Raw genomic sequence first — 949,227 nt, 5'->3', positions numbered from 1 at the left:
AGTGCAGGTGAGCCACCTGGCTGGCACGGCAAAGTTGCTCTATGCCTTCCCTTTGGGGGATGCAGCAGTATGGCTTGAGCCTGCTGGGTCCAGTTCCTTCCTACAGCACACAGCTCAGGCGGAGAGAGGGAGCAAGCAAGCAAAGGTGCTGGCAGTTGCCTTGGTCACTTGCTGCATTGCTTAGCACAGCACAGAGCAGAACATCCCGTAGTAAGCGATGGCACCCACTCAACAGGACTCAAGCCTTCCAGGAACCGCTACAGCTTAGTAGCAGCTGTTATACACACAGCCTTCCTGGGAAATTGAGGCCTTGGCAGCTGCCTAGCTATGCAAGCTCTTCATGCAAGCCTTGAATATTTTTTTCCAGGCATTACCTGGACACCACAAAGGACAGAAGGAAGGTACACAGATAGGGTGACATTCCCTTTATTTGTTCAGCCCGTTATCCATCATGAACCAACAAGTTAATAATGCATGTGAGTTTTAAAACCACTTGACCTGCATGTTCATGCTACTTCAGAAGTGGGAGATGTATTTATTTATTGCCTGAGGACTATTTTGCTAATTTATTGCCATGTGTGTGCCAAAAATGCACCTGTGCACACACTCTTGAGCACACAAATGCACATTTGCAACAGCTAAAGTAGGATTTTGATTCTCTTGGCCTCTGACCTGGCATGCCATGGAAATCCTACTCTATGAATGTGTGCATTCATTCAGGTAAAAAGTGTTTCTAAAGCATTCAAAACCAGGAAATTTTTCTGTCCTGGAAGAGGTGTTTCCTCAGGACATAATGGTGATTCTGAGAACTGCCCTGCCAAATAGAACACTTTGTAATCCTTTGGTGTGGCCAACCTAGATTCCACCCAGGGAACGGATCTAGATGCTGCATCTAGTATCATCCCCTGTTTCTGCTTCTTATGTTACTTAGACAGTTAAGGATTTGGTAGGTTTTGCAACAAAAAATGATGCAAGTCCATTATTTTAATGGAAAAAGACATATAGCCTTCCCCATTTCCTGCCTTTGCTCCTGTGATGTTCACTTCCTAATAAAGTCCTCACAATTTCTCTGGTAGTGAATGTGGCTTCTTTACCTTCCTTAATTCTAATGCTGGCATCTTAGTTTCCTGTTCTGCACCCACTTGGTATCCCCCAATATGTGCGAAGCATGGATTTTTATTTCCGTCAGGAAAATGGATAAGTTGATATATCACCTTGGAAACATTAAAAGTAAGAGTCAACACTGTGGAATGGATGAAGTAAGAGCTGGAAGGCATTAAAAGGCAGAAGCAATAAGTCTTGTGTTTCATTTGTAGATGTCATGGCTTTCCGGAACATGAACAGAAAGAGGCATATTGGACTGCAGCAACTTTCAGCTTTGGCATCCACCGGAAGGACATTTTTAGGACCAGTGAAATCACTCAAATTTATTGTTGATGAATGTACTCCTGGTGGTGTGTTGGCTTGTTCTGCAGTAAGACTTCTTGAAAGCTTGGATTTAACTAGTGCAGTGGGACAACTTCTTAATGAAGCCATCCAGGCACAGAACAAAGAATATAGAACTGGGACAACTACCCTGTTGTTTCTTGTCAGCATTTGGAGCAAGGCTGTACTTGAATGCCTTCAGCAGGGTGTTCCCCTTTCCATAGTGGTAGCTGAGATGTTTGAAGGCCTGAACTCTTGCATTGAACATCTGCAGTGCCTTACATTATCACTACACAACATGCAGCAAAGTCTATATGATATTCCTATTAAATATGATGACACAGCCTCCAATGACATCTGTTCTGGCATTGCTGGAAAACAGGTAATTGAAATGAAAACTCCAGATACCAAATCCTACAATAGTTATTTGCTTGAACATCCTTATGATTATGCACAAGTATCAGAAGAAGAATCAGAAATTGCTACAATCCCGGAAGCAAATGCATGCTATTGTCAGGGAAAGTGTGCATGTCCAGGAGTATTGACTGCAGGCAGCAGAGTTAGTTCACTAGGTAAATCAGTCGAAACCAGTTGTGGTTTTACAGTTTGCAAAACTGTGAGTCAGAAAAGCTGCAGCTTTCAAAGCTGTCCTTTGGGTGCCTCAGGCCGTAAGAAAATATCAAAAGTAACCCACTTCAGTAGGCACTTAAGCAGTATAAAGGAAAGTCCTTCACTGCAGCAAATCAATCAGCTGGCCAGTGAGTTCAGTGATTTGGGACAACTGGCAATGTCTTTGAGCCATGGAAATTGGCACGCAATGAAACTGGTACAGGATATTCTCAGGTGCCAGTTGCAGACTGTCAACAGAATGGCTGGTGTTCATCCATTCCAATTTAATATTTCAGAAGTTGTGACATGTTGTTTACCAGGCATGTCTGAAAGTCATTCTTGTGTCTGTCCTGGGTACATCACTTTATTACACCCAGAGAAAGTTGCTGTTGCTAAGCAGCTCCAGGATAGGCCTCTTCGTATTATTCTTGCCGATGGTGACCTGAGCGAAACATACCACCATCTGGGGTTTAACAGGTCACAGAATGTAAGGATGTTCTTAGAAAGTCCAGTTGCTGAAGACAACAGCTCAAGATTGTGGGTCAACTCAATGTTGGATATTCTGATTCAGTCCAGGGTAAATCTAATTTTGGTACGAGGCAACACATCAGCAAGTTTAGAAGAAAGATGCCTGCTAAATAATATAGTGATAGTTAATGGGGTAGCTGACAATGTATTGAAGGCTTTTAGTGATGTTACAAGAGCAGACAGAGTGACTTACCTCACCCAAGTGAATGAGCATTGCATAGGTGAAGGTGTCTGCCTGAACCTCTGTGGAGCATTAAAGTTAAGTTGGGTTGGATTGGGTGGCCAAATGCCAGTTGCTTTAACAGCGAAAGGAATTCGCCTGATAACAGCTGTTCTTAGTTGCCCGGTTATATCCAAGATGCAAGCCGTCGAAGATCAGTTTTGGACCTGCGCTCACCGTGTGCATCATGCCCTTCTCGATCAAGCAGTCTTTCCAGGAGGTGGCACCATGGAGCTCCTGTGTCTTGCTTATCTTGAGAATCTGAAGAAAGCAGCCAAGAATTCCAGGGAAGAAGGGTTTCATGATGGCTACTCTTGGCTTGCAAAAACTTCAGAGCAATATAAAGCTCTGGTGCTTAATGCTTTGTCACGTGGTTGGCACCAGTACATTTGTACCGTTATGTGTAACAGTGCAGACTCTGCATCAGAGCTTGAAGCCAGCACCTTTATACAACAGCATCTCAGGAAAGCAGCCTTGAGTGGTTTGTCGCCCACCTACCTGCTGGATGAGTTTAAAAAGGGCAAGATGGGAACAGCAAGCCCTGAAGATGGTGGGACATTTGAAAAGCCTCTGAAAGTATATGACAATGTTACTGCTAAGGTGGAAGCGTGGCGTAGAGCTCTAGATTTGGTGCTGTTAGTGCTTCAAACAGATGCTGAAATTATCACAGGGCCTAAGAGGGATCAGTTGCTAAAGTCGCAGGCCTCAAGTGAGTTCATGTTTTTGTAAGTAATGTGCAGGCCTGCATATGGTTATGTTAACAAGTATTCCTGGCCAAGTTCAGAAGCAAAAAATATATGACGATAATAAAATTCAGAATGATTGCCTTCTTCATTTTAGAAATCAAAATCCGTTCCCAAGAAAGGACTCAAGTCATGGAAGGGCACGTTCCTCATAATCTCCATTTAATCATAATTTCTTTTATTTTTTCCTAGATATTGCCATTGACCATAAATGTGTTAACAGTAAGTTCCATTCATTTCAGCAGGACGTAAAATTGTGTGATAATCTTGGCTCCCTTCAAGCTGAACTATTTAAGGGCTCCATTCCACAGTACAACTAGTTTGTTTCTTTTTAAACTGATATAATTCTTCTTTATAAATTTAGATGGTGCCTTTTAACTTTGTTTTAAGGCATGCAAATAAATTTAAGGTTATAATTTTTTTTGGGGGGGGGACACCAGTAAGTCATTAGGTTACATGGGTGGAAGCAATAAAGTGCCATTGAGATTTCTTTTTGGATGTTCCAGTGGCTGTCCTTGAGGGGGAAATCTGTTATTGCCTCTCCTGGGGACAGGGATTACTGGTAATTGCTAAGCCACGCTGGGTATTGTAGTCTTGTGAGAGGAATGGTGATCTCCTAGCAACTCTAAGCATCCTTAACAAACTACAGTTCCCAGGTGTCTTTGGAGGAAGCCCATGACTTTCAAGCAGTATAGTACTGCTTTAAATGTATAGTACATATGAGGCCTTATCTCAGTTGTTGATGTTACCCACATTTGCAGTTCCTCAAAGGACCCATAAGATACTTCAAGGCGAGTTCAAATAAAGCCTCTCTGCAGCTTAACTCTGCCACAACAACTCTTGTGCATCACATCTGTTGGAAGGAGTTGCTGACACAGGAACACCAATGTATTACTCTAGCCTTGGATCCCAGCAGTAGTGTTGCTGTTGTTGGCATCTGTCTATCTTGAGAGGCGATGGAGTCAAACAAATGCATTAGTAGCCCTGAAGTGATATATCAGGGGCGCAAGCCTGGGCAGTATGTATGCAGGTCCTGGGCTGCCTAGAAGACAAGACCCCACTCTTGGCTTCGCTAAGAGTTGGACTTGATGGCCCTTGTGGTCTCTTCCAACTCTATGATTCTATGATTAATATGCATAAATTCAGAACTGTAGCATGTTCTATATGCACTATATTATAAAGTAGTGTTTGTTTCTGTTATTTTATTTATTTATTACATTTGTATCCTACCTCTCCTCCAATGAGCTCATGGTAACGTATATAGTATCTGTCGCATTTCATCTTCACAAGAATCCTGTGTGGTTGGTTAGGCTGAGAGAGAACAACTGGTCCAAGGTTACTCACTGAATCTCATGGCATGGATTTGAACCCAGATTATAGCTAATTGCATCTGATAGAGTAATAACAACTTGCCTCTAATAATTATTAGCTACCTGGTATCAAGTAGATTTCTTCTAAAGGCATGTTGACAAATAGGCATGTAAGTTTTTTCATGCTGTGACAAATAGCAGTTGTGGGGGATTTTCATGAGGAAAATTGTGCAAGGGGAAAGGGTTAACCCTCCCCCTCGAACAATGTTTGCAGTACAGATCCCTCTTCCTCCTTGCAACAGCTGTCTGTAAAAAGTTTCTAGTGAGTGGAGATGCATTTCATTCATCTCCTCCATAACATTGCAGCCAACAAACCCTTTAAAACAACTTACCTTTAAAATGACTAGTTCACACATCGTAGGAAGCTCTTGTGGAAAATGAACGTAAATGGTGGTAGTTGCATGATTTCCTGAGGCTGAAACCTTTCCGGCATGACACCAATGCCTGGCACCAGTTGTGTTAAGATCAGATTTATACGTGGCATAAACTGTGGTTCCTGTCTTGTACTCAGATGCATACATTTTTAAAGCATGACATTGGTAGCTCACAGTTTTCAAGTGTGGTTGGGAATTGGAAGCTACTTCAGACCCTGGAAAGTATGAAAAGCCTTCTATACTTAAAACAAACTATTTTGTGAGCCATCAACACCATAACTAATTCCACTAACATTCATTTCAGGAACAAGCAAATCCCAATGAAACTGAGGACTGGGGCTGATACTTTTAAAAAGATCAGAGATGAGTGCAGCATTTCTTCGCTTGCATTTGTTATAAAGTTTGCTCTCTGATTGGACCTGGACTTGGGACCCCAGCAACACCCATGACTGAAGATTAGGTGATCTAGAGCTTGAAATAGGATATTGAAATGAGAGCTGTCTTCTTTTTATCATCATCATCATCATCATCATCATCATCATCACTATTCCTTTTAGCCAGCAGATGGCAATCTACAGTTCTGTTTTATACCTGAAATCTAAACAAGTTGCAAAGAAGTCAGTTTAATTAAATCCGGTGAAGATATGCTCTATAACACGGGTGTCCAAACTTTTTTCAGAGAGGGCCAGATTTGATGAAGGGAACATGCATGAGGGCCGACTAAAGTTGTTGACCTCTTTTTAGGATTTTACCCCAAAGTTGTTGTTGAGTTTTGTTAGAACCCCCTGAGTTCTGGAGCTTTTTAAAGAATTAGTCACCAAATACTATTCATATACCTTTTGGCTTGGATCACAGGCAGCACAGAGGGAACGGTGGGTGGGAGTGAGGGATGACAGGAGCGAGGCAGCGAGAGTCAAATGACGGACGGAAGAGAAGGCCGGACGGTCGCTGCCGCAAGCCAGCAAACAGCCAGGATACACAGGTGGGCACATGCGAGAGCTGACGGGAGGACGGTACCTAGAGCCGAACACAGGGCACCAGTGCAAACAGGCAACCAGCAGTATTGGAGCAAAACAAGTAGAGAGGAGGGCATATGCGTGAGACGACAGCAAGCCACAGTGAATACCCACTGGTGGGGCCAGATTAAACTGACTGGAGGGCGGGATTTGGCCCCCGGGCCAGACTTTGGACATGCCTGCTCTATGGGGAGGCTGCATGATTTGACAGCTGATCTGCTTTGACAGATAATCATTTTTTAAAATGTATATTATTTTTAGTAACCCCAAATAATCAGACTAGAAAGAGCAGCATTAGATCACTGAGCAAAGAAGCTTTGTAATTGCTGGGTTCATGCTTCATGTTTTCTTGATATTCATTTTGGACAGTTGTCAAAGTCAAGAAATTCATTGCTGAGAATACAAAAGGAAAGGCTTTGACCATCATACGGTAAGAATAGGTGGGAAATAATTTCATGGGCAATTCCAATTTAGAACAACTTGGTTTTCCATGAGGCTAAACACAGTTGGCAAAGGTTAGTTGTATCTGTCTGGTTATCACATAGAAGATAGTGATACCTGACAAGCAACTGGTGGATTAAAAATTCAGCGCAGAGCAAACGTAGAGATATTACCCCAGTTCTTTGATTAGCACCTTCAAAAATCTATGTTATCTCATGAGCATTGGAAATATTATTTCTTCCCAGAACTATACCATATACAGTACTGCCAGGTTTTTTTCTGCAGCTGAAAACTTTCATTAGTCCTTCTGATTTTTGTCCTTTACTTGAAGATATTTAGAAAAGTACTTTCCTACCCATGCCAACTTCATTTTGGTTTTTGTGTTTCCATTGGTCACTATTTATGAGTATGTTTGAACATGTGACGTAAAAAAGATTCTTCACTGAATGTTTTTGCAGTGGATAAAAGGTAAACAGACAGTTCTGTAGCCTTCTGAAACCTTGTTTTTTTCTCATTAAAAGGAAGCCAGTTTTCCTGTGCTAACCTCAGAAAAGGAGCTACACGGGGCTTCTGTGTGGCACGCTGTCTGAGGTAAACAACAAAAAAGTCCAACCATACCATTAAATGGTACTTCAGCGGAGTTTCTAATGCATATATTAACTGGCTAATGCAGAGCATTGATTTTATTTCACACTATTTCTGAAGCACAGTGCATCACTCTTAACTGTGCAAACACGGCAACACACAACCATGGTCCCCAAGGTGTTATTTTTGGAAGTCACATTTTGAGCAACACTCAGAAACCTCAGTGCGTTAGGTACACTGGGGCTTGATGGGCAGTGTAGTGCATCTTGAACCCGTTCACCATGAGGATGTCAAAGAAAGGTCACTTCAAGGCAAAAAGATAAATCCAAGTTGTGGGATAAATCAGCCCTCAATAAAACTGCACATTAGACATAATAAACAGTATCATTACTCACTGGAAAATGCTTAATGCTTTTTGTTATGTGTAAAACAGCAGCAGGAAATCCCCTATTTTGGGGAGGGACACATGAAGATGATGTCAGATGAGTCTCATTGCTGAGCCAAATTACAGCTCATTAGTCTGATGTGCATTCCAGGTTGGTCATATTGTTTCCCCTCCTCCCGCCGGCTCTTCCCCCATCATCCAGAGAGCGTAGAAATGTATTTGCTATGGAGGACAAAGTACTGGAGGTGTGTGGTGTTGCCTTTGCAGAAATGTGTTTTATTTATGAATGTGTAGTTCATTATGGGCATGAAGCATCAATCCTGAAAAAGCAAAAAAACCCACCTACTACAGAAAACTTCCCCTACCTGGGGTGGGCAACACACTTATTTTAAATTATTCCCTGTTGATCATGCTGCTTCTGGTTGGGTGGCTCCTAGTGTTACAACTCCTCTGTTGTAAGCTATAAGCAGAATTGCTCTATACTTTCAGCATTGTTAAGGGTATTCTGCTTTTTGTGTGTGTACACCTTGTTATATTCCATCCTCACCAGTGGGTGTGATGTAGCTGCTGTGGGACCATTTGAAACTCAATGCACATTTACTGTAGTTTGTGTGTTGGGTGCCATTTTATGACTCTGTGGCACTTCATAGTGGAGTGATCTCCCCTCTTACCTTGAGGTTCCACAGAATGCCAGGCTACTTCAGAGTAGACCTGTTGAGTCCTGTGTTTTCAGAGGTCAGGAACCCAGTTCATCACAGGACCTGCCAATGGGCTTCTCCTAAGCTCTTTTCCTTCTAGGTTGGCCTAGGTACTTAATTAACACAGGCCATGTTATTGCTTCATTCCTCACCCAAGTTACCTTCCCTTTGGCTCCCTGGTTTTTAAATTTGTCATCTGCCTACTTAGCCTGTCAGCCTTGAGTCATCTGCAGTGTTGAGGCAGAGGGAGCCACCCTCCTCCTTGTCTGTCAGTGCCTGACTGTGTTGCTGTTGGAAGTGCTAAACACTGTGGCATTTCCCCCCAGTTGTATTTTCAGTGGTTTGTTTGTTTGTTTGTTCGTCCATTCATTCATTCATTTTCTGTCTTCCTCCCTTTCCTGCATGTGAGTGTGTGCACGCACACACACAGTACTTCATTAAGAGAAGTATAATTCAATTACCATGTAACAGTACTATTACACTTGACTAAGTTGTGTACCAAATAACCCATAAGTCATCTAACTCAATATATGTTGAGTCATTGATTGTTTGAAAGATTACCTTGCATAGCTGGTAGTCAAAACTGTTCACAACTGCAAATTCCACTGTTTCTTTACCTGTTGGGCAGTGGTGCACATACCTGTTTCTATATAGATATACCCTATATAGAATATACCCATCCTGTATATTTTGTAGTGCTTTAAAGTGCCATTAAGAATGTAAGAAGAGTCCTGCTCCTTTATCACACACACAGCCCAACAAGACAATGACAAAAACCCACCAACAGCATACAAATCAATATCGCTAACCTGATCCGAAACACCCACCCACCCCACTCACACATGAAAACAAAGACCACCACAGCCAACCACAAATGAACAATCACACCCTAGGCCAACCCCAACCTCTCTCACCACCAAAGGAACACAAGCGAACGGCAAAGAACCTGCACAAGCAACGCTGACACCAAACCCTACATATATTAAGTAGAATAGAAACATTGTCACCTGCCCCCACCCCATCCCCCCCTCTTTCCCCCTTTTCTTCCTAATATCTCAACAAATGAAACTGATTTGTAAAAATGTTACATGGAAGGAAAAAAAATAGAGAGAGAGACATTGCACATACTTTTGTAAATCAAGAAAATCTTTAATAAAAATACATTTTAAAAAAGAGCCCTGCTGGATCAAAGCAAAGACCTATGAGCTCCAGCACCTTTTATCCACACTGACCAACCAGGTACCCAGGAGAAGGCCCCCAGTGGGGCATAAGGACAATAACCCTCTTAGACTTGTTCCCCTACAACTGGTAATTCACAGGCATGCCACTTTGGATCTTGTGTATAGTATATAGGCACTGTCAGCCATTGATAGCCTTAACCTCCATGAATTTGTCTAAACCCCTAAGCCTTATTTGGGTGAACAGCTCACACTATTATTAACAATTGTGTGGAATGAAGGGAGGCTGCAGTTGTCATTGGTATCCTTCTGAACTGCCAGAGAGAGGGATACTATTTTTAATGGTTCCACTCTTACTGTGCAGACAGGTGCTTGGTGATGATGCTACACTCTTATGGGAAGCCTGTGAACTGCCATAGAGAGCTGATCTTGATCTTGCTGTTTAACATTTAAATGAAACCAAGGGACTACAAGTTTGGTGCTGCCAGTCTGCTGGCAGCCATCTTTGTTTAGAGAAGAGGCTTCCCATGGGAGATGTAACAGAAGCACTGAATGACTGTTGCACTAGGTGGCAGTACTGGAAAATGCACTGAGGTGCTCTGTTTGAAAATGAAAATGTTATAACTTGATGATAAATGCACAATGTATTTTTAATCAAAACAGGAAGCACTAAAGTTTGGCTATTCCCTCAGATTGTTTTACAAAGCCAAAGGGGAGAAGGGGGGAAAGTTTGGCATGTTATGCCTTGGGAAAAAATAGACATATAAAGGGGAAGAATTAATTTGTGCAAGAAGAGAAAATGTTGAAATTGCTATATCTCAGCCATTTCTCAAAATATCTGTTTTAAATTTGGTCAACAATTGCACTAAATACATAGGTCCTACATGCTTAAGTTCAAACAGTTTAGACGACCTTTGTTTTATTAACATGTAGAACATTCAGGCTTCATAACGGTGGGACGCAGTTTGACCTCTCTAACTTAACGGTATTGGCACTCTTGTGCCTGTATAATATAAAGATGTTTACATTAGAGGCTGTTTGTTTGCTTCATTATATTTCATCGTATATGTACCACTTTATGCTGATCATGTGGGGATTGTGTTTTGTATTGTTAGAAACTTTTTATTCACTGTGGAATTTCCTTAGGGGAGCCTACTAGATGCAATTCAGACTTTTAATAGAATCCATTTTTGGTGGGTTTTTAAAGCTTTTTTTTGTATTGGAATACTTTTGAAGCTGTAGGTTGATTTTAATTTGCAGCTGCTGTTTAGCTCTTCGTAATTCACTTGATGTCTAAACGTGGTTTTATTGATGCTTGTAATTTTTCTTTTGCTGTTTTATTGTGGTTCTATGCAGTTATATTTAATATTCTTGGGTATTTACTGCAAGCTGCTTTGGGAAGCCTACCAAAAGTCCAAGTGGTGAGATAAAAATACAAAATGAATAAAAAAATATAAAGTGAATATCAGATACAAACTTTACTATAATGCTCTTTCTGGTAGTTTGGATGTTTCATAGTACCTTTCATTTCAGTTTTTGTTTTGTTTATCTTCCACGGACATTATCAGGGTGTGGGTGTGTTTTTAAGAAAAGCTTTAGGAATTAATGTTTGGCATAATGTCTCCACTGTAGTGCCTGCCAATAAACACTTCATTAGCATCTCAGTTTTTGTTGGCATTTCAGTTTTGTTTCCCTTATCTTCCATCATAATTATCAGAGTGTTCTTCCTTGGTTAGAAAAGCTTTAGAAGTTTATTTTTGGGCATATCTACATAGTCTCCATTTCCATCCAATAAACACTTTCTTTCTTTCTTTCTTTCTTTCTTTCTTTCTTTCTTTCTTTCTTTCTTTCTTTCTTTCTCTCTCTCATACCTTGCAAAACTCCATCTACTGCAAACATCAAGTGTGCCCCCAATCTGGTCCCCCCTCTGATGTTTCTGGACTCTCTCCAGCTCCAGCTCCAACTCAGGATGATGAGAGTCCAGTAACTTCTACAGGGCACCATATTAGCTGACATGCATAATGGATTGAATTCCAGAATTGTGCCAACTGTAGCTTAAGCTTCCAAACATAAAACCAAATCCTGGTTTAGAACTCTTTGTGTTTCATTCTTTGTCTGCTCACTGATCCAGCGGCTTCCGTAGGGCAACAACTATCATATCAATGGTTTACCATGCCAAACAACAGTAGCAACAACAAAACAACACTTAAATGCAAAATCCACTTCAATCCATGATTTCTGACTTTGCCAATCCAGACTGATTGAAGTGAAGCTTTCTTGGCCATGGTTTGTTGTGGTGCCAGAGCTGAGCCACACTCACACATCTATCTCAAAATTATCTTCCCCCATCCTTTCCCCCCTTATGTCTGACCAATATCTGAACGGGCACACAAGTCTTTGTTCACATTTTTTTTTTAACCCAAATGTCAGCCTAACCCATTAAATAGGGACATTACAGGACAAGTGGGTGTCTAGAGACAATAATCTAGATTGCTGTAATGGAGACTTGCTTGGACAGACAGACTATAAGAAGACAGGGGAGGATTTTTTTGTGCCTGAAATCTACAAAGACTGGCAGAGGGGTGTTTCCATTTCTGTACTTGGGAAAGAATATTAAATATTTTCTACATATGGTGCTGTCAAATTGACCTCAAATATTTCTCTGCAAGGTGGAAGTGGGAAACCTCCCCATTGTCTCTTTCCTCACAAATCCTGTCTTAAGGGCACATTCAAGATATGAACAGGGTGTGAGCCTGTGACCTAGATTCAGGAGTTAATTAGTTACAATATCAAAAGAGTAGCCGAAACCCAGATAATGCAATCAGGTAACTTGCCAGACGGGAGATAAACAACGCACTCAGATTTCTGTTGTAGACCGCCTTTTCTGTGATGTAGGTATGATGTATCTGGGGGGTGGTCTTGGGCTACACTCCTTCTGTAATGTATGTTTGATCATTCTGGGGGTGGTCTTGGACTCCAGGGTGGGCAATTTAAAATGTCTATATACAGGCTTGCACGCATGGCTCTGGGTCCTCCTCTCTCCTGCGTGTGGGGGAGCACCCTGTTACAACAGCTTTAATAAAGATCAGGCTTACTAGCTGCCTTGCTTCTCAATATTCTTTGGTTGGCCGCTGTTATTTTCTTCTACAGATAGAAAACCTAAAAAGAAGACTATACGGGCTCTTGGGTACCCCATAAGGGAAAAAGAGCAGGTTTTTTTTTTCTTATATCAATAACGTACCACAAGAAAAACAGCATACAAATAAGGATGTCCTCTCTAAACATTCTGACTAGCTGATTAAAATTGGTCCATGCAGATTAATCAGTTAATTCTTCAGCTGTTTAAGCTAACAATTAAACCCTAAAGGCTTACTAAAAATGCAGCTGTCTTTAAATAGTTCCTAGGATACAATTACAATTGAGTGTAAAGTTCTCACTTCACATCTACTTTTTATGCTCTATTAGTAAAAAAACACACACACACACAAAACAAAAAACTCCAGCTCTATAAATATGCATTGATTAATGATTCTTTATATTAGTTATCTAGTTCAGGAAAAAAATATACAGTGTGCATGGTTTTTAATAAATCTTCACTAGGGAAAAAGTTAGGTCTTGTTCCTCTCACACACAGGGAGCATAATTTAGCAGATGATCACAACTGAATTTCTTGTGTTTCCATTTTCCAGAGGATTTTGTGTGTGTGTCTCCAGTTTGAAGCAAACAACTGGGCAAGCTTTCAAAGGCTGAAAGGTCAGCCAGAGTACAACAGTTAATTTGAAATAAGTACTTTGATTTTTCCAAGAGCAGTTATTTTAATTAACTGAAATGAACATTTATCTGAAATCCTTTAGTGTACTCCAAAGAGGGCACATCCTTCATCTTCTGGAGAGAATGGTCTTTCTAAAGAAGCTTCGATTAGGAGAAGAATTAAAAATATAATTTCAGTGTAGGAAGTTTTATTCTTGAAGCAGAGAAAGAAAATTCTTCAGTTCTTCTTTAGTGTTCTTAATCAAAAGGTTTCCTTTATGTATTACATAGCTTGTTTTGCCCATGGTTGAATTAATGCCTTAGCATTGGTCAATGCCTTAGCAGGAGTGGGGAACCTTCTTCAAACTGAGGATGACATTCTTTCTTGGCCACTTTTCAGTGGTAGCTAAGCCAGAGGTAGAAGTGGGCAGAACAACACATGCAATTTTTACCTTCCTACAGTGGGCTAGTTTTATACACACTCACATACCCCTATCTGCTGTCCATCCAGACAAGCAAGAGCCATTACTAGAGTTCAAGGAAACTTCCCACCCAGGCAATAAAATTCTAGAAGGACTGGTAAGTAGTATTGTCTTGGAGAGAGAGTCTGTGACTGAGAAGAAATTATAGCTCGGCAAGAATCCTGAGAGCCACACAGTATGGGATGGGTTTTAATGAGTAGGAGAAGATATATTTGTTGCAATTTACCCCTCCAGGCTTCCACATGTGTAGGTTGAACAGTTTCAAAATCTTATCCTTGGCAGCAAAATGAAAAGCATAGGAATCAGGCTGTAAAGTCTTGTTTTGAGCATGTCGACCTATGAAGTAAGCTGGCTCCCTTTTCTTACTCTGCTTTTAAAGAATCAGGCGACAACTTGTAAAGTAAGTTTTAAAAAATAAAGTTTACTTACTTTATAATCATGCATTGGTTTGCAGCAACAGTAGCAGTAAAAACTATGCAGTATATGTGCAGTATAAAAGGACCATGGGTGGCGCTGTGGTCTAAACCACTGAGCCTCTTGGGCTTGCTGATCGTAAGGTCAGCAATTTGAATCCGTGCGACAGGGTGAGCTCCCATTGCTCTGTCCCAGCTTCTGCCAACCTAGCAGTTCGAAAGCACACCAGTGCAAGTAGATAAATAGGTACTGCTGCGGCAGGAAGGTAAACGGTGTTTCCGTGCACTCTGGCTTCAGTCACAGTGTTCTGTTGTGCCAGAAGTGGTTTAGTCATGCTGGCAACATGGCTGGTCACAGGAGGAAAGAGAGAAACAAACAAACAAACAAACAAACAAACAAACAAAAAGTACCATATGCTATTTCATCTGTAGGAGAGGAGTTGAAATGTCATCACATAAAGCCCGCTCTACCAATTCTATTTCTATGATCTGAGGAGTTATATATCAGCAATACAGCTCTATGGTGTTAGCCTGTTCTCATGCTAACTAGGAAGAATATGCATTTGTAGAGTTTGGTTGCTAACTTCCCACACATGGAGAGGCTAGGAAGGCCACATTTGACTTCTTGGTCCGAAGTTCCCTTTGTCTTAAAGATAAACCAACACTCAATGTGCAGTGCCACAGTTTATAGATTTGTCTTGGCTATAGTAGTATCAGGCCCAATTGTTGACTTCGCCCCCAGAGCAGTCTCCTGTTTCTTCCTTCCTCCTATGCTTCTGAACTGCAACAGCTGCAATGGGTGATATAGCACTGGATCCGTCAGGATCCCTTCATCCCTTGATGTAGAGAAACCTTGGCTAGAGCCTCTGTGAGGCCTCCTTCTGCCATCTCTGCCACCTGGTTTGCTTGTAGTTCTCAGTGGCCTCTGTTCCTCTTCAAAAGCCCCATGCTTAATCCATAGCCGGTCCTCCTCTTTTCAAATATGCCCCTCTTATTCCTGTGCCTCACCTGTCTTTTCCCATCCCAATTTCTGGTCAACTCCTGAGGAGTCAACCCCCAGTCACCCACATCTACAGAATGCCACTGTTTATGCAGAGACATACATTGCTGGGGATGGTTGGATCCAGACAGCGAGATCCTCAGAAACTCTCCACTCCTGTTTTGTTGGGTCAGGTCTATCGTGCTTGTACATCAGATCACCAAAATAATTTATCTTAAAAAGTCAGATAATTTGGATGCATTTAATCTAATGGCAGACAACTCCTGTCAAATTTGTTCATATAAGTGTGCTCTTATAAGCAAATGCAGGGCTTGTTGTGACTTATGTGGTGCTGGGTGACACATTATAGCAAATTCTTTCACGCACACAAATATTTTTGCTGTGAAATTACTATCTAAAAGGAAATTTTGATAGGGTAAGTTCTATTGGAAAAGCAAGAAAAATTTTGATAGGGTAAGTTCTATTGGAAAAGCAAGAAGGCTTTGCTGACCACAGGGAAATAAAATAAAAGAAGCTGCTTTGTACCAAGTCAAATAATTGGTATATCTAGTTTAGAACTGTCTATGCTGACTGGAAGCAGCTCTAGCAGTTCAAAATGGAGTCTCTCCCAGCACAACTTTGAGATGCCCAGGACTGAACTTGGGACCATCTGCTTAAATTATTTTTGGGAGAGGGTGGGTGAAGTATATTAATGTTGGCTAAACTCTCTTCTGTTCCCCTCAGAATGTTTTTTCCAAGCCTACCAATATATATTGGGCAAACATCTTGTACATCTTAATAAATAGCTCACTTCCTGTACAGAACAGCATAAATAACTCAGTTGATTCCTAGTATGTTTACTAATAAGAAACGCAGCCCAGGATGTATTACATTTGTTCATTGAGAAGGATAACGTCTCCGCATACAGATAGTGTTACTAGACTCTCAGCTGGCTTAACTAACACTAGAACAAAGCCTAAAATTGCATGAAAAAAATGTTTCGTATCCGTGTTCCTCCTAGTGTTTATTATCAGTTATCAGAGCAGTCACAATTCAGATAGTTTGAACTGCGAGTGAAATCCCATACAGAAAATGCACCAGTGGAAGGGATATGAGATATTAAGAGATGAGAAATATTGAGGTATATACTATCAGTGGGAGCTGAAGGAACAAATGGAATTTAGAAACACGCCTCAGAAACTCAGCTCAGGGCTGTGCGTCTTACACCTTACAGAGTAAAAAGGTGGTACAGGGAAGTTGAGGGGAGTCTGGGTGGTGCCAGAAACCACACACCGTATTTTTCGCTCCAAAGGACACACTTTTTTCCTCCTCAAAAGTAAGGGGAAATGTCTGTGCGTCTTATGGAGTGAATGTGTGGTCGATTGCTGGCTCCCTTTCTGGTCCCACCCTCTTGCCCAGGCCTCCATTGTTGAATGTTCTGCAGATGGAGGCTGTTTGTTTCCCCAGTGACATGTGATTGGCTGATTAGATGATCTGTCTGGAAACTGTAGAAACGGTTCCCTTTCCTAAAGAAGCTGCGGAACTCTGAGTTGAACCCTATAAAAACAGGATTTTTTCCCTTTGCAAAGTAAGCTCAACAACTTGAGCTGATCTTCAAAAGAGGGGCTTTCCCCCTATGCAAAAGAAGCTGCACAACTGTGAGCTGATCCCCCCAAAAAATGGGGCTTTCCCCCTTTCTTCCTCTAAAAACTAGGTGTGTCTTATGGTCAGGTGTGTCTTATGGAGCAAAACATACTAGTTTGGGCAACAGGTGAGGGTAAAGCAGATGGCTCCTGTCTCACCAGACCATGGTTTAGTGTTCTGAAAGAAATAGCTCACAGAGCACAGAGAGTTTTCATTTTAATGTTATATTACTATCTGGACTTTTGCTTTTCTTGTTTTAAATGCAAAATGCTACCAACTGGAGGATTACATCATAATTTGCTCTGCGATATTTCACCATGTCATTGAGGTTGGAAAAAAAATATTTCAAAATTCTAAAGATGGTGAAAACATCCTCTTCACTGGATGACATTCAAAACTTTTAGAAAGGTGAGAGCCCCAAAATAATACCGCTATTCAAACTGTAATGTGGGCATCTGCAATTAGTGCCAAATACCTAGGTCCTGTTATTTTCCTCTCTCAAGCTATGTTCCTTCTAGAAGATTTGAATATATCTCTGGCTATATCACTACCTCCTAAAACTATTTTATGTTATGGTTGACAATGCAGAAAATGCTTTGTTTTTATATGATGGTGCAAAAAAAACCAAGCCACAAATCTAACTTTTGCTACATTTTTATACTGAACAGTTTGTCTGTCAGACAACCAGTCTGCTAAGACTATACAGAAGTTTTGTCTTTTATATCTAAAGAAGGCCCATTATAAATATGCCGGCCCATTTTTAGTGAGTGGAAATTTTCATGTTTTGATACATGATTTAGTATAAATATTAGAGTTTTTCCATTTTCTGATTTTACAATTGTGCTAGTATAACCAAAGACATGTCAACAGGGCTGTGTTTTTGTGTGTGTGCTGAGCAAATTCAACAACCACATGACTATCATCTTTCAGTTTGCTTGCCACTCAATTATTTATCACATTGGACAGGAAAATGTATCTGGAGTGATGTTGTGTTGAGCCAATTCTTGCTTTAAATTTGGATCAGATGGATGTGACTTTTATAAAACTTCTATCTGTGCAGTTTCTTGCTCTAAAAGAGCTTTCCAAGTCACCTCAGCAATGCCAAGTATCCAAAGTAATGTAGACACATATCTTCTTTTTCCCTTGAAGTGAATTGAATAGGTAACTGGGCAGAATATATATTTGCATGAGTTAGAGAATATTGGAGTCAATCACTCTAGTGGAGCATCTAGCTAGTGGAAAAGAAGATAAAAGGATTAGTCTGCATTATTATGTCATATATATTACTTCCCTCCTTGCTCATGCTATTTTGTATCAGAGGCCCTTAAAAATTACTTTATAGTCAAATCCTACCTAAATATGGCTGCTCAGAAATCCCACTGAATTTAATGGAACTCACCCCTAGGTGAGTACAGACTTGCAGCCTAAGACTGTTAAAAGTTCTGAGCAATGTAGTTGCTCAGAACAAACTTCAGAGGGTGGTTGTGGATAAAGCATCTTGGTAGAAATTTGAGCAAGACTGAATGAGTGATGAAACAAGAAAAAGGGCCCCGAAAGTGAGGTATGGAGTCCTGCAGCTCAGGAGTTCTGGCACTTAGTGATAGTAGTAAGTCTACATAGATGGCGAGTTCCTATGAGATCAGGTGGGGGCTGCTCCATAACACAAAGTATGTGTTCTTTGTTGTTTAGTCATGTCTGACTCTTCGTGACCCCATGGACCAGAGCACGCCAGGCACTCCTGTCTTCCACTGCCTCCCACAGTTTGGTCAAACTCATGCTGGTAGCTTCGAGAACACTGTCCAACCATCTTGTCCTATGTCGTCTGCTTCTCCTTGTGTCCTCCATCTTTCCCAACATCAGGGTCTTCTCCAGGGAGTCTTCTCTTCTCATGAGGTGGCCAAATATTGGAGCCTCAGCTTCAGGATCTGTCCTTCCAGTGAGCACTCAGGGCTGATTTCCTTAAGAATGGATAGGTTTGATCTTCTTGCAGTCCATGGGACTCTCAAGAGTCTCCTCCAGCACCATAATTCAAAAACATCAATCCTTTGGCGATCAGCCTTCTTGATGGTCCAGCTCTCACTTCCATACATCACTACTGGGAACGCCATAGCTTTAACTATACGGACCTTTGTCAGCAGTATGTGTTCTAGGAGCACTAAAGATGCACCATGGAGCAAATGAAACTATAATGCACAAATGTGCCTAGTTTATGGAACACTGCTGGTAGGCAAGCAACAGACAAGGCATCTTCTCAACCCCTTTTCTCGTATGGATGATGTTTTAAGCAGCCCAGAATTGGAGCTAGGCCTCCGCACAGCATTGCCCAGGAACCTGTTTTCTATGCCAAGGCTCATTGGTGCATGTGGCCTAATGACAAACCATAGAATTCTTTAGATTTATTTTTTTTTTACATTGTCTGCACCTTTCCTTTGCTGTTTTGAAATCATAGCCAACCCCCTGCCCCCACATACACAGACAAATATGGGGTTGGCGGAAAAATTCCATGTTATAGAGCAGGAGCCAGCTTGGTACCCTCCAGATGTTGTTGAACCACAGTTCCCATCATCCTTGACGACTGGCTACGCTGGCTGGGGTTGATTTTGGAGGCCAGCAGCATCTGGAGAAAATTGTGTTGGCTACCCCTACCTTAAGGAATGACTTCCAATGGGGCTTGAGTCTCAAAACCTCTAGGTGCAAGATTCCTTAGTTAGATTCCCATAGCTCACAGGACAGATCTCTGTTTCTTGTTCTGAACAAAATAGCTGGAAAATATCATTCTGGACACTGTTTTCCCTCCCAGTATTTATGGGATTAGAAGACAAAATATTCAGGCATTGGATAAAGATTTCTAAAGAAAAAATGACAAGATAGGCATTTCTTGGAGGTGCTGGTAATGATGATGATGGGAAATCCAGCCTCTTGGAGACTTTGGGGGGGGGGGGGAAGGAAAATTCCAGGTTAAAAATGACTAAAATATTCTTGATCTTGGAACGAAAACCAAGTCTAAATTAAGAAGTGAGGGTAGCAAAGGCTAATCCAGGAAATGGACGTATTTTTAACAAAAATTATTTCTCTGGGATTTGTTTTTTTTAATGAAAAGTATTAAAGAGAGTTTAACCGTGCAGAGTTAATGGTCTAACATACATTAAAATAGATGAACAGGCTAGGCCCAGGATCCCCAACTTCCTGCCCTGAACTCTCTCAAGTTTTGACAGTAACTGAACTGTGCAACTCTCCCACTAAAAGGACCTGCCAGAACTTAAATTTTGGAAGGTAGATGGAAACATTCCTGCCAATGCATGCCTTTGCTTAGTGTTATATATTCTTGAATGACTGCTCCACTGGTTTCTAATTAAATGCAGTTATAATAATTTATATCCTGCTTTTCAGTATACAAGTCTTTCCATGGTGGCTTACAAGTAACATCAAAATGCATTCACTGAATCATAATAAACAACATAAAAACGTAACAAGTTCATTCTTCCAAGTCATATTTCTGTGCAGGGGGATTTCCTATCTTACATGTTTCTATCAAAATGACTTCATCTTTCTATAAAAAGAAAACATTCCAAGGAAAGGGGGAATGTTGTGAGCCCAGATTGTCTCTCTGGTGCAAATGGGACAAATGCCTAATGGTAACTTGATATGCATCTACATTTCTTGTTTTCCCAAAAATAATTCTTACTGGGGAGACAGAGCATGGGGAGGGGAGAGTTATCCTTTCACTCCCCCAGCAGTGGCAGACCTTGGTGTCTCAAATTCCAGCGGTGCCCTGTGCACACCCCAAATTGCCCTCCTCCCTCACCTCTTGCACTCCACACTAAATCACAGTTGTGGTGTCCCCTGCAGTGCACACAAGGCTCTGCGCCCAGTGCACCCAAACCGTAGTCCTAAATCCACCTCTGCCCGCACTGTGATCAGAGTGGAGATTTCTCCACCCACAACACGCGTTGGCATCAATAGGGATATTTACATTCCCAAAGCTACGGAAGTAAAAAGTAAACAAAACAGCAGCTTAACCAAAGAAAGCACTTATATGAGAATCTGTTCAAACCTGTGGGTTTTCAAAGTCTGGGACAGCTTATGTACATCCCTTGGGATGGGGTTCCATAGCATACACGGGTTGAGAAAGCCCTGTCCCCAGTGCTTGTCAGGGCTTCCTTGCTCACTTTGATGAAGGAGGCAGCTTTGTCCTTCGGATTTACATGCATGGGTTTACCCTTTCCATCGCAGTACAGTGGTACCTCGGGTTTCATACACTTTAGGTTACATATGCTTCAGGTTACAGACTCCACTAACCCAGAAATAGTACCTCGGGTTAAGAACTTTGCTTCAGGATGAGAACAGAAATCGTGCTCTGGCGGCGCGGCAGCAGCAGGAGGCCCCATTAGCTAAAGTGGTGCTTCAGGTTAAGAACAGTTTCAGGTTAAGAACGGACCTCCGGAACAAATTAAGTACTTAACCCGAGGTACCACTGTATTCCTTGTACCCATCAGAGCTTCCACTCTCACAGGGAACCAGTAGGTGAGGGCTTTCTATAGCTTGTTCCTTAGGATGCATGAGCATGAGTTCTCTTGTCTGCAGTCTCCAAAATGGACTTTGATCATAATGCTGTTATATCTGCAAAATCGATAATACAGGAAACAGACAAGTGGGTTTTTGTTTTTTTAAGGCATGCAGTTACCAAACATCTCAAGCCCAAAGATGCTAAAAGGAAAATAAATACTAGCACTGGATGTGCCAACAAAGAAGCAAGTGAAAAAACCAATGGTGGACCAATTGAATAAGTAAATAAGAGCATGAGTAAAGAGAAATAAACTGTTTTCTTGCTTTTGCTTAGTCTGCTACAGCTCAGTGACTGTACCATCATCTCTCTCTCTCTCTCTTTTCCTGCCCATGGCATCCAGTTTGTGCTGGCACCCACAGGACTTTTATTAAGATATACCGTATGTACTGGCACCTCGTTTTTTACGAAAAAACAGTGTCGGAAGTAATACATGCAACATTTAACGGGTCAGTTACAGAGATTTCCAAGATGAAAAAACAATCTCATATTAAATTCCATAAATTGGTGGTCAGTTCTGCCTTGATACTGACACTATAGTAGTGATGTGTGCATTTGATATGCATTAGTTTTAATGCTTTTATTATGTATTGTTGCATTTTATTGGACAACACCCTGTAGCTACTATGGTGATGGGCAGTAAATTAAGGCCTAAATATATTATTATTATTATTATTATTATTATTATTATTATTAATAATAATATTATTAATAAATGTCCTTCATACTCCTCTGCTGACCAGTAAAAGAACAGTAAATTCCATGCTTGGTTGTCTCTACACGACTGTATAATATTCATTAATATTTTCTTTACATCTTTCCCTGAACAGCACCACTAACACGTTTTTGGGACAGTCTTTTCTGGTAATTCTCTCCAACATCTTCTCACTGAATTCCAATGACTTGTAACTATTTTTAAGCACATACCAACTCTGGCAGTTTCTAGTGTCGTGTGTGATTTCTCTCTCTCTCTCTCTCTCTCTCTCTCTCTCTCTCTCTCTCTCTCTCAGGACATCAAACTTTTAATCCCACTGAAGTCATCTAAATGTCAGTGAACTTGGAAGATTTCAAATCCTGCCCCACAAATAAATGTCCTTCGTGTTCTCCAGAAAATAATGCCCAAAATATTTCTGCTTCCAGTTATTCGTTACTAAATCCTCTGAGTATTGGCCTTGGTATGATGCAAAAACCTGCTAGCTTTTCAACTAAATTGGCCAGGAAAATGTGCTGTGGCTAGGGAAGCATTAACTTTCTTCACACGGAGCAAGGTTAGATGACACTATGTCCTCCATAAGTTGTTGGACTAAAATTCCCATCATCCCTGAGCATTGGCACTGATGGATGGTAGGAAATTGTCCAACAACGTTTAGAGGGTACCATGCTGGCTCCAGGGTATGACTTATCCAGTTGGCACAATGAATGTGTGGCTTGAGTGGATCTGGGCCGAGTTCAGTATGTGGGAAAGAAGCCCTCTGAATCTTCTCATGCATAGCCAGCTTGCTTTCATGTGGGTTGTGTGGGATAGTGTGTGGATGGAGATTTCATATCACTGTGCAGTTGACAAGAGGACCACAGAACACTATAGTTCCTGGACTAACATAACACAAATTCTGTTTCACTGCTATCCTGAAGCTTGTGGGCTTTCCATAGGCGTCTGGCCACTATGAGAACAGATTGTTGAACTGGATGGGCCTTTGGCGCAATCCAGCAGGCCTCATCTGATATAAATGGGAATAGAATAAAAATAATTTGGGTTGGGTCCATGTGATCAAAAGAGATGGCTGTACTTCTTGATGCAGTAGAGCCGAAAAGTACAGCTGATATGCTCAAGGGCTCAGAGAAGAATTCTGACTGCGTGTCCCATCTTCTGCCAAAAAATTTGTGCTTTCAAATCTCATCTCTTTTCACCTGACCGCATCTGTTTTAAAAATGTTTGTGCTTTGGTTATATGATGAACAGAGTCACTTCCACTCCAGGGAAATGGGGTCTGAAAGATTGTGAAAACATATGTTCAGGAAAAGTGTGTTCCGTTCACAATTTCCATGAGTGTCATCTGTTCATGGTATATAACTTGTCCCTGGTTGAGTCATAATTATTAGCACGTGTTACAGTGACTTTTTGAAATTTGGTGAATGCCAACATTTCACATGTGAATGCTGACAACCCAAAACAAAATTTGAGAGTGCCTAAAATTTCAGAGAAAACCTGATGAATGCTTACAGTTCCATAAGCAAAATTGTCAAAACCCACTGGTGAATGTAATGGAATAGGTATTTGGTTTGGGCCATTTTTTCTATTTTTTTAATCTGTCAGCATTCACATAGGGAGAGCACCAAAATGCTATTGGGTCGTTCACCCATATGGCTAAGTTCCACATGTTTGGGATGAGTGGGGCTGCACAGTCGAGATTCCACCTCCCAGGGTAGACTCTTAGTATACAGCAAGTTGCTTTCTAATATGGGGATGAGGTTCAGGGCCCAACATGGGTGGTGGTGGCCTGCAGGCATAGTCTCCCCTCCACATAATTTCCTCCCCCAAAATATATTTTTATTAATTTTTCCTACTGTTATCAAAACAGTAGGGAAAGAGGAAGTAGACTACAGTGGTACCTCAGGTTAAGTACTTAATTCGTTCCGGAGGTCCGTTCTTAACCTGAAACTGTTCTTAACCTGAAGCACCACTTTAGCTAATGGGGCTTCCTGCTGCTGCCATACCACCGGAGCAAGATTTCTGTTCTCATCCTGAAGCAAAGTTCTTAACCTGAAACACTATTTCTGGGTTAGTGGAGTGTGTAACCTGAAGCATATGTAACCTGAGGTACCACTGTATCCCTGAGCAGGGATGAGGGTCTGACCGTCTCTCCTACATCTAAGCCCACATTGCAGAGCTTTTCTAATTGGATTTCACACACAGGAAAAGAAGCAAAACAGATAGCCTGAGGTTTAACCTTTGACATAGCACAGCAAAATTTCCTTCTTGTTTAGTTGGCTAAGCTGACAATGATTGCTAAGATAAAATAATGGTCAGTGTGTTCAAATGGCACTTAAAGGATGTGGGAGAAAAAGTATCTTCCTCCTTGGTAACTAGTTTTGCCCTCACAATAGAGAGTACATAAGTGAAAACGTCACAACATTCCAGTTTGTTTTCACTTTATTTCAGAATTGTTTCCATGAATCCACACAATCTGGGGCCCAATAAAGGCATCCCCAGCACACAGTGTTAGGCCATGTTCCAAGATGTTTCAAAGCAAGTGCCACTGGTACAGAGAGACCTCAAGAAACCTGGACAAAATTACAGTCTGGTGTGTAATTAATTATCTGCCTAAAATCTTTCCAGTGGCACCAGACATACAGTTGTGTTTTTGTTTTTGTTTCATTTTTAAAGACCATCCTCTTTCAAGAAAGAAACGGCTAAAACTTCGTAGGACAAGATGTCTTATCTTCTGTTTCCTGAACTTTTAGAGACACTTTGATTTTCAAATTGTAACAAGCCTTTGGTGTGGTGTGGTAACCAATCTAATTAAATAAGGAGATTATCAATTTCCTGCTGAGAGGATAGCATACCAGAATATTTATCAACACTTCCCAGCGCTTTAAGTATTTCAGTTTTTAATGTTATCTTGTTTTGAACCAAACTGCAAAGATAGTTGCCTGTTACAAGACCTTTGATTACCAGAAATTAGAAGTGATACAATAATTAAACAGAGAGCAAAGTAAAATGAATAGTTTATTTCATAAAATACTATTACAAGCTATTGTATTATAGCCTTAAAGCCACCTTTCCCAATCTGGTTCTGTCTAGATGTCTTGGACTACAACGCCCAACAACCCTGGCTGAAACCGATGGAAGTTGTAGTCCTAAACATTTATAGGGAACCAGGTCGAGAGGTCTGTATGTTGGTTAGATCTCTGTGTTGCCATAGCTCCTCCAGACTCATCTTCATCGAACCTTTAAAATTAACACAAAGTGATCATGCCAGGTTTCTCAGACAGTCCCTCAGTTTTAACTTTTGGTCTGTTAAATGGGGATAATTATATTGATCTACTTCACAGTTTGTGGGGAGGTTTAGTTTTTGCTCCCTCAGATATGCATTGTGCCGTTCAAGACACTTGGCTGTGGACAAAGCTTGTTTATTTCTTGGAGGGGAATGTTGCATCAGTTTTCGTATGTCATCGGCGGCCCATGGGCCAAGTATAGTGTGCACCCTGCCAAATATTACTTATCTGAACTGTCCAGCCAAGCCTCAACACAAAACTGACCTGAAATAATAATAATAATGGTGGTGTTGCAAGGGTGTAAGAAATACTGTATTTTTCCATGTATAAGATGACCGCTGCTTTTTAAAACCCAAAATTAAGAAATCACATATCACATGGGGGGATGACGACCTTGAAGTTGTTGAGCTTTCGTTGGGAAGACGACCTCCAAGGTAGAGCAATTGGGGGGGGGGGTGACCAAACCGCAACCCTCCATCGCAACCAAACCGCAACCCCCAATTACCCTGCCGAACACGCACTCAAGCTTAAAGAAATAAAAATTAACCTTGTTCCTTGTATGAGATAGATATGGACTGTGGTTAACACCGTGTGAATACTGCTTCCCAAACTAGTAGTGGGAGTGCAATGGATGTAGTGTAAATGGGACAGCAGTGTGGTGTAGTGGTTAGAGCATTGGCCTAGGACCTGGGAGGCCAGGATTCAAACCTCTGCTCAACCATGAAACTTACTGGGTGGCCTTGGGCCAGTCACAGTCTCCCAACCTAACCTACCTCACAGGGTTCTTTTGAGGATAAAATGGGGAGGAAGAGAATCCTGTATGCCACCTTGAGTTCTTTAGAGAAAAGGTGGGATAGAAATGCAATAAATAAATAAAAGCAAAACAAATACAGAGCCTATATTGATACATTTATTGTCTCAGCACCAAGATCTCTCCCCCAAAGCACTGCCCGCTAGAGCAGTGTTTCCCAACCTTTGGTCTCCAGCTGTTTTTGGACTACAACTCCCATCATCCCTAGCTAGCAAGACCAAAGGTCAGGGATGATGGGAATTGTAGTCCAAAAAGAGCTGGAGACCAAAGGTTGGGAAACACTGCGCTAGAGATCAATATTATTCCCATTTAATAGAGTCAGTAATTTGCACATAAACAGAGACCAGAGCCTTGTTTACCTGGCCTTGGTTTGATACCTTACCATGCTGGTTCTCAAACTAATAAATATTTTATTGCCTCATGTCCCCCCCCCATTATTTTGTTCTATGCAGTGAAAAGATTCCATAGCCCTGTTAGCTTCTTATCTACATGTGGGTTGTGCAAGAACCCAGGGAGCAGAGTTAAGTCATTCACACCACTTGGGTGGGCCCATCCACTCTGAACAGTCACCACTCAACACTAATCTGTGTTTCCTAGTTCTATTTCCATTACAAGAGATGAACCCAATCCCTTGATTATTAATCCATCAGTGTGACTCTATGTATGACCTTATGTCTTGCTGTGGTCAGGTCTTACTGAAGCAACAGAAGAATAGTTTTTTTCTGTCCCAGATAAGACATTAATGGGTGGTGTTGCTGGAACTTCCTCAAATTATTGTCCATTGGATCCACTACCTCAGCATTTGCAATTGTTGAAATTTGGAGCCAACTTCCACACCCACATGCTAAGAAGTAGTTAATGGCTAATGAGTTGATTTTGAGAAAAAGAAGAGGGAAACTGTGCACATTCTTAAATGTGCATGTAGTTAGGGATAAATCCACCCTCTTCCCCTTCTATCTTCAGGTGGAAAGAACCCCAATGACTGTGGTTTTCAACCAGTGTGCTGTGGGCACCCTGGGGTGCCTTGAATGGTGATCAGGGGTGCTGTGGGCAACACTGGCCTCTGTCTCTCTTTCTTTCCCTCACTCCTATGCTGCCCTCTCATGTATCTGCCTCCCAAAGACTTGCACAGCTATTTGTTGCAGCAGGCCTTGCTATAAGCTCTACAGCAGTGGTGTCCCAACTTTTTTCAAAGAGGGCCAGATTTGGCTGTGAACTGGGGCCCTCCAAAAAAAAAAAAAAACCAAGTTGCGCCCCGCTGCTTCAAATCGGGCCCCACTGGCTAGGCCTCATAGTTGCTGGGCCTGAGTTGCCCTGCCTTTGCATGAAGTCTTGGGTTTGCAATTTTCGGAGAGGGGAGACTGCGGCACTGGGGAGTGGGCAGGCTGACAAGGCCCGCTAGATTTAGAGGCCTTAGGCTTTAGCCTACTTAGCCTATACATAAATCTGGCACTGGGTCAAGGCGGCGGCCGCCCCTCTGCCACCCCCGTCGCTGCAGCATCAACATCCCAAACATGTACTACAGTATTTGCAAAAAGGAAATGGCTTTGGTGGGCAGGTGCTTGGGGCCACAAGAGATTGCTTTTTCAAAATTGCCTGGGGGGCTGTTTGAAACCACAAGTGGCCCCTGGGCTGGACTTTGGACATGCCTGGTTTAGACAATACAGAGCTAGATGGACCAGTGATTCGTTATGAGGCAGATTCCTATATTATCTTGGCCAATGTCTGAGGCCAGGATATGTTGGCCTTCAGCTCTGCTGTCTGCAAAACCGACAGCTCGAGGTGAGTGTTGTTTCCTGCAAGGGGAGCTAATTAATTAGTACTGAGGGTTAATTAATTAATATTGAGCCTTAATTAAGATTGAGGGTTCCGCCATACTTCCACTTGCCCCGTGCCTAGAAATCATGGGTTCAAGTGGTTTTCTGTTTGTCTCGTGCTTTTTAGGCAAGGGTCTGAGTGGTTTTTCACTTGTCCCACAGCTTTCCCCTGGAAAACATGCTCTTTACTGCTGAATCAGAACAAACTGCAATCCATGGAAAACCCAATTGCCATTTGGTTTGATTCAGTGGTAAAGTGCTGGTTTCCCTGGGGGACAGCAGTCGGGCAAACAGAGGTATTGATGATGCCAATATTGCAAAATCACAAACAATTAGCTTTGGGACTGAATTAAACAGCTGCGACCCTTTTGTTGTACCCCCTTACACAAGGACTGAACTGTAGCCAGCATGTGCAGTCAATGATGCTAATTGCAAACATTTTGGTTCCAGGCTTTTCCTTTCCTTGGGCTTTCTACATTATTATTTGCCTTCTCTGTGTTAACCCTGCTGCAAAGAGACATATGTTCATGAGGCCATGGAAGTGTGCTTTCAATTATTCTGTATGTCCGTAATCCAAGCATAATACTAGAGTATATAATAAAAAAGGAGTACTCATGCAGCCCCAGTAGAAAAAACCCAAAACATATACACACTCAAAGAGCAGTTTAAGAACTGAGCTGTTTGCATGAGCGTTGGTTAAGAAAAGAAGCAAATCAGCTAGCTTTAAGCAGCAAAACATGTCCAGCCTTATACACCATTCTATAGCAAAATATACTATAAACCTAATATTTAACTGGGGGCTTTCTCTCCTCACCAGCCCAATTTCTTTTAGAGTAAAGTTTTAAACTTAACACATTTGGCAACCACACAAAAGAGTCATTCAGTTTTCTATAAAAATTTCAGGGCTGTCCTGACTGCTTTTAGAGAAAGAGTACTTCGTTTGCTCAGATAGTTCTTATTTTTAAAGAGTCCAGCAGGATACAGCGCCTGAAGGGTGTGTCAACCAGGACTCTTGTCAAATCTCATTTAATTTCAGTTTGTTCTTTGCTGCCTTGATCTTCATGCATTTCCCACCCAAACGTTCATTATCCACAATTTCTGATTTAGCTTTGTATTTCCCCTTGGAATATAGGGTCTCCATTGAGAATGTTGTTGAGAAATGTAAAGGTAAAGGGATCCCTGACCATTAGGTTCAGTCGTGGCTGACTCTGGGGTTGTGGCGCTCATCTCGCTTTATTGGCCGAGGGAGCCGGTGTACAGCTTCCGGGTCATGTCACCAGCATAACCAAGCCACTTCTGGCAAACCAGAGCAGCGCACGGAAACGCCGTTTACCTTCCCGCCAGAGTGGTACCTTTTTTTCTATTTGCACTTTGATGTGCTTTTGAACTGCTAGGTTGGCAGGAGCAGGGACCAAGCAATGGGAGCTCACCCCGCCACGGGGATTCGAACCGCCGACCTTCTGATCAGCAAGTCCTAGGCTCTGTGGTTTAACCCACAGAGCCACTTGCGTCCCTGTTGAGAAATGTAGTTAGTCCCTAAATGCTTTATTGAAGTCCCACCAAAACCAGAGCCTTTCCCTTATTTAGTCTTTTACCTCCTCCTCTGTCACCAGGCAATTTAAAAGATTCCTGTGTTTGTCTGACAATTTGTCGAGATGTACTTTAGATGGAAAATCATCAATAGATGACTCCGGTAATTTATCAAATGAATACAAAGATGAGCAGAAATGAGCAAATGCCCTCCTAATGGCCTTAGCTCTTGACACAAAGCACTTTTATCATTGTGAACACATTTAATAAGACTTTTTGGTTGCCCTTTTAAAAAGAGCAGGGGCAAGCAATCGAGAAGCCTTATTCCCAAATTCATAACCATATTCCCAAATTTAATTTCCCAGGTATTTGGTCACCTTTATGAGACATAATAGCTGGATTCAGACATGATTTGTTTTCATATTTGAATTCTAAATGGTGCCAACAAACACTGGTTTGTTTTGAGCTAACAAACCAGGACTGGAAACCACAGCTTGAAGCTGATTTGCAAACCACAGTTTATGCTAACTGTGGTTTGTTGTTATGTCTGAGTTCACAGATCATTGACAAACCACAGCTAGGGACAGTGCTCCACCTCAAAAGGTTGCTGCACTATGGAGATGTGGGTCAGTTTATGAAGCTGATTGATCAGCAGACAAGCCACTCTAACCAATTCCTGATAGGCTGGCAATTGGCCAGCTATATCTCTGCATATTTGTTTTGTAAGTATAGGCCAGTAAAAAGCTGAACCTCCTTTGCTGCATAGTGCTTTATATGCATATCATTAAACTTTTGAGCTTGCATTTCTTTTCAGTTTAGGTTTATGCATACAGTATTCTTTTCCTTATGCAAACCAAAGGCAATAATGTAGCTCCAAAGGGAAACCTTCATTGCCTGGTTTCAGACTTAATACACAAAAACATAGTTTGTGCTACCCGTAGTTAATAACTCCACAGCATAGTTTGTGCTTCTAGATGTAAAAAGGTCAAGGGACCGCTGACCATTAGGTCCAGTCGTGACCGACTCTGGGGTTGCGGCGCTCATCTCGCTTTATTGGCCGAGGGAGAGGGAGCCGGCGTACAGCTTCTGGGTCATGTGGCCAGCATGACTAAGCTGCTTCTGGCGAACCAGAGCAGCGCACGGAAACGCCGTTTACCTTCCCGCCGGAGTGGTACCTATTTATCTACTTGCACTTTGCCATGCTTTTGAACTGCTAGGTGGGCATGAGCAGGGACCGAGCAACGGGAGCTCATCCTGTCGCGGGGATTTGAACTGCCGACCTTCCGATCGGCAAGCCCTAGGCTATGTGGTTTAGACCACAGCACCACCCGCATCCCTCTTCTATATGTACAGCAGTCAAATTATGCAGTGTTACAGCTTCCAGCAACCCCTCTCCACTGCATAGGCTTCTCCAGTGACAGCAACACTGAACCGAGCAGCTGCTCTCAGCATCAGGCAGCTGCCATTTCTCTCTCCCTCAGCGCAATACCTAGCATTGAATATTAAAAAGCTGGTTCAAAGCAACCAACCACCTCCTTATATATGTCGCAATTAATTTCCTTTATTAGTTGTGCCAAATAGCAGAACACACATAACGGCCTGGGTTTGCTCATGCTCCCCCACCATGATAAAAAGCTCTCACAATGTAAAACAAGTATACGTATGTTAATACCGCAAACGTCACCAAATACAACCACAGACTCTGATGTGCTCAGCCATCATTATAAGTTTGAGTCCCGTTGTGCAACTTGCGCCAAGGGTTAGTCTAAGCCTAGCTATCACAATAATTTGAGTGGAGGGGGATCCTCTCTTTGTAGAATACATTTAATTCTGCTTCATAGGGCAGAGGTTTTCAACATTTTTGAGTCCATGGCTCCCTTTTTGAGTCCATGGGGGATGAAGGGAATAGAGAATGTTAGCTGCTTTGAGACTCCTTCGGGTAGTGATAAAGCGGGATATCAAATCCAAACTCTTATTCTGCTTCTTCACCAACTAGTGGTACCTCGGGTTACATACGCTTCAGGTTACATACGCTTCAGGTTACAGACTCCGCTAACCCAGAAATAGTACCTCGGGTTAAGAACTTTGCTTCAGGATGAGAACAGAAATCGTGCTCCAGTGGCGCGGCAGCAGCAGGAGGCCCCATTAGCTAAAGTGGTACCTCAGGTTAAGAACAGTTTCAGGTTAAGAACGGACCTCCAGAACGAATTAAGTTCTTAACCCGAGGTACCACTGTACATTCTTTCTGCTGCACCCCTGTGGGGCTCAGGAGCCCAGTTATGTCTCTCCTTGCCCGCAGCCTCTCACCCTTTTTCGAACACCTTCCCTTGTGGTGTGTTCCTTCAGCCGCCTCCTCTCTTGTCCCCTCTCCTTGGGAGTCCTCAGGGCAGCTGCTGCTGCTGTCCCTGATCTCAGAGCTGCCTCCCCCGCCCCCGTCCCAGAGATGTGCCTTCCAGAGGCACCATTTGCTTGTAGACCAACTGGCAACAGCTTTCCAGGTTGCAATGCTGTTCTGGCTTCTACTTTTTAACCATGACAACATCTTATTTTCCGCTTATTTTTTCAGTGCTGAAGAAAGAAAGAAAAAAGGCACATCATCAGAATACCATGTGTCATGCCAGGATAGAGATGTCTTTTCCCAAGTGTTGATGAAAACTTGTACCATCCTTGTTTCCCTTGGAAAGCCCAAGTGTCTAAGGTTCTTCTGCTTTTTTAAAAAAGGACTTGAAGTTGGGTTTTCCGCCTGAAACATAATATATTCCTTCTATGTATCTCCTGTCTTATTTCTCCTTTTTCTCTACATAAAAAGCAGTTTGCCTCTCTGTTTTGTTTCTTTCAGGTGCCAACCACAACAGCGATTGGGTGTGTTCCAATTTGACTTGGGTTACATGGGCTTCTACAATACTTTGTTGTTGTTTAGTCGTTCAGTCATGTCCGACTCTTTGTGACCCCATGGACCACTTTACTATAAACTAGGCAGATGAGAAAGAAACCTCCAAATTTGCAAGGTTTGTTGTTTTGTCGTTTAGTCGTGTCTGACTCTTCATGACCCCATGGACCGGAGCACGCCAGGCACCTCTGTCTTCCATTGCCTCCCGCAGTTTGGTCAAACTCATGGTGGTAGCTTCCAGAACACTGTCCAACCATCTTGTCCTCTGTCATCCCCTTCTCCTTGTGCCCTCAATCTTTCCCAATATCAGCGTCTTTCCCAGGGAGTCTTCTCTTCTCATGAGGTGGCCAAAGTATTGGAGCCTCAGCTTCAGGATCTGTCCTTCCAGTGAGCACTCAGGGCTGATTTCCTTCAGAATGAATAGGTTTGATCTTCTTACAGTCCATGGGGCTCTCAACAGTCTCCTCCAGCACCATAATTCAAAAGCATCAATTCTTTGGCCATCAGCCTTCTTTATGGTCCAGCTCTCATGCTAACAAATTACATTATCAATTTATGAATCTTAGTATATTTTGGTTTCTTAGAATTCCCAAGCAACACTGGGTACTTTCTGCCAGTAAATAAATAAATAAAAAGATATGAATATTATCTCATGGATACTTAGGCTACAGTATATCTCCATATATCATAGCATATGCATGATATGAAATAATGGAACCACTTTTCTATACTATATAAAGCATTACACATTGGTCTGAACATTGCACAACAAGATGCCACTTCCAGGAAGAAAACATTGTCTTGTCTTTAATGGATACCAGGCCAGGGCAAGAAATATGTCCTTTCATGTCCAACTTAAGCACTAGGCACTCTAATGAAATTCACAACACTGATGGTTAATAAGAGGTCTTTAAAACAAGAGAATACTGTGGCTTCCATGTATACTGTTGCTGTTTGGCAATATATTTTATTATTAGGATGTTCAAATTCAAGCCAGGTTACATTTCTGTACGAACCTCTGTTGCTGGTTTTAGAAACATGCAGTTTTAATATAGTCTTGGGTTTGAACCAATCTACAGGAGAATCCATTGTTTCTGGATCATAACATTCTCTGGTGATACAAGCTCTTCCCATGTTCCAGAAGAGCCTTAATTTCTTGCAAGCAACTATGACTGCATATTTGGCCTTTGTCCATTTCATAGGAATACACGCCAAATTCTCAACTGGCACAGCATTTTGGAAGTCAATTGGACATTTTCTGTCCAGTACAAAACCTGGCCTTGTAATTGCCCAGCAAGCTCACCGTCTTTGAGAGGTGAGCTTTGAGAATTATGAGTGAGAAATGGTATGTATTTTAATGTACTATATAAAACTGGTTACAGGAGGGTGAAGGATAACTAGCATACCAGCATACCATGAATTGAAAAGGAGCCATGCCCTACTGCTACCAGTGTTTCTTTTTGTGACTGAGCATTTATTTATTTGGTACATTTACACCCCATATTTCTTGCCAGGCTCTCAGGCAGTGTGCACGTTCCTCCCTTCCCCTTTTCATCATAACAAATATATAAAGCTGAGAATAGTTTGTGACTGGCCCAAGGTCACCCAATGAGCTTCATGGATGAGTGGAAATTTGAACCTGGGAGTAGCTAGTCCTAGTCCAACACTCTAACCCCTGCACAATGCTGGTTCAAAGCTACAGAGAGCTGGTGGGGTTCAGAGGTGACACCCTCGGATATTTATGAATGAGCATTCATCCTTAAAGATTAGTTAGTGATCTATAAAGTAATTAATCAGTACTGTCTGTTTACATATCAGGAAATTCATATTGATACATTCATTCATTCATTCATTCATTCATTCATTTTCACTGCCTAAATTCTGAAATGCTAAGCCACATTCTAAGCAAGACATTAACATTCCCATAATGAACTTTTTAGTAATAAAAGGTAAGAAAAAATAGAAATTAAAAACAGTCCATCATGAAAACATTTCAGCAATAGTAACACTATTTTAGTGTTTAGTAAACAGGGAAACTGGGATGCGGGTGGCGCTGTGGGTTAAACCACAGAGCCTAGGACTTGCCGTTCAGAAGGTCGGTGGTTTGAATCCCCATGATGGGGAGAGCTCCCATTGCTTGGTCCCAGCTCCTGCCAACCTAGCACTTCGAAAGCACGTTAAAGTGCAAGTAGATAAATAGGTACCGCTCCAGCGGGAAGGTAAACAGTGTTTCCGTGCGCTGCTCTGGTTCGCCAGAAGCAGCTTAGTCATGCTGGCCACATGACCCGGAAGCTGTACGCCGGCTCCCTCAGCCAATAAAGCGAAATGAGCGCCGCAACCCCAGAGTCGACCATGACTGGAATTATGGTCAGGGGTCCCTTTACCTTTTTAAACAGGATAACTAACCAAGAAAAATCAGATCAAATGCTGCCAGGTAAAAATTCTACAGAGACTGAAAAGTGGGGATGAGGAACTTGTGGCCACCCAACATCCCTAACCATTTCTGTTCTTTAGCTTTCCCCCCACCCCGTTCAATTCTGCCCCGGAGGGTAGGACCTGAACCAATGCATTCAAATTACAAGAAAGGAGATTCTGACTAAACATCAGGAAGAACGTTCTGATGGTAAGAGCTGTTAGACAGTGGAACAGACTCCCTCAAGAGGTGGTGGACTCTCCTTCATTGGAGGCTTTTAAGCAAAGGTTGGATGGCATTGCAGGAGGTTGAACTAGATTCCTGTACTGCAGGGGGTTGGCTTACATGACCCTCAGGGTTCCTTCCAAATTTCCAATTCTGTGATTCCATGATTCTATGAATTAAAGGAGAAACATATTTCCCTGCAGATCTGGAGTGGCCTGCAGATGAACAAAGATGGTCTCCTTTCCCACCATTTTGTTGGCGTCGATCAGCATCAGGAATGATGAGCAGGCTTTACTCTCACTGCAACATTCTCTGACAAGGTAATATTTTGCTTTTCCATATAGGAATGCATGATACAGTGGTACCTCTGGTTAAGTACTTAATTCGTTCCGGAGGTCCGTTCTTAACCTGAAACTGTTCTTAACCTGAAGCACCACTTTAGCTAATGGGGCCTCCCGCTGCTGCCACGGCACGATTTCTGTTCTCATCCTGAAGCAAAGTTCTTAACCTGAAGCATTATTTCTGGGTTAGCGGAGTCTGTAACCTGAAGCGTATGTAACATGAGGTACCACTGTAATGACTCTCCAAAGTAGGGTAAAATAAAGGAGTAAACTTCGATATATTCTTGGGGTGGCATTAGACCTGTTCAATGCCTTTGGGGTGGTTTGTTTTTTTTTGGAGGGGCGGAAGTGGATTTTGGAAACATTGGCTAGAATGTTGGAAGTGTGTGTTAGAATGTAAGGAAAGTAAAAGAGAATGTTGGGAACTGGCTTTCGTATATAAACTAGACAAGAATGAAATATTGTTGGGAGGTGGTTTGATGGAATTAGAGAGGTGGTATGTTCAACCTGATCTAGATGGGTTCTATTGCCTCTGAAGTGTGAGGTTCACATCTTGGGGCTGTTTTGGCTGAACCCATACCTTTGAGTGCCCATGTGGCATGAATCACTGGTCACTAATTCTGGCTGGTATACTACCTGATGCCTTGGGGGAAAACAGACAGTTGGTCCACTTTTCTGTGGTCTTGCAATATTCAAATTAGACCATTGCAGCATATTGCATATGAGGCTACCTCTCAAAAATGTCATTTTGTCCAAAATCCTGCTGCTAGGTTGTTAGCTGTAGGTTAGGGTGAGGCCAACTAAATGACCACCAAGGAATAAATAGCTACATTATATGCTGGTTCATTTCCAAAGAGAATTTGAAGTTCTGGTATGCACTCCCTTGTCACGGTTGGACCATTATCTGGTGAAATTTGGATAGGTAGTGTAAAGGTAGTGGATCCTTTCTAACCCAATGATTCCAACTATCTGAGTGAGATTCCTTTCCCCACTAAGGGAATGTGGGATAGCTAGATCTTGCCTGGGCATGTTTCAGTGTTACTTGAATGTTTATCAACTTGGAATAGACAAAGAATGACTCGGCTGGATCCCCTTTATGGATTTCCCCACTTCCTCATCTCAGGAATTGAAGCAAGGAAGGAAGGGAGGAGGGAAGGAAGGAGCCAGGACATCTATCTAACCATCTGCCACGTTTATAAATTGCTTTACAATCCACTGCACTCCAGGCAGTGAGCAATAAAGTTAACAGGCACAATAAAAAACAACAACAATTGACTATAAATACACAGTGATCAAAATAAGAAAATTCAAGCGTAAGCAATGCCAGTCCAGTCCTCAGTTCTCCAGCTAGGGAGATAGTCACCAGCTCTCCAATCTATTTAAACAATGCATGGCAAATACTATTTGAAGTATTACAGTGGGAGTCGGAAAGATGAACTTCCTTGGTAAGGGAATTCCATGCTCATGCAAGAGTTAAAAAGAACTTCTGAACTTGAATTCTGACTCCTTTATGATGCTGTAAACATGACATTCAGACTGTACAAATATGGGCTTTTCGCAGAGCCATAGCTACGGGGGTGCTAGCCAGCCTTTCGCCATATCCAACACACGCCCACCCTTTTCCCTTTCTTGAATTATCCGCAGGCCTCATTCACTTCGGGCTGTATCACTTGGGGGATTCAGAAAGACTCTTCTTCCCATGCGCTACCATCTTGAGACCTGTGGTTCATACTCCGCTCAGAGCACAAAATGAGCTAGCAATTTATGTTAACAGATGTCCCCGTTCCCCGGTGACAGTCCCCGGATTTATTAATCAGTCCCCATACAAAATACATTGAAGTTGAAAAGTGTCCCCAGATTCATTGAAAAAAATCTGGTACCCTTAAGCTATGTGCGTTGCCTTTAGCGCGGAGAGTGCGATGAGCTCACTTGTTTGAGTCCACTGAGCGATTTGCGCTTTTTTTTGCACGCACCTGCTTCCTGCTGGTACGGTGGATCCAGGGAACTGCTGCTGCTGCTGCGCTTTTCGTGTGTGGACAGGATGGGTGGGAGATTGCTAGCTTTCCAGGGCAGGAGGGCTTTTTTTTTTTGGGTGGTGGTGGGGCGCCTGAGTGTCCCTTCGGTGCATTCACCTCTACAACGGCCCCGCCGCCTTGCTGCGCGCCTTTTTGGAGCAGCGGTTGCAAAGCTTGGAAGTGCGCAGCGACTTGTGCCGCTTTGCAACTACGCAGGCCGGCGCGGCGGGAAAAGGAGAGCGCTGTTGTGTGGGAGCCGAGCAGCGCTTGGCCCGGGGTGAAGCAGCGGCTGCTGCATTGTGCAAGCGCTCTTTGGGCAGGCTAGAGTTACACGGAGGGATGCGGAGGAGGGAAGGAGCTCCCCCCTTCCCCATCCCGGCCAGTTTCCAACAGCAGCAGAATCGACCACCTCCTTTCCCCTTCGCACCGGACGGCAGGCAGAGAACCGGCCCAGCAAAGAGACACGGAGGGGTGGGAGGGCGGAGGAGGGGCGGAGGGGCAGAGGGGAGGGAACAAACAAGTAAATAATAAGTCCTGGTCGAGGGGCCGCACATTGGCGAGCCCAGAAGCTGCAACAGCGCCTCGCCTGTCTCCTCGCGTCCCTCTCTCTCTCTCCGCGCACTGGGCGGCAGCAGCAAGTTTTCAGCCAGAGGACTCCCCGGCGTGCTGGGCCGGAGAGGCTTGGCTGGCTCCGGTGAAAGGTCTCTCGGAGGCGCCAGGCTCGGCGTTGCGCAGCTCCGGCGGCGAACTTGCGAGAACTTGGGCAGGGAGCCCCGAGGGAAGGCGGGCGAGCGGGCGCCTTCGCCTCTCCGTCAGCCCCGGCCCTCCCCGCGGAGGTGGCCGTCGGGCGGCCAGGCTGAGCGGGCGAGGGAGAAGCGGCTGCCGGGGCGCGAGGCTGGGGGGACGCGGCCGAGGCGGCCGTCGGCGAGGCGCTCGCGGGAGGGCACCCCGGGGGGAGCCGTCTTCGGCAGCGGCGGGCCCGGCGGGGATGGCTGCGGCGGGCATCACCACCCTCCCCGCGATGCCCGACGACGGCGGCGGAGGCAGTGGCGGCACCTTCGCGCCCGGACACTTTAAGGATCCCAAGCGGCTCTACTGCAAAAACGGCGGCTTCTTCCTGAGGATCAACCCCGACGGCAGAGTGGATGGAGTCCGGGAGAAGAGCGACCCGTACAGTAAGTACCGACCGGCCCGCCGTCTCTCCCTCAAACCGACGGGACGGGGCCCCGCTGGCCTCATCCTCAGACCCAAACCAGAGTGAGGCGCCTCCATGTTTTAAAACTCCCCGAGGGTCAGAACACTGGCTGTGGTTTCACGCAGGTGATATCTCCTAAGGTTATCTTTGGGTTTTATGAAGTTTCGAAAAACAAACAAAAACACCACAATAACTGTGACAAATATTTTTAAAATGTAGTAAAGCAGGGATGGGGGACCTGTGGCAGGCTAGATTTTGGACTCCCAGCTTCCCCCACCCCAGCCAGCATGGCCAGTGGTCAGTGGTGTTGGAAGTCAAGTCTCAACAACACCTGGAGGGTCACAGGTTCCTCACCTCTGAAGGACATCTCTGGGCAAAAGGCAGATGAGCAGATATAACAAATCTCTAGGTGAAGTCCCATTAAATTTAATGCATCTGGCTCCCAGCTGTGTTTAGGAATGCAGGGAGAAGGGCTGTGGGAACTGTAGCTGGTGGGTAGTGTTTTTTCTTCTTCAAAAATGTAAGCCAGTTGTCAGAATAAGATCTATCACTGCTTGCAGCTTTCTACACACACACACAACCAACATGCTATGGTTCCCACAGCCAAATACATGATCCCCATCCATAGGAGCTTCCCTGCTCTTACCTAGCACTAACATTGCTTAACATCATCCATCGCCCACTTTCCCCTGGTTTCCCTCTAATTGCTGGAAATAATTGCTATGTCCACTGCTTTCAGAAACTTACGTCCCGCAGAGATGGACTTCCCTGTTGTCTTCACCTTCAGCTGTCGACACCACCTGAGATCCTTCCTACATAACCAGTCCTAGTTTTGAACCAATTTTGTTCTCCATGTTGTGTCATTTCACCTCATCTTTTCACTTGCCCCTGCTTCTATATTTTTATTTTGGCATTGTGTTATGCACACTCCTGTAGCATCTGTGTATCTTTTCCCTTTGCCTTTCCTGCCATGCACAAAGTCACACTGACTGCAGCTCGGCCCCTTACCTGTCTTCTGAGTGTCTGCAACCCATAATGGGCACCAGTCCTAGGATTCCCAACAATCCCAGACATGCTCCTCAAAGCACAGAATCTCTTTCATCCCAAGGCTTGTATAACTTGCCGCTCCCGCCCTGGCTCCTGATACTTTATTCCATTCCATAAGCATTATTGCAAAGAGACTTGTTGGTCATGGGCACAATTGTTGCTTTGAGAATGAGAGGGTTTCGTGTTAAGCTTATTCAGAAATAAAGGAAACTGGTAAAAAGAGGTGACAAACTTATGAAACTGGGGGAAAGAAGGTTGTACCTAAAAAGAACAGAAAAGAAGAAAGCTAGTTTTTGGATTCTAATGTTTTTGGAATATTAAAATGCTTCCTCCTTTGATTCGTTGGGTGAATTGTAAAATATTTTTTGTTATAACATTGTTCCATGCAGATATAATGTTTTATTTATTAGGTGCACTTGAATTTCAGGGTTATGAATGCCAATTATGAATTGGCATTCATAGTGACAATAAGATGAGTTGAGCAACATCATATGTCCTGTAATGCACTGACAGCAAAATCTGCTTTTAACACAGAATCCTGTAATTTTAGAACTCCCAGTTGTATTGGAATACAGTGATTTTTAATGTTATGGGGATTCCGTCTGCCTCAGTGTTCTCATATTTGCAAATGACTTAATGGTACATTTAACACAGAGTTATTTTGGGATCAATCTAGGTAACACAAGAAGACTTGTGGCATGTAAAATGCGGCATCAATTCTCTTGCTAGTCTGCTTACATTTTATTAGGAATTAGTGTAACTCCTTTTAATGGATTCTTTAGACTTTCTGAATGTGTCAGGTAATGTTGGTAAACTTGCTCCTGTGTTCTTTGCATCCATCTGCCTCAAAAGACAATGGCATGCACCTTTGGGGGTGACAAGCCCCCCCCCCCCATGTTGGTCTCACTGATGTGGTCCAAAAGAAAGCAGAGCAATACGTTTGGCACCAGCTTGGCTGCAGGAGCTGCCAGAAGGAGGCGTACAGGGCGCCATCCAACCATCTTAGGGACTCCACTCCTGATTTGTGTAGGGTTTACTCCATAGCCTCTCCTTCTCCCAAAGACATCCCGCAAGGCAGTGGAGGTTTAGATCAGAATCACTTCTCTCTACAGCTTGTGCAGAAGCCACCTTCTTGACCACTGGACCTGCTGTTGGGCTTGTCTGCTTGTTCCACCGGAGCCTGTCTTTGTATGTAGGGGAAGTCCCTAACTCAGCAAGGGTTTGAGTCCCACTGGCTCCCCTCATCTAGTTTAGCCAGCTAGTCAAAGCCGTTTCCCAGAGTGTGGCTGCCATTGCATGTTGACAGCTTCTAGGAGCCACAGATGATCTGAGTAGAGTGTGGGGACCAGAGGTGGACAAACAATTACAGAAGGAGCATGACGTGTCCCCCACTAGAGATACTGCTCCTTTCCTAACACCGCATACACTCTGGTGCAGCTCACAAACAATGGCTGTCCCACCCTGCACCTCTCCCTTCTCGCTGCCACCTGATTATTTGTCATCTTGAATAATGGGTTCAGGATTCTTAGTTGTCTTAAGGGGGTCTATTTGAGTGTAGGGAGATAGTCAGCTGTATTCCAAGTCTCTCAGTCGGTAGAGCATGAGGCAATTATTCTCAGGGTTGTGAGTTCAAGCTCTTTTTGCTGTTGTGCAAATAAGATTCCTACACTGCACAGAGTTAGACTAGATGACCCTCATGGTCCCTTCCACCTTTTTGATTCTATTCTAACTTCAGCCTGTCACCTGTCCTGACCTCCCAAGCACTTTAAATCAGAAGCAGAGTAATGTTGGTGGTGGGGGAAATAAACAGCCTTTGAGTGCGTCCAGAAACCAGTACAGCCCAGAAATTTGATTGAAGTTTATTTAGGACCATGGAAGAAACACAATCATAAGGAAAGTCTAAATCTAAGGCAGAGTATTGATCTATTTAATTTTATATTAAGTAGATTAGTACAGCACCGTGCACTCTAAAATTTATAGCCTCTGGAGGTGGTTCCAGGATTAGGAACAAAGGAATGTTGGCAAGGGCTCTTGACTCAGCTAGGCTCTGATTGACAGGGGCCTCTGAGCAGCCAGTCACAGGAGTTGCTTGTGGCCAGGACTGGGGGCATAACTCCTGGGGGTGGGGCCTAGAGGAGGAAGCGATCAGAGGGTTAATGGGGAAGAGATGGGGATACTGTCAGAATATTAGGCAGCCGTCTTTCCTTAGCTTGTGCATTGATACTTGGTGATAAGTACTTGGTGTCGTCAGCTCCTAGGGAATGGAAGGTGGGTGAACAGTTATTACCATCACTGTGGCCACAAACGGCTAATGTGGATTTGGAGGTGTTGGTAGTCAGGTGGGTGAATACTGTATTTCTTGTATTGCATGTGCAAATACTCCTGGGTGTTGCTGTTCTACTACCAATATCAGTTTTGTTCATATAAGTATAGTTGTAGGCTGCTTCTGTGACAAAAGGTTACGGTTGGAAAGATCTGTGTATCTTTGTGAGTCATATATGACTCACCCAAGGAGATCTGGGTGTTAAGTCCTTCAGACATTACACTTGCTGCAGTTTAATTCCCATGAACAGAAAATGTGGTTCTGGAAAGTTCTGTTTCTGCTATCAGAAACAAGTCTGGGCAAAGATTCAGCTGATTTAAGCTGAATCTATATTCAGCCATACAAAGAAACATTAAAAGTATTAAAATACAGAGCAGTGCTAAAACATTCATGCTGATTAAATGCCCTCATATGTCTTAACTTCATTTCCTCACTACATTTCCCCCTACACTGGTTACATAAAATGGATTACAGAACAAAGCATAATACTCTACTTACACTGCTCATGTTTATGATAAAGGATAATATTTGTATCTATGAGCGTGTGGAATATATCATTTATTCATAATCTTTTCACCCCGTTGCAAGGCCTGTAAATATTTATTTGTAATCTTAGATGCATTTAAGCTGTATATCGGAAACAAGTGATCTCTGGGAGATAAGTACTCATTAGTGGATTAGTTCTTAGAAGAGATGTGCTTACAGTAACTTGCATCACTCCAAGTTAGTATGTGCTGAAGGTTAAAAGCACAGATTGACCTAAGCATTCATTCCTTTGTGAGCAAGAGTTTTTCTCAGCATGTTGATATATTACTTTGTCCTCAAAGCTGTTCTTTTTGACCAAAAATTGGAAGCACAGGGTTCTGTGGTACTTGCACATACGATACAAGAAACAAACACAAAAATATTCTAGCCCATTTCCATCTCCTGCCCGCCCTTCCACAGTTACCCCTTTCAAGTTTTTTTCTGCTTTGTATGTGGCCATCATCTAACATGTTCTGAAAGATTGAGGGATCTCTTGTAAGGAGCATCACTGAAACTTGGTAAAATGTATGCAGAGTGGCATGAGGCTTAATAATATATTTTTCCATCGCAAGTCTGCTTGAGTTATCTACACTAAAGTAACAGTATTCTGTGTTAAATATATTTTTATCTGTTTCCTATCTGATTCCTGTGTGCTGGGCTATCAGTATAGGTTGCCCTGAGGCAATACTTGCATTGGACAAAGTTTATATCTTTTGTGTATACTAAAGAACTGAGAATTATCAGAAAATTCTCTGGGTGGTTATCAGAAAATATGACTCAGCTAGATTTCACCCCCAGCAAGGAGTAGAAGGAAAGGTGTCCATGTCTGAAAAGAACAATAAAGTACAGCCTGAGGGAAACTAGTGTTCATTTCCAGTGACCAGTTTATTGAGCATTCATTTTGATTTGCTTGCACAAAATTTATAGGGAGGTTAGACGCCAATGGCTATTTGTCAGGCATTCATTCTGATTTGTTTGCAGGAAGGTTAAACAATGTTGCATGTCAAACAAATGTTACCCCCCCCCCCCATGCTTTCCAGTCGTTTCACCTTTACTTCATTTTTTTGGGTGCAAAAAATCCAATTTTGTGAGGACGCATGTTTATTGCTTAAGAACTCAAAATCAGTTTTAATTGCACAACCTGACTTTGCTGGTAGGTGACTGCATCCCCCGTAAAAATAATGACAACTTAGAAGTGTTCTAAAGCAGGTGAGGGCAGTTGATGGGTCTCAAACCCTTAGTGAGCTCGGGACTTCCCCTGCATGTGAAGACAGCCGATTGAGTGGATGAGACCAATAGTGGGTCCAGCGGTCAAGAAGGCTGTCTCAAGACGGACAGATACCAACAGCTTGTATGTCACTTAAATGAAATGGTTTGTATTAATATCAAATTAAAATGTATTTGAGAGTGCTTTTAAAAAACCCCAAACAAAACTAATAATGCGGAACGGTCAATGAACCTTGATTTGAGGCTGACAGCAAACATTGTGGTTTTTCATATATGACAGATTACTTGCACTCAGCAACAATAGTTCATATTTGAAATTCTGCTGTCCTGCATGGGCCTTTTTTCTGGACTTGGACTTGTGTGCCCCATTTATTTATTTATTTATGCCATTTACGGTATTTACCACTTTTCATTTAAAATTGAAACATAGTTCAGAAATGAAAATTTACAATGCAAAAAAATTAATAGAAGGTAATACATTAACATCATAGATGCTTCACGTGCACAAACATGGCTTGATTCCTGTGCTCAGCAACTGGAAACATTTACATGATGCTTGTTTATGGATTAGGGTCCTATGCAGTGTTGAACATATGGTTGGTGCTGTCCGGTTTGACAGTGCTGATTACCTGCTCAGGAAAGGATGTCTTTTTTCTTAAGGAAAAGTCAGGTAACCAAAAGTTAGGTAATTCTGCTTCATACTCACATTTCTCTCAGAGGCCTTTTTTCTGGCAAAAAGCCTGCTACTCTAACCAGGTTGGTTCGTTGACTTCATTATCAAGCTATTTGGTTGCACGTAAACTGGGGTCATGATTTCTTTCGGTTCCACTTCCTTCTGATTTTATCCCTTCCTTACAGTCCTTTTTTTTTCTGCTGAGGGCCCATGGCTAAAGGTTAACGATCACTCACATTTTCTACGCTGTTATAGTACTCTTCCTCAGTATTCTGTACTCTGCTTTCTCAAGTTAATGTTGTATGGTTATCTAGGTCAGGGCTAGCCAATGTGCTGCCCTCCCGATGTTGTTGGACTACAGCTCCCATCATCCCTAGCTGCTGCCTGTGTCATCTGGGGATGATGGGAACTGTAGTCTAACAATATCTCAAGGGAACCACGCTGGCCACTTTTAGGCTTCCATAATGTCTCTTCCACCTTTGGCTTTCTAATGCTTAACATTTGCAGCCAGAACCTTACCGGTTGATGAATTAAAAAAAACCCTCCTTTTCTCTCTCACCCTGCACCCTCAACTTCCTATTCTTTCTCTCTCTAAAAACCGTCCTGCTTTCTCACCATTTTTAGTGCTGAAGCATGTTCTGTTGGAATAATTTCCTTTCCTTTTGCTAATTTTCGCTCCGTCTTCTGTCCTCTCTCATTTTAAATTGACTTTTTCATGGTCCACCTTGCCTTCCTTCATTTATTCCCACCCCGTTTTTGTAAAAAGAAGCAGCAGCTAGAAGTTACTCTTTTTCTCCAGCTACCTCAATTTTTTTCTCCAGTTCTTATATTAACCCTTTTTACAATTCTTGTCATTTTTTCCCTAGGCTTGTAAGATTCCCAGGAAAATGTCATCCTTAGTTGCTTGCTTGATGTTACACAGCAGATGCCTCTTTCTCTCTCTTTTTAAAGGAAAGCAATTGTGGGAGGCTGCCAGTTTGACTGGAAGAATGAATAGTCTTTCTGCTTAACCTGTTCTCCTCTGATCATTTTTTCCACTAAGGCTCGCTGCTCTCCTGCTGTCCCTTGGGAGCAAAAAGGTGATTGTGTACCAAACAAAAGTGCAGTTATTCATGGGATCCTAGATTTGGTTCCTGGTTGAAGTTTAGTGCTGCTGCTGCTGCTGCTGCTGCTGCTACAGCAAGAACAAACAAACAAAAAAATGGAGAAATCAAGGCATCCTTCTCTTCATCCGCTAAGGGAATCTTAAGCATTGTTATGCCTTCTATAAAGCCTACCTGGTTTTAGTGGACTTTGATCTGAATAACCAAACGAAATCAGAACTCACTTTTGGTTAGTAAGCATGCAATCACAGAATGAAGAACAACAACACTTTTTTAAAGGAATAACAGTTCTGTTTGGCTCAATGCAATCTCATGACTGCTTGATGACAAAAATAATAGATCATCTTGTTTATCTCACTCATGGATTTGTGGGTGTCATCTTCAGCTGTGTTTTCATTAAGGTGCTGCACTGTGTTCATTAATAATGTAAAGTATGGCATCAGTTCTGAGTTTCTCAACTTGCTATTTATTACATATATATTTAGATAATGTATGCCCCACATTTCTTGCTTCGAAAAGAGAAAGTGGCTTCATCCTTACAATGAAGTGCAGTGGTCAAGTCATCTCTGTCTCTGATCGTAGAGAAGGATAACCTTCAAATTCTGTGGCTTCTGGGACATCCTCCTAGAGACCATTGAATCACTTCCTAAGTTCTTTTACACCAGATTCAGTGTCTTAGTACAGTGGTACCTCTGGTTGCGAACGGGATCCGTTCTGGAGGCCCGTTTGCAACATGAAAAGCTCACAACCTGAAGTGCCATATCTGTGCAGGTGCGAAGTGCGATTTGGCGCTTGTGTGCATGCATTAGCGGAGAAACCTGGAAGTAACCCTTTCAGGTACTTCCGGGTCACCGCGGGACACAACCTGAAAAAACGTAACATAAAGCAAACATAACATGATGTATGACTGTAAATCATTTTAAAAGCGTCCTCCTTTTTTGCTTTTAGGCAACCTAAGCTTTCGTCAGTCAAAGATACCTACATCAGCTTTATTTAACCTGCATTCTATTTTCTGTATCAGTTTTGTGTAAATGTTCTAGTCACATCTGACTTGCTTTACTGTTTTTCCAGAGCCTTAGGCCTAACTAAACAATATTGGGCTGTATCCAGCGTTTGCTGTCTGCTAATGCAAGGTCTCTTCTGCTAGCAGATGAATGAGTTTTAGTGTAGTACAACAGGGGAATCTAACACAGTAGTTGCATTAGCAGAAACTCGTGCAACACCTTGCACAGTCTATTGCACAACAAAGTTAGCAGTAACGTGCTTCTGCGCTCTCTTTTGCAATAACATTCCACTGGTTCAAAGCTAGTGGAGCAAGTATGCCGCTGAGTGACTTTAATTTAACAGTATGCTGGATACAACCTGATGTAAGCAAAGCCCACAAATTAGAATTGGGGCACTACTGAATCCTTATGAAGATGAGTGGGGCAGTGGGAGTGATTTAGAGCACATTAGGCGTCTGGGGGAAAGGGGTACTAAGTCTTCCCCCTGCCCCCACCCACAAATCTCCCCTCTCTGTTTTCTCTCATTGGACTGCTGGGGTTATCTGTGTCCCTCCTTCATTGGAAATTAAGCAGCCTGGTGAGGGTGTGAGAGTTTGATCCTTGATCATAAAAATTGTGCAGTGAGAAAGGGTTATAAGCCCCTCTCCATTGCTTCTATGAGCAAATTTGCAGTCTCTTGCATCTGCAGTACAGGGGTTTTCTTTTTAAGAACGTTAAGAGATTTGTAACACGGGTAACACGTAGATTGGCTTTTTATTTTTATTTTTTTAATAATAATATTTATTAGGTTTTCTCAAGAAAAAAAGACCACAAAGATAACAAAAAGTAAACATCAAAGACAAAAAAAGAGAAATTACAACAATCAAAAATCAAAAATTCCACACAAAAAACAAAAGAATAAGAAAAATAAATAAATAAAACTATCTCCTTTCAAATTCTCAGCATTCTTTTACTTATTTTCCTGACTTCCTCTCACCTCCCTCCTTGTATTCCATTTTAAAATTAATTCAGCAAATTCATACCACTTGTCTTACCCTTATTTATCTTATCCTCAAATCTTTAAAGTTCTTAGATTTAAACCATTACTAAAGCCAATTACTTCCTTTCCAGCATCTCTTAATATTTCATTAGAATTACACTAATTCCATAAATAAAAAATTATTACAAAAATATTTCTCATTTTAAGTTTCTCCAGCGTCCCTTTTCCTGGTTCCGGATAATATCAGTCCTTAAGTCTTTAACCCTTGTCAATCCGGTGTTCTAATATCTGAGGCCATCAAGTCACTTCCAAGCCCCTCTGCGAGTTTTCTTGTTTCTGTTTGTAGTTACATAAATCCTTGTTCCCTGTTGTATTCTTTCGCATTTTCTTCTCTTTCTCTTTGGGGAGCCAGTCTCTGGAGGACTCTATGTAGTAAAATTCTTCATCTCCTTTTATCCAATTGTCCCATTCCCCAGTGTTGCACTCCCCAATGTTTAGTTTGTAATCCAAAGGGTAGTCATTCCAAAGATAATCTTCCACTTGTTTCACACCCAAGGTAATAACTCTCTTAGGTCCACAATTTAACCAGTGTCCTACGAATTCCATCTCCCAATGTTGCAGCTTCTGATCCTGTAAAACTTGGAGACTCTGTGTCTTATGAGATACATTCATAACCTCATGCACTTGCCCTAAGTCAATATCCTGGGTAGATTGTTGTGCAGTTTCTGTAACTGTACATTCCATTGGCACCTCCTTGTTAACTGCAACTAAAATGTATGCCGTCTCTTGATACGGTGTATCCAGCAAGGGAAAATAAAAGTTACTTTCGATTTTCAGATATTTTGTTTCCTTTCAATCTAAAGCAAACAGGCAGAAGGCAGCATAGGACTTATTTTCCTTCCAACTCTATCTGTCAGTTTTCTTATATTCCTGTTATGGGCACCACCGACAATTTCTTTCCTTTCATTCCGTCCCCAGGTTAGGAACAGTGAAGACTTATTTTCTTAAATTACTCTCTGCAGGATTTGCAAAGTCACGATTTGTTTTCCCCCTATCCTCCTGCTGTCTAGGGGGGGATTTGGTAGTTAGAACAGGAAATTCCAGGCTGTCAATTTACGGCTTTTAGCTTATAAAGTCTTTGCTTTGATCTTTCTACAAAGAACAGAAGGCGGACTTCCTATTTTTACACCTTCCCGTCTCAGCTCTAATTCAAAGGTATAATTTTGATCTACAAGTTTCAATTGTCCTACTCACGGGTTGTTGTTTGAAATCTGAATTAGCATAGGAAAAAGGACAGCGCTCTCCGACTTTGGCTGTGCAGCTTCACACCACAGAAGTAGCGATTGACTCTCAGCACCACGCCAACCCCCGTCTCACTCCGGAGCCCTTTGTAAAGCTCCTTTGCCAAACAGAGGGGCGCAAACGGTGCCCGCCGAGTCCCACGGTCGCAGGCTTCTTCCGCCTGCGATTTTTGAAAGGGTCCCCGCTTCGCTGCAGCGGTAAGACCCGGTTTCTGTGGAGCTGTCTCCCCCTGAATCAGGGAGAATCTGCCATTGTCGGAGACGCCGCCTCCGGAAGTCCGTAGATTGGCTTTTTAGTCTCTCAGATTATATAACAGAATCATAGTCTTATCCTTTCCCTTGAAACATGTTAGGAGGCTGTGGCTGGTTGAGAATGTGATAGCTGGTTGCTGGAGTTGGTTGCTGGAAGCATGCTGATGCTCCCAACTTTTCTGGTGACTTCTTGCTGCTTTGTTGTATTTATTTTTTTAAAAGGTAAAGGACCCCTGACTGTTAAGTCCGGTCATGAATGACTCTGGGGTTGTGGCACTCATCCCAATTTACTGGTTGAGGGAACCGACGTTTGTCCGCAGACAGATTTTCCGGGTCATGTGGTCAGCATGACTAAGCCGCTTCTGGCGAAACCAGAGCAGCGCACGGAAATGCCATTTACCTTCCTGCTGGAGTGGTACCTATTTATCTACTTGCACTTTGACGTGCTTTCGAACTGCTAGGTTGGCAGGAGCTGGGACCGAGCAACAGGAACTCACCCTGTTGTGGGGATTCGAACCGCCGACCTTCCGATCAGCAAGCCCAAACGGGTCAGTGGTTTAGACCACAGCACCACTCGCATCCCTGTATTGATTTAGGAACCTGTAAATGGCTTTGGAGACTCTTCCTGCCCCTCTCACTGCAGTCTCTTAACTTTAAGCCAATGGCTTAAACTGTTGATAGTGCCCTATTTGTGTTACGTTTGAACAGGGAAATAGATGCTGACAGGCTAAACGACTTATGCTGCTTATAAGTTAGGGTTCTTCCTAAGTTTTCTGAGATCAGAAAGTTATATTCTGTTCGTCCGAAATCTATATCACTTACTTATTTCTGGTTCCTGTGTGTCCATTTTTTAGGCCTCGTGACAGGTTACAACTTTGCAACTGTAAATTTGTAAACTATATTTTTAAGAATATAAGAGGAGCCTGCTGGAGGCCAGTGGCACATCTAGTAAAGCATTCTCTTCTCATGGGACCATCTTTTTTTTTGCGTGTGTGCCTAACATGTAAGGCTGAATCGCATAACTATATGTCATCATTAAATCTTCTCCTAGAATTTCCCTGTTCTTCTGATTGTTCCGAGAGCTTGTAAAATTCTCTATCGAAGGAATGGAACAGCAAAGCAACTTCTGCAGGTATAGATGGCCTTTGTGCTATTTTTCCCCATCATTTTTAAGGGTCTGATTTTGACTTGTTCTAGGAACATTTCAAGTAGTGAACCCAATTGCCACACCTTAGATTCACCATTACCCTTCTGGTAAGCATCATGTTAGCAGGATGTTTATATTTTAAATATATATATATATTAATTTTGCTTTTTTCTCTTTAAACATGATTAAAGTAGTCATACAGTGGTAGTTCTTAAACAAACAACCAAAAAAGCATTAGCACAAATGAAGCAATTGATATTTTTTTTAAAACCCAACATGTTGAAATGATGTGATTTGACTCCTAGTCTCTTACTTATCCACAGGACCGTCTTTACCTGGGGGTGCAAGGAGTGTGGGGCACCTGGGCGCTAAATTCTGGGGGGGGGGGCGCCAGGTCCCCCCGCTGAAGCTGCATAAGCTCTTAACTATCTACCAGTTATGAAATAATAAATAATTTTGATCAAGCTGACATTCAAAGCCGGCCGCTGCTGCCACCTCCACCCTGGCCGCTTTCTCCTCCCCAGAGTCCCGCCCTGCATGGAGAGGTGTTACTCTCTTGCCCCCTGTCAGTGTGGCTGCTGTGTCCTTCCTCCTCCTGGGGAGCTTTTAAAAGCACCTGGATGTGAAGCTGTGCCCCTTTGCGGAGCTCAGATCCCTGGTTCTTGAGGGGCGACAGCAGCAAGACTCAGAAGAGCAGGACGCCACTGCCATGGCCTCGCCTGCAACGGCGGAGAAGTATATCTTGGGTGTAGACGTGGGCAGCACTAAATTTGGGAGCGCTGGGCGGATCTTTGCACCCTGGCGGGGCATATGCTAAAGACGGACCTGCTTATCAATGTGGCTGTATTACAGCCACCAGTATGAACAGAACATAAAAGGTAAAGGGACCCCTGACCATTAGGTCCAGTCGTGGCTGACTCTGGGGTTGCGACGCTCATCTCGCTTTATTGGCCGAGGGAGCCGGCGTACAGCTTCCGGGTCATGTGGCCAGCATGACTAAGTCGCTTCTGGCAAACCAGAACAGCGCACGGAAATGCCGTTTACCTTCCCGCTGGAGTGGTGCCTATTTATCTTCTTGCACTTTGACATGCTTTCGAACTGCTAGATTGGCAGGAGCAGGGACTGAGGAATGGGAGCTCACCCCGTCGCGGGGATTCGAACTGCCGACCTTCTGATTGGCAAGTCCTAGGCTCTGTGGTTTAACCCACAGCGCCACCCGTGTCCCTTATTAACAGAACATAGCAGGATGCATATGTAAAAAAATGCTGTCGCTGTTGAAATGTAGAAAGTCATCTGCTGTCACTTATAGCGGGAGAGCAATGACTGGGTTGCGTTAAAAGCTCCATCTGGAAGCACTACATAGACTATGGTTGGCAAGCACTTTTGTCTATTTGTGTATGTTTATATTGTGTGAAGTGTCTTTTCCAGTATAATCCTATGCATGTCTATTTGGAGGTGAGTCCCATTGAGTTCGGTTCCAACTTTCACGTCTTTTAGCATCCTTCCCTGAGTATAATAGTTCTTGGAGGTACGTTTAGCTGCTTTCTAGTACCAGGCAAAGAAGACTCCCAATTAATTGTTCCTGGGCTCTTTAGTTGAATGTGCAGGAGCAAGATTTAACTTATATGCATTTGGCCCAGTTACTTAACCGCAGTGTATGTCACGCAGGGGCCTCATGAAAGGATTTTCCTTAGAGGGCCTCTGCAAATATGTTGGAGATGGGCCTCGAACTCTTGGCTTGGAACTGCCTTTTCCGTAGCAGAGATGGTAGTAATGGTAGTCATTGATCCAGGGACGTGCAGCCTGGGTTTTTTCAGTGAGTACACAAACTCCCTTCTTGTAAACTGAAGTGTTTTGCTGATTATTTTGTCAGTTGATGTAAATTAGTTGCACGCTAGAGAGATGGTAAAAGTTCAGATGGTGTGTATGATTTTTCTTCACCTTCTTTGCTCTCCTTGTAAGATTCAAACGCTTTTTATTTGCTTTCTCCCATTATCTGGATTTTGATTTGTTGTGTATAATAATCTCTTATTTGATAATCAAATATTTGGGAGGCAAGATTATCACAGAAGTTACTAAAAAAAAAGACGAGGGATGGGGAAGCAGGGAGACAGCTAGGCTCGACAATATTAAGTGCTGATCATGGGATTAAAACTGGCTTAAAAAGGACTAAGCTTTTGTAACGGCTTATATAAAAATATTTTAACTGTGTGGGGTTTGGGTGGGAGAATGAACAACTAGCTGTACAGGGATTGTGTTTATATTGGACTCCAGTTTATATTGCTGTGATTCTGATGTTCTGATACGGCCTCGGGGGCAGTTTCCCATTTGTGAGGTGCAGCTGTATCCCTTACTATATTAGCATTCAGAAAGAATCTAAAAACATTCCTGTTTACCATTTGGTGGCTGAAAGGTATGGTTATTGGCAACCAAGAAATTATTTTATAGAAGTTTAAAATATCCTTTTTTATTTTTAATTATATTTTTGAAACTATTTTGTATGCCTTCTTTGGCGGGAAGGGCAGGATATACATTGGAATAAATAAATAACTGTGCTTATCAAAACGAGAAATCCATCACAGAGACATAGCTGTGGCTTAGGATGCTGGTAGTGGTGTGAATCTTGCTGTGTAATCTTATGCGTGTCTACTCAGATGTAAGTCTCATTGAATTCATGTGCCACAATATGCATTGGGTTTTGAAGCACAGAGCTAGCAAAACTGAATGAAAAGGGAAGGATTGCTAGGTAGGCATATATGAGTGCCATTAAAAACAATGTATAAGTTGTTCGTGTTTTTGACAATTCATTAATTCCTCGCCTCTGGACGTAGGAGTTGTATGGAAACTCATTCTCAGTATAAATGTCACAGGCATTTTGGTTCTCAGCCCAGAGACAGTGTTTTCAGTGCCACCACCTTAAACATTATTCATAAACCAGGTGCTTTGGAAACAAAATATGTACTGATTGCTTTTACCAGATTTACAAAGCAATCCTATGCATGTTTGTTTTCATGTGCCATTGTATTTGATAAGGCTTACTTCCAGGAAAAAGTATGCATCCAATCCCATATGTTATACCCATTTACCTGGGAGTAAGCTCCATTAAACTCAGTGAGACTTACTTCTGAGTAGATAGGTGTAGAATTGTGCTATAAGGCCAAAGTCCTCCACACACTTACTGAAGAGTAAGCCTCTTTCTATAAAATTGAATTCATTTATAACTGAACATTCATTGGATTGTGCTGTTAGAACCATTACAGAAATAACCAGTATACAATTCAGAGTGTGTTTTTATACATAGAAAGGTTATTAAAAGCACTACAAAACCACCATTAAAATGACTAGCTTCTCCACAAAATTTCTTAACAACTACATAGGCCTGTTGGCAAAATATATATACAGTATCTATATCTTTGAATGTGATATAAAATGTGAAAAGCAAAGACCACATATGAAAATATGTTCCACAGCATGAAATGAAGCAGCCGACTTGTGGTTGAGGCCGGTCAGCCCTCTGAAACACGGGGGACAACTTGTTGCAGCTAAGTTGTAAATACTTTTAGAAGAAATAGCTACACTAAAGCATAAATGCATTTGTTACATGCATTATGTCATTTGTACTAGCCAGAAGAAGTGTTTCCCACTATTATGTAATGCATAAAAATTAAAGCTGGCATTGAGCAGAAAATAACCACAACTGAACAGCTCCCATTCTTCATTCAGAAACTTGTTCTATATTAAGCAGCACTGGTCCTTTGCAGGATATGCCAGCTAATCCCAAATTATCTGTTAGCATTCCCCTGAAATGAGGCCTTTCACAGAAATTCTGTTGTATAATGCAAGTACAAAGTCTGTTGCACCTGTATCCTTGTACATCTTTTTTGTATATAGAAAAACATGGGCAATAGAAGGGTTTTATAACTTGGAAAGCTGATGCAAAATCAAGTAACTTCGGGTTTCCTTTAATTTAAGAGAGATAGCATTCATCTTTCAAGTAAAGACGTACTGAAGTAAATACAGTACATAATATAGTCACACTCCTTCTGAGTGATCCTTTCATAGTTTGAATGTAAAACATGCATCCAAGCACCTATTGCTGTTCAGTCACCAGGTGACCAGTAGCCTAGTATGCCCATCTTTAAGGGCATTGGGGCACCTACTGTGGGAGGCCTTTTCTGCAATTCACCCAGAAGAAGCTGCTGATTTGGACATTGGTCCATCTAGTCTTGTCTACACCAACTGGGATTGAACCTGGGACCGTCTGCTTGCAAAGCAAGTGCTCTATCACTACAGCCCATCCATCTCAACCATGCAATTTTCTGTTTCCACAGAATATTTATGATGTCCCTCTTTCTCCCCTTCCACTTCTTATGTCCCTGCCACATCTGCTTCAAAGTTGTTCTAATCTTTGGTTCATTAATATAACATGTTTTCTTTGTTCTAATACAGGCTTCCTCAACCTCGGCCCTCCAGATGTTTTGAGACTACAATTCCCATCAACCCTGACCACTGGTCCTGCTAGCTAGGGATCATGGGAGTTGTAGGCCAAAAACAGCTGGAGGGCCGAGGTTGAGGAAGCCTGGTCTAATATATGCTAGAGCCCTAGCTCAACAAAACACTTAGCTCAAATGGTGACTTAGTTTAACCTTCATTAGTTAGACAAACCATGTGCCATCTTACAGACTAGTAAGCAAGCTGTGGCTTGTTTCTCCAAAGGTTGGCTTGTTTTTCAGTGGCTTTTGCCTTGTGCTCTTGTCCCAAGGAATGGGGTGGTCAAACAAAGAATGATTAAGCAAGGTTGTTGGGTTCAAACAGAACACCAAGTTCTAGTTACACTTAGTATCGGCCATGGTTTGTAAACCAACAAGAAATTCATGGCTTCATTGTTTGGTGGGAGGAAACCAACTATGGTTAGTAAGCTAGGCTGGGTTTGCACATTCAAACTAATAATCGTTTGTGATCTTTGCATAAAGGGTGGTATATAAATTTAATAAATATTAATAAGTTAAGTTGAACAAAGCATGGCTTAGTTTTGTGTGTGAACAGTCCTCTTGTTATACTCTCACCTAATAATTAGTAGCTTTCGTTGACAGTCAATTTATTCTCATTATAATACATTATAATGCTGGCCTATACTTCCATTTGGCATTCAGACTGTATGTTAAAAATACTATTTTTTTGAATACAGAATGAAATAACATCTTGCTCTACAAAAGTGAGACTCTGGGAAGTGGGTATGAAAGTATGGTTTTATTCTCCAATGGACATTTTTAGATTGGCCAGAACAAACTTAAAAGCACTCCACTTTAAACCATGTTGAAAGCTATCTCATACTTTTGGGCATTCAATATATCCATTTGGATAATACATCTAGTCAGTATATGAGAAGGGATTTGTGCCATAAGACTCTGAGAATTTTAAAGAAGGCAGAAAGGAAGAAAATATAGGCCAAATATAATATTTCCCCCAGTTAAGTGTAAAAATATTGCTTCTGACTCTTCGGAATAAAGTTGGTCATCACACTTCTGTAGAATGTTGTTTGCAGAATACAGGGCATCGTTTTAACTTCTTAGCAAAGGTAGAGGTTAGAGTTTCACCTTTTTCTCTCCACTGTTTAAATAGCTTGCTTTTTCAATTGGTCATGTATTTGTTTTTCCTCTGAAAAATTTGGCAACTACATGGTACTGTTTATGCTGGCAGTAAACAAATAGCTATAATTCTTTCACATTGTCAAAAGTAATGGTTTTTTGAGTTAAACAGTTAATACAAACTTGAGTTTCAAAATATTATATTATGTATTGAATAGGTTTCGGTTTCCAAACTCAAGACCTGCTTTTCGGTTTTATGTCTTAATATCATCTCTGCAAGTAACTTCATCTGAGGATGCAGTGGAATTTTAATTTGCAAGTCTTATGTTTCTTAATATTGAGGTTCGGTTGTCTCTCAATAGTGCTGTTGTTTAGCTGAAGAGGATGCAACACACCTTACCAAAGTCATCTCCCATTAGCCAAGTTACAGTGTTATTTAATACACACAAAGTTTATCATATATGATTAGCCCATTTAAGTTAGTATCATCTTAATTGTCCATGAAGGTACTGATATTGTCTCTTCACATCTTTGCTGGCAAGTTGTTTTTTAAGAGCATTACGAATCTCTTGAGGGGTAGATGAGCACCATTTCCTCCCTACCCTCACAGCCAAAGGATGTACAGCAGCAGAATATTTTGGGGTAAGATCAGGGGAGGCCAATATGTTCTGCTTCCTCCTGAAACCCCCCTAGGTCCAGGCAGATGCTAGGACTGATACACGTACACTCCTCCCCTTTAAATAGATATAAGGCAGTGTCAGGACTTATCCAGAAGAAAATTTTCCCATTCCCTCCTCCATCACAATTTTATTGATTGGGCACAGGTTTTCAGATTGGTATTAAAGATGCACCTATGCCTTCATTACATCCTTACTTTATATAAGGTATAAAGTGCAATTAATTCCCAAACCAGTATCCATGGGGCAAACAATATGGGTATAACAAAAAACAGATGGTTTTGTTGGCTAAGTAGGGGAAAAACAGCCTGGGGAGGCCGCAGTGCTGAACAGAAAATGGTGCTTGTCCATTGACTATTGCCCAAATCAAAATTCCCACTGCAGTGGGAAAAGTTGCAGGTACACTTACCTAACTATAGTTTACTCCTTGGTAAAGTGCACTGCATCTTCGGTTTTGTCAGTAGCAAAGATTGCATTTCAAATTTCTGGAGTGCATTCAGTTTAAGAAGCATCAAGAAATATTTCATGTCCAGTAAATTTTGGTAGAGTTCTTAAGATCAAATCCTTTATAATGGTTTGGAAGCAGTTTATATGAATCACTTTTAAGAGCCTGTTTATGACTAAACAAGCTTTGGTAGTACATGGAAAAAATTGGAAAATGGGCTATAAAGATATTTCAGAGTAGTGTTTCTGTTTTATTTTAAGTGATATACAATCGTAAGATGGTTTCTTTCCTTGCTTCTGTTAAGTGTCCTTAGCAATTTAAACATTGGTGCAATGAAGTAGATTAGTTCTGAGTTTTCTTTTCCTGGATAAATGATTAGGATCTTCTCCATCAAGTATTGGCTGGTTTTGAAAAGCATACAGGAAAAAAATACATTAAACTAATTTCAGAGGAAAATGCAGAGAGACAGGAATCATTTATCTAATGCTTTTTGTTTGCTTTATGATATATTTATTTCATAAAATTCTCAAACAGCTTGACTGCAGAAAACAAAAAGATAAAGCAATAAAATTATCACTTACAAGGATTAACAATAAGAATTTAAGACATTTGAAAAGTTGAAATAACAGCAGTAGACTGAAAACAGAACAGAACTGACATCAACTTTCTTAAACATTTGAATAGGCTTGTCTAAACAAAAATGTTTTTAGCAGGCATTGAAAAATGTACAGTGAAAGCTGCTGGTCTAGTATCAATAGGCAAGGAGTGTAGGTGACGCCACACTAAAATATCAAACTCTGACTGAAATCACCTACAGGCAATTCCCCACTCCTGCGCGTTTGAGGTTCACATGGCCGCGCACAAGCATGCCGTTTTTGGCGCCGAAAGGCGATGGAGCGGGGGCAGGGCAAGAATGGGGTGGGGCAGAACAGGGGGGTGCCCATTTGCGTGCAACCTGGTGCAGCAGCCGGGAACAGAACCCCCACATAAGTAGTGATCCTCCTTTACGTATTGTAGACAGATTGCATCCTAGTGCCATTTTGAACCGTTTTGGAGGTAAAATGTAAATGCCCTGCATATTTGTGTTAAGTCAAAACTTGGTACAAATTAGTATGAATTGTGTTACAGTTACTAAGTTTGCAGTTTTGAAGTTCCAAATGTGGAGGAATCTTTTAATGTTTGATGCATTACGGTATTTTAATATTGTGTTGGAAGCCGCCCAGAGTGGCTAGGGAAGCCCAGCCAGATGGACGGGGTATAAATAAATTATTGTTGTTGTTGTTGTTGTTGTTGTTGTTGTTGTTATTTATTATTATTATTTCTGAATTCTATAGTGCAATAGGTTGGGTCACATGGCTGGGGTTATTCAAAGCCATTGCAGCTGCCCTTCAGAGTGACCCATGGATGACAGCTCACACTTTGTGGGAATTATTTGAACATTGACATTGTCTTTCTTCCTATCCAGTCAAATTGCTGCTTCAGGCAGAAGAGAGAGGAGTCGTGTCAATCAAAGGTGTGTGTGCAAACCGTTTCCTTTCTATGAATGAAGATGGCCGGTTGTTAGCACTGGTAAGCAAATGCTATCGTTTCTTTCTCCCTCTCGTATTAGGGTGGAGCTAGAGGACATGGAATGCCTTTAATGCTTTTTAAAGGTTCTCAGAATTTGGTGCAGTTACAGGAGAACACAGCTCTACCTGTAGGCATTAATTAATACCTTTCTTGGACTTCCACTGTGGTACAGTGGAACCTTGACTTCCAAACGTAATCTGTTCCGGAAGACCATTCGGCTTCTGAAACGTTTGAAAACTGAGGATCAATGGGCTGCAAAGTAAATGGGGGGGAAAATGAAAAACATGCCTCGGAAGCCATTCGACTTTTGAGGAATGTTCAGAAACCGGAGCACTTACTTCTGGGTTTTCAGCGTTCTGGAGCCGAAACGTTTGAGAACGGAGGCATTTGAGTTCCAAAGTTTGACTGTACTTCCATTTTTGGGTTTTCTTTGATGGCCGGGGTAAAGTAATATTTTCTTTAAGTATATTTTAGCATTTACATCACCATTAGTGTGGGTTAGTAATGGAAGTCAGTAAATAAAAATATGGTAGTAAATACACTGGCGGAATCCAGAGATAATTGTGCTTAAGTCTAATCAAAATCAGTAATGTGCATTTTCCAGGATCTTTTGTATTAGAAATTTTTCAGTTTGCAACAAAAAAATTCTGGTGCCCTTGAGGATAATCTGATTTAGCATGCTTATTTTCCTTGAGTAAACAAAGTTAAAAACTTTGAAACTGCAAAGCTTGCCTAATAATGTATTTGCATCCCTTCATTATTATTAATTAATTTATTGACACTTTCTGTGGAAAAAATAAAGCCCTGGAAAAATTTTCCACCCCACATCCCTGATTGAAATGGGCAAATTGTAGTTTGTGCCCAATTAATTTCAATGGGACTGACAGCACAACAGTATACATGTCCACTCAGAAGTATTTTCCATTACCTTTGCATGTAATACTAATCCAAGATATGCACAAGGGGTGTGCATTTGCAGACAGCCCTATTCATAAAACAAACCAGGATTCAATGCTTACCATAGTTTCCTGTTACATGCAAACCAGAAAGTACTGTTAAAGGCTTCAAAACAAGCCAGGATATTAAGCCAGTTTAAACCATGGCTTCGTATCCTGGTCTGTTTTGAAGCTTCAGGTTTCCATATTATGGAGTGCTGAATCCTGACTTGTTTAGTTGCTTGTGTGAGGAGACTAGAGGAGGCTTCCTATAGGAGCACACAGTGCGTATCTGTGAACCATCCTAAGATTTACGGATGAAGGGCAGTAAACAAAATTTAATTAATTAAATAAATAACCTGTCTTACTGAACTAGGATTTTTGGTTTAGCATTCCATGTAAATGCAGCCACTGATTTCAGTGGAATTTACACTTAAGGAAGTGTGTTTAAGTCTGCAGACTCACTTACCTTATTAAGGGTGGACAGTTAATGTGTATAAAAAATAAATATTTTCTATTCCTATTACATAAGGCAGTGTTGACCTTTGATCAGGAAATTAGACATCTAGTTTACAAAAAGCTGTTTGGTTAAATCTTTTTGTAAACTTGTTCTCTAATTTGGAAGTAATATTTGGAAGTTGTCATTTATGTGGTTGTGGAAGCGTGTTATCTATGGGAGCTTCAAAAATAAAATAAAATAGTGTTCTGATTGTATATGTGTATTATCCTTTTGCTAAATGGGTGTGAACGCTGATCAAGTCTTAAATACTTCTGATTAGACTATTTCGTGACAGTAGCAAACTATGAATAATGTTTTCTTCCTTCATTTTCAGAAATACATAACAGATGAATGCTTCTTTTTTGAACGCTTGGAATCTAATAACTACAATACATATCGATCTCGTAAACATAGTGATTGGTATGTTGCACTGAAACGAACTGGGCAGTACAAACTCGGACCAAAAACTGGACGAGGACAGAAAGCTATCCTTTTCCTTCCGATGTCTGCCAAGAGTTGATTTTAGTGGCAGAGTCTATAAAATATACTACAGCAGTGGTAAACTTCCGCTTTGCCACAAGACAGAAAAATGTGACCAAATATTTGCCAGGATCAGCTGCACTAGCAGATTGATTGTAGAACTGTGTATGTTTTAAGCCTTCTAACTGTTTTAATTCCTGGAACCGTATATGTGTGTATGTGAATGTGTCAGGCTGGAACACCAATGCACCTGTTTCCAACTTGATGGTTTGGGGGTAGAGTTAAAAATATATATTATTTGGGCCATTCAAGATGAAAGGGGATTAAACATGTGCATAGCTAGAGAAACATTAGCATTTCAAATGAAATAACATATATTATCCCGTTATAGGTAGAAAACGGAATTTAATTTGGAACAGAATATACGTATATTTTAGTACAAGGGATTTTTTTTCTAAGCCAAAAAACAACAACACTAAATGTATTGCTAACCTGTCATGTTTCTATAATTCTCTGGCAGCTCTCTGTGGTACAGCTTATAGAAAAGGCCTGTGTACACAGATGGAAATTCTCTCATGGTTAAATCAATTTTATCAAACCCTTCCCTATACCCATAAAGAAGCAATCTAGCAATACTGCTGGTGATTGGAGTAGTGTCTGATGTCTTGGCAAGCTCAGCTAGGTCCATCCACTCACACCTCAGGCACTCCTGTTGGCATAAACTGATTTTGAAAGAGGAAGGCTCCATTCGGCAGATGATGTACATATCCGACTTGCCAAAGGCTCCCGGGTGTCTGTGTTGCTGCCGTATGCTTAGGAGGGACTTGAATTCTGACTTAATGCCAGTCTCCTCGAAGACTTCTCGAACTGCTGTGCTCCCTAAGGAGGAGGAAAAGAAAGAGTTCCTTTTTTAAAAGCATTAACTGTAATTCTCTCCTCCATCTTCTCTCTCGCTTTGCCATTAGATTTTCAGTTGTGGTAAACATGCCTTCAACAGCACCATCCCTCCCTCTCTTAGACTGAGTGAAAAATATATCCCCCCCCCCAAAAAAAATAAAACCCTCTCCACAAAATACTTTGGTTGTAGATATTATAAAAGCACTATTGCAGGTGTTTCAATTTGAAATGCAATGTATATGAAACCACCTTATACCAAACAAAGCAATTACTGTCAAAAGTTTTCTGTGCTGTTAAAAAACAGAGCTACTGCATTTATGATTAATCCTAGGTACGACCTGAATCATAAAACTGTAGAGTTGGAAGGGACCACTAGGAACATCCTAGTCCAGCCCCCCAAAATGCAGGAATAGTTTGCCCAACGTGAGGCTCAAACCCACAGCCCTGAGATTTAAGAGTCCCATGCTCTACCGACTGAGCTATCTCAGAGCTTCAAAACACAACCTTGGCCTTGAATACAGGCAACATTAATAAATTTCTTAATTTCTGCTATGTAGAACTTACATTTTGGAAATGTGTTTGTGGCTCTAAAAATAATTTTAAAAAGCCCAGTCCAGCAAATGCATAATTAGGAATTATGAAATTAGGTATGTGTCTTATGTGTAATTATTAATCACTCTGTGATTTTAATCATGGGTGGTATACAGTATCAATGTCCATAAGTAAACTAAAATAAATGGGTTATAAAGTGGCACTTACAATTATAAGCACATGTGGAAGACACAGCCACTCCTTCCAAGTAGTAAGTAGCCTCTTATTGCAAGAGTTCATTGTGGATTTAAGAGTGATCTATCAATGGCATTACTGACCTTACAATCGTACCTTGGGGCCCAGACACCTTGTGACTCAAACATTTTGGCTCCCGAATGCTGCAAACCTGGGAGTGAGTGTTCTGGTTTGCGAATGTTCTTTGGAACCTGAATGTCTGACGCGACTTCAGCAGCTTCCGATTGAGTGCAGACAGCTCCTGCAGCCAATCGGAAGCTGCGCCTTGGTTTTCTAACATTTTCAGAAGTCAAAAGGACTTCCTGAACGGATTCCATTTGACAACCAAGGTACGACTGTGTAAGATAATTTATGGCCCTAGAGTTATGTCACCCATTCAAATGTTCAAGTGGGCTCCTCATTTGTTCTGAGTTTCTTTCATTTGAGGCCATGGAAGTCGGCAGATATTAAAATGTAAGATTCTAAATTAATTCCCCTAGCCTGCCTTACAGGGGCTGCTTAATTCCCTCTAAAAGATTGGTGATCATGACACTCTTCCCTTCCTACGTATGCTGTTTCCCCTCTCTTTCAAATCTGGAGATATCTAAGGTTAGCATTAATTCTGCACAAACGTTTTTCCTAGCTGTATTTAGCATGAAACCATTTTAGAAGCTTGGTTTTGCTGGGTTTGCAAACCATGGTTTGGCCTACAGGTTTAGAAGCAGGTTTGCAAACCATGGTTTGGCTTACAAAAATATCAGGGCAGCCACATTTATTTTAAAATAATGACATTATAACGTTCACATCATTGTAACAAAATTTGCAACAGTCTGCCTTGAACATCATCCGATACAAAGGCACCACAAACCTTGAGAAACAACATAGTAAATTTTAAATAGGAGTTGCTCCTGCGCACAATCCATGCCATATAGCAAAATGTGAGTTGCACAGTACATGCTGATTGTTGATGCGTTAGCAAAATGTTGGCTGACTGCTTTGCTGTGCTACCAAATTGCTATTCTGTCTTTAGTATGTTGATTCATACCATTGTTTTCCACCTTGCAGACAAAGTATATTTTGTGAGATTAACATATCTATTCAGAAATAGGTCCTGTTGAGTTAAGTGGGACTTATTCCCAGGTAAGGGTGTAGCCTAGGTTGGCAGGCTACAAAGTATGCTCACTTAACCAAAAACCAGTTTCACTGAAATCAAGATATGCTTCCAGTGTAACTAAATACTAAGTTAAGTATGTCATGAGTAGATTAGTAAATTAAGACAGTTTTCACTGAGTTATTCTTTTAGATATAAAATCATGCCATGCCTTGTGTATATAAATTAAGAAAAATTACTTACTAGGAATAAGGATGCAAACAATTTTGATGTGCTATAGGATTCGTCATTTTACCTACTTACAGCCAGAAGTTCCCATTTGCCATCAACAGGTTTCAAAGAAATTGCAGGCATGACGACTTGGGAGGTGAGGAAGGACCAACCTTATGTAATTAACCGAAATAGCCAAGTACTTACCAATATCTTCGCCGGGTTCAGACAATCCTCCTGGAAATTTCCATGCATTTCTTGTCTTAACAGGGGAATAAAAACAACCATATGGTTAATTTGTTTTCTTTGACAAGACACCAGAAATAAATTGCTGCCTCTCTTGACTGGTCCTTTCTTTTGTTTTTGCAAATGTGATCACCAAAATACAATTAGGTGTCTACGTGTTTTGCAATATAATAGACATATAGTAGATGTCTATTATATTGCAAGAAAACATACACTGATTTGTCTGGTGACTGTTAGATGGTTTATACTTGCAACATTGCTGCTCATTAACAGTTTTTAAAAGCTGCTATAGGTAATTATATTCTATAGCCACAATCCAATGCCGAGTTAGGCAAGTTTAAGCCTATGGCCTTAAGTGTACCTAACTCTCTGTTGGACTGGAGCCTATGCAATCTAATATTTAATCATGTATACTCTACTTCAATGTTTGCAAACACCAGTACATTTTCTAAACAGTGATTGATTGTAGTACTGTTCTATACTGCACTGGCTATGAATTTTACTTTTGTGTCTGTAATAACCAATGTGTATCACATCATTTTTGGTTATGAAGCTGAAAAATAAAGCTGAAGTTCTTGTGTGCCAGCTGATGAATCATGTGCTTGCGTAATTTTTAAAGACCAAAATGGATAAAGGTTTTTTACCAGCATGGTGTGATACCTACTGCTAATGACATTCGTTTCAAAGAAGGGCAGGTATGTTGAATGCATTGTTTTGATTTGCACCCCAGGAGTAAAGCATTACATATTTCTGATTATCTTTCTCATTTTTGTTAGACCAGCTTCAGATTAATGTGTGGTAATGGGGAGGGGGGTGGGGACTGAGTGTTTTCTAAAGCAGTAGTATCCTTCTAACTCACTTGGTCAGTGCACAGTAAGAGAAGGAAAACTTTCTGTGGTCAAAAAAATAAAAATAAAAATTTGTCCACTAGCACCTTATAGACCAACTAAGTTTGTTCTGGTATGTACATTTTAATTTTTGCATCCAAGGTCGAAACACCTTTTAGGTATTATACAAAAATGAACAAAAATGAAAATGTACATACCAGAACAAACTTAGCTGGTCTATAACAGTGATGGCCAAACTTGGCCCTCCAGCTGTTTCTGGACTACAACTCCCATCACCCCTAGCTAACGGGATGATGGGAATTGTAGTCCCCAAAACAGCTGGAGGGCCAAGTTTGGCCATCACTGGTCTGTAAGGTGCTACTGGACAATTTTTATTATTATTTTTATTTCGACTGCGTCAGACCAACACGGCTACCTACCTGAATCTAGAACTTCTGTAGTCAATTAGTTGGATCCAGTTTGTTGCACACAGCCCACACTGAAACCAACCACTGTTTAGTTGTGAAGGACATGTCCAATTGATTTCAATGGGATCTAAGTGCAGCTAATTTCCAGTGTTTTGCATGCTCTCTCCCTGTCATGGTGAAGGCTCCTGCCACGAAGTATGAGCAAGGGTTGTGGGGAGAGGAGCATGCTTAGTTATTTCACGGACACTGTGCATGGGGAGAGGTTTCTGCACCACCCTGCCCCTGCTCATTTTGCTCTATTGCAGCAGTACCGCGACTGACGGGGATTCTCTAGGCAAGCAGTGGGAACCTCCAGTTTGCAGGCCAAGCACAGGCTTTCAGACCTCTATCTGGCTCTCAGGACTCTCTCTAGACCATGAAGACCCCATCAGATCTGCTGTGCATTCACTTGACTGGATGTATCCTTGAACCATCATCATGCCTCTTGCCCAGATAAGAGACAGGAGTCTGGCTTTTGCATGGGTAGAATGTAGCCTATTGCATACAAATAGGAGTTGCATCCCTTTCTTTTGCCTCTGCCCCCAACTACATGTGACCCCTGGAAGGTCCTGAAGGACACCGGTCCTGAAAGACCTACATTGGCTCCCAATACATTTCCGAGCACAATTCAAAGTGTTCGTGCTGAGCTTTAAAGCCCTAAACGGCCTCGGCCCAGTATACTTGAAGGAGCGTCTCTACCCCCATCGTTCAACTGAGGTCCAGCTCCGAGGGCCTTCTGGTGGTTCCCTCACTGCGGGAAGTAAGGTTACAGGGAACGACGCAGAGGGCCTTCTCGGTAGTGGCGCCAGCCCTGTGGAACGCCCTCCCAGCAGATGTCGAAGAAATGAACAACTATCTGACATTTAGAAGACATCTGAAGGCAGCTCTGTGTAGGGAAGTTTTTAATGTTTGATCCTTTATCATGTTTTTAATATTCTGTTGGGAGCCGCCTAGAGTGGCTGGGGAAACCCAGCCAGATGGGTAGGGTAATAATAATAATGATGATGTTGCCCAAGGGGGGGATTAACCCTGGCGTTCAAAAGGGGTCCCCACATCAGCTCTAGGCAATGCATCTTGGTCACTTTTGCTGCTACTTCCCTGCCCCCATGGGATAAGCAAGTGTGTGTGAGAGAGAGTGACCTTCTGGTTTCCATAATGCAACAGGGGCCATACTACAGAAAATTGCCTGTCCCATCAGAAGAAAAAAAGGAGAAGAGTTTGGATTTGATATCCTGCTTTATCACTACCCGCAGGAGTCTCAAAGCGGCTAACATTCTCCTTTCCCTTCCTCCCCCACGTCAAACACTCTGTGAGGTGAGTGGGGCTGAGAGACTTCAGAGAAGTGTGACTAGCCCAAGGTCACCCAGCAGCTGCATGTGGAGGAGCGGGGAAGCGAACCCGGTTCACCAGATTACGAGTCTATCGCTCTTAACCACTACACCACACTGGCTGAGATGAGGGTATGAAAGCAGAGTGCAGAGACACTCCCACCCCTGCTTCACAGCATATTAATGGGTTCTTCACTAATTTACATACAAAACCAATTGGTGGGTAACCTATTTTGTTTCATGGGCCTTTAGACTTTGCTTTTCATGGCTGGAAACTGTTTTGCATTTTAATGCTCTTCAGCCCTGACGTCACATATGCAGCTCTTAACACAGTGCAGGTCACCGTTACACAAATACATAAGACTTTGAACTTTCAATACATTTGGCCACACCACTGGAATCTAAAGTGCTGTGAAGTTTCTAAGCACACTGTTTCTGAATCTAAAAGTAGCTGCTGGCAAATTTCAAGCAATTTTTTTTTTAAAGGCAGAAAGCCAAATCCTTAACAAGTACAATATGGTTCTTCATAAACTTGCTCTCCCTTGCTTAAAAGTGTGTTTTAAAATGTATTTTTGGAGGAATTGTTATATTCTCCATCACCCATCAGATATCCAGAAAAGAGTGTTATTTTTTCCAAATTGGGATGTGTGAATTTTCCTGTGCTGCAAACTGTATAACTGTAGCCAGTTAACATCTTACAATTTTTGTGCCAAACATAAGCATTAATCTGGCAATTTGTCAAAACGCAGGCAGTTTTACATTACTTGCTACATAGGAGGATTTGTCCTTGAACTTTTGAATTACAAATGAAACATATAATGCCTGTCTTTCCATTAATTAAATGTGCTGTATAGCTAGCGTGAGTTGAAAACTAATCGTACAGCTAAGACGAAGAAAAAGCAATTATTCAACCAGAATATCAGGAGGTAACTGAAAATAAGCAAGACCTTATAGAAAACAATAGAAATAAAGGCTTCCTGGTATATATAATTTGGTTGCTGACTGAGAATTTTTAACTATCCCAGCATTTTTTTAGTATAGGTAATAAATAGTTTTAAGATACGGTATAAAGTTCTTAAGAGTTTTATATTTCAATTTATTATTTCTATGCCATTCTTAACGTATCTTTCATCAGTTATACTTTCCACTGAATTTAAGATACATAGCTGGATCCTCAAACTGTTAAGGTTTAATTCACCAAGTTATTGATTCTTATCTACCTTAGATTTGTAGTGAGTGGAAGCAATTATCGTGTGATGGATATTCAGTGGCTGCCTTCCAGTTCCACATTACAGAAACCACCACGACCACAAGTAACACTTGTGCTTTGGCAGGTTCAGCTATGAGGCCAAGCAGCAAAGTGTATATTTGCAGTTTAAATAATCTGGCAAGCCCTATGAATAGTGGTCTATTCTTGTTATCAGCTCAGATGTGTAATTTATTGCTGTGCTGGGGCTATAAATGCATCATGATGTCGCAGACAAAACACGTCTCTGTTTGGAAAAGAACCCACAGTGGTCACAGTATTAACATGGGGATAAGTGGGTTTAAACCCCATGATTGACAATCCCAAAGGGCCAGGGTGCCTAATACTGCTGAATCATGGCTGGTGCTGATACCGGGTTTGATGAAGCCTTAGACAAGACACCCTCACTTGGGTAGGGCCCCCTCAAGGCTTACTGGGAAGTGGGAATGGGTGGCAGCGCTGAAAGCATCATGCTCTTGCACTTCCTTGGTCCTGCGCTATAAAGAGAAGTAATGGGGTGAGGCATCCACAGCCACTATTATCTACCCAATGCCCAACACTCCTTTGCTCCACCTCCGATGTGTGTGTTGGGGGCGACAATCAGAAACTTTTGGGGAAAGAGAAGCAGTGGTAAATGTAGCTGTCTGGCCCATAACCTTTATAGTGCCAGGCTATACAAGCATGTGATGGGCCCTTCTGGGGCCCTAAGTATTTGCCCCACCTGATCATGGCTATTGGATTTACCTGGTTTCAACTACAACTATCCCGGTTGAATAGCAGAAAATCCTCTTGGCTATGGTGCTGGCAGTTGTGATTGCAATGTTAGTCCAATCCTTTTCCTCTCAGGCCCCATTTTCCTAGCAAAGGGGTGGTTCAGCAACTGCTATCCACCGTCTGGTGCCTTCTCTGCATGACTAATGTGAGTACGTCATCAAACGACCTCATGATGGGTGGGTATCTCTTGATGCTTGAGAGTGGGTTACAATGACTACGTTACATTGGCTTCAGCCCCAGGATAACCCAACACAGTAATATTGTAGGGGCCATAAGACTGATAAGACGTCAGTATACCTGAAGGAGTGTCTCCACCTCCATCGTTCAGTCCGGACACTGAGGTCCAGCACTGAGGGCCTTCTGGCGGTTCCCTCACTGCAAGAAGTGAGGTTACAGGGAACCAGGCAGAGGGCCTTCTTGGTCATGGTGGCCGACTTGTGGAACGCCCTCCCATCAGATGTTAAAGAAATAAACAACTATTTTATGTTTAGAAGACATCTGAAGGTAGCCCTGTGTAGGAAAGTTTTTAACGACTGATGTTTTATAATTTTTTTACGTGTTGTAAGCTGCCCAGAGTGACTGGGAAAACCCAGCCAGATGGGTGCGGTATAAATAATAGAATATTATTATTATTATTATTATTATTATTAGTTAAATCTCATTCAAGTCCATAGGTCTAAATTAGATTCAACACATGTATGCCAATGCAATTGACTCATGCATTGTAGCTTTAAGTCATGTACAATTCAACACGGGTTACTGCTTACGGAGTGAATTGTACAGACTAGAGTTACTCTGCCAGTTTTGGCTGCCTTGCTGTCTCTGCTAAAACTTTTAATAAATTCTCTTCAAACAAATTACAGCAGACGCCCAGTAGCTTATTTTTAAAACCTCAAATGTAGCTTGCTTTTTTCTCCAAAATACCAAGAGAAATTAGGCTGCTCCTCGCAGCTTAATGGTTTGAATTTTTCTTCAGTTTCCATCCTAGATTCTACCAAACCCATCTACTCCCTGTAATTCTGTCTGTAACATCCCGTAATGGCTATGAAACATTTAAAGGCACAAACAAGATATGTTCAACTTGATCCAATGCATTATTACTCAGAAGTGTTCCACTGTGGTGGTCAATGGGACACTGGGGAGTGAGAATGCATAACACTTCACTTTTAATGTACACTTGCTGATTATCTGTTAATTTAACAAATGGCTGAATTTCAACCCACCAAATAAAGAGTGTGTGAAGGCTCCACAAACTGAAAAAACAAAACCCACTCAAGCCTTAAGTTTAAACAAAAGATTATGAATATAACATCAATGACTTAAAAGCAAAAGCAAAAGCAAAATGCCAGCATCAAAATCCAGTAAAAATCACAGTGAGCTTTTGTACAGATTGTTTAGGAACTTCCAGAACTGAATTACCCTTTCTAAATATAAGTTAGCTGAAGAAAAAGTATTACTTCAGACCATTGCTATCCCAACTAATCATTGACAAAAACAATGATCACAGAGATGATCTACACTCCAAAGTATTGGCCTTTGTCATTTTGTCACTACAGATGGAAGCGAATAAAATTAACTTTTAACCATTACATGATATAAAAGACAAACAGGCTTGTTAATACAATTCACTACATTCAAGTCAAAGGGCTGGATCTTGATAAAGGCCAGAGGAAGAAATTCTGGTGGTGGCGCTGTTCTACAAAATGCTGTGCAAGAGCAAGTGGAAGACTTAGCGCAGACATTGAGCAAGGACGCATCTTGAGATGGTGTGCAAGGTCTTATGCACAAGACTTGTGCCAAAACCTCCCAGCAAGCGGAAGTATGTCTCCAGCACCAAATTATTTCTTCTAGATAATGTGAAAGACTTACTTTATTCCTGTCCTGTACGACCAATACTTTCCCAGTGTGGACATCTAATACAGCACCTGTTGGAGAAAGAATATTTTCTGTATCCTCGGATTTTTAATGAAGAACCAATGATCAAATGTTATATTCAAAGCAATGGGTGTTCTTTAAGGGGAGAGGGGGAAATTAAGGGTGATTCTTTAGAGAAAAGATACCACTGGAAATGCCATCTCTCATGACGAGACCAATATAGCGATCACTTCCCCAAATCTGAAACAAGTGGCTCAGATGTTTATTAGTTATGAGGCTGATGATCCACAACCCTGTCAAAATGTGCCTGCGTGTGCCTGATCTTTCCACTCTGCATCAGTTTTGCCCTCTGTCTCTCTGCCCACCTTACCCAAAATTTAAAGCCTCTTAATGGACAGACAGTGGCTTCTGAATGCATGTTTAGCCACTGACTTCTGTGGGCTGCCTGCATGTTACGTTTTAATCCTGCATTTTTGAAGGACAATGAGATTACATTTATGAAGGCATATAGACTCCAAAGCAAAAGTATTTCCATATGCATGCTTAATAAACTAATCACACTTTTATGTGTGGGAGGAATGGTTTATAAATGAAACAGCAACCCTGATGTAACATTCTGAAAGGACATTCCTTAGGAAATTAGTCATAAGCCTCCCAGCCTATGCCATACAATGATATGACTTTGTCCTTCTGGTACATGGTTGGCAGTGTTCTGGTTGGTGTGAAATCTTATTTAGGATGCAAAGCAAAAGCTCAGATTAATTTGGAAGTTACCTGCTAAGAATGTGCTTGGCTTTTGTGTTACAAAAGGAGTCTCAGATTTCTATGACACTTAAGTGTGAATGAGCAATCTGGCCAGCGAATTCTGTACTGGCGGAAATTTCTGAGCTGTCTTCAGAGGCAGCCCTACATATAACACGTTGCAGTAATTTAACCTAGAGGTTACCAGAGCATATTGAAAGCATACTACTATTTTAAACAACATAGTGAAGTGTATGACTCAGCGGACATTTTACTTTTGTTTCAATCATAATGCCCTTTTTACTTTTGTGTTGTAAAAAAGTTTGTGTGAAAAATAATAACCATACAGTATGTTGTTATTAAAACCTTCCTGTGCATTGAGTTACTGCAGAAATAGGCAGGAAGTAGCATTTGTTTGAAATGTAAGTGCTTTAGGGCAAATCTAACTACCATTATATTTCAAAAATTGTTGAAGACAACAGGGTTTCTTTAAGAAACTGAAATTGGCATGCATACCCTGACAGTGCTTTCAGCATTATATTTTCACATGACAGAGGCAGGCTCTTACAGTTGTCTGGAGATGGAAATAGCCTACAGGAGTGAGGTACAGATACAAAAAATGTTCATTTGTGGTGGTTCTAGATAAGGAGAGGTAGGGTGAGGGGAGGCCAGATAACAGGCACACAGCACAGGCAGGCAGTGACTATGCCATGTGCCAGCCCCTTGTCCAAACTGGGAAATTGTGTTTGTCCTTTCAGCTACCTCTCAGGTTTGTGGCGGCTGTTGCTGTTGAATGCCAGGTTGGCTTTGAATAAGACCTCCCTCATCATGATCTGATTGTGGATGAGGAGGCTGATCTGGTCTGTACCACTGAGACCTGGCTGGGTGAGTCATGTTTTAATTACTGTACAGTCGTACCTTGGTTTTTCAAACAGCTTAGTTCTTGAACGTTTTGGCTCCCAAATGTCGATGGGCTTCTGCAGCCAATCAGAATCCGCAATTTGGTTTTTGAACGTGCCTTCCGGAACGGACTTCCGGAATGGATTCTGTTCAATTTCCAAGGTACGACTGTATTGTTTTCCCCATAAGCTCAAAAACATGCTCAAACATGCCCTTAAAAACAAATCGAAAAGTATTTTTTGCCTTTGCTGCCCTCTACCGATTTAGCTATGCTACAATCCTAAACCAACTTTTTGTGGTCTGGAAAATTTTGTGAATTGAGGCAGGATCCACAACTCTGGTTATTATTAGCCACTGTTGGCACCAACACAGACAACAATACACAATGTTTCTCTCTCTCTTTCTCTGAAGCTCACCTGCAACTCCTACTTGATGAGTAGCATAATGGGGTAACCTGCTGTGTCCTTCTGCTAGCCAAAGGGTGAGTGTGGCAGAGTCCGATTCTGCATGGTGGAAGGCAAAGCCTTGCTCTGCAGCCACAGCTATAAATCTGCTTTGTAGAATAGGAACATGCAGCCAGACTGCTACGTAGCCTTCTGTTCTCCATTGCCTGATAGAATCTGGGAGGAGAGAAGCACAGCAGAATATACTGATGTCTATGCTGGCCAAGTGGGGCTGCTAGCTCTTGGAGGCTTGGAACAAGTGATGGTCACATGCCTCATCAAGCCCTCTATACCAGGGTTTCCCAAACTTGGCTGTCCAGCTGTTGTTGGACTACAGCTCCCATCATCTCTAGCTAGCAGGACCAGTTGTTAGGTATGATGAGAATTGTAGTCCAAAAACAGAAGGCCAGCAAAGTTTGGAAAGCTCTGCTCTATACCATGTCCATATATAAGGGGTAGCTATGGTTGCGTCAGTGATAAATATGTGCACAAGCTAAGATGAATTATCCTTTTGAATGATCCCCTGTATCTGAAAGCTAAAGACTGGCATTAATCACACTAGCTGTATTTGTACAGAGATACAAAAAAACAGGCAATTTGGCTGCAAAGATACAGTTGCTTTTCTCCTTCCTTTGTTGTGCAAGAAAACTAAATATGGAGTCAATTAATTCCATTCGAACTGGGCAAGAAGCCAGGATATGAAGCTATAATTCGGATGAAACAAGGCATGGGGGGATTCTAAATCCTATATCGGCAAATCCAGGTTGCATAATCGTTATATTTGACTGGACAGTGTTGCGCAACCAACAATCTGATCGCCCACCAGGAGAAAAGCAGAATAAATGAGCGAGCTTTGGTCTGTCAGGCAGTCGCTCGAGCGCCGACCCTGCAAAGACGCGCCAGTCTCCCCAGAGGCTCAGCAAAAAGCACTTGCCCTGCAGGCACCTCCGAAAGGTTTCTGGCTCCAGGCTCTCCGGGGAGCGCAGCTGGGACAGGCACAAGCTCAGCCCGCCAAACTTATCCTGCAGCGGCTGCAGCCCGGCCTCGGACAGGCCAGAGGCGGCGGCGGCGGCGTCACCTCGAAGGCGGCCACTCGAGCAAACGCGGCGCGGAGGACGAGGCTGCAAGAGCCGGCAAGCCAAGGGAAAGAGCCGCCGGCCCCGCGCCGTCCACCCGGCCCCTAACATGGCGGCAGCTCAGGCGACAGCAACAAGCCTCAGAGATAGGAAACGGGGGGGGGGGAGGCTAATGGCGCAGACTTCCGGTAGTCATGGGTAAAGCTTTGCTCGCGTCCTCCTGGAAAGCGAAATAGGGGCGGTTCGCGTTGCCTCGCGGCATCTCTGCAATTAAAAAGAGAAATAGCGAGAGAGAAAAGCGTGGATGATGTTAAACTTTATTTAGTTAGTTATTTAATTGATTGCATCTGTTGTTACAAGAGAGAGAGATGGATGATGTTAACTGCGGTTAGGCGTGTCCCAGTCGCAGTGGCGAAGTAAGGTGAGAATAGCAGTGAAGCGATGAAGGTGGAGATGAAACCACTCTAAAGCGGCAATCCTGCACCCTCTTACCTTGAAACCGATGGGACTTATTTTAAGCGGACACATTAAAAGAGTGCAATTATATGCATACCTAACTGGCAATAAGCCCTATTGAACTTCCGAGTTAGACACAGAATTGCGCTTCACGACAGCTATCAGTTTAACGCTACGCGTGTTTGACTTAAAAGTGAAGTTTAACGGGACTTGCTTTCTAGTTCGTTGATCGCTGGCTAAAAACAGCAGCGCCGCTTTAAATCAAAGTGAAAATCCAAATTCAGTTGGAGGCCGCAAGTGTTGGTTGCAGCTGCGGCGTGGGAGCCTTACCTTCCTCTTAGGGGACGTGGCTCAAGAGCCAGGTCTCTTTAGTCCCAAAGCAGTTCCGAATGGCAATTCCGGCATGGCATCGAACTCGATTGACAAAGCGGTCAGAGTTGCAGCGATAGAGGGACAATCTCTTCGCTCGTAGAAAAAAGCTCAAAGCACTTTGGGCGCCCCAGGCGTCAGCGAGGGTTGCTACGCCGGTGGCAATGACATTTGTTTGCGTCGGATGGGGGGGGGGTATTGTTGGGTCAGGTTAGCCATATTGAGTCCTATGCTGTGGGTGGGTTCTTGTTGTAGTTGGGCTGTGTAGGATTTCTGTAACTATGAGATGCAAGGTAGCTTTCCTCTGAGGCGGAGTCGAGGGGCGGCGCTGAGAGGATTCAACTCAATAGTTCCCTAAAAGATTCCCATTTTAAAAGATGTGCTGATCCCTGGCACTAACTTCTTTTTAAAAAAAAACAACAGCCACACTTTTTTATATATAAAAAATGTTGCTGTTTCAAAGCGTCTCAGGGAAAGGGACCCTTATGGTATCACTTTTACCATTGGCGCCTATGTGCTTCCACCATTCCTGCCCCGCATATGGAGGAGACCAAGGCTCCGAATCGGGTCCGGAAGTGGGAGGTTGCGCGGGCTCCGCTCGGCCGCCTTGCAAGCACAGCTCCTCTTTGGGCGGCGCCGGCCTTCCTCGGGAGAGAAGCATCTCCGGCTCCGTTGCGCCGCCTCCCGCGTGCTCCCCTCCTGCCCGGTGCCATGTCCTCCTCCTCCAGGAGGAAAAGCAAGGGGCGGCCTCCCCACCCGGACGCCGCTTCCCCGCTTGCCCTGCGGCAGGCGGCTCACGAGGCTCCCGGCAGGCTGAGCCTGGCTGCTGCAGAGTTCCTGAGCAAAGGTAAGACTGGCAGCCCCGAGCTAAGCGACTCAGCTGGAACCGGAGTCCCGCATGTGGAGCTTGTTTAAAACAACTACGATTAGCCAAGCGAGCATGGTTTGCTTGCATCCTCGATGCCCGTCCCTGCTCCTGCTCACAGCCACCCTGGGAAAGTGGGACTGGCCCATGATCACTCGCTGAGCTCCATGCAAATGTATCCTGGGCGCCCACCCACCCCGTCTAAGTTCAGCGCTTTCTCAGCTATACCACACTTTCCCTCCCGAACTCTTCGGTCTTGCAGTTTTGTCCTCGATCCTCCTTTTCATTAATGGGGAAGCAGAACTTCCATCATTTAAGTTGAGTGAGTTGTAAATTCCTATGCCGCTCTATAGTTCCCAAAGAACAACTCCAAAGAGCAACTCGAGTTTTGTGTTGCCTCCGACACGAGTTTCTAGGGTGATTGCAAATGTATCGGTTTAACACACAGGCACCTTTCTTCAGTGGTATCTTGAAAACACTCCCCCCCCCTTTGGTTTGTGTCAGATGTGTGTGCAGGAAAAACCCACATTCCTACTCGTTATGACCTGTAAAGTCTCAATTCTGTCAAGTGGTTCAGAGGAGAAAAGTGAGGGAGAGGCAGGTTGCTTATTTATTTTCCTAGATTGATTTCCTTTCCTCTAAGAATCTCAAGGCTATACTGCATGTGGTCATACAAACACAGCCAAGGTCTATTTAAAACAAGCATCTGTAGCAAAATCTTACCATGTATCCAGCACAGAAATATTTAGGATGTTGTCCTAGAGTTTTTCTGGTTGCTTGCTTTAGACATTGATTCTTTGCATAAATAAACATTTTTGCACTTTCATATTCTGTTATGGGTGATTGTGAAGTCCAATAGTGTAAACAACTTTTGATACAAAATTAGACACAATGATTTCTGTGACAACTCAGTCTGTTACTCATAGTAATGTTTTTCTTGGGGGGGGGGGTAGATTTTACATGGCTAGAAATCGTTGCTTGAGCAAATGATAAATCACAGCACACGTCGTTTCTTCTTTAATTTTAGCAGATGACAAAGTCCCCAAAAGTTACAGAAGATCTCTTGTGCAGCTGGCCCTCAACAACATGAAACTGGCAAATATATGCATAGGCCGACCAGTGTTGCTCACCAGTAAAAATGGAAAACAAGAGGTGATGATTCTTTTCATGTTGAATTGTTGGGGTGTGGCGGTGATGTTGGAAGAATGATTATGCTAAATCGGTGGGAAGCAATTAAAACATGTGTTGAGCCCTTCCATGGGATTTCCTGGGAGAAGGCTTGGCTGATTTCAAAGCTTTATGTTGAGAAAAAAAAATTCTGATATTGGGATGTGATGCTTTTAAGCAAGTGATCAGTCCCTCAGAATTTATGAAGTTCTTTAGGTGTGGGCAACTTTTGGCCCTCCAGATGTTGTTGAACTTCATTTCCATGGGCTGAGCTAAGTGAGCTTCGAAATCAGCTTGATTTTACTGTTTTAACTTTCGTAAAACACTTTGAGGGTTCTTGTTGTTTATAATCAGTGTATAAATTTAAACAAACAAACAAACCTCGCTGCAGCATTCTGCACCACTGCAGCTTCCAGAACAATCCCAAGGGAAACCCCACAAAGAGCAGATTACAGTAGTCCTGTCACTGTTGTTATTCATTTATTTCATATAATCTATACATTGCTAGATTATTTTAAAAAACCCTCAAAGCAGTTTACAAAAAGATAAAGCAATACAATAAAAAAAATGTTTGCAGCCCTACTTTCAAACCTACAGAAGCTAAAATACTAAAACAGATTAAAATGACCTTAACTTTCTGGGTAGGCTAGTCTAAAGAAGAATGTTTTTAGAAGGCACTGAAAAGGGTAAATTGAAGGCACCTGCTTGATCTCAATAGGCAGGGAGCTCCAAAGTTGAGGTACTGCCACCCTAAACGACCGAATTCTCACAGACATGGATCAGGCATTATGTGGCACGTGTAGTAGTGCCAGTTCTACCAATTGACATGGAATTTGTTGTTAAACAAATAGGAGCCTATTGCAAATTGCCAGAGATTTGTCAATAGATCCTGCTCTCTCCTTTACTAGAGGCAGTAAAGGCTATGCTATTATCTCCAGGACTATGATTTCCTGGAGCTTGTGGAAAGTGATGGTACAGGGAGGAGAAGGAAGGAAGGAATGAAGGGAAGAGATGATAGAACTCAAGTCTCTGAAGCAATTTCTTGGAAGTGTTGTGGTCTTTCTGGCGAACTGCAATTTCACATTTCAAGTAAGGGTAGCAGCGCGGTGCTGTTTTTGCATCTTCACAGCTTCTGGTCCAAGAGAGCCCAAATGAAACCAAAGAGAGAGAGAGAGAGCTGGAACATATACCAAATGCTTCTCGTCTTTTCCCATGTTGCCTTTTAATGGGTGAGACCACTGGTCCATGTAGCTAAGGATGGTCTACTTCGATTAGCAGCTGCTCTCCAGGGTTTCAGATGGGACATTCCCAGTCTTATCTGGAGATGCTGGGGATTGAACCTGGTACATTTTGTGAGCTATGTTCCTTGCCCCTGTTTGTCCCTCCCCTGTGCTCACTGCCCCCCCTGCCCCCGCCCAAACCTGGATTGAGAGGAGCAGTTTAAGATTTGTTAATTGCTGGTTCTCTGTGTTATATTTTGGATAGGTTTGCACTGCATGGCCTGTTGCCGGTTTTCCTGGTGGAAAAATTGGCTTAAGTGGAATTACACAAAAAAATCTGAAAGTGGGACTTGGCGAAACAGTCATCGTCGAGCCGGTGACTGGTGCTGTTATGCAGGCAGAGGACGTACATTTGAAGCTGAGGTATGTTGAAAATATCTGCATTTTCTCCAGTCTTCCAATGGCCAAGACAGAACACACCCACCCCACCCCTCCCTATGGTTTCTCTGGCTTTTGAGAGCCGCCTGGGGGGCACATGCAGGGGGAAGGAGTGGGGGAACCCCATTACACTAGTGGAAGTCCTCTTATGAGTGTCTGCTAGTAGGACATGTGAGTTGGATCCAGCCCATTGTCTATTTTAAACTATGATTGAATGTAGGGTTGTGAACTGGTCCAAGAGGTATTTCCTGAAGGTAGATTTGTAGAGTTGGGCATATTGATTTAATATACCTGACATGCATAGGGTGCAAGCTGACTTTGTTAATAGGCGACACAAGGGAGTTACTGGAGTTGGATTGCAGTATATTGGTGTCACCACTGCAACCTTTTATCTCTCTCATGGTGGTACTGCATTTCTGACAGCACCAAATCCTATCTCACAGTCAGAATGCAGGAAGTTGAACCCATCCTATATTCTATGTTTGGAACCAGCATTTCCCATGTTCTGCAAAAGAGAGATCAACATAACTACCTTTTTTTAATATAACGGAAACAGAAAATTTACTTAGGCTGCAGTCCTCTGCTCACTGACCTGGGAGCAAGTCACAGTAAAGTCTGTGAGACTTTCTTTTGAGCAGACATGTGTATGATTGTGCTGTTAGTTCTTTATGCTAGGCTACACATGGTTGTTCTTGAATTACGCTTGCTTTAGCAATAACTTTCTATTCATTGGTTATTATTGATGTGGGTAATATAGTGCCATGTTGTAATTTTCCCACACATTTCCAGGAGCGAAGATGCTTGCCTTAATGTGGACGAGTTGACTGCCAGTCTCCTAAGAAATCTAGGTATGGGTTTTAATCTATTTGTTCTTGGTGTATTTTGGAATGCTAAATAATACATTCTGTGCTAATGTGTGGGGCGACTCAGCCAGATGGGCGGGGTATGAATTATTATTATTATTATTATTATTATTATTATTATTATTATTAAAACTGACAGAAAATACTGCATATCCTTTCTTCTCCCATATTGTCACCCAGCATGTGAAAAGTTCTGTAGGTAAGGATTGAGTCTTCAAATAGTCAATACATGACTCTTGTTTAATGGTAATAGAAAGAATGGGAGAATTCAGAGGATTTGAATCTTCACACTTCAGCCACACCATTGCTTATATTTCAGATCTCTTTATTTTATATAAAAATAGAACCTTATAGAACAGAGTGGAAGGCAGTGCCTGGTGGGAAGGTGGAATTAGGGAAAATAATGTTTTCCTCCAGCGGGTGTCTCTCCTGAATTTCTGTCGCACAGCTGGAATGAAGCATTTATTTACACTGTATCTTTTAAACACGAACTGCTGGGGGGGGGGGGGAATGATGATGTTTTTAAGATCTCCTGTTTTGTTTCTTATAGATGGAAAGGTGGTTTTACCAGGAAACCTCCTGCAAATCACTTTCTATGGCCGATCTTGCAACCTGATGGTTACAAAGGTGAAAGGAACAGACGGGGTTCTGCAGGAAATGGAGGACAGTCCCGTTTCGAAGCTAGAACAGAAATTGTCACTTGATACCAGTGATTTTGACTTATCTGTGCAACTTGACAAACTGCTCATTGAAGACAGTCAAGAAGGAACATCTACCAGCACTCCATGCAAGCAGGTGGATCACAGTTTATCAGTTAATGCCTCCATAGATACCATGATGTGTGAGGAAGAGATTTCTGGTTCAACACAGTTATTTGGTGACCATGTTGCAGCCTCCCCTCCTGTACCTGAAACTACCAAGTTAAAAGGTGGCGAGGCCTGCATTCCTGCGGAAGGGTTACTGCAGACTAATCAGACAGGAGCATCATTGAGCTCTGAGCCATTTTACTTCATATCTTCAAGGACTAGGATAGATTTCGTTGAATCTCGAACTAAAGAAAGAGAAGAATGTAATCTGGAACCGAAGGTTACTTACAGTTCTATAGGTGGACTCGATAACCAGCTAAAAACCATAAGAGAAATGATTGAACTTCCCCTGAAGCAGCCTGGCCTGTTTAGAAGTTATGGTAGGATAGATGTGAATTAGATGTCTTGTTAACAACTTGCTATTAAATATTTGCATATCTTTCCCCTGCGAAGAGCAGCATTCTTTCTGCTCTGATGATAGATCTTTAGCTGCTGCCTATAACTGATTTTACTCGCTGTTCTGTTATACCTTTTCAGGCACGTAAGGTAATGGAATCATCTGTTCACGGTTTTGCAGAGTGTTTGTTCTCTGGCTTAAAAGAATGTGGTGTGGGGGGGATAGCAATGCATTTTGTTGTAATAATTAATGTGTTTTAGCATCTTTATTATTTTGTAAGATCAGGATTGCAGTTCATTTTCTACTACGTTTTTATTGTGTTTCAGTGGGCTTCAGTAATTAACACTATCTTTAAACTATACTTAGTAACTTAAAAAACTAATCTGTATTGTACAGCATTGTAAGCTAACATTGATATGTAGGCTGTAAGTACTACAGTTGTGCCCAGCACCGGAAGTAAATAAAGCTTACTTCTGAGTAGGCAGAGTTAGGACCGCACTGTCAATATCAGTGGAAGAATTAAATATGTGCCTGGCCCATTGAAAATCCATGGGACTCCAGTATGAACTTTGGCTGGATTCCGTTGGAAGCTTGTGTGGCTTCAAAACATTTGCAATGCAATCCTGTGTCCCTGTTCTCTTAGAAGCCTGTCTCATTGAGTTCAACGGGTATCACTGTCAAGTAAGTGTGCATAGGATTGTAGCTGTGTTGTAGCAATTTTATTCCTGTTTAAGTCTCACTGTTTGCCATAGCTCTTACTCCCTAGCAGCTGGGATAGCTCAGTTGGTAGAGCAGGAGACTCTTAGTCTTAGGGTTATGGGTTCAAGCCCCACATTGGGCAAAATATTCCTGTCTTGCAGGGGGTTGGACTAGATGACCCTCATGGTCCCTTCCAACTCTACAAATTCTATGATTCTATGAACTGTCTTTTCGACTTCAGCCCTAGCACCCTAATTTTGCTTTTAGAAGTACTGTGTTGCCAATACAGTGGACCTTCCGGATACAAATTAAATTCATTCCGGGTGTCCGTTTGCAACCTGAAAAGTGTGTAGGCAGAGGCACCGCTCCTGCGCATGCGCACGGTGCAATTGAGTGCTTCTGTGCATGTGCGCATGGCGAAACCCAGAAGCATACACTTTCAGGTTTGCTGCTTTCGTAACCTGAAAGTTATGTATCCAGAGCGGTACGTAACTACAGGGTCCACTGTACCAGAAAGAGTGAGATAGCAGATTTGATATCTTTAAAAGGTTTTTAAAAGTTGAGGCAGACCTGCTTTTCAATGACATAGTTTTCTAAAGGCACAAATGTACAGCTGTTGTTTAAAATTGTTCATAGAAATGTGCAGTTGATATATGTACCGTATTTTTCGCTCTATAGGAGCACTTTTCCCCCTCCAAAAATTAAGGGGAAATGTGTGTGCGTCCTATGGAGCGAATGCAGGCTCCTTGGCTTCAGCGATAGCAACCTGAAGCCTCCAAAGCGCAAAGGGAGTGCTCCCTCCGCACTCCAGAGGCTACGCGTTGCTTTCGCTGAAGCCTGGAGAACGAGAGGGGTCGTTGCGCACCCACCCCTCTCGCTCTCCAGGCTTCAGGGATAGCCGCCTGAAGCCTTTGGAGCGCAGCGTGAGTTCCCGCTGAGCTCCGAAGGCTTCGGGTTCCTTTTGCTGAAGCTGGGAGAGCAAGACTCTCCCGGCTTCAGCAGAGAGGGAGAGCTGCGTGGTGCCCCTTCAGTGAAGCGGGAGGAGAAATGGAAGGGGCTCTGTTTCTCCTGCCGCTTTGCTGAAAGGGCGCTGAGCAGAGAGGGGGAGATTTTTTTTTCTTGTTCTCCCCCTCTAAAACAAGGTGCGTCCTATGGTCGGGTGCGTCCTATAGAGCGAAAAATATGGTAGTTGGAAATATTGTAGGTGTGGGAGATCTCGTTGCAAAAGTTGCAAGATGCTAGTGTCTTCATATACAGTTAATGGTATTTTTCAGAATCATTTGTATTTGTCACTAGAGGAGTAGTTGCATCATTATCATTATTAATTTTAAAATCTCTGCCAGTCCATGAAATGTGAGCTCTTCCTCTTCTATCTGACTCGTTAAAGGAATCCCACCTCCACGAGGGGTGCTTCTCTATGGTCCTCCAGGAACAGGGAAAACCCTGATAGCCAGAGCAATTGCAAATGAGGTTGGGGCTCACGTCTCCACCATTAACGGCCCAGAAATAATAAGCAAGTAAGTCTTCCTAATTTATTTATCCTTGCTTTGCTTTTTCCTGCCCTCCAGCTACAGTTGCTATTTTGTACCTGCTTAAAACAAAACAAAGACCCACTTTAGAGTGGCAGTATTTTTTTGGGAAAATAGGTCACTTCTACATTCGTCAAGAGAAGTGAAGGAATGATTGATGATCTGTTTATATGAAACCGTTTATACAGCGTTTAAGTATATGTGCCCATGGGGAGAACTGCGTGAATAAAATGCCCAAGTTTTTGTAAACAGACCAAAATAAGCTGCTAAATGGTTTTTGATTTTGTTGCAGGTTTTACGGTGAAAGTGAAGCCAAGTTGCGACAGATATTTGCCGAAGCCTCCTCACGGTATGCTTGTGCTCTTTTGGGGAATTTTTTAATTCTAAATGGTTCAGTTTGTTAGCTTCCAAGCGCAGGACATGAGATTCCTGGTTCGAGCCCCAAAGTCTCTGTTACAGCCTGTGAATTCTTAGAGGCTTGTGAAATTTTGTCTGGTGACCAGGGCCAGAGGTGAAAGCAGAACAAAGCAGGTGGATGTTACCTTTGTGCGCTAGGCGAATTTCTACAGTGTGGTGTAGTGGTTAGGAGCGGTAGTCTCGTAATCTGGGGAACCGGGTTCGCGTCTCCGCTCCTCCACATGCAGATGCTGGGTGACCTTGGGCTAGTCACACTTCTCTGAAGTCTCTCAGCCCCACTCACCTCACAGAGTGTTTGTTGTGGGGGAGGAAGGGAAAGGAGATTGTGAGCCGCTTTGAGACTCCTGAAAGGGAGTGAAAGGTGGGATATCAAATCCAAACTCTCCTCCTCCTCCTCCTCCTCCTCCTCCTCTCCTCCTCCTCCTCCTCTTCTTCTTCTTCTTCTTCTTCTTCTTCTTCTTCTTCTTCTTCTTCTTCTTCTACAACACACTCACACACCCCAGTCCCCAGGCAATGAAGAGGCATTATCAGAGTTCAAGAACACATTCCAGCCAGGCAGAAACACTCAAGGAGGGTTCAAAGTAAGGCTGATTAGGGGCATGGTCTAAGGAGAGAGGAAGTGTGGCCAGAAGAAGGACCATATCCCAGGGGCCAGATAGAGTGTCACAGAGGGCCACATTTGCCACACACCCTGGGCCTGACGTTCCACACTATTGTTGCATAAGCCTGTGTACTAGATGAGTTAAAAATACCTGAAGCCACTGTTTTTATTGGAAAATAAATAAAAATAATTTAAAAATAAAGAAATACCGGAAGCTTCTTTGTTCAGGTGTTAAGCAATGCCTCAGACTATTTTTAGACCAGAATTGAATTTGCAGGTATCTCTGTATTTATGAAGTTTACACAACGATCCTGTACGTGTCTATTTGGAAGTCATCCCATGGAAAAAAACGGGCATTGTATCTGCATAACTGTGTTTAATATTGTGGGTTATGAGAGCTGGTGTACCATAGTGGCTAGGAGACTGAGCTACAGTCCAAGAAGTCACCCGTTTGAATTTTGCTAGGAACTTAATTGGTAGCTTTAGTCAAGCCACTATTTCTTGGCTTCAGTCCTACCACCTGCAGTCTAAGGATGCTAATACTCACCTTCCAGGGCTGTTATAAGAATACATGCTTTGAACACTCAAATGTACTATAAAAATAGAATTTAGAGGTATACTGCCTCTGTATTAATAGATGTTGATAGATCCTTCTGATAAAAAGGCCAAGAATTTCAAAGCTGAACAAAAGACTTTTCATCCAATTCATTTGGAACTTATTGGCTTGTTTTTATTACACATAGGCTGATAAATAAAACTTGGCATTTTACAAGCATTTATTAGTTTGGAAAATATTATAGACTGTTTAATCAAAAGTGTCAAAAATACTTTAATTTAATTAATATAATTAACTAAATTAAATTCTATTAGCTGTTAGTTTCGTTTGCTTCAAATCATTTTGTCCCATGTGTGGTTTGACTCTATGCTACAATTCTGGCCTATTATCAGGTAAGATTTCTGCCCTGTATTTTGATTATTTGGTCTTATCATTAGCTTATAAGAAAAGTCTGAACCTTTGACATTTGAATAATCTTGTCTCAAATTATTTACCTGTTGCATTTTAGCTTGGATTGTTTGGAGGTGAGAGCTGAGAGTTGGTGGTTAAGAGTGCTGAGAGTTCTCAAAGAGCTACAATTCTCAGAATTCCCTGGGAAGAGGGACTGATGGTTAAACCACTCTGTCAGTTGTGGCTCTGGGAAGCAAATTGGGGTTCTCCTAACAACACTCAGGACTCAAAATGGACTGCAGTTCCCATATTTCTTTTGGGAGAAGCCACCTTTTGGGGGAAATGGTATACATGTTTTCTCTTCATACTTCAGGATATTTTGGGCTGTGCCATGAGATAAACCGCTTCAGTTCTTTGTCCCGTTTGTGGGGGGTTATAAAATGTTACGAAACATTTCATATGGCTAGAGGTGTGCCATGATTTGGTTTCTAACTAGCCGATGCAGAATTTCAATACCCATTTCAGTGCTTTAATGGGAGAGAGTGGATGAGATCTATCTGGCTGTGTCTTCCTAATGTGCCTGTTTCAAGAGACGTGTTGCTTTCCATTATTTCCTTTTCAGCCGCCCATCCATTATATTTATTGATGAAATCGATGCACTCTGCCCAAAGAGAGAAGGGGCACAGAATGAAGTTGAGAAAAGAATTGTAGCCTCCTTATTGACACTGATGGATGGCATTGGATCAGTAAGTAAACTACGATGGAGTTACTGGCTCTGGGGTGGGCATGAAAAAATGATTGTGTTCATACAGCTCACCTTCCTGTGGAATTCTTTGGCGATGCGTTGGTAAATTTACATATTACAAAAATAAAGCCTCTTTTCACTGGGACTGGGCTCATAAATCTTATGTGTCCTCATCTGTAATTATTATAAGGTCATGGTATTCTGTAAATAGTGTGAAAAGCACTGCATAGTTCCAGGATAGCATGCATAGAATTTCGCCTTAGCCTGAAAGCTAAGTCTCATGGTTGAGTGGAGATATAAACCTCAATCTCCTATCCCAAAGCACAGTGCTTTTGATGATACCACATTGTTCCTGAATTACAGTGAACCTGTTTTGTGTTGGTCATTCAGGAAGGCAATGAAGGGCAACTCTTAGTACTTGGGGCCACTAATCGCCCCCATGCTCTGGATTCAGCCCTGCGCAGACCTGGCCGCTTTGATAAGGAGATAGAAATTGGGGTTCCCAACGCTCAGGACCGACTGGACATTTTCAATAAGCTTCTGAACAAGGTTCCTCATTCACTGACGGCAACAGAGCTGCTTCAGTTGGCTGACAGCACCCATGGATATGTAGGAGCAGACCTGGCTGCCGTGTGCAAAGAAGCAGGTGAGCTATAAACACTTTTGTATCAAATAATTAGCTGAATGAGTGTGTAGTTCTTGTCAGTGAAGACAAATTTTAATAAGCAAGGCTGAAAAGAAGGAACAGTTGTTCATTATCCAGTTTGTGGAGGTCATTTTGATTGTGTTTACTGTACTGTAATAGTCAGTGAGAAATAATAGGTAAAGGTAAAGGGACCCCTGACCATTAGGTCCAGTCGTGACCGACTCTGGGGTTGCGGCGCTCATCTCGCTTTATTGGCCGAAGGAGCTGGCGTACAGCTTCCGGGTCATGTGGCCAGCATGACTAAGCCGCTTCTGGTGAACCAGAGCAGCGCACGGAAATGCCGTTTACCTTCCCGCCAGAGCGGTACCTATTTATCTACTTGCACTTTGACGTGCTTTCGAACTGCTAGGTTGGCAGGAGCAGGGACCGAGCAACAGGAGCTCACCCCGTCGTGGGGATTCAAACCGCCGACCTTCTGATTGGCAAGTCCTAGGCTCTGGTTTAACTCACAGAAAGAATACAATACATTAAATGGGACTTTTCCTTTTAAGGAATGTAAACTTTGTTCAATTGTGCGTTTGCTCATACTTCCTTAATATTGCAAAAAAGACATTTGTTGTCTGGTTTTTGTGACATGCAAATGTATTTAAATTTAACTGATTGTTTAAACAGCAATTCATCTATCAAAAAAACAGCCACAATTGACAACCTTCTTAACATTTGAATTATGTTTAGGGGACATTTAACTCACATGACTTTTCTGAACATAGGCGTTTTGTGTCGAACAGACTGCTAGGGTAAACCCTCTAATTAAGCAGACTGTGGTACAAATTAAAAAATAGGTGTGGCTATATTTATTTTGGACAATGCAGTACTATGCTGATTTGAAGAGTATGTAAGCTTATAGATTACTGAATCAGAAAATTAGGAGTAAGTCGCATTGAGCTCAGTGGAACTGACTTCAGATTGAATGCGCATAAGATTCCACTGCTTATTTTGTGTAAAGTGAACAGTATTTTATTACAAATGGCAATAACTTCAATAATTTCAGTGGCATATTTGCAAAGCTTTGGTATTAAAAAGTGAGCCCTTCTGTTGTGCACTTTCTTCATCAATTCTTATACTAGGGTGACATCTAGTGGTGGAATAATGGTTTCAACCAATCTAAACACATCCACTAGCTGAAAGAAATTGCTTACAACTCTATGAACAAAATATTTAGATTTAAGAGTCTAAAATAATAAAGAACCTGAAATAATTGTATGTATAGCTTGCTTCACTGTTTTGTAAACCTAGGCTATTAGTGTATTCTGTTATAAAATACGAAGTCTCCTGCCATTTTTTAAAAAAATACAGATGGTAAAGTTTCTTAATAGAGCTTGTTGTAGAATGTTTTTTTCAAGAAGGTGTTCTTCCTTCAAAAAACAGTTTAGTCATTGGATAGATTTGTCCAGATTTGCTTTATAAAATATAATTTATGGAGCAAAGCATCATTGTCTGCATAACTAGGCGATGATATATCTCACTATAATGTTTAAAAACAAACAAACTTTTTCCCTTTTAAATAAAATGAGCTTCCCTCTTTACAGAATCCTTCTCACCATTTGTATCCATAAGATTGATAAGAGCTGTTATATATACCACTGCAGTGGTTTTGTATCCAGGTATAATTTTTGTTGATGCTCCCTTACTTGGCCTTTCGAGAGAGGAATAGCTCACTTTCACTTAATTGCATTTTTTCTGATTTCATGCAGATTTTTTTTTCTTGAATTCCCGTAAAAGGCAAGACTACAGTAAACCATACCCAAATAAAATCTTTTACTGAATGATAACTTGTGCATTGCAAGGAAACATACTGTCAAAGAAGACATTTCACTTTCCTCTACCTCTTCTACCTTATGCCATTGCCCTCTGGGAAACTCAATTTTCTGGGTCCTTTATGGGAAGCATGTCTCACCATAAATAGAGTATTGTGTTCTCCAAAGCATTTCCCTGAGCTCTGAACGCCTCGAGTACAATCTTTTGTTGAAAGGCAAGTATTCCAAAAGATTGAGATGATACCCTTACCTAAAAAGAATGCTGCTTCCTTTCTTAAGCTTGGGTCTTCTTCTTCTTTTTAAATGATGTGTATTCCACAACACTTTTTAATTGGGGGGGGGGGAGACAGTATTAACTTACAGTACTATGCATTGTGGGAAAATATTCTTGGAATTAATTGTTTCCTAGCTTTTCCACTGTTTCCTGTTTTGACTTGTTCTGAAAAGTTACTGGGTTGGAATATTTTCAGAATGCTCTGATTTCTCCTGTCTAAACAGTTGCTACCACTATGTGGTAATATGTCTCTGCTCTTCTTAGGGAGCGGTACCCAACACGGTGCCCTCTAGATGTTCTTGGGCTACAGCTCCCTTCATCCCTGACCACTGGCCATTCTGGTAGAAGCTGATGATAGTTTTATTTCTCTGAATGTTTATAATGCTACAAAGGGAGACCTCTGCTGTATTTCAAAAACAGCATAACAAATGGCATGTTAGCTGGGCAATGAGGATGTAAGTGGAATAAACAATGTTGAATGTTATAAAGTGCCTAGCAACACAGGCTTCCAAATATAGCAATTCCTTAAAAATTTGTCCTTCTAAGGCTGCCTGTAAGTTTTAGGCAGGATTGATTATGAATGTAAATTTATTTTTCAGGAACTGAGAAGGGTCATCTTGTTTACAGTGAATGGAAATGCTGGCTTGAGAAATGCTAGCACTTATCTTAAAAGATATTGTTGGCTACACTGTGCAGACTTCTTAAAAAGTTACAGACTCAAATACTGAAAGGAATTGCACATGATTTAAACTCTGAGGTTGCAGCTGGGTATGGGAGATGCTCCATCACAATGACATGCTGGTACATCTGCAAAGTTCGGGTTGGTTTTTCCCTCTCCAGGGACCTCCCTTTGTATGCTAGTCCGTGTCTCCACATGTTCCATGTGTGCACATTTGTGGATGTTTGTTCCCCGCACAGAACTGCTGAAGTGTCCTTTAACCTCCCCAGAGTTCAAAAATCAGTTTGGGCTGGAGAGCGGGACAAAATCAGTGGCAGTGGGACTGCTGCTAAACAATATATGTTACCTTAATAACAGCAACAACTACCATATTTTTTGCTCTATAGGATGCACTTTTCCCCCTCCAAAAATTAAGGCGAAATGTGTGTGCGTCCTATGGAGCAAATGCAGGCTCCTTGGCTTCAGCGATAGCAACGCGAAGCCTCCAAAGTGCAGAGGGAGCGCTCCCTCTGCGCTCCGGAGGCTTCACGTTGCTTTCGCTGAAGCTTTTGGAGTGAGGCGGGACCTTGTGCTGTGCTCCAAAGGATTCGGGTTCCTTTCGCTGAAGTCGGGAGAGCAAGACTCTCCTGGCTTCAGCAGAGAGAGAGAGCGCTCCATAGCGCCCCTTCAGTGAAGCGGGAGGAGAAATGGAGGGGGCTCCGTTTCTCCTGCTGCTTCACTGAAGGGGCGCTGAGCAGAGAGGGGGAGAAATTTTCCCCCTGTTCTCCCCCTCCTATGTTGCATCCTATAGAGCGAAAAATACGGTACTACTATTACTAACTAAAGAAAACGGAAATCAAGGGCTGGATCTACACTGACCTGTTTAGCATTAATTGAACGATAGTAGATATGTCGTTCTGAAACACCACAGGGCATGCTTGTAAATTAAAGCGTTTTTTATCCTGTTTTATCTACGTCAAAATGCTGTCTCCCTGCTGCTGGTTGCTCTGCAGCGCCCTCTGGTGTCACATTTTAATGATGTATCATGAACGTTAAAACTAGGGTGTCATGTGTCCATCTACGTTATCAAAACCATTCTTTGACCCTCCCTTAATGTTTAAAACCATGAGTGTAGATCCACCCAAGTTTAAAATCCTAGGCAGCCTCACTGGGTAGCCGGTCCCATTGAGCTTTGTAGGTCTTAACGTCTAAGTAAACAAGCACAAAACAAGTTTTAGACCCCTGAAAGTAAGTATTACTGGAAGCTGCCAAGTTGTTTCTAGGCAATTACTTGGGATGGGCTTAAAAGATGATTTTTTTTTGTCCTTCATGATGTTTTATAAATCTTCATCCTGGCTGCAAGGAACATGAGTGCTTGCATAACTTGCAAATAAAACCACAAGCATAGAAATGACTTCTACAAATTATTGGTAGCCTGTTCACAATCTGGACCTGTTAAATCTTGAAAATGAAGTGAACAATCGACTTTTCTGTCTCTCCTAGGAGGTAACATCCTGATACAGCACTGCCTGTGTGTCCACATGCAAGGCATAATGGCTTTTGTTGACCAAAGCTGTAACATATGCTTGTGGGTTATTTTTAAGAACATCGGTTTGGAGTAATTGCTTTTATGTAGAAGTAGTTACATCTGGATGTTGATGCTTGAGGGAACATGTGTAAAACAAGATGGAACATGCTGATCTTCTACTTGCATCCAGAAACAATCCCCCCAGCCCTTTCTTAAATGGACACTGTGATGGAACTAAGAGAAGTCAAACTTGGGCTGCGATGCTAAATATACTTGCTCGTCAATATAAGCTCCACAGTGGAACTCTCGTCTTTCCTTTTCATTCATTTGTTCCACATATGTTTTCGAATGTTGTATTTAATTAGACTCACACACATCTAATTATATATTTTGAGTCATGTTTGCTTGAATCTTGGCTGATAACTTCTTTTTCCTCTTCATATCTGCCCCTGTCAGTTAGCTTTCTGCGAGAAGCGCTTTGTACAGCTCTTCTGAAATTCTTGATGGCCAGCTGCTTGTCTGGCATTTCAGAAGTGCTGCAGAAGGGGACTTTTGACAGTTATCAGTCACCTGATGTTGTTATGATGTCAGGTGATTGACAGGTTTGTCAAAATCGGCCCGTGGGGAAAAGTTGAGTGGCTGGCCTTTTATAAGGATACTTTCCATAATAATTACAAACCCACTGAATGAGAAAATTGCACTTTTATATATTCTCTAAGTCTAAATCTATTTTTTATTTAGGTTAACTTTTAGAACTAGTGTTCTGTTAATGAATTGGTTCTTCTCAGTGCAATTATTTCCAGCTGTGAATAGTTTTAGACTTGAGAATAATAATTCTCCTGACACTCTGCCTTGGCAAATAAAGCAAGTGTGTACAGTCATCGTTGTGGAAAAGAATTCCTGTGTAATAAAACTCTTGGAATTGAAATCAATCTGCTTTCCCCTTCTATGCCTTGCCATAACATCTGTTTAGGCCAACAGGCATGTTTCAGCAAATTCTAGGTTGTTCATGAAGGACTGTAAATTACATGTGCCTCCATGTAGCAGTTTAGCCAAGTGAACTTGCAGTGTATAGGTTGCAAAGGACCTGAGGGTTATACTTGTATGAACAGGATAAATCTTGCATTGCTTTCACAGCTAATTCGTAACATTACACACATCCCTTCCCCGTGTTTAAAATGTCTGAGTAATGCGCACATTCTCAACAGGCTTTTACTTAATAAACTTGGCATATAGACAAGGAATACTTAGGTTTCATGTCTTTAAAGAGATCATACATAAAATGAACCACGCTGCCTAACATTCATCTTCCTATGTCTGCCCCGCTATAGGGTAGTATTTGCTTATAGCTCTAATCCCCGTTACCTGAAGTGCCTTCATTGAGAAAGTAGGAAATGAACCTGGAACCCAGGGGGTGGCGCATGGCATTTTCTCATCCAGTGGGTTTGTAATTCTGACATTCCTAGAAGAAGTCAATATAGCCAACATTTCCAAATTCATTTTTATATACACAGTTCTCTAGGAACAACTCTAATTTTGTGTGCCGCCACCACGAGAGGTCTGGAGGATGGCACCATGGCCTTTTCTGCAGTGGCTCCCCATTTGTGGAATGCACTCCCCAGGGATCCTTGCCTGGCTGCTTTGATACATATCTTTAGGTGCCAGGTGAAAATGTTTCTCTTCAACCAGGTGTTGGGCTGATTGACATTCTAAATGTGTTTTTGGAAGGGGGGTTATTGTTTTGCTTTTGTTTTACGTATCATGCATTTTGCATTCTCTCTCTTTTGCTGTGAACTGCCCTGAGATCTTCAGATATGCAAATTTAATTTCTTTGTAATAATAATAATAATAATTTCATATTGTTTAGGGAAAAGAAATTTGACAACCCTTCCCTTGTTTGTGTGGTTTAAAATGCTGTTGTTGCGTCAGGGAACTGCCATTGGCTCGGAAATGAGGAATAGAATGGGAGTTGTGTTACAGGGAGCCTCTGAAAATCTTGCGAAGCAGTTCCTCTTACAGGGAGGAGGAAACCCCCACCTCTGGTGGGGAAGAGGTGCAAGGACCAGATAATGCTTGTGAGAGCCTTAACACCGCTCCTGGGCAAGGTGGACAGGAGGGAAACACACCCTTCCCATTGCCCATCCTGCATGTAGCCTAAGGAACAAAGAGGGAAGGAGAAGGTTGGGGGTAACGAAACTCTTATGTTGGGGGAGGTCCAAAAAAAGACCACTCCCGATTGAGCCAGACATGAGCTTTGGGGCTCCTCACTGTAAATATTTTGCACCAAAATAAAAACCTGTAAAACACAGGTTTGGAGTCCTGCCTGGTTACCCTCGAGCAACCGCAACAGCCATCTGACATGTTGCATGCCATTTTGAATCCAGATATTTGAATTAATAGAATGTTAGAGCAGACTATATGGCCAGGCTAGAAAATCCTGTAAAGTTTTCTGTCTTCTGTTAAATCCGAATTACAGATTTGTAATTTCGAAGGTTCATCTGATGTTGATAAAAGGTTAGGTGCCTGAAAATTGTTTTATTTATGTTAATATGCAGGAGACATTCCTCATTTCCAAATTCCCGAATCTTGTGCTTCTTACTCTGTGGCCCATGCTTGTTCCAGTCCAGGAAGGAATATCTGTCTGACAAAGTAGACTTTCCTTTTTCTTGTTCTGTAGGTGGTGAATGCCGTGATGTGGTTCTTGCTGTGTGTTTAGGTGTTGGTTGTGGGCTTCCTATAGTTCCTAGTCAGCCGCCATAAGAATAGGATGCTGGACTAGATGGGCCTTTGATCTGATCCAGCAAGATTCTTCATGAGTTTAGAATGTATAACTTATAAGGGATTCTGATATGAAAGTCTGAAGCATCACATTTTATTCCACCACAATTTTAGTCAAATTGTGGGATCATTCTTTAAAAAGGGGGGATGGTTAGAAAAGATGGTTGTTGTTGATTACCATATCACTCCACCCCCCCCCCCCAAAGGCCAACCGTAGAAAGTTAAAGTGCGGCTTAAACTTGCGACCTTACAAAAATCAGCTTTTACGATCTCGCTGCTGAAACAGACATACGGTAAAACGGAACGGGTGTGAGTGCCTGTGGAATTTTAAGGGAGTGACTTATATTCAGGTGCGGCTAAATTTGGGGCAATACGGTAATTAATTAATAGGCTCCTTACTTGTTGAAGTGTCCTGTGAGTAGTTTATAAGTAAAAAAAACCCCAGGTGATAAAGAATATAGCCGCACATAATTAAAATACACAATAAGCAATTTCATCGAAACGTAAAAAATAAGCATCTACCCACAACTAAATAATCTACAATAAACAATCTCATCAAAACAACATAACGGTTAATTAAAACAAGAGATCAGGGGAATGTTTGCCCAGATAAGTGTATTCACAAGAGCTAGTTGGGGTGCCAATACTGACGGGGGTCTCATATTTTAGCAGGCAGAACATTTCCAACATGGGGTGCCTCTGGCCCTGTTGTAATTTGGGCGCTGTCTTAGGAGCAGTGATGGCACAAGGTTCGCTTATGCTACATCCTTAAAGCCTTCCACTGTTGCTAGGTGGAAATAATTTTAGGTCATTTGTCTATTTCTGATATTTAGGCTGGGAGTGTTTCTTATGTATGCAAAATGGCTCCACCCATGCACAAGAAGGAAGTATCAATCACTTGTTAGTTTGCAGAAATAGGAGATATATATATATATATGTATGAAAGGGGGCAGAGAAACCCCCAAACAGCTAGTGAGAGCTGAGAGTGTTTGGTAGCTATGGAATGTTGACTGTGGAATGGAGTGTCATGGAGGACAAGAAGAATATTTCATACTGCAACATTTTGTTGCAGGTCACACAAGTAGAAGAATAGGATGTGGGTAAATGCAGCAACTGGCAGTGATTTGCTTTTACAAAGGTTACATGAACCACATAAAAAACCTTAAAGCAAATACTGTAGATTTTTGTTTTGCTTTGTTTAGGTAGTCTCTTGTTTCAGAATGATTACTTGTTTTGAATAAGAGTTGCAAGGGAGGTCAAATAATTAGTTGGTAGTAAGAGAACATGATTGTTCACTAAGCCACTGGAAATAGGTGCCATCTGATACATAAGCATGTGCTCAAATCCAACTTACAATAGAAGGTAAAGGATTCATCTGATCCAAAACGTGCTTCAACAAACCCTATCTGAAAAACCTCGTTTGGGTTGGCCAGATGTTCACTATTTTCTGGGCTGCAGTTTAAACAAAATGTGCGTTTTGAGTTCATTACTCAGGGCTTGTGCAATCTTACAAATTAGAAGCCTAATCTGGATGTCTTTTTTCTTTTTTAACGTGCCTTTAAAGAAAGGGTTATATATTTATCTTCCTGGCAAGGTACTGACTTTATCCTTTCCTGGCCATAATGCAACCAATTTTTAAGGTCAAGGATCAGTGGGGAGGGCAGGAACAAATGATGCTAACAAGAGGAAACAGGAAGAACTGAGGTCTTGCTTTCAATCTGTCTTTCATTATTCCTTTATTGTAAAATATTCTTTCAATTAAAGGCTGACCTGTAGCATGGCGTGCACACACCCATATCTTAATCATTAGAAGGCTTAATGGATTCAAGCTTTATTTTGGACAGTTCTGACGTTGCTTATCTTTCTTTCTGTTTTAAGATTGCAATTCTTTATTGCTGATTTGTAGGCAGTGTTCTTGCTTGACCCTTGCAGTGACGGTGCTTAATAGGAACTGTGTTTTTCCTGGATATTTTTAATGGAGTAGCTACAGATAAAAAACAAGAACTCCTTTTTAAAGATACGTCATGTAATGGGAAATGGGACAAGTTGTCAAATGCTGCTTTTCTGCATACGATATTTTATTGAAAGGTTTTGGGTTGGAAGTAAGGAGGGTATACTTGATGAAGATCGAAAGAGGTCATTATTTTTGATCAGTGAATCAAACCACAAGTAAATATTTTGCTGCTTTAAACAAACGGATTAACTTTTGAATTCTCTTACAATGTGGGACATTGTCTCTAGCAAAAATCTTGGATATGCACGGGCTAACTTTCTCAGTGAAATAACTGGTTTATTCTTTTAATTGGAGGTGTTGGTGTGCTTGAACCTAGGAACAGCAATCATTCTTTCTATACCACATTACAGTATACTTAATTTGAAGATACCGTAATATATTGCTTTATATGAAGAAAATGCATGACAACACTAGATGCTAAAGGGCATTGGTGTATTTTGCCTTTAGCAATTCATATGGCATATTGTTGAACGTTCCATATTGAAAGCAAGATTTAATGATGTCTGTTTGGCTTCTATTCTTCCCTCCAGCCCCTTCCAGACATAAGAGACTTGATTACGATTACTTGCTAGTTTGATAGACTCTGCATGTGAACAGAGATTATTATTTCACATTTTCAGGACCAAAGCATGCATTGCAAATATGTTCTGATATGCCCTACTTCAAACGAAGCAATCATTTTTTTGTCTGTTGCTTGGTGAGCTTTGTTCTTTTAATTTAGAGCAGTAAATGTTTTGGATAATAAAAAAGTTCTATTGATTTTCGAGGGCAGGAAAATCACATTCAACTTGAAGCAAGTGTTCCCCACATTTTATAGGTTTGTGTTTGTTTAGCTTTTTTTTGCAATGCCTGTGTAGGTGTAATCAACACATGAATTCAAACCCTTAACGTTATGTGGTGTGGCTCTATAAGAGGTATGGAGCTAATCTTTTCTGAGAATCATACTTGGTCCATCTTACATGAAAATTCTTCCGTTGCCCATAGATGTGCAATGAATAATTGAAGTTTGTGTTGTTGTTTTTTAAAAAGAGGTGACAGTGGCATTATGCAGCTAGGTAAAGGCACAATTTTCTAAATAAATGCCATGCAAATCCTATTACAATGAAAACAGCAGGGTTTAAATTTGCCGCCCTACCAAGTCAAAATATTACCAGCTGCCACTGAGGAAAAGCAAATGAGTTTGATCTTTTTTTCATATGGGACAGACAACATTATATTAGAGCTCAGGTTGGCCCTCATATATTCTCGCTCTCCCTTTACTATGTAAGCTTGTGAGCAAAGGCTGATGTGAGGCTGTGTGCATGTGTTACAGGGCCTAGCTTACATGATATTTAAGAAATTCTGCCATTATTCATCTGTTCCCTCCTTAATATTTTCGTCCCACAGAGGAACAATTATTTTATATGAATGCAATCTTACATTATTGAGATATAGTAAACTTGTCATATTCTTTCCCTGCTTGATTACTTCAAATGAGGATTCAAATGAATTCTCCTTATCCCTGGGTGTATCTATTTTATGTCATACGTGGCACGCCATATATTTGTGGGGAGCGATAATCTGATGCCGTGTTTTCGTATTCTGTGCCTTGTGCAGGCTTGTATGCTTTACGGAGAGTACTTGGGGAGAAAGCAAACCTCTTAGATGAGGATGTGTCTGGATCAGTGATAATTACTCGCAGCGACTTCCTGCAGGCAATGAACGACGTCAGGCCCAGTGCCATGAGGGAAGTGGCAGTTGATGTGCCAAAAGTAAGTTTTGCCTAGTACAATATTCTGAAATAATTATTCAAACATAGGAAAGCCACATACTTGATAGCAGTCACCGCCTGATGACAATTGTAGCTCAAGGGAGACATCCAATGCCCTTTAGATGTGTTGTGGGAGGGGGGTGTTATTGTTCTTGAGTTTATTATGTGTTTTGTGGTTTTTAATATTGCAATTTTGCATTGTGAACCACCCTGATCTACTGACGAAGGACAGAGATTTATTGCTGCTGCTGCTGCAAAGCCATTTTAACTCAGGAATCTTCTGCCCTGGGTAGTTGTTAATTTTGGGGTTGGCTCCAGGTTCGATGGGGCTTCTCACAGATGCTGGTATTCGTTTTCCATGACAGGCTGACATAGTGATGGCAGCAGTGCTCTGGTAAGTGGAATATTGTGGGAAACTAAAAATGGCAGTGACTCCCAGATTCACATTTCTGGTGCTGATTGGAACTGTCGGGACATTTGTTTGTTTGTTTTGTTTCTAAAGGCAGGCACTAGCGGTAGACCCTACTGGGCCTGCAGCAGCTGCCTGAGTGTGCTGACACTAAAGGTAAAGGGACCCCTGACCATTAGGTCCAGTCGTGACTGACTCTGGGATTGCGACGCTCATCTCGCTTTATTGGCCGAGGGAGCCGGCGTACAGCTTAAGCCGCTTCTGGCAAACGAGAGGAGCGCTCGAAAACGCCGTTTATCTTCCTGCCGGAGTGGTACCTATTTATCTACTTGCACTTTGACGTGCTTTCAAACTAGACCTTGCTAATTCATGAGCCTCAGTACTGTACATTCATACCTTGGGTTACAGATGCTTCAGGTTGCATTTTTTGGGGTTTGGGTACTGGGACGGGTTACTTCCGGGTTTCAGCGGTCACACATGCACAGAAGCTCCAAATCGCAACCCATGCGTGCGCATGCGCGGCGCTGCAGGTTACAAACGCTGCGGGTTGCAAACATGCCTCCCACACGGTTCACATTCGCCACCCGAGCGTCCACTGTATAGTAAACACCTGATTCTTTTGCTTTCCTCTTCTGGTTTGACTTAGAAGAAGGTATGGAGGAGAGGGTGGGGAAGGCCAAGGGGTGGGCTGTTAGTTACTGAGATGACTAATGAGTACAGTTATTTTAAAATAAATTAAAAAATTGTCCAGTAGCACCTTAGAGACCAACTAAGTTTGTTCAGGGTATAAGCTTTCGTGTGCATGCACACTTCTGAAGAATTGTGCATGCACACAAAAGCTTATACCCAGAACAAACTTAGTTGGTCTCTAAGGTGCTACTGCACAACTTTTTAATTTATTTTGACTGCATCAGACCAACACGGCTACCTACCTGAATCTAGTTATTTTGAAAGTTCACCTCATGTTATTCAGATCAACCATGTCCATCCTGAACTCTGTTAATAACCAGTTACCACCTCCCTTCTTTCTCTCAGTTATGTCTGCTTTCCACTCAGTGCAAAAATAGTTTTGAGTTTTGAGCAGCTTTAAGGCATCAAACCCTATTTCCCCATCATTTCTGTAAATGCAGTGGAAGCCTTTTAGTGCGGCACTGGTAGAATGTGATTTTAAATCATGTGTGTATTTGTAACAGCTACAATTTTTTTGTGTGTGAGTGGAATACTTCTATTCTTCTACTCTACAAAAAAATCTCCTGGTGATTCATGACGGGGTTGTTTGTTTTACAGGTATCCTGGTCAGACATTGGAGGACTAGAAGATGTCAAACTGAAACTGAAACAAGCAGTGGAATGGCCACTGAAGCATCCTGAGTCTTTCATTCGAATGGGGATTCAGCCACCAAAGGGAGTACTACTCTATGGACCTCCAGGATGCTCAAAAACCATGATTGCAAAGGCATTGGCCCATGAAAGTGGGCTGAATTTCTTGGCAGTGAAGGTAAATGGCATTTCTAGTTTTAAGGCAGGACATTATAGGATATGTGTGGAACAAGAAATGCTGATACACCTGCACTTCTTGGTAACTTTGTGTTGGCCTGTGTCTGAAGTGAAATGGGAGAGCTGTTTCTGCATTGGAAGCACATGACATCCCTCCTTTCTCCTACTTTGGACAAAAAAAAAAGCAAGTCGCTTGAACCTTCCTGTTTAACTGATGCACTTTGAAGCAATACTTGTATCCAGTGTTCCTTCTATTCAGAGTAGAGCCATTGAAATGAATGGGCATGACTAATTTAGGTCCGTTAATTTTCGTGGGTCTACTCTGATGAGAACATAGTTGTATACAACAACTCAGTGTGTGAACAGTCTTCGATTGTTTATTAATTTATTTCACAAAATTTATATACCATTTGATTGTGAAGGAAAAAACCTCGAGGCACCTCACAGAAGCAGTGAAGCTATCAGTAAAAGCTGTTTAAAACAGCTATTTAAAACATTCAACTAATAATTAAAATTAGCAGTAAGCTAAAATGTTACCTCTAATTGCAGAAACTTGACTTTGTCCCTCTTTAACTATTTTACACAAAAGGGACGCGGGTGGCGCTGTGGGTTAAACGTCATAGCCTAGGATTTGCCAGTCAGAAGGTCAGCGGTTCAAATCCCTGTGACGGGGTGAGCTCCTGTTGCTCGGTCCCTGCTCCTGCCAACCTAGCAGTTCAAAAGCACGTCAAAGTGCAAGTAGAGAAATAGGTACCGCTCCGGTGGGAAGGTAAACGGCGTTTCCGTGCGCTGCTCTGGTTGGCCAGAAGCGGCTTAGTCATGCTGGCCACATGACCCGGAAGCTGTACACCGGCTCCCTCGGCCAATAAAGTGAGATGAGCGCCACAACCCCAGAGTCGGCCACGACTGGACCTAACGGTCAGGGGTCCCTTTGCCTTTAACTATTTTACACAGTACATAGTTAGACTGTAGAATTCGCTACAAACAAGATGTAGGGATGGCAGCCCACATGGGTGGGTGGCTTTAAAGGGGGGTTATACAGATTCATGGAGGTTGAGGCTATCAATGGCTGCCCTCCAGTTGCTGGGGAACAGGAGTGGTTCAGAGTTCTGTTGTGCTCATGACTTCATGTAGACTTCTGGCTGTCCACTATGAGGACAAGATGCTTGACTAGATATGGCTTCTGTCTGAACCAGCAGAGCTCTTGTGTTCTTAGATGGGATTAATAATTTCCACTCATAGGTTATACTAGGCTACATGCAAATCTGAGTAACAACCCCTTAACTGCCAGTTTTTATAAACAGAAGCAAGTGTTTTTGTGCAGAGAAGTGGGGAGGACCCTTAACCCTTTCCTGTCTCTACTATTTTCCTGCTGGAATTCCCCCTGTTTTTCCTCCTGTGATAGGATTCCAGGTGCATATGGGGTGTAAACATAATTGGAAACCTTGGCAGTTGGTTGGGAGGCAGGGAGTTGGAGTGGAAAAACAGTACACAGGAAGAAGGTTAAAACACTCCTTTGCTGTTTCTCCATACAAGAACACCCACTGCCAAACTACTTTTGTTTAAAAACAAGTTACAAGATATGAAAACTGTGTGTAATGTGTTGCTTGACCTCGGGCTATCAATCCATAAAAGAGAAGTGTTAAATAATTAGGCCTTTCTGATGTTCTAAACGTACAGGAGTGCCAAATGATCTAGCACTCTCTGGATTTTAAGAATACTTTAGAAACTAGCTGGCAAAACTTGTAGTGCCTCAAAAGAGCAAGAACAATATTTATGCAGGCAGGAGAGAGTCAGCGACTCCAACGTATTATTTGTATTTAGTAAATGTGTCCAATTGCGGTGGAAGATTTTTTGGTAGAAAATGTTCTTGGTGCCTTATTTTCTGTTTTAAATAAGATCCTTTCAGTGTTAGCTTCTCCTTTTTTCCTGATTAGCAATGATTACAAAAATATACAATGTTGTCAGAGTTCTGACTTCATCTTGGCATTTTCTAATGTCCTGTATCCCTCTTTGGATTCCGTTCCGTGGCTCTCTGCCCTTGACATGTGCTTAAGTTTGGTTTGTCATCTGGGTCAAGTACGTCAAAATATTTTCCAGTTAAAATTTCCTCCGCCGCTTTTCTCCTTCCTCCTGGCCGCAGCAGTTAAAATAGATTAATGAGGCTTGGAAATCTTGCTGCTCTGCTTCATGAGCAACCATCACTGAATCCCCAGAAGAACACTGGTTAATGTTCCAATGAGGTTTTTTGGCAGATCCTCCTTTACCTATTGTTTAGTAAGCAGAAGTATGAAATGTCACTCTGTGATCTGTGCTGATTGAGTAATAGACTTAAAAATTTAGCACATATTGAGCTCCATGCTGCCAACTCATTTATTAAGCAGAGTGCAAGAGGACAGGAACAGGGCATGTAGCTTTAGCTATCCAGTGAGCTGCACCAAAAATGCAGACCTGGGTTGGTGTTTCATTCTTTACTTCCACAATCACAAGGATCTGTTCCAAATGTTGCACTACTTAATACAATCTCTTAGTGGTTTACATAAAAATACAACAACATTTTAATAAAGTCTCCTGATAACTTGATAAAAACAAAACGCAACTGCATTTCACAATAAAGCAGCCATGCACAAAACAGGAAAATTAAAAATTAAGAGTCAGAGTCCAGGAAAGCTTGGGTAAACACGTATATTTTTCAGAGGCATTGGAAGGTCATTACTGTGTGAATCTCAGAGTCTTGAGATTCAGAGTAATCTCTTTATATGGCTGTGTATTTGGTATGCTTATAAATTTATATTTGTAAAATCAAATAAAAATGATTTTTTTTAAAAAAGGAAGGTCATTACTGTCTCTGCCTCATTAATTTACTGAAGGTAGAGGCATTCCAGGTGGTAGGTGCTATCACTGAGATTGCAAGTGACAATCACTAGTCATCAGGATTGAGGGGGCTTGTGTGTGGCGCCACACAACCCAGAAGTTAGCGCCCTTGCTAATCATGGAACATCTAGCAGGGTATCCTTGGAAGATCCTGTATTATAGGGTTTATCTCTGATTAAGTATTCAAAAGTTCTTCAAGGTAGAATTCTATGTGATATGACAGATTTCTTTAAAGCTGTGTATGGCATAAGGTAAGTGTATGTGACTCTTTTCATGCAGGGCCCTGAACTGATGAACAAATATGTTGGAGAATCTGAACGTGCAGTCAGAGAGGTAAGGTGTTATTAATTTAACTGGAATATTAAGTGCACATGTACAGGGATTTATAATACAATTTATTGTCTGTTTTCCTGCATTATAGTCAGTTTTTTTGTTGCATCATGCAGTCATTGCTTTGCAGTAACTAGTTTTCACGGGTTCTGAATTATAGCAGTCTTCACTGCTTACTGCCATATGTTGATACGATGAAGTCAGCTTGTGTATGTATTTGCTAAGAGTGGAGGGTGTTCTTGGAAGCTCAATCTGATATCTCTGGCCCTTCCGGCCCCCCCATCCAAACTTACTAGGGGCCTGCAGCAGGATGGTTTTGCTGTGGGTTCACTGGAGACCTTTGGCACTTTCATAGCACTATCCTTGGCACAATGATCTATGTGCCAAGATAGATCTTGGCACATAGATCTATGTGATCTATGTGATCACAATAGATCTTGGCACAATAGATCTATGTGATCTATTCGCTTCTAGATTAATTTACTAGGATATTGCCTCCAATGGAGTATTGTGCCCAGGATGCTACTAAAGCGCTGAAGGGTCTATTGGAGACTCCAGAGTGAGACCTGGCTGCCGCCAGGTAAGTTTGAGGAAGTGATGTGAGGCAACATGGTGTCTTACACAATGGGAATAGGGAAACACTGGTTCCGGTTAAATTAACTCGTGTGTTTACTGTGACCAGGACTTGTAATTTGAAAGGTGTTTTTACAGTCTTCTTTTTCTTAACAGCAACAATGTCATTTCACAGGAGGGTATTGTAGAGTTGAAAGATGTAATTCGCAGAATGGCCTCCATCAGTCAGGGCTTTCCCCTCTATATATGAGAGGCCAAGCTACCACTGTGACCACAGTGATTCTTCAAGCTGGAAGGGGGGGGGGGAATGCTGTTGTAATCATTGCCCTGATTATGCTGCTCCCATTAAATATTTTTAGTACATTATATATCATATCTACAATATATTACTTAGAGTGTACATACATATTGTTTGTATACTCTCCTTGTTTAATTAAAGCTGGTATCTGCAGACTGTATAGTCAAAATTATTATTTGGCAACAAAAGGATTTTGTAAGCAATAATCAATACTAAGGGTAGAATTCAACATTGCACTTTTACGAATGTTATGTCTGCACAAGCAGATCAGCTTGCCAGATGGAAAAATCCTCATGCCCCCCTCATGTGCTATCTTGAGGGTCCTCATTACTTTCCTGAGCCAATACGGAGGTGAGGAAAGGGGGAAAAGCTCCATTGCACAAGTGGAACGGCTTCCGCTGATGGGGATCATAAGGTGAATCCTGCCCTAATAATTCATTTATTCTAATGCTGCTGATGTGCTGTTTTGGTAGAATGGAATTCAATATTTTGTGTTCAACGAGTTGCATTCATGGAATGAAGAAATATTTCAATAGCTAAGCTTTTGTTTGACAATTTTAAAATGATAGGAATTACCCTGTTAATGCTGTAGCAGCTGGTAACTATTTTGTTTTTACCAGGTGAGCCTGGAATATCCTTTGGCTAATTCTTAACAGGTTTTGCCAACTGATAGTATTAAAAAGTTAAAAGACATTTAAAATAGTAATCCCCAGATATATTTAGTATATGTTCAGTTAAAGTATATTTGCACAATTTGTTTTGCTGCTGTTTAGAGAAAAATTGGAGGGATGCAAACAATACTATTTGAAATGGTTAACTCCACAGTCTACAAAAGCGCAGTCCATGGGTTGGACGTTCTAGATGATGCAAAGTTGTGTCATTATGGTTTTATCTTGATATTGCAACCTATCCTGGATATTGGAGGCAAACCAAGGGTAACAACTTTATTTGTGATTATGCAACTTCTTTGGACAATCTGGCAATTATTTTGTTTTTGTTTTGTCAGATCTTTAGGAAAGCCAGAGCTGTTTCACCCTCAATATTGTTCTTCGATGAAATAGATGCCCTGGCAGTAGAAAGGGGGAGGTAAGAAAAATTATCTACAAGGTTCTGGATCTGTTACTGCTTTGTACTTTCACATGAACAAGAAGTTGACTTTTGTATCTCTTTCCCTTGCATATTTAGATGGAAATTGGTTGGTTCATTTTATTAGGGATATAAGTGTTCTGCAAGACCTAGCAGTAATTCAAATAAGTGACTTTTTTTCTTTTCAGTAAACATTTTAAAACTCCCCTGCTTTTAAAGACCACCAAGAGAAGGATCCTAATTTTATTGATTTTTATTGTAACAGTGGTGCTGGGGGAGACCACCCCCACCCCTGCCTCCCTACCACCCTGGTGTTCTTTTCCTGATTGAAATTCCCCCATGAAATGACTGTTAACTCCACAGGGGAAGACTGTTTCCCTGACTGCCTTCCATTGGGGTAATAGCACCTGTGGGGGAAATTGGATTAGGCAAATGTTCACAGGTGAAGGCTACCCATACTTTTGCTCCATTGTAACCAAGCATATATCCTTGATCATGCATTACATGCAGGCATGCAAGTGTGCATGTGCATGTGCTGGGGATGGAAATGTGATTTTCAAGATCTTTGGCTTGGAGTCAGAGCACGTCATGAGGATCATAGAATCATAGAGTTGGAAGAGACCACAAGGGCCATCGAGTCCAACCCCCTGCCAAGCAGGAAACACCATCAGAGCACTCCTGACATACGGTTGTCAAGCCTCTGCTTAAAGACCTCCAAAGAAGGAGACTCCACCACACTCCTTGGCAGCAAATTCCACTGTCTTACTGCTCTTACAGCTCTTACTGTCAGGAAGTTCTTCCTAATGTTTAGGTGGAATCTTCTTTCTTGTAGTTTGGAACCATTGCTCCGTGTCCGCTTCTCTGGAGCAGCAGAAAACAACCTTTCTCCCTCCTCTATGTGGCATCCTTTTATATATTTGAACATGGCTATCATATCACCCCTTAACCTCCTCTTCTCCAGGCTAAACATGCCCAGCTCCCTTAGCCGTTCCTCATTAGGCATCGTTTCCAGGCCTTTGACCATTTTGGTTGCCCTCCTCTGGACACGTTCCAGTTTTTCAGTGTCCTTCTTGAACTGTGGTCCCCAGAACTGGACACAGTACTCCAGGTGAGGTCTGACCAGAACAGAATACAGTGGCACTATTACTTCCCTTGATCTAGATGCTATACTCCTATTGATGCAGCCCAGAATTGCATTGGCTTTTTTAGCTGCCGCGTCACACTGTTGGCTCATGTCAAGTTTGTGGTCAACCAAGACTCCTAGATCCTTTTCACATGTACTGCTTTCAAGCCAGGTGTCACGCATCTTGTATTTGTGCCTCTCATTTTTTTTGCCCAAGTGCAATACTTTACATGTTAAAATTCATCTTGTTTGTTTTGGCCCAGTTCTCTAATCTGTCAAGGTCGTTTTGAAGTGTGATCCTGTCCTCTGGGGTGTTAGCCACCCCTCCCAGTTTGGTGTCATCTGCAAATTTGATCAGGATGCCCTTGAGTCCATCATCCAAGTCGTTGATAAAGATGTTGAATAAGACCAGGCCCAAGACAGAACCCTTTGGCACCCCACTAGTCACTCTTCTCCAGGATGAAGTGGAACCATTGATGAGCACCCTTTGGGTTTGGTCAGTCAGCCAGTTACAAATCCACTGAGTGGTAGCATAGTCAAGACCGCATTTTACCAGCTTCTTTACAAGAATATCATGGGGCACCTTGTCAAATGCCTTGCTGAAATCAAGGTAGGCTACATCCACTGCGTTCCCTTCATCTACCAGGGTTGTAATTCTGTCAAAAAACGAGATCAGGTTAGTCTGACATGACTTATTTTTCAGAAATCCATGCTGACTATTGGTGATCACAGCATTCCGTTCTAGGTGCTCACAGACTGTTTGCTTAATGATCTGCTCCAGAATCTTCCCTGGTATTGATGTCAGACTGACTGGGCGGTAATTATTTGGGTCCTCTCTTTTACCCTTTTTGAAAATAGGGACAACATTTGCCCTCCTCCAGTCTGCCGGGACTTCGCCTGTTCTCCGGGAGTTCTCAAAGATGACTGCCAGTGGTTCTGAGATCACATCTGCCAGTTCTTTTAATACTCTTGGATGCAGTTCATCTGGCCCTGGAGACTTGAATACATCTAAACTAGCCAAGTATTCTTCTACTATCTCCTTAGTTATTCTGGGCTGTGTTTCCTCTGCTGAATCATTTGCTCCAAATTCTTCAGGTTGGGCATTGTTTTCTTTATCGGAGAAGACTGACGCAAAGAAGGCATTGAGGAGTTCAGCCCTTTCTGTGTCCCCTGTTTGCATTTCACCATCTTCTCCTCTGAGTGACCCCACTGTTTCTTTGTTCTTCGTTTTGCTACGAACATACCCATAAAAGCCTTTTTTGTTGCTTTTAACCTCTCTAGCAAGCCTGAGTTCATTCTGTGCTTTAGCTTTTCTGATTTTGTGTCTACACGTGCTGGCTATTTGTTTGAATTCCTCTTTGGTGGTTTCCCCCCTTTTCCATTTTCTGTACACATCCTTTTTTAATCTTAACTCAGTTAAAAGTTCTTTAGATAGCCACCCTGGCTTCTTTAGGCACCTTCCATGTTTCCGTCTCATTGGTATTGCCTGAAGTTGTGCTTTTACTATCTCCCTCTTAACAAACTCCCAGCCATCATGAACTCCCTTTCCTTTTAGTATTACTGTCCATGGGATCTCACCCAGCATTTCCCTAAGTTTTATGAAGTCGGCTTTCTTAAAGTCAAGAAATTGAGTCCTAGTATGCTTGGCTGCTCCTTTCCGCTGTATAGTAAACTTCAGAAGAGCATGATCACTCGCGCCTAATGATTCTTCCACTTCTACCCCACTAACCAGGTCATCAACATTGGTTAGGACCAGATCTAAAATGGCTGTTCCTCTTGTTGCTTCTCCCACTTTCTGGACAATGAAGTTGTCTGCAAGGCCAGTGAGGAATCTGACCTTATGCTCTTGGCTGAGTTTGACATCCAACAAATATCCGGGTAATTGAAGTCCCCCATTACTACTATCTCTCTTCCTTTTGCATGCTTGGCCATCTGTTCCAGGAAAGCATCATCTATGTCCTCCATTTGGCTTGGGGATCTATAGTAAACTCCCACAATGAGGTCACTGTTATTCTTCTCTCCCTTAATTTTGACCCAAATGCTCTCACTTTGGCTTTGAGGTTCTAAATCGTGGATCTCTTCACAGGTATACACATCCCTGACATATAACGCCACTCCTCCTCCTTTCTTGTCTGGTCTGTTTCTCTGAAATAGATTGTATCCCTCCATTATTACATTCCAATCGTGGGACTTATCCCACCAGGTTTCAGTGATGCCTATTATGTCATATTTAGTTTGCTGTACCAAGAGCTCAAGCTCATCTTGTTTATTTCCCATGCTTTGCTCATTAGTGTACAGACATTGAAGTCCATTAATCATTCCCCCATGTCTCTTATTTAAGGATTTTTTCCTCCCACCACTAGGTCTGTGTGCTGTTTGCTCCATTTGGTCTATGACATTTGGATGATCATCTTCATCAATTGATAGACTCCTACCTTCAGGAGCACTGTCTCGCTCCCCCACATTAGTCAGTTTAAAGCCCTCCTGATGAGGTTTCTGAGATTTTTGGCAAAAACATTCCTCCCAACCGTTGTGAGGTGCAACCCATCACTTGCCAGAAGTCCATCTTCAAGAAAATGCAGTCCGTGATCTAAGAATCCAAACCGTTCCTGTTTACACCATTTGCGAAGCCAGCTGTTCACTTCCACTATTTTTCCCTCTCTCCCTGGGCCACGTCGTTCAACTGGGACAGATGAGATGACAATTTGTGCATTTAATTGCTTCAATTTCCTGCCCAGAGCCTCGTAGTCTCTTTTGATCTTCTGGAGGCTATTGCTTGCAGCGTCATTGGTTCCCACATGAACCAAGAGGAAGGGGTATTTGTCAGTGGGTTTTATGATTCCTTGCAGTCGTTCAGTTACATCTTGGATCTTAGCCCCGGGGAGACAGCACACTTCCCAAGACATCTTGTCAGGCCCACAGATCACTGCTTCTGTTCCCCTCAGTAGGGATTCCCCTATCATCACTACACACCTCCTCTTAGGTTTGGTCGGGGGTCTTCCGTGAGCTGTCCGTTCCAAGGTCGCCTGCACATTCCCTGAGGACTGACTTTGCTGCTCGTCTTCATATACCTGAACGACTGTAATGAGGGAGAGATCCTCAAATGGAGTCTGCTCTTCGTCTTCCATGCTAGGGGAGAGGACCTCAAAGCGATTGTGTATTTCTAAACAATCAGAACGAACCCTAGGCCTCCTACGTTTTTGAGTCACGTTTCTCCATATATCTGGCTCCTGTGTTGGTGAACTAGCCTCCTTCTCAGGGGAGTCCCCTGTGCCCTGTCTCCTCCTTGGTGGAGACGGTGTGCTCTGTTGCTTTCAAGAAGAGCTCCAGCTCTCTAATTCTTTGGAGCGTAGCTACACGTTCCTCCAGTTGCTGGACTTTGTCTTCTAAGAGGGCAATCAACATGCAATTGCTGCAGGTAAAGCTGCCTGCAACCTTTGGCAAGATGGCAAACATTGCGCAGGAACTGCAGGCGACTGCAGCTGTTCCCTCACCCTCCATTTTGAGAACATGTCGTTGGGGGTGGCTACAGCGGTCCTCCATCATAAAAAGCGTGAAGACAGGACAAATAACTCCCCCCCAAAAAAAACCTAGGTCTCCCCCAACAAACGTTTGAGACTAGCTCCCCTAAATCCAAAAGATGGATCAAACTGCGTGCGCCGCTCCTCCCACAGCTAATCACCTGCCTCAACAGAAACCCTGCCCCCTCTGACCTTTGCACAGGGAGAGCAGCTAATCAGCCACAAAGAAACACACACACAAGAAAACCCTTTTTGCTCCTTCTTCAGCTGCTGCCCTGCAAGCTCTGTTTGATGTTGCCTTGCACGTTCAGTAGAATAGGAAATGGCCATAAAACAGAATCCCAAACTGCATGTTTATTTAATTACACTCTACCAGCATTTAACGCTTGATGGTTTCACGCATGAGGCACAAAAGTTTGTTAAAGACACTGTTTACAGAGAAACTTTTAAACAATGCTCTTTGTCAAACCAAGTCTCAGGTAGACGTTTCACACCTAGCAGGGATATCAGTGTCCCAGGCAGCAACACCCACCCAGCCCCTTCTAGGATTTAACTTCCCCATAGGGAATCAAAGCCAAGTTCCCTAGCTAACCCCTCTCAGATAGTCCAGCATAGTCTGCCCATAGAAAATCCTTGTATCTAAGTGAGAGCCTATGGGTAATCTCTATCTGAGCCCACTCAAATAGCAGAGACCCCATTTGCCCACCCAGATCAAAAGTCTGTATCTGACTGTTAAACTGCTAGGGTCTAACTTAAATTCCACACATTCTCTCCTGATTGGTTGTTGGTCTCACCACTTTTCACTGGTTGTTGGGTCACCAGGAGGCAGACCCAGGGCCTGTCTGTCATAGTGCCTCGTGATGTAGTGATGTAATGTTTTAACATGCCAGTCACTTCCATCCATTGGACATGCTGGCTTGGTGTGGCTAATGGAAGTAGGAGTCCACAGCATCTGAAGAATACTATGCTCAATACCCCTGTTTAAAGTAAAGGAATGGCATTTCCAGAACCATTTGATAATGATGATGATGGTGACGATAATGTGATATCCAACTAGGTCACACAAAGTATACCCAATGAAATCAATGGACTTAAGTTACTAAGTCAATGTGCTCTGAATATGACTAATGTTGGATTTCACCCAACAATAATAAGAGCTTCTGTTTTGTACATCTCCAGCTGTAATTTGCTTGTGTGACAGGGATGTAGAGTTACCAGAACAGTAGTCTCTTGCGTTAGCAGTAGCAAAATTTTAGAGCTAAATTGTCAGATCTGACGTGAACATAGAACTGAAACAGAACACTAGCCAGTTGCTGTAATTTCTGCCCTTTGATGCAATCTGACTGTGGTGTCTCGTTATATGTTGCTATATTCGTTTCCTGCCCTTTTTTATTATGATACTTATATAAACTTTTAGCCATTCTCCAGGGCACTATTAAACATGTCTCAACTAATTATTAAAGAAATTACAAACAGGAATAAACATGCCAAATACATATTTCTAATAAAGATTTTGAAGCTGTGCAATGTGATGAAAAGGCTGTTATAAGAAAAAAAATGAAAATGGCCAGTTTTGCCCAGTATGTTCACTGGAGCCTTAATTTAGAATGTTCCCATTCTAGCTAGGTGCACTTCCCAAACCATCATCTTATCTGGAGATAGATGGAGAAGGAGAAAACACAGCTTTGGCCTGTCCATTGGAGATAGGAGATGTGACCTTCAGCGTTCCATTGAAGACATCTGCTTTTTGGAGCATAGAAAAGAGCAGAGCAGGACACAAATATTTTATTGTCAAATGTGAACCATATGGGAGGTAAAATATGTAACATAGTTCTCATAAAATTCATCTGGAATTAAATGGTGTAGGAAACCAGACAAGGCACTTATTGGAAATGACCTGTTTTTACAGGCTGATTTTCCACAGTAGGAATTTGCAAATGCATTAGAGATGCTAACGATTTGCAGGCTCCAGAGATCCATTTCCTCTTCTATAACCAGACTGAGGTTTTCAAGGAAACACCTGTTGATATTGTCTCCCTAGTCCCCCTGTGCTTTTTCTACAGAACATATTGCTGTCGTTAAACGCCCTGTGCCCTTTCCCTACAGATAACTACTTCTGGTTATAATTTACCCTATTAATTGGCAGTGTTTGTGTAAAAATATTGGAATGAAAGATACTGCAGGTGGCTTTTGTGTGCAGAATAGCATTTGTAAATCAGCTGCCTTTGCAGATATACAGGGCAGAAAAATGTAAATCAAGAAACAGCTACATACACTTCATGTATAATTGAAACAGAATAAAAAGATAGGCATACAGCATAATGCTGCTACTGGCTTGGCCCTTATTTGCACTTCTGTAGAAGATTGTTACCTGACCCTAAAGTAACCCCATGCACCCCTGAAGTGCTCATTTTGTTTGTTAATTTAATGTATGCCACCCTTTGTCCTAAGGCCATGGGATGGTTTCAGTATACTAACATAAACAACATAGTGTATAACATAGTGCATAACAGAGCAGTATCCTGCTAAACATTTCAATAATAATAATAATAATAATAATAATAATAATAATAATAAAATATTTGTATCCCGCCCATCTGGCTGGGTTTCCCCAGCCACTCTGGGCGGCTTCCACAAAGACCAAAAATACACTAATATGTCATACATAAAAAACTTCCTTGAACAGGGCTGCCTTAAGATGTCTTCTGAATATCAGGTAGTTGTTTATCTCTTTGACATCTGATGGGAGGGCGTTCCACAGGGTGGGCGCCACTACCGAGAAGGCCCTCTGCCTGGTTCCCTGTAGCTTTGCTTCTCGCAATGAGGGAACCGCCATAAGGCCCTCGGCTCTGGACCTCAGTGTCCGGGCAGAATGATTTCTACTAGCACAAACACCTTTGATTGCACAACAGCACTTCCTCTCATCTGCATGCCCCCCAAATATATTCTGGGAGATATCCCAAGCACCTGGAGCAGATTTAGGGTGGTGGGGCCACATAGGGAGAGATCAGGAAGGGGAATTTCCACTGTACAGCCAAAAGTGCTTGCGGTAGTGGAACTGTTTAGTTGGATAGTGCCATGAATATCCACAAAATACAAAACGTTAAAACAGTTGTTGGAGGCTGTGGGTAGTGGTAGGACTAAGTTGCGATTTCTGTAAGAATTGATTGAATCTTCATCATAGTAGCTACCTCTTATTTGGTGAAACCACAGCTAAGGGGGGTGGGGGTGGAAAGTGAAGGAAATTGCTAAGGTGGTGGGAGGACTAAAGAATGTATGAGAAGATTTGTATGTTATTTGCCAAGTTTAATAATAAAGAATGGCGAAGGCTGTGTCACTGATTTCCGAAGTGGAATTGAGCAAATAAAATGAGAGGTTTTGTTTTGAGACATTGTGGTTGTTCCTGCTGACTATCGTAGAACCACTTTGGCAGTCTTTGTTACAGTATTTAATAAATCTTCTGAAAGTAGTGGTGAATTTGGCATATATTAAATGAAACTGGCCAATTCACAGTCCAAATATACAATAAGGAACAATCTGTACTACTGAAGAAATGGATGCCTTTCCTATTTCTCTGTGGTTCTGACTAATATTGGGTTTCTTTTAGTTAGCTGCCTTTTCTTGGCATTATTTCATAAAAGACGTCTGCATTGAGGTCATGTCCACATGAATGTTCCAGATACAACTGTATGTGAGAAGGAATGTTTGTTCCTAAATAATCCTTTCCTTTTCAAAGCTTCAGATTCTTAACAAATTGTGCAGCTGCAGAGAATTATGGGTAATTCCTTGGTATCCTGACCATGTAAAACCTAATTCCACTGACCGGTAAACTTTGCCAAGAGGAAATGGCTTGGTAATTAAACTTGAAGGTGATGAATGAACATGGTTCTGTGTAAATGCAGTCCAGACAGTCTGTTTGCTGAACTTGGGATATCTACGTGCTTTGGAAATAGGATGCTGTTTATACATGTAGGATTGTGGGGAGTTTTAGGCAATAGACATGTTTGTTCCTTTTTGTTTTTTTTATAAGCAGTTTCAGGCATGAAAAATTGTGGGTTGGAGAGAACACTACTGTTAAATTCCTTTTTTAAAAGTCAGTGCTTTGCTGTACATTATTGAAGGAAGAGAACTATATAAGGCACCAGTTTGCTTTTTGAGGCCAAGAAGGGGATGCGTGTGAACAGAAGGTAACCACTGTGCTCTCAAAAATGTAGCCATTTCGGGAACAACTTTTGATTATACTTTAAATGCACATGGACAGTTATCTGGTCATGCAAAATGAAGTGACTGAATGGTGAAAGAAAAATCAAAGGCCAAAATCTATAGTAAAATCTACAGGTTTGGCTGTAAGTAATCGGCACCAGAAAACAATACAGTATGTAGTAAGTGTCAATTTTGTGACTTAAATTCAAACGTTACAGCTACAGTGAAACACTTACTCTATATCCAGTAAGGTAATTATATATTTTTCTTCACTTGAAGCACTTTTAAGTGGAAAGGACTAATTAAAAAGTAGCTTCTACTTCAGTTTAGATGCACATCCTTGCATGACAACAAAAAACTAAGCCCTGACTCAGTAATGTGGAATGCATAAACACCTGACTTTTCAGAATTCAGCTTGCTTCTTGGCCCACATCCAGCCCATCACTGCCTCCAAACAGTCTAGCACCTTAGCCAACTCTCCTGATGGAGATGTAAATAAGAGATGGCTGTCATCTGCGTATTGGTGGCACTTTGCTCCAATATCTTGGGTTCCAGTGTCTTCATAGAGGTGTTAAATAGCATGGGTGACAAGACAGAACTCTCTGGGACATCACAGGAAAATGCTTGTGGTGTCCAACAGTGGCCTCCCTTAACTACTTTCTGGAAGTTTGAGCAGAACCACTGCAATATAGCACTCCCAGCCCCCACCACCGTGAGCCACTCCAAAAGGATACCACAGTCAAGAAAGCTGCTGAAAGGTCAAGAAGAATGACCAGGGTTGCACACTCTCCATCTCTGTCTCCTGACAAATGTCATATCCAGGGTGGCCAATTTAGTTTCAGTGCCATCACTACAATAGATCCAGATTCTCAGTTTCCTCCAACCGTGAATGAAGCTTGCCTCCAAAGCGGATATTAGCCACTGGGCGATAGTTATTTAACATTTCTGGGTCCATGGAGGCCTTCTTAAGAAGGGGCACTCCACAGCCTCCTCAAGACAGGTGGTATTTCCCCTCTTCCAGTGAAGCATTGATGACTCCCTAGACCCAGAGAGAGAGAGAAAAAAACCAGTTCTTGCTGGGTATAGCACTGGATAAATATTTTAGATTTTGTTTAAAATTCCAACCAGCAATCCCTGGTATTGTATTTAAATATTGATATAATATTCTGCTGTAAGAGGAATCCAGCTTGTGTCCACATTGTAGTCTGTAGTACGTCCAGATTAAACTTCAGTTGATTCTACAGTCGGCATGATTGATTACAGTTTTCAGCTTGATTAACTTCCAGGAATGCACAGAAGGAGAACTGCTGAAGGGGGGAAATAAAGAAAGGAAATGGAAAAGTGCTGTCAAGTTTCTTTCTAAAAGACAGCTGCTGCAAGCTGAATATAATATTGGAATATTAAAACTGGTTATCTTTTTCACTGTGCATAAGCACTGCACTATAAATACAAAGCTTATATCCCTTTGCAGAATCATGCTATAAGGCTTGTTTACATGTTACACTGAACACAGGTGCAAACTGCCTATGCATGTACAATTATTTTTTGTGAAACAGTAAATATTTTATTATTTGTACAGCTCAGTTACTGTAACCACTGGTACACAGACTACATTCTTTTGAATGTCACATATGAATAACTGTACAACTCAACTGTAACGTAGACAGGTTGTACTTTCATTGGATATAACATGTCAACACCCCTAATGAAGCTACTGTTTAAGCAACCTCACATTTTACCATTAATGCACTTGATTCGTTAATGCATTTGTTTTGTTTATTGATACTTAGAGTGAATGAAGTTAAATGCATGTTACTTACATGTACACAGGATGTAGGTTTTAGGAGTATGTAAATCTTACAGTAAAAAAAAAAATACTGCTGAAATACATAACTAACAGCATATAAAACCACAATTAAAACAGTAAAAAAAATCCCCATGCCCCCAAATCAGTAATGACACCAACATATAATTTGTGTGTGAAAACATTTTGTCCAAGTTTCTGGAGCAATTTACTGTATAGGTATGTCTTACCTAGCTGTATGGAATATTACTCATATGTACCGTGTGGTACATATGTGGAACAAAACATGTATACTATGACTTGTAAAGTGTGAGTTGTTATATCTTTAAACACAGATCAGGAATTTATTGTTGAGTAGAGTTGATTAGTCTTGTGGTCTTTACCTGAGGAAATAGTCATTCATAAAAGTGTGAGTTTATGTTACAATAAAGGCCAAAATAGGTTTTTAGAAACTGCCTTGGCAGATGCCCATAATAGCAATTGGTAATCTTGATTGTTGCTTTTATTGAAAATAAGCACTCTGGAAAGCCTTGTCCTGCCAAAAACATATTTCACCAGAACTTGTGAGAGGAAGGAAATAAAACAGTGTGACAGTTAATTACAACCATGGTAGCTGGACTGAAAAGTCTGACCTGGCAGGTGTGCTTTGCTGACAGCTTTCCTCCTGTGAAAGCCTGACAGAAATGTCAGACTCAATACATTCTTCATACTGTGTGATTGTGGTGATTTTAGTGTGGGAGTGTGTTGGCAGGCAGGGGGTTTGGTATTTTAGGAATGTTTTACCTCAGAAACTTCTAGAGAAGTTAGGAATACTAGTCAAAAGATGTGTGCTGGAGTTATAATTTTTTTGGAAGTAAGTTGCTTGAGGTTTTTAAAAATCATTTTCAGGTAACCATAAAATACACATGATTTTCATGGACAATGTACAATGTGTATAAGAAGTGGAGCAAACCAAAGTTCTCTCTACTGTTCTTATTTCTCTAGATTTTTGAAGGTATAAACTGTAAAGGATAAGCTTCTTTTAAAAGGGTAACTGTAGTTTAAAAAAAATTAAAAAATACTCTGGAAAGCTGTTTTTTCCAAGATCCATTTTCATTAGGATTTGTAAAATGAAGGAAATAAAACAGTGTTGCAGTCATTTTTTACTTGTGTGTGGCCCCTTCCACACAATACATTTAAAGCAGTATCATACTACTTCAAACAGTTGTGGCTTCCCGAGAGAGCCATGGGAACTGTAGTTTTTGTTGTTTTCTAAAGGGAGCTGAGAGTGATTAGGAGACTCTTATTTCCCCATACAGAACTACAATTTCCAGAGCTACACTTTACCACTCTGAAAACTGTAGCTAGAGGTCTTTCCTGACAACTTTCAGGATTCTTTGTGAGAAGCCATGGCGGTATAAAGTGGAATGATACTGCTTTAAATGTATATTGCAGGTGTGACCTGTGCGTGTGTGTAATAAAATTAGCGTGTGCTTTATTTTTTCTGCACATAACCCGCACAGCTTCCCACATGGTTGTATTTGTGCTGCTAGGATGTCATATATTATCAGTATTTTGTTATTACATTTTCTCAGCATTTACCCCAGATAGCATCTTCTTTGCAACTGTGACACTGTTTATTGTGGGCACCTGTGGGGTATTTTGTGAAGCATGTTTGATGATGGTAACATAATGGGTGGCATTAACTAATGTGCCCCGATAAGCGCAAGGATTTCTGCTTGTGCTGTGGGACTTCCCTCTCACCCTGCACATGCCCTGTGCCATCTCCAAATCTGCCCCAGAGGGAACCCAAAAACAGATCTAGGAGTACCACAGAAGGATGGAAAAGTACACTGCACAAGCAGATATCCTTGGTCTTAGGGAACATTCACACAGTGCAAATTGGGTACAGTGGTACCCAGAAATAGTACCTCAGGTTAAGAACTTTGCTTCAGGATGAGAACAGAAATCGCGTGGTGGTGGCGGGAGGCCCCATTAGCTAAAGTGGTACCTCAGGTTAAGAACAGTTTCAGGTTAAGAACGGACCTCCGGAACGAATTAAGTTCTTAACCCGAGGTACCGCTGTACTCCTCTTCTGCCTGTGTTTCAGAAACTTGCTTGGGTGTAGCTTAGGGAGCAATTAGAAATAGAGTGGAAGATGTTCAGATTCAGTTTAATCTATTAAACTTCCAGAGATTAAAGTAGCCCCCATGGTATTACAAGAATTCAGTTTAATCAGAACTATATAAACTCCCTTAGTAGGCCTTGCTAAGTACTCTGTTTGAAGGGCCTTGACTCTACTAAGGTTTCAGTTTATGCTCTCAGCTGTTGTGGATGATCTTCAAAGAAATTCTACATATAACTTGAGAAACAGATTCTGTGGGGATGGGTAGTTAAAAATTTATCTTCTGAGTAGTTGAGACGTTAACATTTTGTGTCTAATATTGCTTTAGCAGCCATAAAATTGATAACCTTCACGTAGTCATACCTTGGGTTAAATGTGCTTCAGGTTGAGCGTTTTCAAGTTACACTCCGCAGCAACCCGGAAGTAATGGAGCGCGTTACTTCCGGGTTTTGCCGCTCGTGCATGCGCAGACGCTCAAAATGACGTCACATGCATGCACGGAAGTGTCAAAACGTGTCCCGCGCACGAGCTGTCGCGTCTTACGTTTTACTCAGGATGCGAACAGGGCTTCAGAACAGATCCCGTTCACATCCAGAGGTAGCACTGTATGTCTGACTTCTGGTTCCTTAGGTTAGTCCTTCCCTTCTCTTGCTAGGCTCAACTACTGTGTAGGTTCTGTAAGCATGGAAGGTCACAGGTCCTTGTTAGGCCACCTTGGGGTTCTTTGTGTCTTTCTTTTAATGCATGAATTGTGTAAACGTCACTCTTATTTTTTTGTTGGCCCTGTTTCACTTCTAAATTACTCCCTCCTTAAATCCAACCTTCAGTCTCCCAGGGGTAACAACCCACCTGTTAAGTATAACTTGTTAAGTTGGCATACCTGACAACTCCGTTTTGCTCACAGTAATAACTGTTGGAGAGCTTTTAAATCAGGGGCAGGGAACCTTTTCAAGCCACATTGCCCTTTGAGAAACCTTCCAAAGGCCACTTGCCAGTGGTGGATGAGGACAGTGGCAAAAGTGGGTGGAGCAGTGGACATAAATGTTACCTCTGTACAGTAGGTTAGTTTCCACATTCCAACAGCATTGTTCTCCTTCATCTAGACAAATGAAGCATTATCAACATTCAGTGGTACATTCCACCCAAGCAAAAATATTCAAGGTGCAAAGCAGAACTAGTGGGTGGATGTGTTTTAGGGAGAATTATGAGGGCCAGACATAGAGACCAGGAGTGCCACATTGGCCCAGTCTTGCAGTGCACTCTTATGGATTGTTTGAATTTTCTTAGTGACTGGTGACAGAAGCAGGTTAATCTAGAATTCCAGGTTAATCTAGAATGCAAGAGCATGCTGTTGCAGAAATGTTGCTGTTTGTAAACAATTCCAAGAGGTGTTCAGCTTGTTGCATTTTCCAGATAGCAACCACTGATTTCATTAAGTATGGGTGTCAGTGTAATTATCTAATGATTTTGGCTCAGTTTATTACACCTGCTTTTATTGTGAATTCTATAGAAAGTGGGAGTATGGAAAATCACTCTATTCAAAACTGTGGGTGGAAATAGGTACCATGAAAGTTTTACAACTTTGCCTTTTTAAACACTGTGAAATCACAAAGTTGAATGTACAGTGGTACCTCGGGTTAAATACACTTCAGGTTACATACGCTTCAGGTTACAGACTCCTCTAACCCAGAAATAGTACCTCAGGTTAAGAACTTTGCTTCAGGATGAGAACAGAAATCGTGCTCTGGCAGTGCGGCAGCAGTAGGAGGCCCCATTAGCTAAAGTGGTGCTTCAGGTGCTTCAAGCACAGTTTCAGGTTAAGTACGGACCTCCTGAACAAATTAAGTACTTAAACAAGGTACCACTGTACAAGATAGACAGCAATTGGAGTTGGTATTTTATCTTAAAGGCGCTGTCGGAAGCTCATCATTTCACTCTTAAGTCTTGCTCTCCTGACCATTCTTCAGTAGTAACCTTTTTAAAAAGCTTGTTTCTGTCATCGCTATTGATTCCCTAAGCTTCAGACAGCTGTCATTGGACAGGTGAACAGGGACACGTGCACACCTCACAAACATTGGCATTCTGTTTGGCATACAGTCGGGTTTGTTGACAGGAAACTGTTTTGCATCAGTTTTTGCCTGATTACTATTTCTGTAGTGCTGGGATGGTGACATCATGGTTCACAGGTCAGCTGGTGGGGAAGAAACGCTTATTGGCTAGATGCTGGTTTTATAAATGGGTCTGAAAGGTTAAACATAATTTGTGTTTCTGAGTTGTGCCTGCGTCAAAAACCGAGACAGCCTTAATGAGCATTGCCTGCTTTAATTTGAAATTCTTGTTGGGAAATCATGGGAAAATGGAAAAAATACATGCTTGTATGTCACCCCTCAGATTAACAGTTTATGCAGAGCTCAAACATCTGAGCACACATGCTGCTGACGCAGTTCTGGAGCAGCTGGTGGAGAAATCTCCTGCTATAAATGTCTGTCTGTCTGCATTTTTATAGGATAGCCTGTTAAGCCAAAAGGGCTTGTTTACTTGTAGGAGTCATGCTAAATATGGTGTGTAATCTGACAGCTGAGTTCCATGCATAAAGGAAAGCACAGCAGCTTTGGGCTACATGGAGGACTTAAATCTATATTAATATCAGTGTGGGCAGGGGTCTTGTACAGCAAAGGCATACACAGGGTAAATGCTTATTTGGAAAACAATCAAAATACACATGAAACATTGCATTTTAGGTTCCGGAAGCATATGCAAAAGGAAAGCAATTCTACTTTTTCTGTTTCCTTTCTTTTCTGGTCCTTAGTTGATTCATTTCCAATTGGGAGTTTTGACATGTGCAAGTATCTGGATACTAAATTCTGTGACTAAGTATTTGTCATCTTTCCTTCATTCCCACTTCCCACCTGTTCCAAATTTTCAGCTCCACTTAGCAGCAGTTGTTCAAGGGAGCTTTTGGAACAAACTGCACTCTTCCAGGGCATTTCTTGGTGTTTCTTATCTGTGTAGACAACACCAACTGAATAAAGTAAGAGAGCAATCCAGCTAAAGTTGATGACTTAATTCTCTGTTCTGTAGGCGAGTAAAACATGTGTCTCCTCTGAAACCAGTGGGAATTAAGACTGCACACACATTAGGGAGCAAGTCCCATTGAACTCAATGAGACTTATTTTTGAGTGAGCATACTTGGGATTATGTTTCAAGAAGGTTTTATTTTGTCAGGTGTCATTGCCTGAGTTTGTACTTGTAGATAAGGGATAGCTAATATGAGAAGACAAGAGTCTATCTTAGCTGCGCTATTCACTTCCCTGGTTTTGCCCCATGTGCACCCCACATTAGCTATGCCATAAATCAAAATTAGGACAATTATTGCACAAGACCCAATTGTAAATGCTACTGAGGGCAGGGCTCATAAAATGGAACAGACTCTTGTGAAAGCAAATATAAAAAGCTCATATGTCAGCAGGATCAATCTTGTAAAACAAGCTTTGCATCTGCCATTTTGTACCTATTACATATTTAAAGTAATAAATGTGGAAGTTATAATTAAATATCCAACTGCATTTTTGAACTCACTTTTTCACATGTAGTTAATAAAAAAAAAACCCACACAAAACACAAACAGGCTAACTTCTGAAATCTCTTCTAGGCGAAAAATGTCTTTTCTTTTTGAGACTTAACCATTTGGTGATTTCAAAACAACATATGTATTTAACATCTGGAGCAACAGCTGTGCAAAATTAATAAGAAGGTGGTTTTATGGGTTAGCTGGCCACTGCTCAGTTTGGTCTTACTTGGGGAAGGTGGAAGAAATGAATCTGTAAAAGGCCTTCGTTTCACTTACTGTGTTTGATAACTTGCATTGGTGGCAGAAACTAAAGCACTGTCTGAGCAGCGTTTTAATGTTGCCAATACATCTTTACGAAATCAACCCGTGCAAATGCCACAATAAATCACTTGCCAAGTTCTGACATACTTTGTTTTGTTGGTGTTTGGTAGCCAAGTTGGCGGGAGTTGCAGGAAAAGGATACTGGTCCCAAAACAATAGCTTCAGTTTTTAAGAAATCGGTTTCATGTTTGTGTTCTTGTTGGTAAGCCCTGTTTAAGTACATCCAAACCATTAGTGATAATGGTCAAGGGGGGGGGGGGGAGAGAGTCAATTACACTGATATTTTGCTGAAAAATGAACCACCAACAAATTCATGACCTGTCAATAACTTCCTCTTTCAGAATGTGGAAAGGAACTAGGCTATCCTTGACTTGATCACATAGCAAATAAGGAAAAGCTGATACCTCAGATTAATGTAGCACAGGGATGGAGAACTTCTAAGCATCTCTATTTGGCCCTTTGGATGCTGTCCAGGCCACTCGCTTGAGTGCTTTTGCCTAGCCAAACATGTCCTTGAACAGTGGCAATGCCTCTTAAGTGTTTGAAAGGAGGATGGATGTGGCATTTGTAGAAATATTTGACTTTTGCATGCCTGGAATTTATTCTCCTGGACAAAGGTTAAGAGCCACACCATTGCTCTGCCCAGTTTTTCCTCTAGTCCCTCTCACCAGTGGCATGCAGCCCCTGGAAAGTTGCCTATGAGGGAACGTGGTCCTCAAGCTGAAGTAGTGTTTAAGAAATGAGCACCCACTACTATGGCTTTCGTTTTGTATTTCCATTAGCTCTTCAAGTTCTGGGAATGTGGCAGACCGCATCTTGGCACAGCTGCTGACAGAAATGGACGGGATTGAACAGCTAAAGGATGTGACTGTTTTGGCTGCGACAAACCGACCAGATATGATAGACAAGGTAAGAGGTTTGGGCACTTGCCCCTACTTTTGTTAAAACTACTTTATTGGAAGTGAAATGTTTTAAGATTGCAGTAAATTGTAGTCAAACGTCTTTGTAAAGTACTGGATTTTTTAAAAAGGGTTTTTGTATAAGGCTCAACAAAACAGTTGTTCTCCTGGTTTTCAGAAGAAACAATAGTTTGCTCCACCAGTGCTGCTTCTTTAGCATTTTTTGAAAGCAATATGCAAACTGACCACTAAGACCCCTATGCATTTACAAGGCAGTAGGATAGAGATGTTTGCTGCAGCCGGACCAGCTTTGAGCGATTTGGTCTGCTTGGGATCTTGGGGTCCTTTGTTTCAGGATTAATGGACCATTTTGTAGAGTTGGCCAGCCTTGGAAGTACTGTACCTTGAAACCTCAGGACTAAATACATATCTCCAGTCCATGTGGGGTGAAAGGAAAATTTTCTTTCCATAGGCAAGAGGGAATTTCCCCCACACCCGTCAGTTACCTAGCCTGTGATATACTGTTGCTTTCCTACGATAGATAAAATTGTAGGTAGTCATTCAGAGAATGTTTAAGCAAATTGTGCAATGTGTCTTTGTTCTCTCAAATGTGTTTTTGTTTAGAATTGCATCCGATCTCCTAACTTTGAACCATCATAGACATTGAGGATGATAGCTTGTTAGCCCTCCCTGAATTGAGTGCCCTTCTTCGTAAGACAAAAACAGAAATTTACCAGCAAGAATGTCCTTTTCTTGGCTTCCATCATCCATAATACCTCTGGCATCTATTTGTAATGGCAGGCTAGAACAGAAGAAGCTGTTACAACCCCAGGGAACTCTGTGATTGTTTCACAACAGGAAGTAATGTGTGTGTAGCTGAAGAATTGGATTGCTTTAGCTCCTGCTGGGTGAGATCTGAGTGTCAAACACATTAGCTGGGATGCCTAGAGCATAAGGGCTGAGAATGAAGTGATAGTTTGTGGTTTGTGATGGCACCCTGGTGTTTCTGACAGCTCATCCCAGCAGTGTGCAGCAGTTGCATCCTCAAGTGCCCTATTTGCATGAGAATGACAGGATGTGATTGGACAAATGAAGATTAATGAGAGAGTGTAGTGTCAGTGTGCTATATTGTCTTTAGATTCATGGTGTTCTTTGTTTCATTACCAGTGAGAAACTTCAGTGTAGCATGGAACAGAAACTGGGGGAAATATAGTGAATGAAAAATATGACCAGAGTTTAGATCTGGTTTCATTTAAAACCAAACCATGTTCATCCTGAAATAAAATGCAAAATATATGTGCTTGCATGTAAAACTGGATATCCACATCGGACTGTGTTCATGCATCCAAGCTTCATAGATTAGGGGCATCATGTTGGTTTTTCTGTCATTTGCATAGCAGAATAGGCTCCTTTAGAATCAGGGTGATGCTGTGCACATGCTAGTAGCATTATCAAAAAATTCTCTCAGAGTGTACTGTACCTACATTTTGGAGAAATTCTTCCTTAGTGTCTGCTTTGGTATTAATTTGTTGAACCAGGAGTTGAAAATTCTCATTCTGCTGCCCTGTCAATTGGATCAAATATAGAAAGGTTGCTTCTTCTCGTTGGTTCAAAGGAAAGTTGTTTCCTCTTATTATGTTATGAAATTTAATATTCCAGTAAAGGCAAAGGGACCCCTGAACATTAGGTCCAGTTGTGGACGACTCTGGGGTTGCAGCGCTCATCTCGCTTTATTGGCCGAGGGAGCCGGCGTACAGTTTCCAGGTCATGTGGCCAGCATGACTAAGCCGCTTCTGGCAAACCAGAGCAACACACGGAAACGCCGATTACCTTCCCGCCGGAGCAGTACCTGTTTATCTACTTGCACTTTGACGTGTTTTCGAACTGCTAGGTTGGCAGGAGCAGGGACCGAGCAACAGGAGCTCATCCCGTCGCGGGGATTTGAACTGCTGACCTTCCGATCGGCAAGCCCTAGGCTCTGTGGTTTAGACCACAGCACCACCCTCATACATATTCCAGTATGTGTTGTATTTGGCTTGCTTTTAAATCCTAAGAGATATTCTGTGAAAAGATAAATGAATATTTATCATTAATATTTGAGTTACTAATTTTTTTGCAGTAAATGGATTGAGACAGGCTAAAAATATTGGTGTTTGTAACACTTCTGAATGATGGAGTGGTCTGAGTTATTGAAGTCACAAACTTGGACCATTATGTTTTCATGTCTATTTATTCCTCTTTCTCTTGGAACCAGTATAGCAACAACAATCTTCATTATTGGAATGTTTAAAAATATTGGGTATTAAAGGTGTGCATACAATACAAACTTTACCACTAGATGGAAGCAAGAGAAGCAACTTCCAATATCACATAAGTGAATGGTTCTTGCCTTGGAGTGTATTTTAAATTTCTTTATACTCTGTACCCATAACAAATGTTTCTAAATCATTTTTTTTTACCAACACAATTTTTTTGAAAAAGTTATTGTAAATTCTCTTACTACTTCTGCTATAAGATCAAAGCTACAGTACCTCACACTCTCTCTGCAGAGGCCATTCACAGGTGGGAAGTGAAATTAAAAACCTCTCTCTGAAAAAGACGTGTTAGATTTTACTTGGAAGACTCTTATCTGGTGCTGATCCAATGTCCAAAAGACAGTGGAGCTGTGTTAGTGGAGTTTAGTGTTAATTAAAAGTAGTTTAGTTTTGATGAAAAATAAAAAAGTGAGTGATTTGGCAGAATCAGTAACAAGTTTTTAAGCTTTTGCCTCTAGCGAAAAAGCAGTCTTTCCTTTTGAGAAACATCAAAGTTCTGCCCGTCTGGAGGCTTATGAAAGAAATTCAAATATTCAAGTTTTATGGGTGAACTAGTAAAGGGAAAGGGAAAGAATTTCAATACATAAGTTATCTGGCAACATGTTGAAGTTGTCATAAATCAGGTAATCTGAAGCTGTAAACATGTTCAGCATTTGTTTCGTCTGGAACAAATTGTGGTTATTGTATGATGCTCATTTATGTATTTCTATTGGGTTTTTCAGTCTTGCATCTGATTGGTAAATGCAGTGTTAAGTGCTGTTGGTTTCAGGAAAATTTTATCATCAGATTTAAATAAGATGTGAGGAATAATTTATTTCTTATAATTTTCTGTCATGGTAGTGGTCCTGTAAGTTGAATATAGCAATGAAATTAGCTTCACAGCAGAGATATAGACTGAATATGCCCATGCCACTCCTGAATCAAAAACATATTAATATGAACCTCCCAGGCAGACTGTCAGGGAACTGCCATCGGAGAGTCAGGTGGTGGAAGGGCTCAAGGAGGTTAGGAGACCCTCGGATGCTGAGGAAGGAACCAGCAGGGGGAGAGAGAGAGTTCCCGCAGAAACTCAGTCGGAGGGATGGCTCCAAGATACTTCCAGTGAGAACAGCGGAGAGGTTTCTGGACCTCCGCTGGGGACGCCCACTCCGCGCAGGAAACCGTCACACAGAGATTCCAAAAGGAGGGTTTCCGTTAAGGAACTCCTATGTTGGTGTAAATTCCGGAAGCGCCCACTGACGGATTCTGCCAGCGATTGAGGCAGCCATGCACCCATGGCTCCGCGGACGGGGAGAGTTTAGAAACTGATTGCAGGAGTTAAGAACTCAGCCATTTACGCACAAGCAGCCCCTTAACCCATCACACAGACCCATGAAGAAATTGTTTCACTCCCTTTTCACTCCTTTAGTCATGAGAGTGACTTTTAGAAGGTATCCTTGTGACAGCAAAGCAATGTTGGGAGAATTTGAAGTAACATGTGTAACGCTTAAACTAAGTGTTTGACAGAGAATAGGAGTGACACACTACTGTTCTAAGAGTGTGCAATTTGGATTACCATTATGATTGGTAATTCATTATGATACCCATCTGTGTGAGTTGTCTGTTGGCTGCCACCTGCTTTCTGCCTTCAAACTTCTGTGCCGTGCAACAGCGTTGTAAAATGGCGCCACTAACTGCATGTGACAGTGGTGATTGTTTCTGCCACAGTATCTTCACCTCATTGTTGCAGTGCTGCACTGTACCTGGCTCATGATGTTAGTGTGATGCCACAGGCTTGTGAAGTTAGGGCCTGAGGACCTTTGTCTTTTCCCTGAAGTGATGGCTTCCTTTTTTTTGGTAATACTTGAATACAGCGCACCCTTTTGAGTATTTGGGAATACTGATCTAAGGACTTTAGAGCTGGGAGTTTGTTATAATGTGTCTGTGTGCATCACAATTTTCAGCACAAAGAGCAGTACATCATTATTTCTGATTGCAGTGTTGTTTCTGAAGAATCAAAGGTCATTGTTGTGTTTAAAAGTACAGTGGTACTTCAGGTTACATACGCTTCAGGTTACAGACTCCGCTAACCCAGAAATAGTGCTTCAGGTTAAGAACTTTGTTTCAGGATAAGAACAGAAATCGTGCTCTGGCGGCGCGGCGGCAGCAGGAGGCCCCATTAGCTAAAGTGGTGCTTCAGGTTAAGAACAGTTTCAGGTTAAGAACGGACCTCCGGAATGAATTAAGTACTTAACCCGAGGTACCACTGTAATAGGAAAAAAACGTGAACACACCAAATCCTACACTTCACAAAGTCTAAGAATCTTGCCTATCAAGGTTCTTACTGGGCTGTTGTTATTTTTAAGCACTAAATATTTCTCTTATATTTTTCTTATTTAGTATTAGTTTCCTTTATGTTTATGGGCTTGCTTTTTAAATAAAATCAGCCTGGCTTTATTTGAACGTCAGAAAACTAGTTTATAATGTTTTAGAAACCCTGTTAAACTTAGACTCGATGTGTGTGTGTGTGTGTGTGTGTGTGTGTGTGTGTAAACAACAGAAATTCATTGATTCTGACATGACCTCTGAATTAAAATATTTTCACATGGCACTAAAAACTGAGCAAATATCACAACCTTGATGCTACCACTGTGGGGGACGTGTCTCATGCCACCACCCATCAGTAGGGCTGACGGAGGGGGGAACGTTGAACAGGGCCTTTGTAAATTACCTCTGTGAGGAGTCAGGTTCATACTAGAAACTGGTGTGTGAGGTAATCAGGTCTTTGACAGTTAAGGTCTTAAATAGCAAAATCAGCACCTGTTTTTGAACTGGGATTGGAAGCTTTCCAGGAACAATGAGGTCCAGCATCTTCATAGACTAAGAATAGTCTAATTAAATAATAGGGCAGAGTTAAGGCAGGTTTTAGACAATTCCTTAATTTAAATGAGGAGTGTGCTAGGAGACAAGAAATATTATTGGTTGTGATATGGTCCCACTGAACTCTGTCAGCACTGTGTTATTGACATCAGCAACAATTTTGCCTGTAGGGTGTTCCTTATTTATTGATTGTATGCTGACATTCATAAAGGTGTCTGAATTGTTTCCAGTGGAATTTTCAGGGTGCTTTCTTTAAGCATAGTAAATAAATATTTCCAGGTGTGCAGAAGTAATCCCCCCCCCCTTCCAACCCTTCAATTGCGAAGGTACAGAGAGTGTGGTAAATCAGCCTTGAGGCTGCTGAGTTGTTGTCTCCCCCCCCCCCTTTGTGGTGACAGTTGAAGAGCACAGTAACTTTTTCACTTGAGATTTATTATCTGCCAGACAAAACAAGGTGGTAGAAGAACTTGTTGGGCTGCATTTGTAAGCTTTCACAGCCATACCATAAAGACTTGGATAAATGTGGCTGCTTTTCTCCATAAAAGCATATACAGATAAATTAATTTATTTGTGAGAGAGATTATATGAAATTAAATTCAAGTATAGTAAAACATAGCAGAAAGCACCTCTCACAGCAACACATTAATGTGCTTTTCAGATAAATGCTTACTTATGAAATATTTTGTTTCAGCCCACATAAAGCTTTCTGAAAACGCCTATTGATTTATGTTGTTTCTAAGCCGTCTAAGGTGACTGGATGCAAAGTGTCGCGAGACATTTACACTATTAATAGTTGTACAAAAGAATGAATTTTATTAGGTGTAGCTTGTTATGTGGGAGATGAAATCTGCCTCTTTTAGTCCTACTCTTCTCTGATTCTGGTGACTTTGCTAAAAGGGTGGGCAACCCACAAGACTCCAGATGACAGACAACAACTCCCATCAGCCCCAGCCAGCATAGGATGATGGGAGTTAGATGATGGGAATTGTAGTCCCCCAACATCTGTGGGCTACAGCATTCCAATCTCTGCTCCACTATGAATTTCTGTTTGAGATACCAGGCTGCTCCTAGGAGAACAAGTTCTTCCATCTGGAGCAGTGCAAAGGCAAAATAGTGATGTCAGAATGTACTTGTATGGATTTTGCTTTATCTCCTGCTGCTCACTAGTCAGCAGTGAAATTGTGCATAGGAATTCAAGTCTCAATGAGGGTGTGGGTACGTACAGGGAATTCTATGACAAAGAAAGGTTGCCTTTGCTAACAGGTGAATTTCACTTTTATATTTGCCAGCATTTTAAAAAACCGTTTGAGCCTTTAAATAGTTGTAACGGAGGTAGGGAGCTATTATTCCAGTATAGTTCCAGCAGCAACATAAATTCTCCCATTCCTATCCATCTGCTGAGTCAATGCTCATGGCTGAATTGGCTCTGTCTTTTTTCCTCCTCCTGAGAGACTCTTCCTTTTGAGGAGACTAGCAACCAAATGAGTGCTTCTGTGTAGACTCTGGGTTCTCCACCCGGTCTTCTACCACCCTTGCTAATTAGCTTGCATCATCATCAGTTAGTTATATGCCACCTTTCTTACTGTAAACCATGCTCAAGGCGGCTCACAACTTCAAAAGTTTATGTTCGTGTTTCAAGTTTATGTTCACTAGCATAATAAAATATGCCCAGGAATAAACAGTAGTGTAATGGAAACATCTCATATTGATAAATATACAATAAATTAAACAATTCAGTAATAATTCGTAAGAAGGACTGAAAATAAAAATAATAGAACATAATGCAGATAAGCAGCATGTTATGATATGCTGCAAGAAGAATAAAGCAGAGGAGGAAATATGTCAGAAGTGTTGCGTTCCTTGCAAATATGCGAGAAATACCGTAATTAATGAAATTTGCAGTTGCACGTACTGTATGAAGTTTTTTCACTATTGCACTTTGGATGCTTTAAACAGCTGCAAGACAAAACTTGCAGTTTAGCTGTGCATTGACCTTCTTTGCATACTTTTGCTTAAGGGGAGAAAATGAAGAACATGCATTTATCAAGGTCTCAGGCTGCCTTAGGACTGCTGTGGGTTCTTCCATGTCCTCAGCTGGACTGGAGGTCTGTACAAGGTCTCACACCTTTTCCTCAGAGGAGGTCTCCCTGAGACACTAGCTGGGCAAATCCTGAAACAGATTCAGTTTTTCAGTGCAAACTTTCTTTAATCAATCTTTATCTTGAATGGCGTGCTCTGGTCCATGGGGTCACGAAGAGTCGGACACGACTAAACGACTAAACAACAACAACAACCTTGAATTAAGAGGGATCTTAAATGCCTGTTGTTGCCATCTAAGCCTATACCATAACCACTGGATAGACTACCACTACCACTGGAGAGACTATAGAAATTGTCACCAGGAACCCCTCTAACATGGTTAGAATACTTGTGAAAACAAAGTGTTATGAAGAAAAATGATATATTAAAATTGTAAGTTACTTGGACACATAACCTTTGAATGCTTGTTTCAAGAGGCTGACTTAGTGAATACAGGACTGTTTTTACAGATATAGCAGGTGTTGGAATAATAAAATCATCTCATGTGATCAAATGGGGGAAATGCTAGGAATAGATATTGCAGAAGAGGGTTGGAAGATAATATGGTCTGGCACCCAAAACAGAGCTCTCTGTATAAATGTAAATTAATCTGTAATCTGTAGCTCACATGAGAACAGTTAAGTACGGTAGTTCAGCAGTTGAATGGTCTAGGCTGGAGAGCTGATAACCACCTGCTGTCTCCCAAGGTCAACTAAAGCTCCTGAAAAATGTTTACATGGCTGAGGTCAGCTGACATGCCTGTGTGTAGCAGCTAAGGATGGTTCCAAACCAAGGTCCTATGAGTGCTCATGGTAGGCAAGTGTTGCTCTAAGGCAAACCTAGCCAAGATAGGTTGACTCCCCAATCTCAGGTTAGTCCCTCAACCAGCTGTACTTCTGTCTTAAGTGGATTATATTATCTTCCTCTGTACGATAGTGTAGAGATTAATAGTTTGATCTTGCTATAAAACCCTGTTGCCATGTGTGACAAAAAAAGGCATTTTCTTCACATTGCAAAGTAGTAATAGTTTACCATGTTCATCTGATGCTCAAAAACATTAGGAGCTATCAGTGGCTTTTGACGGTTCCTTTGCCAGATGCGGAGCACGCACAGGAAGTTTTAAGGAAGCAATTTGTCCCTTGAGCCTTTTTCAGATGAAGTGCTCAGCAGCACCAGTACATGTTCTGTGGAAGTCTACAGAGTAAGAAGAGGTAGCTTCAGCCAGTTGGTGAGGCAAGCCTTATTCCATTACTTAACAAGCCAGCACGTGGGCTATGTAAGCAAGAACACACGCCAGGGTGTGTGTTCATCAGTCAACACGCGAGGTGTGCGTAATTGGCAAGCACACACCCTGGAACATGTTACTGCACTTATAAAAATGGCCATTTAACTTTTATTAAAAGCGTGTAGATACAAAGTGTGCCTAATTCTCAGAATGCTAACTTCTTCAAACAACGTTATGTAGCTTAGCTGCATTTTATCTCAAAGAATTTTTCTGTTTCACTTATGCAGAAACATTTTGTTGGCAAGCAACTTTTTCGTTTCCGAATGCTTTTCCGTCTCAGATCATACCCTTGGGGTGAAAAAAGGTCTTAGTACCCCAAGTGATCTTGAAGGACAGTTGTAACACCATGAAAAGCAAACATTGATGCTGTAGCACATGTTTCTAAGTGAGAGGGCCCCATAACTGCAGCGAAGGAGGTAAGCCGCAGGCTTTCATTTATTTGTACAGTAGTCTTTTGCCAGTATCTGTGGGCCTATATAGCTTAAACCAGTTTATTTTTAACAGAAAATATCTACAAAGAAATACTAGTTAAGATATGTTTGTGCTAATGGCTGAAACTGGAATTTAGGCAGACTGTGATGTTTGGCCTGCCCCCCCACGCCACCCCCTTTCCTCTTTTTTTAAAAAAAGAGTCTGGGAAAGACATGAAACAGAAATTATTATTGTTAATATTTACAAAATGTTTCATTGAGGGGAAAGCAAGTAGCAGAATACAATTATGTGGCACTTAAACATGGTCTTCCCTATTCAACAGCTTTGTTCTACTCTATGTGAAATGTTAAGTGATAAAATGTGGGCTTTTTTGCTTCAGTTACCATTGATGGTAATTACAGAAAGGACATACCATTCTGGTGTTTGGGGCATCGAAGCAGTTCTCAAAGTATCAGCAGGTGGCAGTCAAGCCAAGCTTCAGTTTAAGCAGCTAGAGTTTAGAAGTTTAGGAGATACAGTGCATATAGAAATTCTGAGAGATACTATGTCAGGTAAGGCAGATGGGGATCTTGGTTGGGTCGAAACACATTGGGCTTTGTAAGCTGATACATGCATATACTTTTACATTGGAGGAGAGGAAATTTGGCTCCTATCTAGCTACGAATACAGAATGCTTTGCTCTTTAGAGTAATGCAATTTTAAGGCAGTTCTTGGTTGAGCTGTAGAAGTATGGAGCTCCATTGCCAATTCTTTCTGCTTGAGAATAAAATGGCCTTAGGTATGTTTGTGGGAGACATGCAGCTTTAAAAGCTGTACATGGGGTCAGAGGTAGACATTTCCTGGTAGACATTTCTGTTTGGGGATCATCCTGATCCAGTAAACAAAGGATATAAACAATATGGTGCCCTCCAGATGGGGAAGGGCCACAGCTCAGTGGTAGAGCATCTGCTTTGCATGCAGAAGGTCCCAGGTTCAATCCCTGGCATGTCTAGAAAGGGCAAGGAGATATTCTTGCCTGGTACCATGGACACTCACTGCAAGTCAGTGCAAACAGTATTGAGCCAGATGGACCAGTGGTCTGACTTAGAACAAGGCAGCTTTCTACATTCCTATGTTCAGATGTTTTAGATTCCAACTCCCATCGGCCTTGACTTGTATGATTTGTGTGCTTGCAAGACATAAACTCAGCACTGACAGCAGCTTATGGTTTATGTAAGCATTCTCCCCAGGAATATGCTTGAAAAAAGTGGGAAACCTACATAATATTTCTGAAGAGTTGAAGTACCACAAAAATTCATAGATGCAAATTCACCTTGTCATATTTATTTTGCTCTTCTGTAAAATGCAACACGAATAGTGGTATAGTCCACTGGGGTCCTGATATTGTGGTTTTCTGTCTGAGGTCTTGATATCAAATGCTGCTTTCTAAGTTACCACAGTAGTCAAAGAAGCTTATTGTTGTTTTTTTCTCTTCTGGAAATTACTCCTGTCAGAAGCAACACCATCTCAAGCTTGCTCAAACTGTTTGCTAGTCCTTATGCTCAGCAGACTTCCATTCTGCTAGCTGGGTCATGTATGCTACTTAAAATGAAAAAACTGTGGGAATTACTGTAGATTTTCCTCATGAGTCAAGGTATTTACTGCGCATGTTTCATCTCATTATACCTTAAGGGGTTAACGTTATGCATATTAAACTAACAGCACAGTTTACACTAAGAGTTATTTAACATCTACTGGCGGTATTACTGTACTTCCTGTTTTGTGTTCACAATAAAAGGTTTCTAAAGAGCTGCCTTTGTGTAAATACTTCACTTACATTCTAGGCAAGTATATTCACGTCTTGAGCTAAACACGAATAGAGTGATGTTTGGAACGCTGCTAAAGAAGGAAATCTTTGTGCTTCATAAATGATACCCTTGAAACTTTATAAGAATATGATTTGGAAATGACATTTGTATATTTGTTTTCTCTTCTTTTATTACGCTGGTTTGAAAGTGGTGGATGGAGTGGGGTGGAGGGAAGAAAATGTTTACTGTTCATCAGTCATTTTTGTCCACATTTTGAAAAGAATTGACTGTATTTTTGTAACATACCTGCGTATTTTAAATTGAATATGTGCATTAAAAATGTAAAAAGTGTTCTAGACGCTTATGAATTGTCTTAAGGCGTTTAAAAAATGTTTGGCATCTATTTTAATGCAGCATTATTATTATCCCCTTCCATTGAAAAAGATGTATCATTTTGGCCACTGTTTCTAAGATTAGAGTGATTAAACAAGCTAGTGAGTCAAGTATGTACAGAGCATCAACAATCTTATTTTTTAGCACAGCACATGCATTCATCAGTCAATTTTATTTCTTCAGTTCTCCACTCTTCAATATGGCACCTCTTGAGGTGACTTATGGTCATTGCTTGACAACAAAGTTAAACAAAACAATAGAAAACAAATAAGAATACTGACCCAGCAAAATATCAGAGCAAATCATTATGGCGTAGCTAAGTATTGGGGATGGACTACAACCTCATCATCCTTGATCCCTGGCTTTGCTGACTGGGGCTGGGAGTTGGGAGTCCAAGTCCAAGTGGAAGGCTACAGGTTTCCACCCCTGGTTTCATCAAGCTAGTGTAGTTCAAAAGCCTGGTGAAATAAAAATGGTATTTTCCTTGAGCTCGAAAGACATGAGATTTAGTGCTAGGGAAGCCTTCCTGGGGAGAGCGTGTTACAAATGGGCCATCATGACTGTGGAGGCACTTTCTCTGGGTGAAGGAACTCAGAGAAGGGCCTTGAAAGACAAGTTTAACATTTAGGCAAGTTCATGTAGCAATTGAAAGTCTTTTCATGCCTATGATGGTACAGTTTGCGCTTTATCAAAAATTGTTCTATTTTCAACAGATTTCCCCCCGCCCCCATATGACAAACATAACTAGTGCTGTGTACTGGCCTAGGCTCATGTACTCAGTATGTTGGTAATGCCAATAATCCAACGTAGAGGCTTTCTGTTAGGCCCCCAGCAGCTACAACACATTGCATTTTTCTCTCCCTTTTAGCTGCCAGCTCTGGCTTTGGCTGTGCCACCGATACATGGCAGGTTATTTCTATTATTCAGTGAAGTTCAACCACAGCACCTAGATGGCCATAGGGAGCTTCTCCCTAAGATAGGGGTGGTGACTGTGGTGCCCTGCAGCTGTGGTTGACTCCAATTCCCATCAACCAGCCAGCAATGGCCCATGGTCAGGAGTGGTGGAAACTGTAGCCCACAACATCTAGCCTGTCCTCAGGTATCCAGCACTGAACAGCCGGTGTTAGTTGAAGGTTAATTTTGTATCCTCTCTGTTTAAAAAGCAAAGAACAAATAAAACCTCAGTGGGGAATCTCAGCTATTCACCAGATACAATCCCCAGCTTGGCATCTTCCTCACTGTGAACTGACATATGTAACCAATATAATATGATCAGACAGAGCCTCTGCATACGTGCAGCCTATAAACCTATTTTTGAGGTCTGTGTTTTAAAAAGTCACGTCTAAATTTTGTTGATAAAACCTTTCAGAATAGCTGTCGGGCATCGGGTGAGTTGAGAATTTTGTTTTGATATAGGTAAGACAAAGAACATTGAATAGTAGAGTTGGAAGGGATCACAAGGGTCATCTAGTCCCACCCTCTGCAATGCAGGAATCTTTTGCCCAACATGGGGCTTGAACTCATGATCTTGAGATGCTCTACTGACTGAGCTATTCCAGCTCATCCAGATGTTAATGCCTTAGTTTTCTTAGTTTTAAAAGAAAATTCTTAGCTTTAGAGACTTACTTGCTTTCGATGGACATTAGTTTTATTGTATTCTGAGGAAAATGTAAATTGAATCATTGAAATTATCCATAGCCTCTTTTGTCATTTGGAAAAAAGTATAAATTATTTCCTCTAAAGATAATAAACATTTCATTAATGGTAGCTGTCTAAACGTAACTGTTTCCTAGAATGAGGTTAGCTGGAGAAGGCTAACGATAAATGGCTGCAAGATGAATGAGGAATGTGCTTGGAATTCATTGACTTAATTAGTTACTTGAATCAATCTTTGTTTTCGTATAAAAGTGGGCCTGCAAGTTTACTTTTATGTGTCTAAAATACCCATGGTATTTTATGGTAAACATATTGTTACGCTCACCCCAATTTTGAAGAAGTGAGAGTTTTCAGGAGCCCTAGCAGATACACTGGAAGTAGCTCTCCAAAGTTTCAGGCAGGTGTTTAAACCTGCGACCCTTTGATTGCAAAACTGGTGAACCAGCCCTGAGCTATAATATAGATTCCTTAACTCACCTGTCACCCAGCTTTGAATTTGGCTTGTCTTTAGACTGTTCCTAGATGTCTTGGTGGGACGCAGGTGGTGCTGTGGTCTAAACCACTGAGCCTTGAGCTTACCAATTGGAAGGTCGGTGGTTCGAATCCCCGCGACGGGATGATCTCCTGTTGCTCGGTCCCTGCTCCTGCCAACTTAGCAGTTCAAAAGCACATCAAAGTGCAAGTAGATAAATAGGTACCACTCTGGTGGGAAGGTAAATGGCATTTCCATGCGCTCCTCTGGTTTCGCCAGAAGCGGCTTGGTCATGCTGGCCACATGACCCAGAAAAACTGTGGACAAACGCCAGCTCCCTTGGCCAGTAAAGCGAGATGAGCGCCACAACCCCAGAGTCATTCGCGACTGGACTTAACTGTCAGGGGTCCTTTACCTTTACCTTTTAGATATCTTGCTAACTTTGGCCTCCAGCTATGAGCCTGTTCATTGGCATCTTCTTCCTCTGAAAATTTTATTGTGATTATTGATGGCATACTGCCCATGGTTAATGGTGGAGATTTGTGCCCCCTCTAAACTTGCCTGATCACCTTTGCTCCAAGGCCTAGAAACTTTGTTGAATATCATTTGGTGCACTATTCCTACTCCCTTGGCTGCAACACACCTACAGCCCCTAGCCCAACTCAGTACCCCCTTTTTCAGTACCTTGCTTAGCTATTTTATTTCCTGCCTTGTATCTGGGATCACAGAAGTCCAGCACTTGCAATTTCTCATGCTATTCTATGCCACTGTGAAAAAGTACTAGCAGAGAGAAATTTGCATCTTAGTAGCAATGTGTAATGAACGATTTATATTATGGAAATATTGAACTTTTATTACAAATATTTTATAGATTTAATTGTTCTATCTCTGTAAAAGCTGATGAAAACTTTTTTCACGTTGGAGATCATCTGCTTCATTTGAGCACAATAGGGCAGCGGATCTGGGGGAGGAGAACAAAATATGGGTTGGACATCTTTCAGCTGGCAGAGCAGATTATCAATGAGCACTACAGCTGCACTATTTGAAATGTCTTTAAATTTGGCATGCTTCCGTTTCCTTATTCATTTTCTTTCTTTCCTGACTGTTCCAATCATAGTTTCTTGTTTCCGTTGAACAAAACTAGCAGTTAGTGGTCAGTTAGATATCAGTTAAGCACCGGAATGTATTCATTATAAACAGGCACTTCCCAATCTAGACCAGGACTCATGTGTCTTAGCCTTTCTTGCTCTAGTCTAGACAAATGTTGAGGTGAAAAGACTTGTTTTACAAGTAAAAGGCAATATGGGAAAATATTTTTATAGGAAATGTGCCTGAAATCTTCAAATCATTCCAGAGTGATATAAAGTTCAAGGTCATTAAATTTAGCATACTAGAGAGGATAAATGAACACATTTAGATTTATACCTGGTTTTAATATGAGATGTGTGTGTTCTTTATTGTATTTTTAATTCTATGTGCCTCTCTCTGATACTACTTTGCAATGGGAAGCTGACAAATACTTTTAATAAAATATTTATTGTGCCTGTAGATTGGGGATGCTTGGGAGACATTAATCCCTTTGTTTTTGAAAGGTTGCTTTTTCCTGCATTGCCAATATTGCTATATCATATGAAGAATGAAACTGATAATTGACAAATGCTTTGCTTTTTCATATTTTAACTGTGTTGTATCCAAAGGTCAGCCTTTGGTCTTTGTTAAATCTTCCATCCATTAATTGTGGGACATATCTTGGGCTTTCTCCCATCTGAAATGATGTCCCTGGTTTATTCTTTGCATTGTAGTCCTACTCGTCCAACACAGACAATGCTTAATTTCAAGAAAAGAGATGCTTGGTCCAGTCATGTCTGGAAACACCCCCTTTATATCTGAAAGTCCTTTGCCATTATCCCTGATGTGTGGAAACTCTCTGGTAGTTGCCCAGTGGTGAGACAGGTGAACTCTACACCTGTGTAGAGGCACTTGTCTGTTTTTACCACACATGTTCCGGGACCGACATTGAAAACAGATGTCTGGGCTGAAGCTTGGCAAAATTAAGTACTGAGCACAGTGATGCATATACAGTTCCCAAGTAATGAATGAGAACAACTTTGCTGCAGGAAGCAGGGACACTGCTGTGGGAAAGCATCTGTTCATTGCTAGAAAGGAAAGATACATCAGGGTAGCTGTCTGCTTCTGTGAGGCAGAGCGCATGCTAAATAAGATACTGTATTTTTTAAATGAGAGTATATTTTTAAAAACGTGTGTTGAATTTTGTATTGATATAATAAAAACACTGCATAAATATATAATATAAAAGGATAAAAGTAGCAGCTCACCAAGCAGTGTTGTGTGGATTATAAACAACAGAAAAGCAAGGCTCCAAGCATCTGACCAAGTAGTGCAAATGGGCTTCACACTTTGAAGCTCACACACCTTAATTGTCTGCCAAGGAGAGCCTTTAAACAACATCAGCCTCAAGTATGTGATGTTTTCAGGACTTAACTCCATTCCTCATAGAAGCATTGCTAATAGTACTGTTTGCTCTCTAAAGGTACTCTTGATATCAGCTAAAAATATAGAGCAGTATATGCTGCTCCTGTTCCACTACATTGAGAGACTTCCGTTTGCAAAATGGAGCTTTCCCCTCCTTTTCCTGGCAGTCGCCATGTGCCCCCAAAATCTGCTCTAGAGATTTCGGAAAACCTCTGGAGCAGAGCTGAGTGGGGGATGGAGAAGAGGAAACCCTAAGCTTTTAGTGTTGTAGCTGCACTTCTCTGGAATCATGTTCCAATAGAAATTAGACAAGTGCATATCCATATTGCTTTTAGGGTGCAATTGAAAACTTACCCTTTTAAGTGGATTTTCCTTGGTGTGTATTATGTTGTAATACATACTGAAATTGTGTAACTTTACATTTGTAGGATTTGGTGTGTTCACATTTTTTTCCTATTATACATATTGCTTTTAGAAACCTGTATTGTGCATGACTTTGGGAACATTTTTGTTTGGAGGCAGTTTATAAATGCTTCAATAAATTTCTGTTGGTGCATAATTCACAGAATCGAAAAAAAATTTTATTGATTGGTTTGGAGCATTATTTATTGCAAATACAATTTGTCAGCTACATATTTGTGAGGCAGTTATCTCTCTTTGGTACCTGCTTTTGTTCTGCGAAAGGCATTTCACTAATCAGTATTTTCATCTCTGATGTCATCTCTGATGTCGGAAATGGATTAAAGGGGGGAACTTGTGGCAGAACAATGTGTGTATGTGTTCTCTTTGCATTAGAGGAACAGAGAGAATATTTGGTGCTAAGCGCTCGATTGATAGAATGTGGCACGGCTCCTTTAACCTCCTGCCAATCTTCATGACAGAAGACAATGTAAACGGTCTTCTCTGTGATGAGCATTTCATGGGAAGTCGTGCGTTTTAATTGAGTCAACGTTTCACATCTGTTCTGTGTCATGACAACTTCCTCACGGAACTCGGCTGAGGGGGAAAGAAAAGGGAGGAGAAATGAACTGCCTTACTTTTTCTGCAAGAGTGCCTAAGGGAATTATGAGCTGCAGTGATTTTAAAACAGATGCTAACGTCATGGCTTGATAACTTACCATAGTACAAAAGTGTTTTTACTTGCTGTTAAGCTTCTCAGTTGTCTTTGTCAAGGTCTGAAACCTGGGGCTAATTTCATGTATAGATTTACCTCAACAGGAGAGCTTGTAAATTATTCTTGTGGAATAAAAACAAAACAAAACAAAAAACCCAATTTTGGTCTGAAATATGCACACACTTAATAATAGTAGTAGTAGTAGTAGTAGTAGTAATAATAATAATAATAATAATAATAATAATAATAATAATAATTTATTATTTGTACCCCGCCCATCTGGCTGGGTTTCCCCAGCCACTCTGGGTGGCTTCCATAGAAACCAAAAAACACTAAAATATCATACATTAAAAACTTCCCTGAACAGGGCTGCCTTAAGATGTCTTCTGAATGTCAGGTAGTTGTTTATCGTTTTGACATCTGATGGGAGGGCGTTCCACAGGGCAGGCGCCACTACCGAGAAGTCCCTCTGCCTGGTTCCCTGTAGCTTTGCTTCTCACAATGAGGGAACCTCCAGAAGGCCCTCGGCGCTGGACCTCAGCGTCCGGGCAGAATGATGGGGGTGGAGACGCTCCTTCAGGTATACTGGGCCTTAAGAAGTTCAGCGAATAGGTTTTCTGACTGTTTTGTTGTTCATGGATCTTTTCTGCAAATTAAAAAATAGATATAATAATAATAATAATAATAATAATAATAATAATAATAATAATAATAAATACGTGTTTTTCATTATCACACAAGATTTCTGTGTGCTTTGGGCCGGACAACTCATTCACATGTATTTTAATAGAGACGGAGGATCAGAAATCGTTGTAGCTTGTTCACATAGACTGGGTTAACTTTAAATACCCTTGAAAAACTAAATTTTAACTTCTTATATTAATAAAGACTCATGTAAAGCAGAAAAATCAAGCCACAATATTTATTATAGCTCTTTAGCTGTAAGCATCCTCCTCTTGGGAATGTATCTTTTCCTAATCCCATGGAAAGTAAATGAACTTGCAGAAGAACAATAAAGTACTTGCATTGTTTTCAGTAGGACTGATGTTTATAGATGTTGGTCATTTACTTGAATGTTGTAGACTTTATATAAAGAATAAAAATAAAACAGCCCCTTCTTACAGATTTACTAACAGACACAGCACAAAAGGAAGAGGGGTGTGCAGGATGAACAAAACAAGCAAACCCAGGCACCAGTATATTACTGTCTCAATAATGAAAAGCTGTAATGGAGAAAGATCAGGTAGGCAAGGAGCAAACCTTCAATTGGAGCCTTAGCTGAGGGCCTTTCTTTCTCACGTTCTCATGCTCCTATCTTATAATATTTAATCAGGCAGTGTGTTATCAAATTAGAAAACACTGTAATGAGTGAAAGTAGCAATGGGATGTGAAGAAATTCAGCCCAAGAGGAATGAAGTAGAAGTTGGGAAGAGTAATAGGAAGAGACTATAAATTAAAGACTATAAATTAAAATCATAGTTTGTACATAATTAATATCTTGGCTTATGTGAATTCTAACCATTAGTTATGCTCCTGCAGCCTTGGAAAGTGAGTAAGTGATATAGAATACGGGTTTTGAAAATTACAGTTGAATACAGTGTTAGACAACTGCTAGCAAACCAACATATTATGTATTTCCTATGTATGCTAGTTTTTTATTTTTCTGAACTTCTTAATTAGCGTAATTAATATCTTGTACCACTATGCTGAAAATGCTGTCCAGCACAGGGCTGACTTTAGAACAGGTCTCCCATTGAGAATAATTGTTTAAAACAAAAAGTGGCGGGGAGGGGAAGGCAACCTAAATTATACCAACTTAGCCACTTTTGAAGTGGTAAGTGCTGCATTATTACAAAAGCTGTTTTTCTTTGCCTTTGTTCTGTCATTACCCAGGATGAGATTGTTGTTTTATAAACAGTGTGCAGTACTGGGTGCCAGATGAAAGCATAGCCAGGAGATTAGATTACATTATAAAGGGAAAGACACAGGAAGATGCATTGAGAATGGATCTGTTGCTAACCACCAGGTAATTATCAAGGTCCATAATTATAAAGGGGTAGCCTTCTTTCTCATGTCTGTTTTTAAATGATAGATGTGATTAAGAGCAGATTGGTTACCCCAACCCCCACCCCTCATATAAACAGTCTGTTCTTTTCTAGGTTTTGTAGCAAAAAGGTAAAGGTATTAAAGGCACTCCAAAATCATGATGTATTCCCAACAGCAAGCTAATTTCTAAGTAAAGTAGCTGTTATATAGGGCTGATGATGCCATTTTGTATTTTTTTGTGAGCTGTTATCTGATACCTACCAATTAGTATTTTTCAGCAATCCTCTTCTTTTAAATTAGAAATGCAGAAGTAGAAGCCCACCAAATCCCAATCCAACTCTTTTGTTCTCAGAAAATAAAAATTCCTTTCAGTGTTGAAGGTTGGTTGAAACTTCCTTTGCTGCCTAAAGGCATCCTGTATCTTGGTGGTTCTAGAACAGACATGGGGAACTTGCAATCCTGCTGATGTTTTTAAACTACATCTCCCATCATCCCTAACCATTGGTTCTGTGGACTGTTGCTGATGGGAGTCTGGCAATATCTGGATTCCCACGGATTCACCATCTCTGCTCCAGGTAATCACTAAGCAAGAGGTGCTTGTGAAGATTTGTGCTGCATCCCAGGAGCTCATTCCAGGTTTCAACTACCGGTACCCAGGGTGACCCAACAACCCCTTGTATTGGCTGAAGGAAAGAAAGCACTGATAGATAGATAGATAGATAGATAGATAAATTTATTGTCATTGTCCGTATATACACAGTATACACAACAACGAAAATCAAACACCCAAGACCGGATTCACATACACACATACATACACATTTGCACGTATCTCCAACACTCTCATCCTCTTCAGACATAATCTATTAAAACATAACATAATCCAGAATATAACATAACCTATTAGAAGCATAGCATAACCTAAAACCTATCTCATTCCTTACTACTCACTGCTTGCTATTTCTTGCAACTGGCCCTGAGATCATTATTTAGTGCAATCAGAGCTCTTGGATAGAAACTATTCAGAAGGCGTGTGGTTCGTGTTTTCATTGTCCTGTATCTTCTGCCCGAAGGCAACAGTTCAAAGAGGTTGTGAGCAGGATGGGTGGGATCTCTCAGGATATTGTGTGACTTCTTCAAGCTGCGAGACGTGAAGATCTCATCCAGGGTTGGTAGTTGGAGCCCAATAACATTCTGGGCAATTTTAATTATTCTCTGTAAAGCTTTTTTATCCATTTCAGAGCTGCTCCCATACCACGATAATATACTATAGGTTAAGACACTCTCAATGGTACTGTGATAATAGGACAGAAGTAGGTGCTGAGATAGATTCAATCCCCTGAGCATTCTCAGGAAATACAACCTCCCCTGCACCTTCCTCACAACCATATTAATATTTGCAGTCCATGAGAGGTCCTCAGAGATGTAAATGCCCAGGTATTTAAAACTACCAACCCTCTCCACCTCCTCACCATTTATGTGCAATGGTAAAAATACACTTTTCTTTCTCCTAAAATCAATTATGAGTTCTTTGGTTTTTTTGGTGTTAAGCATAAGATTATTTTCTTTACACCATTGAATTAACCCCTGTACTTCTTTCCTATAAGCAGCCTCATCATTCTCACTAATGAGCCCCACCACTGTTGTATCATCCGCAAATTTGATGATTGTGTTGGACTTATACAGTGGGGTGCAATCAAATGTGTACAGGGAATAGAGAAAGGGGCTTAACACACACCCCTGAGGGGCTCCTGTGCTTAATACTAGAGTAGAAGAATAGTAAGGTCCCATTCTCACTGTCTGCGGCCTATCGGTCAGGAAATTCCTTACCCACAAACAGATCTTCTGATGTATACCCAAATTGGTCATTTTAAGGAATAACCTGTCTGGTAGAATTGTATTAAAGGCAGAACTGTAGTCCACAAACAACAGCCTTGCGTAGGTTCCCTGTCGTTCTAGATGACTCAGTACAGTATGGACAGCGATGGAAATAGCATCATCAGTAGATCTATTTCTTCTGTATGCAAACTGGAACGGGTCTAGAGTGGATGGAAGACCAGCCTTAATATAATCTAGCACCAATCTCTCAAAGCATTTCATAACGACAGATGTTAGGGCTATTGGTCTGTAGTCATTGAGAGATACCACCACTGACTGTTTAGGGACTGGCACTATAATCGATGTCTTCAGGCAGGTAGGGACAGAACCCTGCAACAGGGATAGATTAAAAATGTCCGTAAATACACCAGCTAATTCTGCAGCACAGTCCCTAACCAACATAATTACATCAATGCACACACACCAGCACATATCCACATCTTTCATGTGCAGGTATAGGGTGGTATACAAATAAAATTAATGAATTGATGTCCAGTGTCTGCAGAAGCCTCATTAGAATTCAGATTTGGGGAAGGAGGTTGTTTTCAGACAGACAGCTTCATGCGTACACATGCGCACAGAGAAATAAGTCCACTTTTTTCAGTAAGGGTCAACATAGTGAAGTGAGTTGAGGGTTGAACTTAGGCTAATGAGACCCGTGTTCATTTCATTTTTTTATTTCACTTTTATTTTGTATACTGCCTTTCTGTATTACTATATGCAAGGCAGTTTACAAGCTGAAGAAACAACAAAGATCACACACTTTATAACAATCTGATCCAAGACAGAAAAAGTCATAATAAAAACATAACTTTAAAATAAACAACACATCAAGTAATAGTCAATAATACAATACAATACAATACAATACAATACAATACAATACAATACAATACAATACAATATCACACAATGAAATTAAATATCAGTGAATAATAATTAAAAAGAAATTCACACTTAACAATTATAATAAATAATTACTAAACTATAATCAATATGTATTGTGACTTGCTATTATTTTTAAAGTACCACTATGCATACTAAACCATGTAAAGGGATCAAATTGATAAAGACCTGCAATTTATGAAATTATTATAAATAATTAAATCTCTGGACTTCTCTTCCCAGCTACATCTAAGAAAGACTCCTAAGGCTGGAGGGTAATAATAATAATAATTTTTATTTATATCCCGCCCTCCCCAGCCGAAGCCGGGCTCAGGGCGGCTAACAACACTAAAATAGTGCAACATTCTAAAAACATTATAAAAATTAATTAAGATCAAAATTGATGGCAACCATAGGGCAAGGCAGGCGGAAAAAGCCGTTGCCTGATGACAGGCACAAATGTTCAAAGTACAGCTGGTCTGTGAAACTCACCAGGTGACTTTGTGTAGTTCCTGCCTCTCAGCCAAATATACGTCACACAGATGAGGCAAGGATACAGTTAGAAGGAGAATTATATATGTTGCCTTGAGCAGTCAGGAAGAAAGGCATAATATAAATTTAATAGAGAAGTTTACTCTCTGGTAAGCGTGCCTCAGATTCATAGCTTTAATGGCAAAGAGGTCATCTGGTTATGCACTTGGTTTTTGCTTTCAAGTTCCCTATTCAGCTTGAATTGTTGAGGAGAAAGTAGGATATGCCATAATGAAATTTCCACACTTCACCAGCTGAATCCTCCTGATCATGGACCTCCTAAAATCTGTTTAAAGATGGCAGCTAATGGGGCCCTCATAAAATCTAGGCACCCTCTGCCCCCCTGTAATTTGAACACCCTCCTTATTAAAATAATTAAAATGTGTTAAATTTCAAATTAGACTTCATCATCCCTTCTAAGATTCCTTTTCTGAGCATCTTTAATACAAACAATTAAAATTGTAAGCTGCTGCTTCCCCTGTGTTGTTCTTTATATTAACTGTTGATTCCCCTCTTTCCGCCAATGTATGTTAGAGCATCTGTTGACAAAACTCGACAAACTTTGCAATTGTGTAAATGGGTAAGGACAAGATGACAAGATAATTTAAGTGCTCAATGAAAATCATGTGTAGAATGTTGTGTATGCAAGTCAGACAATGTACAGTCAGAGCTTCAAAATAGAGAAACAGGCAACTTTAAGTAGATTAAGAAGGTCTTCAGTGGCTTAACATAATGTGCAACAGTAATTTGAAAAGTAAATAAAACCATTAAAAATCATAATGTGTAATAAACTGATCAATTTCTGCTTGTTTTGTATTATCTCCATAATAAGATGTAGTGTATAACCACACAGACATGTTTTGAGCTACATGAGGTCTGAAACTTTGCAGGAAAAAATTCTGAAAAGTTACTGTTTCTGCTGGAATTACCTACATGTGCCAGTCCTGGCACTGCCAGATTTATTTATTTTTGTGAGTGTTTTAGGTTTTGGCACTGTCATATCATTTTATTGCTGCTGGTAGTTATCATTATTGCTTTCTACAATTTATATCATTACTCTTACTTTTTACATTTTCTGCAGGATTTCTAGACTACATTTAAGTGATCAGCAAAATATACTGAGGCCTGATGTCTTAATGCTAGTAACTATGCTCTGAATTTCAGTCTTCAAGGGCTATATAATCTGTTTAATATTAATCCCTAAAACAATATTGAAAAAGTAGGTCACTTTTATTCCTATTTTTACTGGTGTAAAGCTTGCCCAAGGCTGCTAATGATTTTGTGACTGAGCAGAGATTTACACCAAGGTTCCAAGTCTACATTCTCTCTACTGAACCACAAAACTTCACACAATCCAAGTGGTGAAGTTTTATAATACTACTCATAATTTCTCTGTGAAATTTCTATTCAGGGTACACAGTTGGTAGGGGAAAATTTGCATCAGTTACTTCTTCATCTGGCCTCCTTATCTGAAAATGTAATCTTTTAACCACCACACAAGTTCATTGTCATGATACGCATTCATTCATGCTTCATTTCCCCTGAGTGTATTATTATGATTTCACTTGAACCTTTATAAATGCAGCCTCAGCAATATAGCTATGGTATTGCACTAGCCACTGAAAAAAACTAGCTTATGCTTGGGCTCCATATTGCATTAGTAGCCTATGGAGGATCTAGATTACATGATGAGATTCAATTTTTCCAGTCCTGTACATCAGAAGAACTGGTGGAGCTTTTAGTGCACCTGCACAGGAGTGTCGCCGATCATATACTTCTTGTGCCCAATCAATGCATTACAACTGGCAGTGACTCAGTAATCTGAATTACTCTCCTCCAGTGACATGCCAGAATTTTCATGATAACTGATATTTCATTTACACCTGGAAAGACCTATGAAGGCATATTAGAGTTACTGGAAATTAGTTATTATTCATTGAATAGGAAAAACTTTTCCTATTCACAATGTGATGTTTTTTATAAGTAGGACTGAGCCAGTCAGTGTAGCCATGAGTAATGGGAATTATAGTCCAACCAGATTTGGGGGGCTGCAGCTAGCTACCCCTGCTGTAACTACAGTAGAATTGTGTGGAGTTCTGAAACCCTGGAGAGCTTCTGACATTCAGTGTAGACTGTACTGAGACAGTTGGACCAATGATCTGATTATGCATAAAGCAAATTCCTATCTTTCTACTTTTTTGGCTGCTTAACAAAGTTGTGTTTATTGCCATGTGTGTATCCTTCTTCCTTAGAATATAGAAGCCAAGTCACTCTGTATATTCCTTAGTTTATATGTTCACCATATTTAGCACAATCCTGAGTTTAGAAATGTGCCTGAATGCAGCTTTAAAGAAATGTAAAGGAAGCAGCACTCCTTCCTTTAGCTATTACTGTTGCACTGTTTCAGTGTGACTCATTCAGTTCTTTAAAAAGAAATGAGAGATAGTGGCAGGCAAGCAGCCTGTGTGACAGACTATATTGTGTCTGGTAATCAAACATGCCTATAGTATTTTTCCCCCCTGTGAGGAACTACTGAGTTAGTTCTTCCTTGCATCCTGATTAGGGAGGCAGACTGTAAAAGGAAGACGACTTGTGCTTAATAAGCATTTTTCCATCAATAGCTTTGAAAGTGCCTGCCAGCCCTAGCAAGCTTTGTGCTCTGATTTGTTTATCATCACTTCCTTCCTATGAAACAGAATCAAAGCTCTGGTGGGGGAAAAAAACCAAAACAAAGCAAAGGCAAAATACACATTTGGGTGGGATTTAACGGCTTGGAGGCTGAATGGGTTTAGAAAAGAAAATCATTTGATGCTGTAGGTTAGTTTATTTATGCAGTAGAGAAGGCAGGAAAAACCCAGTTGCTAGAGTGCCAACTGCATTCAGTGTGGGTGTTTGTGTGGCTCAGGCAGACTTGCTGCATTATTCCTGTTGCACTATAGGAAAATTCCACTGCTGCTGTGAAAAGGGCATACTGGGTGTTAGCTGAGTCGTTGGTTTGAGGAGCTTAAAGTGCTAAGGCGAACATTTCAGTCATTGCCTACCTGCCCCCTTGCACCAATTTTCTTCACTAGCTGGCTCTATTGCCTGAGTACTTTACTGTTTTCTCTGCCTTGCTGTAATTGGGTCAAGATGCATGGTAAAAAACAAAACAAAACCAGGAATGCTCTGGCAGCTTACTAGAAGGCCTAGAGCAGCTAGTTTTCTCAGTACTGTGTAACTGCATTTTTCTGCTGAGCATCCCTTAAGCTTTTCTTACATATACATTTGATGTCCTTTGTTGTGCTTCCTGCCTCTGCTTGATGTGAAATTGTACCAAGATGCAGTAATCTAAACTGAAGCTTCAAATAACGCTGTGAAACAGCTTCATGGAAACCTTAAACTGGCCAGGGATTTTTGTGGTTGAACTGGTCTCCTAAAAGCACAACGCTGCTTGAAAACTATTGAGCAGGGACCAATTTGCTGGGAGTCTTTCCTGCATGAACTCCATTGGAACTCATGGCAGCTGTGCAAATGAAATTCCCAGTGATGACAGTTCCCACAAGAGGTGGTGGACTTTCCTTCCTTGGAGGTTTTTAAACAGAGTTTGGATGCTTATCTGCCGTCTATGTTCTAGCTGAGATTCCTGCATTGCTGAGGGTTGGACTAGATGATCCTTGGGATCCCTTCCAACTCTACAGTTCTATGACTACCACATTTTTAAAGAGTTGGTAGAAACTAACTGGTTTTCTTAATCTGACTAAATACAGCACTCAAACAAATGTAGTTACTTCCACAGTGTTTTCTTATGTCCTGATGTGCAGTGGGGAATATCTGTGCATTTGCCCTTTCTAGGAGTCAATGGGAAGCCTCTGCTTGCAGTGAGCTTTCAATTATATTAATTGCTTACTATAGGAACTTGACACTGGAGCCGTATTACATTTTTCATTCATTCCATGTTTTGACAGATGATACTGTTGCAGGTTCTTCAGTAGCTTCATGTTGAGTTTGCAGCATCACTTAAGCAGAGATCCTGGAAAGTTTGTAACTTCCATAGCAAGGTTTGGGTGACTAGCAGCTGATGATGAACTGATATGATAAAGGCAAAGGCGAAGTGGCTGTGGTAATTGTTGTGTTGTCTGTGTCTCAGGAAGAGGTGTGTCTGTCTCTTGCCTGCAGTAAAACTGATGACACATCCTGATAGACAAGTGCTACACAAAGACAGAAAGGAATTTATAGGCACCTGAAGGCAATACAAGCCGATGATGAAAGGCGTTCTCAATGTTAGACACTAATTCATAGTGAAATGAAATCCTGCATGGGCTTTGTGTCTGCAATAGAGCTTCCAAGGATGAAAGCCCCCAAAAAACTTTCAGATGGGAGCAAGTTGTAATTCAAGTGTAGTTCTGGTGCCACACTGAAGTTCACAAAAGAAAAAAACAACTATTAATTAGAATTCATCTGAAAAGTTCTTATTATAGCTTCCTTTGTTGCCTGTGGCTCTTTTTATACTATTGCATTCTGCCCTCAAGTATTCTTGGTGACTTGATTTTTTACTTTTTGGCTTCCTCTCTGATAAATCATTTTCATACATTAATAACATCAAAGCATGCACTTGAAGTATCCCCCCCCCCCAATTAGAAGAGAAATTGGTGAGATTATTTTTTTAATACTGGGGTATTATAAACCTTTCTCATCTCCACTTTTTTTTTCTGGAGCTGCATGATACTCAGAAGGAAGGAGATAGCCATTCAGTTCTTCTGTCAAAGGGTGCAACAGTAGCTTTCCCACAAGGGAGCAATAAACCATCCATTATGCCCCTTTGTGGCAGTCTTTGACAAAGTGATTAAAGTGGAATAGGCAACACCGGCTTCAGCAGAGCTTCCTGTATATTTGCCTCAAAATCCTAGCTGAAGTGTCAGGAAGCCATGAATATACTCTGCTGTTCTGCTTACTCATACAGATAGCCTGCTTCTTCAGCTGCTATTTGAGCAGCTACAACCAACATCTTTTTATCTGGAAAAGACATGGCATCTGCTGAAGCTGACGTGTGTATGGTAACCAAGGATCAGTTGTACAAGACCATCATCTCAGCAGCACTCCTAGCAGACTCATCATTGGATGCTGTGCAGTAGTCTGCTAGAATGATGGTGCCTCACACAATAGCATGCAAGAACACCTGGCTGTGCTATTGGAGAAGGGGTTTAAGAGTCTGGTCCACAGGCTCACCTTGCCAGAGTTCCATTAATCAGAACTAAAGTGTTTCTAGAGCTGTGGAAGTCACTTAACAATAGAATTTAAAATGAATATAAGAAATAATATGTGTTTTTATTTTTTTTTATTTTTTAGTATTGTAGTGTGTTTTGTTTTGTGTGTTTTACATGTTATATTTGTTATAAATGTGGAAAACTAATAAAATTTTTGGAAAATAAAATATGTGTTTCTAGAGCCTCTAGAAGCAAACCTAGTGGAGACAAAGGATAACAAGAAAACGTACCTCTTTGCACAAGAAGCGAGAGAAGATGACCGGAACACTATACAGTCATACTTCTTGTTACATTTGCTTTAGGTTAAATCTTTTCAGGTTGCGTCCTGCGGCGACCTGGAAGTAACGGAATGGATTACTTCTGGGTTTCGCCACTCGCGCATGCACAGACGCTCAAAATAACATCATGCACAGAAGCAGCAACCCATGCACACGCAGATGCTCAGGTTGCGAACGGGGCTCTGGAATGGATCCCATTCACAACCAGAGGTACCACTGTATTCCTTTGGTTATTAGAAGCCCTCCAGGGGACAGATCAGAACTATGTAGTAACAGGCCAGGCTGGCTGGCAGAATTTCAACAGTCTCACAATCCGTAACCCTTAACGCTCAACAACTTCCCCAGAGAAGGAAAGAGATCCCAGTGTATGTGATGGCGCATTAGCCTGCCATCCCACCATGACTGAAGGATGCCTTCTCCAGTTCACCACAGGGTGGCAAAGGTCCAGTTCGGATCACTGCTTACTAGAAACAGTATCCGAGGGTTATGTTGTGGAAGACTGTACCAGCTATCAGATTCACTAGCTCGCTTTAGTCAAAGAACTCAGCCAAGCACACTACAATTTGTTAATCAGTCTATCATCTGATCCAAATAGGTTTCATAAAACTCAACCCCAATAAACTGCATCAACCCAAGGTTTACTCAGTATTCTTTTACAGTACCCAAGAAAAACAGGGATGTGTGGGCTCAAATGGCTAACCCAGGGTGTGAAGGAGTGACACTTCTGACTGTAAATTCTAAAGTCAATCCTAGCATCTGTCAGCAAGGATGACATCTTTCTGGCTTCAGTGGACCTGTCAGAAGCCTATCTCTACATCTCCATACATTAGGTGTATACAAATTCGCTTTGCTTAACCTGCATCCGGCAGCATAACCAGTACAGATCCCTACCATTTGGTTTGACACTGCCCCTGCCGCCCAAGTTTTTACCCTGCCACATTAGAGCCTTGGTTAGCACACTTCCACTTACAGGGAAATTCTTTCCATACTCATGTCTACAAACACATGTTTGTGATAAACCCTTCATTTCCCTAAAATAATTCAGCATATGGGGGTATGGATAACATTGCTTCTTCAGTCAATTGTGTCAGGCTATAAATTTTCAGCATTGCTCCTTTTGTTGGGGGCAGGGGTGGGTTGATGCTCTGAAATGGTTTAGAGTCTAATTCCAGGTGATTAGGTTTTCATTTTCTTTTACATATCATTGTTTAAATTCTGCTGCTTTGACACATTGTGTCCTAGAGCACTACCTGTTTACAATTCAGTACTTCCATTAGCTTAAGGCCCAGCTAAGCCGATCCTGTTCAGTGTTAATAAATGCCTTGCTTTTTGACAGATGTTGCAGAAAGACCCTGATGGATGTGACAACTTCAGCCTTAATGTGGTAGTGATGAGAGAGGATACATAACTTGTCAGCTGTTGGGAGAACCAGGGTTCACTTCTCTTTCAGTAGAGCAAGATGTGCATTGCTTTACACTCTATCATGTAGTTTGAAAAGGAGGAAACTAAGGCAAGATGCAATAATCTATAGTCTTCTGGTCTTTCTATTTTAGCTGATTAAATGTGGCCTGAGGGTTTCATGTATAATGACCTTTAAAAACATTGCACATGGTAGAACTGAATGAAATACATTGCTGCATACTGTTGCAGTGGATGTGATTGGCAGAATAACTAAAATGGAGATAATTTCTATTGTATTAAGAAAATCTTTAATAAATACTTATATGCAAAAAAAATAAAATAATAAAATAAAATGGAGATAATTTTATTATTTAGTACACCTGTCCCCCTGGTTGCTTTCAAAGGGCAGCTTTGATGGAATTATTTATTTAGGTTTGTTAGGCTGAGGAATGGTGACTGAGTGGCCCACTGTCAACCCAGAAAGCTTCATAGATGAGCAGTGATTTGAATCTTGGGCTTCCTGAACAAAATCAACATTATTAAAAAGAAGCTAAAAGCAGCCTTTGGGATCAGACTGTATTTAATTTAGCATCTTATTTTTCTGATGCCTATGGGAAGCCCAAAAACTGCAACAGCCCTCCTCCTACTGTTCTTACTCAGCAACTAGTATTCAGAGGCATATTGACTCTGAACCTGTCGGCAATATATAACCATCATTACTAGAAGCAATTGATAGCCTTGTCCTCTGATTTTTTCTAATTTCCTCTTAAAGCTGTCCAAGTTTTTAAAATCATTATATGTAGTGGCAAATTCTATAGTTTAACTTTGTACTGTGTGAATAAGCGCTTTGTTTTGTCTGTCCTGAATCTTCCGCCATTCACCTTCATTGGGTGACCCTTGGTTCTAGAATTCTGACGGAGAGAGTGTTAAGCTTTCTCCGAGAGCCTGTCTAACCCAATAGAAGCCATAGGCGGTGAGCCAGAGGGGGAGGCAAGTGCCCCTGCTCGTTGGAGAACTCCTGTGATTACTTGAATGAAAACCACTTTTCACATACAAATTATGACTAAATTGTAAACTGGAAATTAAAATAAGGCTGCTATCACATGAAAATCAGTTCCAAAAAAATTACAAGGCTTATTTCAAAACAAGTAAGTTTAGGAGCTGCCAAAGAGTGGAGAATATTCTCCAGAGAGAGATGGGCTGCATTCATATTCCCATTTACTGTGCACTCACTTCATTTCCAATGCTGGGTTTTTAATTCACATCAGGTCATCCAAAAAGTATCCTCTACTTTTTCTTTTAGCCTTACTGTTTCATGCATTGTTTCTCAAACCAATTTCACACTGATTGGAGTCCTTAAATTATTCCTAATTTGGTCTCTAATCAAGGTGCGAACACCTTTTTATGTGATGCCTCCATCAGTGTCCCCTAGTATGTACACAAACAAAAGCAAACATAAAAAATTCCTTCCAGTAGCACCTTAAAGACCAACTAAGTCAGTTCTTGGTATGAGCTTTCGTGTGCATGCACACTTCTTCAGATTTCGTGCATGCACACGAAAGCTCATACCAAGAACTGACTTAGTTGGTCTTTAAGGTGCTACTGGAAGGAATTTTTTATGTTTTGACTATGGCAGACCAACATGGCTACCTATCTGTAACTAAAAGCAAACATAACACTGATGAAGCTGTGCTGATGTGATTGGGGAGAAGTGCTGTGAGAAGCAGAAATAAACCAGAAAAAGGATAAAAGAAGGGCAGGGAGGTGGCATCTGGTTTGTAAACCATGGCTTTTGAGTGTGTGTCAGTTGTATCTGCTCTGTGGACTACAGAGCCTGCACTAATCCTGCGCTGGCTGACACTTTGTAGATTCAGTGAGCTGGGACAAACAAGAGTGCACTGTGGAATGTTTTTGGTTTAACTTCATTTCCTAAAGCTCTTGAGGCTAGTGCCATGCGATTGCTTCCGTAAATAATGCTTGTAGCATTTTGTAACTTCTTGGTTGGCAGCACTTTCTGGTGTTTTGTGACATTTTAATTAAGTAATGGAATAATTTTAATGAAGGATTCTAATGTTGAATTATATTTAGATTATTTGTACTGTTTTGCATGTGTTGCTTATATTTCCCAGGAAGTATAACATGTTGTGTTTATCTCCTGACATAAGCAAGACTAAACAAAGCTGTAAACAGTAATGGCTGCAATTATTTCTCTCAACGTTTGATTTTAAAATTAAACACTGGAAATGTATTAAAAGGCCCTTATATAATAGGACTTTATAATACTAAAAAGTATAATGAGCCTAAAAATGTGTAGAGGTTCATCGTAAGTAATGCAGGAGGTAAAGTATGTGCCAAAAATGATATATTATTAGTAAAATAATATGAAAGTGCATGATATCAGGGGAAATTGTATACTAAAGTGTATAATGGGAGAGATGTGAGACTGAAATTAACTAATACTTTTCACTACCTTTATTGAGAACAAACCCATGGTTTCCTGAGCTCAGATGCAATGTGCCAACGGTTTGTTCTTTATCCTTTTTCTCATGAAGGAGGATAAGACGGGAGGGGAAGGAATTGAGTTCTAGGAATGAAATGTTTCCAATAATCTAAACTGGTTTGGATGCTTATCTAAACTGGGCCAATTGGTGCCATGTACTATAGTACTTTGTATGGTGAGAATTTGTGGACTCCCTGTTCTCACCTTTGGAACCAGGTGCTTTGAGAGGGTTCTGATGAAACCACAGCTCCACATCTTTTCATTCAAGCCTTTAATGTAGCTCCAAAGGTATATCCCGGACACACTGACCAGATGTCTGGAAGCTGTGGCTGGATGGCTGTGTGGGAGCCGGTTGAAGTTAAATCCTTCAAAGACAGAGGTCCTCTGGCTAGGTCGGGACGGCATGGGGGCTCAACCTGTGCCAGTGCCTTCTGCCAAGAGTTTGGGTGTAACCTTCGACGCTTCCCTCTATGGAGGCACAGGTCGCAGCTACTGGAAAGGCAGCATTTTTCTATCTCCGCATATTAAACGGTTGGTCCCTTACCTTTCCCACCCTGATCTGGCCACAGTGATCCATGCAATGGTCATCTCCAGGCTTGACTACTGTAACTCACTCTATGCAGGGCTGCCTTTGAAGTTGTCCCAGAAACTCCAGTGGGTGCAAAATGCCGCAGCGAGGCTCCTTACGGGGTCCTCACCGCGGGACTGCATTTACCCAGTTCTTTCCCAACTGCACTGGCTCCCTTTGTGGCCTAGGACTGTCGTACCTACAGGACCGCCTCTCCTGGTATGCCCCGCGGAGCAACACTCTAGAGGTCCCAGGCCCTAAGGAAGTCAGATTAGCCTCAACCAGGGCCAGGGCCTTTTCAACACTGGCTCCAGCCTGGTAGAACACTCTGTCTCATGAGACCAGGGCCCTGCGGGATCCGATTTCTTTCTGCAGGGCCTGTAAGACAGAGTTGCTTCGCCTGGCCTTTGGCTTGGAATCAGCCTGATCCCCTCCCCCTCTTTCCTTTTCCTTCTGTGATGGAACCCCTATTTGGGAACTTCTGGCCCACGTAGGACCAGTCTAGATAGTTGGCCTTGGTGAAGATTTGACGTTTTCTCCCCCCCCCCCCAAACAGTTTTTGATCTGGGCTTCCACTGAAATGAGGCTGCATTTTAAGTTGTACTTTAATCCTGTTTTTAAGTTGTATTTTAATCAATTGTTTTTATACCTGATGTTAGCCGCTTTGAGCCCGGTCTTGGCCGGGGAGGGTAGGGTATAAATAAAAATTATTATTATTATTACTATTACTATTATTATTATTATTATGAAGTTGCATACTTGATGCTGATATGTGCCATTTGCATGCTGTATTGATTGGCAGGTTGTATTGGATTCAAAGCACAAGTTTTCATGACACTTCTGTGCTTGGGCAGCTCCTGGACAGGCTCTGTTCTTTCTGGCTGCAATGCTGGATTTTAGGATTAGCCATTTAATGGCAATTTTCCATGTGTACTTCATGGGACATTTGGTTTAGGCAATAGGCTAATTAGTCCATAAACAGTATATAGCAAAGATCTCAAATTGGAGCCATGAGCAAAAGTATCATGCATATTGGTATCTTGTCTTTGAAGACCAAAAAAGGCATTTGAAAACCTCACATCAGATACCAATAAACAATCAGAGCAGGTGAAACCAACCATATAAAAAGGTACTGTATAATGTCACATGGTGATATTCTACTCCTATGTATGTAGGACTAACTACATTTTAGTTGAGATCATTACCTCTTCAGATTAACAAACTGACACTGGGGCATAAATTACTCTGATCTTGAATTTTAATTCAGAATTATCCTGTTTATCTGGATGTGTTGTACAAAGAAGCCTAGATCTGGGCTGGTGAGCAGGGAGCAGATGAAAATTATTGTGGCCCGTTGGTCCAGAAAGGGACCGCATATTGCATATGTTTTGTATGTCTCAGTAGTATCATTATTTATATATATTTTTATATCCATTCTAAAACTGGTGAATTTCATAGAAAATAATAATAGTAGACTGAATTTTGTTAGTATTCAGCCAATATAGACTCTAATCAGTGAAAGAACCTCTACTTATATATTAGGAACAGAATATAATTATAGTTTAATATAATTCTTAACAAAATATATATTTTATGTTCAATGCGCTCATAATTCTGAATAACTGCTTGTGAACTTGTGCCGTGAACAGAGTACAGTATTTTTTTTAGTACAGTGGTACCTCAGGTTAAGTACTTAATTCGTTCCAGAGGTCTGTTCTTAACCTGAAACTGTTCTTAACCTGAAGCACCACTTCAGCTAATGGGTTCTCCTGCTGCTGCGCCGCCGGAGCACAATTTCTGTTCTTATCCTGAAGCAAAGTTCTTAACCCGAGCTAATATTTCCGGGTTAGCATAGTCTGTAACCTGAAACGTATGTAACCTGAAGCGTATGTAACCAGAGGTACCACTGTATTTCAGTCTCTATATGAACATTCACTTATGCACTTTGACAGTATGACAGCGCAGTCTCATCTTACTATGCACAGTTACATTTGTATGTTCTCATAAGTGAACACTATGGGAATACAACAAAGTTATTGTGTGATACACATTGTGTTGTATTATACTGTATTTTTCGCTCTATAAGATGCACTTTGTCCCTCCTAAAAAGTAAGGGGAAATGTGTGTGCGTCTTATGGAGCAAATGCAGGCTGTGTAGCTATCCCAGAAGCCAGAACAGCAAGAGGGATCGCTGCGCAGTGATCCCTCTCGCTGTTCTGGTTTCTGGCTTAGCCGCACGAAGCCTCTTCAGGGCAGGGGGAGCCTTCCTCCTGCTGCCCTGAAGAAGCTTTGCGCAGCTATCCCAGAAGCCAGAACAGCAAGAGGGATCACTGCGCAGCGATCCCTCTTGCTGTTGTGGCTTCTGGGATTCAGAATATTTTTTTTCTTGTTTTCCTCCTCCAAAATCTAGGTGAATCTTATGGTCTGGTGCGTTTATAGAGCGAACAATACAGTACATACAAGTTTAGCAGCGATCGTGTGGGTGCTTATGGATATTAGTCATTGGGATATTAGGATTCCCACTCCCACCCCAGGACCTGAATCTGCTCTCAGTGGCCCTGGCCCAGGTATGTCTTTCTTGCATAGTCCTATATATTTGGGTTTATTCAGTTAGTTCTGCATTTTCAACAGTTTTCTATATCTTGTGTGTCCGGTGTGTATGACTTGGTGCATCTAAGACTTTCTGCTTTTGCACATTGCAAAGTATTGCAGCAGTCTGTAGATGTTTAGTGTAGTAGTTTTCCAGTTGCCGTTCAATACAAGAGACACTGATGGGTAGGAACTGTGTGGCTTGTATTACTGCAATTTTTTGCTGGTTATAGTTAGCCAGGCAGTTTTTGTATGCTCACTAGCTCATGCATTTTAATATTAGTTTTCTCAGAGTATGTGATTTTGGGGGATAAACAGTCTTACTGTTCTTAAATTGCAACTCCCTCCCTAATCATTTGAGATATTGTTGGATGAAAACTGAAAGAATACTATTTTTTCCTCTCTTGTCCTGCCTTCTGTGTCCAATAAGCAGCTGACAATGCAGCTACTGTGCTATTCCATTTAATAGGTTGTTCCCTAGGACCATGTGTTCTGAATGAAGTTTTCGCAGTGCACTGAACAATGACTCTACCAGATCGTTTAAAATATATCGAGAATCAAGTTCCTACTGTCCAGTAGCCTACACGAGTGAGCATTTTTCTTTTGCTTTCAAATCTTGATCTAAAAAAAATCAAGCATTTCTCCAGCAGAGCAAAGCGCTCTGGGCAGCATGTTGCGGCTTGTTGGAATAAAACTTGCCCACCAATGTAAAATGAGAACATTAATATTTCATGTGAGAACTTGACTCGTCTTTAAACTGACAAGATCTTTGCAATTTAAAAACAACCTAGAACTCCAACAAGCCCCAGCAAAATTCTATTTTAATAAGTTCTGCTAGCTAAAAAAATAATGTTTACTAAAAATGTTCTTTAAAAAAATGGAGTCTATTCCCCCCCCCCTTACTACTTGGATGCTATATCAGAATAGTAAACCAATTAACCATACCTAAGGGGAACAGTATCTTAATTTGCTATTTCCACCTAGAGTACCTTTATTATTATTATTGATTTGTTCAGATTAGAGTCTGTTGAATTTCACTTAGCTCTATAAAATAGTTAAAGCTGTGTGCTTTTATTCATTTTGTCCAGATTTCATGATTTTAATTTTTAAGAGACTTAAACAGGTGCAGGATTGTTTTCTCCCCATCCCCTAGGAGTTGGTTTTGAATTGTCTTGTATTTCTTCCTTCATTACTACCTTGCTCTTTCTTACAGTGGCTTGGATCCGGAGGATTAGAACTATGGGGTAATGGATTTATAGTGGTAACTCTGGTAGACTCATAATCTGGGGAACAGGGTTCGCATCTCCGCTCCTCCACATGCAGCTGCTGGGTGACCTTGGGCTAGTTACACTTCTTTGAAGTCTCTCAACCCCACTCACCTCACAGAGTGTTTGTTGTGAGGAAGGAAGGGAAAGGAGAATGTTAGCCACTTTGAGACTCCTTAGAGTAATGATAAAGCGGGATATCAAATCCAAACTCCTCCTCCTCTCCTCTCCTTCTTCTTCGTCTTCTCCTCCTCCTCCTCCTCCCCCTCCCCATGTCAGTGCTGCAGACCTTTGTGGCTCCCGAAAAGTGAATCTTAAGAATTGGGAAACCCTAGGGTTCTCGTGCGATATGGGGTGGGTGTTTCAGATAGAGGAGGTGGAAATGGTGGGAAGTGCAGATCTTTCGTCTTGTCTGTGCAGAAATGCTTTTTCCATTCATTCCAGTACCACTGGATCAAAGCTAGTTGCAACAGGTTTTCTAACATCTCTCCTTAGAATTTTACATGTTGTGGTACTGGAAACAATTTTTTAAGCAGATCAAATTGTGATCAAATAGATTTAAGGAAGTCAAGGAAGTTTATAACTCACTGCTACACACTAAAAACAGTAGATGTTGGAGGAATACTTGTTTTTAAACAGTCCCCCCCCCCCCACTGGCAGCATGTCAGGTATATTGTCATACAGAGGCAGGAAAGGACACTTTAGAAATAATTGGGGAATTAAAAAAGTAACAAGACTCTAGATCCATATGGCTTTCACCCAAGACTTATAGGAAGTTATTAAATGGCTAAAAATGGAATGCCTGTATTCAGAGGGAATATATTTCTGATTACTACATAATGAGGAGAAACTAGAGAATGGCTACATCACTACGAAAATTGAGGAACAAATGGCTGCAAAGCGTTTTAACACTTGATAAATCTTGGCCTTTCCAGCAATTCAATTTGTGTGTTTTATCATAAATGTAATTATATCAAGATTTTAGATTGGGTGTTATTCTAGAGCTGGAAGTGACTACAAGGATCATCTAGGCCAACCCTCTGCAATGCAGGAATCTTTCACCCAAACTGGGGCTCAAACCTAAAACCCTGAGATTAGGAGTCTCGTGCTCTACCAACTTGGGATCTCCTAAAAGCAATGGAATACTGGAAATTGTATCTTAATTTTGGCTTGTTGACATTTATTAAAATGCAATACAGCATTGTTAAGAACTTTTTGCCAGTGTGCTGTGCCAAATCTCCAGTGGAGTAGTTGGAATACAAACTGAATTCATCGTAATAAATAGTACTTGCTCATAATTTTATACTGGATGTCAGTCATCTAATTCTTCTAGTGGACTTTTGCATAGGATCATCTGAAGTGCCTGTGATTTATGATACAGGCATCTGTTATTATCTCAGACTGCAGTTAAGTCTCTGTGTCCCTAGTGAAAACTTATAAGCTGTATATTTCACCATTTTTCCCTAGCTCAGTCTGGCAGTTAATTATAAGCTTGACACTAACCCATCCCCCTATAACTTTATTTTACAACCTTTTCTAAATGATTTTTTGTCTGAATGGTTTCCTTTGGGCATTGTTTCATTAAATTGAAATGAATCTACTGTGACCCCTCTTTAGAAAGAGGGTTGATCGCATCAGGACATCTCATGACAGTCATGTGTAGTACAGGCACCATTCTAAAGAGCGATCTTGGTAATGCATAGCAAGACAATTCTGCCTGTTTTGGGATTTGGGGCATTTAACTGCTGTGTATATGGACAATTTTGAGATAGTCTTTTCTCTTAAAGGGGATAGAAATACATGCTGTATGTCAAAAAGGTCAACTTGTGTAAGAAACCAAACAAAACTCCAAACCTGAAACCAAAATGTGTTTTGGCATTAGAAATCTTGGGTTGGATGTAGAGGAGCTTTCTGTGCATCCAACCTATTTTTCTTGGTGTGCTAAAGGAGGATGAGATTGCAGAGAAGATGAATGAATTAGTGTAAAAGGGATGGAAGCTGGGGATTGTGATTTGTTTCTCTCCTATGTTAGCAGCAGTGAGGAGTAAGGTGGATTCAGTTGACCCATGCACAGTAAGCCCTTAACTATGGTTTACTGTGACATGCAAATGTTATCAGTGACTCTATGCCAGCCTTCACCAACTGCGTGCCCTCCAGATGTTTTGGACTACCACTTCTGTCAGCCCCAGACATCAGCATAATTTACCGTAGTCAAGTGTGAGTTTTCACTATAAAAGCAAAAGTCTGATGTCTTCCTAACCTTAGGGCACGACTCCTGTGCCTTCAACTACTATTTTTAAACTGCTTTAGAAACATTTGGAAAAAGTATGTGTTTCCTCTATCTTAAAAGAGTTAAATGGTTTAAATTTATGGAAAGTTTCAGGAACAAAGACAGGCAAACAGCTTTTGGCAAAGATCTAAGCACGGGAATCATTTTGCAATAGAAAGCATTATGCCTCAACTATGGATTTTATAAAAATTATAGCAGGTATTTTGAAACAGACTTGGTGTCAAATGCATTTTTGTAAACATTTATCTGAAAAACTAGGCTTGAATGGGATAAGATTTTAGTTTCAGAAGTAATGTGCTCTGCAGTGTGGGGAGCTGTGGTTCAAGAAGCAGAAGCCCAAATTTGCCCTTGGGTATGAAAATAATTGTGTGATCATTTGGATGCTGTCTTAGGATGCCTGCCTCAGCACTGTATCCCTGAATTTAGTGTGTATAAATGGCCAGAAGTCTCTAGCGACAGGCTGTATTGCTTACGGCACTAGATGATGTTTGAGTTTTGGTCCACAAATAGAGATAATGGCAAGCACGAAGGGACAACTGTGGCACTGGCATTAGTTACAACAGCTGCTTCGTTAGTTTGTGTCATTTATAATCTAGGGACAGTTTGAATAAGAAACAAGAATCAGTTAACAAAGCTGACATCTTGCTTTATGGTGGGGGGTCGGGATTTTGTATGGAGTTTCCCCTCAACATAATAATTGTTCCCTATTTGGTGATATAGCTGCTATTCTGTATACACTATTTGATGTGCAGTTTTGAAATGCATTTTCTATTTATATATGCATGTGCTTTCCTTTGATTATGATACTCTAATTGTATATTACACCACAATGTAAGGAGACGAACAATAACAAATCAACTGAGGAGTGTTGCTGAAGAGGACAGCATGTTCTTATACCCCTCTTACTTTTAGCTAGCCAGTGGGAGAGTGATAAGGGCACATAATGAAGCACTGCACATTGAAGGACAGTTCCAGGCATATTGGAAGAGCATCCAAGAACAATATATATAAGCAGGCAGAGTCAACATGTAGACTTCACAAAGCACTAATAAACACACATACATTTGAATGTCAGGCTTGACCTGACATTTTGGTTGCATTTGCCCAAGTTGGGTTAATTGGCCATATGGAAAAATAAATGTTTGAAAATCTTGCCCCAGGTCAAAAATAATAATTTATTGGGTTTTTTAAAAAAAGAAAGAACAAAATAGAAAGAAGGGATTTAGCAACAAGTATAGTAAGAATGTGAGAAAAAGCATATATTCACTTCATCTCATTTCAAATCTGCTTTGTGAACTAGGGGTTGTGTCTAGCTAAATTTCACTTAGAATAATCCCTTCGAGATTAGTCATGTTCATTAATTTCAGTAGGCCTACTCTGAATATAGCTAGCATTGGATACAACTCTAGCTCTTTTCTCTTGTGCATTCTGCTCTAGTTCCCAACATTAATGACAAGACAACCCGGATCCTAGGATTACTGCTTTATGGCCCAGTTCCTTCTGGGTGTACCAGAGCATTCTTTTACTGTCAGTTTGGCACTTGCAGTCTCCCTTTATAGTTCCCAGCAGATGAGACTGTGGCTGCTTGTTTATTTTTAGTTGGAAATTGTGAGCCTTTATCTCAGTGGGAAGCTTCCTGTCTTCATTGTCTTTTACAGAGGGTTGTAAATACAAGTAGCTACTAATGACCTACCCTTGTTTCCTCCCATATGGGTCAAATGACACAAGAATGTCATCCTCAAATGTCCCCAAGTAAATTGGGATGTTAAAAGGAGGACCTCACACATTCCAATACTCAATGAGCCTTAATTTTAGCTAGGAGACTGCTAGTTTGCTTATCACTGATTTGTGCTTATCAGAACTGGAAGTAACAATAGATCCTGTCTGAGGCTGCAATTCTAAATTAAATGCAGTTGACCTGCTCTTAAGCGACTGTAGGGTGAGAACTCCTGTCTTATTTTAAAAATATCTGCTACATTCAGTTGTGGAAAATAATAACATTTGTAGAATGTTATTGTAGAAAATAGTAGAATATTGTAGAATATAGTAACATTTGTAGAATGTTATTGTAGAAAATAGTAGAATGTTGCAGAAAATAGTAACTTTTATTGATTTTATGAGTTAACAATGTAGATACTAGTGTGCATACTGCTACTATTATTTTTATTTATGTCCATTTTTATCTTGATCTTCAGCTAAAGAAGGCTCCCAAAGCATGTTCCTTAGCATGACTGACAAAACAGTCCCTGCCCCCAGGCTTATGATCTATGAAGACATTGGAAAAAAAGAACACAGGTGTGGGATGGTGGCAAGGAAATAAGCAAATTTTAATACAGGTTCTTCTAATGACCAGCCAATGTGGAAAAGTTCAAGAAGAAGAGAAACCCAAAGTTGTTGTTCTCTTACAGTGGCTCTTCATCCCTTCTGTTCTCTTCTCTGTGGCAGTCTAATGGATGTCTGTGTTTTTTGTTGTTATATTGAGGGCTTTCCCATAGAATTGTTTTCTTCTATGGTGGAGGTGATGACTGGGGTCCAAAGGGATACTATGTGAGCACTGGTGCTTTTCTACTTCTCCCTTTTCCAACGGCACTCTTTTGTGCTGCTGAAAAGTAGCTCAGCAAAAAGGCTGGTATAGGTGTGTGTGTGTGTAGTGGGGTTCACTGTGTGCCATGTGGTTGCAGTCAGAGGTGAAAACCACCTACACAGAAGCCCTTTCCACTCATGCATGGTGGAAAGGCCATTGTCTTTAACTCTGAAACTGAGATAAGACTTGTTTCATTTTAAAATAAATTATATTACTTACCTGAGGGCATGAGAGTACTGTTCAGTAAGCCCAGGTTCTGCAGTGTACTGTCTAGAAGTGTACTGAGAGAAGTTTACTCCTCTGAATCTAGGAAGTCACTTCTGGAATAATTTCTAGCTTCATGACACAGAAGCATGCTTCCCAGGAAGATGAAACATTGTGTAAGCTGTGGATTATCTATATTTAACTAAGAAGGAGTAGACTATCTAAAGCAGAAAAGTAAATTCTAATCCTGGGAGGGAGGAGGTTACTTGAAAGAATTTGGGAATGAGAATTTCCTCCATTTCCTTATTTTATATTCATTCTGCATAATTATCACTATAATGCATAGAATTTTATAGGAATTGTGTGAAAAATGGAGACAATCTAGCTGCATAAGGCATGGCACTTGGGTGTGTTTTTACATTTGTAAGGATATCTGAATAATGTCTGCTGTCACAATATCTCTTTTTATCAATGTGAATGAAGGTATTATTAGCCCACCTCTATTAATCAGAGGAAGGAAGTCTGGCCAGTGGGGGAGGAAAGGGAAGACTAGAGGTAGCCTTCAAACCCTTTACTTTGCCTGTTAAACATACGCAGGAAAGATTCAGATCTGGATAGAAAAACGATACAACAAAGTAGTCTATTCACTATAGTGTAATAGAGCCGCTAGTCTGTAACCAAAAGGAGAAATGCAGAAAAATTCTTCAGTGATCACTGAAGAAGGGGTGAGAGAAAGGTGGTGATCCTAAAATAAAATATTAGGAAGGTTACTTCTTGTCTTGATACTTTGCCAGTAGAACTGTTACTGAAAGGTTAAAATACCTGGACTAAATGTTACAGCTGCTATTTTTTAGTTTAAAAGTGGGGATGGGGAGTAAGCTGATATATATGGATAGCAGAAACCTGCCATTTTGCATTAGTTACCATGAACTCAAATGGTAGAATATTGGTTATCTAGGAGCTAAATTCTAGGTGAACAAACAATCAGACAACAACAGGGTGCAGCTATCTCTTTCCTCATTCCTCATTCCCATACTGTATTAAAAATCTACTGAAATGGCTATTTAAATCATATTGAGTGGCATCCAATCATGTTATATTCAGAGTAGACCCATTGATATTAATGAGCATGACTAAGTTAAGTTAATTAACTTAAATGGGTAGATCTAAATTCTACCTTGTATGAATTTACTCAAGCCGAGTGTTTTGTCACCTTCTCCAGGTGCAAAGTTCAAGTACTTTAGTTTTTGTTTCCTTTTGAAACTTTTAGTTTCTTTTGAATGAGGCAGAAATTGAGATTTTAGTAATATCCGTTTCATTCACAAATATATAAGTTGAGCATAACAGTAAGTAGCACAATTGCTGATTACGCATCAAATCACTCATCGCTTTCTGCAGAAATTTAAGGGGCAAAACTGTTTTCTTTCTTAGAGAGAGAGTGCATGCATATGCGTGTGCCCTAGGGTTATAACTTTTTTACAACCTTATGTTCCTGTGATTTCCAAATCTTTTGAAAAAGGTCACCCCAAAATCAATAAATCTATTTTTGTATATGTAGCCGTATAATGTATTATGTAATATGCATAGCATGTAATATGCATACAGGAAAAATACAGCTTGCTAATATTTGCACAATCTTTTGTGCATTGTACATCACTTCTTATGACTTAGAATAAATCGAGGTTGCCGTTTGTCTTTGTTTCTGCTCCAAGCACCATAAATTTCCCACATCACTTTGATTGCGTGTCTTTTCTATATAGACCAATATCGGCATTCTCCTAGAACGTTCTGAAATGTTTTAGGAAGTTTCAGACATTTGTAAAAGTTCTAAACAGTTCTATAAAAATTTTAAAGATGTTAATACTTATGAGTAGTAGAGGAGCATATAGTGATTCCAACTTTTCAATTTAGAGTGACCTTTTTTCACAGCTGAGAAGAATTAATCTCCTTTTCAGTAAGCAAAAGTTCAACCCTTTATGATACAGGAAATCTTTTTTTGTTTTTGAAAAAAAGTCAAAAAGTTATAATCCTTGTGTGCACACACAGTACAATGAGCTTCGGTTAAATTATCTGTTCAGGAAAAAGTATTCAAATTCTTCCTGCAAATGAGTAAGCAAAGCAGGAGGAACAGTATTATGTTTGTGCAGTTGGCACAGTATTTTAAAAATGAATGTAGAAACTTTTGTAGCTACAGGCAGGAAGTTCCTGACTTATCATTGATCCTGATTTCCTATTGGACAATTACTTTTCACATAAGTTTACTTAATTTGGTTCAGAAAGATGTTTCTAAAAGCCATGCAGTATTATTGAGTGGTGTGTTAAGTCTCATTCAAGCAAGAAGCCATTTTCAGCAAAGATACCTTTTGCATGAAGCACCAACATGTTTTTCCATTAAATCACTGTGGTATCTGATTGCCTACAGGAAAGGGATATAATATTTACTTTGCAGCCAATGAATAGATGATTAAAATCTGTAAAGCATTTAATATGACTGAAACACAGAGTGGAGGCATATTCTGGTATAGTGTTACAAGTAGAGGTTCATTGGGTCAGATGGAGAAAAAGCTCGTGTGCACAGCAAAGTTAATATTTAGGGTTTTTAAAAATCTCTACAACTACTTTTGAAATCAATAAATTATAGTGGTAGCTTTTTATGGTAAACCGTCACATTTAATTCATTTTAAAATAAACTAATAAATACAGAATGCTATCACTTGCCATTAAGAGATGTGATGTAAAATGTTTTCCTTAAACTGTTAAAGTAGACTACGCATAGGTTTCACAATTAGCAACTAGGCTTAATAGTGTTACTATTAAGTGTGGGGGTGCCTGTAATTGCAACCAACTGCCTCGCAGGCCTGGTGGGAAAGAGGCCAATCCTTTGAGGTAGGCACAGTAGACAAACATTAGGGGAAGAAAGATCCAGTCATATTAGATTCAGGACACACAACAGTTAAATTATGGCTTTTGGTCTACACATCTTTGCGTTAGTGGGAATCTTTGCCACTCTTCATATTCATGCGCCTTTCAGTGGGCCTACACAGATTTGTGGGTGTGTTCAGTACAGGCACTAACTAGGTGCATCCACTTCAACCCTGCACTTGTCCACAGTAGATGTCATGATCTAAGCTCCAGGGAGCTATGACTTGCTCAGCAAGTAGTCTGAAGAGTAATTTTGAGGAGGAAGAGTATATATGTCCATGAATGCAGGACCACGCTATCTCTTTCCCTTTCTTGCTCTGCCTTCTCCTAGCCTTTGGATCTCCCTTTCTAGAGAGGCTAAACTGGCTCCCTCATTGTCCTTCCACTGGCAGTTGAAGATTGTTTTATCCCAACAGTCTTTTGGGAACTGTTTTTAAGGAAATGGCTTTTAATAGTGTTGTGCTGTTTTTACTATCTGCATTATTAGTTTTTACATTGTTTTAATTCTATTAAAGTTTTGTTACATTTTAACCATTGTCTTTTATATGTTTTTAGCAAAAAATAATCATGTTTTATACATGTTGGTTTTAATTTTGCGAGCCACTCTGATTCTCAGTTCTGGCAAAAAGGTGGGATATAAACAAACAAAGAAATATTATATGGTATGTCAGGTAAGGCACAAACCTTAATTTAGCATTTACATGCTTTTTGAGAACAAGTGAATTTGTTAAAGCTTTAACGCGTCTTAAGCTAACAGCATTTTGATCCTAGGCTATTGAAATATAAGAATGGCAGACTAAAGCCAGTATCAAGTAGTTGTCCGTGTTCTGTATGCTTTGTAAGATTATTTTTAAAGCGTCTATTTCAGAAGCTGGCAAAGGCTCACCATTTTCTTGTGACCCTAATTCTCAAGATGCTAAATAAATACGATTAAGAGCCAGATTCTACACCCCATGAAGTGTAGTTTCCTCTTACACAGTGCAAAATTGTTGTGAACTGGCTTCATATTTGAAAGAACCTGTTGTACTGGAAATTGCACTTATCTGAGGTTGATGAAAGTGGTTTAACCATTTCTCAAATCTCAGCATCAATTTTTTGCTTTAAATATGTGTATTTCTATAGAATTACAAGTGTCCAATGTCATGTGAGATGTGTCACAGTATTCCGTATGCAATTTACAAATCGGATGTTGTCAGTGTGATATAGGAGACCCTCCAAGTATCCCTATTTTCCAGGGACATCCCTGATTTAGAGAAGCCATCCCATTTTCTTATTTGATCCTGGAATGTCCCACTTTTCTTTAGGATGTCCATTTTTTTTCACTGGAGAAATGTTAGAGGTTATGAAGCTATCCAACCCTAGAGCTGTCTGAAGGCAATCCTGTATAGGGAAGTTTTTTAATGTTTAATCTTTTATTATGTTTTTATATATGTTGGAAGCTGCCCAGAGTGGCTGGGGCAACCCAGTAAGATGTGTAGGGTATAAACAGTAAAATTATCATTATGGAATGGGATGTCCCTATTTTCATTGCAGAAATGTTGGAGGGTATGATATAGTGGATAGAAAGGTAGACTGGTAACAAATTATCACTCTGTCATGAAGTTAACTGAATGGCTTTGGACCAGTCACTGTTCTTCATCCTAATTTGCAGAGCTGTTGTGAGAATAAAATGAGGAGGAGGGACAAAATCAATGTCCCTGATCTAATTGGAAGTCAAGGAGAAAATAAATTCATTAAAACTGGTTGCTCAAATTCAGCTAATGAGACCTTAGCGCAAAAGAAAAAAAAAAAGGTTGTAGTCACAGTCTCATACTAGGACCAGGGAGAATCAGGGTTAGATCTCTACTCAGCTATGAAGCTAGCTGGGTGACCTTGGGCCTAGCGCTATCTCTCAGCCTAGATTTCTTCACATGGTTGTTGGAATGATAAAATGGGAGGGGGAGCTCCTTGGAGGAAAGGTAGGATAGGAATGAAATAAGTAAATTGCAAATTTGGATCCATATCTGCAGAGAATGACATATTTACAATAGACTGGTATATCTTTATTATGCATACAGCAAAAGACAATGTGAAGGAACCTCCCTCACAGTGCAAAATTTCTGACTAGTGTAATTTTAAATTATAATTTGCTTATTCATTTGGATAAATGACTGGAATTATGTCATTCTAAGGGTTGCTGGCCTCCTGGTAATCTATAATCTCATTTCCTGCCGAGGGCAGGGAACGGTTTGTTTGTTTTACTGTTCTTTGATTATCTGTAGCATGAGAAAACTATAAAAATATTTTTAAAATCCAGGAAGATACGTAGTAATAACTGACCTGCTTCTGCTGTCTCAAGGTTCTTATGAGAGAGGGTATAAATTGTACAGGCTTCACAATCCATTCTTGATGACAAGTTTATTAACTGCTGTTTCCAATTTACATGTTTGTAGCTATGGACTATTTCAAACTCCTCACAAATTTTAATTTGTTAGTCAATTTTTCTACCAAAACTAACTGCTATGCTTTCTTGTACTATATGACAATTAGTGCTCCTTCCAGAAATTCTCAATAGCCTGCTGCTACTAACTTAGCTGCCATCAATAACTCACCAATAATTTACCCATGTAAAAGTTGAGTATAGGGATTTAACACTGTTTTGTCCTGTTATGGCATGAACTTCCGCAAATCCTAACTCCCGGAACATGGCCACTTTTTTGCAGGTCCACCACATGTGGTGGTGTGATCCTATCCTATCATGTGTAATTGTTTTGATGGGAGTTGTTTTCCAACAACATCTAGAAGGCACCAGTTTGGGTAAATCTGCTCTAGAGCCTTCTGAACCAAATTGCTTTTCTATTGATTGATTCAGGGATCCTATCTCTTTGCAGCCAATCCTCACCACTACCTTGGATGGCATAGATCGGGGGTGTCCAGCTCCCAAGAGACTGTGATCTACTTTCAGAATTAAAATCTGGCAGTGATCTACCCCCATTTTGGGGGGTTCAGCTCAAAGTTGTTGACCTTCTTTTGGGAGGAGGAAAGGTGGGTGACCAGATTTGGTAACCGTTTGGGGGGAGCACTGCCCAAACTTTCTTACAGGGGACAACAGAAACTTTCTTGGGAGAGAGTTGCATAAAAGCACTCACAAAACTGTACGCTGCACAAACTCCTTTACCCACTCCTTTAATCTACCTATCAAGATTGCTTAAAAAAATACATTCCTTCATCCATTGTTAGTATGACACCTGTTTCACCATTTCAGTAACCAAAGCTACACACAAACCACCTCAGAATCAAACCTTGCTGCAAAACAATGCCACCCCCAATGGAGGCTGGGACCTACCCCACTTAAGGAAGCTGACGCACCAATGGCTCAGTTACCCTCTTTGTTAACTTAAAATGCACAATGATTATTTTTTAAAAATTATTTATTTATTCCATTTAATTAATTTTCATTTATTATTTAAAGCAGTGGCACTGGAAACTTTAGCAAGAGCATGCCCACCCAGAAGGCACAGGAAAATAACAACTCAACCAGTGCCCTGCTCGTAGCCCCACGTGGTTTCAGTTTTAAAATGCACCAACAATCAACAAAGGCCCCAATAGTGCTGGTATCCAATTCCTGAATTATTTGATTACTGAAGACCACGTTATGTAAGCAGCAAACAAAACCAGCCTCAAAAAACAGCTTTTTAGCCAACACAAAAACATTTCCCCACACAAAAATAGAAAGTCCCAAATGGCTGAAAAACTCAGTTTCCCAGGATCCTCAGCCCTCGCAAAGCAACTACTCACCATGCAAGGGAACTCAGTTTCCCAAGCTCCCTTGCAATGACGAAGCCTGGCAAATGCAGAAACTGGGACAGATGCCTGTTCCTCTCTTGCCGGCACGATGCAGCGTGGATACAAGAAGCAGGCAGGTGAGGAAGGATGAGATCCCAGGCAAGATCTAAGATCTTCCTAGTTGCAATGCATGAGACCTACAGAGATCCACACTGGAAACCGGCAAGGGAAGGAAGAGGGATTGTCCCAGGTGTGGGCTGCTTAAATAGGCAAGGAGCGGATCCAGGGAAGCCCGTGGTCAGCCCTCAGATACACCCCCTGGCACTGCCCAAGTCTCAGCCTGCATCCCCATTTGACCAAGCAGGGTGCAGGCTAGGATCCAGTCTCTGACAGGCACAGGGCAGCATCCCTGTTATATCCTCGAGGGAAGGGGAGCCATCCCACGCATGCACACAAACTCACACACATACTGGCGAGCTCTCTGTCCGCAAGAAGGAAGGAGCTCTCTGTGCAATTGCCCATGGTTATTGAGCTTTGTTGGACATGCCTGGCATAGATGATCTGACACACATAGCAAATGTTGAAGATAACATAGGAAGCTGTCCATCTAGCTCAGTATTAGCTACAGTGAAAGGCAACAGATCACCAGGGTTTCTGATGGGGGTCATTCTCAATCCTATCAGGAGATGAACTTGGAACCTTCTGTGTGCAAATCATATTCTCTATCACTGGGGTCTGGCCCTCCTACAAGCGGCATATAGAAAAGCTTGATGGCCTCAGCAGATAGGATCTGACTCAGAAGTTGAGGAGTTTAATTCTCAGGATCTCAAGGGGAAAGGTTGAAATGTCAGGGCAGGAAGCCAAATCTCAGGCAAGCTTTCTTTCCCCAGAGAGCCCATCCCCAACCTTCTTTCTCATTCCAAAGTTTAACTTCTTTGTCCAGAATGTTTTTCTGTACTCAGCTGTGTCTCTCTGGGGGGAGAAAATAACCTAGGTATGCACACCAAGAGAAGTGTCATTAATGTATTTTGAAATCCTCAGTTCAGCAATCGAAATGTCACAAACCAGTGGCAGCATTTCTGGTTCTCCAGAACTCTTTATAATGCTAGATGTTATACAAAATAGCATGGGCGGGAATTTTAAAAAGAAAAATTAAAATTATGCTGGATGTTGATTTAATGAAATGTATATACCACTTGATTGCAATAAACCAGCTAAACCATGGGTAGGCAAACTAAGGCCCGGGGGCCGGATACGGCCCAAGCACCTTCTAAATCCAGCCCGTGGACGGTCCAGGAATCAGCATGTTTTTACATGAGTAGAATGTGTTCTTTTATTTAAAATGCATCTCTGGGTTATTTGTGGGGCTTGCCTGGTGTTTTTACATGAGTAGAATGTGTGCTTTTATTTAAAATGCATCTCTGGGTTATTTGTGGGGCATAGGAACTTGTTCATCCCCCCCCCCCCCCCCCGCAAAAAAAAATATAGTCTGGCCCCCCACAAGGTCTGAGGGACAGTGGACTGGCCCCCTGCTGAAAAAGTTTTCTGACCTCTGCGCTAAATGGTTCAGAAGCTATTGTAAGTCATAAGGTATTTTGTAAACATATGTAAAAGAGTAATCGTGCACTGCATATAAAATAGAGGAGACCTCAGAATTCTTAAAAAAAATAAAAAATAGGCACTGTCAGTTTTTACCCCCAGTTCTAAAAAGCACCACCACTAAACACTAAAGCTTTACCTCCTGAGTTACTCCAGAAGACCTGGCAGCCTTATCTGAAACCTATGCTAATGTTGAACTCTAAGTGAATGGTTTTATATAAGAACTTTCGTTTTTCCATCGAAAACAGGAACAAAAAGTGGGTGCTGCAGGTCCAATACATTGGTCTTTCCCCTTTTTTCTGGCCCTATCTCCCTCTGTAAGCATTCCCCAAGTTACATCTTGTTCACTTTTCCTGTCAGTATTAGTGGCGACAGCCAGTCTGACCTGGAAAGGAGCTGAACACAGTGGCTGTCTCCTTTCAAACCCGGAAGTGTCAGCAATTTCACTTCACTCCCTCACTCAGCTCTATTTATCTAGGGGGTGTAGTATCTGTTTCACCTGACTGTATTGCCAGAAGATAGCTTAGGGCTCATGTAAAGTGCCTGCAGCTAATTGGGGTTGAATTTTTATAAACGCCAGATCCCATGTTCATATTTTGTCAGCAGGAAATAATACAGCTGTGCTTTGTAGCATAGCTGTTCCTTTGTTATAAAACTTTGGTTTGCACTTCATAAAACGGACTTGATTGATAGTAAAGTAGAAGGTTCCTACAAGACACTGAGTTAAGTTCCACCACCAGAGCTAGATTTCCATACATCTGAAGCAGCCTTCAGCAACCTGGTGCTTTGATCAACCAACAGGGCCAATGATCAGGTATAATGGGAGTTGCACTAGATTGAAGATGGCTCATCTATAGCTCTTCAGTAAGAATTAGTGGTCCAGTGGCGAGACTGGGCAGGTGCACTCTCAGGGAACAAAAAGAAATACCAGAAAAATAGGTCATCCATAAATAAATTATAGTTAACCTTTGAGTATAGGTACAACATTATGGAAGTTTTTTTGTTTTTTTTTAAGTAATGCATGGTCAGGCTATACAGTACCTTAATGCTGTATTGTTTTTAACACTCGATTGGGAGCTGCCCAGAGTGGCTGGGGAAACTCGGCCAGATGGGCGGGGTATAAATAATAAATTCTTCTTCTTCTTAATTTTTTTTGTTCTTGAGTTCAGGATTTCCGCCATACACACAAATTGCTAGTGTGCTTTCTGGTTTGGATTTGGATCCCAATATGCATGCATGGGGGGCCTCAAACCATTCGCTGTTCTGTGGTCCTCAATGGGGCCTCCATGCAGGTAATTTTTGTTGCAAAAAAGGTTTCATTAAAATGAATGGGACCTCTTTGTAATGCAAATCCCCCACCTCCCTTGATGCAGATTAGGACTATAACAACAAAAGGTTAAAGTATCCTAACACCCCACCCATGCTAAGATACTAGGCCTGATCAGGGGGCTCTCAGTGGCAGTTTTTGTGGGGACCCCCATTTAAGGGCATAACTGTGCTATTAAGGTCACACATTTGAGAATGGTCATTTGGATGTTCATCTAAGCATTCATTTGGAAACAACACTGAAACCAAAATATGACTTTATCCCTTGGCAGCAGGAGCATACTTTTTGGTTAAAGCAGCTATCTTCCACTTGCCAGTAGATAGCCCCATGGAGATGTGATTGCCTCCCATCTTGAATTCTGGTGTGCTGTAGCTTAGCCCTCCACCTTGCTTTCAGAATGAGCCACAAGTGCAATAGACTGCCTACCTAAGGCCTTTTTGGTGCTGTTTTGGATAGGGCAGCAATAAGTACACTCCTTTTTTTTTGTTCCTGACATATGAATGTGATTCTTTCAGTGTAACAGAGTATTGCTATGAGTAGCTGCCTCATATCTTGCCTTGACTTTATCTGTTGACTGCTGATATTATTATTCTCTTTTCTCTGCTACCAGTATCCACCCCTTTTGCTTATTGATAGCAATGTATCATAGCTCTTAGATCTCTCCAAACACATTATCAATCCTCACACCAGCTCCATTTTCATCTTCTTCCTTTGCCTTATGCCCAGCCACTCACAAATTGCATTCCTGGATCTTACCTGTAGCATGAACTTCAGCCTTTAGATTTGCTCTGTCAAAGTCAAAGGAAGACTGCTCTCTATGAACCTGGTTACTATGGAGTACCGTAACTTGGAGCCACAGGAAGGATCATGGTGATGAACTCTTTGACCGAAATATCCACTAAGAAAACCTGACTCTCTCTCTTTTCAGAAAATAGTTACCTGTTCAGATGTTTTAACACATGTTTTGAGCCCATGTGTGAGCTTCCACTTCTCAAAGCCTTGACCTCCTTTTGGGAACTTTGTTATGTGTGTTTTGAGAGCAGGCAGAAGATAAGGCAGCAGATTCATCATTTATTTCCTTATTTGGTTAAAAGAGAGAGAGAGAGAATCCCAAAACAGCTCAGAGATTAAATTGTTAAAATAAGACATTTGAGTGTCAATGGCATGTATTTAACAGTTGTTAATTGTATTTACAAAGTAGAACTTGTTCTCTATGCTTTGTATAATCAGCATAATATTTAAAATGGAGCCAAATAGTTTGCCAAACTTCTGTGGCTTCCAGGCACCTGAGAATTCATGTTCCCTTGTATGCAGAGATGGGAGAGGTTAGTGAGGTTTTCTGCTATGTAAAAAACAAAGGGTGGGGGGACGGAGAGGGAGTTCAGTTCCTGTTGAGGCTTGGAAAACAGAAGCTGTGAACATGTGTCCCTGTATATATGTACACATAAATGTTATAGGTTCACAAAATACATGTTTACCCATTAATAGCAATTTTTAGAAGCCTCTTAATTCATATCTAAAACACGTTCCTAGGCGTAAATGGGAATTGCCACGGTGGGTAATTCCAAAATTGCTGCAGTGCAGCCACAGCAACCAAACAGAGTTCACAGGAAGTTTACATTGTAGCATTTGGTTTTCAGAGTTGCATTTCTTCTAAATCATGGTTGGGGAACCTGTGGCTCCAGATGTTCCCATACTACAACTCCCATCATCCCTGATTATTGACCATACTGGCTGATGGGAATGGGCATCTGTAGGTGATAATAATAATAATAATAATAATAATAATAATAATAATAATAATAATATATTTATACCCCGCCTATCTGGCTGCGTTTCCCCAGCCACTGATCCACAAGTGAGCATAAGAACCCTGCTGGTTCATGCTAAATTGCTCTTACGATACATCCAGAGGTTGTTGGACTCCAGTGTCTTCTGCTCTATGTGTAATAATAGCTAATAGCAATTGTTAGTCCAATAATCCATCAATTTGTCTATGATGCTATGTTTTGAATTAAAATCTAGGTAAGTTCTCCCCCCCCCCCACCTTTGTATGGATTCATGTATGGACCACCTTCACTGGCTAATGTTTTTTAAAATGCAGCAATGAGAGAACTAGAAAATCTATGTAAAGAACCACCCTTCCTCAAATCAGTTCTTTGGATACCTTAAGAAAATTTAGAGCAAATTAAAGAAAGAAATCTACAGAGTTCTGGCTAAGGAGACATAGAGAAATATGCTCACAAGTCCAAGTTACATAATGAAAATGGATTCATAGTAGAGCCTGATGAATGGCTTTCTTCAGTCTCATAATACAGTATTGCCTATAATTTTTTTTAGAAGTGTTACAGTTCTTCATGAATACAGAAATGCACCAGAAGTGCTTTGCATTTCTATTGAGCTGAAGACCAGAAACCCTTTTCACGTGCAAAGCAAAACATCTAGGACAGGGATGGGAAACTTGTGTCCCTTCAGATGATGTTTGAGTACCACTCCCAGCAGATTCCCACTCTTGACCTAGGGTGATATCTGCTGTTAGTCAGACTCAAGATCCTGCCTACTGAAATCAATTGACATAAGTAACTGAAGATTTCAGTGGATTTACTCTTGTGTACGAATTTTCTGTTATGTGGTGTATCTAATTACTCATTACTTGGAAGATGATACATGTAATCTGGCTTCACCTTATGGGTAAATTATCAGAGATAAAAATGTAAATTATTTTGGAAGAAATGTTCAGTGCATAACTTAAGCTTGTTGACATTTATTCATGGAACTGGGTTTGACCTTGCTGAGCCTCAGTGTTTAAATATGCATGTGTAGTTAGAAACATTTGTTTTTCCTCCAAGAAATTGGGGGAGGCACATTGCCAAAAGAGAAGCATCAAACAGTATTGCAATTCCTTTTGATGGCTTTTTTGTGTGTGTTTTAGTCATGCTCTGGTCTTCATTAGTTTGGGGCTTTTTAATCTTGTAATAATTCATGTACATAAAATCAGATATGTTTTGTACACATAATAATGATGGAGATAGCATTGGTGTTAGCCTTGAGCTTTCCCAGCCTCAATTGTAATTCCTTACAAGAGGTCAACTCAGGGGTCGGCAAGGCTTACTGGGCATGGGCCGGATTACTCCCATGGAGATCCTCCGTGGGCCGGATCGGTGCAGTGTGATGCCGGAAATCGCGTCCGTGCATGTCCGCGGCTCCAGAAATCGCTTCTGTGCATGCCCAGAAACCAAAAATCGCTTCTGCGCAGGTGAAATTTTCGGCGCCTGGGCATGCGCAGAAGCAATTTCTGGAGCTGTGGAAGAGAGTCCCTGCGCCGGTTTAGTGCAGCGGGTGGGGACTCACCGAGCGGGCGGCTCAGTTTGGGGGAGGCTCGTGGGCCTTAAGTTGCGGACCCCTGGGTCAACTGGTGCACAAATTTTCACCTAAAACTTTTAGGATCTCTTGCAGTTTGTTCAGTGCTCCAATCATGCATCATTTTGAAAGCTTTAGATGTTTTTGAGCAAGACAAGCATGGTTCCATGTTTGAAATAGTTTTTATTAAAGCAGGGTAGAATATAGTCCTGATCCAGAATCTCTGCTGCATATCCAAAGCTCCATGCAAAGAGGTTTATTCTTTCATTGCTGTCTCTTCCGGTGGCATTAATGGAGCTAAAATGCAGCAGCAATTTCCACTTTAATTCCAACAAATGCTTGCATGTTCAGTAGAATGTGGTTTTGTTCTTTAAAGATTAGACACTATTTTTATTCTGTGCCTTTTTGTCATCGTATGTGATGTTTTTGCCATCACCTTTTAGGCAAATAAGCTTATTCTGAATTTTTATTATGGTAGAAAATCTTTCCATCACATTTTTCCTGGAAGTTTACAGTGTTTGAGGAGGAAACACCAAGGTTGGGTTTAAAGAATATTCTAAATTTTGACAACGTTTGCTCATGGACTTTTTTTTTTAATGCCCAAGCTTTGTCCTGGAAGTTCCTAGAACTTTCTGTCAAGAAAGCATGTAGCTTATAAGGGAACTTTATGTTTAATGCCCAGGCTTATGAGCTTGTAGATCATTTTCAGTACAATGCATGTTTAGTCCTGAAAGTTAGCTAGAACTTTCTGTCAAGAAACCATGCATTGGATTGTAGCTTATAAGGGAACTTGATGTTTACTTTTGCGTGCTATTTTTCATTAGCATAATGCAAAAATGAGTGCATGTCCTTTCCACCTCTTAGGATGCTGGCCACAGATAAATGTTTTACTTTGTGGCTCATTCTTCACATACCTCATCAAAGGCTCAACACTTTTTTGCTTGGGGTGTTCATATGACTCACCAGTGTTAATCCACACCCACTATCTCTTCCCCTCAGCTAACTTTTTTTGGTTTTGATGCTTATGCAAAGGTAGCTGGATGTTGACATTCTTCCAGAGTTACCAGGAAAAGTAATGAACTGTGTTAACCCCTGTACATCACATTAAGAGTTAAATACAAATGATGGTTAAGTTTCCCCCTGGAAATGAATACTAAAGTCTCAAAGTTTTGTGTGTCAAACTGCATGCATTTCATTAGATTAGATTTCTTTATAAACTCTGCTATCGTATAAGTGCCTTAAGGATTTAAGCTATTCAAATTAAAATTATACAGGAATGGGAGCACCTCTATAGTTAAGGTGGAGGGTAAAAGAAGCACCCTACCATTATAAAGCTTGAACATTGTGTCCTTTTAAGAATCAGAATGATTCATCCCAACCGTTCAAAATTTGGCATGGGAAATCTACTCTATTTCTGGGTCCATATATGTCAGGAAAATCTGTTAGAAGAAGAAGACTTTGGATTTGATATCCCACTTTATCACTACCCGAAGGAGTCTCAAAGTGGCTAACATTTTCCTTTCCCTTCCTCCCCCACAACAAACACTCTGTGAGGTGAGTGAGGCTGAGAGACTTCAGAGAAGTGTGACTGGCCCAAGGTCACACAGCAGCTGCAGGTGGAGGAGCGGAAACGCGAACCCGGTTCCCCAGATTACGAGTCCACTGCTCCTAACCACTACACCACACTGGCTCTCCAAAATTTTAAGAAATAGCAGTTTAAATATTTCCTTCCAGAGTGCAATTTTTCCTGCTAATGATCATTTCCTTGTACATCTGTAGTGTATCTCTGTGTTTTCTGTTTGTTTTGTTGGCTTAGATTATATGGAACCCTTCAGTTGCAGAGCTATTGCTTTTCCTCCATATTAGGCAGTGCAGTGAGGCTGCACCACTCACCTGATCTCCTCCTGGCTGAGCCGCTGCTACATAACGCATGGGATGGAGGGGGGCAAATGTGCTGGCAGTGGCAATCCAGTGCTCCTGCTGTCATGGTGAAAATGCCTCATCCCCTCCCCTTCTCTGTCCCAGTATGCAGCTGTGACTCAGTTGGTGGAGTCATGGCTGTGCTTTGCTGATTGCTACTGCTTTTCCTATAATAACACAAGGAGATTGCTCCTGGATCAAGCCAAAGGCCTATCTAGCCCATTGTCTTGTTCTCTCAGTGGCCAGCGATATGCCTCTGGGAAGCTCCTAAGCAGAACCTGAGTGCAGCAGCGCTCTCTGCACTTATGCTCCAGAGCAGGCTTCCTCAACCTCGGCCCTCCAGATGTTTTGAGACTACAGTTCCCATCATCCCTAACCACTGGTCCTGCTAGCTAGGGATCTTGGGAGTTGTAGGCCAAAAACATATGGAGGGCCGAGGTTGAGGAAGCCTGCTCCAGAGCAACTGGTGTTCAGAAGCATACAATATCCAATAGTGGAGGTAGCCTTATTTTCTATGAACTTGTCTAATCCTATTTTAAAGCCACCCAAGGGTTGATTAAAGGTGTCTCTTAAATAGTGTAAATTTTACAGGTTAAATTTCCCTGTACCAAGCATCCACTGTCAGAACTGGAAACATGAAGTTTGTTTTCTCTGGAATGTTAAAATCTGTATCAGAACTCTGGGAGATCAGGGTTCAAATCCCCCCATGAAGCTCGCTGGGTGGCCGGTCACTGCCTCTTCACCTAACCTCACAAGGTGTTAGGACTGAATAGGTAGGTAAAAAAGGTAAAGGGACCCCTGACCATTAGGTCCAGTCGTGACCGACTCTGGGGTTGCGGTGCTCATCTCGCTTTATTGGCCAAGGGAGCCGGCGTACAGCTTCCGGGTCATGTGGCCAGCATGACTAAGCTGCTTCTGGCGAACCAGAGCAGCACACAGAAACGCCGTTTACCTTCCCACCGGAGCGGTACCTATTTTATCTATTTGCACTTTGACGTGCTTTCGAACTACTGGGTTGGCAGGAGCAGGGACCGAACAACGGGAGCTCACCCTGTTGTGGGGATTCAAACCACCGACCTTCTGATCGGCTAGTCCTAGGCTCTGGTTTAACCCATAGTGCCACCTGCGTCCCTTGAATAGGTAGAGGGAGAACCATATATGCCACCTTGAGCTCCTTGAAGATCAAAGTGGGCTATAAATGTAATATAGTGATACCTCGGTTTTCGAACGTAATCCGTTCCGGAAGACCATTCCAAACGTCCAAAAACTCAAAACGGAATCCTCAAAATGGAAATCTCAATATGGAAGCTGTGTTTCATGTTCTATTCCTGAGGCATGTTCGAAAACCAAACCATTTACTTCCAGGTTTGCAGCGTTCGAATTCCGAAATGTTCATCAACGGAGACGTTTGAAAACCGAGGTACCACTGTAATTATTATGAATATTAATAGAAGAATAAATAAAGATATTGCATATTATGCTTATTGAACATGGATATTCTGTATTTCATGACACATTGCACCATGGGATTTGTAGTGTTTATTGTTGTAAAAGTACAAAAAAAAATAACAAATGTTGGTGCAGAAGGCAATGAGATGAATTTGATCAAACATGATGTAGGTAATGTGGAAATGTTCAGAAGCTTAAGTTGACTGGAGTTTTAAGGGGTGTGTATCATTTTTCTGTTATCTTAAGGAACAAATTCTACTAGGGTGACAAAATGAGGGGCCACCCCCCAACTTTCTCGCCAAGGTTTTTGCCTTTAGATCACACCATATCAAACCATACTACTTTTGTTCTTCTGTATTGAGCACTGCTTCCTAAACAGCTTCCCATTTCCATCCTTTGCCAGTGACCCAATAATTTTACACTGACCAAATTAGCCTACTCTCCATCACTGTTCTCCAATAAACTCTAGGGGAGAATGTTTATATCTTCACTTTGGATGCTTGCCATAGAGTTTCCTTTGGAATGGTCTGTGCTACACTTAATTTCCAGCGCAGGAAGGTATTCAGCCTTACTGGTCTGAAGGAGAAACAGTGTGTAGATATTTTTCTGAAAGTTTTTCATATCTAAAACTGCTGTTTTCAAGCAGCAGTGGGAATAGCTTTAATGTGTTCAGGATTCTGCCTTAAGTGTTTGGCTTGTATCCCAGTCTCTGCTTCTAAAATTGTGTTAGACTAGCCAAGGACAACCTCTCATTGTGTTATATATGGAAGATACTGAAGTGTTCACGGTAACATGTTCAGACAATAAGAAAGGCTGGGCAGCTTGCCTTGAGGGACTAAATAAGGTGCTTATAAAAGAAATAGAAAAGGATATGCATTGTTCTGTCAATTCATCTTCCACATGAACTTCCCATTTCTGTTTGTTTAGGATAGGGTTTAACTTTCTGACTGTGAATGCATTTATTAATCACTCTTTAGCTCTAGTTGCAGGAAGGCAGGTTCAACTTTATTTGGAGGATTGTGTAGGCATTAGTTCCACTGCAGAATAAAAGCTCTATTAGCCAAGAATCACATTTAAATGGGAGGAGGGAGGAGGCAATCAGTCCCCCTCAGAAAAGTGTTAGTAGTAGGTCAACATCTGCATCTTTGGGATAGTTGCTTTTGTAGGGTGGGTCTGCTTAGCAGTTTATACAAGACGTGTAGTCAGTTTCAGTTCCTAGTATAGAAATAGGAAATACTCCTTATATGAAGCCCTAGAAAGTTACTTTCAAGCAGTGTAGACTCCTAAACTGGTGCCCTCCTGATGTTTTGGGCTACATCTCTCATAATCCTTGACAGCTCCCACAATCCAGTCATGCAGGCTGCAGTTGGTGGAAGTTGCTCAAAAAATCTGGAGTGCACTAGGTCAGGAGGTTTGGTGTAAAAAATTCTGTGCTAATGGACCAGTGGTCTAACTTCATGTGAGACAACTTCCTATGTACTTGTGTTCTCCCTTTTGACATGATTTTGGCAGTTCTGCTATCACATCTTGTTTGGTCAAAGATTTAAAATTTATTCCTCACCTTTATTTTGAATGTCTGGATATGCTTTTGGAATTGAAATGAAAAGGTATTATTAAAAATAATATTGATTTTAAATTCCATGATTTGTACTCCTAGAGGTTTTTTTGTTTTGTTTTTTAATGCAGCTCCTGGATTCATGTAAAAGATTTTCTTTAGATTAACAGACCAGTTAATTCCTTCAAGACAGGAGCCTTTGGGGATTTCAGTATAGGTGTGATGCAACATACTTGGCACCTATAAAGAGCCTATGTAATTGTATAGTCACGTGCTGTGTTTTAAGTCCATTTATTTGGCATTCCTGAATGAAAACTATTTTGGAAGAGCGGCAGAAGAAATTGCATGTGTTTTGCCTTCTACAACTTGCAATTAATGTAAAATTACTTGCTTTGATAATCATGCCATTGTTTGACAATAATTCCTGTGGATTTGCTTTTAAGTTACTTCACATTAAGAGTATGTGGGGCCACAGGTACTGTTTAAATTTGTGCTTAGAGATTAAATGCTTTTGCTGTATTTATTACCTCTTAAACCTGTTTTATTGAAATTTAATGAAATAAACTATAAATTTGGGAAACAGTTCCAGAAATGAATTATGCTAACTCTTTTTTAAAAAACCAACAACACCTAAATATTGTACTTTTTATTAATTTTAGAAGTTAGGAAGTGGCAGAAAACTAAGTTTTGCATATTTTTATTGCCAGTCAGATTTAGAGCAAAAAACAAAAATGGGACAAATGTTATTAAAATGTTGTTGTTGTTTAGTTGTTTAGTCGTGTCCGACTCTTCATGACCCCATGGACCAGAGCACGCCAGACACTCTTGTCTTCCACTGCCTCCCACAGTTTGGTCAAACTCATGCTGGTAGCTTCGAGAACACTGTCCAACCATCTTGTCCTCTGTCGCCTCCTTCTCCTTGTGCCCTCCATCTTTCCCAACATCAGGGTCTTTTCCAGGGAGTCTTCTCTTCTCCTGAGGTGGCCAAAGTATTGGAGCCTCAGCTTTAGGATCTGTCCTTCCAGTGAGCACTCAGGGCTGATTTCCTTCAGAATGGATAGGTTTGATCTTCTTGCAGTCCATGGGACTCTCAAGAGTCTCCTCCAGCACCATAATTCAAAAGCATCAATTATTCAGCGATCAGCCTTCTTTATGGTCCAGCTCTCAATTCCATACATCACTACTGGGAAAACCATAGCTTTAACTATACGGACCTTTGTCAGGAAGGTGATGTCTCTGCTTTTTAAGATGCTGTCTAGGTTTGTCATTGCTTTTCTCCCAAGAAGCAGACATCTTATAATTTCGTGACTGCTGTCACCATCTGCAGTGATCATGGAGCCCAAGAAAGTAAAATCTCTCACTGCCTCCATTTCTTCCCCTTCTATCTGCCAGGAGGTGATGGGACCAGTGGCCAAGATCTTAGTATTTTTGATGTTGAGCTTCAGACCATATTTTGTGCTCTCCTCTTTCATCCTCATTAAAATGTTCTTTAATTCCGCCTAACATTTTGTTGCCACTTCGTCAGATCAGGTTGTATAACTGAAAGAAATGGAAGTGGATAATTATCTCCTAAGTGCTATAAATGATGGTGTATATTGATTTGAATGTTAATAAGAGACATATTTTTAGACCCTTATAAAAAGTCATTTCTTGTATAAGCTATTGATAATAACAATGATAATGCTATTAACAACAACAACAACAACAAACAACGGGCCACCCTGTATCAAAACAAATTTTCATCTTGAATGTATTCAGCCTGAAGCCATTACACAGTGTAAATTCTCAAGTAAATCATTACTACTGCCCTGATCCTAAAGGCATTGGCTGTGGGCCAGAGAAGCACACAGTAATCTGAAGAAGTGTGCATGCACACGAAAGCTCATACCAAGAACTAACATAGTTGGTCTTTAAGGTGCTACTGGAAGGAAAAAATTTTTTTTGTTCTGGATTACTTTGTCAGCAGTGGCCATTAGCAGAAGCCTTTGTGTAGCATGCAACATGCTTTCTGGATTATAGTCATTATGTCACTGAATGTCCTATTGATTTCAGTCAAACTTCTGTTATATGCTGCTTAGGATCACATTTTAAGCCATTTTACATCTCCGTCTGCATAAAAAAGTGCAGCTATTTAGAGGAGGTTTAATTGATGCTTTTGGAAGTGCTCTGGTCTTTGTGGATGGAAGTTACAAAGTGCCTAGTATCATAACAATGACTTTATTACGATTTGGATGCAAGCCACATCCTGCTTGGAGTCTACTCCAAACACGCATTGATTTTAATGGTTGTAAGTTGCATACTTTATATTTTGTGTAGTGTATGATTTCTCATGCTTCTCTCCTTGTGCAGGTTAAAATATACGGTTGCATAGTAGGTATACACTTGGAATAGTGGTGTTAACTTTGTTTTATAGTATGTTTTGTGATTGCCATTAAAGATTTGGTTAATAGCCCCACAGAGTGAGCTGTAAATACGCTCACCAATCCCTTTTCCAATCATACCTCTTTCCCTTTTGTCTGGAATGCAGATTTTTCCCAAGTGGTCTGTTTCAACAGATTTATGGCTTATGAAGTGGAGGGAAGAGTTCTCTTTAGGCAAAGAGAAAAAGAAAAAGAAAAAAAAATTCCACAGCTGCAGATGAAACAAGGTTGTGGTGTTAGTGAGTGAGTGTGTGTAAGGGGAATGCTGTGAATAATTACCATATGCTAACCAACTCTTTCACATGGAGCAAGTTGTTTTTCTTTTCTTCTGGACCATGCAATTAAAAATTTGTCATCTCTTTTGAAACAGTTCAGATCATTTTGGAAAATAGGGGAACCCTAAAGGTGTAGGCATGCTGGAGAGCGCTATGCATGTTTAGATCTAATTTTTCTCTTTTGCCAAACAGAGTAAGGACAATAAGCAAAGTCCAGATTTATTTGCAAGGCAGAACCCCATAATTATGCACAGCTGTAGTGTCAGCAGTTCCGCTTTGCCTGAGTATATGATTGAATTGATGTCACCAAGACTTCCACCTTTGCAATAAAATATGACGTACTGTGTGGCCAATGACAGGCTGGAATTGTGCACAGGGAGTTGGTATGCGCAGGGAGGAAGGCGAGCAGGACGAAAAGCAGCGTTTGGGTGTTTGTTCCAATGTGTTCGTCTTGGGAATATCTCTACTCGCAGAGAATCCCATGGCTGTCAAGTGGGATAGTAAATCTTGCAAAAATTATGAAACCAGCTGAATTGTGAAATTCTTGAGCTGTTATGCAGAATTGCACACAGCTGTGCCCAGAGCAGATATCAGAATCAGGGGAGGTTTCTGTTCTGCAGATGTATTGCTATTGTGGGAAGAACTTTGGTAGCACTGATCTAGTAGTAATTGTTTCTGTGGGAATTCATGGATTTCCTTCCTCTTCCATTTATTTTAGGTCTTGATGACCTTTGTTATTAATACTTTTAATTTGTAAAACTTATAATGTCAGTGGATTCAATGTATACAAACTACATTTTAAAGTCACATTTTCCCTGAAGTAGGAATATTTCCACACATGTGCAAAATAGCCTTTGAAAATAATTTTGAGACTTGGAAGAAATCTCAGGGCTTTCACAGCTGTTTCCCGTGCAAACAGTTCTCATTGTCCCAAAACACCAACTAATGTAGACAAGCACAGGTATGTGAACAGAGTGATTAGCAGTAACCACTCTGATCCTGGCAACTAGAAAAACTTGCTGACTTTGTCTCCGGTTGTTGTGTCTATTCATCACATTTGTCCATGGGAGTACATACCCAGGGACAGTGAGAATGTTCTCATGAACAAAAAATGTACTGTCTGGATTTGAGTTAAAGGCTTCCATTTGGAAAGTTTTTATCCTTCACAAACAATACTCTGAAAGAGATGAAGTTGCTATTTAAAATCATTTCTATTCTCACCTGTCCAAAAGTATTTCAGGAATTTGGTAACTGTGTCTGTTTTACACACTTGTTAGGACTTCTGTAAGTGTCCAGTTTTGTCAGAGAGCCACTTTTACAAGCAGGTAAAAAGTGGTAGACAAGATTCCACCAAAGTTGCTCTACTTTCACATTCTACTTTCACTTTTGTGCTGAACAACTGTGAGTCCAAGTGACCAACTCCTTTGGAGGACAGCTTTGTCTCAAGGCTGCCAGTTCCCATCCCAATGTTTGGCTTTCCAGTTATAAATGATGTTATCCCTGTGTACCTTATGATCAATTCACAAGGTAGTTTTATTGACAATTCTCATGCAAAGCATTGTTGGAATCATTCAGCGATGAAGGGAACAGTTGACATGCAGCTCCTGTGTTAGTACCATTCCCAGAAGAATTATGTTACAGAATGAAAATGAGTGTTAGAACTGGGTCTTTTTTTAGACTTAGCTACCCCCAAGTAGTGGCCCTGTTGACTTGTAAAAACGTGCCACTTCAAGTCATTTGGAGATGTGACAGGAGTTCCCTGATTACCCTGCCTAGATATAAGCACATTTAATAATAATCCCTGTGGTGTGTTATGTATGTGTTGGATTGCGGAAATTAAGTCTCTCTGGAATTTAGTCTGGGTGCTGAACATAAAAGGAGTTTGATTTAAGAGTGTATGCAGAGATAGGCAACATATGGTTGACTCCAGATGTTTTTGGATTACAATTCCTATCATCGTCAGGTAGCATGATCAAGGATAAAGGTAAAGGTAAAGGTACCCCTGCCCGTACGGGCCAGTCTTGACAGACTCTGGGGTTGTGCGCCCATCTCACTTAAGAGGCCAGGGGCCAGCGCTGTCCGGAGACACTTCCGGGTCACGTGGCCAGCGTGACATCGCTGCTCTGGCGAACCAGAGCCGCACACGGAAACGCCGTTTACCTTCCCGCTGGTAAGCGGTCCCTATTTATCTACTTGCACCCGGAGGTGCTTTCGAACTGCTAGGTTGGCAGGCGCTGGGACCGAGCAGCGGGAGCGCACCCCGCCGCAGGGATTCGAACCGCCGACCTTTCGATTGGCAAGTCCTAGGCGCTGAGGCTTTAACCCACAGCGCCACCTGCGTCCCCTTGATCAAGGATAAGGGAAGCTGTAATCCAACAACACAGCAATGTGTAGTCCAAGTATGCATTGGCTGTGCCTAGTCTATGCCAAATCATTGGGCTTTCTTTCTCCCACAGCCTTTAGGGCCCAAACCCTGAATGTTTACCCTTTTGATGGATGCATCTAGTTAGGACATAACTAAAGTACTGTTTTTGAAGACCAGGAGTATCTAGTTAGGACATAACTAAAGTACTGTTTTTGAAGACCAGGAGTATCTAGTTAGGACATAACTAAAGTACTGTTTTTGAAGACCAGGAGTATCTAGTTAGGACATAACTAAAGTACTGTTTTTGAAGACCAGGAGTAGAGGAACTTGGGGTTGCCCCTTTACCAATCTCTACAAAGAGTAAACAGTAACCAAGTGATGGCTAATTCTCCTGGGCGACACACTGTAGTGAGACTCCAAATGTTTGTCCGCTTCGACAGTTCTCTGCATGGGACACAGGTGGCACTGTGGTGTAAACCACTGAGCCTTGGGCTTGCTGATTGGAAGGTCGGCGGTTCGAATCCCCGCAACGGGGTGAGCTCCCATTGTTCGGTCCCAGCTCCTGCCAACCTAGCAGTTCAAAAGCACACCAAAAAGTGCAAGTAAATAAATAGGTACCGCTCTGGCAGAAGGGTAAATAGTGTTTCCGTGCACTGCTCTGGTTTCACCAGAAGTGGCTTAGTCATGCTGGCCACATGACCTGGAAAAACTCTGCGGACAAATGTCAGCTCCCTTGGCCAGTAAAGCGAGATGAGTGCCACAACCCCAGAGTCATTCACGACTGGACTGAACTGTCAGGGGTCCTTTACCTTTACAGTTCTCTGCATATTTTGGTTCTGTCCTGTAGTGCTATTCCGTCTTGTAAATCACCTGCCTTTCCCTGTAATCTGCTTGGTATTTCCTCCTCTTCCTTGTGTTCGGCAGCTAAGTTTACTCTGTTTTCTTCAGAAAAGCAGGAATCACATATTTTCTCCTTCCTTTGTTGTGGGGAGAGAGAATGAGAACATAGGAAGCCAAACAAAGCAAGTCAAGTGGATTGCCAAGAATGGCTGTTGTCTGTTTTGTTTTTTAAACTTACATGAGTTAGTCATGTGTTTATAGCTGGGATTTTAAAACCACATTTTGATTCTCATCTTCATTTACTGGCACAAACCCATTGATTTCAGATTGGGCAAAACAGAGAGATGCAGATGATCAGTGAAAGAAGGGTTATGGTTTCTGATTGTGTCTGTGTTTATTAGAAAAGGATTTGTGAAAAGAGAAGTGTTAATTAAAGACGTTTTCTGCTTCTGTGAGGAGACAGTCCTGTGTTCTAGCAGTGTTTGAGCAGGAGACTGGTTTGTATGCAGTGAACTCATCTTAATTTACAAGTCTAAAGTCATTGGCCGCGCACAAGTCCTCCTTTGAATACTTGTATTTGCTCTAGGATTTGCTGTTCATTCTTTACCTGCAAATAATTTCATTTTTCTCCTTCAAATATGTCATTTTGTGAAGGTACATGTCCACATATTGCTGGTGTTAAGGTAACCTCTATTATTGCACTGCTGTGATAACATTCCTTCAATTTCCTTCTCCCCCCTTGCCCCACCCTAAGAAGGAGAAAGTGGGTGTGTGGAAGGACTCTGCTTTTGTACTGAAACTTCAGGTGGAATGAAGTGGTTATAAAAGCATCTATCAACACAGTAAGAGCTTGCCAAACTAAGTATTTGGGTTGGAAGTCATGCCTTCCAAACTGCTTGAAAACAGGAAGTATCTTTGTTAAGTGATGGAGAGCTGTATTTTGCTAAGAAAAGATTTCTTTTTAAAAAATTAAATCTTGCCCAATATGAGTTAAACAGTTGTTCTGGAGTTTGGATAACAATTTTAGTGCATGATCATGCACACACACTTATGCATATTGCGTGTCTGTGTATCTTTCCCCCTATTATTAAAATTTGAGCACTTTATATATGAGCAGTCGCTGTCAGAAGCCAGCCCAGGCACATCTTATCCCTGGTGATTCCTGTAAAGAACTCGGAATCTGTCAGAAACAGCCTGCAGGATTGCAACGGCTCCTGGGTGATTAATTGCCAGAAGAGTCTGGTTCCAGGTTTCATTACATATAATTGTTATCTTTTCTTAAAGGGGTTCTTTTAAACCCCCACCTCAAAAGTTGCTTTTTTAAAAAAAGCATTCCTGAGGCTTAGCGGTTCTTTGCTGGGAGACCAGAAGACTCTCATATGTAAATGTACAGCTTTTTTAAGGGTATTACCTGTTAATCGAGTCCTCCCCTGGCCCCCTTTCAGCTAATTTTAACTTTACAGTGGTGCCTCGCAAGACGAAATTAATTCGTTCCGCAAGTCTTTTCGTCTTGCGAGTTTTTCGTCTTGCGAAGCACGGTTTCCCATAGGAATGCATTAAAAATCAATTAATGCGTTCCTATGGAAACCGCCTTCAGACCAGGTCCGGGGACAGTCTGTCCCCCGACCTCTTCTGAAGGCAGGCGCGGGGAGCAAAGACTTTTGCCCCCCGCCAGCCTTCAGAAGAGGTCCAGGACCTCTTCTGAAGGCGGGCGGGGGGCAAAAGTCTTTGCTTCCTCCCGCCTGCCTTCAAAAGCCCTCCGGGACAGCGGAGAAACGCGCTGCGTTTCTCCGCTCTCCCAGGAAGGCAGGCAGGGGGGAGCAAAGACTTTTGCCCCCCGTCGGCCTTCAGAAGAGGTCCTGGACCTCTTCTAAAGGCGGGCAGGGGGCAAAAGTCTTTGCTCCCCCCCCCCGCCTGCCTTCAAAAGCCATCCGGGATAGCGGGAAGTGCTTCCCTGCTATCCCAGACTGCTTTTAAAATGCTGGCGGTGGGGAGCAAAGCCTTTCGGCCCCCGCCGGCCTTCCTGGACCTCTTCTGAAGGCCGGAGGGGGGGGGAAAGGCTTTGCTCCCCACCGCTAGCATTTAAAAGAGGTCCCCGGAGATTTCCCTATGGGCTTTCTTCTTGCGAAGCAAGCCCATAGGGAAATTCGTTTTGCGAAGCGCCTCCAAAACGGAAAACCCTTTCGTCTAGCGGGTTTTTCGTCTTGCGAGGCGTTCGTCTTGTGGGGCACCACTGTACTGAAAATAATTCTACTAGTAGTCAGGGATAGATTCGTTATCTGGCCAACAACTGCAGTCAAGGGCTGGGAAGTGAAATTTACAGTGAAATCCTGTTTAGATGTTCTCAGAAGTAAATCTAATGGAGTTTAATGGAGTTAAAGGTAAAGGGACCCCTGACCATTAGGTCCAGTCATGGCCGACTCTGGGGTTGCGGCGCTCATCTCGCTTTATTGTCCAAGGGAGCCGACATACAGCTTCCGGGTCATGTGGCCAGCATGACTAAGCCGCTTCTGGCAAACCAGAGCAGCACATGGAAACGCCGTTTACCTTCCCACCGTAGCGGTACCTATTTATCTACTTGCACTTTGACGTGCTTTCAAACTGCTAGGTTGGCAGGAGCATGGACCAAGCAATGGGAGCTCACCCCGTCGCGGGGATTCGAACCGCTGACCTTCTAATCGGCAAGTCCTAGGCTCTGTGGTTTAACCCACAGCGCCACCCGCTCACAGATAAATGGGTAAAGGATTGCATCATTACTATACAGGCGACTCTCAGCTTATTCAGGGGTTACATTCTGGGGATTGCGTCTAAAGCCAAAATCACGAATAGTCAAAACACATTGGGTTCAATGGTGGGTGGGTGCCAATGTGGTTTCCCCCCAGATACCCATCCCCTTTCTACACCCATTTATTTAATTATTTATGCCAAGCACATAAAGCTGAACGTGCACAAGTTAAATGCATGTAAGTTGTGGGTTACCTGTACTCAGGGTGAGGTCCAATGTAACTATGTTGATGCAAGAAGGAGAGATTGTTGTGCAGGCTATTGGTGTTGAGCAGGCAACAGCACCCGTGGATACCAGTATACCAGTGCACAACAGTATTTAACACTTCTGCTGATCCAATGTGTCTATTTTATTTTACTGTTGTGCTGTGCTATGAATGGGGCAAAGGATGGGTGTTGCACTAGTGGAATTATTATTACAGTATTATTATTATTATTATTATTATTATTATTATTATTATTATTATTATTATTTTGTTTATACCCCACCCATCTGGCTGGGTTTCTGGGCAGCTTCCAGCAAAATATAAAAAATAATAAAATGTCAGTTCCTGGTTTAAGAAGATATTATGAAGCTGCATGTTGGAGCTGGTTGAAAGAGTGGATGTTACTGAAAAATACGGAGGTTTTGGAACTGGAAGGCTGGGATAAAATTTATGGATGGCATGGCTATTTAATTTATGGGAAAATACAAGTACACAAAAGATTTACGAACCACTTAGTGAGAAAGGCCTTGTTTGAAGTATGGGAGAGAACAAAGGAGAAAATTGTAGAAAAAACTCTGTGGTGGATCTCCCCACTAGAGGCAACCTCCACACTTAAAAACAATGCAAAACATTCACGGCCAACTTATAAAGAGTTGGTGGAAGAAGTGAATGAAAATCCCGGATTAAAAGAATAAGAAGAATTTAAAAAGATGGGAATAAATTGGTTGGGATATTTTCAACTTAAAGCGACTTTTGAGAAAGATATAAAGAAAAGAGGATTTGAAAACAATATCAAAACTAGATAAAGAAGTTCTACAAAATAATTAAAAAATACTCACAGAAATGTATAAATTACTAAATAATACACAAACAGATCAAGAAATTAAAAGAAGGAATATGTGCACTGTTCAGGGGTTTTTTCTGATATATAGTTGTGTTGTTTTTTTATCTTGTTTTTAGTCAGTTTTATTTAATGTTGTTTTCAACATTCAGTTCAAGTTGATTGAATGTTTTTATGTAAACTTGGATTTTGTTGTATAAAGCAGCATATTTTATGAATCAATAATACACATAAAATTCACTATTAAAATATTTTTTTTAATTATTAAAACTGTTCCACACTTGGTATTATCTTAAAATGATTAAAACTGCCCTATTCTAGTTAAATCGACTCCTCAAAGGGTGATTTCAGTTGTAGTCAAACAACATCTGGGGCTTAAGGTTGGGGTGGCTACCCTAAGCTGACTCAAAAAGGAAACATTAGCATGCTGTTTGAATGTTGTTTGTGGTTTTTGCTATCTTTATAATGAAATCCTTCATGCTTTCTACCTTTTCTTTTAATGGATTGAGCGTCAGCAGACATTTCCTTCTTAAATTGTTCAAAAATACATTTGAAAAGCACCAGATCTTCTTTCCACAACCTAGGGAGTTTTTAGTGCCATTATCAGGTTGTTAGAGTCACTTTGGGCTGCCAGGCCTTGTGCACTAAATTAATGATTGAGTAGTTGATAATATCTATTTTCTTTGCACCTTGAGCACTCTGGGTTATAACAAATCAGTATTAAATCTTGTGGCAGGTTTCGTCATCATTTTCAGGCCATTTCAAAAGGTTTTTGCAAGCTGGGAGGAAAGCTCCCAGTTTGCCATGTTGATTCAGTGACATCACCACCACTCCTGTTTGAATGTTATTATTTATTTGATTTATGAATTTCTTCCCATGAGCTGTCCCAAAGCAATTTATAATGCACATTTACAATACATAGAATGATTGCATTTTTTAAAAAATTGTTAAAACATTTGCTTCTGTAAAGACAATTGAAGCAATTACGCACACAAACACACAATTTAAAACAACAACATACACATATATAATCAGTTCAAATCCAGTACAGATACTGAATAGTATTTCAAAAATCTCCACTTAGAATGTCTTCAACAGGCACTGAAAGGGCAAAAGAAGAAGTCATCTGTCTATAAATGTGCCTTGATATTTGTACTAACGCTACAGGAGAGCAGAAGCAGCAGTAGCGCACCATTAACATAACGTCACAATCCTAGACATATCTATAAGTCTTCTGTTTTCAGCGGGGCTTACTCCTAGGTAGCTGTGCATAGGACTGCAGCCAAATTTAATTAGGGTTTTAAGTAGCACTCTTGTCTCTTCCCCAGCTCTGTTTATTTCTTTAAACCCAACTCTTGGAGACCTTTCCTAAGTGCATGATTTGTGACCCTTACTCTTCTGGTCCACTGTGATAACCTGCTTTGCAATAATATTAACAAATCACATTTAACTATTGGATGCACATAAATCCACCATAGTGTTTATTTGTTTACATTGATCTCATCAATCTGCCCTTCCTTGGACTCATTTCAGATAAATATCCACTCCTTCTGAGTTGTCAAATCTTGCTAGGAACATCAAGCCACCTGTTTCTCTCCCCCCCCCCCGGCCAATCTTTTATTAATACTTTTGGGTAATAGCCATGTAAAATGTTTCTGCTTTGTTGACTGTGCCTTACAAAAGCGCTGCCACTTGATACTGCAGATTCTTCCTGAACACCTGCTGTCAAACACATCAAGTCTTTTCTTGTCAGTTTGCACAATGCTTCAGGTCTTGAGCAAGGCTGACATGACAGAAATGTTGTACAGCCTGATTCTTTAAAATAATTCTATTCCTGTCTCTGTCTAAAATAGTCAGTTCCCAACACTCTCTATTGGTCATAATCTCCTAACATTCTCATCATACAAACTACTTGTTTGGGAGTTGCAACGTAAAAGCCACCCCAGGGGTATATGATGAGGAAAGGGCATTTCTTCCCATGCCATAGCCCTGATCTGAATCTCTCTCTCTCTCTCTCTCTCTCTCTCTCTCTCTCTCTCTCCACACACACACACACACACACACACACACAGAGAGAGAGAGAGAGAGAGAGAGAGAGAGAGATTGTGAATCACACACACACATAGACATTATGGAGCTGCCATCAGCTGTGAAGCGAAAGACATACAGTGGTACCTCGGGTTAAGTACTTAATTCGTTCCGGAGGTCTGTACTTAACCTGAAACTGTTCTTAACCTGAAACACCACTTTAGCTAATGGGGCCTCCTGCTGCTGCCGCGCCACCAGAGCACGATTTCTGTTCTCATCCTGAAGCAAAGTTCTTAATCTGAAGCACTTTTTCTGGGTTAGCAGAGTCTGTAACCTGAAGTGTATGTAACCTGAAGCGTATTTCACCCGAGGTACCACTGTACAGTGGTGCCTCGCAAGACAAAATTAATTCGTTCCGCAAGTTTTTTCTTCTTGCGAGTTTTTCGTCTTGCGAAGCACGGTTTCCCATAGGAATGCATTGAAAATCAATCAATGCGTTCCTATGGAAACCACCTTCAGACCAGGTCCGGGGACAGTCTGTCGCCCGCCAGCGTTTTAAAATCGCCCCGGGACAGCGGAGGACTTCTCCGCTGTCCCGGGGTGATTTAAAAGCCCCCGGGAAGGCAGGCTGGGGGGAGCAAAGACTTTTGCCCCCCGGCGGCCTTCAGAAGAGGTCCAGGACCTCTTCTGAAAGCCGGCGGGGGGGGGAAGTCTTTGCTCCCCCCCGCCTGCCTTCAAAAGCCGTCCAGGATAGCGGAGAAACACGCTGCGTTTCTCCGCTCTCCCAGGAAGGCCGGCGGGGGGCAAAAGTCTTTGCTCCCCCCGCCTGTCTTCAAAAGCCGTCCGGGATAGCGGGAAGCGCTTCCCTGCTATCCTGGACTGCTTTTAAAATGCTGGCGGTGGGGAGCAAAGACTTTCGGCCCCCGCCGGCCTTCCTGGACCTCTTCTGAAGGCCGGAGGGGGGGGAAAGGCTTTGCTCCCCACCACCAGCATTTAAAAGAGGTCCCCGGAGATTTCCCTATGGGCTTTCTTCTTGCGAAGCAAGCCCATAGGGAAATTCGTCTTGCGAAGTGCCTCAAAAAACGGAAAACCCTTTCGTCTTGCGGGTTTTCCATCTTGCGAGGCATTTGTCTTGCGCGGCACCACTGTACCTGGGTTAGAAACACAGGAAGCTGCCTTATACAGAGTCCGAGCACTGGTAGATCGAGCTCATACTTATCCACACTGACTGGCAACAACTTCTCCAGAGTCTCAGAAAGAGGATGCTCTCAACTCCACCTAGACATGCTGGGAATTGAACCTGAAACCTTCTGCATGCAGGGCAGACACGCTACAACTGAGCTACAGCTCTTGCATCTTCCCCTCAGTGCCTAATAGCAGCTGAGCGGGGGACTGAAGTAAAGTAATCATGATGGGAGTAAAAAGCTCTCTCTCACACACATACACACACTCACCGCCAATCACGTCATGGCTCTCGTCAAAATTAGCACTTGTTAATTAGCATATCAGAATTGCATTTAATATATTAACTGTGGAACCCCAACATGGTGTGTTGTTTGGCTCTTACTATGCAAGGAGGCAGAGCAATTAAACAGACGAAAAAGTGGGATCAAGAAAATAGGAGCAGACTCAGTTCTCAGCTATTCCCGTTGGGTTCTCTAGAAGAAAATAAACCCGTTTCTAAATCTGGAACATAGTTGGGAGGCCCAAAATATGTTTTCTTATAAATATTTTGTACTGCTCAATATAAAAGATACTTGAAAGATCATCTCATCCCTTATATACCCAATTGATCACTGCCTTCTAAAGGAGAGGGAATCCTGGAGATACCATCATATCAAGAGGTCTGCTCTGCACTATGTCAGCATCAGGGTGTGGCAGTGTCTTTGGAACTCCCTCCCATTAGATTTAAGTCGGGTGCCATTTATCTCTCTTGTCTTTTCAGCACCTATTGACTTTACTCTTTCAACAAGCCTTCAAAGTGGATTTTCTTTTTATTCCAGTTAGTATCTGTACTGTACTGGATTTGGAATTGGAATGCTCCGTCTCTTTCAATAGAGGCTGATCCATTGCGGGGTGCCACTGCCCCACCAACCTCAACAAGTCTTGGGGAGAAGACTAGAATTAGTTGGCTCTGCCTCTCATTAGATCAGGCTCCACCAATAATAATAATAATAATAATAATAATAATAATAATAATAATAATAATAAATACCCCGCCCTCCCCAGCCGAAGCTGGGCTCAGGGCGGCTAACAACAATCAAAATAATCCAACATTCTAAAAACCTTTCATTATAAAAATTAATTAAAATCAAATTGATGGCAACCATTAAGCAAAATTCTGTGCAGATTGCCAGAGGAGGGGGTCAGGCTGCGCCCTGACCAAAGGCCTGGTGGAACAGCTCTGTCTTACAGGCCCTGCGGAAAGATGTCAGGTCCTGCAGGGCCCTAGTCTCTTGTGACAGAGCGTTCCACCAGAGTGGAGCCACGGCCGAGAAAGCCCTGGCTCTAGTTGAGGCCAGCCTAACCTCTCTGTGGCCTGGGATCTTCAGGATGTTTTTATTTGCAGACCGTAAGTTCTTCTGTGGGACATACCAGGAGAGGCGGTCCCGTAGGTACGAGGGTCCTAGGCCGTATAGGGCTTTAAAGGTTAAAACCAGCACCTTAAACCTGATCCTGTACTCCACCGGGAGCCAGTGCAGCTGGTATAGTACCGGATGAATGTGATCTCGTAGCGAAGACCCTATAAGGAGTCTCGCCGCGGCATTCTGCACCCGCTGGAGTTTTTGGGTCAGTCTCAAGGGCAGCCCCACGTAGAGCGAGTTACAATAATCCAGTCTGGAGGTGACCGTCGCGTGGATCACAGTGGCTAGGTTAGGGCGAGAGAGATAAGGAGCCAGCTGCTTAGCTTGGCGGAGATGAAAAAATGCCGCCTTTGTTATAGCTGTAGTCTGCGCCTCCATAGAGAGGGAGGTATCGAAGATTACACCCAAACTCTTAATGGACGATGCTGGCACTAATTGCACCTACTGTGGTTCACCCTGATTTCTACTCAGTGGGCACTGCTGCTTCCGTCCACATCCTTTTATAAGCATCTGGGAAAGGAGGAGGGTGAAAGACAACAATTTCCCCCCTGAAAAGGAAAATAAAAGCTATTCAGTGACCCTCCCTGCAATCCTTCTGTTATGTACTAAAGTTCTCACCCTGGACCAGCAGGGGGATACTGTAGATAGTTTTCACTCAGGTCCACATATGCAAATAAGGGATTGAAAGTGCCGTTCAGTGATTGGATAGTTACAGAAAGTGTTACAGTTGCGTTGTAGTGGAGCTCTATATAAGCAGGCTGGCTGAACCCTTCAGTTCAGTTCAGTTCTGGCCTGTGAATAAACAAGAGCTGTTTGAAGAATTGCTGTGCCATCTGATATGTCCACCCACAACTTAACACCTTCAAGTTTAGATGCTATGCAAAACAAAATGCGTGCACACAAATCTGCCCCCGCCCCACAATTATATTCAGAAATCTTAAGAGAATGAAGCAGGAGAGTGTAATAGCCTTTGCCATAAGCCATGTTGAATTGCTGCTGCTGTTTTTTAAAAAGCATGCCTACTGCGTGCACCTAAAGGGATACTGGATACGTGCCAAAATGTTAAAAATTCCAAAGCAGCATCCTGATATAAATGTGACTTGACTGAACAATGAGCTGGCAGTTATATCTTCTAGCTTGTTGAGACTTTAAGGAAACCTCTGATGATCCTTTGGGCGGCTGCACTGAACTTGCTGTATAGTTTCCTTAGCTGAGAATATGTGCGCTTTTGTTTTAAAAATAACAGGACATCTCTTAGCATGCACAATACATTTTTTCCACCCCAGAGTACTCACAAAAGTCTTTTTAAAGAAACTAGGAAGGGTGTTAACTTGATCAATGCTGTGCAGGAAGGAAAGCTTCTTCCTACTATTTTTCAGCGTGACTTTCACTGACATGATCAGGCTGGGAAAAGTCTTATTGGCTGAGAGCCCAGGACAACCGTGCAATATCTCTAGTCAACTGGAACTCAAACTACACTGCCCAAGGGAAAACTATAACATAAAAAACAACTTGGGTTACGTGCTGTGCCTTAAACACATCCAGCTGAAAATGTGTTTAAAATTCTGAATTTGCATGCAAGCTGTTGTGGATGTGGGGTTGTTTGTTTGTTTTTTAACAAGATGGCAATATTTATCAGCAAATTAAAACGTATTTTTTCAAATTATTTATAAAGTTTAATAAGGAAGAATTCAGACAACTGGAATTCTATCCACCCACAATTGTGTCATCACCATGGGGTCAGTTCTACAAGGTTAGACATAGTTAAAAGGATATCATGTGTATTGTATGTATTGTCAGATGTGCATTGTCCAATACATGATGGTCCATAAGCTGCAATCCTTTTGACAACTAAGGTCGTATTCAAACCATACCTTTAAACCACACTTGTACTACTCTTACAAGAGTCTTGGCTTCACCCCCCAAAAAACCTGGGAGCTGTAGTTGGTTAATGGTGCATGGAATAGTAGTTTTGGGAGGGATCTCCTATCAGCTTTCAGCATGGGAAGCCACGACTGTTTTAAGAGTGGCATAAGAGTACTTTAAATATATGGTGTGTATGTGCCCTAAGGCCCCCTATTCATTTTATTACAGCAACAAGAGAGCTACTGCAACATGGTTGTATCCTGTGAACACAAGCATGCTGGATGTGATGGTGCTGCAATTCCTCCTTGTGTGAGCATCACCTGTCTGGGGTTTCCAAGGAAGGAACCGTGTCGCAGCAACTCTTGTGTCACTGGGAGTTCATTAGTACTGGGCCTTGGTTCAATGAGGATTGGTGTTCATAAGAAGTCATTGCATGGGACTGGGGAGACATCCATCATGCTTTGTGCACTTCCAGCTAGCAGCAGTCAGTAATGTTAAGTAGAGTCGGTGACATGAACCTTGTGGTGACACCATGTCAAAACTCATTTATTTACCAAGGCAAGTTTTAAAGTTGATCAGTAGGTTGAATGAATGAATGAATTTATTACGGTCATAGACCAGAAAAAACAACAACGATAATTTACAAGGGGAGTAATGGTGTCAATTAAAAATTGTAAAATTATACATAAAAGCAATACACATATGCACACACACACACACACATACACGCACACACGCACTACAATGTATGTATAGACTTAAAAAATGAAGGGGCTTGTCCAGGGGTCAAGTCTTTTACTTTTTTACAGCTAATGCCCTCCGCTTGATCGCAGCCGCAGAAAATTTGGCCACTTTCAGTGTTACTTCTGGGTTTTTATCTCCTAGTAGGATTTTCAGCCGCTGAGATTCAGATCGACCTGGAAATTTCTGAACGATAGGGGAAATAAACAGTGACCTGATATCCCCATAGAGGTCGCAGTGTAGCAACACATGTGAAACCGTTTCCACCTCTTTCAGACCACATGGGCAGACTCGTTCAGCATAGGGTTTGCCCACGTATCTGCCCTTTAGTAAGGCAGATGGCAGTACATCAAATCTGGTAAGGGTAAACGCCCGCCTGTATTTTGCGATTTGTAAATCCAGCAAATATGGTGTTAGATTGAACCCTTTTCCATAATCTTGGATGGCTGGATATTTATCTATCTTGCTCATATGGTCCTGGAGCTCTACATCTCCTATTCGCTGGCTCACCATCCTTTTAGCCTTTTCAAAACCTGAGGCTATAAGTTCTTGTGGGGAAAGCCCCAGGCCCTTCAATTTTTCATAGAGCAACAATCTCCATTTAGACTGGAACGGGTCTAATAGAGTCAATGGAGCCACTCCCACTGGGAAAAATATGAGTTTTAGCCAGAAGTGAATCTTCAGGATCCATATCCTGGCATTGATAGGGAGTTGACCTACCTCCAGCCTAATGGCTGTGTTGGAAACACAGGTAGGTAACCCTAGTAGGGAGCGGTAAAATTTAGTTTGTACAGATTCCAGGGACTTGAGTTTTTGACAATTAAATATCTGGGTGCCATACATCAGTTGTGGAAGTATTTTTGCGACAAAGACCTGGGAGGCAGCAGGAACATATTGACCTCCTTTTCTATAGAAGAATCTTATGATAGCTCTGGAGGATCTTTGCGCATTTGCAATGGAATTCTTAATCTGATGGCACCAGGATCCCTTCTCATCAAAGATTATTCCAAGATATCTAAAGGATGTTACTTGCTCAATAGGTTGGTTATTAATTTTCCATTTATGTCGGAGTTTTCTCTTGGAGAACACCATAATTTTTGATTTAGTGTAATTTATTATTAGGTGTTCAGCTTCGCAATACTCTGTAAGAGCTCGTAAAAGTTTTCTTAGACCCACACAAGAGAAGGAAATAAGTGCCGCATCATCTGCGTACAAAAGGACTGGAATTGGTATATTATTTAGGTTTGGGGGATGAGTACTTGCATCCTCCATCTTTCTGACTAAGGAATTTATGTAGAAATTAAATAGAATAGGGGCAAGAACACAGCCTTGCTTGACACCATGGAAACTTTGGATTTCCTTTGATAGGTTCCCATAACGGTCACATCTAACACGGATCCGAGTATTTTCATGTAGTCTACGGATAAGAAGCAAAAGACGTCTGTCGATGTTTGTGGCACTTAATTTTTCCCAAAGTCTGTGCCGGGGTATCAAATCAAAAGCTGATTTGAAATCTATAAAGGCTACATAGAGGGAGCCTCCTTTCTTTGAGGTGTATTTCTCCACTAGATGTTGCAATACCAGTCCTTGGTCTAAAGTTGATCTATGTGCCCTGAAACCAGCCTGGGCTTCCTTAAGGATGTGTTCCCATTCCAGCCAGTCCGCAAACTTTTCACGTAAGTGAGTTGCGTAAAGTTTGCTAATAATGCTTAAGAGACTGATTGGTCTGTAATTGGCTGGATCAAGTTTACAGCCTTTCTTGAATATGGGAACGATGATTGCCAATCCCCAGTCCTCTGGTATTATTGCTGTTTGATCTATGCTGGTGAATAGGGTGGCAAGGACTGGGGCCCACCAGTCAATATTGGCTTTGAGAAGCTCAGGGGAGATATTATCTGCTCCCGGGGCTTTTCTGTATTTGAGTGCCTGAATAAGCCTCCTGACCTCCGCAACCGACACCGGAGGCCACTCATCACCTGCCGCACACTGTGTTAGTGGCTGTGTCAAAGGCAGAGCTGAATATAGTGATTGGAAAAATGCCTCCCAAGTCCCTGCAAGGTATAGTATACTCCACTTCTGAGGAGGTAGATCGCACTCCATTCGCTACCATTCTCCAGAAGGTGGCCGAGTCTCTCTCTCTGGATGCATCTATTAGGCATTTCCATTCTCTTTTCTGTGCCAGGAGTTTTTTGTTTTTAATCAGGATTTTATAATTTCGTTTATCTTCAAACCAGACCGTGGGGAGTTGGGGTAGGTTGTCTCTTTGGCATTTTGGCATCAGTAGGTTGTCTCTTTGGCATTTTGACTGCCTCTTTTGTTTTTACTTATGGTACTATTTTATTCTTTATTGTTTTATACTGTATACTGTGTTTGTTTACATTTTTCTTTACCTCTGAAAACTGGCTCAGATAATTTTTAACAATCAAACAAATAATTGGGCCTATATGTTATGGAGAAAGTGGCATGGGATGCATTTTTTAGCAGGAACCCTGTGGTAGGTGTTACAATTATTACTTCCTCCTGTGATACCTGATGCAAATATTAGAAAAGGCACATAAAGATGAATGCAAATTATAGGTGTCTGTTTTGCTCTCAGTATGTGTACTAGAAAGCCACTGTGCAAATCAGCTTCCTGTTATGCATTTCGGAAACTCAGTGGCCACTTGTGCATTATATCTTATGTCACTTTTGCGATGGATGATGTTAATTCCTATGTCAAAAAGCTGCTGTAACAATTAATCAAAGGAAAATAATTCTGTAAGTGGTTTTCTTTGTCAGCTTCCTTCTGAACCAATAAATTATTATTTTTTTAATCACCTTAGGCTTTGATGCGACCTGGTCGAATTGACAGAATCATATACGTGCCTCTTCCTGATGCAGCTACTCGTAAAGAAATATTTAAAATCCAGTTTTCTGCCATGCCTGTGTCTGAGGAGGTCCACATGGATGAGCTTGTCCACCAAACACAGAAGTATTCAGGAGCAGAGGTAAGAACTCAGTGCCATATGAAAATGTGAAATCCTAATAATTATTACTATATGTTTGATTTCCTGTAATTGTGTTTTGCCATCTTGTTTGTGTTCCTCCTCATAACATCATAAGTGAAATGGCATTTTACATATTGAGGAACAAATTGCTGTCAAGGCTGTGCAGTCAGCTGGTCAGATCCGTCTTTCTAATCCATATCAGAAGCATACCTAGCAGTTGGTGGAACTGGCCGGTGGGGGGATGACATGCAAAAATCACCTATCGGACTATGGCATGTATGATGTATACAGTATGTGTGTGGTATTGTGCCACTGCTGTCAGGGTGAGATCAAATGCGGGAGAAGCTTCCCAACCTCCATACACTATGGCACAAAGACATGCAAATTCTTTTGCCCTTCCTCTTCACCTTGTCTGCACTGCAAACACTTTGAGTAGTTGGGTCACATAAAATAGTAATTCCTAAGGTGGCTATTGCGGTAAAGTGATTTTTTTTTTTGGAGTGACCTACAGCTCCTTGCCAATGGTACAAGGGACCCTAGGTACGCCTGTAGAAATTCTTCACACATTTAAAAAACAAGAACCAAAAACAATAGTGAAAGCATTTCTGTGTAGAGCTTAATGTGAAACCTGTGTGCAGATTACATAAATAATGTGTGCATGTTGTGATTTGCGCTGAAAGATCAAGAACCATAGCAAATGATGATTTCCACATGAGTTTCGTGTTAATTTCTGCCGTGCAAGTGGATAATAATTTTGACCCAATCAAGAAAACACTTAACTACCCCTCCCAGTTTGGTGTCATCTGCAAATTTGATGAGCATCCCCTCAATTTCTTCATCCAAGTCGTTTATAAAGACATTGAACAACAACAGGTCCAGGACAGAACCCTCTGGCACCCTACTTGTGCTATGTGTATTATCAAGAGCTGCTTTGTATATCTCTGAGAACATGAGACAGTCATATGTAGATGTGCTCTGAGAGAACAGCTGTCTGTTGGATTACAGTGATGTACAAAATGAAAAGTTGACCAATGCATCTTTAACAGACGAGTTACCATTATTAAATCCCTACTCATTATAGTTATTTCATATTTCTTTATTTAAATCATGTAAAATCCATCTTTAAACCAGGTGTCACCAAGATAATATAAAAAATAATATAATCCACTAAAACATATTAAACATCATTAGAGTATAAAGATTTACATCTACCTTATCTAAGGAACAATAAAAATGACTATAACATATAAAAGATCCAGGAAGGACAGAGTGAACAGATAAGTTTTTTTACTAGTGAATATAATATCTGTACTATTGGCACCTGCCAGATATCCAGGAGAGACCATTCCATAAGGGGGCCACCACAAAGAAAGTCTGTCATCAGGTGGTCATAATATGAATATTTGCAGGACAAGGAACAACCAAGATTGCTTTATCTGGTGATCACAGTAAGTGGGTAGATCTATATTTAATGTGTGTGCATATGGTATATATGTACTGATTGACCTTACCATTTGTTGTTCAGAGTTGGTGATGGAGGCCAATAGAGCTGCGACTAACACCCAGGAATTGTCTCACTAGATTTATATATAACACAATATTTATATGTGTGTGTATGTTTAAAGTATATGAAAACCACAAAAGCCATTTCTTAGAGCCTTTTAGAGGAGCTTTTCAGACAATTGCCTACTTTCATTAACAAGCTTTATCTCATTATACCTCTAGTTCCCTGCCTTACCATTTTACATTTTACAGCAAAAAGGAATCACTTTAGTTGATAACTTCATGATACTTGATTTATGGCAACCACTTACAGCAAAAAGCAGAATTATTGCAACCCACTGGGGTTCTAAGCAGTGCAAATACTTTACTATTCATGTGGTGCTGAACTATTATTTTTAATGCACCTTACTGTTTTTCATATATGTCATAAACAGCAACCCCTCCCATTCTTCCCTAGATACATCCATGTAAGTAAGAGAGTATACAGTGATAATCAGTCAATATTTATCTCAAATGGTTACCAAAATTTGCTCAGTGAAAGCAGTTTTTCAGAATAATCAAATATTATGGAATTAGTAAAGAGGTGATTGTGGGGTTTTTTTTAAGAATGATTTATTCAAGTAGCATGAACTTGCTGAAAATTCATTTGTTTGCTTAAGTTTTTTTTTTTTAAAATACCAATATAACTGACATCCCAAATAAATAGTCTTCGTCCAATATTGTACTTAGGTTGCTTTCTTCTGAAAAGATTGTGAGGAAACATAGTATCCAAAGAAGACTGCCATCTATCCCAGAAAATCCTAGCTTATGTCTCATGTTTAGATTTCTCGTTGACTAGCTTTGAAAGTAGTTTTTTAAAGTAATAGCTGCATAGCTTAGACAAGAAAGTCTATTTACAAGAAATAACTTGCCATGGAAGTCAGAGGCAGGGAATTCTACCCTCAGTCCTCCGAATAGAGGAGTAGCTGTATCACATAGTGTGTTTGTTATTAGTTTCCTTGCTACCTGTAATCTCTAGTTTCATTTGCGAGAGAAACCTTTTTCTCCTATTCTGATCAACTTTGAGTTGAACATTTGATGTAACAAGTCTGCAGCAGGATATTGAGCACAAATGTTCCCCTTTTCTTTCCACTGAAGGAACAAGCGTTAGAGAAGATGATGAGCTAATGAAAAGGTAGAAAGCATAAATCACCTTACAGTGTTTAATTTTTACATTCCTTGCCCTTTCATCAGTCCACAGAAACAGCAGTTGAAATGAAGTAATAGTTCTTAGGCCAATGAACAGAAGTTTTAAGCTTACTTTCAGCCTTCAGAATTTCTAAAGATTCTTGCAAATGAGGTTAGAAGTAGTGTTAATGATACAGTATTATGTTGGGTAGTTCTTTACTTAATCACAAGGTTCAGGGTCCAGAAGTCAGGAGTAACCAAATATTTTTGTGCATTCTTGGATTTCCTCTTTTTTTATACACAACTGCATCCCATGCCATTCTGAGGGGTTTCGTGATTTTTCAGTGTATTTAAAAAAATGGATATTTTAGGGGAAATGGTGTAAGTTTCTTAGGGATCGCTTCATCTTAGTAATTTCCAGCTTTAAATTGCACAGAATTTGTCTCAATAAAACTGGCGCTGCTTATTCTATAAAGCTCAGCATAGGCTTTCTTAATTTGCTTTCTGGTGTTGTAATTAAAATTGCACACGAAGCCCTAAAGAACTGTTTGTTGCAAGTAAAAATGAAATCATGTGAATCCTGACAGATGTCAGGTTGCTAATTCTGTCATTCGGAAACTCTCTTATCCGGAAAGGATAATATAATTATAATTATCATACATTATCTACAATAAAAGGGTGAGTTTAGATGAAACATGTCTTGGCAGAATAGAGACTTGATTCCTTCTTTTAATAAGCACGTATGCTGATCCTTATTCTAAATCTGACTTTTAAAAGAAGTTTATTGCATCATTTTTCTTTTCAAATTAAAAGGACGACTGATCTGCTTTGTCCTAAAGCTTTTCTCTTCGAACTGTGGAGGAAATATATAGAATAAATTATAAGAGTTCTATGAAAGAAATTAGCATTTAAACATTTCTGGAAACCAGAGCCTAGTTATCATCTCCTCCTTCCAATTCTGAAGCAAATTCCTTTTTAAATTCAGAAGTAGTTATAAAGACAACTCTCATGAGCAGGTCAAGCATGTGTGTGAAACATTCTGCTGAGAACAATAAAAACTGAAAAATCCTGCTTTCTAGTATAGGGCATCTCTTTGAGGTACATACGTTTATGGAAAATTAAGATGTGAGACAGTCTTAGCTTTATGGCAGACAGTTTATAGTGTGAGAGCCAAGGCTGGCATCATGTTATATGGCATATCATATAACCATGCTTACCAAAGAGACATTAAATGTGAGTAGAAACTATAAATCTATCACTTATACCTAGAGGACTTGGTGTAAATTTTATCTTCCTTGCCGAGCAATAACTCACAAGGGTGGCACACAGCATGCACAACAAAATGCTGGTCCACTTTCACTCATGCTGTACCATGTTCTTATTTGATGTCAGGAAAGCATCATTGTGTTGCCATAAAGTCATATTGTACTGTATAGCATAGCCTAACTCTCATCTCAATCTTAAAGCACATCTGATTAAATGTAAGTCACGAGGAAGGACGTTGCAGATTTAAACCCCCTCTTACATTCAGTAAAGAAAATGTAGACAGTTTTATCAATGGAAATGACTCTGCACAGAGTTCTACTACATTTTGTTGTTTGTTTCATAAAAATCAAGGAAAAAAATACAACCTGTTTGCAAAATTCATAGGCAAACATGCCTGTTCCTGAGCACTGGGGATCATTTTATTTTGGGAACCACAACCCCCATCCCCAAACATCCAAAGAAGTATTCCTGTATCATATTTCCATTCTGGTTCAGGAGTAGCTTACAATCTTTTTAGGGAAAAAGCCCCATTGACTTTCTAAGTAAACATACTTGGCCTCAGACTGTCTCACTCTCGGTTACATTGGCAACACAGCCTTGACTGTTCATACACAGTTAGCACGTGAAAAATGTAGTATAACAATACTTATTATAATCCATTATGTCAGCCTCTCTCACACATGAAGCATTAAGAAATTTGTGAGCCTTGTTGCACTTTTGAATGCATCTTTCATTCAATAGCTCAAATTTCTGTCATGTGGCTGTACTATAAAGAAATGGATAGGAAGCTTGATAAACTTGCTTGATGTGTATCTGTGTGTGATGCCAGCAGAGAACTGAGACTGCCTCGCCACTTTTCTTTCCTGCCCCTGGACCGCCTCACCACTAGTGTCAAGTAATAATGGAATTATGTGAGCCTCTTCCAGATATATGCACATTAGTGAAGGAGGCAGCAGTCAGCTATCCAGGAAGGTGGAGAGAGGGGATACACTTGCCCTTTCCCCCCAGTCCTGAAGACAAGAGAAACACTGAATTGAATTCTTTGCCCTGGAGGGGGAATGGCCCAAAACTGGCAAAATGAGACCACATCCTTGTGTCCTGGTCCGGATTCCGAGTTAGCAGAATCAGGCCAGAAGGTGAGGGAATTCCCTATAAGATTGTTTGATTGAACGCCGTACTATTTAAAAAAACTGGACGCCCTACCCCCCTCGTCAAGAAACTTATTGGAGAATATCCTTAGTCACCAGGTGCATATATGCATGTGCACATATTTGCATGTGCTTGAGAATATGGAATTGGTATGAATACTGTACTGCAAAGGAGGAAATACACATTAGTGGATTTTCACAGGTCTTCACTTGCTGTTTACTAATTTTATATCTCCTCCATTTTCCCCACCGTCCTCCATTTGTTCACATAAAGTTGTCAAAAACTCTTCTGTGTAGAATGTAGGAGAAGGAAGTGTGTCGCCAGCACCACGGGGGCTGCTGTCACTTAGTAGAGGCTACAAAAGAAAGTCGGAAAGTAGCAATCTATCATCCAGCTGTGCTTCCCCTTCCCCCTCCCTCCCGTCCCAGTCTTCCCTGGGGCCATGCTTCTTTATTGTCCTCTGACTTAGCAGTGGTTCCCAGTAAAGGAAAAACATGTTGCTGTTTATAAGCAGTTGGGAATTTAATTCTAGAAGGAAATGGTCTCTTTCGGAAGTTGCTATTGTTTGTTTTTTTAGGCTGGTTTTTTAATTGTTTTTAAGTAAGTTGCAGATTTAATATTTATTTTATCAAGTTCATTTTTAAAAAAATACAAATCAAATTACACTGGTCAGCCTTGAGAATTTTGCATGCTCCTTGGGAACAGTTTTACTCTCTTCAAGATATAGTTACTAGCATAATCTTAGTTCTTGTAGCAAATAGTGAAATGCCTGGTGCATTCTGCATGCAGCACTTTTACGTTGTGGGATAGGTGGGGTGCCTAACCTTTTTCATACTGAGAGCCACATTAACCCATGATCAACTCTGCAGGGTCCTCATGTCAAAGGGGGCATGGCCAAGGTGTAAAAATGGGTGTGGTGGGAACCTTAGTTCTTGGGACTTCATTTTGAAAAGTCTTTCCCATCAGTTATTTTACACTATTTTAAATTAAGTTTTTAATCATGCATTATTCATTATTAAATTCAAGGTTTTTAGAAAAAGATCCTCCCCTTTTTTGAAGGAGCAATTTTATGTGGACTCTACCACTTCCTTGATATCCTGTTACTCCTGAGCTTTGCATTCTTACTCTTGTTGGCATTAGGTTATATAACTACCTGAAGGTTATGTAACTATCTGAAGGCTAATTTAGATAGGATGTTTATGCTGAACTAACACCCTAGTCAGCCATCTAGCTGCTTCCATCAAGCCTAGCTTGATAGCACCAGGGGTCTTTCCCACAATCTGTCTTTATAGATTATCATTATAGATACTTGATTTTAAAAGATCTGCTTCGGACTTCGGTGTCAAATCATGCTGTATTTGATGTGTAAAAACAATTCAAATCAGAACACAAACATGATCAATAGAAATCCATTTTTTCTCTCTTGAAGACAGTGTGCTAATTGAGATGGTTTTGCTGTAACCAAATTTATTTTTATGTGGAAGGTAATAGAATATTTAATAGAGAGTTCAGAAAGAGAATGGAAATCCAGCTAGAGAATTCTGTGATCCTATCTGGAGTACTATTTGGTTGTGGGCACCCCAGTTCTGTTAAAAACATGCTCTTAAACTGTAAAGAATTCAGAAGAAAGCTACACGTATGATAAATGATCTAGAAGGAATATCATTGAAAGTAAAGTTAAATTAACTGCCTATGTTTAGTATACAAACATATCTGTACTAAACTTTCAAACTTTAAAAAGACAAAAGCAAAAAGAGAGAAAAGTGTACATTGTACCTACTGAAAAGCAATGAATCTACCTTGCTGAAATTTAATCAGTAGGAAAAACTATAAAGTCATCTTCAGTGGCACAAGCATCATGTAGAGCCTCATTCCTTGAACGTTTTCTAGGATACATATTTGTCGGGAAAACTACAAAGAGCTTTTTGGTAACATTTATTACAACGTAAGTCCAATTTCATCAGATGCATGAAGTATTATCCTGAATTACAGTATCTCAATACCAATATCTATCTATATGGCTTGTGTTTATAAGAGAAAACTGTAAATGGGGAAATAAAATGGAGAAAATTGAGGGAAATAAAATGGAGAAAATTGAGGGAAATAAAATGGAGAAAATTGAGGGAAATAAAATGGAGAAAATTTAGTAATTACTGTATCACTGTCTCTGCTTAACATTTGATAACACAATACATCCTGGTATTGATAATGCAATTAACACACACAATGTGCTAATAATCCTTTGTCTCAGTTGAGTCCACAAATGAGCCCACTGACCCCCTTGATGAATTCAGTTGATTTCACATTGCAGTTGCCCTTTGAAGTTCCTTTGTTCCAGGATTGCCACTCTAAAGCCACTTAACACATTGCCAGAAGAGATTGAAATGTACCCCCCATCAGTTTTAGATTACTGTCATTTCTGGTGTCATATTTGTTTAATTGTTTTTTAATGATTGTTATTTCTATGCTCTTAGCAGTTCTTATTTTTATATGTAAGCCACCTTGAATCCCATATGGAGAAAAGGTTAATAATAATAATATCCATATATTACACTGAAGATGATAGGTGAATGAATGCCTGATGCTGTGGAGCATATAATAAGGTCCTGATTCCAGAGTAGGTAGACAAATATGACATCTCTTTCCTATAGTCCCTGGGTCCATATCTCTGTTATGTGACCTATTTGGTGGTGGTGATGAGCAGCAGTTTTAGATTGAGGGCTGTCAGTAAGCAAGTATGGTGCTACCACTCAAGGCCTGTGAAAGGGAAGTATCATTTTTCAGGATGTGCTATAGATAGATCATTGATGATATGTTTGAGTGGCTTCAGCTAGAAATTGTAAGTAACAACAGTAGTCTATCATTTTGCCTTCTAATTTGGTCCTACAATAGATTGTTCCTAGGTACCAGTTCGGCCTAGTTAAACAGTCTGACCATCCCCTCCCCCAAAGTGCTGGGTGTGTATTGTAGTTTGAAGAGGGTCTGCTATAAATTCTTAAGTAGTTAGTCTCTGTCAGGGATTTTTATAGGTACAAGGACCTGATTATAAATCATGGTTATGCTAGATTAGGTAATTCAAATAATCAGAAAAACTTGCCGCTCTTTATAGTGCTGGAAGTACAAGCTTTGCAGAGTATATGCTTGATAGCAAGCAAGAGCATACATATGTGCTATATTGACTTTAAAGCCAATAACCAAAAGCCCACACAAAAACGAAGACTTAGTATTGTTTCTGGGAAACTGCTTGGTCTTGGACTATTCCATGTTATAGACTACAGGCACCATTATTTGTATGTTATTCACTTGGTCAAGCACTTGCTGTTGGGAGTTGTAAAGAAGGTATCCCAAGCTTTTCAGTGATAGGCTAAAAGACATATTCTTAATTTAAAAAAAAATGCTTATAAGGAAGCTCTAGTAATGTGCTCTAAGCAGTTTACATTACTCTCCCCCCCCCCACACCCTTTATCAGAATTCAGGTTGCTTTGTTCTGCATCCAAATTACCCAACGGTTCTCTTGGGCTTCCTCATTAGAGGTAGTCTAATGTACAAATTGGGACACGGGTGGCGCTGTGGGTAAACCCTCAGTGCCTAGGACTTGCTGATCGTATGGTCGGCGGTTCGAATCCCCGCGGCGGGGTGAGCTCCCGCCGTTCGGTCCCAGCTCCTGCCCACCTAGCAGTTTGAAAGCACCCCTAAGTGCAAGTAGATAAATAGGTACCGCTTTATAGGGGGAAGGTAAACGCTGTTTCCGTGTGCTGCGCTGGTGCTGGCTTGCCAGAGCAGCTTCGTCACGCTGGCCACGTGACCCGGAAGTGTCTTCGGACAGCGCTGGCTCCCGGCCTCTTAAGTGAGATGAGCGCACAACCCTAGAGTCGGACATGACTGGCCCGTACGGGCAGGGGTACTTTTACCTTTACCTTTACTAATGTACAAATAATAAACAAGGATAATAAAATCAGTGGGACTTTGGGGGTCTCAGCTTTATTGTATAGTCAAAGCTAAAAATATGTATTGGCTTGCTTAAAAAAACATGGATTATTAGTTTGAATGAAATTCCCAGTCACAAGGGCCAAGTGCCGCATATAAAGAAACATGTATATTTGTATAAGATAGTAACTTCTACATATTCTGGGCTCTCATACTTCTACCTTTCACAGATGTGTTGACACTGTCAGCTGAAAGCCACATAGGTATTTATTTATGGCTCTTCATTAAAATAAACAGATCATTTCTTGCTATTCAAGCAATAAAGTTCAACAAGATCAAACAATAAACCATGTGATCAAGCCATACAGTTATGGGCTGTTTTGTGGTTTTATTTTATTATTATAATGTTAATTGTACCTGTTTTAATTGTGACGTTTTTTGTAATTTGCTTTGGCACTATTTGTTGACAGGCAAGCTGTAAAGTGCAGTCAAACACACACATTGAATGAGATTATAAGAGCCAGTGCAGTGTAATAGAGTGCTGAACTAGGACTTGAGATCCTCACTTAGCCATTCAGCTCACTGGGTGGCCTTGGGCTAGTCACTGCCTCTCAGCCTAACCTACCTCACAGGGTTGTTGTAGGGATTAAATGAATATGTAGAAAACTACCCTGAGGTCCTCTGATAAACTACGCCAGGTAGTTTAGATGGTTCATTGAGAGAGGTGGGCTTTCATTTTTAATACTGCCTTTTATAATCTGTTCATCCTCTATACCTGCCTTTTAATCAGTCATCTGCCTCATTCAGATAAACTCTTTCTAGAATATAATTATTTTCTGAAAAAAATGAAGATCTGGTTGTCACAAAAGATGTTATGTTTTGAACTCCTTCCCTGATAAGCCATAAATCTCTGCTGTATATATTGCAGTAATTAATTGAGCGTTTCAAGTTAAGAAACTTCCTGACTGGACTTGGCTGTTCCTGCATGTACAGAGGCTGTAGCCAAATGTAACATGTCTGCAGAGCTTTTAAAGTCATGATATGAAGATATTTAGCATTAGGAAATGGTGAAGGTGTGTGGAACCACAGCTTTTATCACTGATTCATCCACTGTGAAGGCATTCTGGTTGTACATATTGCCCACCAAGAGCAGCTCTGCCAGATTTCATTCATTTCAACAGGGCTTCCACACAAGCCTTTCTAGAGCCAGTACTGCTTTCCCTCTTGTCTGAAAGGATATGCTTAATTGTAATGCACTTGAAAAAATTGCCTTAATTTCTTTACTCGTTTTATCCCACAAAATAAATATCAGTAATTAAAAGTAGTATTATGTGGTACAGACAACCGCCATTTTGTACCAGGTTACATTCCTGATCTCCACACGCATCGGCGGAGCATGTATATGCCCGCTCCACCTTTTACAGCCCATTACGCCCTGCCCCCTATTCTTCGTTTCTTTTTTGCCAATTATTTTTATTGATTTCCCAGTTTTAACCCAATTACAGTACTTACGTAGTTTTAGGTATTGGTTTTTTAAAAATCAAGTTCAGACTATTGACTGACAATTCTGAGTTAATTTGAAAGCCATAGATCTTCTCCACTTTGTCTTTTTCAATATTATGCCTGAGCCCTCAGCTCTGAGAGATGTATATACAAAACAGAACAGGTGTGCATGTCTCATACCTCAAATATTTTGATAACCCAAGGCATTTTGAGATCTACCACCACATCCTCCTGCTCATTTCTGATTGAAGATAGGGCTTTAGTTTTGTCAGAAACCCAAGTATCCCAAGTGCTTTCAAATGATCATCATTTACGTTATGATATCCACAGTGGATAAAATTACCTTACGAGTGTCACAAGGATAAACTGGAGCCATTTGCTACCCAGTTATTATCCGTGTAGAACAGGTTGTTCCCTGCATGTCAGGACAACACTGATAACATTTGGCAGCAGAAGCAAATATACACACTAATATTAGAGCTGTGATAACAGACAGGCTTGCATTCTGAGTTTGATGTTTGGTAGCAGTCATTCATCTTTGTTTTGCTGCTGCTGCTCCTCCTGTTCTGCGGTACAGTACAGAATGAGTTCATACATTGGGCTCACAAAGCACACTTCCTAAAGCAGGTGACTGCCCATATAACTTCACAGTTTGTTAAGAAAACAAACCAGAAAAGAATTTAATAACATTGGGCGACATCCAATTGTGACTGCTTGCACAACGGAAATCTGCATGCACAATGAGATTTCCGGTTTCTCTGCTCCTGCTTCCAGCCCCCTGCATGCCCCAAAAAATTGCACAGAAGGGACCCTCAGCTTCCAGGATAGATTTTGGGGGTGCCAGGAGGAAGAGAGAAAAGCTCTGCTGTTGCAAAAGCAGGCAGCTGTTCTCATCATGTTAGATCTTTTCTCACCCATTGTCTGTATGAATAACGACATTAAATGTGAGAGAAAAGTACCCAGGTTCACAATTTGAACCCAAAGGAGTGTGGACACAGAGAAAAACATATGCTTATTATTTATTTAAAATACTTTTATGCAACCTTTTTAAGGAGGGGCTTACACATATATAGTGCAACTACAACAGTAAAATCAATGAAAGTCAGTAAAAATAAACCCCATTTTGGGTATTTAATAAGTGGCTGTTAACTCTTCAGTATTTCATTCAATCTGTTTAACTGCATGGTCATAGCTATAGCCTGGTTAAGGTGCATTAAATTCAATTCTTAATACTTCAGTAGAATGGCTAAAACTGAAGCATTTATATTTATTCTGGCAATGTACACCTTCAGATGTGAGATTGTAGAAGAGCCAGAAATGTATGAATGGCAGCATTATTTTGCCAAGAGTATATATATGGCAGCTTTTTGTGTGCTTACTTGATGATGCGATTCTGAAATGATGAGAAATAATGCTTTAAAATAAACCATACCTATGTAATCAATTATTTAAGGTATAGTGTAAACTGACTCAAACACATCTGAGCAATATTTTTAGTTGCCAGAAGTCTATATAATGTAGACAATTGCTCAAGTTAAATTGTGTGATTTGGCTACATGTTACAAACATCATCATAATAGCCATATGGTTTAAGAAGCATGTTGTTTTCTGACAAGCTAACGTACTGGAACTATTTTGTTTATGTTGCTGCAACAGCATAAGAAAGAATAAGAAACATTTTTGGTTCATGCAACTTATATTTGGTTCTTGCAATTTATATTTCTCCACCCTACTTTTGCTTGGTATAGTGCTTACATGTGCCATTGATTTCAAGAAGGGTCATTCCAAAATAGCAAAGGGAATGTTTTAGAGAAACTAGTTGTATGCTTGATCTGCTGAATTGGCTTGCAAAATTGCAATTGATAGAATCTTTCAAAAATATGCTTTGCACTACTAATGCCATTTAAAAATACATTTATTTCTGAACCAGAATGGCAGGTGTTGATTTGTACTTACTGCAAGCATTCCTAGTATTCACAATGGTATATTTGTTGAATCCTGTTTTGCACTTAGTATTGAATGGGCAAATCAGGGAATGTGCAATACAGACATGGTGGGTCATGTAAATGTATGAGAAGTGAAAATGGAACACACTCCCTGAATACACCAAAGATTCCTGTGCAGATCATCCCAATTTAATCATGGATCATGAAACACCCAGTAACAAGGAACTGCAGGTGGTTATGTTTTGGAACAAAAGTGGTTGGTTGCAAAATGGGCTGCTCCAAACATTATTTCTCTTACGGAAGAAGTAAAGGAGCATACAATCTAGACAGGAAAGTGGAAGGGAGATTCCCATAGATCTCCAAAGAGTTGCATGATGAAATAAAGTGAGTGGAAAGAACATCCTCCCATCCCAAGTGAACCCTCAATACACATCACTGTTAAGTATTAAGATAGTATATCCATCTAAAAGCTTTAACACATCAAAGGGCACCAGTAGCTCTTCAACATAGGCTCACACAATCATATATTTCTTCATTAGTTTGATAAAAATATGAAGGTTATGAAAGATTATTAACCATGTACAATTTTTTAGTGGTCTGTTTTTGGTGGGTTAGAGTGGGCAAAAGGAAATAAACAATGAAGTTCAAACAACTTAAAGTGGAGTTTGCATACACTGTTTGCATAAAGCTATGTTATGGCATATGGCATGACTACCATACACAAAGTAGGTAAATAAAGCAGAGGTAGAACAGCACATTTCAAGACAAGGATTGGGGTTGCTAACTCTGGGTTTGTTTGTCTTGTAATGGGAAAATTGACAGCATGTGTGTGCTCTTAACTCTCCTGTACCCACCAATTTCTCATTCAGCTTCCCACTCCCTCAAAAAAGCCCATTTCCCCAGCTGGTTTTCAAGACCAGAGATAATGGCTTCTGGATGGCATTTGTAGGGGGAAATTGGCGTGTTTGGATAAAGTTAAGCACCCCATCTACCACTTATTCTGTACAAATGTTCCTCCATTTGCATTATCTCAGGAAACAAGTTTGGGAACATAGTTTGTCAAGATATGTAGTTCCTCCCTAGGTGTGGTTGTGGGGAGCTTTTCAACAAAGCTTGCTTTATGTTGCTATTTTCAACTCATGCCTATGCACGGTAGAGACTATGGAGAAGAGGCAAACCAAATTGGGCATACATACCATTGCAGTGGGAGAGATTTATCAACATATTCTAATTTACCCATTGAGTGCTTAGTTCATGTATGTATAATACAAAATTAATGCAAATTTAATACAAAACTAAAGTGTAAAATTTCCAGACACCGAGACCATAAAATGTAGTAATGGCCACTAGCTTAAATGGCTTTAAAACAGGATTAGACAAATTCATGGAAGATAAGCCTATCAGCGACTACAAGTCATGATAGCTATATGCTACCATATATTTTCAGGGCCCATTCTATTACTTCGACTGTATTTGTTTTAAACTGATTTTAATACTGTATTTTAAATTGCTGCAACTCACCCTGTGACCTTGTGGTAAACGGAAGTAAGAAATCAAATAAATAATATTAGTACCTCTAGAATCAAAGGCCTCTCTGAGTACCACTTGCTGTTGTCAACAATGGGAAAGTGAGATTGCCTTCATGTCCCTAGAAGCTTCTGGTGGACCATTGTGGGGAACAGGATGCTAGACTAGATGGATCTTTTGTCTGATCCCAAAGAGCTTTAAAGTAGATGGAAGTTACGTAAGAATTTCATCATGCAGGGAGTGTAGCAAATGAAATGGCATATGAATGTCACCTTTGGTTTGGAAATCTGTACTAATCCCAACTTTACCATGGATTTCAAAAGTGGCACTGCCTGCAGCCCTACCATATCACAATGGTTTGTGATGTTGCACTAGTGTTGCCAACAGATTTACTCATCAAATATTGTGTAGATGTTGTGGAGTAGACAGTGTTTAGATAAGTTTGTAAGAAAGCAATCTGCCTGTAATCCTTTATCTGGAAATGAATCCCACTGTGCCAGTGGACCATACATTCTGTAGTAAAGAAATGGATGGTGATGATGAAGAAGAGTTTGGATTTGATATCCCGCCTTTCACTCCCCTTCAGGAGTCTCAAAGCGGCTAACATTCTCCTTTCCCTTCCTCCCCCACAACAAACACTCTGTGAGGTAAGTGGGGCTGAGAGACTTCAAAGAAGTGTGACTGGCCCAAGGTCACCCAGCAGCTGCATGTGGAGGAGCGGAGACTCGAACCCGGTTCCCCAGATTACAAGACTACCGCTTTTAACCACTACACCACACTGGATGCTGGAATCCTTGTTCTTTTCAATTGCCACGCCAGATGGTTAAACAGAATGTTTAACAGAATGTAATGGAGGGAATGTTACAATGCCCTGATATAAGTCAGTACTCTTTCTACACCTTATAAACAAAGCAACAGCATGTAAACAAAGAATTTCATAATGCCCAGATGCAAAAGCAGTAGTCCTCCAGTACTTTGACTAATGAGTACAAACTTGTCATCCTATGTTTATGAAACCAGAAAAATGATACAGCTTCCAGATGAACCGTGTGTGTGTGTGTACATTATTTTTCTCAGAAAATAAATATTCTGAGAAAATATAACAATGTGTTCAATTTTAATTAAAAGCGTGAACAGCTTGATGTCTCCATTACTACACAGTCTAGGTTCCACATGGGAAGCCTGTTTGGTGGAGCTAAGGTCCCTGGGGTACACATCCAAAGAACTGTGCAAGTTGTTCCATAAACTAGATTATCCTGCCCACTTGGAACAGCAGCAACCCATACCAAATAGAGGGAATTATTAAAAACTAGTTTATGATACATCCTTATGGTTAGATGCTTAAATCAAAAAGTCAAAATCCCCAGCCGGGATGCCCTGGCTGTTGAGAGGATAGGGCCCAACCCAGGCTAGTAGCAATTAGGATCCTGACCCAGGTCTTGAATTGAGGATAGCCTATCCCCTGCTGGTTGCACTGCCTCCTCTTCCTGCTGTTGCTGTTTTGTTTTTAATTATGGAAGCCTTTAATGCAAAAATTAGTATATAGACCAGCCAAAAAACTGAACATTTGGTAAGCATATTTTAACCTCCTTTGTTTACTTGCAATTCACTGTGCTTTTGTTCATCCTCCAGAACGTTTTGCAACAGGAACACTTTAATTAATTTCTTACACAACCACTGCTTAGCACAGTGTGTAGCAGGAGGTACTTAGGAAATAGTTTCCCACAAGCAAAATTGAATTATTTGCTGCTTAACTGAATACTAAAACAACATTGGGCCAGCTTATCTACAGGCATTAGTGTAAATGAATTTATGGCGGAAACATTCGGGGGTGGGGATAGTTTATCACTCCGTAAGACCTGGATGCTTGATACCGTCGTAGACCAAAATACATTAAAATTCAGCTCTGATATCTGCCCAGATGGTTTCTTTCTTGGCTACTATATATGTTTGGTTTTTAAGTTGTCCTCTGTACCATATGGAAAAATGTTGTTGTTGTTGTTTAGTCGTTTAGTCGTGTCCGACTCTTCGTGACCCCATGGACCAGAGAACGCCAGGCACCTCTGTCCTCCACTGCCTCCCGCAGTTTGGTCAAACTCATGCTGGTAACCTCGAAAACACTATCCAACCATCTCGTCCTCTGCCGTCCCCTTCTCCTTGTGCCCTCCATCTTTCCCAACATCAGGGTCTTCTCCAGGGAGTCTTCTCTTCTCATGAGGTGGCCAAAGTACTGGAGGCTCAGCTTCACAATCTGTCCTTCCAGTGAGCACTCAGGGTTGATTTCCTTCAGTATGGAGAGGTTTGATCTTCTTGCAGTCCATGGGACTCTCAAGAGTCTCCTCCAGCACCATAATTCAAAAGCATCAATTCTTCGGCGATCAGCCTTCTTTATGGTCCAGCTCTCACTTCCATACATCACTACTGGGAAAACCATAGCTTTAACTATATGAACCTTTGTTGGCAAGGTGATGTCTCTACTTCTCAAGATGCTGTCTAGGCCTGTCATTGCCCTTCTCCCAAGAAGCAGGCATCTTTTAATTTCGTGGCTGCTGTCACCATCTGCAGTGATCATGGAGCCCAAGAAAGTAAAATCTCTCACTACCTCCATTTCTTCCCCTTCTATTTGCCAGGAGGTGATGGGACCAGTGGCCATGATCTTCGTTTTTTTGATGTTGAGCTTCAGACCATATTTTGCGCTCTCCTCTTTCACCCTCATTAAAAGGTTCTTTAATTCCTCCTCACTTTCTGCCATCAAGGTTGTGTCATCTGCATATCTGAGGTTGTTGATATTTCTTCCGGCAATCTTAATTCCGGCTAGGGATTCATCCAGCCCAGCCTTTCGCATGATGAATTCTGCATATAAGTTAAATAAGCAGGGAGACAAAATACAGCCTTGTTGTACTCTTTTCCCAATTTTGAACCAATCAGTTGTTCCATATCCAGTTCTAACTGTAGCTTCTTGTCCCACATAGAGATTTCTCAGGAGACAGATGAGGTGATCTGGCACTCCCATTTCTTTAAGAACTTGCCATAGTTTGCCGTGGTCGACACAGTCAAAGGCTTTTGCATAGTCAATGAAGCAGAAGTAGATGTCTTTCTGGAACTCTCTAGCTTTCTCCATAATCCAGCGCATGTTTGCAATTTGGTCTCTGGTTCCTCTGCCTCTTCTAAATCCAGCTTGCACTTCTGGGAGTTCTCGGTCCACATACTGCTTGAGCCTTCCTTGTAGAATTTTAAGCATAACCTTGCTAGCGTGTGAAATGAGTGCAATTGTGCGGTAGTTGGAGCATTTATTTTTTTTATGGAAAAATATTAACTGTTAAATTATTCGAATATTAAATTACAAAAGGATAGTCTCTTCCTTTGATGGGAGGTGGCAAAAAAAATAGAGCTAGAATAGGATCCCCAAATCTGTTGTGTTATTTGGCACCTACAAGTTTGGATCCAATGGGCTGCTGCATATCAAGCGCTGAGAGCTAAAGCAAGACAGAAAGCTACTTATGGAGTTCCTAGAACCATCTGTTTGGTCATTGTGGGAAGCCTCTGCCCCACCACTTTGTCCTTTACTACTGGTAGTATATAGATCTCTGGTGGGATAGATCAGCAAGGGAATCTGATTCCCAATTTGGTTACAATAGCAAGTATTTATAAGTGACAATATTACGTTTGTTCTACACTTCCTTCAGTGTGGCAGTACCTACTCTTTGAAACTTTCTGTCCATTGATACTATGCAGCCACCTTTGCTGTACTGCTTTTGGCACCTGCTAAGAACTTTTTTGTTTAAGCAAGTCTTACCTAGTCATGAAAATTTGGCATGTGCTTTATAATTCATATTTTTAAAACTGCTGAATTTATTTACATTAAAAAAATGTAAAGTGGCTACTAGACTAAAAAGTGGCTACTAGACTAACTTGTTTCTAGCATCTGATTTTATCAGTAATTTTAATTTCCAAACTGAGCTTTTGATGACTAAGCGGTGGTGCAGCAATAAAACGGCTAGCACATTTGCAAAGCTAAGCAGGGGCCAGTATGGTTTCAAATTGGACCGCGTGTTGAGTTTCCCTTCCAACTCTGCAGTTCTGTGATTCTATGTTTCTATGTTCAGTCAAATAAATTTTATATATATATATATATATATATATATGGTGACTGAACTTGTGTTATTTGAATATCAGCCTCTGTGGCATTCACCTGCAAAACGTGAGTATTAAAAACATCCTGTGTAACTTGCAAACTTCTTCAACAATGGAAATTAATCTAATGTTTAAAAAAATAAGCTTACAGTGTAACCTTGTGTGTGTTTACTCCTATGGAACTCAATGGGTTGCATTTTAGCTTAGAGAAAAGGTGAGTAAGAGGTGACATGATAGAAGTTTGCAATGGCATGGATAGAATTGATAGAGAGCGGTAGGACTTATGGAAATCCAATGAAGTTGAATGTTGAAAGATACCAGACATAATAGAAAGCACTTCTTCATTCAATGCATAGTTACACTATGGAAGTGACTCTCGCAGGAGGCAGCAATGGCCACCAACTTGGATAGCTTCAAAGAGGATTAGACAGATTCATGCAGGGTAAGGTTCTCAGTGGCTACTAGCCAAATTGGCTGTGCTCTGCCTTCACAGTCAGTCAGATAATGCTTCTGAATACACTCATACCTCAGGTTGCAAACGCTGTGGGTTGTGCGTTTTCGGGTTACAGACTGGGCCAAACCCGGAAGTACCGGAACGGGTTACTTCTGGGTTTTGGTGCTCGCGCATGTTCAGAAGCACAAAATGACGTCATGCGCAGAAGCACCGAATCACATCACACACGTGCACAGACGCGGCACTGTGGGTTGTGAACGTGCCTCCCAGACGGATCACGTTCGCAACCCGAGGTATGACTGTACCGGTTGCTGGAAACCACGGGAGGGGAGAGTACTTTTGTGCTTGGGTCTGTCTTGAGAATGTCTCACAGGCATCTGATTGGCTCCTGTGAGAACAGGATGCTGTACTATTTGGTACACTGGCCTGATACAGCAGGTTCTTCTTATGCTTTTCTGTGTGCTTAGGAATGCAGCCTTCGTTCCTGTAATTGAAATCCATGTTGCTTTGTATACCAAGCCTTGACACAGGAAAAGGACTTGACAGGTCATCACGATCTTGTAGTTTTAAATTAAAAAGAGATTTCTTCACTGCTACTCCTGGCATAGCAGCACTTTCCTCGCATAGCTCTCGTGAAGATAAGGGTCCAGTGCATTTCTCACTTCCTGGTAAAGCTCTTCTGTTAGTATGTGGTCCCATTTTTAGCATATTTGCAGACTCCTTCGATTATCTCAAATCACTTTCACATGGGGCTGAGGTTAAACATTATTTCTCTTGGCTTATCCCTTCTTCAGCAGCCGCTTCCTCCTTGCTCTGAAAAGGACAGGGCAATGTTCAAATGTTTGGTCCTAAGCCCAGTATTTCATTTGTAAGTTATTTAATTTCCTACTCCAAAAATTGGAAGCAGGACTTTTAACAATGGAAGTCAAAGCTCTCATTTGTTTAGGGACTGTTTCAGGACTAATACAATCATCAGCTGAAGATGCTGGCATAATTAGGATGACTTAAAGTAAAGCAAAATAAATTGAATACATGGGGAAAATCTTTTGTAGAAGGGAAGGTGCCAAGTTTTACAGCCTTCTGTCAGTTATGAATTGTGGCTTTTATAAACACGAACAGAAAATCATCAGTTTTGTATGTAAGCTGGCTAAAACACCTGCCTTCTCTTATTGTGGAGCCGATTTTGGGAAGAGTGTGGCAACCATTATACTGCATTTGTAATCCTTTTTGGATTGTAACGTTTTGTCGTTTCCTGAAACTCAGTTTGAAACATTTACAGTCACAGGGATTGTTCAGTTAGTCTGGAGGCTTCCATATTGGGCTGACTTTGCTTTCCTGCAATAAGGTGCACATATGTCATGAAATGAGTGCCAAAAGTATTTGAAAATTTCACATGCGGTATAGTCAGGAAATTAAAAATTAACTGTGGAAAGCACATCACATATATGTTTGGCAATGAAATTTTAATATTGTATATGTTTTGGGGTGAAAGATCCCCCTGCTTTCTTCCTCTATAATGGTCTGAACTGGAAAATGCTAGTTTCAGGAGGTTTTTTTTTGAATAATCCAGAATGTTATAGAGTACATTAAATCTTTGGAGGAAACCAGCAATGGATACCAATGCATCGTGTTTGTTAGCAGAGCATTTTAGCATTTTGAAGTTCTAATTATTCCTGTGTGTGAATTTGGTGACTGCAAATCTGAGTTATCTTTATGTTTACACTTAAAAGCTTCTAAATGCTAATGCTGTTGAACTTCCCTTCAGTTGGTCATGTTCTCTCCCCTATCTGCTCTGCCTTTCTCGGTGTCATTTGCTTATCTTCTTCTATAGTTTCACAAGAGCCCTATACTAGTTTCAAGCCAGACATTTTTAAGTGCATCTTCATGAAACCGGATAGCTGTTGCTGTCACTTCTTCTCTTTATTCTTAAGTTAGTTAACTTACTTAACTGCTTCATATTTCAACAGAAACCTAAGTGGTTTATGAATCACAATAAAAAAAATTGAGTTAAATAAGACAATACAATAAACTCCACATTCATAACCATGCAATAATAGCATTATTATAATCATCGACAACTCCTCTACATTTCTTCCGTGGTAAGTAAAGCTAAGGGGGAAGGAATCCAGTAATTAATCTCCTTACACCTCCAAGGAGTTGCCTCTATGTTACCTTCCTGGGTAGCTGTACACTTCCCTGTATGATTTTAGGTAGGGTTGTGGAAATGCTTGTGGAAAAAAAGCAAACACCCAGAACCCTTCCCTGTTAATCCTACCTAAGCTATTAGGATAGACACAAAGAACTGGAACCCTCACTTTCTCTCCAATCCTCCTATTCTTCCCTTACTTCTTCCAGGTTCTAGCTTGGGAGATGGATGCTGCAAGGCAACCACAGTACAAGAAATGCAGCTGTGCAAAGAATTGTCTGATGACTACACTTTTTCCAAGTACAGAATCTAGTTTAATGAGAAGGATGGAGCTTATGAGACTCATGCTTCATAGGGAAGGCCATGTCAACTCAAAATCATGGAAGTCCTAATGGTCTGGGCTACACTTCATATTTGGAGAATCATAGCACTGCCTTGCTCATAAAATCCACAATACAGATAAGCCATTGGTTTTATGTACCTATCTTTAACATTCCTATCTGAGTAAATATAGAACTGTTGTGTGAAGGAAGCCAACAGAAACTCTGAAGCTTGATCCCCTTGATCCTTTCAAAGATGTTGTCAAATCTCTTTAGCACAAAAATAACACAAACGTCATACAGTCTTGGAAATGTACTGGTATTATGCCTGTCTGACTTGTGTATGTTGGACAAGGTAGGGGACTGAAAAACAAAGATAAACAGAGTTTGTTCTTGACAAAGCCATGCATGGATGCATCAGTTTTTTAGAATCCACATGCCAATCTAGTAGTTCAGCCCCCTCCCTCCATATGTCTTCATTCTTTTAATAGCTATATTATAAGAATTATTTAACTGCTTAGATCTGTGCAAAGAAGACACACACACAATTGTTAAGTCCCATAATAGCAGAAAACATTTATTTCCACTGATTTACACCCTGAAGAAAAACTGAGGTTGCCATCCATCTTTTAGCTATCTCTTTCCTGCCCTTAGAGTGATGGTGTAGGGGGTTGGAGTTAGACTTGTATTTGTTATTCCACTTTTTTTTGGGGGGGGGAGGTGTTGTGCTTCTCATCATGGCATACAAACTTGTGGCCAAAACACATTTTTCTGCTCATAACCCAATGCAGAAAATCAGCCACTTTCATCTCTTAAAGGGAACATTATCTATTCTGGCAGTGATGATTTTAGAGCTTTGCAATCTTCCTGCTCTTCAGCTTTGCAGAAAGTGTTTTGGATGGTTGCCTGCAGCTGGCAACTCTTTTATGAATTCCTTGGAAAAAGACACATGCGCTATAAGCACCCAAAATTTCCAGCAAGTTGGAAATTGGAGACACTTCTCTCTCCCTATTCTGGCCACAAACTTTCACCAAAATCTGAATACCATCAATATAGTATGTGTAAAACCTGGTATTTAGGGAAATGTTATCTTTAAAAATTAGCTCTAATTTCTGACACATTGAATCAATGGAAATAAGAGTTATGGCCAAATTAGAAGATGTGGGAGATCTGTGATAGGACTTCTGAGTTTGGGCTGAGAAAGTGTATAGCTTCCTTAAGCAACTTATTGCATTGATGACCTTATTTTAAGAATAAGAATTTATGAGAACATAAATCTATTTTCCCATTGTCTGGACACTTCGGTTCTTTAACTTTTGCTTTCTTTTTTATTTAAAGTGTCACCACTTAATCTTCTTGACCATAGGCTTAACCATACTTGGTTCCTGCAGTGTTTCAAAATACGGTTCTAGTACGTTCAAAATACGCCTTCTAGTCTGTCATCTTTTCAGCTTGCCTTTGACTCTATCAGTCATCATCTTCTTGAACTGTGCTGACCACAGCTGACAAGTATTTCCCAATGAGGTCCTTTGAGTGCTGAGAAATATGACCCTATGATTTGCCAAGTCTTGAAAGTGATACCCCACTACATACAGTACACACAATAGCTTATATATCCAGGTATATAAATGTGCCTGTACTAGAGATAACACAAGGGTATTAAAGTGAATATGTGGATTAATTTGTAGAGGTAATTATTCCGAAGATAGGTTCCAGAAATGAAACTTAGTTTCATTCTGAAGTGCATGTATGCAGTTATGTTCCACAAATACAGCTGAAACTAGCACTTGGCAGGGCATGTTGTTTAAAAATATTCCATCCCAGCATGTGCAAACTTGTTTTTGTTACAGAATTCTTTTGTTAAAGGTGCAGTCCTGCCATGCCTTTGCCAGAATGATGGGATCTGTATCAAATCAGTATGTTTTGGAAAGCAGCTGCCTTTAGAGCTTGTAGTTACAAATGTTAAATTGGAATTTACATTTAATATATTGCTTGGAAAGGTTTCATGTATAGTTGAAAAATCACAAGCAGAAGAAAAGGAAACTAAGCTTGTAGCTACATTCAGAACATACCCTGTGGGTGTTAATTCTTATCAGAATGGTTGAGAATAAGCATGATGTTTCTAAAAGACCCTTTATGCAGTGTACAAGGATTTGGCATAACCCCATAAAAAAGCCTAATACAAATAATCTCCTCTGTTTATTGCATGGTCCAGGTGTTAATTCTGGGAACATAGTTCATCTGTCTCTCATTTACTGGGTCTGTGCAAACACATGACAACTAGATAAGCATCAGTAGAGATAAACAAGTATCATGTGGATATTTGATAAGCATACATATAGACACAAAACGGATCTTATTTTTATAAAGTACATGTGATATTTGCAAAAGCTGTAAACTTAAGTTCATATGACAATATTCTCCCAGAGTCACTTAGCCTTCAGTTGTGGCTTTAGGGCATAAATTACTACTATTTTGTTGAGAATTTCAGTATTTCTTCAAAGCTGGTATGGAGTTCTGAGATCCTATATGTGTGTTTTCCTCTAGGCTTAATAATTTAATACGTTCAGTAAGATCAAATAGAAGGGCTCAGTTTTGACATACGGCTATTCATTGGCCTCCCCTTTGCTCCTGACCTCTCACGGAGGAGACACATAAAGAAGGGCCCCGGATTATGATTGCAGGGTCTGGATTGGTTCATATGGAGCAAGAAGGTCCTTGGGGTGCTGCTGTGCTCAGCTGTTCAAGACCTTATAGGTCATAACCAGCACTTTGAATTAGGCCTGCAAATTAATTGGCAGCCAGTGTAGTCGAGGAAGAATTGGTGTTACATGCACGAAGCATCTTGCCCAGGTGAGCAACCTAGCCACTGAATTCTGCAGCAGCTGAAATTTCCAAACCATCTTCAGAGACAGCCCCATGTAAAACGTGTTGCAGTAATCTAACCTAGAAATTACCAGAGCACAGACAACAGAAATATTGCTGTCCATATAGGGCCACAGCTGGGCCACCAGCTGAAGTGGATGGAAGGCACTCCGTGCCACTGAGGCCACCTGAGCCTCAAGCAATAGCAATGAATCCAGAAGAATCCCCATGTCTCATACCCGTTCCTTCAGAGGGAGTGTAACCCCATCAAGAGCAGGCCGCCTTATATCCACTCAGTCTAGGGAACCACCGATTAGCAATGCTTCAGTCTTATCTGGCTTGAGTTTCAGTATTATTGAATGAAAGAAGACTGAAGCTAGAGCAGGCTATGGTTATATGGAGTTTCTTAGCTGGATGTAGGAGAGATATCTTAAGTAACAAATTGTGATTTTTGACCTCCTAATTCCTTGTCCAGAGAAACCATGGCAGCCTTAAACTTCCTCTCCTTTATGTTGACTTTTTTTATTCAGGGTCGGATTTGGGGTTTATTTGTGATGAGGGCTTATTTGTGATGTAAGCAGGTGCATACGACTGATTTAGTAAGAGTCAGTCACAGAAAAGACTTGAGTTGGGGGGGTACCTTTTCAGATTGGACCCGTGGGGTTTCATCATTGTTTGAAAGGTCTAATTCTGAAGCCTTTTCACGGTCCTTCATGCTGAGTGGGAAAGCTGATGTTCCCACTCTCTAATCCTACTTTTAGACGTGCTTAGGAGTGTGTGTGCGGCAAGCTGGCCCGCACTCTTGCAGGTAGTCGTCATCCGGGAAAGCTCCACAATTTGCACTATTCACAAACCACCACAGGATGCCAATCTGCTCCAGGTCCCTAATCCCTTTCTCACACGGTCTGTTGTAACCATCTGGGGGGGTGGGGGCTGGGGGGGGGGATGACAAGCTTGAATGAAAGGGAAAGGAAAATGCAACACAATGTAAGAGACGGGCTTATCGGGCTGCCAGTCGCTGCACATACAATCTGCACCAGCTGCAGCCCAATTAAATTCAATAGTTCACAGGTGTTCCCGGCAGAGGATGCATTAACCAAGCCACTCTTAAAAAATACCTAAGACTTTAAACACAGAAGCTCATTTCTCCCCACTACCACCCTGCCCGCCCCGTCTCTCGATATTCTTTAAAGTTTTTTTGGGAGCACTTCAAATACAAAGAAGCTGAAAAGGACTTTCAGCCCTTTGGAAAAAAGTTAGTGCTTAAAACCACAATGGACCTGACTCAAGCAAGCTGAATCAGCTATTCATCTCATCTGATTCATCCTGGCAGATGAATTGTTAGGTTATCAGTCCATGGCTTCAGGAGTATAATAATTGATACCTGAGAGTATTTTTCACCTAGGAAGCTGAAAATGATCGACATAATTAGAACCCCTTCTCTAAATATTACTATTGGTCTCTATTCTGTGTGTTCTTTTTTACTCATTAATAACTTTAGAAAATAATTTGAGATCAAAACATCTCGGGTGTCTTCTAAGCCTCACTAAAATAAATGACAAATTTCCCACTGATAGATATATAAACTAGGGCTATACTACTATTGCATGGATGTGTGATGCACACTGTTCATGTGGCATTTTTGCTGGGACATGTTAGTCCTGTTGAAATGTCAAGTGTCAATTATTCTCCTTCTGTGTGCGCGCGCATGCGCACACAAAGATTGTTATTGCAAAACATGCCCAGGAATAAGATAGGCATTAATAACATATTCTTATTATCAGATCTTGCTATTTAAAGCAAGTATCACCACTGTTGCGTTTTCCCTTCTCCGAAATAGTTGACTGGCTGAATCCTAATAGACAGGATTGCTGATTCTTGAAATAAACCATTCTGGCACCTGAATAGAGCCCAACAGCAGGGCTCAATATGCTGCTTAGGGTTGGCATCCCATTTTTAATGGGCAAAATTCACAGAAGATGCTCATCTAAGAAGCACATTTAATGATTGTGTGTAAAGTTCCTGTCACCAACCATTGTATGCATACACTTAATATTACTGGAGACGTAAGCATTTTGAAGACATTCCAGGAAAAAAATTCCCTTTTTACAGATGAGGCTTAGCTTGTGTCAAAGATAGTCAGGTAATACACAACATCGAGAGCTGAAAATGCATGTTGAGGGATCACTAGTGATCCAAGCTACAGTCTGTAGATGAGCAAATAGTAAGCACTTCAGAAATTGAACATGCAGGAAGCAGCGCCTTTGCTCTCTGCCTGCATGCTGACATGTGGGATGTGACTGTCTTGAGACAGACAGGCAGACATTGCGTCTCACCCACATGTATACACACCACTCACTGCTGACCCTGGCATGGGATGGCTGCTGCTAGCTGGCCGCAACCGCCTCTTTATCAGGGCAACAAGCTGTGGGAAGTAGGCTTGCTGAACTGCATGAATGACCTGGCTGGGAATTTTAGAGGTTAAAAGTCTTGCTTGAGCCTGCATGTTCTGCCTGCATTCTGCAGTGCTGAGCCTCCACCACTCACTGGCAGCTGCATGTGCTAAGCCATGAGCTGCTGCATGTCATCCACAGTACTTTGGGTTAGTGTGCATGATAGAGTGCATAGGAGTACAAATGTCTCCTCTCTTCACTGCTGTCTGCATTTCTATTCTATTCTATTCTATTCTATTCTATTCTATTCTATTCTATTCTATTCTATTCTATTCCAAAGGCATAGTTAGTACCCATTCTATACTTTGAGGCTTCATCCCTCTTGAGCATCTTGCTCTACATGTGAGATTCATCTATTACCTAGCCTCATTTGCATCTTCTCCAGTGAAGGCCACACTGGATCAGTCTCAGAAATAATCCAAATACTTCGATGCTCGATATGTATGTGTCATTGTTACTCAAATGCCCCTGCTTAGATTGCTGGGCAGACCTCCATCACCCCGTTACGGATGCTCTGAGACTGGATGCAGTGTTGCAACACTGTGTACCTCCTGTTCTCAGTTTCTGGGAGTTCCCAAGTTTTGATTATCAGTTTTTCCTTATAACACTGTTTACGTAATCCAGGGATAGTCAACCTTTTTATACCTACCGCCCACTAATGCATCTTTCTTGATGGTAGAATTTCCTTACCGCCCACCAGTGCTCTATGGAAGGAGGATTTCACTTGTGCCATAGAACCCCCTACCTCCCACCTAGAATGCTGAAACGCCCACTAGTGGGCGGTAGGGGCCAGGTTTACAACCCCTGACGTAATCACTGGAAACATGAAGTACGTAGCAGAAAAGCTGGTCGTGAGTGTTCTTCACGTGACCTTTGAGTTCATGTGACCACTGGAAGAATATATTGCTCACACACAATTCTGATTTTTGATGTTCATGTTCATTTTGAGTTGTAAATGCAATGGCATGAATAAGAAAGGTTTGCCTTTTGGTGTCAAAAAAACAAGTGAGCAAACAAGGAAAACATATCAAGGTACTCTATGTGTTACTTGAGAAATTATCAGGCTTTGTGGGGTGTTTTCTGAGTTTAGGAACTAATAAGCATGGGTTCCTGTGGCTGTGCTCCCTCCGTTAACTTGCATACATAGACTTTAACCTGTGAGGTGGCAATGTGTGTGATTCTTTTTTCTTTTTTGCTTTAAGGTCTTCACTGTGCTCTAAAGCATTAAAATGCAGAACAGCAGAGCACTGATCAGAACTAACAGCAATATTGTAGTAACTTGACAAAGATGTCCAAATCCATGCTTTTTCTTCTTCTTCTCTGAAGGCATGCTAAACACATGCTAAATCCCCTAAAAAGCTACTAAAAGACGTTGGCAGCCATTAGTCCTGCATGGGCGGTGGAAGTCTTTTCAGCAAGTGAACAAACAAGGAAAATATACTGAATGGCTGACAAATGCATTTCAGCTGGCTCTTTCATTTAGACACACAAGGGTGCAGTCAATATCAATCACTGTTTTCCCTCTTACACTGAAAATCGTGGTCCCCCTGTTCATTCCTCAAGCGCTTTTCACCACAGTAATGTGTCTTTAGAATGACATTAACATGAGGCTGTTTCCGCTGTCTGAAGTCCAGGGAGCTTAAAAACCCATCTCAGGCTTTAAGATATTAGTAGTCTTCTTTTCCACACTTTTTCTTCCTTCCTGCTTCTCTTTTTGAATTGTATGCTTTTCCTTCCCCCTTCCCTCCACCTTTTTTTAAAAAGTTACAGTATGAGACAAGAAAGCAGTCACAAATGATTTGATAGTCTTTCTCTCGTTTCTGGAATGCTTACTGAATTGTTTGCCATCAGTTGGTGTATTTTTGATTGAGCATCTGCCATATGCATATTTTATTTGTATAAGAGGGCAGTGTATGCTGCAATAACAAACATCAGAACGTAAATGTGTTGGTGGTGGATTTTGCCAGGCTTGGAACAATTTTTTGCAGAGGCTTCCATGGACACTCAAGAAAATTATGAATGTGGCCTTCTGTTTCATTCTGCGTCTGTCCTCTGCCACCAGTCCTCAGCAGATAAAATGTTCCAGCAATAAATCTTGTTATTTAAATACATATATTTCTTTTTCAGATATCTGCGGTTTGTAGGGAAGCTGCGCTTCTTGCCCTTCAGGAAGATATACAAGCAAAATGCATTATGGGACGGCATTTCCAACAAGCCTTAGCTATTGTGACTCCTCGAATTCCAGATTCTCTGCAGAAGTTCTATGACGGCTATCATCAACAGAGTGGGCTACATTCACTTTGAGAAACTGATTTATTTAACAATTGTACATTGTATAATGTGACTCCATGGGCTCTTTTATAAGCTGAATAGCTGTAATCCAATAAGGTATGGAGGCCACAGGTTCCCCTTCTCTGCTTTAGAACTAACACAAATAATTTAAAGCAGAGTTTGGGGGAACTTGAATTCAGGTGCCATATGTGGCACTCTGTGCCTTTCTTCTGTGTCCCAGAAATTTCCCTGTCCGCTCCCCACAGATAGGTAAATGAAGAGACCTACCTGACCTAACCTTGCTCAGGGACGCACAAGTTTGGGCAGGTTATCCAAAAGGATGCTCCATAGCCAGGCTAAGGACCCTAAACTCTTCATAGCTGGCCTCCAAAGACTGATGGGTGCTCATCAGATCTCTTTAAACCCCCTTTAATTCCCACACCTTCCTGCTGCTGCAGAAGCAGCATGAACCTCAGTTTAGTTCCGCTGCAGAGCGGTCTGGTGTTATAATAATAATATTATTATTTATTCCCTCAGCCTCTCTGGGCAGCTCACAGAACATACTAAAACATCAAACATTAAAAACTTCCCAATACAGGGCACACCACACGGACTCCTCGTCTTCTGTCCACGTGGCCCAACCACAACAAGTGTTTTTTGGCAATAGTCCTGCACATGCCAGGGACGTGGAATTATCCTGGTGCTTGATGTGATCTCTGGTCCTGCCTTCTGGTTTAACCATAGAACCTGACTGCCCTTTTCTCCTGGCTCCCAGTTCCTACTCCTTTACTCTCTCAAGACCACTTCCCACAGCCCACCCTTAACAAAAGGGAAGAGGAAGTCAGATTTTTTCCAGGACCCTAGTTCCATGAGAGGTGTTCAAATAAGCCAACACTGTTTCTGGGTGTAACTTGTCACGAAGCCCAATGCGCTTCCTGAACACGAAACTCAGGAAAGATGTTTATGCACTCATACTTGCCAGAGCACGTGCGTGCTTAGAGAGACTTCCTAGTTTGTTGCTGCCACTCCTTAAGATGGCCCAGCAGGCTTTACACGAAGAAGAACTCGCTAATTTGTCAGGTTTGCTGGCACACTTCCCTCCTCTTCTTTTTTCGTTCTCTCCCACATGCTGGTCCTGCTCCGTTGGCTATTTTGGATTTATTACTCATCCTGGGCCTTAAGTATCTACATTCTAATCAGGTCTATTTCAGGTACCAACTGTTGTACCCAAATTAGGAAAAATCTGGGCAACAGAGTGAGTCACTCAATAGAGACATTGCATTTGGCAAAGATTGCTAGGCCTTTTTCTTCCAAATTCCTGTTGTGAAACTTGATAACCTGAAATGTACCTGGCTTGAGTTGGAGCAGTGGTGGAAAGTGCAGGAGGCATCATGCCTGCCCTTAAGTAAAAAAACAATCATACCTGAGTTGCTGCTGCCAAAATTTTAATCATAATTTTATAACATTTCCATCTATGGGAATTCATATCGGAGTTGTGTGTGTGCGCATGCTGTTCTTTACATTTTATCTTGCAGTTTACCTTCATTCATTCCATCTTAAAACTTGTATATCATTTTCCCCCACCAAAGTGCAATAAAAGCAGAGTTCCCTGAAATTCCATTTTCTACAAAACTATTTAAGAGTTATGTGGGCCATATCAGCAACTTCCATCAAAGGAAGACTGAACAGTGCTCTGCACATCCTTAAAACCAGTTCCGGATGGTTGGAGGATTTGGGGTTTATGCAGGGGGAAAGAGAGGAGGGGGCAGTCATCCCATTGCTCCTGCAAAACGCTGCTCATGCAGCACAGGATACAGCCTTTTGTCTCCTTTCCAGCACTTTCACCATATGCTGAGGCTGTAATCTTACCCACAGCCTGGAAGTTAAGCCTGTTGGAAGCAGTGAAATATATTTCCAACTAAACATGCATAGGATTCATAAGGCATTCCCAGGGACATCTCCCCAATGTATATACAACATTTAGTTGCAAAATTGTTCATCTAATTCCACCTCCACCACACAACAGGTAATTTATTCATCTGAAATGTTTCAGCACCACTTCCACCACATACCTTGGAAAGTTCAATATTCTCTCCAAGATTGGAATAGTGGCTACAGGGGGTGGGGATTGCATGGATGCATTTGAACATATAACCTTGGACAGCACTCAAAATACTTCCTTTAAGCAAAACAAAGATGACCCTGTCGGACCAAAGATGACAAACCAGCACTTATGTAAGTGTTCTTAGAAGCTTCGTAAGGGTGAAGACAGAAATGGATGTGGTTTGAATGCCCATTTCACTGCCCTGAAAACAAATGGAGCAATTATGTGTTCAAACCACTTCCACCATGCTGAAAACATTTCATCTGTCTTCACCCTCATCCTAAATTGCATTTCCCCCCATTAAAAGACATTGAGCTACTGTTCCAAATATGACGATGGAGCGTCTAACGCTGGATTTATTTTAAAGAAGTAAAAGGAAAAACCCAAAGGCACTGTTTCAATGTACCCTAATCTTGCTTTTGTGTAATTAATAAATACTAATTTAGAAACTGCTAAACTATTCTCCTTTTCTTTTCTTTTTGATGCCTGGAGGTAGGTTGGATTTTTCAACTTTCTAATTCCAAAGATGAGGGGTGCTAAAATTTTATAACATGACTTGGGAATTCAAAATATATTTTGGTTAAATTAGTATAATTTAGTTTTGCTTCGTAAGAAAAATGTGTGTAAAATGGCATAGAAATAATTAAAAATGATTGCCAAGTACTCACAGTTGTTTGTATGTATGTATGTATGTATGTATGTATGTATGTATGTATGTATGTATTTAGCATTACCTGGCATTTTCAGAAGATAAAATTATTTGGTTTTCTGAAAGCAGCTTATATACTTTATAATCAAAGGTAGATTATCAACCTAAATGTTGTCCAATCACAAAAATAATAGCAGTTTTGAATTCCTCACACATATTTTTAAGATTGCTTGCTGGAGAAATTTGCAAAAATTTAGTTTCACCCCCTAAAAAGACTGAAATAATCTTGATGCATTTGCCCAATTGAATTTGCCAGACTGGTTAATTGTGTTCTTACACTATCTTTCTCTGTGTTCCTTTGGTATAAAAGAACCACAATCCCAAAGTAATATTTCAAAATGTCATTTTGTTTTGATGTTTGCTTATTGTAGTTTTGAAACCACTGTCAAAACAGTGGTGCACTTTTACATATTCTCGGTATTGGAGATACTGTCACAAGCATGTAGCATCTCATTTTTCTGGACTGAGCTTAGAGGCACAAACCTGATAATATGTGTTGCATTTATGTCACTTAGGAGAAATATTACTTAAACTGATTGATTTGCTTTGAGCAACACTCAAACAACTAGTTATCACCGTCTGATTCTATTTTGTGTGAAAGCTGCTGTTACTGAGAGAAAATGCACAGTAGTAACTGGTTAGACTTTTAACTACAAAGGAGTGTTTTATTTTCCTGAGAGATTAATAGTAGGTCAGAATCAGCTGGTAGTGCCAAGTGCCTCGATAACACAATTGACCACAGAAAGCTTTGTTAAGCCCCGCCCTGCCTTCTCCTTTCCCAGAAAGAATTGGAAGACAACACAAGTGCTGGGGTGATTTTTATTTTTGCACCAATTTTGCAAGACATTGATTATGATGAGCATAAATCTCTAAAACAGGAGGATTCCCCCCCCCTTATTATCATGAGTGGAAAGAAATTAGCAAGGAAGAGAGGGATAGATTTAGGAAGGGATGGAGGGTGTTTATGGGTATATTGTCATCAGGAGAAAAATCCTATATAGCCCACCTTCAGCATTCAAATCTACAAAATGCTGTGGGATCTTTTAACTTCTTTGACCACAGTTATTACCATTGTGAGGCTAAATCCTTGTTGCAGTAAATTATTTCCCAACTATTAAAAAAACGAAGTAAGGTTTACCCCTAGGTAGTTACTTTTTTTCAGCAAAAGGGAAGGGGCAGTTTCAGATGTCTGTTTTTCCATGGTGGTCTCACTTGAAGCTTCAGGTTACAGCTGAACGTTTTGTAAATAAATGGCATGAACAGTTAGGTTTTGATGGAAGTTATAGGAATATAAACCGGTGAATGAAGTACATAATCAGAATTCTTCTTTGGTTAGATAAAAGCATACAGACTTCTCTGGCTGGTTTGGGCGCTTTTGCTGTGCGAGGGAGACAAAAGTCAGATTGCTTACACCCACCTAGTTTTCCATTGCTTCCCCTCCGCGTCCATGTGTAATGCAAAATTAGAAGCTCAGCAATATCCCAGCAATATCCATAGCTGTGGCAGCTGCAGCAGAGTCAGATGGAGGGAGAGCTTTCTGTATGAGCGTGAGAGGAACTGTACGTCTCTGCATGTTCCTTGCCTGTGTGTATAAAGAGACTGTGTTTCTTTGTGCGTGCATGCAAATGCATTGTAAACTTTTTCTAGATGCATAACTACGTGATCATATAATGTATTTTTGGGCGAACCTGCTTCTCATATTTATGAGTTCTCCTTTTCATGAGTCAAGATCTGTATATTCATTCTAGGAACTGCTTCAACGAAGGAGTGTTAATAAAGTACTAAAATACTACCAGTGGTAGTTTCCGCCAGATGTGCATGTTCCCACATTGCCCTTGTGTTGATCAACTGACAGATGTGCTTATGGCAATGAATCCCTATTTACAGCAATTAGCAACTCATTTCCGCTGCACATCATGCACATGGAAGGAATGGAAAAAACTAGTCTCTGCCCTCAGCTTGAACGTTCTCCCCTTGCTTCCAAATCCTTGTAAGATTTTCTGCCTTCCAGGAGTCAACTGCAAATTCAAATTTCATTAGTGATAAGAATGCCATTCATAGAACAAGTCAACTGTTCCGGATTCCTGTATGTGCTATTTGTGAATCCCAGTCCATGAATAATATTGGTAACTATTTGCGTTGACTAACATGAATTAGGCAATCCAGTAAAGCTTTCTCCATATATATATATATATATATATATATATATATATATATATATATGTAGCTAGCATTAATGAGCTTTAAACCAATCCTTTGTGACTGCCATATGGTTGAAATGGCCCGTGGCAACTGTCTTTTTCAGATCCCATGAAAAATGCTGAGGCCTTGTTCCCTGAGGGCTATGTCTAAAAGTAAGAAATGCAATTGCCTATTTGGCACTACATTGATTTGGCCACAAGTGTTCAAACAATAAACAACCATCATGTCCCACTTTCTGTGGCATCAAAAGGGCAGAATCTTTAATCTATACTACATGTTCATGCACAATTGAAGCATCATACACATATGCTGAGGCTGAGGGGTTTGTCAGTGCTGCTGTTAGGACAGTTCTGATGTCACTGCTTTGCTGTCAGGAATGGTGAGGGGACAGGAAGTATAAGCATAATTAGTCAGGGCTAGGGACTGTCGTCTGGAAAGCAGGAACTAAGCAGATTGGGACAAGCAGCATAGAAAGGGAAGTAGCATTTGCTCACCCATGGGTACTGTTTTTATTGTATTTGTATGAATCATGGATTATGTTTATCTTACACCATCCTGGAATCCATTGGACAAAGTGCAGTTTAGAAATAATTTAAATAAACAAACCATTCTTCAAGCTTGAAGCTGTGGCAACAGGTGCTTTCAGATGCAGGTTTATTGTGGACTTCATGCGTGCAGGTGTTTTGTACTGTTATAGAATGTTGTCGTCATCAAAATGCTTTTTATTCCAGATTTCCTTTTACTGGGAAAAACCGCTAAGCAAAAATGATCCATTATCTATCCACACATCCACTGCTGTTGTGAAAACTCAATAGCACAATTTTGGGGTTTTGGAGGGGAGGAGGATGTCACATGTGTGGTGGTGTTTCATTGGGTGGTTCCTATTGCTGCACCCCAACTTCCACTTGCTTTTTACCTGAGCATAACCTAGCAGCATGCACATTTACACATGATGCACATTGAGCACATGTTGGGATTTCATCAACGTAGTTCGGCAGTACTGTTCTGTGAAGATTTCAACACATGTGGGGAATTACCTTGGAGCAGGCTTCCTCAAACTTGGCCCTCCAGATGTTTTTTGGCCTACAACTCCCATGATCCCTAGCTATCAGGACCAGTGGTCAGGGATTATGGGAATTGTAGTCTGAAAACATCTGGAGGGCCGCATTTGAGGACGCCTGCCTTGGAGACTAATCACAGGGCATAAATCAGAATGGTGATAATAACTGCCCAAAGATCTCCTTATCAGAACCAACAGCTATCAGAATTGTGGCATAGCAAAATATCAGTCTTGCACAATACCTCTATAGTAATACTTAATTTTTAAAAACTCTAATGGAAATGAAAGTAATGAGGGGCTGTTAATGTGTGCTATAGTGCTCTTCCTGTGGGGGGAAGTTACTTTAAAGGTGTGTGTGTGCACAGGTGCAGAAACACCTGCACACATGCTCCGAATGGTAAAATGTAACAGGGGGTGGAAGAGGAGTAACTGAGGAGAGGGGCTAGAAAAGAGCATGGAAATATTTCATCATGGACCGCCCACTGTTGTGGATGGGAAACAGCAGAATGATAACTATGAAAAAGTGTGTGGAGGGCCGTGTGTCAATCATGCACACAGAAAAATGTGATCTGAGTGACCCAATTTGCAAGAAAAAGCACTTGTCTGGACTTGCCCACAGAAAACAGCCTTGATTTTCTATCCCTGATTAATAAATTTATTATATCACCATCAGACGAGGACTTGTTCCAGGTGCAGAAGCACACGAAGGATAATTATGTGGATTGTGGCACCTACAATGCACGGGCTAACCTTCTGTTGGCTGTTTGGATTAGTAAAGAGTAGCAGAAGGCTTGGCAAATTTGGAGTGTGCCAAAATAGCAAACCTGATTCTCTCTACAGACAGACGCACAGCACTGAGGTACCTTGAGACTTTGCTCAGTTGACAGTGACATATTACACCACCTAAAGGATAATGGACATTCCAGTTCTAAGAGATGCAGGGCATGTTATAAGAGTCCGTAAACTGATTTGTTCCAGACAGCCTCATTAGAAAGATCCCAGGTCTTCACTAGTGAATGGACAATATAAACATACACAAAGCAATCTATTTAAATTAGTGCAAAGCTCTCTCACTTCCTTTGATAATTTACTCCACACCCAGGGAGTGGCTTCTGCTTGAGGAAAAATGGGCAAGATTTCTACCTCGGTTGTTTTTGAAGTGATGTGCTATTTATCAGTCATGATAGATTTCCTCTGGTGCCTTTATCAACTATAATTAGAGCAGCCACCTTTCATCATTCTCCCAGCGAATACAAGTACAGTCAAATCTGTCCTTAAACGTGCCACAAATTTCTATAGCCCTAGAAAGTGTGACCCCTGACTTTAGTAGTAGTAGTAGTAGCAGCAGCACAATTACTGTATTTTGGAAAGTTGCTTGTCCGTCTGTCCTCTTTGCACTCAAAAATCTCTTGTAATATCACCACCAAATTAGGCATGACATTTTCCAAGATGAAGGAGCCAGATGTTGTCTATGTTTGGATACCATTGGACCCCATATTGAATCAAGATAGTGGACCGAAACATTCCAAACTATGCTAATATGGAGGAGCAGATTTTGGTCTATGACTGTATACTGTTGGACACCATTTTGAATCAAGTTGGCAGACTGAACTATTCCAAACTGAACTGATTTGGACACCTTTGAAGATATTGTCACCCAATTTGGCATGTCAGTTCTGAAGATTGAGCAGCAACTTTGGGTCTGTGTTTGGATACCATCAGATGCCATTTTGAATGAAGATGGTTCACTGAACTGTTCCAAACTGCAAGCATTTAGACCCCTCTTAAGACTGAATCCACCATCTTGATTCAAAATTATATCTTTTGAAACTGCGTTGGTATCAATCAAATTTGACAGGAAGCTAATAGGGCTGGGCTTGATTTTTATTGAAATTGGGAGGGATTGCTAGTTGTTTATGACAGGCCCAATACATTTTGCTATCTGGGTAGAAGAGCAAGATGGTGCTTATTCCCATTATATACCTAGAGGCTGGACAGGTAATTTACTTTTACCTCAGCTTTTTTTTTTTTACTGCATTTGTGAGCAGCAAATTTTATTTGACTAAATCTAACTCTATTTTACACAACTGTACAATTCCAGGGGATGAAAAAAAGTTAATAAATAAAACAAGCACTGTCATGCAAAGCATTCGTGAGTCAAAATTATATTCGCATAATTTAATTGGACTTGTATGCACATTTACTAGGGAATATAGTGCAGCTTACTTCTGAGTAAACATGCACATTATTGTTCTATAAGAGCACAATCTCTGTAAACCACTAGGAGACTGTTGTAGTTAAGGAACAGATAAAGTGTTTACATACATAAATAAATAAATAAATAAATAAATAAATAAATAAATAAATAAATAAATAAATAAATAAATAAATAAATAAATAAATAAATTGCCTGCTCTTTCTAGGTAAATTAATTTGAAAGAATGACCAGGTTCTGGTTCTATAATCACAAGAATTAAGGCTGCAATCCTATACCCAGTTACCTGGATTTAAATGTGCCTCAAGTCAATGGGGAACATTTCTGAATATAGGCGTGTATGCTCTGTTGACGGAAAGGGTGAACAGCCCTCCCCCCCTCGTGAGTACACAGAGGTCATTGGAATGAGCAAAAAAGAACTGTTCGGGGTGAAGTCATCTTATTAGGTACTTTAGGACTTGGGTTTGCGTTTTGTACCCATAAACCTTCCACAGTCTGTGAATGACTAACGCCATAGGGGAAGACCGTCTGCGTCGCTTTTTTTCCCGGTATGCAAAAGAAACGCAGAAAGCTGGTAAACAAACACTGGTAAACGCATGAATGAATGGGAAAGAATAAGCAAGACGTATAAACGTGGGGGGGGGGGGGGGGAGAGAGAAATCCAGCCCAGGTTTTCCCGTCCGCTTCCTGAGTGACAGATTGACATCATTGGAGGCGTGACGCGAGGCTGAGGTGGGGGCTCGGCGCTGCAAGGCTGCGGTGCAGTTCGGCTCATTCTGAAACAGCAACGCGAAAGCGCAGAGCAGTTGGCGAAGGGATAGCAGCAGGCGGCGGCAACAACGGCAGGCGTCCTTGGATTTACCTCCAGCTGCCGCGATTGGGCTTTGCAAAAGGACTCTGAACCTGTTCGTTCGGTAAGCGTGATCTGGAGGGCTCCCCCCCTCTTTTTTTTTGCGCGAGGCATTTCGGAAGTAGCTCAGGTGCTGCTGGGTGCCCGTGCATATCGGCTGAGCTTAGGCGGACGACTCGCGCGCAGCCCACCGCTCGCTTAAAAAGCGCTTTCAAAAACACGGCCTCGTATCATTTCACTGCGATCTGGTGTCCGATGTAGCGACTTAAATGCGTTGTGCACTGCAAGCCTTCCGAGTAGCCTCGAGCGAAGAAGACGCGGCAATCCGCAGTCCCCCACCCCGCCCCATGCAAGGGGATCGTTTGCTCCTCGTGCAAAGATCGCGTGCATGCGTGCGTACCCTCGATTTGCATTGTGTCTGCGGGGTCTGTCCCCCGTCCCGCCCCGCCATGCTGGTGGTGTAGCAAGACTGTCAACCAGTCTGTACCAGCAAGCACATGGCAGCTTTTGCAGAATTCATTGCCTCCCTCCCCCTTTCCCTTACATATGGAATTCACTCTTCTCGTGCCTGCAGTGCTTTCTTTTCTTAACTCCTTGCTCAGATCGTGTGTGGTTTTTTTAAAAAAATATATTATTATTATTATTATTATTGTTATTCTCCCAGGCGTTCCCGTTGCACGTTCTCTTCTCTCTCCCTCTCCCCGGCTAGCCTAAGAGGAGAGGGGAGCTGCGGGCGAAGGACCATGTGGTGAAAAAGAGCTCGGAGTCGAGGAAGCAGTTGGACTCGCTCGCCTGCACGCGCGCTTTACTTGGGAGGGGAAATCGTGCGCCTCCAAAGGAGAGAGGGAGGGGGAGAAAGAAAGAGAGAGAGAGAGGAAAAAAAAGGGGGAAGAAAGCTCCAACTTGGAGGAAAGCAGGAGGGAACCGGCGGGGCAGCCGCAGCAGCAGCAGCAAGCTCGCTTTGCAAACACTCTTCGCTCCCACCTCCTCCGCTGCTTCCAGGCGACCCTCTCCAAGCCGCGCGCCTTTGCATTGCTGCAGAGCAGCTCGGTCTCCTTTTTTACCTGGCAGCCGGAGACCCCCTCCAGCCTCCACCCCCCTCCCGCACCGGATCGCCTGTCGCTGCTCCTGGGAGAAAAGCCTGCTCGGCTCATGGACGACCAGCTTGAGGAGGGGCGCGCGTAGGGCACCCCCTTGAATGTGCGTGCTTCGGCTGGAGAGGTGTTTGGCGGGCCGGCGAGGCGGATTTCCTTGCGCGCGAGGGCGTCGCGGCCGCTCCGTAGCCTCGGCAGCAGGAAAGGCGGGCGCCGAAGAAGCGGGTCTCGGGGGCCACCAGCGAGGATTGCGGCGCCTGGGCGCGTGGAGACTTGCCGGAGCCCCGCTGCCCTATGGATCTAACCTAGCAGGGCAGTGTTTTCGCGCGGATCGGCCCTTGGAAGACGTAAGTTTGCGCCCGTCCTCTTATGCCTCCACTTCGCAATATGGATCTTGCCGCCGCCGCCTGGTTTCGCGCCGGGGGAGCCCGAGGGGTTAGCAGGTGCCCTGCTGGCTCCTCTTCCCCTCGCGGTGGGGTGGGGGGGGGCTGGCGGCGGCCAAGGCTGTTTCCCACACGACGCACGTCCTCTTTCTCCAGGCGCTTGGGGGGGGGGGCGCGCTCGGCTGGCTTTCTGCTGAGCGGCGACGCGCGCAGGCGAGATTTCTGAACTTGTTGCTGCGGGCAAGGAATAGACTCGGACTCTGCGGAAAGCCCGGAGGGGACGACGACACGGGTGGATCAAAGCAGGGGAGAGGGGGGGAGGACCGACCTCTGCTGCCAGGTGCTTCTGGCGGGAGAACTAGCTAATGCATTTCCTCAAAACCTCTGGCTTAAGGTGCGAGACCCTGTGGGTGCGCGTTGTTGTTTTTTTACATGCATTCTCCCACTGAGGCAGCTGACACATCCATTGATTTCCATGGGTGTTCGTTGCAATGACATGAAACCCATTTGACATTATCTGCGGGCTTGTTTACACCGAAATAAGTAATCAGTGTGTGGCTTGGGTGATTTGAATTATGGCTGCATTGTCTAACTCGAGTATTGTGTAGGCATGGGTTGGAATTTATGCTTGGTTTTGAATGTGATCAACACGCATTTGCACCTTCTTAGTGCGCAAAGGGCTTAGATTCCACCTGGGGTTGCTTGCCCATTCTCAAGTTGTTTATGTGGATTAGGTGCCTCTTAACATCCTGTATCTGGAGCGAGCTCTGGTGCACCTTTGCCAGTGCAGGTTCATGGGAGTTTTCAGGGATCTGTGTGAAATAGTTATTTTTATTATATATATATATATATAAAAGGTCTGAGGTCTAGCGCACTTGCAAGGCAGAGATGGTCTCTCTTAATGTGCTAGAGGCAGGTGGAAATTCGGGCCATCCTTATTATTTGTAGTTTTTTCAGCAAGCGTTCAAAAATATTGTTTGCCTGTGGTAGCTGCAACTGGTGGTTGGAGCGCAGTGAGATGATTCCTTTCCCTATTGCTCTTGCTTCGTGGTGTGAGTGTGCGCGGTGGTGTGAGTGTGCGCGCTTCATTGAAGGTAGTCGGCAAGGCAGGGATTTCCCCTTTTGAGTCTGAGTGAGATTTTAGCAGGTCAGTAGAAAGGCGTGGAGGCTGCAAGGAGGAAATGGTGGGTAAGACAAAGATAAAAAGGCTTCCCCCGTCCTTCCACTCCGCCTCCTCAGAAAGCACCAGGGGGGAGAGGGGGAAAAATCCCTGCATGCTCAAACTAGCACACACAACTTTCGTCTTGGTCTTGAAAGGTAGAGGAGAAAGGAGTGTGCAGTGCAGCTTTAAGTACTGGAAAGTCCGTCCCCTTGAGGTAATGGTAACCTCAGCCATTTCCCCTCCTCCTGCAAATGGGTGGGTGGGGAGGCTGGGGGGAATAATCCCTTGTTTTCATTCATAACTTTTTCCTCTTCCTCCCTGTCAGCTCTGCATTCATCGCCTCCGCTGAGATCGGGTTGCAGAGTGGGCAGTGCTGCCCTTGGTGCTTTCTCGTTTTCTCTTTCAGAGTCCATTCAGGGCTGAGTTTTTACAGCATTTCTCTCTCCTCCCCGCCCCCTTCAAATGGGAAGTCTGCTGTTAGAAGGCTGCTGATAGAAACGCAGGGCTGATGCCTTACAAGGAAGCCTTTTTTGGGTGGGGAATTAAAAATGATAGATAGATAGCTGTCACAGACTGCAGTCCTGTGTATACTCTACCTGGGTGTAAGCCCTGTGGAGCACAGTAACATTTACTTCTTTGTAGTCATAGGATTGTACTGAACTGCTGCTTGTCTTGTCTGCGTCCTGCCTTTTAGTTTTGTTGGAATAATTAAGGCTGCAATCCTAAACTTGTTCTGGAGTAAGGCTCCATGAACACTTTGGGATTTGCTTAGCAAAAAAATACTGATAGGATACCTGGCTGGTTTTTTGTGCATGACTTTGGCAAACAATTCTATCCCACCCTCCTCCTAAGAAGCTCTGTAGCAGTTCCCACCTTACATTTTAACATCCCAAGAACCCCAGCCTGGTTCAAAGAATGGCTCAAAGCTACTGACTCTTCAAAAAGGACAACAATAGAAAGAATTCTCTTGTGCTCTTTATAAAAGCCTATGAAAAGGAGAACTTGTGTGAGGCAGATAAGGTGTGATTGAGTTGAGCAGAGCTCTTTGTCTTGCACTCTCTACACCTTGAACAGGTGATAGGTGGGGTGGGGTGAACCTGAGCGGTCCATTGCTTCCCCCTCCCCACATGTTCTGATTAAAGAAACTTATTATTCCCTCTTTTAAATTACTGCATGATTTCTTTTAAAATGTCTTAGAAAAGAATACAGGTGGGGAGATGTTGTGGTCCTTCAGCTGTGAGGCAGTACAGTTTTCATGACATTTGCTGTTGGAAACCAAATGTTGGTTGCTTCCTTACTTCCTTTTGTCTAATTACTGAATGACAGATCCACATTTATGTATAAACACCATTATTATTTTGATCAGGGGGTCGGAATAGATGGCATTTAATGTTCTATATTGGAGGCCCACCTTAATCAACCTCCATAAAGGAATGGAAGCAGTATCTTAAAACTAAGGCATCTGGTTGTGCAGCACTTAAGCATGTGAGCTGCTATCTGGCTCAAATTTTCCGCAGTTATGAACTCCTTCAGGAGACTCAGTCTTTGCTGCATTATGCCTAAAATGGACTCGTCCTTCTGACCTTGCTTGCTGGTATGATCTGTGCTGCTAAAATACCCAGTGTGTTACATAGAACTAAATGTAACATTACATTAACCCTTTGTTATGTTCAGGGGAGGAATGTGTGGGAAATTTTTTAAATCAAGTGTTTCACTCTTTTTGAAACAATATTTTGAACAGCAAATTGTCACTTAAAAAAAAAGGCTTCCCCAGAAATTAACAGATGACCACTTCAGTAGCATCTTGCAATAGTGGTCCCAAGAGATCCAAGATGGTTCAAACAAAAAAAAACCACATTTATGTCTTATCTGGTCTGATATACGCCATTTTGAATCCTGTCTAACTATTCCTCCCCTCCCTCTTATTTTGTGCAGCAGATAACATACTTTTCACTTACAAGTGAAGGTGCGCATAATCTTCCCAAACAACTGATTAAATGCCATACTTTATTTGTCTTATCTTTTCTGCTGCAACCCTTTCCTGCCTCCACCGCCTCCTTTCACACCCTGCCTTATGGTCCAAGAATACTTGGAAGCCTATTGTGTAACAGGATGTTTACATCTGGTGTTTTGCTTTAATGAGCGTGCTAGATTGTTTGGATTTTTAAAATTTTTTTTGGAAAGAGATATTTACTCCCAGAAAAGAAAAAAAATTCTTCACATGCTTTCCCCATTGCTAATATGCTTCAGGCGTCATGGAATAGCAGTTAAAAAGGCAGCTATGCTGAATTTGAGTTTAGAATCAGGCTTGGTATTGGAATGTGGCTTTGACAGTGAAAATGGGCAAGAAGTTCTTACAGGTCCTGCAGTTTGGGGGCATGAATGTGATTCTGTAATGTGGCTTTGAAGCACATTTTATGTTGCAGTCAGTGGTTAGACATAAGGGGGAATGTACCTGAAGTAGCTTCAGCAATGTTTGATGTAGCATGAAATAACTATAAGAATAAAATGTGCATGCATAACGCTCATAACTTCACGCTTGGAAAGAAAAGCTATGCAAACATGAAAGATTTTTGTTTCGTTCCTTAAACTGTAAGTTAACACATACGTATTTGTTTTAAACTGCTATGTGCCCTTATACTCGAGGCCAGTGTAATTCCATCCCTGGGATATTGTTAATAGGTAGTTAGGCCAATTTGTGGCTTGCTGTAAAATGTTTTTATTTGTTTGGGTGGCCTATTTTATTTTTTGCTGCTTCTGTGTGTGTGTGTGTGTGTGTGTGTGTTTTCGTTTTAGGAGAAGCAGCTTACTCCTCCCTTTTCAACTCCTGTTTTTCTCTCTGCCTCTCTCTTAGGATTTCCGATGCATGCCAGGTTCCTGGTGAATGCCAGAAGTAGAGATCACGACAGATGGAGTCCCAAGGTCAGCATGGAAGTGACAGTTCATTAGTGGTCCTTCAGCAGCCTTCTTTGGACAGCCGGCAAAGGGTGGACTATGAGAGAGAGCTTCAGCCTCCCACGATCTTGTCTCTAGACCAGATCAAGACTATCAGGGGCAGCAACGAATACACGGAGGGCCCATCTGTGGTGAAGAAGTCTGCCCCACGGACAGCTCCCAGGCAAGAGAAGCCCGAAAGGACTCATGAAAACATACCAATTAATGTGAATAATAATTACGAGCACCGGCCCAGCCACCCGGGGCATGCGCTGCACCAACACAACGCCAGGGCTCCAGTGCTCAGCAGGTCGACCAGCACCGGCAGCGCAGCCAGTTCTGGAAGTAACAGCAGCGCTTCCTCGGAGCAGGGCCTGCTGCTGAGGTCGCCCCCGTGCAGGCCAGGGCCGGGCCACAGATTGGAAAGGCCCATCTGGACGCAGCCCAAGCCATCGTCTCTGGTCGTGGAGGACCTGAAGAGTCCTTTGAAAGAGGACCTGGCCCAGCACAAGTTTATCTGTGAACAGTGCGGGAAGTGCAAGTGTGGGGAGTGCACAGCACCCAGGGCCTTGCCCTCTTGCCTGGCCTGCAACCGGCAGTGCTTGTGCTCTGCGGAGAGCATGGTGGAATACAGCACCTGCATGTGCCTGGTCAAAGGGATCTTCTACCACTGTTCCAACGACGATGAAGGGGACTCCTACGCAGATAATCCTTGCTCTTGTTCCCAGTCACATTGCTGGACTAGGTACTTGTGCATGGGAGCCATGGCCTTGGTTTTGCCTTGCCTGCTCTGCTATCCTCCGGCAAAAGGATGCCTGAAACTGTGCAGAGGGTGTTACGACCGGATCAATCGCCCAGGTTGCAGGTGCAAGAACTCCAACACAGTTTATTGTAAGCTGGAAAGTTGCCCCTCCAGGGGTCAAGGCAAGCCCTCCTGATTTATGGAGGCGTGGGGAAAGGTTGAGTTCCTCAGACTGTCGTTCAGGATGTGGCTGGCTTTTCTGTCTTTGCCCCCCCGCCTTTCCCCTTATCTTTTTTTCCTTACTTACATGCACAAATGATCCTCCTCTCACACCATAGCTTCTCTCAGCAAAAGGCAAATATGGGATGTCCCCCCCCCCCCCGGTCTTTGGGTAAGTGTAGCCCATGTACTTGCATCTAATCTCCCAATATGGCAAGTCGTCTTCAGGTTTGTGAGTAATCCATTCCTGAAAGAAGTAATGAGGGAATTGGGTTTTTCTGAAGCCCCCTGCTCTGCAAGCAACTTTCCAAAGATGCTGTTTTCGTTTGTCCTCTATAACAATTTTAAACAGATTTTTAGTGGCTTCCAAGTGATTATTTCAAAGTATTTGTGTGTGTGTGAAAGAACTGAATTATGAAGCTTTAAAGAAAAGAAAGCATTAAAAAAAAAATAGTTGGGTTAAAATTTAGCAAACCTAGTCCTGCTGTCTGTATGGTTTGCAACCATCCTGGCTTTTGCTCCCATCTCAACAGATCTTTTAGAATTTCATGATCCGTATTGCAAAGCCTTATCTAGCTTGGATTTCCAACACACACAAACACACACACCATCTTCACTAGAAATGCTATGAGAATATTGTGATGCTCTAGCTTAGATTCCTTGAATTGCAGGGGTTGGACTAGATAACCCTTGGGGTCCCTTCCAACTCTACAATTCTATGACTCTTATGACTACAGCTTTCTTCATTGGTTTCTATAGCTTTCAGAATTGTACAAGGTCCTAAGTTTTCACTCCCACCCCCTTTTTTCTTCTCTTTTGAAGCTAAAGTTGTTGATTTCTGCACATCTGAGTAATACTCTTCAGGTATCATACAGTTTTAAGTTGTGTAAACATTCTTGGATCTCTTAACACTTCTATTATTTCTGTGGTTTAATGACATTTAACTCTACTCTGTGCTCGATAACTTTAATCCTCTGTTTTTATTGCCTTAGCCACAAATTGTGGTGCTTTTTGTATATTTTATGTAAAAACACAAAGTTGAATTCTGACTATTTTTAAGACAAAGGTCTGTTAAAACTTTTTTATTGTAAAGAATATTTATTATGTGAATTTCTATTATTTTATGATATTTATTACAAAGGACTGTTCCAAAAATGTACTCCTGTCTGAATATAACAAAATACCAATACTTAACGAAAATAAGGATGACACGAAGAAAGTACATATGTTAAACTATAATGCAGAAAATATAATAATTAATGAAAACGTCTCTTGGGTTCTTTATTTTTTAATATAACAATAAGTTCTTAATAGCAGTATTAGTAAGTAAGAGTACTGCTGCTTTTATTTTCCATTTTTTCCATGACTGTGAAACCACTGCTAGTATTCTAGTTTTATTTAATCACTTAAAAAAAAAATCAGAAAAGTTTTTAACTCTTGAGATATTTCACAGCATTCATATATTTTGTTTGGGGTGGAGAACATGTGGACCCCAAATGATGTTTCTGTGGACTCCTTACAAATTCTTGCATTGTCTTTAAAAGTTTGTAGTCCTCATGGCTCCAAGTGTGAAAATGGGATCGCAAAAATTGCCCTATGTCTGTAAAGGACCATCGTGATTCAGCCCCCCACCCCCCAAAAAAGTTTGACTTAACCTACAGGCCATAAGTGTACTACAAAATAAGAACAGCTTCCGAACCAATCACAATTTGGCATCTGCTAATTTCATGAAATGCGGAAATGACTTGTATCCATCTCACTCACTGGTATATACAAGACAGATGGGCAACCAGTGCCCCCCCCAGATGATGTTGGACTACAACTCCCATCATCCTTGACCATTGGCTGGGACTGATAGGAGGAGGGGAGTCACAGGTTCCCCACCCCTGTTTTCAAAATGACTTACGGTGCTGAATCTTTTCTACTATTTTTGGGTATGGCAACTGGAGTCTTCTGTTTCACTTCCTCAGACGGCATTATGAAAACTTCCATTTACCATCAGCAGTTTAAGTGCTTTCTTTTTCTGAAATGCCAATCATGCCATTTTAGCAGCAACGTGTTAGTTGGTGGAATTGCGTATCAGCTGAAGAAAATGCATCTATTTTCAAGTTTGCAGCTAAATAAAAAATTAAGAATCAGAATAACAAAAGTACTTTGTGTTAATAAAGTCCAGTAGCTGAAGGAGCTGCTGGGCTTCCCTAATTCTTGTGGCCCAATGGGGCCTGTTTGTTCACCGCTATTAGCTGCCACATGGTTTCACAGAAATTTTAATTCAGAATTTGCTCCGTTGGTCTATCTCTTGGCACTGTTCTAATCTGTTGTCCACAGGTGGCATTGGGACGTAGTATTGTACCTTTTGAGGTTTAGTGAGAACTGCAGTGCCCATACAAACAACCTTATTTTAAGTTTCTCAAGAAAGCATATGTTGCTAAGCAGTGGTTTCCAAAATCTTGATCATTGCCATCTTCGGTCTTGTAGAAGATTCAAGTGAGTCCAGATCTTGCGACTGAAGCAACAGTCACACATTCAGTGTATTCTTTCTTTGTTGGTTTATTAAAAATGTTTGTATAAAAAGGCTCACTGTAATGTCAGTACTTGACCTTAAAAGTTGCACCTTTTGCAAGGGAAAAAGAGCGGTTTATCTAGTAAAAGTATGGATATTTTCTTAAAAGTTTTGGGTTGATGTCATCTTGTCATTTTGTACAAGCATCTTAATTTAGCAGGTGTAAGTGCAGATACAGGATTTTGTGTGTGGTTTTCTGTTTCGGAAACAGATATGACCCTGCATGTACAAGAGATTGTGGTGATGAGAAAACCCCCAACATTGAAAACCACATAAGCACAGTCAGCCACCACAGCACATTTGGTTTTTGTATAGGAGACCAAATCTACTCTTCCTTTTAGCACTGATCATCTATTTGGTGGGGATAGAAAGAGGAGATCTCTCTGAAAACAGGAACATAATACAATCTCCATAATGCTCATAATTTATCAAGGTACTTGGCTAATAAACAGGATCTCATTTCCCAATTCTCCAATTGCTTATTGTAAAATCATCTCTCTTTCACAAGGAAAAGAAGGAGGATGTGATATTTTTTCTTATTATATTTTGATAATGATCCATTCTTGGCACATCTATTTTTCACTGTTGCACTCGGTACCCCCTTGTGATTGTGCGTCTCATTTGGGAATATATTTTCACAATACTCACAGTATGTTTTGTCTGTGAAATGGGAGTACGGTATTTCATACAGATTGCTTTTCTGTTGCTATTGCTCCTGTCTTCTGTATCTGTTCAAAATGCACAATATGCCGTACTTTGGGCATATGATGAATATTGTAAAATGCCATTTGAGAGTGCTATGATAGCTGTGAAAAGTTGCATTTAGGATAGTACAGTGGACGCTCGGGTTGTGAACGTGATCCGTGCGGGAGGCACGTTCGCAACCCGCAGCATTTGCAACCCATGCATGGGTCACAATTCGGTGCTTATGCGCAAAGCACGATTTAGCAGTTCTGAGCCTGCACAAGGGCCAAAACCCGGAAGTAACACATTCCGGTACTTCTAGGTTCGGTGCGGTGAGCAAACTGAAGCGTCTGTAACTCGAGGTATGACTGCAGTTGCAAACTGAACTTTGAGCAATGCCAATTATGTGATATACCAGTTTTTAAGAGCACTGCTTTTTTATTCATTTGCTTATAATTTGGATTGGACCTGCTATTTCCAGGCTTTCTTCTTTTTCTTTTGAAGGCACAGGCTAGTCTAAAACAGAACATTCATATGTGAACACTGGAGCCACAATTATTTTCAGATTATGTGACTTGGTCAATGGACTGTTTGCCTTTTATTTCCTGCACGACTAATACTGTAGAGACTATTAAAAACCAGCAAACCACCAACCCAAGAAAAATTGGGTAATTTATTCCTAGCATTCAGTGATCGATGCTGGTTTGGTTTTGTTTTTTTTAAAAAAGTGGCATGTTTGTTTGTAGCTGTTTTACTAGATCTATTCTTGGAGCTATTCACAACAATTGAACGTGGGAAGCAGCAGGAAAAGCAACTAGAGAAGCCTAAGTAGCATGGATCTTTGCCTGCAATCAGGCACCTATTTCAGCCTCTGCTTTTAAGGAGCACCAGAAGCTGGCACATGTTAATGCATGCTGAATGGTGGAATCAGCACATGGCTGAAGTTGCACATGACCGTTTTGTCACAGGCAGGGAACCAGCACTTCTCCCAAACTGGATACTGTTATGTGTCATACATACGTGCAAACACTGTAGTTGCTATATATAATTTTCAACAAGCTCTTCGTATGCACAATATAATACTTGGAACACTGCAGTATGTTTAGTCTAAACCACACTGCTGGGGGGTCAGTGATGCTGCTCTTCTGTCTAATGATGAGTTCTGTATTCGTTTAGATCTTGCATGCTCCCACATATTTTCACGAGGGTAATGAAATACCCTGTTGGTTACTTGGGGAATTTATTGGGGAGTTCTGCAGGTGTCTTAGCTCTGTGTGGTATAGTTAAGGTGTCTACCGAGAATGCTAATGCCTGAGATTAAATGTAGCCAGTGTGTGATTCAACAGCATCTGGCAGTCACCCAGGCTATCCCAGCCTTAGACTCAGTTGGAACCTTTTTCAGTACTTCCCAAGATAATGGTATGAACATTTGAGGAAGGATTTCAAGCTCATTCCTGTGGCCCATTGGGTTTATTTACAGCACTGCTGGTCAATATTAAAATGTCAGGCGTTTGGACTAATCGTATGGCTTCGCCTCAAAGTCTCATTAAGGAAAGAATTCAAAGGATGTTGCCACCAGGTACAAAATTGAGACTGAAGTATTCCGACAGTGTAGGTAATGAGACACCGTGTAACTATGTCTTGGATCGAGTTTTGTTTTTTAATGACAGAGGTTCTGATGCTACAAGAATGGTACTTGTAGTGCAGAAAATACTGAATTGGATGGTCTGATTTTTTATAAGTCAGATTCCTGTGTGTAAATTTAAATTTGAACCAGACTCCATGAGTACATTTTGTGAGAAGAAAGAAGAGTACAAACAAGGTGTTACGTGATTGTGGTATTCAAAGTCCTTTCCTAGTGCCAACAGCACAATATCTGGTTAGATGGTGTAGGTTCCCATGAATGGGAATGTTCTGTATACAGCCTTCTATGCATTTTTCAGCTAAATTAAAAGATGGCTATGAAAGAGGTTCTTCTGTCATGTGAACTGGACTTAAACCTGATTTCTAGCTCTATAACACAGTGGTCAGATTAAATTTTGCACTTGTTTTATGAATGTAATGGTTGATTTATGCCGTTCACTACCACAATATTTTCCCCCTTAGTGTTGGTGGCTACAGACATTCTTTGCAAGTAAAATCAGTATAGATTCAGGTGGGTGAGAGAAGCCAATTTTGAGAGGCTGATGCATGACACCTGTAGGAAAGTGTGTCTGTAGCCTCCAAGCGAGTGATAACAAGGCTAGCATGAGCACCTGCTTCCTTCCTTGGGTTTTCCAGCAACCATACAGAGGTGGTGGGCTGCTGAAACCCACTTTGGCTTGAACACAAGTTAACAGTAAGTATCAAAACTTGGTAACTGTTGATCACTTGCATGTTATTTAGAAAGCCCATGCAAGAGGTATTTTTGCCGAGAAGCTTGTTTCAGTACTTTGCAATGGGTCAAAGCTAAATGAAATGCTGGTAATGTGGATATTAACCAAGCTAGTGAGTTTTCATATTTTGACAATATTGGGAATTCTTTCATCTATGTAAATCAGTGGATTGGATCTTCTTAGTTTGAACCAAAACTGGTATTACTATAATGTTGGTTTTTTTAAAAAGGTGGTTGCAGACTGGTTTTCAGGTCTATCAAAAGGCAAATAATTTAGGATTTTATTTATTTATTGTCAATTTATGGTTTTACTAGCTGTACCTAGTCTTTAAATCAGAGGTTGGTAACTTGAGGCTCTCCAAAAGTTGCTGGACCCATCGTCCCTGACTACAGGTTCTCCACATTGCTGCTTTAAATGCTATCATTTTTGTCTGTCTGAAGAAAAGACAGAGTTGGAAGATGAGCTTGCTAGGACAGGTGCCGGATATGGGAATGAAATCTCTTTATATGGTTGACAGATTAATGTTCTGATTTGCAAAATAGCTCTCCTGAAATGAACAACTGCCCTAGCCAACTTTTTAATTAACTGGCATTTGAAATAGCCACATGGAAGAGATATATTTCCTTTTTACTGTAGGCTTTTTCACACACCCAAGTTAGCATGTTGAGAATGTGGTCTGAGCGTATTAACAGAGTTTGCAACACAGTGGCATAATAGGTTTGAGGTGAGCTGCGCTCTGGGTATCTGGTGAAGCAATAACAAGAAGGCTGCAGGAGGTACTTGACTCTGCATAGATCCATCTAAATCACTTTCTCAGAACTGATGTGTGAATTCATCCTGAGGTTCAGTGAGTGAAGATAATGCGAGGAATCAACTTATTGGCTGTGATTTATAGGTGCTGCCTTCCAGCTGTGGAGATCACTGAATGAAAGGCAACCAAGCTGTTAGGTTCTTTCCTTTTCCTTTTATAAAAAGTATTTTCTTTTGATTTCTTAATATATTTTGTGCAACAATGCATTGGTTTAAATTGTGTGGCTAATTGCTGTGGTGGTTTTGTTTTGTTTTAATAACAATGGTATTAATACGGAATTGAAGAAATGTGTATAGGGGCCTGACAGAAATGGCTTGAAAATCAATTTAAAGATCTCTGACAAGATGTGATGAGTTCTTATTCAAGGTTGCCCAGCTAAAGTATCTGTGGTGAACATTTGAACAATTATTAACGAGCCAAAATGCTACAGTTCGGAAGATGGGAACACCAGTTATCTCCCAAAGAGAAGAGTTGAAGCTTACAGAGGCACTCCCATCAGACACTTCATTTTTGCCAGTTAATTTTCCACATCTTTGTCATAGTGACAGAATGATCCACATTATGTATTTCCACAAATGAATGCTTTTCTCTTATAAATCCGCTCTCTGAGAGGACACATCTTGGGATGAGATGCTGGGTTCTAAGTTAATGATAAAAATGGCTATCCATGAACAGAACATTGCTTGCTCACATGAACTAAAGGATTTATAAAGGCCAGTTCATTTGAATTCCAGAGCCACATTTCTAGAGCTTTATTCACATTAAAATAGTAAAATATATGCATTTTACTTTAACCTTAAGAGTCCGGTAATGAAGTTATGAAGCCACCAAGAAGTATAGTTAGCAAAACACTGAATATATATATATATATATCCAGCCTTCTAAAACAATGACACACTAAATCAGAGGAACATTAAATGGAGACACATGAAGCTTTGCTCATTCACGTGTAGAAGTAGAACCTGATGAAAGTTAAGGTGCTGGAGCGCTGCAGAAAGTAATAAAACATTCTGCATTGATTCAAAGTTACCTGGGCTACATAGTTTAGCCAGCTGCAATTAAGCATTGCTAGAAGGGATAGCAGCCTAACTTAAAAGTTCCATTGCATTCAATGGGAAATGTCCCAAGTAAATGCGCTTATGATTGCAGTCCAAGTTAGATAATTAAGCAATGTACTGGCCCTGCAATTGCAAATACATCTTGTCATTGAAAGTTCTTGAGAGGTAAGTTCCTAATCATCCCCATAGAGCAGAGTGTTTTATGACCAATGTTTCCCTTTGTGCAAATAGAAGACTGGGCTTCACTTTATGTCCTCCACTTGTAGAGAAGAGATGGGGATCCTATGGACCCTTCCTTCAGGTGTTGCTGGAATCCCAGCCCCCATCAGGCTACATGGCCCAGTGGTCAGAGATGATGGGCGTCATAGTTCAACAACATCCAGAGGCCCACAAGCTCCCCATCCCTTTTGTAGGGAGAGAGTAAAAAAAACCAGATCATCATGTGGGAAATGGAGTTGGCCACTGAGAACAGGATGCTAGACTAGGTGAGGCATAAGCCTAATGCGGCAGGCTCCTCTTAGGTGCTTCTGAAAGGAAGTCTCTACCTAGACTGCACCTATATGTTTCATTATTGAATAATTGAACAATATTGTTGTCTGTATTGCTTGTACTTGGCCCTATTAGATGGCTTCCAAAGGTGGAGTTATCAGGGCCACAGCTGGTCTGGCCTTCAGAATCTCCTGCAAGATAACAATGCTCCTGAACATTTGGCTTTTTGGGAGGGGGGGTGTAAGAGGATGAGGCATGCATAATGCATCAAAGCCTTCTGTGGCATCTTAGAAGACTTCAACAATTGTTAACGACCAGTGTCTGACAACCTGGCCTTTAGTCCACAAAAGCTTATGCCATATAAATAAATGTGTTAGTCTTTAAGTTGCCACGGGACTCCTTTGTTGTTTTTGCTGCAACAGACTAGCCCTGCTGGAGGGGGGAAAAATACATAATACATGTTACTTTCATGGTCAGCAACTTATGCCCAGATCCCAGTCTTTTAATTAAAAACCTTTTATTTCCACAAATTTATTCTGCGGTCGTTCTTCCAAGATCTGCCTTGGATTTCTAATGGGGAATGTTTTAGCAGGAATGTAGCCTTTTGTTACTATGAATAGTTCAGGGCAGATTAGCTGTGCGCCAATTTCCTGTTGCTTTTCAGAGCTGCAATCTGAGCCCTATTTGCTTCTGGCGCTTGCACAATAGAAAACAATGGGTGGCTTCTTTCAGGTTTCACTTCAGAGCTCTTAGGAACAGGGGAAGTGGCTAAAGCCCTACTTTACAGGTAATTAACAATAGATAATGTTTGCTTCCCTTCTCCCCCTCCTTTTTTTTTAGAGCTGATAAAAGCTTGAAAGACTCTTCTATATGCCAGTTCAAAAGCTGCAGTAAGTTCCTGCTGTCACTGTCTTTGCATTAGTAAATGTGGCTCTTGGGATCTGGCTGGAGCATAGGTTGGATAGAATTTTACACACCCCAAATGCAAAAGTGAGAGTGAAGCAGTTTGTTGGGAAAACGCAACACAACTGCAAGAGATCGATCAGCCTGTTTTGTTTGCTTTTTAAAAGTTCATCCTCTTGAAACATGCTAATTTATACTTAAACAATTGGGGCCTGCAACAAGGTGTTGCAGTATGTGTTTACTCAACAGAAGTGTTCCTATTCGGAATGTCTGCCAGTCATACACTCCTCCAAAATACTAAATTCTAATTTTCTGTTTCTCAATTGTTATGCTGAATCTCCATTGGAGGAGGGGAGGTTCTCCAAGCATGTGAATACCTGTCTTTTGTTTCTCCTTAGCCCTGTTTGGTCTGCATTTCAGTCAGCTTTCATCACCTGCATTCACTATTAGAGAAAGCTATATGCAGTGCAACTTTGTTCATCAATCTGGTATCTTTTTTGTGGGTGCTCTGCTATTCCACTGCCCATTTTAAATTGTTTGCTGATCAGGTAGGGGAAGAAAGTATTTACTATTATGTATATTCATTAATAGTGGTTTTTGCGTATACTTTATTTATAGTTGCTGGATACTGTTAAGCGTCGCATAGATAACTGGGTATTATACTGAAAACTTAATGAAAAAATGTATTTCTGATCAGTGGTCAAATGGTTAGGGTGGGAGAAGCCTCACACTCTGAAATCCACCAGTTGTGGTCAACTTGTGGTCCTTCATAAACCTCTGAAAAAAAGGAGCAAAGCGGTTGTCAAAAGGTAGGGTGGCCAGAATCCTGCTCCCTCGAGCACTGACCCTGCTTTAAAGAGTTGATAGCAATCTCTAGCCCAGTGTTTCCCAACCTTGGGCCTCCAGCTGGTTTTGGACTACAATTCCCATCATCCCTGGCCACTGGTCTTGCTAGTCAGGGGTGATGGGAGTTGTAGTTCAAAAACAGCTGGAGGCCCAAGGTTGGGAAACACTGCTCTAGCCCTCTGTGGCTCTACAGATTTGCAGCACACCAGGCTTCCATCTATGCTACTGGAGTGTATGAGTTCCTGCACATCTGCCTCTGTTGAAGTTGAACTGAATGGTAAAGCCACTGGTCCTGGGTATTTAAGTGGTTTATTTTCTGCATCCTGTTCTTCTTCCATGGAGCTGAAAGATATAAAATTGCATGGTTCTCCTCTCCCTGTCACAATTCTATCCACACAACTGCCCTGTGAGGTGAGCTAGGCATGGTGGCTGACCCAAGGTTACTCAGTGAGTCTCTTAGATGAATAAAACTCAAAATTTATAGACAAGGGACATGGGTGGCGCTGTGGTCTAAACCACAGAGCCTAGGGCTTGCCGATGAGAAGGTCACGGTTCGAATCCCCGCTACGGTGTGAGTTCCCGTTGCTCAGTCCCAGCTCCTGCCCACCTAGCTGTTCGAAAGCACGCCAAAGTGCAAGTAGATAAATAGGTAACACTCCGCCGGGAAGGTAAACGGCGTTTCCATGCACTGCTCTGGTTCGCCAGAAGCGGCTTAGTCATGCTGGCCACATGACCCGGAAGCTGTCTGCGGACAAATGCCAGCTCCCTCGGCCAATAAAGCGAGATGAGCGCTGCAACCCCAGTGTCGTCTGCGACTGGACCTAATCGTCAGGGGTCCCTTTACCTTTATAGCGTCATAAGAACATGTGAAGAATCTGCTGGAGCAGGCGAATGCCTCATCTAGTCCACCAGCCGGTTCCCACAGTGGCCAAGACAGATGGTGGTGGTAAACCAGGAAGCAGGATTCAAGCACAAGAGCAGCTGTGGAGGCAGAGTATAGCCATCATGGCTAGTATCCCTTGGTAGCCCTGTCCCCCAAGAATTTGTCCAATCCTCTTGGCCATCACTTCCTCCTGTGGGAGCGAGTTTCATGGTTTAACTACGTGCTGTGTGAAGAAGTTTGTCCGTTTGTGACATGTGCAGTACAAACAAAATTTGGCCTGCATTGCAGCGTCAACAACCTCATCAACCTGAAGCTGGACACCTTTTTCCTTTTGCTATGTTTTCTTCACCATCATGTTTTCTTTCAATATCCTCCTGTCTTTTCCGTGCAATTCTATTGCACCTTCACGAGACGAGAGCTGTGGTGTCAGCTTCACAACAAAGGTCGATGTAAATCTTAGTTTTAAACTTGAGCACACTATTCAGTTTAAAGAGGTAGCAAAGAATGAAGTGAACACTCCTAATTGCACAATCCGAACCGCGTCTACTCAAAGTTGAATTCAATAAGAGGCTCACTCCCAGGGTAAGTGGAGTTAGGCTTGCAGCCTTAGTAACTTTTCTCTTAAATTAACTTGAAGGAAGGGAACCCAAATCAAGGCAAAAAGCTCTGGATTATAACACTGGCCCTGGTCTGTAGATTTTGCTGTCCATCTATTCTCTTATCTTTTCCACGCTCACATTACCAGGTTATAAATGCCCTCCTATCATCTGTTAAGTGGAATAACTAACTTCTGTCAGATGTGATTTATTTCTTCTCTTGCTTCACCATCTCTGGGAGAAAATCATGCATGTAAGGGTAGAGTTTTGTTCAATTAGGTTTCTTTAATGAAGTTTTGGTTTGTTGTAAGGGTTGGGAAATGTTTGTTTTCTGAAATGGAGGAAGTTGACTTCTAGACACGATGATGATGTCTAGAATTCGTATTAATGACTGGGATGGAAGAGATGTGGGGTATTGTTTATTTCAAACAAAATGTGGATAGGATTTATGTGTTTTTTTTAGAATCTGTTGACTGATACTGAGCATTATGTTGCTTTGGCTATTGTGTCTACTGAAGACGAACCATGTTACATACTTTACAATCCTATCACTTATGAGAATATTTTTTATGTTAGTAGATGAACTTTTACAGCACTGTGAATTGATGTTGAAATTATGTACTATGGAAATAGTTTTTCACTCATTTCTTGTAGACAGCTATTTAGAAAGTGTTTTCGAATCTTCACTGTGTTCCTCAAAGAAACATCTTAAATTACTATTGGCACCCCATGTCAAAAGGGGTTATAACAACAGGTGGAGTTGTTGAAAGCTACATACTGAGTCCACAGCAAAAGTGGCACCGTGGTCAACCAGATCCAGGTCTTGGGATCCACTAGCATGTATCTTTATCATTGAATGACTGCAGCATCAAGTTCTGACCTGTGTATGGGCCTGCTCAGCACTTGCACATCACCTCAATCATAGTACTTTCTGATTGCATTAGCACGTGCCACCCCCCAGCTGTCATTTCTGCAGGAGTAAAAGTGACCCCCCCCAAAAAAAACCCCAATAATGTACATGCATGTATGAATCAGCCATAACTTTGTGAACTGGACTGCACTGGTTCTTCAAAATCCATCTGCATTTCTTGGAAACAAGAGCTGTTTTCTGGTGTGGGGAAAATGGGACCGGGCTGGTGCCAAATATGCAGCTGTAAATGTCCTTTCACCCAGAAGCCTATTCCTTCTTAGGACACAACTGTGACCTTCTGCACCTGCATAACAGCAATAAATCTCCCAGTTTCAGCAGGGAAAGCAAACTTCTCCCCTGAGCCCTCTATGGGGGGGGGGGGAGAGAGAGAGAGAGAGAGAGAGAGAGTTTCCAGGTGGTGTTGTTTGGCATGTGCACCTGATTTCCCATTAGGCAATCTATGCTGCAGTGCTGGTAAGTGAAAAGCTAGTTGCCTACATTTTATCTGGTCTATGGCGATCTTTTTACTTCATAAAACTTATCAGTAGGCAAGCAACCTAAAGTGATACTATCCAAACAAATCTAAAGAAGTCCTTACTTCTTCTTTTACTTGGGCATCCAAACCAAAGTTCCCAAAATACTCTAACCAATAAAACTTCGAATGTTGCTTTAGAATAAAAGCAGGAGATACTATTTTACAATTTTAAAATGTTACATGAAATCTATTAGAGAAAATAATATTCTCAAATTTGTGAAATAGGTTTCTTCTCCAAATTACCTTAATTATTCTTTAGTAAACAAAGTATTGATGATTATCATAACCTGAGCCTTAGGATAATGGAGAACTGTGTGCTGAATTCAGCCATAGCATTAAAGAGTAAACCAATATTTTAGCAAGTGACGTGCCCACACATAGCTACTTGATTCCAAGATTCAAACTGTGTAGACCAAACTTCCAAAGACTGTTGGTGTTGGAGCTAAACTTCAAGTCTCTTTTTAAAAAGCCTGCCTTGTAATGTTTCCCTTAGACCACTTGACTAGGGAATACATTTTCACTGAGGACTATGTTGGAAGAATTTGCGAAGCAGAGTTGTGGCCCCAATCAGGATAATTTGGGTATCCAGTGCTCTGTTGAGTTCTTCCTGACATCAGTTCATCAACCAGCTGACACAGTTTGTTAGAGTTGGAGAGGGCTTATCACATGACCAATACAGATGGACCATGATTATGATTCACCCCATAGCTTTCCATATTTTATTTATGTATTCAATTTTTAACCTGCACATTCCAAATGCATTTCCAAAGATAACTGGCTAAAGCAACCTTTTAGCAGTTTAAAACTCCTAAAAGCAATAACCTACTTTCAAGCTAACAATTTCAGGGTTGCCAGGGACAGAACTTTCAGTTATCCAATGAATGGTGTAAACCAGAATGTTTTATTTTTCCAATGAAATCAATATTTAAGGTCTGCTGGTTGTGTTGGGAAAGTTAAACACTCGCTAGACTCCTTCCTGTTGAAATCAATGCAGCTTCACTTTGACTAGATCAGAATCATGGCCCATCAGTGTCAAGCCTGCTAGTCTCTCTCCCCACGCCACCCTCAAATATGGCAATGATAAAATTGGCCACATACGAGTTGAATAAAATTCTAAATGTATGGTAGGATTTTCGGTTTCTATCAAATGCCCATCCTAATTCAGACCATTTGTTCTTCCTGAGAGTTGCATATGCTCCTTATACGTAAAACTGATGATCCTTTCATGTTATCCAATGAAACCTCATTTGCCAAAACAAGTGATGCTCATAGGAATATTTGACACCGTGGTTGGATTCTGGGTAGTCTTTACAGTGTTCTTTTTACAATGACTCTCAGATAGGTGGGTGTTATGCCAAAAAATAGAATATGTTAAGAAAAAAAGTAATGATCTCATCTGATATTTCTATTTTAAACAAGGTGCTTTTTGATGCTTTACTAGACATGACATCACAGTTTCCTGTTTCATAACTTAGCTCTGCTGCACTGAGCCAATTGCCTGGGTCCCACAGCTTACAAGGGCTCACATCCCTTTATAAGAAAATAGTTGCCATTTACAAGGACCGAAAGGCGAAAAGAAGTAGCAAATGAGTTAGAAGCTAGGCAATCTATAATTTTTAAACAGCACCCAGTAAAAACCTGGTCAAAAATAAGATGACAACAAAATTGTTTTTGGCTTGACTGGGGGAAAAGAAAATTGGAAAGGATGTTGTCAGAGTTTTAGGCCCCAAAGTTCTTCTTCCATGGAAACTGCGCTCTCAAGAATAAAGATGACGTCTTCTGGTGAGATGAGTCTAGCCTCCTTCATACTTTATTCTGGCAGTATGGTTGTTCACAATTTATGTGGCATTGTGGCACCCTTGTCCATGGCCTGATGACTGCAGCATCAGATGTGTGAATGTGCCATTGCCACAGGCAGAACTTTCATAGGACCTCACAACACCTCAAAAAGAATGATTTTCAGTGGAATCAACAGATAAGTAGCCATGTGTAAGAGGACTTTTTGTGAAGTGTTGCAATACAATTATAGTATACTTGAAGAGAGAATACCTTTTCTGGCATTGTCCGCAGGTACTAACTGAGACCAAAACTCCTTTCTTTGATTCTCCTCTTCCAAAAGTTGGTAGAGATTAAAACATCCCCTTTTCGCATTTGGAAAGTCTTCTATGTCCCTTTGATATCCTGTGACTGGCTTATGTCCTTTGGTGCTTAGGGAACTGGGTTCTATTTTGTTTTTTACTGTAGCTTTTTTGTAAATGTGTTTGCAGAAAAGTAGGACTTGGTCATTATTATTATTATTATTATTACTAAAACTTGTATAGCGCCCTTCATCCATATCTCTTAGAGCAGTTCACAACACAAAATGACAATATAAAAACACAAAGTGCATAATAAAAATAAGAACAAAAGCAACCCTTCCACCACCACACATTTAAAAGGGCATCAGATGTCAATCAGATGAAGAGGACCATTTTGCCTGGCACCCAAAAGTGTATAATGAAGGTGCCAGACGACCCTCCCTGGGGAGAAAATTCCATAAATGTGAAGCCACTGCAAAAAAGGTACATTTGCATCTTGCCACTCTCTGGACATCTTGTGGAGGAGGCACCTGAAGAAGGGCCTCAGAAGATGATGAGAGGTAGGTTCACATGGAGAGAGGCAGCCCTGGTTGGGGAACCTGTGTCCTGCCAGATATTGTTGAATAAATCCACAACCAGCCAGAATGACCAATGGTCTGGGATGATGGTGTCTGGATTCTAACAAATCAGGAGGGTCACCAATTCCCCTCAGGCCTCGTTTAGTTTGTGCTTAAGGTTGGAACCCTCCTATCTTGCCATGTGATGTACCGCTTCACAACAGAAAGATATAGAAATTATCCACCTGCTGACAGCAGGTAACTCTTGTTTAGGCCCCAACCAATCTTCAAGCTTGCCATGACTTGCACTGAAGCTGTTCCTATGTTGAAATGAATGCATATCAAGCTGAGCTTCTGAGTTGAACTTTCCTCTGTTGCTATCCAATGGTGACTGTCAATGTAAAGAATGGTTAAGTGACTTTCCATCTCCTTTCCCAAACTCTGCATGTAGGAGTAGGTAGGGGGAACAGTCATCCATCACGGTGTGAAGGTTTTGACTTTTTGTCTTGTGAATATTTGGGCCCTCAAGAATGAATATTTGTCTGTCTGAACTGATTAGAACTTCCAGACTGTTTAGCAAGGTAAAGTGACTATGTATGTCTCTACTGAACTTTCAGTGCTATTTGTGTGGAAATACTTGCCATTCTGCTGTTTTTTAGGCAACTAGTTAGCTAATCTTTCCTTTTGTTTTCTTGCTTTCATCTGGTGAGGCCACCTAACCAGGAAGGGTATTTTAGCGAGAAAGGCAAAGGGACCATTCCTGAATTTAAAATATAATGTGCATTCATGCTTATCCGATTCTTAACAGTCAGGAATTCCAATTTACTGACTTCTTAGGATCCAACCTTTTTAATAAGAGCTGTATAAAAAATGAGGGATGTGTCTTGCAGTCAGCGTGCGATAAGACGTGTCCCTCAGACCCTGTGTTGGGAAAGTTGTCTTTTTCAATTTCTTGGTGCCTGGGAAAGCAGCTTTTAAATTACAACAAAAGTTTGAATCATTGCATGGAGTCACTGGCCCCTCTGAGGGGGCTTTCTCTGTCTTCTTAAGAACAGACCACGCTCAGAGCCAGATGGTTCCTGTCTGCTGGCTTTATTCAATGCACTTCCTCCCACAGACGGGAGCCCTTTTGCCCTCCTTCCACCCCTCCTCTTTCAAGCATCCACCATGGAGTCTTTCTGTTTTGTGGCTGGAAATAATCTTTTATTGCCCAGTTGTTCGGAAGTGACCTTTTGCCCTTGATTAGATAGCACCAGGCTCTATCACCGGGTTGCTTTTGAGCTGGCAGTTGCTTTTTGTCTTTGCTGATCTGGTGTCAGGAAGAACAATGTAAAGGTTTGCAAAATTTTAGTTCAGCTAAGGCTCCATGTGGGATGGCAAGGGGTGAAGAGAGATGCTGGAATATTGCAGAGCAGCTTTTGTGGGCCACGATAAATCATGCGTGTGAGTTAAAGAATGGTACATCGCAAAGTAAAATCACATGCTTGGAGATATACGACGACCTCCTGGTAGATTGCCTTTTCCACCTCTCTGAAGAGTTAGGAGTTGTGATAAAAAAAAATCTGCAAGGAAAATGAAGAGAACGTACTTAGAATCAGTTTGCATATTTACTCATAAGCAAGTATCATTGATTTCAGGGGATCTAAATTCCAAGTAAGTGTGCTTTGGAAAGATTTGGCTTAGTTGAACCCTTTTTCTCTCCCCCTCTCCCTTTTGGGTTTGCTTGAAAAAGACAAATTTGTAAAGTAAAAAGAGAGTGCAGAGGTGTCTTCATGGACTAATGGTAAAGATGGTGGCTGGTTTGCCATGGAACTGGTAGGGCCAGGCAGAAGGCAGGAACAGGAATACAAGTACTTCAGGCACATAAATACCAATGTGACTATTTCATTCTGAAATCTGCTTCTCTCCTTCTGTTCTTCTATTTCCCCAGTCCTTCCATAACAATTGATTAATTTCTCATCTTCATCCATTTTTGGATTATCTTCCATTAACCCCCTCACCAGTAATACCTGCATCCAGATCAATACAAACTGTGACATCTACAGCATGGATGGAGAATCTGTGTCCCTCCATTGCTGGACTACAAATCCCATCACCTCTAACTACTGGCCATGGTAGCTAGTACTGATGGAAGTTGTAGTCCAACGTTATCTGGAGAGTCACAGGTCTGGCCTACAGGCTTTTTACTGTCCTCTCAAGCCTTAAGTGAGACGTATAGTTCTGCCTTCCCCAACCTAGTGCCCTCTAGATGTTTTGGACTTCAGCTTCCGTCACTGGCCATGCTGGCTAAGATTTATGGGAGTTGTAGTGCAAAACATCTGGAACGGTACTAGGATGAGAAAGGCACATCCTGGTCTATTGCAGTCCCTGTAGCAAAGACTTAATGTTTATAAAGTGAAAGCAGATGCCTCATTATAAAACAGATTTTAAATCAAATGATCGTGTCTAGTTTATGCCAAACAAACAAGCCCCCGAAAGGGGTGCTACTGCCCTTCAATAAATGTTCTACAAACTAGAAGCAGATTACCATCTGCTTAAATAGCATTAGCTAGCTTTAAAGAGGCAATCTGCTTATTTAAATAAAAAAACAATGACTGGTCCAGACTGAACCATTATCCTTGGTAATTTGGTGAACTCGGGAGGTGTCATTAAATAGCACCAAGTTGGGAAATTCAGCTGTCACATAAGACAAAACTCCGTAAACAAATGTATTGTTCCTTGTCAAATTAAGAAAATGAACCCCACTACATTGCCCTGTGGCATATCTTGCCTGATGAAAAATTCTGGAAAACACAAAAGCTTGCCATGATATTGTTGCATTCTGGTTAATCCTAATGCAGTATATGGCCCAACTGTGGATTTTTGAAATCTCTTGCAAGTTTATATTTTGCCCAAAACACCCTTGTATGGAAACAAAGTAAGCAGAGCGGCTGAGATACATAGTACTCTAAGCAGCAAACTTTTCCTGCAATGCTTGCTCTTTTCCTTATTTTGAAATATAGGGAAGGTCCCAGTGAAATTAAGTAAATGTGTACATAAGGGATAAGCTCCCGCCCTTTTGCATCCCTCAGCTCTTTTCACCCTTTCATATTTGTAGGCTTTGTAAAAACTATGTTACATTTCCCCCTTCTGTTTCAGCAATGAGGGCAAATTAAGAGGAAACCGATTTAGCCAGAAGTGCAGTAGCTTAGCAATATGCTGATGGTAGCTATATATTGGTGCAGTTAGACATGGTTTATTGCTCTTGTTAAGACCCATCAGGGTGGAAAAAGCTTTTTGTCCCGGTACATAATTTGCCATTTTAATTTAAGAATCATTACCTTTCAAGTGTTTTGTGAATTCAAATGGTACACATTTCTTTCCAAGGCTGACTTTTCTCAGAGGGAGTTGCCCTGCTAAAATTTTCCTGTGCTAATGTTTTCATTCATGTTGAGAAGGGCCTCCTTCCATCCTAAAAAAATAAAGTCCTCAAATTAACACTGGACAACAGGCGTCTCCCCCCCCATATCTCTTTTGATGTAGCCAGAGCAAAGAAGCCAATGCCGTTTAAGTCAATGCTATTTCATCTTTCCATACCTGAGATCTTCTCCCAACCTATATCATGTGACCTACTTTTAACTGGCATTTGAATTGAAAAACAGTAATCTTCAATGATAGCTTTTAAAATAATTTCTAACATACTCCAAACTGACATAATTTTAACAGTAGTCCTAACTTCTTTTTTTTTAAATTCTTTGTTTAATAGAACACCATCCCTGTCGTGGCTTAATTTGTACCAGGGCAAAGTGGCAAAAAGGCCTTCCTTTCACACTATTACTAATTCATTCAGGCACACATCCATCTGTGATGAGGGAGAGTGAGGCCTTTATCTGAAAGACTGAAACTCATTGGTTCACCCTTCTAAGAATATGGCACTCTCTTCAGGGAGCTTCAGGTTCAGCCATCAACTTTTCTGGGTGGATGAGATTCGGAAACGTAGTTTATCTAAACATGTTCGGTGTATCTACCGTTTTTCTCATGCCCAATTCCATATTTGCTACTGATCTTCTTTGGATAGATAGTGGAAGGAGCTGGGATTCAACCCACAGCATTTCTCAAAGGAAATGCTTCATCTCAATTTGGAGTAGGTGTCCTCTCCTAAACTCAAGAACATGGTAAACCCAATATACTTCATCCCAAGGAGACACAGTTGATATGATGGCAGCATAGCTTGGGTTCTAGACAGCAAATGGGGTATAAAGGTTGAACGTTTATAAAGGATGGATTACTAACAGTTTCACCCCATTCCCCCAAAGAGGAGTTGAGGCCTTTAGTTTACCAAGCCCTCATTCATGTACATGCTATGGCAAGTTACCTCAAACTTACATTAGGTGTCAGTAATTGTGCTCTCGCTCAAACACGACTCCAATACAACCTCATAATTAATCTAAAAGAATAGATTCCAGGGACATTTTGTTGGGAGTGGCCTGCTTCTAGCTTGGTTTGGCACTATCCAGTCACTGGATAGAGAAGAAGCTCAACGGCCTCGCCTTCAGAATGCCACAGTTGCTCTCCTCAGAAACATTGCCCATTAGGAAACAGGGTTGGTAGCCATGCTGGCTCTGCTCTGTCTCCACCTTTAGAAGCCATATGTCTCTGAGTAACAGCCACTGGGAATCACAAGCAGATACTCAGATCCTGCTTGTGGGCTTTCCATGCGCATCTGGCTGGCCACTGTAAGAAGCTGGACTTGATTGGCCTTATCCAATAAGGCTCATGTTCTTATTGGAGATGAAGATAGCAAGAATTGCCTAGAATTTGCCAATCAGAAGGTCTGCGGTTCGAATCCCCACAACAGAGTGAGCTCCTGTTGCTCGGTCCCTGCTCCTGCCAACCTAGCAGTTCGAAAGCACGTCAAAGTGCAAGTAGATAAATAGGTACCGCTCTGGCGGGAAGGTAAACGGCATTTCCGTGCGCTGCTCTGGTTCACCAGAAGCGGCTTAGTCATGCTGGCCACATGACCTGGAAGCTGTATGCCGGCTCCCTCGGACAATAAAGCGAGATGAGCACTGCAACCCCAGAGTCGGCCACGACTGGACCTAACAGTCAGGGGTCCCTTTACCTTTACCTACTTTCAACACAGTAGTAAAGAGCATAGTGCCTCTGAGCATGTTTTGAGTGCTTTCCCTTACCACCGAGTAACTGCTGCAATGTTTGAGATCTTAAAGCAAGTACATGACCTCCAACAGGGCTCAAACTAAGGCAAACGGATTCCCCCTCTCCCCATAATTTAAACCTTAACACAAATCAAAATCAAAATACACAAGCCCTGCTCCTTTGCACAGCTCCACAAGGTCCTAATATTGCTAGGACTCTCTTCTAGGCAGGGTCTGTGATGCCCTTATCCTTTAGCAGCCTGACGTTTTTTTCTGGGAAGTCAACACCTTCACAAGATTAACATACATTAGCCATCACGTTTCAGTATTTCCTTTTTTCTGTATGCATAGCTACTAGATGTGTGTGGAAAAAAAACGTCATGCGTATCAAAAGGCCTATTTGCATGAGAATTTCCAGTGGAAATGTCCTGTGACCTTTTTCTTGTCTGGGGTGGCTAATCCTATTTGAAATTCCTGCCATGCTCCTACAGAAGGTCAGCTCGGTTGTGAATCAAACTGCACCTGCTGCCACTGCCGTGCCTCATCTTCCTCCACAGGAGATTCAAGAAAAACACCAATGTCCGAGTGCCCAAGAATAATAATAATCATTGAGCGCATTTGATTTTTAAAATTTCATTTTATTAAAAAGCCTTTAAGAAACAGTGGTGTGTTTATGAGAAAGCTGAGTTAAAGAGCAGGGCTTCCCTCATCTTGCATGTTTATAATTAACTGCGGGTGCAATCTGACTGGAATGTAATGGGAGCTGCTTGAGAGCAGGGCAGCATGTTTTGTTTTATTGTGGGGATTACGCAGCCTTTAAGAAAACAGCTCCCCCTGCCCTGCTTCCATAGCAGCGTGTCAGCTTGGCCCTGTGGGAAATCCCTCTCTAGGGGATTGCATGTAGCACATTGGCAAAGTGTAGGCATCCTTTCAGTGAAATCTGAGGAGTTACACTAGACAATACTGAGCCAGAACAAATGCTCTCACCTGGGACACAGGCTAAACACTCCTTCCTGCCTCTCACCCAAGAAGGGCACTTTTCCATGGCGGGGTGGACTCTCACTCAAAGCACATGAAACCACTTTTCACTTGGACCACATTCAGTCTCTCACCCTGGAAACGGCCTAAAGGAAAACACAACAGCCCCCCCCCCCCGAAAGGACACCACGCCACACACAAAACCATTTCCAGTAAAAGGCATTTTAATAATCTTAATCCTACCCCTTATACCTCACCCCCACTTTCCCCATCAGGGTGTCCTTATACTCTTCTTTCCTCAGCACCAGTGGAAGGTGCACTGGCTCAGGGAGTGTCCTGAACAGCTGCAGCTACTCAGGTAGATGACCTACAACAGGCATAGGCAAGCTCGGCCCTCCAGATGTTTTGGGACTACAACTCCCATCATCCCTGACCACTGATCCTGTTAGCTAGGGATCTTATCAATGGTGGTGGAATCCATTTGTGGAATGCCCTCCCATCATTCTGCTTCATTCTTAATATTTAGGGAAATTTAAAAAAACTTTCCTGTTTACCCAGGGATTTGATGGCCAAAAGGTCTGTCCTTGGTAACCGTGAAATCTTTAGTTTTGAGAAAGTGTGTTCTCCTTCATGGAGAGCACGTGTTGCGGTGGGGTCTGCTGAGCCACCCCTCTGTTACCAGGCAGGGTCTCTAAAGATGGCCTGGGCAGTGATTGGTTCACTGGGTTGCTGGGGTAAAAGTTATGTTGCTATTTTGGTGGGAGGGGTAAAATGTTTAAATACTCTGCATGCAGCCTGGAGCTTTCTCTTTGCTGTGTGCAACGGATCACCCGCCCTAAAGTAAGAGGTTGTTGCTTTGACCTTGCTATGCCTGTCATGGGGTTGTCCGCCTTGGAGCGGGGGCCTGGTAGGAATTTTGTCCATCTGGCTGATTGGCTGGGCCATTTGGTTTTTGCCTACTGCGTAGCAAATCGTCACAACTTGTAAGGTTGCGGTTAGGCATTGGTTATAAATTGGTGGAGGAGGGGTTAGGATAGGCTGGGCCTGCCCCTCCATGGTTGCTGCGGAAAGGGAATTCTGTTAAAGGAATCATGGGGCTTGCCATCTTTTCGTCCAATCCCTGGAATGGGACTAGGGCCGGCAAGCCTTCAGGGAGCAGGCAGGTGAGAGTTGAGGGTCTGTGTCTCAGCTCCAATTCTTCCCTGACTTGCTTTCCCCCGCACTGTCTTTCGGTGGTGCCCGGAAGTCAGTTCTGTCCCCAGGCGGGGGGACAGATAGTCTTAACCAATGCCTAAACAACCACTCACGGTTTTGTATTTAAATAAAGGTGTGGCCAAAATTATGCCAAAAACCTTAAACAAAAATTAAGTGTGCGTTGTGAGTTATTTGGGGGGTTGTTTGGGGACCTCGACACGCAATAAGTGATTCCTTTTAGGAGGTTGTTTTTAATTGGTTTTAGAAGTTTAAATTACATTGTTTTAGTATTGACATATTTTCCACCATGGGCTCCTTGGGAGGAAATGTGGGCTGCATAATTTCTTTTTAACTACATCTCATCACAGAGGGAAGGTGACCATGGGTACTTTCTCAGCCTGCTGTCCAGTTCCAGGTCTGGGCAACTTCAAGGCCCCCTTCTTTTAAAAAATATTTAAACTGGAGTTATACTAAACCACCCTTCAAATAAAACAGGAACAGGGAAACATTGGCCCCCCAGAAGTTGCTGAACTATAATTCCCATCAGCTACATGGCTAATGGTCAGGGATGATGGGAGTTGTAGTTCAATAACATCTGGAGAAGGTTTCCCACATCTGAAAAAGAGGTTGCCTTCAGAAAGAGGACGGCCCTCTGCCAGCCCTTCAAACAGAGCAGTACCCTTTGTAAAACAGGATGCACATCCCCCCTAAACATGGGGAAGGACTATACCAGTAGCTCTGACCCCCTTCCTCATCTAGCCCAAAGATACACTGAGTTTCAGGTGGCAGTGGTGGGGCCCTTTCCAACACTTCTGCTTGTATATAATTGACAGAAACAAAAGCAAAACACCATGGTGATAGTTGTTAATTATTTCTAGGATGCCTGCATTAACTAGGCCCTTTTCATAAATAAATATAAGATGTCCCTGTAGTCTAAAAGACAAGACACACAAGGCAAGAATATCAGGGAGATCAGTTTCATCATGCCAGAACAAAAGGCACAGTTGCTAATTGGCACATATCTTTATCTATATCATCTATATACAGTGGTACCTCTGGTTACATACACTTCAGGTTACATACGCTTCAGGTTACAGACTCCGCTAACCCAGAAATAGTACCTCGGGTTAAGAACTTTGCTTCAGGATGAGAACAGAAATTGTGCTCTGGTGGCGCAGCGACAGTGGGAGGCCCCGTTAGTTAAAGTGGTGCTTCAGGTTAAGAACAGTTTCAGGTTAAGTACGGACCTCCGGAACGAATTAAGTACTCAACCTGAGGTACCACTGTATATATCTCCAGTTGAAGCATGGCAGATATTCCCATGCTGGGATTCTTGTTACGATGGAGTTGGTAGAATTCCCTTCAGAATTCCCTTATATTTTATATAAGATAAGTTGGTTTGCTTGGCAAATATGATCTTTTCCCCTAATTCCCCCCAACATATTACTGGATTTCATTTCAAACAAATCCCCCAAACAGATAACCTTATTGTATTTCCACCAATAGAGTACACTTTCTATAAAAACCACACTGGGTTCCTCAGCTGACTTTTCTTCCTTTCTTGATAGTGGGGCCAGCAGAGAGAATGTGTCTGAGTCCTAGAATTTATCTGCATTGCCGAGCTGTGTTGTAAAAGCAAAGGCTGCCTTCCTTTTATTGGAAGCATTTGATGAGCTCCGATGGCAATTCAAGGGGAAGTTAAAGGGGAAAGTGCCATTGGTGATTGCAGCAATATGCTAATAGTGGTGTGTTAAGGTATAGGAGGCCACACCATAAAACATCCGGAGGCAGAGCTGTTTTTCCTTCTGCATTTGCTAAAGAGATTTACAGCCTGACCTATCTAAAGGGTTTTGGGTCAGGTAAAAGCTATTGTACAGTAACATTTATGGGTAAATTCCACTTATGGAAGAAGCTTAGGGCCTCTTTGGATGCTCAAACAAAGAGGGAAGAGTTGAAATGCAAGTGACCCTTGCTTCTGGGTTTCACAGGAAGTGAAAGATGGACATCTCCGGGAGATGTGGTTTTATCCCCCTGTGATGAAAGAACACATGTTTCCCCCCACAGGGGACTTGTTGCATCTCCTTCCTTCAAATGAGACCCTGGCATTTCCTTCAAATGCCTGGGGGTTCAGTTTTGGATGTGGGGAGGGCAGTAGTTTCAAAGTGTTGTGAAGTAATTTACATGGGAAAGTGTGATTTCTTTCTTTCTTATCTTCCCTTTGTTTAAAATGTTTCATGAAGCTTCCAGTCTTTATTCTGATACCTGTGATCTGTTCCTTATTGTGAGCACGCTGGAATTTCTCTTTCTCTTTTCGGAAGGGTAACTGTTTTGAGAGGAAGAGTCCTGAGAGTCTCTTAGAAGAAAACGACAACAAAGGGTTGTATCCAACATGTTATACTTACAACTAACTTAGGTCTATTACTTTAAATTGTTCTACTTTGATTAGAATGTATGTTGGCACCTTAAAGACTAACAGATTTATTCTGGATTAGCTTTTGTCCCCCCCCACCCCAGTCATCAAATGCATGATAAGCAAAAGTATACCATTGTGCTGCAAAGTTGTATGATGTCCACCTTAAATAGCTGTGAAACCTCAACAACCTCCAAGTTCAAATTCTAAAGCCATTTGACATCTTCCCTTGAGGAATACAGTTGTACCTTGGATCCCAAACGCCTTGGTACTTGGACATTCTGGCTCCCAAACACCGCAAACCCGGAAACGATTGTTCCTGTTTGCGAACGTTCTTTGGAACCCAAATGTCTGACAGGGCTTCTGTGGTTTCTGATTGGCTGCAGGAACTTCCTGCAGCCAATCAGAAGCCACACTCGCTTTGATTTCCAAATGTTTTGGGAGTCGAACAGACTTCCGGAATGGATTCTGTTCAACTTCCAAGGTACGACTTTACAAAGATTGGTACTCCATGAAGCGTGGGGCTCTTTGAGCATTGAATTGCCACCCAACTGAGCCTGCACTGAAAGTCAGAGCAACAACTCATTACACTCAGACTTTGGGGCAGTGCTGCTGTGTATGACTGCAAACCTTTGGAGAAGATAACAATTATTATATAACATCTATTTATATCACAAGACCAAGCAATTATTCTGGGTTAATGTCCTGTTGGATAGGATCCAGTTTTGTACTTCTTTTTTTACCACCTCTATTCTATGAGCTCCATGCTTTTTACCCAGACAGATAAGAAATCTTTCCCTCCCTCTCTCCCTTTATTAAAAGCACACACATACAAACAATATTTTTAAAAAACCTTTATTTACAATAGCTAAAAACAAACATAGTTGTCCTATAGCAGGAGTGGGGCAAAAATTCTGCTGCCATTTATTGCCAGAAAACAAACCAAGTATTTTGTAGCCTCCCTGAGAGCAGTAGAAAAACCTAAGTATGCAAAAGCTACTAAGATCAAGCTTTAGGAGGGGAAGAGGTAGAAACAGAATGATGTATGAGGTCTTTGATGCTATAGAGTGCAGTCACATGTCTAAGCACAAAGAATAAAACGAACCCATCATGACAGGATGAGACACCAACTTTTGAACACAGTGGTACCTCAGGTTACATATGCTTCAGGTTACATATGCTTCAGGTTTCACACTCCGCTAACCCAGAAATAGTGCTTCAGGTTAAGAAATTTGCTGCAGGATGAGAACAGAAATTGTGCTTTGGTGGCACGGCGGCAGCAAGAGGCCCCATTAGCTAAAGTGGTGCTTCAGGTTAAGAACACATCAGGTTAAGAACGGACCTCCGGATCGAATTAAGTACTTAACCCGAGGTACCACTGTAACTCTTTTAAGTCAAAGTGTGTGCCTTCTGGACTGAATTGTCTTGAATTTAGCACCTTCTTGATTCAAGACTTTCTTAAGATACAATGATTGGGCATCCACAACTGAACCACATCCCACTTCTTCTTTTTTATAATTTTTAATTAAGTTTTTGAAAAGTTTTTATACATATAAAACATAGTGATTTCAAACATTAAAATACAGAGTTCTTTCAAACTCTTAAACCTCCTCCCATCCCTCCATGGGTTCCATCTTTAAGATTAAATTTACTGCATCTTTTACCCTTATCTAGCTATTATATAACCATAATTATGATTAAATCAATTCCACACTACAAGTGTCTTTACATCCCTGCCAAAGATTTTAACTGTTTACAGTAGTCTTTTAAGTAATGTATGTATTACATAATGTATGTATTAAGTAATACGTATGTATTCCAGTCTTTAGAAAATACTTGATCTTCCTGGTTTCAGAATTTCCTTGTCAGTTTTGCCATTTCCGCATATTCCATCAGTTTCATCTGCCATTCTTCTTTTGTTGGTATTTCTCCTTCCTTCCATCTCTGGGCTAGTAGCACTCTTACTGCCATTGTTGCATACATAAAAAGTCTTTGATCTTCACTTGGGAACTGTTCACCTATAATGCCTAGTTAAAAGGCTTCTGATTTTTAAACAAATGTATTCTTAAACATTTTCTTTAACTCATTATATATCATTTCCCAGAAAGCCTTTACCAATTTACATGTCCACCACATATGGTAAAAAGTATCCTCTTTCTCTTTACATTTCCAACACGGTTTAGAACTTGTTTAGTACATTTTTTCAGTTTTACTCGGTGTTAGATACCAGCAATGCATCATTTTCTTATAATTTTCTTTCAACGAACAGCATTCAGTAAATTTTATTTCCTCTTTCCATAACTTTTCCCAGGATGAAAGTTGGATATTATATCCAAAGTCCTTAGCCCAGTGTATCACCACTGCCTTAAAAAAGAAATCAACACATCCGTACTTCTGGGCATTTGGCTGCATGCATATGCTGAATCCCTCTACAATGTCCCTGTGAATGGCAACGGGATTTTTTTACAGTGTCTTTGGGAGGTAGATTTCACCATATTGCAAGAGCCACAGAGAAATTTGATGGTAAATGGAAGGGCATCAGAAACAACTGATTATTTTGTGTGTCTGAATGTCTTCTTTTTCCAATGCACAATTTTAAACAATGTATACACCCCTTGATTGCTTTTTTTAAAAGACCCACCCATGAAGCAGTTTGTAAAAAGATACCTAGCAGTTCAAAAACATGTCAAAGTGCAAGCAGATAAATACCGTAGGTACCACTCTGGCGTTTCCTTGTGCTGCTCTGGTTTCGCCAGAAACGGTTTAGTCATGCTGGCCACATGATCCGGAAAAACTGTCTGCGGACAAACATCGGTTCCCTCGGCCAGTAAAGCAAGGTAAGCACGCAATCCCAGAGTTGTGCGTGACTGGACTTAACTGTCAGGGGTCCTTTATCTTTAACTTTTTTACCCTGTCAGTAAATCTAGGCACTTTGCGAGAACAGTAAGCGATTGCAAATAGAGCCTTCTGTAACCCGCTTTGGTATATTTTTTATTATAAAGCAGTATATCAATAAACAACAACAACAAAATAACGGCAGATGAGGAGGATTTGCGGTGAAATCCCGCTGAATGCGATAACCCTGCAAACCCATTCAGCTGTTGAGTCTAGGCCACTGGGCTTAGCCTAGTGAGTCATTAGAGCAGCTTGTAAATCGCTTGCTGTTGGCTGGGGTGGGGGGTGGGGTTGAAAAGTTAAGGACACTGGAGGTGCTGTGGAGTACATGGCCTCATTAGCATTTCAATGAGACCTGCTTGTTGACTCTGTGCCCAGCGCTTGGGCAGCTCCCATCAGAATCCGTCTTTGTTGGTTTTAGCTCCGGTCAAGTCCACTTGCTGCAAGAGGGGAGTTAGGCACATTTAGTTTGTTTAGTCAGGCAGAACACTCAACAGGAAGGAAGGCAGGGACGAAGGAGGAAGGGGATTCTCGGGCCTTGCCATTGTCTGGGCAACAGGGCTTAAGCAGCCGCCAATGATTTTTTTAGTCTATAAGGTGCACTTCAATCCCTCACAAATCCTCTCAGTGTGGAGCATGAGGGAGCACAGACATGGACAGATGGTGCAAAAAAACCCTTTGTTTTTGTCTTAAATGAGGAAGGGGGGGTATTTTGTCTTCTTTCAACCATTTAAGGTAGCCTTCTCCTTGAATTCTTTCCTTACCCACGTCTTTGTCTGAGAGATGGGAAGACAATTCATTGGCCAACTTGATAAGTGAGAAGTTTTATTTCTGGACTGGACCACATTCTGTCCCCACTCCTCACCCCCTACCCACCGGGCATAAATCTGCAGTGTGCTTTTTAACCTGGGAAACCTACACACACAACAAGTTGGTGGAGCTTTGCCTGGCATTAAGTTGCAGTTTTTAGAATAGTGCTACTTGCTAAATTTCTGCCTGTGACCACAGGAGGCCCTCAGGAAGGAAATGGGCACTTAGACCCCCCCCCCAATTATTGGGCAAAGACTAAGAAGGAAATGGTCCTCTCCACCCACTTTCTATGCGTGTTTTGAGCCTGGGTATGTTTTATTGGTGTGCAATAAAGACTTTTGTTTCTGTCACCAACTAAGGATGTTGCATGCTTGACATAAGGTGGAGGGGAAGGGATATCTTCCCAATGCTTTCTGCTGACTCTTTTTGAGGGCTGATTCAGAAATGGCGTAGATTCAGCTTACAAGGGACTTTTATTCAAGTATACTTTATCAAAGTCATTGTGGGCTCTTTTTTTTAAAAAAAAGAGTATTTGTGCATTTGTATATGTGTGTGTGTGAAAATAGACAGGGTCGCTGGTTCTTGAAGCCTGATGAGGATTTCCTAGAAGTGGCTATTTTGGCTGCTTTAACAAGTCCTGGAAATGAGAAATTTGTCATTCCCTAGAGAAAGCATTGTAAGTTATTTAAGAAAGAAAGGGAAAAAAATCCCTTCGGATGTCGAGCCATTGGGACACATCCTGTGCTTTCTCTCTGAAATGGGGTTAGTCAGCTGTCAACAAATGACCCATTTTCCCAGCTGTTGTTGAATGCATTTAACCATGACTATGCTTAGACTCGATGTCACTCAAAAGAATTGTTAGCAATGCAGAGAGAAAATAGAGCCCAAGCCTAGTCTAGTCAAACATTAACTTTCCACCAATACTCAAAAGAGAGGTGGTGATTAAAAGAGGAATACTATTTAAAAGGCAAAATAATCTGAAGAATAGTGTATTTTTTTTAATAAAAAAGTATTTGAAAACAAATTCCATAAATATTGGACAGTAGCAGAGTGATAAAACTTTGAATAATGAATAAATACAATATATATGTAGTAGACGGAATTTATATATACATAGATACTCATTTTTTATAACAAGGAAACCACTTAAATAAAGTTAACTAAAAAGCCTGCTGTTAGCCTGGTGGTTTTTTTTTTTTTACCACAGAGAAATACCCTATGCATTTATCAGTATCCAGATTGTATCTAGTTTTTATGAATTTAGTAAATGAGAGCCAGTTATTCCTGAAATTCTCCATCCCTTAGCCACACAAATTTCATGAGTTTGGCCATTTCTTTAAAAAATCCAAAACTTTACCAACCACTCTTTCAACGTTGAGGGAGCACAATCCCACCTTTTTGTGCTATCAGCATCCATGTTGCTGTTTACAAGTTCCCCGTTAGCTCTTTGCTATTAGGGTTCATTTGATTCCTAGAAGTATCCTGTGAAGAATGGTCCACTGGGGCAAATGGGGCACTGCCCCACCAAACTCACTCCACCACTGGCCTACCTTCTTACTTTCAGTCCAAGGGAGGGGTGGCATTTCTCACTGCCACTGTGGAACTTGACAGAGATGAGGATGGGGGCAAAAGTAGAATTAGTCAGTTCTGCCTCCTGCGCCACCTACTGTTGGCCTCCATGCCTGCCACTCCACCCCTCCCAATGGGCACCAGCCACCACTGTAAGTATCCCAGTAGAGTTGTCATAGGATCAAATTCTACATTTTGAGATCATTAGAAGTGGTCTGAATATCTGTTTTTATATAAAAGTACTTTATTCTTGGACGGTGCCACCAAGGATGGTCAGTATCTTCTTTCTGCAATCCACATGAAGGCAGGCAACTTCACTGCCCATGGACTGAACCTAAGTGCAGCATCCTTTCCTCACAGTCGCCAACCAGATGCCTATGGCAAGCCCTCTAGTGATTTCCTCACTTGGCAGTTCCCAGCAACTAGTATTCAGAGGCATGTTCCCTCCAAGAGCAAAGCTGTTGTGTCTAGTGGCCATTGACAACCATCTATTTGGATGGCCTTAAAAAAGAATTAGTCAAATTCGTAGAATATAAGGCTTTCACTCCATCTAGTAGGAGTTACTTCCATAACTTGACTATGTGCTGAGTGATAAAAGACTTTCCTTTGTCTGCCCTAAAACTCCCAACATTCAACTTCCCTTGATGGTTCTGGGTTCTGGTATTATGAGAGAGGGACTTTCCTTTACCTTCTTTCTCCACAACATGCATAATTTTACACATCCTCTATCATGTATGTCTCCCCTTTTTCATCTCTCCCCCCATCTGTAAAACCCCAAATATTTGTTGGTTTGTTTATTTACATTACAAAGCTGCATAATATTTTCCAAATCTCCAAGAGTCTAAGTGGTTGTAACCTTTCCTCATAGGGGTGTTGTCTAACCCCTTGATCATTCCGGTTGCCCTTTTCTGAACCTTTTCCAACTCTACAAAATCCTTTCTGAGCTGAGGCACCCAGAACTGTACATAGTCTCTGAAGTGAAGTCGCATAACAGATTTGCATAACAGCATTATGATATTGGGAAGTTTATTTTCAATCCCCTTTCCTAGCGATCCCTCCTATGGCATTTGCCATGTTCATAGCTGCTAGACACTGGGTTGACATCTTCATTGGTCTCTCCACTAGGACCCTGAGGTGTCTGCTTGGTCAGTCACTGTCTGTTCAAATCTCACGAGCGTATATACATTTTTATTTATTCATTTATTTATTTATTGCTACAGTGCACATCACTTTACACTTGCATACTTTGACTTTCAGTTTCCCATTTTATCCCCCATTCACTCAGTTCAGAAAGATCCTTTTGGAGTTCTATTGCAGCTCTTTTTTCTTTTAACCGCATTTGTATCACTCACATATTTGACTTTTTAACATGTTCATGAAACCGCAGGTCCGAACACCCTGGGGGATATCAATTTATACACCTTCCATTGGGAGAACTAACTTCTTGATCCACGCAGTTGTCTGAGAAATAGGAGTGAATGCCACATCTTCCTCTGTTTGCAAAAGCAGACCTGTCATTCATTGTTTGTGGTGCAATGTTAGACATACCTGTTCTAGACAGCACCATATTGTATGCAGCTTATTAACTTGGTTTCCTTCTGGACTCCAAGGATGGTCATGGTTTTTGAACCTGTGCCGACATATGGATTCTTAGAACTACCATGTGTTCCTTTCTCCACCATTGGCTGTGTGCTTCTTCTAATCTAGACTCATGATTCTTGAGTCCCTAACTTTTTCAGAAAATGAATCCTACAGTATGTGCAGTGCAAACCTGTTTAAATCCCCTCAGACGCTTTCCTCCTTCTGTTGGGATGAGATCAGTGCAGATCCTGGATGTCCTAGGACCACCCATACCTTCTCTGACAACAGCTGGCATTGCACACATCCAGACCCTTAACACACCCCAGATATGGAGAAGAATATTCCACCCAGCCAGGAAGATGTCTAGGGGGAGTGTGTTAGTTTGTTTGTAAGCTAACTCAAGTATCACGCAGAGAAAAGCTTGTGACAAACTTTAAAAAAACACAACCCCTCTTGAAATTATACCCTGTAACTGTAAGGAGTATGAAGTCTGTGATTTCCATCAGGAACAGTTAATCAAACTATCAGCTACATATTGTGGCAGCTCAGTTTTTGCACATCTGTTAAGCAGCACGGCTTGGGTAGGTTTCTCTTGCCTCTTGGAAGCTTTGTCAGTTCGCAAGAATGAGTGAAGAGGAGCCAGACAAATATAAAGGCCAGACAATCAAAGCTTTTATCTTTTAGATCTTTGCAGATGGGCCTTCTGATCAAATGACTAACAACTGCTGCCAGATCAGCAAGTAGCAACCACAAAACACCTGTACTTACTTAAGACGTTTAAATTGGAAGTTTTTCATGTAAGCTGTATTTACGTTCATACCTTCTCTAGATTCTGCGGCTCCCAAGTTCTGCAGCTAACATGATGTCACTCACAGGAATGGGAACTGAGGCCCTCAATGAAGCTACCTTTTTGTGCTATTATGACATGATGCGGCCTCTTGCACATCACAGGCTGAGCAGAAAGTTAAGAACACTTTGTTTCATTTATTCCTCAACCACCTCCAGTTACTCAGGGCTGGGTTGGGATTTTTCTCTTCCTACCGCATTATCCTCTCAAGAGCCATATAAGATGGCTTAGGCTGGGAGGGAGTCACTGGTCCATGGTCACCCAATGAGCCTTAATGCTGAGAGTGGATTATCCCAAAACTCTGATTCCCCTGACCAGTTGTTCCCAAACATTCTCCAGAACACAGACCACCTGAAAACTGCTGAGGGTGTTGGCAGACCACTTAATGATTTTTCAGCCCGTCGTAGCAAATGCGCTGTCCTGTGCTACATTGTCTTTTTATTTCTCCTTTTATTTTTTCTTGTATTACAATATACCTTGTATTTTCTTGTATTACAAGATGAATTCCATATTATTTAGACTGTAATACAACATGAGGCAATATAAGAAATAAAAGAAACAATAGCCAGTGTGGTGTAGTGCTTAAGAGCGGTAGTCTCGTAATCTGGGGAACCGGGTTCGCGTCTCCGCTCCTCCACATGCAGCTGCTGGGTGACCTTGGGCCAGTCACACTTCTCTGAAGTCTCTCAGCCCCACTCACCTCACAGAGTGTTTGTTGTGGGGGAGGAAGGGAAAGGAGATTGTGAGCCACTTTGAGACTGCTTAAAGGGAGTGAAAGGCGGGATATCAAATCCAAACTCCTCCTCCTCCTCCTCCTCCTCCTCCTCCTCCTCTTCTTCTTCTTCTTCTTCTTCTTCTTCTTCTTCTTCTTCTTCTTCTTCTTCTTCTAGCAAGACTATTAAATATCAATATGGATACTTAATGCAATGGATGTGACATCTCTTGTCTTCAACCACAAATCCACAGACGCGTTTCTTGGAACACCAGTATGTAGCTTGTGGATTGCTGGTGGTCCATGGACCACATTTTAGGAACCCCTGCCCAAACCATTGGGTTCCCTCAAGGTGGAAAATAATCCCCAAATTAGAAGCTGATTGAGTGAAATCTGCACTGCTTTTCTTGACTCTCATGTACTTTTATCCAGGAAGTTATCTATTGCTTTTCATTCCCGAGCAATGAGAATGTTGTATTCTTGTGATATTTTTAACCCTTATACACTGAACCACTTCCTGTAAACACAGACATGTGAGAACTACACATTCTTCCTGTAGACATAACACTGCACAGCTTATGGCAGTGGCAGCTTACTGAAAATCGCAGCTTGGGGCACTTCAGCAGTTGGGGTGGTGTGGGGGGAAACAAGAATCAAATTCACTGTCAGAAATAATTAGGAAGGGATTGAAGGTTAAAATGGAGGGGGGACAAGTATCATAATGCCATTAGATAAAAAGACACCACCAACTTTTAGAAAATTGCGTTTTGTAGTGCATACTGTACTTGCTTGTTTTCCAGAGATTATCAAAGAGCTGGAAAACTAAAATGATAAAGGGATTTGAACATCTTGTTTTAGTAAGAAGAAAAAGAATGCCGAAGATGTGGAGTCAATGGAATTTAGAAACAGGTTAATTAAAGGGAATGATGTTCGAAAGATATAAACAGACACTTAAAAAAGTAACATCACTCTACATACAATGCCAACCAATCGCTGAGTTCGGCCGGAGCAGGTACCATCCCATCAAGAGGTCCGTTCCACAAGATGTCAGAATTGAGCCTTTAGTGTGACAACCCCTACCTTTGAAACCCTCTGCAGTAATAAATCAGACAGGCACCTTCTCTATTGTTTTTATTTGGGGAGGGGATGCCTGCTAAAGAGGTTCCTCTTTCAAGAAGCCTTCTAATTGGAGATATCTATCTGTACAGTGGTACCTCGGGTTACATACGCTTCAGGTTACAGACTCCGCTAACCCAGAAATAGTACCTCGGGATAAGAACTTTGCTTCAGGATGAGAACAGAAATCGTGCTCTGGCGGCACGGCAGCAGCAGGAGGCCCCATTAGCTAAAGTGGTGCTTCAGGTTAAGAACAGTTTCAGGTTAAGAACAGACCTCCGGAATGAATTAAGTACTTAACCTGAGGTACCACTGTATTGGATTTGAATGTATATGTGCTATTCTTGTTTTAAACTGTGTGTGTATATATATGTTTGTGTGTATATAATTTTTAAAAATGTTTTATATAAGCAGTTATTTTAACTTTTTAAAAACATATCTAGCAGTTTTCTTCTTATTTTGTAAGTCGGAATGCCTCTTGGGAAGCAAATCATAAATAAAACTAAGCAAAACAACAACAGTGTAGAGACAGTGAATGGGAATAATTGCTCACTCTAAGAAATAGAACCCAGGGCCATCCAATTAAATGACTGACAGTAGATTCTGCACAGACTCCACATATGCTAAGACTGCAAACCTATGTACATCTAATCAGAAGTAAGTCCTACCTACTGTCTTCATTGGGCTTACCGCCACCTCTCACTAAGGCTTACTTCACACAGTCCTCTTCCTGGTGTGCTGGTTTTCTACATGCAGGGAATTTTTGTTTTTACAGGGGAGGTGTTAAAAAAATGTTTTCCCTCCCCCATTTTTGGTTTAACTGATACTGCCTAGGAAGGATACCATAATGTGACTTTTCAAAATGTAGCTCAGTGCTTGGCCTATGCTTATGCCGGTTAGGTCAATCAGTAGCCATATGCTCAGCGGCAGTATAGCTCTAAGTAGCAGATGTTTGGTACAGTAGATGGCTATCTGCATTCTGTCTTGCTTGTCCCTTTCTAAGGGTCAGTTGGAGAAAGAGGCATGAATGGACAGTTGCTGTCATATGACACCCTTGTAGCCCTTTCTGCAGTATGAATTGACTGGCTTGTGTCTTTAGGGTATAAACAAGCAATATATGCATTCAAGAAGATCAAACCTATCCATTCTGGAGGAAATCAGCCCAGAGTGCTCACTGGAAGGACAAATCCTGAAGCCGAGACTCTAATACTTTGGCCACATCATGAGAATAGAAGACTCCCTGGAAAAGACCCTGATGTTGGAAAAGATGGAGGGCACAAGGAGAAGGGGACGACAGAGGACGAGATGGTTGGACAGTGTTCTCGAAGCCACAAACATGAGTCTGACCAAACTGCGGGAGGCAGTGGAAGACAGGAGTGCCTGGCATGCTCTGGTCCATGGGGTCACGAAGAGTTGGACATGACTAAACGACTAAACCACAACAACAATTAGTCTCGCCTTTCTCCCATCACCCTGATACCAGGCACTGAAACACATTGTCCCATTTCCCAAGAGCTGGACTTCTGCACAGGCAACCCATTGTCTTTCCATGAATGCCAGATCTTCTAACTTAGGGCAATGTAGAAGGACGTGATAGAAGGAAAAAACAAACCCTAAAATGTGAAGCCTTAGTATGAGGTTTCAGACTAGGTCGCTTCCAGACAGAGCTAAACCTGTGAATTGATTGGTAACATACTGTGAATGGGTTATTGCCAGCAGGTGGTTTTTGTTTTTGATTTTTTATTTCTCAGATTCACCCCCCTACTCCTCCCAGAAATGGGCAGAGGGAAGTGGTGGAATGGGCTGGTGTCCTGATGCCAATGACATCATGGAGACGCTGCAAAATAATGGAATGATTCAGGAGCACAGATCCCATACATCTGGAAGAACCCAGTATCACCTGAAACCCCAAACACTTTGCCACTACTAAGCAGCTGGCACGGTTAAAAAGCACTCAGTTTGGGGAAAGTGTGGCTTCTTGTTTAGCACACGCTTCTCGTGGCTAGAGGGCATTGTTTGTCTGACTCGAGTGAGACAGCCTCCTGAAATTTTACTGATGTGCAGGTGGTTGCACAACCCTTTGGTTGTCTCTCTGAAAAGGGTGTGATCCAGCCCTTTGCATCTTTGCTTGGTTATTTAATGCTTTTAACACAAAAGTGCTGCATGAAGAGTGGCTTCAAATGACTTTTGCGATCCAATTATTATTTTTCTTTGTCTCCTACCATGTCTTTTTAAAACTGATTATCACACGCTGAGGAGGGCCTTTAAACTGTACTGTTGACTAAATTTATTTTTTAGTGTCTGGGGCTGGTTGTTAATAAAACGAAGGCCATTCCTACTGTTTTCCTGCTTAGGAGAACTTTGCCGGAGTTATAAAATGTGTACCTTCCACAATCAGCTCAGGCTGGAAATGTTTTGCTTGCTGCTTTTAAAGAAAGAAAGAGAGAGAGAGAGATAAAGAAAGAAGGGGAAAAGCTCATACCTTAAGGACTTGTTTCTAGGCAACGGGGTTCCATTTACCAGTTGCCACCATTTCCTTCTTACCGTATTACAGGCCTTATTATTAACATTTAGTTCAGAGAAATTGCTGTCATTATGTGAAGTAACTTCCTTTTGAGGTTACTCATTAACCTTAGGTATTTTACTGTGTGATTATAATTGCCAAATGCCATTGGCATGGAAAAACTCAAGGTATTTCGGTATAGGAGAGCAAGAAAATATATACACACTTTTCAAATTCTCCCCCCCCCCCTTTTTGTTCCATCACCATTAAGCAACAATTGATTGCAAATTGCTAGTTGGGAACATTCAATTGCTAACAGTGTGCATAGAAGTGTGCTTTAGAAATAGGTCTCTAACATTTCCATCCTAAAGCCAAAAGACCCTATTTATTAAGTAGCAAGGCTACTCTCCCCCCTCTCCCTCCATCTATGATATTGGTATGGGACTTTTTCATGCTGTATTTGATTTTAAAGCTATACTTACTATTGCTGTCTGCATGGTTTGGCATAGTTGCTAAGAGTGTGTGGTGCAACCTGGCACATTACTAATTCAAATCTCCCTCCAGCCTTCCACTTACTAGGTCATGGATCAGCAGAATATAAAATAGGGGCTTGTTCACACTATGCTTTACTATGAGTTTTCAAGTCAAGAATTTCTGGACATCATTCACATGATGTTTCCCTCAACCAGAATCCACCCCTCCCATTTTTGAGAGTGGCTTCCTGTTTTCCCAGTGCTGGGAAAATCTGAAAAGCAAAGCAAAATCCAAACCCAATCACCTGTTGCCTGGCTGCAGGGTAGATTGCTGCTGTTTGCCTTCTCTTCTGTTAAGATGGCACCAGAAAGACCCGTGCCAGTGTTTCCAAAACTTCCTGCTCCTATAGACCACTTGAAAATGGCTGATTGTCTTGATGGACATTTTTACGATTTTTCAGCTTGTTGCAGCCATTGCAATGCACTGTGGTAGACAGTCTCTGCCACCCCCACCTCCCCCACTAAAGGGTATTAAGGTAAAGGGACCCCTGATCATTAGGTCCAGTCGTGACCGACTCTGGGGTTGCGGCGCTCATCTTGCTTTATTGGCCGAGGGAGCCGGCGTACAGCTTCCGGGTCATGTGGCCAGCATGACGAAGCTGCTTCTGGCGAACCAGAGCAGCGCATGGAAACGCCATTTACCTTCCCGCCGGGGCAGTACCTATTTATCTACTTGCACTTTGATGTGCTTTCGAACTGCTAGGTTGGCAGGAGCAGGGACCGAACAACAGGAGCTCACCCCGTGGCGGGGATTCGAACCTCCGACCTTCTGATTGGCAAGTCCTAGGCTCTGTGGTTTAAACCACAGCGCCACCCGCGTCCCCTAAAATGGGTATTAGTCAGTAGTTAATACACACCATTGTATCCAGGGTGGGCTTTTTAAGGAGCTGATGTACCACTGTTTCTTTATGTGTGGTGGGCACCACGTCATCCAGGACCCACCCAGTCATCCTACTCTGGCTACCTTTAACCAGCCAGCGGGGTATGTGGTTGGACACATTACTGCAAGTATCCTGTCCATGTTAGCAGGCTTCATCAATGGAACTTGATCCCAGAATACCGGACCAGATGTAGTACTGCACAACCTGACTGAATTGGTCACGATAAGTTGCTAGAATGCAGAACAAGTTTGTCTTTGAAGTATCTTGCAAACTACTTGCAGCTTGTCACCCAACTGCAACACATCCAAGGTTTGCCACATGGAGCAGCTGCTGTGACGCTATGTTTTATGCACTTTGCTTGGCCACTGTCTGGGAGGTCTGGATCACACCTTCAAATAGATGCAATGCAATGCAGTTAAATCTTTATTACAGTCACAGACTAGCATAAGTAGGGTGGGGTACAATCATTTAAAATCTGTAAAACATTTTGGAAAGCTAAAATGATTAAAACAGAAGATATATAGAAAAGACTATAAGAATCTAAAAGAAGCTAAAAGAAACTAAAAGAAGGGTTAGGAGCATTAAAAGGATGTGGAAAAGCATAAAAGGTTAGTATATAAAAGGCTATGGATATCAATTTACAAAGCATTCTGATGTGAGTGTTCATTAAATCTATTTTGATGAATTTCTGATGAATTTTGAGCGCTGCTATGCAGAACCTGGCAACATTGTGTTTTGTAGCAGGGTTGGTATCTGAAAGCAGCAGGGAGGTATAGAATTGTCTTGTGTGCCCTGGGTACAGATGGAGTAGTGGGGAGATGAGGCTAATATGAATGCCTCTATAATATAGGCACCGGAGAAGCACATGCTCTATTGTTTCTATTTGTCCAGAATCACAGGGGCATTGTCTTTCCGAGTAAGCAATCTTCCTATATCGACCTTCAATGACAGCCGAGGGGAGGGCGTGACATTGTGCCAGGGTAAAGGCCCTCCGATGCTTCGGGACTTTGAGTTTAGTTAGATATGCCAAGGGGGAGGCAGAGTACCTGATGGATTCATTGACAATAAAAGTTGGGATCCTGGCTAGATCCAATTAGTGCTCTGTGTCTGCTACATGTTGTTTAATGAGTGCTTTGGCCTGAACTCCCATGCTGGGTAGAAGACCTAGAGAGAAGTCCAGGGATGAGATTTTAGTTGCCATGCCTGTTTCCATGTGGATTGAAAATTATCACTCATAATTAGTGGGGCAAGGCCAAGGGGAAATAGAGATAGTCTGAGCCAATAGTTGAGTATGGTCACCCACACTCTAGCCTCCACTTTTGTGAAGCCTGTCTCTAGTCTCAGAGTGGTACTAGGGACACATTTTGGGACTTCAAGGGCTGATCTTAGAAATTTGTATTGTACAAGTTCTAGTGGCGCAAAATTGGAGAAGGGGCCCAGCTGGGCACCATAGACGCAATGCAATGTTGAAAAGGAGAATTCTGATCCTAAATCTCTGCTGCCTTGTGGCTATACTCATCTGTGAGAAAGGCTTCCAGAGTAAGCCATGAGGAGCAATGCCTACTCGCTGCCTTGGGGGACATCTTCAGGAGAAGAAAAGGCTAGGAGGAAACCCTACACAAATTCAGACTGGAGTCCCTAAATTGGTTGGATGGTGTGTTGTATGCCTCCTTCCTAACTACTGCCATGAAGCTGGTGCCAAATGTATTGCTCTGCTTTCCTTTGGACCACAAAAATGAGGCCTAGAGGCAGGTCTTGCTGCCGGGCAGCTCAGGACCTCCATACACACTGCCCAGGCTTGCAGCTCTGAGAGGTCACTTTGGTGTTGCTAACACAGCAAAAACAATGTGGGAGGCAGCAGTTACAAGTTACCAGCCTCTACAGCCACATCTGTGATTCTCCAGTAGTTTGACTTCACCCCTGGAGGCCTACTCCATTGTCTTCAAGACAGACAGAGGCCAACAACAAAAATACCATAGCATAAATCCCTTCTCTATCTATATATTAAGACAGGACACAATAACCTGCGATGGCCTTAGTAGAGATCACTGGTACTCTCTGAAATTGTACTTTCACTAGAGGTAAAGGTAAAGGACTCCTGGACTGTTAAGTGTAGTCAAAGGCGACTGGGGTTGCTGTGCTCATCTTGCTTTCAGGCCGAGGGAGCTGGCGTTCATCCACAGACAGCTTTCCGGGTCATGTGGCCAGCATGAATAAACTGCTTCTGGCACAATGGAACACTCTGACGGAAACCAGAGCACATGGAAATGCCATCTACCTTCCCGCTGCAGTGGTACCTATTTATCTACTTGCGCTGGCATGCTTTCAAACTGCTAGGTTGGCAGGAGCTGGGACAGAGCAACGGGAGCTCACCCTGTTGCGGGGATTCGAACCGCCGACCTTCCGATCAGCAAGCCCAAGAGGCTCAGTGGTTTAGACCACAGCGCTACCCGCATCCCTACTTTCACTAGAACTTACCTATCAACTGTGCCTACTTCATTATAATATTGTTTGACCTATTTGAAAGATTGGTGTTCCATACTTACCAGTATGTATTAAACTGAGATGATAGCAGCTAAATAAATATTATTCTGCATTTGAGGAAAACGTGTATATTGAAGTTGTTACATGTAAGATGGGTTAATGACAGGATGCTCCAACATGCCTCATTTGGCTTGCACCCTTTCATTCCTTGAATTTTTTTGTATTTCCCAGCAAGAGACATTTCTTAACATGTATTATGACTTTATGATTAATTCTTTTTTTTATTTCTACCCTTTCCTGTTCTGACATTGCTTTAAATACTGGATTAGTCTTTCAGGACATCAGCCTGTTAATGCAGAAAATTCGCTACATGTGCTGTCGGTTTTTCAGTCTAAATAAAATATGAGATATGCACTTCCTAAGTAAAATATATTTGCATCCATGCATATAAAATGGATCAAACATTTTAGTTCTGTTTCTGGTGATACAAGAGCCAGCAAGGCTTCTTTTCAACGTTTGGGGCAAGTGCTCTATATGAAAGTCTTACAAAACCTATTCATTCTTCCCTCCACTTCTCCTTAGTGTAGAAGTACATCAACATTCCTTGTAATTTGATTCTTTTGACAGGCTAGAGCAGGCCCCTGAAACTGAGATTCCCTGGTTGCCCAGCCATGTGACTCAATGTGGGGAAATATATATCATACTCAGGAAATTAGGAAGATAAGTGAGACGGATGCTTATATTTTCCATTGCTTTTTGGCAAAAAATAAAAGGTATGCTGACCAAATGCTCATTTTTCATGTGTTTGGGGTCACTTTGATAATTGGGAATGGAAAGTTAAGATGGGCTACAGAATCTCAATCTGCTAAATCTTCTAAATTATATTGGCAGAATAACCAATGCCGTAAAGGGAAAGGTCTTTCAAAGAAATCCCCTTATATGCGCATAATGGAGGAGATAGTATACAGTGGTACCTTGGGTTACATACACTTCAGGTTACATATGCCTTAGATTACAGACTCAACTCCGCTAACCCAGAATTAGTGCCTCGGGTTAAGAACTTTGCTTCAGGATGAGAACAGAAATCATGCTACAGTGGCGTGGCAGCAGCAGGAGGCCCCATTAGCTAGAGTGGTGCTTCAGGTTAAGAACAGTTTCAGGTTAAGTACGGACCTCCGGAACAAATTAAGTACTTAACCCGAGGTACCACTGAATTTCGTTTCAATTTTGCAGTTCTCAATGAATAAATGCATTAGAAGCAATTGCACATAAAATATGGTGGAAGAACAATGAGGATACTGCTTACTGTGACTAGGAGTACAGGAAGCTGCTTTATATAAAGTCAGACCAATGGCTCAACACTGTCTACACTGTCAGGCAGCAGCTGTCCAGGGTTTCAGGAAGGAATCTTTCCCAGTCCTACCTGGAGATTCCGGAGCTTGTACCTGGAAGCTTCTGCATGCAAAGTAAATATTCTACCACTGAGCTATGGCCCTTCTGTAAGGCTGCCTGCTTGAAGGTGAGTTCCTGCCTGTGAAAACTGCTTACCAATGATAGCTGTCTAGTCCAGTCCAGTTTGATTTCTTATGTTTAGCGAACACCCATTACACACATACAAATAATAACAAGAATACCACTACTAATAGTGGTTTGCATTTCTACTCTCCGACCTTTGGAAGCTATATGATTTGCCATTCCCCTTTAAGTTTTACTACATGAATTTCTAAAAGGTGCTAGCCGTAATCCAACTGCCCAGAGAGAGGAACAGCAATCAAGCTTGTGCAAAGCTTGTCTGAGGCCCCGGGCAGAAGTCTTGTTAGAATAAAGGTATGAACCTCATACCAAAAAGCAGCCACTTCCTGCCAAAACCTCCTGGCCAGCTTAGGCCTCTGAGGCCCAGGGTATGTGTACCCAGCTGCCCCCCCTGCATGGGCAATTGTGCCAGGCATCACATTTGAGGTTGTAAAGTGCCATGGGCAACTGTGGCATGCCTTTCACTTCATAGCCATGCATGTTAGGAAGAAGAACTGCAAATACTTCTCCTTTCCTTATGAAGCTAATCTTTTGGCACTTTCATGATCTAATCTTTGGCTTGCCAGTAGCATGCAAAGTGGATAAAAACCAACTCTGAATGTTGTTTCTGTTAGGTCTCAGCTGAATTTCCCCCCATAGGGTAGCAGCACTGATTTCCTGCTATTGGGCTGTGAGGGGGGTGGGAGGGGAGAAAGAGAGTGAATAGCCTGGTGACAGGACTGTCTCAATTTAGAACGGAAGATATTGCTTTAAATCTCACTCGTCATTGGATAAGTGGTCCCCAATACTTCAAAAGCAGAAAGATATTTAAAAAACAGGCACAGGGTCAGGCAGCAAAACTATTGCCTTTGAACGATCTCTCCATCTAACAAACTGAAAATAGTCCATCTCAAATGGAAGGAAGGATAGATCCTCAGAATGCATTTAAAGGCATACTGGCAACCCAAAACTATTCCTGATGTTTGCCAAAATTGTATTTATTGCTTCCCTACAGAAACACAAAGATTGTTCAAGCTCAGTTTTTGTAGAAAAAGCTTTAAAATAATTGCTGTTATTAATTATGTTGCTTTTACCTGCCTCTTGCAATGCTAGTATACTACAAATGTGATCCATCTTTAGAACTTTTGCTGAAACTGTCTTTGAAGCAGTCATAAGCTTGACAAATGATATTGCTTACAAATGTGGAAATTGTGAGTGGGGGAAAAACTTATATTCCAATAAAATGTGGTATTGATCATGGTAGATGCTGGAATGTAGCAGTAGCAAAATGGATAAGGTTACAGCCATGCTTTGAGGGTAGATACATAGTGTGAAAACATTCACACATATAGTCCTATGTTCTTTTAGGTCTTTGTTTTATTTTCTCTCTCCAGGTCCCCCGCTTTCCTACTTGGAAAATTCAACTCTCTCTTAGACTGCAATCCTTTCCACTTTACTGGAAGGAAACCCCACTGAACTCAATGGGATCTGCTTTTAAATAGGCATAGGGTAGCATTGCTGCAGAACTAACGTTGCCAAAATGTATATCGGAAGATTATGCAGTTTATATTTTCCCTGAATTGTTTGCATGTTAAAAGAGTAATAAATACTGGTAGTAGTTTATGGCTTCGCTTGTTTTCAGATGATAGTTTTGAGTACTGTATTTGCCTAATTGTTCTAACAGTGAAAGGTCGCAGACTGTATGACATGAGCTACTTGCCCTTAAAATTGTATCAAGTAAATCTTTCCTCTCCCACTCCCACCACGGAAAATGCGGATCCAGAGTGATTTACTGATTCGGTCTAGGAGGTTAACTTGTGTTGAGACTTAGCTGCAAGTTTGTTTCCTCAGCAGTCTAACTTGGAGTTTATCTGGTTTACATCGATCCTTTAGTTTTATAATGAAACAGTTTACTTGCTTGTGTACAAATTGTGTTCTCTTAGACAGAAACATAACAAGGGGCCAGCCTTTTGATCATGTCTCATCTGGAAGTGCAAAATCTCCACTGCCATTCTGCACTCAGTCATTGAGCACTCTAGAACAGACTAATAACATTATGTTACTTCTCCTGCATGCTTTGTTTCTGATTGCTATTCTTTAAGAAAACACATTTTAAAGTTTGGGTGAGAAACTTTTTCTCTTGTCTATAGTAGAAACAGTGTCAGAATTCACAAGCTATTATTTGAAACCAGACCTTTTGCTTAGCAATGGAGCTAGCCACTTCTAATTCTTGTTTACATGCTTTATGCTGTTCTGCAGATGGAGAGTTAATGTTTATTTATTTATTTATTTAGGCATCTGTATGCCAGGGAGATGTACTCCTCTTTCAAAGTGGTTAAATACTTAACAAAATTCTTGGAAGTAAACAAGGGTAAACGTGGTAATTATGGAGGGTCCCACCCCCACCTTGCATGGGACTTCAGCATATTTCAACAAAGCCAGGCATGCCATGACAAAAAATAAATTAAAATAGGTCTTTAATAAACAAGATAGGCAATAGGAAATAATACTGGTCAGGGCTTGTTTTTCTGGCAAAAGGCCCCTACTCCAACCTGTTGCAACCACCTATAGGTCTGTAGGGACACCCCAATACAGGAGGCCCCATGAGGGAAAAAAAACTTTAACATTTCTGTTTGACTGGGATCCTTGCCAGTGGCAAAGTTCAATGTGCAGTTTCCAGTAATTTTCTGGTATTATTCTGGTTGTTTTTTTTTTTTTTTGTTTTTTTTTTTGATAGACCAGGACAAAAGCATTCGACCCAAAGTCATGTTTCCTGATTTCTGTCATTTCTCAAGATGTGAGTGAAGGCTGCTGAGGGACTTAGTGAGTTGGAAAACTGGTGTTACCTCAGAGCCACTGATGTGTTTTTTTTCCCCCTTTCTGCCCTGCCGCAGGCTCTCCCTTCATATCCTGTCTTGTGCCTTTGTAAGTCTCATACTTGGATGCAATTCATGTTGATTATTTCCCTGTGCAAACAATGTGTGACTGTTCTTATGCAACCAGCAAACAATTTTATTGATTTGCTGGTTGGGACATTAGGTGTATAACATTCTATAGATGCTGCAATACTTCACTAGCAATGCTGCATTTATAATGTTGCATGTTACCCCAATCTACGGGTAGTGAGAGGTTCCAGGGGTTCTAGGCTCTTACTCAGGGTGGTTTCTTTTTGATATATGATTTATTTACACAATATACAACGTGATCCTTAGGTGGAGGTGGCTGCTTTTTGGTATGAGTTTATACTTTTATTCCAACAGGACTTCTGCCCCGGGTCTTATTTCTCCCGTACCTGCAGCCTTGGATTCGAACAGCAATCAAACATTGTTCTCAACTGTTCCTCTGACTCTATCTCCAGCTTCCAGCTTTTCTTCTCACACAGAGCCCGTTACCTTTGTTTCCCGTAATGGCCCACCACCCAGGCCATCACATCTACATAAGAAACTACTCTGGCTTATATTTTAACACTTCCCAGATCCAGGGGCTCACATACAGCCTATGTCCTCCCTGCCACACTCATAACAATAATTTATCCTGAACATGTTTTTTCTTATGGTACTGTTACCTCATTAATGAGGTTTGGGTTCTTTAAGCAAATTATTGTAGGGCTTGGCAGTGATCATGATAGATACTGAAATACAAGTGGGGGATTTTAAGGGGCTGTGTTTGGTTGCGTCTGTTGCTGCATTCAGGTGTGGGGTATTGCATTAGCTTTCCAGATTATAATGCTAGCAGTTCTGTCCCATTTTCTAATGTTCCTTTCACACTGCAGACTTCATTATGTCATGGAACTGTTGCTTTTTGAGCAATATACTGGCATGTCACCCTAAATTTCATTCATACCAGTGAGTGTGGTATGGCCCAACAATGTCATTGGGCAATGTCATTACTCCCTCACCCTTTCTGCGCATGTGTGGTTCTGTTCACCCACCCATGATTCAGCCATAAGAACTGCAGGAAGGAACAGTTTGCTGGTATACTGCCCCGAATTTCGTCATTTTACTCCTGCGATTTCCGGGGTTAATGACACTGCAAACATATTATTTCGGGAACCAATTAGCACACAAATTACTGCTAAACTTCCACTATGTTCTGCTGACTTTCCAGAAGTGATTGTTAAGTTGTCAGAAAGCTCAAATATAATAAAGAAATTAATAGGGAAATATTGGGGAAACAGAATAAACTACCATGTAAATGCACCCTGCATCTCCTGCGCCCCAGTTTCCTCTGGATATCATGCTGGCACTGTCTGCACCCCCCTTTCTTCCTTGTGGTGTTGTCTTCACCTCTCAACTACCCCTACGGCTACCAGCCACCACCATCTGTTTTCCCCACTTTGGCATATTAATAGTTCACTGCGCCATCATTGTTGTGTATGTACCATGCCAATTTCATGTGCACCAAAATCACATTGATGGAAACCAAGTTGGCAACAAAAAGTGTCAAAGACACAGCCATGCTACCTCACATTCAGCTACATAACTTAATCAAGAAGCATCAGACTCTCTTTTCGAAATGCATTTGCCAATATTGTTCATGTGGGTGTTGAAAGAAGAGGTTTATTGCTCAGACTGGACATTAAAACACTGCATCTGTTGTGAGACCACCAATTTAGGAACTGGTCAATAGGGTCTGAAGAATTTGAAAAAGAAGCCCACAACCTGTTGAATATTTCATCTAGTGAGTGAATTATCCTGCAGAGGCTGACTGTACAAGTTGTCTAAACCACAACCTTCTGTGGTATAAAAACTACTATCTGACTTTTAGAAGACATCTGAAGGCAGCCTGTTTAGAGAAGTTTTTAATGTTTGAAGTTTTATTCTGTTTTTAGTCCTCTGCTGGGAGCCGCCCAGAGTGGCTGGGAAAACCCAGCCAGATGGGCGGGGTATTATTATTATTATTATTATTATTATTATTATTATTATTATTATTTTGTTCCATGAGATCTAACAGGACAAACAAAAGGGGAAAAATGGCATAATCTTTTAGTCAAAGGAAATCTGCTGACCTCAGTGTGAGAATTCAGCTTTTAAAACTTAATTGGAGTTTCTTAATTTTGCCTGGATTTTCATGATAATTAAACAGAAATGCTACAGAGTGATGAAAGCATTTGCAATTGTGTAGAGTACTTGTAGGCAGATGTTAGCATTCATTGATAATAAGTTTGTTGATAATAAGTGGCAACAGTAGTAATCATTCCTATAGTGCAGGGATGAGGAACTTTTCAGGCCAAGGGATGCATTACTCAAGTGCAAAAATATTGAGGACACATTCCTGTAGTGGGTGGGATCAGATCCAAAAGTGGGTGGGACACATCAGACACACAAACACAATCACATATACATGCAAAGAAAGCTGTTTCTCATGGAAACAAAGGCACATATTCAATCGTTTGTGACCCCACTCAACTTTAACACATTTTCTTCATAGCCTGTGAAGTCCTGACTGTGCAAAAGAATTTGGTAATCCCTGTAGAAGAACACAAATACCATGAATGCAGAGCTGTGCTCAGACCCCACCTTGCAGTTCTTCAGAGCTTCAAACTTCAAAATGCAATTGCATCGCCAAAGTGCTGCATGCGTGCAATGAAAAAACATCAACACTTTTTGAAGAAATGCAAATCTAATACATCGCTGCTTAAATGTTTTCTCCTCTGCTTTGGTATTCTTGCAGAGAAAGGAGCTACAGCTGCACCCTTTTCACGATATCAAAACCTTTCCCCTTCTTAGCTTCTTGCTGCCAAACAGTTGATGTGTGCTGGTAGCAGGGGAGCAGAAAAATCCAGAGCTAACCATGTCCCATATATAGGGTTACGGGTTCTCCACCTCTCCTAAAGTGCTTTAAAAAGCCCCAAAAACTTTCAAGGGTTTTAGAACCTGTATCTCATTTCCCCTCGCAATGCCACTGTTGTTCCCATTTTGCAGGTGGAACACTGAGGCCAAATCTGTAATGCGTAATGCTCTGCTGTGGATTTATGAGTGGATCATACTGGGACAAAGGAAGTTGTATTTTATCAGGTCAGACACTTTGTTCACTTAACCCAGTGTTGACTCTGAATGGCAGTGGTTTTCCTGTCAGAAATCTTTCACACCGCCTGCAACCAGATCCCTTTAACTGGAGATGTCAGGGAATGAATCGGGGACCTTCTGCACACACAGCATATGCTCAGCCAATAAGATATGGTCCCTCTAGCAAGTAACCAGTCCAATGAGGGAAGCTTGGAGAGGACACGAAGTGTAATTAATAAGAGAAGAAAGCTGTTGTTTGAATTAAGGGGCAGATTGTTAGCACTTATCTCACCTCTCTCATGGTGCCAGTCCAGCCCGAGGACCCACATGACGGAGTCTTTGATGTTTTGCTTCAGAAAAGCCCATAAACATAGGTTGGTAGAACCTGAGCAAGACTGGACTAGTTAGGAAAGGAAAATTACCTCATATGGCTTGAGAGTGCTGCCTCCAGCTTAAATAGGAATTGTCTCGCACAACAAGAAGATTGCTCCTGAATTCCTCCACCTATCCACATAGCAAAGGGAGGCTACTAAAACATTAACAATGGAAATTTATTTACGGTTATTTACAAGGTTTCCCACTGAACCGTTGTTTTGCTGTTGTTGCAACTTCTTGGCCCATCTTGCCAACTGCTTCCTTTTCAGCCAACTGCCACCCAAACATTGATTATGAGATGGGAACTTGGCATTTAAACCTGCCAATAAGGGTCATGTTTCTGTTTTCTGAACTTTGGGAGCCTTCACTGCTCAAGTTTGCCTGTTCAGCATAGTTAGCTCATATGTTTTAAAAATATTATGAAATGCTTATACAGTGGAACCTTGGTTTTCGAACATAATCCATTCCGGAAGCCCGTTCGATTTCTGAAATGTTCAAAAACTGAAAGCGGAAGCCTTAATAGGGAAACTCAAAACGGAAGCCCTGTAGCACGTTCGGTTTCTGAAAATCAAAGTTACTTCCTGTTTTTTTGTGTTCGTAAGCCAAAACATACGACAACAGAGGCGTTTGGGAGCGGAGGTTCCACTGTATTATAAATTGTATGCCCCAACACAGGTGTATTGTATCGCCTCAGTTAGACCTTAGTGACAGCGCCTGATGTGAAACTTTTTGCTACTGAGCAGATAAGCCATCTTGTTCTAAGGTGTGGAAAAAACTTCAAAGTCAATGTTTTTCAAATTCTAATAACTATGCACATTAAAGAAAGGCAGTAGACTGATGACTACCCGCATCACCATTGATGACATGATCTCATTTGCTATTCAAAAACAATTTCCTGTATAATTATATGGACACAGCCCATGTGTTACAAGAATGGGTATCTATGTTCGTCTAGTGTATTATTAAGTGAGCTTAGTTTTGCCTCATGATCTGTGTGAGAGCATAGCCAATGAGAAAGTGTTTCCTGAGAAGTCTTCTCACTTCGTTGCGAAGGGGTAGGGAGCGTCCCTTGCACAAATCCTAGCTTAGGAGACATTCTCTTTGAATTGCGACTTTGGTCAAGAGTCGTATGAAACTTAGAACTGCTGTTGACAACTGAACACTTTATTATAGGGGAAAAGATCCTCTTAGGAATGCAAAGTCAATGATTTCCTCTGTGAAGAATTTCTTATGCACATCAACACACCAGCATTTGATCCTTAATCCTTTAATATGATTTTTCTACACCCATTTCAACGTCTTTAAACTGACATTTTTTAAAGGGATGAAACAGCTTGCTGGTCAAAACATAGGAGGTATGTTTAAAGGTGGAAGGCATCGCTGCAATCTTTTCATATTATAATTACTAAACTCTTTTGTTGGACCTTTTATGTAATTCTTGTTCTTGATGCACTTAAAAACAGATAAAATATTTGGGTTCCTTCCCAAAGCCAATTGAACCTATTTATTGGCTTGTATTATAGCAGCATTGACTTTGCCCTGTTCCACAAGAAAACCTTCCTTTCAGAAACAATTTCAAGTTTTTGCTGTAATATGGATTCATAACACCCATAATCTCTGTGAGATAAAAGGCAGGAGAGGACCTTGGTCTTCCATAGTAGCGTTCTTCAACTTTGAATCCTCTCCATGGTTAGGGGTGATCAGAGTTATAGCCTAACAACCTCTGGGAACCCAAGGTTGAAAAACACTGCTCTGTAGGTTCTTTTGCCAACCTGGTGCCCTTTGGCATGCTGGCTTGAACTGATGAGAATTCAAGTCCAAAAGAAGTTAGTGAAGACTGCTACAGCGTAATGCAAATGCCTTGTGTGGCATGGCTGCTAATGTAAACACTGGGTCAATAGAAGAGGCAAAGAAGCACCAATGGCAATATTAGCACCAGTACTGGAAGGTGGAAATGGTGGTGGTAAGTCTGGCCTCCAGAACGATGCCAAATGTTGCAACAACTTCTTGCAGAAGGACTTAAGTCCAGTCATAAATGGTTCAAAGAGGGAGAACAGAACCACACAACTGAGCTCTTTAGCCACCTGTTTATGTGGGTAATGCTAGCACTGAATCACGTTCATTCTAGGGTATGAGAAATGCACTTCTAATCTTTGCAATTCAGCAGGTTTAGATGCAGCTGCAGTAGGTAGGAAGTAATCCTACAGGCTCGGGGATGTGGGAATGAAAGGGTTATCTTTCATCTAGGTGCGAAAGCACACCCTACATTAGCCGGGAGGCACAAAGATAATAATAGCATGGGAGGATGGCAGCCTGCACTCTGGAACGGTTTATGAGGAGGAAGTCCGCAATTACATATTTCTGGGCAAACATTAACCAAGACTGAAGCAGAGTTTTGTAGGAAAACAACTGACTGGAACGACCAGTAATATAGTTGTTGAGCAGACTGAAAACATTCATGTGGCATGAAAAGCAAAGTTGAGAATGCTTTGAGAGACAAAACAAAAGGCCTGATAACATTTACCAGACTTGTAGATTTTTCTGCTGAAATATACTTCTGTCTCCTGCTCGTAGTTATTGCAGGTAACTCAGGATAATTTAATGAAATGAATGAATCAAACTAAAGCAATACATCAGTTGGTTGCCATGCATGCAGATTTGCCTTGAAGAGCTGCCTTCAAACAATGAGTTCACTTTGTAAAAAAAGAAAATAAAACCACCACAATCATCTCCTACTTGCTGGATTTACCCTAAGATAGTTGGATGGTGCCTTCTATACCTCCTTTTGGCAACTCCTGCAGCCAAGCTGGTGCCAAATGTGTTGCTCTGCTTTCCTTTGGACCACATCAGCAAGGCGCTGAGAGAGATTTGCATACCAGGCATCCCAGGGCCTCCATACACACTGCCCTGGCTTGCACCTTGGGAAGGTCACTTTGGTGCTGCTAACATAGCAGTTTGACTTCAACCCCACAGGTGCACTCCATCATCTGTTGATACATACGGATGCCAACAACAGCTCTAGCAAGCTCTGTGTACCAAACTCTGAATTTTAAGTACAGTGGTACCTCGGGTTAAGTACTTAATTCGTTCCGGAGGTCCGTCCTTAACCTGAAACTGTTCTTAACCTGAAGCACCACTTTAGCTAATGGGGCCTCCTGCTGCTGCCACGTCGCCGGAGCATGATTACTGTTCTCATCCTGAAGCAAAGTTCTTAATCCGAGGTACTATTTCTGGGTAAGCAGAGTCTGTAACCTGAAGCGTATGTAACCTGAAGCATATGTAACCCAAGGTACCACTGTACTTTGCTGGACTAAAATGTTCAAAAAGGCCAATCCACCAGCCATATAATGCACTAGAATTGTGGAGTATCAGTGGTGTGGGAAAGTGAAATGATGTTCAGTTTATTTAGACCTGGCTCTAAATAAACAGACTTGCAGAGCCTCAAGGGTCATCTGCAAGAGACTTTAAATCACATGATATGCATTGCCTTCTATGTCTTCCAATGACAAAGATGCAGGTAATGTCTTCTCAGCAATGAGCTCCTAAATTAGTGCAAAAAGAATGAAATGGTTGGGCAGCTCCTCTACGACAAAAGCCATCAATTTTAACATAAGCCAGTGTCAGCTATAATCTTGCCTTTCCATACTATGTGTGCACATTCAGTGCTGGAAGGAATAATTATTTATGGCCGCTGTGACTAAAGCACCAACAGTCACCTGCCAGATTTAGTAAGGCTCACACAAGGCTATGACATTAGAATGGGCAAAATGGACTGGCCATAGAAACTGAAAAGGTCACCTGTTAAGGAACATGGATCTGGAGCTTATTAAGTTGGGAACAACTCCCATCAGCCTTGACCATTGGCCATGCTGGCTAAGGCTTCAGGGAGCCTTGACAGTTCTGACCACTCATGTAATTCATTTAATCAGGTGGGTCTTTTGAATGGAATTAGTGATTCTCAAGAACGGATATGAAATAAAAGTCCATCAAGTTTGTTACCGCTTGAGTTCCTGAAGCAGAAAACCCAATAAACCTCTCAGTCCTGAAAATAGTCAGGACAAATTCCTGGGTTCAGAAAACTAGTTTTTGGAAAACACAGGATTCTTTTATTTACGTGTATGGCTTTTGTACCTGTTTCCAGTCTGTAAGTCTTGGAGTTGTAGTAAAAAGCAAAAAAGAAAAAGCAGCTTCACCTGTAAGCTTGACGTCTGAGGAATGTAGAAGCAGTTGTAAAACATGGATTGTCAGTGGGGGATGGAGAAGAGAAATGTTGTGGGCTTCGTAACTGAAGCAATACACATGGCTGTCTAAATGGGGGCCCTCCTAGGCCCATTAAGTCTAGGGTCTAAAATTACGCCGCTGCACCACTAAATAGAAAAAAGTCATATTGATGAGTGGTTGTGGTTGTGCCATCTGGTTTCCTCGTCTACAAATTCATCAGCATCTCTACCCAACCATCTTTTGCTCTATCTGAATATGGGGGGGAGGGGGAGATGTGATTGTGTCTAATTGTTAACAAATGTGGACTGTTCCCCGAGTCTTCCATCTGAGTTTAATTCTGACAGAAGGCTACACTGAGGTATAATTATCGGTACCTCAAGACAGATCGACCATTTAAGCACATATGACACAGCATAGCTTTAATTAGAGTAAATTGGCAACGTTTGTATTGCTGGTAGTTTGGAGGGGCTGTCAGATGCATATGCATATTATTTCCTGAGAGACTTACAATTGTGATAAAATCAGATAGACCTCTCATATTTGTATGCAGATAGTGAGGCTGTGATATTTATGAATTTTAGACTGCTTAATATTCTACTTGTTTGAGAGACAGTATGTTGTAGTGTTTAGAGTGCTGGACTAGGACCTAGGGGACCAGGGTACAAATTCCCACTCAGCTATAAAGCTTATTGAGTGACTATGGGCCAGTCACTGTCTCTTTGCCTAATTTACCTCACAGGGTTGCTATGAGGATAAAACAGGGAGGAAATGAGAGGGGAAACCATGTATGCCACCTTAGGTTCCCTGGAGGAAAGGCAGGATATAAAGAAATAAGTTGGTTTGCTATCACTTTATTATATTTTATGTAAGTAACCACTCTTGGATCATTTTTTAGTGATAAAGGTTGGGATACAAATGAAATAAACAAATAGATAAAAATAACTGGGTGCTAGTAAAGAAACGGGATGTGGGTGGCGCTGTGTTCTAAACTGCAGAGCCTAGGGCTTGCCGATCGGAAGGTCAGCGGTTCAAATCCCCGCGACGGGGTGAGCTCCCATTGTTCGGTCCCAGCTCCTGCCTACCTAGCAGTTTGAAAGCACGTCAGAGTGCAAGTAGATAAATAGGTACCGCTCCGGTGGGAAGGTAAGTGGCATTTCCGTGCACTGCTCTGGTTTGCCAGAAGTGGCTTAGTCATGCTGACCACATGAACCGGAAGCTGTACGCCGGCTCCCTCGGCCAATAAAGTGAGATGAGCACTGCAACCCCAGAGTCAGTCACAACTGGACCTAATGGTCAGGGGTCCCTTTACCTTTACCTTTACTAAAGAACCACTGACTGAGGATCTATGGGTTTAGGCTTCCATTTCTTTCTTCCCAGCCCCATGTCCTGTGTCAGGAGTAGGGGAACTTCAGGACTGGGGGCCAAATGAGCATGCCTGTATGGTAGTATACACAGTACCTTGTAACCAAAGTCTGAAAAAAAATACAGTGCAATCTTATACATAACTTCTCTGAAGTAAGGATAAGTGGGTGGGTATAGGATTATAGCTGTAACCATCTGAGCTCAGTGGAATTTATGTCTGGGTAAACTTGCTTAAAATTGCTGTGCTTTATTCTTCTTTTGCACTGATTTTAGTTCCCTTAGTTTTTGCATCTAGAAAATAGAAGTTTGCATGGCAAGTAATGAAGGGAACTAAAAGATTGTACTGTAGGTCTTATGCATTGACTTTTAAATTTATGAAGGCTTATTTTGTACAGTATCTTGACTGTGAATTCTGTGTGTGTGTGTGTGCGCGCACCACATATTCACAAAAGCAACAATTTCCTTTTAGAGGTCAGGGAACAAGGCTGTACTGCATGATTAGCAGAGTACATGTTTCTTATCAAAGGCTTTGCAGTTCAGTTAATGAAGCCTGCAGCGCAGTCAGCAAAACAGTTTGCTGGACTAGCAGTATTTTGTAAAACTCAACTACCCAATGGTATTGAGCTGAGTTATTGCAGTTAGTAGCAGGATCTATTAAGTCCGCCTCAAAATCTCTTAATTATATGGCTGACTCATCAAAATGCAGCTCGTCTCACATCTTTTTATTTTAAAATACTGAATGAGTGGAAGCTGATTTCAATATCAGGTGACTTCTATGCTGGTTTACGTCCATTGATTTCAGTTAAGTATACTCTGGAACAGTATGTTCCCATGGGGCCCTAAGATGTTGTGTGGTTAGCAGAAATTGTGTTCTGTCTATGGGGTTGATTAAAAATACAAAGTGAGACTATGAAGTAGTAGTGGCCAGTTTTTAAAAGGAGAACTACTGGGTCTGACCGTAAGTCATGTTGGATATATGTAGAATATATTGCAGTGGGCTGTGATGGAGGAAGATGTTAGGTCAACCCTGCCCAGCTATCCTTAATAGTGTTATTCTGTTTTTGTATTTTAGCAAGTTGTTAAGTGAGTTTCAATATAGTAATAAATCATAGGCAGCTGGTGTGTTCCAGTGGATTCAAACCAGAAAAATCCCCTCATAACCTACTTTTTCATTCATCCTTTGGCACAAACCCTAGTTCTTGTGCCATACTGTAACTCAGCATATAACAAAGCCTAAGTGTAGACAACTATAACTAATTCAATTCTTATTTAGCCCTGCTTCCCCTCCCTCTGTTGTTTCCACCATGTTTTTTATTGTAAGCTCCTCAGGGCAGGGAACTGTCCTCGTGTATGATGATGGCACCTTCACGTTCCTCATCATATCATTTGGCTTGAACTTCTTTACTCATCCATGAACCAAATGGGTAGCATCTGCCAGTTTTACGGTATTTAATAGCCATTCTAACATTGATACCATGGGCAGCAAAAAGAAAAAAAGAGGTACCAGTACTGTAACAAAAAAAAAAAAAAAAGCCATGTGTTTTAATTTTACTCAGAGAAGCCCCTTTGCGAATCATGATCATAAATAACTTAGGTCCATTTATTTCAATAGTTATACTCTGAGTGAAATTTAGTTGACTACAACCCATTGTATTTTTTTCTCCAAAAAAGAAATAAGACGAACATTAAAATAGCACACGCCACAAAAGTTAATGTTGCCTATTGGGCAAGTTAAAATGAACAGAGATATCTCAGCTGGTACAGCAGGGGACTCAGGGTTGTGCGATTGAGCCCAAGATTGGCAAAAGATTCCTGCGTTGCAGGGGATTGGACTCAATGATCCTCAGGATCCCTTCCACCTGTGCAATTCTACTATTTCAGCAATTGAGTGGATAGTTCAGTACAGAGGTGTCAACCCTGTGTCACTGAACTCCAACTGCCGTCAGCCCTAGCTAGCATGGCCAATGGTCAGGAGTGATGGGAGTTGTTGTCCTACAACATCTGGAGGGCCATAGGTTAGCCACCCCTGATTTAGTACATTGCCTGTGACAGCCGCATCTCAAGCCCAGCCCCAAACCTACCCCTAAATCCAGCCATGTAGGAAGGACAGATCCTGAAGCTGAGGCTCCAATACTTTGGCCACCTCATGAGAAGAGAAGACTCCCTGGAAAAGACCCTGGTGTTGGGAAAGATTGAGGGCACAAGGAGAAGGGACGACAGAGGACAAGATAGTTGGATAGTGTTCTCAAAGCTACCAGCATGAGTTTGACCAAACTGCGGGAGGAAGTGGAAGACAGAAGTGCCTGGCGTGCTCTGGTCCATGGGGTCAGGACTAAACGACTAAACAACAACAAGAGATCAGTTGCATTTGATGCACACAGAATCTATTTCAGCCTTCCTATCAGAGACTTCTGTAGTACTTTGATATGAGTAATGGCTAATTTCATAATGCCACTGTAAGAATGAATGAGAGTGTAATATACTGTACTTGCAAATTGTTTCCCTCATGTGAAATGAGGACCCTAAATTGCAGCAAAAGTAGATGTTACTCAGCCTCACTCACCTCACTGAGTGTTGTGGGGGAGGAAGGGAAAGGAGAATGTTAGCCGCTTTGAGACTCCTTCGGGTAGTGATAAAGCGGGATATCAAATCCAAACTCCTCCTCCTCCTCCTCCTCCTCCTCCTCTTCTCCTTCTTCTTCTTCTTCTTCTTCTTCTTCTTCTTCTTCTTCTTCTTCTTCTTCTTCTTCTTGAGATGTTGGTAAGGCTCTTCTTTGAATGGCCAAAGGATTTCCTCCTCTCAACATAGGAACTCTTGGCTTTCCAAACTGCCCTCACAACAGGTAGACCTTGCACAGGAATGAGTTCATCGCCAACTGAAATGCTGCCACAGCAACTTTTTGCTCTTAACACCTTCAAAGCCCTATACAGCCTAGGACCCTCGTACCTACGGGACCACCTCTCCTGGTATGCCCCACAGAGGAACTTACGGTCTTCAAATAAAAACACCTTGAAGGTCCCAGGCCACAGAGAGATTAGGCTGGCCTCAACTAGAGCCAGGGCTTTTTCGGCTGCGGCTCCAACCTGGTGGAACGCTCTGTCACAAGAGACAAGGGCCCTGCAGGACTTGACATCTTTCCGCAGGGCCTGCAAGACAGAGCTGTTCCACCTGGCCTTTGGTCAGGGCACAGCCTGACTCCCTCCTTTGGCAATCTTTACAAAACTTTAGTTTATGGTTGCCATCAATTTTGATTTTAATTACTTTTTATAATGTTTTTATAATGTTGTACTGTTTTAGTGTTGTTAGCCGCCCTGAGCCCGGCTTCGGCTGGGGAGGGCGGGATATAAATAAAATTTATTATTATTATTTATTATTAATGGACATATAAAGAAAATACTGCATCCACTTCAAGCTGTGCACATGCTGTAAGAAGGCAACGTAATTATTTGTGCTGGAATTGTATCCTAGTTATTTACTTTGCACTGCTAATGTGTTTCCTATCCTTTACAAATTTGTTCTGGGAGTTGAAATGATCAGCAGTTTATGGGCAAGATTGTGCTGCCTCTTAAACCACTGTGAATTGATTAGCTTTCAGTGAACCTATTCTGGATAGATACCAGACAACTGGCTAAAGCATTTGGCCCTGCACCAATGCTGTCCATGAAAAAGCTATGAGCAGGTAAAAGACAAACTGCAGTGTGCTCAGAACCAATGTAATATGCAACAGGCCTGACTTTTTGTTTGAAATGACACTTCTCCTCATATCCCTGTGAAGTCATTTGCAATGGATTAGATTTCATTCTTTCACTTGCAAGGAGGAAGCATATACTGTATTTATGACATTGGCTCAGACATACAGGATTCAGAGCAGCGATCTATTGCTACATGTCAAATGCAGAGGCCTCAGGAAGAGTTTTGAAGCTTGGAAGGTTTTTTCTTTCAAAGGAAGAGAGAGTTCTCAAATCCTTTGTTTTATATACTTTCCCCAACTCTGTGTTAGCAGAGTTTAGTATGTGCCACAACTTGATAGTGAGCATCTAATCCCAAAATAAACTATGAACTTTTAAGAGATTTTACCTTTCCTTTTAATTAAAGTGCAATTTTACAATACTGTTCCAGAGCGGCAGCTCTTTTGATGGTAGGTGAGGGGGAAGGACGCATCAGGAGACATCTTCCAGAATGGAGCGAATGTTTGGTTTTGCAATTTCCTGACTTAGAAAGAGAAATGTTTTAGAAGAATGAAATGAAATTAACAATTCCTTGGAAAATACTATTTCCCCAGCTGAGCAGCTGTGCTCTTAAAATTAAATTTTATTAATGTTTATAACAATGTTTATAAACAACAACAAAACCAACCAACCATGAATTAATTCACTGGTACAGGTAAAAGTTACAACATAAGGCCGTTACAACAGAATAAAGGGTCCCTTAAAGAAAGATTGAAGGGTGGTTCATTATACCAAGACTTTGAAACAGAAAAAAGGGGTTCAGGGTCACAAATATTTCCCCAAAAAATCATACCTAGGAAAGTTAAAGTTCCTTTCAAGCTGTTTATTCAAATAAATGATAAAAGTCCACCAAACAGTGTGAACGTCTTCCAGCTCTGCATCTCCCCAAAGAACTTTGAGATATGGAGTGAGTTTTTCAGAAGGGCTCTGTGAAGAGCTTTCTAAAACCAACCACCAGGGGTGATATTCCTTGATCAGCCACCAATCAGGCAGCAAGAACATTACAAGAGGTTTCAGAAAAATAGATGGATTATTCCCTTTAAACCAGCTAAAAGGCATGGGGCAGAACTGGGTTGAATCACAGCTCTGATGATGGTGCCAATTTCTGATATGTTCAGAAATCTGAATGTTCCTCCAAAAGGACTGGACCACAGGCCATGGCCAGAAGTGACTTTTATGCCCGATAAAAGAGCACATAAAACACAGAAAGCATCAAGTAAGGAAATGTTGGGGAAACAGAATCAAGTGCTATCTGAATGCAGCCAGAGATTCACTCAACATACATCAACAGGGGAAACACATAAAACCATTAAAAGATATCCTTCCAAGAATCCTCTTCATAAAAAAAACTTAAAAATGAGCATGTCAATGGAAAAGAAGCAATGGTGCCAATGGGAGCTTTTCTCAGGATGCAAATAGCAGCTGTGGGGGCCCTTTGATGTGGATTAGGACTGTGGTGGTGGGGAAACATTAAGTTCTTCCTGTCTTGGTCCCAAACCAGCTTTTTTATTTTATTTTTAAAAACCAAACAAACCCAAGCAATTATGAATTGAACATTTGCCATCATGTCTGTTTTGGCCCCTTCATAAAACAGATATGTGGAGGTTCTCTGAATAAAGTTGTCTGTCCTCCCAAATGTTTTGGGGGAGGATGTTGAAGCTGATGACTTCCCTAGTGACTGGACATTTCTTCTTACTAGAATGCTAAGAACATAAGAAGAGCCTGCTGGTTCAGGCGGCAGCGCTTCTATAACCCAGCATCCTGTTCTCACAGTAGCTAAACAGATCCTTGTGGGAAACTTGTGCAGGCAGAGCCTGAGCACAAGACCATTATCTCCTCCTGAAGCTTCTAGGAACTGGTATTCAGAAGCATCATTGCCTCCAACTGTGAAGGCAGGACATAGTCATCATCACCACCACCCATAGTTGCATTAGAGCCATATGCATTGTTCCAATGCAAGAAGAGAACATATGTATCTCAATGGGTAAAATGCACTTTTCCCTAAGATAAAACTGGCTATCTGGGAAGTGGAAGTCACATGTGATTCTCCTCTTGTTCCATCTTTTGAATATCTAAAGTATTCCAGAGACTTCCAGGACTCTTTCTTCTTCTGTGGTTCAGTTGTTGAGCCTTTCCATATCAACAGTTCTCACTGCTGGTTCTTAAATTGACAACAGTACTACATTTCACCCCAGTTCCATTAGTCCATAATGTCATCCCGTTAATGTGTTTAAAACCTCCAGATCTTCGTCTATATTGATGATACAGCATCTTAGCTTTGTATCATCAGCAGATTTCATAAAAACAATATATTTTGTTTGCAAAGGCCATTGATGTAAAGCATGGAGCCATAAGAAATGCCAGTACTTAATTTTCTCCAATATGAAAATTTCCATATCAGCCCTGATAACCTGTAGTAATGCAATGGACATGGTAAAGGAAGCAGATTGTTTTCCAGGTGAAATATTTTGGCACGGAGCCATTCATGACAATGAGAATGTGCCTCTTAATCTCAGGGTTGTTCGAGCCCCACGTTGGGCAAAAGATTCCTTCATTGCAAGGCGTTGGACTAGATGACCCTTGTGGTCCTTTCCAACTCTAATATTCCATGATTCAAAAACATCTTGTCTATTTCTCTTGTGCCCAGAAAAAGAAGAAAATCATCTGGGGAGCTGTCTGATCCTGACAGATTGCAATTTTAGATAGCTAGTTGTTGTTGTTGTTTTGAAAGCTATGTATCTATTTTTGTTATCCTTGATCATAAGAAGCAGCCATTATTGGACAATAATGAGCCAAAGTGTATTAACGACTCTACAAAAAGAGAGAGAGAGAGAATGTCAATATATGGCCAACTCTGCTTCTAAAATCAATGAGAGTTTATTCTGTTGTCCTTTGGCTCTTCCCTGCTTCGAGTTCTGTGATTCTTTTAAATCTTTGGTTTCCCTAAACCGTATTGAGAAGGCTCTGGCTGTTTCCCTCTGTGGCTGATGAGGATGATGAGCCTGGTAATGTTTGTGTGCCCCTGTCTAGGCTTTGGAGTTGTTTACAACCCCCTCCCCCACTTTAGAAAGGCCTTGAAAACAGCTGTCTCCTGGGCAATGAAATGCAGAGCATGACAGACTCAGAAAGACAAAGGAGCCTTTTACAGTTAAATGTGACAAAGGAAGTAAAAATGTTTTGTGGGAAAGCGGGATTGGAAGGAGATTTTGCATGCAGACAGGCACTGAAATTCACATCAATTTCAAAAACACATTTGCTAAATGCCCCCCCCCCCCATCCTCTGCACAAAGCTAAGGAGCAAAACTGCACAGCAAACACTGAAGCTTTGCAATGTCACTGGAACCTGAGTGGAATTGCTAACTGATTTTCTCTCTCTTTCTCTGCATTCACACTGTATCACAAGTCTGAAGCCAGACCTTGTTTTCCTGAGGACAAAAAAGAGATCCTTTTGTTGCTGTTTTCCCCTTGGTGTCATCTCTTGCAGTTGCCATGGTAGCCAGCAAGTATCCTTTCAGCGCAAGTTATTGGGTCTCCGGAAGGAAGTGCTCCAGTGCTGGGCCGGGTCTGCTGTTTTTATAGAACCTGTTACATAATGCATTCTATTAAAGTTTCCTCTTGCTGTTTTATTGTGCGAAGGGGAAATTAAATTTGATGGCTCCTAAAAAGTTTGATAGAGGATGCCAGGTGATTATTATATATTATATACACAGTTCTTTGTGTCAGTTGCACACAGCAACAATATTTCTGTATGGTGTTCAAGATGGACAAATATACATTAGAGTCATTGGCAATATTTACCTGCGTGCCTATCAGAAGAGGAAATTGAATTCTAAGCGGGGCAAGTTCAAACACTGTAAAAATGCACAGTGCTATATCCATCTGGAGAACCAGAGCAGCTTGCAACCTTAGCAATTTCAAAGAGAAGGTACATGTGTTCACAATGGTTTTCTGTTTTCCTGGGTCCAGGGAATTTTCTAACAGCACTCCATGGGAATATAAAGCACTTCTTACAGCCCAAGGACAAAAATAAATAAATGATCCTATAACCATGGTTTTCCTCAGCCCCACTGCAATTTCCATCTCTTTTGGTCTTTTCTAGGCAGTTGTACATCTTCTTGCACAGTGCCAGCCATGCACCAGAGAAAGACAGAAAAAAGGACGGGGAGCTGCTTTCAAGGTATGCTTATTTATTTGATTTATATCCCACCTTCCCTCCCAAGGATCTCAAGATCCCATACATGGCTTTCAAATAAGCATATCAGTCTTTTATCTTCCTGAATTATGGTGAATAAAATGGCATTTGCTTCTGCATAGTCAGGCAAGGAATAATCATCAGCTTGATTGATTAGTGTCATTGCTTATCGTAACACACACACACACGACTGGGAATAATCTAGCTAGTTTATAGAGGAAATGAGACTTTGCAGAAGGCAAGTAAGGGAGCTGGATAGCTCTTTTGCATTGTTTCCACTCAAGCTTCTAAATAAAAAGAATGTAGCTCCATTGCAACTAAGGGCCTGTTCACACAAAGATACGTCTGATAGCATATGGTACAGTGGTTATGTGCCTAAGCATCTAGCCAGGTCACAATTCCTTTCCCATGAGTTCCACATCATCACCAGCTTACACAAAGCGGATTGACTGGGAGTACCACAAATGAGTTGAATACTGCAGTGTGCATGAGACAGTGGTGGTGAATAGGTGGATTTATGAAGGAATAACCTCTTCTGTGTATGTTTAATATAGCCACTCAGTCTCCATTCTCAACATTTGGCAGTGCTGTAGCATGGGAGGGGGCCACAGGGGCGGTTGCCCCGGGCACAAAAATATTAGGGATGCAAAATTTCAGCACCCAGTGCTGCCTCAATACAGCTGTGCATTTCCGTCACTGAGCTCTGGAAGCCACCTCTTCAGACAATGGATCAACTTTTCTTTTCTTATCTCTGCAGCTGTGCTCTCCTAGGTGACATGGGTGCTGTTAGGCATTGAGTACTCATGCATACTCCGTCCATTTTCCTCCCTTTTCCTTTTGCATGGCCCCGGGCACTGGCAACCCACACTATGCCACTGAGCCTCTTGGGCTTGCTGATCAGAAAGTCAGCAATTCAAATCCCCGTGACGGGGTGAGCTCCCGTTGTTCGGTCCCAGCTCCTGCCAACCTAGCAGTTGAAAAGCATGCCAGTGCAAGTAGATAAATAGGTACTGCTGCAACGAGAAGGTAAATGGCATTTCCATGTGCTCTGGTTTCCGTCACGGTGCTCCATTGCACCAGAAGCAGTTTAGTCATGCTGGCCACATGACCCAGAAAGCTGTCTGTGGACAAATGTCGGCTCCATCTGCCTGAAAGCAAGATGTATGCCACAACCCCATAGTTGCCTTTGACTGGACTTAACCATCCAGGGATCCTTTACCTTTGACCTTACCTAAAAGCCTTGCCTTACCTAGAAGCTACCACTAAGTGATAGTGTCAGAATGTAATGTGTCAGGATGCAATCAGAATATGGCTGTTAGTGAGACTACAATCAACCTCATGATAGTGCTTGGTGGTAGTGTTGGGGTTGCCTGATATTTTGTGTGTGCTTTATTTGGTTTTTTTAGTGTCGTTATTCTGCCTGTTGTTTGGTGGGGGCTTGTGAGCATCACCACTTTTTTCTTTTGTGAAATGGGTGTTTTGTGGTGCTCATTACTGTTTCTTAGATTTCCCAATGCGCTTTCAGATTCAAAAAGTTTGGGGACCCCTGCTCTAACTTATCCAGGTCGTGGAACTGCAGAGAGAGGGGATCAATTTGTGTTCATTAAATAGACCTTTTATTGTGGCAGAGATTCCATCCAATTTTGTTGTAGTTGGCCGTCAGCCATGTACAATGAACAGTGCAAGTGGTTTCTTGTAGGAACCTGGGAGAATCTATATAGTCACAGAAGCTGTGCAACTGCATGGAGTTGTATGCAGAAGTAATTGAGATCATATTTAATTGTTAATATTGATGTAGTGCTTTACATATTTTTGGAAGAGAAAGATGTGAGCAAAATACAAAAGGAATGCAAGTAAAATCCAAATACGAACCGATCACCTTCTCATTTGAAAGCACTGATACCCTAAAATCCCATTTGCTTCTAAGGAGGAAAGGAAAGCATGAAACTACCAAACAGAGAGAGCTAGAATTATCCTTGACTTTGTCCTGTCAAATGTTAAGTCAAACAGGAATCAGGGAGGGTTTCTTTTCTTATTTTTGGCAAGCATTTCCCTTGCTTCCTATGGTGTGGAAATGGGCAATAAATAGCAGGGTATCTTATGGCATCATTCCAGGCCTCCCGGCTACCGGTGTTGGCAAGGAAATGGCTCTCCTTTTCTTCCTCCTTGTTTTTAGAGTGTTGCATTTTCCTGAGGTGGAGGGAAGGTCTGTCATTATCAGGGAGAGAGTCAAACCACAGCGGCTGGCTTCTGCTGAACTCCTGTTGCCCTGCCAAACGGGAGGAAGCCATAACCATATTATTCACACCACTCGTGGTTTTTCTCTGAAAGTGAGACTTCCTTTAAATTACAGCACATGCACTCACATGCACACATGTGCACAAAATGCAAAATTGTGGTCTTCCTCATAAAAGCAGTTTTTTTTTAAAAAAAGAGGCCAATGCTTTCAAAACATCTTCAAATCTTCCACAAGACTAGAAATGCTGTCTTGCAATTCAGTTTGGAACAGTAACAGTATTGCTCTTGAAATGCATACTGAAAGCAGAAGTCCCCAAGGACAAGAGGCAAAAAACTTTCCTCTGTTTATCATCCCATAAAAGTGATCCTCCTGCAGCTGTATTCTGGGCTTTGTTCAACAACAGGCTTCCTCTTGCTTCCACAGAGCTGAAAATCTCTGTAAAATTAGCTTGCTTTCCTTCTCAATATTTGGTGCAAACCCTTTGGAGTCGCATCAAACCCACACTTCTTTGGCATAGACTTCTTCCCCTTCCACCCCCCAGTATATCTTGGATCTCAAAAACTAGAATTATGTTCATATGTCAGGTGTGGGTATCTGGTATTTTTGAGGGTGGAACAAAAAGCCATAGATTGTACATGTGGCTGAGGCCTTGATGTGAACATTTAGCAGAAACTGGTATGTGATATGATTTGAGCTCTGTGAAAACTCTACAAGTCTTGTGGTAGTTTTCTGTTTCCCTATGCTTATTTCCTCAGGCAAATGAATGGTCCAGAGCACATTTTTGTATTATGTTAAAATCCTAACGCAATACACCCAGGGATTCTGCCTTCCTCCTCACCAGCAAGCTGCAGGAATATCAAATGCGAGCAGGAGCTGTCTTTGCCATTCATGGTATTGTAGTGGAAGTCTCTGCCATTGTGCACCCTTGTGCAAATTAATTGAAACAAACAATGTAGTTTATTGTACAAAACTCACATATACATGTACAAAACTCACATATACGTACATTAGTAACAGATATGACCTCTGCTATTTTTAAGCAGCATTTGAACACAGTTTGACGTAGAGTCTACTAGTTTCTAACAGTCACTGTTGATTTTGGATCTCTGTACAACACATGAATCAGTGTCTGAATGAGCTTCTCCATAGTCGTACAGTCTATAGCACAGAGGTGACTTTTGCATATACAGTGGTACCTCAGGTTAAGTACTTAATTTGTTCTGGAGGTCCATACTTAACCTGAAACTGTTCTTAACCTGAAGCACCACTTTAGCTAATGGAGCCTCCTGCTGCCGCTGCACGATTTCTGTTCTCATCCTGAAGCAAAGTTCTTAACCTGAAGCACTATTTCTGGGTTAGCAGAGTCTGTAACCTGAAGTGCATGTAACCTGAAGCATATGTAACCTGAGGTACCACTGTAGCCCACAAATTCTCAATGGGATTTACATCCGGGGAATTCCTTGGCCAATCAAGTACCTGTCGTTGCTGCTTTGCCATGAATTTCTTCACCACTTTTGATGTGTGACAGGCAGCTAGGTCCTGCTGCAATATCACGGTACTGTCAGGATACCTCTTTTCCAGCTCTGGAATAATTCTCTTTCATAGAACCTCAATATATTGTGGCGAGCGCATCATTCCTTCTATTGGCTGCAGGCTTCCGACACCATAATGATCAACTGACTTTTTGTGTTTGTTTTGAGTACAGGATTACAAGTAAGATAGAAAACATGCTTTGTTTCAATTAATTTGCACAAGGGTGTACCTCTTGCTTTTCCATCGTCACTAACCACACATCTCCACACACTTGTGATAATCTCACTTCTGTGGACCCACTAGTTAGAAGTGGATTTTCCTAGCTTGGGTGCAAACTCCACCATGTACTTTCTGGCTTATGTTCTGGGTGGAGCTGATAGATTGACACCCTTTCACCCAATCACAGAGTTGGAAGGGAGCCCAAGCCCTGAAAGAGAAATTAGAATCAGCCCTGAAAAAAGGAAGGATTCAAAACAGAAGAAGAAAGCACCAAACCTTACCTTTAAAATGCTTAGTCCATCACGACAGATAGCTCAGTTGGTACAGCATGAGACTCTCAGGGTTGTGAGTTTGAGTCTCACATTGGGCAAAAAGATTCTTGCATTGTGGGGGGTTGGACTAGATAATCCTTGAAGTCCCTTCTGACTCCATGACCATCTGATTCTAAGGCCAAAGCTTACCCAGAAAATTGGGTTTTTATTGATAAAGCAAAAAGAAAAAGGCAAATTGCAGAATGAGTTGCTGAATTTACCTCAGAGGAAAGGGAAGGGAGCTATGATACCACAATCAGCTTCAGTATTTTGGGGAGTAGGATGGGGGAGCATGAGAAGCTGACAAGGGAGAGAATCAGAATGTGTACACACTAACTTGCTTGCAGTGAAAAAAATGCTATTTTCCTCAGTCCAGGGTTCTCTTTTCTCATTCTCCACAAGAGAGGAGGAAGAGAGTATTCTGGGCAGAGCAGAGACCAGCCGGAACCCTCTTAACAATTTGAAGGAAGTGGAATTGCACACCTCTAGAGAGAGAAAAATAAAATCCTGGGTGCTGCTTAAAGGGGGATTTCTAGGTGAACAAAAGGGGAAGGCAATTATTTGTGATTTTATAAATAGAAAGACACCTGACTCTGGATTTTCAGTGTTAATTGGAAGGTCTTGAAAAAACTGCAGGCTGCCACTAAGTGAAAGGGGTTGTCCTGATACACTGGGATACAGTGGCGTAGCGTGGGTTATCAGCACCCGGGGCAAGGCAAGTAATTTGCGCCCCCTAACCCATGGATTTGCGCCCCCTAACCCGTGGATTTCCCTAACCCCCAGATGTTGCGCCCGGTGCGGCCGGCCCCCCCTGCACCCCCCACGCTACGCCACTGCTGGGATACAGAGGACTTAATTCTCCCCCACATCCAACAGCACCTTAGCTGAAGGCCAGGATACTTACCTTTCACTATCAATAGAGGGTGGTGACTGGTCCTGCAAACAGACCTTGTTCTGGCTTGCCAACTCCTGACAGTTAGTTGTTACAGACAAGATGTATACCTGAGAGACAAGTTGAAGGTATGCAAGCGAAACCAAGGGGAACTGGAGCTCTCAGGTGACCCAGGATTGCTTGCTACTTTGTCATTGGACAACTTATGGACAGTCCAGCTGCTCACCATATGAACGGATAAAAACATTGAGGATGCCAAGAGGCTTATTGTGGCCATGATGTCATTATGCATATATAGTATCATTATTTCAATTATTTCAGTTAATTATTGTGGAATTGGAAAACAGATTACGTAGCTGCTCCAGACCCTTACTATCCTAAACCACAATATCTGTTTTCAGTTCAGACATGATAAAGTATCAACACTGCCCATTATATTTGTTCAAAACAATCCACTATTAACGTTCCCATGTTTGAAAACATACTTACTGGGGCTTTATTCTTCCTCTCAAATCCTTCCTCTCCCTTGTTAAGCACATATTTCTAAAACTGAAGGTTGACTGAGGTCTGTTTGTGCAAAATTCTGCCTTAATAAAAAGAATGAAAAACATCATCATAAACTTTTGATGTACTAGCCAAAGACCATCAAAGAACATCAACCTCTACATGAACTACATGTATATCTTGATGGGTTTTAGTATGTTTTACTGTTAATTTTAATTGGTTTTTTTTTAGTTTTAAATTGTTAACTGTTTCTTATTGACAATTTTCATATTTATTGTAAACTGCTTATAAGTTTTACTGCTATCAAATAGTACAAGAATTTTGAATTTTGGTAAATGAAGTAAACAAATATACAAAGCAAGTTTAAAAGGATTTATTCACACAGCTCCTGAAAATGAACAGCCCAGAAGAATGATGACTAAGTGGTGGCAACCCTAATGTCACATGATATTCAGGATAAAAGGGAACAGAGTAGAGACATACACCAGATCATAAAAGAATGCAGTTTTGCTTTGACGTGGTGACAAAGAGAGACATGAAATGCCCCCTATCTTTAAATTTAAATATGGTAAGGAAGTGAACCCTATTAAAAAAGATTAGTCAAACATCAAGGCTTCCTCCCTCCCTCCAACTCTGTTGCCCTGATCCCACAAGAGAGATTGATGAACGAAAGTAGCTTTCTGTGTACTTTGTCTACACAGATGTACAGATCTCTATCTTCATTGCAATACTCATCTACTGAATTGACTGGATGAATATTTGGATGACAATGTTAACCATGTCTAGAATTATCCACATGGCTGATGAGGTTGAAGCTATTTCTCCATTTGACTCCTGCCTGTAGTCTAGACTCTCACTTGAGGTCAGTGGTTGCACTATGTAATTCAAAAACACCCTTTGACTTGGGACTTAATGGTCCTATGGGATACCCCCGTCTTTAGATTGTACCTCGATGTGTTAAGTCTGCTTTGCTGCGTTGGGGGCCTTCCTGCTCATTGTATTGGACATCCTGGCCTGATGGTACCACCATTTGTGACACTAACTTGCAGACTTGCCAGGAGAGCCAGTGTGGTGTAGTGGTTAAGAGTGATAGTCTCGTAATCTGGGGAACCGGGTTCGCGTCTCCTCTCCTCCACATGCAGCTGCTGGGTGACCTTGGGCCAGTCACACTTCTCTGAAGTCTCTCAGCCCCACTCACTTCACAGAGTGTTTGTTGTGGGGGAGGAAGGGAAAGGAGATTGTTAGCCGCTTTGAGACTCCTTAAAGGGAGTGAAAGGCGGGATATCAAATCCAAACTACTCCTTCTTCTTCTTCTTCTTCTTCTTCTTCTTCTTCTTCTTCTTCTTCAGGAGCCATTGCTTCTAGACAGTATATGTCTTTGTTTTTCTGTTAAACCAAATATGTTAAACCTTTGCAATGTTGCCTCTGCTACAATTATCTCTTCACCAACCTGGTGGAAAGCTTCTGTAGCTTTAGTTCTGAATTTAATAGGCCTACAAATTGTTCAGAAAGTCACTAACAGACTCTTCAAGTGTCCCTATTTCCCAGGGATGTCCCTGATTTAGAGAAGCCATCCTGGTTTCTGATTTGATCCCAGAATGTCCCACTTTTCCTTAGGACGTCCCTGTTTTCATTAGAGAAATTTTGGAGGATATGGAGTGATCCGACTTCCAAGCCATCTGAAGGCAATCCTGTATAGGGAAGGTTTTCTTAAATGTTTAATTATGTTTTTATATACAGTGGTACCTCAGATTACATATGCTTCAGGTTACAGACTCCGCTAACTCAGAAATACAGACTCTGCTAACCCAGAAATATTACCTTGGGTTAAGAACTTTGCTTTAGGATGGGAACAGAAATTGCATGGTGGCGGCGCCGCGGCAGCGGGAGGCCCCATTAGCTAAAGTGGTGCTTCAGGTTAAGAACAGTTTCAGGTTAAGAACGGACCTCCGGAATGAATTAAGTTCTTAACACGAGGTACCACTGTATGCTGGAAGATGCCCAGAGTGGCTGGGGCAACCCAGTAAGATGGGTGGGATATTATGTAAAATTATCATTATGGTATGGGACGTCCCTATTTTCATCAGAGAAATGTTGGAAGGTATGCATTAATGAGTGCTGACTTGCACCCTCAGTTCTTTCTACCTAAAGCAAAGTACACTCTCTGCTTTTAAGGCTGAGGGTATAAAAGTGCCTTCAGCTTGCTAGGATGGTTTGTTTTAATTAGTGTCTTTCATTAAACTAATACTTTTTGTTCTTCAAATCCCTCTAATTTCATGTACACATCTTCTCTCATAACAGAGTTTGCTGCTGTAAGATTATATCGGTGAATTAAAACTGCTATCTCTTGGCACTTACCAACAATGAGCCCCATTATATTCTAGGTATACATTTCACATAAAGTGCCCTGCTCTTTAGACTGTGTTAAGGACAAGGTTTAATAGTCTCAGGTACTTAATTATCATCCTAATCCCTTGTATAATAGCCTTTCTGAGTGTGTAAATTGCTTGTTATAACAAAGTATGCACTGTACATACTGAAATATTTCTATCAAAGGCCTATTTATGACAGTAGGTTGCTTGATTTATAATCAGATTGTCTCAAATGCCTTGAAAGGTGGAAAATCCTTATTTAATTTTTGAGAGGCTCATAATGGACTAAGGTATGGCATTTCCTGAGCTGTAAAGCACATTTAATGCAAGTCCACTGGGTGTACATAATCAGTCCTATTATACAAGAGACCTTCGCTGAATGTATGTTATCTAGATCATGGGTGCTGAAGCAGATGCACTCTTGCTAAATCATGTTTCTCAACAGACATGGCTGTGTGTAAATATTAGGTAGCCTTGGATACCATTATATCTGATCTTTCTGAAATCTATGACAACCTGCTGGTAGTAATTACCTGGCCTTTTTCAAGAGGACATAGGGAAGAAAATACAATGGAAGTATGATCACACAGAAATCCAGGGCCATCTTTAAATGCAAATTGTGACCCTCAGTCACCTAGACCTGCTCACTATGTGGTATCTGTGAAATGGTGCAATAGTGCTTGTGAAAATTTATGTCAGCACCCATGAAAAGTTTGCCCTCCTACCAAGTGCTATTTTGCTAGAAAAAGAGGTGCCAGAACTCACCATGAATGACTCCCTTGTTTTCTTAAAATAGAAGTTGTGCACACCTGAGAGGTGTTGGAACTGAGTTCCAATGAGTTCCACTGGGAAAAAAATCCCTGCCTTTGAAAGTAGGAAGGGAATTTCTCCTTCCCATATGTGTAATAATAATAATAATAATAATAATAATAATAATAATAATAAGCAACTTAGGTTCATAATATGCAGCTAATATGATAACACAGCAGTCCCTGCCCGGCCCATTAGGAAGTCTCTTGGGGCCTAATCCTGAATTAAGCCTAAAATGCTTTCAGATTTTAAGTTTATTTAAGCATACTTATGTACAGGTGTTTCTCATGATGGATTGGCTATGGCTTTGGGTTGATCTATTTCTGCTTGAGGCAATACACAAGCTGGTGGAACCAGATGGCAACCAAATGTGATAGCTGGCTGGTGCAATCATATTGTTGCCATCTGTCCGGAAGGACCCAGTTTCAACATACTTTAGCCCCTGTAGCAGGATCACATCAACGGAAAATCTTGAGCTACAGTCAAGAGCTACTTGAACCTCCACCCCCCACAACAAAATTGGCACGGGGTCTTCCTGCTTAATTCCTGTTTTGCAGAATCCCTGTGTTACAAGGCACAAATGACCTCATGTCCCCTCCTCCCACTTCCTGCAATTGAAGTGACAGCAGCGGAAGGTGGAGACATGTCTTATGTATCATGGTACATGGCGAAGGATTTGCACTGTGATTGTTTGAAGTCCTGCCATCTGCCTTTAATTTTGCAAGGCCTGCCAATCTCATTAGATTTCATGCTCTGAATGTTTGCACTTGCACAAAAGCTGTCCAAACAAAGCTAAATCTTTGTCACCAGTATCTGTTCGTGGCATTGACTGAGAACATATGAAACAGATCGGTGCTAGGCTTGAGTGAAGTACAAGAATCAACCACTGCAAAATAATAACAATAACATTTTGGCTAAACTAGGGATAATGATGCATGTTAGGGTGTTAGACAAAAACCAGAGTTTGCATGTATTTGCATGTTAACATGTATTTGTTTGGGTTAGTGCTTAAAAGTATAAGACAAGGACTAGGTTCACAAAACATCAACTTAAGCTATAGAACTTATTGAGTGCCCACAGGCCAGTTACTATTTATTAGGCTAACCTATCTCGCAGTGTTCTTGCAAGGATAAAATGGTGTTTACATGAGAGAGAGAACCATGTACACCACCTTGAATTATTTGGGAAAAGAGAAGAGTGCCACAAATAAATATTTTAATTTTGTGTATGGCTTTCCTCTTAGTAATTTTAGAGGGGCCTAATTCAGGAATTTCATAGGAGTCTTTCAGAAAAGTAGAAGAGTTGTTACAAGGGTGTGAGGATTCTGTGAGGGGAATAAGGGTCTTCGCATGCTTAAGAAACTGCTCCCAGGATTCTTTGGGGGAAGCCATGACTATTTAAAGTGGTATCATAGTGCTTTGAATCTGTCTGGTGTGAAAGTAGTCTATGTTTAGAATGCAAAATACACTGTGAAACCTAATGTGAAACAAAACTTCCAGGATGCACTTGGCTGTTCTGTGCACCCCAATGCTGTTGTTTCCCTACCTGTCCATATATTTTAAACACATTTTTATTTCTGCTTCAGTAATATGGATTCACTCCTAGCTCTTCAGGTTTCTTCACCTTCTCGCCATGCTGTTGTTTGCATTCCCTTCAACTTGCAGTGACTCACTTTGAACCGTCTAGTTCACTCAGAAAGATAATTGCCTATTTCCACTTTAGTGCTCCAGTCCTCCTCCCCCTTTCTCTTGATTTAAAATGACCTGTCAGTTACTGTTTATCTGATGTTCCAAACATCCTGGTCCACTTTCTTTCCTCTGTGCTTCATTCGATTTTCTTTCTGGGTTCTGCAAGATGTTTCAGTTGTCATTCCCCCCCCCCCCCCCGTTTCTCCTGTCATGAGCATTTTGATGTCAGCTCCAGCAAGCTGTCTGCTTGGTTTCGTTTATAGGTGTTTTGGTGCTGAATTAGTACTTTCTAGATAGTCCAGTGTAGTATGCCATCATTAAGTGACAACATATGAGGTGCCAGCCCTTTGGCAGACTGTAAATGACCGGCTGGAAGATTTAGATGAATGAGGTGAAGTCAAGGAAAACTTAACATTTTAGTTACTCATTAAGTGATAGGTGAAGAAATGCAAGTACTATTTTTAAAGCCTGGGTAGCGTAAACCAAAATGCTGGGTCGTTTTCTTTTGTGTGTGCTTCAACTAGTGTTTTAGATATTTGATGCAACATCTAACAAGTAAAACATAAAATGAGAGCCAGTGTTGTGGTGTAATGGTTAGACCAGGACCTGGGAGGTCATCTTTCAGCCATGAAGTTTTCACTTCAGTCAATTGCTATCTCTCAGTATAGCCTACCTTTCATGGTTGTTGTGAGGAAGAAATGGGTAGAAGAAACAAGTTTATGCCACCTTGAGATCCTGTGGCACAAGGGAAATTGGGTATTCTAATTTCCATCTGTACACATATATCTTAAACGGATTTCCATCCATCAAGATATATGTGTAATTTGCTGATACACAGTAAAGTTCTATATACCCATGGACATGAGCATAATAAGGTTGTATCAACTGGGCATTTTGACCCTGTGAGCGAGGGCTGAGACTTGCAGCCAGTAAAAGGTGTGGTGGGATTTCTTGAGCTATTGGTGGTGAAAGACTTGGGAGCATCATCACAATCATAAACCTACAGCACAGTCAAAATTATACACCTTTCAGCAGTCTACATCAGTGTGGTGCCCACCAGAAGTTTTGGAGTACAATTCCCATCAACTTGCATGGAAAGATGCAAGGGAAGACATATGGATATACATGGTAGATCCAAAAATATGTGGAAGGGAATATATAGCACACACCCAGAGGGGTAGCAAAAAAGGTCCCTAAATACCATTTCTGAACCCATTACATTTTACCTGTTGGATGCCATATCAACAGTTTATTTCATGTTTAGTGAAAATTACTCTTTTAAAAAAAACCACATAAACTTTTTATCCCACCCTTCCTCCCATTGAGTTCAGTTTTCCCTACGTTAAAGATAACTAGGTGGACCGAAAGAGACAAAATTAAATAATAACATCTAGATAGAACATAGAAATATATACAGTGGTACCTCGGTGTATGAACAGTCCTGTTTACGAACTATTCGGTTTACGAACTCCACAAAACAGGAAGTAGTGTTCTGGTTTGCGAACTTTACCTCTGTTTATGAATGGAAGCTGAACGGTGGAATGGCACCAGTGGCGGGAGGCCTCATTAGGGAAAGCATGCCTCGGTTTAGGTTTAAAAATGGACTTCTGGAAAGGATTAAGTTAGTAAAACGAGGTACCACTGTATGTATATTTGTGCATGGCCATATATTTGTGTCTCTTTCTTTGTGTCCAGCTATGCTTAAAATAATATGAGGAATGCTGACATATAACTGGGATAAAACCAACTTAGCCTGGAATAAAAGGCAGAGCAACATTCCAAAGTCCAGAGAACAGTGGAAAGCAGCAGAAAATTGTACAAATGTGTTGTGGTTGCCTGCATACCTACATATTGCATACCTGCAATGCACAAGCTTTCAAAGCTACGGCATAAGGATCCATGTCAAGGTTACACAAATGGTTCTACTTACATTCCCCCATTAGGATGTTTGCAATTGTCTTTCATTTGGCAGGCCTGTGTGCACCTGGTTTAATAATAAGACAGTGCTAGGCAAAAGTCTATATAACAGTGTGCACTTAGGGCTGAGATATAGTAAGTGGCTTGCTTCAAAATCAAGCTGTCTTCTGGCAGGAAAAGATTAGGGAGGGTGGAAAGAACAAAAGTTTTAGGGAACACAAGAAAGGCAAGCCTCTGCCTGCTAATTTTCTCCTACAGCATATTTGAAGGTGGTTTAATAGTTTAACCCCCAAATGATAGATGGTCTTTAATGCTGCCCTGAGTTAGTATTTATAGCCTTGTCCTTTCAACAGCACCACCCGGAATTTAATAAATGATTTGCACAGATTTCTCAGGTTTCTTTAGTTTCCCATTGAAACCAAGCCAGGTTGCCCAAGCCACAACATTTAGATATGGATCCAAAGATCCCTATAAGACTATGACTTTATAAAAAAATAAATCTGAGGTTTTGGTCTGAACTTTTTTTTTAACTCTGCACACACAGTTTAGAAGCAGATGTAAATGTCCCCAAGTTCATTTATAATCCTTGTTTTTTAGCTCAACATATTTCTAAACTAAACAGAAGGGGCGGGCGGGAAATGCCCAGGTCATCTGTCAGTTTCCACTAGGCCTTTGCGAGAATCTATCATTCTGTCACTTGGCATTAATATTGTATCATCATGTCTCACCAATAAAATGTAAAGGAATATCAGCTGACAACAAAGCTTAACGAGTAATTAGAAAAGAGGCGAAAATTCATTTCGGCTTGAAAACAAGAACGCAGCAGCAGCTGCATGAATGCCACAGGGTAGGGAGTTTCAACAAGATGGAGCCAAGCGAGGGGACTGGATGGCTTGAGGGGGCTGATAATGTGATACAGATCCCCTTTGCCTGCAGGCCACAGATTGAAATGCATCTCATATTTGTAATGGCTGGAAGCCACGATCATCTGGATTTAACAACCTTTGTGGTCTCAGTCCAATTCTTAGTGTACAAGTCTATACTTCATTTAAAAAAAGCTGTCACAAGCAACTGACAGCAAGATATGGATAGGGAATAAAACCGAGCTTTCGTTTTCAAGCAGGCAAACCAAAGTGTTCGGCCAAACCATGACCCTTGTTCTGATACCAAAGCAGATTGCCATCTCACTTGAAATCCAGGTTTACAGGCTCAGTTTAGAAGTGACGTTCAAAATAGGCAAAACCAGCGCTTTTCTTCTAGAGTATCCCCATGAAAAAAAAAAGCACTGGGCAAAAAGTAAAGACGTGTAAAGCAGTCCATGCAGCCACCATCTCATTTAGATGCAGTATATGCAATGCATTGCTTGGCTAATATACAGTGTTAACCAGGAATGAGAGCACACGGGTGACGGATAGCTCTGCTCGCTAACATTAGCAGTAAGCACACCTTAAGCAAGAGAGTGGTCATGTGAACTTCTCAAAAGAATAGACACTTTGCTGTGACCAGTGTCACATTTAAACCTAGCTTGTCCCACCTTTCCTTTTTCCCTTTCCCCCCTTTTTTAAAAAAAGTCTAGAGGCCAGCTTTTCACCAAGCTTCATCGTGGGTGAATGTATTAAAATCCACTGATTTCTTCAGGCCATGGTAAAACCATATGAGTTTAATATATATAAATGGATTGTTGGCAAAGCTCACAGCCTGTCAGCCATGGTTGCTGAGTGCGTTCTTTTCTTTTTCATGTGGTTCGTGCAAGAGTGTCCGTGGTTCGATGGCAGTGCTTAATGGATGGACCCAAAGTGTGGAAGAGTGGCTAACAATTTCTCTCCAGACAGTTATGTACACTCACAAGTGTACATATTTGGTTGTCTTCTAAACATCTGCTGCAAAATCGACATTTACATCGACAGCCAGATGTTGAGCTTTGTAATCACAAGCAGTAAGATGAGGCTACACGGTCTGTATCCAACGCACTTTGATAATTGAGCATGACTTATATGTTCATCAATTACTCATCTATTCAAGGTCTCCCCCCCTTCTTTATTTTGTTGCTCTGGGCTTGTTTTCCACATTCCTGAGCTCTGTCTCTCTGGGAACCATCATCCCTCCACCTGCTGGAGCTATGCAACTACAGTATATGGTGTAGTACTTAAGATCGGGTTTTAGAAAGAAAGTAATTCCAAAGCTGCTTGACTCCTTACTGCCAATCCCAAATGTTTTTTCCATCCTGAAATATTATTTTTCAGTTTTCACGGCAAGGAAATTGAATATGATTAGCTTTGCAGTACAGATTAGCTGAAAAATTCCAATGTTGCAGTGCGGATGGAATTGGATAGTAGCATTAGGGGGCAACTCATGAAAATAAATTTACTCCTATGTGTTTTTTATATTTTAAGAAAAACCTATGGGAGGTGATCAATGATTGGCTTTTAATTGTAGGTTTAAACTAGAACATGAATTTTTTTTTACCCACTGTATATGATCCTCCTTCAGCTAACACAGAAAATAATTAAAACACCATTATTTCTGTCCAGTGCCTAAAGTCAGAAAGATTTATTCATTTCCCCCTAAATTACATGTCTATTATGTTCTCATTTATTTATTTTAACCTCCACAGAATTTATTTATTTTTGACCTCTACATGCCACCGAATTACAAAAGTTTTCTGAGTGGCCTAACCACTTAGAAAACTAAATAAATCAGTTTAGTTTAGTTCAAAAATTAAAACCATGAAAACAACACAGCATAAAAGCAGTACAGAAGGATAAAAACATCACAAAATACCACAAACAAAAACCTTAAGTCTAAAAACCAAAATATATGGATTGAAAGTTTCTAAGTATAGTTATCTGGAAAAAAGGGAAACTGCAACTTTGAAACTGTTGAGCTTTACTGATATTGTGTTACCACTTACTATTATGAAACTTTCTTTTATTTGAAAATGGAAAGGTTCTGTGGAAAAATATAACAATACAGGTTTTTCTGCTCCACATTGTTCATGATGGAGCCTGCCTGGTACCAGGGATAATAATAATAATACTAATACTACTACTACTAATAATAATTAATTTATTTATATCCCGCCATCTGGCTGGGCCTCCCCAGCCACTCTGGGCGGCTTCCATAAAAACCAAAAATACAGTAAAATATCACACGTTAAAAACTTCCCTGAACAGGGCTGCCTTAAGATGTCTTCTGAATGTCAAGTAGTTGTTTATCGCTTTGACATCTGCTGGAAGGGCGTTCCACAGGGCGGGCGCCACTACCGAGAAGGCCCTCTGCCTGGTTCCCTGTAGCTTTGCTTCTCGCAATGAGGGATCCGCCAGAAGGCCCTCGGCGCTGGACCTCAGCGTCCGGGCAGAATGATGGGGTTGGAGATGCTCCTTCAGGTATACTGGACCGATTAGGGTGCTCGGGTATTTCCTGGGGGCTCTGGGGCTCAGAAGGGCCCATAACTGGGCAGCCTAATTCTGCCAACCCAGACTGCTGCCACCAGTCACTCCCTTCATCTCTATCCCAGACATGATGGGTGATAGAGACTTGGGTTTGGTTTCAAGTGGTTTGAGGTTTGGTTTCAAGTCCTAGAGATGAACCACTGTTTGTAAGCAATTATCTCATCTAATTCACCCTGTTCCAAGTTCATGGCGGTGTTTATCTTGCCAAACGCAAGGTGGTTCTCTTAATGAGATTCAAAAGCAATACAAACACACGTGAGTGAGAAGATTAAAGATTTTATTCTATACGGCAAGCATTATATACATTACCAAGCAAGCACTTCGATCTGTCAGTAGGAAGCCCTCAAGAAGTGGCAAAGTGACTCCTAGGTAGTCTCAGGTTGTATGAGCTTCTGGTCATAAGTTCGTACATGAGCTTCTGAGCTATGCCCCTAAACCACCTGATTTATAGATTATTGATAGCTAGCCTGTATGGCTTGCCCATCTGCCTATGTGCAGGTTCTTCATTAGTCACCCTCTTCCCAATGCTTCTGCATCAAAGAAGGAAGATAGCCAGCACTATTACTTCCTTCCACCATATTATACATTAAAGGCTGCTCTCAGCCATCAAGGAACTTTAACAAGAGATAGAGAAGGGAAGTAAACAGAAGCAGGAAGAGATGACCATGTCAGATCACTTATCTCCTCAAAGTACAAATATCTTCCGGAAATATTGCCCCTACAGTGTTGAAACATTGGCCTGAAATGGGTTCTGATGACCTATGGATCCATTCACACCGGTCATACCTTCATAATGCAGGGCCCACAAAGAGTTACGTGGCACTTTAAAAGCTACCAGATTAATTGTGACACCAGCATTCATAGTCTGAAGCCCTCTTAGCCCTCTTAAAAGCATTTAAAAAAAAAATGTTTTCTCATATCATACAAATAGGGACATCAATGGGCCTAGCGGGATATAGGGCCTCGTTTGCACGAAGAAGGTTCAACTATAACTGCAAGAGAGCAACTGGTCTTTTGCAAAAGCCAGGATGATGCGGAAGTGTTATTATGTTGTGACAGTGGTGGGGAGTGATATGAAGAAATAATTCCTGGCAAAAATGAATTGCATCAATAATCCAGAGCAGTTTGACCTTAAAACTCGCATTTTTTTAAGGAGTGGAGATGGGTGCCTCGTTCCTCACAAGCGGTGCTAAAAGTGTTTTATTTGCTTAGTATTTTCAAGAAGAGTTATGTGTGCTTACAGTTCCCTTGCTAATGGAAGAAGCTTCAGTTCCTGTATGCCGTTTTTACACAGTTGTGCTAGATTTATTGTCGAGTTCAGCTTGCAATTGGCACGCAGAGCATATCTGGTTGTACTCAGATCCAGATGGAAACTTCTTGCCCAGCCTCCAATGGTTTGTTCACCTCTCCCCCTCCCCCCTTGCTTCCTCTCCCTTTATTGTTTTCTAAGACATGAACAATATGTCTGAAAGAGGCTTGAAAACACAGATTCCTTCCACCAGCTGACTTCTGGCTTCAAACTAGGGGAGATTCTTGAGGCTCTGCAAAAACCTACAGCCACTGAACATTTGCACTCTTCTCCCGGAGAAAGAGACAAACCCTTCTAATGGTATAAAGCATCCATCCACACACAATCTAATTTATTGTCTTGTTATGGAATAAATGGTTCCCTCATGGAAAGAAACAGAAAGGCATATATTTGAGCTCCAGGAATGGCCTTCCTTGCAGTTTCTACCTCTGTAGCATAGATCTCCTCATTCCTGCATCAATGACTTACATGGCAAATAACTTTATAGCTAGAACTGCTTTAAATGTGACAAGGGAATTAGAGTTGCTGTGAACATAACATAAGGCCATGGCTGGTTCAGACTGGCAGCCCGTCTAGCCCAGAATCCTGTTTTCATAGTTACCAAACAGAGGATTATGGGAATACTGCATGCAGGTCATGAGTGCAACAGTGTCCTCCCATTAGTGTACCCCATCAACTAGTATTTTTAGAGAGGCATCAATAGCTTTATCTTAGTTTTTAAAAAATAAATAATCTACTTTAAAGCTGGCCATATTGGTGACCATCACTACATCTGGTAGTAGTGGGTTCCATTGTTAATATAATAACATAAGAAGAGCCTGATGGATCAGGCCAAAGACCAAATCTCTTGGCTTTGATGGTACATTTCCTGATCTGTGATATACACTTTAGCCAAGCATCCATAATTGTGGCTTTGAATAATCCCCACTATGTCCCAACATGCAAGAGGGAAGAATAACAGGAATGGGGGGGGGGGGAAGAAATGGATTTCAGTCATATTACTGGTTCTATATTTTTTGTTGGTGCCAGGAGAGGTTATTTCTCTGAGGTCTGTCACCTCGGCACTTCTGATTCTGATTCTGATTCTCACCCTCTTGCAGGGATTTGAACTGCTGACCTTCTGATCGGCAAGCCCAAGAGGCTCTGTGGTTTAGACCACAGCACCAACTGCGTTCTGTGAGGTAGAACCCATTATTGCAGGGTGGTTTCAGGTTCTGCAGAAATGACTTTTTTTGAGGTAAACATAGCACTTGTGTACTTTTTAATGAAAACTGAGTCTTTGTGTATTTTGCGGTTTATATTTTGATTTTATTCTGTGAACCACCCTGAGACTTCTGCGTATAGGGCAGTATATAAATTCTATTATTATTATTATTATTATTATTATTATTATTATTATTATTATTATTATTAATAAATAGAACATGTTTGAATGTTCTGTCTATATCCACCTGCATAAGTAGCTGAGGCTTCAAATGGCCATGATAACATAAGATTGTTTTGATCCCCCTATAGAAATATGGTCCTGTGAATCCACTTGTCCTTGTATGTCTGATGCCATATGCTTGAAACCTGTTTTTGGAGTGTATGTGTGTGTATGTGTGTAGATATATATCAAACACACACACACACACACACACACACAGGCATTGTGCTGCATTTTTATGTGACACGATGATGCAAACTCTACAGTTTGGCTTGTTGGAACATGATATCTGTGTCAACACTGTATTCTTGGTTGCCATAACACCAGGAAAAATAATACGGAATGCCAAATATTAATATAGCTGTAGCTTTGGGGAATGGGAGCCTTTCTAAATGGCTTGAAGCTATGTCACACTATAATCCTTGGAAATAAAATGTGAACATAATTGCTGAATGCCGACTGGATCTGTGCCTGCTCTGGTCTTCAGCCATTCTGTGCTAAAGCATTGTCTCTTAACATTGTGCAGCTACTTTTTGTTTCTTTATCCACCCACCCCCTCAGCATTTTCTTATTCACATAAAATAAGGAAATAAACATGGCTTAAGCTAGTATGAAAGAGTTGAAAGATGGATTAGCTATGGTTCTGCGTGTATAGGACTTTTGCATAACTTACAACCACGAATAGGTTAAAGGTAGAAGGAAGATTGTGAGCTGCCCTGTTAAGAGGTGTCTGCAGCAATGGGAAGGAGGCCTGAGGGTTTCTGACAGGGTCCTTCTCCTTCTCTAAGCCCAGTTTGTGCTTTCCAAGCTTCGGGGAGAAGGTGGGAGGGTTCTAGGACCCTGCCAGAGCCCCTGCCTTCCCAAAGCTCAGTGCCTCACTTACCCAGCTTTGGGAAGGCAGCACAAGGGCTGAGTTTGGGGTCAAATTTTGACCTTGTTCCCCAACCTCCCACATGATAAGGCAGTGTGCGGTCTGCAGGTCCTGCGTCAAAGTACTCTTGCGGCCCACTTGGTATGAAAAGTTGGGTCACCCTGTTCTAAACCACCTTATACAGGTGGAATATATCACAAAGACAGTGGGAGGCATGATGTCGGCGCATGCACACACACCCCAGTGATGGTATGCGGCACCAGGCACCCATGGTTATGGGGGCAAGCCAGCACCGCTGTTAGGAGGAATCCTCCAATGGTTTCTGAAAGCAATCATAACTTCCCATTATGATGGGCTTTATGTCTTTAGAAGAGGTGGTGAAGTTAAAACATTTCCATGGAAATCAATGGACAGCCATTGAGGTCTGCTCCAACTTGTTTGCTTTCTGCCTTCACAGATGCTACAGAGCATAGGATTCTGAGTAACTCTGCAGCCAACCGCAACACCTCCCGCAGTATTGTCATTTCCCCACAAGCAAGCTAGCAGCTCACACTGTTGTCTGCTGTGAGCTTCCTATTACACCTTTTATTTCCCTTTTATTTGCAGTCCAAATACCGTAATTTAGAAGGCAAAGCACTCCATACCTACTCGGAAGATCAGGTCATCTTCAATGGGGTTCTCTTTCCTTTTGCCAGTGCTGTACATACTAGCTGGTCCTTTCACAGCTTTCTGCTTCACGTGGCCACTGCCAGGAGACTTCACACGCCTCTTAACTCCTTTGGTGGTGGGGGACACATTGGCTGACCTGATTACCTTGAGTTTGAATGGGCTGCCCCTGATATGCTGATCATACAGTCTCCAGGAAAGGGTAAAGTCCCCTTCTTTCTGGACAGTAAAATTCATCAGAGCCATTTTTATTGTCAAGTATTTCTCCATCCACCACACTCCCATCAGGAGTGTGGTGTCCATCAGGGAGTGTGGTGTCCACTCTTTCGGCTTGCAAAATGCTGGTTCCCGTCACAGACTGAGCAATGGGTGCAGTGTTGTGGAATTTGTCTGCATGGAGGTGTTATTTCCACAGACAAAGATTTGAACCCTTCTCTTGGCGGACTTTTAGGTTCTCCATGCAAGCCACCTATGCTCAGTACAGTGGCAATAGACCTGGTTCACACCATAGCCACTGAACTTGATAAGATGCACCTGAGGACAGCTCTCAGTCCAGTGTGAGCCTCAGGCACTTCCACACCCATTCCTGTTGATCAGAATCCAGCTAATTCCCACTGAAATTGCTTCCAGAAATATCAGTGTTTTTCTAATGGGCAGCAAGGGAGACACTGAACTCAAATAAATACAGAACCAGCTAGTTCATTTGTGATTAGTTACAAAATGTGCCAAATCATGAACACATGGATCTCACCCACTTGTCTGAGTATCACAACAACTGTCTAAAATATTGGTTCTGAATGATGCCGTTCTGAAATTTGAATGTGTGTGTGCACTGCTTTGTTTCCTATGCACAACAAACAGGTGTCCTTCCCTACATGTGCAGTTCCTCTTGGATCAAAACAGTAGGACCTGTTTATACTTTTATTAGAAAACAGAGATAGGAGGGTGTGGGAAGAGTCAGTTAAAACTGTGATCAATCCCAATGGCAGTGATCATTATAAAAAGCTCAAACTAGTTCAAGAGATCTGAATGCAAGAGAATGCTGGTGAGAAATTGGTGAATATATTCTGTTTGTGAATATATTCTGTTTGTGTTTTCTTCTTCCTTTCACATTAACGAAACAAAATCTGCCTGAAAGAAGGATCTTCACATCTTATCTGCATCTACTAAATCTTTTATTTCACCTGAAGCCATATAATCTTCTGATAGTCCTTTCCTGAGCAATCACTTGTTTGGTTGTAAACAGAGGATTAAGGTGAGGAACAAGGAACAGGAAGAACTCTTAGAAATGGTGCCAGCACTAGACTTTGATGAATCCTCTGCAAAGAAATGTGGAGCCCAAAGAAGCCCAGCTGCCTGGAGAGGAAGGACTTGTCTGCCTAATTACTGATGGAGACTTGTTATTAGGAAAAGGGATGCTCAGGCTTCAGATTGCCCTTCCACTCTACTACACACTTTATATTCACTAGAAGGGATTCTGGGTTTACAGATGCTGGTGAAATGCTTCTGCTCCTTTGGGAGATGCAAACACATGATGACACAGCACTAACATTTTTACATTATAACTGAGTGCTGTTATGAACTCTGGGGAGTTTTTTTGCCACCAGTGGTTAGGCAACATCATCAAATACCCTTGGTGCTATACCACTTTGAGGTGTACGAGCTGTTAGGGGAGGGGCTGTACATCTAATGGGGGACACATCTTGGTTATAGTGAAGATGTGCAGAGTTGTGATAGGTTGAATAATAGAATCAAAGAACTCTTGGAAGGGACCCTGAGGATAAGCTAGTCCAACCTCTGGCAATGCAGGAATCTCAACATGACAGGTGACCATCCAACCTCTGCTTAGAAACCTCCAAGGAAGGAGATCCCACAACCTCCCGAGGGAGACCATTCCACTGTCAAACAGTTCCTACAACCAGAAAGTTCTTCCTGGTATTTAGTTGGAATCTGATTTCTTGTAACTTAAATCCATTGGTTTGGGTCCCACCCTCAGTGGAGGAGCTTCATGTTCTGGCACCGGGGGGCAGAGAGCAGGCGGGGGCGGGGCTGGTGCCTGTCTGCAGGGGCATAGCACGCCAACTGCAGGGGTGTGGTGCTCAGCATAGGTGGGGGGACAGTCGTGATGGCGCCCCACCGGGATCACATTGCTGGGGGCGGTGTGCTCCTCCCACACTCCTCTTCCTCCACCAGTTCCTATCCTCCAGAGTAGGAGAAAGCTAGCTCCATCTTCCATGTGACAGGCCTTTAGATATTTGAAGATGGCTATCACATCTCTCTCAGTCTAATATTTACCAGGTTAAACCTACCCAACTCCTGCAACTGTTCCTCATAAGGCTTGGTTTCCAGACCCTTGAGCATCTTGGTTGCTCTCCTCTGCGCAAGTTCCAGCTTGTCAATATTCTTCTTAAATTGTGGCTCCCAGAACTGGACACAGTACTCCAGGTGTGGTCTGACCACGGTGGAATAGACTATGACTTCCCTTGATCAGGACACTATACTTCTGTTGATGCAGCCTAGTTTTTTTAATCGGAATGAATGCTCGATATGCAGTGGGCATTTTATAGCCTTCCCACAAAATTTGTACAAAGAAATCAGGATGAGCACTCAATAAACAGGTCATCTTGGAAGTGGCCCTAGTCATTTCTAGGCTGCATTCACACAGCAGTTTATTCCATTTCCTTGACTTTTCTCAAACTGTCAATTTCCACATTATATTTCAGTTTCTGCATGATATGCAAGCAGCTTCCAGAAAGCTGGCAGAATATTGTGGAAGGTCAGTGCTCATTTCTGGGTTAATTACTTCCAGAAAAAAATCTGTTTGCAATCAGGAAAATCGAACACAGTATTTCCCATGTCTGAATGCACCCACCCCTAGATAAACATACTTAGGATTGTCATTAATTTTTGTTTTTGTAATTGGTAAAAAACTAAAACAACCTCTTTTCCCCATGTTGTGGTCATAATTTATCATAAATTGCTATTTTTCTATTGAAAAAAAAAGGAAGATCTCTTTATTGGAACTTAATTCTATATAAGTAGACTTCGAAGTTCCTGATACTGGTAGCTCAGAACTTTACCTTCCTCACATTTTCCTGCTGTGGTGATATGACAGCACATTCAGAGCAGTCAGAAATGAAACCTGGCTTTTTGGAAGAAGCACAGAAATCCTCCCCAGCTTCCAAACAGAGCAGCTGCAAAGAATATTAAGCATATCCACTAACTCTGAAAAGCACCCAAATGGTAAAAACAATATGCCTTTATTTTGTTTAGCATCTTCCATCTGAACTATACTTTCAAGGGCTTTGCAAGAGTTAAACAATCTAAAAATCCTGCATGGTATGAATTACAGGGGGAGGGGGGGGGAATGATGACATTTTAAAGAAAAGGATATTGTACAAGTATATATTACGATCTTGTATGGCCAGTAACAGATGGCAGTAGAAATGAGAAGCCTGACAGCAAAGGAAAAATGGTAGAATGGAGATCTGTAAATAAATAGAGAATTAGTGAGATGATAAAGGGGATCATTGTTGGCATGAGCTGTAATGGTGATACTGTAAATTTTGCAACTATGTTGGTTAGTCATAGAGAGCAAGTGGATTCTAAAGGATCAGGGAAATGGAACAGATGAGGTCCATTATTGATATACAGCTCTATAATGAACAAAATAGTAATAATTGCTCTGTGTTGTTGTTGTCTAATCACAGTTAGACATTGCTGCTGTGATTCTCCTAGGATCTTAAACAAACTTAAAGCAAAGAGCTAAAATCTTATAGATCTTAAAGAGCTAAAATCTTATAGATTGCCTAGATTGCCCCTGTTCCGGTCAGTTGGACATGGCATTTACTGCTGGATTGTGTTCTAGTGCACAGTGACCCATCTAAGCTCTTCCTTCCTTTTAAAAGTTATCTCTTTTAAAATCACTCTTATAGAATTTCAGCGGCAATCTGGCTCTTTTCGCTTGGGTTTCTATGCCTGGCTGGCACCCAGTCCCCAAATCTGTACACGATATTGTTTTCCTGAGAGAAGCACAGATAAAGCTGGAATCTTGTTGCAGCAAGCAATTTGCTGTTACCTGTGCACTGCATCACACAGCTGAAATGGTCTGCAGAGCTCCTCTCGAAAAGGAGCTAGCCTTTTCCCTCGATGCAGATGTGCAATAAGAACAAGAACAAGACTTAATCCTGTTACTAACATTCAGAAGAACTCATAATCTTAAGAACGTCAGAAGAGCTCCTGGATCAGAAAATTGCCCCATCTACAGTTCGGCATCCTGTTTTCACAAAGACCAACCAGATGCCTGTGGGAAACCTGTAAGGAGAATTTGAGCACGAGAGCACTCTCTTCTCCTGTGGAACCTTATATCATATGCCCTGCTTCTTCTCTTTTGTTTAATGAGGACCAAAACCTCTTACTGACTCTTCAGTTTTCACTGGCAAGTGGCAAATGTTACCTAAAATAACCAATATAAGGTATGGATCACAGCTATTCTTTTTGACCAGCCTTCACAAAAGGAGCACTTGAGAAAATTATAATTGCCAAAGCAGAAGTTAACTGTTTGAGAAGCAGCATGAACTTTACTCTTAAAGCTGTTTAATATACAAGTTTCTGAGAACCAGTATAAGGCCTGTAATTTAATATGTCATCAATAGTTCATGTATAAACGAGCTGGGGTCTTGGCACTGTACAGACCATGAGTATCATCCAGCCGTCATTGCCTCTCAATTGCTTTCCCTGCCTAGCTTTTTCTTACCCTTGACGAGTCCCTGAAGCCAGTAAAACTTGATCAGCCATTTCAGTTCACTTGAGGCCTCAATGTCACAGTGGATTTTGCATTTTCCCCTTCTTGGCTGTGGTCAGCTCAGCTGTTTGGATGCCACAGCCTGTGATGTCATAGAGAGCTTTGGATCTCCTGGCTAGGCCCTCTCAGGAGTCAAGAGATGCTTGGGCCACTTCCACAATTTGAGCCCCCTTGCCATAATAGATTTTTTTTTAATGACACACTCATAAAAGATATATTGTTATCAACATTTAGGAACATAATTTGTTGTTGTTTAGTTGTTTAGTTGTGTCCGACTCTTTGTGACCCCGTGGACCAGAGCACACCAGGCACTCCTGTCTTCCACTGCCTCCTGCAGTTTGGTCAAACTCATGCTGGTATTTCTATGGGTTGTTGATATTTCTTCTGGCAATCTTAATTCCTGCTTGGGATTCATCCAGCCCAGCCTTTCGCATGATGAATTCTGCATATAAGTTAAATAAGCAGGGAGACAATATACAGCCTTGTCGTACTCCTTTCCCAATTTTGAACCAATCCAGAACATATCCAGGTCTAACTTCTTGTCCCACATAGAGATTTCTCAGGAGACAGATGAGGTGATCAGGCACTCCCATTTCTTTAAGAACTTGCCATAGTTTGCTGTGGTCGACACAGCCAAAGGCTTTTGCATAGTCAATGAAGCATAATACATACTTTAATATGGCAAAATCTGTATCAGATAACAAAAAAGTTATTTCTTTTACCAGATCGCATTTGCTTACATTGGTAGCTCTGAGCTGAGGGTGCGTCACATCTTGGTCTGACAGGCATCCGATCCTGTATTGCATTGTAACATTGTAAGCACAGTATAATAATAATTATTTATAAAATTTGTATATTGGCCTATCCCACAGATGTCAGGGTGGTTCACAACCGTGCCTATGATTCTATCACCTGCACATATGCCAATATGAACTTGTCTGAGGCCCAGGTGGGAGTCTTCTTAGTATAAAGTTATACACTCATACTAAAAGACAGCTAGTCCCTGGTGTGGCTCCCGAACCAGCTTAGCCCTCTGAGGCCTGGGAGAAGGGTACCCGGCTTACCCACACCCTGCATGGGTCTGCCTGCACATATGATACAGAGATAGTTTGGGAAAGGCAAAAAAGTCTGTGCTTCGTTAAAGGTTGTCTCCATTCTACTTGTAGAATTCAAATTCTGGGGTGTAAGTCAGTTGTGTCTATGAATTTCAGTGGAACTATTCTGAGTAGCAAGAACACTGGATGCAAGTATTTTACGGCAAACAGTTGTATGGTCCTGCTCCACTGAAATTCCAGAAAGAATTCCCCCCAAGTTTTTACACCAATATCATATTCTCATGACGACATTGTGGTTGACATACCAGGGCAGCGTGTAAGAAAACACGCTTCGTGCAAATGGGACTATGAGATGGTGGAGAGAGCGGCAGCACACATGAATAGGGAAGCCTCCGCAGCTAAAGCCAAGTCTGTATTGTGCAAGAGCGGTGATGGCTCAAGGAGGTACACTTGAAGTGCTTCGACTGCTGGGTAGCACTCTCTGTTTCATGATTTATGATGCAAATCACAGCCTCTCTGGCTGCTCTTGAAAGCATGCAATTATGTTGGTTTGCTTCCTGTTGTGTTCTGTGGCCTTTGTCATAAGGACGAAGCAATGGAATTTCAGTAGCTAACATGCTCAGTGAATGGCAGCATTGTGCTGTGCAGCTCTGACCTTTTCAATATTCCACCGTTCAAACATGAGTTGTCTCTTTGCAGTCTCGGCAGCCTCCGGGAAGAGCAAGGTTACAGGAAAATGCAGAATACTGAAAAGAGAAATAATAGTATGATTCATTGTCTCAAAGCTGCAAACTGTGCCTGTATTGTCTCGAGTCTTCTTTCAGTGGATGAAGCAAAATTAAACCATGGCCTCTTATGCCAGGGTTAGCCCTAGGCACCCGGGCACCCCAGCTGACCCTTGGCAATCCAAACCCAGCTGTTCGACATGCCATCTCATTTCTCTGTTTCTAGCTGGTCATGCCTGTTTCTTTTCCTGCTTTCGGACACGCTGCTAGCTTCAGACCTGACCTGCCAAATGAGGATCCTGTTTTGCTATTGGCAAGCCATGAGGAATTAATTTAGTCGACTTTTGCATCCGTTTCTGGGCCAGCACTTGGGACACATTCCCTGTTTATCCAGCGAGTGGGTTAATGTTCCTCTGTAGCTAAAGGAATCATTCAGGCAGAAGCAACAGAAGGTCCTGCCTAAAATAGATGTAGGAAAGAATGCTCAAAGACATTTATTTGAATTAAACCGGGGTGGGGTGGGGTGGGGGGTGAAGCAGTTTCTTTTTATGTGTATTAGGAAAGCTGTGGTGGATCCTTCTAATATGACACTGCACCCTACAGAATATCATAGATGGGACCTTTGTACTGTGGAATGCCCTTCCCTCTGCCATATGTGAAACAGCAACTCTCAGTTGCTTCAGAAATGTTACGAAGGCCTATATTTTTGCTCAGCCTTTCCCTATAGGATTCGACCCAATTTAAATGTCCGAAGCTTCTGATTTTCTGTTTTACTTGCTTTCATATGCTGCTATATTGCTTTTTTTTATGGGTTTCAGATAGTGTTCTTGTTTTAGCGATATATTGTTTGTCTTTTAGACAAACGATTTCTGAAGTATTCTGAAGTATTAAGCGGTATATAAACACCTTTAAAAATAAAATGAAATAAACGAATGTTTCAAATAAAATGTCAGGAGAAGCTTTCGGTAGCCATGGAAGTTGGGCTGGAGGACTGAAATGTTTTTTCTTCCTCTGTATGTCTCAGGTTCCAAGGAAGGAGGCAGATGATAGGGAAAGATTATAGACACTGCCAGAGCCCACAAGGGAAGCCTGCTTCCTCTCTGCGTCTCTTTATATTTCCCCAGCTTTCCAGGGAACCAGAGACACTCTGCCTATTAAGCACACCGGCTTCACCTTTTTCCCTCACCCAGCTGGCCAATTAGGCCTCGCTGCCTGATTGCTGGCAGTGACATTATCAAGTAGCTGCTGTTGAGGCCCCCTGCAATGCAGGAAGAGCCTGCAGGAGCAATATGGTCATGGGGGGGGGGGAGAGAAGGGCTTGTTAATTCTTGCTTGCCAGACACACTGTAACAGCTGCCGATCTAAGGCTGGGCAGACGACTTGGGTCTGGTTTGAATGTGACACTTCCCACATTGTTAGACACTGTTGTGGGGCTCAAGGTGTAATGTTGTGCTCCAGGAAGCTGCCTGATATGGAGTCAGTCCAAACAGGTCCATCCAACTCAGTTAGATTGTCTCTGCAAGACTGACCACTCTGGCTGCTCTTCATACCACCCAAGCAACTTCCTCCTGATCTGTGTCCCAAATGAACTTAGTGTGAATGCTGCACATAGCATGTGAGAAGGATGGTGCACCAAACTATCACAGCATTCTTGAGGTGGGTACCCAAGGTAGACAACAGACTCAAGATGCCACCCACTCGTGATATATATTGCAAGTAACCAACAACAGCTCCTCCTCCTCCTCTTATTATGATGATGATTATTTAGTCACTTTTCTCACTGAGTAACCTCATAGAATCATAGAATTGTAGAGTTGGGACCTCAAGAGTCATCTAGTCCAAGCCTTTGCAATGCAGGAATCTCAGCTACAGCATCCATGACAGATGGCCATCCAATGTCTGCTTAAAAACCTCCGAGGAAGGAGAGTCCACAACCTTCCAAGGGAGACTGTTGCACTGTCGAACAGCTCTTATTGTGAGAAAATTCTTTCAGTTGCTTAGTCGGAATCTCCTTTCTCAAGCAACTTATGTTAAAGCCAATCAATAGAAACGTAAAAACACAGCCTTACAGAATCTACCCCACTAAAAGAGACCACAGTGCCACTCCTCAAATTAAGAACCAAAACCCCAGGACAAAAAAGTATTTGCCTGACATCTCAAAATAGATGAAGGTGGTGCCAGGCATGCCTCTCTGAGGAGAACATTCCACAATCGGGGGTCACCACTGAAAAGGCCTCTTCTCAGGTTACCACCCTCCAAAGCTTCCATTGGTGGTGACACACAAAGAAGGCTTTCAGATGATGATCACAGGGTCCAGGTTGGTTCACGTGTGAATAGGCCCTCCTATGTTGTCCTGCAGTCCTGAGCCACATACGGCTTTATAGGCCAAAACCAGCACTTTGCATTGAGCCCAGCAACTAATTGGTGCCATTGCAGTCATGGTGTTCTACATTCTGACTGCCCTGTCCTGGTCAGCAATCTGGCTGCTGATTTTTGCACCAGCAGGAGTTTCTGAATCATCTTCATAGGCAGCCCAACATATAATGCATTGCAGAAGCCCAACCTAGATATTATCAAAGTGTCAGGAACTGAAATTAGGTTATTCTTATCTAGATAGGGGTGCAGCTGGGCCCCCAGGGGAAGGTACTTGGCTCCAAGGCAGAGCCATAGCTATGGGAGGGCTAGCTGGGTTTTTTTTGCCCTGGGTGAATCCTTTTGAGGGGTGCCATTGAGGCTCCCAGTCTATATATGTGTGCAAAACTGGTGGAATGCCAAACTGGGTCTTTGACCCAGGTAAAATAAAGCCTACCTTCGCCCCTGCTCCAAAACGTGGGGCTAAGTGGAAGTTTGATGCTGACAGCAGAGAGTCCACCTGGCTTCCTACTTCCACACCTTGCCCTGACTGGATATTGTGGAACTTAAGCCTGCTTGCTTCACAGATACCTGCCAACCTCCACAGCAAACAGATTTCTCCCTAGTCAGGCTCCTTTCATTGCTGGGTTGCTTTTATATGCAAGAGGTTTTTCCTATTATGAGTGTGGCCTTCATAGATGAATTCTGATTCATTCATGCTTTTGGGCTGCACCACAATTTCAGCCTTCATTAACCTTCACATTTTATTCTGTTGCACTATAAACAGCATCTCTTGCCAAGAAAGAGGCCGTTGCAAGCTGCGTACTTTTTGATCTCACAGGTGACACCTGCTGGCCATCTCTAAATTGCATTAGATCCATGGGAGGGTGAAATCTTGTTGATTCATGGGGATGTGGGAATGGATGAGGAAATTATGAAAGGTGTGGAGACTGATCAGCTCAGTGGTAGAACACATTCATTCCCAGGCATCTCCAGTTAGGAGAAATCCTAGAGTCCTGGTGCCAGACAGTGCCAACAATGTTGAAATAAATGGACCAATGACCTGACTAAGGCAATTTGCTATGTTTCTTTATTTACTTACTGTATTTATTTCTATTCTGCTAATTTGCTTTCCTAATTTGCTTGTCCCCTTTCTTTTTGTTATTCTCTTTCTTCCTTTCCATTTAAAAACTTATTTTAATTTTTGTCTCTTATTTTCTGCTGAGTCTCCACTCCCCTTCCCCCAAGTTTTTAGTGGCTGCATCTAAGTTATGGCAATGGAGAGGCCAGGAAGTGCACCCAAAGCTTGTCAAGACACAAGCTCCTAATGGCTTATAATTGCAGGTCTGGAATAGAAAATAGCAATTTTGCTCTTTGTGATTCCAATCTAAATCTTGAGCAAAGTCCTCGACAGTCAGGTGTGCAAATTTGTACCTGATTATGACTTGTTTCAGAGCCCGTTAAAGACAATATGAGACTGTTAGTGTTTGGATCATTTCACTAACATGTTAGGCAGTTATATATGAATCAGAGCTCTTCCCAACTGAAGTCTTGGAAGTTTTGAAGGAGAAGATTAAAAATGCCCCTTATTTCATATCATAGCTCTCATGCAGACTTTGGTTGTAGTTGAAATTTTGAACTATGGACCATTTAAAAATGATTTGCCAGTTGTTGTTGTTGTTATTGCCACCTGCCGTTCCTATAAGAATCAAGGCAAAGAACATATTTTTCTTTCTCATTTTATCCTCAGTACAACCTAGTTAAGTAGTGAGGCTGAGAGTCTGTGATTGGCCCAAAATTACACAGAAAGCTTTGTGGCTAAGTGGAGATTAGAATCTGGATCTGCTCTAGACCAACATTCTAACCACTATACCACACTGGTTTACATGGACCTTTAGTGGATCTGAAGAACTTTTCAAGGCACCAGTGTATGAGCCACTGCGTAGTTAGTTCCACTTGCCCATGAATATGTATTTCTCAGATTCCATGTTGCATTTTTGAAATTTGTGGGAGTTTCATAATCAGTTTGCTGCATGGCACAAAGTAAAAAGTTTCACTAGTTATATGAAAGAACATGTCTCAAGTAGCTCACTAAACAGAGGCCAGGGGCTGATAGCTTAAATCAGAAGTGGCTAACCTCTGACATGCTCAACATTGTTGGACTACAAATCCTATTATCCCTGACCATTGACCATCCTTGCTGGGACTGATGGGAGTTAGAGGGTCACAGCTTAGCCACCCTTTGTTTAAATACACATATGATGGAGCAGACTACACTTGATCTCAGTTTGTTCCATGCTGGCTCCTGAAACTTTTATCAAAACCAAAATACTCCCAACCATCCAATTATGCCATTGTAAATGCAGTTACATATGGGCATTGTATCTTCTTTCTTAGAAGTGGTATTAGTTTCAGAAAGTTTTACAATCTGTGTGTATTCAGTTTCTTGCCAAATGGCAAACAAGGACAAGACTGCTTTTTGAAAGTCAAATTTACATGGGATTAGCATATTTTTGTGATTTATATTGTATTGCTGAGGTGCAAGGCAAAAATTCAATACTTCTGCAATGTGTTGGTTGCCCAAACTGGAACAGTTAGCTAGAGTGCATATTACCAAACTGTATTTGATCTTGGATGGAGCTGTGTATTTGCTTTACAACTTTAAGGGTGCCAAGAAAATCTTTGAAGGAAAGATGGCAGCTTCTAAGATGGAAAAGAAGCGCTTCCCAAAGTTGCCATTTTATGGATATCTCTTCCACATGCCCGCATGCTTCTGCATTTGTGCACATGCACTCACACATCTTTCCCTCTGTTGGGGTTTTAACTGCATGGTCTGACACTTGATTGGTTATATAAATGCTATTGGTTGGGAAGTGGAATTTGGTTTTTCTGTTGGCAGATTCGTATACATATTACAGTAAGTTGCTGTGGTGCAGTGAGAGACCTGTGTTCAAACCTCGACAAGGCCAAGGCCTCATTGGATCACTTTGGACATATAACTAATGAACCTGCAAAATGGATCTGTAAAGTCTGAATACACTACCTCACCAAAATATATATGTGATATATAATTTTTTTAAATTTGGTTTTACAATTTAACCTTACATTCACATACAACATACGATAATGAATATAGAATTTTTCGACTTCCTTCCTCCCCTCCGTGGAGTCCGCATTCAATCGTTTTTCACTGCATCCTATATTGTCCTCTATATTACTATAAAACTCTATTTTTATCCATAGTACTTTTCGCATTGCAAGTGTTATTGTAACCCTGCTAGTGTTTTTAACTGTTTACAGTGTTCTCTCAGACAAGTTACAAATTTTCCCCAATCCTTGTTGAAGTTTTTATCATTCTGGTTTCTGACTTTTCCAGTCATTTAGCTATCTCAACATAGTCCATCAGCTTTATTATCCATTCTTCTCTTGTAGGGATTTTATCTTCCTTCCAACTTTGGGCTACGACCAAAAGGATCTTTGTGTATGACGTCCTTTTACTTGGGACCAACAGCAAAGAAATCAAGATCCCCTATATTTGCATTGCAAAACTAGGCTACATACTTGAAGTCCCTTGCAGGATAAGCTATTTTGTTATGTATTTTTGTGTGTTTATACTGTAAACCGCCCTGTTATCCTTGGATGAAAAGTGGTAAATATATTTTATTATTATTAATAATAGCTCTCCTTTCCCCCATCACCTTCCATGAGCTCAAGGGAAACTGTCCGAAGCAAATAAGCCTTCTGTATTTGTGTAATCCTCCTCACAATGTAGAATCCTGGAAACCAAGATTCTACATTGTCTGTGGAACTTACATGAGCAGACTCAGGTGACCCACCCCAAACAGTTGCCCGTGAACTCATGGAGAGTGATGGGGATAAAGGGACAGTGGTGGGTGCATGTTCCTGCAGACGCTATACATACAGAATTTCCACTTTACAACAGCACCTGTTAAACTGTTTAGGCGGATGCTGGTTGAGATCTTAGTGGGGCTATACAACCATCCTACCCTCCAAGATCTCAACCAGCATCCTCTTAGACACATTGAACAGGCCGTCTTGAGGCTTCACACAGAAGCAATTGCCCATTCCTGCCCTTCAGGGCCTCCTTCCTAAGAAGGAATAGAGCTTCTCAAAGTTTCATGAATGCCTACCAAGTTCCACAGTTGCATCTTCGGTACAGAGTATAATAACTGGCTGTGCCTGCACACATACAGGTTTGCTTTGTTTTTTGGAGCAGGGAGCAAACATCTGCAAAGTTGATGCCAGCCAGCACCTTCCCCTCCCTGAATGAACTGCTAAGCATGCCAGCCAGCCAGCCAAGGATCTAGACTCTCATCTGGCTTCAACCAGCTAGGATGGGCATGGGTCCAACTCTAAGAGAGTAGCTTGCATAGCAGTGAGCATAGTCTTTTCATTGGCATGCAAGTCTGACAGAAGCCCATCCAATACAGTATCTTGAATTCTGATTCTGTTGTTAAAAATAGGCAGACTTCCATTGCCTTATGCAGAAGGACGTGTTATGACTCCCCCCTCCCCAAACTATGGCCTATTAAGGGCCAGAAATGATTCCCCCCCCTCTCACTAGAAATCTTTCTTCCTTTGCAGTATAAATGATGCCAGGTGTTATGAACCTGTGCCTCAGTAATTCCCCCCCTGGGAAGACATAATGGGTAGGATTTATTCATGCACTGATCATCAGAACTAGCTTGAGGTGTAACATAAATGGGTATAAATGTCAACCACTTAGAGTTTTATTATTATTATTATTGAGCAGTATGGAATTTTTATGTATTTATAAGAATATTTATAAATCCCCAAACATCAAGGTAGTGTACAATAAAATAATTAAAACATCATAAAACTATAGCATCATAAAATGGTAAAATCCTAAAATACATCTTGGTAAAAAACCCCAAAATACAGTGGTACCTTGGTTTAAGAACAGCCCTGTTGACGAACTATTTGGTATATGAACTCCGCAAAACTGGAAGTAGTGTTCCAGTTAGAGAACTTTACCTCAGTCTACAAACGGAAGCCAAACGGTGGAAGGGCACTGGCAGCGGGAGGCCTTATTAGGGAAAGCATGCCTTGGCTTAAGAATGGACTTCCGGAACAGATTAAGTTTGTAAACCAAGGTACCACTATATGTGTAAAGAAATGTGGGGACATTTTTTGGAAATATTTACAATAAGACTAAAATGAGTTAAAACGATAAAATCAGAATTCAATTAAAATGCCTCCTGAAATAAGAAAAAGTCTTCAGTAGATGCTTGCTGTTCAAGAGAGAGGGAGCTGTCTGACCTCAACTGAGAGTTCCACAAAATTGACCCCACAATACTGAACACAGGGATTCTAGTGTCTATTAACTGTGAATCCTTTGCCACGGGTGACCACAAATAGCGACTTCTACAAAGACCTCAGCAATAGAGCAGGGATATATAAGGGATCAGGTGATCCCTGTGGTATCTTGGACCCAAGTTGTTAAGGGCCTTGTAAATTAATACAAAGAACATTGGGCCTAGCTCAGTAGCACATGGGCAGCCCGTAGAAGCTTTTGAACAATTGCATTATGTGCTGGGTCTCCATCAATGGTCTAGTTGCAGCATTTTGAACCAGGCCCAATACACAGAGTGCATTGCAATATATATATATTCTACACATTTTTGCAAGCAATTTAATATATGTGTTTTAATGCACCATTTCGCCTTATACACTCATTTTTTATATTATTATTTGTGGTTTGGAAAATCACAAAATTCAGAGTCATGCAACTTTTGAAGGGTAGCTGGTGGCTTTATCATTTCAGGAAGTTGGAAACCAGATCTATCCCCCATTCCCATTCCAGATGGGGGCTGAATATTGCAACGGCGATATCACCACTTCAGATATCACCACTGGAGAACTGGCCACTTGGTTTTGTTTGCTTATTTTGCTTCTCCGTGGAAAGGATAGATCCAGATTAAACAGGGGAAAATAATAGGCTGGCATTTATGATAATTTGTTAAGCTCTTTAATCACCTTACGCTGATTTTGATGCCGACGACATTGTGTGGACGCATGCATGCACAAGACACACTGATCCCCAAATAAAAGATAGGTAGTGGGTAGATGTGCAAAAGATTTGTAAACAATGAGTGGTGGTTCATATCCCTTCATTCTGTTGTGGAACTCAAGGTGGCATTTAGATGAGTCCTTCAAAAGGGCTGGCCTAAGACATTTTGCTTGTCTGAGGCAGAGCTGGAACCCCCCTCTCCTGTCCTGCCCCAAGTCAAGATGCATCCCATACCCTTCAGCTGCCCCAATTAAATAAGGACATCCCATTTTCGGGCACGCAGTCTTGCATGGGTCATGTGACTTGCTCAGGAGCACGTCCCTGAAGATGCGCACCCTGGTTTTCCATTGTGACATGTTGGAGGGCATGGCATGCTAGTGTTCAAGCCAAGCCACGTTATTTTGGTCTGACCCTGCAGGGTGCTTCTTACATTCTTACAACAGCTGATATCTGCTAAACCAATTTACAATATTAGGTTTCATATTTATTCCCATATCTAGATAATTGCAATAATTCCCTGTGTGGCTGGAGAGGAGAAAGTGGGAAGAATTCACAGTTTGAACACTGAAGACTTTGTGTCTGAGTCGTAGAGACGTTTCCCAGCTCAAATTAAGCCCTGACATTAATTGCTGCTTCTTTGCATCACAAACTGCAATTTGAATGCGGCATTTGTTAAAAGTTTGTTTTGACTTACCATCAAACCCTAAAAGCATTAGTGAATGGTACCTCCACTATTGCATTTTTCAAAAAAAGAAGAAGAAGCAAAACTGTAGATTTGTTTGCCATTTCCTTAATCTGTTGTTAATAAACTTGAAAGAGCACAGGCCTGTCTAATAAACACATCAAACTAATGGGCACCGAAGCCGTTCAGAGGAGCGTTTGTTGTTTGGTGTTTAGATTTCCGTCAAAATTAATCAACAATGGAGGGGGCCAGCTGTATTTATTAGCAACACAAACCCTTGTGATTCAGTGCCAGGACCCTTTGAATCATTTCAGGGCATGCTGGCAGGGATACAGGACTGATAAATACTTACATCCTTGTGCTCAGAAAATGGGGAGGGGGGAGTTAGGTGCAGGGAGGAAGGGTAAGGCAGCCGAGAAAGCAGACTGCACAATTGGCAAAGATTCCCAAAGAGCCATTTTGAATCCTCTCTATACAGCAAGCCTATGAATGGAAAGTAATTGATTCAAGAACAGTGGAAGCGCTCCCATTCCAGCCTCCGTCTCCGCCCGGGCTGCTTTTGTAAACCCTTCAGCCGTGCAGATGGCTGGCCTGCATAATCCAGCTGGGTTTTGTTCTTCCTTCCCCTCAAGGCTACTCCCCTTTTCCTTTAAATGTTCATTTCCCCCTCTTTTCTCGTTTTCTTTCTTCTCTAAACCCCCTCCCCGCTCCCCCCCTGTGTGGGGTTGGCTGCCTGCTGCAGTTGGGAGACTGCTGTGGATTGGGAAGAACCTAGTCGTTTCCATCCTGAGGAGCGCACAGTCTTCTTAACAGCTTGCGATCAAAGGCTGAAACCCAATCCTGGTGTTCTGAAACAAGGAGGTGTGGTTTAAGGCAAATTTCGGCTGCAATCCTAGACCTCGTTACCTGGAAGTAATTCCCACTGAACTCAGAGGGACTGACTTTTCAGTCGACGTGGCTAGGGATGCATTAGTAAGGATCATTCTGGAAGGGGAGCAGGGAAAGAAAAGTGGACTGCTGTGCTTGAAATTGGGGGTGGGGGTGGAATCAGGGGACTTGCTCTTTCAGGGGAAACTTCACACATCCCTCCCCCAAATAGTACCTTCTGCTGAGAAAAATTAACAACCATAGCAAATGCTCTCACAAGCAAATGGGAACTCTTCAGAGGCAGTTTGTCTCTGAAGACCAGTTCCTGGGGGTCCTGAGCTGGCAAGGACTACTGCACACATATTTCACTTTGGGGCTTTCCATAGGCAACTGTGTGGTCACTGGGAGGACAGGATACTAGACTACATGGATCTCCTGATTGGATCCAGCAGGGCTCTGCTTAGTTTCTTATTCGACCATGTGTGCTTTCATTTGTGGCATTCAAAGTCCTGTTTCAGGGAAAGTTATTCAGGCTTAAATCCTCCTGAAAGAAGTCAATGGGCCGGAAGGAGAATAACCACCAGTGCTGTTCTTCAACCCTTCCACAAGAATTGATGCACTGCTATAATAGCTAATATTTTTATGCTAATGGAGGGATAAATTTGGATTCAGTTTTGTATGTATTGGGTTAATAGGTTAAAACACCTACCTGATAAGACTGCATTAACATCTAGTGAAGGGGCAAAAAGCAGAAGCCAGTCAATACCCCAGCCTAACCAGCTTCACTCTAAATCTTAAATGCAGTCTGAATAAAGAGGTTTGGGTTCCTGTTAGGAAAAAGGCAGCATATAAATAAATATGAAGAAGAAGAAGAAGAAGAAGAAGAAGAAGAAGAAGAAGAAGAAGGTGGCTTCTGCAAGGTTCTGGAAAGGTTAAGGAAAATTCTGAAGAGAGCCTCAAATCATTCTCTTCTACCATTGTACCCCCTCCCCAAAAAGTCAAGCAGTCCCGCCTGTCATTAATTAAACTGACTGGCGGGAATGGAAGAGGGCCATGCACATTGCAAAAACCAGCTGTGTGTCATTCTGTTGAATTCAAGATGGCATGACACTTGAAGACTCTGACCTTGTGGGACTCCATTGCACTCAAACAATCTTCCATTCAGTAGGACCTCTGCACATGTCCAGCTCAGATCACTGTGGGACCTGGACATGCTGAGCCAGTCGTTTGTATGCTTTAGACTAGGCTTCCTCAACCTTGGCCCTCCAGATGTTTTTGGCTTACAACTCCCATGATCTCTAGCTAGCAGGACCAGTTGTCAGGGATGATGATGGGAATTGTAGTCTCAAAACATCTGGAGGGCCGAGGTTGAGGAAGCCTGCTTTAGACTGCCCTACCATAGGAATTGACGGTGCTGCCACTTGGCAAACAAAACAGCAATCTATCAGCCAGTTCTATTGTGCTGCCGTTAGGATAACCCATGACACACATCTTTAGTTTTTTTTTAAAGTCCATTTTCAGTCAGTTCTAATTACAAGTAATTCAGACAAGTTGTCTTGCCAAGTCTCTGTCAGATTAATTGGATCCTAAAAATAAACCTGAAGAATTATGAATGTTTTAAATTACTGCATATGACAGCCACTTTCCTGTGCAATTGCCTGTCCTTAAGGTCTATTAACCGGGAATGGCAACAGCATGAAGCATTTCCAGGACACCTGGCCGCTCTCTCTCACTTCACATTGTACTTCATTTTCCTAAGAGGCTTCTTTTACTGACATGTCAGCTGGGGAACTTGGGACCTCCTGTGCAGATGTGCATCTATGGATTTCTCTGCATTTGTCAGCTGTGAGCAATGTTTTTGCTGAGTGCACTAGTGAGGCCAGCCTGAGAATGAGAGGGGACATACATTCCAGGTCCCTTAATTCTTAGTATGTGTAGTAGTGTAGCATGGGAAAAATAGGACAGTCTTAGTTGAATGCAATAGCAGACCCTCCAAGTGTCTCTATCTCCCTGATTTAGAGAAGCTGTCCCGGTTTCTGATTTGAGCCTGGGATGTCCCACTTTTCCTTAGGGTGTCCCTGTTTTCACTGGAAAAATGTTGGAGAGTATGGAGTTATCTGACCCCTGAACTGTCTGAAGGCAATCCTGTTTTATTATGTTTTTTATATATGTTGGAAGCAACCCAGAGTGGCTAGGGCAACCCTGTAAGATGTAAGGGATATAAATAGTAAGATTATCATTATGGAATGGGACGTCCCTATTTTCATTGGAGAAATGTTGGAACGTAATAGTCAGAGATGCATTGAAGAATTCAATTTCTATGATCTGTACCTCTTGGTCTAATGTGTTGATTAGAACACAACTATCCTTCAGATTTTTTGCCTCTCTAAATATAGTTTGCAAGTCAAAACAAACATACCATGAGGCATTAAAATTCACGTTAGGATAAAAGATGTTTGTTAATGTGGATATTACGATTCTATGACTTTGCTTGCTCTAGCAGATGCCATGTTCCGTGGAAGACCTTGTTTATTTATTATATTTCTGCTACTATCACATTTCTGACTTGCATGGCACAGTTAACAATTGCTTAGATTTCTCAGCAGATGAGACTCTTAAAAAAATGGTTTCTCCATGCTGACAGTCCGAATTAGTTATTCTGAATAAAGGAAAAGCCTGGCCCAGATACCCCATATGTGAGTGGAAGCCAGTTCCATTTCTGCAGGAGGGTCTCCAGTTTTTGCGGCAAACAAACACATACACTCACTCACTCACTCACTCACTCACTCTCACGCCCACTCACTGCTTAGGCCTAGGAATATTTGGAAAGGTAAATGCTCTCTTGTCTCCGTAGCCATTTATCTCCTTCTGCTTTGACTTGCTGTGCTCTGCAGACACACAATTACAACTCCAGTGGGCCTGGGGATCAAATGACACGCTGCTAAAGGATTAAGAGCAATTCTATCCTCTTGGCATGGGCTTTGGAATTTTCATTAAAATGACCTTGGGTGTGGTGAGAAAGGAATTCATGCTGCACTGATCAGGAGCTAAATAATATCCTACCTGGGGGGGGGGGCAGCAACCAAAAGGCTCATTCAAAACAATACATAGTTGGGCTTTATTATAACCTTCTGCATTAAGGGTGGGTTTTGATATGTGCAGAAGACTAAAATGTGTGCTGCGGTCGTGGTGGGGGGAAAGGGATACCGCGTGGTCAAATTCAGTACAAAGGAAGTGGCCTGTGCCTTGTGCATGGTACGCACTCGGGAATCTATTGAATTGTAGCAGTAGTCAAGCAGGCCATGTTAAAATCTGACATGGGATGTGAAAAGAGCATTGAGGTCCGTGGTATTCTTTGGAAAAAGCAGCTATAAAAGAACGGGTGCTCTTTTGGGTGAGTTCTCTCTAACTGAGCTGCACCCCCCTCAATTGTGGCCACCTTACAACTGCTAGCTTATATCTGGTCAGAGCTGAGCCATTTGCAGCAGGTGAAGGGGAGCCAGGCATCAGCCACCACGAGCTGTGGCAATGTGAAAGGCCGGAGCCAGAGCTGATGGAGAAAGACAGGGGTGGCCATTTTGCTGCCTGAGGGCAAAGGGTGATGGTGTCTTCTGTTCCATGTGAGAAGTTAACTGACAGTTGTGTTTTAGTTCCACGGTGGAGATGAAACAGTGTGCTCACCTCACCTGAGTGCAGCACATATGCTACAGCCACACAAAACATTTGAAACGCTGTGATGCCACTTTAATAGTCATGGCTTCTCCCAGAGAATCCTGGGAACTGTTGTTTGGACACCCCTATTCCCCTCCCAGAGTTGCAGTTTCCCTAGTTCCCAGGGAAGAGGTACTGATGGTTAAACCACTCTGGGAATCCCCACGACAGGGTGAGCTCCCGTTGCTTGGTCCCTGCCAACCTAGCAGTTTGAAAGCACGTCAAAGTGCAAGTAGATAAATAGGTACCACTCCGGCGGGAAGGTAAATGGCATTTCCGTGCACTGCTCTGGTTCACCAGAAGCAGCTTAGTCATGCTGGCCACATGACCCAGAAGCTGTCTGCAGACAAACGCCAGCTCCCTCGGCCTATAGAGCGAGATAAGCACGTAACCCCAGAGTCGTCCACGACTGGACCTGATGGTCAGGGGTACCTTTAGGGGTACCTTTACCTTTACCATGTGCTAGGATTGCTACAAGCATTTTTCTCTCCCATGATTCCAATGGACATCTGTTTTTGTCTTGAAACTGCAACCTTCTTTCCTTCTTCTTAAAATTGTCTCCCTTGTTGAATTTTCATCTTTAGCACCTCGTGAATGAGACAAATGCTCATTATTGATCAATGCCGCTCCCCCTTGCATTTGGGAACCTGACTCATCCTATTCTAATGCATCTGAAATAACGTCTAGGAAATGACTGCCACAGGGCATTCTAATGAAGAAAACAGATGATTACTCTGAATTGTAGTGGACCAACCTAGCTTGATGGTTGGATAGTGTTTTCGAGGTTACCAGCATGAGTTTGACCAAACTGCGGGAGGCAGTGGAGGACAGAGGTGCCTGGCGTTCTCTGGTCCATGGGGTCACGAAGAGTCGGACACGACTAAACGACTAAACAACAACAACAACCTAGCTTGAGGAGCAGAGAAAATCACTTAACACAGTAGGATCCGAAAATGTATTTGGGGACCCACTTCTTCCTCTTTTAAATCCTTCTCTTTTAAAGTAATAGTGCTGCTCTTGTGGCTTACTCTGGTAAGAAGGTAACCTAGCAGTGTGTAAAAGAACAGTGGACAAATATGGCAATATTGCTAATATTTGTATTCCAATTATTGTAAAGGAGGAAGCTATAATAGCAAGTGCAGTGTGTAACTACATGCTGTAGTATTAGGGTGGGGGGACGACAATATCTGACTCTGCAAGAGTGAATTCTACCTTGAAACAATGGAAGGCAACAAACCATAAAGGAGAAACTGAAATGAAGGACAAGATAACACTATCAGCTTGCGCTCTGAACAACTTGACAGCCCTGAAATGTCATAAATATGTTTTCTCTCTCCCCTGAATGACTAAATAAATGCCAGCTCTCTGCACATGCCACTCATTCTAATCCCTATTAGTCAAGTGATATTTCACAGGTGTCACGGTGGGAGCATGTCTTGAAAAGAAACAGGAAAGAGGAGAATGTGTTAACTTTATGCATTTGTCCAAAGACTGCGTTTGAATGGCATAAACGTGGAGAGATGACTGCAGAAGGAATGCAAAAGTAATTGTGAAGGTCAGCTGTAATTAGAACAACCTTTTATTCTGTCTAATGTCCCTTGCTATGGACCATAAGCTACTTGCACAGCCAAGCTTACAGTAATTTGTGTCATTACTCATCATATCATGGGAAGCATATTTTTGTTCTACCCAAAGCTGCCAGGATTTGTCAGCCAGTGCTTGTGCAGAAATGCAACAACAGAAGAAATGTATGAATTAGCATCGAGCATCAAGCTGCTGTTTTATGGCAGAGCACCTGATTTAGAAATCAGGAAATTGATTGATTGCTTGATCGATTAAATGTTATACTTCTCGCTGAGGGGTGTAGGAGATTTGAAGAATGGAAAGTGAAATCTGGCTTCAATGTCCTCCCCTGCCAAAACATTAATTTAGTTGCTGGCAAGGCTGGTGGGTCCAGATATATTCCTTCCCACCAACGTTGGAAATGCATTCATATCCATTTCCTTAGCATAGAATCATGGAATTATAGAGTTGGAAGAGACCCTGAGGGTCATCTAGTCCAAACCCCTGCAATGCAGGAATCTCAACTAGATCGTACATGACAGATGGCCATCCAACTTCTGTTTAAAAACCTCCAAGGAAGGAGACTTCACCACCTCTCGTGGGAGTCTGTTCCATCGTTGAACAGCTCTTACTGTCAGAAATAATGCTATCTTCTCCGATTACTCAGCAGTGCATAAAGAAGTACTCTGGATTAGTAGTTCTGCATGAAATGCAAGAAATAAAATAACAAGCATGAAGCAAACCAGAAAAACAATATTTACATGCCTAGAGAAAGTCCCATTTAAAAGCACCTTTCAGAACTACAGTGGAATAGAGTGTGTGTTTATCACTTCCATGTTATTTGCAAATGGATGTTTTCTGGAAACAAAGAACACAGAAACAAGCCCTAAACTTGTACTGTATTCCACATGGCTTTTTCTCCATGTGAAAGCTTAAATATAATGCAGATTTTAACAGTTAGAGAAAAATCGTGAAAATGGAATGAACTATAAATAAATTCCATGTATTCAATGGAAAACAGAATAAAGTAAAATAAAAAACAACTGGATTGATTTTATTTTTATTAATATAATTATGATTTCTAATTGTTTCTAATATAAATATTTTGAGTTGTTATACTTAATTGTTCGCTTGATATGTTGTGAGTCACATTGTGGAAAAGTGGCATGCAAATAAGCAGATGATGAAGATGATTTCATCCGCAGTAGGGTCAGTTGTGTTTTTGTGGTTCCTTCTTAGACTGGGTCCGGAAGTGATTTGGAGGTAAGACAGCTCCCATTTCCTGCTTTTATGTTTGCAAATGCTACTCATCCAATTTTGCAGGATTAGGATAACCAGCTGTCATGTACAACCCTATTTGCTTCAGTACCCTTTTATGCATGCCAGTTTGCATAAAATGTGAACCATTGTAGTTAGGGATTGGGGGGTGGGCAGGATATTCTGCAGTTTGCATTTAAATTCAAACTTATCAAATTGTGCTTTCCAAAACAAAGTTAAACTTCAAAAATTCACATTCTCTGAATTTTGCAGTGCTGTTCTCCAGCCGAGTAATGTGTACAGAAATGCATGTATGAATGTAAAGTGTAGACTAAAACGCAAATATTAGTGAAAATAGCACTCAGAAATACACTCTGTTACAGAAAATTGCTGATACAAAAATGAGTGTACTAGGAGAAATTTGCACTAAATTGCTGATGAATTTTTATGAAGCGTTTTCTTTCTTTTCTGTTTTTGAAAATGCAAACTGGTGTGGAAGACTAAACTTAACACTGGGAAAATGTAAAAATAAAAGGAACCAAATTTTACACATTTGCCCACCCCTAGTTGTATGGAAGCATAGAAAACAGCTGTTAAGAGACCCATTTCTTATTCCTAAAAGCTTTCCAGTTGCTTCTGCTGAAACTTTCTACTTCTAAAGCCTAGGAAGAAAAGCTGAGGCCTGGGCAGGAAGCCTGAAATCTGACCTTCTAGGTTCTATGCTTATGAACAATTTCACTTAGGTGAGCTGTCTGCCTACTCCATTTAGTCAAACTCTGCCCCAGATTTCAGCAGTTATTTCAGGACTAACGGCCAAATGTAATTTATATTGAAACAAAAGATTAACTCGCTCAGTGGGAGAGCACTGCTAGATGCATTTCATTAAACATGTGAATTACACCAAACACCGTCCATTAAGTTCATACATTTCTGCTTTTCTGCACGCAGTGTAGTGGGCTGCAAAGTTAAGTTCGAGCTAAACCTTTTATGCCTTTCAGCAGCTGACACAGTAGATTCAGAAGATGCCTCCGGACCTAATGGGGGAAATATACAGCTTACATGGTCTAGAAGGTGCTACAGAAGATGAGCTCTATATTACCACACCAAAACTGGCACTTTCTCATTTTTGTAACAACAAAGCCGCCCTTGTTCTTCCAAGCCTCTCCTTCCTAAGCATTCAGTGACAAAATGAATTACACTTTAGAGAAATAATAAGAGAAGTTATTTCAGCCTGATTATATTTCAAGGAGGCCCTCTTTCCACGACAGGCAGAGTGGCAGAGAGCTGTCATATTAAAAATAGGTTGTCGGTTACAACATGTCCACTCCCTTCAAAACAATGGCTGGAGGCCATTATTATAAAGGGAGAGATATTATCAAGTCACTGAAATACCTGTGATTGTCAAAATGCTTATGGATATCATGTGTATTTGTGTGTAGCAAAGGAGTCTTTGCCCATACAACTTTTTGCATTACAGCGTTCATTTGTCCAATATTTCAAGAGGGCAAATCAGGGCACCATCCCACCTTTCCGCTGCCCCTGACACTCGCCCGCTTGTTCCCTTCCTTGCACACCCCTGCTTGCTCACCCTTCTTTCTCCCCTCGTACCTTCTCCCACTGCCTTCTCTGCCGGTACTGCTATGGAAGGAGGAAGAGCAGTGATGCCTGGGGCCAAGGTAGGAATCATTTTCTTCTTGTCCATGCTCTGGTGTGAAGAAGAAGAGTTTGGATTTGATATCCCTCTTTATCACTACCTGAAGGAGTCTCAAAGCAGCTAACATTCTCCTTTCCTTTCCTCCCCCACAACAAACACTCTGTGAGGTGAGTGGGGCTGAGAGACTTCAAAGAAGTGTGACTAGCCCAAGATCACCCAGCAGCTGCATGTGGAGGAGCGGAGACGCAAACCCGGTTCCCCAGATTATGAGTCTACCGCTCTTAACCACTACACCACACTTACAGCCAACTCACTACTGCCACAGGACGGGACAAAAAAATGCCCATCTTTGCTCTGTCACAACACCCTGCTCTGTTGCCTGTCCTGGGTATCCTAATCTGCCTCAGGTGTGGTGAAGCATCACTGGTGTCTGCTTCTGGATGTAGAACAGGGAGGAGGTGCCATCTTGTCCACCTCAAACAAGAAAATGTTTTGTCTGAATTACCCCTACCCCAATGAAAAAAGCCCACCCCTCAGTCATACACAAAACTATCTTGTCAGAAGGAAAGAATGCTTAACCTAGCCTGCCTTCTTGACATGCTAACTTTCTACTTGCAAGGAGTGTATATTTACACACACACACACACACACACATGCATAAGGGAACAATCATGTGATTATCCTGCCTGGACTCAGAAATGGTGCTGAAGAGAAAGGATTCCACCAAATTAAGATTCTGTGCATTTGATTCAATTCTATACAATGAGATTGGTGAATATATTGAGAAAAAGCAGAGGCCCTGTTTCGCTGCAGCATCATTGTAGACTGTCCATTTTGCACTGATCCCAGGACATTACCTAACCGTCATGTAAACAACAATATGGAAGTGAGCTGAAAACATCTTGCATCTCTGGGGAACAAGAATTCTGAAACAGCCCTCCCCGCCCTCTCAATGACCACCATCTGGACAAGTCATAAGCTCCTACTCCAGCTTAGATACTTTATGGTCTTGCAGCATCTGAACCTCAAGCTAACCTCTTTGAAAACAAAACACATGGTTTAAAGCAGCTTGACAGAGTGCAGTGAAATGACAAGCCAGGATGAGTCAGGCTGTTAAGCTACTGCTCAGCTCTGATGCCTCGTTGAATCCGTATGGTCTCAACAGTTGCTCAAAGTAAGCATGAAAACAACAACATTATTTCTGAATCTGTTGCAGAAATAAGGAGCAATATTCTTCTGAAATCAGGCTGGAGCATATGCTTGGACTCTGTAGCCAAAAATACGTAATCAGGTTTGACAAAACAAAGTTTGACACCAAATGCGCCAGAAAAAAGGGATGTCAGTCCGAGATCGGCTCACTTTAACTCAGCCCTTTCCAGAGCACAATGCCATCTGTACTTAATATACGCCACTTCATTTGCCATCAAATGCATTTTCTATTAGATTTGTAGAAAAATATACTAAGGATTATACAATCTCCCTAACATACACAGCCATAATTGAATATCTTGCATTGGCTGTTTTCAATCAGGATTAAAATTTGTTAGCCACATCCATAGCGTACAATTATGAACCAGGCATCAACAATGACAAGGGCCTGAGAAGGAAAAGAAAAGAAAAGAAAGCATTTGTGACCTTTTCTAATGAATGCATGATGGATAATATCCTGGGCAGATGATTGAAAACCGGCCAAGTAAGTTGATCAATTATATAATGATCAGGTTTGGAAGCCAAGAATAAAGAAAGGGACTCAAGATCAAAACCGTGCTCTGAACTGCTTGTCTCTTTCTCCTCAAATTTCGCCCAATGTATGCAACATCTTTCCAAACCAAACCATATCTGCAAAATACCTAAGCCCTCATCTCCCGCCCACACGAAGTATTCTAACTACCATTGGGAAATCTGCCCCCTCCCTCCAGCTGCCAATCTCCTTAAGCCAATTCCCAGCAGTGTTTTTCCAAGTACCAGTCTGTTGCCCCGAGCAACTTCTGGAGCAGCTGGTGCTTTGGCCGATGGTTTTCTTTAGGCAATATCTGTTAATGCCTCCCTTCCAAAGCAAAGGTCAGTTCCTCATGTCAAGGTCAAACTGTGGACAGTTGCTCGATGTCTGCCCCTGATAATCCAAACCAAACATACCATGTATAAGGAGCTTATCTCTCAAAATAAATGATAATTACCATAAGCCACTACTACCACCCATTCACATGACTTTCCATTTTGGCATATTAATGTTTCACTGTATCACTGGATGCTCAATGTAATGAAGCATTTCTTTTTTTTTTATTCAAAGCGAGCCCTTCTCTGCACCCCTTCCCTATATAATTTTTAACATCTTCCTCTTGATGTTGATAAATGTCTACATTCACGTGCAATTCAAATAACACATTTTATCAGACTATTGCTGACAAAAAAACAAAACAAAACCTTCATAGTGTAGCAGCAAGGATCGTCAGCTGGCCAGCCAATAATTGTGGGTGACTCTTAAACCCCGGTCAGGAATTATCTTCATAGATTAGGCTGAGGGGCAATGATTGGCCCCAGGGCATCCAGTGAGCTTCATGGTTGAGTGGGGATTAGAACCCTGGTTTCCCAGGTCCTAGTCCAACACTGGCTGTTAATTGCCTGGAGCAAGCAGTCAACTGGGCCACTTTTGCCATACTATTTATGTGGACCCCACTCCCTGCTGCCTCTCTGTGTGAAGAGCTGAAGAGGGGAGCTCTCCCGACCTGTGTAGGCTCTTCCTGTGGTTGCAGAGGGTTCTATGTCATGAGAGAAGCCCATGTACTTAAAGAAGGCCATTTCTTTCACCTTCAGCCCTTCTCTGTCCAACGCATGGCCAACATGAAATGGGATCGGAAGATACGGAACTGGGTGTGAGTTACGGGATATATATTAAGCAAATAACTATGGATTATTGTTTTAATATATGACCACACTGTGAACAAAGATGAAAGGATTTATTATTTTCCAACACGGAGGAATGGTTGTTAAAGTTATTGGAGGCAAAGTTGTTATGTTGGACTTGAGGAAGATTATTTTGACATTTATCAATAGTAATTGGAGAACTACTTTTGAATTTTCTGTGTGAAGGGGGGAAATGAATGAATTTGAGATGCTTGGATCTGAAGATTGAGAAAATAGAGCTTAGGCAAAGGAGGAAGAGTTGGATGTCATCCTGGACTTTGAATAATCTTTTTATATGTAACTGACAGACAGAGTATCCATTTTATTTATCTCCCCTTTTCTTTTCTTATTTCATTCTTTTTTTGTTTTTATCTTCTTTCTTTTCTTTCTTTGCTTTTTTTGGTGTCCTCTACTCTGGATCACTATTGGGATTATACACACATGATGGTGATGAATGGTTGCTGAAGGACCTTGTTTGAGAGATGAAGGATTGAGCTCCCAGGCTTGGAGGCTGGGATAAGAAAGGGAAGCTCCCAGGTTAGAGCTGGGAGGGTCCACCCCTTTCTGTGTGGGGTAAGGGCTAACAAATACTTTTGAGAAAAGACTTTTCATTTCATTTTCTGTTTCTCTTGTGGTTTGTTTCTGTTTTCATTTAGATTAGTTTGTTTTTTATCGTTTTGCATTATGAAAAAACTTCAATAATTTATTTAATGGGGGAAAAAGAAAATGGTGCACTCACTCATGAGATTCTTTCTCCCTCTGAGACCAGTCTTGGAGGCCTGCACTTCTCTGAGGGACATGGGTTTGTTGCCAGCGGCGAAGAGATGCCAAGTTCTTAGCACCAGGACAGAGGTCAATCACTCTTACTCCTCTTCTTGCCGCTGTCCAGATTTCCCTCCTGGCTGGTCGATGTCCTCCCCTATATATATTTTTTAAGTTAAATAAAGGTGTTTTTCATGTCCCCTTAAGACTGGATATTTGCTGCTTTTTGCTATTTTATAACTTTTCAAACCTAGGCTTACAGCCTGGAGGACTAGGAATCTACTTCTTCATATTAAATTCTTTGTGTTGTGCACTGAATTATAGGATCCATTTCAGCAAATGATTCAGATGCTGCAACAGCCATGGGAATTGGGTCTGACTTGCGTGCCTCCGCTGTATTTTCAAAATATACACATTGCAGGATAGAAGAATGCTTTTTTATTTTTGCCTTGTGAGCAAACAGTGAGATATTTTAGGATATAATAAAAAAGGAATGCTTTGTTTTTGTTTTTTTTATTAAGGGTCAGTGAAGGTCCAGCTGAAAGATCCTAATTCTACGAACACATTTTGGGATACCTTCTGTCTGTCTCTCAGTGGAAACTTTCCCTCAGCAGGGCTACATGGCAGCTGCTTCTAACCATTTCTGATGGAAAAGGATCATCTGGCTTGTAATTCATAGCCTGCTGCAGACCATGTTTCTCTTCAGTGCAGCTGGCTGCAGCTGTCCTCACAGAACCCAAGGACTGAATGTTCCTTCCTACAAGGTGGTTTAGAAGGCAGTCAGAAATGGTGCAGCTTGTTGGCTTTTTGCCAAGCTCAGCTGGTGGCACAGAGTTAACCTTCTAAAAAAACGATGTTGTTCTCCAGGAGTAGCCTTTTTAAAAAATAAAATAAAATGGTACTTTAATTAAGATGATGACCCTCTTTGTATGTATCCTCAGGGATACATAGGGAACTCTGTATGTAAGGTAATCAAAGGTGCTTACCCTATCTGTGTCCTTCTTTCAAAGCCTTCCCATCACAAATGGTTATGGTAAAATTACTTATCTGCAACGCCACATTTTTCATCCCCCTGGATAACATTTTGAAATGGAAAGACCAGTCCATGACATACTTCTAACCTACAGAAATCCGGTGGATACCTGCAAAGAAGTATTATTGTGTGCTACAACTACAAGCTCCTTTTCTGGCCCTGTTCCTGTTTCCAGGAATGAGACCATGAGCTGGATAGAAAGTGAGCAATCATTTTGAAGGAGGCTGTCATCTGAAATGCACAACACAATTTATTTTCAGGTGTCATTTTCAAATAATGGGTATCAAATATAATTCTTTTGGCTATGTGGATTCCCCCTCCCCTCTGCACAAAAGAGAAACTGTTATCTCTGTGGTCCCAACATATGAAAGAAAATGAGACAATGATGGTGGGTTAAGAAGTGCAGTCACTTGCCATGACTTGTTGGTTGTTTGGAGTAAATTGCCAGGAAACTACAAAAGGCCCAAATCACACATGGAACTGCCCTCAATACATCTGCATGGAAGCTGCTAAACGTCTTAAGGATGAAGTAACTTCATTTGCGGTAGTGGCAATTAAATTTATTTTACAGATTGCACACTGAAGCAGGTACAATTACAAATCTCCAGTTGTTTCTAAACCATCATTCATTTTACAAGGTAAGTCAAATGAGCTTTCAGCCTCTTGGGCTAAGACCAAGCTTAAACATTATATCTGGCCTGCACAACGTAGGACTTTACCAATCTGGAAACAGCCCACCAGCCAATAAATCTCCCTTTGCCTTTTTTTTTTTTTACAGGAAGGCAGCAAAAGCAGGATGATCAAACTCTTGGTGGGTTGCTGTTCATTGTTGGTAACCTGCATTCAAGAACTTTGTGGATTGCAATTTATGGGGCTTGGTTTACAGACTTTATTTATTCATACCTTGGTGGGTCCATCCATCCATCCACCCATTCAATGTTACATCTGCATCGTATCCTTATTCTAAGTAACCTGAAAATATCTTATAGAGAACTACCTAGTTTGCTTTACAGAGGATGGATGATTTGAACTTTGGTTGCAAGGTGGTACTGAAGCCTAACCATTGCTACATCACCACAGGTGTATCTCCCCAATCTGCAGCCACTGCTGACAGCTACAGCAAAGCAAAATGGCAGCTACATTGGGGTATTTTCTATTCTGATATATTCTTGAATTATATTTTAGCTGTCCCTCTTTACTGGGACTACTCTCATGCTCTGGCACCTGCTTCTGATAAATCACTATCTCTTTTTTGTTCCAATGCCTTGTCTGAGTTGCTATTGTCCAGGTTTCAGCTCCCTTTCCATAGCCTCTAGAACGGATTGTACTAGACTACAGATCCCATCATTCCTGGACCCTGGTCATAACTGATGGGAGTTGGAGTCCAACAACATCTGGATGGCCACTAGTTCCCCATCCCTGTACTAGAGCATCCTGCTTGCCATTTCACACCCAGCAGCTTTTGAGCTGTTGTTAATGAACTTTGGGATGGTTACATTTTCCTAGCAGATCTTTAACACAAAGAGCAGACACACTGGCTTCTAAAAGAGGAGATGTTATTGCCCAGTAAGTGGGAAACCCACAGGATTTGAACACAAAACCTGCAGGATTTGAGCACAAAAGTACAGGAAAAGCAGAGCGACACGAGTCCATGAGGCCCTGATGCAACTTGAGGTGTGCGTGTGTTATGGACTGCACTTTCACCTGGTTGGGGGCAGGGTTATTGACATTGTACTTTTATTTGACCCACCCCAATTCATCTTGTTTTTTGGCCTCCCCCCCCCCTGAGTTGAAACACACCCCTAGTTAATTGCCTATAAGAAAGATGTGTTTTTTCTTTATTAGTATACTTTGGAAAAGTTGAATATTTACACAATCAGAGATTTGAAAACCTTTCTATACTTCTGCTTCTGGAACATTTTTTTTTTAAAAAAATTGAACAAAAGATGTTTTCTAAAAACAGATTACACCAGCCATCCTGAATGTGTCTGGGTTAGCAGAAGGCTGCTTTCTGCAGTGAGGCTTGCTGGAGCAAGTACATGGATTGTGAAGGGGAAGATCAATAGTGAGACAGCCTGTGCTGCTGAAGTAATTGCGTTGCGTGACAGTCAGTCATTTGTTCGCTCCCATTTCTACATTACTCATAATCCTTTATAGTTTTTCCTAGCTGAGGAGTGTAAGAATGAACATGCGTGGTGACAGTTTTGTTTGCTTCTATTATTGCATCGTGCAAGAGTGTTCATGGTCATTGCAAAATCTGCCATATATGCTGCATAGGTCCGATTCCACTTGCCCTTCATTCTTGGATGGCAGATCCTACAGTAGCAAGCTTGTACCCAAACCAACTAAATGCCCCTTTGTCAAGTTCCTATTTTATATAAGGCAAGATTATTCACTTTGTAGGCATAGTACAAGGGGCTGATGAAAAGCCTAAAACCCACAACTACATAGGAAAATGATGTAACCATAAGAAGTCTTTGCTCCAACCCTTAATAACAAGAGACAATATTTAACTCTAAAATGGCCACTCCTTATTACATTGAAAATTGTCTGAATATGCAGTAAGCAGGGCATGAGGTAGCAAGGTTGCTAGGAAACACCAGGGTGTTTTTTGTATATGAAAAGAAAAATAATCTGGCTCTGAACATAACATACATTTAAAGCATGTTAAAGAATGCTGGGAAATGTAGTTTGTTAAGGATGTTGAGAACTGTAGCTCTGTGAGGGGTAAAGTACAGTTCCCAAGATTCTCTGGGGGAAGCCATGTGCTGTTAAGTGTACAGTATGAAAGCATCCTCTGTTAAGTCAAAGGGTATTAGAATCAAAATAGTTCCTACATTTTGAATACTGTGGATGGATTTTGGATCTGGGAAAAGAAGGCAGAGCTTGAATGCTTTATGCAGCAGTTTCTGATATCAGGTCAGGAATGTTCCTTATACGTATGGTACATGTCCAATGCTTTAAAAGGATAAACAAACTGTGGCTTCCATCAGATGTTAGGCAGATTAGGAAGCTCCCTTCACCCCTTACTTTCTTACTTTGTTCCATCTGAAAGAACTTTTTCCTACTCCGTAATGCAGACAAATTTTAGTTATGTATAAGCGTGTGTGTGAAATGGCATTGCAGCCCTTTCCCCAGTGTAAGGTCAAGGTAAATGACCCTTCGATGGTTAAGTCCCATCAAAGGCGGCTATGGGGTGTGGCGCTCATCTTGCTTCAGGCCAAGGGAGACGGCACTTGTCCACAGACAGCTTTCTGGATTAGGTGGCCAGCGTGACTAAACCGCTTCAGGTGCAATGGGACACCGTGACAGAAACCAGAGTGCACGGAAATGCCATTTACCTTCCCACCTCAGCAGTACCTATTTATCTACTTGCACTGGTAAGCTTTCAAACTGCTAGGTTGGCAGGAGCTGGGACAGAGCAACGGGAACTCACCCCATCGTGGGGATTTGAACCACCGGCTTTCCAATCAGCAAGCCCAAGAGGCTCAGTGGTTTCGACCATAGTGCCACCCACTCCCCTATTCCCCAGTGCTATGGTATTGCTGTCCAGTCTGGTGTTGACAGTGTACTAGCTGCTGCTTGTACTTCTTTTCACTACCTGGCTGATGCAGAAGGCAGGTGAGCCCTTGCCTTCCTTCCTTCCTTCCTTCCTTCCTGGACGATAATCCATTTGGATTTGTTTGGGTGTAGGATTCTCTGGGCCACATCTCTGCCTGGCTTCCTGTGAGCCCCACTCTGCTTTGGCACACGTGCAGAGCTGGGATAAATGTAGATTTTAGTTGTTGTCTTTGTTTTAGTCCCCTACTGTTTTCTATAAAAATGGCAGAATTACTCAATTTCCTGTTCTCATGCCTTGCTAAAATCATTCTTTCCCCCTACTGCTCTCTCTCACTCTCTCTCTGTTGTGGATTGCACATCTGTATTTTTTCTGTACTGGATGTTACCCGTAATAATCATTTATAAAGAATGCATGTTAGCTATGACAACAGAACTGTGATAAAGCTATGCTGTAAGATGGGGGTGGCGGTGGAGGTAGAGGGAGACCAGTGATATTTATTGAATAAACAGCCATCCCCTCCTTCTCCAGTCACAATAGCTTCCAAATCTCATGCATTCATAAGCTGAAGCCAGCCAAAGCCCACAGCTGTCATGCATTTTCAACAGATTCCGCAGGGCCTAGATGAGGTTTGAAGACATTCCTTTGCTCTTACACATTAGCTAGAAGGAATTACCGTAACATCTGATATTGTGGAAGTGGGAAATTTGCCATTCTGACCTTGCCCAAAGCAATCCGGAACTGGGGGTCCAAGGATTTATTATCTCAGATGGCCTCCAGAGGTCACAGGGGGCCCTTTTAGCAGTGTTCCAGCAGTAACCAATTCATTTGGCGGGACTGTGCGTTTCCCCACCCCCACCCCCGTACGAATAAAATAATGTATGGACAGCCACATGCTCCTGTTGTGCTCTGGATCATTGTCATAGGAAAGGCATGTTCCACTGGAATAATTCCCAGCTGTCAGTAATATGCTGATACACCACAGCCAACGATCGGGGAACAGGCGAAATAAACAGGATGGCCACAATGTGTACAACTGCATGAGCGTCTAACAAATTTTCTGCATATTTCACAGTCTCCTAATGAGATTGACATGCTCTCTTTAATCTGCATCTGTCTGGTGCAGAAATGCCATAGACGCAATGTGTTAGTATGCATTGTTTCTTGCCTGTATGGCTGGTGATAGGGCAAGAGGAAAACTGGTAGGAATACTGTTTTAGAGTTTTTCATTCGTTTTCTGGGAAATGCTGGACAGGCAGCCAAACACAGATTGGAGAGACTGCTCATGTCATCAGAGTAGCTTTTACAGCTGCAAGATGACATAAATGGCCAAGGATATTGCGCAAGTTTTTCTTTCTTTCTGGAAATAGGTTGTTTTCAGTACTGCTATGAGAATTTATTAGGCTTGAATGAACTGAATCATATACATTTATAAAAATAAATATATGGTAAAAACTCTGGGGCATACTCTGATCATCGTTTGGTGTCCAGGCTTGCCCTGAACTGGATCTTTCCAGAAAAGTTTTACAGAGGAGGAGCAGAGGGAGCAGACCTCTACTTCTCCATCAGCCTGCAGGAGCCTATAGATCCAGTCATTCCAGCCACAGAACTGGAGGACAGCTATTGAACACCACCACTGTCTGCCATTCTTTCCTGCTCTGTTTCTCTCTTGCTGACGCATATCATGCCTGGAATGTCTGCTGGGAACACCTACCTGCATAATGCCATTTCTCTTCATTCAAAGCCTTTCTCAAAACCCACCTTTTCCTGAAAGCCTTTGGCTGAGCAACCTAGTTCAGGTGTACAGTGGTACCTCAGGTTAAGAACTTACGGTAATTCGTTCTGTAGGTCCATTCTTAACCTGAAACTGTTCTTAACCTGAGGTACCACTTTAGCTGCGTGATTTCTGTTCTCATCCTGAAGCAAAGTTCTTAACCCGAGGTACTATTTCTGGGTTAGCGGAGTCTAACCTGAAGCATCTGTAACCTGAAGCATCTGTAACCCAAGGTACCACTGTACTTTAACAGCTTGTGGCAAATCTAAGAAAATGGAACTGAAACAACCATATATTACCTTCCCTGTTTACCCCATCTTCCATTTCCCTCCACTTTCTCTGCTGCATCCTCTGCTCTGAATATTAGATTGTAAACCCCCCAGGGCCAACCCCCCAAATAGCAGGGAAATGTTGGGGATCTCATGCACACCTGGCAAGTATTCAAAACAAAAAAGTGACACCAGGGCGTAGTTCTCACTGTGATGGCAAAAGCTGTGTCTTGACTGGACCCCTTCACTCTGAAGATGTGTCTCATATGAGTAATACTAGAAATTATGTACATTTTCTCTGCACAGAAAACTCAGGGTTAGGATCTGACATGTATTGTTTGCTATGTGGATGCAAGACTTTGTATGAAGTCTTCCTATGGAAGACTAATGTGAGCCTCTACTTGCAGTGAGAGGTGGCAGAGCCTAGAAACATGTTTGCCACCTCAGTGAGAATGAGGACAAGTGAATACTGGCAGAGGTCCATCCAGGTGCATGGGTCCAGCTCTACTCTTTGAATGCCATGCCATGAATCCTATCGACACTCCTGAGCTGACACATAAGGGGTCCACCAACATCATCACGTGAAGGCTTCCAAAATGGGGACAGAAACTCTGCTCAGTCAAGGTTCCTGTCCTTGCATTAGAAACCCTTTGTGCAATGAAAGTGACCCACTTCAGGCTCAGCGAATCATACGTTGACTTGGGATGTTGACACATCCTCAAGGGGGAGGAGCTAGAACTGTGCATTCCGACAGGCCCCATTGCATGTTTGGCCACAAATGCCTTAAAGGGCTTAGGTGATTAACAACAACAACAATTTATTACCATCTGGCCGGGCCTCCCCAGCCACTTTGGACAGTCTTCCCCTGTATTTTCAAACTAGATGTATGTGGAATTGTCAACATTCCTTTATAATTCTTGATGACTTTCATATTTTGGACATTCACTGTAACATATATAAATGACTTTAAAGCCCCACAAATTCAAAAATATAGCATGACAATTTACATTTTCCTTCCTCTCTCAGATGTCTAGGTGTGTTTATACAGTATATACGTGTGTGTGTGTACACACACACAGCTCAGCAAAACACTTCCAACAATCAGTTGAAGTGCCACAAGACTCTTTTTGTTGTATTTATAACAGGGAAATTGTCATTCAACTAATTAACAATTGCCGTCTTGCTTAGATGGTGTAACATCTGCACAAAATAATCAGCGTGGGGAGGACAGGACATACACTTCACCCCCTCCCCACTCCCAGCCATTGCCATTTGAATGGGATGCAACACATATCATAAAAGAAATCTGATTCTTCACCTAGTAATGACAACCTGAGTCAGCCCTTCTGGGATTCAAGCGTGTGGTTCCAATAAGTCTAGGTATTTCCAACTTTAAGTCACTTAACGATTTCCTCTGTCTGTGATTAACCCGATAACAAATGGGGCTTGTTTTTAGTTCTCAGAAACGCTAGGCCAAATGCATTATGTTTGAAGGCTGGTGGAGACCCAGAGCCAGTTTGTCTACTCAAGTGACTGTCTCTTAAAATCCAAATTCATTAAGGATGCTCCGAGAACATGTGAAGCAGTGGCCTCTGTGAAACTTTCATTTTTATATATATAATATTTTTTATTGTGAAACTTTCATTTTTACTGTGGTACTAGATAGAAACAAAGGGAGGGCAAATAAATGAGGAAGAGGAAATTTGTGATTAAAATTTGAGGTTTGGTCTGTTGATCATATGTAAAAGACCGAATAGTCATATGGAATAGAGACCTCTGCTTTGTTATGCGAAATGGGCCTCTAATGGGTTGATCCAGCTGATTACGGTTGTATAAGTTACGAATGAAAAGCATGTTGATGCATCGAGGGATTCCAAATCAGTTCAATTTTACCTTGCCTGTGGGGACAATTTTACCTTAATTCCTAAATTACATTTGCCATGTGGAAGTGCTGAAATGTTTCCATGTGCTGGCCATGTGGTGGCCATTTGAGAGCTTCATACCATGTTATGTATTCAGTGGTTTGTGTTTGCCTTGAGTCTGGACTAAGGATACTGATCCCCTGTGTTTGAATACAATACATGATATCCAATCACAGAACATATCAGGATTCAGGCTACTGCCATTGGCCCTTAAACTTTGTGTTATGATTCACAGCTTGTGAGTTTAGACAGCCAATCACATTGAGAGTGGGAGTGGCCCAGGCCTTCAGAAACGTATATAAGCAGTTGCTTTGCCTCTGTTGTTGAGTTCTGTTAGTTCAGTAAGGGTTTTTGCTGTTAATACTGTGTCTTTCTTTGTGGGAACATACATATTCTTCAGTTTGTTCCCATCTTATTGAGGTATTCAGGATCGTCAAAACAAAACACTATGGAATTTGTGGAGATAGCCACCAGCTTAAGTATTTTTGGTTGGTCACTGAGGGAAACAGGATGCAGGACTGGTTAGGTCTTTGATCTGGTTCAGCAGGGCTCTTATGTTCCATTTCTTCATAAATCCTCAACACATTACTTGTTGCAAGTGTCTCTCACAAATTATGTCAATTGTGGGGACCTTCCACCATACAGAAGCAAGTCTGGTGTGTCTTCCACCACCAGCTGAAACTTAAAAAAATATTCCCTTCCTTTTTTCCCCTCTTTGAGACACAACATTTCAAACAAATGTTCCAGCCCAATTTAGCAATGCCCCAACGTTTTCAAACAGTATGGCTGATAATTATCTGTCTTGAAAGAAGTGGTCTCAGAGTGGCTCAGTGCTATTTTTCTAAAAAAAGAGGTGTTGAAACTCACCATGAACACCTCCCTTGTTTTCTTATCATAGCAATGGTGCCCACCTGAGAGGTGCCAAAATTTCTGGTGAGTTCCAGCGAGTTCCGGCTGAAAAAAATCCTTGGCTAAATTGAAAATACTGGGGCACCACACAAGGGTTGGAGAAGGATAATGGTTACGAATTGGGGAGAGAGGTCTTCCACTCAGTTTCATAGAAATAGCAGGAAGCCTATCCAAAATGGGAGATAAATAACAAGAGAAAAGTCTGCATGATTTGTATAAAGTGGGAGACATGCTAATGTTCAGTAAATGAGGGTCTCTGGCATAGAAAAAATATTTATTAAGCAAGGAGTGTACACTGTAAAACAGAGCTGTAGGAGATTTGGTGTTTCTTTTCAGTGACAAAATGCCAGCTCCTGTAACCTTAAAAATATCTTGTATATTTAATCTTACATTTTTGAGGGTGACATTTTCTCAGTTAAAGGCTCAGAAGGCCAAAGTAGTGTTATTTTACAACTTTCAGTGTTTAATATTCCATTGTATTATTAATCTATGTGAAGCAAATGGCCGTAAGCTAGATGTTTATAGAGAATTGTTTGACTTAAAAAAGGTGGAGTTGACAAGGAGGACCAAAACTCCCTTTTTTCCTTGCTACATAAACCTACTGTATATTTTTTTCACATACTTGGAACCACCAAATTAAAGCACAGACTTTGAACCAGTTTATAGGAGTGGAAAGGTCAGTGTCTGAAAACAGTGGAAATTGTATGCAGAAACCTTGTTTATTTTCTGTCTTTTATAAAAGCCATCCAATGTATTATGCAAAAACACTTTTTTATGTGGAGCGGAAGCAGAGACTGTGAATGTTTTGGTCACCCTGGAAACATGCAGGAACAGAAACAGATGTCTAAAACCTCATGACTTTTCTTTATTGCAACCTGCCTCAGCAGAGTTCAGATAAATACAAAACCTACCCCGAAACACCTGTCCATGCAGAACAACCCAGGGCAAATTAGGAAGCTGGAAATGCCAAATTGATTCAATTGTCACAGTACAGTCATTTCCTCTCCCACCCTCTCTGCGATTGTGTGTTAACAATTACTCGATACATTATCTGTGCATTTCCATCTTGCGTGTATAGAAAGAGCAAACATCCTCTACTTTTAATATGGCCGGCAGAGAACCTGACAGTTTACATTTTAATGTCAATTAATGATATATGTGACTCATCACTGTACAAGGTAATGCCTGCCTTTCTTTCACTGAACAATTACGCTTTCAACATGTTAATGCTCTGGCTTATTAGCCTAGATCACTAAGGCATAGCCTAATGCACAGGATTATTTACAAAGTTAAAACATCCATTACATCCATTAACCATGAAGCAAATGGAATCAAGAATCAATGACAGTGTGTCCTGGGTGTTGAAGTCACATGTTTTCTGAAAGCATGCTAGTGTAGCACACTTGGAGATGGAATAATATAAAAATGCTATCATTTTGGAGAGATGTTTCTAGGTGTAAAGTGATTGAAGATACCAGAAGGGATCCAGGTGGATAGGTGAATGGTGGGGGGATATAGAGATATAAGATATAGAGGTACATTGGTCAAAAATCATTAATTACTTGGAAGCTGTTGGCACTTCTAGGCAATTATTTATTAAGGGGATATTGGAAGACACCAAAATGCACCACGTAGCCCAGAAATAGATGATACAGAGGGACAACAAACAAATGGTAATAAGAGACTTCTCTAGTTTTGCACATTCGCTACTATGAATTAAAATTATTTATTTAATTTTAGGGGCAATGGAATTGACAGGTTCATCAAATGTTATTTCAAGCAGCTGAACAAAAGAGCAGCAATGCAATTTTGTACTGAGACATACAAAATAAAATAAATAAAATAAAATAAAATAAATCTCCTCTCTCCCTGTAATATATCTACTACGCTTATCAAGTTCCTTCTGGTCACATTTCAACACCTCTATAGTGCTGGTGTTCAAGGCATTAGATTATTGTTTAGTACCTACTGGGATAACATGTCTTTCTGTGGTTTCTTTTTCTTTCGTCATCATTATGACATGCAAGTATTTCAAATATATTTAGAATAAACAAATTTGGGTACATACAGTGAATGGGGTATAAGTCAGTGATACAATCTCTCTTCAGATGTGTCATCCCACATCTTAGATGTTATTCTGTGATATTTCACCTGTGAGTCGTGCTGTTTGTAGTGCACACAAAAGCTTTTATTGACTCTCAGGTCAACAGTGTATTAACTTGAGAGATGGAGTGCCAGGTTTTGTTCATCTTAAAAGTCCTGTACGCACAGACACAACCAGAGTTAACTTTTCTTATTAAATCAACACTGAGCACATATTTGGATGCAGGGTTGTTTTAATAAGCAAAAGATCAAAAGTCAAAGGCTTCATCTAGACAGAATAGCCAAGAGCTGTTTTTGTAATGCTGTAGTGATTGGACATCTGAATCAAAGTTGTAAAAGGTAAAAAAAGGTAAAGGACCCCTAGACAGTTAAGTCCAGTCAAAGGTGACTATGGGGTGTGGTGCTCATTTTGCTTTTCAGGCTGAGGGAGCTGGTGTTTGTCCACAGACAGCTTTCTGGGTCATGCGGCCAGCATAACTAAACTGCTTCTGGCATAACGGGACACTGTAATGAGTGCCAGAGAGCATGGAAATGCTGGTTACCTTCCTGCCACAGTGGTATGTATCACTGGCAGAGGAATGGGGGTGCAGAGGGAGTGGGCCGCCTCGGCACCACTGTTCTGGTAGGGTGCCATCGCAGCGCCCCCCAGACACGCACCACGCACCCCGCGTGCACCAGATGCCACACCCCCACAGACGGTGCATCACACCCCTGTGGCTTGGGATGTGTGCCTGGGATGTGTGCCATGCCCCTGGAGCACCAGCCACACCCTCTTCTGCTCTTCCCCTGGTAGTGGAGCATGCAGCTTCACCACTGGTATCTATTTATCTACTTGTACTGGTATGTTTTCAAACTGCTAGGTTGGCAGAAGCTGGGACAGAGCAATGGGAGTCTACCCCGTTGCGGGGATTCACACTGCCAACCTTCCAATTGACAAGCCCAAGAGGCTCAGTGGTTTAGACTGCAGCACCACTCGAATCCCCAAATCAAAGTTGTAGACATTAACTAAAGTAGAATATAGTAGGGATGTCATCCTGAGACCTTGCCAGTGTTCTGAATACTAAGAAGAGCGTTAGCTTTGTTACAAATTCTTGTTTGGTTGTCAGAGAGAAATTCTTAACATCTCTCAGATCTTGATTGTAATAGTTTTTCACTAGTAGTGGGAGGATGATACATTCTGGACACTTTTTGAAACATTATTACAAATTCTGTGGCAGAGCCTGGTATTTGCAATAGGTCCTTCAACTTGGGTTGCCATACAGTGGTACCTCGGGTTACAGACGCTTCAGGTTACAGACTCCGCTAACCCAGAAATAGTACCTCGGGTTAAGAACTTTGCTTCAGGATGAGAACAGAAATCGCATGGTGGCAGCGGGAGGCCCCATTAGCTAAAGTGGTACCTCAGGTTAAGAACAGTTTCAGGTTAAGAACGGACCTCCTGAACGAATTAAGTTCTTAACCTGAGGTACCACTGTATTTCAAAAAGGAAAAAACAGGTCGCCCTGTATAGCAGTCCTACTTCAACTGAACTGTGGTCAACTCTTCCTCAGATTTAGCTCTGGTGATACCTGGATGGCTAACATTCACAATCCAATCTTCCCTAGGTTTATGATGGTGAGAACTCCATGGAAACCAGTTCAGGGCTAGTTTTTTAACTAACAATGTCACCTTGTGCATATCCTTAAACATGTGAATGAATGCAGCTGTTTTCCAAATGATTTGTAGGAAGTCCTTTAAAATTACTAGGAATGGAGGGTCGGGTTCAAAAGCAGGCTGTTGACAAAGTACTTATTGCCTTTGCTTTAAAGCAACCATAAATGCCAAAGGAAAATAGTTCTGCTGCCTCTCTCTATTAGCGAAAATGCCACAGCAGATTTATTTTTCTGGGAGGTATCAGGTTGATAGCAGTCTAAATTCATTAAGAAATTCTGGAAATCTTAGTCTGAATAGATGAACTCATGCCTCATGATCATGTGGGGGTGGATTACCTATAAAACCATGCACATTTTTGGGTGTGTTTTAAATCACACAATGGAGTGGAAATAGAATGGGTATATGAATGAACTTCTGGGTTTTCCCTCTTTTCATGCATTTACAGTGCAATCTGAAGAAGGTCGTTCAAAGGCAGTTCTATTAGCTGGGCTTTGAACTGTCTGGGTGGAAGGAAGGGCAGAGGAATGATATTGTGTTCTGCCAATTTTTTTTAAAAAATAGTTTCCCCTCCAACAGGAAACAGAGAGAGAAAGGGCAAGGAGAGATTTAGCTTCACTCAAAAGTACTGTATTTTTCGCTCTATAGGACGCACCAGACCATAGGATGCACTGGACCATAGGAGGGGGAGAACAGGAAATAAAAACCTTCTCTGATCAGCAGCCCTTCAGCGAAATGTTGTGGGACCAGGAAGGCTTTAGATTGGATCTAAGCTGTTGCTCAGAACACCCCTTTTATCCCTCCTGACACCAGAACTCTGACTTCAGCTGACCAAGGCTCCAGAGGAGCTGACATTGTTGAAGAAGGCTGCCACATCAGATCTCTCCCCGCTGCCGTTGGAGCTCTGTAGAGTCAAACTGTACTATAGACAGATCCAATTCTTCCTCTGCCCCCTTGCAAGTCCTTCCAGGGACCATAAGACTGCAGACTTAGTTGTTCTAACCGCAACTATATACAAATACAGTGGTACCTTGAGTTACAAACACCTCAGGTTACAAACTCCGCTAACCTGGAAGAGTTACCTCGAGTTGAGAACTTTGCCCCAGGATGAGAACGGAAATTGTGTGCTGGCGGTGCAGTGGCAGCAAAAGGCCCCATTAGCGAAAGCACGCCTCTAGTTAAGAACAGTTTCAGGTTAAGAACGGACCTCCGTAATGAATTAAGTTCGTAACTAGAGGTACCACTGTATATTTCTGCATATTATACCTGTATATGAGTTAGAGTTGAATTCTCCACTTGCTCTTATTAATTACTTGCTTCTGATAGATCTAAATATACCATATTTTTTGCACCATAACACTCACTTTTTTCCTCCTAGAAAGTAAGGGGAAATGTCTGTGCGTGTTATGGAGCGAATGCCTACGGGTGGCGGGGGGGATCTGCTGCAGTGGTGAGCAGAGGATCAATGGTTCCCCTTCCTTCTCTCCTCCGTGGCTCGCTTTGAAACAGCAAAGCGGGAGAAGAGCCGCTGAGTGGGGAGGAGAGAGGGACAGAGAGCCTGCTTGCTTTAAAGGAGCAAAGCGGGAGAGGAGAGGAGCCGCTTCCACAAGTCCAGAGCTGTTTTGTTCAGCGAGCCGGGGAGGAGGGAGAGAACCGTTCGCTAAATAGCAGCAAAGTTTTTCGCAAGCAGGTTCTCTGTCCCTCTCTCCTCCCCACTCAGCTGGCTTAATAGCAGCAAAGTTTTTCAGCGAGCCGTGGAGGAGGGAGAGAAGCAGAGCCTTTAAAGGAGCAAAGCCGGAGAGGAGAGGAGCCTTCTCCTCTTATACCCCTCTTCTGCATTATTAACAGCATCCTTCTCCACCCACCCCACCTGTGTTCCTTGTCCCTTGAGTGCTTTTCCTTCCCTCCCCACTTAAAACGTGGTTACAAAGAATGGATCCACATGGATCCTCAGGATTTTTGCATTGGGCTACCCCAAACTCACCTTCAGATCACATGTCTGTGGCCACAGCATGAACCACAAAAATCATACATCCACTGTTTCGTTTAGAATATATTTTTTCTTTTTTTCCTCCTCTAAAAACTATGTTTGTGTTATGGTCAGGTGCGTGTTATAGAGTGAAAAATACGGTATATACTTTCCTCTAGGCTGGTACATATTGTTCTTTGGGATATAGACTTGTTATGTATTATATACTGCTCCTTGTATTTTAAAACAATGTACAGTGGTACCTTGGGTTACATATGCTTCAGGTTACATACACTTCAGCTTACAGACTCCGCTAACCCAGAAATAGTACCTCGGGTTAAGAACTTTGCTTCCGGATGAGAACAGAAATTGTGCAGCGGCGACGCAGCGGCAGCAGGAGGCCCCATTAGCTAAAGTGGTGCTTCAGGTTTAAGAACAGTTTCAGGTTAAGAACAGACCTCCAGAACAAATTAAGTTCTTAACCCGAGGTACCACTGTAATTTATCTCCTGGTGGGTTTTTTTATTTTTTAAAAATGGCTTCCACAAAAACAAAATAAAGTGTGGAGTTATACTGATTTAAATAATGAGTTAATATTATCTAGGTCATACAGTATGACATTTAACAGAAGCTATACTCTGGAGGGGAAGTTTGGCTTGGCCTGGAGCTGAGGCAGTGTTTCTGAATAGGAGGAGTTTGTTTTTAAATCCACCTGCCCCCCTTCCATTCCATAGTTTGGTGCCATCCCTAGTACCTTCAATTAAGAGGCTATGAAAAATATGCATTCGATTAATGTTTTATTGCATATTCTATTTTAGTAACCCACTAAAATATGTTCCCTTGCTCTCAAGTTATGTAAAACAATAACATTATTACAATCAGTGTCATCTTGCACTAGCGCCAACTCTTCCTCATTGTAAACATTTCCTGAGGGGTTATCCTCCTCATTGATAACTTACGAATATGAGTCAAATCCCCATGCGTGGTATTAAAATCCAGTACATGTTCCCAATTAAAAATGTCCCACAGCGTTCTTGATCATCTTTAGCAATTAGCATAATGCTGGAGTTCATCCACAGGGTAAATGTTGTAACCTGACTTGAAGCTCTTAGCCATCAGGTGTTTTCAATTTGTAGCTATATCAAGTGTATGTAACTCCAGAAATGTAGAAGAAATCATAGTAAGCGTGGAGCTGGGGCAATTGTCTTGATGGGTTTTGATTTTGATTGCTGGCATGCAGTTGATCCTTCTGATTAAATCATTTCCATTGCGATACAGCCACAGGAATATCATGGAAAGGTTACTGAAATACTAATAAGCTAAGGAACTGAATAATTCCACCCCCCTCATTGGTATTGTTATGAATTTTGGGGGTGGACAGATTCCCTATAATTTCTACATTCAGTGAAGGGTCAGAATTTGAGTAAACTGATAAATTCCAGTATTTAGCAAGGGCTGTGAATAAAGGGCTGGGAAGAACAACCAGCTAACAGCCTCTAGAACCCAGCCAGGAGCTCATGATGGTGGGTTGCTGAACAAACAATGGTGCTGATGGCCAGCCATTGGTTACTCAATGGGATTCATTGACCAGGGAGAAGGCTTTGCCAGGCACAGACCCTGGAGGTTGCCAGGGTAAGGGGGGGTTGTGATGTCACTACAGGAAGAGAGGGTGTTTTTGTACAACAGAGGTTTAGGGAGCAGGGGTTTCTAGGAAGAAGGAGCAGGAAGTGAGCAGAACTCCCTGTGGGGACTGCACTGTTTTTAACCTGCACGTTTCATTTAATTATGTTTTTAACTGAGTTCCTTCATTTTAAAAAATGAATGCTTACCTGATTTTATAAAAACCAATTTATATATTGTGATATTACTTAATTTTTATGTGGACTGGTCTATGAGTGAGAGCCTGTGAGAGTCTATGAGTGACTCAAAGGTACTTGTTTCTTTTGAATTTGAAAATTCTCTCTCTCCCTCTCCACCCCCTTCAGTGGAAACAGAAAGTTGCCTGGAGTCTTATGAGAGACTTTTGCTGGGCCACTTGGGAGATTCTAAAGTCATTAATTTTAGAAGTAGATGGGGATAATTAGTATTTCATTTAAGTTAGAGGTCAACACCAGTGTTCTTTCCTCTACTGCAGACATTTTACAGAATGCTATGCCTCATTGCTTTTATTAGATTCAAGCAATGGATGAAATAACAATGTTATTAACCTCTAACACTGTTGAAAAGTTAGGAAAAACAGGTGGGGTGGTGGTGGTGGAAAGGTCGGCAAGGCAGTTACATTTCCTTTTTAGCTGTGTTTGCGTAGAACATGGCAGGACTTAGTATTAGATTTAACAGTCTCTGGATTAAAAAAAAGTTAGTGCAATTTTTTACTGGCCCTTTTGCAAGGGGTGGATAGCGACACTTAAAAACAAAACAAAACATGCATAATAAAGCAATGCATAATAAAACAATTAAATTAAAATCACACCATGTCTGCTGTAGTCTAGCTATTGGATGCTACTCCAGATAGGATCAAATATTTTACCTTCTCTGCAACAAATGTGATCTGGTATGACTCAGTTTTGTTTTTACAAAACTGGGAATGAAATCTTCAGGAATACTTCCACGTAGTGGAAACCAGTGAAAGTTTTCTTGATACACTTGGCATTCAAAGTTATCTGACTTTGTAGATTCTGATAATTATAAAACTGTTTTGTACAGGGGATGCCATATGCTTTAAATGTATGGTGTGCCCAGTTAGTAAACTTTAAATGTATGGTGCCCAGTTATTAAACTTTAAATGTATGGTAAGCCTAGTTATTAAACTGGATCTAAATCCAAACCCTAACCATTTGCGCCATGCTCAACGCTTGGGCCTTTCCTCTACAATCAGTTCAAAGTAATGTCCTACTGCATTTTATACTACAGAGATATAATTCAGTAGGACATGTCCACCTGCAAATAGCAAGGATTTTGACAATAAAAAATTGATATGAACAGCAATGTCAGACCAGAAAGAATTGCTGGACATGCATCATATGCATCAGTGAGGCAAAGCCTTCCTATACGGGTGTTGTGGAGTCCAGTATACCTGAAACATCAAATTCTGCTGAATCAATTTCAAGTTTAAATCCAACAAATTGTTATGTATAAATTCTAAAGCAAATTTCCATTGTTTAGGTAGTATAGCGCATTCTAATTCCCTATCCCATTGCTCTCCGACCTCCTGAACTTGTACTTTACAAGATTCCAATAAACATTTGTAAAAAATAATTATTTTCTGTGAAGCTTTCTGTGAAGGTGCAAATTATTACTTCCAGAAATTTAAAAGATGCCAAATCACTCAAAATATGGACAGTCCTTTAACAGACATCATCAGATGCCGTAATTGAAGATATTATCTGTCAGGACTGCCGCTAGGTCCCAGCTCACAGAGGACCAACGCCCAGTGGATGTTATATACAAAAGTCTTTATTAAAGTTTAGTTTCCATTTCCAAGCTCTGGGCGCGCAGACCCACGTCTCGACGCTAGACCGGCTAAGTCCCCTCTGACTCACTGCTCCACCCACACCAGTTTAAGATTCTAGCCCGGCTCCACCTCTTACGCTGTTCTTTCCTTCGCTGGGTCCTTCTGCCCTCTGGGGTTCCCTCCTTCCTGGACTCCTCTGACGCTGAGCCTCCTGAGTCTTGCCCCTCCCTCCGGCGGGCTTTAGGACCTGGCTCCCTTCCCGGGCTCCCCGCTGTGCCGCGCTCCTGTACATTTGAACTTGGTGCGCGCGCCCAGCCGGTGACTTTCCTTCTGACCGTTTCCCCGCTTCCTGATGTGGGCGTTGCCAAACCTGACTCCTCTCCTCCCTCTGGTGGTGAGGACACTGGTCCCGACTCCTGGGACTCCCCCTCCCCACTGCGCTCTGGTGGAGACGCTGGTCCTGATCTCCAACTGCTGCTCAGGGACTCCCCGCTGGCCCCTTCCTCCTGGGGCTTCCCCCCTGGAGCCCCCCTCGCTCTGGCCACCTGCGCTCCCTTCTGTGAGTCCTCCGATTCGCTAGAGAGGCTTGTGGAATAACTCTGGCCACTGTCACTGCCTGCGCCCCCCTCGTACTCCTCCTCCTCACTCTCCATTTGCTCCCCCTCCTGTGTCTCTCCTTCTGAACCCCTGACATTGTCATTCAGCACTAATTGATAGATGATATCTAAACTGCAATTTAGGAAAAAGCAAAAATTTCCTATGATTATAATATTTTTAGAAATATAGGATGCTATCCTATAACGAGTCAGTCTATTGGCCCATGTGTGGGTGGCACTGTGGTCTAAACCACTGAGCCTCTTGGGCTTGCCAATCAGAAGCTCAGCGGTTCAAATCCCCCACGATGGGGGTGAGCTCCCTTTGCTCTATCCCAGCTCCTGCCAACCTAGCAGTTTAAAAGCAGGCCAGTGCAAGTAGATTAATAGGTAGATAAATTACCGGGAAGATAAAGAGTGCTTCTGTGCGCTCTGACACTTGTCACAGTGTACCATGTGCCAGAAGTGGTTTAGTCATGCTTGCCACATGACCTGGAAACCTGTCTGCGGACAAACGCCAGCTCGCTTGGCCTGAAAGCAAGATGAGCGCTGCAACCTCAAAGTCACCTTGACTGGACTTAACCGTCCAGAGGTCCTTTACCTTTACCTTACTGACCCATGTAGTTCAGCCTTGTTTACATTGACTGACAGTGGTTCTCTAGGGCTTTAAACAGACATGTCTTTCCTAGGCCTAACTAACCTGGTCTGTTAGCTGAAACAAGCCATAGGAACTCTAGAGCAACAGAGCCTCCCCCAAATCTACTCTGGAAGGTTGGAAGAAACCCCAGAACAGTGCACGGGAGGAGGAGGAGGAGGAGGAGGAGGGGAGAGATTGTTCCATTAGTGCAAGCATTCATGCTTGCCCAACGGAACAATCTCCTTTGAGCAATGTTGAATTCCACAGCACGTAATTTTATGGACTGCAGCTATGTTTATAATGGATTTTGTGTTGCCTTGAGAGGATTAGCCCTGAAAGGCAACGTATAAACTCTGAGGATAAATAAAGTAAAGGGCACTGAATCCATTCTGCCAGTTCTTCTTTGAGCAGCAGATGGGTAGGATTTAGCTTCCTTTGAAACACGCATAAGCGCTGCTGCTGGAGGGACTCACATATGGACATAGCTGGGCTGGGGTGAATGCATGTGGGGTAAAACCCCTGGAGCAGAGCCTTTTAATTCCCAACACCACCTCCAACCTGCTCCCTGAAATTTCATTGAGATCAGAGTCAGGGAGCAGATTGGATGAAAAACACATGAATTAAAAGGCTCTAGTTGCAGTCCAGTGTTACCCCCCCCCCGTAGGACTATAGTTACTTAGTGTAGAGGGAGTGCTGGTTTGCGAGGTGAGCTTTTTGAAGACCCACCTTTTCTTCTCACAGCTATCCACCGACTCTACTGGAGTGGGTGCATGTCTGATGTGTGAGAGCGAATGGGTGTGATGTGGCAATGCCAACTTTTGTTTGGGCCTTGCTCACCAGCAGAGTGGCCTTGGTCCAAGAAAGCTTAGCAACCCCTTTTTAGTGCATTAGACTCCTGTTTGCTACCTGTTTGATAAACCTGCCTTTCCAGACCAAATATTGCCTAAATAGCATTTTGCTTTCAGTAGGCAGTGAGACGTGGACAGCCCTTTACCTCCACATTGATTATCAGCTACAGCTACCTTACTCTCCCAGCAACCAGGAGATGGTAACAAAGAAAGTTCAAAATGTTTTGTGATATTAAAGAAATTGAGATCTCAACAGGTGCTATATAAAGTTCTGTTAAAATACACACATAGACCTAAGTAAATATTAAGTAGATGTCATCTGATAAAGCTGATTTGAAAAGATTAATCTGTATTTCCAAGGGACCGTGAATAATGTGTAAATGGATATTTCCTTTCCACTTACTATGTTTTGGAACATTTTAATATTTATGAATAGCCACAGATAAGAGGACACATCACTAAAATAAATAAATCTATTAACATCATTTAAAACTCTTGCACTATAGTTCTTCTGGATAGCAATTAAGGTATAACCAACTGATCCAAATTTCTTGCATTACCTGTTTTATTCACATATTTTGATAAAGGACATAAAAAGGGAATAAGTATAAGTAGAATCACATTCCTAGTGAGCTGTGCTACTTTAGAAAAATGATTGAATGAATTCTGCTAACTAGTTGGTAGTGTTTTTTCTTCGCAACTCTTTGAAACCAGCAAAATTACCTTTCGTGCTGCTCTCTGGACATTTAGTCAGCATGCCTAACCAGGCTATCATTAATGAAGATTTCTCAAACAAAGAGGAAAAGGAAGGCAGCGGATTTAAATTGTGGAAGTTGCTTGATTCCCTGGTCCTAAACACATTAGTACACTGTATTTCCCTGCTTATACAGGCTTTTGTATAGTGAACATGTGACTGTTCAAATGCCCCAGCAGGGCATCCAGAGTTTGCAAGGAGGAGAAAAAGGGAAAAGGGGGAAAAATTGTTTGGAACAAATTTGCATTAGTTCAAGGGCAACGTTAAGCATTTTACAGATGGTTTATTGCTATTCTTGTGCTGTTTAAGCTGTCTTTCATGTCAAAAGTCCTTTCCTGCTTACAAATCATCAGGAAGAATTCCGGCCACCATGCTGTTTGCATAAGCTCCTTCAGGGGTTCTGGCCCTTTGATCACAGATATCGTTTGCAATCGAGTTAAAAATAGGAGGCTGCTGCGATAAGCCTCGGTTCTGACAGTAGACCAGCTTTCCTTTTTCTTCTCTAACTTTGTTCTCGTGTTTTGTAGTATGGGAACACATAATCTCAACACAGAAGAGGCAGTGTTGAGGGATAAGAGTGGAGTTTAAAGAAACTGGGGAGGTCACTGAATGAGAACCAGCTTCTTACAAAGTGTGGTCCACCTTTCGAAGAATGAAAAGGGGGGAAGTTCAAAAGAATGCAGATGCTTATCTATATATCAGTTTTTCAAGCTGATTAGCAGATTACAGGCAGAGTACAATTTTAACATCTTCAATCCTGCTTAAAACACTCTCCCCCGCCCTTAAACTTTGTGTTTTGCTCTTAATCCACTGAGACTGTTTTAAGGGACAAAGCAAATACTTCTTGAACTCAATTGTGGGACCCCCATTGACTTCTATGGATGTGGTGTCAGTCTCGAAGCACATTGCTGTGTTCAGTGTCATCATAAATGTTCTTAAAATAAACTGCAGCAGAGACAACTTTATTTCATAGTTGCATTGCAGTTTTTATAGAGAGAGAGATTGTTTAAATCATAGATTGTTGGTGAGCCATTGCAACATAAAAACAAGGTAAAAGAAGCATTATGTGTGAAGTGATAAAAAATTCAGTTTCTGGGGCCTGGTATCTGACAGCTCATTCACATATATGAAAGTTACCATTTGGTGCTGCACTCAGTAAGCGATGAACACATATGTGTTCATCAGCCTAGAGCTGAATCCAGACCATTCCAAAAAAGCACATGGAATTTGGGATGGGGTGAAAACTCAGATTGGGGTGTGATGCACTGTTTAAAAATTAAAAATAATTATGCAGTCATTTTGGGACAACCTAGACCTCTGCTGGGTCAATTCTTTAAATGGGCTGCAAATGCTGTCATCTTACTTGCTAGCTTTCCCTTCTGCCTTCATATGCAGCACCTCAAAATACTTTTCAAAAGGCAGCTTCACACACAGCATTCAGCTTGAACATTTGCAAAGTCTCAACTGCTTTTGCGGTGAGCAGTGGAATTCTAGAACATCCCTAGTTTGATGGCTTGAGGGTTCCAGGATTTGCATTCACTCTACCCATATCCCAGGACAGGTCATTCATAATGTTGCCCAAGACAGTTTTGGTCGCAACATTGGATTGTAAGCTAGACTGATAAAGAACCAGATAATCAGTTTTTCTCCATGTGGATTATCAGACCAGATTCCTCCTTTATGTTGTAGTAAAATAAACCTATCACATGAGAGGGGGGAAAGGTGTATGACTATTACAGTTAATATAAAGGATGAATTGTATTATAACACAATAAATTCTAATAAAGTGCAGTCATAAAATTTTATTGTACATGACATCAGATAGCTCATAAAATTTAAACCCATACATAGCAGATAATGGTTGCATTCCTTCTTGTTTAATTTGGCTTGAGTCAGTATGATAATACTTAATTGCTTGACTATTAAATTCTTTGTTAGGAAATGAGACAATTTCTGTCATGGGAAAGTGAAACACCTAGTTGTGAGTGGTGGATATTGCTGAAATCCATTTAGGGGTGCCAGCATTATGATGACACTTCGGTCTAATTTCAGCGTCCTTCATTCCTATGTTGAACAACACAGAAACAAGGAGTGGGGGCCTCACTGGTTGTCCCACACCTGGCATTGCACACACTTCCCTTGACATTTGCAAGTACATCACATGGGAACGTTCTGGCTGACCACACAGTGTTGAAGATTCTGGGGCAATCTTCACATACACAGGTGTGTGCCTTCATATGTGTGAAGGCACATACCTCTCACTCCCCATTACAGACATTAGCAAGTGTGCAACATAAGGGGTTGGGCTGCTTGGTACAGCCCTGCTCATTGCTTAGATGTTACTCAACACAGGAACAAAGAACACCCAGATAGGGTTCCTTTGGTTTGGACCCTCAAGGCCAGACTACTGTAAAGGTCTGCCGTGGAATGCAGTTGCATTGAGGTTTTCAGGGAGGTTAGATGGAGCAGTACTGCCAGTTGCTTTGCTGTGACAGCAAGTAATGTTTGGACAATTTCTTATTATATTCCCTATCAGGCGTTCAGCAATATCTATGGCAATAATGTTTTCTCACATTTCTTTTCATTAAAGGAGCAACTGAGAGAATACTAAGAACTACTCAAGCAGAGAGAAAAAATAGAGGAGATGGAAGAGCAGAGAAATGATGAAGAAAACAGAATTCATAACGGTAAATAAATTTATATTATATTGCCCTTTGAAACTCTCATACCCACTACAACCAGTGTAATCCACCATTGCCAGCCAGAGAGTTTAAGCATTCTCAGTGTCCATGTGAAGAAACACATATATAGTGAATTGCAAGCATACATTAATGTACAGAACAATTTTTTATTCCTTCCAAATACTGATATGTGATTCTATGTGAGATTAGAATCTGTACCAGGACACATTCCTGGCCTACCTGCTCCTGGGATTAAATACATCCTGTTTCTACAGTTAGAAAGCAGCTCTGGAAAAAAACACACTGGCATTCATGACTTCTGAAACACAAAACAGCTCAGACACAGAGGAAATGGGATACTCAGTCTTCCGCTCTTTCAGTGTCAGGGAAAATGTAAGTTAAATATTACAAATCTTTTTTGACAGAATAATCCTTTTAAAAGAACTTTTTTTCTTTCTTTTTTGGGTGAAGTTGTCCGAGTTGCATTATTTTTTAACAGGAGATACTAGTTTTTGGAACATTTCAGATAAACAGATGGATGGAAAACAGTTATTCGTTGTTCTTCACTTGGTAGTCAGCTGTGCTTACCTCTAATAGTTTAATGTAGGATCATTTTCGTGCTGTGCAGAGTGCACTAGAGGATTCCAAAGGAAAGGAAATTCAGCCAGTAAGTTAATAAGGCAACCTGTATTTTAGATCTTTAATGGAGCACCACTAGCAGCAGTGAGAGAAAAAGATATCTTCAAATATTGAAAGGGCTGTCACATGGAAGATGGAGCAAACATGTTTTCTCCTGCTTCAGAGGGTAGGATCTGAACCAGTGGATTCAAGTTACAAGTAAGGAGATTCCAACTCAACATCAAAAAGAACTTCCTGACAGCAAGAGCTGTTTGACAGTGGAATGGAGTCCATCGGAAGGTGGTGGACTCTCCTTCACTGGAGATTTTTAAGCAGAGGTTGGATGGCCATCTGTCATGGATGCTTTAGTTGAGATTCCTGCATTGCAGGGGGTTGGACTAAATGATCCTCAGGGTCCCTTCCACCTCTACAATTCTATGATTCTAAAAGAGCAGGAGACCTTAGTGTATGCGAAATAATCTGCTCTGTTGTTTCTAAAAGACAGCTTCCTTCTCAGACTCTTTGCGTGGCTGTTCCATTGGGCTTCTTGCCTTTTCCAAAGAACACCAATGCTTTGGCTGTGTACACATTACCATATACTTTTGCTCCAGCTCCAGCATGTTTCCGTTACTGCTCTCTGAAGCCGTGTACACGTGACATCAGCTGCAATCCATATCCGCCCTGTAGTTTCTTGAGAAGTACTGGAGTGAGAGACATGAAGTAAGGTTGGCGAGTTTGTGGTTAGAAATACTCCTGTTTGATGCATTTCCCCTCAGACCAATTTCCATCTGATTTGAAAACACAAGTTCAATTTGCAGTTGAGGTGAGGTGTGTACATTTGAGACAGCTGTTGCACACATCCAGATGGCAGCATGTGCACAGATGACAGCTTCATGTATAGGACGGGGGTACGCAGCCATGAGGAAACCGAACATGTTATGCACATCAGGTGATGACATCCACACTCCGTCTCCTTTATGCACCTCAACATGCAAATGCAACTTGAACTTCATTGAGGGAAAGCAACCTCACTGTGTTTTGAAGCTGCTAATGTGTACATAGCTTTAGAAGCCTAATCTTGTATTTGCCGCCTCCTCAGGTTCTTGTACACTTCCTTCCAAAACAAGATTTCACTCCAGAGCATCAAAAAGCTCACCTTATTCTTTGTCCTACAATATCTTGGGTTCCTCTTCATACAAGCTAATGTACTAATACCTTGATTTTTAAAGTACACAGCTTCCAAGTATGTAGAAATGTTGTTGCAGCTAAACCTTCTATATTCTTTAACTTTTTTTTTAATTAAAAAAGCCACATTATGCTTTCCAGGCCCATTTCCCCCACCCCTAGAAGTCCATGCAAGCTTCCTTGAATAAATCATGTCGATGTTTCTTGAACGTAAGGTAGTGCAGCACAGGGCAAAGCAGAGGGTGGGACTGTTGGCTTATGTTTAAGGACATGATTAATTTACTCAACCTTTGCATGCTTGTTAATGCAGAAATTAGTATTTTATGAGGAAAGAGATCTCCCCTTTAAATAATGCAACCTTTATTAACTACATATTTTATACACACACATCTTTCATTGCTGACAGAATCTGGAAAAGTTCTTGCGGAGAATAAATTCTCCTATAAAATCTTTTAGTGGGCCCCTTCGGGTAGGATGTTGTGAGGCAGACTGATTGCTTAAGCCCCAGAAACAGTAGTCATCGTTGTGTAAGTTGGTGACCCTGGGAAAAAGAATAAGGGAGCGGAGGCCATTGGTGTGTTTTTTTTACGTTGGTGTGGCTGCTTGTAGGCTGTTTGATCTGTGCTTAGACGAGACAGTCTTCCAATTTAGGTTCTGTCCTGCAGGGATGACAAAGACACTAGGTCATTATATAACTGACCCAGACATTATCTGAACCTAGCTTGTCCAAAGGTAGACAAAGGTGAGGTGCCCAAAGCCAACTAAATGGCACTGGAAAGCTGCTTAAATGTGCCTTATCTCAGACATGGTAATTGGCTTTCTACTGGTGGCGAGTACAGTTCTGTTAAAGGCGGGCCCGAGGGAACCACTCTTTTTTGGACTGTAGTTTATTATTAGGTGAGGAAATTACTGGACACCTCCAGCTGTCATTAATCAGCCACGGAGCCTGACTGGAGCCAAGCAAGAGGCCTGTGGGTGTATTCCACTGCATGGTAGGGAAATACAATGAGACAGAGACAAATGCTTTTCAGCCTAGCAGCACTAAACTCTGCCCTTTCACAGACCTTAACATGCATGTTCAAATTGATTTAGTCTGTTTACCCCCTCAGCTTCGGAATCCATTTCCCTTTAAGACTGACAGCTTTATGTGTCGCTACCATGTTATTATGTGTTACCGTTCTACCAGTAGCTATAGAGTTTCGGACAAGTGTAGGGAAAATTTATTTACTTCCAGACACAGAGGAGGACTTGGTAGTTCTGACAGTGCAGCTAGGAAAGCAAAGTCAATTAATTACTTAAAAAAAAAAAAATGCAGCATGTGTTTCCTCCTTTTATTTTCCACTTTCTCCCCACTTTTCTAGCCCATTCCAATTCATGTTAAAGAAAAAAAAAAGAGAGAGAGAGAAAGGTCGGGGGGAAGCCTTAAATAAACTTACGTGATTGAGAAACACATCTGCCAGGTGATGTAAGTGTCTGGCTTATAATTCTTCCTCTTTGGTTTACAAACAAGAAATTTCTTCATGGCTGTGGAATGCCGACTTAAAGTCTGCTATAGGTGTGTGCCTCTCAAGCAAAAAATGAACGCAAGTAGCAAATCACAGAGTTGACTTGGCTTGTAAACACCTTTTAACTGTATTTTCTCTTCTCTGCTGTAGGGACAGAATATACATGGAATGTGAATGGAAACTGAATGTGGCTATTTAAACACCATCTACCCAACGAAACAAGAGCCAAACAGCCCTCTCTGTTTTCCCACTGCCAGTTAGGTGAGTCCTTTGCAGGTGTTCTCTTTGTCTTTGGGTAGCAGCCGTTCAAAAGTGACAGGTTCTGTGAAATTACTACAGTTACAAACCCCTCCAACCACTGATTTAATCTGGGGTTGGGTCGTCAGCAGGATGAGAAACTGAGGAAACCGTGAGTAGTTTCACATGAAGAGCTACAATATCTAAAGTCACAGAAGGGCAACTATGAGAGTGTGTTGACATACCATACAGTGAGATTGTGGCTTACCTCACAGGAGCACATAGTTAACAACTTGACAACAACTGCACACTGAAATACCATTGCCCCTGAAACCCTCACTGTCGGGATTCTTCATTCCTGACCTGTGCCGCCTTATACTACCATTTATGTCTAGTGTGAAATTTCTCTAGGCTGTAGAGGTGCCTTGGAATGAAAGGTATACATTAAATGTACCACTACTATTTTTATTTATTCAGCTCTTCTGGGTGTATTGACTTCTCCATGTTTTTATGAGTTGCCTGAGGCAGCTTTTGCTAAAGGTGTTGATAAAACCTTTTCAGGTGAAATCGTGGACAGCTGGACCATATGTTACTCCCCGCCCCCAATTTTTCCCCAGCTAAAGATTGTTAAATAATAACTTGAGGGTATTTTCTCCTAATGAGCAATAACCATATCCTAGGCTAAATAAACTACAGGCCACAGGCCTAGGTGTTTATTAGCCAAGGATATGGTCAGTAACTTATTTTGCTAGAAGCATCCTCTAGCTCTTATTTAAGGCTGATGCAAAGGTTACTTGGGCTGAAATGAAGTGAGTAGGATGAGGAAACTGTTTGTGTTTATTTTACTGAATGTACCTGCATGGCAGGCAAGGCCTGAGGCGCTGAATATAACAAGGATCAGAATCTTGAAATTAACAGCCTGCCTTTACTCAAGTTATAAAAGCAAATTAATTAAATATTTTCATGACTGCTAAGAAAGCAGTCAACGGTTTAGTCCCATAGAGAGAAATGAGATTGTGTAGAAATAGTCACAATGGAGCAACAGTGTCAATTCAGGGTTATTATGGATTATAGCAACAGCCTTATACTGAGTCAAATCATTGGTTCATCAGCATTATTTTAACTGATAAAAATATGCTCTTAGCCTAGACAGGGGTGCCTGGAGATGCTAGGCATTGAACATACCGCTACAACCCTTCTCTGGTGTTTCTTGTTGTGGAATGATTCCCAGAGTCATTATACAGGGAGTAAGTGTTTTATTTTCAAAAAGAGAGGTGCTGGGGCTCTAAGGCAGGAGTTGCCAATGTTTCTGGACCACTGGGTACATTTGTAATCCTCAGAAAGTGTTATGGGCGCCAGTCACAAAATGAGTGCTCTCTTGTGTGTGAGTGGGAGATTGATATTACACAAAATGACTGTTATGGGGGCATAACACAAAAAAGGCTGTCACATCTAGAAGAGCAGAAAAAGAGGCAGGACCACAGAAATGTGTAGGCAAATCCCACATCAGCCCCCAAACATCTATGGGAATAAAAAGGCACCTTTTTTCATTCACAATGAGAAGCAGTTTGCACATCTCCTTTGTTCAGAATAGGTCAGTGTCCAATTGTAGTATCCAATGAAATGTGGCCCTGGCTTATGGGACATGTTCAGTGTACAAGCTGAGCTCAGTGCAAACCAGAACTGAGCAGGTAGATCAAACTTAGTGGGCAAGGCCACAAATAGATATAATGAAAATAGGAGTTAATATATAGGTTGACTGAGGGTCTGCATTATCATTTGCAGTTCTTGGTGTCAGTAATAAGGGGCTGGAAAAGGGTTGTCAGTTGTCTTGGTAACAAAATTAAAAAGATGCAATATTATTTTCTTTTACAACTGTTTATAGTTTAGTTTAGTTTTGTATTGTAATTCTAATTGGCTATCATTTTTGAAACAATTTACGCTGATATAGACACAAGCTAAATGAGCCGAAAAGATTTAGGCAAAGTGAGTTCTTATAGAATCTTGATGTAGCCTTATTTGAAAATCTAGTAAATAATGAGGTCCAAACTACAGCACACCATTGTTACTAAAGCATAATAAGACTAGTGTAAAATCTCCCAACATATGTGTCTGTGTTGCACATAAAATTCCTGGACATGGAAATGTCAAGAAATCAGTTTCTTAAACTAAGACATTGCCGTTGAAAATTGATATGGGCATAGTCTTAGCAAAGCATTTCATAGGTTATTAGTTCCAGTGAGTTTGACCATCTATCAAATGAATGTACCTGATACAAATATATATGGCATTGACTAATTGGCATGCTGACAGTTGGCCTAAGTTAGATATATGATGTTGTGCCGCTGAGGTTGGTAGAAAAACAAAAATACAAAAAGGTAGCTATGCTATGCCTACAATTAGCAGTGTAAACATCTTAATAGGCATCGAGGACACAAACAGATGTTCTAATAGCGTGTCTGTGAGAAACTGATCTGTACTACTTCCACTCTAGCTTGACCTCTCAAAGTTTCAGTCCCACTGGGAATTTCAGTGATTTATTAATTTGGGCACAATGAATACCATAGAGACAAGCAGTTGTTTTTAAGGAGTGCGGAAACAGTGTCTGTTTGTGTGTCATTTCATAGGCGTTTTTGAGAAGCACCCTTTGTATGAGTGCAAAGGCAGAACAATATTCACAAGGGTGTAGATGTTCAGAGAAGAGTAAATGTTTCCCCATTGCTAAGGTGACAAGCAGGTTAATGGTTCCAATTTGAAGTTGACAATCTGGTTTAGAATGTGGATGGAGATATGTGATGTACAGCTGAATACTTGCCCCAACTGCTCATGCATAACTAACTATACACAACCATAACTGGATCAGGGTGAAAATTTCATTGTAGAGTGGTGGCAGGAAATTAAGTTGGTAGTGCAGTATTGTAAGTTATTGCTTGGGCGATGACAATTAATTCTTTTTTCCCTATTCAGAATGAAGGCAGTGGTAATCCCTTATTCACCCTCAGATGCATTGTAACTAAATTGATGAAAACCCTCAAAGATAGAAGGATTTTGCAGAAGAATTTTCGCGCCTCTCAACTGCATACTTTTTGCACAAAATCTCAAATATCTTTATAATTCTGCACAACTCTAGTTGCAATAGGGGAAGTGCAGCCCAGACCAGCATGCAATTAATCTGTGATAAAACAGAATCTAATCTCAAAATTAATCAAAATGGATTGCTGCAGCATCATTCTACTACATTCCTAGAGCAAGGGGAGGAAAGATTGATTATTCAGAGGATGTGGGAATACTGGGAAACAGAGACAAAGAGCGAGAGAGCGAGAAAGAGCCATAGTTTGTGGAAAGCAAGCCTGTATTTGAGATTAAGAAAAGTTTATTTTGGGCCAAAGAATCCCCTGTAAAGAATTTTCTTTGTATTGTTAATTGGGGGGGGGGCAGGGCGGAAATGCTTTCTGGAAATTCATTATAATTGCATATTTATTCAAAAGCACTTTTGTAATGCTAGTCCATCAAGAAAGTCTTTCAAAACCAAGATCCAATTTCCAAAGCTAATGCATACTTAATATTTTCTGAAAGATGGACCAACATTCAGTGAGAAGGGGTTGTTTTGCTGTATCTTGAATCCTAATGAGAAGTAAATGTTAACTTAATTGTTTCTCCAAACAATAATAAAATGATCCTGATATGTGCTCTTGTTTTCTTCAACATGAGAAAGCTGAGTGGTACAAGATCTTGATCAGTTATATGTCAAATTATATGTCCTTTCTCTTTTATAAGAACTTCTTAATATTATTTGCCTAGAATAAATGCAGCCTTGACTTTGCAAACAGTGCTGCATATAATCAGTATGACTCACAACAGCAATACTGACATACTCTAAAATGAGCAAGTACATAAATCAGAATTGCTATCTCTGCCCCACTCCACTGCCCCGCTGACAGGATTTGTGTACATCGACTAGCTTCTTGGAAGGCACAAAGTCAATGGATAGACCCATCTTCATTGTTCACTATGCTGTGAAAGCAGTACTTGTTGATTTCTTGCCAGATATGTAGCTGTTAAAAGCTCAGGAACCCTAGCAAGAGGAAAAGGTGGGTGGGCACAGTGGTAGCAGGAGAACACTTTGCGTATCTTTTCCTGGTAAGCTGATCATAATTCACCTAAAAATTTTATAGTCCTCATTTTGAGAATGGAAAACTGCAAAGGAGAGGAGGGAAGTGAGGGATGAAAGAAATAATAATAATAATAATAATAATAATAATAATAATAATAATTATTATTTATTATTTATACCCCGTCCATCTGGCTGAGCTTCCCCAGCCACTCTGGGCGGCTCCCAGTCGAGTGTTAAAAACAATACAGATAAGAGTAGTTGACAAGAGGTTAACTGTCTACAGTAGCTATTCAGTTCTCACCATGCTTCTAATGCCACAGATCAATATGGTAAACAACTCTGTAACTATCTGTGAGAAAAACTGTAGTACTGTAGGTCCACTAGCAACTGGGCACTTGTGGCCCAAAGGTTTCGTTTGTTGTTTCAAACAGCACATCTGGATGGCATCAAGGATCATTTCCACATGCAGCCAGATGTTGTTATCGCTTGCCAAAAAAATAATAATTCCATTGGGGTCAATGGAGGTAATAGCTTGCAAACGGACCATATCTAGGCCAGGAGCCAAGCTGGCATTCATTTTATGAATGTTTTTGCAAACTTTTTTTGTCCTCCAGAAGAGGATGTGGAATCAACAACAACGTGTCAATCATTCTAGTTGCTTGCACATGGAATAACAGGTTGTAGGACATACCTGAAATAGGTAAACCTGGTCGGACTGGGAAGATTCTTGCTCATCTCTTCTCTAAACAATGCTTGCCAGTTCCATTTATTTCCATTGCTGACTTAAGCAAACATTCACCACTCTTCCATTAGTAGCAATAGGACTTGATTTTGACTGGATTATGCTCACAATATTAGTCGGTGAAACCACAATCATTGCGTATCTGAAACAGAGTGATGCATTACAGACTTTAAAACAGGGCTGAGACATCTGAAGAAGGCAGCATTCCCTTCTCATCGGTGGGGCATAGGTAAAATAGATGGACCAATAAGTGTAGATCAGGTTATACAGACACCCCTTTCTAGCTCCTATGAATCATGATCGGGGTCAATGACACATTCCAGGCAGGCAAAAACACTCAAAAGAGGGTGTGAAGCAAGGCTAGTCAGGGGGTCTTCCCAAGGAGCCTTCCGGGCTTCAGATTCCCCACTCCTGTCTTAAAACATGTATGGTGGGTGTCATGCTAATATGTGACAAGTGTGATAGGCTTATATGGTGGCACTTTGGGTCACCTCTGGAATGATGTTTCCTTTCTGTTCATCTGATAAATTGGCAAGAATCTATGTTGTGCCTTCACAGAGCTGTTATGAAGGACATTCCTTTCCATGGCTGGCTGGACTGCAGCAGGCTTTAGGCTAGAATTAGAATGAATATTCCAGTATTTTCACATACCAGCACTAGTATGAAAGTAGTGGGGGCTTAACATGCCTGTACTCATGTGTTTGCAAAGCAAAATAATAGAAAACAACATTGGTCTGCTGGTAAAAGACTGATACGGAATATTTGCTTATGCCAACAATTTTAAGTTTATAGCCTGGAAGAGGCACCCAGATAATGTTAGCCTTAATTGCCGTTTTCTTCTGAACATGGGAGTAGTCCAAAGGCCGTGAATGGAAATTAAAGAAAAATTAAAAACAGATGGCAGAAAGCACTCTGAGAAACTGAAACACAGGCAGTACTATGCTCAATTTAGCAGAAAGGGAGAGGGGTGTCTCTGGAGTTACTATGTCCCTTTCTCCTTGCATAATATATCTTCTGGGGCTGAAGTGCACAATAGACTGTTTCTCTGAAATGTCCCACACAATTCAGATAGCAGCTATTGGGTCAGATTGCTTTTATTTTCAGTCTTGGTTTTGGGAGCCAGAGTGAGCAAAATCTTGGCTTTAAATTACTTGATTTTCCCAAGAAGAAACTTTATGTGTTTGGCAAAGCTGAGTGGGACAGAGGAGTGGGTCATACATATCGCTTTCAGGGGAATCTTACAGAGAGGATTTCTGGAGTTGCCTCACCTGCCATAGCTCACAATCCTCTGTGACACTTGCGGAATAACGGCGAATGGAGCACTGGCCCATGGCCTTAGTTTGCGCTCAGCCAGCTCCCCATCTGCTGATAGTCAATAAGGAGCTGGCTCTGCCTGTCAATGGCTCTGGGCAGGGAAGTGGAATAATTGGATTCAGTTCGTATTTAAAGGCGAACCTACCGCTTTGCACTTTGTGAAACATAACACGAACTGAAGCGCAGTTCTCCTGCCAAGAAGTGGGTGAAAAAGAACATATGCTAGGGGAAAGTGTGGATAAAAATGCACATGCTAGTGAAAATAACACTGTGGTTTAAGATCGGGGGGGGGGGGGAAGGAGGTTTCTATAAGCTGATATGTTAGGTGGGAGAATGTTGTCTGGATGAGGAAGAGCAGTAGCCTGACAACCACTGTGCCTTCGCTGTGCATAACGACATCTAGAAAAGCCTTTGATGTGGCTCTGTGGGATAGTGTGATACTGCTTGAGCTGTTGGTGGTCAGGTGTAGGGAGTGAGGGGTTCAGACTATGATTCTAAACACCCAGGTTTTTTGCTTCCAAATAAATACGTTTAGTGCTGAGTTAACAATGCCGTTCTTGAAATACAAACTCTCTCCCACCCCCATACCTTCTGTCAAGAAGAGCAGTCATTAGAAAAAAGTCACAATTCAGAGAGCAGCCTCAAAGTCATTATATTGTTAGTAAAATCTGTTGAGTAGGTGGCAAATCATGTTTTGTTCAAAATTTCTGCCTTTCTGTGAGAATTAGGAACCTGGAGATGGTGAGAAAGGGGAAGTAAAGGCTGGAATAAAACTTCAATTCTTGGAGATGTTTCAACAATGAAATATTTCTGCTTTTCCCTCACACTCCTCAAAATCTTAAAAGAAGGGCTAGCCCTGGAATGTTCTAGTCTAGATAACAGTAACCTCTGCATCTACATTTCATAATCCTTTTCTTCCGGTCAACCAGCTGTGATTCCTCAAACCAGATAAAACAGAATCTGGTGAACTTCAGTTTATGTTCACTCACACCAGTGAAGGCCTTACTTATTTGGAATTTGATGGAGAGCATTAATTACTGGTATATGATTAGAGTTCAAATAACATGTTGTATTTATGAACAGGATTACTTCCATGGGAGGAAGTAATCTCACCTAAAAGCTGAATTTTGCCAGAAAAATAGATGTATGAAAACTTTAGCTCTGCAAAAATAATTCTGCTGTACATCATCTCTCACAGTTCCAGATCAAATTGCTCCAATGTACCGTCACTGAAATATAGTCCATTGTGGATAGTGCTACTTCTTGTTAAAGGTCTTAGTTATATACAGCCCTGTAATCTAAGACCTGGTACTAACAGGTAATAACAGACTAGCAGATACATAAAGCCAGGAATTAGGCCTTGCAGTAAGCCAAGATCCAATTTCTTTCTCCATATCAACTTCTGGTAGCCTAGGGTGCTTTCTGATTGTTGGGGTGTTGCTCCTCATGTGCGCATTTCCGCCAGCATCCACATAGCTTCATCATTAACATGCTAGCCTATATTCTCCCCTCTTTAATTTAGATTAATCGCCCCTGGGGAATATCTCATAAATTAAGAGAGAGGAAAAACAACCACCACCAGCTATTTGCCCTATGCCAAATCTCAGCAACCCATTTGCAATATTAAGCTCAAAACTGGGAGCACCCACTATTATAGCACAGCACAAATTGGTACCTCACTGTTCCTAACCATGTAAGATCCATTAATAAAGTAAATAATTGGAGGGAGTAGACTGCACACCACTAGCCCCACCATAACATTGCCCTGCTGCCCTCCCGCCTGATGTCTTTACATTGGGTTGAGTATGTGAAAAGGGGTGCCTCCATGTACATAATAAGATGCCTCATGCCTATTCCTATCATCCTTAAAGGTAGGTGACTAAATTCTGAGGAGCACTTTCACAAAGCTGACCACCCCACATTTTGGTTAACAGTTATAGTAGTAGTAGTAGCAGTAGTAATAGTTTGTCAAGGACATAAACAATAGCCCTCTTAAGCTATCAATTAATGGTTGCCCTTTCTCTTACATATGTACTTTTTAGCAATCCAAATGAAAGATCAGGCTAAATGATAGTGCTATTTTCCAGTCAATTGCCTTTGGTTAAAAGTACAATAAAGTCAATTACCCATTTCCATGAAAGCTTATTTTAAAGGAATGGATATATCATAATAATAAATGACTGCTAGAGAGCTCACAGTTCAATTAGATTCATACTTAAGAATGCTGTTCGAGATGAAATTGTATTTGCATTGGATTTCATGTAACCTTTTACTTGCATTACATTTATAGTCTAACATGAACCGGCCAGTGTCTGTAGAAGGCAATGATTTTGTACTCAACAAACCACTTACAAGATATATATGGCCAAGGTGGACAATATCTCATGTCCAAATCCTTTTTGTGTGTGTGGCAGGTGTGTGAGAGAGTGGAAATATGAACTTATTCATTTCCCTATTGAAATTATCCTTCCACAATCCAATATATCATGCCCATATTATAGCCAACAGAAAAACCCAATGATGTGTTCCCTACAGCTAGCAATAATGTGGTTATTGCTATGTTATACAACCTTATTAGTTGTATTACTAGTTGTTGTTGTTTAGTCGTTTAGTCGTGTCCGACTCTTCGTGACCCCATGGACCAGAGAACGCCAGGCACCTCTGTCCTCCACTGCCTCCCGCAGTTTGGTCAAACTCATGCTGGTAACCTTGAAAACACTATCCAACCTTCTCGTCCTCTGTCGTCCCCTTCTCCTTGTGCCCTCAATCTTTCCCAACATCAGGGTCTTCTCCAGAGAGTCTTCTCTTCTCATGAGGTGGCCAAAGTACTGGAGCCTCAGCTTCACAATCTGTCCTTCCAGTGAGCACTTAGGGCTGATTTCCTTCAGAATGGAGAGGTTTGATCTTCTCGCAGTCCATGGGACTCTCAAGAGTCTCCTCCAGCACCATAATTCAAAAGCATCAATTCTTCGGCGTAGGCAGCAAAAAACCAGCATTGTTCCTGGATGCCCAGCTTGCATTTTTAGCCCAAAATGGATTTGGCCACCTCTAACTGGCGTGACAATCCCCATCTGGCTTATGACCACATGTGCCTATTTATATCCAAATTGAAAGGCATTCTCTGTCTGCAAATGGTGGAAGCAGTGTTGGTTGGGGCAGGGTATAGTCAGACTAGTTTAAAGGAGACTGTACCTTCTTTGCATGGTGGGGCAGCTGAATCACTGCAGCTTACTGGGCGCCATTGCCATTCTAAGAGAATGAGGGATGTGTTCATGGTTGGTTCTGGCACCTCTTTTTTTAGAAAAATAGCACTGGACAGGTACATGTTTTATCTGTTAAAGTCCTAAATGGAAACTAGAGTACACAAAGGACCACTTTATCCCACAAAAGCCTACTTGGTAAGATCTCCATCAATAGCCTTCCCAGAGCGCTTCTACTGACTGAAGTGAGATTGCAGGTGACAGGAAAAGGGGCCTTTTTATTGACTGCCCTTTCCCATCCTTCCACTAGACTGCCTCTCTTTTCTTATCGCTTTTAGAAAGGACCTGGAAATGTTGCTTTTCCCCTTCTAGTTTTAATATGTCTTGATGCCTTTGCAATCATGTAAAACTATTGTTTTAAATAATGGATTGCCTTCACCAGTGTCCTCAGGCATCGGCACATCTGCCATTGCAAAGGGTCTCAGTAAACAGCCCCTCATAAATCCACAAGATGGCATGCCTACACTGTTCTGTCTCTTTTTCTTCTCTTCTAGATATGACAGCCATGTTTCGTTATGCCACACCCTAAAGCTGCCATTTTGTATTACGCCACTTTCCTATAGCAGACATCACATGTACCCTGGCTACCATTTTGTGACTGGCACACATCGCACATCCCCAAAATTCAAAATGTGCTCACAGGCTTAAAAAGATTGATGAAGAAACAAGACCTACCAACAGAAACTGTTCTCAGTAAATTACAATTTATCCAGTACTCAGAAGTTATCTTGGTAGATCCATTTCAACCTGACCTCATCTGTTCAACACAGAATTTTAAATAGTATAGCTATATCTAAACATACTTAGAAAAATGAATGCCACAGATCTGAAGACACAGTTTTCAAGTCTGAAAAGGTTTCTGCTTACTGTAGCTTGAAATAAATCACTCACATTTTAGTGTTTTCTTCTTGGGTCTGTCCAAGTCCACACTCTCAGCAATTCACTACTTCCTGCAACAATCTTACACCATACCACTATGAAACAAAAGCAAAACAAGACTGAACAGCTATCTTTCCTAGAACTATATTGCTATTGCAGATGGTGAGTTGATTTGAATCTCTGAATTCCACAGCATTTTCCATTACTGTGCTTGGCCACATAGCCACATAATCGTAAGTACAAAAACACTCTCATCTCATTTCCCTTAGCTTAAGTACTGCGATTTGTGCCACTCACTAAAATGCAGTCATTTCTCCCCCCTTTTAAATTTGATATTTCAGTACCATCCACCAGCTCTTCTGGCCACTTCAGAATTTTCCCCAGTCACAGTTCCCACTCTACGCTCACTTTTAGGCTGGATTTTTCAGTATGCTGTGCGAGATATAACCATTTCATCACACAAAATGAAAGTGTGATTCACTGCCATATGAATACAAGAGCAATACTTAAGCTTTGTGCTTAAGTATACATGCAAGTTACACATTCATATGCTGAAGCCTTATTAAAATTGTCAGTATTTGACTAAATAGTAAATAGCACCCTTGATTCAACATGAATAGTATCCAAGCAAATTCACATTATTTACTTCATTATTTTATTAGTTTTCTATGCCAGCCTTCGTCCGAGGATCACAGGGCAATTTACAATATAAGCACACAAAAATACACACATAGTAACGAACAAAAACAATGTCCTCAGTATATTATTTTATTTATTAAGAACTGTGGTGAGCTTGGGGGTGTGGCTTAGTGAGTGGACCTAGGTGAAGCCTACACACACACAGGTTTTACTCTGGTCCACTCCCTGGGCATAAAAGGAAGGCACGGCCATGCAAATCTCAAATGCTTGTCTTGTGTTGATTGCAATCTCACCTGGGGCTTGCTGCCCGTGGTTCCTCTGCACCTTGGGCCCACAATATTACAATCATGGAATACTATTTTTAATGCTTTGTGGTTGTTAATGCTTTATTTTTAGTGCTTTTGTACTGTATGGGAGACTTTGATTTGACTGAAAAGGGACTGAGAAAATGAATAGTAATAATAGTAATAGTAGTAGTAGTAGTAGTAGTAATAATAATAATAATACTGATTGACTAACAGTTTGTAAGGGATACTCTTTCAGTTAGAAATTCATATTACATTTATTATCCAATGTCTTGTTTAGCCTCACTAGAACATATAAACTACTGTATTTACTCAAATGCAATGCACACCTTTTTTAGCCAAATTATGTCACGAAAGTTAGGGTGCATATTAGATTTGATGGTGCCATCAAATACTCCTTTGCTTTCAAGGTTTTGAAAATTGAGGTGCACATTAGATTCAATGGTGCATTAGATCGCGTAAATACAGAAGGTTATTAAACCTAATTGCAATTTATTTTTGCATTTATTGTATTTTACATTGTGATTTGGATTTTGTGACTGCTTGACAGTCAACTTCCATATTCTGTTTCAATGAATTCTGCAGCTCCACCTTGGACCCTGGCCAACCCAGGAATTGCCAGAATACCCTGAGCACTGATCCTCTCCTGAGATTTCCCAGCCCATCACTGTCAAGGAGGACAGCCAGCCACAGAGGAAGCATTCGAGTTCTGGCAGCACTTTTCAGACATCCAGCTGCAATATGCATCAAACTGCTATTGATGCAGTCTGATGCAGAAGGTTGGAAGAAGCAATTGTTGCTCTATGGGTCTCAAAGGATAAGAGCATGCCTACAAGGCAGCTGACTGCAGTCACATTTTGACACTGTAGCACATAATCAGATGTACTGAATAAGTGGTCCTGGAAAAATCTGGAGCCTTTCCTCTCAGCACGAAATGTGAGAACTTGGCCAAGCACTGATTTTGCTTGCAATTGTCTTCATCAGATGTACAAATTGGATGGAGACCAGCTAGGCTGAAATCCCTTGCAGGCGGTCATTGTAGACCTACTACAAACATGTTAAGGACCCATTGCCATTAGTCCATAAGTTCAGTTCAACCAACATCTGAATGGCTCTTTTCATCTAAGGATGCTGACCTAAGTTAATCACATCTTTGAATATTTCCTAATACTTTAGCAAACAATTGACATTAAAGTGAGTAGGGCTGTAACTTCTCATTGAACCAATTTGGGATTGGGTTCTACAATGAGAAACTGATCCTTTCGTGTCATTGGCCCAGTCTGGTGGAATAATCTTGCCAACAGAGATTCAGCGGGTGCCTTATGTGCCAACTTTTAAATGCCTGCTGAAAACTTTTCTGTTCTGCCAGGCCTATGCAGGCAATTAAGAGTACATCAATCACAATGGTCTGTTGATGTCTGCTTTCAATTTCTTTTTGCCTTTAACTTGTTTTTAACTTTTTATGATGTTATTGTTTGGTTTTATGTTTTCATATTGCAGTCTGCTATGATATATGATATCTATTTACGATACAGCAGTATATACACATTTTTTATAAATTAATGACATATTTCTTGATGACATTTAGTTGGCCGAGGAAAATAATTATATACAGTGGTACCTTGGTTCTCAAACTTAATCCATTCCAGAAGTCTGTTCTAAAACCAAAGCGTTCCAAAACCAAGGCACACTTTCCCATAGAAAGTAATGCAAAATGGATCAATCTGTGCCAGACTTTAAAAAACAACCCCTAAAAGAGCAATTTAACATGAATTTTACTGTCTAACGAGACTATTGATCCATAAAATGAAAGCAATAAACAATGTACAGTGGTACCTCGGGTTAAGAACTTAATTCGTTCTGGAAGTCTGTTTTTAACTGCAAACTGTTCTTAACCTGAGGTACCACTTTAGCTAATGGGGACTCCCGCTGCTGCCGGGCCGCCACCGCGCGATTTCTATTCCCCTCCTGAAGCAAAGTTCTTAACCCAAGGTACTATTTCTGGGTTAGCGGAGTCTGTAACCTGAAGCACCTGTAACCCGAAATATCACTGTACTGCAGTCACACACAATCAATCAATCAATCAATCAATCAATCAGTAGCTGAATTGGGTTCCATAGTCACAAAAAAGCCGCAAAAACATAAACGCAAAATAAATAGTAAAAACAGACAGACCTCAGCGTAACACTCAAAATGGAAGTTTGGTACTCAAATCGGAAGCGTAACACTCAAAACGGAGCACGTTTGGCTTCCGAAAATAGTCTGCAAACTGGAACACTTACTTTCGGGTTTGCAGTGTTTGGGTTCCAAGTTGTTTGAGAACCAAGGTACCACTGTAGTCCAAACTGTAATCCATTGAAATATAGGAAGGACACTGACCCTTGATTTCACTATCTCACTATTGTCTACAATAGCCAGCAGCAATTCTCCATGGTACCAGACATCAAGGTTTCTCTAGACCTACCTGCAGATCTCAGGAATTGAACTTGGGACCTGTTATATGCAAAGCATGATCTCTCCCACTGAGCTATAGCCCTTCTAGCTGCGATGGCTTTGTCCTGACTATAACACCAACACCACCACTTTATCCTAATACGATAGATGCACAAACACTATCATAATACCTTACATATGATCTATTTCTGCATATGCAAAGTATTTTCTCATCTCAATCATCCTTACAAGATGCCCACATTATTATGCCCAATATTGCACATGGTGGGGTGGTGGTGCACTGAGGCTGAAATAATGGCTTTAAAGGCTGCAATCCTATATATCAAGGATAGCCAACATGGTGCCCTCTAGATGTTGTTGGGTTACAGTTCCCATCCTCCCTAACCACTGGCCATTGTTATTGGATCCATTGAGAGTTGGAATCCATTAACATCTGGGGGACACCACATTGAACTATCCCTAATATAAACACTTCCCAAGAAGTAAGTCCCATTTAACTCACTGGTGGTTACCTCTGAATAGACATGCACAGGATTGTATTGTAAGCTAATCAGTGAATGTGTGGATCAGGTAAGAGTTGAACCAAGGATTCTCTGGCTTCTGTCACAGAGCTACATCAATCTCTTGTTGGGTCATCTTTGGTGCAGAATGCTTTCACCAGACATGTGAATTGGCACTGAGCCACCCACCCCCCGTAAGATTAAGACATATTAACAATAAGATTTGCTGACAGAAAAGTTTTATGGGAAGATGCCTTACTGATGTGTAGAATATAAACGGTCTTGTAGATTTACATGGACGTTCCTTATTATTTTAGCAAAGTGTAGATGAGACATTAATGTCATCTTGAAGAAGTTTCAGCTTTTGAGATCAAGAGCAGCAGAAAAAGATTTCCAGTTGTTGGGAATCTGAGATTTTAGCAATTTCTATTTATATAATATTTACCACTAGCTGAGGAAAAAGCCCCTTCTCCTGCCAATATCAGGGGAAAATGTCTACATAAATTAAGGCCTAGAACTACTTTGGTTTAGAATTTGTAACAAATCTTCTGGGAACTTAGAAACCTTGTTGTTTTGTGGCATTCCTTCCATCCCCTAATATGCTCTAATGAATGATATTGAAAGATAAGAAATGTCTGTTTCTGAAAACAGCTGGCCTGGGTTTGGTTCTTTGGAAGTACATTATAAAGTCCTGGTTTAAAACCAAGAAGTTAATAGGAATGCTTCCAAATCAGTTATATCCTTCTGATATTAATTAAAGCTAGTTTATATCCAGAAGGAAGGTAAAACTGTAACCAGTACAAAATTACTTGATAGCCACTGTTGCATTTCCAAATACAATGTAAGCATTTAACACCTCAGTTGGCAACAACGTGAGTTTGGTTTTAGCTGAATTAGCTCTGCTGACTTCAGCAAGACAATCCATTTAAATCCAAGTACTTTGGTTTAATTCCGTTGTGGACTATGCTGGTAGAATCTGGGACTTCATCCTAAATATATGTTGCTGCAAGTGAACTCTAAGGCTCCAACTACATAGATGTTCATTGGTTCCCTCCCCTTATGTAAGCACATATTTTGGGTCATGCTTCTCCTGTTGCAATCCTATAGTAACCCACCCTAACCCTCTGAACAGGCCTTTGGGCATATCCAGTGGGGCACAGGAGGGTGAGAGGAAAAAACTGTTTCATAAGCTGCTTTCCACTCATGTAACTGTTGGATACAACTAATTCTTTCTTGCATTTTCATTTGATGAAGAAAGCCACAAATATTGGGTTGGATCCTAAGAGTTATGAGCAGACATTTTTCTTGTGGAAGACAACTTTCCCATCATCCTACTGCAGCCCCCTGAAAAGTTGGGACTTTTCCAGGTGACCTATTTATTCCACATTCACCCTGATTTGGAGGTTAGATTATATCCAGTCTTCATTGAGCATTCATTCTGATTTCTTTATGGGATGGCTATATCACAATGAACATTTATCCTAAATTAATTGTGATTTGCTTGTGGGACATTTTATACATCTTTCCTCTAGTCATTCACTTATCCCACACTTTTTAGTGCATTTTCCATTAAGTTTCCAAACCTCAAGGAGTCCAATTCTTTCTTTTTTCTTCTTCAAATGGATTAGAGCAACAGAACCCATTAATTCACTTTAATTGCACAATTCTAGGCTGTGTATACACCAGACTTAAAGTGCATTTAAAGTACATTTCCCCCACACAAAGAGGGCACTGTAGTTTGTTAAGGGTGCTGGGAACTGGAGCTCTGTGAGGGGCTAAACCAGGTTTCCTCAAACTTGGCCCTCCAGATGTTTTTGGCCTACAACTCCCATGATCCCTAGCTAGCAGGACCAGTAGTCAGGGATGATGGCAATTGTAGTCTCAAAACATCTGGAGGGCCGAGTTTGAGGAAGCCTGGGCTAAACCACAGTTCCCCAAATTCTTCTTTTTTTGAAGGGTGAAAAAAATGCTTCACATCTATGTGCCTGAATCTCTCCCATGCAGTTTTGAGACATTCTTAGTGTGGGATGTGGCTGCATCTTGAAAAAGGAATTGAGATAAATCAGGGGCACCCCCTTGTATGCGTCGAGTCTACTTCCCACTCTTACAAGACGCCCTTTGGAGTCAACCCAATGACTGCATATATAGCACACACTGAGAAGATTAGTATAATCCATGACAAAAAGAAAAACACCAGCACTCTTCAGACTAATTAGACCTCTTATACATTACTATTTTCTGACAGTAGTTAGAACTCCAGCTGTATGCCACCAATCGAGTTAACTCCTTTGAGGAGTGTTGACATGACCAAGAACTGTGGTGGATATCAGCAATCATTATAACTACTGCGCTGAATGGGAACGTGTCATATCGCTGAAAGGGAATCCCACAATATGCATGTCTAATATTAACTCCCTTGAGAATGAGGTGCAGCAGTATATCAAGAGGAATTATAGTTCTCTTAATTGATCCTCAGTTTGCTCTTTTGTTTTCATACTGGAGTTCCTGACCCTTGGTTTCTGCACTGGTTCCTTTCAGCCAACACTCACATCCTATCCGCCTAACTGATTTCTCTTCTCTTTTTACCTTCATTGTCCACTTCATGGATTTACTTTCAAATGCCTCCAAGGTCTCCTTCCTTTATAGATAAAAATATCTTCTTTCTCCATATAGTCTTCCATGGATCTGTTTCTCTATGGGAGGGATGTGGAAGCTGTGGCCCTCTGGATGTTGGATTCCAGCTTCCACCAGCCCCACCCAGCATGACCAATGGTCAGGGATGATGGGAGTTGTAGTCCAACAACAGCTAAAGGGACGTCCCTGTTCTATGGCTATCAAGTTTCTTTTTGCTTAGACTACTGTATTCCATGCCTAGCTCCCTTTCCCCTTAAGCTTCATTCAATTGGAATGCCCTTCCACCTGACACCCGACTCTCTTTCTCGGTTACTGCACTGTCAAGTATTTCAAGACACGGCTGGCTTTTCCCTGTTAGCAAAGTCACTTAAATAACACAGATGGAGTCCAGAGAGAAAAGAAATACTGATTACACTTTACTGAGGAAACTGAATAAAAACAGAGAAAGAAACAGAGAGGTTTCCTCTCTTTTTTACCTCCTGCCCTGTACTTAGGTAAAGGTAAAGGGACCCCTGACCATTAGGTCCAGTGACCGACTCTGGGGTTGCGCCGCTCATCTCGCTTTATTGGCCGAAGGAGCTGGCAAACAGCTTCCAGGTCATGTGGCCAGCATGACTGACTAAGCCGCTTCTGGTGAACCAGAGCAGCACACGGAAATGCCATTTACCTTCCTGCCAGAGCGGTACCTATTTATCTACTTGCACTTTGACGTGCTTTCGAACTGTTAGGTTGGCAGGAGCAGGGACCAAGCAATGGGAGCTCGCCCCGTCACGGGGATTCGAACCACCGACCTTCTGATCGGCAAGTCCTAGGCTCTGTGGTTTAACCCACAGCACCACCCACACAGGTACCGGTAGATATTCAATTAAACATACAGAGCAAAACTTCCTCAGAACTACACAGACAATTAGAGCACCTGCAACCTCAATAAACATGCTACTCAGCTGGGTTGCTGAAGAACATCTCCCCCTTCCCCCACTTGGCTAGTTGATGTCAGCACTAACAGAATTACCCCTTTAATTCCACATAGAATAATCTCTGCTGTTGATCTTCAGAAACTTTCAACTACTTTCCTTTCACTTCATTGTTCTTCCCTCCCTAATGTGTCTTGTCTTTACATGAAAGGGAGGCCTACTTTATTCTTAACTTTTGTACTTCTAGGTCTTTGAATATAAATATTATTTATATTTATGTGTCTCTTTGTTGTCTATTTTGACTGATTTGTACTTTGACAATAATAAAAGCAATATTAAAAAAATATTAAAAATAAAATTTCTAATATATGGAAAAACAGCACAAAGGCACATTGGCTAACCATTATATTAAGCTGCAAAGATAACATATGAAATGCAGTTTCATTGTAATGGCAATTAAAATCTGCTGAAGAAAGAGTTTTGCATAATTTTCAAACGACAAAAGAGGCGGCTGCCTGAAACAGTGGCACATTCTTCCTGAACATGTAGTACGTGTTACAGCACGACTATGTGCTTCTATTGCTCACTCTTTATTCTGCAAATAATTGGTAATTATACATTGTCTGGAGCTATAAGCACTGTTAATTTATCATTGTCAAAGAGGGATTTGAAAGATTGAGCTATTTGTAAAATGTAGTTGGCAGCATTATAAACTAATGTCTCAGGAATCGTCAGGGTGTTTTATTTATTAATTTATTTTAAAGTCCTCATTTCCTTAGGAAATGACAGTATGCAAAGCTGTAACTTCTCTGTTTCCACTGCAGAATTGCCTTTTATTGGTGTTTCAGTAAAGTTGCAATTGCCTACATGAGTTTCAGTTAATGTGGTCTGAGGTTGTGGACAAAATTCTTGTAGTTTCCAGTTCTATGAGACTTGTTCAACCTGGCTAGTTTTACCATGCCGAGAGAGTTCAGGAAGAACTTATTGAATCCTTTCAAAAGGAGAGATTTACTTTTTAGGGATACTAGATAAATCATAGGTTCTTGTCAAATACTGGTCAAACAGAACTTTTCTTCCATTGTTGTTGGGGTTTTGGGGGGTTAGGGGGTTGGGGCAGGTGCCAGAACTCACCATGAACCCCTCCCTTGTTCTCTTGGAATAGCAATGGCACCCACCTGAGAGGTGCTGGAACTGAGTTCAGGTGAGTTCCGGCTGAAAAAGCCCTGATTTCAATGTTTGCAAATGTGTGCCTCTGAAGAATACTCTTTGCAAAATGTTGTAGGATCAATTGTCCTTTGTTTTATTTGTTTTCATTATTAGTCAATAATTCTTACTATTTCAATTATTATTATTCATTGTTATTAGGTCTATTATTACTTACGATAAAGTTCCTTTGTCCTAGTTAGCCTCTTGGCTCATATCAATAATGTGAATAACATTGGATAACATTGGAATGGCTGTTATATACTGAATTTCTGCACAACACTGTAAAGTCCCAAAACCTAAGGCTAGCTGTATATTGGTTTGTGTGTGTGTGTGTGAAAAACTAGAATTTACTTTATGTGTGTATTCTTTTTTTAATGTTAATAACAAAAATACAGTTTAAGTATGTTCTTCTGTGTGCACTGCATGTACATGTATTTGCATGTAGGCAATATTTACATAAATTATGCACCCTAAATAACATTCTTTTGTTATTAAACAAAGTTATACCAGTTAAATTGTGGTCTTGGCTAAACACCATGGCCAAATTTTCATATCCCACTTGCCAGAATTGATTTATGACTTGCTAGCTAGTTTTCTGATGATTTTGGAGGGGGATGGTTCACTCAATTACAAATGCACCCCTCCACTGTTTGCCATTCATAACTGCATGTAAAAAATTGATCCAGATGCGAAGGAAAGCGATCCATCATGTAGCTAAAGGATTGCAATGAGGAGTAGCACAGAGCACCCCTCATTTCCCACAAATAGCTATGCATGTTTTGCAAAATGGAGGTAATGTTGTCCTAATACCAGGGAATAATGGTGTCCCCCAGTAGCATTTTTAGCAGTGGTTACTCATAGTAACAAAGTACCAATGCTTTTAGCCACAGCATGAGGCAGCATACTTCAGTTGTCCTGGCAGCTTCTTCCTTTGTCGGTTATTAAAGTGATCCTTTATGAATGAAAACAGTGATAATAAAAAGGAGAAAATGTGCATCATGCTGTGAACAATTTCCTGCCGCTCTGACTGATCTACTTCAATAGCCCTTGCAGTTGTGGCTATTTGCTTTGAAAGGCAAGTTATGAATGCAGAACTTATGAGCTCACCATGGTGACCTTTTCATGTTCTCTCTGTTAATGCCCAGAAGCTGAGTGTTTTATTTCGTATCTGAAAAAAACTGTAACCTTTGGGTAATAATGTAAGGGAAAATCAGAGTACAGAGAGAAAATTAGCTGCATGCTAACTATATAGAATGCCTGTCTTGCACCTTTTCATCTGAGAAGCATTCAAATCATACTTTTGTGTCAACACATAAAATGGTATTTGGGAAGAAAGCAGTGGGAGCGAACTTCAACCTAGTAAACAGCTTGTTTTAAGTAAAGTTCTTGTTTCTAAGCCTGTCAAGTCCCACTTATGAAACATATATACTGTTTCGCGACTTTAGTTCACAAGGCAGTGTGCACAAAACATTTAATGCAACTCACAAAAACAATTAAAAAAACAAGTTTTGGTGTTCTTTTGGTTGCCAACAAACCTGAATCTAAGATAAATTGCTTTACACTTCACCCCTCTAACGACTATAGCAACTATTATCAATTATTATTAATCACTTCATATCTATACCACTTTATATTTTTAAGAAAAAGTCTCAAAGTGGTTTGCAGCACATTAAATAGAACATTACTAGAGAAAGTCAGATATAAAGTATACTGTCAAGGCAACACAATGAACAGGAAATTAAAATATTAAAGATTACAAAATAAAACATTACTAAAGGAAGTCAAATATAAAAATGCACATTTTAAACAGCAACATTAACAAGAGAATGAAATAGTATAATAAGTGCAGAACATATCTGCTGTTTTTGCCGCCAGTCCTGCCAATTGTAGTTCATAGCTCAGGCTCTGTGACCTGGGTCTGCATTAAGAGTCAGCCAAGGTAGTTGCTGGCCTCTTCAACAGCCACAGTTTTTGTAGCTGGGGCCACTTCCAGACCAGGTTTTATTATTAGTAGTACAGTATTAGTATTAGACTTTATATACTGCCCTATATCCGGAGGTCTCAGAACAAAATCAATATATAAAACTACAAAATATATAATCAAAATAAAAACATCAACCCAGTACCCCCCTCCAACCCCCCCCCCACATTTTAAAAGGACATAGGATATAAAAAGGTCTGCAAGGCAGGAAGCAGGTCTTCCAGAACTCACAGCCCAGGTGGTCTACCATACCTGGGAAGATGATTCACTAAAATGAACATGCCCCTCTTTCCCTTTCTTATACTTCTGAAAACCTTCAAGCTTCCTCATGCCCGTTGATGCCACCTTCTTCTTGTGTGTGGAAAGTGTCATTTTGGCTATGTAATGATAGGCACTCAGGCAATGAGTTTGCCATTAGTATGCATGATGATAATAATTCCTTGCACGGTCAGTGGACCTAGCACTATTGACTTAGAAGCAGTTTACGCCATCACTTGTGCAGTACGTTTACTTGGAGGTAGAAGCTAGTGTGCTCAGGACCATTTCCATGTTAAGTACGTATATATAGGAATGTAACTCTCCGTGTTTGTACTACAAAACATAGATTTGATATTGCCTCCAACCCCTTTCCTAACCTTTGCTGTTTTTCTTTTTTGAAAGCTGCTTTCTAAAGACAGATGTTGCTTATAAAGCTGAACTCTTATCAGGCCATCAGCCAAATGAGAAAGAGATAATCATTGCAATTGTCTTCCTCCTTGGAGTGAGCCTCTTGATTTTTAAAAAGTGCATTAGTGCATTCCTAACAGCCCTGAATGCTCACTGGAAGGACAGATCATGAAGCTGAGGCTCCAATACTTTGGCCACCTCATGAGAAGAGAAGACTCCCTGGAAAAGACCCTGATGTTGGGAAAGATGGAGGGCACAAGGAGAAGGAGGCAACAGAGGACGAGATGGTTGGATAGTGTCTTCGAAGCTACAAACATGAGTCTGACCAAACTGCGGGAGGCAGTGGAAGACAGAAGTGCCTGGCGTGCTCTGGTCCATGTGGTCACGAAGAGTCGGACACGACTAAACTACTAAACAACAACAACAACAACAACAACAAAACTGTTGGGGATGATCAACACATGAGAAGTGGGGGTAAAAAAATCATTTTGATATGTGTGATCTGGTGGTGACTTTTCTAGGACACAGAAAGAGTGTCCCTGTTGTTCAGAGAGACTAACTTGGCAGTTACATAGTAATAGCTTGCCTTTTATTAGACTGGTATTAAATGTAAGGATGGAAAAACCTGCTCTTTTATATGAATTGGTTGATGAGTCAGTAAAAAACCCAATATCTGCTATTTTCTAAATTCATTTGCCCCAATTCATATTACCTCTATATATATTTAGTCAAAAGTAAGTTTCCCACTGAATGGAATGGGTTTTCCACCCAAGTAAGTGTATATGCAGCCTTGAAAAAGCCTTCCTATCTAATTATTCTGGATGTATTCAGACCCACTAAGAAGAAGGTGCTTAAATTTCGGCACCTTTCAGGTCTATCTCTTTAGCTGACTTGGATTGTCTAAAGTGATTAAATGCTTATTAGCTCCACAACATCCCATTGATTCCTCCCCAACCCCCCTCCACACACATGGCCCAGAGGAAAGATCAACAGATTGTGTCTAACAAGCTGACATTCAGGCTACATTAAGCACCAGTGGTCGCTTGCATAACAGGGCTTGTCAATTATTTATAAACTGGGCAGACAGAGCACCAAGCAATTTCTTGCTCAAAACAATCAGTTACTCATTACTTCATTGTTTCAGCAAGTTTATTGTTTTACCTATAATGCTGGCCTTAAGGATGTCACTGCCCCACTTTGGCATATGCAGAGGGATACGGTTGCCTACCCTTGTCTAAATCACTCCTTCTAATAGCCAACTTGGGTGGTGAGCGTTGCTGACAGAAATGAACCCATAATGGGGCCACTAAGAGGAAAGTATCAGTAAGATAGGTAAAGGTAAAGGACCCCTGGACAGTTAAGTCCAGTCAAAGGCTTTCAGGCTGAGGGAGCCGGCGTTTGTTCACAGACAGCTTTCCAGATCATGTGGCCAGCATGACTAAACCCCTTATAGCACAACAGAACACCATGACAGAAACCAGAGCGTATGGAAACACCCTTTACATTCCCACCACAGTGGTACCTATTTATCTACTTGTACTGGTGTGCTTTCGAACTGCTAGGTTGGCAGGAGCTGGGACAGAGCACCAGTGGCTCACCCTGTCACATGGATTCAAACTGCCGACCTTCAGATCAGCAAGCCCAAGAGGCTCAGTAGTTTAGACCACAGCACCACCCACATCCCTAAAGTATCAGTATGCCTAGAAGGACTCCAGGTTTTGCAGAAGTACAACAACAACAACAACAACAACAACAACAATCAGCCTAAGTGGCAATCCTTCCCACTCATACAGTCCAATAAACACGCTTGGTAGCCCTAGAATATTGAGTGTCCTGTGGAAAACCAGTGATCCAGTTTTATTCCCCGTAACAATGAAGTTACAGGGAAGCAGGCACAACTTTCAGAAGACACCTGAATGCAGCCCTCCAGTTTATAATTGTTCATGTTTTCTTGTGTTTTTAATTTTGTTGGGAGCTGCCCAGAGTGGCTGGGGCCAACCCAGTCAGATGAGCGGCATATAAGTAATAAAATACTAATACTAATTAAAATCACCTCAGTGGTCCTAATAAGACTTGGTTTCAGACCCTTTATCACCTTGGTCACCCTCCTCCACACATGTTCCAGCTTGTCAATATCCTTCTTCTACAACATGTAAGTTCTTAGAAAGAAAGTACCTCTGCATTTTCAGGAAGCACCTGGAGTCTTCGCTAGCTTCAAGGTGTTTGCATGTGAATTCATTGCTTATAGCATATTGTTGGAAAATTGCCTACTTAGTAAACAACCAGACGTTTAAGTAGTCTATCCTAAATATTTCTAAGGCCAGATAATGAGTGCCAGATCCTTGTTTTCCGGATAACGGCACAGATAATGCATCACATGAAATTGCGGCACTCGTGTCTGTGAGTCTCTCCCCCCTCCCCAAACCCCCCCAAAATTATTTACTCAGAAAGAGTTTGAATGTGCATGTCCTGTTCTGCATCAGTATGCAGCATAAACATTCCTCGTTTCTGAACAAAGACAGAATGGGGGAGGGGGAAGAAACTTGTGGCTGTAAGACGTGCCTTATCGAAAGCCGTCTAGGCTTTTGCATTCCGTTTCCTTCCGATAAGCCTCTTGTGCTGAGCTGGCCTTCGGAAACGAGCCCAAAGGCTGCCTGCTAAGTTTACACAAGGAAGGAAGCAATCAATTTGGGACTGTTACTGAATGAGCCCTTATCATAGTCACTTCCTCACCATTGCTTCACAAGCTAAATATGTTATGTTCAGGAACCATTTCAAAAGTGTCACTGCACTGCTCCCTGGGTTTTGTGAAAGAGAACTGCTTCACGGATACCAATCATTTGCCTAGATTGCACGCTGAATAGAAACCCCGGACTGTCGCTGCAAATGCCTCAAGCAGCACATCTTTGGGAAATAGTGTTGTGGGAAGATTCCATCTTATGTTCTCTTAGCATTCTGCTCCCTTAACATGGACGCAAGCGGTTCTACGGTTTGCTTGTTTCTCCCTTTCCATCCACTTTGGAAGACAATACTTTGAAAAGACACCATTAACCAAGGCTTTCAATTTCAGTTTCTTTTACTTTCTCATCTTTCCAGTCTGAAGTTCAATTCTGGACACTTACATAAGAGTTTGTGATTTTTTAAAAACTCCTCTTCAGCATTTTAGTGCAAATTGCTCCCAATATACACATTTTTGCAAAGCATTTCCCCTAATATAATGCATATTTGTGTATCATTTTCATGAATATTTTCATTTTAAGCCACACCTCATTCTAGTATATGATTATTATTTTTTTTGCGCACGTATCAGTTGGCAGGAGAACTGTGTTGCAAAATTCAGAGAAGTATGAATTATGAAGGATGGCTGTGGGCCACGTATTGTTTTAGAAAGTGCAAATTAGGTCAGTTTTCCTTTAAATGCAAACTGATGCAAATTTCTCCCCCAGTTGGAAGTAAAGGCCACTGAAAACTTGCTTCTGAGTAAAAAAAAAATCATAATGAAAGAAAACAAAGAATTGAAAAGGTAAACCATAAAACATCATGGTCTGGAAGGACAAAAGTACAGTGCAGCTCCAACGAATAATAAATATTAACTCATACAAGGATTCCCTTTACAAATCACACACACACACACACACACACACACACACACACACACACATTAGTATTCTTCACCTGGTGAGTTATATTATTGAAAATAATAGTTATATAAAGTTATATAAAGTCTTAGTGGGTTTTTTTTCATTAATTGGTTTCAATGAACAGTTTACCCTCTCCAGATATGCCCGGGGGTTGAACACAGTGAAATTTCCAGGTGAATCATTATGCACAAGAATTACTATATTCTACAGCTGTAAGACATGAGAGCCTCTTGCCGTGTGGATTCTCCAGACAGTGTCCACTTCAGTGCCAGCAAATACTGGAACTTGTGTTGCTGGCATTGGAGATTGTTCATGTGATTGTGGCAATCCACAAGGTAAAAAGGTGTGCATATTATAACCACTGTGTGGAGAAGCCACCGTTAGGGAAGGGTTTCTAGTGGTATCTATGTGATAGGCATAATCCAAAAATGGGTTCTGCATTAGGTCTGGGATGGTATAGAAATACTGCACTTCTTCACTTCTCAGATCAGTTCACATGAAAGGGCTTCTCAGCATGTGATAGACCAAAGTGATTCTGATGGGGTGGCATGTAGGTGACCCGTAATAATATTATATTTTATGTTGCTTTTAGTTGGGAGATGCTGATGCTTTTAAAACAATGAAAGAACTACTGCATAATGAAGATAGTATAACATGTACACTTCCATTTAATCTTTAGTAAAAACATCCCAAGGGTCCTGGAAATAGAATCCTAAGAAATTCAGCTCCCAGTATATTAAGAGTTTAAGTAGTGGCCACACCAAGTTTTATATGTCACAATAGCCAAGCCTGATAAAATAACGGAGATTACAATGGTTATCGTTTGAGATGTGATGTCATATTTCTTTAAAAAGTGTGCACAAAAGTAAGGAACCCACTGTATAGAAACATACACAAATAGAAAAACCAGGGGTTCAGGCCAGCATACAAAGACAAAATATATGGCAAGCAAAGTACAACAAATGTACATGGCAGGTACAGTGTGATGAATACATTTGTTGTACTTTGTATGCTGGCCTGAACCCCTGTTTTTTTCTGCTTGTGCATCATTAAAAAGTGTGTCAGGCATCAAATATATTATAAGCATTCTCACATCATTCCAATGGCTCTGAAGAAACCAACTAGTAAATTCTGTGAATTGTGCAAAAAAACTATGAGGATTTAAAAACCTTTGGAGTAAACAAATCCCAGTGCAGAATAAAATGGTCACAATGAAATCCTAAACAAGTTCAACTTATCCCCTCTGCAAACTCCCAACTTTCAAATGAACAGAGAAAATGTTTTGACTGAAAATGAACCAACTCTAATTCAGGAGGTAGTTAAAGCAATTAAAACAATCTCACTGTGTAAGAGTTGCCAGTTTTCTGAGATAAAAGAGCCAATAATTACACACTTGCATATGTTAATTGTTAGCAAAGCATCCAAATTTAAATGGGTCATTGCTTGACAGTTTTGTTAATAAAAAAATAAGCACGCATATTTTAAAATGGGCTCAGTGGCAAGCCCAAACGTACACTATATAGCTTTGTGGATGGGTTGTGTGTTTGTGCAGCAAGCATAATAGAAGATGGGACTAGCTGGTGCACACATTCTGATAATAGAGGGCGGCCAATGGCAAGGAGGTAGGAAGCTAATTTTTTTACTTGTGCTGTTTTTCTGTCTTTGTTGACTGGTGAGTTGGTTTCGTTTCGTGTTATTTGTTACTGTATTCCACCCTTAGTACTGGAATGACTGAAATAAGGATTTTTTTTTTAAAAAAACAACAACAACAGCAGCAGTGTCAAAATGTTGCTACAACATCCACTGACCCCTGCAGGAAATGGGATGCTGAACCAGATATTCCCCTGGTCTGATTGAAAAGGGTACTTCTTATTGCCTTTGTACTTAAATAGGAAGTTGATTCCCTTGAGCTCATTGCCTAATACAGTGGTAACTCAGGTTAAGTACTTAATTCGTTCCAGAGGTCTGTACTTAACCTGAAACTGTTCTTAACCTGAAGCACCACTTTAGCTAATGGGGCCTCCTGCTGCTGCTGCACCGCCAGAGCACGATTTCTGTTCTCATCCTGAAGCAAAGTTTTTAATCTGAAGCACTATTTCTGGGTTAGCGGAGTCTGTAACCTGAAGCGTATGTAACCTGAGGCGTATGTAACCCGAGGTGCCACTGTATAATAAATGCATGCCATGTATTTGAGGTGCATCTGTCACTGATGCACCTTGACACGACTTGCAGTCTGCTTGCGGAAAGATATAATTTGCCTTGTTCATTGACTTTCACTAACTGCTTGGAATGGCGAGAAAGTCTGACATCATTCCCTTTCTGAAGTCTCCTACAGTTCCATGCTTTCTCTATGCAATTTGTTGTTAAAAGAACGACCCACCTTTCTTCGTCTTGTAACAGCAGATTTAAGTGGCAGTGATCTTTGACGAGTGCCAACCCCACTATTACCATGTGAATTCAGAACTGCAGGAAACAGTGCTGGAGTTATGGGAGTATTGCGTGACAAGAGAAGGGTGTTGTTTGAAATGCGTACTAAGTGGTGCCAATCCACCTGCCCTGCAGGGCATCAGCTGCCACTGGGTAAAAATACATGTCCTAAACAACATTTCTGGGGGTGAAAAAAATAAAATAAGCAGTTGGAATCTGTTAAATAAGATCAGCACACAATCATAGAAAGATTTAAAAAATCATAAAGCGTATCTCTGTGTATGGATGTGTGCTGGAGATAGAAAGGTTCCATTCTTTCAATAAAAACATATGGTTTTTATTAAGAACAAACATTTGGAAGCAGGTGGAGATAACTGTGTACCCAGCCCAACCTCCAGGCTTCTTAAGTGCTTTGAAAAGATTCTGGGCAGAATTCGGTTTCTGGCATTCAAGCCTCCATTTTATTGTCTTGAAAACTGTTTTAACTCTTTTAGGGAATGTTTTATCATATTGGTTCTGCAGAATCCCAAAGTCATATAGATTTGATTACTTCCTGAACAGGTTTTTTTTTTTACCTTTATGTTTCAACTTGATATATATATTGTGTTTGCACTTGTAAGCCCTAAGGGCTCAGGGCAGCTTGAAATCTTTGAAATTATTAATAATGAAAAGATAGGGGGGAATATTATGGACCTATTGTGAACATGGGGCACATCCAGCTACACTTGTGACTGAATATTTTGAGCAAAATCAACAGAGGGAATGTCGCTTCTAGGGCCAATTAACTGGGCATGTTGCAATTTGCCCCAGACAAGTGCACAGTGGGCTGCTTTATTATTATTTTCCTTTTTTAATGCTTTATTAAAGTTAAGAAGAAACAATGAAAAAAAAAGTTAAAAAGAAAAAGACAAACAAAAAAAAAATCCAGAAAAGAAAACAGTAGTATTTGTTACCTTAGATTACAATAATTTCTTCTTACATCTATTTTGACTTCCCATGTATCTACCACTTAATCTATCTAGTGCACTATTTATTCTCTTTTATTAATTTTCATTAATGATTTCTTCTCCTATAATTATCCATCATACCACAGTTGTCATTCAAGGCCTGTCATTGATGTCATGATATTAGAATGTTCCTTAAGGTATCTTTTTTGTACATGTCCCATTCTTTAATATATGTTTGATCAGTATGACCTCTCAGTTTCCCTGTCATTTTTGAGCAACTTGGCATATTCTAGCAGTTTACTTTGCCACTCCAGTTTAGTTGGAACTTTTTCTCCTTTCCAATTCGTAGAGATTAATATTCTTGCAGCTACTGTAGCTTACAATAATATTTCCATTGCTTTTTTTAGGTATATCTGGGGCTAGTATCCTCAGAAGTTGGTGATACCCTGATTTCTTCAATTTTTTTTAGTTTCAACTGATTTTCTTTCTCTTTTAACGGTACTTTGTATGTTGGCCAATTCACTTGCATATTTTTCTTCTTCACTGCTATTGCTTCAAGGGGAGATATCCACCATGGAGTATCTTGACCTTATCATAGCCTAAGTAGGCATGCCAGCCATAACAGTTGTCATGCCCTTCCAGATCTATCAGGTCTGTGTTTTGTAATATACACCATTCCCTGATCCAGGAGAAGCAGGTCACTTCATAGTAGAGTTTCAGATCTGGCAGGGAAAATCTCCCTCTTTCTTTGATATCAATTAATAATTTGTGTTTAATCCTGGGCTTTCCCCCCTGCCAGATGTATCTAGATATGTCTTGTTGCCAATCACTGAGGCAACCTGTTCACGTGATCATGGGAATTGTCTGAAATAGGAAAAGCATTTTTGATCAAGACATTCATCTTAATGGTGGATATTCTCCCCCAGAAAGATAAATTTAATCTGTTCCATATTTCTAAATTTCTTTTAATCTCCATCCAGGTCTTAATGTAGTTATCTAGAAATAGGTTTATATTTTTCACCAAGATCCATATTCCCAAATATTTTGCCTTTCCCAGATCTTCAAATTTGAGGCTTTTTCTAGATCATCTCGGTCCTGTGTTGTTAAATTCTTGACTAAGAGCTTTGTTTTAGAGTTGTTTAGTTTGAATGTGGCTACCTGCCCAAATGTCTTGATAATTTCTAATAACTTTAATCAACTTTCTTTTGGGTTCTCTGTCATAATAATACGGTCATCGTCAAATGCCTTTAATTTGTATGCTTTCTCCCCTAGTGTTATTCCTTTTATAGTTTTGTCTTCCCTTATTTATTTATTTATTCAGCACTTCCATTACCAGGATGCTTTATTCTGAGTCGGATACTTCCTTGCAAGTTTTTATTTTTCTTCCCCTTTATTTGAGGTCATTTTTTTTTTACGCGGAGACTAATCCTTTCTCACAATCTTTTTAAAAAAAACAACAACCCAAAGGCAGTGTTTAAGGACAATGATCACTTTAAGTGTTTTGTGCCTAAGTGTATCACATCAATACAAACAGGCATTTTCCATTTCATTGTGAATTAAACCAAATATACTGAACAGTATGTGTGTTAGAATGCCACTTTATGCAGAGAAAGTTACACATTTTAAATAACTTTCCCCTTTGCTCACACTGAAATTCACAGGCACCTTCACTCCTGGACTTGCATACACAGGCACTTGTATTTTCAGAGAAATTGTGTAAGGAGGGAGTTTCTGTTCCTCCAGGAACTGGATTCTATGCTTGTTGTGGAAATTACACCTCTCTCTTTATATAAGCAGAAAACATAATAGCTATAAGCTACACCCCCTTTTAATAGGCCACAAAGACATGCGAATGACATAGTCAGCTGTTGCAATATGACCCACTTACAAACCTGCTTTGTCCTGATGTTGATTACAAATTCTTTCCGCCCCCCCCCCCAAGCCTGCTAAAATATTTATCCCAGTTGGTATCTGTCCTGGATCTGAAATGATTTTATGCATGTGTTGTTGTTTTAAACTGTTTTTATATTTATGGTTCTTTATAAACAAATGATTTTATATGCAGCTGTTTTTAACTGTTTTTTATATGTAACTCTTTTATTGTAAATTATTTTGAGATGTCTCATGGGAAGCAAATAATAATAATAATAATAATACTGAAATTTTATGACAAAGACGTGGAATGCTGCTATCTGGCATAGTGTACTTCTTCATATATTTGGGACTTGCAGAGGGAATTACAGAGTTGGAGGAGTCCTCAAATATCATCTAGCCCAATTCCTTTGCTCAGGTCAGGATATATATTAATACAGCATCCCTGATCGGCTTTAAAAAAAATAATAATGAAGGTCCACCACCTTCTGAGGCAGCCTGTTCAGCTATCAAACATCTTGAACCAGAGCAAGTTCTCTCCAATGTTTAATCCCACCTGTTTTCTTTCCTTTTCAACATGTTAGTTTGGGCCCCATTCTCTGGAACAACAGATGTTGCCTCTTCATCTTTTCTAGGCTAAGCATATCCAACTCCTTTAACCTTTCCTTGTACGACTTGGACTCCAACCTGTTCACCATTTTGCCCTCCTCTACTGATCAGTTGCCCAAAGAGATATTAGCAACCAGGTGAAAGTTGTCAAATACTTCTGATACTTCAATCTTAAGGAGGAGACAAACCATTGCCTCCTTCAAGGCTGATATAACATTCCCTCCTGCAACAAGGCATCAAAAGCATCCCTGTTCCACTTGGCCAATCCCCTTTGGCTTGCTTTTATTAGCCAAGGGTAAGGAAGTACTTGGTGGGCTAGAATCCTTCAAGCAACTTGTCCATGAGTTGTAGTCAAGTCCTGCTTAAAGTAGACACATTCACATGCATGAACATGGCTAACAGGTCCATTAATTTCAATGGCTCTATTCTGAGGAAAGCTTGGTTGGCTATATGTTGGGCTTAGTATACTACTGGGCCATAGTAACGGAAACTAAACAAACAAGTAATGGTGCTCTAGCCCAGTGTTTCCCAAACTTTGGTCTCCAGCTATTTTTGGACTACAGTTCCCATCATCCTAGCTAGCAGGACCAGTGTTCAGGGATGATGGGAGCTGTAGTAAAAAAACAGCTTGACGCCCATGTTTGGGAAACTCTGCTCTAGCCACCCTCACTGGAGTTCTCCAAACTGCAGCAGCTAAATCTGAATAAATGTGAGCCATTTTACAGTAGGCTACTGAAGGCTATGGTTTTCCCAGTAGTGATGTATGGAAGTGAGAGCTGGACCATAAAGAAGGCTGATTGCTGAAGAATTGATGCTTTTGAATTATGGTGCTGGAGGAGACTCTGGAGGGTCCCATGGACTGCAAGAAGATCAAACCTATCCATTCTGAAGGAAATCAGCCTGAGTGCTCACTGGAAGGACAGATCCTGAAGCTGAGGCTCCAATACTTTGGCCACCTTGTGAGAAGAGAAGACTCCCTGGAAAAGACCCTGATGTTGGGAAAGGAGAAGGGGATGACAGAGGACGAGATGGTTGGACAGTGTTCTTGAAGCTACCAGCATGAGTTTGACTAAACTGCGGGAGGCAATGGATGACAGGAGTGTCTGGCGTGCTCTGGTCCATGGGGTCATGAAGAGTTGGACACGACTAAACGACGAAACAACTGAAGGCATAATCAATAATAGCATCATTGGTCTGGGTAAGTCTCCTATCAACCTTAATATGAGCTCACAAAAAAACACCCACTTTATACCTTGAAAATGTGCACCTACTCCTCCAGAAGTTGAGTCTTTTTCTTTTTTAAAAAAAATATCCTGCTTGGAAAGGGGCTAGAATTACTGCAACTAGGAAAAAGATTTCACTCGTCAATTTTTTCTCTATCTAATGGCGTTCATTAAATGTCATGATGGAAGCTGTCAATGAATAAAAATGTGGAAGTGAAAGAAAAGTGAGAGCTGATGCTGACAAGTTACGTATATACAGACTGTGCTCCTGACGAGACACAGGACTCAGCTCAGCAAATGGCTCATAAAGCTCATTTATCAACAGGACAGTAAAATAATTCCACTGCGGCAATTGTAACTGGCAAAAACTGAGTCGCTCTATGCAGAGAAAGGTCTACTATGGTAAGTGGGAAGCTTGTTTGCAGTTGAGGTTGCAGACACCGCTGCAATATAATTGCACTTTATTACGGTCATTAAATAGTTAGGGTCTCTTTCCCTTGCAGCAAAGCTTCTATTGGTCCAAAAGGAGACATTCACCATGGGCTAGTTATTGTTTTTGACAGATGATAATCTTTTAAAGGTACAGGAGATTAAAGTTTCTGTGTGATGAAAAGCACACAGGGGAATAATTTGTAGCCAGTTACAAATATTGATTAGTCCTTTCTACCTACTCCAAACCATCTCAATATCCATCTCAGGAACCATCTCAGGAAATGCTAAATGGGGTAAAATAATGGAGCCAGTATATGCAAATCAGAGACCCGGTCAGCAGCTTCGCATGTCACTGCAAAAAGAAAAGATCAGTATTCAAGATGAGATCATCACACTGCTTCTACTTGAGGAAATATAAGCAATGGGAACAGAAAACATCTTGAGCAATGGTCCCAAGCTAAAAGTTTAAATATTCTAGCATTATGTTTCTGGGTTTTTTTCTGAAATCCTCATCCAAGAGAGTTGTAAAGAAAAATTAGCAATAACTGTGCTTTTAAAAACTCACTTCCATTCATTTCAACGGGGTTAATATACGCTTAGTTACACTGTTGCAAAGGGAAACAACAAAATACTTGTTGCACCTTTAGACACAGCTGGAGCAACCCAAAGCTTCCTTGCGCTGGGCAGGAGGGGTGAGTTGGATTAGGTGGAAGTGTAGCTCTGCCCAGCTTCCCAGCTAAGTCAGCCTCATGCTCCACTGACCTGCCTCCACCTGCTGAATGTGGAGGCCTGCTGGTGAAACCCCAACCAGCAGAAAACCCCAAAAGAGGGGCTGGATCTAGACACATCAAAGAAGTGATTCAGTTAAACATGTTGTAAATTCATACAGGGAAATCTGGTAGGGAAAGACGGGACTCCACAGCGCCATCTGGTGTCACAGTGTTATATCGCATATACAACAAATATAAAACCCCTTTTCTTTACCAATCTAGCTGAGTCCAGGGTATTCCAAGGGCAGGGCTGAGCCAGCCTGGGACTCACTGAATCCTGAATCAGTCTCCCATGTCTTTCTGCAATTATCTGTGTTAATGGGAGAGGATTTGCTTCAACTGCCCTTGTAGACACTGCTATAATTCTCTTCAATAGCCATTCCTCAAGGTTTCACAGAACAAATGTTTGTAGCTATGATTTGAAGATGTAAGGCTTGCCCACCCCACCCCATCCTCCGAAGAACATTTCCCTATTTTGTAAACTTAATACATTTGTGTTTTTGTACATTCCACTGTGATGTCCACTGTGGAAATTCTGCTTCGGAAAGAGCACTCTCGTTTGGCAAAAATACATATTACCCCAAAACCTCTTTGTGAAAGGTCTGTTAATAATAAATAAAGTCATTTCATAAAAGTGGCCATATTTTGCAATAAATTCCTTTCAGTGAACTAATCAAAAGGAAATACGAACACATTCTAGGGGCGCAGGCTAAGTTTCCTTTGGAGAGGTAGAATTCTGCACTATGTGTTCAGATTTCTATAGGCTAAATTTAATTCAGAGTGGTTTGAATTTTTTCTCCTTGTAAAAAGTTGAACCAAATATGGAAACATGAAAAAAGTTGTTTGGTGCATCTATTAACTGTTTCTTGCAGAACACACAATCACACTTCCAGAAAACTATATGTTCCATTGCCACAGTTTCCATGAAACGTGTAAAATCTCCAACAACCTTTGACCAGAGTATCCACGTTTCTTGTTCCACAGCACACTGAAGACTTTTTAAAATTTAACTTCCTAGTTCCCACATCACTCACTTTAATAGCCCAGCCTCTGATGCTTTCTCATTTATCAACTGATCATCTGTCATGCAGAATAGCACTGTCTCCAATCTTGACAAACACACATGCCCTTCCAAGCCCACCTAGACTTTGTCACTATTGGAACTCTCCTTAAAACATGAATTCAACGTGGGCTATCTTCTTAATTCTGTGCAATTTGAATGTATATGGAGTTGCAAATCTGAGGGGAGTTTTGTTTTGTTTTTACTGAGAGAAAGGCATTATCTTACCCTTTTGACCAGCTGAATATTATACATATTATACAAAGGAACTATACAATGAAGTATAAATTAGAGGTTCCTGTGATGCTGTTAAAATAATGCACAAAGATATATAAACATATTCAGCTGAGTTTTCCCATTTTAATTCTTCACATATGTCCTTGCTAAGTCAGAATCCAGAAGTAACATTGATGAGAACAGTGATTTGCTCCCAGTGGCAGTTGGTGCCTGTTTGAACTGGTGGCAGACAGGGATGCCAACAACAGGTGGCGCTAAAGCCAATGACAGATAGAATCAATTAATATCATCCCCATCCGCCTCCCTGCCAAGTCCTATATGGGCAAAACTGTGTCTAACTAAGGGGAAGGAAGTTAATAAGCAGTGCCGCCACCTGGAATGATAAGTAAGAAGGGAGGCAGGCAGGTGGTAGCTGGCTGGGGGCAGACTGAGGTTGATGGGGCAGGACCCCATTTGCCATAATGGCCCAGCATCCACTGGTGTTTTCCCCAACCCCTTCAGTCTCTCCTTTGTTCCTCAGATGACCATAGGCCAGGGATTGGGAATGATTATGTTTCATAATGGGCAAAAAGGAGACTTGTGCCTTTAGCAGAAAGGGAGGAATATCCACTTCCATTTCTTTTTCATTTCAATATTGAGGTCTTGCATAAGTGATATTTACCCAACTAAGAGTCACAAAGAGGTCTTGCACAAGACCTTGGCATTAAAAAAATCAAAGAAAGAAAGAGGAAAAGAAAGCAACACATCAGCTATGATTGAAGTCCCTGAAATAATCCCCAATATATACCATATGCAGGCCTTGACAAGCACAGCTGGGAGGAGCGCAGAGAGAAGAAACATCATAGTACAGGCATGGCCAAACTTGGCCCTCCAGCTGTTTTGGGACTACAATTCCCATCATCCCTGACCATCCTGTTAGCTAGGGATGATGGGAGTTGTAGTCCCAAAGCAGCTGGAGGGCCAAGTTTGGCCATGCCTGTCATAGTCCACCTGCAGCAACTCAACCAGACACCTTCATCTGCCCTAGACGCAACAAAACATGTCTCTCCCGTATCAGTCTCTACAGCCTCTACATCAGGCACTGCAACCTTCCAACAGTTTGACTTAACCCCAAAGGCTCACTCCGCCATTGTCTCCTGAGAAAGACGTATGCCAACAACCCTGATCTTAGATATTTCTACCAACATATAGGGCATTTCTAATGCTACATTCTGCATAGGATCCACATCACTGTTAAGCACTTAGGTGAAAGCACAACAAGTCTCAGAAATGAGCTGTTTATTACCATGGTAATCTGATTTTTAAATGTGTCCCTTTTTTGAACCAAGGTAAGGTAAGACTTTAATTAAAGTACCACACATCGGAAATAAAGCATATGTTAGCAGTTGCATATTAGAATGCTCTGGTTTGATGTGTGTTGGTTTTCTTAATAAGACTTCAATAGATCTACTTAGATTCTTTACTTGGAATGAACTTGGGATTTTTTTAAGCCGCTGAAAACCCAGTAACCGGAATGTTGTGGTTCTTGTTAAACCTATTCCCAGGAGGTGGGTGGGGGTGTGTCTGGTTAATGTCCAATGTAGCAATTAGTGACAGCTAACTTACGATGTGGCAAAGGAAGCAATACAACTAAGATAACACTAATAAACTGCACAGCTTGGTGTTCTGCAGAAACTTATTTTTAAAATATAGTGAGAATATTTGTGAGTGTAATCACTTACTGTGATATGTATTTACATCTCATGGAAGTAGATATTTTTCATTAAATGCACATAAGGCTAATAAACCTCTGATTTGTACAGCCAATCCCAGCAAAGAGGTCTGTTTGGTTCCCCCCTGACCCAACAAAAAGATGGCTTCAGTGATAAAATGCAAATATCTGAATTGTTAACAAAATATTTCTTTCGGTGATGGCTGTCATGGTGTTGAGGAGTTCTTTAAGAAGCATTAGACCATGGAAATATGAACACAGACTTCACACTTTTTAACACTTTATTGTGAGGCATATGAGCACATTGTTGCTCTCTCCACAGAATGAATGTGGAAGACTTGAACTTGCCAGACCTTGTAGATGACCAGGTTGCAGCTTGGCCATCCACAAGGGGCTTTGCTAGATCATTTACACGAGAGGAACCAGCAAACTCAAGGTAACCCTGAGGCTTAAAGATACCCAAAAAATCTGTCTCTGAAACCCCTTTCAGAGGTCAATGGCACAGAAAGTTGTGAGACTGAGAAGGGGAAAAGGGTAGACAACCTGTTGGAAGGAGAAATGGAAAGGCTAGAAAGGGAGGGAGAAAATATAGGTCTTCCCACATTTTATGTGTCTGTTCCATGGTCTGAATAGATAACTTCCTGTTTAATGCCGGGAAGCTACTCTTAAATGTGCCCAGAGACAGATGTGAGAGGTGTCCATAAAAATCAGTGGAAAGAAAACCCAAAATTTTAAGATAATTCAGGTTGGGTATAAGCATGTCCTCTCCTTAAAACCTGCTAATGGAGAAAAATGCCCTCAATCAAATGATAAGGCAAACTGAATGTGTTCAGGATTCTGCCTATTGGGAATGATTAAACAAGGGACAAGGGGAATAGAATGGAGTGGTTGAAACTCTGAAAAGAAGTACTCTACACAGCAACAATTATGTTGCAGGGGTCCACTTATGTATTACGTAACTAAGGTTCATAGAATGATTTGAATAAGGTGGGCTTCCTACCTATACCTCAGTGTAGGGGACAGCTCAAAGGGCCCAAAGCTCTGGTCTCTCTTCTGGCCCCTGAATCTTCTTGCCCCTTCCTCCTCACTCTGTTTACCTACCTATCTACCTACCTACCTACCTTTGCCAGAGGCAACCCCAACAGTGATAGCTCATGGGGAACCCCCTTAAATGAGGCATTTGTGAGGCAGGAAGGAGGCAGGACAGGGCTGGCACAGGATCCACTTGATCCTGTGCAGACCCTGCTACCATCACATGACATCAATGGGCCCAATCCAGGCCTCTTTGGGTGCTGCAAAGCAGCTTTTTCTAAGGATGTGCACGGGAACCAATTCAGTCAGCCTTGGATTTTGACCACACTGAGTTGCAGAAATGCTGGAGAAGTCATGTTGACCCACGTAGAGTGATTTAGAGGGGAGGGAGAAGAAGAGGCTGGCAGCAACCTATTTGGTGGAAAGGTAGCATAGCAGTTTCACCTTACCCGGTGAACAACTTCTGTATAAAACTGCTAAAGCCAAATTACTGTTGCAATTTATGTTTGTAGCCCCTGAACCCAGTTATAAAAAAGATAGCTGGTTCAAACATACGTGCTACTTATTAATAGCTTTTAATTTTAGCTCCTCTAATGCAGCTTTTCCTTATTTTTGTAGACCTGTGAATTGATTTTGAATAAAGCTCAAGCATTAAATGCATTACCTTACAATTTCCACTCCCCGAAAAAGCAAAAGAATTAGTACGGTGGGTTCCCACCTGCCCTTTCCACAGAAGAAAAAAAGCTTTTAAGCAACATCTTTTTAAAGGCCTGAAAATAATTTACAGACCTAAAAAGCTTGCTTAGCATGGTGTCTTTGCATTACTACTCCATAAGCAGAGTGATTTTAAAAAGCAAAACAAGAATAGGATTTTGGAACCCTCTCCCCAGTTTTGGCAATATCCTGGTGGAAATGGGAACTGAAAACAAATCAGGCTTATTCAAATGCTTTTAAGTTATTACTGATATTATTTGAAGTACTTTTTGCCACATTGTGGTACTTTTTGTGGTACAACTGTGGTACTTTTGCCACAGTTTTAAGTCTGTGGTATTTATTTTTCTTTTAAGTATAATGGATGAATTTTTGTTTTTTTGTTTTTTTAAAAGGACTTGGTTTATTCCAAATTGTCTATTGCCCATGTTCGTCTTGGATGACCAGGACAGTGTGCAGTCTTTGTTGTTGCCCAAACTCAGAGTCCCTTGCTTACGGTAAGGATGATAACTTCCTAAAGATCTCAAATGAAAGGAAGTTACAAAACAAAGCCATGTCAAGTAGGCACATGCCCTACTGCTAAGCACTCAATCCAAGCCTATCGAAACATGTTGAAAGACAAGTCTCACAACAACAGCCAGGCAGCTCCCCCCTCCCTACAGATAACTAGTGTGAAAACAACAGATGAATGTGCATGTTCACACTTGAAGAAAAGGAAACTGAAGTTACAAAAGTCACCGAAGAACATGAGATGAAATCATCCCACTGCTAATATGTTGTTTTGTAGGCCCTCTCAACATGTTTGCAGGTTGCTACTTGCACCTCACTGCAGTACAAGGAATCCAGCTAAAGTAGCATTTGTTTTGAGGCTGCCAAGAATAACAAGCTTCCAAGGAAGATGTGATGTAGAAAGAGATCCCTTTGTTCTCACATATGGTGAGACTACGGCAGAGCTAAGTTGAAAAAAGGACATTTCCAAGAAGTTCTACGGGAATGCAAATTCTGTGCAGGCCTCATTCCTCCTGTAGGTCTGACTTGCAAGCAGAACTTTCTGGGTCGTCGGAGAAAATGTTGTAAGGCAATGATAGGCACAAGACATAAGCGCCCTTTTCTGCCTTCGAAAGAATGCATGTGAGCATCAAATGTGAAGGGGGAGCAAGTGTTAAGCTCTTACCCACAACATGACCAGGACTGCATTCACACGGGAGTTCATTCCAGTGCTGTTTTTCTAGAAAAAGAGGTGGCAGAACTCACCATGAATGCCTCCCTCGTTCTCTTAGAATGGCAATGGTGTCTACCCGAGAGGTGCTGGAAAGTTCCTGCTGAAAAAAAGCCCTGGTTCATTCTATTTTCCAGCCATTTCTCTAACTGTTAATTTCTGCATTATTTTTGAGCTTTCACACAACATAAAAGCCACTTTATAGTGCAAGTTTAACGCTCATTTCCATGTCATTTGTTTCCAGGAGAAAAGTATGTAAATAACAGTTAGGGAAACATCAGGAAAACAACACACACTGCTGTGTGAATGCAGCCTAGCACTAGAGATGGAGGAGAAATTCAATTTTGTATGCAATGTCAATGAAAAACTATCTAATGTGCACTTCTCAAACCAATACATGAAGTGAAATAGAAGCAACTCTTTATTTGCACGAAGGTTGAGTTCTAGGATATTGTGAGCATTGGCAGAGCACATGTAAGCCTGCTCCATTCCACCCCTGCCCCCCTTTCAGGTCAAAAATGGTACACACGTTGGCGGTCATGCAGTGGCGTAGCGTGGGTTGTCAGCACCCGGGGCAAGGCAAGTAATTTGCGCCCCCTAACCCATGGATTTGCTCCCCTAACCTGTGGATTTGCGCCCCCTAACCCTAACCCCCAGATGTTGCGCCCGGTGTGGCCGGCCCCCCTGCACCCCCCACGCTACGCCACTGCGGTCGTGTGCCAATCTAGCACACACAAATAGCCTGTACAGCTATCCTTCAAAAGTCACACTTCTCCAAATTTTGCAATTCAGTTTTTTAACAGAACAATATGTACAGAGTGTGCATAAACAGGTATCTATTGGTGAAGATAATGCATTCCTGCACGCTATGTTAGGGGAATTGCTTGCAAACATGTGTATATTAGGAGAAATTGGGACTAAAATGTTGGTGAATTTTCATGAGGATTTTTTAAAAAAAGAAATTGCAAACTGATGGGAAAATATACAGCACTGAAATTAAGACTAAAAAAAAAATGAGAAACCGAGAGAAAATGAAATTGACAGATTTGCCCATCCCAGTTGGGCGCACTCCACACTTCACCTCCATTGGAGCTTCCCAAGGTCTGAAGGGGCCATCTAACCTCATTCAGCTGATTGAACCAAGCCATCTTTTTTGTGGCTGGGAACTGTGATAATGCAGGATTCCCTTTCATCGGGAGGTGTCTAAGTAAACCTAGCCAAACATGGCTTCACTGATAACACACAAATACAGTGGTACCTCGGGTTACAGACACTTCAGGTTACAGACGCTTCAGGTTACAGACTCCGCTAACCCAGAAATAGTACCTCGGGTTAAGAACTTTGCTTCAGGAGGAGAACAGAAATTGTGCGGTGGCAGCAGGAGGCCCCATTAGCTAAAGTGGTACCTCAGGTTAAGAACAGTTACAGGTTAAGAACGGACCTCCGGAATGAATTAAGTTCTTAACCCGAAGTACCACTGTACTCCCTGCACAAAATGATAAGATTGAACATCGACTCTAGAGTGAGCACAGGTGTTAGCGGGAGGGCAGCATGCTCGCACCCACTTTCCCTACCCACCTCAGGCTCCCACACAATGATCTTCTGAACACATGGACAGGGCTTTAGTATGGGCGCCATACTGCAGGGCTTGTAAATTCTGACTTGTGTAAGAAGCTCGCCATCTCCACTTAAATAAGAAAGACAAACAAATGTAGAAAGAGGGAGAAGCTTATTCAATAGTCCATATCCTTCAATGCGATTCTTGTAGAGCCAAACAAGATTATGAGCCATGTTTATTCAACAGATTGTGGTTCAATTCCATGCAGTGCTCTGTCAGTAAAGAAGCACTTTAGACAGACAGCGAGGGGCAAATGAGTGCTCATAAGCAACAGGAACCGGAAAAGCAAAAAAGGGCACCCTCTGTATTAAAAGACATTAACAGAAATCCAACCAGATACATAGATCCCATTATCATATCTAATATGTTATAATTATATTACAAACAGATGGGAACTCCTTTCACAGGGGGAAAAGCTTGCATGCAAAGCCCAACAAAGGTCATAACTAAAATTAGCACTGCTGAACCTAAGATACTTGTGAATCCCATAAACTTGTTGTGAAATAAATAAGCAAAATAGAAAAATCGGGATGTCTGTGCTGAAACTCAGTTTTGTACCAGGGGAGTGTACATTTGTTCTGATATCTGACCCTGCTTTTTGTTTGGAGACCTCAGTATCCATGTACATAATATATGATGGCAAAAAAAATTCGCTTTGTGGCTGTTACAAATTGTAAGGCAGGGCCCACCAACCTTCTAGAAGCTGTAGGAATGTAAACACATTGGAGAAACTGTGGTGGGCAGCATACACACCCTGAAACTAAGCACACATTGCAACCTAGTCTATTAGCTACAACAGGATGCCTCTTTCAAGCCCAATTGAAAGGGGAGGAGACCCTGCAGCTGTCAGGATGACCTCTGTGGACATGTGGGTATCTGTGGGCACCACATTGGCAAACCCTGCTGCATGGACCTCAGTGACTACACAGAATATTTCCAGAGCACTCCCTCATGTGAAATGTCTGAATATACCAGCAAACTACCTATATTTCCCATGTACAGTGGTACCTCGGATTACGTACGCTTCAGGTTACAGACGTTTCAGGTTACAGACTCCGCTAACCCAGAAATAGTACCTCGGGTTAAGAACTTTGCTTCAGGATGAGAACAGAAATCGCACAGCGGTGGTGCAGCGGCAGCGGGAGGCCCCATTAGCTAAAGTGGTGCTTCAGGTTAAGAACAGTTTCAGGTTAAGAACGGACCTCCGGAACGAATTAAGTACTTAACCCGAGGTACCACTGTATTTGTAATCCAAAAATAGAGGATAGGTACAACCAGGCAGATGGTGTGTGTCAGCGTCTGAGAATCGTTTTTCTAAAATCTCTCAATAAATGAGTAAGCTCCAAACAACAAACTCGCAGACACCGTCCTGTTATGATTCCACAATAAAGAATGTCTGTCTAATCTGTTTAATTAATTCCATTTAAGGTTGGCCTTAAAGTATGGACATTCCCTAAGGCATGCCATATAGACACATTGCTGAGGTTGTAAAGCTATTGAATGAAAGTACGGTTTCTTTTGAAATATAAGAACTGACCAATATGAAGCAGATTTTAACAAGCAAAGGAAAATGACTGCTGTAAAACTGAATTTCCATCAGTTGCCTTGTGACAGACATTAGTACCTAACAGTGGAATCCCATGCATACCTACAGGGCAGTTGTATCACATGCTGGGGTTATGTTCCAAGGGTAATGTGTATATGTTTGCTTTGCCATACGTCCTCTTTTCCCAGGACATGTCCTCTTTTTCATGGGTAGAGTCGTCCTAGCGATCCATAGTTAAAAGTAGAAGTCATCAAATGTGTTCTCTTTTTTGTTCTTCAAAATATGGTAACCCTGTTTTCTGGCTTGCTGGCAAGCGGGGGTGGGGGGGTGGGGAGGGAGGAAGCCCTATGGAGTTTTCTTTCCAGTATGTTTGTATAAAAATGCCAATATAAAGAACACAAAATAGCACAAAGTCTTCATACACAGATCCAAGATGAGCACTTCATGAATCCAATGGATCAATAGAAGTTGGGAATTTTTAAAGCTGAAGATCCGTGCCTGCCACCTTCCTGCCAACCACACTGTAAAATATTGATACATGCACCCCTATCCTTTTTCATTTTTTTAAATATAAATTTTATTATTATTTTCCACACAACAACAACAACACAAAACATATCGAAAAATAACAATACACAAAAACCAACATTCAAAAACTAAAGAAAGCAACAAAAACTAAACAAACAAACAAATCCATATCTTACAAGTAAAAAAAGAATGGGAGTGCCTAATTGAATACCTTAAAAGTCAAGGTTCAAGGACAGAAATCGGGCTGAGTCTGGAAGAACCTTGTGAAGTGAAAGGATAAGAAAGAGGGATTTATTTCTAGATGTTAGGATAGAGATGATAAGGAAAACAGGAAGACACAATGAGAGATAAAGGAGGTGCTGTGGGATGGGTGGAAGTCACAATGTCTTGTTGTTGTTTTAGTATCTTTTTTAAATTTAGTGATATGTCTGTATTTCGTAGATTTACATTTTGATGTTTTGGATGTTTCCTGTTTGGGCACAGCTTGTTGTGGAAAAGTGGCATATAAGCAAACTCAACCTACCAACCAACCAGTCTCCAAGTGTTGAGTGATTTCAGGGGTGCCAACATATGCACTGGGTTTGGTCTCCTTAGAATTAAGGCCTTTCCTTAGCATAACAATATATGCACGGTTCTTGTTAACTAAGCTTACTAAGTGGGCCGAAGAGAACAACATGATTGGGCCTGAACAGGCTGGTTTTAGACCGAATCAGTCAGCGGTTGATCATGTCTTAGTTTTATACCACCTTGCCCGGAAATATTCTGCCCCAAATAGAGGCCAACTTTGTGCAGCCTTTATTGATTTAAAGGCCGCTTTTGACAGCATCCCCAGGGGATTACTTTGGGGAAAATTAGCACGATGGGGAATAGACAAAAGACTTTTGTGGCTAATAACTAAATTGCATGACGGATCAGCCGCAAGGGTGAGAATCACTCCGGCCGGCGACCTCTCAAATTCAGTAACCATCAATAGAGGTGTCCGTCAAGGATGTATCCTTGCTCCGACCCTTTTTAATCTATTTATAAGTGATATGAGGGCGCCTCTGATAGATTCTCAAGAAACGATCCATGCCCCCCGCCTTGCCCAATATCGTTGCCCCCTTCTACTCTACGCAGACGACGCAGTGATCCTATCTTTCTCAAGAGTAGGCCTTAGGAGGGCACTGAAAATTTTTGATGCTTACTGCAAATCAAATTTTCTTACAATTAATCAGGCCAAGTCCAAAGTTCTAATTTTCACCAAGAGTCGAAAAACCTATAATTGGAGAATAGACGGAAAAGCCATTGACCAAGTCTTTAAATTTCAATACTTGGGAGTCCTTCTCCAACACAACATGGGCTGGAAGGTCCATCTGGCATATGTATTAAATAGAGCTAAAGCCCTTTCCTTTGCGCTACTGCGTTTTTTCTTTTCAGATGGGGCTTTCCATATTCCATCAGTGTTAAAAGTTTTCAAGGCAAAGGTGATTGCAACAATAGCATATGCAATCCCAATATGGGGGTCCTTTGTTAATCTAACCCAATTGGAGGTAAATGTACAAGTAATGGGTGTCTTAGATGGGTCTCCCCATGCGTATTTGTTTGAACTTTGGTGGTATGGACTACAACATGACTGCAACTGAATCAGCTCTGTAGGACCGAGCTGTTAAATGGAGTTGGGTAACCCACATCCGCCAGCAAGATGTCTGCAAAATATTATTTGGTTCTTCTTTCGGCTGCCAAATCTGGATTTTTCTTTCCCACTTTTGCACATGCCTAGTACAAGAGGCATAATTTTTAAAAAAATACAATTTGCAGATGAAGATTTCCTCATCGGAAGTATACCACCAACCATTTTCTGCTTTGAAAGAACATTTGTGCTTCCAGAGCCTGTTTCCTTCCCAAAGGGTGTTCATGGTTTATTTGTAAATATTTATTCTTGGCTAGAAACTTGCCATTCAGACTCCCAGAAAAAACACACACAACGTGTTTCTTTTTATTGTTCACTGATGGCCACGCAGTGGTATGGCTGAGATTCCAAATACATAAAAATCAGGAAATTAAAAGTTATGGTTCATGCAGGAAGCTAATCTAGTCCTCTTAGACTTGTATAGCTCTTTCTATTATTGCACTGACCTTACTTAATGGGTTCTGTAATTTTTAATTTCCTTACTTTGGCACTTTTATAGTCTCCGCTAGCACTGCATTAATATGTTTTCCTACCCTTAATTTCCTTGAGTAACTGTTTTAGTGAATTAGACCCAGATCTACAAAAACACATGGAACTAAATCCAGTCCATGTTTTGCAGTTATATTTTGCCATACAACCGTCCAACCTTTCCGCTGTTGGGAGACCAGGTTAAGGATAGAGACAGATGCTTTTTACAAAGTCAGATCATTGGTCCTCTAGTTCAGTATTGCCTACACTGACTGACAGTAACTCTCCAGGCTTTTTGGCAATAAATTTCCCCACTGCTGCACCAAAAGACACCAGGTATTGAACCTGAGGCCTTCTGCACGCTAGGCATATGCTATACCATTGAACTAAGGTAAAGGGACCCCTGACCATTAGGTCCAGTCGTGGCCGACTCTGGGGTTGCGGCGCTCATCTCGCTTTATTGGCCGAGGGAGCTGGCGTATAGCTTCCAGGTCATGTGGCCAGCATGACTAAGCCGCTTCTGGCGAACCAGAGCAGTGCACGGAAATGCCGTTTACCTTCCCGCCGGAGTGGTACCTATTTATCTACTTGCACTTTCACGTGCTTTCAAACTGCTAGGTTGGCAAGAGCAGGAACCGAGCAATGGGAGCTCACCCCATTGTGGGGATTCAAACTGCCGACCTGCTGATTGGCAAGTCCTAGGCTCTGTGGTTTAACCCACAGCGCCACCCGCGCCCCTACAGTATAGTTATTCCCTTAAAAAGAATTATTTATATAGTATTTGCCTACGTATAGGAAGGATCATTAATATGTAGACTGACTGAACCTGTATCTATGCATGTGTAAATTTAGTTTCTCCATAGCAACAGCTGATACCTTTGTATAAATAAACTACAAATACCACCAAACTTTTGCTTGTTTATTTTGAGTGTTACAATAATTAATGGGTGCAGCTCTGCTTTTAAACCATTGCACAATTCCCTGCTTAGGAGTTCAAAACATATTATGTTTTTTTATAACAAAAAAAAATCCTTCCAGTAGCACCTTAAAGACCAACTAAGTTAGTTCTTGGTATGAGCTTTCGTGTGCATGCACACTTCTTCAGATTTGACTATGGCAGACCAACACGGCTACCTATCTGTAACATGTTTTTTTATGTACATGCACCATCATGTTATATTGACAGGTTCATCAATGATAATTTCAGATACTTTAGAAGAGTTTATTCAATGATGCTTTTAAACTCTTTCCCCCTCATCTACTTTGTTCATATGGTTCGATTTATTGTTAAAGTGAGAGTTTGCTTGTTTCCTTCATCTTTTACAGGTTTGCTGCAAAATAAATAGCTTGAATAAAGTGGAACCTAAAAACAAACTCATCCTCCTCTGTTCTCACAGGTTCGCTGGAATTCTACTCCTCTCCCCAACTAATTTTTAAAAGGACTTCAAAGTCCATGCATTTTAAAAGTAGCAGAGGAATTATACTGCTAGGAAAGGACTTTGGGTAAATAATACTGTTCTATTTTATTAAGGAATTTTTGTTTCTCCGATGATTTCTGACCTCACTAGCAAATAAAGTATGTTTTTTTCTTTTTTAACGGAATGGATTTCCCTAGGGAAAAATGTACAAGCCTGTTGCAATGTCTTGGAGGAGCAGAGGGGCTGGTATGGAATGATACAAGGAGGAACTGTGCTGTCAGCAACAGGAAGTGGGTGAAAAATGAGTGATGCCCCCGGGGAGTTGAATGCAAAGCAGATGGCTCTAATTGTGAGCCACACTGTGACAACTGATGAGAAAAAAATCTGCTCTCTTGACACTTGCAGATACCAGAAATACCGGAGAACGCATTCCAGGGCTTCTTGAAGACTTCCCTATCAGGGGGAGAGCAGGGTTCCCTTGTTTCCATCACCAAGCAGCCCATAAAACTGGAATTGATAAGCTTCCTCAGGCAGCCAAACATTCTAATACACAGATAAGCTATTTATGTCCACCGAGGCACGGAAGAAATAAGAGGCAAGAGGTGCAAAGGGGACGGCAGCCTCCATTGATTTAGATGCTGATCCTTTCAATTGCAACCTACTTTAGGATAAGAAGGGGAAAGGAACATCCTGCTTTGTGAGCCCTGGTGGATTGAGAAAGCTCTCCTTCGTCTTTTGGAATGCATTAAACAGCATCAGTTTGATATATTTCATTTATAGCCGGATACAGGGCTGTGGATTTATGGTTTTTTGTAAAAAGAAAAGAAAAGTGGAAATACAATAAATCAAGGCCAGGAACCATGTAGCAGTTTGTAGCTAATTTTAAAAGCATCAGACATATATTGGGACAAATTCTTCCCTAGTGTAAATCCATGTACTCAGGTTCTTATCTTCCAGATGTCACTGGCCAGGGCTTCCAATTATTTTTGTTTCTTTAGTCATCTTCGACAGGCCTCTTGGCTTCTCTAACCAGCCCTCCCTTCCTCTTTTAGGTACTGTTTTTGCCTGTGTATTAGTTGCAAATTTAGTGCCAGAAAACAGTAAGCAAGCTTGAATTTTGTATTTGCTCTTTGCCTTTTGTGAAGCACTTGGGAGGCCTTTTTTGGCCAAATGGCAGCATAGAAATAAGTTGTTGTTGTTGTTGTTGTCATCTGCCTGTCTTGAAAGACAATGGAGTGCACCTCTGAGGTGAAGACAAACCACTGTAGTATCAGTGCATGCTGTCACTACAGAAACCAGAAACTCTGTCTCTTGCATTGTTTTTGCTGCATTAACAGCACCAAAGTGACCTCTCCAGAGCATAAGCCTGGGCAGTGTATATGGAGGCCCTGGGCTGCCCAGACATCCATCTTGTTCCAAAGAAAAATAGAGCAATACATTTGGCACCAACGTGGCTGCTGGAATATAAGATAGCCATCCTCCAGAGCTTCACTGGGAACAAAGCAGTCCTGGTTTGGGGGTCATTGTGATCTTTGGAACTTGCAGGAAAAACTCGGCCACAATCCATTGGGTATATAAAGGATAAGGTGGTAACCTGGTCATGAGCTGTAACGGACTCCTATGTTACTACCGACACCTTAGCCCTGAAACAGATAGGCAACCAGTGCAAATTCAGTAATATATGCTGGTGGTAGTTTACCCCCACAAGTGACTTAGCTGCTGCATTCTGCCTCTGGACTGACCCCAAGGGTAGCCCTACAAAGGGAGCTAAGAGTGCTTTGATACAAAGATCTAACCGTGATCCTTCTTCCCATTCATTGTGAGAATACTACACACGTGTATGTCTGCATGGCAATGTCATATTCACATCACACATTTAAAACACCCTTTAAAACACCACACATCTAAAACATCACTTGTAACAGTTGTGGAGAATGTTGGGAAATGCAGCTTGTTAAAGGTGCTGGAAATTGTATCTGAGGTCAGAACCTTAACTATACTCAGTCAGATGGGCAGGGTATAAATAAAATAAATTCTTCTTCTTCTTCTTCTTTGGATAGTTTGGACGAAGCGGTGGAAGGCAAGTTGAGGAGAGAAAGGATTCAAGATTGTATCTTTCTGATCAGGAGCTAGAATATTCCAAGGCCAAGACTGTTGATAGATTCCTTATAAAAATGAGCTTGTTAGTGAAAGGAAAACCAACTGTGAAAATTGTGTTAAACAGTTCCACAAATGAGTGTGGAAACGCACCAGGAAGACGACTTTTTTCCGTTCGTGGAACTTAAACTGACTCCTCAACATTCCTGAAGGTTAAGGGTAGTGATGATCAAGAAAGCAAATACTTCATGCAAGGGTAAACCCTCTAATTGTGTTTGTGTTGATCAGCTGCCAGAAACCCATTTCAGGATGACCGCAGTCATGGCTGTGATCTCACTATTCCTTTTGACATTATTGTGCAAATGTGTGGTGTGTTTTTGTGGTAGTGGAGAAGTTTAGAAAGTGGAGCTGTGAAAAACATCCAGGAAAGAGAATCATGTTATATTTTTCATTGCTTGCTTTGGATGGAAGCCTGTTGAAGATTACATAACATAAGAAAACACGCAGTGGCCCATTCATGAATACTGAATCTAATCGCCTGGGTATGTGTGTCAAATATGACTTTTTATAGAAAGAATTGTGGTGGGGGATTTTTGTATGTGAAAAAGTGCATGCTGTAGCAGGAAAAAAATCAAATGGGGGTGTGGTGTATACTCAGGATAACTTAGTAAGGTAAAGGTACCCCTGTCTGTACGGGCCAGTCGTGTCCGACTCGGGGGTTGTGTGCCCATCTCACTTAAGAGGCCGGGGGCCAGCGCTGTCCGGAGACACTTCTGGGTCACGTGGCCAGCGTGACAAAGCTGCTCTGATGAACCGGCACAAGAGCAGCACACAGAAACGCCGTTTACCTTCCCGCTATAAAGCGGTACCTATTTATCTACTTGCACTTAGGGGTGCTTTCGAACTGCTAGGTGGGCAGGAGCTGGGACCAAAAGACGGGAGCTTTTTCTGTAAAAGCTTTCACTACCTGGAAAATGCATGCAGGGTTTCTGTTCATAGGGACTGCTTACGACAGGGTCACCAGCATTTTGAGGCACATTTGCAAATCAGAAACTGTCACGATGCTGGAACTTAAGGGCTAATTCTGCTATCAGTAAATAAAGGTAAAGGTAAAGTATTTGTTCCTCTGCTAAATTTGCCTGTTCACCCTCTGACGAAACCCCCTCTGGGGGTTTTCCTGTTGTTATTCTGTCTCTCACAGCTACAATAAACCTACCATTAAAATTATGGACTGGTCATTTCTTCGTCAGAGGGCAAACGGGCAAATTTAGCAGGGGATCAAATGCTTTCCCCCCTCACTGTAAAGGTAAAGGTAAAGGATCCCTGACAGTTAAGTCCAGTCACAGACGACTCTGGGGTTGCAGCGCTCATCTCGCTTTACAGGCTGAGGGTGCCAGCGTTTGTCTGCAGACAGGTTTTCCAGGTCATGTGGCCAGCATGACTAAGCTGCTTCTGGTGCAACGGAACACTTTGACAGAAGCCAGAGCACATGGAAATGCCATTTACCTCCCTGTCGGAGCGGTACCTATTTATCTACTTGCACTTTGACGTGCTTTTGAACTGCTAGGTTGGCAGGAGCAGGGACCGAGCAACGGGAGCTCACCCCATCATGGGGATTCGAACCGCCGACCTTCCAATAGGCAAGCCCAAGAGACTCAGTGGTTTAGACCACAGCGCCACCTGGGTCCCTAATCAGTAAATACACAAACCTAAATTCCCATCCCTTGCTCATTTCATAATGGGTACAGAAATGATCATTGGTCTTGGGGATGTGAAGAAAAACGTTCCAGGCTTGTAAATTTTGCCAGAGTGTTGCTTGCTGTTTGCAGTCTGTATGAAGTTCTCAAGCAGCAGAGCACACTCAGGTTTGAATTTACAAGCCTTGGGAGAAGGTCTTTCATTTTAACTCCTCTTTAAATAAATAAATAAATCACAGTGTCTGAAGAACAGCCTCCTGGCTCAGTGTGCATTGGGACATTTTGGGATTTTGCAAGACTCCATAATGCTTGCTGGCCTTCTTTCAAAGTTAAGATGTTAAATACCTTGCTTTGGATTTTTCTGCGAGTTGTACATTGAATGACTGGATATCCCTGTTAAAATACTCCTCATTCCACAGGTTAATTAGCGACAGCTCCAATTAAAACCCTTGCAATGGCATTTCGGAAACTGGTTCATTAAGATCATCTCCTGCAACAGGGGAGGTCAGCTGCAGTGCTAGTCTCTGCCCTGTACTAATTTTCCAGTTTCCCACAGGCAAGCTTTTGAAATGTTAGGGTATCTTGCCAAATCTTCTCTATTTAGGGTAATAACATCCTTACCCTTTACCTCCCATTTGTTTCTCTGTGTTTAATGTTTTTAAGTTCATCCTGGAGCAAAGAAATGTATGTGCACATGCTCCATTATTTCTTTTCAAAACCTCTGTCTCTTCTCCCACAGAAGCCAGATTTTGCTTTCCCTTCTGTGTCTAGAAAGAAATGTTTTGTACTACACATTTTCTAATCTTAAGTTTGACCATCTAATTGGTTTTATTTTTCTTTGCTGCTCTTTAGAGAAACTGGTGGGAAAGGTAAAGCTTTGAATCCCCAGATGCTATCAGCCTGAAGAATTCAAAAGCTAAAGCTCAGCTTGGCCCTCGCTTTGGGGCCCCATCTGCACATTTAAAGCATTACCATGCCACTTTAAACTATCATGGCTCCTCCCAAAGAATACAAGGAAGTTTAGCTTGCTAAGGGTACAGAGAATTGTTAGGAGAACCCTATTCCCCACACAGAGCAGTTTAACACAATAAGCTCGGTCTAAGATCAAGGCCACTGTCCCAGATCCTAACAAGGAAACTGAAACGGCACAGGAGTTATGGAGCTATTCCAACAAGTTTCCTTGCCTACCTGCCAAGCTTTTAAGCAGAGATAGAGAATGCCCATATACTTGTGAAAATCCCCATCTATGTGAGAATTCCTGGTCTGAAGGCAAGCACTCCTCCTTAGGGAAATGAGTCTATTCTTTTCTGTTGAGGCACAACCTCTCCATGGAAGGCATAGCCTTCCATACCTCCCCATGCCGCTGTGCCCTCCTCATCCTCCATAGTCTTTAACAGCCTCCTTTTCTCTGGAACTCCTGCCTCATCAGTAGACCTGAGTGCATTCAGTGGCAGGCGGCGTTGTCAAATGTGTTCTGCTCCATTGTCTCATCCCTCTTCCTCCTCGTTTAGAGTCCTCTTCCTCAGGTCCCTCACACTTTTGGTCTGAATCCAGGTATTCAGAGGGAATCATGACACATGCTAAGGTACTGTGTGGTGAAGAGAGGGTTACTCAATCAGACCACTACAGCTTAGCAGCTAGAAGTGCCTAGGCTAGGAGAGGGACCACCCCTGGGTCCCAAGAGCCTCACAGATCCCCAGGACTCTTCAGTCAGGAAGCTGATGACATAGGGGCTCCTCTGCAGACCACTAAGATGCATGTGAAGATTAAAAGCGTCACCAGTCTGATGCTTTAAGCCAGGCTGGGGTTATCCAATCAAGGCACGTAGCAATCCAAGCTCTGGCTTTGGTACCAGGAAACTCACATGGAGGAAGCGGGAAAGTTGGCTCTTAATCTAACAATGACATTGGAGATCAATTAAATTTATTAATAAAGTGGTGGCCTTAGATCAATCCAGTTTCTTTGTCACAGGTCGTAATTCTGAGATATTTGGGGGAAGGGAATTAAGTGTGCTTGCAACTTTAATATTATGCATGTATTTATTTTCCTGGGAAGATCTTGATGACTATTATCTGGTTCTGCTTTCTTCATGCTTTGATTTCCTATAACATCTAACATGAACAACTTCTGTGCAATCGATAACTCTCCTTCAAAGCAATGAATCATAAGCCACTAGTTCCTGTTATTGTCTTGATCCTGCATGCCATCCTAATTGGTACTTTTCAAATATGCGCTGCATTCCAGCAAAACAGTGTTTTTGTGTGTGTGTTTTTTTAAATAATAATAATAATGGGAGAAACTACAGCCATTAAAACAATGAACTAGCAGTAATTGCTCAAGCTCCACATTAAACCACCTTAATGGCTTTGAGTAACCCACTCTTCTTTCTTTTCCTGACGTATCCTTTAAGGGGGGGGGCAGTAGGACAATATTTTGACACTTGAACAAATCTATCCCCCTCCCCCCAAGTAATGTGGTTAGCCAGTGGAAATTTTCCTCCCATAAAAGAATCTCCACGAAGCTTCCAAAGCCAGTTACTTCATCCCCACAGCTGGCTGGATGGGAGACTTTCGTGTGTCTAACTATTTTCCGCGTATGTCAGCCATTAAATCCCCATCTCCCCTCAACCCCAGCCAAAGTTTCGGAGCAGGTGCTAGCCTTTTGCTTCCTTTCTGTTTCATCTGTGGGGAATAAGCTGGAGAAAGCCGACTAATTAGAAAATTCTACAGGGAAATTAATTCAGCAAGCAGCTGTGGAACAGCATTTCATTATAACATGCTATCTCTGTCTTTCGGCAGGGTCCTGCTTTCCTTGACAAGTAACTAGTCCCCTAGACATATGACATGATGCAATGTGGCCATAACTGAATCACATGCTCTTCTTTGCATGAAAAGGGAACTCCACATATTTTAAGGGGCAGGGGCAGGGGGCGAGGGCAATCAGAAGCTGAAGAAGTGTAAACAGTAGCTGGTCTCTGCAATAATGTAAGAATATTTTCTTTCAGTAAAAAGCACTCACAAAATCCAGAAGCACACTAACTGGTCAAGCTGCTGTGTTGCTTCTTGGTGCAGGCCAAGTAATATAGGGCCATCTTAGGAGGTGACATATGGATTGCTGGGGCAAATGATGAAGAAGGAATTCATAGCTGCCAGTCCTGGAGTGTAGGCAGCTGGAAGCAGAGCCACCACGATGTTTTTCTGCCTGAGGCAAGAAGGCACCATTACCTCCATCCCCCATTCTATGTAAAAAATATGACAGGGATTGTGGTTGAATCAACACTGTTTCAATATTGGGAATGGGACAGCATTCCCCACCATGCATGAGGGTGGGCAGCAGGTTAATTTAGGAGATGCAATCAGACCGCAAGACAAACAAACTGAAACAGGATGCTGGAAAGATGCACACCAGAGCATCGGATTTTGGACAAACGCTGTGCAAAATAGGCTTTAGGCAGAAAATTTGATGTGCTGTTGTAAAGAATGATCTGCTGTTGTAAAGAATAATCTACTGGACAATGTCCATATCTGGAGGACTGGGTGGGAAACACAGAGATTTTTAATAGCAGTTTTAATAGCAGTCCTGCTTGACACTTGTGGAATTGGGTGGAACTTCTTATTTTCTGATTCCCTGTTGGTTGGATGGGTATAGACAGAGCCAGCCTGCACCTAAAAGGGCTCTTTGGATGGCAGACATCCATTGAACAGAGAAACAAAATGTGTGACTTCTGCCAATTAAAATGTAATTTTAATTTTCAGTTGTTTCCCAAGATGTGAATAATTAAATCCAGTAATAAATAGTCATCTCAAAGTGTAGCTGATAGAATGCTGCAACTCTGTCCCTTTTAAAAGCACAATTCTACAACCTCTTTAATCTCAATAACTATGAAATATTTTCTCATGCCCTTTCATGGATCTCTCAAATGCCAGAACAATAAGAACATGCAGAATGAGATGTAATAAACCACTAGGGATGTGTTGACTTTTTCAACCTGGTGGTTTATTTAGGTCAGATCCCAGCCTTCTGACATTAAGTGTTTAAGAAAGTTGCAGTCAACAGTAAGTGTGCAGACCTTTAATTCAAAGTTGGGGGGTGGGGAATAGTTTGGTTAACTAATTCAACTTGTTGCAACAGCAGGATTCTTCAAGTTTTAATCACCATAAGTACCTAATACATGACCATGGACAACTCTGTGTTGATGATTGTGCTCTCATTACAATAATTTAAAATGTATAGCACTAATAGCATGCTTGATGTTCTACTGAATACCAAAACCTCTATCCTATGGGCTTACAAGGTACAGTGGACAGGTAAGAGATAATTGATTTCCAGTGTGTAAAGGAGATGGGGTTAAGTACAGTTAGAGATGGTAAGTCATACATTTATCTTGTCTATGACAGCTCTGACTGCCCAAATAACACATTTGCAAGGAGAATTTATAATTGTCCATGTGAGCAATGACCCCACTTCAAGTGGTAGGGCTGCGTCATGTATCTGGAAAACCTACTAACATAAATCACTTCTGGTCTGAGAAAAAAGACTAGTAAAATCATACACTAGGCATATTTTTGTAGAAAAGTGAACTTGAGCAGGATGGAAGAAGAATCCCAGACATGGGTTTAGCTGTGGTTTATGTTAGCATATAATTTATAAAAGTTAGTAATAAACATGCCTCACTGAGATTGGCAAAAATTAAAGTCAGGGAAACACCACAACTGACTGAGCTACTTGCTTATATGAAGCAGACAGATTGGCAGGCCTCATACTTCAGGTTCTTTCAGACTACCCAGAAAAATGTTATATAACTCAAACCAAAATGTTCAAAGCTGACACACACACACACACACACACAGGCTTCCAAAAATAGACTTTGCATGCCTAGATAGTTAAAGAATGTTAACTTTTTTGTTAACTGCTTTGCACCCCAACAGTTTTTGCCTGGCTGGAATGTATACTTGATATTCCTTGTGCTGATGGATATAGATTTCTAAATGTAGTTGGCCAAGCAAGGTTAAAAAACCAGAGTCTGAAAGCAGGGATGAAAACCAGATTGGCAAAGGTTCCAAAGAGGTCAACATGCTCTTGAATGTTCACGTCCACTGTTATTCAAAAACCTATCCACAAAATAAAGAGACTGAAGACAGAGCAGTACCTGGATGGAAAGCAGAGACAATGTTTTGCAGAAATTGAGAAAATCTTCGACATTTGCAAAATCATTGGGATAAAGCGGCTTTCATGTCCTGGCAGGTCACAGCTTTAGTACTCAATAAACAGTTTTCTGGCTACGTTTGTGATAAGCAACACACCAGTGCCATCTTAGTTGTGTGGTCCATGTGGCACTTTGGTCTGGAGGCGAGTCCAGACTGCCCATTGATAGTTATACTGAGGCCTCTTTGACATTATCCAATATGTGGAGCATAATCACATGCTCCCAAGTTCCTCTCATTCATATCTGAAGTGAACCCCCATGCATAGTCCTCTTGAATCAAACAAAGACTGATCTAGTCCACTTTCTTGTTCTCACAAAGCCAGCCAGAAGCCTATGGGAAGCCTGCAAGCAGGTCACAAAATCAAAAGCACTTTCTCCACTTGAGTACCTTCCCCTGCAACTGGTATTTGGAGCCATGCAGCCTCTGGTACTGGGAATGGTACACAGACATGATGGTTAGTAGCCATGGATCTATAAGTCTACATGTGAAAGGCTCTCTCCATGAAATCAGGGGCCTGCTTTCTCAGAGCAAGAGCTCTTTGTGTGTACAACTGTCCTCTTTCAGACGTTATCATGAATGCATGGGAGTTGGGAGCATGTGATTGGGCTCCCCCTGTATCATGTTTTGGAGAACATCTGAAGAGGTTCTACTACCCTTATATTGCTCATTCCACATCTCTCTTTGCTAAAAACTGGGCTTCTCCTCACCAACACATTAGCAAATCATTAATGGTCACCCAGAGATATGGGTAGCAGTGTGGGTTAAACCACAGAGCCTAGGACTTGCTGATCAGAAGGTTGGCGGTTCGAATCCCCGTGACGGGGTGAGCTCCCGTTGCTCGGTCCCAGCTCCTGCCAACCTAGCAGTTTGAAAGCACATCATAGTGCAAGTAGATAAATAGGTACCGCTCCGGTTGGAAGGTAAACAGCGTTTCCATGCACTGCTCTGGTTCGTCAGAAGCAGCTTAGTCATGCTGGCCATATGACCCGGAAGCTGTACGCCGGCCAATAAAGTGAGATGAGTGCCGCAACCCCAGAGTTGGCCTTGACTGGACCTAATGGTCAGGGGTCCCTTTACCTTTTTAATGGTCACCCAGTAATGTCTGCATTGTAACTCCGAGAAACAAGCCTTTCATGCTTTATAGAGCTTAATGTGGTAACCCCCATTACCTATTTTTTGAAGACTTTTTCTTTTGTTTGCTGCTGTCAAGTAGACAGAGATAGCAAAGCTTTAGGGACATTACTGAGATTTCTCTTTGCTTCTTGCCTTGAAGAGTCTGGAGTACACTCTGTACCAGCAATCTTCCTGACATCCTTTACTGTTTTCCTTCCTGGAGCTGATCTGATATTTTAAAAGCTGGCCCCAATCAAAGTTTCCACTTCAAATTTAAAATAGATAGCTTTATAAACGCAAGGAAGCTGAGGCTGCCAAGAGTCACTTGCTGTCTTTTCTGAGCTGAATGTACTTGAGGATTGTGGCGTCTTAGTAACCTTGCAGCTGCTCGCTCTGCTCTTTTCTCCTCTTGGTTGGTTTGGATTCTAGGGGGTATTTCCACCCACAGGGAGAGAAGCAAAACATGCACAGCACATTCTGACCATTTTGCCATCACTCTGCCTTATGGCATGCACATGGGAAATTGTTTGTGTCTCCTTTCTTGTGGCACAAGTAGTACATATTCCTGCTCGTTCTGAGCATACCTCCAAGCATTCAAGGGGAAGAGGGTAAAACCTGCCATTTCAAACACAAAGCTTATTTTAGGCCAGGGCACAGCCACTGAACCTGTTCCCAAAGTTTAGCTCTGGTAACGAATGTCAAAGTTGATTTCCCTGCACAGTGAATCACCACAACCAGCAGTTTAAAGGACCTGAGGGTTACAAACCAAATCACCCTCAAGTAGCTTCTAATGAAGCTTCTCCAGTATACAGGGAAAGATACACACAAATGCAGCCAACACATAAACCTAACACCTCCCCATCCAGCCTATCTAGTCCTATCCTCTTCTGCCGTACAAGATAGAGGCAAGAAGTTAATCATTCAAATTCCAGCGCAAACTGACCTGATCACCATCTCCTGGACAAATTAAATACCCACAGAATTTCTCACTTTCCCCAATTCTTCCAACACAGTTCCTGCATCAAAACTGTACTGGAATAGTTATAAATGCATATCTTGAGAGAAAATAATTTAGAAATGCATATTGCGACAGAAAAGAGGTTCAGAAAAGTGTGTTTAAATAGACACATGCTTAAATGCAATGCAAGGGATTTCTGCATGGTGGGGTTGATGTTGCCAGCCTACATGTCGTGTTTGCAAACATCTTTGTAATGCAGAGTTGGTCTGCCAATGGACCTGGTGCCTGAAGCCAGCTCCCTGTAGACTATGCCCTTGGTGATCCTCCTATCTTCCATTCTGTGGACATGCCCAAGCCAGCATGGGTGTCGCTGAGACAGAAGTGTGAATTTGCTGGGAATGTGAGCTTGGGAGAGCCCATCTTTGTTTCAGTCTCTTGGGATGTCCAAATCTTCCTGATGCAGTGCATGTGGAAAATGTTAAGGCTTCACTTCTGGCAGTTGCATCTATAGCAGCGACCAGAGGAGGAATGACTGCTGGGAGGAGCACAGAGAGCAGAAACACCATAGTGCATCTGCAGCAGCACAACAGGACACCTTCATTTGCCCCAGCTGCAACAAAACATGTCTGTCTCATTTTGGTCTCTGGCAGGTGCTGTAACCTTCCAACAGTCTGACTTCACCCCAAAAGGTGCATTGCTCCATTGTCTCCCAAGACAGATAGGTGCCAACATGTTAAATGCAATGTTTGTTTGTTTTTTTAATGCAGATGATTGGAAATGGAATGGAATGGGCTCATGGATGACCACTGGGCAAGAGTCTTGCGGCACTCATATTCTCTTTGTGGGCTTCCCATAAGCTTCTGGCTGCCTACTCTGAGAACAGGATACTGGAACTAGAAGTGCCTTTGGTTTGACTCAGTAGCGTTCTTCTTATGTAGCTTACTAGGTATAATGGATATGCCCTGTAGCATCCAACTCTGACCACAAGAAAGTTCCCCAGAAATGAAATATGAACATCAGCCTTGGTAGACCTTTTCTGGAAAGATCTCCTTTCTATTTTAAAAGCTATGGGCATTTTGTAGGTTCTCCCTACAACTTCCCATCTAAGCAGGAAAATTGCATTCACATCTGGTTAGTGCAGCTTTCATGTGGAATTGGAAGCATGCTTCTCAACATGTGGTCTGGATGAACATCCGGCTTTCTCTTTGATTTACGATTCTGTTTAGGAAACCTCTGAGCTTTATAATCACAAACCCAGAAATGAAAATATAAGAAAACAAGCAAACCCAGGGAAGGGGAAGGATTGACATGAGGTAACATTCCTGGAGCTGTTGCACGAGACATTTAGGACCAAACAGGATGTTACATGCAAACATGTGTGACAAACCCTTAGTGACCCTAAGGAAAAGCAGCTTGGGGAGATGGTGATGTGAAGTGGAGATGCAGAACAATTCTTAACCCATTTTCCTGACTGTTCTCCACATCAAATCACACCCCGGGTCTGAAGCTTCTCTGGCATAGGAAGTTCCAATTATGGGTTTATAAGGGGGGAAACTCTCTTTGGAAATTATTGGGGGCTGAGAAGAGAGGAAACTGTGGGCGACAAAACCCATCCTCCACTCCACATTGATAATTTCCCTGGAAGTGAAACAGCTGTTGAGGTGTTGCTGCTTCAAGTTCAGCCCTTTGATGATGGTGGTGATGGAAGGTCTGATCTTCAATAAACTTGACAATCAAGAATTTGTTTTGTCTAATGCTCAGGTGGAAGGTAGAGGGTATATCTGTGTCCTTAATTGCAATGTTCTTTTAAATTTTAAACATATTGACAAACGTAAAATGGTACAAACACACACACACACACACACACACACACACACACACGGAAGTATAATTGTTAGTGAGGCAATGCAAAGAGAAAAAGTTGGAACAATCTCTTCGTGTACATTATAGGTCAAGGTGAAATCCAGAAGACAGGAGGGAAAGCTAAAAGCAGCATCTCAGGAGTCAAAGAGCATCCATTGATGAGACAATGGAGCAGAGCCCATCTGACAATCCTTCCTGTCTCTACCTCTGAATGTGCCCAGATCCAGTGGCGTAGCGTGGGGGTGCAGGGGGGGGCCGGCCGCATCGGGCGCAACATCTGGGGGGGGGCGGGCGCTCACACTCGCAGCTCTCTGCCCCTATCTGGCTCACTCTCTCTCACTGCAGTGCTGGCTGTGCAAATCCGATCCAAGCCGCCGGGTCGCCGCCCACTGTGGAGGGGGTGGGTGCCAGGCATGCGGTGCGGAGAGAGAGCGAGGGACTATCTGGGGGAGGGACAGTGCAGCAGCCGCCCAGCGCAGCGCTGAGCGTGGGAGAGAACCACACCAGACCAGACCAGGCATCAGCAAGAAGAAGCTGGCAGCGGCGGCAGGTTAGGGGTTAGGGGGCGCAAATTACTTGCCTTGCCCTGGGTTAGGGGGCACAAATTACTTGCCTTGCCCCAGGTGCTAACAACCCACACTACGCCACTGCCCAGATCTATACTGGTGACAAAGTATTAACTCTCCCTTTCATCATGCCAGGGTCAAGATGGTGGCAGAGCTTCAAGCTCTGGTGGGGGTGGGGTTGAGAGCAGGCATGGGCGTGGCTGGCGTGCATTCTGGGGGCGTGATGCGTTGTCTGGGGGGGCGTGGCATGCGTCCTGGGGGTGTGGCGCCCAGCACATGGGGGGGGGGGGCAGCTGCGATGGCACCCAACCAGGATTGCGCTCCCCCCGCACACCTCTTCCTCCGCCAGTGATGGTAATCTGCATTTTAAAACCCCTTAAAGACAGAGATAATGGTGCTTACACACTGTCTAGTATGGCCCACAGTGTGGTTTAATGCCACAAAGTTGGCTCAACACAATCTGGATTTATCTTACAAAGATGGGTGTTTAAATCCCTTTGATGGTGTTGCAAGGCTTTGCTTTACAACACAATGGACAGTTGTAATTAATTAATTACAGTGGAATCCAGCAGCGTTTTCTGAAGGAAAAAATTCTACAGCACAAAGATTGCATCTTCTAGGCACTCAAACGCTGATATCTTGCTGCTGTGGAAATGCAATTTCCTTTCAGTAAGTGAGTCAATTATAAAAGTGAATACAGTGTGTAATATAATGTTCTGCTATTTTAAATAATGTACTGTTTGTTTTATTTGACTTCTGTAGTCTTAAAGCCAATTTTTAAAGTCTGAGCTGCCTTGAGTACAGTTTATGTAGAATGAGCGGGGATATACATAATTAGTAGTAATAGTTGTAGTAATCATAATAATATGTTTGTCATAATAATATGGTTGTCATGATCATGTGATGGATAATGCCTATGGCATCAACAGTAATTATTTTATTCATAAGAGTATTTCTAAACCACCAACTCATTAAAAATAATATAATGGCAATCTACAATATAAACCCTAAAGCATCTTATAAAATTCAGAAGAAATGACCAACAGTGAATCAAATGAGTTCTGTAAAAATGCTTGGTGAAATGTTTTCAGTAGGTGATGAAATATCAGAATTGTGCATGCTTGCCTGATTTCAATGTGAACAGTGTTCAAGAAGTATTGGTGCCACTAAAGGTCTTAGCACAGAAACTAAAAGAATCTGAAATCACCGTAGTTCATTGAAGAGAGTTACCTCCAGATTACGGAAGTGATCCGGCTGTTGCGTAAGGGGCATGGTGGTCCTTCAGGTAATGTGATTCTAGGCTATTTAGAGCTTTATACATTAACAGCAGTACCTTGAAGCTAGCAGAGCTATCTGCACCAGCATAATATACTGAGAGAGAATTGTCCCCGCCAAAAGCTGGGCCACAGCCTTTTTTTGCCAGCTGCAATTTCTAAAGCATCCTCAAGGGCAGCCCCACACACAGCACATTGCAGCAGCCCAGTCTAAAGTTTACCAAGACCTGCGCCAACAAGGACACTTGTGCCTCCAGTGACAATGATGGATAGAAGAGTAGTAACCTAATTCTCCTCTCATGGCCGTGCCATTTTCTGAGGATTTGTAATTTATTTATATTCTTCTTGCCTCAATCTGCAGTTTTGGATTCCCATGAGCTGAGGCTGATGGAAGTTGTAGTCCAAAATACCAGCAGGGCATGAGGTCAGCAAAAGATGATCTAGATAAGCCCCGTGAGAAAACACTGGGACAATGATTTAGTTTAATTTAATTTATTGCCCACCCTTCACCCGAAGGTCCCAGAGTGAGTTACAATTTAAAACACAACATCGAAAATAGTTTCCAAGAATTTGCAACCACAAAAATAAAGCAGCAATGGCAGCTGCTGGGTGAGGAACAACCCCATCACTTTCCTTATTATACTCCTTTTGGGGATGTATACAGTTCTACCATATCCTAGTCCATGGGTAGGCAAACTAAGGCCCAACCGCCTTCTAAATCCAGCCCGCAGACAGTCCGGGAATCAGCGTGTTTTTACATGAATAGAATGTGTCCTTTCATTTAAAATGCATCTCTGGGTTATTTGGGGGGCATAGGAATTCGTTCATCCCCCCCCAAAATATAGTCCGGCCCCCCACAAGGTCTGAGGGACAGTGGACCAGCCCCCTGCTGAAAAAGTTTGCTGACCCCTGGCCTAATCTCTTTGTGCATGTCTTGCCTGAGTATGACATGTATGTGCTAAATTTACAATGTCCAGTGAGTAGAATAAAGCGAGTCTGATTCAAATTAGTCTAGATTGGTTCTGGGTCTCTTTCTACCAGCCATGCAGGAAATCAGGTTTCTGTTTCTGCCACTTGCTCAGCCCAGCAACTGGAGCTGAGGTCAATCTAGGGCCGCTTTTGTGTGGGAGGAGTGGAAGAAGGGATCTCTCTGGCACGGCTTGTTAATCTCCTATTTGGATGCTGAAAGGGCTGTTGATTCCAATGTCATGTTGTCCTCCACAGAGGAACGCAAGTGAAAAATGTTAGGTCGGAATGAAAATATTCCAACTGGATTTTTGCAAGGAAGATTCGTGATCAGCAGGACTCTGAAATCCCTGCTCGCGGATTCTTCCTCAATGACATAATTCACGGGTGCCCATGAAGCCTGCCAAGCCCAGAAATCTGTCAGCAACACCCAGACTCTGCCATTGGCCCCTGTACTCACCATCATGGCTCATCTCTTCAAACAGCTGTTTCCTTTCTACTCTGGTATTTTTGGAAACTTGCTTCTTGTCCCTCTCCCTCCCCAGCACGATGTAAAAGTTGAAAACTTAGTAAATAAAACGTACATCCTACTGGGAAGTCAAATCCCATCGCAGACGGACAGATTTGCTTAACCCATAAAATCGTTCTTGAAAAACTATTATTTTGGCTGGTTCTAAAATGTAGCAAAGTTTGGCTTTTCTTGGCCTTACCCAGCCTGCTTGCTTAGGGGGTATTCACTCTCCCCTCAGCACGCATATGCAGTTCCCATTACCATTAAGAGGGATTTAAATTTACACACAGACATCTAAAAGAGACTTGACCACTTATTTTTAATGTCCCAATGCCAACTAAAGCAAAGACCTCTTGCTTTCTCTCAAATCTTTGCACTACTAATTGAGAACAATGCTTATGCAAGACTTCCTTGGGGAGCTTGGGGCCTGTGGTTATACCTAGGCTGAAATTCAAATAAGAATCACAGCTGCTTAGAGAGGAGTTTTGGATGTCTTCAGTTGAGCTACAGGGAACTGCTTCTGGAAAATTCCAGCCCCCTTGAAGCTTATATGATGGGCTTGACATTTAACAGATAAACAGAGCTGAGTATTTCCTGCCCCCACCCCCAACTCATTGGTCTTTGAAGTCAAAATGATATCTCTTAAAATAATAAACAGTTGGACTCAAGAATAGACATAGTCATTCCCTGAAGACAGGATGCATTTCTTTTTTGAGAAACGTAAGCGTTTCTCCGACTTCCCAGAAAAAAAGATAAGAATATCTGTTTTCAGAGCACAAGCCAATGTAGCGAGTATTGCGTCCAATTCTGGGCACATCGTTTTAAGGAGGATATTAGCAAATTGGACAGGGTTCAGAGGACGGTAACAAAGGCAGTGGTATGGAGAACACTTCCTTTGAGGAAATGTTGAAGGAAGTGGGTATGCTTAGCCTGGAGAAGACTGAGGTGGGGACACACACACACACACACACACACACACACACACACACACACACAATTGTACTCTGCAAATACCTGAAGGGCAGTCATATAGAAGAAGACAAATATTTATTCACTGCTGCCTCAGAGGGCAGGACTAGATTGAATGGGTTTAAGTTACAGGAGGGTAGATTTTAGTGGAATGTTAAAAGACCTTTCTCAATTATGAGAGCAGTTTAACAATGCAACAATGGAAGTGACCTGCCCTACCATCGTCCCCTCCAGTTTGGCTTTCAGCTGCCAGCCCAAGCATCACTGGGAGCTGTCCAGGGTTCTGCCATGACCTTGATATCTGCCTACCCCTGAACTCTTGTCTGCTTAGTCTTTGGCCACCATGTGCTGTGAACACCCTTTGCAGTAGAACACAACATTGTGCCAGTGTAAAGGGAGGGAGGTTGAGCAAGTATAAAGGGGTGGGAAGGGGGTGGTGTGTGTGTGTGTGTGTGTGTGTGTGTGTGAACAACATGAGCAGTGGTGGCCGGCCCAAGTTGACCTAAAAGAATATCAATATCTATATCTACAGACATTAGTCAACTAAATCATTCTATCAGTGCAAAGATTACCCAAAGGAATTTTCCTCCTCCCTCTTGCCCCATGCCTACCCCAGAACAGATTTTGTGCATATACAATGGAAAGAGGGTAACTTCCATTGTACAAGCATAAGTGCAATACATAACTTCAAAATCTGGTGCAGAACCCTGCTGAGGCAAGTACCATCCTTTGTTTATCTTAATTTATTAGCCTCTATGATTCCTATATTGGAAAAGAGGGTTGGAAATATATTTAAATAAATAAAGCAAGCTGGCTTACTGCATAAAAATTAACCATATGAAATTAGGTGAATTACTGCTTCTGTTTCTGATGAAAAATACACATCTCTCTCCACCCCTAATACTGGATTTGCTATATTTAAATCCAAAGAAAATATTTGTGTATCTATATCCCATGGTACATGCACCAACCCCAATTTTTTAATGGTAAATGTGCAGGTGAAGAGGAGAATGCAAGGAATTGACAAAGAAGGAGTTTTCTTTGCCACATTGTGAGTTGTCTACTCCTTGTAGAAAAGAGGACTGAAGGAGGAGAGTGTTTTGAAAAAGGGGGGAAAGAACCCAAAGTGTCTGACTTGTTGCTGGTTGGCTATATAGTGCTCTATTTGTATTGGCAGGGAGCTCTGAGTGGCTGAAAGGTGGTCATTAACACCCTGACACAAAGTGCTGACAGGGTGATTATAAGATTAACACCCCGTGTTATATTAACAGTGTCAAAACCTCCCTCTTACCTTTCAGTAAAAAATAACAGTATGAAAGGAAACATTAAAAAGAACAGCTTTTATTTTTAAAAATGAGCATTAAAAAAAAAGTAGGGACATGTGGTAAAGAACAGGCCTCCCTGTGTGGCACACAGAACCACCTGACAGGCCTTCTCCCACTTTCTGGGAGTACCAAAGTGCTTACAGTGGTACCTCGGTTAAGAACAGCCTTGTTTACGAACTATTCAGTTTATGAACTCCGCAAAACCGGAAGTAGTGTCCTGGTTTGCAAACTTTACCTTGGTCTAAGAACAGGATCTGAACAGTGGAAGGGCACCGGCGGCAGGAGGCCTCATTAGGGAAAGTGCACCTCAGGTTAAGAACAGTTTCAGTTTAAGAACAGACTTCCGGAACTGATTAAGTTCGTAAACCGAGGTACCACTGTATAGCACTCTGATTGCCACATGGCTGAGGAGAGAGGGAGCCTTCAGTGAAGTAGAGGAAAAGAAATGGCCAGGAATGGCCAGACGCAGTTAAGCCAGGACCTTGTCTGCGGCATTTTACTTCTGGGTGTGTGGGCTCCTTTTTTTACATGATAATATGAGTGTGTTTGTGTGTGTACATGTTTCCCACTATTTCATCTTAAACTTTTATATTCATTTCCAACCTACATTCTGAAGTGGAATATGGGATTGCATGTACTAACCATGGACCCTCCAGGCAAGGAGAAGAAGATTACTTCCAAGTGACCAGTTTATTGAGCATTCCTCCTGATTGGTTTGCACACAAACTTTGCAGGGAGGTTATATGAAGTTGGCTGTTTATTGAGCATCTATTGTTTATTGGTGGAGAGGTTTTACAATGCTGCATCAGGCAATTGTTATCCCACATTTTCCAGTGCATTTCCCTATTACTTTTCTTACTGCAAAAGTCTGATTTTGGAGGGGGGAGAGCAGGTTTGTTGTGCAACCTGAATTTGGCAGTAGTCAGCTGAATCCTACCTGAAAATAGTGAGTCTGATATTACCCGCAAGAATTTATATTATATTACAGTGGTACCTCGGGTTAAGTACTTAATTCGTTCCAGAGGTCTGTTCTTAACCTGAAACTGTTCTTAACCTGAAGCACCACTTTAGCTAATGGGGCCTCCTGCTGCCGCTGCGCCGCTGCTGCATGATTTCTGTTCTCATCCTGAAGCAAAGTTCTTAACCCGAGGTAATATTTCTGGATTAGCAGAGTTTGTAACCTGAAGCGTATGTAACCTGAAGCATATGTAACCCGAGGTACCACAGTATATGTGAGACAAGACTTACCCCATTGTCTCTCACCACAACTATTTACCTCAGTTTGTCATATGTTCTTTTTGCAGTAGTTAGTTCAGGTATAGAGATCTGCCCTAAATCTTCCACTGTGAAGACAGATGGAAATAATTCATTCCCTGCAATCTCCTTATCCTCCAATGCATCCCTTTGACTTACTTGTCATCCAAGATTCCAACTGCCCCTGTTGCCAGTATCCTACTACTAATTTACCGTATTTACAGATATATTTGTGTGTGTGCGCTGGTCTTTAAGTTTTTTGCAATGTGCTCCTCAAATTCTTTTTCACCATCCCACATTGTCTGCTTTTAATTATTTTGGCCAAGTTGGTGTTCCTTTTTGTTCTCCTCATTAGACAAGGCCTTCAATTTTTTTATGGAACTCTTCATGCCTCTAATCTCTTCTTTGACTCTGCTTGTTAACCAAACCAGCATCATCTTGGCCCTTAGGATACATTTCCTGATCTCCAGCTGAACTTCTATTCTAAAATTGTGTTTCTAAACAACTCTGAAGCATTTTGGAGTGATTTGACCCTCTTCACTCATCAACTTCCTTTTTGACATTTTTGGGAAAGTTTACTCTCCCCAACCTACTTGTTTTTGCTTCTCCACACGCCCGCTTCTATAGTATCAAAGGAATAACAGACACCTTTTTCAACCATGGGTTTAATGTTTGGATTCTGCCTTTGGGCAGAGGATTTGGACTAGCAACTTTTGGGTCCTTTCCATATCTATGATTCTGTTATTTCCTCTTGTTTTTCAAAACAGCCTATTAAATGTTTCTTTAGAAAGTCTGGAAAACACGCCACAGCTTGAGGGCTAATTTGCACATCCCTTTCCTCAAGCAACTCTTTGCAAATGATGGCACAGGGTGCTATGATTGCTCTTAAGTCCACCAGCAGCAATTGCTCAAAAATATCCAGTTCCTGTAAAAACAGCTATAGGTTAAAAACCTTCAGAGCAATGAAAAGAGTCATTTTAGGCCTGTGGTTTTTGGCATTGAACTGCTGTGAATGTATAAGCCGTATAAATGTTAGCTTTCTAAATAAACATAACCTCTGGTTTCATGGAAGCAGAAAATAAAGTTGAAACTTGTTCTTTTCGCAAAACAATGTCTCTCAAAAGGAGAATATATCTCAACGTTATAAAAAAAAATATTCTGCCCACTCTGTATCTTCAGCTAATGATTTAGTCTTTCAGTTGTGAAAGAGTGGGTAGAGGTTTGGGCTTGTTTGTGCTTGAAACAGGTTTTTTAGATGTCCCTGACACCAAATCATGGGTAGTAAACTGGTGATGGAGAGGGTTAGGGAGGATCAACCAAAAGCAGTCAACCCTAACCCTTATAATGCTCAATGGATGGTTTTGATTTCAAGGTAGCTGATCATGAAGGAATCTTGCCGCCCCACAAGGCAACAGGCCATTCTAAAGTGTTACAAAGCATTGCTTTCATTTTACTGGAAGTGGGACTGCGAGTGGCCGCTGAGACCATATTACACTGGCCCTGAAAGATCTACATTGGCTTCCAGTATGTTTCCGAGCACAATTCAAAGTGCTGGTGCTGACCTTTAAAGCCCTAAATGGCCTTGGCTTCCATCGTTCAGCCAGGACACAGTGACGGAACTTCACCAGGGGTGGAGAACAGGTGGGGGCAGGGCTGGTGCATGTTCTGGGGGCATGGCGCCCAGCGGGGCGGGGGGCAGCCACTATGGCACCCCACTGGGATCGCGCTGCCAGGGGCAGTATGCTCCCCTCGCACTCCTCTTCCTCTGCCAGTGCCTGGACACCAAAGTGAGGTTACAGGGAACCAAGCAGAGGGCCTTCTCGGTAGTGGCACCCACCCTGTGGAACGCCCTCCCAGCAGATGTCAAAGAAATAAACAACTATCTGACATTTAGAAGACATCTGAAGGCAGCCCTGTTTAGGGAAGTTTTTAATTTTGAAGTTTTATTATGTGTTTAGTCCTCTGTTGGGAGCCACCCAGAGTGGCTGGGGAAACTCGCACAGATGGGCGGGGTATAAATAATAAAATTATATTATTATACCTAAATGTCCAGGTAGAAAAACTGTTTCACATGTAACAATTCTCTGTCTCAGGCTTTGCTATTTTATGTATTTATTTATAAATAATTGTGATATTGCATTTCATTTAAAATATTTACAAGGTAGGTCACTAAGAAAACAAATGTGGTGGTGGTGGTGATGGTTAATTTTTTAATAATAATAAGTAAAATAATAAAATTTTATTTATATCCTGCCCTCCCCAGCCGAAGCCAGGCTCAGAGTTGTACCGCACTTTTCACTTCCATAAAGAAGTTGCTTAAAGTGGCTCCCACTTTTAAAATACAAATGAATAATAAACAAAAAAAAAGCAGTACCACAATCAATACATTAATCAGCAATTGAAGCTTGTTTATAATTACCATCAGAACACAAATAAAGGGGAAGATAATTTAACCTCTAAGGGCAGGGAGTGTCATATATGGGAAGCCACCACAGAAAAAGCTTCCTTACATGTTTCTATCACCATCCAAAATACGCTCATAAAGCCCACCATTTGTGAAGATCAAAATAATGCTTATTTTGTCATGGCAGTTTACCACCCCCACCCCCCACCCAAGTAAACAATTGCAAAATTGTCATTATTCAAGGGATTCCATTGTCATTTGGGGGCAGAGGTATGAAATCTGAATCAGGGTCACTTGCACTTCATTAGATACATGTATAAACCAAGAGCATTCTTTGATAAACAGATACTACTGAGATCCATGTGGAAAAGTCCTCCAATATGCATCCATATCAGACCTGCATTTTATTATATCCAGTGCTATTTTTCTAGAAAAAGAGGTGCCGGAACTCACCACTAACGCCTGTGTTGTTCTCTTATAATGCCAATGGTGCCTACCTGAGAGGTACTGAGTTCTGGAAAAATCCCTGATTATCTCTCATGTTTTTAAGTCTTCTATGTTATACTTTTAGCATGTATGATGCAGCCACATGTAAAGAACAGAAAACTTTGTGAATTGTCCTAAAATGAAGAAAAGGAATAAACCTCTAGGGTAGTTACCCACATTCCATTTCCATCAAGATCTAGCACTTCTGCCATCATGTATCATAGCAGAAGCATGACAGTTAGCAAGCAAGATACTATATTTTGACTTAGGCATCCTCTACTTGGCTATGGCCAGCACAGCATACACATGAATGTGGATATGTCTTTGATGATGGGCACTAACAGACTGAAAGGCTTCAAGGTATGTTGATCCCAGTTATTTATTAAATGACAACACTCTTCATTCTCCAATTGTTTTACTTTACTTTTGTCAGATGAGTGTACTTCTGACCAACCTTAGTTCTACCAGAAAACACCCTCTCCGGTGCAACTGCCAACAGAGAAGAGGGGGTGGGAAATCTTACTCTTTCATTTTTCTTCCTTTGCAAGGCCAAACATGCTGTCTTTGGAAAGGTTTCAATCCTGCTTTAATTCGTTTTTTTAAAAAAGTGAAACAAAAATCACCATTTACATCGTTGACAGCTGGCAGGTTTTATGTGTTCTTACTATTCCTGCCAAGTATTTTTTTTTAGGTTTTCATTCAGCTCTGTCACGGATCCTTGGAGCACTGGAAGTGTCAGAGTCTGATCACACTGCAATGACATACAGTACCTTCAGGCATGAAGGTATTATGCTAATAGATTGGTGTAAAGGAAGTCTCCTTTTTACTTCAAAAATGGTATTTTAAAAATAGTACAAATAAAACAAGAGAAATATACCAGGAGGATGAGGGGTTCCATTTCTACCCTTCACCCATCAAGTGCCAGAATATTTTGGTTAATCATGTAATTATGTCCTAGCATGCTTAAGAAAAGACATAAAAAGGTTAAATGATCTAGTGCTTCCCTTAGGTGTCTGTAGTCTCTTAAATAATTGTCAAGTAGTATTAAGAGGAAGGATTTGCTTGTGGTTAAGGCGGCATTCTTGCATTTAGGAAATCAAGCTTCAGTCACTGTTTCTGCCCTAGACTTACACTTAAGACTCTGGGCAAATATTTGATCTCTCTTTATTTTAAAGAGTTTGCCTCTTTAAAAATGAATATAACATGAATCTGTTTATTACATGCATTCAGGGAAATGGTTTGGTGTTGAAAAGATAGGTCTTCAGTACAGGAAATGGGGCAAGACCCAAGCATCTGCAGTTTGCCAATGTATTTGCAATTGCACGCATGGCACTTGGCATTTCATGATGGCATTGATGAGTACACTGTCACAATTCTCTAGAGTGTATTTAGAATGTAACTAGAGTTCTAACTCTAACTAGAGTGTAGTTAGAAGCTGCCCTCTAACTTTCTGGGGACCTGCACTTTGTCATGGCTTGTCATGGACTGGTTGGATGTAGAGGAATGGTGGAGGGAACCACCAAGGTAAGAAGGCTCAGAGCCAGGGGATTGGTGGTGGGATGGTGATGAGTGGTCAGAGGGAGAAGAGAATGAAGACTGGGCAGAAGAGGTGTTGGAAGCTGAAGAGGCAACAGGGCTTCCTGAGCTGGGAGAGCCTGTGGCAGAGAGAAGTCCAGAATCAGAAGCTGAAGCTGATGCTGAAGCAGGAGAAGCAGCGAGGAGTCAGGCTGGTGAAGAGTCACAGGTGTCTCCACCTCCTGCTGCAACAAGCTCCCCTCCTTGCCTTGTTTCCCAGAACCAGAAGAGGTATGAAAAGAGGAGAGGAGAGGTTGGCTGCATGTAGGCTCAGTCTCCAATTGCTTGGGAAAAGACCTGGAGAGGAGACCTAGACCGTTATGGCAAGGCAGGGACTTTCAGTCTCAGAAACCAGAGATGAGCTGCTGTACTTATTAGACCTGACACTCAGCCAAGTAAAGATCATGTTTTGCCACTAAAGAGTTAACACCAACTTTGAATGGTGTGATTTACTGCTGGCTCACTCTTTGACACGTCTTCAACATGGAACTGTGCAGAGGATTCAGGTGTCTTGCTGCTGTATGGCTCTGTATCCAAGCCACACCAATGTGGAAAGCTAGAGCATACAGTTGGGTAGAGAGCAGATACTTATAGTCAGGGCCAGCCAAAGACATTTTGGTTCCTGAGGCAAAGGAGAAGATCGTACGTTCTCCTGCTATTCCATGAGTAGTTTGGCAGCTGAGTCTTACTTCAACACTGGCAATGGGATAGCATCCTTAAGTGGACCTGAGGGCAGCAGGCTAGTTTAGGGAGCATATGACGGGCTGTGGCACATAAACCACTGGCTTCCAACAGACAGAAATGGCTGGAGGAATAGCTGGAGGGGCTTCTGCTGCTCTCCATCATGTGCTGCCCCTGTCATTTGTTCCCAAGGCAGTTGCCTCTCTCTGCTTATTGGTAGGGCTAGCCCTACTTACAGTCAAATAAAAGAAGAAATTCTACCTTGCAACAACATGGAACTTCATTCAAATGAAATCTAAGCCAAAGGGCAGAATATTAAAATCCTAGTGTTAAATCCATAATAAAGCATGATCAACAAAAGGAACAGTAAATGGATCAGCACAGAAAAGCCTGAGGTGAACTATTTCCCAAAGGCCACCTTAAAAGGGCAACTTTTTCATTTATTTCTGAAAAATAAAAGGGACGCACACTCATAGCTGTCAACTTTTCCCTTTTCTTGTGAGGAATCCTATTCGGAATAAGAGAATTTCCCTTAAAAAAAGAGAAATGTTGACAGCTATGCGCATACTGACTTCTCTCAGAACAACTGTGAAAGAGACCTCACATCTACAGATAATCTACCAGTGTCATACTTTCCCCAAAATCATCCTCACAACAACCCTCTGAGGCAGATTAGGCTGAGGCACTAGGTAACCTCACTAAGGTTACCTAGTGAGCCACGTGGTTGAGTGTGGGTATTTGAATCCTGGTCTCCCAGGTCCTGGTCCAGCACTCTAACCACTGCATGCTTCCAACAGGGTACTCTGTCCTGATCTCAAGAAACAGGGTTAACTCATTTCAGGAGATCTGCTCTTAAGGTAAAGGTAAAGGTACCTCTGCCCCTACAGGCCAGTTGTGTCCGACTCGGGGGTTGTGCGCCCATCTCACTTAAGAGGCCGGGGGGCCAGCGCTGTCCGGAGGCACTTCTGGGTCACGTGGCCAGCATGACGAAGCTGCTCTGGCGAGCCAGCACCAGTGCAGCACACGGAAACGCCGTTTACCTTCCCGCTATAAAGCTTTCGAACTGCTAGGTGGGCAGGAGCTGGGACCAAAAGACGGGAGCTCACCCCGCCGTGGGGGTTCGATCCGCCGACCATGTGATTGGCAAGCCCTAGGCGCTGAGGTTTTAGCCACAGCGCCACCCGTGTCCCTCCCTGTGATGAAGTTTCCCAACCAATACATGTGCTCCAAAATGCCTATATTAGTGAATGTAACACTTGACTACATAACATTACGGAAAAGTTCCTGCAAAAAAGAAAAGAAAAGCATCTTGGGCAAGGGCTGCATACGAAACCGCATGCGTTAGGACAGGGGTCAGCAAGGCTTACCAGGCATGAGCCAGATCACTCCCATGGAGATCCTCCATGGGCCAGATCAGCGCAGTGTGATGCCGGAAATCGTGTCTGCGCATGTCTGCTGCGCTGGAAATCGCTTCTGCGCATGCCCAGATACTGAAAATCGCACCTGCACAGAAGTGATTTCTGGCATCTGGGCATTTGCAGAAGTGATTTCCGGAGCTGTGGAAGAGAGTCCCTGCACTGTGCTGTGCCGGTTTAGCACAGAGCGCAGGGACTTGCCTAGCAGGCGGCTCAGTTCGGGGGTGGCTCATGGGCTGGTTAAACAGCCTCCGTGGGCTGCTTCCGGCCCATGGGTCGCAGGTTGGGGACCCCTGCGTTAGGAGAATGAGACCTCAAAGGCATGCAAATCGTCATGCAGACCTTTAAGATAAAATTATGCAAACTGATGGGGAAACGGGGCAAAGTGAATCACGAGACGGTAAAACTTGCAGATTTGTCCACCCCTAGGCAAGAGCAGGTCTGCTGGAGGGAAGGACTTTCCCAGACAGCATATCTGCTGCAGCTGTTTGTCTGCTTCACATGGCAGACTAGAGTGATTACTAACCAGATTACCAACCAGTTGTTAATTGTCTGCCTATTTGAGGTGTGAGCAGCACACCTCCAAATAGCCATGGCAGAACATCCCAGGAATAAATGAAATAGAAAGACACAGAAGGGTAGCTTATGCCTCATTTTTTTCTGGTATAGGTGTGCACGCGCACACAGCCCCCAGTGTGATACAAGCACACTTCATGGCTCTCTGCACAGTTTTTCCTTTCTCTTTCCATTATAGGCCCTCGAGGTCTGTGCGAACTGCTAGTCAAGCCACAATTCCTTAAAAGGACCTGAGCAATTGACTGTATTAATGAAACAATTAAATTGTGCTCCTTCTATCGTGTCACAATCTAATCCAGGCTCTGCTCTGCTTCGCAAAGGATGATACAGAAAATTCTGGGAACTGCATGAAGTCTAATCGCTTTGGGCACTTCTCCCCCCCCCCCCCATGAACGCAATAGTAAAAAAGAAAAAGGAAAGAAAGAATTGGGCCCCATTCCCCAGCCCAATGAATCAAAAGAAATTAAATCAGCAGACAAATGCTTAAACCCCCTAAGGGTTTTCAGCCTCTTTCAGTTTTTGCAGTTGTTTATACTAGAATGCTCCCCCCCTTTATAAAAAGAAAAAGAAAACCCTGTGATACAACTCCAATCCATAAGAACAGTATTTCTATAATTTCCAGAGGCAATTGGGAAAGTTACAGCAGATTTTAGAGCTGAAGGCTCAGTTCATTCAGGAACAATGCCAGATCATTATTCTTGGCTTTCTAAAGTTTGAAAATAGCTTAGGGGCATGAGATGTTATGCACTGCTTGCAATATATTGCAAAGAAATACCTATCTTGTCAATCAAATGATGTTTGTGTAGCTCAACTGAGTTTTGTTTTTGTTAGCTGCTCTTTAAAAAAGCAGAGTTTGAAGATCGGCTGCCCCTTATCATCAGCAATGAGACTAACTCCGGGTTGCAACACACAGACCACAAGGATGACACATCTTGGCACTGATGCACAGAGGCCCATAGGCATAGTCTTCTCTTACCAAATGCAATCATCATGGCATGTGTGTCTCCTGGAGCTATTTAGCTTATTAAGCCAACAACTACTTAAAATGGCAGGTTGCTCTTGGAAAAAATCAACTTGCTGATTTCTGTCTGTACAAGATCCCATTTGATGCACATAAATTCTGAGAAAATCTATGCCTAGAGCAACAATCCATCTCTGGGAGACTAGAAGAAGTGTTCTGAAGCATTCCTTGGAAATCATCTTTATTCACAATCGGCAAATGCAACAGGTACAAATCATTTGGGATCTGCTAAGGTGTGAGGGCAAGGATGTTGACTGATGGTGACCAATCCTTGACAGCAGTTGGCAACAGCACTGCTATTTCTGCATTAGTATTCTCCAAAGAAGTCAGAAATGGGACACGTGGCACTTGGCACTTATATGGAGTGCTTCTCTGCCATCCATAGGAGCCAACTCCTATGGCTTCAAAAAAGCTCAACAACTTTTGTGTCTGGACTTTCAGTTATTGAAATATGGCAGGCAACCCTAGGCAACGTAGGATGAAAATCCTCACTGTATGACCCCAATGCACTCTTAGATGACTGTCCAATTCAGATGTTTGCAGTCACAATAGATTCCAGGATGCAGGAACCTCTTATCCTGATGAACAACTTCCCTGGGAGTCAGGCTGGCCAGAAGAAAAAGGCCTTGGGCAGCTGCTTAAAATAAGTGACTAGCTTATCTTGAGCCAAGCCCCAGTAGAGAAGGCCAACTAGAAAGTTCACAAGGTACCAACTACTTAGCTAGAAAGATCCACTGTGCATAGCCTGCTTCCATGCACTGATAATGTCAACTTTCCTGTACCAGATTCCTTCACTTCACAAGGCAAGCACCTAATCCTTTAAAGCTTCTGACTATAGTGATAAGTGGCAAGTAATTCCATTATACTGACATGGTGAAAGCATAGGATTTGAATGTGCTTATACCTCTCCATCAGGTCAAGCCACTAAGATTAGTAAATGGGAAAGATCATTGATGCCATGACTTGTCATTCAAATGAATTGCTGGTGAACTTTAGAAGTGTCATCTGCAGGTCATGTTTGAAATTTATTATTTTTTAAAAAATGTATCACTTAGATGAACAACTTGAACCAATAAGAAGGGACCAAGACAGTGGCATTTCTTGCACATTCTCTGTCCATAAAATCTTACTCTAGTATAAATGTTTTCTTTGTTGGTTGGTTGGGTTCATTCTTCATGGGGCCCCTCCAGTCTGGTGTTTTATTGTTTGTGTATTCTTGACACAATAAAAAGTTCATTAGTTGTGGATTATTTTGCTTTAGTTATGTGTCACTAAATGCTGATGTCCAGAAGGGCTCTACCATGAGAAAAGTTGGACAAAAATAAACTAGAATTATATTTGTGTTATAAAGGTTTTGGGGATTTCAGCAGGAGATTACAGGATATGCCCTCCATGGAAATGAAGCTGTAAGATCTCATGTCTGCCCAATAGCATCATGAACACAAACAATCATAAATACACCATAAAAAGAATGACTATGAATGTCTGATCTTTCTGGCAACAACCAGTGGAAAGGACCACCACCTTTTTCATTGTACATAATGCATATTTGGGAGATGAAAGAATAGGCAGAAAGAGAATGCAAAAACGGATCTGGAAGCTAGGAACTGTACTCAGAGTAACACAAATTAACTCTTCACCGCAAACTAAGAAGGAAACACATCTTTCAGTTACTTCTCATAGTTATGGTCATGGATTTCACACCTAGAATGCAATGGGGGCTGAGACTGTGGAGGTGTTGGGAGGCAATATTTCTGAAATGTAGGTAGCAGGTGTTGCCTTTGTCATCATTTCTCACCCCACCATATCCAAACAAATTCAAGCAACATAGGAACCAACTGAGGCATAGTTTACTGCACTAGCATGGCATCTCTACAGGGAGGAGGCATGTGGGTGGAGGTATTGCTATACCAGTGAAGTGACCTAGTCTTAATGCATTTGAGAATGCAGTAAATTACATTTTAAGAGCATTGGTACGGTAGCAGTATTGTTTATGCAAGCCTTTAGTATGTCCTAGTTATGCCTTAACATCTTGTGCTGATTAAAAGCAGGAATCCACATGAAAACTTGAAATAATCAGTGAAAAGGAAATGGGAAAAATAGGAGCTATTTCCTTTCTTTGCATTTTATGTTCCCGCTCCGATATGAGTATCTAGCAGTCCCTTGTAGCTTTGCAAGAGCCATCTCAACTGTATGCCTTTTTAAATCTAGGTTTAGCCTTAATGTTGCAAGGATCTCTCTCATGCCCCCATCACTTTGACGACTGAGCAAAATTTGCCACAGAATCTCCTGGCATGACAAAGCCTTCCTAGCTCTGTTAGGATTCTTGTATGCGCAGTATGCAATTCTCAAACGGAATGGCTCTTATTTTTGTTACATTTTATGTAGGCCAGATCACTGAAGTGTTTCAGTTGCCAAGATCTGTGTCCTGAGAAATAATTGCGTGGGCTGTTGCAAATTTCCTCCTCCTCCTTTTTTTTAGTAAAAAAAAATGTATTGATGTTTCAGATATAAAGAGCAAAAACAGAAAAAAAGGAAGAGGGCAGCTCCCTCCACAACTTCTCGTCAGGGATCACATTTCTCATCCCAAAGGTATATTTTCCTCTTCCATTTACTGAGCTCCAATTTTTGAAATTTTATTAAACTATCAATTTTGGGTACAACAAGGCAATTCTCTTGAGGAGTGTATGAGATAATTTGAACATGGAGGAAAGTGCCTAAACAAACATATTCTAGAAACAGAGGCAGACTCTTCTTCATCCACTTTCAGTCTACCACCACCACCAGCAAGCTTTGCCTATTTTTCTGCTGCTCTGGAGGCCCCGCTCCCTTCATTTGATTGCTTAGCAGCAAGGATTAAAATTCCTTAACTACAGCAAATTTTCTTTATCCGCCTTAGAAGGTTGCCTCCATGCTTTGCTTTCTAACTTTCTTTACAAATGTACTTACTTAAAAATAAAGCTAAGAGTCCAGGCCCTCTGCTGGCTTGGGGCCCATTACATGTGTACCCCACTGTACCCCACAGTCAGTGTCCTTGACTACAACTCCCATCATCCCTGACTATTAGCAATGTTTGTTGGGACTAATGGGAATTCATTAACATCTGGAGTTCCACAGCTTCCTCACCCTTGAATATAGAGAACAAAACTTATGAGAATGAGATGGATATTCAAGAGCTGAGCTAAAATGGCCTTCCTTGTTCTGCTACCCATTTTGGGTGGTGAAGGAACAGGAGAGGTGGCCATTTTGAAAGCTACCAAATATTGGAGGAGGAAACTACTGCCATGAATATTTTTGGGGAGGGCATTTACCCTTTCTCTCTCTCACACACAGCTTGAAAATAAATCGGGGAGAATTCATTGGTGTGATCAGCAGCTGGACACCCTTATTTCTTTCCTTTAAAGACACTGAATGGCACTGTCTTAAATCAAGACACAGTATTGTCCCAATGTCTTCTGGAAGCAAAATAATGCAGTTTGCAGCTGGCTGTCCCAAACAGCTCCCCCTCTCTCTTGATGTTTGCAGACAGAAACAGTATTTCTGAACTGTGGGGAAAGAATGAAGGGTAAAGGTAAAGGTAAAGGTACCCCTGCCCGTACGGGCCAGTCTTGACAGACTCTGGGGTTGTGCGCCCATCTCACTCAAGAGGCCAGGGGCCAGCGCTGTCCGGAGACACTTACGGGTCACGTGGCCAGCGTGACATCGCTGCTCTGGCGAGCCAGAGCCGCACACGGAAACGCCATTTACCTTCCCACTGGTAACCGGTCCCTATTTATCTACTTGCACCCGGAGGTGCTTTCGAACTGCTAGGTTGGCAGGCGCTGGGACCGAGCAGCGGGAGCGCACCCCGCCGCAAGGATTCGAACCGCCGACCTTTCGATCGGCAAGTCCTAGGCGATGAGGCTTTAACCCACAGCGCCACCTGCGTCCGAATGAAGGTACTAACAGCTAAATACTTCCTGTGAAACAGTTCAGCTGCTATTTTAAGAGACAAAATACACTAGTCAACCCACTCATGATATTGACAGATTTGATAATTCTCACTGAGATATCTGGAATTTATACGGTTAAAAGGATGTAATTTTGAAATCCAATGGTATTTATTACAACACATTTCCTTTTCCTGTGTTCATTCTGACCTAAAGGTTATTAGAAGTGGGGTCTACAGATTATATATTAAACATTATAAGTATGAAGCACATACCTTGTTAATTTCATTCAAGAATATGTTTCTGTCTCAACACGATTGATCATGGTTTTCTAACATCCTCTGAAGGTCTGCAAAGCATCAGCAAGCCCATGTTGGTTGACATTTAAATCCTTGGGAGCTATTCAAACAAAATAAAGGTTCTTCTATTAATAACTGTTTTATGTAGCTGAAATGGCTCACTGTAGAGGTTGTGATGACATCCATATCCCTACTCCCAACCTTTTTATTTTCCCTGGTGCTTTCTCAATCAAGAACTGAAGTCTTGCTCTTATGAGCCCTTAGTATTTCTTAGCATCCTGTTAGTGCAGTTCTGTATTTCATAATACTGTAGATATTACCTAGCACTGAAGGAAGGCAAGTGATATGCATCTCATATACAGAATATAAGAAAGTGTATCCTATTTTTTCAATGTAGTGACAATTTCAGTCTTGAGTCAGACACCACACCTCGGGAGTTAGAAGGGCTCCCTAGGCTGCGGATAGCAGCCTGCTGCACGGAGCACGTGGAGCGCTGAAGCAGAGCGCCCTGCGCTTTGGGCAGACATTGGGCAGCCCACAAGCTCGGGGGACAGCGGGGAGGCGCAGTGCCACCATCCCGCTGTTCCCCAACCTGGTTTGGAGGCTGGCGCTGGGGAGAAGTGCACTTCTCCCCAGCGCCAGCTCCACAAGCTCGGGGGACAGCGGGCAGGTGGAGCACCACCATCCCGCTGTTCCCCGACCTGGTTTGGATTCCCCGACCTGGTTTTGGGGGGGGGGAGAAATAAAGGATTTTCCCCCCTTTATTTCCCTCCCAAAAAACTAGGTGTGTCCTATGGGCCGGTGCGTCCTATGGGACGAAAAATACGGTAGTTATTGAAGATGTTTGGTTCCCCCCACCCCAGTCTTTTACGTCTGGTTGCATTTAGCAGTTGACCATCACAGTAACACTTGCTGGGAATTTTTAAAGTAATCATACATATATTTCTGATTGAACAGCAGGTTGCCGTGTCCAGTTTATTGGACCATAGTGAATCAGGCTTTGGGGGTTGTATATATATATATATATATATATATATATATATATATATATATATTTTTGCTTTCGTATATATATGGGGCAGGTGAGCAGTTTCTTCCCTTCACAGTCCATTTAAATCGGTAAACATAGTGCAACAGTTCAATGAAAGAAGAATAAAAAATGTCAGAAAGCAAAAACAAAATACCTAAATTAGGAACCTGTAACCCTCCAGATATTATTGCTCCTCAACTCTAATAAACTCTGACTATTCATCACCCTGGCAGGGACTGAAGGGAATTAAAACCCAACACCAGCTTGTCAATAGCCTCCTTAGACTGTTGTGCTCAGAACTGGACACAGTATTCTAGGTGTGGTCTGACCAACACAGAATAGAATGGTGCCTATTACCTCCCTTGATCTGGACACTATACAGTGATGCAGCCTAGAATAGCTTTAGTATTTTTGCAGATACATCACGCTGTTGAGCTTGTGGCCTACTAAGAACCCTTTTCACATGTACTACTGGCAAGCCAGGTGTCCCTCATCTTATATTTGTGCAGCTGGTTTCTGTTTAGGTCAGAGACAGGGACTCTGTGGCCTTCCAGTTGTTGTACAGTCATCAGTCATGGATGCTTTAGTTGAAATTCTTGTGTTCGGGGGGTTGGACTAGATGGCCCTCGGGATCCCTTCAAAACTCTACAATTTAATGTTTCTACAATCCTTTGGCAGGAGGAGCTGCCATACTGAAAATTCATTTGGAAGCTATTCCAAGGCTGGTGATTAATATAAGGAATATCCATTATGCCCTACATTACACTTTTTGTAGAAAATGGGCTAAAATAAGAGAGAGATTGCAACCTTACCATGAAGATAGCAGTCCTCAATGGATTGTCTTACTTCCTTTAACAAAACCAGGTGGAAAGCTGAAGCCATCCCTGCCCTACACTCCTCTGTCTAGGCCAGAGAGATTTATATAACCCTCTTTCTGTCATGATTAGTCTCAGCTGGGTCAGCTTCTGCAGACTTAAATTAACCCCAGATGGACCAAAAAGAGGAACATACCTTTTGACAATCCATTCTTTAGCAACAAAAAGGATTTCCTCCAAGTGCTAATTATTGCTATGGCTGATTTTTTTTTTTTTGGAGGGCCTAGATTGCACGCACGCACACACACACATTTCAGTGGGGCACTTTTGAATATAATTGTTACAATATAATTATGGAATACAAAAGCTTAGGCCATAATACATTTGCTGGTCTTTAAAATGCCACAAGACTCTTGTTTTTGTTGTAATTATTGCAATTTAGTATGTGAAAAGATATTTTTAAACAAAATTTACATTCTGAACAGTACTAGACAGTCATAGATGAATGAAATTCAAGTACTACTCTATCATTTTTAGTTTAGAAGGAAACCTAGTGTGGTATAGTGGTTAGAGCACTCAACCTTTGGTTTCCATATGTTGTTGGAGTACAACTCCCACCACCCCTGAGGTCTGGCCTTCCTAGCTAGGAATGATGGGAGTTGTAGTCCAACAACATCTGGGGAGCCAAGGTTGAGAAAGGCTGGGTTAGTGTGTCAAATGAGGACTTGGGAGACCAGGGTTCAAATTCCCACTTGACTATGACACTTGCTGGGTGACCTTGGGCCATTCACTGTCCCTCAGCCTAACCAACCTCACACAGCTGTAACGGGGATAATATGAGGGAAGAAGTAAACCATGCACTCCACCTTGAGCTCATTGGAAAAAAAGGTAGCTCAGTTGGTTAGAACGTGGTGCTGATAACACCATGGTTCCAGGTTCAATTCCCACATGAGACAGCTGCATATTACCTGCATTGCAGGGACTTGATCCTCAGGATCCCTTCCAAATCTACAATTCTACAATTCTATGAAATACAATCAATCAATCAATCAATCAATCATGTCTGTGCATTTGCAGCTGGGCAAAAACTGCACAATTATGGATACCATCATTTATAAAATTCACATCTCTTGATTGACTCTATTTTATTTGTATATTATTTGCTGATTTAATTATTTCATTGTTTGAAGGCCACAACACTTGCAAGTGCACACACTGCTGTGTGTGATATATTGCCATGAAGCATATCATGGTGTGGCATGGGATTTTGAAGAAGAAGAATAAAAATAGTTCTCAGGTTTTAAAATTATAAAGTGCTAGAATTTATCTTTGGCTTTGCAAGTTCCGCGGAAGCATTAAAAGAAGTGGAGAAGACATATAACACGAATTAAAAGATGCTACCTTTAGCAGAAGAGCGAGAGCAAGAATGATTGACAGTAGGAGAGTGGAATGAAATGTTGGGCAGGGTTAGAATGAGTGACAGGTTGAGAGTGAGACAGATGAAAGTGAGATAATGAAGGCATACTAAAACAAGCACATCCGTTGAGAAAAAAAGTTCTGTATAGGAAATTAGAACTATGAGTATTCTGTATAAAATGACTACATGTTCTAGATGCTATATTTCTGGATTCTAAGGTATCAGATCCAGACTGGAATCCTGGCAAAGGGGCTTTTACGCATTACCCTACACCATTTTCCCCATTAAAGTTGTCACTGCCAAGCTGCTGTTTGCCCCATATGTGAATGAAATTTTCAGGTATTATACAACTACCTGTATGTTCTCTCTTCCACCCACCACCCAATAAATCTCTGCTTCAGCATACAGTAGTAGGATTGTCTTTGCACTGTTCAATCAAACAAATGTTTACAATGCACTTGTTGGCAGTTATGGGGAATATATACAACATTAAGAAACACTGTAGAAAACTAGCAGTTGACTGGACGGAATAGCTTCAGTGGAATACCAAACCATTTAAAATGCCCCCAGCTACCCCCAAAGGCTACCTATTTTTTAGAATGTGTTGATTTTTTAAGATCTGAAATTCTATGGCACAGCTGGGATTTAATCAACCCTGTCGCACAAATCTCATGGCCTCATTTCTGTACTGAAGTTTTTGTTGAGAAAGAAAAAGGAAAGAGAACTAGGGGAGCTATCTCAAAGGAACTAAAAGCAGTATTGGATGTATCTTCCCTGCAGGCACCCACTCCCCGCAAAATAGGCCAGAATTTACTTTACGTCAAAAGAAAACTGCTGATCTGGAAATAATAGTACATTCCGGAAAGGCCCAGCTGTCACCTCTCACCTCACAGCTGCTCTACATTATTGCAACAAGGAAACTAAACAAAACAAAAGCTCCAAAAGTATTATGGCGATGATTATTCCTGTGGCAATACTGCATCTCCATGGTATTTGTAATTAGTAATTTTCTTCAACAGGGTTATCAGGGATTAAAAAATTACTTTGCCTTGGCAGCTCACTGGTAAGCAGGAATGATGTTCATTTAGGCACCAGTAAATGCATCAGGGTCGATTTACCATCCCTATCCCAACCACCGTGGAACCAGCCTACAGATGGACACCCAAACATGTGTAAGCTCCTGTATGAGGTATCCAGAACCCTGGAAAGTGGAAAAATCTGCAATCACACATGACACCAGTCTACCTGTTCCACAGACTCATCCATACTTAAATGAATGCCTGAAGATGGTTATTATCTTCCATGGTCATATATGCCTAGGACAATTGAATAGGAAGAAGTGAGGCCAGACATTTGTCCCAGGACAGTCAGGAAATGGTCTGCAATGGACCAAAGGACTCCAGTATTCTGAAGGCCAGGCCTGTAAAGACAGGCAGCCCAGCTCAGGATGCCTGGGCTAACCTTCCACATCAAGTTGAAGGAAATAATAGCAGCCCCAGTTAGAGATACCCTGGAACTGAGAGGTAGTCAGGATGAAGACACTACAAATGGACATAAAGTACAGGCTGTAAGCTGTCTCTCTATACATGAATTTGAAGAATTTATAGACTTCAAACAGACAAATATAAAAAAACATGACACAAGAGAGGAGGAGTTGGTCAAGGAATTGTTTCAATCAGCACATTTTATCTTAAACATATATTGCATAGTGCATGCATTTTATAGTTTCAATGAATATAAAAGGGGAGGGCTTTTGGGCTAGGGGAGGGATCCTACTGGCAGAAGATGGAGGCAACATTTGGGCCATCGCATCTCCCAGAGCAGTGCGCAAGATTGCTCTGAAAGCTGCAGGAAGGAGTTGGCAAAGGTCACCTCTATCACATTCATCGACAGGATATAAAAGTAATAAATCAATCAATAATATATATATAGGACATCCCTTCCAGTCATCTTCTAAGCAAGGCCTGTTAGTACAGTGGTACCTCGGGTTACATACACTTCAGGTTAAATACGCTTCAGGACTCCGCTAACCCAGAAATAGTGCTTCAGGTTAAGAACTTTGCTTCAGGATAAGAACAGAAATTGTGCTTTGGCGGCGCAGCGGCAGCAGGAGACCCCGTTAGCTAAAGTGGTGCTTCAGGTTAAGAACAGTTTCAGGTTAAGAACGGACCTCTGGAACGAATTAAGTACTTAACCCGAGGTACCATTGTATAAGATTTTATTCTGCAAATCCCTTTTTTCTTGTTATTAATCTTCAGCCTTTAGGAATGGGGTAACTTATAAATCTAAACAAGCAAACCAATCTACCCTTACCCTTGTAGGCTTCTAGGGGGTGGGAGTTGGGGGGGGGTAGGAAGCAGAGTAGTTGGGAGTTTTGTCCCTGTGGTTTTAACCAGCTTCACCTCTCTCACACACTGCATGCCAGCAGACAAATCCAGCAGGACTGAGCAGGTGCCATCTCTGAAATCTAGTAGGATTAGGTTTTACTTGTAGTTTAACAGGCATCGAGATATATTATCCCCTGAAACATTTCAATGTCAAGCTCTTAAAGATTTATCTAGCTTAAACAAATCATAGGGCGTTGCTAAGGGAGATACGGTAACAGAAGTGTTGTAACATTTCCGATGAAGGCATTGTTGACATGTCAGGTTTATACGGATGGCATTTGATGTGATTTCCTTTCATATGTTGCAGCAGAGCTTAGCCTTCCTTTCCAAACAAACTGTAAAGATACCTGTCAAACATTATAGAGAACCTTGGAAGTGAGAGTGCTTGGTGTTTGTGCTAGGTCAAAAACAGAGAATGAACATTTGGCTCCATATGCCCGAAGCAGCTTTTGTTGTTGTTGTAAGACATAGTAATTAAAATAAAGGGGGTTGTTTTATGATAGGATTTTGGAGCAGGGCTTTCCCTAATAACCTTGAATAATAAAAATGACTGTGTGCAGCTGATTGAGGAATTAAAACATACACTGGATCTGACCTGCCAAGATTATTCTCTGCAAACTCTAACATGTCCAGTATATTGACATTCGTGAAGGTCATGCTTTAAAAGAAAAGTGAACCTCAGATACAGTACATACTCATTGTGCACATATTAAAGGCACATAATACATTTCTTATATTCTGCAGCAAAGCTGAACCTTCTCCAAGACCTAGAGTGTCATATTTATTAGAAACCCGAGGAAATCAGAAAGTGCTTCCAGAGGTACTTCAAAGAACTTTATTTACAAGGGCCGCAAAAAGCCTCAGAGGTGGATCAATTTCTTAAAACTAATGGATTACAAAAAATACCCCTGGAAATGAGAACAAACCTGAACTGTAACATTACACAGCAAGAAATTGAAAGTGCCATTCAAAATCTTCAACTTGGCAAGTCCCCAGGCCCGGACTGCCTAACCTCCAAATACTATAAAGTTTTAAAGGACTATTTGATACAACCTTTGATGGAGGTTTGCAACCAGATAATGGAGGGAAGGAAGGCACCGGAAACGTGGAAAGAAGCTTTCATCACATTGATACCTAAATTAGAGACTGAAAAGACCCAACTTAAGAATTACCGCCCCATTTCACTCCTAAATGTGGATTACAAAATTTTTGCTGATATTTTGGCAAATAGACTTTAAAAAGTACTAAATGAAGTGATTCACAAGGACCAGGCCGGCTTTCTCCCTGGTAGGCATTTGTTTGATAACACAAGAAACATTATTGACATTTTGGAACTTCTACAAACAAATCTGAACACCAGAGCGGTTTTGATTTTTGTTGATGCAGAGAAGGCCTTTGATAATATTTCTTGGATGTTTATGAAGAAAAATTTGGAAGGGATGGGAGTGGGGCGGGGGTTCGAAAATGGTATAGAAGCAATCTATACAGAACAAAAAGCTAAATTGATAGTAAACAATGTGGTGACAGAGGAGTTTAAAATTGAAAAAGGGACACGTCAGGGGTGCCCTCTATCCCCCCTATTGTTCATCTCAGTTCTGGAGGTGTTGCTAAATATGATTAGAAAGGACCGGTTGGTTCAGGGAATCGAGGTCGGAGTGAAACAATACAAATTGAAAGCATTTGCAGATGACTTGGTATTAACTCTTCAGGAACCAGTCTCCAGCACTAAAAGAGTGTTAGAATTAATTTCTGATTTTGGTCGGGTGGCGGGGTTTAAGTTAAATAAGCAAAAAACCAAGGTTTTAGCAAAAAATTTGACAGTTACAGAAACAGATGAGTTCTCCAAAGAAACGGAGCTGAATGTGGTTAAAAAAGTAAAATACCTAGGGGTGTACTTGACCTCCAAAAATTTGAATTTGTTTAAAGATAACTATGAGAAATGCTGGTCAGAAATCAAAAGAGACTTGGAAATATGGTCAAGATTGAAACTTTCCTTGTTAGGCCGAATAGCTGCTGTAAAGATGAATGTATTGCCGAAAATGTTATTTTTGTTTCAGGCCCTACAGATCGTGGACAAGGTGGAATGTTTTGGAAAGTGGCAGAAGGATATTTCTAAGTTTGTTTGGCAGGGCAAAAAGCCCCGAATAAAGTTTAAAATATTAACTGATGCGAAAGAAAGAGGGGGATTTGCCCTGCCAGACTTGAGGCTATATTATGAATCTGCAGCCTTCTGCTGGTTGAAAGATTGGATTTTATTGGAGAACACTGACGTCCTAAATCTGGAAGGGTTTGACAATGCGTTTGGGTGGCATGCATATTTGTGGTATGACAAGGTTAAAGTGCATAAATTGTTTAAAAACCATATTGTCAGAAGAGCAATTTGGAGGGTCTGGATAAAATACAAAGACTTACTGGAGAGTAAGACTCCGAGGTGGCTCTCACCGGTGGAGGCCAAGGCACGTAAGAGACTTAACATGGAGGCCCATTGGCCTAAATATTGGGAAATAATTGAAAAAATTGGAGACAATTGGAGGTTGTTAAGTTTGGAGAAATTGAAAACTAAGGTACGAGACTGGTTGCACTATGCGCAAATTCAAGAGGTATTTAAAATAGATAAAAAAGTTGGATTCCAGGTGGAAAAATCGAAACTAGAGACTGAATTGTTAGAGCCAAAAAGTAAACTACTTTCGAGAATGTATAATTTGCTGCTTAAGTGGAATACACAGGATGAGACAGTCAAATCCGCCATGATAAAATGGGCGCAGGATGTGGGGCACAACATTATGTTTGTAGACTGGGAAAGGTTATGGAACACCGGTTTGAAATTTACGGCATGTACTGCCCTGAAGGAAAATATTATGAAAATGGTATACCGGTGGTACATGACCCCAGTCAAGCTAGCTAAGATATACCATCTGTCTGACAACAAATGTTGGAAATGTGGAGAGGCGGAAGGGACATTTTTTCATCTCTGGTGGACCTGCCCGAAAGTGAGGGCCTTCTGGGAAATGATCCACAATGAACTAAAAAAGGTACTGAGATTTACCTTACCTAAGAAACCAGAGGCCTTCCTTCTGGGCATGGTGGACCAGAGAGTGCTTAAGAAGGACAGAACCTTTTTCATGTATGCTACCACAGCAGCAAGGATCCTGATTGCAAAATATTGGAAGACACAAGATTTACCCACGCTAGAGGAATGGCAATCGCAGTTGATGGACTATATGGAATTGGCTGAAATGACTGGCAGAATCCGAGACGCGGGAGAAGAAACAATTGAGGAGGACTGGGAAAAGTTTAAGGACTATTTGAAAAAACACTATAAGCTGTATGAATGTTAAAAAATGCACCTTTCAGGAAATTCTAGCTTCAGCAAATGTAAGTTAATGAAATGAAAATTAAGACACAAGAATTCAGAGGTAAAATAATGAAACAACTTTATTGTGTTTAATATAAAACATACAAGAATTGAGTTACAGTAAAATTGAAAATAGGGAACATGATAAAATGGAAGTTACAATAAGTTTTGAAATAAGTTAACAAATTGCTGATGCTTTATAAGACAGAGAACGCAGGGTTCGGAGGATGTGGGGAAGTCCTATAGATTAGATGGAAAAAGAATATGGAAATTTGTTATTTTTCTACTTTACTTTCTTATAACCACTCTTTATTCTTTTTTCTGTATTTCTGCATTTCTAAAAAGCAATAAAAAATATTTTTTTTAAAAAAATAGAGTGTCATATTTATTGCTTATCCCCAAGGATGGGGATTTAGCATTTGGATAGCTAATAGGAACAGAATGTTTTCATCTATGACTAATGCAATGGCTAAGTGCTGGATTCCAACTGGAACCCAGACCTATTGGGAGAAAACAAATTGGGATATTAGGAAGATAACACTGGAACTTCTCTTAACCCTGTCAAAGTGGGAACACAGCCATCTTTCCAGAGATGTTCTCCAGTGACAATCCAGAAGTATCTGATGGTTCTCATTCAGTATATCAAACTCCCATTTGGGATTGTTTTTGTTTTAAGTATGCATGGACTGGGGTAGATATGAAAATCACTGGGAATGTGAATAATTACAACAACAATAAAGGGAGCATATCATGCAATAGAGTGAGAAGCTGTCAAAATGAATTGTGAGTTATATAAGATGAAGACATGGGGCAAATCTACACTGGTCAGTTATAACATTAAAAATCCGTTACAAAAATGTGACACCAGAGGATGTTGTAGAGCAGCGATCCGTTGTCAATGGAAAATTGCATTGGGAGCCATATTATTGTTTTATAAGCATTTTTATCGATCAGTGTAGACCTAGCCTTGGTGTAAAATAAATGATGAGATAAGAGCCATGTATCTGTAGATCTGTGAAATAAGTTAGCATTCTAAAATTAATCCACACAGTATTTCTTTTTGAATGTTCTCTGCCTGTGGTCCAGGATAAAAAGAAGGCTAATGTGGTAATGAGTAAAAACCTCTTGGTGATGCCTCTTAACAGTTGCTATATGGGCAAAAGTCCACAGGAGGAGTCCTCACCTAGGGTAGAGGCATGGTTGATGATAAGAGACTGGGACTTTACAGTGGCTGCGCTAATATTGTGGAATACTTGGCTCATGAAGCAAAGACAGCGCTCTCTCTGCCTGCTTTTACCAGCTGGTAAAGATATAATTTTAGGCAGGCTTTTGTCTACTAAGTATTATCTGAGAAGGCCATTTTCATCTGTGGTAATTACCACTTTATGTAACTTATGTTTTGTTTGCATCTTATTGTATTTTGATGTTAAATTGGATCTGTATATTTGTGTGTATGTACGTTTGTCATACGCAATGGAAAAAGCAGTAGAAACAGCTGAAGAAACTTATTTTTCTGTTACATTTCCCCCCAAAAGCTCAACAATTTTGGGGTCTTCCTTTATGAAATATTGCAGCCCGAGTGTTTTAGGTTATCTATCCTTGTTTTTGAACTTGTTTCTAAGTCATTTTTTATAAGTTCTTTTTTTCTGGAAAAAGAAACTAATAAACAAGACCAACAATTATAATAACTAGTTGTAAACCAACCTGTGTGGTACAGAGAGACTAGAATGGTGGAACAGGAATTTCTATATAAAGAAATATAAATCAATCCTTAGCCAAAGCATGTCTGTGTTGGGGCTTTACATTAAGGAGATTCTGACTCTGGGATATAATCCAAAGGAAGTAAGGAGTGGAGTGGAGTGACAAGGAGCCAAGTAGACTAGAAAGACGATGACTTTCCTTCTGTTCCTGAGAAGCTGGCAAGTGCATCAATCTCCAATTGATTTCTCTTCCAAAGGAGGCAAATGTGGTAAGCTACCTAGGCTGCAGTTCAGAAGGTTCAGTATTGGCTATGTTGTGACTCAACACACCCATGCAACACACCAGATTCTCCTGATCTGGTAGGAATTGAAAGTTTTCCAGATTAGTTTGTGATTTTGCTTTGGCAACATTTGGCTCTCCTTCATTGGAGGTTTTAATTGAGATTCCTGCATTGCATGACCCTCTATAATTGTACAGTTCTATGAACATATAGTACTGGCTCCCCCCCGTCACAATTCTACACCCCCTCACCTGTGTCTTTGGCTTTGTGTTCTGCTTCTGCTCAAGGCCATCTAAGGCCCAACATTTGACATGGTTGCAATTGAACAATTGTATCTCAGTTTAATAAGCCAAGATACGTGCAAGACTTTAGCCTCTTCTCTCCTCCCATTGCTGTGCCTGAAGGAAATGAGCAAGTGTCTTATTAACCATGGTTTCCTGTTTCACCCAAATCAGCAAACTATGGTTGCCTAATGCAGAACACAGTTTGAAGTGGGTTTATGCTCTTGGATTGTTACAATAACCATAGTTGTCCATTTCAGATGAAACAGGAAACAGGTTTATTAAAGACTGCCCACTTTTCATTCAGACATGCTGTGGAGAGGGGACAGAAGATGCTGAGCATGTGGGCAGGCCTTGTCCATAGCTCAGTTTATTAAACTATAGGATGATCATCCAAACCCATCCAATGCCTCACAAATATATTCGAGAAGTTCAATATTGTCAACCAGCTGAAAAACTGTGAAAAGATCAGGTTTTCTGTTTATTAATTACAACACTTTTAAACAAATCTAATGCTAAGCTACCTCAACTTTTAGCAGTTGTCCTTTACGTTAAAGGACTGTGAATCAGAGTGACTTTAAAATTGCTCATTATTTGTGAATCACTATTTTTAAACAAAGGAAAAACAGGATTTATTGAGAGTATGTGTACTCTATGTCTAAATTTATTCTCTAAATGAGCTTTCCTCATCTGTTTTTTCATCTGTAAGGAACTAAAACTAGCTGAAATATTGCTTGATTCACCCCTCTTATTAAGCATTGAAGCCTTGGCTGTAATATGAATACATCCATATGCTGTTTCCCTTTCTCCCATCTGGAATTATAGCAAAGCATGCTGAGATGTTACCATGGCTATGTAATAACAACCAATTGCATTTGACTGTCTTTCTGCCATACAATCTGTTTTGAGTTTGGAATATTTGCTGGAAGGAGTGATGGCTCTATGACTTCTGAGTCATATTTATTAAATGCAAAATGTTTTCACAGAACTCCTCTTAGAACCATAATAAAACAACGAAGACCAAGTAGCCAACCATCTCCTATAATAGGGTGCACTGCCATGTAGAATGTGTGTGGGAAAGCAGAACCATGTGTGCATGATTAAAAAAAAAAAATCTCAGTATGAGGAGCCAGAGTAGCAAATTCAGGGTTTGTTTAATGACAAGGAGTGAGACTTTAACACCAGTGTTGGATTAACATTCAGGCTAAGCATGTTATAGGACAGCGTCCTGGACAAACTGAGGTCACAATGTTCTTGGAATTTGAGGTGGGCCTCAATATGAAGTGTGAGGACACTCTTAGGTTAGTCAATGCTAGTAGTGAAGAAATGTCAACTAAACTCAATCAGCTTGTGTAACAGTAGGGCCATAGTCCATGTGATTTTAACTGACCAATTATTACAAACTGGTCTGTCCTGGTGCTCAGGTTAGTCATCTGCATGTCTTTTAAGACAACATGGAAGCTAAATAAGCAAAACATCCATGCATATTCAATTTAGAAGGGAGGAGTGTGATTTTTCTACCTATAGAAAAATGACATTATTTTCTCTTTCATATATAGGCTTTGTTTTCATGCACTCTATAATTTGAGTTGTCGCATTTCTAAAGTGGCTAGGCTGGCTTCTTTTTGTAGTACAAACACACTGCCCAAATTGGTAATCCTGTAAAAACACCAAATTAGGAGACTACAAATTTGGGGGCTTTGCAGTCCAGTTTGAGCTAGAAGATGTTGTTTTGCATGATATAATCCCAGTTCTTTCCATCTGTGGAACAATTGCTGGTGAGCGCCTTCCTGCTTTTTGTTTTATACTCCATTTTTATCTACAGGCTGTTTCACAAAACCTTACTGGGACCAACCCTGGCTGAGTCAATGTAAAGAAAATGTTTGTATCCCATGTCAAAGCCTTTGAAAGATTCTCTCAGGTTAGGACATGGTGGCTGTTTTATGCTCAGAAGTAATATCTTGTCAGCAACACAAGGAGGAGACTCTTCATGTATATTACAGCAGGGGCAGCCAATGTGAAGCTGTTGGACTGTAATTGCCAGGAGCCTCAGGCAGCATGGCCAATGGTCTGGGACAATGGGAGTTGCAGTCGAACACCACCGGGGGGACACCATGTTGGCTGACCCAGGATTATTATCAGTACTGTACACTGTTGGATAATATAGGTTTATGTGACTAGGAATGAGCCCTGTATCTATGTATCTGCCTCTATGACAGCAGCTCCAAAATACAGTGAAGCAAGATGTCTAGTGTTGTGTAATGGTTATAGGGGTTGCTCGTGCGTAAGTTGCCGCCACTCCTGGCTAGGTTACCTGGTTGAACCCTTTCTGTCTGGACAGCCCTTCAATTCGTGGCTGTTTCAGTCGCTGGCAGAATCCGTCAGTGGGCGTTTCTTGAACTTCTTCCAGCAAAGAAGTTCTTTGACGCCAAGTCTCCTCCTACTCTCACTGCGCGGAAGTCTTCTGCGCAGGGAGGGTGTGGGCAGCGGAGCACCCGTGCTCTCTCCGCTGGTCTCCGGTGAAGAGTCCTGGAGCCTCCTCTCCGATTCCCCCATCTGCCCCCCTTCTCCACTGGTGTTACGCTGATTTCCTTCCCCAGCAGATGGGCTGCCTCTCTGCCTGCTGGGACCCTCTCCGGCATCCCTCTGGAGCCTTGCCTCCGCCTCTGGCTCTGATGGCAGTTCCCTGACACGTTGCTTCCTGTGCAGAACCTTGTGAACCGTAGATACTATGCAGGTTCATATAGTTGACAGTAAGAGAAAGGGGTGGATTCCCTCCACCCAATAAAATAGGCAAAGTCAGCTTGATCTGCCACACTTGCTATTAATAGCATTATGCTATTGCTACTGAGGCAAAAGTCACTGCTTGAGCCTCAACAGCAGAAGTCCGTCTATGTCAGGTGTCAGCAAACTTTTTCAGCAGGGGGCTGGTCCACTGTCCCTCAGACCTTGTGGGGGACTGAACTATATTTTGAAAAAATAAATAAATGATGCAAGAGCACCACGAGCCCCAGTGACTGCTTAACCGTGTCTTGCGAGCAGCAGGGGCTGGTGGCGGCGGCGGAGGGACGATGAGCAGCACACAAAAGGGCTCCAGAGAGGGGCTGCTTAAAATGGTGGCCGCTCGAGTGCTGCTGGCACCAACAAAGCTCAGCCCCCTTCCTCCTCTAGGCAGGGCAGGGAGAAGCCAGGAGGAGGGAGGGAGGAGGCGCTACCCCCACCGCCATGTGAAGGAAAGAGTACGTGCACTGGCGATCCACGCAGCGATTTCCGGACTGTCCACAGGCCAGATCCAGAATGCAATGGGGCCTTAGTTTGCTGACCCATGGTCTACATGATCAGACAAGCTGAACGGCCATCAAAAATGTGCACTTTCATGCTAAGGCTTGAAGGACGACCTTATTCTTTGTCCCCATGACCATTATCGTTTTTTTAAGAGATGCCTGTTTTTCAGAAAAGTGCCTTGTTCGATGATGATGGTGGTGGTGGTGGTGATGATTTATTATTTATACCCCACCCACTCTATTCTCTATCACGTAGATGCTGATTTCACATTTGTAGCATTTTTTTCTACATTAGATGCTTGATATAGGTTGATTGGCATCTAGGGCAGAGACATCGGTGATAGAGATCAGTATCCATTAAATTAAATCCAATCACCTATGTGACTTCCTTCTAATTGTAGGCTTACTATTATCTGCAAATATCATGTCTGTTAAAGAACACAACAAATGGCATTTTGTGGACCATGATTGTAGCAAAACGGACGCAAGGGGCCAACAGCTTAAGAGCAACACTTTTCAGAGAGACACTGATATATTACCTCTCTCTGAAATCAAGCGATCTACAGTGCCAGCTACAATAGGACCCCCGCTCCTTGTTCTGCATGCCTCAGCCTGTGCGATGCTCTAATTAATTTTGTTTTGTTTCAAGAAAGAGCTCTCCAAGTTCAAGCTGGTGCCAAGGGCAAGTTCAGAGACACAGCCAAGGAAGATAGAAAGGAACCGGCACTTAAAAGTGATGTTCTCCAGAAGGCACAAAATATGTAAAGGTCTAAATCTAAAATATTCAGTTATGTATGCCTTGAGCTTATTGCTCAACCTGCACTTCCCCGTTTCTCCCTTCCCTGGTGCCTCAAGGGGAATAAAAATTGATGAAACTACTTCCGAGAGCTGTTGGCTGTGTTTGGTGCTAGTTGGTGCACGTTCATCTCTCCCTGCCCTCCCCTCTCATTCACATTTATTAGTTCAGTGCCAAATTCACTTGGCTCACACAATGAAAGAAATATTATCTTTCTTTAGACACTTCCCATTCAGGCTACACTCCTCAAAGGCACCTCTCTTAGCTGGTGCATTGAACTTTGCTGGACACACCAGCCTGCACTTTATTTCATTTTACTAATTGTAGTGGAATCTGAGGAATACTAGATGATTTGTGGGGTGAAAAGCTTCCTTGTGGATAGCTCCACAGCAGTGCCACAAGGAGCGATTTAACTCACCTTCCATCTGGTGACCATAAATGTGTGCAATATCCAGTTCCTCATCAGGAGAAACCTGATTCTTCAGTTGGAATAGGGACACTGTATATATAATCTTAGAGGCATTTTCTTCTGGAAGAAAGAGAGGGAAAGCTAATGAACAGTTAAATCATTTAAGAATAATATTTCTCATGCATAGCATGTCCAAAGTCATTCTCATTTTTATCTTGCTTATCTTCACATTGGCCAACAGAGAAACTGCTGTCATTTCCAGGAGGGGAGAGTGAGTATGTGTTTGGGTCCTGTTGCAGGTTTCCCACAGGCCTTTGTGTCCTTGTAGGCCACTGTGAGAACAGGATGGTAGGCTACAGCCTTTAGTCAACCAAACCAGAGCAGTCAAAAATGTGGAAGGTGGAAAGTACATTAACCTAAACCTTGACTTCCAGGCTTTGATGCAGCTCCTCTACACAGAGACTATGTATGTACAAGAAGTTTTGTTTGAAGGCTCTGCTAATGTGATCTGGAATACTCTGAGGTGCAGGGTTCCTAACAGTCTAGCAAGAAACTAGACACATGTCTAACTTACATGTACAAACATGGTTCTGGATTAAGCCACATACCATATCTCATGCTATCATATAGATATTGAGCAGAGCATTAAAAGACATTGTAACCTCAATCACAACCACCCACAACTACTATTACTAAAAATTTATAAAGCAGCAGCAATGTGTTTTATAACATTGTTATTCTGATTGAATCCTATATTGCCACACATTATACGCTTAATAAAATTATAGGGTGAGGAAGATTACAAAACCAGTGCTTAACTTATTGATGTGTTAAAGAGAGCATGTATTGTATAACAACCTAGACTATTATTAATAATAATAGTAGTAATAAGCAGCTGCTAAGTAAAAGAAAGCACATATTTACTCAGAAGTAAATTAATGGAACTCAAAGGGATGTATTCTCAGGTAAGTGGATATAGGATTGCAGTTTAAGGCAACACACCAGTGGTGTAAGCCCCATTGGCCACAGTATTACTTCTGAGTAGAATGGTTTAGGATTGTTTTTAATCTGGTGTCCAAAACATAAGAACAACTTTTGGCATTTGCTTGGTTTGTTTTTCAAATTTTAGTTGAAGACCAGCTCATATAAAAATTATTGATAATGACTTGAAGATCATGGTACAAACAGAAATTCTAATGGAAATGCCAGCGATCCTGACACGAATGGCGCCAGTATAAATACTTCCAAACTGACAGCTACAAGCCCAGAGGCAAAATAAAAGCAAGTCTCTATCTTTCTATCTTCTTTTTTTTTTTTTAAAAAAGCCCTGTTTCTTGGCCTTCTGTTACTGGTGATGTCTCACCTAAAGTGTATCCAGTGACTCATCTTCCAATTACTGTTGCTGTCATTCTGGTCCAAATTAAGAGACGCTTTAGAAAATTAAAATAACCCAGTTGTGAGGCCTTATGAAAGCTTTGCTCTAAGCAACCTCTCTTCTCTCTGTTTATGCTTAAGAGGCTTTTGGATTCACGTGTAAAATACATCCCAGGAACAGCACATGGCCTTTGCCTTTGAAAATAAGACAATGAGAGAGTTGCTTTAAACAGGAAAAGCCTTTCTTTCAAAATAACCATTCACTCAATATCATCTTAAGCTATTTTCTAGGGTACGTCAAATATGTTGAGATGGACATGGATTGCTGTTACTGCAGAGTGATTGGATTCAAGATATTGTTGAGGAAAAGGTTTCACCTGAATTAACTTCGGGCAATCTGATGCTTTGAAGGAAAAAGAGAAATCTAGCAAAGGTTCCTCACTGTGCTACATATTCACGAGAGCTTTGTGCATATTCACAATGTATCCTGAAACCTGAGAAGCAGGTACAGTGGTACCTCAGGTTAAGAACTTAATTCTTTCTGGAGGTCTGTTCTTAACCTGAAACTGTTCTTAACCTGATGCACCACTTTAGCTAATGAGGCCTCCCACTGCTGCCACGCCGCCAGAGCACGATTTCTGTTCTCATTCTGAAGCAAAGTTCTTAACCCGAGGTACTATTTCTGGGTTAGCGGAGTCTGTAACCTGAATCATCTCTAACCCGAGGTACCACTGTATGCACTTTGATGAGGTACAATTAGCTCTAGCTCAGATGTTTATAAGACAAAAGCTTTTTCTACAGTCAGAACACATTGATTCCAATGCTCTGCTCCTCACTGCTATGCATTTCTCATCTCTGAGCATGGGTTCTGTGTGCATACAGCCTCTATGTGTACATCTTGTACACGCATGATCAGGGACCCTGCTTCTTTGAAGGGTTCCAGATCATGCATACAGAACCTATGCACATACAGCTAAATGCAGGGATGAGGGATCTGTGGAACTCAGGATATCAACAAGGCTGTGAAAGTTGTGTGATGCGGTTATGGCTGTAGCTATGAGGTGCTTTCCTATATATTTACTTTCCTTAGTCTGATCTGATCAGAAAAATGTGTTGATGGAAGAAATGTTGGTGTCCTCCCAAGCAAGGCTCAGAAAAGAACTGTGGGGCTTTGCAAAAGCCAACCTCAAAGCAGAAGTGAGTTTTACATGCCCCTGAATTCTTCTGCAGTTGGGATTGAAATCTAAGGTCGAAAAGAATTGCTGGCTTCTTCCACTATGCAAAGCAGGGAACAACGTTACCCACCATTTTTTGTCCCTGCATCTATTCATTTAATGCAAAGATTTCATTTAAATACAGGCAGATTTAAGAGACTGATAGATTTCTCCAGGCCTTGGATTCACTCAGGAAAACTCTCCACAATTTTCTGAATTCTGTGTGTGGAAGATCTTACATAATTTCCAATGCACAGAGCTGTATTTCCCCCAGAAAGGCAATTCATCCTCCCGATACAACCTCCAGAATGTAGGTCTAGCTGACATCTGGCAAGTCAAGTTCCGCCAAACACACAACAGTATGTTATTTGCCTCCAGATAAAGTCAGGCCAGCCTTAGTTGAACATTTAATAAACAATTTCCTAGTGGAAACCACACATAACTTTACAAGGCTAGGGCTGCATCAATAAATCCATCATTCTGTTTTTAGATAAACATTAACAGAGATTAGAGAGCCAGGTCACCCTCTGAACTTCCATTCTTGTGTGAGTGTGCTGTCAACAATCAAGCTGTATAAACAAAGGTCTGTGTGTGCCTGTGCAGCAAAACGACTCCTCTCTCTGTTGCCTCAGCTTCACTTTAGCAAGGGCGGAGCAAAACTGGAAATGTCTGTCTCCTGCAAGACAAAATCTGGAGGGGAGCCAAATTCCACTGGTCCTACAGCTTCAGGGAGGAAAGAGTTGTAAACCAGCAATTAGTAATCCTGCTACTAAGAGGAAAGATTGCTGGGAAGTATAAATAGGGTCACTGTTTATACACAAGTTAAACTAGGAAGTGATCTGATTATATTGCTGCCAAAGCGGCATGAGGGGGGAAAAGAGCTCAGCTTGTGAGAATCACTGGGCTAATTCACATGACTCTTTCAGCAGGGCAAAATGTTGTTTGACTCGGCCTGCGAGCTGTTCTACACATGGTGTCAACTGAAGGCTAAGGGAAGTTTTCTGGCTAGCAGTACTTCAGAATGCAAGTGGGTTGTGTGTGTCCTATTCTTGAATTTTCTTGAATGTGACAAAGCCAATACGCTGGGAAGAAAGGTCCAGCTTAGTATACAATACAAATGGAACAATTTAAGCAGGGCTTTCAGAAATGTGGCACACTCACACCCCAATCTACAGTGGCACGCCTCACATAACGTGTAGAATGGCTTGGTTGGTAAGGTGGAAGTGATTTATCTGATAGCTTTGTTATATATACATGAGGTTATTATTGGTTGCTCTATCATAGTCTACTCAAGGGTGGGAAGGAGGTAGATTAGGATCGATTGGTAGATCTCTGACTGATCTGCAAAAGATTAACAATGGCAGCAACAAAATGATTTCCCCCACCTAAATTAGGGTGCTGAAATGATGACGATGAGCCAGGAGTAGCTTTTGGGTGAAAGGACTGGGCTTGCTTCAGTTCTGGTACTGGGCGGTGGGGGTGGGTAGGCAATTGCTAGGCTCAAAATTGTTCTTTTATTCTAACAATATGTCTTTTGCAGTTGGTACTGACTGATACTGTAGATCTGGGGGTTCTAGTAAAAATGAATTAGATTTGACAAGCATACGGTCTGCCTACCATTGTTCTACTCGGAATTGTGGTGGGCATGGCCCTTTTGGTTCTTGGGCAGATGTCTTTTGCAGCACTCATTATTAAATCCCCTTCACTGTGCGCTCAAATTATAGCTTGGTCAGCACAGATACAGCACACTGGTGGATCAAAGGTGGCATTTGGGAATGCAATGAAATAACCAGATAAAAGTTGAACAAAATGGGGGACAGAATGGATCGGCAAGGGACTTCCTAACACTAATGTCACAGGGCATAAAATGCTGCATTTATAAGTACTATATGAATAACATTTTCATTCAGTTTTTTTTTAAATAAAAAAGATTAAGTCCAGTCTTAAGATTCAGTATGGAAACCAAATAAGTGATTGATCAATAGAATGAAATTGCACAAAGTAAGTGTTTTAGTCTCAGAGTAGATACTCATTGTGTGAATTGTAAGTTAGACATGGGCCCTAGGAAGGTGGTTTTCACCCTTGAAGCTAATAGCAAAGAAACAGTACATGGTCAAAAGAGGTGTTTGAGCTTATTAGGTAATTTAACCACTAATACTAACTTCTCATCCATTCACCACTGGTTTTAAAACAGGTTTAAAACAAACACAACAGCCAAGAAAATTAACAGAAAAATTACAGTCACCCGAATGACAACAAAAAGAGTACAGATAACATCAGTCAACAGTAAGAACAAAGTATTAGGAAAATAAGTTTTCAGAAAGTTGCAATATGGATCCCTAGGACAGGGAGTTCCAAAGGAGGCTGCGATGGAGGAAACCCTCGCTTGTATTTCTGCCAGCCACACCCAAGGATGGAGGATAAATAAGTTCATTTTTTTCACCTTGAAGTAAACTGAACTAATTATCTGGTCCTGAATTAGATCAGAATGCACCTATTAATTGGATCACAAACTTCTCTGAATTTTGCAATGCAGTTTGGGTCTTCCCCCACAATCTTATTTTTCCATGTATATTTTAGGAGTTAGTGTATTGGAAATAATTCACAAATGTGCACTTCAGGGGGAGAATGCACAGAATATGTATACAATTTAAATGTGAATTTTTATGCATTTTTAAAACAAAGATCTGCCAAGAATGGGATTGATGGGATCTATTATTGAGACATACACAGATGACGTGGAATGGGAATAGGATGATTCAGTCATCCCTCAGATGAGGGGTGGGCCTGCAAAAGTGCCTCCTTTGGTGACCTCAGTGTGTGGAAGGGATTGGTGGATTCTGTCCCTGCCTAAGCTTCTGTAAAAAGAGTTGTGCTTCCAAGGTGTTTGAATTTGAGCAGAAACAAGCATATAGAAGCAGGATTCCAATCAAATGTTCCAACATGATCACCTCATCAATCTGGTCTACTGTTCTTTTTGTCACAAGCTAAAAAAAGAATGCTTTCTCCTATTGTTTTATTTATATGTTAATTTTATCAATTGATTCGTATGATTAATTGACTAAGTTTTCTTCAGCTGGGTGACTACTAACTAATGACTGGGCTGAGGTTCACAAGCAAGCATAGTATACACAACAAGACTGATTGGACCTGACAGGCACCAAGTTCAGAGCTGTAGGGAAGAATGACAGCATAAAATGAGGAGGAAATCATTTGTGACATGCCCTTCACTTAACTTATTGGCGTGTCATTTCCAGCCTAAAGTATATGACGGATCTGAAGCATTATTTTAAAAGACGTTCCTCCCCTTCCTTTGCTTAGAGAAATAGATTTTGTTAATTATAGCTTAATTTCACTTATGTTAGGGCCAAGGAAATTCTGTTACTGATTCACATTCACAGAACGAATGCACATCAGGCATTAAAGTTCACATAGTCTCTTGTACAACAACAAGTGAAACCTGCAACAAAATGTTGCAGGGCATCCTCACCCACAATTAGGTATTCTGTGCAGGATTCCAGATATTCCAGATTTTCCTTCCTTCCAAGCAGGGTATTTTTCTTCCTACCCCATTTTTCTCCTAGTTGACATTCAATATTTTATGGTGGCTCAACATGTTCAGTCTTCATGGGGCTGGATATATTTTTGGAGCAGGGAGATGTCCCCATAGATTTTTTTTTAAAAAAGTTTTTTCTGTACTTCTGCGAACCTTAGTCTCCACCTTGACTCTAATCCTGTCAACACTCAACACCTGAGTTTGCTAGTATCTTCGATTGCTCATCTTAAGTAGCGCCTGAATTAGTTTATTTGGACCTGTGAATGTATACTTGATTTCAATATTTTCTGTAGGAATTAGAGGATCCTTTGGGCCTGTCATGTAAACTATAAGTTTGGATCTGGCTCTGTAGTCACATTGCTCTGGGGCAGGTGTGTTCTTAGAGCATGAATATAGGTTGAAATCCTCTCATCTTCCTAAGCTTGTCCATGCAGATTAAGAGTTTATTTGCTCTAATCATACACACAACAATATGTGTTCACACTTAGTCATACACTGTGTGTGTGTGTGTGTGTGTGTGTGTGTGTGTGTATGGGCAGCATGTTCAAAAATAGTATAAATATTATGGAATGCAAACTATTGTACTTTGGGAACACCCATCACCTCTGGCATTGGCAAGAACTGCGTTACATAAACAGTTATGCAATTTAAAAAATAGATTAATTTAGGGGCAACAGAAAGGCACGTGTCAAAAAAGCACCTTCCAGAGTTGGAAATTTCTGCAGTTCTAGAACTTTGGAACACACTGTTAGATTGGTCTCTCTGTGTGCAAGTGTGTCTTTGCTGTGTAGGGACCGGCATGCACAAGCAGAAATAGTGCATAATTCACTTCTAAGTAAAGTCACACCTCTGTGGCTCTACAGGGCCTTTACAGAGCAGGAATTACACTGGCTGGATGACAGTAGGAACTTGACTAAGTCTGCTGTGCCAGCAGATCTTGGAGGTGATCTGACTGGGCTTATTATGCAAGCATGTCAGGAAGAAGGATGCCAACATATAATTACGCTGGCACTGCCTCAACTCTGGTGCAACTTCACTGATACAGAAGCCCTAAATGATGATAATGGGATCATGGTGGGGAGGAGCAGCCCTTTCCAAACATGGCTTTATTGATATCTTAAACCATGGCTTGCCAATTTGCTTTTTTTTGGGGGGGGGGGAGGCAATGGGCATATTTGGAATTTGAAGAAAATGTCCATGGTGCCAATCACACAATGGCTGGTGTGGAGCGTGCATGTCAATGGCTGCTGTTGTGGTGTGGCGTAACTCAAAATGGCTGCCACATCTAATAGAGCAGAGAAAGAGATAGGCTCACAAAATGGTGTGGGCATGCCTCTCCTGACCCTGCTCTGGACAACAATGCTTGCTCAAAGGCAGAAAGTCTTTGCACCTTTACTCTGTTCAGAGTGGAAGGAAGGCTATCGAATCCTGACATCCAATGAAACAGGGCTACAGGAGTGGGGGCTGTGTTCAATACAGGAGAGACCAAGCAAGCAAAAACAGGAGCTGAGCAGGAACATTGTGCATTGTGGGCTTTTGAGGGCATATCTACTGAGATGTATGCGCATGGCAGGCCTGCAGATTTGATGGTGGACCTGCTATTATATTAAGCATAGCCAGGCAGGATGCAGGGTTAAGATTGCAGCCAGTGTCATTTAGAAGAGAATCAAATGTTGAGTCTAATGGCAAAAAACTGTGATCAATGCAAATCTCCCTCTCCCCCACACCGCCCCACCTTAGCTCTGTCAAAACAAATAAATTTCTGGAAGTGGAATGTGCATACTGAAAGCTACCCTTGGGTTGTCTGTTTCATATACTGATTAGCTACATGAGAATTTGCTAAAGTAATTACCTCCTAGTAGTTGGCAATTACCATGGCAACCTCACCATCACAAGATAAATTCAGCCGTTAATGAAAGCACCACCACCAATGTGTCAACTCTGAAACATACATTATATGCCTTAAAAAGGAAAAAAGAAGAACCTTTGAACAAAAGCCTTTCCTGACTAAATTGGAGAAACAGGTAGGCAGCATATTCATGCAAACTGTAGGACGGCCCCGAATCAGACAAGAGAATGGATGGCTTTCATTCCCCCCCTCTTCACTTTTCTGAACCCAGAATCTCTGACAGGTTAACAAAAAGTATCTTATTTCAACTCACACAATTGTACCTAATACTTACCAAAAGTGGTTTTAACCAAGGGACAAGGCAAATTTGCAGTGATTTAAAGCAATTTATTTGTTCCATCTGAATATTGTGCAAAAATGTAGGTCTTTCAAATACTGCCTTTCAAATCTTAAGCTCAATTCTGCACATTTCCACTTCGGTTTGCGATAGTCTTTTAAAAAACTCCTCATGAAAACTAGTGCAAATTCTTCCTTATATACATGCATAGCCCCTTGGGCTTGCCAATCGGTTCGAATCTATGCAACAGGGTGAGCTCTTTTTTTTTTTTTTTTGCTTGTAAATCTGCTGAATACACAGAGTTTTGAAAAGCAATTTATTCAAATGGGATGCATTTTTTATGTTATTTTCACTAATGTGCATGTTAAGACAAATTTTACCCTAGTATGTGCATTTTTGTACACATTGTTTGGTTGGAGAACAGCACTGCAAAATTTGGAGAAATACGAATTTCAATAGATGGTTTTGTTTCTGTTCTCATTTTGCATCACAAAGTGAAAATGAGGTAGGTTTGCCTTTAAATGTGACCTGAATCAAATTTCTCCCCAGCCCCTACTCAGAACAATCCTGAGCTAAGTTAGGCAGAGAGAAAGTGATTGTGAGGCCCAAGCTTTTTGGCTAACTGTGAATTTTTTGTGGTCTCCCTGCCTTCTTATCCCTCATCCTTGCCTCTCCTTACTGCTTGATGCACCAGCTCCTGGCAGCCTTGGAAAAGGCCCAATTTGCCCCGGAATTCAGGCTTTGGCCAAATCCGGCGCACAACTTTAATAGATCCATGATAGATATGGATTGTGACTAATGTGCTGTGTAAACTACTTCCCAAACCAAAGGTGGGAGTGTACTGAAGCCAGAATAAATGGTTGTGTGTACACAGCCTCTGTATTCTTTCCAAAGGTCTTACTTTCCAGATATGAAGAAGTCTTTAATGTTTTCCAAAGAAACATGTTTCTTCAGGTTGATACAGTGAGCAAATTATGATGTCGCCCGCAGTGTTTCTTTTCCAATGTAGTTGCCTATGGGCAAATGTTGGCGGGGTGCACATAAGAGGAGTAAATAAATAAATAAATATTTACACTCCTCTTACTGCAGGAATAAGGTGTGGAGTATGTACCTAGCTTTGCCATGACTCCATTGTTTACAGTGAACTCCATTGTTTACAATGGAGAACTGATGGAGGCCAAAGGTACAGCCTTGTTTCGCTGGTGGGGGGGGATTTGGAGAAACTGTGAAGTCACAAAACATGCATTTTGCGGTATAATACTATGACATGCACCTCACTTCTCTATATGCTTTCTAGGAACCCAAGATTACTGCCACCAGGTTTAGTTTCCCCTGGATAAGAGAGAGCTAGAAGCCTATCCTGTCTTTGCAATTTTTCTTTCATTTACAAATATACAGTCAGAGCCTACTGGAAGTAAGTAGATCCCTAATAATAATAATAATAATAGTAGTAGTAGTAGTTAATAAAATAGGCAGCAAACCAACAGGTTTTGTTTGTGGTTCTCAAAACAACAGCACAGATCTTTAGGGGGGCACCCTCAAGTCCATTTGTTTCCAGTCAAGCTAAACTCCTCTCTCTCCCCACAGTCTCATTTCATGCCTCTTTATGTTCACCTTATATGATCGATAATATTCTAAAGATTATGGTCATCTAGAAACATTGGCCAAAACTGGCCCAAGCCAAAAGCTGGGGTGGAGAATATTTTTCAGCCTGAGGGCAAAATTCCATTATGACAACCTTCCAAGGGCCATAGTGTATTTCAGTTGTGGTGCGGCTAGAGGTAAAAGTAGGCAGCATCAAGGATGTGACTCTTGTGTTTGTATAGTGGCAAACATTTCAACCACACAAAACTCAGGGGTTTCTCTGCATATCTTCCTCTACCACCATCCTCCATCCAAGCAAGGAAGAAGCATTATCACAGTTCAAGGACATATTCCAGCCAGGCAAGAATACTTCAGGGTGTACAACAAGTCCACTGATGAGTGTGTCCTGGAAGGAGCAGCTAGAGAGACATGTGGGGCACATTTGGCCCCCAGGCCTCAGATTCTCCACCCTATAGGTCCTTTTAACATATCTGTGTGCGCATGTAAGTGATATAATTCCTTTTTAAAGCAACGCAATAACAAAGACCCCAAAACATAAAACTACCTCATCACAATGTTATTGAAATTAAACTATTTGTTGTTGGAGATTCAGAAATATCAATCTTTTCCACCCTTACTAAATACAACTCATGCATGGGAAATCAATTATTCAGCCACATGGCTAAATTAATCACAGAAGGGAGCAGTCAAAAGCAGTGTTTGCTATAGCGTACGATATAATGTTACACAATTACCCAGGTGTACCACAGTGGCTTTTCACTCAACACCTCTGCGTATTACCCAGACACTGCCAGACACAGGATGCTAAACTAGATGAACGGGTTGATATGACACCTCCATTGTTAACTAGATGTTTGGAAATTAAAACTCTTCATAGAGGTGCACGCCTTAAAAACCTAACATGAAAAACCTAACTTTAAAGCTAGTACCATTCGGTGTTAGTTGTTTGTAAGTATTTTAACAAAAGAATGCCCTCAGAATGCATGAAACTACTGTTTCGCCACTTGAACACAACTGAAAAGCAAAGTATAGGAAAGCATAATGATTAAATCTGTTGAAGCAATTAGAAAGGTCTGCAGCTTGGTGGTAGAGTGTGTGCTCCACACACAAAAGGCCCCGTATCCCAACTTTGACATTTCCAGCTGAGAGTTGGAAATCTCTCTCTCTGAAACCCTGGAGAACTTCTACCATTCAGTGTAGGCAAAACTAAGTTAGATAGATTGTTAATCTGACTTGGTTTAAGGAAGGTCTTCTAGATACTGACAAATGTGCACACAAGCCTTTGGAATGGAATGATGCTAAATAAATTTATGAAATTGTGCTTTTGCAAATAAACAATTTGATCCCCAATGGAGCCATGTGACTGGAAAAGAGAACTTCATGGGGGGGGGGGGGGAGAGATGCAAAAAAGGGAACAAAGAACAAAACATCCACAGACATTTGCTTGCTTTCCTCTTCAGTTTCCAGAGTTTACAGCTATACAAGAACTTACTTGGGATGTAGGATGTGGGAAGGGATGTACAGTAATTTAAAGCTATTGTACTTAGTGAAACAGTGCTTAGTGAGAACTGCAGGATTTAAAAATACTACTGTTTTTGTTGATGCTGTTGTCGTCATCAACATTGGCTTTGTTCACGTAATTTATCTAACGCACATCAATACTTCTAAATGAAATGTTTGCATTTCTATGAAAATCTTTGCCCAGGCATTCAAAGATGAAAGCAGTGAGACTTACTGCAACTAAATAAAGTTCTCCCCGCCCTTTCCCCCCTTATTGCATGGGGACAATCTATACAGGCTTCCATGCCACAGTAGTCAGTATTGTGCGTGGGCATGAATAGCCACAGCTTGAATTTGTAGGATGCCAAAGGCTGTGAAAAAATATACCTTTCCCAAAGGAATTTAAACAAGTGTGACTGAATGAAAAGCTTAAGAATTTGCCTTTCACAAGACTTCCTGTCCAGTGTCCAAAAGGTTTCCTGCCTGCTTTGCATTCAGACATATAAATCCAGTCTAGCTGAATTCAAGGTATATAAAATGCAGGCAGTTCTCCTGTTATGGGTAGGATCTCTTGGCGGATATAAACTGTCACAATCAATCAAAGTCTAGTGAAAAGGCTGCATTCCAGGTGGCATGCATAAGTTTGGTTGGAATCCCAATCTTTCTAGTACTAGGACTTTATATGTGAGAATCACTTCTTGCATTAAAAGCAATTGTGCAAAAGTATAGGATTCTGCAGATGAAGTAAATGCAAATGTGAAGGGACAGATCTATTGCAACCGTCTATAAATTTCCTTCCATGGAATGAATGGTAACATGGTGACTAAAATGATTGAAGCATGCACTAAATGATTTAGACATCATTGTTGTCTTATGATATTCTGTTTCATGTTTATTTTCTAGGGAAAAGGGGAAAAAAACTTGAAAAAAGGCTAAGGGATAATTCAGCAAGTTTCTTAACTAATGAGCACAATGGCATGGTCAAGGACGTACAAATTTCATTGATTTTGGTGAGAGAAAATAAGCATGTACTTATTTGCTTTACTTAAGTAGAAATCTAGCATGTGACGGAAATGACTAGATTACAACCCTTGACTCTAATATGCTAGCTTTCTATGATCACATCATGGCAATCCACCGTATAAAAGTTGACCTAAGCCATAAGTCATTTTGCACATGTTTGGCATGTGTATGGTTCCAACACATGGCAGAGGAGTTTGCTGCCCTTGCCCTGACTTCTGTAGCCCTATTCAGGCATTCATAACAGTGCTTAAATGAACCCACAAGGACAGGGAAGATGTGTGAATGTGCTAGCTCAGACCCTTACACAACTTAAAGGATGATGGTCTGCAGCGGGGAAGCTTCATGTAGTTGTGGAGGTACTTGCACATTTTGGAACCCTGATTTTTCATGCAAAATAAGTGCATGGCCCTGCCTACCCCACAATGCAATATCATTGCTGTTTTCTAAAGTCATTTCACCACATTTGACTAAACGATTAAGAACAGCCCCGCTGGGTGTCTATGGGAGGCCCCAAGAAGCAGAACACCACTCTTTCTCATTTGCAGATCTCCAAAAAAACCCTCACTCCTGTTTCTCTCACTTTCTGCTATTTGCACATGCTAGAAGACTTGTATGTGGGAACTGCCATTAATTTGTTGGTGACACACAAATCCTGTACATAGTCATTACTTTTCTGAGCATTCTGTGGTTTGTTTGTTTTAAAAAAAGCTAAAATGCTTGGGCAATTTTTCAGTTTATTTACTTACTTACTTATTTAGTTGCAGCATTTATGTTGGCAGCCCAATAACATCATTCTCTGAGTGACTCACAAATATAACAGAGACATGGACTGAGGACAAATGCAATCCAGAAGACAGAATGTTGGACCTGGAGATGAATTGAATGCTTGCCCAGCCAGGAGATCACAAAGCAGCATTGGGCATGTCACTCTTTCACCTTGCCATTAAGAATTTCCACTTTGTGGGTTTGTTTAGTTTAGAACAGGGATGGGAAGACTGTGACCCTCCAAATGCTATCAGCCTCAGACAGCATGCTCAGTGTCCAACAATATCTGTGGTGTGTGGCAGGGCAGGGGAGACAAATTCCCTACCCTTAGGTTAGACTATCTATTTATTATTTTTGTGAGAGTGAGACTGATACAGACGGAAACTTTTAAGCTTTTAAATCTAATCACTCAATCAATCAATTAAGGAATTTTCACACCAAGCACACTTCCAAGCAATAAAATACGATATACTTGCATATTATCAGGCCCCATCGAGAACTTAAAATTTTCCATTGATTCTCCTTTAATGAACTGATTCTATTTGAGCAGTCCTGTTGTTGTTTTTGTTTAGTTGTTTAGTCGTGTTGGACTCTTTGTGACCCCATGGACCAGAGCACGCTAGGCACTCCTGTCTTCCACTGCCTCCCGCAGCTTGGTCAAGCTCATGTTGGTAGCTTCAAGAACACTGTCCAACCATCTCGTCCTCTGTCGTCTCCTTCTCCTTGTGCTCTCAAACTTCCCCAGTGCTAGGTGAGTCTTTTTAGCTTGGATGATCTTAGCGCTGAGCTGAAACATTTTTACCTCCAGCAGCTGCAAACAGCTCCCCATATCCCACAAGTTTACATCCAGTCAGGGGGGAAGGGGAACATGCTCCCTTTACAAGATGCACCTTTATGTTGGGATGCACACTGCAGAGGAATGGCAACCTGATTTAGGAATGTATTTGGATTGACATCTGGGTACACATCCAAATGCAGGTGCCATTGTAGACACAGGAAGGCAAGAAGCTGCCTTATACCAGATGAATCCGTTGGTCCACTGAGCTCGGTGTTGTCTACACTGATTGACAGTAACTCTCTAGTGTTTCCAGTCCTACTGGCAACTGCTGGAGATTGAAATTGGGACCATCTGCATGCAAAACAAATGCTGTACCACTGAGCTACTGCTCTTCCCCTGCATTGAACCGTCATCATATCACATATTTGGACGTGCATCCATATAGAACATTGGCCCCAGGGCCGTCTTTAGCATATGCTCCACCGCAGTGCAAAGATCCGCCTGGCACCCCCAAATTTAGTTTAGCTGCCCCCAGATGAGAGTAGGATTGACATACGTCTGGAATTTCCCAGACATAGTATCCGGTTCTCGAATGGCAGCCCATGTCAGTAGTGTAGAAATCTCGATTTTCTTTTGAGATTTCACAAAAAAGCTCAACACTTTTCACTTTTTGAAATATGGCAGCCCTAGATGGGAGTCCAGTAGCATCTGAAGGACCACAAGTTTCCCATTCTTGACCTATATTATTGCAAGCACCAGAAACAATGGCTGCACATGGGTATGGAAAAATGTGCAAAAGAGTGAAAGGTGAAAGTGGGCTTGTGAGTATTTTTGTAGCCCCTGAAATGGTTACCTTTAGAGAAAATCAAATGTCACATAAATGTAGAACCCAGATTTTACTCTCAGTAGCCAATTGCTATATTCAAAGTTCCCTGCCATTATCTTCTGGCACCTTTTGAAATTACGAAAGCTACTGGCATCCTTTCTTATTATGAGGAAAGGTTTACATCCACTTTTCCCTTCTACTGCGAGAAAAAGAAAGAATGAACTGAAATTATAATGTACTCTCATGCAATTTGGCTCTTAAAACTGTTCACTTTATCCTATGGGGGCATCATGGTAAGTACTTTCAAAAATCGAACGGGATATGTTATAGCTCAGAGCCCAACATTTAATGATTATTCATTCAACCAAAGAAACACTTTCCTAAAAATCCTGTCTGAGGTAGTTTGTAACCAAGACTCTGGTCATCTGGAAAATCGCTAATGGAGAAATGGACAGGTATAGGGAGAATCTGTTTTCTTACCCTTCCTTGGCATTACTTAATTTCAAGGGATTTTATTCCACAGCCTTTTCTTTCCAGCTTGTTAATGCTTTGCATTTTGGAATGTGATCTTGATGGTTATTTATGCTCTATCTCCCCCCCCCCCCCAGTTATGCATTAAGCATCTGGAATCCATATGGAACCTTTACTTTTTTAGTTTAGTGGAGGCATCTTTAGATAAGAACAGGGAAGGGAATTGGGCTTACTGCAGGACCAGGAAGCGTCAATTGGCAGTCCTGGAAAAAGGACAAGAAACTCATCTTGCTTGTCCTCAGGGACCTAAGAATCTAGCCTCCTCAGCCACCTGGGTTTTTAAGCATTATTCTTGGCCTAGGCCCTCAGTTTTAGAATGGTAGGGGACTTAAAGTTGCTCCTCTTCCATCCTTGGAGTCTGAAGTCTATCTGCTATTACAAGAGAACACAAAGCTCGGGGGCAGGATATTATAAGCTTTCAAAAAAACAACAACACCTCAATAAAGATACCACTCCTCCACAAAACGGTTAATGACACAAGGAAATAACAGGGGTATCCTGGAAGATTATAGACAGCAGCTATGAGAGTTGAATTCATTTAAAGTAGGCTAGGTGTTCCCTTACCACATCTTTTCCTATCTTGGGCTGCAGTTCCCTCTTTGCATCAGTTATTCTGCTATCATCAGGTTGTGCACTGCCTTTCTTTTGGGTGAAGACAGAGGCAAAGTAGGTGTCGAGTAGTTCCGCCTTTTCTCTTCTCATCCAATAGCATTTCTCTATCTTCTCAATATTAGGCTGAGAGACTATGAATGGCCCAAGGTCATTCAGAGAGCATCATGCTGCAGTAGGAATTTGAACCCTGGCTTCCTAGTTCCTAATCCAACAGCCTCACCACTACACTGGATCTTTAATAACACATACACAGAATAATTGTATTTTCAGAAGTATATCACGGACATGTTTGTACAGCAGAAGGAGGGCATTTTAGTCAATATGGTACATTTTTGTTTTCTTGCAACTTCCAAAGTCAATTCTACATACAAGTTACCTATTCAGATCACTGTTTAAGTACCTTTTTCAGAGAGAGTGAGTAAGAGAAGAGCTACACTCTCAGACTGTTATGGTTTCTTCCTTTCACAAATTTAAATGAATTTCAGATTCCAGCTCAGTATCAAGCAAGTGTATGAGTGTGTTCCACATCTTCCTGAAACTGGCAAAATAAATTTGCTGTTGAAACTGATGAGAAAAAAAATGGGCCTGACAGACTGAATCTGGGCATCCTTTCCTGGCTTTCCCCTTGCCAAATCATGATCACTGAAAAAGCAATTCCTTCCCTCCTTGAATAAATGCCATAGAGCTGTTCCAACAAGAACAGCCACATAGACCACAGAGGAGGAGGAGTGCTTATGTTCAATAGCTTAGAACTTTTGTGCCTTAGAAAACAATGCATGCTGAAGAAAATTAGCTGATAGAACAAACAGTAACACTTCATGGAACTGGGGACATGGATATTCATCATGTGATAATTATAATATCCATTGATGGCTGGCATGTGTGAATGTGCAATTACAAATAAAACAGCACCGACAGAATATTCACATCATCTCAGTTGTTTCCAGTGGGTCAGTTCATATATCTAGCTTCCAGTTCTCTATTTGCAGTGATCAAATGTAGATAGTTCAGGTGATGTACATGCATGTGTGTAATACTCCTAGTCTACATCTGTTTGTGAGGAGCTTTCTACATTCTGCAAAAGAGGGTGGAAGAAAGAGTGAAAGTGAAATGATATGTTTACCCTTGGAGATGTACAGATCACCTCCCGTAGGGAGATGGTGTCCTGCCTGTATATGGAGCATGTGCTATTAGCCTTAGAATGCAATCTTAACTCCATTTACCTTGGAGTAAGCCCCAACGAATTTATTGGGGCTTCCAAGGAGACATGGTGAAACTTGCAATGGAAGTTACATTTTAACTTACCGGTACTTTTAAACTTTTGATAGTGTGTATTGGCTTTCTCTCCTGAATCATCAGGAGTAGTTCTATCAAAAATTCACTGTGAGTGTGAATAAGAGGTTTGGATAATAATAAATCACAGAATGGATGGTACAGCTTTCTAGTTGGGGGTTGGACAATAGGACCTTCTGTTTCCTTTCAGCACTATCATTCTATAACTCTCTAACACCGTCAATATGTTGTTACATCCTTAAGTATTTATGTCTTCAGAACAGGGGAAAAACATATTGTGCTTTCAGAGTTGCAGGTTTGCTGTCTGTATAGCAGTAGACATCCCTTGAGAATCTACCCTTTGTGAATATTTGCTATTGTGAATTCAACAAGGGGTGATGAAACTCTCAATTCACATGTTTGAGTAGCTGACTAATAAAGAAAACGGAGGAAATTACACAACTTATGTTCTCACGCAAAAGCAGGGCATCAGAAGTACTTCAGTCTTGAAAACAATACAGTGGTTGTTCCCACTATACCAAGGACAGAGGAAGAAGCAATGTGTTCAAGCTTCAGGAAAGTGTACGTAGGTGAAGCAGGAGAACATGACTTCCTAACCATATGAACAGTTCAGGAACGAAACAGCCTCTCTTGGCAGATTGTGAAATCTCCATTCTGTGAGGTTTTCAGGGCATGTACTAAATAGATATGGATTGTGGATAATTTGGATTTAGGATATCGTGAGTGTGGGCAGAGTGGCAGAAGGAAGAGATGGATCAATTCACCTATGGAAGCTCTTTATAATTTAGAATAATTCCTTAGGCTACAGCCTGGAATTCTGGCAACTGCATTCTTGGATAAATGAGTATGGGCTTCTAGACATTCATTCATCTGATACAGTTCTCTTCAGAATACAGATTGGTCTCAGAATAAAAAAATACAAGCGTATTTTGTAGTTTTACTGTTGTGGCTTTGGAAAAAAAATTGTACTGATTTTATACCAATCTCATACATTTTTGGGTTCTATTTGGGCAGATTGGATTGGGTTGTGTTTCCTTGTTGTACTGCGTTTGCCACCTTGGGTGGACTTGGTGCAGAAAGACAACTTATAAATACTGAAAATAAATAAATGAAAATAACAGGGGATCAGATTCTGTCTAGCCTTTTCCCTGTCATGCTTACATTCTGTATTCAAGAATATTTTATTGATGAAGGGAAACACTCCAACATGTGATCCCTGACACAGAACTGGATTCAGAAGGGGCATACTCCCAGGAGAGTCCCCCCGCCTCGCGATGCTGGAGATAAGTTATAGGAAACAAAATATGAAAGCTAACGCTGTTTTAGCTGGGGAGATCTCATAATGGTGCTCTTTAGTAAGCCAAGAGAAAAATAGAAATGTGCAAACGCCGGCATTTTACAAAGCTATTCTATCCTTTCTCTTCTCTTTCATGAATGGTGACACTGAAGCTCGTACCAATACTGTGTTGACGTGTTCAATTTGTCAGGTGTCGAGGCTGCCTTGATGGAAATGGTGGAAGACAAGCTGAGCTACCTCAGGCATAGAAAACAGCCCCTCTCTAATTTTATTGGCTTTGAGGAGAGGAGTTTCTGGGTAAGTGATCTTTTTGTCAAATGTGTGCAATACAAGAAACAAGCATCTAAGACAGCTGAAGGACACAGGAGATGTTGCTGCCCACAAAGGTAGGAAAGGAAGGAAGATAATTAACTCAAATGCCACTAGTGTTTTTTAAAACAGCAAGAAGCAAAAGGGGGAAATACCACAGCTCAGGTAGAGCACCTGCCCTGCAGGTACAAGGTCCCAGGTTCAGTCCCCAGCATCTCCAGATAGGACTAGGAAAAGCACCTGCAGGAAACCTTGGAATCTCACTTCCTGTCACAGTAGACAATATTGGGCTAGATGGACCAATGCCCTCACTTGTTTTAATGAAGATTCCTATACTTTGAAAACCCATTGAAGATCACAGAAACCTGCAAATAAAATGGGAAAGTGGTAAAGGGTGGCTCAAAAAGTGAAAAGTACAGTAGTACTATAGGCAAACAATCCTGACAGATGGATGTTTTTCAGTTCTCACTTTGCTTTGGAAAGTGGAATTTAGGGAGGTTTACCTTTAAGTGCAAACCAAATCAGGTTCTTCTCAATGTCTAATAATAAGGAAAGAATTAAAAGGTGTAGTCTTTAAAGTTTGGAGGATGCCTGGGTTCAGCAATGACACCTTTAGGCAATAATCCTATGCAAAACTGACCTGGGAGTGAGTCCCATTGAACTCATTAGGGGCTCCTTGTGAGCAGACATGCACAGGACTATACTGTTAATGTAATTTGAATATACTGATATAAAGTTTTAGAAAGCTATCCTTCTGAAATCTTTAGTTTTCTTACCATCATCAGGACCGATATGTCATTTTCTTCTCTTTCTTCTTCCCCAAAGAAATCAAAGAAACCCTTGGCTGAGAAACTTGGTGAGGATATTAGGGTAGATATTGCAAAGGGAATAGAAACTTTTAAGAGGCTGTTAATTTTATGATGGCAACATAGCCTGTTAAATCTGAGGTAATACTTGACTCTTTGTTTTAGTCTTTTTCGTGTTTGTGAAATACTGTAATTTGAGGTAATTTTGTGACTGAGCATATTGTTGCCTTAAGGTAACAGAAGCTAGCTCTGCTTCCTTTATAGGGCTCATGATTATGGACTTCCTGAGGAGAATTTTCTCTTATATGATAATAAATTTACCTTTGGATTTGTTCATTTTCTAATGAAATTTATTTATTTTTTTATGGCCATAGGACCTGTGGCATTTGATAAGGTGAACTTCCTGTTATATGAAGATAAATTTGATTTTGTATTTGTGCATTTGATAATGAAAAAAGAGAAGAAAAGTCTACAGAACCTGCAATATTTGATTTTAATGAGCCTCTAAGGGAATATGGAGTGGCTATTGAGAATGGCTTTCTGTCTCCACGCAATTTTTAGTCTGGTGGTATAGAAATGCTAACACCAAGAGGATATTTTGATTGTCAAATCAGACCCTGCTCAGGGGGATATAGTGGCTTTGATTCTGGTGAATCTATGGCTGGTTCTTTTCTACCCCTGCCTTGCCACTGAAATGCTCTGATTTGGAGCCTTATGCAGGCAAGGAGTGGTAGCTTCCTAACCATTTGGACTTTGGGCAGGTACAGCAGGGGCATTTACAGCAGCAGAAGTCATCAGAGGTACATCTCTGCTTAATCCTAACTCCCTGATCAGGGATTGCAGATCAGGGTTAGGATTTAGCACCTTACAACATCAACAATACTGAGTCTCTTGAACCATAAAGCCATTCAACAGCAGCGAAGGCACATTACATCATCAAGAGGGGTTGCTGTTGCAGCTTGCAAGAACTGCAATTTCTGAATGACTATCTTCTGAAAAACTCTGACCCTCTGACCAGCAGGGGAAGGTCCAAACAGACTGGCACTGCAGTGGTCCAGCCTTGAAGTTACCAGTGCCTGAACTGGTAAAAGAAACAAAGCAAAATATTTTGTGAAGGCACATTACACACGACGAATGATGTGAATCTTTGGTCCCCCCCCCCTTAGTCATGTTGCTCTCTCCCCACACCCCTTTCCACAAGCAAGGCATTTTCTTTCATCTGGGTATGATGAAGGAGAAGAAAGAACTGGACCTGCTCTAAACCCCTAATTGTAGCACAGAGACTAATGAACTGCAAAGGTTTTTTGTTCCTAGTAACGCTTGTAATAGCTGCCATTCAACTGCATTTTTAAAATCCAAATAAGAAACAGAAAGTATGCAACTTGACTATGGGTTTTGTGGTTTCCCTGTAGGAAATACTTTTTCACCCAGCATGAAATTATGCTATAAATTTAATTGCATAGGATGCAGCACAGACCAATAACTAAATAACATTCCGTGTTTAACCATCAATATGTTTGTCAAGCATGCAAAGAAATGAATAAATGGATGTTGCCAAATTTGTGTCAATAACCCCCACCCCCATTTCTCATGACCTACACAACCTGGTCCCATCCTAGTTGCAGGCTCATTTCAACAGGTTCATTTCTTAAGGCCTGGAGGAACTGATACATCAGCTAAAATGAAGGATTACCGAATGATATGAGGTCATCTTGAGATAACACTATATAGGTGTGTCTTTCCATTCCAGATGCTGGCTTTTTATGGGAAGAGGATTCAACAAGATTTCCAAGAGAGAGCATCTGTTTGCAAAGTTTTGAGGCTGGCAAAGTTGTACAAATCACTTCCATGGACTAATTCTGATCCATGTTCATCAGGAAAATCAACAAGTGTGTCTTCCAGTTTCATATTATATTTTTGTAAAAGAATATTTTCAAAAACTTTGTGTGACTTGGAGGCCAGAGTCCTGCCCATTTAATTTAAATGGGTCTGCTATGAGTATTACTTAGTTAGAAACCATCCCTATAAATTTAATGACAACTTCAATAGCCATATCCAGACATTTCCAACTAACGTGCAACTCTAGGGCAAAAGGCATATTTTTCCATCAACAGCTACCTAGAGACATGTAAACCAGTACAAATTTATTGCAATGTTCCAGTTCAGTTTATTTGTTGATATTATTCATTCCACTACTTTGGAGAAAAATAAAGCCAAAAGCTCTTCAAAAACGACGTTCATTCTGAAGAAACAGTAACATTATATATGACAGACTTACATTATATGCTTCTTGGCAACGGGTTCCCTCAGATATCCCAGACAAAAGTCACTTTCTTGTTTCAAATTGGTATGCAAAACATGAACTCTGCCCTGCTCAACAACACATCCGGCATGTATCAGATTAATCTTCGGCACAGTCTGTACATACAAAATAAACATCTATCAAACAAGAATATCCAGTCATTCCTGAAGGTATTGAGGCAGATAGAGAAGCTAAAATTCATCTACAGCACTTTCTGATGCTGCTGTTTATTCTTATCATGTTATTTGATGGTAAATCTCTCTTAGAGTGGAGAATGCATTGTGAAGTTTAATTCATATATATCATCAATGTGTCTCCAGGGCTCCAATTGTCAGGAAAAATGGCTCCTACCTCCTACCTCTCTTCTGCCCTACAGGGTATTGCTGCTCTTTCCAATAAAACAACATTAATTTGGGGGATTCTCCTTTCATTTCTTTTCAATAAAGCTTTGCATTATTACTTACTTACTTACACACACACACACACACACACACACACTCCACTCTATTCTTGATTCCATTTAAATCTATTGGTAAAATTAAGCAATTTTATTTTATTTTTACTGTGATCTAAATATGCCACTGGGAAACCCTAATTTCCACATTTTATCCCACCCTTCTTACGGAGTGACATATCAAATGCCCCCAGCTTTATCCTCACAACAGCCCTGTGTATTAGGTTACGGGGGAAAGAGTCATCCAGTGCTCTGATCTAGAGGAAGGATGGGCTATAAATATTCTGAAATTAATAAATAAGAATGGTCCAAGATTTTCCAATATGGTCAGCTAGTCTGCTCCAGAAACACATCAAGCAAATCAAGCACCAGTTCCATGTTTGACAATGGACAAGAATTGTCCAAATATGGATATCTAGAGGTCTGGCACCCAAGGTCAGAAAGGTGGAAATCTGCCCAAAGACCTGCTCCGACCATAATGCAGTAAAGATGGACATGACACTATTACCAACCGGCTCCTTTAGATGGAAGATGAATGACAATTTGTTTAGAGATCAGGAGATCACTAAGAAGGCCCAAAAAGTTTTGAAAGACTATTTTGAGATAAATTTGAACACTACGGTGGAAAAAAGAATCATCTGGGACACAAGCAAGGCTGTGATGAGGGGGTTCTTGATACAACAGAATGCTGCAAAGAAAAGGGCACAAAATGAGAGGAAAGACAAAATCTTGGAGAAAATTAAAGAATTAGAGAAGAAGTTAAGATCAAATCCGAAGTCACAGCCGACTCTGAGAGAAATTAAACTTCATCAAGCACAATATTCTAAATTGATAAACCAGGAAATAGAGTGGAAGATTAAACTAATGAAACAAAAAACTTTTGAATCGGCGAATAAATGTGGAAAACTGCTAGCTTGGCAGTTGAAGAGGAGACAAAAACTAAATACAGTTACAAATTTAGAGATTGAAGGAAGAAACATTCAGAACCCTGTGGATATTAGAAAGTGCTTCCAGAGATATTTCAAAAAATTATACACTCAAGGGCCGCAAGACGAGGTTGAGATTAAACAATTTCTGGAAAAAAAATGGGCTACCAAAATTGTCACAAGAAAATAGATCAATCCTGAATTGCAAAATAACACGACAAGAGATTGAACAAGCCATTCAGAACATGCAATTGGGCAAATCTCCAGGGCCAGATGGGCTGACCTCCAAGTATTATAAGACATTAAAAGACTATTTGATACAACCACTGATGGAGGTTAGCAACGAAATTATGGAGGGGAAGAGGGCGCCGGAATCGTGGAAGGAAGCCTTTATCACATTGATACCAAAATCGGAAGCTGAAAAGACACAACTTAAGAACTATCGTCCCATCTCTCTCTTAAATGTGGATTACAAAATATTTGCAGACATTTTGGCAAGTAGACTTAAAAAAGTTTTAAATGAAGTAATCCACAAGGACCAGGCAGGCTTTCTCCCAGGTAGACACTTGTTTGCTAATACAAGGAACATTATTGACATCTTGGAACTTTTGCAAACAGATATAAATACAAAAGCAGTGTTAATTTTTATAGATGCGGAGAAGGCCTTTGACAATATCTCCTGGAAATTTATGAAGGGAAATTTAAAAGAAATGGGAGTGGGACGGGGTTTTGAGAATGGGATTGATGCAATATATTCAGAACAAAAGGCTAAATTGATAGTCAACAATGTGGTTACAGAAGAGTTTAAAATCGAAAAAGGAACACGACAAGGCTGCCCTATTTCCCCTTTGCTATTTATTTCGGTTCTGGAGGTGCTCTTGAATAGGATTAGAGGGGACCGGTTGGTGGAAGGAATTCAGGTCGGAGCGAAACAATATAAACTTAAAGCTTTTGCAGATGACCTAGTTTTGACCCTGCAGGAGCCAGAATCTAGTACGAAAAGAGTATTACAATTGATTCAAGACTTTGGTCGGGTGGCGGGATTTAAATTAAACAAACAGAGAACCAAGGTATTGGAAAAAAATTTGACAGATACAGAGTCAGAACGGTTTCAGAGAGAGACAGAATTAAATGTGGTTAAAAAAGTAAAGTACCTAGGGGTAAACATAACAGCAAAAAATCTGAGTCTATTTAAGGACAACTATGAAAAATGTTGGTCAGAAATCAAGAGAGACTTAGATAGTTGGACAAAATTGAAACTTTCTTTGTTAGGCCGAATTGCTGCTATCAAGATGAATGTATTGCCAAAAATGTTGTTTTTGTTCCAAACACTACAGATTGTGGACAAGACAGAGTGCTTCCGGAAGTGGCAGAGAGACATCTCTAAGTTTGTCTGGCAGGGCAAAAAGCCCAGAATTAAGTTTAAGATATTAACTGATGCGAAAGAAAGAGGGGGCTTTGCCCTGCCAGACCTAAAGTTGTATTATGAGGCCGCAGCTTTCTGCTGGCTAAAAGATTGGCTACTTCTCGAAGACACTGATGTACTGGATCTGGAAGGTTTTAACAATCCTTTTGGTTGGCATGCATACTTATGGTATGACAAGGTTAAGATTAATAAGGCCTTTAAGAACCATATTGTCAGAAAAGCAGTGTTTAATGTCTGGACAAAATATAAAGACTTATTGGAAAACAAAACTCCAAGGTGGCTTTCAGGCCCGAAAAAGACCCAATATGGAGGCCAAATGGCCAAAATATTGGGAAATACTAGAAAAAGATGGAGACAACTGGAAATTGCAGAGTTTGGAGAAAATGAAGGATAAAGTGCGAGACTGGTTACACTACGCTCAGATTAAAGAAGTCTTTAAAATGACAAAAAGTTAGGGTTCCAGGTGGAGAAATCGAAATTGGAAACAGAACTGTTAGAACCTAAGACTAAGGTACTTTCAAGAATGTATAACTTGCTGTTAAAATGGAATACACAAGATGAAATGGTTAAATCGGCTATGATAAAGTGGGCACAGGATATCGGGTATAATATAATGTTTGAGGACTGGGAAAGGTTGTGGACCACTGGGTTGAACTTCACTGCATGTAATGCTTTGAAGGAAAATGTAATGAAAATGATATATAGATGGTACATGACCCCAGTTAAACTTGCCAAAATATACCATTTGTCTGATAACAAATGCTGGAAATGTAAAGGAAATGAAGGAACTTTCTTTCACCTCTGGTGGACGTGCCCTAGAGTGAAGGCTTTCTGGGAAATGATATATAATGAGTTGAAAAAGGTATTTAAGTATACCTTCCCTAAGAAACCAGAGGCCTTCCTCCTGGGTATTGTCGGCCAGAGGGTGATAAAGAAGGACAGAACTTTTTTCCTGTATGCAACAACGGCAGCAAGGATACTCATTGCTAAGCATTGGAAAACTCAAGATCTACCCACACTGGAAGAATGGCAGATGCAACTGATAGACTATATGGAACTGGCTGAGATGACCGGCAGAATCCGAGACCTGGGAGAGGAGAAGGTTGAAGAAGACTGGAAGAAATTTAAGATTTATTTACAAAAATATTGTAATTTGGTTGAATGTTAAGAAGGATGCTAGATCATAAATAATTGAGCACCACTAAATTAGATGGAATTAGGATGATAAGTGAGATTGAGGAAAATATAAATCTTTTGGAGATTTATTATATTACATTTAAAAGAACGGGACATAAGAACACAAACAAGATGATAAATTGTTGGTAAAAATCTATACTGATGTAAGTTGGAGCGACAGACGTGAGGGAGTCCAAAGAAGCTATGAAACTATGTTATGATATATTTTATATTGTTTACTATTTTTGCATTTGTATTTAAAAATTTTAATAAATATTTTATTTTAAAAAAATGGTGCAAGATAAGCTTTAAATTTATCTTGGGTGCTATGCATGTTAATAGATTTTATAATGCGTGGACCATATTTCCAAAATCTAAGGCAATAGGTGACATGGTACATAATCTAGGCAGAGTTGGATTTGTCCCATTTCCACTGATATCAAAAGAAAATTTTAACATAACTGGGGAGCATAAGTAAAATCAGTTTCTTCTGGCTTATAGTCATGGGAAAAAGAAAGTGCACCCTCTTTGAATTCTGTAGTTTTACATATGAAGACATAATAACAATCATCTGTTCCCTAGCTGGTAAATAAAACCTCAGATGAACAACAACACATGACATATTACTCTGTGTCATGATTCATTTAACAGAAATAAAGCCAAAATGGAAAACCCATGTGTGGAGAAACTAAGTACACCTTATGATTCAAAAGCTTGTAGAACCACCTTTAGAAGCAATAGCATGAAGTAATTGTTTTCTGTAGGACTTTATCCATCTCTCACATTGTTGTGGAGGAATTTTGGCCCACTCTTCTTTACAACGTTGCTTCAATTCATTGAGGTTTGCTTGCATTTGTTTATGCACAGCTTTCTTAAGGTCCCACACAGCATTTCAATTGGGTTGGGGTCTGGATATCGACTGGTTCTGTTCTTTTTCAGTCATTCTGTTGTAGATTCACTGGTGTGCTTGGGATCCTTGTCCTGTTGCATGACCCAATTTCAGCCAAGCTACAGCTGTCGGGCAGATGGCCACACATTTGACTGCAGAAGACTTTATTACAGAGGAGTTCATGGTCGATTCAGTGACTGCCGGGTTCCCAGATCCTGTGGCTGCAAAACAAACCCAAATCATCACCCTTCCACCATTGTGCTTGACAGTTGGTGTTAGGTGCTTGTGCTGATATGCTGTGTTTGATTTTTGCTAAACATGGTACTGTGCATTATTGCCAGACACCTCCACTTTGTCTCATCTGTCCAAAGGACATTGTTCCAGAAGTCTTGGGGTTTGTTCAGATGCAACTGCAAACCAAATCTGTGCTGCCATGTTCTCTTTAGAGAGACAAGGCTTTCTCCTGACAAACATGACAAACAAACCATACTTATTCAGTCTTTTTCTAATTGCACTGTCATCAACTTTAACATTAAACATGCTAACAGAGGCTTGTAGAGCCCGAGACGTAAGTCTTGGTGTTTTTGTTTTTGTTTGCAGTTTCTCTGAGAATTGAATGGTCTGACCTTGGTGTGAATTTGCTGGGTTTTCCACTTTTGAATAATCTTTCTCACTGTAGAATGATGGACATAAAATTGGTTGGAAATGGCCTTAAAACCCTTCCCAGTTTCATGAACAGCAGAACTTGCTTCTCTAAGAGCATTGTGTCATCTTTCCTCTTTGGCATTGTGTTAAAGCACATCTGAATGCTCCAGACCAAACCCCCCCCCCAAAAACCTTGGCTTTTATAGAGGTGGGCACACTTGCAGATGATCAATTAAGCAAGGGCATTTGATTAGCAGGCCTTGTCTACTACTTAGCTTCTTGATTCCTATGGAAACAATAATGGTGTACTTAGTTTTTCACACATGATTTCTGCATCTTCACTTTATTTCTGTTAAAGAAATCATGACATGGTGTAATATGTCATGTGTTGTTGTTCATCTGAGGTTGTATTTACCTAATTTTAAGACCTGCTAAGGAACAAATGATTGCTATTATGTCCTGACATGCAGAACTGCAAAATTCAAAGAAGGTGCACTTTCTTTTTCCCATGACTAGACAACCATGATTTTTTGGGGGGGAGGGGGGAATCAGTTTGTCATTTTAAACCCCTTCCTGTTTTTAATCTATAGGTTAATTAGGCCATTAAACCTCTTGTCAACAGCAGTGATAATATAAACAACTGTGATCAAATCAGATGAGTATATCTCATATGAATCTCAAATAGATGTTCCTTTAAAAACTGATTCAATTGGCTGCTGAGGAAGAGAGAAAGATTATGAAAGCATTATACACTTAAGAAATGCAGAATCACAAGAAAATATCAGAGCATTGGTAAAAAAACAACAACAGCACTTCTGCTTTTAAGATAGTTTTTGGTCATGCTCTTTTTTGCGTTACATCCTTCCACTGTAAGGAGTGACCCAAAAGTAGGCCAGTTCCTTTCAAAGTTCCTGCCCTGCTATCTCAAATGCCTTTCACTAGAAATGTCACACAGCTCAAACTTGGCAGGGTACATGCGAAGAATTCACTGTAACATTTCACTGCAGCCCATCCCAATGTCAGTATTTTAATCCTTTTTTGAACCAGTTGCCAATCAGAGTGTTAATCACGGGCGTGAGCGAGATCTTGCAGAAAGCACATATTTCTAGGAAATGAGTTGAGTACACATAATTCTGTGGGATCAAATCCTATATGAGCAATAGTTATAAAAATATAGCCAGAGTAGCCTGTGCAGATCATTCATTATTCAGCCTTTATTTAAAAGGAGAACAGCCTTTATCTAAAAAGATTCCTGATTAAATTTTAAAAGTACAATTCTGGTGCAAGTCATGTGAAATGTTGACACTGTGAGGTTTTATGTATGTATGTATGTACGTATGTATGTATGTATTGTGGCATTTGTATACCATCCCATCATGTAAAGTTCGCTGGACAGTTTCCAATATAAAATAAATGCATAAAACCAGAATATCAAAACCTACATAGATACAGGAAAAAACAAAACTCACCACACCCACAAAGTTCAACACAGATTTGAAAATTCAGTAGCTACTTAGGAAATGTTGAACCATTCAGAAAATAAATCCATTACCTTTGCTAGTAAAAGGAGGAATAAATAGGTAACGTTCAGACTGAGTGCTAAATAAAAATGAAAGGGGGGAGGGCCATAGTTTTGTGGTAGAGGACCACTTCAAAAAATCCCCAGATTTAACCTGTGGCATCTCCAGTTAAAAGGATCTGGTGGCAGGTGATTTGAAAGATGTCTGCCTTAAGACCTTGGAGAGCTGCTGCCCTATGAGAGAAGCAGACAATATAGTGGGCTAAGCAGAGTGTGCAAATAGCTTGACCTGGTATATTGCAGCCTTCTTTGATCTATAGAAAAGAGTGTTTTAAAATGCTTGCTGAAAAGTATGGGTTGGTAGATGTGGTGTAAATATGGTGCTGTTTTGTGGAGTGTTTATTATTAGTGCGTTAGTGCCATCTGCTGTTACATGGCCTATCAAGGCTGCATTATTAAGAAGCACACTGTTGAATTCAGTTCGTCTCCAGCACTTAAGTATTTAGGACTTGGGAATTCAGTAAAGAAACCCAACAACAACCCAGGGTTAAGAAAGCAGTGGGCAATTAGCAAAAAAGCAAATCAATTGCAATGTAGGGAAGGAGGAGCAATGTAGGGAAGGAAGACCCAAGTATAACCTGATCACTATTCATTGTGCTCACTGGGATTGCAACCCGTAGCACATTATCGGTGAGGGTGCCCCAACAGGAGCTGTTTATTTAGGATAAAAGCCTATACTATAGTTCAGGGATGAGGATTCTTAGCCTGGGGTGGGAGAAGGACAGAACACAATCCTCCAGCCCTCAATGTTTAGCCCTTGAAACCCTTCGCAGACCAAACCTTTCACCAGCCCTGCTCAAATGTTTACCCTGGTTGGAATGCCCTTGTGATGTGACAGTGCCTCTTGATCACCTGGATGGAGTGTGTGTGTGTGTGTGTGTGTGTGTGTGTGTGTGTGAGAGAGAGAGAGAGAGAGAGAGCATTTGATTTCCACATGGCTGGAATGTAGTCTGCTGTCACAACCATTGCTCCACCCAGTTCTGCCCCTGCCCCTTCCTGCCACTCATCTGTGGTGCCTAGAACACCCGCCACCACCCATGAGGGAGTGGGGTCATCCACCTGAAAAACATTTCCCTCATGCAGTAGGCCCTTCTCTTGGTTTTAGTGTATCTAAAAGGTAAAGGGACTCCTGACCATTAGGTCCAGTCGTGGCCAACTCTGGGGTTGCGGCGCTCATCTTGCTTTACTGGCTGAGGGAGCCAGCATACAGCTTCCGGGTCATGTGGCCAGCATGACTAAGCCACTTCTAGCGAACCAGAGTAACACATGGAAACGCTGTTTACCTTCTCGCCTATTTATCTACTTGCACTTTGACGTGCTTTTGAACTGCTAGGTTGGAAGGAGCAGGGACCGAGCAACGGGAGCTCACTCCATCACAGGGATTCAAACTGCCGACCTTCTGATCGGCAAGTCCTAGGCTCCCGCCACTTGCATCCCTTTAGTGTATCTATGTGGGGTTCTTATCTGTTTGGTTGGTTGCAAGTCACTTTCAGTTGCCCTGAGCAAGATAAAGCAACTAACAAAGTTAAACAACAACATCATAGGGGATCATTCCATCAGGCAAGCCGAAGTGTTGGTGCAATGTTGGTGCAATCTTGGTGCAATGTTGAACTCCTCCCAATATTTTGAACAGTAGTCTCAAGCCTTTCTCCATAGAAGCCAGCTCCTGGGGGCCAAGGCACTTTGGGGGTTCCCAATGTTAATGCTCAGAGGGCATTTGGCTCTGCCCCTGGCTCCTCATGGTGTTGCATGTGCAAAGTCAGGACATTGCGTTGGGCTCCCCATCATCTTGAGAAGCTGGCAGCTCTGCCTTCCTCTGTTCTAATAGATCCATGTGCTCTTAGAGTCCGTCCACAAAATGTTAAGATCCCACTTTTATAAACCTTTATCCAATTCTGGAAGATATTGGTTACAGTTGTGAATATAGACTATGGAGTATAGCCCAAATTTGGATTTGATAGGAAGTTCTCCTAAGCCAGCAACTCATAATTGGTTCAGAAACTGGCATTTCTGATCTCCGTCTGTAGTAAAAAAAAGAATTACTGGTGAATAGCATGGTGGTGTAACCTTGCCATTCATGGGTTCATTGTCTGATCTTTACATCAAAGGTGACCAGGGTTTAATATTGCCACATGCAATTTTGTCTCAAAGGAACTATGTGTGTGATTAATCCAGGAGCAAACCTATCAATTCAGCTCCGTGTAAAGGAAAGCTGCTTAGCTACTCAAGCCTTAAAATGGAGCTCCACTTGGCAGATTGCCCAGCAACAAATGGAATGGGGAATGGTGGTCAGGCATGGGGGAGTCAGTGCATGCTATTGAATGTAAATCCCAAATTCAGTAAATGTGCTTCCCTAAGCAGGATATCATCACTGAAATTAGGCACATCTGGGCATGCCTTTGAATAATTTTAGAAGGCAAAGTATCACAGAACCGATCACCAAAGATCTGTTATCTTGCACGACAATGCACATGACATTTTAAGAGGCAGACAAATCACCTACAAAACCTGATTTCTTGTCTGTTACTCAGACATACTGGAAAGAGGGCTACATATGGCATGTTGGAGCTTTTTGGATCAATTTTGATTCCACTGCAAAAGCTTGAAAGACTTTTGAATATGGAGACTCTCAAGTCAGCAGAGGAGCTGCTGATTAGGAAAGACAAACACACACACAATCCGGTGCATGTGAGGTTTGGCCACAAAAATGTACCACATAAATCAGCCTTAAATTACAGTCAAGAGAGCTTGAACAATTCCTAGGGCAATCGGCATAGCTTGAGGCAAATTACTTTTGGCCTGACTTTCAAAGGCACCAAAGGATCTGTATTAACTTCTTCACCTATAGCTTTTTCATCTTTGGGATGTTTACCAAAACTGGAAGTCTAGCACTTCTAAAAATATTATTCTCTTAATGTATTCATAGAATTGAAAGTGAGGATTGTCTAATCAGATCCCACCAGAAATATAAGGGCAGATGTCCCCCTGTCACATGCAAAAAACATAAGGTGTGGATCACAGAGCAGGCTAGTGAGACTGAGCTTGGTGGACATGGAATGCTGACTTACTGCTGAGCAGGAGGAAATGTGAAATGTAAAACAGTGGGTGGGAATGGGAACGGAATGGAGTATCCTGGAAAGGGGCATAGCTGCCTGGCTGGAACCATGAAGGGCAGCACTACACACTACAACGTTTTGTTGCAGGTTCCACTTGTTCCCACCTGCATTGCAGTGACCACATGGTTTTCATTGAACCGGCTGAATGTGCCTTTTGGTGCAGATGCCATTCTGGGACATGACTTGTTGCCCATGACGAGAGCAGAGCTGAGGCCGTTTATGTGTGCACATTTAAAATACAGAAGCACAAAAAGAAAAGATTTCCAAATGCTTCAAGCGAAAGGTTTTCCTGCAGGAGCAGAGCGCTTTACCAACTGCCACAGCTTTGACAACCACCTCCTGGCTAAAATACTTTTGCTCCGCTTTAGAGGATTATATTTCTTAATGCAGAGAGAGTTTAGATAGTATGGTTTACAGTCTAAGGGAAGAGTAAAAAAACCCACACACCTAATGTTGTGCTGAAGACAACAAAGAAAGCATTTTCCCTTTTAAGATAATTATCATCCGTGTTTATAGTGATTAAGCTACAAAGATTAATAATCAACAACACACAAAAATTGCCTGAAGGCAACACCTGAGAGCTTAACATCAGTAAAGGCTTCTTAAGTTATTGCTCTCCCTCTCTCTCATCAGTGGAAAAGGTCTCATTCACTGCAGCATTTTCATATTGAGTTCATCTGAAACGGAAGAAAGCCGGGTTTTCCTACCCATAGCATGGGAATGCTGGGAGACTTTGATCCATTGTTTGTATATCAGCTCTTTGATAATGAGTTACAGTGTACTGTGGTTTTTAAAGCATGGTCAGATGGTTCTTTTATACTTAGAGCTGTGCCAGCGTTTCCATGATCACCGTGTCACATGTGCCTAGCGTTGCTTGTATTAATTTATTCCAACCTAAAACATGATTGCTTCCGCCTTCCCTCCCCCAGACCCCTGGAATGAAATCACAAGGCACTGCAAATGGGTTCAGTTGTGGGCCACAGCCTTGTTGACGTATGTGTTTGATTTGCAGTCAACTAGCCAAAGGCAATCTCTCCCCTAACTCAGCTCTGGTGCATTTGCTACCACGAAGAGAGTTAGGAAACGGCATCTCCTGATGCTCACCTTGAATAGGCAACCCTCCTTTGACAAACCCTCAGATCCCTGGTGTAGCAGGTGTCTACTCTTTGCAATCTTCAAAGATCTCAACAGGTGTCACATGGAAGAAAGAAAAAGCTTGTTTTCTACTGCTCTGGAGGACAGGACATGAACTAATAATAATAATAATAATAATAATAATAATAATAATAATAATAATTTATTTATTCCCCAGCAGCTCTGAGCGGCTTCCAATAGAATATTAAAATACAATAGTCTAAATTGAGAAGTATTGTTTAAAGGGAATAGAAAAGAAGGGTATAAACAATGACAATACAAACCTAAGGAATGCGTAATTTGAATAATGACTATGGATGATTTACGGAAAAGCTGAAGGAAGTCCAGAAAAGAAACAATTTGTGAAAAATTGGATGTGAAATTAGTATGTGTTTTTGTTTTTGTTGTAAACTAATAAAAATTATTTTTTTAAAAAAAATACAATAGTCTATTAAACATTAAATGCTTCCCTAAACAGGGCTGCCTTCAGATGTCTTCTAAAAGTCTGGTACTTGTTTTTCTCTTTGACATCTGGTAGGAGAGTGTTCCACAGGGCGGGAGCCACTACTGAGAAGGCCCTCTGCCTGGTTCCCTGTAACTTGGCTTCTCGCAGTGAGGGAACCGCCAGAAGGCCCTTGGAGCTGGACCTCAGTGTCCGGGCAGAACAATGGGGGTGGAGACGCTCCTTCAGGTATACTGGACCGAGGCTTCAAGTTATAAGAAAGGTGATTCCAACTAAACATCAGGAATAACTTTTTTTTGACAGTAAGAGCTGTTTGACAGTGGAACAGACTCCCTCAGAAGGTGGTGGACTCTCCATTTTTAGAAGTTTTTAATCAGAAGTTGGATGGCCATCTGTCATGTATGTTTCAGTTGAGATTCCTGCATTGCAGGGGTTTGGACTAGATGATCGTTGGGGTGCCTTCCAACTCTACAATTCTATGATTCTTTGAAGGCATGTGCTTTGCTACTAGCAATAGTCCTTCCCCACCGAACGGCTGACTGGTGTAATCCTCCTTTCATCATTCAAATGCCTCTGGGTACTCACACATGTCTATCTCTCCACTTCCATCTGACTCCATTGAGAACATAATGGTGCCCTATTCAAGTGGGAAAACACTGTAAGCCCAATAGCTCTCTTCTTTTTTAGTGCAGAGAAAGCCCATGTTACCTGAACACTGTTGCCTCAATGGACGTTGGGAAAAAGGAACCTGGGTGATGAGGCATCAAGCTTGGTGCCTGGGAAGTGTCTTCAGAGTCTATTTTCTCCAGCGTTGGAGCTATCGAGTGGCTGCCTTTTTCCAGTGTTTCCTGATTGCACAAGTCCGCAATAGATCTTTAGGGTACAAAGTACCATTCTGACATTTGTCCTGAGTACTACTTGTATGTTTTCCATCACTCAACAACATCATTCAACAGGGATATCGTCAGCCATTTGTGACTGCAAGGCAGAATAGAGCAGAGCTTTGTTCAGACATATCTGATACTTGTAAGGGCTGGTCCTGTTGAAAAACTGATCATTTTGGCTGAGTTACAAAACTTTTTCAGTGGCGTGTAAACCTTGCAGAGGCAATAATTGATTTTTTTATTTTTTAAAAATGTTTTCACTAGCCATTTCAAGTGGAGTAAAGGACTTGTCATCTTTTGGCCCATCACCCAAACTACAAACTGCAGCTACAAAAACAACATGAATAAGAAGCACTCAAACTCGATTCAGCTCTTCAGCGGATCAATATGATTGAAGAGATTAGGATGGTACTGGCACGTCAGAGCTCCATTAATGTCAGACCACCAGGTTGGACATTCAGGCACTGCTAACAGATAGCACATATGCTGAGTTGCATGAACTTGTCAAATTTATCATTAGCCATCTTTGCATAGAATCCTAAACTATTATGAGTTGCTAAAGTTCAAGCCATAGGTGAGAAAGCAAGCTTTTATAACTATCCATGGTTTGTTGAAAAACAGGATACCATGTGTAAAAGTGAAACTAAACTTTGTTGAAGACTTACTTACAGAAGTTACATTTGAAAATGTCTCATAGATAGAATCAGTTTGTTGAAATGAATTTGTAAAAAGATTTTGCATTGGGAATAACTAGTTTGGATGAAGAGCCTAAATTTGGGATAGGAAAGCCTTTACTTTGTACTATCATCATGAGTTCCAAATTGTATTGTCCATTGATAAATAGCTATCAATTTGCAACATATATTTTAAGAGGCTGGGAGTAATTTTTTTTTTGAAAACCTGGTCTACTTTTAACCTCGAGAGAGAAAACTATCTGGACCTATTGCTGCCTGAGTATGCTGATGTCCCTCTGGGGTAAGGGAGCGCTTTTCTTGGTAGGAGCACATTTATGGATAGGATTGTTGGATAAGAGTGGATTATGAAGTATATTGGGATGTGGGTGGCACTATGGTCTTAACCACAGAGCCTAGGGCTTGCCGATCAGAAAGTGGGCGGTTCGAATCCCCGCAAAGGGGTGAGCTCCCGTTGCTCGGTCCCAGCTACTGCCAACCTAGCAGTTCGAAAGCATGTCAAAAGTGCAAGTAGATAAATAGGTACCGCTCCGGCGGGAAGGTAAACGGCGTTTCCGTGCACTGCTCTGGTTCACCAGAAGCAGCTTAGTCATGCTGGCCACATAACCCGGAAGCTGTACGCCGGCTCCCTCAGCCAGTAAAGCAAGATGAGCATCGCAAACCCAAAGTCGTCCGCAACTGGACCTAACGGTCAGGGGTCCCTTTACCTTTACGGCAATTAATCATACCACACAGATACACTTGACCTAATTAAAAAGCAAATAACTTTTTCCCTTGAAATATTTCAGAAGAAGCTGGGCAGGCACCTTACAGCAGGTGACTTTTAGCAATCATCACATCCTTGTTTTTCTAATGTTCAGTCCACATGGACCTTGGGGGATAAGGTGGGTGAAAGGCTAAATAAATAAGTGCATATCTTTAAGAATATGAAATCAAGACTTGCAAGGTTACAGTTCTATGCATTTATATGTATATATTAGGAAATCTCACCATGGGTGCATCTAAGTGCGTCTAGATTTACAGCCCTAGGCTGCTGTCCTATACTTGCTTACTTGGGAGTAAGTGCAATTGAAGTCAGAATTTCTTACCTTTGATCAAACATGCATAGGATTGACCTATAAAAACTATTTTAAGGCTCCAATCCTATACCTGAGAGCATGTCTCCTTGGGGACTGCGCTCAATCATTTACCGTACTACATTCCATGCTTTATTTGATGGTTAAAAATAAGGTTTCTTTTCTAAAAAGATACACACTGAGCAAATTCTGCTTTGACTACTGCTGAACTCTGAGGTCAAGAGGCAAATCGATCTCAGGTAAAAGTTAACCCCATTGAAAGAAACCACTGGATTCTCCTTCTCCACTAATAATAAAAGTGCACTTTTCTGTTGACATAGGACTATTACTATCATTAGAGTAGTTTCTTTAATTTTCTTTCCCCTTCACCCTCAATTTAAAATAAGGGTCTGGCAACCCTGGTTCATTCTGTATGTCACACTGTCTGCTTCTCTTCCACTTTCTGATTATTTTGACCTCCAGATAATAAAGAAGCCCTTTCAATTGCTTCTGTTTCAGAACTGTCATCAGGCGGTAGCTGTGCTTCCTGCCAAACGAGTGAGCAAGGTGAAATCACAGAGCTACAGCTATGAAAAATGGCATGTTTGGCTTTCACAGGAGTGGAAGGCTGCATGTAACCTTTCTTTCAAACATCCCTCTGTCACCATGCGATCCCACCAGCCCTGGGCTCATTCCAGCTTGTTCACAAATCAAAGGTAACTGACAGAAGCCAATGGGGGTCACGTAAATCACCTGCTAACGGGAAGAGAGAGGAACAGGGAGAGAGGATGTGTTGTACATCCCAGCAGATAAGTGATCCTGGAGAACCCCACAGGTGTGCAGACGGAAGGTCAGAGAAAAGCTTTGGTTGCTCCTTATGAGCAAAGCATATTTTGCAAATTACTTAAATGTGATTCACACCATCAAAACGTACTTTATACTTCAATCTTTAATCAACTCCATTCTCTCTTGTCCTAGGAGTGTAACAATCCCCGACTGCATTAGGATGGGCCAGTTATTCGTAAACTCAACCAGCAAAGAAATCTTTGGTCAATAACTATCCGGCATTGGCCAAGTAGTCAAAGAATCAATAGAGTATATTTGTAGCAAGTCCACTTACCACTAAAGGGGCAGGTGGTGTTGCAGCCTGGCACTTAACATTGGACCTAACAACTTGCGTCAATGGCCAGGGCATTGGATTCAGGCCTGTCTGCAAATTGCCCAGTTGTGGGTGGGCCTGGAGATAGGCTCACCTCAGAAGCGGGCCCAATAGAGCATTCAGGCTTCCCTTGGGTCCACTCCTTGGGCTTAAAAGCTGGACAGCCCTGGTCCCTGCCTATGTTTTCAGCTTTAATTATGCTTGCTTGGCCTTGCTGTGGACTTCATTGGTCACCGTATTCGGGGCTGGGTAGAAATTTATCCACCCAGCAAATTTGTTCCACTCCGGTTGTTTTTGTCTACCTCACAGCGGTCATCACAACTTTGGTAGTTTAGGCATTGGGTAAGCCTTAGTCTTGGCTGGAGGGCAGGTTGTGGCTCTGCCTGTCCCTCTGAGAGAAGGATATCCCACTAAAGGGATATGTGAGGAGTTGCTTTTGTCCTAGATGGGGGGGGGGCTAGGGCCACAGCACTCATCAAGACAGCCATCCCGTGGGGTACTCCTACTTGATTTAATCATAGGACTCCCCCGCTGTTGGATTGACCTTGGGTATACATCCGGAAGGCGGGCTTGAAGTCAATGGCTGTATCCAATGCCTATGCCAAACCTCTAACATCTGCAATCCATAAAGTTGTGGCCTTATTTGATCCAAAAAGCCCTGTGTTCTGCCTGGTTTATTGCTGTGGAAAATGGGTTAGTGGGTGGCACATTGCCTTGGCATACAATGAGCCAGACTTAAACTGATTACAAAAATCCAAGTTACCTGTGAAACATTTGCAGCTGAAATAAAACAAAAATTGTCCTCAAAATTCTCTTCTATGGATGATTTTGATGCTGAATATTCTCAAAGTATTTCTCTCTGGAGGGAAATCACCTGGGAACACCATGTACTTTAATTAAAGTTTCATGATGTAAATTATTCAGTGATAACAACAGCAAATGTTGGAATAGTTTCCTAATATTCGTAGAGTTTTATTGCTGTCTGTGTTTCAGCCAAATGATGTTTGGTTTTGATATCTGATATGTAATTTGCAATGTTTGATCATTGACCTGCAATGGTAATAAACATCTGGCAGTGCTGACAGCTGATATGGAATTGCATAGCATAGTGGGATTTTTTTTTTTCATTTTTTACCACCATGCAACATCTTCCATATCAGCAACTGCCAAGAAACTTCTACAACAGAGACCCTGTATATTACAGATAATCTTGGGGGGCATGTTCCTAGGTAAACCCTCAGTTCACAAGGCAGAGCATTGGACCTTACCATCACCTATTTTGAACTGAGAGTGTTCCCTCTCACATATCCCTGTGGTTGTTTGTGAACTGTAGATAGAGGAAGATCAGTTATGATGGAACAATATATCCTCCAGTTGTCCTTTCTCAAGGAAGGAGACCCATTAAGTCTACAAATTACACAGGATAAATCAGTTATACCCCAGAAGGCTGTTTGCACTTTGGCATGCAATGGAGTCATTTTGTCTAATTTCTGATGCTCAGGTGAGATGCCATGGCTTACACACGCACAAGAGGGGGTTATCAGGAGGTTTGGGGCAACAACAAGGATTGTAGGATTGCAGTTTTGAAAAGAAATAAAACCAGAGTGGGAAGAACTCCAAAAGAACCCAGGACTGACCAAGGAGCTGATTGGCTGTGGGGAGGGAAAATGGAAAATATGGCAGATAAGGAAATGGAATCAAGTCTTCTGTAGGGTCAGGCTGACCAACTGTAGCAATGGACAGAAACACACCACACTGACAATTTGTTGCAAACCCCATTTTTTCGTACTATACAGTATGAGCACTGGCATGTATTTTTTTTGTTAACAGCATTTGAGAATTGCCCCATATTCCTGTTTTTCAGGTGCAGAAATCAATCTGAGTTAGGGAGAGAAAGGGACTTAGGTATAGCTGAAGTATATCTTAGATTTTGACCTTTGGTGTTTTTGGTTCTACCCCAACTGCACAGACTGCCTCCCAATGTCGTCAATGAGCTCACTGTCTCCCACTGTCCCTGCTTCTTGTTTATACATGATCCATCAAAGATTTGCCTTGCTAGCAGTATCTTTCTTTTTGGTCAGCCTAGCTTCCCCTGCATTTCCTGTCTTGAAAGAATTTTGGCAGGTTTACGCATGACACTACATTGCCCTGGAAAGTGGAAAGTCTGTAATTAGACACTGTGTAATCAGCTGCCTCCCACTGGCAACCAGTCTGCCTTAAATCTGCCATCACAATTAATCAAGAAATCCCCTCCGGGGAAGTCACTGCCTCCACAAACCACTAACCTGTCAATTATGGGATTTACGTTAACACTTGCTACTACCAGCTCTATGAAAATAACATCCTGTGACATATAAGTGGCCAGAAGAATACCATCCTTATAAGGAGCATGTTTCATGTCAGTGCCTGAGAGGTAAAAACTGAATCCTTACTCCTATGTCACGTTAGCAGCAAAACTCCCACTGACCCTTAGCAGGAATGACACCATTGTTATTTGCAAATGTAGGTATTCATTCAAATTATTAATAGTGTGACTGACAGATATAAACATTGCAGCAACTGGTTTATTTTATTTCTAATACCTAACAGTCAAATTCATAACCCAGTTGAGATGAAGGGTTTACTTCTACTCAAGGCAACTGGAAAAAGCTAGATTCTTATTACTGGGCTGTTAATCAGCTTAGGGACGCAGGTGGCGCTGTGGGTTAAAGCCTCAGCGCCTAGGACTTGCCGATCGAAAGGTCGGCGGTTCGAATCCCTGCGGCGGGGTGCGCTCCCGCTGCTCGGTCCCAGCGCCTGCCAACCTAGCAGTTCGAAAGCACCTCCGGGTGCAAGTAGATAAATAGGGACCGCTTACCAGCGGGAAGGTAAACGGCGTTTCCGTGTGCGGCTCTGGCTTGCCAGAGCAGCGATGTCACGCTGGCCACGTGACCCGGAAGTGTCTCCGGACAGCGCTGGCCCCTGGCCTCTTGAGTGAGATGGGCGCACAACCCCAGAGTCTGGCAAGACTGGCCCGTACAGGCAGGGGTACCTTTACCTTTAATCAGCTTAGACTTCACTATTTCTTTGCTGTAATTCAGTTGTACACCAGCTGCTAGAGAAAATGCGGAATAATAACCAGTCACCTATCTAACAGGATCCCAAATCCTTAAAACGATTTGGTATCAGATTGAGGTAATTAAGTCTAAGCTTGCTTTGATAGAGAAGACCCCCAATAGTCACCTGTTGCAGGATGGAAAGATGCCAGTGCATCATCAATTTTTAAAAATTACAGAATTTACTCTCTGCTGTCTATTGGTAATCTGATTGTTACAGGGGGGAGGAGTGCATATGCTACAGTTAAAGATTGTATACAAGAAGAAAATCAACAACAATTTAACAAGAAGTTAGGATCATGTGGCATCACTAAGGCAAAAGTACAATGAGTGGGAAATGAAGGAAATTTGGGTTGTCGGAGCTAAATAATAAAGTAGGGGTAAAAGGCTGAAATGTTTTTGAGAAACCTGCATTGTATGCTCAAGAAGTCCACTAGAAGGGTGCTTGAAGATCAAATAAACTATTCTATCATCAAGCAGCTTTGATTAAGATACAACTAGCAGATAGTTTGTTTAGTTCCCAAACTTGATATACAAGAAAGAAAATTTTACTTCACCAATGCAATTCTGTAACTTCTAAGACAATTTCCTGAAATGCCCATTCAGGATTTCTGAAGATCTCCACTGGAATTTTAATGAAGTTAATGGGTTAGATCAAATGTACTTTCTGCTCATGGGAAGACTTTTGGAAATCCTAACCCTTTTACAGCCCTGCATCAAATCTTTCTTGAACATGTTTTTGGAGCATATCACCACCAACTATTTTCCTCTTACTTGTATTTCTTTGGATCCAAAACATTGTCTTTCTAACATGGAAGACGTTGAACTCAAACAGGCCATCTCCTGCCTGCAATCCTGGGTACTTATTTCCATTTATGGATTGCTTCCCATTAAATATCTCAAAGCAATATTGAAACTTTATAATGTCAGGAAGACGTTCCACAGTTGACAGTTCGCCCTCAACAAAAGCATACCCAGCCCTTTCTTTTAATCTCTGGTTTTAAGGCTGTCAGATTCTTAACTGCCAAAACAACACAGGTTAAAAAAAAAACCTTAAAAAAATAAACAGAAGGATGAATTAAATATATTATTTTCTGCCAAAAACTAGTAGTGTCAAAACATCAAGTTGTCTCCTGAAAGATAATATTTTGGGCGTCTGTTTCACACACGTCCTGCTCTCCAAGCTAGGCCCCGAGGCAGGCAGAGCCCCAACTTGGCAGGAAGGGGAGTAGCTGTCCAGGCTGCACTGTGGGAATGTTTTGTGCTTGTATGTTAGGAGTGGAGGGTGAAATGAGCAGAGGGTTGTAAAGAACACTTCTGCAGCCCCTCTGATTAATTTGTGTAATATTAAACACACACACACAGAGATAATTGACTAGAGATGAATGAATCGTTCAGTTTCAGTTTTGCTCAGTTTTTTTTTTTCAATCTTCAGTTTACCCCATTTCTCTCTATTTATCTTTTCGTACACGCACACACGCACACGAAAATATCACAATGTACGCATTTTTGCAGGCAATTTGCCACAATAAAATGCATTTTTGAATGTCATTGTCACTAACAGACATGCTTTTATGATAGAGAACTACACTGCAAAAGTTGGAGAAGTGTGGATTCAATAGGTTCAAATTAAAATGGGAACCTAATGAACTTGAGTGTCTGGACTGTCTCGCCAGAGTGCTGCATGCTCTAGTTATCTCCCTCTTGGACTACTGCAACGCGCTCTACGTGGGGCTACCTTTGAAGGTGACCCGGAAACTGCAATTAATCCAGAATGCGGCAGCTAGACTGGTGACTGGCCGCCGGGACCACATAACACCGGTCCTGAGAGATCTGCATTGGCTCCCAGTATGTTTCCGAGCACAATTCAAAGTGTTGGTGCTGACCTTTAAAGCCCTAAATGGCCTAGGTCCTGTATACCTGAAGGAGCATCTCCACCCCTATCATTCAGCCCGAACACTGAGATCCAGCACCGAGGGCCTTCTGGCCCCTCATTGCCAGAAGTGAGGACTGACCAAGGAGCTGATTGGCTGTGGGAAGGGAAAAAGGAAAATATGGCAGATAAGGAAATGTGAAAGAAATAAGTAGCTATCTTCTTTTTAAAAGACATCTGAAGGCAGCCCTGTTTAGGGAAGTTTTTAATATTTAATGCTGTATTGTTTTTAACACTTGATTGGAAGCCGCCCAGAGTGGCTGGGGAAACTCAGCCAGATGGGCAGGTTATAAATAATAAATTATTATTATTATTATTATTATTATTATTATTATTATTATTATTATGTGTTCATCACTGGCTTTTGTTGCTTTTTTGTAATTATTGGTATGTTTTACATATATTTGATTTTTCTATGTTTTAGTGATTCCTGTTCTTATCTGTAAGCCTCCTTAAAAAATCTGATCAGAGAGGCCTCATGGCTCTCAGTGTGTCTGACTTAAAGTTTTAATTTGTGATATGGACTCGAGGAATTATGACTGAAAGCTACCTGGTAAATGCCATTGCTGCAGATATTTGAAATTTGGGTCCCTCACTTCCAAAAGCAGCAATCAAGCTAAGTCACTGAAATAAAACATAAAATTATTTCATGCACCTCTCTATCTCTACTAAGGATGGGCGGATCTGTCAATTTTGGGTTTTCTCCATTTCTCTTTTTTTCCAGTCATAATTTCAGGTCTCCACATTTCCACACTGGTTAGCAATTTTTTGAAAGAAGCCCTTTTGGAAACCCACCACCATTTTAGTGTGAAATGCACATGTTTGTAGGTAATTTTGTCAACAAGCAGTTTTCTCTAATAGAACTCAGCTTTGTATGTTCGTTTCACTAATACATAATTAATATGCACACTTTATCCCAGCACATGTCACTTGGCTGGAAAACAGCATGGCAAAATTCAGATAAGTGCAAATTTCAAAGAATGGCTGCATTTTGAAATTGCTTTGGAAAGTGTGAATTGAGTTGATTTGCCTTTCAGTGCAAACCAAATAAGATCTCTCCCTCATCACTAATCTCTCTACATCCCATGTGATTGAAACATCTTCTCTTTGAAAGCTGCACATTATAAATGCTTAGCCTACTTTAGGGGAAAAAAGAGACCTGTGGAACAACTGTCTTTGGTTAGATTCATGGATACTTATATCTATCCTGTTAGGTACTTCAAATGTTCCTATGTTATATATTTGTTTCGGTGGATATGTACATCTTGCCATGAATGGCAGAAAAATAAGGTACTTTAGCTTTTTACTGCCTCTAAAATGGATCACAGTCTGTCCTCCAGGTTAATTTGTTAAAATAGATGCTAACTTCTAGAATATCCTCTGGGAAAAGCTAAAATATAGGACTTTTGTGCCATCTAGTGGAACAATGAACTAATGAATCACATTCTGAGCATTCATGACTATAACTACAGTGAAATAAATACCATACAGTGTGTTTTGTTTTAAGTAATCAGTGCTATATCCCCCTAACAAAGAAAAATCTATATAATAAACTTCAGACACTATAACAATTTGGGTATACTGTACTTTTCTGTGTATAAGACTGGTTTTTTAATTTAATAATTGTGCTAAAAAGTGGGAGTCTTATACATGGGTAATGCATAGGGTGGATGTTTGATTGGTTGCTGCCGCGGCTGGCAGCAGCTATTGGGCATGCTATTGGTTGCTGCGTCAAGGGCTGGTGTTGATTGGTTGACGCTGCGGCAATTGGGCAGGCGATTGGCAGCTTCTGCCAGTAAAGGGACAGGTGAGAGGTGGATTTTTCGCCGTGTGTATTTGAGCGGTTTTCTGCAATCCCTCCTTAAAAAGCTCAACAACTCTGGGCTATTCCTCCCCCAAAAAGCTCAACAATTCTGAGCCACCTCTCTCCATTTCCTTAAATTTTAGACCTGAAAAATAGGGGGCGTCTTATACATGGGGGCGTGTTATACACGAAAAAGTACGGTAGTTGTCTCAATGCAATTGGATTGGTCTTCAGAAAAACTGAAGTGCAAAAATCCAACAATCTTCATCAGATTCATAGAAAAGGGTTGCGGGTTTTTCCAGGAAGTTGCAATATTAAAGTAGTCAAAATACCAAATCACCAGAACTGTGGTGTTAACTTTGAATTAATTTATTACTATCATTTCTGCAGGAAAAAGAAACAAAGACCTTGATGTGCCCCCCCATTTTTTATTATTGTTTTTCATGTAAATTCAAGAACAGCATAACTACAGTTACTTGTCCAGTAGTACATTCTTATTAAGTTTCATATGCAGTACACAGTACCTAAGCAATATGTTTATTTATGTATTATCAGTTCAAGTATCTACAGAGATTCATGTGTTGAGGATGGAATAAAAGTATCTTTTGTCTTGTTTATAAAGGAAAAGAAAGGAACCCAAGTCACACCAAAATGTCTATCCTTCAAGTGCCTTTAATTACCCTTCTGTGGTGTTAGGTGTTCCCATAGAACTACATTACAAATATTACTTAACCAGATTTCAGTGGGGATTTCTATAGATTATTTCCAATATTAGGCTATTGTTAATTGGGCAGCTCATAACGGGGGGCGGGGGGGAATACTGATGTTTCGGAGTATTATTATCATTGTTCAGTGTAGCATCATGTTGAAAGAACTCACTGAAATGAACCGACTTGGCTTGATTTGAACCAAAGTTCAGCAGAGTTTCACCCTAGAAAGTTTCAACACTGTCATGCTTTGCTGGAGCCCTGAAAGCGAAATTAAAATGATTAGGGCACGGCAAGGCAAGGCAGCTCCCAGTTTGCCCAGCTGACAGATTTAAGGAAGGCATGTCAGCCAAGGACCAGAATCAATTAGGGTTTCAGAAGGCTGGCAGGGCTGCAATGGCCCCAGGCCTTGCAAGAACTGTAAGCCATCTTTAAAGCACCCATCTTTAAAGCTATGGTTTTCCCAGTAGAGATGTATGGAAGTGAGAGCTGGACCATAAAGAAGGCTGATAGCCGAAGAATTGATGCTTTTGAATTATGGTGCTGGAGGAGACTCTTGAGAGTCCCATGGACTGCAAGAAGATCAAACCTATCCATTCTTCAGGAAACCAGCCCTGAGTGCTCACTGGAAAGACAGATCCTGAAGCTGAGACTCCAATACTTTGGCCACCTCATGAGAAGAGAAGACTCCCTGGAAAAGACCCTGATGTTGGGAAAGATGGAGGGCACAAGGAGAAGGGGACGACAGAGGACAAGATAGTTGGATAGTGTTCTCGAAGCTACCAGCATGAGTTTGACTAAACTGGGAGGCAGTGGAAGACAGGATTGGCTGGTGTGCTCTGGTCCATGGGGTCACGAAGAGTCGGACACGACTAAATGACTAAACAACAACAAACTACTTTTCAGTCACATGTTCTTGCAGAAGAAGCTGCAGAGGAGTCACCCTCAGCCTCTGAGGATGATGGGAGCTGATTAGAGATTTTTATGATCACATGGGAATCTTCTTGATCTGAGTCCTTCTCAATCCAGCCAAAGATCCTGAGACAAGAGGGCTGGCAGAGGCAGTCCTGTGACCAGTGACATAAGCATGCTGAGAACAGTTTCTTGGAACATGCCTGGAGCTCCTTTCCCTAACCAATCACCCTACAGTCCTCATACATCTGAGGCCAGGAGAAAGTGCTAATACATCAAAGAGCATGACTTCCAGATGGGCTCGAGCTTCAGAAAATATCACATTGTGTTGGTTTGCTGACTTTCTGTACTACTTTGTACCCTCTGTACAAAGAACATGATAACCTGCTGAACCAGAATTATTCATGTAGCTGCTTCCCCAGCAATCTGAGACTGTGCCTGCAGGAAGCTAACTTCTGCTCTCTCTTCATGCCTCTCCTGGTTCTTGTTGCAGCAAGATGGGGAGACACCCTGGTTTCTTCACCATCCAGATTCCTCTTTGCTTCTTGGCCTTCCTCATCTCCTGCTTCTGATTCTGATTCTGGGCAGCTCTCTGCCATAGACTCTCCCTGCTACCTAAACCCTGTTACCTCTTCAGCTTCTGACACCTTCTCTTCTCAGTCTTCTCTCTCTCTTCCCTCTGATCACTCATTACTGTCCCCCCACCACTCCCAGGCTCTGAGCTTTCTTCTCTTGGAGTTTCCCCAGCTGGTTCTTCCCACCATGCCTCTGCGTTCAACCAGTCCTTGACACTATGCAAAAAATGAAGCTAAAGAATAATAATCAAAATTAAGTAGAGCCTGTTTCTGGAGGTTTGCTTTCCAGTGTTTGGCATTTCTACACAATTGTCCATTGCCGTAGCTTTTCCGTGCTCTCAAAAAGAAGGCTGTGTCTTCCACTAGATGGCACTTGTGTTTACCTTTTGGAGAGTCAGCACTGCATGCTGGCACTTTTTGTCCATCCTGCCATTCAGACTTTAACTAATGTGTTTCCCCAATGTCACTCCAATGAACAGTAGCTGGAAAGGGTGTGACAAATGTGATTGTAATACAGGAGTACAGTACTGTCAACATCCTAGATCACTTGCCTGACAATATGGAAGAAGAAACCTCACACAAATAAGCCACACCGCAATCAACTAAACACAACCAACCAAGCTCGGGAGCCCCTAACCTCTTGCAACATCAATGAAAATAAATAAATACACAAAGGACCTACTCATGTGATGCTGACACAACACCGCCTACACTAAGAATAGGCAATAGATTTTTTTAAAAAAACATATCCCCATGTCTCTCCCCCAACTGCAATATGTCTATGCCAAAAATGTCTCTCACCAGATGTAAACAAACTGTGAAAAAGACTATAAACTGAAAGCGGAGACAATAAATGTACCATTTCCTGTTTATCTGTTTGCTTTGTAACACAAAACCACCCAATAAAAAGTAATAATAATTTAAAAAATATTGAAGAAGAAACACCATTGAATTAATCATTTTTTCTTGCACTGACAAGTGTAGGAGAGATGTGTGCTTCATATACTTTTATTTTATTTTGTATTTATTGCATTTATATCCTCTGCCCTTCTTCCTGAGCAGCAAACAAGCAAACATTATAAAAAGTAAAACAAAGCAAAAGCATTTTTAAAAAACACCTAGAAGTCTAAAAAAACAACTTCAGTTAAAAACATTATTTCATTCAGTGATCTTTGGGTTGACAAGATGAGTATTCTCCAGTCATCAAATGCCTGGGTAAACAGGAATGCTTCCAAACCTCTCTTGAAAGTTAGTAATGATGCGGACAGGTGTACCTCACCCAGGGATGGCATTCCACAACCAGGGAACCACCACGGAAAAGGCCCTGTCATGGGACAGCCCTTGGTGTCAGCACCACCAACAAGGCTCAGCTGTTGATCATCACATTTAAGATGTAATCACTGGCAGTTTTTGCTTGAATGATGTGCAAGATGCAGTCAAGAATCATGACAGAATCGGGTAGTGGTGGCACCACACAAAATTTAGGGTGCTGCATGAAAGTATCATTTGACCCACTAGTTGTTCATGGTTTTCAGAAATTCTGGGCCAATGTTTAGAAACAACGTCTTTAGCTGAACACTTTGAAGCCAAAATCTGGGACGCCATCTTTCCGCATGCCATATTCCAGTTTTATATCATGAGGGCAAAGAGACCATTTTCACGCTGGGGGCATGGCACTCAAAAATGGGCATTTGGGGGGCACCATGAAAGAATACGACCCAAGTGCAGATTTTTCACCGCAAAATCACAGCAACCCAAATGGCCACTGTTCTCTGGCAGGGAAATAATAATAATAATAATAATAATAATAATAATAATAATAATAATAATTAAATAAAATTATTATTATTATTATTATTATTATTATTATTATTATTGTTATTATTATTATTATTATTTATATCTCACCCTCCCCAGCCGAAGCCGGGCTCAGAGCGGCTAACATCAAATGTATAACACATTAACATAAAATCAATCAATTAAAATACATCCTCAAATCAGATCAGGATCAGAATAAAATCGAATCAGATGGCAACCCGCAGATTAGGGTTGGGGACCTTAAATGCTCACCAGGCCCAACTGTTTGTGCTGAACTTATATGGGCCTGTGAGAAAAATTGGGAGGCCACTTTCATGCAAGTTCTTATGAAAGGGGAGAGGGAGTCAGACTGAACCCCGACCAAAGGCCTGGCAGAACAGCTCTGTCTTGCAGGCCCTGCGGAATGATGTCAAGTCCCGCAAGTCTCTTGTGACAGAGCGTTCCACCAGATTGGAGCCACAGCCTTTGCAGTTGCATAGCTGCGCCATAATACTAGGATGATGAGAGGTGGTATTCGTTTTACTGCTTATGCTGGTCATTGGGATGGTGCTATTCTAAATAAAAGGAGGTTCACTTGAAGTAAGTATATGTGTGTGTTCATTTCTCCAAAAAGAGACAATCTACCTTCCTGGTCACTCAGCATTAGTTCCAACTATTCTCCTCCTTTCTAGCTTACAATGTGGGCCTATGAAGCTTGTGCCAAGGAGAAGTGGGATATTGAACACCAATGGTTCTTAGTCACCGGACTTGAATACTCCTCTCCTCTGCCATTCTGAAGAGCCCATCCTGCCTCTGTGACCACAGAGCCAAAGGCAGAATCAGCCATAAAGGAAAATGTACTGGCACGAGTATCCCTCCCCCACTTTGCTGGACAACAATGAGCCAGAATAATTAAGTTTCTTGTGGATTTCACCCTAAGCCATAACTTGGCTCAGGATCATTCAAGTTGGTTTTCTATCCAGAATTAAATTTCAGACTCTAATGAAATCCCAGCTAAAGTGAGTTTCACTTGGTCTCACATGTGGCTCCAAGTAACTCCTGCAGTTCTAATTATGAAAGGAAGGGAGAGCTATGGGCTGTATCATAACTATTCACTAGTTAATTTTAAAAAGCAGTAGATGCATTATTTAAAAATGATCTTACAGTATACAGTCCCTTCTTTTATATGAACATTAAAATCCTTGCCAATGTTTATGTAATGCTCCAAGGCCATTTCTTCCAGAGAGTATAAACAAACATCTGGAACAGCTGCACACCCCATGTGTTTATTTATTGTACATGAAGAAGGTTAAGAACTGCCAATTAATTTTTGTCTTGAAACTTTGCATAGACTAATTTCCTTTGGATTAAAGCCATAATTCAGCCAGGGATGAAGATGCTTGGCTGAGCTGTAACAGTTGAGAAACCCAACTGATATCTCTAATTTGTTTATTTTAAAGTACTCACACTGATTCGAATCAGGATAGTCTAGTGCAGATGTGGGGAACCTTTCACCCTCCAGATGTTGCTGAACATCAGCCCCAGTAAGCACCAACATCATTTAGGATGCATGGTGAAAAGCTGGCATAAGATTAATTGGTGTAAGTAGCATTGTGCAAGAGGAAAGCATAAGAGTGTTTTTACCAGTATTGTGAAATGGAAGCATTGCAAATGTGAATCCATCCTCAGCCTTCCTCAGATGTACACATCCACTCTAACTCTTCTTGCCCACCTTACCATTCCTGAACAAACTACATACTTGATTCTGAAAAATGCAGGGTTAAGCATTGAGGAGAAATGTGAGGCAGAGCACACAGTCAAGCTTAGCCTCATACATTTTCTGCAACCACATGTAAAGCCCTAAACATCAAAGATCTATGCTAGTTGACCCTATACACGAGCTCCATATAGCTTTTCTTGGTAGACTGACCTTACGCAATCTAGAAAGGTACACAAAAGTGATAACAATGTTGTTAGACTTCGGGCTCCCATCATCCTTGACCATTGCCCATTATGGCTGGGGCTGATGGGAAGTGGAGTCCAACAACCTCTGAGGGTCACAGATTTCCCATTCCTTCTAGAGTGCTACATGAACCAGCCTACAGTGTGCATGGAAAGAGTTGTTGCACACCAGTTTAGAAGAACAGAATGCATGCTGACCCACTGAATACTCATCCCCCCCTCCAGATACTGGATATTCTCTGTTCTAGCTAAGGTCTATTAACATAATCAGCAGCCCCTTTATGAATTTCTTTATTTTGTCCTTTTTTTGTAAACTAATACTCTTGCTTTGCAGCAGCAAGAAACCAATTTTTGTAGCATAACTACAGAGCACAAGTACACCATGCATAATGCACAGCAGCTGTTATCATTTTGTATATGAAGATTTTCCAAGACCTCAGTGCTTATGAAATACAAACTGCACTCCGTTCAATTATTTGCCATGATTTGTATGTGAAAGAGCAGCTTCAACCCCTCAGGGCTTTTGTTTGAGCATCTGCAATGAGTTTTTAATGTTGCCTCTTCCTTGTTTTCTGTAATAGAATGCTTCTGGGTGCTCCCTGCGCTCCCTACTCCAACCCAAAGGAATCAAACACCACAACATTCACCAGTTACCTGCCAGAAAAGCAATGATTAAAAAAAACCTATTCATATGCACATTACTTCACTTTTACTATCTTGAGAATATATGTGAAATGGGGGCCCCTATATAGGTCTGTGAACAGGATACGATGTGCCCCTTGGCTGGGGATAGCATCAGAACACCCTCTCCATTAGAGACTGCTTCCAAGATGGCACCTTGGGATGAAACTTCAGTGGGGTGGGACCATGAACCATGCCTGGAAGTACTATTTCTAAGATCTGCCCAGTTTCTCTTTTACAGAAGACTCCAAACTATTCTGCAGGAGCAGCAGTGGTTGCTAAACAGCAAGTTTCAATTGAGGATGAGTCGAAAATTGCCTCCCCAATTCAACCAATCCATTGGTGTTCCCAGATGGCAAAATGGGACCACCATCTCAGTTCAGTGATTTTCAGCATGGCAGCAAGAAATGTTACAAATAGTTTAGGGGAAAGAATTTGAAATACCCTTTTTAAACTGTGTAAAAACAATGTCACCTACTGTTACAGTGGTGGCTCTTCCTTATTTGCCTGGTTGCCACCACATGTTTTCTCTTCCCAGAATCCCCCTTGAATTATGCAAGCACATGCTGGCATGGGAAGCAATGAAGCCCCAAAAGAGGAAAACTTGGTTTTACAGCTCCTCAATGACCTTTTCCAAGTTAGCTTAAGTACCCTGAATTCCTTGAAATACGGACCACCACTGGAATGTGATGAGATCACAGTCCTCTTAGACCTTTATGTGGAACTTCTCCATGTTGACATTGATTTGAAGTACAGTCCACTGTATTTTGGCAGGTCTGGAATGGATACTTTTGAGTTACTAACGTTGAAACTATTATCCTGAAACCCCAAGCAGCTTCACAGCAGGGCCATTGATTATGTTACCCTACAGCCCACATAAATTGGGGGGCATCGCTCAGTGTTGGAGCATCTGGTTTGCATGCCAAAGGTTCTAGTTTCAATCCTCAACATCCCTAGGTAGGACTGGGAGAGATCAGTTTCTGAATTCCCGAAGAATTGTTGCCAGTCAATATATAGACAATACTAGACAGACCAATGGTCTTACTCAGTATAATGCAGTTTACTATGATCCTAAATCCAATAGACAATGAAAATCCTATGTGGAAGAGAGTATCATATGCATGTCTTTTTAAGTAAGGGAGTGCCGATAGATGGGTGAACTCTTATTTAACCTGAGAATATTCTTTGGTGTTTCTCTGGTAAACCTAATCTCCCATCAAGCTAAACCAAGCCTGTTTAATGTACGGGGCTTCAGTGAGAATCATTCAAATAAAAGCCAAGTACTTCAGCTTAACTGGGCTATGGATCAGGCTGTCACATGGTAACAGTTGTACAGCAGTATAAAGCTTGCACTTTCAAAGAAATGGCACTCAAATTATATGAGCTCTGGATTTATTTCATCCTGATTAAGTGTTAAATATACTCTCCTGGCTCCAATTTAAACCTCATTTGATCAAATTGGCTCATTTCCTAGCACTTGATAGGAAAAGCTGTAATACGATTATGTTGATTGGTCTTAAATTAAGATGAATGAAGAATCTTTTAAAAATTATGTAGGGTTTGATAAGGCTAGAAATAGCATCTACCTGAAGAGAAGGCACCTTGCATACTTTCTGCATTTAAAGAAATATGAAATAGAATTCACTTGATTTTTTTTATTATTAAGAACTTCTATCCCACCCAGTTAACTCGAGGCAGTATACAACATAACACAAATAAGGGCAACAACAATCTAATATTCATTAAAAACTCTAAAAGCTAAGATCAGAGTGTTGTAAAATGCCAGCCATTTCAAAAGAGCACCTAAGGCAATAAAAGAGGCCACTCTAATTGAAAATAATTCCTAGCCTTCTGAGGGCCTGCTGAAATAAAAAGAATTTCACAATTTTCTGAAAAAGTCGGGAGGGAGTTAGCCTGAGAATGGAATTCCTCAGAAAGGGTGCCACCACCAATCAGGTTCCCCGCTTCTCTCCACCATCCAAACAGTAGATAGAGAAGATAGGTGGAATGGGGGAAGATATGGGGGAAGATGCTTCCAGAGAAATACTGGAGACAGGCTACTGAGACTTTCAAATACTGTATTAAAACAACCATTTTGAATTGTTCCTTGAAATGACCTGGGAGCCACTGAGCATCTTTGCCTGCATTTTGAACCAATGGGAGTTTTCTGAAGAGTTTCCAATGGCAGCATGTATTACAGTTTGGGGAATACTAAAGCCAGGTCATATCATGTCCTCCCTCAAAGAGGGCACGTGTTGCAGTGCGACCTGACAACCAACACCCTATGTTGTGGGTGGGTATGATTGGATAGCCACAACACCCTATTGGTAGGTCCCTCAATGCTGGGTTTAATCAGGCCAATGGGGCGCTAGCCAAACAGTGTGGTGTAGTGGTTGAGAGCGGTAGTCTTGTAATCTGGGGAACCGGATTCCCGTCTCCGCTCCTCCACATGCAGCTGCTGGGTGACCTTGGGCCAGTCACACTTCTCTGAAGTCTCTCAGCCCCACTCACCTCACAGAGTGTTTGTTGTGGGGGAGGAAGGGAAAGGAGAATGTTAGCCACTTTGAGACTCCTTAAAGGGAGTGAAAGGCGGGATATCAAATCCAAACTACTACTCCTCCTCTTCTTCTTCTTCTTCTTCTTCTTCTTCTTCTTCTTCTTCTTCTTCTTCTTCTTCTTCTTCTTCTATATGTCTATGCACATGACCCTGAGCTTCCTCTTTGGGCCAGTGCATTGGAACACCCACCCACCTCTCCCTATATTTAGGGCTGGCACTTGACCTTGCTATGCCAACGTGTGCCGTCTATTGTTGGGACAGGGCCATGGCAGGAATTTTCCCCACTTGGCTGATTGGCTGTTGCCATTTGGGTTTTGTCTGCCACGTAGCAAACTTGTAAGGTTGCAGATAGGCTCTGGTTCAGGAGATAGGGATGGAGGAACGCTCTCACCATCCCTATGAGAAGGGTATTCCATTAAAGGAATCCAGGGAATCAATGGTTTGGTCAACCCTGAGAGGGGTTGTGCCCGTGCCTGAGTCCAGGGGGACTAGTCTGACCCCGGCTTTCCGTTGTTCCAGGTTGTTCCCTAGGCTGACCTATGCTGGTGCCCTGGGTCAGTGCTACCTGCCACGGTGCAAGGAGCTAGTCGAACCAGAGCCTATGCAACCACTCACTTGATGTAATCAATAAAGTTGTGGTCTAAATTCTGCCAAAAACCAAACAAAAATTTGAGTCTTGTCTGAATTTATTTAAGGGGGAGATTAAAAGGTCTAAACATGCAACCATTTTGCAGTTGCAATTTGTGAATTAGCACACACAGCTAAGACACTCTTAGTGACCCCAGAGCCCACCTGTCAACTGTAGATAACAACAAATTGAGGGTGGTGTTTGCTCCATGGGATATTGTTTTTGGAGGGCAAAGTGAGGGCAAAAACACCCTACCAGTATTTTTCCCCACCCCAAAATTCAAAGCTGAAGCCTAGCAGTCCTGCATCCCCCACAGTCATACATTTCCCATCATTCAGAGATTCCCTCGATTCTTTCTTGTCAGTCTCCTCTGATAGGCTCCTAAGAGTTCTCCTATAAACTGCAACCACACAAGAAAAGCCTCCTGGATCAGGCCAGTGGGTCATTTAGTCCAACATCCTGTTCCTCCAATGCCTGTGGGGACCCTCAAGCAAGAATTGAGCACAAGAGCAAATAACAACATGTAGAGGGTGCTTCTACCATCACCCCCCTTCAGTCTCCCCTCACCATTGCCCATTAGCACATCCAGTATTTTTGCAAACCGGCTGGGAATGTCTGTTGTTACAAGCTGGCAACCCAAACTATTTGCATTCCCCGACTGCTAGATTTCCTCACCTCTTACACCTTTGAGCACAGTCTATTAAAAAGCCAGTTTCTATTTTGGTTGAAATGAGACTCAAGTTTAAAATCTTTATAGCTTAACTACAGCTGTTAGCTCTGAAACATAATTAGCGATACTTGGAAGAGATAATTTGGGAGCTGCTCAGGTGGAAGCAATGCAAATGTGTCTAGCTGTCACCTCCAACCTGCAAAGCACAGGGAATGGTAGGCAAAAAGGAAGGAAAAGCCACTTTAAAATAAAAATACACTCGTGTTTAAAATAAACAGAGGGCAATGCTTGCTCAGCCAATTGCTGAGTCTTGCCCGCCCCTGGTTTGGGGAGATATTTTTGTGGGAGTTTAAGGGTACTTTAGGCATCAAATCTAAAGGCTCATATGGTAAAGATAGTAGGATGACCTGCCTGACTCCTCACAAAACACCTTTGCACCTATGGACAAGGTCATTGCTATATAATGCCACAAATGATCATGAAGTCTCCATGTTACCACTTCAAAATAACACTTCTGGAATTGTACAATGGCAGACTTGTGTGATGGATTTATCTAAAACACAAGGCTGACATTGCAATTCTATGCAGGTCTATTGAGTAGGGTTATTAAGTTCAACAGGTCTTACCCCCAGGTACATGTGCATTGGACTGCAACCATAGACTAGGTTCTTGGCCAATAGTTTCTTTTTGATGTTTCTTGGAGCTCCTCCAGATTGTGTGTGTTTGTTTTTTGGGTGGTGTATTCTGCAACGTGTCATTGATGTAGTAATGGTGCCTTAGTGGTGGATTCACACTGCACTTCATTCCGCTTTGTTAGTTCTGCGATCCTTCCCGAATGATACTGCATTCTTGCCATCTGGAGGAGCACTCCTGCGCTAGCAACAAAAGCAGAACATTTGCGGCATGAAAAGTTAAAGGATTTCAGCAGGAAGCTACAGGATATGCACTGACCAGAAACAGAGCGATATGGCCGCCTCAAAACTGTTGCAATCACAAATATTTATTGAAAGTGGGATCCCAGTTAAACACCTGCAGGTTTTTATTTTTTAATGATGATGATAATGAGCTTCAGACAAAATAGCTACTTCCAGGGAATATTTTAAATTTGAATGATGATGTAGCTAATTCACCATTTCAAACATGCTTGCTCAGTTCATAATACCTAGGATTTAATTCTCACCTCTCCCGCATAATTTTATGGGATCTCAACTGCACTCTTCCAGGAAGTTTCATTTATATTTTAAAAATTCTTTAGGGAAACGGATTAAGGATTTTTATTTGGAGTAATGTTTCTTTTTGTTTATTGAGACATTCTAGAAATACACCTTGAGTAGGTCATGTAAACCACAGTGTCTAAACTTGACTGGTTCTGTTCTGGGGAGGAATCTGGCCAAAGTAGGTTATAAAAGTATTTGATTTGCTTATTGTCCACACTGCCAGTGGTATGGAAAACCTCCATGTCATGAGTGCAGTCCAGAAAGTGAGCAATTTTGTGGCAGTTACCAGAAACACTGAGGCAATTGCAACCACTTTGGACTTGGCAGTCACAATTGCCAAATCCAAATCATCCCTGAGTTAACCAATATAAATGGAAAGCCCAACTACAGCCGCCTCCCTCACTTGGCCATTTCTGCTTCTGGCTCAATGGACTGGGCCTGAAACAAAATGTCTATTAAAAATTAAATTTTTTATATTATAATTGAATTCTCATGTTTTCACAGGACTTTGGTATGGACACTGAGAGCCTTTTGCTGACATGAGAAACAAGCAAGGATCTCAGTTGGTTATTTGGGTCAAAAGCTGTATAACTGGGAGGGCAGATGTTAGAAAAATCATAAAATAATAATGGCTTGTTTGTGCTTTTCATTTTTCTTTTTCTTTTTTGCAATGCTGTGGTTTATTTCAAAGTCAGAAATATAGCACCACCAGACTCCTATAGCAGAGAAGACTAAAATACCCTGCTTAGCTGTGTCCACCTTTGCATGAGGAATTCCCCCATTCTCTTCATTTCCAAATTCATTGTGAGCAGAAGTTGGAAAATCTTTCTCACAGGGATGTATCACGCTATGGGCCCTTCTTATTGAGCCTTCAGCGTTATTTGAGCTTGCGATTTCATTGGGATGGTTTCAATACCATTTTCACCTGCAAAAGCTATGAGGTGCTTTGGGGTAGCATATTGCTTTGGTTGCAAAAAATTTAGTCATTTTGTGCTAAAATACTGTGACTTTTCATACCACAACTGTTCTGGGGTTTGGGGAATATTTTTGTCCCGCTTTTGTTGCACTATAGAACAAGGGTGCACCAGTCACCACTAACTGCAATTAAGCCTGTAATTAAGCACATATAATTGATGCAGACTCATGCAACTTTCCTATTTACCCCTGTCTCCACATCCCTCCCTGTCCTCTCTTAGTTTCCCATGTTAAATTTTGATTCAGAAGCATTTCAGGGCAGGGGGCCTATCCCCTCGTGCTCTGCAAAGTGCAATGCACATGGATGGTGCTAAACAAGCATACTGATTATTGCTGTCAGCCCTAATAAACATTCTCTTTTGGTCTCATTTCAATAGTTTCTAACCCTGTGGAGGACCTTTCTATATTTTATGAGCCCATCTATATTTTATGCTTTGATCCTTTGGATCCATCCCTTCCTGTATTATGAATCAATTTATGAGCCGCTTTTATATTCCGTAACATTTATGAACAGTTGTTGATAGCTTTCCAGTTGCTGACAAATGGTTAGGACTGGTTCTTATATTATAAAAAAGGATTAACAACAGAATTCGTCCTTTGTGCAATCCCACATAATTGCACATACCCCCTCCCCGCCCTGACACCAGTGGGAGCTATGTATGCATCATTATAGCCAAGATTGCTCCCTAAATTCTTCCTTGCTCACTGTTAGACAACTGATACCTGCATGTGCATATTGAGATCCTTTTCGTAGCAAATCAAATCTAATGTTCAGCAAAAGAATATCCAGCTGGAATAATTAGCTTACATCCCATGAACTCACAATGGCTTCTGAGCTGTGTGTCTGTGTTGCAGTCCCATATGGGTGCAGGGTGCATACATGTATCTGAGCACACAGGCGGCAGCAGTCATTTGGGTATTTCTCACTCAATGCAGTGGTACCTCGGGTTACAGACTCTTCAGGTTACAGACTCTGCTAACTCAGAAATAGTACCTCGGGTTAAGAACTTTGCCTCAGGATGAGAACAGAAATCGTGTGTCGGCAGCGGGAGGCCCCATTAGCGAAAGTGGTACCTCAGGTTAAGAACAATTTCAGGTTAAGAACGGACCTCCAGAATGAATCAAGTTCTTAACCTGAGGTACCACTGTAGTTGTCTGACTGAGAGGACAGTGCAACCAATAAGCTGGCAAAGTCTTTGAGTAGCGCAATAGTCACATGCATTTGAGTCCTCCTCAGGCATTTATTTATTTTTTTGCATGTAAATGAAACATGTGAGTGATGATGAATGGGCTAAGGTCCTCATGCCACCAGTTTGAGGCCAAATGTCCAAAGTAGGGAGTCCATGAATGATGACCCTCTTGTGTGCTGTGGGACGAAGGTTACCAGATTTTTTTCAATGAATCCGGGGACACTTTTCAACTACTAAATAGATGGATTTTGTCAGGGGACTGATTTGTAAATCCAGGGACTGTCCCTGGGAAACGGGGACATCTGGTAACTTTACGTGGGACAGCACTGACCCATGTGGTTTACTGTTGTGCTACAGGCCATCTGGGCCACCCTTATGCAAACTACTTTTAGCATCTACCATGTTTGAACCTTTAATTGAAGCTGACTAAAAACTCAGATACTGTATTAAGGCCTCTTTAGGTATAAATGGTAACTCATCTATATGCATCTGGTTCATATTGGGGGGGTGTGTGAGAGAGAGACTAGGCTACAAATAGGATATCTCCAGATGAGAAATCTGAGCTTCAGAGAAGTTTGCACTCAATAATGTGAGGCAGCAGTTCCCTCTCCAGCTTCTGAGGCCTGCATTCTTGTTTCCCATGGAACCATTTACAGTACATTTTCTTCAGCATAAAAGGTTTAATTGGCTCAAAAGTCCTAAATGGAACCATTAATTGTTGTTGTGGATAGTTGTCATGGTTACAGATAACGACAGCGCGCAATTAAATCCAACTGACTTCATAATACATTCTGGCTGCCAGACAGAAGTTCTAACTATTCAGTTTGGCTTGGAGTTAAAATTTGGTTCTCCAGCCCTCTTATAGTGGCCCCTGTGTCAATGATTCTACACTCTTGATATTTTATACTATTCATTTTATGGTTGTATACTTCTCACAGACACACCATAATTAAAATTCCCAGATTTAAAGGATTCTAAATCGACTCCATTCCAAGGAACTATAAATAGACAGTTTTGTGGGAACAAAAATAACTCTAGATCAAGACCAATTTCCTTTCAGCAGCAAAAACACAAACACAAAAACAAACTTTTCCAAAGGGCTATACTTTAGGAGAAGCAATATAACTACATTTTTTTATTTCTAGCTCTTTAGTTCTCAATTGTATGAAAAATTCACATATTCAGTTTCCTCTAAAACTATACAGAGGTTTTTATGGTATATAATGGAATTCATTTTATATAAAGGCAAAAGGAATTGATCTAGCAATAAACCAGGGACAGTTATTTATATTATTTTACATATTTATAATCTTTATGTATTAAAAACTGATTAGATCAGCCTTCCACGAGCTAGTCTGCTCCAGTTCTCATTAGCCCCAGTCAGTATGGTGAACAGTCAGTCATGAATGGGCATCTAAAATATTTGAAGGGTAGCAGATTGGGGAAGGTTAGGCTAGATGGACTTGCTAGATCTTATCCATCTTTTGCCATTGTTTAATCAAGTTGGAAATTTTATTTCTGGGCAAATCATGCTGAGATTCTTATTTTGTTTCCAGTTCTGAGGTTGATACTTATTATTGGGTTACACATGGGGAGCTGGAGCTGGTTGCGTGCCTGAGGTGACCTATAGGGTCTATTATTGCTGACTAAATAGCAATTTCAGTCCTGCTCCAAGTCCAGAAGTACCCCAGATTCATGAGAGCCTTTCACTTGGCATGCTGTGTCCAGCTCTGAGCCCCATGGTTTAAGAAGCATAAGGTGAGGGGTCTGGAGGAGAAATCCTGTGAGGAAAGGTTGAAAGAATTGGGTATGTTTAGCCCCTTCATGGATCACTGCCTTGCTGTGGCGAAGGGGCTTGAATAACTCATAGAAGCTATGAGCTATGCCATGCAGGACCACCCAAGATGGACAGGTCATAGTGGAGAGTTTTGACCAAACATGATCTACCTGGAGCAGGAACTGGCAAGCCACTCCAGTATCCCTTGATTGTCCATGGACAATCAAGACAGGAGTGCCTGGCGTGCTCTGGTCCATGGAGTCACTAAGACAACATAGCCTGGGCAAAAGATGAATGAGGCAGTGATATGCAAACCATCTTCAAACATTTGGAAAGCTGTCCAAGAGTAGATGGAGAGAAAACTTGATTTCTGTGAATCCAGGGAGGAACAACCAACCAAACAGGTTAAAATTGAAAGAAGAAGCATTTAGATTAAACATTAGGAAGAACCCTCTAATGTCATGAGGTTTTTTGACAGTGGAGCAGATTGCTTTGGTAACTGATCATACTCTGTTTCATTAGGGGTAACTAAGCAGACCCTGGATGAAGGGCAGTAGCTCAGTTTGATAGCATCTGCCTTAGGTGCAGAAGGTTCAGAGTTCAATCCCTGGCATCTCCAAGTAAGACTGGGAGAGACAGCTGTTTGAAATCATGAAAAGCTGCTGCCAGTCAGTGTAAACAACACTGAATAATAATAATAATAATATTTATTACTTATACCCCACCCAGCTGGCTGGGCCTCCCCAGCCACTCTGGGCATCTTCCAACAGAATATTAAAAACACAATTAAACATCAAACATTAAAAACTTCCCTAAACAGGGCTGCCTTCAGATGTTTTCTAAAAGTCTGGTAGTTGTTTTTCTCTTTGACATCTGGTGGGATGGTTTTCCACAGGACAGGTGCCACTACCGAGAAGGCCCTCTGCCTGGTTCCCTGTAACTTGGCTTCTTGCAGCAAGGGAACTGCTAGAAGGCCCTTGGAGCTGGACCTCAGTGTCCGGGCAGAACGATGGGGGTGGAGATGCTCCTTCAGGTATACTGGGCCGAGGCTGTTTAGGGCTTTAAAGAAAGGTCAGCACCAACACTTTGAATTGTGCTCAGAAACATACTAGGAGCCAATGAAGGCCTTTCAGGACTGGTGTTATATGGTCTTGGTGGCCACTCCCAGTCACCAGTCCAGCTGCCACTAGTAGTAGTCTGACTCAGTATAGGACAGCTTCCTGGGCTCCTATGTTCAGTCGTCAGGTTCCTACGGTTAGTAGTAGATTTCCTGAATCAGCAGGGATTTGGACTAGAAGACTTGCTGATGCACCTTCAACCTCTATGATTCTGCAACTGTTCAGAACTTCCCTTCCACCTCTACATAAGAGATAATGGTAAATTAAATTCTGTATTTGGGCAGATAATCACATGGCAAGGAGAAGCCAAGATGTAGCTCAGGAGCTGCAAGCATATGGATGCAATCTGCCCAGTTTAACAACTGCACAGACACACATTCAAGCACATAGAAACATGGCAATTCTTTTGTTCCCCCAAATCTGCTTGCCCTGTGGCAGTAGAAGGATGGTATGGGAAAGAATAGGAAGCATAGGAAACTACCTTGATAGCTGGAGGGATGACAAAGAAAACTCCTATCTGTAGAAACATTTAGTCATAGTCCAAGCACAGCCACCAGGGGGCAGTTTGAACCTGCAGGATTCCAGGGGGGGGGGCGTGCAGAGGAGAAGAAAGAAGAAAAGGGTACTATGGATATGCTATCCTAGCAGCTGTAGTCTGCTGGGATGTCTGACCTGCTAGGATTCTTCACTGAAAACAAAACTAGGTCAGGAAATGGTAGAAAAATCACAACCATTTGGTATGTGAAATTGAGAAAAGCATTGAGAAATACCAGCTAAGTAAGCTTTTAGATTGCAAAGCCTTGCCTTCTGTACAGGAAAATAATGGGCATGCACTAAAACAGTTAAGTAAGAATCCTTTCTGATGCCCTTTTTACTGTACGTTCATGATGATTCCTGCTCATTGATGGCATCGGGGTGGCACATGTGAAATTGTTTTCAATATTTTTTGTGCCTGCTCAAGTTTTTGGGTAGATATAATGCTTCATTTAGGGACGCGGGTGGCACTGTGGGTTAAACCACAGAGCCTAGGACTTGCCGATCAGAAGGTTGGCGGTTCGAATCCCCACGACAGGGTGAGCTCCTGTTGCTTGGTCCCTGCTCCTGCCCACCTAGCAGTTTGAAAGCACATCAAAGTGCAAGTAGATAAATAGGAACCGCTCCAGTGGGATCGCAAACGGTGTTTCCATGCGCTGCTCTGGTTCGCCAGAAGCGGTTTAGTCATGCTGACCACATGACCCAGAAGCTGTATGCCAGCTCCCTCGGCCAGTAAAGTGAGATAAGTGCCGCAACCCCAGAGTCGGCCACGACAGGACCTAATGGTCAGGGGTCCCTTTACTGCTTCATTTCCACTTGGTGCATATCTTGTAGCTTCCTGCTGTAATCCTGTGACTTTTTATAACTTTTAATGTTCCACTTTATTTTTTTGTCCTGCTTCTGCTGCGCTAGTGTGCCCCTCCGAACACCAATAATGCAACCACATTGGGGGAGCATCACAGAACACCTAATGAAGCAGAATAATGTGTGGATAGTCCAGTATAAATCAGTCGCTGATGCACTGTTATTGCATCCAAAGACATATTGCGGAATACACCCACCAACAAAACAATCCATCAATCTGAATACCAACAAGGTAGCAGCCTACGACATCTTTCTGCCCTCTCATTCCGCGGACTTGAAAGCAGAATCCCTGTTGGTAATTTTGTACATGCCGGCAACAGTGCATTTTTGTTTGAGTGCACACTGTTAACCTGGCATTCGGGGGGGTGGGAACCCACCCTTTTCCCTCCCTTGATTAAATTTGTATAAGTCAGCAGTAACAGAAAGGACAGCACCAGAGGGGCAAGACTTCGGTTTTCTGCCATGAAAAGGTCTTCCTTGCCATTCATTAAGAGCTGTATTAGCTCTGCAATCCTGCATACAGCAGGCATTTCATGCATAACAATATTTTGGCAGTCAACCAATCATCTCGATATTTTTGGGACTGGCAAAATTCCAGAAGTGTCTCTCCAGTCATAGATGTCATTTGTTGTTCACTCCCCTGTCAAAGCACTGGCTGGAGGTTTAGTCAAGATTCTTTCAGGTGACCTTTTATTTATTTAACAAGTTTATCCACTAAAAAAAACTGCTTGGTTGTTGTTGTTGTTTTTAAAAAAGAACAATAGCAGGTTGCAGTTGTCCTTTATGTCTTTGTACAGCCTCCTTCCTTTAATGTGCAGAGCATTTTTATTTACAGGTATTAGAATCATAGCACCTGAAGACTCCTGAAGGCCATTTAGTTCATCCTCCTGTTCCATGCAGGAAAACTGAATCCAGAGCATCACTATCAGAAGGATGTTGGTTATCTGTTCATCGTGGAGACAGGCCCTGCATCCATTTTGTTAAGTCTTCTAAATGGCTGCTTTGGGATCCATCTCCCCACCCCCATCAAATGTTTCACTGAGAAAAATACTGTGGAAAATTCATCCTGATGTTGCAGCATCTAACATGAAGATTGGGTTTAAATCTTTTATCTCCATGGAACCCACTGCATCTGAGTCTCCACCCATACTATTACAGTGGTACCTTGGTACTCAAACACCTTGGTTCCCAAACACTGAAAACCTGGAAGTAAGTGTTCCGGTTTTCTAATGTTTTTCAGAAGCTGAACATCCGATGCCACTGTCGGCTATTGTTTCCAGGGCGCCTGCACTAATCAGAAGCTGTGCCTTGGTTTTCGAACATTTTGGAAGTCAAATGGACTTCCGGAATGGATTACGTTTGCTCCTTTTGTTTTTACTATTTATGTTGCATTTTTGTTTTTGAAGCTTTTTCAGTTAATTTGTTTTTGTAATTGTGTGGTTCACAGTTCAGCTATTGATTGATTGATTGATTGATTGATTGTGTGACTGCGGAAATGGATAAAAGGCCCCCATCCAAACAATGACTATCTCAGTGCGGGTAAGAAAAAAAAATTATTTTTATTATCTACAATACTGTCTTATTTATTTTATAGTACAGTACATTGATTGCTTTCATTTTATTGATCAGTGGTATTGTTAGATAAATGTCTGGAGTGGGTTAATCCATTTTGCATTACTTTCTATGGGAAATCACACTTGGTTTTGGAATGGACTTCCGGAACGGATTAAGTTTGAGAACCAAGGTACCACTGTACTTGAAGATGTGTTCACAAACACTCACCCTTCAGCTGCTAAATTTAAAGGCCAGTCAGTAAGTGCTGCACTCTGCCGTGCAGGAAGCAGACGATCTGTTCACCTAGGAAAAGTAAATGTTGTTCTGAGCTGATTTTAAACTAGAAAAAAAATCTGTACTATTCAACAATATGTATATTCCATGATGATTGCCTTATGGTGAGCTCATTTTCTTTCTGGTGAATAGAAAGGCTAGCTTCTGAATAGGATTGGATGCAATTTATTTGTACCTTAAGAAATATCAAATATCTAGGTGGAAGTGCAGCAATAGAATAGACAGACAGATTTAACTAAAGTCATGGTGAACTAGAAAATATTTGCAAAACAAAAGAACAAACATTCTGGTTGAGTATATAACTGAAGAGGACGCATGGGAACACAACGTCTGTGCTGAACATTTGCCCATTTTGATTTTTAGTATGAAATTATTATTATTATTATTATTATTATTCTGAGAAGAATGTCCATGTTTTTCAAATCACTTTACTGGAATTATTTCCCTACCGCTGCTGCTTTGTGTAGTCTCTCCCCAGTGATTACTGAGTTTTCTTCCTGGGACTAGTTAGCTGGGCAATCCTGGCCAATCAAAGCATCAGAAGCATTTATATCCAATCAGACTTAGCTATGTGCTGATGTGTCACTGAGGGACAATGAAGTAGCTTTTAGGAACCATTATCCTTAGTTTCAGTGAGTGAACACTATAGCAGAGCCCTTTTTCAAGATTGTTAAAAAATAAAATAAAATACCAACTCAAATGTGTTCAGGTCAGCTCTGCTAACATAGTATTACGTCTATTGAAGTACAAGCTTTCCTACTATGCTTTGAAAGAAATACAAAATATTTTCAACTTGGCATTTATATTTTTAGATGCACATTACATCAATGGAGCTGTCATTTTCTTAGCTAGCTTTCTCCCCCTCAGTGAAGAGTCAAATCATCCCAGGCAGAGAAAGAAGAATTCCTTTTTATCCTAAAATAGACCTGATCTTTCTTGAACACAGTTATCAAAGTATGCTTTTAAGGTTACAAGAATGAATGAGAGGCTTTTACAATACCATCCTATGCCTATTTACTCAGTAGTAAGTCCAACTATGATCAGTAGGGCTTACTCCTAGCCTAAAGTTCTTAAGAACACTTTCCTGGGAGTAAGTACTGTTGGACACACTGGAGCTTATTTTCCCATTTGCCAATCTTAAAAGTTCAGCTCTATATGTTTCTGTAGTGATTAACAATTAAAAAAACCAACTGAAAATTCTTCAGCATTTTAATGTGATTCCCCCCCTCAATAAACCCATTTTTGTCTGCAGTTTAGATAAATGTACACATTTATGCAAGCAATTTTCTCCCAGTATAATGCATCTTTGCTATGTTTGAGGAAAATACAACCTTGATAAATTCAGCTTTAAATGGGATCTGAATTGAATTTCTGCCCCATCCCTACTTGTGAGTAAGCATGCATAAGATTGTGGTATTGGCCATTTGTTTGTTCTGACAAAATGACAATAGATAAGGCAGGTTTTACCTTGTTGACTGTGCCTTCCCGGACATTTTGCCATTTCTTGCAAAAAGCTGACAAAATGCATAGGAATGTCATGTGCGCCCAAGTATCATAATTAACTTATCTTTTCTGAGCTATTAAACAGCCACTGAGAACAGCAGACAACACACACAATGCGTCTCCACGTGGCTTGTGAAAACATATGGACTAATTCAATTTACAAGACGAGTGGAACGGCAGACTTAATTTCATCTCTTTACTGGCTCACTGTGGCATTCATTTATGAAGCACAGCATCCCTTCCTGAAAGTAAGTGGCTTCAGGACCAGCTGGTGGTGCCAAATTGTACATCCTGGGTTTGTGTCCTACAAATGCACTGAAGTCTGGAGCTAATAAGCTCATTAGGCATAAAACTCTACAGCCCACAACAACAAAAATTGGCTGTATGTACGCATTAAACAATTTGCAGCTCTTATATTCACAGACCTATTTCCTTAGGGTTTAAGGGTTGTCTTGAGACCAGGAGCAGGCTGCTGTGCTCACAAGATGCTGCCTTGTTTCAGACACACCTTCAGAGTGCAGACACAGGAGATGCGGGGGAAAGACGGGATATGCCTTTCAGCAAAGTCATTGCTACGTTGCTTTATTTGGGTTGAAATCCCCTCAGGATTATGATCATTTTACACTGGCTGACAGTCTGGCTGTATATACTGTGCTTAAGTTGCCAGGTAACCGACAGAAATAAAAATACTTCAGTAACGTTCCTTGGGAAGCATAATGCTATTTTTATGTAAGCCAGCCTAGCAAATCAGGCTCCAAAAGTCATTAGGCCACAATTTAACATGCCAGTGTGTCCAGACATAAGTATGTTCCTTGTTTGCATACCACCCAGTATTTCATTGGATAAAGAGAGAGATGCATCTGTACACCTCCTACCAAGGGTCACTGCTTGAGGAGGGCCTGTCCCCCAGTACACATTGCTACAGGCTCTTCTCTGTGTCTTCTGCTCTCTGCAATATTCATAAACCTTGAAATAGCCTGTCCTGTCCTTTCATAAAAGCTAGGAAGAAGTCTGCTTTGTTGGTTGAAGGTATACAAGAGTCAACTCCTGGACTCCTTAGACAGCTGCCAGGGTCCAGATGTCCTGGCAAGACCCATGGCTCATGCCTATCTTGGACCCCTTTTTGTATTTTCTCTCTCTCTCCTGGTACTCTGAGTAGCACCAGGAGGCTGGTGACAGCTGCCATTTTCATTGCTTTGAGGAATTTAAGGGGTAGCTAGATACAGCTATGGGACGTGGGTGGCGCTGTGGGTTAAACCACAGAGCCTAGGACTTGCCAATCAGAAGGTCGGCGGTTCGAATCCGCACGACGGGGTGAGCTCCCATTGCTCGGTCCCTGCTCCTGTCAACCTAGCAGTTCAAAAGCACGTCAAAGTGCAAGTAGATAAATAGGTACCCCTCCGGCGGGAAGGTAAATGGCGTTTCCGTGCGCTGCTCTGTTTCTCAAGAACTCGGGAAGGGCGCTGTAGCTGTGAGAGGCACCAGTTCAGCAATCCACACTAACAAAATGTTAACAAATAGTTCCTTCAAAACCCAAACCAAAGATGAAATATGTCCTTGACAGACAGGGACACTGGGAAAGCGGCGGCTATCTTTTACAAAAGCATCTTTGTATGAGCATCCTGAAGCTATTCTTACTTTCCCCACCCAGGTTGGCAGGCGAGAAACTAGTTGCAAGCCTGACTGAACCTATTTTGACCTCATTTGGAGGAGTTGCTTATCTAGGGCAAGTACCAAGAGACCCTGACTGAGTAGATGGGTGGCAGCAACCACATACTGCCTTTTCCATCCTAGCCATTGGAGTACTTTTCTGACATGAGAAGTGGGGGTGGGGAAGTGTCACAGTGCTATCTTTATTAAAGCTGGTTAACTATGCAGTACTTTTTTCCAGCCTGGAAAACAATTCTGCACTGTATTACATCTGGGCTAGAAATAGCACTTCACGCTCACTGCAGCTGCCTGTCTGATCTTTAAAGGTCTGCCCTTAACTGTGGCCCATATAATTGTGCATCATTTTACAACACATTCCCTTTAAAAAAAAAAAATGACATTTCGTTTTTCTGTACATAAAATTGGAAGCATTCCTGGGTTATGTATGGCTGGAGCTTCAGAAATAACCTGGAGCACACACATGCCTGTAACCATTCTGACAAGCTTTCCTGAAAACAAAAGGCAGCATTCAGCGTAAGTTAACTTGGGTGCTTAAATTATCACTGACACTTGTGCAGTGGTGACCTTTGAAAAAAATCTCATGAAAAGGAAGGACAAAGAAAGGCTGCTTTATACTACAGTTCTCTGCAGCATAAAACTCAGTTCTAAATGAGCCCAGCCCACCAAGCTCGGCTTCTTGGCAACCTCCACTCATTCCCACGGGGCCTGGGCAAGGTTCTCATGAAAGACCCCTGAGAATGAGGAGAGAAATATAAGTGAATGGTATGCACAGTCCATGCTATATTTGTCTCACTTGTTAAACTCTTGTCTTGTGATGCTGAGGAAAGGAAGTTTGTGGTGGATCATTTTCACACACCCCTTTTCTTTTTTTGGGGGAAGTCCAAACTCCTGAGGTAGGTAACACTTTTTTTAGTTCTCACTTTCAAAACAATATGCATCCCTGATTGCGCATTTACATTGATGCGGCTTCATTTTAACACAATCAGCAGTGGTACCTTCCAGTCCATGGGGAAGTTATTTTCCAGAAAGTTTGTTTGACCCAAAGTTCTGGTTTCTTGCTAACAAAGGGTTTGTTTTTAAGTAGGATCACTGATAGGTCCACAGCTGTCAACTTTTCTCTTTTTTTAAGGGAAATTCCCTTACTCCGAATAGGATTCCTCGCAAGAAAAGGGGAAAGTTGACAGCTATGGATAGGTCTCAGACAATGTTTAAGGCAGGGGACATTCCCAGTTGTACCTGAAGATACCAGGGATTGAATCAGCTACTGCTTGGATGAAAAATAGATGGTCTGCCACTAATTGACTTCCCTTCCTCATCTTTTAGCTCACCACTTGGCTCTGACCTTTCTTCAGTCCCAAGAATCTGTTAAGGTAAGCCATGTGGTTTAAATATGGGTGTGGGTTTGAGCTGGCTGGTCACAGGCAAAGCATGGTAGCACCTGTGGCCACAGTCAGACTCAGGAAGGAATCTTCTAGATCTTGCTGGAACCAGGCAGAAGGCAGAGATTCAGTGAAGGTGGAAGTCCTATTCAGGCCTTCCCCACCTGTGATTCTAGTCATGGCGGGCAGGTGTGTGAGAACAGGAATATGCTTCTTAGCCCTATGTCTTTTGTTGTGTCACTGTTACTGCCTTTGTCACCCTCCGTGCACTGGGGCCTGAACTTTGACAGCAAGTAAGCCTTGTCTAGTGCCCGTCCCCCTTGTGATTTAGACTCCTGATCTTCCATGGTTCTAGATCACATGGGTGGTGGTGGGGAGTCTACACAAATGGAAAAGGCTCTCCACTGCAGAAGTTCAACCCTGCAACTTCTGAAGGACAACTGAGGCCAACTCTCTCAGCTGTTCCCTCTTTTACATGAATGGAGTCACACTGGGGATGGGGCTGAAATGCCTGACTAGGCCTGGCCCAGTGGGTGAAGCAGGCCAGAATCTGAGCTACCTCCATTCTCCCCAGTTTTATGCATGTATATTTTGAAGACAGACCTCTGGATTTTTTTCCCCTGACAGAATTCTTAATACTGCCACGAGTTACTGCAATTTGTACTTGCTATACTCAGTTTCTCAATATTACATTTGATTTTCTAATTCTGACACAGAGCTTGCTGGCAAATATTTTTGCTCTGTTTTTAAGCTCAGAGTTCCCCAAACATCTGCCAGATTGCTTTCTATTTATGTCCCAACCTGACCTTGTTATAAGTAGCAACTGATAACAGGTTTACTTCAGTTTGTTCCTGACAGATTCTGCCTCAGCTTTAGATTCCGCAAGGATTTAGCTCTGAATTAACCTTTCATACAGAATTCTCTGAGTCTAATGCTTTAGAGATCTAGTTCCCTAATTTATAATTCCACGTTCTAACAGAAGTAGTTTGGATGCATATTTTCAAAAAAGAAAGGGGTTTAAGGGAAAAGGGAAACAATTATAAAATCTATTCCTCGTAAGATATTGATTATTTAATTTGTATACCGCTTAATATATACTGAAGCAACAAGAGACAAACAAAATATATTAAAAAAGTAGATACATACAAAAATGTTACATTAATACAAGGTTACCAATAGATATAAATCAGCATCAATATATTTTCCTTCTGACACTCCCTCCCTCTCAGCCTCTGGGATCTCACCCAGGGTCCAACAAACTCTCAGTTCACCCCCCCCCCCCAAAGGTTTCAAAGCAAGAAGACTTCCTGGACACAATAGATATAATTTTAGTTTCTTAATCTAGACTTGCTCTTTATGGGCAGGCCCAAGGTGTATGGCACTTCCTTAGGCTGCTCACAGCTGTGTCCCATTCATCAGCACTCTCCACACCCAGTTCCAGGTACAGCAGCTTTGTTGAATTTTCCAAAGGACTGAAAGAGTCTCCCACTCCACTCACAGCTCTTTCTTCACCCTCTGTTCTCTCCTCCTTCTCCAGCTGCTTCATGAAGGCTCAAGCAAGTTTCCCAATCTTTCACCCAGATGTTAACTTAAAATAAACCACATGCACGTTGGTGAAAACTAATAATGATGATGATGATGATGATGATGATGCAATCATGCCTACAACTGCATCAAGATTCTTGTGCAATATTTTCCCCAAAACATACGTATCTATACATATTGATAAAGCATCACAAAAAAAAATATTGATGTGATTTTGTTGTGATTTTTTGTTGTTAGATTTCTTACCCATCCTTCACCCTAAGGGCCACAGGAGGGCCACAATGATCTAGAACACTCAAGAATGTAAGAAAAGTCCTGCTGGATCATGCCAAGGAACCATCTAGTCAAGCATCCTGTTCTCAAAGGGTCCAACCAGATTCCTGTGGGAAACCCACAAACATAAGAGCACTCTCCCTCCTGTGGTTTCCAGCAAATGGTATTTAGAAACTCTAGATGACTATTGAGCCATCGGTATCTCTTTCCATGAATTTGTCCAGTCATCTTTTAAAGCCATCTAGGCTAGTGGTCCTCACTGCCTCCTGTGGGAGTGTGTTCCCTGGTTTAACTATGCACTGAAGAAGTACTTTTTGCTAAGGATGCTGGGGATTGTAGAACTTCCTAATAACTCTTGGCACTTTAGCAAATGACAGTTCCCACGATTCTTTGGGGGAAGCCGTGACTGGTATGTAAGGTGCGGATGGGGTCATGATCAAAGGCAGGCTTGTGATAAGAATCCAGAAAGGACAACTGGCATGACAAAATGTGAACAACTCTAACACACAGGAGTTGGTGTGGCTACTCAATGATGCAGGATGGAAAATCTGACTGGGATGAGAAGCCTTTATAAAGACCTGCTGCTCTGAGCCTGGCTTTGGCTGGGGAGGGTGGGATATAAACAAAATTTATTATTATTATTATTATTATTAACTGCTTCAGGTCTTAAGGTTCTTTGTTTGCTTGCAACAGACCACCCCCTCCATCTTCCACCCACACCACACTCTCGGACCCCTCTGTTTTAGAGCTTGGCTGAGGCCTGGAAACCTTATTGCTAGATAATTTTCAGGCCTCCTGACTTTCTTTCAAATACCACTATGCCATCAGTTTGTGGAGCTTCAAGTTGTCTGTCAAATACAAATACACACATGCAAATTATGTCATGCAGGGTTTTGGCTGTTACAAAAGCTTAACAATATACACATTGGCCTTTCTTTGCCCCTCACTGGGGAGCAGAATATGTGCTCCCTGACACTCCAGATCTACAGTGCTTTGAAACCCAAGGTCAGAACCTTGAAAGCCAGAGTTTTATGAGATGCATTTGCCTGAGCTTGTAGAATAACCTGGGGACCCTATTCACAAGGTTGTCCTCCAGTTCCCCGAGAGCACAAATATAAAAGTGATTTACAGAAGCAGCTGCTGAGTGGCCTTAATAACGATAGGGATGCATTCAGTCATATTTCCTCGGGCGGATTAATAGCGTGAGACTTTATATTCCTTTTGCCCTGTATGAAGGAACCAGTCAAAGAGGGATAAAGGGTATTTGCGTCTCGGAAGTGCGGATGCGCTGCCTGCTGAGTGTGAGAGCATCAAGAGCATCTTAAATGGCCTACAATTGCTGGGTGCCCTCAGAACACATCAAATGGTCAATAATTGAAAAGACAACATCACCCTCTCCCCCCCTTCTAGCTGCTTATCTATATGCTTGCAGTCTTGCATGGACTGCAAAGTCTTTCTCCTTCATCGCCACAGTAGCAGTCAAGGTCTTTGTCTCCCAGAGATAGTATATAGCTCTAATTGATCACGGAACAATTTCACATCCAGCAGCAACCCATTCAGGCACATGCTTTGCATTGTTTCCTCAGTCAAAGAGAGGAAATGGCAGCTTCCAGGAAATCTTAGCGACTGGAGAAAGAAAGATAAGGAATGTTTATGTTTTCCATAACATGCTATGCCTTCCTTACAGGGATATTCTCACTGTGCTACAATATTGTAGGCTGCTGCTCTCAGGAAACCTAAAATGATCCCCCCCCACCTCCCTCCCTCTTTTCAAACAACTTGTCATGATTTGAAAACAAGGATATGTCCAAGCTGTAGGACAGCCAACATGGTGCCCTCCAGATGTTTGGGTCTCCAACTCCCATCAGCTCTAACCACTGGTGATGCTGACTGGTGCTGATGGAAGTTGAAGTCCCACAATATCTGGAGGGGGCAGGTTGGCTGTGCTTACATTGTTTGGGGCTCTCCTTTCCTTTAGGCAGCTTTACAGGGTTTGTCTGTGTTCTGCAGACAAGTGCAGAGAAAGAAATCCATCTTATTCCTGTTTTGAACAAATTATTCTACATTGTTTTGAACATATTGCTTACTGTGTGTGTATGCAAAATAAAACAAAAAAAAAATTCCTTCCAGTAGCACCTTAGAGACCAACTAAGTTTGTTATTGGTATGAGCTTTCTTGTGCATGCACACGTCTTCAGATTCTTTCAGCCCGGCCTTGGCTGGGGAGGGCGGGGTATAAATAAAAAATTATTATTATTATTATTATTATTATTATTATTATTATTATTATTATTAGAAAGCTCGTACCAATAACAAACTTAGTTGGTCCCTAAGGTGCTACTGGAAGGAATTTTTTTATTTTGTTTCTACTACGGCAGATCAACACGGCTACCTACCTCTAACTAGAACTGTGTGTATGCATCTTACACATCTCATTTTTGTTTTGCAATTCCTTAAAAATCCTCCAACAAGCCCAGAAACTCAGGTGAAGTGAAACAATGCCTTTATTTGGGACAAGTTAGATTAAAAAGAGAACTCAAGTTGACTGCTTAAAAAAAGAAGAAGAACCTTTTGCTTTTCCCACTAGGTATCAGTGGCTGTGAAAATGGAGCAGTCAGGAATGAGAATTGTGAATAGGAATTTCCTATCCAGATAACTACTCATACTAGCCAAAGATTAAAATGATGGTGGGGCAGAAAATGTGAAGACACATTTTTATTTCAAATTTAACACCCCCCTACCCCCACCCCCGAGTAGAGCAATAAGAGTGTGATACTTCAACTCACCATCAGCCCTAAAAAACACACAGAATGAACAGAAATCGCAGGAGGGATACCAATGATCTAACTCTTAGCACATCCTGTGGCACACACTGAACTCACAAGGCATGCTACCTTGTGCACTTTTTGTAAAAAGGTGGTCTCGAATAACCTCTACAGGAGTACCTGTAGTGTGTGGATGCAATTCTCCTAATTTGTGGCATACATAAGAAATTATGTTAATCCAACTCTGATTTTCTTGCCTGTACACTCCATTGAAGAATGCTAGTTTCTATACATAAAATATACTTTTGTGTTTACGTGAATGTTTGACATATAAGGGATTTCACAAACCACTGGTAGTGCTTGCCAAGATATGTAAATTATGAAGAGCTAGTAAAAAAATCCCCTGGAAACTCTATGTAAAGAGCACTGGGAACTTAGTGGAGCAACACAAAATCAAAGCAGCTGGAATCATAGAATCTGGCCAGATCCTCCAAAGTTTTGGGATAAAGGGCAGCTGCTCTGACCCTGGGGAAATCTGTGTAGTAATTCTTTCACATATTCTCACTTCTGAAATCCTGGGAATGCCAGAGAGAATGGAGAATTAGAGGCTAATGGGGGATTTGAAAGAGGGTGTGCGAGGAAATAGCAGAGGGAACAGAAACATCTGCCATGAAAATCCAGCTGTGGGTGATATAGATGTGCGCTGAGGGTGGTAAAGGATGACAGCAAAGGCGGCACCAAGTGAATTGTTTCTCTGAACAATGGCTGTTTGCAGAAGCTGTCTTGGACAGTAAATGAAATTAACTAAACCAACACTCCTGTATGGTATTTCAAAAGGCTTGAGGCAGACACCGCAAACAGAATATATACTATATCACACACATACACACATCCTCAGTTAACCAGTTTACTTCGCATTCTGCCAACGAGTGGCTGGATTTTGTGGTTTTATAGGACAGAAACTAATAAAGGATGAGCGAGTTCAAAGCTTCTTTAGGCTGTCTTCATTTACAACACTTGATCATCAATGTGGAACGCTGTGGCTTTGTTTCCTTTGTGAGAAGCAGAATTGCGTACCTCTTAGATTGTGTTTCTCCACCCTCCAAATAGATACGAGTTACACTTGGGGGTTGCTTTGAATTGTGTGTTCCCTGATGTGCCCTCATATCTAATCTCTTACGTGTAATCCTTTCTTTCTGTTAGATTATGCTGCAGAAATGGCTATATCATAGGGCGCATAGGGGAGTTTTCTGTTCTAATGGTGACTGGATGCAAAGGAGGAAGGAAAAGGGGATTTGGGGTGTTGCTGCTGGTCTCACAACAGAGGGGAAAGCTACAGCAGTGGGAAGTGATCATGTGACCCATAAATACAGGTACAGGCTTCCTTTGCAGAAAGGTAAAGGTACCCCTGACCGTTAGATCCAGTTGCGTATGACTCTGGGGTTGTGTGCTCATCTCGCTCTATAGGCCAAGGGAGCCAGCATTTGTCCACAGACAGCTTCCGGGTCATGTTGCCAGCATTACTAAGCCGCTTCTGGTGAACCAGAACAGCGCACGGAAACGCCGTTTACCTTCCTGCCAGAGTGGTACCTATTTATTTACTTGCACTTGACGTGCTTTCGAACTGCTGGAGCAGGGACCGAGCAACGGGAGCTCACCCCATTGCGGGGATTTGAACTGCCAACCTTCCGATCGGCAAGTCCAAGGCTCAGTGGTTTAGACCACAGGGCCACCTGCATCCCTTTGCATAGTCTCTTCTAATTTGACCTTTTAAAGTCGAAACAGGGTCCACAAACATTAAGCTGGCTCCTACTATATTTTATTTTCTACTAACTGTGGGACAAATGAAAATTGTGAGGAGGGGAAGTGTGTGTGACTGGGTATCTTGCTCTCTAGAGGTCCAAGTACAAGCTGACAAACAGATTGGTAGATAACATTGATATGCATTATCTTCCATAAAGAGGATTGTGCAAAGCAAGAGATTTCTCACTCTCTTGGCACTCCCTGCTATAAATGAATTTTTTTGCCCAACGTGGGGCTCGAACGCACAACCCTGAGATTAAGAGTCCCATGTCATCCCAACTGAGCTTAGTCTTTCAACCCTATCATGCTATAAAGTTATTTTATTCAAAAGATTGGTGGTAGAGCACATGCTTTTCAATACCTCACATCTTCAGCAACAAGTAGGAAGGACTCCTGCCTGAAATTCATGGAAAGCTGCTACCAATTGGTGTCAAATATGCTGAACTTCTTGGAGCTGTAATTCCACAGATCTGGAAAGCCACATAGGTTCACCATCCCTGTCCTGCATGTATGAATTATGGCTCTGTGCATTAGAGGTGATGGACTCATGGACATTGGGAATGGGGCCTACCACCAGGGTCATCCCCCAGAGTTCAGTATCCCTGGGTTTTGGTTGCGTGAAGACTGGACACTAGTAAAAATGCCTGCTTTGTACTATGGAAGATCAATAGTTATTGATAACTATCAGATTTGGCAATTTTGATGTATTCCTGTTAGGATTCCACCCCCCCCCCCCCACTCAAGAAGAAATATGATACATATGCCAACACTTTACTACTGATACTTTGGAATTATCCCCTTTATTTGAGTGTAGTAGACATATGATGCTAGAAGGGTTTCATATTTTAGCTTTTGTGCTCTATGACAGCCTTCCCCATCTTGGTGCCCTCCAAATGTTTCAGACTACAATTTCCCATCGTGCCCTGCCAGCATGGTTGAGCTGATGAGAACTGTAGCCTCATGGTGCTTTGGAAGGCACCATGTTGGGGAACGCTGCTCCATGGCAATATAACTACTTGACGGATAAGATGCCTGATGTCAATGTTACAAATTTATTCCGCATGTGCATAAAAAACCATAAATCACAATGAATAATTTCTGATTTGTTAAGTTTTGTACTTGGTGCATCTCCTTCATTAACACCATCTATTTTGTGATGTAATTCCTGAGCTTTCAAGGTAGTTTGACTCTGAAATGAGCTCAAATGCCTATGCTAGCATTGTTCTTATTCCAGGATTGCTTTAAGTGGGCATGCCAGCACAAAGGTTCACTGATGACAACTTACCTCATGGAAACATTCATTTCTGTTTTGTTCCTCAAGGACAGGTTTTCCTTGAGATTTTATTTGAGGCCTTGATGAAAAAAGGATTTTGCAGTAATTATGGTGGGGTTAATGATAAGGTGGACACTTTTGGTCAGGTTCAGACTGGGGCTTGGAAAACCAAAGTAATTATCAAAAATCTGAAAAATATGCACATTAATTTGAAGTGCTACTGGACTGTACCACACCTGCAGGAAAATAAACAGAGGCTGATCTTACCCCACTGTCATCTGCTCCCTGCCTACCTCCATCCCATCCAAACCCCGAGTATGATGCCTACTTGGCTCACAGCTAGAGAAGCATTAGAGGTTTGTTGGAATTGGGGAAAGACCTTCTTATCTTTACCCATTCTATCACTGTTGAAAGAAAGGAGCACGGCTGACCAGCACTCAGGGCTGACCAGGGGTTGGGCAGCTGCTGAGGCCCCAGAAACTCTTTGTGCCAAAGAGTTGGTCCACCCAGAAATGGTGGCAGATGCCAATTTGAGATTGTAGGGTGTAAGGCAAGAGGCCAACAGTGGGTGGAGTCAGAGCCAATAACAGATAGGGAAAATTCATTATAGACCATCCCTATCTTCCTTCCTGCTGACTTCTACAAGTACAAGACTAAGTTGGAGGAAGAAGCAAGGAGCCAAGTGCCACCTTTTGATCATAAGCAAGCAAGGAGACAGGTGATAAAGGTAAAGGTAAAAGGACCCCTGACCATTAGGTCCAGTTGGGGCTGACTCTGGGGTTGCGGCGCTCATCTCGCTTTATTGGCCGAGGGAGCCGACGTTTGTCCACAGACAGCTTCTGGGTCATGTGGCCAGCATGACTAAGCTGCTTCTGGCGAACCAGAGCAGCGCATGGAAACGCTGTTCACCTTCCCACCGGAGCAGTACCTATTTATCTACTTGCACTTTGATGTGCTTTCAAACTGCTAGGTTGGCAGGAGCTGGGACTGAGCAACGGGAGCTCACCCCTTCACGGGGATTCTTCTGATCGGCAAGTCCTAGGCTCTGTGGTTTAACCCACAGTGCCACCCGTGTCCCTGAGACAGGTGATAGGTGACAGCAAAATGAGGGCAGTGACCCATTCATGGTATTGAGAAGCCTCCTGTGCCAGTCAGACGCAGCAAATGTTTGAGCAGAGGTAGAAGCTGCTCTTTGCCAGAATCACTCACCTACTCACCTATTATTATTATTATTTATTACTCACACCTCTGGGAGCATGGAGAGGTACTAATAGAGGAGAGGAGAGCATGTGGTGGTGGTGGGGAAAGCCCTGCAGGGCTATTCATAAAGAAAATGAAACTCAGAGGAGATAAGTAATGAAAACCAACAGGAATGTCTCTTGAAATGCAAACAACACCTCAGATTTATGTGGGAAGAGGGGCAGGGTGGGAAAGAGTTGAACTTCCTCTCCCAGACCCCATGGCAGCTCAGGTTTCCCACAACTGTTATTTACATAGCAAAAATAAGCATGCTAATTTCATTTACACAATTAATGCTACATCTATGGTAGTTTCTCATTTTTTCCCTAATTTATCATGAGCCGCCCCACATGCCAAGTTTTGGCTTTAATTTTTTGCCCGTTCTCCTTAAGCTGACCAAATTTCCATATTTTGTTTTGAAAGCAACAATCGTGATATAAATATAATGGCTCCTGGATTCCACTTTTCTTGGAATCTGATTGCACCGAATGGAGCTTGAAGCAGTCGTCGGTTGCCTGAAGTTATTAAGGCTACAATGTACCAGCCTCTCATTTTTGTAGGGATTCATTCTATTTTTGATAAAAACAATATCCTAGACAGTTTCTAACATCCTCAAGCTTACAAGTAAATGTATTCCTGACATTGTTTGTACTTACATTTCATGTTTTGCTCAATGTTTTTAATGGAGAGAGACTGATTGCCTCATCCACCTTAAAAACAAAAAGAAAGCTTAAACATGCTCTTTGCAGGCTTTTTCTCATAGCATCTTTTTTTTTTTAAAAAAAAAATCAAGGTACATTTGAAAAATCTGAATTGCAATTTTGCAGTGGCAGAAAAAAGGTGCTGAAATGCAAAGGAGGATTTATCTGCCCCTTCCTTTGTGACTGCCAAAAGCCAAACACAGCTTCAAACACCCTTAGCATATCCTGGCACTTAAAAAAAAAAAGGAAAGGAAAGACATGCGGCAATAGTAATCAGTGTCTTTAAGGATAATCAGTCCAATTTAAGTTTCAAGTGTGAAATGCCCAGAACCAACACAGCAGGATGCCTTTCATCATTTCATCTTTGAGCAACTAATTAGTGGAAGAAGTGATAAGTCTTTTGGATTCTATTTAATCCACCTTAACTTGATAGGAAGATGACTCCAGATCATTAAATGGCAAAAGCACATTAGTGAAGCACCATAACCATTTGATTCAGTTGGATTGAATGTTGCCTTAGGGGCAGCTAAAACAGCAGGTTCTGCCATTGCTTTGTTGCTAACATCAGAAGATGATGGCACAACAGAAGGGTGTAGTCATCTTTAAGGAGCATGTGAAACTGTCTCCCAAGTGATTTTTGATTGGCTCCTTTCCACTCATTTCTATAGCATGTAACAGCATCCTGTTATCTGGACATGGGCTGAAGTTAGATGTGGCTTTATACCATGTCTGACATCTCCTTTTGGGTCACTTCCATGGTTCCTCTTTCAGGAATGCATACATTTGGAAACTTTGGGTGTGTTATCAGAAACATCCCACTGCACAGATTTCAGACATGGCTTTGTATTATGGATGCCAAGAACTGCAGAGGCCTCACTAAAAAATGCAGCTTTAGATGGGCTGTCTGGAACTGTTTTAATGGGGATTCTGCAAAAGAACGGCTGTAGAAAACCCTCCTAATTTTGGATAATTTTTCTGTTTCCTATTTTTATTTAGGTTGCCCTGTCAGTGTTGTTTTATGTTAACCTGCCAGTGTCCTTTTTACCTTGCATTTTCCCCCTTAATGATTTTACCTGAAGCTATTCTATGTTCTGTCATTTGAAATAACACAGACTACATTAGATTGTAGCTTCAATAATTATTTGGGTTCTAAAATGGTGTCTGGTGATGGTGTTGCAGTTAAAGATCATTGGGAAGGTGTGAATAGAATAATACTGTACATAAAAATGATTTCATTCTATTTTTATAGCAAGGGTGGCGCAGCTTCTGTTTTTAAAAGAGAGCATCAGATTTAAAATGCAGCTGTTTTATGGGACGCTGGTGGCGCTGTGGTCGAAACCACTGAGCCTAGGGCTTGCCAATCGGAAGGTCGGTGGTTCGAATCCCCACAATGGGGTGAGCTCCCGTTGCTCGGTCCCAACTCCTGTCAACCTAGCAGTTCGAAAGCACATCAAAGTGCAAGTAGAGAAATAGGTACCGCTCCAGCGAGAAGGTAAACAGCATTTCTGTGCACTGCTCTGGTTTCACCAGAAGCAGCTTGTCATGCTGGCTACATGACCTGGAAAAACTGTCTGTGGGCCAGTAAAGTGAAATGAGCGCTGCAACCCCAGAGTCGTTCGTGACTGGACTTAACTGTCAGGGGTCCTTTACCTTTCTTTATTTTATGAACATGTAGCAGTCTTCCAGAAGATGTAATATTCTCTGCAGCTAAGGCTTAGGCTGGTGGCCAATTGCTAGCCAGTGCAATAATTTCAGCAGTGGTGTAGCATGATCATGGAAGGCTGCCATATTACAGTCAAGCTGCTCTATTTGCATTAGCTGCAGGTTACAGGTCAGTCTTGGGACAGCCCCACACAGATTACAATAAATAATAAGACATGGAATATTTTGTAGTGCCACTTCTATGTCCACTAACACTAGCACTGGCTCCCTTTGCATATTCAGTTTACTGTCCAAAATAGCACTACAGTTGCCCAGGTATTATAGGTATCATATTTGTAAGTTGAGTATGGGTGTTGCCCTGCACACAAAAGCTAAAGGAGAAACCACTCAACAGAGCTGGGATTGACCTCTAAGCAGATGTGCACATCAGATTTAGGGTAATTATTTTTTTTAAAAAACCACTTATTATAAATTGTTTGTCACTTAACACTATTTCAGTATCTTTTCATATTCATGATACGAATGGTTAAATTGCAGGCTTTCGTTCAATCTTCCAGTCCATTATTACACATAAAATCGTAGAGCTGAAAGGGACCTCAAGGGTCACGAGTCCAGTCCTCTAAGAAAATAGATTCTAAAAAGCCTTATTGGAACACATGACTTCAAAACTTTTCATGGGCAAATGAAATAGGTTGTTGCTTAGTGAAGTGAATTTGCATGTTTCAGTTCCGGCACAGCATTCACAGGAATTTCAAGGGAAGTAAAAATAATTTCAATAAGGTTTGCAACATTTTTCATTTTTTCTTCTTCTAAAGAGTAATTATTTTAGATTAAGATGTGGTTACCGTAGTTTATCTCTGGAAGATACAGAGCTACAGTAAGGGTCATCTTCCAGCAGGAAACAGAATTAGTAGAGACAGTTAGCACATTCAGGCTTAACAGGCCAAGATATGAGAAAGCCCTTTGCCCTTTTACTCTTCCTCTTGTTGTTGTTTAGTCATTGAGTCGTGTCCGACTCTTCATGACCCCATGGACCAGAGCACGCCAGGCACTCCTGTCTTCCACTGCCTCCCACAGTTTGGTCAAACTCATGTTAGTAGCTTCGAGAACACTGTCCAACCATTTCGTCCTCTTTCGTCCCCTTCTCCTTTTGCCCTCAATCTTTCCCAACATGCATGCAATTAAGCCTGTAATTATTATTAGTAACACACAGTTTCCCATTTCATCTGGACTAGAAAACTATGGTTACCAGCTTTGGAACAAACCAGGATCTTTAGCCTACTTCAAGATCCTTGCTTGTTCCAAAGCCAATAACCATAGTTTCCCATGTTGGACAAAGTGAGAAACTATGGATTATTGGTTTAAGAACAGTTTAACCCAAACACAACTAAGATGGATAGACAGTCATTTTCAACTGATTCCTCCAAGACATCTTTCAAGAGTGTATGGGATAGCCAAAGGTTTTTTTGTATTAAAAAATCATTCCAAGCATGAAATGTACATTTGGGGTAAACATTCGTGGGAACAGTTGCCAAACCTCAGTGGAATGTCAAGAATTAAAACGGTTATAAATGCAATGCATTAAAAAAGTTAATGTCGCTGTGAGAATAGCTTTAGAGTTTGTTTTTTGAAAAGTTATCTGCAAATACAGCCGCTTCCAAGAAATACATCAGGGACCAGAGCAACTGAAGAGTTACTAATTCTGTCCTTGAGTCTGCTAATGACTTTCTGTAAAACCCAGTGAAAGCAAATCCATCCGTCTGTGAAATGTTGGTGGGAGATTGACTAGTTTAATCTTGCAACAGATGGGCTATACTCTTGCCACAGCTGAAGGACTCTCCTCAAAGATATTTTGGGTACATTCATACAGCATTCAAAAAGCACTTTAAAGAGCGTCATTTTAAAAGGACATGAACTACTTAAATGTAAAGCTATATTTATGAAGCAAAGTTTACACCTGACTATGTCACAGAGAACATCATGAGAACCTCATCTCCCAGTGAGTCCTGGAACAGCCTTTTAAAATATCCCATGGTTTGATGGGGCCAGGTGTCTGCCAGTGTTTCCAACGGTGCCCATGAAATTTCTCAGTAAATATCCTCTAAAAAATCCACAGTTCATGAGGGACTATTTGCTCTTCCTGATCTCAGTTCATGCAGGCACTGGCTTGGCCCTTCCTACATTGAATACACCCCTTTGAACATGCACACATTTCCTTGGATACTAAGACTTGAGGCCTTCCCTCCTTTTTGTTTTGAACAGAAAAGTGGTGGAAAAAAGCTTATCTGTCTGAGGAGTGTGACAATGGCTCATGTAGGCACCTTTCCACCCATTGAAATGGGAGAATGTCCATCCCCTTTTGTATTTTTTTCCCTGCTCTTTTAAGTGTGACAGCCATTTAGTGTTATGCCACACCTCCATGGCACTTTTTAAACGTTCCAAATATGACCACTAGGCCCCAAAATTTTGCAAACCCTAGAAGATTGTAACATCAGGACAAAACGGTGCCATGGTGTCTCAGAGGAGCAACAGAGCCTCAGAATGGAGGTTCACATATGATCACTTCAGAACGAATGGCCTTATATTTCTCACAGGGAAATCTACCAGAAGTCTTTCAGTGGCAAATCTCAGGCTTCCTCTTTAGTCTTTCACAGAAAACTGAAGAGTTTTCTCACTAAACCCTGAAGGCAAAGCAAGGCAATAGTTTGACAGAAGAGAACACTACTCATTTGTTGCATCCGGTTAAATGGACTCTAGTCTACAAAACCATAGGCCACCATAAAACTTGTTAGTCTCCATTTAAGGTGCCACGGGAAGCTTGTCAATTCTGCTGCAACAGACTAACAGCCTGGGAACTGCTATTTCTTTGTACTTTTTGCAAGGCAGGACTAGCAATGTTGACAGGGTTAAACTTCCTTCCTTCCAAAGGTGTTATAGAAGGGCTATAAACTAACCATTCCCACTTCATACAGGATGTGTGACAGGAGGCAGCTCTAAAATGGTAATTTCTCCCCTATTTAACATTTTGCACCCAAGAGAAAGCATTGAATTCAGCAGCCACAATGGCAGTGTGGAGTGTTGGTAAACATGTGACAAGGAGAGAAGATTTAGGGGGAGATAATAAGTCTGTGGGTCTCAGAAGGGCTTTCTTTTGTCCGGGTCATTATGTCTAAACTGCCAGTGGCAACTAATGGCTAAAATAAACTCTAATCTGTGAGTCATTGCCATGGGGTCCCCTTGAAATCCCAGGCAGGAGCTGAAAACCCCATCCCTTTATTTGTCGGCTAACCTTCCTCCATTCAGCACCTCGCTGAAAAGAAAGTGGGGGGCAGGGGGACCTTAAGCTATCTGTCGCTACTACAGGTTGATGGCTGGCTTCTTCTCCCTGTATCCTACACTCCCTCCTTTTAGGGCGCAAGCCTGAGAGAAAAGGAATTACAAGACTGCTAAGCAGGGTGCCGTTCAGAAACTGAATAGCAGTGAAACTCTGCAAGACAAAGGGGCAAATTGATTAATTGGGGGGGGCTCTAAGTTCTACACACACTAATCTTACAAAGAGTGGGAGGAAAGAATGTGAGTCAATGGAGGCAGAACAATGATTCTTCTCTGTCTTCAGGATTCAGGCCAAATGGAAATTGTCCCCTCCCTTAAAAAACACACACAAGAAGTGGCTATCTTTCTCTATTGCTAATAAGGAGTGTTTGCATTTCTGGAACATCTCCAGCTAAAGGTATCATCCCCCCCCCCCCCCGACACTGATGGTTAGATTAGATAATTGCCATCTCCATGTATGCTAAAATAAAAGCCAGATGTGATACCATTTGGGTGACTATTCCACTGAGCTTCAAAGCAGCAAAGCGCCCGTAGTCAGAAATTAAAGTTAACTTTGGCGCAGCTAATGGAGAAATTGCTCGAGCTTTGTAAATTAATTGAACAGAATTTAGGGTCTAAATATTCATTGTTTGTTTAATGTACTTGGAAGTCTAAAAGATTGGCCATTGGATGGAGGGATGGAGGAAATGCCCTCTTTTAAATGAACCTATGCACAGAAAAGGCATGCGGGTGACGCTGTGGGTTAAACCACAGAGCCTAGCACTTGCCGATCAGCAGGTCGGCGGTTCGAATCCCCGTGACAGGGTGAGCTCCCATTGCTCAGTCCCAGCTCCTGCCAACCTAGCATTTCGAAAGCATGTCAAAGTGCAAGTAGATAAATAGGTACCGCTCTGGCAGGAAGGTAAACAGCGTTTCCATCCGCTGCTCTGGTTCACCAGAAGCAGCTTAGTCGTGCTGGCCACATGACCCGGAAGCTGTACACCAGCTCCCTCCGCCAATAAAATGAAATGAGCGCCGCAACCCCAGAGTAGGTCGTGACTGAACCTAATGGTCAGTGGTCCCTTTACCTTTACCTTTTTATGCACAGAAATGGGTGGTTCTAACCTGACTGGGTTTGGGCCACATCAAAGCAAAGCATCTTGAGTGGGGTGCACACTTAAGTCTGAGCCACTCATGCACTGTGTGTGTGGTTTTTTTTTAATAAAACAGATTAAATATAGGCAAAATGCATGTATATATTACATGTAAAAGCCTCCCGTGATACTATTAATAATTACAAAAATATGCTGCAGGAAGATAGTAAGTATTTTTATACTTTTATAGGCATTGTGGTATGTAGCTTTTTATGTGTTGCGTACTTTAGGAAACCTGGAGTGCATATGTGTATGTTATGCATTTAAATGATGTGCAACAGGTTGTTGTGAGGATGAAAGAGGGCAGAGGAGAACCATATATGCCACTTTGAGCTCCTTGGGAGAAAAAGGTGGTATATAAATGTAATAATAATATTTTTTAAAGTATCCTTTCCTTCTCTATCCCACACTACAAATTGCCCTCTAATCTCCCACTATCAATAGCTCTTGCCCAGCTTGGCAGGTGTTTAAGTGGCAAAACAGATTCCCAAACACGGGTCTGTGTCACCAAGCATCTAGTTTTGCCTCTGGAAAAGGATTGTTTCTCTGTACAAGTAAAACGGCTGCAATGATTATGGAAATCAATGCCCACTGGATATACACTGTCTGAATAAATACTGGCTATGTTTTTTTAAGAATGAAAAAAAAAATGTGTGTGGGGAAAGCAGAGAAATGTTATATGAAAAAGTAGCACAGTTTGTGTTAATACGAAGAGATGTTTTCTTCCAGTGCTGACATCTGAATCTATCATGGGTCATGGCTAAAGTAAAGTGGAAATAAAAAATACCATTTGGTGTCTGCTTATTTGTCTGGACTTTTGTGTTCTAACATTGTTAAGTAGCTTAGCCTTGCCAGAGAATGCATAGAAATCAGAAAAGGAAAACAAGACCGGCTGTCTTCAGTGTACAAGAGATGCAGGGTGCACGTTGCAAAGATTAAAAGTGACAAAAATAATGCAATCAAAAACAGCAGTGGGGAAATGCAGCCATTCACACATTTCTTTCCTACTGATTTGCTAAGAAGATTTGGGGATTCAAATAACATACAGTTCCTTTGCTCAGTTCACCTCCTTTCAATCAAAACAAATTTGTTTTTATTTTATTTTAATCAGAAATGCTAAAATATTGTAAGCAACAAATACGAACCATTATTGTGACAGGCTATAATTTTCTGTTAATTCTTCATGGCTATCTGCTTGCTATCTAAGGCTATAATCTGCAGGGATGTGATGCTCTTGAACTTGTACAATCAATGTATTTCCTAAGGCTGCAAGACTCTGCATAATTACTTGGAAGCAATCCCTCCAGAATGTAGTGAAATTTACTTGAGAAAACAAGTGGTGCGCTACATCAGAAAATACATTACAATAAATACATAATAGAAAATGCATACATATGAATGTCAATTCGGATGCACAGAAATAGATTCTGTTTTATTTGATTTTTAAGCTCAGGCTTTCACAGGAAATAAAATCCAGGAAAGTTGAAACACACTAGAAAGTAGATAAAGTGTAAAAACTTTTAATAGTTGAAAAGTCATTAATAAGCTTTATTTATTTATTTAGATTAATTATATCTCATATTTCCTCTAAGGAGCTGAATATGGTGTACAGTGGTACCTCTGGTTGCGAACGGGATCTGTTCTGGAGGCCCGTTCGCAACATGAAAAGATCGCAACCCGCAGTGTCACATCTGCGCATGCATGGGTTGCGATTCGCCGCTTCTGTGCATGCACGTGACATCATTTTGCACTTCTGCGCATGTGCGAGCAGCGAAACCCGGAAGTAACCCTTTCTGGTACTTCCGGGTCGCCGCGGGACATAACCTGAAAGAACGTAACATGAAGCAGACGTAACATAAGGTATGACATACATGAGGTATGGTTCTCTCCTGAAAAATAGTTTTGGTTAAAAGACAGTGACTTGCCCGTCCACCTATGGCTAATTAAGGAACTGAACCCTGATCTCTCTAGTCCAACACTCTAACCACTAGGCCACACTGCCTCCAAGTTTGTTTCAAATTAAAATAGTTAATAATGTCAAAAGTAGGCAGAGCAGCTTTAAAAAATAAATAGGAATGTTAATATGTAAATCCATGAAGTGACCAAAAGTTTGTTTTTGTTTTTAAACCAAAAGGATATCATATTCAAATATCAAATTTCAGAGTTACTTATGTCTGCTCTGGAAGATGTACGGTACATCATTCACAAATACCCCATTTAGGATGCCAAAATTCCTTACCCTATGTTCATCAGTTGAGGCATCCCAGAATTATAGGCAGGGATCCTGAGGGTGATGTAGACCAACCTCCTGCAATGCAGGGACCTCAGCACATAGTCTCTCAACCAATTTGAAACCATACTGGACCCTGCTTAGCTTTGCAGATGTGCTAGCAGTTTCATTGCTGTACCACTAGGAGCTTGACAAGAGCATGTTGCTTGTCCACACTGTGTGATTGCAGCATCAAAGCATAGTCATCTCTTTCAACAATCACATCAAAGCAAGGGGACAGAGGAGTATTCCACGTCAAAACTGGAAAGTGGCTGACATTGCCAAACTGGAGCACAACGAACCATGTAACCTTATGTCCATTTTTTAAAAAAGTGAATGTGGTCCACCCCACCCCCAAAAGTCTGGATGGAGAAGCAGTCTACTGTGTATAAACTGGGATTTTTAGCCTGATCTGATTTTAAGGGAGAAGCCCAGTGTGAGCAAAGTAGATAGACAGAAAGATGCCACACTCGTGTGTGTGTGTGTGTGTGTGTGTGTGTGTGTTTAACTGGGTGACACCACTCCAGAAGCTATTACAGTGGAACTTCGGTTGCTGAACGCTTCGGAAGTCAAACATTTCAGCTTTCGAACGCCGACAACCCAGAAGTGAATGCTTCCGTTTTCGAACACGCCTCGGAAGTTGAACGGCTTCTGAGGGGCATTTGTCCATTTTTCCAATGGATTTTGACAACCATCCATTGAGCCTCAGATGTTTTCAGATGTTTCAGAAGTTAAACCGTCTTCTGGAATGGATTATGTTCAGCAACCGAGGTCCTACTGTAGTACCATTCTGCTTCTGTCATATCAACTGCCATTTATTTATTATTACCTTGCTGTCAGCTGTCATTTTGTGATTGTGCATTATGTTCAATCCAAATATAAGCTGAACATGCTTAGAAGCCTCCACATGATCAGCAAACCCAATAATGCTGGGTTCCTGATCACAGCGTGTCTTCTAACCATGTTCTTCTGAATGCATTTCTAAGCCTTTCCCAGACCTCTGTGTGGGAATGTCAGGGGTTGAGCAGGCAGGGAGCTGGAGTACATACAGTGGTACCTCAGGTTAAGTACTTACTTCATTCCGGAGGTCCGTTCTTAACCTGAAGCACCACTTTAGCTAATGGGGCCTCCTGCTGCTGCTGTGCCGTCAGAGAACAATTTCTGTTCTCATCCTGAAGCAAAGTTCTTAACCCGAGGTACTATTTCTGGGTTAGTGGAGTCTGTAACCTGAAGCGTATGTAACCTGAAGCGTATGTAACCTGAAGCGTATGTAACCCGAGGTATCACTGTACTCCTCTCCTCCACCATGGATGGGGAACCTGTGGCTCTCCAGACCTTGTTTGACTCCTGCTCCCATCAACCCCAGCCACAACTGGCAGTGACTGGGGAAGAGGGGAGTTTTACTTCAAAGACATATAGCAGTTGTGTGTCGAAATTAGCTTACTGCACAAAGGTAAACATTTGTACTCATTGCTCCACCCATTTTTGACTCTCATGCTTCCTTGTGAGGAATGGGAAACCTTAGTTCTGTGATAGGCAGCTGCTCGCCTAAAGGTTTATCCTATTCATTTAACTGTGACACATTATTTTGCAAGCGTGGTCTTCAGGTGAGATTTAAAAGTGATGAATGTAACATGACAGGTGTCGACCAACATGATAATCTCATTAGCTTCCCGTTTGGCCCCATAAGTCGGTTAATTACCTGATATGATAAGTGGCAATGCTGATTAATGATGACTGATCTTGCCAGCGGTGGGGAGAGCAGTTTAGCAGTTTCACACATTCAGGCTGTCAAGAGATAATTGCGGTTCTCATGCAAATAATGCAATATGCGGACTCACTTCAAATTGTTACTGAGGTTAGTTTCTAATAAAGTCCCCTTCACACACACAAAAGGTACTCCCAGATTGGGGAGTGAGGGGCTTAATTTGAAAAAGGGTCATTTGGATATTGCAAGTGGGACATTGGCAAAAGGGGTTCATATTTTCACCTATCAGATTTCCCCAGCATTTTGATGCCAACAATACCATGTGAATGCTGCAAAATATATTCCGAGATGATATGCAGACCACTGATGCCATAATAAACACTCATCTGGAGGTGCCCCAAAACAAAAATGCTTTCAGCATCACCAACTTGGACCTTTTACAATCTTAGTAAAAACATCACTACAAAATATTGGACCACGCATATCTCCACCACCCATAAAGTGTGGCCATTATCTATGTATAAGAATGCAGAGTTATTTTCCATATGAACTAAAATAATCCCAGCGAGACCATAACTAAGAGGAAGTGCAAACCACCCTCAATAAATACCACAGTTGCATAGGGTTCTAAGTTTCCAACAACAGCCTTTTAATTGGAGGGTGGGTATCTCAGCTGAAATATGGGCTCATGTGAGAGTAGAAAGCAAATTTAAGGAAAGAATTGGCTTTACGGCCTATCAGAGGAGGCTGCCCTGGTTCTTGTGAATCTACCTGAGCAAGAAAATGTCCCAAGTTTAGGATTTGTGGTACTTTGTTTTGTGCTGTTATTTGTTTTGCATTTTATACACATCAGAAGAAGCACTGTGTGAAACACAAAAGAATGGGGACTTGAAATTCAGAGGCATACCACCTCCAATGTAAAATGGCTAAAAACCATTGTCTTATTCGCCGTGAAATTGTCTAATTTCCTTTTAAGGCTCTCCAAATCGGTGCCCATCACTACATATTGTGGTGGCATATTCCACAGCTTAACTATGCAATGAATGCATAGAAAATATAATATTATAACACATGGTATTTATTTTCTATAAAATGTTTCCTTTTGTCTGTCCTGAATATTCCAAGATTCAGCTTCACTGGATGTTTCTGATTCTAGAATTATGAGAGAGGGAGAAAAACTCCTCTGTCCATGTTTCCCACACCATGCATAGTTTTATCTACCTCTATCATGTCTCTTCTTGCTTGCCTTTCCCTCAGAACTAAAAAGCCCAAATGTTGCAACCTTTCTTCATAGGGGACTTGCTCCATCCCCTCGATCATTTTGGTTGTCCTTTCCTGAACCCTTTTTCCAGCTCTACAATAACTTTTTTGAGGCGAAGTGGCCAGAGCTGCAAATGGTATTTCAGGTGTAGCCTCACCATACATTTCCATAAGGGCAGTATTATATTGGGAATTCTGTTTTCCATTCCTTTCCTATTTATTCTTCTGTCTCCCTGATAGGCAAGCTTTCATCTATTTAATTTGAGCATATCAGGCTGCTGTTAAAGGCATGGAAGCAGGCCAGCAAAAAGGATGGCAATTCTAGCAAGATGTGGGGAGAAGAATGCTGGGTTGAGGACCTGAAGTACCTGCTACTCCTTCCTCTGACCCACAAAGGAGGGGGTTCTTTGGAGGCAAGGAGGTGGCAGCAGTTGTTTCAATCAACTGAGTGTTTGGAACATACTTATTTTGCACTCGGATCATGTGCAAAGTAACACCTTTGTGAGTGTGCATGCGCAAGGGATCCAGCCTCTTTGTAGTGAGCATAGGGATGGCCATGCATCACTAGTAATGTATGACACCCATATGAATGAGATGGGGCATTGGAAGACAACTTTCTGTGATTTCCTGTACCAGATATCTAGCTGAGCATGAACATATTACAGAGAGCATTAAACAAAATCAATAGCCTCAAATCAGCAGCCAGGGAAAAAACAGTGCTTCTTTTGCTTGATTCCTCGATAGAGGAGCCTTCTGTGCTATTGAAAGTAGGTACATCCAGTGCCTTTTTTTTAGAGAGAGAGAGAGAAAAAAAAGTGTCAGTATTCACTATGAATTTGTTACAGTAAGTGCCACACTTTTAATATTTGAAAAAAAGGTACCAGTACTCCCTACCCTTGAGTACCCCCAGAAAAAAGCACTGTCACATCTGTAGAGTAGAAATTCAATTCTGAACAAATACCTTCCCTCATATTGGTAGCTGCTAAACTTGTGTTCTTTGGGAACATGTGAATACAACTTAGCTGTAATTTTATGAGTGTATGTTAAGTTGAGGCATGGGCCCGCTAGATGAATGGAAAACAGTGGGAAGTTTACTTGGTCGCCAGGCAAACATTTAGCTTGGTACAAAATACCACTTAGCTTGCCAGCCACAGTTAGGCATTTGTGTCATGCCATGTACTAAAAAGCAATCAAAAGTAGGGTCTTGTAGCTGCTGCTAACCTGAAAACCAAAACATTTTTGCTTGGGGTTTTCTCTATCAAAATTTACCAGAGCTAAGGGGCCTTCTGCTAAAGGGATGCAGCAAATGAAGAAAGGCTCATGCAGTTAAGTGGACAAGACCAATAATGGGCCCAATGGTCAAGAAGGCCGTTGCACCCACTGTTGGTCTCGACTGCTCAGTCTGTCAAGATGGAAGTTTCTGCATGTGCTGTAAAAGTGACGGAAAGTGAGGGGCAAATGGGGCTCATCAAACGTGGGACAAAAAAATAAATAAACTAGAACAAATAGGGTTTGGGGAAGAAGCATTGATTGGAAGCAAAGTAGTATGGCTGCCTTGAAACCTTTGCTGGCACAAACAGAATTGCCATCATGAGCACAAATCCTCATGAATGCACAACAAACAAGACTTTTGGAAGGGCCTCCAAGTTAGGCATTTAACCTCTACATTTTTTACATTTAGATCTAAATGTATTTATCGTGTACATTACGCATAAAAAGAACAGAACAGGGATATATCGGGTCCTCCCTTAAAGAGGGCACGTATTGCGGGGAGTCCCAGGAAACCAACACCCTGTGTTGTGGGTCGGTACGACTGGTCAGCCACAACACCCGTTTGGTAGGTCCCTAGAAGCTGGGTACAATCTGGCCAATGGGACGCAGTCCAAATGGTTTGAGGGACCTATTTATGCCCATGAACGTGATCCAGAGCTCCCTCTTTCGGCACATTTATTCGGAACACCTGCCCACCCCTCCATACTTTTAGGGCTTGTTGCACTCGACCTTGCTATGCCGCCGTGTGTCATCTGTCATTGGGACAGGGGCATGGCAGGAATTTCCCCCACTTGGCTGTTGCCATTTGGGTTTCACCTGCCGCTTAGCAATTTGTCACAACTTGGAAGGTTGTGGATAGGCTCTGGTTCAGGTGATAGGGATGGGAGAACGCTCTCGCAATTCCTATGTGAAGGGTATTCCGTTAAAGGAATCCAGGGACTCAGATGGTTTAGTCAAACCTTGAGAGGGGGTTGTGCCTATGCCTGAGTCCAGGGGGATGTCTGGGTGGTGGACATAGTCTGTTCCCAACTTTCCGCCTATCCAGGTGTTCACCCTTGGCTGACCTGTGCTGGAACCCTGGGTCAGCACTACCTGCATGGTAGGGAGGGGGTTGAACCAGAGACTATGCAACCACTCACTTTCTGTAATCAAAGTTGTGGCCTAAATTCTGCCAAAAAACAAACTAAAATTTGAGTCAAGTGCGAATTTAATTAGGGGGGAGGTTTCTGGGTCTGAACATGCAAGCAGCATTGCCATCATGTGTACAAATCCTCATGAATGCACAACAAGACTTCTTGAAGGGCCTCCAAGTTAGGCATTTAACCTCTACATTTTTTACATTTAGATCTAAATGTATTTCTATCGTGTACATTATGTATAAAAAGAACAGAACAGGGATATATGTTCCGTTTCCCTAACTGCAATAATGCAACTGCTTCACACATGTTATGGCATTCTTCTGTTGCAATAATTATCTTTAATTTCTTTCTGCCTGTTACTGCTTTTAATTGCACTGTTTTTTCTCTCATTTCCTCTTATCTGGTCCTGGTGCTCTGAAAAGCAGTTGCCAAACAAGCAGCTAGCCAAAATCTTTTCACTTTGCAGATAACAGCTAAGGAGCAAGGAACTGGTAAGTGTCTAACAATCATGAATAGTTTCATTCTTTGATTAGCTTGGTATTCCCATATCCTCCCGTATCTTTGCAAAAGCTCAACTTCCTGTGTGTATGTGTGTGTGTGTAAGAAAAAGAGAGAGAGACGCAGAGAGAAATCTCTGGGGAATTTCAGTTCTCGTAAGAAGCATCAACATTTCATACAGGACCAAGCAAATCTCCACATTCTCTAATTTAAAAGGGGGAACAAAACCCATTATAAACAGAAATAACAAAACATGCCACTGGGGAATAGAAGATGGCAGGAACCCATTAAGTAAATAGCAAACACCAGAAACAATGTGAAAATAAATATAAATACCCAAAGCAGGTTGTATGGGAATGATTTATGGGCATGAGTTTTCTTTCTGCTTCTTCCATAGCACCAGATTATTTCTGACTGAATCTCTAGATGCAGTTGACTTTCCCCTCTTTTTTTCTATTTCAGAGATTCTACTGTTGTTTTCAATTATCACAACAAAAGTGCCACCACCTGATATTATAGGCTGGGGATTGTATGAATCTCAACCCATGTCAAAGAAAGCCCCTGTATGCATAGGAAGTTACATTTCAGGATGTAAAGTTTCAGCCTTGACTTCTCTCTGCTTTGGTAATTTTATATGTATAGGGCTTTGCTATTGCGATGAAGCATTTCCGCATGAAATACAGCTTTGAAATGGTAAAGTCCAGGTTCATGAAGCGTTTGGCTCCAGCGGGCTTACAGAAGCAAATGGCTCACCATGGACTCTGGAACAGTTGTTGGATTCCAAAGGCGGTAATGATTAGCAATGACATTTCACACAACATCATTGCCATTGTTAACCATACATCAGGGTTAGGCAACCTGGTACCCTCCAGATGTTGGCCTACAACTCCCATCAGCCCCAGCTAACCTTGGCTATGCCTGCCATACATCTGGTCACTGAATTTTTTGGAGGTATCACAAAAGCATGCAACAGTTCTTACTGTATATTAAGAGCCTTCCCTTGGTTATCCTGAAACACACTGGGAGAAGAATTGAATGAAAGTCACATGTCTCCTCTACATTTTGCAGTAATGATCATGTGCAGTTAAACTCTTGAAAAATAGGATTAAAGTTCATGGGATTGTCAGAAAGCTGTCAGCAGGCTTTCACCACACTTCCTGTGCTGAGGATCATGAGATTCTCAGGGGGGTCACTGCATGATTGAAAAAGGGTGTTGTATAGATGTGCCTTTAAGTTACTCTAACTTTTTACAATAAGCTCCAATTGTTTTTTGTTTGTTCTGCTTTATCTGGACACATGCTGAAGCTGTGTTGTTATGCTGGACATGTCTTTCTGGCAAACCTCAGGCTGACATTTTCCAGGTGCTTTGAGTACATCAGCCAAAAAGATATCTTTTGAGTGAAATTTAGAGCATGATAATGAACAAGCGGGTCAGTTGGGTACTGTGTGCCTTCTGGAAAACATTTCAGCTTACTAACTTCTAGGGATAATTCATGTGGAAGTATCAGTTGTATTTATAAAATAAATCCAGTTGACAAACAAGAAGCAAGATGATGAAACTAGAGATAAGACAACTGAATAGTCAAAAGGGATTCCAGGTCCCCAGTTAAGACCCAGTTAGGATGTAATATTAGAAGTTGTCACTGGGTCAAATAGGTACTTTGAACAACTGAGGTGACAGGGAAGTAATTAGCTTATTGCCCCAAATATTCAACCAAGCATCTTCAATAGCAAAGGGATTCCCCTATTGGCACTTCACTCCTTTCATTGGTTGAGCAGATTGTGCTACAGCAGTCAATTGGAAATAATTATACTTCTACTAACACACAGTTGTATGATTAATGAAGGGACACAGCTCATAAGAGCAGCCCTACTACATCAGGCCAGTGGCCCAGCATATCCAGCATCTAGTTCTCAGATTGGCCAAACAGATATCCATGGAAAGCTTTATATACAAAAAGTCCAGATTCAATTCCTGGCATCCCGAGCAATGGCTGCAAATTACTCTGGCCTGAAACCCCAGAAAGCTGCTGTCAGTAAGTGTAGAACCTGCAGTCCATGGGCCAAACTGAACCCATAACAATAGTTAGTAACAGCAATTATCTTGTATCAGTGCCATTTGGCTATGTGTACAATGAGCTGCTATTTTGCATATCATGACTTGTAACATAATCAAATACCAATTGTGGTGTCTGAAGGTTGGGTAGGAAATAATCTGACCAACATTTTAACTGGTATCTTTGTTGTGTTTTTAAGTTTTATAAGACAATCTAGAAATTGTGTCAAATAAATCTGTCAAATAAACCAGAGAAAAAGGAAAGATATTATTAGTGAGCCTCCTACTAAATCAGCTGGACCCCTAGTGGCTAGGGTTGGGGTACTCAGGCTGGGGGCTGAATGTGGCCCTCTATAGATGTCCACCTGGCCCTCATCTGGCCAGGCAACACTTCTGGAGCAGATCATTGTGACTGAGTAGAAAGAAAGCTCTCAAGTTTGTAGTATTACGCCTAGCAGTGTTCTGCCTTTTTACAACGAATAATAAAATGCTTTGTTTGGAATCGGAAGTCCCACAATCTTAAATAAAACAAAGCAACACATGGCACCAGGATGCTGGACTATGATAATGCCTTTTGCTTCTCTGGATGGAGAAATGTGTGTGCAGAAAGCTCTGACTTTTGCATGGCTGGAATGTAGCCTACTGTCCAAAGAGCGGACCCCTGTCTGTTGCTCCACCTATTATTATTTTTTGCCTCTAGGCCTGTCCCCCATTGGCAGGCCAACTCTGGAAGGCTGCTCACGTGGCTGTGTGACCCTTGAGCTGAAGAAAGGTCCTCATCCCAGCCCTAGCCAACCATGGAGGCCATGTTATGCCAGCTGCCCTGTTGGAAAAGCAGGAGAGTTAGGTAGGTAGATTGACATTTATGGTGCACAATGGCAGGCTGGCGAAAAAGACAGAGCCAGAGAGAGAAACAGCTTCCTGATCCTTGCTGCAGAAACATATGGGATTTATTCTCCTTCTTTCACCTGGGATATATTTTTTAGATTAAGCTTTTTAAAAAGGCATGTGTATCCTTCATTCGCCTTTTGTCCCTGGGTTCATTGATCTATTGTGCTCTGTCAATGACCCCCTTTAAGGGAAGTGAATCATTCTCTTTTGGATGTACAATGCCTGTAATCTACCTGGAGTCTTTGTGTCAGGATGCAATAGAAATCAAAATAAATAACATAAATGGCACAAGAGAGTGAGGGTAGGCCTTTTGTTCTATGTGTGCAACCTTAATGAAAGCGCAGCCCTGAAGAAGCTATACTTACTACAACTATTGCAGGGATGACCAAAGTTGAGTTGATACTGCACTTTTGCAACACAAGAAAAAGAAATGTGGAAATCAGTATGAAATAACTAGAATTTGGGCACCTCAGGAATCTCCACTTTGGAATGAGGAATATGTGGCTTTCAGGATGCCACTGAACTTGGCTGCAGACCCTCCAAGTGTCCCTATTTTCCAGGGATGTCCTTGATTTATAGAAGCTGTCCTGGTTTCTTATTTGATCCTGGAATGTCCCACTTTTCCTTAGGATGTCCCCATTTTCTTTGGAGGGTATGGAGTTATCTGACCCCCAAGCTGTCTGAAGGCAATCCTGTACAGGGAAGTTTTAATGTTTACTGTTTTATTATGTTTTTATATATACTGGAAGCTGCCCTGAGTGGTAGGCAACCCAGTAAGATGTGTGGGGTATTAACAGTAATACTATCATATGGAATGGGATGTCCCTATTTTCATTGGAGAAATGTTGGAGGGTGTGCAACTGGGCTACATCAGGCCTGACCATTGGCCATGTTGGTGTCTGATGGGAGTTGGAGCAATATATGGAAGAACACAGGTTGTACACACACATTCTTATGATCACTTGTATGCATATACATATAGCATGAACATATACAGCGGTACCTCGGGTTAAGAACTTAATTAGTTCTGGAGGTCCGTTCTTAACCTGAAACTGTTCTTAACCTGAAGCACCACTTTAGCTAATGGGGCCTCCTGCCGCCACCGTGCGATTTCTGTTCTCATCCTGAAGCAAAGTTCTTAACCCGAGGTACTATTTTTGGATTAGCAGAGTCTGTAACCTGAACATTTACACACACAGAGAGAGAGATTTTAGGTGTGCTTAATTTACCTAATTTATACAAGTTACATAATTTATCATTTTCTTATGATGAACTTGAGTGAACTTGGAAAATACTTTTTTTAAAAAATGTACACAATTCTGTTTGTTTGGTCATATATACACATGCCGAAGATATTAACAAAGGCATTCAAAGTCCCTCCCCAGAAGAGATTATTTTTGGCAAGTTTGTTGATCACTCTTATGCTTGAGGGGAAACAATGCAAGCAATATAGCTAACTATAGAACATGAAAAATAAAATATGTTTAAACAATAAAAGAAACTTAATCTATCATGAAACAACAGGTGTAATCTGGTTAGTTTACATTGTATGACCATTTGAGCAAAAAAACCTCGATGGAAGTCCCTGAAGGCATGCCTCAACATGAAAGGAATGCCATGTACATTTTGCACATGTGGAGTTAACCTGCAAAATCACGATCAGGTTAGAAAGCTGCAGCCTTTTCTTCTTTTCTCTTAAAGATCTCTCAGAAAATTGCCGTAAGGGGGTGGGGAGAAGGTGGAGAGCGCATACATAAGGAAAACGGAATGTAATCGTTGGGCGGGAAATAAACAATCTCTGATGTTCAGAAAAAGGAAATTAACAAAATGGTTTATAGGCAAAAATTACCTAGGATCTTCGAGATCTAAAGAAACCACAAAAATGAGAAGACAAATAGATACAATCTTGAAAATGAAGGATAAGATATCAGCTATCTGAAAGTGCAGCTGTTACAGATTATCTGTAGAATGCAGCATGGTGCCAATTCCTTTGATGAAACCAGCTCTCCTTTTACAAACAAATGAGGTGGTGACTAGTCCCCATTAATCTTCCTTAAGTATCATAGTAAGACCATAGTAAGATCTGTGCCTAGAGACTTTGGAAAGTACACCCTGCGCATCAATAATGTACGTATTCTTTCAGCTGTATTATATCAGAATAGTCAGAGACACAGAGTACACATTATTGCACCCCTTTCACAGTAAACAACACCTGCCATTGCCAGGTTGCCAATATGCCCATCATCATGCCAGTAGTCACTGGAGTTTTCATCAATGTTATTGCCATTGTGCTTCAATGGTGGTTGGGTTGGTTCTGGTGGTTGCGGAAATAGCAGGTATTAAGACGAATAATGCACTTCTATACTTTGGCCACCTCATGAGAAGAGAAGACTCCCTGGAAAAGACCCTGATGTTGGGAAAGATGGAGGGCACAAGGAGAAGGGGACGGCAGAGGACGAGATGGTTGGATAGTGTTGTCGAAGCTACCAGCATGAGTTTGACCAAACTGTGGGAGGCAGTGGAAGACAGGAGTGCCTCGCGTGCTCCGGTCCATGGGGTCATGAAGAGTCGGACATGACTAAACGACTAAACAACAACAACAGGCACAGTTGCTGTGGAGTAAGTCTCATTGAAGTCAGCGAGACAAGCTACCAAAGAGCCACACATCTGGTCAGGCTTTCAGTTTCAAAACAAGTGAGCTTTTATCCAACTGTGCGTAACACTTAAAACAGACAAAATGGAAAAGAATGAGTATGTTTTATGAAATTATATAAAGAACAGTGGAGAAGATGGAACTCTAGACTAGAAAAGGTTCTAGAAACTGGACTGGGTCTAGCAGGTCTAAATCCTTTCTAGGACTTGCCATTCCCAGCTTTGAGACTAACCCCGATAGTATGCAATTCTATGTACTGTAAGTATATTAAGAATCAGAAGGTAATCTCTCCCAGGTCCATGCATATAATGGTGGCCTAAATTCACGGTGGTGGTGAGAAATCCTCTAGCCTGTAGGCCAAGTCTCTCCATATGACCTGCAAGATCATAGTTGTTAGTTTCTTAAAATTCATAACAAATCAATAAAAGGAATTGAAGTGCAAACATAACAAAATAATAAGAATAAAAAATGGAAACTTTAAAATGCCTGAAGGACAAAAGTACAGCACAGCTCCAAAGGGATAGTAAAATATTGACTCATACTAGCGTTTCCACTACAAATAACAAAGATATGTAAAAATGAAAGTATTCTTCACCTGTGAGTTCCATCACTATTGAAAATAAACGTTCTATAAAGTCTTAGATGAGCCAGATATTTGCATATACTGAGCGACACTGAGTGACCGTGTGCTTCAAAAGTTGAATACAGTGGTACCTCGGGTTAAGAACTTAATTTGTTCCAGAGGTCCGTTCTTAACCTGAAACTATTCTTAACCTGAGGTACCACTATAGCTAATGGGGCCTCCTGCAACCGCTGCACAATTTCTATTCTCTTTCTGAAGCAAAGTTCTTAACCCGAGATACTATTTCTGGGTTAGTGGAGTCTGTAACCTGAAGTGTCTGTAACCCAAGGTACCACTGTAATAAATGAAACCAAGTTCTGCCCTTTAAATATGTTCAGTTTATATCATTTCAAGAAGGGAAATTTGCCAACCCCCCCATGTGCCAACAGGGAATGGGAGAAATTCAATTTGCATTTTAATGCAGACCTACCTAATTCACACTTCCTGAAATAATACAGGAACTGAACCACAGCTATCTTTTGAAATTCCACTTTTCTAAATTGTGCTATGCAGGTCTCCAACCAAAATAATGTGTACAAAAATGGATATAATGTGTTTTTAATGTTGCATTTTAAACTGTTGTGACCTACCAGGGGACCTTCTGGGGAAGGGCAGGTTATTATTATTATACACTATGGTGAAGAAAATTGCTTACAAAAACATGTATACTGTACAAACTTGCACACAAAAAATGGCCTATTTTATCATCAGCCAATGTGCATTTTATTTGTAGAGAGTTGCTGTCTATGCTTTTAGCTAGAATATAGGAACGAGAGATAAAACCTTTGGGCATGAAAGATACTTCCAAAGATACTTCCTGTGAAGAATTCCTTCTCAAAGAAATAAATCCTTCATATTGCAAGTACAGTGGTACCTTGGGTTACAGATGCTTCAGGTTACAGACTCCGCTAACCCAGAAATAGTACCTCGGATTAAGAACTTTCCTTCAGGATGAGAATAGAAATTGTGTGGAGGCAGTGGGAGGCCCCATTAGCTAAAGTGGTACCTCAGGTTAAGAACAGACCTACAGAACGAATTAAGTTCTTAACCCGAGATATCACTGTAGATCATCTCATTTCAGGAATATGAAATTTCTAACTAGCAGCAAATCTGTTAAACTGTGGTTTTGATGTACAACATAACTAACACCTTCCATGTAAAAGGTCCCAGGAGTGGCTACTGGTATATCCAATTATGGCAGGGTGGAGGGCCTATTCATTCCAAGGACCAGATTGCAACTTCCTTAGCCTTCATTGGTGAGTGGGCAAAAAGAGGGTAGGCAAAAAAACAAAGAACCACCAAACCACCATCCAAAAAAAGAAGCAACAAAGGGGGGGGGGAGCATGTACTTCTCTCTCCCCTGTCCATTGTCACAAACACAAATACAGTGGCACCTCAGTTTTCGAGCATCATAGAAGCTGAATGTTTCGGTTTTCGAACGTCGAAAACCTGGAAGTAATTGCTCCTGTTTTCGAATGCGCCTTGGAAGTCAAACGGTTTCTGCTGAGTCCCCCCCCCCCCCAATTTTCTCAAAGGCCTTGGTTTTTGAATGTTTTGGTCTTCCGGAATGGATTATAGTGGTACCTCAGGTTAAGTACTTAATTCGTTCCGGAGATCCGTTCTTAACCTGAAACTGTTCTTAACCTGAAGCACCACTTTAGCTAATGGGGCCTCCCACTGCCGCTGCGCTGCCACTGTGTGATTTCTGTTCTCATCCTGAAGCAAAGTTCTTAACCTGAGGTACTATTTCTGGGTTAGCGGAGTCTGTAACCTGAAGCGTATGTAACCTGAAGCGTATGTAACCAGAGGTTCCACTATATGTTCAAAAACCGAGGTACCATTGTATATCAAACACCATGTACACAGCTCTCTCTCTCTCTCTCTCTATTCCCAGCCCTCTTCAATCCAGCACTGGGGGGGGGGGGGTTGCCTTTAAAGACCTCTCTGCCTGCTCTTTGGAGATCTAAAGGTGATTGGCAGGTAAAGGTAAAGGTAAAGGTACCCCTGCCCGTACGGGCCAGTCTTGACAGACTCTGGGGTTGTGCGCCCATCTCACTCAAGAGGCCAGGGGCCAGCGCTGTCCGGAGACACTTCCGGGTCACGTGGCCAGCGTGACAAAGCTGCTCTGGCGAGCCAGAGCCGCACACGGAAACGCCGTTTACCTTCCCGCTGGTAAGCGGTCCCTATTTATCTACTTGCACCCGGAGGTGCTTTGGAACTGCTAGGTTGGCAGGCGCTGGGACCGAGCAGCGGGAGCGCACCCCGCCACAGGGATTCGAACCGCCGACCTTTCGATCGGCAAGTCCTAGGCGCTGAGGCTTTAACCCACAGCGCCACCTGCGTCCCAGATTGGCAGGTAGGGACAAGTAAATCTGACAATTCTGGTTTGTCTCCATTTCTCATTTTTCCAACCCTAAATTCAGCTCTCCACATTTGTGCCATCAGTTTTGTGCAGCTTTTAAAGAAAACAGTCCTGTGCATCAGAGTGCACATTCCTTCTAATATTCAATAGCAAAATCAACGGCATGTATGCATCCAGTCCCAAAACTATCTGGTGATGGTGCGAAGAATTGCAGCTAGCTGTCTAAATGTGTGTTACTATTGAAACCATGTAGATGGGAACAATTAGCACCTACTCATGTGAAGCGAGTATTAGACACATACTGAGATCATGCCCCTGGATCAGCTTTATGCTAAGTACCACAACATTCTCTTACTCCAGTGGAAAGGAATTTCAGAAATAGACTGGAAAGAGAAGCTGCTGAATTGCAACTTATCACCAAACTTAAAACCATGGAGAAACCTGGTCTGAACAAAGACCTTGGATTCTTATCTCATTATACATGACAAAGCCATTTTTCACCTTTTCACCCCTTGCTTTTTCCTGTAAGACCTATTGCAGTCGTTAAGAGTCGTCAACAGGCTCATCACAGCTATCTGCCAATCACCCATTCCCACCACCCTTCTGAGTAATACCCCTCCCCACCTTCTCACTATATAGAAGGGTCTGGAAACTTCTGTTTCAGTGTATCTGAAGAAGTGTGCATGCACACGAAAGCTCATACCAAGAACTGACTTAGTTGGTCTTTAAGGTGCTACTGGAAGGATTTTTTTTTTGCTTTTCCAGTGGAAATGATTATTCTAAAACTTGGATGCCTAATATGGGGAAAGGTAGCTTTAAAAATATGTGGTGTAAAAAGAAAGGCGATGTTTCAAACCGATTTCATTGAGTGTGAAGCTGTGAGAAGATTCTGTTTCTTCATGCATCAGTGCTAGGAGTGCATTTGCAGTGTAGATTCTTTCCACCCTGCCAGGGATTTGACATTTCCAGTTGTTGTTACTTCTTCTGCTTTGTCGAAAGGCGTGAAAGTTACAAGTCTGAAGCTCAGGCGCTTTTTAGCAAATTGCTTTTGGCTTGTAAAACCGACTCGTAAAAAAGCATCTGCAATTTAACCAACAAGAGATTTCCACTCCTTGTTGGCCAAGACTGAACTTTGATGTCAGAAGCTGATCTGTTTCACACACAAAAACACCGCGCAACACACACACACACACCAGTGCTAGCCTCTACACAGGGATTTTTAATTAAGGTTGAGCTTGCGTAGGAGGTTTCAAGGGAGTTGGTCTTGTGTCTTACCTACCTCCTCATGAATTTTCTAATTATACCTTTGCTGTCTACTCTAGGCATTGTTTCAGTATCTCCTGCCACTCTGCCTGTACTAGTGGCCAGGCCCTTTGCCAACACTGCTGGCTTGGCTAACACCTCTATTACCACTTCCCTGTGGAGATGTGCACCTGTCACCTATGTAAATCTGGCACAGCTAAACAAACATGGTATTACCCTTTCCCCGCTTCCAAATAAAGCATTATTGAATAAAGCTATATATGAGTACAGACAACTAGGACAGATCCTCCCCCCGGGACCACTTTTCACAACATGCACATTAACCCCAACAATGAATACTGGTTTCATAATAATAATAGAATGTGTCTATTGCATCATAAAAACATTTTATAAAGAATATCCAGAAAAGCTAGATTCTGAAGAATATAGCTGTACTCTGAAGACAAAAAACCTACTGACTTATTGATTTCTTATAAGTGCATATGGTGCTGATTTTCTGTTGGGATTTTCCAATTTTGCTTATATGATCAAAGAAGTCAAACCAAATAGCATGTATTTTTAAAGACTGCCCCCTATATATGCTGGTATATGAGCCAACTCCTATTGTAGTCTCATTGCTGAACAACAACATGCAGGTATCAGTGGAGTAGGCGGCCAGCCAGCCAGCCAGCCAGCCAGCCGAGTCTCTGAGGTGTACTTGCCTTGTAGTAGAATCAGCATCCAAAATCAGGTCCAGTCCTAGGGTCAGGCAAACAGCAATCCATGTGGGCAGACGGTCCAGGGGGCAGGGAATCCAATGATCAGGGGGCCAGGAGAAGCAGGAAGCAGCAAGTATCTGCCTGCTGCTGGAAGCTCTGCTTAAGAAGGCTGAAGCCAGCTGGTTCTCATCAGCACCTTCTCCTCTGAGACCTTGAAGGCTGATCAGCTGCAGCTGGAGACACTCTGCCTTCTCTCCTTTCAGGCTGCTATTCAGCAGGCGAAGCTGGCTCCTGGCCCATGACAAGGCCGAGGGCACTTCACTCCCCCTTCAAATAATTGTGGGGGCCAGGTTCCCCTAACGTTGTTGGGACATTGCCATTTATTGTAATTGATTATGCAGGGCAAGGCATACCTGCCCCTCCATATTTTATTTAGGTTGGCTCTGCTGTGTGCTGGCATCACCTTTCATATGGCAGCTGTTTTATGTAACATGTTTATATGTGCATGAGGAAGGTGCAACAGCCATGCCACTTGGGACTGGTGTAGCTCCCACAGCAGGGGGGGCTCAGCGCAGCAGGGGGGCTGGGCTCCATTTGTTCTTCGTCCCTTGCCCCACCCCCACACTCCACCACTGGATACAAATGTAATAAATAAATAAATTTCCTTATACTGGGTATTTAGAAAGAAAGAAAGTCTTGAAAGAGATAACAACTATTCATTCATTTATACATACATACATACATACATACATACATACATACCACGCCCATCCACTGGAAGGACAGATCCTGAAGCTGATGCTCCAATACTTTGGCCACCTCATGAGAAGAGAAGACTCCCTGGAAAAGACCCTGATGTTGGGAAAGATTGAGGGCACAAGGAGAAGGGGACGACAGAGGACGAGATGGTTGGACAGTGTTCTCGAAGCTACCAGCATGAATTTGACCAAACTGCGGGGGGCAGTGGAAGACAGGAGTGCCTGGCATGCTCTGGTCCATGGGGTCACGAGGAGTCGGACACAAACAACAACAACCCCACCCATCTGGCTGGGTTTCCCCAGCCACTCCGGGCAGCTTTCAACAGAACAAAACTTCAGACATTAAAAACTTCCCTAAATAGGGCTTCCTTCAGATGTCTTCTAAAAGTTGGATAGTTGTTTATTTCCCAATAGTACAATGGTACCTCCGTTGCAGACATGATCCATTCAGGAGCTCCGGTCAGATACCGAGGTTTCCGCAACTGTAGGGACCACTTCTGCGCATGCGTGTGGCACGGAAGAGCACTTCTGCGCATGCGCACACAGTGAAACACTTCCAGGTTTGCCACTTTCGCAACCCAAAGTTTACATTACCTGACGGTAACGTAAGCTGAGGTGCTACTATAGCCCCAATTTAAATATGGATTTGATAGTATTCCCAATTCAAATATGGATTTCAGAGCATGATTGGGGGCTGATGAAAATGGACATTTTCTTTGTTTCTTTGAGCTACGTCAATTCACAAATTGTTTAGATTTTGTGTTGTCAAATGACTCACCTTGTGTTGATAGTCCTGATGGGCAGCAGAATCCTAAATCTGCTTCGTCAGTAGTAAATCCCAGCTGTGTTCAATGGGGTTTATTCTCCATCAAGAGTGGTCAGGACCGCATCTTGATTTAGTCTTGCATCTGAATTGCCTGTAGTGACAAATGAATGGGAGAGATGGGAATTTCAATCATGTCGAAGCCTTTTTAGAAATCCATGCATGAATCATTGGAGAAACGATTCAACGACCACAGGGACAGAGGACAGGGGGAATTTTAATGGGGCACAACTGGAAAACACAGAATGTATACTTAGTGATTTTTCAAGTGTATCCATCCTCATTGTAAATGCCTGAGCTGTGAAGAGCAAATCAAAGAGTAGCCAAACAAATGTTACACTGATGAAAATGCTGGGTTCCTTCTTCTGTGACTAGAATTTGGGGACAAAAGGGATCACTGATAATTATCTGAAAATAAATAAATGAGTAATCTAATGCTTATAATAAGGCCCGTATGGTTAATGCTATGGTTTTCCCAGTAGTGATGTATGGAAGTGAGAGCTGGAGCATAAAGAAGGCTGATCGCCGAAGAATTGATGCTTTTGAATTATGGTGCTGGAGGAGACTCTTGAGAGTCCCATGGACTGCAAGAAGATCAAACGTATCCATTCTTAAGGAAATCAGCCCTGAGTGCTCACTGGAAGGACAGATCCTGAAGCTGAGGCTCCAGTACTTTGGCCACCTCATGAGAAGAGAAGACTCCTTGGAAAAGACCCTGATGTTGGGAAAGATGGAGGGCACAAAGAGAAGGGGATGACAGAGGACAAGATGGTTGGACAGTGTTCTCGAAGCTACCAGGATGAGTTGGACCAAACTGCGGGAGGCAGTGGAAGACAGGAGTGCCTGGTGTGCTCTGGTCCATGGGGTCACAAAGAGTTGGACACGACTAAATGATTAAACAACAACAATGCTTATAATAAAGGGGACATGATAACTATTTCACAAATAGCAGTCACAGTAGAAACAGGAATCCCTGAAACCAGAAGCCTCTGCAGCTGGAACGCATTATGAAAATGCAACATACTTCTCGGATTTTCAGGCCCAGTTTAGTCAAGGTTGGTTGGCAAGGGGTTGGCACATTTTGAAATATTTAGTTTCATATATGTTGGTGGGTGTGGAACTGAGAAAACAGAGGCAACAGCAGCACACACTCCCAATGAACCTACTTAAGAAATATCTCACACCATGCGGAGAAACAATTTGGCTCAGCAACCATAGGAACCAATGGTTGAATGAGGATCATACTTGCCTTCTCCAGCCTTGGTTGTTACCAGGAAATTTGAAGGAAATTTGAAGAGTTTTGAGGGCCAGACAGAAATTCTTCGAGCATCATGGGCTTCCTATCACTGGTGTAGACTCCAGGAAACAGTGTTTGGGCTTCCTCACTGTTAGGGATGGGGGAGAAATTTGATTCCGCACAAGAAGGAAGTGAAGCATATGACAGGTGTAGTTCCTAATATTCCAGGCTTGAGCAGGTGGTTGTTAAGGGAAAGCTTTACTCCCATATAAGACATAAAAGAGTACCAACCATACAAAACCAGAGTCTGGTGTTGATTATCCCTGCCTGAATTTCAGATTATGCTATTCATGGTCCTCTCCATAATCACAATGTTCCATATCCAATGAAGGATTGGCTAGAAATTGAAATAATGAAATAAATAATAAAATAAACACATGCAATCATTATTTTTTACTGCCTCCCCCCCCCCCATTGCCTCAGGCAAACATCACATTTAATATAATAACATTTAAACTGCCAAACTTCTTTTCATATTTTCCATTTTAGGAGGCATTTTCTCTCACTTTACTTCTCATTGTTAAAATCTGTCTTCTCCAAGTCAGCTACAATATAATTTAATGGCTTGGTTTGAGTTAACTGTTGTATGTTTACCTATTAGGATTAAAATAGGCAAAAATCCTATTACTGTTAATGAAGTCCTCTCTTGAAACAAAAGTAAACATTCTGCCTGTTAAGCCATGCAGTCATTGGTTAGCACTGAAAGGTAATTTAGGATCCATGATGACAGATGTGCTGTACCATGAACTCTTATTGACCTCGCAATAGTGTGTGCAGTGGCTACAGGCTTGGGCCAGATTCTCTGCTCTGTCCTTTTATGATCCGTAGCTTACAAAGCCTTGCCTGGTTCAGCCAGGGGCTATTGAACTACCGAATTTACTGTCTCCGTGTGAAATTATACAGCGCACTGCAGTACTGTATTTTGTTTCTGACATGTTTATGGGATAGCAATCTTTTGAGTGTGATTGGAGTTATATCCTTAGGTAAGTCTGAAGCTGTTGCCATACCCAGCTTTATTATTAAATCTAAATCTACACTCAATGCTGCTCTGCCTGTGATGTACACACACACACACACACACACACACACACACACAGCGCTTCCAAGTCCTCAAAAGTCCTTCTGCTGTTGATCTTAAAATCACACACAAGTACCCAGAGAGGGAGAATCTGTTCACAGGGCTGTATCCAACGGTGTCCTAGCCACTGACAGGAAGTTCTTTGATGCAGCAAAGGCTTTTATCAGTGAGATGGGGGAAGGAAGAAGTTTTTGTTAGCAGCTATGCCACCCCCAAACCTCAATCTCCAAAACCTGTTGCAGAGAGTCAAAGACCCTCCAGAATAGTATGGGAGGTGGCTCAGAGGATTAAAGAGGGGAGGGGGAATCGGCACCCCCCCCGCCTTCCTGTTCAGCTGATGGAACATTCCATTGGATCAAAGAGCCTTTCATAGAAGGTGGCTGCTCATTTGAGATTCACCTAACTTGAGACTGAGATGGCTTTTTCCCACAACCTCCTCAATTAGAGTGGTACCTTGAGTTACAGACACTTCAGGTTACAGACTCCAGTAACCCAGAAATATTACCTTGGCTTAAGAACTTTTCTTCAGGATGAGAACAGAAATCGCATGGTGGCAGCAGGAGGCCCCATTAGCTAAACTGGTACCTCAGGTTAAGAACAGTTTCAGGTTAAGAACGGACCTCCAGAACGAATTAAGTTCTTAACCCGAGGTACCACTGTACTGTATCTAAAGCCTGTGCCCAGCGATGGGATCTTGGATGAGGGTAAACAGTTGGTGTGTGAGATGCGTCCTGAGAAGATGCGGATAGACCTGCATGCTCTACAGATTGTGATTTTTTTGGGGTGATGAATTTGCACTGGAAAATGTGGGATAACAATAGTTTGATGCAACGTCATACAACCTCCCTGCAGACAAATCATTACGAAATATAATAAATAATACATCCTATAAGCTCTCCCTGCAAACTTTGTGCGAACCAATCTATATGAATGCTCAATAAATTGGTTGTCTGGAAGCAGCCTCAGCCTTCCCACCCTTCAAGTTGAAATACATGGTTTCTCCCAAAGAATCTTGGGAACGGGCATTTTCTTCCCATGGAACTACAGTTCTCCTCCTTTGCCAATATGTTCTTCATTTTCTTTTCATTTATTAGACTTATTAGTCGCTTGTCACTCAAAGGTCTCCAAGAGCAAAAAAGATATATACCACATAATACCTGAGAGAAAATAGTGGGGGGATCTTATAATACTTCATATAACATAATATCCATTAAAAATACTCAAATGGTAAACAAAGCAATAATCAGACCCATTAATTAACAAATAAACAAAACCTCAACCTCCCCCAGTCCAAAAATCATTCACATCAAACCAACATTTCTCCTCTCCCCACCCCCATTAGACCTCTGGCCAATAAGAGGGGCCAGAGGTGGTCCTCATTAACCCCACGGCAATTGTCATTTGTAGCTGAAGACAGGAGTGCCTGGCGTGCTCTGGTCCATGGGGTCACAAGGAGTCGGACACGACTAAACGACTAAACAACAACAACAAAGCTGAGTCTTATTTGTAGCTGGACAGGGGGAAGAAAGCCTCCCCATGCCCACAGCCAGCTGTTTCTTCTTTGGCTGATTGACAGGGCCAAGGTGGTCTCCCCCTTGCAGTTGGTTTCTCCTGCCTGCAGCTTCCCAGTGGACCTTGGTCCCTCGGCTGACGACAGAAGCTGTCCTCTCTTCCGTTCCAGGAAAACCAAAGTATGGAAAGGAGTCATGGCATGGACTATTCCCCTGTGACCTTGGATTTGGTTTGGTGCTGCTTGTGGAAAGAGCCCCAATAGAGAATTTTCCTGACCCAGCAAAAATCGTGGTTAGCAGCAGGGTTCCTTACTGCAGGGCATGGCAATGAAAACAGTTTCAAACCAGGTTATATTTATAATGTGGAAGTAGCTTTAGGACACTGCTGTACTACAAAGGTCATATGATTCATCCCTGAGTAAATCCAGATGCCAGTCTCAAGCTGTTGGAGGTTATAGGGGATTAGAGAAATTCATGGAGAATTAGGCTATCAAAGACTACTAGTCATGAAGGCTTTATATATATATATATGAGAGATGGAGGAGAATTTCATTCAGTCTGCATTTTTAAGAAAACTCAACTAATTTGCACCTCCCAGGCTACTACTACACTGATCAGAATGTAATTATCTGCCGGATATTGCACTTTCCTGCATTTTGCCACCCAGTACTTGGCTCAAAAAGAATTCCAAAATGGGTCATAAAATGTGTATATTAAGATCATCTCGGTATTTTAAGATAAAATATAGTTAGAAATTAATCAACTAAGATACCAGTCAGGTTGGCAGCATATAATTAAAAAAATTATTGTTGTGTTGTTTTTATACATATTTCATGATAAAATAATATTTAAGTGCAAATTTTCAGACACATTCTTTTTAAAATGCAGATTCAGAAGGACATGGGATAGAATGGGCTTTGGAATGGATTCATTAAAACATTAGTATATCATCCTTTCAGGTTCAGAGTCAACATGACTCTTTGAGCCTTTTCAGACTGGTGGTTTTCTTGCAGGTGTTTTCTGCAACATATCATTATAATAATGCATTGGTGGAGATTATATACTGGGCTGCCCACATGCCATTCTGCTTTATTAGCTCTGTGCTGCTTCCCCAGTGCTATCCTATTTTTGCCACATGGAGGGTCACTTTTGTGCTATATTGCACTAAAAGCAGGGCAAGCCGTCTTCCGCTGGAAAATGTGTGGCAGGAAAATTTATAGGATTTCAGCAGGGAACCACAGGACATGCACCAACTGGAAATGAAGCAGTATGGCCGCCCCAAAACTCTTGCAGGCGCAAGCAGGAATTTAAGCAGTGCTGCATATAACTGCCCCAATGCCATTATGAGCACAAATAATCATGAACGAATGACAAAGGGCATGTTGTGGAGCCCAAGTCAACTTGTGGACTTCCTATGGGCAAGGAGAAAATGAACATGTAATGGTCAAAATTTGAAGACTGAAAAAATATTGGCTAATAGAAAATAGAATAGCTGAATGTTAATGGATGAATACTACATTTAGATGCAGCACAGAGAACCAGAAGTCTTTTAATCTTTTTCATTTTCTCCCCCCTCTCCTTTCTTCCCCCCTTCCTTCCTTTCTTTCTGCTTTTCCCTTTTCTCTCTCTCCTCCCCCATTCCTTTTTAGATTCGAATTCAGAACTATTTCTTTTACTTTGTTGTATTTTTAAAATATACTTTGTATTGGCTATGAACGTTTGTATATCTTTGGGCAAGTATAAATAAATATAGATATTAACAGAAAAACAAAAACAAACAGGATGCCGAACTAGATGGACCTGACCCCGCGGGGCTCTTTTTCTGTACGTTGCAGAATTTCTTTACATTAATGTAAGCCTATATTCCCACTCCTAAAAGAGCAATTGACTCCAGTGCTAACTCCTGAGAGAATTGAACAGGTTGACCAGGAAATCCAGAAAAGTTGCTTGACTCAATGATTGTTGCACAGTCTGGGAAAGGAGCTTGTGCCAACATGAATGGGCTTCTTGTTGAGCTTTACTCAAAATGAAAACAATTGTTTAATGACTCCCACACCCCACTTTGTGCCCAGATGATAATTCTGTTTCATCTATCAAGCGTTCTCACAAGATACAAATTTCAGGAGTAAATCTGGGGATGAGGTTTATTATGAAGCCACTCACATTCCATTTTAGTAATCCCGTCTGCTTCTAAGACAGATTTCAGAGACGTATTCGTGTTCTGCTGGATAGCTTTAATGGGATTACCTTTAAGGCTGTTCTAATAAGTGGTGTTATTAAGTTGTCTGGCTCACACTGAGTCTTATACATAACCACTGGAGTTTCCCTTCTTTTCTCCTGGTTTTGTTACAAATTGGAATTAGTGTCTATCTGGTGTAGGGTTTCATGTTTTAAAGAGGATTGAATCTTTCAGTTAAATCCCCCTCACTTAAAAAAAAAAATTCTGCTGATCTTGGAAAATCCCATTCTCTCAGTCTACAGAATATGCCTAGAACTGGATTAGAGAAACCGTTTAGGAAATATCCACCAGGGATTCTGGTATCAGGCCTCCTATAGAAGAAGGAAGTACACAAACACATGGACATAACTTTGTAGCAAGTATTTTTGAAAAGCATCCAGTTTGGAACAGAGTGACAGCGAAATTGTCTCTTTCAATAGCAGTATTTTTAAACACTGTAGATCAGGATTGGGCTGAAAGTAGACTGGGATCTACTGGTTGATATCTGGCTTCCATTTGTTTGACAATATTGGAAGATTCTGTTTTCCCCTAAAAAAAAATAGGTTGCTGAAAAAGAAGGCTTGAGTGCAAAAGGACTTGTGAGCCTGGTTCTGGTACTGATAACAAATTCCTGTGCTGACCGTCTGCTCAGAGGTACACGTGCTCATTACTTCTTTGTGTATTTCTGCATATGTATTTCATGGTTTTGTACCTGGTTCTGCCTGTGGATCTCAGGATTCTAGTTTCTTTTTACAAAAACTACTTGGTAGAACTGTCCAATTGCAACATCTTTTTAGGATGTGTTAGCACCGGATTGGGGAACTTTTTTGGCTTCACCCTGTAGGCCAACTTTGACAGGTAGGTGGGAAAACTCACCTTTCAAGTGCATTACATCATCATGACTCAACAGGATTGGCAGGTTGGTTGTCCCACCTGCGCAGGGCTCCCAAGTGACCAACAGCTGGCTGGTGGTTGCAATTTTTACTGTGACTACCTGCAAACTTGTGCATTCCCTCATAGCCTTGGTTTGGCTAGTGGACTGCTCAATGCAGTCTGAAATACTGAATACATTTACTTGAAGAATGTCCCATAGGTTTTAATGTAACTTACTGGAAATAAATCATGCTCAGGTTTGAAGCCCAGTGTCTCCTCCCTTTCTGAGGCATGTTGCTGGGGAAATTACTGTTTTGGTTGTCTGCATTCAGTCATCTCTGGGGCCTTGGGAAAATATTCCTTTTGTTTCTTGATCTCTCACGAACCTCAGAAAGAAGAGGTTTGATTCTTAAAAGACTAAATTGTGGATGTATAATTTAGCCCAGGATCCTATATATGCTTCTCTTGCAAGAGTCTGGAGTATTCTGTTTCTGGATGGGTGGCAGCTGCTGCAAAGAGGCTTTGTTTTAATAGCTACAATTTATATGCCAGTGACAATGGGGGCTTCCCCCCAGGTCCTAGCTGAAAGTGTGTGTGTGTGTGTGTGTGTGTGTGTGTGTATGTAAATCCCCTTTCCAGTCACACTGGGAGAATCAAGAGACAAGCCTTGCTTCTGCAGCACTGATAAGGATCACCAACCCCATGCCTGTAACTACTGTATTTTTTGCTCTATAAGACTCACTTTTTCCCTCCTTAAAAGTAAGGGGAAATGTGTGTGCATCTTATGGAGCGAATGCAGGCTGTGCAGCTAACCTAGAAGCCAGAACAGCAAGAGGGATTGCTGCTTTCACTGCACAGCGATCCCTCTTGCTGTTCTGGCTTCTGAGATTCAGAATATTTTTTTTCTTGTTTTCCTCCTCCCAAAACTAAATAACCTCCTCTTGTGGTCTGGTGCATCTTATAGAGCGAAAAATACGGTATTTTTAATTTTTTTTTAAAAAAAACTAATATATGCTATGTAACTAGTAAAAACCTAGTCCGTCCCGTTCTCCCAAGTGAGCTTTATTTTGAAATAGGTTAGAGATGGAGTACCCTTCAGCAGCAGGTACAGGACACTTAATAGAACATAGGGAACGATCGCTCATACTTGCCTTCCTGTATGAGCTTTTCTTTTCTATCCCTGTCTGTTTTGAAGATACACCACCAGAAAAAAATGGGCTCCAGTCTAAAAGCAGCTCCCAGTAGTGAAGTTTTGGGGGTGACAATGAAATTAGGATAGGCATTGTACATTCTGGCATAAACCCAATGAGTGACAACAGGGTCATCGATGCTGGTTTGCTGGGGATTGCTGAGCTCCAGCAGGTAGTGGCGTTTGAGGCGGGAGCGGATGGCCATGAGCTTGGCCTTGGTAGTGCGCGTCTCCAGTGACACATCATAAGTGGCCGGGTGCAGCTGTGGTGGCAGCGGGAACAGGGGTGCGGGCTTGTACTTGAAGCTGGACGAAGGAGGCTCCGCCATCTTGAGAGCGGCTGGGATGGAACCTAGTAAACATCTAGTTTGATCCTTATTTTGATTTGCCACACTGAATGAAAACTCTGCCCCCCACCACCACTGGAGTCATCGGGAAAACAAAGGAAAGAGTCCTAAGGAAATATTTGTGGGTTTCATTTTCCAAGTGGAAAAGAAAAAATGAAATGTAAGAGTGACAATAAAAATAAGTAAATAACTATTGGCTGCTTAGATTCCCAGATTTGTTTGCTGCCCCAATCTCTTCCTGCAAGTTGGCTGTCAGCTGCTATTCATCTTTCCTACCTTCCAAATATGTTTTTTTTTTTTACAGTGCTTTTCTAAATGTCGCCTTATGAAGTCACATTTTTGTTTGTAGAAGGAGTTGGTGGGTGACTGACAGTGAGTGCCACCATCAGCCGACTGCCTCTCCTAAGCAGCCCCTGCTGAAGCAAAGAAAGCTGCATGGGAACCATGCCCGGCAGGACCGTGCACATTTGTGCTGTGGAGATGGATGGCAGCCTATAGATGTGTAATTGCTTGCCTTGCTCAAATGAAGATGAAAAAGACTCGCCTCTTCCAGTTGGTTATTGATCCTCAGAATTGCTGAAATGACGGCGACAAATGTTTCCCAGCGACAGCCTCTGATCAGCCCTGTGGTGATTTTCTTGGACCTCCGTGGCTCCCTTCCTTTCAGAGTAAACAGCAGGTATGATCGATGTTTCTGCCATTCATTTCAAGCTGTCCCTGTGACTTATCACAAAGATGTTCCAATTAATGTAGGCTCTCCCAGCTGAATCTCTTAGCTTGGGCAATTTTGAAACCCTCTTCAAACTTTTCCCATTCTGTTCCCCCCACAACTAGCTCACATTTCTAATCTTCATGTGGTGCCTATTAAGAGAGCCTAAATATAGAATGTAAAATCTCTGTATATTTCAAGCTATCTGCAACCCACAAGGGGGGGGGTAGAATTAAACAAGAGACTAGTAGGCAACTGGCCAGCAATAACAGGGCTTTAACTAGCATATGAAGTATTTATAGAACACATAAGGAACAAAGGAAATGCAGTATTTCCACCAGGGAAAGCTTCTCTCGAGGTTTCAGTACTTTTGTCCTGTCCTTTAGCCTTGTTTTGAACAAGTGTGCCAGCACTGGAGTTCAGGCAATTCATAGTTTCATTTATGAAAAAAAATTAAAAACACAGGAACCAAAGTGAATTGAATTATCATATCAAAGCTGCAGGCGGTCCTGCTTGCTTGGGAGCATGGCCACTGAATTCAATGGGGCTTATTTCCGAGTAAATGCATATAGGCTTGTGCTGTAAAAGTACCAAGATAATCTGACAGATGCTCATTCATAAGTTGCTCAATGAACAATACGGAAGTTATTTAGCAGATTGGCTCATGATTGAAATCAAATGATCCTGAGGGAACATGCAAAACATTAAGAAGACAAAAAGCCCTGCAGGATCAGTCCAAAGACCCAGCTAGCCAAGCAGTCTCTTCTCACAGTGGCCAGCCAGAGGTCTATGGGAAGCCCACAAAAACTGAGCATAAAAATCTCATTTTAATGCATGAGGGGTGTATATTTGTACACATGGCAACAAAACCAACAATAGGAAAACAACAGCCTGAGAAGGGATGGGCATATTTTTGTCTGCTATTTGGGCACGCATTTTCCATGGAAAGCAGATGCATAACCCAACAGTGTGCATTTGTTTAAATAACTTATAATAATTCATTGCCTTTCAGCCATGCTTCCAAAGAGATTTAAATAGCAGAAATGCTTCTGGTTGATCTACAGTTGCAGAAACCAACCATCCCCCCTGGTTTTTTTTATCTATGTAGGGAGGGAGTTGCCAAAGAGAAAAAGAATATGGAACAGCTCTGAATCTATAAACACATTCATATGTCAAGCGCTGTGGGCCCATGCTGGGATAAGGTGGCTTTCTCTAGCACCACCCTCGATGTCCACCTGCAGGGAAAAGCCTACATGTAGAGATCTGTATGTGAGCTACAACCCATGTGGAAAGCACACATACATATAGCATTCTGGGTGCATAAACGTCCCCCTGCAGATGTTCATGCTTAACGATGGGGGCCAAGACCAAAGGACAGTGCACATAGGGATGGGAACAGCACTGTGACCCTGGACCCACCCCTGTCTATATATAAGAGTATAATAAGAGCCCTATCTAGTCCAGCATCTCATGGGAAGCCCATAAACAGGACATGAACATAGTAGTTCTCATGATCCCCACAAACTGATATTCAAAGGGATACTGGAGGCAATAGACCCATCACAGAAACTAAACTCAGAACATTCATGGTATGAAAAGTTAGAGGATTTGTTGGGAATCTGAAGTAAGATAGCAAAGTTTGCCCCCAGTTCTAGTCACCTACAGAGGCAGCTTAAGGTCCAAAATAGTTTACTGCTGTAGAAGATAAGGCTTCAGTAATGCAGTTCTGGGTGTTGATATATGCATGCAGCTTGAAGGCTTTTGACTTTGGCAGATATGTACATGCAAGTACTAAGTATTTCTGTTGCTCCAGCAGTTCAAGTTGTAATGGAGACTCTGACTCACTTCTCAAAACTGACCCTGACACAGAGAGGAGCAGACCCCAGACCAAATGAGCTGACATGCCTTAATCACTTATATAGATGGCACTGGGCCATTGTCATAGCAACTGGCTTGGCTGACCTTGCACCGGTTGGCTTATCTCATACATGGGTTGATTTGTATTCATGATGGAAATCAACCCCTCCCTCCATATCCTACGGGGTCTGTACTTACTGTAAACAAAGCAGTATGGCCACTTCAAAACTGTTACTAAGCACAAGTGATCTTGAAAGTGGGATCCTATTTAACTGCCATGCTAACACCATGAGCACACATCATGATGACGGCTCGATAAAAAAGATGTATGGAAGCACTCTGCAGGAGGGGGCAATGCACTGGAAGCACAAGAAGATTTACAAGGAGAAGCAAGAACAAAGATAACTCGCAACTTATGGATTCCAGTCCTTGCAAAGTTCCCATTTGGGTTCATATGCCAGTCATCCAATGCGTATCGGAACAAAGCTCTCTTCCTTTTTCATTTTGGTACCCTTTGGGGATGAAATGGGAAATTGTGTGTGGAATGATAAGTAACTCTCTGCACATTCCATATTGGCTGAGCTTCCCAAGTTAAATAAAAATGTTAAAAACCTCTTTCTTTCTGATTTCACAGTTGCTTAGCTTTACCATTTATTTCTAGGTATTAAAATCTGTGCCTGTTCCTTTGGCTCCGCTGGACTGAGGAAACAATGGGACCAAAAGGCAATACTTAAAGACTACTGAGCGTGTAGAGGAAACCCAAATGACACAGGTCAGTAGCTTTTAGCTGAGGATCTTTCTGTACTCCGAACCTTGTACAAATCAATAAAAGATCCTCGTTTCCTTCCAGCTGTTCCATGAAGAAGAGAAGAGAAGAGAAGAGAAGAGAAGGTTGTACTCTATACATTGCTACTTCTAATAGGTAACTGACCTCTATTGTTAACTTTGAAAGCTATAAAATAAAGGGACCCTTAGAGATTCTTCAGAGGCTAAACATAGACTTTTAGAGCTGGAAGGGGTGGGGGGGGCGATGCCCACAACGATTTCTACTGTGTGCAGATGTGCCCATGGCCCCCAAAATGTTAGTGACCCTTGCCCTACAGCATGCATTATTATTATCTACTTTATTTATTTTAATTATTTCTATGCCATCTTTCATGTAAACATCACAAGGCGGTTTACAAAAATACATTAAAATGTCATTAAACCTTACAGAACAAATAAAAGAGCGAACAACATTGTACATTCCTGATTATTTGGGCTCATGGTAGTATTGGGCGGTTACACACAATCTCGATTTTAATACTGTTTGTACCCACTGAAGTTTGGGGGTTAGACGTACTGTTTCCTTTCCCATTGGGGCATGTCCCATAATGTCCGGCTGGAATCCTGCAACTTTTTGTACTGCAAATATTCCAGTTCATTGTTTGTCCCACTTTGGTTGTGTTGTAGCCCATCCAGACACCAATAATGTGATGACATTGGGGGTGCATTGCCAAACAACTATTAAAGCAGAATGGTGTGTGGATGGTCCAGTCAAAATACATCATTAATGTACTGTATGATTGTTACATCAATAACATGTTGCAGAATACACACACACACACACAAAAAAAAACCCCAACCTGGAGGTCCCTAAGTTATTGTGATCAAGTGGTATTGATCAGCAGCGAAGACCTAAGAGAATAAAGAAGTTTGGGGCAGATTCCAACATGCCATCAGTTTTGGTATCTGCCTTATTTCAGTAGGGAAGTGGTGGTACAAAAGTGAAGGTGCGACCTTACTGTTAGTAAGACAGTTTGGAACAGAAACCTGACTTCTTACATTCCTACCTCTAATACCAAAGACAGAAGTTTATTTCCATTTAATTGCCACATGCTCGATTCAGACAACATACTATTGGGGAGGTTCATTAGTAGATGGGGCAGTGCAAGCTGTCATTTGGGAAAAAAAATCCACCATCATTGATCTTCTCACCAAGACTCATTTGATAAACTTCCAAGGAACAGTTTGCAAGCTGCAGTTCTAAGAACATTAAATGAAAGTTCAAACCTTGTTCAAACCCAAACATGCATCTCTTACATGCATCTGTTCAGAACTCTCTGAAAATTGTATTGTCTCCAATAGGTAAAGGTAAAGGGACCCCTGACCATTAAGTCCAGTCATGGCCGACTCTGGGGTTGCGGCACTCATCTCGCTTTATTGGCCGACGGAGCCGGTGTACAGCTTCCGGGTCATGTGGCCAGCATGACTAAGCCGCTTCTGGCGAACCAGAGCAGCGCACGGAAACGCCGTTTACCTTCCTGCTAGAGCGGTACCTATTTATCTACTTGCACTTTGATGTGCTTTTGAACTGCTAGGTAGGCAGGAGCAGGAACCGAACAACAGGAGCTCACCCCGTCGCAGGGATTCGAACTGCCAACCTTCTGATTGACAAGTCCTAGGCTCTGTGGTTTAACCCACAGCGCCACCCACGTCCCTATTGTATTCAATAGTAAGATTTAAAAGCATCAAAAACTTTAAGCTGAATAGCAAATACTAACTAGTGAAAGCAATGAGAGGTTATTTCCATCACCATGGATCTGTGCCATTGATGACTTCATGCCTATGGAAAAGTTTAAATATTCTTTCTTACATGAAACCTTGGAAACATTGCAGATGGATGATGATTTTGAGAATACCACTGAGTTTACAGGAACCTGTGCCATGGCAGTGCTGAGTAGGAAAATAAGGTCACTGATGAGAGGAAATTCTATGTGTAGAAGTCTTATAAGAGAATTCAAATAGATCTGGCAGAGAAAGGGATGTGGTTAGACATTGGCATCTTTAAACTGTCAGCGGCATTACAACCCTTGTCTTAAAGGCATGCTAACTTTCAATTGCTTGGTACCCAAATGTAATAAGCAGGCCTGTCCTGCTGCATCACAGGATGAGGAAACAATGAACAAAAATGGCTCGCGATCTTTGCTAGTACCTAACATTTCCCTTAGATTAAATTGTGCAAAAGTTATAATTCCAATTAAGATTAGTGCAAATTGTGCAATACTTGATAGATTACGCACATCATATTCTATGATTTAAAACGTGTGTCCACAATACACTGAGATCTGTTCTCCATTGGGCTGTTTACTTGTGGAATAGCTAAAAATTATGGTGATGAGACAAATTACAGGTTAAAACTGAGACCTCCCTTTTTTGGGGGAAATTAGTGGTTTACTGTGTAAGGCACCTGTGTGCTGCATGTGCTGGGAATAACAAGGCAGCAGCTTCCATGATCAGGGGAATCACTTCCCTGATTATGGACTTTGCTGCTGCAAAATTCCATTTTCTCCCAATTTTTTGAGCCCATCTGGAAATCTGAGTACTCCTCCGTCCCACTACATCCCATTATGAAGACAGATGAAGTAAGTGTATAAGTGTGTGGGGTGTGTGGGTGTGCAGGCACACACCCACACTTTGCTTTTCCTTGTTTTTAAATATTTTTTTATTAATTTTCCAATACAATTGTACATTTTTATCCAAATTTTAACAAATTATCTCCTTTTGGACTTCCTTCATCTTTTCTGACAATCATCCGTATTTATCTCTTCAATACGCATTCCCTTCATTTGTATTGCCATTTGTCTTCCCTTCCCCTTCTATTTCTTTTTAACAATACATCTCAACTTTTACAGCACCTCTTGAAATCCCACTAGCGTTGTTTGTACATCACATACATTTTTCAGATAATCTACAAACTTTCCCCAGTCTTCGATGAACATTTGGTCTCGCACATATCTGATTTTCCCAGTTAATTTATCCAATTCCGCATAGTCTGTCAGTTTCATTCTCCATTCTTCTATTGTCGGTATTTCCTCTTGTTTCCATTTCTGGGCCAGTAGAATTCTTGCTGCTGTAACTGCGTATTGGAAAAGTTTACTATCCTTTCTTCTTATTTCCTTTCCTGTAATCCCTAAAAGAGAGGCTTCTGGTTTCTTTACAAAAGTATCTTTTAACATCTTTTTCAATTCATTATAAATCATTTCCCAGAAACTTTTCACTTTCTTACATTCCCACCACATATGATAAAACATTCCTTCTTTTTCTTTACATTTCCAACACTTATTACACATCTTATACATCTTTGCTAGTTTTACCGGTGTAATGTACCATCTATAAAACATTTTCATAACATTTTCCTTCAACGCCGTACATGCAGTAAATTTTAGATTTTCTTTCCACAATTTTTCCCAGTCATCAAATTGAATGTTATACCCAAAATCTTTGGCCCATTGTATCATTACCGATTTAACCTCTTCATCTTTCATATTCCATTCCCACAATATTTTATACATTTTTGACAAAATTTTACATTCATTATTTATTATATCTGTTTGAAACTTTGAATCTTTTTCTCCATAACCCTTTCTTTTAAATCTTTTTTAAACATTTCATTAACCTGGAAATAGTGCAACCAATCATATACGTATTCTTTAACTTGTTCATATGGTTTTAACTTCCATTTACCCCCTTCTTTGATTACCACTTCACCATACATAATCCAATTACCTCTCATATTTATTTTCTTTATACTCATAACTTCCAACGGAGATAGCCAGTGTGGAACTCTTGGTTCCAATAGATTTTTATACCTGTCCCATATTTCTATTAACAAATTCCTGAAGATGTGGTTCCCAAAACCTTTATGAGTTTTCTTTTTGTCACACCATAAATATGCGTGCCATCCAAATCTGTTATCAAAACCTTCAAGATCTAATAATTCCTTATTTTCTAATTTTATCCATTCCTTTAACCAACATAGGCATGCTGCTTCATAGTATAATTTCATATCTGGCAGGGCAAAGCCTCCTCTTTCTTTCGCATCTGTTAATAATTTATATTTTATTCTTGGCTTCTTACCCTGCCAAATATACCTTGAAATCACTCTTTGCCACTCTTAAAAAAACCCCTTTACAATGGGGATAGTCTGAGATAAAAATAACATCTTTGGAAGCACGCTCATCTTTATCGTAGATATTCTGCCCCAAAAGGACAATTTCATTCTATCCCACACCTCCAAATCATTCCTTATTCTCTTCCAAACTGGTATTTAATTATTCTGAAACAGATCAATATTTTTAGGAGTTAACTAAATTCCCAGATATTTTACCTTTTTCACCACCTCTATCTCCGTCTGTTGCTGCATTATTTCAGTTCTACTTTGCTCCATATTTTTAGCAATTATTTTAGTCTTTTTCTTATTCAATCTAAATCCAGCCACCATTCCAAATTGTTCAATCTCCTCCAATACTTCTTTTACACTTTCTATTGGTTCTTCAGTTGTTATTACCAGATCATCGGCAAAGGCCACACTTTGCTTTTCCAGGCAGTCTGACTAAAAATCAGATCCACTAAAATTATAACAGATTGTCCTAGATTTGCATGGTTTTACACAGGGTCTCCCAAACTCACCATTAAATTAAAGCTCACAGTAGCAGACTGCACACATCTGGTCTTTTCTTGATTTGGACACTGAAAAACCACCAACAAATCACAGAAGGCACTGATGGATATTGGTGGCCTATGATTTGACAGTGGTTTAAAGGTGACCCCTTGTAAAATTACTGAGACATCAGAGCTATGATTTTGCACAGTGGCAGCCCTGGAAAGCACTATATCCACAATTTTTATAGTCCTAGATGTAACCTTTGATTTGATTATGGAGGGCATTAAAATTATGCGATTTCAGCATGATTCACTTTACTGGATCTGACTTGTACATAGCTGTCAACTTTCAGATTTGAAAATAAGGGATCATCAGCCTCAAAAATAAGGGATTAGCAGCCTCACCTGTCCCGGGGACAATCTACGGGACATCTAACAATCTGGGATAGCAGCGGGAAATGTCGCTAGAATAAGGGAATTTCCCACAAAAAAAAGGGAAAGTTGACAGCTATGGACTTGTAGCTGTACTCGCTGCCTGCCCCCCCTCTCTCCCTCCCTCCTTCTCTCCCTCTCCATTTTGTCTCTTTCTCCCTTCTGTTTCTCCCTATACTTTCTCTCTCTGCCTCCGATTGAACCCCTGTTTCTGTCCCCTGGCTGCTGCCTTCCTCCTGCTAGGCTCCCAGATCACTTTCCTTTCCCACCTAGCCTTCCCTCCACTTTCTTTTCTACTTTCCTGGTATATAAATGATGCTGATTTGAGCCTTGAAAAGCAAAGAGAGCTGAAAGAAAGAGGGCAAATGCCGCTTTTCTGATTCCATTCCTCTACCCTATGCACTTCTCAAGAGGTAGAAAAGGTCACTTCGCAATGTAGGAGGAAGTGGGGGCTCAGGGACTTGTGGACAACAGGGGAATCCTAAAGGGTGGCACCACACCCATAGGTAGTGACTCAGTGTGATGTCAACATTACAATGGTAGCATTTCAGGGTTTGTACATATATGAAGGATCATTTCATTTTAAGATCTGTGATTGGAACGTAGCAATGTTTCAGACACCCTCAGTGATCATTGCAGTAGGACTTGAGATCATCAGTGTTTAGGTAGCCAGTAGCAATGGGATTATTATTTTTTAAGGAACTGCTTCCTTCTAAAAAAATTATGCTACACTCATTTTTAAAATAAATATCAAATATAGATTATATATATATATATATATATATATATCTCCAAAGGAACAGGATCTTCTATTCTCTCCATAGCTTAAAACCTTCAACAAAATTACTATTGACCCCTTGCTCTAGTCACTTCTAAATCTAAATCTAAAGCTATTTTCACACAAGTCATTTTTCATTCTCACACAGCGACTGCTATAATCAAAACTATTTTAGTACCAACCTGGAGGGAAGGGAGATTGTTATCATTATTTCTATTTTTAGATGCACCGAATGTGCTTATTACAGCTTGTGGGGAATTATAAATACCTAGATATAAAATAGATTTAATAGATACCATCCATATGCATCACACAGCAATCATCCAGTTGAAAAATGGAAAGCTGTGAAGCCTTGCATGATTGAAAGAATAATTCTGCCTAGTGATTGTTCATCCCTTGATGTCAGACTCCTCAGATATCCTGTCTCATTCTCAAGGGGACTTCAGATTCCTCTCCGGTTTTCTGATTATTCTCTCGAAGTCTTCTCCAATCTGATGCCTGCCAGATGTTTTGGACATCATCCTTGACCATTAGCCATGAGGGCTAAGGCTTATTTAGGAGGCAGCAGGTTGAAGAACGTTACTTTATAGCTTTGTGTTCACCCATAGAACTATAAAATATACAGTCATACTTCTCAAAATATCTTCGGTGCTGCTATATTAAATTAGTTTTACAGTACTGTTAGTTTTACATTGGCTTAAAATAGGTTTTTAACTAGTTTAAGACTATTCTACAATATTCATAGAGAATTCTATTACTGTCAGTCTCATATGCTAAGTTGCAGTGATTTTTTATTAGCCATAATGTGTGGTTTTGACTTTTGCTTCAATAATGCATGGGAGGGTGTGTGTGTGTGTGTGTATTGGACATCACCTTGGGAGGGCATGGCCCTAAAAGCTGGCTTACAAATTATCTTAAAGGAATTGAAGTACAATGATGGACATTCACAACATTTTTTCAATACTGAGTAGTGTCATCGTCATGTAGTCATCAAAGAAAACTATAAAGCTAATCTTTTCAGCACCAGCCTTTGGTAGAGGATGACACAACTATTATTATTATTATTATTATTATTATTATTATTATTATTATTATACCTCCCTATACCTGCACGTCTCAGGGCAGTTCACACAATAAAATTGTAATATAAAAACACAAATTGCACAATCAAAATAAAAAACAACAACCCAGTAACTGCTCCTCCCTCAAACACATTTTAAACGGGCACCAGATGTCAAATTAGCCAAAGGGCTGATTAAAGATAAATGTTTTTGTCTGGTGAAAAGTGATGAATATGTAATGAAGGTACCAGGCAAGCCCCTCTGGTGAGAGCATTCCACAAAGTGGAGCCACTGTAGAAAAGGCCTATTTTTGTGTTGCCACCCTCTGGACCAGGGGTCGGCAAGGTTTTCCTTGCCTGGGCCAGTTCACTCCCAGGAATATCACTACATGGGCCGGATCACTTCTGCGCAGATGTGATTTCCGGTGCTGTGGAAGCGAGACCCCACTCCGTGCTGCACCGGTTTAGCACAGCGCACAGGGACTCGCTGAGCAAGCAGCTCAGTTTGGGGGCAGCTCCTGGGCTGTTTAAACGACCCCCGTGGGCTGCTTATGGTCCATGGGCCTCAGGTTGCCAACCCCTGCTCTGGACTTCTCATGGAAGAGGCACATGAAGAAGGGCCTTAGAAGATAATCTCAGGGTCCAGATAGGTTCATATGGAGATAGGCACTTCTTGAGGTATTGTGGTCCTGAGGTGCCTGAGGCACTAGAAAAACAGCTAAATATGATGGCTTTTTTAAAAAAATGGCTAATTTATAGCAGTAAGCTCATTTACACACCAGCAGCATTGCTTCAAAAGAGTAAATAACACAGAGTTTCCATTGCTACAGGAAAAGGTTCCTTCTATTTACAAGGATGACTTTGGACTCCAAGCTTACATGGTTGGGAGCTAGATTTCTATGGCTGCTTCATGCAAAAGAGAGGTAGTGGCAAGGAGCCACTTGGGAGTTTAGTGGGCAACCACAAGCCCCCTGCCTACTGGAGGCATGCAAGGTTGTTCATACCCAACAGAATAAGGATTGCAGGCTTTTTTCATCAGCAAGTCGAGTAAGTAGATTCTTGAAAGCATATCACCATCTCAGTATGATGTTTGAGATGTTCCACCTCAAAGCTTCTGAAGGTGTTTGGTTTTGATGGCAGAAGTATTTTGACAGAGACAATGAGGTCAGCAGAAATGCTGAAAGGTTTGGAAAAGGAAACGAGTCCCTGTCGCATACAGTTTACTCATTTAATAGGATCTTTTCATGTTCAGGAGGCCGGCCAATATGCTTCTGAAAGACAGCCTCACCTCCGTAACCCATCCCTGCGACCCAAGTCCCAGCCTATTATTAACGAAAGCATGAGCCGCTGTAGCAAGTTTATCATACAGGCAACAGCAGCTGCCTCATAGATTTAAGAGGTTGTTGGGCTCTATTCTAAAGGCAGTGAACAGTAAATTGGATATGGAAATATCAGCATACAGACGAAGGGGGAAGTTGTTCGGCTACCATCAAAACATTTATATACTGTATAAAAATGTAGCTAAGTAATAATATAAAATAGAGCTACTGCTAAGCTGAATTAAGGACTGATTTATGTTTGCACTTTCACACCCATATTTTTTTGTTCTATCTTTTTTATTGAGAGTATTTTAATTGAACAAAATAAAGTAAAAATAAAAAGTGTATTAAGAGAAAAAAGGTAAATTATATCACTTTGTATGCAAACAATTACAGTTCCATGTATGCTTGTATGGTATATAGGCATATAAGTGTTATTATTAACAAAATACATATATCCAGTGCTTTTTTTCTGGGGGGATGGAGGAGTACACATACCCCTAAACATTTTGTGAATCTAAGTTTGGCCTTATTGAGGGACAGTATTTCAATATGAGTAGGAAAATGAGAATACTCCTAAACTTTTTTTTTAAAGCACTGCATATATCATTATTTATAACCTACTATATGTTTTAATAAACACTACCATCTTTTTACAAACATTCCAGATATAATTGCATTTGTCCACGCATGGTGTACGTCTGTAAGCAATCCATAAGTTGCAAGTGTTGTCATATCTTCAACCCATTGACTAAAAAGGGAGCATAGATTTATCTTTCCATTGCATCACTATCAGTTTTTTAGCCATAGTGAGGGCACAAGGAATCCATATACTTTGTCCAGTAGTCAAATTCCATATATTAAAAAAAAAGTAGTATAAACACCGCCAACTGGGAAACACTGGCCTGTGAGCGCTCCAACTGGAGAATAGCCTTTACCAAAGGCGTCGTGGACTTTGAAGACGCTCAAACTCAGGACGAAAGGGAGAAATGTGCTAAGAGGAAGGCATGTTTGGCAAACCCTCACCATGATCAACTCCCACCCAGAAACCTATGTCCCCACTGTGGAAGGACGTGTGGATCCAGAATTGGCCTCCACAGTCACTTACGGACTCACTGTTAAGACCATGTTCATGGAAAACAGCCTTACTCGGCTATGAGTGATACCAAAGAAGAAGATTGGGTACATAATTCAGAAGACTGTTTAACTCTGAAATTTTTAACTTGTTCTGCACAGTCATAGTTATACAATCCAATACTTTCTCCCCAAACTTAGTAAGTGTAGGACATTGGAAAAAACATGTGTTTCAAAGAAGCGTTATCCTTATTACATTTCCAACAGCATGCTGTCTTAGACAATTTTTTCCTATATGTTCCCCATTCAGACAGCAGTTATACTTCTATAGTCCCTCCCCAACACCCTTTCAGAGAAAGAGCAAAGTAGTTGCCGAAAGCATTGCCTTCCCTCTGAACTGAATTTGCTCTGAACTGATTAGCAGTTGTGACATCATCACAATGACTAGGTGTCCCTTGATTGGCTGGGTTAAATCTAGGGAGATGGAGAAGCACTGAAATTGTACTTGAAGCAGCAGCAACCTGAAGGACACAAGGACACCTGTGAACAGCTAAAGAAATGAAAATCCAAGGAGTTTTCCAGGAACTGTTTTGACTCCCTTAAAAATACAGTTTTCATTGCCAAAACGTTTGTGGGTAAACGCTAGTACAACAGTAAATAGAATGCACATATTTCTTTAAGCAGAAATGATTTCTTGCTAACAACTGAACACCCTAATAATTATAGCTTTTGTGTTAAATAGTATTATAGGAGACTACTGCGCTTATCTCTGTCTGGAGGAATTAAATTGCAGTAATAAAATATTTTCTTTGTCCTCCTCACACTGACAGTTCATTTTGTTCTTTCTTCTCTCATTATCGTGTTTCCAGTACATGTCGCCTTCTGCAGCAGTTGTGTTGTGTTGTGCACATGCTATAAATAAAGGCTTTGCAAATGTGGGGTGGCTGTTCATGCTGTGTGTAAACCCACTCTGGATAGGAAGACAACGATTGATCAGAGTTACATCATATGCACTCAGAACACAATGCCGACAGGGTACTGTTGCCAGAGGCACTGGTTCAGAACTCATCATATTGTACCTTCAGTCATAGGACCCTAGGAAGGTACTTTATACCGAGTCTGCCCATTGCTTCATCTAGCTAAGTACTGACAGGGCTTTTTTTTCCATCTGGAGCTCACCAGAGCTCAGTTCCAGCACCTCTCAGGTGGGCACCATTGCTATTCTAAGAGAACAAGGGAGAAGTTCATAGCGAGGTCCAGCACCTTTTTTTCCAAGAAAAATAGTACAGTGGTACCTCAGCTTGCCGATCGTATGGTCGGCGGTTGGAATCCCCACGGCGGGGTGAGCTCCCGTCTCTCGGTCCCAGCTCCTGCCCACCTAGCAGTTCGAAAGCACCCTTAAGTGCAAGTAGATAAATAGGTACCGCTTTATAGTGGGAAGGTAAATGGCGTTTCCATGTGCTGCGCTGGTGCTGGCTCGCCAGAGCAGATTCGTCACGCTGGCCACGTGACCCGGAAGTGTCTCCGGACAGCGCTGGCCCCTGACCTCTTAAGTTTGATGGGCGCACAACCCTAGAGTCGGACACGACTGGCCCGTATGGGCAGGGGTACCTTTACCTTTACCTTTACCTCGGGTTAAGTACTTAATTTGTTCTGGAGGTCTGTTCTTAACCTGAAACTGTTCTTAACCTGAAGCACCACTTTAGCTAATGGGGCCTCCTGCTGCCGCCGCGCCGCCAGAGCACGATTTCTGTTCTCATCCTGAAGCAAAGTTCTTAACCTGAAGCACTATTTCTGGGTTAGCAGAGTCTGTAACCTGAAGCGTATGTAACCTGAGGTACCACTGTACTGAGTATTGTCTACAGTGGTTCTCCAGGTTTCAGACAATGACATTCCTCACCATACTGTAGCTCCCAGGCATTGAACCTGGACCTTCTGCATTCAAAGCAGATGTTCTCCCACTGAGCTACAGGCCTTGTGTACACACCAGCTGTCTTCAACAAGCTATTCCACATTTATAGTGTAAATAACTTACTTTCCCTGATTTACACAGTTGGGTAGATTAACTGTCTCAAGACATTTAAATTATAATGTTATGACTATCTCATTAGCAGTAATGACAATTTGCCTAAATAAACTAATTTGTAAAAATCACCTAGCCTTTGAAGCACAACCCTCCCTCCGTGATGAACTGGGCAGCATTTATCTGACTGGTATATGCTACATTAAAATTTTAAGATAACCATGCTTACTTATAACGGAATGATTTTTCAAAAGCGTGGTTTTCTGAATATCCCATTATTTTTACAGTAGTTTAAACCAAGCACAGAAAACTGGCGACTTTCTGGTAAAACAAAAACAAAACACCACCACCACCAACACGCTCCCTCCTGCCTTCCTACAGGCTGACTGGCCTGGCATATGAGACTTTTCTGCCCACGATGGCCCAGATTTTGCCTTCCTGCATTTCATTGGATGTCAGCCTGCACTACTGCCAACCACAAAGATGGGTGTGGTGTTTCCCCAGACTGTGCTGTGAGCCAGCTGGTTTCTGAGGATGTTTCCTGTTTCAAATTATAAAAGAGAGACATTCTAACAGGCCAGTTTTCATTCAAAAGCAATTTCTACGGCTGAGAGTGAAGTGTGGAATTGGAAGCCTTGAAAAATACTCAGGATTGCATATGAGAACTGTGTAGGCCTTGTCCTTTACATATTCATGTGAGGAAGAGGAAAGGTCACACCCACTGGCCCTGCCCCCACTGTTAATTCGCTGTTGGCCTGGTCTAATACAAAAAGTCTGATTTGTTTGTTTCACAAGAACTCTGAATCAGCTTTAATTATGCAACCTGAATTTGCTGGGATATGACTGAATCTCACCTGAAAACTATGATATTCTGGAAGCAGCCTTAGCTAAATAGTTCACAGCAATCCGTGGGAATGTCAATCAGAGTACAGGACTAACATTAAATAATTTCTGCACATGTGCCTGAAAAGAGCTGGCTTTGCCTTTCATGTAATTTTGCAGCAATCTACAAGTGCTTTAACAAGAGCAAGCTTAAAGGCAACTAAAAAGCAGCTTTGGATGTGTGATCTGCCAAACGCTGACTGTGCATGCATAGAATCCCATTTCACATATCAAACCAGAGAAAGAGCTCTTTGGGAAATGGTGCTTGACTCCTAATACAGTAAATTATTAAAAGCTGGACAAATTGCTTACCAAACCAGGAGTTAATAGTAATTACAAACGTCAACAATGTCACCATGCATAAATGCTGCGTGTTGCCCATTATCATCCTGTGTGGGCCCACCGTCAGCACCAGAACCCTCGGACAGCTAGCTGCCAGAAGCACCTGCCTGTAAACTGCCTGTTACCAGTATCTGCTCACAGATTGCCAGTGTTGCAGATATGCTTTCAAAGCTGTGAGCACAAACCTCTAGTTTGTTGGCCAAACTAGGCCCTGCATGGGTCTAAATCTCCCCCAAATGACATCCACCTGCCTCACACTGGATGTCAGGAACAATAGGGAATTTACAATGCAGTGGTGGCTGGCACCCATTGGGATTGGTAGGTGTCAGGGAGCCAGCCAGCAATAAATTACATGGAGTACATGTTAGAAGAAATTAGTCCTGCTCAGAGGAGCCAGGATTACTGAGCACAGTAGGTCTTGCCCCCGTGAGGCAGTCGTGGAGGCTGAAGATCCCAGCTCCCCACAGCTGCCTAAATCTGGCATTCTGCTGAACTCACAAACATGAGGAAGGAGGGATAATATCTAATAAACACATCCTCTCCTAGCATCTAGTCACATGGCAACATTCATTTGGGTCACCTGTCATGGCAGTGGCATTGGGTGACTTGTTATGTATTCAGTGGTCTGTGTTTTCCTGAGCTTAAGTCTGGACTAAGGATTCTGAGCCCCTGTGATTTGATACATGATATCCAATCACAGAACATATCAGGATTTGGGCCTCAGCCATTGGCCCTTAAACTCTGAGTCATGATTCGCAGCTTGGAAGTTTAGACAGCCAATCACTTTGGAAGTTGGAGTGGCCCAGGCCTTCAGAAATGTACATAAGCAGTTGCTTTGCCCCTGTTGCCCAGTTCTGTTAGTTCAATCAAGGTTCTTGCTGTTATCACTGTGTCTTGCCTTGTGGGAACCCACCTACACTTCATGACTCATAGGTGAGAAGCCTCACCCACCTGTCAAAATGGCCCACATGAGTGGAGGAATTCCCTCCACCCACCTCTGCTTCCAGAAATGGGATATATGTAAGAGGATGATGGTGCAATGCATTTGCTGGTAGACGGTGCTCTTTGTTAGTTTCCAATACAGAAGTAATGCAGGCAAGCTTCATTCTGCAGCCAGCTTCAATTTTCTGTTAATCAAGGAGAAGGGAAGGGAAGCTCTGCCATCCAAATGGAATCCAAGTTTCATGTCATTTCAATCTGGAAGCAATCCATGGAAAGAATAGTCTGTCTGCTGAAACCTCTGCTTCAGACAGGTCAAGAGGAATTACATCACATTAACACCTTCAAGCGGAGACAGATCGGAAATGCCTTTTCTGCCTCAGAATCAGCTGCAATGAGATTCAAAGTTAAAAAAGCACTGACAGCATTTCACCCACTCTTAGTGGGAGAAGCCAGTGACCAACACACCAGATGGGTAAGGCTTAAATGCTGCTCAGTTTCTCTGCAAACATCAGTACCTTGTGCTTAGGTACTCTGTCTAGCTTTATTCTTCCACACTGAACTACCAGGCCTCACAAGGAGCAAAGTGGGTGTGAGCTCCTTTTTAAATGCCAGAATGTTTGCCTGGTCCTGGTAAGGCACACTTTAGCTTACCATGATGTGCAAACCAGGACTGTGTGTTGGATTAAAGTCTAAGGTAAGGGGTTTTTTGGGGGGAATATTTATCTACTAATATCAACATTTATTTATTTTTTTATAAGATATTTATTAAAGATTTTCTTAATACAATAGAAAAAAAAAACAGACAAAATAACATATAACTTTACAATAGCCATATTTTCTTCACTTCTTTGGACTTCCTCACATCTCTCGTTCCTGCGTTCCAAGTTTATCAAACTTTACCCAGCAATTTATCACCTTGTTTCAATTCTTATTTTATAATTTTCCAATATTGTGTCCCTAATTTTAGATATTTTTACCCAAACCTTAAAAGCTTAATTTTAGCATAATATTTATCCAAAATTTATATTTTCTTATATTTTCACTTATCTTCATATTCCTTTCAACTAACTTAATGGTGCCATATTATTTATAATCTTACATCTTTCTTAACACTCATACAATTTACAATATTTTTGTAAATAGTCCTTAAATTTCTTCCAGTCCTCCTCCCCAGCCTCTTCTCCCAGGTCTCGGATTCTGCCAGTCATTTCTGCTAGTTCCATATAGTCTATCAGTTGCATCTGCCATTCTTCCAGTGTGGGCAAATCTTGGGTTTTCCAATGTTTGGCGACAAGTATCCTTGCTGCTGTTGTTGCATACGTAAAAAATGTTCGGTCCTTCTTTAACACCCTCTGGCCGACGATGCCTAAAAGAAAGGCCTCTGGTTTCTTCGGGAAGGTATACTTAAATACCTTTTTCAACTCATTATATATCATTTCCTAGAAAGCCTTAACTCTAGGGCAGGTCCACCAGAGGTGAAAGAACGTTCCTTCAGTTTCTTTACATTTCCAACATTTATTATCAGACAAATGGTATATTTTTGCAAGCTTGACTGGAGTCATGTACCACCTATATATCATTTTCATAATATTTTCTTTCAAGGCATTACATGCCGTGAACTTCAAACCGGTGGTACATAACCTTTCCCAGTCAGCAAACATGATATTGTACCCAATGTCCTGTGCCCATTTTATCATAGCCAATTTAACCGTTTCATCTTGTGTATTCCATTTTAACAGCAAGTTATACATTCTTGAAAGTACCTTAGTCTTAGGTTCTAGCAATTCCGTTTCCAACTTTGATTTTTCCACCTGGAATCCTATCTTTTTATCCAACTTAAAAACCTCTTTAATCTGAGCATAATGTAACCAATCTCGCACTTTATCTTTTAGTTTCTCCAAACTCTGCAGCCTCCAATTATCTCCATCTTTTTCTAATATTTCCCAATATTTCGGCCATTTGGCCTCCATATTGAGTCTTTTCCGGGCCTTAGCTTCCATTGGTGATAACCACCTTGGGGTCTTGTTTTCCAATAAGTCTTTATATTTTGTCCAGACATTAAACACTGCTTTCCTGACAATATGGTTCTTGAAAGCCTTATGACTTTTAACCTTGTTGTACCACAAATATGCATGCCATCCATAAGCATTGTTAAAACCTTCCAGATCCCAAACATCAGTGTTTTCAAGAAGCAGCCAGTCTTTCAACCAGCAGAAAGCTGCTGATTCATAATACAACTTTAAGTCTGGCAGGGCAAAGCCCCCTCTTTCTTTAGCATCAGTTAATATCTTGAACTTAATTCTGGGCTTTTTGCCCTGCCAGACAAATTTGGAAATATCTCTTTGCCACCTCCCAAAACACTCCATTTTATCCACAATCTGTAAAGTCTGGAACAAAAACAGCATTTTTGGCAGTACATTCATCTTTATAGCAGCAATTCGGCCCGACAAGGAAAGTTTCAATCTTGACCAACCTTCTAAATCCCTTTTAATTTCAGACCAACACTTTTCATAGTTATCCTTAAATAGACTCAGATTCTTAGCTGTTATGTTTACCCCTAGGTATCTTACTTTTTTAACCACGTTTAACTCTGTCTCTTTCTGAAACCTTTCTGATTCTGAAGGTGTCAATTTTCCCCCCAATACCTTAGTATTCTGCTTGTTGAGTTTAAATCCCGCCACCCGACCAAACTCCTGAATCAATTGTAATACCCTTTTCGTACTAGATTCTGGCTCCTGTAGGGTCAAAACCAGGTCATCTGCAAAAGCTTTAAGTTTATACTGTTTCGCTCCGACCTGAATTCCTTCCACCAACCGGTCCCCTCTAATCATATTCAAGAGCACCTCCAGGACCGAAATAAATAACAAAGGAGAGATAGGGCAACCTTGTCGTGTTCCTTTTTCAATTTTGAACTCTTCCGTCACCACATTGTTCACTATCAATTTAGCTTTTTGTTCTGAATAAATTGCGTCTATCCCATTCTCAAATCCCCGTCCCACTCCCATCCCTTCCAAGTTTTTCTTCATAAACTTCCATGAAATATTATCAAAGGCCTTCTCCGCGTCTATAAATATTAACACTGCTTTTGTATTAATATTTGTTTGCAAAAGTTCCAAAATGTCAATAATGTTCCTTGTGTTAGCAAACAAATGTCTACCTGGGAGAAAGCCTGCCTGGTCCTTATGAATTACTTCATTTAAAACTTTTTTAAGTCTACTTGCTAAAATGTCTGCAAATATTTTATAATCCACATTTAGGAGGGAGATGGGGCGGTAGTTCTTGAGTTGTGTCTTTTCAGTTTCTAGTTTAGGTATCAATGTGATGAAAGCTTCTTTCCACGATTCCGGTGCCTTCTTCCCCTCCATAATTTCATTGCAAACCTCCATTAATGGATGTATCATATAGTCTTTCAATGTCTTATAGTATTTGGAGGTAAGCCCATCTGGCCCTGGAGACTTGCCCAATTGCATATTCTGAATGGCTTCTTCAATCTCTTGTTGTGTTATTTTATAATTCAGGATTGTTCTATTTTCTTGAGACAGCTTTGGTAGACCATTCTTTATCAGAAATTGTTCTATCTCAACCTCATTTTGCGGCCCTTGAGTGTATAGTTGTTTGAAATATCTCTGGAAACACTTTCTGATATCCACTGGATTCTGAATATTTCTTCCTTCAATCTCTAGGTTTGTGACCGTATTTAGTTTTTGTCTCTTTTTCAACTGCCATGCTAACAGTTTTCCACATTTATTTGCTGATTCAAATGATCTTTGTTTCATTAGCTTAACTTTCCACTCCACTTCCTGGTTTATCAATTTAGAGTATTGTGCTTGATAAAGTTTAATTTCTCTCAAAATCTCCTTTGACTTCGGTCTCGATCTTAGCTTCTTCTCACATTCTTTAATTTTCTGCAGGATCTTGTCTTTTTTCTCATTCTGTGCTCTTTTCTTTATGGTGTTCTGTTGTATCAGAAACCCCCTCATAACTGCTTTACTTGCGTCCCAGATGATTCTTTTTTCCACCGTAGTGTTCAAGTTTATCTCAAAATAGTCCTTCAAAGCTTTTTGGGCCTTTTTAGTAATCTCCTGATCTCTAAACAAATTGTCATTCATCTTCCATCTAAAGGAGCCGGTTGGAGTTAGTCTCATATCCATCTTTACGGCATTATGGTCGGAGCAGGTCTTTGGGCAGATTTCCACTTTTCTTGTCTTAGGTGCCAGACCTCTAGTTATCCATATTTGGTTGATTCTTGTCCATGTCAGTTAGGCTTCAGAAAAGAATGTTCCTTCTCTTCCCAGGGGGTTCTTTGTCCTCCAAATATCAATCAAGTCCATATTGTCAGTCAGTTCAAAAAATGTTTTAGGTAGTCTGCCATCTTTTGTCACGTTTTGGTTGTGTGACTTATCCATGTTGGTTGATGCCACCCCATTCATATCTCCCCTCATAATGATGTTGTCATAGTTCAGATAGTCCAGCATTATCTCATGCAGCTTCTTATAAAATTCCGATTTCCCCTCATTTGGTGCATAGATTCCTAATATCAAAAACTTTTCTCCTTGGTTTTGTATCTCAATTGCCAGAATTCTTCCTTGCTCATCTTTAAATAAAAATTTTGGTGACAGGCTCTCCTTTGCATATATCACCACTCCTCTTTTCTTGACTCGGTCTGAAGAGATAAATTCTTGGCCTAATCTTTTGTTCATTAACACTTTTCTGTGGAGCCTAGTCACATGTGTTTCTTGCAAGCAAATAATGTCCAATTGTTCTTTTTTCAATACATGAAATATTCTTCTCCTTTTTTGCGGGGAATTGCAGCCATTAATGTTCCAACTCAGAAGTTGCAGAGACATCCTGGACAAATCTGTTATTCCTCTGATGGTGGTATCTTTTTGTCCTGATCTTCAGACCCCAAAGGTGTAGGTGTAGGTGTAGGTGCAGGCGATGGTCCAGACCCTGAAGGTCTTTCAATCCCTTTCTGAAGGTCCTCTCCATAGGCACTCAAAAATTTTTCTTTATCCTCGGCTGTTTTAATTTTCACCTTCTTCCCTCTGAATGTAAAAGATAATCCTTGGGGAAATTCCCACCTAAAGACAATTGAATTGCTCCTCAGCAATCTTACTAACTCAGTGTAGGTGGATCTAAGGTCTAAAAGTTGTTTTGGGATATCTTTATAAATTTCTGCTCTTCTATCCAAAATTTCAAGTGACTTTTCGTAATGTAGGCCTAGTATTTTGTCTCTTTCCTTCTTAGATCTCAAGGTAATCAAGCAGTCTCTGGGCCTGTCTTTCCTTGTTAATTTTCCAAGTCTAAAAGCAGTCACAATTTTAAAGTCCTTTTCTTCCTCCAAAGGCCAAAACTTGGAAAATTCTTTTGTCAGGAACTCAATTAAATTCCCTTGTTCAAGTTCTAATATTGACCTCAATCTCAAATTATTTTCCCGAGCCCGTAATTCTATCATAGACAGATAGGCCTGCTGTTTTCCAATCTGCTTATGCAATGGTTTTACCTCCTGCTTTAATTCTTCAGCTTTTTGGTTGGCTTCCTCTGCCAATTTTCGGTTTTCTGCGGTGGCTTCAAATAATTTCCCAATTGATTGTGCATTCAAAGTGACTTGTTCAGTTAATTTATTAATGCTGGCTGTATTTTGATCAATCTTAGCTGTTTGCTCATCCACTTTTTTATCCAAAGCTTCCAATTTTTCAAAGATTTTATCTAGTACTGAGGTGGCTCCTCCTGCTGCCATATCTTCCAGCAAAGGTTGCTCAATTCCTTCTTCCCCTTCCAAAACAGCAGGGACAGATGATCTACGCGGCTGTGAAATTAAAGTCAAAGTTGTTTGTTTAGCTTTCGCTTTAGCCTCTCTTGTTTTCCCAGGGCCACTCATTCCAGTTTACTAGTCAAGGTCAAACTGAGTGTGTTCCCATAGGAATCCACCAGCCCAGAGGGTAAACAACCAAATAGGAGGAAAGGAAAGAGAAAGCAAAGTCACATACAATTGTAAATCCAAAATCCTCTAGAGGGAGTTTGAATATATTTTGAGGGAAGAAGCCAAATTGTTAAAATCAATTGTTTAAAACTCCAATCGTTCCGAAGTTCCAATACTTCTAAAACAATGTCCAAACAGCCATTAATTCCCAAAGAACCTTCAGTTTTCCTGTAGTTAGCAGAGTTGGTCTTAAAAACACCACAATGTCTCTAGCAAGTGCCAGAAAAGATGATTCAATATAACAGTTACAATAACACTCAGCTTGTAGCAAACCAAAGTAACAAAGTGTCAAAGTTTGCAATCTGACAGTTCTGTTAAACATGCAGTCCGACTGCCTGGGTTTCTCTGTAAAGTTGTAACTCCAAAAGAAGAGGTAGAGCACAGTCCATACTAAAAAGTAAATCACTTAAACGATTAAGTCCTAAAGCTCCATAGAAACAGCTCCAGTAGATGCACAGATTGATTGCTTTTAACGCCTCTTCAAAGGCTCCAAACATCAAAGTCCTTTGCTTTAGATCTTAAGCAGGGGTGGGAGACGGACTTCCTGGTTGCGTCTCCCGCTTTTAGCCGAATTTACAATAATTTAGCCTCCAATTCTTTCTGTCTTTTCTTACTCTAGGGTTGCTGCTTTTCGAATCGAATGTTCCCAGGAAAAAAGGTCAGCGCTCACCGACAGAGGCTATGTGGCTTCACTCCACAGAAAGAGCGATCGACTCACAGCACCGCGCCAGCCCTTCCATGCTCCGAAACCCCTTACACCCCTTACATCTCCGTTTCGGGGGGCGCTTCTGGTGCCCGCCGAGTCCCACGACCACAGGCTTTCGCTGCCTGTGGGTTTCCGATGCGGGCCTCCGCTTCGCCGTAGCAGACGACCTGTTTCTGCGGAGCTCCCCCTTCACAGCTAGAAGAGGGCAGCCATTGCCGTTCGCGTCGCCTCCGGAAGTCCTCAACATTTAATTATTTACTTCTAACCCCAAACTGAACAGTATTCAATGAAGCTCTCCGTCCTCATCCCCGCTCTCCATATAATTTAGTTATTATTTTCTGAAGATAAATAATAAAGATAATAAGCTAAGACAAAACCAGAAAACAATGACAGTATGCACAGGCAGAAATAAAAAAAATATATAAAAGGGTGTTGAAAACCAAGATATAATAAGCAGCAAAATAACCTGTTACAATAGCAAAGAATAAAAGCACTTTTAAAAGCAGCAGTGGCAGGTAATTTAAAATAGCAAAGTTTTAAAGCAACAATTTAAAGGTGAACAAAAAGAATTTGAGTGGGTGCCAAAAAAATAATCAAATTTTATGCCAGTCAGGCTTCTCTGGGGAAGGCATTCCATAGATGAGGGACCACTACTGTGAAACATCCATTAAAATAGTACAGCATCTCTTTAAGGGTAACTCATAACTGTGCTGAGTGCGCTGAGGAGCAATGAAACCATAGTATTCTGAAGAGAAAAACTCTTATTTTAAAGATAGAATTGTAAGGATTTTGATGCACCAAAGAGTTAGAGAATCTGCCAGGTGCAACTATAGTACTTGACATTCTTTCCTAACTTTATTTAATCTGCAACAGTTAATGCTGAGGTGGCGTGGTGGAACCTAAAAAGGTAAAGGTAAAGGGACCCCTGACCATTAGGTCTAGTCGTGGCCGACTCTGGGGTTGCAGTGCTCATCTAACTTTATTGGCTGAGGGAGCACTTCCGGGAGTACAGCTTCCGGGTCATGTGGCCAGCATGACTAAGCTGTTTCTGGCGAACCAGAGCAGCGCACAGAAACGCCGTTTACCTTCCCGCTGGAGCGGTACCTATTTATCTACTTGCACTTCGGCGTGCTTTCGAACTGCTAGGTGGGCAGGAGCAAGGACCGAGCAACGGGAGCTCACCCCATTGGGGGATTCGAACCGCCGATCTTCTGATCGGCAAGTCCTAGGCTCTGTGGTTTGACCCACAGTGCCACCTGCGTCCCATGCGTCTCCCTACCGCCTGATAAATGAATTGCTGTTGCATACCAAGAATGAGAGGGCAAGGAGCAATGCAGAGCCAATCTCTCTCCACCCTGCCTTCATCTTCCTGGTCTGCAGTGGCGACTCAGCTGTTGGGAGATCAGGCAGGCACTCCCGCCCCACCATACTTCCTACTGCTATTTATGGACTCAGCTACATTTGTAAAGAAAAAACATTTTAAATGCATTATAACACTGTGACACCAGATGGCGCCGTGGAGTTCCATCTTTCGCCAACGGGATTTTCCATTCTGAGGTTTGAAATGTGCTTTCCTGAAACACTTTTCTTGATGTGTCTTGATTCAGCCTAAATGTCATCGTGTCACAAGATGTCTCAGGAATAACCAAGGGAAGCTCAGCTTTGTGTTCATTTTCACACTCTTCTCTTTCTTGAATTGGTTCAAATAAAATGTGTCTCTTTTCAACTTTCCTTTCCCCCTGTTATTTGCTGGAATTTTGCCTTCTTAAGGAACAGTGCCAGTTATATAGTTTTTTAAATCTCTTTGGAGATGAGTTTTATCACAGGACTGCTGGATCAGCAGTTCCTATCCCTTGTGACTGATTGTAGAGTGTGCATTTCCTGCTGTGGCTTGTGTGTAACACAACTGTAACGTTTCATCTTAAATGTGTGCATATTTTTTTAAAAAAGAAAAAAATTGTTTTGAAATCTCAAAGCCTTTGAAAATTGATTTTGCGGCGGAGGGCTTTAGGCAAGCCAGTTGTGTGAAACTCAGCAGCAAAACAGTCTTGCCTTTGTACTGAAATATAACTGAGAAATTTCACACTGTCAAATGTGGTTTGCATTTCATTTTCTACCCAGTTCTAGAGTAAGATGTTTTATTTGCAGCTTCAGTTACAGCATGTTGGACTGAGTTACTATTCTCAGGTTTTCTGGCTTAGACATTGCACTCTTGCCACTGCGATATACTCACAGCTATGTCAAAGTGTGAAGTAAACATAATTCAACCTCTGACCTCAGCCTTCCCACCTAATGAGATTGTTCAGTTTTTCCCCAGCGAAAGATGCTCTGGGGTGTTTAGATCAGATGACTTGGCCTGCTGCAGCTACGTTAAGCTGTACATCTATGTGTATAAATGCCTATTCCTACTTACGGAGGGGTAAATCTGAAAATGCTTGTTTCCTCTCAGTTTCTTATTTTTCCAGTCTTAACTTCAGTTCTCCACATTGCCACATAAGTATTTTTAACATTAAAAAAAGTCCTAGAGAAAATATTTTAGTGCCATTCTCTCCTAATATGCATATTATTGTATATAATTATGCCTAGTATACTTTTTAAAAAATCCTAACATTGTATGATATTTCCACCAATAAATACATTTTAATGCACCCTTTAATCTAGCATATGAGTTTTTATACCCATTACCGTGGCTGGGTTGCAGATTTGGAGAAATGTGAATTTTGAAGGATGTCTGCATTTTATGTATGGCAGTGAGGATAATGCAAATCAGGCAGAAGTGTGTTGATGTGGCTCGCCACTGGTTCCCCCTTTCTGCCCCTTCAGTCTCAAGAGCGATAGCAACAACATCTCTCCACATCTTCTGCCTCCCCAGCCTCTAAGGCAGGAGCCATAGAAGCAGTGGGCATGTTTAAGGGAGTGCAATTCAATGCAGGAGAGGCCAAGCCAGTGAAAACAGGAACTGAGCAGAACAACTAACCGTCTCTGAAGTGTTGGTGCATTTTTGAGGGGATATTTATTGAGAACATTTGAGAGCACCATAGGAAGTACAGGCGAGCACATGGTGCCCACAGGTGCTGCATTGATGACCTCTGCCCCGAGGCTTACATTCTGGTTCAGAAGGAACATAACACCCTACCACACAATGCATAAGAACATTGGAATGGAGGAATTTCTCCATAAAGAGTTCAGTATTGTCATCATTTCCTAATACGAGTTCTCCAGTTCTCTTATCCCCGCCTTGAGATGGTGGGGAATTCAACTTTCCAAGATGTCTGGCCCACCTTTCTGGTTAACTTTCCTGGAACACAAAGATTATGCAAGCCTCAGCCATGCCCAGACCTTCACATTGTCATATGCTTATTCTAGAGTACTTAGACCAGGGGTCAGCAAACTATTTCAGCAGAGGGCTGGTCCACTGTCCCTCAGACCTTGTGGGGGACCGGACTATATTTGGGGGGAAATGATGAAAAAATTCCTATGCCCCACAAATAACCCAGAGATGCATTTTAAACAAAAGCACACATTCTACTCATGTGAAAACACCAGTCAGGCCCCACAAATAACCCAGAGATGCATTTTAAATAAAAGGACACATTATACTCCTGTAAAAACACGCTGATTCCCAGACTGACTGCAGGTCAGATTTACAAGGTGATTGGGCCGGATCCAGCCCCCAGGCCTTAGTTTGCCTACCCATGATTTAGACACAGGGCATTTAACTTACCTGCACAGCATTTGCTTCCTAACAGAGTTGATTTGATGAAGGGCCAAGGGCCATTATTGGTTTATGGTCCAGAGGTTGCTAGATTTGTACTGGACCTGAAAATGGAAATAATAAATTTTCAAGTGCCCAATGCAATAGGATTTGAGATTCAGAGAACCTGCATTTACGACTTTAATCTACTTTCGTAAATGTACCATCAAATCAGGTTGTAGTTCAAACATTGATTCTTTTTGACACAAAAACCACACTAGCTCTTCTGCGACATTTGGACAAAACCAGTGTGGTTCAGATTTATGGCTTCAGACAGCAAATTCTCGGGCGCAAGTGGGTGGTCTGAGGAAATGTGATCAATCATAAAATCGGGTGAAAATGTAATAAGCACCCTGTGACTCCAGCTACAAATGTAATTTGACTCTCCATCTTTAAATACAAAACTGCAGAAGTGACCAGTAATTGGAATTGTGTGATAAATGGTGTATGGTGGAAAGGAAAATGTTAGCACTTCTAGTGTCAAAATGTCCCAATGCACTTTTTCCCCATGGAGTCACTCAAGCCCTAAATAGGTCAACAGAGCACAGCTGAGAAACTGAAAGGTCAGAACAGTAAAGGAGCTTGTATCAATTTGATTCCCATCTGAATGATCAGCTTGACCTATAGAATTGGATTTGGGGATTGCACAGCAACTTGTTAAGTTGCAAATAGTGTCTGTGTAATGATTTCCGGATTGTACAAATCACTGGTTATATGCTGTTCTGAAGTTGCTTTGGAATTCTTCGTGTATATATCATCTAGCTGGCCTTTAATGACCATCGACACTTTTCAAAATAAATGACAATGAACTTTTCCTTGATTTGTTAGCTCCGTAAAGTTGGAGCTAAAGGGATTTTGCTCCCGAGAACAGTGGTGCAGTTGGGTAATTTTAGATGCTGGGATTAATGGTTTTAGAGAGGGCCATCTTTAGAAGGCAAAGTGTGTATTGCTTTTCTTGCTTCAAAATGAGAAAAAGCAGCTCATTCTGCCTAGTTGGATCCTGGATCTCTGCATATCTGCAGTGCATGGGACTGGGAGATTAGAAAAAGTTACCTTCTTTCATAAGTAAACAATCTCCCCTTGCAAATCAGATTTCCATGCCTTTCTTTGTGGCACCTCCTAGTTTCTGATACACTGACTGGTTTCAGTTCTAAATGTGGTCTGTAAAATCAATGGTCAGATCCATTGTTCCTCCCTCTCTTCCCATCTTGCATGCCTGATCTTGGCAATTCAGCTTGACTTGGAAATATTTTTTGCTTCAAACAAAAATTAGATAGATAGATGATAGATAGATATAGATGATAGATAGATAGATAGATAGATAGATAGATAGATAGAGATAGATAGATAGATTCTTTATTGTCATTACACAAGTGCAACATTGCACAAGTGCAACGAAATTGGATGCCATCCCTTAAAAACAACAAAAGCAACACAACAACAACAACCAAACAAACCACATTCCAGCCACACCCACACCCACACCCATCAAACTCCCAGGTCACACTATCGAGTTACTGCATTTAAGAAGGCCACAGCTCTTGGATAGAAACTATTTTTCAGTCTATTTGTCCTTGACTTGATGTTTCTGTATCTCCTGCCAGAAGGCAGTAGTACAAACAGACTGTGTCCCGGGTGAGTTGCATCCTGCAGGATATTGTTTGCTTTCCTAAGACAACGGGAACCGTACAGTTCTTCCAAAGATGGGAGGGGATGACCAATAATCCTTTGGGCTGTGGTTATGACCTTCTGGAGCACCTTCCTCTTCCTAGCTGTACAGCTGGAGAACCAGGCACAAATACAGTATGTGAGAATGCTCTCTATGGAGCCTCGGTAGAAGGACACCAGCAGTCTCTCACTCAGATTGTTCTTCTTTAAAAGTCTGAGGAAATAAATTCTCTGCTGGGCCTTCTTCACCAGAGCAGTGGTATTTGCGCTCCAAGTCATGCCCTGATCGATAGTCACTCCCAAAAACCTGAATTCCGCCACCCTCTCCACCCGTTCCCCGTTGATATACAAGGGCTGAATGTCCGCCTTTTTTTTCCTGTAATCCACCACCAATTCCTTGGTCTTAGTCGTATTAAGAGCCAGATTGTTCTCTCCACACCAAGCACAAAGCCGCTCCACCTCGTCCCGATAGGCGGACTTATCCCCTCCTGAAATGAGCCCCACCACCGTAGTGTCATCAGCAAACTTGATGATTTTGTTGCTGGAATAAATGGCTGTACAATCATACGTATAGAGAGTATAGAGCAGGGGACTCAACACACAACCCTGTGGTGAGCCGGTGTTAAGGCTAAGGGCTGTGGACATATGTGACCCTACTCTAACCCTCTGAGAACGTTCTGACAAAAAGTCCAAAACCCAGAGACAGGTGGAGTTGGAGAGTCCAATCGCCTCTAGCTTGGACACCAGTCTATGGGGGAGGATAGTGTTAAAAGCAGAGCTAAAATCCACAAACAGCAGCCTCACATAACTCCCCGGCTGCTCCAGATGGAACAGAGCAGCATGGAGAGTGGTAGTGATAGCGTCTTCCGTGGATCTATTTGCCCTGTATGCAAACTGGTAGTTGTCAAAAGTTGATGGAAGACAGGAAATAATGTGACGGCGCACCAGTTTCTCAAAACACTTCATGATGATTGGAGTCAGTGCAACTGGTCTGTAGTCGTTCAGACTACTGATTGTGGATTTTTTAGGCAGAGGAACAGATAGATAGATGATAGATAGATAGATAGATGATAGATGATAGATGATAGATAGATAGATAGATATAGATAGATAGATAGATATAGATAGATGATAGATAGATATAGATAGATATAGATAGATAGATAGATATAGATAGATGATAGCTAGATAGATAGATAGATAGATAGATAGATAGATAGATGATATAGATAGTGTTACATGCCCCCCCCCAATGTCTGAGTGGTGCAAGAAGATTCCAGGGGTTCCTGGAGCTTATCCTGTGTTTGTGATTCCTTTTGGAAATGAGGCACAGTGGAGACTGTAGTGTCTTAATGATATATGGTTTATTTATACATATATACAACCTGAGCTGGCAATGGAAGGGTTCACAGTGTCAGCACCTCAAAAATGTCTTGTTTATCCCAAAGCCTCAGCCTTGGATTCAAACAGAAATTTAACATGGCTCTCAAAAATTGCTCTGACTCTCTCTAAAGCTTGCTCCTTTATTTCTAGGTGATATCACTGTAGTCTCAAGCTCCCAACTCTGGCTTTGTCTTCTAACTAACTATAAGCTGGTGAGCAGCCCTACGCATTTGCCATCTCACGCAAAGCCCCTTTCCTTTGTTTTCCTTAATGGCCCATCACCCAAGCTATCACCTCAACACAGGAAGCTAACCTGACTTATATGTTAACACTTACTGAATCCAGGGGTTAGAAGGATCTCACATACAGCCTACTTCCTTCCCCGCCCAACTCATAACTCTCTTTCTCTGTGTATTTCTCCTGGCTCTGGCAATTAATTAATCCTGCAAGATGTATTACTAACATTTCGTGATGTTATGCCAGGAAAAACAGCTATATTTTGGTGTCTTTCTACTGGGTTCAGATATGAGTTCATAGCTGGAATCTATTCTTTAAGCCAATACAAATTCTGTTGTTATTAATCTGACTCCAAATTCTAAGTCATTGCTGACATACAAGCTTCTTGATAAGTGGTTGATTAATTTTGAACTTACCTAAAATAGAAATTGAAACCACATATGTCTGAGTGAGTGAGTGTGTGTGTGTGTGTGTGTGCACGCACACATGCATGCACGCAAACCTAGCATGATCTAACCTAAGACTGCATAACAACACATCTAATCTACTGGATTATTACAAGCTGCAGACTGGGCTTTCCCCCCCAGCACTCGCAGCAAAATCTTTTTCTCTTTACCCTCTCTGCCTTCTTACTTGGGTTAAGGTTAACCCTATTTGGGCTCGTCCGCGAAAACAGATGGATCCTGATAGATTCCGACAAGCCTTGGGGGACCCTGCTCCTCCTGGCGACTCATTAGATGACCTTGTTGAGGACTGGAATAACCGGCTCTTGACAGCCATTGATGAGATCGCACCTAAGCGCCCTCTGCAACCCCGTCGAAACCATGCCCCTTGGTTTACTGAGGAGCTCTGGAAAATGAAGCAGGATCTCAGACAGCTAGAGCGAGTATGGTGACGGACCCATGACGGAGCCTCAAGAACATCTTATAGGATGCTTATGAAAGCCTATGAGATGGCTATGAAAGCTGCTAAGAAATCTTACTTTGCAACTTCCATTGCATCCGCTAGCTCTCGCCTGGCACAACATTTTAGAATAATTAGGTCAATACCGTCCTTAGGAGGACAACCAAATTTAAGCACAAATTCGACCCACAGCTGTGAGGCATTTGCGAGCTTTTTTGCGGAGAAAGTCCTGTTGGTCCGCCGTGACCTCCCTGCCAATTTAGATACAGTGACGGAACTGACCCTCGACTGACTTCAGGTCCAGTGCTGGACCATTTCGATCAGATACTCCCTGCTGATGTGGATAGATTCCTCCAAGTTGGTAGGCCCACCACCTGCCTCCTTGATCCGTACCCATTTTGGCTGATTAGGGAGTGTCCAGATGTTGTGCGGACCCCCCTGGTTGAAATTATCAATTTGTCCCTTGACACGGGGACATTCCCAGGGGAACTGAAGGAAGCAGTAATGTGTTTTATATGCAGCTGTGTAGCTGAGTCCCCACTCTTAAAGAAAACTTCATTAGATCCCTTAGACCTATCCAATTACCGCCCAGTTTCAAATCTTCCATATTTGGGTAAGGTAATTGAGAGAGCGGTTGCTGAACAGTTTGGTAGGTTTCTGGAGGAAACATCGGCTTTAGATCCATTTCAGTCCGGTTTCCATCCTGGTTTTGGGACGGAGACGGCTCTGGTTGCCCTCACAGATGATCTCCATAGACAACTGGATTGAGGCGGGTTGGGACTGCTGATCCTTTTAGATTTGTCAGCAGCCTTTGACATGGTCGATTATGATCTTCTGGACCACCGCCTCGCAGACGTGGGGATACATGGCATAGCCCGTAACTGGCTGTGCTCTTTTATCTCTGGTCGGGGACAGAGGGTGGCACTAGGGAGGGAAATGTTGTCGCGCCACTCCTTGGTGTGTGGAGTGCCGCAGGGCGCAATTCTCTCCCCGATGCTTTTTAACATCTTTATGTTAAAAGATTATCCAGAGCTTTGGGCTGGGCTGTCACCAATATGCTGATTACACTCAGCTCTATCTGCTGATGGATGGCCACACCGACTCGGCCCTGAACACACTGACCAGATGCTTGGAAGCTGTGGCTGGATGGTTTCGTGGGAGCCGATTGAAACTAAATCCTTCGAAGACAGAGGTCCTATGGCTGGGTTGGGATGGCATGGGGATGAGGGACCAAGTCCCTTCTCTTGCGGGGGCCCAATTAGTGCCATTGCCTTCCGTTAAGTTTGGGTGTAATCCTTGATGCCTCCCTTTCCATGGAGGCACAAGTTACAGCAACAGCCAAGGCGACATTTTTCCACCTTTGCCGCATCAAGCAGTTGGTCCCTTACCTTTCCCACCCCGACCTGGCCACAGTGATCCATGCAACGGTCATCTCCAGGCTTGACTACTGTAATTCGCTCTACACGGGGCTGCCCTTGAAGCTGACCCAGAAACTCCAGAGGGTGCAGAATGCTGCAATGAGGCTCCTCACGGGGTCTCTGCCACGAGAGCATATTCACCCAGTGCTTTTCAAACTGCACTGGCTCCCGGTAGAGTACAGGGTCAGATTTAAGGTGCTGCTTTTGACCTTTAAAGCCCTTCACGGCCTAGGACCCTCATACCTACGGGACTGCCTCTCCCGGTATGCCCCACAGAGAGCCTCAAGGTCCATAAATAGCAACACCCTAGTGGTCCCGGGCCCTAAGGAAGTTAGATTGGCTTCAACCAGAGCCAGGGCCTTTTCAACTCTGGCTCCGGCCTGGTGGAACGCTCTGCCTCATGAGACCAGGGCCCTGCAGGATCTGATTTCTTTCTGCAGGGCCTGTAAGACAGAGTTGTTCCACCTGGCCTTTGGCTTGGAGCCAATTTGATTCCCTCCCTCCCTTTCTTTCTTTTTTCCTTTCCTTCTCCTCCTGCGATGAGGCTACATTTTAATATTTTAATGTTTCCATATTTTAATGTTGTATTTTAATTTTGTTTTTAAGTTGTAATCATTCAATTTGTTTTTATTATTGCTTGTAAGCCGCTCTGAGCCCGGCCTTGGCTGGGGAGGGTGGGGTATAAATAAAAATTATTATTATTATTATTATTATTATTATTATTATTATTATTACTACTACTTAAGTTAGCCTAATGTTTTGATGAACTCAAAAGATTTCTTACTACTTTAAGTTGTTTTGGTTGGACCTAATGAAAATATTAGAGGCATTCAAACACTGAATGCATGAAGGAAAACAGAATTACATCTTCTGATCATGCTGCAGTCCCAACCAATAATATGTCTACTGGTGATGCCTCCAGTTGCCAATGTTTTTATATTATTATTATTATTAAAGGTAATAATAATCACCTTTCCTTCTACTCTCTGGTCTGCTGCTGTGGCCTTTATCAGCTTTGGTCCCTTGTCTGTCAATTACCCTACTTCCATCCCTTTCATTCCCTTTTGGCAGTACCCAGATCTATCCTTCCTCATGAAGATAGGTGTAGACTTTCATGGTGGCAGAAATACTGTGGTGGAATCTACACACACTTTTTAAAAAGCTGTTAAAAAAGCTGATAAAATGCTTTTTTAAAAAATGTTTTGAAAAATACATTGAATTTGGCACAGCTCACTGTCGCCATCGAGTATACATCTAATATATATTTGTATATTGCACTTTATAACACATTTAAAATGTTTTATATGCAGCTGTGTAGCTGAGCCCCCTGTCTCCCAGGGTCTGTGAATGAACAGAATAGAGGGAGGAGGGGAGGAGGGGAGGAGGAGGAGGAGGAGGAGGAGGAGAGAGAGAGAGAGAGAGAGCGAGCGAGCAGTGGAAGTTTATCTCAGTGGGGAGACGCAATCTACACACTACACCAGGTTTCCTCAAACTCGGCCCTCTAGATATTTTTGGCCTACAACTCCCATGATCCCTAGCTAGCAGGACCAGTGGTCAGGAATGATGGAAATCGTAGTCTCAAAACATCTGGAGGGCCGAGTTTGAGGAAACCTGCACTACACCACTGCTATGGAGTGAAGAAAGAGGTGCCAGCAATTCAACATGTTAGCAAGCATGAATTGCTGTCTTAGTTTTTCTTGTAAATAGCTCCCCGGAGGATAAAAGAGGCACACACCAAAATATTATTCAGTCCACCACCACACCTGTAATAAGTTCAATATTTCAACAGTACAAAAGTCTACTAAGAGATGAAACCAAAAAGGTCCCTTTAAATTTTAATCTCCCGTATGTGCTGTAGCTGTGAATCAAAGGCTGGACAGGGAAGGAATCCTGTTAGAGGAAAGTGCCAGTGAAAACAGGTAAGCGCTAGAGCCATTTCATTATAGGGCAGCTCTTGGCTTGTGCCTCTGTTGCTTTGTGGGCAATTTGGTTAGGGCAAATAAACAAATCACACTTAAGCCATGGCTAGGGAAGTGCCTGTGTTTGCACAGCATCTGACTGAGGCATAGGCTAAGAGCATTAAGCCAACAACAGCTTATTTTCACTAACAAGCCATAGTTAAAAGAACATAGCCAAGGCACTAGGTTGGGGGTCATACCTAACACTAAACCATGGTTTATTAACCAAGATTTATTGGAACCATTATTTAACCCGATGGGTAAACCAGTTCAGTGGCTGTGTCATTCAAGACTTTTTAAGCACGAGGTCATTTTATTTTATCTCTTGCACATCATATGGAAAAAACAAAACGGGAGGGGGGATGGGACATGTTATTTTAACTATAGCACCATATGTCGTTTAGAATTGGGCCTAGTGTCATGAACTAGTGCTACTGGGCTAGGCTGTGAATGGGGAAGGAGATAATGGTTCAGGAAGTACTCACGGAGTGATGGAGAATGGTGAGAGGATAGGGATCAGTGCATGAGAACCAGAGCTGCAGGACTCATCACCACGAACACGGCAGGCTCTGAGATGTAGGGAGCAGTGGGTGGGTGCTCTAGGAGGCTGAGACAGGCAAGGGACACTGCCCAGCTGGCCAGGTGGGGCTTGCTGCATCTGGGAGGAGGTATGTGATTCCTCAGCTGGAGTAAGCTCAGAACAGGTGATGGTCACCTGCCTCATCAAGCCCAAATGCTGCAATCAGCCGACAAGGGATACAAGGGAAGCAGAGCTGAGGTGCTGGGTCTGTTGGATGTTCCAGGGACTGTGCTTCAGGATTAAACTCGTGCAGGGCTGACCTCCAGGTGTCCTGACCCCTGGATTGGCTGTAGAGGTGGGAACCTGGCCTGACTGGACTTTGGACTCATTTGCTGTGTACTAGCATCTGCCTTGGGATTGCACACTCCAGCAGATACCAAACAGGTACCCATCAGGTACCAGTGGCTCAGAACCCCTAGCTTTCTTTTCTCATTCAAAAGATAAAACTTCCAACTTAAGTTTCCATTCAGGTAGCTGATCAGGTTTGAGATATGAACAGTGCAGACTACCTAATAGATTTATTAGGAAGTGGTATCGTAACGCAATCGTTTTGGAAAAGTTCAGCATGGATGAGCTCTTGAGGAAATCAAGCTCCATCTCAGTTGATACATAAATACATCAGTGGTGCATATTGGTAAATTCTCTTATTTGAGTTACGGCCATAAAGGGCCACATCACCTTCTAACAGCCATTCTAGGAATGGGAATATAGAGCATAAGTTACTGCTCTGTGTCAAATCTAAGTCTCAGAATGGTTTATCCAGGAAGTGGGGAGATGCTAAGGAGCCTTTATAAATAACAATATAAGAATGCCTCACATCCCAAGAGCAACTGAAATGCAACATTTTTGCTGAGTTACTTGCGGTGCAGTAAAAGTGGTGTAATTTATGATAATCTGAACATTTTATTTCCCCCTGCACTGCCACCTAAGGTTATGACCACCTTATATATTATACTAGGTTAGGTGTTGCTTTCGTCTTTGGCAAGGCAAGATCTGCCCTGATCTTAGGGTGTCCTATTTTACAGATGGCAGTCCCCTCTTTGAAAGAGTCCTCTCTTTGAAGGGCTCTCTAATTTAAGCACAGTTTTGAGATAGGACCATCGGAATGGGAGATTGGAGGCTTTGATGGTTGCCTATCAAAAGTTAGTCCCTGGACAACAGATAGAGCAGGCAGACAGGTCACCTGGTCGCAGTCTCCTCTATGAAGGTGAAGCACATCATATTTCTATTTAAATCCTATTTCCATATTGCCCTTCATCTGAAGATCACAGATGGTTTACAATACAAAAACAAAAAACGATAAATACAGAAGTGAATATAGAAAAGCTTTTCTCATTTGCTTGTGTGTTCATCAGCCTGTATGTGTGTGCATATGACTTCTCATGGCAGAACATTTGAACTTATGAAAAGCATTATTATCAGAGCTCAACAAACCTGGATGAAAGCTACATCCTCAGGCCAGAAAAGTCCTGTGTATTAACCCTATACGTGCGAAATAGTCTGTGACTACCTGGTGGAATAAGAAATGTAGATTCAATGAAGTCTTTCACTAAACTTATTGTGGAATAGTCGCCATGGCTAACCAAATGTACAAATGAGTGCATATAAGCCTATAATTAGGATTATACACATACTTGCAGTATCTGGGTCCGTGCATTATATACAGTATAGGAAAAATATTTTTAACAAAAAAATCTATTTAAAAGCTCACAACAATAGTGGCTGTCTCCAGAGCTTTGTTTACTGCATACAGGCCAACTTCTAGCTATTCAATATTCCCATCATGAGGATGGCACTTTATTCAGCGCCATCACTACTTTACCGAGTATCACAGACAAAAGATAAGGTTTTTGCTGAAAAAGGCAGGAAGGGAAGCAATGAGGAAGGAAAAGTTAAGAATGAATTTCAGTAACCTAAGCTGCATTCAGATGTAGGGTTTATTGTGTTCCTTCTGCTGGTCATAATACTAGCAGTTCTGCCCCAATTTCTAGTGTTCTTTTTACACAGTAGTATTCCACAATGGTGGCTTTTTGATCAATATGCTACCATGTCGCACTAAATTTCCTTCACACCCGTGGCTGTCGTGTGACCCAACAAGAAAGAGCTCTGTACACGTCACCGCTCAACCCACCTTACCACACATGAGTCACTGCTTGTTATACCAAAATAGGGTTTAAATTACCTTGATAATTATTCTAGCTGGCACAGGAACCATCTGTGTCAAGTATGTCTTGTTTATACAGCAGAATAAGATTTGGAAAGATGTTCTGAATCCTTAAACCAAAAGCCTTGCCAAATGCTGAGCCTAGTCTGTTTATCGCAGACTTTCAAAACATTTGCAGCAAGAAAAGAAAGTAATCGCTGTCGGGAAGCAGTGCTTATTTAAAAGACACCATTAAAAACTGTTCAGTGAAAGGTGAAAGGAAATTAATTATAGCAGTGGCTTATCTCACAGTGACTGCAAGCCTGGAGAATTTTCTCTAGGAGTGACATTTTAAATCCAGGACATTTGATAAAACAAGAGAATCCTATGCCCTTCCTCTGTTCCCTCTCCTACAGATAGTTCTTCTTTCCCCTAAGGATTATGGGATGACTTGTGTGAACTGTTAAAGGAGTTAATTAAAGACAGTTGGATGAACTGCAGTTTTTTTTTAAAAAAACCTTTTGTAAAAACAACACACACACAACCCCCAGCCCCAACCCATTAAAAGTAATTTAGCACAGGAAACCAATTCCTGCCGCTGGGATTCCATCTTAATCATTAACATGGCATCCTTATAAAAGCTACAGGATAACAAGAGTCTTCAGAGACATATACCATAGTTAAAATCCTGCAGATGGTTGAAGGGCAGAAAATCCAAAGCAATCCCAATCCCTGAGCAAGAATTAACCTTACCCTCACCTGTGTGAGATTTAATTTTATTTTTATTTTTTTGCACATTCCTGATAGCTAGTACAGGTAACACATTGCAGAAAAGCCTTAAAGGATAATTATACAATTATACATTCATAAGTAGCATCATCAAACGGGTTTCTACTTCACTCTTTCACTGGCTCCCCTGGCTCTCCCATTTGTAAAAAAAAAGTACAATTTTTAAAAGCTGAATGTTTTGCTTATTAACTTCCCATAATCACTTCCTTGGCAGCAAAAAAACTAATTTCTACAGGACGTTCATTTCCTGAATCCATCTCTACCGCTCTCTAGAAAACCACTTGTCACAAATTGTGCACATCATGTATATATGCCATGTGTCCATTCTCCAATGATTGTAATGACTAATGATGAGATTCAGTACAGTTTTCATTTTGCAAACAGAAAATCAACATTGAATTCAAACTTAGGAAACCCCCCCCCCCAATCCAAACCCCAACACTGATCCCATGAGTCTTTCAGATCGTTTTATACATGAAGCAGCACCTCTGAAGTTTATTGCTTGGAGAGTCATTAGAGGCACTTGTTTTATTGCTCTGTCTCTGTATTAACAGCTGATGTCTGCATCTGAAATCACAGCCAGGATGCTAAAATAGAAAGAGCAGACTAAGATGCAAAGTATCTGGAGCACCGGAGCTGCTACAAAGGCAAGATGGCACGAGCAGAAGTGTGTTCCTTGGTCTCATCGCTTCCCCTCCCCACCTCCAAAAGCATTCAGTGGCCATGGGGGTTGAAGATATTTTCAAGTTTTTGAGTGCCAAAAATCCACAGACCTTCAGCATAGTAACTGAGCATGGGAATACTGTATCAAATTGATATATATAAAAAAACACAGAACCCTCTTTATGTGCGCAACCACAGTGGCAAGGATTTTAATAACAAAAAAAAAAAAAAATGGAAAGGTGATGTAATCCCCACAAAAACTGATTGGCAAGCAAAGATGATAGAATATTCAGAACTTGCAAGGGTGACTGGGAGAATAAGAGGAAATACTAACCAGACATTTAGTAAAGATTGGACAATGTTCAAAAAATATCTTAAAAAGTACTGTAATAACACAAATCTCCTGACAGATTTGGATTGAATATTGAAGTTTAAGGAAATTATAAAGAATCCCCCTTCCCCCCTCCCCCCGGTAATTAACTGAAAAGAATCATAAAAATGCATATAGACTAGTACAGTACAAAAAGCACAATGAGGTGAATTTGTTTTGTTTACATTCTATGTAAATTGTTTTGTATGAAAGAATCTTTTTTTTAAAAAAAAAACTAAGCATGGGAAATCTCCTTGAGCATGCAATGGCACATGTAAGAAGGGGAAACGGGGAGACTTGCTCTTAATTCCAGAGCTGTTGGTTGAGAAATATGTTCGAGAATGCTATAAAGGTTTCCATCTAAGCAGTACTGGGGGGCAGGGGAGACACTGTTTATCTTGTGCCCTCTTATCTCTGCAGACACTCATATAATTCTATTGCTATCACCAAGACTCTTTATCAAGAAAAAGATGAAGGCAACAGACGACAGAAACTGGTTAGTGTGGTCTGTTTTCAGAAAAGCTTCTGGTTGGTTGCAGGCTACATTAAGCTGTTGAGTTTTTCTCCCCTTATGGCACCCTTCAGCCCATGTGGAGACGGTAGAGAGAAATGTGGGGGCATCTCATTTTTACATTTAGATGCAAAAGTCATCCCCTCCACTGAACATGGCCCAAAGAACACACAGCTGCAGCGTGGGAAACACAGAACTGTAGAAAAAAAACAAACTTTAATCTCTATACTAGATCATAACTGTAATTCAGGGTCACAAGGCTGAAATATAGTTGAAATAATCTGCTAAAACTTCAGGGGCAATGCAGAGCGTTCCACTAAGTGTTTTTCAAACTGCCTGCCTATGTATCCAAACCTGTGCATAGGCAGGGGAGATATGAGGAAATAGAAGGAAACCACACATGGGTGCTGTGCTTGAGGTTAAGGTAGAACTGGACTGATCCCTTAGAATTTAAGGGTCTATTCCACGTGGTTGCAATCCAATGTCTCCTGCTTTGATGACTCAACAGTATTTCACCCAGCTGATTTGATGAATCACAGCAAGGAAATGGGACTGAAACAAATATACAAATTTCACCAGCAATCTCACCACTCAAATTGCGAACGTGACACTTTGAATTTCAAACTTAAATTTACATTCTGAATGTGAAATGCCTCCAAATAACAGAGTTCTGTGCATGCTAGTTATCAAATATAGTGGTACCTCAGGTTAAGAACTTAATTCATTCTGGAGGTCCGTTCTTAACCTGAAACTGTTCTTAACCTGAGGTACCACTTTAGCTAATGGGGCCTCCCACTGCCACCGCGCCGCCGGAGCACGAGTTCTGTTCTCATCCTGAAGCAAAGTTCTTAACCCAAGGTACTATGTCTGGGTTAGCAGAGTCTGTAACCTGAAGCGTATGTAACCTAAAGCATCTGTAACCCGAGGTACCACTGTACAGTGAAACACTGGATACTATTGCATTCCAACAACCATGTTAATGCCATTGCATGTCAACTAGCAGTGGCTTGTGATGGGGATGGAAGAGTAGGAACAGTGGCATCCTCCTGGAAGTGATCAGAATTATCAGGATGAGGTCAGTCAATGATAGCAAGGTCAGAGTAGCTTTGGGATGGCAGTGGTGACCAACCTAGAACTCCTCAGACAGACCTCACCAACCTTGTACTGCTTCACACTGCCCCATCTCTTTCCTGACGAACACACCTAAATAAAACTACAACCAGCAAAGATGATTGAAGGTTTACCTAACAAGTAAACTAAACTACAACTCTTGTTTAGTGCTGAACCAAAGAAGCTGTACAAAGTGCATGAAAAGCTTTCCTTTTCTGAGAACTCCCCCCCCCCTCCACACACAGACTGTAACAGCTGCTTACTATTCTAAGCAGCAATCAATAGTATTACCAGGGGTTTGTTTTCAAGAAAAATAATCTCTGCCTTTACTGCAAACATGACTTTGAGCAGATCTCTCAGGATTAAACTGGCATTTTGAAAGGTGTGCGTGCATTGGTTTGGCTCCTCCAAAACAACATAATCACAGGGGGAATGTTGCCAAAAGTTGATAACTAGCTATCCTCCAAAGAACACAGAGAGAACCATAGTACACACCTGTCTTCAGAGATACAGTAAAGAAGAGCTAGTTCAAAGTCACTCTTTCTCAGTGCTTGCTGTGTTATTTGATCATGTGACTAAGTATTTTTGCCCAAGGCCAAGTACATGATTGAACCCTGCTGGATCAGAGCAAAAGCCCAGCTAGTCTGGCATCCTGTTTTCACCCTGGCCGATGACATGCCAATGAAAATCTCCTAAGCACAAGAACACTCATCTCACACCTGGACCCAGTAATTAGTTCATTTTTCATTTGTCACTAAGACCTAGAACTTCATCTCTTGCAACCACTGTTTCCTCCAATTCTTCAGACTCTCTTCCTGAGAAACTTAATTCATGTGCAGGGATCTGTGTTACGCAGCAGAAAAATAGATGCAAAGAATGAACACAAATGTATGAAGTTACTTTACCCTGAGTCAGAACATGGGAACATTAAGTCTTACTGGCAACAACTCCCCAAACCTACAAGCAGGGTTCTTTCCCATCACCTGCTACTTGTGATTTTTAACTGGAAATGCTAAGGGTTTAATCCAAGACATACTACATGAAAAACACGTGCAGCTGTGCTAATGAGCTGTTGCTTTTCTGGGATTCTTCATGGGGTTGTTGTGAGGATGAAATAGGGAGGGGGGACAGCAAAAACCATGTATGCCACCTTGAGCTCCTTGAAGGAAAGGTGAGCTATGAATGCAATAAATAAAGGTAAAGGTAGAAGTATGTTGTTTTGTCAGCTTGGTGCTCTTCAGATGTACCCAACCAGGTATTGGGGAACCTGTGGCCCTCTTTTTGTTGTTGGACTTCAACTCTTATCAGCCTAAGCTAGCATGGCCGAGGGCCAGAAACTATGAGAGTTGTAGGACATCAGTATCTGGAAAGGCCACAGGTTCCCCGCCCTTGTTCTAGACCAGGAGCACCCAACCTGTGGCCCATGGGCCAGAAGCGGCCCACAGAGGCCGCTTAACCAGCCCACAAGCCGCCCCCAAACCAAGCTGCCCATTCAGCAAGTCCCCACACGCTGCACTAAACCGGCACAGCGTGGCGCAGGGACTCTGTTCTGCGGCTCCGGAAATTGCTTTTGCACAGGCGCTATTTTCAGCATCTGGCATGCACAGAAGCGATTTCTGGCACTGCAGACATACACAGATGCGATTTCTGGTATCGCACTGCACCGGTCTGGCCCACGGAGGATCTCCATGGGAGGGATCCAGCCCGTGCCGGGTAAGCCTTGCTGACCCCTGTTCTAGACTATTCCAATTACAGCACAGGTGCAACATGATAGACTAGGCAGGGTGATGGTAATCAGAGCTTTCTTTTTCTGATATTTCATGGATCAAATTCCCCCATCCCATTAGATTTTTTTTTGTTGGGGGGGGGGGGCAGGAATATGAAAGAAAAAAGAAAGACCTGTTGCACTGGTTTGTTTCCCTCATGGAGCTAACAGCAACTTTGTCAGGGAAACTCCATGACTATTATCAGGAAAATGGTGTGGGGGAAAAGTTCAGTGCTTCCGTTGTATCATGTAGTTTGGCCCTATCATCCTGTAGTTCAAAATCATGGCCTCTTATCCAGTCTTGCCCTTATGATACCTTTCGTAAACCTTCAATGCACCCTACTTTACAGGGCTACCCTATTCAGGAAATAAGGCCCACTGACTTCCTCATAGGAAAGTGAGTATATGATTGCAGCCTAAATCTTTTCCATTTCTGACTTGGTGGATGATTTCTTATATGAAAGAACTAAACTGTGTCACAAGAACATCAAGGGGCTCACATCATCTGGCAAGTTCTGTGCCCCATAATCATTGCCAAAGCTCAGGCAGCTTGGAATAAAATGGAAACATTAAAAGCGATCAAAGGAGATTATGTGGACTAGAGAGAGCTTTCGTGGCAAAATGGGAGCTCAGAAAATGAAGAATATCATAAATCTTGCAGACAACCCCCCCCCCCCCATCCTGTGTGTATGGTGGAAAGAACTCCCTTGTTCCATTTGCATCTGCACATCGGTTTCCATTTAGAATTGTACCTAGAAGTCAATTTCCCACACTGTGAAGGCTGGTGTTGCATATCAGGTAATTGAAAATAAACATGAAGTGAATGAAGCAGAACTTACATTTACCCCAATTTGTCCCTCCACGCTATCATTGCTTGGCTCCGTTGAAAGGGAATGATAGCTATGGAACATGCAAGCAGCAAATAACAGCTAAGGAATGTTTAGAAACAGTATATGAAACAAAGCAGAAAACACCCTGATGCAGCCACAGCTAGGGGGGCCACTTGTACAGCACCAAAAAGGAAGAGAGGCATCACCCCGAAAGGGACAAAAAGGGCACATATCTGTAGAAGATCCTATATGATGAGTATGGGACGCGGGTGGCGCTGTGGGTTAAACCACAGAGCCTAGGACTTGCCAATCAGAAGGTTGGCGGTTTGAATCCCCGCTTCGGGGTAAGCTCCCGTTGCTCGGTCCCTGCTCCTGCCAACCTAGCAGTTCAAAAGCATGTCAAAGTGCAAGTAGATAAATAGGTACCGCTCTGGCGGGAAGGTAAACGGCGTTTCCATGCGCTGCTCTGGTTCGCCAGAAGTGGCTTAGTCATGCTGGCCACATGACCCGGAAGCTGTACGCCGGCTCCCTCGGCCACTAAAGCGAGATGAGCACCACAACCCCAGAGTCGGCCACGACTGAACCTAATGGTCAGGGGTCCCTTTATCTTTACCTATATGGGGAGTATAGCTGCAGATTTAAGGGGAAGGAATGGGCACCATTGAAATATAAATTATACAGTATTGTTTTATTGGTTGTTGTTAAGTTTTAATATTGTGGGCACCACTTTGGTATTCGTTTTTGTACATGAAAAGCAGTACATAAATATTTTAATGAAATAGTGGTAATTAATCAATTAATTTGTATTGCCATCATAAGGAAGGCTAATCAGTCTCCTCTCCAGATGTGAGCTTTGGATGAGTAGCATCAAGACTCCTGTTCTCTCTTTTAAGGATTATTTAAGCCAGACTTGGAGCAGACAGCTCTTCAAATTGAGGATGAAAAAATAGGGCAGTGCATGCTGCCTCTGATCTGACTTGGTGGCCTTGTATCATGATGCAGTTGTGGGGTGGGGGGAGACATGCATCTTTTTTTTTTTTTTTGCCCTCCTGGCTGCATGTTTAAAGCAGGAAAGGGGGAATGAGGGGGCACACACAGGCACATCTTCTCCCCTCTCTCCCTGACACCAAACTGCCCTTGGGGTAGGTAGCTCTGTTTTGACTCAGGAATGGCTCAACCCAATCTGGCCGAATCCTGGCTCAATGCGAATTCACCAGATTCAGATTTGACTGGATCTGCTGCACAGCCCTTGTAGAACACAGACCATCCTACTCACAGATGGAATATTATGCATACTTCAGGTTATTTATGGGGAAAGGCCCAATATATGCTTCAACCTTCAACAGCCATTAGCTGCCTGAACCCTTCCCATTATCTTCCCATAATTAAGCTTCCTTGTTGCAATGATACAAGCATTGATTGCAAGTGGTACTCAGATTGTATGGTTAGTTTTCATGTCAGCACTGCACTGGCACTGAAGTCACTGTGATGAAATGTAAAACACATCATCTGGGTGGCCCACACCACGGAGGGTGATTGGTTAGGGTGAATGGAACACTGCCCCACTAACTTCAGTCAGCTGATCTGCCTGCCTTCTTACATGCTACCAGTTCAGTGGATGGCACTTACTGACAGCTGCTTCCTCTTTAGTCTCAGTGTTGCCTTTGTCAAACTCAGCAGGGAGCAGCAGACCAAGTGGGTTCTGCCTGTCATTGACTCTGGCTCCACTTCCTGTTGGCCACCCTTCCTTCTACCCTGTCAGTTTCTGCTGGGCCCTTGCCGTTGGTATTTCTAAGCGCATGATGAATGTCACTGTCTGGTTCATGGGCGATCGAAGTCCCAGCAAGGGACGTCAGGACCAGGGACAAGATGGCAGGGTGGGAGCAGGAATGGGAGTCCAGAAGCCAGGAGTCGGGAAGCCAAGAGTCCGAGGGTCAGAGAGCTGGGAGTCAGAAGCCAAGGGTCCAAGGGTCAGGAAGCAAGGAGTCACAAAGTCAAGGGTCCAAGGAGCAAGGCAGGGAACGTGTTGCTGTGGCAAAGAGCTGAAGGGAAATGCTGACCTTATATCCCTTCCCAGCTCTTGCCACCAGGTGCTGTGAGTTACCAATTCGCCTCACCTGTGAGGCCCCGCCTTGCCTCTTCAGAACAAACTTAGGAAGGCCCCATTCCTGGTCACAGGGCCTGGCTCCTGCATGCACACCTGACAATGAAAATGAGGAGCCTAAACACAGTAAAGTGTGGTATCCCCCACTAGCCCGATGCAGCAAAGGTAGTAAATTACGCCAAGAAGGAAATAGTATTTGGGTGTGAGGATGATCCTCAATAATGTGTATTGTAACTCTTTGCAGCAACGCCTTCCATCTCTACTTGATGAGTAGTGTATAGAATTATTTTTCCTTTAGTTGGGGAATATCTTTGCTGCGAGTTAATAAGGTAGAAAGCCAGTGCGGTATAGTTGTTAGAGCTTTAGACTAGGGCCTAGAGATAGCCTCAGCCATCTATAAAACTCACTAGGTGACCTTGGGACAGTCACTGTCTGATCTACCTCATAGGGTTGGTGTGGGAATTAAACAATAATGCCACCTCTCCTTGGAGGAAAAGTTGGGCTATCAATGCAGTTTCTTGGAAATATTATTTGGTGCTACCATTACAACTAAAACAATCCTGTTCTCTTAGGAACCTAATAAACTGCACTTCTAAAGAAGTTCAGGTGGACAAGTGAGGAGGAGAAGAAGAAAGCAGTGTAAGTGCAGTGCAAAGGTTAAAAAAAATCCAATTACTGCAGGAATAAAGAGGCAGTAGAGAAGAAGCAATGCAATCCAGTCATTAAAGATCTAAAAGGCTGCATAGTAAAAAAGAAAGAAAGAAAGAAAAGTAAATTGGATTTGGATGCACTTTTTATTGATTTTGTTTTGCTGAAGTCATCCTGCAGAGCTTGGCTTCAGTTGGGGAAGAAAAGCAGAAAACAAAACTTTTTTACTGGTTTTACTTGGGCAAGTACTTATCTGGAAGAGTGTTATGCTCTGAAAGCAGCCTGACCAGCCATTTCTTGAACATGTGAGGGAATTATTTACCTTTAGATGCTGTTGCAGCTGAAGTACACAAAGAAAAAGAAAGGTCAAGCCTAAGTGGTAATAAAGTGTGAAATACTAGCAAATTGCAGAACATATTGCAAGATATTAAAATCCATTGACAAACTTGGATCTCGCATACATCTGAGACACATGCATCCGTTACCTGCCTTTTACCTATACTTACAAAAGAATTTTACATATGGAATTCAAGAGTTTGTCACTCCTTTTTACGGCACTACAATGATATGTTCCACATGTTTATTTATCAATACAATTCGTATCCTCCTCATCTTTCAAATATTGGTGAACACTGACCTGCATTATCCCATTTGAGCTTCATTAAGACAGTTAAGGCTGAGAGTGTGTGACTGACAGAATATCACCCAACAGGCTTCATGGCTGAGTTGAGATTTGAGCTCTGATTTCCCCAGCCAGGTCCATCACATGAGTCATTCCATCACACTGACTCTTGGTGTCCAAGTTTTAGTCTCAATCTGTGGTTTCTACTTTTCATTTGTATATCAGAACTATAATTTAACCCCACACAGCCTCATTAGCCCCACTGAGATCAGGTACTATTACTACTGCTATTAAGAATGATGTATTTCAAGTATAGATCACCCTTTATTTAAAATCACAGAACAGTTTACAGGCATATGTCAATATTTGGGTCATTTCCCACTTGGACTTATGGGATATGGTTCTTGAATGGATAAATTTATATCCATTTTAAAACACAAGACTCCAAAAATACCTTTTCCCATGCAGGTCATAACGGCTGTGAACGATCTCCAGTATCAGAAGTTGTATGGCTCTGAATACCAGTTACTGAGAAGCATGAGTGGAGTGACTGCTCATATATATTCTCTTAAATTGTCAGCAAAATCGGAAGATGTGAGTGAGGAGACATCTGTTGGTAGAAACATTAAGAGGTCCTATTTCCCTCAATGGTAGCTCCAAAGAGTTCTTGAGATTAGTTATATTGGTATAAATCATAAAGTTCCACCACACATTGTGAAAAAGTTCTGGATCTTCTAAACCTCTGGAAACTTTTGTGGGCAATCCTTCTTGAAATTTGAAACAAAAAAAAGAACAAGTTAAAGAATGAATAAATGGGCAAAAAAAACACCCCCACCCCAATTGGTTATAATATGCGGATGGAACAGTGGGAACATTTATAAGAAAAGGGTTAAAATACACATTGTACTATGATTTAAAATAAAAATGATTTATCTTTGATACCTAACTCCTGAGAAGATATTTAGAATGGACAAAAATGTTCCGAATGCTTTGTTGGAAGTGTCAAGAGCATGAAGGAACATTTTATCATGCCTGGTGGATGTGTAAAAAAGCTAAAAGATTGGATACTAATACATCCTCAGATACAGAGGATTTTGAAAGTTAATGTTCAACTGAAACCAGAACTGTTCCTGCTGAGACTTATGGATATACAGTTTAAAAGATTATGGGACTTTTTCAATATATGATTACAGCACAAAGATGAAAAGATTCATCATTACCTATCATGGATGGTTGTTAAAATTATTCGACTTAGCTGAGATGGTGAAGTTGATGTGTTTAATCAGAGAAAAATCATTGTCAACTTTTACTAAAGATTGGAGGCTGCTTAGAGACCTTTTGTGTGAAAAAGAAAATGAACATGATATTTGGGTTTGAAGACTGAAGATAATATTGGTTTATAGAAAGTGGATTTGTGGGTGTTATCCTGGAGTGGATGTGTTGAATAAATTTTTACATATGGCTGACAGATGAAGAATGGGAAGTTCTCCTCCTTCTTTTGTCTTCATCTGCTCGCCTCTTTCTGCTCTGTGTTATTAATTTTTTGGCCTTTATAAAAAAGATATCTGATAATAATAATAATAATAATAATAATAATAATAATAATAATGATGTATTATTTTTTAACCAGCCCATCTGGCTGGCTTCCAACAAGGATTAAAAATACATCAAAATATCACACATTAAAAACTTCCCTGAACAGGGCTGCCTTCATTTGTCTTCTAAATGTCAGGTAGTTGTTTATCTCTTTGACATCTAGTGGGAGGATGTTCCACAGGGTGGGCGCCACTACTGAGAAGACCCTCTGCCTGGTTCCCTGTAACTTTGCTTCTCGCAGTGAGGGAACTGCCAGAAGGCCCTTGGCATTGGACCTCAGTGTCCCGGCAGAACGATGGGGAATCTTTGCATTCCCCCCAAACTTTAGTAACATTGACTTTGAACATTTCCCAACTACAGTTCTGCTGTAATATGTCTTCCAGAGGAATCCATAACTATGCAAGGCAGGTTAATGCAACCATTTCTCCACCACTTTTCACCTTTTGCTATCACATTATGTATTTGTCATCTACAGCAATTTCCATTTTTAATGAGTACCACTTCTGGAAAGGGCAGATAGTGAACTGAATTTTAAAATATTGTGACTATGACAAGGAGTGAACCTTCCAGGCTACCTGGATTAGCCTGGATTTCTTGGTGGTGGTAGTTTTCAATAACCCTCACAACAGATCACTGGATTAGCCATTTAATTTTCTTCTCTCCATATATAAGCAAAACATTTTAAGGGCACACACCATTTCCCAGCAAATTGTTCTGTTCTGCCAAGTCTCTGCAAGATTGAGTATGCATTTAGATGAATAATTTACAAGTCACCTCAATCAATATAAAAAAATTAAGTGCAGAGTACTCAAGTCCCCACAAGCAAAACTACCTCATCAAGGAAAATTATTAGCACACCTCTAGAGTCTACCATATATATATTGATTATTTAATTATGTAAATAAGGCACAGCACACAAGTGAAGTTTAAAAATTAATCAGAGCTGGAAGGAAATCCAAGCCAATCTAATTTGGCTCCTTGTCCCAGAACATCACACATCACACATCAACCAATGTGCATTTCATAGAATGACATAACCCTTCACAGGTAAGTGCAAATATGGTAGCTCACTGAGCTGCACATTTAAATGTGTCATGGTACAACAAAAATCATGTAGCTAGGGCTAGCTAGTTACTCAAAAGGATTTGTGTAGCACCTTGGACAACAGGCTAGTTAGGTTACCCTCTGCCATTTAGGATATACATTCGTACCTTGGTTTTCAAACAGCTTAGTTTTGAAACGTTTTGGCTACCGAATGCTGCAAACCCATAAGTGACTTGTTTCGATTGGTGAACTATTTTGGGAAGCTGAACATCCGACGGGGTTTCCAATTGGCTGCAGGAGCTTCCTGCAGCCAATCAGAAGCTGAGCTTTGGTTTCCAAACATTTGGAAGTCGAATGGACTTCTGGAATGGATTCCGTTCAACCTCCAAGATACGACTGTAGATGTCTGATTGTGCTTTCTTGTGATTCAAAATCAGAAACTACTGATACTCAAAACATGTGTATGAACAACTGTGGGTTGTTTGGCATATTTGCTTAAACATTCCATTTGAAATCAGCTCCATTTTCAAACCCATCAACACTTTCCTCCTTAGATGCCATTTGTCTCTGCTTAGATTGGGCTCCTACCAATAACTCATTTTCAGGTTTTTGTTTTTTGTTTTGTTAACTCTGGGCAGGGGGGACTGAGGATGAAAGCCTTATTTGGTATAAAAACCCCCAGATTTTGTATCATGCATCTGACACATATTAACTCAATACAATTTTACTTCAGTTTTGGAGCACACTTGTAAACATATTGGGACTTGTGTTTGGTAAATGTGCTGAAATCTCTGCCTTAAGGCAAGTTCTCTATGAATCCAGCACAGAGTTAGTTCAGTAATTTTTAATAATCACTTTTGGTCTTATAACTCATTTTGGATACTGACAGGCCCTTGGGTCATTAGAGGAATCTCCATAACACAACAATCATGCAAAATAAACTATGGAATTTCTCTTGAAACATGCAAAATAATTCAATGCAAGTCCTGAAAATAACTATACAATATTACACTATACAATCTCTATCACATATATACCCAAAAACCTATTATCATCTCAGATGACAATAGATATATAAATATGCTATCAATGGGCACCAGCTTTGATTTGAACCAGTGCAATGCAGATCATTATAACATGTTTATAATGACAGATAAAATCTTCACAGAATTTCTATAAAAATTCTCAGAAGATAATAAAAACATTGGCACACGTGTAGGATTTTTCTACTGTGTATCCAGTTTCTGGCATTGGAACTCTCTCCAGCACTGCAAAGTTGGAATCTGTAACCATTTCAAGCTTTCACTACTGTTGTTCATAAGGACTTTGAAAAGCTTCACATAATTCACTCTCCCAACTAGTCCCAAATGCAATTCACAAGTCAAGCTGTCCTAATACGCATAAATAAAAGATGCTTATAAGAGACAAAGAGATATTTACAAGGTTTGAGCATACTACACCAATATGGGCCCGACTGCACTGGCTGCCAATTAGCTTGTGGGCCCAATTCAAAGTGCTGGTTTTGACCTATAAAGCCTTAAATGGCTCTCTCCATATGAGCAAATCCAGACCTTGTGATCACCACCCAAGGTCTTTCTTCATGTGCCTCTTTCACTTGAGGTCCCCGAGGGTGGCAACACAACAACGGGCCTTGTCTGTCGTGGCTTTCCATTTGTGGAATGCTCTCCTCAGGGAGGTTGGCCTGGTGCTTTCAATATATATTTTTAGGCACCAAGCAAAAACAGTCCCCTTCAACCAGATCTTGGGCTGATTAATATTCTAGGTAAAGGGGACCCCTGACCATTAGGTCCAGTCGTGACCAGCTCTAGGGTTGCACCGCTCATCTCACTTTATTGGCTGAGGGAGCCGGGGTACAGTTTCCGGGTCATGTGGCCAGCATGACTAAGCCGCTTCTGGCAAACCAGAGCAGCACACGGAAACGGCATTCACTTTCCCACCGGAGCAGTACCTATTTATCTACTTGCACTCTGACGTGCTTTTGAACTGCTAGGTTGGCGGGAGCAGGGACCGAGCAACGGGAGCCCACCCCGTCGCGGGGATTCGAACCGCCGACCTTCTGATTGGCAAGTCCTAGGCTCTGTGGTTTAACCCACAGCGCCACCCGCATCCCTTCAATTAATATTCTATTAATATTATAGAATAGAATATAGAATATTAATATTCTACAGCTTTTTAAATGTGTCTGCAGAAAGGGGGAGTTATTGTTTTACTGTTTTAATTATTTACTTTTATCCTGTATTTTGTTCTGTGAACCACCCTGAAATCTTGTGATGAAGGGCTGTATATAAATCTAATAAATTGTAACAAGATACCACATTGTGTGTCCACATCCCTAACAGAATCCCATTTCCAAGCATGTTGGTACCTTTGTACCTAATATCGTTTTGCAGAGGATGAAAAAGGAGCAAGCAAATTGAAAACAAATGTCTGCTTGAAAAGCAAATATATTTATTATGCACTTTCATATACATAAGGATTTTTGCTTAATATAATACAAGAAATAAAATAAAAATTTTACAATGTGAAATTCAATGTACATTATAGGCTATTTACAATCCAATCCAGAAAAAGTCTTAACTGTGCACCATGTTATTTGAAGAGTTTCAATGGAGGATAACAAGCATGAACAGACATTTGCATAGCAGCATAGTTGACAAGAGAAAATGATGCTTTAAGTAAAAACAAAGCCATTTCCCAATACTGATCATGACAAGGGTATCACTATAGTGTAAGATGCTAAGGTTTCGACAGGTAAATTTGCCATTCATTTCCCTTTTCAGGTGACTTCCCTGGCACACATATGGTTCAGATATTAATGCTCACCAGTCTTTTCCCTAGTCTCCAATTATGAATTGTGACACTTTCTTTAGTTTCCTCTTGGGATGATTTTGGATAATATAGGGAAAAGAAAGGTGAGAGCAGAACCAGAGATACAGAGATTTGTGAAACGAGAAAAAAAGTAAGAAGTCTTGAATTCTGCTGCATTATAGCTGATCAGCCCTGCCAAGTGATGGCTTAGCAGAACTGAGCCACACACATCAATTCACAATTGCAAAGAAGACAGACCTGCCAATAATTCAGGGTGATTAATTTTACCTTTTTTTGAGAGAGAGGCCACAAAAGCCAATATATTTTTTAAAAATCATACATTAAAGCAATGCGGAACAATCTCACACTCTTGTCAAATGGATATTTTTAAACAGAGAAACACATGCTGCATTCCTAAGCGTTTCTGAAAATGTGCAGGAACTTTTATTTTAATTATCTGAAAGGTAGCACTTTTCAACTGACCTTCCTATAGCTGGTGTCTGCATTTGGGCATGTTACCACCACCAGCTCTTTTAGAGACATTAAGATTATAGTCTGCTGAAAATCATGAAGACTTCTGCAATGCGTAGCCTTCTTGTGAAAATGGCCAGAAATATCACCATCTAGTCACAAGGTACATACTGTAATTTAAAAACACACAAATAAACAAATAAATATAATCTCAGCGACAGCTGAGATCCAGCGAGAAAGGCAGCCTTTAGGGATGTCTTTCTACAGATCAATACATCTAACATGAAAGAAGAGCTATATTCTTGTGCAGTGTTGAAAATATCCAGTACTTAAGTTCAGAGCAAGTTGGGAGTACTGATTTGACACTCTTACCCAGCAACATTTTTACCTCCGTACTTAGGTCAAAAATGGGGAACCTTTGGCTCTCCAGATATTAAGACTGCAGCTCCCATCATTCCTGATCAAGATAGGCCTGATGGAGTGGGGGAGATAAAAAAATCTGGCCTGCCAGATGCTAACGATTCCCCAGTCCTGTTTTACATGTAGAAGGGTCCATATCGAATCCCTTGCACTTTTAGATAACGCAGGGATAGAGAAACTGGGCTTCCCTATGTTCTTGGACTACCACACCATTGGCCATGCTGACTGGGAATGATGGGAACGGGATGTCTGAATGACCAGAGGCTCCTCACCCCTGAGTTAAAGGATCTCTGTTACAGGGCAGGGAACATACAGTGCTGGACTTAAGGGACCTAAGACCTGACTCCACCTGGAGCTATTTCATATGCTCATAAGCAAAACCAGATAAGTCACTTTGGGTTGCCCTGGGCAAGAGAAAGCAGCTAACGAATTTAAATAGTTACCATCATTTAAGTGGGTAGTATGAAAACTGGCCTTGATGCTGAAGAACTGTTCCTTCATATACCACCTTCAAAACAAGTAGCAGAGAAAGGACCCAATAAATTGCACTGTCGTACTCCACCCCAGGCTGAAGGTAAGTACTGAAGTTAGCCAATACCGTCACAAGAGTTGCTTTCCTTATGAGAAACATTTGAACAACACAGAAAACCAACTGTACATTACAGCAATGCAAATGTGATTTTACGTGTACAGAAGAGTTGCTTGTGTTTTGAGCCCGTTTACATATTCAAAATCTGCCCCACCTTACATGTTTGCTGTGGCTTCTGTTGCTTTACGCTCCCACGAGCAGATACAGAATGCAATGCATAAACCAGGTTCTCCACAGCCTCAGACACTGATGTCTGAGACTGCAGTTGTGATTTCTGAGCTACCCCAGGTGGTGTCGCCTGCTGCTGTGGCTGTTATCTGGGGATGGGCCAATTCACATTACCTATTCTCCATGCAAAGAGTACTCTCTGAGGACAGATGAGGTCTTTTATGTGGATTTTGATCATGGTGGACCCTGCAGCAAAACAACAAAAAGTCTAATGGCACCTAAAGTCCTACATCAAAAGTATGCCGCAACACTTCTAGAAGTGGGTTCAAATAATTAACAGGAACTCTAGCTTGGGTCAATGGAGGAGGGGTTCCCTTAGTCTTTCAGGTGACATTGAACATTCATTGTCTGTTTGACTGTGTGCAGAGTTTCTTTTGCACATGAATGTAAAATAAATACAGAAAGCATTGCTGTTTGTCACAAAGTCCACTGTGGCACATTTACACTGATAAAGCCTTCTGGAACAGAGAACTCAAATTTCTAGCTCTTAACAACTTTTCAGCTGTGTGAGTGGAAATACAACGTATCTTGTTCTGCTACTGAGGAAAAAAAGAAAGTGCTTATTCTGTGTAGTAAGTACAAAGTACACAAAATAATTATTTTCTGAAGCACAGAAGGTTACATTTAAGAAGGCAGCCTTATTTTTTTTTCTTTAGGCACATTACAGTAATCAAGGTAACTGTACTGCAGTGATCACATTCGTAATTTTCAATGTGGTTCAACAAGCAAGACATGCTTTGATTCCAGCCCGGGTGACAAAACATTCCAGGCAGAAACTCTTCATTTTATTCATGGTGTCATGGAGCTGCCTTGAAAACAAAAAGAAAACAAAACATAAAATTGTTACATTCTAAGTAGATCATCTCAAAACTATGAATAAGCTGCTGTATGTGGCAATCTATCTGATGCAGTCGTGATCACTGAAAATCTTGTACCTTAAATTTGCTTATGCATTTTCTTTTGCAGGGACCAAGTTTGAAATGATAACACACACAGGGTCAGATAGCATGTTATTATGCTGCTTCCATAAACAGTACAGCTTCAATAACAATGGTAGCTTGGCCATTCAATATGAGATAAAATTCATTTTCTTAAAAATATATGTGAAGCGTACGCATCAAATAACTCATGTTAATAATAATAATAATAATAATAATAATAATAATAATAATAATAATTTAAATGCACACATAGCATCCAGAAATTGGTCAGAGGTGGCTGACAGATTGGTGTGCCAGACAGTTATCAGTCAGCGCTTTTGAGCAGAAACTGAGCTACAGGACCCCACACTCTTATTGGTGGGAGTTGTGCAGAGGCATTGGAGAGAAGACTATTGTTATCAATGTGGATGCAATATGATGAGACTTACATGGGACGCCTCTGGCCTGTTAACACCATGAGCATGTAAGGTACTGATCTGGCTGCCCCCTGCCTCCATTCCTCTTGCACAATGGTCATTGGTAAGGACATGAAGTCTTCTCCCCCTTAGCTTTTGATGCCTATTTGCATTGCCACCCTGCTGAAAGTGCCTCACCTCTTACAATGGTGTTTCCTTCTTATAGTTGAAGCTTGGGTCATTCCCCTCAATTTGAAGTTTTAAGGCTTGCTTAAGGCTCAGCTCCGTCTCTGCAGAAGGATAGCCTTCCAAAACCTCCTGATGCCCTCGGTCCTGTACTGTTCGTGGGACAGAAACTCTGCCAAGAAAAACCTGATTGCTCTGAAGGTGGTAGTTTGGATTAGTCATTATTCCATTTCTCTTTTTCTGCTCCCCACTTTGTTGGTGGATCAGGAACTGCTGTTGAGACCGGCAAACTTCCTGATGGGATGGAGGGACTAAAATTTTACACTGAGTGTCACTAGGCATTGATTTAAGGGGCACGCCGGCCCCACATTTGGCAACAGGTATCCTTTTATCAAACTGAGTCATTTCATATTCAAGGACTTTTGGTTGAGAGGAGGTGCTCTGTTTCACCTTTTTGCCAGCAGACCCAGATTTGTTGGAATTCTCTGTTTTCCCCGTTTTGCTGGCTTTTGTGGATTTCAAGCTGGGCTTCACCTGGCTCCATTCAAATTCGCTGTTTGGCGAACTATGATTCTGACTTAAGGAGTGAGTTGTGGAGGAAGGAGAAACAATAGACTGCCTACTTCTACTGCGGGGTAACGAATGCTGCTGTATTTGTTCCGTAAAGGACATACTGTGGAAGCTGTCGATCGGTACTGTCTGGGCAGTTGCTGTAGATGAAGTTGTGCGTAGAGAAGAGTTTTTTGAGCTTTTTAATGAATTATTGGATAAGGAGGACTTTTGTCGATCAACTGTCGAATCGGGAGATTCAGAAGGAGAACTAAAGGCATGAGCTGGCCCATTAGACAAGCCACGCAAAGCAGGCTGCGTATCTCCCCCACCAGTGCTCCCCGAACTATTGGATTTTATGGTTAAGGATTGCATCTTTGAAGACGCCGATTGCAAAGGTTTTTGTTCCATTGTATGGACCGGAGAAGGAGTGCAGCCATTTAGAGTAGAAGCACCATATTTTTCCAGTAATTTAATTATCTGCGCGTGTCCATTTTTTGCAGCTACGCGCATAGCTGTGCGCCCAAATTGATCCGCATGATTTGGATCGGCACCGTGCTCCAGTAATATCTGCACAACATCGATGTGCCCTTCTTGGGCTGCAATGCAGAGTGCAGTAGCACCCTGATTGCACGTATGGTCCACTAGGGCCCCACGCTCTATCAAAAGCTGAACTACTTTGACATGGCCCTGCCACGCGGCAGACTGCAAAGCTGAGCGTTTCTCATTGTCTGCGGCATTCACATCAGCATGGTACGTGATCAGCATCTGTACCATCTCCACATGGCCCTGCCAGCAGGAAACATGGAGCGCTGTCCTTCCTTCAGCATCACTGGCTTCGACATTTGCACCATTTTCTAAAAAATACTCAGCCATCATGAGCTGGTTTTCTAGAGCCAAGATATAAAGCGTTGGCCGGCCATCAGCATCTTTGTAATTCACATCAGCTCCGTGACTGAAGAGTAGCTCGACAATGTCTCTATGGCCTTCTAAAGCAGCAACACGGAGAGCATTTCTCCCATCATAGCCCCTGTGATCAATGTTAGATTTGTTTTCCAGCAAGGTCTGCACACAATCATAGTGACCTTCCTGGGCAGCCAATATGAAGGCTATGCGCCCGTCATTATCAATTTCATTTGTTCGAGCACCTTGTTCTATAAGTGCTTCACATATCAACCTGTGTCCTTCAAAAGCTGCCATGTGCAAAGGTGTCCATCCTGCATCGTCCCTATGATTCTCATCCAGCCCTCTATCCAGCAGAGTCCGTACTACTTCAACATTGCCTTGTGCAGAGGCTATACTAAGAACCGTCCGTCCTTCACTATCAATGCTATCCACAGCTGCCCCCCAAAACAAAAGAGTATTTACAACTGATGCATGGCCCATGGAAGCTGCAGCAAGAAGAGGAGTGCGGCCATTGTTGTCCGTATGGTCTACATCTGCTCCACCTTCCAGAAGCAAATCAACAACATCTACATGCCCTTCGTAGGCTGCCACTAGCAGTGGGGTCATGCCATCTTTGTCACAATGGTCCACCTCGGCGCCCCGGTCAATTAAAAGGCTCACAACTGAAGCATGTCCTTTACTGGCAGGTACACAAAGAGCAGCAACGGAGAGGGCAGTCCTTCCATCCACATCCTCATGGTTTACTTCTGCTCCGTGGTCCAACAGATGCTCCACAATCTCTTTATGCCCCATGTATGCTGCTGCAATTAAAGCAGTTCTACCTTCATTATCCGCTTTGTTGACCTCAGCCCCATGTTGCAACAGATTCAGCACGATATCTTCATGGCCTCCCCAAGCTGCTGCTCTCAAGGCTGTCCGACTGTCAGCATCTGCACAGTCTACTTTTACTCCAGCATAGAGGAGTGCAGAAACCACCTCGGTATGCCCACCCCAAGCTGCCGATCTCAGGGCTGTCCACCCATCATGGTCCGTGTGATTTATGTTAGCACCGCACCCAATCAAACAGTTGACAACCTTGGTGTGGCCCTGCCGAGCAGCTAGAGTAAGTGCGGTCTGCCCATGCGTGTCTTCAATCTCTAAATCTGCTCCTCTGGAAACTAGCAGATTGACTACATCAAGATTGCCACTATATGCAGCGTTAGCCAAGAGTGTTCTACCATTCGAGTCACACTGGTTTACCGAAGCACCATTATCCAATAGGGTTCGAATAGAATCTTCTCTTTCCAAAGCCTGCCGTACAATGCAAGATGTCCGATCGTCCTCACTGTTGACATGAGCACCGGCTTTTACCAGCAACTGTAAAACTTCTTGTTCTTTGGGGATCAACGTTGACAAAGAGTCTTTGACAGGCGTACCATTCCAGATCATCCACAAAGCCAGTTCAGAGGTTTCCAGTTGCAAGTTGGAATCAATTAGGTGCAAAGCAAATTCTTGAGCCTCCAGAGGCGATAAATCCTTGGCTCGACAGGTGTAACTCATTGCAAGCATTCTGTGCCCTTCTGCTGCATTGCACAAATATTTTTGTGTACAGTGCTTTACATCCAACAGCCATTCTGCAAAGCTGTAGTGAAAAAGGATCTTTGTGTTTCCAAGACCATCGACAAGAACTTTCGACAGAACATCTAGCTTGCGCTGGAAATCCTCCATAGATAATGCCATGTTTTTGGTCCATACTGCATGGAACAATTCAACTGTAGTTAGTGGCCTGCAAGCAGCAAGGATTACATTCAGAATAGGTTGGACCTTTGCAAACTGTTTTCTCACAAAAAGTCTTTGACAAAGCCAAAGATAGAGGCCGTTGAGTGTCCCAGGGATATCGCGGATTTCTCGTAACATGATAAAGTTTTCCACTACTCCATCTAGGACACGCTCAAGATACAGAAAGCATCCACTGCTTTTAATGTGAAGCTGATTCAACATTTCTGCAGTTTCTTTTGTGAGATGTTGTCTCAGTGCTTCTTCTTGATCTAAGCGATGAAGAATATACTGTTGGACATCTTTCACGATGTAAGCCTTTCGGAGATCATCAAGGCTTATCTTTCGAAAGCCTATAAGAAAAAAGGAAAGAGGGGAGGAAAGTAAGTTTTTCTGAAATTTAGTTGCAAACAAGCTTATAATCGCTCATTGTATTTTTGCTGTTCTTAAGACGGTAGAAATGCTATTCTCCTTAAAAAGTGAAAGGGAGATGCCATTGAAAAGGTCTACCTAGTCACAAGAATGTAGTACATATTTGCCACCTAGATGTTGCTGAACCATCACTCCCATCAGCCTCTACAAGCATGGACAATAACCAAGAATGATGCGAATTGTAGTTCACCAATATCTGGAGGGGCAAAGATTTCACATATCTGATGTAGCAGAAGGACAGAATATGGTGTTTGATTTGAAGATATGAGCTCAGTGTTGCTGTTTGCCCTTGGAAATAGTGTCTGATTTTGGCATTCCTCCCAGAACTTTTTTTTTTCAGACTTAGAAAACATTACACAGTCTGCACGTACTTTTCTGGAACCAGTTCCAGAATGAAAGTAACAGCAAAATTTCAAGTGGATGAATTTAAGACTGCTTTTATATAGCTATTGCAATCTTAGCTCTCTTTTTGCAATCAACTAACTTCAGCTGTTTTGGTTAGTAATTTGCATACTGTTCCTGAGAGTCACCTAATCGCTAACGATCTATGGGTTTCAACTTACGATGGTCAATAAGGCCAAATTATATTGTGGGTGAAAGCTGTTAAATGATCAACAGTCCACCCCAGTTTAAACCATGTATCCAGGGGGCTATAATAGTTAGGTTGCAATTGTTTTGAGTCATGTTTATTGTGTTTATAGCACTCTGGGATCAAAGTGCTCCGCTTTCCAATAAACCTTCTTTTGGGGTATAAAGGGATGAAGGAATCCAGCTGGAATGCTCAAGTCCTATGGGCAAGAGTGCTGCAGTAATACTAAGGGACACAAGAGATTTTTACAGCTGTTGTGCTGACTGCTGGAATTTACAGTGTCCAAACACAGCAGAGGTCCAAGGCTGGGTGGATTCATAAACAGGCAGCAAACAAGTTATGAAGGGACAATTTGATTCTGGATAGAAACAGGCAATCACTCCAAAATTTTGAGAGAGATTATCAGCCACATGTGTCCACTGTCAGCTGCCCTTTGATAAGCACTTGCTACCTGATAACCACAGCTACATGATCTTCAGAGCAGCCCTGTAAGTAGAAATACCTGAGGCAGGTTTTCAGTGTGTGCATTTGGTCAAAGGCTGGGGAACGTCTGGAGCACAGGCCAATATGGGCCTGGCAGCTTCCCCAGTTTGGGTAAGCCATGACCATCTACCCTACATGTGACTTCACACAAGTAAGAGAGGGGCTTGCCCAAAGCCTAAATCTGTAGCCTAATCTTCCCCTGACTGTGCAACACAAATAGACTCCAGCTTTTATTCTGTTAACTGTGATCATGCCAGAAGTGAAATGCAATTAAGCATTTGATTTTGAAAATGAAGATGCACAACACAGGCTACTTATGCAATTTTAATGGAACTAAAGTAGCACTTCGGCATAGCAGAACCATGCTATCATGACAACATTCCAGGAGAAGTCACCGAATCCAGGAGTTGAAAGGGGGTCCTCTGAAGATTTATCATTTCTCCCAAGCCCTTTAGTGTTCAATACTCCAAGGACAAGATCATAAATCTAATACCTTACATTAATCATCTAAAGACAAGATAATTTGCTAACCTACTTTATGTTGTTGGCTACTGGAAATCCTTAACAATGTGTGGACAAGCAAAGTGACAGAATGGGCACGTACGATTCATAAGACATTTTTTACGGCATGGAATAGCAAACAGCCGCTCCATCACTAAATACTTCTGGGGAAGCATGAGAACTCTCTAACTGATAAATATTCACCAACTGTTTGCCAAGGCCTAATCTGTATACAGTAGGGATGGAGATGTAGGTCTCGGACTCCTGGGATACTCTTGAGGCCACATTCCCTCCCTCTTCTAGGCTGCACACCCCTAACCAACCCTCTCCACACTCTCCTCCAGAGTTTCTGCCTGTCTGGAAAATGTCATTGAACTGTGAAAACACTTCTTGCTTGACAGGAATGTAGTTTATTGTACAAAGTTAAGACTCACAACTTTTGTTTCTTTTTCTCTTCAGTAATACAGTCGTACCTTGGAAGTTGAGCAGAATCCGTTCCAGAAGTCTGTTTGACTTCCAAAACATTCGAAAACCAAAGTGCAGCTTCCTGCAGCTGATCAGAAGCTGCGGAAGCCCTGTCGAATGTTCAGCTTCCAAAAATAGTTTGCAGACCAGATCAGTCACTTCTGGGTTTGCAACATTCGGGAGCCAAAACGTTCGGAAACTAAGCTGTTCGACTGTCAAGGTACAACTGTACATACATGTCACTTTGTTTATGACAGCTAACGGACAGCAAAACCAGAAGACAATAAGGTAACAAGCAGGAGTTGCTGGATGTGTGTGTGTGTGTGTGTGTGTGTGTATTCCAATCCCTGATTTGAACTTCACCACCCACGCTAAACCAGCTAGCCACCAGTTTGCCACTGTGATTCAGCAACAGTCAGCACTGGCATTATCCCTATATGGTTTGGCACTCAGATCTAGTATACCTGGAAGACGGAAAATGTGTGCACCTGGAAGCATCCTGGAAATGTACCTGAACATACTGAAATAAAATTGCTTGGTATACACATGCAAAGGCTCACAATCTCTCTACTACGCCCAGCCACACCTAGCTGTTCTCATGTCACTCAACCCAGTTGATATCCAGGCAGATTTGAACTCTGAATCAATCTTACATTTTGTTGAATGTATCTAGACGCTAAACAAGTCTAAACAAAATTATGTAAGATTCCTTGCCAACTGCTTCTGACTAACTCATAAAACACACACAAAAACACACACACTTATATTAGGCTTGCATGGACAATAAAGATAAAATATTATGGGAAAATTCATTATGTTGCAAAGCCTGTCTCACGAATTCTTGAACTCAGCAAGTCAGGAACAGCAGAGACAATTTATAATCTCACGACCCAACTTCTGCATTGTTTAGATTTTTCCTACAGCACATCATCTTTTCCCAAACAGGAGCTCAAAAATCCATTTCCATGATTTATTAAATTTGCTTCCAGCTCTGTAAACAAATCCATACCAAATTTAGCTTCTGGCATCTCACAGGGGTCTTGGGTCATTTTAAGAAGTATATGGGCAGTATGCATTCTATGAAGAACAAAATACTTCCTTTGGTCTTTAATCTAACAAAAATGCTTTACCAGTGAAAACAAAACAGGAGCCTTGTGGCACCTTGAAGGCACACAAATTTATAGCAGCATAAGCTTTTGAGGACATGATAAATCTGTGTGTCTTCAATGCGCCACAAAGCTGTTTTCCTTTTTACAACAGACTAACAAGGCTACTTTTGGGAACTACAATGCTGAATTTTATTATCTTGGATCTGTTTGCCTCTTAATCCTATGCATTATGGAAAATTCCAAAACAACCCTTGTTCATATTTCTCCTTCACTCAATGCATCTTAAATATGTAATCTAAATGATGAGGCAATATTCCAGTGCCTTAAGTATGAATAATTTATATTGCCAAGCTAAGCTGATCTAAGTAGAATTAGACATTTATAATAACATTTTATGCATACCTACTCATAAGGAACTAATCTCTCGGCAGTGAAATATTAATCAGAAAACCAAAGCCCCTCCTTACACAAGGCCATTTGAGTGAGGACTGAAGTTAAAACAGCCTGTGCACAGAGGACATTCACAGAAGCAGAATACGAGAGAATTTGCCAGAACAGGGTTAACTGAGTTTTTGAACTGTGTACAGAGGCTGACATTTATACCTGGCACAAAACAATTAGAATGCAATTCCTTTGAAATATAGTGAACTTCCCAGCCTGCTATAACTTCTAAAAACCCATTCAAATGCAATTTTTTGAATACAGTGGTACCTCTGGAGACGAACGGGATCTGTTCTGGAGCCCCCTTCGCATCCAGAAACAAACGTAACTAGCAAGGCACATCTGCGTGCGCATGCGCGGCCACTTTTCACCACTTCTGCGCATGACATCATTTTGAGCGTCTGCGCATGCGCAAGCGGCGAAACCCGGAAGTAACACACTCCATTACTTACGGGTTGCCGCGGAGTGCAACTCAAACGCACTCAACCCAAAGCGCATTCAACCCAAGGTATGACTGTATAGAAAATGGCTGCTTGGAATGCATTTATTTGTAAAGTTTCATTGGAGGCAACATTTCATTGGATGAGGCATCCATGCAGCTTGTACACCAAAGGAGAAGGCTGACGTTCTATCTGTTTTGAGGGTGCTAAAGGGACTTATCATAGCTCAGTGTTATATTTTATATACACTGGTTGGAGAATTTGTCATTTAAGGTATTATGAGTGAGCTTCACAACTCAAAGCAGCCAGGCTGCCACTTTCAAAAGCAAGCATCCCGTTTTAAAGCCCTTGTTACTAAAATCTTCATGTGTTCTTCATGGGAAACAGTTTATCCAACTGGAGCTTGCATTTCAGCAAAACATTGTAAATCCAAGTATCTCTATCTATATATTTACTCTGAAATAGTAGTTCCAGGGGCAGAGCAATGCAAAGAGCATAAACCTCTTCCTCTGCACATCAATATTTCCATTCTAGAGGTAGAATGCACAAGCCTATGGAAGTAAGTTTCGGGAACTCTCTTCCCTCCACCAACCTGAGTACACAAAGAACCTGGTGGACTAGCCCATTAAACCAGTAACCTGTTCTCACAGTGGTCAGCCAGATTCCTGCAAGCAGGACATGAGTGCAACAGCACTCCCCCCACTTGTGATTCCCATAAGCTGGTATTTAAAAGCATATCAACTGACACAGCAGGTAATACATAGCTGTTATGGCTAGTAGCCATTAATAGCCTAATCCACTGAGGGTTCTCTATATGTACATTTAATGGCATTCTAATCAAAACAGCTGCAAACATAATGAAGGCTACTCCAGTACACAAATGCTCAGTGCAACTTAAGGCCACACAGTTGAAGATATCAGTGACCCACAACTAATACACCTCTAAAATAGATACTATGGAAGGAGAACAGAGTGCGGTGCCATCGTTCAATGGCGGAGCACGAGTGCTTTGTGTAAAATGTCCCAGGATCCATATCTGGAACTTCCAGGTAATGTGAAAAGTTTCAGCCTACAAGCTTGGAGAGCCACTGTGAATCAGAGCAGACCAACACTTTGAACAAACAGTCTGGGTTGATGTAAGGCCCTTTTGCTTTGTGCTTTTGAAACAAAGGGAGCCAATATGATATAATGCAGGATGTTGTTTCTATGATCCTTATTAATGGTAGTACTTGATTCACCTATCAATAGTTAATCTTTCCAATGAAAAGAAAAGGGATGTGTGGAAGGATTTGCACCGTCTTAAAACATTCCACTGGTGAGAAACTAGATTTGCCCTTCAGCCCTGGAGATGTGCCAGTTAGATTAGATACACATTAGTGAGGAAATTGCTGCCGTTTTAATGTTACAGCCAGAATAATATTAAACACTTCAGGCAATGGTGCTGTTTTCAAAGTTTGTCATTGTCATAACTGAATTGCAAAATTTTAGCCTTCTCCTACAGTAAGCTTTAACTTGGAAAATCTCCTCTTGGCTTCCGTAACCATTCTGTTTAATGCATCACAAAACCTCTAAGAACTATCTGTCTACATTTGCAATTTTCATTTGTGTTCTTTTCTGGGTAGATTAGATACATTGCTCTTCAAGCAATGTTGCTACCATGCTTTCTTATGTCTTTGTTTTCATCTTCCAGTTTATCTACTTATCTCCTGCCATTGTGTGAAACAGACAATGAAGCTGGCTGGAACAAATTTCTATGTTATGACTTTTGTGTAGACAAATCACATTTAATTGGTGATCAGCTACCCACGTCTACTATTGCTCTCTGTAATTAGGATGTAAAGAGAAGCATATATGTAGTGCTTGAACATATGTGCTTTATTATGTATACTCCAATGACAAACCTTTCCCCTTCCTACAGAAAAAGCATTGGGGTTGTATCCAATTGTGTGTGGCCTTCCCTTTGAAGACAGCAAAGGCTGGACATTTTACAAGAACTCTGGGGAGGGAGGTGAATCACATGGGGGAGCATGGTTCTATTATCTGTAAAGGTCATCCACCAGGGCAACCAAAGCTGACTCAGTCCCATGGTCAGGTATGAACCCAGATAATAACAGATCTAAAAAATTATTTTCACATAATTAAAAAACTTTGACATTAAACACAACAGCATATTTAATGTATCATCCAGTCCGGCTCTACAGGAGAAAAATATGCAGCACCACACTGTTTCCCCACAAAGATGCCAGAAAGTCAACCACAGCAGCAATCCTATGCATCTGAGATTTATCTTATATAATTCGACTGCAGTGAGCCAAGGCATAGTCCTAGTTCCTGCAATAATTCCACATTTGTGCTTTGCACTTATCCTTTTTGAAATCCATCTGTTTCAAATGCAACTGATCAAAACCTGAACACAGTCGTCTTAAAAATGACCATGCAAATGCATGGTGCTGGCATCAATATTTCCTATCGCTAAGGGACTCTTTCGACATAATTTCATGAGATCATCCTGTTTGTTGCATGTAGCTGGCCTGATCCTTCTGCACTGATACGGCAATGCAACTTGGGTGGATAACGTATTCCTCCCTGCCTCCCTCCCAAAATAGTAATGAAAATTTTGAGCAAAAGAGTTTTGAAGAGCCTGTGGGACCCTATTAATAACTTCTTTCAAATGTGAATGTTTGCCTTTTAGCAACATTCTTTGTCCTTCCTGCTTTGTTTACATGAGATTTTATCTTGGGACAACAGCCTCTGACCTTCCTTCAAGTCAGCCTAACTTGATTAGGAGATGCAGACACCATCCTGAAGCCAAGAATTCAAAGCAAAAAGATCAACTTGGAAATAATCAAAGACTTTTGATTGGCCTTGCTGTTCATCTCAAGATAAGTGAGTATGTAAACAACAGCAGAGTTTATCTCTGGTGGAGGGAGCCCGCATTTCCACAGGGATCTGTGAATGACCCAAGAGAGTCTGCAAACAGCACACAGTAATGTTTTGTTTGCATAACAGCCTTAAATTCTGTACTGTGTGCCATGCTTGCCCTGGAGACTTGCTCACAAATCTTACCTCCATCCTAAGTGCAATTGTGTAGCAAAAGGCAGCTGTATGGGAAAGATGGATCGCCTTCCTGGCTCAATACAGTTTTTACACCAGTGTTGGCAGATCATCATTTGTCACTTACAAAGAAAAAAGTAACTTACTAAGGATTAAGAGCCACGGGCATAGTATAAAATCAAGAAAACCTATGATAATGGCCCATAAACATACATAATGAGCAAAAACAATGGACAGAAAATAATATTTCTCATATAATATGTCAAATGCCTAGGAAACTTTTAGTGTTTTAGCCTGGCACCAAATTGTGAACATTTCACAAATAGGGAGCCACAACAGAAAAAGTCTCTCACACTGCTCTCTTGCCCTCAGGTGGGGCACCCAAAGGACAGCTTCATATGAAGACCAAAGAGTTCATATCTGAAGTTGTCCCAATATACTAGAAACTTCTACCACACCACCATTCTAAAAACAGTCAACCCTGAAGTAAGTGCCCCATTAAAACAACCAGGATTTCTGGTATATAGGCAAAGGAATGAAAAATGTCTTGTAAGTCATGTAAAGTGGAACCCTTTGATACATGTACACATAAGAAAATGCTCACTTCAAATAAGAAAATTCCTCTCTTCTACACAGCTTTGACAAACAACCTACCCACTCGAACTCAGGATGCAAGGGAGAAACGTGCTAAGAGGAAGGCATGCTTGGCATATCCACACCGTGATCAACTCCTGCCCGGAAACCAATGTCTCCCCACTGTGGAAGGACGTGTGGATCCAAAATTGTCCTCCACAGTCACCTATGGACTCATTGTTAAAACGGTGTTTATGGAAAACAATCTTACTCGGTTACGAGTGATTGAAGAAGAAGAAGAAGAAGAAGAAGAAGAAGAAGAAGAACGACCCATATGATGGTTTTGTAGGTTGGCTAATTTGGTCCCATGAAGCTCCTGTAGATCAGCTGAATGAATTACACAGGGGACCATATGACTGCATCATACTGAACAAGCCGCTGAAAAATACCTGTACTGCTGTCTCTTCTCCCCATTCTGGAATTTAATTAGCACTTACCAACATGGTGGAACTGTACCAATGCTTTAATAAAAAGTTTTGTCTTGTTTCCCAATACAGTGCTAGCTAGTCTCAACTGTTAAATCTTTTTACTTATCAGGAAAGTTGTTAAACATCATTTGTTGCCACTGCTAAGAAAGATTTATTTTAAGTTGCTAACATGCAGCATATTTTATGATGTCCCTATTAGTAGGGATAAAATGTGAAAATAACAATAGTTTTTAAAAATGCACCTGGACAGCTTAGAAATGGTCTAGATGCAACTTTGATTATTTTTCCAAAATAAAAGGCAAGCTAATAACAGAAATATTGTAAAAATGAATTTGCCTGCTAAAAATGTGTTGGATGAACATCTAAAAATAACTTCCTTTGAGAAACTTGACACTTGGCAAGCAAGCAAGTATACCATGATAAATTAATAGCTTCAGGTATTTTAGAATCAGACGCTTATTGAAGCTACTTGGCTTTGAGGCATAGGTGGTATTTTAATGCCTTCTTTTTAAAAATGTAACTGTTTATAAACACTTACAGTCAAGTACAAAATGCTTTTTCTATCATTCATTTCAATGGACATATTTTGAACTTAATCATTTTTATTCATAACGATCACAAATTGGAACAAAATTGTTACCAAGGGTTACAGATGTGAATTGCATAATCTCAAACTTAATTTACTGCATTCATAGTACAGTAAGTAATTTTTCAATAAGAAGGCAAAATCAAGGAAAGATTAAACACTTAAGCCCCACTGATATCAACTGGACAGTGCAAATCCATCAATATGACTTCTAAAATGTTTTGACATTGGCTATAGCTAATGTTATTAATGACTTCCATAATAATTTTAATGTACGAAGTGTCTTCACTCAGAATCCCATCCATTGTCATAAAACTCAGGGGGGAATTGTGCTTCTCAGTCCATCCATAGTGGTAGTTCATGTGCTTTCTGTACTTGAGACAGTGAATAACACTTGTCAGTCAGAGCAGATGATACTATGCTCAGTGGGCGGATGTTCCAATTTGATATGACACCTTTTTATATGTTCACATCATAGGTACTTGGGTTTACATCCCAAATATTGAGAATTTGTAGCCTAAAACTGTCACTTCTTGTACATAGCTATCTTCCTATTTGTAGGTGACTTTTCAGCCCACAGGTTGTTTTGATTTTGATTTTTCTTTGTCTGTATATTTCCAATATTTAGGCAGTGTTTTATGGTGGTGACAAGAATCTGGGAAATCTAGAGGTAAAGTAAGTGGGGCTGTATAGGCCACTCTGTTCCATTTGGTCTCACTGGCACTCAATTGTAGCTTCATTGCGTTCCGTTTTGTGTGCATTTCTTTTTCAGAATCCAAAAAACATTTAAATGACATGCGTTTTGTAAGCACTTTTTTTTTCTTACAGAAAATATGCTCCTTTCAATGCTTTGAAAATAAATAAAATGCATCTACAGTGGTACCTCGGGATGAGAACGGGATCCATTCCGGAGCCCCGTTCGCATCCTGAATGTAACGTAAAATGTGACAGCGCGTCTGTGAGTGCCGCGTTTTGCCGCTTCCGCGCATGATGCCATTTTGAGCGTCTGCGCATGCAACGAAACCTGAAAGTAACGCGCTCTGTTACTTCCAGGTTGTCGCGGAGCGCAACCCGAAAGCGCTCAACCTGAAGCATATTCAACCCGAGGTATGCATTGCAAAAATGACAGAAAGAAGAGAGCAACGTGAATAGGAGTTGCATTCCAACCCACAAGCAAATTCGGCATCATCATATCCGACTGGTCTTCGGAGCAAAACAGACCAAATGAATTCCTGCCTCCTCCTCCTCTGTTGCTGAGCTATGATCCTTTCCTCTTGCAAGGGACAAAAATGCATGCATGCTGTGAAATACATGCTATGAAAACTATGCAAAAGTTATATTTCAAATGGCCTGAGCTCTGCAATTTGCTCACTACTCAAAATTATGAGTGTGTTTGCCTATAAAGAAGGGGAACCTTCCCTTTTCATCTTCTGAAAATAAACTGCTCCACCCAGTAACCAACTACATACTAACATACTTCTGGAAAGTTCTCGACCTTCAGTTGTCTTAAACAAAGACACATGTGTACACATTGGATGGAAGAAGCAACATATCTGAAATGCTGCCTACTTTTTTTGTATCTAGGAAGGGGATGGATCCAGGGAAGGCAGGAGAATTATGCAATACGGGAGGAGCAGCAGGAGGAACAAAAAAGAAAACATTGGAAAGAGGAGAGGACAATGCTGCTCACAGTGCAAATGCATGTATTTATTCTCAGGCTACAGAGGAAAGCAATCATGGCTGCTGCAGCTACTTATAAGAAAAAGCCTATTGTGCATGTATAAAATTACCGTATTTTTCGCTCTATAAGACTCACCAGACCATAAGATGCACCTAGTTTTTGGAGGAGGAAAAGAAAAAAAATATTCGGAATCCCAGAAGCCAGAACAGCAAGAGGGATCGCTGCGCAGCAAAAGCAGCGATCCCTCTTGTTGTTCTGGCTTCTGGGATAGCTGCGCAGCCTGCATTCGCTCCATAAGAAGCACACACATTTCCCCCTACTTTTTAGGAGGGAAAAAGTGAGTCTTATAGAGCAAAAAATACAGTATATACAAGACACTACACACGCTCCATTAATTTGTGAATTAAATTAAGTGAATCAACCAAATTTGCATTCCTCACTTTTTTTAGAAATATATGAAATAGTGAAGGGGAAAAAGGTTTAAATCAATTATGAAACAAGACCTTTTTATCAGAGACTGAAAGATCAGCTCCAACCCTGAATGATGCGCCTATAGCAAGTATCAGAAGCAACCAGATTCAATGGGTGAGGCTGTTACACGAAGGTTGAAGAAATGAAAGATACGCCCCTGAAGCATAATCCATTCATTTTTTCCTGTAAACTTTCATACCTTTGAGGGCAGGGGGAGTTGGAGGGAAAAGAATAATTCAAAGATGAAAAAGTGAAATGAGATGCAAAGCAAAAATGCAGTAGCTGTACGCTTTCAAGTTCACACCTTCTTTTCAAACATCCACATGGGCTAATAAAATATTCCATTCAAGGAAGTTGTTATCTGATGGATTGCAGGCCCTGCAGAAGCTACTATGCTTATCAATAAGGTACAATTGTATGCCTAAACAGCAAAGGGAACCTGTCACTCTTCACTGAAAGGAGCTGAAACTGCTCAAGAAATTCACTCAAACACGGTGCCGTTCAAAAGCTCTTGCCATACAGGAAATGATAGCTCAGGTTAAGTTTGACAAAAGTCGTTCATAGATCCAGAACTCCTGTTATAGTAGGTCAAGTTCAACTCACCACTCAGACGCCTTGCCCAAGATTCCTGCATTGCTGCCAACCAAGTTGGCATTGACCCGGGACCGGGCCTTCCGTGTGGTGATTCCTCGTTTGTGGAATTGCTCTCCCTGGTGAGGTGTGCCTGTCTCTCTCATAACTGATATTTTGGAAATATGTGAAAATATTCCCATTTACACAGGTATGAGATGGCCGAGATATACTGGTTATGGCAACTGTGAAGTAAACAACTGTCAGGGTATGTGATTGCGTTTAAATGTTTTTATTTGATTTGAAATTGCACTGTTTAAATATTTTGCTGGGCTCCCATGGGAGGAAGGGTGGCATATAACAAATGATGATAATAATGACTGCCCAGGACTCTTTATGATAGCAAATCAACTTAAGCCATTGATAGTCAAAGCACCATTGCACCCTCTTTCCTGCAACATCCCGTGGTGACAGAACAAATCAGCCAGTGACATCCATGGAGGACAGATTGGCAAGGCACACAGAGGCCAAAGAGGAGATTTTAGGGTCGAACTAGACAATATGGCTGAAACCAATGACGCCACTGCAAGAACAGAACCAATTTCTCCTAACACAACGAACTTCCTCTCACCATAGGCACTGCAGGTTGGGAGGGGAGAAAGGAGAAGTTCACTCACACAACATGAGACTTCACCATATCTAACGCCAAGGCTTTTTTCAGCCAGCACTCACTGCAACTCAGGTGGGCGCCACTGCCATTATAAGAGAACAAGGTTGGCATTTGTGGTGAGTTCCGGCACCTCTTTTTCTACAAAAATAGCACTGTCTAACACCATATGTTAACTGTGCGACTGCACAATTAAATGCACCTCAGTTTTTAAATCTCCTCTAAAGAGACATAGGGAGGCATTCTTGATTTTGACTATGGTGCATTCAGACTGTTTCAACCCTTCTCCTCTCTCCCACTTTAGACACAGCACCCCTGAAGTTCCTGCATGCCCCAGGAGTAAAGTTGCCAGTGGCATTACTAATGCTTTTAAGAAATTAATAATACAGTGGTACCTCGGGTTACAGATGCTTCAGGTTACAGACGCTTCATGTTACAGACTCCGCTAACCCAGAAATAGTACCTCGGGTTAAGAACTTTGCTTCAGGATGAGAACAGAAATCGTGCTCTGGCGGCGCGGCGGCAGCAGGAGGCCCCATTAGCTAAAGTGGTGCTTCAGGTTAAGAACAGTTTCAGGTTAAGAATGGACCTCCAGAATGAATTAAGTTCTTAACCCGAGGTACCACTGTAATAATCTTTATCAATTTTTAAAATCAAATTATCATAACCAAATGCATCATCTAGTTTTGCTGTAAGGTGAAGAGACAAGGGATTTTTAATTTATTTATTCTTACTGTTAAAGCTTTATTATAACTGCAGTTTTATTCCACTCATTGCCTGGTTTCAAGCTGGTTTCACATGAAGGCTGGGAATCCAGTGTTTATGCTTCTCTACGTTTAAGAAAAATCCCACGAACAATAGTAGTGGAGTGATGAAATGAGCTCACAATTCAGCAAAGACTGGAACAACAAGTTGTAGAAGATTCCCAATAGTCTGCCAACAGCATACTCCCAGGATCAAACACAGCTACACCCATACAGTGAGCTTGCAAAAGGTAATCCTCAAGTCCCAGAAAAGAAGATGACAAATCTAGATATTTAGACAGAAAAAAAATTGCTGCACACACAAGAATAGTGGATTCAAGTCTTCAATGCTGTCATGTTTCATGCACTCTTTTACCGGGGAAGAACAGCACAATAAACCCCATATAGTAGATCAGCATCCATGTAGATACACCCATGCAGCACTATGTACAATAACCATTGTCAACTGGGTAAAGGCTCCAAGAAAATGGAGATTCCAGAAAGTTAACTGCTGAAATTTAGTGATGAGTAAAACATTTCAGAAAAGGATTTGACACATGAGGCTCCAAAAGCTAAGTTTTCATTTGTATTTGTACTCACCGGTAAACATTTTTGTAACAGCTTTGCTCTGCTTCCGGGCAGAGCACAGGAGCAGCAGCCATGGAGGGAAAAACTCATAGTGACTAGCTAGAAGCTCAGCTATAGTTCCAGATAAGCCCGTAGATGTCTGGTCGCCTTCTGCAATGTTACATCCCTCATCCACAGAATCTACAAGGAGGAAGAGACTTTGTTGAGGGGCCTTGGCTCCGAGAAGAGGCAGCAAAATGCACCTGCAAGGAGAAAAAGAAAGGAGAATTATAATACACACACATATAAAATCCAGAAATATATTCTATATGGGTAGTTTTGTTTTTCAGCAAAGGAACTTGTGTGTGTTTGTTTGCGTGTACACAAAGAGGTGCTCACAGTATGTACTAAATTCTTTTTCCAGTGTTGTCATGGAGTGCAGACTCACTTGCAGCCACTTTAATATTTGATTAAGCCTTTTAACATGTAAACAAATGCAGCAGTTCAACAAAAAGCACGTCTGGATTACGCTTGTGCAGCTACCCAACACGGCCATAAACAGGGAATTTCAAGTTTAACAGGAGTTGGATATGCCCAGCAGAGTGTATGTGAAATCTGAATAGAGGCTTTATTAGTACCAAGCGCAATCCCAGCTAAAGTTCTAGTAACAACTATTTGCAGCAATGCTCCTGGTCTGTACAAGCTCTGTTAGAAGGTACTGCATTGCTCACCATTGCTCTCTTGTGCGAATGCCATTCATTTCCATGGCTGAGTGCGAAACAAGTGGATGCTCTCATGATGAGACGGTACACAATCACAAAACCACCCAGTAAGAGCCTCTTTGCATGATCTCTGAAATAACATTCCTGAATTCAAGTCAGTATCCAGTTTGTTTACTCTAGCAAGCAGTTAAGTCCAAAGCTAAAGTGAACTGAAAGTGAACCAGCAACTCTTGGCAAGATCAGAGGTGCTTGCTCACCCCTCGTTCCTTGGAGGCTACATGATTATTCACTGTATGAATACAAGATATTGCAGGACCATCTACACAAACCAAACCAGACTGTCTACCTCGTTTGCCCCCACGCAAAATGTCATGGTGGTAGATGTCTAAGTCCTTGCATCAGTGCTAGGAAGCAGGCCATCACCTCCCCACCCAAACCGGTTGGAGGGGTGTGTGTGTGTGAGAGCATATACTAACAGCAAGCACAGCATCAGAGCTATGAAAGCTTCAGAAATAAAGATATAGCCCTTCAAGGAAAGGCAGCTCTCCCCCCCCCCCCCAACAGCATGGTTCTCTCTGATCACAAGATTTGCAATTCTTAGGGTGGGGGTGGGAAGGAACAGGCAAAACGCAGAATCACTTAAATAACTCAAGGATGTGTTCGTGCTCTGGAATTCTTTATGACAGCATTTTATCAAAAGATGTGTCATGATAACAACCTGGATAATCCCCTTGGAATATAATTATAATTATAAATCCCCAATAAATGGGATTTAAGTAAAGTGTGAAGTAAAAAAAGTACATGCCAGATAAGAAAAAAAATACAAATAGCTCAAAGTCTGTACAGCGGTACCTCGGGTTACAAACACCTTGGGTTACAGACTCCGCTAACCCAGAAGTAGTACTTCAGGTTAAGAACTTTATCTCAGGATGAGAACAGCAATTGTAGAGCAGTTGCAGGAGGCCCCACTAGCTAAAGTGGTACCTCAGGTTAAGAACGGTTTCAGGTTAAGAACGGACCTCCAGAACGAATTAAGTTCGTGACCAGAGGTACCACTGTATAGCCAATGAATAATTAGATATTAGAGTTGCAATCCTGATACATTTGAATTCTATTTAGTCTCACTGAACTCAGTGGGGCTTGCTTCTGATTGAATAAGCCTAGGACTGAACAGCAAACCTATAAAACACACGTTTTCTTCATTATCCAAATACTTTACTCATCTAATTGCACTTTCTGCCACCATGAAATGAAAGAAAGTCTTGGTAAACCAGTGAAAAAAGCATGCTCAATTATCCAAACTTCTGATTACTCAACACAGCTATTGGGATGAATAAGGCTGTAATACTATTTTATCAACTGGCAGGGATGGGGGTGGGTAGAGCCTTCAACGCAACTTACATTTTTGCCATACCAAGGAAGTGATTCACCAACCGCTTCCAGTAATGTAGCCCCACTGACTTGACCAGATGAGTGAAAGGCCTGACAAACTTCTGAAGTGTCATTTTGTATTACTAACCATTTGCCTTTTTGTGTGTGTTTTTGGACTGGAATTCCCCCATCACCTCCGAGGATCCATAATTTCCATCATACTTTTTCTGTGTGAAGCTCTTTATGTCCCTATTTAAGACCAATTTTATCACAGAGGTGATTCCTAATTTATTTGAAATGGTTAAAAAAAAAAAATCATCGGTGCATATTTAAATGGAATAGATGAGCATTACTTTCTAATAATTGTAAAGAGCTAGGCATTCCATATGTAAGGTAAAACACATTCCATGCAAACTCACCACAGTTCACATTTAGAACAGTTTGGCTATTCCCCATTTCCACCAGTGCATTCTGACTTAAGATTTTTAAACACAGATTTAATTCTAGCAGGGAAAAAAAAGAATGCATTACAACGCATTACAGCTACCAGTAACTCCCCAAGGCTAGAGCATCATTACAACAGGAGATATCACACAAAAAAGCAGACTCTTTTAAGTGTCTGTTTCAGTGCATCCAGAATTTTCTAACTTCCAACTGCATCCTGACCTCAGGGCTATTCAGCAGATTCTTCAATAAGGCAACTGTTCCTGCCATGAAATAGTCTTGACTAGAAAATAATCCCTTTATTTTCAAAAATGCCATCTTGGTTTCAAAGCAGAATGAACTGCAGCAATTCGCCCCCTTCTCACACCAGCCAAATGTTTCATTATCTCTAGAGAAGGTTAGCAGTCATCTTGAAGACCGTTTGAAAATAATCATGAGCTCTGTAAAATAAGATGTAAGCAATATGCCATCAAACCTAATAATACGTTTTGAGTGAGAAATCGATCTTCAGAGTGACAATGAGTGGAACAAAGGGCTGGGAGCATCTGAAACTTCTGCATCTCCACTAACACTGGCTTTACTTCCAAATTCAGATGTGTAGCTGCACTGTTAACCCCTCTTTATTCACTTGTTTCTACTCTTTCCCTAGATATTTACCTTAGGTAATCACTCCTACCTTTCACTCCTCCCTTCAATAGCAAAAACACCTTTATGAGAAAGGCTCTTCGTTTTAATCAGACGCTCTTTAAAAATATGTCACAAAGAGCCTTCCTTTCAAATCCACAGAACTAAACTTGTCCAACTTTTGCATCTGTGGGAATCCGCTATCCATGCCATGTAGGAAAAATATCTCCACAGAACACCATCAAACACCAGCCAGTCATGTGGCTTTGGTTGGGAGATGCAACCAAGCCATGCCTTTTATTTTACTCTCCCCTCCCTCCCACTACATTCACACTTGTGTAGTGATTTGTGATAAAATGTTCAGAGCAGCAGCAGCAGCAGCAAATGCCTTTCATCTTAGAAGCTCACACTAAACACGTTTCCCTAGAATGGCTCGTTTTGGGATGATCAGCGCCAACTCTTCCAAGAGAGTGCTATTCAAAAACGTCTCCTACAACCTTTGCCAACACTTCTGCAAGTGGTAAAAATCTGCACTGCTACACAAAGAAATGGGAATCTGTGGCCTTCTGAATTTTGGCTGCCCTAGTCGGTATGGCAAACAGTGAGAGTTGATGGCAGTGGGGTCCAGCAACACCCGAAGGTCTCTGTACTTCATATTTTACACATGATTTTCTTTATCTTATGTAAATCGGGTTAGCCATGCAGGCATCAAAATTGGACGACACATTCAGTTCCTAAGAAACAGCACAAATTGGTTTATGTGTTCATTGATTATTTGGATATAATTTCAGCCTCATCTCACCAGAATAGGTCTATAAATCTGGAAGACTATATTCCCTCATATGAACCTGTCTGGGCTCTGAGATATTCAGGGGAGCCTCTTTATCTTGGCAGTGGCGTAGCGTGGGTTGTCAGCACCCGGGGCAAGGCAAGTAATTTGCACCCCCTAACGTGTGGATTTGCGCCCCCTAACCCTAACCCCCAGATGTTGCGCCCGCCCCCCTGCACCCCCCATGCTACGCCACTGTATCTTGGTCCCACCACCCTCAAAGGCATGTTTGGTAGAGACGCAGGACAGGGCCTACTCAGTAGCTGCTCCCAGAGTTTGGCTGGTCCCTTCCTAGAGAATTAGATTGGCTCCCTCCTTGTTGACTTGAAAGGGCTAGTTCTGTCTTGTTTTTATTGTAGTGATCTATATGTTTGTGTGTGTATACACGTTTAAATGTTGTTTTTTAAATGAAAGCTTTCCCCTCTATGTTTCTATTTTAGCTCTAAGTTGCTTTGGGTTCCTGTCAGGGCGAAAGGCAGGATATCAATAATGATATAAATTAAGAAATAAATGAAGATCACCCACAGGAAATCTCAATACACTTTTCCAGCAGCACTTCTCCTTTTGTGACATTTGCTGCCATTTTCGAACTGCTCAACTGCACCAATTCTATAAAGCTTCTGAATTCACCTGAATTGCCAATTCATTTCAGCGCTAAGAGAAGTATCTTGCCAGCGTTATCCACTGAATGTTCGGACTTACAAGATTTACAGTTGCCTCTGGATTTCTCATTTCCTTTCCTGAATCTGTATCATACAAACAAAGAAGGGGCTTGACAAATCTGAAAAGAATTTAATGCGATAAAAAGAGGATGCACTTCTGCAGCAGTCAAAGGATTTCCCTGGATAGATATGAAAAGGAAGCTACAGACAATGGAAGAGTAGAGACTTCTACTCACAAAGGCTTCCTCAAAGGACACAATAATTCTTTATAAGAAGTTTAAAGTAACAATACTGCATTTTATTTTATTTTTCCTCCAGTAAAGCCACTGGTACCTCTCCCCACATCCTCCATATATTTCAACTTTCACCTTAATAAATTTAACATAACTTTCATTGATCTAAGTACTTGAGGGGAAGTGTAAAACCACAGAGGAACGGCACAATGTCTGGATAGTTCAGTGCAAGACTTTGTAGTCATTCTTCGGAATTAGCAGACTGTGAATGCATCCTTTTTAACACAGATGACAAGAACTGGTTGTAGCTTTCAAAAGGAACCAGTGCCATCTACGATGATATCATAACTTCCTTTTCCCTGCAAAAAAACATCCCTACCTAATATTCAAGAATTTCCCTCGTCTCCTTTACAGCCACACAAAACTGCTGGTTCAGTAACCCTGAAATGCACCAGGATCCCTAGATCCTCTCTCATTTTTCCACTGATACAAAATATGCTTTAGCCCCCAAAGCATATGACACAACACTGGGTGCTACTAGATTGCATTCCATTTCTTTTATTCATCTTCATGCATCCTACATAATTCCTCAATGTCCATTTAAGTTAGCTACTTCACTGGCAACCCCCCACTTTCCTTCCTAAAGTTACCAGAGAAAAGAATGAATAAAACAGGTTTAAGGACTATGGCTGCAACGCTAACTTTGTCTGCTGAAGTTCTGTTGAATCCAGTGGGACTTATTCTCTAATACTTGAAGGAAGGACACTAATTCCTACTTGATCGTTTATTTATCTCCTTATCTATTTCATACACTTCTTGATTGCAACAAACAAACCGACAAACCTCAAAGTGGTTTACAAAGGGATTTTACCATGTAGTATTTCCCCATCTTCACTTTGTTTAGTTCTTCATTCACCTTGCACTATACTGCATTACTAAACTCCAAATGGATTACTCTACCTATCTGTTCAAGAAAATGCAACTTTGCTTAAAGTAAGTGATCATAAACCTGTGTGGTAGGTGTTAATATTCTTGGTGGAAACAAACCAAATAATAATAATAATATATTATTTATACCCCGCCCATCTGGCTGGATTTCCCCAGGTGAATCAAGTAAGATCAGGGTCTGATATCCTGCGGTCCCATGTGCTTGGCCTTTTGGGGGTGAAATTGAAAACATTATTATCTGGGAGCAAGTCCCAATGAATTCAGCAGGACTTAATCCTAAGTAGATGTGCACAGGATTGCACTGTTAGCCTGCCTTTTCTAGTTGCATTATAATTTATGAGCAGGCAAGCAGAGTGCACTGTAGATCATCTTTCCATAACCGCTGACCTTCTTCATAGTCTTTTTGACAGTAGAAGTGCTCTGAATGGTAACGACGAATTCAGCACTTTAAAGGTTGCAAAGGGAAGGTCTCACACATACCACCATGTAACACCCCGCATTTATCTGTACTGACTTTCATCTTCCTTTTTCAATTCCCTTAGTTAATCCAGCCAAGCAATGAGTTCAAATGGATCACTGTATCATCTTAAGGCTTACACTTGGACACCAACACAGCAACCATAATTATGAAATTTCAGTGTCTCCTCTTCCACTGTCACTGAATCCTTATATAAATCTGCTTTAGCCACAGTCTGCTTTAGACATAGATATCTTTGTTTCATCATTTTACAGATCATTAATATGTTAAGCTCATGTCCTCCAGGTTTATTAAATGGCTGCAATCTATATTTATAACAGTCAGTATTAATACAGAAACAGACTATTTTGACATGCACTTAAAATGGTAAAATTACAGCAAAGGTAGTGCCTCTCTATTTTTGGTAACATGCTCTGTAAAATCAAGCTTTCCCCCTTATTTGTTCTCTTTTACTCACAAGCTGGTTCTCTAGGTCATAACATACGCTAAATCAAGCAGAATTCCTTCTCTACACCATCTTGATTTATAACGAAAGCAGTTTGTAGCACGACCATGTATGGTGGTTTCTCTCCTAACGAGTCCGTTAGAAAGGAGAGAGAGAGAGCACTATGTAAAAAAGATTCACTTTTTGAACTGACTCATACATAATAGAACCAGTAACAAAAACTTAGAGTAAAACTCTGCAACCAGCAGAGCTGAGGGGAATTAAGAGTCCAGCAACATTTGAAGAATCATAGGTTCCCCACCCTTGGTGTCAGTTTTTAAGGACACTCAGTGATTTCAAAGAAAACAACTATATTCCCACAATCCCTTCTATACCCTGATAATCAATTTTCTACCTCTTTCCCTTAACTTCTGGTATTATGCATTGCCTATTTGTCAACAACAACTGGAACACAGCAAATTTAAGCTAAGTTCACTGTATGTTTGCCATGACTGTATCTTGCTGTAGTCATTTTTGCCTTACTAAAGTTAATTTCTTAACGTTCTGCAGGTTTCAAAAATTATGTGCAAGTACAATTCAGCCTTCCAACTTTGCCCCTGGACAAGTTGCTTCTTTCTGCCATTCATCCTTCCTCCTCCGATTCCTTTCCCATCTCCTTTGAAGTAGTGGGTTGTCACAAAGTGACTCACCTCAGCACCAAAAGCTGAGGCATAAATCACACTAACGCTGTTAACAAAATCTATTCCACAATTTATGTCTTCAGCCTCTTAGATATACCATGATTGTAAGAGGAAAAGGAAGGCTTTTAAATAGCACTGTTCCACCTGTGCTACCACCACCGCATATTTTATATGGCAATTTCCCCCAAAAGTCCTACTAGTGATTTAATGCAAAAAGTTCTTGGAAGTCCCAGAAGTCTGGGTTTGGAGATTTAGTAAAAATGAGAGACAAAGCAAGTTAAGAACACCAAAATGAATTGAAAGAAAGATTGTTCAATTTTCTCTGCACTGCGTTTTAAGCTGTTTATATCTATCCAAGCAATGGATGTTGGGGAGGGGCGAATTCTCATGACATTAAGTCATACTGAGAGCAGTTGTGTCCAGCTGGATACAGTGCTGGCCGCAGATGGCAAGGGCTCAAATCCCAACTCAGCAATGGGTCACTTGAGGTCTGGGGTAAGTGACTACTGGCAAGCAACACAGAGTTGCTCATGAATAAACACAATGGGGACAAAAAAGCCCATTACTGACATAGGAGTCATAAAGAGTCAACAAAAAACTGCAATCTAAAACATATGTAAATTGTGAATGCTTAATGCTTAGTTATTTACTTTGTTGCTTCAAAACAACAGAATTCTTGTTAAAGTGTGGATTATGAAGTAATCTAGTTCACTCCTACTTGTTCAAGTTATTCCTTGTGCCAAATGTACAGACCACGTAGTTGCAACCTAGAAAAATGAAAGAAAATTGTCACTTGGTACAACTAGGATCTCCAAAGGGTGAGGCTGGCTCATTTTCAAAAGCCAATAAATGCACTGATGAATTAGGAACAGAAACGTGTAGCTGAATTGAAAGGCAAGGATGAAAAGCACAATAGCAGGAATGGCAAACAGGTCAGAACAAGGTTGATAATCATGATTTTATTTATACACCCATGCCTTTTGATCAAATGATCTTCAAGGTGGCTTACAACCTAGGTAGTGGGGTAGGAAAACTGAAAAAAAAATCACATCTGGCAATCAATGTGCCCTATTGGTTTCAGATAGCACAAGGGTAGCCGAGTCTACAAAGACCGGGACACAAATTTTCATGGCCCCCTAGCAGCTATGGTGGCTCATTTACAAAAAGTTATGTGTTTTGTGTTAATTCTGGAAGTGCGTACTAGATTCTGACCAAACTAAGTCTCCTAGAGCACAATATACATCAGGAGGCTTAGTCTGGTCAGAATACACTAAGTTGCCAGACACGAAATAAATTGGCGTTATTTTCGGCTGTCCGAAGGAGACCTAGTTTGTCTGGCTGGTGGCAGAGGACAAAAGATCCCCAATCCCTTGCTTCTGCAATCCCAGGGCAACTGGGGCACTGGTTTGGGGGGGGGGCTGGCGTGGAGTCTGAAGCTCTTCATTCACTGTTCAATGGCTGGTGAAAGGTTAGTTCTTCCAGGATTTAGAACAGCTGGTGCACAGTTTGATGACATGCTCATCCTATTCTGTGTTCACATCTGCATTGGCATGAACAAAGGGTATAGACTCTGTACAGTTTGCATACCTTGTTTGGTGCAGAGATATATTTCCTGGTGATGTTAGGTAACAATACCTCAAGGCTACCATCTGCTTAATTTTGGTCTCTAATGGGCACCTATAACGGAGATCCCTGAGAAAGGGACATGTCTAGTCAGGCAAGGTTGGGATTAACTTTAACCTGGATACAAATCGCCCAGAAAACCTGCAGAGATTGCGTTGCTTCATGTTCATCTGTCTACAGTCTACTTCCATTAAGAAAGACGGCTTTTCTCAGACAGGGAAAATATAGTCAGCCCAATTTCCAGCACTCAGAAAACTGTCACTTAATCCTGGGTAGCTCATGTAAGTTTATCAGAACCAAAGCTGGTTCTGAACAGTGCCTAGTTAAACTATGGAATTTGTTTCCTTAAGATGTAGTAATAGCCACGAACCAGAATGGCTTTAAAAGAATTAGGCAAATTCAAGGAGGTTAAGACTCTCAAAGGCTACTAGCCACAATGGCTATATTTTCCCTCCACTGGTTGAGGTAGTATGCTCTGAAATACCAGATTCTGTGGGCCAAGAGGGAGTCTGTGCAGCACATTTCTGTGGTAAACTACGTAGATTTTGCATTAATCTAAGTCTCACTCATCTCCTGAACTGCTCTCCCAATCAAACAGAGTGGACTATTCTCTGCTCATTCCCATGAATATCCAGCAAATATGAAGCACAAAGAGTTGAAACAAGGGAAAAATTTGCTTAAAAACAGCCTTTTTGTGTGAGCATGCTGGTAATGCTTCAGAAACCCAGTGACAGAGTAATAGCATCTCATTTCTCCAGAACGATTGTTCAACAAGACAGAAAGCGTATCCTGGTAGGAAAGCCAACATCCTCCCACTCCTCTAACGCCTCAGGCTTCTCTACTGGGATTTCTTCCAGTGAGTTATCCCCCCACCCCAACAGCTTTCAATTATTTTGAAATAGCAAAAGTCATCCTAAAGGAATTAGGCTATTGCGTCAGATCTAGTGCAGCATATTTGAAGGAGGGAAATCTAGCTGTGAGTAAGAATGCTATCGCTTATGCAAAGGAGATACTATAAATTTCAAACAAAAACAAACCACATGTGCCCCAACCATTAAAGCATGGGCAAGAATAAAACAAGCAACTGGCCAACATCACTGTTACATTCTCGACAAATAATTTCCAAACTTTATTTAATCATATTCATTCCCTCTAATAGTAAACTTTGTGTTGATCAGAAGCGGAGCTGAAGTCAAACTGGGACAGAGACAAGGCAGAGAGGGCTCTGTATACCTTGGAGCTTTGCCAGGTATGCATTTCCTTTCTGGTTCTGGGTGTTTTGTTTTTTGTTTTTCTTAGAAAAGCAAAAACAACAACCAAGTCCTCCTACAGGAAAAGAATGACGTAAGGAACAGTTAAGAAGTCTGAGAGTGACAAAAACAATCACCTCCATCAACAAAGACAGGAGGCGGGTGGGTAGACATAAGATGAAATAGGAAATATACAAGCCCTCAGTGGGTTAAATGACCATTAGTTCCAAGGGATGCCACTCGCTTGGGAGAGAATTAGGGTTGAGGCCTGCACACCGGCTGGAGCCTATTTGCTGACCCACTCTTCTCCATTCTTCAAGATCAATCCCAATATGGGTGTGCCCTCTTTGCAACATAAATGGTCCTTTGGGAGCGATTAATAAGAAGGCGAGGATAGAGGATAAAGCACTTTCTCCAACCCAAATGCATTGGTTCAATAGAACAATTTACACTCTAGGGGGAAGATTCTCAAATGGGGAACAGAAGAAAAACTGGGAATTCACTCTCAGCACTCTCCCATACAGCACCAGCAGGGAGACATAAAACTACTCTGCCCAACACTGTATCACTCAGGAATGCTGCATGAGGAACCTCACTACTAACTCTATTACCACATGATTTAGCCAGCAGGCAAGCATAACATTTTCTTCTTTCCCACCCTCACAAAATCTCCTACCTCCAATCCTGTCATACCACACCTAGCTCTGGAATGGACTATGGCAAAATACTTGTGTGTGTACTCACTTATAATTCTCTCTCTCTCTCTCTCTCTCTCTCTCTCACACACACACACACACACACACAGCAGGATGGAAACTTAAGTGGCTGTTACTGTCATAAACTGTCCATGCCATAAACTGTCCATACCTGAAAGAACAAAGTCATTCACTGATTGAATGTCAATCTAATACAAGATTAGCATTGCAATGCTTGATCTCTTAAAAAAGAACACTTGAATTCTTTGCGAAAGCCAAGTAACTGCTTTGTGACAGACAAGGCCTGCTTTGTCAGTACAAGCTTCCTTCTGCTTCCCACATCATTGATTTTCTATATGATCCAGGTATATACCAGGATGGCGGTACTTGTGTTTTCTAGAGCCAATATATTTGCAAGCCATTTCCACTTAAGACAGTAAACCTCTCTCCGAGGTTATATTGCTTTCTGTCATACTGGTCTCTCTAACCAGCTCTAACCAGATATTATACAGAGAGCATTAATATTTAGCACCTCTATAGAACATTCAGGAGTTCAGTGCAAATGTACGGTTTATTTTCTCAGTTATCCTTACAAAAGCCTTACAAACCTGTTTTATCAAGACTGGAGAACCTCCAGACCAAACTACACCCAACAGGAATCCTAATTTGGCCCATAAGGCAAATCCTCACAAGCCAAACCCAATCACCCTACACCTGATGTCATCTATGACAGCCATTGTGTGGCAGGTTGCAATGAAATGAACACTGTGGAAATAATCACATAATTAATTGTCTTAAATTTGAAAATTACATAAAATAGAAGACAATTAAACTTTGTCTTTGGCAGAAATCAAATTGCGGGAGAACGGAAACAGCACTGATTGTGACAGAGACAGATTGGAACAGAAATCCCTAGTTACCACTGACTTCTAGGACTATATACTGCAGCTAAATTCTTTAGCACTGTTATGATGGAGAGGAGAGGTGCAACTATGCCAAAGGAGAAGGGGATCTAGACTGAGCTGGCCACTTCTGATTCTTCCTCTCTGCGCCCACAACTCCATTGTTTCTCTCTTCTTTCCCCATCATCATAGCTACTGCCACTTCACCAATTTAAACTTGCTCCAGTGTATCATCATCATCATAATACTTCTTCCTGCTAGAAACTTGAGATACATCAGCACTGCCATAGGGGATTTAGCTGCAGTCCCACCCTCAACCAGGTAGCATAATGGTACGAGTCACATAAGCATTGGTAAAGTGAGTCATGAAATTAGTCGTCTAGGGCTTGCCGATCAGAAGGTCAGCGAATCCCCGTGACGGGGTGAGCTCCCGTTGCTCGGTCCCTGCTCCTGCCAACCTAGCAGTTCAAAAGCACGTAAAAGTGCAAGTAGATAAATAGGTACTGCTCCAGCAGGAAGGTAAACGGCGTTTCCATGTGCTGCTCTGGTTCGCCAGAAGCAGCTTAGTCATGCAGGCCACATGACCCAGAAGCTGTCTGCATACAAACGCTGGCTCTCTCAGCCAGTAAAGCGAGATGAGCACTGCAACCCCAGAGTCATCTGCAACTGGACTTAACTGTCAGGGGTCCTTTACCTTTTTAAAAGCAGCTTAGAACTAAGAGTTATAACAAACTAACACTCAATCCCTTCCATCACCCACACAAGGCAAAACCTTCGCAATAACCATTTAGCTAAAACTTTGGCCACAATGCTTAAATCACAAGACAATCAAAAACGGTCAGCAACATATATATTGGGATCACCAGGTCAAGGGATAATAAAAAATCGCACAGGTACATAGAGGACTGTAAAGACATTAACGGCACTTGCTGCTATGGCAAATCAACTTTTATGTTTTAATCTGGACCAGAGTGTGCGGATGTATTTTGATCAATTTGTTCATATCAAAAGTTTCCTATTCAACTCTATTCCTACCAAGCAAATGCTGGTCTGATATTTGAGCAGGTCACCCACAAACATACCACAGGCAGCAGGAGCTCCAGGTTTTTCCAGTGATGCACAAATTGTATAAAGCCCAAAGAGACCAATGGCCACACAAATTCTCTACCACATATATTTAAATCCATACTATAAGGCATATAGTCCAACTATTTAACCCCTTTTTTTCAACAGATATTGTGCTGGCTTCACGGTTGTCTTTTATCTCAAGGCTTAGTCCAAGAGTAGTACTCCACATCAAGCTGCTCTTGAAAAGAAAGGGGGATTGCAGGCCTTAAGTACCAACAAATGATAAGGATAGAAGTTGGAAGGTGTGAGAGACAGGAAGACACCAGGACAGAAATGGAAGATATGTACTGCACACCTAAGGGCCATAAAGCAAGTTGCTTACGTTCTCTCTCTGGGAGCAGAGAGGAAAGTTCTTGGACTAAATTAAGGACTAAAAAGAAAAGGGAACAACATTCCTTGATTGTTTAAGAGAAGTGTGTTACTTTGTATCTTGTAACAGTTGTTTGGAACTATTTTAGGAATGTTTCCAGTAAAGCTGAAATTCATTCTTGTGGTGGAGAGCTTATTCATTTCTATTCTGCACAAGGTCCAGATCATGGATTCTGCTGCAACATCATACTAGCCATGATGACTATGATTTGCTTCCACAGTCAGAGGCAGTAATGTTGCTGGAAACCGCTGGGGAGGGTGGGGGTGGAGGAATGTTCTTGTGCTCAGGTCCTGTTTGCAGGTTTCCTACGGGCATCTAGTTGGCCACTGTGAGAACCAGATGCTGCACAAGATGTTCCTTTGATCTGAACCAGCGGACTCTTCTGATTGCCCTGAAGAACTTATGTTTGCAATCCTAAAAAGCATTTACTTGCAAGTTCCATTCAATCAATAGGATTCACCTTATGGCTAAACTGCTAGTTATAAACTCTTGCTCCAACCATCTTGAATTACAATCTTGAGAGCAACCACCACTAAAATGGTCCCAAGGAAACATGCATAGGAGTAGGGTGCATGGCATGCCTAATTTTCTCAGATGTGTACCTGCTTGAAGAGGCTTGCATTTTCTGGAAACTCATATGAACAGCTGTTAGGGATGGTACAATCTGATGCACTTTTGCAGCTGTGTTCAAGTCTATTAAAATTTAATTTTCATGGCCTTTGAAGCTTGGAGGCTTGAAAGGGAGGCAAAGGGAAACACACAAAACAAAGACTGGGAAAGGACAACATGAGATGTTTCATGCAAATAAAACCTCTGTGCACTGCAAACAGGCAATTATTTGCCTGGACTTTCATCAGATACCTTTGCTAGAGAGGTAGCTCCCTTCTCTGCTACAGATGGAGAGGGAGCAGATAATAGACAAGAAGTTCCAGACAGCATTTCCTCCCCTTTCTGTTACCTCTCTCCTTGCATATACCTCAGGCAGAATGTAACAGACATTTCTCTCTTGTACCATGAACAAAGGCAGTACGATTACCAAAGGATTTGCCTGCTTTACACCAAAGGTGAATCCGTATAAGGCTTTTGATTCTAACATTTGTAGAGTTATAACGCATAGGCACAATTACAAGCTAGATACCTAACTTGTAGACATGTGGCAGAATTCTGCGATTCACCCTACACATGTTTCTGGGCTCCCAACTCTCCTCAGCCCCAGTGAACATCGATTATGGGAACTGTAGTTCAAAACATGTGCAGAGCAGCACATTTGCTACCTTTGAGCTATAGCATTCCATGGCTTGTGCCACCAAGCTTGATGTGTTTCAGAGTACAGAGATGCACCAAGCCACATTTTTCTTTGGCATGAGTCCAGGGACAGCTTTTACTCAAACTTCAGGAGTACAGACCTTAAATGTTTTAAGACACACAAAAATGCTTTTCTTGAGTCAAGATTGTCCAAGGGACCTTGTGTTTCCTCCTTTGCATGCAGCAGGTGGATTAGCTCACCTGTACAAATCTGGAGATCTACCCTATCAGCACATTTCTTCAACACTGTTTAGAAAAAATCTATAAACCCCATAATAATAATAATAATAATAATAATAATAATAATAATAAATACCTGTGGTATACATAAAATATAGACACTCCCATCCTCAGAATATATATTGCAATCTGGACTGCAGAAGTAGATCTGCAGGAAAGGTGAATTGTTGAAAAGTAATGTACCACAACTCCTGCCAACCTAGCAGTTCAAAAGCACGTCAAAGTGCAAGTAGATAAATAGGTACCGCTCCAGCAGGAAGGTAAACAGCGTTTCTGTGCGCTGCTCTGGTTCACCAGAAGCAGCTTAGTCATGCTGCCCACATGACCCGGAAGCTGTACGCCGGCTCCCTTGGCCAATAAAGCGAGAAGAGCGCTGTAACCCCAGAGTCGGTCACGACTGGACCTAATGGTCAGGGGTCCCTTTACCTTTACTAATGTAGCACAACAGAAGTTGGGACACTCATTTTCCAATCCCACAACCACCAGCAGCAGCTTGAGGCAAATACTGCAGGTAAAATGAAAAAATAAAATAAAAATACTTTGCTTTCTTTATGTGCACAGGAAATAGAAGATGCTGTTTGTGTGCAGTGTCGAGGCAAAAGATGCTCTTTTTGTCCCCAGGTTCGTTGCTTTTCAGGCTCAAGTGCACCTCTGCAGCTGATGACCAGAAAAGCAAAGCCTAGACTATTTGCTCATCTTAAGACCCATATCATATAATTGGCATATGCTGTCTATATGTTAAAGGCCACTGAGAACACAAAGCACATTTCAGAAGTATATTTATGGAGATATTAAGTCTGCAAATGAAGCATCTTGTCACAGCTGTGGGTAGATTCATCTCTTGAGGACAGCACAAGTCTTTCAGATTCCTTCCAGGTGTGTTTGGTTTTTTCCAGCCAAATTGCATCTCAGTTGTTCCACAGTGGTCATGATACTTAACTACCCACCTTTTCCGGCTGGCCCTAAATAGGTTCAGAATCTAAGGTGTTACAGTATTATTATGCATACAGTCTCTCCAAATGTCCTAAGCACATACCATATTTAAAGTAGTGCGTATCCTTTCAGAGTCAAATAACTTCAATTAGCAATACACAGGCTCAATCCTGCATCTGCATGTAGCCTTATTCATTCTGCCTGTGGGCCTAACACTGGTGTCCATTTCAAAAGAAACCTCTTTACATCCTAGTTTAATAGAAGTTTCTTTTTTTAAAAAAAGAGAGAGAGAGCTACAAGTTAGAGTTGAGGGTACAATATTTTCTAAAAAGGCAGAATGGCATTCAATGACTTCTACCATTTTTTTTTAAAAAGTGAGAAAAGACACTGAAGTCATGTAAACACAGTTTATTCTCCACAGTACAAGGCCTGCTTTTGAAACATGAACATCATGTGGTGGTCCTCCACATACAAAACAGTTGGAAGTCTCACGCTAGGCGAATTAGACCTATCAAACAGGATCTCCAAACATTCAGGTATGAAGTCTCTCCATATGATTAAGAGATGCTTACAAACATTAGCACTGTCATGCACAAGTACTGTTAAGAGCCACAACAAAACCCTTAGAACTTTCTCTCAAAAGGGCTGAGTCCAAAGTTATGTCTCTTATCAAGAAAGCTGCAGTAAATCCTGTCTTTCCACATGGCTGAAAACCAGCCCAGAGAGTTGGGCTATCAAAGTCAACTATTGTAAAACATTTGACAGTCAGTCCCCATTATGGTGCAAACATCCATTGCCTCCTTCATATACTTCCATACTTTGAGATCTCCTAACAAATGCTGTTTGTGACATTATTCATATTTAGACTTTAAAGCACATGAGTTTCAGGTTTCTAACAAGTCTGTGCAAAACACATACTATTCTTGTTTTCAATGTAACCAGATTCAAATCTTCATTTTTAGTATGTGCTTCCCCCCGCCACCCTGAAAGAACTTTTACAGGCATTCCAACAACAGAGCTTCAAGCTGCAGCTTTGTTTACAGGTATTTAAAAATGCAGTTATAGCACTTATACTTGAGTAATAGTTGCAGCCAACAGATACTTCTCTTAGCTTTTAGAGAGACTGTAGCCCTTGAAATTCCAGGGTTTTAAACAATGATAACCTCCATCTCATGTTTTATTAGGCATAGTTGCTCTCAAATTAGCTTCCTCATCATTACTTACCAATGCTATTAAGCTGCTGCAATGACTGCTACTTTCATCCCACCGTGGCTTGCAGTTGTTTTATCCAAATATTAAAGAGCAGAGTTGAAAACTTGCATAATTCCTTTGCAGAATGGACAAGGTTCCACTTCTAATTCAATTTAACCAAAGCAACAGACCAGAAGAATGTACTGCTGTTGTTTGACATTCATTTAGCACCAGCGTGCTAGGTGCTGCATAAACATAAGTAGCAAGTCACTTTCCAAGAGAACTGTTGAAGAACAATAATGTGATTCTACAATGGTTCAGAAAAGGGTTACAGACGGAAAATGCCTAGCAGATGAAGAGTGGAAGATACTTCTAGACATAGGAATGCGAGATAGCAGGCACTTGAACAGGAGGAACTAGGAGGAGGACTAAGAAGGTAAACAGGAGAGTTGGAGCCAGCTGCTCCCTGCGACTCTGCACAGTGGTTCTCTCTATTTCTGTGGTACAGCTCCCAACAACTTGGCAGATGTTTCCACCCAAAAGTGATACTGCCCCTCACCCCATCCAAAACTGAACCAGTTTTCTGGAGACTACAGGTGGATAATTACAGGTGGGAAACCATTAATAGCCCAATCTGAGCAACTCACATGAAACCACTGGAATCAACCACATAAGAGATTTCTAAGTGTAAGGCTGAGGCTGGATATGACATAGAACCAATATAAACAATTACTGAGAATAGTATAAAATGGGAGAGATGGGGGAAGAGTTTGATTTACCTTTATATTCCATCCCCCTCAGTCTACTGAACTACCTCCTATCAGTGTCTTAAAATACTAACTATGGTAATATACCCTTTTGCCTCCATTTTAACAGTGGATGCTAGAATTCCCCTTGGCCTTTCCTATTCAAGTGAAGTGTTTTTTTTTTAATAGCACTAAATTAGGATCCCTCAAGAAGCCTGAAAATGCAAAGGTAACAGGCTTTTAACACCATTAGTAACTTCCAATGCAGCATGTGAACACTGGAAAATTACCACATTTGTTTATACCAGCCTTTGCCAAACAGATGTTTTGGATGACAACTCCCATCAACTCCAGGTAGCATGACCAATAGTCAGGAGTGGTGGGAATTGTAGTCCAAAGTGACCCAGTTGGTATGAAAAGTTGGACCACCCTGAGTTAATGATTACCCACAGAAGGGAACCTCTTACCACAGAAACTCAGTGACAGCAATACCAGCCAACATGGTGCTCTCCAATGCTGCTGGCACACATCTCCCATCATCTCTCAACACTGGCCATGCTGGCTGGAGCTGATGGCAGCTATAATAGAAAACATCTGGAGAGTACCATGTTTGCAACCATTGGCTTATACCACCTTTGTAAACCAGCCATCAGTAACACTACCTGCAGTAAGGAGGATACTACTTTTCCTGGATTTCTGATCAGGTGTTGATACAAAGTAAAGTTCTCTTTCATCAGAGTGACATTTTAGACATTCGATACATACCATGCTAAGGTGCCACTTGGTGAATAATGACTTGCATTCACCCACTGTTAAAACAGCTTTTATGAAAAACAAAAAAAATTCCTTCCAGTAGCACCTTAAAGACCAACTAAGTCAGTTCTTGGTATGAGCTTTCGTGTGCATGCACACTTCTTCAGATACACTCATGCACACAAGTGTGCATGCACACGAAAGCTCATACCAAGAACTGACTTAGTTGGTCTTTAAGGTGCTACTGGAAGGAATTTTTTTTGTTTTGACTATGGCAGACCAACACGGCTACCTATCTGTAGCTTTTATGAAATTATGAGTGCTGGGCCTCAAATCAAGAATGCATTTCTTTGTGGCGTTATTTACACAGCCACCTATTTCACAGAAACAGTTTAACTGAATAAGTGTAGCTGGACAGCCGCTGGAACTTTTTTAAAAAATCAATGAAACCTTCAGTTTTCATAAAATACTCTTGAGAAACTAACCCCTAAAAAAACCCCTATTAGGTCAGTCTTGCTTATTTAACAGACAGCATACTAAATTAACTCTAATTAGATGAGCTTGGCAAGTTCATGAGCAGCATTTATTCTTTTCACACATTCCCAAGGCATTGCTTCTCGTGTCTTATCTCCCCCTGCAGGTTTCTCGTTCCTATATTCCCAAAGGAATGATTTCAGGTTTTAGACACAAGGAAAGGCTTCACACATGGGGAAATGTTAAACTCTCATGTCAGCCCTTCAACCTCCTTCAAAATCCTAGTTCAAGTATTGTTTCCCAGGTACCTGAAAAGACCTGGAAGGTATCATAGTAAAGGACTAAAAAAAAAGAAAAAGGGAGCTCAATCTTTTTTTATGCTCAAAACAAAAAAAATTCCTTCCAGTAGCACCTTAAAGACCAACTAAGTCAGTTCTTGGTATGAGCTTTCGTGTGCATGCACACTTCTTCACTTCTTCTTATGCTAACCAATATAGGATTTCCCATGTTGCATAAAGCCTAATCTTTTTAGAGGCATCAAGTTATAGTTGGAAGTAATTTATGGCATCACCAAGATGAAACTAAATTGATTAAATCCCTCAATAACCACAGCCTCACACATTTTGTTTCGTTTTTGATACGCTTGTTTCTAGACTTCCCCAAAAGTTCCAAGTCAGAAGTAGTTCACAACACCAGCAAGAAAACCTGTGTCTTTAAATCAGGGCCTCTTGTCAATACAACCATGGAATCAGTTTCCTTTTTGTTATATGAAAAAGAAAAAACCTCTTCCACTTTATTCCCCTCCTCCTGCCCCTTCTAAAGCCTCTGTTTCCAATTACTATGCAATCTTTGGAAGATGCCAACCTGGAATGTGTTTCCAAGTGTATCTTGTCTGGCAGCATCTGCTATAAATGGGTATTTTCCATACAGGCCATTGGAACAATTCATGCAGGGAGACAATACCATGTGAGAGATAGGTTTTACCTGTTTTTATGGCGGGCTGTGTTTTTATCTGATCAGGAGATATGAAGGAAGCAGATACAGAGTGGGTGTTTTTTTGTTTGATTTACCTTTTAAATGCTTCAGCTGGGTTTCTCTCGCACTCCCCGGGCTGCAAGAGACTTTGAACAGCAGGATCTCTCAGTTTGTCCTCGAATCCCTGAATCAGTCCACTGCGACAGATTTGGGCCACTAACCCTCTGATAAAGCCTCCCACACAGAGAGTGTCCGAGGCCTGAGCCCTGCAGAAGTGGAAAGCCAGGGCTTGGTGATGTAAACCCCTTTGCAGACTGGCAGGTGAGCTGGGCCACAGTAATTCAGTACAGAGGGCTGTCTTGCCACTACCCGGCCCTCCTACCAGCAACACACCCCAGGCAGCTCCCTTGCCAGGGACGACGCAAGTATTAGTCCCAGAGTTCAGCACAACGGATGGTTTGTTGGCAGTGCTGTTGCTGCAGCTCGTCTTTTCCTGCAGGCAGTGCTGAAGCTTGTGAAAAACCCACTCTCTACAATAAAACTGTTTCCCCTGCAGCAAGCTGGTCTGAGCCATTTTACAGACTTTCTTCTCTGGGACAGGTCAGAAACGGCTGCACATCTTTAAAAGTTGCACTCAAGGCAGGTCCTTAAATCCAAGTTGACAAGTGCGCAGCATGGAGCTTGGTCACTGGGCAATGCAATCCGCGAAGCTTTCATCCCCTCACATAATGGTCAGTAGCATCTTTGCAAAGCCGAAGAGGTATCTTTCCTTCCAAATGCTTTCCTGATTAGCACATGGTGTATTGCCGATCATCCGATTTAGAAATAAAGCTACGTTTGATACCAAGGCTCAGAAATACTTCTCATATGGCTTAAAAGGTCATGCAATGCCATGGCTACAGCTGCAGCTTATAGTGCTGCATTTCCCTCTAATACAGATGATACATCTAAAAAAGCTGAGTTGCTGACATGCACGGTTCCTGCATGTTCTCTGTGCCTCTCTAGGTTTCCAGTCATTCCAAAATATGCGGCTTTTATAACCCCCTTCAAAACACCGCCCACATCAAGATGCGACTCTTGTCAAAAAAAAAGGCTTCTTTTCTGTTCCGTGAATGTTTACTGAAAATGTATGGCTCTGCCTTGTTTATCAAGAAGTGGTTCACTGGAGTCTGTGCAAGCTTCTGTGGTCCGAGGAAGCCCTTCAAATTATGACGCACCGTGTCTCCAGTGAGATGGAAACACTCAAACTTCTTGCGCAGAAGGAGACATTCAGCAAGTGCTTTCTTTGCAGTCTCATGGTCTACTCTCACACTCCAGGTGCCTCAACTGCAGATGTCAAAACACTCCCATTTCTGCCCCAGACCTGAAATTAAGCACCACAAACACTTGTTAGCTGACATGCACCAGGGTATTCCACTCTTAAGCAAATCAACTGAAGCCAGTGGCTTATTAGGGCACAAACATAAGAAAGAATTCACTTTATGCACACTACATCCTCCTTTTTTTTAGTATCGGAGGAGCACAAAAAGCACAAAAACCCCAACAAAGCCCTACTAGCACTGCCTAGATTCACATTTGTGCCCTTTTTGTGCAAGATATGTGACCTTGAAGCCACAAAAGAGTCCCCTATCCCATTCTGAAAACTGATATTCATCCAAGGACTCTCCTATCATCTTCTTCCTCCCCCCCCCAAAAAAAACCACTTGGTCATCTGAACCTGCTTGTACCTGCTTCCTATTATGCCTACTGGTCCTGCCGCCCTCCAGCTTTTTCACAGCCGCCTTTGTTCAGGGCTCTGGAGCACCAGGAAGGAGCAAGACAGGAGCCACATTTCCACTTACCGTCTTCTCTCTCTCCCCGCCCCCCTCCACCTCAAAAGTCCCCCGGCATTGTTGCTGGGCAGCGTGCTGCCGCTGTCATCGGCTCGGCTCCCCGCGGTTGGATCCAGCAGCCAGCGACGCGCTCGTTGCATTTGTCCTCGGCTTTGTCTCTCCCCCGACCCCCCCCCCGGGCGTCCCGCACGGCTGGGCTTCCCGTTTCAGCCGATAGCCGAAAGAGAGGAGAAGATTCAGCAGGATGCAACGATCCCTTTCCTAGGGAAGCCTCCCCGGTTGCAGAGCCTTGAAGTCTTTAAGCTTAGGGGGAAAGAATGGGAAACAAGGAAAAGCGGACTCACTCGAGTCAGCGAGCGCTTGGCCCGCCTGCTCGCTTCCCAGATCCTCCGCTCCGGAGAGACACACGCCCTCCCTCCCTCCCTCCTCCGCCCACCCCACCGCAACGGAGGGGACACGCACGCAGCAGCGCCCCACGGCACAAAGATCCCCGCCCGCCACTCCGATCGCTTCAGCCCCCACCCTCCATCGCTGCACGGGAGTTGCATGCTCCGGGAGGAGGGCGTCCCGCCGCGGCCTCGCTGCTCTCCGCCCGCCGGTCAGGCTCCCAACTCGGATCGCACGCCTCCCTCTCCCCACCCCCACTCCCACGTTCGCGGGGTTCAGATTTCAAACACTCGCAGACCCAAAGAGAGAGAGTTCGGGCAATCCCCGCCCGGGTTTCCGACGACGCTGCGCGCTGGCCCCTTCTTCACCTTTGCCACTCATACAGCCTTCCACGAATCGGGAGGGGAAAGTTGGGGAGGGGGCAGGCAGGCAGACGTGCGCGCGCCCCGACCAAAACAAACAGAAACCCCGAGAGAGAGAGAGAGAGAGAGAGAGAGAGCGCGCTCCCACGTTCCCAAAGCCGCACCAGCGCCTCGCACAAGTTCGGGGCGCTTGGCGATCGCGATCGCAAGAAGGCAAGCAAGGATTTGTGGCGGATTGAGACGGGGACACCCCCCCTCCCATTCACACACACACACACAAAACAAAGACCTTTGCACGGGGCGCGGCAAGCGTGCAGAGCAGACCCGCGCGCGAGCCCACCCGCTGCACACGGAGCTTTTTGCACAAGGCAGGCGCTCATCCACACGGGACGAGGAGGCGATTCGCCGGGCAAGGGAGCCGTGTAGACCCGGGCGCAGCCCCAGCAAAGCTGAGACAGCTGCCCGGCCGCGGAGACTGCCTAGCCCCTGGCAGAAAAGAGGGTCTTCTTCGCCGGGGTTGACACCACCCCAAGGGAGGGAGGTGGACTGCAGCCCCTTCCCCAGCCCTCCACCCACCCTCTCACTCGGCGAGAGAGAAAACCTCCCTTCCCCGGCTGCTGCTCAGTTACCTCCCTGCTTCCTCTCCTGTGGACAAGGAGGCGGCAGCTGCTGCTGCTGCTGGTTGGCTCGTTCCCCTCCCGCCGCCGCCGCCGAAGCCGCTTTCCCCAAGGCGGGCGAAAGCCCAGACAGGCGTGTCCGCGGAGCTTCCCTTCGCCTCGTCCCTCTTCACTCCCCGCAGGGCCGGCCTTCCGGCCTCGCTCTCCCTGTCCAGCGCAGCCGAAGCGCGGCCGCCGCCACCACCACAGCTGCCCCCGCCCCTTTCCCCCTCTCCCCGGCCTGATTGGGCGGCCTCGCTCCGGCTCCTCCTCGGCGCTCGCCTCCTTAGGCCCCGCCCGCCGCCGCCTGCTGGTTTGGTGCTTCGGCCGTGGGCGCGGAAGGGGCGTGGCCAGACGCCGCTCGGCATTCCCCGGAGCGGAGGGAAGGCTCGGTACGCTGCGCTCGATCCTCGCAGCTGGCCGGGGACTCTTGAGTCGCTCCTTTGTTTTCAGGAGCAACAGGCTTTGCCCTACACCTGCCTCTCGAGTAGGTTTACTGTGCTGGTTTCTATGAGGCTCATAGGAGAGCCAACTCATAGCTGTCAACGTTTCCCTTTCTTTAAGGGAAATTCGCTTATTCCGAATAGGATTCCTCGCAAGAAAAGGGAAAAGTTGACAGCTGTGAGCCAACTCCTTGTTGCCGTGGTCCCTTCATAAAATATTTGAGGGGGTCTGCCAAAGTTAATGGGCATTGTCATTCAAATACAGTAGCTTAACCCCCAACTCCCCACTATTTTATTCAAATTGGCACCTGGGATGAGGCAAGATATAGGATCTCAGCCCTGGTCACTTGCTATATTTAATAGCATTGTAAGGTTGGAAGGGATCGCGAGGGTCCAACTCGCTGAGATGTAGGAATCTTTTACCCAACATAGGACTTGAATCCACAATGCTGGATTAAGAGTTTTATGACCTACCAGCAGCAATTTAGAACCTCAAGCTCAACCTAGATGCTTTAAAAGAAACACACACCCCTAACAAAATACTGCCACTTATTCCCAGGGGGAAGCCCATCCAGTTTCACCTCCTGAGGCCAATGGTGCCAACTTGAATAAAATAGGGAGGGAGAGTAAGACCCACCCTGCATAATCGATCACAAGACACAGCACACACACTATTTGAATGGCAATGTCCACCAACCTGGGGGGACGACGGTCCCCTCAAATATTTTTTGGGAGGGTGGAGGGCAAAAAGCTTTTATTCCCAAGGAGTTGGCTTCTGTGCTCCTCATCAACCAAAACTGGGAAACTGCTGCCATCGCCTCTTCTTGCTTCTTCAATGGCAGTGGCAGCAGTGGGTGGGCCCTACGGCACTCAGGCACAGCAGTGGGATCTGTTGCCTCTGGATCCCTGCAGGATCCCTGCAGGAATCCGCAGTGGCGTAGCATGGGGGGTGCAGCGGGGGGGCCGGCCGCACCAGGTGCAACATCTAGGGGTTAGGGTTAGGGGGCGCAAATCCACGGGTTAGGCGGCGCAAATCCACGGGTTAGGGGGCGTAAATTACTTGCCTTGCCCCGGGTGCTGACAACCCATGCTACGCCACTGGGAACCCGCCACCTGAGGCAGTCACCTCAGTGTGCTGCCTTATGGTAATGTTTTTGCCCCCTTCTTACAACAGCATTCTTAGGGTGGAGCTTTTCTTCCTCTGAGAATAGAGGTCTGATTGTTAGCATGAATAAGGGCAAGGCTTTTGCATGCTTCCTCATGTTTTGCATGCTATCCTTTAACTCCCAGGAAAGTGGGTATGGAATTGCACAGGGCTGGCACAGTAATCACTCAGTGTGAGCAGGAGCAGCATTCCCTGTTTGGAGGCGAAATAGGAAGTGCCCAGCCCCTGCTGCTGCTCCTGCTGCCACCACCTGCACCCTGCCACACCTGCCACTGGCAGAGAAGCACTGCCATCACTGATTTTGGATGAGATCTGGTGTGCTTCAGGTGAGGTACTGCTTCACCACTGATGGAGGTGACAGGGCAGGCTGCTGCCTCAGCAAAAACCCCAGAGGCAGTACCCCCATGCCCCCCTGCCATTTATTCCAGTGGCAAAGCAATGCTAGCATCAACACCAATTTAAGGCAAGATCGCATCCATTTGGGGTGACATCTCACCTGAAATCAGCACCGATGGTGGCACCACTTCTCTACCAGTGGTGGATGCGTGGCAGGGCATGCTGGGGTGCCAGCTATAGGAGGCAGAAGGGGCTTCACCCCCCCTCAATATTTCTAGGCAAGGAGCTGAGCCCCCTCCCCCAATATTGAGGGGGCTGCCATCCCCCGCTGCCTCCAGCAAGCGCCGGCCTGCCAGGCAGGAGGTGTGGAATGCAATTTTCACCCTCCACGCTCCCTGCCATAATCATTGGAGCCCCTTCCAGGAAGGCACTCTGGTGATCTTCAAAGGGATGCCCAGGTGTCCCCGCAGGCCTGGCCGGATTGGGAGGGGGGTCAGGTGTGTGACATCATGCATTGGGCCCAATTCTGCAAACCTGGGGTATGTAGTGGCAGGCAGCAGCAGCAGGTATGGCAGTGGTAGTGGCGGGAGTTGCAGCAGGGGCTGAGCAAGGCAGCACTTCCCATTTCTCCCCCAGCTGTTCCCCCAGCTGTTTCCCCCCGGTTCCTTACTCTTGTCCCAGGACTTATGTCCATCAGCATTGGTGTAGCCTAAAGTAGACCTGTGGTGTCCACTGAAACAATTGGGACTGGTGTGGGAATTAACTTGTGTGGTTTGAGCTCCACGCTTTGGCTAATGCTGCCAATGAAACTTTAGATATAGAGTTAATATGTAGGGTGCCATCCTGACCTTTTTTAGGTGCATCAGTTACACTCAGGAAGAAGGAGAGGAGATTCTGTGGCCATCTGTGTTCGTCTTGCAGGTGCTTTGAGATGCAGATTGCATAGCATTCTTTGACCACATGTGAAGTTTAACTGTAAGTTATGAGCTTTGGGCTGGTATCATTTTGACTTTTTCCTTCACGCAGCCAAATCCCCTTGAGAAAAAGTGGGTCCCTTGCTGGCCTATGCTATCAAACCACCTTTAAAATAGAATCATGTACCAAAGTCTTTTAAGTGTGAGTAACTTTGCTTTTGCAGTGATTCCTTCATCAGTTCATATCCTGTTTCTAAACTTACACTTTTGGGGAAGTGAGTAATCAGTTACTCTGCCTATATAGGCATCCCTGGGTAGCTTAACTTGTGTAATTTAAGGCTGTTCAGAGGGATTTTGATACAGAGAAACTGTATTTTGTTTTATAATGATAACTTACCTTTTCTTAGCACTCATATCTTTGCAATTTTCTACTCTAAATTGTCAAGAACTTAAAAAAAACCACAACATTGCTGTTCTGAGTGCACTTTCCCCAAAGTAAATCAAGAGCTTTCAATAGAATTCACAAGTGACTGTGTTTAGGAATGCAGTATAACTTCGAAACACATGCATTTAAGGTGACTGTACTCTGTATTCTTGTTTACGATGATGACGCAACTGTAAATGATATTTACAGTGACTATTTGAAGAGCTTACAATAGTCAGCCACAGAAATGTGAATCAGGCTGCATCAGGTGAGGGTCGAGTCCTAAGCAATGCTGCTACAGAGTTTCACAGTGGCAACGAAACTTGAAAAGCAATAAAGGAACCTGCTTTAGTAATTAAGTGCTTTGCAATGGACTTAAAGCATGCTAACTTACACGCTGACATGAATGCCACAATATAAAGAATAATGCCCACATATGATCTGCAACAAAATGTTGCAGCATGGGATTGAAGATAAGGGGTATTAGCAACAAAGCTACTAAGAATATGCAAAAATGAATTGATAATGGATGGGAATATAGAGTTATAATATGTTAAGATATAGATATAGAGTTAAGATAAATGAAAGAGGGTAAGGATTTGCTGATTTGATTATGTAAATGGGAATACAAGAAGGGGAGGTTTGAGGAGGTCAAAGAAACAAGCAAATGAGTTTAAAGTTATGAAAAACGGATTTCTTTTTTTAATTTTTTTATTTTCTTTTTGTCTTTTGTATGGTGTATTTTTATTTTTCCTTTCTTTTTTCATGTATTTTTGTATTCTTGTTTTTGTAAAAGCTTAATAAATATCTTTTAAAAAAATGTTGCAGCATGGAGTGCTGGTGTTCAGTATTCCGGCTGGTTAGTCACACTTTTCTACTGGACACAATTTTCACAGTTGACGGTTTATGCCTTTTTGCATCTCGTTCCCCTGAGATTTGAAGGTAAATCCTGTGTAAAACATGCATTCAATTTGAAAATGCCTATCTTTCATTTCCTGTCCCACTTTAACACTCATAGGGTGATGAATCCCAAAGTAAGATAACAATCTGAACCCCTGATCTGGACTGCTTGTGGGCAGTAGGATTCAGCAGAGGTGTCCCTTTTCCTAGGCTCTGTCAGCAAGGTGCTCCAATGCTATAGAGATTGCTTCTGCACCTGCGAAATGCTGAGCACACTTTTGAGCGAGTTCATGCCTCTTCCCCATTTTCCATGGTGAGGGAGCAAGTGTGCATTGTTTTGCATGTTTAAATAATAAGGAAAATCTGGGAAAATCCCATTTTACATGCAGAATTGGATTTTATCAGAGGCAGGCTGTGAATGTTTCTCTAGCTGACAGCTTGCAGGAACAAGTAAGTATGGGGAGGTGCTTAAAGTGAGCGCTCACTTGGTCTGTCATGAGTTGTACATCTGTATTCACATGATTACATTTTCAGCAGAGAAATCTTAATTACCTGACTCAAGTTTAATTCATTATTTGGCATGCCTAATTTATTATAATTTTCCCGTAAACCACTGTGAGGTGTAGATTTCTCGTACAGATTAAAAAGTGAATTGTTTAATGTCAGGTTTCTCAGATACAATCAACAGAATCTTATTTGGCTTGCCCAGGGGGCAAGTGAAGGTTTGCATATTTGAATCCTCTCCTACCTCGAAATATGCAAAGGTCCACATACAATTAGAGAAAATGCACATTTGGATTTCCCGCCCCCCCTTCAAATTTCATTTCATGCAAATTGGGCCAAACTCTTTAACCTCTCTATTTTTCACCTGTTAAACTTGAGGAAGCTTGATCACTTATTTATCATTTGCTTTAACCAAAAACAAACAAACAAACAAACGAAAAACTTTTGTTCTAATGGATTGCCTCTGTTAGCTTTACCCAGTTGGTGCCCTCCGGATCATTCCCAAATCCGATCATTCCCAGCCAGCATAGCAAACGATCAGGAATGTTGCAAGGGTTCTAGCATAGGGAAGACTGATCTACAGCACACACTGATATTAATAAAGCAAAGAAACATTGCTGGGAATGTTAACAGGAGCATTGAATGTATATTAAATTTCATTTTAAAGGGCAAGGAGCCTGCTGACTTGAGTCAATTACAGAAAAGCTGTGTTTCAGTTAGATTGTGGCTAATTGAATTTTATAATATGGAAACTGGTGCTTCCTTGGGAAGGATTTGCCATCCACATCAGAAACCACAGAGAATTCCATTTTGACAGGGAAATCTCCTTATATTTTGGTATGCTGTACTTGAGATTCATCTGAACCTTGACATTGAACAGTAGTTAAGCTGATAAGGAGGCAACTGAATGAGGGAAAGAGAGTGGGAGAACTTGTAGCTCATTGGTGGAGTGCATGCATTTTATGCAGAAAGTTCCTATGAATTAGATGCCATAGAGCTACTGCTGATAGAAGTTGTACTTGCCAGATTAGGGAAGGATGGATCAGTTGCCTTACCTGGTATAAGGCAGATTTTTATGGGTCCCATTGCCACAAGATCCCTGCCTGTAATTGCTCCCCACTCTTCTCCCCTTGAGGGACGCGGGTGGTGCTGTGGGTTAAGCCACAGAGCCTAGGGCTTGCCGATAAGGTCGGCGGTTCGAATCCTCGTGACAGGGTGAGCTCCCGTTGCTCAGTCCCAGCTCCTGCCAACCTAGCAGTTCGAAAGCACGTCAAAGTACAAGTAGATAAATAGGTACCACTCCGGCGGGAAGGTAAACGACGTTTCTGTGCACTGCTCTCATTCGCCAGAAGCGGCTTTGTCATGCTGGCCACATGACCTGGAAGCTGTACTCCGGCTTCCTCGGCCAGTAAAGTGGGATGAGCGCTGCAACCCCAGAGTCGGTCACAACTGGACCTAATGGTCAGGGGTCCCTTTACCTTTACATTCTCCCCTTGACTGGACTTCTGACAAACTTATCTGACTAATTTACTGCAAATACAGCCACTATAACTACAACCACTCTAAGTAGGGTGGTCCTGTGCTTTAGCCTTATTTGCATGTCCAGGTATCAAAGGGATGGCTCTTGAAGCATTCCAGGACTGGTTAATATCAACGATGCCCCCTACTGAAACTCAAAATTGATCAATTGGTGAGCCAACTTGTTAGTTCTTGAATGTATAGTCAGCCCTGATTTCAATTCAATGAATTTTAATATTTTCATAATTCTAACTGACATTGGTTATGAGTTAATTTTTATTTTCTGCATCTGTACAGTCTGTCTGTCTCTCTCTCTGTGTGTGTGTGTTTGTGTGGAGGGAGTTATTAGTGAACATTCAATGATATAAAGTGGTCCAAATGTTTTATTATTATTATATTTGCAAGTATAATATATTGCAAATATAATATTGTGCAAGTAATAAAAGTGATAATTGGGTTTCCGCACAATTAATGGAAAGGCATTATCTTTGGCTGGCTCCTCTTCCCTTCGATAGCTTGGATAGGCAACTCGTTCAACACTGAGGACTGCAATCATAGTGATGGAGGATGGCACAATAAATTTCTTATTGAAATAGTCTGCTTTTAACACCATCTGTATATTATTTTTATGAACCTGGTGGAAGGCAAACGGTAGCTGGTAATCTTTCTTTTCTGTAGGTGATACAAATGCAAAACCTTGAGAAAAATCTAGTGGGGTGACTAAGAACAGAGGGGATATTAAAGCCCATGCCTTCTTCATTCCTGCTCTCATTTTGAAATCAATCTCCACAAGCATAAGCAATTAAAAGAAAGCTCCTTCAAATAATTAAAATGGTTATGCTCTGAATTCCAATAAGCTGCAAAGAGAAGCCAAAGAGGGGGTGGAGGAGTTTCATTTCGCCCTGGCTTTCCCGCACAGTTTCTTATTATCCATTCTCTGAGCCACTTAGTGAGAGGAGTCATCTTTTCTTATTCTGTAGCTTTGTCTCCTCTTTTTCTGAGTATTTCTCTGCAGACACACCGCTGTGCTTCTTGAGTTGTACAGACTTAGATGCTCACTCAGTTGTTGTTTTTCCCTTAAATGAGACTATAATTATTCTGTCCAAAATAGTTTGTCTCCTCCATTGTATTGTTATGAGTTTGTGGGTGCCAGACTCCTATAATCCCTGGATCCAGTAAGTGATAGAATTTAATCAAGACTTGGGGTGTTAAGAAGGTTGCCAGACCTCTCTAATCCCTAGATCCAGTAAGTGCTAACAGCTAATTAAGCCAGGCTCAACTGTGTTGAGGTTAGTGTCTGGGTAATAGGCCATCAAGAAAACAAAGGATCAAGGGGGCTCAGTGCGAGAAGACAAATGGGTGGAGTCCCCCTCCCTCAACAGATAAACCCAGAGTTTAGTGTAGAGAGGTTAGAGCAATAATGTGACTTAGCTGTAAGGCAGCAAGCCAGAGAGGCAGCGCACAATGTCTGATGTCTGTTTGAATCCAAGGCTGTGGTTATGGGAGAAACAGGACCCTTTGGGAGTGTTAATGCTACGAACCCCTCCATTGTAGGCTCAGGTTGCATAGATGTGTAAGTAAACCATATATCCTAAAGACACCACAGTCTCCACTGTGCCTCATTCCCAAAATAAAACACAAACCCTGGCCTCAAACCCCTGAATTTCACACTGCTTGGAGATTGGGGTGGCGTGCCAAGTATGTATGACCAACTGAACATCTGCATATAAACACAGAAGAGGCTGGTGGAACCTAGACCTAGGAGGTCATATGGCCAGCACCTAAAATGTCTCATTCCTCCCCTCTCGAAAAAGAAATAGAGGAGACATAAGCAGTACCATTGTACAAGTACTTAGCACTTAAACTGTCTTACTTTCAGAAGAGGGTCTCTGCAGTCACAACAGCTTCTCTTCTGGAACAAAGGTTGTGTGTTCTTGCACAGAGGAAGCCCTGTATGCATAGGAGCCAACTCCTAGGGGCCATGGGGCCTTCAGCCCCCACAATAAAATATTTGAGGAGGCAGGGCCCTCGCAAATTGATGGGCATTCCCATTCAAATGGTGTGTGTGCACTGCGTCATGTGATTGATTACGTGGGACAGGACTTTCCTGGGCCCCCACAATATTTTATTCAAGTTGGCATCCCAGCCAGTACGCAAGTAGATTGTATGCAGCCATTTAACAGCAGGCATAGCTATCTCAGGAGATCCAGTTCTCCACTCAGTGTGCATTCATTCTCTGTGGATATTTCAGGAGCACAGACTCTGGATTTATAACTTCTTACAGCAGAAGCCTATTTGTGCCCGAAGAAAGCCCCACTGAGGGTTCATCCATGTCCCCCCTTGTGCCATACTAGATCATAGGAACATGATCATAGGAAGGGACCCTGAGGATCATTTAGTCCAACCGCCTGCAATGCAGGAATATACAGCTGTCCCATATGGGGATCAAACCTGCAACCTTGGTGTTATCAGCACCATGCTCTAACCAACTGAACTATCCAGGCTTGTCGTGTCTAGAAAGCATGGGTCCAAACAGTTTTCTCCTTGCCCCACTCCTTTCCGAGGGAAGACTCATTCCTGAGTTATAGAACCGAACAAAGGGCAATGTGGGGAAAATGAGGAAAACTGAGGAAAACAATTGTTTGCTCCAATTGAGTGCAAAAGAGCAGTTTTCCCCAGAGGAAAACAGCAGCACAAGAGGAAATGTGGATAAGCTCTAGGTTAAATAGGGCTTACTCTCAAGTAAGTGCACATAGGAGCGCAGTCCTACACTGCTGTCTACTCAGATGTGAATCCTATTAAATTCAATGGGATTTCCTTTCAAGTAAGTCAGGTTAGGATTGCAGCCTTTAATTTCTCTGTCAGATAATGCCTTTTCACAATAAAGGTCACACGCAGACCTCTATTCCTTTGTTCCTATTGCCCAGGCTTGCCTTATTTCAGATCAGAGTCCTACCATTAAGCAGGTTTAAAGGCAATATTTATTCAGCTTGAGTGACAAGAGCACAATTAGAGCTGCGTGTAATCACAGTTGGTTATACGGAGGTAAGCCAAAGTTGATAATAAAGGCTAATACTCTGGAAAACAGGTGTCAGAGCTGATAACTAGCTGAGTAAGATTTTTTTTTTTTTTAAGGGAACACATGACTTCACATGCCATTAAATAATATTATGAAACATAATATAGGCTTGAAAATAAAGTCAGTCACCAACAACCCATTATAGAAATTAAATTCCAAAACTGACCTTTCACATGATTTTGGCAATAAATATATCCATTATAACTCGTTGACCGCAAAAATATGTTAAGTGCTTAAGTCTGAGGGTAAATGCATTTATGATTGATAAAATGGACTATATAAGTTATTAAATTATGACTTTCAGAGGTGGCAGTATTCCCATAGGTCAATCCTATGCACATTATCAGTTTTGAACCAAGATTCAGGAAATTCAGAGAAGCTTCTGGAATCTTGAAAGTTCATAGGTTCAATCTCACAATAATACATTCAGAGATAGTCTGCCTCTGACTGCTATATATAAATTAAGGCACCAGACACATTTACTGCTATTAGCATAGAAATTGCTCCATCTTTCCACACCAGGCTGTTAAACATTGGAATGCAGGAATCACCTGGTAAGCATTTAAACACAGGACCAATTGAATGGCCCCTTCACAACCAACTGTTGCCTGACCAGGATTGAGCAAATGAGGCTGAGGAAAGAGATGGACCTGACAAAGATGTGTCACTGCCCTAAGCAGCTGGACCACATGATCTAAAGTATGCTTTTCAATATCCCTTGATGCATCACAAAAAGATGTTCAGCATCAGTTTCGAAGCACAAGCCGCAACACTCAATCTGAGGAGTATCAGAGATTATGTCTTTGGGGCATTGCAAGCAATCTTGTGGCCACACCATTTGGATCCCACATTGCTGCATTGGTGCCTCAGCTTGGGCTGCTGGTGCAACTGGGAAGGTCACTACTATAGAAGAGGGCCTATCAGAGGACACTTTGCCAAGTATCTCCTCAAACCACCAGCTGGCTTTGTTGACACAGGCTCATTTGTGTGAAGTAAACAAATATGGCGGCAAGAGGCTGCCCCCACAGATTGCATGGCTCCTCTTGCAATTGTCATATTGATAGCTACTGAAGTGGGGTCTCAGATATATGTATGGAGGCTCTGAGCCCCACATAAAGCAGGACATGGGGTGAATCCAAGTTGTGCTCCAACACAGAGACAGTGTGGGAACAGGAGGAGGAGCCACATGACTTTGTGGGTGAGGGTAAACATGCAACCCTACAGCCATACTTGCTCCCTTTGTGCAAATAATGTCTGAAGTGGGCTAACTGGCAGAGTTCTTTTAAACATTGTTGTGCCATTTGAACTAAAGCCTACAAAAGTATACATGATTACACCGGCAAAGCTAGGACCATGGTAGTTGAAATGCATTTAGGGTAGTTTTGAGGCTCATAGGCTTAGGCCTTTTAAAAACCTCACTACCACCCAGTTATTCAGTGCAATTCAAAATTGTCACAGAGCTATTTGCTTTCAAGGAACCAAATTGCAATTTACTGCATTATTCTAATCAGTCAATAGCCACATTATGAAGCTTTGATGTTACAAGATATAATTATTCATGTCAAAGTATAGTAACAACAAAAGCAGGCATTTGACATTATATATGTGTGTGTTTATCTTCCATAACTTTCAAAACAGAATGCAAGGCGAATGAACGATAAATCATAGGGGAGGTTTGGCTGGTTTTAACAAATGTGTTTTAAAAAGAACATCCAATCTTTGAGATGTCAAGTGAGCAGCAGGGATAGATTCATAGAATGGATGGTGAACTCCACAAATAGGATTTTAGCCATTAAGAATAAATTAGGAGAGCGCTAAATTACCGCTGCATTTATTGGAAAGTGGGTAAATTATAAAGCGACACTTCTAGACAAATGACATGTTCTACTTGCTGCTTTTTACTTGTTAACTAAATGCTACCAGTTATAGAATTCCACTTCATGGGATAATCTGCATACTTTTGATAAGCATGTGCTGTACTTTATAAAAATATGCCTACACTGCCAACTCATATAAAGCCCCAGTGCATTGTACAACAATATGTGCAGGCACAATAAGACACAAATTATGATAAAACACACACATACAGAATAACCATTAAGAAACGAATGGCCTGCAAGCATAAAAAAAAAACAGTCTCCAAGAAAAATCTCCTGAGAGCCAGTAGTGAGGCTCCCTACTGAATCTCTGCTGGGAAGAGAATTCCACAACATGGATCCAGAATTTCTAAATTCACAACTTGAAGCTAGTCAAGCTTCTGTGGCCTGAGGAAAGACTAACAGTGCTTCTTCAGATGATCTGGATTAAAAAAATGATGTGTTTTGCATCTTCAAGTTCTCTGGTTTGAGTAATGAACTACAAACATTTTGTCACATCTAGCAAAAAATAACAATAATGTCAAAGTCTGCATGGTGACCATTTTCCTGGGTGAAATGAAGAGGAGGAGGAGGAGGAGGATGACAACAAGCGAAGATACTTAGCGTTTCCCCACCACAAGTATCTGCAGGAACTGTTGCTTTACACAGCAATTTATCTGCAAAGATGCTATGCCAGTCTATAAAATTAATATTGATAATGCATGCGATGCAGTAGAATTCCATATGTTACAGTTCAGTAATTTTCAATTAGGATAGGATATGGCACATAGTTTGAGCAGCAGTTCAGGTTCTACATTAGGCTTTCCTCTATGTCTGCAATGTTTCCAAGAAATGTAAAACTATTGTTTGCAAGTTTGAACTAGGGGTTTTCATGGGAAGATAGCAAATTCACAGCTCTGTAAGGAGGAAACTGGGTTACAAGTGCATATAGCTCTATTATTGTTGCTATTAATTTATTTAGTACCCATCCTTCACTGTAAAGTCCCAGGGTGGATTACAGCATTAAAAACAATATTAAAAACATTTTAAAACAGCAACCATAAAAATGAGGTGGGTCCTAAACAGATGCCTTTCTACAGCACAAACTTATAACAAGTCTGTTGGATCAAAAGTCCATTCAGTCCAGCAACCTGTTCTCATGCAGCGAACCAGGTGCTAAAAGCAAGACCTGAGTGCAGCAGCACACTCCCCACATGTGATTCTCAGGTCCTGGTATTCAGGGGGCAAGCAGCTTCCATCAGTGGAGGCCATACCCAGCCACTGTGGCTAATAATTACAGAAGCTTGCAGTAAAAACCTATGAATCATGTCAATCCTATAGAGCCATACTAGGTGTTATGGCACAAGTAGTGAGCTGTACAGGACATTCTGGGAAACTCTGTGGTCAGGTACTATTACATCTCCCCCCACCTTACTTGTTCAAGCATTTTCAGAAGCGGAATATGTTTTGTTCGTCTGTTGTTGGCATCCATTTGTACCATGAAAATAAATAAAAGAGTATGACAGACAGAATGGATTGTGCCATTGACTGGGGTTGAAGTCAAACTGCTGCATTAGTGACTGCCCCAGGGCGCAAGCCTGGGCAGTGTGTATGGAGTTCAAAGGAAAATAGAACAATATATCTGGCACCAGCTTGGCTGAGAGAGTTGCTGGAAGGAAGCATACAAGGCACCATCCAAGGATCTTAGTGATTCCACTCCAGATCCTTAGCCTTTTCTTCGCCCGAAGATATCCCACAAGGTAGCAGAGGTTTAGGATCAGAGTTTTCCTTCACCTTAATGAACTACCTTCCCAGGTTGACAAGCCCCATCTGCCTCTCGCTTTCCTCCACAGCGGGAACAGAAATCACCTTCTTGACCATTGGACCCACTATTGGTCTTGTCCACTCAATCCGTTGGAGCCTGTCTTCATATACAGGGGAAGTCCCTAACTCATCAAGGGTTTGAGACGATTTCCTGGGGTGTGGCTGCTGTCGCATGCTGACAGCTTCTAGGAGCCAAAGGTGAGAGCTGAGTGCAGGGATGGGAACAAAGGTAGACAAACTACCCAGAAGGAGTACCACATGTCCCCACTCCCACCCCTCCTCTAACAACCCATACACTGGAATAGGCTATACATTATTGCACAGACCTACTATATTAAAAAATCTCTGCATTTTAAAGCAACTTTAAGTTTGCACCAGGTTGCTGCTAGGTTCTTTGAGCTGGTAGAAATTAACTACCTTTCCACTCTATCTGATGAGGAGTTCAGCATAATTCCTAAATATAAACAGAGGGGGGAAACTGTATTTTTTCATTCTCGTTAGCTTTCTATCCAATGGATTATGTGGTTAGGACCTACAATTAGCACTTAAAATATTTCACAGTGCCTTCTCCCACCTACACTTAGCCAGAAGACGCGCTACACTGACACAAATAGGCTGAGCCAAGATATATTTGTAAACCTCAATGTTGCTTGTCAGCAATAAAGACATATTTGTTGTCAGGCATCTCCAGATGGAGGGGAATGTGATGACGTGTCCCGTGCACAACATGCGAGTTGATTAGTCCCAACGCTGCATTGATAAGTGACTGATAAAAGTGAAAAAATCCTCGCCACGATCTTCAAAGCTGTAAAGGAGGTGGGCTTAATGATATCTCAAGGACGGTCTTCTCTCTGATCATGAAATACCATGGCAATTTCTATCTTTAGGAACAATGGGAATGTCAACAGGGTTGAGACTCAAGAGTGGAGATGAAGACTTTTTGGCAGCTGGTTCACAGCTGTGGATGATCCTGCCACAAGTGATTAGATCAGGGGTGGGAGTCAGCAAAAATCCATTGAAATGTTTTGGTAGGCCCTAAATGTCACCCCTGCTCCTTTCTTCACAAGTACTCCAAAGTTTAAGAGCACACTCCCCAAATGTAAGTTCTTTTAAGTCCCACTCGTTCTAGTGGTAAAGATTAAAATATGTACATTTTCTGTACATTCGCTGTTGCAGAGACCAATTTGATTCTTACTTTTGAATTCATCATGGTGTCTTTTTGGTATACAATGCTCAACTAGTTGTCCATGCCTGTATTAGAAATACTTTTTGCCTCGCTAAACCCTAGGCTCTGTATATATGAAGAATCACAATTTTTATACATATATGAGCAGAATGGGTTGCATTGGCTGGAGACTCTTGGGAGTTTTCTGTTTCTCCTTGTCTCAGTCTGGACAACTGTGTTATATTTAGTGTCCTGGATAATAGGCTCTTCTGACACCATCTTGCTTGCTCCTGTTCTGCTTTTGGAGCTTTATCGTAATCCTCAGTCCCAAAATCTTGAAAAGGGGGAATGTTTCATGCTAAAGTAATACAGTACTTAACCAAAAAAAAATATGGGGTATCAACCTTTGACCAGTATATGGTGATACAATTCCATGAAGTCATTACTGATCAACAAGTTTGGGCTTGTGAATTTTAGGGGTAGGATGGTCTGAACTGAATTGGTTGCACCTACAGAATTCTGCTGGTGTTGGTGAGCACTGAATTAAAATAACTCTGAAGTGTCTTCTGTTTTCAAGACTATGATTAATTGTACAACTTTATGATCAATTATACATTGAAAATATGGTACTTATCTGGAACTTTTCTTTTGAAGTTCTCTGGACAAGGACAGCCCCAGGCAAGGAGCATCCTCAGCATTTCTTGCATTTGTTCGACCTTCTGAATCTAGCATTTGTTACTGGGCTTGTAGCCCATTTCATGACTGGTGCATGATCTGCATGCATGATTTGTCCCTGTCAATTATGCTATACATTTTCCCATATATTTTTTTAAAAGAAGAAACTCAGATGCATAAGGAAGTGCTAGCTACACAAGTCAGTGTGCTTGTACTATACGTTTCAGCTGTGAACCCCCAGTAACCAGGTAATCACCTGAATTGCCTGCCCCCCTAGATCTAGCCCAGGTTCTAATCCCTTTATGAAGCTGCTAAATATCAGTCTTGAGTCCATAACCTAGGATGCTGACAATCTTAACATTAGTAGAGCTTGCCTACCTCCCCAATCTGGCAGGGGAATAGTCATTTATCTTGACAGGCCTCATTTGCCTCTACACTACTTCCTATAGTTCAAGGTGGAATCAAGACAATTGGCTGCCTGAGGCGAAAAACAAGATGTCCCCAATTCCTCATACAAAAGCTGATCAGACGGGCAGCTGAAATCTTACTTCAACACTGGCAATGATCTTAGGACAGCAAGGTGGTGGATGGAGACAGGACATAATGCCAGTGCCCAAAAGCTTGCATTGGCTGCCCATATGCTACCAGGCCAGGTTCAAGATTCTTATATTAATTGACAAGGCCCTTAACAACTTGGGTCCATGAAAGCTCAGGGACCACCTTTCTTCAAACAGCTTGTCTATATCCTCAGGCCACAATAATCAAGATCCAGTACTGATAGACCATTGGACTTGGTCTAACTTTGGCATCCGACTCTATGAATCTGAACTACTTTGTCTACAACATGCCTTGCAAATTTGTTACAGCAGGTTGCCAGGGGTGTGAGAGATGTTCTTCTCCCATCCTTTTCCTTTATGTTGTCCAGCTTCAAGAGTCAGGCCAGCTCACAGTTCTGGAAACAAGAGAGCACTTTATCGTAACACAAGGCAGGGGGACAGGGAAAATATGGAGCAGCTCCATTCATATCAGGTCATTTGAGAGGCTTGGAAAAAAATAGCAGATGACAGGGGATTAGTCTGGGTGTCATTGTGCATAGGACTCTGCTTCAGAAAGAAGGGCTGGATCAGTGGATGTGTTTAGCCCTCAACTTCTAAAATGAGCTGTCACAGCTTCTTTGACTTGCTACAAGCACTGCATCCCTGCTGTGTACAATTACAGTTAATAAAACATACATTCAGGCTAATACCTCACCCCACACCCTTAACTTGTGCTCTGAAACTGGGTTTAAATCATGGGCGTAGCCAGGTGGGTAGAGCAGCAAAAATGAAAGTTTTCACATGATCTGGAGCCCTGGTCAGGCATGCTGTCTGTGTGCATGCCAGGGGATAGCACTAATCAGAATGTATGATGTCCCTACCAACATGTTGCTGGAACATGTGAGCAGCTTTCTTGACAAAGTGTTAGAAAAGTCTGAAATTGGGAACCTCCCCACCCCCCAGTAGACATGCATGGGATAGCGTTCCAAGGTACTTTTAACTATTTATAGTACAGCTAGATTTATGGGGGCAGGCAGGTTCCTTCTCCTTTTGGTCCAGCTCTGTTGTGGCTAAACTGTGTTAAACAGGACATTGAACCTGCTTAAAGGCATTTGTTTCATAAGAGATGTCATGCTTGTTTCAGGCAAAGAATAACTAAAAGAGACACTGAGTCTTTCCAATTTCAAAATGGGGAGATATCTGTCTCCCTTAACATGATTTTTGCCATGTTGAATTACAAAGTAGTCAACGTGTAAGAAGTATCTCTGTCACTAGGAAACAATCCTGGTCTGGGGCGAATGAAGGGGGAAGAAAAATGAACAGACATGATGATGTGAGAGTTTTAGTTCCAGTGTGTTTTTCTTCCTGAAAATCATTCATAGAGCCGATTTGGATCAGAGGACTAACCCAGTATCTCCCCAACTGTAGCCTGCAGGCCTTCAGTAGTGCACATGCTTCTTTCAGGTCAATTTTTAATTGCATTTTAATTCATATTTATTTTTAATTATATTTTTATTGCTGCTTTTATTCCTTATTCCGTGCTTTATTGAATTCGATGGATGCAATAAATTCTGTGCAATGCAATAAAAACCCATGTAATACAACAAAAGATAATATAAGAAATTGAAGAAGCAATAAAAAACCCATTAAGAAGCACACAGAATCTAGTACAGCACAGTACAAATGCTACAACTGGAAGAAAAACCATCAAGTAGTCCACCAAGACTTTCAGCTATTTTCAAGTGATCCAGGGTGGGGTGTTTGTGTTTGTGAAGTAGTGGTCTAAGCTGTTCATGCCCTGAACCTTCTGATATAAGAAACCTTGCGGGTTTACATGCTAAGCCAGGCATAGGCAAACTTGGCCCTCCAGCTGTTTTAGGAATACAACTCCCTCATCCCTAGCTAACAGGACCAGTGGTCAGGGATGATGGGAGTTGTAGTCTCAAAACATCTGGAGGGCCAAGTTTGCCTATGCCTGTGCTAAGCCCATGTATGGTATGTATTTCCTTATACATCTTTAGCATCTTGAGGCAAGGGTAGCCAACATGCCGACTTCCAGATGTTGTGGACCAGAAATCCATCATACCTGACCATTTGCCATGGTGCCTGGGGCTCCAAAATCTCTGGAGGGCACTACTTTGGCTGCCACCGGTCTAGATGGCACTACCGACCACAAATCTCCATAATCAGCAGAAATTTCTGCATTTTACACTTTGTTCCTAGATTACCAGTCATGTACTTTTGAAATACCTGTTCCTTACCACTTGAGATCATACACACAGCTAATTTTAAAATGAAATTATATTTAATTGTACAATTACACATGATGACAGGCACCTTATGAATACTGTGAAGATGTCTTCAGCAGACTCTCTGGGGCTAAGAGACCTGAAACTACAGCATTCACATACGGTGTTGAAAGCAATATCCTAATAAGAGCAGAGAATGACATGTAAATAAGAAAGTGAAAAGCATATAGAAAGGAGCAGGTACTAATGGGAAAACGAATGCATTATTCTTCAGCCTTGATTGGCAATCTGAATCCATGATTGAATAGATATAATTAAATTTGCAAAAGCTGGTATCTCTATGAAAAAGGGACTGGAACTTAGAAGCCTATTCTGAATGTAGATTTTAGAGAAAAGGATTGTAAATATTTTTTAAAACTAGAGAAGAATAAAATTTGCATCTGTCAGGGTTACAGGCTCAGAATGCTCTAATTGTTAGAGAACTGTGAAATCTAATCCAAATTCTCTGCCTATTTTTTTTTTAACCCTAAGCTGAATACAAATATGGAAAGGCTGATACAAATTTGAATTATATTGTGTTTTCTACTTAAATGAATTTGATTTCCTGTAACTCTGAAAAGAGAATAGACATGTAAAAAATGTGATTGTCTTAGAAATGAAAGGTATTTTTTACCTGTCTATTAATCAGAGGGGGGAGGATGGGGATAGTCAGCTAAATTTTACACAGACTCATTGAAATTAATAGACCCAGTTTAAGGCTTACCCACACTTCTGCTTGCCCGGGCCTAGGAAACATGGGTCTGAGTGGTGTTCAATTGTCCCATACTTTCTAGTCATGGGTCTACTTGGTTTTCCATTCCCCCAACACCTTCTCTAGGAAAAAAACCCACTCCTTACCACTGATTTGGGGCAACTATTAATCTGCAGAAAACCCAATCGATGCTTGCTCCGAATCAGTGGTAATGGATGGGTTTCCCTGAGGGAAAGAAGCAGGACAAGTGGAAGTGTGGAGGAGCCCTTGTTCCTTAATTTCCATGGGTCTTCTCTGAGGAAAAAGGTAGTTGAATACCCATGATATTTTAGTGAACCGATTAAGGCTGCAATCCTAACCTCACTTACTTGGAAGTAAGCCCTGCTGAATTCAGTATTTATTTACTTGTTAGATTTATATACTGTCCTTCATCATAAGATCTCAGGCTACTTCACAGAATAGTTCAGTAGGACTTCTTTGTGAATAAATATGGTTAGAATGTGCTGTCATTCACTGCTTTGTTTTGCATATACTTGCCTATGAGAGGAGGGATACAGATTTCAAGCGGGTGAAAACAATATAAGCTTTTTTGGGGGTAGGGAGGAGAGGGGAGAGAATTCCTCACATTAAAACAAAAGCAATCTTCCTAGGTCAGACCAAAGAAGAAATCTATTCTAATCAGTGGCTCACTTTTTTGTCTCTGCCCCCTAAAGTGGTGGGATACTGCTTTAAATGTATATGTAGCCAATGTGGTTGTGGTTTTTCTGGGACTCCTACTCCCATCTACTCCAGCCAGCATAACCAATGGTCAGCCATTATGAATGTTGTAGTCCAATAACATCTGGAGGGCATCATGTTGACTATGTCTGGAATATATAATCTTCCTTTCTCTATGGTGCCTATTCTCAACAATGGCCAGTCAACTGCAACATCCCCTTCCCCCTAAAATGCCATCCTGCTTAGTGATCATCAGTTGGGTGCATGACAAGGAGAGCTAGCTTTGTCCCATTAGAACTGTATCCAGGACTACTTAGCAGCATTCTCCTGAATGTTTTCGCTAGGGTAGAGAGAGGGAGTGCACCACAAACCTCTAATTAATCCAGGTTGGTCTTGCGGTTAAGGGTTCCTAAAGAGAGCTTAGCTCCAGTTAATTAGGATCAATTTTTAATCTAGCATTTTAGATTAATTAATTAAGGCAGACTTTTGAAATAATTAATCAAGTCAGTCAGTCAAAGTTGTAGCCCTATTATCATTTCTAAACTGCTTTCTAATCTAACAAAATCTCAAAGTTGTTCAGAACATTAAAACATACATTGATTTTACCATATGCAGACATACTCAAAAGCAGCCTGCACATGTAGTATAATAGACATGGTCACCATTTTGATGGGTATTGTTATTCAATATTTATAATGTGGCTTTTTATCTGTTTTCATCCACACCCAATCTACATCTAAGGAAGGCTTTATGGGTGATGTGACCTTGTATTGCTTCTTATAGAAGTGTGATATTCACAGGAGGAGGAATAATGGGTGGAAAATTAGCATTGCTATTTCTATATCTTATATGGTTGGAATAATAGCATTTTTTCATATTAGCCATATCTAAATATTATTTGAGGAACAGCCCTTGATGTTCGTGACACTCCCTGATCTATACATGCAACATATAGGCCAAAAACTATAGCACAAAAATCAGTGGTGGTGGGGATCTGTAGCAACTGGCTTAATTTTTATAGCAGAGATAGGTAATAATTGAGACCCCAACTATTGCATGCTTCCTTGGGCTAGTTAAAAGCCTAGTGTCTTCTACTGAAGCCATTAGTTTCTTTGGGGTAATGGGGTTTCTAGCTGTGGGGATACCTGCTCAGGGTTCTTTTGATTACTTGAGGAGGCTACGGACTAGCCATCTGAGTAGAGTGGCAGAGATGTCACCTGAGGGCTAAATGGAACCTCTGGTGTCCATAACTCCACATGGGAATGGTCCAGGGAGTGGCTTCTCAATTTGTCTTGTATTATTTTATGTATTGTGGCTTGCTGTTGTTTTATTGATTATAGTTTAGAAATTATTTATTGTAACTGTTGAGTGGATTTCTGTTTAACTTTTATATGTTATTATTATTTAATACTATTCTAATGATTGTTGAATGTTACTTTGAATTTGAATTTAGCCTGATCTTTTATTCCCCTTCCTTCCCTCCCTCTCCCCTTTTTATGAAGATTACCTGCTCTAGGATCCCACAGCTAATTCTCCCCTGGCCTCCTCGCTGGCCCAAATAGGACTAATTTAGCCAGCTAGCCCTGGTGATCATCTAATGTTTATTGGATTAATTTTCCCCTAAATTGATTTTTGAACTTTGAATTTATTGTTATTCACACTTTTATACTGTATTTTATGCTGTTGTTTTTTTGTTGTTGTTGTATCACAATTAAGTGTTTTAAATTTGTTGTTAGCCGCTCTGAGCCCAGTTTTCTGAACAGGGAAGGGTGGGGTAAAAAATTATTATTAATAGTAGTAGTAGTAGGTTACCTATTTTAAAGTTATGTTTTATTATCACATTTTTGTATTGCATTAGATTGTTATAAGATGTACATTTTTTGTTTCTTCAGCTTGTAAACCGCCTTGAGTATTGTAAAATAGAAAGAAGGCATAGAAATTAAAAATGATGATGATGATGACTCGTCTCCTATTTAGAGCTGTGATTGCCAGAGGATTCTGAGGAGTCCTGGTCATAACAAAAGTGTCCCAATCTTTAAGACACCAAGAACATTCTATGTATCCCAAGTCCCTGTAGACCAGAAAGCAGCTGAAAGCATTAGCAAGCAACATTTTCCCAGGATACCTGCTGAACAGGCATTTCCAGCCCAATATTGCAGAGTCCAATGCTTCTGCAACATTCTGATCTTAGTTTCTAGGGGTAGGAGTTTTTATTACCGTAGTTGTTTGGCATAGCAAATTAGAATTAGGCAGACAGGTAGTAATAGCTAACCATAAACAAACATTTAAATGTGGTCCCATGGGTGTGAATGATGCCTCTCCAAAAGATCAAAGAAATACTCCATGCCCTGAGGTGTCATGAAATAAATTATATCCAGGTTCAGATTTATTTATTTATTTTTTAAAAAATCAATAAGTAGCTACACTATTACATTCCTTTCCTTGACATGGGTACTGCTGCCTGAATGCAGTGTATTCTTAGCACTCTCAAATGGCATTTAATATTTTATTCCATTTTAAAGTGACAATTTTGTTGTTTTCCTGCTTTATTCAAGCTCATGGAAGGTGTAATCCTGAAGGAATACATTTTGAGACACAGAAAGCCTGTAACATGTACACATAGCAGGTTCCACACAAGACCAGGCCAACGGTGGCAGGCCTCTGAGTGAGAAATCCACAGCACTCTCAAAAGAATGATCAGGAGGGCACACAAACACAGCAGGTCTGTCCTAACTACAAAACAGGTGAAACAATACACATCACCATCTAAAAAAGGAGGTGATGAATTAAGGTCAAAGTCTAAAATTGCCTACCAGCACTACTGGCCCTGACTCTGAACGTTCATCGTTTCCAAAAATGTCCTCAGTATAGAACAGAACTTCTCACTATCAAAGGACATTGTCTTTGTGCAGGCTAGGTTTGTAAGTACATGCACATCCAGCCATTTGTTTCCAAGCACCCTTTACTGTTTCATCAAGCATTCGATACACAAATGCCCATTTGTGAACACACACAGGGCTGGACCTTTGAGCCCTGAATACAAACATGAAGACAAACGTTTAAGCCTGTTGAAGAGTGAGTTTTTACTCCTTTGGTTGAAAGGCTGCAGAAATGCAAGTCTGAAAAGTTATCTGAAGGTTAGTAGGCAGTGAAACCACTATTTTTCAAAATTAAGCCCCCAGTGCCCTCTTAAAAACACCAACATTGATGTATATATACCCTTTATACCGGATGACATTACAGTAGTGCTTTTAATGTCTGAGAATGCAGCACTGAGCAAAGTCAATGTGGCCTTATCTATTCTTCAGTGACTCCTTTGTACTTTCTTTCCGCCGCCTCATTGCTTTTGTAAAACATTCTCCTCTTTTTGCAGCTGTCTCATGCAGTATCTCTAAGAGCACATTCCTAACTCGTTTGCTTAAAAGTGAGATCTGTAAAAATGAGTGGGACATGCCCCTCTTCCACAAAAAAGGGGTTTGAAAACACCTCCTAAATGAAGTAGTGTTATGATGCCCTAACATATGACCATTCATTTTGCAACTGATGCATTCACATGTAGGCTGAAATCCACATTTTAAATCAAGCTCAGAGATTTATATGGTAGATCCAGTGAAACTGTTAACTTTCCTCCTCTTGCATAGAGCACTCTTCCATCACATCATGAACCTTCTCAGAATCAAAAGCAATTTGTCATGCAACAGGATGGAACTGCTGTTCAAGAAATTCAAATTAACGCCACATTGGCAGTGTGTAGCAAATCTCATTATATTTTTGATTTATTCACACTTACGTATTTATTTTCAATGTACATTCCACATTCTGAAAGTGGCAAAAGGCACAATAAAACATAGAAAGTGACATGTTTTGCCCTTGCTTTGAGTTACTTAGATGCTAAACTACCCCATATTTTTTCTTAAGCTCTTTGGACACTGGTGCTTTTATCAAGTCTTTTCCCACTATTTGAAAGTCTTCTCAAGTGGACCAAACCTGATGCCAGAAGATGCTTTTGCCATTGGGATCAACCCCAAAGGATGCTCCATCTAGAAATCAAACAATTTCTGCTGCAGCATAAGCAACGACTAAAGGCAGAGAAGCAAATTAGTGCAGATGGAACTGCAGAGATAACCTTCAAAGTTTTTGTTCCAAGTCAAAACTCCACAAGCAATTAAATTACCCTACATTATCTCATTCTAAATAGCTTCTGGCAAAGGAGCAGTATTCCCAGTGTATGTGGAACATCTGTAGCCAGTGACCTCAAAACGATAGTTTACTGATACTCTACTGGAACACAGATAGTATGTGTCCCTTCCACTGCGAGGCGATAAGCCAATTCTTACATGAGGCTTAGCAGTCAGACTAGTTTCAATGGCCTTTCTGGCCAACAAACTTGCTCCTAACATTACAGTTATTTGTACAGCTGGTTACTGCAGCACTGACAACCGACTCAGGAGCCTGCTTGCATTCATTTCCCTCATCCTTACAACAGGAAGCATAACACTTTTGTTTTCCAGTGACAGCTTTAAAAGACAGGCTTTTCATTTAAGTGCCATTTCACTTATGGATTCTAAGCTATATTGCCTAAAAGGGTAGTACAGTGGTACCTCGGGTTACATACGCTTGAGGTTACAGACTTTGCTAACCCAGAAATAGTGCTTCAGGTTAAGAACTTTGCTTCAGGATGAGAAGAGAAATCATGCAGTGGTGGCACAGCGGCAGCAGGAGGCCCCATTAGCTAAAGTGGTGTCTCAGGTTAAGAACAGTTTCAGATTAAGAACAGACCTCCAGAACAAATTAAGTACTTAACCTGAGGTACCACTGTATTCTTTCAGACATTTCTTGCCTGTATTTCTTCAAGGAGCTCTGACAAGTGCATTTTAGGCTTCCACCATTTTATTCTCATGAGAGGTTTGTGAATCTCTAGGAATCAAAAGCCAAAGCAAATTAAGGAATTACCCTAGTACATAAACTTTAACAGTGAAGGCACAAGGCAGATCTTTGACAGTAGAGCTTTTCCCAAGTTCAGTGCCACCACCAAAAATATCCTGCCTGATTTCTGAAGTGGATGGTGTTTGGACAAGGACCTCTGACAAATATCTTAATCCCCTGACACAGTTGTATGGAAGACGGCTGTCCTTCAGGCACTCAGGAACCACGCCACAGACAGACAAGAACGAATTAACACTCCTAGAGAGATTTCCTCTAACTCTCAGATTTCAGTACCAGTCCCATAACTGCATTCAATTACACACTCAATACATATTGACTGCATGTCACAGGGGGCTTCAAAGCCAAGATTGAGAGGAGTTTAACCTTTTACAGTCCATGTCACTGGATGCATCAGTTAATGGCTCTTAGGCCGGAACAGCTTAAATCAGTCAATGGCAATAACAGGTCTCTCTCAGCCATGCATTCTGGAGACGGGCAAGTGCTATGACAAGTTTATTGGATTTTCTTGGGACAATTTGCTCAGATCTTGTAGAAGAAAAGCATGGTTTCTGAGCAGAGATCGTGGCCACCGAAGAGCAGGTTTAATGGATTATAATGTGTCCAACCCCCCCCCTTATGCTATAATTAAATCCTCCTTTCCATCTTCTCACTCCATCCCATTTTTCCTGAAGGATTAAGTGACTCGTGTGTGCTGCAACATAAAGGTAAAGGTAAAGGGACCCCTGACCATTAGGTCCAGTCGTGACCGACTGTGGGGTTGCGGTGCTCATCTCGCTTTACTGGCCGAGGGAGCTGGCGTACAGCTTCTGGGTCATGTGGCCAGCATGACTAAGCCGCTTCTGGCAAACCAGAGCAGCGCACGGAAACGCCGTTTACCTTCCCGCCGGAGCGGTACCTATTTATCTACTTGCGCTTTGAGGTGCTTTCGAAATGCTAGGTGGGCAGGAGCAGGGAACGGGAGCTCACTCCATCACGGGGATTCGAACCGCCGACCTTCTGATTGGCAAACCCTAGGCTCTGTGGTTTAACCCACAGCACCACCCACAGCCTACTGCAGAAAGGTAAGAGTTGAAGAATTGTGTCCATTACTTCACTCACTCTGACTTCTGCTCCCATCCATCCCTGTAATTTTGCACCTGGAAGTTGCCTATGAAGAAAAATAGCCCCCAGGTTGCATAAAAGGTCCCTATTCCAACAGTGGAAGAAGGAAGCTGGTTCTGGTTATCCTGCTTCATTGTCCTGTGTTGCCAACCTTGTCCAGACAAGATGGAAACTGAAACATGGAATAGGGACAAAATGGTGGTGATTTTGCAGAAGAGGCTTTATATGTATTAGGATTTTCATAGAATCATGGAGTTGGAAGGGATCCTGAGGATCATTTAGCACAATCCGAATATGCAGCTGCCCCATACGGGGATCGGAACTAGGCATTATCATCACAACTCACAATTAAATACTAAATTATGATTATTTTCATTGCATAATTAGTATTTCCCCCAAACCTTTGGTAAACATATCCATAGAAAGATGGCACAGGAAATCTCTTTTTAATATTGTTACCTTTTTTTCAACAGCTGTACTAAACCAACATGAGTTACATGTTGCTTCTGACAATGCATCGGATTTTTGGCAAAGTTTTTAATGGAAGATTAAGGAAAGTAGGTCCTTCCAGAACTCTCATACAAGAACACAAAATAATTGCAATGGGAACTCTTTTTAAATGTTTTATCAGAACATCTCAGTGTTACAAACTGTTTTCTTTTGCAAATTAATGATTGCTTTGAAAATAAATACACTCACAAATTCCATAATTTGTTCCTGTTTGCTCACAAAAAAATGTCAAAACCTCTGATTGAAGAGGTTCATTGGAGAAATGTTGGATGCTATGGAGTTATCCAACCCCCCAAGCCATCTGAAGGCAATCCTGTATAGGGAAGTTTTTTTAATGCTTAATGTTTTATTATGTTTTTATATATGTTGGAAGCTGTCCAAAGTGGCTGGGACAACCCAGTAAGATGTGTGGGGTATACATGGTAAAATTATCATTATGGAATGGGACGTCCCTATTCTCATCGGAGAAATGTTGGAGGGTATTTGACCATGCTAACAAATATCATATGCATGGCCAAATAAAATACACAGACATAAATATTAGACATGTAGGGTCCTAAATGATACATTGTTGGAAACAGCTGTATGTACAAATGCATATAACCAGTGCTTTTTTTCTGGGTGTACGCGGGGGTATGCATACCCCTAAACATTTTGTGAATCTAAGTTTGTCCTCATTGAGGGGCAGTATTTCAATATGAGTAGGAAAATGAGAGTATCCCTAAACATTTTTTTAAAGCACTGAATATAACTGAAATGCAACATTTTCTACTGTCTGGAAAAATAAATGTTTTTAATCATTCTACCCACAATCATTTTATCCACACTGACAAACGACATCTACACAATACCTAATCATTTTGGGGTTATTTTGTTATTGAAGGTCCAATCCTATACTCACTTCCTGAGAGTAAGCCCCATTGACTGTTTTGGCTTGCTCTGTAAAGCAGTTTATTGTTTAATTTCTTAACTCAGAGTTTTACATTGCACAACCTCCATACAATCTGGCTGTTTGGCTGTTATTTCTTTGTTGATTTCTCCTTCTCCTTTGACTCCTCATCCCTGATCTTCCTTATATGCAAGTTTTAGGAACCACTTCTTTGTACTGAACTGTTTTTAGTACAGAAAGTAAGATAATAGTTTAAGGAGTTAAACCACCTCACATGGTATTTTAGGATTTTTAGATCCCTGTGTGTTTGACTATCATGCATAACATTTTCATTGCTGTCCCTGAAGCATGTGATCCATTTATTATTACACAGCATGAGAACTGTCTCCATTATAATTGCCCTCAGTTCTAACACTTATCATTAGACATGCCTGCTCTTTGTGATATAGTGTCCAAAATTTGATTTAAATTAGTCCAGCATATAACAGTGCTGTGACAAAAGTGCTAGAGTAACGAAGCTGATAAATGACTGAAATTCCTATTCTGATGGGGAGCATGAGAAGGGGATTATTAATTCACTCACAACAATCTGCATTTACTTTGCTCCAGTAAAAGCTCTTAGGCATGATGAACAGCAGTGAGATTTTAAATCTGAAAAAGAGCATCGTGGTCATGTTCAATTATTATAACTGGGCGATGATCTTGCACATGGGACTGAGATGTCCGCAGACACAGTTACCATCTGCTGGCACTTTTAAACATAGGTGCACCAACTCTTTGGGGCTGTGAGTGCTTAGCCCCCATAAAATTTTAAATGGGGGAGGTGAGGGACACCCACAAAGTGTGGCGGTGGCCACATGTACTCTGTGGGGGTTTTCGCACACTGCATCATCATGCCACCACTACATGCATGAGTGACGCCCATTGGTGTGCGCATGTAGTGTATGCATGCCAGTGGGCATGAAGGTGTAGCACCCATCTGTCGAGGGGTGCTAACATGGCTTGTACAAGCTCTTGGCATGCGCGCACATCCAGGTGACAGCACACGGCCATGGGCACCTGCAGTTGCGGGCTCCAGCCGGTGCCACTGTTTAAGCATGTCACAGGTAAAGGTAAAGGGACCCCTGACCATTAGGTCCAGTTGTGGCCGACTCTGGGGTTGCGGCGCTCATCTTGCTTTACTGGCTGAGGGAGCCAGCATACAGCTTCCGGGTCATGTGGCCAGCATGACTAAGCCACTTCTAGCGAACCAGAGCAACACATGGAAACGCTGTTTACCTTCTCGCCTATTTATCTACTTGCACTTTGACGTGCTTTTGAACTGCTAGGTTGGAAGGTGCAGGGACCGAGCAACGGGAGCTCACCCCGTCGCGGGGATTCAAACCGCCAACCTTCTGATCGGCAAATCCTAGGCTCTGTGGTTTAACCCACAGCACCACCCGCATCATAGGATTGGGCTATTGCATAAACAATGAACACCAGTTAAATCCCATTGTGTGTGTGTGTTTCACAACTTCCACAATTCATTTCTGCGTGGGCATAAAACTTCTTCAGCAACTTTTTCTGCAGGAGTTACATGAGGTCAGCCTGAAGCAGTGGAGGCTAATGATTTCCAGACTCAAAGCTCATCCTGTTTCAATACTAAAGTTTGAGAGAGAAAGAGAGATACAGAGCTAGTACGAAAGTGACTCTGAAACTGGAGTTTTTGTCCTATTTGAGATGAAAAATATTGTCAGGCATTCCACATTGCTGAAAGGAGAGGCAACTATTTCCCCTATGAGATTTAGTTAAAATTGCCTTCCTAATATGAGAACAGGAAGAATATATACATCCCTATCAAGGGAATCCTTTTGTTTGAGGGAGCTCAAATGTGAACATGAAACTTCCTCACCTCCAATCATTTTAATGGAGGGATTTTTTTAAAAAAATGTTTGTCCCTATACGTATATTAGTCTAGGGGTATCCATCATTGTAGGGACGCGGGTGGCGCTGTGGGTAAAACCTCAGTGCCTAGGACTTGCCGATCGCATGGTCGGTGGTTCGAATCCCCGCGGCGGGGTGCGCTCCCATCGTTCGGTCCCAACCTAGCAGTTCGAAAGCACCCCCGGTGCAAGTAGATAAATAGGGGCCGCTTACCAGCGGGAAGGTAAACGGCGTTTCCATGTGCTGCGCTGGCTCGCCAGATGCAGCTTGTCACGCTGGCCACGTGACCCGGAAGTGTCTGTGGACAGCGCTGGCTCACGGCCTCTAGAGTGAGATGAGCGCACAACCCTAGAGTCTGTCAAGACTGGCCCATACGGGCAGGGGTACCTTTACCTTTTTTTATCCAGCATTGTACTCTACTGTTGCCATCAGCCCCAGCCAGCCAGATGGAAAGCACCAAGTCAACTATTCCTGATCTAGTCCCTACATGAAATGCATGTACAAAACTAATGAGATCACACTTGAAATAATTTATTATTTATACCCCGCCCATCTGGCTGGGTTTCCCTAGCCACTCTGGGCAGCTTCCAACAAAACACGAAAATACAATAACCTATTAAACATTAAAAGCTTCGCTAACCAGGGCTGCCTTCAGATGTCTTCTGAAAAGTCTGGTAGTTGTTTTTCTCTTTGACATCTGGTGGGAGGGCGTTCCACAGGGCGGGTGCCACTACCAAGCTATATAAAATACACTGAAAGTTATATGACATTTAGAGACATTAACCTGACAAACAGGATCAATAGTTGGAATACATTCAGATGTCTCTGAAAAGAGCTCTCTCACTCTAGGATAGGTTAATGGTCTGTATAAACAGAATCTTACAACATTTGCATGCATTTTGTAGCTGTAGGGGATTGCAGCATATGGGTGCAAGTTTTTAATGAAAACCTAGTACAGATTTCCCCAACCTGTTGCTCTCCAGATGTTTCAGGCTTCAGGTCCCAGTATCCTTGACTATTAGCTAGATGAGGCTGATGAAGGCTGCAGTCCAAGGTCATATCCACACCATTTATTTAAAGTACAGAAAGCAGTAGTTTGTTAAGGGTGCTGGGAACTGTAGGGCTAAACTGTAGTTCCCGTGATTATTTGGGGAATTCACACACTTTAAATATATGCATGGTGTGAGTGGGTCAGCAAAATTATAAGCTAAAGGCATATGTCAACGGCATGGTTCTAACTTTGGAAAACCCACTAGAAAGCATATCAGCAGCACTGGAAGAAATAATGGTTTTTTTGGTATTATTTCTGTTTGAATTGAAATGTAGTAGAAATGCAAATAAATATCTAAAAAATTAAAATAAATGCATGGTGTGGATGTAACACCAAACATCTGCAGGACACCAGGTCGGAAAGGCTTGGCTAGAGACTGTATAATATTCACAGTGTAACTGGGTTCCTATTTCATAAAGGTAAAGGGACCCCTGACAATTAAGTCCAGTCCCGAACGACTGGGGTTGCAGCATTCATCTCACTTTACAGGCTGAGGGAGCTGAAGTTTGTCCACTTCCGCAGACAATTTTTCTGGGTCATGTGGCCAGCATGACTAAGCCACTTCTTGTGAAACCAGAGCAGCACACGGAAACACCGTTTACCTTCCCGCCGGAGTGGTACCTATTTATCTACTTGCACTTTGACGTGCTTTCGAACTGCTAGGTTGGCAGGAGCAGGGACCGAGCAACAGGAGCTCACCCTGTCGCGGGGATTCAAACCGCCGACCTTCTGATCGGCAAGCCCAAGAGGCTCAGTGGTTTAACCCACAGTGCCACCCGCGTCCCTCCTATGTCATAGCACTATTATTTAATATCTATAATATATGCAGACTTGCCGGATTTTTTTTGCAGCACTACCCATATCATCATTGCATTAATGGGAAGAATCATAGCTCAGTGGTAGCACATCTGTTTTGCATGCAGAAGTTCCCAGGTGCAATTCTTGGGGAGCAGCTGCCATTCACTGTGGCCAATGCTGAGCTGGGTGGATTAGTGATCCAACCATGACTTTTAAGGACACCTGAGTCAATGCAGTGCAATTGTTCCTGCATAGCACGTAGACACTGCGTAAATTTTTGTTTGCCATTAAATGAATGATGGTGTGTGTGTGTGTGTGTGTGTGAGAGAGAGAGAGAGAGAGAGAGAGAGAGAGAGAGAGAGTGAGAGAAATTCCCCATTGCTCCTTTTGAGCACCAGTTCATTTCGTAGGGTAATGCACAGGAGAACATCCCTGTGGATGTAGAAAGAATTTCAGAATGACTAATTTCTCCACGTATTCCACGCAAAAAATTGGAGACGCTAGTAGTTTTAAAATTTCATCTAAGTGACTAAGCCTGAGCCAATTTTCTTAGTATTTTTAATGGAACATTCCTCTTAACCTTGGAAAGAAATATGAGGGTTCAAAAACTTGGATTCTATATAAATGAAATGGCATATAGGTTCTCCCCACCTCTTTCACTCTTTATTAGTCATTGTGGTGTTTTAAATTCCATTTTTTGTGGTGTTTTAAATTCCTTTTTTGTCATGTTTTAAATTCCTTTTTTTGTGTGGTGTTTTAAATTCCTCTTTTTTCTTTTTCTTTTTGCTAAGACGTTGAGGTTAGCAAAATAAAGATGGCGGCGGCATTGCTGTTGATGCTGCTGATGGTGACAATAACCCTCTCTATTAGTATTTGCCTGCAAGTGGCTGACTTGGTCTCTAGAGCTGATTCAGTGAACAATTTCCATTAGCCCCCTTTTAATGAACTGTGGAATGTAAACACTTCAAGAATTCCAGATACGCTTTCTTCATGTTGGTGAATTCATAAGTTGAAGCATAAAAAGGTAAATCCCTATTCATACCATTGTGCTTAACAGATCTGTCAGTTTCTCAGTTCTTAATGCCGAGCTTTTATATAATTTATATCCTACGCATAAAACCTTGCTAAGGGCTAGGATTTAGCATACAAGAAAATGGCCATTATAACTGATCAGATTATTCATTAGCTTTTCATAATTGCTTTGGCAAGGAAGGATGAAATGGCTCCCTCTATGTGCTGCTAAACTTTTCACATTTTATTTCTTCCAAAATCAAATGCACATGTTTTATTCGCCAAAATGTTATTGCTTTCTTTGTTGCCTTTCACATGCAATACTTATTTTAATTTGGTTAAAAATGAGAGTGTTTCCACGTGCTTCTGTGAATATGTCAGCAACGCCAATAATAGCCCCAGCTCCACGCTACCAAACACTTTTGAACCCTGATCTCCTAGGGACTCATCCAACACTTATTACACCACATTGGTTTATGTTTCTTTATGTTGGGAAAAGTTTCACCTGTTGAACCTCTGCCTGTCAGTAGCTATTAAAGATGCAAGACCTTTGCCAGAGAAAAGGATAGTAAACCTAGTGGCATATAAGAACTTGGCCCACTTTAGGGTACTTCCCTGTCCCCTGCTTAATAAATAAATTAAAACTTTGCATATGGTTATTCTGTAAATTTTCCATGCTAGAGGCAAGCCTAAAGCAAATCTTTTTTGAACAGTTTTCAGCAGAAAAAAAATCAGTTTACTCATATTGAAGGAAGATGACCAAACTGTCTTTCTTGTTTAAAATGTGTTTTCCACCTAGCTGATAACTGGCTGCTTTGAAGGTGTGATTTAATATATATTTAGGGGTCCTTAAGTCAGGCAAATGTTGTATAGTGCTTTCTTTTTCTCTACTGATTGAGGTGAGTTTCCAAAATAGATGCTTGCAGGTTTTAACGGAATTATTTGCTTTTCAAATTGTTATAATTAAAATAGTCATAGATGCATGGACATAGCCAGGATTTTTGTTAGGGGGGCAGGCTTTTCTTGAGGGGAGCCCCCCTCACATTTTCATTGATTTGTATTGATTTTGATTGATTGATTGATTGGGAGGGCAGGTGCCCCCCCTGCTCCCCCTGGCGACACCTATGCACACCATAGATTTAAAGCACTATGTATGGCAAGGGTGCCCCAAACCATTGTGGACCAATGGTAACATTTTGAAAGATTGAGGGTGCTGTAGGTGCAAGTCACAAAACAGTTGCCCCAGGGAGGTTCATGTCATAACACAAAGTGGCTGCCAATGGGGAGCATGGCATAACACAAAATTAAAAACACGGCCACTCCAGATAACAATATACCTACCCTGGGATGACAGCTATGCCCTGCTGGCCCTGATTTGAAGATCACACAATATTGATTTTACACACAATTGGGAAACCATGTGCAAGGATCTGCAACTTCCCTTCCCACTTGGTACTAATTCAGGTTTTTATATGAACGTAATTTAAGACAGACAATTTAGTTGGTAGACATGGCCGTTCTTGGCAAGTTTGAGGTGCCAGAACTCCCAAATTGTATAATCTTGTAGATAACTCATAGGATTGAATTCAGGCTTAGTCGTGCTTAAAGCAGAGATGTTAAAACCAGTGGGTGTTACGTTAATCATGACTAATTTAAGTCACTATAATTTTAATGGGTTGACCTTAAGCATGAGTAAGTTTGGACCCAAGCCATATTCACAAAATAATATCGCAATGCTCCATCTAGTACATGGCTAGAAGATTCAGACTCTCCAAGTGTCCCTATTTTCCAGGGACGTCCCTGATTTAGAGAAGCCGTCCCCAGTTTCTGATTTGATCAAGGAATGTCCCACTTTTCCTTAGGATGCCCCCATTTTCATTGGAGAAATCTTGTATGGTCTGGAGTTATCTGACCCCCGAGCTGTCTGAAGGCAATTCTGTATAGGAAAGTTTTTAAAATGTTTTATATGTGTTGGAAGCTGCTCAGAGTGGCTGGGGCAAGCCAGTAAGATGTGTGGGGTATAAATCATTATGGAATGGGACGTCTCTATTTTCATTGGAGAAATAGTGGAGGGTATGGAGGCTTTGATGCTGTTTTCTTCAGATGTTGTTGGGCTCCCAACTTGCCCCATGCAGCAAGGCCAATAGGCAGGGATAAGTGCCAGACGTTCCCTTCATTAATTTAGTATCATCAGCATATAAATATCACTGTGATATTCATTTGTGAAGTGGATGTGAACTGAAATATTCATAGGCGTTCCATTGCCTGATGAATTCTGCAAGGAAGCTCTCTGTCAGGTGTGCGTGCAGGAGCCAGGCCCTGTGACCAATAGGATTCTGCAGGACTGGGGCCTTCCTAAGTTTGTTCTGAAGAGGCAAGGCACGGCCACACAGGTGAAGCTGATTGGTAACTCACAGCACCTGGTGGCAAGAGCTGGGAAGGGATATAAGGCCAGCATTTTCCCTTTGGCTTTTTGCCACAGCAACACGTTCCCTGCCTTGCTGCATTTGGTTCCTTAACTCCTTCCTCTTGATCCTCAGACCCCTGACTTCATGACTCCTTGCTTCTTGATCCTCAGACCCTTGACTTTGTAACTTCTTGCTTCCTGAAGCTCGGACCCTTGGCTTCTTGACTCTCGGCTCTTTGACCCTCAGACTCTTGGCTTCCTGACTCCTGGCTTCTGGACTCCTGTTCCTGCTCCCACCCTGCCATCTTGTCCCCAGTCCTGACATCCCCAGCTGGGACTTTGATCACCCGTGAACTGGACTGTGACACTTTCATTCAACACACCAATTTGATTGTATGACTCTTCCATTGACAGAGAGAGAGAATAATTCATGCATGAGATGGACCTGAAACTGAGGCTTCAGTCCCACCCAGAACACCAACAGCTGTGTTCACAAATATCCAGTGGCTTGTATTTTTAGAAGTGTTTCAGATCTGTAGTTTTTGAGGGAACTATACATTTTCATTGCAAACATTTACTTCACTGTTTACACTGTTCTTGTTTACAAAGTCTGTTTTGAGCAGTGTGTAGGCAACAAATATAATGCAAGCCAAAAAGGAAATTGTTCTTTGTATTCATTCTTTTGAAAAATGTTGCTCTTTTTATTTTAAATATGCCTTTAAAAGACATTTTTTAAATTTTTTTAAGATGCTAGAAATTCAAACAGCCCACAGATTGCATTAAACACATCTGCTTTCATTATGGTCAAGTAATTAGTCCTTGGAGTAAATGCATCTGCTTTGTTTAGATAAACCAGTATTTTAGTTGTTTTTTCTTTTTGGCAAATGCTTCCATTGCCTCTACACAAACCTCAGCCAATAAACACCCTTATTGTGATCTTATGGCAGTAAAAAATACATATGTTGTTCCAAACGTGACAATAATTTATTAGCTGGAAATAAGAATTTAATTTGCTGCTGAACTGTGTAGACAACCTAAAGAGAGGAATCCTGGCATCTATTTTCTTCCTTATTTATTCATTATTGCCTTGTTTCAAATTAACACAATGTCTTTATACACTGTTCTCTGCACATTGTTAGATCCTTTGCCAATGCTTTCTGCAGTCCTTTGGAATCTTTCAGATTATTTAACAGAGTTTAGATCATTCCTTTGGCTCTTGTAGACAAGAAGGCATTTTTATTTTTATTTTTTAAAATACAATTGTAAGGGATTTAGCCCAATGAGGTCCTGATCTATTTATTTTTCTGCAGAATCAAGCACTGCACCCACTCCACTCATGACACACCACTGGGGTGTGGAATGGGGAGGTGAGATTAGGAAGAGGCGAGACTGTCAGATAAGATTATATTATTCCATATTTGAGAAGGTCCTTGCTAGGTCTAGACCATACAGCCTGTGTCTGGTAGTGCTCCTAGATAGTAGTTTTGCTGGACTCCCACTGAGACGGTTTAAAGAAAATGGGATCCTCTCTCTCTCTCCAAGTAAATATTTTTGGCTTCATGGTGATGTGACATCACATTGCCTATTTCTTCATATAGATTAAAGTTAGAAGCAAGCCTAGGGTGTATTTGCAGAGAAGAATTAGCTGGCCTTAGAGGGTTAATCATCTAGAGCAGTGGTTCTCAAAAAAATAATTAAAATACTTAGGCAGAAATCCTATACATATTTATCTGAGAGTAAGTTTCACTGAATTCACTGGAGTTTACTTCTAAGTAAAAATGTATAGGGTCGCACTGTTAGCATTTAATTGCTTTAAAGAAAAGACATATTCGCTTTATCTTGATTGCAATTGCATACTTATAGTCTGGATTTTTTAAAAAAGAACGTGTAGATTAAGTTCATTAAAATTAATTTGAGTTTCATAGCTCTGGTGTTCAGCTCTTCATAATGAAAGTGATCAAAGATATATCATGCTTTGAATTGTACTCATGAAATATGAGTCTCTGTCTGGAAAATTCAACTTCAGCCAAATGAAAAATGTGTGGTTGCATGCACTTCTGACTTAAGTTCAAAGAAATACAAGCAAGAAACTGCCAAGAGATTTCTGATATTTAATTGCTGCAATCTACTCACAAAATGCTCGGTAATATATCACATGGTCCTAAGACGAGCATATTCATGTAAACAGTGGTTAATTTGTAAAATGAACTCTGTCTGGAAACCATGCCTTCTGATTTTCAGTTTGTGATATGAAGGGATTGGTTGTCATTCCTCATCCAACAGATAAAAAAAGACATTCTGCTCATACTCAGAGACATTTTCTCATTTATATTGGCCTCCGGTCTTATTTACAGAGCCAGCCCAAGACGTTTTGTTGCAAGATGGTACCCGCCTCACATTCCGCCATCTCAGCTGGCAGATTAATCTTATTCTAGTACTAGCAACGGGACAGTGTCATTCCCTGAGGGCAGCAGGTTAGTTATGAGGGTGTAGGACAAGCCACAAGGCATGCAAAGTTCTATCCTCCAACACAGGCATAGGCAAACTCGGCCCTCCAGATGTTTTGGGACTACAACTCCCATCATCCCCGACCACTAGTCCTGTTAGCTAGGGATGATGGGAGTTGTAGTCCCAAAACATCTGGAGGGCCGAGTTTGCCTATGCCTGCTCCAACACAAGGACATGGTCAGGAAAGTTAGAAGGAACCACTATAAATCCAGCATCTGCCACCTGAGGTAGTTGCTTCACTCTGTCTCATGGTAGGGGTGGACTTATTTAACTATGACCAAGGCCTGGTACAAACCCCAGCAAGCCTTTGTTCAAATGAACTCCTGCCTTTAAGACATTTTCAAAAAGTAAATGTAGTGACCCAACTCAATGTCTACACTCTTCAAGTTGCTTACAAACTTAGATTTTGTAAAGGAAAGCAAAAAATGAAACTATACACAACTTAACAAACTGGATGCCATTCATTTGGGAGGGTTGAGCATGAGAGGGTTGTTTAGCGAAAACCTTTGCTCCCCACAAAACGCACTGCTTGGGGGCAGAGGCTCAGAACTTCTAGCAGCATTATGTAGTCATATACATTCCTTTAAAAAGCACCTTTAGGAAGCCTGTTCTGCTAGAAGACAATGCTCCCCCCACCATCTCTGTGATTTGGTTTCATGGTATCATTCTGTAGTCAACTCTAATGGGCTGTGTGATTAAGCCCTGGTTCATGCTGAAGTCAAACCTTGGTTTAGTGATACTGTGCAAACATGCAGACTTCCAGAGAAGACTCTGCAGCCACTTTGCTCCTCCATGGTCCTTTTTCCTGCTGTGCTTCACTAAGTTAAGCTGTGGGTTGGCTAAGCATCTCTTTCAGACCAGGCCATTGTGATATCAGTACATTATTATTATTATTATTATTAGTAGTAGTAGTAGTAGTAGTAGTAGTATTTTCTTCCCCACCCATCTGATTGGGTTTCCTCAGCCACTCAGGATGACTTCCAACAAAAGATTGAAAATACATTAAAACATCAGTCATTAAAAACTTCCCTAAACAGGGCTGCCTTCAGATGTCTTCTAAATGTCATATAGTTGTTTATTTCTTTGACATCTGATGGAAGGGTGTTCCACAGGGTGGGCACCACTACCAACAAGGCCTTCTGCCTGGTTACTAAGTGATCCTTGTTTTGCTAGGAAAATTTCAGAAATAAACTCACAGTTTTTGCTTCCAGCAGCACCACCAAAACTGCAGCTCAAGGAAAGAGACAATGGTGAATAAGGGGAAAGCAGTGGGAGAAAAAGACAAGTGAGGGAGATGTGAAATTTTTCACCTCTGCCCCAAACAGTCATTTTGCTCCCAACAGTTTCATGGGTGAAAATTTGACACAGGCCAATTAATTTGTGATCCTGGAGCTGCTCCAAGCAATCTACTAAATCAACTCGCCATGCCCCTCCCTGCCTCTCAAACAGCTTTATCTTTAATTAATAAACCCTATTAGAACACAGAGGACACAACTCTTAAATCAAACATTTAATTATCTTTACGGCTGTTGGCCCGGGCTCTTTTCTGAAGGAAATTCCCCGCCTAATTTTATACAAGGTGTTAGGATATTTTTCTGAACCAGAAAGCATCAATCATTCGTTTCTATGTAGCCTCCCGCAATAACTATGATTTGAGGACATCAGCGCCATTGTTAACTCGAAGGAGCCGGCCAGTCAGTCAGTAATTTCTAATTGAGCTCCATGACCCTTGCCTAATTGTATTCTTGACAGCAGGCTGAAATTATAATTATGGCTACAAATGCATTTCAAAGCAATGCAATTGTGTCTTTATTTATTTATTTGCTGCCTGCTTAAAAACGGAAATAATTAGACCCAAGACATCATCAGGCAAGATGTCATGTGATTTTCAAAGGCTCATGGCCTTATGCTAAGTATTTGCAATCACATACATCGTGCAGCATACTGTAACTGTGTAGCCATTTGTCTCCTCCATGGCCCTACAGACACACAGAAAGGCAGGCAGACAGAGGGCTGATTATTTTGCCTAGAGGATTGATTACCCCCACATTTCAAATGCATCATTTCAGGAGACAAATGTTAGTTGTAGCTTCAGGGAAATGCCTTTACTTCTGTAGAATGTTGCACATCTTTAGGAGCTAAAAATAGAAGAAGGAAGCCATATTTTGCGACGTTCCGGGAAATTCTTAATAATATATGCTATCAATGGAGAAAAATTATTTCCCAATATAGCTTTTGAAGTTCTGTTTTTTAAAGCCCTCTCGTTGAAATTAAGGGAAGGAGAGTAGATTGGTATATCCACATGACTCTGCTGTCAAGTAAACCTGTCTAGGTGATATCCTAAAGTGGTAAGGGTCTGCGTACATTGCAAATATGTTATAGAAAACAGTGCCATCCTCCTAGTCACTTGGAGATGAAAGGATTAATGGAGAAATTCTTTCTGGGTTGAATGCCACAGGGGAATGTCATACATTTCTATCTAAAATTATATGACCAACCAAGATTGAGCATGTGGACTGCTGTGCATGTAGGTCACAAAAACAAATCTCTTTTGTAGCTTGCTATTTCATATATTTTTTAAAAAATATATTATAAGGACTGCAGGCTGCTGTTATTGAAGATTCTCCCAAGGATCATACAAATGAGTGTATTGATTGATAATCGATATGTGGTCTCTCATCTGATAAGACTTTAAAAACTTTGTCCTTTGTGGATAATTTCATTTATGCATGAATAGAGGTTAAATTTGCTGTGTGTGTTATAATACAGGCTTAGAGAAAATTTACAGAATTCTGGTTGCTGTCAGCTGGTTATTATCAGCACAGCGAATAATCTATCAGGATGGTCCAAAAAGTCAACATCCCACCTTGATTTCATTTCCTTGAAAAAGGAACGTGGACATACCTTAAGTGCTTGAAATTGCAGAGAACATATAGTGGCTGAAGACTTAAGAAAACCTACTGTAAGTGTTTCCATAAACCATTCTTGAAATATGGTGCATTTCTAAAATGGTCTCTGTTGTGTGAATTAGAAAATGGGAAAACTCAAGAATCTCGTACAAATTTATTTATTTATTTTAAAATGTAAATCCTGTGCTTTCTTCCAAAGCAGTTCTAGATCTGTCAGTCATTTGCATCACCATCTCTACGCATATAATGTTGGCAGTTTTCTCTAGAAATTGACAATTACAAATTGGCATTCTGGTATGTTTGTAAGGCATACCCTCCAACATTTCTCCAATGAAAATAGGGACGTCCCATTCCATTATGATAATTTTACTATTTATACCCTACAAATCTTATTGGGTTGCCCCAGCACTCTGTGCAGCTTCTAACATATTAAAAAAAAACCCACAATAAAACGTTAAACATTAAAAAACTTCCCTTAACAGGATTGCTTTCTGACGGCTCAGGGATCGAATAACTCCATATCCTCCAAGATTTATCCCATGAAGATAGGGACATCACAACAGTGGCATAGCGTGGGTTGTCAGCATGTGGGGCAAGGCAAGTAATTTGCACCCCCTAACCCATGGATTTGTGCCCCCTAACCTGTGGATTTGCACCCCCTAACCCTAACTCCCAGATGATGCGCCTGGTGCGGCCGGCCCCCCCTGCACCCCCCACGCTACGCCACTGCATCACAAGGGAAAGTGGGACATTCTAGGATCAAATCAAAAACCAGGATGGCTTCTCTAAATCAGGGATGTCCCTGGAAAATAGGTACACTTGGAGGGTCTGGTAAGATAAATGGGCATTATAACAGTAATAATCATTATAATTCTAGTCCACTTGTCCCGCAGGAAACTCAGAGCTGCAAACAAAGTCACCCACCTGTCTTTATCTCACAAAAATCCTGTGAGATAGATTAGGTTGGAAGTTAGTGTCTGACTCAGAGCTGAGTTTCCTCAGTGTTAGTCTAGCACTTTGGATGTTTGTGTATGATGGCTCTCACTTGAGAATAATCAATGATGTGAAACTGTATCTTTCTTATTCATAGAGCCATATTTTTTTCCCCAGAATGTATTTGTTTTTCACTCAGTCCATATCAGATAAACACTTGTACAGGATGCCTGAATTATCAACACATTTTCCGCGTGGACCAACTCATGTTCAGAAGTCTTCAGAAGGGAAGCAGTGCGTATCCACTGCCTGGATGTAATTATGTCCACAGCAGGGAATAAACTTGTGCTATATTTCTGACTTTATAATAGACATGGCATTTTCCTTCACAGAGATTATGGCCATGAAGAAAAGTCAAGAAAATTACCCCAGGTATATCCCATATGATTCACGGAATGATGATGATGAAGAAGACCAGGTACAAATGAAACAATTTGAAAGTGACTAAACCCAAACTCTACTTAAGAAGGGGTGTGCATCAAATTTAAGTAAAACACATTTAAATTGAAAAAGATCACAGCTGCTTTGCTTTGCCCTGGTCATTTTGCTACTGTGCCATGCTGTGGTAAACTATGGTTTGTCATAGTGTGTTGTCTGAATCCATATTCATGGTTTAGCTTTCCCAGATAAACTACGAGCAACAAACCATAAGACAAACCTTGGTTACAGCTCTTGAGAGAGTAAAACTATGAACCTGGGCTGTGATAACAGCTAAGCCAAACTGTGGTTTAGCTCAGTGTGGCATTGCATTGAAACCTGCACCCTTAACACAATCATCAACTAAGATGGGGTTGACTTAGTATGGGATGTGAACCAGGCCACTGAGTTTTGTCTACTCTTCGTTGTCTTGGTTATCTTGCCAATTTTGGGTTGGCAAGAGTTATTTAGACTTTGAGAAGGGATGTTTCAGGGATGCTTATAGGAGATGCCAGGGACTGAACCTGGGACATTCTGCTCATGTTTATTTATGTGTTTAATGTTACCCTGAAGAGCGCTGTAGGCAGGAGCTGAAATAGCATTGCAGTGTAAATCAATAGTTACAATGAAATAAAATACTGTTATGTTCCTGAAATACAGAAAGAAGCAGGGAAAATAACAGCAATCCCAATTTTACCCTGGATTATCACCTGGTTGTGGTGAGTGGGCTTGCACGTTCCTATGTCCCTTGTGAGCAAAGCTGTCGGGAGTCTCGTACTCCCAGCAGGGTCACCCAAAGTGGTAAGGTCAAAGGGGAGAAGCTAGACAAAGAATGATCCAAGAAGTCCTCAGCAGCAGAACAGGTGGACAATAACAAGCAGTGTGTTACAACGGCTGTGAAGGCAGATAAAGTCTGCATCAAATGAGAATCTACTGGTCGTTGTGATACTCTTGCCATTGGAAGAGAGCCCTTCCTGCGAAGACTGTGCGTTGGTCAGCATGCACTGATCTACACACATAAAACAAATTCAATCACAGGCGTCTTCCAAAAACTCAACCCAAACGTTAAAACCGTGTTTATGGAAGACGTCGTTGTTCTTAGAGAGTGAGGACTTATCCACACTTCCATTCGCTCCTCCCCTTTCCCTGGGGGAAACCTGATCTTTAGCAATGAACTGGAGCAAACAGCAGTTGGGTTTTCTGTGGGTTGTTCCAATTTAGCATTAAAGGGTAGGTTTTCCTGGGGAAAACGGTGGGGCAAAGGCAAAATTGCTCAGAGTTGTTCCAAGAAAGCATGGGACAAGTGAAGAACCATTTGGATCTGTGCTTCCAGGCATGGAACCATCAGAAATGTATATAAGTCCTTTCCACACCAATGGCAATTGGTGCCCAAACTGAGAAAAGTTCTGTGGCTGTTGCCACACTTCTTGCATGCCTTTGGGTCCCTCCAGCTAGTAAATGTTGGAGTTATGAACATGCATAGAGGGGTAGCCCTTTCATAGTGTGTGTGTGTGTGTGTGTGTGTGTGTGAGAGAGAGAGAGAGAGAGAGAGAGAGAGAGAGAGAAACAGGCCTGGTGTGCTCTGATCCATGGGGTCACGAAGAGTCGGACATGACTAAACGACTAAACAACAACAAGAAGAGATAAGAAGAGGTTAGATAAGAGGAACTATGTGTGTTTGTCTTAACTATGGCTCATCCCAGAACTCCCACAGCTACCTGCCATTTTCTCATCAAAACAGAGCCTGACCCAAACTGACAACTCACAGTAGTCAGTGGAAAGTGGTTCAAAACAGATGCCTCACAAACAATGGCCACCAACCCCCACCCTTACAAATGGAAAGCTGGATGATGCTTGTACACATGCCACAACAATGAAAATACTCAGGATCAATTCTGGATCTTTCACAAACGTCAGATTTTTCTTTTTGTGGGGGTAGAAGAAAAATGCATATTTGTTTGGTACATTCTGGGATAGCAGTTGACTAATTATGATGTTGTGTGGAAGTATGCAATAAAATCCGGGGAGGGGGGAGGGGGGAGAACGCTAGTAGCTATACCACTGTAAAAGGGAACTGTGGAAAGGTCTTTAATTCCCTCATCCCAAATTTTCATAGCCCAAATTTTAAAATAGATAAGCACAATAAAATATAAGAAAACAATTAAAATACATAAACATATAATTAGACATCAATTAAAAGAGCAATAATCCACTCCAAATATGGAATATTTCACATCATTTAGGGGCATTAAGTAGCCATCTCTAATGATAGATAGATAGATGACAGATAGATAGATAGATAGATAGATAGATAGATGATAGATATTGTGTTAAGCATTTTGGCCAAAGTAGAAACAATTTACATACATCTTAAGAGGCAGAAATGTAGATATACAAAGAGGTTTTTCTTCTTGTCACGAGTCATAAAAATTATTTTATTGCACACTTTTCATTTCACTCCTTTTTCTATATTACTTGTTTCTAAGGAATGGTGTTTTATTTCTAAAGTAAATTTGTAGCATGTCAGAGTTCACATAACATAAGGTGACTAAGGAAAGGAAAAGAAACCAGATTGAGTTTCACTGAGGGAAGCAAATACGGAGTGAATATATATTGCTACGTTGAATCAGCACTCCTTCTGGTGGCTCCCTGGCTGATCAAATTCAGTGCTGAATTTCAGAGTTTTCATATTATACTTTAATTTTAGGATAGTTGAAGCAATATTTGGAATGCCATAAAGTATTACCTCTGTTTCTCTTGAGTTTCAAAACTGAAGAAATGGAATCCGTTTTGTTTTCTTGGCACAACTGCAGAATTTGAACAGACAATGGGACATTCATCTGGCCCCGTGATGTGGCCTGGAGCATATTAGAGAACTGCCAATACGGTGAAAGACGTTTGGGATTAGAGACCCACAACTTGTATTCTCATTGCGTAAACTGTGTAACAGAGGAATCTTGCTTTGTCTGTTTTTTTGTGGTTGGTAGTTGAGTGAACTCCATTAATATTGCCTTCAACGATGATCTATCAAAATAATATCCAGGCGAGAGATTTCTTTACCTACTTTCTAAAGAGGAAGGAGGTGGAAGGGAAAGCTGGTAAAATAATGGCCAGGGATCAGCTGAAATGCCATATATCCCAGGAAAGCAAACGTCACAGACTGTTTGGGCGGAGAGGAATGGTGGAAAGAACCAGCTGGGGAACCGCCAAGGGAAGAAGACCCAGAGCCAGGGGATTGGTGGTAGGATGAAGATCAGTGGTCAGAGGGAGAAGAGGGAGAAGACAGTGGGAGGAGAGGTGTCAGAAGCTGAAGAGGTAACAGGGCTTTAGTGAGAGGGCGGAATCTTTGACAGAGAGCAAATCAGACTCAGATGGTGAAGCAGAAAAGGGAGGCCAAGAGGCAGATGAGTCTAGCTGGTGATGAAGCACAGGTGTTTTTCTCTCCTGCTTCAACAAGCTCCCCTCCCTCTTGGTCTCCCAGAACCAGGAGAGGCATGACGAGAGCAGAAGAGAAGTTAGCTTCATGCAGGAACAGTTTCAGATTGCTTGGGGAAAACCCTGAAGAGGAGGGGACTTAGCAGTTGTGAGGAGGCAGGAACCTTCAATCTCCACAACTGCTTCATGGGAGCAAGACCTGCAAGAGAAAAGTTGCTGTGCTCATTAGGTCTGCCACTCCTGTGCAGACCCTGCTTTTGCTAATAAATAGCAAACTTCAACTTACTCAGTGTGGTTTCCTGCTGGCTTACTCCTGACAGCAAAACAAGATAGGGATTGGAGGAGAAATTCAATTTCGTTCACATTTAAAGGAGAGACTACCCAACTCATGCACCCTGAAGTTCACAGAAACACAGCTGTTTAAAATTCACACTCTTCTGAATTTTGCAAGGCAGTGCTCCAACCAAGTAATGTGTACAAAAATACATATACCAAGTGTGAATAAAGATACATATATGCATGAAAACAACTTAAGATATGTATATTAGAAGAAGCTTGTACTAAAATCCTGATGAATTTTCATGAGGAGCTTTTTTTAAAAAATTGCAAACTGACCTGCAAATGTGAAGAACTAAACTAAAAGTTTGAAGAAGGAGAAACCAAAATGGACATACTGTATTGACCCATCCTTAGGTGAAATTACAGTTCTAAGGAAGGAACTGTTTTTCTTGGGTGAAGGGGACTGCTTTATATGCCATGAACTGAAAAATGAAAGCGTGTGTTTGGGCAGTTAAGAATCAGTTAGCTTCAGGTTTGCCTTTTGCTTCATCTGTACATCTAATGCTTATAATTACAAATCATTTTATTAGAATGAGAGTTTATTGGCATATCTAATGACACAAGTGTTGCCAATATGAATGGAAGAAAATGCAGGTCCTGCAGGCATGAATTAGATGCATAGCTTCCAATATCTGTCAGATGAAATTATGTGCACTCAAAGGTTAGTTCTTTGTAGTGTGAAAGAGGGTAAATGGTAGGAGCATGAGGCTTCCATCATGTTGAGGTGGCTAGCATGCCAAATAGAACATTCTTTCCCCAAGATGCAAAAAACAACAACACAAAACCTTTTATGTGTCCATTTAAATAACCCCAAAATGTGCATTTGTTCATAATAAAACATCTTACTTCTAAATAGTTTTCAAAACAGCAAGCAGACTTGGCCTCAACCAAAATTTGTGATGTGTTAAGGACAGCTGAAGTAATAAGTGTATGGTTTTTTTTTGGGGGGGGGGGTGCGTGTGTGTGAATGTGGCGATGTGCTATGCTTGCTCCAGTAATCAGGTACTTTGCTACATTTTGAATATTTCATCCCCAGTAACACTGTGAAATCCCTGTGGGATGTAACATTTTAAAACAGTATGCCCTAGTAAAATTATTAGATCTGCTAGCAACGCAGGAGACAATGGTAATCACTTGTAATCACTTGTAATCACTTGTCAGACACTTGAATACTGGTAATCACTTGTCAAATATCTGTTTCCTTTTTATCTTCCCATCTAGCCAGAATTCATAACTATCTGCCTTGAAAAGAGCTCTGTTGGATCATATCGCCTGGTCAAGTGTCTTGTTTCCCACCATAGTCAGTCAGTTGCATCCAGGAGGACATGAATACAATAGCTCTCCCCACACCATTATACTGCCTCATATCTATCTACTAAAACAACTGGATGATTCAGAAAGCTGTTGTCTACTATTGGGTGACACCCACTCCTTCACATCTGCCCTGTTTAGCACAGGGATTCAGAAACAAAAAAATCCAATTGTGTTGGTGCCATGATCAGAAAAGCAATAGGATTTTGAGTCCCTCCTCCCAATCTTGTCACAAGATTCTGATCCCTTGTGAGTCTTCAGATTCTCTTAACTATCTGCTGCTATAGCAGCATAAGGAGCAGTTGCTTCTACACCCCATCCTTTCCTTGCTGGTCACTTTTGGACCACAGCCATTTTGCAGGTGGGCTCTCATTTCATACCAGAACATTCACAATGCTTGGTTGTATCATGAATCAGTTGGCGTTGCCCTCCAAAGTTCTCTTCAGGCTCAGACTCTGAAGTGAAATCCACAATGTTATGATTGTACCGTGGCCTGGTAGTGTGTATGGGTCCGGCCTGAGACATTTTGCTGCCTGAGGCAAAGGACAAAATGCTTCCCCACTTTTCCATGTACAACAGCTGACTGGCCTGGCAGCAGAATCTCGTTTTAATACCAGTGATGGGATTGTGGCATCCACTACACCTGTGGGCATCAGGACAAGTTACATGAAGTCACACATGTTAGCTCCATCCTGCAACGGGGCCAGCCCTGATCATGTGTGTCGAAGGGCAGGATAAACATATTTTGAATAGATAACTAAAAATAAATAATAGTACCTGAAACAGTAGATTAAACACATCATCTGAACATGTTGTTTTTAAACTAAAAAAAATGCAAATGTAACAAATGGGAGTGTTAAGTAAATATAATAAGGAAAATAAGTAATATAATGAAGAGTAGTAATTTATCAATAGACTGAGCATCCAAACAGGCCATCTTGACACAGTCATATGACATCAAGTGACTGGCCAATGGGTGGCTGTGCCCATATGTCAAAAATGGCTCTCATATAGTGCACCAGTTCTGGATCCAGCCCTCCAACTGAACCCAGTTTTCCACATCTGATTTAAATGGATATTTAATGACAGCAATTATTTATAAAGTTACATCTATACATATAAATTAGCATCTGCACATTTTATGCAAACCACTCTCCTTTTTTGCCCTCTTTTTGTTGTTGTTAATGCATTCCTCATTCCAGACTTAAATCATAGCAGTAAGCTCTAAATTTGCATCCATGCATATAAATTATCATATGCAAAGTTTCTGCAAATCTGTGCCATTTTGGGGGTGATGCCTTTCTTCTTTTTTGCCAAAGCGTAAGGGACTACCTTAGGGATTTTCTTCTGAATAAACATGCATTGGATCAGGTGCATGTGAGCTGCCCCTAATGAAAAGTGCACCATGGTGCCAAAGGAGGGGATTGAAAAACAAACCTGGAGTAATTAACAATAATATTTTTTAAAAAGTCATGGAAATCAGTAATTCTCCAGAGGAATGAATCATGTCTTCTGTTGAACGGTGGTGGGTGAAGCCCCCAAGGAATCTTATACCAATTATATATACCTGTTAGACAACTTTGGATTGAAAATAAGATGTGAACCCGGATTTGTTAAAAAAGAATTATGTCAAGCCAATCTTCATTCCTTCTTATTCCATGTGTAACCAGTTTAGCAGAAAATGCTTTTGAAAATATCCATGATTTTGATTCCAAGTAAGCAACAAATAACAATTCTGAGCACGAACTAACAGATGAACTTTGGTGTCCTATCCTGCTTCATAAGCCTAAATTTCAATCATGCATTCACTTGTGAGATATTCTGTGTGACAGCAAGATATGCTGTCCATTTGAGTAAAGCAAACACAACAAACTGAAACTGAAAATCTATGTTGCATGAATTTTATTATATGCCCCACGCAAAACCATGAAAGAGGAACGTGCAAGTTAAGGCTTTAGTTTGGTTATTCCACAGAAACATGTCTAAGAGCAGCGCTAAAGGTATGCAAGAGACAATTCTTTGATGTGAGACACAGTTACAGTCATTGATGCAGTTAGAGTCAAGACTAATAATATTTGTTTCTATTGTTGTTTTCCCGCTGTTGCTATTTTTTGTTTTTGCTCTAATTTCCAAGGCCTTGATAAGCAAAAACAGCAATGAATTAAAGTTTCATTATAATAGCCTAAGGGTGAAAAGGCACACAACTATTTCAGAAATGTTCTCCTTCATTCCACAATGTGTGATGCAACGTTTGCCATCAGGGCTGGCTCTGCCTGAATAAGGCAACTGCCTCAGGCAGCAGATCACAGACTCACAGAATTGTAAAGATGGAAGGGACCCCCAAGGCCCATCTAGACAAAGCAGGAATCACAACTAAAGTATCCCTGAAAAATGGCCATCAAACTTCTGTTTAAAAACCTTCAATGAAGGAGCATCCATTACCACCATTAGTTTAGGTCCTACCCTCTGAAGCAGCAGAAAACAAGCTTGCTCCACCTTCCATATGACAACATTTTAGATAGTTGAACTTTCAACTTTTCACATGTACTACTGGCAAGCCAGTTGTCCCCCACCTTATATTTGCACATCTGGTTCTTCTTGCCTAAGTGCAGAATCTAACATTTGGCTCTACTGAAAGTCATTTTGTTAGTTTTAGCCCAGTTCTCTAATCTGTTAAGGTCATCTTGAATCCTGATTTTGCCTTCAGCATCATTGGCTACCCCTCCCAGTCTGGTGTCATTGACAAATTTGACGAACATCACCTCAATTCCTTTGTCCAAGTCATTGATAAAGGCGTTGAACAACAAAGGGCCTAGGATCAAACCCTGTGGCACCCCAGCTGTCACTTTTCCCCAGGATGTTGAAGAAACTTTAGCAAGCACTCTTTGGGTTCAGTCAGTCTACCAGCTACAGATCCATCTAACAGTAATCTTGTCCAGCTCACATTCTACCAGCTTCTTTGCAAGAATATCATGGGGCACTTTGTCAAAATCCTTACTGAAATCAAGATACATTACATCTACAGTATTCCTGTGATCTACCAAGCTTGTAACACTATCAAAAAAAGAAGTGAGATTCGTTTGGCACGACTTGCTTTTGAAAAATCCATGATGGGTCTTAGTAATCACAGCATCCTTTTCTAAGTTCTCACAGACTGTTTAATTATCAGTTCCAGGACCTTTCCTGGTATCGTCAACAACAAGCTGATGGTAGTTGCCCGAGTCCTCTTCCCCCTATCTTTAACAGATGGGGACAAGATTTGTGCATCTCCTGTCTGCAGGGATCTCACCTGTTCTCCTTGTCTCCATTCCTTTTTGACTTTCTAATTCCACTACTCTGCCCATTTATATTGCCTTACCATAATATATAAAATATATTACAATGGTTACACAGTGGGGTGTGGGAGAAATTTGAATCACGTCACATTTAAAGGCCACCAAATGTATGCTTTCTGAAACAATATTCAAGTTGAAACACAGACATCCTTCAATAATTCCCCAGCCAAGTAATGTGTACAAAAGTATATATACTGCAGTAAAGTGTGCATTAAAAGCCATATATTAGTAAAAAGAAGGTACAAAACTGCATCATCTTAGGGAAACAATGTTTTGCACAAAATTGTATATAAGACAAACTTGAACATACTAGGTGAAATTTGCATTAAAATGCTGGTGAATTTCTACAAGGGCTTTAAACATAATAATTCAGAAACTGGCGTGGAAACGTAGAGAACAGAAATTAAGATTGTAAAAATGAGAAGAAGAAGAAGAAGAAGAAGAAGAAGAAGAAGAAGAAGAAGAAGAAGAAGAAGAAGAAGAGTTTGGATTTGATATCCCGCCTTTCACTCCCCTTCAGGAGTCTCAAAGCGGCAAACATTCTCCTTTCCCTTCCTTTCATTCCTAGTTACCACCATGCTTCCTCGAAAAGAGACAGGAGAATTTGGAAATGCTGCCTCTTGCCACTAGGAATAATATGAGTTTTGGAGAAATAATAGCTATATATACAAACATACACACCTACCCAATTTAATTCCTGGTGCCAAAAAAAAAGAAAGAAAAAAGATGAATTAGGAAGATGTTATAATGCTTCCTCAGCATGTTCAAATTTTTGGATTGTTCTGCAGGAAAAGTGTTTCACTACTGTGGAGAATCCCCCAAGAATGACTCACTCAATGGTTTCAATTGAATAATATGCTAATGTTTGTTTTAACTGGTAGATTAGTTACAAGTAAGACAGTTAATAAAAAATGTTCAAAAGATTGGCAGGTCTAATATGCATAAATTTAGCCTTTTGAATCCAAAATCTGCCAGGGTTCTCCTACTTGTAACTCAAGAATGATGAAACGGTATTGAGAATTGACTGTGTTTTTGACAGTGATATTGTAATATTAGCTGGAATCATCATTGTTCCTTTCGTAATGGACAAAACCACAGCATTGAAACAACAGTGTGGGAAGGGTTTGTAGGAAGAGTTGTGCATTTACATTCAAATTTCAGTCGTTTCAAATGATTGCAGCAATTTTCTGGCTGCTTGATGAATGCCAACTCCGATGAGCAGAGCATTTGGTACACAATGGAGGGTAATGTAAAATGCAAAGCAAGCTGTAATCAGTATTGCTTAAGCGAGTCTGTGTGTATTACATCATATGGAAAATGTATCTTATTACTGTATTTAAGAGATCAAATGTAGAATGGCTTTATGATATAAATGAACATTAATACGTGTGTGTGTGTGTTTTCTGTGCATGTTTTTTTTTTTAGGTCTACATTAGTTCTAACACATCAGGTTTCATAGCAAGTGGTTAGAATAGCAATGATGACTCATTATGCATCATCTTCTCAGTTTTAGCAATTCAAAATATGTGCAAAGCAGCTTAAAATACAGCGCGGAAAAAATAATTACCCCTGACAGTGATGGATGTGATTATATTTGGTATGTATAACAGAGTCCACATGATTTAGGTGCTTGTGTTCAGTTTCCTTAAAAGACATATTGAGTGATTCCAAGAGTTGCAGCGCTAGCAGATAAGCATTCTGCAGGGGTATCAAAGACTGTACCTGCACAGTCTTGCAAAATATAAACGGGTCTTGGTGGAGGGATGCTACTCTGCTGTTTCAAGGAGATATAAAAGCCTGCTGTGAACATCAGGCTATTGCAGGATGCCAAATCATTTGATAAATTAACTTGGCAGTTCAGTGAAAGCAGATAGGTGTTTCCCTGGCTCCATGTCAAAATCACAGACAGTAGTAACATTGTACAGATACTGGCCACAATTCCTTATGGTCCGAAAGCATGCACACCAGGCTTTCTCTGGTGCATTCAAAGCACATTCCTCCCCTTGCAAAGCATCCTGGGAACTGCAGTTTACCCCTCATGGAGCTGCAGTTCCAAGCACCCTAAACAAACTCCAATTCCCAGGATTCTTTGGTGGAGGTGCTTTAAATGTGTACTGTGTGTGCAGTCCTGTAATTCTTTTGAGGGCAACATTTTTAAAAAATTGTTAAGACAGCCTTTCCCCTTCCTGGCCTTATTCCCAGTGCAGTGTTCAATGGGCATAAATATATGCAAGTATTCATCCAGGTACAATTACAGTAAGGCCATAAAAATTCAACAAATTTGCTAAATGTTGACCCCCTTAAAAAAACAGCCTGTGTAGGCTTGAAATTACAAATGCGATTAGTATTTTGCAGACGTGGAATGAGTTCATTAAGCCAAAACTTTGGCTTGCCTTCCATTTTTAATCAACTTCTGTTTGAGTCCATATGACATATCTATTCAGGCAGGCTGTGAAAAGCGGAATAAAACTAAAATAGCATTTCCCATGTGCTACGAATGGAGGTTTGGTAAAGACAAGGTGTTGAAATTCAGCAAGGATAATTTCTGTCAAAATCAGGGACATAGCAGCAAAATGAAAATTACTAATAGAACTGTCAGAGTCACACTTAAAAAAAACTTTTGTAATGCAAAACAGATCGTCTTATTAAATATTTCCAAAATCAGATTATTATAGTATTTTTCTAAAGGTAGAATTGAGAAATTACCCCCCTCCCAAGTGGGAGGTGAACATTTCCTACCTATGCACACAGTTGTCATATCATGCCCAGGCATGAGGTAGTTAAAATATTCCAGGAATCAAAACAGTTAAAAATAAATCCCTTTTTGTGGCAGACAGCACACTTGGCTCCCCCCCCCCCCGCCAACTAGAAACCAATATACTTTCTATGTCAACTGAAATTAGAGTTTATTATGTTAAATTACCAGCTAAAAATGAAGTTCATGTACAATTCTAGGTTCCCCCAAATTAGATTTAAATGAGTAGGCCTCTTGTGTAACTTTGTATAATAACTGGCTCAGATTTATAAACTATTGAGGATATGTGGATTTTCAGAGAGCTTCCTTTTAGCGCAAGACCTTTTATGAGCAATGGCCTTGCTTCAAACAATGAGGTTTCTAGATATCAAGCTCCAAGAGGCTCTAGCAGGAATTCAAGCTTCCAGACTTTAATTTGATTTTTATTTTTGAAGCAATCCCTGAACCAAGTAAATTATCAATTGAAATATTCATTTCTGTCAATGGTGGTTATGGCTATGTGACACAGAATTTGCTCATGTGGTACAGAGACCATTGAAGATCTGCCACATTATGTTCTATATTGTATCTTGTATAAAATTTCTAAATAGGAATTGTTAGGCCCCTGTGACAGAATGTGGGGTGGACAATGCCAGCAAACATTTTTTTTTGTGTTGTAATTGAATAACAAGATATTTTGCTCTTATGGTTCTGTGATTAAGAATTGTTTTGTATAGTGCATCCCGTTAAAAGTCTAAGGGTTAGAAATTGGTTTGATTTTCATGGGCCAGACAACTTGTATTATGGTTTTGGTGCAGATCTTTTTGGTGTACTGACCCTAAAAAACCCCACTGGCACTCTATAGCTCAGAGTAAGCTCTAGTCAGGGTTTGTTTTTATCTCTTCTGAAAATTGGCCTATATGCATAAATCAGCAGGTGCAAATTCTATACATATTATGGGCCTGTCATTTATGTATCTAGCAATGCCCTTGTCCTAGATCTCTCTCAGTGAAATCAACAGAATTGAAATATGCTACAGCTTGTTCATACATCCTTATTATAACTTCTCTGACTGAGCTACTAGCAAAACACATTGGGGAATGTCCCACTGCTTATTTGAATGGTTTACCCTCATCAAGGATATGTCAGGCTCTCTTGAAAGTGTGGGGAAACAACCCCAAACTATATGAATTCTAGTTTCAGTGACTAACACTTTCCCTCCCATTGAGAATCTTATGAGGTGTGAAAAATGCACAATAGAATTAGCTGGATAAAGGGAAAGCTGGGTATTTATTTTGTGAATGCCTCTCAGCAGTTCAACTTGAATAAGAAATCTGAGCCCCATTGTCTTGGTACTTTGCCACAGTACTGTTTTTCTGCCTCTTGCAAAATAAAGATAAATGGTGTGAAATCACTTAAGCTTCTCATTTATATGAGGTAAAAGCTATAAGGAAATAAGTCACAAAAGATTTGACTTGCAAGTGAATTGATTGCATATTATATATAATGGTTGGCATCCATAGAACTGCTTTGCTTATTCCTGAGGGCCTGGTTTTGTGACATGTTTTGTCCTTTCTCAAATGAATGGTGGACTCCCACATCACAACCTGCATTTGAAAATCCTATCAGCTTCAAACATAACTGGTTACATGGAATAGGAGACTGCTTTTTAAGAAATGTATGTCCAAATCCAATTTTGTCACAGGGAACTTGTTGCCTAGTTGTTGTTATTGGGGTACTTTTTTTGGTGGGGGGATGCTCGTCAAATTTTCTGAAAACCAATGGGAGTTCTAGGAACTATCTTTTAGCTGTGGTGTTGAAGAAGGTGCTGCCCAAATTGGGCGCTGGACTGTCCGCAAGTCTAATCTTTCACCAAGAGGAAGACTAACATCAGAAAATGTCAGTTACAATATGACAGATATCTGTTTGTTTGTTACCCATCCCTTTTAATAACATGTCTTAGAAACCACGTGGAATTTTCCATTACATGCAAAAGAACTGAAACTATATCATCATTCTTTGCCACAGTAGTGTCTTTAATGAGATGGATACATTCAGATACGAAGAAAACTTTTCTTACTGTAGGAGGATGTAGCCTTAAAAAGTATATGTTGGTTCTCATTAATTTATGCCAAAGATTCAAACCATTCGCTTAGGGGTACTTTAGCAGCAACAACCAGTCACCTGAATACAGAACTAGCACTGAATTCTATTCAGTATTCCAAGCACCATCACATCATGGATTTGTATAATGGCATTATGATTTCGCAGTTTTATTTTCAATCCCTTTCCTAACCCTACTAGAGATGCCAGAATCTGGGACCTTCTGTTCTACAAAGCAGGTACTCTACCAATGATATATTCTACTGCCTCTAATCTCCCATGAGGTGTCCAGAAATACATCTCAAGGTTCTCTTTATTATTACAAATAAGAATAATAGCTGTACTATCATAATGATTAAGGCCTTAAATGATAATTTTAGGTTATATGTTAGTGACTAAGTTTTAATTTAGGGACGCAGGTGGTGCTGTGGGTTAAACCACAGAGCCTAGGACTTGCCAATCAGAAGGTCGGCGGTTCGAATCCCCACGATGGGGTGAGCTCCCGTTGCTCGGTCCCTGCTCCTGCTAACCTAGCAGTTCGAAAGCATGTCAAAGGGCAAGTAGATAAATAGGTACCGTTCCGGCGGGAAGGTGAACGGCGTTTCCGTGCGCTGCTCTGGTTCGCTTAGTCATGCTGGCCACATGACCTGGAAGCTGTACGCCGGCTCCCTCGGCCAATAAAGCGAGATGAGCGCTGCAACCCCAGAGTCGGTCAAGACTGGACCTAATGGTCAGGGGTCCCTTTACCTTTACCTTAAGTTTTAATTTATATGTTTTTAAACTGTTGCTATATCTGTATTGTCCCTGTTATACCTAAGTGCAAATTCAAATGTATCCCTATCGTGTTTTATGACTTCCTTGATATTGTATGTGGGCTGGAACTGGTCTGTGACCGAAATTATAAAATTCATTTAATAATAGCTGTACAGAGGAAATCCCTACACAAAAGTAAACCTATGGAAATCAAAAACTGCCCCTTACATAGGGCCAGAACAAACTCCTTTGTTACTGCAAGGATAATTATGCACGCTATCCAAGAAGAATACTCTAAATCTGCATCCGGCCAAGAGCTATGCCTCAGTAATTCTTTTAAAAAGTTTATTATTTAATTATTACCTTTATATCCTGCCCTTCCTCCAAGGAGCTCAAGGTGGTGTACATACTTTTCCTCTTCCCCATTTTATCCACACAAAGGTATTGTGAGGTACATTAGGCTGAGAGGCAGGAACTGGCTCATTGCGGACTGGGGATTCAAACCAGGCCCCAGTCCAGTACTCTAACCACTACAACCCACTGGCGTGTTTCTCAGATTGCATGCTACTTTGTTGGCACCCCTTAGTCACATTTTGTATTTTTAGCAAAAGAGTGATAATTGAAAAAACCCACAACACCTTTCACTGAATGCACCACCAGGCTACAATCATAATATCAGGCACCCTTTATTATGTATGACATGCAATATAAAATCTGCATGTTGCAGTGTCTCTGTGATTTATTACAGTTCAGTAGGTCTGATCATGAGCTCAACTAGCATTTCAATGAACCTGAGGGCTGTACCGCTCATTTCATTCTCTCAGGGGGAAAAATGAGCTCACCACTCTCAGAACTTCTAGCTATGTTTAAATTATCACTGTAGGTCAAGAGGTTGAAGTAATTAAATCAGATCATCTTCTTGAGTTGGAGCTAAGTGGCCAAAAAAATCATACTGCAGTAAGTTCAATGTTGTTGGATTTCTGAACTTTTTTTTTGGGGGGGGGGAAGTAATTTCAAATCAGTCAAGAAGGCTGGATTTAAAAGCGGATTGTTTGAACTGATCTTCACTGGTATCTAATTCATTTTTTACCAGTTACTTTCAAGTATTTGGTGTATGTGTAGAATAGCTTCCTATTTGGGATTCAAGAAATGCTCACTGAGACAGTGCTATTTATTTATTTTTTAGAAAAAGATGTGCCAGAACACACCACAGACTCCTCAACAATTCTATATTTACTGCATATTAAGTAATATCTAGATTATATTTATCTAATAAATCCATGTTATGTCACCTTGCAGGAGGAACCACATTCAGGTGGAGGGAAGTCTTAACACTTTATTATATAAATTTACGTTATTTCCAACATTGAAATATTTTTATTTATGTATATTTCTGATGGAAAATGACAATTGTGGTGTATAAAAAAAAATACAAAATCAATAAACATTATATGCAGAAAAAGAACACACCATGGGCACCTCCCTTGTTCACTTACAATGGCAATGGCACCCAGTATAGAGTTGCCGGAATTGAGTTCCAGTGAGTTCTGGCTGAAAAAAGGCCCTGTTCACTGGGATATCTGGGATAAACAGTTAAAACAACAACAACAAGTTTTAGAATTGAAACTTGCCAGGGAATTGAATCATATCTCAAATGCCAAGAACGTGAGAAGATCCCTGCAGGATAGGACCAAAGGCAATCTACCCCAGCATCCTTTTCCTCCAGTGACCAAGCAGATCCCTTTGGGAAGCTCTCAGCCAGGACCTGAACATCACAGCACTCTCTCCACTTAAATTCCAAGCCACATGTACATACAGACATACTGTAGGTACACAGGTACATACAGACATACTGTAGGTACACAGGTACATACAGACATACTGTAGCACATAGCCATAGGCATAGCTACAGTTACGAGCAACCGTAATATTTTGTAGCTGACATTGCAAAAATGAATGATACTCTACTTATTCTCAGAAACACTCATTACTACTTTGGATCTTCCAGCTAAGCCCTTGTGAGCCTTGACTTCAGCAAAGGTCTGCAAGAATGGATTATCCCATCAGAAAACATCCACAATAAGATAATCTTAGCTGTGGTTTATATAACATCCCTTCTTCCATACATTCTGTGTCCTGAAATGAAATTATAATGATAATCCACTGTATCTAGATAGAAAGACAGAGGCTGGATGGATTGCAAAAGCATTTTGATGGCCTGTGGGCCTCTGGGAAAAGGTTGGCCTACAATATTTCTCTGAAGTACAGATCTTTTTAGGAAAGAGGGACAGCTTCTGGTTATGATCCAACAAGTCTATACTCAATTCCCTTCAACCTCACCCCATTCCCACCACTATAGAATGTTTGTTAACCATGTTGCTAGGAAATGCAACAAATGAAAATAAATAGAGTCATATAGCACCTTAGTTAACACTCATAACATGTTATTTTCCATGAACTGAGATTGCACAGAATGAGGCAATACCCAGGAACAGAGAAATTACAGACAACTAAAAGATTCCTATGCTAAAAAAAAAAAAAATGCAATGTACAATATCTCCATCAAAATCAATTTAGCTATGAGTTATAGGTGATTTCTGTGGCCTTCGTGGAGATTAAGTCTAAGTCTTCTCCAAGTTCTGACCCTCAGAAATGTGACCATAGTCCACCTTGGGAAGAACGAGCCACAACTATTTTGCTGGCTATTATTATGATTGTGATGGAATCGTCCATAGCTAGGCAAGGTAGAATTCCTCTTCTTCTTTGATGGAATCAGGGAGAAAATGCTATCTCATTAAAAAGTAAGGTAGACATTTTGTGTCCAAGATTTGGTGACTCTGTGAAGTTCCATATACCTGAAGATTATATTGGTGGCTAAGAGCCCATTGAAGTTGTAGACATGGTTTGGGGATATTTGAATGAATTTCCGGTAGGTATGAGCAGGGCTTTTTTTCAGATGGAACTCGATGGAACTCAGTTCCAGCACCTCTCTGGTGGGCACCATTGCTGTTATAAGAGTGACTTCCGCCACCTCTTTTTCTAGAAAAATGGCACTGGGTTTGAGACAAATACTCAGCTGATTTAGCGTCTGGCTGCCATGATTCTAATAGCCTAATGTTTTGGGTGGGGAATGGGGAATCCCTCAATAATGCAGTGGAACACAAAACATTGGTCATTAGTAAGTTATTTAAAACTCATTTACGTATTGCAATACACAAAAGGCGGAAAGAAGTATACAGTGGTACCTCAGGTTAAGTACTTAATTCATTCCGGAGGTCCATACTTAACCTGAAACTGTTCTTAACCTGAAGCACCACTTTCGCTAATGGGGCCTCCTGCTGCTGCCATGCCACCAGAACATGATTTCGGTTGTCATCCTGAAGCAAAGTTCTTAACCTGAGGTAATATTTCTGGGGTGGCAGAGTCTGTAACCTGAAGTGTTTGTAACCTGAGGTACCACTGTATTGGGAATGATGGCCACAATTTGTCAGTGTTAAGAACTGATCTGTGTTGCCTTGTTGTTGCTGTTGTTACTGCATTTCACACTGATTTTGGTCACCAGTTGGCAGTGGCTGTATCTAGGTTTGTTTCCACCAGATGCCTTTGGTGGCAGCTGTTCAGCTACACTTTTTTGTGATCTGGCTTGCAGAAACCTTACTATGGAGGTTATTAAAAAGTCTGCTTCTCATCTAAATGACAACTGGGAATTAGCTGACTTCTATATCAGCCTAACTTCCTCAGCTTATCAGTTCAAACCTTATTCATTTCAACTCCATAGATGACTGTTTTATTCTCTTTCACTGAGCATTATATTGAGCCACACACTTTTCTTAACAAAAAATGATAATGCATCTTAAAATCTATTGCTGTTAAATATCCATAGAGAAAACATAACAGAATGCAGAGATAAAGAGGCAATTTGTTACGAAGATGTTGTTGACTTCTCATATTGATTTATTTGGGTATTATGTATGACTTTGTTGAGTAATGCTGTCTCTTTTTAATTAAAATGTATTTGTGATGAATTTCCAACTTTGCCTATAATCTTTCATGTCTCCTTAATCATTTGATCAATAGGAAGAAAGTGTCTGGGAACACAACTCTTTGCTCTGACGAATAGACAAAACTCAGCAGGAAGGCCTCGAAGGGATTTGTGCAGAAGACATCCCAGCTGAATCATGCCCACGATCTCTGCAGTGGAGATTGTGATGGAGGAAGTATTTGCTGCAAGAAATGACTGCCATCTATTGTGTTCTTCAGAATAAGGGATAGGTAATGTGAGACTATTGCTGAAAACAGCATATTATTTATCCAAATGTTGAATGCTTCCGGTGGAGTCTTGTCCATTCAGGGCAAATGGGGGCACTGCCTCACTCTCGACTCCTCCAAGCCTGTCTCCTTAATTACAACCACTCTGGAGGGTGGCCCTTGCTCTCTCCTCTTTAGTCTCAGTGTTGCCCTTAAAGAATCCCAGACCCTCCAAGTGTTCTGATTTTCCAGGGAGAGTCCCAGATTTACGGAAGTCATCCCAGTTTCAGATTTGATCCAGAAATGTCCTGTTTTTCCTTAGGATGCCCTTATTTTCATTGGAGAAATGTTGAATGGGTATGAGTTATGCAACCCAATAACCAAGGAGATAAGTAACTATACAACCTCTAGAAGACATCTGAACACGGGGACAAATAGAATAAGACACCTTCACCCCGCTATGGCTACCCTTTATCACATACACAGCCCAACAAGACAATGACAAAAACCCACCAACAGCATACAAATCAATATGGCTAACCTGTTCCAAAACACCCCCCCACCCACTCACACATGAACTACAAATGAACAACCACACCCTAGGCCAACCCCAACCTCTCTCACCACCAAAGGAACACAAGCGAACAGCAAAGAACCTGCACAAGCAACGCTGACACCAAACCCTATATATAGTAAGTGAAATAGAAACATCGCCCCCCACCCCACTCTCCCCCATCTCTCCCCCTCTCCACCTCTTTCCCCCTTTTCTTCCTAATGTCTCAACAAATGAAAATGATTTGTAAAAATCTTACATGGGGAAAAACACACACGAGAGAGAGACATTGCACACTTTTGTAAATCAACAAAATCTTTAATAAAAATAAATAAATAAATAGAAGACATCTGAAGGCAGCCCTGTATAGGGAAGGTTTTTAATGTTTAACATTTTATTATGCTTTTATATATGTTGGAAGCTGCCCAGAGTGGCAGGGGAAACCCAAGCAGATGGATGGGTTATAATTAATAAAATTGCATTATTATTATTATTATTATTATTATTATTATTATTATTAAACAGGATGTCCTTATTTTCATCAAAAAAATGTTGGAGAGTATGGAATTCAGCAGGAAGGAGGAGGATGACAAAAGTAGAATTAGTTGCTTCTGTTTTTCTTTGAGTCTGGCTCTGCCTATCATCGACTCTCGTACCACCTACTGTTGCATGCAGGTTGAATCCATGGAATCTCCAGGTGAAAGGGTCTCAGGTAGCAGATTCTGGGGAAATCCTGAAGAGCTGCTGTCAGTCAGAGAAGAAAAGATTTGACTCAGTGTAGACATATTAAAGAAATTATCCAAATTTGTATTTATGCATGTATGGGGGCTATTCTGGCACCCCAAAGTCCATCCCAGAATGACTCCTTATTTTATATGCTCCATCACTTAATGAGTGGCTTTTGCTTGCACAAAAAGGGGGGAAATATTTTTAACGTAACATAATGATATTGATATGTTGTCATTACATTTCTGAACATTAGCTACTCTTTTGTTTTTATCCCAGCAAAACAGAATGTGCCAGGCTATCTTCATTAACAAAATAAGCTGGTTTGATCATGCTTTGCAATCCTCTTGTTCTGTGGACTCAAATCTTATAGCTATAAAACCTTTGGAGTGGATGGAGTTGGTAGATCTTTTAAAAGAGGTTCATGAGTCTCAGTAGGCTCAACATCATTTGAGCATCTCTGAAATTATTCTCTCTAGGTACCCACAATACACATGTGACAATGTATATACAGTATATATTTAAGGGGTGTGTGTGTCTTGAGTCTCAACAGAATTACCCTGCTTGTAAATTATATCAGTATTTTTGCTTCCAGACAACATCTCTGACCATCAGCTAGTATGGTGGCAACAAATAATCTATACATGGCCAACTCTTTAGTTATGCAAAGGTCCATTCTCCCAACAAAACAGTATGTGCCTTGTTAACTCTTTAACAAAAGAAACTGGATTCTGAAGTAATTCTTTATATAGTGAGAGCAAAATGAGGGCAGCTAAATATAAGCATTTTGAACAGTGTAGAAACAATGTATAATTCACTCTGTGGGGGATGGAAAAGAACAGGAAGAATTCTGCTTTCTCATGTGTACGATGGGACATGGCGGCAGAAGGACTCAAGCTGCACACAGGATGGCAAAGGAAGAATTCACATCCCTCAGTAGACCAATAGTCTGACTCAACAGAAGGCAAATCTCTATGTTTGTAATGTGAAGTCACAGGAAACTTGTAAACCTATGGCTTCTTCTTCTTTTTTAAGTTCACATTTAGCGTAATTTCATTTGCTTCTGAGGAAAGCAGTCCCCTTTTTTGCTGTAGCTTGCAGGGAACACATGCACTTACCTATTGTATTCCCACCTCCCCAGCACTGTTTCTTCCAAGGTTCTTTACCCTAAATGACAAGCACAATTCACCTATGTATAAAATGGAAATTAAATAAAAGTAGATGTTACAGTTAGCTGGGCAATAGATGAACGCCATTCATAAATAATAATACAAGGCAAGACCGATTTTTCAAAATAATAATAAGACGGTAATTTGAATGTTTGTTATAAAAAGTGAGAATATGACAATCTCACTGTCTTTAACCCTATCTTGTAAGATTATCTTAAGAGCAGTACACAAGATCATAATAAAATAGAACAGCATGCAGTATGCGATCTACTATGCACAGAATTACTGGCAGCAAATATTACATATTATTTCACCATTAGTATGCCATTCTTTTGGTGGGGTTCTTTATTGATATCACAACAACATCGTTGTGTTTTGGTGGACCCCAAGCTTAATGCGAGTCAACAGTGTGATGCAGTAGCAAAAAAACCTCACACTATTCTAGGCTGCATCAAGAGAAATATAGTGTCCAGATCAAGGAAGAAGGTGGCGCTGTGGGTTAAACCACAGAGCCTAGGGCTTGCCAATCAGAAGGTTGGCGGTTCGAATCCCCGCAACGGGGTGAGCTCCCATTGCTCGGTCCCTGCTCCTGCCAACCTAGGAGTTCGAAAGCATGTCAAAGTGCAAGTAGATAAACAGGTACCACTCTGGCGGGAAGGTAAACGGCATTTCCGTGCACTGCTCTGGTTCGCCAGAAGCAGCTTAGTCATGCTGGCCACATGACCGGAAGCTGTACACTGGCTCCCTTGGCCAATAAAGCAAGATGAGTGCCGCAACTCCAGAGTTGGCCACAACTGGACCTAATGTTCAGGGGTCCCTTTACCTTTATTCTGCCTTAGTCAGACCACACTTGGAATACTGTGTCCAGTTCTGGGCACCACAATTTAAGAAGGTTGTTGACAAGCTGGAACGTGTGCAGAGGAGGGCAGATAAGATGATCAAGGGTCTGGAAACTAAGTCTTTTGAGGAAGGCTTGAAGGAGCTGGGTATATTTAGCCTGAAAAAGAGGAGACTGAGAGGAGATATGATAGCCATCTTCAAATATCTTAAGGGCTGTCAGTCACACAGAGGAGGGAGCATCTTGTTTTCTCCTGCTCTGGTGGGCAGGACTTCAACTTGCAACAAAGGAGATTCCGACTAAACATTCGGAAAAACTTTCTGATAGTAAGAGCTGTTCAGCAGTGGAATAGACTCCCAAAAGAGGTGGTGGACTCTCCTTCCTTGGAGATTTTTAAGCAGCTGTTGGATGGCCATCTGTCATGGATGTTTTAGCTGAGATTCCTGCATTGCAGGGGGTTGGACTAGATGATCCTTGGGGTTCATTCCAACTCTAAGTTTCTATGATTCTATGATTGCCCCACTGGCTGGGACTGTCAGGAGTTAGAGCCTAACAATATTTGAAGGGCCACAGCTTCGCCATTTCTGGTATATGAGCAAGACATTGGGAAAACTCTCTGCTGTCATCAGTTTAGAAATGGTTACTAAAATGCCTGGATTTAGGTGAAATGGTTCAAGGAAAGGAAATGATTCATAGAAAAATGAACCCCATTTTCTACTACAGTGGTACCTCGGGTTACAAACGCTTCGGGTTACAAACGCTTCAGGTTACAAACACTTCAGGTTACAAAAACTTCGGGTTACAGACTCCACTAACCCGGAACTAGTACCTCAGCTTAAGAACTTTACCTCAGGATGAGAACAGAAGTTGCGCGGTGGTGGCACGACGGCAGCAGGAGGCCCCATTAGTTAAACTGGTACCTCAGGTTAAGAACAATTTCAGGTTAAGAACGGAGCTCCGGAATGAATTAAGTTCTTAACCAGAGGTACCACTGTACATTCTTCAAAAAAGAATGCAGTAGAAAAATTGGTGAATTTTATTGTTTACGGCAGGTGTGGGTAACCAGTGTCTCTCCAGCTGGACTACAACTCCCATCATCCCTGACCAATGGCAATGCTGGGTGGGGATGCTGAGAGATAGATTCCAGCAGCTATTGCGTATGCAGCCCTGCTTCACTGGGATATATACTGTGGTCTTATAAGACATAATAGAAATGTATTTTCTAACCTTTGTGGTTACTGTTCCTCTCCCTCTTCCATGAAACAGGTCTGTTTCATATCCTTGCTTATTTTATGAAAATAACACAATAACTGAACAATATTACCTTATGCAGCAACTTCAAAGTGTACATTCTGTGGAAATATATGGTGTTTCAAGTCAGATCAATTTGGTTTGGTTTGTACTCTTTGTCAAAACATCAACATACAAATGTTGGACTGCATTTATATTTCAGTCACGTCTTAAGAGTTTTAGCATCCCCCATACTTGGAATGATATTTTCTTGCCCAATTGCAGTGGCATGGAGGAATTGCCACAGTGAGATGCAGCATCTGAATGGCTGGTGATGTGGTGTGCATAATAGGAATATCTCAGTGTTCCTTGTTTGAGTTCAATTTACTCTGACAAACCCAGAAACAGGAAGCAAAGTTCAATGTTCTTCTCAGTGCCACCCACAAAATAATGCCACTTTCCCCCTTTAATATTCTGACAGCAAACAAATCTGATATAGTGGACAAGGTGTTAGCATTGAATCTGAAGGACACCAGTTCAAATCCCTGCTTAGATAAGAAGCTCACTGGGTAATCGTGTGCCTCACAGTGTTGTCGTGAAGAACAATTTGGGTAACTACACTTAGCCCCTCTGGGATAGTCAAGTGAATCAGTCCCTCTACAGTGGTACCTCTGGTTGCGAACGGGATCCGTTCCAGAGGCCCGTTCGCAACATGAAAAGACCACAACCTGAAGCGGCGTATCTGCGCAGGTGCGCAGCACGATTTGGCGCTTATGCACATGCACGAAGCACAATTTAGCATTTCTGTGCATGCGTGAGCAGCGAAACCCGGAAGTAACCCTTTCTGGTACTTCTGGGTCACCGTGGGACACAACCTGAAAAAACGTAACATGAAGCAAACGTAACATGAGGTATGACCGTATTTCCAACATTCAGACCGTGAGTGTTATTGTTTAGGAGCTAAAATGTCGCCAGCCACACACCACAGAAAAGTATAAGGAGGCTCAAGTCAACCCCAATATTTGCAGAAGTATTTCTTTTTTAAAAAAAGGAAACTCCTCTAGTCTGGTATTCAACTACGTTTTACTAAGACCTATTGAAATAAATGGACTTAATGTTCATTCCTTTCAGTGAGTAAAACATAGTTGAATACCATGCCTAAAAGGGAGGAGATGCCCAAAACAGCCCAATGGTGGCCATGGAATATTGACTGACTGTTGTGAGGAAAACAGAAAATCAGGGAAGGGAGAGAGAATGGAATGGCTGGAATCCTGAACAAGGAGTACCCACACTGCAACATTTTGTTGTGGTCCCACTTGTAGTGGGGGGGGGGAATGCCATTCCTAGCTCTCACCTGCTAAGTCCTTTTCTAGGTCACAATGTATTTTTGTCTGTGAGACTGAATCCTCCAAGGTATTTTTAATGAGGAATTAAGCAGTGCCTCCTCCTACATTTCTGTCATGGTTCACAGATTTAAAGATTAAGACAATCATTCAGTTGCATAGCCCAGGCAGATGATCTGATCGTTAAAGCATGATTTGCCTTCCAGCATCTCTGTAGAGTGAAGGGTGTCAGATGAGTCCCACTGAAAGAGCAAAGTGCCATGCATACTAAACTACAGGTAATGACAGTATGCACCCCTGAGAATCAAGTGAAGTCTGTCAGACACCTTTGTGGTGGAAGCTTCATGCAGACTTGCCAGTTCAGGGATATAAAGATAGCTTAACAGCTTCCCTAAAGAGTTCCTCTGAATGGTGCTGATTATTTTTATACCACATTTATATTAGCAAAGCTATCAGTTAAAACAGCATATGAGTTCCACGGCCTTCCATAAGATGATACTAGGGATTTTCACTGGCTACAATATTTGGTTCAAACCTCGATTAAGCATTTCAGAAAACAGCCCACCTTGGTCCAAACCCTGATTTGGCTCAGGGTTCAAGTCTTTAATTCCTGCCACCCCAACCTCAATTCCCTAGTACAGGGAAATCAAAATGACTGTACATTTTATTCCTTTTGACAGAAGTGGGTGAAATTTGCAGGCACACTTGATTCCCCAGAATTGATAAAGACTGCCAGATTACAGGTAAATATATCTAAGGTGGTTTGTTTTTTAAAATAAAAAAATAAATATGAGTACACTAGGAACCTTTAAAATGTAACAGCCACCCCTAACCCCCCCCACAAAACCAAAAACCCAACAGTGTATAACTTTCAGTGGGGCTGCCACTGAAAAGACCTGTCCCTAGTACCCTCCAATCTAACAGTTTTTGCTGGTGGGTCAGAAATCAGGGCCTATAATGCAAATCAAGTGTGGGAGGGGGTGTTGCATGAATATGTCACTGGGTGCCAGATGCTCAGATTTGAGCACTGCTCTGCAGCTTTCCACGCAGGAAAGTATGTTTGTGGGCACATTCTGAGTGGCAGGATCAGTTTTTAAAAAAATGATATTTCTGCAACACTTAGGAAAGATCTCACAACCTCATCTTTAAAATAAATGCACAGTTGTAGCAACGAAATTCATAGCAATAGGCGATACCGGGAAATGCAGCACAATGCAGAAGAGTTGGTTTATATTGGTAATTTTAATTAGAGGGAGAACTTCCAACATTTTCCAGAAGAAAAGCAATTGCACGTTTAGACTCTTGTTGCTGCAGCATTTCCATATATAGTCCCCAGACATTCTGTGCTCCCTATAATACAAAAAATCTGTTTTGAAAGTTAACTATAAATATACATTCTAAAGCCACAGAACATCTAAGGCTCAAGGCCGAGAAATGAAATTAGCATTGCAGGCAACATCTCTCGAGCTCTCCTGAAAGCCTTTTTCTCTGACCATCTCTCTTTCTACTGGTAGTGATATTGGATGGGGGAGAGAGAAAAAAATAAATCCTGACCCTCTAATCCATAGTTCAGCTTTGATGGGCTATTGCAAAACAATACCTTACAATGGAGAAGAGGCTTGAAGGGGAAAACTGCTGGCAGGACTGATTTGAGGACAGGCTGAGTGGAGCAGGCTACACAGTGAGACAAGGAGGATTAATGCCAAACTCTATTATTTCTCTCCTAGGGAAGAAGACAGGCAATTACCTTGCTGGTAATGTTACTGAAATACTGGAAGGCTGCTATTGTGTGGTCTATTATTGTACCGCAGTGCCTTTACTTAACAGCTCTTCTGCTCAGACCATTTTCGAATGTATTAATTTGGCGTAATGCTATTCATTCTGGTTTCAGAAGCAGGTTTTACAGCAAAGGGCGCAGGAAGTTCTGAAGAGATACTCATTGTCAGTAGCTGAAAGAGACGTGTGACAGATCCATTCTTAAAACACCCATATTTTACACTGAGAATCACTGTGTGTGTCAGAGTTGTATGAAACAGGCTGGCATTGAACAGTGATGGTGAGATAGGAGCAATATATCACAGCATGCCATAAAGTATCTTTCTTTTGCCACACATGGTTCCATGAATTCCAGCTTCACTCTGGATTAGAGAAGGCTGATTCACACATGCATGTCCATCACTCAATGACTTACAGGTATGAACCAACCACCACAGATCAAATACAGCAGAGAGAACTTTCATATCACATCCTATACACAAAGGTTTTCTGGGGAGCTAATTCCTGTTTTCAGTTTCAAGTCATCAAGTTGACTGATTGAAGGACAAGGGATCAATGTGCCAAACAAGATGCATATGAACATGTGGAGTGGAGCCGTGGCATTCTTCTCACAACCGTGCTGCTTTGAGCACTCCAATTGGAGAACAGCCTTTACTGTTGTGGGCTTTGAAGAAGGATGAACTCAGGGGGAAAAGGAGAAATGAACTAAGAGGAAGGCATGTTTGGCAGACCCTCACCGTGATCAGCTCCCACCTGGAAACATATGTTCTCACTGTGGAAGGATGTGTGGATCCAGAATTGGCCTCCACAGTTACTTATGGACTCACTGTTAAGACTGTTTTCATGGAAGACCATCTTACTTGGCTATGAGTGATCGCCAAAGAAAAAGAGCTTCAGTATTTAGGTTGCCGGATGGTTGTGAAGATCGTCCCACAGCAGAAAGACGTTGAATAAATTTGGTCACATACGCATGAAAAGGCATGTTACCCCATAAGAAAAATATCCTTATTAGGTCCAATCAAAATGTCACAAAATGCCTTTATGTATGTTTTGCTTAAGATCCAGCATGATGAAAAGTTCTGGAGAACTCAAAAGCTGGCTGATTATTTCTGCAACCTTTTGGTTGGTCCTACCTCATGAGAAGAGAGTGTTCTTGAAGCTACCAACATGAGTTTGACCAAACTGCGGAAGGCAGTGGAAGACAGGAGTGCCTGGCATGCTCTGGTCCATGGGGTCACGAAGAGTCGGACACGACTAAATGACTAAACAACAACAACAATAAAGGCTACATGCTTACTGGGTGGGAGGGGGAAAACCATGGTAACAGCGTGACACTAGTGTCAGCCCACAGGTGGCTACCTCTACTCAGTCCAGGACCACCTGCCCAAACCATTGCAAAGGGGGTTTAGATAGCTCTGCCCATTTATGAATAGTACTGACATCTAGCAAAGATCTTATATTTCTTTATGAACTTTTCAACTGCCGCTGTGCATTCAGTGTCATTAGACCAGCAAGCTATTTCCTTATACCTTCCGGCTCAGTATTACTGAAAGTCTTTTAACGTGGTGAGCCTTCTGTGTTACTGTATTAAGAGAAGAATGTTGTCAGCGTTGACCCTCCCAGTTAACAGGTGTTGAAGCCTTGAAGGCAAATGTTGATTGATTCCTGCTGACTCAATGTAGCAGGTGTATGGTAACAACAGCCTGCACACAAAGGGGAGTGAACGATAAAGTTTATTCAGTTAGAAAGGCTTAGAGGTTGTGATAGATTTGCTTCAGGAAATGTTCACAGCCAAGTTTACAGGCCTGCTGATTAATATGGATTTGGTTGCTATTGCCATCATAACTGTTGTTGCTTTTTGACAGGGCTGAATTAAATAGAGGAGCTCTTTCACTGGATATGAAACCAGAGGAAGCTGACGGATATTCAGTGCCACTTGCATTAGAATTAAATTTGTGGATTGTTCCGAGGAGGCAAATATGAAGTAATAAAAAACTAAAGGGAGGATATGTGAAGTAAAGAAAAGAATGCAAAAGCAAGGAAGTGAACGACAAAATGGCCTGAGACTTGTCCATTGAAAAGCTGAGGATAAGGAAAAGGGCCACATATAATGAAATGAAACACTGTGAGGCAAATTCTGGACTTGGTTTAAGCATAAGCCTGAAGACAGAACTGTTTTTTTGTTTAACCTTTGGTTAACACTGTGAAAGAGGGGACGCAGGTGGCGCTGTGGGTTAAAGCCTCAGCGCCTAGGACTTGCCGATCGAAAGGTCGGCGGTTCGAATCCCTGCGGCGGGGTGCGCTCCCGCTGCTCGGTCCCAGCGCCTGCCAACCTAGCAGTTCGAAAGCACCCTCGGGTGCAAGTAGATAAATAGGGACCGCTTACCAGCGGGAAGGTAAACGGCGTTTCCGTGTGCGGCTCTGGCTCGCCAGAGCAGCGATGTCACGCTGGCCACGTGACCCGGAAGTGTCTCCGGACAGCGCTGGCCCCTGGCCTCTTGAGTGAGATGGGCGCACAACCCCAGAGTCTGTCAAGACTGGCCCGTACGGGCAGGGGTACCTTTACCTTTACCTTTTAACACTGTGAAATAAAATGGTGATAAAATACTTTCTCAGGTGTAATTAGGCAATAAAAAAGAAGGATAGGAGACTTCCAAATGACTTAGGAGGTGTTTGCAGCAACCATATTATTCACAAGGTATACTGGATTTACCACCATAGCTGTAGTGTCCACTCTGCAGTTCATTCTCTGTCTTCCTTAGAGCCATACTTCCAAGTATCTCTTCTTTCTAATCTCATCCTTCAGTTGGTTCAATAAGGGAAGAACATTGATAAATGCCCAACACCTACTGAAGAACAAATAGGGATGTTGCATATGTTTACTTGGGCCTAGCACAGAAATACTGTTCCAGGGTTGTCAAAGGTAGCCACCAAAGAAAAGAGATGCATTTAGTGCTCTGCCCCCAGAGGACACACATCTTTCTCCAGCATGGCATTCCTTCATGGCTTGTCACTGCCAACCCCCCTCCCTTGGAGAATATTAAAACAATAAACATTTGTTTTTGGTGATTAGGTGTGAAAGAATTATATCTAGGGTTATGATGAAAATGTCTCCCCCATCTTTTTAACCACCCACCATCAATTCATGCACAAATGGATCACATCTGAAAGTTACCAAAATAGAGATAATATTTCAGTGAAATATTCAGGATTCTTCATTTACTTGATTTTCAAGGTACACATTCATTCATTCTTCAAATCATCTCCTCATAGGTCTGCACTCTGCAACTTTTCTGAATATTTTCTGAAAACTCCATGATGTCTGCTCAGAAGCCAACCGATCTGATTTACCGTGCTTCAATTAAATCTCAGGGAAAGATCTCATGAGATGACTTCTCCAATAGGGCTTTTTCAGATCAGACAGCCAGGAAGATAGTGGAACACTAGAGAAACGTACATGCCACCTTGCAATGAGGTAAGTTTAGCCCCACATCCGTTGAAATGCTAAAGTGCCCTGAGAAGCAATGAAATGGAAGAGAACTTTCAGGAAATTGGAGGATAGGTTTCAGCAAAGTAGTAGTTATATATGTGGATTCCTATCCATCAGGGATAGCCAACATGGTGTCCTCCACATGTTGTTGGATCACAGTTTTCACCAGCCCCAGCTAGCATAGCTAATGGTCAGCATAGCCAATGGTTATGGGAGCTGTTATCCAACTTCATCTGGTGATTCAGAGATTAGCCACCTGTGCTAGTCTTGTCTACTCAGGGATGGAGTTAAATGAAGCTTACACTCAGGTAAGTGCATATTGGATTCTTGTCTAAAAGGCATTCAAGGTGAGTCAAACAATCTTATTGATCTGAAAACTGGAAATTAGTCTCTGTATCCTTTCCAAGACTGGAATTGATTATTTTGAGGAAAACCAAAACCTGTTTTGCTGTGAATTTTATGGGGTTTTTTCTAGCTATGTAAAATCCCTCTACCTCACGAATGTGACAAGTGACAAGTGTTTATGATTCAGATATCTGTAACACATCATATACCTTTATTCATTGCATAATCTTTGTTAATACTACCCGTTATTAAATAATTATTATTCTCTGGGGAAATAGACAAACAGGCCTAAAGCAAGATATGGTTGTTTCCTAGCCATTTGGTTAGAGAAACCCAAACCTAGTACTTGTGGCAACACATTCTAATCCCAATAAAATATTGGGATTTTATTAATCAATGATTTCCTAATTCATAACTCCAAGGAAATGTCCTGTACAACTTTCAGGAATAAGGAGGGCATCTTTCCCACAGAACTACCAGCCTCTGATTTGCATATCTTATTTATTCAGTGAGAGCTAATAATCTTCGTTGAATGATGGCTTACAATTCATTATGATTTTAAAATGTAAAATCCCCACCACTTTCACCACAAGTATTTGAAACTGACTTAAATAAAGAAGTGCTAAAGTGAAAGAAACATTGGGTGTTTCTCTCTCTGTCTTACAAAATACTAGCCAATCTTTCATTTATGGTGTCTTATGACTGGAGGGGAGATCCATTGGTGCAGCTACCACCACATCTACAACCCTCCTGGTTTGCTGTGCCCAAGGAAGGAGGAAATATCAGCAGCAGGGTTGGCATAGAGTCTTGCTGGTTCAATGAGTGTGTCAGGGAAATGATAGATTTTTGGAGGAGGAATATTCATGCTTGACCCTAAAACACGCACCCACAATGGGGCCCCTTTTCTCCTCTTTACTATGGAACTTCTGCCCTGGTATAGTTTTCTTTGTGTGCACTAAGAGGCCTTTAGGGGACATAAATATCAATCTGTGGGTGGATTTCCCTCACTACCAGTGGGGAAGCAGTTACACCACTTCCTAAGGCTCCTCAGCTGTCCTCTGGGAAAATACAGAACTCGTTGAAAATACAGCTTGTTGAAGGATGATTCTAAAAATGAGGGACATCTGGCTATTCTAATCTGTTAATAACAGTTTGGTAGATTTCTCTGCAAACTCATTCCCACTAAAAATTGTATGGGTTTAAATTTCACCACTGCTTGGATAAACCATTGACTTGATTAATTGGGTAGGGGGCATTAGACTAATTTGTTTCACAGTAACCCATATGTGCTGCTGCCAACCTAGCAGTTCAAAAGCACGTCAAAGTGCAAGTAGATAAATAGGTACTGCTCTGGCTCTGGTTTCGTCAGAAGTGGCTTAGTCATGCTCGCCACATGACCCAGAAAAACTGTCTGCGGACAAACGTCAGCTCCCTTGGCTCGTAAAGCGAGATGAGCGCTGCAACCCCAGAGTCGTTCACAACTGGACTTAACTGCCAGGGGTCCTTTACCTTTACCTTTTAACCCATTTGTGAGTTTCTTACAAATGGGTTACAATAGTTAGATTGGCATAAATGGGGGGTGGGTGGGTTTGAATTTCACCAAATGTAAATGATACTCTTGATATTAGCCAGATGTCTATTCACCATAATTAATTCTCTTGAAAAGCTAACATGAACTTGTTAATATAAAAATGTTTGATTGTGTGTTTTAAATTCAGATTGTTGCCCTACTTTAGATTATTTTAATATTGTGTAACAGAGATGGTTTGCAGGAACATATGGAGTCAAATTAAACTTAGAAATATCCTGCAAGCAGGATGATCCCATAACAGCAGGTATAATAAAATCAGGTCAAATTGGAGGGAAATGAAGGATGCATTATTTGTCTAAGGAGTGTATGATGTATTATACATTTATGTAGCCTGACTATCAGAAAATGGAAAAAGAGAGAGACTTGGGTCCAGCCCCACAATAAGTGTGAGAGGAAGGGATGACCCCAGTAGCCTTGTTGGGGCCAGAGACCATCTTACCTGTGAGTCATGCAAGACCTCCTCCCTGCTTTGCTGACCTGTTTTTCCATTTGGCGTTGGACACTGGGGCCCAGACGGACCTCAGCTACAGAGTTGCTGCTACTTCTGAAGGGGCCAGAGATCATCTTTTTTTACTTCAGAAAATTCTGCTGCTCAGGGTATATACAGACAATCAGGGTGGGGTGTTTGGGAGTTTTTATTGGGCTCAAGATTGCTCTTTATTTCGGTTCTGGAGGTTTTGCTAAATATGATTAGAAGGGACCATTTGATTCAAGGTATTCAGGTCGGAGTTAAACAATATAAACTTAAAGCCTTTGCAGATGACCTAGTACTGACATTACAGGAGCCAGCATCTAGCACTAAGTGGGCCTTAGAAGTAATCCATGAATTTGGTCAAGTGGCAGGTTTTAAGTTGAATAAGTTAAAAACCAAGGTTTTGGAGAAAAAATTAACGTCAATAGAGAGGGAGAGGTTTCAGAAGGAGACAGATTTAACATTGGTAAAGAAGGTAAAATACCTGGGGGTGAATATGACTGCTAAGAATGTGAATTTATTTAAAGATAACTATGTGAAATGTTGGTCAGAAGTGAAAAAAGATTTAGAAATTTGGTCGAATTTGAAGCTTTCCTTGCTGGGTCGAATTGCTGTTATCAAGATGAATGTATTGCCGAGAATGTTATTCCTATTTCAATCACTGCAAATTATTGATAAGATGGATTGCTTCAAGAAGTGGCAAAGAGACATATCTAGATTTGTCTGGCAGGGCAAAAAGCCCAGAATAAAATATAAGATACTTACTGATGCTAAAGATAGAGGGGGGTTTGCCCTGCCAGACCTTAAACTTTATTATGAATCAGCAGCTTTTTGCTGGCTGAAGGAATGGCTACTTCTTGAAAATACAGATGTTTTAGATCTTGAAGGGTAAGACAATGTATTTGGGTGGCATGCATATCTGTGGTATGGCAAGGTAAAAGCGCACAAGGCATTTAAAAACCATATTGTCAGGAAAGCATTGTTTAATGTCTGGATTAGATATAAAGACGTTTTGGAGAGTAAAACCCCAAGGTGGCTTTCACCCATGGAAGCGAAAGCTCTGAAAAAACTTAATATGGAGGTCAAATGGCCAAAATATTGGAAAATTTTAGAACAGGAAGGTGACAAATTGAAATTGCAGAGTTATGAGAAGCTTAAAGCGAAGGTGCGAGACTGGCTACACTATTTTCAAATAAGAGAGGTCTATAACCAGGATAAAAAAGTGGGTTTCCAGGTGGAAAAATCAAAGTTAGAGACAGAACTGTTAGAACCCAATGCTAAGATATTATCAAGAATGTACAATTTGCTGTTGAAATGGAATACTGAGAAAGAAACAGTAAAATCTGCAATGATAAAATGGGCACAATATATAAGATATAACATTATGTTTGCTGACTGGGAGAAGTTGTGGACCACTGGGATTAAATTCACGGCATGTAATGCCTTGAGAGAGAATATTATGAAAATGATGTATAGGTGGTACATGACCCCAGTCAAGCTTGCAAGAATATACCATTTGCCCGACAATAAATGTTGGAAATGTAAAGAAATTGAAGGTACATTCTTTCACCTTTGGTGGACGTGCCCAAGGATTAAGGCTTTCTGGGAGATGATCTATAATGAATTGAAGAAGGTACTTAAGTACACTTTCCCTAAGAAACCAGAGGCCTTTCTCCTGGGCATAGTCGGCCAATTGGTGTTAAAGAAGGACAGAACTTTCTTTATGTACGCTACAGCAGCAGCAAGAATACTCATCGCAAAGCATTGGAAGACACAAGACCTACCCACTCTGGAAGAATGGCAGATGCAAGTAATGGACTACATGGAAATGGCGGAAATGACTGGCAGAATCCAAGACCAGGGAAAAGAGTTGGTGGAAGAAGATTGGAGGAAATTTAAAATTTATTTACAGAAACATTGTAAAATTTTTGAATGTTAATGACATTGAAATGAACTGAAGGGGTTCTAGCAACAAGGTAAAAAATAAGATTGGATTGATAATAGATAAATTAATTGGATATGAATTTGCTGAACTAATTTTCAAAAGGGATACAAAAAAGGGAGATGTGAGGAAGTCAGGAAAACAAGTGAATCAAAGATGAGAAATTAAAAAGAGGGATTTGTGTGTGTGTATTTTTTTAATGTGCTCTTTCTTTTCTTTTTTGTTTTTCTTTTTTTTTTAAGTTAAACTTTTGTATTTTTTGTATTTTATAACTTTATATTTTTGTGTATGTGCTTTTTCCTTTTTCTGTTTGTTGCTATTCTTAAAACTTAATAAAATATCATTTAAAAAAATTATTGGGTTCAAGATTTAATTTTGGGGATTCTTTGTTTTGCTGTTATTGGAATTATGCTTTCTTTTTCTTGGTAGACTTTATCATGATTATTATTATTTAAAAAAATATTGTGTATTTACTGAGATGTTTTTATTAGTTTTTTAATTTTTAATTTGTTGTTATATTTTTGTAGCTGCTGGACCGAATTGTGTAATACTTTTAAAATATTGTAAGCTGCCTAAAGCTTGGTTTAACTGTGAAAAGGTGGCATACAAATAATTGAGGATGTTGGGGTTGATATCCTTTTCCTGCTGCAACCCACATGTTGCATCTCATGCTGTTCCTGATAGTGAGCTGTAGCAAGTGGTAAGGCAGGATGCATTCGTAACATCCTGCCAGAGGTTTGTTGGAACCAAGTCAGAATCTAAAAACTATATATAAAAAATCTCCACCCACAGAGAGACCCCCTCTCTCTCCCTCTCTCATGCACACACACACAGGCACCAAGTATGTGGGGACAGGGCTTAGCCCCCCCAGTCTTGAGGGGCTGGGCCTCTCCGCGGTAGTGGCATGCCTTGGCATGCCTCACAACCTCCTCCCGACGTGCGTGACATCACACCTGTGTGTCATACATGTGATGCCATGTACATGCGACAAGCCCTGTCCCCCAATGTCTGATGGAACTCAGCACCAATACTGGCTGAGAATAAAACACCATTGATGATCTGGTAGTGAACTGGTAGAACAGACCCCTAACAAAGAGCTGTTACTTAAAGAAACATTTGCAAGATAACACAAACCAGGGAAGACTGCAAAACAGAACAAGAAGACAAGATGACAACGACATCATCAACAAAATAATAATAATAATAATAATAATAATAATAATAATAATAATAATGTATTTATTTATTATTTATACCCTGCCCACCTGGCTGGGTTTCCCCAGCCACTCTGGGTGGCTTCCAACGGAATATTAAAATACAATCGTCTATTAAACATTAAAAGCTTCCCTAAACAGCCATAGACACTATGGCTGTTCACACATTACATTCAGCACGTTTCCCATCTGTATCTGTTTACATAGATAGTAAAGCGATACACTCATTATAATGTAATTTTAAAACGAATGTCTATAGTCTGTGTGCCTGCATGCACAATAGTTGAATTTTGCAAACCAACAAGAGTACACCCTTTCATGCAAATACTTGTGTGTGTAGAAACAGCTTACACCTGCATTCATTGTAATGTGTGAACAAGCCTATGGGAGCTACGCATTAAGGGAATGGAACAGCACCACCTAGTGATTGGTGGTGTTGCTTCTATGCTCATTGCATGTGATTTCAGGGAAATGAAATAAGGGAAACTGTATAAACAATGCATCTAGCTGATTTCTTTAGGCAGGTGGAGAAATGAATTAGAATTCAGATCAGTGAGGAGAGTGTGCTGGGGGAGATGTTACTTTTAGCTTCTGATGCGATAGTTGCATCACAGGCCAAGCTGAGATCAAACAGCATATGGAATGGAAAGAAGGAAATAAATGTTCATAGACATAGAGCAAGTCTCTAACAGTACAGAGAAGGGCATTCATGCAGCAGAAGGTGGACGAAATCAAAGCAGCTACATGGTTTTAATGGTCCCAGTTCATTTTTAAACACACTACAAGAATCTGTTATTTCATTGTTAAGTAGGGTAAAGGTCAGAGCTTCAGTTGCTTTGCCTTCAAAAAGGTGAAGCATGCAGTTCTGCAGTGCCAAGACAAGCTCTTTATTCAAGGGTTTCATTTTATCTCCTCTGCACTCTGTGGGAAATCTAAGAGCCGTGAGTACTGGCTGTGCCTCTGTACTGGAATCAGCTAATTTCTAATCCTTCCCCTCACCGTAACTTTACATTTTAAAACTGATTTTTCACTGTGGCATGCAAATGGCACAATCATATTAAATACCACCAGAGCATAAACTCTCACCGTTACCTACTCAGCAAATAATTATAAAAGTATATAAACATGCCATAATCACATAAGCGGCAAGCATTATCTGCCCTTTTCCAGGGAAAGCCTATAAGCTGATTGGCACCAACAAGATGTCATTAGGAAACCCATGGGCTACTGCCATAGATGGAGGCATTTCATTTGCTAAAAGCGATTCAGAGTTAGCATCCAAGATCATTGGCCCTGAAGCATGTGGCTATCTGGCTTCAATCTGACTATCTAGCTCAGCAATGATAACAGAGTTTCCACGCTGACATCAGCCAGGAGGATCTTCTTCAAGAAAGGCGTTCAAAGCCATGATACCAGAGTGGAGCAGTGAATGGATCAAAACAGATCTGGTCAAGACTGGTCCACAGGTGATGGACTCTAGAGCTACTGCAGCGGATAGCACCACTTTAGACTCCAAACAGAGAATGCCATTTTTGGATGCTTATAATTATTCTAATTATTACCACCAATATCCTGTTCTTCCTCCCAAAGGAGCCCAGGGCAGCAAATACACAAGTGAGAAAAAGAATTCAAACATCTAAAAACAATTCCAATACAGCTGCAGACTGGGGAAGAGGCTTAAAAGGCTTGTTGGAGGAAGAAGGTCATCAGTAGGAACCAAAAAGTCAACATAAATGGTGCCGATCTAATGCATAATAGGAGGGAATTCCAAAAGGTAGGTGCCACAACGCCAGAGGCCTAGTTTCTGTACTGTGTGGAATGGCCCTCTTGATAAGATGGTGTCTGCAGGAAGACTTCACTTGTATAGTACAGTGATCAACAGGGTATATAAGGGGTGAAATGATCTTTCACATATCCTGGTCCCAAGCTTTAAAGGACTTTATGCACAAAACCAGCACTTTGAATTCGGCTGGTCAGCTAATTGGCAGACAGTGTATTTTTTCCAGCAGCAGTGCTACCATACATGGTGGCATTAAAAAAACCCTTCCTGTGTGGTTTTTGTTATTAAAAAAAAAACTATAGCAAAGGCAGCTCTAGCTCAGTCTATCCTCTGTTCTTCTGGTCTACACTTGGCATAATGTCCCATAAAGGGACATTAAACATGTGATGCCCCACTCTTTGTCATGAAGGGATGCTTCCCATGATACCACCTCAGGGCTCTACCAACTTATTCCCACCTCATTCTAGCCCTGGACAGAAATTGATTTGGGTCGAAGGAAAGCACACAATGGGGTAGGTATGAGAGCCACATTTCGGTGGTGGGCTGTGCCCTAACTTGCACACATCGGTTTCAGTTTCTAGAGTGAGCCTACGCCTGTACATTAGCTTCAGATGTTAAAATTAAAGCATATATGTTAGGGTAGAGTTGGCACCAGGATGTTGTTTTCATGCACAGTTTCATTTTAACTTAATGAAGTTAAGGATATCTGCTGTATGTGTCGACCAGCCTGGAAAGTCAAAGTTGGGGATGACAGACGACAGAGGGTGGACTAATATACCGTATTTTGTGCACCATAACACTCACTTGTTTTCTCTCCTAGAAAGTAAGGGGAAATGTCTGTGCGTGTTATGGAGCGAATGCCTGCGGGTGGCGGGGGGGGGGGGATCTGCTGCAGTCGTGAGCAGAGGATCCATGGTTCCCCTTCCTTCCCTCCTCCGTGATTACAAAGCATAGATCAACATGGATCCTCAGGATTTTTGCATTGGGCTACTCCAAACTCACTGTCAGATCACATGTCTGTGGCCACAGCATGAACCACAAAAATCATATATCCACTATTTCGTTTAGAATATATTTTTTCTTGTTTTCCTCCTCTAAAAACTATGTGTGTGTTATGGTCTGGTGCGTGTTATAGAGCGAAAAATACGGTAACTTAATAAGAGATATAAATCCAATACATACATACATACAGGTGACAAAACAGAAGTGAGCCTTCTTTGTAGTCAGGCTTTCATTATGGGATGAGCTCCTCTCTGCAATTTAGCAATGCACTTCCATTACTTTTAAAAATATACCTCTTTGCTTAGCATTTCCCTGACTGATGGTGCCAGTTTTTAATGAGCCCAATATAGTACTGCAAATGTTTTATTCTTGTCTTGTGGATATGTTTTATTATGTTGCTATTGTCTTATTCCAGCATTGTAATTATATTTTAAATGAAAGTGATCCAGAAATATGCAATAAGTAGATGTTGTTTAACAAAGAGCATTTGGGGGATATTTTTTGCACATTAGCTGGGGGGGTGTGTTTTATTACATTTTAGGTGCATTGGCACATGTAAACCAGGCCAGAGGTATGGCAGGCTGAGAAGTTGGAAGTCAAGGAAAAGTGTGAGAGTAAATTTGAAGGGTGAAAAAGGAGAGAAAAGAGGTCTGAAGACAGTCACAGTCAGCGATTTTTATTATAAATAACTGGTATATGTGAAGTGCTTTGAATGCTTTTTAGAGTGCATTATATATATGCTTATTACCTCATAACCAGAATCATAGGCAATAATAACAATGATAGTTGTTTATCAAATGGTTCTTTCATTACTGCAACTTATGGCCTGTCATACAGTTTTTATATAGGAAACAAAACATCCATTCCCTTAGTTGAGTCAAAAATCCAAATAAAACTGCCCTTAAGCACCTGTCAAAAGCTTGCTGTTATTCTTCCTTTGCTCGTTTTATTTAAAAGAAACCAGCCCTGCTTTCATTCAACTTTTTTGGCCAAGTGCATTTCCTTCCAATGCAAGGATGCAGGTCCAGCAGGGATGCAACAATCTAAGTCAACACAAGCACATGTACTGAATTTTTTAAAAAATGGTTTTTAACATTTGAAATGCTCACTTTCCCCTCCGTTTTCGGTTGGTGATTTCTTCAAACACCAACTTTAATGTGAAAATGCCTTTGAAAGTTGATACTAGGAATCAAAGAGAAAGAACGAAGCTTGAGCAGGTGTGAAAAAAAAATCCCTTCTGCTGCTCTGTGAGATTTTATTACTATAAAAACCACATCAAGCTAGCAAAACCAAGCTTGGGGTAGAAATTCAATAGCATAGGCTTTTGCTGACTAGGGTTGGTGGGAGTTGTAGACTAAAATATTTGAAAGGAACCAAATTGGAGATCCACTGCTAGTCACTGAACTAGAGGGACCCATGGTCTGACTATGTACAAAGGAGCTTCCTTGATTTTATAAAGGTGTGTTCCACCATTCACCTTCCTTTCATGTATTTCAGGTTGCTTCACCCTCCCTGGACCATCCCTGGACTTGACAATCACAGTCTCCTTAAAGCCAATCACAAAATTCATCCCAAAAGTTAAGAGGCCCAACAATGGCAAGGAACCTACAAGGATGCTGATCAATTCTATTGTAGGTTGCTGTGATGCTTTTTATTCCAGTCTGGGGAAAAGACCTTACGGTGATTTCTTTTTCTGCTGCCAGTTTTGTATACAAAGCTGATTGAAGAAAAAGGCAAAAAGAACCTTAGCAAATGTCCATTTTCGCACATTTTCCTGGAATGTATGGAAAAATGCTGAATAAGCTTTTTGATTCAAAGGGATTTAACCTGTGGAGGGATTTACTAAAAGGATGAAAATAATATCAAAAGAGACTTAAAGGATCTTCAAATACATGAATTGCTTTCCTGTGTGAGCATATGGAGGCTGTCATATATTGAATCAAGAAGATGCACAGAAAATGTACAGAATCATAAACATATCTGCAAACTCAAGGTGTTTTGGGCTATCCAACCGCTTTTCATTCGAACTTCTTTTTTTAAAAAACGACAACCTTCATTACAATTATTTCTAATACAATGAGAACTGTAGCAATGCAGAGTGAAAAAGAATATTCACTTGTTATCAAAATCTGGTCTCTTGAACTACCAAGAATTTCTACAAACATTTTTTTAAAGAACAAAACTTTTAAAATACCTTCATTCCTAAACTTAACATGTTTAAGAGACTCCATGGATCTCCTTACTAAAATAGGCATTTGACAGTGCAGCAATAAAACTGCTAGCACATTTGCAAAGCTAAGCAGGGTCCAGTATGGTTTCTAATTGGATGGAAAGACCGTGTGTTGAGATTCCTGCATTGCAGGGGGTTGGACTAGGTGACCCTCGGGAACCCTTCCAACTCTACAATTCTATGATTCTATGACATTAGTCAAGAAGGTATTTTACAGCACAATCCTAACTCACAAGTAAGTCCAATAGAATTCAGTGGTGCTTACTCCCTGGTAAATGGTGTTAGGCATATACATGTATCACTAAATATTACAGCATTGTCCAATGTGAGGCTCTAAATATAATTGAAAACACCTTAAATCAAAGTAATGATAATAAGAAACTTCCAATTATTATGAAGAGTCCACTCTTCATAAGAATTATCGTTTCCTCCAAGAACAATTTTGCCCATGTATGGGACCCACAACAAGAAAAGTGTTTTCTCTTCCAATCAGTTCATTGAATGGATAAAACAGCAATCGCGGTTTTACAAGTGTTCTGCCAAAGGGGTGAAGGTCTATCATGATTGGTAGCTGTTCTCCCACATCTCTGGCTGGGTTTTTTTGTAGGCCTGCTAAATGAAGTCCTTCTAGGTAGAGATTTCCAAGATTGAGATGGACCTCATGTGCTCTACCAGGGAGCTATGGCCTTTACTTGATCTTCTGTAGCAAGTGAGCCAACGGCGCTGGAGGAATTGTACATCTGATGGTTTGTCTTAGAGAACACTGTAAGGGAAAATGATTTTAGGTCGATTAAGCAGTGTCATTCTAAATAGTCATTGTTTGTCATTAGGAAATATTTAAAATGGCAGTGTTCCACTGAGACTACTAAGCAATGGTGGTTAAAACATGCAATTAATCTTTCACCAAGCAGGAAATAATGGGCTATGTGTCCCCAGGGGCACAAGGAGTTGCAAGGAAACTGTCTCAAATGATGAAGAAATTCAGCCACGCTGGCAAATGGGCTCATGTGTTGGAGACTGGGGCAGTATCTGCCCTGCTCTCCTTCTTTGGAGTATCAATTCTTATGTAGTCAAACATTCAAGCTCATGATAAACAGAGCTCAGTGGATTAGAACTTCCTTCCCAAACTGCTATCTTTTTGCCTAGTAGTTGACACAGTTCAGCTCATTCAAGTTTCAGCCACGATGTAGAACAAGCAACATCTCTTGGAAGATCGCACTAGTGCTAGTTTTACCAGTGGGAAGAAACAACATGAAGCATGGAGAGCATGTTGCATTGCACAATGTTCCCTCAGTGATAGATCACATGTGTAGTGCAACATGATTAGATGTTGTAGGTTTCTTATGTGTGTTTTTTAAATTATATGTGCACACATAATGATGTACTATGAAAGCCTATGCCTGTCTAATCAGTTCAGTTCAATGGGATTTTCCTCACACTTACCTGGGAGTATTTATCATTGAAGACAATATGATTTATTTCTGAGTAAACATGCACAGGATTATGCTGTTAGATTTGAGCCGAAGGGCTCAAGAAATCTCAACCACACACCCCAAAGTTGGTATACGAAAATTGTTTAGAAAGGCTCCAACCATATGCAGAGTAATACATGAGGAGCCATCCCTCCTTTTCTTTTCCTGTATTTTGAAAAGAAACTTACTGCACTCAAGCCATATTGCAAAAATAATCCTGCTCCCCAGTAATCTGGAATTATTTATTTGAAGTGTCTTTAGCCTACTCCTTAGCTGAAAGGACTCCCAGAGCAGTTTACAAAGATCAGTGGTAAGTCCCTGCCTTCAGGTTGACAATCAAAAACATTATCAGCTTACCATCAAAAGAAATGAGAATAGGATTTTTAATTAAAGGATGTGGGAAAATCTTGCCAAGAAGGGAACACAACTCTTAGGCTATAAAAGGTTTCTCATCGTTGTATTGCAGTCTTAATGTCAGGAGTCGGCGTCAGGAGTAGTTCAGCAATAAAAACCCCAGTGTCAGTGAAGTTAACTCTTTATTCAAAGAAAGCAAAACAGCACAGGCCCACTGATCACAGCAGCTCTTTCCAGTAGGTTTTGCAAGGACTGAAGGTCTCCGCCTTCTCAACACTCTCTAAGGGTCCTTCCCCAGTTCCTTCTTCAGCAACCTGAGACTCCATTGACTTGTCTGTCATTGCTCTGCCCTGTTCATTTCTCTCTGTGTTCTGGAAGACCAGGGGGGAGGGGAGATGCCTGCCTCATCTCTGTGTCCTGGTCCCTCTCCTCTCTTGCCACTGAGTTTGGACTGCTCTCTGCTCACGAAACTCTGTTGCTTCTTCAGTTTCTGACACCTGCTCCTCCCCATCTGCTCCCTCTGACCATTCATCATTGTCCCACCACCAATCCCCTGGCTCTGAGTCTTCTTCTCCCTTGGGGGTTTCCCAGCTGGTGCCTCTCATCCCTCCTTGGCATCCAGCCAGTCCGTGACATTACCACTGGTGATTCCAATGAATCCCATGCTGCATTCAAACATTTTATTCTAGAATCAATGAAAAGCACTTCTTGAGAAAATGGTTTCATTTGAGAGCTGTAACCCTGGAGAACTGCTACCAGTCACTGTAGGTCACCTGTGGTCCTTCTGATGTACACTTCATCCTTGACCATTGGCCATTCTAGCAGGGGCTAATGGGAGCTGACATTCAACATCCTCTAAGAGCCACAGGTTTCCCACCTCTAGTAAAGAAAACACCAAGCCAGGTGGACTTAGTCTGACTTGTGATACTGCAGCTTCCTGCTGTCCTATCACTTTTTCATCAAGCATTCAATTAAGCTCAGTGGGACTATTCCAATGAAATGTGCATAGGATGTCAGCCTTATAATTTATCAGGGTTTCATTAGAATCATTTTTTTTTTCTAGAAGTGAATAAAGAACATTTTGAAGCATGGCTTAGAAGCAGCACATAATCACTAATGGCTCTCTATTCTTTCAAACTATTTAAGAGCGCAAACCGAGGGAGTGAGGCTTGTTAACTTCAGAGTTAATGAGACTAGCTTTCTAAGGGCTTTTGTTGATTTATTATTACCATACACGTAAACTATGTAGCTACTGGTGCTTGTCATTTACATACCGTTAGAGAGACAATTCCTTCTGGTTTTATGGTTGTACCATAAATCAAGTGAAAGCCAAAAGGACAACAAGGCAGATAACAATGGAATTTGAAAGATAATTTAAGCAAGTTCTTGTAAAAACTAACAAGCTGGTGACCTTCTGGGACTTTACCTTCTCTTGACCCATCACCTTCCAGAGAGATAAACAATTCTAAACAGTAGATAATAACTGGACATGAGTCAGTACAAGTTGTACCACCTATACATCATTGAATTACACAGTTCAGATAGGTTATCCAACTTGTCCTCAAGAAAGTAGATGGGGAATCATTTTACTAAATGATTCAAAGACTAAAATATTTTAAGTGATAGAAAATGGAGGAACAAAATGCAACAGCAAAAAGGGGGTATCACTGTTGCTTCTAAATCCACCATCTTTAATAATAATAGCAATTATGGCCAAAGTGCATGTGATGTTCAACGTGTCTTTGCACCTAACATGCACATTTTTTTTTTAAAGAAATGCATATGGCATAATCTGAGTGACAGTGGCTGAAAATTAATAGAATCAGAGCAGGTGCTGATGGTCGATGTAACCTGTTCCTCCCTGTTGCTTGTGTTACTGAGGAAAATCTTTCCCCTGAAGCTTGCATTGTGTTTAGGGTGGAATCTCCCATTTGCCCTGCAAAACTCTCCAGAGAACTACATCTCCCAAACTTTCCCCATACCTTGGCATGCTGTTACCTGTCATGTCAGAGTAATGGGGAGGAGAAAAGGAAAGGGAAAAAAATCTTACTCCTTGCCTCCACTGCTACTTTTACTGCTGCAAATTATAGGGAAGGGAAATTAAAGGTGGAATAGGAATACTTTTGAGAGAAGGGAAGGGTGGCACATATGGGGAGATCCAAGAAAATTACACTAAAATACATCAATTATTGCAGTTTAGTAAAACATTTGAATAGACTGATTAGTGTGAAAATCCAGAGGTTGATGGGACTATGTTCATGGCATAGTTTGGGGTTTTTTCCAATCACCTAACGTATTATGTATATATTTCATACAGTGTCTAGCATGTTACTGTACTGTATGTCTATTAAATATGGCATTTTAAAGTAAATGAATTCACCAATATTGATTCAGAGCAGCACATCTAAATCTGAGCAGGTCATGAACTTTCCCAAGTGTTGCAAGTTACCTAGACACCCACTGAACTAATAAATCCTCATGGAACTCAATCGCCGTGTTTGTATGTTTGAAGCTACATGACCCCGGCTGCATCTTATGCCGAAAGCTATAAAATTGCCTATGTTTACCATGCAGATGTTAAGGTATTAACAACAGGCCATTTACAAGCCCCAAGTGAATGTAAAAGCCTTTGTTTGCATGCGCTGAACACTTGATACCACAGCAGCTGCCAAGCACAAACTGTAAGAAGCTTAGACCATCACCGACACCAAACGCTAGAAGGTCCATTCTTAGCTCAGGGATCAATACTGATGTAATGGGCCTCATGACTTTGCACTTGCATTAGAGACCTTTTCTGCAAGTCTGCTTTCTAACAGACAAAAGAGGAAAGGAACAGACGGCTTTTCCATGTCATATCACACAACCTTTCCGCTCAGAGAAAAAGAATGTGTCAATCAATATGTTGCTTTCGGCTGCCTGGCAGATATGCACACTTCAATTTTTAATAGGCTTCTGACAGAGGCACATCTGGTCTCCTCATCCGAGAAGAAACTGACTGGCGAGCTGCCTTTTCCTTAAAGGCTTCTCCTTTATGAAAGGACACAAGCTCAAGGAAGACAGGAAGATTCCCAACTCATAAGAACATTTAGGCTTCACTGCCCTCCAAAAATATTGAGCAATGATGAAGACTTAATAACTAAATGACCAGGCAGATTGCTCTTCCCTACACACACACACACACACACACACACACACACAAATATTGGTGAGAAAAGATGGGATAATATTGGACATTATAGTTATTAGTCTCAAGACACTGGGAATTTGACTAAAAGTCTTCCACAGCTATTCCTGGTGTTTATCAGACACCTAGGTGGAATCTACACACATATTTTTAAAATGCTTCTTTAAAAAAATGCTTTAAAAATACATTGAATTTTGCATAGCTCACTGTCACCATCTAGTGTCACATTTGTATATTGTACTTTGCAACACATTTAAAACGTTTTATTTGCAGCTGTGTAGCTGCATCCCTAATTATTAAGTGGAGGGGAAGCATACATAGAATTTACCATAGTTCAAGTAAATGTCTATATAATAAGACTATGACATTTGGACATTTGGAAAAAGGAGTGGAAAACCTTTGGCCCTTCAGGTGTTGTTGGACTCCAGCCTCAGTCAGCATGGCCAATGGTCAGGAGCGATGGGAGTTGCAGTACAACTTCTGGAGGGCTGCAGCTTCCTCATCCCTACAGAGAGGAATAGGAATTTATCCCCTCAGCACATAGATTTATTGCTTTCTTGAAGAGAACTATGAGAAAGTATTGTATTTTGGGGGGTAGCATTTAGAAGTTTTCTTCACCAGAGGTCACACTAAGACACCAAGGCATTATTATCACAAATTCCAGCCATGCAAAAGCAGCCAAGGAGGTTGCAGAGCAGGACTAATGAGGGTGGTGTTTTGGTGGTCTGGGCCTTGGCAAAGGGGTGTGGCCTGGAAGAGCCCAAAGGGTCAGACAGAGAGGCCAGAGGAGGGGCACATTGGCTCCTCAGGCCTGAGGTTCCCCATCTCTGGCCTGTGATCATTCCCTCAAACCTCTATGCATAAATAGCTGTTTGTATATAGGAGCTCCCTACAGTTGGGATGTCTATGCATCCGGGTGCCCTGGTCATATCAAACCCTAAGGCATGAGCAATAGTTCATGCATAAGACTTCCTTTAGGCTTCCCTGTACCAGTCACACAGGCACCAGGGGTGAAGAGGCCCTGAGCATTTCTGCACTCCTGCTTCAAACCTTACATGAGAGCAATGAGTGAACAGAACTATGGTTTTACAACTATATAGAACATGCTCAGCAGCCAGTCTGCAGTGCCTTGCCTTGTACACCACTGGTTCTCTGGTCTTTTAATAAATAGGTAAATCAGATTCTGTACCATCCAGGCTGCAACTCTACTCTGAATATAGCTTGAACAGCTTGAACACAACTGAGTTCACAGGCCAATGGGGAGCAGACTCCTCATGTCCAAGTCAACTCCTCAGTCGGAACAACTGGTTCCAATGAGCAGCCACACAGCCTGCCTTGCCCCAGTGGAAGAATGTTGTGCTCTTTCTTTCTGTTGACTCCTAGACTACCCTTTTCTGTTATACTATACAGTAGGCATCCTAGGAACACAATAACTTTTTATGTGCTTGACGATCAGTGGAGATCTATGGAGTTAGATCACAAGGCTGCTGCACTTTGAATCAAATGAAACTTCTGAGTAGGTTCCAAGGGTAGTCCTACATACTGTGCATTGTAGCAGTCTAGGCTTGAGCTATTTGCTTTCATATACAGTTGTACCTTGGATCCCAAACACCTTGCGACTCGAATGTTTTGGCTCCCAAATGCCGCAAACCTGGAAGTGAATATTCCGGTTTGTGAACCTTCTTTGGAACCTTAACGTCCGCTGCAACTTCTGTGGCTTCTGATTGGCTGCACGAGCTTCCTGCAGCTAATTGGAAACTGTGCCTTGGTTTCTGAACATTTTGGAAGTCGAACAGGCTTCCGGAAGGGATTCCGTTCAACTTCCAAGGTACCACTGTACTTGCTTCGAAGGCTGACTTTATTATGCTGACCACCTCTTAGCTGGAAATTTCAGTGAATTACTAAACTGCTGTAAGCCAACTCTCCAATTGTAGTACGCTAAACAAAAAACTACATTACATAGCACTCTTTTTATGAACAGTGCATCAATTTACAAATAAACCTTCTGTTTGCCTCCCATACATAATCTCCTCTGTGTAAGCTCTGTTCTTTTCAAACCATCAGCGTCAGTATTGTGGCATGTGGAGCTGCTATCTATTCTATTCTATCTGGGTTTCCATGAACACTGCTGCTGCTAAATGGAGTTCAGTTGAAACTGTAATGCTGACCAGCATGGCTTATGTGATTAATAATATTGTGCTGGAATACTGCTTATCCACCGATAAATCTTCATGGTAGTCTCTAGATCATTTGGTGCATTTCTTTTTCTCTTGCACTGAGCATTCAAGTAAGCTAGTGGATGCAAAAAAAAAAAAAAGAGGTTACAAAGAACTCTTTATCGAGCAGAATAGAAAAATGCCCAATTCACCATTGTGCAGAGAATAAATCCCTTTTCATGCAACAACTGCATGTAGAGTCGACATGTGGAGGGCAAGCAGAATCATACTCTTGACTAGGAATGGGCCAATTTGTCAATTTCAGTTTTTCATTTTCTCAGTCTTAAACTCAGTCCACATTTCTATAGCAATTTGTACACTTAAAAAAAAACACCCCATGAAAACCCAGCAGTATTTTAGTGTGATTTTTTTTCATAACAAACAGCTGATATTGTGTTGCATTTTAATGGTTCTTACAGATTTAGCTATTTAGCGATTTTAACCATTTTTCAAAATTATTTTTGTATTTTCTGGTTAGGTGCCCTGGGCTCCTATGTGAGGAAGATAAAAAAAAATGAACCATTTAAAAAAAATACTGGCGTAGAGAGTGCTGAGCAAGCCACTCCTCTGTGCCACATACTGAAATGGGCCTCATTATTTCATTTAGCATATTATTACAGCCAGTTCTGTAAATGTTAGTCAGCGGTGGTTACCTGTCACACAACCAGCGAAACTTGCAGCTATCCAGCTGAAAGTTGTCTCACAGTTGTGATCCTGAATTTATGATTATTGCTTTTGGTCTTTTAAAGGTAACCAAAAGCAAAGCACTGGGCTCCTGTAGTGTCACAGAATAAGACATTTGGGCAGATGCCGTTCTGGACACCTCAATGAAAAGTAACACCTTTGCAATTTCCTCTTCTGTATAACTGTTACAGGTACAAGAGCCTTCCTTCACATTTGGTTTTCTTTCAGATCTGACTACTGTAGTCAAGTTTCCTTTGGATGGGAAAAAACTTATTCACTCAAGTGTTTGCAAAGACTAAAGCAGCATCAATATAAACCTTAGCATAATGTCACATGTTCTAGGCTGTGCTAGCTTGTTTGTGATGGAAATACACTTTAGATGTGCTCAAAGGTCCTCTTTCCTTTATTCTTATTTCACAGAATGATCAAGGGCCAAACTTATGGGTTCCAAGGCTTAGTCTGTTGGGTCAACCTAAGCTCTGCTTCCAGCAAGCCCCAATATGCCCCACATTTCAGTCCTCTGCTAGAAGAATCTAATCACTCCAGTTTTATTAAGTAACTTTAGTAGAGTAGCAGTAGGGAACTTTGTAGTTCAGCTCCCTTGACAATTACTGCCATAAAAAAGACATTCTTCTCACAAAGAGCCACAGGTGCACTTAATATTGTACAGCTTTGACTGTGTGGCTGGCAGCCAATGACCTTTGACCTTCAGTTAATGCTTCTTGAAGACGTGCCTGGAGACTTGCGCCTGGTGTTCGTCAAAGCTTTGAGGAGTGCCCAGTGACAAGTCGCCAAATTTTGGTCCGTGCTGGCCTGAACATTCTGACTCCGATTTCTGCCAATAGATTTATTTAGAGCCCATTATGTTTTTGCAAGCCTCCTGAGTGCATGAGATAGTATGGAACAAAGGGCAGATAGGACTGTCTAGGGGAAAATCTAGTGGGTTTGGCAGTGGCAAATGGCATCCTCCGCGCAGCTGAATCCTTTCTACCTGGACCTATGCTACAAAATGACAAGTTGGCTGCTTTTTGTTTGGACCCAGCTAACACAGAGAGAATAATATTTCTTTCACCTGGAGCACAGATACAGCACATTGTGTACAGATTTATGCCATGTATATGGATGGGAACTGGAATTGTGTGTGTGCTTGTTTTGTTGTTTGATTGCCCAGAGTGAGAGTTTGGCTTGTAATTTTTTGAGGGTCCTAAAGCTGCTTAATCCCATTTATTGTGAGAGACCGAACTGGCACAGAGTAAGACCCTACCTGAGTGAGAGATGAGAAGGGAGTGGTTTATGTTTACATGATATGGTGTTGCCCTAGATGGAGGTGGAAGAGCCCATTGTAAACTATGCTTCATGCTATTGGGAATTTCCTTTAAATCACACACAGTTTTACTGCAGTCCATAGACCCCAAATACACAGTACATCAATGGTATATATCAATGGTTATTGAGGTATAATCAAGGGTTAAATCGAGGGTTGATCCAGCCAGCAGGCCCTGTCATTATGTCCCTGCAACCCTTGGACCGGCTTTGACAGGTAGGTGCGGCTGCCCACCTGTCAATCACCTGACACCATCTGACATATTTGGCAAAAAGTGGATTTGTTGTGCAAGGCATCCCACGCAACTATAACTGTGCAATATGCTCATTTATTTATCAGATTTTCTATACTTCCTCCAAGGATCACAGGATGGTTTTAAATATAACAACACAAAAATTACAGTATGTGATTGAATGTGAATTGGAACATAGCAACAAGCTGGAAGTACCCATAGACTAACCTTCATGTAAGCTTTGTGCTGGCAAATGAGGATGAATACTCCAGAAGCAGCTCATTTGAACAAACTCTATGTGTACAATTTGCAATGGTTTCTGTTTGATGGCCCACACTTGAGGACAACCCACATGGCTGACATTAGGCAGAATGAGGTGTCTGCCTCAGGTGGCATAAAATAGGGGCAGGGCGGGGCAGTATAGTGTTGAAGGACTGAGCTGTGTGTCCCACATAGCCTGCCCTGCCCCCCCCTTCCCACTCCAACCCCAAAGTTAGACTGTGCTCTCAGATGTGGTGCAGGATGCTGCCACCAGTACTGAAAGTAAGAGTCAACTGCAAGTCAAGTCCATTTCTGTACAAGGCCTTTATTTATATATTTAACTCATAAAGTCACTTCCCATGAAACATCTCACAGTTATATATTTATAATAATAATTTTATTATTTGTATCCCACCCACTCTGGGCCATTTCTGAATAAAAACATCAGCAACAGAAATATATATAGTGATTTAAAAGAAATGGTGTGTGTGGGTGTTCCATCTTGCCTTTTACCTCAGGCAGAAAAATATACCGAGACAGCCCATAATCTATTGTGGATTAATTTTACATGGCACCGAGCCTGTCATACATTCCCCCTGCCCCACCCATGCTGCTTTTTCAAGGGGGGGGGGGTGCTGAGTGAGAAACATCTTGTCAACTTTCTTAAGCCTGCTTATCTACAGAAAGGTCAGGACACAATCTTGTCAAGGATTTCTGGTGCAGGTGGTGCTTCCATGCCAAATGAACCATATTGCATTCTACACTTTAGAAAATGTTCTGTTAGGATGACTTAAAAGCCAGCGCCTTGTTAAGTGTTGTAAATAAAGAAACCATTTCAGTTATGTTTGGCCTGTCTGGAGTGGTTCAGGGAGATCAGATAATGATTTGACTGATATATCTCTATCTCTATCTCTATCATCTCTATCTCTATCTCTATCTCTATCTCTATCTCTATCTCTATCTCTATCTCTATCTCTATCTCTATCTCTATCTCTATCTCTATCATCTCTATCTCTATCTATCTATCTATCTATCTATCTATCTATCTATCTATCATCTATCTAATCTATCAATCATCTATCTATATCATCTATATCTATCTATCTATCATCTATCTATCTATCTATCTATCTATCTATATCTATCTATCTATCTATCTATCTATCATCTATCTATCTATCTATCTATCTATCTATCTATCTATCTATCTATCTATATCTATCTATCTATCTATCATCTATCTATCTATCTATCTATCTATCTATCTATCTATCTATCTATCATCTATCATCTATCATCTATCTAACTATCTATCTATCTATCTATCTATCTATCATCTATCTATCTATCATCTATCTATCTATCTATCTATCTATCTATCTATCATCTATCTATCATCTCTATCTATCTATCTATCTATCTATCTATCATCTATCTATCTATCTATCTATCTATCTATCTATCTATCATCTATCTATCATCTATCTATCTATCTATCATCTATCTATCTATCTATCTATCTATCTATCTATCTATCTATCTATATCTATCATCATCTATCATCTATCTATCATCTATATCTATATCATATCTATATCTATATCTATCTATCTATCATCTATCACAGCCTTCTTGCCAAATGGAGTCATATTGATCCTTGAGTCTGCCTTGAGGGAAGGCGAGAGTTCCCTTCCATTTCCGGATTCGGTGAAGTTCAGTGCAGAGATAGATATACAGAGAAATAAAGATATAAAATAGGGCCGTGTTCCAGCTGAATTTCAGATCTCAAGCCCTGGATTCAGCTGAGGTGACCGGAGGCAGCCCAGCTTGGCATGATCTGGGGCTGTAAAAAGGGTGACATTCAAAAGGGGGAATTTAACTATTGTTTTAAAGGGGCCAAGGCATGTGATGCACAAACTGAGCTCCTTTGCTTGCACAATCTGCTCCATTAATTTCAGAGAAAGCCCTTTCCGAGCCTGCAGAGGAGAGGGTGTTGCGGGCAGGACCCTCCCACATTCGCGGGGGCTTCCCTTGCCCCCGCGAGAGTTGGGGAATCCCTGGGCGTGCCTGCAACCCGGCCCGCCAATCGGCGGGCCGGGGGAGGCGTGGCCTGGGCTACTTAAGGCCAGGCACGCCAAGGTTGCTCCGCACTCCTGGGGGCTTTTACAGCCCTGGCGGAGGAACTAGGGGTGCCCCTGGCCGCTGAAAAGACCGAGGGTCCAGCCACTTCCCTGGTTTATTTAGGCATCGAATTGGACACAGTGGCGCAAACGTCTCGACTCCCTGAGGAAAAACTGTCCGCCCTTAGAGCTGTGATCCAACAGCTTCTGCCCCTTAAGAAGATCACTCTTAGACAAATCCAATCCCTGCTTGGCCACCTAAACTTTGCCTGTAGAGTTATTGCACCAGGTCGCCCCTTTTGCATCTGCCTGGCTAAATTGGCCGCAGGGCTTAGGGCTCCTCAGCATAGAGTCCGACTTTCCAAGGAAGTTAAGGCGGATTTGGGCATGTGGCTCCAATTTCTCGACAGGTACAACGGCGTATCCCTATGGCAGGACGCTCTGTCTCTAAAGGCCGACTTCCAGGTTCAGTCCGATGCGGCCAGATCGCTAGGCTTCGGGGTGTATTTCCAGGGACAATGGTGTGCCCAAAGGTGGCCTCCAGAGTGGCAGGGCCAGCCCATCACCCGGGATCTCACATTCTTGGAATTCTTCCCTCTCGTGGTAGCAGTACATCTGTGGGCAGAGCAGTTCCGCAATCATAGGGTTTGTTTCAACACAGATAATCAAGCTGTAGTAGCGGTTCTATCTAGACAATCTGCGCGTTCCACCAGGGTCGGGAACCTCCTGCAGTCATTTGTCCTCCTGTGTTTAGAGCATAATATATACTTTTTGGCCAAGTTCATACTTGGCATTAACAATGACATCGCGGATGCTTTATCTCGCTTTCAGATGGAGCGCTTCCGCTCGTTAGCGCCAGACGCGGAGCAATCATCGATGCCTTTCCCGGAGCATCTCTGGAGTATTGGGAGCAGCAAGTGATGGAAGGGTTATTCGGTGCCGTGGCCCCTTCCACAATGAGATCATACAAGAGGGCCTGGACTGACTTCTTAAAATTTCGCAGCAGCAGGCCCAACGCAGGGCTGTATTCCATTCCCTTAACGAGGGAGGTTCTCTGCTACTTGGCTCACCTGAGGGAATTGGGCAGGGCCCCAAAAACACTTAACATTCAGTCCGCGGGAATCTCATATTTTAGTAAAGCCTTTTTCGCCACAGACCCATGTTCAGCTTTTATTGTTCGTAAGACTCTCGAGGGTTGGCGTCGGCAGCACCCCCCCAGTGTGGATAGGAGGAGGCCCATAACATTGGACATTTTGACCCAGATTCACAAGAAGCTGTGTGCAATTTGTTGGTCAAAATACGAAGCGCACCTCTTTTCGGCCGCCTATTCCCTTGCATTTTTTGGCGCCCTGCGCATTGGGGAGGTGGTCTGCGAACGCGGGGCGGCTCACTCCCAGAGAGGGATATTATTAAGTGATCTGTCCCTGTCCGAGTCACAGCTAATTGTCCAGGTACGGAGCTCTAAGACAGACCAGCTCGGTAAGGGCGCGCTCCTACGACTGGCGGCAGTGCAGGGTAGTGGACCCTGTCCCGTAAGAGATACTTGGCGTTTTCTTTATTTGAGACCCAACGGCCCCGGCCCATTGCTGATTCATGCGGACAGGTCACTCTTGGCCAGACACCAGTTCACACGCGTTTTGCGCACTGCACTAACAGCTTGTGGTTTCCCTGCGGCGGAATTTGCAGCTCACTCCTTTCGCATCGGGGCCGCCACCACCGCAGTGCATTTAGGGCTCTCCACAGAGAGGATCAAGGATCTTGGGAGGTGGAAATCTAATGCATACAGAGTTTACGTTAGAAAGAACCTATGACTCACAGCGTTAATCCTGACCTTGGCTTTTCCGTTTACTTTCGTTTCAGAATCCAAGAAGGTGCGCATCTGGTTGGTGGGCCACAGCATAGTGTATTGGGCCAGGAACCGTGCTATGAGTTCCGGAATGGGGCATAATTTGAATCTGCCTTCAAACGTTGAGCTGGCTTGGATTGCGCGTAGAGGGATGCGCTGGACCAAATTTAAACCAGCTGTTATGGCAAGAGCTGCCGCTGATGGGCCGCCGATGCATTAGTAATTCAGCTGGGGGAAAATGATTTGGTGTACCGCAAAGCTATCGATTTGAGATGGAACATTTTTGACGATTTGGCTGATTTGTTGGCGGTTTACCCAAGCATTACCATCTTGTGGTCCTCCCTGCTTGAGAGGAGGACTTGGAGAGATTGCGGGAGCCTGGCAGGAGTCAATAAAGCGAGAAAGGTCTTGGAGCGGGCTGTTGTGCGTAGAGTGGCAGATCTGGGCGGGTGCGTCATTGGCCACCCTGGCATCCAGTACAACAATGAGGCCCTCTACAGACGGGATGGCGTGCATCTGTCAGATGCAGGAAACGACATTTGGTTGGGGGACATCATAGCAGGGATTAGGGGTTGGTTACGGGCCTGAAGGTATTGGCGGCGAGCTTTGCTCGTGTGGCGGTTAGGCATTGGCATGGGGCAATTTTAAGTAAAAAAGGTGGGGGGGAAGGGAGCGCCATCACCTTCCCCCAAGGAGAAGGGGTAGTCCGGTAGAGGACTCCCAGGGGGGGCGTGGCCTTGTCCGAAACCTGGAGAGGTAGGGCCTCCGGCACGCCCCCGAGCGGTGACACCCGTGGGATCCTAGTTGGCGTACTTCAACAGGACTCCCGCGGTTTGTGATCAACCCTTCCCGGTCACCATGCCGGGTAGTCGATAGAAGCCAATGCCTAAGGCCAATACCTTCAATTCCGTAATCAATAAAGTTGTGGCCTTTTATGCCCATTTAACCTTAAACAATGTGTCTGAGTCTTCATTTCATCTGGGGGAGGAACTTGCCACGCAAGGGTGTAGACCATAGCTGTCAACTTTTCCCTTTTCTTGCAAGGAATCCTATTCGGAATAAGGGAATTTCCCTTAAAAAAAAAGAAAATGTTTACAGCTATGGTGTAGACCCAAATGTGAATGTTTTTGAAATGAATAGGAGAACACCGAGTGATCCTGACCCAGTACTATTGCACTTAGGCCCTGCTTTGGGGCTTTCCATGGGCATCTGACTGTGCTACTCTGAAAACAGGATTCTAGGATAGAGGGAACTTGGTCTGATCCAGCAGGACTCTTATGTTCATAGGTTCCACATATTGCCAAATGTGGAAAATGGAGCTTCACAAGTGCATGGGGCCATTTCATAAGCAGCAAGCTTTATTTGCATGCCCAGGGCGCACAAGCCTATATCCACAGAGCGCTTGACATATCACAGAAGTATGCAGACATTAATGATAGTGACATGGAGTCACTTTTACCCTATAACATGTACAATGGCAACATAGTAATAATAATTATAATTTATTATTTGTACCCCGCCCATCTGGCTGGGTTTCCCCAGCCACTCTGGGCGGCTTCCATAGAAACCAAAAATACACTAAAATATCACAGATTAAAAACTTCCCTGAACAGGGCTGCCTTAAGATGTCTCCTGAATGTCAGGTAGTTATTTATCGCTTTGACATCTGATGGGAGGGCGTTCCACAGGGCGGGCGCCACTACCAAGAAGGCCCTCTGCCTGATTCCCTGTAGCTTTGCTTCTCGCAATGAGGGAACCGCCAGAAGGCCCTTGGCGCTGGACCTCAGCGTCCGGGCAGAACGATGGGGGTGGAGACACTCCTTCAGGTATACTAGGCCGAGGCCGTTTAGGCCAACACCAGCACTTTGAATTGTGCTTGGAAACGTACTGGGAGCCAATGTAGGTCTTTCAAGACCGGTGTTATGTGGTCTCGGTGGCCGCCCCCAGTCACCAGTCTAGCTGCCGCATTCTGGATTAGTTGTAGTTTCCGAGTCACCTTCAAAGGTAGCCCCACATAGAGCGCATTGCAGTAGTCCAAGCGTGAGATAACTAGAGCATGCACCACTCTGGCGAGACAGTCCGCGGGTAGGTAGGGTCTCAGCCTGCGTACCAGGTGGAGTTGGTAGACAGCTGCCCTGGATACAGAATTGACCTGCACCTCCATGGACAGCTGTGAGTCCAAAATGACTCCCAGGCTGCGCACCTGGTCCTTCAGGGGCACAGTTACCCTATTCAGGACCAGGGAGTCCTCCACACCAGCCCGCCCCCTGTCCCCCCAAAACAGTACTTCAGTACATATGCCTTTTTATCATGTGTACATCACATATGGACCCTAGGTCCTGGTGTGTAATTTCAAGGTACACATGGAGTGACATCAGAACCATATAGGTGCCTCCAAGGCATAGGGACTCGGTGTTCATGCTATCTCCAAACTGTATTGCAAAATACTATAGTCTGTAATCCTGGATTGTTGTTGTCAGTTGGTCTCAACATTCCACAGCTAGATGGACCAATAGTTAAACTTGGTATTTGGCAGCTTCCTATGTTACAAGGTGGAAGCAGTCCTTTAATTAGTATATAATTCTACTCTATCCCCATTGGTGAGTGAGGTTCAGAATTGACTGCAGAAGGAAGAAGAGGAATATATTTTATGGTATAAATTCAGAGGAGATATTGAGTCCTTAGAAGCTGCTAAATCAATAGATTGCCCCAATGAGATGTTCTAAGAATTCAATACAAGAGAATCTAAATAGTGGCCACTATCATAACATTTAATGTCAATATAGGACCTCTGCTATGCATTCATTAAGATCAATTAAAGTTCACCAAAGCCCTAGCCTCCCATTAATTTTAATTTGTCTACTGCTAAAATGCCTGGTTTGCAAATGTGCTTCCTAACACAATGCTGAAGTTTCACATTTATATATTTATTGTATTTATATTTAGAGTTCTAGAGCCGTTGGCAAAGATATTGAGCTTTCAGTCTAAGCTATTAAGCTGCAACTCTATACTAATACCTTGCTGCATAGGATGGTTTTCCTCTCCATGGCCAATTTCCCAATCTTACCTTCTCCATAGCTAGACTCAATATCAGAAGCAGAGGTGCCAGCTTCCAATGGCAATGGGGGCTCAATGTAGCATGTGTGACTTCAGGACATTGTGATGTTGTGTGCGTGATGTCCCAATGTCCCGACATCATGGCATGGCGTCAGGACATTGGGAGGAGCCAGGGGCAGAGCTGAACACAGCAACCGTGCAGCCTCAATGGCCAGTGGCTCCTCCTCCTCCTCCAGGCACTGCAACCAACAGGAGGCTGCTTTGACCCCCCCCTTCCCCTCTTGGTAGGGGGATGGGGGAGGGCTCAGCCTCCTAGAGCTTGCACCCCTGGTCAGAAGTGAGCCTGGCTGGGAGAAGAGTGCCTAGCAAATTCTTCAGAAAATCAACAGGGAAGGGTTGAGGATGGTTCAGGTCTTCTCAGTGGTCCTTTTGCACAAAAATAGTGGAAGCCCACCCCTATTTTATACATCACTGTGGTGGACCCAGGTTCTAACAAATGTGACTACATGTAATTTGAGCATGCACCAAACTAGACCAGATGTGACATGCATTTGTATTTACCTTTCCCATGAATACTTGAGGACACCTGCATCTTTTCCCCTGTAAGAGAAAAAAATACACTTTTGAGGGGGAAGAAGGGACCTGACATCTTTCCGCAGGGCCTGCAAGACAGAGCTGTTCCACCAGGCCTTTGGTCAGGGCGCAGCCTGACCCCCTCCTCTGGCAATCTGCACAGAATTTTGCTTAATGGTTGCCATCAATTTGATTTTAATTAATTTTATAATGAATGTTTTTAGAATGTTGGATTATTTTGATTGTTGTTAGCCGCCCTGAGCCCAGCTTCAGCTGGGGAGGGCGGGATATAAATAAAATTTATTTATTTATTTATTTATTTATTTATTTATTTATTTATTTATTTATTTCAGAATTTCAGAACAGCCCTCCTAATTCTTACGTTCAATCTTGCAACCTCCCAATAGACACCCAATGCCCCGTTAACAAGTTTGAAATTAAGCTTTGGAACTGGCTGGATCCTGCATTGGCTGCCTTAAAGGTAAGGGTAAAGGTACCCCTGCCCGTACGGGCCAGTCTTGACAGACTCTGGGGTTGTGCGCCCATCTCACTTAAGAGGCCAGGGGCCAGCGCTGTCCGGAGACACTTCCGGGTCATGTGGCCAGCATGACATCGCTGCTCTGGCGAGCCAGAGCCGCACACGGAAACGCCGTTTACCTTCCCGCTGGTAAGCGGTCCCTATTTATCTACTTGCACCCAGAGGTGCTTTCGAACTGCTAGGTTGGCAGGCGCTGGGACCGAGCAGCGGGAGCGCACCCCACCGCAGGGATTCGAACCGCTGACCTTGCGATCGGCAAGTCCTAGGCGCTGAGGCTTTAACCCACAGCGCCACCTGCGTCCCATTGGCTGCCTTAGCCATGACCAAATGATTGCTTCCTTTAAGGCCTTAGAGACGCATTTCTCTTGACAGTAGCCAGTTGACTTAAAAGTGTTATATTAGCTTTTAAAATAGGCAGGGTAGCCAAAGGTTAAGGGAGCAAGAGATGGAATCATCAAGATTTTGGTCCATTTCAGTGGGCAACACCAACCGAAAATCCAGATTCTGGCTGCCTCCTCACCAATTGAATCCACTTGATGTCTATCTGCAAAACATGTTGCCAATTGGTCTCTCGCTGCATGCTCCCAAGGGCTCTGCCAACTCAGTTGGACTGGAGCATAGTGGACCATTTCAAAGGACTCTCTTCACTGTTGAAGTCATATGACTTGCTTGTGTAGGGCCTTTCTCACTATCTCCTCAAAGTCTCATTCCAGCTGACTCCAACAGACAAGTGGGAAACTTTGCATAAGAAATGTTTTGACTGGGCTAAAAACAATCGAGTTGTTTGCCTTCCATCGTCTCTCTGGCGGGTTATGGTATGTATCATGTGGTTCGTTTTAAGTTGTGTAACTCCATACGTATTTTGGTTTCTAATGCCCAGCAGTAAAACAGTGTACAAAAATAATGGTAAGTGGCATGACTGAGTGACATGACAGATTAACTCCCAAGTTTTGAGCTCTGGATGCATGGGTGGAAATGGCATAGGTTAAAGGGAAAATGTGTCGGTGGGTTTCAGTTTACTCTGATTTGTGCACAATACCAAATTGCCATGGGACGTGAAATTGAAGTAACGTTTCTTCGCATAACTCCAGGGAGGACTTGGGGTTTTCTATCTCCTGTGAGCTGGACAATATTTTGCATGAAAGCCCCATGGAGTTCAGAGAACATCCGGGAGTCATTTACATTCTGCACAGCCTCTAGAACTATATGTTCTGAAAGAATATCAATATACTTACGTTGAACTGATTACACATGCTTCCTTGATTTTTCAGGATTTTTCAGGATCTGCGGCACCATTTCAGTAGCAGGGAGATTCTCTGCATGGTTCAAACATCTACACAAACACAAACGTTAAAAGCATTTGATTTCTAAAATACCTTATAATAACTATAGCATTATTATCAACATTGTTCAAGCATGCTTTACTTAGAAAATGGAATTAGTGTCATTGGCATGTCTTACACAGGAACATTTAATCATTCATAATTATAGCCACTAAGCATGTAAGATCAGTGTTTATTTTGTTTCATCACAGACTCTTTCAGAGTTGCTTACACTTTAAACTTAGAAATAATATCAATAATAATTTCAAAACATCAGCAAAACAAACAAAACTCTGGCAATAAACCTGACCTAAACATGAACGAGTAAATGGCCTTACTTCAGAAAATGGGGGCGCTTGGAGAAGACTTTTCTTGGATACTCTTCAAACTTGGGCATACTAATGTGGGAAAAGTTGGATATTCAGGTACCAGGGTTCTAAGCCTATTTGGACTTTAAAGGTAAGAACCATCACCTTGAATTGCGACTGAACTCTGAGTTTGTTACTGAGTTTTATAGGTTTGGTTATGAGTGGGAGGGGTTTCTCTGGAATAAAGAGGGGAAAGATATCTAGAGTATTGCTGAACCTAAGCATCCTTGCCATAGATTATGATTACAAAAGTGTGAGCTGCAAAAGAAGATACTTGGTAGATGCTAAGTACCAACGGAGTGTTTTCCTTCCTTCCTAATTGGCCTTCAAATGGCCAATGAATGTTCATGTTTTGGACTGTATTAGGGACCAAGCAGAGGGAGAGGCATCTTCATATTTTTTTTACACACAGGAACATAAACTGCTGCCTTATACTAGCTCAGTATTGTCCATACTGGCAACAGCTCTCCATGTTTTCAGACAGGGGACACCCCACCTATACATTTCAGCATACAAAGCAGTTGCCTTTTCACTGAGCTACAGCCATCCTGCAAAGAGTTCTTATGCCTCCTTGCATATCTCAGTGAGAGTCACTCCACTAAGAGTGATCTTGCATGGGTTCCCTAAACTGCAGTTTAGTTTGCTTTCCCAGATAAAATGGAGCCAGAAACACTGAGGAGGCCAAGCTACTCCATAACTTAGCACACCAAACGAAGCCAATGAAATGGTGCCACAGATCATGGAATCCATGGCCTCCCAAATATAAGGCCAGATAAAACAGCATTTACAAGCTGAAAATGTTGTGTGATCTGAAACATGGTGTGTGTGTGTGTGTGATGAGACCCTTAAAGTTATTTAAATAGTAGTCCTGCATCTTATGCATTTTATAGAGTGCTGTATTAGTCAACTGTAATCTTAGCAATTTGTTGAATTTGTTGAACTCTGGATTTTCACCACAGATTCTTGATACAGTGGTACCTCGGGTTAAGAACTTAATTCGTTCCGGAGGTCCGTTCTTAACCTGAAACTGTTCCTAACCTGAAGCACCACTTTAGCTAATGGTGCCTCCCGCTGCTGGCGTGCCGCTGCTGCGTGATTTCTGTTCTCATCCTGAAGCAAAGTTCTTAACCCAAGGTACTATTTCTGGGTTAGCGGAATCTGTAACCTGAAGCGTCTGTAACCCGAGGTACCACGGTATCTGCATTTAGGGCAACAGCAGAAGAATGGGTGGAATTGTGACTTCAAGAAATTGAGATGGAATGGCGGGCATTCTAGAGTGAATCATTGTTGTAGAACATGAGAGGAAGACTCAGAAAGAAGAGGGGATGGTGATAGACCATGTTAGGAAGGATCAGGGGGAGAGAGGGAACAGATGAGAGGCTGGCGGGCAGGATAGAAGTTGAAAAGATGTCAGATGTGTTGAATTTATCTAGCAAAACCATCATTTCTGGTTTCTTATCAGACAACTGCTTGTGCTAGATGTTCTGTTTCATAAATAAACATAACTTTATTGATGGGAACCACCTACTGTGCTCTGGTATGAGTGGAGTCTAGGAATAACATAGCTGACCCCACATGCTAACCTTAATTTACAAAGTCAAGCATTTAGATGAGGGCTCCTACTGCAACTCAGTAGGTGGTGGTGGCAGTTTATTTTATATAAGAGAAGGGAAGTCTGGATTCAGTATGAAATAAAACACCAAGCAAGTGAAGTCGGGGAGAAATAATGCATTTTAAGACATCCTGAGTGGTGCACTCCATTCTGCTGTTTATTGGTGATGGAGGATTGTTGGAGGAAGAAGTTGTCAAATAGATCTTGATCATCCTCTAAGCCCTTGTCATAAAATCGTTCCCCATTGACCCATAGTTCAATGGGTCCAAAGTAAGTGCTACATTACAATACAAACTGTAACATTTTAGACACCATGCTTTAAAATGATCAGCAAGGAAAATGGATCAGTTGGTATTTTTTAAGAGCTAAACTAATGATGTTTTTACCTAATCAATATATAAGCTTGATAAATATCTATATGAGGTTGCATTAAAAAAGCCATCGTAAAAGTTCAAGGGAGCTCAACAAAAAATTGTTGCATTTCACATGACTGTAGCACGCCTGGCCATACCCAGTGACAAGTGAGGAGGACCCTCTGGGACTAGGAGGAACTGGAATACACACACACACACAACATACAGAATCATTCCTGTTGCTCCTATGTAGACAGGATGACCTCATCTGCATCACCAGAAAAAGAGGATCTGCAATTGGATTATATGCATTGATTTGAAATGAAGCAGTTTGTCTGCCCTAAACCTTTTGCACGTGCAAGCTGTGTTGAAAGCAAGATTGTGTATAGCTGCCCCAATACCATCATAAGCACAAAAAGGGTATGTGAAAGAGCCATGAGAGTCCCTCCATGTGGGAAAATATTTGCTCCCCATAGTATTATAGTGCCATAATTATTGTACGGTACACTGCCTGGATCTTGTATGCATTGGAAAAGATGTACCGTTTTACATTGTGATTTGTTCCCTTTCTTCTTTCATTAACTAGTATATTCTCAGCCAGGTGTTTTGGGAAAAGGGCAGGCTAGAAATACTGTAAACATTAATCTGTAATATGAATCAAAAGAACCACATCTTCCAAGTAAATAAGGAGCCTGCAGTGCTCATTGCAGTGCTTTGTTTTTGAAAGTTAAGAGTGTGAAATGGCATGAAGCCAGCTTCAGAAATGTTATGCTGAAATTCTTCTTCTTCTTCTTCTTCTTCTTCTTCTTCTTCTTCTTCTTCTTCTTCTTCTTCTTCTTCTTCTTCTTCTAAAAGGGCCCCAACACAACACTTTGTTGCTCTTTTAGCAGTGCAGAGACTTAATCCCTATGGGAAGCTCAGCTGCCTGGCTTCTCATTGAGACCAATGTGAACTGATGGTGCTCACCACCTCCCACGATCAGTCTCTAAAGCTGCAATAAATTCACAGGTTTTGCTTCATTGTGGTTCATGTGATTATCTTCTCCAGTTTCAGCCCATGTGTTGTTATCCAAGCTAAGATAAACTCTTTGCTAGAGATGCAGTGAAACATGAACATCGTAAGCCTCAAGTTCTAACATACAGTCCGGTCAAAGCTCTTGTCCTCTTATTTCTTTTAATTATCTGAAGAAATGTGAGCTACACAGGGGATTCTTAACCTAAAGCTGCTTCAAGGAGCAATTTCCCCTTCGAGGCTAATCAATACAAAGAGCATTTTTTTAAACAAAAAACCACCCCAAAACAGTAGGCTCTTGTTTTCATCTCTTTCAGGTTGGATCATGCAATGATGTATCAGCTACTAAGGCTTGGGGGAAATGGAAAGACTGGCCTACATTTCACTTTCCACTCTGAAAAGAGTCAGTGAATATATATTTCTATTTGCTTATTTTAAGAAGAACATTGAGAAAGACACATTTTCCTCCCAAAGACTGGAATGAAGAGAAAGCATAGCAGCTGATGTCAATAGGAATATAGAAAGAGCTACTGATTAGATGATAAACAAGCATAACTCGAAAAATAGCTCTATTTACCATGCAGTCTTGCACATGCCTGGGACGCAGGTGGCGCTGTGGGTTAAAGCCTCAGCGCCTAGGACTTGCCGATCGAAAGGTCGGCGGTTCGAATCCCTGCGGCGGGGTGCGCTCCCGCTGCTCGGTTCCAGCGCCTGCCAACCTAGCAGTTCGAAAGCACCTCCGGGTGCAAGTAGATAAATAGGGACCGCTTACCAGCGGGAAGGTAAACGGCGTTTCCGTGTGCGGCTCTGGCTCGCCAGAGCAGCGATGTCACGCTGGCCACGTGACCCGGAAGTGTCTCCGGACAGCGCTGGCCCCTGGCCTCTTGAGTGAGATGGGCGCACAACCCCAGAGTCTGTCAAGACTGGCCCGTACGGGCAGGGGTACCTTTACCTTTACTTGTACATGCCTACTCAAAACTGAGTCCCATTGAGTTCCATGGAAGTTACTCACATATATAGGATTGTGGTCTTATTTAGAATAGAAATTAAAATATAAATACAAACTGAATAATCAGCCAAAAAGATAGCAAGATCAAGACAAGAGCAGCACAAGAGCAATCAGTGAGATTAAAATCGTATGTAAAAAGATTAGGAATTTTTATTTTAAGGTTTTTTTAAAAAAGGATTTTGCTTGGCTCAATAAAGATCACAAGCCAAGATGTGACAAGCACTCTTCCAAATGACTAAAGGATCCATATATATATATAATTTGTAACATTTTAAACTGCCTTTCCACTAAGAGTGCCCTTCATTCAAGGCAGGGAATGAAGCTAACAGTGCACAAACAAAAACAATAAAAATAAATAGTTAACATCTGGGCTCTAAATTAGTAGTTATTCCCTAGTTTCTTTATTCATCCTTATGAAAATATGTTCCCTAAAGATGAATTGACCTCACAATGTTATGGGAATTCACTGAGTATTGGTAAAACTCTAATCACATGGCAGCAAAAAATATAAAAATATAAATGGAAACAGGAGCCTTATTTTTTAAAATTTGGAAAATTATTCATTAATGAGTTGCTACCTAATAAAGTTGTTACATGATGGAAACTCTGCAGTTAATGGAGTAATTCTATGCATGTTTCCACAGAAATAAATCTTATTGTGTCCAGTGATATGCACTAGTATATTTGTTTAGTTGCAGGCTCCAATCATATGTCCAGTTTGTTGAAATAAAGCCTTCTGAAATAAAACCTTTTTGAGGTTGGTGGAGTGCACTTTTAAGTAGATGTGCACAAGATTGTACTATAAAACTCTTAAAACAAAGGAAATTTTAGGAATTGAGACATAGATATGAGACACATCTACCTGATACCTTCCTATGCTATTTTGGATTGCTTTTTAGGGTAGAAGTTAAAATGCATGAAGCATCTATCTCAAGGCAGGCATCATTTGGGATAAGAAGTATGTTGAACAGGTGTATTAGAATATCATGGAGGGCTATTGTTATTTCAAGGAGTTTTTTTAGGCAGCTGGTGAAAATGTTTCTCTTCATCCAGGCATTCAGCTGATTAACATTCTATGACTTTGAAAATGTGTTTGTGGGTTATTGGTTTGCTTTTGTTTTAATATATGTTTTGTATTCTCATATTGCATTTCCCTTGGATCGTTGGATGAAGAGCAAAATACAAATTTAATAAATAATGCCTAGCTATCCTTTAGGGCCTGGGATCTTTAAGTGACTAATTCTGTTTCTCTTTTATTATTCCATAAAATAATACGCTCTCACAGCTAGTTATTTCCTGAGATGAGTACCATGTTGGAATCTTAATCTTCAAGATAAGCTTCTGCTGGGTCTCAGGGTGGCATCTGGGGTAGGGAGTACTGGCTATCCTCAGAAGTTATCTACGCTGGCTCCCTGCCAAATAGTAAGTAGTCCTTCACCTTGCAATGATGTACAAACATTGTCAAGATCACTGATGTATAACCCAAATACCAGGTGTGATTTATGTGACTCCAATAGGGCATAAGTCCCCCAAACACCTCTGCTAGTCAGAACCTTAGCTGGAAAGTGCTGCGTACTGGGTTTCAGGAATAAAATCCATTGCTTGACAGGATTGCCAGCCATCAAAGGAAGGCACATAATTGTAATGCTGGTGTAGTGTTTAAGAGCGGTAGATTCGTAATCTGGTGAACCGGGTTCGCTTCCCCGCTCCTCCACATGCAGCTGCTGGGTGACCTTAGGCCAGTCACACTTCTCTGAAGTCTCTCAGCCCCACTTGCCTCACAGAGTGTTTGTTGTGGGGGAGGAAGGGAAAGGGGAATGTTAGCCGCTTTGAGACTCCTTCAGGTAGTGATATAGCGGGATATCAAATCCAAACTCTCTTAAAATCAATCCTATCAGCTCTGTGGATGAGTGAGGGGAAACCAGCATACGGTGACATACTCAGAGTGACTGTGGATGTTGGCAATTAGAAAGAAGAGGTTTGAACACTAGCATGCAGTAAACAGGTGTCCTGGAGAGCAAAACAAAAGAAGTGCTGTACAATTAGGTGATCTCCACAAGCATAACTGATATCCCTCAATTATGGTATCTGTGAATGCAGTAACAAATGTGAACTGGAACCTATGAAAAATTCTAGTGCATCTCTGGGAGACAGGAACAGAGAGAGGTTTCCAACCAGTGGGTGGCTCCTAGGGATGAATGAATCTGTCCATTTTAATTCTCCCAGTTTCTCAATTTTTCCAATTCATCAGCGATCATAGAATTTCTTTCTTTTTTAAATCCTTGTGAAAATTCACCAGCTTTTCAGTGCAAGTGCCTAAAATGCATATTTTTGTATGAGGTTTTGACTAATATGCATATTTTTGCAAGCAATTATTTCCAATATACTGTAATGCATTTCTGTTTAATTTATGCATTTGCATGCACACAGTCTCTTTATATATGCATTTTTGTATACATCATTTGACTGGTGAACAGCATCACCCTATGCACATATATCAGTAGGCACCCAGACCTCCTTCACACACTGATTAAAGGTAGGAGGCATGGCTGTTGTGTGTGCCAGCAGTGCCCAGCCATCCCCCTTCACACATTATTTTATCATCTGGATTAGTCATCTCACTGAGCCACCTCACTTGCTGACTCAGTAAAATAATACTCAGTCTTCTTTTGCCATTAAAATGAATATTTTGTGTGTACTTTTCTATCTCTGTGGTTCTGCATTTCACATCTAATGAAACATGCTCAGTACTGTTTTAGCACTACAAATGAAGGAATTCCATTATAATAAAATCTGGCTACTTTGCAAGACCTATTTTCATAACTGCATCCAAAGTACTTGTGACAACCAAAGACAATTCCTTTTACAACATATTGGCTCATCACAATGGCTACATTTTAACACTGAGAGACAGATAAAGCAAACAGAATCACCTTCAACCACACTGATGACATGCCTTTTCTGGGAAACCATTTAGTTCAGTAACTAGATATCCCACTGTTGGTCCCCTGTTTTCTACTCACAGTTTAGTTTCATCCTGTGTGAAATTAACTGCTGAAACATTTAGACAGTGAGTAACCAAGAACATAGTTAAACTTTCCATTTATTTCTGACACATGAACTGCATTTTGAACACCAAACAGTATTAGAAACTGAAATGTTTGTCCTTAAAAAGAGAGAGAGAGAATTTGAAAGACCAGTGTCCCCAAGTACATTGACAGGGCTGGGCATACCATGAGTCTCAGTGAACTGCTGGGCTCAGGCAGCATATTGGAAAGGGCGACAGAACACCTGTCCACCCACCTGGCACACTGAGTTGGGCCCAACATTGGGGAGGCCCATCACACGTGCTTGACATCATGCCCTCCGCCCAGTCTGGCCAGGCCTACTGGGACGCACAGGCATCCCTTTGAAGATTGGCAGATCACAGTGGGGAGCATAGAGGGTGAAAATCGCCCACCATGCCTCCTGCCCCCACACTAGATCTCAATGTGGAGAACTAAACCTAAGAACAGGAAAATGAGAAACGGAGAGAAACCAACACTGACAGATTTGTCCATCTCCATAGACTTGTTATGAGTAAACTCATGCAATAGAGACATGGGCCAGAAACAGAGGGGTCCTCGTAACAGGAAATGCATGACATTTTAGAAAGTACACTTCTGAGGAAAATGCTGTTTTCTTGCAATTCACCACAAGCAAATTAGAGGGACGGTGATCAGTGCGACAGCAAAGAAGTGATCATTATTTCAGCAAACATTCAGGTATACATCTGTGCAGTGTTATGGCAATACTTGGCTGCACTTTTGTTTATCTCAGCACTTTGGAACTTATATTTAACGGTAGTTCTGCAAGGCCTTCAAAAATGGAAGGGGCACAGTTCCATCTGTGTAATTTAGATTGCAAACATATATTTGGTTACGTATAATTGCCTAAGGCTACAATCCTAAGGAGTCTTGGGTAGTATCATCAAAACGCCATTCTGTATTCTCCCACCCCAGTTTTTATCCAGATTTACCCTTTCCATGGCAAAGGCAATAAGTTTTTTTTTTTTTAAGTACATTGCAATGAACGATTTGCAATATTAAGTCCAAGTCTAGAAGCACTCTTATTTGGGTGAGAAGTACATCTCATTTTACTCAATGGATATGACTTACACCAGGGGTCAGCAACCTTTTTCAGCCGTGGGCCAGTCCACCATCCCTCAGACCATGTGGTGGGCCAGACTATATTGTTTTTTTTTTTGGGGGGGGGTGAATGAATTCCTATGCCCCACAAATAACCCAGAGATGCATTTTTAATAAAAGGACACATTCTACTCATGTAAAAACATGCTGATTCATGGGCTGTCCGCGGGCCAGATTTAGAAGGTGATTGGACAGCATCTGGCCCCCGGGTCTTAGGTTGCCTACCCCTGACTTACACTAAGCATGCATAGAATTACACTGATTTTATATGTTAACTTTGTAACTAAATGCTATAGCATTTTAAGATGCTGCCAGAGGTTATAGCTACTTAGGGCACATGAGATACAGCAACTTGTGGAATGATAGTGTGTGGTTAGGGTTATTAAGAAAGACAGATCTTGTTAGCAGCTCTTCTTGTATTTCTCGGGTGGCTGTTCCTCATCACAGACATGTCTTAAATATCCAACTCCTGTTGATACACTATTCTTTTCCTTCAAATTTAAATATTCCCTGGCAAGGTTAAGCATAGCAATGTAAATTGAATAATCTGATGTTCAGCAGACCAATATTTATTTACACACCAGCGGATCACAATGAAACGTGATGTTGTGATAGGGAAGACAGATTTATACAGTTTTACACCAAGCATTATCAAACTAGAATGGGAAGAAAGTCTCTGTGTTTAAATCCTCAAAGGAAATTAGGCAGCTTGGAATAGGAAGTGTGGTGTATAATCACTGTCAGCTATGGCTGGAGAATGGATCCACAATAAGGAGGTGGAAAATATTAGCATGTAATGTACAATTATTCAAAGTCTATGAGCTGGGAATGGAATATGGTGTTATCTTACAATGGCTTACTTTGGACGAAAAAGAACTAAGAAGTAGATGTAGTTGGTAGGTTTTATGGAAGTGTGTTAGAAAAAATAAAGACATAGTTCTACTAAACTGATTACACATACTATGAAATGGTTTCTAAACTACCAGATTGTCTTTAATTGAAAATTGTTGTTTTCTCTAGTGACGTTTCTTGAAATGATGCCCTCTTTGGCTTCAAGGGAGAAAGAGTCTTCTCATTCCTAGCCAGCACATTTACAAAAAGAGATGATGTTCTCAGAAGAGAGAAACATGACACAATTCACATCCAGCAAACCCCTGCTTCTCAATTTGCAAGTTTTTATCTGTGGCACCACATTGCTCATTTTGCGTTCTGGCAGAAGAAGCAATTTGACAGTCTGCATGTGGTCCTGCAATGGAGGGATTTGATAGCATATCACTTCCTCTAACAGGCGCTGACTGCTGACAGAAACCGGGCCCAAACAGGGCCACTGAGAAAGAAGTGGAAGGCAGCAGCAAGCTGGTAGGGAATGTGAGATTTTCATAAGAATTATTTTTTTTAAAAAAAACAACTTTTAAAAACCACTAAGGGGACAAAAAATTCCCCACACAGTCCAATGAATAGAGACCATCCACAGTGGTCACAGAATGCTGAGCATCAACTGAAGAAGAAAATGGAAAACTAGGAGGGAGGGGGGTTAAAAGCCAATGCTCTGCTTGGAGAAAATGGCTAGTGGGAACCCTGAACAGGAGCACTCCTGCTCAGCACTATAGTGGAAACACAGGCAAGTGCAGCTTGTGAACATTTTTCAGGGCAGGAGCTATGCTTTCATTTGCTGAAACGCCAGGGTAATTGAAGGAAACACCTTGCTCTGGAAAGTGAATGGGGTGATAAGTAGGCTTTCAGGGTTGTTTGTGACAAATTAGCAGAGATGACATCAACAAATAAGGAAAATAAGGAAGCAGAGGATTGAAAATTCTTTGCTGTCCTGAGACCAGGTTCCTATTTCACAGTAGCAGTTTAGATGGCAACACTTTGCACTATCATTTGCACTTCTATATAAAATCATAAGGTTAGCTGAAGTTTGTTTGTTAAAGTTCAATGTGTTTTGCAAGTTGAACCTTTTTAGCCAGAAGTAAGCCCTACTGAAGGGATGCGGGTGGCACTGCGGGTTAAACCACAGAGCCTAGGACTTGCCAATCAGAAGGCTGGCGGTTCGAATCCCCGTGATGGGGTGAGCTCCCGTTGCTCGGTCCCTGCTCCTGCAAACCAAGCAGTTCCAAAGCACATCAAAGTGCAAGTAGATAAATAGGAACCGTTCCGGCGGGAAGGTAAACAGCGTTTCCATGTGCTGCTCTGGTTTCACCAGAAGTGGCTTAGTCATGCTGGCCACATGACCCAGAAGCTGTACACTGGCTCCCTTGGCCAATAAAGCGAGATGAGCACCGCAACCCCAGAGTCGGTCACGACTGGACCCAATGGTCAGGAGTCCCTTTACCTTTACCTTTAAGCACCACTGATTCCATGGCGCTTTCTCCCAGTAAGCAATGCACATGATTTCAATACATTTTGTTTCAGGTCCCACTTCTATGTTCCCACTCCCATGTCCCCCCCTTCACCTGAATGTGTGATGGACTCATGCCAGAAGATGCCAGCAATGTTGTCTAGAAAGTGTTTTGCAAGTAGGGCCCAGAATAGACCATGAAGGGCTTTGCTGTTTCTTTGCAGGATCCTGAAGAAGCAACCCCACACTGTTTTGCACCATTATTTGCATTTCCAATTAAAATCCAATGAAGAAATAAATGGGCAATTCTCCCAACAAAGGGAGAAAGTGGAATCACCCATAGATCAGTATTGAGGCCTGTGATTTCTAACTTGTTCATAAATTACTTAAAGTTAGGCGTAGGTAGTGAGGCAGCAAAGTTTGCTGCAAAAATATAGTTGAAGGTTAAAACAAAAGGGGATTGCAAAGAATTACAAAAAGATATTTCCATACTATGTGAATGGGCAGTAAAATGGCAATGGATGTATGTGTAAAGTGATGGTGAACACTGTTAGAGATGGTATACCTTTGAATACCAGTTGTTAGGAATCAAAAGCATGTGCTGTTGGGCTCATGTCTTAGTTGTTCCCTGGTAAGTGGGCTTTTTATATGCCTGTTGTCTTTGTCCATGGAGTTTTCTTGGCAGGGACACTGGAATGGCTTGCCGGTTCCTCCTCCAAGTGGATCACGTTTGGTCAAAACTCTCCACTATGACCTGTCCATCTTGGGTGCCCAGCTCGACATAGTTCATAGCTTCTCTGAGTTATTCAAGCCCCTTCACCACGGCAAGGCAGTGATCCATGAAGGGGTATGAACTATGGTGCTGGAGGAGACTCTTGAGAGTCCCATGGACTGCACGAAGATCAAACGTATCCATTCTTAAGGAAATCAGCCCTGAGTGCTGACTGGAAGGACAGATCCTGAAGCTGAGGCTCCAATACTTTGGCCACCTCATGAGAAGAGAAGACTCCCTGGAAAAGACCCTGATGTTGGGAAAGATGGAGAAGGGGACGACAGAGGATGAGATGGTTGGACAGTGTTCTCAAAGCTACCAGCATGAGTTTGACCAAACTGCGGGAGGCAGTGGAAGACAGGAGTGCCTGGCATGCTCTGGTCCATGGGGTCACGAAGAGTCAGACACGACTAAACGACAACAACAAGTGGGCTTAGGATTGCTGCCTTATAATCATGTATCCACTAACTTGAAGTGCCATTGAACTTAATGGAGCTTACTTCTGAATAGATGTGCATGGGATTGTGCTGCAAATTAGCTAACTTGTATATTTGGAGTCGGGACGCAGGTGGCGCTGTGGGTTAAAGCCTCAGCGCCTAGGACTTGCCGATCGAAAGGTCGGCGGTTCGAATCCCTGCGGCGGGGTGCGCTCCCGTTGCTCGGTCCCAGCGCCTGCCAACCTAGCAGTTCGAAAGCACCCCCGGGTGCAAGTAGATAAATAGGGACCGCTTACTAGCGGGAAGGTAAACGGCGTTTCCGTGTGCAGCTCTGGCTCGCCAGAGCAGCGATGTCACGCTGGCCACGTGACCCGGAAGTGTCTCCGGACAGCGCTGGCCCCTGGCCTCTTGAGTGAGATGGGCGCACAACCCCAGAGTCTGTCAAGACTGGCCCGTACGGGCAGGGGTACCTTTACCTTTTTATATTTGGAGTCATCAAAACAAAGTCAAATTAAGTAGCTGGTACAGTTTTCAGGAGGGATGCGGGTGGCGCTGTGGGTAAAAGCCTCAGCGCCTAGGGCTTGCCGATCGAAAGGTCGGCGGTTCGAATCCCCACGGCGGGGTGCACTCCCGTTGCTCGGTCCCAGCGCCTGCCAACCTAGCAGTTCGAAAGCACCCCCGGGTGCAAGTAGATAAATAGGGACTGCTTACTAGCGGGAAGGTAAACGGCATTTCCGTGTGCAGCTCTGGCTCGCCAGAGCAGCGATGTCACGCTGGCCACGTGACCCGGAAGTGTCTCCGGACAGCGCTGGCCCCTGGCCTCTTAAGTGAGATGGGCGCACAACCCCAGAGTCTGTCAAGACTGGCCCGTACGGGCAGGGGTACCTTTACCTTTACCTTACAGTTTTCAGGCAGCATTCAACTCAATTTCCATCAAAAGGCTTGTTACATAGATGCCTGAAACAAATACTCAAATCTAGGTGATTTACTTCTGAAGAAATGATGCATTGACTCCAGAAAGATTAATTATCACTGATTCCCAGGAACCAGTCTGAGCTGACATGGGATTGTTAGTGATAAAACTTTATTATTCGGAAATTGATCTCATTCCATGCACGGCCAATATTCATTTTTAAGAAAGCACATCTGATTTGAGAATTGGGGATAGGCCAGAATATAATCATTCATATTTAGGACATTGAAGCTTTTGTGGTATCAATAAACTTGATTTGAGCTTTGAATGTTCCTGATATGGTGAGGTCATTTCCATTTTTAGAGGGTGTGAAAGACAGCAGACATTGTGGGAGTCATAAAGCCCGTCAAGACATTTACAATGTAAATTACAAATCTGCATAAAATGCTTATAAATCTTTTTAAAAAATTGTCCCAAATCAAGCTACTCTTTGATTAACAGAATAAAACTAAAGTATGTTGTGACATTAAGCTGAAGTTTATCCAAGGTGAGTGAGCAGGATGCAATAGTCACATGTAATAGTCACTGTAGTGCTTTGTTTTCTTTTCAATTTATATCCAAACCTGCTTGGTATATTCAGCTGCCTTGAGATTAACACTATGTTCACCATAAAAAGGGACCATACAGGAGCAAAAATTTAACAATTTTCATCTAGATAATTATTCACAAGAGAAATAGGCCTTTATGTTGTGGTTTTAAGAATTTCAGATAAGGAGCAAGAAAATCCAGATTAAAGTCACTAGTGAGTCACAAAACTCAAAGTCATTATCTCTCTAGCTAACCTAATGTTGTTTTAGGAATACAGAGTTGGAGACACATGGCTACCCTGAGCTCCTTGAAGGAAGAGCAGGATAGGAAAGTAACTAATAATAAGGATGTTGTGAATTAGGCCAAGTTATCACAGTAGTTGCTGCTGCAAAGCCAGTCTCATAGCTGAAAGGACTTTCTCTGTGATGTTCACAAGCAAAGTAGCTACTAGGTAGCAGACATTCTCATTGTATCATTGGGGTCTATCATGCTGCAGACTTTTTGCAGTGGAGACGTGGGAAATTGTTAACACAGGGAACGGGTTCTCAAGAAACAAATTTCATAAGCTAACTTTGACATTGATGGTGAACATTGGTGCCAAGTGATGATACTGACCCTCCTAAGAGCAGAAAGACAAAACTGTTTGCAGACATCATGGCTTATCCAGTTGTGAGGCGATAAGAGAAGCACTACCAGCTCAACATTTGCTTTCTGTGCAGTGATTTAATCCTCATGCACTCTTTGGGCCCAAAGTTAGAACTTCTTGTGAGGGATTTAGATCTAGGCCCTATTATTCTACATGAATTTGGATCTGGATGGATTTACTATCATTATTTTATTTATTTGCAAAAATGTCTGTACCACTAACATTAACAAAAAAATAGCACAGTGGTGAATAACATAAAATCAATAATATAACTGCATTCATAAGGCAAGTACAGAATACATCATGTGTGTTTATGATGGATTTAGATCTAGCACCTCTGATTCTGGGAAAATGGCCAGCAAGTCAGTATATTCTGCCATATTCCTCTAAGCATCATTTGCAACAGTACAACTGTAAGTAAGATCTATTGCCTTCCTATCTAGCCTGTGGTCTTTCTAAGAGGCCTCTGGTTAGCCACTGCCAGACCTAGGATGCTGGACTAGATAGGCTGGATGAGAATCTTTTGCTTCTATGTTCTTAGTAAAGGTAAAGGCACCCCTGACCATTAGGTCCAGTCGTGACCGACTCTGGGGTTGCGGTGCTCATCTCGTTTTATTGGCCGAGGGAGCCGGCGTACAGCTTCCGGGTCATGTGGCCAGCATGACTGAGCCGCTTCTGGCAAACCAGAGCAGCGCACGGAAACTCCGTTTACCTTCCCACTGGAGCGGTACCTATTTATCTACTTGCACTTTGACGTGCTTTTGAACTGCTAGGTTGGCAGGAGCAGGGACCGAGCAACGGGAGCTCACCCCATCACAGGGATTTGAACCGCCAACCTTCTGATCAGCAAGTCCTACGCTTTTTGGTTTAACCCACAGCGCCACCCGCATCTATGTTCTTATTGATAAATATTACCAACTACCCTAGATTGGTCAGAGACTTTTTTTGTATCAAAATGGCACGGCAAATTATTTTCATCCATGCTATTTACATCTAACCACTACTACCTCTTGTAAACAGGTTTTTCAGGCTTTTTGCATTTTGAAAACCTGCAAGACCTGCTTGGTTAAAGATGACAGAGGGACAAAACAAATACGAGTGTATAGCGGTGGAGGGTATTGTTTTGTTTATTACTGTGCTATGTGTTTTGTGTGTTTTACATGGTAAACAGCTCTGTGATCCTCGGATGGTGGGCAGTATAGAAAATACATAAATAAATAATAAAAAAACAATTAATATTGCTGCATCTCTTCAACCCCCTATAAAACACCTCTGTTCTTCCTTGCGCAGAGCTTCTGTTATTGCCCCAAAATAAGTAGGAACAATAACAATGGCTTCTCTTTTCTAGTTGCCGATTTTCAGAAAGTTAAGCTAAGACAAATGTGACTATCAAGATAGATAGCAAATCAAATCAAATATCACCCCAGGTCTCAAGTGGTACAAAATCTGATTTTCATACTCTTGCAGCAATCTTGAAATGGAATATCTGATTAAGAATAATAATATATGGAAAACAGCAACAGCAGCTATGTGACTCTCATAAAGCTGACAATTTATCTTGATGTTATTTCAAATTATTCCTGTGAATTAGGGCTGCAATGAATATTCACTCATGTTGATTTTAAGGCCAAAAATAACAACAGGAGGATAGAAATGTTTTTCCCCAAATGCTTTATTAGAATCTCATCTTTCATTCCTGTGCACCCTTTACACTGCTGCATGCCATCCCCCCCCCTTGAAGTATTGCTTTGTTTTTCTTCTGAATTACTCACACAGGCAATTTCAGCCAGTAAGGGAATACAAAGCAAATGGAATCACGGGCCTCTTCAGTGGCTTATTAGAATAAGGATATGTACACATCAGTGGCTTAAAATGCAACAAAGTCTTTTACCTTTGTTTTGAGTCCCATTATTAGAATAAAGTTCAGAGCTCCCTCCAGAGTTACCACAAACTTTTCAAGAGTCATGTTTGGCTGTCTTGTTTAACTTTATGCATTAATAGCAGCCTCGTACCTGGAGTTGCCTGGGTATTCTAGAAACCAAAATAAACCATGCAGTTTTAAAAGGTCCAGTCCACCATTTGAATTCGAAATGTTTTCTTGTATTTTGTTAAAAATGAAGACCTTCAGAGGCAAAATAACCCCCCAGAGAAGTTACTATATATTGCCTGGTTATCAGTGGGGTGGTCGGTGCCGCAAAACTTAAAGCAGAATGCAAAGGATTTTGCAGCAAAAGTGAAATTGCTTATATTAGGCATAGGGAAACTTTTTTTATCCTGAAGGCCACATTCCCTCATCAGGAACATTTTCAAAGTGGATGGGGCCCGAGGCAACCATGGGTGACACAATGGATATGCCTCTTACCTCTGCCTTACACAAAGTAGTGGTTGGCAGGGTGGCCCTGCTTAAATGAACTCCCATCATCAACACAGGAAGGTGTGGTGGAGGAGAAAGGCAGGGGCAAGTTTGGCACAATGCAATGCACTAACAAAACCAATTCAGTGGTCCTGCCAGTGTGTTTGCACTGCACCGACTTTACTGCCACACAACACCCCTCCTGGCACACCCCAGCAATATTGTGGCAGGAGGTCAGGGAAGCAGGCCCACTTTACTTCACCAACTGCTATTGTTCCCACAAACATTTCTTTGGTAGGTTTTTGACCAATCTACAGTCATATCTCATGTTGCGTCCGCTTCAGGTTATGTGTTTTTGTGTTGCATCCCGTGGTAACCAGTTACTTCCAGGTTTCGCCGCTCGCACATGCGCATAAGCGCAAAATCGCACCGCTTGCATGTGCAGACATGGCACTTCAGCTTGCATCAGTTCCGTTTTACTGACGGGCCTCCGGAACGGATCCTGTCTGTAACATGAGGTTACACTGTATTTTACTATTGTTTACCTGCTCATTTTCTGAGCTCTTATCCTGCTTATTTCATTAGCCACTGCCAGTGGTGGAGCTTCATGCTCCAGCACCAGGGGGGGGTGGAGAGCAGGCAGGGCGGGGCTGGCGTGCATCCCAGGGGCATAGCACGCCGCCCGTAGGGGTGCCACGCACATCCTGGGGGCGTGGCACCCAGTGCAGGCAGGGGGCAGCCACAATGACACCCCACCGGGATGGTGCACTCCCCCCCACTCCTCTTCCTCTGCCAGTGGCCACCACCACCAAATGCAACAAAAGTACATGTGTTCAATGTACAGAATGATGACTTCTCCTTCCAAACTTTTCTTACAAATTTCTCTGATTAGCTGAGGGGATTAGCTGAAGAGTAATCAAAGACTCAGCAGGCCAGATGATATAAACCGGTGAGAAGAGTTGCTACTCCATTGATTTTGCCAGAATGATGCCAAATTGTAACATCTGAAGAGCTAGTTGATGCTTATGATTCAGTAAAACGTACAGAGAAATTGTTTTAGAATGATGAATTTGTCAGATTTCTCCCTGATGAATGGATAGCAATGAGTAGCCACACCTCAGTTTCATTTAAAACATAATTTTGTTAAACAAATAATAAGTTTATAAAATTTCTGTGGGTTTTTTTTTCTTGAGGGGGGTTGCTGCTGCTCTTAGTTTGATAATTTGTGTTTTGATGAATGAACCATTGTAGCTTTTATGTTTGCTTTTAAATTCTAAGTGGATGAAACAAGTGGAATACACATACACACATACAGTACAATCCAAAAGAAAACATATATTTCCCTCCAAGATTGTTATGAAATCACTCTGTCAATGCACTGGACCTAGTATAATATCTTAGTATTGATCTATCCCTCAACAACTAGAGACCCAAGTAGATGGGCCATGGCCATACCACATATGCCACTGTGGTAATCAGGGGAGATACTGCTTGTACTATTGTTTATCCCTGAAGTGTGATCCATGGTGCAACAGTCTGAGTATTATAGAACTCCCTTCCAGTGGAAATCAGACAGACACTGACCCTTTTGGAGAATTCGGTGCCTATCAAAGACAATTATAGTCCATCATTACTTTGTAGAAGAATAATCCTAGCCTGGCGATTGCTGTATTTTGGAACAGTATAACATAATTTTAACATGTTTTTACCTGGTTTTCATAGGTGTTTAATATTGTTGCATTTCTTTCTGCTTCACGTGTTGCTTTGAACTTCTTTCTTATTATCAAGCAGCTAAGAAATTGTCAAAAATTACAAAATTAATAAATGAATGATAACACAGATATCCGGTTTTGATTCCCTTCTAGGATCATCTCTGGGTTTGAGGAGGCCCTTGGCATTTCTTCCTTTGGGGAGCTGCCAAATTTTGTGGGGAGGCAGTGCAGATGTGAGTGGGATGGAGGCTCTGGCACGGCACTAGGGGCCTGGCTTGGTCCCATCCTAAACATTCCTGGATGATCTTTTAAGGATAACAATATCATTTCTGAAACACTTCATTTTCCTGTATGATGAGACACATTTTCTAAGGAGATACAAGTGCATTGCTGTTGAATTCCTGATAAGTCTCTCAAGACAAATCATAGCCATTTTAAAAATCACATTCCCCTGAGCTTTTAAAGGAGAAAAAATGTTTATGAACTGAATTATAGCATGGCTCCTGAAAGTGCTGTACTTCACAGACTCAGATAGAACTGTGGCCTCATGCCAGTGGCTCTCTAGAGAGAAATTTGAACAACTATTCTCATTAACAGGGTAAACACTCTTGGGGAAACTGAGCACATGAATATTGTAATCCTTCATTGGTGGTATTTACCATTGATATTTCGGTGTTTGGTGTTGTAAACCAGATGAACAGTACTGGGCTGAAGAAAGTATGTTCCAGCCTGGAGTGGGGAGAACTTTTATAAGATTAAACCCTTGAAAAGATCTAAGGTAAACTCAAAGCTTCAAAGCCAGACTTCTGCTCAGTTCCAGTGGGAGCAGGATTTACTGCTTGTTCTCAAGAAGTGTTGCAGTCTTAGATTTAAGACAGTTCTTTATTTTGTTGTTGTTGTTTTCCAAAGGAGATGCTTGCTTTTGTATGTTTTAGACAATGTGAGGAGGTCCCTGTACCATAAGAAGTCTTATACAGCTAGATCCTTTGGAGTTTATGTGCTAGGAAAGAAATGGTCAGGATAAGTATCACTGATGTGCCAGAGTAATTTTAGTAAGGCTCACAAGTACTAATTCCAGATATCTGTTGCATGAGCAAAGCACACTTTTGATGATTACAAGGAGATGAGCAGACCCATTTGTAACATTTAGTTCAGGATTCCTATACCCCTTTGGTTCTGCTCCAGCTGAACTCTGACTTTTGGAATGTCAGAATGGATTTTGTATATGTGCCCTAAAATAACAAGAACGGTTGTTGTTGTTAGTAGCAGCAGTAGTAGTGCATTGGTATCATTACAAAATGTTACTATGTGAAATTGTGCTATTGCGTAAAAATGAGCTTGTTTTAATTTATTTTTTGTTTTGGCTTTGTCATTCCTAACTACAAACAAACAAACAAACAAACAAACAAACAAACAAACAGAAAAGGGAATCCTCTCTCACCCAGGTTGCAAAATTCCATAAATCTTTTGTTTGGGAAAATAATGGAATCTGACATTATGAATTATTCCAGAACTTTAAAAACCCAATAAGGCGGAACTTCAAAAACCCAGTTGGAATCCAGCTGAGGTAGATTCCATAAGTATCTTTAGTAATTACAAATAACCGGTTACCAAATGCTGACTTGATCCTAATTTAGGTCCTTTTGTGCTTTCAAATGCCCAAACATTTCATGCATATTATCTTATTGTAATCCTTACAACAACCATGTAAGGTAGGGTAGGTCAGAATTATATCCAGATGTTAGATCAGGGTGATGAAGCATTTCCAGGTCAAGGGCTGTATTTACTTCTGGTCAACCTTCTGAAAGCCACATGCCAGTGATGGGTAGGGCCTGAGGCAAAAGTCAGTGGAGCAACAGATGTAAATTTTACTTCTGTACATTAGGCTTCTTTCTACACACATGCCTCTCTATACACCATCCAAATAAGCAAAAAGCATTATCAGAGTAAAAAGATACATTCCAGCCAGGCAAAAGTACTCAAGCAGGGTGCCAGACAGGACTCAGCCTGCTAATCTTGCCATTCACGTGCTCAGCATGTGGGCCTTTTGCTATATGTACATAAAGTCTGAAGTTCCCCACTTCTGCTATAGATGGAGGGACTGCAATTGAGGCTGAGTTGCTTCCCTAGTGAGTTTATGTCAGGGCTAGAATTCAAACCCAGGACTTCTTGAACAAGAGCTTAGTCTCTTAGCCACATCTGCTCTTACCACAGTATCTTTCTCACCGCGTGGTAAGCTTGTACTGTAGACTGCAACATTGTGGCCAGCAATGAGGAGGATTTTAATCCTCCCTTGCTTTTGGACAGGTACATGTAGATGGTGAAGCTCCTCACAACTTGCTTTGATGATTATGCATGGCTCCTTCATACAATGACAAAACAAAATGGCTACTGCTTCCTCATGCTTCTTTGTGCACATACTTTGATAGCAGGGCTGTCCCAATACATTTTGGCACCTGAGGCAAGCCACAAAATGGCTCCCCTGTTTCTGCCAGAGAAGAAAGGGTGAGTGGAGATCTACATCAGGAACAACAGGGAAATAAAGATCTAGACTGGGATCTGCTGCCCCATGGATTTGGCTACCTGAGGTGATCACCTCATCTTGCCTCATGTGTGGGCCAGTCCTGTCTGATAGCATTTGAATGAATTATTATGTAGCATAGTGACCTAGTCCAGTGGCTCACCCAGGCAGAATAATCTGATTTTCCAAAACAACAGATGTTTTATTTGTCTATTACTAATCAAACAATGCTGGGCCTCTTTCTTTATCAGACTTATCATCCTCCTCAGGAAAAACTATACACATGCATGCAAACAAACACATGCCTTCAGGCTTCCAGAACTCTCTTTGGCTTTCAGGGCCTGTCTCAGCACACATAGGCACACACCCTCCCTCCCACTAGGGGATGCATTAACATCTTTGTTTTCCAATCCCATACTTCCTCTCACAGGAGGCAAGACCAGCAACCAGCAAAACAGAACAAATAATTTTTTTAAAAAAAATAAGAGAGTCATTACAGAAATAATTATTTCAACTGCTCATGAGGGTAAGCACAATGGGTTTCAGAAAGAATTGTGTCATTGTCTTAGATGCTCATAGAACCCCATGGCTGCTATGTAGTAATAACTTGCTATTTTAACAGACGCTGTGGGTTAAACCACAGAGCCTAGGGCTTGCTGATAAGAAGGTCGGCGGTTTGAATCCCCGTGACGGGGTGAGCTCCTGTTGCTCACTCTCTGCTCCTGCTAACCTAGCAGTTCGAAAGCACATCAAAGTGCAAGTAGATAAATAGGTACCACTCAGGCGGGAAGGTAAAAGGCATTTCCATGCGCTGCTCTGGTTTGTCAGAAGCGGCTTAGTCATGCTGGCCACATGACCCGGAAGCTGTATGCCGGCTCCCTCGGCCAATAAAGCGAGATGAGCGTCGCAACCCCAGAGTCGGTCACAACTGGACCTAATGGTCAGGGGTCCCTTTACATTTACCTATGCCATAGAGATACCACATTTTATGTGGAGCCAATGGCTGTGTACATAGCATACATTTAAAGGACATGTCTTCTTCCAAAGAATCCCGGGAACTGTAGTTTACCCTCACAGAACTACAATCCCCAACACCCTTGACAAATTATATTTCCAAGATCCTCTGGAGAAAGTCATATGCTTTAAATATATGGTGTGTATGCAGCCCATGTCTCTAAGATCAATAACAAAAATGCATAGTGCTCAAAATGTTCTGGGCAGAGCAATCCCGTGAAGAAAGAGGAGAGGAAACCCATTAACAGAAAAATCATAAAAACTGTGCTACCCTAGATTTCAGCTCTTTGGTATCTTATGATGCAGCTTAATATATCAAACAACTGCAAACTTTAAAAAAAGAAAAGAAAACCACAAGATAGCTAAATGATGCGAATAGCTAATGAAGTGAATGAATAATTTATTAACAAGGAAATGAATGACTAATCACCTATCAGACTTAAGAACACCAAGATAACAAGCACCAAATGACTGTTTCTGAAAAGCTCAACAGATAAATGTTCAACTTTTTAAATTCAGGAAGCAAAACTGGTAAATTTTAAATGTATAAGAAAGAACAAAGAATTCAGTACCGCACTCATTACCATATACTATCCTGTAAGGCAAATAATTACCTGTCAACACTCTTATTTCTCTTTTCTATCCACAGACGAAAAGCTTCCAGGGACAGCAAAAGTCATACATTCATGTACATACATGTAAAAAACCAATAAGAAAAGTACAAGCTTATGGATTTTTAATGCGTGCCGCAAGTGATCTTTTTTAAAAGGTTGTGAGCTGCAGTCAACACCATGAGTATCTCTTCTTTGACTCCCTCCCCTACAAAAAACACCTCCACTTTAACCAGGGGTGCAGTTACCAACAGAGTATAATTGCATGGAGAGCTGTTTTTGAAACATCTTTACTAATAGAAAAGTGGTCGGCATGTCTCTGGACCTGGAATAAAGAAGGCAAATGTGGTTCTGTTTGGGGTGTATGTGCTGCATAATGACCAACAATGGGTAGAGGAAAATGTGCTTATGATCTGTGTTAAATAAACTGAATATTCATACTATGATGAGATTTCCCCCCATGAGGTCTAGTGGTATGACTCAACAAATACCTTTGGAAATACTCACTGCAAAATTGACATGGCCTTGCAACCCAGATAGCACATTTGGTCATCTGTATATATTTGTTGTTACACAACACCACACTCCCCAAACACTAAGAGCAGAATCCCTCCTGGCATGCACACAGTTGAGTAATATGGAACGATGGTAACAAAGCCAAGTGGAGGCCTCTTCTCACCCTCCCCCCCCCCCCCATGCAAGGATGATAGTATGCTCGCCATTAACTTAAGATGATTAGCTTTTCTCCATCCAGCCTTTCTTCTTCAAACCAGGACTCAAAGTAAATTCTAATGCCTCAATAGGGCTGGGTAGGAAACTGGCAGTAAGCTGGCATCACTTTCTGGGTACAGGCTGGCATACTGTGATATCCATTCACAGTGGATGGGAAGAGATTAGGGCTTCTGGGGTATTGTGGTGACTTCTCTGTGCATGCACAGCTGGATGTGTATTGCAAACTACTGTGCCATAATGTTTTGAGAATTTCATAAATCGGTAGACACTAGAAAAGGTTTTGAAATCAGTTGAAGCTGTGTGGTGTGAAATTTAGGGTCAATTAAGCCTTTAGACTAAGGGCAGCTAATATGATGCTTTAGAGAAGTTGTGGACCACAACTCCCATTTTTCCTTACCATTGACCATGCTGGTTGGGTCTGATGGAAGATGTGGTTCACAACATGCAGAGTGTATGTTTTCAGACAGTTGCATTTTCTAACCATGCTAAATCTCAGCTTTTGAGCCAAGAGAAATGAGGAAAAAGAAGAGTACAGAAATGGACAGATAATTTTGTAGTGTGTGGCAAGCTGAAATGAGAAAGTGTAATCCTCTCTTATGTGGTAAACATTCTATATATTTTGCAACCATACTACATTTGATCAGGTCTACATACTACAGTGCTAATTCCCAAACCAATAACTTCAAATAATTAGGGTCTCTGAGCCACTTCCCTTCTTGCATGAAATAGTTTTCCAAATGTTCCTTCATTCAATGAGCAAACATCTCCAGTTCTAAACATACAGAAATGCAGTGGGGACTGGGGGACTTCTCTGAGAACAGGTAATTTTTACACTTGGACACGCACTAAGTAAACCTTACTGAATGTAAGACTGTAGTGTACAGTTTTGATTCAGAAAACTAATTTCTTTCTGGTATCAGACTTTTGAGGGGGGGGGGGAATGGAATTAACCCATGTCAGTGCTAAGTTAGATATGGGAAAACATTCTTCTCTGAAACTGAGAGTGTGCAGCCTGCAGGTAAGTTCATGCTTTCCACTGAGATTTGTTGTCATATGAAAAACAGGAACCATATTCTGGTCCTGAATTAATTCATCTTGCCCTGAGGTGTCATATACTATGTGTGTTCAGAGAAGAGACAGCACTGTCATGATGACTCCCTCCTAGGCAGGAGAGCTAGAGGACAAGAGGCTTTGCATGTTTTTCCTCTCCAATAAGCTTGGTGGGAAGAAGCTGTAATGCACCCCTAAAGGCATAAGTCACCCTGGACTTATTTATTGCACTGAGCAGTTTACAGAACCACTTTTAACTTCCAGTTGTTAAAGTAAAATACAATCCCTTTAGCTATATGGTTGCAAGAGCAAGTCATTCATAAATTTAAAGCTCATGCTAATTTTGCTCTTTGTCCTTTGAACTGCAGAACACAACAACAAAAGTAATATAGAAGTCAAAAACAAGTTTCTTTCTCCAGTTCCAAAGTGAAACAAGAACAAGTTAATTTTTAAGATGTACACCAAAGAAAGACAGAGAAAATCAAATGAATTCTTGATATCATCTGCTTCTTTTCAGCTTTGCAATAGTTGTGAAGTATGATGGCATAAAGCTTTTCTTTTTAAAAAAATAAAGCAATCATTACATGACAGCCTACTTGGACCAGTGCTAATTTATTATATGTATCAGCTCTAAGTTCCACAGCACTCAAGTGTTTTCCTATATGAGATAATGGCAACATTCCCATTATCCTAATTAAAAATAAGTATATTTGGCTACATTTGCTGGTGACTACTACTCTAGGAGCTTACCATATTGCCCAAACTAGGTCATATCCAAATGTAGACCACTGTGAGTATTTTATTTCAAATTCCACTCTAGGTAGATGGAATTTCCTATACATTGAAGTATGTAGGAGGTTTCCTTCCCAAGGACAGGAAGCTAGAAACTTTAGACCAGTGGCCTTTTCACATCAACCCGTCTGCTAAGAAACTTCTTTGCTACACAACATTGTGCATTGTAGAGGATTATTGGAAGTATTGCAGGGTACACATAGAGGTCCAATGCTGTATTTGTGAGGCATCTTTAGCTTCACTGTTCATAGTCCACCCTGCATGAACTGAGAGAGAGTTCCTCAAGAAAACACTGAACTAGTCACTTCCAGTGGCTGTACTTAGCAGTGGAAGACTGGTAATGATGGGCTCTGATCATCTCACTGATTAATATCTGAGGAACCCCAACATATTTTCTAACACAGTTTGAAAAATAGTAACTATGTCCACACATTATTCTCTGCTGCATATTTGCCTCTAGGTAGCTATATTTTCTAAACCATGTCCATAGGGGAGAATGTATGTATCAAAAGTAACTATAGGCAACATCTTACTTAACATGTTGAAGTGTTTGCAATTTTTTTCGTAGTGGGTGAACTCCACTCACTTTGGAATGGGCTTGGTTAAAACAAGTTCTTTCCCAAGAAACGAATAACAGCAACAAACAACACATATCTCCATGGACACTGTTCTAAAATGTGTACCCCTCCCTCCCTCCCTCAAATTGCTTATTATATTGTCAAATTTCTTGGTGTTCATACCTCCAATCCCCCTATGAGCTGTGGGATCTGAGTAGGTATTTTTGAGTGGTTTTTGCAGTCTGAGGTGGTAGAATCTATTCAGTAGCTGAGAGAGGCTAAATCTCTTCAATCTAGTCCCTGTACTACTTTATAGCCTATTTATATAGATGCCAACCTTTTACATTAAATATAGATAGAAGTGTTTCATTTAATAATTCAGAACTGTAGGAGGGAAAACAATGACAGTACAAAATAAGGTACTGAATGTGGTTTTGTAAGGAGTCTTATTTTGCACATTCTTTTCTTATTCCTGGTTTTATTTGTTGTTTTCTCATGTGTTTTCTGTTGTTGTTTTAGGTAAGATGGAATTGGTTCAGGCATTTATTCTGAGACCATGATATTATCAATAATATTATCAATATGACTTCCCACAGCAGTTTTATGTCAGGAAATATTTGTGGGAAATAGCCCCATAATAAAAAGTTGTCATGTCAATAGCAGGGTCTGAAAAACAGTCTCTGATATGGTAACTTTATTTTATTTTCTGGTGGTAACTATTTCATATTTATGGCTCATCCATGATATACAAAATGGAAGTGGTAAAAATAGGCCTTATGGTGATTTATCACCTCAGAATAAATATCTGAGGACCACTTCTATTACAAGATGGCATTTCACACCTCTTCAGTCCTGTTTAACCTGGCGAGATAACATGAGAGGGGCTAATAATATAGGTGCAGTATCGAACCCTTCCACAAGATCATCTCTCAAGTGTAAATGCTACTGGGAAATTATTCATTGGGAACCTATGCACTACAGATAATGGGAAATGGCACAGGAGTGCAAACAACTGTCACAAGGGAGGTGGTTCTGAATTGACTCCAAAGTTACCTCAGAAACTATCTCTAAAAGCCTCCATTTTACCACATCATTGAAAATAACTGTGTGTGAATGCCTGAGTAGTGAGTAGCTAAGGAATTTGGCCGATTAAGATTTGATATATTATTGCCTTGATTGATTAGCGTCACACAGGACTATTGTTGTAACACTGCTACCAAAACCTCATCTTTCAAAATAATGAATGAATAGTCACATCTGGAAATGGACCTAGATTAGCCTTTCAAGCCATCCTTCTGAGCAGAGGAACTGTGTACCAATGTAATGGCAAAGAAAAGAAGAAGAAGAAAACCACTTTGCAAAAACCAATTACACTAATAGCAGCCAGAAGTGTGGACCAGCATAATGGGGCATAGATTTTCCATATTATAATGAGAATCCATTGTCACATTAGCTATGTGGAATTGATGTTAAGGCAACAAGGATGGAAGAGAATGGAATATAGAGAGGCATCACCATTGCTGAATTAGCATGGGGTGCACATCAAATCTTGATTAGTGGGTGAACAGATGTGACTAGCTGACGATTGGTTTCCGCCATTCCTTCTTTATCTCAGCATGCTTCTCTATAATGGGAAATTTTAACACATGGCAAAGTTTTAACCTAATTAAGAACTTCCGCCATTACCATGTTAAAATGGAAACAATCTCCAGACAAGGGCATAACATCATGGCCTCAGTCTGAAAAATCTATTTTCCCTTAATGCTTTTTGAACATCCACCCCATTGAAGGGTTTTGTATAAATCAGAAGCTTGGTTGCTCATGGTGAACATTGGCTGCTCCTAACACACACACACACACACACACACACACACACACACACACACACACTTGCCCAGACCCTGTGAAGTTTGGGTCAGCATGGCCTTCCAATTCTGATCACCATTTCTGGATGTATTTGTGTGATGAATTGTATTTGCCATGGCCTTTGAGGGTGTCAGTAAGATCACATTTCTGTGACTAGGGTTATCAGTGTAGGTTGCCTAAGGCATATCTCATGAGAACTTGAACTTGTTAACAGCCTGACAACATATTGCCATGGGAAATACATAGGGAGCCAATTACTTCTTGATACAGGCACTTTGGGGGAATGTTCTGAATCAGAGTGAGAGCCTATTTCATACCCATGGCTCAACACACATGAAATGGGGGTGATAAAAATCAGCCTTATGAGGATTTATAGCCTCCATTCCTTAGCCAGGGGGAGAGGACCAGGTGTATGTGTAAAGGAGAATAAAAAGGAGACATCTGCAGGTTTTAGAGAAAGACACCGCACAGAGATCTGAGTTTTTGAACTATGTGAGCTGTATGCTGTATCCCAAAATCTGACGTGGAAGCAACAAACTTTGCCATTCTGTTGGACTGTTTCTTCCATGTTCAATCTGTACATCTTTAAATAAGTTAAATATCAAATAAGTCAAATACGAATAAGCTTCTGGTGACCTGCTTCAAAAGGAAATTGAAACTGACTAAGCCATTTGCCCCTGGAACTTGTGTTCCTTTGGATGGGAGGGATGTGCATTTAATAAATATGCAAAATAAATAAACTTCTCACTACTTGGAGAAGTGGCAAGGCCATAACAAGGCTCATTTTGCATAATAATAATAATAATAATAATAATAATAATAATAATAATATTTATTATTTATACCCCGCCCATCTGGCTGGGTTTCCCCAGCCACTCTGGGCAGCTTCCAACAGAATATTAAAATACAATAGTCTATTAAACATTAAAAGCTTCCCTTTACTCTATATAATGTTCTATGGGTCTTCCAGACATACCATTTATAATGCTATAGCTGTTCAATTTCTTTCTTTTTGTAGTGGACAGTTCACATCATTGGCCACATGTCACTGTTTTTTGGATGGTGATAGTGCTTTTGGATTGAGAAAAGTTCTGTCGCTGTTAGTCACACCCCTTTTCATTCCCTTATCCCTCCAACCTGTAAATGTCAGGGATATGAGCATACGGAAAGGGTACTAACAGCCCTTTCAATTTTTTTAAAAGTGCACCCTTCCCCAGTCAAGTTGCACAGAATTGTTTTTAAATGAATATTTTATTTGAAGTCAGTGGGTAGAGCAATCTTAATCCTGCCTCGTTCTCACATATGGCCAAAGATATGACTTTCCCAAACCCAATGAGCTGAGGTGGGGGCAAAGATAAATGCTGCTTTAGGTCCAGTCATGACCGACTCTGGGGTTGCGGTGCTCATCTCGCTTTATTGGCCAAAGGAGCCGGCGTACAGCTTCCGGGTCATGTGGTCAGCATGACTGAGCTGCTTCTGGCGAACCAGAGCAGCGCACGGAAACGCCGTTACCTTCCCACCAGAGCGGTACCTATTTATCTACTTGCACTTTGAACTGCTTTCGAACTGCTTGGTTGGCAGGAGCAGGGACTGAGCAACAGGAGCTCACCCTGTCGCAGGGATTCGAATTGCCGACTTTCTGATCGGCAAGTCCTAGGCTCTGTGGTTTAACCCACAGTGCCAGCCACGTCCCTTAAATGCTACTTTAGGACATTGTAAATGGATTTATGCATAATCTGCCTTCCCTTGTTTTGAAAGTATTTATGATGAATAATTATTTGTGTAACCTATCTCACCCATACCATCACCGGTGGCGGCTGGCTCACTTTGCCCAATGTGGAAGGGTTGCTACTGATACCCCTAGAGTTGATAAACATGTCTTGCTCTGCCTTTCTTTTTGGGGATGCAATGTTGTTTCTTGGTGGGAGACGTGTCTTGCCCTTTTCTTCCCATCCTGCCCTCCTCAGTTTCTTATCCTCCTTTTTTTCTTTATCCCAACTCCCATTTCCAATCTGTCATTTTCAACCACTAGCAATGCTGTATTCAGCTGTCAGGGAGGCTGTCCTATGCTGTTTGGGAGCTCTCCAATTTATTGGAGAAGGGCAACTTTGTTGACAGTGAATCTTGCAAGCATTTCCACTCATTATGTATCAGTCAATAGGAATTATTATAAAAATACAAATACGTTTCCATGCCCAGAATTTTCTCTTGCGAGAGCATTATTTCTGTGAATTCTGAAAAGGGATGAATTTGAGATAAGAGATGGGCGTTTATGTAGATGAATATGAATTTAGCACAGGAAGACAGTTTCCTTGCTGTTGCCTATTTTGTTCTCTCTTTCCACATTTTCCCTTTGACTTCACCTACCTCTTCTCTTTCATGACATCACTGCTGTGCTAGCAATTATCAAGTATCTGTCATTTAAAAATCTGCCTGCTGACATTTCTTTGGATTGCCTTAATGTGTCTAGAAAATGCAATGACAATACAAAGGCAAAAGGTATGAGAGAACACGGAGGGAGTGTTTCGTAACTTCCCCAAGTGCCCCCAGTTAATTGGTGACAGTAAGGATGTTGTGGCGCTGGGAGCCTTCCAACTGTTTGAGTGCCAGTTCTGCTTTCCAAAAGTGTTTAATTGCCACTTTACTCCCAGCTTTGCCAACATATGAGCAGTAGTAGTAAATGAAGTGCCAAGTTAAAAAAAGAAAATAGAAAGAAGAGGCGTGAACCTGGCATTCAAGCGACTGGAGAGCCCCCAAAAACTGGCAGAAGAGGGAAGTTGCTATCCATTCTGTGTGGGGTTTATGGAAATTTAGAAAATGTATTCTCTGTAGCAGTCTAGAGTTATTTTGCAGAAGACTCTCCAAAGTCAGACAAATTGGTTCCTATATATAGGTTTTACAGTACCCTAAGTAAGTATACAGTTAAATCATACCTGATATCCATAATTACAGCTTCTTTTGTTTTATGTTGATCCTAATACAGTAAAACAATGACAATCTTCTTCTTTTTTTAAAAAAACCTTCTTCTGATTGTGTCCTTCCCTGCTGTTTTATATCTAGTAATTTTGTTCATTATCATTATATCTCTGTTGTTCCTGTTTCCATAGATGCTTCTATATAGCAATTTTATTTATAGTTACCATACCCAATTTTTCCTATTCTAGAGGTCTGTTTTTGGTATAATATCTGTTTTGCACTTTTTTTGTGTCATGAAGACCTAGGCATTTATCAGCATATGAGGGAGAAAGGAATAATGACTCGTGACAATGCGTTATGGAATTAAAATTTGGCCACAACTTTATTAAACTTTCAAATGTAGGAAGACCTTGGCTTAGGCATTGGGCGTGTATCCCTCCCAGCCCCCCAGCCGGGAAGAACTGGGGCTCATCAGCGTAAATGGGATAGGGGGGTGCTCTGCGAGATGTAAGTGTAGCAGGCAGCTAAGCCCATATCCCCACACGCAGGGTAATTCACTGATGACCTTTCAGTGTATGGCCAGTGACACCCATTTATGTAACCCCTTTAAGAGGCGTACCCTGAAATTGCCACCATGGGGGTGGGGGTGAGTCATCACTTCACTCCCCCCCTCACCATTTGGGGAAGAAAAGACTAAAGGATTCTGCCCAAGATCTTAAACCCCCAAAGTTGTGACAAATTGCTACGGGGAAGACAAAACCTGCCAATGCAGGAAAATTTCTTCCCTGCTCTTCAACAGTAACAAGTCATAAGACCGTAGCGGAGCCCACTAAACAGGAAGAAAAAAGGTCAACATGCAAACAAGAAACATTAAACAAAGGGAGGGTTGGGTGGGTGAAGCTCCTGAGCCGACTGCCTGGCTGCTGCCAGTTTCACCCCCTATTTATGCGACTGGCCCCACCTTCCAGCAGTGTAAATTGACTAACTGAGGCTAGGCGTGAACCTCCAAATAATAACACTGAGAGGCAGGCCAGCCCATAGAACTGGTTAGTTCCCTGGGGTCCAAAGCGCCGTGAGCGATCCTGCAAAGGGCACCCACAGTGTAAAGTGTGAGTGCTCATTATTATTTTAAATGTTGGTAGATCTAGTTTTCTTTGGAGATCAGCTCCAAAGCAATTTTTCTCTATAATCTCTTGCACAGGTTCCTAAGGTAAGCAGCCAGGCAGAACAGCAGATATGGATTTGCAAGAAACTTTCCTCCTAATCTAGGCATGCACTTTGCTGCAATGCAGAGTAACAAACTGTCAGAAAGATGAAATGAATACTGTTTAAATGGTATGCAAAGGGTCAGCACGTGTGTCCCCCTTCCTATTGACAATGAGCATCTAATACCAGCAACTGCAGCAGCTGTTGTGGCAGGATTTTGTTGGGTCCACAAATGAAGAACATGAGAAGCATCAGTGGAGACAGATGATGCTGAACCAGATCTGTTTTGACATTAGAAAGATGCCTGTAGGTACTGATTGCAGATGGAGGATAACTGACCTTTTGGAGCGAAAGTTTATCATGCTTCCCTGTTCTGCAATGTGAAAATATCATTTTCAAAACTCTGCTTAGCTGTCTATTTGGTGAAACACCAGCAGATGGATTGTAATGCATTAGAGGTCCTGCGTATAAATAGTTTATCTTTAATAGAAGTTTACCATGATTTATTACACTAAATCACTGTTCTTTAAATGTTCTTATATCCACTGCTCTTGCTTTGACTTAAGTGAGCTTGAGCTATATTTATTTCCATAAAACACCAACAAAATGATGTAAATGTCTTTCTTAGCTGATGGGCATTCTTGTTTTCTATAGTGATGACAGTCGATACAAGAGTGTTTGTTTGTTTCTTCAAGCAATCAAGCCTTTCAAAAGACAATGCGTTCAATGCCAATTCTATTCTGAAACTAAAATGAGCCTTGTGGTCACCATATGTAGCCTTCTTCAAAAGAAAAACAAAGAATTTCACTGAACTTCTTGTGTGAATTGATTTGGATGAATTATAGGATAAGAAGGGATCATATGTGAACCCACATATGAACTTGGATATACCTAAAATACATCCTGATGCCATATTTTGAGCAGGCAGAGCTCACCTGAAAACTGGGTATAGGCATGGGAGCCACAATAGACTCAAACAGAGTTAGCTAATACTTTGGATATCTTGAACCTTTGATTCAAGGCCCTTGGAAACATAAACACCTCTGGACAGATGTTTGAGAATGGGATAGGGTCAAATGCAGTCTGCTGTAATAGAAATGTACTTGGTACTCAGCAGGAAAGTAAGGCTGAGAACTCTTCTGGAGAACTTCTCGTCAGTTGGAATGGTAAACACAATATTGTTTTCCCATTGTGGATGCTGGAACTCATAGTCCAGGTCCTAGTCCTTGGCAGGAAAAGACACCATGTTAGGGGATAAGAACATCTGCAGCCACAGCTTCCCCTGACTGAAGTGGTGGCAGCAGTTGTTTCAAGAGTACTTTTGAGGTTTTGCCCACATTCTCTTGGACTGCACACAAATCCCCAACCCCTTTCAGAGCCAAGGCAAAGCTAGGGTAACAATATGCCAAAGAGAAAGGTCAAGTGCTTGGTGGACACCAGCCTGTTAAGTTGTACAGCACTCAAAATAACAAAACCTGTTACTGCAATTAGACCATGCACATTTCCTACACCAAGGAGATAGGTACAGCTGGTACCTATATATTTCCTATTTAATAGCTCATCTTCTAACAATGTGTATGCCATCAAATACCAGCAGTGCCCTTCAGATCTCTCTATTGGACAAACAGGCCAAAGCCTACGCCAAAGGATAAATGGACATAAATCTGAGATCAGGAATCACAAGACAGAGAAGCCAGTAGGAGAACACTTCAGTCTCCCAGGACATTCAATACAGGATCTCAAAGCAGCTGTCTTATTACAAAAGAATTTCAGAAATAGACTTGAAAGAGAAGTTGCTGAATTACAACTTATTACTAAACTGAAAACTATGGAGAAACCTGGTCTGAATAGAATATTGGATTCTTGTCTCATTACATATGCTAAAGCTATTTTTGGTCATCTGCATACTATCCCTTGCTTTTTCCTGTAGGACTAATTGCAGTCGTTAATAGTCATCAACAGGTTTATCATACCGATTGAGTCCATCACCCTCTCCTACTACCCCTACTACCCCCACCCTCCCACTATATATAAGGGTCTAGTGACTTCTGTTTCAGTGTATCTGAATAAGTGCGCATGCACACAGAAGCTTATACCCAGAACAAACTTAGTTGGTCTCTAAGGTGCTACTGGACATTTTTTTTATTTATTTCAACTGTGTCAGACCAACACAGTTACCTACCTGAATATATTGCAACTTATTTTCAAAGAGTAAGAGATAGATTAATTGTGAGTGAAGGGCACACAACCTTCCCAGCATAATCTTTGCTTATTGTTTCAGTCTTTTCCTGGAGCTACCAACTTCAGTGAATGCTATTTTTTCTATGTGCAGCCACAAACCACTTAAGACAATGAGCCTGAGTTTAATGCAGCTTAGCACTGCTTCAAAAGGACTAAAGAATCTTTCTGATCCACCAAGATGAGCAGCTTAGGATACATCACATCTCCAACTCTGCCAGGTGATTCCTACCTCAGCCAGGCTCAGATGGCATTCACTGTCCAATCCCAGCTCAGTTGAATATGCTGAAGCCACTTGCTCATCCTGGCTCAGCCAGATGAGTTGAGGCTGCCTGATGTGAGGCTGGTGTAAAAAGGTAAAAGTAAAGGATCTCTGGACAGTTAAGTCCAGTCACAGGTTACTATGGAGAGCAGTGCTCATCTTGCTTCAGGTGAAGGGAGCCAGCGTTTGCCCGCAGGCAGCTTTCTGCGTCATGTGACCAGCTGGACCAAATTGCTTCTGGTGCAACCGAATACTGTGACGGAAACCAGAGTGCACAGAAACACTGTTTATCTTCTCATCTCAGCGGTACCTATTTATCTACTTGCACTGGTATGCTTTTGAACTGCTAGGTTGGCAGAAGCTGGGACAGAGCACTGGGAGCTCACCTTGTTGCATAGATTCAAACCGCCGACCTTCCGATCAGCAAGCCCAAGAGGCTCAGTGGTTTAGACTACAGCCCACCTGCTCAGGCTGCCTGAGGTGAGATTGGTGTAAGTCTCCCCAAATGGGCAGAGAGGAACATTGCAGAGGTGGAGACTTAGGCTGGATCCTAGGCCCATTTAGTTCAGTCACATGCACAGGCACCTTTGTTTAAAGGCTTGTTTTCCCTCTGCCAAGCGTAGTCAGAGCAGCTGCCGCCACCCCGCTGCTGAATAGGGTTTGGATCTGGTGTAACTCTTTATGCTGGCTTACTTTATGTTGGCTTGCTTTACACCAGCTTTTTCTACACAAGATACCTACCTCAGTCTAATTAAATGGAGCAAGCTACTTTAGGTGATTTCTGAATTGCTTGCTAAAAATCTCACTCACTCACTCACTCACTCACTCACTCACACAAATCAGATTTCAATTATTATCCATCATTCCAGCTACCCCCTTATATTGTAGTCATCAGAGGGGAATAACCAAAGGGCAGGAAAGCACTGAAAAATAAACTGAGTAACAGTTGCTCCTAACAAGAAACACATGAAAATGACCTCTACAGCCTGGTTTTTAACTGCTTCCCATCACTCCTAGTTTGACTTAAAGAACAAAAGGGAATAGCTCCCTGCTGCCTGGAGACTAAAATGAAAACAAACATGTGCTATAACCCAATACTCACTGCAGTGCCTTCAAGTAATATGTTATTGATATGCTATTTATAGCTTCATAATGATTGCTATTTCAGCGAAAGTAAAAAAGTGCCACAGACATATCATGGATGTTGATTGCTCAATCCTAGAAGAATTACAGCTTTTTCATGTATGTGTAATCTATATATATTAAGCAAGCTTTCCAAACATTTTTTCTTTCTTTCCAGCAATTCCTGGGGATCTGGCAACTTACAAAGTGGAACAAGCTTCTATATAAGAAGGTATGAATCTGGACCTGGAGTTTATTGTGGTTCAATGGTGAGGTAAAGAAGATCTAATCTCTGCAGTATCTGTTAACTCTAAAATTTATATTGATTAATGAATTCATTTTAATTTGACCTATGTTCATAGTACCAACAACATAATTAATTAGCATGCATAATAGCATTTTCTACATCAAGCATGGCCTTTTGTGTGTGTAGCCCAGTTCAGTTCAGTTCAGTGTGTGAATTGATTGCTACCATTTTGTTTTATTACTGCCTGTAGTTAATGTGCCATCTAAATGTAAGCCAAGTTTTGCAAAGCTACATTAGGTATATCTCTTTTTAAAGAAGATCCATGTGATATCAAAAATGTGATTTTGAAGTTCTCCTGAAGCAATGAAGGATTGCAGGCTACTGTGACACAAGTATAAACAGGAGAAATCCTCTTCCATTCAGTTCATATTTGGGTTGGCAATCATCAGCATCAGCAGAAAATACATTGGGAAAATGTTTTATTTCAAGTGTTTTATATTGGCCACATTCCTGAAGGCCACAAAAAAGACCTTCAGGGTCACATGTGCATTGGACCTCTCTGTTCTAGGATGTTCTGGACTAGGGATGGGTGAATCTGCCATTTTAAGTTTCTCTCAGTTTCTCTTAACTTCAGTTCTCCACATTTCCTCATCAATCTGTGACTTTCAAAGTCATGAAAATTCATTGTGTAATTTTTGATGTTTTATTTATTGTTTATGACTACTTTTGCTATGTTGCAGTTATGTTTTCCATGTTTTAAGCTGCCTTAAGAATGCTTTGAACTGTGAGAAGGTGGCATTTAAACAAAATTTTATATGTATATATGTATCAGATATTTGTGTGAATTTCTCCTAATGTACACATTTTTGTATGCAACTTCCCTTGATATAATGCATTTCTCTATGCTAAAATTTGTATTTTTATGTACATGCTGTTTGCCCTTCTGCATTTATGGACACATTACTGGACTGGAGAACTGCATTGCAAAATTCAGAGAATTGTGAATTTCAAAGCATGGCTGTGTTTCAATCTCCATATTGTTTCAGTAACTGCGTATTAAATACATTTGCCTTTAAATGCAAACTAAGTCAACTTTCTCCCCCATTGTACTCTGAAGAAACACCTAGAAGTGAACAGCAGTTCCTCTTTTTGAGATGTTACTCTAGTCTTGCCTCCACAGCAAAACAATTCTGTTGGCAGGAGGCCTGGCTAGGTCTAGACACCCTCCCATTCTTCTTGCATCTTGGCCCTCCAAAGAAGCTTTTCCACCAATAAGAGCAGGGTGGGATTTTGTAAGCATCTGTGTGGATCCTATTAGCAATCCTTCCCCTCCTCCTCCTCCTCCTCGTGTATTTCTGGGAGCAAGCCTGCAAGAAAGCCCAGCTAAATTTGTTGTGAGCTCTCTTTATTTCAAACGCTCTCCACGCTCCAGTTGACCATAATGTGAATTCAGACTGTTCAAAGAATGTGGATCCTATAAGCTCTCTCTTTGTACACATGCCTGTATATCCATTTGTCCATCTTTCAGCAGCATTGCTCCAATAAAGGGCCCATTTGTATTCCTGTCACTTGCACATGTCTTTCTCTCCCCACCTCAGAATGACTGACATCTTAACAACTTGAAGCCGATTTTGCCCTGGGACCAGGCTGCTCTTCTTGGCCTAGGGAGGGGATGAGGATGCCTGGAAAATCTTTGTCTGGTCACCATCTTTCCCCTTTCTGAATGAAAGCAATATGGCTAGCTAGAGGGATTGATTTGCAAATGTAAACACCGTCTGCCAGGGAGGGCAAGTGGATTAGCCCTGCATATGAGGAGCAATGGCCTCGCATGCTGGTAGGTTCATTAAGGAGGCAGACCCTCTCCTGAAGCTGGGTGATTTAGTCATGATGGTTTTGCTGCTTTCCCCCCTTTGTTTCTATAATACCCCCATGGCTAGAGCCAGACAGTTAGGTCTAGCACTTACTCCCTTCAAAATCACAGAGGCTAGCTCATTTTAAGACAGGTCAGGAAATCTGATATAGGTTCAAAAACATGTGGCATTACATTGAAGGGATATGAAGAGGGTTTCTTTTCCAACCACTTCTACTCAAATGTCAACAAGGAGGGCACTTTACAAATGAAGAATCGTGAAACACCATTAATATCCCTGCATATTGTAGCCGCATGCTGACCAATAGGCCATTTATCATAGCTGGGTCACCAACTGGTGTAAATGTTCTCAATTGACTCAGTAGCTGAATATAAGGCCTTACAGGAGGTAATTTTAATCTGTTTTGATATTTTAACTTTTGTATGTTTTGAAATATGATTGTAATTTTTCCCCTCCATTTTATTGGGTTTTTTTTCTTTTTGTAAACCACTTTGAGGTTTTTTTACAATTGTGTGGTGTAAAATTTTATGAAATAAATAAATAGAACACCACCACCCCATCATATGTCAAAGAGATAAACAATTATACAACTGTAGGTAGACATCTGAAAGCAGCCCTGTATCAAGAAGCTTTTGATGTCTGATTTTTGCTGTGTTCTGTTATATTTTGTTGGAAGCCACCCAGAGTGGCTGGGGTAACCCAGTCAGATGGGTGGGGTACTACTACTACTACTACTAATAATAATAATAAAAACAACTTGCTAGGCAAATTCTCTAACCTGTACACACAAATTCACAGCTGTTTCTTAGAATGTGAAAATATTGTGGCCCCCCTATCCATTTTCTGTGCCAGTCTAACTGTCCTCATTTGCATTCTGTTATGAGTCATTGCATTCCAGGGCATCTAAATGGATCTGCCACCCTCGTCCTGTTTCGATGGCTCCTTAGACAATGCCCAATAATCTCTTGGTATACTGTGATAAATTAAGTTCAGGCTTTGTGATGAACTCATTGTGGACTAAGACTCAAATCTGAATCATGCACCCTCATTGATGGAATGTTCTTTCTCTCACACATTCTCCAAAGTATAGTTTTATTTATTTATTTTTTTATAAAAATGAACCTGTAATTAGCCAGCATTTACAAGCAACCACAGCAAAAAGATTTTCCAATGAGAATCTTTTTCAAAATCATGTCTGGTGGTTGCTAGGACTTGGATCTTCACATTTTATTTATGAACATCAGGAGTCTTTCATAAACCATTAATAACAGAAATGTCAAATTCAGTTCGGTGGAAATTCAGCTTTCATTTCTTTTGAAGGCTTTCTTTAGAATTAGACAAAAATAGAACCATTTACAAAAAAAGGTTATGAAACCAAGCTCATATAGCCATCTCCCAGCGCCCCTTCAACCTAACAATAGCTGATATTGCAAGGAGAGTATATGGTTTCATTTCTCGAAAAGAACTTAGGCTGGTGAACATATTAGGCATATGGCTATTATGTTTTTCAACTTTAAATAATCCAACTAGTTTGCCAACACAGCATGAAGGTCCTGTCCTCTAAGGCAGGGGTAGCCAAAGTAGTGCCTTCCAGATGTTGTTGGACTAAAGTTCTCATCATCCTGAAGGAGCGTCTCCACCCCCATCGTTCTATCCGGACACTGAGGTCCAGCACCGAGGGCCTTCTTGCGATTCCCAAACTGCGAGAAACCAAGTTACAGGGAACCAGGCAGAGGGCCTTCTCGGTAGTTGCGCCCTCCCTGTGGAATGCCCTCCCACCAGATGTCAAAGAGAACAACAACTACCAGACTTTTAGAAGACATCTGAAGGCAGCCCTGTTTAGGGAAGCTTTTAATGTTTGATGTATTACAGTATTTTAATATTTTTTGGGAAGCCACCCAGAGTGGCTGGGGAAGCCCAGCCAGATGGGCGGGGTATAAATAAATAAATAAATAAATAAATAAATAAATAATCCTCATCCACCATGAGCAGTGGTCAGTACTCCAACGACATCTAGAAGGGACTACATTGGCTACTCCCATTCTAAACCATCTTCTGTGATGGTTCCATTCAGTTGCTTGTACAATATGGCTGTACTGATTTTCCAAAACACCATAAACAGCCATAATGACATTGGAATGACTGTAATACTGGCCTGAATAGCCATATGTGTCAAGGGGCAGTTTGGAGAAGCTGCCTTCCAGCACACCCCACATTTCTACCTCTACCCCCTGCCACCCTCCATGAGTTACAGAGTGGGATCCTCCAGCATTTGTGGGGGCTCCCCATGTAATTTAGATTGCTAATTTAGAGAGCTACACAGTCAGCTGTAAAACACAGAAGTAGGAATAAGATGGCTGTGACTTTCACTCCAAAAATCAATATACAAATCAGCTCACTCAGGATAATAAGAGTTTGATTTAAATGGAGTCTTTGACTTTATTCAGCATTGCTTCCAGATTTCTTCCATGAAGATGGGAATTCCATCAAACAAAATCATCTCCTTTTAATTTGTATTTTTTCCATAACTTTCTTCATGGCCTAGGCCACTCATTATATATTTCTTTGGAATATGCAGGTGGTCTCATGCTTTGCCAGCTATAATTTCTACTTAAATGCAGGATAAGAAGGGATCATATGTGAACCCACATATGAACTTGGATATACCTGAAATACATTTATTTAAACCGAAAAACAAAAAATGCACAATTTTTTAAAAAGCTGAATAGATCATCATCATCTGTATATTAATCATACAGAAATGCTAATGTCAGTAACCGGGATATTTGTATTTAAATCAGTAAGATGAAAGGGCACATGGCAAATGTTTTGCACAAAATGGACAAATTAAGAAGTAAATAAAATGGAAGATGGATGAATAAATGTATAGGAGGGGATTTTCATAGTTTGGTAAAGTGAGAAGAAGTAATCTACCCAGGCCTACTTTGAATGCTCACTATCCATATATTTGTTTTCATTGCTTTAATTAATTATATACAGCCAAAAATGGAAAATCATCATGAGCAAAGTTAGCCTTATGATTTTTGTTATCCCAGACAGAGATACTGTTAATGTAAAGTACAATGACCTATACGCTTATCATCGTCACCATTATCAAAATAACAACTAATAAAACAAAAATAAGAATAAATGATAAAACAGCAGTAAAAAAAATAGTTTTTGAATTAATCATGTGAATTATTTACTGAATTTATTAATCACTTCCCACAACATACATTTCTGAAGTGATTTATAAGAATAAAATGCAACAATACAATAGAAAATACATAAACATATTTAAAACATAATCAGACTAAAAGGTCAAATAATTGCTGCTGTCAAAATGTCCAGGAAAACAAGAACACCTTTGCTTGGTACTGAAAAGATGATAAAGTTGGCACAGGCGATACTCTCTCCTCCACAAAAACAGAGCTACAATGAAAAGGGCCCATTATTAGTTGCCACCTTCCAGATTTCCCTTGGAGGTGATAGGCAGAGACCCACCTTTACTCATAGATGCTTGCTTGGAACTAGACACAGGGCTGTCTTAAGCATATGCGGCGCCGGGGTGCAAAGATCTGCCTGGTGCCACCCCCCCCCAAGTTGCCCAGTCCCAGGCACGCAGGAGGGTGGAGCTGGCTGGCTGCCTCAGCATCTCACTGGCTCAGTCGCCCCCAAATTTGTGGCACAGAGCTGCCCACAGCAGAAGAGCCCACTGCGGCGCTTCGAATAACAGGCAGATTCTTCCCCAGACTCAACTCTCAGGGCCTGGACTCTCGGCCTGGCGCCCCTGAGAGCCTGGTGCCTGGGTGCTCTGCACCCCTAGCCCCTGTGGGTAAGACAGCCCTGACTATACACATAAACAGAACCATACACATAATATGAAGGTCATCCACTCATCTGCCACTTTTGAATATCCAGTGTATAATTATTATGCCCAACGTATTATCAAGTTCCAAATAGTATGTAACAATACATTAAAAACTCAATTCTTCAATAAATGCATTGTTGAATTATCCACCAAGTTTAGATTATATATACCCTTAGGTGAATTAGTCCAATTGATCTTAAATAGGACAGTGTTTTTAATTACAACTATTTTTCCAAGAGACTTGGGTATTTTTTAGAAGGTTGGGTAACTATTTCCTCCCTATTGTATTCTCATCCCTGTTAGCAAAACCTGAGGTAAAAAAATAAAAAATATTCTCTCATCTTGTCAATTACTCCTTTGCCAGAGTTATGGTGCTTGTAGTCATGAGAACAGCAAAGAAATGATTGCATACTGCTTCACCAGTCTTGGCCACTGCACTAACACCAATTATCAGCTGCCACTGGGAATTGGATTTCAACCTTTTGCTGCTTTTGACTTTTCCTGCTTTGACTCAGGAAGAAAGAGGTTAAGCTGAGAATGCAAAAGAAAGGAAGGAAGAGAAGAGAAGAGAAGAGAAGAGAAGAGAAGAGAAGAGAAGAGAAGAGAACAGAAGAGAAAGATTGTCCCTTGCCTTCCATGCTGGCTGTTTTCATAGACAAAAACATTAAATATGCATCCTGGAGGGCAATAAAGGAGACTGTCTAGCAGTGATGTTCTATGGGAAACAGAATGTGTTTGTTCCAATGCCGCCAGTATAATGGTCTCTTCAGTTTGTGAAATACTCTCCCCAGAGAAATGCATCTGATACTTCCATTGTGCACCAGGTTAAGAAATATTTATTTAGCCAGGCTTTCGGCAGTGAAGTTAACCTCAACTCTGCTGCTCATCTTTTAGTGAGATGGGGTAGGATATGTCCTTTTTATTGCATCTGGATGGATGCACATTTTCGGAATGTTGTATTGTACATTATTTTCTTCTTAACATTTGGCTTTTAACTTATTTTACTTTGTTTGCATTTGAGCCACAACAGGAACAAACACATATCTGAGAGCTGCAACGGATATGCCCACTATTTGTTTAGGAACGTCTGTCTCCATAATGTGTTTCAGGATTCCTAGCTTACATATTCACCAAGGCCAACAACAGCACAACCTAGCTTCACTGCAGAGTGTGAAGTAACCCAAAGAAGATTGATCGTGTAGTGCAGAGATAGCCAATGAGATGGCCTCCAGTCACTGTAGGACTATAGTCCCTATCAGCCCTAGTTAGCATGGTTACTGGTTAGAAATTATGGGAGTTGTAGTCTATCAGCATCTGGAGGTCACCATGTTGGCTACCCCTATTGTAGTGCATAGTTTTGGACCTGGGTCAGGAAGGAATAGGTTCAAATCTCTTCTTAGCCATAATGCTCACATTGGACAAGGCTCCGAGCCAAATTTACCACAATGGGCTGGTGTGACAATAAAGCAGACATCCCTATGCATACTGCACTGAACAACTTGGTGGAGATGCAGGATACAAATTGTAATGAACAAACAAACAAACAAACAAACAAACATGATTTCGCGTAGTCCTTACCTTTTTAGACAACCAGTCTCTGTATTACAAGATAGTGCTCTGTCAATGTCAAATATATCATATGCAAACACAGAGAGGGGAACCTGTGGCCTTCCAAATATTGTTGAACTCCAAATCCCAGCCAGCATAACCCAGTGGTCAGGGATGATGGGAGTTGCAATCCAGCAACATCTGGCCTAAACATTTTATCATAATTCTGTGAACCATTGGTGTCTGAATCTCACCATCCTAACACACACTTCAGGATATTCCACACCCTACTCATTCGGTCTCTTTTGTCCTCTATATGTGTGTTCCTTATGGCAGCAGTAAACACAGGCACGTGCCTTCAAAGCACTAGATAGTGCAGAACTGGAACTGAACAAGCCAGGCTCAATTTCTGTGAAACAAATTGTCTCTGGAAGTAGGTGTACTTTATATGATACATAGTTAACATACATGTGTCATACATATGCCAACACATCCAGCAAGGAAGAAAGGACCAATCTTCAATAGTGAAAAGGACAGAGCAGGAATTCAGTAATCGTTGCAAGTCACATCCCAAGGAAAATGTACTGAATCCCAATAAAGAGGAAACTTCTTCAATAAGTCTTCAGATAATCCCTAAAGATTTGCAAGGATTTTTAAAAAGTTGCTTTGTAGCTTTGCGAGAGTTTCTCCCCCCCCCCCCCGCCTTATGGGAATGTTTGCTAAGCATCTACAGGGGATGCTAAAAAGAATTCACAGATTCACTTTGCTAATCCTTCGTACATATTAGGGTATGTAACCTTTTATGGCTGTGAATTACCTAGGAGTTATCCCCATTGAACTGATTAGTATTTATTTCTGAGTGGACAGGTATAGGATTGTATTGTAAGTCCCAACTATATCTTTATCTTGCAGAATGAAAAGGTTGTTAAAGGTTGCAGATATTAAAAAAGATGAAATGGCTTTTACCTTTTCTACCAAATAATTTTAGAAAAGACCAGCTCTTGTTTAGTCCATCACTTCTATGTAAATGAGCTGAAGATTCAAAGCCCTCTCGTGAAGGATGTGTGCACTATCATAGAAGAAAACTGATTTTCTCAGCATATCAAGTTTAATTATGTGTGCTCAGGTGGCGCTGTGGTCTAAACCACAGAGCCAAGGGCTTGCCAATCAGAAGGTTGGTTGTTCGAATCCCTGACAAGGGGTGAGCTCCCGTTGCTCGGTCCCAGTTCCTGCCAACCTAGCTGTTCGAAAGCACGTCAAAGTGCAAGTAGATAAATAGGTACCGCTCCGGCGGGAAGGTAAACGGCATTTCCGTGCGCTGCTCTGGTTCGCCAGAAGCGGCTTAGTCATGCTGTGGCCATATGACCCGGAAGCTGTCTGTGGACAAATGCCGGCTAGAGCGAGATGAGCGCTGCAACCCCAGAGTCAGCCATGACTGGACCTAACAGTCAGGGGTACCTTTACCTTTAACTTCTGCTTGAACATATGCTGAAGTCAGGTCTCTGCATGTAGTCAAGAATGAAAACTGGAATCAAGACAGACAACTACATTGTTATATACAGGTTGCATTTATTCTGTCTACGTGATGCAGAATCATGTATAAGAACTTCAGAAAAATCTTTCTCGATCAGACCAGGGTCAATGGGCACATTAGGAATTTTAAGAAAGGGCAGTGGGTTAAGTCACAAAATGGCTGCGATGGTGTGTGTGTGTGTGGTATAACACAAAATGGCTGCCACATCAAAAAGAGAAGAAAAAATAGCAGAGCCACAAAAAGGTGTAGACATGTTCTCCATCACTCAACAGCCATCAGTGGAAAAAAACACCTATCAGCCACCACTGTGCTCAGTTATAGAGTGAAATCTTTTAGCACCCCTCCTGTGTTCAGAATGAAATGGAGGGTGAGTATCCAACCTAGGCAAGTAATGAATGTGGGCATGAATGAATGAATGTGCTCAGCATAGGAGAGGCCAAGCCAGTTTGTACAGGAACTGAGCAAAAATGGCAGACACTTGTTCATGCAGTCTATAGAGCTGCTGTTGATGGTAAATTCCACTGCAATTAAATTTCCTGGGGCTTTTAGAAATGATGGCAAGCTTTGTTACTTCTGTTTCTCCTCCTTGCTGCAAATACATACCATGATCCTCAGTGTGCTGTTTCTGTACTGCAACTCAATATGTCCTGTATATCATTGGGATTGTTCCTCTTTGCATATGTCTGCCATGTATCATACTGACACACATCAACTGTTGACACACAGCATCTGACACACAGCAATTTGCATGTGTGCTGCCTATAAGAGCACACTCAGTGACTACGGGCTCTGGAATGTAATGAGAGACAGTTGTCAGGAGATTTTATTCCCTTATTAGTTTCAACTCTTTCTGTCAGATGGGTGGGGGGAATTTTTTTGGCAGGAAACAAGCACTGAGACCTAATCTGGATCTAAAATATGTCCAGATTGAGATTCTGTAGCTGCTTGTCTTTCAAAATATAAGTAACCGGTTTAAGTACTTTTTTTGGGTTTTTTGCTAAAGCATGTTTATTGTAGTGTACAGCTCAATCCTTACTGTATAAGTAAGGAACAGAGAGCACTTCTTAAATAAAATTTCATTAAAACATCCGCTAGGAGGAATATTTGATTCGGCTTAGCATAGGCCTGAATGAAGAAGCCCTGCATCAATGGAGGTCAGTTTTTCCAACTGATATTAACTGAAAAGCAACATTTTTTTTAAGTTTCAAGTGCCCTAGTCTGTTGAACTCTGTTACATTTAGCATTTGTAGATGGTGCATTTGTAGCTGCCTGAAGATTAAACACATGGTTTTAACACTGCAGTGTAACAACGTAGGAGTTTATTTTTTAAGTGTTTGGGGGTTTTAGGTTAAAAGAGAATGCTGCAGAGCACTGTACGACTTGTAGATTTTGAATTTACAAGCCTTAAGCTTTCTCTCACTATTTATCATATAAACATAACCCCAGCCCTTGATCCATGCCCTTCCTATAAATGAATGCCATGGTGAGAACTTTGTAGCCAGCAGAGGAAGCTCTCTGAAAGTGATCTTTCACAGAGAGAAAACCTAGAGTTCTAGTTGCTAAGTGATAGTAATCTTGTATTTATTCCCAAACAAACTCTAGAAGTGAAAAGTGAGACTCCTGACACATATTTCTTACTGCTTTCCAAGCATTACCAGTTTCAGTGTGACATAAATTAAATTCTGTTTTGCAGTGTGCTGCAAAACTACAGCTTGTATTCAGCTAAGAGTAGATCAGAGTAGACATACTGAAATCAATGAAATTAAGTTACTTCTTAATGGGGATAACTTCTTAATGTGCCTTTGTCTAGAGATCACCTTATGCCAACATGCCTTTTTTTTAAACTAATGAAGTATATTAGACAGTATAATGCCTACACAGAAGTAAGCCCCAGTGAATTCAATGCAGATTAATCCCAGGTAATTGTGTATAAGCTTTCAGCCTTATACAGTTGTTTTGAAAGAGGTACACCTTTTTGAAACTGTTCTATCAGTATAATAGACAAATGCATTCAAGCATAAAATGACTGGCAACTAACCATCTAAGCATGTCACTGTACGCACTGTAAACTGGTGTCAAGTGCAAACATTTTCCTTTGACTAATACAGCAACCTGTGCACGTCAAATGCCCAGGTGAAAGTGTCATAGATCATAGAATCATCGAGCTGGAAGTCACCATGAGGATCATGTAGCCCAATCCCCTGAAATGAAGGAATCTTTTGCCCAACGTGGGGCTTGAACCCACAACCATGAGAGTAAAAATCTCATGCTATTTAAATGATCATCAAACCAGCATTAGAAAGAACATAAAAATGAACTTCAAGAGAAAACCAAAGGCCTATTTACACCAGCAACCTTTTCCACAGTTGCTCCACATCATGATAGCAGTCATGAGCATCAGCCATTGCTTAAATTAGTGATTGATACATCCATAGTTTAAGTATGTGCTGACTGAAGAAGGGTTTTGTTTTCCCCCCTGTCCTGAATCTTCCAGCACCATACAGCTTCACTGATGACTCTAGGTGTCTAGTACTATGAGAAGGGGAGGAAGACTTTTGTCAAACCACTGGATACAGTTTAGGGAACTTGGTTGCTACCAGATCATCTGCATGTTGAACGTTCATTGGTATTTGTTTAACAAAGTGGTTATACGGCAATGAATATTCACATTGATTTGCTTTTGGTGTGTTTACAGGTCATCCCGTTGGTCATTTGTTCATCCCACATTTCCCAATCACTTTCCAAACTGCAAAATATACAACCACAAAGTTCATTTGCTGTGGAAAGGCAATGGAGCACTTTTCAAGCCACTTGAAATGTGCAAACTTGAAGTCCTGATATGAAGTTCAATCTTTCCTGCAAAATACTGACAGTCTGGATAGTCTGGATGGAAAGACTGATAGTCTCACATTGAGACACTGAAAGAAGGAAGCTTACCTCTAAATCTGTGTTCCACATAATACCTCTCCCCAGCCAAGAAATGTAGCAGTACTGCCACAACTCCTTTCTAGAAACCTCACACTGTAACCTAAAACTGGGGCAACCCCCCCCCCCCCACTGCATAGGCAAACCCACCCCAGAGCATGTACCTTCCCCAACAAATTTGTTCACAGCTTGTAGAACAAATTGTTACTCAGGAAAAGTGTACCACCCCTGGAGTGTTTAGGATTACATTCTCCCCTGCAGAGTTTATGTGCTTCCCACCGACAGGAAGATATCCAACAACTGAGGCTTTCCCCCATCACTGTATCTCTATTCAATTTCTCCCTGTCATACACTTGTTAAAAATACAAAAGTCTGCCACAAAATGTAATAAGGCTTAGAGGTGCCTTTCCGGGTGGCAGGGGGATGGAGAAGAAAACTACAAGTGTAATAAATAATCTGGATGTCAGAAGAAAATGAGCTGAGTCTTTGGCTACAGGGAAATAATGAAGAGTGGATCTGCTGGAGAAATCCTCATCCCCACAATAATAACGAGACCCAGGGTAGGAGCCACTCTTGTTTATTGTGTTTCGACATGAGATGAAAAAGTATATGTTGGAAATGGTGTCTTTTCTATTTCTGTACCTTGGAATACAGAATCAGTGTGACATATGATAAAGGAAACAGAGGCATAAGAGAAAAGGCCTTCATATTATTAATAAGTCAAATTACTAGGGACTATTACGTAAAAATACCATAGCAACCTTGATAGCAATTGGGTTCCAGCTGCTGATAGCAGCTTTATCTAAGCTTGCTTCCATATGGTTAGGTCTTCCAGCATAGCTGAGGTCAAATTAGAAGTGATGTTAATTATGTGAATGCCAGAAGCAGCTCAGCAGGTGGGCTGGAGCCACTATACCAGCTTCTCGAAGGGTGGGTTGCTGTTTCTTTCTGGGAGGGAGAGGGGACAGGCAAGATGATGGGCTAGTCAGAATTGTGTAATTGCACAGGCAGAGCCAATCCAGGCTCCTGCCAGGCTCCTGCTTTTGCACCAGTCAACCTCTGCACTGTCTTACCTCTATGCTTCTCAGTAAGCAACAGTGAATGCCATTTAAAATAATGCTTTTGGTAATGTAACAGTCAGCCAAGGAGAAGCCTGAGCATCCTGGGCGATATTTAAGTTTACCTCTTTCATTTTGTACCAAGGTCCAGATAATTTGTATTTCATGCTGTGCTGCTCCAATGGGATACTGATACTTTATATTTTAATTCTGGATGCTTGCATTCTAATGTTTGTGTAGCTGGTTTTTATACTCTGAAAATTGATCAGAAGCATATCTTAGCAATAAGTAGTGCACATTAATTAATGTAACAAAAATTCATTCACTCATTAACAAAAACCACATCTCTGAAGCTTCTCCTTACATTTAAGAGAAGCCTCAATGGGTGCCTATTCAAACTTCCTTAGAAATAGCAAATGACATAGAAGCTTCAGAGAGTTGTTTGTTGAGACTGTGGAGAATTACCCCAGGTTATATGTAGAGAATGAGCTTCTATTTACTACTGCCAATTCATCAAGTGTGTGGAGGGGTTTCATTTTTTTACTCCCGCTATATTATGTGGTCTACTGACATCTTTCACTATAACCCAGAGCTGTGGGACTTTGAACATGATACAAAACCAGCCAGACATACTTTATAAGTAAATAAAAAACAAAACATTATAATTGCCTATGAGGGCAAGGTAATATAAAAACTACACTTACATTGTTCACTTTTTCTTTAAGACTCATTATTGCTTTTATATGGCCATGGTTATTATAGTCAGCAATTGCTTTCAAATACAGATATTTACATAAGGCTGATTTGTGAAGCATAGTTTCTATCCCTAACAGACATATATGCCAATTACCCTTAGACGCTTTCCCCCAGTCAATCAATTTGCACCTGCACCAGGTACTGAAAGGCTTCTGCTAGTTTACTTATGAGCCAGGTGTGCAGGCAGTTCTCTCTTTGGCCAGCTTCAGAATCTCCTCACTGCTTAAAACCCTTTGACAGCCTCTCTGCCAATCTTCACCCTTCTTTTGGGGGACACTATCCTTCCAGACTTTCCCTATCCTTGGTAGCCTCTTGCCTGCCTTTTTCATGCTCAACCCCCCAGCCTCCCACAGTAACACTCTCTCCCTGAACAGTGGTAGTTGTGGTCGATTAATGTTCCAGCCAGCATACACTTCAACCAATCTGATTTGAGTAGCATAGAATTCGTCCCCCTCCATCAGACCACTTTTCCATGCCCAGTGAATGACCAAGAATTTCTATCCAGCAAGCCAATCAGAAGAGAAATTCTACAGCCCTCTTCCTGAACATAACCCCCCCCCCAGCTTTCTATAGACAACCCTAACTCTAACCTAACAGCCAATAGATATTTAGTATTTTAAACGTAAACTTTACAGCAAAACGTTATATAGTGTACATAAAGCAAACCCCCTCTTAGTAAACACATTTTTAAAGGTGGTTTCTCTGCAGTTACCATGGGAAGAAGAAGAAGAAGAAGAAGAAGAAGAAGAAGAAGAAGAAGAAGAAGAAGAAGAAGAAGAAGAAGAATTTATTATTTATGCCTCGCCCATCTGGCTGGGCTTCCCAGTCACTCTGGGCAGCTTCCAACAAAATATTAAAATACCATAATGCATCAAACATTAAAAGCTTCCCTAAACAGGGCTGCCTTCAGATGTCAAGAAGAGAAAGAGTTAAACTTCCACTTCACCGCACCCTCACCATTGTCCAGAGGTTGCTCAGGCTTCCAGGCAGCTGTTATTTATATAACAGAAATGTGTGCTTTAATTGCATTAACACGATTAAAGTCATGTCTAGTTTGGCCTTCAGACTTTCATAATTTAGAGACTAGCAGAGAAGTTAGCAAATTAAGCGTAAGCATTTGGGTTCAAGCTTGGCTAATTGTGAGACAGGCTTGTTGAACTTATGTATCTTTACATACAATAAACAAGTACACTTTGTTTTTTTTAATGTGTTGTTTGTGTGATGAGAAAGAGGTTTGTCAAATGACTGTTCATGTCTTCTTTTCGTTCATTGGGCAGAACAAGAGGAGAAGGTGATAGAAGAATCTGAAAAACAGAGCAATATTCAGGAACGAAAAACATATGTTCAGGCACACAGATGCCTATAAAAGGACACATTCTACAATCACAAATCAAGAATTCACAAATATTGTACCAACTCTATGAAACATTAACAAATTATCTGCCATTCCAGCTTGCACTCATGTATTTGCTCCATCCCCTACAGCTCTGTGCTTTGTGTAACCAAAAAATGTGTTTCTATTTAGGAGCTGAATTACTTGATAAATATCAAAGGAACATACTTGGCAAAATTTCGTTTTAAGGCTTTCCTTGAGGGAACACAGTGAACTGATTCCTATGGTGTTTTCTGCTCATTCTCTTTAGCGGTATTTAATAACTTTAATGAATAATTAGTGCTCTTTAGTAGAGTTTAAATTAAAGCAGTTCTATCTATCTACCTAGGGGACGCAGGTGGCGCTGTGGGTTAAAGCCTCAGCGCCTAGGACTTGCCGATCAAAAGGTGGGCGGTTCGAATCCCTGCGGCGGGGTGCGCTCCCGCTGCTCGGTCCCAGCGCCTGCCAACCTAGCAGTTCGAAAGCACCTCCGGGTGCAAGTAGATAAATAGGGACCGCTTACCAGCGGGAAGGTAAACGGCGTTTCCGTGTGCAGCTCTGGCTCGCCAGAGCAGCGATGTCACGCTGGCCACGTGACCCGGAAGTGTCTTCGGACAGCGCTGGCCCCTGGCCTCTTAAGTGAGATGGGCGCACAACCCCAGAGTCTGTCAAGACTGGCCCGTACGGGCAGGGGTACCTTTACCTTTTATCTATCTACCTACTCACATGCAAAATGGTAAATTGTTCCATGTATCAGCAAGCTTGGTGGTTCTGTGCCTACCCCTAGGAATAGTAATTATTGTTAAAAAAAATAGTGGGTTTTGTAATCATAATCATAATAATACTATTAGCAATACCCCCACTCCAGGTAAAAATGTGCCACGATATTGTCACTAATACAATGTTGCTACTAAGTAAGCTGTCACTAATTCATTAAATTATCAAATGTATGAAATTTCATAATATTGGTTGCATGTTTTACCTAGATGTACTGGACAATGCCCACAAAATTGTTTCTGATAAAAGTCACTCACCTCTGTCTATGGTAGTTTTTGTCCTACTTTACAAAAGACAATCCTCTGTTTGAAGACCACCCTCCTCTGCCTTAAGTGCTTTCTGGTCCAAGTCTGAAAGATAAAGTGCTCTAGGAGGGGAGAGTGGAGTCTCAAAGTCGCCCATTTGCAATAAGCAACAGCAAACTGAGGAGGCAGATAGGTCACATGTCCACACTCTCCCCACTAAATTACAGCACTCATTACAAAAGCTGCACCTACAAACATTGAAAAATGTGCATTTACTGGCGAGAATGCAACAATACTTAAACCCTTTTGAAATGGATAGGTACCTTCTCTGCTGAATTATCATCCTTCTCTTCAAGGCCAGCCACTCTAGCAAGCATCTTTATTCCTTATATTTGAACAGCCTTAAGGCCACCAGTGCAGGTTCATAATTAGCCGGAAGGTAACAATAAGGCACCATTATAACATTATAACAAAGTTGCAAACTATATTTTAGTCTTATCTGAATTACTGGATGGAGGGAGAGAAGTTTCTTCAAATGTGTGAATCCCCATGTTTACTGTGTGGATTTTTAAAATATAATTTTCATTTCATTTTTTTTAACCACTGGAACAAAAATACCCACTCCCATGCAAATCTCCTGCATTCTTCTTCTTTACCCACTAGATACATGTGCCCACATTCTGCTTTGCTCCTTTATAAGCTTATTGCCACATGAAAATTTATGTATTGGTTACCAGGTTTCCATAATACTGAAATCATGTATCCTCCTTATCCAGCTGGTGAATGTATATATACAGTTCCAATTCTTAAAATGCCATAAATATTCTGAATGTAAATAGAAAACTGGAAGGGAAAAAGTAAATAGAATCAGACGGTGAAAGAAAAAGGACTGCAGAGCTCAACAAAGAGAAAATGGAAAGGAAACACTCTCATTGAACTTTGACTGCGTGATCTTGCTGGTATTGGAATTTGCAGTTGTTTGGAGACACGGGAAATTGTTTCTTCGTTACTCCCTGTCGGAGGAAGAGGATGTCAGCAGGGTCTAATCAGCAGTTAAAGGCTCAGCTGGAGGGACGAGGTTTCTGCTAGCACCTGGTTCCTCATTTCTCCAAGCTCTCCTTGTGCTAGGAATGTTGATTTGGTGATTTGATTTCTTCCCAGCCTTGCTCACATTGGCCTGTTATGTTGGCCGCTGCGAGTTGTGCATCAGGGAAAGGCTGTATAGCAGCAGTAGAGCATCTGCTTTGCATGAAGAAGGTTCTGGGTTCAATCTTCAGCATCTCTAGGTAGGCAGGGCTGGGAATGTTCCCTCTGCCTCTGCCAGTCAGTGCATACAGTATTGAGCTAGATGGACCAAATGACCAGTGTCAGATGGTCCATTACAGCTAATAGGGCACAGCCCTCCAAAGGAAAATGTCAAACAAATGCTTAACCAACCCACCCCAATCTCAAAGCTACATACTCTTTCCTGCCCGTACACATTTTATACTTCTGTTTGAATCCAGACAAACTCTGTAGACTTTTCTGTCAATCTACAATTCTCTAACCAATCAGGACTCTGCCTCACCCAGCCATTCCTAATCCAAAAGTATAGTTGTGGCAAAGAGGTTCCTCCCATGTGTCTCTAAACATAAGGAACCATATGACTGATCAGGTTGCCTGAAATTCAGCTCTACAATGCAGACCTCTAATCTCTTGCTCCTTCTAATATGTTGCTACAAGACTAACTGGCAGCACCAGTATCCATCTAGCAGGGCTGTCCTGAGGGGTAGTCTGAGCATGCTCAGAGCTGTTTCCTTCAAAGAACATTCTTTGCAGCTAGCAAGGGGAAGGGTGTGGCTGCTTGTTTGAGCAGCTTGATTTTATTAAAAAATAAAAAATAAACGTGGAAGAATACTGGGCAGAGCATATGTTCAAAACGAAGTTCCAGATATTATCATTGTGCAATTGGCATGATGGATGTTCTTTTTCCAACTATTGTTAAATTAAAATGTTAGGGTCCATTTCCATCTTTAAACCTTGCCCAGGTTAGAGCTGTTTGTGGTGAGAGGAACCAGCAGGTAGGCACTGAAGAGGCATATGGGCACTTGGATAAAGAGTCTCCTCTTCTTCCAAGACCTAAGCCCAGAAGAGCATCTTTTGGGCTTGGGGCTTTGATTGCTGGAAGAAGCTGTCCATCCAGATGCCTGTTCCGCAAACAGCCCTGGTGTGGAGCTAGTGACTTTTGACAATAATGCTGTAACCTTTTCTGTGTAGCATCTCAGAATGGTTTTTTAACCATTGAAAATAAGTGGGATAGTTAGAGGGCCACTTGAAAAAGAAATGGAAAGGCATTCCATCCTATTTCAAACAATCATACCAGCTCAGCCTAGTGCAGGGAGGCTATCAGGTGTGCGTGCAGGAGCCAGGCCCTGTGACCAGTAGGACTCTGCTGGACCAGGGCCTTCCTATGTTTGTTCTGAAGAGGCAAGGTGTGGCCACACAGGTGAGGCCGATTGGTAACTCACAGCACCTGGTGGCAAGAGCCAGGAAGGGATATAAGGTCAGCATTTTCCCTTTGGCTCTTTGCCACAGCAACACGTTCCCTGCCTTGCTGTGTTTGACTCCTTGCTTCTTGATCCTCGGACGCCTGAGTTCGTGACTCCTTGCTTCTTGATCCTCAGATGCTTGACTTCATGACTCCTTGCTTCTTTATCCTCAGACCCTTGACTTCGTGACTCCTTGCTTCCTGACCCTCAGACCCTTGGCTTCTTGACTCCTGGCTTCTGGACTCCCGTTCCTGCTCCCACCCCATCATCTTGCCCCCGGTCCCAATGTCCCCAGCCAGGACTTTGATCGCCTGTGAACCGGACTGTGACAGAGGCCCATATAAGTATATTCCCCCATGTGAGGAAACTTGCAAATAATTGCATCATAGCAGGCCATCAAAGGTGGCTATAAGATTGGGGATCTTCTCTTCTGATGGTCTTCCTGCTATCACCCACACCATGTGTTTCTGGCTACATTGCTCCTTTTGTATTCTGATGATAAGCAATGCTTTTGCTAGTGGTTCTCATTGCAGGAGACACTCTTACGTTTGGCAAAGGCTTGCCTGCTCGCCACGTGTGCACAACCGAAAGTGTCTAAAGTCTTGGTTGCAAGAAGGCCCTGCAAAGCAAGTGAAACAACACTGAGCAGCTTTAAAAAATAACTCAAAAGGCAAGATTGTTCTTTCACACTGCCAGACAGTTGATAAGAATACTACTGTTTGCTTACTCTGATGAGAAATCCAGGACCACTTTGAGGAGCACTGAGAAGGTGAAGGAGGCTGCTGGAGTGCTGCACACTGAGTTGAAAACAACCACACAGGTCTCTAGCATTTAACAGTCTGCAACATTTCAGCAGCTGAACTTTCTGACATGTTCATTGTATTTATTTTCCATTATTTAAGTTAGGGCTCCGTGCCCTTGACATCTGCTGCTGATTTGCCCTCCCACAACAAGCAGCGGGGCTTCGAGTCTCTCAGAAACTGGAGCACAGAGAGACTCTCTGCAGATTTATGCTTCTTTTTAACTATCTGTCGAATTTGGCTCATTTCTTTCTCCAAAGCTTCAATGTGCAGAACAGTTGCTCGGCAGAAATGTTGATAGACTGCCACAATTTTTAGGGCCAAGGTTTTATGCCACGTTAGAAAAGCTGCACTCCAGATTCAGTACATTAAAAATACTGTCTTAAGAGAATCACTTTGAAAAGAAAAGAATAGCAAATAATGAACTTAAGCAGCTTTAGGAAACTGGTTATCTTTTATAGAAGAGATCCCTCACTGACATCAACTTATGCAAAAACGATTCCTTATGATCCACAGCATTAGAAATGTTTAAAACTTTGAACATTAATAAGAGTTATAGATACCCTTTGACCAGTTGCTCTGTATTTTTCTGCCAAAGTATCATGTTGCCAAGTGAAATAAATTTCAGCATATTGATCTGAGACTGGAAAAAAGCGTCAAAAGATTCTTCAGAATTAATCAAGCTTGCATTGTCAAATGCACAATGCATACACAGCCCAGAGTGGCTGGGAAAACCCAGCCAGATGGGTGGTGTATAAATAAATTATTATTATTATTATTATTATTATTATTATTATTATTATTACTGATCCCTTGCCTGCAGTCTTGAGGAGTCCAGTCCAATAACATCCAGATACACCCAGAGCCAGCCCTCCCATTAGGCAGCATGAGATGGCTGCATCTGGCAGCAAATGTTAAGTGATGAACGACAGTGGCAAGATGTTGGAGGGCAGAGTTGTGTGTACCATCACTCAGCCTGCCTTGCACCCCCAAGCTACTGTGATGCCAGAAGTCTAGCAAAAATCTCTGTCCCATTCTCAGCGTTGAAAGAGGATTCAACAGGAAAGAGGAGCCAGTGTGGCGTAGTGGTTAAGAGCGATAGTCTCGTAATCTGGGGAACCAGGTTCGCGTCTCCGCTCCTCCACATGCAGCTGCTGGGTGACCTTGGGCCAGTCACACTTCTTTGAAGTCTCTCAGCCCCACTCACCTCACAGAGTGTTTGTTGTGGGGGAGGAAGGGAAAGGAGATTGTGAGCCGCTTTGAGACTCCTGAAGGGGAGTGAAAGGCGGGATATCAAATCCAAACTTCTCCTCTTCTTCTTCAACTGTCAGCCTGCTCAGTTTCTGTATATGGCATAGAAATAAACTGTACTTGGCTGGCCCTGCTCATGTCTTGTAGGGCTCAAATTGATCTTTATTCTGCATGGATCACTAATAGTAACTATGCATTTCAGTTCCACCATCAAATCATTTGGCTTGGAGTTACCTTAGGAATGATGTGATGGCTAGTTGCAACCGGTATATTTATAGTGTGTTGTTGACAAAAATAACGTCCACTCTACAACCATCAAACATACCACATAATAAATAGGGGCTGAGGAAAACTAGATATTTGGCTACAAATCATCCAAACAAGCTACCAGTGCAATCTATCATATGAGGATGATGTTTTCACAAGCACTGCTTGTGACCTCATTTAAGATCTGCTCTTGTAGGGCATCAATGACAAACTCTTTTCAGTGGTGGCACAAAATTATGGAATTTCTTTCACATTGAGATCTGCCTCTTCTCTTCCTCTTTTAGCATTTAAACACCCATTGAAAACTTTTGTTTATTTAACATGCTTTGGGGTTTGTTTTTCTTCATTTTTTTCTGGCTTTTAACCTGCTCTTTCAGGTGTGCTTTTTTCTGCTGCTATCTACTGCTGCCTTCAGACAGAAAAGTGGGATTAAAAAAATAAGAAATCTAATGTAAAATATAACCTAAAAACAATAAGCACCTTTAGATTTGCACTGATCTCAGCTTGGCAGTTTGAAATCAATGTGGCATAATATTATTTAAGTCTGAGTGTATTGTGCCCATGTAGAGTAGATAGAGATGAACTGACTAACTAATTTAATGGAAATGCTTTCCGTTCTTCTCTATAAAGGAAAAGGCTATATAGAGATTCAGGGCTGTGTGATAGAAGACTCAGCTGGCATTGTACAAGGCAGCTTGCTGGAACTAAGTCTTAAATCTGTCTTTACTTCCAAGACGGTAAAGGAAGTACTTGTGTAGTGGTGAAGTTGTAAAAAAGCAATATATTTCTTTAATTTAACTGGTCATCAGCCAGCAAAGCTCCCAAAGCTGCTTACAAATCACTAAAAAAAAGTCAGTCTCTGCTCTCTGGCTAAAAATACATGTCCTAAAAGCATCTGAAAAGACGCAACACAAAGGGAAAAGATATTGGCAGGGAGGAGGAAATAAGCAAACTCAGGTTGAAGTTCTTAATTGCAAGTTGTTCTAATAGCCAGGGCAGGAGGCACCATAAATTGCTGGTCTCTCAGCTTCCCTTCTCTTTCCTCCTCTGCTGCTGCCTTATGGATGATTGCTAGTAGGTGAGATCGATGCCTATTTTGCAAAGAAGAGTTAAACATTCATACAGATGTAACAGGCACGGCCAGACGTACAGGCACTGTGAATATTTTTTAATGGTGGGGGAAGTGGTTGTTGCTGAACAGTTATAATTCTTCCTTATTTCAATGTATTTTTTTTTAAAGTTGAACTTAATAAAATAATATGATTAAACTACACATATATCTTTTTTGATTGTGAAACTTGACTGTGCCTCTGTTTAAGATTTAGTAAAAACTTTGCTCCATCTATCACACATTTGGGAAACATAATGTATTGTTCAACATAATGCCTCCACAGCCCATTTTTAAAATATATTCCTGACCAACAAAAACATTCAGAAAACAGCTTTCACTTATCAGAACTGCACTGATAATAATGACTTTAGATCAATTAGCGTATGGAATTTTTATTTTTAAGATGGATGAGATTTCCATATGGAGTCACATTGCTGTTGGGAATATTTTTACAGAGAGCTGCCAAACTGCAGATTGGAACAAAATGATGAATTATTAAGTTTTGTGGCGTAACGAATTTTGAAGGAACGACTCCAGACTGCACTGTCACATAAAACCAAATCTGGCAGTATTTCCCAATCCATCACTTAAAGGAGACTGTATTTAGGCATCAGATTTTCATCAGAATTTTTTATATATATAAGCATAGATAATAGAACATCAAAGACATCTTAACCAAATTAAAACACCCTCCCTCAACTAATAGATTCTACTGCCACAAAACACAAGTTTACAAATGTAGTGAACTAGACCATGTTATGTGTGCTGTGTTAAAAAAAAGGAAGAAGACTCAGCTTGGCTTGATCATTGTTATTCTGTCCTATATTTGCTGTGCCGACAAGAATATATTTCACCAATGAATGTTTAATGACTTGTGAACATCTTGCTTCCTTTTGTTTAAAAGGGAAAACAATTCATAGTACACTGCATGTAAAAGAGAAACTATATTATGTACAGTTTAAAGGCAACCAAGAATTTATTCTATCAGCATTGATGGAAATTATTTCTAAGCAAAAGTATCAGGCTGAGGTGAAATAATCAATCAATGTGTGACCTTTGGCACATTTATCGACAGCAAATTCCTTTGAGAACAATCCAGGCCAAGAATACCGCTTGCTCTGACAGTGACGTTCACCTGTTCGGGTGGCGAGAATAGGGATAGGGGTATTTGGGCCGAACCCAGCGCCTCCCTTTCCTTAGGTTGTGCTGTCCACAAACAACCTTCTGAAATTATCCATCCTCTTTTGTGGGTAGAGATACAGTTTGTGTGTGGTGCGGTGGAAGGGAACCAATTCGCTGAATCTCTCCAGGTGAGAAGAAAGCCTCAGGGGATGGGACTCACCATTAGCAGTGGTATTAGCACAGCTTTCTTCTCCCCTTGCCTCAATGTCTCATTTTGTGTTGCTTTGGCTATTCACAAGCAATTAGCTCCTTACTGCTCTAGCCAAGCATCCGGCATCATCACTCAGTTGACCCTTCTTTTTTAATTTTCTTAAAAAAACTTTTAATATAAATACATTACAAAAACTATACACACTTGACATTACATTACATATATTACGCACAAAACATACGTCACATATCTCACCTTAACCACCCCTTCCACCTACCTACCATCAAAGACACCGACATATTGTGGTTATTAACTTCCAACTAGTTTCATTGTGTAATTTTGTCAATCTTTAATCTATGCGCATTTCATATTGCTTATTATGTTTATCCTTTATGATAATTACTTCCTTTCTCTCATCTAACTTTTATCTTCCTCTCTTCCTCTCGTCTAACTTCTCTATTTATTAGATTGATTTATACTTCTGTCAGGAGATTTGTGTTTTCTCTATAGGTTTTGAGTTAATCATTAAATATTGACCCTTTTAAGGAGTCCTTTCTGTCTCGACAGAAGATATTGAACCTGTGACCTCATGTCTCTTGTTTTGTTTCCTGTCTTGCAGCCGTCCTATACTTCTACGTCTCGGGCTCCTTGGGTCATCTGCAGCCCTTTCCTGTGACGAAAGGCTGTCTCTCTCGCTTTTCGTGCCTGTTTGTGCTTCCTGAGAGCTTTGGCTGTGTTCCAGCCTGCTCCCAGCTACAGCCTTATCAGCCTGCTCTCCAAGGTCAGGAGGAGGCGAAATCTGCAACTGTGGGCTCTCCTCTACCTGAGTAAAATCCAAACCTCTCTGTTCTTGGCTGCTATTGGCAGGCGGCTGCAAACCTTTGCTTGGAGCTGGTGTATTCATGACACCACCATTTTGCAGTCCTCCCAATTCTGTGGACCATTCCAGGGTACTAGGGTAGAGGGCAGGGAGGGATGAAATGGCAGCCACCACTTAAAACAGAGAAATATAGCAATACTCGGTGAATTCCTACTAAGCTTGATTTGTCTGGTGCTTTTTGTTTTTGTTTCTTTTAAAGATGCAGAATTGCTACAACAGAATTTCAAAAAAACCCTTTCCCCCATTTTTACTGCACTCTCTGTTTCACAGGCTACCCACGGAAGAAATTCCATGCAGTTATCCAAGAGGAAAGAATATTAATTCTGTAAGACAGTGCCAATATTCTACTCACTCAGGAAACTTACTTAACATTCCCATCATTCCTTCTATTTTGGAAGCTCAGCTTGTATCATTGCTTATATAGCCCAAAAGGCACAACCCATGCACAAGAGGAAGGGATAAGCAGGCTTGGAGCAACCTCAGGGTTTGCAGAAGTGAAAAACTTTAGCAGAGAGGGAGTTCAAAGGGGGCTATGTGTAGGGACAGGGAGTAATTTAGCTCACTTCGCATTTAAAGGTGCACTTGCATAACTCATACTTCCTGAAATGATATGCAAACTGAAACATAGCCATCCTTCAAAAATCACATTTCTAAATTTGCAGGGCGGTTTTCCAGCCAAGTAGTATATACGAAAATGCATTTACCAGGGTAAAATGTAAAAGGAAATGAATCTATTGGTGAAAATAACATACAAACCTATATTATATTAGGTGAAATTGCTTTGCATAAATGTGTATAACAAGGGAACTTGTACATTCATACCTCAGGTTACAGACGCTTCAGGTTGCTTTTTTTCGGGTTACTGACACACCAAAACCCGGAAGTACAGAATGGGTTACTTCCGGGTTTTGGCGGTTGTGCATGCGCAGAAGCGCCGAATCACAACCCGCACGTGCGCAGACATGTCGCTGCGGGTTGCAAACGCTGCAGGTTGCAAACGTGCCTCCTGCATGGATAACGTTCACAACCCGAGCATCCACTGTATTAAAATGTGTAAATATTAGGAGTAAATCATGAGCATTTAAATAAATAAGTTACAAAGTAATGTTGAAATGTGCACTGAACATAAGACTGGAAAGATGAGGACTAAGAGAAACTGAAAACTGACAGATTTTTTTTTCTTCTGTAGCTGCACAGTGGCCATGTAATGTTGACTGACTGTTGGGTAGCAAGGCACAAAATGGTGGATGCAGGAATAGAATGGACGGACTGGAGTCCTGAGCAGCATCACTCCACACTGCAACATTTTGTTGCAGGCCTCACTAGTCTTTCTCTGTTTTTATTTGCAACATGCTTAGGGTGAAAACAATCCCATTGTTCCAGAACATCCTGAATAGAAGTTTATGATGATTGCAATGAAAGGAAACATAATAGGTTCTCTTTTATTAGACCATGGCTATTGCTACAGCTAGGATCTTAAACTACGGTATGTCTTTAGTGTTTTTTTAAAAAAAGAAAATTGCTTTGGTATTTTATGATGCCTTCATATCACCAGCTGCCTACACTGAACTGGATACCCCAATTGCTAAATGAAGCCAAGCAGTGAAGCAAATAATCCATTTGCCGTACAAAACTATTGGTTTAAAAATCTAGAAATGAAACGGATGGAGTTTTACAATATCCAGATGCATCACTTTCGGGAAGTGTGAGAGAGAAAAGAATAAGTAGTAACTTTGAAAAGTTTCTTCAAATGTAAGACAATCATAAACCCATTCTAGATGACCCCAAGTTCAGTCTAGTCCAGCATCCTCATCTCACAGCAGCCAATCAGATGCTCATGGGAAGCCCACAAGCATAACCTGAGTGCAACAGCACTTTGCCCATTTGCAATTCCCAGCAACTGGTATTTAGAGATATATGGCTTCCAACAATGGAGGAACATATCCATCGTAGCTAATAGCCATTGATAGCCTTAAAATCCATGATGATGTCTAAATTTCTTTTAAGGTTGTCTGAGTTATCGGCTATCACTAGCTCTTAGGGTAGCAAATTCAGTAGTTTAACTATGTGCTGTGTGAATAATTGCTTCTTTTCCCTGTGCTACTGATTCAGAATAGAGTTCAATATCAACAACAAGAGGAATGGGATTTTCAGTGGATCAAGAACAAACAAAAATCCCATTAATTCATACCAGCATCGTGGTTTTTTAAAAAAAGTTCTTGCTGTTTCAGCACTTCAGGAAAATACACAGACAATTGAGCCATTGTTATCCTATCATCTAAAGGCCACAAAACTATTTAACTTCTTTTTATGAAGCAAGTTATATCATTTTTCACCCACAATCCCTTAGTAGTATTTATACTGATGTCTGGGAATGAATTTATCAATACACTTTCATTGCACTGGTCTATAGCTGTCTATTTATTTGGTCCCATTGATTGCTATGGGGTTACTCCCAGGTGCATAGGAATAGGATTGCTTGTTTAATTTGATTTCATGGCACCTCAATCTAGCTGTTCTACTTGCATACTCTATTAATGATATGTATACTTTGCAAGAACTTGGCATACCCCGGTAGACATCATACTGTACAGCTCATAGTCTGGCATGTTTATGGTCTCACAGGCTGTGATTTTTCATCAAGTGCCTCCTTTATAACCCAGCTATTATAAAATAAACACATGAAGGAGGGTCCATGGTTAAGCATATAGTATTGCACACACAATGTAGCAGCATCTGCAGTTGTGTTGTAAAAGGTCTCCTCTGATACCCTGGAGAATGGCTGCTGACTAGAGGAGACAACACTGGACTAGACAGGCCAACAATCAGGAAGGTCCATACATTTGTAGAAGGCAGAGCTTTACATGTAAAAAGGTCCCAGGTTCGGCCTCCAGGTACAGCTAGGAGAGATCATTGCCTCTGGAATTGTGGAGAGTCGCTGCTGGCCAATGTAGGCAATATTAAACTAGGCAGACCAGTGGCCTGAGGCATAAGGCACCTTCCCATGTTCATAAATAAGCATTATTTAAAAAATTATCCTGAAAGAACAAGATGGAGTATATGATGGCTGTAGAAACAAGATTTCATTGAAGAAGAAGAGGAGGAGGAGGTGGAGGTGGAGGAGGAGTAGTTTGGATTTGATATCCCGCTTTATCACTACCCGCAGGAGTCTCAAAGCGGCTAACTTTCTCCTTTCCCTTCCTCCCCCACAACAAATACTCTGTGAGGTGAGTGAGGCTGAGAGACTTCAGAGAAGTGTGACTAGCCCAAGGTTACCCAGCAGCTGCATGTGGAGGAGCGGAGACGTGAACCCGGTTCACCGGATTACGAGTCTACCGCTCTTAACCACTACACCACACTGGCGCTCAGAGCAGGTACAATAGTGGTGACTTTGCTCTACCAACTTCTTCTTCCAAAGGGTAGAAGAGGACATTTCGGGGAGGGCTGAAAATAACCCTTTGTCATTATGTATGCTTGCCTTTGGTCTGTTTCATTTTCCAGTTCTGCTGGGATGGGTGGGCATAATGGGAGTTGTACTCAAAAATGTCCAGAGTGTCAGCTGGAAGAAGGCTGGTTTTTAACAATGCCGTTACAATTTTTGGTTTGTTTGCAAAGAAATAGACACACATTCCATAGGGACAGTTTCAGGCAAAGGCCAGAGATATTTTATTTGAAGAGGTTGTGGGGTAAACAGTAATTAATAAATGATAGTGTTTACTTGATATTTGTCATAGGAAGCAGGTACCGGGAGTAACGCTTTACTGAGAACTGCAATTAGAATATAATTGACTCCATTTTGCTTACTCCAAAGGTACCCTGAGTCCATAGAGACATGAATTATGGATGACAAAAGGCCAGAACAAAAGAGGGAGAGAAAGAAGCAAGAGGGAGAGATGTTCTAGGCTGACACATGACCTTCCCCCTTCCTCCTCTTGTTTCCCCAGCTAATGAGTGACATTTACAGCTGAGAGAGAATCGCACAACACTAAAATCCCACAAGGGCCTGTGGTTTTTATTCACTGATGATTTAGCGCTGTATTGTTGAGGCAAAAAAATGCTTTGTAGCTTTAGCTGACGTGGCATTTTGCATTCTCCCCAGCTTTTAAAAAGCTGGATTTGCCTCCTTGTTTGCTAGATGCTTCCAACAATTTGGCCTGTGCTTTGAATAAAAGAATAAACAAAGAGATCAACAGTGTCAGTCGCTATCCTGCAAAACATATTCATTGCAGCTGTGTCATCTTTTTCTTTTATATGTACACACAGCCACATCCTTGCATCATTATCCTTCACACTCAGAGATGCAGCCTGCCCCAACCTGGTGCTCTCCAGATGTTTTGGAATACAACCCCTGCCATCCTGACCTTTGCCCAGGCTGGCTGGAACTAATGGGAGCTGGATTCCAAAACATCGAAAGAACACTAGAATAGGGAAAAGTCAAGCACCCAGTTGTACTAAGTTCTCCATCAAAGAGTAGGTTAGCCATGTGTACTACTTTACAAAGAAAAGTCTCCTATTTGAAAGGCTATCTGAGGACAGTCCTCTGTTTGAAGGATTGCCTGGTTCATGTCTGGTTTTAAAATAAAGACCCATAAGAAGGGAGAGGAGGATATTTGAAACTGCCCATCAACCATTAGCACCTGGATTAAGCAGGTACACAGGTAACCTGGCCATCATCTTCCCCTACTAGGGTGATATATATTGTATTTCAATGTTGTTGTTGTTTAGTCGTGTCCAACTCTTCGTGACCCCATGGACCAGAGCACGCCAGGCACTTCTGTCTTCCACTGCCTCCTGCAATTTGGTCAAACTCATGCTGGTAGCTTCAAGAACACTATCCAACCATCTTGTCCTCTGTCGTCCCCTTCTCTTTGTGCCCTCCATCTTTCCCAACATCAGGGTCTTTTCCAGGGAGTCTTCTCTTCTCATGAGGTTGCCAAAGTATTGGAGCTTCAGCTTCAGGATCTGTCCTTCCAGTGAGCACTCAGGGCTGATTTCCTTCAGAATGGATAGGTTTGATCTTCTTGCAGTCCACGGGACTCTCAAGAGTCTCCTTCAGCACCATAATTCAAAAGCATCAATTCTTTGGCGATCAGCCTTCTTTATGGTCCAGCTCTCACTTCCATACATCACTACTGGGAAACCCATAGCTTTTACCATACGGACCTTTGTTGGCAAGGTAATGTATTTCAATAGTTAATAATTATTTATAAATTTGTATCTATACATATTAATTAGCATATGCCACAGGAGTTCTAGGAGCTCATTGGTAGCTATGTAAAGCAATGAGCTGAGGTAGTAAATCTGCTTGAAGTAGAGAAAGAATCTTATTTTGAAATTTGTATTTTAATACACAGCTTTACAGAATGTGCTAAAGTGTAAACCATTAGATGCCCAGTTTAAATGGAAAGTTCACAAGGGACTTGCTGTGGTTAGAGAAATCACTAAAATGGTAGATATGGAGACAGCTGTAGTCTAAGTTGAATGCTCCAGCAGAAGACAAACAGCTAGCAAAGGAAGTAAATCAAGAGCAGCAGGCTCAGAGTATAATCAATAACTTATCAGGCTGCAATGTAATAATCTATGAGGAAGGTGATACTTTATCATGTCAGAGCAAGAACAAAAACAGCCAAGTAAATCAGGAGAAGAAGATAAATTTGAAGATGGTTTTGATTTGTATTTGGGCTTAACCATGCAGTGCTTGCAGTCATGAATCCTTGCTTTGAATGATACACAGAGTCATAGACTTAGGAGTGTATTTGGACCAGCTTCCTAACTTCTTACATTCCATCTCAATTTGCTGCTCAAGGCTAGAACTGTGTGTCTGTGTGCCAATTTACTCCCCATTTATTCTAAGTGCATTTGGAAATAGTGCATACAGCAAAAAGACTTGCACTGACTAGTATTTAGGAACCAAACCATGGTTTAGAGCGGCTACTTTGCTTTCATTTTAAATCTCTTTGGACCTTCCAGAGGAGAACAATGGATGTATCTGTGATTTGTTAGTTCAGCACAAATTGTGAATCACAACCACAATGCAAAGAGTGGAAAGGTTTAAGCATCTCCCCGGTGTTTTCCCATTGGGAAATTGTCATGGCTTGTCATTTCAGACATTTTGCCACCACGCCAAAGGGGGTGGGTTAGAGAGGAAACCACCCCCACTGTTCAGTGTAGCAAATGTGCTTAGTTTCCATTTCCACCACCAGACACACTGGCAGAATTAAGCTGTCCCATATAATATTCCTATCTCCCAGGTTCTGCAAGAAGACAAAGCTGGGCAAGCTGATAGGAAGTGCTCCATCCTAAGAATTAAAAAGTGCAGTGGAGGAAGTATGTGTGTTCCTCCTAATCTTCAATCATAATGTTCAGTTACCACCAGCAAGTTGATGGTAAGAGCAGTTTAACAATGGAATCAATTCCTAGAAGGGTGGAGGTTTTCAGTCAGAGTCTGGAGAGTCATCTTCTGAGGATGCTCTAGCTCTGGATTTCCTGCACACAGCAGGGACTGCCCTATACGGCCTAGAACAGTGATAGCCAAACTTGGCCCTCCAGCTGTTTTGGGACTACAATTCCCATCATCCCTGACCACTGGTCCTGTTAGCTAGGGATGATGTGCTCTGTAGTCCAACAAACATCTGGAGGTCCACAGGCTTGCCAAAGTATTTTTCACACTGCCCTGTCATCCCAATAATATCCCATATTGGCTTTGTGTTCCTTTTATCTTTACTTGGTATACTGGATGTCGTGGACTTAATTCTACTGGGGGCGCAAGGGTAACTAACAAAGAGATGTTCAATTCTTCATACAATTGGGTTTCAAGTTGTTCTGTGCTGAGGCATTTCAGGCAAACTTTTGTTCTCATTACCATTGAGGTATTGATTTGTATGGGAAGTTTGGACTTAGATTAATTGCCCATTCAGTCTCCCAACAGCAAGATTGGAGCAATGATTGTTAAATAATTCTCAGAGTGGAGGCAAGAGCATTAGGTAATGATTATTTAGTCAGCATCCCCTTCACTCTTAGGAACTGACAGGAAATATGTTGTTAGGGGAGATTGTTGTTTTTTATAAAGTCAAGACAAAGCAACCCATCTTATTTTCTCTCCTTAACAGAGGTATAGGCCTTTGTTTGAAAGATGAGTGCTTTTCTTTCCCTTGTTATTGCCCCCAGAAAAGTTCATTGTTCAAAACAGTGAGCTTTCAAGAAGAGAACATTTGTTTTGTGATTGTTTTAAATTAAAACAGAACAAAAGGTAAGTTATTTTTACCTTATATTGTCTTAACAATAAGTATGCAAACAATTTTGTGCATTGTTTGAGGGGGCATTTTTGGCATGATTATGATTCCTATGTTTAGATTTAGAAAATCATGTAGTGAGATTCTGCATTAGTTTGAGTGACATTATATATGATCACAATAGCGTGGACAGACACATTATTCTTAGCAATCAACAGAGTTGAGACTGTTAGACAAATTAGTGTTTTGCCTGCATTTCAATGTGTTTTGAAAAATTATGTTCTTCACAAAGGGAACAGAAACTCAGTTGTCCATATAAACTGACTAAAATACTCTTCTTGCCCCTTTCCTTTGACTGAAAAGACTTTTTATCTCATCAAAACATTTTTATCTGGAATTCAGTGTGACACAAAATGAGAAAATGCAGAGTGAAACCTCATACAGGCAACTCCCCATTTACACAGGGGTTACATTTCGAGGAACCATGTGTTTGATTGAAATTGTGTATATTAGGAACACCATTGAAAAAGCCTACAAACACCACAGGCCTGAAAGGTCAGTGCAAGGGCATATGGGATTGAAAAGGCTCGTGGAAATTCTATACACTGTTTCTGTTCATTTTTGCTCTCTTTGGGGACTGTTTTTGCCCCTTTTCATACAACTTCCGGGTTTGTGGCGATACATGTGTGTGTGGTCATGTGTGCCTTGAATGTGTGTAAATGAGTAGTTGCCTGTATTGATAGCAGATAGAAACCCTTTTTATAAGCTCTCAGTTCTTGACCAATGAATGCACAGAGGGGTAAACAAAATGGTGTTTATTGTCCCCACCTTCATATCCTCCAGCTTGTACACTTATATTTTCTGTTTACGTGGAGCAGATGAATCCATAAAAATCAGGGATGAGAACAGTAGGAGTGATCCAGCTCCCCTTCCATAGTATTATTTACACACAATTTCACATTGTGGAAAATGGGCTTACATTAATACAGCATGACAGGTCTCTCTATAAATAATCCCAGGTAGAAGCTGTAGAACCACTTGGTTCTACTCTGTATTAATCAGATTCAGATTTTTCATCCACATTCCACTAAATAGAGTTAGGGATGGGTGTGTGTATATCTGCCTATCAATATCTATCTATCTATCTATCTATCATCTATCTATCTATCTATCTATCTATCTATCTATCTATCTATCATCTATCTATCATCCATCTATCTCTATCATCAACACACACGTAGTAGCAGCCTAGCTTCTATAATGTTACACAGCTTATCAAATAAAATAGAAATCTGAGGCCCTGCTTTGGATGCCCTTTCCAAAGTGATACAGATGGTTACTGGACACTGGCATTCTCTGTGGTGGTGGCATGACTGAAATACGCTTGTGCTGTGGAACTGCTGTCCTGTGGGAAGGCTAACCAGCAATAATGCTGGCAGGAGCAGTCCACTCAGAAGGCAAGAGCTGAGTTCAGGCATAAGTCAGGAAATCAAGACAGGTCATGAAGCAGGAAATAAGAAGCCAGACACAGGTGCTCCAGCACCCCAGACAGTTCTCAAAGAGCAGATAACAAGTTCCCAGGTTAAGCTGAACTTGGTGGACTACCCAAGTCATTTTCTCCACTTTTAAGTGTGGACAGCCAGTTATAAAGGGGCAGGCCCCTAATTTGTAGCTTTGAATTCTAGTGTTAGGCAGCATAAGACCCTTGATGGCTCCTTGGGGAGTCCAGGTCAGAGTACTGTTTTCACAGGATGAGGGTTTGGTCAGGGAATTCAAGCCCAGGGGTTCTTGGCTACTGGCTTCTTCAGGAGTGTCAGGAGGACCTACTCTGGATTCCATCTGCAGCCTACACCAGCATCCCAGACCACACATGACTTTCTGGTCTCTTTCTCTCTGAGCCAGTGTGCTGGTTGCTACCTGAGACTGCTGTCTTCACATTTCTCTCTCTGCTTCCCCTCCCCCACCCCAAGCCTTTTTTCATGTTTTGTTTATGTGCTTAGGTTTTGAAGGCTCTATCGTTTATAGTTTGTGGCATTCTACATTATTTGTAATTTGGGATAGCGCTTGATGGCACAGTGTAGTAGAAAGGCAAGGCAGCATTTATTTAAAACAAACAAATAAGTACCACATTATATGAGATGGTGGATCACTGTAGAAATCTGTAAACAAACTATTCCATTATTCTATGAAAGCATATTATGCTCTTACTACATGACAAGCACAATTCACTCACTTGAATGGACATTTTTGTTTGAAGGAGATAACTTGAGAGATGGTTTTTATTTTTAATGCTGTATCACCTCTCTCATTATTTCAAGCCAATTATATATCTGCTATTATTGTAAAGCAATTGCTGCTTTATGAAAATGCCTGTGCATGTTCTCATGTTTTATGTGAAAAAGGACTTTGCTAATGTATTTATTTCATGTTATGCCTTTCCCCCTTATGAACTAACCTGTGATCATTACTTGTGGCCCTTCTTCTGCTTAGCTTCATCAGTGTGGCCTTCAAACCATACCCTGGGACCAACACAGCACTTTGTGACTATGGCTCTCTTCCCATCCCTGCCTTGGATTTGCCACACCATTAACCTCTGAGCTCCAGCCAGGTTCCACAGGGACTGGTACCTCCAGCTCTAACACTGACAATTTCACCCTCTGAGAACAGGATATTATATTGTATGGTGCAAAGTAGCATTTACACATTATCTCCAATACTTTTGAAGCATGTCGTAGGGCTCCAATAAAAATCTACCCTCCCCCTGTCCATGTTTTACAGAATTGCAGGGGAGACGGATATAATTATGGTTTTGGAAGTGAAATCATTTGACAATTTTGTTAGGAAAGGTGTTTCCATCGTTGTGCCTGTAGCATCGATCTTCTCCATCCCTTTTCTGTATTTAGTTTTTGAGCTGCTATGGTAGAGCTGACATTTCTTTTATTCCTAAAGTGCAACATTTGGGTAAGAGGGGGCTGGAAGGCAGCACACACCACCAAAGACACAACAACCCTGGAGCTGCCAAGGACAGCTGCTGTGCTATCTCAGATTGCCTTGGGGTAATGCTGTATCTGGTGCATTCTGCAGGAGAATATGGTGGCTGCCAGCAGCTATGAGGGGCCCCACTGCCCAAGGCTTTAAAACTAAGTGCAAAACAAAAGGACAGGCAAAAGCACTGTTGTCACAATGAGCCACCCTCAAGAATGTTTCAGTTAATTCTGCCCTGAAATCTTCCTCCAGATTAGCCTTAGCCCAGAGGGGCTGGGGCAACCAAGTCAGATGGGTAAGGTATAAAGAAGAAGAAGAAGAGTTTGGATTTGATATCTCACTTTATCACTACCCGAAGGAGTCTCAAAGCGACTAACAATCTCCTTTCCCTTCTTCCCCCACAACAAACACTCTGTGAGGTGAGTGAGGCTGAGAGACTTCAGAGAAGTGTGACTGGCCCACGGTCACCCAGCAGCTGCATGTGGAGGAGCGGGGAATCAAACCCAGTTCACCAGATTATGAGTCCACTGCTCTTAACCACTCTTAACACTGGCTCTAAAGAATATGATGATGATGATGATGATGATAATGTGTCATTAATGAAAACAGGCAATGACCAGAAAGATGCCAGAGCCCAACACTGCTGCCCAGTCAATCCTTAGGCCAAGATTGGCCACTCCCCCCCCCACTTTTTTCTTTTCTTTTTGCACTGAGAACTGCATTCCTTAGCTAGGGCCACTTCCTACATATAGTGGGCAGGGCTAAAAACAACAGTGGGAAGGGGGGACATAGCCAAATTTGTGAAGGGCCAGTCCTCTTTTATTTTCTGCCACCCACTTCACTTCCACACTTTCTGCCACTTTCTTATTTCTCCCTCCTCCTCCTCCTTCCCACCACCTGGAGGGAAAGAGACAGATCACTCTTGCCAGACGAAGGAACTGATTGCTTGCAGAGGGCTTTTGAAATTAGACCAAAAGTTACAAGTTGCCCACCCCTGCCTTAGAAGTATAAACAGAATCTCTAATATGCAGAGTACACTTACTAATATGTGCAGGGCCTTCCCATTAATTTGAAATTGACAGCTTCAGCCATGCATCTTTACTTGGTTTATGAAAGGGGTTTCCCTTTGACATGGAAGCTAAAAGGGAAACTGACTCACAGAGGAGCATTGTGTGAGCACTGAAACACTCGCCAATCTTTGGATCAGAGGCTTAGCCTGTCACTTGATTAAACTGACTCTGTGTTGTTAGGGAACAATAAATATCTTAAACGAGAAATATTGCCTGTTTTTCCATTCTGCATTTGAAAGCACTCCAGACTCCTATAAAAGCCCCAGGACACATCCACTATTCTCTGTTCCATTTTCAGCAAAAGAAAAATGTCTAGAGTTTAATATTTGCTTTGGGAAATTTGTTTTTGTCTCTCGCCACCAATTGCTAGTCATTGCCACGTTTTTATGTCTTTGAAAAGCACACGCCGCTCTGACACCAGGAAGAAACGGCTTGATCTTTATATAATGAATTCTGCAAAGCCATTATGTGCCCATCAGTGAAATTCCTAGACTAAGGATAATTATTGTGGAAGGGGAGGGAGAGGAGTTGTGGTTACATATGTTAATATAGTGACTTGTAAGTATACAAAAACATATCATCACAGTGCAACCAGGTTCAAAATTGTTCCTTCCTTGCCTCAACAGTTGTTCTTTTTTAATAATAAAATTCACAAACAGGTTGTTCAAATAAATGCATGCATTTGGTATACAGTGGTACCTCGGGTTACATACACTTCAGGTTACATACACACTCCGCTAACCCAGAAATAGTGCTTCAGGTTAAGAACTTTGCTTCAGGATAAGAACAGAAACCGGGCTCTGGCGGCATGGCGGCAGGAGGAGGCCCCATTAGCTAAAGTGGTGCTTCAGGTTAAGAACAGTTTCAGGTTAAGAACAGACCTCCGAAACGAATTAAATACTTAACCCGAGGTACCACTGTATTGATAATGTACAAATCACCTGAAGTAAAATGTTTGCATACACACACACACACACACATATACATACATACACACACAGAGGGGGGGCACAGAATGGGGCTATCTGACCAGGGCTGCTCACACCATCAGCCCCACTTCCTCAGTTCTATAAGGCAGCATTACCCAGCCTGGTGCGCTTCGGGTGTTTTGGACTACAGCCATCATTGCCAGTGGTCAGGGAAGGTGGCCCATTCTGCACTATAAATCTAAAGCAGTATATACCATTTTAAATAAATGAGGCTCCCTCCCCCCCCCAAGAAACCTAAGCACATAAACAAAACATGAAAAAAGCTTGGGGGGAGGGGAAGCAGAGAGAGAAATGGTAGACCTTCCTATTTAGTTACAGTTAATTTTCCAAAGCTCAGGCAAACCTTTATGGCTTTCTGCTGTCAAACTATGCCATTGGTCATGATTGATGTTTGATAATTTCAGGCTCCTTTGGCTCAGCAGAATCTGAGATAGGATCTTGCACCTTACATTTGATTTTCTCCTTTGTACTTGGAACCCTGTTTTAAATTTCTAAATACTATTTTAATGGGATTACATTAAAAAACACAACCATCCCAGAAAAGATATGTTATCTATTGTCAGATATTGATTTTTATGTGTAAGTGACTTACAGGGTGATTCCATTTGCACTGACTCCTGAAAGGGCTCATGCAAAAGAACTTTCCAAGACAACTATTAATTTTCCTGACAATGTCCTTATTTGATGTTAATTTTATTAATGTTAATTTTATTGCTTTTTATCCTTTGCTTTATTGCCTGCAAATTTGATCAGAATGCCCTTGAGTCCATCATCCAAGTCGTTGATAAAGATGTTGAATAAGATAATCTGCAAGCAGTTGGCAATTGCTTATGGCAATCCCATAAGTAGACTGCAAGCATCCTAACATGCAAGCAAGGCATACAAATTTCATATCCTGGCAATTCAGCCATCTTCCACAGTGGTGGAGAAAGAATGAATGATAGAGCTTCACATTAGCTGATATTTACCACATCCTTTTTTTAAAAAAAATGACTGATATTAAAAGTTAACACAGCCCCATCGTAATTTCCACTGGGAGAACACAGTCCTGTGTATTTGCTGACCACATATTTGGACTTTCAGACTCCAGCAGAGGCAGAGGTAAAATATGCAAAAAGCATTCTTCATGCTGGGATAAATTTAGCATGGCTTCTGTCAGCAGAGATGGGAAAAGCTTGTGGCTGACCTGGAAATGAGTTGCAGACTGCGAACCCTGAGTCTCCTTGTTCAGGTTTTGGCCGCAGTGCCGGACAGGATACACACACAAAGTTTTGGCAGCTAACATAGCTGGACTTGCTGCATGAATGTGACTTGTTTATGTTGAAAACCTCAGCAGCTGTAATGTACCTTCTGTGACTCACTCTCCATATAGCTGCAGGATAGTCATGTGTGAAAGCTTTTCTTAAAAAACAAAAGCAAAAACAACCTATCTACAATCAGGGTTTTTAGTTAATACATTTAGGATGCAGTTCTAACCCACTTTCTCAGGAGCAAGCCCCATTGAATTCAATAGGACTTGCTTCTGAGTGGAGATGCCTAGCATTGCCATGGGTAAGCGGCAGTCCTGTACACACAATACATTCATGGAAATAAATTTTACTAAAATGTATTGGGCAGCCTCAGATTTTGGCTTTTTCAAACCCTCTAAGCAAACAGGAAAATGTACTTGGACTGAAACGAACCAGAGAGGGTGTTTAACGTTTCCTTTCAACTTCATCCTTTGTCAAAAGTTTCCATATTATTTTGAGACCAAAAATATATATATTTTAAAAATTATTCATTTTGTATGGTTCCCTCAGCAGCTACCAGCTACCCTTGGAGCAACCATTTCATTCATCCTGTCAGGTTCAGAACATTGGTCCTGTCCGGTCAGCTCCAATATCCTTAGCTGTCTGCCAGCCCGGTGCAGCCAATTGTGAGCACTGGGAAAGTAATGCCATTATTATTAATGAGAACTCAGATCATGGTTTCCTATGCATCTTTTCTGAAATGCCTTCAAGTGAATTTTTTAAAGGAAGCACTTGTGGAAGCTTTCTTGGATTTTTAAAATTGCTATTTTTATACTTTTTGCAGTAAAATTAAAGAAAGAAAAAGAGAGAGAGAGACAGCATGAAAAGGAAGGGGAGAATATAAGGAGAGTGGTGTGGATTTTTAAAAACCTTGAAACAGGAGTAGCGAAGGTGGTGTGTTCAGATGTTGCTGAATTTCAGTTTGTGGTTTGAGGACCCGATCCCCGCATAGTCAAATGAAAACACAAGGACACGTGATATAAGGTTAATGGGCAAGAAAAGGCCACAACCTTATTGATTACAGCAAATGAAAAGGTATTGGCTTAGGCATTACGTCAGCTAACTCCACCCACTCGGAGAGGGGGTGAGTCTAAAACAGGGGGGTTTATTCACCAGTAGGTGGAGCCTGTTGATGCTAATCCAACTATAAGCTCTCCCCTGATGTCACCGAGGGTCGTGCCATGGCCTCCCGCCACGCAGGCATCGGACAGAATACACGACCGCCGGTTTCCTTTAACGGAATACCCAAAAATTGAAGGGGTAGGTGATGGCCACACCTAGCCCTTCAACACACCACAACACATTATTCCAATGCCTAACCTACCCACCAATACCACGAAAGTTGTGACGATTGCTATGAGGTAGGCGAGAAAACCAAAAAGCCTAATACTAAATGGAAAAATTCCTACCAGGCCCCCCGGACAACCAGGGCGACCAACCTAAGGTTCATAGCAAGGCCAAAAGAAAACTGCAACCCTGCTCTAAGTGAATGGAAGGTGGGTGACTCGCGATGGGACGACAAAAAGTGAGGCCTGGCCGTGGGCGCCAGCCAGGTGAGTGGGAGGCAGGGGGCAAACGCCCCCTGCTCGGGGCGGAGTCTGGCTCCTGCCCACAACCACTCCCCTCTTTTGCAGGAGGAGAGTCTTTGTACTAAAATTATTTCAAGCATGTAAATTTTAAATGACTGAAATATTTTAATGCAGTGGTTTCTGAATAAAGCTGGACTTTAGAGCAAATACTTTTGTGCAAAATATTGATATAAGAAAATGATGTGCTCTGGTGAATGGTCCCCCACCTGCATGGCTATGTTGTGCCCACTAAAGGATGAAATATACTGGGAATCACACACTGAAGAAAGTTATTTACCCACCAAAGTGTGGAAAATCAATTGCAATTCTGCATTCAGCTTACATCAAAGGAGCAATGGCTGGGTAGTGCTAAGAGTCACCAAACTGGAAGTATCTGAAGCTTGTCAGCATAGTGGCTTCTGCTCCTGTGCTTTTAAAAGTAGATATTAGCAGTTGATAATCCTTATTACCGTCCTCCCTCCCTGTCTGGTGCAGCATGCTTCTGCATACTATTTACTGCAAACCGCAGGAGTGGAGGAAGCTGTGGTGTTCAGCTCCTGATTTCAGGCTTCCTATAAACATCCGGCTGGCCACTGTCCGAACAAGATGCTAGATTAGATGGACCACTGGCCTGAACCAGCAGGGGCTCTTCATAAATTCTTATCTCTAGGCTGTAACACCATCACCTGCTGATTTCTGCAAATCAAGTTTCTGTTAAAAAGGAGGCCAGATTTTTTTTTGGGGGGGGGGGTGGAGAGTGTGTCTGTGTGTCTGGCCAGTAGGCAAACTTAATACCTGTAAACACACATTTTATTGCTTTCAAAAACCATGCAAAGACATAATGTTAAATTAGGTCTTGGAAGATGAACATGCTAGCAATTTAATTTTCATTAAACATTTTTCACTTACTTATATATTTAATTACATGACGAAAAGCAAACAGGAACCAATGATGTACCATTTCTGCAAAAGTCACTTTGCCAAATGGATCATTTCACACCTTTTGTCTTTGTGCAATTAGCAGTGCAGGCTAATAATATTTTGCACACGTTCAAAGTATGCATGACCATGCACATGTTCATCGCCACAAACCCTGAAGTGGAAGGAAATGGGGGCAGACAAGATGTGGGGGCATAACAGGGTGGGGCGGGCTTATACTGTAAGTGCTCCACCATCACACACAACAACCCAGAATGCAACCCCTGTGCAAATTGGGGGGTTGCCTGTATTGGGCAAAATGGTAATACTGAAACTGCACCACAGAACATCGAGATTCTGTTAAACTCTTGGAATAACATTGTACCGATTTCTGAGTGCACAAGAAGAAGCACAAAGCAGAAGGTTGCTGAAATGCATACTTCAAAAATGAAATAAAATTAGATAAGGCCATATTTCTGCTGTCACACTCTGGGCCCTAGAAGTAGTGGAAAGCTGTAAGTGGGAAATAACCTGAAGCAGATCCATAGCTTTTAATCTTCGTTTCTATTTATACCATGCATTTTTATGGTTCTCTCCCTTTTCACTCCCTACAGCTGTCTAATCAGAATGATATTTTCAGACAGTATTGGGAAAATTTGAATTATGACCCTACAGAGTAGAATGGTTTGTAATAAATTCCCTGAGCCAGCCAGTGGGTATTCAGTTTTCAGAAGACTATAAAGGCAATGCAGGTGAATATATTGTCATAGATCGGTGCTACCAGAGTCTGTTAGTGTATGGTAGAAATGAATAAATGGTAGTATTTAGGAAATATTTGGGATATGGAGGGGGAAATACAAGCTGCAGAACTCTTCCAGACAAGAAATTCCTGAGTTAGCTTGTGCAAACCAGCCTGGCTGGACTGGCTAAGTACAGAGCCATTAAGAAACAATGAACAGTCAAATACTGGGCCATTAAGGGCAATTTGCAATGCAAAAGGCTATCTCCCTACCCCACAGGAATGGACAGAGACAGGAGATTTGGGGGGTTGTCCAGTTGACAGAAGGGCATGGTGTCCTACAGGGAAAATGTGTCCCTTTTAAAACAGAGATGTTTGGAGAAGAGGACTAGCTGCTTAGATTCTTGGGAAGGAGAAAGGAAGAACTGGAGGCAGAGACGATGCAGAGAAGAACCATATTGGCAGTCTGGAAGAGAGGCTCTGGAATGGTGTGCAGGATGCCTCGGACTCCAATGTTGCGCTGCTGTGGGGAACAAGCCCTTCTTGAGATGTAATGCTGTATATAGATGTAATATACAGGTGTATATAGACCCAGGTGTACATAAATGTAAATTAAACCACAAACAGTACAGTTTTGGACGTGCCTGAATTCCCAACGGAAACACAACCCTAGTTGAGCACCTGGAACTCCCTGGAAACTTGTTACTGCTCAAGAGGTGACACACAACCTTCATAACAATATAAGTGCAACTACAAGTTTTATTCCCACTAAGGTCTCCTTCGGCTAATGCATTTTCAAAAGCAACTTCAAGCTCTCCCAGCTTTTTTATGCTGGGAATTCTACAGTCCCACAGATGACAATGGAATCAAAGTGTGTGCAGCTGGGAACACCAAGCAAGCCAAAGATTGTACCTTTTAGTAAATCTGGAATGGTCCTCACCATTGGAGCATATGCTGCAAATAAATGGAAATAAGTACAAATGATAAAATAAACAAATTAGCATGTGCCCAGTTATCTTTCCACAAGGGCCAATATTGATGCCGAAATCCAGCATCGCCTGAGCTTTGCGAGTGCGGCTTTCTCCCAGCTGAAGAGCAGAGTGTTTGAGGACCAGGACATTCGCAGGGAAACCAAAATGCTTGTTTACAAAGCTATTGTACTATATGCTTGTGAAACATGGACCACTTATAAACGCCGTCTCCAACTCCTCGAAAGATTACATCAACAGTGTCTCTGAAAAATTTTACACATCCCTTGGGAAGACAGGTGAACTAATATCAGTGTACTGGAAGGAGCAAGGATCACCAGTGTTGAAGCAATGATTCTTCAACATCAACTTTGTTGGACTGGTCATGTTGTGCGGATGCCTGATGATCGTCTTCCAAAGCAACTACGCTCTTCTGAACTTAAAAATGGAAAGTGTAATGCTGGTGGTCAACAAAAGAGGTTTAAAAACTGTCTCAAGACAAATCTAAAAAAATGTAGCATAAACACTGACAACTGAGAAACACTGGCCTGCGAGTGCTCCAGTTGGAGAACAGCCTTTACCAAAGGTGTCATGGGCTTTGAAGATACTTGAACTCAGGACGCAAGGGAGGAACGTGCTAGGAGGAAGGCACGCTTGGCAAATCCACACTATGATCACCTCTCTCCCGGAAACCAATGTCCCCACTGTGGAAGGAAGTGTGGATCCAGAATTGGCCTCCACAGTCACTTATGGACTCATTGTTAAAACAGTGTTAATGGAAGACAATCTTACTTGGCTATGAGTAATCGCAGAAGAAGATTTTATTCATATCTGTGTCGTCTTCTTTTTGGGTGGTGTGTATCCTTCTTTCCTGGGGTGCATGTGGCCACCCAACTAAATACCTCTCCCATCATTTCATTCACCGGCTTAGTTTATTCAAATTATTTTTTCACTTCCCATCCCTGAAAGGAGTGCCAAAGTGATGTGCATGGAAGTGGAAGGATGAAGGTTTGTGCAGGAGAACTTCCCTGTGAATTGTGTCCCTTGTCTCCAGTCTTTCAGCTGTGGTATATGCAGTGCCCCTTCCCCACAAAGCAATAGGCATCAGTGGAGATTTCCCCAGGGTGCAAATAAGCATGTAATTTTGCTCCTGATACTTTGCTTTACAGCAACATCTCATTTGTTTAGACTAGCCCCTGCAGGGTAAGCTTCACTGCTATCTGTATCTGGTGATTCATTACTCTTCCCAGCAGCTCACACCAGCCTAGCTATATATAGTCAATTTATCATCCCAACATGATCTGATGTAGCTTTGCTGTACTGCGGAGGCATTATCATTGCTTATAGTTTATGCAGAACTTCAGATTTCCATTTCCTTGCAAGACATAAGTCCTCCCTTCATTTTTCTTCATTTGCTTTGGCATCCTCAAATATATTTCCTTCCGCATACTAATGGGAATCATGGCTTGGGTTGTATGAAAGGAAATCTGCTTCTCTCACATGTCTTTGGATATACACACCCCATAATGAATTGTGTCCTTGTGTTCAGAGCTGGCTTTACTTAGGCTGCAATCTTGTACCCACTTACCCGAGAGTCAGTTCCACTCACCTCGATGGAACCTACTTGAATGTAGATGTGTATAAGTTGGTACTGACAAGTTTTCAAATAAAGCATTTCATTTGTTTGGATTCCAACACACAAAACAAGTAATTTTAAAACACACACTTCTTATTACCATAAAAATGCTATATGATCTGAAATCAGTTTTCTTTCCCTAGTCAAGGTGGATATAAACTAGAAATAATAAATAATATCTTATTTTTAAAAAATGATTTCAAACAAATGCTGCTGCAAAAATAATGAATAACAGAGATCTGAGCCAACACTACTTACTTTATATATATAAATTTTGTGGTGCAATAGAGCATCTCTCTTTCCCAGTGGTGTCTTAGTTTTTATTTTATCCATTTTAAGACTTTAGATATATAGATGTCTTTGGGGGTAAAACAGCTCCCCCCAAAACTCTTTAGCGAATGCTGAAAATGATGCAGTATCATCAAAAATTTACAGAGATATGAAGCTGAAGAGCATTTTGAAGCTAGATAAACCCATGAGTCAACAATTGGAGTGGAGGAGGGTGGGAGTTTTCACCTGGTGCTGAAAAGATAGCAGTTAGCACCAGATGAGCTTCCTGATTTCACATTGCACAAAAATGTTCAGATCTTCATTTTAATCGCCATCACTGTCACTTGCTGTCATTTGCCTTAAGTGATGTGGGCAAAGAAGAAGAAGGTTGTTATTTGCTAAGAATTTCACTCGTTCTTCCAGAGGTTTCAAACTTCTTTCTTTTCACAGATGTGTTTGCTTGTATTACAATCAATATAACCTTGGGCTGGATGACCCTGCTATTTATGGGGAAAGCGTTGGTGTTGCTGTTTGACAGCCAGAGAATTGATCCTGCATACATTGTAACCGTCAAGGGAGGGTCTGCATCATCATACATTTCAATGATGTAAAAAAAAGGGGGAAAGCAGTACTCTTCTTATTTGGCTTTGAATGTGGGACTCACTTGTGCTTAAATATGCAGAGGATTATACAGTTAATTGTGTGTGTTTGTGTTTAATGATTTATTTTTCGAAACACAAAATAACGTCATTCATTTATGTATTTATTTAACACACACAAAAAGATGTGATTGTAAGGATTGTTTCTGAGGGTCCTCTTTATGGTGAAAGAAATAGAGTATTGATCATTAAAATAATAAATAAATATGTCAATTGAAGGGTTTAGAACAATCAGTGACGTACGAGTTTCTGTTATGAAAGCAGAAGGCATTTCTAGTTGTGCAGGGAAAGGGACCAAGCCTTTCCCTTCTCCTTTCCTTTTCTGCAGCACTCCTTGAGCCTCCCAAAGCAATTCTGTTTTGATTGCCTAGAACCATTTCAGAGTCAGGTGGCCATCTGTCCAAATTGTAGAGGACAGACTGCTGTGCTTCAGGGCTGTTTGTCCCAAGTACAATTCAAAGCCAAAGAACCATAAGAAAGGAGAGCAGGGGCATTGAAGGTGCCCATCAACAGTTCATGTATGGTCAGCAAACTGATCAGGCCATGGGTCACCTTGGTGGTCTTCCCCATCCACTATCATGAGATATACTTTCTATGTTGGCATTCACATGACTTGAGAGACAATGGAGTGCACCTCTAGGGGTGAAGTCAAACAGCTGCGTTAGCAACACCAAAGTGACTTCTTCAGGGTGCAAGCCTGGGCAGTGTGTATGGAGGTACTGGGCTGCCCAGACAACAAGACCCCTCTCTCGGCCTTGCTGATGTGGTCCAAAGGAAAGCAGAGCAATACATTTGGAGTTGTTAGAAGTTAGGAGTTGTTAGAAGGAAGTGTACAGGGCTCCGTGCAACTGTCTTAGGGACTTCACTCCAGATTTATGTAGGGTTTACTCCTTAGTCTTTTCTTCTCCTGAAGATATCCTGCAAGGCAATGAAGGTTTAGGATCAGAGTTTTCTTTCTCCTAGATGGTCTACCTACCCAGAATGACAAGCCTACCTGCCCCTTACTTTCCTCTACAGCTTGTGCAGAAACCACCTTCTTGACCATTGGACTATTGGTCTCGTCCACTTGTTCCACCAGAGCCTGTCTTTGCATGCAGGGGAAGTTCCTAACTCACCAAGAGTTTGAATCTCATTGGCTACCCTCATTTGGTTTAGCAGACCAGTCAAAGCCATTTCCTGAGATGTGGCTGCTGTCACATGCTGACAGCTTCCAGGAGCCACAGATGAGCTGAATGCAGGGTGGAGACCAAAGGTGTCCCTACCAGAGGTACTACCCTTCCCCTAACGCCCCAAACATGAGCATAGCCAGGATTTATGTTGGGGGGGGGTAGGCTCCATGTTAGGGAGGCAGAACCTCAGGTTTTTTATTGTTTTACTTGATTTAGGATGGGAAGCTGCCCCCTGCCCCCCTTGGCTATGCCCATGACCCCAAACACTTATTTAATGTAGTAAATATTGATAGATTTGCATTAATACACACAAACTAGTATTTGTAAATGCTGTTTATACTTGCGTCATCATTTAGTCCTCCTTTTCTGGTGGCGTATTTCCTCTTTTTTATTACTGATATCCTCTGCTGGCTTCCGCCCAGAAATCAGTTTAAAAGCTACCCTGACACCCTTGAAAATTTATATTTAGCAGCAACAGCTTGGTTCCATTCTGGTTCAAGTGAAACCTTGCTCTATTCTACCTGTTCCTATGCTGCACCTTCCTCTTTCATGCTTTGAGCTCTGTGTGAATAACTTCAAATGACAGAAGAGAGAGCTGCTGGCTTTCACTGATCAAAAATCTGCTTCTTAGGGGAACAACAGGATATCACCATAAGAAATACAGTGATTTCCCTTGACTAGCATTCAAATTCACTCACCGTCCACACACAAAACCACTCTGTAAACACTGGGGCTGTCCCAAGGGGACACATTTTCACCTGAACTCAATCACAATCAGCCAATGCTGCCGTCCGCAAAATTTCTTTGTTTTCTAATATTTCTATTTCCAGGCATATTGGGAGCTGCTGGGGAGGGGAACCTCTATCCATTTCCAATGATTGTGTATAGTACTAGCTCAATATCCTATGTTGGACATATTATAGCAGCCAGCCAGCTACATCTTTATTAGAAATCCATTGTATTTAATAGCAATACACTTAGAATAAGGATGTACTTTGGTTTTCAAAGGAAATTCATTAAACAAAATAGCACGATACTTTATGAATGTGTTACTGTTAGCAGCATCTAATCAACGTACTTGGGGATAAGGTAGTCCTTTTTCATTCATTCCCTACAGAAATACACTAAGCATGTGGAAGAGAGAATGGGATGACACTCACTCACCATGCCCCCAGCATCCATGAATCCAATATTCTCTCTGTAAATGGAAGCCTATGTGCATTCCCCTGTATAGTCATAGGTTGTCAACACAACGAAGATTTATTCAGGATTATACATTTATTTATTCAATTTATATCCTACCCTACCCAGGAGCCCTGGGAGATAAGGATCCCCAATTACCTAGAGTTCTGGTTGCACAGAGAACCTGCATACTAGCATTGCATTTGATCAAGTCCCCTTTACAGATCTCCCAACAAATGTTGAGGTGTTGAAAGTGGGGCTAGCAAGGTGTGCAGTGTCAGGCAGTAAGCACCACTCCTGTCTTATTATCCCCATGCAGTTAGTCTATGCAGAAAGGGAAAAGCATAAAATAGTCCACTGTCTACCATCAATTCTAATTGCTTGGACTAGAGAAGGTGACAAGAGTCTCTTATACAGGAATGAGTAAAGCTGTCCATTAATTAAGGTAAAGGTAAAGGGACCCCTGACCATTAGGTCCAGTCATGACTGACTTTAGGGTTGCGGCGCTCATCTCGCTTTATTGGCTGAGGGAGCTGGCGTACAGCTTCCAGGTCATGTAGCCAGCATGACCAAGCTGCTTCTGGTGAACCATTAGGTCCAGTCATGACTGACTTTAGGGTTGCGGCGCTCATCTCACTTTATTGGCTGAGGGAGCTGGCGTACAGCTTCCGGGTCATGTAGCCAGCATGACCAAGCTGCTTCTGGTGAACCAGAGCAGCGCATGGAAACACCATTTACCTTTCCGCCGGAGCGGTACCTATTTATCTACTTGCACTTTGACGTGCTTCCAAACTGCTAGGTTGGCAGGAGCTGGGACCGAACAACGGGAGCTCACCTTGTCATGGGGATTTGAACCGCCGACCTTCTGATTGGCAAGCCTTAGCTCTGTGGTTTAACCCACAGCGCCATGGGACGGTGAGCTGTTCTTCCTTTCTTGGCGCTTTGAAAACACCCTCCTTGGGGACTGCAGTTTAGAAATTATCCAGTGATGTTAAATTGAAACTTTTTTTTTAAAAAAAAAAACAACTCCATTAAATCATACCAATAGTGTATGATAGTAGATATGCATCCCTTCCCTTCTTTCAACATTTAACTGTCCAGGAAGGCTGAAAGGTGGGGGAGTCCAAAGGACGTTTAAATTAATCTCAGAAGCCGATAGATGGTGGTTTCGCCGAAAGTATAACCTTACAAATATTTAGTGGCACAAGGAAACACAATGATTAGGACTATCTGGACGGCTAATCCATTCCAAACCAGCATGGCAGTGAAAGCTGAGAACTAAAGAATGCAAAACAGGAGTGGATTTAATAAACCCTGCTGTTAAGGATTTTGCAGAGAAAACCCCACTTCCATTAGCCTGAATTTATGAGCCAGTTTTATCTGCTGCTCTTACTGCATATCTCTTTGTCCCTCCATCCAAATCCACATATTATGTGATCTAATTTCATACATCTACCAGTTCCCTCACCCCCGCAAGAGTGGTGCCCCCCCCAAAGCAGCATCAAGGCTATTCCAGAGAAAAGAAATAAGAAAGAAACAGGAAGGTACATGGTGGGTTTCATTAGTTTCATGTTCATCTAACATTCTAGGAACCTGGACTCAGAAGATTTCTGTTCTAGCATTATACTGCTCTGTGTTTTCTATTATTTATTTAAAGTATTGCTAGCCTGCTCTTCAGCCAAAAGGGCTCCTAGAGCAGCTTACAGATCAATGAAAATCTAGACAGACTCTGTCAGAAAGTTTGTGCAAAATCGTCATTCAGACCAATACAGAAACCAGACATCTGCTGACACCATAGTGAAAAGGAACTTCTCCCACCTACTGATCCTTGAGTTAGAATAGGTCATCGACATTTAAAATTTTCACAACTCAAAACACAGCCAGGATTTGTTTTCAGATTCCTGCAAATCTTCCAAACCCCTTGCTTTCAAGGATGGTATGTGTTTGTGTGTGTGTGATGTGATCTAGAAATTTATTATTATTATTATTTATTAAATTTGTATACCCCCTTCATCCATAGATTTCAGGGGGGTTCACAACATAAAATTACAATATAAAAAAACACAAAATATATAATAAAATTAAGTGTAGTTACAGACCCTCCAAGTGTCCCTATTTTCCAGGGACGTCCCTGATTTAGCAATGCAGTCCAAGTTTCTAATTTTATCCCGGCATGTCCCAGTTTTCCTTAGGATATCCTTATTTTCATTGGAGAAATGTTGGAGGGTATAGACTCTGGAGTTAACTGACCCCTGAGCGATCTGAAGGCAATCCTATATAGGGAAGGGTTTTTTTTAAAAAAAAATGTTTAATGTTTTATTACATTTTTACATATGTTGGAAGCTGCCCAGGGTAGCTGGGGCAACCCAGTAAGTTGTGTGTGGTATAAATAGTAAACTTATCATTGTGTACTGGAACATCCCTATTTTCATCAGAGAAATGTTGGAGGGTATGTAGTTATCACAAGTTATGTCATGGATAAATGTCATTTCAGATAACAGGTTCGTTATTTACATTCTGCTTCCGCCAGCTAGGTGTACCCAAATATACTTGAATTGAGACTCGTTTCTTTAAAGGAATTTCAAAAGGAATACAGCAAGGAGGAGTGAGAAATGAAAATAAAGGGAAACCATATATTTATCTCCTAAGCATCCTGGATTCTTCACTGACCCAATTTTACACTAAAGCAGGAATGGGGAAGTTATGGCCTCTCCGATATTGTTGGACTCCAATTCCCATCAGCTCCAGACATCACAGCCAAAGGAGTGATAGGATTTGTAGTCCAAAATCTGGAGGACCTTTTGTATGCAGCTGTCTAGTAATCTCTTTCGGGAAGAAAGGCATATATTTAAAGGCCAGAAAGGATCTCACTTCTTAAAGCACTGAATGTAAGCATTGGATGTTTCCGCACTCCTTCTCCTCCACAGTGGATTTGTTTTCTGCCCTAAGAGCACATAAAAAGCACTATGAGGACCATTTTGATGTTGCTGTTGTTTTTTCTTCTCCTCCCTTCCCCTCGACCACTTTCCATGAACCACCCTAGTGCAACAGTGCTATCTACAATGTTAATGATGACATCTCATTTCAGGAGTTCATGAGCTGCATCCCAATGAATAAATTCATGAAGTTTAACCTCTCCGTGACCCCATTTCTACCAGTTTTTTGATCCAGTCCCACCCCACCTCATTAAGTTGCTTGGAGTCGGGAGGGGGGACCCCTGCCCTGTAGAATCACATCTGATCTTACCCACCCTTTAAAATGAAAAGTGAAGTGGGGGAAGGGACAACACTCCAACATATGAAGCGTGGAAAAGATCAGCTGCAGCTTGGGAAGCCAGCCAATTTCACCAGGGTTGTTTTTTTTAATCCCTGCAAGTGAACACACAGCATAATTTCTCAACTGAGCAATGCCTCCTGCATGAGAAACATAAATGACATTATAATCATAGTCAACCTTCATTAGCTTGTCGTGTAGTTAGCTGACTATAGATTAGAAAGAGGCAGATTCTGTTTCAAGGACACCCTGAAAGTATCTTTTCAGCCTTGTTTCTGTTGCCAATAGCTACTGATTCTTTAGGACCCACTAAAATAAAACATTCAGTTGTTATAATTCACTCATTACTTTGTCAGTCGCTGGTCTCTGACAGAAAACATGCCCCAGTCAGATGGGCAACTTCTTCTTCTTCTTCTTCTTCTTCTTCTTCTTCTTCTTCTCTGCTGAGCACCTTTTTGGAACCCAGCCTGTATCCTTGGCACCTGTCTTCAAGAAACAAATAGCTTTGCCTCCATTGCCCCAGATCTGGCTTTTACATACAAAAGGCAATTCTTGAATCTGTTCACTCTGCATGGTCCATTGATTTCAGTGGGATTAATTTAAAGTGCATTGATCATCACTTTAACACAGTTGGGTCAATTCACATGTTTCATTTTTCTTGTCTGAGGTTATTCAGGCAAGTGATTATTGTGTTTGGATAGCTGTGAAAATGCAATTTGTGAAGTCAGTATTATTAAACAATTATTCCTTACCGAAGATTGGTACAGCATAAGTGAGTCATAGGTAGACAAGCTCTGCATGCTGCAGGACTGACCAGCTGAGCTTCCTGTTCTCTGCTAGAAAGGAAAACCCTCAGTCATGTCACTGCCTGTATAGAATGTGCCTTTGTTAATAAAACATATACAACTTACGAAATATGCACTCAAGCACACTAAGATCAGACACTGTGTATACTTGAGGTACATACTGCATCAAACAATATATGTCTTTATTGGTCTCCAAGCACAGAAGCCAGTACACTGAAGTATAAAATAAAAAATTGTGAGGCTTAAACCCTAGCCCAGGGAGTAAGGCCAATTGAATTTAGTAGGACTTACTTCTGAGTAGATGTGGTTAGTGATCACAAAGCGATAGCTTTGTGTTGCGCCATTAGCCACTTCATTAACTTCAAATTTAAGGTGGCACAGGACTCTTTGTTGGTCTTGCTTCAAAAGCCTTCCAGGGCTACCTCTCTGGAAATTCATTAATTTTGAAAGGAAACTCACCGGGAAAGTAACTTATTTATAAATATCTGTGGATAGCTGAGATGTGAATGCCTACCATGCGAGAATACATGGGGAAATGTATATTTCTGCATCAGCGGACAATGAAATGGAAGAAAAGCATGCACAAAATAAACCAATTGCAGGCGAAAGGAAAAAATACCTGGCGGACATGCAGATGAATGTTAGAACAGATTGTGACATGTTTGTACATCCCTAGCATCATATGCCTTATCCAGACAGTGATTGGGCCTTTCGGGGGGGTTCGGTATGGTTCTAGAAGACCTGAAAGTGTTCCCTAGAACACTCCTTTCACTGTGCATTACAACAGAAGGAGTCGGTCTTTTTGAAAAGCTTGTCTGTCCAAATTGATTAAATTGTAAAGGCAGAGCTGCAACTGAGGGTGGGAGGGTGGGTAGCCATGCTTTTTGTGCCAGGTAAAGCCTCCAGAGACTTCCAGTGTGTGTGTGCAAATGTGCATGGGAGGTACCAAACTGGTTCTTTGGCCCAGGTGAAATAAAGCGTAGTTTCACCCCTGATAAAGGAACCTACTGGAGATGGCTTGAAAAGACAAGAAGCTGGTTGTCTTCTTTTGGTAGGTGGAATCATTTTATGATTCTGTAGATATGCAGCTCCTCAAAAGGAAGAGACTTGTCACAAAGAAAAATGCCTTTTCCACTCCCTGGAGATGTGGGATGTTGAGTCTTGTTTTACCTAGACGCTAGTCATGCTACCTAGGGCTAGTTTGCACTAGATAGCTGGCCTTCAATGATACTCCAATTTAGGTTGTGTACACATCATATGTCTAAAGCACATGACTTTCCCCAGAGAGCCCTGGGAACTGTGGTTTATTCCCGACACCAATCACAAACTATATACCAGCATTCTTGGGGGAAAGTAATGTGCTTTAATTGGTGTGTATGCCGGTGTTTAGAATTTACTCCAGATGAATGAAACTCAAATAGCTCATGCCACTTTTTAAGGGAGTCTCTTTCAAACTTGACATTTGAGAATCAGAGCAATGGTTCCCTCCTTCAACTTCTCAGTGTGAGATGGGATGATGCACACAAGTCCCGCTTCCATGTGTCAGCAGTGGTTGCATAGAGAAGCCAGCCTGTAGTTTAGAGCTCTGTTGCCAACAGACCATGAAACACCACAACAAAGTCAGGAGGGAGCTGGTAGAACACTTAGCAACATTATCCCACAAAATCCAAATGGAGGATGGAAAGAGAAATTAAAGCATAACGCCTTGGTTATGCGAGAGGAGGAAATCAAAGCAGAAAGGAAACGGCTATTATGTTTTTCAGTCCTGCTTTTCAAGGAGCCAATATTTTCCCAGTGACCTTGACTAATTCCTTCACTGCATCTGAATACAAATGAAGTGCTCTCTCCAGTGAAATGAGCAGGATGTGGGTTTGTGGCCTTTTAATAATCATTTGTATCAGGTCATTTTGTAACAATTTAGGGTTCGCAAACCAGTCAATAGCATTCAATGCACTTCCTTCCATATGGAGGTGAGCAACCTTGTTAAATGAGTCGGGAGAGGAATACATTAAATGAGGGCATCTCTCGGCTGCTTTTGTTGTATGATGACTTGGATTTCAGGGCCCAAAACCAAAAACATGTTTTCCTGTTGTTTGAACAGATGGGCCTTGTTAAATTTGCTAAATTAGGTCTACTTTCTAGCCTTTTCAGTGCCCAGTGAAGATCTTTTTATTATCCCATGCCTCGAAACATAAAATTTAATGTTAAAATCTGTGTAAGATATGTTTTTGCTGTTGTTTACACTGATTTTGTTCTTTACTGCTGGAGATACAATGCTGTATTTTGTTTGTTTGTTTGTTTTTGCTTTGTGTTTTATTATGTTTTTATTATTACCAGTATAAGCCTCCCAGTGATCTTTGCTTTGGCGCACTGTATAAATACTGTTAATAAAGAAATAGGCTTGGTGATATCTAAAATTAGTCACATTCAGAGTAGTCCATTGAGATCAATGGAATTAAGTAACCTATGGCCATCAATTCCAGGGGGTCTCATTCTGGATGCCACTCTTTGCAGGTAAATTTCTGGTTTAAAATTAATTCTAATAGATTTTATTCATTATATGCTTTTTTTGCAGTGTTTACATGCACCACTTAGAAACACTGGTGATTAAACGGTATATAAATAGCTGAAATAAATATTTATTTATTTTACACAGTGGAAATAACCTATGAGTTTATGTGTATTGGTTTGCACACACTTGTTTTAATAATTTCGAAGAATGGCATGTATAATGCCATAAGTGGGGTGGGGGCTAAGTGGCAGATTCACCACCACTTCCAAAGCAATACCTGTTTGCACCAGTCACAGCATGAGGTGGGGAGCAGACAGAGTTCCACATCCATGGTCTTGAAATACACTGAGTCGCATAGTGATTTCATGCTCTTTATTGCAGCTCCTAAAAACAGTGATTGAAATTCCCCCCAAGCCTCTGGCTTTATATACATTATTTACACAATGGGTCCCATGTGATTGGCTAATGCTGCTTCCCCCCTGGGGCCTGATTGGCTGTTCCTGCAGGCCAATCAGGCTGCTGCATTCTGGGATCCTACCTGCCTCTTGTTCTAGGATCCAAGATCAGTACATAACAGTCTTCACCTAACCCCACCCACCCAAGACAGCTGTCCAAGGGAGTTCAGATTGCCCTGTAAGGCTGCAATCCTAACAAACTTGCCCATACACACAGGGACAAAACAATGGGACTTACTTCTCTGTAGACACTTATAGGCTAGAACTGTTAATAAAATAGGGTGTCTAGAAAGAACTGTTGAGGCAATGAGGGGTTTATAGCAGCCACAGACCCTCCAAGTGTCCCTATTTTCCAGGGACGTCCCTGATTTAGAGAACCCATCCCGGTTTCTGATTTAATCTCACAATGTCCCACTTTTCCTTAGAATGTCCTTATTTTCATTGGAGAAATGTTAGAGGGTATAGAGTTATCCGACCCCCAAGCCATCTGAAGGCAATCCTGTATAAGGAAGCTTTAAAAATGTTTAATCTTTTATTATGTTTCTATATACAGTGGTACCTCGGGTTAAGAACTTAATTCGTTCTGGAGGTCCGTTCTTAACCTAAAACTGTTCTTAACCTGAGGTACCATTTTAGCTAATGGGGCCTCCCGCTGACACTGCACCACCGCCTCACGATTTCTGTTCTCATCCTGAAGCAAAGTTCTTAACCCGAGGTACTATTTCTGGAGTCTGTAGCAGAGTCTGTAACCTGAAGCCTCTGTAACATGAGGTACCACTGTATGTTGAAAGCTGCCCAGAGTGTCAGGGCAACCCAGTAAGATGTGTGTGGTATAACATTATCATTATGGAATGGGACGTCCCTACTTTCATCGGAAAATGTTGGAGGGTATGTATGAAAATCTTCAACTCAATAAAACTCCTTTCTTTAATTACCTTTTTTTCTTTAAAGGAACATGATGATAATATCAGAAGTCTTTTATGGAACAGGTGCTGATGATGCTTCTCTCTTAAAACCCATTGTATTATATCTGTATCTGCAGGCCTTTCTGAGTCACAGGGTTCAGCCAGAATTTACAGGATACATGGGTTTCATTAGGAGATCGTAGTCAGCACAAATGTTGTGGCTTTCTTTTCTCTTGCATTCTGAAGTGGTTTTGTGGGGGGCTGTTTAAATAAAAAACCTGATCAGTTAAGACCATTTCTCTGTTACAAAGCAGCAGTATATTATTTGCTGCAAATGGAAGAAATGTGTGTGTGTTGGGGGGGGCATTCATTTTCAGTATAATTATTAGTTTTGCACAGCAAATTCCAAACCTTTTCATCTCTGTAACTGGGACTGAGCCAAAACCACACTCACAGTTTCTCTTTTGTGTTGATGCCTGACAAACGCAACCCTTCTTTTTGCCATCTCTTTGGCAGTGCAAGAGAGGAATGTAGCCTTTACTAAGTAAGTTGTATATCGGGTCCTCCTTTAAAGAGGGCACGTATTGCGGTGAGACCTGGACAACCGACACCCTGTGTTGTGGGTGGGTACGTTTCGATAGCCACAACACCCAACTGGTAGGTCCCTGAAGCCGGGTGCAATCTGGGTAATGGGACATAGTCTAAAAAGTTCGAGGGACCTATTGCATATGACCCAGAGCTTCCTCTTTCGGCGCATGCATTCAGAACACCCGCCCACCTCTCCCTACTTTTAGGGCTTGTGCTTGACCTTGCTATGCTGTCATGTGTCGTCTGTCATTGGGACAGGAGCATGGCAGGAATTTGCTCCACTTGGCTGATTGGCTGTTACCATTTGGGTTTTGCCTGCCATGTAGCAAATCGTCACAACTTGTAAGGTTGCAGATAGGCTCTGGTTCAGGTGATAGGGATGTGAGAACACTCTCACTATCTCTATGTGAAGGGTATTCCATTAAAGGAATCCAGGGACTCGATGGTTTGGTCAACGCCTGAGAGGGGGTTGTGCCCATTCCTGAGTCCAGGGGGACATTTGGGTGGTGGATATAGCCTGGAACCCTGGGTCAGCGCTACCCTGCATGGCGGGGAGCTAGTTGAACCAGAGCCTATGCAACAAGTCACTTTTTGTAATCAATAAAGTTGTGGCCTAAATTCTGCCAAAAACCAAAACCAAAATTTTAGTCATGTGTTTTATTTAGGGGAAAGGTTTCTGGGTCTGAACACGCAAAGTCCCCCACCAAGATACATATACCCCTCAGGTCTTGGAAAGAAAGCCTTGTGCAGTCCCTGAACTTAGGAAAGACCCATGTTTGAAGAAGTTCACATCCCTTTTCTTTATGCAAACTATGGCTGACTGCAGAGCTGGCTCTTGCACACGACGGCCCACTGTGGGCCGTGAGCTTACTTGGAAGCAGTGGAGGCCAGCTAGCAAACCATCACTTCCATTAGAATTTATACAGAATTTGTACAGGTTGATTCACGTGAACTTCATTTATGGTTTTAAGATGGCTTTAAAGCACATGCAATGTTAGATTGAGCAGATGTAAGAAAACCCTACATTGTACATACGTTTCAAGAAATGGTTATGTTGTGAATCAATGTATATTATTTATTTTACTTAATTGAGCTAGACCAAAAGTGGTCAGAAACATATTGAGTTCTACTAGTAGATCTCTGGGTGATCTGTGGTAGATTGGCAAGGCTTTCTGAATGCCAGTTATTTAACAATAGCAGCAGCAAAGCAGATTACGCACCTCAATTAGGCTGCAGAAATGAAGCTAACCAGTCCTGCTGGACCAACCAATGGCTCATCTCTTTTGTTCAAACAGTGGCCAATCGGATGCTAATAGGAAGCCCACACAAAGTATTCTATGCATTGTGCATACTCTGATGTGTGTGTATGTATTTGTGTGTGTCCAAATATCCCTTGAATCATGAATCATTACAACACCTTTGTTTTTGCACTAGGTTGACCCTGAGCTGCTTTTTTTCCTTTTTCTTTTTACACATACACCTTTCATGTCTGCTCTCATGTTTTGTGCTCTCCACTTTGCACCAGGAACTGGATAATGGTTCTTAATGCAATGCACTTTAGCTGCTCCCCTGCACCCTTTTCCTGCCCAGAATTCAATGACTGGATACATTTTCAGAGCCTTTTATGAGAGATGTGACTCACAATAATCAGGCAAACTTTGCTTCGAGAAATTCATTTCCAGGACAGGAGTCTATGTATGTTTCTCATCTCCCATCTTTGCAATGTCATCAGCCAGGACTTTTTGGTAAACGCAGACTCCACCACCCCCTATGAAAAGCAGAAAAGAAGAGCTGGATACAATTTTTTAAAAATAACTGAATGAATGTTGAGTACAGAGAAATCACTTAAAGGAATTCATTGATGATTACAGTTTGGTGTATATGCAAGACTGCACATTGCTGATCTATCGACGGACTGATTATTTTCTGACTGAATGGATGACTGAACAAAGTCTCCCTACTAAGTGATACCTTCCCTGCACTCTTGATAAAATACCTTACCCAGCTCCACACTAACAGAGACTCCTAACTTGTTTAGGAATATCGTAAACAGAATGTTTCGTGCACTGTTGCTTAAACAGGTCAAGCGGGCCATGTTTTCTAGCAGCACACAGTTTGCAGTTTCTGTAGTGGTGGGCACTGGTGGTGGGGAAATTCTGAGTCATTATTCTTTCCCTGTTTTTGTCCAATTTCTTTGTAAATATGCTATTCACTACACAGCTGCATTATACCACAGTCATGGCTCCCCCAAAGTATCCTGGAAACTGGAGCTTATTAAGGGTGCTGAGAGTTGTTAGGATAAATCTTTCACATAGCACCTGGAGGGCCCAGATCTTCCCCACCATTGGTTTGGGCATTCAGTAAGGCCTTCTATAGGCCACAGAGAAGAACATAGGAGTACCTGAGTCTCCTGGAGCCATCAGGATTAAAAGATGAAAAAAAGGCTTGGGCATTGGAAGGAGCACTATATGACACATGTTGCATCAAGATCAAGGTTAATAGCTACACAATTATATTATAGCAAGCTCTCTTAATCCCCTCTGTCACTTGATATCTAGTATGTGTAATATTTTAAACATGCAATTTTGCTAGAAATAGGAAAATGACTTCATCATTTGGAAGACTTAAATGGCTGTACAATCAAATTCCAGCTTTGACAAATCACCTCTTGTTATGAGAGAATCGTTCATTATCAGCCCAAAGGATTACTCATTTATTTTTTATTTCAATGAGTTTAAATTAAAATTAAAGCCTTCTCAATTTGTCATATGATGAAATAAGAAAACTGGTAAGGGTCTTTGCAGATGATCATGCTATTTCACAATAAATACGCAGTCGTCAGTTGTCGCAAAGAATCCAAATATATTTGCTAAGCTAGCACATCTGCTGCGAGGAAAAATATATTTTCCATTAAACTCAAACTTTAATGTTTCACTGATGGGAATTGTTTTGCCACCCAATGAATACTGTTTGGAATGGTACACTGAATATGGTTAAAACAGTGCATGGGCACCTATTGGCTAGTGCTTGTGACATGATGATGGCAATGATCATGAGACACCTTCCACCTTTTAACATTTGATTAAATTTTTTTAAAAGGCTTGAAATCATTTATTCCTGGTATCAATATCACAAAAAGGAGAATCGGGTCCTATCACATTGCAAAACTACATCAACTACATGGGAGGTTGTCAGGGCTGCCTGATTCCAGAGGTTCCTGGGCGACAGGGGTGCTGACTTGGGCCCCAGATTATGGGTGCCCAGCCGCACAGCATGATGTCATGACATCACATTATGTCACATGTGCCACAGTGGCACCTGGGACCACCAGAAGTTGTGTTGGAGGCTCCGTGAGGCCTCAGACACCACCACCAAGGCCTTGCAAGGCCACAGATGCCACCTCCAAGGCCCTGTGAGGCCTTGGACGCAACCTCCAATGCTTTGTGAGGACCCAGAAGTCACATCGGAGACCCCGTGGTGCAACAATTTTTGTGGGTGCCTGGGCCTCCAGGGCACCCTGTAGTTGACACCGGTGTTGGGCAATGTGTCCTATGCTTTGGCTATGCTTCCATGATATTCTCCCATCTTATCAGGAGGTGGACAGAAGTGAAGACAGACATCACTCAATCTTTCTTTTTTAAAAGAACTCCTTTTTTTGTAAGAAGGCAGCAAGGCTAGTGGCCCTGGTAGGCCTTAGCATTTGCCCCACATCTGGAGATCATCAGCTGTTTACTTTAAACAAGAAACCTAATGCTGAGATATCTTTAAAAAAAACCCATAGTCCAAAAAGACTCCAGTGAATGAATTACTCTCACACAACATTTTGCAGATGCTCAAGCCATACTGTCCTCTTTATGCACATTCTTAACAGAATGTGGCAAATATTTTCTCTGCCTTTGCATGAAAAACAAGCATATGCTCAGTTAATGGAATGGTAATGTTCTTACCCTGCCCTATAATTAAGAAACCAAAAAGAAGCGCCACTTAAAAGAGTTTCCTGCTGTGAAGAATTCTGCAGATAGTTGGTGTTTTCACACAGTAGTAAAACAAAAAGTAAAAAGAATGTTGTCACTGCAGCTGCAAAACCTCTAGCCAGTGTAGTGAAATAATATGAATGGCCCTTCACAGGCATCCACACCCACTATAAACCCCCTTCTCTTTACGTTTTTTTGGCAAAATGAAAGAAGGATACTTGAAACTCTTGCTCAGTCGCATCCAAATCTATCTTGAAACAGCTTTGCTGCTCCTTCAACACCCAACGATGTTTGCCTAATTAAATCACAAGCACTCACATTCCCTGATGTACGAGACTTTTGGCCTTTGCAAATAAATCTCCTGACCATGATTTAATTCTAATCTCTATTCCCCAGTGGCTCACTTTTCATGGCTGTTTAAATATTGCCCTTCAGTGTGATTTCCCCTCCTATCGAGTGTCATATATGTATCCCTTGCCACTCCTGTGTGTCATAAATCGCTTTGGCCAGGACACGACTATAGTCTTGGTGTTTTTCTTGCCAAGAGCCACTTATCTAAGCATGCATCCCTTAACCATCTTTATAGATTCATCCTCTGGTTCTCATCTAGGGCAAGATGCTGCCAGGGCTTAACAAGAGAAGGGGCTTACGGGAGCTCAACCTTGGAGGCTGCTTTCATTCCCAAGGCCTAGCATTGCACTACTTGCATATTAAAACATTGGCTGGACATACAAACCTGCTTTGCCAAAATGTGTATCTTAGGCGACATTTCACAGAAGGATGTATATATGTAGACACTGTAACCTTCCAATAGTTTGACGTTGTTGGGATACTGCCAGGCAGACAAAGGCATCAGGCAGCCTATATGTCATCTCCAGACAATCCATCAATCTCCAGTAAAACAGCATCAGTCAATTAGCGACATGAGCCTCAGACACATTCCAGGACTCGTGCACGCCCTTTTCAGCAGACTCCGCAATAGAAGATGCACCCAGAAGAGCATATTTACAACTTTATTCAACGTTGGTCAGAACAAAGGAAAAACATGACTGCTTGCCTTCGTGTCGAGGAAAACAGCCGGAACAAAAGCTATATACAAAAACTCCCTGTGCGCAGGAAGTATGCAGGTTTGTGACACACAACAGCCTGCTCCCTTTTTAAGGAGGAACGGAAATATCCTAACAGACTTGACCCCAAAGGTATACTCCTCCATTGCCTCCCAAGACAGACGGATGGCAGCCAATCAACCAACCAATGTGAAATTTGCACTGAAATGTGAATAAATTTTCACTGGAACTTTTTTAAAAAGCCACAGACTGATGTGGAAATGTGGAGAACTGAAGATCGGAAAAAGGAGAAACTGGGGGACTGAAACCCAGGGGATCATCTTAATACCCAGACAAGTTCATAGTGCTTGATCCATGTGCAAGGCCCATCTTCTAATTCAGGGATGGGGGACCTGTGACCTCCTAGATGTTGTTAGACTCCAACTCCCATCAGCCCTAGCTGATGGTTACTTTCCAGTGGTTAGTTTTCCAGCTCTGCTGCACCAGCTGAATCACCACAGCCAGTGGGTGTACAATTGGGTGATTAAATGCAGGTGTGATTAAAGCTATGTACTTTGCAGGACATCCTCTTTATAAATAAAGTGTGAGTCTTTGTGAGGTTCTGAACTAATAATTTAATTCCCCACCTATGGAGACTATTTGAAATAGAGTCTTTTAGCACTTCTTGATTTGTATTCCTTGAAAAGTTGCAGGTAATTAAAATGGTTGATAAAGAGCAATATCCGTGCTCTGGGATTGTTTTCAACCGCTGAAAGCCACATTAATCACAGGCATTTGTAATGTACCATGCATGAAACATGAATGTGAATGAACAGCACAAGTACTGAATACTTATAAATGATCTATGTGATACTGCTTTTCTTTTTTAAAAGAAAACTAGAAGGAACAGTTGAAGGGCATTGTTGGCAGATTGTGTCATACGCCACATTGGCAAAAGAGGAATTGAACTATCTCCTTATGTTATTAGGTCCTGTACTAATGTTGCCTATGCGAATATTTATAGCAAGATTTGATGTCTGAGTTTCTTGTAGAGCCTATTCTGTTGGTTCATGTCTCTGGTAGGCTGCTCCCGTATTGTTTTTTCCCCTTAGGAGCAGCTGTTCTTAGATTAGGGGACACTCCTAGATCTTATGCTACAATAAACCTTCTAGTCATCAAGATGCAACAAAACTCTCTGCTAGACAGACTGATGCAACTGCCCATCAGGTTAATTAGACATAGACAAGTAGAAAGACATGTTTTGCATCAGGGCTCATGATGCAGTTCATCACTAAAAGATATTTGCATGGTGTTGGGTTTAATTGGCTGGGAAATAAGAATCTGGACCCATTCTAAGTTTAATAGATGTAGAGTCTTATTTTATAATTCCGTCTCTGCATACAGGACTGTCCTTGAATTTCCCTTCCTCTGCCAGTCAAGTGCAAGTCCTACAGTTGGCACTGTCTGTGCTTAGCCCAAGGTATTCTGAAAAAAACATTCCCTGGATCCACATCTACCACAAACATTACAAATGGCAGGTCTCAGTTCTGAAACTTAGTAACTAATCCTCAGCATGAATGAAGTGCCTCTGCACTTTACACATGCACAAAGTACAGAGCTTTCTGGTAAGAGGATATAATTTCAAGGTAGGTTTGAAGCCTGTAGGTAGTCACTGGTAAAATTATTAGGAGTGTACAACAGCTCTGTGCTGAGGCCAAATAGCCAGTGGGTGATTTCACCCCTCCCAAGTCAAACCACAATGTCAACAAACTTTTAAAAATTTGATCAGGTCCCCTGCACCCCAAAAGTCTGTGTTGTCCTGTTATTCTGTACTCTCTACTTTTATGAAACTGTATCTCTATATTTTCCTGTGTCTCTGTTTCTCTACCCCAGATCCATGGGCTTTGCAAGAAGTAAGGCTGTTTAAAGACAGTCTTTAAACTAAGATCTGCTACCCTTTGGAGGCGAGGGTGAGAAAAGCACAGTATGTGATCAGGCTACTCTCAAAGACAAGTCCTTCTTAAAGGACCAGTGGTTTCCCTCACAGGGAAGCCAGGCACCTGGAAGGAATAGGCAAGCAGGTGCCCCTTTAATTAGGCTGCCCAAGGCAGCTGCCTATAATATTGAGGCAACCCTGGATAATTAGCCATGGTTAATTATGGGGATGAGCAGTGGTAAAAATTGGGATGGGCAGTGGTAAAAATGCCTCCCAGTGAGTACCAACCCCCAAGCTAAAAACTCACTTGGAACTGTAGCGTTAATGGTGCTTGATTTACAATATCTATGTTTCATCGTCTTTGTGCATGACTGACAGGCACACAAAGCTGCGTTTCTAAAAGATGTCAGGCAAGTGGCTAAAAAAGGCCATTTTGCCATTTTCCCCCTTTTGTTCACATTGCACTCGAATGTGTCTATTATCAGAACATAGAAAGGGTCTTTTTAAGATGAGCAGAGGAGGTTAATGTGTCCTTCTGGGGCTCTGAAGTGTGCTTCCATTGTCTCTGCAAATGATCACAGTGAAAGCTTCAGAGGCACACTAAGAAAAACAAATCTGCAGGATGCAAATCCACCGCTGCTTGGCTACAGGCCCAAAGGAGTTTTCTGCTATCCCCAAAAGCAGCAAAATTAGTGTTGCTTAAAAGTGCTGTCCCTTTCTAACTGAGCTTCAATGGTCAGCTGCGTAAGGGAAGGATTGGGGAAGCAGCTCCCAGCCAGTGGAGGCAGCAGCAGGAGAGAGGAGGAGCCAAGTGTGAGAGAGGAGGAGCCACTGGCTATTGAAACCGCACTGCTTCTGCATTTGGCTCTGCTCTGGCTCCTCCCAATGTCCTGATGTCCCACTCACATCATCAGCCCCTCAATGTTCTGTGCAAGTTGGCGCCTCTGCTTAGCACTCTCACCCAACTGCAGTTGCCAGGTTCTTTGGGGAAAGCCATGGCTGTTAAAGTGGTATTAAAAACTCGTATAAGTTTGTGATGATCCCTGCCCGCTGCTCCAATAAGAAGCCAATAAAACCTTGATTGTTTTTAGAACACAGCCTCAGCTGCAAGACAGTGGTAATAATCCAATAAACTGTAATATTATATATTAATAAAGAAACCAAGCCTTCAAAGGAAAGATGCATCGCATAGCTGGGAGAACTGCCGGTGTCATGATTGAGACTCCTGGCAGCTGGAGCTATCATTGGTATGGATCAGTTTTCTGTTGCTAGTGTGTTCTCATTTAGAAGTTGTAAATTGTGTCTCTCACTAGTGTCTTTTTAGCACTGGCACTGGCGTTGTGTTACATCACGGTGCTGTCTTGAATTCTCCTTTTAATTTGTTGCTATTTTGATCAATGTAAACATGCTTAATGGAACAATGCTGCATAGTTTCATTTTTAAAAGTGAAATTGACACTTTCTTGACTTTTTCCAACTCTATCTCCGTGGTCCTGCTATTGTTTCAAGGCAGAAACAAGTGAAATTGATGGTTTCACCTCATTTTTTGGACTTAAGCAACTCCAGAAACCCACTACTGGAGAGATAGTATTTCAGAAGAGCAAATGGTGGAAGGAATCAGGAAATGGGAGAGAAGTGGAGTTACTCTCTGGGGATCAATGCATGAATCTATTTCTGGCCTATGTTACTTTTGCATACATTCGCCTAGCCCTCATTCCATCCCATTTTGACATGAATGCGCATTAAAAAGAAATGTATTTCCAACAGATTTCTCTCAAAATTCATATCGATAAAGAATGCATATTTCCTCCCTTGTGCCACCCATCTTCTGCCCACAATCTACTTTCATTAGTTTCTCTGGATAATCATTGGCACAAATGCAAGATATGAATATGATTCATCTGTCTAATCTAGGCACCTGTGGGCAGCTGGCCCAATGAAATCTCAATGTTGATCTGTTCAGGAAGAAGGTCTGGATTTTCAAACACCCCTGGCTCTTTCCTTGCGGCCTCCACTGGCCCTTCCTCCTTCAAAACAAGCTTTCTTCAACTATATCTAAGTCCCTGGCTGCTATCAACACAGTCTGTCAGAGTGGAGCCATTGGCCCATACGAAAGGGCAGTTTAGTTTGACAAGAATGAGTAGCAGTGAGCCTCAGGCTCCGCACTTCTCCACATCCCTTATGCAGGTGCAAGGCGTAGTTTGGAAGCTTTTGCTTCTGATTTCGTTGAACCATGGTTTAGTGTGCCATTTAAATCCTAGATTTTGTCAAACACCAGGCAAAAAGATTATTGAGAGCTATACTCAATATTTCATGTTTTTAAATCAAATGCGCATCAGCACAAAGAATCTTGCTATAACCCTGTTACAATCACATCAAGATTGTTTTTGCAGTGTTTTGTCAATGTAAGTTGCAAATTGACAAAAGGTGTGAAGCACACATATGAACTTAAATTTCAAATGATAACACTCTTCGGGCAGTACCGGTAAATCCCATGGCAGTAAGTCCCATTACAATGAGGATGACATCGGAACAGATGTGTATTGGATTGTTTTGCAAGGCTTCGAAAACTGCAGCAAAGTGCTCATACATAATGCAGATTTATCAAAAAAATTAATAGAACAAGAGAGTATTTTTTTAATGAACAGGTTCCACCTAGGAAACTTCAAAATCTAGAGAAATCCAGGTGAAAATTTTGGAAGCATCCCTATATATTCCATATTTTTCCAAGGAAGCTAAAAGGCTGGCAGATTATTCTGAACATATTTAACTTGGAGCAATGGCGACAAGAACTTGGAATAGTATCTTAGACAGCCCTAAGAAGAGGGATTTTGCTTCTATATAGCATCCTTTTTAATAGCATTTTTAGTTCCATATTTTTCTTAAGTTGAGCTCTTTTGAAGCCAATCGGCTTAGCCTAGCCAGAATAACTTTTCGCACACCTGTTTTCCATTTGCTCTGAACTGATCTGATTTACTTATTCCCTCTAGCATGCCTATGGTCATTCATGTTCTAGTCCCTTGCAGTCTGATTGAAGAGGGCATTTCTTTTCATAATTGCAGTGTCTCTCCCTTCATCCATGAAAGTCCTACTATATCACTTCAGTCCAAGCCATCTGGCCTAGACTACTTGAAAACTAAGCTGCACTGATTAGATAGCAAATGACATGGAGATTGTGTTTGCACCTAAGCTTTTCATTACATTTTGGATGCTTTCCCCTAGCACTTCAGGGACGAGTTGAATTTTATTTAGTGATGAGACACAGACAAGTATAGCTTTTCGGCATATATCACCCACATTCATTGTTACAAGTACTAGAGTCCCTTTCACCACTTCATTTATTACTGATCCAAGTTTGTCTTCTAAATTGTGCCTCTTAAATTTGGGGTGCAAGACTTTGTATAATACAGTGGTACCTCGGGTTAAGTACTTAATTTGTTCCGGAAGTCCATTCTAACCTGAAACTGTTCTTAACCTGAGGTACCACTTTAGCTAATGGGGCCTCCTGCTGCCGCCCGAGCACGATTTCTGTTCTCATCCTGAAGCAAAGTTCTTAACCCGAGGTACTATTTCTGGGTTAGTGGAGTCTGTAACCTGAAGCGTCTGTAACCTGAAGCGTCTGTAACCCGAGGTACCAGTGTAATAGTAATGTTGGCGTAGCGCCTCTGTTACACATGCCCCACATTTATAGTGGTCTCTGGTGCATAGCTGTCAACTTTCCCCTTTTCTTGCGAGGAATCCTATTCGGAATAAGGGACTTTCCCTTAAAAAAGGGAAATGTTGACAGCTATGCTCTGGTGACAGATTGCTTTTGCCACTGATTCCTTAGCAGCATGTTGAAAGAACCAGCTGCCTTCTATTGGCTATTTTCTCAGAGAGCTAGAAATTTAGAATCTCCAAATGGGATGGGAGTAGATGTTTGGATCTTGCAGCAGAGGACCAAAACAGATTTAAATCTTTATTCTACACACTAAAGAAATCAGGTTCCCCGGCCAGTGGCATTAAAATACTGGAGCATAAGAACATTTTGGCTAAACTCACCTCATTAGGACTGCATGGATATGAAATTATGAGAGAGAAAACACATGCTGTGAGCTTGCAACAGAAATTTTGTGGCTGTTGTTTTAATTCAAGCTATTAGAATCCATATTCAGTCTGCAGTACTATATAATATAATACAAAGTTTGTAGTAGTGGTCCATAACTTGTGGAAGAGCACATGCTTTCTGAGCAGGTTCATTCCCTAACATCTCCAGGTACGGCTAAGAAAGTGTGCGAGCTGAAACCCTCAAGGTCACTGCAGGTCAATGTCAACAATACTGAGTTAGATGGACCAGCAATAAGTTCCTATGTTTGCTTAAAAAAATAAAAGTAATAATATTCATATAATTATATATTTGTTTTCAGAAAATATCAAAAACTTGTGAGCATGAAAGGCAGAATCAATTCTGACTTCTTCTTTTTCCAAATTTCAACATCTAAGCCAACCATCAAGCATGGAAATAACAAAAGGCACATTTCATGCTTAACACATGAAATTCAATATAGACAGGGTACTGATTTAAACCAGTTAATATGGAAACATAATTTAGCACACCAGTCTGCAATAAATCACTACAATAATTCACTACAATGAAGGGTAAATATGCAACAGCAAAAACTCAAAAACAACACCTAAAAATATGGGGTCATTTTCCTTGACATACAATAATGTTGAATATCAGCAGTGCTCTGTTTCAAGTTGTTTAGTAAATCTTTCACTGAATAGATGCACCAAAAACATTCACATAACTGCTTAATCTATTTGCATGAAGCTCATAAAGGAGAATGTCACCCCCCCCATCACAAATTACACACTTCCCTAGCAAGCAGAAAAAAAATTGTTTAGAATACTACACTTCTAATTTTCCTCATCTTCTTAGAAATTGATTCTGCCAAGCAGCAGTAATGCATGCTCATTGTGTTAACGATCTCTTGCAGCTAAAAAATTATTTTAAATAAACGAGTAGCTATAATGACTTTGACTACAGCTATCATACAATCAAAAAGAGTAATGTAAGAATGTTGCAAAGAAAAATTGGAAAATTAATATGATAAACAACAAATTACACACAATTCTCCCTTTTAGGGACAAAGAACCAATGTTACTTTCAAGTCTAGCAAAAATAATACACACGTGCAGGAATTTGATACCCAAATGTTTGCTTTGAGTTTTTTTCCTGATTCAGCTGTTTTCCACCCTCCACAAAACTATTTGGTATAATTAAAAATGGGATTTGGTGGTTTCTGCTTGGCCTTGAAGTTAACTGGTGATGTAATCCTAAACACACTTATTAAGTAGTAAGCCTCATTAAACTTAGTAGGATTTAGGACTAAGTATATTTCTTCAGTTTTACCCTATGCATTATCTTAGCTGGTTGCTGTCTCTCAGCCTGGCCTATCTCACACACTTGTTGTAAGACTAAGGGAGATAAATATCATGTATGCCTTTTTGGTCTTTCTCAGAAGATTGGTGGGATATTTGTTGTTGTTTAGTCGTGTCCGACTCTTTGTGACCCCATGGACCAGAGCACGCCAGGCACTCCTGTTTTCCACTGCTTCCTGCAGTTTGGTCAGACTCATGTTTGTAGCTTCGAGAACACTGTCCAACCATCTCGTCCTCTGTCGTCCCCTTCTCCTTGTGCCTTCCATCTTTCCCAACATCAGGGTCTTTTCCAGGGAGTCTTCTCTTCTCATGAGGTGGCCAAAGTATTGGAGCCTCAGCTTCACGATCTGTCCTTCCAGTGAGCACTCAGGGCTGATTTCCTTCAGAATGGATAGGTTTGATCTTCTTGCAGTCCATGGGACTCTCAAGAGTTTCCTCCAGCACCATAATTCAAAAGCATCAATTCTTCGGTGATCAGCCTTCAGCCTTGGTGGGATAGAGATGCAATTTAAAAAGTAACAGTATACCTATACATATTATTTCATTAAAGAGAATTTCCCTTTGGAACAAGTAAGCAGATTACTTGCAATGCCACAAAGCTGCTCTTCAACTTTCACTCCATCTTAGAGGGCCCTCAGTATGGTGCCCTCAAGAGGTTTATGGATTAGAACTCAGCCACTGACTTGGGCCCCACCCTGTGGGTACCCAGCATGCTCCACCCACCGCCACAATGTCATGACGTCACATTGCAACATCATGATGGTGTAGTGTGGGGTGGGGCAAGGACCTATGCCTCTGCTGTGGGGCCTTGCGATGGAGGCGCAGGCCCTGGTCTGGTCGCTGCTGTGGCACCAGAGTACCAGAGGAAGGCAGAGACTGTGATCCCCTCTCTCCCAATCATCCTTCCTTGCCCTCCTTCCCGGTGTGGCACTTCTCCTGCTGTTCCAACCCCACAGCAGTGATCTGCCTCTGCCACAACCGTGCTCCCCTCACTCAATCCTCCCTCCTCCTTTTCTCCCCCGTTTCCTTCCTTCCTTTTCTTCCTACCCAAGTGATGCTGACACAAACACCTCATCATACACTAAGTAAAAGAATGTAAGTTTACTGTCTCTCCCCTCTTCTCCCCCAACGTTATATTGTGTACAGCATGAATGTCTCACATCAAACATGACTGATTTGCAGAAAAGACTCTGCGGCCTGAAAATAGAGACAATGTATGTATTTTTGTAGCACAAGAAAATATATAATACGAATTATATTTTTTTAAAACACACGCACACACCAAAGGGCTCATTTGACACATTCAGTTACAGATAGGTAGCCGTGTTGGTCTGCCATAGTCAAAACAAAACAAAAATTCCTTCCAGTAGCACCTTAAAGACCAACTAAGTCAGTTCTTGGCATGAGCTGTGTATCTGAAGAAGTGTGCATGCACACGAAAGCTCATACCAAGAACTGACTTAGTTGGTCTTTAAGGTGCTACTGGAAGGAATTTTTGTTTTGTTTTGACACATTCAGTCATCCCAATGGCTTTTCCCAGCCAGTGCAGGCTGAAATGAAGAAAGCTAACTGGTGTGGCCTGAAAGGACAGTGATAAGTCAAGGAATGCTGAAGCATTCAGTACAGTTGTCTACTGGTTGCATCTCTCTCTCTCACTAGCCCTACCTTTTGGGAAGCAGAACTGCCTCTGTATCTCGCTCTCCTCTGTGATAGAGAAGAGAGAGATAGAAAGGCCTGGCCAGCCACCAGAAGGTAGGGCCAGAGAGGCTTAAACATTTCTGATTGACTTTGGGAGCTTCAGCTTCCTCAACCACCTGGATATGGTGCCAGTGACTCGCATCATCTCTGTCTGCTGGCTAGGGCAGATGGGAGCCCAACAGTATCTGGAGGGCACCATGTTGGCTACCCCTGCACTTGCCACTCCCTAATCTGTGATCTCAGAGAAGGCTAAGAACTGTCCAGGAAATAATCCATATCCCACAAGTCCACACTGACTGTTATTTATTGAACACTAATTAGTCATATTCACACATCAATTTTATTTGTTTGAGACTGAATTCTGAAGGTTTAGTAAACATACAGGAAGGGCAGCTTTGCCTCCCACTATCATTCCAATGAACCTCCATGGGTTAGGGGAACATGCATGAAGCCGGGACCCTTACTCATTTTAAAACCCTGATTTTTCATGGTTCTGAAACACTTGTATAAGAGGCTCTCCTTCATGGATTCTTCCTTAAATACATGAAGGTGATTGGAACAATGATGCGTGGGGGACAGGGGGCAGACTGCTCGCCGTTCGTGTATTTTCCTAACCATATTGCTCTGAAGAGGGCTATTGTTACACAAACGCACTTCATCAGGACATCGCCTTGTGAGTGGGATGTTTGTGTGTGTGTGTTTAAATGTATTGTGTAAGTGCAGACGTTAACAACTTAGACCCCATCTGCACTATATATTGAAAGCAGTAGTATCCTGCTTCCTTCAAAGCATTCTGTTAAGGGTGCTGAGAGTTAGGAGACCACTATTCCCCTCACAGAGCTGCAATTCTGAGAGAGGTCTAACCAGTGCTTTTCTTTCTTTCTTTTTTAGGAAAAAAGGTGTTGGCATTCACCACAAAGTTTCTACAGTCAGTGTCACACTTTTGACTTCTTGTTTTAACGTGCCAGTGGCAAAAAAAAATCTTTTTGCTGTAGCAGAAAATCTTAAATGTGCATATACGCTAATGGGGTTGGAACTGGAAACAACTGACCAGGAAAGAAATCTTGGAGTCATGCTGGATAATTCAATGAAAATGTCAACCCAGTGTATAGCAGCTGTGAAAATGCCAAATTCCATGCTAGGGATAATGAGGAAAGGGATTGAGAATAAAACTGCCAGTATCATAATGCTGTTATACAAATTATGGTGTGACCGCACTTGGAATACTGTGCTTGCCTCACCTCAAAAAGAATATTGTAGAATTGGAAAAGATTCAGAAAAGAAAAATCAAAATGATCAAGGGAATGGAACAATTGCCCTATGATTTTTTTTAAAAGATTTGGGGGGAGAAGTTAGTCTAGAAAAAGGCTCAAAAGAGGAGACATGATAAAGGTGTATAAAATTATGCATTGTGTAGATAAAGTGGAAAAAGAGAGGGGGAGTGTTCTTCTCTCATAATACAAACCCAGTGACATCAAATGAAGCTGAATATTGAAGAATTCAGGACAGAGAAAAGGAAATACTTATTCATGCTATGGAATTCACTGCCACAACATGTCGTAAGAGCTGCCACCTTTAAAAGGGGTGAATTCATGGAGAGTAAGGTTGCCAATGTCTACTAGCCATGATGCCTGCACATGGGTATCAGAAGCAGTATGTCTCTGAATGCCAGAACAGAATGGTGGACTTGATGGGCCTTCATCAAATTGAAGGCTTTTCTCATGTTCTAGTAAGAACAGAAAAACAAAGTAGATCCCACAAGGCTAAAGCCTTTCCATCCCTCTTTTGGACCCTTCTCTTCTCTCTCTCTATGGGCTCAATTTCAACCAACATTCTGTAAGCTCACAGGTTCCTGACATGCAGTGAAGGGTTGTTTTAAAATGCCATTTTCTTTCAATTCACAGAATTACGTGTTTCTGCTTATATAGGGTGTCCCCCTGATCATTTAGAATCTGCTTCCTTTTGGGGGGGTGTCCTAAAACAGTGCTCATATGGAAATTCACAAGTAATAGACTGGTATTACAATTATAGACTATGGTATGATTGAGAAAAGGGTACAAAATGGGTGTGGGTATGTGCATGCAATTAAGCTCCTAGAAAACACTGAAATCACTGTGAAACTCAATGTCATATAAATTAGAAGGAAGAACAACACTAAGAGTCTTCTTCAACATTCACGAATTGTAGTTGTTTAACTAAATATTCTATTCGCTGCTTGGATTTATATTTAGAATGCAGATACGGAATGCAGATCTTGGAATCCCTTTCTCTGGTCTGAAAAATATTTTAAAATGTAATCTATTTATATTTAGGAAATAATTATTTGATTTCCCTTCCTTTGAACATTATCAGAGACTGCTCTTATATTATTATAATGCTTCCTTTTCTCTGAAGAGATTCCAAATGGTTGGATTTGAGTTCCAGCATAATTCCAGACAGCAAATGCATTCATGACTAAAAACAGCCCCTTTACTCTATCCTCATTAACCTTTAGCCCCCTCTTTCCTATTTCCTGTATATTGGTCCCAGGACTGATACACATCCACACAAACACGCACGCACACTGTGGCAGCCGTCATACAACAGATATGTTGTTATCACTCTTTAATACGCACAGCTAAATTCTTTATTGCAATTGCTCAGCACACAGCTGTTGCATACCTTGTGTAGCAGGCTTCCCGGCCACAGAAGCACCTCATTGATGTTGTATTGAGTGATTCATTTGCAACATGGCAGCCAATTAAAATCTCACCTTGTGGTGGTTGTAACTGCCCAGAGACCTGGTTATGCCTAGCCTCTTGCTTCTGAAATTACTTGGAAATTCAGGGGCGAAGAGGGTATAGAAGTGTTTACTTCACTATGTGGCTGACAGCTGCAAATGAACACTATGCCCACGTGGTTAAAATGTTTAAGACTGGAGCTAATTGTCTCATGCAAGTTTGAGACTTTGTACTGCACAATTTTGTTCTGAGGTGCAAGGATGTGCTTCATGTAATCTTGGGATGGAAGGAGGCTGGTTCTCATCCTTAATTTAGCAAGGCTCAACTCCCACATTTTCACACAAAGGTCCCAACTTGTGAACAGCAATTTTTTTTGTATCATGATGATAATGGAGAAGCCAGTTAATTTTTGCTCTTGATAGTTGTGCCAGGAAGCTGATCCCCCACAGCCAATTTGTGATGCACACACCATGAGGGAAACATGCCTTAACATAGTCATTCCCATGTCATCATAGTCATCTCCTAATGGGATTGGTACACTAAAACTCTTGCCCCCTATATCTATAGAGTGGACCTCTGGGGAATGCAGCCCTAAAAGAAACACCTTCCCAAGTGTTCACAGGGACCACACCACAGGGACCCTGTTGCGTGTTGAGGTCCCCAATCCACCCCCCAAAATAACTCACAACGGACACGTAATTTTTGTTTAAGATTTTTGGCATGATTTTGGCCACAACTTTATTAAAATACAAACTGTGAGTGGTTGTTTAGGCATTGGTTAAGACTATCTGTCCCCCCGCCTGGGGACAGAACTGACTTCCGGGCACCACCGAAAGACAGTGCGGGGGAATGCAAGTCGGAGAAGAATTGGAGCTGAGACACAGACCCTCAACTCTCACCCGCCTGCTCCCCGAAGGCTTGCCGGCCCTAGTCCCATTCCAAGGATTGGACGAAAAGATGGCAAGCCCCAGGATTCCTTTAACGGAATTCCCTTTCCGCAGCAACCATGGAGGGGCAGGCCCAGCCTATCCTGAACCCCTCCATGGAGGGGTAGGCCCAGCCTATCCTAACCCCTCCTCCACCAGATTTATAACCAATGCCTAACCACAACCTTACAAGTTGTGACGATTTGCTACGCAGTAGGCAAAAACCACCCAGCCAGCCAATTTGCCAGGTGGAAAAATTCCTACCAGGCCCCTGCTCAAAGGCAGACGACCCCATGACAGGCATAGCAAGGTCAACGCAACAAACCCCTTATTCTAGGGCGGGTGGGCGGGTGATCCGTTGCACACAGCAAAAGAGAAAGTACAAGGCTGCGTGCAGAGTATTTAAACCTTTTACCCCTCCCACCAAAACTGCAACATAACTTTTGCCCCAGCAACTCGGCAATCCAATCAATGCCCCCTGGCCATCTTGGAGAACTTACCCAGCAACAAAGGGGTGGCTCAGTAGACCCCACCGCAACACGTGCTCTCCCTGAAGGAGAACACGCTTTTCTTGGCTTTATAAACAATACATATAATCTAAGACAGGCGTGCCTGGCATGCTCTGGTCCATGGGGTCACAAAGAGTCGGACACAACTAAACGATTAAACAACATAATCTAATTGGCCAACTAAAACGATAATAGTATTAGAAATGGAAGATTTTCTTCATATTGAGCTCTGTCTTCTTTTAATCCATCAACATAGAAGACTGTCAACTTCTTACATTTCTTACACTGAGGGTTGCTACAATTTTCATAGGATTCATCGGAATTCGGTAGTTTCCGATGAAAGCAATGTGAGCTACAGTGATACCTTGGGTTAAGAATTTAGTTTGTTCTAGAGGTCCATTCTTAACCTGAAATTGTTCTTAACCTGAGGTACCACTTTAGCTAATGGGGCCTTCCGCTGCCACCACACCACCGCCGCACAATTTCTGTTCTCATCCTGAAGCAGAGTTCTTAACCCGGGGCACTATTTCTGGGTTAGTGGAGTCTGTAACCTGAAGCGTCTCTAACTTGAAGCATCTGTAGCCTGAGGTACCACTGTACACTCCATCACTGCTGAATGCTTAGAGTTGGATTCAACTATTCCAGGCCTCAGTGGCAGCAGCCTCTCTCCAGCAGCCACTGCTAGTTGCCAGGGGAGTGGGGATGGCAGTGGTGGCCATGGAGAGGCAAGCTGTAACTGTAGCCACAATTGTCACTTGGGATAAACACTGGCTCATCTTCCGCCCCAAGCTCAGCAGCAGCAGCACTGGTGGGGGACATAGGGACATTCTGGGATCCAATCAGAAGCTGGGATGGCTTTCATAATTTCTGGGCTGTCTCTGGAAAATTGGGACACTTGGAGGGTATGAAAATGGTATCTGCAGGTATTTTGCCCTACATTTCCGGCGCCTGCAAACTGAGATCAGGAATGGCATTGAGGCGAATGGTGAATTTTGTTTTTAATACACTACTTTCCTGCTGTATCACATTAACAAAACCCACAAATGATGTTCCAGACCCAAAACTGTGTTTAGCCTCACTTGAGAAAATGCCCTTAAAATACTGAGCAAAAGAATGGCTTCTGTCATAGCTAAATGTTGAAGCGGAAATAATGCTAGTTTGTTGTACAAAAGAAATACTTGACCATGCATAAAAGGCAAGTCCTCTTCTAACCCCAAATATTCAGATAATTTAAAAGGCTTTTGATTATGAATGAGTGCCCTTGTATTAAAGCCACATTTGTACTAGAATAATCATGATCACAAACATTCCAAGACCTCACTGAAGTTCTGATATTCTGCATCATGTAATTAAATTTAAAACATGTGAACCATCTGCAGTGTCATGTGAATGCAGGCTAACATTGGAAATATTGACCATGAGTTTTGAAAGAGACAGGAAAATGTTTTTCCCCTGGCACTTATATTTGTTTTCACTCTCTTCCTGGCATTCTGTTAGCTGAACACCCATTCTGGCCTTATCTGATTTCTGAGAACTACAGTTCCTCTGTGGCTGTAACTGCAGAAGAAATCACAAAGGAGGATTCAGAATGTTCTTAATCTAATGCATGCTGTCTGGAAACCTATAATGCAAAACAAAAGCATCAAAAACAACTGGGTTTGGGGGCAAAGTGAAGCGGAAACCTGCCAAAAAATATAGACTATAGAAAAAAGAATCTGCTGTGCTTTGTTCCATCTTTAAAGTGATGTCAGCAGCTCATATGAAATGGAGGCTAACTAGCAATTTCTCAATAATAGATGGATGATGCTGGCATAACAACAACACAGACTGCAAATATCATGAGAGTATATAATGTGTAGCAAGCATGAGTCATAGCAGAGTCATCAAAAGCGTTGCAGATTTCCCAATGGTTGTCAACATTTTCATATCAGAATTAGGGATGGGTGAATCTGTCTTCAGTGTCTCAGTTTTCTTTTTCCATCTTAAACTCAGCCTGCCCAATTTCTGCACCAGGGTGCAATTTATTATTATTATTATTATTATTATTATTATTATTATTATTATTATTATTATTACGCTTTAGCCGAGATTCCTGCATTGCAGAGAATTAATTGGACTAGATGGACCTTGGGGTCCCTTCTAAGTCTGCAATTCTATTATTATTATTATTCAGTACAAACATTGCATCGTTTGTGTGTGCATTTCTGCTGTTTTTTCTTATTCACAATGTTGCTTAATATGGATATTTTTGCAATCAGTTTTCTCTGATGCCACCTTTGAAAAGTACTCAGAAACTTTGAATAGCCCAAAGTGCTACAGGCAACTTTGCCCAGCGCTGGTTATAGGGAGCATAGGACTCCCTCTTTACAACAGCTCCTCTGGCTATTCTTCAGTGCCCCAGGCTTAGGCCCAGGCTATTGTATGCTCCCATATGAAACTACCTGGGCTCTGAGATCTTCAAGGGAGATTCCTCTGTCAGGAGAGGGCCTTCTCTGTGGCTGCTCCAAGACTTTGGAACTCCCATCTTCTGCTGGCAGGTGAAGACTGTTTTATTCTGGCAGGCCTTTGGGAACTGACTGCTTTGAAGGAAAGGACTTTTACATAGTGTTGCGCTGCGTTTAGTGTTTTTACTATATGCATCTTAATATATTTTGATTGTTTTAATTTCATTGTAGCTTAATTCCCTTTTAACTATTATCTTTTATACGTCTTTAGTTTTCTGTGTTTTAGCCGTGTTTGTTTTAATTTTTATAAGCTGCCTTGAGTTCCAGTTCTGGGGAAAGGGTGAGGTGTAAATGAATAAATACATCATCACCATCAGTACATTTTTGTACATGAGTTTTGTAAAATAAATTTTGATAGCTAAGCTGTGTTTTGGTTTGTGTATTGGTTCAGGAAGTGCACATTAAAATGACAACCGAACCAATTTTCCCTCTGTCCCTAATTAGGATTCAAAAGTGAGGAAATTGCAGCACTCAGTCTAAAATCCCAGCTTTTAACAATTTGCGGGCAGATCAAATTTTGCTTCATTATTGAGTGAGAGAAATGATCTTCTGAAAGGTCAGTCATGACTTAAGATCCTGAGTTACCATGCCCTGGAAAATGCTTGTTGTCTAGCAGATTTCAAGGGAAGGCAATTAGCAATATACAGAAGTCCTTTCACAAGCCCACTTTATCATGGTCATGAATGTGCCCTCATTCAGTTTCCTGAACTTATTGACAATTGTACCCAAGAGAGTCCGATAGCATCTGTATAATAACAGCAAGAGGATATACAAGTTGTGGATGAATTTATCTGTTTCATTCCAAAGTTTAAGCAGTGGGGGTAAAGACTCTTGGACTATTTTCATCTGAAGGTATAATAATAATAATGTATGAGTCTTTTCTATTCAGTTCTAAATAACCCTAGAAGAGTACATGGAGGAAAGGGATGATTCTGGTATATTTTAAGAGATTTCTAGCCCTGAAAGGGAGGACCTGCCCATTCATTTATTTGCAGAATTGTCACTTAAAACCGTGCCTCTATCTTTGCTTGGCTGCTTATGGGAGGAAAAGTATAATCCTAGATAATGGAGGGGAGGAGAGAAATAACCATGTTGCTAAGCAACTTCATGCTGTAGCCTCCTGCTACCACTTGATCCTGTTGTAATTTGCACAGCTGATGGCTTTCAGTCTCAGGGAACTGTGTGATTTAAAACTCTTTCCAAGGAGGCATGGGGGAGGTATATGAACTGTCAGAATCAGTGGTGCTGGGAGAGAAAGCCGAAATGGACCACCTCTAAAGAGAACTATTAAGGGAGAAGAATGCATGAAAAAAATGAGGCAGTTTAATTTAAATGGCCCAGAAAAGAAGAAGCCATGCCTGATTTGGTTGTACGTGTCTTAAGATATTTCTGGATCCCAGCCTATTGTTATACAACCAAGTACAATATCTCTCGTAATTACACATAGGAATATAAATAGCTCCTCTGACTTCAGTAGAGAGACTATTACTATTAATAGTAGTACATAGCTTGACTAAAATACACATACCACTGATTTGTCAGACATTGGGCCATTTTAAGTGTAAGAACACCATTGTAAATGTTTTATGAATCACATATTTCAGATATAGCTGCATGAATAATTCACTGAGCCTATCCATATTATTGATACTCTATTGTGTCTGTGATATTGAAATTCTAAATCCACATATATATTGAAAAATAAAATTGATTCTCCCCTCCCAGTGCATAAAATTAGTCAGCATTAATACAGAGCAAATCTATTTAGTGCCAATCATAAAGAATTTAAAGAGATGGAGGGTGAAGCAATTATCAGTGTGAAATATGCAGAAACCCTTCCGCATGGTGGCTGCTTTCCCCTTAATCTGACAAACAGAAAATTTCCCATTGCTTTATACAAATATCTCTGATATACTTCAGTCAGATTGTAATATATGATTCAGATGGAAATAAATAATGCATAAAGCTAGATAATCCTAGCTTAAGAAATCTATCAACCTCCCTAAAGTGGCTTTGCTGGGCTTCGGAGGAGGAGGAGATAAAACATAGACCATGGCAAGAGCTTCTGAAGGGCCATTGATTAGAATTAGGCCTGGTAGGTAGTTAATTAGGGTTATGTTCACGTTAGCGGCTTAAAACACAGCAAGGACATTTCCTCTATTGTGTTTCAAGTCACATGTGCATGTTGCTGTACACACCAGAAAGGGAGCAGGAACGTCTTCAGTATGCGTTATATTTTTGTTTCCTCACCCCTGCAAACCTTGGAACTCCTATGTGCAATGGCTGTCTCAAATGTACACACCTCAGCTCAACTGCAAAGTGAATGTAGCTTATGTTTTCAAATCAGATGGAAACCGGTTTGAGGGGAAATGTATCAAACAGCAGTGTTTGCGTGTCGAGGTCCCCAGGGCCACCCCAATAACACACATCACAGAGAAATTTTGTTTAAGGTTTTTGACATAATTTTGGCCACAACTTTATTAAAATACAAAAATGTGAGTGGTTGCTTAGGCATTGGTTGCGACTATCTGCCCCCCCCCCATGGGGGACAGACTGACAGTCCGCATGCCTGCGAAAGTCAGAAAAGGGGAATACACTTGGGGGTAGCGACGGAGCAGGGAACCTGCCCTCAGCCCTCCCCAAATGCAACCAGGGGCTCTTGCATGGCCCGAGCCCCTTGACAGGGTGGACAAAAGCAATAGTGAGCCCCTGTATTCCTTTAACGGAATCCCTTGCAGCAGCAGCATTAGAGGGGCAGGCACAGCCAATCCATGCCCCTCAACCAACCAAACCATAAACCAATGCCTAACGCCAACCTTACAAGTTGTGACGATTTGCTATGCAGTAGGCAAAAACCAAATGGCCCCAGCCAATCAGCCAGATGGGCAAAATTCCTACCGGGCCCCTGCCCCAAGAGCAGACGACCCCATGACAGGCATAGCAAGGTCAAAGCGAACAACCCTAAATATAGGGAGGGTGGGACAGGCAAGCCAATGCACGGGGTGAAAAGAGGAAGCTCTGTGCCTCGTGCAGGGAGTTTTAGTATTTCAACAAATGGCAACATTAATTTCTTCCCAACAACAAGGGAAGCCCAATCACATCAGTAGCCAATGATCAATTAGCCCGGCCCACAACTTTGGAGTGTCCTGTCGGCCCCCACCGCAACACATGCTTTCCATGAAGGAGAGCACGCTTTCTCAAGAAACTACAAAATAGAAATATAGACTATATAGTGCTATAAAGGCTGTCCTGTGCCCCCTAAGCTAGTCTGCTGCCTTCAGGTATGGTGGAAGTCACATTCCATTGCCATTACTGAGGTAAAATACAACTGCCAATCTGGTTGGCTTTTATACATGGAATGGTGGTGGCTGTGAGGAGAGGTGCCATCTTGTCTTTCTCTCCAGGTAGCGAAACATATTGGGATGGCCATGCTGCTAAAAGACGGAATCCTTTAAGTTTTCACCTGAATCAAAACTTAGACCATAATTTCAAGCCTTCCAAATAAATTAGAGCACCCCTTTCTTTTGAAAGACACCCTCCTGCACACCAGTGGCATAAATCTCAGTATACAGATTAGTTTGCACCAGCAAGGGAGCGAGTAGAGGAAAAGCGGAGGGAAAATTCTATTTGAGCTCCTGATTTATATTCCAGTCAGATGCTTTTCTCCTCCACTACCCCTTGGCCTATGGAACTTAATCTTACACTAAGAAATGGAAAAAGAACCTGACAGGGTTCAATGTATGACCACCTGTGAAAGTCCTAGAACATTTATTACGAGAGGCTGGGAGGCCTCAGCGGGCATAAATCCTCATAATCCCGACCTGAATGGAAACACTCTTCCTCCAGAACATTAGATTGCATTATGAGTAATTTTATATCATTTTGCCACTTTGTACATCGCACCTGCTTGCCTTGACCAAGACATCAAAAGAAATAAATGAAGAAGACTGAACACTAATTCATGGACTTTAGCTATTAATGGACCTTGCTAAAGACTCCATCGTTTTCTCTGATGTAGGTTTTGAGGTTGTGTCTGAAACTGCAACCCTCGATACTTCAATGACAAGCTAAAGCCACTGAAATATACAGGACTTAATTCAAGGGTATAAACTGATGGATCTGATAAATGTGTCCTCTTTAGGGACAAGAGCAATGTTGTCCCTTTCTTTATCTCCAATAATATTTCTATTCATCATATGCTGGCCATAGGGGCAAGGGCCACAGTTCAGTAGGAGAGCACATGCTTTTTACATGGGTATCAGGTTGGCCACTGCGACAACAGGGTCCTGGGCAACCCCACTGCTGCACACCTTCATTGCTGATCATCTCCTGATCCTGCAAGCAGGGACGTAGGAAGGGGGGCATTGGGGGCAGTCCACCCCAGGGGCCCTCACCAAGCCTACACCAAGCCGTTGGGATAAGGGAAGAGCTGCACCGCTTTGCCAGCGGCATTCCCTCCCCCATTCATTTTGACAGCTTGGGGGAGGCTTGGGAGTTGTGGGTGGATGGTGCACTGAATGTCCACCATGGACGGCTTACTTCGCCCCCCTGGGTGGCTCGCTCTGTCCCGGCTGCAGGGCGCACACACCGCTCCAGGCACCCAAGTGGCTATCCTGTGCCTGGGAGGGCACCCTCTGTACCACCACCCCCTCGGGAGCATGCTTGCCCTGGGCAGCGTGGGCATATGCTCCGCCACTGCCTGCAAGACTCTGCTGTTAGGTGTTTGGGGTCTACCAATTCCCACTGGGTTGCACAGCTGCCTCTGCTGTGCTGTGTTCCTAATTCCAGATCCTCAGGGTTTCAGCCCAGTCCTGCCAGCTTTGCCTGGCTCACTCAAGTTCCAAAATTTTATCTTCCAAGAGTTAGAAGCTGTAAGATTGGAATCACAAGTTTAGTTATTATCACAGTGCACTTGGGTATGTGCAATTCAATACAAATAACTCAAGACTCTATGTTATTTACTAGGGGTGGGGAACTTCCATCCCAAGAGCCTAATTGCACCCATGAAGTATTCCCATTCGGACTGCAAGCCCATTTTGGCCAAGCCAAACCCACATCTCCCAATAGTCCCTTGCAAAGCATTACATTGAGGACCACTTTGCAAGGATCTCAGAAAGACCCAACAATCAGTAGATTGTCCCATTTTATCCAGCCCCTTGCAAAGTGATATTCAGAATAGTGTTTTGCAAGGCGCTCTATCTGATTCTCATTCCTGAATCTGGTTGATCCTATAGTTTCAGATAAAAAGAGAGAATTCTGGTTAAGGGCTCACAGAACTGATGTCTTAGCTGCTTCCAGCAAGTGGTTGCTATCTCTGTTTAAATGGTTACATTCTGAATGGAAACCAAAATTGCCTGAAATAGATCATATGAGATCTTTTCCATTCAGATATGGAATGTGACATTTTGTATGTCAGTATTAAGTAGATTTAAAACACCTCATTTGCAATGATGAAAATCACTGCATTGTAATTGATTTGATCATGGGCATGTACTATATAGGGATACTTATTAGAGAGTAATGCTTCATAGATTAAATGTGACTAACCTGCCATTTTATTGCTGGTGATGGAGGTGGAATGATTTAGCTAATATACTGAAAAGCAATAGACAGCTTCAGCATCCCTCTAGCAAGATATCCAGTGCTGCTGCTGGAAAAGAAGCTGTACTCTGTAAAATCTTACCTAGAAAAATAAAAATTTAAATCATCTAAAATGAGTCAAGAAGTGGGGATTAGTTTTAAATCTCTTTCAAATTACTACTCAGAGAAATGTGACGGCACCTTTTTTTGCAATTGGAGGAGAGAGGTTAAATCCATTATTTCTGATGTGTCCAGACTATTAGATTTTTTTAAAAAAAATCTATCCATAATTCCTGACATATTGAAATGGAATCTACAGCAGGTGACTTGCACCCATTTATCAACAGTTGGCTGCCAACCAAGGTGAACAGCCAAAAGAATGGCACTGAGAGTCAAATCTTCCTGACGTATGCAGAGGGAAAACTTTTTCCTCAAATTAATTACAATATTAAGTGCATAGGGTAGCAAAAACTGTCATTAATATGAAAGTGATGAAGTCTCTCTTGAACCTTTTGTCCTCAGAGTCCAGGTATTGCTTCAAAAAGAAGCCACGGAAAATGGATGCCAAAGCTTCTGTAAGTGATCTTAACTTCTTCACTACTCTGCATGAGGAGTTAGAATCCACATGGAACATAGTATAAAATCCAGCACCCTTAATTCCTTGGCATCCTTTGGATACCATGCAGGTTAGTAAGAAGACGTATATAGGACTAAAATATCTGCTTGCATCCATTTAAATATATATCCCGTTGCAGGTAATACAGTCACATTGTGTTGCTGTCAGTGGACTATAGATTCAAGTGTAATTCAGATAGATAGTAGTACTGAATATACAATGAGATGCGGATGCAAATAAGCACCTGTATTACTTTCGGTGGACTCAGAGCACTTGAATGTACATCTGAGTCCACATTCCATCGAAAGTAATGCAAGATGGATAGACAGTCTGCACTGAGATGCACAGTTTCTAATTGTCGTGGAAGATTTGGACTTGGAGAATGTGTGATGCACCTAAGATCCCCCAGTAATATGGTATTTTCAGTTGGGAAGGGTTTAGGATCCTCTCTTTTCTCCTGCTCAGAAGTTCTTGTGAAGGAGGTGAGTATGAAGAGCTAGGGAGCAGTTGAGTCCCTGGAGCACATGAATGTGACAACCCCACTGTCCTTTAAACTGTGATTGGTGGGTCCTGCTTGCACCCTAAAGCATTATTTGGAAAGAACACTTGGGTTTGGAAAGAACAAGGCTGCACACCCTCTGATGTTAATGTGTTATACCCATAATGCCCCATGCTTAAGAGAAGAAGCACATAAATTAAGAGAAGTGACTGGCCACTTGCTTCTCTTTATTGACCAGGCAGTTGTCTCATGCCTGCATTCTTTCCCCTGCTGTCAAGATGCACTGGTAGTATGAGGGCAGCACAGCTTTCATAGAAATGTAAAAATGTAAACGAGCCTTAAGGTGTCATTTACAGAATTAGCAATTGATCAAATAGGTTTTTAAAAAGTGAATACACAATGCATAGTTTGAAGCCTTCAATGCAGGATTTGAATCCTGGTGCAGCGATAGAGAGGTTTTGAACCTTTGATCTGGGTCACCTTTGATATGCATTTTAAAAGTCTGAATAAGAAAGATATCTGGGAGTTAATTTTTATAACGTACACAAGGAGTTCCTGAAATATACCAACCTTCCCTTGGTTCCTTACTCCCCACATGTTAGCATCTCTTCAGCCAGCTACTCGCCAAGTTATCCCTCAACATATAACCAGAGGAATTATTTCAAAGCCATGGTTGAAACAAATTCATGGTTTAGGCCAGTCTTTCCCAACTGCAGACCCCATTTTTTTCAAAAGCCAAGCCATGGACCCCCTACTTTTGAAAATGTAGATATCTCTATGGTATGTGAATGGTGCCACTGACCCCCTGGAGAGCCAGTGTGGTGTAATGGTTAAGGGTGGTAGACTCATAATCTGGGGAACTGGGTTTGATTCCCCGCTCCTCCACATGCAGCTGCTGGGTGACCTTGGGCCTGTCACACTTCTCTGAAGTCTCTCAGCCCCACTCACCTCACAGAGTGTTTATTGTGGGGGAGGAAGGGAAAGGAGAATGTTAGCTGCTTTGAGACTCCTTCGGGTAGTGATGAAGCGGGATATCAAATCCAAAATCTTCTTCTTCTTCTTCTTACATGTACTCCCTGGTGTCTGTGGACTGCCCATTGGGAACCACTGGTTTAGACAAATTTCAGATTAGACCAATTAGTGGTTACCAACCATGACAGCTGTGTACTACGTCCAGCTTCAGAAGTGCTGTGCCTCTTAATAACAGCTGCTGGTCTACTTCACTCCTGTTTGCAGACATCCCATAGGCATCAGGTTTGTCACTGTGACAATAGGATGCTGAACAAGATGGGCATCTTCCATTGTTCTTATGTCCTTAGTTGTAATGTCATATTCTTTCAAACAAAGTAGTGGATATGCTGCAGCTTGAAATAATTAAAAGTCCTTTATATTAGCATTACTAAAATCTCTTTAAAAAGTAATGTGTCACTTCATTTTTAATAATCTTCAAGGAAAGACAAATCAGTGGCGAATGTTTGGAAGATGACACTCCCTCATCAGTCTCTATTAGCTTGGATGTACACCTGGGAGTTGCAGTTCTTTAAATTACTATGCCTCCCCACCCCCAAGGGGAGAGACAGCACAACTTAATGTATTTTTAAAAGATGTCAGAAATGATTCCACATATGCAATTGCTGCTTTTCAAATGTTAATCACCAATCCATTTAAATTACAAGAAATGGCCTGCTCCCTTGGTATTCCTGTTAATGATTTTCAATGGGTTTTTGAAACAACCAGTTCCAATTATGAACTATATAAGGACAAAACCCTCCACAAAGCCTCGCTGTGGTATGCCTATGTACTATAAAGCAAATGTCTTTTGTTTTCAAATTGAAATTCAGCTTTTGGTTGTTGCTGTAGACTAGAAGAATGAAAGAAACAGAAATTCCATTTGCTGGAGCAAGGGTTTTGCTACACAGATTTCCATGACTATAAATAAAAAGAAAACCTCACGCTGTCGTTACTATTGACATTGGGTGGAATTCAACAACAGTCTATCACAGAAGTTCCATCTGCCCAAGCATATCAGCTTGCCAGGCAGAACGATTCTCCCTGAACACTGGTTTGGAGATCCTCCTGTTCCCCCACAGAGCCAATTTTAGGAGACATGGAGGAAGGAGTGGGGGGAAAGCTCTGTTGCACAATGGCTGGTGGGTTTTTTTTTAGTTGAATCTCATTCTTTCATTTTGAAACTGCATACACTTGTGGAGTGGGGATTGGTCATAGTGGGAGCATAGATAGAATGGTGGGCATAGGAGCTAACTCCTAGGGGCCCACAATGAAATATCTGAGGGAGCCAGGACCTCACAGAGTTGATTGGCATTCCCATTCAATTGGTGTGTGTGCACTGCATCATGTGATTGATTATGTGGAGCGGGGTTTACCTGGGCCCCCACAATATTTTATTCAAGTTGGCACCCCTGATGATGGGGTTGAGAAAATTGTGAGCTGTGGCTTTGTGACACTGTGCTAGTTGGGATGCTTGCTGATTCCAGGGGAATTAAAATCTGAAACACAGATTCCAAAGCAGGGCTCTGTACTGGGGGAGGAGGTGGGGAGTGCCAATGAAGCTTTGAACCTTGCCCTGTGTCAGTTGAAGCACATGGTCTATCAATAGATACCAGTGCATCCTGATTCCCTCCCTTCAAATGATGTCAATGGGACTCAAAACATTCAACCAATGTATTGAAAGTGTTCCTTCAGGTAGAGTCCCTTCACAATCTGATTTAGCATGTGGTGGGGCACTGCACATGACAGCCATGGAGGCAGGGCTAATCCCACGACCCCTGTGACCCCCTCACACATTATTTCAATTCCCCCCACTGATGTTACTACTCGTGTTGACCAACAGAGCAGCTATCAGTGCTGCCCAGGACCTGCAAAATCTGATCAACGTATTGTGATGGATGCATTCAACAAGGTGCATTAAGTTTTTCAAAGCGTACTATTGTCTGGCAGCGTGCAATTTGGGAATCTAATTTGGGCTAATCCCAGTTTAGCCGACGCTCAAATTAAGTCCTAATGGCTACAAATGCTTCTGTCTTCTTTTCATGGCCCCGTGCCTATTACTCTATCACTGCTCCTAATAACCCACACAAAACAAGGAACAGCACATGATTTGCACTACCTTAAAAATACATTGTATATTATGCAGAATAATTGGCCCAATGTGGGTGGATACAAAGCTATTGAGGGTGGCTGTAGGGCTCAGCAAAGCCACTTTGCCTGTGTTCTTTCATCCTTTGGGCTGGCACAGCAGCTGTTACCTTTGCAGCACCACAGCCGCTTTCCCAGGCACTAAATCTGCATGACACTGGATTTCCTCCTCCTCATACCCAGCTGCTAAATCCTGGCAAGGAGCCACCTTTCTTTGTGAAGGAGGTGTAAAGAACCCCCCTCCTTAAAATTATTATGGGGTGTCACATTTTTGTATTGGGTAAATTTTGTCAAAAGTGTCCTGTTTGTGTACTCCTGAAATATTTGTGTGTGTGTGTGCTTTCACTTCCTTCGTTTGGAAACTAAGGAATTAAATAATTAAGAGTGCACAGCCTCTATACATTTACTTATGAGGAAGTGTCAGAGAGTTGCATGGTGCTTTCTCACATATACCTAGGAGTCAGTTCTATGCAACTCAATGGAACTTACTTCATTGTAGACATATGCACTATTGTGCCACAAAATAAATACTGCTGAGTTACGGCACTGACTGTATTTTGATAATATTTAATGAAGGTAATCATTTATCTAGCATTAAAAATAAGCCTGGGACAAGGGAGTAGAGTCATCATAAATACCTTGCTAGATTCAAGAGATATGCATGGGGCTATTTGAATAATGCGGTCGACACTGAGCACTGTTCCACCATGAACAATCTCATTTAAATCCCTTTAAAAGCTGCAGTTAATGACTTAATTTATCAACATGCTTATCTCATCACACTCCACTCATATTGGCCCTAGTCTTTTCGCAAGTATGCACCACCAATAAGTCACATAACTTCTACATTAAGTTGCCCTTGTTCATGCAGTTAAAGAAAGCATGGTTACTTGGTCAGAGGAAGCAATGCTTCTGAACACCAGCTTTGTCCTGATCCAACGAGGAGGCAAAAAGGAGACCGCTACCCCCCAGCCGTGCCGTGATTTAAACGGGAGTGGCCACGCTCCCAACTAACCAGATTGGTCAGCTGGGGGAGTGATGTGGCTGGGAGTCCCAATGACGCAGACAGCATGTCTCTGCCCACTGCCGGGTCACTGGGAGGTTCCAGATGCCCTCCTGCAACTCCATCCCCTGGGGAGTGGCCTTGCTGAAAATCACAGGAGGAGAGAAGGTTCTTGTGCCCAGTGTGGTGTAGTGGTTAAGAGTGGTAGACTCGTAATCTGGTGAACCGGGTTCACATCCCTGCTCCTCCACATGCAGCTGCTGACCTTGGGCTAGTCACACTTCTCTGAAGTCTCTCAGCCTCACTCACCTCATAGAGTGTTTGTTGTGGAGGAGGAAGGGAAAGGAGATTGATAGCTGTTTTGAGGCTCCTTAGGGTAGTGATAAAGCGGGATATCAAATCCAAACTCCTCCTTCTCTTCTTCTTCTTCTTCTTCTTCTTCTTCTTCTTCTTCTTCTTCTTCTTCTTCTTCTTCTTCTTCTCAGGTCCTGCCTAAAGGTTTCCCACAGAGTGGCCACTGTGAGAACAAGATGCTGGACTAGATAGGACATTAGCCTGATACAGCAGGTTCTTCTGATGTTTGGATCCTGCATATATTCACTGAGACTGATACAATGTCAGTTTGTTTTTGCTTGCAGTAGAGGCGCTGAGTGTGATAACAGCCTTTCCTGTCGTGATGCACTGGGTTATTTGTGTGTAACTGGCTCTGTAAAAAAAGCCTTGGGATGATACTTAATATCTTTTTTTTATTTTCTTTATTCATGTGCAGAAGTCACCCACACAGTCCAAAGACGCTTAATGTTAAAACCTGAGAAATATACCGCATAATTCATGCAGAAAAATAGATAAGCAAACCGTGATGTTATTTGTGCCTTAAAGGACATAGGCATGAATGCCTTTTGTTTTCAGACAACAGTACTTATGACTTGCTATCATCAAAGCTGTAGAAGTTGTGCTATTAGGAGCTGAACAAGCTTTCTGCATGGCGATGGGTTGGTAACCCCTGTGGCTTGGCCCGGTTCCAAACTGCCAAATCATATTCTGACTTCAAATATCTGTATTTCCTCTGTAATCAAAAAGGAAGAAGCCATGCTATAATTTTATTCCTAAAATAACACTGCGGTATTGCTCACACAGAATGCCTATTGTACTCTATGACTGAGGGACCACAGAGATCACTGTTATTAGTTCTCTATAGATGTAGGTTCAGTCACTTGAGGACCTCTTTGACATTCTCCAATGAAGTAATAAATTGCAACTGGCTATGAAGATAGATCAATTAGTAAATGTGTAAGTACATGATCATGATTATTATTCTGCTCTGTACTTTGGTTAATTTTCACAGTTTATAATGGTGCACATTTATACGGAGACATTTCCAGAGGTGTATATTTTCCAGGTATTTATCACAACAGAAGCCAATTCAAAAATTATCGTACTCCAAAGACCAACTATCCCAATTACAGATAGGTAGCCGTGTTGGTCTGCCATAGTCAAACAAAAAAAATTCCTTCCAGTAGCACCTTAAAGACCAACTAAGTTAGTTCTTGGTATGAGCTTTCGTGTGCATGCACACTTCTTCAGATAACTTCAGGTTATCTGAAGAAGTGTGCATGCACACGAAAGCTCATACCAAGAACTAACTTAGTTGGTCTTTAAGGTGCTACTGGAAGCAACTATCCCAATGAGTCAGAAAAGGACTAGTTTGCACGAGCTCCCTGGAGTCCTTGTGTGGGCACACATATTCTTTGTAGCATTATGAAATAATGTGTTTCAATTTTCCAGTTTTAATGTAGGAAGAATCCTCAGTCTTATGGCTATAGATACAAATGCTTGAAAAATATATGTGGCAAAATGCAGTGGCAAAAACTGCAAGGGACCCAGAAGTCAAAAGAAATATCTGATGAGCTAGGCTTGTCATGTGTGTGTAAGTCTCTCATACAACTGGCTGTCTGGTCATAATTGTAGGTTAACTTCTCTGTAGATAGACAAAAATATGTAAACACATTGTAACATGGATGTGTATTAACAGACATTGTCATAGCTGAATAGATATATTGAAATCTCAACTTTACCGGTGCTGTGGTTATATAAGCTTCCATTAGAAATAATTTAGCTTTCATCCCAGAAAGTTGACTTACCTCACCGGTTATTATTTATGGGTGTATTTATATTCATTTGCATATTTATTAACAGCTTCACAACCAAAAGCTACTAAAGCAGCACACAATAAGAATAAATAAAAGCAATAAAACCACTTCTACAATTGTAGAATTAATGTTCTATAAAATGACTGGATCGTACAGTAATCTGGAGATTTGAAATGTCCACATACAAATGAAGGCATGTTGTGTTATATAAAGGAGAGAAAGGAATAGTACATTTGAATTAGAGCTGATACCAGATTTCACCTAAAGAGGATTTTGAGGTGAATCTGCAGTCTTGCCTGGAAAAATAACGTTAGATATTTTGAAGGATGTGTATTTTTCATTGTGATCAGCAGCATTTTTCAGAAGGACTTTTGCATATCTAGGATTACCATCTTTTTTATACAAAGGAGCTTTGTATGAGAGGCTGAATATCAACATCTGTAGCTTTCCATCATCAATGCAACTTTGTACTTGAAAAAAAATGTTTCCCTGATTATTATTTTTCCTATAGAGCTCTTGAAATTGTGGTGACTCTGTTCATAAGAAAGGGCCGTCACAACCTACTTAAACAGGGCAATAGCAATGTAAGGCTCTCAGTAGACCATTTTTGCACATAGAGAAAAACAGGTAGCCTTTCCCCAAAAACATTTCCATATTTATTGATTCTTTATTAATATGTATATACCACTTAATAAGCAAGATCCCTAAGCTGTGGGAAGGCTGCTCTCTGGATTGCATTGCTCATGAATATATGAAGCTGCCTCATAATGACACAGGTCATGGGTCCATCTAGCTAAGCACAGTCTACTCAGATAGGAAGTGATGGCTTGAAAATGCAGCTAATGTGCACAGTCTTTGTTATGTAAATAGCAGTTGAGGGGAAGACAGAGCAGTGTCTTAGGGCTCATCCACATTTCTGCCTTCCATGCTGCTTGCCCTCAAGAAAACCCACTGTTTACTGATCAATCTGAGCAAACATCAGTCAGGATTTCTCCAGACTGACGTTTGCTCCAATTTAGCACTAAAGAGCAGGTTTTCCAGGGAAAACCAGTGGGGCAAAGGCAAAACCACATGCTCCCATGCCTAGAAAGGGCAGGACACATGGAAAACTGCTTGGACCCATGCTTTCTAGACGCAGGGCAAGCAGAAATGTGGAGGAGCCATCATCAGTGTGCAAGGTTGGAGGATGGAGCTTAACCTATCCACAGTACAGTAATGCTTACCCCATCTTCTGATTCCATAGTATTATTATTTATTTGCCACATTCTACAACTATTCCCTTTCAAAGCTGCTATTTACATTTCAAGGGAAGATGGGCCTGATAGCTCAGTTGGCTATAGCGTGGTACTGATAATGCCAAGGTCACAGGTTTGATCCCTGTATAGGACAGCTGCATATTTCTGCATTGCAGGGTGTCTAGTCTCATGATCCTCAGGAGTCCCTTCCAATTCTATGACACCTATGAGATCCCATGCCACTGGAAGAAGCCCCCTTGCCATCCATATAGCTTCTTCAGAGAGTTCTATTATTATTATTATTATTATTATTATTATTATTATTATTATTATTATTTTATTGCATCTTAAGGTGGCTCTGGATTCCCTGTGGCTGCTATTTGAATGAACAGCACTTTCATGTAATTAATATCCAGGTTTGGTCTTCAGAGAGAGGCTTTTCATCTCTCTGGAGGCAGAACAAGACGTTATAAAAATCATGGACTGCCATTAAAAGAAATGCCTCTGTGCTGAGTTCTCCCTCTCTCCTTCTGCAATGTAGTAATATTTACGCAGTGAAATAATCAGGTTTCTGCATCTCTACCAATTATGTAGCAGCTAGTGATGTGGAGTGGGATAAGGGAATGCAGAATGTTATGGATTCAGGATGTAGGATAAGCTGAACTTCTGAGGGGATAGTAGTAACAAGAGTGGAGAATGTTGTACTGGCATCAATATTCAGTGGGAGTCCCATTTCCCCCTAACGTCTAGTTCCAAACAGAGATTTCTTCAATTGCAAATGTTGGGGATTTAACTGGTGTGCAAAGCATCAACTGCTGTACCATTGACCTAGCACTCCTCCCAACTAAGCTACACTCCTTATTATTTACTATGGTCCAGGAAGGACCAGTGGGTTGGAGATACCACAGCTCTGGTGCAGGAAATTTCTGGGGAAGAAACTCGCACTTGTGATTCCCATAGGTAGAACGACCTTTATATTTATAAAACTATTTGATTGATGCCATGCCAATGCTGGGAAAGTAGCAGGCTAAATCTAACCACCTTTTATGAACACTAGGTTAAAATGGGGGGTACTATTATTGCAGTGGGTTTCTCTTTCTAAAATTATGTGCAATTCATAGCAGGAACATATTATTTTCTAGAAACTCTCAGTGAACAGCTTTGCAGATAGGGCCATCGCTCAGCGGTAGAGCATAAGTTTTGCAATCAGAAGGCTCCAGATTAAATCCCCGTCCCTGCCCAGCTTCTCAAGGCTGGGCTGGGAATGTTTCCTGTCACTGCCAGACAGTGTAGACAGTGGTAGGCTAGATGGACCAGCGATCTCATTTTGTGTTAGGCAGATTCCTAACATCTTGCAATGAGGATGACAGGCAGGGCACAACCTTCTGAGAATCTCTTGTTCATCTCAGGTCCCATGAAGAGGAATGGAAGCGGTTGCACAACGCATATTCACTTTGGCGGGGCTTACACAGCAATAACTTCCCAGTGGATTGAACCCATATTGTACAAGCTCAGTTTTGGCTCGTATTTGTTACCCCAGCTAATATTTCCTATGGATTCCCCATCTGTGTGTCTCTGCATCCTCCTCCCACTTCCCCGTCCTTAACAACCCCTTTGCTGCATCCTTTGTACATTTCCAGGGTTGTTTGTTTTCTAGGTCAGTCAGCTCTGCTTTGGTCCCTGCTGCTCTTGCTGCCTTTTTCTAATCTCCTTCCCAGACTGAACTCATTTCCTTTCCTGGCCTTAGTCCTCGTGACCCTTTCCAAGCTTCCTTTACACCTGCCCAGAGCTATTTTCCTGCCAAACCCAGAATATGGCAATTATGCTTTGAAAGCATTTAATCAAGCCAAAGCTGGAAGATGCAGCAAATGATAGCATTTCCTTCCCTTCCCCCCCTTTCTTCCCTCCTTGTGTTCATGCATGTGCATGTATGTAGGTAGGTATGTGTGTGTGCTTGTAGATAAGAGCTGAGTGGAGTTGTCCTGGGGATGAAAATAATAATAATAACGGGTGACATTCATAAGCCCTGAAATATTTTGCACACGGGCAAAAATTAAAGGCTGGGTAATATAATCCATTGCTAATATTGTTTCAATTGAATACACTTCACAAACTCTTCTCATTAGAAATGATGTTCTTAGCACTTCAACTGCAATGCAGTATGAGCCTAGATTTTTCCTTCCTTGGATTGCTCTGTATTTACTTGATGGTTTACAGGTATGTTCACACACACACACATTGTATACACAAAGGACTGGGATCGTGCGTACAGTTCACATCCCAAATGTCTGTTCATTTAATGTTAGTGTGAAAGGGACCTGCTGTACATGGATGAGTTTTACACACATTGACCCATGCATTTGTAGCCTGTCTTCACAAATGATGTAAAAGGAATGAGCACCGGGGGCATGATGAGAAGGGAATATGGGCATCCTCACAATTTTCAGTAGCCTTAACAAACTACAGTTCCTAGGATTCTTTGGGGGAAGCAGTGGCTGTTTAAAGTGCTATCATGGTGCTTTAAGTGTCTGGCACAGATGGGACCTCAGACTGAAAGCAGGAAGAGACCACAATAAATACACATTGAGAAATTCCTCCCACCCATCCCTACACATTCCTATGGAACTTCATGGCTAGCTACAATTAGTAACAGGAGGTTTGGAGTTCTGGTAATGAAATAAAAATTTCCTCTTTTAAAATTAAGGATGCTGTTATGTACTAAGCTAGGATCCTAGAATATTTCAGATGCACACAGATGGTTTTTTAACCACGCATTTTACTGTACATCTGCACCTTGTTAATTCTTTTTCACATTTCACAGGATGATATAGATTACCAAGCTACCCTGGTTTGGTCATCTGTGTGGACTCAACCAGTTTATCTAGTAGTTACATGCACACTGGGGTGGTTTCCAGTTAGTAAATGGTTGTCTCTAGCCCCTTTCATCATCATTAATTGCATTAGTAATAAATTATAGCAGTATAGACTTGGCCCATTTGCAAGGGGAGATCATCATTCCATATTTGGGAGAGTATCAAGTTATGAGTGATAAAGCCATGAGCTACTTCTAGACAGCAGCCCCAGCAGTGCATGTGAGTCTCTCTCCCCCCCCCCCCCCAACATGCCCTCCTTATTAAAGTGGGGCAATGCTTGTAGTTGATCTCAGTTTGATCAGTTAATAGAATCATAGAATCATAGAGTTGGAAGAGACCACAAGGGCCATCGAGTCCAACCCCCTGCCAAGCAGGAAACACCATCAGAGCACTCCTGACATATGGTTGTCAAGCCTCTGCTTAAAGACCTCCAAAGAAGGAGACTCCACCACACTCCTTGGCAGCAAATTCCACTGTCGAACAGCTCTTACTGTCAGGAAGTTCTTCCTAATACATTGACCTTATGTTACACCACTATCACTGAGGTCCTCTGATGGAGGTTTTCTTATGGTTCTGCACACCCCTGAAATTTGGTTGGCCTCTACTTAGCATGAATGACCCTGCCCGGTGGAACCAGTAGAGGTTCAGCCAGAATCATCCCTGCCTTCTTGTATTCAGAAAGGCATTTGAGATGTGAATTTCTATTACCAGGCAACATTTAATTTATGCTTCTACTGATCTTATTTTGTGTTGCGTTCTTAGGCATACCACTGTGTTGTCTTTTTCATCAAAGTGTGGTGTTTAAACATTTAAATAAATAAACAATTTCCTGAATTTTATTTCTCAGAAAAAGAAAGGGGGGGAGATGGCTATTTCACCAATAGCAGCACCAGGCTGAGAGGAATGTGGGTATTTTCACTAAAAACAAAAGCCCTGAAAGGCGATCAGCCCCCTGTGCACATGTTTAAGGGGGAGGGGTGTCTCATTATGTTCTTGTCACTTTCAATGAATATATTCCTTTGTGCAAGAAATCTAGCCTGAATTAATCCCAGAGTGATTGTGTTTTCCAGATACTGTGTGTAGATTTAGTAGATTTTTACAGGAAGGTCCACACTTAACAGAGTTTAAATCAAACTCTTATCTTATATCAGCAGACAAGCTGTATGACTTCACGGATATTTGCATGTGTAAAAAGCCTCTTGGAATGCAAATAGATGTGTGGGAGAGGACTTGGCTATTTGCATATGCTATACACAAGTGCATATTTTTGTCACGTTTGCATTTTGCCGCTGTGCCTTTTGCTGTTCCTGAGGCATATTGAACTCATCAGACTATATCCCCCTGAATTCCTAGACTGCATATTGTTCTGTGTATTCCTGCTGCAAAGTCAACACCTGCTTGTTGAAACTGAGAAAATCAGCTGCCTGATTTCCCAGAGCTGAGATTAACCAACATCCTGTTTTTAAACTCCAGTCTCTGTTTTTGTAATGGAGCAACATAAAGATTCTCCAGAATGAATCTGAGATTTGAACCTCTATGCCCCTTGTTCCTTCTCATTTAAAGAGATTGTCCTGTCATATATTTATTGAGGATATAACTACGTACAACAGGCACAAACTGTAACGGATAAAAGGGTGCTTCGGTCTGCTTTGCTATTACACTAAAATTTAATACCTCTTATAATACCTTCCATAATGGGCACTAAGGAACAGTTTATTGAATTGGTGTCATGAAGTGGCAAAATGTTTTCTAGGCTACAAAACTTCAAGCTGCAAACATGGGCAGGTGACAAGACTGAATGTCTCCCCATGAAAAATGAAAATCTCAGTGTACATAGAGACTACCAGCACCTCAAGGGCAAGCTAGCCTAGTCTCATAGCCTGCATTTTTTCTACAAGCAACGATGTTTCTTCCTTCAGGGGCCATTCAGACATGAAACACCCTCTTTTCCACAACACGCACACACAGCCTGAATTGGTATAGTATAGGCCATGATAAGTGTCATCCTATGAGTCCTTTGCGAGTCCAAATTGGACCCAATAGAATATGATCTTTGTTATAACTTGAATAAAACTTGAGAGTTCCCTGTGAAGATGGACTTGATCATTAAACCATTGAATTGTAGCTATGTGAAGGGAATAGTGGTCTCCTAACAACTCTCAGCACCCTTAACAAACTACAGTTCCCAGGATGCTTTGGGGGAAGCCATGCCTGTTTGGAGTCAGGTGATACTGCTTTAAATGTGTAGCACAGATGCTGTCTAGTTAAAGTCTGCCCTTAAACCTTGTATTTTTAAAATATTAAAAAACCACACACACACACACACACACAGTGATCTGCTGATGAAGTGTGTTTCTGTAACGGTAGCCCTCTTCAGGAATTCTGCACTAGGTTTAGGTCAATATGTGAGCAACAAGAAAACAGTTACCTCTTTCCTCCACCCATCATTGTTCCAATTGCCTCCATGTATTATAGGAAGAATGGGACGTGGGTGGGTTAAACCACTGTGGGTTAAACCACAGAGCCTAGGGCTTGCCGATCAGAAGGTTGGCGGTTCGAATCCCCATAACGGGGTGAGCTCCCATTGCTCGGTCCCTGCGCCTGCCAACCTAGCAGTTCGAAAGCACATCAAAGTGCAAGTAGATAAATAGGTACCGCTCTGGCGGGAAGGTAAACGGCGTTTCCGTGTGCTGCTCTGGTTCACCAGAAGTGGCTTAGTCATGCTGGCCACATGACCCGGAAGCTGTACGCCGGCTCCCTCGGCCAATAAAGCAAGATGAGCGCCGCAACCCCAGAGTCGGTCACGACTGGACCTAATAGTCAGGGGTCCCTTTACGTTTATTATAGGAAGAATCCATGAAGAGGAGCCTCCTTCACATGTATTTCAGAACCATGGAAAATCAGGGTTTAAAAATGGGTATGGGAGGCTCCCAGCTTCATATATTGGGAGGAAGCTGTGACTTCCTAATGTTATACCTTTGTGCTTTAAATGTATGGTGTGACTATGAGTGCACTGAAAATAATCCCATGCCCAACCAGGGCAGATATCTTAGATGATATATACAACTAGTCACCCCACCAGATTCTTAGATGTATTCAGCTTGGCATTTTCAGTAGCAATGAGACAGAATTAATAACAATGAGTAGCAATGAGACAGAATTAATAACATTATGTAAACATTATGTACAAGTGACGCTTCATTTGGAATTGTGTCTAGTTCTGGCATCGATTTTCAAAAATGCAGTGGTACCTCAGTTTACGAACTTAATCCATTCCGGAAGTCCATTCTTAAACCAAAGTCGTTCTTAAAACGAGGCACGCTTTCCCTAATGAGGCCTCCGCCGCCAGTGCCCTTCCACTGTTTGGCTTCCATTCATAGACCGAGATAAAGTTTGCTAACCGGAACACCTACTTCCGGTTTTGAGGAGTTCAAAAAATGCAGCTTTTTCACATTGATGGAAATCCTGGTAACATTACAAAATTCCTATTACACCTTCTGAAAAAATACTTAGCCAATATTTTGGAACAAGATAGGGATTAGATTTTTGCTCTCTCTGTTATCTCCTGTTTTGTCTTGCCATCACTGCTGTAATCTTTTATTGCTCTTTGTCATTTCAATATCTGCTCACTGACTTAAGCTTTTGGAATGCCAAATATAAATATGAGTATTCAAGGCTGCCTTTACAGCTTAGTACAACATGTTCAAGAGAACTTCAAATGACAGATATTAATACTGAATCCCAAACTGTCAGAAGAATCCAAGATCACACTAATTTCCTCCAGCAATGCTTCCATCATTTAAGTAATATGGCAGCTGCTCTCTACCAACTAATCACCCATCACTGGTGGAGGGTGTTAGTTTGGCAGTCCCAATGAAGGCTTTGACACTGTTCAAAAGGGATGAGCCTCCTTCTGCTGAGGCTCTAGATAAGTCCCTGAGACACTAAGTAATGTAATTGATAGCATCCTCCTAGGTATGTTTACTTAGAAGAGAGTTCCAGTTGGGCTTAGCCTTTATGATGTGTGTTTAGGAGTACAGTCTAAGGAAAGAACAGCAAGCTTACAAAGAAGAGTCTTGTGATATCTTAAAGCATTTTTCCCCTATCCTTGTGCCTTCCAGATGTTTTGGATTACAGTTCCCATCAACCCTAGGCAGCACAGCCAATGATCCAAGATGAGGAGAGTTGTAGCCTAAAACCTCAGGAGGATAGCAGGTTTGGGAAGGCTGCCCTGAGATTTAACAGATTTATCAAGGTATAAAAATGTGTGGACTATAGTCCTTTTCCAACAGATGCATGATGGGCTATATCAGGCTTCCTCAGCCTCGGCCCTCCAGATGTTTTGGGCCTACAACTCCCATGATCCTTAGCTAGCAGGACCAGTGGTCAAGGATGATGGGAATATCTGGAGGGCCGAAGTTGAGGAAGCCTGGGCTATATATCTAGTTGGCAGATGTATGAATAAAGATATAACATGGGTCTATAGAGGAAAAAATAATGAACACTTGAGTACAAAAGGCATGAAATGCAAGAGTCTAGGGCTCAAGATGGTGATTCACATCTGTGATATCCTGTGCAAAGCTCGGCTGTACACATGGTGATGTTTATTATTTTTTTTCAAATTTTTATAACCTGTCCTGCCTCTCCAACATGACCCAAATTGGTTCACAGTAATAAAAATTACATTAAAACAACATATTGAAGGCAACAGTTAAAACTAGGGCTACAAACACGTTATAAAACCACTGGCCAAAACTCTGAATAAAATAAAAAGTCTTTATGTGTTTCTTGAGTAAAGGAAAAGATGAGGACCACCTGGTTTCCCTTGGGAGGGAGTTCAGCAGCTGGGGTGCCTCCACTAAGAATGTCTTATCTTAGGCCCCAAGTCTCTGTTTCCATACAATATTGACACCAGTTGAAATCTTCCTAAGGGTCTCTGATCTGTACATCCCATCATAGTTTGAGGTTAGGCTGGTAGATATGCAGAAGTAGGCTTTCTCTAGAATAGTACCCTGTCTTTGGGACTCTTGGAAATCATGCTAAGGATTTTCTCCTCTTTTGTTGAATAAGGAGTTATTGTTCTCTTTCAACAATATTTTTAATGGAAATTGAATCATTGTTCTGGCCCTGTGATTTTGCATATCTTATGTTATCTGATGCTACTGTTTTGGATTCAGTTCATTTGCAATTTATATTTTCTTGGTTTACTTTTTGGTGCTGTATTTTAACTTTGTGGGCCATTTCAAGGGCTGTTTCAGCTGAAAAGAAGTAAAAAAATAAACTACAATTTAACTAGGTGCATACATGTGTGCACATAATTGGGTTTCTCAGAGCTTAGTTAATGACTGGAAGAAGACTCCACATATTTCCTCCACTGAAGCACTGGATTCCAGGTGGTGATTAAAGCTACATGTCTATGGGATTCATTCTGTGATGGCTGATTTTCGCATGCAGTTCATCCATTGGTGTTAAAGCAATCAAGGCAGGGCCACTAGTATCACCAGGCAGACTGAGTTGGCAGTTGGAATGGGAGACCAGGGTTGAAATCCTTACTTGGCCACTGAGTGACCTTGGACCAGTCGCTGCCTCTCAGTCTAATTTACCTCATAGGGTTGTTGTGTGGATTGAGGAGGAGAAATATGTACACCATACTGAGTTCTTTAGAGAAAAAGGTGGGATGTAAATGCAATGAATAAATAATAAAGGCCCGTATATTCCAGTGTCCTGGGGCTGAGCAGCTGCACATGGAAACCTACAGGTAGGACCTGAGTGTAACAGCATTCTCCCCAATTGTGATCTGCAGTAAATGGTGTTCAAAGGTCTGCTGCCTCTGATACTGGAGGTAATATAGCTGTCATGATAGGCAGCTCCCAAATTCTCCATGGATTTATCTAATCACCTTTTGAAAAGTGTGTGTGTGTGTGTGTGTGTGTGTATGGGCAACCTAATTAGTCCAGAGGTGGTGGCCCAAGAATTGCAGCTCTCTCTCTTTGAAACCGTAGCCTGCAAAGCATGGAAGACGAATTGATCTCTAGAGACACAGTAATGAACACTCTTTTGACATGTTTCCAGGTATCAGTTTCATTATGTTGTCAAGAGTATTGCTTTAAGACATCAGAGGGGACACCCCTTATTACTTTCTGGTACAAATAGATTTGGAGGTGAAAATATCAACACAGAATCCCACTTTACCTCTTTTAGGAATAATGCTTTTTAGTTTCTTCAAAACACGCACATCTTATGACAGATTTTGCAAAGCAAATTACCTGTTGGAGCAGGCATGCTGTATCAATGATTTCAGTCTTCAGTTGTCACCTCACATTGTGTAAGACAGAACATCTTGCTATTGTCACAATAACTGAGTGGGATTTGAGTTTCTTATTCTTAATCTCCTGATTTGAGTAGTCGTTTATTTTATATTTGATTGATTGATTGAAAGATTTAATGTCCCACCCGTCTCGCAATCAGGACCAAAAGCAACCCAAGATTGAAAGCCCAACTAAATGTGATGATGGGTACATCTCAATATTATTGAAACTTGCTTTAAGATCTGAAGAGAAATATGATTATTCAGACTGGAAAGGATTGGAAAGAAGGGGATACCAATTTTTCCCCTCCCTGTCTCTATCCTGGTAAGTCCCTGCCCCGCCCCCCGAGCTGCTATTTTCTTCATGCACATCATTTTGCATGCAGATATATTTTTTTAGAATGAGACTGCTGTGTTTTGAGCAATGGTCTCAGCAGTACAGAGGTGGGGTTTCAGTGGTACCTTGGACAGCTCCATTCAGCTCTCAGGCTGGAGAATGTATAAGATCAGAATTCAGATGTTGCTTCAGCAGCAATTATCCTCAGAACTGAGTCTTAAATGTGAGTTGCAGCTCTTTCTCAGTTATTAGCTCCATCTTCAGTGAGAGGAGTCTCATAATTTAAAGGGACACAGCCTGTTTTATCTGTCATTGACTCCGATGGAGTGAGGAAACTGTGGTTCCACTAGGGCTTCTGAGCTGAAGTCATCTGAATCAGACGAAGACAATGCAGTTTCCTCAGACCAGGCAATGACACAATGAGCTCCTCTAGTGCAAGTGCTTCTAATTGAATATATATACGTGGGGCTGGCTCTGAGGGAATTCCCTCTCCCATGTTGAATCCCAAGTTTAATCCTCTGAAGGGGAAGACTATAATTAGGGCAAATAGCAGCTTTGGGAGGGAGGAATTTTCCCTAAGAAAATGGCACAGTGTGAAAGAGTTAACCTCCTCCTTCTTATGATCCTGTTGTGGATCTTCCCTCTCCCCTGATTGCTATTTGCAAACATTTAAAACAGGGGTGGCTAAACCTAGTTCAAAGGCCTAATCAGGCCATGCAAGATCCCACCAATTTTGGCAGTGACTGTAGAAAAGAAAACAAAGTAGGCACAGTGCTGGGGGTGGGCAGAGCCTGGAGCCCTGATGGAGATGCAAATCATGCCCTCTCAACTCATCAGTCGGATCATTTGATGAGTGGAAGGGAGCAATAGCCTTTCTCCTCAGCTGATCTGCATGAGTCAGCTGAGGAAGGCAGGGTCTGTGCCTGTGTGGTTTGTGTGTACAGTGGTACCTCAGGTTAAGTACTTAATTCGTTCCGGAGGTCTGTTCTTAACCTGAAACTGTTCTTAACCTGAAGCACCACTTTAGCTAATGGGGCCTCCTGCTGCTGCCATTCTGCCGGAGCATGATTTCTGTTCTCATCCTGAAGCAAAGTTCTTAACCCAAGGTACTATTTCTGGGTTAGCAGAGTCTATAACCTGATGCGTATGTAACCTGAAGTGTATGTAACCTGAGGTACCACTGTACATGTGTAGGTGAGGGACTGTGAAAAAGGGTGTGTTGACCATACCCACTGGCAGCATGTGGCCACTGTAGGGTTGGCCAAAGATTAATGCAGCTATCGGGTCCCTGATTTAAAGGGAGCAGAGATGCATTTACTCATCTCCACTTTCATGCTTAGTTTGGCCCCGAAAGAACTGCCAGTATTATTTAAATAAGGAAAACAAAACAAGAGATTTAATTAATGAACTAATCATTGTTGTGGAGGTGGTGGTGGATTAGTCACCAAAGGAAATAAAATAAAGTAAACATAGATACCAGGGGGGCTCCTGAATATGTCAAATTGTCTTTGCATCTTTAGAAAAGGATTTTAATTCAAGCTCTGCAGTATTGTTCATTAACTGTGAAACTGTGACGCTCTTCAGTCTGTCAGTTTACATTGTTAATAATTAGCTTTTCAGCACAGCCCATTTTTTTCTAATTTATTTTATGTCAAACTTTCTTTCTTCATTATTGTCAGGTAGCATAAAATAACTAGTGGCTGTCTTTAAAGAGCTTTAGAATCTTCTTGGTCTTTGCCTTTAATCCCTGAGCTAACATAAAATCTGTCCTGCCTTCTTCATCTTCTTCTTCTCTTCCTCCACCACGACCTCCTCCTCCAGCACAGAGAAGATCAAGGGAACTTATGCATGATAGATATTTGTGTGCCTGCTGGATTTCACTGAACAAAACAGAAAGAAAGAAAGAAAAGAATGAATTTCTCTTTCACAGTATTGAATGTTATTAGTTAAGCTAATTTTGACTTACTGAGTCTTCAGATGTTATCAGTCATCCAAACCTCAGACTCTATTCTTTACTAAAATGGATTTGACAAATTCATGGAGGGCAGCTCTATCAATGGTGATCCTGCTCCCCATCTTCAGAAAATCAGTTGTTGTGGGAAGACTGCAGAGGGCATCTATTTCCTCTGTGCCCTGACGTGAGCTTTCTGGATGCATCAAATATCTCCCATTTTTCCTCTTCCAAATTATTTTCTGCCCATCATACTTTGAAGTATATGAAAAGCTGTCCTAATTCATACGTCAAAAAAGGAAAGGAAAAATGCATAGATATAAACCAAAAGAAATATATTGAACTGCACAGAGTTACCATATTTTTTGCTCTATAAGACTCACTTTTTCCCTCCTAAAAAGTAAGGGAAATGTGTGTGCATCTTATGGAGTGAATGCTGGCTGTGCAGCTATCCCAGAAGCCAGAACAGCAAGAGGGATTGCTGCTTTCACTGCGCAGCGATCCCTCTTGCTGTTCTGGCTTCTGAGATTCAGAATATTTTTTTTCTTGTTTTCCTCCTCCAAAAATTAGGTGCGTCTTGTGGTCTTATAGAGCAAAAAATACAGCACTTTTGTGCTAAGCACATTTACTTAGCTGCAATCCTCACCATTTTCAAATGTACTTAAGTTCAATAAGCATGCTTATTACTTACAGAGAAAAGAGCACATTTTAGTTTAGTACACAACTTTTCACTTCCCTCATCAAATGATTATTTAATTATTTAAACATCATTCCCAGGTAATCAGAATTGTCTCATCTCTTGAAAGGAATAATTTTTAAATGGCTTGTACATTTTGCTCATACTTCTTCATTGAGGACCAAAATGCACCAAAACCAGGGACATAAAATTGTTCCTCCATTTATTTAAGGATATAAAAAAGCATTCCTAGCACACTAAACCCATTGGGGATGTTGTTAGGCTAGTAAAATGAACTCTTTCACCTCAGTTTTGGCTCCTTTGTCTGAAAGAGAAGATTGTTTGTTCTTTTTATTTTGAGAATCAAGCACTCTGCATATTTATATAATCAGCACATTTATTTTATGCTTTAGCCACACACACACACACACACATAACACAAGCACCTTATTTATTCATCTTTAGAAGCTTGAGCTGCTTTTGTTAGAATATATATTTGATTTCCAGATTTCCATCTGCTTCTTCTACAGAAAGGAACACTGCACAGTGTTCCAAACAGTGGAAAACACATTTAACAAGGCTGCAAATTACAACACACTGGGATTTATTAAGTAAACTGTATAGAAAAGGAAAAGGAAAAGCATTCAGTTTAGAGTTGTGCATAAGCCCACACACCAAAATTGAAAGAGTGTGTGGGGTTTTTAGTGGGGGGATGTAAGGATTTTTTGATTTATTTGTTAAATTAAATAGGTCAGTTATGAACTAAGACCATTTCATTTCTGCTTAAACAGGCATGTGAGAGCAGTAGGAGAGTTTAACACTGTATCCATGAGAGGTTCTCATCCCACAGGGTTACAGATTATGCAGCCTCCCCTCCCCTTTTCTCCATGTCTTCCAAAAGATGCTGTCTTCCTATTCTTAGACTGGCAAAATTCCAGTGTATGTGTTTGGCTCTGAAACAGAAACAAATGCACAGAAGGGGAGGAAAAACATATTCTTTGGTATGGATTACAAATGACAAGATTCTCAATGAGAAACAGCATATGTCAGCTCAAGGAATTTAGCCTCTTATTGTTTCTGGAAAGAAAGTCCACAAACCTCAAAATGTCTGCCCCCTCCCCCCCCCCGAAATATTGGAGTAGGATTGCTATGGAGAAAGAGATAGCTCTTGGAGGTGGCTAAAACTTTACTAAGGTCCAAATACCACCCACCCAACCCCGCACCCCAAATAAAAACAGCATTTTGGCAATACATGGTGCTAAAGAGGATCTGCCTAGGGCCAAACAAATGCCTGACTTTTACAAGCTGTGAAATGTGCAAAGGAGAGTGACCAGGATGATAAATAGTGTGGAAACCAAGCCTTATGAGAAATTGTTGAGGGAGCTGGATATATTTAGCCTGGAGAAATGGAGACTGAGTGGAGATATGGTAGCCATCTTCAACTATCTGGTGGGCTGTCACATGGAAGATGAAACAAGATTCTGCTCCACAAAGGGGAGCCGAACTAACAATTTAAATATAAACTAAGGAGCTTAACTCATAAAATGAATGTTCATAGGCAGCTGCAACAGCCTTATTACATTTATTGTTGTGAAGTAAATTAATCAAGCCGTTAACTTCACCATCAGCATTGTTTACTGTAACCCCAGATGTCATACACAAAAGCAATAATGCCTCGTTGTATCGCATCCCAACATATGGCAGATTATTTCATACCATCATCAATGCACATTCACTGTAATAAAGAACAAAAATTGCAAGCCAGCCAAACATCCCACACTGACAAGAATCTTCTGTTCCAGCATAGATTTCAGTGCAATTTCACTCCTATATATAAGCAAGCTTAGTCTAATCTTTCCCCTAAGATATCATTCACAGAGCAACTGTAAATCGATTTGAAATGGCAAACCCCTATTCAAGCCTCAAATAGATCTGCAGGTGCAAAATATATGTTTGATGGCAGTGTTTAAAGTTTTAGTGGTAAAACTACAAGTGATTGGATTCTCATTTTTTTGTCTCTATCAGAAAGTGAAGCCTAATAGTTCACAGGAAAGTGCCTGGAAGAGGTGTGGGAAAGTTATCTCAGGCCAGCATTGGAAATGAGCTTCAGAAGTTCACAGAAACCCACCACAAACTGGAGGTGTGTTTTCCAAGCCCCCTAAATCCAAGCCAGATAATAATTTCTGGTTTCTTCCCTACCCATTCCAAGTATAATAAGTGCAAGGACAGCCATTACAGTTTTGGGCCAGGTGAAAAGGGAATCAGTTGTCCCTAATGTTTTGTGGGCAATATGACTGAAAGCTGTAAAAATCAGAGAGGCATCCCTGGGAAGAAACATACCAAATTGCAGGCAAATAAATCCATGGGCTTCTGTACTAGGTACTTTAAAGTTGATTTGGGTGTGGGAAGAAGCACCTGGATTTGAGAGCACTGAATTTGAGAGTGCTAGTAAAATCATTCCCTCTGATTACAAGCTGCTAATCACAACTGAGCTCCTTCTCTGTGTCCTCATCCCATTCTCTTTCCTGCATCATCCTGCCCTGGTTTTAAGCAATTAAGCTATACTCAAGACATTACTTTCACTTCCCACAAATACTTGTCTGCAGCATGATGCTGTTGCCTAAATCACTGAGATGTCACAGAAGGATTAGCAAGTCCCTGCTTTGATTTCTACCAGCTCCTAGAGGTCCTGCTCCACTTTTGACAAGACCTAAATACCCCTGAGACCTCCCACTTCACCTTGTGATTCATCTGACTCTGATAAACACAGGCACCTCTGTACCATCTCTATAACCCCCTCCCAATGCTTTTATTTCCACTATATTGATGTTTTCTGCCGAATAAGACTGAGGGTGGATTGCCTTTTGCTAGAAGACTTCTACTTGGCGAGATTGAAACATGTTTCTTAGTCGGAGTGGTTTAATAGTAACAATAAATTACATTGGTAACCATCCATAAAAATAAGCATAAAGAACCATCAAAACAGTTTATGAATTGCTTGTATACATAGAAAATTCAGCTACTGATTTATGCATACAGTAGAAAAAAACCAGCCAAAGCTCAGAGCTTCCAAAACGATTTGTTAATTGTCAGTGCAGGCTTATTGGCACTGTGTGACATAAACACAGATGCAACAGATTAGGTTGAAGAATCCAGAGCAAGCTGTATATTGGCGTTCATGATTTGAGATAATAATCTCTTAGATATTTAAAGAAATAAACTATGCATGAATCCCCAAAGAGATACATGGGCCATTGTACTGGTCTGTCTCAGTCAGTGCACAAGGAAAAGATTACACTCAAGTCTTTTTGGCAACAACCACAAAGAACTTCAGGTTACAGCAAATGTGAAATCATTCTGCCTACATAAATATTGTGGCTAAAGGAAGGCTGGAAGTGACTATCACTCTGATACAAGCAGATTGCTTTTACCATCACTCTTTGGCTCAGAAGTGCCTGAGGGCCAATTCTTTCCAAGCATAGTCCTCCTGCAGATACATAGCCATAGGTTTCCATTCCTCAGCACCTGCATTTCTGGCCAGCTTTCCACTCAGCCAGAACTGTCTGTGCTGTGATACATATCAGTACAAAGTTCCATTTTACTATCCATTTATAGTATCCATCAGTAGTATCCATTTAGTAATTGTTTCAGTTGCAGATTATTGAGGTTATATTAACACGAGTAGGTGGAAGGGTGAAAGTAAAAATACACCATCTGGAGTTCTTGATCCTTATAGCAAATATGCTAACAACAACAACAACAACAACAACAACAACAACAACAACAATATGCATCATGAAGGATCCTAAAAACAGAACTTGACAGAATGCACTCTTCTCCTAATGGTTTTAGAGAGGGTGTTGAACAAAGCCTTCACAAGGCTGCTTGCTGGAAGATAGAAGCTGCCTTTTGTTTTATCCTAGGGCGTTAGCACAAACCAAGTGGCCTATTTCTTCTCCAGCCACATTTGCAGAAGACTCCAGGGATGGTGGTTGCCTTTCCTGAAAGGAATTGCTTGGCTCTGCTTTGACGATGTGGAGAAAGGAGGAAATTCAGATGCAGAGCTTGCAAAGCAGCTGCTCTCCTCTGCTGGCTCAGCTCAGCGTGTCATGTGTCAGGACCCTGCATAAGGCATTATTGTTCACAACTGGGGTGGGGTGGGGGAACTGGGACTAGAGTAATGCCTAAAAGCCCACAGCACTTGAGCTTCCAACAGGGCCTGTGTTTGCATGCACACACACCACATGCAATGCCAGCAAATGTCTGTGTCAACTGGGTGACAGACATAGTATATCTGCATCTTACAGGAGCATTCCTCAGACCATTTTCCCCATAGGCGACCTGTTTAAGTAGGCGAGGACTACAGTCTTGTACAGAATTCAATCAGGATTGCTGCCCTAAACCTTATAGGGAGTAGAGCCCACTGTTAACATTTTGGGGGTCCTGTCATTGGTGGACTTTGTCTCCTAGCACAGGAAAGGGCAACCAGTTCAACTTAACTCCTCTGTTTTATAAACAGTTATATGACTCCAAATTGAACTGAGGGGGATGAATACTGCCTGGCATAGCAGAACCTAAAGGGTGGATCTATTCTGTGTGTATCTTTTTAAAAAATGAATGAAAAATGAGGTGTTTGGCCTCCCTAATTTACCTCATGTATGTTTTAATTTAAAATAATATATCATGAGGCTAGAAGTTTCCATTGATTGAGAGAAGGGACTGGATTTTTTTTTTAGTAATATAACTAATAATAATAATAATTTATTTATACCCCACCCCTCTGGCTGGGTTTCCCCAGCCACTCTTCAGAGCAGTGGCGTAGTGTGGGGGTGCAGGGGGGGGGCCGGCCACACCGGGCGCAACATCTGGGGTTAGGGTTAGGGGGCGCAAATCCACGGGTAAGGGGGCGCAAATTACTTGCCTTGCCCCGGGTGCTGACAACCCACGCTATGCCACTGATTGAGAGCAAAACTGATACAATAATTCTAGTACTGCTTATTTAGAAAGTATGTTTTCTTAGTCAAATGGGACTAAATCGTTAGTAGGTATGGTGAGGATTACAGCCTGCAAAATTATAAAATAGCCTCTAATCTTCAATATGATTGATAATTTGAATAAGACTGTTCTGATAAGGACAAGCAGGAAATATTTGAATGAATGCCCATTACTCCTTACTGTTATCTTATAACTGAACACTGAAAAAGAGATGATTGTAATGCGAATATGTGTAATGCGAATGGACCCAAGACCAGCCTGATTTGTTTTGTGCTGAAATGTTTTTTTGGGTGCCAAAAAAGGAGCAGGAGATAGAGAGGTGTGCCTCATGAACTTTTATGACATCTTAGTGAATGCTTCCTTAAGCCTCATCTTAATGTGAGATAGCCAGGGATCTTGGAATATATCCTTTATTTAGTTAGTTAGTTATAAAAATATTTGTATACCGCTGCATCATTAAAAACAACAGCACAGCAGTTTACAACAATATAAAACCATAAAACCAAACAATAAAAATAGATAAAATAGATAAGTAGATAAAACCAGTTAAAAGCAAAAACAAATCAATAACGAACATCTGTAGGCCATTATGTCCTCTTAAGTGCCTGCATAGGTCTGGTGGAATAGAAAAGCTCTCAGCAGGAATTTTAAAGTTGGCACAGAAGGCGCTCACTGAATCTCTCTTGGCAGGGTGTTGATGTCCGTCATCAAGCTGGCATATAAGGACTCCGGCATCTGGGAGGTATCCTGGACATTTCCCTGCTCAGCTAAATTGAACACAGCTATTGTCTTTATAATGCCTGACATTCTAAGCCAGGAGTGGGCAGACTTCCGGATTACAGAATATGCTTTGTTTTTTGTTAGAATTCCTAGGCCCACCAACCAGAGTCAAGTATAAAATAGTGGCTTAGTCTCTGTATATGTAGAACATGAAGGGATTAAGGAACCGGGTGCCACTGGCCATTTTGTTTCCAGTCCCCCAGGTGAGCTTACAGACCTGTCACACAAAAACTCACTCCTGGTTCCAACAAAAATGTTATTCATTTCAGTAGCCTAACTTAGAAGGGAAGAAAATGGGATTCTTGGAGTTAAATGACTGGGAGTCGGAAACGCTCCAGGATCCATTGCAAATCACACAGAAATCTGCCAATAGATCTTGATCTGCACTCTGCCCACCTCTGTTCTGAGCAATGCAGGGCAGGCTTGCATATAAGCCAGGCCCTTTGAAAATGCTTGTACTTGGCTGAATATCCTAAAGTTGACAACTGATAAAGAGCCTAAAAGCTCGACATCAATACACCGTTACACTGCCATCATTGTATAGCTCTTAAAACCCAACAGCCCGATTACAGTGGCTATGAAATAAAGGTTTTTCATTAACGTGAAAGATGACTGAAAGCAGTTTCCTATAAAGGTAAAATACCCTATGGTGCAGGAATTCACAGCCGACACACACACAAGAAGACCTTTGTTTGGTGTGTATGTGAGACAGAGCGCGGGGATGCGGTGCGGGGGGAGGGAGAGAGCAAGAGAGGGAAAAAATGTTAGCATTAAGTTATTTAATAAGAGAACTTCTTAGAAACATGGCATAATGATAAGCACATCTCAAACACCACTTAGTTTGTGTGTGTTTTAATCCCTTTGGAGTCTGTTAGCGCTTCTTCCTTAACTGTGAGAGAAGATATAAATCAGGGAAGGCTACCTTCTGTTTAGATGAAATAAGGATGGATTTTACAGTTAATGTTAGTGTGATATGAACTTGCTTGGTGTGTGGGAATAAAAACAGAAGCCCCGTGGCTCCTAAAACAGGTTCATTCTTATATCCGTTTTGGGTTTAATCTGAAAGCATTTATTTTAGGCAATTCAGCTAGACATTGACTGACTGTGAAGAACTAGATGGTTCTATAATATATTTTTTGTAAAAGACATATCCTGCAGAAACAAAGGTTATAGAGACACCCAAAACGCCATCTCTTCACTAACCCTGAAGGTGGCCCAACACTTTAGCCAGGTTATAGGTTTTATTTTTCGCAAATGGCCTGTGTATACTAGGGATGGGGAACCTGTGGCTCTCTGAATGGTGTTGGATGTAAATACACATCAGCCCCACTGAGAATGGCCAGTAGTCAGGGGTGGTGAGGGCTGTAGTCCATCTGGGAAGCTTCAGGCTATCTATCCCTGGAATGTGCTGACCAGTGGCAGAATAACTTAGGAAATAGTACAGGGCCCGAGGCCCTTTTGTGAAAATTAAAACCTCTAAGCCAGCTCAAGATAGTTGTGACTAACTTCAAAACCCTAATCATGTCACTCAGAAGAAAGGCCTATTGAATTCAATTGGGCTTACACTGAGGTAACTGGGTTTCAGATTGAAGCCCCCATTGCAATAAATCTGAAGTTATTTGTGGCTAATTTGTCCTCTTGGTTTCAGGGGAACTGGACTCATAATTAAGTTTATCTAGATCAATGTCCCCTGCGACACAGCTGTGTTATCAAAAGGGCATTGTGGGGGGCAGGGATATTGCCACCTTAGCCTTCATTAATATCTTCCTTATACAGTGGTACCTCAGGTTACATACGCTTCAGGTTACACACTCGGCTAACCCAGAAATAGTGCTTCAGGTTAAGAACTTTGCTTCAGGATAAGAACAGAAATCGGGCTCCGGCGGCGCGGCGGCAGCAGGAGGCCCCATTAGCTAAAGTGGTGCTTCAGGTTAAGAACAGTTTCAGGTTAAGAACGGACCTCCGGAATGAATTAAGTATTTAACCCGAGGTACCACTGTATACAGAACAAATTTCATTGACCTAAATAAATGGTATGTTCTCTCTCTCTCCCCCTCCCCTTTTCACTTTCCCATGGCTTAGAAATAGAATGGCTATTATGGGCTGAAATTATATTAGCAAGAAAATATGATGAACTGCTGACTTAATCTATAATGACAAATGCCACATTGATGTGATGGTGGGATATAGCCTGCCTGACCTCTGGGTCACAGGTTGCAATTCAGTACTGGCCAATATTGATCCCTAATTAGAGACTTTGGTTGCTGTTGTTGTTTCCACACAGAGACCAATTACAAAACAGATGTGGAGACAACAGGGTACCCTTCCTTATATGCATCTAGTACCTGAAGCTCAACGGTAACCTCATATTGCTGCTAACAATGAAATAGTACAAGCAACACCGCAGGACTCCTAAATGATTAACATTAGAGATGATAATGACCACAAGAATGAATTTCCATCCATAAACCTTTCTGCCCTTGATTATATTGCGCCCGATTTGACACTGGTAGACATGAAGAATCATTCCGTTGAAGCCTGGCAGTTGAATGCTAAATTTATTTTGCTTGAAAGCCTTGCTCCTTGTGTTAGGTGGGGTCATTTCCCATTAGGTGTAGGAGTACATCCATTAGGCCCTATTCACAACATACGTTCCACTGATCTCAGCGAAGGAAACGGGCAAAAGTTGAGTTTGTAATCCCCTTAAATATTCTGTAAAATAAGAAACATAACTTGCACACATAAAAGGAGCTCTGTTCTGATTGGCCATCAGCAATGATTTAGCCTGACATCTGTGAACGTAAGCATGGCAGAGCACGCAGAAGAGGCATTTATACAGCCCCAGACTTCATTAGTTTTTATTAAAGACAGGACTGCTTTTGGCAACCATTTTATTTTCTTAGGAAAAGATTAGCTGTACTGTAAGTACATAAAAGACGTAGCTGCTGCTTGGCAAAAACCATTGTGTGCTAGGAATGAAGTACACCAAGGAATTGTTGTGTGTTGCTGCTTTCAAAGATAAACTCACCATGGTCTTCAGTGTGAGCTTCTTATTTGGATGCTGATTAAAAATGTCACCACCTGAAACCAAGAATAAACTAACCCGAGAAAATAAACGCAGTCAGCTTCTATATTTGATGTATATAAATCAATTAATCAATTACATGGCAATGGGTTGGTTCATAGTCTGCATGCTCTATAATATCTAAACCAGAGGTGGGGAAATGGTTGATGTACTACAATTCCTATCATGGAGTCCACACCTGGTCCATGGGTTACTCTCTGCTGTTTATAAGACTTTTGTTAAGGGTGCCCAACGCTTTTCTCTCAAGGGAGACATTCCCTCAGGGGTAAACTGATACATGTGTTAATACAATGCGCCTGGATGGCACAATTGCATTTTTAAAATGTACAGTTTTAGCATTCTCTATATCTTTCTCCTAATTTTGTTTTAAGAAACTTCCTTCAAGTGCACACAATGTGTATTTCATGAGGTTGCTTTTCAACCCGAGAGGTAATGCCCATGCTGCTGGTTTCATACATATTAAAGGACTTTACTTGGCAAAACTGGGTTAGTGTTAGGCTTTTGTGTGTCTGTCTTTAGGGATGGGCAGCAGGTGGGCAAAGGCTGCTCAGCATCGAGCAAGAAAAGATAGTTATGCAGCTACTGTCTACACAGAGCAACCTTGATTAGCCCAGTACTATGAGAGCTCCAGAACCAATCTGCATAATGGAAGATTGGATAATGGAAGCAGTTTCTACCCTAAGAGCCTCTAAGGATGACTCTATTCTGAAAGGGGAGGTATGTGAGACAAAGAATATAAAAATCGTAAACATGACATGGATGAAATACAGCGTACTGGATAATAATAATAAATAATATTTTCTAAAAAAATAGATTTTATTTCCTTTAGAACCGTCTTCATTAATTTTTCAGTCTTGTTTGAAAAATTTAGCCAGCCTCATTCATGTGTGTGTGTGTGTGTGATATAAATTTATATAATCTTTCAGACAAATGTCTAGGACATACGGCTTATTGAAATTGCTGCTGTAATTAACAGTATATCATTTACTTCCAACAAAGAGAGATGATCTTTTTTTGTGGTGATTCCTTGAAGTTTTTGTAATTGAAGTTATTCATTAGAACCGTACCATTATTTAAATTTAAAAGCAACTGCAGGCATGCCAGGGGTAAGGCTTCAAAAGATTGTTTTCTTTTTTTCAAAGAATATATATTTAAAGCACTACAGAACATAGTGATGAATATGCAAATCATTTCTCCCCTTAAATAAAAAAAACACAACCACCCACGTTTTTCAGATCAAATGGTTGTTTGCATAAGCTACACTGTGGAAAACCTAAATGACACTAGCGGCCTCTAGTGTTACATGTCTCTTCATAGATGCTCCGGAAATGTGATCCAAAGCCCTGAGGGACAAAAAGAAGCAATTAAAGACTTTGCATTTTCACATCAACATGTAGATGAATCAAATATTGTGCTCAGATCAGCTTTCCATATGATTTACCAAAGGCAAATTAAAGGTTAATTAAGAAGAATTAATGTGCGCTCTGCAGAGGCTGCAGAAAAGTAGAGGGAAAGACCAGAGTTTTCCTGAAGGCCCAGCTGTATAACTAGAGGCTGGGATGCGGGTGGTGCTGTGGTCTAAACCACTGAGCCTAGGACCTGCTGATCAGAAAGTCGGCGGTTTGAATCCCTGTGACCGGGTGAGCTCCCGTTGCTCTGTCCCAGCTCCTGCCAACCTAGCAGTTCAAAAGCATGCCAGTGCAAGTAGATAAATAGGCACCATTGTGGCGGGAAGGTAAACGGCGTTTCCGTGTGCTCTAGTTTCCCTCACCGTGTTCTGTTGCACCAGAAGTGGTTTAGACATGCTGGCCACATGATCCGGAAAGCTGTCCATGGACAAACTCTGGCTCCCTTGGCCTGAAGCGAGATGAACCCCGCAACCCCATAGTCTCCTTTGACTGGACTTAACCGTCCAGGGATCCTTTATCTTTTACCTTTTTACCTATAGCTAGAGGCTACTTGCACACATTGACTGCTTCAGCTGTCCTTACTAAGACTGGACTGCAATTTACCAAAAATGTGAAACAGAAGAAAGCTTTCTACTCTCTCTCTCTCTCTCTCTCTCTCTGTGGTAACAACTTAGCATAGCTTAATTTTGGAGGTGGCCAGAGGATTTCCATTTTTCCTTGCTTTTTTATCCTAAGAAATCCCACATTGTTCAAAGAGGTACAAGGCTCTCTCCACAGTTTCCCACTGGCCACATTTCATGGAATGGTTAGATGCTACATGGCATGATCTGTGCCTGTGCCCAAGGCATCCTGGGAAGTGTGGCCAGTGGAAAGCTTTTCAGTGGCTGCACTTCCCAGAATGCCTTGGGACTGTTGCTATGGCATGGCACCAGTCCTAAGGCATTCCAGGCAGTGCAACTGGCAGGAAACCACAGTGAGACCATTTCCCCCCGTGAGATGCAGAAAACAAGGATACACCCCAGGCACCTTATAAGTAGGAATTGAAGAATCTGGCAATTTTGGTTTCTCTCTCTTTCTCATTTCTCCAATTTTGGTTCATTTCTCCATATTTCCACATGTTTGCTTGTTTGTTTTCCTTTTTAAAGTCCTCGTGAAAATTGCTCAGCGTTTTAGTGCAAAAATCTCCTCGTATAGACATTTGTATGCAAACTTGTCTAATCGTTGCACATTTTTTGCAAAGCAGTTTTCCTAACCTGATCTATGCTATCCTGGGGGATACACAACCAGGCCCAGACAGTCCATACCCATCAACTGTCCTGGAAAATCGTAATTGTCCTGTATGTAGTGCACAGTGCTAATGTTTAGTCAGGCCTATTATGATCAATCAGGGCCGTCTTTCCCTGGTAGTGCCAGGGGTGCAGGGCACCTGGGCACCAAATTCAGGGGGGGGGCGCCAAATGTATACCTACTGTATACTGGACCCTCTCGATCAGCGGCAGTGAAAAGCAATGGAACAAAAGTCCCCGCCCCCTCCTCCATCACTCTGCTACTCAGTAGCGTCAAATATTCCCGACGAGTCAGGAAGCAAAAGCAGTTATTTCTGCTGCGTCGTTGTTACAGGTGAGTGATTTTCCTCCCACAAAAAAGCTGGTTTGCCCCCCCAAAAAAAATTTGGGGGCAGCTAAACTAAATAGGGTGCGGGTGGCACTGTGGGTAAAACCTCAGCGCCTAGGACTTGCCTATCGTATGGTCGGCGGTTCGAATCCCCGCGGCGGGGTGCGCTCCCGCCATTCATTCCCAGCGCCTGCCAATCTAGCAGTTCGAGAGCAACCCCTGGGTGCAAGTAGATAAATAGGGACCGCTTACCAGTGGGAAGGTAAACGGCATTCCGTGTGCTGCGCTGACTCGCCAGATGCAGCTTGTCACGCTGGCCACGTGACCCGGAAGTGTCTGCGGACAGCGCTGGCTCCCGGCCTCTAGAGTGAGATGAGCGCACAACCCTAGAGTCTGGCAAGACTGGCCCGTACGGGCAGGGGTACCTTTACCTTTACCTTTAAACTAAATAGGGGGGTGCTGAACAGATCTTTGCTCCCTGGCGGTGCATATGCTATAGATGGCTCCTTTGCAAATATGCATAGAATTTCAGCCTTACAATGCAATCCTGTGTGTGCTCACTTAAGAGGTAAGAACCATAGCAGAGTCAGTGTGGGATAGTGGTTTTGTGTGTTGAGAGAGGACCTGGGATTGCAGGGTTCAAATCCCTACGAAACCATGAAGCTCACTATGTGACTTTAGGCCAGCCACTGTCTCTCAGCCTAACCTTCCTCACAGGGCTATTGTGAAAGCAGAGAGGGGGAGAGCCAGCTTGGACTCCTTGGGGGAAAAGGGATATAAATGTGGATGATTAACAGCAACAACAATATTCAATGGGGCTTGTTTCTAGCCCTAGCATTATGGTAGTTCAGTGCAAGAACTTGATATACCAACACAACTCCTGTATGCCTTCTATAGCAATGAAAGCTCTAGGAATTAAATCATCCTAGTTCTCCAAAGAGCTGCTTGCAGTTTAAATAGGCAGGTGGTTAACTTTCCTTAGGAAGTAAGTGGAAGCCATTCTGACACTTTCTGTGCAAGTATGTAATTGCAGTAATAAAAATGTTAAATAGTGTTGGCCACAGTGTAATTGGTTGTGCCCTTGGTGTGGGACCACCGAGCTGGCGAATGTTATGAATAGAAGTGTTTCAGGAGGTGGAAGCAGCGCTTGCCATGCTTTTACTCCTTGATTTCTATTAGTTATTTTTGTGCTAGTCATCTGTAAAAATCACATTTACAGAAGCGATTGCTTTGGCTTCCGTTGTACTGTATAGAAAACTCTGGGCCTAGTCTGTACTTTTAGATAACAGTTAAGAAAAATTGCAGGAAAATGCTTATATGCTTTAAACCGGCAGCAGCCAATGTGGTGCCCTCTGTATATTGTGGACTACAACTCCCATCACTCATGACCAGTAGATCTGCCAGGAACTGATGGGACTTGTAGTCTAGCCAAATCTGGAGGGCATCACATTGGCTATGCCTGCTTTTGGCAAACAGCAAACAAGTTGTTGTCACAGTAATTGAACTAAAAATTGTTATTAAATATATTTATTCATATTTATGCTTGAGCGTAAAACTTAAATGACTGGAGACCTATAATCAGAACAAAACTTGTAGAGAGGATATTGAAAGAATTCCTGGAGCTTGCATTTGTGGAGTGGTGTAGAAATGTGTATGATTGTGCTCACTAGAATCATAGAATTGCAGAGTTGGAAGCGACCCTCAGGATCATCAACAACCTGCTCCTATGTCACTTTTCAGCTTTTTGAGCCTTCCCCCAGCTATACTAGATCACAATGCAAAGTTGAGCTTTCTGTTAAAACAGCTTTGCACAAAACTCTGCAATGCAATGGGAAGCATGGGTGATGGTTATTCTAATTTTCAGGTCTGAATAATAAGCCTGGACGTTAATTACAAAATAGTTCACTTTTGGTTCTTGCTTACAGTCACCAGTGAAATTATCCAGTCAATAGTTGATGATTTGCAGATAGTTGATGATTTGCAGATAATACATTAGCAATTCATTTTTGTATCGTCTAATCTAATGCATCAAATTATAAATTTCAAAAACAACCGTTCATAATGTTTTCACAATACACATTCAGTGGAATAACGTGTCAAAGTGTATTCTGCCACCTTGTGGTCTTTTTTGCAAATAGCAATTTCAGGATTTTAGTTTCAAAGTATCGGTACTTGGATTAATACGTATGCATGTACGTATGTTTGTGAGTGTGTGAGTGTTTTACTGTTTAAAAACCTGTAATTGATATCCAACAAGGCCCTGCATTTATTCTATTATGAAGTGGACAAAAACATGGCTCTTCAGAAATGCTTTTGGGCAGAATGTTTCCTTTTCAAGGTGTATTTTTCTTAATGCTGTTCCTGTTTTGACTGCTGTTCCCATAAACTGAGGGTGCTGTTTATTGAGTATTTGTCCTGATTTGTTTGCACAAAATTTGCAAGGTGACTATACAATATTGGCTGTTGATTTTGAATTGTTTGCGAGGAGGTTATATAGTGCCATGTCGAGCAATTGTTATCCCACACTTTCCAGGGCCTTTCCCCATCACTTTCCTTGCTTCAGAAAGCCCCCCTTTTTTTGGCAAGTGATTTTGTTGCACAGTAGTGCCACAGTGGCACACAACTCGTTTTGATTAATTTTTTGTTGCATATATTTCAACAATCCCAAAGTTTGAGAATGAGTGGCTGTTCTGCTGAAGAGCACTTAAAGTCTGTATACATGTTGACTCTAGAAAATGACATTGCAAGGAAGCTCTCATATGATGAAACTGTACATGAAAGTGTTGCTAGAAAAACCAGAAAAAAGAGTAGTTTGTAAAATGTGCTTCATGTAACATGGGGCAATCCAGTACAGCAATTTTAATCAAAATCTGAAATGTAGCAGTTAACTCTTTTTTAAAAAATTGTGGTGCTCTGTCGCAGAACCCCACCTTGCTGCTGGTTGCAAAGGGGCCACCATAACAGTGCAAGCTTCAAGGGCCAAAAAATGCAGGTCCACCACTGGATATGATAAATCGCTTTTAAATACTGTGGGGAATATCCAGTGTCCCTTCAATCCATTCTCCCTACTGCCCTCCCTGCAAACTACATCAGTGGGGTCTCCCAATCCTCCATAGCAGATTTGGGAGAGCATAGTGACTGCAGGGTGGAATTAGGGTAAGTCCTACTTGTCTGTGGGAAGCCACCATTAGATATCACCCTGGATGATGGTGATGATGATGATTTGCTTTGTTCGCCACTCTGAGTTCCTTGCGGGGGGGAGAGTGGATGTCAGGGCTCTGGCAAAGCTTCAGGGAATTAGGACCCCTTCCCCAGTGGCAATCAAAAGGCAGATAAATGAAAGGAGTTCTTACCATGGAATTTATTCAGTATTCACAGAGAGTGACAAAGAACGCTGTCTCTCTAACGATGGCATTGCTCCAAGTAAAGTCCCACCCCTTCAGTCCCCCTTAATCTATGTCACTCCTGTGCAGGTTCGTCAGTGCCTTTGAGATTTTTGTTCTGCTACACGCACAGCTCTCCTAGTTTTGACAGAAGGAGGGTCAAGAATGCTTTCTAGAGACACTGAGTCTGTTAACTGCCTCTCCCCCAATGCTTCTCCACCCTCTTGCTTCAATATAACCCAGCTTTTTCCCTATCAGCCTCTGAACTATGCCCTTCAGCAAACCACAGTTCTAAATCTACACTGTCCTCCTTTTCCCGGGAAGGTGCAGAGAGCAATGGTGGCGGCTCCCACCATTCCTTCTCAGTCCAGCCCCTGACAGTAGATAAATTTGGGTATAAGTTTTTCTTTTAAAAATAAGCAAAACACACAATTAAAAAATGAAAACCACAGGAAAATATATCCCTATTAAAGAAGTAGTAACCAAATATAATTAATGAACAACCTTACATGTTCTTCTTTAGAAATGAGTTGTTGATGCCGGAATATCAGTTTTAATGTTTGGTTTTTTTTAAAAAAATAATCTCCGGAGCTTACACTTACTCTAGATTTGTGACAACAAATTCTAATCCTGACTGTGATTTTTAAAATGTACATTAGATCTCTTTGACAGCATTCCCTTCGTGAGGGAGCCTTCCCAGACCCACTGAAAGAGGCGGTTATTAAACCGCTTCTTAAAAAACCATCTTTAGATGCGGCCACAATGGCCAACTATCGCCCAGTCTCAAATCTTCCATTCTTGGACAAGGTGATAGAGCGAGTGGTTGCCGAACAACTCCAGGCACGCCTGGAAGAAGCGGACCATTTGGATCCCTTCCAGTCGGGATTCAGGCCTCATCATGGGACTGAAACTGCCTTGGTCGCACTGGTTGATGATCTCCGGCGGGCTAGGGACAAAGGTGAGAGCTGTTTCCTAGTTCTGCTGGATCTCTCAGCAGCGTTTGATATCATCGGCCATAACATCCTTCTGGACCGTCTTGAGGGGCTGGGAGCTGGGGGCACTGTCCTACAGTGGTTCTGCTCCTTCCTCCTGGGCCGTGTTCAGAAAGTGGTGGGGGGGGGGATGAGTGTTCAGACCCCTGGGCTCTCACTTGTGGGGTGCCTCAGGGTTCTGTCCTCTCCCCCATGCTTTTCAACATTTACATGCAGCCGCTGGGAGAGATCATCAGGAGGTTTGGGCTGGGTGTTCATCAGTATGCAGATGATACCCAGCTCTACCTCTCTTTTAAATCAGAACCAGTGAGGGCAGTGAAGGTCCTGTGTGAGTGTCTGGAGGCGGTTGGAGGATGGATGGTGGCTAATAGATTGAGGTTGAATCCTGACAAGACAGAAGTACTGTTTCTGGGGGACAGGAGGCGAGCAGGTGTGCAGGATTCCCTGGTCCTGAATGGGGTAACTGTGCCCCTGAAGGACCAGGTGCGCAGCCTGGGAGTCATTTTGGACTCACAGCTGTCCATGGAGGCACAGGTCAAATCTGTGTCCAGGGCAGCTGTTTACCAGCTCCATCTGGTACGTAGGCTGAGACCCTATCTGCCTGCGGACTGTCTCGCCAGAGTGGTGCATGCTCTGGTTATCTCCCGCTTGGACTACTGCAATGCACTCTACGTGGGGCTACCTTTGAAGGTGACTCGGAAACTACAACTAATCCAGAATGCGGCAGCTAGACTGGTGACTGGGAGCGGCCGCCGAGACCATATAACACCGGTCTTGAAAGACCTACATTGGCTCCCAGTATGTTTCCGAGCACAATTCAAAGTGTTGGTGCTGACCTTTAAAGCCCTAAACGGCCTCGGTCCAGTATACCTGAAGGAGCGTCTCCACCCCCATCATTCTGCCCGGACGCTGAGGTCCAGCGCCGAGGGCCTTCTGGCGGTTCCCTCATTGCGAGAAGCAAAGCTACAGGGAACCAGGCAGAGGGCCTTCTCGGTAGTGGCGCCCACCCTGTGGAACGCCCTTCCAGCAGATGTCAAAGCGATAAACAACTACCTGACATTCAGAAGACATCTTAAGGCAGCCCTGTTCAGGGAAGTTTTTAACGTGTGATATTTTACTGAATTTTTGGTTTTTATGGAAGCCGCCCAGAGTGGCTGGGGAGGCCCAGCCAGATGGGCAGGGTATAAATAATAAATTATTATTATTATTATTATTTGAGCACACCTGATTCAAGGTGCTCAATACTGCCAGGTAAGTGCTCTTTGTCAGTGGGTCCTGGCATGTTTGCTTGGCATCAGACTCAGGTACATATGGGGTCACCATATTAATTTTTCACAAGGCCCAACATCAACACTAAGTGGGGCACTGTGGGAAATTGAAATGACAGTTAGATCCAGGCACCCAGCATGGAGAACCAGGCCAAATGAGTAAATAAAACAGGGTCAGGGATGGTATCAGTGGTGAACACTGCCATGGTTTGGGGCTCTGGCAGTTGCTATTGCCAGCTTTGGCTCTCCACTCCTCCTCTGCCAACCCTTTCCCCAGCAGGCAAATTCATTTTTAACAGGCTGGCCAATTTTGTGAGCCTGCTAACAGCATACCTCTAAATACAAACAACAGGGAAGACCTGGTGCCTTCAGGCTCTGCTTATGAGTGTCATCCTGGCTGGGCCAGCAAGCTGGAAAAGGCTGGATCTCATTCTGACCCAGCAACGTGTTATATGTAGGGCTGCCTCTGAAGATGGTTCAGAAACTTCAGCTGGTGTAGAATTGGGCAGCCAGGATGCTCACGGGGGCAAGACTATCTGCGCATATTACACTGATCCTGGCCCGACTGCACTGCCTGCCAATTGGTTTCCAGGCCCAATTCAAAGTGCTGGTTTTGACCTAAAAAGCCTTAAATGGCTCAGGAGCGCAGTACCTCAAGGACTATATGAACTGACCCAGAAAAGAGGGTGGGGGGAGAGAAAAGGGATGTTCCCTAACTTTTGCAAAAAATAAGAACCATGTGCAACCACGGTTAATTCAAACGCCAACCTGTGAAATATTGTTGCACATGACCCCAATCTCTGAGCAGTGTGGGGTGCCAGGGGTTCCAGGCGGCTTACCCAGGGGCCATGTTTCCTTTTGGAAATGAGGCGTAGCAGAGACTGTGGTGTCTTTATGGTTTATTTACACATTATACAACCTGAGTCTATGATGGATTCAACCTGAGCTGTAAATTCAAACAGAAATCAGCCTGACTCCCTCTGTAGCTTTAGCTGCTTTCAACAGCCTGCAATTGTTTTTTCTCCTCTAGGTCACACCATAGCCAACCCTCAACTCTGAACTCTGCTTAAAACTATGCCTTTGTTTACCTACTAACTCTGAGTTGAGGGAAGGGTCCTTCCCATTTGCCGTATCACACAGGGCACCCCTCTTTTGCTTTCCTAATGGATTATCGCCTTCCCTATCTTCTCTAAAAGGCTTGTCTCCCAAGCGATTACTTGATCAGGAAACTGACCTGGCTTATATTTTAACATTTGCATTGATTAAATTATAACCCCTAATAGACCCAGGAATTTAGGAGAATCTAAATTGTACCCACAAACTCCAAATATGCACTATATCCAACTATGCAAATGAGGCCCAACCTTTCCTTTGGTGTACAACAACACTGAAGTCTTTTTATTAGGGGTGGTTTTTAGCTCACTACAGACACGGGTGGCGCTGTGGTCTAAACCACAGAGCCTAGGGCTTGCTGATCAGAAGGTCGGTGGTTCGAATCCCTGCGAAGGGGTGAGCTCCCATTGTTCGGTCCCAGCTCCTGCCCACTTAGCAGTTCAAAAGCACGTCAAGTGAAAGTAGATAAATAGGTACCGCTCTGGCGGGAAGGTAAACGGCTTTTCCGTGCACTGCTCTGGTTCACCAGAAGTGGCTTAGTCATTCTGGCCACATGACCTGAAAGCTTTCTGTGGACGAACGCCGGCTCCCTCGTCCTATAGAGCAAGATGAGCATGCAACCCCAGAGTCGTTCGCGACTGGGCCTAATGGTCAGGTGTACCTTTACCTTTACCTCAGTAGAATTTTCTGAAAATAGCTGGTAGTTCTTCCATTATGTGTAGAAAGGGACAATGTTACCCTATTTCACCCACACACACCAAGTGAAATGGAAACTATTTGCATTTATGCCATTCAGCTCAATCTTGTATACATTTACTCAAAAGTAAGTCCCACTGAATACAAAGGTCTGCAGCCAACATTTACCTGGCTTCCTTTATTTTGTGGGGAGGATTCATGGTTTGCACAACTGACGTGCATTAAATTGCTCTGTTGCCCTAGCACAAGAAATCCACTTTAAATAAAAACAAATCAATAAAGTTTTGTGGTGCCAGGGAAATGCACTGAAAAGTGTGGAATGAAGGAACAGTTAATAGGAGGAAGTGGAAACTCCCTTCAAGCAAATCAGAATGGATGCAGGATGAATGCTTATTGGTGAATCACTGCTCCATAAACAAAACAAGGCAGAATAGAGACTAGGCATTGTCCAACCACCAGTTAAACTTTGTACAAACAAATCAGGATGACTGATGAATGAACTGGTCATCTGGGGGAGTCCTGCACCAGAGTCTGGAAGAGCCGTCGCTTGCGAGGGACAGAGGCAGTAAAGAGTGCTGCTTATTTGTTCAGGCAGTTACAGGCAAAAGTAGCCAAGGAATCAGTAGTAGCCAGACAACAGGATGCAACTAAATGTGATAATCAGATGCACATCAAAGCCTTTCTGCATTGCCATCTGTATTTATTTCTCTCTTATTCTGAAAGATTTTAATCTGTAAAGACCATAACCAAATCGCTGCTGCTCTCCCATATTTATGCCAGATGCCAAATTACTCATATAAAAGAAAGGAGACTTGCAAGAATTAATGACCTGTGATATCTCTTTGTTTTAGAGAGCGAAGTCATCCAGGAATCAGCCCAAACATCTCTTTAGTAATGAACTCCAGCCAAGGCTCCTAGTAATGTTTAGATTTGATCCTCTTCTTTCATTTCAGCCACAAGAAAGCATCACAACAGGAGAGGGAGGGGGTAAACCTCTAGCATGGTGGCACCTCATTGTCACTGAGGATTCCTTGATCTTTGCTTTGTCTGCTGATTTTCAGTTATTCTGCCTTTCCTTGTTACTTTTCCTGAGTCTTGTTGCTTGAAACAAAAGGCAAAATAGGTTCTTGGATATTTCCTTTTAAGTCACAAGCAGATGCTAAAATTAGGTCTTGTACCATCTCCTCGAACTGGTCTGCAGCGATAACATGTAATGCCGTTTTGGGCAATAAATGATCTCTCCTAACCAAACCTACCTCACAGGATCGTTGTGAGGATAAAAATAGGGTGGTGGGGAAGATGGGCGTTTATGCCAGCTTGGCAGAAAGGTGGGATATAAATGAAGCAAGTAGATACATACATACATTTTCCTTGAATGAATAGGCAGATCAAATACTTTAACCACCAGACAATCTGTAATGGATGGAAGGGGAAGTTGAGACCAGAAGCAAAACTGGACCAAGCAATGGAAGCTGTAGTCCTCCGTTATGTTGCTTCTGGTCCCAACCAACATTGACATGTGGTCCCTGTAGCCTGCCATTTCTGTTTCATAGAGATGTGCAGTGCATCTGATGCCTGTTTCCATGCAAGAAGTAAATCATAGTGCGTTCAGTGGGGCTTACTCCTGGTGTGCTTAGGAACATAGCCTCAAAGTTTAATTTTTCGGGCCAGGATGCTTTATGCTCAGAGATGGAAAGAAGATTCTGTACCAACCAAAGAGGAGTGGCAAAAAAACTTATGGACTATGCCGAAATGGCAAAATTAACGGGAACAATAAGGAACCAAGAAGAGAAAAAACTTTATTAGGGAGACTGAAGAACATTTGTAGACTCTTTTAAATGTTATTGTACACATATTAGTTCATTAGCAGAACTAACTGAAACCAAACAGTTAAAATATAACTTAAAAGGAAACAATTGAGTAATTAATAATTGGATTAATGAAGAAAACGCAGAGTTATTATTTAAAATAAAATTAGAAATTGCAAAAGGGATGGGGAAAGTTAAAAAAAAAGTTTATTGTAATATTGGATTTGTATTGCTGTTGAAATATTTTTTTTTAAAAACTGGAAACTGAAATTATTATTTTTTTAAGTTTAATTTTTCAGCTTCCCCTGCAAGGCTTGAAAGTGGCAGCAGAGTATGGCTGTAATCCTATGTCGATTTCCTAAGGTGGTTAAATCCTATGAGACTCAGTGGAATTTATGTTGAAGTTTGGCTGGGGCTGGTCCTGGAATTTGTGGGAAATTGGTTTAAGTTCCTTCCTTGAGCTCTCATGCAGCATATGCTGGCTCTGGGACACTGTCCCTTTGCAGCGTGTGCGAAAAAGCCATAAAGCACCAAACGTCTTACAAATAGCTCTTTCGCTTGCATCCAGATATGTGTTTATTGAAAGGTTTGGTGCTCTGCCATCCCCTGATTTCCATAATATGCTATTTAGTTTTTGGCAGTTTGAGAATCTGGAATTGCCAGGAAGTTTCTTCGTCCGGAAACAACTGGTGGTTGGATGCAATTTGAGGTTATTGTTGAGCAGAAATTATACCTTCTCCCCCAAAGGTGCTATTCAGAGATTCCGACAAATCTTTCTGTCCCCCCTGCTACTGTCCCAAGGTGACAAAGAGGAAATAGCGCTGTAATCAGAGACCTCTATTCTACTAATAAAATTAAATGGGACAGTCGAATAAAAACACACACACAACCAGCAACGTTTAATAGCATAAGAACACCAGGGGGCACTCTTGACCTGCCGTTGAATTGGACTGCACCGGCATAGCAGACAGTAATCCGTAGATGAGACTGGAAACACATTAGGAGATTGACATTTAAGTATTTACACCAGGCTTACAATGGCAAATTCACAGTGTGCTTTCATAAACAAAGGGTCTGCCCAGACATTTTTTCTAAAAGGTTTTCTTTTTAGCGTCACACTTATGCTCATTCCTATGGGAGCCAGCAACAAAATATCCCTTCTCCCTATGTTGTATGGAAGGAATATAGCCTTTCTCAGCTTTCCTGAGTGGGAACAGGTGTAGTTATGTATATATAGAGTGTGCACACTGGGTTCAGTTTTTGTTTCTTTTAAGTGGATTCTGCCACTAGTCCCAGAAGGGACTCAGCAAACTACCATATGTGTGAGTGAAAAAAAGCTTCCATTCCTATCCATGGCATAGATAGAAACAGGATGCTTGTTTCACTGGAAAAAGTCCTCTGCTTGAGTGGGACTTACTCGTAGGAAGTGCTTAGTAAAATAGCACCCCTTCCATTGCTTGAAAGTGGCAGCAGAGTTAGGTTGCAATCCTAAGTCCATTTAATAAGAGAGTAAGTCCTTTTGGACACAATGTCACGGACTTGTTCCGAAATAAAATTGAGTTGCACGTCTGACTGAGGTTGATCCTAGCACTTGGATAAAGGTCAAGAGAAGAGCGCTGAAATTCTTGCCTTGACCTCATATAGAGCATAATACCACCGCTGGGGCACTGTACATTTGCAATGTGTCTGGAAAAGCCAGAAATCACTGCATGCCTTACAAATAGCTCTCTTGCATGCACCCAGAAGAAAAAAGCACCATCTTGAAATGGGCATTGCACGGCTGCTGTTTATACATATTTATATATTTCACACTCTCTCTATATATAAAACCCATGAGTGCTGCTTTAAGGAAACCTTCCCAAATTAGTGCAAGTCCTTTATGTCACTCAACATAACAAGTGGCATCATGGCTCCACTGTGAGATATAGCTGTAACTCTTGTTCACTTGCAGAATGATTGTGAAAAAAATATTTTAAAAAATGTACAACACTGGTTGCATTTCTGGAAAGGCCAAATGTGTGATTCTTCAGTACAAAGCTTATTCTCCTAATGCTATCTTCTCTGCAACATGGTTCTTCTTGTGTTTAAAGGTTTCCTTCAAATCAGGGTTGGGGAAATTGGTCCCACGAAATCTTGTGTGGCTGCAATCTCCACCATCTCTGATCACTGGCTATGCTAACAGAAGTTTTAGCTCATCAGCATCTGAAGGTAGATAAGTTCCCCCTTCCTTTTCTGCATATAAAGCAAAATAGACATTTTATTTAGTCTGTATTCATCTCTTCCCCTTCCCCCCCAAAGCAAACTACTTTCTTATAGGACCATGAGTGACAGCTTGTGTGCTTTGCTTTTAAATAAAATTATATTTACTGTCAGGAACGTCTTATCAGGATACTTGTTTGAATGATTACAAAACTAACAATCTGGAAAATTGGGAAATGATATATGATGTGTGAGAGATTCTGAAGTCCCACTTAAGAAGCAATCCATTTTATACAAACACCAACTGCTTAACTCTTCCCCCTGCATTTTCTGAACGCAACACCTTGAATGCACTAACTGATGCCCTTGCAAGAAATCAATGTGATTAAAGGAGTTTTATTTGAACCAGGAATCCCTGGGGCTCAGCTGGGGCACCTGTTTTTGACTGGGCTCAGGTTTGGATTTATAACTAGATGTAATAGCAAAGAAAGAGCGTCGGCTTAAATGTCTCTTGTAGAAATCAGTGGAATTAAATGCAGTATGCCTTTAAGAAGCAGCCTTCAGCAGCACCCTTCCCCACTCCCTCTCCCCCAAGCAGGCCAATTCATGCAACTTCTGCCCGCCTGTGGATGCTGACGGAGATCAGGCCCAGAAAGTAAGCAGGTGAAGGGCACAAAAATGCTCTTTAGGTGGGAAAACAAGTAATGACGGCAAACAGGAGTTGACACCTTGCCCTTTGGGTGGTGCAGTGGATCCAGTTCCGTCCACCACACTGCCCAGAGAGAGAAGGCAGTGCAGTGGATCTAACCCTGAAGCAATTCCTGCCTATAAATTGCGTACTCCAATAAGGAAATTGGTCACTCTTTCTCCAAGCAGAGTGGTAGGGAAAAGTATGGTGGTTTCATCCAGTCAGCTACAAAGAGACAGAGGCAATGGCGGTGTTGATTTCTAGTTCAGTGGTACCGGGTTACAGACGCTTCAGGTTACAGACTCCGCTAACCCACAAATAGTACCTTGGGTTAAGAACTTTGCTTCAGGATGAGAACAGAAATCGTGCAGCGGCAGCAGGAGGCTCCATTAGCTAAAGCAGTGCTTCAGGTTAAGAACAGTTTCAGGTTAAGACCGGACCTCCGGAATAAATTAAGTACTTAACCCGAGGTACCACTCTATTTGCTCATTGGTTGCTTGCTGGAATCAGGGTCAGGCCAGCTCTAGTCACTCTGGTAGGTAAGACAAAGGACAAGATGCATTTTATGTATTATTACATAAGGATATCCCACTTTTCTTCCAAGGAGCTCAAAAAGACATGCATGGTTCTC

General features: G+C 41.6%; 7 protein-coding genes and 5 long non-coding RNA genes across 32 annotated transcripts in view; 8 read left to right on the top strand and 4 right to left on the bottom strand.

The window, feature by feature from the left end:
- BBS12 (Bardet-Biedl syndrome 12) overlaps window positions 1-5,924 on the top strand; it is a 6,533-nt gene extending 609 nt beyond the window's left edge. The window contains exons 1-3 of one of the 2 annotated variants that reach the window (XM_083755659.1): window positions 7-401; window positions 1,317-3,491; window positions 5,574-5,924. In XM_083755659.1, the coding sequence (XP_083611785.1) occupies window positions 341-401; window positions 1,317-3,491; window positions 5,574-5,593 (2,256 nt within the window). In that variant the 5' untranslated portion in view covers window positions 7-340 and the 3' untranslated portion in view covers window positions 5,594-5,924. Of the gene's footprint in view, window positions 1-6; window positions 402-1,316; window positions 3,492-5,573 lie in introns of those variants that run through there. The other variant, XM_083755660.1, reaches the window with a different exon arrangement.
- Window positions 5,925-38,395: 32,471 nt separating this feature from the next.
- FGF2 (fibroblast growth factor 2) lies at window positions 38,396-64,229 on the top strand. The gene is made up of 3 exons (XM_083756088.1): window positions 38,396-38,616; window positions 58,393-58,496; window positions 60,265-64,229. Exons 1-3 carry the CDS (start codon window positions 38,430-38,432, stop codon window positions 60,448-60,450), a joined length of 477 nt encoding a protein of 158 aa, XP_083612214.1. The 5' UTR covers window positions 38,396-38,429; the 3' UTR covers window positions 60,451-64,229.
- Window positions 60,893-73,580, bottom strand: NUDT6 (nudix hydrolase 6). Its single transcript, XM_083755987.1, has 5 exons — window positions 73,175-73,580; window positions 72,214-72,417; window positions 70,151-70,206; window positions 63,601-63,655; window positions 60,893-61,289 (listed from the first exon to the last, which is right to left on the bottom strand). Exons 1-5 carry the CDS (start codon window positions 73,425-73,427, stop codon window positions 60,898-60,900), a joined length of 960 nt encoding a protein of 319 aa, XP_083612113.1. The 5' UTR covers window positions 73,428-73,580; the 3' UTR covers window positions 60,893-60,897.
- A 1,051-nt stretch (window positions 73,581-74,631) lies between these two features.
- On the top strand, window positions 74,632-231,291 carry AFG2A (AFG2 AAA ATPase homolog A). 2 transcript variants are annotated; one of them, XM_083755538.1, is made up of 16 exons: window positions 74,632-74,988; window positions 76,037-76,158; window positions 77,659-77,816; window positions 78,621-78,679; window positions 79,245-79,880; window positions 81,984-82,113; window positions 82,418-82,474; window positions 84,712-84,835; window positions 85,225-85,480; window positions 96,146-96,300; window positions 97,996-98,205; window positions 101,358-101,411; window positions 103,286-103,365; window positions 120,795-120,921; window positions 199,729-199,893; window positions 228,381-231,291. In XM_083755538.1, exons 1-16 carry the CDS (start codon window positions 74,682-74,684, stop codon window positions 228,555-228,557), a joined length of 2,817 nt encoding a protein of 938 aa, XP_083611664.1. In that variant the 5' UTR covers window positions 74,632-74,681; the 3' UTR covers window positions 228,558-231,291. The 2 variants fall into 2 exon arrangements, with proteins under 2 accessions (XP_083611664.1, XP_083611663.1); XM_083755537.1 differs by having other exon boundaries at window positions 74,633-74,988; window positions 76,034-76,158.
- Window positions 231,292-237,535: 6,244 nt separating this feature from the next.
- SPRY1 (sprouty RTK signaling antagonist 1) lies at window positions 237,536-245,464 on the top strand. Of its 6 annotated transcripts, XM_083754710.1 has the most exons (3): window positions 237,536-237,728; window positions 238,329-239,105; window positions 243,158-245,464. In XM_083754710.1, exon 3 carries the CDS (start codon window positions 243,213-243,215, stop codon window positions 244,173-244,175), a length of 963 nt encoding a protein of 320 aa, XP_083610836.1. In that variant the 5' UTR covers window positions 237,536-237,728; window positions 238,329-239,105; window positions 243,158-243,212; the 3' UTR covers window positions 244,176-245,464. The 6 variants fall into 6 exon arrangements, with proteins under 6 accessions (XP_083610836.1, XP_083610837.1, XP_083610841.1 ...); XM_083754711.1 differs by lacking the exon at window positions 238,329-239,105 and having other exon boundaries at window positions 237,570-237,728; XM_083754715.1 differs by lacking the exons at window positions 237,536-237,728; window positions 238,329-239,105 and adding an exon at window positions 240,498-240,517.
- Window positions 245,465-252,691: 7,227 nt separating this feature from the next.
- LOC310852556 lies at window positions 252,692-396,608 on the top strand. 2 transcript variants are annotated; one of them, XR_014568259.1, is made up of 6 exons: window positions 252,692-252,965; window positions 306,440-306,517; window positions 379,190-379,286; window positions 382,739-382,849; window positions 386,873-386,965; window positions 394,664-396,608. It is a non-coding gene; the product is annotated as an uncharacterized lncRNA (long non-coding RNA). The 2 variants fall into 2 exon arrangements; XR_014568258.1 differs by lacking the exon at window positions 386,873-386,965.
- Window positions 260,563-269,492, bottom strand: LOC310852528. Of its 2 annotated transcripts, none has more exons than XR_014568211.1 (5): window positions 269,338-269,492; window positions 269,056-269,146; window positions 265,609-265,745; window positions 262,807-262,937; window positions 260,563-261,048 (listed from the first exon to the last, which is right to left on the bottom strand). It is a non-coding gene; the product is annotated as an uncharacterized lncRNA (long non-coding RNA). The 2 variants fall into 2 exon arrangements; XR_014568212.1 differs by lacking the exon at window positions 260,563-261,048 and adding an exon at window positions 261,338-261,495.
- LOC310852549 lies at window positions 378,387-477,633 on the bottom strand. The gene is made up of 6 exons (XR_014568250.1): window positions 477,522-477,633; window positions 461,734-461,857; window positions 389,584-389,727; window positions 387,631-387,823; window positions 382,520-382,732; window positions 378,387-381,742 (listed from the first exon to the last, which is right to left on the bottom strand). It is a non-coding gene; the product is annotated as an uncharacterized lncRNA (long non-coding RNA).
- Window positions 409,489-541,048, top strand: LOC310852477 (uncharacterized protein). 3 transcript variants are annotated; one of them, XR_014568112.1, is made up of 6 exons: window positions 409,489-409,696; window positions 460,038-460,121; window positions 487,140-487,256; window positions 489,851-489,957; window positions 496,263-496,369; window positions 497,562-498,126. XR_014568112.1 is itself a non-coding variant. In XM_083756066.1 (6 exons), exons 1-6 carry the CDS (start codon window positions 409,642-409,644, stop codon window positions 540,923-540,925), a joined length of 594 nt encoding a protein of 197 aa, XP_083612192.1. In that variant the 5' UTR covers window positions 409,489-409,641; the 3' UTR covers window positions 540,926-541,048. The 3 variants fall into 3 exon arrangements, 1 of the variants encoding a protein (XP_083612192.1); XR_014568113.1 differs by having other exon boundaries at window positions 496,225-496,369; XM_083756066.1 differs by lacking the exons at window positions 487,140-487,256; window positions 489,851-489,957; window positions 497,562-498,126 and adding exons at window positions 442,594-442,737; window positions 514,448-514,644; window positions 540,919-541,048.
- A 50,020-nt stretch (window positions 541,049-591,068) lies between these two features.
- Window positions 591,069-594,770, top strand: LOC310852561. Its single transcript, XR_014568265.1, has 3 exons — window positions 591,069-591,674; window positions 594,223-594,333; window positions 594,412-594,770. It is a non-coding gene; the product is annotated as an uncharacterized lncRNA (long non-coding RNA).
- Window positions 594,771-643,056: 48,286 nt separating this feature from the next.
- ANKRD50 (ankyrin repeat domain containing 50) lies at window positions 643,057-687,252 on the bottom strand. Of its 10 annotated transcripts, none has more exons than XM_083755357.1 (6): window positions 686,983-687,246; window positions 683,868-685,135; window positions 682,038-682,148; window positions 663,785-664,014; window positions 646,694-650,244; window positions 643,057-645,968 (listed from the first exon to the last, which is right to left on the bottom strand). In XM_083755357.1, exons 2-5 carry the CDS (start codon window positions 684,344-684,346, stop codon window positions 646,697-646,699), a joined length of 4,368 nt encoding a protein of 1,455 aa, XP_083611483.1. In that variant the 5' UTR covers window positions 684,347-685,135; window positions 686,983-687,246; the 3' UTR covers window positions 643,057-645,968; window positions 646,694-646,696. The 10 variants fall into 10 exon arrangements, with proteins under 10 accessions (XP_083611483.1, XP_083611480.1, XP_083611482.1 ...); XM_083755354.1 differs by lacking the exon at window positions 686,983-687,246 and adding an exon at window positions 686,930-686,951; XM_083755356.1 differs by lacking the exon at window positions 686,983-687,246 and adding an exon at window positions 685,949-685,972.
- A 33,344-nt stretch (window positions 687,253-720,596) lies between these two features.
- Window positions 720,597-840,893, top strand: LOC310852573. Its single transcript, XR_014568279.1, has 3 exons — window positions 720,597-720,688; window positions 840,555-840,659; window positions 840,728-840,893. It is a non-coding gene; the product is annotated as an uncharacterized lncRNA (long non-coding RNA).
- The last annotated feature ends 108,334 nt before the right edge of the window (window positions 840,894-949,227 follow it).

Source organism: Podarcis gaigeae (genome assembly GCF_964106915.1).
Source record: "Podarcis gaigeae genome assembly, chromosome: 9".
NCBI classification, from domain to species: domain Eukaryota; kingdom Metazoa; phylum Chordata; class Lepidosauria; order Squamata; family Lacertidae; genus Podarcis; species Podarcis gaigeae.
The sequence above is the reverse complement of the archived record's forward strand: the minus strand, read 5'-3'. Positions and strand labels throughout refer to the sequence as shown.

Bases quoted from the DNA above. Each gene is read 5' to 3' on its own strand.
- FGF2 (XM_083756088.1), top strand. From the start codon at position 38,430: ATGGCTGCGGCGGGCATCACCACCCTCCCCGCGATGCCCGACGACGGC. The intron at 38,617-58,392 runs GTAAGTACCGAC...CTTCCTATCCAG, and splicing joins GGAGAAGAGCGACCCGTACA to TCAAATTGCTGCTTCAGGCA. The intron at 58,497-60,264 runs GTAAGCAAATGC...CTTCATTTTCAG, and splicing joins ATGGCCGGTTGTTAGCACTG to AAATACATAACAGATGAATG.
- NUDT6 (XM_083755987.1), bottom strand. From the start codon at position 73,427: ATGTTAGGGGCCGGGTGGACGGCGCGGGGCCGGCGGCTCTTTCCCTTG. The intron at 63,656-70,150 runs GTAAGTCTTTCA...TCCCCTGTTAAG, and splicing joins TCGTACAGGACAGGAATAAA to ACAAGAAATGCATGGAAATT. The intron at 61,290-63,600 runs GTAAGTACTTGG...CCTCCTCCTTAG, and splicing joins TGAACCCGGCGAAGATATTG to GGAGCACAGCAGTTCGAGAA.
- AFG2A (XM_083755537.1), top strand. From the start codon at position 74,682: ATGGAGGAGACCAAGGCTCCGAATCGGGTCCGGAAGTGGGAGGTTGCG. The intron at 77,817-78,620 runs GTATGTTGAAAA...ACACATTTCCAG, and splicing joins GACGTACATTTGAAGCTGAG to GAGCGAAGATGCTTGCCTTA. The intron at 84,836-85,224 runs GTAAGTAAACTA...TTGGTCATTCAG, and splicing joins TGATGGATGGCATTGGATCA to GAAGGCAATGAAGGGCAACT.
- SPRY1 (XM_083754710.1), top strand. From the start codon at position 243,213: ATGGAGTCCCAAGGTCAGCATGGAAGTGACAGTTCATTAGTGGTCCTT.
- LOC310852477 (XM_083756066.1), top strand. From the start codon at position 409,642: ATGGGACTAGCTGGTGCACACATTCTGATAATAGAGGGCGGCCAATGG. The intron at 442,738-460,037 runs GTAGCGTGGGGG...TTGATGTTTCAG, and splicing joins ATGTGCCCAGATCCAGTGGC to ATATAAAGAGCAAAAACAGA. The intron at 496,370-514,447 runs GTAAGTGATCTT...CTTCTGTTTCAG, and splicing joins TTGAGGAGAGGAGTTTCTGG to AACTGTCATCAGGCGGTAGC.
- ANKRD50 (XM_083755357.1), bottom strand. From the start codon at position 684,346: ATGGCTCAGACCAGCTTGCTGCAGGGGAAACAGTTTTATTGTAGAGAG. The intron at 664,015-682,037 runs GTAAGAGGTTCC...TTCTCCTTGCAG, and splicing joins GCTGTCACTGAGTTTCTGTG to GTGCATTTTGCTGCCTCTTC. The intron at 650,245-663,784 runs GTGAGTACAAAT...TTTTTCTTATAG, and splicing joins TGTTACAAAAATGTTTACCG to GCTTTCGAAAGATAAGCCTT.